The sequence below is a fragment of the Pristiophorus japonicus genome, chromosome 1 (genome assembly GCF_044704955.1).
Source record: "Pristiophorus japonicus isolate sPriJap1 chromosome 1, sPriJap1.hap1, whole genome shotgun sequence".
Classification (NCBI taxonomy): Eukaryota; Metazoa; Chordata; class Chondrichthyes; family Pristiophoridae; genus Pristiophorus; species Pristiophorus japonicus.
Genome location: NC_091977.1, coordinates 220,613,551 through 221,766,983, shown reverse-complemented (window position 1 = coordinate 221,766,983; position 1,153,433 = coordinate 220,613,551). Strand labels below are relative to the sequence as shown.

Sequence of the window (1,153,433 nt, the reverse complement as noted above, 5' to 3'; positions counted from 1 at the left end):
GGGTAATCATGTTGTTATGCCCAAGAAAGGCAGAGAGAAATTTGTGCATGATCTACATAGCATGCATCCCAGTATTGTCATGATGAAAGCCATTGCCAGGTCTAATGTATGGTGGCCTGGAATTGACTCTGATCTGGAATCATGTGTGCATCAGTGCAACACTTGCATGCAGCTCAGTAAAGCACCAGCGGAATCGCCACTGAGTCTGTGGTCGTGGCCATCTAAACCATGACCCAGGATCCACATTGACTTAACAGGTCACTTCCTGGGAAAGATCATCTTAGTTGTGGTGGATGCTTATTCCAAGTGGATAGAGTGTACAATCATGTCATCCAGCACATCCACAGCTACCATTGAGAGCCTTCGTGTGATGTTTGCTACGCATGGTCTGCCTGACATCATTATAAGCGACAATGGATCTTGCTTCACCATTATGGCGTTTCAAGAGTTCATGAAACTCAATGGTATCAAACACGAGGTCAGCACCATTCAAACCCGTATCCAATGGACAAGTAGAGCATGCGGTCCAAACCATCAAGCAGAGTATGAAACGTGTAACTCAAGGTTCACTGCAAACTCGCTTGTCATGCATATTGCTTAGTTACAGGACAAGACCCCACATGCTTACCAGGGTCTCCCCTGCTGAACTATTGATGGAGAGGCCTCAAGACCAGGCTCTCTCTTGTCCACCCTGACTTGAATAATCGTGTTGAATACAGATGTCAAAGTCAGCAAGGGTATCATGATCGCACTGCTGTGTCACGCGACATTTCTATCAATGGTCCTGTGTATGTACTGAATTATGGTCAAGGTCCCAAATGGATCACCGGTACTGTTACAGCCAAGGAGGGTAACAGAGTGTTTATCGTTAAGCTCAAGAATGTGCAGACATGTAGGAAACATGTCGATCAGATAAAGCTGCGGCACACGGACGAACTGGAACAGTCTGAGGAAGACACAGTCACTGACCAACCAACTTACCCTCAGTCATCAGAGGACTCTGCTGTCAATGAATCTGGAATTTCAATCACTGATATGGTTAATGAATCTGGACTTTCAATCCCTGATGTGGTCATTGCCACTCCCATCAGATCGGCTACCCGGCCCCAGTCATAACAGACTCAGGACATTCGCCCAAGGCTGGAGTTGAACTGAAACGTTCAACTCGGGAGCGGAAAGCTCTGGACCGTCTCAATTTGTAAAAAGACCGTTACTAATATCTTAAAGGGGGATATTGTCATGTATGTATGCTTGGATTTACTAGCCACTAGGTGGCGCCACTGTCGGGGGTCATTGGGCTGTGTGCGCATATGCGCGGCCCAGGTATAAAAGGCCAGCCATCTTGTAATGTAATCACTTTGGGCCTGAATAAAGTAGAGCCAGGTTTGTACCAGTTCGGAGTTTACAGTATTCAGTCTATTGAGTTATTGCATAAACAGAAATTGAAACGCAAAAGACTGGATGTTGAACAAGCAATCAAACCGTACGAGGCAGTGGAAGAGTTGAGAAAAGTGGAGGAGAGGTAGAACTGGGCATCAGTGTACATGTGGAAGCACAGCCCTTGTCTATGGATGATGTCTTCAAGGGGCAGCATGTCAATGAGGTTGTGGGTGGGGGCCAGGATAGTTCCTTGAGGGACTCCAAAGATGATGCTGGGGTGGGAAGAGAAGCTATTGGTAGAACTGCTCTAGCTACACTCAGATAGGCAAAATTGTAAGAGAGGCACCGAGACAGAGAAAGGAGGCGAGGCATTGGTGGAGGATAATGTGATGGGCCATTCCAAAATCTGCAGAGAAGACAAGGAAGAATAATTCACTCCGGTCAGAGTCAGAGAATGTTGTTTATGACTTTGGTTAGGACTGTTTTGGTGTTGTGGGGAAAGATGGGCATGAATCTGGGAAGTGGCAAGTTGAGGCACTCTAGTGGAGAGAGAGGTTGGAGATCTAGATTAAAGATCTAGATTACTGTCAGGCCTGCATTGCAATTACGTTGCCATAGTAAACATTACCAAGGGCAACTTTAGTGTTTGAACAACCTAAAATAGAGCTACTTTATACTGGTTTTTATGGCTTCACCACTTTGACTTACGATTTCAGAGTTTACTGCATAGACACCAGGATTGCCATCAAGAGGAAGCAGTTTAAGGGAAGTCTTCATAAACCCATTAAGGTTTTCTTTTCGATTGTAGACATGTAGCTACACAAAGGACATTTAGGTGATAATTAATACCAAACATTCATAAAGTCCATTACACAAAAACAAACACTCCATCATACATCGTGCTTTAGTCAAAGACTCACCGAGAAATACAAATGAGATTAGATTGAATGAATGAAGCTATTCCAGCAACCTAGTTATCCTAGACAAAGAGTTTGTGCTGATTCTCTGGTTATTCAACATCAATATATTAAAGCATTTGAATGAATAAACTTCTCTATCTTTCTTCAATAGCAATGCCACAAAGATGAAGGTAGAATCTCATGGTCTAATGGTTAAAGGCAATAGGTGACCGGGACTTGGTGTGAGTTCGGCTAATAGCAGCAAGGTTTTGGATGAGCTCAACTTTATGGAGGGTGGAAGATGGGAGGCCAGCCAGAAGAGCAGTGGAATAGGCGAGTCTAGCGGTAACAAAAGCATGGATGAGGGCTTCAGCAACAATGGGCTGAGACAGGGACGACAACAAGCAATGTTACACAGGTGGAAGTACACAGAAGGTCTTTGTGGTGGAGAGGATATGGGGTCAGAAGCTTAGCTCAGGATCAAACAGGGTGCCGAGATTGCAAAAAGTCTGCTTTACCCAGAGACAGTGGCCAGAGAGAGGGATAGAATCGATGGGTAGTGAATGGAGTATTTGGCAGGGGACAAAGACAATGGGGCTGAAATTCAGGGTCCGGATAAGGCCCGTTACCACTGTTTTGCGGCGGCATCGAGTGGCCGCCATTACCCAAATTCAGCTCGGGGATTTATCGGCCTGTCCCCACTTCCGCCCCGCTGCTGCCGACCACTGTAAGCGCGTCATAAAAGCATGCACCACTGCTATCCCGCATCTCCATTTCAATCCGCCCCAAATTTGCTGAAAAAAAATCCACGAGCTGCTGAACGGTGTCCCCGACAGCTTTTTCTGTCAGTGCACCTTGTCTGCTCTTTCTCTGCCCTGCCAGTGTGACAGCCATTAAAGGCGAGGGCCAAATGCCACGGCCGCCATCTTATTTTTCTTGCCGGCCGCCTTCCATGTTGGCTGGACGATTGCTGCCCGCTGGTCCAGCCGAAACCTTCCCTGGTGGCCTCGTGGCCGAAGCTAAAAAATCCCCAATTCTCTCCCTTTTAAAAATTTCTAAGTCCTGAAAATCGATTGGAGGGGCCACCTCATCACTCCCAGTGGAAAAACCAGGTAAAAAAGTCATAGGTGCATCAACTTTCTGCCGTGGCTGAATTTCGACCCCAATGGTTTTGGTCTTCCCAATGTTTCATTGGAGGGGATTTTGGTTCACCCAAGACTGGATATCGGGCAAGCAGTCTGATAACAGAGGCAGTGGAGAGGTTGAGAGAGGTGTTGGTGAGGTAGAGCTGGGTGTCATCAGTCCACATTTCCCAATGAAATCTCAACAGTCGTCTTCAAAATTAATTTCTGGATTGCTCAGAGATAACAAATTCATAAGATTTCTTAACATGGTCTTCTGAAAAGAGAAATCCTACCCCAATCCAACTTGTTATTTACATTTTCCATGAATTGTATTTATACCTTCGCAACCTGACATCCAACAGATCCCAGAGATCCTTCACAGCATCCATATCGAGTTTCCCATCCACCAGGTACTGGAATTAAACAGCATAAATTACAGCGTCTTGTATATATTTTAAATAAGATCACACTAAACAGCTATTTGGTGAATTCTGTACTTGAGCAACGACAGCTGGAGAATGGAAGGGTTGTTTCAGCCAGCATCGAAGCACTTGGTTCAATACAAGAACATCTTGGGAGAATGTGGTTGAGTACCAAATCAGAGGAATGAAATTGAAGGCGAAATTTAGAGGCAACTTAGAGGTTTATTGTACTGTAGTCGTTGTAATGGTAGAGGACTTTATCATAAGGTAAGACTGCAATAAGGACAGTTTGTGGTCAAAATGGAAGGTGTTCTTGGAATGCTTTCTGGACAGTTTTACAACTACAAGTATTTATATAGCCCCTCTAATGTAGCAAAACGTCCCAACGCACTTCACAGGAGCTTTATAAAGTAAAATCTGACAAGCCACATAGAGATATTAGAGCAGATGACCAAGAGATTCATTAAATTAAAGAGCATCTTAAAAGGAGGAAAGAGAGATAGAGGGACAGAGAGGTTTAGGAAGGGAATTCCAAAGCTTAAGATCTTGGCAGCTGAAGGCACAGTCACCAATGGTTGAATTAAAAGAGCGCAGATATCTCAGAGTTGTGGGGCTGGAGGAGATAGTTTACCTTTGTCGCAGTCACAAACCACGGGCTGGATTTTCGGCTCTTTTGGTACTCTGTTTGCCCCCCTCTGCGGGCCGCTAATTAATGTGTTTGGGCGTTACGCCGTGCGTCTAGGTTTTAGCGCCCAGCCGGTAAATTTAGCTCATGGTTTTCGGTGGCACAAAAACTTACAGCCTCGCACTCCAGTGACGTCAATCGTCGTGCAACACTCCGCTTGCACTCCGGATGCAAAATTCCGCCCTTACGCCTCATTTAACGCCCGCCCTAGGAAACGTCTGAAAAACAAGCCATTCCCAGGGTGCAACAGGCAGTATTGACAGCATTTTTAATTGGAAGGATGAGGATCCCACATCGCAGGTCACATTGACTGCAACGGTTGTGCACATCATGCTGCGTGAAGCTCCGACTTACAAACGGCACTTTTATCTGCCTTTACAGTGCCCTTACAAGGTGAGTGAGAACATTTAACGGGGGCATTAATAGTTCGCCAGTGTATCATGCTCCATGCTATTGCCAGGCATCATCAAGCTAGAAGGTGGTCTCTTGGCCACGTCGGACCATGGATGAGGGGAGGCCGAAGGCATCTGGGAAGGACAGATTACCCAGAGTTCACAGGCACCAACCAATGCTCATACTTACTTCTTTCTGATGATCAGTTCCTATGTACTGGAGGGTAGCTAATGTAACACCACTTTTTAAAAAGGGAGGGAGAGAGAAAGCGGTTATTATAGGCCGGTTAGCCTGACATCAGTAGTGGGGAAAATTTTGGAATCAATTATTAAAGATGAAATAGCAGCGCATTTTGAAATCAGTGACAGGATCGGTCCAAATCAGCATGGATTTATGAAGGGGAAATCATGCTTGACAAATCTTCTGGAATTTTTTGAGGATGTAACTAGTAGAGTGGATAAGGGAGAACCAGTGGATGTGGTGCATTCGACAAGGTCCCACACAAGAGATTGGTGTTCAAAATCAAAGCACATGGTATTGGGAGTAATGTACTGACATGGATAGAAAACTGGTTGGCAGACAGGAAGCAGACAGTCAGGATAAATGGGTCCTTTTCAGAATGGCAGGCAGTGACTAGTGGAGTGCTGCAGGGCTCAGTGCTGGGACCGCAGCTCTTTACAATATATATCAATGATTTGGATGAAGGAATTGAGTGTAATATCTACAAGTGTGCAGATGACACTAAACTGGGTGGCATTGAGCTGTGAAGGGGACGTTAGGAGGCTGCAGGGTGACTTGGACAGGTTAGGTGAGTGGGCAAATGCATGGCAGATGCAGTATAATGTGGATAAGTGTGAAGTTATCCACTTTGGGGGCAAAAACGCGAAGACAGAATATTATCTGAATGGCGGCAGATTAGGAAAAGGGGAGGTTCAACGAGACCTGGGTGTCATGGTACATCAGTCATTCAAAGTTGGCATGCAGGTACAGCAGGCGGTGAAGAAGGCAAATGGTATGTTGGCCTTCATAGTTAGGGGATTTGAATATAGGAGCAGGGAAGTCTTATTGCAGTTGTACAGGGCCTTGGTGAGGTCTCACCTGGAATATTGTGTTCAGTTTTGGTTTCCTAATCTGAGGAAGGATGTTCTTGCTATTGAGGGAGTGCAGCGAAGGTTCACCAGACTGATTCCCGGGATGGCAGGACTGACATATGAGGAGAGACTGGATCAACTGGGCCTTTATTCACTGGAGTTTAGAAGGATGAGAGGGGATCTCATAGAAACACATAAGATTCTGACGGAATGGGACAGGTTAGATGCGGGTAAAATGTTCCTGATATTGGGGAAGCCCAGAGCCAGGGGTCACAGTCTAAAGATAAGGGGCAAGCCGTTTAGGATCGAGATGAGGAGAAACTTCTTCACTGAGAATTGTGAACCTGTGGCATTCTCTACCACAGAAAGTTGTTGAGGCCAGTCCGTTAGATATATTCAAAAGGGAGTTAGATGTGGCCCTTACGGCTAAAGGGATCAAGGGGTATGGAGAGAAAGCAGGAATGCGGTACTGAAGTTGCATGATCAGCCATGATCATATTGAATGGTGGTGCAGGCTCGAAGGGCTGAATGGTCTACTCTTGCACCTACTTTCTATGTTTCTATGAATTCTTTTTTTTTTTATTTTAAATTAATTAATTTATTTTTTTAAATCTCAAAATTTGCTACCGGCAGGAATGAGACTCCATGGTTTAATCTGGTCTCTTTCTGGGCCGGAGAGATTGAATGGCGTAGCAGGAACAGATGTGTCCTTATGCTGTTAAGTACCAGCCTTAACTTTGTGGCGAGTTTAATGGGTAATTAATGCACAAATGCAGCAATTTCATGAAACTCATGGGGAGGTTGCGGGCGAGCTGCCATTTTCGTGAGACTATTGGCAGAACGGCGTAAATCGACCAGCAACTTGTGGCGATTCCCAATTCATGGGGGATCTCTCCCTCGCCACAAGTTGATGGACAATTTACACATTATTAACTGTGAGTGCTATTAAACCCACTGTTATTTGGCAGCAAAATCTGGGCCACTATGTTCTTTATGTACTGCGTGTGATTTATCATATACCAAAATCTTGCATGCAGAATGGAGGGTTTTTTTTCATTTAAAAATGGATCATTTTTAGTATGCAGTTCATATACATAATGTATTTTCACACAACATTCACCTTGACGTGTAATTACTCTCCCCCAGTGGTGGTTGCATTCTTCCTTGGAGATGTAATTTCCTTCAGGCGTTACAGAAAACGATGTCCCACAATGACAGCAAACACGGATCAAAGCTTAAATGATACAAAAATTACAACTGGAACCTTGTGCACAAAGCCTTGCTTAAACTAGGACACAACTTACGCAGTATCAAAGATCAAAATCAGTCATGGTTGCAGAACTATGTTTCAACTCAAATGTCAACCATCCCAGAATAGAAATCATTCAAATGAGTCATTTGAAACAAAATGCATGGACTAAAGGGTATTACAGGGCAAACCAATCCTGCGGTGGGGCAATGGTAAAATAACAACCGTTTCCCAACTGACACCCGTGTTAGAAATGACGCAGTCAGTTCATGCCTGGTCAGTCGATGCCAGCTGTCAATCGGAGGAGCAAGGATTGGCATCATTCCCAGTCAGGAATGTTGATCCTAAACCTCTAGCCTACTTAAAATTTCATCCATGCATTACATTGTATATTAATATGACTGGAGTTTCAAAAGGTTAAAGTTGACACTGCAACAAAAGAATGACCTCGTACGTGGAATTCTAAAAGCACATTGCTAGAAATACAGAAAATAGACAAATCAACATTTACACCAACAAAACTCACCCTGTGTTAGACATATTCATCTTCTCTTTTCAGATGTTGCCTGACCATATGAGCAATTTTGTGTTTCTATTTTAGATTTCCATCATTTGCATAGTTTTCTTCAGTTTGCAGTGCTACATGTAATTTGGAATTAGGATGGCTCCTGCATTTGTTGCTGATCCAAGCCAGGACTATCTGTGTTTATACAATATATAACTGGAGCCTCCAATATTAGCTATCAAGTACAGAACTAACATGGAGCGTTTAAAGCGCTAATCTGACCAAGGGGTCGAATCACAAGTTTACTGCCAGGGTACCTTTATTGAAAAGTTCAATGGCTGAGCCACTTGGATTAATGATTCATAATCACTCACAGCTCTTTGTTGTTCATTATTATACCGTTAATATTTCACAAAGTGAATCTCTCTGTTTTTATACCATCAGCAGCTATCCTGCTCTGCTCATGAAGATATGGCAAAGGCGATTTGAAGTTCATTGCACCCTCAGTAACCTGACATCTCCCGCTAGAGAGGACAGACATACCCATCTCCAAACATTACCAGTGTAGAAGTTGAAGATGGGTCATCTTGATCCTCCTTTCCATCCCTCAGGGACATACATGGAAACACTCCTGTACATACCTGCAGATTCTACAGCACATAGGACTGCTGATGATCATTGTGACAGTTGCTCCCACTTCACTGGCACAAAGACATTGGCTGAAATAATTCAAAGGCAGCCTAAACTCTGTTGTTGTTGTTGCTGCAGACGTTTAATGAGGAACATAAGAGTTCTATAATTTACCTACTGAGAATTATCGACACCTGAAACCACAATCTAACTGGGAGGAAACGAGAGATCATATCACAAAAATCCAAATAACTCTCGTACTGTTGACATTGGCCCAGAAATCCCCGTTTCTTCTTCCCGCAGGCGTTCGACTAAAAGTAAGAGAAAAGATACGCACCTACCTTTTGGTCGAATGCCCGCCAGAGATCCCGGACTCGAGGCCTCCTCTTCTTGCACAACGGAGTGGGTTCACGTTGGGACGTCCGCAGGAGTCATGTGGACCTGGACACCCAATCAAGGTAAAGTATTTTCTCATTCATAGTAATAGGAGTCTCAGCAATAGGAGTCTCGTAAATCCGAAACTCCAATTGCTATGAATGAGAAACACCCCCAAACACCTAAACACTACATAAAACATTTTTTTAAACTCACATAAAGACACTATAGAAATTAAAGTTGATAAAGGTTTTTTTTTTAAATTGCCACTTTTTAAAAAGTTTTAATTATGGCTAAAAAAATAAATGTAGCGTAATGGGCATGGATTTTTTTTTTTTTAAAAGAGTTTTGAGGACATTTGCTGGGCAAGATATGGGTAAATACCACAATCTTGCCCTGGCAAATGTCCTCGCTCCCAAGATACAGAGGATCTGTCAAGCCAGAAACTTGACAGATCGGAAAAGCTGGTTTTCAGCACATGCGCATTGCGCCACTGAAAACCGGCTTTTCCGATGCCTTCCTGGGTCCGTAGAAACTTCATACGGACCCGGGGAAGCCGTGATTTCTGGGCCATTATTTGAGGTTTATCGAGAAGTAAACTGGGAAATTTTGTTTCTAGTACAGAACAGACACTTGCAAGACAAGTGCATCACGTTGTCAACTTCTAATGAGCCGGCACGGGCCCGACGGGCCGAATGACCTCCTTCTGTGCTGTAACCATTCTATGATTCATCTTTTTCACATGCCACGCTTGAAGACATCCTTGCAAATGTCTTTGGTACATTAACATTGAGTTTCCACTTTCGGTGATCTGGGTGCAAATTGTGCTAGTTTTGAGAAGTGTTTTTTTTTTAAATCCCTCAAGTTTCTACTCAAACTCATTTGCATATCACCAAACATAAAATCTTCCATGAACTAGCACAATCGGACAGCATTTTAGAATGTAATTTTTAAAGATTTGCATTAAAAAATATTCCTGGATGTATTTAAGAGTGGTAACTAGGTGCAATTTTATTGAGAAAATCAGTTTCTTAGTAAATTAAAAAATATATTTATAAGCTTTTAAAATGTGCCAATTAGTGTCCTTGCACCTTTAAAAAAAAAAGCTCAATTTGCACAAACGGGCGTAATTAATGGAAAGTCGTCATGGTGATTAATTCGATTGGTGGCGTTGTCAGTTTTGAGTGTGAGGCTGGCTTTCAGTGCAATTTTTTTTTAAACCAGTACAAAAGATCATGAAAACTATTTGTGCTGGATGTAATTTGCGCTTTGAAATTCCTCGATCATTTGGCTAATTTTAGGCTAATTTGCCTGAAAAAACCAGCGCAATTTAGCAGAAACTCCTGCCCCAAATGTTTGCAGAGTGAAATGCAGGAAATTACACTGGGGCAGAAATAGCGGCCTCCCCAGGTCCGTACGAAGTGTACACAGACCCGGGAAGGCATCGGAAAAGCCGGTTTTCAGCGCGCAATGCTCGACAGATCCGCCGCATCTACACATCCAGGAAATTCACATGGGCAAGATTGCGGTATTTACCCAGATCTTGCCCAGCGGATGCCCGGAAAACTCTTGCACCTGATAAAAGCAGGTGCATAGCCTACTTTTAGTCATAAGTTTTAAAATACACAAAAAAATAAAATAAAATTTACCACCACATTTTATTGTTAAAAACCCTCCCCACTACGGTAAGTTTATTTAAAACAGTAATTTTAAAAACTTTTAAAAATTGGATAAATTTTTTTTAATAAGACATTAATAACTTTAATTTAAGTGAATCTTAAATATGTAGCGTATATTTTCTATTTTTTAATTAGTGTTTCGGGTGTTTGGGGGTTGGGGGGGGTTCTCATTCATAATAATGGGAACTCTAACTTACGGAATTTCCATTATTATGAATGAGAAAATACTGTACCTTGATTGGCTGCCCAGAGCCACGTGACTCCAGCTTACAGACGTCCCAACGTGCACGCGCTGCGAAGCGCAGTGAGTGGAGGCCTCAGGACCGGGATCTCAAGTGGGCGCAGCAGGAACAGGCAAGTGCGCATTTTTTTTCCTTTTTTCAGTCGTTTGCCCGCGGGGAAGACCTCGAACGTGATTTCTAGGCCATTATATTTTCTGCATTGAAATATTATTGAAAATATTTTGCACTTGCATTCAGAATGTAAGAACAGGAGTAATAGGAGTCTGACTCGGTATAACGGAGTTCGATATTATTTATCTGAATGCAACTACAATGTGTGCACTGTATTAGGAACTACAGTTTATGCATCAACAGCAACATCTGCTGGATGATTAATTTAACTACAAGAAAGGTTATTTGACAGAAATCGAAGTTCATTAATCCAATTAGATTGTAAACATTTATTTGGTGTAACTACATCAAACACTAGCAGAAGTGATGCATTGATCATAAAATGAAAAATGCACACTGAGGTAGCACCTTGAACGTAGAAAAATGTGCCAAGGTACTTGACAGAGGTGTAATCAGACTAAACAATGTCGAGAAGCAGCAATTAAAAGGGGTGTGGTGGCCAGAAAGGAGTCTTTTTTATGGCAGAGAAGATTCAGGGAGGGGATTCCAGAGTGAGTGGCCTGCACAGCTGAACAGAGGTCCACCAGTGGTGGAGCAGGAAGAGGGAAAGATGTACAAGAGGCCAGAGTCGGATGATGGGAGATTGTAGGAGATTACAGAGATAAGGAGGAACAATGAAGGGATTTTAACACAAAGGATGAGAATTTTACATTGGAGGCATTGGGGAATCAGGAGCCAATGTAGGTCAGCGAGGACAAGGAGTGACGGGTGAGTGGGACTTGTGCGAGTTAGGATACGGGCAGCAGTTTTGGATGAGCTGAAGTTTACGGAGGATGGAGGATGGGAGGCCGGCCATGAGAGCAGTGCAATAGTCAGTGGAATAAAGGCATGGTTGGGGATTTCAGTATTAAAATCAGCTGAGGCAGGGGTGGAGGGAGACAATGTTATGGAAGCAATGGAGTCGGAAATTCAGCTCTGACACCAAGATTTGTTTTCTGACCTGCCATTGCAGATATTACTCATATTGGCTGGAGAGATAAAGTTGAATTACAATACACAATCCCAAGTGTTCTATGGGAGCTATGACTTTGCATTCACATATTAAAAGACTGCATACTATGCCTAATGTTGTAAACTCATCACTTGCAGGAAGTATGGGATTACACAGACTTTGCTCTAGCATTTATAAACAAACATTTTTGTCAACCATAATAAATTGGAAAGATTTTACACTCACAGTCAGCAATGTATTTCTTTGCTTCACCATTAAACAGCAGAGCAGCTCCTGGTTTATCAGTGCTGTAACGAGGATATCCACTCTCTTTCAACTGTCCCTCAGTTAAGACATAGTTCTTGAGTACTCTATAAAGTGCAGCACCTGTAAAGAACCAGAAAATGGTTACAGCACAGAAGGAGGCCATTCGGCCCGTCGAGCTCATGCCAGCATGGCAAACAATTAAATTCAGGTACTTTTGAAAGCCACAATTGAATCTGCTTCCACCACCCTTTCAGGCAGCGCATTCCAGATCATAACCACGCGCTGCATAAAAAAGTTTTTCCTCATGTTTCCTTTGATTCTTCACGGCCTCAGCAGTGATCCCAGAGTCCTTTCTGCCGGCGGCCCAAACTGCAGAGGTGAAAGCAGCTGGAGGAACAGCAGCGGGGCCACTGTCGGGTACGTGGCGCAGGTAATGATGGTGGCCAATCTGACTTCTCCCACTACCCTTCAAGAAGCTAAAATGGAGCAGGGCCCCAGAGTCTCTCATCCCCTCTCCCCACACCTCAGATCTTCTACCACTTCTTCTGAAGGCGCTGCTCAGTGCCGAGCTTACGGCTCACACCTCACCGTAGGCAACTAGTATTAGTATTAGGCAGTCCCTCGTATCGAGGATGACCCGCTTTCACACCAAAAAGGAATGAATTCACAGGTGTTTCAATGAGGGACCCGACATTTTAGGTCCGGAACTACATATTGAAGGGTGGAAGATGCCGGTGTGTGGATTCTTTTAACGTGGGGTGGCCGTTGCACACCAGCCACCGCACGGGCTTAACAGAGCTAGTTCTTGATCCAGTGGCAAGGGTTAACCAAGACGACTGGAGACCAAGCTCTGCTGCACAGACCTAGCGCACACACATGCTCCTACTATCCATAGATTGCAATGTGGTCTGGCCCGTGCAGGCCCCGGGCCCCCGCCTCTCCTCCCCACTGATCAAAAATGGAGCAGTCAGTAACAGGACATCAATTAGTCTCCTCTTATCTTGGAGACATAAAATATCGAAACAGTTTTATTTAAAATATCAAAATATTAAATCCAACCTAGTTGAAGGGTTATTAACATCAGCAGAAACAAATGCCAGCTAACAGAATGAACACGATTCAGTAGGGATGTGAATAACAGCAGCAATAACAACATTAGGCAACTAGGCCCATAAAGTAGAGCCACTGGACCAAGACTTTGTTCTGCTAAGCCCGTGTGGTTGCCGGTGTGCAACGGCCGCCCCAAGTTAAAAGAACTCACGCACAGGCATCATCCACCTTTCAAAATGAAGTTCGGGACCTGGAATGTCAGGACCCTCACGGACAACCCCAACAGCGACAGACCGGAACGCCGCACCGCCATCATTGGCCAGAAACTTAGACGCTTCGATGTCGACATCGCCACCCGAAGAGAGACCCGGTGGGCAGGGGAAGGCCAGCTCAAAGAACAAGATGGAGTTTACACCTTCTTCTGGAAAGGCAAACCAAAGGAAGAATGCCGCCTCCATGGAGTTGGTTTCGCCATCAAGAACAAGCTGGTCGACCGCCTCAGAGACTCCCCCTGCGGGAGTAGCGAATGCCTCATGACTCTCCGGTTCACCCTATCCCGGAACCAATTATCAGCGTGTAGACTTGCTTCTACGCACATTCATATGAACATAACATAAGAAATATAATAAATAGGAACAGGAGTAGGACATACGGCGCCTCGCACCTGCTCCGCCATTTAGTACAATCATGGCTGATCCAATCATGGACTCAGGTCCACTTCCCTCCTCGCTCCCCATAACCCCTTATCGGTTAAGTAACTGTATATATCTCTCTTAAATTTATTCAATTTCCCAGCTTCCACAGCTATCTGAGGCAGCGAATTCCACAAAGTTACAACCGTCACAGAAGAAATTTCTCCTCGTCTCAGTTTTAAATGGGCAGCCCCTTATTCTAAGAATATGCACCCTAATAATAGTCTCCCCTATTAGTGGAAACATCCTCTCTACATCCACCTTGTCAAGCCTCCTCATAATATACATTTCGATAAGATCACCTCTCATTCTTCTGAATTCCAAGGAGGAGAGACCCAACCTACTCAACCTTTCCTCATAAGTCAACCCACTCATCTCCGGAATCAACCTAGTGAACCTTCTCTGAACTGCCTCCAAAAGCAAGTATATCTTTTCGTGAATATGAAAACCAAAACTGCATGCAGTATTCCAGGTGTGGCCTCACCAATACCCTGTTTTTATATTCCATCCCCTTTGCAATAAATACCAAGATTCCATTGGCCTTCCTGATCACTTGCTGTAGCTGCATACTAACCTTTTGTGTTTCATGCACAAGTACCCCCAGGCCCCGCTGTACTGCAGCACTTTGCAATCTTTCTCAATTTAAATAATAACTTGCTCTTTGATTTTTTTTCTGCCAAAGTGCATGACCTCACACTTTCCAACATTATACTCCATCTGCCAAATGTTTTCTCACTCACTTAGCCTGTCTATATCCTTTTGCAGATTTTTTGTGTCCTCCTCACACATTGCTTTTCCTCCCATCTTTGTATCAGCAGCAAACTTGGCTACGTTTCACTCGGTCCCTTCATCCAAGTTGTTAATATAGATTATTAATAGTTGGGGTCCCAGCACTGATCCCTGTGGCACCCCACTAGTTACTGATTGCCAACCCAAGAATGAACCATTTATCTGGACTCTGTTTTCTGTTCGTTAGCCAATCCTCTATTCATGCTAATATATTACCCCCAACCCAGTGAACTTTTATCTTGTGCAGTAACCTTTTATGTGGCACCTTGTCAAATACCTTCTGGAAGTCCAAATACACCACATCCACTGGTTCCTCTTTATCCACCCTGTTCGTTACATCCACAAAGAATTCCAGCAAATTTGTCAAATATGACTTCCCCTTCATAAATCCATGCTGACTCTGCCTGACCGAATTATGCTTTTCCAAATGTCCTGCTACTGCTCCTTTAATAATGGACTCCAACATTTTCCCAACCACAGAAGTTAGGCTAACTGGTCTATAACTTCCTGCTTTTTGTCTGCCTCCTTTCTTCAATAGGGGCGTTACATTTGCAGTTTTCCAATCTGCTGGGACCTCCCCAGAATTCAGGGAATTTTGGTAAATTACAACCAATGCATCCACTATCCCTGCCACTATTTCTTTTAAGAACCTAGGATACATGCCATCAGATCCAGGGGATTTATGTACCTTTAGTCTCATTATCTTACTGATGAGTAAATGATTGTGATTGTGTTAAGTTCCTCCTCCCCTATAGCCCCTAGACTATCCACTGTTGGGATATTGTTAGTGTCCTCTACCGTAAAGACTGATACAAAATATTTGTTCAGAGTTTCTGCCATTTCCATGTTCCCCATTCTAATTCTCCGGTCTCGTCCTCTCAGGGACCAACATTTACTTTAGCCGTTCTTTTCCTTTTTATATATCTATAGAAACTCTTGCATGAAATATAAAAACAGATAGCTAGTTTACTTTCATAGTCTATCTTCCCTTTCTTAATCATTTTTTGAGTCATTCTTTGCTAGCTTTTAAAAGTTTCCCAATCTTCTGTCCTCCCACTAGTTTTGGCCACTTTGTATGCCCTTGTTTTTAAAGATACCGTCCTTTATTTTTTTCAGTTAGCCACAGAAACATCTTTTCTTTTACATCCTTTCCTCCTCACTGGAATATATTTTTTTGAGAGTTGTGAAATATCTCCTTAAATGTATGCCTCTGTTCATCAACCGTCCTACACTTTAATCTATTTTACCAGTCCACTTTAGCCAACTCTGCCTTCATACCTTCATAGTCTCCTTTATTTAAGCTTAGTATCTGGTTAGAGATCCAACTTTCTCACCTCCATCTGAATTTGAAATTCAATCATGCTATGATCATTCATTCCAAGGGGATCCTTTACTAGGAGATTGTTTATTAATCCTGTCTCATTACACAGGACCAAATCTAAGATAGCTTGCCCCCTGGTTGGTTCCGTTCCATACTTCTCAAGGAACCCGTCCCTTATGCACTCTATGAACTCTTCCTCAAGTCTACCCTGACCAATTTGATTTGTCCAATCAATGTGGAGGCTAAAATCATCCATGATTATTGCTGTTCCCTTTTTACAAGCCCCCACTATTTCCTGGTTTATGCTCCGACCAACAGAGTTGCTACTGTTAGGGGCCCTTATTATCCCTTATCTCCACCAAACTGTTTCAACATCCTGATCATTTAGCCAATATCGTTTCTCACTATTAGCGATTCCATTCTTTATGAATAGAGCTACCACACCTCCTTTTCCTTTCTGTCTGTCCTTCCGGATTGTCAAATATCCCTGAATATTTAATTCCCAGTCCTGGTCACCTTGCAACCACGTCTCTGTAATGGCTATCAGATCATACCCATTTGCATCTATTTGTGCCGTCAACTCATCTATTTTGTTACGAATGCTACGTGCATTTAGACAAAGTGCCTTTAAATGTGTTTTTTTTACCCTCTCCTTCAAGCTCACTTTCTTTATTTGTGCTTTCTAATTCCAGCTTTGCTCCCCTCCCTACTGAATCTATTTTCAGGTTCCCATCCCCCTGCCAAGCTAGTTTAATCCCTTACCAACAGCACGAGCAAACCCCCCCCCCCCCCACGGCAAGGATATCGGTCCCAGCTCTGTTGAGTTGCAACCTGTCCGGCTTGTACAGGTCCCACCTCCCCCAGAAGTGGGGCCAATGCCTCAGGAAACTAAATCCCTCCCGCCTGCACCATCTCTCCAGCCATGTATTCATCTGCTCTATCCTCCTATTTCTGTACTCACTAGCTCGTGGCACCTACAGTAATCTGGAGACTACTACCTTTGAGGTCCTGCTTTTTAATCTCTCTCCTAGCTCCCTAAACTCTGCCTGCAGGACCTCATCCCTCTTTCTACCTATGTCAGAGGCTGAACTCCAAGCCATCGTCAACATCTTCACCGAGGTGAAAGCATGGGCCTAACAATAAACATCTGTAAGACAAAGGTGCTCCATCAACCTGACCCTGCCACACAGCACTGCCCCCCGGTCATCAAAATCTACAGTGTGGCCTTGGACAACGTGGACCACTTTCCATACCTTGGGAGCCTACTATCAGCAAGGGCAGACATCGCCGACCAGGTCCAACACCGCCTCCAGTGTGCAAGTGCAGCCTTTGGTCGCCTGAGGAAGAGAGTGTTCGAGGATCAGGACCTCAAATCTGGCACCAAGTTTCTGGGGCTGTAGTGATATCCACCCTCCTGTATGACTCAGAGACGTGGAGCATATATAGCAGACACCTCAAATCGCTGGAGAAATACCACTAACGATGTCTCCGCAAGATCCTGCCAATCCCCTGGGAGGACAGACGTACCAACGTCAGTCTTCTCAATCAGGCTAACATTCCCAGCATCGAAGCACTGAACACACTCGAACAGCTCTGTTGGGTGGGCCACGCTGTCTGCATGCCCGACACAAGACTCCGAAAGCAAGTGCTCTACTCTGAACTCCTACATAGCAAGTGAGTCCCAGGTGGGCAGAGAAAACGTTTCAAGGACACCCTCAAAGCCTCTTTGATAAAATGCAACATCCCCACCAATACCTGGGAATCTCTGGCCAAAGACTGCCCTAAGTGGAGGAAGAGCATCCGGGAGGACGCTGAGCACCTCAAGTTTGGTCACCGAGAGCATGCAGAAAACAAGCGCAGGCAACGGAAGGAGCACGTGGCAAACCAAACTCCCCACCCACCCTTTCCTTCAACGACTGTCTGTCTGCTATATATGCTCCATGTCTCCGAGTCATACAGGAGGGTGGATATCACTACAGCCCCAGAAGCTTGGTGCCAGATTTGAGGTCCTGATCCTCGAACACTCTCTTCCTCAGGCGACCAAAGGCTGCACTTGCACACTGGAGGCGGTGCTGGACCTGGTCAGCGATGTCTGCCCTTGCTGATAGTAGGCTCCCGAGGTATGGAAAGTGGTCCACGTTGTGGACTATAATTCCCATATTGCATTGTAGTCACCTGAGAACTCACTTTTAGAATGGAAGCAAGTCTTCCTCGATTTCGAGGGACTGCCTATGATGACGATGAATTGGTTCTTCCGCCCATCACCTTAAATCTGTGCCCTCTGGTTCTCGACCCTTCCGTCAATGGGAACAGTTTCTCTCTATCTACTCTGTCTAGACCTCATGATTTCCAACACCTCAATCAAATCTCTTCTCAATCTTCACTGCTCCAAGGAGAAAAGTTTGAGATGTTGGCCCAGAAATCGCGGTTTCTACTTCCCGCGGGCGTTCGACTGGATTCTACAAAAGAAAGCGCACTTACCTGAAGCTGCTGCGCCCACGTGAGTTCCCAGTCCCGGGGGCTCCACTGACTGCGCATCGCAGCGTGTGCATGTCAGGACGTGCACGGGGCTGGAGCTGCAGTCGCATGACTCTGAGCAGCCAATCAGGTAAAGTATGTTCTCATTCATAATAATGGGAACTCCGTAAGTTATGAACGCGAAGCCCCTCCAAACACAAAACATTAATAAAAAATACACTACATATTTAACATTAATTTAAATTCAAGTTGGAAAGTGTGAGGTCATGCAATTTGGCAGAAAAAAATCAAAGAACAACTTATTATTTAAATGGAGAAAGATTGCAAAGTGCCGCAGTACTTCTGCATGAAAAACACAGGTACAGCAAGAGATCAGAAAGGCCAATGGTATCTTGGCCGTTATTGCAAAGGGGATGGAGTATAAAAGCAGGAAAGTCTTGCTACAGTTATATAAGGTATTGGTGAGGCCACACCTGGAATACTCCGTGCAGTTTTGGTTTCCATATTTACGAAAGGATATACTTGCTTTGGAGGCAGTTCAGAGAAGGTTCACGAGGTTGATTCCGGAGATGAGGGGGTTGACTTATGAGGAAAGGTTGAGTAGGTTGAGCCACTACTCATTAGAATTCAGAAGAATGAGAGGTGATCTTATCGAAACATATAAGATTATGAGGGGGCTTGACAGGGTGGATGCAGAGAGGATGTTTCCACTGATAGGGGAGACTAGAACCAGAGGGCATGATCTTAGAATAAGGGAATGCCCATTTAAAAAAGACAGATGAGGAGAAATTTCTTCGCTCAGAGGGTTGTAAATCTATGGAATACACTGCCTCAGAGCTGTGGAAGCTGGGACATTGAATATATTTAAGACAAAAATACAGATTTTCTTAAAGGATAAGAGGATAAGGGGAGCAGGCAGAGAAGGGGAGTTGAGTCCATGATCAGATCAGTCATGATCGTATTGAATGGCTGAGCAGGCTCGAGGGGCCGTATGGCCTACAACTGTTCCTATTTCTTATGCTCATATGTTCTTATAAGTTATTTATGTAATATTTTAAATAAAAATTTCAATTTTTAAATTTTAAAAAGTTTTTCTAATTCTGCTTTAAAATAAATTTAACATAGTTGGCAAGGTTTTTAAAAATAAAATGTTTTTTTTTTAATTTAATTTTTTATGTTTTAAATGTGTTTTAAAACTCTTACACCTGTAAAAGTAGGCTATACGCCTGCTTTTATCTGGCGCAAGAGTTTTGAGGACATTTTCTGGCAAGATATGGGTAAATACCGCAATCTTGCCCTTGCTCCCGATATGCATTGGATCTGTCAAGCTTGTGCGCTGAAAACCAGCTTTTGCGATGCCTTCCCGGGTTCGTACATACTCCGTACAGACCCGACAGAGGCTGGGATTCCCAGGCCACTATATACTGCAACATGCAAGTCCTGTGTAAATAACCTATAGGAAACTTTCTCATCTGCAGCCACATTGGAATACAAGGTATTGAGTTACAGTTCGATATACTGTCTTTTAATCACACTATTGTGCTCAGAATCTGGAGTGTGGAACTCTTCCCAGGATCAAGTACTCCCAGGTCAGGTACAGCACAGCCAGGTGCAGAGTAAATCATCCATTACAGTGCCCCCAAACGTCCTCACCCCAACTATGGAAGATCACCACCCGCTCTGCCAGTTTAACATTTTCCCCATTTGTCACAGGCACCATCCTGTGACCTTTGAGCGAGATTGCCAAATATTGCCATATTCGGTATGAAAGTTGACCCTATCAGTCGAGGGTGCTTTGAAACCCCGTATTAATGGAAATGTAAAATTTGGTGGTTTCTGTAATGAGTAGCTGACACAATGCCAGCTTTAGACGCGGGTATCAAGTTGAAAATCTACCCACATGATTCGAGGCATCCACATCGAGTAAGACCCATTAGAAATTTATTTTCATAACATTGGAGAACCGAGACACAAATTTAATTAAGTTTTGTGACATAGCACCCGAACTTTTTCCAGCACCTTGTACCAATTGGAAAACAATCAAAAGATTGTAGGAAACAAAAATGTAGTAAAAATTAAAAGCAACCTGTTGGAATTTTAGAAACTGTGCGAATGACCCCCAAAAAATTGTTCAAAAAGACAACTCAAGCAGTCTATTGGTATAATATGCTAATACATCAACAAGCAGAAACACAGTGGCAGGAATGGATTCACACACAAGTCAATTCCCATATTCAGTTGATTTATTAAATAACACACCGAGGCAAGTTCTGTACTTTCAGAGAACGGAGGAAAAAAACGAAGGCAAATCAACCTCCGTCTTCTCCTACACTTTTAAAACAGCGTTGTAATCAACCCCCATTCTCCAACAATACCAGTCAAGCAAATTTACCCAGAATCCAGTTTCCTATGATCTTATTCCAGTTCAGGGAGACCAAATAGAATTTTGATTTCAAAAAACAAACAACAAAAAATTTAGTAGGCAACAGTGCAGCCAGAAACAAACAAAAACAGACATCTCAGGTAATTGACTCTGGTGACTGCTGGGAACACATAAGAACGTAAGAAATAGGAACAGGAGTAGGCCATACGGCCCCTCGAGCCTGCTCCGTCATTCAATAAGATCATGGCTGATCTGATCATGGACTCAGCTCCACTTCCCTGCCTGCTCCCCATAATCTCTTATTCCCTTATTGATTAAGAAACCGTCTATTTCCATCTTAAATTTATTCAATGTCCCAGCTTCCACAGCTCTCTGAGGTAGCGAATTCCACAGATTCACAACCCTCAGAAGAAATTTCTCCTCACCTCTGTTTTAAATGGGTGGCCCTTATTCTAAGATCATGCCCTCTGGTTCTAGTCTCCCCCATCAGTGGAAACATCCTCTCTGCATCCACCCTGTCAAGCCCCCTCATAATTGTAAATGTCTCGATAAGATCACCTCTCATTCTTCTGAATTCCAATGAGTAGAGGCCCAACCCACTCAACCTTTCCTCATAAGTCAACCTCCTCCTCCCCAGAATCAACCTAGTGAACCTTCTCTGAACTACCTCCAAAGCACGTATATCCTTTCGTAAATATGGAAACCAAAACTGCAAGCAATATTCCAGGTGTGGCCTCACCAATACCTTATATAGCTGTAGTAAGACTTCCCTGCTTTTATCCATCCCCTTTGCAATAACGGCCAAGATACCATTGGTTTTCCTGATCGCCTGCTGTACCTGCATACTATCCTTTTGTGTTTCATGTACAAGTAACCCCAGGTCCCGCTGTACTGCGGCAGTTTGTTCCCCTTATCCTTAGACTGTGAACCCTGGTTCTGGACTTCCGTTGTTGGGGAAGTCCAGAACCAGGGGTCACAGTCAAAGGATAAGGGGTAAGCCATTCAGGACCGAGATGAGGAGAAACTTCTTCACTCAGAATTGTGAACCTGTGGAATTCTCTACCACAGAAAGTTGTTGAGGTCAGTTCGTTAGATATATTCAAAAGGGAGTTCGATATGACCCTTACGGCTAAAGGGATCAAGGGGTATGGAGAGAAAGCAGGCATGGGGTACTGAAGTTGCATGATCAGCCATGATCATATTGAATGGTGGTGCAGGCTCGAAGGGCCAAATGGCCTACTCCTGCACCTATTTTCTATGTTCTATGTTTCTATGTTTGCAATCTTTCTCCATTAAATAACTTGCTCTTTGATTTTTTTCTGCAAAGTTCCTGACTTCACACTTTCCAACATTATACTCCATCTGCCAAATTTTCCAACATTATACTCCATCTGCCATAACTCACTTAGCCTGTCTATGTCCTTTTGCAGATTTTTTGAGTCCTCCAAACTCATTGCTTTTCCTCCCATCTTTGTATCATCAGCAGTTCCTTCTTCCAAGTCGTTAATATAGATTGTAAATAGTTGGGGTCCCAGCACTGATCCCTGCAGCACCCCACTAGTTACTGGTTGCCAACCAGAGAATGAACCATTTATCCCGACTCTCTGTTCACTGTTAGTTAGCCAATCCTCTATACATGCTAATTGATTACCCTCAACCCAGTGAACTTTTATCTTGTGCAGTAACCTTTTATGTGGCACCTTGTCAAATGCCTTCTGGAAGTCCAAATACACCACATCCACCAGTTCCCCTTTATCCACCCTGTTCGTTACATCCTCAAAGAGCTCCAGCAAATTTGTCAAACATGACTTCCCCTTCATAAATCCATGCTGACTCTGCCTGACCGAATTTTGCTTTTCCAAAAATCCTGCTACTGCTTCTTTAATAATGGACTCCAACATTTTCCCAACCACAGACGTTAGGCTAACTGGTCTATAGTTTCCTGCTTTTTGTCTGCCTCCTTTTTTTTTTTTTTTAAAATAGAGGTGTTACATTTGCAGTTTTCCAATCTGCTGGGACCTCCCCAGAATCCAGGGTATTTTGGTAAATTACATCCAATGCATCCACAATCTCTGCCGTTACTTCTCTTAAGACCCTAGGATGCAAGCCGTCAGGTCCAGGAGATTTATCTGCCTTTAGTCCCATTAACTTACTGAGTACCACCTCCTTAGTGATTGTGATTGTGTTAAGTTCCTCCCCCCCTATAGCCCCTAGACTATCCACTGCTGGAATATTATTAGTGTCCTCTACCGTAAAGACTGATACAAAATATTTGTTCAGAGTTTCTGCCGTCTCCATGTTCCCCATTACTAATTCCCTGGTCTCGTCCTCTAAGGGACCAACATTTACTTCTGCCACTCTTTTCCTTTTTATATACCTATAGAAACTCTTGCTATCTGTTTTAATATTTTGCGCTAGTCTATCTTCCTTACTTAATCTATCTTTCCTTTTTTTTTTAAGTTGTTCTTTGCTGGCTTTTAAAAGCTTCGCAGTCTTCTGTCCTCCCACTTTGCATGCCCTGGTTTTTAAACTGGATATCATCCTTTATTTCTTTAGTTAGCCACGTATGACTATCGTTTCTCTTACATCCTTTTCTCCTCACTGGAATATATTTTTCCTGAGAGTTGTGAAATATCTCTTTAAATGCACACCACTGTTCATCGACCATTCTGCCCTTTAATCTATTTTCCCAGTCTATTTTACCCAATTCTGCCCTCATACCTTCATTGTCTCTTTTATTTAAGCTTAGTATGCTGGTTAGAGATCCAATTTTCTCACCCTCCATCTGAATTTGAAATTCAATCACTTAATTCAAGGGGATCCTTTACTAGGAGATTGTTTATTAATCCTGTCTCATTACACAGGACCAAATCTAAGATAGCCTGCCCCTGGTTGGTTCCGTTACATACTGCTCAAGGAACCAGTCCCTTATGCACTCCTCCCCAAGGGTACCCTGACCAATTTGATTTGTCCAATCAACATGGAGGTTAAAATCACCCATGATTATTGTTGTTCCCTTTTTACAAGCCCCCACTATTTGCTGGTTTATGCTCCGACCAGAGTTGCTACTTTTAGGGGGCCTATAGACTACACCCACCAATGACTTTTTCCCCTTATTGTTCCTTATCTCCACCCAAACTGTTTCAACACCCTTATCATTTGAGCCAGTATCATTTCTTACTATTGCAGTGATTCCATCCTTTATCAATAGAGCTACCCCACCTCCTTTCCCTTTCTGTCTGTCCTTCTGGATTGTCAAGTACCCCTGAATATTTAATTCCCAGTCCTGGTCATCTTGCAACCACATCTCTGTAATGGCTATCAGATCACTCATTTGTCTCAATTTGTGCTGTCTACTCATCTATTTTGTTACAAATGCTACGTGCATTTAGACAAAGTGCCTTTAAGTTTTTTTACCCTTTTTTCTTGCTTGTTTCCTCTCTCCTTCAAACTCACATGAGACTTTGAACAACTGCTTTGGGATACCATCAGGAGCAGATTTACCACAGGCAATGACTCCAGTAACTCTTCAATAAACTTGGTTACTACATTGGTAATGTTGCAGTTGACATTATGCACCACAGACATTGGTCAAGTGAAATCTTTTTCAGTCTCAAGAAACATCATTGGTCCCTGAAGGTGATTCAACTGTCTACTAATTTATTACTCTGAGGAAAACTTGGCTAAATCATAAAAAAAAACTGTTTGGCATCTTTATATAGTAACATAGTATTTATAGCACAGAAACAGGTCAGTCGACCAAACAGGTCTATGTCATGTATGTATGCTTGGGTTTACTAGCCACCAGGTGGCACCACTGTCGGAGGCCATTGGGCTATGCGCACATGTGTGTGGCCCAGGTATAAAAGGCCAGCCATCTTGTAATGTAATCACTTTGAGCCCTAATAAATTAGAGCCAGGTTTGTACCTGTTCGGAGTTTACAGTATATTGAGTTATTGTATACACAAAAGTCCATGCCAGTGCTTATGGCCCACACGAGCCTCCTCCCACCCTACTTCATCTCACCCTATCAACATATCCTTCTATGTCTTTCTCTCTCATATGTTTATCTAGCTTCTCCTTAAATGCATCTATGGTATTCAACTACTCCCTGCAGTAGCGAGTTCCACATTCTCACCACTCTCTGTAAAGAAGTTTCTCCTGAATTTCCGATTGGATTTATTAATTAATGACTGAAATTGGAACTATCTTCTCTACGTCTACCCTATTAAACCCTTTCATAATTTTAAAGACCACTTTTGTTATATATGTAAACCTGTAAATATCTTGTGTAACCACCAGAGGGCTCATCCCCTGGAGTCCCAAGGGATCCCACAATCCCTTGGGAGCACCTGTACTTAATGAAGCCTCACAGGCTGGAGAGGCACTCTGGAGACCTGCAATAAAAGACTACGGTCACACTTTATTTTGAGCTCACAGTATCTAGTCAGACTCCTTATTCATAAGTAACAACTATAAGCTCATCTTTCAGTCTTCTCTTTGAGAGAAAGCAGCCTCACTGACATGCCCTAATAACACTTGCATTTATGTATCAGTTATATTAAAAGGTCTCATAGCACTTCACAATGAATTATTTTTGAGCGCAGTGACCATTACACCCTTGTATCAGATGGTATGATGATTAAAAGAGAACAAAAAGGACTCATTTCAAGAAAAAAAAGGGGGTAAAGAAGCAAAGCATATATCGATACAATGGGGCTAAAATTCCGGCCTCGCAAAAGCCAGTTTTTGGGGTGCAATGTGAACGTACCGATAAATGGCTTTTCCAATCGGTCAAGATTTCTCTTTTACCAGCGTAAAGAGTTTTAAAACTTATAAAAATTTAATTTAAATACACATTTTTATAGTGTAAACCCTGTCCATTAAGGTCAGTTTATTTTTAGCACTAGTAAAACACTTTTTTTTTTAATCCAGAAATTATTTATTTTTTCTAAAACATTTAATTACATTTAATTTCAATTAATTTTAAATATGTGAGGCGTTTTATTTATTTATTATGCTGTGTTTGGGGTTTTTACTCTGACAGTAATGGGAACGCGCACAAATGGAGTTTCCATTATTATCAATGAAAATACTGCATTGTGATTGGTTGTCCAGGCCCACGTGACTCCAGCTTGGACTTACGTACCTCGAAAACAGGTCCCCATGCGACGCGCAGCAAATCTAGGCCTCCGACCGGGATCCTACATTTCTCCAGGACCAATCGGTAGATTCGTAGATTTCTTTCGGGTCGGAGATTTTCGTACGGAGGAAGCCTCCGACCGCAATTTTAGGCCCAATATTTCACTCCAAGAGAAAGTTCATGTGTAAGGACTCTAAATTAACTCACCTTCTAGAACTGGTCTTGAAGAGGATCTTCTCCTTTTAGCAGAGTAGTGACCTAGAAAGGAAATTGAATGCAGTTAGTTGCAGTTTTCCTATTTCTTTGTTACTATTTCATGTTGACCCAGTAAATGTAATGGATAAAAATGAAGAGTTATATTATTTGAACTCAGCGGACTAGTCTCTTACTAAGAAAATTAAGCTAATTGCAATCATAATACCCATTCTGCGTTATTCATATTGCCAAAAGTCAGCTTACAAATAGAACCTGCAAGACCAAATATTTGATTTACATAGAAAATTGGGCGATTCAAGGAGTTACTGTGCAACGTATTGATCAGGTCATTGGCTTATCATCAGAAGCACTGACCAAAATTTCAATGGGAAACTGATTCACATTCATTACTCTTAACATTTAGCAATACTGATGTACACTATTTATATATTGTTTTTAAATTTTAAGCTGTATACCCCTTGTTATGAAGGCATACCACCTGAAACCACTAGTCCGCGATTTGCTGGATTCCGTAGGATCTTCAGGGCATGTACAGCCACATTCAAATACATGAACTTGCTTGTGCTGCGTTCAAAAATTGCCTTTTCTTCAGATAAGGCCTAAAATAGGCAAGAGGGGAAAGAAAGAGAGATGTGACTATTTATTTTGAAACAATTAGCTCCTGTTGGCACAGCATGTCACAACCCGTAGCGGAATCATTCGATCGAGGTCACAGGTTCATTCCCCAGACTGCTACGCGTTAACTGATTGCCAAGAATGGCAATGGGATCACAATTCACCTCAGTACCCCTGGGCCAAGGAGGGCAAAGTAAAGCTATCCAGAGACCCCTGATGGAAATGCACTTTTATGGATGTTAGGATGAAGGCAGGTGCTGGCATGATGCTCACTGTAGTCAAAGAATGCATTGACATTTACTATCTAGGCTTGCAAAAAGAAAATATGTACGGGCCGATTTTCATCACCTCACCGCCCGCTGCCACTGACATTCCTCGTGAAGATCTGCCCAGTGCCACTTTCGGGGTGGCCTGGAGCGGGCAGGAGGGTAAAGCCACCGGGAACTGCCTGCTGACGTCAGCGGACGGCTGACTGGTGCAACTGAGCTCTCGCCCGCCAAGCTCCCAGATTCCTGTGGGCGGGAGTCAGCGGCAGAACGGGGGCGGACCACTGGCTGGAGGCTGGTCTGTCCCCCACGGAGAGTATGAAGAACCTGAAAAAAAGGTAAATTAATATTTTAATACCTTTTTTCAACAGCGACTTACCTGGATGGGGTCTTTGGATACTTTTTTTTATTTTTTGTTAATTTTTTCAGATCATCGACCCACCATGGGCCCGACTCCATCCTTGGCGGCCTGCGCCTCTGCCGCCGAGAACGAGACCTCCCGCCCACAGCCACCCAGATTTGCGGCGTATGTCGTCCATTTGTCGCCCGCCGATCTTCGAAGAACCTCGGCCATGAATATCCCGCTCAAAGTTCCGTCCGGTACTTTGGCGGCCATCGGTAGCACTTCGGCGGGCAGAGGCCATGATGAAAATCGGCCCCATATAGTCATTTGGACAAAATACCAGTGCTCCTGGCATCATGGAACTGTATCTCAGCATGGTCTCAATGAAAGGAGAATGAGATAGAAGGAGCAAGAAAATTGGTAGAAAAAGTTGCAGAACTCCCACAATACAAATTAATCTGCTCCAAGCCCACATCAAAGTGCAGTCAGTCAATAGGCATTCTTTTATATCCATGAGTTCACCAACAATGGATGAAGGAAAAAAGAGGCAGAGTACGCTTGTTGTATAGTACCAAAGAGTACTCTGCATTGGTTTGATAATATAAAGAATTATTAAAACAATATCTGAAGGAGGGAGGAGAAAATATTGATCTGGAGAAGGAGATAGAATCACTAGTTTAAATAAATATAACTTAAAAACAGGAAAAGGCCATTTGGCAAATAAATTCATTTCTTTCAGGAATCATGTCCAACCTGTTTATTAACACCCAGAGATAAAGTTCCCTCAAAAAGGCAATCGAGCAAGATTCCAGAATATTTATCCATTCTTGTCTTCATCACTTAACTCTGCCATTCTGGGTTCTAACCCCCTGCTCATGTACAGAAATTTCTGCTCATTTTATACCACACATGCAACAGCTCACTAAATGTCATTTTCTGCTTGGAGATATTTTTGACTTTATGCCACTGAGGCCTGTTAATTTAACTGCTGTGGCTGCCCAGTTAGCAACAGATCAGAGCTGTGCCAATTTAGCAAAACTGACAAGAGGAAGCTACAGCAATGGCAATGTGAATATGGACGAAAGAGCTCGACTTCAACAATAGAAGGGTGGCATGTGGCTCATGGGTCATGGGTTGATCACTGATTTAGTTCCGTAACATAGCACATGGGTTACTGAGCCATTACCCCAAGGCCAATAGCCTTCAAAAATAAGTTAACTGTGAAGGCAATTGAAGTTCAGAAGTTAATTAGATCAGTTTCTGGAGAGAGAAGCAATTGAAAAGGCACATTGAGAAAGTGGTTAGGTAAACTTAAATGTGAGCTCATCCAAAACTCTGCTGCCCATATCCCAACTTGCACGAAATCACATTTACCAATCACCCCTGTGTGCTCGCTGATCTACATTAGCTCCAAGTCCATTCTCATCCTCATTTTCAAATCCCTCCATGGCCTTGCCCCTCCAACTCCAGACTCCTCTAGCCCTATAACCTGCCGAGATCTCTAATTTTGGCCTCTTGCGCATCTCCAATACTCTTCACTCCATCATTGGCAGTCATGCTTTCAGCTGCTTGGGCTCTAAGCTCTGGAATTCCCTCCCTAAACCTAACCACCTCACGACCGCTCGCTCCTCCTTTAAGACGCTCCTTAAAATCTACCTCTTTGACCAAGCTGTTGGTCACCTGTCCCAATATTTCCTTATGTGGCTCGGTGTCAAATCTTGTCTGATAATCACTCCTGTGAATCACCTTTGGATGTTTTACTACATTAAAAAGGTGCTATATAAATGCAAGTTATCATTCGGTGGGATTGAAATCCATCAATAAGGAACAGACTTTTGAGAATCTACCAATTCCTAAAAATTCTTATGCTCGTGAGAAAGTGATGTAGTCTACTGCATATACAGTGCAACTGCCAAAATGGAGGGGATTCACCCAGATACTGAATAGCAATAGTCAGATAATTGAGCCTCCCAAACTTTGACCTTATACATATGGTGCATCAATACTTTAGGCACAGAAGTGAGCACAAGTACACTGAAAATAAGTGTAATTTACTGATGTAAATTTATAAAGGCATTAATGTACATAAACTATTCAATGTTTTTAAACCTTTGTTATTTGTATAACTGCAATTCAGGTGATCTTTTTTTTACACTAGATTTTATCCTGAATATTCTGACAGATAATTGCAGAGCAGATAATGGAGATTCCATTGTAATATCAAACACTTGTGTCTTCTCTCCTAAGCAGGGACGATTTGTTCAACTCGGATTCATTCTGTGGGAACCTATTTGGTGGTGGTTTAAAAACTTCAAGGAACCTGCCTGCCATCTGGCGATTCAAATTTACGCACTAACCTTCTTGATTGCTTCTTGCCGAGACGAACAGGTCTTTAAAAATTCTTCGATAAAAAAGCCGAGATATTGCTTTCGGACATTGTTGGAGACTTTGGATCCACGCTTTGAATTTGTTCTCTGCAAAAGGAGAAAGGAAATTACCTTTTGCACAGAATGGGACCAATGTTGCAGAATTTAAAAAAAATTAAATCATGACTTGACCTGTGGAGCAGGAGCATGGCTGGCTGATCCCAGTGGTGAAACAGCATGTGCAATTTTTGATGTACTGCTCATGGCTGTCCTTTCTTTTAATGGCACATTACAGCTGGAACTAGAGAGAGCACCTGGACCGTTCCTGAAGGAATTCCGAGAAACTAGAAGCAATCCCAGAGTTAGTGGTAAATATTAAGAAAATTCTATTCATTGTGGCAAATGAATGTTAGACTGAAACAGTGATTGGGTAATGTTCTTTCCAAACAGCCCCATTACCCCTTCTGGATAAATGCATCACACAGTGTTGCACAGAACAACAGGAAATCCCCAGATTCAATCCCTTGTATGTGATAATGATAACTCATTTCAGCCAGGGAGTTCTATAGTCAACTTTCCGGAGCAGGGAAAGAAAATGAAAAAGTGGCTCTAACTCCTGATCTGTTAACTCTTGAATGTACTCGCATTAGGTGAAGAGGGTTAGGACTCTACAGTCAAATAGCCAACCAAGCCTCTGTGATAAGGGCCACAGATGGAGACTGTTACCTGGGCAGTGTACTGGAGTGTCACTAATGTTGTCCATTTCTGGAAAACGAGGACAAAGGCAGAAAGTTATAAGTGGGGAGAATGAAGATTGCAAACCATAGAAATGTTTGAAATCTGGAAGAATGTATGTGTAAAGAATCCTTTTGCGGGGAGGGGTGGAGAGGAAAGTTATGAAATGCAATTCAGTATTGGGATGCATGGCTAATGTAGCCAATTATATGCAACAAGCAGTCTTTATATGTCAATTTCTCTCTCCTTGTTTAGAAGCCCTCCACGAACGCTTGCCATATACTCACCAAGAAATAGAAAAATAAAAAACACACAAGGAAGGTAATTGTAACTCTGGGCTATATCAAATTAGCATATTATACACCCCACCCTATCTTACCTTCCAGTGAAGTCAAGGGAAAGATCGGGATATAATGGATAGCAAATTTGGTATCACCCGAAGTTAAAATTATCTCGAAGTAGTCTTAACACAACACATACAGCACTGGCATTCACAACAATACAATGGAGTAAATACCAACAAGGTGATTCTTTTGACCTAGATCACTGCAAACAACCAATGAGATCAAGATGTTTGGCAGAGTTGCACAACATCGCTGTAGTTAACGTCTACCCTAAAGGATCCCTTTAAAGACAAGAGTAACTGTCAGAGATAACTCGCAAAAACTACAACTTCCTCCCACATGCACTGACTCCTGTAGTTCTGCCCATGAAATGATGCAAAGATATTCAATATCAGAGCTATCTGACCTTCTAGTTGAATATAGAAATCAAAGCCCAGAATATTACCTGCTTTCGCAGCACTGACAGGCTGAAGTTTGAATCCTTGCACAATCAGCTTCTTCCGCTCAGGACAATCAGATACGATAGCTTTATAAACCTGAGCACTCTTCACATTTGCCATTAACTGCACGGCCTGTTGCTGGACCTGCCGGATCCGATTATGGCACCTCTGCTTTGGCATTGGTAGAGTGCGCGGAATAATTATCCGGTTACAACTGGATCGTCCCTTACAAAACAAGCCATTCAAAACAGACCTTCTAGTAAAGTTATCAGATATTTAAAATCACAATCACTATAAATAAAACAATCTCTAATTGAGATTATTCATCAATTGAATCAAGGGCTTGGTCCTATAATAGAACATGTTCAAGTTAGTCTTAAATTAATGCTCCAGAACTGTTTCAGTTACAGCTAGGGGGATGTTGTCCAACCCACTAGCTGAAAAGAACTATGTTGATATGTGTGTCAAGAATATCTCTTCATTAACGCTGAATTATGACCGACTTAACATGTTAAATAAAATAGCTTTCCAACTGGTCCAATGAAAGCTCATGTGTACCAATGTGTGTGTGTGCGTCCGTGTATGTTTTGGGCGGGCGGGGGGGGGGGGGGGGGGAGAAAGAGGAGGAGGAAGGAGAGAGGGAAAAAAGGGGAAGATGAAAAAACATGGAATGGGAAAGGACCATTTTGACCTCCTCGGCCGATTGCTTTCACAGACCTTTCATAGTCCACTGAAATCTACACAAAATCATCTACTGAGTTAACAATGATCTTTATTTCAATAATTAATTCTAATGGGATTTATCTAATCACATGATTGGCTAGCTTAGCTTGCAAACAGGGTATCTTTAAAAAGTGCACCACAGAGATTAATATTAAGAACTGTGTTGCAGACTTTCCATTGGTTCTATATAAGTTTCTAGTTTTCACATGCTGAAACATTGAAAAGTAATAGTCCAACTGCACTGAATATCTGAATTCTGAAGAAGGGTCATCGACCTGAAATGTTAACTCTGTTTCTCCCTCCACACATGCTGCCTGACCTGCTGAGTATTTCCAGCAATCTCTGTTTTTATTTCGGATTCCAGCTTCCACAATATTTTGCTTTTGAGTTGCACTGAATATCTACCTTATTAAATTTTGCAACATGGGCAATCCTCTTCTTTTGTCCCACGTTGCAACTTTCTGCATTCCCAGAATCTTGAATATTTTCATAGGTTTTTCCAACAGTATTCTAAATAAGATATATACAATGTATAACAGATACCGGAAATACTGGGTGTTCAACATCATATACTCTGCAATTTGAAACACTAAGGCATTGCCACAAACACATGACAGTAATGCATCTCAAAGGATTAAATTTCACTTATGCAATCTAAAATATTTTAATGCAGTAGTGTGCCTCAATCCTTCAAATCAGCTCAATAAACACTGTATGGGTTGATGCTCAGTTAGTGAAACTCTTATCTTAGTAGAAATGTTGTATCAATGTATGGAAGTAAATGCTGAAGTCATGTCATTATTGTTCTCAAAGCATAGGTTATCAATTGTTGTAGCAAAATTAAGCTACAGATAAAGTTCTACATGGTGATGCGAGCTTAGAATGGGCTTTCAATTTGGGAGTATTTGAAGATTTCTATCTATTGCTTTAGTCCAATTACACACAATATTCAAAACCAAAACATTACTGGCAAATAAGCTAGCAGAAATGCACTGGTTTGTGCCGCACTCATTGAAGTTGGATATCTTGTTAATTACATGCTCAATTAATTTAGCTTCCTGCCACCTCCCCCAAAATACATTGCAAAGATACAGCAAATACCTGCTCAGTGTCAGTCCCACTATCTTCAATTTCCTGCTTTGAGGACTCATTAAAAATCCTCAAGCACTCTTCCATTGGGTCTGATTCAGAAAAGTCCAAATCCTCTGTCGCTGTAGAGTTCAATTCTTCAGGAGATGATTCTTCATTATCGCTTGTAGTTTGGAGATCTTTTTCCCAGTTTTCATTGCCAAAATGGTCGGCTTGGTTCTGTATCATTGGTTCTTGTTGACTAGTGCTCAGCCCAGCTCCTACGTTACTGGTACATTTGCTCTTGTTTGCAGTCCCTTGTCTATCACACTTCATCGCAGCGGAGATCACCTGTTGATCAATTTTCAGTGATGCATTTCTGCTTTCAGACCCAGCCTGTGGCCCTTTATCATTTGACTTTTTCAATTTGTCCAAATGGATTAAACTTTGCTCTTTAGTTTTTTCACATTTATGCACATTCTTGTCCAACTTTGCAGAGACACAGTCTTTTCTATATTTCTGATTTGACAATTTAACTTTATTGGCAGTAACATGGGCAATAGAATTTTCCTTTTTAACAAGTTCTAGTTTCAGTGGTTCTTCTATACGTTTGACTTTGAAACCATGCTTGGGAAGATCATGGTGCCTGCCAGCCTTATTCATTGGAACATTTGTTAAGTTGGAAGATTTGCTACTCTCATTTAAGTCAGGTGTTTTTTTTCTTTGCAAAGCACCAGAGTTCAATTCAGTTTCGCTGCTACTATTTTCTGACATGAGGTCTTCAGCAACTGAATTGTCCACAGATTTTTCCACATCCAACACCGGATTGATGGAATCCCTTACATGCCTTACTTTACGAATTAAGCTGAGATTTGAAGTATTGGCATAATTTTCTTTTCTCTGTAATCTCCTGTGGACCCTAGGATTTTGAGGGGGCGGTGGTAACTCTGGCATATCGATGACCAGTTCACCATCAGAGCTCATCTCTGTTTCGAAGGGTTGAAAGCTCCTCGCTGTTTTGGATGCCAGAGGGCATTTCTTTTCAGGACTCTGCTCAATCACTCTTTTGAATTCTTGTTTCTCCTCCATATATTCCTTCTTGATACTTTGTTTCAAGTTGGAAGAGTAGTTTACCAATGGATCATACTCTAAATCAGTACTTGGCTTGCGCCGCTCAATCACATATTTATTCAAAACTGAGCAAGTATTTTTGATCTTGGAACTAACCATGGGAATGTACTGGAATGTATCCTCTTCGTTTACCTCATTTAAGACATTAAATGGATGCTTACTCAAAGAATGGCTAGATACCGGTGTTGGACTGTACACACTATCCAGGCGAGTATCTTGTGCCTCACACTCAAATACAAAGGTAGGGTTTGATTTTGTAGATGCCAAGTAGTTTACTGTGCTGGTACTAGAAGAGGCACAGCTATACTCGCTGTTTGTTGATAGAGTTACAGTATTGTGGTTTTCGCATTCCAAGAAAGACTTGCACATCAAAAGCCTGTGCTGTTGCTGTTCTACTTCAGTCTTGACTACCTCAATTGCTTTGCTGACCTTTTCTAACTCGAGTACTGTACACGCAGGCTTTTCCAAAGCATTAGGAGTCAGATCTGTTGGAACATCAGCTTCAGGTGACTTGTATACATGATCTGGAACAAAGTATTAAAACTTGAAAGATCAGCAATACTAAAATAAATCCTTTCTCCCCCCACCCCAAAAGGACACATGCAAAAGGCTAGGGGGAAAAAAAAATCAAGAAGCGGTTTACTGTAAAAAAATTTCTAACCAATTCTGATTTTTTTCCCTCTATTATCTAATGTTACCAAATAGCCAGCATATAAAAAGTGTTGTTATAAAAGAGGTGCATCATGTTTGTGGTGTATCTTTAACTAAAAGTAATGAACAAAGATACGTCACTCCTCTATTGCATTTGCCAAATAAAACCATTTTTATCAGACACTTACAATGAGGCGAGCCAATTATATTTCATCTTACAACATCTGACAACAATCAGTGGCCAAGGAACCATTGTAGACTTTCATTTAAACAAACAGGGGAGAATCCGCCATTTATGATGCTTCCAGCGCATGCCAAGATCGTATCATCAGGAAATCATAAATCTATTTCCATCCAGTAAATTCAATAGACAGAAAATTGCAGTCTCGAGATGCCCAATTTAAAAAAAATTATTCATTCCTGGGATGTGGTTGCAAGGCCAGCAATTATTGCCTATCCCTAATTGCACTTGAGAAGGTGGTGGGGAGCTGCCTTCTTGAACCATTGCAGTCCTTGTGGTGAAGGTACTCCCACAATGCTGTTAGGAAGTTCCAGGATTTTGACCGAGCAACGATGGAGGAACAGCAATATATTTCCAAATCAGGGTGGTGTGTAACTTGGAGGGGGAACTTGCAGGTAATAGTGCTCCCATGTGCCTACAGCCCTCGTCCTTCTAGGTGATAGAGGTCGTGTGTTTAGGCGGTGCTACTGAAGAAGCCTTGGCGAGTTGCTGCAGTGCATCTTATAGATGGTACACACTGCAGCAACAGTGCACCGGTGGTGGAGGGAGTCAATGTTTAAGGTGGTTGATGGGGTACCAATCGATCACTTCCTATTATGTGCTCTGGGCATGCAGAAAATCTACACGATTGTCTAATTTGAATGGATCAGATGTGGCATTCTATACTCAGCAACATGTGCAAGAATCTTCCCGGAATCCAAAATACAATTGAAAACAATAAAAGAAAAACATTGAGAAATTCAAATTTGCTTTCCGTCAAAATTCTGAACAAGAGATTATACAATATAAAGGGATACATATTGACCAAGACACCAGAAAAAAAGACAGCACCTCCGGCAGTGCAGCACTCCCTCAGTATTGCCCCTCCGACATTGCGGCGCTCTCTCAGTACTGCCCCTCCGACAGTACGGCGCTCACTCAGTACTGCCCCTCCGACAGTGCTGAGCTCCCTCAGTACTGCCCCTCCGACAGTGCGGAGCTCCCTCAGTACTGCCCCTCCGACAGTGCGGAGCTCCCTCAGTACTGCCCCTCCGACAGTGCGGAGCTCCCTCATTACTGCCCCTCCGACAGTGCGGAGCTCCCTCAGTACTGCCCCTCCGACAGTGCGGAGCTCCCTCAGTACTGCCCCTCCGACAGTGCGGAGCTCCCTCAGTACTGCCCCTCCGACAGTGCGGAGCTCCCTCAGTACTGCCCCTCCGACAGTGCGGAGCTCCCTCAGTACTGCCCCTCCGACAGTGCGGAGCTCCCTCAGTACTGCCCCTCCGACAGTGCGGAGCTCCCTCAGTACTGCCCCTCCGACAGTGCGGAGCTCCCTCAGTACTGCCCCTCCGACAGTGCGGAGCTCCCTCAGTACTGCCCCTCCGACAGTACTGCCCCTCCGACAGTGCGGAGCTCCCTCAGTACTGCCCCTCCGACAGTACAGAGCTCCCTCAGTACTGCCCTGGGAGTGTCAGCCTGGATTATATGCTCAAGTCACTGGACTGAGACTTGAGCCCACAACCTTCTGCCTCAGAGGCAAGAGTGCTGCTACCCACTGAGCCAAGGCAGAGTATTGCAATAATCAAGTATGAATGTAATGAAGGCATGCATAAGAATTTTGGCAGGAAATAGGCTGAGGTAGGACATTGCTAGAGGTGGAGGAAGGTTGCTTTTGTGCTGGAGAGAATATGGGGTTAGAAATTTAGAAAAATGAGAGAGGATCTCATAGAAACATACAATTCTGACAGGATTGGACAGGTTAGAGGCAGGAAGAATGTTCCTGATACTGGGGAAGTCCAGAACCAGGGGTCACAGTCGAAGGATAAGGGGTAAGCAATTTAGGACCAAGATGAGGAGAAACTTCTTCACTCAGTTGGTAACCTGTGGAATTCCCTACCGCAGAGTGTTGTTGAGGCCAGTTCATTACATATATTGAAGAGGGAGTTATATATGGCCCTTACAGCTAAAGGGATCAAGGGGTATGGAAAGAAAGCAGGAAAGGGGTACTGAGGTGAATGATCAGCCAGGATCTTATTGAATGGTGGTGCAAACTCAAAGGGCCGAATGGCCTGCTTCTGCACCTATTTTCTATGTTTCTATGTAAAATAGAATTCTGAGGCTGCAAGTTGCTCGTTTGAACTCGATGCAGTGCCGAAGTTACCTCCTACTAGATTCAATTAATCCTTATTTTAATTTGTCCATTTTATTCCAAATCAAAGTATTTAATGTAAACTAGAATAACTGAAGGCTTCTTACATTGCAAAATATTTGCATTAAACCTTGATCTTGAAAACCTAAGCATAAAGGTACAAGTAAACACTTTTTAGAAGTCAGGGTACACCAACATCATTGGGCTTACAACAGGTAGAGTAATATTTCAATACATCACCCTTAATCAGGATCATGTAAAAGGTTCAATAGCATTTAAAATCTTGAGACAGTTATAAACATCAACTAAAAAAGTTGCTTAATAAAATAGACCACACCCCCCAGGTTTCCCATGGCCTATCAGGCAATTAAGGGGGAAGAGGCACATTCTTATTATGACATAATTTTTGTCAACTGTTTGATAAAGAGGAGGTTTAATTATAATATGTTTCAGGACAGTAAAAGAAAAAAAGAACTTGCATTTATATAGCATCCTTCACAACCTCAGGACATCACTGGGTGCTTTACAGCCAATGAAATACTTTTGAAGTGTGGTCACTATTGTAATGTAAGCAATGCAGCAGCCAAGTTGCATACAGCAAGCTCTCACAAACAGCAATGGGATAATGACCAGATAATCTGTTTCAGTGATGTTGGTTGAGGGATAAATAGTGGCCAGGACACCAGAGATTGCTCTTTGAAATTGTACCATAGGATCTTTTACATCCACCAGAGGGGTACTAGCTTGGCCCTCATTTTAGCATCTCACTCAAAAGACATCACCTCCAACAGTGCTGCAAATGTCAGCATAGATTTTTGTGCTCAAGTCTCTGGAGTGGGACTACGAACCCACAACCTTCTGACTCAGGAGAGAGAGAGAGAGAGAGAGAGAGAGTACTCCCAACTGAGCCACAGCTGACACTATAGTTAGGTGAGCTCAGGGAGAGAGAGAGAGAGAGAGCAGTGCAGTAATCTTGGTGTCAAAGAAAAGAGGGTAAATCTCACTATCTACTGATGCCCTACTAGAAAGTGTGTACAATGGAAATGTAGGATTAGGCCAAAATGCTCCCATGATCATTATTTAGGGTTTGCAACCAGGAACATCTTGGGCAGGGTACCAGAGACATATAGGGAGCCATTAATCCCTAGTTGGGAGGGGCAGGGAGACAAAGGTCGAAGTCAATTTGTGCAGAATTTCCCAAACTTATGCGACCACTTAAGGAAACGCAGATTTAATTTAAATTGCCAATTGATCGTCCTTCTCCTCCCAAACAGACGGAACGAAATTAGATAAAAGTGAACTTGTGCACGCTCTTCACAAATGTCCATCAATGTCAAACCCCGTCTCTGCCATTTGGCCCGTCTGCTCGCCCCTTGCCTTACCCCGCGGTCCTGGGGCCGTCTCGGCCGGTTTCCCGTCATGTTTAAAGTGACAATAAACCCGCGGGCAGGAGCCACGGCTGGCGATGGGACAGATGACCGAGCGGAAACAGCCAGTGGCCCTCAGCATCTTTTGATTGCCCCACCCTCCCTGGACTGTGCGGGTGATCCCCGGCCACCCCGATACTTGTAGCGGGCTCATTACCCGCGGGCCGCCCGCTCCAATCGCTGCACCGCTAGCCACAATGAGCGTAAATACAATAGCCAATATCCTGTTTTGGTCTAATCATCCGAACAGAGGCAACATTTACACGCGTCCCTCTTTTTTAAAGTGGCACAGCTAATAAAGCAATTCAATATAAATTATACTTTTCAACCAAAGGAAACTTAAATAAAAACGAAATTGAAAAGCTTTGATAGAGTAAATAATGACACACTGTTTCCACTAGCAGGAGAGTCGGCAACCAGCGGACACAGATTTAAGGTAATTGGCAAAAGAGGGAAGATGAGGAGAATTTCTATTACGCAGTGATCTGGAATGCAATGCCTGAAAGGGTGGAAGCAGATTCAAAAGTAACTTTCAAAAGTGAATTGGATAAATTAGCCAATAGGGCTATGGACAATCCTGTAATTTTTTTTTGGGGGGGTGGTAGGAACCGTGCAGCCCATACAAAAGTCCACATAGGCGTGTTCTTTTCAATTTAAAAGCCAGCTCACTGGGTGCACAGAACTCCTGGAGTGCTACCCAGCCACTGGCCGTGCAACTTAAAGGGAACATTGGCTGTGGGTAAAGAGCAGTGGAGTGGGACTCATTGGATAGCTGTTTCAGAGAGCCACTACAGGCACGATGGTCTGAATGGCCTCCTGCATTGTATGATTCTATGAAATTGTGTCTATTAGACATGCTATCCCTCGCAGTGACCGCCCCCCATGAATGCAAACACCCTGTAATTCATTTTTTTAAATATTCCTTCCTGGAATGTGGGCATCGCTGTCAAGGCCGTCGTTTATTACCCACCCATAATTGCCCTTGGGAAGGTGGTGATGGGCCTTCTTCTTGAACCGCTGCAGTCCATGTGGTGAAGATACTCCCACAGTGCTGTTAGGAAGGGAGTTCCAGGATTTTGACCCAGTGACGATCAAAGAACAGCGATACATTTCCAAGTCAGGATGGTGTGTGATTTGGAGGTGTTGGTGCTCCCATGCACCTGCTGCCCTTGTCCTTCTAGTTGGTAGAGGTTGTGGGTTTGGGAGGTGGTGTCGAAGAAGCCTTGGCAAGTTGCTGCAGAGCATCTTGTAGAGGTAAACACTGCAGCCACATTGGTGATGGAGGGAGTAAAATGTTTGAGGTGGTGGATGGAGTGCCAATCAAATGGACTGCTTGGCCTGGATTGTGTTGAGCTTCTTGAATGTTTTTGGAGCTGCACTCATCCAGGCAAGTGGAGAATATTCCATCACACTCCTGACTTGTGCCTTGTGGAAAGGCTTTGGGGAGTCAGGAGGTGAGACGCTCGCCTCAGAATACCCAGCCTCTGAACCGCTCTTGTAGCCACAGTATTTATGTGGTCGGTCCAGTTAAATTTCTGATCAATGGTAACCCCCAGGATGTCGATGGTGGGGGTTACGGTGATGGTAATCCCATTGAATGTCAAGGGGAGGTGGCTAGACTCTCTTGTTGGAGATGGTCATTGCCTGCCATTTGTTTAAGGATGAGGATTGATTTTGTTAAAGGGAAAGCACTCTCTGCAACCTGAATTTTGTTTGTACAATTGTTCTGGCACCTTAAAGGGCTATCACATGTAGAAATGGCAACTCATCTCTTACTTCTGAACCATTCGCTGTATTATTAATATGCAAGTCAATCATCTGTAGCATTGCAAATGGTAATTGAAGAGCTGATTAGCCAAAAAAGAGGGAGGGGAAATGGGTCTAGGGTTATGGGGACTGTTGTTAGGGTGTGTGAAGAAAAATATGAGACTGGGGCTAGGAAATTTGACAGTGAGGGATAGTGGGAGCGGATCAGGCAAATTTGAGAGTAGTAGAAATGGTTTCCAGAATTGAGAAGTTATGGAAGTTCAGAAGGAGGGGCTGTAGTAAAGTGGAGGCAATTGAGAGGTTTACTGAGTAAAAGCTAATTGTAAAATGGGAATGTGGGCCACCACATTCCAAGCAATACTAGTTCGGCTCATAGGATGCTTTGGGATAGGGGTTTCTAATGTTTCCAATGTTCAGCATTAGCTAATATTATGTGACATCAGAATCTGTTTTTCCCTCTTAAAAATATTGACCCATAATTTCCTGTCAAAATTACGGTGAGGCTAATGGTGCTTGCTGTTATTTATGCCCAAATGGTGCTGCAACTTCAGGCGAGGGCAGATACGGGGTTAAACTCAAATATCCAAAAGTTGGTGCCGAAATTTAAAAAGTAACATTTTAAACGTTTTAACTTTCCTTTCTGTCTTTTTTTCTCTCTCTCTTAATCCAATCTTTCTTTCTCTCTTTTTATTTCTCTTTCTGTGCTTGATTTGATGTTGAATTTACCCACTCTAATTTACACTTCCTGCTCAGCCCTTGCACTGTTACTTTTACAACCTTCAACCTGATTGGTTAAGGCAATGCCATGTTGCTTGACCTGTTCACTCAAGTCCCAGATGCCAGGTTTCCCTCACTACACTGTTATCAACACACACTTTCAGCAATTTACCATGCAAAAAATTAAGAAACCTAAACGTGCAAGGGCAAGTCTAACTAATGGCAGCTGCAGCAAACCCTGGCCCATTTAGGACTGAGATGAGGAGAAATTTTTTCACTCAGAGGGTTGTGAATCTGTGGATGCTCAGTTGTTGAGTAAATTCAAGATTGAGATTGATAGAATTTTGAACATTAAGGGAATCAAGGGATATGGGAATAGGGCGGGAAAATGGAGTTGAGGTAGAAGATGAGCCATGATCTGATTGAATGGCGGAGCAGACTTGAGGGGCTGTATGGCCTACTCCTGCTCCTATTTCATATGTTCTTATTAGTTTGAATCTGCCTGTAGCTTCATGCTCTGGCCACTGGGCAACACTGTGGAGTTGTCGCTGAATTGCCATCATGGTTCCTACTGTTACTGGTAAGTTCTTTAGTTCTGAAGTTTTAATTTCATGTTCAACTTTATAAAACTACTTAACTTTTGTTACTTTCCCCAAATGTATAACAACACTGAAATTCATTCCTGTTGTTTCTCTGTGGGCTCTCCTGGTTCTGCTGCTTTCTTTCCTCATATTCCTGGAGCCAAATATTCCCTGCCTCACCATCTCCTGTCTCACCATAGAAGTTTGGGTCTTGGTAGGTATCTGCACCTATCTTTGGCTGCTCAGTGACTACAGGAAGAAGGACTACAGGAAGAAGCACTTTCAGCAAGACACCTGTCTGAAATCACTAAGGAGAGAGAGGCGTCTGTATTATATATAGAGCTGGTGAGAAGCCCAAACAAAAAAATTAAGCTATTATTTATATTGAAGCTACGCAGTGTCAGTTCCAGCCAGGCGCTATTCCATTTATAGTATCTGACTGGAACTCTGCATATTCAGCCGAGGAGATCAAGATCTGTGTGTGAGTAGTTACACGCATGGGCTGAGCTCCTTGCCCAGTAGTTAAATTTTTAATATTTCGAGAGTGGGGCAGCAGTGCTGGCACAATCTTAAACCTCGCCGAGCAATTTTTAACTCCATTGTGGTGTCATCACAGGTTTTTGTTTTATGCAGTGTCAAACTCAAACAGTGGGAGACTATACCATCCGGGCTTCTCTCCCGAGTCACGTCGAATTCTCAACTCTGGACTCTCGAGCACTAAATGTAGGCCAACACTCTCAGTGCCAGTACTGAGCGAACGCTGCACTGTCCGAGGTGCCATCTTTGGGATGAGACGTTAAACCGAGACCCTGTCTGTTCTCCCAGGTGGATGTAAAAGATCCCATGGCACTATTTCAAAGAAGAGCAGGGCAGTTCTCCTTAGTGTCCTGGACCAATATTTATCCCTCAACCAACATTACTAAAAACAGATTATTTGGTCATTATCAGAGTGCTGTTTGTGGGACCTTGCTGTGCGCAAATTGGCTGCCACATTTCCTACATTATAACAGTGACTACATTTCAAAAATATTTCATTGGCTGTAAAGGATGTCCTGAGATCGTGGAAAACGCTCATCATAATAGGCAGTCCCTCAAAATCGAAAAAGACTTGCTTCCATTCCAAAAGTGAGTTCTCAGGTGACTGAACATTCCAATATGGGAATTACAGTCTCTGTCGCAGGTGGGACAGACAGTCGTTGGAGGAAAGGGTAGACGGGGAATCTGGTTTGCCGCACGCTCCTTCCGCTGCCTGCGCTTGTTTTCTGCATGCTCTCGGTGACGAGACTCGAGGTGCTCAGCGCCCTCCCAAATGCTCTTCCATTTAGGGCGGTCTTTGGCCAGGGACTCCCAGGTGTCAGTGGGCACGTTGCACTTTATCAAGGAGGCTTTGAGGGTGTCCTTGAAACGTTTCCTCTGCCCACCTGGGGCTCGCTTGCCATGTAGGAGTTCCGAGTAGAGCGCTTGCTTTGGGAGTCTTATGTCCGGCATGCAGACAATGTGGCCCGCCCAACAGAGCTGGTCGAGTGTGGTCAGTGCTTCGATGCTGGGGATGTTGGCCTGATCAAGAACACTGATGATGGTGCGTCTGTCCTCCAAGGGGATTTGCAGGATCTTGTTGAGGCATTGTTGGTGGTATTTCTCCAGTGATTTGAGGTGTCTACTGTATATGGTCCACGTCTCTGAGCCATATAGGAGGGCGGGTATCACCACAGCCCTGTAGACCATAAGCTTGTTGCCAGATTTGAGGGCCTGATCTCCGAACACTTTCTTCCTCAGGTAGCCGAAGGCTGCGCTGGCGCACTGGAGGAAGTGTTGGACCTCATCGTCGATGTCTGCCTTTGCTGATAGTAGACTCCCAAGGTATGGAAAGTGGGCCGCGCTGTGGATCTTGATGACTGGGTGGTAGTGCTGTGAGGCGGGGTCAGATTGGTGGAGGACCCTTGTCTTACAGATGTTTAGTGTAAGGCGCATGCTTTCGTATGCCTCAGTTAAGATGTTGACGATGACTTGGAGTTCAGCCTCTGAATGTGCGCAGACGCAAGCGTCGTCCGCGTACTGTAGTTCGACGACAAAGAATGGGGCGGTCTTGGATCTGGCCTGGTGGCGACGGAGGTTGAACAGGTTCCCACTGGTTCTATAGTTTAGTTTCACTCCAGCAGGGAGCTTGTTGAATGTGAGGTGGAGCATTGCAGCGAGGAAGATCGAGAAGAGGGTTAGCGCGATGACGCAGCCTTACTATATAAATGTAAGCCTTCTTTCTTTCTTTATAACATAACTTTAGTGCTGATGCAATGCTACAGTCACAGTGTAAGCAAGTAGTCTTAAAGTTATCATTCTTGTGAGCCTCTGTGCGACCATTCACATTAGAATGATTGGAAAGAGCTGACTATGTTGTCATCATTAATAATCACACTGAGTAGCATTTTGTTCTACACTTGAGCACCTTGCATTGCTCCCTGGCCCAACTTCATAATGATGTCTGCAAGCAATCAAAGTGGTTGTTGCTATGACAATAGGGTCAATACTGCATACTACAGCACAGTAGAAACATGATAATATCTTTTCCTTTTTCTGTCACTCACATTCTCTCTCTTTCTGTGCCTTTTCAGGGGTTTTTTCCCCTACTTTAGTGTCTTTTCCATTTTCCTCTTTACTTTATCTTTCCTTTTTATCCCCCTTTTGGTCATCCAAGAAATGGTTGACTGCTGATGGGCATATGCACAACCACATTTTCTCATTCTTTCTGTTGCTGGAGAGCAAGAGAAAATAGAAAACGCTGTGAGAGAACTCGAGGGCCTATTCAGGCTTTCACCGCCACTGTGAGTTGCTGCCGTGGACATGTCAATTATCAGTGTTTTGAGCTGATGGTTAGCGTTGAGGGCTGGGTCGGCATTTCTGGCTGGACCTTCCCCCCCTGTTCCCCACTCCTCCCCAGATCATTAGGACAAGGGGCGAGAAAAAGTGGTGCCCAAATTTGCAGATGATATTAAAATAGGCTTCTGATGCACCAGATCAGATCCCGCTGTCCACACAGCAATAATGACAGGGATTGTGGGTCTGCATACTCTTGGCCAGATCACTGGGCAATAACAAAAATAACTCGCATTTATATAGCGCCTTTAATGTACCAAAACGTCACAAGTGCGTTATCGATCAAAATTTGACACCGAGCCACAGAAGGATATATCAGGACAGATGATCAGAAGCTTGGTCAAAGAGGTCGGTTTTCAGGAGCATCTTAAAGAAGGAGAGAGTAGAGAGGCAGAGAAGTTTAAGGAGGGAATTCCAGAGCTTAGGGCATGGCAGCTGAAGGCACGGGTGCCATTGGTGGAGCGATTAAAATCAGGGATGTGCAAGAGTCCAGAATTAGAGGAGCGCAGAGATCGAGAGGCTTGCAGGGTTGGAGGGAGTTACAGAGGTAAGGAGGACTTCCTACCTTTTAGCACAGTGAGCATGCCTATACTCACAGTCAAGACTCACATAGTAACAATGGCCACTTGCGTGACTGGCACCTGTGCAACTTTACCCAGCAAGGAGCAGAAGGAGAGAGAGAAAAAGCTTACCCAAAATGTTTGAGAGATTTGTGTGCAACATATTTATTTTTTAATCAGAATTTTGATTAAAGATCACAACAATGGCCCTGAAATTCCGGTCGGAGGCTTCTTTCGAATGAATACCTCTGACCGGAGAATTTTTACAAATTTACCTGGTGGTCCCGGAGGAGCCTGGGATTCCGGTGGGGAGGCCTTCTCTTCCCGTGCTGCGGAGCGCACTCCCATCCTCCAGGTTCCAATGTAGACGATGCAGTGTGACTGCACGACCAATCAGGTAAAGTATTCTCATTAATAGCAATGAGAACTCCGTATCTATGAGTTCTCATTGCTATTAATGAGGGGGAAAAAAACAAACACACTAACACCATAATTTAAAAAAACACACCTCACATAATAAAATTAATTTGAAATTAAAGTTAATAAATGTCTTAGAAAAAAAATTATTTTTCCAATTTTTTTTTAAAGTTTTGTAATTAGGGTTAAAATAAACTTACCTTAGTGGGCAGGATTTTTAACATTAAAATGTGTTTTTTTAATTTATTTTTAAATGTTTTTGTATGTTTTAAAACTCTTACGCTGGTAAAAGTAGGCATGCACCTGCTTTTACCAGGCGCAAGAGTTTTCAGGACATTCACTGGGCAAGAGATGGGTTCTTGCCCATGCGAATATCCAGGCTGTGGGGATACGGAGGATCTGTCAAACCAGAAGTTGACAGATCGGAAAAGCTGGTTTTTGGCGCATGTGTATTGCGCGCCGAAAACCAGCTTTTGCGAAGCCTTCCCGGGTCTGTACGCACTCCGTATGGACCCGGGGAGTACGAGATTTCTGCCCCAATGCTTAGTTCAACTTAATTAAAATAAGTTTTGATACATTTTATTACACATTCCTTGGAATCACCTTTGTTTTCTTAGAGGTGGTAATACAATGCAAAGTTTGTCAACTACAATATCCATTTTCATAATCATTTTAAGTCTACAATAAAAGAACTTGCATTTATATAGTGCCTTTTACAACCTCTGGGTGTCCCAAAGCGCTTTACAGCCAATGAAGTACTTTTAAAGTGTAGTCACTGTTGTAATTTGGAAACGTGGCAGCAAGATCCCACAAACAGCAATGTGATAATGACAGGATAAAGCTGTTTTTAGTGATGTTGGTTGAGGGATAAATATTGGCCAAGGCACTGGGGAGAACTCCCTTGTCAAACAACTGCAGTGATCATATTTCTATACACAAACTTTTTTCCCCTTAGATCAAGCAGATGTCTTTATTTTTAGAAGCAGGATGCTATGCCTTGACTGGGAGGGTGAGATAAATAAACCCTGGGTAGAAACTCCTCTCGGGCGGTGGTGCCATACGGGTGGTATTGGATCAGCCACCCGTTAAACACAGCGCCTGATACTTCATTCCATTGACTGCAAGAGACTGAAGCTCAGGCACTGCGTATAATGGCTGGCCGATCCGATACCGCCCGTTTTGTGCGACCGCCCGAGACAAATTTCTACACACCCATTTTCCTCCCCCATATCTTTGACAGATTCTTTCAATAATAGCCCACTTTGGAGCACCCATGGCTGGTTTCCAGGAGAGAGGGTGTGGTAATAATGGTAAAAATGCCCATATAATACAGAGAAGAATAACAATTGTTAGAAATTATGCTGAATGATACTGATATACAATAAATGGTATTGATAATATAACAAAACCCATTGTCAAATAACCAATTCTCAACGTTGGCAGGATCCCTTTCCAAGAGATTATTGTGTCGGATCATCTAAATTACTACAACTATCAATTATATAGCACCGTTAACATAGAAAGATGTCTCAAGGTGCTTCACAGAGGCACAATCAGACAAAAATAAATGCTGAGCCAAAGAAGGAGATATTAGGACAGGCGACCAAAAGCTTAATCGAAGAGCTGGGTTTCTAAAGAGGGTCTTAAAGTAGGAGAGGGAGATGAAGAGGTGGAGAGGTTTGGGAAGGGGATTATAGAGCATGGGGCCTAGGTGGCTGAAAGCACAGGTGTCAATCATGGGGTGAAGGGAGGAAGGGATGCAGAAAAAGCCAGAGTCAGAGGATTCTGGAGAAGGATTGTAGGGCCGCTGGAGGTAATTAGAGGTAAAAATCCCAAGAGATTTGCCTAGTCCCACAGAAAAAAATGTATAACCAGTATATCGTACCAATCCAGAACGTTGTACGCTATTTATATCACATACCATTCGAAGAAATGGCGCCCATTGATCTCATTGAATGGTGGAACAGGCTCGAGGGGTTGAATGGCCTACTCCTATATTCCTATGTTCCAGGTTCAAAATAAGTTAACAATTTGCCAAGGGGCAGTAGGTCGTGATTCAAAACAGGAGTCCATGCGGTGTAGCTATTCTCTTCCTTGACGTACTAGGATTTGGTAAAGCAGTCTCCAGCTCACTACTGTTAGGGGTTCGGTGCAGAGAGTTCCAAAGCCATGTCTTTTCGTGACGCGAGTGCACATACTTCATAAATACGGAAGGAGGCAAAGGCAGCTGCCACCATGCAGGATGCTCCCACTATGTACCACCAGCTGAATGCTGCTAAAGAAGCTCCTTTCAAAATACAGTAAAGTCCAAAGACAACCAGGAGAATCAGTGAGAATATCTGCACACAGACAGGGGGGTTCGAGGCTTTCTCAGTCATGTTGTCAGCAAACAATAAAATATAACCAACAGTTAGACTCTGGAACTATTAGTAATTGGTAATCATAATTTCTAGAAACTTCTCACTGAACAAAAAAAACTATTGAAGGCAAATAGCAAATGAGATGCTCTGTTAATGGAGAAAAAATGTGCGATACTGTATATATACTGCTGCACTGTTATACGAATAATTCTATTTAGGCTAATGGAATAGGATTACAAGTCTTATCCTTTCTTAATCTTGGTATCAACCTCTACTCAGCTCAGGTTTCAGATTAAGGCTTCAGATCAGCAGTCTGTTTAAACTATCACCTGCTCTGTTACATCGATCATTTCATTAACTTGAAAAGTTGAGATATTTTTTTCAACCCTGAATAACAACACTTACAGCATTGCTAAAGATGTAAACGACGTATTATATTACTAATGTTTTCGTCTATCTGACCCAGAAAGGATTACACACTTTGTATGTCTAAATCTTATTTAACCACCAGATGTCTGCTTTGCTCCATTAGTTGATTAGTGGCATTAAAGGGTCACAATATTGTGTTAATCGTGAGATAATCAGCTGTCTAAGAATGCCATAGTATGAATGAGTATAAAATAACAACCCTATCATATAACTAAATGTGAAAATAAAATCTATATTTGTTATATCTGTTGTTCAAGGAATAATTGCAAGTGTTGCAAATTGAAAATGTGTATTGGTTAACACAATGACTCTTAATGAGCTTCAGATTGAATTATTTATTTAATGCATTTTCATTATCTTAGAAGATTTTCTGGCTTATAGGATCGGATAAGGCAATCTACGGTCACCTGTAGAGCACTATCGACACTGGATGCCTACTCCATGTATCCGCAGTGCTCTAGATGCTCAGTCCATATGAAATGCAGTTGCCTGGGAAACCTCTTCCCCCAAGTTGGGTCTTAGCTGTTAAAGATGTCAAGCTTCTGCGTTATATTGCTCTCCTGAGAAAAAGGAAGTTAGTGGAACCTATTGGAGCCATACTAGAACTTCTTAAAGCTCTGCACTGCATCTTGTCTCTGTACCTGTTTTTCCAGGGAACGGTTTTCGTTTACTTGTTTGAGATGGGCTATGAGTATCTCAATAGGCATCCCTCTGGTATGTTGGCCTTTATTGCAAGGGCTTGGAGTACAAGAGTACAGGGCTTTGGTGAGACCAAAGCTGAAGTACTGTGCACAGTTTTGGTCTCCTTTTCTGAGGAAGCAGATATTCGCCTTATAGGGGGAAAAACAGAGGTTCACTAGATTGATCCCTGGGATGAGAGGACTATCCTATGAGGAAAGATTGAGCCTATAATCTCTGGAATTTAGAAGAATGAGAGGTGATCTCATTCAAACATATAAGATTCTGAGAGGGCTTGATAGGGTAGATGCTGAGAGGTTGTTTCCCCTGGCTGGAGAGTCTAGAACTAGGAGACCTAAGAGGTCGGCCATTTATGACGGAGATGATGAGAAACTTCTTCACTCAGAGGGTTGTAAGTTTTTGGAATTCTCTACCCCAGAGGTCTGTGGATGCTCAGTTGGTGAGTATATTCAAGACCATGATCAATAGATTTTTGCAGACTGAGGGCGGAATTATCGTTACCTTGGCAGGTCCGGTGCGGGCAGTGGCTATGCTTATGGAGGGAGTCAGAGCACGCAGGGAGGTCCTTTTCCATTCCTTTGGGCAGAAGGGACCTTCCTAGGAGACCAAGACAGCCTAGTTGCAGATTGCAGAGAAGGTCACAAGCAGGGATGTGGTCAGAAGGACATGGCTGCAGTGGCACAAATGTTTCAATGATCTCATTAGATCAGGAAACATTAGTACAAGGCCACACTCAAGCTCATCCTGCTGTGCCTCTCATCACATCCCCATCACTGCCTTCCCTACCCTACTCCTGCACATCCTTACTCACACCAACATTTCTTGCACCATCCCTCTCTCTCTATCTACATCATCACTTCCCCATCTCCCGAGCCATCCTTCATACTCGCCCTCATGCTAGTTCAATCATACCGACTAACAACACACAAGCGTAGCCATTGGGTGTTTCATCCAATGTTTATGTAAAGTTTCTGCTAATGTGCTGTCAAACATAAAAATCTTTATTTTCAACACTTTCCGGTCTTGGACACATTTGTGTACACCTTTGGAAGTGGCTTAGTGAGTTGCCGTGAATGATGAGACATAACGGTACGCCCCGCAATAGTGATGAGTGTGAGAGGAATGGTTTGGGCATTGTAGGGATGCTTTGTGGTGTTGGTGTGGGGTAGTGCCAACCTGGTACATCATGTGGTAGTCATATGGGTGTACAGCATAAAGTTAACTAAATCTGGCCATGATGAGGCCATCCCTGACCTCCTGGGCAGTAATATGCCTGGTGCTGATGCCCTCTGTCCTGTGCAGTGAAGGTTGGTGTTGTTTTTTGTGCTGCTGGTGTGCCTGGTGCTGCTTGTGTTGGGGCTCATCGTGGTCGGATTCTGACGATCAAGGTGAGACACTGTAAACAGCACCCATGTTGATGGAATAGATGGCAGGTGAAGTACAGATGAGAGAAGCATTCTGTCAATGATGAGAGAGTTCTTCAATGAAGTAAGACTGGATGGAGACTTTGCTGGAAACACTTGCAGCCTGTAGAATCTGTGCTGGAAATGGGCTGAGCAACAGCTTCTGCCTGAGGAAAGTGATCTCTGTCAGGTGGGAGCTTTTACTGAACATTTCATGTCAAGCAATCAGCTGCAGCCATGGCCACGGATCTCCTGCCTCAGGTTGGCAGACATGCTTCCCGAGTTGCGTGAATCCCATGGCCATGGAGGGAAATTTAAAAAGGATGTGAAAAAAGGCTCTTAAGTGCCTGTAAACTATCTGATAATCATCTCAAGTGGGTCACCCACTGCTGTCGGTCGGGTCGGTTCCACGATGACAGACGCACCAGGGGAAAGACACTTGGGGATTGAATGACAGTGGATTCCCGACCCGTTGTCAACAATAACAACTTTCCCACCTGACCCGCCACCGATCGCACCTGCTACCATCCCGGATAATTCCGGCCTATTGAAATGAAGGGATATGGGGATGAGGTAGGAAGGTGAAGTTGAGATAGATCAGCCATGATCTTATTGAATGGCAGAGAAGAATTGAGGGGCCGCATAGCCTACTCCTGTTCCTTATTCTTGTGTTCTCTCTATTTGCAGCTTGTGGAGGAGTATGGGGAATCAGACCGAACAGATACAGATTAATGGGGATCCATCCTCCTATTGCCAGTTGTGCTTATAGTCCCAGACTTTGTACCTGGGCATGTGGGATGAAATGTGCAGGTGGAGGCTATGGTTCCCTGAGGATGTCATCACTGAACTTTGAACACTCCTACACTAGACCTACAAACTCCTTCCTTCAATAACAAGGATGGCTCTGTCAATCACAGTTAAGGTGAATGCAGCCTGGAACTTTTATGCTAACCAGGTCACTTCAAGCGACAGTAGGAGATAGCTGCCAAATCTCTGAGTCTGCCATACACAGTTGCATCATGCAGGTGACAGAAGCTTTATTTGCTCAGGCTTCTCAATTTATCACATTCCCATGGAAAACACGGCACAACACTAAAGAACCCTGCAACTTACACCATCTGGCTGGCCTCCCTAAAGTGCAGAGCATTATTAATTGGACACATGATGCCATATGGGTCCCTAATCCCAATGCCATCCCTTTCACGAACAACTCCAATAATGTGAAAATGGATGTGAAGGTCTGCTATGCCTAAAGATAATAAAAATGTATTGCGCTATGGGGAAAGAGCAGGGGAGTGGGATTAATTGGATAGCTCTACCAAAGAGCTGGCAGAGGCATGGTGGGCCAAATGGCCTCCTTCTATGATCCTGGCAGTTGCTGTGGTTCATTCATTTTACGGCAATCCATCATTGCACCATGACTTAAAAGTCCAGAAAAAACAGATGGACGGGTGGCTTCTGGGGGAACCAAGGCTATCCACTACAGCATTGACTGCTTAATGCATTGAGAAACGAGAAGTAAAGAGTGATATAATGAGGCTCATGCTACTACCAGAGCCATAAGTAACAGTTCAGATACCTGGATTGATCAGGGGCATGACTGCAATACATCTCAGCAAAGGTATCCAAAATTAATGCAGCCATTTGTATTTTATGCACTTTCAACCTTCAAATGTACTTTACCTGATATAAGTTGGAGAAGATATGCAGTTTCACAGAAGATGACCTCGACTAAGAGACAGAACAGGTGGCTTCCACAAAGAACTGGTCAGTTAGCCAACTGCTTGACATAGCCAAAGCAAAACATGGGTCGCAATTTCGCCATTGGGTGCGGGAGGCATCGGTGGTGTGGGAAATGTGCTTCCAACTCCAGCCCGCCCTCTGACACAATTTTCTGTTGATGGGGCTTGTCAAGCCCGCCCTGCGGGGTTCCTGGCCAATTAACAGGAAGCGGGTCTGATGACGTCATCTGATGATGGGTCATCAGCCAGCTCCTTAAAGGGACCATGGCCAACTTTTTTCTGACAGTTGTTCTGTGAGTGTTCTACAGCATTGAGTTGCTGCAAACACTGACAAACACTGCACAGAGGTGCACAGCTGCACCCAGGCTCTCCCATGACTCCCTCCAGATGCTTATGGAGGAAGTCACAGCATGCAGGGAGGTTATCTTCCATTCCAATGGATGGAAGAGACCTCCCCAGGACACCAAGGCAACCTGGGTGCACATTGCACAGGATGGCACAAGCAGGGATCTCGTCTGGAGGAGCTGGCTGCAGTGACACAAACCTTTCAATGATCTCAGTAGATCGTAAAATGTTAGTGCAAAGCCACAGTCAACCTCACCCTGCTGTGCCACTCACCACATCCCCAACACTCTGGCTTCCCTACCCTACTCCTGCACATACTTACTCATGCCAACCTACCTTGCACCTCCACCCATCCCTCTCTCTTTATCTACATTATCACTTCCCCATTTCACTAGCCACCCTTCACACTCGCCCTCATCCTGGTGCAATCATACCAACTAACAATACACAAGGGAAGGCATAGATGTTTCAGCCAATGTTCATGTAAACTTTCTGCGAATGTGTTGTCAAACTTTGAAATTTTTATTTTGAACACTTTATGTTCTTGGACAGATTTGTGTGCACCTTTGGAAGTGGCTTAATGGGGGAGGTGGCTCAACCGTGGCTAACAAGGGAAATTAAGGATAGTGTTAAATCCAAGGAAGAGGCATATAAATTGGCCAGGAAAAGCAGTAAACCTGAGGACTGGGAGAATTTTAGAATTCAGCAGAGGAGGACAAAGGGTTTAATTAGGAGGGGAAAAATAGAGTATGAGAGGAAGCTTGCTGGGAACATAAAAACTGACTGCAAAGCTTCTATAGATATGTGAAGAGAAAAAGATTAGTGAAGACAAATGTAGGTCCCTTGCAGTCAGATTCAGGTGAATTTATAATGGGGAACAAAGAAATGGCAGACCAGTTGAACAAATACTTTGATTCTGTCTTCACGAAGGAAGATACAAATAACCTTCCGGAAATACTAGGGGACCGAGGGTCTAGTGAGAAGGAGGAACTGAAGGAAATCCTTATTCGGCGGGAAATTGTGTGGGGAAATTGATGGGATTGAAGGCCGATAAATCCCCGGGGCCTGATAGTCTGCATCCCAGAGTACTTAAGGAAGTGGCCCTAGAAATAGTGGATGCATTGGTGATCATTTTCCAACAGTCTATTGACTCTGGCTCAGTTCCTATGGACTGGAGGGTAGCTAATGTAACACCACTTTTTAAAAAAGGAGGGAGAGAGAAAACGGGTAATTATAGACCGGTTAGCCTGACATCAGTAGTGGGGAAAATGTTGAAATCAATTATTAAAGATGAAATAGCAGCACATTTGGAAAGCAGTGACAGAATCGGTCCAAGTCAGCATGGATTTATAAAAGGGAAATCATGCTTGACAAATCTTCTAGAATTTTTTGAGGATGTAACTAGTAGAGTGGACAAGGGAGGACCAGTGGATGTGGTGCATTTGGACTTTCAAAAGGCTTTTGACAAGGTCCCACACAAGAGATTGGTGTGCAAAATTAAAGCACATGGTATTGGGGGTAATGTACTGATGTGGATAGAGAACTGGTTGGCAGACAGGAAGCAGAGAGTAGGGATAAACGGGTCCTTCTCAGAATGGCAGGCAGTGACTAGTGGGGTGCCGCAAGGCTCAGTGCTGGGACCTCAGCTATTTACAATATACATCAATGATTTAGATGAAGGAATTGAGTGTAATATCTCCAAGTTTGCAGATGACACTAAGCTGGGTGGTGGTGTGAGCTGTGAGGAGAATGCTAAGAGGCTGCAGGGTGACTTGGACAGGTTAGGTGAGTGGGCAAATGCATGGCAGATGCAGTATAATGTGGATAAATGTGAGGTTATCCACTTCACGGGTAAAAACAGGAAGGCAGAATATTATCTGAATGGTGGCAGATTCGGAAAAGGGGAGGTGCAATGTAACCTGGGTGTCATGGTACATCAGTCATTGAAAGTTGGCATGCAGGTACAGCAGGCGGTGAAGAAGGCAAATGGTATGTTGGCCTTCATAGCTAGGGGATTTGAGTATAGGAGCAGGGAAGTCTTACTGCAGTTGTACAGGGCCTTGTTGAGGCCTCACCTGGAATATTGAGTTCAGTTTTGGTCTCCTAATCTGAGGAAGGACGTTCTTACTATTGAGAGAGTGCAGCAAAAGTTCACCAGACTGATTCCCGGAATGGCAGGACTGACATATGAGGAGATACTGGATCGACTGGACCTGTATTCACTGAAGTTTAGAAGGATGAGAGGGGATCTCATAGAAATATATAAAATTCTGACGGGTTTAGACAGGTTAGATGCAGAAAGAATATTCCCGATGTTGGGGAAGTCCAGAACCAGAGGACACAGTCTAAGGATAAGGGGTAAGTCATTTAAGACTGAGATGAGGAGAAACTTCTTCACTCAGAGAGTTGTTAACCTGTGGTATTCCCTACCGCAGAGAGTTGTTATGCCAGTTCGTTGGATATATTCAAGAGGGAGTTAGATATGGCTAAAGGGATCAAGGGGTATGGAGAGAAAGCAGGAAAGCGGGTACTGAGGTGAATGATCAGCCATGGTCTTATTGAATGGTGGTGCAGGCTCCAAGAGCCGAATGGCCTACTCCTGCACCTATTTTCTATGTTTCTATGTTTCTGACAGCTGCGAAGCTGACACGGAAGCGGGTTTTGAGCGGGATCCCGTCCCGCTGTCAATCAGGCCATTTTGACAACGGGCCCGCCTCCAAACCCGCACTCGCGGGACTGGGAAGATGCCGGCCCTAGAGTGTGAAGAAATGCAATAGAAGAACTTTTGTGGATCCAGGGAGCAAATGGAAGAAGAGGCCAGCTGTAAACGGTGGCAGAGGATGACAGAGAAATACATGCAGAACCTCGCCCAAATGGAGTGGTGACCATTCACATTCCCTTGTGAATAAGATAATGAAGCTCCAGTTGCTCCGGATGGGAGCCTCCAAAGCTCACGGCAAGCATGGCCAGAAAGGTGAGTAGGGCCAAATTCAGGCGGAACACAACTGAAAGCAGGTGCAGATGGTGCATTCTGGGCACTAAAACCGGCTCCCTTCTGTCTTGTGAATGAATTAACATGAATTAAGCTTTCATTTCATTCACAATCAAGAGGTTCTTTTTTGACAGGTGACCAACATGGACAAACATTTGAGGCAGAGGGAGATAGAAGGCAACAGGGAGGGAGCAGGCCAATGGGATTAGTTGTGAGATTCCTCTAACAAGAATCAGCACAAAAGTGATGGACTGAATTTTCTCCTTCTGTGTTGTAAACTTCTTTAGTTCTATGTTGAATGGAGTAGAGGAAGCAAAAGCTATGAAATCATTCAAGAACTAGATTATTGTTGTGATGGGGGAACTACTTTAATTTCTGGATGGGTAAACTGAGATCGGCTGAATGTCCTTCATCAGCTGTGGTGCTTCTTGTGATTCAGAATATAGCAATACTGATAAACAAATTGAGGGTGCAATAACATTTGAAAAGAAACACTGTAGGCTAGAAATCTGTCTCGGGCAGGGGTGAGGGTGAGTAATACAGTTCCACTGCAGTTTAACGGGCGGCCGATCCAATAGTGCCCGTTTTGCACCACCGTCCGAGACTAATTTCTGTCCCCGTGTGTTCTCATAAATATGCTTTCAATCTTCAGATTGTTAGTGTATGTACATGTTAAATCTTACCTTTTAACATACTAATTCACCAGATACAAATTATTCTCTTTAAAATTAAGGGCTGGATTTTCAACAGGTTGCCTCCTCTGTTCACGCCCTGCAGGGGCAGTAATGGCAGAGGAAATGCTTTCCGGGCAGGCAGCCAGCTTCCAGCACCCCTCTGGCAAATTTGCGGGGGCACAGAGCAGCACCGTCCAGGAGTCCGAGCCAGCGTGCAACGCCACCGGTTTCAACTGCGTGTTGAAATTTGTTGTGCGCTGACCCAACAGTACCCCATGGCACGCTGTGGTGGGACCGCCTGGAAAACCAGACGGTTAGAGCTGTCCCGGCAGTGGTGAGTGATGGAATTGGTGAATGAGGTAAGTTTGATTGTTTTGTTTAGTTTTAGTTTTGCGATTTAGCTTATTGTAGGGTGTTTAAGGTATTGGGAATGTTTTTACTGTGTTTTTAGTTGCAATTTTTTTTTGGCTACATAAACCTCTGTTAGGGCACTTTGAAGCAAGCTCTTGAGCAACGGATTTTTAGTTGCTCAGCCGGCCTTGCACCCTAAAAGTGGTGTGTAACACCTCCCTTAGTGCTCTGCCCCACACTCTGGGCTCAGCTGATGAATTTTGCTGACTTAGGTGCAAACTTTTCTCGGGTGCTATAATTACCGCCCCGCCATGATTAACGCCCGAAAATGACCTCAACCAAAAATCCAGCCCTATGAGTTGTAGGAACCGTTCCCCACCCCCCAGTAGTAAAAATTGGACTATGAAATATAAAAATCCAGAACTGCATTACAGCCCATAAAAGGAGCTGAGCAGTAAGGGGTTAATTCAGACATTGCAGCCGAAAACCACGAACTCTCAAGAGACTGGACAATCCACAATGGCACAGAATGCTATACGAATGTTTTCTGTCTGGAAAAGATACAAGAACATTCACACATTCGGGTTGCGTTGTTAAAAAACCGTACTTTGGACCATGAACCCAGATAGGCTAGTATCAGTGTAGGCCCAATGGGCCGGATCCATGAGTCATTTGAACACAAATGCTACTAGAAACCAACATCTATATATGCAGTCACCTTGGGAAGGTTGCATTGTCAGAAAGACCTTATCATACAGACAGGCTGTGGTCAAGGTAATCATGGACAATGACCCTAATGAGGGACAATTAGCATTGAGTGTTTCTGCTCGAGACATTCACACATTTAATACTGCAAACATGTTCACATGAGGGCAACAGGAAATCTGTTTCAAGATATTGCAAGTTGAATTTTGTATAAAGAAGAGCCACTTCGAAAAGGGAAGAGCAGTGTGTTTTGGACAGTCGAGGAGAAGGGTGCAAGTTGGTAACTACAGTCCAAGCCTACAATCAACATCAGGAAACAACCGATGAGTGGTGATTTTAAGTTCCAGTCAAATCATAGAAGGGGTTTTTGTGATTTAGTCTGAGTAATTTTATATGAAACAGTAGAATCGTGGACAGGTTTAACTGTGTCATAGTGTCGAGGTTTGTATTTTGGGTTTTGTTAATCCAATATAAATCGTAGGGATTTATAATGGGGAGGTAATTGTGTGTATGTTCAATAAACGAACGAATCTAGGGTTGAGCCAAAACCTTGAGCCATGTGTATTTTGTTCTTATAAATCCTGGTCAAAGAACTGTGTGTAACAGGGAACTAGTATCAGAAACACTTAGAGTGTAACAGGGGCTGTCGCACACAAGGTGTCGGCAGTTTTGGTTCAAAAGCAGTGTTGCTCATAATAGTCAAGGCTGATTAAGGAATGGAAATGCAAGGTGGGCCAGTGAAGTTCCAGGTTTATGTGCTGAGTGCCACAGGGTGATTCATTAGACATAGGCTTGTACCATCAGCACTTCTGAATGGTGAGCACACAGTCTCAACTGGGTCAATGGCAGGAGATAAACCACTTCTTCAGAGGGAAGTAAAAGATATTGGGAGGATGAGCCGACCTGTACTGGTCTTGTGCATTTTCCATCTGCTGCCTGCAGAACAACATTGATGGTCACTGTTTTTGATCACACTTTTCATTAGCTGTCCACATTTCAATTACAGAGCGCAGGTTGTGGGCCATAAAGAGGGAAGAAGGTAACAAAATACAGCACAGTTTTGCAGGGTATGGTTTTTTAAATTTTATTTAAGTAGAACATTGGGAAAGCGAGTTAAATAAAACCCTCTTCATCAACACTCCAACTAAAAACAAATCATCATTGTGTGATTGAACAGAATTGAATGTAAACAAAATTCCAACAAACGCCTTTTTATTCTAAATACAGAAACACATTGCTTTTAACTGCAATTAATCAAAACTAAAATATAATCTAAGAGTAGGCCTCCTGATTTTTGGATTTCATTCTTGCCTGAATTAGAATCAACAAGTTGTTCGAAGTCTCAGAGAATATACGTGCTTGTCAGATCAAAAATAAAAGTGGTAGTAATCAGAAAAATTTGGTTCAATTATCAATATACCTTTTGAAGGAAATAATACAATACTTTACAAAGTATCACAAAGTATACTGCTTCAAGGAGATAATGTGCATTAGCTGCACTCTCAGCACCTCCTTCCCTGTGGGAATTGTGCAGCTGTCTGAATGTAGTGCAGGCACTAATGTTTCCCCTTAGTACAGAGAGAAGGTTAAGTGCCCCCTGTCCTAAACTGGGAGTGCATGTGTTGTACCAGGACTGCCGTTTGCTAATGTTGAGGCTTTTTGGTTTTATCGGGTCTAACTTTACTTCATCTTTCAAGGTTAACTTTGGGCTTGATCATATTTAACCCTAAAATCAGAAGGCTTACACCAAGAACGGTATAATCACTAAACAAACAAACCGAAAACATATCATTATTTAAATGATGAGGCACAAAATATTCTGACTATTTTATGAATCTTTTATTATTTAAAGATAAAATGGGTGATTGATTTTCAATTCATAACCGGGTCATGGTGTCAATATATCATATCTTAAAATAATCTCAAACAGTTCAGTCGCAAAGCACTTTTTCCGAGCATGTCCCATGACATTGCTGTATATTAGTACAAACCCAAAATAAAAATTGAGAGATTATGGAGGGGGTAAAATTCTCATTTTTAATGAAAACTCAATACTGCCTGGTTTTCTTCATAATTAACAACTTGCTAACAAAATCATGGGAAGAAACAGAAAAAGCTAGAAACACTCAGCTGGTCAGACAGCATCTGTGGAGAGAGAATCAGAGTTAACATTTCAGGTTGATGACCTTTGCCTGACCTGCTGAGCGTTTCCAGCATTTGCTGTTTTTCTTTCAGATTTCCAGCAGCCGCAGTATTTTGCTTCTGAAATATATGGTTTTGAGTAAAGAAAGACTTGCATTTCTATAGCGCCTTTCACAACCTCAGGACGTCACAAGACGCTTTACAGCCACTGAATTACTGTATTAATTAGGGGGAACAACAGGCACTCTCCCTTCTTTCATCAAATGACTCTCAGCCCACCACAGCATTTAAAACTCCATTTCATTGACCTCTACAAAATCACTAAGCTTGGCATTCTCAGATTCAATCATGGAAACGTTAAGGTCCTGAAACAAGGCATGGATCATCCGCTACAATGTTAACTTCAATAAATAACAATTATACTGGGTGAATAAGGTAGAACCTCAATTTGGTCTTAAAGCATCTGTTACTGCTCATCGTTAAAAAAGAGCAAACAGAATGTGGCAAAAAAATTTTGTGATTAGTAATTGATTCGATAATAATCGAATGAGCACAGTGAAGCAGGTTAACAGCTAGGGTCTCTGGGAGTGACTTTGGGTAATCTCGTAAAATGGGTTGCATTTGGGTTCACCATCATGTAATGTCCCCATGGAGCTGTTGTTAGAAACCATTTCAGACTATTTCACCTGAATATAAATGTAAGAGGTCTGACCACCAAATGTAACAACTGCAGACTTTCGCCATCGGTTACCATGATCAATCATAGGATCAATCAGAGAATCGTGCTTGCTGGGCAGGAGGGTGGGTTGGTGACTGAGGTGTGGCTGGTATATAATAATGAATGTGGCAGTGATGCTTTGCAGCATTGATCTTTGGCTAATGATTTCTATCAACTGCTTGCATTCTTGGAACCACGTTGCACCTTGCAATTCAAATTGTTTCCATGTGCTGAACATGTGACTCCCTCAGCACAAAGAAGTCACCTGGAAGGCGAGATAGGCACCAGGTGACCTTAATGCATGAATTTAAAGAACATCAGCAGTGAAAAGCAACTCTGAATTCTCTTCTGAGATGTACTTTCCACCAAAACTACAAAATACTGGCGGCTCAAACCTCAATTTCTGCGTCTTCTCTCGTTTGTTCTTAGCCGGGACCATCTGGGTGACAATGGAATGGTTTTCATTGTGTTTTTAAAACTCCATTAATACTGAAAGCTACTTGTGCATAGCTTGTGAGGAGTATAACTGACATCTAACACTGTGGGTCAATGGGGAATGATGGCAGAAGGAGCTTGTTTTGAGCCAACAGAATGAAATCAGAAAATAAAATACTGGAAATCTGAAATAAAAACAGAAAATGCTGAAAACACAGTAGGTCAGGCAGCATCTGTGATGAGAGGAGGTCGGGTTAACCTTTCAGGTTGTTGACCCTACCTCAGAACCAGAAACTGCCACTGCTGAACTGCTTATAAGTAGGAGGATTAAATTGAGGACAGGTTGCATAAACTTGGCTTGTATTCCTTTGAGTTTCGAAGATTGAGGGGTGGTCTGATCAAGATGTTTAAAATGTTAAAAGGATTTGATAGGATAGATAGAGACAAACTATTCCCTCTGGTGAGGGAATCAAGAACAAGGGGACATAATCTTCAAATTAGAGCCAGACCATTTAGGAGGGAAATCAGGAAGCACTTTTCACACAAAGGCTGGTAGAAATTTGGAATTCTTTCTCCCAAAAGGCTGTGGATGCTGGGGGATAAGTGGAGCTTTCAAGACTGAGTTCAATAGATTTTTGTTGTGGAAGGATATCAAGGAATATGGCGCTAAGGCAGGTAAATGGAGTTGAGGTGCAGATCAGCTATGATCTAATTGAATGGTACAGATCAGCTATGATCTAACTGAATGGTGCAACAGGCTCAAGGGGCTGAATGACCTCCTCTTGTTCCTATGAACAGATCCAAGGAAAAAAAAAGTGTGGAAAAAAAAGAATGGGTTGCGTTTGGGTGGAGGCCAGGAGATAATTAAACAACAGGAGCAATGATGGTGCAAGACAAAGGAGACAACAATGAGAAAAATTAGAAAACCATAAGATATATCTGAGACAGGGGTCGGGGGAGGAAAGCATGGCAAATCTGGCAAAGAGGAGAGGGCTCCAGTGGGGTGGGAGTGTGGTGTAATAAAATGGCAGGAGTTGCTCTGGTGTCTAATTGCCTTTTCAGCGGATTCTTAGTTATGATCCTTGGGCTGTGTTGAGTTAGCTGATCTGAGCTGGAGCAGGTACAGATGCTCCAATTATCCTCAGTTTACACAGGGTAAGGAATGAAAACTGTAATGTATGTATGCCTGGGTTTACCTGCCACCAGGGGGAGCGACAGTCGGAGGTCATTGGGCCACAGACACACACATGCAGCCCTTGTATATAAAGAAAGCCTCAATGTTTAATCCTCACTTTGAGAACTAATAAAGTAGAGTCAGGTTGCACCTGATTGAGTTCACGGTACTAAGCCTTTTGAGTTATTGCATACGCAACAAAAACAGAGCCAAATTTCTGCTCCTGATTGTTACCGAGTGTCCCCTGGTGGTAAGTGCATGCGTGTGGAAGGGCCAGGATCAGAGTCAGCAATCAGGCTCAGATTGGGCATTTAGTTGCTGACATTGAAGCGCCGGATTTTAACTCGTGGCAGGAGTTATGCAGGCTGGATGGGGGGGGGAAAGAATGAGCTGCGTGTGGGTGGAAGCCAGGAGATAATTAAACAACAGAAGCGATGATGGTGCAAAACAAAGAAACCAGGCGGCCCACTATGCCCTGAGGCCCAGGAGATTTTAACTCTCGTGCCTCGTCTGCCGTGAGACTCCCGCCCGAACCCGGTGGGATGCCCCAGCTGGATGGTGGGCAGGAGAGGGATTTCAGGCAGCAGGAGGCCCAAAGCAACAGTCCCTGGCAATCAGGTAAGTGATTGGGATGGATGTCAAGAACCAGTTGCCAACAAGCAGTCTTCAGGAGAACAGGGTAGGAGACAATATTGGCGTGAAAAAAAATGTACAAATATAAAGCTCACTTCACTGTGCATGTAACTGGCTCTGGAGTTCAGGGACACCATGAAACTACGGAAGCATACTGGTATTTCCTCAGAGTTAGGAGTGCTGGGATCACAATTGCATTCAAATCAGAACTCCCTGCAGCCAATTCAGAAAGGAAGCTTTCATCCCATCAGTCAGTTAGATTAAAAGCCAGCTCCAAGGGACAGAAGGAAAGCTTTTGTGCTCACTGCATTACCCAGTCATCTCTTGCTGGACATTTTTTCCATCACGAAAGGAATGGATCATTAACTATGCCCTGAATAACTGATATCAGCTATCAAACAGAACTCCGTTAACTGAGATATACTGGCGGAATGGGTTGAACAATACTGCTTTCAGGCAGTGACCTAGTTTTAGCTCAACACTGGACCATTGCAAAATCAAAAAGAACACACTATTTAACATTAGAGAGTGCTTCTCATAATACCAGAGTGAGCCACTGTTCTTAGTATGCAGATATATTACCAATACAAATGCACAAAGCTGCCTAAGGTTGCTGCTGGGCTGTGGTCTGTCTTTGATACTTTAGTCCACGAAGACACAGATGCAAGCAGAGAGCAGATATATTTGTTGCGTGCAGGTGCTTGCTGGAGTCTGTAGCTAACAGGAATCTTTTGTAGCACAGTATTTCAGTGACATATCCGTGAAGTCATCTCTTTCTAAGAATGAAAAGAAAAATATATGTTCATTTTTTTAAATTTTGTGATGATTATAAGCTGAACAAAGTTTCACCACTGTGTTCAAATTAATGAGCTATGGCAGACCAAAGTAATCTAAATCAGAAGGTCTGCACCAGATCATCAAAAGAAAATCATGATAAAAAGGTTTACTGTAATGTCAATTACATACAAAGCAGCCCGCTTGATCAGCATCCCATCCACCACCTTAAATATTCACTCCCTCAAACCATTGGCGCACCGTGGCTGCAGTGTGTCCCGTTTACAAGATGCACTGCAGCAACTCGCCAAGGCTTCTTCGACCGCACTTCCCAAACCCACGACCTCTACCGCCTAGAAGGGCAAGGGCAACAGGTGCATGGGAACAACACCACCGCCATGTTCACCTCCAAGTCACATACCATTCTGACATGGAAATATATCACCGTTCCTTTATCGTCAATAGGTAAAAAACCAGGAACTCCCTCCCTAACAGCACCGTGGGAGTACTTTCACCACATGGACTGCAGCAGTTCAAGAAGGCGGCCCACCATCACCTTCCCAAGGGCAATTGGGGATGGCCAATAAATGCTGGCCTTGCCAGCGATGCCCACATCCCATAAAGGAACTTTTTAAAAGCTTGCAACATTCCCCCTTTCCCAATGCAGTAGCTCTCAACAATTATGCTCTGTAAAAAGGGGTTAATTCTCAGTGTTCATTTGCACAGTAACATAACATAGCAATGCCATACAGACTAGTAGGTGTCAGTTTTGATTTGTAGCTTTTGATTGGCGACTTCATCTGAAAACACAGCGTCAGATTCTACATGTACGCTGATAAACCCAGCTCTACCTCACTACCACTTCTCTCGACCCCTCCACGGTCTCTAAATTGTCAGACTGCTTGTCCGACATCCAGGATAGGCAGAAATGTTCTCCAATTGAATATTGGGAAGACTGAAGCCATTGTTTTCAGTCCCCGCCACAAACTCCGTTCCCTAGACAGTGACTCCATCCCTCTCCCCAATTCATATTTGAGGCTGAACCAGACTGTTCGCAACCTTGGTGTCACATTTGACCCTGACATGAGCTTTCGACCACATATTTGCAGCATAACTAAGACCGCCTATTTCCACCTCCGTAATATCGCCCATCTCCGCCCCTGACTCAGCTCATCCTCTGCTGAAGCCCTCATCCATGCTTTTGTTACCTTTAGACTTGACTGTTACAATGCACTCCTGGCTGGTCTCCCACATTCTACCCTACGTAAACTAGAGGTGATCCAAAACTCTGCTGCTCGTGTCCCGCTCACATATCATCATCATCATCATCATAGGCAGTCCCTCGGGATCGAGGAGGACTTGCTTCCACTCCTAAAGTGAGTTCTTTGGTGGCTGAACAGTCCAATACAAGAGCCACAGACCCTGTTACAGGTGGGACAGACATTCATCGAGGGAAGGAGTGGGTGGGACTGGTTTGCCGCGCGCTCCTTCTGCTGTCTGCACTTGACCTCTTCATACTCTCCGTGTTGAGACTCGAAGAGCTCAACGCCCTCCTGGATGCACTTTCTATACCTAGGGTGGTCTTCAGCCAGAGCCTCCCAGGTGTCAGTGGTGATGTCGCACTTTACCAGGGAGGCTTTGAGGCTTAACACTTCTGCTGTCCTCTTTTGGCTCGTTTACCATGAAGGAGCTCCGCATAGAGCATTTGCTTGGGAGTCTCGTGTCTGGCATGTGAACTATGTGGCCTGCTCAGCGAAGCCGATCAAGTGTAGTCAGTGCTTCAATACTGGGGATGTTAAACTGGACGAGGACACTGATGTTGGTGCGCCTGTCCTCCCAGGGGATTTGCAGGAGCTTGCGGAGACATCATTGGTGATATACCTCCAGCGACTTGAGGTGCCTTCTATACATCGTCCATGCCTCTGATCCATACAGGAGGGCAGGTATTACTATAGCCCTGTAGACCATGACCTTGGTGGTAGATTTGAGGGCCTGGTCTTCGAAAACTCTTTTCCTCAAACAGCCGAAGGCTGCACTGGTGCACTGGAGGTGGTGTTGAATCTCCGCATCAATGTCTGTCTTTGTTGATAGGAGGCTCCCAAGATATCAGAAATGGTCCACGTTGTTGAGGGCCTCGCCGTGAATCTTGATGACTGGGGGGCGGGAAGTGCTGTACGGCGAGGACAGGCTGGTGGAGGACCTTTGTCTTATGGATGTTAAGCGTAAGGCCTATACTTTCATATGCCTCGATGAATACATTGACTATATCCTGGAATTCAGCCTCAGAATGTGCGCGGGTGTCGTCCGCATACTGCAGCTCAACAACAGAGGTTGGGGTGATCTTAGACCTGGCCTGGAGGTGGCATAGGTAGAACAGCTTCCCATTGGTTCTGTCGTTTAGGTCCACTCCAGCAGGGAGCTTGTTGACTGTGAGGTGGAGCATGGCGGCGAGGAAGATTGAGAAGAGGGTGATCACCCCTGTGTTCGCTGACCTACATTGGCTCCCAGTTAAGCAGCGCCTCGATTTCACTCAGATTGGATGTCAAGTGAGAGCACAGAAAGCTTGAGCTTGGATGGTAGCATTACCACTAGGGCTTCAGCACAGAACTAAACGACCAATTAATCTGTTCATAATGGTCTGGGTTGAGGGAAGAATGCTGTCCAGAAGAACTTGGTGCTTCTCCACAAGTCCTGCCATGGAATCTTTAATGTTCATCAGAACCTATAGACAGGATCCCGATTGAACATCTTATCCTTAGATGGCATCTCTGACAATGTAGCACTCCCTCAGTACTGCACTGAGGTAGCAGCCTAGATTATGTGCACAGTTTCTGCAGAAGGATTTGAACCCACTTGGGATGTAAGTGCACACACTAGGTAGTGTGGTGTCCTTACACCTTAGTATAGAATCACACGAGGCATGTACTGCAGACAAGGTCACTACGTGACCTGAACCTTTATTTACAGGACCAAGAAGTGCTGACCCTGGGTGGGACCTCCCTTTATATACATGGATGACCAGGTGAGGAGTGTCTCCCACAAGTTCACCCCCTGTGGTCAAGGTGTGCATTACTCAGGTGTATACAGTGTACAGTGTTGTTACATAAATGTTACAGTTATGTGAAGGTTACAAACATGACATCACCTCCCCCTAATGTCTTTGGGTCAAAGATTGAGTCTTTCAGGCAGTCGACGCTCTCTCGTGGAGCGCCGCAGTTGGGGCTCCGGTGGTTGGGTCTTGGCATGCGTCTCTGTCGCCTGAGGTGATTCCAGCCTGGCCGCAGAGACTGTGCCTGCTGGTGAATGTCCTTGTTGCTCGTTCATTGGCAATGGTGTGGGTGACATCTCATGATCTTCCTCAGGTTCCTCAGTGTCCATGCTGAACCTTTTCTTTCCTTGGTCCAGATGTTTGCGGCATATCTGCCCATTGTTAAGTCTGACCACTATGACCCTATTCCCCTCTTTGCCAAATATAGTACCCTCAAGCCACTTGTGTCCCAAAGCATGATTGAGAACGATTGAGGGTCATCGATTTCGATGCATCTCCCCACTGAGTTGCGATCATGGCACTCGATTTGGGACTGGCGCTTGCCCTCAATAATGTCTGACAGGGCTAGATGAATGAGGTTCAGCTGTGTTTTAAGCGTACGTTTCATGAGTAGTTCGGCGGGCGGAACTCCCATGAGCGAATGCGGCCGGGACCGAAAGGCCAGCAGGAGGCGCGATAGGCGGTACTGAAGGGAGGGTCCTTGAACCCGGAGCATGCCCTGTTTTATGATTTGAACCGCACGTTCCGCCTGGCCATTGGAAGCCGGCTTGAACAGTGCTGTCTTGACGTGTTTGATACCATTACCCGACATAAACTCCTGGAATTCATAGCTAGTGAAACACGGGCCGTTGTCGCTAACCAGGATGTCCAGCAAGCCGTGGGTCGCAAAGACTGTACGGAGACTCTCCACGGTGGTGGATGTTGTGCACGAATTCAAATTGATGCACTCGATCCATTTCGAGTATGCGTCGACAACAATCAGGAATATTTTTCCCATGAACGGGCCCGCGTAGTCTACGTGAATACGTGACCATGGCCTGGTGGGCCAGGACCACAGGCTGAGTGGGGCCTCCCAGCTGAGCACACGTCGTGCACCTGCGAACCCAGTGTTCCAGGTCTGAGTCAATTCCCGGCCACCATACATGTGACCGGGCAATGGCCTTCATTAGCACGATGCCTGGGTGCTCGCTGGGGAGTTCTCTGATAAATGCTTCCCTTCCTTTCTGGGGCATGACTACCCGGCTGTCCCATAGCAGGCAGTCAGCTTGGATGGAGAGCTCATCCATCTGTCTGTGAAACGGTCTGACCTCCTCGGGGCACGTTCCGTGTGCGGGCGCCCAATCCCCGGTCAGGACACATTTCTTTATCAGGGATAGGAGGGGATCTCTGTTTGTCCAGATTTTGATCTGGCGGGCTGTGATGGGGGAGCCTGCGGCCATGATCATCTCCACGCTTTGCTCCGACGCCCCCTTGGTGGTCGCCAGTAGGAGCCTGCTGAGCGCGTCAGCGCAATTTTCGGTGCCTAGCCGATACCGTATGGTGTACTCATATGCAGCCAGCGTGAGGGCCCACCGCTGTATGCGAGCTGACGGATTGGCATTGACAGCCTTGCTGTCGGACAACAGGGATGTTAATGGTTTGTGGTCCATTTCTAACTCGAACCTTCTGCCGAAAAGGTACTGGTGCATCTTTTTCACCCGTAGACACGTGCGAGTGCTTCTTTTTCAACCATCCTATATCCCCGTTCTGCCTGGGAGAGCAAGCTGGAGGCATAAGCCACAGGTTGGAGTTGTCCCTCATCATTACTCTGCTGCAACACGCATCCAACCCCATAGGATGATGCATCACACGTTAAAACCAGTTTCATACAGGTGTTGTACAAGGTCAACAGCTTGTTGGAACAAAGCAGATTCCGCACCCGATTGAAAGCCCGTTCTTGACAGTCCCCCCAAAACTATTCACAACCCTTACGCAGGAGCACGTGCAGTGGCTCCAACAATGTGCTTAAGTTCGGCAGAAAGTTCCCGAAGTAGTTCAATAGTCCCAGAAATGGTCGCAACTCCGATGTGTTGCCGGGCCTGGGCGCACGACGGATCGCCTCAGTTTTGGATTCGATAGGTCGGATCCCGTCTGCGGCAACGCTCAAACCCAAAAACTCGACCTCTGGGGCCAAAAACACACACTTGGACTTCTTTAGTCCCAAGCCTACCCGGTCCAGTCGGCGTAGTACCTCTTCCAGGTTGTGGAGGTGTTCCTTGGTGTCTCGACCCATGATTAGGATGTCATCTTGGAATACGATTGTTCCAGGGATGGATTTAAACAAGCTTTCCATGTTCCTCTGGAAGATAGCGACCGCTGAACGAATGCCAAATGGACACCTGTTGTAAACGAATAGCCCCTTGTGCGTAGTGATGGTGGTCAGAAGCTTGGATTCTTCAGCCAGTTCCTGAGTCATGTAGGCTGAAGTGAGGTCCAACTTGGTGAACAGCTTGCCACCTGCCAGTGTGGCAAAAAGATCCTCCGCTCTCGGAAGCGGGTATTGGCCCTGTAGTGACACTCGGTTGATGGTGGCCTTGTAGTCGCCACAAATCCTGACCGAGCCATCCACTTTAAGGACAAGAACGATGGGGCTTGTCCAATCACTGAATTCAACGGGCAAAATTATGCCCTCTCTTAACAGCCTGTCCAACTCACTCTCAATTCTCTCACGCATCACATACAGCATGGCTCTGGCTTTGTGGTGCACTGGTCTGGCGTCCGGAGTGATGCGTATCACTACTTTGATGCCCTTAAAAGTCCCGACACCTGGTTGAAAAAGTGGCACGAATTTCTGTAGGACCTGTGAGCATGAACTTCGTTCCACAGATGAAATGGCGTGCACATCCCACCATTTCCAGTTCATCTCAGCTAACCAGCTCCTCCCCAAGAGCGCGGGACCATTCCCCGAGACAATCCAGAGTGGCAGCCTGTTATCCGATCCATTGTGTGTGACTACCAAGTTTGCACTGCCTAGTACTGGGATGATCTCTCTGGTGTACGTCCGCAACTGCGTGTCAATGCGTTCCAGTTTGGGCCTGTTAGCTTTGAGTGGCCATAGTTTTTCAAATTGTTGGACACTCATAAGTGACCGGCTGGCTCTTGTGTCCAGCTGCATGCATACCGGGATGCCATTTAATAGAACTTTCATCATCATAGGTGGCGTTTTGGTATACGAGCTGTGGACGTCTGCCACATGAACCCACTGGACTTCAGCATCCATAGCTTTGCCCCAAGCATCACCCTGCCTTGCAGACCCCTTGCCTGGTTCCTCTGGCTCGTAAACTAGCCTCGCTATGGGCTTTCTGCACATTCTGACCAGATGTCCACTGAAGTTACAGTTTCTGCAGTTAAATTGCTGAAACCTACAGGTTTTCGCAGCATGTCTGCCTCCGCACCTCCAGCATGAGCTGAGATTGTTGTGAACAATGGACTTGTTAACAGGCATTCCTCTCTGATTGTCTCTTTGATTACTCCTGAGCACTCTGTTGCTGAGTGTCAATGGTCCCATCCCGGGACGCATTGTCCCTTGTGATGGCGTGAATTGCCGATCCCCCTGCCATTGTCTCTGTTGCTGGCCCACCCTAGAGTCTGTTGCTGCCTGGGCGGTGTCGAATTGCCCTTGCCTGCCTGCGGGGTTCTGAATCTCATTTACAATGTTAACTCCCTGGTCCATTGCCACGTTGGAACTAGGGCTGCGTGCGTAAATTATCTTGGTCTCCTCTTCCCCTGCCATGAAGGTCTGAGCTATCAACGTTGCCCTTTCCAAAGTCAAGTCCTTGGTCTCAATAAGCTTCCTGAAAATCCCGGCATGACCAATGCCCTCAATGAATAAATCCCTTAACATCTCCCCCTTGCAGGCACCTGTGAACTTACAGAGGCTGGCCAAACGCCGAAGGTCTGCAACGAAGTCCGATATGCTTTGTCCCTCCAGACGCCGGTGTATGTAGAACCGGTGCCGGGCCATGTGTATACTGCTCGCCGGTTTGAGGTGCTCACCGATCAGAGTGCTGAGCTCTTCAAAAGACTTGTCCGCCGGCTTCTCGGGTGTGAGCAGGTCTTTCATCAGCGCATACGTCTTGGATCCACAACTGGTCAGTAGATGTGCCCTCCGCTTGCCAGCCGCTTCCTCTCCCAGCCAGTCCTTCATGACAAAGCTTTGCTGGAGCCTCTCAACGAAATCGTCCCAGTCCTCTCCAACACAGTACCGTTCATCTGTGCTACCGGTGGCCATCCTCGTGGGTCAATGATTCCCATTTCTCGTCGCCAAATGTGGTGTCCTTACACCTTACTATAGAATCACACGAGGCATGTACTGCAAAGTCACTACGTGACCTGACCCTTTATTCCCAAGACCAAGAAATGCTGACCCTGCGTGGGACCTCCCTTTATATACCTGGATGAACAGGTGAGGAGTGTCTCCCACAAGTTCACCCTCTGTGGTCAAGGTGTGCATTACTCAGGTCTATACAGTGTACAGTGTTGTTACAGTTATGTGAAGGTTACAAACATGACAGGTAGCTTTTGCTGAGAAATGAAGAATGGGTGCATGGTCATGGTAGCAGAGGGTAGCTGGTAACTGTGGACGTAATGTCTTGGGAAACATAGAAAATAGGTGCAGGAGTAGGCTATTCGGACCTTCGAGCCTGCACCACCATTCAAAAAGATCATGGCTGATCATTCCCTCAGTACCCCTTTCCTGCTTTCTCTCCATATTCCTTAATCCCTTTAGCCGTAAGGGTCATATCTAACTCCCTCTTGAATATATCCAATGAACTGGCATCAACAACTCTCTGCGGCAGGGAATTCCACAGGTTAACAACTCTGAGTGAAGAAGTTTCTCCTCATCTCAGTCCTAAATGGCCTACCCCTGATCCTAAGACTATGTCCCCTGGTTCTGGACTTCCCCAACATTGGGAACATTCTTCCCGCATCTAACCTGTCCAGTCCCGTCAGAATCTTAGACATTTCTTTGAGATCCCCTCTCATCCTTCTAAACTCGTGAATAAAGGCCCAGTTGATGCAGTCTCTCCTCATATGACAGTCCAGCCATCTCTGGAATCAGTCTGGTGAACCTTCGCTGCACTCCCTCAATAGCAAGAACGTCCTTCCTCAGATTAGGAGACCAAAACTCAACACAATATTCCAGGTGAGGCCTCACTAAGGCCCTGTACAACTGCAGTAAGACCTCCCTGCTCCTATATTCAAATCCCCTAGCTATGAAGGCCAACATACCATTTGCCTTCTTCACTGCCTGCTATACCTGCAAGCCCACTTTCAGTGACTGATGAACCATGACACCCAGGTCTCGTTGTACCTTCCCTTTTCCTAATCTGCCGCCATTCAGATAATATTCTGCCTTTGGGTTTTTGCCCCCAAAATGGATAGCCTCACATTTATCCACATTATACTGCACCTGCCATGCATTTGCCCACTCACCTAACCTGTCCAAGTCACCCTGCAGTCTCTTAGCGTCCTCCTCACAGCTCATACTACCACCCAGTTTAGTGTCATCCGCAAACTTGGAGATATTACACTCAATTCCTTCATCTAAATCGTTAATGTATATTGTAAAGAGCTGGGGTCCCAGCACTGAGCCCAGCGGCACTCCACTAGTCACTGCCTGCCATTCTGAAAAGGACCCATTTATCCCGACTCTCTGCTTCCTGTCTGCCAACCAGTTCTCTATCCACGTCAGTACATTACCCCCAATGCCATGCACTTTGATTTTGCACACCAATCTCTTGTGTAGGACCTTGTCAAAAGCCTTTTGAAAGTCCAAATGCACCACATCCACTGGTTCTCCCTTGTCCACTCTACTAGTTACATCCTCAAAAAATTCCAGAAGATTCGTCAAGCATGATTTCCCTTTCCTAAATCCATGCTGACTTGGTCCAATCCTGTCACTGCTTTCCAAATGCATTGCTATTTCATCCTTAATGATTGATTCCAACATTTTCTCCACTCCTGATGTCAGGCTAACCGATCTATAATTACCCGTTTTTCTCTCTCCCTCCTTTTTTTAAAAGTGGTGTTACATTAGCTACCCTCCAGCCCATAGGAACTGATCCAGAGTCGATAGACTGTTGGAAAATGTTAAAATAAAAATACCACTCAGTTATGAGGATAGGTTGGAAATGTTAGGACTGTTCTCCTTGAAACAGAGAAGGTCAAGTGGTGACCTAATAGAGGTTTTCAAGATGATGAAAGCTTTTGACAGAGAAGTTAAAGGCTGTTCCCTCTGGCGAGTGGGTCAATAACCAGAGGGCATAGATTCAAAATCATTGGCAAAAGATCTAGCAGGAAGATGAGGAGAATTTTTTTCAGTGAGAGTTGTCAGGACCTGGAACATGCTACCTGAAGAGATGGTGGAAGCTGATTCCATAAATAATTTTAAAAGAAAGTCACCAATGCATCCACTATTTCTAGGGCCACTTCCTTAAGTACTCTGGGATGCAGACTATCAGGCCCCGGGGATTTATCGGCCTTCAATCCCATCAATTTCCCTAACACAATTTCCCGCCTAATAAGGATATCCTTAAGTTCCTCCTTCTCACTAGACCTACAGCCCTCTAGTACAATCGGAAGGTTAGTTGTGTTTTCCCTCGTGAAGACAGAACCAAAGTATTTGTTCAATTGGTCTGCCATTTTGGCAGAGTTGAATTGGAGAAAACAGACAAGAACATTTTTTGAAACTTACATTATGGAGAAGTCCTTTCATTAAAAACACTGCAAAGCAAGAAGGTTGTTAAAAGCAACAGTTACTTAAACTCCCACTATTACTTTTTCTTTCATAGAATCGTAGAAACTTACAGCACAAAAGGAGGCCATTCAGCCCATCATAACCCTGTAAGTTCTTCATCCTCAAGTACCTGTCCAACTTCCTTTTAAAATTATTTATGGAATCAGCTTCCACTACCTTTTCAGGTAGCATGTTCCAGGTCCTGACAACACTGCCTGAAAAAAATTCTCTTCATCTTCCTGCTAGATCTTTTGCCAATGATTTTGAATCTATGCCCTCTGGTTATTGACCCGCTCGCCAGAGGGCACAGCCTTTAACTTCTCTGTCAAAAGCTTTCATCATCTTGAAAACCTCTATTAGGTCACCTCTTAACCTTCTCTGTTTCAAGGAGAACAGTCCTAACATTTCCAATCTATCCTCATAACTGAGTGGTATTTTTATTTTTACATAGGTTCACACAGTGTTTCCAGGAATGTTCATTAATACATTGTTGACAATCATATTTGGGTGATTGGCAGCAGCCCAGCAATGGGCGAGGGTCCAGTTGTCACACCGGAGCTTTTGGTATCTTCTTTGCCGTTTCAGCTGGTGATGGGTTGGGCTCCCATTCTCTGTGGTGCTTCTTCCTCCTCCCTTACCTGTGTTAGGGGAGGGTGTTGAGGTATTTACAGCATGGCAAGGAGGTGTCTTGTTGTGCAAGGAGGGGAGTCCAAGCTGCCTGGAACTTTGCTCCAAACCTAGCCTATTGTGGAAAGCAGTTTATGGATTTCTGTTTCTACCCAGCTGGTGGAGCTAAAGGCATCTGCAATATTGTATAATGAGAAAATGTGTTTACAAAATCTTAAATTCTCCTTTTAAAGACAATTTATAATGCAAAAAATGTTCAAGCCATTTTACAATAAGGGAGCTGAAATTAGGTAACATAACTAACTGAAAACCAAAAGACTGTAAATGCAAGAGGCCAAACAATAATAAAAGCTGGAAAAGCACTGCCCATCAGGCAGCAGTTGTGGAGAGAGTAGTTGAGGGTTTGGACCGGGGCCTTCAGAACTAAGAAATAAGAAATGAACAAGTGAATGAATATGGGTCCTAACGAAGGGTGGTAAACTTGTTGTCTTTCTCTGCCGATGCTGCCTGACCTGCTATGTGTATCCAGCTATTTTTGTTTTCATGTCACATTGCCAGCATCTGCAGTGTTTTGCTATTTGTTTTTAGCATATTAATAGAATCAGGGATGGAAAACAAAGTCGTGGGTCAGGGTTGAATTTAAAAGGGAAAATGTGGGCAAAGTACAGCAAGTTCACCAGCTCCAAAAAGTGTACTAAGCTGAAAGTCAGTAGCAGTGAGTGCACGGTTGACAATCAGGTAACTCTAGTGCTTGGCTTAATATTTAACTCTCTAAACTACTAACACTCCAGATATCCTGCTCAGTTAGTGATGCAGTTATCAGTCTTTGATGAGGCTGAATACCGTTCGGAGCCAGGGGCAAAGAGAGAGAAGAGTAACAAAGTTGTCATGTTGTGCTGCAAGTCCCGCTCCTTTCATAAGAACAGGAATAGGCCATTCAGTCCCTCAAGCCTGTTCCATCATTCAATGAGATTATGGCTGATCTGCGACCTAACTCATCCATCAATCTCAGATTTAAAATTAACAATTGATCTAGTATCAATTGCCGTTTGTGAAAGAGATTTCCAAACCTACCACCCTTTGTGTGTAGAAGTGTTTCCAAATTTCACTGTTGAAAGGTCTGGCTCTATTTTTTAGATTATGCCCCCTAGTCCTAGAATCCCTTAATATCCTGAAATCTTTGATCAGATCGCCCCTTACCATTCTAAATTCTAGGGAATGCAACCCTAATTTGTATAATCTCTCCTCATTACTTAACCCTCGTAGTCCGGGTATCATTCTGGTAAACTTATGCTGCACTTCCTCCAAGGCCAATATATCCTTCTTAAGGTGTGGTGCCCAGAACTGCTCACAGTATTCCAGGTGTGGTCTAACCAGGATTTTTATAGCTGCAGGATAACTTCTATGCTCCTGTATTCTAGTCCTTTAGATATAAAAGCCACCGTTCCATTAGCCATTTTCATTATTTTCTGTACCTGTTCATGACATTTTAATGATCTATGTACCTGGATCCCCTAGTTTCTTAGGACCTCCACTGTTTTTTTTAGCTTTTTACCATTTAGAAAGTACCCTACTCTATCCTTTTCAGGTCCAAACTGAATTACCTCACATTTGCTTACATTGAAATCCATGTGCCACAGTTTTGTCCATTCAGTTAATCTGTCAATATCTCTTTGTAATTCTATGCTTTCATCTACACTACCTACAGTGCCACCTATCTTTGTATCATCGGCAAATTTGGATATATGACTTTTTATGCCATCATCCAAGTCATTAATAAATACTGTGAATAGTTGAGACCCCAACGAGATCCCTGCGGGACACCACTAGTTACATTCTACCCATTATTTCTATTCTCTGTCTCCTGCCACTCAGCCAATTTCCTAACAAGGGCAATGATTTGCCCTCAATTCCTTCGTTAACAGTCTCTTATGTGGGACATTATTAAATGCCTTTTCAGCCAAAGAGAGACATTGGACATGGTTGGGAGTTGTAGGGCAATCTGGGGTGTGCATGACCCTGGTTGAACCCCAGATGGTTCCTTAGTAAGGAGATAAAGGAGCGAACTAAGGATTCGTCTGGTTCCTCAGCATATAGTTGCCAGGATACCAAAATCCAGCTTTCTCAAAATCCTCAAAGTCATAGGTTATGAAACAATAGCTTGAAGCAGGCCATTAGATTACAGCTTCTAGCCAGAGTCCTGAATTCACAAATAACTGATACATTAACTAAATAGAACCCAAATAATTAACTGAAGAAATAATACAGCGAGCGTGCAGTGTCAGACCACTGGCGAGGAAATGGGCAACGGATGGAAAAAGTTAGGATCCTTTGAAATGTTGAGTCACATCTGCCCATACAATGCCAGACAATAAGATTGAATGGTGAGCGTTGTGAAATAATTACTATAATTATTGCAGGCTTTAATTAAAAGCTTCAGGATTCTCTGTTAGCCTACTCTAATAAACATCCACTGGAGCAATCAAACCTTTCAATTTTTGAACCTTCTGAGGAGAGAGAGATCTTACATATAAAATGATTATGTTGGGGAACACCTGTCTGTTACATTACAACAAACAAAGCATGCAAATACATACACCTGTTTACGAAGAAAATGTGTCACCTCTTTTGATAGGCAAGATCTGAAGACTGTGCTGAAATAACTAATTATAAAATATGACGCCCACTACAGGTGGTGCAACATATAAAAGGAGCTTCAAAGTTACGAGATGTTCAGGTGGGATTGAAGCAAATAAAGTGATTCACATCATTGTTATTGGTGCACATTCCTCTTTATAAGGACTTCCTCTTGCACCATCTGTTTCTCCCCCCTCACCTGCCCTGACAGGAACTCACCTTTCACTCTGGATCAGGCATCAGGAGGTTTGAAGTCAAAGAAAAAGAGGTAGGAAGCAGAACGGAAAGGAATGTTTCTGATGACACTGAGTACTGTACCAGTATTTTTGCATCAAAATGAAGACAACAATATTTTATTTCATAGAACACCCTGATTTAAGCATGCAATTGCTCTGTGCAATTCAACTTCATAATCTTCACATTAAATGTTGAAGGAACATCCCTCCCCTACCAACTTGACTGGCTAGGTCTCTGAGCAATTGAGCCCTAAATACCTGGTGATCTCAGCCAGGGTGCTGGGAGGCTGCAAATGGCCTCAACCTCTGAGGGTTAGATTGGGAGAAATGAAATGTGCCAGGGAGATTAAAGTAGGCATGTGCATGGACATCTGATTAGAACACCTCTTTGTATGGTGAAACAGAGACTTGGGTCTCACTTTTGTCAAAATATCATGTGCAAATGATGGGATGATACATTGTGACATGATTTACACCGATACCTCAAGCATGCGCAAATAAAGGGAGAAAGGTTTGCCAAACATGTTTCCATGAAGATAATGCAATTTAAAAGCTGAAGAGGATATCTGGCAATGGAAGATTTCATAAGAATATTGAAAAAATACAAACTGCTTTCATTTAAAATTTTTCTTAAACGTGGAACAATTCATGCTGTAAGAAATTTACTACATTTCCATTTTATTCCATCACAGGCTGGATCTTACTGGTGTGAGGCATCTCATAGCGTGTCCCGTTACTTAGACTTATTTTTGCTCCCATCAGCTCAAATAATTTTGCCCTGTAAGTTGCTGGAAGTACGAGTTGATAATGCCGCAGTGAGAGACCTCAGTGAACAACAGAACTAACAGTCTATCTCCTTAACCAATGAGATTTCAGAATTGAGAAAGAAACAGACTCAGAAGGAAATAGGACGCATTAGAGTCAAATCAGGTACAGCAAGAGAAACAAAGAGAGCGAAAGAAAGATTGGATAAAAAGAGAGTTAAAAAAGACAGGAAAAGTCAGAATAAAATTAACATTTTTTAAATCTCCAAGAATAATTTACCACCTGAAGGAATGAGATTCCACAGTTTCCACTGTTCAATTTCTGGGCTGGAGAGGTTGATTGGCATTGTATTAATAATTATCACATCGTTAAAAAGGTACTTATGCTGTTAATTAACAGAATTAACTTTCTGCGATGAGTTTAGAATCATAGAAGTTTACAGCACAGGAGGTCGTCATTCGGCCCATCGTGTCTGTGCTGGCCAAAAAAGTTCTATGGAACCTCAACCCACTTTCCAGTTTTTGATCCGTAGTCCTGCAGGTTACAGCACTTCAAGTGCATGTCAAAGTACTTTTTAAATGCAATGTGGGTTTCTGCCTCTACCATCCTTTCAGGCAGTGAATTACAGAGCCCCATCACCCTCCAGGTGAAAAATGTTCTCCTCAACTCCCCTCGACTCCTTCTACCAAAGTCTATGCCCCCTGGTTAATGACCTCTTTTTAATGGGGAATTAATGTGCAAATCCAGCAAATTCATAAAAATAAAGGGAGGTTCAGGACAAGATACCATTTGTGCAAAGCAAACAGCAGAGCGGCGTAAATCGACCAGCAAATTCTGGAGATTCACAACTCATGGTGTATCTCTTCATCCCCTGAACTCACTGGCCGATTTGCATATTAATAACTGTGTACATCGTTAATATGCCGTTATTTTGACAGCAAGGTCCAGACCAGTATCTTTTGGTTGCATTCTAAGTTCATTTTTCTCATCTTTAACAACAGAGTGCTTGGAATGGTAATGTTGGAAAGATTTGAGTTTGGACACGGATAGTACAGATTATTATGCCAATGAAAAAGGCACAGGCAATTCCCCTTAAAGATTTACTTTAAGAGTCTTTGGAATAGATAACTGGAGTCTTGAAGCAATGCCATATATGAAAAAAATATTTGTAACGTAGATGGCTCATCGTCATCATCATAGGCAGTCCCTCGCAATCGAGGAAGACTTGTTTCCATTCCCGAAGTGAGTTCTTTGGTGGCTGAACAGTCCAATACGAGAGCCACAGACTCTGTCACAGGTGGGACAGATAGTTGTTGAGGGAAGGGGTGGGTGGGACTGGTTTGCCACACGCTCTTTCCGCTGCCTGTGCTTGATTTCTGCATGTTCTTGGCGTTGAGACTCGAGGTGCTCAGCGCCCTCCTGGATGCACTTCCTCCACTTAGGGCGGTCTTTGGCAAGGGACTCCAGATATCAGTGGGGATGTCGCACTTTATCAGGGAGGCTTTGAGGGTGTCCTTGTAATGTTTCCGCTGCCCACCTATGGCTCGTTTGCAATGAAGCAGCTCAGTGTAGAGCACTTGCTTTGGAAATCTCGTGTCTGGCATGCGAACTATGTGACCTGCCCAGCGGAGCTGATCGAGTGTGGTCAGTGCTTCAATGCTGGGGATGTTAGCCTGGACGAGGACGCTGATGTTGGTGCATCTGTCCTCCTCGGGATTTGTAGGATCTTGCGGAGACATTGTTGGTGATATTGAGGTGTCTACTGTACATGGTCCATGTCTCTGACCCATACAGGAGGGTGGTTATTACTACAGCCCTGTAGACCATGAGCTTGGTAGCAGTTTTGAGGGCCTGATCTTCAAACACTTTTTTCCTCAGGCGGCCGAAGGCTGTACTAACGCACCGGGGGCGGTGTTGGAACTCGTCGTCGATGCCTGCTTTTGTTGATAGGAGGCTCCCGAGATATGGGAAGCGGTTCATGGTGTCCAGGGCCGCGCCGTGGATCTTGATGACTTGGGGGGCAGTGCTGTGTGGCAAGGACAGGCTGGTAGAGGACCTTTGTCTTATGGATGTTTAGCGTAAGGCCCATGCTTTCGTATGCCTCAGTAAATACGTCGACTATATCCTGGCGTTCAGCCTCTGTATGTGCGCAGATGCAGGTGTCGTCTGCGTACTGTAGCTCGACAACAGAAGTTGAGGTGGTCTTGGACATGGCCCGGAGATGTCGCAGGTTGAACAGCTTCCCACTGGTTCTGTAGTTTAGTCCAGCAGGGAACTTGTTGACTGCGAGGTGGAGCGTGGCGGCGAGAAAGATTAAGAGGGTTGGGGCGATGACGCAGCCCTGTTTGACCCCGGTCTGGATGTGGATTGGGTCTGTTGGTAAGGATCACGACCTGCATGTCGTCGTGGAGCAGGCTGAGGATGGTGACGAACTTTTGGGGGCATCCGAAATGGAGGACGACACTCCATAGACCCTCGCAGTTGACAGCGTCAAAGACCTTTGTAAGGTCGAATAAGGCTATGTATAAGGGCTGGCGCTGTTCTATGCATTTTTCCTGTAGCTGTCGCGCTGCTAAAATTATGTCTGTTGTGCCCCGTAGGGAACAAAATCCGCACTGTGACTCCGGGAGGAGTTCCTCGGCCACAGGAAGAAAACGGTTGAGGAGGACTCTAGCGACGACTTTCCCTATGGCTGATAGCAGGGAGATTCCTCTGTAGTTGCCGCAGTCGGACTTAGCCCCTTTTTTAAGAAAGATGGTCACGATTACTGCATTTCTGAGATCCCCCAGCATGCTCTCCTCCCTCCAGATGAGAGAGATGAGGTCAGGTATTCACGCCAGCAATGCTTCTCCGCCATACTTCAATGCCTCAGCAGGAATTCCATCCGCACCGATAGCCTTGTTGTTTTTAAGCTGTCTTATGGCTTTTTCTACCTCGTGCAGTGTTGGGGTCTTACTGAGGTGGTGGCGGGTAGCATGCTGTGGGATGGAGTCGAGAACACTCAAGTCGAAGGCAGAGTCTCTATTGAGGAGATCTTCTAAATGCTCCTTCCAGCGGGCCCTGACTGCCTCGGTATCCTTAATGAGTGTTTCCCCATTCTTGGTCAGCAGTGAGGTGGGACCTTGGGTGTTTGGCCCGTGGGTGGCCTTGACTGCGATGAAGAATCCTCGCACATCATGACTGTCGGCCAGCTGCTGTATCTCCTGTGCTTTCTCCACCCACCACCTGTTCTTTAGGTCCCAGGTTTTTTTGTTGGACCTCAGCCTTGAGCCATTTGTAATGCTGCTTTGCTGCTCCCACGTTGGGTTGTTGTTTAAGGCTCAGAAATGCCCTGTGCTTGCGATCTATTAGCTCTTGGATCTCCTGATCATTCTCATCAAACCAGTCCTGATGTTTCCTGGTTGAGTGACCGAGCTTCTCTTTGCAGACACTGGTTATGGTGGCCTGGAGGGCAGACCAAGTGCTTTGGGCATTCTGCGTCTCGGGTTCATCAAGGCATGGCAGGTTAGCTGTGAGGCACTGACTGTATAGGGCTCTCTTAGCTGGGTCCTTAAGTGCTCCGGCATTGACTTTTTTGTGGCATTGCTTCTGCTGCCCCCTCTGCTTTGCGGCTATGTTGATGTCGATGATGGATCGGATTAGGCGGTGGTCCGTCCAGCAGTCGTCGGCTCCCATCATGATGCAGGTGATGTGCACATCCTTGCAATCACTGGCTCGGACGATGAAATAGTCGAGCAGGTGCCAGTGCTTGGAGCGAGGCTGTTGCCACGCTGCCTTGTATTTGTCCCTCTGGCGGAACAAGGTGTTGGTCAGGAGTAGGGTACCGCTGGAGTTGGCTTTCCCTACTCCCTCTCTGCCTATCACGCCACCCCAGAGGTCTGTGTCCTTGCCAACCCTGGCATTGAAGTCACCGAGGAGGATCAGTTTGTTGCCTGCGGGGACACAGGACAGAGATTTTTCGAGGTTGGAGTAAAAACCCTCTTTGGCCTCATCAGTTGCATTGAGTTTTGGGGCGTACGCACTGATGACTCTTCGACTCACCCTATCCCGGAACCAGTGCGCCACAGTCATGAGCCATTCGTTAACCCTACAGGGGGAGTCTTTGAGGTGGTCGACCAGCTCGTTTTTGATGGCGAAGCCGACTCCGTGGAGGCAGCGCTCTTCCTCTAGTTTCCCTTTCCAGAAGAAGGTGTAACCTCCATCTTGTTCCTTGAGCTGGCCTTCCCCTGCCCGCCGGGTCTCACTTAGGACGGCAATGTCGATATCAAAGCGTCTAAGTTCCCGGGCAACTATGGCGGTGCAGCGTTCTGGCCTGTCGCTGTTGGGGTTGTCCATGGGGGTCCTGACATTCCAGGTCCTGAACTTCATGTTAATGGAGTGGAATATGCCTGTGTGTGAGTTCTTTTAACCTGGGGTGGTCGTTGCACACCAGCTACCACACGGGCTTAGCTGAGCAAGGTCTTGGTCCAGTGGCAAAGGGTTCCAAGACGACTGGAGACCAGGCACTGCTGTATGAGCCTAGTTGCCTACAAAGAGTTGTTGGCCGCAGGCTTGGTGCTGGGTAGTGTCCTTGGTGGTAGGTGGTCCGAGGCCTGGTTGGGGGCAGACTTTGGGTCAGTGGCACACCGGGGTTCAGGGTGGGAGGGCAGGGGGTTCACAGCCATGGTACTCACCATGTGTTGGAGGAGGAGAAGAGACCAGGTCACTAGTGGGGAAAGAGAGCTCCAGTTGTAGATAGCTGAGAGGATTGGTGACACACAAGTTCACATGCAAGTTCCCACACAGAGCGAGTGTTTGTGCGGCAGCTGGACCCAGCAATGGAAAGAAATGAGAACAGAGAAGTCAATTCTGCAGGAGGGGAAAAAATATGGAGACAAGTCAGGCTCACTTGTATGTCCTCCAACCTCTAGCTCAAGAATAGCATTGCCACAGGACTGGGGTAGGTCAGCTATACACTTATACTCACTGGCAGAAAGGTGAACAATCCACAACAGCGGGAGACCCAAATGCACGGTAACAGAGGGATGATTGATTTCCTGTATTTAGTCACATTTTATTACTGTACTCATAGGAGCTATTGATTAGATTTTTTTGCCAAATTTCAGAGCTCTACTATTAGGATGGTCACTGAAGAGAATTTGGGTTTGCAATTTCTTGTGTTTCTTTTCTTCCACTGTCACCCTGTTGCATTTACTTCTCCCACACAAAGTGAATTATAATGTGCAAACGTTGAAAATAACCCCACAGCATTCATCTTCATTTTTGCTGAGAAAATAGCCTGTAATCAGAGGATACACTGGTAAAGTGGGATTTAAGAAAGCACAATTGTCGTTCTAGTGATGAAATATCTACAAACACTGACAACTAAAGGCAGTCATTTAATCATTTATACTAATGAATTCCTTGTGGTGCTGCTCACAGATAAGGACTCATTTAATTGTACTGCAAAAATGGACACCATGCTCTACTCTTTGTTTCTGATTGGTCCCCCTGGAGGAGAAGCCACACCCTGAAGTTTCACCAGAATGTGTAACTGGAACCGCCAATTCCAAGGTCTCACTGACTTTGCAAATTGTAACTCGATCCACTTTGACTTCCTGAAGCAAGTCCAAGTGCATGCCTCCTCCAGCCAAAGTACCTTACCCCAGTCCAAAAATATGCCTCCCCCAGCCGAAGTGCCTTACTCCAGTCCAAATGCATGCCTCCCGCAGCCGAAGTGCTTTACCCCAGTCCAAGTGCACCCTTCCCCCGCCCGACCATAGATGGGGCATTGTGTACGGATTGTTAACAGGTTCATTGGGTACGAATTGAATAGTGACAGTGTCGTGACTTGTGGAGCACCCACTCCAACGATGTACCTTGTAGGGGTTTGGACGAACGTGATCCGTCTTCCCGAGTTCCCTCTCTCCCCTCCGATTCCCCCCGCCCCCGTCTTGCTCTCTCCCCCAGCCTCTCTCTCTCTCTCTCTCCCTCACTCACTACCCTGGCCTCTCTCTCTCCCTCCCTCCCGACCCCGGCCTTGCTCCCTCGCTCATTACCCAGGTCGCTCTCGCTCTCTTCCAACTCAGTCTCTCTCTCTCTCTCTCCCTTTCCCTCCCTCTCAGCACCCCCGCCGCTTCTCGGCACGCCGCACAGCGGCCTTCTCGGCCCCCTGAAGGGAGCAAAAGAGGTCGTGGGAGGGGGGAGGAAGAGAAGAAGATAGTCGGGGGAGGGAGGAGGAGATAATTGGGGGGGGGAGGAGATAGTCGGGGGGGGGGGTGGGGGGAGGAGATAGTCGGGGGAGGGAGGAGGAGATAGTCGGGGGAGGGAGGAGGAGATAGTCGGGGGAGGGAGGAGGAGATAGTCGGGGGGGGTGGGGAGAGGAGATAGTCGGGGGAGGGAGGAGGAGATAGTCGGGGGAGGGAGGAGGAGATAGTCGGGGAAGGGAGGAGATAGTCGGGGGGGGAGGAGATAGTCGGGGGGGGGAGGAGATAGTCGGGGGGGAGGGGAGGAGATGGTCGGGGGGGGAGGAGGAGATAGTCGGGGTGGGGTGGGGAGAGGAGATAGTCGGGGGAGGGAGGAGGAGATAGTCGGGGAAGGGAGGAGATAGTCGGGGGGGGAGGAGATAGTCGGGGATGAGTAGGAGATAGTCGGGGGGAGGGGAGGAGATAGTCGGGGGGGAGGGGAGGAGATAGTCGGGGGGGAGGACATAGTCGGGGGGGGGAGGAGATAGTCGGGGGGGGGGAGGAGATAGTCGGGGGGGAGGAGGAGGAGGAGATAGTCGGGGGGGGGGGAGGAGGAGATAAGTCGGGGGGGGAGGAGGAGATAAGTCGGGGGGGGGAGGAGGAGATAGTCCGGGGGGGGGAGGAGGAGATAGTCCGGGGGGGGGGAGGAGGAGATAGTCGGGGGGGGGGGAGGAGGAGATAGTCGGGGGGGTGGGGGAGGAGGAGATAGTCGGGGGTGGGGGGAGGAGGAGATAGTCGGGGGTGGGGGGAGGAGGAGATAGTCGGGGGGGGGGAGGAGGAGATAGTCAGGGGGGGGAGGAGGAGATAGTCGGGGGGGGGAGGAGGAGATAGTCGGGGAGGGGGAGGAGGAGATAGTCGGGGGGGTGGGGGAGGAGGAGATAGTCGGGGGTGGGGGGAGGAGGAGATAGTCGGGGGTGGGGGGAGGAGGAGATAGTCGGGGGGGGGAGGAGGAGATAGTCAGGGGGGGAGGAGGAGATAGTCGGGGGGGGGAGGAGGAGATAGTCGGGGAGGGGGAGGAGGAGATAGTCGGGGGTGGGGGGAGGAGGAGATAGTCGGGGGGGGAGGAGGAGATAGTCGGGGGGGGGGGGGGAGGAGGAGATAGTCGGGGGGGGGGAGGAGGAGATAGTCGGGGGTGGGGGGAGGAGGAGATAGTCGGGGGTGGGGGGAGGAGGAGATAGTCGGGGGTGGGGGGAGGAGGAGATAGTCGGGGGTGGGGGGAGGAGGAGATAGTCGGGGGTGGGGGGAGGAGGAGATAGTCGGGGGGGGAGGAGGAGATGGTCGGGGGGGGGGGAGGAGGAGATAGTCGGGGGGGGGGGAGGAGGAGATAGTCGGGGGGGAGGAGGAGATAGTCGGGGGGGGGGAGGAGATAGTCGGGGGGGGGGGAGGAGGAGATAGTTGGGGGGGGAGGAGGAGATAGTCGGGGGGGGGAGGAGGAGATAGTCGGGGGGGGAGGAGGAGATAGTCGGGGGGGGAGGAGGAGATAGTCGGGGGGGGGAGGAGGAGATAGTCGGGGGGGGGGGGAGGAGATAGTCGGGGGGGGGAGGAGGAGATAGTCGGGGGGGGGAGGAGGAGATAGTCGGGGGGGGGAGGAGATAGTCGGGGGGGGGGAGGAGGAGGAGATAGTTGGGGGGGGAGGAGGAGATAGTTGGGGGGGGAGGAGGAGATAGTCGGGGGGGGGAGGAGGAGATAGTCGGGGGGGGGGGAGGAGGAGATAGTCGGGGGGGGAGGAGGAGATAGTCGGGGGGGGGGGGGAGGAGATAGTCGGGGGGGGGGAGGAGGAGGAGATAGTTGGGGGGGGAGGAGGAGATAGTCGGGGGGGAGGAGGAGATAGTCGGGGGGGAGGAGGAGATAGTCGGGGGGGGAGGAGGAGGTAGTCGGGGGGGGGAAGATAGTCGGTGGGGGGGAAAGATAGTCGGGGGGGGGAAAGATAGTCGGGGGGGAAAGATAGTCAGGGGGGGGGAAATAGTCGGGGGGGGAGAAATAGTCGGGGGGGAGAAATAGTTGGGGGGGCGGAAGATAATCGGGGTGGGAAAGATAGTCGGGGGGGGGAGATAGTCGGGGGGGGGGAGATAGTCGGGGGGGGGAGATAGTCGGGGGCGGGGGGAGATAGTCGGGGGCGGGGGGAGATAGTCGGGGGGGGAGGGGGGAAGATAGTCGGGGGGGGGGAGGGGGAAGATAGTCGGGGGGGGAGGGGGAAGATAGTCGGGGGGGAGTGGGGAAGATAGTCGGGGGGGAGATAGTTGGGGGGTCGGGGTGATAGTCGGGGGGGTCGGGGTGATAGTTGGCGGGGTAGATAGTCGGCGGGGGGAGATAGTCGGGGGGGGTGGGGCGCATGAGGAGATAGTCGGGGGGGGGTGGGGAGATAGTCGGGGGGGGGTGGGGAGATAGTCGGGGGGTGGCGTGGGGAGATAGTCGGGGGGGGTGGGGAGATAGTCGGGGGGGGGGTGGGGAGATAGTCGGGGGGGGGTGGGGAGATAGTTGGGGGGTGGCGTGGGGAGATAGTCGGGGGTGGGGGGGAGGTGGTGTGGTGAGGGCGGGATGAGGAGAGAGCCGGGGCCTCAGGACCTGCTGCTCAGCACCACAAGCTTGACAGGGGGCGACACATGTCTGTCAAAGAATAGTGGTAGACATAGTTACACTGCACAAATAATCACTGGTCTGCGGTATGATTGTGGTGTTTAGTTGCTCACCTAGAATGTACCTTTAACGTGACTGCTGTATCTAGGAAAATTCAGATAACTGACTACTTCTAAACTGCGGAGGTCAGTCGAAGCACGTCTGTAACTGCTTGTTAAGCTTAGGCTGCAGCTTAATGGCTGGTTTATTTTTTATCGATTGTTTGTATCTGCAACAAACTGTGACAGGTGCATGCTAGGTGCAAGACTTTGGTATATGTTAGCAAATCTTCTCGGGCATTGCTCAAAATGAGAGAGACAGGTTGCTTTATTTTATGCCATGGAATGGAAAGAAAAAGAAAAACTTACATTTCTATTGCGCCTTTCACAACCTTTACCGCCAATGAAGTACTTTTGAAGTGTAGTCACTGCTGTAATGTTGGAAATGCGGCCTCCAATTTGCACACAGCAAGCTCCCACAAACAGCAATGTGATAATGATCAGATCATCTGTACAGGACAAATGGGAATCTGTTCAACCTCTTCCACCTCCAGGTCAGATCCAAGGTTGTCCCATCCTCCGTCATCGAACTACAGTATGCAGACGACGCTTGCGTCTGCGCACACTCGGAGGTCAAACTCCCAAGCCATCGTCAACACCTTCACCGAGGTATACGAGAGCATGGGTCTTACACTAAACATCCATAAGACAAATGTCCTCTACCAACCTGCCCCTGCCACACAGCACTGCCTGCCGGTTATCAAAATCCATGACAAGGCCTTGGTCAACGTGGACCATTTTCTGTACCTCGGGAGCCTACTGTTAACAAGGGCAGATATCGACGACGAGGTCCAATACTGCCTTCAGTGTGCCATGCAGCCTTCGGTCGCCTGAGAAAGAGAGTGTTTGAAGACCAGGACCTTAAACCTGGCACCAAGTTCATGATCTACAGAGCAGTGGTGAAACCCGCCCTCCTCTCTGTCTCAGAGACATGAACTATGTACAATCCCCTCCGTTAAAGGGGAGAGAATCCGGCATTTTCTATCTTCGACCACCTGGGAGAGTTTCGGCTGGGCCATCGGTGTGCCATCCAAGAGGGGGTGCCAGGCTGCCCGTTGGCAGCCCAGCCGAACCCATGGACACTATTTTGCCGCCCGATCCGGAAGTCAGCCGCCGCGTTGCCGGGCCGCACACAGTCAGCAGAAGGTGCACCGACAGAGAAAGCTGTCAGGGGCACCGCACGGCGGGGCAATGATTTGTTTTCAGGTGAATTTAAGTCGGTGTATTCTACAGGTGAGGGATAGCGGTGGTGCGCACTTTTATGACGCGCTTGCGGCAGTCGGCAGCAACGGGGCAGAAGTAGGGACAGGCCGTAAAATCCCCGATCTGAATTTGGGTCGTGGTGGCCCGTTGACCACAAAGTGGCGGCCACGGGATTCTGCCACATGGCCGCTGCAAACTGGCAGTAACGCGTCTTTCCGAGACCCTGAATTTTGGAACTAGAATCTCTGTATCCTTAGTGACTTTAAAGAAAAAGAGGAAGAATGTCAGATTTTTAGCTTCCAGAGCAATTCAGCTCTGACTCACCCAGTGTTTGCTGCTTATTACACAGTGATAACCTGTTCCCTCTAAAATAGTACCTCACCAGATTTACAAACAATGGTGCAGATAATCGGATATAACACTCACACATAATCACAAAGGGGTTAACTTCTAACAGTCTGAAAACATTGTTACTTGGGGCAACTTACTGTTGTTAAAACGTTGGGGGAAATTTAGCCTCCCCACAATGGGTGGGGGAGAAGGAGGTTAAATTTGTAAAAACATGAAACCCGAGCTCAACCTGCTGTGAACCCGCTTACTCCTGGTTAAACCGCGGTGGGTTTGGGGGAGTCTGAGTAAACCACTCGGGGTCCATTTGAATTAAACGGCTGCGGGCCAGGACTTGGGAAACCCAGCAGCTGAAGGGAGGTGGGAGCTGCCAGATCCAGCAGTTCAGTGTTTTTTAGTAAGGAACTTGAGCTGCAGTTACTAAGGCCACACTGGGAAGTGGGACAGTAGTGAAGGTGAGTAAGGATCATAGTGCAAAGCAACTCGGAAGCAGCTCTATTTCTAAGCATGCCTCTTTGCATTGTGTGAACATTAGCCTGCGCAGTTGCGAACTCTAGGTTTGCTGATCCCTCCATCCTCTGCTGGAACCATTTTGTCTACTTCTTCTCCAGGCTTCTTCAGCGCCTGCAGTCATCAGCTGCATCAGCAGGCTTTTTCATGCTGCCACCATCTCTCCGGACAGCTTTCTCCCCATCCCATAGTCATTCTGCCATCCCTCCCCACAGAGCTAAATGAGAGAGAGATAAGAAAATAGGGAAGAGAGAAGTAGGGGAGAAGTGAGTTAGAGAAGGAAAGAAACAGCAAGCTGATAAAGGAGTTATGTGGAGAGACTGGAGAACAGAAGAAATAGGAGCAGAGGTAGGCAATTTGGCCGCTCAAGCCTGCTCCGCCATTCAAAAGATCATGGCTGATCTGATCATGGACTCAGCTCCACTTCCCTGCCCGCTCCCCATAACCCTTTACTCTCTTATCGCTCAAAAATCTGTCTATCTCCGCCTTAAATATATTCAATGACCCAGCCTCCACAGCTCTCTGGGGTAGAGAATTCCACAGATTTTACAACCCTCAGAAGAAAAAATTCCTCCTCATCTCAGTTTTAAATGGGTGGCCCTTTATTCTGAGACTATGTCTCATAGTTTTAGTTCCCCCTGAGTGGAAATATCCTCTCTGCATCTACCTCATCGAGCTCCTTCATTATCTTATATGTTTTGATTAGATCACCTCTCATTCTTCTGGACTCCAATGAGTATAGGCCCAACCTACTCAACCTATCTTCATAAATCAAACCCCTCATCTCTGAAATTAACCTAGTGAACCTTCTCTGAACAGCCTCCAATGCAAGTATATCCTTCCTTAAATACGGAGACCAAAACTGTGCGCAGTACTCTAGGTGTGATCTCGCCTGTACAGTTGAAGCACGACTTCTCTGCTTTTATACTCTATCCCCCTTGCAATAAAGGCCAACATTCCATTTGCCTTCCTGATTACTTGCTGTACTTGCATACCAACTTTTTGTGTTTCATGCACAAGGACCCCCAGGTCCCTCTGTACTGCAGCACTTTGCAATTTTTCTCCATTTAAATTATAATTTGCTTTTCTATTTTTTTCTGCCAAAGTGGATAAACTTACATTTTCCCACATCATACTCAATCGCCAAATTTTTGCCCACTCCCTTAGCCTGTCTATATCACTCTGCAAATTTCTTGTGTCCTCCTCACAATTTGCTCTCCCAACCACCTTTGTATCAGCAGCAAACTTGGCTACATTACACTCGGTCCCAGGAGCTGGGGTTGTTCTCCTTAGAACAGAGAAGGTTCAGGGAAGATTTAATAGAGGTGTTCAAAATCATGAAGGATTTCGATAAAGTAGATAGAGAGAAACTGTTTCCACTGGCAGGAGAGCTAGTAACCAGCAGACACAGATTTCAGGTAATTGGTAAAAGAGCCAGAGGGGAGATGAGGAGAATTGTCTTTATGCAGTGAATTGTTATGATCTGGAATGCACTGTCTGAAAGGGTGGTGGAAGCAGGTTCAACAGTAACTTTCAAAAGGGAGTTGGATAAATACTTGAAGGGGAAAATTTACAGGTCTATCTGGAAATGGTAGGAGAGTGGGACTAATTGGATAGCTCCTTCAAGGAGCCAGCACAGGCATAATGGGCCAAATGGCCTCCTCCTGTGCTGAACGATTTTATGATTCTATGAGAGAGAAAGAGACAATGTGCATGCAAACAAGAAAGGAAGAGAGGCGCAACGGTATTCTTGGTTAGAGTGGGTGAGTTTTTCCCACCCATGAAGCTGGCTGCTGTAAAAATCTGGGATACATGGAATTAGATTTATTATCCAGTGGCAGTTGAGAGTGAACCATGAGCAAGCCTGGGTTTAAAAATAATTACAACCTGGATGTATCAATTCATTTCTCCCACAATCAAATTGTACAATGGCCTCATAAAATCTGTGTGTGCATGTACCTTCTTGAGAATCCATCTTATTTTTAAAGTTAGCTTCCGCTCCCTGCTGAGAGGTTGGTCAAGCAGCAGGTTCTGAAGCCGGGGGTCAATCCTGTGCTCGATTCAATTGCTGGAAGGCACACGAGTATGGCCCTGGGCAGCTCGTCTGCTGACTTTTGGTTCCCCTGCCCCCACCCACTCTATTGGGAAGAACATAGCCATGTTTCTATATTACTACTGACAATTGACAAATAATTAAAAACTGAGAATTCATGTTTAAAAATATTAATATTAAGGACAATTTTATATACGGTTTTCCTTTTTATGAAGCAATTTACTACAAGTGCTCAAGCCACAATATTATCCTATTTATTATCTGTAATCCAATAATTAAATAGAGTCGGAAGTCAATCGGAAGGCAGTATTGTAACCCAGGGTTCAATTACATCAAGCCAACAGAGAAAGGGTATTATTCATTTTATGATACAGGACCTGAAAGGACAGAATAGCTATTTGGCAGTGAGCTACCAGCCAATAATTGAATCGTGTAGATGGAAAATCATCATAAAATGGGAAAGCAAATCTCATGTTTTATGATCAACAGCACAATGAGATTGAATTACTTCTTTGTCACTCACTGCCAACTATTATCTTCTTTAAAACTTTCTTTTCAATAGAATTAACTATTATGTAACAGGCATTATGGAGGGTGCTTTCAGGAAAAAGCAACCATCATAGAGATGCATGGAGCTGCAAGTATAGAACATCCTGTGACAGGACAGACCATCAGCTTCCACATGATATTTGAAAAACAGCAGCTTTTTTGTCAGAATTTAAAATAAAAAAGAGAAAACAATAAGAATTTCACATAAAGTCAATAAGAATCTAAAATGAACAACTGAACATTTTGAGTCACACCTGTCTTTTTGACCCGTTTAGATGCTGATTGAGTGAATGTGCAATTGGGTCATTTTCCTCTCTTTTCTTTAAGAATAACAGCTGATGTCGATAACATTGCACACAAGTGGGGTGGGGTCTGGAGCACAGATGTGCTGCTTAGTTGCTATGTGTACGTGTTTAACCTGGCTATGAATTGTGTGGTTCTGATGACATCAATGTGCTCTCATCTAATTTTGTCAGAACCACATAACTGAATTATTGGCTGGTAACTAGTTCTCTGTAGGGAACTAGTCTAAGGTCAATTGGGGAGGGAACTTGCTGTAGATAGGCAGCTGACTATAAATCCCTCCCTCTTGCTGTTGAGGAAAAGCTCAGGTTATCGAGGGAGGGAGGGAGGGAGGGAGGGAAGGATATTAGCACTAAATTCTATAACATTTCTTTATTCTGCACTAAATTCTGTAACATTTTTATTCATTCTCGGGATGTGGGCGTTGCTGGCATGGTCAGCCTTTATTGCCCATCCCTCGTTGCCCTTGAGAAGGTGGTGGTGGGCCGCCTTCTTGAACCGCTGCAGTGGTGAAGGTGCTCCCGCATTGCTGTTAGGGAAGGAGTTCCAGGATTTTGACCCAGTGTTAATGATGGAATGGTGATATATTTCCATGTCAGAATGGAATGTGACTTGGAAGGGAACTTACAGGTGGTGCTCTTCCCATGCGCCTGCTGCCCTCGTCCTTCTAGATGGTAGAGGTCACGGGTTTGGGAGGTGCTGCCGAAGAAGCCTTAGCAAGTTGCTGCAGTGCATCTTGTAGATGGTACACACTGCAGCCACGATGGTGGAGGGAGTGAATGTTTAAGGTGGTGGATGGAGTGCCAATCAAGCGGGCTGCTTTGTCCTGGATAGTGTTGAGCTTCTTCAGTGTTGTGGGAGCTGCACTCATCCAGGCAAGTGGAGAGTATACCATTACACTCCTGACTTGTACCTTGTAGATGGTGGAAAGGCTTTGGGGGACACAGGTGAGTCACTCGTCACAGAATACCCAGCCTCTGACCTGTTCTTGTAGGCACAGAATGCGTGTGGCTGGTTCAGTTAAGTTTCCTATCAAGGGTGACCCCCCTCAGCACCTTGATGGTGGGAGATTCAACAAAGGTAATGCCATTGAATGTCATGTGGAGTTGGTTCGATCTCTAACTATAACGATTGGGAGTTCTGGAAATTCGTAGTAGAGTAAGTTCTTAAAAACACTTAAAAAAGAGATGAACGATGTAGCAGTAAAACATGAGTTCTAGCCCCATGATTCCCTACATGTATATTCTCAGCCAAAGGCATATGGAGAAGGGCCAAGGCAACAGAGATAATCCAAATTCATCAGTAATTGAAATGACAAGATACTTTACAGTTCAGCCTGAATGCTGCTAGCCAGTTATGACTAGCTGTTCAGCATTGGAAATGGAGATCAACTCCGTACCTAAACAGACCAAAGGGGTACATTAAGGGAACACGATCTCCGTCCCTCTCACTCTCAAGTGTGGTCTCATTTTACTTTCCATTGAACTTTAACAAAGGTTAAGACAGATGAGTGGTTAACATTTCAGGTAGAACCTATCTTTCTCTTTCAGAATCTGCTCCTTCCACTCTTGATCGTAGCCAATGAGCAGGGAAATCAGTCATTCCAAAGTCTATGAGGAACTTGAAGCCATGCTGAGTTATTGAAATTGAAGAGCAAAACTAGAGGCCATCAATATAAGATAGTCACCAAGAAGTCAAATAGGGAATTCAGAAGAATCTTCTTTACCCAGAGAGTGGTGAGAATGTGGAACACACTATCATACGGAGTGGTTGAAGCGAATAGTATGATGCATTTAAGGGTAGGCTATGAGCACGAGGGAGAAGGGAATAGAGGGTTATGCTGATAGATTTAGATGAGGAAAGACGGGAGGAGGCTTGAGTGGAGCATAAATGCCGGCATGGACTAGTTGGGCCGAATGGCCTGTTTCTGTGCTGTATATCCTATGTAATGCTATGAAATGCTGGCAGTTCTTGCACATAATCACTAGCAGTGGGGAAACCACAGCGTAGAGGGACCTCATCTGTCCTTGCTGCGTGATAATCTCCACACTGAAGATCGTGACGTACTTGCAAGTTTATGAACTGACTGCTGGTAAATCAGAGTAATTGAGCATTATATGCTTGTTCTACTACATTACTTGGAGGTTTATCTCCTAATTGTACTGTCTAATTTTCCTGAAAAAGCCATTGTACACTCTAGCAAATGTCAACTGTGAATCAGATGAGCGTGATTGAGTCAGAAGCTCATTTTGTGCTCGTGAGCTGCACAGAAACTGATTGAAGTCGCCGAATATAATTGTATGCCTTAAAATAACCCAACCTCATTTTGTTAAATAAATTTTAAAAAGCCAAACATGCGGTCACGTTTTTTTCCCCCCAGACATTTTCAGTTTCATTTTTGCAGAATCTTACGGAAAGCTCCACATCTTGTTACATAGCACATGACCTTCTCGATCAACACTGTGAGTCCAGTTATGTTGAAAGATAGTAGAACGTACGGGGTGGGGGAAGAGGGGACGATTGGGACCACAATTACAATTAGAGAGTTGCATTAACTCATTCAGTTTAGTCGCTGTTAGACATACATTTGGAATGTTTAGCTATGACACTGATCTCTATTTTCATTGCTTAACAGCCAGGACCATGAACAAGCATTGAATTCTGCAGGTATTGAATGACCAATCTTAGCACTTCTGTTGCAAGAAGTTGACAAGTGGAGGCCTGTTGCTTCCCCACAGAGATGAATAGGGGCATCCCAGGTTCTTATTGCATATCTTTGGCTGTCTTCCTTCGGAAAGATTTTGATGAGAATGAGGAACAGTAGCTATATATTGCTTTTAATGTAGACCTTTTTTAGGAATAGATAGAACATAAAATTTTAAAAAATGCTTCAACAATCTCCCGTGACTCAGGTCCATTACGACTGCAACAGGTATTAAAGTAGCACCTTTAAATGTAGAAAAATATCTCAAAGTGCTTCACAAAGACATGAGGAAAATGGTTACGGAGGGCAAGGAGAAGAGATTAGGATGGGTGACTAAAAGTTTGGTCAAAGTAGTGGGTTTAAGGAGGGTGGATGTTGGGAGGCTGGTCAGGAGAGTATTGGATAGCCAAGTTTGGAGGTGGTAAAGGAATAGAGAAGGGTTTCAGTAGCAGATGGGTAGAAGTAGGGGTGGAACTATGTGATGTTAGAGGTGGAAATAGACAGTCTTAGTGATGGAGTGAATAGAGACTAACTATTTCCATTGCACTTTTTTTGACAGACAGCTTCTGTCCAGCCCCGCTCCCTCCCCCCACCCCCTGCCCGTACTGCACTTTTTTGTCCGACAGGCGACAAGCCCCACCCCGTGAAGCTCCGCCCGCCCGCCAGAAAATAATTCCATGCGCGTGATGCTGAGAAGCAGGTCTGGAGGCTCCGACTCTCCCCCCCGCTGGCTGGCCTGGGCCAGATGGCGGCGGCTGATGGCAAGAGAGAGAGAGTGGCTGGGGAAAGAGAGAGAGAGAGAGAGAGAGGCGAGAGGCTGCGGGGGAAGGGGGGGGGGTAGAGAGGCTGGGGAGAGAGAGGCTGGGGGGGTGGGGGGGGGGAGGAGAGAGGCTGGGGGGGTGGAGGGGGGGGAGAAGAGAGGCTGGGGGGAGAGAGAGGCTGGGGAGAGTTGAGAGACAGAGAGGCTGAGAGAGAGAGAGAGAGAGAGGTTGCGGGGGAAGGGGGGGGATAGAGAGGCTGGGGAGAGAGAGGCTGGCGGGGTGGGGGGGGGGGAGAAGAGAGGCTGGGGAGAGAGAGGCTGGGGGGAGAGAGAGGCTGGGGAGAGTTGAGAGACAGAGAGGCTGAGAGAGAGAGAGAGAGAGAGGTTGGGGAGAGAGAAGGAGAGAGAGAGAGTCTGGGAGAGACAGACTGGGAGAGAGAGAGAGAGAGGCTGGGGGAGAGAAAGAGAGAGCGAGAGAGCGAGAGAGGTTGGGGAGAGAGAGAGGTTGGGGGAGAGAGAGCAAAGAATGACTAAAAAAATGATTAAGGGACGATAGACTATGAAAGTAAACTAGCACGAAATATAAAAACAGATAGCAAGAGCTTCTATAGGTATATAAAAAGGAAAAGAGTGGCTAAAGTAAATGTTGGTCCCTTTGAGAACGAGACCGGGGAATTAGTAATGGGGAACATGGAAATGGCAGAAACTCTGAACAAATATTTTGTATCAGTCTTTACGATAGAGGACACTAACAATATTTCAACAGTGGATTGTCAAGGGGCTATAGGGGGGGGAGTACTTAACACAATCACAATCACTAAGGAGGTGGTATTCAGTAAGATAATGGGACTAAAGGCAGATAAATCCCCTGGACCTGATGGCTTGCATCCTCGGGTTTTAAAAGAAGTAGCGGCAGGGATTGTGGATGCAATGGTTGTAATTTACCAAAATTCCCTGGATTCTGGGCAGGTCCCAGCAGATTGGAAAATTGCAAATATAACACCCCTATTCAAAAAAGGAGGCAGACAAAAAGCAGGAAACTATAGACCAGTTAGCCTAACATCTGTGGTTGGGAAAATGTTGGAGTCCATTATTAAAGAAGCAGTAGCAGGATATTTGGACAGACAGAGTCAGCATGGATTCACGTTTTGACAAATTTGCTGGAATTCTTTGAGGATGTAACGAACAGGGTGGATAAAGGAGAACCAGTGGATGTGGTGTATCTGGACTTCCAGAAGGCATTTAACACATAGAAACATAGAAAATAGGTGCAGGAGTAGGCCATTCGGCCCTCGAGCCTGCACCACCATTCAATAAGATCGTGGCTGATCATTCACCTCAGTACCCCTTTCCTGCTTTCTCTCCATACCCCTTGATCCCTTTAGCCGTAAGGGCCATATCTAACTCCCTCTTGAATATATCCAATGAACTATCATCAACAACTCTCTGCGGTAGGGAATTTCACAGGTTAACAACTCTCTGAGGGAAGAAGTTTCTCCTCATCTCAGTCCTAAATGGCATACCCCTTATCCTTAGACTGTGTCCCCTGGTTCTGGACTTCCCCAACATCAGGAACATTCTTCCAGCATCTAACCTGTCCAATCCCGTCAGAATTTTATATGTTTCTATGAGATCCCCTCTCATCCTTCTAAGCTCCAGTGAATAAAGGCCCAGTCGATCCAATCTCTCCTCATATGTCAGTCCTGCCATCCCGGGAATCAGTCTGGTGAACCTTCGCTGCACTCCCTCAATAGCAAGAACGTCCTTCCTCAGATTAGGAGACCAAAACTGAACACAATATTCTAGCTGAGGCCTCACCAAGGCCCTGTACAACTGCAGTAAGACCTCCCTGCTCCTATACTCAAATCCCCTAGCTATGAAGGCCAACATACCATTTGTCTTCTTCACCGCCTGCTGTACCTGCATGCCCACTTTCAATGACTGATGTACCATGACACCCAGGTCTCGCTGCACCTCCCTTTTCCTAATCTGCCGCCATTCAGATAATATTCTGCCTTCGTATTTCTGCCCCCAAAATGGATAACCTCACATTTATCCACATTATACTGCATCTGCCATGCATTTGCCCAATCACCTAACCTGTCCAAGTCATCCTGCAGCCTCTTAGTGTCCTCCTAACAGCTCACACCGCCACCCAGTTCAGTGTCATCTGCAAACTTGGAGATATTACACTCAATTCCTTCATCCAAATCATTAATGTATATTGTAAATTGCTGGGGTCCCAGCACAGAGCCCTGCGGCACCCCACTAGTCACTGCCTGCCATTCTGAAAGGACCCGCTATCCCGACTCTCTGCTTCCTGTCAGCCAACCAGTTCTCTATCCACGTCAGTACATTACCCCCAATACCATGTGCTTTAATTTTGCACACCAATCTCTTGTGAGGGACCTTCTCAAAAGCTTTTTGAAAGTCCAAAAACACCACATCCACTGGTTCTCCCTTATCCACTTGACTAGTTACATCCTCAAAAAATTCTAGAAGATTTGTCAATCATGATTTCTCTTTCATAAATCCATGCTGACTTGGACCAATCCTGTCACTGCTTTCCGAAAGCGCTGTTATTTCATCTTTAATAATTGATTCCAACATTTTCCCCACTACTGATGTCAGGCTAACCGGTGTATAATTACCTGTTTTCTCTCTCCCTCCTTTTTTAAAAAGTGGTGTTACATTAGCTACCCTCCAGTCCATAGGAACTGATCCAGAGTCGATAGACTGTTGGAAAATGATCACCAATGCATCCACTATTTCTAGGGCCACTTCTTTAAGTACTCTGGGATGCAGACTATCAGGCCCCGGGGATTTATCGGCCTTCAATCACATCAATTTCCCTAATGCAATTTCCCACCTAATAAGGATATCCTTCAGTTCCTCCTTCTCACTAGCCCCTTGGTACCCTAGTACTTCCGGAAGGTTATTTGTGTCTTCCTTCGTGAAGACAGAATCAAAGTATTTGTTCAACTGGTCTGCCATTTCTTTGTTCCCCATTATAAATTCACCTGAATCTGACTGCAAGGGACCTATGTTTGTCTTCACTAATCTTTTTCTCTTCACATATCTAGAGAAGCTTTTGCAGACAGTTTTTATGTTCCCGGCAAGCTTCCTCTCGTACTCTATTTTCCCCCTCCTAATTAAACCCTTTGTCCACCTCTGCTGAATTCTAAATTTCTCCCAGTCCTCAGGTTTTCTGCTATTTCTTGCCAATTTATATGCCTCTTCCTTGGATTTAACACTATCCTTAATTTCCTTTGTTAGCCACGGTTGAGCCACCTTTCCCATTTTATTTTTACTCCAGACAGGGATGTACAATTGTTGAAGTTCATCCATGTAATCTATAAACGTTTGCCATTGCCTGTCCACCGTCAACCCTTTAAGTATCATTTGCCAGTCTATTCTAGCCGATTGACTTCTCATACCATCGAAGTTACCTTTCCTTAAGTTCAGGACCCTAGACTCTGAATGAACCGCGTCACTCTCCATCTTAATAAAGAATTCTACCATATTGTGGTCACTCTTCCCCAAGGGGCCTCGCACAACAAGATTGCTAATTAGTCCTTTCTCATTACATATCACCCAATCTAGGATGGCCAGCCCTCTAGTTGGTTCCTCAACATATTGGTCTAGAAATCCTCCTCCATCGTATTGCTACCAGTTTGGTTAGCCCAATCTATATGTAGATTAAAGTCGCCCATGATAACTGCTGTATCTTTATTGCACGCATCCCTAATTTCTTGTTTGATGCTGTCCCCAACCTCACTACTACTGTTTGGTGGTCTGTACACAACCTCACTAGCATTCTCTACCCTTTGGTATTCCGCAGCTCCACCCATACAGATTCCACATCATCCTAGCTAATGTCCTTCCTTACTATTGCGTTAATTTCCTCTTTAACCAGCAACTCTACCCCACCTCCTTTTCCTTTCTGTCTATCCTTCCTGTATGTTGAATACCGCTGGATGTTGAGTTCCCAGCCTTGGTCACCCTGGAGCCATGTCTCAGTGATGCCAATTATATCACGGTGCCACATAAAAGTTTACTGCATAAGATAAAAGTTCACAGGGTTGGGGGAAATATATTGGCATGGATAGAGGATTGGCTAACTAACAGAAAATAGAGAGTCGGGATAAATGGTTAATTCTCTGGTTGGCAATCATTAACTAGTGGTGTGCCGCAGAGATCAGTGCTGGGACCCCAACTATTTATAATCTATATTAACGACTTGAAAGAAGGGACTGAGTGTAACGTAGCCAGGTTTGCTGACAATACAAAGATGGGAGGAAAAGCAATGTGTGAGGAGGACACAAAAAATCTGCAAAAGGACATAGACAGGCTAAGTGAGTGGGCAAAAATTTGGCAGATGGAATATAGTGTTGGAAAGTGTGAGGTCATGCACTTTGGCAGAAAAAAAATCAAAGAGCAAGTTATTATTTAAATGGAGAAAGATTGCAAAGTGTTGCAGTACAGCAGGACCTGGGGTAATTGTGCATGAAACACAAAAGGATAGTATGCAGGTACAGCAATGATCAAGAAGGCCAATGGAATCTTGGCCTTTATTGCAAAGGGGATGGAGTATAAAAACAGGGAAGTCTTGCTACAGCTGTACAGGGTATTGGTGAGGCCACACCTGGAATACTGCGTGAAGTTTTGGTTTCCATATTTATGAAAGGATATACTTGCTTTGGAGGCAGTTCAGAGAAGGTTCAGTAGGTTGGGCCTCTACTCATTGGAATTCAGAAGAATGCGAGGTGATCTTATCAAAACGTATAAGATTATGAGGGGGGCTTGACAAGGAGGATGCAGAGAGAATGTTTCCACTGATGGGGGAGACTAGAACTAGAGGGTATAATCTTAGAATAAGGGGCCGCTCATTTAAAACTGAGACGAGGATGGTTGTAATCTGGAATTCGCTGACTCAGAGTGCTGTGGAAGTTGGGACATTGAATAAAATAGTAGGGGGAGGATGCACTTGCACTGGGGTAAGGCACTTTGGCAGGCCCTTACTGTCTTCTGGGGAGCTCTGTCCTCTGTCGCTTCAGGAAGTCACAGTGGATTGAGTTACAATTTGCAAAATCAGTGAGACCTTGGCATGGGCAGTTCCAGTTACACATTCCTGTGAAACTTCAGGGTGTGGCTTATCCTCCAAGGGGACCAATCAGAAACAAAGGGTGGAGCATGTTGGCCATTTTGGAAGTACAAATGCATCTGAGTGTATATGGAGTCGGAAGCTCGGTTCGGGGCGAACAGGATGCCGAGGATATGAGTAGTTTGGTGCAAGCCGAGGCAGTAGCTGGGGAGAAAATGGAATTGGCAGTGAAGGTACTGAATTTGTGGCCGAATAAAATGTCTTTGATTTTCTCAAAATAAACAGTCCCTCTTGTTACTTCTTTGTAAATCACGGTGAGACATTTTGTACATTAAAGACGCTGCATGTTATTAAATCATGTGACATTCCTGGATAGTTTACACCAAGCAACATATTAATTTAATTAATGAATTTACTGACTGCAGAACAGTTTCTGCTCAGTTTAACACAGGATGGATAATTCAGACTGTCAGAAATTCCACTAAAACTTGAATTTCAGCACACAATAATCTAAATAGCACAAATCAGATGGAAAATTTATCAATATCGGAAATATTTTTCTCTCAGGATCCAGCATAAATTATCAGTCTTGGTTTACCCATTCTTACCTTTTTTCAGGTCAAAAAATTTATGACAAAGTGCATTGGATAATCAGATGTTGAGATAAATTAACATGTATCAAAAGTAGGACTTACCAACAACTAAACAAGGTCACAAGCTCTTGAAACAAGAAGGATAGACGTGAATTAAGAGAGAAGCAAGAGAGAAAACGTGTATTTATTTAGAGCCCCATCACATCCTCAGAATATTCCAAATGCTTCGCAGCTAGTGTTCACTATTATTTAGCCAAAACAATTTGTCTGCAGCAACTATGACGAATGACCTTTTAATCTATATTTAATCTATATTTTTATTACTAAAATTGTATGTACAGGAGGTCGTAAGTTTACAATTTTGAATACGTCCTGTTGAGTTAAAAGGCTTAAAATGTGTTTTTTTATGTTCTTCGCACCTCTTCAATTGGACATGAAGCTGCTCAGAGTTGTCACAGACAGCAATTTTAAGGATGATAACTCAGATAGGGGTGGCTTAATGGCAGTAAACACTAGTGACTTGGTTTACATGTGCTGTTTTTACACATGTAAACCATGTGAATTAATACTTTCTAAAAGAATGGTGGATCACGTAAGAGATGAGTTATAGCGGTACATACCAAAGGTTCTAATTCCTTGCGGTCTACGAGGTTAAACTCTGTTACAAAGTAATAAAAGTGCTTATAACACGTATTAACGTGTGCCTCTGCTCCCATAGTGCCGAGCCGATCAAAGTGATGAATGTAAACATGAACGAAGACGCGAAAGAGTCGACAGAGAATCTTCTTGCAGATCTGAAGAAAGTTCTTGGGAAATGGAATTCCTGTGAAACAAAAATGGAAAAGAAAATTTTAAAAAGATACAATGAAACCATGGTGACCTGTTGGGAGACCATTCATGGTAATTACAGTGTGCAGCTTCCTCCCCCCCAAGCCCATCAGTTTAGACCTGGAGTCTCTCCAAATGCATTAGTTTCAAATGCCCCCTATTGCTCTCCACTGCCAATATACGGGACAAAGTGAGTGACCAGCCCCTTTTAGGTGCAGTAGTCGGCGCTCATTAACATTCCGCTTCCCGACCAAAGTAGCGGGAAACAGCTGGCCCAGCTTAAAATTGAACGGCGAGAAGCTGCTGCTGGGGAACATTCCCCGGGAAGGGAATCCTGGTCAGGTGATATCTTTACAGAGACCACAAACAACACACACTCTACATAATGGCTCCTGAACAGAAGCTGTCATGTGACTTTGCCACATGACTATTTATTGTTAATACATCAGAAGTTGCATTACATCAGTAGTCCACTAGGTGGCGCTCTATAACAAGGAGTGAGGAACGGGGGCGTGGGGCGGAGAGGAGGGAGGGGTGGTTGGAAGCCCAGGGCAGGGGAAGCCCAAGGTTTCCTGCTCCTCCTAGCTCACGAGGAGCCTGAATATTTTTTTCTGGCCCTGACTCCTGTTCTTGGCAGGTTTGGTTTGTTGGGGAAGCCCGCTCCCTGCTCAGGTCTTGGATTAAAATAGGATAGAAGGGAATTTAGGCAAATTAACAGATTTCCTCATCAGTCTACACCATGAGGAATTTATGTTCCTTTACACTTCAAGTAAGTAATTTACACAAAAATCCATGGTGAACTAGAAATGGGTGGCTTGGGGATAAAGACAAGGCAAAACATTTCACTTTTTGAATAAAAATGGGACGAACAATTCCCTTACACAAAGACTGTGTAAATGTTAGAGACTACTTTGCTACTTAAAAGGGCATCATTGGCCATATCACGGGATGTTTATAAACACATGGTCAATGGTACAATGACCTCGCCAATCATCCACATTATGAAAAAGTTACCATTGTTATGTGAAAACCTCATTGTGATAGATGGTGCTGCAGCAGATAGCACCACTGCGATAGCACAAACTCTCCCAGTATAGCGCCTGTGGAGACTGCTCTTCCAGGAGCCTGAACCTACAGGAATGTGTCATTAGAACCGCCCAGCCCAAGTTCTCAGTGACTTTGTAAAGTGAAATTCAGCCATTCTGACTGCTGACTCCACACAGGAGTGCTCTCCCCTCCCCACCCATGTTCCTGTCCCATCTTCCAGCCCAAGTTCCTGACACCCCCAGCCCAAGTTCCTGCCCCATCCCAGCCCAAGTTCATGATCCCCCCACCGCTAAAGTTCCTGACTGCCCCCCTTCCCCAGCCCAAGTTCATAAACTTACCCCCCCAGCCCAAGTTCCTGACTTTACCACCCCTCACAACCCCCCCGCCACCCCACACCATAGATGGAGCATTGTGTGTGGGTCATGGGTTGTTAATAGGTTTATTGTGTATGAGGTGAATAGTGACCGTGTGACTTCCGGATTTCATACACTCCAATGATGTCCCTTGTCACACACGCACCAAGCTTTCGGAGTGGGATTGGAAGAACATGATCCATCTTCCCTGAGCTCTCTCCCTCTCCCTCCATCCCACAAGTGAGTGAGTGAGCGAGTTCTCTCTTTCCCTCCCCCAGCCTCTCTCTCGCTCTCCCCCTCTCCCCCAGACTCTCTCTCGCTCTCACTCTCCCCCAGTCTCTCTCACGCTCTCACTCTCCCCCACTCTCTCTCACGCTCTCACTCTCCCCCAGTCTCTCTTTCACGCTCTCACTCTCCCCCAGTCTCTTCCTCGCTCTCACTCTCACTCTCCCCCAGTCTCTCTCTCGCTCTCACTCTCACCCAGTCTCTCTCTCACTCTCACTCTCCCCAGTCTCTCTCTCGCTCTCACTCTCCCCCAGTCTCTCTCTCGCTCTCACTCTCCCCCAGTCTCTCTCTCACTCTCACTCTCCCCCAGTCTCTCTCTCTCTCTCTCTCTCTCGCTCACTCTCCCCCAGTCTCTCTCTCGCTCACTGTCCCCCAGTCTCTCTCTCTCTCACTCTCCCCCAGTCTCTCTCTCTCTCACTCTCCCCCAGTCTCTCTCTCTCTCTCACTCACTCCCACAGTCTCTCTCTCTCTCTCACTCTCCCCAGTCTCTCTCTCACTCTCTCCCCCAGTCTCTCTCTCTCTCACTCTCCCCCAGTCTCTCTCTCTCTCACTCTCCCCCAGTCTCTCTCTCTCACTCTCTCCCCCACAGAAGGTCACAACAATGTTTGTATAGATAATCACAGTGATTTTCTAGGCAAAAGTTCTTATGATAATCCAAAAGTTAGAAGCAGCTCCTGTGGCAGTGAACTCCACGCAGTTCGGCTCCACTTTCAGCTTCATCATACGTCGCATTGCGCATGTGCGACTGAATCGAGCGCCCATGCGCAAAAAGGGACGGAGTTCAATGCGAGCATGCGCGTAAGAACTAGTGCAAATAAACACTCAAAGAAAAAAAAAATCAATATTTGTAAATTGTCACTCACTGTGGTCTTTCGGGATAACCTGCGGGGACTGAAAAGTTGCCACCAATCGGATGTAGCGTCCTTTCATGGGATTCTGATCACCGTCTAGTTCTCAGCACCCTGTCAGGCCACAGAAGCAGCCAATGCTTCACTGACAAACTCATTTGCCTAATTTAAGGTTTGATGCATGACCACTTGATGACCCCCTGCTCCAAGCCCTGTTTTTTTGCCAGTGGCAATATGCGTTGTATTTGGAGTTGATGCTTGTTTGCCAGCATTAATGACATCCATTAAAACCAGGGTTTCTGTTTAGATTCAACAGTTCAGACATTGTATATACTGGTTGTTAATTTTCCTTGCAATCAATTGTGGACCGTCACTCATTAAACTTGGTGGCAAATTAGCAATCGTTCAGCGTAGATGTCATCACACATCATTCACAAAGTGAGTAACCCCCACCTAACATAACACTTGTTGCTACCAAAACAAAATCATAAATTAAGCATAAAGGTTGTGCCTATATTCTTTGGAGTTCAGAAGAATGAGAGGTGATCTTATTGAGACATATAAGATAACGAGGGGGCTCGACAAAGTAGATGCAGAGAGGATGTTTCCACTCATGGGGGAATCTAGAACTAGGGGGCATAGATTTAGAATAAGGGGCCGTCCATTTAAAACTGAGATGAGGAGAAATTTCTTCTCTCAGAGGGTTGTAAATCTGTGGAATTCTCTGCCCCAGAGAGTTGTGGAGGCTGGGTCATTGAATATATTTAAGGTGGAGAGAGACAGGATTTTGAGCAACAAGGGAATAAAGAGTTATAAGGAGCTGAGTCCATGATCAGATCAGCCATGATCTTATTGAATGGCGGAGCAGGCTCGAGGGGCCAAATGGCCTACTCCTGCTCCTATTTCTTATGTTCTTATGAATAAAATTTCCCCACAAAAACAATTAGATTTAAAAATTGATGCATGGAATTAATTTTCAGGCTATAATCTCACTGCGGAGTTCTGACCATGATTATAAATCACTATGCTATAACATTTTAAAATATAAAAAAAGATTTATCTTCTATTGTGCCCAAAGCTACTGGGGAGAATGGAAATCAGTCACACTAGTGGTAGAATTCCCTCAAATATATGCAACTACAATCCTGTGAAGTTTATACTTGAAAATAATTTATATTAATATACTACATGAGCCCAATTATAATTGTTATCTTTTTCACAAGAGTACAAAGTATTTTTTTTAACATTACCTCACCCCAAACAAAAGCAAGCTGTCCCAAATGATGAAAATTTGATTTTATGTACAAGTGCATTTGAAGCATGGACTCTCTCCTCCATCATCTTCTGTCCTCACTCCCCCAGAGATATTCTTCATTCTTTTGTGAAAATGTTAACAATTACAGATGGTCCGTCAGTGCTTGCAGTATTGTTAAATCTGAAAATGATCATTACTATGTAGAGCAGATCATCCACACACAAAACAGAACTGATTTCAAAATGCATTAAATATTCTATTCTACAAGATTTCCCACAAGAGAAAAATTAAAAGCACATCGAATATAAACCTGTGCGTTTTATAAATGATTGCATTAAACTCCCTGGATAAGCTATGCTCAATTAAGCACTCACCCTGTTGCATTGGAGGCTATTCCTCCAAATTTAAAGCTTCATTTTCATGATGTATTGAAGAGTCTCAGCCATCAATCACTGGGGCTTGTGACTTGAGAACTGCTGGGGAGGACTCCTCATTGACAAAACAGACGTAATTTAAAAACTTGTGCAAACTTATTCTAGTAACTGGAGGGATACTCTGTTTATTTTCTAAACCAAAAGCAATAAATTGGGTAAACAGGAGAAAACTAATCCTGCTTTTAAAATACTAGCAGATTACAAGGTGAACTATTTAGCCCACTCCACGGGCTGCAAGAAAACACTGCCAGGTTTGGGAGGATGAGACAATATTGAAACGTTAGTGATGAGTTTAGTATTTTCAACCAGAGCTCATAAACTTAGTTTTCTGGTGTTTAAACATGTTTCTTCACATAGATGTCTAAATAGGTAACATCCTCCAATGTTGCAGGTTGCTTTTAGGGGGAAGGGGGCGTGGGGGTTAATGGGTGGGAATCATCCAGAAAAAGAGTTCTGGTAAAGCAAGGAGAAGAGAGGGGTGAGGCCAACATTGCACTGACCACACCTGTTGTAAAGAGATTTTTTTAAATTATAGAATATGTGTGAAAAGTTTCCACTACAGTGAATATTAGCACTTGTTGTAGCACGAACATTCTGACATGGCCAGCAGAGATGTGCTGTACAGATTGTTTTTCATATTTGTTCTCTGGAGGAGGGTGATGTTGAAACGGTCACGTTCATTGCCCATTCCTATTTGCCCAAAAGTGGTTGTGGGCATTCTCCTTGAACCACTTCACTAGTGTCAGGTCGGGGATTCTAGGATCTTCAAACAGCAATGATGAAGGAATTGTGATACATGTCCATGTCAGGATGATTTGGAGGGGAACTTGATGGTGATGGTGAATTATTAAGCACATGCTGTTCCAAGAATAGAGTCTACCAATAAACTTAAACTCCATTAATCCTTTGGGAAACTGAATGTTGAAGATGAGAAAATATTCAGCATATTCCAAGAACACTGGGATTTATGAAATGTTCAGTAGTTCTTTCCATTTTTCTTGTTTAGAATATTCAGTTAAAGACATTAAAACAATCATTTTTCCACAGACCACAGGATAGGAAATACGTGCATATTTCACAAAATGAAAAGACCTTTGAGCATTCCAAGGATTCATTCTACTCTTCTGATTTTTCTGCATACCTCAGCTTGACTTGAGCTGACACGTGCAGTAGCAAAGCTATTCTTTTCTCGTCTGGTAAATATTTGCATTAGGGCCAATTTATTTAAAAAGTCAGACAGTTCAAAACCACAAAATATGAGCTCACATCTCTATTTTCTCCTCCCAACATTAAGGCATATTTTCTTCTGTGCATTAATTCTTACAAAAAAGTAAATGTGGAAATAGGGAATGCAACACCAGCAGAAGAAAGCTAATTGACTATCTGTTTGTTTTGTACAGCTCAAAGCAGTCCAAACATTCTCATCCTAAAATGAGTTCACAGAAGTTAGTAAGAAAGAAAAAACTTTTGCACATTAAAAGCCAATCCTAAGATAATTGCTGTGACTGAGCACTACCACAGGTGGACACAAGTAACGTTAGGTAACTCAGGCAAATACCAAAGTTAGGGAGAAGGAATGAATGGAGGATTAGTTTGCATCCAGATTGAGCTGCCAGGTATCTAAGCACATCTGAGTCAGCATGAGATCTGTGTGATCTGATTTATACCAGTGTTAATGAAAATTTTCAGCTGATCAGAGAGAGCTTGCATGGATTTGTAAGGAATATGTCATGCCTGATGAACCTGATTGAATTTTTTGAAGCAGTGTCTAAAGTATAGGACAGGGGAATGTCTAAGGATGTTTTTTTAATATGGACTTCCAGAAGACATTCAATAAAGTCCCTCATAAGGGGCTCAATTTTGGCCAGGAGTTGCTCCGTTTTTTTTTGGAGTAACTTGGTTTTTCTGGCGCAACTTAAAAATTTCCCATTTTCCACAATCAATTTGCACCAGTGTAAGTGAGTTAGTTATGATTTTTTTAGTTTAGTTTTTTTTTCCTCTCAAAAGGGGGCGTTACCAGCCACCTATGCCAGTTCTGCCCATTTAGGTAACTTTGGCCAGCTAATAGTTACTCTAAATCTACTTAGGCCAGCGAATGTGGCCACTTCAGAAAACCCTTGCGGAGATTTAAGAAATCGGCGCAGGTAGGTACATCGGAGGCCATATTGCCTGGGATAGGGGCGGGAAGTGAAGGGGAGAGGACCTGCACCTAAAGCACCAAGACTTACAAAGCACCAAACTTTGGAAACATAAAGTAATAAGCATTCAATAAGAAATAAAAAATTGAAGTAAGTCCTACCTTCATCTTAAAACTCAGCCCGGGAAGTTGGTGCGGGAGGCCACAGGACCTGCGTTCGGGGCGGGCAGGAGAACTGACAGAAATCATCCAGGCAGAAGCACTATCAGTTCTGCTGCCCGCCCTCCCCTAGCCCTGGCCGAGTGGCTTCCCAGTGCAATTTCTAAGATTAAAGTGATTAAAGCTTCAAATCAAATGGAACTAAGCAGAGGCTGGGGGCGAGGAGCTACTGCACATGCGCGGACACTCCACTGCGCATGTGCAGACGTCTCGGCACTGTTTTCGGCCCAGGTCGCTGGCTCCACCCCCGACTCGACTGGCCATGCTGCGCAACCACAGGAAGGAGGCCGGACAGCAGCCAAAGTGGGAAGAAAATTTTTCGGTGCACTTCTGAAAGGAGAAAAGCGACGCATCTCCGGTAAGTGCGCCAAAAAACAGGCTGGGCGAAAATTGAGCCCAAGAGACTGATGGCTAAAGTTGAAGCTCATGGAATTGTTGGCAAATTATTGACCTGGTTAAGAAATTGGCTGAGAGGCAGGAGACAGAGAGTAGGGATAAAAGGGTGTCACTCTAATTGACAGGATGTCACTAGTGGTGTGCCGCAGGGATGCGTGTTGGGGCATCAACTATTCACTGTATTTATTAATGACTTAGATGACGGGATAGAGAGCCACATATCCAAGTTTGCCAATGGCACAAAGATATATAGTACGCTGTATTGTAAGCAGTGTAGGTGGAAGCATAAAGAGGAAGCGGGGCGCAGCAGGGGACGACGAGGCTTGCCTGGCAAAAGTACACTTCCTGTAGGCTGATGATTGGGCATCACTGAGAGCAGAGAGAAGGCTTTAAACCAACCTGGTTTGAGTCTGACAGCAGGAGGCACAATTGAAGATTATGTAGGGAAGTATGAAAGGAAGGGTAGATAAATTAAAATGATATTCTTCATCAATTTAGTGAATCTTTGTGTAGAATGACCATCACTGTAGAAATTTTTAACATCTCCCATGATGGGCATTTGTATAAAAATGGTCAAATATGCAGTGTCTGTACCTAAATATTCACTTGCATGCTCCTATTACTGGCACAACACTAACTGGTTTGAATATCTAGCTGGTAAAGGACCTTGAAGGGATTCTCTCCACCAATTACCTGAAGGATTACTCCAGAATTCAAGTTCATCAATACCACAAGAAATACATTTAAAAATATGAATTTTAAAGCAATGACCTAGTAAAAAAAATGTCTCCATTCAGAAAACATTTGTTGTCCATGTTCCTCTCACACTATGCAATACTTCCCCATGTCAGCAATCAGTCCATTAAAGCTCTGCCAATGTTTCGTCTAACCATGTCTAAGGATATGCAAGTGTGGCCCGTGTTGTCTTTCTCCTCTCTCTCTGGGGAAGTGCCTAGCCTTCAGTTAACAGCCATCCTAACAACATGGCCAGGAACGAGAGTTTGTCATGTGGGTCGCCATAAACATAAAATTACCTAACTACTCCATGCCACAGTATATTATAACTATGGCAGAGGTGTGCCAACACTCCACTCAACGTTTTATCATTTACTACACGTTATTGTTCTAAAATCTCATTCGCCTGCTTCGAATCTGCTCCAACGGGAGATAATGCCACACTGAACTGACCCGATGATTTGGAGCTGGACATGCAACACTGTAATTTCTTGCTGGGAGATCCACTGCACAGCTGACACAATCACTTCCCAATGCAAGCCGGAACTGCGAGAAATCATCAGCTCTTGGTTTGGTTTGGATGAACAAAAACAACAATTCTGTTGCACAATGTTTCTGGTTAGAATGAGATGGCTCAGTGTTTACTACAGTAATAAAAACAGCCCTCTCACTTCCTTGCTAAGATGAAATTCCAGGAATTGGGATTAAAGGCTGGCTCACAAATCTCTAACCAGAAACCAGCTACTGTATCTCGTCTGTTGTGTATCTGTAAAGCATGCACTCTCATGTTCCGCCACTAGGGAGTACATCCCCGAAGTCCCAAGGGATCCCAGCATCCCTTGGGAGCACTGTATATAAGCCGGCCCCTAAGGACTGTTCCTCACTCTGGAGTGTCTTAATAAAGACTGAGGTCACTGTTACTTTAACCTCCCTGTGTGCAGTCTCATCTGTGTTAGGAACACAAGTCATTGACTTTCTTTTCTCAATCCAGACCTCCTTAACCTTAAAATCATCATCATAGGCAGTCCCTCGAAGCGAGGATGACTTGCTTCCATGCCAAAAAGGGATGAGTTCACAGGTGTTTCAATGAAGGACCTAATATTCCAGATCTTAAATTACATCATGAAGGTGGAAGCTGCCTGTGCTTGGATTTTTTTAACGTGTGGTGACCGTTGCACACCAGCCACCACATGGGCTTGACAGAGCAAGGTCTTGGTCCAGTGGCAAGGATTACCCAAGACTAACTGGAGACCAGCTCTGCTGCACAGACCGAGCGCACGTGCACATATTGCAGTGTGGGCTGGCCTATGCTGCCCCTGGGCCCCCTCCTCTTCTGGGCCACGAACTCACGCCTCTCCTGGGCCCCGGTCACTTCCCTCTACAGATTCTTGCTGCTCCTTCGCCCCTCCTGCTGTGCCTGCCTGCACTGCAATCAGCGACCTGGCTTCGTAGCCGTCGCCCCCTTGCAGCAGCACACACTGCTTTCTCCAATGGCCCCGGTCTGCTGATAGTCCTGCAGGCCGGGACCGCACCGATTTCAGGGCTGGGCTACCGCACGCTGCTCCCTCTAATGGCCCCAGCATGCATCCAGATCCACCTTCCTGCTGCCAACAATCTTCACCTGCACCCTCCTGCTGCCAAGCCTCTTGCTCCCCAATTTTAACCTTAAAATACTGCACTAGTAGCTTGCAGAGTAAGCAAGCTAGAAATTAATTTCAGATCACTTAACATGGTGGCTGATCCCTAGACAACTGGTTGATGCTGAGGCCTAGAAATTGGTCTCGGGTGGTGGCGGATCGGTCCCCCATTATATGCAGCGCCTGATATTCAGTTTTATTGACTACAGTGGAACTGAAGATCAGGCGCTGTGTATAACGGGCAGCCGATCCGATACCCGACCCCCGTTTTGCACCACCACCACAGACGAATTTCTAGGCCTAAATATTTTTACACTAAACAGTCAGCCAGCCTTATGCACATCAGAACCCAAACAGATGACACAGCAAGACAGTTGTACAAAACACTAAAAGTGTCTCTAAAGTGACTTTAAAATTAGAGTCAATCCAGTTCGGAGTGAAATCAGGAAGCATTTTTCCACACAAAGGTTAGTGGAAATCTGAAACTCTCCCTCCCCAAAAGGCCATGGTGCGGGGTCACAATTGTAATATTCAAAATTGAGATCAACAGATTTTCGATAGGCAAAAGTATCAAGGGATATGGAGGAAAGGTAAGTTAATGGAATTGAGGTACTGATCAGCCATGGTCTAATTTAATGTCGACATGCTATTCCTGTGTCCATGATTTCAGATTTTTTCTTTTCATAGAAGATAGAGACTGTGATGGTCTTCTTGTGAAGTTCTTGCTGCATTATAACTGGCAGTGGCTGCTGCACCTATACTGTCAGGATGAAAACTCTGCTGTACTCTTCACTTCCGCCAGTGCTGTGGCTAAACTTCCATATCGGGCCCTTCCTTCGTACGACAAACAGTTCTTAACATAAGCTTTGAAGCTTTTTCTTGATTTTGTCCCAATCTGCGCGGGTTTACTTAGATTGGCCTACAATAAAGACCAACAGTCTTAAATGAGCATTTTTCGTTTTACCTACTTTTCTTTAACCACGGGAACAAGCCCCAAAATACCATTACAAACAGAAGTAGACAGTTGTTCCTCTGTTTTGGTCTTACAAAAATGTAGACGTGATAGAAACATAAAAATATAGAAAATAGGTGCAGGAGTAGGCCATTCGGCCCTTCGAGCCTGCACCACCATTCAATAAGATCATGGCTGATCATTCACCTCAGTACCTCTTTCCTGCTTTCTCTCCATACCCCTTGATCCCTTTAGCCGTAAGGGCCTTATCTAACTCCCCCTTGAATATATCCAATGAACTGGCATCAACAACTCTACATAAGAACATAAGGTAACCCCTCATCTCCGGAATCAGCCTCGTGAATCGTCTCTGTACCCCCTCCAAAGCTAGTATATCCTTCCTCAAGTAAGGTGACCAAAACTGCATGCAGTACTCCAGGTGCGGCCTCACCAATACCCTATACAGTTGCAGAAGGACTTCCCTGCTTTTGTACTCCATCCCTCTCGCAATGAAGGCCAACATTCCATTCGCCTTCCTGATTACCTGTTGCACCTGCAAACTAACTCAAAAGAGTTTCAACTCAAAAGAGTTTCATGCACAAGGACCCCCAGGTCCCTCTGCATGTTGTAATTTCTCCCCATTCAAATAATATTCCCTTTTAGTGTTTTTTTTCCCCAAGGTGGATGACCTCACATTTTCCGACATTGTATTCCATCTGCCAAACCTTAGCCCATTCGCTTAACCTATCTAAATCTCTTTGCAGCCTCTCTGTGTCCTCTACACAACCCGCTTTCCCATTAATCTTTGTGTCATCTGCAAATTTTGTTACACTACACTCTGTCCCCTCTTCCAGGTCATCTATGTATATTGTAAACAGTTGTGGTCCCAGCACCGATCCCTGTGGCACACCACTAACCACCGATTTCCAACCCGAAAAGGACCCATTTATCCCGACTCTCTGCTTTCTGTTAGCCAGCCAATTCTCGATCCATGCTAATACATTTCCACTGACTCCGCGTACTTTTATCTTCTGCAGTAACCTTTTGTGTGGCACCTTATCGAATGCCTTTTGAAAATCTAAATACACCACATCCATCGGTACACCTCTATCCACCATGCTCGTTATATCCTCAAAGAATTTCAGTAAATTAGTTAAACATGATTTCCCCTTCATGAATCCATGCTGCGTCTGCTTAATTGCACTATTCCTATCTAGATGTCCCGCTATTTCTTCCTTAATGATAGTTTCAAGCATTTTCCCCACGACAGATGTTAAACTAACTGGCCTATAGTTACCTGCCTTTTGTCTGCCCCCTTTTTTAAACAGAGGCGTTACATTAGCTGCTTTCCAATTGGCTGGTACCTCTCCAGAGTCCAGGGAATTTTGGTAGATTATAACTAATGCATCTGCTATAACTTCCGCCATCTCTTTTAATACCCTGGGATGCATTTCATCAGGACCAGGGGACTTGTCTACCTTGAGTCCCATTAGCCTGTCCAGCAGTACCCCCCCCTTAGTGATAATGATTGTCTCAAGGTCCTCCTTTTCAACATTCCTGTGATCAGCAATTTTTGGCATGGTTTTTGTGTCTTCCACTGTGAAGACCGAAGCAAAATAATTGTTTAAGGTCTCAGCCATTTCCACATTTCCCATTATTAAATCCCCCTTCTCATCTTCTAAGGGACCAACATTTACTTTAGTCACTCTTTTCCATTTTATATATCTGTAAAAGCTTTTACGATCCGTTTTTATGTTTTGCGCAAGTTTACCTTCGGAATCTATCTTTCCTTTCTTTATTGCTTTCTTAGTCATTCTTTGCTGTCGTTTAAAATTTTCCCAATCTTCTATTTTCCCACTAACCTTGGCCACCTTATACGCATTGGTTTTTAATTTGATACTCTCCTTTATTTCCTTGGTTATCCACGGCTGGTTATCCCTTCTCTTACCGCCCTTCTTTTTCACTGGAATATATTTTTGTTGAGCACTATGAAAGAGCTCCTTAAAAGTCCTCCACTGTTCCTCAATTGTGCCACCGTTTAGTCTGTGTTTCCAGTCTACTTTAGCCAACTCTGCCCTCACCCCACTGTAGTCCCCTTTGTTTAAGCGCAGTACGCTCGTTTGAGACACTACTTCCTCACCCTCAATCTGTATTACAAATTCAACCATACTGTGATCACTCATTCTGAGAGGATCTTTTACTAGGAGATCGTTTATTATTCCTGTCTCATTACACAGAACCAGATCTAAGATAGCTTGCTCCCTTGTAGGTTCTGCAACATATTGTTCTAAGAAACAATCCCGTATGCATTCTATGAATTCCTCCTCCAGGCTACCCCGTGCGATTTGATTTGACCAATCGATATGTAGGTTAAAATCCCCCATGATTACTGCGTTCCTTTTTCACATGCCTCCATTATTCCCTTGATTATTGCCTGCCCCACCGTGAAGTTATTATTTGGGGGCCTATAAACTACGTCCACCAGTGACTTTTTCCCCTTACTATCTCTAATCTCCACCCACAATGATTCAACATTCAACAATGGTTAGTGGTATGCCACAGGGATCGGTGCTGGGACCACAACTGTTTACAATATACATAGATGACCTGGAAGAGGGGACAGAGTGTAGTGTAACAAAATTTGCAGATGACACAAAGATTAGTGGGAAAGCGGGTTGTGTAGCGGACACAGAAAGGCTGCAAAGAGATTTAGATAGGTTAAGTGAATGGGCGAAGGTTTGGCAGATGGAATACAATGTCGGAAAGTGTGAGGTCATCCACCTTGGGAAAAAAAACAGTAAAAGGGAATATTATTAGAATGTGGAGAAATTATAACATGCTGCGGTGCAGAGGGACCTGGGGGTCCTTGTGTATGAATCCCCAAAAGTTAGTTTGCAGGTGCAGCAGGTAATCAGGAAGGCGAATGGAATGTTGGCCTTCATTGCGAGAGGGATGGAGTACAAAAGCAGGGAGGTCCTTCTGCAACTGTATAGGGTATTGGTGAGGCCGCACCTGGAGTACTGCATGCAGTTTTGGTCACCTTACTTGAGGAAGGATATACTAGCTTTGGAGGGGGTACAGAGACGATTCACGAGGCTGATTCCGGAGATGAGGGGTTACCTTATGATGAAAGATTGAGTAGACTGGGTCTTTACTCGTTGGAGTTCAGAAGGATGAGGGGTAATCTTATAGAAACATTTAAAATAATGAAAGGGATAGACAAGATAGAGGCAGAGAGGTTGTTTCCACTGGTCAGGGAGACTAGAACTAGGGGGCACAACCTCAAAATACGGAGGAGCCAATTTAAAACCGAGTTGAGAAGGAATTTCTTCTCCCAGAGGGTTGTGAATCTGTGGAATTCTCTGCCTAAGGAAGCAGTTGAGGCTAGCTCATTGAATGTATTCAAGTCACAGATAGATAGATTTTTAACCAATAAGGGAATTAAGGGTTATGGGGAGCGGGCGGGTAAGTGGAGCTGAGTCCATGGCCAGATTAGCCATGATCTTGTTGAATGGCGGAGCAGGCTCGAGGGGCTAGATGGCCTACTCCTGTTCCTAATTCTTACGTTCTTATGTTCATTAGAGCCAATATTGTCTCTCACAACTGCCCTGATATCATCCTTTATTAACAGAACTACCCCAGCTCCTTTCCCTTCTTGTCTATCTTCTGAATCGTCAGATACCCCTGTATGTTTAATTCCCAGTCTTGGCCATCCTGCAACCACGTTTCTGTAATGGCCACCCAATCATACCCATTTGTAATGATTTGTGCCGTCAACTCATTTACTTTATTTCGAATGCTGCGTGCATTTCGGTAGAGTGTTTTAATACTAGTTTTTAAACCATGATTTTTAGTTTTGACCCCTCCTGCAGCCCCTTTACATTCAGTGGCCCTTTTTGTTTTTTGCCTTGGGTTTCTCTGCCCTCCACTTTTACTCATCTCCTTTCTGTCTTTTGCTTTTGTCTCCTTTTTGTTTCCCTCTGTCTCCCTGCATTGGTTTCCATCCCCCTGCCATATTAGTTTAACTTTTCCCCAACAGCACTAGCAAACACTCCCCCCTAGGACATTGGTTCCGGTCCTGCCTAGGTGCAGACCGTCCGGTTTGTACTGGTCCCACCTCCCCCAAACCGGTTCCAATGCCCCAGGAATTTGAATCCCTCCCTGCTGCACCACTGCTCAAGCCACATAGTCATCTGAGCTATCCTGCGATTCCTACTCTGACTAGCACGTGGCACTGGTAGCAATCCTGAGATTACTACTTTTGAGGTCCTACGTTTTAATTTAGCTCCTAGCTCCTTAAATTTGTCTCGTAGGACCTCATCCCTTTTTTTATCTATATCGTTGGTACCAATGTGCACCACAACAAGTGGCTGTTCACCCTCCCTTTTCAGAATGTCCTGCACCCGCTCAGAGACATCCTTGACCCTTGCACCAGGGAGGCAACATATCATCCTGGAGTCTCGGTTGCGGCCGCAGAAACGCCTATCTATTCCCCTTACAATCGAATCCCCTATCACTATCGCTCTCCCACTCTTTTTCCTGCCCTCCTGTGCAGCAGAGCCAGCCACGGTGCCATGAACTTGGCTGCTGCTGCTGCTGCCCTCCCCTGATGAGTCATCCCCCTCAACAGTACTCAAAATGGTGTATCTGTTTTGCAGGGGGATGACTGCAGGGGACCCCTGCACTACCTTCCTTGCACTGCTCTTCCTGCTGGTCTTCCATTCCCTAGCTGGCTGTGGACCCTTCACCTGCGGTAAGATCAACTCACTAAACTTGCTATTCACGTCATTCTCAGCATCGTGGATGCTCCAGAGTGAATCCACCCTCAGCTCCGATTCCACAACGCAGTCTGTCAGGAGCTGGAGGCGGATACACTTCCCGCACACGTCGTCGTCAGGGACACCGGAAGTGTCCCTGAGTTCCCACATGGTACAGGAGGAGCATAACACGTGACCGAGCTCTCCTGCCATGACTTAACCCTTAGATACACTTAAATTGGCAACAACAATGCTAAAGTTTACTCACTGTTATAGAAGAGAAAAAAGAAAAACTACTCACCAATCACCAGCCAATCACTTACCCCCTTGGCTGTGAAGTCACCTTTCTGTTTCTTTCTACTTCTTTTTTGCCTTCTCCCTGTAGCTGCACAAGCACGCCTCTCGCCGACCCCGGACTCGCACTGCTCCGAGCTCCCGCCTCCTCGACTGACTGCTCGAACTGCCTGACTCCCGCTGGCCTTTGTAGGCCTCTCGCCAACCCCGGCCTCGCGCTGCTCCGAGCTCCCGCCTCCTCGACTGACTGCTCGAACTGCCTGACTCTCGCTGGCCTTAATAGGCCTCTCACCGACCCCGGACTCGCGCTGCTCCGAGCTCCCGCCTGCTCGAACTGCCTGACTCCCGCTGGCCTATATAGGCCTCTCGCCAACCCCGGACTCGCGCTGCTCCGAGCTCCCGCCTCCTCGACTGACTGCTCGAACTGCCTGACTCTCGCTGGCCTTAATAGGCCTCTCACCGACCCCGGACTCGCGCTGCTCCGAGCTCCCGCCTGCTCGAACTGCCTGACTCCCGCTGGCCTATATAGGCCTCTCGCCAACCCCGGACTCGCGCTGCTCCAAGCTCCCGCCTCCTTGACTGACTGCTCGAACTGCCTGACTCTCGCTGGCCTTTATAGGCCTCTCACCAACCCCGGACTCGCGCTGCTCCGAGCTCCCGCCTCCTCGACTGACTCTCTGCGGTAGGGAATTCCACAGGTTAACAACTCTCTGAGTGAAGAAGTTTCTCCTCTACTCAGTCCTAAATGGCTTAGCCTTTATCCTTAGACTATGTCCCCTGGTTCTGGACTTCCCCAACATCAGGAACATTCTTCTTGCATCTAACCTATCCAGTCCCGTCAGAATTTTATATGTTTCTATGAGATCCCCTCTCATCCTTCAAAACTCCAGTGAATACAGGCCCAGTCGATCCAGTCTCTCCTCATATGTCAGTCCTGCCATCCCTGGAATCAGTCTGGTGAACCTTCGCTGCGCTACCTCAATAGCAAGAACGTCCTTCCACAGATTAGGAGATCAAAACTGAACACAATATTCCAGATGAGGCCTCACTAAGGCCCTGTACAACTGCAGTAAGACCTCCCTGCTCCGATACTCAAATCCCCTAGCTATGAAGACTAACATACCATTTGCCTTCTTCACCGCCTGCTGAACCTGCATGCCATCTTTCAATGACTGATGTACCATGACACCCAGGTCTCGTTGCACCTCCCTTTTCCTAATCTGCCGCCATTCAGATAATATTCTGCCTTCGTGTTTTTGCCACCAAAGTGGATAACCTCACATTTATCCACATTATACTGCATCTGCCACGCGTTTGCCCACTCACCTCACCTGTCCAAGTCACCCAGCAGCCTTTTAGCGTCCTTCTCACAGCTCACACTGCCACCCAGTTTAGTGTCATCTGCAAACTTGGAGATATTACACTCAATTCCCTCATCCAAATAATTAATGTATATTGTAAATAGCTGGGGTCCCAGCACTGAGCCCTGCGGTACCCCATTAGTCACTGCCTGCCATTGTGAAAAGGACCGTTTATCCTGACTCTCTGCTTCCTGTCTGCCAACCAGTTCGCACATCAGTAATCAGCTGACCAAGAGACCATATAAATAAACTTTACCACTTCTTCCAGTCTTGCTCGCCTGCTATCTTGTATTCCTTCTACATTTTGGTTAATTAGCACTATGAGGAAGACAGATCTATATTCGTATCTACTTTTCAATTGACATGAACATACGATGGAACTCAACCTAATAATGAAGTTTTCTCTAATTGGAAATAAAGATTTACTTAAAAAATTTCTATTTATTCCCATTTCAACTCCTGTTTGCTTTGACTGCTAAAGCCAATTGACTGTGCATGATGCACAATACAGAGAATAATGCACATGTAGGAGTGTTCACATGGCATTGCTATGATCGAGAGGTTCAGAGGACTTACAAGCCATAAGAACATAAGAAATAGGAGCAGGAGTAGGCCATTTGGCCCCTCGAGCCTGCTCCACCATTTAATAAAATCATGGCTTATCTGATCATTGCCTCAGCTCCACTTCCCTGCCTGCTCCCCATAACCGTGTATTCCCTTATCGCTCAAAAATCTGTCTATCTCCACCTTAAATATATTCAATGACCCAAACTCCACAGCTCTCTGGGGCAGAGAATTCCATAGATTTACAACCCTCCAAGAGAAGAAATTTCTCCTCATCTCAGTTTTAAATGGGCGGCCACTTATCCTGAGACTATGTCCCCTACTTTTAGTTTTCCCCTGAGTGGAAATATCCTCTCTGTATTCACCTTGTCGAGCCCCCTCATTATCTTATATGTTTCGATAAGATCCTCTCATTCTTCTGAACTCCAATGATTATAGACCCAACTATCTTCATAAGTCAACCCCCTCATCTCTGGAATCAACCGACTGAACCTTGTCTGAACAGCCTCCAATGCAAGTATATCCTTTCTTAAATACGGAGGCCAAAATTTCATGCAGTACTCTCGGTGTGGCCTCACCAATACCCTTTACAGTTGTAGCAGGACTTCTCTGCTTTTATACTCTATCCCCCTTGCAATAAAGGCCAACATTCCATTTGCCTTCCTGATTACTTGCTGTACCTGCATACTAATTTTTTGTGTTTCATGCACAAGGACCCCCAGGTCACTCTGTACTGCAGCACTTTGCATTTTTTCTCCATTTAAATTAAAATTTGCCTTTCTATTTTTTCTGCCAAAGTGGATAACCTCACATTTTCCCACATTATACTCCATCTGCCAAATTTTTACCCACTTCTTAACCTGTCTATATCCCTTTGCAGATTTTTTGTGTCCTCCTCATAATTTGCTTTCCCACCCATCTTTGTATCATCAACAAACTTGGTTACATTATACTCAGTCCCTTCATCCAAGTCATTAATATAGATTGTAAATAGTTGAGGACCCAGCACCGATCCCTGCGCCACCCCACTAGTCACTGTTTGCCAACTGGAAAATGACCCATTTATCCCGACTTTCTGTTTTCTGTTAGTTAGCCAATCCTCTATCCATGCTAATATATTACCCCCACCCTGGTGAACTTTTATCTTGTGCAGTAACCTTTTATGTGGCACCTTATCGAATGCTTTATGGAAATCCAAATGCTGGATTGAATTATGCTTCTCCAATGTCCTGCTACTGCTTCCTTAATAATGGACTCCAGCATTTTCCCAATGACAGATGTTAGGCTAACTGGTTTATAGTTTCCTGCTTTCTGTCTGCTTCCTTTTATAAATCGGGGCGTTACATTTGTGGTTTTCCAATCCGCTGTGACCTCCCCAGAATCCAGGGAATTTTGGTAGATTACAAACAATGCATCCACTAGCTCTGCAGCCACTTCTTTTAAGACCCTAGGATGTAAGCCATTAAGTCCAGGGGTCTTGTCCGCCTTTAGTCCCATTATTTTACCGAGTACTACTTCATTAGTGATCGTGATTGTATTAAGTTCCTCCCCTATAGCCCCTTGATTATCCACTATTGGGATGTTTTTAGTGTCTTTAGTGTTACCGATACAAGATATTTGTTCAACGTCTCTGCCATTTCCCTGTTCCCCATTATTGATTCCCCAGTCTCATCCTCGAGGGGACCAACATTTACTTTAGCCACACTTTTCCTTTTTATGTACCTGTAGAAACTCTTACTATCATGAGTACAACAAGCCATTTACATCCTTCCATCTAAACCCCGAGGTGTGGTTAGACTTAAAATCGCTCTGGGGTTTATTTAAAAGTATGTATACCGCAAACTGCATAGGTTTGTTTTAAGCTCGGAGTCAATGCATTTCTGAAATTTAGCTCTCAATTTAGGCAAGTGATAAGCCTTTGCATCAAGGGATATGGAGCTAGGACGGGAAAGTGGAGCTAAAGTTGAAAATCAGTCAGGATGTTATTGAACGGCGGAGCAGGCTCGAGGGGCTGTATGGCCCACTCCTATTTCTTATGCATCGTTGATGCAGAATGAAACTCACACTGAAGGATTAATGACTAAGAAATCGGTACTGCAAATTTGCAGTTGATTCCTGGGAAACATAATCAACGTGTAACAAAAAATGTTTTATTTTGCAAATAACGCAATCTCGTGGCTGTCATACTTGCTCCGCAAAATTAAAAAACCAACTGAAAATCTTAATTCAGTTTCCTTTTCTGCAATGATGCAAGAAAATGCAGCACTTGACTGTTCAAACATCATTTGCGAATGATTTTCTACACTAATGAGCAGAGCTTGGGACTCAGTCAAATATCAGTCAGCATCTGACAAAATTATATAAATTGAACAAAGTTAATGGTGTCTGCACAGGATCAAAAGAGAAAATCGTGTAATAGCTATTTAGTGAAGTTCATTTGATATTATTGAAAACATTCGTATTTGGCTTTAATCTGCCTTTAACTGCTGGTCTGCAGTCTTGTGTGCCTCATTAATCCTTTCAACTGTTCTTCACAGCCAGTAATCACACAGTGCAGGCTGTAAATAGCTAATCTCACAGGACCTCAGTAAGTATTAAAAAATCACTACAGGGCAGCAGCAACATAATTCATGTTTCAATCAATCTATTTCATAAAATAAGCAGGTACTCCCACTTCCTTGTGCCCTCGATGATTTGGAATCAGCACACTCCCCCTTCATCTCGCTTATTCTTTCCCAGGACCTCAACAGTGTAGAACTCCCTCCAGTCACAAACTGGGAAATTTGTAACGTATTAAAAATAAAATCTTTAGCGCATTCAGCCAATTGGCTGTTTGTACTTTTAAAGGCATCTGTACATTGGGGCTTCTTTCATTTGGATCACGGGAGGGCAGGTTGCGTGTGCTGGATCCTCAGTTTACATTGCGAAAACCTGCCACTACTGGCAGAATTATAGATGGACCCGTGGGTGGGGAGGGCTTGTCTTGGATGTATTTTCCTCCTGCCACCTTCAAATTGCAGAATATGCAGATTTGGGAAGGAGTTGAAGAATGGAAACAGCTCCACTGGTGACATGTTCCGTCCCCTCCTGGTTGTGTACTAACTGCAGACCAGCAATCCTTTCCAGGGCAGCAAAATTATTTTTACACAATTCTGTATTCTTGTTGACTTTCCTGTTTATTTAAGCCCAAACTATTCAATCTTCAGATGTTGATCGGACTGTTGTTGGAGATCTTATGGTCTAACTTAACCCTTCAATTAACTTGTTTTTCCTCTTTACATGTCACTGAGGAGGATTTACTCCCGGCCAAAATGATGCCAGACTCGCAGGCAAAGGCCAAATCGGCTCCCTTGCTGGCTCAGTAAGTTTATATAGCAAGCAGTGAGATTTACAGACCAGAAAATTCCCAGGATCAATCCCAAGTCTGTCATGAGCTAACTAATAATGTGTCAGTTGTGGCTCAGTGGGTAGCACACTCACCTGTGAGTCAGAAGGTTATGGGTTCAAGTCCCACTCCAGAGACTTGAGCACATAAATTTAAGCTGACACTCCAGTGCAGTGCTGGGAGAATGTTGCACTGTCGGAGGTGCCGTCTTTCAGATGAGACATTAAACCGAGGCTCCATCTGCTCTCAGGTGGGCGTAAAAGATCCCTTGGCACTATTTCATAGAAGAGCAGGGGAGTTATCCCCGGTGTTCTGGCCAATATTTATCCCTCAATCAACAACACAAAAACAGTTTATCTGGTCATTATCACATCGCTGTTTGTGGGAGCTTGCTGTGCGCAAATTGGCTGTTGCTTTCCCACAATACAACAGTGACTACACTTCAAAAGTACTTAATTGGCTGTAAAGTGCTTTAGGTCATCCGGTGGTCATGAAAGGTGCTATATAAGTCTTTCTTTCTTTCTTTCTTTTAATCTCAGACACACCAGCAGTAGGAATGCAATTTGCCTCAGCACCTTGGGTTAGAAAGGATAAAAACTAGTCAGCATTCTATACTGATTAGTAACGATTGACCCATTTTGGGAGTGCAAATGGTGCAGTGTGGACATTGGTTGACAATAACATTGGGCTTCGCTGTTATGGTCCCTGTGGAATAATCTACCAAAGCTCACACCAACTGCTCTGGCAAAGTGACCCTTGGAAATGAAGCAGAGAGAACCTGGACCATAGACTGTTTGAGAAATCAATGCCTTCAGGACGAGGGGGATAGTGGAGGGGGAAAAATTGTCAAGGCAAACGAGGAAAATAAAAAAAAATATTAGGACTAGATTTTTGGTTGTCGGTGAAAACGGTAGTTTTACGCCAAAATTACTGTTTTCGCTGCGCTACCATTTTTAGGCCTAAATTTTGGAGTTTACTTCTGCGCCATGGCCGGTAAAGTTGGCGTTGCACGAGGATTCGCAGCACAAACCGTGACTTTAGTCCGAGCTGGTAACACTGCGAGAGACACTTTGGGAGGGAGAAAAACAAACAAAAAAATTCTAAAAAACATTCACAAAACCCTTACCTACTAAATTGCTGAAAAATAATTAAAAAATAAAAACTTTAATTTACCTTTTTTGCAAGTCTTCTGCAAGAATTTGGCAAAAACATACTTTTGGACTTAAGTTTTGGACATTGCTTGGACACATTTTCTGTTACTGCAGAGGAACAGAACATCATGAAGTGGGGCAGGTCCAAACATGTCCCACAGGAATACACATCAGGTGGAATGAATCAATGGCAGGAAGATGGCTATGGACAGGCCCCTTTGTCATGCAATCAGTGAGAGATCAACAGGATTGGTCGGTGCTCATGACACAAAGGGTTCGACCATCCAGACTCATTGGAGCCTTATCGAGGAAACAGCCAGTACCAAAGGAACAGGCCGAGGACATTGATTTTGCTTTTTCAGTTGTACTGCCTCAGGCGAAAGGACAGTTGAATTTTTGACACGAGAAGAAGCATTTTTGCAGGTATAAGAGTGGCAGTTTGCAGCCATCTTTCTCTCTCCCCTCTTCTACACCTGCTTGCGTCATTCAACACACAAAGACTGAGCACTCCATCTGGGACGGACAGAAGAAACACCATCGATGAGCAAAGAGAGCCTCGCTATTTCGATTGGGAAGCTGACATAGAAACATAAGAAACATAGAAACTAGGTGCAGGAGTAGGCCATTCGGCCCTTCTAGCCTGCACCGCCATTCAATGAGTTCATGGCTGAACATGCAACTTCAGTACCCCATTCCTGCTTTCTCACCATACTCCTTGATTCCCCTAGTAGTAAGGACTTCATCTAACTCCTTTTTGAATATATTTAGTGAATTGGCCTCAACAACTTTCTGTGGTAGAGAATTCCACAGGTTCACCACTCTCTGGGTGAAGAAATTCCTCCTCATCTCGGTCCTAAATGGCTTCCCCCTTATCCTTAGACTGTGTCCCCTGGTGCTGGACTTCCCCAACATTGGGAACATTCTTCCTGCATCTAACCTGTCTAACCCAGTCAGAATTTCTATGAGGTCCCCTCTCATTCTTCTGAACTCCAGTGAATACAAGCCCAGTTGATCCAGTCTTTCCCGGGATAGCAAGAATGTCCTTCCTCAGGTTAGGAGACCAAAACTGTACACAATACTCCACGTGTGGCCTCACCAAGGCCCTGTACAATTGTAGCAACACCTCCCTGCCCCTGTACTCAAATCCCCTCGCTATGAAGGCCAACATGCCATTTGCTTTCTTAACCGCCTGCTGTACCTGCATGCCAACCTTCAATGACTGATGTACCATGACACCCAGGTCTCTTTGCACCTCCCCTTTTCCTAATCTGTCACCATTCAGATAATAGTCTGTCTCTCTGTTTTTACCACCAAAGTGGATAACCTCACATTTATCCACATTATACTTCATCTGCCATGCATTTGCCCACTCACCTAACCTATCCAAGTCGCTCTGCAGCCTCATAGCATCCTCCTCGCAGCTCACACTGCCACCCAACTTCGTGTCAAGACCTTGAGACTGGACTTGAATACCACAGATTGGTACCGAACCAGAAGATACGCCTCATCGGGAGAAGCAGCGAGTAAGCCAGAGGGGTAATTGGTGAACATTTATCCCAGCCCACACATCTTTAAGACCACCGCATAGTGTGAAAGGGTGTCATGTGTCCCAACTAAGCCTTAGGGCTTTTAGTGGGAAAGCTTTAGCACAGATCAGAAGCATACGCACAATTCTGTTGGACAGATTTCGGAGGTGCACTTTTGAATCCGAGCAGGGGTGTTTTAGACATGGGTACTTTGCATTAGGGGCCTGTTCAGACGGGCCAGGGTTGTGTGTTGTACTGTGTTTGTTTTACATTACCAGAGTGTTTTTTTACTGGGTGCAGGTGTGTGCTTTAATTTGAATAAAAGTATTGTGATGGTTGAGACTGAAAGATCCAGCCGTAACTGTGTATTTCTGTTCACCACTATAATTCTGGTGTCCAGAACTGTTGTAAGGGGGGTGATTCGAAACCACCAAGGGCAAAACCACTTACACTTCATACTTACCGCTGTTAGCAGGGCTGCAACGACAGGTTTGCCTGTCGGTATTCTGGGCGTGGCGGAGAGTGCCGAAAGTATGACGGTAATGCAATCTGCGGCGTTGCACATCGTTTCAGATCAGCGCACCTCTCCCCGGCGGTTTGTGGAAGCTCACCGCAAAAAGGTGCCTGAAGATCCTGCCGACCGGGTTTTCGCCACGGAGGGTCAAATCGCGACAAAAACCCAGTCACAAAGTCGGCGAAAATCTTGCCCGGTTTCGTGTTTCAATGCTAGACTTGAAGGTAAGTTAGCACAATTTTCCCTCCCTTATCATTGAATATCTTCATGGTAAGCATTAGTGGTAATTTACCATGAGTTATTGGGAACAGATCAGCAGTAAGAACTCCAAATAATTTCCAGAATATCCCATAGGTCGGGCAAGGTTTATCCTCCACTACAGTTTAATGATTTTTAAGAAGGCCAATTTAAATTTCTAAACCTGTGGTTCATTGGGACTGTAAGTATGACAAAAAAACCCTAAATGTTAACATTAGTATTTTCAAGGCGTGAGAGAGACAATCCTCACGTTAACAGCAACAAAGGAAGCAGGAAGTTATCACCGCTACTGGTTATTAGTGGTAAAGGTACTAAGTCAGGGGTTTCCACCTGAACTTGCTGGGCTATGGTTTTCCATGCACTATAGTCAAAGGAAGATAGAGTGCAGGCTGGCAAATGGAGAAGGTGAACAACTCAGCCATGAGTCAATATGTTAAAACATATTTGGATTCAGTCCTTCCCTTTCTAATGAGATACAGAGTTGGAAATTTAAACCATCTCCATAGCAAAATTAATACTGTGTATTTCAATTTTTTTGGGTGGGGGGGATTGAAGAATTGTGCTTGCATTAAACTTCTACATTTAATCCATTTGCAATGATAGCAATCACCATTAAAACTATGTAGGAGTTCCCCCAACGGGACAGCTGTTTAAAAAGTTCACTGCCCAGAATGTCCCAGGTTTGATCCCTAGCCTATGTTGAATTAACTGATCTCGCTTCTCGCTTGACCCATCCACCTCCACGGAGGTGTGTGGGGGACCTGACCCATCCACCTCCATGGCACGAACCTGGTATTGCAGTACTTCCAGGAACGGTGTAGTGGCTCTAGGCCTTTTGGCTAAGAGCATTGGCGCAGAGTGATCCTTGGCGTGTGCAAGGTGACCTCTGGCGTTTGTGATTTGACAAAGAATTGGAACGATTGGCTACGAATTTCAAAAAAAAAAACTGATCTCGCTTCTCGGCCTTTTGGCTAAGATCATGCGTAACTGACCTGACAGGGGAGTAGCCACCATGACCTCCGGGTGGTTCTCCCTGGATCAGGAAGGTATATGCTTGCTTTTTTGGAAACAGGAGGTGGGTGGGGGACCTGACCCATCCACCTCCATGGCACGAACCTGGTATTGCAGTACTTCCAGGAACGGTGCAGTGGCTCTAGGCCTTTTGGCTAAGAGCATTGGCGCAGAGTGATCCTTGGCGTGTGCAAGGTGACCTCTGGCGTTTGTGATTTGACAAAGAATTGGAACGATTGGCTACGAATTTCAAAAAAAAAAACTGATCTCAGCAGCCTTTTGGCTAAGATCATGCGTAACTGACCTGACAGGGGAGTAACCATGACCCCAAAGTGGTTCTCCCTGGATCAGGAAGGTGGTTCTCCTATGCTTTTTGGAAATAGGAGGTGGGTGGGGTGGATTGACCCATCCACCTCCACGGAGGTGTGTGGGGGGCCTGCCCCATCCACCTCCATGGCACGAACCTGGTATTGCAGTACTTCCAGGAACGGTGCAGTGGCTCTCGGCCTTTTGGCTAAGAGCATTGGCGCAGAGTGATCCTTGATGTGTGCAAGGTGACCTCTGGCGTTTGTGATTTGACAAAGAATTGGAAAGATTGGCTACGAATAAAAAAAAACTGATCTCAGCCAGAGCAGCAATAGGGGATTGCAATCAGTGTTAATAGCCTTGGGGAAAGGAGAGAAGGTGGGGAGGGTCAAAACAAAAACCAGCAAAGGTTCCACTCTAAATTGAGTAGATTGGGCCTATACTCTCGAGTTTAGAATAATATGGTGACCTCATTGAAACATACAAAATTCTGAGGGGGATTGACAGGGTAGATGCTGAGAGGTTGTTTCCCCAGGCTGGAGAGTCTAGAACTAGTGGGCACAGTCTCAGGATAAGGAAGCGGCCATTTAAGAGTGAAATGAGGAGGAATTTCTTTATTCAGAGGGATGTGTATCTTTGGAATTCTCTATCTCAGAGGGCTATGGAAGCTGAGTCATTGAGTATATTCAAAGCTGAGATAGATCGATTTATGGATTTTAGGGGAATCAAGAGATATAGGGATATGGGGATCGGGCGGGAAAGTGGATTTGAGGTTGAAGATCAGCCATGATCTTATTGAATGGCGGAGCAGGCTTGAAGGGCTGTATGGCCTACTCCTGCTCTTAATTCTTATGTACATTGCTCACAGGCTCATCTGTGATGCTGCCATGGGTGAATAGGATGCAAAGTCCCAGATTTTCTGATCAGCATTAATGCCACATTAATCGCTTTAACATGAATGAGTTAATGCCATCGTTAATATAACAGGATTGGAAAATCTAGGCTTCTCTACCTAAGTTTACATATAAAGGGCCCAAGTTTCCGATATCCGCGAGAACGGTGCACCTCCGAGAGGCCTGCCTATTTTGTGGAATGAAAAGCACGCCAAAGACTTACTTTGCGATTTTACGAAGCAGGTCTGTTGAGCAATCAGAGTGATGCAGCACAACAGCAGGGTGGCGGAGTTACAGCCCTGGGCCAAAAAGAGTGCCGGCAGCTGCACACGTGCGCAGTAGCTCCTGGCCCCCAGATTCTGTGTGTGTGCCCGAAGCAGGCAGCCCCTAGCCCTGGCCGAATGGGCTCCTGGAGCGGGCAGAGTGCCGATTTCCAGCCTGCAGCATCAGCCCCGAGCCCTGGCCGGGTAGGTAAGGTAGGAACTTTTTATTTATTGATTTATTGATCATTTATTATTGATGATGGTTCTTTATTTTTTTTAAAGTGAAGTGTTTAATGCTTTGGAAAATCCTCTAACTTCCCTCCCCCCTCCCGCCCCCCCACCACCGCCCCGCGGCCCCCCGCCCCATCTCTGGCTTACCTGCGCCTAATTCTAAAGTGTACGCAAGGTTTTTCTGAGCGTACAAAAGTCGACACTTACTCCGTTCTAAGTTAGTTTAGAGTAACCTTTCAGTGCCTAAACTTGCAAAACAGACGTAAGTGGCTGGTAGCGCCCTCTTTTGAAGAAAAAACCTGAATTAAAACAAAACTAAACTAACTCACTAAAACTGGAGCAAACTAAATGCCGAGAATTGCGATTTCTAAGATACTCCAAACTAAACTAGTTGCTCCAAAAAAATAGGAGTAACTCCACCCGAAACTTGGGCCCTTGAATGGACAGTTGGGTGACAGGCTGGAAGATGGCCGGTGACTGTGGAAGCGTAGCCCAGTATGAATCTACAGCTTTAGGAATAGAGATCAAAATACTTTACCTGCACCAAGCATGTAAAATGTATTTTATACAACTCATTAAACCACTATGTTTATACTAAAATAATATTTGCAGCACAGACTGACTGCAGTGTTCAGACTTTGGGATAAGATCGGTGACACACAATTCTTACTGGACTATCTTTGTTCCATAGGAGTGTAATAGAATGTGCTCGTAGTTTAAATGTAATTATCCTCAGTGAATAAAGTCAGTGAAGGAGTTCTCAGTGCTAAGCAGGTACGCGGACATATGCGGAGCACTTCATTATCCTCGCAATATATAGATTGAATTTGTTATCTCGATAATAGCTGCTGCCTCACCTCCATTCCTCACAACACACATCATTAGAGTGTACTGCATCAATAGAGGGTACATTAAAAGTGATTGCCGCCCTCGGACATACTTGTGGAGTTTACTGCATTAATAACTCTGACCTTTTCTGTACAAAAGCCGACAATCATTCTTATTTGATACACAAAAAACCCACACAACGTCACAGAGAAAGCCTCAGGGATAGAAAGCCAACAAATGTGATTCTATTACTTCAGATACTGATCCAGTTATAAAGTATTTCTGATACTTATTAATTAAAAAAATCTATTTTCTATCCATGCAAATGTCTTACTCATACCCGTTCATTTATTCATTAAAATAGTTCAATCTATAAATAGAATTGTGTCCCGTCAAAAAGTGAAAACAAGCTTTCTCCATAAACAAGTTTTTCATTTAAATTTTCCGTTTATGTCTATAGTTGAAATGAAAGCATGTCAAGGGTCTGTTGGTGCAACATCTTTTTGTCTGTGTTCATCCATTGAATAAATATCATATGCAATTGGTCCCCACCAGGCTATACATTCCACCACCTGGCCTGCCCAAATTGCCGCAGTGATGGTGTGGCCCTCATCACCAAGTCACACCTTGGTCTTGTCCCCTCAACTCTTCGGGCACCTCCTTGTCCTTCAAGCACCTCACCTTATTCCTGGTCTCTCCTTTAAAACCTTGCCGTCCACTACTCGTAAATCCAGCCTGAGTTCCTCCCAGAGATATCCACCCTCCTTTCAGCCTCTGCACTGAGCAACTCCTCCTCCTGTGATTTCAATCTCTAACTCAGCTCCTCGTCGTCCCTCTCCTCTCTCATCACTACCCTCCAGTCTTCCCTAAAGCTCTTCCTCCATATAAACTCTCTCACCCCTATTTATGGCCACCGCTCGACCTCGCCCTGTCCTGCAATCTTGATTACGGACAAGGTCCCTGACTACTTCCTTCTATCCCTCACTACACATGTTCTATTAACCCCTTGCACTCCACTGCCTTCTGCGTCCATCCCTGAAAAAAACTCTCCCAAGTTGCTTACAATTATGCTTTGAAACTCCCAATTACCTAGTCTTTGACCCTCCATTCACCACAATATCTCCACAGCTACTAATTTGCTCAACCACTCTCTCGCTTCAACCTTTGATGTTCTTGTCCCCAGCAAAACTTTCACTGTCTCCCAACCTGGTTGTTCCCCCTAGTATGGCCCCTATCTTCACTCCCTCAGTTCCATGGGGTGCAGGCTTGAGCACATCCGTACACAACTGGCTTAGCCATCCATGGCCAGATCTGGCTGAAGCTCTACCAGGCTTCGCTGTCTTCTGCCAAAAACACCTACTATTCTAGGAACATCTTGAAGAGCAAAGATAGCCCCCGGCATCTTTCCTCCACTACCAATATCTCCTGAAATACCTCTGCCTTGCCCCCTCCACCACTAACAACTAACGTGAGGAGCTCATCGATTTCATTATCACCAAGATAGAGACCATCCTTTCTTCCAATTGTACTGCTCCCTACCCTACCCACTGATCACAAAGCTAAACCTCTCTCAGGTGCCCTTTTGCCACCATATACCTGAACATCAGTCTCCTAATTTCTCTCCCATATGTCCAGTGCACTCAACTAGCTCACCTTATCCACAGTACCAACCTCCTGCTTACTTGCCCCTATTTCCACTATACGGTTGACAATCCAATTTTCCTTTCTGATCCCCATGCTAGCTGACATTATAAAATCTTCATTCACTCCCCAACTTTTCTTAGGAACAAAGAAACAGAAACAGGAGTAGGACATTCAGCTGCTTGAGGTTGTTTGCCATTCTACTGGATCACAGCTGATCTGTACCTCAATTCCATTCACCCGCCTTTGTTCCATATCCCTCAAAACCCTTACCTGACACAAATCTATCAATTTTCAAAAAACCCACCCTCAACCACTCTGTTCTTGCAAACTACTGTCTCATCTCTAATTTCCCTTTCCTGCCAAACATGTTGTCGTCTACCTGATATGTGCCCATCTCTCCTGAAACTCATTTTAATCCTTCAGTCAGGTTCCTCTCTGTCTCACAGCACCAAAACAGCCCTAAGCAAAGTAATGAACAACATTCTCTGTGGCTGTGGCCATGGTGCATTCTCTCTCCTCAACCTCACTGCAGCTTTTGACGTGGTACAGCACACGATCCTCCTCCAATGTGCCTCCTCAATTGTCCAGCTCTGTAAGACAGCCTTCACCTGGACCCCAATTTGCATTTATATAGTGCTTTTAATGTAGTAAAACGCCCCAAGGCGCTTCACAGGTGCGTAATGAAACAAAATTTGACACCGAGCCACATAAGGCGATATTAGGACAGATGCCCAAAAGCTTGGCCAAAGAGGTAGGTTTTAAGGAGTGTCTTAAAGGAGGATAAAGAGGTGGATAGGTTTAGGGAGACAATTCCAGAGCTTAGGGCCTAAGCAGCTGAATCTGATCATAGCCAGAGCATTTCTACCAATGGGTTCTCTTCCCATCTATGCATCACCTCGAGAGTACCCCATGCATTTATCCATGGCCAGCTCCTCCTCTTTATCTGTTGTGTATCTGTAAAGCATGCACTCCTATGTTCCGTCACCAGGGAGTGCATCCCCTGAAGTCCCAAAGGATCCCAGCATCCCCTGGGAACACTGTATATAAGCCGACCCTTAAGGCCCGTTCCTCACTCTGGAGTGTCTTAATAAAGACTGAGGTCACTGTTACTTTAACCCCCCCTGTGTGCATTCTCATATGTGTTAGGAACACAATATTATCTTAATGCTGACATTTAGTAATATCATTTGCTGATAGTGTCAGCTTCAACATATGCACAAACATAGGCACAACATTCAACCCTACCTCTCCACATCTCTCAATAGAAACATAGAATCATAGAAAATAGGTGCAGGAGTAGGCCATTCGGCACTTCGAGCCTGCACCACCATTCAATAAGATCATGGCTGATCATTCCCTCAGTAACCCTTTCCTGCTTTCTTTCCATACCCCTTGATCCCCTTAGCTGAAATGACCATATCTAACTCCCTCTTGAATATATTCAATGAACTGGCATCAACAACTCTCTGCGGCAGGGAATTCCACAGGTTAACAACTCGCTGAGTGAAGAAGTTTCTCCTCATCTCAGTCCTAAATGGCCTACCCCTTATCCTAAGACTGTGTCCCCTGGTTCTGGACTTCCCCAACATCGGGAACATTCTACCCGCATCTAACCTGTCCCGTCCCGTCAGAATCTTGTATGTTTCTATGAGATCCCCTCTCATCCTTCTAAACTCCAATGTATAAAGGCCCAGTTGATCCAGTCTCTCCTCATATGTCAGTCCTGCCATCCCGGGAATCAGTCTGGTGAACCTTCGCTGCACTCCCTCAATAGCAAGAATGTCCTTCCTCAGATTAGGAGACCAAAACTGAACACAATATTCCAGCTGAGGCCTCACCAAGGCCCTGTACAACTGCAGTAAGACCTCCCTGCTCCTATACTCAAATCCCCTAGCTCTGAAGGCCAACATACCATTTGCCTTCTTCACCGCCTGCTGTACCTGCATGCCAACTTTCAATGACTGATGAACCATGACACCCAGGTCTCGTTGCACCTCCCCTTTTCCTAATCTGCCGCCATTCAGTTAATATTCTGTCTTCGTGTTTTTGCCCCCAAAGTGGATAACCCTTCACTGCTTCTGTTCTGAAACATGCTGATATCTATCATCTTTGGTCTCCCGCTACATACTCTGTACCCTCACCACCGACTCTATTCCCCACCTGGTCCTCACTCTTCAGCTGAATCAGACTGTTCACAACCATACCATCGTATTTGATCAAAAGCAAATTTAAAATTCTGATCCTGGTGTTTAAATCCCTTCATGCCCCTACCCTACCCATCTCTGCAATCTCCTCCAGAGTTCCAACTCTCTGTTCCTCTTCCTCCAGCTTCTTTGAGCCACTATTGCTGGTCCTACCTTCAGACACCCATGCTGTGGAATTTCCTTCCTAAACCCCTCAGCTGCACCACCTCCCTCTCCGCCTTAAAACCTCCTCTTGGACGATGCTTTTATTCACCCTTACTCGTATCTTCTTCTTTGGTTCAGGATCCATTCAAAAATCACATCTGAAAACTAGCGCAATCCTGAGCGGAATTTGTGCCCAGATTACCGATTGCACCCAAAGCGGAAATTATACCCCCAATGTTTAGGTGTTGAACAGAGCAGACTCAACGTGACCTACACAATTTCCCACTCATTAAAGTAGTTCCTTCGTCTAGTATGAACACACACACACACACACACACATCATTGATCATGTTCTAGAATTACTTCATATTGAAGCAAATATTTCATTTACAATGCATGGGGAAGCAGACATTCAGAAGGCCTAGAAGGATTTACTGCTGCGAGCAGATCATATTGCAGAGCCAAAGACAACTGCCAATTTTGTTGGACTGTAATGCTGGTAAATAGTTCAAGGGTGCACATTGACCTTTGATCCAATTTAAACCACAACTGAATTGCATTGCTGTACAGTGGGTGGTTCCGAGGAATAATGATTCACAGCCTTGTTGTCTCCCGCCACACTGCAAGTGTTTTAAATAAGGAAATGAGCTGGCTGGGAGCGTAGTCGATAGCACTTGTCTGGATATAGCTCAGTTTCTCATTGGTGAGATTTGATAAAAAAGCATTATGCTATACACTGAATTTTTACCTTGCATAATAGTCTGGCAGCTGTGGCACATCAGGCAGCCACGATACAGATACCAGTTCCATGGAACATGAGGCTTAATTTTGCCCAACCCCTTTTTTCGGCACACTTGCCTGCTCTGCCATTTAATATCATGGCTGATCTGATCGTGGACTCAGCTCCACTTCCCTGCCCGCTCCCCATAACCCTTTATTCCCTTGTTGCTTAAAAGTCTGTCTGTCTCCGCCTTAAATATAGTCAATGACCCAACCTCCACAGCTCTCTGGGGCAGAGAATTCCATAGATTTACAACCTTCTGAGAAGACATTCCTCCGCATCTCTGTTTTAAATGGGCGGCCCTTTAAACTGAGACTATGTCTCCTCGTTTTAGTTTCCCTTATGAGTGGAAATATCCTCCCTGCATCCACCTTGTCGAGCCCCTCATTATCTTATATGTTTTGATAAGATCACCTCTCATTCTTCTGAACTTCAGTGTGTATAGGCCCAACCGACTCAACCTATCCTTATAAGTCAACCCCAATGCAAGTATACCTTTCCTTAAATACGAAGACCAAAACTGTACGCAGTACTGTAGGTGTGGCCTCACCAATACCCTGTACAGTTGTAGCAGGACTTCTCTGCTTTTATACTCTATCCCCCTTGCGATAAAGGCCAACATTCCATTTGCCTTCCTGATTACTTGCTGTACCTGCATACTAACTTTTTGTGTTTCATGCACAAGGATCCCAAGGTCCCGCTGTACTGCAGCACTTTGCAATTTTTCTCCATTTAAATTATAATTTTCTTTTCTATTTTTTCTGCCAAAGTGGATAACCTCACATTTTCCCACGTTATGGGGCCAAGTTTCAGCCTGAGTTGCTCCTGTTTTTTTGGAGCAACTGGTTTAGAATGGAGTATCTTAGAAATTGCAATTCTCGGCATTTAGTTTGCTCCAGTTCTAGTCAGTTAGAACAGTTTCAGTTTGGAACAGATTTTTTTTCAAAAGGGGGCGTGTCCGGCCACTTACGCCCGTTTTGAAAGTTTAGGCAGTGAAAACATACTCCAAACTAACTTAGAATGGAGTAAGTGTAGATTTTTGTACGCTCAGAAAAACCTTGTGTACACTTAGAAAATCAGGCGGAGGTTACAAATCAGGCGTAGGGAATGGGGAGGGGGGTTTAAAGGGAAGTTTACAAACATTAAACACCAGTTTTACAAATAAAGAGCCATCATCAATAAAAAATGATAAATACATCAATAAATCAACCAATAAATCAATCAAAAAAAATTAATAAAACATTTTTTTTAAATTAAAAAATCAATAAATAAAAAAATTTCTACTTACCGACTGCAGCACCGGAAGTCCTCCAACAGCATGCTGGGACGGCCCCCCCACCCCCAGTGTGTCTCTATCTCTCTGTCTGTGTGTGTGTCTCTCACTCGCTGTCAGTGTCTGTGTTTCTGACAGCGAGGGGTGGGGGGGGGGAGAAGGAGGAGAGGAGGGTAGTAGGGGGGGAAGAGAGGGGGGGGGGAAGAGAGGGGGAGGGGAAGAGGGGGGGAGGAGAGGGAGGAGAGGGGGGGAGGAGAGAGAGGGGAGGGAGGGAGGAGGGGAGGGGGAGAGGGGGGAGGGAGGGGAGAAGGAGAGGGGGAGGGGAGAAGGAGGGAGGGAGGGGGGAGCGGAGGGAGGGGGGGGAGAGCGGGAGGGAGGGGGGAGGGAGGAGAAGGGTGGAGGAGAGGGGGAGAGAGTGGAGGGGAGGGAAGGAGAGGGCGGGCGGAGAGGGGGGAGAGGGGAAGGAGGAGTGGGGGAAGGAGGAGTGGGGGGAGGGAGAGGGGGGTGAGGGAGGGGCGGGCGGGCGGAGAGGGGGGTGAGGGAGGGGGGGCGGGCGGAGAGGGGGAGAGGGGGAGAAGAGGGGGGAGGGGGGAGGGGAGGAGAGGGGGGAGGGAGGGGGAGAGGGGAAGGAGGAGGGGGAGGAGAGTGGGGGAAGGAAGAGGGAGGGAGAGAGAGGGGGGTGAGGGAGGGGGCGCGGGTGGAGAGGGGGGTGAGGGAGGGGGGGCAAACGGAGAGGGGGGTGAGGAAGGGGAGAGGGGGAGGGAGGGGGGAGAGGGGAAGGAGGAGGGGGGAGGGGAGGAGAGGGGGGAGAGTGGGGGGTGGAAGAGGGGGGGGGAGAGTGGGGGGAGAGGGAGGAGAGGAGAGGAGAGGAGAGGGGGGGAGAGGGAGGAGAGGGGGGGAGAGGGGGGGGGGCAGAAGGAGGAGAAGGGGGGAGAAGGAGGAGAAGGGGGGAGGGGGGGAGAAGGAGGAGAAGGGGGGAGGGGGAGAGAAGGAGAGGGGAGGGAAGGAGAGGGGAGGGAGGAAGGGAGAAGGAGGCTGAACGGGCTGAATTTACAAGACTTCAGCACCAGATTTACAGGTAGGTGGCGTTGGGCCCCGTGTCCAGAAGGGGGCGGGGTGGTCGGGAGCGCGTGTCGGGAGGGGGGGGGCGCGGAGGTCGGGGGGGGGTCGCAGAGGTCGGGTCGCCGGGGGGGGGGAGGGGAGCGGAGGTCGGGTTGCCTGGGGGGGGGGGGGGGGGAGGGAAGGTGGAGAGCGGAGGTCGGGTCGCCGGGGGAGGGGGGGGAGGGAGAGCGGAGGTCGGATCAGGTCGGGTCCGGGGGAGCGGGGATCGGGGTCCAGTCGGGCGGGGGTGCGGGGGGGAGCGGGAGTCAAGTCGGGTCGGTCTGGTCGTAGGAAGTAGGAGCTGGGCGTGGGAGGTTAGCCTTATCCATGCAGCCCCAGTGAGGCCATTCAGCCAGGGCTAGGGGCTGCGTGCTTCGGGCTCCTCTCACACAGTTTTGGGCGCCTGGAGCTACTGCACATGCGCGCCCACTGTAGCGCGCATGTGCAGAGGTCCCGGCACTGTTTTCAGCGCAGGGACCTGGCTCCGCCCCCCACAGCTCGTGCTGCGCCGCGCCCAGCTCCAGAAGACCTGCAGGGAGACGGAGAATAGGTGAGTTTTTTTTAGGCGCATTTTATGGCACGAAAAACGAGAGTCCAGGTCCGGGCTGCGCCGTTCTAGGCGCGGCCCGAAACTTGGGCCCTATACTCCATCTGCCAAATTTTTGCCCACTCACTTAGCCTGTCTCTATCCCTTTGCAGATTGTTTGTGTCCTCCTCACAATTTGCTTTCCCACCCATCTTTGTCCGATCAGCAAACTTGGCTACATTACACTCGGTCCCTTTATCCAAGTCATTAATATAGATTGTAAATAGTTGAGGACCCAGCACCAATCCCTGCAGCACCACACTAGTCACTGCTTGCCAACCGGAAATTGACCCATTTATCCTGACTCTCTGTTTTCTGTTAGTTAGCCAATCCTCTATCCATGCTAATATATTACCCCCAACCCTGTGAACTTTTATCTTGTGCAGTAACCTTTTATGTGGAATCTTATCAAATATAGAAACATAGAAAATAGGTGCAGGAGTAGGCCATTCGGCCCTTCTAGCCTGCACCGCCATTCAATGAGTTCATGGCTGAACATGCAACTTCAGTACCCCATTCCTGCTTTCTCACCATATCCCTTGATTCCCCTTTCCAAATCCAAATCCAAATACTCCACATCCACTGGTTCCCCCTTATCCATCCTGCTCATTACATCCTCAAAAAACTCCAGCAAATTTGTCAAACATGATTTCCCTTTCATAAAATCATGCTGACTCTGCTTGATTGAATTTCCAAATGCCCCGCTACTGCTTCCTAAATATTAGGCTATTTACCTATGGGGGGGGGGGCATCACAGCCAAGTTACCCACCCTCGCTCTGGGTTTCATCAAGCAGTACTTGGATAGTAACAGGGTATTACAGAACTTATATTGAAGTGTCACAAATTTCAAAAAAGAACTTCTGAAAAAAACACTTCGTATTTCAGACATGAGCATACAATTATATTAGCAAAGTTCTGTCCAAAAATGCCAGGAATTCCAACAGTAAACTGTAAACAATGAATTTTCTTAAGGAAAACAGCAGCAAATTGTAAACACATTGGGATGTCCTCCTCTCCACAGCAAATCACGGCCATCTCTGGGACTCAGGCTGGAAAAGAATTTACCCACCTCACAGAATGCCTTTTGCAAATACATGCTAATCCATCCAATTCAAGGCAGGTCCCTTATCAATTCTTTCCAACTCCCTACCTGGATAAATATCTGGTAGGGAAGAGGATGTGAGGTTATAGACAGACAATTAAATACTATTTCAGAGCTCTCTTTGTGCCTTTTATTGAGTTTAGCTGAGCTATATCCAGTGAAGGTGGGGGTGGTGGTATGGGACTCTCAGATTCAACAACAAGAAGTATTTATACAACACCTTTAATGTAGTAAAACATCCCAAGGCGCTTCACAAGAAAGATTAACAAAGCTTGACACCGAGCCACATAAGGAGATATTAGGGCAGATGACCTAAAGCTTGGTCAAAGAGGTAGGTTTTAAGGACGTCTTAAAGAAGGAGAGAGAGATAGAGGTAGAGAGGTTTAGGGAGGGAATTCCAGAGCTTTGGGCCTAAGCAGCTAACGGCACGGCCACCAATGGTGGAGCAATTAAAATCAGGGATGCTCAAGAGGCCAGAATTGGAGGAGTGCAGATATCTTAGAGCATCGTTGGGTTGGAGATTACAGAAATAGCGAGAGGCATGGCTGTGGATTCAATTGGCAGTCTGTACAAAGTAAATTGATCTCAGTTGTGGGATCGGTTGTGGAGGAAGCACACTTGTCTCAGTGGTCTGGGGTTAAGGAAGGGGGTAAAACATAACAAGCCTTTCTGCTCCTGACCATTAACCCCTGCTGAATGTCTGGAATGTATGGGTGTTTGAGCTTTGGCTGTGCTGCCCCCCCCACTCCAGCCAGCCCGTTCCCCCCCACCCCTCCAACCCTGCCCCATGTGGATGCATAGTCTGCAGGAAAACACTCACTGTTAAAGCTTGCAAGTGACTAATTACAAGTGGGTGACGTCCAGAGGTCAACAAGCTTGGAAACGTAGCCCAGCAACACCTTCTGGAAAGGAGGGGGAAATCTAAAATACAAACAGATCACAATGGTTCTTCTACTTCTGCAATTTGTTGGGGTGGGGGGATGTGGGGGAGAGGGGGTCAGCGGCGAGCAGTAGGTCAGGACAAAAAGTTAATGTGTGATTAAAACATAATATTCTGCAATTTTGGTCGACTACCTTGTCAAAATTATTTATGCAGCACTTTCCCCCAGGTGATCAAATGGGTGGAGTGGTGCCCATATGGAAAAATATGGGTGTACAGTAGGCTTGATGAGCCAGGTGACTCTCTAAATCCATATTTTTACATTTGTTGCATCCTCCATTCCAGAGCCAGGTCAGACTGACAGAACCACATGCTCATCAGCTCATCCAAACTCTGCTGCCCGTAGCCTAACTCACACTAAGTCCCATTCACCCATCATCCCTGTCCTTGAGGATCTATATTAGCTTCCAGTTTAGAATTATCATGCTCGTGTTTAACTCCCTTCATTGCCTTGTCCCTAAACATTTCTGAACCTCCCCAGCCCTACAACACCCACTCTGCCACCCTAACTCCACCCTCTTCTGCAACCCCCTCCCTTTGCCCCACCATTGGCAGCCGTGTCTTCAGCCGTCTTGGACCCATACTCTGGAATTCCCACCTTAAACCTCTCATTCCTCCTTTGAGACGCTCCTTAAAACCTACCTCTTTGACCAAGCTCTTGGTCACATATCCTAATATCCCCTTCACTGGCTTGGCATTGATTTTTGTCTGATTATGCCTCTGTGGCATAATCCTTTGGCACATTTTCTTTAACATTAAACAGGCTATATAAATGCAAGCTGTTGTTGTTGTATGTAGGACCCTTACAACCAATTGAGATAGATTTTCATCCAGCCAATTTGGGCTCCACAAACCCAGGTCCAAGAGAGAAAATATCAGAATACTAAACCAATGCATCACATAGTGGCCCATTTTTCAACAGTTTACTTTTCAACCCTACTGAACTTAAAAACAATGTCCCTTTAAACAATAAAGGATGCCAGCATCAAAAATCTGAAGGACAGTGTTGAATACCAAATTAATTGACGAAGTAAAACAGTCTATGGCAAAGATAGCTTCAACACATCGCAATTCGTCTTATGTCACTGATTTATCATTCCAATGTGAATTGGCAAGTCAGGTCTCCTACAGCAAGAGAGCTCAAGTATTTGAATGAATTACTTAGGTCGGGGCAGTAGATAATTAGTGCCGAATCTATAGGCAAGTCTAAAGTACACGGTGCACAATGGGTAGGTCTTGTGGCTTTAATCTGCTGCTATATATTTACCTTTTACGCTTCAATGTTTGTACTGTGTTGAAACAATGTCCTCACTTCACCCATTATTTTTAAATCTACGAATAATGCTTGATTTGGTGTTTAGTACAAAATATATATCACATGTTCCCACACAACAGTGCTGTGGGATAGGGCCTCTTCACTCGAGAGACACTGTTTATGAATGCATTAGCAACAGGATTGCACAAAACTACAGCAGGCAATGGACACAGAATTCTTACACATTTGCTTATCTAGTTGGGACTCAGAGGGAGTCTGAAATGAAGCTTCAAATCAGAGTGAAGGAATGCTAATTGAATTCCACTGGGGGCCAGTATTATCCTAGCCCCCTTGAACTGACATCAAGTTGCTTAATGTCACATTTCACAAAAATGGTCCCATTTTTTTAAGTATTCAAATTTTTTCTCAATAGATTGTATATAAATAAAGTAGTACAATGATTAAACATACAGATAGAGACTTGGTACCCCAGGAAGTAAAGACAATCTTTATGTTTGAGTATGCTAATAATGCAACAGGTCACACTACAGCATAGCCACTAGTTTGTCATACCCCATCTTAAAAACAACAATTAATAAAAAATCAAAGGGTGACATCACAGGAGAACAGGTCGGTGATTGGTTGGTGAGTATTACAACTTTTCTTTGCTGTCCAAGTTAGGGAAGGGGTTAAATTAAGAGCTGAGAAACTGTAACTTGCTAGTACTCATTAAATTAATAACAAAACAGATGAAATAATTAAACAATAAAACAAATATATCGATTGAATAAAAGCTGTAACTAATTAATTAATTAAACAAAGTTAGAGATGGCAGGGCAGGTGGTGTGTCGTAACTGCAGCATGTGGGAGTTTGTGGAGAGCATGACGATCCCGAGCAACCACATCTGCAGAAAGTGTCTGCAACTTGAGGAACTTCGGCTCAGAATTGTTGAGCTGAAGTACGAGCTGCAGACATTGCGATGCATCAGGGAGGGGGAGAATTACCTGGACACTTTGTTGCAGGATACAGTCACACCCTTAAGGTTAAATAGTACTTTAGAGTTAGTCAGTGGTCAGGGACAGGAGGGTGTGACTGTGAGTCAGGCAGGTATAGAGACCCAGGATGTCGTGATGGAGGAGCCTCAGCCCTTGACTCTGTCCAACAGGTACAAGGTACTTGCTACCTGTATGGATGAGGAAAAGAACTGCAGGGAGGTTGGGGAAACTGACCCATGGCACCGTGGTACAGGGGGCCATCCAAATGGGGGGAGGAATGTTGAAGTGGTAGGGGACTGTATAGTCAGGGGGATAGATACTGTTCTCTTCAGTCACGATAGGGAGTGCCAGAGGTTGAGTTGCCTGCCCGGTGCCAGGGTAAAGGATATTTCCTCGATGTTAGAGCAGAACTTGTAGTGGGAGGGGAAGGTTCCAGTTATCGTGGTCCATGTAGGAACCAATGATAAAGGTAGAAATAAGAATGAGGTTCTGCTGAGGGAGTTTGAGGAGCTAGGGTCTAAATTAATAAGCAGAACCTCAAGGGTAATAATCTCTGGATTACTACCTGAGCCACGAGCAAATTGGCATGCGGTCAAGCAGATCAGAGTGTTAAATGTGTGGCTCAAAGAGTGGTGTGGGAAGAAGGGGTTTTGCTTCATGGGGCACTGGCACCAGTACTGGGGAAAGAAGGAGGTGTTCCATCGGGACAGGCTCCACTGAAATCGGGCTGGGACCAGCGTCCTGGTGAATGAAATAACTAGGGCTGTAGATAGGGCTTTAAACTAAAAATTAGGGGGGTGGGGGGGTCGGGAGGGTCAGGTGAGGTGAAATTTAGAAATCTAAAAAGAGGAAGGTCAATGCAATAGAACATTGTAGCGATTTGGGTAAAAATAAGTAGAGTGTGACTGGAAGGGACAGAAAGTTTAACAGTTGCCGTGCAACAAAGAATAAGGTCAAAGCAGGGAATACTGGTTAAAAAAAATTAAATTAAAGGCTTTTTATCTGACTGCATGAAGCATTTGTAACAAGATAGATGAACTAGTGGCACAAATGGATTTGATCTAATAGCCATTACAGAGATGTAGTTGCAAGGTGTCCAAGGTTGGGAACTAAATGTTCCAGGGTTCTTGACGTTTTGAAAAGACAGGCAGAATGGAATAGGAGGGTGGGTAGCCCTGAAAATAAAGGGTGACATAAGGACAGTGGAGAGAAAGGATATCGGCTCGGAAGATCAGGAAGTAGAATCAGTATGGGTGGAGATAAGGAATAACAAGGGGCAGAAAACACTGGTGGGAGTAGTATATAGGCCCTCTAACAGTAGCTATACTGTTGGACAGAATATTAATCGAGCCTGGAGGATGCGTTCATGGAATGCATTCGGGACAGTTTCCTAGAACAATACGTCATGAAACCAACCAGGGAACAGCCTATTTTAGATCTTGTTTTGTGTAATGAGACAGGGTTAATTAGCAATCTCATAGTAAGGGATCCTTTGGGGCAGAGTGACCTTAATACGATAGAATTTCACATTATATTTGAGAGTGACTTGCCTAAGTCTGAAACTAGAGTCATAAACTTAAATAAAGCCAATTACATAGGTATGAAGGGCGAGTTGGCAATGGTAGATTGGAAAACTAGATTAAAAGGTATGGCAGTAGATAAGCAGTGGCTAACATTTAAAGAAATATTTCATAATTCTCAACAAAAATACATTCCATTGAAAAACAAAAACTCCACAAGAAAAGTGATCCATCCGTGGCCAACTAAAGAAATTAAGGATCACATTAGATTGAAAGAAGCTGCTTATAATGTTGTGAATAATAATAGTAAGCCTGAGGATTGGGAGCATTTCAGAAACCAGCAAAGGATAACCAAAAATTGATAAACAGCGAACAAATAGAATGAGAGAAAACTAGCAAGAATTATAAAAACAGATTGTAAGAGCTTCTACAAGTATGTAAAAAGGAAGAGAGTAGCAAAAGTAAACATTGGTCCCTTAGAGGATGAGGCAGGAGAAATTATTTTAGGGAATAAGGAAATTGCAAAAACATTAAACAAATATTTTGTATCTGTCTTCACAGTAGAAGAAGCAAAAAACATACCTACAATGGTGGGGAACCAAGCATCTAATGAGGGTGAGGATCCAAATGTAATTAATACAAGTAGAGAAAAAGTACTCGAGAAACTAATGGGACTAAAAGCCGACAAATAACCTGGACCTGATGGCATACATCCTAGGGTTCTAAAAGGAGATGGCTGCAGAGATAATGGATGCATTGGTTTTGATCTTCCAAAACGGTCCCAGCGGAGTGGAAGGTAACAAATGTTACAACGCTATTCAAGAAAGAAGGGAGAGAGAAAACCGGGAACTACAGGCCAGTTAGCCAGACATCAATCATCGGGAAAATACCGGAATCCATTGTTAAGGAAGTGGTATCAGGGCACTTAGAAAATCATAACATGATTAGGCAGAGTCAACATGGTTTTATGAAAGGGAAATTGTGTTTGACAAATTTGTGTTTTTGAGGATGTAACTAGCAGGGTAGTTAAAGGGGAACCAGTGGATATAGTATATTTGGATTTCAAAAGGCATTCGATAAGGTGCCACATAACAGGTTATTACACAAAATAAGGGCTCATGGGATTGGAGGTAATGTATTAGCATGGATAGAGGATTGGTTGACGGAGAGAAAACAGAGAGTCGGGATAAACGGGTCTTTTTCAGGTTGGCAGGCTGTAACTAGTGAGGTGCTGCAAGGATCAGTGCTGGGGCCTCAACAATTTACAATCTATATTAAAGACCTAGATGAAGGGATCGAGTAATGTATCCAAGTTTGCTGACGATACAAAGCGAGTTGGCAGTAAGCTGTGAGGAGAACACAAAGGGGCCGAAATTCAGGGTCTCAAAGAGACCCATTAATGCCCGTTTGCGGGAGCCATTCCTAAAAATCAAATGGCCGCCGCTTTGGGGTCAACAGGCCACCCTAAATTCAGGTCAGGGATTTTTCGGCCTGGACCTCATTCGCCCAAGTAGTTGCACCGGCAATTTAAATCAATAAAAAAAAATACTTACCAGCAATTTTCAGCTCCATCTGTCCATCCCCCGCCGCGTGGTGCCCCCGGTGGATATTTCTGCGGTGCACCATCTCCGTATTGAGAGCGGCCCAGCCGCGCAGCTGCCCTTAAAGGGGATGGCCCACTGCCACGGCCGCAATGGAGAAATTGTTGCCGGCCGATTTGCTGATAGGCCTTCAAAATACTGCCCCCAGGTTCGGCCAGGCCGCCAATGAGCAGCCTGCCACCCATTCTTGGGTGCCAGGCCACTGGCCCAGCCAAAACCCTGCCTGGTGGTCCAGTGGCCAAAGTTAAATAAATGATAGATTCGCTCCCCTTTAACAGAAGGGAGAGAGTGTGGTGATGCACATGCACTGTTTGACAGCGGCAGAGGCTCCGAGCAACCCATTTTCAGCCAGTCAGCCTGGGTTTGAAACTAAGGTCCGCCCCCATTATGATCCATTTCCTGTAGGACTTTGAAAAAATTTCAAAGTCCTGAAAATGGATCTACTTACCGTACCAGGAGTTCCAGCGGTAAGTACCAGTCAAAAATCCATAGGTGCGCCAACATTTCAACCCCAAAGAGTCTGCAAAAGGATATATATGGATAGACTAAGTGAGTGGGCAGTAAGGTGGCAGATGGAGTAAAATGTAGGGAATTGTGAGGTTATTCACTTTGGTAGGAAGAATAGAAAAAAATAATATTTTTTAAATCGCAAGAAACTTTTAAATATTGGTGTTGAGAGAATTGGGTGTCCTCATTCAAGAAACACAGAAAGCTAGCATGCAGGTTCAGCAAGCAATAAGAAAGGCAAATGGCATGTTGTCCTTTATTACAAGGAGGTTGGAATATAAGAATAAAGAAGTCTTGCCGCAATAGTATAGGGCCTTGGTGAGCCCACACCTGGAGTACTGTGCACAGTTTTGGTCTCCTTATCTAAGGAAGGATATACTTGCCTTAGAGGTGGTGCAACAAAGGTTCAATAGGTTGATTCCTGGGATGAGAGAGCTGTCTTATGATGAGAGATTGTGTAGAATGGGCCTATAGAAGAATGAGAGGTGACCTCATTGCAACATACAGGATTCTGAAGGGGATTGACAGGGTAGATGCTGAGAGGCTGTTTCCCCTGGCTGGAGTGTCTAGAACTAGGGGGCATAGTTTCAGGATAAGGGGTAGGCCATTTAATGAGGAGGAATTTCTTCACTCAGAGGGGTTGAGAGTCTTTGGAATTCTCTGCCCCAGTGGGCTGTGGATGCTGAGTCTCTGAGTATATTCAAGGCTAAGATAGATAGATTTTTGGAGTCTAGTGGAATCAAGGGATATGGAGATTGGGCAGGAAAGTGGAGTTGGGGGTTGATGATAAGCCATGATCTTATTGAATGGCGGAGCAGGCTTGAGGGGCATTATGGCCTACTCCTGCTCCTATTTCTTATGTTCTTATACAATTTCTGCATTCTGCCAAGTGTCCTCAATTTTTAATTGGAGAGATTTTTAAAAATTGAACACAATTACCACGTGAACAGTTACGTCACTGTGCTCAGTGACACTGCTCCCATTTCTCGCACCCAAGATGGAGACATGAAAGAATCAATTAGAATTCAAGATGGCCTTGTCAGAAATCTCCCATTACTTTTTCAATTAAGATTTCATCAACAGTGCAGTCAAATTCCAATCTTTTCACTACTATACTATGTGACAGCTACCTACATTTATTTGAAATCAATTTCTGAATTTGCTTACTAATCACTCAATGTTCAAGAAACCCTCTGCATCAAGCAGAGCACAAGATTTGAAACAATTTTTAAATTTAACCAAATAGGTATAAGCAATGAATTGGATGGTCAGCAACAGTTGCATCCCATTCTAATCCCCCTCCCCCACCATTCATCCCCATCATGGCTCAAACATTGCATATCAAAACTCTCAACTGGTGCCCTATAATAGCTTTGGCATGTTTAACTGTTACAACAAATGTACAGAGCTAAGATATTTTTCTCACAAGGGCTAATTTTAGAAATGCATGCTATTGGCAGGGAGTTTCATCCAGTGGTCACACAGATGTGGGTGTGATTTTCCCAATTTTCTATTCATTTATTTTTCAATAATGTCAGTCAGAAAAGCAAGGCTGTCCCCAGAGGCAATGGGTAATTGTAACCTAACTGGCCGGGCGGGAATCCCACGGGATTGGGTGGAATGCCAGTCTTACACCACGGCCAATATTCATTTCCGGTGACTTCAATGGAGAGTAAAATCGGGCGGGGTGTAAAACCGGTGTTCCACTCGATCTCATCAGTCATCTGACAGGCGGGTTAGGTTAAGATTGACCCCAATATCCTGCTGGTATAACGCAGTCCTTCCCCTGAATTTAAAGGTGACTCACCAATGCTTGTTGGGAAGATTTCTTCATTGTTAATTTGGACCTCAATCCAATCCATCAAGAGGCTCATGTACTGTGGAGCTGGAAGTGCAGTTGGTCTTTTGTATTTGTGATCATCTTGCCACCGGTACTCATACTTCTGTCCTCCTGACATGATAGGGCAGCTCCTGTCAGTACAGAACTCGCATATCGTCCCATAGATCAGATTAATGCGATTAAAGAAGTCCACTACATGAACAGCAATCCAATCATTAAGGTCTTCACCATTGGGCAGTTGTACGGCTCCCTTCAGGTCCACTCCCGAGCTCAAGGAGGCCTGTGCTTTCTTATGGAGTTCAAACCTCTGAGTGCCGGGTTCAAATTTCCTCTTTGGCCGAAAGGTCTTGTCCTTATTGAACACTTGCTTCAAAGCTGTTGACATGGTCAGATGTCAGTTGGCTCAGCTGATAAACTCAGAACAGCCACACTTTAGCAACTTTACGTCTTCGATGATTTCTTGGTCCACTTTTCAGTAAGTCCCCAACTCGCTTCAGTCTTTTCCTTCCACTAGCTTTTTTAAGGCGACGGTCTTTTCCTGTTTGAGGAGTGAGGTGGGGGGTGGGCGGGGGAATAGTTTAAAATAAAAGGGTTATTAAAAGTACAACTTATTTCAAGCACGTGTTTAAATTCCCACTTACTACTTCATGGACAGGTAGCAATTGTGCCCCTTTTAAACATATAAAGCAGGAGCATCTTTCAAATCAAAAGAATTGGAACATAAGCAGTCTTGTGCAACATTCAATGAGATTCAAACAGCAAGCAACCAAAGACCAACTACACATTAGCAGAAAAACTGAGATAGTATCTGGAACAATATTTGAATTTAAAAAAATCAAAATTATCTATGTAAATATAGTTTCAATTTAAGGATGAGCACTTTCATTCTACTACTCAAACTGCAGTATTTAAGACACAGGATTTTAAAAAGACCTGTTAAACCTCATACAAAGCTCTTGGGGCTAAATCTATGAACAGAATAGATAGCACGAATCTTTGCCAGTTTTTGTGAAAGCATTCAGAAATGATGCCCGGGCTACAGGTTTCTTAAATGCTTCAGTCTCAAATTGTGGTTGATGGAATGGGGAGGGATAGGGAGGAGGAGATAGACCTACTTCAGTCACATGAAACTAGAAATCCAAATGCTTCTCCTGCCTAGTTTAAATATCAATAAGCAACGGTCTTGGTTCCCGTAGTTTGAACTTCCACCACACAAGTATTATTCAACAAATCGGGAAAAACAAATGATATTATAGGTCAGCTACAATAATTCTTCATGAAAGGTGCTCAATTTTACACTGTCTAACTTGTCTTATAATTGCAGCTTCACAGCAGTGCGTGTCACCCATCACCTGGCATAATACATCAGTTCAGCTCATGCCGAACCGTTACTGATATTCAAGGTAAGCAGCTGGTCTCCAACGTTCCATTTTACTTAATTACTTCACAATGTCCCCTTCTCCACTGTCTGAAAGCAGCATTTTGTACTTATTATTGACATCCTGTGCTAGTTAGGCAAGTAGGAGGTATTCAATCCATATTACTATCCAAAAGTCCCAGTGTGTAGTTTTTTTGATGAACAGTGCGAGATTCGTTTTCAACACAATGCCATTCTTCGCAGGGTGCTGAGTCACGACATCTGTGAAGCTGAGGTATTCTCTGTCAAGCCACATTAATGTAATTCAAAACCAAAGAGCCAGTGAGATGTCAGCTTACACCAATCAGACTACACTGTAGTTTCATCAAACGCTATCCCTGGTTGACCAGCAGTCTGCAGCCCATAACGAGGTTTGCATACTATAATGAAAGTGCTAAAAGACGGAACATAAAACAGAATGGCAGTCAAGGTTTGGCAGCCTTATAATAAAAGGTACGGGATACAAGTTCGAACATGCTTTAAAAAAAATACAGTTTCCTTACAGTCACATACACAGTTCTCTTGTAACACATCAAGAAGTCAAACTAGACAGCTGGATGAAGTGAATCAGATTTCAATGGAACAAAACCCAGAATAATTTAGTTTGAAAGAGAGGCTGAGGGAGCTTTTAGTTTTTAAACATATATAAATTAGTTTAGGAGGATCCTTGTACTTAAAAATAATGAGTTTGGAGACAGAATTAGTGAGGGTGATGAAAGGTCACCGACCTGAAATGCCAACTCGCTTTCTCCCTCCACAGATGCTCAGTGTTTCCAGCATTTTCTGTTTATAACCTTAATACTGATTGTTAGCTTTACTGCTGATGGCTGGTATCTATACATACTTTCCAAACGCCTCGAACCTGTAGACCTCCTTACTTTCTTCAGATTATGCTTTCTTCCAAGATCTTCAAGCTTTTAAAAACTAGGCTTGACAATATTTAAATCACTATTTCATGATTTATCTCATCTCTTTTATTCTTTCCCAACTCAATAGTGGCCTGCACCTTGGTCATTCACCTTGATTCTTCACCTTGATTCTTCATTTAACACCGCGCCCCCACCCCACCCCGAGAAAAAATAATTAAAAGATGCAATTAATGCATGCCATCCTTGACCTTTGACAGCTGGTTGCCATGGCAACAGAAAGAGGTCTATGGAGCAACTTGTCATGATCAGGGATTAGGCGTGGGATGAATATATTTTAAAAATGTCAATTCACCGACATATAGCCAGAAATGTCAGTTACGTGTTTGGATTTGATGCCAGATATTCTGCTCTGGATCATTCTTCAGAACATGCAATGTTATTAAAAAAAAGTCTGTATATTCTAGTATGAAATAATGCAGAATTGACAACAGACCCAGATATCTTCAGGAGTGTTGTGTGGATGATCTCAAAACAATGGGACCCAGCCTGATGCAATTTGCTGTGTATACTCTGTGGTACCTTCCTTACGACACCATAACACACACAGGACTCCAAGATGGCTCCATTCCTTTTATTCTTGTTGTAAACAGCAGAGGCTCCATTACCACAATAGTCCAGTAGGTGGATCCTATATTAAATAGTCCACATACTGGCAAATGCCCATTTCCTACCAACTGGCCCGTAAAATAGCTTCAGAGTAAAGGCGGTGGTGGAGGCTGCCAATCTACTCAGTGCTTTCTCCATTGGAGACTTTCTGTGCCCTTCCGCAAAATATTTTGCTGAAGTACTTGCTGTTGCTCCTGAAATACCAACATGACTCCTTCAAAAGTTCTGCATCTTTGAACCAGGGCTACACGCAAACGGAGAAACTTCACAGCATTTTGTGATATGTACCAACCGAAAGATCAGGTTCCCAAGAAGAGATTTAGGGGTCGAAATTGGGTATCGCCCCGTTTAGGGTGACAGCCGAAGCGAGGTAGGACTTCCTGCGGCTGGCGCGGAAGTCCCGCCCCGGCTGCAAAATTGGGGGTACTGCCCCCAAGAGGAAGTGAAGCGCAATGTCGGATGCTCCACTTTCGCCCAGGGATGGGACCAGAACGGTAAGCGCGCAAATTTTCCAGTGCTACGTGGCCTCTCCGCATAGTGCTGGCACAAGGACAGGGCCCTCCCCTTCCATTAAAGGGGAGGGCATGCCGTGAGCTCTACAGTGGGCGAGGGGCCTTGTCTATGCCACCGGGGATGTGGAATGCCGTGGTCGCAGCCCAGCACAGAAGCGGAGTGCCAGACTGTACCATCGCAGCACAGACCCTGCAAGATACAGCATGCTAGGTAAGTTGGCCGAGAAAAAAAAATGGTGAGAAACTCATTTATTTTAAATGCCTCGATTAAGATCGGGGGCAAAGAAATTTTAGATGAAAGTGTTAATGCATTGGTTGATTAAAGTTACGCTGTGCCAATTCAACCCACAAGTTTGTGAAGTGTCAGCTTTCATTGCCAATTTGTTGTTCCACATCATTTGGCAGCAATAAAGTGATCTCCCGTGTTGAGAAGCAGCAGGTTGCATGATTGGGAACTTGGCTGATCTGCCCGCCTCAATGCTGAGCAAACCTGTGCGAATGCTTCAGGCTTCTGCTCCTGCTCTGTGGGACAGTTTGCTGTACTGCTGACAGAGGGACATAAACAGAAACAAGGCAATTCCAAGCGTGGGACAAAAACACCAAGGGAGCAGGGTCACTGGGGATGTGCACACAGTGGATAGGTGAGCTGTTTTATAGCACTGTGTACATGGATTCCTCACAGGGGTACAATTCCACAGGTGCACAAATGATCATTATTCATGCGTCACTCTTGATAGTATGCATCAGGTAATTCAACCATGAAGGGCGATGACAGTGAAACCAAATCCTGTCCTCACCCAACATGCAGCAAGGGTCAGTAAATAGCAACCAAGAGCAGGAATTCTAGCCAATGTTCTTCTCCCTAACCCAGGAATGCCAAGGCTAATTGTAGCACCCCTGCCACTCTGGGTTTGATCAGCTAACTCAAAGACCTGACATAAACCTGTGTGACATAGGCGGAAAAAAAAAAACTGACCGAGCTATCAGGGAAGCTTTTTTTATATTTACATCATGGAACCAGGCCATTTGACCCATCCAGACCGTATTGGTATTTACCCGCCATGCAAGCAAATTGTCGGAATCACATTTACCCATCCTACACCCGTATCCCTTCAACCCCTGAATTGTTATCCAGTGATCGTCACATCAGGGCAGGACTGAACAATGCTGGGCTGCCACTCCCCCACACATGGTCCTATAGCTTCCTGACATACCATCAAGGTTAATACACAAATAACGGGCATGTGGGAGAGGTATTGGAGGACGCCCTGTCAACACCTCCCCAAGTGAGGATCAACACTTTCACTTGACAGAAGGAGAGCTAGCCAAGGAAGAAAACTTAGATCATTGGTAAGATAAACCAACAATATGCAGGAATTATAAAGCGGTACTTTTCAATGATCAATCACACATTCCTGCTGTCAAATCTTTCAAGGATTGCTTGATTATTTTTTAAAAATCTGTTAAAGAATACATCACATGCCTGCTGCACAACAAGAACTGATTCTTAAACAGGGTTAAAACCAAATAAGATAAAAATGAAAAATGCTTGGGGTTGAAGTTGCCCCACTCCTCAAGGCCTGTTACCACCGCAAATCGACGGCCATGCGGCGGAGTGGAGACCCTGCCGACTTTTCATAGAATGGCCGCTGATAGCCTAATTACCCTTCCAAAGTTTCCCGGCGGTGCCCCAATTCCCTCCACTGCTGCCGATCCGTCTTAAGTGCGTCATCACCGTGAGCACCACCAATCTACCCCTCCCCACCCCCCAATGGCGACATTCCCCTCTGAAAATCTTCAGCCCGCTCGGCGGGAACAAAACCTGTTTTTTTCTGGTGGTTCAGTGAGGCTGTGGCCTTTTGCAACGGCGGTGCAGCTTCTCTTAAAGGGGAGGACGCACTGCCATGTTTTTTTTGTCAGTGACAACCAGGTCGGCCCGATAATTATGCCTCCGAGTTCGGCCGGGCTGCCAACAGATAGTCTGGCAACCCCTCTTGGGTGCCAGGCTGCTGGCCCAGCCGAAACCCTCCCTGGTGGCCCAGTGGGCCAAAGTTTTAAACTCGCGGAGGCGCTCCTCTTTAAGTGAAGGGAAAGCCGTGGTGACGCAGCGACGTGATGACGTCTTCGCGGCGGTCACTCCGCCCCCAACTTCTGCCCCTCAGGTGTTGCCACCGCCACGTATCCGCCCCTTTCATGTAGTCACCGCCCCCATCAAGAGCGACTTCTGGATCCGAATAAAAAAAAAACAAAGAGCGGAATTTTGCTCAAGAAGCCACCTCAACCACAGCTGCGGTTAAAAACCATTGAAACGGGGTGTGTGTGTCCCATTTTGGGTGGCGGGCAATTTTGGCCCCAATGTATTTACACCAATCATTAGGTAAAGGCTGCTTTTTAACTCCTGACAGGTAATCAAAGAAATGCCAATTACACAAAAAAAGCATGATTTATCTTGAAATAGAAGCTGAGGAGTGCAAAACCATGTGACCTTCAGGACACAGACTACCAATACTGCATCACCCTCTACAAAATTAAAACCAATATATTGGCAACAATGCAAGGATTCCACTGACCCTCCAAATGACGTGTTCCTCTCTTTCCTTCTCCATACTTCCAAAAGCACAAAGTATTTTTTCCAGATGGCTTGCCAATTTGACCAAATTCCACATAGAAAGAACAGTTCAGGGACAGGGAGCACAACAGGTTAGGAGAGCTGCCTTTAGAATTACTTCTACAAACGTCTCTCTCATCCAGTACAACGCCACTGTCTCAACCTTCATTTTAAATGAGGTAGCAGTGCTGTGTCGAGCAGCTTCTGTTGTGAAGACTTCACTGCAGGCCTGCAAAGTCAAGCGATGTGGATCCACTGATACCAGATCTATTGCAGAGCAAATCATAAATGAGACCAAGGTCATTCAGTCCATCTAGCTTGTGCCAATGCTGATTCCCCCTTTGGAACTATCTAATCACATTTCCCTGCTCTTTCCCTGTATCCTTTAATTTAAAAAAAAGACGCATTTATATAGCACCTTTCACGACCACCGGGCATCCCAAGCGCTTTACAACTAATTAAGTACTTTTTGAGGTGCAGTCACTCTTGAACCACTTTAGCACGCAGCAAGTTCCCACACACAGCAATGTGATAATGACCAGATAATATGTTCTTTGTGATGCTGATTTAGGGATAAACATTAGTCAGGAAACTGGGGATAACTCCCCTGCTCTTCTTTGAAATAGTGCTGTGAAATCTTTTATGTCCACCTGAGAGCATAAATGGGGCCTCAGTTTAACATAGCATCCGAAAGACAGCACCTCTGACGGTGCAGCATTCCCTCAGTACTGCACTGGAGTGTCATCCTGGCTTTTGTGCTCAAGGGTCTAGAGCAGGGCTTGAATCCATGGCCTTCTGAGGTGAGACTGCTACTCACTGAGCCGCAGCTCACACAATAAATTTGAGTGTTTATCTAATTCTCTCAAACTTACGACTAACTCAGCTTGAATAGCCACTTATGATAATGCATTCCATATTATAATAAATGTGAAAAATTTCCCCTTATGCTTCAAGTATTAATCCTAACTTTAGGTACTGTTGTTTTCAACTCTCCAACAAATGGAAATAATTTACTAATTTCGCACACAAAATCTTACATAATTTAACACTTCGATTAGATTTCCCATTAATTGTTTTCAATGCAATTTTCATTAAAAAAATCTTAGTTTGGATTAAAATAATGAAAGCCACATAATTGTAGTTTCAGAAACATACTCTTATTGGTGTAAACACAGTCAACGGTTTCTTACAGGACATTTCTACCTCTTTATCTTCATTTCTTTGACAATGAACAAATACGACAACTTGTATTTATATAGCAGCTTAAACGTCATAAAACGTCCCAAGGCACAGGAGTGTTATCGCAAACATTTTTTTGACACTGAGCCATATAAGGAGATGTTAGGGCAGATGACCAAAAGCTTGGTTGAAGAGATAGGTTTAAGGAGCTTCTTAAAGGAGGAAAGAGAAGTGGAGAGGCGGAGAGGTTTAGGTGGGCGGCGGGGGGGTGGGGCGGTGGGTGTTGCAGAGCTTAGGACCCAGGCAGCTGAAGGCACAACTACCAATGGTGAAGCATTTAAAATCGTCGATGTTTAAAAGGCCAGAATAGGTGGAACGCAGAGGTCTCGGGGGATTATAGGGCTGCAGGAGATTACAGAGATAAGGAGGGAAGAGGCCATGGAGGGATTTGAAAACCAGGGTGAGAATTTTAAAATTGAGGCATTGCTTAACTGGGAGCCAGTCAGCAAGCACAGGGGAGATGGGTGAGAGGGACTTGATGAGAGTTGGCACATAGACGGCAGAGTTTTGGATGAACTCAAGTTTCATCATCATAGGCAGTCCCTCGAATCGTGGATGACTTGCTTCCACGCCAAAAGGTTCAGAGGTGTTTCAATGAAGGACCTAATATTCCAGGTCCCGAGCTAAATCGCGAAGGGTGGAAGATGCCTGTGCTTGGATTTTTTTTAACGTGCGGTGGCCGTTGCACACACCAGCCACCACACGGGCTTGCCAGAGCTAGGTCTTGGTCTAGTGGCAAGGATTAACCAAGATGACTGGAGACCAGCTCTGCCGCTGACTCACCTCTCTCTGCACTGATTGAAATTGTGTCGTTTCTCCACCAAACAACATCACTTCTGTCCTACACTAAAACCTCATATTCCTTCTCCTCTTTCACAAACATCTCAGAGCAAAACTACACCACACACCTGGAAAATGTCTTCATTTTAGAATCAGTAAACTCCTGAAGGAGTGGCGGGGACCTTCCTTTCCCTGGTTGATCGTCTCGGTGCAAATACTGGTGTTGGTGAGACGTTTGTTGGGCCTTGCTGGACTGTTGGGAGTGGTGAGCCTTGCTTGGTTGTTGTGGGTGATGGGGTTCTGCTTCGTGGTCAACCGCTGGGTCGGTTGGCACTTGTGTATGTGTTGGAGGGTCGAAAAAGGTAGAGTCTATTGTGGGTTGTTCTGGATAGTCCGTAAATCTGAGTTTGATTTGGTCCAAGTGTTTTCTGCAGGTGAGTCCATTTGCGAGTTTGACCACAAACACCAGACTCCCCTCTTTGGCCAAAACAGTGCCAGCAATCGACTTGGGACCTTGTCCATAGTTCAACACAAATACAGGATCATTTACTTCAATTTCGCGTGACACATTTGCGCGATCATGATATGTATTCTGTTGAAGCCGCCTGCTCTCTGCCTGTTCGTGTAGATCAGAGTGGACTAACGAGAGCCTCGTCTTAAGTGCCCTTTTCATCGAGCAGTTCAGTGGGAGGGACCCCGGTGAGCGAGTGGGGTCTTGTGCGGTAACTAAGCAGGATTTGTGATAAGCGAGTCTGCAGTGAGCCTTCAGTTACCATTTTCAAGCTCTGCTTGATTGTTTGCACTGCTCGTTCTGCCTGACCATTGGATGCTGGCTTAAACGGGGAAGACGTGACATGTTTGACCCCATTGCGGGTCATGAATTCCTTGAATTCGGCACTGGTAAAGCACGGTCCATCGACACTTACAAGGACATGAGGTAGACCATTCATGGCAAATATGGTCCGTAGGCTTTCAATGGTGGCAGCGGACATGCTTGCCGACATTATCACACATTCAATCCACTTGGAGTATGCATCTATACCCACTAAAAACATTTTTCCCAAGAATGGGCCTGCATAGTCGACATGAACACTAGACCACGGTTTGGAGGGCCAAGACCATAAACTTAGTGGCGTCTCCCTGGGTGCATTGCTCAACTGAGAACATGTATTACATTTGTGCATGCAGGCCTCCAAGTCTGCATCGATACCGGGCCACCACACGTAGGATCTGGCTATCACTTTCATCATTACAATGCCTGGGTGGGTACTGTGGAGATCACTAATGAAAGTGTCCCTGCCCTTTTTTGGCACAACTACCCGATTACCCCATAGGATGCAGTCTGCCGGTATAGACATTTCACCTTTGTGCCTCTGGTACGGCTTTATTTCTTCCTGCGTCTCTAACGGGACACTAGACTGTGATATCTTCACAGAGCACAAGCACACACAGCTTCCTACATGGCAGGCAGCTCTCTTGGAAGCCTCTGGAAATTTGCCTGGTTCAGTTTATTATTAACCCTGCAACTGCAGTACACAATACGTCCACATCCACAGTGTGGAGCTACAAACATTACAAGCTTCCAGACATTACACTTTTACCTCCTTAATGAAGAAGACAACATAACAACCATCATACATAACTTTCATGTTTATACATAACACAGGATATAAACTTATTTTTTTTTCCATATTTACAAATTTAACTTTACCACTTGTTTTCTGTTTCAAAGAGGATATCTTCGCTCTCGAACAGAACCTTCCAAACATGGTGTCGAATATAAACTCATTCGAGGCTCATCGTGAGGAACGTTTTCCTCCACGGAATTTCCTTGATTTTCATTTGAACTCACTCTAACTTCAGGCTCTTTGTTTTCCTGACTCTGACTCAGACTTTCATTCTGATTCTCTCCTGGATTTAGGATTTGCTATTGGTGTATCAAAACTATCTGATGAGTCAGAAATAATTGAATCATTCCCACCTTCAACTCCTTCCATGTCTGTAGATAAAATATGATCAATATGAACAAACCTAACCTGTTCATTATCAAACATCTTGACCAAATATGTGCGAGGACCACATATCTTCACCACTCTTCCTGGTAACCACTTTAACCATTTATGGTGATGATTGTTCACTCTCACCTTCTGGTTTAATTTCACACTTCTCTCTTTTACTCTACCTCTATCATGATTCTCTTTCTGTCTTAATTGTGTCTCTTTTACGGGCTGTGCCAAATTTGGCTTTAACGAGAATCTGGTTCGTGGCTGTCGTTTGAGAAACAACTGTGCTGGTGTTCTACCAGTAGTTGTATGACAAGTATTGCGATATGTAATCAAAAAATTAGCCAATTTGTGATCCAATGACAACTGTCGTTTCCTTGGATTTGGATCTACATTTGTTTTATGAGGGCATGTTTTACAATTTGTACAATGCTCTGCTGCACCATTTGAGGCAGGGTGGTATGGTGGAACCTTGGTATGTTTCACACCATTTTTGCTCGTGAATTGTGCAAATTCTTCTGAACGAAATTGTGGTCCATTATCCGAAACAATTTCTTCAGGGAGGCCAAATGAAGAAAATAATTTTCGTAAAATGTCCAGTGTTTAACTTGTTGTTATTTTCAACATTGCAAACACCTCAACCCACTTCGAATGGCGATCAATCACAATGAACAATTGCTGTCCTTCTAACTCAGCAAAATCAATATGTAGCCTTTCCCACACCTTGGGAGGCCATTTCCATGGCTGTAATGGTACTGGTGGTGATTGCTTGCTTACCGATTGACATGTCATGCACTGCCTCACGATGTACTCTATATGTTTATCAAGACCTGGCCACCATAAATAACTGTGTGCAAAACTCTTGGTCAAGCACATTCCCAGGTGCTGGTCATGGAGGTCTCCCAATAATTTGGACCTGAATTTATTTGGTATAACCACTCTTGCACCCCACATGATACAATCTTTATGGACTGATAATTCATTCCCACGAATGAAGAATGGATGTGTATCTTTGTCTGTTATCTGGTTTGGCCATCCATTTCCAATATCCTCATACACCTTTGACATCACTGGGTCACGTTTGGTTGCTCTACCAATCTCTTCAGCTGTGACTGGCAGTTCGTCAATGTATGAAAAATAAAACACTTCTTCCCTATCGGGTGTAACTTGTGATGGGGAAGGCAATCTAGACATTGCATCAGCATTACTGTGATCAGCTGATTGTCTGTATTCAATATCATATGTATATTTGACAAAATCAAAACCCGTCTCTGCATTCGGGCTGCAGCTAATGTTGGAACTGGGGACTTTGGATGGAGGATTGCTGTTAGGGGCTTATGGTCCGTAACGATGGTAAACTTACGACCATACAAGTATTTGTGAAACTTCTTGACCCCAAAAATTAATGCCGAAGCTTCCCTTTCAATTTGTGCATAATTACTCTCACTGGCACTGAGAGTGCGTGAAGCAAAAACAATTGGTCTCTCCTCCCCACTATTTAATACATGAGAGATTACTGCCCCAACTCCATATGGAGAGGCATCACATGCTAGCTTACTCTCCTTAGATATGTCATAGTGAACTAACATGGTGCTCTCTGCCAATTTGCTTTTACACTCCTTGAATGCTGTATCGCATTCTTTTGACCACTTCCAATGGACCTGTTTTTTCAAAAGTTCATTCAGTGGATGTAATACTGTCGCCAAATTTGGTAGGAACTTCCCATAATAGTTCAAAAGACCCAAGAATGAACGAAGTTCAGTGACATTCCTGGGAGTGGGTGCATTTCAAATTGCATCCAATTTTTCCATGGTTGGATGTAAACCATCTTTGTCTACTCTGTACCCTAAGTACTCCACTGAGTTTTTAAATAACTCACACTTAAGAGCAGACACTCGTACTCTGTGCTTCTCTAGCCATTTCAGGACTTCATTCAATGTGTTATTATGAATTTGCCGATTTGGTGCTAAAATTATTATGTCATCCAAATAACATACTACCCCTTCAATACCTTGCAAAATCTGGTTCATCACCCCTTGGAATATGGCAGGGGCGGAAGACACTCCAAACGGTAGCCTATTAAATTGATATAGGACTAGATGAGTATTTATAGTCAAACATGACTTGGACTCCTCATCTAGTTCAAGCTGTAAGTAGACATTCGTAAGATCCAGTTTTGAGAAGATCTGGCCACCTGTCAGTGTTGTGAACAAATCTTCTATATTCGGCAATGTATTGGGGACATTACCTTCTAGAACCTAGTTTACAGTTACTTTATAATCACCACACAATCTTACCTTACCATTGGACTTAGGTACAACAACAATGGGTGTAGCCCAATTACATCAATCTATCTTACAAATAATGTTCTCAGTCTCTAGTCTTTTGAGTTCTTGCTCAACTTTCTCCTTGAGTGCATATGGTATGGAACGTGGCTTGTAGTAAACCGATCTAGCTTCCTTCTGTACCCTGACACGCGCCTTGAAGCCTTGGATCGGACTGCATACTTTGCAGAACACCTTTGGATACTTCTTGATAACCTCATCCGTTGATGAAAATCTCGCTTCCACATAGAAAATCTTACTCCAATCCAGCTTCAGTGAGCTCAACCAATTTCTTCCTAGTAAGGCAGACTTGTCTCCTTTCACTACTATTAGAGGCAAGTTCTGAAATTGATCTTTTTATTTCACCGGTACGGTGATACGACCTACCACAGGAAATTTCTCTCCCAAGTAGCCTCGCAGCTCTAGCTTGGATTTCTCCAGTTTAAAATCACGCAATTTGTCGCGATATATTGACTCCGGTACTACACTCACGAATGCACCCGTGTCAATCTCCATTGGTATCTTGAATCCCACAACAACGATGTGGATTTTGACGCTTTCCGAATCGTTGTCCGTTAAACTTGTGCTCCTGATGACATGTAACTCTAACATCTCCTCGTCCTGTTGTTGTTCTTCCATGCTATGTCGTCTTTAGGGATTTCTACTCATAGCTTTGAACGCCGGACTCATAACTTTAAAAACTGATTTACCCTTCAGTCGGCATGCCTTCGCAAGATGCCCAGTCTTTCTGCAGAAGAAACACTCTGTCTTCACGTATGGACAACTTTGAGCAATGTGTTGTCCCAGGCACCTATCGCACGACTTCGACGCTCTGTTAGAATTTCCAGTTTCTGAGACTTTGGGCCCCCACCGTCTTTTACTTTGAACCTGCAGGTGATTTACCTCGGTTGACTGATGACCGTAATTATTATTTAATTCTCGGGAATATTGTTTGGCCATGCCCATCGACCTCGCTGTCTGACAAGCAATCTCAAAAGTCAAGTCACCCGTCGTCAATAACTTCCTTCTGATCGCATCATTTTTCACCCCACAAACAAAACAATCCCGTAATGCTCGGTTTTTGAAAGTTTCCAAAATTACAGTGCATCAATAGCTTTTTTAATGCAACATTGTAATCACTGATACTCCATCAGTCTTTTGATTCCGAATCCCAAAATGATAGCTTTCAGCAATTTCTAACGGTTTGGGGTTATAGTGCTGCTCCAGCTTCGTTAAAATCTCTTTATGCGTTGTGTCCTTTGGCTCGTCAGGCACAAGCAGATTTACAAGGGTTTCGTATAATGCCCGTCCCGCCTCCGATAAGATCGCTCTCTTACGTTCCAACGCAGCCCGGTTCTGGACTGCATTGTTTGGAACTTCGATTGTGTTATTTGCAGTGAAATACATTTCTAGCCGATCCATCACATACGCTTTAAAACATTCCCAGTCGTGTCTATATGCCCCAAATGTCCCAATACACATGCCATTTTAATCTCTAGCTGTTCACGCCGTGTGCTGTATTTTACCTCGGATTTTTGTAGCTTTTTCCAAAGACAGAAACTTCCAAAGTCTCTCTGTCGGCTGGCTGAATCCTTCACCGACACAATTTAAGCTTTAAATCATCCGAAAAATCCCATTTCGCCGCCAAATGTGATATCTTCACAGAGCACAAGCACACACAGCTCCTAACATGGCAGGCAGCTCTCTCAGAAGCCTCCGGAAATCTGCCTGGTTCTGTTTATTATTAACCCTGCAATTGCAGTACACAATACATCCGCATCCACAGTGTGGAGCTACAAACATTACAAGCTTACAGACATTACTCCCGTGGAGCACACAGTTTTTTTTTTACTGTGGACAGTAAGGGGTCCTGGCTCGTCCAGGTTCTAATCTGTCAGGCGTTAACAGGTGATTGCTCACTCTCGAATGCTTCCATACATAACTAGATCTGCAGGCTGTGCCATCTCCACCCTGGTGGTGGGCAATGGTAGCCTACTGAGAGCATCGGCACAGATGCAGATGGCGTAGTTGTGTGCGGACAACATGAGCGCCCATCTCTGGATGCAGGTCAATGCATTCGTATTTATCCCCTTATTTTCAGAAAAGAGGGATATAAGCAGCTTATGGTCGGTTTCTAATTCAAATTTGAGCCCGAACAGATATTGATGCCTTTTCTTTACCCCATAAACACACACGCTAACGCTTCTTTCTCGATCATACTGTAGGCCCTCTCAGCCTTGGACAGACTTCTGGATGCATAAGCAACTGGTTGCAATTTCCCAAATTCATCAGTTTATTGCAATACACACCCGACCCCGTATGATGATGTATCACATGCTAGTACCAAATGTTCACATAGATCATACAACACAAGCAATTTGTTTGAACATAACAGCTTTCTAGCTTTCTCAAAGGTATTTTCTTGGCTTTTACCGCATATTCATTCATCTCCTTTACGCAGTAAAGAGTGCAGGAGTTCTAACAATGTGCTAAGAACCGGTAAGAAGTTACCAAAGTAGTTCAGGAATCCTAGAAACGACTGCAGCCCCGTCACGTTCTGTGGTCTTGATGCGTTTTTGATTGCCTCCGTCTTCGAATCAGTGGGCCTGATGTCGTTCGCCGCAATTCTTCTCCCCAGGAACTCCGCTTCAGGCACCAGGAAAACGCACTTCGAGTGTTTTAGCCTGCGCTCCAGGGCCTCGACGGTGTCCCAACCTGTAACCAAGATGTCGTCCTGGAAGACCACGGTGCGCGGGACTGACCAGCAAGCTTTCCATGTTCCTCTGGAATATCGCCACGGTCGATAGAATCCCAAACGGGCATCTGTTGTAAACGAAAAGACCTTTGTGCGTGTTGATGCAGATGAGGCCTTGCGAAGATTCCTCCAGCTCCTGCGTCATGTAGGCCGAGGTCAAGTTCAGCTTCGTGAACATTTTCCCTTCTGCCAGCGTCGCAAATAGGTCAGTTGCCTTTGGTGGAAGGTATTGATCCTGCAGCAAGTAACGATTGATAGTTACTTTGTAATCACCACAAATTCTGACGGTGCCGTCTCCCTTGAGGACTAGAACAATTAGACTGGCCCACTCATTGAATTCGATCGACAAACTGATGCCCTCTTGTTGCAGCCTGTCCAGCTCGATCTCCACCCTCTCTCTCATCATGTAAGGTTCCGCTCTCGCCTTGTGATGGATGGGTCATGCCCGCGGAATCAAATGGATCTGCACTTTTGCTCCTTGGAACTTCCCGATTGCCTGGTTCGAACAGCGAGAGGAACTTGCTTAGGACCTGGGCACATGAGGTGTCGTCGACGGACAAAAGCACTCGGACGTCGTCCCAGTTCCAGTGTATCTTTCCCAGCCAGCTCCTGCTGAACAGCGTGGGACCATTGCCCGGTACCACCCAGAGTCAGGACTGGCCATGAAGCCTTGTTGCACCAAAAGTTATCAAAAGTCTTTTTACTCATTATGGACTGGCTTGCGCCCGTCTCCTACTCTATGGACACCGGGAGTCCATTTAATTCAACCTTCAGCATCATCGGGGACACTTTGTGGTTAATGTGTGCACCCCATATACCTCTGCCTCCTCGGTCTGAGACTCTGGTTCATCATGGATCTGTCCTCCTCTGCAACATGGTGGTTTGCAGGATTAGCAGGGTTTGCAGCTCGCCTGCACATACGTTGGAGGTATCCCATTGTTCCACAGCCCTTGCAAACTTATCCTTTGAAGCGGCATGAATGGAATCGATGATCACCCCCGCAGCGCCAACAAGGTGTTAATTGCCTTGTATTCACCACCCTTGATGGCGGACTCTGAGTCATCTGTGGACGTGCAGCTACAGGCGTGTAAGTCCTGCCATGTACATTTCAATTCGAAAACAACGTTATTTTGTTCACAGTACTTGCAGCAGCACTAGTATGCTGGGAAATTTGTTTGGTATTGTCACTGGTGGAGATAAATGCCTGGGCTATCGCTATGGCTTTACTCAAGGTTGGGGTCGACAGTCAAAAAGCCAATGCCAAGTACAAAGAAGTCCCTGAGCATGTGCTCCAAGTGTCCTTCAAATTCGCATTGTCCTGTAAGGCGCCTTAGCTTGGCGACGTAGCTCGCCACTTCCTGGCCTTCAGACCTCTTGTACGTGTAAAACCGATACCTCGCCATCAGAACGCTTTCCTTCGGGTTTAGATGCTCCCGGATCAGTGTGCACAACTCACCGTATGACTTGTCTGTGGGTTTTGCTGGAGAGACCATGTTTTTCATGAGGCCATACATTGATGTCTCACAAGCGGTGAGGAGGATCGCCCTTCGTTTGGCAGCATTCACTTCTCCTTCTAGCTCGTTGGCCACGAAGTATTGGTCAAGTCACTCCACGAAGGTTTCACAATCATCTCCCTCCGAAAATTTCTCCAGGATGCCCACAGTTCTCTGCATTGTTGGGTTGGGGTTCATTATCTGTATATCGTCGCCAGTTGTTACAACTTGGATAAAGAGTCAGACTAGATACTACAAGCTCAAAGTAGGTGTGACCGTAGTCCTTTATTACAGATCTCAGAGTGCCTATCTAGCTTCTGAAGCCTTCTTATATACAGGTTCTCCCATGGGACTCCAGGGGATAAGCCCTCTGGTGGTTAGACATGGTAATTACAGGTTTACATACATAACAGAATGGATATGAGGTTGGATGCTTAATTTGTGATCAAATATTACATCAAGGTTGTGAACAGACTTGGTCAACCTTAGACAGTTGCCGGGGAGAGAGATTGAATCAGTGGGAAGGGGACAGAGTTTGTGGCGTGAACCGAAGTCAGTGGCTTTGATCATCCCACTATTTAATTGGAGGAAATTTCTATTCATCCAGTGCTGGATGTCGGACAAGCAGTGTGACAGTTATCATATCATAGGCAGTCCCTCGGAATCGAGGAAGACTTGCTTCCACTCTTAGCATGTGGCTGTACAGTCCAATTCGAGAACCACGGTCTCTGTCACAGGTGGGACAGATAGTCATCGAGGGAAAGGGTGGGCAGGGAGCTTGGTGGGGCCACACGCTCCTTCCGCTGCCTGCGCTTGATTTCTGCATGCTCTCGGCGACGATACTCAAGGAGCTCAGCTCCCTCTCGAATGCACTTCCTCCACTTAGGGCGGTCTATGGCCAGGGACTCCCAGGTGTCAGTGGAGATGTCGCACTTTATCAGGGAGGCTTTCAGGGTGTCCTTGTAACGTTTCCTCTGCCCGCCTTTGGCTCGTTTGCTGTGGACAAGTTCCGAGTAGAGCGCTTGATTTGAGAGTTTCATGTCTGGCATGCGAACTACGTGGCCTACCCAGCGGAGCTGATCATGTGTGGTTAGTGCTTCAATGCTGGGGATGTTGGCCTGGACGAAGACGCCAACATTTGTGCGGTCTGTCCTCCCAGGGGATTTGCAGGATCTTAGAGACATCGCTGGTGGTATTTCTCCAGTGATTTGAGGTGTCTATTGTACATGGTCCACATCGCTGAGCCATACAGGAGGGTGGGTATTACTACGGTCCTTTACACCATGAGTTTGGTGACAGTTTTGAGGGACTGGTCTTCAAACACTCTATTCCTCAGGTGGCCGAAGGCTGCACTGGCGCACTGGAGACAATGTTGGATCTTGTCATCAATGCCTGCTCTTGTTGATAGGAGACTCCCGAGATAGGGGAAGTGGTCCACGTTGTCCAAGGCCACGCCATGGATCTTGATGTCTTGGGGGCAGTGCTGTGCGGCGAGGACAGATTAGTGGAGGACCTTTGTCTTACTAATGTTTAGCGTAAAGCCTATGCTTTCATATGCCTCGGTAAATACGTCGACTATGTCCTGGAGTTCAGCCTCTGTGTGTGCACAGACACAGGTGTCGTCCGCATACTGTAGCTCGACGACAGAGGTTGGAGTGGTCTTGGATCTGGCCTGGAGACAGCGAAGATTGAACAGCTTCCCACTGGTTCTGTAGTTTAGTTCCACTCCAGCGGGGAGCTTATCAACTGTGAGGTGGAGCATGGCAGCGAAGATGATTGAGAAGAGGGTTGGGGCGATGCCGCAGCCCTGCTTGACCCCGGTCCAGACTTGAATTGGGTCTGTGATGGATCCGTTGGTAAGGATCACGGCCTGCATGTCGTCGTGGAGCAGGCGGAGGATGGTGACGTGTTTTTGGGGGCATCCGAAACGGGGGAGAACGCTCCATAGACCCTTGCGGTTGACAGTGTCAAAGGCTTTTGTAAGGTCGAAGAAGGCCATGTATAAGGGCTGGCACTGTTCCCTACATTTTTCCTGCGGCTGTCGCGCTGCAAAAATCATGTCCATTGTGCCCCAGAGGGGACGAAATCCGCACTGCGACTCTGGGAGGAGCTCCTTGGCCATGGGGAGAAGACGGTTGAGGAGGACTCTAGCGATGACTTTCCCAGTGGTTGATAGCAGCGAGATTCCTCTGTAGTTGTCACAGTCGGACTTGTCCCCTTTTTTAAAGATGGTCACGAGCACTGCATCTCTAAGATCTCCCGGCATGCTCTCCTCCCTCCAGATGAGAGAGATGAGATTGTGTATTCACGCCAGTAGTGCCTTTCCGCCATGCTTCAGTGCCTCAGCAGGGATTCCATACGCTCCCGTAGCCTTGTTGTTTTTTAGCTGTCTTCTGGCCTTTTCTACCTCGTGCAGGGCTGGGGTCTCACTGAATTAATGGTAGGTAGCATGCTGTGGCATGGAGTCGAGAACACGCGATTCAAAGGCAGAATCTCAATTGAGGAGATCTTCGAAGTGTTCCTTCCATCGGGCCCTAACTCCCTCGGTGTCCTTGATGAGAGTTTCCCCATTCTTGGCTAGGAGTGGGGTGGGGTCTTGGGAGTTTGGTCCGTATGTGGCCTTGAGTGCGGTGAAGAATCCTCACACATCATGTATAGAGGTGGTGGAGGGTTTGAGAGGTGGAGGAGAAGTAGAGCTGGGTATCATCAGCGTTCGAGTGAAAACTCACTTTGTGTTGCCGGATGATGTCACCGAGGGGCAGCATGTAGATGAGAAATAGGAGGGGGCCAAGGATAGATCCTTGGGGGATCCTTGGGACAATGCAGGATCGGGAAGAGAAGCCATTGCAGGTGATTCTATGGGTACGGGTGGGAAGTTAGGAATGAAACCAGGTGAGCACTGTCCCACCCAGCTTGACTATGGTGGAGAGGCTTTGAAGCAACATTTTGTGGTCACCTGTGTCAAAGGCTGCAGACAAGTCCAGAAGGACAAGAAGGAAAAGATAAATAAAGCAGCAAATTACATTCTACTGTTATATTCTTCTCTTGAATACACTGTACAAAGATGAACTTGGTAGGAATGGAGCATGCCACAGTAAATGGAGAAAAGGAGAGAAACTTTCCAGGTCAGTCCCTTCTTCAGATTTGATTTGATTTGTTTTTTTTGACAGGCTCCACAACTGAAGATGAACATAATCTGTGGTGTGAAAGAAAGAAATGGACAAAAACTTGCATTCATATCCTACCTGCCAAATGTATTTGTTTCGTCTTATAACACTCCTGTGAAGCGCCTTGGGATGTTTTACTATGTTAAAGGCGCTATATAAATACAAGTTGTTGTTGTTTCAGATTCTCAGGCATCTCAAAGTGGTTCACAGCCAATGAATTACATTTTAGGTGTAGTCAAACTCAGCAGCCAATTTGTACACAGCAAGGTCCCACAAATAGCAATGAGATAAATGACCAGTTCATTTGTTTTTGGCAGTGTTGGTCGTAGGATAAATGTTAGCCAGGACACCTGCTCTTCTTCAAATAGCCTCAAGGGATAGGACTTTGGTTTAATGTCACATCTGAAGACAGCACCTCCAATAAGGCACTGAGGTGTCAGCCCAAATTATGTGCTCAAATTCTGGAACTGGGTTTGAATCCTTGACCTTCCTGACACAGTAAGTTGGAGTGCTACCAAGTGAGCTAAGGACGGAAGAGCAGTTTGGCAGACAACTGGGGATAGAGTAAAAAGGTGGGAAAGTTTCATCTTCCAAATCATTCTGTTGAGGGATTGCAGTTGTCACTCATATCAGCAAGAAGGTCTATTGCCAGCTGTGGTGTAATCCAATAGCAAGAATTGCACTGGTTGTGCCTGGAGCCCAGAGCTCAGGAGGTGCAAGGATCTGTGGACCCCCAATCTGTCCCAAAGTTGCCACAAAAAGGAGCTTGGGCCATCCAGTGAATGGGTAGCTCCCAGCATCCATCCAACCTCTTTAAACCCCTCTCCCCTGTCTCCAATACACTCACCTCCAACAAGTGTGAGGAGCTCATGGACTTATTTGGCTCAAAGATTGAGACCATCCAATCAGCTGCCTCTGCGAGTTCCCTCCCTTCACTTAGCCCACAGGGCCAAACTTCATCTGAGACTCCCACCTGCCCGAGCCCTAAATTCATATCTTTCTCTAGTTTCTCTTTGATCTCTCCAAACACATCTTGTCCACGAGACCCACTTCCTGTTCTCTTGACCCTATTCCCACTAAACTGTTGACAACCCACTTATTTTTTTGGCTCCCATGTTAGCCGACATTGTGAATGGCTCTTTCCTCAGGTACTGTACCCCTCTCCTTCAAATCTGCTGTCATCCCCCCTCTCCTCAAAAAACCAACCCTTGACCCCACTGTGCTTGCGAGCTATTGCCCCATCGCCAACCTCCCTTTCCTGTCCAAAGTACTTGAACGTGTTGTTGCCTCCCAAATCCGTGACCATCTTTCCATGAAGTCAATGTTTGAATCCCTTCAATCTGATTTTCCCCCCTGCCACAGTACCGAAACGGCGCTCATCAAAGTCACAAATGACATCCTTTGTGTGACAAAGGTAAACTATCCCTCCTTGTCCTTCTGGAGCTGTCTGCAGCCTTTGACATGGTTGAGCACTCCATCCTTCTCCAACGCCTTTCCACCGACGTCCAGCTGGGTAGGACTGCATTCGCCTGGTTCCATTCTTATCTATCTAATCGTGGCTAGAAAATCTCCTGCAGATGGCTTCTCTTCCCATTCCCGCATCATTACCTCTGGTGTTCCCCAAGGATCTATCGTTGACCCCACTCTTATTTCTCATCTATATGCTGCCGCTTGGAGATATCATCCGAAAACACGGAGTCAGTTTCCACATGTATGCTGACAAAGCCCAGCTCTACCTCTCCACCACTTCTCTCGACCCCTGCTTGGTATCTAAATTGTCAGATTTCTTGTCCGACATCCAGTACTGGATGAACAGAAATGTTCTCCAATTAAATATTGGGAAGACCGAAGCCATTATTGTTGGTCCCCCGCCACAAACTGCATTCCCTAACCACTGAATCCATCCCTCTCCTTAGCATCTATCCAAGGGTGAATGACTGTTCACAACCTAGGTGTCATATTTGACCCTGAAATGAGATCCACGGCATAACTAAAACCGCCTTTTTCCACCTCCGTAACATTGCCCGCCTCTGTCCTTCCCTCACCTCTTCTGCTGCTGAAACCCTCATCCATGCCTTTGTTACCTCTAGACTTGACTATTCCAACTCACTCCTGGCTGGCCTCCCACATTCTACACTACGTAAACTTGAGATCATCCAAAACTCAGCAGCCCTGCACTTCCTGACCTACACTGGCTCCCAGTTAAACAATGCCTCGATTTCAAAATTCTCATCCTTGTTTACAAATCCTTCCATGGCCTTGCTCCTCCCGAACTCTGTAATCTATTTCAGCCAAACAACCCCACATGATATCTGTGCTCCTCAAATTCGGACCTCTTGAACATCCCTCATTATAACTGCTCAACCATCGGTGGCCGTGCCTTCAGCTGTTTGGGCCCTAAACTCTGGAACTCCCTCCCTAAACCTTTCTTCCTCTTTTTCCTCCTTTAAGACGCTCCTTAAAACCTACCTCTAAAAGAGGCATCTCGTGCAGAGCACAAAGTGCAGTAGCATAGAGTGGCATTCGTGAGTTTGGTAAGTGGGTAAGTTTTAAGGGTTATTCTCTTTAAAACATTTGGAGGCTGGAGTAAATTGTTAGTGGCAATTGCCAGTAGCTTCTAAGTAAGTAGCAGTTTAATTTAAAGGGAAAAAGGTAAATAGTTGGAAATCTTTCAGGTTTAGGCAGAGAAAAACAAGGTAACTCTTCAGTAGGAGGCAATTAGCGACTAGTTAAAACCACTTCTGTAAACGACTGACCAGTAGTGAGTCATCTGACCTAGATACAGTTTAAAAAGAGGCAACTCGTGCAGAGCACAGGGTGCAGCAGCATAGAGTGGCATTCGTGAGTTTGGTAAGTGGGTGAGTTGGGGTGGCAGGTGCTGTTTTGTCTTGTTTTTCCTACCAGTGCTGACACTAGAGCAGCTATTAAGGAGTGCGAGAGTAGGAGACGGAGCCCCAGAGACCAGCCCAACCAGCTGCAGACAAAGATAGAGGGGTGCGAGATCGAGAGGTGATGTCACAGCCAAGCTGGTAAGTGGTTGGCTGTTCGACTGGTAAGTATAACTCTCTTTTAGACTAACTTTTCGATTGGTTTAATTGGCAGCGAACTACTAAGTAGCTGTTTGGTGCTTAAGTAAATTTTAGTAAGTAAATTAACTTAAGAGTTAAGTCATGGCAGGAGAGCTCGGACCCATGTCATGCTCCTCCTGTGCTATGTGGGAAATCAGGGACACTGTGTGCGGGAAGTGTGTCCAGCTTCAGCTCCTGACAGACCGCATAACGGCACTGGAGCTGCAGATGTACTCACTCTGGAGCATGCGCGATGCTGAGAATGTTGTGGATAGCACATTTAATGAGTTGGTCACACCGCAGGTAAGGGTTAGCACAGATAGTGAATGGGTGACCAAGAGACAAGGCAAGAGCAGGAAGGTAGTACAGGAGTCCCCTGCGGTCATCTCTGTCCAAAACAGATATACCATTTTGGATACTGCTGGGGGAGATGACTTACCAGGGGAAGGCACCAGCAACCAGGTTCATGGCACCATGGGTGGCACTGCTGCACAGAAGGGCGGGAAAAGGAGTGGGAGAGATATAGTGATAGGGGACTCTATTGTAAGGGGAATAGATAGGCGTTTCTGCGGCCACAACCGAGACTCCAGGATGTTATGTTGCCTCCCTGGTGCAAGTGTCAAGGATGTCTCGGACCGGCTGCAGAGCATTCTGGAGAGGGAGGGTGAACATCCAGTTGTCGTGGTACATCTAGGTACCAGCGATATAGGCAAGAAGCGGGAAGAGGTCCTACAAGCTGAATTTAGTGAGCTAAGAGTTAACTTAAAAAGTAGGACCTCAAAGGTAGTAATCTCTGGATTGCTACCAGTGCCACGTGCTAATCAGAGTAGAGGGAGCAGGATACGTGGCTTGAGCAGTAGTGCAACAGGGAGGGATTCAAATTTCTGGGACATTGGAACCAGTTCTGGGGGAAGTGGGACTTGTACAAAAGGGATGGCCTGCACTTAGGCAGGACTGGAACTGATGTCCTGGGGGTAACATTTGCTAATGCAGTTCGGGAGTGTTTAAACTAATATGGCAAGGGGATGGGAACCTATGCAGCGAGACAGGGCGAAGTAATATGGAGTCAGAAACAGATGGTAGAAAGGTAAAACAAAGGCAAGAAACAAAAAAGGCCACACTACATCATAATTCTAAAAGGACAAAGGGTGTTAAAAAAACAAGCCTGAAGGCTTTGTGTCTTAATGCAAGGAGCATCTGTAATAAGGTGGATGAATTGACTGTGCAAATAGATGTTAACAGATATGATGTGATTGGGATTACAGAGATGTGGCTCCAGGATGATCAGGGCTGGGAACTCAACATCCAAGGGTATTCAACATTCAGGAAGGATAGAATGAAAGGAAAAGGAGGTGGGGTAGCATTGCTGGTTAAAAAGGAGATTAATGCAATAGTTAGGAAGGACATTAGCTTGGATGATGTGGAATCTATATGGGTAGAGCTGCAGAACACCAAAGGGCAAAAAATGTTAGTGGGAGTTGTGTACAGACCTCCAAACAGTAGAGCGATGTTGGGGAGGGCATCAAACAGGAAATTAGGGGTGCATGAAATAAAGGTGCAGCAGTTATCATGGGTGACTTTAATAAGCATATAGATTGGGCTAACCAAACTGGAAGCAATACGGTGGAGGAGGATTTCCTGGCGTGCATAAGGGATGGTTTTCTAGACCAATGTGTCGAGGAACCAACAAGGGGGGAGGCCATCTTAGACTGGGTGTTGTGTAATGAGAGAGGATTAATTAGCAATCTCGTTGTGCAAGGCCCCTTGGGGAAGAGTGACCATAATATGGTGGAATTCTACATTACGATGTAGAATGAAACAGTTAATTCAGAGACCATGGTCCAGAACTTAAAGAAGGGTAACTTTGAAGGTATGAGGCGTGAATTGGCTAGGATAGATTGGCGAATGATACTTAAGGGGTTGACAGTGGATGGGCAATGGCAGACATTTAGAGACCGCATGAATGAATTACAACAATTGTACATCCCTGTCTGGCGTAAAAATAAAAAAGGGAAGGTGGCTCAACAATGGCTATCAAGGGAAATCAGGGATAGTATTAAAGTCAAGGAAGTGGCATACAAATTGGCCAGAAGTAGCAACAAACCCGGGGAATGGGTGAAATTTAGAACTCAGCAGAGGAGGACAAAGGGTTTGATTAGGGCAGGGAAAATAGAGTAGGAGAGGAAGCTTGCAGGGAACATTAAGACGGACTGCAAAAGCTTCTATAGATATGTAAAGAGAAAAAGGTTAGTAAAGACAAACGTAGGTCCCCTGCAGTCAGAATCAAGGGAAGTCATAAAGGGGAACAAAGAAATGGCAGACCAATTGAACAAGTACTTTGGTTCGGTATTCACTAAGGAGGACACAAACAACCTTCCGGATATAAAAGGGGTCAGAGGGTCTAGTAAAAAGGAGGAACTGAAGGAAATCCTTATTAGTCGGGAAATTGTGTTGGGGAAATTGATGGGATTGAAGGCCGATAAATCCCCAGGGCCTGATGGACTGCATCCCAGAGTACTTAAGGAGGTGACCTTGGAAATAGCAGATGCATTGACAGTCATTTTCCAACATTCCATAGACTCTGGATCAGTTCCTATGGAGTGAAGGGTAGCCAATGTAACGCCACTTTTTAAAAAAGGAGGGAGAGAGAAAACAGGAAACTATAGACCGGTCAGCCTGACCTCAGTAATGAGTAAAATGATGGAATCAATTATTAAGGATGTCATAGCTGCGCATTTGGAAAGAGGTGACGTGATAGGTCCAAGTCAGCATGGATTTGTGAAAGGGAAATCATGCTTGACAAATCTTCTGGAATTTTTTGAGGATGTTTCCAGTGGAGTGGACAAGGGAGAACCAGTTGATGTGGTGTATTTGGACTTTCAGAAGGCTTTCGACAAGGTCCCACACAAGATATTAACGTGCAAAGTTAAAGCACATGGGATTGGGGGTAGTGTGCTGACATGGATTGAGAACTGGTTGTCAGACAGGAAGCAAAGAGTAGGAGTAAATGGGTACTTTTCAGAATGGCAGGCAATGACTAGTGGGGTACCGCAAGGTTCTGTGCTGGGGCCCCAGCTGTTTACATTGTATATTAATGACTTAGACGAAGGGATTAACTGTAGTATCTCCAAATTTGCGGATGACACCAAGTTGGGTGGCAATGTGAGCTGCGAGGAGGATGCTATGAGGCTGCATAGTAACTTGGATAGGTTAGGTGAGTGGGCAAATGCATGGCAGATGAAGTATAATGTGGATAAATGTGAGGTTATCCACTTTGATGGCAAAAACAGAGAGACAGACTATTATCTGAATGGTGACAGATTAGGAAAAGAGGAGGTGCAACGAGACCTGGGTGTCACGGTACATCAGTCATTGAAGGTTGGCATGCAGGTACAGCAGGCAGTTAAGAAAGCAAATGGCATGTTGGCCTTCATAGCGAGGTGCTTTGAGTACAGGGGCAGGGGGAGGTGTTACTACAGTTGTACAGGGCCTTGGTGAGGCCACACCTCGAGTATTGTTTACAGTTTTGGTCTCCTTACTTGAGGAAGGACATTCTTGCTATTGAGGGAGTGCAGCGAAGGTTCACCAGACTGATTTCCGGGATGGCGGGACTGACATATCAAGAAAGACTGGATCAACTGGGCTTGTATTCACTGGAGTTCAGAAGAATGAGCGGGGATCTTATAGAAATGTTTAAAATTCTGACGGGTTTCGACAGGTTAGATGCAGGAAGAATGTTCCCAATGTTGGGGAAGTCCAGAACCAGGGGTCACAGTCTAAGGATAAGGGGTAAGCCATTTAGGACCGAGATGAGGAGAAACTTCTTCACCCAGAGAGTGGTGAACCTGTGGAATTCTCTACCACAGAAAGTTGTTGAGGCCAATTCACTAAATATATTCAAAAAGGAGTTAGATGTAGTCCTTATTACTAGGGGAATCAAGGGGTATGGCGAAAAAGCAGGAATGGGGTACTGAAGTTGCATGTTCAGCCATGAACTCATTGAATGGCGGTGCAGGCTCGAAGGGCCGAATGACTTACTCCTGCACCTATTTTCTATGTTTCTATGTTTAACAAGCTTTTAGTCATCTGCCTTAATTTAGTCATCTGCCAACAGTGTAACACTGTTGTGAAAGGCTTTGAACATTTTACTATGTTAAAGGCACTATATACGTAAAAGTTATTGTAATAATAAACTCCCAATTCAACCACACACTGCCAAAAATCAGCAGCTAAAAAGACCACTGCTAAATCTACACCTCATGCCATGAAAGGTCCTCAAACCTCAAGTCACACCACTCAAATGTACCAAACAGTATTAGATCTTTAAAAGATACCAACTGCAGCCACTACTTAATTTATAACGTATGATCTGAGAAAGTATGTCAATTCTGCACAAAGATCATTTTAATTTTATATTTTAAAGTTAACCATAATCCCAATAAAAATAAACTCAAAAATGCATTGTGAAATCTTCATTTGGACTCTCCATTGGAGAATGGTATTGAAAATATTGCCATAAAAACTTTGAAGCTATAATTAGTCACAAAGAATTTAGACACAACAAGAGCCAGAGAGTCAACATTTTCACTGTCAACCTATGGTTTCCATCCATTTTAAATGAGATGAATAGCGATTCTGCAAAAGTGAAAGCAAGTACAGAACAAAATGTGAGTCAAAATCAAAAGTAATTTAGATTTGTGCCCATTTGTTATCATATTTAATTTACATGAATGCTCAGACAGTCACCAAACTCCACTGCAGTAGATTCTGATTCCAAAATGTTTGTCTCAATATAATGTGTGTAATTCTTGGCCCAGCATATTTAACTATGGGTTTTGTTGCAGTGCCAAGCCTGTCTACTGGGTACAAATCAACACATTGATTAATTTGTAGTGCAGTAACTTATAGCCCAGGCCAATTCCATTAGTGCACTACATTCACTGCGATTAATTGAATCTAAATTTCCCTGCATGCACGATGCTTTTAAAATGGAAAGTAAATGTCAATTTATGCAACCAGATGTGTCAGCTTGGCTTAAGCCCTATACCTAAGGAGTGGGAACCATTTACAATGGTAGCTAACATGGCGGCCAGGAAGGGAAATTGGGTGGTCAGCAGTTTAGTGGGAATGAGATCAAGGGAGCAAGAGGTCAGTTTCAGAAAGCAAAATAGGAAATAGGAGAGAAATTAGAGAAAAACAAGGAATCAGGGAGTACCCTAGGAAGTGCTGCATTGTTAGAGGTGCTATGTTATTGGATGAGATGGTAAACCGAGACCCCATCTGCTTGTTTAGGTGGGCATATCATCATAGGCAGGCCCTCGGAATCGAGGAAGACTTGCTTCCACTTCTGAAGTGAGTTCTTTGGTGGCTGAACAGTCCAATGCGAGAGCCACAGGCTCTGTCACAGGTGGGACAGACATTAGTTGAGGAAAGGGGTGGTTGGGACTGGTTTGCCGCACGCTCCTTCCGCTGCCTGCGCTTGACCTCTTCACGCTCTCGGCGTTGAGATTCGAAGAGCTCAACGCCCTCCTGGATGCACTTTCTCCACCTAGGGTGGTCTTCGGCCAGGGACTCCCAGGTGTCAGTGGTGATGTCGCACTTTATCAGGGAGGTTTTGAGGGTATCTTTGTAACATTTCCGCTGTCTACCTTTGGCTCGTTGGCCGTGAAGGAGCTCCACATAGAGCATTTGCTTAGGGAGTCTCGTGACTGGTATGCGAACTATGTGGCCTGCCCAGCGAAGTTGATCGAGTGTGGTCAGTGCTTCAATGCTGGGGATGTTAGCCTGGACGAGAACATAGATGTTGGTACGCCTGTCCTCCCAGGGGATTTGCAGGATCTTGTGGAGACATCGTTGGTGATATATCTCCAGCGACTTGAGGTGTCTTCTGTACATCGTCGATGCCTCTGATCCATATAGGAGGGCAGGTATTACTGCAGCCCTGTAGACCATGAGCTTGGTGATAGATTTGAGGGCCTGGTCTTCGAATACTCTTTTCCTCAGGTGGCCGAAGGCTGCACTGCAGGCAGTGTTGAATCTCCGCATCAATGTCTGCTTTTGTTGATAAGAAGCTCCCGAGGTATGGGAAATGGTCCACGTTGTCGAGGGCCGTGCCATAAATCTTGATGACTAGGGGGCAGTGCTGTGTGGTGAGGACAGCTGGTGGAGGACCTTTGTCTTACGGATGTTAAGCGTAAGGCCTATGCTTTCATATGCCTCAGTGAATACATCGACTATATCCTGAGTTCAGCCTCAGAATGTGCGCAGACGCAGGCGACGTCCGCATACTGCAGCTCAACGACAGAGGTTGGGGTGATCTTGGACCTGGCCTGGAGGCAGCGTAGGTTAAACAGTTTCCCCGTTCTTGGCCAGGAGTGGGGTGGGGCTTTTGGAGTTTGGACCGTAGGTGGCCTTGACTGCAAAGAAGTATCCTCGCATATCGCGGCTGTCGGCCAGTTGTTGTATCTCCTGTGCTTTCCCCATCCACCACCTGTTCTTTAGGTCCCGTGTTTTTTGTTGGACCTCAGCTTTGAGCTGTCTGTAACGTTGCTTTGCTGCTCCAGAGTTGGGTTGTTGCTTGAGGCTCAGAAATGCTCTGCGCTTGCGATCTATTAGTTCTTGGATCTCCTGATCATTTTCATCAAACCGGTCTTGGTGTTTTCTGGTTGAGTGACCAAGTTTCTTTTCACAGACACTGGTTATAGAGTCCTGGAAGGCAGACCAAGTACTGAGGACATTCAGCATCTCAGGGTCATCAAGGCACACCAGATTAGCTGTGAGGCGCTGGCTGTATAGGGGTCTCTTAGCTGAGTCCTTAAGAGCCCCGGCATTAACTTTTTTGCGGCACTGCTTCTGCTGTCCCCTCTACTTTGGGGCTATGTTAATGTCGATGATGGATTGTGCTATGTATGGAGAAATAGTCAGCCTGAACACTGTGTGCTCAAAGTAAAGTGTGACCATAGTCTTTTATTGCAGGTCTCCAAAGTGCCTCTCCAACCTGTGAGGCCTCCTTAAATACTTGTGCTCCCAAGGGATTATGGCAGTGTTCTCTTTCCCATCTAGCTCGTTGGCTACAAAGTATTGGTTGAGTCGCTCCACAAAAGTTTCCCAATCATCTCCCTCCTAGAATTTCTCCAGGATATCCACTGTTCTCTGCATCTTTGGGTTCGCTATCTGTATCTCGTCACAACCGGTGAGGTCTCTTTAAATACCTGTGCACTCAAGGGATTATGGGATCCCTTGGGACTCCAGGGGATGAGCCCTCTGGTGGCTGTACAGAGTAAATACAAGTTCACATATATAACAGATTGGATTAGGCCGTGGTCCGTCCAGCAGTTGTCAGCTCCTGTCATGGCGCGGGTGATGTGCATATCCTTGCTTCGCCGTCAAAAATGAGCTGGTCGACCGCCTCAAAGTCTCCCCCTGCAGGGTTAACGAACGTCTCATGACTCTTGGTCTTACCCTATTCCGGAACCATTGCGCCACAGTCATCAGTGCGTACGCCCCAATACTCGATGCAACGGATGAGGCTAAAGAATGCTTTTATTCCAATCTCGAGAAATCCCTGTCCCGCATCCCCACAGGCGACAAATTGATCCTCCTAGGTGACTTTAATGCCAGGGTCGGCAAAGACACAGTCCTCTGGGGAGGCGTGATTGGCAGAGAGGGGGTAGGGAAATCCAACTTCAGCGGTACCTTACTCCTGACAAAATGTCTAGAACATGAACTCCTCATCATCAACACCCTGTTCCGCCAGAGGGACAAACTAGAGTGCATGAATTGGATTTGGTGGGTGTTCAAAGCTGTACCAGGGTTTGGGATTAGGTAACTGTGTTTGCTGTGACGGTCCATCAAGCTATTCAAACAGTGTTACAATAGATTTCCAGCTATTGTTTATTATCTTTCCTATTATACATCAAAGGGTGTATATGCCAAATATTCACAATCCAACCACTTTATACTGTGAAAATAAATTCAAGTTGCCAGTGTTAAAATACAGTGATCCTTTGGATATCAGAGTAAACAATACTAAACCTAGGCCCTAAGGCAATGTTTCTTCAAACAGTTATTTTGTTAAGGGCAATGCATTGACTCCTTAAAGGTGGTAGGACCGGTTGATAAGGTGGTTAAAATAGCATTTGGGTTACCTGTGTTTATAAATAGAGGAATAGAATATAAAAGCAAAGAGATCATGCTAGAACTTTATAAATCACTGATTAGGCCTCAGCTGGAGTATTGTGAACAATTCTGGGCACAGCACTTCAGGAAAGATGTAAAGGCCTGAAAAATGGTACAGAGGAGGTTCACCAGGATGTTACCAGGGATGAGGGACTTCAGTTATGAGGAAAGGTTGGAAAAGTTAGGACTGTTCTCCTTGGAACAGAAAAGATGAAGAGGTTAAGAGGTAATAGAGGTTTTCAAGATGTTGAGCGGTTTTGATAGAGAAAAATTATTCCTTCTGTCGAGTGGGTAAACAACTAGAGGTCATAGATTCCAAATCATTGGCAAGAGATCTAGAGACTCAGAGTTGTTGGGATCTGGAACGCTCTACCTGAAAAGGTGGAGAACGTTGATTCCATAAATAATTTTCAAAGGAAGTTGGACAGGTACTTGAGGAGTTTACAGGGTTACGGACAAAAGGCGGCGATGTGGGACTAAGAACAAATGCTCTTTCAAAGAGCCAGCACAGGTGTGACATGCCAAATGGCCTCCTTCTGTGCTGTATGTGCCTATGATTCTATGATTCCACTGTAAATGAGGGCACATCCAGTGTCATTTTAGACACTAGTCATAAAGGTTAATGAAACATTCAACTCTGAACTTCTCTGGCCGACAATCCAGCTTCACACTGTAGTTCGGCATTTCAGGCATCAGGTGGGCGAGAACCTTTAACCTACGTGCACAGCAGAAATCTGTGATTATTTTGTTAACCAGTTCAACGTTATACATTGCACAACTTGGGCTCAATGCCTTTACGCCTTTGATGGCTGTGAGATTTTATTTTACTCCAGTAATGATTTCTAAATTTATTTTGGGGAAAATATTTTACAAAAGTAACTTGAATATCATCATCATCATCATCATCATAGGCAGTCCCTCGAAATCGGGGAAGATTTGCTTCCACAAGTTTCCAGGTGATTGAACAGTTCAATATGGGAATTACAGACTCAGATCACAGGTAGGGCAGATAGTGGTTGAAGGAAAGGGTGGGTGGGGAGTCTGGTTTGCTGCACACTCCTTTCGCTGTCTGCACTTGGTTTCTGCATGCTCTCAATGACGAGACTCTAGGTGCTCAGCGCCCTCCCGGATGCTCTTCCTCCCTTTTGGGTGGTCTTGGGACAGGGATTCACAGGTGCTAGTGGGGATGTTGCACTTTATCAAGGAGGCTTTGAGGGTGTCCTTGAAACATTTCCTCTGTCCAGCTGAGGCTCGTTTGCCTGTGTTGAAGCTCCAAGTAGAGCGCTTGCTTTGGGAGTCGCGTGTTGGGCATGTGGATGATGTGGCCTGCCCAACGGTCAGTGCTTTGATGTTGGGGATTTTGGCTTGATCGAGAACACCGTTGGTGCGTCTATCCTCCCAGTGGATTTGCAGGATCTTGCGGAGACATTGTTGGTGGTATTTTTGCAGTGCTTTGTGGTGTCTACTGTATATAGTCCACGTCTCTGAGCCATATAGGAGGGTGGGTATCACTACAGCCCTGTAGACCATAAGTTTGGTGCCAGATTTGAGGTCCTGGTCTTCAAACACTCTCTTCCTCAGGCAACCGAAGGCTGCGCTGGCAAATTGGAGGCGATGTTGAACCTCATCGTCGATGTCTGCCCTTGCTGATAGTAGGCTCCCGAGGTATGGAAAACGGTCCACACTGTCCAAGGCCGCACCGTGGATTTTGATGACCGGGGGGCAGTGCTGTGTGGCAGGGTCAGGTTGGTGGAGGACCTTTGTCTTACAGATGTTTAGTGTAAGGCCTATGCTTTCGTATGCCTCGGTGAAGATGTTGACGATGGCTTGGAGTTCAGCCTCTGAATGTGCACAGAAGCAGGCGTCGTCTGCGTACTGCAGTTCGATGACAGAGGATGGGATGACCTTGGATCTAGCCTGGAGGCGATGAAGGTTGAACAAGTTCCCATTGGTTCCATAGTTTAGTTCCACTCCAGCGGGGAGCTTGTTGAGCGTGAGATGGAGCTTTGCAGCAGGGAAGATCAAGAAGAGCGTCGGCGCGATGATGCAGCCCTGCTTGACCCCAGTCCGGACGTGGATTGGATCTGTGATGGATCCGTTGGTCATCTGCTGCCACCCTTCACTCTTCTCCCCCCCCAATCTCCCCTCCCCACTGTTAAAGACTAAAGTGGGTGCATTTCCTACCCCTAAAGTATTTCCCTTTCCCCTAAAACCCGTGCTGCAAGGGCAACAACTTGAGCCCTCTGCCCATCCACCAACCATGCCTGCTCACCTCCATCACGGAGCACTGGACTTGCCTCCCAGATCGACCTTCCTACTACCAAGCCTTTCACTCCCCACTGGACGTGGCCGACTCAGCTACTCCACCGGATCCCCGACGGCGTCCGATGAGCCTCCAACCACAGGTTTGGATTCGACCTTCTCTCTTCGCCTTTACGCATGTGCCTCTACCCCTCCGGCGACGTTCGGGCCTCCACCCCTCCGGGATATCCTGGCCTTCCCCCCGCCCATGGTGTGCACAATGGCTGTGACCACTCTGACCTCCCACGAAGTGGACCTCTGGCCATCCCAATGTCTGCCGTCGGTCAGGTGCTAACTTGAATACCAAGGACAAGGACGTACAAGAGGTCAGTGCCCTGTAATATAAATCAAGGTCAATGTGATCTCCTGGACTAGTCTTGATTGCCTAAAAAGAGTTGAAAAGGAATTTTCCTGATGTGCTTCCCTAATTGGCCTGGGTTTTGATCTGGTTTTTCGCCTGTCTGCATTATAATGCATAAGGCATCACCACAACTGTATGGGACGACCTAGATAGACCAGTTGTTTTTTTCCTGTCCAACATTTCCCTATATTTCGCTTTTCTTTTAAGTACACAGTTCTATAATAGACCTGGTTTTCCCCCAGCTGAAGGAATATTAGCACTTGAAGTACAAAGCCTTGGCTCAGTGGTAGCACTCTCATCTTGGAGTCAGAAGGTCATGGGTTCAAGACACAATCCAGAGACTTAAGCATGTAATATAGGTTGACACATCAGAATAGTACTGATGGCGTGCTGCACTGTCGAAGAGGCAGTACTGAGGGAGCTTTGCACTGTCGGAGGGGCAGTTCCGAGGAAGTGCTGTACTGTCGGAGGGGCAGTTCCGAGGGAGTTCCGCACTGTCGGAGGGGAAGTTCCGAGGGAGCGCCGCACTATCGGAGGGGCAGTTCCGAGGGAGCGCTGCACTGTCGGAGGAGCAGTACTGAGGGAGCGCCGCACTGTCGGAGGGGCAGTACTGAGGGAGCGGCAGTACTGAGGGAGCGCTGCATTGTCGGAGGGGCAGTACTGAGGGAGTGCTACACTGTCGGAGGGGCAATACTGAGGGAGTGCTACACTGTCGGAGGGGCCGTACTGAGGGAGCGCTACACTGTCGGAGGTGCAGTACTGAGGGAGCGCTGCACTGTCGGAGAGGCCGTACTGATGGAACGGCAGTACTGAGGGAGTGCTACACTGTCGGAGGGGCCGTACTGAGGGAGTGCTGCACTGCTGGAGCTGCTGTCTTTTAACTGAGGCCCTCTCAGGTGGATGTAAAAGATCCCACAGCACTATTTGAAAAATAGCAGGCGAGTTCTCCCACTGTTCTGGTCATTATTTATCCTTCAACCAACAACACTGGAACAGAATATTAGCTTAGTTATCTCAGTGCCAATTGTGGGCCTTTGCAGTGCATAAATTGGCTGCCACATTTGCCTTTTTTATAACAGTGCCTGCACTTCAAAACTATTTCATCGGCTGTAAAGTGCTTTGGAACCTCCGGAGGATGTGAAAGCTATTATAGAAGCGCAACTTATTTCTTCCTTTATAAATGTAACAAAAACCAGGCAGTCACTGCATCATTTGAAGAAGCAATTTTAGGAAGAGCAAGCAGATGATAATAGGCACTGTCGACAGGATGGGGTGAAAAATCACACGACTCATTCAGTAAAGGAATTCTGGAAATTATTAGTCGTTAATATTTATTTGGCAGTGAAGCAATAAAACAACAAAAACAGTGGCTCAAGACTCCACTGGAACAATAGAATTCAAGTAAACCCATTTTAGACCCGACATGGCTGGGTTTGGGTAAGGTGGGAAGTTAAAATGTTAAAAATCTCAACCCGAACCCAACCCGCTTCAAGTTTTAACAGAGGTGGGCAGGCTGCGGGCGACCAACCCGTTCCCAGGAGGCGGGTCGCTCAGTTAAATATTTTAATGAGGCTGTGTGTCTAAGATATTATCTGTGTTTCAGGCTTAACGCTGGTCAGCTGTTTCCCGGGCCTCGGGGAAACCCAGCAGCTAAAGGGAGGCCAGGACTGCTTTATGGAAGTGCTTTTCCATCACTGCTTGTTGGCCAGGAGGAGCGGAAATGCTTCCTCCCGACCTACTTGTCAACCTACCCAGCGATTGGACCCCCTCCCGCAATCACCGACCCCCTCGATCTCTCCATCCGATCTCTCTGACCTTTCCCTGACCCCCCATTTCTGCCCACGATCTCTGTCCGACCCCACATGATCACCCCATTCCTCCAAATCACGCTGTATCCCCACACCCTCGTGAACTATATCCCAACAGGAAAATCTACCCGCTCCTGGGCTGCGGCCTCTTCTGCAGCGTTTCCCCCGGCAGGGAGCCAAGTTTGTCAATCAGGCTGGCTTCCAGGCGGGGAACCGGTTTAAAAAACACACACACACACACCATGGAGTTAAAACTCCTTGGCTTTGGGGAAGCTGGATTTCCTGCCCAGAACTCTCACCCGCCACCCCGCCCACCGCCCCCACCCACAGAATTCTTGTCACAGTAAATATTGTGGCGTATATTTCCATAAGTACAACTCTTAACCAAACATAACTTCCTCGTTGTACTTGTGTGGTTTAAAAAAGGTAAATGCAGGGTAAGTTCCACATATGAATTATACACTGAAGTTCAAATGCAGCTTACATCAGCCTATTTTTCTTTTTCCTTTCGGTAGGAAACCTTTTGCATTGTTGCCAAATTAAGTTAATTTCAGGGTTAAGTCATGGCAGGAGAACCCAGACCCATGTCATGCTCCTCCTGTGCTATGTGGGAAATCAGGGACACTGACGACTATGTGTGCGGGAAGTATATCCAGCTGCAGCTCCTTCAGACCACATTGCGGAACTGGAGCTGCGCATGTATTCACTCTGGAGCATTCGCGATGCTGAGGATTTCGTGAATAGCACATTTAGTGAGTTGGTCACACTGCAGGTAAAGGTTACAAAGGCAGATAGGGAATGGGTGACCATAAGGCAGAGCAGGAGTAGGAAGGTAGTGCAGGAGTCCCCTGAGGTCATCTCCCTCCAAAACAGATATACCACATTGGATTCTGTTGTGGGAGATGGCTCATCAGGGGAAGGCAGCAGCAGCCAAGTTCATGGCACCATGGGTGGCTCTGCTGCAGAGGAAGGCAGGAAAAAGAGTGGGAGAGCTATAGTGGTAGGGGATTCTATTGTAAGGGAAATAGATAGGCGTTTCTGTGGTTGCAATCAAGAATCCGGGATGGTATGTTGCCTCCCTGCTACACGGGTCAAGGATGTCTTGGAGCGGCTGCGGGCATTCTGGAGAGGGAAGGTGAACAGCCAGTTGTCGTGGTGCATATAGGTACCAACGGTATAGGTAAAAAATGGGATGAGGTCCTACAAGCTGAATTTAGGGAGCTAGGAGTTAAATTAAAAAGTAGGACCTCAAAAATAGTAATCTCAGGATTGCGACCAGTGCCATGTGCTAGTCAAGAGTAGAAATAGAAGGACAGTTAAGATGAATACGTGGCTTGCGGAATGGTGCAAGAGGGCGGGATTCAAATTCCTGGGACATTGGAACAGGTTCTGGGGGAGGTGGGACCAGTACAAACCGGACGGTCTGCACCTGGGCAGGACCAGAACCGATGTCCTAGGGGGAGTGTTTGCTTGTGCTGTTGGGGACGGTTTAAACTAATATGGCAGGGGGAAGGGAATCTATGCAGGGAGACAGAGGGAAGTAAAATGGGGGCGGAAGTAAAATGGGGGTAGAAGCAAAAGGTAGAAAGGAGATAAGGAAAAGTGGAGGGCAGAGAAATCAAAAGCAAAAATCAAAAAGGGCCACATTACAACATAATTCTAAAAGGACAAAGAGTGTTAAAAAAAACAAGCCTGAAGGCTGTGTGTCTCAATGCGAGGAGCATTCGTAATAAGGTGGATGAATTAACTGCGCAGATAGCTGTTAACGGATATGATATAATTGGAATTACGGAGACATGGCTCCAGGGTGACCAAGGCTGGGAACTCAACATCCAAGGGTATTCAATATTCAGGAAGGATAGAGAGAAAGGAAAAGAAGGTGGGGTATCATTGCTGGTTAAAGAGGAGATTAACACAATAGTAAAGAAGGACATTAGCTTGGATGATGTGGAATCTGTATGGGTAGAGCTGCGGAACACCAAAGGGCAGAAAACGCTAGTGGGAGTTGTGTACAGACCACCAAACAGTAGTAGTGAGTTTGAAGATGGCATCAAATAGGAAATTAGGGATGCGTGCAATAAAGGTACAGTAGTTATCATGGGTGACTGTAATCTACATGTAGATTGTGCTAACCAAACTGGTAGCAATACAGTAGAGGAAGATTTCCTGGAGTGTATAAGGGATGGTTTTCTCGACCAATATGTCGAGGAACCAACTAGAGAGCTGACCATTCTAGATTGGGTGTTGTGTAATGTGAGGATTAATCAGCAATCTTGTTGTGCGAGGCCCCTTGGGGAAGAGTTACCATAATATGGTAGAATTCTTCATTAAGATAGAGAGACTAGGATCCTGAACTTAAAGAAAGATAACTTCGACGGTATGAGGCGTGAATTGGCTAGAATAGACTGGCATACGATACTCAAAGGGTTGACGGTGGATAGGCAATGGCAGACATTTAAAGTTCACATGGATGAACTTCAACAATTGTACATCCCTGTCTGGTATAAAAATAAAACGGGGAAGGTGGCTCAACCGTGGCTAACAAGGGAAATTAGGGATACTGTTAAATCCGAGGAAGAGGCATATAAATTGGCCAGAAAAAACAGCAAACCTGAGGACTGGGAGAAATATAGAATTCAGCAGAGGAGGACAAAGGGTTTAATTAAGAGGGGGAAAATAGAGTATGAGAGTAGGCTTGCAGGGAACATAAAAACTGACTGCAAAAGCTTCTATAGATATGTGAAGAGAAAAAGATTAGTGAAGACAAATGTAGGTCTCTTGCAGTCAGAATCGGGTGAATTTGCAATGGGGAACAAAGAAATGGCAGACCAGTTGAACAAATACTTTGATTCTGTCTTCACGAAGGAAGACACAAATAACCTTCCGGAAGTACTAGGGTACCAAGGGGCTAGTGCCTTCAAGCGAGTAGGCGGGAGAAATAAAAGTGGAGACAATTGGTTAATGCACGCTATGTTTATATGAGATCCAGTCTATTTCTTCTAAATTCCAGTGAATATAAGCCTAGTCGATCCAGTCTCCTTCACAAGAGATTCTACCTGGGAAGTAGAGTGAAATTGGAATAGACTTTTGTAATAAGTAGAGTCCCCTTCCCCTCTCCCGCCCCCCTCTCTCTCTCTCTCCTCCCCCCCTCTCCCCTCTCTCTCTCTCTCCCGCCCCCTCTCCTCTCTCTCTCTCCTGCCCCCTCTCCTCTCTCTCTCTCCCTCCCTCCCCCCTCTCTCTCTCCCCCCCCTCCCCCCTCTCTCTCTCCCCCCCCTCCCCCCTCTCTCTCTCCCCCCTCCCCCCTCTCTCTCTCCCCCCTCCCCCCTCTCTCTCTCTCTTCCTCCCCCCTCTCGCTCTCTCTCTTCCTCCCCCCCTCTCGCTCTCTCTCTTCCTCCCCCCCCTCTCTCTTCCTTCCCTCCCCCCCCTCTCTCTTCCTTCCCTTCCCTCCCCTCTCTCTCTCTCTCCCTCCCCCCTCCTCTCTCTCTCCCTCCCCCCTCCTCTCTCTCCCTACCTCCCTCCTCTCCCTCCCTCTCTTCCCCCCCTCCTCTCTCACCCTACCTCCCTCCTCTCTCTCCCTCCCTCCTCTCTCTTTCCCCCCCTCCTCTCTCTCCCTCCTCTCTCTCTCTCTCTTCCCCCCTCCTCTCTCTCTCTCTCCCTCCCTCCCCCTCCTCTCTCTTTCCCTCCCTCCTCTCTCTTTCCCTCCCTCCTCTCTCTTTCCCTCCCTCCTCTCTCTCTTCCCCCTCTCCTCTCTCTCCCTACCTCCCTCCTCTCCCTCCCTCCCTCCTCTCTCTCTCTTCCCCCCTCCTCTCTCTCTCTTTCCTCTCTCCTCTCTCTCTCTTTCCTCTCTCCTCTCTCTCTCTTTCCTCTCTCCTCTCTCTCTCTTTCCTCTCTCTCTCTTTCCCCCCCTCCTCTCTCCCTACCTCCCTCCTCTCTCTCGCTCTCCTCTCTCTCGCTCTCCCCTCTCTCTCTCTCTCTCTTCCCCCCCCCTCTCTCTCTCTCTCCCCTCCTCTCTCTCTCTCTCTCTCTCCCTCCTCTCTCTCTCTCTCTCTCTCTCTCTCTCCTCCCCCATCTCCTTTCCTCCCTCCCCCCTCTCTCTCTCTCTCTCTCTCTCTCTCTTCCCCCTCCCCTCTCCTCTCTCCCCCTCCTCTCCCCCCTGCAATTTCTAAGATGTTCCATGCTAAACTAGTTAGGAGCAACTCAGGCCGAAACTTGAGCCCATAGTGTTAATGATATTGCACACAAGAGGTACAGCTTTGGTTAAATCTTTGCAGAACGAAGACTTGCATTAAATTATAAAATGATCCCTCTGGCAATTAGACTTCCACTGCAAGCAGAACTTTAACATGATTGATCTGTTCCATGCCCCAGCATGCCTGTGCCAAGTGAGCACAAGAGAACAGGAGGGGGAGAAAACTTTATCATACCACCAAATGCCAACACTGAGGTTTCTTTGTAGTCCTGGTTTTACAAATGCAAATACAATCTTTAACTGCTATAATGAACTTTAACTGCATACAAAGAGCTTCCTGCAGATGCCTGGATTCTTAAAAGTAAGGGGATTCTCTTTCGAATTATCAGATTAGTGATGGGGGTGGGTCATATTTCATTAGGAAACCCATTTAAAAAGAAAGAGTTAATATAAAAGGGTGCAGTTAAAAAATAACATTAAAAATCCTGTACTTCAAGCGAATGCAGAGAACTAGAAAAACATTTGTCATAGAAAAAAATCATAAATCATTATTCATTTTAATATACTCTGGCCAATAACGCTTTCCCAATATCCTTTTAAATTACACAGCAACCCCCAACTTCAGTGTTATGGTGTAACATGATTGCTGCTGCATGAAGCATTTTCAAGGTGTTCAAATGCTCTCCAGAATTAGTCGTGAATATCAATGACTACCAATGCTGGTGAATGCTGGCCAGGTAGTTTGCCCATACAGCACAGACTTGCACAGACCTTTCCCAGCAGTTGTTTTTATGTAGCAGGTGGTGCTCCAAAATCTGTGCTGCAGTGTACATGGGACCGATTTCACCACATGGGCAGCCCCAGCATGTTACAGAACCACTCCTACTCAGTCACTCTACAATACAAAAAAAGTACAGTAATGTATGGACCTGTGAGTATGCTCACAGGTTTGTAGAGCTGTTGAGTTGCGAGTGGCTTAGCCAGTCACGTGATGTTCACAAGACTCCATAAAACCCAAGCCAGTTGGGTTAAAGCAGGTGGTTGTGAGCCTGGCGGATGAACTGTAATGTGTAGTGTGATTGTTAAACCTCTGCTAATAAATTAACTAGTTCTTAATAGCAATATGTTGTATGAATTCTTAAGCAAAGAACCCATGAAGCAAATACATTACAAGTACATTTATTATTTTCAAATGAAAGCATAAAATGCTGGAAATACACAGCAAGATCATCAGCATCTGAAAGGAAACAAACACTGGTTGATGTTTCGTTGTGCAAATTATACTGCTGTTGACCAATTTGGGATCGTCTCTGTACAGTTCTTTTTTTCCCCTCCCCTCTTAAAAGTACTAAGTCAAACTGGGGTTTGGTTCCTCAAGTGCAGGCTACCCTACATGACCTTGCTCAAAGAGCCATGGCTCATCGGTGAGTTTAAGTCCATGTCTTTGTTATCTCTAGACTTGACTTCCAACGCACTCTTGGCTGGCCTCCCACATTCTACCCTCCGTAAACTTGAGGTCACTCAAAACTCTGCTGCACGTGTCCTAACTCGCACCAAGTCCCTCTCACTCGCACCAAGTCTCGTTCACCCATCACCACTGTGCTCGCTGACCTTCATTGGATCCCAGTTAAGCAACGCCTCGATTTTAAAATTCTCATCCCCGTTTTCAAATCCCTCCTTGGCCTCACCCCTCCCCATCTCTGTAATCTCCTTTAGCCCCACAACCCTCAGATATCTGTGCTCCTCTAATTCTGGCCCTTGAGCAACCCTGATTTTAATCGCTCCACCATTGGTGGCCATGCTGCCTGGGCCCAAAGTTTTCGAATTCCCTCCCTAGCCCTCTCTCTCCTCCTTTAAGCCTGTCATCTGCCCTACTTTCTCCTTTGTGGCTCAGTGTCAAATTTTGTTTTATAATGCCTCTGTGAAACGCCTTATGACATTTATGATGTTAAAGGCACTATATAAATACAAGTTGTTGTTGTTGTTGAGTAGCTATTCAACAATGAGATACATTACAGCGAAGCTAGAATTTGTGATCACCCGACATGCATACATCCGCACTTTCCATCCAAAGTCACTGGATAACATTCTGTTTAAAGTTCAAACAAAGACCTCCAAAATTCTCAATATTATTTATTTATTTATGAGTGCCAGCGCACTCATTCTGCAGATTGAAAATGCACTGTTGGTGCTGATTCGCATCTAAACAGACCAATCTCACTGGTATCAATTTTATGGATCAGATACCCTCCAAGCAAATTCTCAGCTGACATTAAGTATGTACTAAAAGAAAGGCAATTTCCTTCAGCATTGTACGTCCTCCCCTGAGAAAATAGCAAAAACACTGCATGTTGCCAAGTATAACATAACAGCACAAGAACATAAGAAAAAGGAGCTGGAGTAGGCCATTTGGCCCCTCGAGTCTGTTCTGCCATTCAACAAGATTATGGCTGATCTTCCACCTCAACTCCAGCTTCCCACACTATTCCCATATCCCTTAATTCCCTTTGTTCCCAAAAATCTAGCGACCTCTGTCTTAAATATACTCAATGGCTGAGCATCCACAGCTCTCTGGGGTAGAGAATTCCAAAGATTCACAATCTTATTCTGAGACTGTGACCCCCCATGTTCTAGATGCCCCAGCCAGGGGAAACATCTCAGCATTAACCCTATCAAGCCCCTTAAGAATTATATATGTTTCAATTAGATCACCTCTCACTCTTCTAAACTCTAGGAAATATAAGCCTAGTCTACTCAATCTCTCCTCATAGGGCAGTCCCCTCATACCAAGAATCAGTCCAGTGAACCTTCGTTGCACTCCCTCTAAGGCAAGTATGTATTTCCTTAGGTAAGACGACCAGAACTGCACGCACTACTCTAGGTGTAGCTTCACCAATGCCCTGTATATTTGCAGTAAGACTTCTTTACTCTTATACTCTATACTCGAATACTTTTGTAACAAAATCTAACATACCATTTGCTTTCCTAATTGCTTGCTGTACCTGCATGTTAACTTTCTGTGATTCAAGGATACCCAGGTTCCTCTGAATGCAAACATTTCCCAGTCTCTCGCCATTCAAAAAATATTCCACTTTTTTGTTTTTCCTACCAAAGTGGATAACTTCACACTTCCCCACATTGTATTCCATGTTCTTGCTATAATGTATTCACCTGTGAGTATGCTAACAGGTTTGTAGATCTTATTGACACAGGGCATTCCCGTGCAATCGGTTTTTAAGTCACTTCACGGACTCCCAGGCCGTCTGTAATTTCTGCGGTCTGGAAGAGTCCGTGTTCCATGTTTATGTGGAGTGTGTCAGGTTGCAGCCCCTGTTCCAATATTTGAAGGGGCTGCTCCTCAAATTCTGGTTGCACTTCAGTCCCATGCTCCTGATCCTTGGGCATCCTGTTCAGGGAGTGGGCAGGTCGGAAATCCTCCTTGTTGGACTGCTCCTGGGCATGGACAAGGTGGACATTAACCGGTCCAGGCAGCGGGCGGTCAAGGGGGTCGTTCTGCCCAATTGCCTGCCTCTCTTCCGCGGTTACGTTCGAGCCAAGGTGTCCCTGGAGATGGAGCCCGCGGTGTCCACCGGTACACTCGCAGCCTTCTATGTGAGGTCGGTGCCGGAGGGACTGGAGTGCATCATCACCCCCAGCAACCAAATTTTAATTTGACCATATTTGAAAAAAAGTTTAATTTGTCAGTTTTAGTGCCCCTTTAATAAGGGGGCATTTGTATTATCGTTTTACAAAAATAGTTGTAGAGCTGTTGAATTGTGAGTGGCTTAGACAGTCACGTGATGTTCACAAGACACAATAAAACCCCAGTCAGTTGGGTTTAGGGGATCCACGATGAGGCATGCAGTTGTGAGCCTAGTGGATGAAGTGGTAATGTGTAGTTTGATTGTTAAACCTTTGCTATTAAGAACTAGTTGGTTTATTAACAATGAGTTGCTATGAATGCTTAAGCAAAGAACCCATGAAGCAAATACATTAAATTTGCTCAGTCAATCTATCTATGTCTCTCTGCAGCCTCTTTGCGTCCTCCTCACAGCTTACTTTCCCATCTAATTTTGTATCATCAGCAAACTTGGATATGTTATACTCAGTCCTTTCACCTATGTCATTAACATAGATTGTAAATAGCCAAGACCCAAGCACTGATCCTTGCATTATCCCACTAGTTACAGCCTGCCAACCAGAAAAAGTCCCATTTATTCCTATTCTCTGGTTAATGGACAGAAAACAATCTTCAATCCATGCCAATATATTACCCCCAATCCGATGAGTCTTCATTTTGTATAATAACCTCTTATCTTATTGAATGCGTTTTGAAAATCCAAATACATTGCATCCACTGGTTCCCCTTTATCCATCCTAGTAGTTACATCTTCAAAAAACTCTAGCAGATTTGTCAAACATGATTTTCCTTTCATAAACCCATGTTCACTCTGCCTAATCGTAATTTTCTAAGTGCCCTAATACCACATCCCTAACAATAGATTCTAGCATTTTGCCCACTAATGGCCTATAGGTCCATGTTTTCTTCTCTTCCACCTTTCTTAAATAGCGGGGTTATGTTTGCTACCTTCTAATTCTTGGGGACTGTTCTAGAATCTAGGGAATTCTTGAAGATTAATACCAGTGCATCCACTATCTCTGCAGCTACCTCTTTTAGAACCCTAGGATGTAGGTCGTCAGGTCCAGGGTATTTGTCACCAATTACTCCCATTAATTCCTCCAGTACTATGTCTTTACTTATACTGATTTCTTTAAGTTCCTCATTTCCTTGGTTACCCATTATTCCCAGAATGTTTTTTGCGCCTTCTACAACGACAGATACAAGGTATTTGTTTAATGTCTCTGCCATTTCCTTACTGTCCATTATAATTTCTCCTATCTCTGCCTCTAATGGGCCCACGTTTACTTTCACTAATCGCTTCCTGGTTACATACCTATAGAAACATTAACAATCTGTCTTTGTCTCTTTCTAATTTACTTTCATTCTTTTTTCTTTTTTCTCTTTCCTCATCAATTTCTTGGTCCTCCTTTGCTGATTTCCAAAAACCTCCCAATCCTCAGGCTTATTACTCTTTTTGGCAACATTATAAGCCTGTTCCTATGATGACTTTTTCCACTGAGCTCCACTCCTTTATTGGCCCCGATAGTTACTGGGGTGGGTTATCGGAGAAAGGAAAGGAGTTATGGTTGGGAAACCAGGAAGGCCTGGTTTCATTGAACGCTATGGAATTTTAATACAGGGCATGCATGTTTTTAAAAAAAATACTGATTCCCTGCCTGGAAGCCAGCCTGATTGACAGGCTTTGCTTTCCGTCAGGCAGGGAATGCTTCAAAAAAGGCTGCTTTCGAGGATCAGGTACGTTTCGCAGTTATTGGGGGTAGAGATTGCAGGGGGTGGTTACAGCTTGGTTAGGGTGATCGTAGGGGATCGGAGATCAGTGATGGGGATGGGGAGATGGTGATCATGGGGGGGGATGGGAGGAGAGGGAGATTGTGGTGGTGATGTGGGGGTTGTTTACAGGTTTGATTGTTGGGCCGGGAAGTTGTTGCCTCATGAATCCAGCCCTTCTCACCTCCTTATACCTGCCAGATTTCGGAAAACCCAACCAACATGGGTTAAAAATAGAAACACTGTAAAAATAGAAGCACGCGTCTCCTTAAAAAGTTTCAATGACTGACCCGCCTCCTGAGAGCGGGTTGGTTTCCTGTCCTCGTTAAAATTAGAAGTGGGCGGGTTCAAGGTGATTTGGGTTCCCATTTCAGATTTTTAACTTTTTAAACCTGACACGTGACCCAACTCCAGCCATTATTGGGGTTAAAATGACCTCTATTGCATTTGTTGCCCTACATGGAAACCTAAAAAAAAGTAATAAAAGTTGATCAAATAGTTTCAAAAAGACTAACACTCCCCAAACAGCTGAGATCTTCAACAGCCTTGATTATAAGTCTGATGTGAAAACCAGTAGTTACGTGGGCTTTGCAACTCAAGTTGTTGACATACCTACCATTCTTTCAGTTCAGTTAATCTGAAGAAAGACATTTGGCAGTGATGTTCCGAATGGAGCATTTAGAATTTTTGTATTAAAAATATGTATTCTGGTTAATTTTTAGCACTTTTATACTTCGCAATTAATACTTAATCTTAAAAGAAAGTAGAGTCCTAGTGACAGTTTGGTTGGTCTGCTGAAAATCCAAATATTACTTCTTCAAAGTCATCTCAACAGTAACTCTTCCACATGCAAAACTCTTCACTTCGGCACTCCTACCTCCGCTGCACCCAACCAGAAGACACTCTACTCCTGCCAACTCTCCATCCTTTCAAAAAGACATTTTCTTCACTTCCTTTCTCACTCCTCACCCAAGCCTGCCAGTTCATACAGGTTCTTTTCTACTTCTCTCCCCTTCAATCCAACCTGCTACCCCTTTCTCACCCTTCTACAATCCAGTTCAAGCTGACATTCCTCCTTGTCTCCCAGCCAGTTCAAACTGTCTCAATATTTCTCTCTCTTCCATCCTATCCCATCTCCCCCTGCCCCCCACCCCCTGTCAATTCTTGCTGGCACTCTCCTTTCTCCCCAGTCCCGAATCTCCAATCCAAACTTTTCTCCTCTTGCCTCCCAACTTCCCACTTTTAATTTCCCCATTCTATCTCCCCTTCATTGGAATGTGTTTCCCCTTTTGCTGGGAGTCGACACTGTGGCGAATTCACTCTCCCCTCAGGAGTATTGGGCAACAGTCTTAATTCACAGTGTTATAAAAACAAAGCCAAGAATTGCCAGGGAGTGGACAAACATTTACTGATACCCGTGTAATTAAGTGTCATTGGAAACACCACTTCTTACGCCCATGAGGGACCAACAGCAAAAATGAAACTATCTTCCCTGTTTTTTTTGGATCACAATAGCTCTCAATTCCAAGAAAAAGTCAAAAGAAAGAGAGATAACTTTCTTCAATAAAGCAGCAACCAAGAACTTTGAAAACTGAGGCCAGACAGCTGGAAAATTCAAGCTTATTATGGGGTACATTTCCATCATTTGTTTTTGTAGTAAAATTATCAATAAAGTTTCTTGCTCCATAGCTAACAGCAGGCATCTTCCCTTAATATATCCAGACACATTATGTGCTAAAGTCCTGTAGAAAATGTCATCACAGGGTGAAACAGTTGCACAACATACTCAGACATAAAAAATTACAAGCATTTAATACAAAACAATTAAAGCAGACCCTGTCTGTTCTCTCAGGTGGATGTAAAAGATCCCACGGCCACTATTCAAAGAAGCAGAGAGAGATTTTCTCTGGTGTCCTGGCCAATATTCATCATTTAACCAACATAAAACCGATTATCTGGTCATTCCTTGTGCATGAAACGCAAAAAGTTAGTATGCAGGTACAGCAAGTAATCAGGAAGGCAAATGGAATGTTGGCCTTTATTGCAAAGGAGATGGAGTATAAAAGCAGAGAAGTCCTGCTACAACTGTACAGGGTATTGGTGAGGCCACACCTAGAGTGCTGCGTACAACTTTGGTCTCCGTATTTAAGGAAGGATAGACTTGCATTGGAGGCTGTTCAGAGAAGGTTCACTCGGTTGATTCCTAAGATAAAGGGGTTGACTTATGAAGAAAGGTTGAGCCTGTACCCATTGGAGTTCAGAACATAAGAAATAGGAACAGGAGTAGGCCATACGGCCCCTCGAGCCTGCTCCACCATTCAATAATATCATGGCTGATCTGATCATGGACTCAGCTCCCTGCCCGCTCCCCATAATCCCTTATCCCCTTATCATTTGTCTATTTCTGTCTTAAATTTATAAAATGTCCCAGCTTCCACAGCTCTCTGAGGCAGCAAATTCCACAGATTTACAACCATCTGAGAAAAGAAATTTCTCCTCATTTCAGTTTTAAATGGGCGACCCCTTATTCTAAGATCATGCCCTCTAGTTCTTGTCTCCCGCATCAGTGGAAACATCCTCTCTGCATTCACCTTGTCAAGCCCCCTCATAATCTTACACGTTTCAATAAGATCACCTCTCATTCTTCTGAATTCCAATGAGTGGAGGCCCAACCTACTCAACCTTTCCTCATAAGTCAACCCCCTCATCTCCAGAATCAACCTAGTGAACCTTCTCTGAACTGCCTCCAAAGCAAGTATATCCTTTCATAAATATGGAAACCAAAACTGCACGCAGTATTCCAGGTGTGGCCTCACCAATACCCTGCATAGCTGTAGCAAGACTTCCCTGCTTTTATACTCCATCCCCTTTGCAATAAAGGCCAAGATTCCATTGGCCTTCCTGATCACTTGCTGTACCTGCACCCTATCCTTTTGTGTTTCATGCACAAGTTCCCCCAGGTCCCGCTGTACTGCAGCACTTTGCAATTTTTCTCCATTTAAATAATAACTTGCTCTTTGATTCTTTCTGCCAAAGTGCATGATCTCACACTTTCTAACATTACTCTCCACTTGCCAAATTTTTGTCCACTCACTTAGCCTGTCTATGTCCTTTTGCAGATTTTTTGTGTCCTCCTCGCACATTGCTTTTCCTCCCACCTTTGTATCGTCAGCAAACTTGGCTACGTTACACTCCGTCCCTTCTTCCAAGTCATTAATATAGAGATTGTAAATAGTTGGGGTCCCAGCACTGATCCTTGTGGCACCCCACTAGTTACTGATTGCCAAACAGAGAATTAACCATTTATCCCGACTCTCTGTTTTCTGTTAGTTAGCCAATCCTCTATCCATGCTAATATATTACCCCAACCGCATGAACTTTTATCTTGTGCAGTAACCTTTTTATGTGGCACCTTGTCAAATGCCTTAAGGAAGTCCAAATACACCACATCCACTGGTTCCCCTTTGTCCATCCTGTTCATTACATCCTCAAAGAATTCCAGCAAATCTGTCAAACACGACTTCCCCATGCTGACTCTGCCTGACGGAATTTTGCTTTTCCAAAGGTCCTGCTACTGCTTCTTTAATAATGGACTCCAACATTTTCCCAACCACAGATGTTAGGCTAACTGGTCTATAGTTTCCTGCTTTTTGTCTACCTCCTTTTTTTAAATAGGGGCGTTACATTTGCAGTTTTCCAATCTGCTGAGACCTCCCCAGAATCCAGGGAATTTTGGTAAATGACAACCAATGCATCCACAATCCCTGCTGCTACTTCTCTTAAAACCCTAGGATGTAAACCATCAGGTCCAGGGGAGTTATCTGTCTTTAGTCCCATTATCTTACTGAGTACCACCTCTTTAGTGATTGTGTTAAGTTCCTCTATAGCCCCTTGACTATCCACTGTTGGAATATTGTTAGTGTCCTCTAACGTAAAGACTGATACAAAATATTTGTTCAGAGTTTCTGCCATCCACATTACTAATTCCCTGGTAGAATGAGAGGTGATCTCATCGAGACATGTAAGATAATGAGGGGGCTCGACAAAGTAGATGCAGAGAGTATGTTTCCATTCGTGGGGCAATCTAGAACTAGGGGGCATAGAGATGAGGAGGAATTTCTTCTCTCAGAAGGTTGTAAATCTGTGGAATTCTGTGTCCCAGAGAGCCGTGGAGGCTGGGTCATTGAATATAGTTAAGGTGGAGATACAGATTTTTGAGCAATAAGGGTGTAAAGGGTTATGGGGAGTGGGCAGGGAAGTGGAGCTGAGCCCATGATCAGATCAGCCATGATCTTATTGGATGGCGGAGAAGGCTCAAGGGGCCAAATGGTCTACCCCTGCTCCTGTTTCTTGTGTTCTTATGATCTCATTTCTGTTTGTGGGAGCTTGCTGTGCACAAATTGGCTGCTGTTTTTCCTACATTGCAACAGTGACTACACTTCAAAAGCATTTAATTGGCTGTAAAGCGCTCTGGAACATCCTGAGGCCAGGAAAGGTGCTATATAAATGCAAGTTTCTCTTTCTTTCTTTCGCTGCATTTCAACATACATGTTAATATTCCTCTGAAGCACCTTCCCATTGGATCTTGAGGGATCAATCTGGAAGCAATAAGTTATATCAAAGTTGAACTTTGTTCATCAAGAATACTAGACATCAGTTCAGTGACTTACAGAACCTGTCCGGCAGGATTGTAGTATGAAAAGAAAGAGACCAATTGATTGTGGATTACATACCTCGGCCAGTCTTCAACTGTGCCATCTACTGCATTTCAGAACATTCAAAGTGTCCCACCCCAAACATCAATCAGTCTTTCCCTTTCACATGCTGACTAACCCGTTGCCCATCACCAGCATTTGCAGTTTACCAACCCCCAACACATTTCCAACATTCAGGGTTTCACATATTATTTCTATTCATATTGCTTAATTATTTGCACAGCTCGAAAATCACAAATGGAAATTCCAAAGTTGCTGAGTTCTGCAGTTAAAGAATCTGTGTGGCAGTGCAGAGCACATCTGCGAGGTATTAAGTTTTCCACTGAGCAGCTGAAATCGCTGCATTGCTCAACTTTGAAGCTTGCGACCTTAACGCCGGAAATGGAGTTAAAAATGTCTTAAGGAAATGGAACTGTTTCAGTCGAAGAATGTTTCTCGGAGTCCTGCTGCTACAAAGAAATTGCACGGTTGGCTTTTTAAAAAAATCCTTAGTGATCATTGTTTTATTTTATCAATGAAACAGCATGATAAATGACAGCCTCACAGTTCAGGTACTTCAGACTCAAAGTGTAAATTGCAGCCAAACTAGAGTCTCAAAGACTCTGAGTCGCCCCCACCGATATTGACTTTGTTCCTACTGACTCAATACAACAAACGCTGCACAAAGGTGTATACAGAATCATACTGAACACAGCAGAATTTGAGAGCTTGCACACGCATTACTTTATTTGCTCCATGAACAAAATAGCTTGTCAATTGCCATTTTCACAGTGAGGAAGGTGAACTGAACTGTGGCATAGTAGTTATGTTACTGGACTAATGATTCAGAGACATGATCCCACCACAACAGAGGGGGAATTTAAATTCAGTTAATTAAATAAATCTGGAATAAAAAGTATCAGTAATGGTGACCATGAAACTACTGGATTATTGTAAAAACCCATCTGGTTCACGAATATCCTTTAGGGAAGGAAACCTGCCGTCCTTACCTGGTCTGACCTATATGTGACTCCAGACCCACAGCAATGTGGTTGACTCTTAACTGCCCTCTGAAATGGCCAAGCAAGCAGTTGTCAAGAAGGCAGCTCACCACCAGCTTCTCAAGGGCAATTAGGGATGGACAATAAATGCTGGCTTTGCCAGCGCATCCACATCCTGTGAATGAATAAAAATAAATCACCAGTATTGATGATTATCTCTCTGTCATTTCTTTTTTCACATTTCTACGAATCATGTTCAGTACTTCCTCGCACACTTTCTATATTCCTCCCACGGCAAGCGTCCTTGATCAAGAAGCATCTCCACAATTTCTCCAAGTTAAAACCACTTCTCCAAGTTATGACACAAAACCAATAATAAAGTCACTAGGAAAGGATGTGCGTGATGCTGCAGTATGTTAGTGCATTCCTCCAGAATGGTGTGACGCAGCTTAGTGCTAGCAATTCCTACATGGTGCACTCATCATTCATTTATGCCAATGTGGGGAGGTGCTAAGTGGAGACTACATTTTTCCTTACAAGTTCGAAAAGCAGGAATCAGTCATCCAAGGACACGTTCACACGTGTTCTGGTAGCTAGCTTCAGAGAAGTGCCTAGGGATAGACCATGCCCCCCATCGGTCATGAATGGCAGATAGCATGTGGAGGCCATTAGCGAGGGAAAAGGGGAGGAAATGTTTTTTTTTAAATCTTCAAAAGTGGGCAGTGTGGTGGTATGGCTCAGTGAAGCATTAATGCATGGTACCATAAGATCAGAGAGTTAAACACGTGGCTCAAAAACTGGTGTGGGGGAAATGGATTTTGGTTCATGGGACACTGGCACCAGTATTGGGGTAAGAGGGAACTGTTCCGTTCGTTCAGGCTCCACTGAGACCATGCTGGGACTAGTGTCCTGGTGAACCAAATAACTCGGGCTGTAGCGAGAGCTTTAAACTAATGAGTGGGGGGAGGATTCAGGTGAGCAAAAATGTAAAAGGTCAAAGAATAAGGAGAAGGCAATAGATCAGGGTAGCACTGGGGGAAATGAAAACCAGAGTGTGCCAGGAAGGGACAGAAAGTATAAGCATAAAGGTGAATCAGAAAGTGGGATCAAAGCAGGAAAACAATGGTAAAAAAACAAATTTAAAAGCTCTTTATCTGAATGCACATAGCATTCGTAACAAAATAGATGAATTGACGGCACAAATAGATACAAATGGGTATGATCTGATAGCCATTACAGAGACGGGGTTGCAAGGTGACCAGGACTGGGAACTAAATATTCAGGGGTATTTGACAATTCGGAAGAACAGACGGAAAGAAAAAGGAGGTGGGGTAGCACTGGTGATAAAGGATGAGATCAGTGCAGTAGTGAGAAATGATATTGGCTCAGAAAATCAAGATGTTGAATCAGTTTGGGTGGAGATAAGAAATAATAAGGGGAAAAAGTCACTGGTGGGCGTAGTCTATAGGCCTTCTAACAGTAGCTACACTGTTGGACGGAGTATAAATCAGGAAATAATGGAGGCTTGTAATAAAGGAACGGCAATAATCATGGGCAATTTTAACCTTCATATTGATTGGACAAAGCAAATTGGCCAGGGTAGCCTTGAGGAAGATTTCATAGAGTGTATCTGGGATAGTTTCCTTGAACAGTACGTTGCGGAATCTACCAGGGAGCAAGCTATCTTAGATCTGGTACTGTGTAATAAACATAGAAACATAGAAAATAGGTGCAGGAGTAGGCTATTCGGCCCTTCGAGCCTGCACCACCATTCAAAAAGATCATGGCTGATCACTCCCTTACGCGCCCCCCCCCCCCCGCTTTTTCTCCATATCCCTTGGTTCCCCCCAACCATAAGGGCCGTATCTAACTCCCTCTTGAATATATCCAATGGACTGGCATCAACAACTCTGTGCGGCAGGGAATTCCACAGGTTAATGATCTTGTAGTAAAGGATCCTCCAGGAACTATTGTCCATAACATGGCTGAATTTCAAATTCATTTGGAGGGTGAGAAAGTTGGATCTCAAACCAGTGACCTAAGCTTAAATAAAGGAGACTACAAAAGGTTTGAGGGCAGAGTTGGCCAAAGTCGACTAGGAAAATAGATTAAAGTATCGGACGGTTGATGAACAGTGGCAGACATTTAAGGAGATATTTCAGAACTCACAACAAAAATATATGCCAATGAGAAGGAAAGACTGTAAGAGAAGGGATAACCATCCGCGGCTAACTAAAGAAATAAGGGATGGTATCAAATTGAAAACAAGGGCATACAATGTGGCCAAGACTAGTGGGAGGCCAGAGGATTGGGAAACTTTTCAAAGCCATCAAAAGAGCGAGTAAAAAAATGATAGAGAGGGAAAATAGATTACGAAAGTAAATTAGCACATAATATAAAAATAGAAAGAAAGAGTTTCTACAAGTACATAAAAAGGAAAAGAGTGGATAAAGTAAATGTTGGTCCCCTAGAGGATGAGCCTGGGGAATTAAGAATGGAGAACAGGGAAATGGCAGAGACGTTGAACAAATATTTTGTATCTGTCTTCACGGTAGAAAAGACTAAAAACATCCCAATAGTGGAGAATCAAGGGGCTATAGGGAGGGAGGAACTTAGTACAATCACTATCATTAAGGAAGTAGTATTCGATAAAATAATGGGACTAAACATAGAAACATAGAAAATAGGTGCAGGAGTAGGCCATTTGGCCCTTCGAGCCTGCACCGCCATTCAATATGATCATGCAACTTCAGTACCCCACGCCCACCTTCTCTCCATACCCCCTGATCCCCTTAGCCGTAAGAGTCACATCTAACTCCCTCTTGAATATATCCAACGAACTGGACTCAACAATTTTCTATGGTAGAGAATTCCACAGGGTCACCACTCTCTGGGTGAAAAAGTTTCTCCTCATCTCGGTCCTATATGGCTTACCTCTTATCCTGAGATTGTGACCCCTGGTTCACAACATCGGGAACATTCTTCCTGCCCAGGCCTGTCATAATTTTCTATGAGATCCCCTCTCATTCTTCTAAAGTCCAGTGAATATAAGCCTAGCCGATCCAGTCTTTCTTCATATGTCAGTTCTGCCATCCCGGGAATTAGTCTGCTGAACCTTCGCTGCACTCCCTCAATAGCAAGCACGTCCTTCCTCAAATTAGGAGACCAAAACTGCACTCAAGATGTGGTCTCACCAAGGCCCTGTAAAACTGCAGTAAGACCTCCCTGCTCCTATACTCAAATCCCCTCGCTATGAAAGCCAGCATGCCATTTGCGTTCTTTACTCCCTGCTGTACCTGCATGCCTACCTTCAGTGACTGATGTATCATGACACCCAGGTCTTGCTGCACCTCCCTTTTTGCTAACCTGTCACCATTCAGATAATAATCTGCCTTACTGTTTTTGCCACCAAAGTGGATAACCTCACGTTTATCCACATTGTACTGCATCTGCCTTGCATTTGCCCATTCACCTAACCTGTCCAAGTCATCCTGCAACCTCTTAGCATCCTCCTCACAGCTCATACTGCCACCCAGCTTAGTGTCATCTGCAAACTTGGAGATATTACATTCAATTCCTTTTCTAAATCATTAATGTATATTGTACATAGCTGGGATCCCAGCAATGAACCTTGCAGCATCACACTAGTCACTGCCTACCATTCTGAAAAGGACCCGTTTATTCCAACTCTTGGCTTCCTGTCTGCCAACCATTTCTCTATCCACGTCAATATATTACCCCCAATACCATGTGCATTAATTTTGCACACTAATCTCTTGTGTGGGACCTTGTCAATAGCCTTTTGAAAGTCCGTGTACACCACAGCCACTGGTTCTCCCTTATCCACTCTACTCGTTACAGCCTCAAAAAATTCTAGAAGATTGGTCAAGCATGATTTCCCTTTCATAAATCCATGCTGACTTGGACTGATCCTGTCACTGCTTTCCAAATGCACTGCTATTACATCTTTAATAATTGATTCCAGCATTTTCTCCACCACCGATGTCAGGCTAACCAGTCTATAATTCCCTGTTTTCTCTCTCCCTCCTTTTTTAAAAGTGGGGTTACATTAGCTACCCTTCCAATCCAGAGGTACTGATCCAGAGACCATGGACTTTTTGAAAATAACCACCAATGCATCTACTATTTCTAGGGTCACTTCCTTAAGTACTCTGGGATGCAGACTATCAGGCCCTGGGGATTTATCGGCCTTCAGTCCCAGCAGTTTCCCTAACACCATTTCCTGACTAATAAGGATTTCCCTCAGTTCCTCCTTCCCGCTAGATCCTCGGTCCCCTAATATTTTCGGGAGGTTATTCGTGTCTTCCTTAGTGAAGACAGAAACAAAGTATTTGTTCAATTGGTCTGCCATTTCCTTGTTTCCCATTATGAATTCACCTGATTCTGACTGCAAGGGACCTACATTAGTCTTCACTAATCTTTTTCTCTTCACATATCTATCGAAGCTTTTGCAGTCAGTTTTTATGTTCCCTGCAAGCTTACTCTCACACTATATTTCCCCCCTCTTAATTAAACCCTTAGTCCTCCCCTACTGAACTCTAAATTTCTCCCAGTCCCCAGGTTTGCTGCTTTTTCTGGCCAATTTATATCCCTCTTCCTTGGATTTAACATTATCCCTAATTTCCCTTGTTAGCCACAGTTGAGCCACCTTTCCAGTTTTATTTTTACGCCAGACAGGGATGTACAATAGTTGTAATTCATCCATGTGATCTTTAAATGTCTGCCATTATCTATCCACCGTCAACCCTTTAAGTATTCGCCAGTCTATCCTAGGCAAATCACGTCTCATACCATCGAAGTTTTCTTTCTTTAAGTTCAGGACTCTAGTCTCTGAATTAACTGTGTCGCTCTGCATCTTAAATGAAGAATTCTACCATATTATGGTCACTCTTCCCCAAAGGACCATGCACTACCAGATTGCCAATTAATCCTCTCTCGTTACACATGACCCAGTCTAGGATGGCCTGCTCCCTAGTTGATTCCTCGACATATTGGTCTAGAAAACCATTCCTTATACACTCCAGGAAATTCTCCTCCACAGTATTACTACCAGTTTGGTTAGCCCAATCAATATGTAGATTAAAGTCACCCATGATAGCTGCTGTACCCTTATTGCACGCGTCCTTAATTTCCTGTTTGAAGCCATCCCCAACCTCCCTACTACTGTTTATGGTCTGTACACAACTCCCACTAATGTTTTCTGCCCTTTGGTGTTTCGCAGCTCTACCCATATAGATTCCACATCATCCAAGCTAATGTCCTTTCTTACTATTGTGTTGACCTCCTCTTTAACCAGTAATGCTACCCCACCTCCTTTTCCTTCCTGTCTGTCCTTCCTGAAGGCAGACAAGTCCCCTGGACCTGATGGCTTACATCCTAGGGTCTTAAAAGAAGTGGCTGCAGAGATAGTGGATGCATTGGTTGTAATCTACCAAAATTACCTGGATTCTACGGCCTCCCAGCAGATTGGAAAACCACAAATGTAACGCCCCAATTTAAAAATGGAGGTTGACAAAAAGCAGGAAACTATAGACCAGTTAGCCTAACAGCTGTCATTAGGAAAATGCTGGAGTCCATTATTAAGGAAGCAGTAGCAGGACATTTGGAAAAGCAAAATTCAATCAGAGTCAGCATGGTTTTATGAAAGGGAAATCATGTTTGACAAATTTGCTGGAGTTCTTTGAGGATGTAATGAGCAGGGTGGATAAGGAGAAACCAGTGCATGTGATATATTTGAATTGGTAGAAGGCATTTGACAAGGTGCCACATAAAAGGTTACTGCACAAGATAAAAGTTCACGGGGTTGGGGGTAATATATTTGCATGGATAGAGGATTGGCTAACTAACAAAGTCAGGATAAATTGGTTATTTTCTGGTTGGCAAACTGTAACTTGTGGGGTGCCGCAAGGATCGGTGCTGGGTCCTCAACTATTTACAATCTATATAAATGATTTGGATGAAGGGACCGAGTGTAATGTAGCCAAGTTTGCTGGTGATACAAAGATGGGTGGGAAAGCAAATTGTGAAGAGGACACAAAAAAATCTGCAAAAGGATATAGACAGGTTAAGTGAGTGGGAAAAAATTTGACAGATGGAGTATAATGTGGGGAAATGTGGGAAATTGGCAGAACAAATAGAAAAGCAAATTATAATTTGAATGGATAATAATTGCAAAGTGCTGCAGTACAGAGGGACCTGGGGGTCCTTGTGCATGAAACACAAAAGTTAGTGTGCAGGTACAGCAAGTAATCAGTAAGGCAAATGGAATGTTGGCCTTTATTACAAGGGGGAAGAGAGTATAAAAACAGGGAAGTCCTGCTACAACTGTACAGGGTATTGGTGAGGCCACACCTAGAGTACTGAGGACAGTTTCGATCTCCATCTCCAAGGAGGATACACTTGCATTGGAGGCTGTTGAGAGAAGGTTCACTAGGTTGATTCCTGAGATGAGGGGGTTGACATGAAGATAGGTTGAGTAGGTTGGGCCTATACACATTGGAGTTCAGAAGAATAAGAGGTGATCTTATCAAAACATATAATATAATGCAGGGGCTCGACAAGGTGGATGCAGTGAGATTGGGCCCAAGTTTCTGGTGGAGTTACTCCTATTTTTTGGTGCAAATAGTTTAGTTTGGAGTATCTTAGAAATCGCAATTCTCGTCATTTAGTTTGCTCCAGTTCTAGTGAGTAGTTTTGTTTCGTTTTGTTTTAGTTCAGTTTTTCTTTCCAAAAGGAGGCGTTACCAGCCATCTATGCCTGTTTTTCAAGTTTAGGCACCGAAAAGTTACCCCAAACTAACTTAGAATGGAGCAAGTGCTGACTTTTGTACGCTCAGAAAAATCTTAGAATAAGGTGTAGGTAGCCAGAGATGGGGGAGGTGGGGGAAGGGGGGGGAGGGAAGTTAGGGGATTTTACAAAGCATTAAACACTTCACTTTTAAAAATAAAGAACCATCATCAATAATAAATGATAAATAAATTAATTAATTAATTAATTAATAAATAAACAATACAAAGTTTCTACTTCACCTTCCCGTTCGGGAGCCCGGCCAGGGCTAGGGGCTGCGTGCTGCAGGCTGGAAATTGGCACTCTGCCTGCTCCAGGAGCCCATTCGGTCAGGGTTAGGGGCTGCGTGCTTCGGGCCCCTCCCACACAGCCAGCAGCACACGCACACAGAATCTGGGGGCTAGGAGCTACTGCGCATGTGCGCAGACTCCACTGCGCACGCGCACAGCTGCCGGCACTCTTTTTGGCCCAGGGCTGTAGCTCCGCTCTCCCGCTGTTATGTTGCATCGCGCTGACTGCTGAACAGGCCTGTTGCACTCGGAGAATCGCGAGGCAAGTTTTTGGCGCGCTTTTCATTCCACAAAATATGCGGGCCTCTCGGAGGTGCGCCGTTCTAGTGGATATCGGAAACTTGGGCCTAATGTTTCCACTCATAGTGGAAACTAAAACTAAGGGACATAATCTCAGAATAAGGGACTGCCCATTTAAAACTGAGATGAGGAATTTCTTCTCTGAGGGTTGTAAATCTGTGGAATTCTCTGCCCCAGAGAGCTGTGGAGGCTGGGTCATTGAATATATTTAAGACGGAGATAGACAGATTTTTGAGCGATAAGGGAATAAAGGGTTACGGGGAGCGGACAAGGAAGTGGAGCTGGGTCTATGATCAGATCAGCCATGATCTTATTAAATGGCAGAGCAGACTCAATGGGCCAGGTGGCCTACTCCTGCTCCTATTTCTTATGTTCTTATGTTCACACCATGGTAGTGATGGGACAGGGCAGGTTTGATCCCCATATGGCTGCAGTTCTCATCTCAGCAACATCATTGGGGAAGACAATGAATGGCGGCCAGGTACTCCCACAGAGTTCGATAGATTTTTGGATGTTAAGGAAATGAAGGGATATCGGGATAGTGTAGGCAAGTGGAGTTGAGGTAGAAGATCAGCCATGATCTCATTGAATGGTGGAGCAGGCTTGAGGGGCCAAATAGCCTGCTCCTATTTCTCATGCTCTCATACATATGGGAAGTGGGAGAAAAGCCATACAATCCTGTGCCAACATATTTGGATGTCAATCAGTTCCAAATGGCACTGACAGTGGTCAGAGAGATCACCTGCCCTTCTAATTACCAATGCATAGCTCAGGTTGTTGGGATGAGGAGGAGGGAAGTTCTAGAGTTAATAAAATTAGAGCAGTGGTGTTTAGCAAAGGATATAAACTACCAGCATCAGGCAGTTGGCCTCAGTGTGGTCGAATAGGAGAAAAAGGACTATTTCTTGTTTATGAAGCTGTAAAAATCCCCTCAATTCAGTTGCCCATAATTGTTTGACTTGTAAATCAACCTAATTTTGGTCTTCTTTTGTTACCAAAAATAAACATGTACAGCCTTCCTGCCATCATTCATGTTGCAGGACAGGATTTTCCATGCACCATTCTTGCTGCTGAGTGGGGGAGGGGGTGTTAAATTTGGTGCCCTCGACTCAAATGTCGGTCTCTTAGTTAAGTGTCCAGCACTCTATAGCTTTCATGCACTATAGTATTACATCATATTGCTGACCAGAGAGCGGGCTATAAACTTTACATTTTCACACCATCAGCACAAATAATAATGTCCATTATTAAGCACTGCTCAAAAATCTTTGCTTAAAGCACACACAATCAATTTCCTACTGTTCCTCACTTACACACAACAGTAAAAATAGAATAGACTCTAGGGGTCTGACATGTGATTAGCCTATCCTTGCTGCCCTGCTGATTAAATTACTTAGTTGTGGGTTTGATGTTTTATGGAATTAGCTTTTTTGTTTAATCATGTGGGCCTCTGTTATGTATCTACCAATGAGGCACTGATCCTGTACTATCGATTGTAAAGCATAAGCTAATGGAATAGGAGATAGTTTCAATCCTTTTTTCTTCTCTCAATCCCCTTTTATCTCCTGCCCTTATATCCGTGTGTCACTCTCGGTGGTTGAGAGGATTCAATCTGCTCCAAGGGCTGTTTTTATAATCAGCCACTTGGAAATTTTAAGTGTCTATGGTGGCAAACGGAAGTCAAATGCCTGGGGAAAACCATGGGTGATTTGTCTCCTATTTACATTACAAACCTGCTCCTATTTCTTCTGTTCTTATGTTCAAACAGTGGCTGTGGAATACACAAACATCTTCAGCTGAAATCCTATTCTGCTATTTTAACAGTGGTGCTAATCCAAAATATCATTACAGCACCATTGTGAATTTACACCATTCACAATAAACAAAGGGCCCAAATTTGGTGAAGGCCCCCGCCCACCCAAAGGACCGCCGATAGCCACCGAGGTACCCGACAGTACTTTGGCCGGGGTTTTCATCAAAAAGGTCCTTCAAAGAGCAGCAAATGAGGGACTTATGCCGGCAATCGGGGCGGCAGCCAGCGGGAGCTCCCAATCTCGGCGACAAAGGTTCTTGCCGCCCAAGTGCCGCCAACGATGGAGTCAGGCCAGAGGGTCGAATACCTGCAGAGAAAAAGTATCAAAAACAAAAAACCATCGGAACACCTTCAGGGGACCCCATACAGGTACGACCCTGAAAGAAAAAAATGTTTACTCACTTTTTTCAGATCTTCATACCTACAGTCGGGGACAAACCAGCCTCCTCGCAGTGGTCCACCCCAGTTCTGGTGCCGACTCCCGCCCACACCAATCTGGCATCTCGGTGGGCAGGAGTCCACTTACGCCACTCAGCCGTCCATTGACACCAGATCGAAACTGGCACTGGGCGGAACCAGAGGAGGAATGTCGGCGGCAGTCGGCAGTGAGTGCAACAATTTCAGGCCCAAAGTCTATTCCACTTGATTACTCAGTGGGTAACTATACCATGTGCTGTGGTACAGTGCCACACAGATCAGGAAAGTCACAAGTTTGATCCCTGATTTCTGCTGAGTTAGTTGTTCACAACTGAGACAGTGGGGGAGGAAGATGGTGTTATGTCTTGAATAAAGAGTCAGACTAGATATTGCAAGCTCAAAGTAACTGTAACCGTAGTCCTTTATTATAGATCTCGGAGTCCCTCTCCAGCCTGTGAGGCCTTCTTGTATACAGGTGCTACCAAGGGATTGTGGGATCCTTTGGGACTCCAGGGGGTAAGCCCTCTGGTGGTTAGACATAGTAATTACAGGTTTACATACAGAACAACACTCCCCCCAAAGTCAATCGTGTAACCATTTACAATGTGAGTCGACCTGGGGCCTTCCTTTCCCTGGTTGATCATCTCGGTGCAAATGCTGGTGTTGGTGAGTCGTTTGTTGGGCCTTCGCTGGGCTGCCGCGCAGCTGGCCTTGCTGGACTGCTGGGGGTGATGGGTTCTGCTTCGTGGTCAACCGCTGGGTCAGTTGCCACTTGTGTGTGTATTGGAGGGTCGAAAAAGGTAGAGTCTATTGTGGGTTGTTCTGGGTAGTCCGTAAATCTGAGTTTGGTTTGGTCCAAGTGTTTTCTGCAGATGAGTCCATTTGCGAGTTGAACCACAAACACCCTACTCCCCTCTTTGGCCAAAACAGTGCCAGCAATCCACTTGGGACCTTGTCCATAATTCAACACAAATACTTCAATTTCGCGTGACACATTTGCGTGATCATGATATGTATTCTGTTGAAGCCGCCTGCTCTCTACCTATTCGTGTAGATCAGAGTGGACTAACGAGAGCCTTGTCTTAAGTGCCCTTTTCATGAGCAGTTCAGCGGGAGGGACCCCGGTGAGCGACTGGGGTCTTGTGCGGTAACTAAGCAGGACTCGGGATAAGCGAGTCTGCAGGTGGACCTTCAGTTACCCTTTTCAAACTCTGCTTGATTGTTTGAACTGCTTATTCAGCCTGACCGTTGGACGCTGGCTTAAACGGGGCAGATGTGACATGTTTGACCCCATTGCGGTTCATGAGTTCCTTGAATTCGGCACTGGTAAAGCACAGCCCATTGTCACTTACAAGGACATCAGGCATGCCGTGCGTAGGCTTTCAATGGTGGCAGCGGACGTGCTTGCCGACATTATCACATATTCAATCCACTTGGTGTACGCATCTACAACCACTAAAAACATTTTTCCCAAGAATGGGCCCACATAGTCGACATAAACCCTAGACTACGGTTGGAGGGCCAAGACCATAAACTTAGTGGCGCCTCCCTGGCTGCATTGCTTAACTGGGAACATGTATTACATTTGTGAACACAGGACTCTGCATCGATACCGGGCCACCACACGTGGGATCTGGCTATTGCTTTCATCATTACAATGCCTGGGTGGGTAATGTGGAGATTACTAATGAAAGTGTCCCTCCCCTTTTTTGGCACAACTACCCGATTACCCCAAAGGAGGCAGTCTGCCTGTATAGACATTTCATCTTTGCGCCGCTGGTACAGCTTTATTTCTTCCTGCGTCTCTAACGGGACACTAGACCAAATCCCGTGGAGCACACAGATTTTTTTACTAAGGACAGTAAGGGGTCCTGGCTCGTCCAGGTTCTAATCTGTCGGGTGGTAACTGGTGATTGCTCACTCTCGAATGCTTCCATTACCATAACTAGATCTGCAGGCTGTGCCATCTCCACCCTGGTGGTGGGCAATGGTAGCCTACTGAGAGCATCGGCACAGATGCAGATTTACCCCCATCTGTGGTGGATGGCGTAGCTGTATGTGGACAACGTGAGCGCCCATTTTAAAAAAAACGTGAGCGCCCATCTCTGGATGCGGGCCAATGCATTCGTATTTATCCCCTTATTTTCAGAAAAGAGATATAAGCGGCTTATGGTCAGTTTCTAATTCAAATTTGAGCCTGAACAGATATTTTTCTTACCTCGTAAACACACGCTAACGCTTCTTTTTCGATCATACTGTAGGCCCGCTCAGCCTTGGACAGACTTCTAGATGCATAAGCAACCAGTTGCAATTTCCTAAATTCATTAACATGTAGCAATACACATCCAACCGTGTATGACAACGCATCACGTGCTAGTACCAAACGTTTACATGGATCGTACAACACAAGCAATTTGTTTGAACTTAACAGCTTCCTAGCTTTCTTAAAGGCATTTTCTTGACTTTTATCCGATACGCATTCATCTCCTTTACGCAGTAAAGAGTGCAAGGGTTCTAACAATGTGCTGAGACCCAGTAAGAAGTTACCAAAGTAGTTCAGGATTCCTAGAAATGACCGCAGCTCCGTCACATTCTGTGGTCTTGGTGCGTTTTTGATTGCCTCCATCTTCGAATCGGTGGGCCTGATGCCGTCCGCCGCGATTCTTCTCCCCAGGAACTCCACTTCAGGCACCAGGAAAACGCACTTCAAGCATTTTAGCCTGAGCCCCACACGATTAAGCCGACTAAGAACCTCCTCCAGGTTCTGCAGGTGCTCGACGGTGCCCCAACCTGTAACCAAGATGTTGTCCTGGAAGACCACGGTGCACGGGACCGACTTCAGCAAGCTTTCCATGTTCCTCTGGAATATCACCGCGGCCGATCGAATCCCAAACGGGCATCTGTTGTAAACTAAAAGACCTTTGTGCGTGTTAATGCAGGCGAGTCCTTTCGAAGATTCCTCCAGCTCCTGCGTCATGTAGGCCGAGGTCAAGTCCAGCTTTGTGAACGTTTTCCCTCCTGCCAGCATCTCAAATAGGTCGTCTGCTTTTGGTAGCGGGTATTGATCCTGCAGTGAGAAATGATTGATAGTTACTTTGTTATCACCAGATTCTGACGGTGCCGTCTCCCTTGAGGTCTGGAACAATCGGACTGGCCCACTCACTGACTTCGATCGGCGAAATGATGCCCTCTCGTTGCAGCCTGTCCAGCTTGATCTCCACCCTCTCTATCATGTAAGGTACCGCTCTCGCCTTGTGATGGATGGATCGCGCCCCCAGAATCAAATGGATCTGCACTTTTGCTCATTGGAACTTCCCGATGCCTGGTTCGAACAGCGAGGGGAACTTGCTTAGGACCTGGGCACGAGGTGTCGTCGACGGACAAAAGCGCTCGGACGTTGTCCCAGTTCCAGCGTATCTTTCCCAGCCAGCTCCTGCTGAACAGCGTGGGGCCATCGTCCGGTACCACCCAGAGTGGTAAATCGTGCACCGCTCCATCGTAGGAGACCTTTACTGTAGCACTGCCAAGTACGGGAATCAGTTCCTTTGTATATATTCTAAGTTTGGTACGAATGAGAGTCAGGACTGGCCTTGAAGCCTTGTTGCACCATAACTTATTCAAAAGTCTTTTTACTCATTATGGACTGGCTTGCGCCCGTGTCCAGCTCCAACACCGGGAGTCCATTTAGTTCAACCTTCAGCATTATCGGGGACACTTTGCGGTAAATGTGTGCACCCATTATACCTCTGCCTCCTCGGTCTGAGGCTCTGGTTCATCATGATCCACCGTGGATGTGTCCTCCTCTGCAACATGGTGGTTTGCAGGATTAGCAGGGCTTGCTGCTTGCTTTCACAGACGTGAGGTGTCCCATTGTTCCACAGCCCTTGCAAACATACCTTTTGAAGCAGCATGAATGGAGTCAATGATTACCCCCGTAGCGCCAACAAGGTGTTAATTGCCTTGTATTCACCATCTTTGATGGCGGACTCTGAGTCATCTGCAGACATGCAGCTATAGGCCTGTAAGTCCTGCCATGTGCATTTCGAGTCGAAAACAACATTACTTTGTTCACAGTACTTGCAGCAGCACTGATGTGCCAAGAAATTTGTTTGGCATTGTTACTGGTGGAGATAAACGCCTGGGCTATCGCTATGGCTTTACTAAAGGTTGGGGTCTCTACAGTCAAAAGTTTGCGAAGTATTAATTCATGACCAATGCCAAGTACAAAGTAGTCCCTGAGCATATGCTCCAATTGTCCTTCAAATTCGCAATGTCCTGCAAGGCGCCTTAGCTCGGCGACGTAGCTCGCCACTTCCTGGCCTTCAGACCTCTTGTACCTGTAGAACCGATACCTCATCATCAGAACGCTTTCCTTCAGGTTTAGATTCTCCCGGATCAGTGTGTACACCTCATCGTACGACTTGTCTGTGGATTTTGCTGCAGCAAGCAGGTTTTCATGAGGCCATACATTGGTGCCCCGCAAATGGTGAGGAGGATCGCCCTTTGTTTGGCAGCGTTCCCTTCTCCTTCCAGCTCATTAGCCATGAAATATTGGTCAAGTTGCTCGACGAAGGTTTCCCAATCATCTCCCTCCGAAAATTTCTCCAGGATGCCCACAGTTCTCTGCATTGTTGGGTTGGGGTTCGTCATCTGTGTCTCGTCGCCAGTTGTTATGTCTTGAATAAAGAGTCAGACTAGATACTTCAAGCTCAAAGTAAGTGTGACCGTAGTCCTTTATTATAGATCTGAGTCCCTCTCCAGCCTGTGAGGCCTCCTTATATACAGGTGCTCCCAAGGGATTGTGGGATACCTTGGGACCCCAGGGGATAAGCCCTTTGGTGGTTAAACATGGTAATTACAGGTTTACATACATAACAGATGGGAAGAAGGAGAAAGAAGGAATACAGTTGGCCAACGTGTCAGCCTTGGCTCAGTGGCAGCACACTTGCCTGAGTTTTTTTTATTAATTCACAGGATGTGGGCTTTGCTGGCCCAGCCCTAACTGACCTCGAGAAGGTGGTGGTGACGTTCCTTCTTGAACCACTGCAGTTTTTGTAGCCGGCAACTGAGTGGCTACGCCATTTCAGAGGGCAGTTAAGAGCCAACCACATTGCTGTGGGTCTGGAGTCACATATAGATCAGACTGGGTAATGATGGCAGATTTCCTTCCCTGAAGGACATTAGTGAACCAGATGGGTTTTTATGACAATCGGGTAGTTTTGTGGTCACCATTACTGATACTAGCTTTTTAAAAAAAATTCCAGATTTATTTAATTAACTAAATTTAAATTCACCAACTGCCAAGGTGGGATTTGAACTGATGTCTCCAGATTAGTTATCCAGGCCTCTAGATTACTAGTCCAGTAACATAACCACTATGCTACCATACCTTCAGAGTCTGAAGGCTGTGCATTCAAGCCTCGCTACCAAGACTGGAACCCATAATCTAGGTTGACACTTCAGTGCAGTACGGAGGGAGTGCTGCACTGTCAAAGTTGCCGTCCATCTCTCAGGTGGATGTAAAAGATCCCATGGTACTATTCAAAGCAGAGCAGGGGAGTTCTCCCAGTGTCCTGACCAATATTTATCACTTAATCAACATGATTAAAACAGATTATCTGGTCATTATCTCGTTGCTGTTTATGGCAACTTGCTGTGTGCAAATTAGCTACTACGTTTCCTACATTACAACTGTGACTACACTTCAAAACAAGAGTATTTGTTCAAAGTAAACGTAACTCCATTATTTAAGGTGAGAGAGAGAAACCAGGAAAATATAGACTTGTTAGTCTAGCATCTGTTGTGGGGCATTATTGAAATCTTTAACTAAGGACAGAGTAACTCAGCACTATGAGATGATTAGAGAGAGCCAACATGGATTTGTAAAGAGTAGGTCATGTCGAATTAACCTAATTGAATTTTTTGAGGAAATAACTATAGTAGACAGGGGAATATCTGTGGGTGTAGTTCATATGGATTTCCAGAAGACATTCGATAAGGTTCCACACAAGCGATTGTTAGCCAACATTAAAGCTCATGGAATTGAAGGCAAATTATTGACCTGGTCAGGTGGTAGAAGACAGAGAGTAGGGATAATATATTAATGACATAGATAACACTAGAGAGAGCCATATATCCAAGTTTGCCAATAATACAAAAATTGGTGGTATAGCAAGTACCCCTGTAGTGTAGATGGGAGTAAGTTCTTTATTTCTTCCTTGCCCTGGGTGTCATGTTTCAGGATTTGTGTTCATTTTTCTGCAAAAAGCATTGGGAAACAAGTTATGTTTTAAAATTAAACTGAGATTAAAATCGTCCTTACAGCCATATACTGCAGCCGCTGATACAAAGAGGGGACAGGTGTCACGTAAATCCTGGATGGAGCAGTTTGTTAAACATTGCTGCTCAAATACAGCTTCAAACTGAAACAATAATTGTCAACTGCCTCATCCCAGACCCACTTGTGTTATACTGGTCCCATTCAGAACAACAGGGGCTGATTTCTATGGATCAACACCTAAAGGGGAAGGGGGCAGGAGCTGCTTTAATTGTCAACCCAACTGGCCAATTCCCAAACAGGGGCAAGCCCGGAAGTCAACTGCTAATTTCCTGTCCAAGAGGAGTGGGGAGGGCAAAAATAAAGACACACGTTAATGGGCAATAAAAACAGAAATTTATTCCAGATTCCAGCATCTGCAGTATTTGGCTTTTGTATTCATGTTGATGGGCGGTTGGACGAGATGTTCCTTGGAGAGAAAAGAAAGGCCAATCTGTTTAGTACAAGTCTAGTGTCGACCAAGCCAGTGCAAGCCTTTGTTTGTTTAAAAGTTTCCACAGACTAAAAGCAAGAGCATTTAGCCCACTATGTTACATTACATACAATCTACAGGCCATTTGGCCCAACTGGTCTATGCCAATCTGTGATTGCATCTTTACCTTAACTGGTTATTCTCATGACAAAAGTGAGCAGCCTGTTCCCTCTCTTCTCCTCCAAATCCATGGGACAACTTCCCTGCAAAGTACCTTTGTCATAACATCTTTCCTCGTTCAAGATATTACCACATCAAAATGTTTTAATCCTTCACATGGTTTCTGTGACTGCATACCAGTCATGAATAAATGTGTATTTTGTTTGCAGTTCAGCAAACAAATTGAAATACCTTACATAGTATTGTATGGTTATAAGTATAAAGTTCCATCACATTAAAAAGGACAGATTTCCAATTTCTCATCTCTCCTGAAGCTAAATTTAAAACCCCAGCAATTGAGATGCTCAAGTAGTTTATTCACAAACATAATCTTCTGTTAAATTATGTGCGCTGTTGCTATGGAGAAACAAATCTTGTAATGCTATTTTTCTTCACATTTCCTATTCTTCCTGCTGTGTTCAGAAAGCAGTGTCGAAGCATCCTGCAGTCCCAGATGGGACACACTATGCACAGCAAATAGTTGTAAACTATGCCGTAACTAATTTGATAAAAGGTTAAGTTTCTGGAGTAATGTGTAACTCAAGTACCCTGTCTAACATGGAATTATTATTATAATTATTATTTTTTTTTTTTAAACAGTTTTTAGGAAACTCAGTTGCTATTGAGTCATGTTGTTGCTGCAGGCATAGAGAAAGGATGAGCAATATCACTGCCCATGTGGAGAAAGATTGCACGCAGGCTAGACTGCTCTACAATACATCTGCATCCCGCTTGATTGGCACCCCATCCAACACCTTAAACATTCCTCAAACCACCGGCGCACCGTGGCTGCAGTGTATACCATCTACAAGATGCAGCAGAAACTTGCCCAGGCTTCTTCCACAGCACCTCCCAAACCCAAGACTTCTACTACCTAAAATGACAAGTGCAGCAGGTGCCTGGGAACACCACTACCTCCATGTCCCCCTCCAAGTCACACACCATCCTGACTTGGAAAACTATCGCCGTTCCTTCATCATCGCTGGTTCAAATTCCTGGAACTCCCTCCCTAACAGCACTGTGGGAGTACCTTCACCACATGGACTGTAGCAGTTCAAGAACATGGCTCACCACCACCTTCCCAAGGGGCAATTAGGGATGAGCAATAAATGCTGACCTTGCCAGAATCCTCAGCAATTTAGGGACAACACAAAATATTCCTAATAATGTTTCAAGTGATGCGATATTTTCACAACACAATAGTGATTTCGGATGAAAATCCCTTTATTGTGACACAAGCTAGATGTGACACAAGCTTGCAAATCAACTACCTAAACTAATCATCTTTTAAAGAGATGTATTCACACAATCTCAAACAGACAGGAGCCATCTGCTTTGAAAATTATGCTGAAACTCTACCATGGGAGAAAAGGAAATCTTCCTACTATGTTTAGGAAGCCAACAGCACTTAGTGATTAGAGCAGATCTTTTCCTCCCATGTGCTGTCCACTGGAGTAAGCTCACTCTCCAGCAAATGTTTGATCTGCTGCACTGCTAACTTTTGCATAGTTTTATTTGGTTTATTTCCTTTTCTTCTCTGTTAATTTAAAATTTCAAAGTTTGCTAGCACAGACAGCAATCGTGACAGAATGCGATCACATGTCATCACTTCAAAAACTACTTTACAAACTGGCAAGGTGCAAGCCAGCTTCAAAGGCTGGTGTTGGATCGGAGTCAGAGAGTTAGTTTCCAACACTCCACTAGAGAGCTGAATGGTAGAGAATCCAACATGGTAACTACTGGGTCCTCAGTTTGTATATTGATAGCGCGTCATTGGTGGCAAAAGTGTGGGGTCTGCATAACCTGTAGTATAAAAGGAAGTGAGCTCCACATGTCCAACAGTATCCAGGACATATGGTTCACAAGAATGGAGCTCAGGTACATAAAAAACAAACACCTCTTTCTATTGGGCCTCAAATGGAAACTCACAGCACACAGGTTCATGAAAAGGGAAGGGGTGGTTCTCCCAGAGCCTGAGCATTATTGTACGAGGGCTTATAACATTGTATCCATAAAACACCTCAATCCTTCAGTAAACTTCTAAATCTAGTTAAAATGTAGAAATGAAAAGAGAATAAAAAAAGGATGAGGGAATGTGTTATATATGTAAACTTGTATTTACTCTGTACAGCCACCAGAAGGCTCATCCCCTGGAATCCCAAGGGATCCCATAATCCCTTGGGAGCACAGGTATTTAAGGAGGCCTCACAGGTTGGAGAGGCACTCTGGAGACCTGCAATAAAAGACTAAAGTTCACACTTTACTTTGAGGTCACAGTGTTCAGTCTGACTCTTTCTCCATACATAACAACTGGTGACGAGATACAGATAGCGAACCCAAAGATGCAGAGAACAGTGGTCATCCTGGAGAAATTCTCAGAGGGAGATAATTGGAAAACTTTTGTGGATGACTCGACCAATACTTCGTGGCCAACGAGCTAGATGGGGAAGAGAACGCTGCCAAACGAAGGGCGATCCTCCTCACCGTCTATGGGGCACCAACATATGGCCTCATGAAGAATCTGCTCACTCCAGAGAAACCCACGGAGAAATCGTATGACGTTTGTGTACAATGGTCCGAAAGCATTTGAACCCGAAGGAAAGCGTTCTGATGGTGAGATACCGGTTCTACACCTACAAAAGGTCTGAAGGCCAGGAAGTGGCGAGTTATGTTGCCGAGCTAAGACGCCTTGCAGGACATTGCGAATTTGAAGGACATTTGGAGCACATGCTCAGAGACTTTTTCATATTTGGCATTGGCCATGAAACCATACTTCACAAACTTTTGACTGTAGAGACACCAACTTTGAGTAAGGTCATAACGATAGTCCATGCATTCATTGCCACCAGTGATAATATGAAGCAAATCTTTCAGCACACAAGTGCTGCTACAAGTACTGTGAACAAAGTGATGTTTTTGAATCGTAACGTACAGGGCAGGTCACACATGCATGCAGCTGCACGTCCGCAGATGTCTCAAAGAGTCCACCATCAAGAGTGATGAATGCAAAGCCAATAACAACTTCTTGGCGCTGCAGAGGTGATCATCGTTTCCATTCATGCCGATTCAAAAGGTACGTTTGCAAGGGGTGTGGAACAATGGAATACCTCCAACGAGTGTGCAGGCAAGCTGCAAATCCTGTTAAACCTGCAAACCACCACGTTGCAGAGGAGGACAGATCCACGGAAAATCACAACGAACCAGAGCCTCAGACCGAGGAGAGAGGTACATGGGTTGCACACATTCAACACGAACTGTCCCCCGATAATGATGAACTAAATGGATTCCCGGTGTCAATGGAGCTGGACACGGGCGCAAGCCAGTCCATCATGGGCAAAAAGACTTTCGTAAGGTTGTGGTGCAACAAGGCCTCAAGGCCAGTCTTAACTCCAGTTCGCACGAAAATAAGAACTTACACAAAAGAACTGATTCCTGTAATCAGCAGTGCTACCGTTAAGGTCGCCTACGATGGAGCGGTGCACAAGCTACCACTCTGGGTGGTACCGGGCGATGGTCCCACGCTGCTCGGCAGGAGCTGGCTGGGAAAGATACGCTGGAGCTGGGACAACGTCCGAGCGCTATCGCCCGCTGACGACACTTCATGTGCCCAGGTCTAAAACAAATTTCCTTCACTGTTCGAACCAGGCGTCGGGAAATTCCAAGGAGCAAAAGGCCAGATCCACCTAATTCAGGGGGCGCGGCCCATCCCTCACAAGGCAAGAGCAGTACCTTATGAGAGAAAGGGTAGAAATCAAGCTAGACCAGCTGCAAAGAGAGGGCATCATCTCACCGATCAACGAGTGGGCCAGTCCTATCGTCCCAGTCTTCAAGAGAGATGGCACCGTCAGAATGTATGGCGTCAGAAATAGCAGCGAACCTGGGGACTGGGAGAAATTTAGAACTCAGCAGAGGAGGACAAAGGGTTTGATTAGGGCAGGGAAAATGGAGTATGAGAAGAAGCTTGCAGGTAACATTAAGACGGATTGCAAAAGTTTCTATAGATATGTAAAGAGAAAAAGGTTAGTAAAGACAAACGTAGGTCCCCTGCAGTCAGAATCAGGGGAAGTCATAACGGGGAACAAAGAAATGGCAGACCAATTGAACAAGTACTTTGGTTCGGTATTCACGAAGGAGGACACGAACAACCTTCCGGTTATAAAAGGGGTCGGGGAGTCTAGTAAGGAGGAGGAACTGAGGGAAATCCTTATTAGCCGGGAAATTGTGTTGGGGAAATTGATGGGATTGAAGGCCGATAAATCCCCAGGGCCTGATGGACTGCATCCCAGAGTACTTAAGGAGGTGGCCTTGGAAATAGTGGATGCGTTGACAGTCATTTTCCAACATTCCATTGACTCTGGATCAGTTCCTATGGAGTGGAGGGTAGCCAATGTAACCCCACTTTTTAAAAAAGGAGGGAGAGAGAAAACAGGGAATTATAGACCGGTCAGCCTGACATCGGTAGTGGGTAAAATGATGGAATCAATTATTAAGGATGTCATAGCAGTGCATTTGGAAAGAGGTGACATGATAGGTCCAAGTCAGCATGGATTTGTGAAAGGGAAATCATGCTTGACAAATCTTCTGGAATTTTGTGAGGATGTTTCCAGTAGAGTGGACAAGGGAGAACCAGTTGATGTGGTATATTTGGACTTTCAGAAGGCGTTCGACAAGGTCCCACACAAGAGATTGATGTGCAAAGTTAGAGCACATGGGATTGGGGGTAGTGTACTGACGTGGATTGAGAACTGGTTGTCAGACAGGAAGCAAAGAGTAGGAGTAAATGGGTACTTTTCAGAATGGCAGGCAGTGACTAGTGGGGTACCGCAAGGTTCTGTGCTGGGGCCCCAGCTGTTTACATTGTACATTAATGATTTAGATGAGGGGATTAAATGTAGTATCTCCAAATTTGCGGATGACACTAAGTTGGGTGGCAGTGTGAGCTGCGAGGAGGATGCTGTGAGGCTGCAGAGCGACTTGGATAGGTTAGGTGAGTGGGCAAATGCATGGCAGATGAAGTATAATGTGGATAAATGTGAGATTATCCACTTTGGTGGTAAAAACGGAGAGACAGACTACTTTCTGATTGGTGACAGATTAGGAAAAGGGGAGGTGCAAAGAGACCTGGGTGTCATGGTACATCAGTCATTGAAGGTTGGCATGCAGGTACAGCAGGCGGTTAAGAAAGCAAATGGCATGTTGGCCTTCATAGCAAGGGGATTTGAGTACAGGGGCAGGGAGGTGTTGCTACAGTTGTACAGGGCATTGGTGAGGCCACACCTGGAGTATTGTGTACAGTTTTGGTCTCCTAACTTGAGGAAGGACATTCTTGCTTGAGGGAGTGCAGCGAAGGTTCACCAGACTGATTCCCGGGATGGCGGGACTGACCTATCAAGAAAGACTGGATCAACTGGGCTTGTATTCACTGGAGTTCAGAAGAAAGAGAGGGGACCTCATAGAAACATTTAAAATTCTGACGGGGTTAGACAGGTTAGATGCAGGAAGAATGTTCCCAATGTTGGGGAAGTCCAGAACCAGAGGTCACAGTCTAAGGATAAGGGGTAAGCCATTTAGGACCGAGATGCGGAGGAACTTCTTCACCCAGAGAGTGGTGAACCTGTGGAATTCTCTACCACAGAAAGTTGTTGAGGCCAATTCACTAAATATATTCAAAAAGGAGTTAGATGAGCTCCTTACTACTAGGGGGATCAAGGGGTATGGCGAGAAAGCAGGAATGGGGTACTGAAGTTGAATGTTCAGCCATGAACTCATTGAATGGTGGTGCAGGCTAGAAGGGCCGAACGGCCTACTCCTGCACCTATTTTCTATGTTTCTATGTTTCTCCCTGTAGGACCAATACCCACTACCACAGGCCGACGACATTTTTGCAACGCTGGCGGGAGGAAAGACGTTCACGAAGCGGGATCTGAATTCAGCCCACATGACGCAGGGACTGGAGGAATCATCAAAGGCCCTCACCTGCATCAACACGCGCAAAGGTCTTTGTGTTTATAACAGATGCCCGTTTGGAATCCAATCAGCGGCGGCGATATTCCAGAGAAACATGGAAATCTTACTGGTCAGACCCGCACATCGTGGTCTTCCAGGTCGACATCTTGGTCACAGGTCGGAACACAGTCGAGCATCTGCAGCACCTGGAGGAGGTTTTTAGTCGACTCAACCACATGGGGCTCAGGTTAAAATGCTCGAAGCATATTTTCCTGGCGCCTGAAGTGGAGTTCTTGGGAAGGAGGATTGCGGCAGACGGCATCAGGCCCACCAATGCGCAGACGGAGGCAATCGAGAACGCACCGAGGCCACAGAACGTGACGGAGCTGCGGTCGTTTCTGGGACTGCTGAACTACTTTGGTAATTTCTTACCGGGTCTCAGCACACTGTTAGAATCACTGCATGTCTTACTCTGGAAAGGGGACGAATGACTTTGGGGCAAAAGCCAAGAAAATGTCTTTGTAAAAGCGAGAAAATTGTTATGCTCAAACAAATTGCTTGTGTTGTATGATCCATGTAAACGTTTGGTACTAGCATGTGATGCATCGTCATATGGAGTCAGGTGTGTATTGCAACAAGCTAATGATTTTGGGAAACTGCAACTGGTTGCTTATGCATCCAGGAGTCTATATAAGGCGACAGAGCCTACAGCATGATTGAGAAAGAAACGTTAGCGTGTGTCTATGGGGTAAAGAAAATGCATCAGAACCTGTTTGGGCTAAAATTCGAATTGGAAACCGAGCATAACCTACTTATATCCCTGTTTTCTGAGAGTAAAGGGATAAATACCAATGCATCGGCCCGTATCCAGAGATGGGCGCTCACGTTGTCCGCATACAACTATGCCATCCGCTACAGGCCAGGCACAGAAAACTGCGCCAATGCTCTCAGTAGACTGCCATTGCCCACCACGGGGGTGGAAATGGCACAGCCCGCAGATCTAGCCATGGTTATGGAAGCATTTGAGAGTGAGCAATCACCCGTCACTACCCATCAAAACCTGGACAAACCCACCCCTTATTATCTGTAGTCAAAAGCTGTGTGCTTCACGGGAGCTGGTCCAGTGTCCCAGTGGAAATGCAGGAAGAGATAAAGCTGTTCCAGCAGCGCAAAGATGAAATGTCTATACAAGCAGACTGCCTTCTGTGGGGCAATCGAGTAGTGGTCCCCAAGAATGGCAGAGACACCTTTATCAATGACCTCCACAATACCTACCCAGGCATTGTGATGATGATAGCGATATCTAGATCCCACGTGTGGTGGCCCGGTACTGATGCGGATTTAGAGTCCTGTGTTCACAGATGTAATACATGCGCGCATTTAAGCAATGTACCCAGGGAGGCGTCGCTAAGTTTATGGTCTTGGCCCTCCAAACCGTGGTCTAGGGTACATGGTGATAATGCAGGCCCGTTCTTGGATAAAATGTTCCTTGTGGTTGTAGACACGTACACCAAGTAGATTGAATGAGAGATAATGTCGGCTAGCATGTCCGCTGCCACTACTGAAAGCCTGCGGGCCATGTTTGCCACTCACGGCTTACCCGATGTCCTGGTGAGCGACAACGGGTCATGTTTTACCAGTGCTGAGTTCAAAGAATTCATGACCCGCAACGGGATCAAACATGTCACATCTGCCCAGTTTAAACCAGCGTCCAATGGTCAGGCAGAGAGAACAGTGCAAACCATCAAGCAAGACTTGAAGAGGGTAACTGAAGGCTCACTGCAGACTCGCCTATCCCGAGTCCTGCTTAGCTACCGCACGGGACCCCACTCGCTCACTGGGATCCCACCTGCTGAACTGCTCATGAAAAGAGCACTTAAGACAAGGCTCTCGTTAGTTCACCCTGATCTACATGAACAGGTAGAGAGCAGGCAGCTTCAACAAAGTGCATACCATGATAACGCAAATGTGTCACGCGAGATTGAAATCAATGATCCTGTATTTGTATTGAATTATGGACAAGGTCCCAAGTGGCTTCCCGGCACTGTCGTGGCCAAAGAAGGGAGTAGGATGTTTCGGGTCAAACTTTCAAATGGACTCATTCACCGGAAACACTTGGACCAAATCAAACTCAGATTTACCGACTATCCTGAGCAACCCACCTTGGACCCTACCATTTTTGATCCCCCAACATACACACCAGTGGCAACCGGTACCACGGTTGACCACGAAGCAGAATCCATCATCCACAGCAGCCCAGCAGGACCCAACACACCAGGCAGCCCAGCAAGGCCAGCTGCACAGCAGCCCAGTGAGGGCCCAACAAATGATTCAACAATACCAGCTTTCACACCAAGACGATCGACCAGGGCAAGAAGGGCCCCAGATTGACTCACATTGTAAATAGTTACACTATTAATTTGTATTTACTCTGTACAGCCACCAAAGGGCTCATCCCCTGGAGTCCCAAGGGATTCCATAATCCCTTGGGAGCACAGGTATTTAAGGAGACCTCACAGGTTGGAGAGGCACTCTGGAGACCTGCAATAAAAGACTAAGGTCACACTTCACTGTGAGCTCACACAGTGTTCAGTCTGACTCTTTCTCCATACATAACAGAATGGAAGAAGAAAAAGCCAGAAGTAATGTCTTAAAAACCTACTTAGGGTTATATTGATAATAAAATATATTACAATTTGCAACAATAGCTATTCCAGACATATTAAGAACATTATTACTGTAATTTAAAAAAATAGTTGTTTGTTTCTTAAGTGTTCAAACATCAATGAAACAGCTGGCTCACGTGACTCTCCTGGAATAGGCAGTGATTTAATCCTAACCCCTCATGGCCCACTTTCACCGATTCCTATTGCAAGGCAATCCAGAATTATCCTGCGGTTATCGTGCATCTAACCAACCATCAATGACCCCCCCAATCAGAGAGAACCTGCTACAGACAGCGGCATTGTTTATACCGTCAATTATAACCAAATACATCGTCCTTGTCTACAAATAACATAACAAGTGAGATAACAACCCCCATTTAAATAGTTCAAGGACGTATCACACTTTCCTTTAGATTGACATGTTTATCAAAGTTTCAGCAGACTGCTCCACTCAGTATTTTAATCTTTTAATAGAGATTTTGAAGTTCGTATGATAAATGTATCAGGCACCAAATCAAATTATTTTTTATGATGTTATGTAAACAGTCTACATGTAATTCTGGATTTTATTCATTAACACCTGTGCAAACTCTATGGGCTAGAATTTTGGGTGATAATCGCAGCAAAAATATTTATTTTTACCGCTGGGGTACCATTTCAGCCAGAGCTCGCAAGATTCGTCAAACGGTGAAGATCGTTAGTGATAACAATAAATCCGACGTTGCACAACTGAATTTGTGCACCGGAGTTGAAATTTGCGACCGAAAAAAAAATATTGGACCTTCTGTGTATGTGCAAATTTTTTTTTATTTGCCATTTTTTGCATCTTCCCACGCATCTGGTCGGCTGTCATGCCGTCATATAGGGGGAGGACGAGGGCAAGGACGAGGATGAGGAACTTGGAGAGGAGCAGACTGTTCTGAGGGCGGGCGGGAGGGCTGATGCACTAGACACCTCTTTTTCCTCCCGACAGCATCGCATCTGTGGAAGAAACACGGGCAATACAATGAACAACCAAAAATGCACATTGCAAACATTCTTGGATGTTAACAGGGGCGGGTTATGTAGGTATGGGGTGGAGTGGCGGACAGGAAACCTGGAAGTCCGGGTTTCCCCACATGCTGTGGAGATTTAACTCCAGAGTCCATCTATTGGCCTTGAGAAGTTCGTTGACTGGAAGTCAACCAGATTGACAGACTTAGCTTCCAATTGGGCAGGGAAGCACTCCGGAGCAAGCCACAGACCCGGAAGGGCCGATTCACGACCCGAGGAGGGGGGGGGGTTCCAATCCTTGACGTCGGGGTGGGGGGGGGGGGAAACAGACGGTGGTCTGATCCCTGATACCGGGGGCCTTTGTATTGGGGGGTGGGGATCTGATTTGGGGGCTGGGGAGGCACTTATCTTCTTCCCAAAGCTGTCCTCGCCTCCCTTCAGCTGCTGGGTTAAAGTAGGTTAACTCAGAGGCTGCCAGCCTCATTAAAATATTTAACTTTTCAACCCGCCTCCTGGGAGCGGGTTGGCTGCCCACACCTTGTCCAGCCTTCGTAAAATACAGAAGTGGGCAGGTTGGGGTTGTGGTTCAGATTTTTAAAATATTAATATCTGACCCAAACCCAATCCACCTGTTTTAGGTGCTAAAATTCAGCACTTTGTTTTATAGCTGAAATTGTTGTGTCTGAGCCAGCAGAACTACATACGAGAAGAATCAGTCTTTGGCGGGACATATGTTTGTGGCATGTTTGTAAACGTACTGCATCCTCAACACCTAGTTACCACAGTAATACTGAATTCAAATTGGTGAAGCTGCTTAATTTTTAGAACCACAAACCATTCACGAATTCAGCAGTGAGTTTAGTAGATTAAGGGATGATCTAATTGAGATGTTTAAGATGATTAAAGGAGTTAATAGGGTATAGGGATAAACTATTTCCTCTGGTGGTGGTTGGGGGGGGGGGGGGGGACGGAGAGGAGTCCAAAACAAGGGGGCATAACCTTAAAATTCGGGTTAGGCCGTTGAGGGGTGATGTTCTTCACACAAAGGGTAGTGAAAATCTGGAACTCTCTTCTTCAAAAAGCTGTTGAGGTTGGGAGTCAATTGAAAATTTCAAAACTAAGATTGATAGATTTTTGTTGGACAAGGGTATTAAGAGATATGGAACCAAGGCGGGTAGATAGAGTTAAGATACAGATCAGCCTTGATGTAATTGAATGGCGGAACAGGCTTGAAGGGTTGAATGGCCGACTCCTGCTCCCATGTTTTACTCTGGTGACTGCCCCATTAATCACCTCTGTGCATTCCACACGGACCAATAGAGGAATGTTGTTTCACTGTCTATTACACTGCAAACAAACACTCAGGTGCTGCTCCAAATTGCTCAACTTAGCCGGATGTAGTAGAAATAAGTGTCTCCAGAAACAAAACAAACCAAAAAACACTACTTCAACTAAGGAAAGAAAAACATTGCATTTATATAGCACCTTACACAACTGCAGGATGTCCTAACGTGCTTCACAGCCAGTCAATTCTATTTGAAGTGTAGTCACAGTAATGTAGGGAAATTACTCAAGGTGAGATATTACTAATTAATCTCCTATGGCATTGCACATGGGCAGAAATAAAATAAGTGCATTTTGTCCTTTTTGGCCAGTGACCACCGCTCTGTTGGACTTTCCCTGTAATTCTTTGCAACTCCTCCTTTCCGTTTGACTGACTATGTCTCTTTGGCTCTCACACTTTATGCAGTCATCTCTCCCAGCTTGACTCAAATTTTTACTCTCCAAGTTTCTCCTCTCTGTCTGTTACATAGAATATACAGCACAGAAACAGGCCATTCGGGCCAACCAGTCCATGCCAGCATTTATGCTCCACTCGAGCCTCCTCCCAACCTTCCTCATCTATCAACATATTCCACTATTCCCTTCTCTCTCATATGCTTGTTTAGCCTCCCCTTAAATGCATCCAAACTATTCACTTCAATCACTACCTGTGGTAGCACATTTCACATTATCAACACTCTCTGGGTGAAGAAGTTCCTTCTGAATTCCAAATTTGTTTTCTTGCTGACTATCTTATATTGATAGCCTCCAGTTTTGCTTTTCCCCACAAGTGGAAATACTCACTCTCTGTCTACTCTATCAACACCTTTCATAATTTTAAAGACCTCTATTAGGTGACCCCTCAGCCCTCTCTTTTCCAGAGAAAAGAGACGCAGCTTGTTCATCTTTTCCTGATAGGTATAATCTTGCAGTTCTGGTATCATCTTTGTAAATCTTTTTTGTCTCCTCACCAGTGCCTCTATATCCTTTTCATAATATAGCGACCAGAACTATACACAGTACTCCAAGTGTGGTCTAACCACGGTTCGATACATGTTTAGCATAACTTCTTTACTTTTCAATTCCATCCCACGAGAAATGAACCCGAGTGCTTGGTTCGCTTTGTTATTGCCTTGTTAACCTGTGTCACTATTTTGTGATTTGTATACTTGTACTCCCAGATCCCTTTGTTACTCAACCCCATTTAGATTCTTATTTTTCAAGCAGTATGTGACCTCCCTATTTTTGTTACCAAAATGTAAAACCTCACGCTTATCGATATTGAAATTCATTTGCCAATTATATGCCCATTATGCAAATTTGTTGTAGTCCTCCTCAGTATTGACTATCCTCCCCCAATTTGGTGTCATCCGCAAATTTAGAAATTGTGTTTCTGATTCCAAAGTCTAAATTGTTAATATAAATTGTGAACAACAGTGGTTCCAGCACTGAACATTGTGGGACCTCACTTTCCACCTTGTGCTATGCTGAACAGCTGCCCTTTACCCCTACTCTTTGCTTTCTGTCTTGCAGCCAGCTAGCTATCCATTCTGCTACTTGCCCCCTGACTCCACATGCTCTGACCTTATTCATTAGTCTATTATGTATTATGTCTTGTCCACCTCGCCTGCAATCCTCCCATTCTTATGCCTCTCTTACACACTCATTCTTTTCTGCACCTTCTTTGCTTTCTCCTTTTCATCTTGCTTCCCATGGAGAGACTGTCTGACAGCCACAGAAATAATTAGTCTCTGTCTGATTATAAGTGTGGGGGTGGGAACAGGGAGCTAATACCTGATCATATGGTCCATAAGGGGAAAACATATTTGGTTATAAATCAGACAGAGGGAAACAGAAGAGTTAAATGGCAGCAAGCAACCACATGACTGCTGAATGACATTGCATTAGATTGCAAAATTTTTGCACAATGCATCATCTGTTGTTGGAAAAACATCAACCTCTTTGCTTGCAGAATCATGTCAATGAGGGTAATTGTCTAGTGGGGTTAGAAGCCTAACATTGCTAGAACCTCTCTCTAAAATTAACTCTGATCTTCATGGCATCCAGAAACCATACATCGCATTAGATTGAAGCAAATGGGGAAAAAATATCACTGGAATATTGTTTCTATAGTTACTGCTTGTAGGGGGGAAGCACAGGCAGGCTGCAATCGAGCAGAGAGCATATACAGGCCACAATCCTGTCACTTCAGCTCATTCCAGGAGCACTGAATGCAACAATTTAAACAAAATTATGGTATACATCATGATAAGAACATAAGAAATAGGAGCAGTAAGCCATAAGGCCGCTCGAGCCTGCTCCGCCATTCAATAAGATCATGGCTGATCTGATCACGGACTCAGCTCCACTTCCCCACCCGCTCCCCATAACCCCTTATCGTTTAAATATATTTAAGACAGAAATAGACAGTTTCTTAATGTCCCAGCTTCCACAGCTCTCTGAGGCAGCGAATTCCTCAGATTCACAACTCTCAGAGAAGAAATTTCTCATCAGTTCTAAATGGGAGGCCCCTTATTCTAAGATCATGCCCTCTAGTTCTAGTCTCCCCCACCAGTGGAAACATCCTCTTTGCATCCACCTTGTCAAGCCCCCTCATAATCTTGTACTTTTCTATAAGATCGCCTCTCATTCTTCTGAATTCCAATGAGTAGAGGCCCAACCTACTCAACCTTTCCTCATAAGTTGATACATCATCATCATCATCATAGGCAGTCCCTCGAACGAGGATGACTTGCTTCCACGAGTTCACAGATGTTTCAATAAAGGACCCGATGTTCTAGTCCTGAACTCCAATTGAGGGGGTAGAAGATGCCTGTGCGTGGATTTTTTTTAACGTGTGGTGCCCATTGCACATCAGCCACCACATGACAGAGCTAGGCCTTTATCCAGTGGCAAGGGTTAACCAGGATGACTGGAGATCTGCTCTGCTGCACGGACCTAGTGTACACACATATGCAGTGTGGGCAGGCCCGTACTGCCGCTGGGCCCTCGGCTCTTCTGGGACCCATTCCCTCATTGATAGGACGAGGTGAAATAGGATGGGAGGAGTCGTGTGGAGCATAAACACTGGCATAAACCTGTTGGACATGTTTCTGTGCTGTAAAATTCTATGTATATCATATTATCGTGACATAGTTTTCCCCTCTGCAAAACCAGTTAGATGGTTTGAATCATTACAGGCCTTCTGCTAAAAACATTCTAAATTAGCTTACATCATTTGTTATCCTGCCTGTGTCAATGTCTGTTATCACATCCCTTCAGATAAAGGCTCTGTGTTAACATTCAGCCGGATCATTTTCAGGAGTGTGATCAGTTTGAAAGAGAGGCAAGAGATATTTATTCTGAATCGTCTACATTCACTTCAGTAACATGTGTGGTATTAGAATGATAGTTCAGTCTGTTAAAGGGTCGTCGTCACTGTGGGCAAGTCACTTGCAAGCCACTACCAGGATAGCATTTATTTACAAAATGACAAAAAAAAAGAAAGACTTGCACTTGTATAGCGCCTTTCGTGGACCCCGGAAGTCTCAAAGCGCTTCACAGCCAATGAAGTACTTTGAAGTGTAGTCACTGTTTTAATGTAGGAAACGAGGCAGCCAATTTGCACACAGCAAGATCTCACAAACAGCAATGTGATAATGACCAGATAATGGTGCTGAAATTCCAGCCTCACCGGGTCCGTACGGAGTGCGCATGGACCCGCGAGGCGTCACAAAAGCCAGTTTTCTGGGCATGATGTGCATGCACTAAACACCAGCTTTTCCGATCTGTCAAGATTGGTCTGGAAAGATTGAACGCATCCCCGCAGGAAGGACATTCGCACGGCCAAGATTGGGCTACTTGCCCAACTCATGCCCAGCGAATGTCCTTCAAACTCTTATGTCTGGTGAAGGCAGGTGCATAGCTTACTTTTACCAGTGTAAGAGTTTTAAAACATATAAAACTTAAATTTAAAAACACATTTTTAAGTTAAAAACCATGTACATTAAGGTAAGTTTTATTTAAACTGTATTAAACCACGTTAAAAAATAATTCCCAAAAATATTTTTTCTAAAGCATTTAATTAACTTTAATTTCAATAAATTTTAAATATGCGAGGTGTTTTATTTATTTATTATGTTGTGTATGGGTGTTTTAGGGGGTTTTATTGATAGTAATGGGAACTCACGCAAACAGAGTTCCCATTATTATCAATGAGAATACATAAAAAATAGGAGCAGGAGTGGGCCATTTGGCCCTTCAAGCCTACTCCGCCATTCAATGAAATCATGGTTGATCTGATCATGGACTCCGCTCCCCATAACCCTTTATTCCCTTATCGCTCAAAAATCTATCGCTACCTTAAATATATTCAATGACCCAGCCTCCAGTGCTCTAGGGCAGAGAATTCCATAGATTTACAACCCTCAGAGGAAATTTCTCCTCATCTCAATTTTAAATAGGCCCCTAGTTTTAGTTGCTCCTATCAGTGGAAACATTCTCTCTGCATCCACCTTGTCGAGCCCCCTCATTATCTTATATGCTTCAATAAGATCACATCTCATTCTTCTGAATCGTGATTGGTTGTCCAGGCCCACATGACTCCAGCTTGGACTTGCGTACCTCGAAGACAGGTCCCCATGCGATGCGCAGTGAATCTAGGTCTCTGTCATGTCTGTAAGCTTGTAATGTTTGTAGCTCCACACTGTGGATATGGACGTATTGTATACTGCAACTACAGAGTTAACAACAAACAGAACCAGGCATGTTCCGGAGGCTTCCGACAGAGCTGCCTGCCATGTTAGAAGCTGTGTGTGTTGTGCTCTGTGAATATATCACATTTAGCGGCAAGATGGGATTTTTCGGATGATTTAATTTTGTTGGTGAAGGATTCAGCCAGCCAACAGAGAGACTTTGGAAGCTTCTGCCTTTGGAACAAGCTACAAAATCCGAGGTAAAATACAGCACACTGTGTGAACAGCTAGAAATTAAAATGGCAGCACCCGCAGGTGTAATGGGACACTTGGGTGAATATAGACATGACCGGGAACGTTTTAAAGTGTATGTGGATCGGCTAGAAATGTATTTCACTGCAATTAACATAATCGCAGTCCAGAATCAGGCAATATTGGAACGAAAATGAGCTATTTTCATATCAGAAGCTGGATCGGCATTGTATGAAACACTGATAAATCTGCTTGTGCCTGTCGAGCCAAAGGACACAACGCTTGAAGAGATTTTAACGAAGTTGGAGCAGCACTATAACCCCAAACCGTTAGAAATTGCTGAAAGCTATCGTTTCGGTATATGAAATCAAAAGACTGATGAAGTTATCAGTGATTACGGTGTAGCATTAAAAAAGCTATCTATTCACTGTAATTTTGGAAACTTTCAAAACCGAGCATTGCAGGATAGTTTTGTTTGTGGGGTGAAAAATGATGCGATCAGAAGAAAGTTATTGACAACGGATGACTTGACTTTTGAGATTGTTTGTCAGACAGCGAGGTCGATGGGCATGGCCAATCAATATTCCCGAGAATTAAATAATAATTATGGTCGTCAGTCAACCGAGGTAAATCACCTGCAGATTCAAAGTAAAAGGCGGTGGGGACCTAAAGTCTCAGAAACTGGAAATTCGAACAGAGTGTCGAAGTCGTGCTATAGGTGCCTGGGACAACACATTGCTCAAAGTTGACCATATGTGAAGGCAGTGTGTTTCTTCTGCAGAAAGACTGGGCATCTTGCGACGGTATGCCGACTGAAGGGTAAACCAGCTTTTAAAGCTATGAGTCCAGCGTTCAAAGCTATGAGTAAAAATCCCCAGAGACTACATAGCATGGAGGAACAACAACAGGACATGGAGATGTTAGAGCTACACGCCATCAAGAGCATGAGGTTAAAGAACGGCGATTCGGAAAGTATCAAAATCCACATAGATGTTGCGGGATTCAAGACACCAATGGAAATCGACACGGGTGCATCCGTGAGTGTAGTACTGGAGTCGTTATACCTCATTGGAGAAATCCAAGATAGAACTGCGAGGCTACTCGGGAGAGAACATTCCTGTGGTAGGTCGTATCACCGTACCGGTGAAATATAAAGATCAATTTCAGAACTTGCCTCCAAGAGTAGTGAAAGGAGACAAGCCTGCCTTACTGTGAAGAAATTGGTTGAGATCACTGAAGCTGGATTGGAATGAGATTTTCCATGTGGAAGCGAGATTTGCATCAACGGATGATGTTATCAAGAAGTATCCGAAGGTGTTCTGCGAAACGGGCAGTCCGATCCAAGGCTTCAAGGCGAGTGTCAGGGTACAGAAGGACACTAGATCGGTTTACTACAAGCCACGTTCCATACCATATGCACTCAAGGAGAAAGTTGAGCAAGAACTCAAAAGACTAGAGACTGAGAGCATTATTTGTAAGATAGATCGATGTAATTGGGCTACACCCATTGTTGTTGTACCTAAGTCCGATGGTAAGGTAAGATTGTGTGGTGATTATAAAGTAACCCTAAACCAGGTTCTGGCAGGTAAAGTCCCCAATACATTGCCGAATATAGAAGATTTGTTCACAACACTGACAGGTGGTCAGATCTTCTCAAAACTGGATCTTACGAATGCCTACTTACAGCTTGAACTAGATGAGGAGTCTAAGTCATGATTGACTATAAATAGTCATCTAGGCCTATATCAATTTAATAGGCTACCGTTTGGAGTGTCTTCTGCCCCTGCCATATTCCAAGGGGTGATGGACTAGATTTTGCAAGGTATTGAAGGGGTAGTATGTTACTTGGATGACACACTAATTTCAGCACCAAATAGGCAAATTCATAATAACATATTGAATGAAGTCCTCAAACAGCTAGAGAAGCACAGAGTATGAGTGTCTGCTCATAAGTGTGAGTTATTTCAAAACTCAGCGGAGTACTTAGGGTACAGAGTAGACAAAGATAGTTTACATCCAACCATGGGAAAGCTGGATGCAATCAGAAATGCACCCACTCCCAGGAATGTCACTGAACTTCGTTCATTCTTGGGTCCTTTGAACTATTATGGGAAGTTCCTACCAAATTTGACTACAGTATTACATCCACTGAATGAACTATTGAAAAAACAGGTCCATTGGAAGTGGTCAAAAGAATGCGATACAGCATTCAAGGAGTGTAAAATCAAATTGGTAGAGAGCACCATGTTAGTTCACTATGATGTATCTAAGGAGATTAAGCTAGCATGTGAGCTCTCATGTATCATGTAGTGGGGAGGAGAGACCAATTGCTTTTGCTTCATGCACTCTCAGTGCCAGTGAGAGTAATTATGTGCAAATTGAAAGGGAAGCTTGGCATTAATTTTTGGGGTCAAGAAGTTCCACAAATACTTGTATGGTCATAAGTTTACCATCGTTATGGACCATAAGCCCCGAACAGCAATCCTCCATCCAAAGTCCCCAGTTCCAACATTAGCTGCAGCCCGAATGCAGAGATGGGCTTTGATTTTGTCAGCATATACATATATTGAATACAGATGATCAGCTGATCACAGTAATGCTGATGCAATGTCTAGATTGCCTTCCCCGTCACAAGTTACACCCGATAGGGAAGAAGTGTTTTATTTTCCATACATTGATGAACTGCCAATCACAGCTGAAGAGATTGGTAGAGCAACCAAACGTGACGTCAAAGGTGTATGAGTATATTGCAAATGGATGGCCAAACCAGGTAACAGACAAAGATATTCATCCATTCTTCACTTGTAGGAATGAATTATCAGTCGATAAAGATTGTATCATGTGGGGTGCAAGAGTGGTTATACCAAATAAATTCAAGTCCAAATTATTAGGAGACTTCCATGACCAGCATTGTGCTTGACCAAGACTTTTGCATGCAGTTATTTATGGTGGCCAGGTCTTGATAGAGTACATCATGAGTCAGTGTACGACATGTCAATCAGTAAGCAAGCAACCACCATCAGTACCATTACAGCCATGGAAATGGCCTCCCAGGGTGTGACAAAGGCTACATATTGATTTTGCTGAGTTAGAAGGACAACAATTGTTCATTGTGATTGATAGCCAAAGTGGGTTGAGGTGTTCCCAATATGAAAAATAACAAATAAAACATTGGACATTTTACAAAGATTATTTTCTTCATTTGGCCTCCCTGAAGAAATTGTTTTGGATAATGGACCACAATTTCATTCCGAAGAATTTGCCAGTTCACGAGCAAAAATGGGATGAAACATACCAAAGTTCCACCATACCACCCTGCCTCAAATGGTGCAGCAGAGCACACAATATAAATTGTAAAACATGCCCTCATAAAACAAATGTTAGATCCAAATCCCAAGAAACGACAGTTGTTATTGGATCACAAATTGGCGAATTTTCTAATTACATATCTTAATACTCCACATCCAACTACTGGTAGAACACCAGCAGAGCTGTTTATCAAACGACAGCCACGAACCAGATTCTCGTTGTTAAAACCAAATTTGGCATAGTCCGTAGAAGAGACACAATTAAGAGAGAAAGAGAATCATGATAGAGGTAGAGTAAAAGAGAGAAGTGTGAAATTAAACCAGAAGGTGAGAGTGAAGAACCATCATCATAAATGGTTAAAGTGGTTACTAGGAAGAGTAGTGAAAATATGTGGTCCTCGAACATATTTGGTCAAGATGTTTGATAATGGACAGGTTAGGTTTGTTCATATTGATCATATTTTACCTACAGACATGGAAGGAGTTGATGGTGGGAATGATTCAATTATTTCTGACTCATCAGATAGTTTTGATATACCAGTAGCATATCCTACATCTAATGTATTGGAAACAAATCCAAGAGAAAATCAGAATGTAAGTCTGAGTCCGAGTCAGGAAAACAAAGAGTCTGAAGTTAGAGAGAGTTCAAATGAAAATCAAGGAAATTCCGTGGAGGAAAACATTCCTCAGGATGAGCCTCGAATGAGTTTATATTCGACACCATGTTTGGAAGGTTCTGTTCGAGAGCAAAGGTATTCTCTTCGAAACAGAAAACAAGTGGTAAAGTTAAATTTGTAAATATGGAAAAAAAAATAAGTTTATATCCTGTGTTATGTATAAACATGAAAGTTATGTATGATGGTTGTTATGTTGGCTTCTTCATTAAGGAGGTAAAAGTGTAATGTCTGTAAGCTTGTAATGTTTGTAGCTCCACACTGTGGATGTGGACGTATTGTGTACTGCAACTACAGGAGTTAATAATAAACAGAACCAGGAGTGTTCCGGAGGCTTCTGACAGAGCTGCCTGCCATGTTAGAAGCGGTGTGTGCTGTGCTGTGTGAATATATCACAGTCTCTGCCTGGGATCCTACATTTCTCCAGGATCAACAGGTAGATTCGAAGATTTTTTTTTGATCGGAGGCGTTCGTTCGAAGGAAGCCTCCGACCTCAATTTTAGGCCCATTCTGTATTTTTAGTTATGTTGATTGAGGGATAAATATTGCCCAGGACACCAGGGAGAACCCCCCTGTTCTACTTAGAAATAATGTCATGCGATCTTTTACATCCACCTGAGAACAGAAAGGGCCTTGGTTTAACATCTCATCCAAAAGACAGCATCTCCATCGGTGCAGCACTCCCTCAGCACTGCACTGGAGTGTCAACCTAGATGCTTGTGCTCAAGTCTCTGGAGTGGAACTTGAACCCAACACTTTCTGACTGAGAGGTGAGAGTGCTACTCACTGAGGTATAAACTGCCATTTATATAGTGCCTCCGTGGTAAAATGTCCCAAAGCACTTCACTTATCAAAAATGGCAATGACATCACCTTGTTGCCTGGGGGTATAAGCAACTACTACACCTTCAACAACAAAACTGTTAAACTACAGCCATGAACTTTACCCAGCAGCCAACATGCCGGTTTGTCAGAGTTTTCACGGAAGGTTGGTCCAGGAACTCAGCCAATCAAGGAACTCCTTCTTATATGTTTTCTTTAAAATGCACTCGTGTATCCAAATGCTGAAGGCCACTTGGCCTGGTGTGAACGAACAGGTTGACCAAATACCCTTCACTCAAGCAGAGAGTTATCTAAGCTATTTTTGTATTGGACAAAGCAAGCCTTAAATTAAGAAATCTGCTTGAAAGGCTAAGGCACACAGTGCAAGTCACCATCATTTGCGAATGTCTATATTTGTAAACAATTACATGAAGATAAAAAGCCCAATTGTTGGTTACAAACTTACTGGATACTGCAGTGGAATAAATACACCCTTTGAAAGAAGTTTGACAACACAAACTTAGCTAACTGCTTACTGCTTTTCCAACAATTTCCCTGCTCTTCCCAACCCCCCCCCGCCCCCCCCCCCCCCCCCCCACCACACCCGGCCATGGTTTTGATTTAAAGCTGCAAGAGCATAACTTCTAAATCCTTTGTGACAGTTGATTACAGGCCTTCGAATGACCAGAGATCAGGCAGTGCTTTCAGGCTGCGGAGTGACCCTGGTGCAGTCTTTCCATTTGACAGAATATTCAGAGTCTGATAGGATTAGATTAGTCTGTAAATCTTTGACCTTCTGACCTCAACCAGTAAAACTGTCGCTTCTACCTTCAAAATGCAATTAACCCACACAGTGAGAAAGGAGCATGGGGATGGCAATAAAGGCTAAATAACATGCTGCATCAAGAAACCTGACTCAATGCAACGTAGACAAAAAAAGGTATTATGCTTAGGTCCCAGTTTATAATACAGATCTTATGTAAATTCCATTCACTTTATGTCAGGTTGACCTGGACAGAATGCAATCTCTAAGACTGCCCAGATTCACTTCATTCTGCTGGGCAGTCAGTATTAAGCAACCCAGCTGCCACATGGGGTATTTTAAATTTTCTGTCGGAGATTCATTTATTTAATGTGGGCATCACTGACAAGGCCAGCATTTTTCGCCCATCCCTAATTTCCCTCGAGTGGCTTGCTAGATCTAAATGCATTCAATGGAATTGAACACAGCAATGTTAGTTTAGAAGCAATATGATAGTGTGGCAAAATGCTTTGATGTCGGACATGGAATAATTCCATATAAAGTTCCTGGTCTCAGCTACACTAACCAGTGAAGAAGTCACTGAATAAAAGCTAGATCTTTTTCTGTAGGGGTGAGGAGAATGTGAAGTGTGACTGAATTATCCTTTACCAGCTACAAGATGATTTGGAGGAAAATATTCAAACACAAAAAAACTGTATAAATAATCTCCTGTAGCTCTCAGAACACAATGGAGTTCTATTGTTTGTTATAGCCTGGGGTCCATCAATGTGTAATCATATATTGAGCAGTACTTTGGAACACAAGATGCTCAGATCTCTTACGGGAATGATCAGCAATGCCATGCCTGAGAGAATATCAAAGGAAAACCTGGATCTTGTAACAAATGGAAAAAGTTGCCAAAGTGCAGATAACTGGAAGATTTATGATATACTTTATTTACATAGTAAAACTCCCAAACACAACAGTAAGAGACTTTTACAAGTTATAAAGCAGTTACACAACCAAGTCGCAGTTACAAAAAAAGTTTAATAGACTGAATTATGATTTTGAAAACTGCAACATTCCCCCAAGAGTTTTCCACGATGCTGTGCAGCAATCATTAAAAATTCATCAATCATATGACTGGAAGAATCCCTTTAGGCCAAAACATTCATTGTTGAAAAGCCACTGTGCATTAGAAATGGCAACTTTGTCAATACTAATCTTTTTAAAATAAGATCAAACTTCAGTTACTGATGTCACTGGTTTGCAGAGCAGAGACCACGAACACTGTAAAGAGGTTTTCACCGCTCCTAGGGCTAGAATTTTGGTTTACAGCGAAAGCGGTAGTTTTACATCAAAATTACCGTTTCCGCTCTGCTACCATTTTTAGGCCTGTTTTCCGGCCTTTAATTTGCGCATCGGTAAAAATCAGTGTTGCACGAGGATTCGCGGCACAAACCGCGAATTTCGGCAACTTTAGTCTGGGGCCGATAGCACTGCGAGGGAGGGGAGAAAAACAAAACAAAAAAATTGAAAAAAAAACAAACATTCACAAAACCCTTACCTGCTAAATCGCTGAAAAAGTATTAAAAAAATAAAATCTTCAACTTAACTTTTTTTTGCAGGTCTTCATACTTACCGCTGCTGGCAGCGCTGCACCACAAGTTTTACTCTGTCGGTATTCTGGGTGCAGAATATGTGTCCCCAGAAAGCCAAAAATCGATCACAAACGCTATTTCCGGTGTTGCACGTTGACGCTTCTCTCCCCGGCGGGACATGAAAGCTGCACCACAAAAAGGTACACCGAAGATCCCGCCAACCGGGTTTTCGCTGCGGAGGGTCAAATCACGGCGAAAACACAGTCGCAAAGTCATCGGAATTCTAGCCCAAATTTTCTCTGACAAGAGATGTGCTTCTGTGCTGTAGGATGCAATAAGTCTTGCCATGTTTTCTACTATTCTACAACTTCTCGTATGTAAAGCAGGCGGCACAACCAAAACATTGCAAACAAGCTGTTCCTGGGAATTGGTTTTGCGACCATCTACAGTCTGCAGCAGACCTATCAGGCTTCACTACAAGTTCACATTCCTAAATAAGTAGCATTAGATTCTCAAAAAGTAGCTCATTTGTGTTTACATTGATAAATTTGAAATACATCATCATCATCATAGGCAGTCTCTCGAAATCAAGGAAGACTTTCTTCCACTCTAAAAGTGAGTCCAAAATGAAAATTACAGTCTCTGTCACAGGTGGGACAGACAGTGGTTGAAGGAAAAGGTGGGTGGGGTGTCTGGTTTGCCGCACGTTCCTTCCGCTGTCTGCGCTTGATTTCCACATACTCATGATGATGAGACTCGAGGTGCTCAGCGCCCTCCCGTATGCTCTTCCTCCACTTTGAAACAAAGAAACATAGTAAATAAGTGCAGGAGTAGGCCATTCAGCCCTTCGAGCCTACACCACCATTCAATATGATCATGGTTGATCATGCATCTTCAGTACCCCATTGCTGCTTTCTCTCCATACCCCTTCATCACTTTAGCCGTAAGGACTACATCTAACTCCCTTTTGAATATATCTAACAAATTGGCCTGAACAACTTTCTGTGGCAGAGAATTCCACAGGTTCACAATTCTCTGAGTGAAGAAGTTTCTCCTCATCTCGGTCCTAAATGGCTTACCCCTTATCCTTAGACTGTGATCCCTGGTTCTGGACTTCCCCAACATCGAGAACATTCTTCCTGCGTCTAACCTGTCCAATCCCATCAGAATTTTATAGGTTTCTATGAGATCCCCTCTCATTCTTCTAAATTCCAGAAAAATATAAGCCTAGTCAATCCAGTCTTTCTTCATATGTCAGTCTTGCCATCCCAGAAATCAGTCTGGTGAACCTTCGCTGCACTCCTTCAATAGCAAGAATGTCCTTCCTCAGATTTGGAGACCAAAACTGCACACAATATTCAAGGTGCGGTCTCACCAAGGCCTTGTACAACTGCAGTAAGGCCTCCCTGCTCCTATACTCAAATCCTCTTGCTATGAAGGCCATCATGCCATTTGCCTTCTTCACCACCTGCTGTACCTGCATGCCAACTTTCAATGACTGATGTACCATGACACCCAGGCCTCGTCTCCCCTTTTCCTAATCTGTCACCATCCAGATAATATTCCACCTCCCTGTTTTTGCCACCAAAGTGGATAACCTCATATTTATCTACATTATACTGCATTTGCCATGCATTTGCCCACTCACCTAACCTGTCCAAGTCACCCTGCAGCCTCTTAGCATCCTCCTCACAGCTCACACTGCAACCCAGCTTAGTGTCATCTGCAAACTTGGAGATATTACATTCAATTCCTTTGTCTAAATCAATGATGCATATTGTAAATAGCTGGGGTCCCAGCACTGAACCTTGCGGTACCCCACTAGTCACTGCCTGCCATTCTGAAAAGGACCCGTTTATCTGCTTTCTGTCTGCCAACCAGTTCTCTATCCACATCAATACATTACCCCCAATACCATGTGCTTTAATTTTGGACACTAATCTCTTTTGTGGGACCTTGTCAAAAGCCTTTTGAAAGTCCAAATACACCACATCCACTGGTTCTCCCTTGTCCATTCTACTAGTTACATCTTCAAAAAATTCTAGAAGATTTGTCAAGCATGATTTCCCTTTCATAAATCCATGCTGACTTGGACCAATCCTGTCACTACTTTCCAAATACGCTGCTATTACATCTTTAATAATTGATTCCAACATTTTCCCCACTACCAATGTCAGGCTAACCGGTCTATAACTCCCTGTTTTCTCTCTCCCTTATTTTTTAAAAAGTGGGATTACATTAGCTATCCTCCAATCCATAGGAACTGATCCAAAGTCTATAGAATGTTGGAAAATGGATTTGAGCGGTCTTGGGCCAGGGATTCCCAGGTGCCATTGTGGATGTTGCACTTTATCAAGGAGGCTTTGAGGGTGTCCTTGAAATGTTTTCTCTGCCTACCTGAGGCTCGCTTGTCATGTCGGTGCTCCGAGTAGAGCGCTTGCTTAGTGAGTCTTGTGTCAGGCATGCGGACGATGTGGCCTGCCCAATGGAACTGGTCGAGTGTGGTCAGTGCTTCGATGCTGGGGATGGCCTGAACGACAACACAGACGTTGGTGCGTCTATTCTCCCAGTGGATTTGCAGGATCTTGCGGAGGCAGTGCTGGTGGTACTTCTCCAGCGCTTTGAGGTGTCTGCAGTATATAGTCCACGGCTTGGAGCCATATAGGAGGATGGGTATCCAACTGCCCTGTAGACCATAAGCTTGATGTCAGATTTGAAGTCCTGGTCATCAAACACTCTCTTCCTCAGACGACTGAAGGCTGCACTGGCACACTGGATGTCTGCCCTTGCTGATAGTAGGCTCCCGAGGTATGGAAAATGGTCTACTTGTCCAAGGCCGTGCCGTGGATTTTGATGACTGGGGAGCAGTGCTGTGAGGTGGGATCAGGTTGGTGGAGGATCTTTGTCTTTCTGATATTGAGTGCAAGGCCCATGCTTTCGCCTCGGTGAAGATGTTGATGATAGCTTGGAGTTCGGCCTCTGAGTTGCGCAGACGCAAGCGTCATCCGCGTACAGTAGTTCAATGACAGAGGATGGGACAACCTTGGATCTAGCCTGGAGGAGGCAAAGGTTGAACAGGTTCCCATTGGTTCTATAGTTTAGTTCCACTCCAGCAGGGAGCTTGTTGAGAGTGAGCTGAAGCATTGCAGCAAGCAAGATCGAGAAAAGCGTTGGTGCGATGACGCAGCCCTGCTTGACCCCAGTCCGAACGTGGATTGGGTCTGTGCTGGATCCATTGGTCAGGATCACGACTTGCATGTCATTGTGGAGCAGGCGGAGGATGGTGACAAACTTTTTGGGGCAGCTGAAACAAACAGAGGAGGACGCTCCATAGTCCCTCACGGTTGACAGTGTCAAAGGCCTTTGAGAGGTCAAAGAAGGCCATGTATAAAGGTTGATGCTGCTCCGTGCATGTCTCTTGTAGTTGTCCTGCGGTGAAGATCATGTCCGTCGTAACCCTTAGTGGACTTAATCCACATTGCGACTCTGGGAGGAGCTCTTCAGCCACAGGGAGAAGACAATTGAGGAGGATTCTTGCGATGACTTTCCTGGTGGTCGACATCAGGGAGATTCCTCTGTAGTTGTCGCAGTAGGACTTGTCTCCTTTTTTGAAGATGGTCACAATTATGGCATCTGAGATATCCTGGCATGCTCTCTTCCTTCCAGATAAGAGAGATGAGGTCATGTGTTCGTGCCAATAGTGCTTCACCGCCATACTTTAGTGCCTCAGCGGGATTCCATCCGCTCCCATTGCCTTGTTATTCTTCAGCTGACGGATGGCCTTTTCTACCTCGTGCAGGGCTGGAATTTTGCTGAGATGATGGCGGGTAGCATGCTGCGTGATGGAGTCGAGGACACTCGCGTCGAAGGCAGAGTCTCGATTAAGGAGATCTTCGAAGTGCTCCTTCCAATGGCCCCTTACTGTCTCGGTGTCCTTAATGAGTGTCTCTCCATTCTTGGCCAACCGTGAGGTGGGGCCTTGGGCCATAGGTGGACTTGACTGCGCTGAAGAATCCTCGCACATTATGGCTGCTCAATCTCTTGTGCTTTCTCCATCCACCATCTATTCTTTAGGTCGCGGGTTTTTTGTTGGACCTCGGCCTTCAGCCGCCTGTAGAGCTGCTTTGCTGCTCATCAAACCAGTCTTGGTGTTTCCTGGTTGAGTGACCGAGCATCGCTTCGCTGGTGCTGGTTATGGAAACCTTGAGCGCAGACCAGGCACTGTGGGCACTCTGTGTCATCGAGGGTCGCCAGGTTAGCAGTGAGGCGCTGGTTTAATAGGGCTTTCTTAACTGGGTCTTTGAGTGCTCCAGCATTCATTTTCCTGCGGCATTGTTTCTGTTGCCGTCGCTGTTTTGGGGCTATGTTGATGTTGATGACGGAGTGGATTAGGCAGTGGTCCATCCAGCAGACATCGGCTCCTGTCGTGGTGATGCGCACGTCCTTGCGGTCCCTCGCTCAGATGATGACGTAGTCGAGAAGATGCCAGTGCTTGGGAGCAAGGGTGTTGGCATGCCTCTGACAGAACAAGGTGTTGGTGGTGACAAGGTCATGTTGTAGGCATTTTGTTAGAAGCTGGGTACCATTGGAGTTGGTTTTCCCTAACCCCGCTTTGCCGATGATGCCTCCCCAGAGGTCTGTGTCCTTACCGACTCTGGCGTTGAAGTCACCAAGGAGGATCAGTTTGTCGTCAGTAGGGATTCGGGACATTGATTGTTCGAGGCTGGAGTAGAATGCCTCTTCAGTCTCATCTGTTGTGTCGAGTGTTGGGGCATATGCACTGATAACCGTGGCGCACTGGTTCCTGGATAGGGTGAGCCGGGGAGTCATCAGACGTTCGCTAATCCCGCAGGGGAGAGCGTTTGAGGCAATCGACCAGCTCATTTTTGATGGTGAAACCAACTCCATGAAGACGTAATCCTTCTTCTGGTTTGCCTTTCCAGAAGAAGGTGTAACCTCCAACTTGTTCTTTGAACTGGCCTTCCCCTGCCCGCCGGGTCTCAGTTAGGGCAACGTCGAAGTGTCTGAGTTCCCGGGCAACAATGGTAGTGCAGCGTTCCGATCTATCACTGTTGGGGTTGTCCATGAGGGTCCTGACGTTCCAGGTCCCGAACTTCATTTTGAAGGGTGGAAGATGCCTGTGTGTGAGTTCTTTTAACGTGAGGTGGCCATTGCACACCGGCTACCACACAGGCTTAACAGAACAAAGTCTTGGTCCAGTGGCAAGGGGGGAGACCAAGACGACTGGCGACCAGACTCTACTGTATGGACCTAGATGGTGGGAAATCCAAGGTGTGGAGGGTAAGGGACTTGAGGCAATGCTTCACTCTCCCAAGGATTAGTCCCCGGCTGAGGGCAACCACTGGGGCCCCGTTCACACTTTTTAGCTCCATCCTGCTCCATCTTTGTTTCTCAGTGGGTCGCAGGAGGAGAGAAGGTGGCCACCACCATTACATGCACCACATGTCCGCCACGATTCCTCCAGTTATCTTCGCCTCCGCAGTTGAGCGGGATCGGTGGCTGAACGGGAAGTAGCGGGGTCGGGTCGGTGAGTACTCGGTGGGATCCAAACCTGGGAGTTGGTCGGGAGCTCCCCAGATGCAACGGTATCTGCGAGGAATAGCTGGGCCGTCCACAGCCAGTGGGGGAAGAGAGGTCTTGGTGGTCACTGATGAATATGAAGAGTAGGCATGATTGGGGGATGGGCAGTGAATTCAGGTATCTACCCTTGCAGCATGGGCTTGTGCTTTAGGGGTAAAGAAATGCATCCACTATTAGGGCCAGGGGAAACTTAAAACTTAAACTGGACTCAAGATGGCCCCCAGGGAGGCTGCTCCCTAGGGAGCTCCTCTGCTGAACAACTATATCCCTGGACATCCGTTGCCATCCTACATCCTTTTTCCCCCAATCTCTCTCTCTCTCTCTCCCCCCACCACCCCACTGCTTTGAAAGACACAACCAAGTGACTAAACATTCAGTGGCTTTGAACATAGTCATATCTCTGATGACCAAGTCTCAAGTGAAATAAGCCCAGTTCCAAGTAAGCACAAGCCTACAGCAGAATAAATGATTCCTATAAGTCCTCAATGCCATTATACATGCTGCCCACTACTGGCTCCACAAAGGCCAATCAGCTTCTAACCATATTATATTGACACATCCCCTTTTATATTGCTGCCAGCTCTTTATTTCTCCATATCTACAGGAATATTTTTCCCATTCTCCTCCTGAAGGTGTTGCCTTCCCCAAGTACCAAAGCCTCGCACAAGTGACCAGTCTTCAAGCATGACCTTAGACAAATGCCAGTAGACTTTTTAAAACTCAAAAGACATTACAACATAGTTAGATAGTGTTCTCACTGGAGAGCAGTGAATAGTGAGGGAGTTACTGCCTTGCCTATGAACTGTCCTGACAGAAACTTGTGGAGGAAAATTACATTGACTGTAGGTTTGTCTCTATGGGGTTAAATAAGGTTTTAGATACAAATACATTCAGTAGCACCTTAAGGTGTACTTTTACACAGTAGTACTTGTTCCTCGGAATAACAAATTTCAACATAAAGCACTTGGACATTATTGTATTGCGCTGACGATAAAACAATGGCAGAAGGCCAATTAAAGACTAAGCTCTAGCTTGACAATGCAATCAGCTGGATGCCCAAAATTCCAATATAAGTTATGCTAAGAGTTTACCTTCATTAGTATTTAATGGGGATGTGACTATGGCGTGGGTGGTACTTAAGATTGTTCTAGAAATGCGGACTTCAGCTATACATTAATACCGGCCATTTCAGCTAACAGGATCAGAATGATTCAATAATCTACTAATGTTCTACGAATCCCTACCAACATAGCAACAGATCGATGGAACAATCGGCACTGCCTAATCCTCAGATTTTTGTTAGGCATCTTTGATGTTGCAAAAGTGAAGTCAATTGAATCCAAGTGATGGATTTTAGTTCTGTATTGCTTCATAACTTTAGCCCATCAGTCACAATATCAGTGGACTGGACCCAGGGGGCCAGGGAAAATGGAAGAGACCTGGGACATATGCCTCTTATATAAAACAAAGTACAGGTTATAGGTTCTGCATGGACCTTTGAGTCTGGAACCTCACCTTTGAAGAAAATGAACTGTTTACTACCACAAGTGACAGTAAAAAAAAAACTTTTTGAAAAGACTTCAGCCCCGTCAAACTTGACTATGCTATGTTGCCAAAATGTACAGTACCAAGTAAGATACCTGTGTAATTATCTGAAGTGTCATGTAATGAAACCTATAATGTACCATATGCCATTAAGTGTGTGAACTTTGCTGAATTCAGTAAGCAATTTTTTACAATTGGTTACTTTGTTATGGGGGGAGGGTGTAGGGAAATATCTAACATTCAAGTATTGTTTAATCTCCTCCCTCCCCCCCTCCCATGATTAATGTCAATTTTGGATACAAACAGTGGTCTAATTGTTTGAGGAAATTGTAGCTCATTTAAAAGCCTGTTGAAGTAAAGGGCAAAACGACACCATACGCTGTGCTGTCACATAGGAACAGAGTGGATTTGATTTAATCTACTTCTTGAAGTCCATTTTCTAATCCTCAAGCAAACCCTTAGCAAATAACACCATTTTAATTGTATTGACTCTGACCACCAGGTTGTAAGATGGGTCTATACTGAGCTGGCACCAAGCTACGTATTCCACACGACAAGTATTCAGCAATGGGTGATAAAGCCAAATGCTTTACAGAATTTAAGGCAGTGTGAGCAGGACTCTGAGCATACCAGAAAGGAATACACCAAGTGCTAGTTCATAGTTTTCTATATCCTACACTCCTTTTCCTGGTATCTTTTCTATACTCCTCCCTGTCCCAAGAGGTGCTGGAAGGCAGTAGGTTCTCAACCATCTGCCAGTGCTATTCTTCAACTGTTTACTAGGAAAGGCACAACAGTGAAATTCATCGACCAACTGTCCCATATTGTCTCTAATGAATCAAACTGACTAATCGCTGCCTATTGGTCGACATGTTTGAATGGTGCCTGTGAAAGTGACACACAATCTGGGATACTAAAAGCAGCGAGTGATTGTTTTAACGATTACACTATTGCCTCGCTGGCCAACAGTGAAGCTGCCATAGTCCTTCCACCAACACAACTGCCGAAGTATTCAGAATGTACCAAAAGCTGCAAAATTGAAACTCTCAAAAACACAAAACAAACTGAGAAAACTGCAGGTTTTAGATCGCTCTTGGATACAACTGTCACTACTGGTAATTTGGGCTATTGCAAACCACCCCCTCTTCTCACTCTTTGGGACAATACTCCTTTAAACAGAAAATAAAAAGGCCTTGACCTTTGTGCTTATAAAAAAGGACTGCATAGGAACTGTACCATGGTTACAGCTTTGCTCAATTCTGGGGGAAAACACCTATCTGATTGATATTGCACAGGCTGGATGGTTTTTTATTCAGCCGGCGCGGACACGATGAGCCAAATTGCCTCCTTCTGTGCCGTAATTTCTATAATTCACACACTCATGTCGAGACTAACTCTGTTTGCTGAGTGGTGGGCAAAATCAGATCTATAAACATTAACAGTTAAATTAACTTTAATTTTCAACTCACTGAAATACAGTAATTTCAACAACAACTTGCATTTATATAGCGCCTTTAACATACTAAGACGTCCCAAGGCGATTCACAGGAATGTTATCAAACATAATTTGACACAGAGCCACAAAAAGAGATATTCAGACAGATGACTGAAGGTTTAATCAAAGAGGTAGGTTTTAAGAAGTGTCTAAAAGGAGGAGGGGTAGATAGATGGGGAGGTTTAGGAAGGGAATTCCAGAGCTTAGGACCTAGGCTGAAATTTGGCTGTCAACCGTGGAGCGATTAAAATCAGGGATGCGCATCAGGCCAGAATTGGAAGAGTGTAGGTATCTCGGAGGGTTGTAGAGCTGGATGAGGTTAGAGAGATAGGGAGGGGCAAGGTCAAGGAGGGATTTGAAAATCAGGATAAAACCAGAGAGAGGAATATGACAAAAAAAATGGAGTATTTTGCCTATGGTGTATTTTACTGTATTTGTAGAGTTAACAAATGTTCTTTAAAAAAATAATGCCACACACGTTTTGGGTTGGGAGAGAATTCAGAAAGTAGCCCTTTTGTAGATTATGTGGAGACAAGTCGCTGGTTTCTGTTCTGAAATCCAAGATAATTGCCATCCATCCAGGTGTCTGAAACAGCTAAATCTGGTCACAGGAAGGGAAAGCAATCATTTGAGAGTACTTACTCACTAGGAGGTGAGTGTCCAAGGCAGTTGCTCCCTGGTTTAAATCTTGTAGATGATTGACAGCTTAGTTCAGTTATGAAAGATAACTTATTGTTTGTCTTTGTCCTAGATTATAGGGGCTGTGAGGCATATCACACCCCAGCCTACAACAATTATCATCTTTCTGTACATGGGCTTTTGTACAGATGTGCGTGTAAAGACTCCATTAAAACCATGTACATTAAAACCATGTCCAAGTTTTGCATTACTGATGCTGGGTCAGGTCGAGTAATTGAGTATTATAAAAATATGAGCCGTTTTTCGGGCAGTAACTAACCTACTAAGGCCCCAATATGCAAGGCAAGAAGTTTGTGCATTTCCGGTCAGAAGTGCGCCATACTTGGAAAGGAAATTAATAGCCCTCCTTTACCCATGACTGAAACAGGTGTTGGTTCCGTTGCATATGCAAATAAGGGGCCTAACACCTGTTTGACGTCCCCACTTCAAGATTGGTTTACCCGGAGGCAGCAGGCGCCATCGTCACTAGCAAACACACTCAGGGAAACTAGTCCTTTCGTTCGCCTGCGACCTACAAGGTCAAATTTTCACATTTACTTATCGGAATTTGGAGCCAGAAGAAGGAATGCCCCTGCTGACCCCACATTTAACGAAAGATCACTGCTGTCCTGACCCTTCCCCAATCACCACCGCTCCCCATTCCTCCCCACCCTCCCCCCGATTGCCACCACTACACCCCACCGCCCCAGTCTTGATCCCCTTGATCCCCAGCCCATACGATTCCCAGACCCTCGGCCCTGACCCCCAACTCTGCCCCCAACCACTGGGCCCACTTACCCGAGGGCTGATTGGATTTTAGTCGCAGCCCAAGGTTTCACTCCTCATCGCTGACTGGCTGTTGTGCCTTGCCGGCTCTATTATAACGAGGCCCGAGGCCCAATATTGGGGACAACTTGGGCCTCACCCTACAGGGGCAGGGAACATATCTGTGCCTCCCTCCACCACCATCGCCACCCGGTGCCAAAAATGGTGCCCCCAAATTTCTAAGTTGTGGTGTCTTATTATTTTCGCATGTGAGGATTGTATTGGAAGAGGTTTAAGTTGAAAGTTTTGCAATCATGTGATATCTGCTTTACTGATTTTCTGTTGGTTAAATTTGCTTTTAATAAACCAGTTTTACCAGCTTAGAGTCTGAGTCACATGGTCCAATAAAGTTTATCCAAAGGCTTGGAGAACAAAGGAGGACTTGTTCCTGAGTGAGTTCAAGTAACATGACTGTTCCGTGAAGCTCTTGGGCAATGTTACATTATCAAATATTGTGCGTTTCAGGAATCACTTGGCTTCTTAGGGAATAAGTGCTTATTTACAGGAGTCATCCTAGGCATGGAGCACAAGCTATCTGGTGAAGCACTGCAAACTTTAGGAGTATCCAGGAGAGTTCCTGAAATTGAGATTACCATTGACACAGACATGTAACTACTTGTCGCTTATCATTTACCTTTAAAGACTTCAAATATATAATTATGGCTTTAAAGCTCAAATCTGTTGACACCATTTAAACTAAACGTTAAAAAAGATTTGGCCTCACAGAATCCATGCCATCACTATGACGAAACTTTGAATGCATTGTGAGTTCTAGATAGTTCCTAGAAACAAAAAGTATGCAACAGATAATGTTGCAAATAATAGTTTTGGTACAGTAAGTAACGTCTACCCATTCTCTACTTGAAATAAGCACAATTGTACTGTGAAGGAAAGAAGCAAGCCCAGCAATTATGCCAAGAAGAATTATCAATGTGATGACATGTGTTAACTATCTATAAAGCATCGTAAAGCAGCATTTAAGAAATCTAAAACTAATTGGAAAGAGCTGGCAAGAATTTACAAAAAGGAAATTCATAGCAAAGCAATTTGATTGTTACTTTATCAAAAGAAACTAAGCAGGTGGATAAGAGCGAGAATGTAGATGTGATATACTTGAAATTTAGTTCGGCATTCCATAAGGAACTTCTGTGAAATCTAGTACATCATCCTCGGTGGGAGTATTTGAAGATAAATTGAGAGTTGACTGGGATAGATGATGGATGGTCTGTATGAATCGAATATTTTGGATGGAGAGGTTAGAAGAGTGGAATCCCGCAGGGCTCATTGCTGAGCTTGTGCTCCAACATTTTTACAAGTGATCTGGAAGAGGGTACCAACAGTTAAAACTCAAAATTAGCATTTATTATTGTAATTTCTGTAAGCTTGTAATGTTTGTAGCGCCACACTGTGGATGTGGACGTATTGTGTACTGCAATTGCAGGGTTAATAATAAACAGAACCAGACAGATTTCCGGAGGCTTCCGCGAGAGCTGCCTGCCATGTTGGAAGCGGTGTGTGCTTGTGCTCTGAAAATATCACATTTTGCGGCGAGATGGGATTTTTCTGATGATTTAAAGCTTAAATTTTGTTGGTAAAGGATTCAGCCAGCCAACAGAGACTTTGGAAGTTTCTGTCTTTGGAAAAAAGCTACAAATGTAATTGGACATTTGGGGGAATATAGACACGACCGGGAACGTTTTAAAGCGTATGTGGATCGGCTAGAAATGTATTTCACTGCAAATAACATAATCGAAGTTCCAGACAATGCAGTCCAGAACCGTGCTGTGTTGGAACATAAGAAAGCGATCTTCTTATCGGTGGCGGGTCCGACATTGTACGAAACCCTTGTAAATCTGCTTGTGCCTGACAAGCCAAAGGACACAACGCTTGAAGAGATTTTAACGAAGCTGGAGTGGCACTAGAACCCCAAACCATTAGAAATTGCTGAAAGCTATCGTTTCGGGATTTGGAATCAAAAGGCTGATGAAAGTATCAGTGATTACATCGTAGCATTAAAAAAGCTATCTATTCACTGTAATTTTGGAAACTTTCAAAAACCGTGCATTACGGGATCGTTTTGTTTGTGGGGTGAAAAATGATGTGATCAGAAGGAAGTTTTTGACAACGGATGACTTGACTTTTGAGATGGCTTGTCAAGACAGCTAGGTCGATGGGCATGGCCAAACAATATTCCCGAGAATTAAATAATAATTACGGTCGTCAGTCAACCGAGGTAAATCACCTGCAGGTTCAAAGTAAAAGATGGTGGGGGCCCAAAGTTTCAGAAACTGGACATTCTAACAGAGCGTCAAAGTCATGCTATAGGTGCTTGGGACAACACATTGCTCAAAGTTGTCCATACATGAAGGCACAGTGTTTCTTCTGCAGGAAGACTAGGCATCTTGCGAAGGCATGCCGACTGAAGGGTAAACCAGCTTTTAAAGCTATGAGTCCAGCGTTCAAAGCTACGAGTAGAAATCCCAAAACACTACATAGCATGGAAGAACAACAACAGGACGAGTAGATGTTAAAGTTACACGTCATCAGGAGCACGAGGTTAACGGACAGTGATTCGAAAAGCATTAAAATCCACATAGATGTTGCTGGATTCAAGATACCAATGGAAATTGACACGGGTGCATCCGTGAGTATAATATCGGAGTCACTATACCGCGACAAATTGCGTGATTTTCAACTGGAGAAATCCAAGATAGAGCTGCGAGGCTACTCGGGAGAGAACATTCCTGTGGTAGGTCGTATCACCGTACCGGTGAATTATAAAGATCAATTTCAGAACTTGCCTCTAATAGTAGTGAAAGGAGACAAGCCGGCCTTACTAGGAAGAAATTGGTTGAGCTCACTGAAGCTGGATTGGAGTAAGATTTTCTGTGTGGAAGCGAGATTTTCATCAACGGATGAGGTTATCAAGAAGTAACCGAAGGTGTTCTGCGAAACGGGCAGTCCGATCCAAGGCTTCAAGGCGAGTGTCAGGGTACAGAAGGACGCTAGATCGGATTACTACAAGCCACGTTCCATACCATATGCACTCAAGGAGAAAGATGAGCAAGAACTCAAAAGACTAGAGACTGAGAGCATTATTTGTAAGATAGATCGATGTAATTGGGCTACACCCATCATTGTTGAAACGAAGTCCGATGGTAAGGTAAGATTGTGTGGTGATTATAAAGTAACCGTAAACCAGGTTCTAGAGGGTAATGTCCCCAATACATTGCCGAATATAGAAGATTTGTTCACAACACTGACAGGTGGTCAGATCTTCTCAAAACTGGATCTTACGAATGCCTACTTACAGCTTGAACTAGATGAGGAGTCCAAGTCATGTTTGACTATAAATACTCATCTAGGCCTATATCAATTTAATAGGCTACCGTTTGGAATATGGCAGGGGCGGAAGACACTCCAAAAGGATGATGAACCAGATTTTTCAAAGTATTGAAGGGGTAGTATGTTATTTGGTGACATACTAATTTCAGCACCAAATAGGCAAATTCATAATAACATATTGAATGAAGTCCTCAAACGGCTAGAGAAGCACAGAGTACGAGTGTCTGCTCGTAAATGTGAGTTATTTAAAAACTCAGTGGAGTACTTAGGATACAGAGTAGACAAAGATGGTTTACATCCAACCAGGGAAAAATTGGATGCAATTAGAAATGCACCCACTCCCAGAAATGTCACTGAACTTCATTCATTCTTGGGTCTTTTGAACTATTATGGGAAGTTCCTACCAAATTTGGCTACAGTATTACATCCACTGAATGAACTATTGAAAAAACAGGTCCATTGGAAGTGGTCAAAAGAATGCGATATAGCATTCAAGGAGTGTAAAAGCAAATTGGTAGAGAGCACCATGTTAGTTCACTATGACATATCGAAGGAGATTAAGCTAGCATGTGATGCCTCTCCATATGGAGTTGGGGCAGTGATCTCTCAAGTATTAAGTAGTGGGGAAGAGAGACCAATTGCTTTTGCTTCATGCACTCTGTGTGAGTGAGAGTAATTATGCGCAAATTGAAAGGGAAGCTTTGGCATTAATTTTTGGGGTCAAGAAGTTTCACAAATACTTGTATGGTCGTAAGTTTACCATCGTTATGGACCATAAGCCCCGAACAGCAATCCTCCATCCAAAGTCCCCAGTTCCAACATTAGCTGCAGCCCGAATGCAGAGATGGGCTTTGATTTTGTCAGCACATACATATGATATTGAATACAGACAATCAGCTGATCACAGTAATGCTGATGCAATGTCTAGATTGCCTTCCCCATCACAAGTTACACTCGATAGGGAAGAAGTGTTTTATTTTTCATACATTGATGAACCGCCAGTCACAGCTGAAGAGATTGGTAGAGCAACCAAACGTGACCCAGTGATCTCAAAGGTGTATGAGGATATTGCAAATGGATGGCCAAATTAGGTAACAGACAAAGATACACATCCATTCTTCATTCGTAGGAATGAATTATCAGTCGATAAAGATTGTATCATGTGGGGTGCAAGAGTGATTATACCAAATAAATTCAGGTCCAAATTATTAGGAGACTTCCATGGCCAGCACCTGGGAATGTGCTTGACCAAGAGTTTTGCACGCAGTTATTTATGGTGGTCAGGTCTTGATAAAGATATAAAGTACATCGTGAGTCAGTGTACGACATGTCAATCGGTAAGCAAGCAACCACCATCCGTACCATTACAGCCATGGAAATGGCCTCCCAAGGTGTGGTAAAGGCTACATATTGATTTTGCTGAGTTAGAAGGACAACAATTGTTCATTGTGATTGATAGCCATTCAAAGTGGGTTGAGGTGTTTCCAATGTGGAAAATAACGAGTTTAACATTGGACATTTTACGAAAATTATTTTCTTCATTTGGCCTCCCTGAAGAGATTGTTTTGGATAATGGACCACAATTTCGTTCAGAAGAATTTGCACAATTTACAAGCAAAAATGGTGTGAAACATACCATACCATCCTGCTTTGAATGGTGCAGCAGAGCGCACTGTACAAATTGTAAAACGTGCCCTCATAAAACAAATGTTAGATCCAAATCCAAGGAAACGACAGTTGTTATTGGATCACAAATTGGCTAATTTTTTGATTACATATCGTAATACTCCTCATACAACTACTGGTAGAACACCAGCAGAGTTGTTTCTCAAACGACAGCGACGAACCAGATTCTCGTTGTTAAAGCCAAATTTGGCACATTCCATAGAAGAGACACGATTAAGACAGAAAGAGAATCATGATAGAAGTAGAGTAAAAGAGAGAAGTGTGAAATTAAACCAGACGGTGAGAGTGAAGAACCATCACCATAAATGGTTAAAGTGATTACTAGGAAGAGTGGTGAAGATATGTGGTCCTCGCACATATTTGGTAAAGATGTTTGATAATGGACAGGTTAGGTTTGTTCATAGTGATCATATTTTACCTATGGACATGGAAGGAGTTGAAGGTGGGAATGATTCAATTATTTCTGACTCATCAGATAGTTTTGATATACCAGTAGCAAATCCTAAATCCAATGTACTGGAAACAAATCAAGGGGAGAATCAAAATGAAAGTCTGAGTCCAAGTCAGGTAAACAAAGAGCCTGAAGTTAGAGTGAGTTCAAATGAAAATCAAGGAAATTCCATGGAGGAAAACATTCCTCAGGATGAGCCTCGAATGAGTGTGAAATCAACACCATGTTTGGAAGGTTCTGTTCGAGAGCGAAGGTATCCTCTTCAAAATAGAAAAAAAGTGGTCAAGTTAAATTTGTAAATATGGAAAAAAAAAGTTTATATCCTGTGTTATGTATAAACATGAAATTTATGTATGATGTTGTTATAATAACTTCATTAAGGAGGGAGAAGTGTAATGTCTGTAAGCTTGTAATGTTTGTAGCGCCACACTGTGGATGTGGACGTATTGTGTACTGCAATTGCAGGGCTAATAATAAACAGAACCAGGCAGATTTCCGGAGGCTTCCGAGAAGCTGCCTGCCATGTTGGAAGCTGTCGTGTGCTTGTGCTCTGTGAATATATCACAAGTATCAAAACAGCAGGTGCACCTAGCACTGTGGAGAATGGGGAGAAGTTACGAGTGGGTCTTGATCATTTGGGGAAGTGGGCCTTAATCTGTTGGGGAAGTGGACAGATAAACCTCATGAAAAGGAGGAACGGAGAGCTGATCGAAGGAAGTAATCCTACCGTTATCCGATAATTATAGAGCATTGGTCAGGCTTCATCAACCACATTTCAAAAAGCATGTTGTGGATGTCATGTATTCTACATGGTTACTGCTTGTACTTTTACAAGGTGTGCCACCTGAGGGCACTGCAGTGGGAGACTTATAGGTTACCTGTACAAGTGTGCCAGGCCTAGTTTAAATGCAGGCCACCATGTGTGATCCTCACTCTGGAGTTAGATTAAATGGACTAAGGTCACTACAGTTCAGGCACAACACATTATCGCGTGGAGTCATTATTAGAGCATTTGAAGACATGACAATTGCCGACGAGATTACGGACCTTCACGCGAAAATGGCTAACCTTGGTACGTTGCAGCAGTTCGCCGATGGTGATGATTGGGAAGCCTTTGTGGAGAGGCTCGACCATTTCCTCACAGCAAACGACCTGGCAATCCGGCCACACTGGCTGATAAGCACAGAACTATCCTGCAAACCAGTTGTGGGCCCACCGTCTATGGCCTAGTCAGGGACATGCTGGCACCAGCGAAGACAACGACTAAGACGTACGAGGAGCTTGTAACGCTGATCCAAGAACAACTCAAGCCCAAAGAGAGCATACTCACAGCCAGACACCGGTTTTACACACATCGACGGCCAGGAGAGCGCGAAATATGCTGCAGACCTCAGGAGGCTGGCAGCACCGTGTGATTTCGGCGACCACCTCACCAAAGCACTGCGGGATATCTTTGTCATTGGAATCGGCCATGAGGGCCTTCTTCATAAGCTACTATCTTCTGATACCACAGTCATACTGCAGAAGGCCATCTCCGTGAGCCAAGCATTCATGACCTCGACCTGCGGCTCTAGGCGGATGACTCATCCTCAGGACTCAAACCCGGCAAATACTGTGCACAGAGTGGTGCCTTTTAGAATCCTCAGGGGAGAGAGAACAGGCCCCCCGAGTCCCTTAACTCAGAGTCCGCCGAGGCGGGCTAATCGTGTAGCACCATGCTGGTGTTGTGGAGGGAATCACAGGGCTCACCAGTGCCGTTTTAAAGACTATGTATGTAAAGGATGCAGCACAAAGGGCCACCTCCAGTGAATGTGTAAAAGAAATATGACTCACTGTGTTGATGAAGAGTCTGCAGATGGCCATGAATCCAGCGCGGATTATGAAGCGATAGTCAGAGAGGCAGCTCAGCCCCACCAGGAGATATATAGCATGTTTACCTGCACGACCGAATGTTCCCCGTTGAGGATGGAAGTCGAGATAAATGGCGTTCCAGTCTTCATGGAAGTGGACACGGGGACGAGCCAGTCAGTAATGAATCAAGAAGCCTTTGAGAGGCTATGGGACATTCAAGCTGAACGACCCAAGTTGGTCCTGTTTCAGGCAAAGCTGCGCACCTACACCGATGAACTTATCCCAGTCGTTGGTAGTGCGGATATAAAGGTACTCCATGACGACACGGTGCACAAGTTACCCCTGTGGATTGTTGCAGGTGATGGACCAATGTTACTCGGAAGAAGGTGGATGGAGAAGATCTATTGGAGCTGGGAAGATTTCATCCCTCCAGCAATCAACGTCCCCCGCGCCCAGGGGCAAAGCAAACACCGACCTGAGGTTGGATCCGGCACCAGAGAGCAGGCCAGTATAGCACCCGAGGCACAGACTGCCCAGCACGACTGCGTGGAGATGATCCAGCTGAGACGACCCGACACCTTCCAGGCTCAAGTGGCAAGACTCCGGAGGAAGAAAATCGGACCCAGAGGCGACTTCCCAGTTTCGGTGGCAGAACCCGACTGCTCCTCAGGGAGCAGCAGCGACCCGGGGTGCAAGGAGAGGACAGGGAGGTCACAGGCATCTGTGAACCTGTCCGATGCTAGAAGCAACGACAAAAGCCCCGAGAGCAGGCAACTTAAGCCAACCGGGTTCCCACTGCCAGCACTAGGCACCGCACTGCCACTAGACTACCTGGACACCATCCAGCAGTTCTGGCACTAGTTTGTCCTCACGCACCGGTGCTGACCCCAACACTGACTCCAAGTATATACCTCACCATTCAAATGTACTTACCTCACTATGCATATTTTTTGGGGGACTTGAATGCATATGAATGTAATGAGCCAACGGCACAATCTGTATGTGGGTAGGGAGAGAATGGAGTGGTCATGGACGAATAAGCAGAAACCACCAGCAACTCTACTGCCAATGAAACACCACCTAATCACCAAAGATGGAAACGACCCTCCAAGGGTCAACCAGATAGAGCTAAGCCCAGAGCACAGTCAATGCAAAGGCGATTTGCACTAAAGGCTTAGGGGAGAGTGATGTCATGTATCCTACATGGTTACTGCTTGTGCTATTACAAGGTGTGCCACCGGAGGGTACTGCAGTGGAAGATTTGTAGGTTACCTGTACAGGTTTGCCAGGCCCAGTAAAAAAGGCAGGTCACCATGTGTGATCCTCACTCTGGAGTTAGATTAAATGGATTAAGGTCACTACAGTTCAAGCACAACACATTGTCTCATGGAGTCATTATTAGAGCATCTGAAGAAATAATAGCTTTTTGAAACTTTTCCACTGTTAAGATAAAGAAGTTGAAGAATAAATTATATGAGAATAGATTCAATTATCTGGACTTCTAGACTAAGGAGGGCTACAATTGAGGTATTCAAAATATTAAGGTGTAGAAATTCCAATTAATCAGTCCTATTTCTGCTGCTATGAGACATTAAAATGAATTGAAACTGAGAAGAGGCAGATTCAGTTGAGTGGTAAGGAAACATTACCGAGGGGTAATTGTCTAATGGAACAGCTTAACCAAGGGAGAGTGTTGGTTCAAGTAGTTTAAATATCTTCAAGGCACAATTGGGCAAGCGGCTTGAAACAGAACACATTATTGCAGAGCAGCAGGAAGGCATAGTAGATGGACCTCTGGCTGGTCTTTTCTAACCTTAAGCTTTCTATGTTTCTTTACCTTTCATAATAGCAGTCGGAGTAACAGCAAGTTCAATTGCAAAGAATCCTGCTGCAGCACTAAACCATATAGACCAGGGAGGTTCCTGGTTTAATCACTGATTTGTGCAGTATTTGCTAATCACAGCCTGGGTGTCAGTAGGGATGCTACAACTCGCCTCAGCAGTCATACCCACCACGCTCAAATAGTCAGGCAACATTCAATGTCTAGATTCATATCTGAAGCACAACCATTCAGCTGAGGGACTGACAGGTTCTTGGTTCCTGTGGAACCATAGCCCATCAAGAATCTGCACCTTCAGAATGGTGAAATAATGTTTGGCATTATTTTGTACTCAGGATAGGTGGGAGACCTGTTCTCAGCTCTTCCCAGCTCTGTAGCCAGCTGCTAGGAAGTATGCAAGTTCAACCTTGGTTGACTCATCCGCTGATGTTTCTATTCTTACAAGGAAACAGCTTGAAATTATTCAGCATCTTCCCTGATGCAATGGGATTGGGTGTTAACTGTGAAGGACTGGAGCCCAAACCCATAACTCTGGCACAGCGCACTGAGAATACCAACCAATTAAGGCTTAGTTTACTGCCACTTTCTAAAACTATTACAGTTCAGGAAATTTAACAAGACCATAAAGTTGGATGAAAATGTTTAAAAAACAAAAATCTGATTAGAAATATTGGGCTCAATTTTCCCCAATGCCGTTTTTTGGCGTATTTCAAAAGTTACGCCCGTTTCTTCTGGCCACGACTACTTCAAAAAAAAACTTTAAAGTTTTCCCGTTCTAATTTTTTAAATTGGCGCCATGCAACCTGTCCTTTAGCTTCGGAGGGTGGAGCCTAATGTCTGCTCTGAAAAAAGGAAGCGCATGCGCGAAAAAAACAATGCCGTTTTTTGATGTGAATGTTATGGGCGTGCATGTCCAGTACACCTCCCAGTCTGCATTCAGTCATTTTTAAAGAGCCAGTTGTGTGTGCGAACTTTAATTCACAGTGGGGAAAAAAAATCGGAGCTGCAATATGTAACGCGGCTCAAGGGTCAAGAATTTCTCACAAGAGGAAATGGAGGCGCTGGTTATTGTAATTGAGGCCAGATGGCACGAGCTGGACAGCAACAGTGGTCAAATAAAAATTTCACCAAAAGAAAAGAAGAAACACTCGAATCAATTTTCACAAGAATACTGTGCAACGGTGACCACCCCGAGATCTGGAAGCCAGTGCAAAAAGAAGTGGCAGGACCTTGGTCAAGTAGTTAGTGCAAGTAATATTTTCATTTATTCACTGGAATTGCAATTGTAAATGTGACCATCTGTATATGTCCCACCCAGCAGAAAGACACCCTCTCTCAAAAGTTATATTTTCATCTTTGCAGAGGAAGGTGCCACACAAGAAAAGAGAGAGACCTCGAACAGGAGGAGGCCCGGCAAATCTGCACCCACTGACACCCTTAGAAGACAGGGTCGCTGCTTTGATGAGTCCTGCCTGGAGAAAAGCAACCACCACTGCACAAGCTGGGCCCACACTCGAGGGGGAGGGAAATGCCACAGTCTGGCTTTACTAAATGTTAAGTACTGCGCAGACTAGCCATGCTTCAGTTCCTGGGGATGTCTCCATCAGCTATGCTTTGGTTGATGCAATGTGCTATAATTCATCGTGGTGCTTCAAATGAGCCTGCTGCCTGCGCTGTGTGAGCCTATTCATACCACCTTGCCCCCTCCTTTGCTGCTAATTTTTCTGTTCGGTTATATTTTGTACAACTTGAGGCCAACCCAGATGAGTCTGAAGCCAATGCAGAAGAAGATTCAGACACAGACGAGCCTGAAGAGAACATCTTCCAATCCCACCTAGCAGAGCAAGAGCTTGGAGGGGGGAGGGGGAGGGGCAGGATGAAGCCCCCACTTTTGTACTCATTCTGGAGGAGGTGCTAATGCCACCCATTGAGGTGCCAGCCCCTTTCCTGAGTGGTACAAGTGTTGAGACATTTCATGATTTCACACAATCCGAGACTGCGGGTCCCAGTGGGATGCAGCGAGCCACACCCAGGGTGAGGAGGGGAAAGAGAGCTCGACAGCACTCTCCTGAGGTGCAGGATGTAACAGATGTGGTTCAGATGATGGCAATGAGTGGGGAGAGCACTGACCTTACGCGATCACTCCTTGACACCATCCTAGACTGGGTGATGTGTAATGAGAAAGGATTAATTAGCAATCTTGTTGTGCGAGGCCCCTTGGGGAAGAGTGACCATAATATGGTAGAATTCTTTATTAAGATGGAGAGTGACACAGTTAATTCAGAGACTAGGGTCCTGAACTTAGGGAAAGGTAACTTTGATGGTATGAGACGTGAATTGGTTAGAATAGACTGGCAAATGATACTTAAAGGGTTGATGGTGGATAGGCAATGGCAAACATCTAAAGATCACATGGATGAACTTCAACAATTGTACATCCTGGTCTGGAGTAAAAATAAAATGGGGAAGGTGGCTCAACCGTGGCTAACAAGGGAAATTAAGGAAAGTGTTAAATCCAAGGAAGAGGGATATAAATTGGCCAGTAAATGCAGCAAACCTGAGGACTGGGAGAAATTTAGAATTCAGCAGAGGGGGACAAAGGATTTAATTAGGAGGGGGAAAATAGAGTATGAGAGGAAGCTTGCCGGGAACATAAAAACTGACTGCAAAAGTTTCGATAGATATGTGAAGAGAAAAAGATTAGTGAAGACAAACTAGGTCCCTTGCAGTCAGGTGAATTTATAATGGGGAACAAAGAAATGGCAGACCAATTGAACGAATACTTTGGATCTGTCTTCACGAAGGAAGACACAAACAACCTTCCAGAAATACTAGGGGACCGAGGGTCTAGTGAGAAGGAGGAACTGAAGGAAATCCTTATTAGTCAGGAAATTGTATGAGGAAATTGTTGGGATTGAAGATCGCTAAATCCCTGGGGCCTGATAGTCTGCATTTCAGAGTACTTAAGGAAGTGGCCCTAGAAATAGTGGATGCATTGGTGATCATTTTCCAGCAGTCTATCAACTTTGGATCAGTTCCTATGGACTGGAGGGTAGCTAATTTAACACCACTTTTTAAGAAAGGAGGGAGAGAGAAAACGGGTAATTATATGCCAGTTAGCCTGACATCAGAAGTGGGGAAAATGTTGGAATCAATTATTAAAGATGAAATAGCAGTACATTTGGAAAGCAGTGACAGGATTGGTCCAAGTCAGCATGGATTTATGAAAAGGAAATCTTGACAAATCTTCGAGAATTTTTTGATGATGTAACTAGTGGACAAAGGAGAACCAGTGGATGTGGTGTATTTGGACTTTCAAAAGGCTTTTGACAAGGTCCCACACAAGAGATTCGTGCGCAAAATTAAAGCACATGGTATTGGGGGTAATGTATTGACATGGATAGAGAACTAGTTGGCAGACAGGAAGCAGAGTGTCGGGATAAATGGGTCCTTTTCAGAATGGCAGGCAGTGACTAGTGGAGTGTCGCAGGGCTCAGTGCTGGGACCCCAGCTATTTATAATATACATCAATGATTTAGATGAAGGAATTGAGTGTAATATTTCCAAGCTTGCAGATGACACTAAGCTGGGTTTTGGTGTGAGCTATGAGGAGGATGCTATAAGGCTGCAGAGTGACTTGGACAGGTTAGGCGAGTGGGCAAATGCATGGCAGATGCAGTATAATGTGGATAAATGTGAAGTTATCCACTTTGGTGGCAAAAACACAAAGGCAGAATATTATCTGAATGGTGGCAGATTCGGAAAAGGGGAGGCGCAACAGGACCTGGGTGTCATGGTACATCAGTCACTGAAAGTCGGCATGCAGTTACAGCAGGCGGTGAAGAGAGCAAATGGCATGTTGTCCTTCAAAGCTAGGGGACTTGAGTATAGGAGCAGGGAGGTCTTATTGCAGTTGTACAGGGCCTTGGTGAGGCCTCGCCTGGAATTGAGTTCAGTTTTGGTCTCCCAATCTGAGGAATGACGTTCTTGCTATTGAGGAAGTGCAGCGAAGGTTCACCAGACTGATTTGCGGAATGGCAGGACTGACATATGAGGAGACTGGATCAACTCGGCCTGTATTCACTGGAGTTTAGAAGGATGAGAGGGGATCTCATAGAAGCATATAAAATTCTGACGGGACTGGACAGGTTAGATGCAGGAAGAATGTTCCCGATGTTGGGGAAGTCCAGAATCAGGGGACACAGTCTAAGGATAAGGGGTAAAGCCAGTTAGTACCGAGATGAGGAGAAACTTCTTCACTCAGAGGAGTTGTTAACCTGTGGAATTCTCGACCGCAGAGAGTTGTTGATGCCAGTTTGTTGGATATATTTGAGAGGGAGTTAGATATGGCCCTTACGGCTAAAGGGATCAAGGGGTATGGAGAGAAAGCAGGAAAGGGGTACTGAGGTGAATGATCGGCCATGATCTTATTGAATGGTGGTGCAGGTTCGAAGGGCCGAATGGCCTACTCCTGCACCTATTTTCTATGTTTCTTTGTATCGGCACTGTCGGGAGAAGTAACAACACTCTCGTGCGAAATGAGAATACTCTCCAGACACATTAGGGATGGAATGTCACAGGTAGCTGATACAGTGTCAGTGAACATGAGGGAGGGAATGTTGCAGATAGCTGCTGCAATAAGGGAACACTCCCAGACACCGTGGCCATTGATGGAATCAACTGCCAATTCCACTCCAATCCCCAGCTCAACCTCAGAAGAGGCCCAAGCCAGGCCCTCCACATTACCGCTTGCCACGCTCCCCCAATCAAGAACTGCACATTACCAGAGATGCTCAAAAGGATAAGCTTAGTACCAACCCGAGAAACACTGCACCTCTGCCTATGGGCAGGGGTGGAGTCACCAAGATCAAGCACAGCGGGTGGTCTTAGAATAAGGTGGAGGAGAGATGAGTGCAGTCTTTCTTTGATGCTGCTGTTGTTGTTAATTATTATTATTGTTGCTACTGTTCTCAAGTTAAAAGTTTTTTATAACTGATGTAAATTTACAAGTTTAAATGTTTGTTAGTGATCTTAACTAAAAACTTTAAAGTATGATGCAAGAATATTTTTATTAAAGTTAAGTGTAAACAAGTGTTAAACTTTTGAATAAAATGTATTTTAAATTATAACTGAATCATTGCCATTATTTGTTCGATTATTAACACAGCTTTTTGAAGTAAAGAAGAATAATTTCCATTATTTGTTCCATTAACACAACATAACATTACGGAACAGGTCCAAATCGTAAACATGGTCCATTTGGAATAGAAACATAGAAACATAGAAACATAGAAAATAGGTGCAGGAGTAGGCCATTCGGCCCTTCGAGCCTGCACCGCCATTCAATGAGTTCATGGCTGAACATGCAACCTCAGTACCCCATTCCTGCTTTCTCGCCATACCCCTTGATCCCGCTTGTAGTAAGGACTATATCTAACTCCTTTTTGAATATATTTAGTGAATTGGCCTCAACAACTTTCTGTGGCAGAGAATTCCACAGGTTCACCACTCTCTGGGTGAAGACGTTTCTCCTCATCTCAGTCCTAAATGGCTTACCCCTTATCCTTAGACTGTGACCCCTGGTTCTGGACTTCCCCAACATTGGGAACATTCTTCCTGCATCTAACTTGTCTAAACCCGTCAGAATTTTAAACGTTTCTCTGAGATCCCATCTCATTCTTCTGAACTCCAGTGAATACAAGCCCAGTTGATCCAGTCTTTCTTGATAGGTCAGTCCCGCCATCCCGGGAATCAGTCTGATGAACCTTTGCTGCACTCACTCAATAGCAAGAATGTCCTTCCTCAAGTTAGGAGACCAAAACTGTAAACAATACTCCAGGTGTGGCCTCACCAAGGCCCTGTACAACTGTAGTAACACCTCCCTGCCCCTGTACTCAAATCCCCTCGCTATGAAGGCCAACATGCCATTTGCTTTCTTAACCGCCTGCTGCACTTGCATGCCAACCTTCAATGACTGATGTACCATGACACCCAGGTCTCGTTGCACCTCCCCTTTTCCTAATCTGTTACCATTCAGATAATATTCTGCATTCCAGTCTGTCTCTCTGTTTTTACCACCAAAGTGGATAACCTCACATTTATCCACATTATACTTCATCTGCCATACATTTGCCCACTTACCTAACCTATCCAAATCACTCTGCAGCCTCATAGCATCCTCCTCGCAGCTCACACTGCCACCCAACTTAGTGTCATCCGCAAATTTGGAGATACTACATTTAATCCCCTCGGCCAAATCATTAATGTACAATGTAAACAGCTGGGCCCCCAGCACAGAACCTTGCGGTACCCCACTAGTCACTGCCTGCCATTCTGAAAAGTACCCATTTACTCCTACTCTTTGCTTCCTGTCTGACAACCAGTTCTCAATCCATGTCAGCACACTACCCCCAATCCCTTGTGCTTTAACTTTGCACATTAATCTCTTGTGTGGGACCTTGTTGAAAGCCTTCTGAAAGTGCAAATATACCACATCAACTGGTTCTCCCTTGTCCACTCGACTGGAAACATCCTCAAAAAAATTCCAGAAGATTTGTCAAACATGATTTCCCGTTCACAAATCCATGCTGACTTGGACCTATCATGTCACCTCTTTCCAAATGCGCTGCTATGACATCCTTAATAATTGATTCCATCATTTTACCCACTACCAATGTCAGGCTGACCGGTCTATAATTCCCTGTTTTCTCTCTCCCTCCTTTTTTTAAAAAGTGGGGTTACATTGGCTACCCTCGACTCCATAGGAACTGATCCAGAGTCTATGGAATGTTGGAAAATGACTGTCAATGCATCCACTATTTCCAAGGCCACCTCCTTAAGTACTCTGGGATGCAGTCCATCAGGCCCTGGGGATTTATCGGCCTTCAATCCCATCAATTTCCCGACATATAAGGATTTCCCTCAGTTCCTCCTTCTTACTAGACCCTCTGACCCCTTTTATATCCGGAAGGTTGTTTGTGTCCTCCTTAGTGAATACCGAACCAAAGTACTTGTTCAATTGGTCTGCCATTTCTTTGTTCCCCATTATGACTTCCCCTGATTCTGACTGCAGGGGACCTACATTTGTCTTTACTAACCTTTTTCTCTTTATATATCTATAGAAACTTTTGCAGTCCGTCTTAATGTTCCCTGCAAGCTTCCTCTCCTACTCTATTTTCCCTGCTCTAATCAAACCCTTTGTACTCCTCTGCCGAGTTCTAAATTTCTTCCAGTCCCCAGGTTCACTGCTATTTCTGGCCAATTTGTATGCCAATTCCTTGGCTTTAATACTATCCCTGATTTCTCTTGATAGCCACGGTAGAGCCATCTTCCCTTTTTTATTTTTATGCCAGACAGGGATGTACAATTGTTGTAGTTCATCCATGCGGTCTCTAAATGTCTGCCATTGCCCATCCACTGTCAACCCCTTAAGTATCATTCGCCAATCTATCCTAGCCAATTCACGCCCCATACCTTCAAAGTTACCCTTCTTTAACTTCTGGACCATGGTCTCTAAATTAACTGTTTCATTCTCCATCCTAATGTAGAATTCCACCATATTATGGTCACTCTGCCCCAAGGGGCCTCGCACAACGAGATTACTAATTAATCCTCTCTCATTACACAGCACCCAGTCTAAGATGGCCTCCCCCCTAGTTGGTTCCTCGACATATTGGTCTAGAAAACCATCCCTTATGCACTCCAGGAAATCCTCCTCCACCATATTGCTTCCAGTTTGGTTAGCCCAATCTATATGCATATTAAAGTCACCCATGATAACTGCTGCACCTTTATTGCATGCACCCATAATTTCCTGTTTGATGCCCTCCCCAACATCACTACTACTGTTTGGAGGTCTGTACACAACTCCCATACGTTTTTTGCCCTTTGGTGTTCTGCAGCTCTACCCATATAGATTCCACATCATCCAAGCTAATATCCTTCCTAACTATTGCATTAATCTCCTCTTTAACCAGCAATGCTACCCCAACTCCTTTTCCTTTTATTCTATCCTTCCTGAATGTTGAATACCCATGGATGTTGAGTTCCCAGCCCTGATCATCCTGGAGCCACGTCTCCGTAATCCCAATCACATCATATTTGTTAACATCTATTTGCACAGTTAATTCATCCACCTTATTACGGATACTCCTTGTATTAAGACACAAAGCCTTCAGGCTTGTTTTTTTAACACCCTTTGTCCTTTTAGAATTATGATGTAGTGTGGCCCTTTTTGTTTCTTGCCTTTGTTTACTCGGCCTTCCACTATTGCTTTTTACCTTTCTACCATCTGTTTCTGACTCCATATTACTTCACCCTATCTCGCTGCATAGGTTCCCATCCCCTGCCATATTAGTTTAAACACTCCCGAACTGCATTAGCAAATGTTACCCCTAGGACATCAGTTCCAGTCCTGCCCAAGTGTAGACCGTCCCTTTTGTACAGGTCCCACTTCCCCCAGAACTGGTTCCAATGTCCCAGAAATTTGAATCCCTCCCTCTTGCAACACTGCTCAAGCCACGTATTTATTCTAACTATCCTGCTCCCTCTACTCTGATTAGCACGTGGCACTGGTAGCAATCCAGAGATTACTACCTTTGGAGGTCCTACTTTTTAATTTAACTCCTAGCTCCCTAAATTCAGCTTGTAGGACCTCTTCCCGCTTCTTACCTATATCATTGGTACCTACATGTACCATGACAACTGGCTGTTCACCCTCCCTCTCCGGAATGCTCTGCAGCCACTCCGAGACATCCTTGACCCTTGCACCAGGGAGGCAACATACCATCCTTGAGTCTCGGTTGCGGCCGCAGAAACTCCGATCTGTTTCCCTTACAATAGAATCCCCTATCACTATAGCTCTCCCACTCTTTTACCCACCCTTATGTGCAGCAGAGCCAGCCACGGTGCCATGAACTTGGCTGCTGCTGCCCTCCCCTGATGAGTCATCCTCCTCAACAGTACCCAAAGCAGTGTATCTGTTTTGCGGGGGGATGACCGCAGGGGACCCCTGCTCTACCTTCCTTGCACTGCTCTTCCTGCTGGTCTTCCATTCCCTAGCTGGCTGTGGACCCTTCACCTGCAGTAAGACCAACTCGCTACACGTGCTACTCACGTCATTCTCAGCATCGTGGATGCTCCAGAGTAAATCCACCCTCAGCTCCAACTCCGCAACGCGGTCTGTCAGGAGCTGGAGGCGGATACACTTCCCGCACACGTAGTCGTCAGGGACACCGGAAGTGTCCCTGAGTTCCCACATGGTACAGGAGGAGCATAACACGTGACCGAGCTCTCCTGTCATGACTTAACCCTTAGATTAACTTAAATTGGCAACAACAATGCTAAAGTTTACTCACTGTTATAGAAGAGAAAAAAGAAAAACTACTTACCAATCAACAGCCAATCACTTACCCCCTTGGCTGTGACGTCACCTTTCTGTTTCTTTCTACTTCTTTTTTGCCCTCTCCCTGTAGCTGCACCGGCTCGCCTCTCGCCGACCCCGGACTCACACCTCTCCACGCACCTCCCGACGCCTCTCGCGGCCTTTTGTAGGCCTCTCGCTGACCCCAGACTCACGTCTCTCCACGCACCTCCCGACGCCTCTCGCGGCCTTTTGTAGGCCTCTCGCCGACCCCGGACTCACGTCTCTCCACGCTGTTGCCGCTGAGCCTTCAGGCAGCAAAGCGTTCACTGATGAGCAGCTAGTGCAAGACTCGAGCAATCGGCAAAGGGGCAAGATGGCCCGCCCTCCTCCGCCGTCGTGCTCCAGGTAGTTGCATGGCTTCCTCATCCTCCTCGTCATCTGTATCTTCCTCATCATCAGCCACTCTCATCTCTGGTGGGTCTTCTACGACCAGCTGCTGCTGCCTCATGATGGCTAAGTTATGCAGCATACAGCACACAACAGTGAACTGACTGACAATCTCAGGGGTGTATTGCAACTACCCTCCGGAATGGTCCAGGCACGGAAACTCTGCTGCAAGATGCCAATGGTCCCCTCTATTATGCTGCGTATCGCAATGTGCGACATGTATTCCCGGTCAGCTTCTGTCCGGGTCATGCGTAGGGGCGTCATGAGCAAGGTGGTGAGCACCCTTCTGGCTGCTGCTGAAACATGGCAGGAATAGCGTTCTCGTGTAGGATGAATGCATATCTCGCATTAACTGCCATGATGCGATGTCACACACGAGCTGCACATTCACGGAGTGGAAGCCTTTTCTGTTCCTGTACATCTCGGAATCCTCAAAAGGTGCTCGCAAGGTGATGTGGGTACAATCAATGCAGCCTTTGGGAAGCCAGCAATCCTGGAGAAGCCCACAGCCCTGTCAAATATTGCCTGGGCAGTCATGGGGAATTTTATGCCGTCATTCCTCCAGGCATATAGTACAGCAGTCATCTGCCGAATGCAGATGTGTGTTGCATGTTGAGAAATGGTGCACACATCCCCAGTTGTGACCTGGAATGATCCAGATGCATAGAATGAAAGTGCAGCTGTAACCTTTACTTCAACTGACAAAGCAGTCCTCCTGATGCTTCTAGGTTGCAGGTCTGCTTTTACTAACTCACAGATCTCGGTTACAACTTATTTGCGGAAATGCAGCCTTCTCAAAAGTCGGCATTACTCAGGTGCTTGTACGAATGCCTGTCTCGATATATCCGATGTGGGCAAGGCCTCCTGCCCATCATCCTCAGGTGATGATGCCAAATCAATCTTCTCCTCCACAGCACCATCATGCAGAAGGCTTGCACAAGGTATAGCATTGTCAATATTTCCCCCCATAATTTAACTGTAACTTTGCAAGAAGCTCAAAACAGCAGGACAAAGCACTCACACCTTCTTTCCTCTCTCTCTACCAAAGGTGGATGCCGTAGTATGGACCACACTCTGGTCTGCGCATGCACAATAGTTTTGCTTAGAACGGGAAGCTAGGCATTCAATGAAGACATTTGGGGCAATGAAGCCTAATGCAATTCTTTCATTTTTGATGTTTTTCAAAGTACCATCCCACCACCGAATGTCTCCTCACCGTGCTCGAGGGTCGGAGCGTCGGCCGGCAGAATCGTTTCCTCGCCCGGACACAGGGGCTCGGCTTCCACCCCCGGACTTCTTTTGAAGCCGAGCCCCGAACTCTTGTCTGGGCGAGGGAGTGATTCTGTCGGTCGACACTCTGACGCTCGAGCCAGGTGAGGAGATGTTCGGTGGTGGCGTGGTACTTTGAAAAAAATCAAAAATTAAAAGAATTGCATTCGACTTCCATTTTCTCCCTTTTGACTTTGAAACAATTAACATTTATTGATACATATTCTTTGCCTTCTTGACTCCCCCCAAAAAATGTTGCCAAGTTGGCCAAACTTGCTTAAATGTGAAAAACTGGCGCAGATATCAGGTTACGTCCCATATGATGCAAAAAAAGTTCCTAACAAAAATCGTACCTAACTGAATTGCGCTAGCGCAGAAACTTTGAGGAAACTTGGAGATTTTAATTCACTTCAAAAAAAATGGTGCACGCCAAAAAAACAGCGCAGATAATTGGGGAAATTGACCCCATAGTTCTCAGGGGTTAATACAAATTTATGCTGAATGAACTGCTAAACTAATGTGAAACAAATGTAGTTAAAATCTGAAATCAAATCCTCTACTTTGCCCTCCTAGAGGGGACTGTTCATATTTAAACTTCAGACAGAGTCCCTGTTAATTTAAACCAGACAATGCAACCAGCCAAGCTGATGCAGGACAGTCTTGTATTCCTGACAACACTTACATTGCCATCATAATCTCACATTTGGGGTTAAGAAGAAGAGAAGTAGTTCTCTTCGATTTCATTTTCTCATGTCACCAACACTGCCTTGTAAACAGCGATTAATTGGAAGTACTGTGAATGAGGCCATGGGGAATTGTCAGAAATCCCAGAATAGAACGTATGCACAGAAGTCTTGCTGAAACCTAATGTAATCTAAAACTGTTAAGGTCAAACCACAGTTTACTACAGGAAGAGCGTGTTTAGGTTTGGCACAAACACTGCATTCACTTAATACTTACAAGATAAAAGTGCTGCCAAAGTAAGTATGCAAAATGCAATCTTCAGACGAAAATGTAAAAAAAAAGTCAGGATGAAAGGATCAATATGGGCGAATGCTTCCTGTTAACTCTGCCATTCTTTTACACTGTGCCTTATTTGGCAGATTCCTTGATGGTAAAGTGCATGTGACTTTCAGCACCACTGGCAGTTCCTTTAGTTTATTTCATAAGGGGCAACACAAACTGCCTTAACATTACTCATTTGATCGCAGGTTAACAGTTGCGGGGGAGCCACTCTTTATAAGGTCACAATAGAAACTCTGAAATCAAATTGGTCTGGATTTTATGGTCAGCAGTGAAGGAATGGCACTCGATGTTCATTACACTCACAGCTGCCCTGACTTTGAGGGCATTTGAGCGGCAATTTACGGTCATTGGGTGTCTGATCGAGCGCAGCATCCTCTACAGAGGATCTGTGGCATGTGTGAGCAGACGAAAGCAACAGAAAGGCTCTTCAACCAATCAGATTGAAGAATCTTCATTGAGACGTGCAGATCTAAACCAGGGCGTGTACGTTAGAATATTAATTCATTTTAAAATCAGATACAAAAAGTGAAATAAAGAGGGAAAGAAAGATGGGATTGAGAGAGAGAGAGAGATGAGAAAAATTTGATTTTTTATATTTTTTAAATCACCAATAATAATTAAATTTTGAAAGAATGACACTCCACACTTGTAAAATAACATTCTCAGAGCCAGAGAGGTTGTTTGGCAGTAATTAAGACTTAACACACCATAAAAATTCACTTACACTTGAATGTACCAGCCCTAATTTTTTGTGTCTCGTTTAGTGGGTAAGTACTGTAACTTCACACCCTTACCTGGATTTCAATGCCGAGTCTCTCAGTGAGGTACCAGTGTAGCGAAGCTTGTGAAACAGCATGGTAGCTCAGGCAGCAATTTCAGGATTTCTGCATTTAACTGCACATGTGCGGACTCCGGAAGTTGCTGCCCGATTTACTCCACAACAACGGTGAGCGGCAATAGTCTCACTGTTATTCCCAACGCAAAATCCAGGCCAATATATTTTTCTGATATTACAAAGGGGATTTTTATTGGAGTAGGGGAGGGAATAGTTCACTAACCGGTGTTTTTGGTTCGTCTCTTTTCAGCTTTTTTGTAAAACAAACATTCCCTTCTTGATTGGTGAACAATTCCACTATGTTCATTAAGACCGACTCGCCAGGACTCCCTTTGACTAGTATCATAATGCAATTGCTTTAGTGCATTCTGGCCTAAAATGTACCAGTGGACACCGCGTGATCTCTTTCTATGGTCACCTAGGGTGTGCAAAAGTGTGAAAGAACTGCAGCCAGTCAGTATGACCCTCCCTGCACGTCTTACGCATCCTAAACCTGAGGATGATGGCTTTAGCCAAGTTTAGGGCTGAGCTGTCATGTATCCTACATGGTTGCTGCTTTTACTATTACAAAGTGTGCCACCAGAGGGCACCTCAGTGGGAGTCTTGTAGGTTACTTGTACAGGTGTGCCAGGCCTAGTATAAAAGGCAGGCCACCATGTGTGATCCTCACTCTGGAGTTACATTTAATGGATTAAGGTCACTACAGTTCAAGTACAACACATTGTCTCGTGGAATCATTATCAGAGCATCTGAAGACATAACATGAGCCATGTAGGGCATTGTTTTACGGCACTGTTAATGCAATTTATCACCCTAATTTCTTTGATGCACCTGCCCTTCACTCTTGTGCTGCCTGAAGGAGAGGTGGTAAGTTGCCCCCAAACCACCAATGGATCCTGCAGATGACCTATAGGCCAGTTAGCCTAACATCTGTGGTTGGGAAAATGTTGGAGTCCATTATTAAAGAAACAGTAGCAGGACATTTGGAAAAGCAAAATTTGGTCAGGCAGAGTCAGCATGGATTTATGAAGGGGAAGTCATGTTTGACAAATTTGCTGGAGTTCTTTGAGGATGTAACGAACAGGGTGGATAAAGGGGAACCAGTGGATGTGGTGTATTTGGACTTCCAGAAGACATTTGACAAGGTGCCACATAAAAGGTTACTGCAGAAGATAAAAGTTCATGGGTTGCGGGTAATATATTAGCATGGATAGAGGATTGGTTAACTAACAGAAAACAGAGAGTCAGGATAAATGGTTCATTCTCTGGCTGGCAATCAGTAACTAGTGGGGTGCCGCAGGGATCAGTGCCGGGACCCCAACTATTTACAATCTATATTAACGACTTGGAAGAAGGGACCGAGTGTAACATAGCCAAGTTTGCTGATGATACAAAGATGGGAGGAAAAGCAATGTGTGAGGAGGACATAAAAAATCTGCAAAAGGACAAAGACAGGCTAAGTGAGTCGGCAAAAATTTGGCAGATGGAGTATAATGTTGGAAAGTGTGAGGTCATGCACTTCGGCAGAAAAAAAATCGAAGAGCAAGTTATCACTTAAATGGAGAAAGATTGCAAAGTGCTGCAGTACAGCAGGACCTGGGAGTACTAGAGCATAAAACACAAAAGGATAGTATGCAAGTACAGTAAGTGATCAGGAAGGCCAATAAAATCTTGGCCTTTATTGCAAAGAGGATGGAGTATAAAAGTAGGGAAGTCTTGCTACAGTTATACAGGGTATTGGTGAGGCTATACCTGGAATACTGCATGCAGTTTTGGTTTCCATATTTACGAAAGGATATATATTGCTTTGGAGGCAGTTCAGAGAAGGTTCACTAGGTTGGTCCCGGGGATGAGGGGGTTGACTTAGGAGTAAAGGTTGAGTAGGTTGGGCCTCTACTCATTGGAATTCAGAAGAATGAGCGGTGATCTTATCGAAACGTATAAGATTATGAGGGGGCTTGACAAGGTGGATGCAGAGAGGATGTTTCCACCTATGGGGGAGACTAGAACTAGAGGGCATAATCTTAGAATAGAGGCCGCCCATTTAAAACTGAGATGAGGAGAAATTTCTTCTCAGAGGGTTGTAAATCTGTGGAATTCGCTGCCTCAGAGAGCTGTGGAAGATGGGACATTGAATAAATTTAAGACAGAAATAGACAGTTTCTTAAACGATAAGGGGATCAGGGGTTATGGGGAGCGGGCATTGAAGTGGACCCGAGTCCATGAACGGATCAGCCATGATCTTATTGAGGGGCCGTATGGCCTACTCCTGCTCCTATTTCTTATGTTCTTATGACCACCAGGTGGCAGTAGGTGTGTTGCTCCCAATTGCCTTCCCCCTCTGGGAAGATGTGACAGTCTCCATTCAGTGTCTGGCTGGTCAGTGTGGCTCCGATCAGGAGTGGGGATTGAATCCATTTCCAACTTACTCTACGGCACTGGGTACTAATATTCTGATGTGTAGCATTTCGAGGCCAGCATAAGTCACAATTTCTAAACAGGGAATTACAAAAAAACAACACGGTACACATCAAAGGATAAGTACCAGTCATTCAGTGTATACACTTGCAGAGCCCCTTTAACTAGCCCATGTTTCCACACAATTAAAAGTAATTCAGTATCTGACAGGCTGCACTTTCAAGGTCCACTGAATACAGATAGATTGGCACAAATGCAAAAACCCTTGGCAGGCACTGTAATATGTAAAATGGAAACGTTATTTTTTATCCTTTTACATTTGCCACGGGAACAAAAAAACTCCTCAAAAAAGTGAAAGTCAGTTAGGTTTAACCCCAAACTTAATTATTACTTTATTTTTAAACGGAAAATTAGTTTAGCAAAAATAGTTTGTACTTCTTAAACGCTTGAGAAATAGCCAAAAAAATAACGTTTTACAATATTCAGCAAATAATAGATATAGAGATGCTAAAACTGCCAGAACTGGGTGTAGAGTTCAGGTTATTATTCAAAGAAAAATGGTACGAAAAGAAGTTACTCAAAATGAAGGTAGATAGGTCACAAGGACTAGATTATTTCCATCTAAGGATCCTGGGGGAGCTGGAGAAAAAATAATGCAAGCTCTAACTACAATTCACTAAAGTTTTGTGGCTAAAAAAATTGTGCCAGAAGACTGGAGAGTTGCAAATATGACAGCTCTCTTCAAAATAATAAAATGAGACAGGAACAAACCAGAACGTTATAGTCCAACTGGTCTTACTTCAGTTGTTGGTAAACTACTAGAGCCTATAAGATCAGATGAAATTACTAAACACTTGGAGGAGCACGAGTTAATCAGGAGCAGAGATTTTTAAAGGGAGGCTAGAGAAAAATGCCTTGACACAATAATAATTTTCTACCATAAACTGTTGTTGAGGGAGAGTCCAGAAGTATCTTTTACAAAAAATAGATTAGGTAGCTTTTTGAAAAATTAATTCTCGGGATGTGGGCGTCGCTGGCAATTACAACAGTGCCCATTACAACAGTGACTACACTCCAAAAGTACTTAATTGGCTGTAAAGCGCTTTGAGACGTCCAGTGGTCGTGGCAGGTGCTGTATAAATCCAAGTCTTTTATTCTTTTATCGCTAGTTACCCTTGTGAAGGTGATGGTGGGCCTGTTTCTTGAACCATTGCAGTCTATGTGGTGAAGGTACACCCATAATGCTCTTACAGTTGCTTAAAAACAGAACTACAAGAGGGTATGGGGAGCAAGTAGGATTAGACTAGGTGGCTTACGTGGAGAAAAAAAAATGCAGGTGCAGACTTGATGGGTTAAATAGAAAGCAAGTTGACTGAATTAATGCTTTAATGTAGATTGGTTTATGTGACTCCTTACCTCCCAAACAAGATAGAGTGGAGTGCAAAAGATGACCATTTCTCTCATTACTGGAGCTACCTGGTAATTGCTTAGAGAGAATAATGAATGCACCAAGTGCATCAACAGCTCACACGGGCCACAAAAAAAGTCACTTAAAAATGGCAGGCACCAGACAGTAATCTTGGACTGGGCCAACTATCACAAGTATTCATCTTAAAATATTAAAATGAAACTTTAACTAAACATTTTTTTTTAATAGCTTTTTACAATAAAGGTACTGGCATCTCTCATTTCTTGGCCGGATATATACTTCCCACCTCCAGCACAATGCAATATTTTCACAACCCGTGGAGGTGCCATATTAAATTCACAACTTTTGTTGCATCCACATGTTGGATAAATATATCAGAGCAGTCCTTATGGTAAATGTAATCAATCATTCATGTGTGTGAGCTGTTAAGTGACTGTTAGCATAGGAGGGCATATTAAAAAGTGCAAAATTCAAGAGACCTAAAGTAGCTACTGGATAAAGTGAAAACATTTCACCCACACACTGCTTCTCCCTACTGTAAAATAAAATGTTAATCAAGTATCACTTGGCTGGGACAATTATATTTTACTACAATGGGGTTGCACACAGGGATTCAAAACTAAGTGCAGTAGTCAGGTCAAGCTGGGTTAGAGCGCCGGTGTATAGATGGAGCCAGATTGGAGAGTAAATGCAAGTTCAAAATGCTGCTCAGGCAGGTGGGGAGGCCTGGATATGCTTCTCAGTGGGGTAGGACAGGCCAATGTTCTCTCTTTTCTCTTAGGCACTCCCCCGGAGTTGAGGATGACTTGCTTCCACACTAAAATGGGTTCTAAGGTGACTTATGAGACCAATGTGGTATCGCGGGATAGTTCAGATGAATACGTGGCTTCAGGGGTGGTGCAGAAGGGAGGGATTCAAATTCCTGGGGCATTGGAACCAGTTCTGCGGGAGGTGGGACCAGTACAAACCTGGGCAGGACCGGAACCAATGTCCTAAGGGGAGTGTTTGCGAGTGCTGTTGGGGAGGAGTTAAACTAATATGGCAGGGGGACGGGAACCTATGCAGGGAGGCAGAGGCAAAAGATAGAATGGAGAATAGTAAAAGTGGAGGGCAGGGAATCCCAAGGCAAAAACCAAAAAGGGCCACATTACAGCAAAATTCTAAAGGGGCAAGGTGTATTAAAAAGACAAGCCTGAAGGCTCTGTGCCTCAATGCGAGGAGTATTCGGAATAAAGTGGACGAATTAACTGCGCAGATAGCAGTTAATGGATATGATGTAATTGGCATCACAGAGACATAGATCCAAGGTGACCAAGGCTGGGAACTCAACATCCAGGGGTATTCAACATTTAGGAAGGATAGACAGAGAGGAAAAGGAGGCGGGGTGGCGTTGCTGGTTAAAGAGGAAATTAATGCAATAGTAAGGAAGGACATTGGCTTAGATGATGTGGAATCGGTATGGGTGGAGCTGCGGAATACCAAAGGGCAGAAAACGCTGGTGGGAGTTGTGTACAGGCCACCAAACAGTAGTAGTGAGGTTGGGGACAGCATCAAACAAGAAATAAGGGATGTGTGCAATAAAGGTGCAGCAGTTATCATGGGCAACTTTAATTTACATATAGATTGGGCTAACCAAACTGGTAGTAATGCGGTGGAGGAGGATTTCCTGGAGAGTATTAGGGATGGTTTTCTTGACCAATATGTCGAGGAACCAACTAGAGAGCTGGCCAACCTAGACTGGGTGATGTGTAATGAGAAGGGACTAATTAGCAATCTTGTTGTGCGAGGCCCCTTGGGGAAGAGTGACCATAATATGGTAGAATTCTTTATTAAGATGTCGAGTGACACAGTTAATTCAGAAACTAGGGTCCGAAACTTAAGGAAAGCTAACCTCGATGGCATGAGCCGTGAATTGGCTAGAATAGACTGGCAAATGATACTTAAAGGGTTTACGGTGGATAGGCAATGGCAAACATTTATAGATCACATGGATGAACTTCAACAGTTGTACATCCCTGTCTGGAGTAAAAATAACACAGGGAAGGTGGCTCAACCGTGGCTAACAAGGGAAATTAAGGATAGTGTTAGATCCAAGGAAGAGGCATATAAATTTGCCAGAAAAAGCAGCAAACCTGAGGACTGGGAGAAATTTAGAATTCAGCAGAGGAGGACAAAGGGTTTAATTAGGAGGGGAAAAATAGAGTATGAGAGGAAGCTTGCCGGGAACATAAAAACTGACTGCAAAAGCTTCTATAGATATGTGAAGAGAAAAAGATTAGTGAAGACAAACGTAGGTCCCTTGCAGTCAGACTCAGGTGAATTAATAATGGGGAAAAAAAAAATGGCAGACCAATTGAACAAATACTTTGGTTCTGTCTTCATGAAGGAAGACACAAATGACCTTTCAGATGTACTAGGGGACCGAGGGTCATGTGAGAAGGAGGAACTGAAGTATATCCTTATTAGGCGGGAAATTGTGTTGGGAAAATTGATGGGATTGAAGGCCGACAAATCCCCGGGGCCTGATTGTCTGCACCTCAGAGTACTTAAGGCGGTGGCCCTAGAAATAGTGGATGCATTGGTGATCATTTTCCAACAGTCTATCGACTCTGGATCAGTTCCTAGGGACTGGAGGATGTCATGTATGTAACCTTCATGTAACTGTAACCTTCATAACAACACTGCATACTGTATACACCTAAGAAATGCATACCTTGACCACAGGGGGTGAACTTGTGGGAGACACTCCTCACCTGGTCATCCAGGTATATAAAGGGAGGTCCCACGCAGGGTCATCACTTCTTGGCCGTGTGAATAAAGGTTCAGGTCACAGAGTGACCTTGTCTGCAGAATGTGCCTCGTGTGAATTTATAGTAGTGTGTAAGGACATTACATTTGGTGACGAGAAACAGAAATCAACGACTCACAAGAATGGCCACCGGTAGCACAGAGGAACGGTACTGTGTTGGTGAGGACGTGGATGATTTCGTTGAGAGGCTCCAGCAGAGCTTTGTCACGAAGGACTGGCTGGGAGATGCAGCAGCTGACAAGCAAAGTGCGCATCTACTGACCAGCTGTGGACCCAAGACGTACGCGCTGATGAAAGAACTGCTCGCAACTGATGGACAAAACCTTTGAAGAGCTCAGCAAACTGATCGGTGAGCACCTCAAACCGGCGAGCAGTATACACATGGCCCGACACCGATTCTATACATACCGACGTCGGGAAGGACAGAGCATACCGGACTTTGTTGCGAACCTTCGGCACTTGGCCAGCCTCTAAGTTCACAGACGCCTGCAAGGGGGAGATGTTAAGGGATTTCTTTATTGAGGGCACTGGTCATGCCAGGATTTTCAGAAAGCTAACTGAGATCAAGGACTTGACCTTGGAAGCGGCGGTGTTGATGGCTCAGACTTTCATGGCGGGCAGGAGGAATCCAAGATAATATACGCGGGCAACTCTGCTTCCAATGTGGCGATGGATCAGAGAGTTAACATTGTAAATGCGACTCAGAACCCCGCAGGCAGGCAAGGGCAATTCAACACCACCCAGGCAGCAACAGACTCTACAGTGGGTCCTCAACAGAGAAAATTGCAGGTTGAACAGACATTTACGCCATCACGGTGGACAATGCGTCCCGGGATGGGGCCATTGACACCCATTAACAGAGTGCTCAAGAGTAATCAAAGAGACAATCAGAGAGGAATGCCTGGTAACAGCGCTTTTGTTCACAACAATCTCAGCCCATGCTGGAGGTGCAGGGGCAGACATGCTGTAAAAACCTGTAGGTTTCAACAATTTCTCTGTAGAAATTGTAACTTCAGTGGACATTTAGCCAGAATGTGCAGGAAGCCCGCAGCGAGGCTAGTTTACGAGGCAGAAGAAAGGGTCTGCAAGGCAGGTTGATGCTTGGGACAAAGCAATGGACGCTGAAGTTCAGAGGGTTCACCTGGCAAACATCCACAGCTCATATACCAAAACGTCACCTATGATGATGAAAGTCCTATTAAACGGCATCCCGGTACGCATGGAGCTGGACACAGGGGCCAGCGAGTCACTTATGAGTGTCCAACAATTCAAGAAACTATGGCCACTCAGAGCTAGCAGACACAAACTAGAACGCATTGACACACAACTACAGACGTACACCAAAGAGATCATCCCAGTGCTAGGCAGTGCAACTTTGGTGGTCACACATAATGGATCAGAGAACTGGCTGCCACTCTGGATTGTCCCGGGAAATGGTCCCGCGCTTTTGGGGAGGAGCTGGCTAGCCGAGATGAACTGGAAATGGGGGGATGTGCACGCCATTTCACCTGTGGAGCGAAGTTCATGCTCACAGGTCCTACGGAAATTTGAGTCACTGTTTCAACCTGATGTCGTGACTTTCAAAGGTACCAAAGTAGTGATATCCATCACTCCGGACATCAGACCAGTGCACCACAAAGCCAGAGCTGTGCCGTATGTGATGCGGGAGAAAATTGAGAGTGAGTTGGACAGGTTGCTAAGAGAGGGCATAATTTCGCCTGTTGAATTCAGCGACTGAGCAAGCCCCATCGTCCCTGTCCTAAAAACGGATGGCTCGGTCACAATCTGTGTCGACCACAAGACCAATACCCGCTTCCGAGAGCGGAGGATCTTTTTGCCACGCTGGCAGGTGGCAAGCTGTTCACCAAGTTGGACCTCACTTCAGCCTACATGACCCAGGAACTGGCCGAAGAATCCAAGCTACTGACCACCATCACCACGCACAAGGGGCTGTTTGTCGACAACAGGTGTCCATTTGGCATTCGATCAGCAGCCGCTATCTTTCAAAGGAACATGGAAAGCCTGCTTAAATCCATCCCTGGAACAATCGTATTTCAGAACGACATCCTTATCATGGGTCGAGACTCCGAGGAACACCTCCACAACCTGGAGGAGGTGCTACGCTGACTGGACCGGGTAGGCCTGCGACTAAAGAAGTCCAAGTGTGTGTTTTTGGCCCCAGAGGTCGAGTTTTTGGGCAGGAGGGTTGCCGCAGACAGGATCTGGCCTGCCGAATCCAAAACGGAGGCGATTCGGCATGCGCCCAGGCCCGGCAACACATCGGAGTTGCGTTCATTTCTGGGACTCTTGAACTATTTCGGGAACTTTCTGCTGAACTTAAGCACATTGTTGGAGCCGCTACACGTGCTCCTGCGTAAGGGTTGCAATTGGTTTTGGGGGGACAGTCAGGAACGGGCTTTCAATCGGGCGTGGAACCCGCTTTGTTCTAATAAGCTGTTGACTCTGTACAATCCCTGTAAGAAATTGGTTTTGACATGCATCATCCTATGGGGTTGGGTGCGTGTTGTAGCAGAGTAATGATGAAGGCCAACTCCAACCTGTAGCTTATGTCTCCAGATCGCTCTCCCAAGCAGAACGGGGATATGGGATGGTTGAAAAGGAAGCACTCGCATGTGTCTACGGGTGAAAAAGATGCACCAGTGCCTTTTTGGCAGAAGGTTCGAGTTAGAAACGGACCACAAGCCGTTAACATGCCTGTTGTCAGACAGCATAGAAACATAGAAAATAGGTGCAGGAGTAGGCCATTCGGCCCTTCTAGCCTGCACCGCCATTCAATGAGTTCATGGCTGAACATTCAACTTCAGTACCCCATTCCTGCTTTCTCGCCATACCCCTTGATCCCCCTAGTAGTAAGGACCTCATCTAACTCCTTTTTGAATATATTTAGTGAATTGGCCTCAACAACTTTCTGTGGTAGAGCTGTCAATGCCAATGAGTCAGCTCGAATTCAGCGATGGGCTCTCACGCTGGTTGTGCATGACTACACCAGACGGCACCGGCCAAGCACCGAAAATTGCGCTGACGCGCTCAGCAGGCTTCCACTGGCCACCACTGAGGGGGCAGCAGAGCAAAGCGCTGAGATGGTCATAGCCGTTGATGCCTTTGACAGCGCAGGCTCCCCCATCACAGCCCGCCAGATCAAAATCTGGACCAACAGAGATCTCCTCTTATCCTTGATTAAGAAATGTGTCCTGACTGGGGATTGGGCGTCTACACACGGAGCATGCCCCGAGGAGGTCAGTTTCACAGATGGATGGATGAGCTCTCCATCCAAGCCGACTGCCTATTATTGGGCATCTGTGTAGTCATGCCCCAGAAGGGAAGCATTCATCAGGGAACTCCACAGCGAGCACCCAGGCATCGTGCTAATGAAGGTCATTGCCCGGTCACATGTATGGTGGCCGGGAATTGACTCAGACCTGGAACACTGTGTTCGCAGGTGCACGACGTGTGCCCAGCTGGGCAATGCCCCTAGGGAGGCCCTACTCAGCCCACCAGGCCATGGTCACGGATTCACGTAGACTACGCGGGCCCGTTCATGGGAAAAATGTTCCTCATTGTTGTTGATGCGTACTCGAAATGGATCGAGTGCATCATTTTGAATTCGAGCACGACATCCACCACTGTGGAGAGTCCGCGTGCGGTCTTTGCGACCCACGGCTTGCCGGACATCTTGGTTAGCGACAACGGCCCGTGTTTCACAAGCTATGAATTCAGGGAGTTCATGTCGGGTAATGGCATCAAACATGTCAGGACGGCACCGTTCAAGCCGGCTTCCAATGGCTAGGCAGAACGTACGGTCCAAATCATAAAACAGGGCATGCTCCAGATTCAAGGACCCTCCCTTCAATGCCGCCTATCGCGCCTCCTGCTGGCCTATAGGTCCCGACCGCATTCGCCCACGGGAGTCCCGCCTGCGGAAATACTCATGAAACGTACACTTAAAACTCAGCTGTCCCTCATTCATTCTGTCCTGTCAGACATTGCTGAGGGCAAGCGCCAGTCCCAAAATGAGTGCCATGACCGTAACTCAAAGGGGAGATGTATAGAAATCGATGACCCTGTATTTGTTCTTAATCACGCTTTGGGGCCCAAGTGGCTTGAGGGTACTGTAATTGGCAAAGAGGGGAATAGGGTCATAGTGGTCAGACTTAACAATGGACAGATATGCCGCAAGCATCTGAACCAAGTTAAAAAAAAGGTTCAGCATGGACACTGAGGATCCTGAGGAAGATCATGAGATGATGAGATGTTGCACACACCACCGCCAGTGAACGAGCAACAAGAACATTCAGCAGAATGCACAGTCCCTACGGCCAGCCCAGACAAGCCGGAATCACTACAGGTGACAAAGACGCATGCCAAGGCTCAACAACCAGAGCCCCAACTGCGACGCTCCACGAGAGAGCGTCGACCGCGTGAAAGACTTAATCTTTGACCCCATAAGACGTTGGGGGGGGGGGGGTGGAGGAAGGTGATGTCATGTATGTAACCTTCATGTAACTGTAACCTTCATGTAACAACACTGTACACTGTGTACACCTAAGAAATTCAGACCTTGACCACAGGGGGTGAACTTGTGGGAGACACTCCTCACCTGGTCATCCAGGTATATAAAAGGAGGTCCCACGCAGGGTCATCACTTCTTGGTCCTGTAAATAAAGGTTCAGGTCACAGAGTGAACTTGTCTGCAAAATGTGCCTCTTGTGAATTTATAGCAGTGTGTAAGGACATTACAGAGGGTAGCTAATGTATCACCACTTTTTAAAAAAGGAGGGAGAGAGAAAACGGGAAATTATAGACTGGTTAGCCTGACATCAGTAGTGGGGAAAATGTTGGAATCAATTATTAAGGATGAAATAGCAGTGCATTTGGAAAGCAGTGACAGGATCGGTCCAAGTCAGCATGGACTTGTGAAAGGGAAATCATGCTTGACAAATCTTCTGGAATTTTTTGAGGATGTAACTAGTAGAGTGGACAAGGGAGAACCAGTGGATGTGGTGTATTTGGACTTTCAAAAGGCCTTTGACAAGTTCCCACATAAGAGATTGGTGTGCAAAATCAAAGCACATGGTATTGGGGTTAATGTACTGGCATGGATAGAGAATTGGTTGGCAGACAGGCAGCAGAGAGTCGGGATAAACGGGTCCTTTTAGGAAATGGGAGGCAGTGACTAGTGGAGTGCCGCAAGGCTCAGTGTTGGGACCCCAGCTCTTTACAATTTACATTAATGATTTGGATGCAGGAATTGAGTGTAATATCTCCAAGTTTGCAGATGACACTAAACTGGGTGGCGGTGTGAGCTGTGAGGAGGATGCTAAGAGGCTGCAGGGTGACTTGGACAGGTTAGGTGAGTGGGCAAATGCATGGCAGATGCAGTATAATGTGGATAAATGTGAGGTTATCCACTTTGGTGGCAAAAACACGAAGGCAGAATATTATCTGAATGGTGGCAGATTAGGAAAAGGGGAGGTGCAACGAGACCTGGGTGTCATGGTTCATCAGTCATTGAAAGTTGGCATGCAGGTACAGCAAGTGGTGAAGGCGGCAAATGGCATGTTGGCCTTCATAGCTAGGGGATTTGAGTATCGGAGCAGGGAGGTCTTACTGCAGTTGTACAAGGCCTTGGTGAGGCCTCACCTGGAATATTGTGTTCAGTTTTGGTCTCCGAATCTGAGGAAGGACGTTTTTGCTATTGAGGGAGTGCAGCGAAGGTTCACCAGACTAATTCCAGGGATGGCTGGACTGTCATATGAGGAGAGACTGGATCAACTGGGCCTTTATTCACTGGAATTTCGAAGGATGAGAGGGGATCTCATAGAAACGTATAAGATTCTGACGGGATGGGACAGGTTAAATGCGGGAAGAATGTTCCCAATGTTGGGAAAGTCCAGAACCAGGGGACACAGTCTTAGGATAAGGGTAGGCCATTTAGGACTCAGATGAGGAGAAACCTCTTCACTCAGAGAGTTGTTAGCCTGTGGAATTCCCTGCCGCAGAGAGTCGTTGGTGCCAGTTCAGTGGATATATTCAAAGAGGGAGTTAGATATGGCCCTTACGGCTAAAGGGATCAAGGGGTATGGAGAGAAAGCGGGAAAGGGGTACTGAGGTGAATGATCAGCCATGATCATATTGAATGGTGGTGCAGGCTCAAAGTGCCGAATGGCCTACTCCTGCACCTATTTTCTATGTTTCTATGTTTCTATGTTTCTACGGTCTCTGTCACAGGTGGGGCAGATGGTGGTTGCAGGGACGGGTGGGTGGGGTGCTTGATTCATTTTACGCTTCTTCCGCTGTTTGTACTTGACTTCCGCGTGCTCTCGCGAAAGGACTCCAAGTGTTCGGTGCCTTCTCGGATGCTTCTCCTCTACTTTAAGCGGTCATGGGCCAAGGATTCCCAAGAGTCGGTGGGGATATTGCATTTTTTCAAGCCAATGTGCTGCACAGTTGAAGGGAGCATCCACAAACCCTTCATTGTGGCTAGTGGACACAGGTGACTGGACAAAATGCAGCTATAAGGGGAAGGAGGGAAAGGAGATACAGTAGATTTGGGAAGATACTGGCGCTGTTTGAAGAGAGAGCGTGTGAATAGACTGATTCCTGGGATGCGGGGACTGTACTGTGAGGAGAGATTGAGTAGACTAGGCCTATATTCCCTAGAGCGCTATGGTAATTACAGTCCATTTGAAAGAATATGGACATCACTCACTGATTTCCTTGGTACAAGTCTATTCATCAATTGACTAAATTAAAAAGTGGTAACAGAAAAATCTGCTAAACTGTCAAATGGCTGTGACTAGGCATAGTTAATACTGGATTACCTTTTTATTTAAAATTGCACTGCCATCATTTAATGTTGTGATTATAACTGTTTTGTATTTGCAATATCTCACCCTAGTGACAGCATTTAAAGATAATTTTCCAAGTGACCTTCTGATGATCCAGCTGGTTTCTCATCCTACAGCCATGTATCTCAGCTGATGCGCAAGCCAAGGATTCACACATTGATATTCATGGCAAAATATATAAACCTCATGTCAATGAGCTGTAACTCATCATATGGAAGAACTAGACTCATGGGCAATTTGATCAAGTTTTATAAAATAATGAAGGTTCCGGGTAGGTGAGGAGTGTATGTATCGTGATGTATAAGGCACCACAAATGTGTGGGACAGACCACATGGATCAATAGGTCTTTTCTGGTCATTTTAATATGGTCGTATGTTCAAATTGACACTATATGCAAAAAGTTACAGGAACATCTTAATAGTTCACCCCCCAAAAAAGACTTGCATTTATATAGCGCCTTCCACAACCACCGGATGTCCCAAAGTGCTTTACAACCAATTATGTACTTTTTGAAGTATAGTTACTGTTGTAGTGTAGGAAATGTGGCAGCAAATTTGTACACAGCAAGCTCCCGCAAATAACAATGTGATAATTGTTATGTATGCAACACCTTGTAACCAGCATTCTACCGCCACCAGAGGGTGCATCTGTTGGAGTCCAAAGGGATCCCAGCATCCCTCGGGAGCACTGCATGTAAGCAGGCCTCCCATGCTGTGCCAGCACTCTGGAGTCAGAATAAAGAGACTAAGGTCACACTTACTCAAGTCTACAGTACAGTCACATTGCTTTATTTGAGACATAACAATAATGACCAGATAATCTGCTTTAGTGATGTTGATCGAAGGATAAATATTGGCTCAGGACACCAGGGAGACAGAGGGAAATAAAATGGGTGCAGAAGCAAAAGATAGAAAGGAGAATAGTAAAAGTGGAAGGCAGAGAAACCCAAGGCAAAAATCAAAGGGCCACATTACAGCAAAATTCTAAAAGGCACAAAGAGTGTTAAAAAGACAAGCCTGAAGACTCTGTGCCTCAATGCGAGGAGTATTCGTAATAAAGTGGATGAATTAAATGCGCAGACAGCTATTAACGATTATGATATAATTGGGATTACGGAGACATGACTCCAGGGTGACCAAGGCTGGGAACTCAACATCCAGGGGTATTCAACATTCAGGAAGGATAGACAGAAAGGAAAAGGAGGTGGGGTAGTGTTGCCGGTTAAAGAGGAAATTAACACAACAGTAAGAAAGGACATTAGCTTGGATGATGTGGAATCTGTATGGGTAGAGCTGCGGAATACCAAAGGGCAGAAAACGCTAGTGGGAGTTGTGTACAGACCACCAAACAGTAGTAGTGAGGTTGGGGATGGCATCAAACAAGAAATTAGGGTTGAGTGCAATAAAGGTACAGCACTTATCATGGGCGACTTTAATCTACATATAGATTGGGCTAACCAAGCTGGTAGCAATGCGGTGGAGGAGGATTTCCTGGAGTGTATTAGGGATGGCTTTCTAGACCAATATGTCGAGGAACCAACTCGAGAGCTGGCCATCCTCGACTGGGTGTTGTGTAATGAGAGGGGACTAATTAGCAATCTTGTTGTGTGAGGCCCCCTGGGGAAGAGTGAGCATAATATGGTAGAATTCTTTATGAAGATGGAAAGTGACAGTGTTAATTCAGAGACTAGGGTCCTGAACTTAAGGAAAGGTAACTTCAATGGTATGAGACGTGAATTGGCTAGGATAGACTGGCAAATGATACTTAAAGGGTTGACAGTGGATCGGCAATGGCGGGCATTTATAGATTACATGGATGAACTTCAACAATTGTACATCCCTGTCTGGAGTAAAAATAAAATGGGGAAGGTAGCTCAATCGTGGCTAACAAGGGAAATTAGGGATAGTGTTAAATCCAAGGAAGAGACATATAAATTGGCCAGAAAAAGCAGCAAACCAGAGAACTGGGAGAAATTTAGAATTCAGCATAGGAGGACAAAAGGTCTAATTAGGAGGGAGAAAATAGAGTATGAGGGGAAACTTGCAGGGAACATATAAACTGACTGCAAAAGCTTCTATAGATATGTGAAGAGAAAAAGATTAGTGAAGACCAACGTAGGTCCTTTGCAGTCAGAATCAGGTGAATTAATAATGGGGAACAAAGAAATGGCAGACCAATTGAACAAATACTTTGGATCTGTCTTCACTAAGGAAAACCCAAATAACCTTCTGGAAATATTGGGGTTCGAGGGTCTAGCGAAAAGGAGGAACCGAAGAAAATCCTTATTTGTCAAGAAATTGTGTTAGGGAAATTGATAGGATTGAAGGCCGATAAATCCCCAGGGCCTGATAGGCTGTATCCCAGAGTACTTAAGGAAGTGGCCCTAGAAATAGTGGATGCATTGGTGATCATTTTCCAACATTCTGGATCTGGATCAGTTCCTATGGACTGGAGGGTAGCTAATGTAACACCACTTTTTAAAAAAGGAGGGAGAGAAAATAGGGAATTATAAACCGGTTAGCCTGACATCGGTGGTGTGGAAAATGTTGGAATCAATTATTAAAGATGAAATAGCAGCGCATTTGGAAAGCAGTGACAGGATCGGTCCAAGTCAGCATGGATTTATGAAAGGGAAATCATGCTTGACAAATCTTCTAGACTTTTGTGAGGATGTAACTAGTAGAGTGGACAAGGAGAACCAGTGGATGTGGTGTATTTGGACTTTCAAAAAGCTTTTTACAAGGTCCCACACAAGAGATTGGTGTGCAAAATTAAGGCACATGGTATTGGGGGTAATGTACTGACGTGGACAGAGAATTGGTTGGCAGACAGAAAGCAGAGAGTCTGGATAAACGGGTCCTTTTCAGAATGGCAGGCAGTGACCAGTGGGGTGCTGTCGGGTTCAGTGCTGGGGACCCAGCTATTTACAATATACATCAATGATTTAGATGAAGGAATTGAATGTAATATCTCCAAGTTTGCAGATTACACTAAGCTGGGTGGCGGTGTGAGCTGTGAGGAGGATGCTAAGAGGCTACAGGGTGACTTGGACAGGTTAGGTGAGTGGGTAAATGCATGGCAGATGCAGTATAAATGTGTATATATGTGAGGTAATCCACTTTGATTGCAAAAACAGGAAGACAGAATATTATCTGAATGGTGCCAGATTAGGAAAAGGGGAGGTGCAACGGGACCTGGGTGTCATGGTATATCAGTCATTGAAGTTTGGCATGCAGGTACAGCAGGCGGTGAAGAAGGCAAATGGCATGTTGGCCTTCATAGCCAGGGGATTTGAGTATAAGAGCAGGGAGGTCTTACTGCAGTTGTACAGAGCCTTGGTGAGACCGCACCTGGAATATTATGTTCAGTTTTGGTCCCCTAATCTGAGGAAGCACGTTCTTGCTATTGAGGGAGTACAGCGAAGGTTCACCAGATTGATTCCTGGGATGGCAGGACTGACACGAGAGGAGAGACTGGATCAACTGGGCTTGTATCCACTGGAGTTTAGAAGAATGAGAGGGGATCTCATAGAAACATATAAAATTCTGACGGGATTGGACAGGTTAGAGGCAGGAAGAATGTTCCCGTTGCTGGGGAGTTCCAGAACCAGGGGTCACAGTCTAAGAATAAGAGGTAAGCCATTTAGGACCGAGATGAGGAGAAATTTCTTCACTCAGAATGGTCAACCTGTGGAATTCTCTACCGCATAAAAGTTGTTGAGGCCAGTTGGTTATATATATTCAAAAGGGAGTTAGATATGGCCCTTATGGTCAAAGGGATCAAGGGGTATGGAGAGAAAGCAAGAAAGGGGTACTGAGGTTGAATAATCAGCCATGATCTTATTGAATGGCGGTGCAGGCTCAAGGAGCCGAATGGCCTGCTCCTGTACCTAATTTCTATGTTTCTATAACTCCCCTGCTCTTCTTCGAAATACTGCCATGGGATTTTTTACGTCCATCTGAGAGAGCAGGCGGGGCCTCGGTTTAATGTCTCATCCAAAAGACAGCACCTCCAACAGTGCAGGACTCCCTCAATACTGCACTGGGAGAGTTGGCCTAGATTTTTGTGCTCAAGCCCTGGAGTGAGATTTGAATCAACAACCTTCTGATTCAGAGGCTAGAGTGCTACCAACTGAGCCAGCTGACACCCCAGAAGATAAAACAAAATGAAAGAAGATTTTAAAAGGAACCTTGAAACAAATCGCTATCAAGTGTGACAATGCAATTGAATTGACAGTAACTTACTTATAACCACAAAACGAATGTACAAGAACAGCTAGATCTGGCCAGGAGCACCCTCACATTCTTCCTTCCACAGGTGGGACTAGCCCAAAAGTGTAATAAAACAACACTGCAATGCTTTTTGTGGCAGCCATGTCATTTTCCAACTCGGGTCACAAAAGTGACTTCTATTACACACTAATGAAAGAAATACACATATCATGACATGGAACCCATCAACAAGCTCCCTGTAACTTCAGGAGGTCAGTTTTTTGGCACTACTGCCCTCGGCAAGAGTTGCAGTTTACATATCCATTGCGCCTCATTCGTCAGATCAATATAGTGATATCACAAAAGCCATCAAACAATCCTTATCCACAATGGCTTCTGGCCACATTCCACAGACTATCAGTCGCCTTCCTCTGTTTTTTGACCTAGGATGATTAACAGCCCATCAAACTCTCAGAAAAGCCATACACCTGCTGCTTCTGGGTTCTCCTAATCCAAATTAGATATCTAGATAGCATGCTTCTGAAAGCGTAATAATATTGAAATAAAATTAAGTGTAATAAAAAAAAATCAGTTTTACTAATAATGCTGTAATAACATTGCTCATTTCTGTGGAGTGGGGGTTATAAAATAAAATGGCTTCAGTCCAGGGGTGCCCCTCACCCCAATCCTCCCCAAAGTCTTGGAAGACCACCCCCCCCCCCCACACACACCCCACTTCTCAGAGCTACATTTCCCCCTTTCCTAATTCACTTAATTATGTAACCAAAAGTAAAATTCATGAATGTCAAACAGTTTGCATGCTTCCACTCTGGCTATGGGGCAACAAGCGGTGCCGAAGTCTGTGTCTTCCTGGTGGAACAGGGTATTTTGGCACTTTACTAATTCTAATCATTCTGTTGCAAAGTGATACAACATGGGATGTCATTGGAACTTAGGAACAGAAGTGGGCCATTCAGCCCCTCGAGCCTGTTCCTTCATTCAATCAGGTCATGGTTGATCCGAGACCTAACTCCATATACCCACCTTTGGCCCATATCCCTTAATACCTTTGGTTAACAGAAATCTATCAATCTCAAATTTAAAATTAACAATTGATCTAGCATCCATTGCCATTTGCGGAAGTGAGTTCCAAGTTTTTAAACCACCTTTTGTGAATAGAAGTATTTCCTAATTTTAGTCCTAAAAAGGTCTGTCTCTAATTTTTAGACTATGCCTCCTCATCCTAGATTCCCTAGCCAACAGAAATAGCTTCTCTCTCTCTACCCTATCTGTTCTCCTTAATATCTTGAAAACTTCGATCAGATCACCCCTTAACCTAGTCATGCTGCCAATTGCCACTCTCCCATTAAGAAGAGGTGACCGCACAGCAAATAAAATCACTATTGCACTTAGTTGCCAGCATTTTTAATTGGAAACTATACTCCTGCTGCCTCCTCCATTTACTGGTATGTTTTTGGGCTTTGAAAGTCATATTTAATCTGAGTTTGCATATTAACATTTAATCATTAAAATCACTGTGTATTTACACTAAAGTTCAGTGTTGGCACAAAATGATTTTGGATTTGCACCAATACTAAAATAGTAGTGTAATCTGGAGCCAGGGCCTGACTTGCCTCAAATTGAGATTCCCTGGATTGGCAGTCTTTGGTATGACACCATGTGGAGTGTAAAGCTAATGTGGTTTCAAACCTGGTTTACAAAGTACGCAGGAGTCCATTATACTCGAGCACTTTGTAACTGCACCTGTCCTCAATTTAAGTGTTTAGAGAGCAGAGATTCTCCAATGCCTGCTTTCTAAACATTGAAACTTATAAATCTGTTTAAAGAGAACTCTGTCCATGTCTGCATCTAAGCAATCACACAGCTTGCTCCCGGACAAGAATAATACTTCTAGCCAGGTAATGTAAATGTGATTCTGTCTAACTGGAACCTGAACTGCAGCCCAGTGTAAATGCACACTTAAAGTTCTGCTGCCACAGTTAAAACTAATGGGAACATTAGAGATATGAGTTATGTTAATCATTAAGCATCAAAATACTACAAAGGGACAGTTAAGTAGTTTTCAGGTATCATAAAAGGGTTTAGGAATAATCTTCCACAGATAGTACTATGTTACTTATTAAAGCAATATTTTTTCAGATTTTCACACACTCAGGGACATCCTGACCCGGTGAAACACATTATTGGACAATATTTGTACATGGAGTTTTTTTTTAAACTGATAGCTTTCGTGATTATAGAAAAAACACGTTAAGTAGTGCCATTACATCAGATCACTAAAGGCACACATTGTTTATTTAATTCTGGGTACAATCTGAATTTCAATTTAATTCTGAATGCCACACATTAGCTTTTCATGTGTAAAGTTACAGTTCTGTAGGCAATGAAATCACTTGTATCCTTGGACAGCATCCATTAAATAGTAAGATTTAAAAGAATGGTGATGTCACTGTAAAATATATTTCAAGAATAGGATTAGTGATGGAATTATGTCATGGCATTGTTTGTCTTGAACTTCGAAGTGATTTTCATATTAGTTTAATTTCTATTTTTCTCCTGTCCTCCCCTAAAGGGAGTGACTCGTGTTGGGATAAAGGCGAGTAGGGACTGGAAATTACCATTTTCCATAGCAGCCTAGACTGCACACATACAATTGTAGTGTGGTCATCTGAAAGCAATCAGGAATCAAAACCCTCGCAGATTTATATGCCCCCCCACCCCCCCACCCACAGACACATAGGCCAATAGTGGTGCCCCCTCCATCGCACAAGCTGAAATCAGCTAACAGTACAAACTAGGGTATGAATTTAGGGCCTCCAGATATATGCGGCACAGTACGCCACAATGCAGTGACTTTCCCACTGGGCCATATTTGCCTTTTTTAAGAAAAATAAAACTAAAGTAAAATTATTAAAACTACATTGTAGATGATTGGGACGCACAACAAATTATCCTGCAAGTGTCAGCTTGGCTCAATTGCTGGCATTCTTGCCTTTAAATTGGAACGTTATGGGATCAAGCCCTGCTCTAGGATTTTGGCACATGATTCTAAACTGGTATTGCAATGCACTACTGAGAGAGAGTCGTACTGTGAGGGGTACCATTGTTTGGATGAGATGTTAAATCAAGGGCCCATTTGCCTGTACATGGGGCTGTAAAATATCCCACGGCACTATTTGAAGAACAGCAGGGAGTTCTACCAGAACCCCTCCTTCAACTACCACAACAAAAACAGATTAACTGCTTATTCAACTCAATTGCTGTTGTGGGGGTCTTACAGTATGTAAATTAGCTGTGGCATGTGCTTACAAAACAGTGACTGTACTTCAGAAATTAATTCATTAAATGAGATGTGCTTTGGAAGGTACTGTGTAAATCCAAGTTATTTCTTCTCATATTTTTTGCTTTGGCATAAAAGTTTCTCTGTCATCTGGGCTCTCTCACAAAGTATGCTTGAGCAACTGGTAGCTGTGGGTACACAGAATAAAACTGTCCATAATTTTACACCAAACTTAATCTCACAGAAGATCAGAAGAATAAGAACATTAGAACCAGGAGCAGGAGTGGGCCATTTGGCCTCTCGAGCCTGCTCCGCTATTCAATAAGATCATGGCTGATCTGATCGTGGACTCAGCTCCACTTCCCTGCCCGCTCCCTATAACCCTTTATTCCCTTATCGCTCAAAAATCTGTCTATCTCCGCCTTAAATATATTCAATGATCCAGCCTCCACAGCTATCTGGGGCAGAGAATTCCATAGACTTACAACCTTCAGAGAAGAAATTTCTCCTCATCTCAGTTTTAAAGAGGAGGTTCCTTATTCTAAGACTATGTCCCCTAGTTTTAGTTTCCCCTATGAGTGGAAATATCCTCTCTGCATCCACCTTGTCGAGCCCCCTCATTATCTTATAAGTTTCAATAAGGTCACCTCTCATTCTTCTGAACTCCAATGTGTATGGGACCAACCTACTTAACCTATCCTCATAAGTCAACCCCCTCATCTCCGGAATCAACTGAGTGAACCTTCTCTGAACAGCCTCCAATGTAAGTATATCCTTCCTTAAATACGGAGACCAAAACTGTACACAGTACTCCAGGTATGGCCTCACCAATACTCTGTACAGTTGTAGCAGGGCTTCCCTGCTTTTATACTCTATCCCCCTTGCAATAAAGGCCAACATTCCATTTGCCTTCCTGATTGCTTGCTGTACCTGCATACTAACTTTTTGTGTTTCATGCACAAGGACCCTCAGGTCTCTGTACTGCAGCACTTGGCAATTTTTCTCCATTTAAATAATAATTTGCTTTTCTATTATTTCTGCCAAAGTGGATAACCTCACATTTTCTCATTATACTCCATGTGCCAAATTTTTGCCCATTCACTTAGCCTGTCTATATCTCTTTGCAGATTTTTTGTGTCCACCTCACAATTTGCTTTCCCACCCATCTTTGTATCATCAGCAAACTTGGCTACATTACACTTGGTCCCTTCATCCAAGTCATTAATATAGATTGTAAATAGTTGACGACCCAGCACCGATCCCTGCGGCACCCCACTAGTCGCTGTTTGCCAACCAGAAAATGACCCATTTATCCCGACTCTCTGTTTTCTGTTAGTTAACTAATCCTCTATCTATGCTAATATATTACCCCCCAACCCAGTGAGCTTTTATCTTGTGCAATAACCTCTTATGTGGCACCTTATCGAGTGCCTTCTGGAAATCCAAATACGCCACATCCACTGGTTCCCCCTTATCATTACATCCTCAAAGAACTCCAGCAAATTTGTCAAACATGATTTACCTTTCATTTGACCATGCTGACTCTGCTTGATTGAATCCTGGCTGGTGTAGGAAGTACAAAAATAATTAACACATCCTTCCCACTTATCGTTTGAAAAAAGTGTGCTAATCCACAGTGCTGTAGAAACTTGGGCATTGTAACAGACAAGGTGTTAGAGCAGTTTATTCCTGGAACAACTGGTTAATAATAACGCACGCACCCCCCCCCCCCCCCCCCCCAACAACACACTTTAAAACAAAAAAAGTTTGGAAACTTGTGATGCAATCCTAAAAAAAAACAATGGTTCAACAGGCAAAGACTTGTGCAACATGAAGCTGTACACAGCATGAAACCTTATGTTCAATCTTGATTTGTTTCACATTAGCTGAGCTGGCCTCAGCTGGGGTAGTGGTGAAGAACTACAGCTTGTTGGCCTCAGTGTGTCCCACTGTCAGGGAGGGAATAGTATCAGCAAGGTCCCCCTCTCCTGATTAAAGCAGGGGTACTGAACAGCAAAGTGCACAAGTGTGCCCAAATCCAGCGAAGACAGGATTGGACTTGGCTGTGATGCCCCCAGTGACCGAATAGTCGGTCAACTCTATCTGGCATCACATAAAGGATAGCAATATATGAGAGTACAGCCAGCACCTGTACAACCAGAACACGAAGCAATGCCTTCATGGGAAGACTGAGGTGAAATAGTGGATTTGGTCGTGGGCAATTGCCGGGCACAGGGATTGGTCTGCCGCTCATTCGTTCAGTTACACCAATCGACAGACTGCAATGAGTCTCCCCGCAGAAATCGTAAAGGGAGCGGGGGGCTAACAACCATTGAGATGTTCCAGTTTGGCAGCTAGCCATAGCAGCATCTGCTGTCAGGAAAGACAACTTTTTTTTTTGGGCACTAAAATCAAATTTTAAACTTTACTTGGAGAAAATAACTCCAGCTGGCGGCCTTCCAGCCCGTTTGATGAACAACTATCGGTCTGTTGCATTGTCGCCCTCAACACAAAAGCCAAACATTGTGAAATCCTGCCAGCTCTGCCCTTGCAGTTGATGGAAACATTTATCGCCCCGGGTGTTGTTTATCTTTTTCTAATACAATGGTAGATCATATGGTCTGCTCATCCTATCGTTGCTCCCCCTGTCGATTTTTATTTTTTTGTTCCCAAGACAAACACGGCATCAGCGCGGTTACATAACAACATGGAGCGAGTGAGTGAGTGAGCACAGGCGTCTCACATGTGGGCTGCAGCAGGACCAAAACTTCCTGCTTTGGGGAAACCGAAATGCAGAGCAGAGTGATTTGTAATTCCAGAACAACTTAAGCCAGATGCATGCAAACGTTTTAATAGCAGCCAAGCCGAATATTCAAACAGCAGAATAAACAATTACTGGTTCTTACCTACTCCCAGTAGGTGAAACTGACCAGGGCTGCCTCTGAAATTGACCAGGACTAATAGTGAAGATAAATCAAAATAATAAGGGGAGCAACAATACTTTAGATTTTGTATAGCCCGCAAAACAAAACTCTCTTCTCCAATTGGTAAGCTTCCTGGTGATTGATCCAGGATCAGGAGTGCCTTTAAAGACTACATTAACGATTAACGGAAACAGACAATGCCTCCAGCACCAGAGGTGACGGGTGCGGTTTCCAAAGGCGGAAGACTGACTGCCTGTGCCTGCACAATGAATGAGTAACAACCACCGCCCGCAACCTTCAACACCAACATTGCAGCACATGTTCCACTGTAAGGGGGAAGTCGCCAATCAGCGTGGACAAGCTACTCGCTCCGCCTTCCACTCAGAATGGTTGGTTGGTTGTGGTAAATTTATTTGCTCCCAGGATAAACGATGGCGGGTTATTTGCGGGGCTTTGAATGTATTGGGACCCAATAAATCAAATCAGACTGCTATTACAAGAGATTGGATCATTTTTAACCACTGTTTGGGGGGTAGGGGGCGGCGGTGAATTCCATAATTCCGTCCAGTTTTCACTGAAGAAAGCCAGCAACAGATAGCAACCTGTTCTTGAGATAGAATCATAGAAAAGTACGACACAGAAGATGGCCATTCGGCCCATCGGTGTCGGTGGAAAAAGAGCGACCCAGCCTAATCCCATCTTCCAGCACTAGGTCCGTAGCCGTGTAGGTCACGGCTCTTGATGTGATGGAGATGTTCAAAATGATGAGGAGTTTAGATAAGGGAAAGAACTGCCTCCATTAGTCAGTAACTAAGGGCATAAGTTTAAGACCACCAGGAAAAGAGTCAAGTGGGAGACGAGATTTTTTTTTATTGCAAAAGGGTCTTAGGACACGAAAAGCCTTACCAGAAACAGGGTTGGAGGCAGAACGTAGAACAGCTTTTAAAACGTAAGTGAATAAATATTTTAAAAGTTTTTCTAAAAAAAAGGCTTGGGGGAATGGGACTAAATGTTCTTTCAGAAAGCCGGCACATGCACAATAGGTCAAATGGCCTCCTTTGATGATGTAAAATTGAAAGACGAACAATGTCAGCCCCGGAGTGTGGTCAGTGCGAGCAGCTTGTCACCGCATTTGGTCACTGTGCTTTGCTTACAAAGCAGAGTTTGTGAATGGGCGAACAGGATTACATGAATGAGCGGCTGGGTCCTCTAAACCAGCTTCCAGTTTTCTACATTATGTGAAATGAATTAATTACATTTCTGTCCCAACTAAAATTGGCTTGGCTTTTGCCTTCCAGAGGACAAAAGATCAATTACTAGCAGATTACTGGAGTTCTCCCAAACACCCAAAAGCCACACCACAGCAGCATATCATTTAAGATTTTAAAATAGCATCCTAGCTGCGTTTAGATTCTTTGAAGCTGCAACAAGTCGAGGAAAACCCTTAATTGCAGCCAGGTCCTATATAATTTTGGGGGTGCTTCTCCTTGTGAGGAGATGTGTTGTCAGAAATCAACAGCTTCTGGAACTAAAATTTGTGACCTTATTTTCTAGCAGGGGCTACATGGTAATTGGAAACACCTGTTGGCAAAATCAATTTCATGAAAAAGAAAAAAAATGACCAACAACAGCTCAATGTAGGCAATCAATAACAAAGTTTAAAACTAATACATGCAATACACAACTCTTTTTGGGGGCAAACATAAACATTAAATCAAGTGCCCCCCCCCCCCGATCTGGGGGACACTCCAAACATTCTTCAGGCCCTTTTTTGTGTTTTTTTTGGGGGGGGGGTTTGTATTTTTTGGGGGAGGGGGTTTTGGGCACTAAAATCATGATTTTTACAAGTGCCCCCTATAAAAGGGGAGGGGGACACTAAAACCCAGCAATTAAAACAAATTAAACTTTAAAACATATAAAATCAAATTAAAATTTGGTTGCCGGGGGTAACGATGCACTCCAGTCCCTCCGGCGCCCACCTCTCACGGAAGGCCGCGAGCGTACCGGTGGACACCGCCTGCTCCATCTTCAGGGACACCCTGGCCCGGATGTAAGCACAGAAGAGATACATGCAACACACATGAAAAGAAACACAGAGCAAGTGAAAGCTGTTACCTTCCACTTTGGTATTTATTTTAGGTGAAGATCCATTGGCACAGCAACCAGTCCCCACAGGGATTATCTGTGGAAACTAACGCCATCAATTAACTAGAGAGTTCAGCTGGGAAACTGGAAACCCTGCAACTTATCACCAAGGCCACAGATTTGCAGTTTTCATGTGAAAAAATGAACAGAATTGTGTAATGTGGCCACCAAAAATCCTTTAAACAATCCCTCAGTCTCACACAGTAAAAACGAAATTCAACCAGTGACTCTGTTTATCACATTTCTTTAATACGTGTGTTTTGAATGAAAAACTTTTCTTTGGTGGGAAATGATTCTCATTTAGATAGCATATGATCACATCTCTCATAAATGTCTCAAAATGCTTCACATGCAGTGAGTTCCTTTTGAAGTGGAATAATTGCTGTTATGAAGCCAGGCATGGCAGCCATTCTACACCAGCAACGTGCAATCAACAGCACCAAAATAAATGCCCAACTATTTTGGTGGTATTGGTTGACAGAGGGATGTTGAACTCTACCAGGGAAAATAGAGGTCACAGAGGCTGTGCAAGGGGCAGCAGGCATTGAAACATCCCTTTGTAGTTAGAGTTCAGCAGGACACCAAAACAATGCATGGTTATTTATTTAAACATATAAAGGAGATAGTGAGTAATGGGGGCAGAAAAAAACAGGAGCAATGCAAGAAGGAAGGGAAGCTTGTATTTATATAATACTTTAACATGTCTCTCAAAACATGGCAGAACAATGAATTACTTTGAAGTGGAACAACTAGTGTGTAGATAAATATGGCATCCACAATCATACAAAAAGTAACAAAATGAATGATCAGTTGATCTGTTTTTGGTGGTGTTGGTTGAGGGAAGGATGCTGACCAGGACATCAGGTGAACTCTGTGGTTATCTGTGTCGTGGGATCTTTAACATCTACCTGAACCACAGGAATACAAAGAGTTGTGGCTTTGTGATGGAAAGAAACTGGATTGGGGATTAGGGCCAGCATAAACTGCACACGATGCTGGCGGAGAGGATCGACTCAGGCTTTATAATGTTTAAGAGCCTAAGAACATAAGAAATAGGAGCAGGAGCAGGCCATACGGCCCCTCGAGCCTGCTCCGACATTCAATAAGATCATGGCTGATCTGATCATGGACTCAGCTCTACTTCCCTGCCCACTCCCGATAACCCCTTATCGTTTAAGAAACTGTCTATTTTTGTCTTAAATTTATTCAATGTCCCAGCTTCCACAGCTCTCTGAGACAGAGAGAAAGACATCAGCATGGGGAATGGGCCACCAGCTGGGGAGAAGGGAGACAGTACTGGTGTGAGAAATGGTACAGCCCTGGTAGTGATTATCTGATCCCCTAACTTATGTCTTCCTTCCCCACCCATACCCTAGTAATGTTCAGTGTGGGGAGACTGCAACCAAAGGATAAAAATCCTTCCTCTTCCCCATCACAAAATAAACCAGTTCAGCACATTCCCATTTAAAAGATTGCTTTCCAGGTATAATTTGGGAAACACAAAACAAACTCTATTGCATTCCAGTAGACGGTAATATAAGCTGTTATTGTGGACATTGCCTGGCAATCACTTGCCATTGAGATCAGATGCCAACTTGGTTGTTGGTGCTGGTGACGTTTAATTGTGCATGAGAATAGACATGGTCTACGCATAAGTAATTTAAAATGGATGTTTTTAAAACAAAGTTTACAACAACAGTTTCATTTTAAATAGCATCTTCAACATAGAAAAACACCCCAAGGAGGGGTTAATCTGGTAAACTTCAGCCAAATTCTGGATGCTGCCATTAAATATAAAACTAAAGCCAAAAGTTAAAATTAAAATAGGGCATGAAATCCCGGCCTCGCCGGGTCCGTACTGAATGCGTATGGACCCGGCGAGGCATTGCAACAGCTGGTTTTTTGCCGTGCAATGTGCATGCGCCGAAAACCGGCTTTTCCGATCTGTCAAGGTATCTCTTGACAGATCTTCCGCATCCCCGGGAGAAGGACATCCACGCAAGAGAGAGATTGGGCTATTTGCCCATCTCTTGCCCAGCGAATGTCCTTCAAACTCTTATGCCTGGTAAAAGCATAACCTACTTTTACCAGTGTAACAGTTTTAATACATATAAACATTTTATTTAAATGCACATTTTTATAGTAAAAACCCTGTCCATTAAAGTAAGTTTATTTTCAACCCTATTAAAACAAAATCCAAAAAATGTATTTTTTTTCTAAAACATTTAATTAACTTTAATTTCAATTAATTTTAAATATGTGAGGTGTTTTTTTAAATTAATTATGTTGTTTTAGGGGGTTATTCTCAATTATAGTAATGGGAACTCGGAGAATCGGCGTTTCCATTACTAGCAATTAGAATACCGTACCGTGATTGGTTGTCCAGGCCCACGTGACTCCAGCTTCTCCGACCATATCTTGAAGATGTGGGCCTCTGACCGGAATTTCAGGGAATATTCAAATTGTGTGGCATGGGCCATTACAAGTGCACACAGACCATTGTACTGCTTACTGGAGTGAGGATGCCTTTTTGCAAACAGAATGCTGAGTTGCATTACCAAATCAGTAGTGTTTAAGTTTGAAGATGTCATGCTTAAGCTCGACAGTGCAGTAGTCAGGTCACACCTTGAATATTACGTTCATTTCTGGGGCACAAGAGATACATCCAAACATTGGCAGCTCCATTTTCGGTCTGGTAAATTTCGTATTGGCAAGCCGAATGCCACCAAACATTCTTTAAGCAAGCATTAATAAAATACTATATGACCTATCTAACCTAAATGAATTATTTCCAGGTTAGGCCAGTATCTTCCAACTTGGATCTAATATGCAACATCTCTCCCAATCTCCTGCTGTAACTTCAGTGGAAGATTGATGGAAACCACGGAGAAGCAGCGAAAATGGGGTTTCTGCTGATCTTCTGCCAAAGTTACAAAGAGGTCGGCGGTGCCAAGCAGCCGTGGAAAGCTTCAGTGAACCTGTGGACACTATGGTCATATTCCATGGTCGTCATGGAGCAGGTGGAGGACGGTGACGAACTTTGGGGGACATCCGAAACAGAGGATAGGATGGTCTACATGGCTGTAGTAATACCCGCCCTCCTGTATGGCTCAGAGACATGGACCATGTACAATAGACACCTCAAGTCGCTGGAGAAATACCACCAACGATGTCTACGCAAGACGCAACAAATCCCCTGGGAAGGCAGACGCACCAACATTACTATCCTTGACCAGGCCAACATCCCCAGCATTGAAGCACTGACCACACTTGATCAGCTCTGCTGGGCAAGCCACATAGTTCGCATGCCAGACACAAGACTCCCAAAGCAAGTGCTCTACTCGGAACTCCTTAACGGCAAACGAGCCAAAGGTGGGCAGCAAAAACGTTACAAGAATACTCTCAAAGCCTCCCTGATAAAATGCAACATCCCCACTGATATCTGGGAGTCCCTGACGAAAGACTGCCCTAAGTGGAGGAAGTACACCCGGGAGGGGTCTGAGCACTTCGAGTCTCATCGCCGAAAGTATGCAGAAATCAAGCACAGGCAGCAGCAAGAGCATGTGACAAATCTGTCCCACCCACCCCTTCCCTCAACGACTATCTGTCCCACCTATGACAGGGACTGTGGCTCTCGTATTGGACTGTTCAGCCATCTGGGAACTCATTTTAAGAGTGGAAGCAGATCTTCCTCGATTCCGAGGGACTGCCTATGATGATGATTCCATGGTCATCCAGACACGTACCAAAGCTCTGAACATAGGTAGAGACAGCACCCCTGGTGATCCTACACATCTTGGACCTGTACGCTTTGGTTTTCACTCGTTCGTGGTGCAGATTCATCAGGAGGTTCTCCAACCTACTCGTCCTACAGCGAGTGACCAAAGATGAATTAATCTGAGAGAAAAATCTAATCCAAAATCGAGCAGTCATTTAAACAATGATAAAGGGGCTTAAACCAGAGGCGACGCGAGGAAACATATGTTTACACCGCGAGTTGTTGCGATCTGCAATGCAATGCCTGGAAGAATGGTGGGAGCAGATTCAATAGTTCAAAAGAGAAATGGATAAATGTTGAAGGGAAAACATGTACAGGGCTCTGGGGAAAGAGCAGAGGAGAGGGATTAATTGGATAGCTCTACCAAAGAGCTGGCACAGGCATGATAGGCCGAATGTCCTCCTTCTATGCTGTATCATTCTATGATTCGATTAACCATGGCCACTGTAGAAATATATGAAATGTCATTTCGTCCTGACCACAGTAAAACACACGGGCAGGACATTAATGAAGTGGCTGAAACAATGGTTCAAAGCCACTCTGCGACCTAGGTCGCCAGCCATGCTGGGAAGTAACAAGCCCTAGAGGCAATACATGAGTCACAAGGCTGATCCCCAGTGCCAGCGGTCGGAGTTGCGAGGAAAGGTTCGAAAAACTTAGCTTACGTCTTGAAAGGAGGCAAATGAGAGTGGACCTTGCACTATTTCAAGCTAAGCCATGACTCCAGAACAAGGAGACATATGGACAAATTGATAAAAAGGCACATTCAGAACTGATGTTAGGAAGCTCAAAGAGTGATGAATGCCTGGAATGGTCTAAGTAGAGTGGGGGAAGGCAAAATCTCTGGAATCATTCAAGATGCTGGACGCTGGACGATGAGGAGGCGAGGGGGTAGTTGCAGGTTTCTGTGGGACAGTGAACTACATATGCCAAATAGCCTCCCTTAGCCCTGCTTATCAATGTGAAGGTAGGCCATGGAGTGACCCTACCATAATTTTGTGTATGGTTGTCCTGATGACAATAGAACATTTTTAAAATATATATGTATATTTATATACAAACGCACATGTACCTTGCTAACTCTACATGCAATTGACTTATGCACAGGCATTTCTCTAAAGGTGCAAGAGCAGTATGGACCTGTAAATGGACCGTCGACCAATAGTCGACCCTGTCCACTGCTCTGCTGGGAACCTGTGCTGTTACTGCGGGGATTCCACGACCCCCACTGCCCCCTCCCCACTCATTTCATTGAATGGCTCACTCACCGTAATGTCAAGGAGGAGAATCGCAAAACAGACGGTGCTCTAACACAGCGCGATCTCTGTAACAATTCACATTAGCCGTTTCATCTTGCGAGATGATCTAAAGCGAAGTGATTATTATCCAGCAGCTTTACACTTACCATCATCTGAGAAGATCGGGCTCCTGGGCGTAAACTCTCCCCCTCACTTGCTACACTGAGACAGACAGGCTCTGAACACTCGCTCCAAACGCTGGGCAACGCATCGACTGACACCAGATTCGAATCGCGCTCCGGGAAACTGAAAAGAACTGAGGGAGACAAGTAACGTGACCGACTGAGCGCCACAACAGACACCTACAGGAAGTGAGTGAGACATCATCGCACTCCATGGGAACAATAACTGTACCAAAACAGAAATGATAGAAAACATGTGGCGGACAGACCACACAAAATAAACAAGTCCAGTTTGATTTGGCTCGGGACCCGAACAGTCACACTCAGATGTATTCAGAGATTAGTAAATAATATTAAAGTATTGTGTATTGAACTTGAATTCGCTCAGAGCAAATAGAAATCTTACTTTGGGCATCATAAAATTCAGATTTTTATCCGAGTGCACTTGGGCTTCACTCGTTTATCTATCCAAATAAAAAATGCATTTAGAAGTATGTGTCTTCTTCTCAAATCCAAATGGACTGAGTTTAATAATTTAAAAAATATACTCACCAGTACTGTAACAAAGAAAGAATGAATTTTCATTTACATAACGATTGCCACGTCCTCGTGATGCCCCAAAGCCCTTCACAATAACTTGCATTTATATAGCACCTTTAACATAGTAAAATGTCCTAAGGTGCTTCACAGGAGTGATTATCAAACACAATTTGGAACCGAGCCAGATAAGGAGATATTAGGTCAGATGGCCAAAGCTTGGTCAAAGAGGTGGGTATTTAAGGAGCGGCAAAGAGGTTTAGGGAGGAAATCCCAGAGCTTAGACCTTAGGCATTGAAGGCACGGCTGCCAATGGTGGAGCGATTAAAATCGGGGATGCGCAAAAGGTCAGAATTGGTGGAGCGTAGAGGTCTGGGGGGAAAGAATTAATGTGAGTTAAAATATAAGAACATAAGAAATAGTAGGAGTGGGCCCTTCGAGCCTGCTCCGCCATTCAATAAGATCATGGCTGATCTGATCTTGGTCTCAACTCCAATTCCCTGCCCGCCCCCCACAACCCTTGACTCTCTTATCGTTCAAGAATCTATCTATCTCCATCTTAAATATATTCAATGAACCAGCCTCCACTGCTCTCTGAACCCCAAAGATTCACGACCCTCTGAGAGAAGAAATTCCTCCTCATTTCCGTTTTAAAATGGCGACCCCTTATTCTGAAATTATGCTCTCTAGTTGTAGATTCCCCCACAAGGGGCAACATCCTCTCTGCATCTACCATATCAAACCCCCTCAGAATCTTATACATTTCAATAAGATAATTCTTCTAAACTCCAATGAGTATAGGCCCAACCTGCTCAACCTTTTTTCATAAGTCAACCCCTTCATCTCAGGAATCAACCTCGTGAACCTTCTCTGACTGCCTCCAATGCAAGTATATTCCTCCTTAATAAATAAGGAGACCAAAACTGTACGCAGCACTTCAGGTGTGATCTCACCAATGCCCTGTACAGTTGTGGCAGGACTTTCCTACTTTTATACTCTATCCCCCTTGCAATAAAGGCCAACATTCTATTTGCCTTCCTGAATACTTGCTGTACCTGCATGCTAACTTTTTGTGTTTCACATGCAAGGACCCCCAGATTCCTCTGTACCGCAGTATTTTGCAATCTCTCCCCAATTAAATAATAATTCGATTTTTTATTTTTCCTACCAAAGTGGATAACCTCACATTTTCCCACATTATTCTCCATCTGCCAAATATTTGCCTACTCACTTAGCCTGTCTATATCCCTTTGCAGATTTTTTGTGTCCTCCTCACAGCTTGCTTTCCCACCTATCTTTATTTCATCAGCAAATTTGGCTACATTACATTCTGTCCCTTCATCCAAGTCATTAATATAGATTGTAAATAGCTGAGGCCCTGGCACTGATCCCTGTGGCACCCCACTAGTTACTGTTTGCCAACCTGAAAATGACCCATTAATCGCGACTCTCTGTTTTTTGTTCATTAACTAATCCACTATCCATGCTAATATATTACCCCTAACCCCGTGAGCTCTTATCTTGTGCAGTAACCTTTTATGTGGCACCTTATCGAATGCCTTCTGGAAATCCAAATACACGACATCTACTGGTTCCCCTTTACCCTGCTCGTCACATCCTCAAAGAACTCCAGCAAATTTGTCAAACATGATTTCCCTTTCATAAAACAATGCTGAATCTGCTTGACTGTATTATACAAACATAGAAACATAGAAAATAGGTGCAGGAGTAGGCCATTCGGCCCTTCTAGCCTGCACCGCCATTCAATGAGTTCATGGCTGAACATGCAACTTCAGTACCCCATTCCTGCTTTCTCACCATACCCCTTGATTCCCCTAGTAGTAAGGACTTCATCTAACTCCTTTTTGAATATATTTAGTGAATTGGCCTCAACAACTTTCTGTGGTAGAGAATTCCACAGGTTCACCACTCTCTGGGTGAAGAAATTCCTCCTCATCTCAGTCCTAAATGGCTTCCCCCTTATCCTTAGACTGTGTCCCCTGGTTCTGGACTTCCCCAACATTGGGAACATTCTTCCTGCATCTAACCTGTCTAACCCCGTCAGAATTTTAAACGTTTCTATGAGGTCCCCTCTCATTCTTCTGAACTCCAGTGAATACAAGCCCAGTTGATCCAGTCTTTCTTGATAGGTCAGTCCCGCCATCCCGGGAATCAGTCTGGTGAACCTTCGCTGCACTCCCTCAATAGCAAGAATGTCCTTCCTCAGGTTAGGAGACCAAAACTGTACACAATACTCCAGGTGTGGCCTCACCAAGGCCCTGTACAATTGTAGCAACACCTCCCTGCCCTTGTACTCAAATCCCCTCGCTATGAAGGCCAACATGCCATTTGCTTTCTTAACCGCCTGCTGTACCTGCATGCCAACCTTCAATGACTGATGTACCATGACATCCAGGTCTCGTTGCACCTCTCCTTTTCCTAATCTGTCACCATTCAGATAATAGTCTGTCTCTCTGTTTTTACCACCAAAGTGGATAACCTCACATTTATCCACATTATACTTCATCTGCCATGCATTTGCCCACTCACCTAACCTATCCAAGTCGCTCTGCAGCCTCATAGAATCCTCCTTGCAGCTCACACTGCCACCCAACTTAGTGTCATCCGCAAATTTGGAGATACTACATTTAATCCCCTCGTCTAAATCATTAATGTACAGTGTAAACAGCTGGGGCCCCAGCACAGAACCTTGCGGTACCCCACTAGTCACTGCCTGCCATTCTGAAAAGTCCCCATTTACTCCTACTCTTTGCTTCCTGTCTGACAACCAGTTCTCAATCCATGTCAGCACACTACCCCTAATCCCATGTGCTTTAACTTTGCACATTAATCTCTTGTGTGGGACCTTGTCGAAAGCCTTCTGAAAGTCCAAATATACCACATCGACTGGTTCTCCCTTGTCCACTCTACTGGAAACATCCTCAAAAAATTCCAGAAGATTTGTCAAGCATGATTTCCCTTTCACAAATCCATGCTGACTTGGACCTATCATATTACCTCTTTCCAAATGCACTGCGATGACATCCTTAATAATTGATTCCATCATTTTACCCACTACCGATGTCAGGCTGACCGGTCTGTAATTCCCTGTTTTCTCTCTCCCTCCTTTTTTAAAAAGTGGGGTTACATTGGCTACCCTCCACTCCATAGGAACTGATCCAGAGTCAATGGAATGTTGGAAAATGACTGTCAATGCATCCACTATTTCCAAGGCCACCTCCTTAAGTACTCTGGGATGCAGTCCATCAGGCCCTGGGGATTTATCGGCCTTCAATCCCATCAATTTCTCCAACACAATTTCCCGACTAATAAGGATTTCCCTCAGTTCCTCCTCCTTACTAGACCCTCCGACCCCTTTTATATCCGGAAGGTTGTTTGTGTCCTCCTCAGTGAATACCGAACCAAAGTACTTGTTCAATTGATTTTCTAAATGTCCTACTTCTACTTCCTTAATAATGGACTCCAGCATTTTCCGAATGACAGATGTTAGACTAACTGGTCTATAGTTTCCTGCTTTCTGTCTCCCTCCTTTCTTAAATAGGGATGTTACAGTTGCAGTTTTTCAATCGCTGGGAGCTTTCCAGAATCCAGGGAATTCTGGTAGATTACAACCAATGCATCCAGTATCTCTGCAGCCACTTCTTTTAAGACCCTAGGATGCAGGCCATCAGGACCAGGTCGCGAGCAGCAGAGTTTTGGATGACCTCAAGCTTATGGAGGGTAGAACTAGGGAAGACAGCCAGGAGTGTGATGGAATAGTCAAATCTAGAGGTAACAAAGCAATGGATGAGAGTTTCAGCAGCAGATAAGCTGAGGCAAGGGGGGAGATGGGTGATGTTACAGAGGTGGAAATAGGCAGTCTTAATGATGGTGTGGTTATGAGGCAGGAAGCACATTTTGGGGTCAAATATAACACCAAGGTCCGGTTCAGCCTCAGACAGTTGCCAGGGAGAGGGATGGAGTCAGTGGCAAGGGAACAGAGTTTGTGGCATAGACTGTAGATAGGACAAAATCAAGATCCCAACAGGAATTAAGTAATCAGTGTAAGTGTTGGTCATAATTTTTGATCATGAAATGCATCCTGGTGCTACATAGGCTGTTAAAATTGCTACAACTCAATCTGTGCTCCATGTTAATTAAACAAGTAGTCAGCACCCCCAGGTTTCTCTATTAAAGAATTGTTCCCATTCAGACCTCATTGTACTCTTACAAAAAGACTTACATTATTTCAACTAGTGCAATAGGTTTCTCTTTCTCATTTATAATAGAAGGATTACCAATTGCACCAATTAAAGTAATCTTGATGTCTGCAGTTCACTACCATGTTCAAATGGACCAATCTTTCCACTATTCTTATGTTGCTGTTCAGGTTGCTACTGAATAACTATTGGTAAATTGACAGATTTCAGTGTTCCAAATTGTTGGAAAGAACATGCACTAATATTTGGCAAAATTTGGTCCCTTACTTTCCATTGTTAGAGTTAAATCTTGGCAGTAATTACACTCTGAATGGAACTAGGCTCAGTAATGTGGAATAACAGAGGGACTTGTTGATACAGAGTCACATCATCATCATCATCAACATAGGCAGTCCCTCGGAATCGAGGAAGACTTGCTTCCACTCTTAAAATGAGTCCTTAGGTGGCTAAACAGTCCAATATGAGAATGACAGTCCCTGTCACACGTGGGACAGATAGTCGTTGAAGATAAGGCAGGGAGGGACAGGTTTGCCACATGCTCTTTCCGCTGCCTGCGCTTGATTTCTGCATGTTCTCGGCGATGAGACTGAGTCACAGAACATTAAAGGCAGCACCCCAGGTTGATCAGGCTATATATTGCAGTAGATAAAGTGGTAATGCCTTCAAATTGCTGGCTTCCTTTGCATGTTCTACAAAACTGGATTTCACACCTAATCTAAACTGCTCACACTAGCTCTTCATATATAATGTCATCTCCATCAATGTCAGATTCGTATGGGTCAAATTCTTAATAATTGTGTTCAATTGAATAATAACATTTATTGAAATGTTTGTGGGGCACCAATGTGGTGGGACAAAGATTCATAGATATGTTTTATTTTATTTTCCTATCTAGCATAAAGTGTTGGCTTCATTCAGTTGTAGCACTTTTATTTCCGAATCAGAAGATTATGGACACAACCCCCAATCCAGGACTTGAACACTTCAGTACAGCGCTGAAGGAGTCCTGCATTGTTGGAACTGCCATCTCCAGATGGACATAATAGATCCATAACACTATTCAAAGCACTTGTGGTGTCCTGGACAACATTCTTCCCTCAGCCAACATCACCAAAAACATTTTAGTTGGTCATTCATCTCCTTTGATGTTTGTGAAACCCTGCCGTGTGCATATTGGCTGCTTTGTCTGCCAACTTGACAACAATGACTAAAATTTAAAAAGTGGATGTGGAGTGCTTTGGTTTATACTGATGATATAATAAAATTGCTAGATAAACGTACGTTCTTTCTTCCAACCCCACCTCGACCACCAGCTTTGTGAATTATCAGCGTCAGCCAGCCTCAGGGCAGGTGAGGATCGTCTCCCATAGGGAAGGAATTAAAGTTGGAGAGTAAGTCAAGTCAGGTTACTTGTACATGTCTCAGTGACATGTTTAGAATGGAGCATTGGTAGATGCCTCTCTTTATTCAACAGGCCAATGCTTCATGATATGGAAGGATAGGATCATAAAAGAGGGGCAGAAAAATTATAGGGGGCTTTTATCTGCTAATGGTTATGCAGAATAACCTAGAATATTCTATGTGGAAGTTGAAGCACTTCAAGCTAAGTTCTTGGCTGTGGCCCATGTTTCAATCAGCAGTCAGCCCTCCATTCTAGACCCAAACAATAAGATCCATTCATTACCATTACCATGCTATAGCTGAGCTGCACAAATTTTGAAAAAATGTAGATTATGGATATCAAGTGATCATCGTGATCCGACAAGTTCTGCATCATTACTGAACATTGGGAAGTCACACCCTTGTTGGACTGTCAGAAAAAAGTGGAGGGGTAGCTGATTCTGTGAACTACCTGCGCCTCTATGGATGCCGATTTCAGTTATATGGGGGTGGCAGCTGAGAAATACTGAACTTCCCTCCACTTGACACTGCATTTACTGGTTGCATGATTTCCACCTCATCGGAGTTATGGCATGGAGCAGATACGGCAATTTCTTTCATGGGATCAAAGGGAGCAATCAGCAATCACTCTTCTACTATCTAGTGATGATCATCTGGTCGGGGGTGAGGGCCCATCAGCAATCTAAAGTGCCTAAATGGGGGTACAAATTGGTTGCTGGAGGTTTTCAACTGGGGGAGAGAACTCTCTGCTGGTGTCTTAACAAAGGTCAGCCGGTGTGGACAAAGAATAGTGGAAATCTGGAACTCTTTCACCCAAAAAGCTGTTGAGGTTGGCAGTCAATTGACAATTTCAAAACTGAGATTGATAGATTTTCGTTAGGGAATGGTATTAAGAAAAGAAAAAGAAAGACTTGCATTTATATAGCGCCTTCCACGACCGCCAGACGTCTCAAAGTGCTTTACAGCCAATGAAGTACTTTTGGAATGTAGTCACTGTTGTAATGTGGGAACTGCGGCAGTCAATTTGCGCACAGCAAGCTCCCACAAACAGCAATGTGATAAGGACCAGATAATCTGTTTTTGTTATGTTGATTGAGGGATAAACATTGGCAAGACACCAGGGATAACTCCCCTGCTCTTCTTCGAAATAGTGTCATGGGATCTTTTACATCCACCTGAGAGAGCAGACAGGGCCTCGGTTTAACATCTCATTCGAAAGACGGCACCTTCGACAGTGCAGCACTCCCTCAGCACTGCACTGGAGCATCGGCCTAGATTTATGTGCTCAGGTCCTTGGAGTGGGACTTGAACCCATAACCTTCTGACTCAGAGAGGAGTGTGCTACCCAGGGTTATGGAACAAAGGCAGGTAGATGGAGTTAAGATGCAGATCAGCCATCCATGATCTAATTGAATGGCAGAGCAGGCTTGAGGGGCTGAATGGCCTACTCCTGCTCCTATGAGGGGCATCCTTGCATCTTTAACAGAAAAGTGTGGCTATAAGGCATGGACTTCTGCAGGGTCGAGCGAGAGGACTGATTTAAGCTGGCAAAGACACTTATCATGTCTAAAATCTCCATATGGAGTTCTACCTGATTGACAGGCTCAGGTAGAATCTCTGTAGATTCATCATCTACAGGGAGGACGGATATTAATTTTAATATTTAATTGTTATTGCACTGCTGAGCTTTGAATCCACAGTTCAGGAAACTGTTAACTTTGGCCCAGAGAATTTCTGAAAAGGACAAACAGATTTCTGCTGTTCCAGCAGTGTCTTTGTAAAGCTGCCGGAGGGTGACTGTTGTGTATGCATGCCTGTTTACTTTGTGATGTCTGTAACACTGTTATGCAACACTGAATGTACCCTTACACTGTACACACCTTGCCTGTACACCAGAGGGTGCTGCTGCTGGAGACCTAAGGATTACCTGCACACTGCAGGTAACCCAGTATAAAAAGAAACACACAGCTTGTTGTCCTCACGCAGGAGCTGCAAATAAAGGACTACAGTTCTACACAGTTTAAGTATCATACCCTGCCTCATGGAGTCATTACTAAAGGTGCCTACATATGCTACAACTGGCAACGGTAATACGAGGTCACGAACCACACGCTCAGCATGTCGAATCTCAGCAACTTTCAGCAATTTACCGATGGGGAAGATTGGGATGCTTTTGTGGAAAGATTGGAACACTTAAGGAGACTGGCTGCACCGTGCGACTTTGGCGACCACCTAAATGAAGCACGAAGGGACTCTAAACTGACGAGAGCAGAGCACCGCATTGATACTTCTAAGGGCAGAAACGCTGCCCCGAGTCCTGCAACCCTGGGTCCGCCACATGGGGCAAACAGGCTAGCCCCGTGCTGGCGCTGTGGAGGAAACCACAGGGCCCACCAGTGCCACTACAAAGACTATGCATGCAAAGAGCAAAGGTACCTTCAAAGGATGTGCAGAAAACGCTTTACTCACCACATCTCTGATGAGTAGGCTGACCACTGGGGCTCTGACACAGAAGAAGGTGAAGTTGCTCAACCTCTGGAAGAAGAGTATGGAACTCATACCTGCTCCACCGAAAGTTCTCCATGGGCGATGAAAGTAGACGTCGACGGGGTCCCAGTTTCTATGGAGAGCGACACAGGGGCGAGCCAGTCTGTGATGAGCCAAGCGACCTTTGAAGAACTTTGGATGAATCCCACTAATCGACCACAACGTCCAAGCGAAGCTGCTCCCAGGCCTCCGGGCTCCGGCAATCAACCTTGAACATGGATCCATCACAGCATCCGAAGGTTCCACTGTCCAGCTCGACTGCCCACAGCACCCCGGCAAAATCTCCGAGACCGAGGATCCAAACTCCACTTTCCGGGGCAGCACTTCAAGAGGTTAACATCGATGAAAAAAATGGATTCCCAACATCTAGGATCGAACCTGTGGAAGAAAAGAGCCCCACTGCCTACTTGCAGCAAGACCAGAAAATGGCTGCAGCACCACAAGCAGCAGAACCTGTAATCAAAATGGCCTCCGCCATGCCACAAGTGAACATGGAGGAGCATCATGTGACATCGAGTGGCCAATTGGATTTGAAGGCTCCCTTAAAGGAGACCGGTAACCAAAAAAATTTAAAGGGGAAGTTTCAACTATTTGAGTACATGGACTTTAAAGCTAAAGATGCAATTAAAGGGTGCAAGTATGAAAATGTATGCAATGTAACCATGAATTGTGATGCTGCTTTAACTAATGTGACTAATGAGATGAATGCAGGTGTCAGTAAGGTTAAGAACAAGTTTATTATGCTTAACAATAATGATAAAGAATGTGAAATGCCTAATGTAACCATGGCTGTTGAAACCAGGATACCCAAAAGTGATGCAAATGCTAGAATGTATAATGCAGGCTCGACTATGTGTGATCAGAGCCAAGGTGTCATGTATACCGGTAGGACACTGACAAAGGACATTGGGTCCTACAGGGACCATGCTGATGCCAATGGAATCCCCCTGTGGGAGACCCCCAGGTCCAGCAGGCTACCTGACCATGTAGCCTGGACACTTGGAACGAATGTGATGCCCCTTGCAGGACACACACACAGCCAGTGGGAGCAGACCCACTACAGGGACAGTGGTCAATGGGCAGCCCAGCCACCACCAATGGCAACCTGCACCAGATCAGCCCTACAGCCCCTGGCCACCTGGGCCAACACCAGGAGCATGAGGCCAATACCCTCCAGCTTCCCTGGCAAATCCTGGGATGACCTGACCCTCATCCCAATTGGTGGAAAAGGAGCCCACCTAGTCTTGTGGCCATGCCCACCACCCCACAACAACAGTGGACAAGGAGCCCACCCAGTCTTGTGGCCCTGCCCGCAATTACCCACATCACAGTGTATACACACCACCCACTGCTGCCGTGGCTACCCGCCTGAGTGATCCCACAACAGTAACACCCACATGGTCTGTGTGTGAGGGAGGGGAAACATATGAGGCCAGCCTCAAGCACAGGGGTCACACCTGGCAACCACACAACCCTCACCACAACCTCCCATCGCCCACCACTGATCACCTCCCCTGGGCATGACAATAAGGATATGAAAAATGCTTAAGGGGAAGTGTTGTTGTGTATGCATGCCTGTTTACTGTGTGATATCTGTAACACTGTTATGTAACACTGAATGTACCCTTACACTGTACACACCTTGCCTGTACACCAGAGGGTGCTGCTGCTGGAGACGTAAGGGTTACCTGCACACTGCAGGTAATCCAGTATAAAAAGGAACACACAACTTCTTGTCCTCACTCAGGAGCTGCAAATAAAGGACTACAGGTCTACACAATTTAAGTATCATACCCTGCCTCGTGGAGTCATTACTAAAGGTGCCTACATACGCTACAGTGACAAACTAATATAGAAACATAGAAACATAGAAAATAGGTGCAGGAGTAAGCCATTCGGCCCTTCGAGCCTGTACCGCCATTCAACAAGATCATGGCTGATCACCCACCCCAGCACCTCCCCCCCACGCCCCCTCCACACACGCCGACCCCCCCCAGCCGCAAGGACCACATCCAACTCCCTCCCGAACACATCCAAAGAACTGGCATCAACAACTCTCCGCGGCAGGGAACCCCACAGGCCAACAACTCCCCGAGTGAAGAAGTCTCTCCCAATCCCAGCCCCAAACAGTCCATCCCCCATCCCAAGAGTGTGCCCCCCACCGGCTCCGGACCCACCCAATACCGGGAACACTCCCCCCGCACCCAACCCACCCCGTCCCGTCAGAATCCTTCCCGGATGTCGAGCCCCCAGCCCCGGCCACCCCGGAGCCACGCCCCTGCGACGCCAACCACACCACATCCACCAACCGCCATCTGCGCAGTCAACCTGTCCACTCTGAACACTCCCCGCACCAAGGCACAGAGCCCCCCCCCCCAGACCTCCGCTGCAATGTGGCCCCTCCTGTCCCCCGCCCTGGGTTTCTCCGCCCTCCACCTCCACCACTCTCCCCTCCATCCCGCGCCCCCGTCTCCCCTCAACTTTCCTCTGCCTCCCCGCACAGGCTCCCATCTTGGGGGCGGTAACCTTCTGGGGCAGGGAATTTTAGCCCCCAGCGTGGAAGTCCTGCTCCTGCCGCAGAATTGGCCTTACCACCCCTCAATGGAAGTGGAGTGCAATTTCCCACACTCCACTTCCTTTGGGGGCAGCTACCGGGGCACGACTGGATGCTCCTGTGACAGTTGGAACTGGTGCTCTCCACTCTCTCTCCTGCGACAGTTGGAACTGGTGCTCTCCACTCTCCCATCCTGTGACAGTTGGAACTGGTGCTCTCCTCTCTCCCATCCTGTGACAGTTGGTACTGGTGCTCTCCACTCTCCCGTCCTGTGACAGTTGGAACTGGTGCTCTCCACTCTCTCGTCCTGTGACAGTTGGAACTGGTGCTCTCCACTCTCTGTCCTGTGACAGTTTGGACTGGTGCTCTCCACTCTCCCGTTCTGTGACAGTTGGAACTGGTGCTCTCCATCACTGACATGTGTCAGTTTGAACTGGTGCTCTCCACTCTCTGTCCTGTGACACTTGGAACTGGTGCTCTCCACTCTCTGTCCTGTGACAGTTGGAACTGGTGCTCTCCACTCTCCCGTCCTGTGACAGTTGGAACTGGTGCTCTCCACTCTCTGTCCTGTAACAGTTTGAACTGGTGCTCTCCACTCTCTGACATGTGACAGTTTGAACTGGTGCTCTCCACTCTCCCGTCCTGTGATAGTTTGAACTGGTGCTCTCCACTCTCCCGTCCTGTGACAGTTGGAACTGGTGCTCTCCACTCTCCCGTCCTGTGACAGTTGAACTGGTGCTCTCCACTCTCCACACACTAATGTTATGTGATAGATCTTTTAACATTACACAAATCATTAATGCCAATCACAGCGACACTTACATGGCATAGAGGTTTTCAATTTAATTTAAAATGGAATGTTGGAACCCACATTGTGATTTTAATATGTAGTGCAGTATTCAGGCCAAACAGGGTTAGAAGGTGAGGAGATAATTGGACCAAGGCATGGGAAGGAGGAATGGGGAAGGGTGAGCAGGGGAGACAGAGGAGGGGAAGAGATAATGAGAGAAAAATTAAGGGAAAGGGAGAGGATTAAGTTGGGAGAGGAGGGGGAAGAGGGGATGAAGGGGAGAGGAAGGAGGTAGTCAAAGGGAGAGAAGGGAGGGGGTTAGGTAGAGGAGGAAGGGAATGCAAAGGAATGAGGGGGAGAAAAGGAGGATGGAAAAATAACATAATGTTGAGGCAACTCATGGGGCTGGAGTTTAGGAGGCATTTGAGCCAAATTGCAGTGGAGCCATTAGAAGTATCATAATTGGGAGCATTTTTGAAAGATGCTCCAACTGTGCTCAGCATCTGGGTACATGAAGTCTTCCCTGCGGCTGCTACTACTACTGTTTTCCAATCAAGAGCAGTTTGCAGAGCAAACAACCATTGATCCAAGCCAGTGATGCCACATACATATTTACAGCTCACTTCTTATTACCACCATGCCTGTTCCTGGTGCTTCTTCGTGCTATTCTTAAATGTATCCTGGTGCATGAAGTTGATATCTGAGGAACACCTGTGGTGCTTGGCTGCCCTGTGGCCTCATAAACCTCTTGGAAACTGAGGTGGCATTTATCTCAGAGTCCCAGGAGGACTCTCCTTTAGGTTGCCTTGCTACTGCAGGTGCAGCCTGATCCTGCATCCTGACATCTACATGAGCAGTCACCTGAGGAGGCTGGCTAGAAATATCACATAAAGTGTTATCAGGAAAGGGAATGGCATCACAAAGGTGGATCCAGCCATGCCACTTGTACTGCTCCCCACTGTCAGATCCTACTTTCCCCTCTGACTCCTCTGCTACACGTATAAAGAGGCTGCAAGGAAGGGTTTGGGAGGGCAGATAATTTACGTTGTCTTCTCTGATGAGGTCATTAAACTTCTTCTGCACGGCAAAGGAGACCTGTGGTTCAAGGAAGTATAAATGCAAACAAATTCAAGGCATTTCCTGCCATAGCCACCTCCCTTCCCAAAGTACATACCACATTATTGTTGGGTAGCCCCCCCGCCCCGCCCCCCCCCCCCGACCCCAAACAGTTCATTACTACTGCTCCGTATCTGCAATATGAGGACATGTAGGACAGATTGCCTTACGTTTGCCGCTCATTTTTTAGTTGTGGCTGCCATCCTTCTTACCCGGGTTGTCTATTTCCTCCAGTGCTTCCATTGCTCCCTTTAAACAGCATCAGGTTACCCCCACCCCGCGCAAGTATTTTCTGGCCAGTCACTACTCCTTCCTTCCTCCATTCTCCTCTTTTGTTTTTTTCTGCCCCCGCTTTCTATTTAGTCCCAGCCAATTTGAGGCATAACTCCCATCTCTTTATTATTTTCCACCCCTTCGCAGAGTACCTGAGGTGTGATAGGTTGCATTTACACAGTCTACACGCCTCTACCTATTTAAATTGGCAGAACCAGAAATTTATGATGGAGTAATTTGGCACCATGGGCCCATTGTTTTTGTTCTTTCGAAAATTTCATGTTGTCAATTTTTCAAATATAATGAGCTTGTATTCTGCTTCACTGACTGACAAAAAAGCTTTGGCTCTCTGCTACTTGGCTGGATAATTAAATTCGCTGCAGTGAACTTCTACATCAGTGTAATAATATTGATAGCTTGGATTTTTTAAAATCACTTAATGCTCAAAAAAATCCACGGGCAGCAATTGTGTCATGATCACACCCATCAGAGACTTCCAGTACTGACACTGCCAGAGTATGAAGTGTCAGTGGGAGTCCGATAATTTAAACAGTCTTTGTGAGTGCCCATGGTGCCAGGTGTGCTTCCCAGGTGCCAACAAAGCTAAGCAGGCTGAAAAATCTGTCACTTATCGGTGTACTGAGTTCCCCTCGCAGAAAGAATATTTCATGTGTCCCTTTGCCTCTTTGTAAGGGGGCCAATAATATCAACATAGAGAAAAAAATAATGCCTGCAAAGCAATCTGGACCCAAAAGATGGGACCCACATCCACTAATCCTTCTTGCTATAAGATGCTCTGACCTTCTGTGAGGCCGAGATCATGGGCACTCTCAATGCCTTCGGTCCTCACCCCTCTGTGATGGAGATTCAATCCCTTAAAAGACTCTTTGGGAATTCTCAGTGTGGCCCTACCACTAAAGTTGTGATGGGAATGCACTGAAATGACTGTAATTTTCTCCCAGAAATCTAAAGCTTCTTTTGACAGTAAAACTGAATATGTGTTTGGAAGTTCAACCATCTATATTCATAGCAACCCAGTAAACTAGCATAAGATAAGAAATGGAAAAACTGGGAGTATTATACTGCATTTGTGTTAGAAACATAGAAACATAGAAAATAGGTGCAGGAGCAGGCCATTCAGCCCTTCTAGCCTGCACCGCCATTCAATGAGTTCATGGCTGAACATGAAACTTCAGTACCCACTTCCTGCTTTCACGCCATACCCCTTGATCCCCCGAGTAGTAAGGACTTCATCTAACTCCCTTTTGAATATATTTAGTGAATTGGCCTCAACTACTTCCTGTGGTAGAGAATTCCACAGGTTCACCACTCTCTGGGTGAAGAAGTTTCTCCTTATCTCGGTCCTATATGGCTTACCCCTTATCCTTAGACTGTGACCCCTGGTTCTGGACTTCCCCAACATTGGGAACATTCTTCCTGCATCCAACCTGTCCAAACCCGTCAGAATTTTAAACGTTTCTATGAGGTCCCCTCTCACTCTTCTGAACTCCAGTGAATACAAGCCCAGTTAATCCAGTCTTTCTTGATATGTCAGTCCCGCCATCCCGGGAATCAGTCTGGTGAACCTTCGCTGCACTCCCTCAATAGCAAGAATGTCCTTCCTCAAGTTAGGAGACCAAAACTGTACACAATACTCCAGGTGTGGCCTCACCAAGGCCCTGTACAACTGTAGCAACACCTCCCTGCCCCTGTACTCAAATCCCCTCGCTATGAAGGCCAACATGCCATTTGCTTTCTTAACCGCCTGCTGTACCTGCATGCCAACCTTCAATGACTGATGTACCATGACACCCAGGTCTCGTTGCACCTTCCCTTTTCCTAATCTGTCACCATTCAGATAATAGTCTGTCTCTCTGTTTTTACCACCAAAGTGGATAACCTCACATTTATCCACATTATACTTCATCTGCCACGCATTTGCCCACTCACCTAACCTATCCAAGTCACTCTGTAGCCTCATAGCATCCTCCTCGCAGCTCACACTGCCACCCAACTTAGTGTCATCCGCAAATTTGGAGATACTACATTTAATCCCCTCGTCTAAATCATTAATGTACAATGTAAACAGCTGGGGCCCCAGCACAGAACCCTGCGGTACCCCACTAGTCACTGCCTGCCATTCCGAAAAGTACCCATTTACTCCTACTCTTTGCTTCCTGTCTGACAACCAGTTCTCAATCCACGTCAGCACACTACCCCCAATCCCATGTGCTTTAACTTTGCACATTAATCTCCTGTGTGGGACCTTGTCGAAAGCCTTCTGAAAGTCCAAATATACCACATCAACTGGTACTCCTTTGTCCACTTTATTGGAAACATCCTCAAAAAATTCCAGAAGATTTGTCAAGCATGATTTCCCTTTCACAAATCCATGCTGACTTGGACCTATCATGTCACCATTTTCCAAATGCGCTGCTATGACATCCTTAATAATTGATTCCATCATTTTACCCACTACTGAGGTCAGGCTGACCGGTCTATAATTCCCTGCTTTCTCTCTCCCTCCTTTTTTAAAAAGTGGGGTTACATTGGCTACCCTCCACTCGATAGGAACTGATCCAGAGTCAATGGAATGTTGGAAAATGACTGTCAATGCATCCGCTATTTCCAAGGCCACCTCCTTAAGTACTCTGGGATGCAGTCCATCAGGCCCTGGGGATTTATCGGCCTTCAATCCCATCAATTTCCCCAACACAATTTCCCGACTAATAAAGATTTCCCTCAGTTCCTCCTCCTTAATAGACCCTCTGACCACTTTTATATCTGGAAGGTTGTTTGTGTCCTCCTTAGTGAATACTGAACCAAAGTACTTGTTCAATTGGTCTGCCATTTCTTTGTTCCCCGTTATGACTTCCCCTGATTCTGACTGCAGGGGACCTACGTTTGTCTTTGCTAACCTTTTTCTCTTTACATACCTATAGAAACTTTTGCAATCCGCCTTAATGTTCCCTGCAAGCTTCTTCTCGTACTCCATTTTCCCTGCCCTAATCAAACCCTTTGTCCTCCTCTGCTGAGTTCTAAATTTCTCCCAGTCCCCAGGTTTGCTGCTATTTCTGGCCAATTTGTATGCCATTTCCTTGGCTTTAATACTATCCCTGATTTCCCTAGATAGCCACGGTTGAGCCACCTTCCCTTTTTTATTTTTACGCCAGACAGGAATGTACAATTGTTGTAATTCATCCATGCGGTCTCTAAATGTCTGCCATTGCCCATCCACTGTCAACCCCTTAAGTATCATTAGCCAATCTATCTTAGCCAATTCATGCCTCATACCTTCAAAGTTACCCTTCTTTAAGTTCTGGACCATGGTCTCTGAATTAACTGTTTCATTCTCCATCCTAATGCAGAATTCCACCATATTATGGTCACTCTTCCCCAAGGGGCCTCGCACAATGAGATTGCTAATTAATCCTCTCTCATTACACAACACCCAGTCTAAGATGGCCTCCCCCCTAGTTGGTTCCTCGACATATTGGTCTAGAAAACCATCCCTTATGCATTCCAGGAAATCCTCCTCCACCGTATTGCTTCCAGTTTGGCTAGCCCAATCTATGTGCATATTAAAGTCACCCATTATAACTGCTGCACCTTTATTGCATGCACTCCTAATTTCCTGTTTGATGCCCTCCCCAACATCACTACTACTGTTTGGAGGTCTGTACACAACTCCCACTAACGATTTTTGCCCTTTAGTGTTCTGCAGCTCTACCCATATAGATTCCACATCATCCAAGCTAATGTCTTTCCTAACTATTGCATTAATCTCCTCTTTAACCAGCAATGCTACCCCACCTCCTTTTCCTTTTATTCTATCCTTCCTGAATGTTGAATACCCCTGGATGTTGAGTTCCCAGCCCTGATCATCCTGGAGCCACGTCTCCGTAATCCCAATCACATCATATTTGTTAACATCTATTTGCACAGTTAATTCATCCACCTTATTGTGGATACTCCTTGCATTAAGACACAAAGCCTTCAGGCTTGCTTTTTTAACACCCTTTGTCCTTTTAGAATTTTGCTGTACAGTGGCCCTTTTTGTTCTTTGCCTTGGGTTTCTCTGCCCTCCACTTTTCCTCATCTCCTTTCTGTCTTTTGCTTTTGCCTCATTTTTGTCTCCCTCTGTCTCCCTGTATAGGTTCCCATCCCCCTGCAATATTAGTTTAACTCCTCCCCAACAGCACTAGCAAACACTCCCCCTAGGACATTGGTTCCGGACCTGCCCAGGTGCAGACCGTCCGGTTTGTACTGGTCCCACCTCCCCCAGAACCGGTTCCAATGCCCCAAGAATTTGAATCCCTCCCTGCTGCACCACTGCTCAAGCCATGTATTCATCTGCGCTATCCTGCTATTCCTACTCTGACTAGCACGTGGCACTGGTAGCAATCCCGAGATTACTACTTTTGAGGTCCTACTTTTTAATTTAGCTCCTAGCTCCTTAAATTCTTTTCGTAGGACCTCATCCCTTTTTTTTACCTATGTCGTTGGTACCAATGTGCACCACGACAACTGGCTGTTCTCCCTCCCATTTCAGAATGTCCTGCACCCGCTCCGAGACATCCTTGACCCTTGCACCAGGAAGGCAACATACCATCCTGGAGTCTCGGTTGCGTCCGGCGAAACGCCTATCTATTCCCCTCACCATCGAATCCCCTATCACTATCGCGCTCCCACTCTTTTTCCTGCCCTCCTTTGCAGCAGAGCCATGAACTTGGCTGCTGCTGCCCTCCCCTGATGAGTCATCCTCCCCAACAGTACTCAAAACAGTGTATCTGTTTTGCAGGGGGATGACCACAGGGGACCCCTGCACTATCTTTCTTGCACTGCTCTTCCTGCTGGCCTTCCATTCCCTATCTGGCTGTGGACCCTTCTCCTGCGGTAAGACCAACTCACTACACGTGATACTCACGTCATTCTCAGCATCGTGGATGCTCCAGAGTGAATCCACCCTCAGCTCCAATTCCGCAATGCGGACCGTCAAGAGCTCGAGGCGGATACACTTCCCACACACGTAGCGCCCAGGGACACCGGAAGTGTCCCCGAGTTCCCACATGGTACAGGAGGAGCATATCACATGGCCGAGCTCTCCTGCCATGTCTTAACCTTAGATACCCTTAAATTGGTAATAACAATGTTACAGTTCACTTACTGATATAAAAAAGAAAAGAAAAGCTACTCACCAATCACCAGCCAATCACTTACCCCATTGGCTGTGACGTCACTTTTTGATTACTTTCTACTTCTATTTTGCTTTCTCTCCCGCTGTAGCTGCACCGGTACGCCTTTTGATAGGTCGCTCCCCTCTCACCAACTGCCGCTGGCTCTCGATCTCCCGCTGGGCTTTTGACAGGTCGCTCCCCTTTCACCAACTGCTGCTGGCTCTCGATCTCCCGCTGGGCTTTTGACAGGTCGCTCCCCTCTCACCAACTGCCGCTGGCTCTCGATCTCCCGCTGGGCTTTTGACAGGTCGCTCCCCTCTCACCAACTGAGAGGGGAGCGATCTGTTATTTAGTTGAGTCTACTTATATCAATATTGTTGGTTCAATTTATGGTAACATTGTGGTTATGTTACTGGACTAGTAATCCAGGGGCCTGGACTAATAATTTGGAGACATGAGTTCAAATCCCACCACAACAGCTGGGGAATTTATATTCAATTAAATAAATCTGGAATAAAAAGCTAATATCAGTAATAGTGACCATGAAATTAATGGATTGCCGTAAAAAACAATCTGGTTCACTAATGTCTTTCAGGAAGGAAATCTGTCGCTCTTACCTGGTCTGGTATATATCTCCAGACCCACAGCAATGTGGTTGACTCTTAACTGTTCTCTGAAATGGCCTCGCAAGCTATTCCGTTGTATAAGGCGGTTCATAGAAACACACAAAATAGGTGCAGGAATAGGCCATTCGGCCCTTCGAGCCTGCACCGCCATTCAATAAGATCATGGCTGATCATTCCCTCAGTACCCTTTCCTGCTTTCTCTCCATACCCCTTGAACCCCTTAGCCATAAGGGCCATATCTAACTCCCTCTTGAATATATCCAATGAGCTGGCCTCAACAACTCTCTACGGCAGGGAATTCCACAGGTTAACAACTCTCTGAGTGAAGAAGTTTCTCCTCATCTCAGTCCTAAATGGCCAACCTCTTGTCCTAAGACTATGTCCCCTGGTTCTGGACTTCCCCAACATTGGGTACATTCTTCCCGCATCTAACCTGTTCAGTCCTGTCAGAATCTTATACGTTTCTATGAGATTCCCTCTCATCCTTCTAAACTCCAGTGAATAAAGGCCCAGTTGATCCAGTCTCTCCTCATATGACAGTCCAGCCATCCCTGGAATCAGTCTGGTGAACCTTCGCTTTACTCCCTCAATAGCAAGGACGTCCTTCCTCAGATTAGGAGACCAAAACTGAACACAATATTCCAGGTGAGGCCTCACTAAGGCCCTGTACAACTGCAGTAAGACCTCCCTGCTCCTATACTCAAATCCCTTAGCTATGAAGGCCAACATACCATTTGCCTTCTTCACCGCCTGCTGTAACTGCATGCCAACTTTCAATGACTGATGAACAATGACACCCAGGTCTCGTTGCACCTCCCCTTTTCCTAATCTGCCACCATTCAGATAAATTCTGCCTTCATGTTTTTGCCCCCAAAATGGATAACCTCACATTTATCCACATTATATTGCATCTGCCATGCATTTGCCCACTCACCTAACCTGTCCAAGTCACCCTGCAGCCTCTTAGCGTCCTCCTCACAGCTCACACCGCCACCCAGTTTAGTGTCATCAGCAGACTTGGAGATATTGCACACAATTCCTTCATCTAAATCGTTAATGTATATTGTAAAGAACTGGGGTCCCAGCACTGAGCCCTGCGTCACTGTCTGCCATTCTGAAAAGGACCCGTTTATCCCGACTCTCTGCTTCCTGTCTCCCAACCAGTTCTCTATCCACGTCAGTACATTACCCCCAATACCATGCGCTTTGATTTTGCACACCAATCTCTTGTGCAGGACCTTGTCAAAAGCCTTTTGAAAGTCCAAATAGACCACATCCACTGGTTCTCCCTTGTCCACTCTGCTAGTTACATCCTCACAAAATTCTAGAAGATTTGTCAAGCATGATTTCCCTTTCATAAATCTATGCTGACTTGGATCGATCCTGTCACTGCTTTCCAAATGCGCTGCTATTTCATCCTTAAGGGAATTAGATGTGGCCCTTACAGCTAAAGGGATCAAGGGTTATGGAGAGAAAGCAGGAATGGGGTACTGAAGTTGCATGATGAGCCATGATCATATTGAGTGGTGGTGCAGGCTCGAAGGGCCAAATGGCCTACTCCTGCACCTATTTTCTATGTTTCTATGTTTCTATGTTAATGATTGATTCCAACATTTTCCCCGTTACTGATATCAGGCTAACCGGTCTATAATTACCCATTTTCTCTCTCCCTCCTTTTTTAAAAAGTGGTGTTACATTAGCTAACTTCCAGCCCATAGAAACTGATCCAGAGTCGATAGACTGTTGGAAAATTATCACCAATGCATCCACTATTTCTAGGGCCACTTCCTTAAGTACTCTGGGATGCAGACTATCAGGCCCCGGGGATTTATCGGCCTTCAATCCCATCAATTTCCCGAACACAATTTCCCACCTAATAAGGATATCCTTCAGTTCCTCCTTCTCACTAGACTCACTGTCCCCTAGTACATTCGGAATGTTATTTGTGTCTTCCTTCGTGAAAACAGAACCAAAGTATTTGTTCAATTGGTCTGCCATTTCTTTGTTCATCACCACCTTCAAGGACAATTAGGAATGAACAATAAATGCTGGCCTTGCCAACAACGCCCACATCCCGTGAATGAATTTTTTTTTTAAATGAGAAAAGTTGCAGAGGAATAATTAGATTTCACTGCAGGGTCTTGCCATACAACTGGCAGTCATAATCCACAGTGGTTTCAGCCTCAAAACCTCCCAGCAACTCTTCTTGGCGAATTACACTAGAGTTTGGGATAGGCATTTTCTAGTCACAAGTATAAACATGACTGTGTCATGAATAATTACACACAGGAAATGCTTATTTATTAAGTTAGACCACAGAACTCAGGGCAGGGCTGTAGGCATCACTAAGGCAATCGGGGCAACTATCTTCTGAGTAATTTTTTTCCATCCTGTGTTGTAGGGTGGAGTGAAGATTAGTAAATTAAGCAACTTGTTAAAATACATATACAGTTATGATATTGCAATGTAATAATAGAAAGAAAGAATTTGCATTTATAGAGAATCTTTCATATCCTCAGGATGCCTATAGCACTAACTTGTGCACAGCAAAAACCCACAAACAGCAATTAGATGAATGACCAGATAATCCTGCAGATGTGAAAGGCGCCAAATAAATGCCAAGTTCTTTCTTTCTTTATACTTACAGGAGGAAACAGTTTTGGACTGTGTTATTTTATCACAGAGATTTTTTCACAGAACTATTGAAACTGGGAGGTGCCAAAATTGCCCCTTTCAATGAGGCCTCTGACCGCTGGAAAGCGGCGGCCATGCGGAATATCTGCAAAGGGGCCGCCATTTTTGAAATTGCCCTTGCTATGGTTTGGAGCCGTGTCCAGGATCGCTCCGCTCGTTTTCCCATTGCGGCGTGCACGCGCTGACCCTTTACCGTCTGGCGGGGAACCTCTCTTCGAATATTGCCCCTTGGGAGCAGACCCTCCGCTGGCCGGTGCCCCAACAGCTTTTTCTGTTGGTGTACGGTGTGTAAAATAGTGGTGCGGCTGTCATTAAAGGGGAGGGTGCACTGCAGCGGCCGCCATCTTTTTTTTTTGTTGGCCGACTGCCAGGTTGGCCTGACAATTATGCCCCGGGTTTGGTCGGGCCACCAACAGGCAGCCTGGCACACCCTCTTGGGTGCCTGGCTGAAAGCCTCCATGGTGGCCCATTGGACCTAACTTAAAAAGATGCGGAAGGGGAGAGACATTGTGACGCGCCAACCCGATGACGTCACCAGCCTGATGACTGACAGCGACGGGGAATCCATCCCGCCTCCACTTCCACCCCTCTAGTGATGGTCACTCCGCTCCCGCTCAATTATGACCAACTTCCGCCTGCCAGAACACATCAAAAACGATAGGTGTGCCCCGTTTCTGGCGGAGTTCAATTTCAGCCCTGGAGTGTTTAAAAGCAGACTTAGGGAGACCTTATCAAAATTTTCAAGTTCCGAAGTGTCATGTATCTTACATTATTACATATAACTGTATCCTATCATGCTATACATGACTGTAATAAGATGACCTGTAACCACCAGCATACCTTACCACCAGGGGTGCACTTGCAAGAGACAGGTATATAAGGACAGGTCTCAGGCAAGTGCAGCATTCCAGAGCTGTGAAATAAAGGTGCAGGTCCAGAGTGACCTTGACTTCACTACATGCCTCGTGTGAATCTGTACTGAGGGGACAGGACTTTACAGTGGCGACGAGTTACGGGATTACAGAATCCACAGAATGGCGAACAATGGATCAGATGAAAAGTACAATTCTGGAGACAATTGGGAGGACTTTATAGAAAGGCTCCATCAAAGCTTTGGAACCAAAGACTGGTTAGGAGACGACAAAGCAGACAAGAGAAGAACCCATCTCTTGACCAGCTGTGGCTCAAAAACATACGCTTTAATGAAGAATCTGCTGGCACCCGAGAAACCAGCAAGCAAGTCGTTTGAAGAATTGAGCACACTGGTAAGAGACCACCTGAAGCCAGCGAACAGCCTACACATGGCCAGACACAGGTTCTACAACTACAGACGCTGTGTGGCCCAGAGCATACCTGACTTCGTGGCGGAACTTTGGAGGTTGGGAAGTTTATGTGAGTTCTCCGATGAACTGAGGAGAGAAATGCTGAGAGACTTTTTCATTGAAGGAATAGGCCACGCAGGCATATTCCGAAAGCTCATAGAGACCAAGAACCTGACATTAGAGGCAGCAGCACTGGTTGCACAGACATTCTTGGCAGGGGAAGAAGAAACAAGGTTGATTTACAATGCATGTATGACAACGAACGAAATATCGGAACAAGGAGTTCACAGCATGAAACAAGCTGCTACCCCCACACACAGACAAAAGCGGGAGAGCAGGCCCTCGACAGCAGGCAGTGGCGCCAGAAGCCATCAAGGGCCACAGGAACAGCCGTTCACACCTCATCAACCCACAATGCGAGCAATCAACTACAAACTGAGAGAAGCTCATTCTTTGGAAACAATGGAAGTGGTCTGTGCTGGAGGTGCGGGGGTGGGCACTCGTCAAGGGGATGTCGATTTCAGCAGGCTGTTTGCAGGAACTATGAATGTACAGGGCATTTGGCCCGCATGTGCAAAAAAAAAGGCAGCTCGGCTAAATCGGATGGGTCGGAAAGCGGACCAGAAGATGGTGGGGACAGTACCCGGAACACCGATGTACAGCGGGTCAACACGATCAATGGCCGCTGCTCCTACAACAGGACACCACCTGTAATGATGAGGGTTCTACTCAACGGGATACCTGTCAACATGGAGCTGGATACGGAAGCGAGTCAATCTCTCATGGGCGCTCAACAATTTGAACAACTGTGGCCGCGTAAAAGAGACAGACCAAAACTCACAAGGGTCGACACCAAACTAAGGACCTAGACCAAAGAAATCGTACCAGTCCTCGGCAGCGCCATGCTCTCTGTCACACACAAAGGGACAGTAAACCGACTTCCCCTGTGGATTGTCCCCGGAGACCCCCCAGCACTGCTGGGGAGAAGCTGGCTGGCAAAACTAAACTGGAAATGGGATGATGTCCATGCCATGTCGTTAGAGGAACGGACCTCCTGCTCAACAGTTATAAAGCGATTTGAACATCTCTTTCAGCCAGGTGTGGGCACTTTCAAAGGGGCCAAAATCAAAATCTACATCACACAGGATGCTAGACCGGTCCATCACAAGGCCAGAGCTGTACCCTATGTGATGAGTGAAAAGATTGAACACGAACTAGACAGGCTTCTACGGGAAGGCATTATATCACCTGTGGAATTTAGCGACTGGGAAAGTCCCATCGTCCCAGTCATGAAGCCTGATGGATCCGTACGAATCTGTGGGGACTACAAATCTACCATAAACAGAGTCTCCTTACAGGACCAGTACCCGCTGCCCAGAGCGCAGGACTTATTTGCCACATTGGCTGGAGGTAAACTTTTATCAAAACTAGACCTCACATCTGCGTATATGATGTAAGAATTGACCGAGGAATCAAAGCTACTCACCACCATCAACACACATCAAGGCCTTTTCATGTACAATCGATGCCCATTCGGCATCATGTCAGCAGCTGCCATATTCCAGCGCAACATGGAGAGTCTGCTCAAGTCCATCCCGGGGACAGTTGTATTTCAAGACGACATACTTATCACAGGCAGGGACACCGACTCCCATCTGCGTAATTTGGAGGAAGTACTTAAGCGGTTGGATCGGGTAGGCCTACGAGTTAAGAAATCCAAGTGCCTGTTTCTCGCACCCGAGGTTGAATATTTGGGCAGAAGGATTGCCGCTGATGGAATCCGCCCAACAGAGTCCAAAACAGAAGCAATTCACCTGGCACCCAGGCCCCGGAATGTCTCAGAACTGCACGCCTTTCTCAGGCTACTCAATTACTTTGGGAACTTTATGCAGAACTTAAGCACGCTGCTGGAGCCTCTCCACGTGCTACTCAGGAAGGGGTGCGATTGGTTTTGGGGGGACGCCCAGGACCGCGCCTTCAATAAGGCACGCATCCTTCTGTGTTGCAACAGTGTTTTGACTTTCTTTGATCCAGGTAAAAAGCTAGTTCTCACATGCGATGCGTCAGTGTATGGGGTCGGGTACGTTTTACAACATGTCAATAGTGTGGGTAAATTACAATACATAGCTTATGCCTCCAGGTCACTTTCATAAGAACATAAGAACATAAGAATTAGGAACAGGAGTAGGCCATCTAGCCCCTCGAGCCTGCTCCGCCATTCAATAAGATCATGGCTGATCTGGTCGTGGACTCAGCTCCACTTACCCGCCTGCTCCCCGTAACCCTTAATTCCCTTATTGCTTAAAAATCTATCTATCTTTGACTTGAAAACATTCAATGAGCTAGCCTCAACTGCTTCCCTGGGCAGAGAATTCCACAGATTCACAACCCTCTGGGAGAAGAAATTCTTTCTCAACTCGGTTTTAAATTGGCTCCTCCGTATTTTGAGGCTGTGCCCCCTAGTTCTAGTCTCCCCCACCAATGGAAACAACCTCTCTGCCTCTATCTTGTCTATCCCTTTCATGATTTTAAATGTTTCTATAAGATCACCCCTCATCCTTCTGAACTCCAACGAGTAAAGACCCAGTCTACTCAATCTATCATCATAAGCTAACCCCCTCATTTCTCGAATCAGCCGAGTGAATCGTCTCTGTACCCCTTCCAAAGCTAGTATATCCTTCCTTAAATAAGGTGACCAAAACTGCACGCAGTACTCCAGGTGCGGCCTTACCAATACCTTATACAGTTGCAGCAACACCTCCCTGCTTTTGGACTCCATCCCTCTCGCAATGAAGACCAACATTCCATTTGCCTTCCTGATTACCTGCTGCACCTGCAAATTAACCTTTTGGGATTCATGCACAAGGACCCCCAGGTCCCTCTGCACCACAGCATGTTGTAATTTCTCCCCATTCAAATAATATTCCCTTTTACTGTTTTTTGTCCCAAGGTGGATGACCTCACACTTTCTGACATTGTATTCCATCTGCCAAACCTTAGCCCATTCCCTTAACCTATCCAAATCTCCTTGCAGCCTCTCTGAGTCCTCTACACAACCCGCTTTCCCACTAATCTTAGTGTCATCTGCAAATTTTGTTGCACTACACTCTGTCCCCTCCTCTAGGTCATCTATGTATATTGTAAACAGTTGTGGTCCCAGCACTGATCCCTGTGGCACACCACTAACCACTGATTTCCAACCGGAAAAGGACCCATTTATCCCGACTCTCTGCTTTCTGTTCGCCAGCCAATTCTCTATCCATGCTAATACATTTCCTCTGACTCCGCGTACCTTTATCTTCTGCAGTAACCTTTTGTGTGGCACCTTATCGAATGCCTTTTGGAAATCTAAATACACCACATCCATCAGTACACCTCTATCCACCATGCTCGTTATATCCTCAAAGAATTCCAGTAAGTTAGTTAAACATGATTTCCCTTTCATGAATCCATGCTGCGTCTGCTTGATTGCACTATTCCTATCCAGATGTCCCGCTATTTCTTCCTTAATGATAGTTTCAAGCATTTTCCCCACTACAGATGTTAAACTAACCGGCCTATAGTTACCTGCCTTTTGCCTGCCCCCTTTTTTAAACAGAGGCGTTACATTAGCTGCTCTCCAATCCGCTGGTACCTCCCCAGAGTCCAGAGAATTTTGGTAGATTATAACAAATGCATCTGCTATAACTTCCGCCATCTCTTTTAATACCCTGGGATGCATTTCATCAGGACCAGGGGACTTGTCTACCTACAGTCCCATTAGTCTGTCCAGCACTACCTCCCTAGTGATAGTGATCATCTCAAGGTCCTCCCTTCCCACATTCCTATGACCAGCAATTTTTGGCATGGTTTTTGTGTCTTCCACTGTGAAGACGGAAGCAAAATAATTGTTTAAGGTCTCAGCCATTTCCACATTTCCCATTATTAAATCCCCCTTTTCATCTTCTAAGGGACCAACATTTACTTTAGTCACTCTTTTCCGTTTTATATATCTGTAAAAGCTTTTACTATCTGTTTTTATGTTTTGCGCAAGTTTACCTTCATAATCTATCTTCCCTTTCTGTATTGCTTTTTTAGTCATTCTTTGCTGTTGCTTAAAATCTTCCCAATCCTCTAGTTTCCCACTAACCTTGGCCACCTTATATGCATTGGTCTTTGATTTGATTTCGCGGGCGGAGCGCGGGTACGGAATGGTAGAGAAGGAGGCGCTCACGTGCGTGTACGGTGTCAAAAAGATGCACCAATACCTTTTCGGGGCCAAGTTCACGTTTGAAACTGACCACAAGCCCCTCACGTCCCTCCTATCCGAAAGCAAGGCAATAAACGCCTCGGCGCGAATTCAACGGTGGGCACTCATGCTGGCGTCCTACGACTATACCATAAGGCACAGACCAGGCACAGACAACTGTGCCGACGTGCTTAGCAGGTACCCCTGGCGACCACGGAAGGATCTGACGAACAGGACTGTGAGATAGTCATGGCAATCAATGCCTTTGAGTCCACAGGTTCGCCCATGATGGCTCGCCAACTCAGAGCCTGGACGGCCAGCGACCCCACGTTATCCTTAGTAAAACGATGTGTCCTAACCAGTGACTGGGCAGAGGCTCGCGATGCCTGCCCCGAGGAGATCAAACCTTTCCATAGGCGCATACATGGGCTGTCACTACAAGCAGACAGCCTGATGTGGGGCAGCCGTGTCGTCATGCCTCTGCGAGGCAGAGAGGCATTTGTCCGGGAGCTCCACCACGAGCACCCGGGGATCGTTCTCATGAAGGCCATAGCCAGATCCCATGTCTGGTGGCCTGGTATTGACACGGACTTGGAGCTCTGTGTCCGACGGTGCACCATTTGTGCCCAACTCAGCAATGCCCCCAGGGAGGCTCCCCTGAACCCCTGGCCCTGGCCTACCAAACCATGGTCGCGGGTGCATGTAGACTATGCGGGCCCATTCATTGACAAAATGTTCCTCGTAGTTGTAGATGCATTTTCAAAGTGGATCAAATGCACCACTTTAAACTCGAGCACAACCTCCACCAGTGTGGAGAGCCTTGCAACCATGTTTGCAACACACGGAATCCCTGACATATTGGTCAGTGACAATGGTCCGTGCTTCACCAGCGCAGAATTCCAAGATTTTATAATTGATCACGGCATAAATCACGTCAAGACGGCACCGTTCAAGCCAGCCTCCAACGGCCAGGCGGAGAGAGCAGTGCAAATCATTAAACAAGGCATGCTTAAAATCCAAGGTCCCACACTGCAGGGTCGCCTGTCGTGACTGCTGCTGGCATACAGATCTCGTCCGCACTCATTGACTGGGATTCCCCCTGCGCAACTGTTGATGAAAAGGACATTAAAAACAAGGCTCTCATTAATCCTCCCAGACATGCACGAAATCGTTGAGGCAAAGCGCCGTAAGCTGACTGAGTACCATGACAGAAATTCGAGGGGGAGATGGAATGAGATAGGGGACAAAGTGTTTGTACTAAACTATGGCAGGGGTCCCAAATGGCTTGCAGGGACAGTAACAGGCAAGGAAGGTAACAGACTACTGGTAGTACAAATGGACAATAGCCAAACCTGCCGGAGGCATATAGACCAAGTCAAAAGCAGATTTACCAACAACACTGCGGAACCAGAGGCAGACCACAATGTGGAACTCACACCACAACTGGTGGACAGAGGGAACAACCTGAGGAAAGGGCAATCCCAACAGACAGCCCAGGCGAGTCAACAACAATCATACCAATCGAAACAGACAGCCCAGGCGAGATACCAGCAACCACACCCAAAGAAAACAGACATCAAGGCAAACAACTGAACCACAACTCAGACGCTCCACGCGAGAGCGTAGACCACCTGAGAGACTGAACCTATAAAGACAATAAGACCTTGGGGGAGGGTGATGTCATGTATCTTACATTATTACATATAGCTGTATTCTAACATGCTACATATGACTGTAATAAGATATGACCTGTAACCACCAGCATACCTTACCACCAGGAGTGCACTTGCAAGAGACAGGTACATAAGGACAGGACTCAGGCAAGTGCAGCATTCCAGAGCTGTGAAATAAAGGTGCAGGTCCAGAGTGACCTTGACTTCACTACATGCCTCGTGTGAATCTGTACTGAGGGGACAGGACTTTACACTAAGATGTAAAGATAAATTAAACCCGAATAACTTATTCGACATAACCACAGACTCTGGGTCAGAAGAGGGAAAAAAAAAGCCAGACTTGCATTTCTATAGCGCCTTTCACGATCTCAGGACGTCCCAAAGTGTTTTACAGCCAATCAAGTACTTTTGAAGTTTAGTCACTGTTGTACTGTCGGAAACACGACAGCCAATTTGCATACAGCAAGATCCCACAAACAACAATGTGATAATGACCAGATAATCTGTTTTAGTGATGTTAAAGGTGGAAAGAACATTTAGATTTAACTGACTCTCCGATAGTGCAGCACTCCCTCAGTACTGCCCCTCCGACAGTGGGTCACTGCCTCAATATGTACCCTTAGACAGTAAGCACTCCCTCAGTACTGCACTGGGAGTGTCAGCCTGGATTTTAGTACTCAAGTCTCTAGAGTGGGACTGAACCCACAAACATCTGACTCAGAGGCGAGTGTGCTATCAACTGTGCCACTGTTCGGATTTGGTCTGGATGCCATATGTAACAAAAAATCAAAAATTCATTTATGAAGAATGGGTTTATGATTTTGTTTCACATGATGCACAGAGGCTACCTTCCCCCTTAGCTCTCACAGAAGATTTTGATTACTTTTTGCTTGCTGCAACTTGGAAGATTGTAGAAAATACAGAAATCGTGCAGCATATGCTATAGTGGAGAGCTTTAGAGAACTTTAGAGACAATTTGCAGCAACCAGGTTTTAGCGCCCGGCCGGTAAATTCAGCTCATGGTTTGTGGCGGCGCAAAAACTTACCGCCCTGCCCTTTAGTTTCACTGAGATCATGACGTCAATTATCGTGCAACGCTCCGCTAGCACCCCGGATGCAAAATTCAGTCCTAACGCATCATTTATCACCTGCTCCATGAAACATCTGAAAAACCAGGCGTTCCCAGGATGCAGTAGGCAGTATTGGCAGCATTTTTAAATGGAGGGATGAAGATCCTACATTGCAGGTCACATTTGTTATGTATGTAAACCTGTAATTACCATGTCTAACCACCAGAGGGCATTTCCCCTGGAGTCCCAAGGGATCCCACAATCCGGTGCACTATTTACCACTCTGGGTGGTACCGGTCGATGGCCCCACGCTGTTCGGCAGGAGCTGGCTGGGAAAGATACGCTGGAACTGGGACGACGTCCAAGTGCTTTCGTCCGTCGACGACACCTCATGTGCCCAGGTCCTAAGCAAGTTCCCCTCGCTGTTCGATCCAGGCATTGGGAAGTTCCAAGGAGTAAAAGTGCAGATCCATTTGGTTCCGGGGGCACGACCCATCTATCACAAGGCGCGAGTAGTACCTTACATGATGAGAGAGACGTTGGAGATCGAGTTGGACAGGCTGCAACGAGAGGGCATCATTTCGCCAATCGAATTCAGTGAGTGGGCCAGTCCGATTGTTCCAGTCCTCAAGGGAGATGACACCGTCAGAATCTGTGGTGATTACAAAGTAATTATCAATCGTTTCTCACTGCAGGATCAATATTCGCTACCAAAGGCAGACGACCTTTTTGTGATGCTGGCGGGAGGGGAAATGTTCACGAAGCTGGACTTGACCTCGGCCTACATGATGCAGCAGCTGCAGGAATCTTTGAAAGGCTCCACCTGCATCAACATGCACAAAGGTCTTTTCGTTTACAACAGATGCCCATTTGGGATTCGATCGGCCGCGACGATATTCCAGAGGAACACGGAAAGCTTGCTGAAGTTGGTCCCGCGCGCCGTGGTCTTCCAGGACAAAATCTTGGTTACAGGTCGGGACACCGTCGAGCACCTGCCGAACCTGGAGGAGGTTCTTAGTCAGCTTAATCGTGTGGGGCTCAGGCTAAAATGCTCGAAGTCCTTTTTCCTGGCACCTGAAGTGGAGTTCCTGGGGAGAAGAATCGTGGCAGACGGCATCAGGCCCACCGATTCGAAGATGGAGGCAATCAAAAATGCACCAAGACCATAGAACATGACGGAACTGCGGCCGTTTCTAGGACTCCTGAACTACTTTGGTAACTTCTTACCGGGTCTTAGCGCATTGTTGGAACTCTTTACTGCATAAAGGAGATGAATGGGTATGGGGTAAAAGCCAAGAAAATGCCTTAGAGAAAGCTAGGAAGCTGTTATGTTCAAACAAATTGCTTGTGTTGTTCGGTCCATGTAAGCATTTGGTACTAGCATGTGATGTGTCGTCATACGGGGTCGGGTGTGTATTGCTACAAGCTAATGAATTTGGGAAATTGCAACCGGTTGCTTATGCATCCAGAAGTCTGTCTAAGGCCGAGAGGGCCTACAGTATGATTGAAAAAGAAGCGTTAGCATGTGTTTACGGGGTAAAGAAAATGCATCAATATCTGCAGGCTCAAATTTGAATTGGAAACTGACCATAAGCCGCTTATATCCCTCTTTTCTGAAAGTAACGGGATAAATATGAATGCATCGGCCTGCAGCCAGAGATGGGCGCTCACGTTGTCCATATAAAACTACACCATCCGCCACAGGCCAAGCACAGAAAACTGTGCCGATGCTCTCAGTAGGCTACCATTGCCCACCACCAGGATGGAGATGGCACAGCTTGCAGATCTAGTTATGGTAATGGAAACATTCGAGAGTGAGCAATCACCAGTTACCGCCCGACAGATTAGAACCTGCACGAGCCAGGACCCCTTACTGTCCTTAGTAAAAAACTATATGCTCCACAGGAGTTGGTCTAGTGTCCCATTAGAGATGCAGGAAGAAGTAAAGCCGTACCAGCGGCGCAAAGATGAAATGTCTATACAGGCAGACTGCCTTCTATGGGGTAATTGGGTAGTTGTGCCAAAAAAGGGCAGGGACACTTTCATTAGTGATCTCCACAGTACCCACCCAGGCATTGTAATGATGACAGCAATAGCCAGATCCCACGTGTAGTGGCTCGGTATCGATGCAGAGTCCTGTGTGCACAAATGTAATACATGTTCCCAGTTAAGCAATGCAGCCAGTTTATGGTCTTGGCCCTCCATACTGTGGTCTAGGGTTCATGTCGACTATGCAGGCCCATTCTTGGGAAAAATGTTTTTAGTGGTTGTAGATGCGTACTCCAAGTCGATTGAATATGTGATAATGTCGGCAAGCACGTCCGCTGCCACCATTGAAAGTTTACGCACGGCCTGCTTGATGTCCTTGTAAGTGACAATGAGCCGTGCTTTACCAGTGCCGAATTCAAGGAATTCAGTACCCGCAATGGGGTCAAACATGTCACGTCTGCCCCGATTAAGCCAGCGTCCAACCGTCAGGCAGAACGAGCAGTTCAAACAATCAAGCAGAGCTTGAAAAGGGTAACTGAAGGCTCACTGCAAACTCGCTTATCCCGAGTCCTTTATGTTACCGCACAAGACCCCACTCGCTCACCGGGGTCCCTCCCGCTGAACTGCTCATGAACAGGGCACTTAAGACAAGGCTCTCGTTAGTCCACCGTAATCTACACAAACAGGTAGAGAGCAGATGGCTTCTACAGAATACATATCATGATCACGCAAATGTGTCACGCGAAATTGAAGTAAATGATCCTGTATTTGTGTTGAACTATGGACAAGATCCCAAGTGGATTGCTGGCACTGTTTTGGCCAAAGAGGGGAGTAGGGTGTTTGTGATTCAACTCGCAAATGGACTCACCTGCAGAAAACACTTGGACCAAATCAAACTCAGATTTACGGACTATCCAGAACAACCCACAATAGACTCTACCTTTTTTGACCCCCCCAACATACACACACAAGTGGCAACCGACCCAGCGGTTGACCACGATGCGGAACCCATCACCCCCAGCAGACCAGCAAGGCCAGCTGCGCAGCAGCCCAGCGAAGGCCCAACAAACGACTCACCAACACCAGCATTTGCACCGAGACGATCAACCAGGGAAAGGAAGGCCCCAGATCGACTCACATTGTAAATAGTTACACGATTGACTTTGCATGGGGGAGTGTTGTTATGTATGTAAACCTGTAATTACCATGTCTAACCACCTGAGGGCTTATCCCCTGGAGATCCAAGGGATCCCACAATCCCTTGGTAGCACCTGTATATAAGGAGGCCTCACAGGCTGGAGAGGCACTCTGAGATCTGTAATAAAGGACTATGGTCACACTTACTTTGAGCTTGCAGTATCTAGTCTGATTCATCATCCAAGACATAACAACATTGACTGCAATGGTTGCACACATCTCGCTGCGTGAAGCTCCAACTTGCAAACAGCACTTTTATCTGCCCTTACTAGGTGAGTGAGAAAATTTAATGGGGGCATTACTAGTTCACCAGCATATCATTCTCCATGCTATTGTAAGTCAAGCTAGAAGAAGGGCTCTTGGCTATGTCTGGCCACAGGTGAGGAGAGGCTGAAGACGTCTGGGGAGGAGGGCTTACCCCCCACAGGTTTACAGGCACAAACGCTCATACCTCCAGCTCTCTGAGGAGCAGTGTGTAAGAACGCTGCACTTCCGAAAGGAAGAATTGACAGAGGTATGCCATCTCCTGCAGGCAGATCGATGCCTGCACCGCTCTGGAGGCAGCCTTCAATACCCCCCTCAACATGTATCCGAATTAATTGTGTTGTGCTGCATGCTGCACAACTTGGCCATCATGAGGGGCCAGGCATTGCCAGTGGGGATTGCATGCCCAACTCAGGAGGAGAAAGACGACAAAGAGGAGCCCATTGGTTAGCCACACCATCCACGGGGGAGGCAGCATGGAGATGCTGCCTGACCAAGAGTCGCACGTCGTCAGCTCATAATGGACCGCCTCTCCTAAATGGAGGAACTGAGGAATAGAAACATAGAAACATAGAAAATAGGTGCAGGAGTAGGCCATTCGGCCCTTCGAGCCTGCACCGCCATTCAATGAGTTCATGGCTGAACATGCAACTTCAGTACCCCATTCCAGCTTTCTCGCCATACCCCTTGATCCCCCTAGTAGTAAGGACTACATCTAAATCCTTTTTGAATATATTTAGTGAATTGGCCTCAACGACTTTCTGTAGTAGAGAATTCCACAGGTTCACCACTCTCTGGGTGAAGAAGTTTCTCCTCATCTCGGTCCTAAATAGCTTACCCCTTATCCTTAGACTGTGACCCCTGGTTCTGGACTTCCCCACATTGGGAACATTCTTCCTGCATCTAACCTGTCGAAACCCGTCAGAATTTTAAAAGTTTCTATGAGATCCCCTCGCATTCTTCTGAACTCCAGTGAATACAAGCCCAGTTGATCCAGTCTTTCTTGATATGTCAGTCCTGCCATCCCGGGAATCAGTCTGGTGAACCTTCGCTGCACTCCCTCAAGCAAGAATGTCCTTCCTCAAGTTAGGAGACCAAAACTGTACACAATACTCCAGGTGTGGCCTCACCAAGGCCCTGTACAACTGTAGCAACAACTCCCTGCCCCTGTACTCAAATCCCCTCGCTATGAAGGCCAACATGCCATTTGCTTTCTTAACCGCCTGCTGTACCTGCATGCCAACCTTCAATGACTGATGTACCATGACACCCAGGTCTCGTTGCACCTCCCCTTTTCCTAATCTTTCACCATTCAGATAATAGTCTGTCTCTCTGTTTTTACCACCAAAGTGGATAACCTCACATTTATCCACATTATGCTTCATCTGCCATGCATTTGCCCACTCACCTAACCTATCCAAATCACTCTGCAGCCTCATAGCATCCTCCTCGCAGCTCACACTGCCACCCAACTTAGTGTCATCCGCAAATTTGGAGATACTACATTTAATCCCCTCGTCTAAATCATTAATGTACAATGTAAACAGCTGGGGTCCCAGCACAGAACCTTGCGGTACCCCACTAGTCACTGCCTGCCATTCTGAAAAGTACCCATTTACTCCTACTCTTTGCTTCCTGTCTGACAACCAGTTCTCAATCCATGTCAGCACACTACCCCCAATCCCATGTACTTTAACTTTGCACATTAATCTCTTGTGTGGGACCTTGTCGAAAGCCTTCTGAAAGTCCAAATATACCACATCAACTGGTTCTCCCTTGTCCACTCTACTGGAAACATCCTCAAAAAAATTCCAGAAGATTTGTCAAGCAGGATTTCCCTTTCACAAATCCATGCTGACTTGGACCTATCATGTCACCTCTTTCCAAATGCGCTGCTATGACATCCTTAATAATTGATTCCATCATTTTACCCATTACCGATGTCAGGCTGACCAGTCTATAATTCCCTGTTTTCTCTCTCCCTCCTTTTTTAAAAAGTGGGGTTACATTGGCTACCCTCTACTCAATAGGAACTGATCCAGAGTCTATGGAATGTTGGAAAATGACTGTCAATGCATCTGCTATTTCCAAGGCCACCTCCTTACGTACTCTGGGATGCAGTCCATTAGGCCCTGGGGATTTATCGGCCTTCAATCCCATCAATTTCCCCAACACAATTTCCAGACTAATAAGGATTTCTCTCAGTTCCTCCTTCTTACTAGACCCTCTGACCCCTTTTATATCCGGAAGGTTGTTTGTGTCCTCCTTAGTGAATACCGAACCAAAGTACTTGTTCAATTGATCTGCCATTTCTTTGTTCCCCGTTATGACTTCCCCTGATTCTGACTGCAGGGGACCTACATTTGTCTTTACTAACTTTTTTCTCTTTACATATCTACAGAAACTTTTGCAGTCCGTCTTAATATTCCCTGCAAGCTTCCTCTCGTACTCTCTGCCCTAATCAAATCCTTTGTCCTCCTCTGCTGAGTTCTAAATTTCTCCCAGTCCCCAGGTTCACTGCTATTTCTGGCCAATTTGTATGCCACTTCCTTGGCTTTAATACTATCCCTGATTTCCCTTGATAGCCACGGTTGAGCCACCTTCCCTTTTTTATTTTTACGCCAGACAGGGATGTACAATTGTTGTAGTTCATCCATGCGGTCTCTAAATGTTTGCCATTGCCCATCCACAGTCAACCCCTTAAGTATCATTCGCCAATCTATCCTAGCCAATTCACGCCTCATACCTTCAAAGTTACCCTTCTTTAAGTTCTGGACCATGGTCTGTGAATTAACTGTTTCATTCTCCATCCTAATGTAGAATTCCACCCTATTATGGTCACTCTTCCCCAAGGGGCCTCGCACAACGAGATTGCTAATTAATCCTCTCTCATTACACAACACCCAGTCTAAGATGGCCTCCCCCCTAGTTGGTTCCTTGACATATTGGTCTCGAAAACCATCCTTTATGCACTCCAGGAAATCCTCCTCCACCATATTGCTTCCAGTTTGGTTAGCCCAATCTATATGCATATTAAAGTCACCCATGATAACTGCTGCACCTTTATTGCATGCACCCCTAATTTCCTGTTTGATGCCCTCCCCAACATCACTACTACTGTTTGGAGGTCTGTACACAACTCCCACTAAAGTTTTTTGCCCTTTGGTGTTCTGCAGCTCTACCCATATAGATTCCACATCATCCAAGCTAATGTCCTTCCTAACCATTGCATTAATCTCTTCTTTAACCAGCAATGGAGCTGACACTGGTCACGCTATATGCCTCCATAAAGGCACATCTCCTGTGAACGTTGGAATGATGCACAAGACACCAATTGCAAATAATGAATCATACATTTTACTGCAACAAAGTCACAAAAACTCCCCCCACCAAAATAAAACCATACAACATACACCATCATGTTGCAGGGCACTAAACAACAACAAAACTTTTTTAATACCATGATTATCAGCTCGCGAGCACAAAATCCGTTGTGTAACACCTGATTTAACGTCCACGATCATGGATCCTCATTTTTTGCTGAATTTCCCAGTCGAGGGCGCAAACTCTTTTCAGACGGTATCTTTACCACACCGCCGTGAATAACACACCGAGATCGGGAAAGCCGAAAATCCAGCCAATTGATCCTCACTTACACTTGGGTATTAAATAATTGTTTGGTTGGAATACATGAAGAGAATTGGGCAGCGGGAACCCATGTCCTTAAATCGGCTGATTTTCTGCCTATTTAATTGAATTAATGGAGAATCGGGCAGTGTCTGTTATGAGTGTGAGATCCTCCCAGTCTGATTTTTCTCTGCACTCTGGCCCCAGCAACTATTTAACCCCCAAGTGAAAGAGAGAAAAATACATCCCTCGGTGTGTCCTTTTTATTACAATTTTGTAAAACTTTTTGCAAAAATGTTAAATTAAAATTGTATGGCTCAGAGGTACTGGGCTGAGACAGTCAGTCTGAGCCAAGATAGTGTGTTGAGGTGCTATAGTAACCTTAATAGGCATGGGCTAAGAAAGGGAAAAATCTATTCAGATTTCTCCTCTTGATTGTTATCAAGTAACCCTACTGGGAGTGTATGTGGACCCCCGTGAGGACAAGAATAACCACACAACTGCAGGGCTGCCAGAGCCTGCGGAATTATAACTGGCATGAGTCACAGCAGTTAGGAGATGAGGGGTAAGGGAAATAAATCAAAGGAAAGATTAGAGAGAAAGAAAATTAAAAGTGAGACCAAGAGGAAAATGGCATGTACAAATCTCCCATGGAGAAAGATGAAGGGCCTCACTAGGATGAATACGAGAAATTGCAGAAGCACATATAAAGGTCATTAGAGGGGCAAAGAGAGACCTTGGAAATGCTTAGCTTCTGAAACTGAGCTTAACAGTAAGAAATTCTTTCAGTGCCACAGCAGCAACAGGGCAGTCACTGCTTAATTTTTATACTGGCAGTAGCTGAGCGCAATGAAATAGCTGACATTTAAGAACTTTTAACCTTGCTGGTGGTGAAAGTTTAGCTAATGCAGAGTTTTCAATGTCTTCTCTTGCGTCAGCAGCAAGCTGCCACTCAATGGAAATAAAAATCGGAAGAGATGTAAATTAATCAAGCTGCCAATTCGCTTAACACTGTCGCTCAAAGTCAAGTTCTACCCCAATATGTGCACTTATCAATATATTGTCTGAAAAAATTACTGATTTCTACATGGTAGGGAAAAATGTCAGTTACAAAACACAAAAAATATTTTGATGTAGGGAGACGGATCCAAGTGCTTTTCGTTATTACAAAATTAGATTGACTTATCTCCATCCCTTGCTGGAAATCAGCTCTGTGCTATCCATGCATTAAGGAATGACACTAATGAAATTCTATTGTGCACAAAAGTACATTAAAATCACGTCATTAATATTAAAATCAGCAACATAAATAAGATGACTGAATTAATGTCACGATGTTCTTCAGCACCTATTAATGGACTATAAAAGCACTATTTTGCAGAGGATGTCTGAGTCCATGAGACAAAGAGGTAGGAGATTGACATTAAAATTAGGAGCAAGATAGTCCAGTTGAGAGTTATCTGCCGAAGCAGCATCAGTGTGCACACTACAAAAGGTTTTAGTGATAAGTCCAGCATATTGGTGGTTAATCACAGCATAATCACTCATGAGTGTGACTGCGATTGATATCAAGACAACATTTGACCGAGTGTGGCATCAAGAAGTCCTAGTAAAATTGAAGTCAATGGGAATCAGGGGGAAAATTCTCCATTGAGTGGAGTCAGACCCAGCACAAAGGAAGATGGTTGTGGTTGTTGGAGGTCAATCATCTAAGCCCCAGGACATCGCTACAGGAGTTCCTGAGGGCAGTGTCCTAGGCCCAACCATCTTCAGCTGCTTCATCAATGACCTTCCCTCCATCATAAGGTCAGAAGTGGGGATGTTTCGCTAATGATTGCACAGTGTTCAGTTGCATTCGCAACTCCTCAGAAAATGAAGCAGTCCATGTCCGCATGCAACAAGACCTGGACGACATTCAAGCTTGGGTTGATAAGTGGCAAGTAACATTTGCGTCACACAAGTGCCAGGCAATGACTATCTCCAACAAGCGAGAGTCTAACCACCGCTCCATGACATTTAATGGTATTACCATCACCGAATTCCCCCACCATCAACATCCTGGGGATCTCCATTAACCAGAAACTTAACTGGTCCAGCCACATAAATACTGTGGCCACAAGACCAGGTCACAGGCTGGGTATTCTGCGGCGAATGTCTCACCTCCTGACACCCCAAAGCCTTTCTACCATCTACAAGGTGCAAGTCAGGAGTGTGATGGAATACTCTCCACTTGCCTGGATGCACCTCAACAACACTCAAGAAGTTCGACACCATCCAGGACAATACAGCTTGCTTGATTGGCATTCCATCCACCACGTTCAACATTCACTCCCTGCACCACCAGTGCACTGTGGCTGCAGTGTGTACCATCTACAAGATGCACTACAGCAACTCACCAAGGTACTTTGACAGCACCTACAAAACCTGTGACCTCTACCACCTAGTAGGATAAGGGCGGCAGACGCACGGGAACACCATTACCTCCACATTCCCCTCCAAGTTACACACCATCCTGACTTGAAAATATATCACCATTCCTTCATCATCGCTGTGTCAAAATCCTGGAACTCCCTCCCTAACAGCACTGTGGGAGTACCTTCACCACACGGACTGCAGCAATTCAAGAAGGTGGCTCACCAACACCTTCTCAAGAGCAATTAGGGATGGGTAATAAATGCTGGCCCTGCCAGCAATACTTACATCCTTGGAACAAATATAAAAAATATGCCAAGGTAGGGAGTTTAAAAATACCAGATAGTATTTCATGCAAAAATGGAAAGTATATGCGTTGCTGTGGTTTCATATTAAAACAGATATTTATGTCATATATTCAGAGGCATCTCAGTTCTGAATAGATTTTGTAAATTTAATGCATAATTTTGCATAATTGTGTCTAAACATTTGACAGGACTTTTCACAAAGGTTTTCTAATCATTCTGAAACCTCTGAACGGGAGTAGGTTGTAGCACAGTAAAATCATGGTCACAAACGCACCGCCTTAATGAGAAAATATTGATCAAATTGTTAATTGGGGAGAAGGAATTTATGTAATCTTTGTTGCAATAAAACTGCATAGAATTTACATGATGATACATTTCGATTGTGTCATGTTTGTAAACAAATCATAAATGATAAGTGCCCTGGTCAATATTTATCCCTCAACCAACACCTAAACCGTGCCCCCCCTCCCCCGGCCACCCAGATTATCTGGTCATTATCACATTGCAGTTTGTGGGAGCTGGCTGTGTGAAAATTAGCTGTCATGTTTCCTACATTACAACAGTGCCTACACTTCAAAAGTACTTAATTGGCTGTAACGCGCTTTGGAACATCCTAAGATGCTACATAAATGCAAGTTCTTTCTTTCTTAAATGGTTTGCAAACCAGTATTTGGCCAAGACAGTAGACTTTAAGTCAGTTTATACTGAAATTACTGTAGTGTTATGTCATCAATTTGTATACTTTTTTCACAAATTAAAGAGTTTTCACGAATGAAGTAATTCTGGTGAAGGTATTTTTGCATTTGTAGTGTTAAAGCAAAAATTAATAATTAATCAATAAGGCTGTTACAACACAATTTCACAAAGGAGGAAATTGTTCCTGATTTAGAAATTTCAGGTGTAAATTCAGATCTTATTTTCTGATACTCAGAATTAACTCCCTGCACATGTTTCTTTTAAAATAAATAGTTGATTCACAATGTTGCTGCTCCTGGCCCCAATTTTTATTAAAAATGACGTTCCTCCCTTCCAGTAATTGCATCTCTGCGTGTCTTCTCCTGTCTGTGTTTGGCCCAACCTTTCTCTCTCTCTCTCTGTCAATTACTTCCCAGGCAGTGAAGACAAAAATCTAACCCACTTTCTCTTGTTGATGTCTTTGTTTAAAATTGAGAAATATGGTAAAAATGAGTAAGTGACACCAGAAAATGCAGTGCTATCTTCTTATTTTGGAATTAGGGTGCAATTCAATGGAACATACTTCTTTCAAATAATCAACAACTGTCTGTTATGTCTCCAATAACAGAAGTTCTAGCCAATATTGTCCTGGGAAACTACCAAAACTCTCTTTTTGTGGCTATAGCATCTCGTGAGCAGTGGAAAGAGAAAATAAATAACTGCCAAAGAGTACTCAAAGCCAAAGCTTTGTCAGGAACAATTGTTTCTCTGCTTGATTTTTCTTCATGAAGCTGCCCCATTTCAGGCAGTAGAGAGCGGAAAACTATAGCCAATTATGTTCAGTTAAGAGTAAGGCAATTCCACTCCCCTTCAGTGTCTTAGTGATGCAGGGCAGCAGTCCCCCTGGGTCAAAGATGAAACAAACAAATTTCAGAACTATTCCATATGTCTCACTAAATTTTCATGCTAATATTCAAATCCACCATTGCCAAATCAAAACTAACCTTAGGCAAAGGGGATAACTCTGCAGAAGTGAAAATTTTGCCAAATCTACATTTTATGACTTTTCAAAATTACCATTGAAGTTACATGAAAAAAGTTTTGATGAAGGCTCCTGCTAGATATATTAACCCGTCTGTCTTCTCCAGGAGCAACTAACCTGCTCTGTACTTCCAGTGATTTCTGTTTTTTCAGCAATTTCAATTTCCAGTATTAATGTTTTTCTGTTTTATCTGCATCGACAGGGTAGATGCAGAGAGGATGTTTCTCCTCGTGGGGGAGTCTAGAACTCGGGGCCATAGTTTCAGAATAAGGGGTCGCTCAATTAAGACAGAGATGAGGAATTTCTCCTCCCAGAGGGTCGTAAATCTTTGGAATTCTCTACCCCAGAGAGCTGTGGAGGCTGGGTCATTGAATATATTTAAGGTGGAGATAGGCAGATTTTTGAACGATAGGAGAATCAAAGGTTATAGGGAGCAGGCAGGGAAGTGGAGTTGAGGCCAACATCAGATCAGCCATGATCTTATTGAATGGCGGAGCAGGCTCGAGGAGCTAAATGGCCTACACCTGCTTCTATTTCTTATGTTCTTATGTTCTTTGCTTCATGCTTTCTCCTGAACCATATAACTAGAAACAAATCATAGAAAAACATAGACATAGAAGACATAGAAAATAGGTGCAGGAGTAGGCCAGTCTGCCCTTCGAGCCTGCACCACCATTCAATATGATCGTGCAACTTCAGTACCCCATTCCTGCTTTCTCTCCATACCCCTTGATCCCTTTAGCCATAAGGGTCACATCTAACTCCCTTTTGAATATATCTAATGAACTGGCCTCAACAACTTTCTGTGGTAGAGAATTCCACAGCTTCACAATTATCTGACTGAAGAAGTTGCTCCTCATCTCAGTCCTAAATGGCTGACCCCTTATTCTTAAACTGTGACCCCTGGTTCTGGACTTTCCCAACATCAGCAACATTCTTCCTGCATCTAACCTGTCCAATCCCGTCAAAATTTTATATGTTTCTATGAGATCCCCTCTCATTCTTCTAAATTCCAGTGAATATTAGCCTACTCGATCCAATCTCTCCTCATATGTCGGTCCTGCCATCCCGGTAATCAGTCTAGTGAACCTTCGCTGTACTCCCTCAGTAGCAAGAATGTCCTTCCTCAGATTCGGAGACCAAAACTGCACACAATATTCAAGGTGTGGCCTCACCAAGGCCCTGTACAACTAAAGTAAGACCTCCCTGTTCCTATACTCAAATTCTCTCGCTATGAAGGCCAACATGCCACTTGTCTTATTCATCGCCTGCTGTACCTGTATGCCAACTTTCAATGACTGATGTACCATGACACCCAGGTCTCATTGCACCTCCCCACTTACTAATCTGTCACCATTCAGATAATATTCTGCCTTCCTGTTTTTGCCACCAAAGTGGATAACCTCACATTTATCTACATTATACTGCATCTGCCATGCATTTGCCCACTCACCTAACCTTTCCGAAGTCACCCTGCAGCCTCTTAGCATCCTCCTCACAGCTCACACTGCCACCCAGCTTAGTGTCATCTGGAGATATTACATTCAATTCCTTCGTCTAAATCATTAATGTATATTGTAAATAGCTAAGGTCCCAGCACTGAACCTTGCGGTATCCCACTAGTCACTGCCTGTCATTCTGAAAAGGACCCGTTTATTCCTACTCTTTGCTTCCTGTCTGCCAACCAGTTCTCTATCCACATGACTACATTACCCCCAATACCATGTGCTTTAATTCTGCACACTAATCTCTTGTGTGGGACCTTGTCAAAAGCCATTCGAAAGTCCAAACACACCACATCCACTGGTTCTCCCTTGTCCATGCTACTAGTTACATCCTCAAAAAACTCTAGAAGATTTGTCAAGCATGATTTCCCTTTCATAAATCCATGCTGTCTTGGACCGATCCTGTCACTGCTTTCCAAATGCGCTGCTATTACATATTTAATAATTGATTCTAACATTTTCCCCACCACCAATGTCAGGCTAATCAGTCTATAATTCCCTGTTTTCTCTCTCCCTTCTTTTTTTTTAAAAAGTGGGGTTACATTAGCTACCCTCCAATCCATAGGAACTGATCCAGAGTCGATAGAATGTTGGAAAATGACCACCAATGCATCCACTATTTCTAGGACTGCCTCTTTAAGTACTCTGGGATGCAGGTTATCAGGCCCTGGGGATTTATCGACCTTCAAAATCCATCAATTTCCCTAACACAATTTCCTGACTAATAAAGATTTCCTTCCGTTCCTCCTTCTCACTAGACCCTTGGTCCCTTATTATTTCCGGGAGGTTATTTGTATCTTCCTTAGTGAAGTCAGAACCAAAGTATTTGTTCAATTGGTCTGCCATTTCCTTGTACCCCATTATAAATTCACCTGATTCTGACTGCAAGAGACTTACATTATTCTTCACTAATCTTTTTCTCTTCACATATCTATAGAAGCTTTTACAGTCAGTTTTTATGTTCCCTGAAAGCTTACTCTCTTATTCTATTTTCCCCTCCTAATTAAACCCTTAGTCCTCCTGTGCTGGATTCTAAAGTTCTCCCAGTCCTCAGGTTTGCTGCTTTTTCTGGCCAATTTATATGCCTCTTTCTTGGATGTAACACTTTCCCTAATTTCCCTTGTTAGCCACGGTTGAGCCACCTTCCCCTTTTTATTTTTACACCAGACAGGGATGTACAATTGTTATAGTTCATCCATGTGATCTTTAAATGTCTGCCATTGCCGATCCACCATCAGCCCTTTAAGTATCATTCATCAGTTTATCCTAGCCAATTCACGTCTCATACCATCAAAGTTACCTTTCTTTAAGTTCAGGACCCAAGTCTCGGAATTAACTGTGTCGCTCTCCACCTTAATGAAGAATTCTACCATATTATGGTCACTCTTCCCCAAGGGGCCTTGCACGACCAGATTGCTAATTAATCCTCTCTCATTACACAAGACCCAGTCGAAGATGGCCTGCTCTCCAGTTGGTTCCTCGACATATTGGTCTAAAAAAATCATCCCTTATACACGCCAGGAAATCCTCCTCCACAGTACTGCTACCAGTTTGGTTAGCCCAATCTCTATGTAGATTAAAGTCACCCATGATAACTGCTGTACCCTTATTATATGCGTCCCTAATTTCCTGTTTGATGCCATCCCCAACCTCACTACTACTGTTTGGTGTGCTGTACACATCTCCGACTAACGTTTTCTGCCATTTGGTGTTTCGCAGCTCTACACATATAGATTCCACATCATCCAAGCTAATGTCCTTCTTTACTATTGCGTTAATCTCCTCTTTAACTAGTAACGCTACCCCACCTCCTTTTCCTTCCTGTCTATTCTTCCTGAATATTGAATACCCCTGGATGTTGAGTTCCCAACCTCGGGTACCCTGGAGCCATGTCTCCGTAACCCCAATTACATCATATCCGTTAACAGCTATCTGCACAGTTAATTCATCCACCTTATTACGAATGCTCCTCACATTGAGGCTCAGAAGCTTCAGGCTGTTTTTTTTAAACACTTTTTGTCCTTTTAGAATTATGTTGTAATATGGCCCTTTTTGATTTTTGCCCTTGATTTTTCTGCCCTCCACTCTTGTTTTTCTCCTTCCTACCTTTTGCTTCTGCCCCCTTTTTACTTTCCTCTGCCTCCCTGCGTAGATTCCCATCACCCTGCCATATTAGTTTAAACCCTCCTCAACAGCACTAGCAAACACTCTGCCGAGGGCATTGGTTCCGGTCCTGCCCAGGTACAGACAATCCGGTTTGTACTGGTCCCACCTCCCCCAGAACCGGTTCCAATGTCCCAGCAATTTGAATTCCTCCCCCTTGCACCATTCCTCAAGCCATGTATTCATCTGAACTATCCTGCTATTCCTACTCTGACTAGCACGTGGCACTGGTTGCAATCCTGAGATTACTACCTTTGAGGTCCTACTTTTTAATTTAACTCCTAACTCCCTAAATTCAGCCTGTAGGACCTCATCCCATTTTTTACTTTTATCGTTGGTACCTATATGCACCACGACAGCTGGCTGTTCACCCTCCCCCTCCAGAATACCCTGCAGCAGCTCCGAGACATCCTTGACCCTTGCACCAGGGAGGCAACATACCATCCTGGAGTCTCGTTTGCGGCCGCAAAAACATCTATCTATTCCTCTTACAATCGAATCCCCTATCAATTTCGTTCTCCCACTCTTTTTCCTGCCCTCCTGTGCAGCAGAGCCACCCATGGTGCCATGAACTTGGCTGCTGCTGCCATCCTCTGATGAACCATCTCCCCCAACAGTACCCAAATCATTATATCTGTTTTGGAGGGAGATGACTGCAGGGGCCCCCTGCATTACCTTCCCCCGCCCGCCCCAAGCCCCGAGTGGCTTGCTGGTCCCGCTTATCTACCAATTATATTCTACATTTTGCACTAATGCAAGGTGGTTTCAGTTTTGCACTGATGCTAAATTTGTGGTAAACTAGTCATGTGACAAATCCCAGTTTCCACAATATACCACAGTGATTGGAATTCTCCTTGTTGCATTTGTCACACAGGTTGAAAGTCTCGTTTCTAGCGGCTTAATTTTCCCCAGTGATTTGCGCCGTTTTTTTTGAGCAGGCTGCTTTTTTTCGCCTAAGTTAAAAAACCACAGTTTCCCCGATCAATTTACACTAGCGTAGTAACTCAGTTAGTTACGATTTTTTTAGGTACTTTTTTTTTCAGCCAAAGGGGGCGTAACCTACCACCCGCGCCAATTCTGGCCATTTAGGGAAGTTTGGCCAGCTGAGAGTTACTCCAGTTCTGCTTAGGCCACTGTATGTGGCCTCTGTAGAAAAACCTTCTGGAGAGTTAAGGAAATCGGCGCAGGTAAGCACAGCAGATGCCCGGACAGCAGCAGCAGAAGACGTAAGAGCGAGGGGGGGAAGCCTTTCAGGTATAGTTAGGTGTGGGGACAGGAAGGGAGAAGTCCATTCAGCCTGGCATAGGGACAGGGGAGCAGACCGGGAGGCCATTCGGCCAGGGCTAGGGACGAGGAAGCGGACCGGCAAGCTACCGGGCTAGGGGGAAGCAGACCGACAAGGGACTCAGGGCTAGGGGCGGGCAGGGGACCGGACCTGGAGGCCACTTGGCCAGGGCTAGGGGTGGGGAAATGGACCGGGAAGCCCTTCTGCCTGGGATAGGGGCGAGGATCAGCACCTGAATCGGGGCGGGGGGGGGGGAGGGGGAGGGGGGGGGGAACACTTTAATAATTGGAGATAAGTTGCTGCAAAATATTTTAATGCACTTTTAAGTTGCTACAATGTATTTTAATGTGTTTTTAAGCTGCTGCAATGTACTTTAATGTGTTGGGAGCTGGCTGTATGTTTCGCTTTGCAACCTCAGCCCGCATTGCATCCCTGGTTATTGTGGCAACCTGATCTTTTTAGCGCAGATCAAGGCTCCACATCCAAAACTAAAGGACAGGTTAGGCTGTGCCAAAATAATGAAATCAAACAGGGGAAATTTAGAACATTTTTTTTTGCCGTACTTGTGCCTCAAAAAAGCGACCTAGCTCTTCAAGTATGCCAAAAAGAAGCTTTGGGGAAAATTGAGCCCTAGGTCTGTGTAAAATCTCTTGCCTTGGTGCCTGTTTTTCATTCGGTGTGATTGCTGGTATCTCGCCTGGGCTGTCTGTTTCGTTCAGTATGATTGTTGGTGTCTCGCCTGAGCTGTGTGTTGGGATTGCCCTTTCCTCAGGTTGTTCCCTCTGTCTGTCCACCAGGTGTGGTGTGAGTTCCACATTGTAGGCTGCTTCTGGTTCAGCAGTGTTGTTGTTGGTAAATCTACTTTTGACTTGGTCTACATGCCTCTGGCAGGTTTGACCATTGTCCATTTGTATCACCAGTAGCCTGTTTCCTTCCTTGCCTGTTACTGTCCCTGCAAGCCATTTGGGACCCCTGCCATAGTTTAGCACAAACACTTTGTCCCCTATCTCATTCAACCTCCCCCTCGAATTTCGGTCATGGTACTCAGTTAGCTTACGACGCTTTGCCTCAACGATTTCATGCATGTCTGGGAGGATTATTGAGAGCCTTGTCTTTAAGGTCCGTTTCATCAATAGTTGCGCGGGGGGAACTCCAGTCAATGAATGCGGACGACATGTGCCTTGTGTGAGTCTGTACTGCAGGGACAGGACTTTACAGTGGTGACGAGGATGGGATCTGTATGCCAGCAGCAGTCGCGACAGGCGGCCCTGCAGCGTGGGACCTTGGATTTTGAGCAGGCCTTGTTTAATGATCTGCACTGCTCGCTCCACCTGGCCATTGGAGGCCGGCTTGAACAGTGCCGACTTAACGTGATTTATGCCGTGGTCACTCATGAAATCTTGGAATTCTGCGCTGGTGAAGCACGGACCATTATCACTGAACAATATGTCAGGAATGCCGTGCGTTTCGAACATGGTTCCAAGGCTCTCCACAGTGGTGGAGGTGGTGCTCGAGTTTAAAATGGTGCATTCGATCCACTTTGAAAATGCATCTACAACTCCGAGGAACATTTTGCCCATGAATGGGCCCGCGTAGTCTACGTGCACCCGCGACCACGGTTTGGTGGGCCAGGGCCAGGGGTTCAGGGGGGCCTCCCTGGGGGCATTACTGAGATGGGCAAAAATAGTGCACCGTCGGACGCAGAGCTCCAAGTTCACATCAATGCCAGGCCACCAGACGTGGGATCTGGCTATGGCCTTCATGAAAACGATCCCCGGGTGCTCGCTGTGGAGCTCCTGGACAAATGCCTCTCTGCCTCGCAGAGGCATAACTACTCGGCTGCCCAACATTAGGCAGTCTGCTTGTAGTGACAGCCCATGTATGCGCCTATGGAAAGATTTGATCTCCTTGGGGCAGGCATCGCGAGCCTCTGCCCAGTCACCGGTTAAGACACGTCTTTTTACTAGGGATAACGTGGGATCGCTAATCGTCCAGGCTCTGATTTGATGAGCCGTCATGGGCAAACCTGTGGACTCAAAGGCATTGATTGCCATGACTATTTCACAGTCCTGTTCATCAGACCCTTCTGTGGTTGCCAGGGATAGCCTGCTAAGCGCGTCGGCACAGTTGTCTGTGCCTGGTCTGTGCCTTATGGTGTAATCGTAAGAGGCCAGCATGAGTGCCCACCGTTGAATGCGCGCCGAGGCGTTGCCGTTTATTGCCTTGCTCTCGGATAGTAGGGACGTGAGGGGCTTGTGGTCGGTTTCGAACGCGAACTTGGCCCCGAAAAGGTATTGGTGCATCTTTTTGACACCGTACATGCACGCGAGCGCCTCCTTTTCTACCATTCCGTACCCGCGCTCCGCCCGCGAAAGTGACCTGGAAGCATAAGCTATGGGTTGTAATTTACCTGCACTATTGACATGTTGTAAAACGCACCCGACCCCATTCGCTGACGCATCACATGTAAGAACTAGCTTTTTACCTGGATCAAAGAAAGCCAAAACACTGTTGGAACACAGAGGATTACGTGCCTTGTTGCAGGCGCGTTCCTGGGCATCCCTCCCAAAACCAATCGCACCCCTTTCTGAGTAGCACGTGGAGAGGCTCCAGCAGCGTGCTTAAGTTCTGCATAAAGTTCCCAAAGTAATAGAGCAGCCCCAGAAAGGCGCGCAGTTCTGAGACATTCTGGGGCCTGGATGCCAGGCGAATTGCTTCTGTTTTGGACTCTGTTGGCGGATTCCATCAGCGGCAATCCTTCTGCCCAAAAATTCAACCTCGGGAGTGAGAAACAGGCACTTGGATTTCTTAACTCTTAGGCCTACCCGATCCAACCGCTTTAGTACTTCCTCCAAATTGCGGAGATGGGAGTCGGTGTCCCTGCCCGTGATAAGTATGTCGTCTTGAAATACAACCGTCCCCGGGATGGACTTGAGCAGACTCTCCATGTTGCGTTGGAATATAGCAGCTGCCAACCTGATGCTGAATGGACACTGATTGTACATGAAAAGCTGTGTGTTGATGGTGAGTAGCTTAGACTCTTCGGTCAGTTCTTGCATCATATACGCAGATGTGAGGTCTAGTTTCGAGAAAAGTTTTCCTCCAGCCAATGTGGCAAATAAGTCCTCCGCTCTGGCAGCGGGTATTGGTCCTGTAGGGAGACTCTGTTTATGGTAGATTTGTAGTCCCCACAGATTCGTACGGATCCATCAGGCTTCATGACTGGGATGATGGGACTTGCCCAGTCGCTAAATTTCACGGGTGAGATAATGCCTTCCCGCAGAAGCCTGTCCAGTTCATGTTCAATCTTTTCCCTCATCACATAGGGCACAGCCCTAGCCTTGTGATGGACCGGTCTAGCACCTGTGTGTAGATTTTGACTTTAGCCCCTTTGAAGGTGCCCATACCTGGCTGAAAGAGATGTTCAAATCGACTTAGAACTGTTGAGCAGGAAGTCTGTTCCTCTGACGACATGGCGTGAACATCATCCCATTTCCAGTTTAGTTTTGCCAGCCAGCTTCTCCCTAGCTGGGAGATCTCCGGGGACAATCCACAGGGGAAGTCGGTTCACTGTCCATTTGTGTGTGACTGAGAGCATGGCGCTGCCAAGGACTGGGACGATTTCTTTGGTATAGGTCCTTAGTTTGGTGTTGACCCTTGTGAGTTTTGGTCTGTCTCTTTTGTGCGGCCACAGCTGTTCAAATTGTTGAGCGCTCATGAGAGACTGACTCGCTCCCGTATCCAGCTCCATGTAGACGGGTATTCCGTTGAGTAGGACCCTCATCATTATTGGAGGCATCTTGTTGTAAGAGCAGTGGCCATTGATCGTGTTGACCCGCTGTACCTCGGTGTCCTGGGTTCTGTCCCCACCATCTTCTGGTCCACTTTCCGACCCTTCCGATTCGTATACCAGCCGAGCTGTCGTTTTACTGCACATGCGGGCCAGATACCCTGTATAGTCGCAGTTTCTGCAAACAGCATGCTGAAATCAACACCCCCTTGATGAGTGCCTTCCCCCACACCTCTAGCACAGACCGCTTCCATTGTTTTCAAAGGATGAGCTGCCTCTGGCTGATCTCTCTTGAGTTTCTCTCAGTTTGTAGTTGATTGCTTACATTGTGGGTTGATGAGGTGTGAATGGCCGTTAATGTGGCCCTTGATGGCTTCTGGTGCCACTGCCTGCTGTTGAGGGCCTGCTCTCCTGCCTTTGTCTGTGTGTGGGGGTAGCTGTGAACCCCTTGTTCCGATGTTTCGTTAGTTGTCGTACCCGCAGTGTAGATCAACCTCGTTTCTTCTTCTCCTGCCAAGAATGTCTGTGCAACCAGTGCTGCTGCCTCTCGGGTCAAGTTCTTGGTCTCTATGAGCTTTCGGAATATGCCTGCGTGGCCTATTCCCTCAATAAAAAAGTATTTCAGTACTTCTCTCCTTAGTTCATCAGAGAACTCACATAAGCTAGCCAACCTCCGAAGTTCCGCTACGAAGTCGGATATGCTCTGGCCCACACAGCATCTGTAGTTGTAGAACCTGTGTCTGGCCATGTGTAGGCTGCTCGCTGGCTTCAGGTAGTCTCTCACCAGTGTGCTCAACTCTTCAAACGACTTGCTTGCTGGTTTCTCGGGTGCCAGCAGGTCCTTCATTAAGGCGTATGTTTTCGAGCGATAGCTGGTCAAGAGATGGGCTCTTCTCTTCTCTGCCTTGACATCGCCTAACTAGTCTTTGGTTACGAAGCTTTGCTGGAGCCTTTCTATAAAGTCCTCCCAATTATCTCCAGCATTGTATTTTTCATCTGAGCCGTTGGTCGCCATTCTGTGGATTCTGTCATCCCACCCTCGTCGCCACTGTAAAGTCCTATTCCTGCAGTACAGACTCACACGATGCACATGTTGAAGTCAAGGTCACTCAGGACCTGCACCTTTATTACACAGCTCTCGAATGCCACACTTGCCTGAGACCTGTCCTTATATACCTGTCTGGAAAAGGTATCCAGTGTCTCCTGCAAGCGCACCCCTGGTGGTAAGGTAAGCTTGTGGTTACAGGTCATGTATAGCATGGTAAGATACAGTTATGTACAGTAGTGTGAGATACATGACAGTTTTGTTTCAGTCATGTGCCTTGGGATGTTGAAGATACATTGTAAATTGTTGCTATTAACACTTGAAACTCTGATAATTGTTTAAATTCCGAGCTACCAAAAAACATTCTGTGGCACACTTTTTTTTCACTCCTTTGAGCAAGAAAACAGACAAAACTGGGGCTCAATTCTCCTAATGCCGTTTTTTGGCGTATTGCAAGAGTTACGTCCGTTTTTTGGCCCCGACTACTCCAAAAAAATAACTAGCAAGATTCCCTATTCTGTTTTTTGAAATTGGCGCCATGCAGCCTGTCCTTTCACTTCGCGGGGGGGGGGGGGGGGCGGGCGGGGAGAGAGGGGGTGGAGCCTAATGTCTGCGCCGAAAAAACGATGCCCCCGCTCTGCACATGCGCAAAAAAAAAGGAAGTTTTTGATGTGACTGCTATGGGCGCACATGCCCAGTACAGCTCCCAGTCTGCATTTGGCCATTTTTAAAGAGCTCGTTGTGTGTGAGAACTGTAATTCTCATTGGAAAAATCGGAGCTACATTACAAGATGCAACACAGCTCAAGGACCAAGAATTTCTTACAGGATGAAGTGGAGGCACTAGTTACTGTAATTGAGGCCAGATGACATGAGCTGGACATCAGTAGAGGTCACATAAAAGTTTTACCTAAAGAAATGGAGAAACGCTGGAACGAACTTGCAGAAGATTACTGTGCAATGGTGACTACCCGAGGGCTGGAGGCCAGTGGAAAAAGAAGTGGCAGGACCTTAGTCAAGTAGTTAGTGTAAATAATATTTTAATTCAGTCAATGGAATTGCAATTGTAAATGTGACCATCTGCAATATGTCCCACCCAGCAGAAAGACACCCTCTCTAAAAAGTTATATTTTCATCTTTGCAGAGGAAGGTGGCATACAACAAAAGGGAAAGAACTCGAACAGGGGGAGGCCCGGCAAATCTGCACCCACTGAAACCCTTGGAAGACAGGGTCACTGCTTTGATGGGTCCTGCCTGGAGAAAAGCAACCACCACTGCACAAGCAGTCCTGCAAATTCCACAGTCCGGCTTTGCTAAATGTTAAGTATTGCGCAGGCTAGCCAGACTTCGGTTCATGGGGATGTTTCGATCAGCTACGCTTCGGTTGATGCAATGTGCTATCATTCATCGTGGTCCTTCAAATGAGCCTGTTGCCTGCGCTGTGTGAGCCTACTCATGTCACCCTGCCCCCTCCTCTGCTGCTAATCATTTGTCTGTTCTGTTATATTTTGCAGAACTTGAGGCCAACCCTGACAAGGCTGAAGCCGATGCAGAAGAAGATTCAGACGCGGATGAGCCTGAAGAGGAGAACATCTTCCAATCCAACCTTCCAGACCAAGAGCATGGGAGTGAGAGGGAGGGAGAGCTGGTGGATAAACCCATCACTGTTGTACTCACTCGGGAAGAGGTGCAGGTGCCACCCATTGAGGTGCTAGGCCCTTTCCTGAGTGGTACGAGGATTGGGACATTCCATGGTTTCTCACAGTCCGAGGCTGGGGATTCCGGTGGGGTGTAACGAGGCACACCCAGGGCCCCATCGTCCGAGGCTGCGGGTCCCAGTGGGATGCAGCGAGGCACACCCAGGGCCGATATGTGTTGCATGTTGAGAAATGGCGCACGCATCCCCAGTTGTGGCCTGGAATGATCCAGATGCAGAGAATGAAAGTGCAGCTGTAACCTTCACTTCAACTGACAAAGCAGTCCCCCTGATGCTTCTAGGTTGCAGGTCTGCTTTCACTAACTCACAGATCTCAGTTACAGCTTCTTTGCAGAAAAGAAGCCTTCTCACACAGTCTGCATCACTCAGGTGCCTGTCTCAATATACCCATCATCCTACGTGCTATGAGGTTCCTCATGTGATGACGTTGAATCAATCATCTCCTCTGCAGCACCATCATGCAGAAAGCTTGCACGAGGTATGGCATTGTCAGTATTGGTATATCATATCAATTTACTGGTCGGGTGGGCAGAATAGTGGCAAATGGAATTTAATTCGGAGAAGTGTGAGGTAATGCAATTGGGGAGGGCTAATAAGGAAAGGGTATACACATTAAATGGTAGGCCACTTAGAAGTGCAGATGAACAAAGGGACCTTGGAGTGCTTGTCCACAGATCCCAGAAAGTAGCAGGCCAGGTGGATAAGGTGGTTAAGAAGGCATACGGAATGCTTGCCTTTATTGGCCGAGGCATAGAGCAGGGAGGTTATGCTTAAATTGTATAATACACTGGTTAGGCCACGGCTGGAATACTGCGTGCAGTTCTGGTCACCATATTCTAGGAAGGACGTGATTGCATGGAAAGGGTGCAGAGGAGATTTACGAGGATGCTGCCTGAAATGGAGAATCTTAGCTATGAGGACAGATTGGATAAGTTGGGTTATTCTCCTTGAAACTGAGGAGGCTGAGAGGAGACCTCATTGAGGTGTATAAAAGTTTGAGGGGCCTGGATATAGTGGATAGCAAGGGCCTATTTCCCTTGGTGGAAGAGTCAATTATGAGGGGGCATAGTTTTAAGGTGGTTGGTGGAAGGTTTCGAGGGGATTTGAAGGGAAGCTTCTTCACACAGATGGTTGTAGGGGTCTGGAACTCACTGCCTGGAAAGGTCGTAGAGGCAGAAACCCTCACCTAATTTAAAAGGTGCTTGGATGGGCACTTGAGGTACCGTAACCTGCAGGGTTAGGGACCTAGAGCTGGTAAGTGTGATTAGACTGGATAACCTCTTGTTGGCTGGTGCAGATACGATGGTAAGTACTTCAGGGAATCTAATACAGCCAGAGTGATCTCCTGGACTAGTTTCATTCGCTTGGATGGGTCGGAGAGGAATTTTCCCAGAGTTTTTTCCCCCAATTGGCCTGGGTTTTTATCTGGTTTTTATCCTCTCCCAGGAGATCGCATGGGTCGGGTGGAGTGTAAAATGTTGCGATACATGGAGCATCGCAGTTGTGGGAGAGGGTCGGACTGGTTGGGCCGGATGCTCGTTACCTGTCCGCCATTGTTCATTGTTCATAGGTTTATATATAACCTTCAGGGCTGCTGACCGAGGGCCGTGTGGCTCTTTGTTGGCCGGTGCGGACACGATGGGCTGAAATGGCCTCCTACTGCGCTGTAAATTTCTATGTTTCCATTGCCTCCATGATTAAATTGTACCTTTGTAAGAAACTCAAAACAGCAGGACAAGGAGTTAAAGCTTCTTTGTTCTCCCTCTCCCCAAGGTCAACGCCCTAGTATGGACCACACCTAGGTCTGCGCATGCGCGATAGGCTTGCTTAGAATGGGAAGCTAGGCATTCAAATGAGGACATTTGGGGCAACAAAGTCGAATGCAATTTTTAAATTTTAGATTTTTTTCAAAGTACCACCCCACCACCGACCGAACATCTCCTCACCGGGCTCGAGGGTCGACCGGCAGAATCATTCCCTCGCCCAGACACAGTGGCTCAGCAAATAGCATCCCCCCCTCCTCCCCCGCCCCCTGCCCCCCACCCTGGGCTTCTTTTGATGCTGCTGCATAGTGTAAGGTTCTCATCCCTTCAATTTGGTTTCCACACCCCCACCCGGGTTTCTTTTGAAGCCGAGCTCTGAGCCCCTGTCCGGGCGAGGGACCGATTCTGCCAGCCGACGCTCCGATCCTCGAGCCCGGTTTAGAGATGTTGAGTGGTGGCATGGCACTTTGAAAAAAATCCAAAATTAAAGAATTGCATTAGACTTCCATTTTCTGCGTTTTAAGTTTGAAAAAATTAAGCTTCATGATGCATATTTAATGTGTTCTTGACTCCCTCCAAAACTTTGCCTAAAATCAATGGCGTCTTTCTGCGCCAATTTTTTGATGTGCGTTGGTTTTTCTTAAGTGCCCAGAAGGTTTTTTGGGAGTGGTCACATACGCCATCCTAGGAAAAATTTAAGTTGGCCAAACTTGCATAAATGTGAAAAACTGGCGCAGAAATCAGGTTACGTCCCCCATGACGCAAAAAAAAACAAACCTAAAAAAAGTCGTAACTAACTGAGTTACGCTGGCGCACAATCTTTGGGGAAACTTGGATATTTTAATTTAGGCCCAAAAAAGCAGGGCACACCAAAAAACGGTGCAGATAACTGGGGAAAATTGAGTTCCCGAACTGTACTGCTGGATTCTGGTATTATTTTTTCAATTCATTTTGGATGCAAAGGTCACCTTGATATTTATATGGAGTGAGGGAGCTGTTTCTTAACAGCAGAATGTAATTCTCTTAGATCAGTGGCTTTATTGTGTATTAATTATATTACATTCTTCAATCAACCAACTGGTTTTAAATTTTATGGGTGAGGAGGTTGAAATATAATTTAATTATTGATATTCAAGATTGTGATTTGCCTATAAAATTGAAGCACAATTTAGTCTAAGGAATTGTAAATTGTACTTTTAGTATTTTTTTTCTACTAGCTTACTCGCAAAAAATGAATGCAATAAAAACAAGTATGGGGGTGGGTGGGGGTGGGGGAGTGGGGTGGAGGAGTGGTGAATTGCCTTTCTGTTTTCAGCTCATCAGCAGTGTATAAATAACGCAGGGATTTTGATTGGCAAGGCAATTCGGGTAGCTTTTCGCTTCTTGTGCATCTTTAACATACTTCCCTCGAATTTCCTTGTGCTTATTAATCGTTCCCACAATCGGCCCGGCAATTTCCCGATGATCTCTTTTGTCAGAGAGAGAACCATTGGTGCAGCAACTGAGTTTCCTGGGTTTCATAGAATCACAGAATTTTACAGCACAGAAGGAGGCCATTCTGCCCATTGTGCCTGTGCAGGCTTTTTGAAAGAGCAGCCATGCTTCGTACCACATTCCCCACTTTTTGTCCATAACCCTGCAAGTTTCTCATTCTCAAATAACTGTGGAACTCCATTTTAAACTTATTTATGGAATCAGCTTCCACCACTTTTTCAGGTAGAGTGTTCCAGATCCCAACAACTCTCTGAGTGAAAAATGTTCTCCTCATCTCCCCTCTAGATCCTTTGCCAATGATTTTAAATCTATGACCTTTAGTTACTGACCCACTCGCCAGAAGGAATAGTTTTACTCTACTCTATCAAAATCTCCCATCATTTTGAAAACGTCTATTAGGTCACCTTTTAACCTTCTCTGTTCCAAGGAGAACAATCCTAACTTTTCCGACCTCTGCTCATAACTGAAGTCCCTCATCCTTGGTAACATCCTGCTAAACCTCCTCCGTATCCTTTCTAAGGGCTTTACATCTTTCCTGAAGTGCGGTGCCCAGAATTGTCCACAATACACCAGCTGAAGCCTAACCAGTGATTTATAAGATTCTAGCATGATCGCATTGCTTTTATATTCTATGCCTCTATTTATAAACCCAAGTAACCCAGATGCTTTTTTTAACCACCTCATCAACTTGCCCTGCCACCTTTAAGGATTTATGTATGTATATTGACACCAAGGTTTCTTTACTCATCTACACTTTTCAAAATCGTGACATTTATAGTATACTGTCATTCTATATTAGATCTTCCAAAGTGCATCACATCACACTTCTCCACATTGAACTCCATCTGCTATGCTTCTGCCCATTTCACCACCCTGCCTATCTCATCCTGAAGTCTACAACGATTCTAATCACAATCTACTATGTTGCCAAGATTCATATCATCTGCAAACTTTATAATGCTGCTCCATTCACCCAAATCTAGGTCATTTATAAAAAAAATAAAAAGAGTAATGGATCTAAAACTGACCCTTGGGGAACTCAACTGCAAACCATCTCCCAGTCTGAAAAACATCCATCCACCACCACCCTCTGCTTCCTATCACAGAGAAAGTTCTGTGTCCATACCACCATTTCTCCTTAATTCCATGGGCTTTCATCTTCTTAACAAGCCCCCTGTGTGGCACTTTGTTGAATGCCTTCTGAAAGTCCTTATATACAACATCTACTGCACTACCTTGATTAACCTTCTTTGCCACTTCATCAAAGAATTCACTCAAATTAGTCAGATACAATTTGCCTGAAACTAATCCATGCTGACTCTCCTTGATTAACCCATGCTGTTACAAATTAAAGTTTATTTTGTCCCTGATAATGGTTTCCAATAACTTTCTCAACATTGTTGTTAGGCTCATTAGCCTGTAGTTTCCTGGTTTGTCCCTCTCCCCTTTTGTGAATAGTGGTATAACGTTCCCAACCTTCCAGTGCTCTGGCGCTATTCCTGTATCCAATGAGAATTAAAAGATTGTGACCAATGCCTTTGCTATTTCTACCTTTATTTCTTTCAACAACCTAGGATGCATTCCATCTGGACCAGGTGACTTGCCAACTTTCAGTAAAGCTAATTTTTTTTCATTACATCTTCTCTATCTATTACTTCCCTCTCCTCTTTTAGTGTAACTTTCATGTCATCCGCTTTCTTTGTGAAGATAAATGCAAAGTACGCATTTCATACTTTAGCCATGTTCTCTCCTCTACATGAAGATCTCCGTTAATAGGTCCAACCTTTTCCCTACGTAACCTCCTACACTTTATGAGGGTGAAATTCATAACGACAAAAAAAGGGCACAGGCACCATGATGTGAGATATGCCCGCGCCCATTCAGAAAACACAGGCAGCACAGCAATTTAATGCTGCCTGTTAATTAACATGATCGAAGCACACAGCCTAGTAATGAATGCTCTGCTGATTGGCTGTGCGCTCAGCAGGGGCCTGAAGTTCACGTCACTGGAGCAAGGCTTGTTTTACTTAAAGCTTAAAATTAACCTGCTTCTTTTCAAGGCAGTCTTCAGCTCTTAAAGCTGAACTACCTTCTGTATGTAAAAAATGTAAAATCCTTTAGATCGAGGCAGTCTGCAGCTTTAAAAACTGAACTGCCTTCAGCATATAACAAATGCAAAAAGTGCATTTGGGCACCCAGGGTCTCAGATGCAGCATCCATCTTTGAGCAGGGGGTCAACACTAGAAGAGTGGTCCTCTACCCACAGCGGCCCTCCAGAAATAAGGATGCAGGACCAGATCACTGAGGCGATTACTGCCAGCAGTGTCGCCCCCTGGACTTGGCTCCAATGTCCAAAGAAATTTCATCACCTCAAATGAGTGGTCAAGGTCAGTGTGTGCATCTTGAAAAGACGTCTCCTACCAATTTCACCACTAGCCTCACACACTGCTCAATGCACAACCTGCTTCCATCACTCACCTACCAACAATCTGTACTAAACACGAGGCACACCTCACCTTGGAGAGATAGTGCTGGCCATTCTTGGCAGGGGCATGGCTGAGCCCTTGGCCAACGGTGGGGCTGAAAGAATACAAGATGCCGATATCCTCATATGTTATCCTCCTTCTCACATCCCACTTCCCCCTCATCCCACAACCTCTTCTGATTTATAAGCTGCAAGTAGCGTAAGCATGCACCTCTTACTTTAACCACCTCCGCTCACCACAACCTTACCTTTGTGCCTTCCTCATTTCAGACACCCAAGACATCCAGCCTGCTCAGCCAGTGGTTGAACAAGAAGAGGGAGAGAAGAGTGAAGCAGAAGAAGAAACACCACCATTCAATTTCACACTCCCAGCCACCAGCTCCTTGAGACCGTCCTGCAAGACCATCTGCAGTGTCCCCTACTGAAAGTCAGCAGCCTTCCACCAGCCATGCTGCAGTCACTGAAGTAGTACTGCGTAACATCACTAGGATAGGCAAAGGCACACGCAAGACAGTCACTAAGAGAATGCACAAGGGTAATTAGTTGATGTTTTGATGTAATATTGGATGCATATATGGATGACGTTGGATTGGGAAGTTTGCATTGTGGTGGTTTTTATTTCAGCAATGTGGCCAAGAGGACCCTTGTGAAGGTCAGTAACAGAGGGAAGGTAAGGTGTGGGGCTAATGTTGAAAATGGAATTGAGGTTGTGGTCACTGGTACCACAGGCGGATGATTCCATTCTGGATACCCCAGCCAGAAAGCGGCTGTCTGGGTTCCCTCCATCCTTCTGCTTCCTCCTCCCTATATGAGCAGCTTGTCCCCTTTGCTGCCTCTGCTCCATCTCCATGTGATGTTGCAGCCCAAGGGGGACTGCAACTAGAGCCCCAGGACTGGGAGCAAGTGGTCCTCGGAGGTCCTCCTTTAACAGCCAGATCCTTGCAAATGTCCAATAGCACTCCCTGCACACTTGAACAATTTTTTAATTGTATTGCACCAAGCCAGTACTCCAATAAAATATTTTTTTTTAATTCCAAACGCAAAAATAAAAACCTACCTGAAAGATGTGTGTGTCTCTTTAAGAAGCGCTGGCAGTGTCTCTGTTGCACTGCTGCATGCACATTCTTCCATGCATGGTTTGGAGAGGGCGGTATGCGGAACAGCGACATCCAAAATCACAGATTGAGCACCGATTCAGGCGTTACACAGCAATTGACATGATGATCTGCATCATTTAAATGTGGGGGCGGGGGGGTGAGGAGGTGGCAAGCAGGCAATGGCAGTGTTGCCAACCTACCCAAAATGGTGGCTACCGCGTTCTGTGCCGGAAACAGGCAAAAGCGAGCGGCTGCCATTTTTCAGCAAAACTGGTCTTAATGGATGGTGCTAAAGCTCCTAATTTCATAGCCTATATTTTTATAAAATGCTTTAGGGTTCAATTCAATGTTGCTTGCTAATCTTTTATTGTAACCTCTCTATACCTCCCGTATTTTTCAATTCCCTTCTGTACTTTCTGTTGTGTATGCATGCCTGTTTACTGTGTGATGTTTGTAACACTGTTGTGCCACACTGAATGTACCCTTATACTGTACACACCTTACCTGTACACCAGAGGGTGCTGCTGCTGGAGACCTAAGGGTTACCTACACACTGCAGGTAACCCAGTATAAAAAGGAACTCACAGCTTGTTGTCCTCACTCAAGAGCTGCAAATAAAGGACTACAGGTCTACACAGTTTAAGTATCATACCCTGCCTCGTGGAGTCATTACTAAAGGTGCCTACATACACCACAACTGACGATGGGAATACGAGGTCACGAACTACACGCTCAACATGTCTAACCTCAGCAACTTCCAGCAATTTACAGAGGGGGACGATTGGGATGCTTTTGTAGAAAGATTGGAACATTTCTTTACAGCTAACAACCTGGATGGAGACACACCAGCTACACTACCGAACAAACGCAGGGCCATCTTGCTTAGCAGTTGTGGGCCCACCATCTATTGTCTCGTCAGGGACTTACTAGCCCCAGAGAAGACAACCACCAAGAGCTATGAGCAACTTGTAACAATCATACAGGAACAACTAAAACCGAAAGAAAGCATCCTCACAGCCAGGCACCGGTTCTACACTTACCGGCGACCTGAGGGCCAAGAAATTGCTAAGTATGCTGCACACTTAAGAAGACTAGCTGCTCCGTGTGATTTTGGCGACCACCGTAATTAAGCATTAAGGGACATATTTGTCATCGGAATCGGCCACAAAAGCCTCCTACACAAATTGCTCTCGGCTGACATCACGGTCACCCTGCAGAAAGCAATCCAAGTGAGCCAGGCCTACATGGTTTCGGCCGGCGACTCCAGGTGAATACTGACCCAGGACTCTAAACCGGCGAGTGCAGTGCATCGCATGGATACTTCTAAAGGCAGAAATGCGGCCCCGAGTCCCGCAACCCTGAGTCCGACAAACCAGATGGCCCCGTGTTGGCGCTTTGGAGGAAACCACAGGTCCCATCAGTGCCGCTACAAAGACTATACATGCAAAGGCTGCAAAGAAAAAGGGCATCTTCAGCGAATGTGCAGAAAATGCTTTACTCACCGTGTCTCTGATGAACTGGCTGATTAACCGGGCTCCAACACAGATGAAGAGGAAGTTGCTCAAACCCTGGAAGAATATGGAATCTTTACCTGCTCCACCGAAAGTTCTCCATGGACGATGGAAGTGGACAACGACGGAGTCCCAGTCTCCATGGAAATCGACACGAGTCGAACCAGTCTGTGATGAGCCAAATGACCTATGAAAAAAATTGGAGGAATCCTGCCACTCGACCAAAACTGTCTCCTGTCCAGGCAAAGCTGCTCACTTATACCAAAGGTAAAATCCAAATCATTGGCAGCATAGACGTCCAGGTCTCCCAGGGCGGAATGTTGAAGAAACTCCCCCTGTCGATTGTAGCTGGCGACGGTCCCACGCTGCTGGGCAGGAATTGGATGAACCCGGTCCACATCAGGCGAAGTGGCCCTGTGGAAGAAAAGGCCACCACAGCCCACCTGCAGGAAAATCAGGAAATGGCTGCAAAACCAGCACCACTAGGAGAAAAACGTGTAATCAAAATGGCCACGGTCATGCCACGAGTGAGAGTGGAGGAGCATCACGTGACACCGAGCGGCCAATCGGATTTGAAGGCTTCCTTAAAGGAGACCGGTAACCAAAGAAATTTAAAGGGGAAGTTTCAACTATTTGAGTACACGGACTTTAAAGCTAAAGATGCGATTAAAGGCTGCAAGTATGTAAATGTATGCAATGTAACAACGAATTGTGATGCTGCCTAGTGTGATGTGACTAGTGAGATGAATGCAGGTGTCAGTAAGGTTAAGAACAAGTTTATTATGCTTAACAATAATGATAAAGAATATGAAATGCCTAATGTAACCATGTCTGTTGAAACCAGGACACCCAAAAGTGATGCAAATGCTAAAATGTATAATGCAGGCTCGACTATGTGTGATCAGAGCCAAGGTGTCATGTATACCGGTAGGACACTGCCAAAGGACATTGGATCATACAGGGACCATGCTGATGCCAATGGAATCCCCCTGTGGGAGACCCCCAGGTCCAGCAGACTACTTGACCATGTAGCCTGGACCTTTGGAACGAATGTGATGCCCCTTGCAGGACACACACACAGCCAGTGGGAGCAGACCCACTACAGGGACAGTGGTCAATGGGCAGCCCAGCCACCACCAATGGCAACCTGCACCGGACCAGCCCTACAACCTCTGGCCACCAGGGCCAACACCAGGAGCATGAGGTCAATACCCTCCAGCTTCCCTGGCAAACCCTGGATGACCTGGCCCTCATCCCAATTGGTGGACAAGGAGCCCACCCAGTCTTGTGGCCCTGCCCACCACCCCACAACTACCCACATCCCCACATCATAGTGTATACACACCATGCTGCCGTGGCTACCACCACCGCCGCCCCCCCCCCACCCACCCACCCGAGGGATCCCACAACAGTGACACCCACTTGATCTGTGTGTGAAGGAGGGGAAATGTACTAGGCCAGCCTCAAGCACACGGGTCACACCTGGCAACCACACAACCCACACCACAACCTCCCATAGCCCACCACTGATCACCTCCCCTGGTCATGACAATAAGGATATAAAAAATGCTTAGGGGAGTATTGTTGTGTATGCATGCCTGTTTACTGTGTGATGTCTGTAACACTGTTATGCCACAATGAATGTACCCTTATACTGTACACACCTTACCTGTACACCAGTGGGTGCTGCTGCTGGAGACCTAAAGGTTACCTGCACACTGCAGGTAACCCAGTATAAAAAGGAACTCACAGCTTGTTGTTCTCACTCAGGAGCTGCAAATAAAGGACTACAGGTCTACACAGTTTAAGTATCATACCTTGCCTTGTGGAGTCATTACTAAAGGTGTCTACATACACTACGCTTGCCATAATCTTCCTGGTTATTAACTGAATCTTGCTCCTGACATTTGTCATAAGCCTCCTTTTAACTTTTATTTCCTTTGTCATCCATGGCGCATTAGCTTTGGATGCTCTGCCTTTTCACTTCAAAGAAATATGCCTAGTATGTACCTGAACTATCTCTTCCCTGAACATCTACCATTGCTCTGTTACTGGTTTGCCCTGCAATCGCCTTTTCGAATCTACCTGTGCTAGAACGCTTTTAAATCACTGAAATTAGCTCTTCCCAGTTGAGCATTTTTACCGTCAATTTTTTCTGGTCTCCTTCCACAATTACTCCAAACCGAATTACATTGCAGTCACTGTTAGCTCGATGAGCTCCTGTTGTAACACACTCCACTTGCCCTACTTCATTTCCCAGAACCAGATCCAACATCACGTCCTTCATTGTTGGACTATCGAAATATTGATTGAGAAAGTTCTCCTGTACACATATCAGAAATTCCTCTCCTTCCCTATCCTTAGCACCATGTTTGTACTGCTAATGCATTCTGGATAGAGATTTATGAAGCACAGTAGCAGCCAGGATCACCGCATTGAGTGGAAGTGAGAAGTTTGTGAGTTTGAAGGGTCTGGAAAAGTCTCCTGCACAGTGATTCTGCAGCTTGGAAATGCTTTTTGGATCATTTTCCCATTGCATTTCTTTCTGCAAAGACCTGCACTGAATCTGACTGCCTCTCAGAATGAGAGAGCTGGCACTCAGTGCTTATGCCATCTCCCTCCAGGCAGCACGAGTTACATTCCTGGCAGGCTTTGTGACACCCACACCCAGGAATTTATGTCTGCTGCCTTCAAACTCCTCGAGGAGGGCTTGCAGGTCTGCATCATTAATGTTTTATTTTCTTCTCCTAGATGTGGCCTTGCCTTGCTGCCCTCTGGGTACAGATGGTGAACATTATTCTGTAACAGTATAATAAAAATATTACTAAGATGAGCAGTGAAGTTATTTGAGAGTGAAGTAACAGCTGAAGAATGCAGGCTGAACTGTCTTTTTAAAGGCTGAACAGGAATTTCCAGGCAGTTCAGCTGCTTACATCCAGTCAACACCAATGACTGGACGATTAAGGGATGCCCACACCAATAGGTGCCAGCCACACTGACTCACTGACCTTTCATTGACCGTTAACTCTGTTTCTCTCTCCACAAATGCTGCCCGACCTGCTGAGTGCTTCCAGCTTTCTCTGTTTTTATATTAGATTAGTAAGTTTGCCACATACGGTTCACTTGGCTTTGAACTTCCATTGTCATGGAACCACCTTGACCCCAAAGAGATTCCACGTCTCCCCTCCAAGATGGATAGTCACTGGATTTTCATTTGACTACTAACAAGCATGGGTTTGACCCATGCTAGAGTTTTTGAGTTCATTTTGCAGCTCAAGTTCTCCATATCACATTAATATCAAACTATATGTCACCTAAATACACGTGTGTTTTATGATGTATTAACACTTACATGTAAACAGGGTCTTATACTGGCACCATAAGAGAGAAGACAGTTGCCAATGGGACAGTGCTATTGTTGGTATGCTCCAGTCTCAGGTGTTGTTAAGATATTAATTTGCTAGCTTTTTTGAAGAAGAGCAAAAAATACTATCCTCGTCTTTTACCAAAAATGAAAAATAAACATGTTATATGATACCACATCATACTAGGGTAAAATAGCATGAGTCTATCTTAAGAAACATTGTAAAAACAGGAATCATATAAATTAGTATAGTTTGCGATTTTGTAAGTCAATTAGTAGAGTTGTTTTAAATACTCAGTTTTTTTCCTTTTAAAGGTGTTTTCTTTTCATTCTTCATTTTTTCTAACTTTTTTTGCAATTGCCTAATTCTTTATTTCAATTTCCTTCTTTTATTCCTTTTTTCCTGTACTTTTTTAATTCATTTACTTCTTTTGTTACCCTCATTCTCATTCTTTTTAACCATCGTATCCGTCCAATTACTGTTTCCATTTTCTGTTTCCTTCCCCATTGTTTAGGATCTGAGTGGTTCCAAAAACAGCTCATTTTACAGAGCAGAAGGCATGGAGCTGGTGTAAAACAGGCAGGACATGAACCAGAGGGGGTTGCAGAGCTTCTTTGAATCTTGTGCGATTGTCTTTTTTTTAGAATTCACAAGGGAGCCATGTGTCTCCTTGACATGGCCCTAATGACAGCACTATACCTCCTGCAATCAAATGACAATGTCATAATGCTTATGGAGCGGGAGAATATAGGGGAGACAGAAGTTAGCTCCCCTGCCTCTGATGACAAGCAATCTGGATGGATTAGTTGGAAGCACTTACCAACCTGTCATTTTAATCCTCTGGGGGTCTCCTTAGTCTTTAGTATCAGGCTGAGAACATTGACAAGCCCTTCACACACATACTGCCATCTGACCGAAAGGAATATGCAGATGAGATCCAAGTGTGATGAACAGATTTCACTACTGTGCCATTCAGAAGGACAATTCAGATTAAATCCTTATTCCATTACTACAACACCTCACAGCACTTATCAGTTATGATATTAATCATTTTTTCTGCCAAAAGGTGTAATAACTCACAATCTTGGCTCTGCGGTTAGCCACAGTAATTAATGTTTTTATTTTTTTTGTATTTAATATAAAGGGCATTGTTGCATTGTAAACTAATTCATGTAATAATAATAGGAAGTGCTGGAAATGCACAACAGGTAGAACACCATTTGACAGAAAAGGTAGGTAATTTTTTAGGATGCAACTGTTCAGCAGAACTGAATGTTTTGTTTATATTATAGCACTGCCAGTCGGAGCTACTTTCAGCAGTTGTTGTAATATAACAACAACTTGTATTTATATAGTGCCTTTAATGTAGTGAAACATCCCAAGGTGCATAAATATAAATGATAAATGAAGCAACAAAATTCAGCCAGTACACTCGAGCTTCAGATTGGACTCACTAGGTGGGGATGACCCTAGCATGATCTGATATAGCAATAAAGAATTCTCGAAGCTGAGTTCTAGAACATGTTTGATGCAATTTAAATGTGGAGGATGTATTCAAAAGCAGAGTGACTACTGCCAACAAATCAAAAGCTGTGAAGAAGCATTCTGCGCAGAAATGTTAACTTTCATAAGCCGGTAGAAACACAAATTCAACGTTTAATTTTTATTTTCTTCTGACGTGGCTTATTTCAGCAGCAGTGATCTCTTTTCCCCAACCTCTCCCCTCCTTTCTCTCACCGATCTGTGAGAAATCCGGCGAGAAGGAATAGTGTGCATTTTTGTGTGTTTTTTAAAATCAACGTTGTTAGCTGTGGAGGTTACTTAAAGGTTTATTGTTGCATCTAAAGCACAATTAAAATAGTGTTGTTGAAAGCTAGCTTGATGTATTCAGTCAATTGTTGGAACTGTTTGAGATGGCGACAATATTTTCTTTTCAGTTAGCGAACAACCAACAAATCACTGGAACTGCACATGCAAACTACTTAATTTTGTTGCCAGCATTCGCGTCCATTTAAAAATTGCAACACTTTTACAATGGTACATAAGCGTACTTCCACGTTGAGAGGGCTAACACCTCACAGCTTGTAGTGCAGTGGGAAATCCTGAGAAGATACTTTGAACATGGGGTAAGTAATTCCATGACATAGTGAGAGAACATAAGAACATAAGAAATAGGAGCAGGAATGGGCCATACCGCCCCTCGAGCCTGCTCCGCTATTCAATAAGATCATGGCTGAACTTCTACATCAACTCCACTTTCCTGCTCTATACCCAAATCCTTTGAGTCCCTTAGTTCCCAAAAATCTATCGATATCAATCTTGAACATCCTCATCAACTGAGCATCCACAGCCCTCCGGGCTAGAGAATTCCATAGATTCACAACCTCCTGAGTGAAGACATTTCTCCTCATCTCAGCCTTAAATGGCCGACCCCTTATCCTGAGACTATTACCCCTAGTTCTTGATGCTCCAGCGGGCAAACAGCCTATCAACATCTATCCTGTCAAGAATTTTATACATTTCAATGAGATCACCTCTCATTCTTCTAAACTCCAGAGAATATAGGCCCATTCTATTTAAACTATGACAGGATCGTAGCAAGAGCAGAGCATTATAAAATCATCACATAGAAAATAGGCTGGTCAGTGAAGCCTGCAGAGCTAAGAGGTATTCTCAAAGTGTTCTCAACTGAAAATGGCATCACTGAAATAAAAGATGATTCAGATAACAGTGTATGCCAACTGGGATTTCAAATTCTAGAGACAACATTTCTTGGCTGTGAACATCATTGCCCAATTAAAAATAGCTGACGAACAATTTAATTACGATTAACAATTATACACAGCTTCCATTGTTACACAATTGCGCATAGCTCCTGCTGTGCAACAAAAATATGCGCGGCATGGGACAAAAGCAAAGGTACTGTTCTGAATAGTTATGATCTGGAACATATTAAAAGTCCATTTAATTTATTGCACTGATCAATTGTAGTTGGTGTGCATTCCCAGAAAAGATGAAGACAGGTGTTGGACATTATAATTAATAGTTCAACAACGAGGGTCATTTTGTTTTTCAGAAAGTTACTCTGAGCTGAATACTATTAAATATGAGCCATTGCAAAAATCTTTTTATGTTGTGTTTTGTAATGTAAATGCATTTTACCATGCTGCAAATATTAATTGTTCTTTGTCACGTACCTCACCCAAAAGGTAATGTTAATGTAGCACCTGAGGCGCTGCTGTTTGAAATGTTATTAATCTTTAGTTCTGTACTTCTCTATAATACTCTACAGAGAAGTATATAAATTCAGGTCTATAAATATAATTATCATCTGTCATAATAAAACTTGCTGGGACAGGTTCCAAAAAATGTCATTGCCTTGTGCTTACCACTGTAGTTCAGCAATTTTCCTACCATGCTAAGGAGAAATGGATTCTTAATCTTTGATATATCATGTGAAGCTATTTCCTTTTTACCATCCCTATCATACCTCTATCATACCTACACAGAAGCATCCCAGAACTATTGAAATTGAGGACACTAAAATTATTCTCAGTAATTACTAGGTAAAATTTAGACAGGGGGTTACTACTCGGTAACCCCTGCTGGAAGTATGTATCTGTGGACATCATATTCGGGCAACCCATGAGTTAGCTGTGGCTCAGTGGTAGTAGCACTCTCACCTCTGAGTCAGAAGGCAGTGGGTTCATATTCCCACTCCAGCATTTCCTACATTACAACAGTAAATACTCTTCAAAAATACTTAATTAGCTATAAAGTGCTTTGGGATGAGCTGAGGTTGTGAAAGGCACTATATAAATGCAAACCTTTTGGGCAGGATCAGATCTGCTATGCCTATCAACTCACACATGATCAGTTACCGCTTGGATGAAATACTGAAGGGCTGCAGGTGCCTTTTAGACCATACCGCCTTCAGCATTGGAAAGGGGAAAACAATTGCCTTTTATATATTTATAGGGCTGTACAGAATTCACTTTGCAACTCTGAATAAAATAGACAAATTGCATCTTAAGGTACTGCAAAGACACAGGGCATTTAAAAAAGAAGGCAGACAAAAAGCAGGAAACTATAGACCAGTTAGCCTAACATCTGTGGTTGGGAAAATGTTGGAGTCCATTATTAAAGAAGCAGTAGCAGGACATTTGGAAAAGCAAAATTCGGTCAGAGTCAGCATGGATTTATGAAGGGGAAGTCATGTTTGACAAATTTGCTGGAATTCTTTGAGGATGTAACGAACAGGGTGGATAAAGGGGAACCAGTGGATGTGCTGTATTTGGATTTCCAGAGGGCATTTGACAAGGTGCCACATAAAAGTTACTGCACAAGATGAAAGTTCACGGGGTTCGGGGTAATATGTTTGCATGGATAGAGGATTGGCTAACTAATAGAGAACAGGGAGTCGGGATAAATGGTTAATTCTCTGGTTGGCAATCAGTAACTAGTGGGGTGCTGCAGGGGTCAGTGCTGGGACCGCAACTATTTACAATCTATATTAATGACTTGGAAGAAGGGACTGAGTGTAACGAAGCCAAGTTTGCTGATGATACAAAGATGGGAGGAAAAGCAATGTGTGAGGAGGGCACAAATAATCTGCAAAAGGACATAGACAGGCTAAGTGAGTGGGCAAAAATTTGGCAGATGGAATATAATATTGGAAAGTGTGGTCATGCATTTGGCAGAAAAAAAATCAAAGTGCAAGTTATTATTTAAATGGAGAAAGATTGCAAAGTGCTGCAGTACAGCGGGACCTGGGGGTACTTGTGCATGAAACACAAAAGGATAGTATGCAGGTACAGCAAGTGATCAGGAATCATGGCCTTTATTGCAAAGGGGACGGAGTTTAAAAGCAGGGCCTTTATTGCAAAGCGGATGGAGTATAAAAGCAGGGAAGTCTTGCTACAGCAATACTGAGTATTGGTGAGGCCACACCTGGAATACTGCATGCAGTTTTGGTTTCCATATTTACAAAAGGATAGACTTGCTTTGGAGGCAGTTCAGAGAAGGTTCACTAGGTTGATTCCGGAGATGAGGAGGTTGTCTTATGAGGAAAGGTTGAATAGGTTGGGCCTCTACTCATTGCAATTCAGAAGAATGAGAGGTGATCTTATCGAAACGTATAAGATTATGAGAGGGCTTGATAAGGTGGATGCAGAGAGGATATTTCCACTGATGGGAAAGACTAGAACTAGAGGGTATGATCTTAGAATTTAAAACTGAGATGAGGAGAATTTTCTTCTTTCAGAGGTTGTAAATCTGTGGAATTCGCTGCCTCAGAGAGCTGTGGAAGCTGGGACATTGAAGAAATTTAAGACAGAAATAGACAGTTTCTTAAACGATAAGGGGTTATGGGGAACGGGCAGGGAAGTGGACCTGAGTCCGTGACCAGATCAGCCACGATCGTATTAAATGGAAGGGCCGTATGGCCTACTCCTGCTCCTATTTCTTATGTTCTTATTAGCATGGGTGACAGCATATTAAAGAACTCTGCCTCTCCAATTGCTCGGTGGTAAACGGCACTAAACTAGTAAGATCCCAGATATGATGCCTGATTTAAATGAATGCCTGTTGGGTGGCAAGAATGATTTAAAATGGTTTCAACAATCTTTGTTCACTGAGGGAAGAATAATTGGCCAGGGTCACTGCTTCTGATGGCTAGTCAATGACTGACACCCACCATGGTGTTGCCTACTCTGGTTGGACATATTCATAGAATCATAGAAATTTACAGCAAGGAAGGAGGCCATTTCGGCCCATTGTGTGCGCGCCGGCCGACAAATAACTATCCGGCCTAATCCTACTTTCCAGCACTAGGTCCGTAGCCCTGTAGGTTATAGCACTTTAAGTGCACATCCAAGCACTTTTTAACTGTGGTGATTCTACCACCCTTTCAGGCAGTGAGTTCCAGACCCCCACAACCCTCTGAGTGAAGAAATTTCCCCTTAAATCCCCTCTATCCCTCCTACCAAATGATTTAAATCTATGCCCCCTGCTAAGGGAAATAGATCCTTCCTATCCACTTAATCTAGGCCCCTCATAATTTTATACACCTCAATAAGATCTCCTCTCAGCCGCCTCTGTTCTAAAGAAAACAAACCCAGCCTATCCAATCTTTCCTCAAAGCTAAAATTCTCCAGTTCAGGCAACATCCTTGTAAATCTCCTCTGTACCGTCGTTAGTGAAATCACATCTTTCCTGTAATGTGGTGAGATAATATTCCTGGAGGTTTCATCAGATGACATCCCACCTCCAACTGCCCTGCCCAGTCAAACAGCCTATTCACCCCCAGATCCCCCCCCACTCCCCCCGCCTCCACCCCACCCACTACTAATATATTTACAACTAATAAATTAAAGTGTTCAAAGAAAATTAAAAGAAAAAAATTTTTTTTAATACCCCTATGATTTTTTTCTCCTGATTTGCTTGCAGCAGTGCCCAGGAAATTAATCTTTAATTCCTGGAGCCTCCAGGACAATCCTGGCGGGTTCACAATCCTAACACACCAGCAGTGGTGACTCAGGCCTCTTGCAGTCGCTTATAATTGCTAAAAGCTTCCTTTCAGGTTCAACAGCTTCTTATCAGTGTTGGTATTCCTGTCATGGTGCTGTCTGGAAACTTCTGGCATATTGTAGATGATTTACCTTTCTTCCAGCTACCTCTACAAAGTAGTTGAATAGATTTTAATTTCCATCTTTGGAATATTTATTACTGTCACTTTAAGTGTCAGCTGTGGCTCAGTGGATCGCACACTCGTCTCTGAGTCAGAAGGTTGTGGGTTCAAGTCCCAGTCCACAAACTTGAGCACATAAATCTAGGCTGACATTCCAGTGCAGTGCTGAGGGAGCCCTGCACTGTCAGAGGTGCCGTCTTTCGGATGAGACGTTAAACCGAGGCCCCTTCTGCCCTCTTAGGTGGACATAAAAGATCCCATGGCACTATTTTGAAGAAGAGCAGGGAAGTTATCCCCGGTGTCCTGGCCAATATTTATCCCTCAATCAACTTAACAAAAACAGATTCTCTGGTCATTATCACATTGCTGTTTGTGGGAGTTTGCTGTGCGCAAGTTGGCTGCCACATTTCCCACAGTGACTACACTACAAAATTACTTCATTTACTGTAATGCGCTTTGAGACATGTGGTGGTCGTGAAAGGTGCTATGTAAATGCAAATCTTTCTTTCTTTATAATATACAAGAGCCCAGAAATTCCTGCAGGCCTTAAACTTTGGTACAGTGAAAATATGTGCAATCGTAGCCAGCAATGTTGGAGTGGTGCAGTGCTTGCTAACTGCCCATTGCAAAATTAGTGTTTTAAGAATATGTTGGTTGAGTGTCAATGCAGTCGATGTGGTAGACCGATAGATTTAACAGATCGGTCACTCAGGAATGAAGTGTCCTATATTGCAATACTAACGATTGGCTGCAATATGAAAGTTTGAGTCTTTGTTTCAAGCTGAGCAACTATAAATTTCTCTTTCCACATTTTAGGTTTTTGCTCATTTTGAAGTGTGCATTCAGTGCTCACTGGACTCGGCAGAGGTGAAGCAGCACGAGCAGAAAAAGACGGCCCTTGATCTCAGGTGGCAGGTGAGGTGCACCACTGAAGCCTGCCACTGTACTACTAGACACAGCATTGTATCTGTAAGCACTCTAGTAATGACTCCATGAGGCAAGATATTGTACTTGAACTGTGGTGAGCTTAGTCCATTTATTACAGCTCCTGAGTGAGGGTACAGCATGGTGAACTCCCTTTTATACCTGGAGACCCTCTAGGTCTCCACCAGTTGCACCCTCTGGTGGTACAAACATAGTGTATACAGTGTGAAGTTACATCCAGTAGTCTTATGTAACTGTACATTGAGTGTACAGGGTATATACTTATGTTATACATACACAACATCACTCTCCCCTAAGTCTTGTGCCACTGGCCTTTGTATTGTGTGCTCTGGCCCTAGACTTGAGTGCCCAAAGCCCTTGTACCTTGTCTATGCTTTGGCTTGGCTCTCTCCCTGTTGACCCCCAAGTCCTTATTGCCACAACATTGGGAAATGGTCAACAGTGGACGGTTTGAGGCTGCAGTGGGGGTTGAGTGGGTTCTGGGTGTGATCCATGTGTGTCCATGGCTACATACATCCATTCCCCCTCCCTCCCCCATACATAGACCATGTGTGTGGCTCAACACCTGCATGTGCATACATGTACAGAAAGAAGGAACAAAAAAAACATAGGATTAATTACATCACTGTTTGGGTTCGGCAGTAGCGGAACAAGTACATTTTTCAGGTAAGGTACATACGTGGTATCACAGTCTTGCCCCTGGGTTGTGAAGGTGCAGGTGGGTGAGGACGCTAGTTCCAGAGTGACCGGACTGTGTCCAGGTTGTCTGATAGCGGCGCCGCCAGCTGGGTGGGCTCAGATCGCTCACCTGGCTGAGTCTCAGAACCTTTGCCGTTGCCTAGTGGTGGGCACCCTGTCCTCCTTTGAGGGCTGCAGTGTCTCCCTGCTGTCCTTCAGCGATAGTGGGAGCCTGGTCATCCCAGGTCCTGTTGGGAGAACTGGAGGGGGCTAGCCTTTTGCTCTCAGTACTGGCCCTGGTGGCCAGAGAGGTAGAGCCGATCAGGGGCAGGGCACCGGTAGTGGTGCCTTTGCCATCCGCTGATCGCTGGCCCTGTAGTTGGTATGCTCCCTCTGTGTGTGGCCACACTGGTCCCGGAGGCGCAGGCTACATGATCGGGTAGCCCGCTGGACCTGGGTGCTTCCGACAGGAGGTTTTGTCGGCGTACATGTAGAACCCAGCATCGCACAACATTACTTCATTTACTGTCATAATACATTGGTTCCGACCGTGATCACCCGACTTAACACGGTGAGTTACATTTACATACTTGCATTTGCCAATCACATTATTTACATGTGTATCACCGGCATCGCCGTATAAAGAATAGAACTGTTCCTTTAATTGTGATGGGTTGCCGGTCTCCTTTAAAAGGGCCTTGCAATCTTTACCCGAATCCGGTTTGCTGCTCGGCATCATGTGTTGCTCCCTCAACGCTGTCCCTCGTGGTGTGCCCGCCGCCATCTTTACTTCAGGCGCTTCACCTCGTGGTGCGGGCGCCATATTCTTTCTCTCCATGAGGTAGGCTGCGGTGATCCTTTTCTCCCCAAGTTCTGCCACGGAAGCAGGGAAGTTACCTTCTGCGCCGATTTTCTTCCTCCGGAGTCCTGCCGCTGGAGCCGGAAGGTGAGCTCGGGTTGTTTGGGCTGGATCATCTCGTCCTTGGGTTGAGTGGTCTGTGTCGTCTCCACGCAGTCGGGTTGAGCGGCTGGTTTCTCAGGTGCTGTGAAGGATCCAAATTCGGGGATGCGTAGGACGTCGATTGCCGGAGGCTGGAGGTTTTCCCAGCTCCAACGGATTTGTTTCATCCATCTTCTTCCTATTGGAGTTGGATGATCACCAGCAATGATCCACAAAGGTAACTTGTGCATCGCGCCGTCATGGGACACCTGGACATCCATGCTGCCAACGTTTGTGTAGATGAGCAACTTCACTTGGAGCAGGATTATTTTAGGTTGTTCAATTGGATTGTCCCATAGTTTCTCAAAGGCTGCCTGATTCATCAGCGATTGGCTCGCCCCTGTGTCCAGCTCCATTGTGACTGGAACATCGTTGATTTCGACTTCCATTTTCAATGGAGAGCTCTCAGTGGTGCAGGTAAACACTCTGTACACCTCATCGTGGGGCTGAGCTGCCTCATGGATTCTCTTTTCATCTTCGCTGGAGTCCAGATGATCGGCCAACTCTTCATTGACTCGGTGAGTACAATTTCTCTTGCGCATTCGCTGGAGATGGCCCTTCGTGTTGCAGCCTTTGCAAGTATAGTCATTGTAATGGCACTGGTGGGCCCTGTGATTTCCTCCACAGCGCCAACATGGGGCTAGCCGGTTGGCCCCATGTGGCGCACTCAGGGTTGCGGGACTCGGGGTTCTGTTCTCTCTACCCTGAGAGAGACGGCGTTCAGCAGGCTTGCCTCTAAAAGGCGCCAATCGGTTCACAGTACTTGCCGGGTTAGAGTCCTGGGGGTGAATCATCCGCTTGGAATCGCAGGCCGAGACAATGAACACCTGGCTCACGTAGGACCTCAAAGGGAGTAATCTCAGGATTGCTACCAGTGCCACGTGCTAGTCAGAGTAGAAATAGCAGGATAGCTAAGATGAATGCATGGCTTGAGGAGTGGTGCAAGAGGGAGGGATTCAAATTCCTGGGACATTGGAACCGGATCTAGGGGAGGTGGGACCAGTACAAACCGGACGGTCTGCACCTGGGCAGGACCGGAACCAATGTCCGAGGGGGAGTGTTTGCTAGTGCTGTTGGAGAGGGTTTAAACTAATATGGCAGGGGGAATGGGAACCTATGCAGGGAGACAGAAGGAAATAAAATGGGGGCAGAAGCAAAAGATAGAAAGGAGAATAGTAAAAGTGTAGGGCAGAGAAAACCAAGGCAAAAATCAAAAAGGGCCACATTACAGCAAAATTCTAAAGAGTGTTAAAAAGACAAGCCTGAAGGCTCTGCGCCTCAATGCAAGGAGTATTCGTAATAAGGTGGATGAATTAACTGCGAATTATATGATTGCGGTTACGGAGATACGGTTCCAGGGTGACCAAAGCTGGGAACACAACATAGAAACATAGAAACAGAGAAAATAGGTGCAGGAGTAGGCCATTCGGCCCTTCGAGCCTGCACCACCATTCAATAAGATCATGGCTGATCATTCACCTCAGTACCCCTTTCCTGCTTTCTCTCCATACCCCTTCATCCCTTTAGCCGTAAGGGCCATATCTAACTCCCTCTTGAATATATCCAACGAACTGGCATCAACAAATCTTTGTGGTAGGGAATTCCATAGGTTAACAACTCTCTGAGTGAAGAAGTTTCTCCTCACCTCAGTCCTAAATGGCTTACCCATTATCCTTAGACTGTGTCCTCTGGTTCTGGACTTCCCCAACATCGGGAACAATCTTCCTGCATCTAACCTATCCAGTCCCGTCAGAATTTTATATGTTTCTATGAGATCCCCTCTCATCCTGCTAAACTCCAGTGAATAAAGGCCCAGTCAATCCAGTCTCTCCTCATATGTCAGTCCTGCCATCCCTGGGAATCAGTCTGGTGAACCTTCGCTGTACTTCCTCAATAGCAAGAACGTCCTTCCTCAGATTAGGAGACCAAAACTGAACACAATATTCCAGGTGAGACCTCACCAAGGCCATGTACAACTGCAGTAAGATCGCCCTGCTCCTATACTCAAATCCCCTAGCTATGAAGGCCAACATACCATTTGCCTTTTTCACTGCCTGCTGTCCCTGCATGCCAACTTTCAATGACTGATGTACCATGACAACCAGGCCTCGATGCACCTCCCCTTTTCCTAATCTGCTGCCATTCAGATAATATTCTGCTTTCGTGTTTCTGACCCAAAGTGGATAACCTCACATTTATCCACATTATACTGCATCTGCCATGAATTTGCCCACTCACCTAACCTGTCCAAGTCAGCCTGCAGCCTCTTAGTGTCCTCCTCACAGCTCACACAGGCACCCAGTTTAGTGTCATCTGCAAACTTGGAAATATTACACTCAATTCCTTCATCCAAATCGTTAATTTATATTGTAAATAGCTGGGGTCCCAGCACTGAGCCCTGCAGCACCCTACTAGTCACTGCCTGCCATTCTGAAAAGGACCCGTTTATCCCGACTCTCTGCTTCCTGTCTGACAACCAGTTCGCTATCCACGTCAGTTCATTACCCCCAATACCATGTACTTTAATTTTGCACACCAATCTCTTGTGAGGGACCTTGTCAAAAGCCTTTTGAAAGTTCAAATACACCACATCCACTGATTCTCCCTTGTCCACTCTACTAGTTACATCCTCAAAAAATTCCAAAAGATTTGTCAAGCATGATTTCTCTTTCATAAATCCATGCTGACTTGGACCAATCCTGTCACTGCTTTCCAAATGCGCTGTTATTTCATCTTTAATAATTGATTCCAACATTTTCCCCACTGATGTCAGGCTAACCGGTCTATAATTACCTGTTCTCTCTCTCCCTCCTTTTTTAAAAAGTGGCGTTACATTAGCTACCCTCCAGTACAAAGGAACTGCTCCAGAGTCGATGGACTGGTAGAAAATGATCACCAATGCATCCACTATTTCGAGGGCCACTTCCTTAAGTTCTCTGGGATGCAAACTATCAGGCCCCAGGGATTTATCGGCCTTCAATCCCATCAATTTCCCCAACACAATTTCCTGCCTAATAAGGATATCCTTCAGTTCCTCCTTCTTACTTGACCCTCGGTCCCCAAGTACTTCCGGAAGGTGATTTGTGTCTTCCTTCGTGAAGACAGAACCAAAGTATTTGTTTAACTGGTCTGCCATTTCTTTGTTCCCCATTATAAATTCACCTGAATCTGACTGCAAGGGACCTATATTTGTCTTCACTAATCTTTTTCTCCTCACATATCTGTAGAAGTTTTTGCAGTCAGTTTTTATGTTCCCGGCAAGCTTCCTCTCATACTCTATTTTCCCCCTCCTAATTAAACACTTTGTCCACTTCTGCTGAATTCTAAATTTCTCCCAGTCCTCAGGTTAGCTGCTTTTTCTGGCCAATTCATATGCCTCTTCCTTGGATTTAACATTATCCTTAATTTCCCTTGTTAGCCACGGTTGAGCCACCTTCCCCATTTTATTTTTACTCCAGACAGGGATGTACAATTGTTGAAGTGCATCCATGTGATCTTTAAATGTTTGCCATTGCCTATCCACTGTCAACCCTTTAAGTATCATTTGCCAGTCTATTCAAGCCAATTCACATCTCATACCATTGAAGTTACCTTTCCTTAAGTTCAGGACCCTAGTCCAGGGTTATTCAACATTCAGGAAGGATAGACAGAAAGGAAAAGGAGGTGGGGTAGCGTTGCTGGTTAAAGAGGAAATTAACGCAATAGTAAGAAAGGACATTAGCTTGGATGATGTGGATTCTGTAAGAGTAGAGCTGCGGAATACCAAAGGGCAGAAAACGCTCGTGGGAGTTGTGTACAGACCACCAAACAGCAGTAGTGAGGGCATCAAACAAGAAATTAGAGATGCATGCAATAAAGGTACAGCAGTTATCATGGGCGACTTTAATTTACGTATAGATTGGGCGAACCAAGCTGGTAGCAATGTGATGGAGGAGGATTTCCTTGAGGGATGGTTTTCTTGACCAATATGTCGAGGAACCAACTAGAGAGCTAGTCTGGTTGTTGTGTAATGAGAGAGGATTAATTAGCAATCTTGTTGTGCGAGGCCCCCTGGGGAAGAGTGACCATCATATGGTAGAATACTTTATTAAGATGGAGAGTGACAGTGTTAATTCAGAGACTCGAGTCCTGAACTTAAGGGAAGGTAACTTCAATGGTATGAGATGTGAATTGGCTAGGATAGACTGGCAAATGATACTTAAAGGGTTGACAGTGGATAGGCAATGGCAGACATTTATAGATCACATGGGTGAACTTCAACAACTGTACATCCCTGTCTGGAGCAAAAATAAAACGGGGAAGGTAGCTCAACCGTGGCTAACAAGGGAAATTAGGGATAGTGTTAAATCCAAGGAAGAGGCATATAAATTGGCCAGAAAAAGCAGCAAACCTGAGGACTGGGAGAAATTTAGAATTCAGCAGAGGAGGACAAAGGGTCTAATTAGAAGGGGGGAAATAGAGTGTGAGAGGAAGCTTGCAGGGAACATAAAAACTGACTGCAAAAGCTTCTATAGATATGTGAAGAGAAAATTATTAGTGAAGACCAATGTAGGTCCTTTGCAGTCAGAATCAGGTGAATTTATAATGGGGAACAAAGAAATGGCAGACTAATTGAACAAATACTTTGGATCTGTCTTCATTAAAGAAGACACGAATAACCTTCTGGAAATACAAGGGGTTCGAGGGTCTAGCGAAAATGAGGAACAGAAGGAAATCCTTATTAATCAGGAAATTGTGTTCGGGAAATGGATGGGATTGAAGGCCGATAAATCACCAGGGGCTAATAGGCTGCATCCCAGAGTTCTTAAGGAAGTGGCCCTCGAAATAGTGGATGCATTCATCATCATTTTCCAACATTCTATTGACTCTGGATCAGTTCCTATGGACTGGAGGATAGCTAATGCAACAGCACCTTTTGAAAAAGGAGGGAGAGAGAAAAAAGGAAATTATAGATCGGTTAGCCTGACATCGGTGGTGGGGAAAATGTTGGAATCAATTATTAAAGATGAAATAGCAGCACATTTGGAAAGCAGTGACAGGATCGGTCCAAGTCAGCATGGATTTATGAAAGAGAAACCATGCTTGACAAATCTTCTGGAATTTTTTGAGGATGTAACTAGTAAAGTAGACAAGGGAGAACTAGTGGATGTGTTGTATTTTGACTTTCAAAAGGCTTTTGACAAGGTCCCACACAAGAGATTATTGTGCAAAATTAAAGCACATGGTATTGCAGGTAATGTATTGATGTGGATAGAAAGCCCAAGGCAAAAAACAAAAAGGGCCACATTACAGCAAAATTTTAAAGGGCAAAGTGTGTTCAAAAGACAAGCCTGAAGGCTCTGTGCCTCAATGCAAGTAATATTCGGAATAAGGTGGATGAATTAACTGCGCAGAGAGCAGTTAATGGATATGATGTAATTGGCATCACGGAGACATGGCTCCAGGGTGACCAAGGCTGGGAACTCAACATCCAGGGGTATTCAACATTTAGGAAGTATAGGCAGAGAGGAAAAGGATGTGGGGTGGCGTTGCTGGTTAACGAGGAAATTAATGCAATAGTAAGGAGGAACATTAGCCTGGATGATGTGGAATCGGTATGGGTGGAGCTGCGGAATACCAAAGGGCAGAAAACGCTGGTGGAAATTGTGTACAGACCACCAAACAGCAGTAGTGAGGTTGGGGACAGCATCAAACAAGAAATAAGGGATGTGTGCAATATAGGTACAGCAGTTATCATGGGCGACTTTAATCTACATAGTGATTGGGCTAACCAAACTGGTAGCAATGTGGTGGAGGAGGATTTCCTGGAGTGTATGAGGGATGGTTTTCTCGGCCAATATGTCGAGGAACCAACTAGAGAGCTGGCCAACCTAGACTGGGTGATGTGTAATGAGAAGGGACTAATTAACAATCTTGTTGTGCGAGGCCCCTTGGAGAAGAGTGACCATAATATGGTAGAATTCTTTATTAAGATGGAGACTGTCACAGTTAATTCGGAAACTAGGGTGCTGAACTTAAGGAAAGGTAACTTCAATGGTATGAGGCGTGAACTGGCTGGAATAGACTGGCAAAGGATACATAAAGGGTTGACGGTGGATAAGCAATGGCCAACATTTAAAGATCACATGGATGAACTTCAGCAATTGTACATCCCTGTCTGGAGTAAAAATAAAACGGGGAAGGTGGCTCAACCGTAGCTAACAAGGGAAATTAAGGATAGTGTTAAAACCAAGGAAGAGGCATATAAATTGGCTAGAAAAAGTAACAAATCTGAGGACTGGGAGAAATTTAGAATTCAACAGGGGAGGACTAAGGGTTTAATTAGGAGAGGGAAAATAGAGTATGAGAGGAAGCTTGCAGGAAACATGAAAACTGACTGCAAAAGCTTCTACAGATATGTGAAGAGAAAAAGATTAGTGAAGACAAATGTAGGTCCCTTGCAGTCAGATTCAGGTGAATTTATAATGGGGAATAAAGAAATTGCAGACCAATTGAACAAATAGTCCGGTTCTGTCTTCACGAAGGAAGACACAAATAACATTTTGAATGTACTCGGGGACAGTGGGTGACTAGTGAGAAGGAGGAACTGAAGGATATCCTTATTAGGCGGGAAATTGTGTTAGGAAAATTAATGGGATTGAAGGCCGATGAATCCCCGGGGCCTGATAGTCGGCATCCCAGAGTACTTAAGGAAGTGGCCCTAGAAATAGTGGATGCATTGGTGATTATTTTCCAACAGTCTATCGACTCTGGATCAGTTCCTATGGACTGGATAATAGCTAATGTAACCCCACTTTTTAAAAAAGGAGGGAGAGAGAAAACAGGTAATTATAAACCGGTTAGCCTGACATCAATAGTGGGGAAAATTTTGGAATCAATCATTAAGGGTGAAGTAGCAGCGCATTTGGAAAGCAGTGACAGGATCGGTCCAAGTCAGCATGGATTTATGAAAGGGAAATCATGCTTGACGAATCTTCTGGAATTTTTTGAGGATGTTACTAGCAGAGTGGACAATGGAGAACCAGTGGATGCGGTGTATTTGGACTTTCAAAAGGCTTTTGACAAGGTCCCGCACAAGAGATTGGTGTGCAAAATCAAAGCGCATGGTATTGGGGGTAATGTACTGACATGGATAGAGAACTGGTTGGCAGACAGGAAGCAGAGAGCCGGGATAAATGGGTCCTTTTCAGAATGGCAGGCAGTGACTAGTGGAGTGCCGCAGGGCTCAGTGCTGGGACCCCAGCTCTTTACAATATACATTAACAATTTGGATGAAGGAATTGAGTGTAATATCTCCAAGTTTGCAGATGACACTAAACTGGGTGGCAGTGTGAGCTGTGAGGGGGACGCTAAGAGGCTGCAGGGTGACTTGGACAGGTTAGGTGAGTGGGCAAATGCATGGCAGATACAGTATAATGTGGATAAATGTGAGGTTATCCATTTTGGGGGCAAAAACACAAAGGCAGAACATTATCTGAATGGCGGAAGATTTGGAAAAGAGGAGGTGCAACAAGACCTGGGTATCATGGTTCATCAGTCATTGAAAGTTGGCATGCAGGTACAGCAGGCGGTGAAGAAGGCAAATGGTATGTTGGCCTTCATAGCTAGGGGATTTGAGTATAGGAGCAGGGAGGTCTTACTGCAGTTGTACAGTGCCTTGGTGAGGCCACACCTTGAATAGTGTGTTCAGTTTTAGTCTCCTAATCTGAGGATGTTCTTGCTTTTGAGGGAGTACAGCGAAGGTTTACCAGACTGATTCCCGAGATGGCAGGACTGACATATGAGAAGAGACTGGATCAACTGAGCTTGTATCCATTGGAATTTAGAAGAATGAGCGTGGAACTCATTGACACATACAAAATTCTGATGGGATTGGACAGGTTAGAGGCAGGAAGAATGTTCCCGTTGCTGGGGAGTTCCAGAACCAGGGGTCACAGTCTAAGAATAAGGGGTAAGCCATTTAGCACCGAGATAAGGAGAAACTTCTTCACTCAGAGAGTGGTTAACCTGTGGAATTCTCTACCGCAGAAAGTTGTTGAGGCCAGTTCGTTAGATATATTCAAAAGGGAGTTAGATATGGCTCTTACGGCCAAAGGGATCAAGGGGTATGGAGAGAAAGCAGGAAAGGGGTACTGAGGTTGAATGATCAGCCATGATCTTATTGAATGGCGGTGCAGGCTCGAAGGGCCTGCTCCTGCACCTAATTTCTATGTTTCTAATTGCCTTCTGCAGGGTGACCGTGGTGTCCGCAGAGAGCAGCCTGTGGACAAGGCCTTTGTGGCCAATTCCAATAACGAATATGTCCCGCAGCGCTTCGGTGAGATGGTCGCCAAAATCACATGGCGCAGCCAATCTTCTGGGGTCTGCAGCATATTTTGCGATTTCTTGGCCTTCGGGCCACCATTGGTTGTAGAACCGATGTCTGGCTGTGAGGATGCTCTCTTTAGGTTTGAGCTGTTCCTGTATCATAGTTACGAGCTCCGCATATGTTTTGGTTTTTGTCTTCTCTGGGTCTAGCAAATCCCTGACGAGGCCATAGACGGTGGGCCCACAACTGCTGAGCAGGATAGCTCTGCGCTTATCAACTAGCGAGGTCAGTGTGTCTCCCGCCAGGTCGTTCGCAATGAAAAAGTGTTCGCGCCTTTCCACAAAGAACTCCCAATCTTCCCCATAGGCGAATTATTGAAACATGCCAAAGTTAGCCATTTTTTGCATGAAAATTCGAAATTTCATCGCCAGTTATTGTATCTGTAAGCACTCTAGTAATGACTCCATGAGGCAAGATACTGTACTGAAACTGTGGTGACCTTAGTCCATTTATTACAGCTCCTGAGTGAGGGTACAGCATAGTGAGATCCCTTTTATACCTGGTTATCTGTCGTGTACAGGTGACCCCTAGGCCTCCATCAGTTGCACCCTCTGGTGGTACAAGCATAGTGTATACAGTGTGAAGGTACATCCAGTAGTCTTATGTAACCGTACATTGAGTGTACAGGGTGTATACTTATATTATACATACACAACACAGTTTCCCAGTAACGACTGTAACAATGTGCTCAAGGACCCTAAGGTTTAGCAGGGAGATGCTGGCAGCTGTACAGCACTGCTTGCCATTGTCAAAGTCAGCATGGCACTCAATTTTTATGAACCGGTCTCCTTCCAGACTAGCACCGAGGACAATTTGTCAGCCAGTTTGCTGTCCAGGCAGGTCATAGATCCATTATTTTGCAAGGCCAACATTATTACTTTTGCCACTAACAGCAGTAACACAGAACTGCTAGCTTCTAGTCAGAAGGCCATCAACTGCAGACATATTTTAAATCTCAGTGTGACCATTGTAAAGAATCATGCAGATTAATCCCTACTTCCCCTGCATTACAACAGTGGCTACACTTCAAAAGTACTTAATTGACTGTAGAATGCATTGGTACATCCTGAGGTTGTGAAAGGTGCTGGCTGTGGAAATGCAAGTTATTTCTTTCTTTGCTTCCAGATAACTCTTGCGATGCCTTGAGGCCCTACTTGAAGAGTAATGAATAGTGGAAGCAGGTTTCCAGGAAACCAAGGCTACCTGATACAGCCATGGCTCATGACATCTATTTTCTAACTGCAGGCAAAACAGAGCACAGGTACAACAAACCTCATGCCACAATCAGAATTATGATCAAGCATACAATGGGTATAAGGTCAGGACTCAGTTCTTCAAATACCATCTATTGGCATATCATACTGGGTTCCTATTATATTATAACCAATGACAAATGAATACGCAACGCAATGTTTTTGTTCGGAGCAGGGAATTTATTTTCTCGACAATGTAGTTCGTAAATGTTGTCACTTTGATTTGGCACATTGCTGTCCCTTACTGCGTATGCTTTTGGATGAGACCCCATCTGTGCTCTCAAGTGGACGTAAAAGATCCCATGGCACTATTTTGAAGAAGAACAGGGGAATTATCCACGGCGTCCTGGCCAATATTTATCCCTCAATCAACATGACAAAAAAACTGATGATCTGTTCATTATCACATTGCTGTTTGTGGGAGCTTGTTGTGCGCAAATTGGCTGCTGCGTTTCCCATAGTACAGCAGTGACTACACTTCAAAAAGTACTTCATTGGCTGAAAAGCGCTTTGAGATGTCCGGTGGTCGTGAAATGCGCTATACAAATCCAAGTCTTCTTTGTTCCAAATACGGGACACTTTGCTTGTCGCTCCTTCAAAATGATTTCTTTGTGGAATAGTTGTGCTTTCTGGTTGCCGTGTTTCACTGACACCCAGCTGGATTCTGGTGGCCCTCGACCAGGGGTGTCAAACATATGGCCCACGGACCACATGAAACTGTATTACGGGCTGGATCCGGCCCATGGGCCGTATGTTTCATACCCTTGCTTCAGTACTTCAAGCAACTCAGCATTCTTCATGTATGAACCATGACAATGAGTGTCAGCAGGGTATTTGACCTTAAGGGGACATTTTAGTTGATGGAGTCTAATCCCATCCTCATCTGATGCTTACAAATCCACTTTCCAGCAGGGGTCACTGGATAGGGAGCAGAAACAAGAACTTTAGCTGATTTTTACTTCCTAAATCAGGAACACTGAGCCTAATTATATTACTGCTACTGTCAGTTGGTTTGCAATGAGCTAAGTCAACACGGACTGAGAAACAAACATGACACTTTTTGTTCTGTTTGGCACAATTTTATGCTGCCATTGCCAATTAAATGATAACATTTTGATATGTAACAAAAAAGGTACGGCAGATTTATGATTAATATTTCTCATACATAGGGGCATTAGTCCTCACTTCAAATATGTTTTATTACCACACGTTTTGTACTCAAAAAGTGGTATTATTGATTAATAGTTGATTTATCTCCTTATAATATCATGCTTTCCACACAAATTTGTGGCATCCATTAATGTAGACATTCATTTACAGTTTAGGCCATTAACAAATATCATCAACAGCAGCATCTCAGCAAAGATTCCTGGGAGACTTCATTGGTCACAGTTAATTACAGCTATTGCAATCGGTAACTATACACCTGTTTCCTATTACCATGCCAATTAATAATCCAATTTACAACTTCATCTTGAATTCCATCTGCCTTAACATTGGACACAGCTCTCTTGCGAGTAACCACATCAGATGTTTCCTGACACTGCTGTTATAACATAGTTGCTTGAGGGGTATTGGTGCTTATGAGTTGTATTAAACAATACTGCCTCACTTGGGCTGGCAGTGCTTTACCTGGCTGTAGTGTTGCTGCTTTCATTTCCCCACAAAACTCTGAAAACTATTGCACATGCCCAGGTGCACAGTAGCAGTTGAATAGTGTTGAGTGTATGTTGCCTTTTTCACCCATTCACTGAAATCTACGCACTGGTTTGATTTACTGTCTGGAGACAGGTCTGACTCATTGGTTTCAGCATAGCTTTGTGACATGATGTAGCATTAATCTCCGCGGTATTGTGTGGAATCCATTTTCCTGTGAATTTAGCCAGCAGCAGCATAAGGACATCAAACTACAATTCAGCAGTATTGTATTACAAACTTGACAATGAACTTACACTGATACTGGCATAATTTCTGTACCAAGTTCACAGCATTGCAGTATATATTTCAAGACTTGTATCCATTATCTGAGCATCATCTACCGACTCTTGTATCTTCATAGAATTCAAGTGAATTAGTTCAGCATATTTAATCTTTCATGTATCCATGTCAGCTCTTGAACTGCTTCCTTCCCCTTTCTGGTTATTTAGGTTGCTGCTTTAGTGCAGTTTTGTTTTTGCACAGGGCCACTCAGTGGGATGAATCAGAACTACAGCAAAGCAACATATCCATGGTGTTGCTCTGTAGTTCCACCTGGTGTAATAATCAAGCACTATGCACATAGCTGCAAAAATGATACATTCCTTCTTAAAGAGGGAATCTTTTCATGCGTACTTTTAAAAATAATGAAATTAGATAACTTTAATTAATTTAAATATCACTGTTTTCCAGTCTGTTTCCAGTTATTTTGATTAAAAAAAATGTAAATGCTAATGATATACAACAACAACATATTTATTTAGCATCTTTAATGTAGTAAAAAGTCCCAAGGTGCTTCACAGAAGTGTTATAAGGCAAGAAATTGACACTGAGCCACATAAGAAATTAAGGCAGGTAAGGTTAAAGAGGTAGGTTTTAAGGAGCATCTTCAAGGAGGAAAGAGAGATAGAGAGGTGGAAAGGTTTAGGGAGGGAGTTCCAGAGCTTAGGGCCTAGGCCATTGATGGTTGAGCAATTATAATTGATGATGCTCAAAAAGGCAGAATTTGAGGAGGGCAGATATCTTGGAGGTGGGGTGGTGGGCGGTTATGAGGCAGAAAGAGATTACAGAGACAGAGAGGGGCGAGGCTATGGAGGGTTTTGAAAACAAGAAAGAGAATTTTGAAATCGAGGCGTTGCTTAAGCGGGAATGAATGTAGGTCAGCGAGCACAGGGGTGATGGATGAACAGGACTTGCCACGAGTTAGGACACCAGCAGCCAAGTTTTGGATAACCTCAGGTTTACGTAGGTAGAATGTGGAAGGCTGGCAAGGAATGCCTTGGAATAGTCAAGTCTAGAGGTAACAAAGGCATGGATGAGGGTTTCAGCAGCAGATGAGCTGAGGCAATGTTATGGAGGTGGAAATAGACGTTCTTAGTTATGCCACGGATATGTGGTCGGAAGCTCATTTCAGGATCAAATATGACACCAAGGTTGTGAACAGTCTGGTTCAGCCTCAGACAGATGTTAGTGAGAGGAATGGAGTTGGTGGCTAGGGAATGGAATTTGTGAAACTCCCGAAGTCAATGGCTTTGGTCTTCTCAATATTTAATTGGAGAAAATTTCTCTTCATCCAGTACTGGATGTCGGACAAGCAATCTGACAAATTACCATATCATCTCCTCCGACCCTACAGATTATTAACCAGTATTTAATTGGCCATGTAGCAGTTGGGCACTTTTCAACCGCTTTCGAACTGGACAAGAATTGAGCGCATCAAATTTTTACTATCCTGACGATAGATGATCCTGCGGACAAAAAGAAACCATGTCTCCACAGCATTGAATCCTGCCCACTAACTAAACTATCTGGTGGCCCAGATACTTTGCATGCTGGTGGTAACAATGCTAAAATTACATGCCGAGTCTGCAAACGCTGAATAATAGCAATAACGTGATCCTGAATGTTGTTAATCATCGGCATCTTATCTTATGACAGCTCAGCAACCACTCAGCTTATCCCCAATGGCTTGGAAAGAATAATTATGATATTTTATTTCCTATCTTTTAACAGCAACTACTTTGACTAAATTCCTGTCCGTCAGCTCAGGAGCGACGATGGGGCTTCAGTCACCTGTATCCCTTCTGTTGCAACTCACTCTTGACATCAATCCAGCGCTTCACAGAAACTTAGAAAATAGGTGCAGGAGCAGGCCATTCGACCCTTCGAGCCTGCACCACCATTCAATATATGATCATGGCTGATCATGCAACCTCAGTACCCCACCCCTGCCTTCTCTCCATACCCCCTGATCCCTTTAGCCGTAAGGGCCACATCTAACTCCCTTTAGAATGTGTCCAACGAACTGCACTCCACAACTTTCTGTGGCAGAGAATTCCACAGGTTCACAACTCTCTGGGTGAAAAAGTTTCTTCTCATTTCGATCCTATATGGCTTACCCCTTATCCTTAGACTGTGTCCCCTGGTTCTGGACTTCCCCAACATCGGGAACATTCTTCCTGCATCTAACCTGTCCATCCCGTCAGAATTTTATACGTTTCTATGAGATCCCCTCTCATAGAAACATAGAAAATAGGTGCAGGAGTAGGCCATTCGGCCCTTCTAGCCTGCACCGCCATTCAATGAGTTCATGGCTGAACATTCAACTTCAGTACCCCATTCCTGCTTTCTCGCCATACCCCTTGATCCCCCTAGCAGTAAGGACCTCATCTAACTCCTTTTTGAATATATTTAGTGAATTGGCCTCAACAACTTTCTGTGGTAGAGAATTCCACAGGTTCACCACTCTCTGGGTGAAGAAGTTCCTCCGCATCTCGGTCCTAAATGGCTTACCCCTTATCCTTAGACTGTGACCCCTGGTTCTGGACTTCCCCAACATTGGGAACATTCTTCCTGCATCTAACCTGTCTAACCCCGTCAGAATTTTATATGTTTCTATGAGGTCCCCTCTCATTCTTCTGAACTCCAGTGAATACAAGCCCAGTTGATCCAGTCTTTCTTGATAGGTCAGTCCCGCCATCCCGGGAATCAGTCTGGTGAACCTTCGCTGCACTCCCTCAATAGCAAGAATGTCCTTCCTCAGGTTAGGAGACCAAAACTGTACACAATACTCCAGGTGTGGCCTCACCAATGCCCTGTACAACTGTAGCAACACCTCCCTGCCCCTGTACTCAAATCCCCTTGCTATGAAGGCCAACATGCCATTTGCTTTCTTAACCGCCTGCTGCACCTGCATGCCAACCTTCAATGACTGATGTACCATGACACCCAGGTCTCTTTGCACCTCCCCTTTTCCTAATCTGTCACCATTCAGATAATAGTCTGTCTCTCTGTTTTTACCACCAAAGTGGATAACCTCACATTTATCCACATTATACTTCATCTGCCATGCATTTGCCCACTCACCTAACCTATCCAAGTCGCTCTGCAGCCTCACAGCATCCTCCTCGCAGCTCACACTGCCACCCAACTTAGTGTCATCCGCAAATTTGGAGATACTACATTTAATCCCCTCATCTAAATCATTAATGTACAGTGTAAACAGCTGGGGCCCCAGCACAGAACCTTGCGGTACCCCACTAGTCACTGCCTGCCATTCTGAAAAGTACCCATTTACTCCTACTCTTTGCTTTCTGTCTGACAACCAGTTCTCAATCCATGTCAGTACACTACCCCCAATCCCATGTGCTCTAACTTTGCACATCAATCTCTTGTGTGGGACCTTGTCGAACGCCTTCTGAAAGTCCAAATATACCACATCAACTGGTTCTCCCTTATCCACTCTACTGGAAACATCCTCAAAAAATTCCAGAAGATTTGTCAAGCATGATTTCCCTTTCACAAATCCATGCTGACTTGGACCTATCATGTCACCTCTTTCCAAATGCACTGCTATGACATCCTTAATAATTGATTCCATCATTTTACCCACTACCGATGTCAGGCTGACCGGTCTATAATTCCCTGTTTTCTCTCTCCCTCCTTTTTTAAAAAGTGGGGTTACATTGGCTACCCTCCACTCCATAGGAACTGATCCAGAGTCAATGGAATGTTGGAAAATGACTGTCAACGCATCCACTATTTCCAAGGCCACCTCCTTAAGTACTCTGGGATGCAGTCCATCAGGCCCTGGGGATTTATCGGCCTTCAATCCCATCAATTTCCCCAACACAATTTCCCGGCTAATAAGGATTTCCCTCAGTTCCTCCTCCTTACTAGACCCCCCGACCCCTTTTATAACCGGAAGGTTGTTTGTGTCCTCCTTCGTGAATACCGAACCAAAGTACTTGTTCAATTGGTCCGCCATTTCTTTGTTCCCCGTTATGACTTCCCCTGATTCTGACTGCAGGGGACCTACGTTTGTCTTTACTAACCTTTTTCTCTTTACATATCTATAGAAACTTTTGCAATCCGTCTTAATGTTCCCTGCAAGCTTCTTCTCATACTCCATTTTTCCTGCCCTAATCAAACCCTTTGTCCTCCTCTGCTGAGTTCTAAATTTCTCCCAGTCCCCAGGTTCGCTGCTATTTCTGGCCAATTTGTATGCCACTTCCTTGGCTTTAATACTATCCCTGATTTCCCTTGATAGCCACGGTTGAGCCACCTTCCCTTTTTTATTTCTATGCCAGACAGGAATGTACAATTGTTGTAGTTCATCCATGCGGTCTCTAAATGTCTGCCATTGCCCATCCACAGTCAACCCCTTAAGTATCATTAGCCAATCCATCTCAGCCAATTCACGCCTCATACCTTCAAAGTTAGCCTTCTTTAAGTTCTGGACCATGGTCTCTGAATTAACTGTTTCATTCTCCATCCTAATGCAGAATTCCACCATATTATGGTCACTCTTCCCCAAGGGGCCTCGCACAACGAGATTGCTAATTAATCCTTTCTCATTACATAACACCCAGTCTAAGATGGCCTCCCCCCTAGTTGGTTCCTCGACATATTGGTCTAAAAAACCATCCCTTATGCACTCCAGAAAATCCTCCTCCACCGTATTGCTTCCAGTTTGGTTAGCCCAATCTATGTGCATATTAAAGTCACCCATTATAACTGCTGCACCTTTATTGCACGCACCCCTAATTTCCTGTTTGATGCCCTCCCCAACATCACTACTACTGTTTGGAGGTCTGTACACAACTCCCACTAACGTTTTTTGCCCTTTGGTGTTCTGCAGCTCTACCCATATAGATTCCACATCATCCAAGCTAATGTCCTTCCTAACTATTGCCTTAATCTCCTCCTTAACCAGCAATGCTACCCCACCTCCTTTTCCTTTTATTCTATCCTTCCTGAATGTTGAATACCCCTGGATGTTGAGTTCCCAGCCCTGCTCATCCTGGAGCCACGTCTCCGTAATCCCAATCACATCATATTTGTTAACATCTATTTGCACAGTTAATTCATCCACCTTATTGCGGATACTCCTTGCATTAAGACACAAAGCCTTTAGGCTTGTTTTTTTAACACCCTCTGTCCTTTTAGAATTTTGCTGTACAATGGCCCTTTTTGTTCTTTGCCTTGGGTTTCTCTGCCCTCCACTTTTCCTCATCTCCTTTCTGTCTTTTGTTTTTGCCTCCTTTTTGTTTCCCTCTATCTCCCTGCATTGGTTCCCATCCCCCTGCCATATTAGTTTAACTCCTCCCCAACAGCACTAGCAAACACTCCCCCGAGGACATTGGTTCCGATTCTGCCCAGGTGCATTCTTCTCTCATTCTTCTAAATTCCAGTGAGTATAAGCCTAGCCGATTCAAATTTCCTCATATGTCAGTTCTGCCATCTTGGAATCAGTCTGGTGAAACTTCGCTGCACTCCCTCAATAGCAAGCACGTCCTTCCTCAGATTAGGAGACCATAACTGCATGCAATACTCAAGGTGTGGTCTCATCAAGGCCCTGTACAATTGCAGCAAGACCTCCCTGCTCCTATATTCAAATCCCCTCGCTATGAAGGCCAGTCTGCCATTTACTTTCTTTACTGCCTGCTGTAACTGCATGCCTACCTTCAATGGCTGATGTACCATGACACCCAGGTCTCGTTGCACCTCCCCTTTTACTAATCTGTCACCATTCAGATAATAATCTGCCTTCCTGTTTTTGCCACCAAAGTGGATAACCTCACATTTATCCATATTATACTGCATCTGCCATGCATTTGCCCATTCACCTAACCTGTCCAAGTCTCCCTGCAGCCTCTTAGCTTCCTCCTCGCGGCTCACCTTGCCACCCAGCTTAGTGTCATCTGCAAACTTGGAGATATTACATTCAATTCCTTCGTCTAAATCATTAATGTATATTGTAAATAGCTGGGGTCCCAGCACTGAACCCTGCGGCACCTCACTAGTCACTGCCTGCCATTCTGAAAAGAACCCGTTTATTCCCACTCTTTGCTTCCTATCTGTCAACCATTTCTCTATCCACGTCAATACATTACCCCCAATACCACGTGCCTTAATTTTGCACACTAATCTCTTGTGTGGGACCTTGTCAAAAGCCTTTTGAAAGTCCAAATACACCACATTCACTGGTTCTCCCTTATTCACTCTCCTAGTTACATCCTCAAAAAATTCTAGAAGATTTGTCAAGCATGATTTCCCTTTCATAAATTCATGCTGACTTGGACCGACCCTGTCAATGTTTTCCAAATGCGCTGCCATTACATCTTTAATAATTGATTCCAGCATTTTCTCCACCACCAATGTCAGGCTAACCGGTCTATAATTCCCTGTTTTCTCTCTTCCTCCTTTTTTAAAAAGTGGGGTTACATTAGCTACCTTCCAATTCATAGAAACTGATCCAGAATCCATGGAATGTTGGAAAATGACTATCAATACATCCACTATTTCTAGGGCCACTTCCTTAAGTACTCTGGGATGCAGACTATCAGGCCCTAGGGATTTATCAGCCTTCAGTCCCTTCAATTTCCCTAACACCATTTCCTGGCTAATAAGGATTTCCCTCAGTTCCCCCTTCTCGCTAGACCCTTGGTCCTCTTGTATTTTCGGGAGGTTATTTGTGTCTTCCTTAGTGAAGACAAAACCAAAGTATTTGTTCAATTGGTCTGCCGTTTCTTTGTTCCCCATTATGAATTCATCTGATTCTAACTGCAAGGGACCTACATTTTTCTTCACTAATCTTTTTCTCTTCACATATCTATCGAAGCTTTTGCAGTCAGTTTTTTGTTCCCCGCAAGCTTACTCTCATACTCTATTTTCCCCATCCTCTGCTGAATTCTAAATTTCTCCCAGTCCTCAGGTTTGCTGCATTTTCTGGCCAATTTATATGCCTCTTCCTTGGATTTAACAGTATCCCTAATTTCCCTTGTTAGCCACGGTTGTGCCACCTTCCCTTTTTTATTTTTACGCCACACAGGGGTGTACAATTGTTGTAGTTCATCCATGTGATCTTTAAATGTCTGCCATTGTCTATCCACCGTCAACCCTTTAGGTATCATTCGCCAGTCTATCCTAGCCAATTCACGTCTCATTCCATCGAAGTTTCCTTTCTTTAAGTTCAGCACCCTAGTCTCTGAATTAACTGTGTCACTCTCCATCTTAATGAAGAATTCTACCATATTATGGTTACTCTTCCCCAAGGGGCCTCGCATGACTAGATTGCCAATGAATCCTCTCTCGTTACACAAGACCCAGTCTAGGATGGCCTGCTCTCTAGTTGGTTCCTCGACATATTGGTCTAGAAAACCATCCCTTATACACTCCAGGAATTCCTCCTCCACAGTATTGCTACCAGTTTGGTTAGCCCAATCAATATGTAGATTAAAGTCACCCATGATAACTGCTGTACCCTTATTGCACGTGTCCCTAATTTCCTGTTTGATGCCATCCCCAACCTCCCTACTACTGTTTGGTGGTCTGTAAACTCCCACTAATGTTTTCTGCCCTTTGGTGTTTCGCAGCTCTACCCATATAGATTCCAATCATCCTCGCTAATGTCCTTCCCTACTATTGCGTTAATCTCCTCTTTAACCAGTAACGCTACCCCACCTCCTTTTCCTTCCTTAATATTGAATAACCCTGGATATTGAGCTCCCAGCCTTGGTTACCCTGGAACCATGTCTTCATAATCCTTGGTCTTCTTGCTCCATGTCCCTGTGTGTGCAGGACTATGAAAGGTATTCTAGCTCTTCCCATTCTTGAAACGTGTCCAAAAATCATCTCAGTCGTTCTTGCATCTGTGTAAGCTTTGTTTCTTATTATTGCTGTTTGTGGGAGCTTGCTGTGCGCAATGGCTGTACGTTTCCTACGTTACAACAGTGACTACACTTCTAAAGTACTTCATTGGCTGTAAAGGCTTTGGGATGTCCTCAGATCGTGAAAGGCGTTGTATAAATGCAAGTTATTTCTTTGTATCTTTCTTGAAAGTTTGCATCCTGGATATTCCTAGCATTCGTCTCAAGCAACTGATCTCTGTCAATACGTTTTGCTCGTCAACTTTTCTCATGTTCGAACGCTCGGATCGGTACAATAATATGCGGTAAATCTTTTCGGCTCAGTTATTTGTTGCAATTGTATAATCATTAAAAAAAATAAGTGATTTAATGAAATGCCAGCAAAAAATGTGGAGTCAGCATTCCTTCTTCATAAGTAAAATCAATAAAAGGCAGAGCAGGGCCATACGATTCAGTTCTAACAAGTTATAATAATGTAAGTTGAAGTTAAAAGAGAGGCGAGCTGGCGTTTCTCGTTCCCCGAGGCGTGCGGCCCCGAGTCGGCACGAGCCGCCACCGCGCCCTCGCGCTCTGGCCGTTAAGCCGCCGCACGTTCCAACTGCGCTCCGCCCACCCAGCAGCGCGGCTCCCCGGATCCCGGCCCACCCGGCAGCGCGGCTCCTCGAATGGCAGGGTAGGTGCAGGCTGGCTCAAGCAACACATCCGAGGCCTAACGGCTTTCGCCTGACACAACCCTTCATGGGCCGAGCAGGATATGGCGCATCATCAATCGCAGTGGGGAGAAGGGATTTACGGAGGCGGAGGCGGGGGAGAAGGAAACAGAGGGGGTACGAGGGTGGGGGAGGAAACAGAGGGGGTACGGGGGTGGGGGAGGAAACAGAGGGATACGGGTGTGGGGGAGGGGAGGAAACAGGGATGGTGGGGGAAGGAGGAAACAGAGGGATGGTGGTGTGTGGTGTGTGGTGGTGGGGGGGGGAAGGAGAGGAGGAAACAGGGATGGTGGGGGAAGGAGGAAACAGAGGGATGGTGGTGTGTGGTGTGTGGTGGTGGTGGTGGGGGGGGGAAGGAGAGGAGGAAACAGGGATGGTGGGGGGAGGTGGAAATAGAGGGATGGGGGGGGGGGAGGAGGAAACAGAGGAAGGATGGGGATGGGGGGAGGAGGAAACGGAGGAATGGTGAGGGGAGGAGGAAACAGAGGAATGGTGGGGGGAGGAGGAAACAGGAATGGTGGGGGGAGGAGGAAACAGAGGGATGGTGGGGGGGGAGAAGGAAACAGAGGGATGATGGTGGGGGGGAGGAGGAAACGGAGGGATGGTGGGGGGGGAGGAGGAAACGGAGGGATGGTGGGGGGGGAGGAGGAAACAGGGATGATGGTGGTGGGGGGAGGAAACAGGGATGGAGGGGGTGGTGGGGGGAGGAAACAGGGATGGAGGGGGAGGAGGAGGAAACAGGGATGGAGGGGGGAGGAGGAAACTGAGGGATGGGGGGGGAGGAGGAAACTGAGGGATGGGGGGGGAGGAGGAAACTGAGGGATGGAGGGGGGGGGAGGAGGAAACAGAGGGATGGAGGGGGGAGGAGGAAACAGAGGATGGGGGGGGAGGAAACAGAGGGATGGGGGGGGAGGAAACAGAGGGATGGGGGGGGAGGAAACAGAGGGGTGGTGGTAGAGGGAAGGAGGAAACAGAGGGATACGGGGGTGGGGGAGGGAAGGAGGAAACAGAGGGATACGGGGGTGGGGGAGGGAAGGAGGAAACTGAGGGATACGGGGGTGGGGGAGGGGAGGAAACAGAGGGATGTGGGGGAGGGGAGGAAACAGAGGGATACAGGGGTGGGAGAGGGGAGGAAAAAGGGATGGTGGGGGGGAAGGAGGAAACAGAGGGGTGGTGGTGGTGGTGGGGGGGGGGGGAAGGAGGAAACAGAGGGATGGTGGGGTGGGGGTGGAAACAGAGGGATGGTGGGGTGGGGGTGGAAATAGAGGGATGGTGGGGGGGGAAGGAGGAAACAGGAATGGTGGGGGATGGGGGGAGGAAACAGGGATGGGGGAAGGAGGAAACAGAGGGATGGGGGTGGGGAAGAAACAGGGATGGGGGTGGGGAAGAAACAGAGGGATGGGGGGGAGGAAACAGGGATGGGGGGGAGGAAACAGAGGGATGGTGGTGGGGGGGGGAGGAAACAGGGATGGTGGTGATGGTGGGGGGGGGGGAAGAGGGATGGTGGGGGGCGAAGGAGGAAACAGAGGGATGGGGGGGGGAAGGAGGAAACAGGGAACGGGGGGAAGGAGGAAACAGAGGGATGGGGGGGGGAAGGAGGAAACAGAGGGATGGGGGGGAAGGAGGAAACAGAGGGATGGGGGGGAAGGAGGAAACAGAGGGATGGTGGGGTGGGGATGGAAATAGAGGGATGGTGGGGGGGGGGAGGTGGAAACAGGGATGGTGTGGGGTGGGGTGGGGGAAGGAGGAAACAGAGGGATGGTGTGGGAGGGTGGGGGAAGGATGAAACAGAGGGATGGGAAGGAGGAAACAGAGGGATGGGGGGGGAAGGAGAAAACAGGGATGGTGGTGGGGGGGGGGGAGGAAACAGGGATGGTGGGGGGAGGTGGAAATAGAGGGATGGTGGGGGGAAAGGAGGAAACAGAGGAATGGTGGGGGAGGAGGAAACAGAGGGATGGTGTGGGGGAGGAAACAGAGGGATGGGGGGGGAGGAGGAAACAGAGGGATGGTGGTGGTGGTGGGGGGAGGAGGAGGGGTTGGGAAAGAGGAAACAGAGGGATGGGGGGGGAGGAAACAGAGGGATTGGGGGGCGGAGGAAACAGAGGGATGGGGGGGGAGGAAACAGTGGGATTGGGGGGAGAGGAAACAGAGGGATGGGGGGGGGAGGAAACAGAGGGATGGGGGGGAGGAAACAGGGATGGGGGGGGAGGAAACAGAGAGATGGTGGTGGGGGGGGGGGAGGAAACAGGGATGGTGGGGGGAGGAAACAGGGATGGTGGTGGTGGTGGGGGAGGGAAGGAGGAAACAGAGGGATACGGGGGTGGGGGAGGGAAGGAGGAAACAGAGGGATACGGGGGTGGGGGAGGGAAGGAGGAAACAGAGGGATACGGGGGTGGGGGAGGGAAGGAGGAAACAGGGATACGGGGGTGGGGGAGGGACGGAGGAAACAGGGATACGGGGGTGGGGGAGGAAACAGGGATACGGGGGTGGGGGAGGGGAGGAAACAGAGGGGTACGGGGATGGGGGAGGGGAGGAAACAGAGGGATGTGGGGGAGAGGAGGAAACAGAGGGATACGGGGGAGGGGAAAGGAGGAAACAGGGATGGGGGGTGGGGGAGAGGAGGAAACAGAGGGATGGTGGGGTGGGGGTGGAAATAGAGGGATGGTGGGGGGGAAGGAGGAAACAGAGGAATGGTGGGGGTGGGGGGAGGAGGAAACACGGATGATTGGGGGGGGAGGAAACAGAGGGATGGGGGGGGAGGAAACAGAGGGATGGGGGGGGGGAGGAAACAGAGGGATGGGGGGGGGAGGAAACAGAGGGATGGGGGGGGGAGGAAACAGAGGGATGGGGGGGGTAGGAAACAGAGGGATGGTGGTGGTGGTGGTGGGGGGAGGAAACAGAGGGATGGTGGTGGTGGTGGTGGTGGGGGGAGGAAACAGAGGGATGGTGGTGGGGGGTGGGAAAGAGGGGGGATGGGGGGAGGAAGGAGGAAACAGAGGGATGGGGGGGAAGGAGGAAACAGAGGGATGGGGGGGGGGGAGGAGGAAACAGAGGGATGGGGGGGGAGGAGGAAACAGGGATGGTGGGGTGGGGATGGAAATAGGGGGATGGTGGGGGGGGAAGGTGGAAACAGAGGGATGGTGTGGGGTGGGGGGAGGAGGAAACAGAGGGATGGTGTGGGGGGGTGGGGGAAGGAGGAAACAGAGGGATGGGGGGGGAGGAAACAGGGATGGTGGTGGGGGGGGGAGGAAACAGGGATACGGGGGTGGGGAGGAGGAAACAGGGATACGGGGGGGGGGGAAGGAAACAGGGATACGGGGGGAGGAAACAGGGATACGGGGGGGGGGGGGGGGAAGGAAACAGGGATACGGGGGGAGGAAACGGGGATACGGGGGGAGCGGGGAGGGGAAACAGGGATACGGGGGGGGCGAGGAGGGGAAACAGGGATATGGGGGGGGCGGGGAGGGGAAACAGGGATACGGGGGGGGCGGGGAGGGGAAACAGAGGGATACTGTGGGGTGGGGAGGAGGAAACAGAGGGATACGGGGGGGTGAGAGGAAACAGAGGGATACGGGGGGGGGAAGAAGGAAACAGAGGGATACGGGGGGGGGGGGGGGGAGGAGGAGGAAACGGAGGGATACGGGGGGAGGAAACAGAGGGATGCGGGGAGGGGAAACAGGGATACGGGGGGTGCGGGGAGGGGAAACAGTGGGATACGGGGGGGGAGGGGAAACAGAGGGATATAGGGGGGCTGGGGAGGAGGAAACAGAGGGATACGGGGGGGGGGGGGCAGAGGAAACGGATACGGGGGGGGGAAGGAAACAGGGATACGGGGGGGGAAGGAAACAGGGATACGGGGGGCGGGGGAGGAAACAAAGGGATACGGCGGGGTGCGGGGGGGGGGGGGAGGAAACAACGGGATATGGCGGGGGCGGCGGGAGGAAACAGAGGGATACGGGGGGGGGGAGGAAACAGAGGGACACGGGTGTGGGTAAACAGAGGGGAGGGGGTAAACAGAGGGACACCGGGGGGGGGGGGAACAGGGACGCGGGGGGGGGGGAAACAGAGGGACACGGGGGCGGGGGCGAAACAGAGGGACACGGGGGTGGGGGGGGAACAGAGGGACACGGGGGCGGGGGTGGAACAGAGGGACACGGGGGGGGGGGGGGAGGGGGAACAGAGGGACACGGGGGTGGGAACAGAGGGACACGGGGGCGGACGGGAACAGAGGGACATGGGGGTGGGGGGAAAACAGGGAAACGGGGGGGGACGGAAACAGAGGGACACTGAGTAGGGGGGAAACAGAGAGACACGGAGGGGGGGGAAAACAGAGGGACACGGGGGGGGGGGGGGGGGGAGGGGACACAGAGGGACACTGGGGGGGCAGAAACAGAGGGACACGGGGGCGGAAACAGAGGGGGCAGGGAACAGAGGGACACGGGGGCGGGGGGGAACAGAGGGACACTGGGGGGGGGAAAGGGGGGGGCAGAAACAGAGGGACACGGGGGACGACACGACAGAAGGACACGGGGGGAACAGAGGGACACGGGGGGGAGGGGAACAGAGGGACACTGGGGGAGACATGGGCGGGGTGGGGGAATAGAGGGACATTGAGGGGGGAGACATGGGAGGGGTGGGGAAGACATGGGAAGGGTGGTGGAACAGAGGGACTGAGGGGGAGACGGGGAGGGGGGAGACAGGGACTGAGGGGGGGAGACGGGAAGGGGGAACATTGGGACACTGGGGGGAGACACGGGGAAGGGGGGGGAACAGGAGGAGACACGGGGAAGGGGGGAACAGGGACACTGAGCGAGAGATATGGGGAAGGGGAGGAGACATGGGGGAGGGGGGGAACAGAGGGACATTGGGGTGAGACACTGGAGGGGGGGAACTGAGGGGGGAGACACGGAGGGGGAACAGAGAGACACGGAGGGGGAACAGAGACAAACTGAGGGGGGAGACACGGGAGGGGGGGGGTACAGAGGGACACTGGGGGAGAGACACGGGGAAGGGAATAGAGGGACACTGAGGGGGGAGACATGGGGGTGGGTGGGAGAGATATACCGGGGTTTGGGTTTTGAGCGAGTGACACGTGGGTGTGGGGTGGCGTGGCGGGGAGAGAGGGACACACAGGGATGGGGAGAGTGAGACACATACGGGGGAGGGGGATGGTTGGTAGTGAGAGTGACATGGTGGGGAAAGATAGAGGCAGGGGATGGGATCGGTGGGGAGAGAGATGGGGATGGGAGAGACATAGGGGCGTATGATAGGGAAGAGAGACCGGGGAGCGGGAGAAGAGTGAGACACGTGGGGGCTATGAGAAGGGTAAGCCCGAGACATGTGAGGGGAGAGAAAGGGTTGTATGGCGGGGAGAGAGAGACAGAAATGGGATTGGGAGAGAAACAGGGCTGGGGATGGAGAGATGAGGGTGTGTGGTGGGAGGGAGAGAGGCGGGGGGGGGTAGAGGTGGGGGAGTGAGAGAGATGGCAGGGGGAGAGAGGGAAACTGGGGTTGGGGGGAGGGGGTTACTGGAAGCGGAGAGAGAGAAGCAGACTGGGAGGGTGAGGGACTGGAGAGAGAGAGAGTCTGACTTGGAGGGGGAGAGAGAGAGAGAGAGAGGGAGACGGCGGGTGGTGGGGGGGGGTGGCAGGGAGGGAGACAGGTTGAGAGAAGAGGGTGGGGCCAAAAGATACATTGGGGAAGGAAAGTTTGGGTAATTACAGTGAATTATTGGCTCGCTTTTTTGTACACAAAAGTGATTTCTGTGTATTTTGTGCTTACTAGGGACTGCTTATAGAAGATGTTCGCAGATTGACGACTCTTTCAGAGGAGATTGAGCTGCAAATATGTCTTCTGCCTGCCCACCGCAATCCCCAGCTGTTGCAAAAACAGAGATCTCATTGGACAGTGGATCACCATTGCTTGCTGCAACTTTTGCTTACTGGGACAACATTCTTGGTCCAAGAGTGAGACACATCTGGGCACCAAAAAGTGAACAGCTGCTGCTAAGTGATGGAGAAATAACATTTTTGGCAAATCACACATTAAATGGAGAGATCCTTCGGAGTGCCAAAAGTGGGGCTATCGATGTCAAATTTTTTGTGTTGTCGGAGAAAGGGGTAATCATAATCTCATTGATATTTGATGGTAATATGAATGGTGACCGCAGTACTTACGCTCTGTCAGTGATACTGCCACAAACCGAACTGAGTTTCTACCTACCTCTGCACAGATTATGTGTGGACAGACTAACACATATTATTAGAAAAGGAAGGATATGGATGTACAAGGTGAGTTTGTTAAAAAAACTTAAATAAATGCTTTGTATTCCACTTTTCATACCTTGGATTTGCATAAACTAACCAGTAGTTTTAAGTAGATAGTTGTTTTGTTTCAGGAGATTGGGGAAACAGTTGAGTCTACAGATAGCTCTGATATTTAGGGGTTGTGGAGGGCAGGGGTAATGGACAGAGTATCATTTGATTGATTCCTCTTCAAAATGTATTGCGAAAATCCTTTGGGTAACATAGCCAGTCCTGAACTATATGTATCTATTTCAAATATTTTTGTTGCAGGGAGTGGTGCCCAGATCAGACAAATGCAGGTCTCTTCTGATCAGGTGATCCTACAAGGTGGGACTTTAATGGTGATGTGGTAAAGGCAGTGTATAACTGAAGTGCACAGACCAGAGATTCCACATTTGCTCATGGCCTGTGCTGAGTTATTTTATCTCAACCAGGGTGGCAGTAAGAAGACTACAATTGGTCTCTGCACTCCTACGGTAATGAGACCAAAAAGCAGCCAGGGTTCTTGTACCGAATCACCTGCTTGAAAGCCCAAGTGAGGACAGAATAGGCCTTGGCTGCACATTCCCCAATGTCGGAAGCCTGTCTGCATTTGTTCTTTAGGTTCCTATGTGAAAAATGCTTATTTGGGAGATGTTCTGGAAGTTGCCTAATGCTCATGGAACCATATCCCAATAGTGACTAATCCCATCAGGAGAGGAAGGGTAATAATAGATGATTTTTCTCTGGCTCTCTGGGCCCAGCAGTGTACAGAGCAGCAATATAAATGGTTGCGCAGTCTGCTTTCCTTTGCCTAGCTGTCATCTGCTCAGCCTGCCTGTACAACCAATACAGTTTTATGCTTGCTATCCTGTTTGGACCAAATTGGGCAAGTCCCACTGGTGGTAAATGCTTCCCAACTAGATTGTCATGTACAAGATTCTGCATGGACGTCTTACTACCAATGCTGTGGAATCTGCCCTGTAATGTGAATGGGTAGAGTTCAGGAATCCCAGCATGCTACATTATAGAACCACTTCTACTTGAAATGAAACAGATATGATTGAATTTAATTACTATCCCCAGAAACAAAGAGTTGCCTTCCCCAGTGATACTAGCCTTTAAAGTGGTTGACTTTTTATTTACCTTTTAATATGGGGATATTAAATGTGGTGAGTGTTTCAGTACTCATTGGGCTAGAAATTCATCACTTTTCTGCCCATTCACTGCCATTTTACCACCGAAAAATTATTTACCACTGAAATACCGCCAGCGGTAAATTCATCAGTGATTATTCGCTTGCGGTAAAAAATACTGCCGGACCTATTTTTTCACCATTTTTATGACGTCAATCTGTGTGCAATATCACCATTTTTACCACCGGCGGTAAATACCACCGTGAAAACTGTACTCTTACCTGCTCGGTCCCAGCTGGAACGATGCCATTTTAAAAAACAGCGCCGAAGTTCATTGCATGAAAGGATTTTGAAAGAAGGCTGAGTTTTACAGAGTGAGCTTTATGTGAGTTCAGAGTTCGATTTTAAGGCTATTTGAGCACATTGGCGGACATTTGAGGACATTTAAAAGAATGGGGCCTATAATATCTCTGCCAATAATTCTGGCTACTTATTCTATGCAGAATAGAGCTGGAAGAAGGGTTATTCAAGAGCATTATGAGCCTAATCAAAGAGTTTGCAGACTTATGAGGGGGAGGCCTTACCCCCAACGACTTTTCAGGGAGAAGCACCCGTGCATTAGAAGGCTGCGCTTTCGAAAAGAGGTGATCACAGAGATATGCCAGCTCATAAAGGCAGACCAGCAGCCCACCAGCACAAACAGGACTGCACTGCCCTTCAAGGTGAAGGTGACTGCGGCACTTGCCTTCTGTGCCCCCGGCTCCTTTCAGGCATCAGCTGAGGACATATGCTGCATCTCGCAGCACGCCACACATCACTGCATTCACCAGGTGACTGCTGCACTGTACACACGCAGGATGGACTTCCAAATGACCAGGGAGGCACAGAATGAGAGGGCTGTGGGTTTTGCATGAATTGCTGGCTTCCCCAAGGTTCGGGGTGCCATTGACTGTACGCACATCGCCCTGCAAGCACATTTACATAATGCAGAGGCTTACCGAAACCAAAAGGGATTCCGCTCTCTGAACGTACAGGTCGTGTGCGACCAAATGCAGCGCATAGAAATATAGAAACATAGAAAATAGGTGCAGGAGTAGGCCATTCGGCCCTTTGAGCCTGCACCGCCATTCAATGAGTTCATGGCTGAACATGCAACTTCAGTACCCCATTCCTGCTTTCTCGCCATACCCCTTGATCCCCCTCGTAGTAAGGACTTCATCTAACTCCTTTTTGAATATATTTAGTGAATTGGCCTCAACAACTTTCTGTGGTAGAGAATTCCACAGGTTCACCACTCTGGCTGAAGAAGTTTCTCCTTGTCTCGGTCCTAAATGGCTTGCCCCTTATCCTTAGACTGTGATCCCTGGTTCTGGACTTCCCCAACATTAATAAGAACATAAGAATTAGGAACAGGAGTAGGCCATTCAACAAGATCACGGCTGATCTGGCCGTGGACTCAGCTCCACCTACCCGCCCGCTCCCCATAACCCTTAATTCCCTTATTGGTTAAAAATCTATCTATCTGTGATTTGAATATATTCAATGAGCTAGCCTCAACTGCTTCCTTGGGCAGAGAATTCCACAGATTCACAACCCTCTGGGAGAAGAAATTCCTTCTCAACTCGGTTTTAAATTGGCTCCCCCGTATTTTGAGGCTGTGTCCCCTAGTTCTAATCTCCCCGACCAGTGGAAATAACCTCTCTGCCTCTATCCTGTCTATCCCCTTCATTATTTTAAATGTTTCTATAAGATCACCCCTCATCCTTCTGAACTCCAACGAGTAAAGACCCAGTCTACTCAATCTATCATCATAAGGTAACCCCCTCATCTCCGGAATCAGCCTAGTGAATCGTCTCTGTACCCCTTCCAAAGCTAGTATATCCTTCCTTAAGTAAGGTGACCAAAACTGCACGCAGTACTCCAGGTGCGGCCTTACCAATACCCTGTACAGTTGCAGCAGAACCTCCCTGCTTTTGTACTCCATCCCTCTTGCAATGAAGGCCAACATTCCATTCGCCTTCCTGATTACCTGCTGTACCTGCAAACTAACTTTTGGGGATTCATGCACAAGGACCCCCAGGTCCCTCTGCACCGCAGCATATTGTAATTCCTCCCCATTCAAATAATATTCCCTTTTACTGTTTTTTTTCCCCAAGGTGGATGACCTCACATTTTCCGATATTGTATTCCATCTGCCAAACCTTAGCCCATTCGCTTAACCTATCTAAATCTCTTTGCAGCCTCGACACAACCCGCTTTCCCACTAATCTTTGTGTCATCTGCAAATTTTGTTACACTATGGCAGGCAATGCCCAGTTTACAGGGAGCATCCATGATGCTTTCATCTTGCATGAGAGCACCATCTCTGACCTGTTTAAGCGTCAGCCACAAGGTCACAGCTGGATGCTGGGGGACAAAGGTTACGGTCTCACCACCTGGCTCATGACCCCCCCCCCCCATCAGAACCCTCAGACAGAAGCTGAGCATCGCTACAATGACAGCTATATAGCCACACGTAACGTCGTCGGAAGGATAATTAGAGTGCTCAAGCAGCGCTTACGATGCCTGGACAACTCTGGAGGCTGCTTGCAATACCACCCTGAGCAGGTCACTGAGTTCATTGTGGTGTGTTGCATGCTACACAACTTAGCCAGCATGAGGGGAGAGGAATTGCCACTGGGGACTGCAGGACCACCTGAGGAGAGAGGGGCAGGAGGACGAGGAACATAGTGACAAACCCATGCCACCACCCCCACGACCACCACCACAGGGGAGGCCTTGTGGATCTTTCGCCACTGCAGCTCATAAATCACGCTTAGCTTGAACAGTGAGAGTTACGTGTCACCTTTGCCTGACCACTCTATCCCACCATGTTGACTATTACTCCTCTTATTCTAAAAGTGAGACCCTGTACAAGAATGGTTAAGTTGAACAAAATGATTTATAAAAAATATAATTTTTGAACCTGTGTAAACTTTGAAAGTCAAGAAAACGTCTTTTCAATTAGCCATTTGTAAATAACAAGAACAATAAGAACAATAACAATATAAAATGACAACAACAACAGAGACAACTAAAAAGACAACAGCCAACAGCCCCTCCCCCCCTGCCCCCGCACCTATTTTAACTGTGGCCACCTCGCTTTCTCCCCCCCCCCCCCCCCATCCTGACCTTAGCCCCTCTCTTTCTTCCTCCTGCAACCCCAATCCCTAGCCGCGTGGGGATCAGGAGGCTGTGCAGCAAGTCTTCGAGAGCACTGCTGTTGTCGGGGGAATAGATAATGGCGACACCATGTGTGGATCCCCTGGAGAAGCTCAGGGTATGGAAGGCTCGGCTTCTGAATGGGAAGGTGGTTGTTCTGCCTCCCCAGTCTCAGGTGCTGTCAGTCTGAGTGGTATGACACTGGGCTGTAGTGCCAAAATTCAAGACCATCAATTGCCGCAGGGAATTGACAGCCTCGGTGTTTTCACGGATCGCTGCTGCAACAATCTGAGACATGTTCGCATCTTGTCTGGCAGATGGTGTGGCGATGTTGCCGGAAATTCCACCCAGGGCCTGGAGTAGCTCGTGACCAAGTGAGACGCTATCCCTTGACAGTCCCACCATGCCCAGGTATGCGTCTGCCTGTCTTTCAGCAACAAACCGGCTTTGCCGACTCAACCTTCATAGAGGCGGCATATGGTGTTCTACCCTCAGGATGCGTTGCTGCACACCACTCGGTCCCGCAGCCTCTTTGGCGGGGATCTCTTCAAATGTGGATCCCTCTGAAGGAGTTGTGGCCGCAGCTAAAATAGGTGCTGACTCTTCCAACCTCTCCATCCCCACCTCCCCCTCCATCACCAACTCCTCCTCCCCCGCAACAGTTGTCTCCGCCATGGGCCCCTCACCCGCCTCTTCCTCTTCATCGTCGGAATCTTCCTGGCCCATGTATGAAGGGACGATGTGGAGGTGGAGGCTTCCATCGATGCATGTGACTTCTCATCTGGAAATAGAAAACAACAGACGAGTGGTTAACAGCAGGGGAGGGGGCAGGGTGACATGAGTATGGTCACATAGTGCAGGCCTATTTGAAGGACCACCACTACTGCATTATATGTTGTCGAGAGGCACTACATGACATTACCCGAACCTGAGTCCACAGACACTGCATGACATTACATTACCTGACCCCAACAAAGCCCAAGGTTTTTGCTGGACTTGCCCTCAGCTGAAATAGGGTCAGCACCCGCGTGGGTAGCCGCTCTATTGTGGGCACCCACCAGGGCTGCCACACGTTCCTCGACCTTCGTTAATTGCTCTACCATGAGTGGACCACCACCCTCCCCCCCACGGCAATGCTCGGCGCGATTATAAGCCAGTTTCTTCTGCAAAAATGACAATAGTAATGCTTAATCAAATTGCCCTTCTGCTCTTGTGGCACACACAGACAGCCATCAAAACACTTATAACATACTGTGTGTATTTAATACAGTACATTGTTTAATGTGCCATTAAGCTGCATGTGGTTCATGAGAAAGACATCGAAGTGCAGAAACATCTTTTCAGATCTCAGAAAGCCATCTTAATAATGTGTAAAGATCATTCATGGCAAATAAGCTGCAGCACCACCTGCAGCAACATGTGTTCGATTTACAGTGTAAGTAATCAAAGAGTGCATGATTAAAAATAGTACTTACTCTTGTGGACGCACAAAGGTCATTCCACCTTTTACGGCACTGCTGCGAGTCCCGGTGGATGTCATCGGCCGAGGAGACCGAGCAGCCCAGATACGTCTGCCCACAGTTGGGGCAGGTTTTGCTTTCCCCCCTCTGAACAGTTGCCCCCATTTGGCCTCGACTGCTGCCACCAATGCCTCTTGAGCATCGAGGCTAAACTTTCAGGCCATCTGCCTCGCTTCCTCAGGGTGCTGCATCTTTTATAAAATATATCTTGTTTATATATATCTAGTTTATATATATATTCTTTCATAAAATATATCTCTCTCCAGTCTCTAATATATCGCTCCAGTCTCTCTCTCCCAACTCCAAAATGGATGACTGCTGCGAACCCTGACACCTGACCAAAATTGCAAGAGAAAAAAGTTGTACATGTGCAGGGGGTCCGTTTCTTTTCGGCGCCAAAAACCCGAGTCGTGCAACAATGAAAATACTGCTACCGCTACTACCGGTGAACCTTTGACCAAACTAGCTGCATTCAGTCATAGTGGTATTTCGGCGGTTAAAAAAAACTCGATTTGTAAATACCGCCGAAATATCACCGAAGAAACAGTGGTAGCGGTATTTCACGAATTTCCAGCCCATTGTTTAAGCTGCTGTTTGCCTGTCTCGCTGTATTGACTGGCTAGAATCTTTTGATTGTCTCGTATTGGAGATGAATTATTGAATTCATGGACAATTTCAGCATTAATATCACAAGTGATTTATGAAGCAACTATAAATATCTTCCACAGCCAAACACATTCCAAAATTTAGAATATGTTGCTAAATTTACTATTAGTCACATTTTGAAAAGAAAATATGGTACTACTGATGTAAATTGCCTGAAAATACTGTAGATTTACTGCAGTGGTTGGACAGGGAAAATAACCAACTATTAAATTTAATATATTTATTATTGAAATAAGTTTATTATATATCTAACGGTAAGACTGACTTTCACACCCAGAATTACTCCTTCAGTGACCTCACATGAACCATTGGGAGGAGACATAAACCAAATGCAGGCAATTCCATGCAGGAAGGGGGAGGAAATTGGAGGGAAAGTCGTCTGAGGCTCTCTTGGCACCTCTTAACAACCAATTGTAGAGTGGCATTGAAAGATCTGAGAGGTGGTTGCCTGTCCTATTCTGCCAGGGATGCTATGTGGTGTAGAGAGATGCAGTAAAACTGGCAAGGCACAGCAATTCCCTGCAGAAATAGATAAATCTTCTTCCCATAGAGAGAGGCCATAATGGCATCACAGCCAAGTCAGATCTTGACACCCATATACATGCAATGTTTCCTATTTTCCTCCTCCATAATCTGAGGCACTAATGCCAATTGTAGCACCTTACTGCTGCATTAGCTGAGATAAGCTAATACAGCACAGTTCAAGGATTGAACCTGGAATTTTCTGGTCTGTATGACTCGGCTGCTCTTTGGATAAACTTACTGCAGCATCACGAGGGATCTTCATGATTTTCTAACTTCGTGAAGAGCCATTTGATATTTGTAATCACACCCAAATAAACATTATTCAGTCATACTCTCATTCCCCCTTTTCCTACCCTCAATACAATCTTCCTGGAAGTGGATATTAGAGCATCAAGTCTTAACAAATTATATTCCCTGTATGTACATTACTGTTCTAATAAGTATTATTTATATGCACTGTTCTTTCTCATAGGGGCAGAGCATTATTTCCTTCTTAACAACAGAAATCACACCAGTTATGGAATTATTTTCATCTATGAAAACACATGGGGTCCTAGAAGAAGTTCAAGTAAGTTTTTGGTCGAAATTCATAAGGAGTAAAATGCAGCCCGTGCAGTGAAGTTCATGTTGAAACATACAGATTGTTCAAGTGTAGTATTCACATTGTAGAATGTTGCGAGGTCACGAGAACATAGATAAACACAACTTGCTATCAAAGTAGTGTAAAATCCTGAGTGTCCTTGTATTATTTTTGCACATTTAATTGTGCACTAGCGCACTTCTGCATAACAATCCTGCTAATATAGGGACTGCCATTTTAAAATTAACTAAAAATCCTTTTTTCCTCAGAAGCTAGTGGTTTGCACCCTTTTTACATTTTAAATAATAACTGATTTTTATTTACAGATAAGTGAAGTGCATACAGGATAAAATGCAAAACAAAATACATATATTGTTTTTTTAAGCACTTGACTTCACACCCTACTGCTCACTGTTGAATTAAACCCCTTTTATTTGATTATAATTATCTGAAATAGTTGGCTCTGTTCAGGAAATATTGCAACCCTGGTGGTCAATGAAGGAAGCGCAGAAGGAAGAAACTTGTCTGTTGTTCTGACATTACAAGACCCATTGGAGTTATAAGAAAGTTCACTTGAAAACTTTTCAAATCTAAGAATTGATGATCGATGTGAACAGAACTGTTTATTTAAAACTCCCATTGGTATTGGAGTATTTAATAGGAATGCTAATATGGTTTTGGATTGCATTATTTATAGAATCTGAACTTTTATCCGGGAGAAACTAAAACATGCAAAGATTAATTGGAATATCTGCTGGTAATGGAGAATTCAGCTTTTCAAAAATGAAGGTTTAGCTGAGATTATCACTTCTTTTTTGGTTAATGTTTGTGTCTGCAGTGCTGATAGTGTCAGAAATAATGTTTTGACAATTGTAGTGATGCATTATTGGGATTGATTATTGCAATGTACAAGGTAGAGATAACTTGTTATATGGAGACTGAAGTAATTCTGCAACTGTGAACTATTATGGGTGTATCCAAACATTTCCCTTCATGGGCTATACATATCTGTGCTGCCAAAAGATAGACTTCCATTTCAGACACTGGAGCTTTTGAGTTTTTAAGTATCGGCCAGATAGATTGATTGGTGGGGGAAATTGAGTAAGAAGGACAGAGAAATTGGAGGAAAGAGGGCAAGGAGAAGGTTTAAATCATTGAGGATGAGGATTCACTTGGGCCAAAACAAAGAAATATCAGCAAGAGTTGAAGGGTGGAAAAAGGCGAGATGCTTGAATGAGGAACAGGTGCCAGAGGGGAGAGACTGAGATGGGAGCCGCAAAGGTTAGGCAGTTTAAAAATAAAAGTTGAGGCTGCATTAGTTTCCAGTAAGAACAGACCATTTTCTGGCAGTAAGGGACCCCGAAGTCCCTGAAAGTGATTCTGCAAGTGTTCTGTGATGCACATTTTCTTTTTAAAAGAAAGAACTCACATTTATATAGCACCATTCACAACTTCAGGACATCCCAAAGTGCTTCACAGCTTATGAAGTACTTTTGAGGTATAGTCAATGTAAGCAAACGCGGCAGGTAATCTGCGCACAGCAATGACATAAATGTACCACATAATTATTGAGGGGTAAATGGGGCCTCGGTTTAACATTTCATGTGAAAGATGCACATGCAACAGTACAGCTGAGATAATATGCTCAAGTGTCTGGAGTAAGGCTTGAAACCACAACTTTCTGACTCATGTGAGAGTGCAATCACTGAACCAAGGCTGACACCAGAGTGAAAGCTGTACAATTTTCAAAGTAGCAGAATGGGATCCAGAACATGTTAGAACTAGTTAGAAATCACTCGGGACAATGGGCTCAATTTCCCCCATTTGTTTGGCGTACTTGAACATCTCTCTCTATATATATATATATATCTCTATCTCTATCTCTATTTCTGTATCTATGTATATATAGAACCGGGGACCGAGAATGGGACCGGACTGTGTGTGTGATTTTCTACAGAGGCCACATACGCTGGCCTAAGCACAACTGAAGTAACTATCAGCTGGCCAAACTTCCCTAAATGGCCAGAATTGGTGTAGGTGGCTGGTTACGTCCCCTTTGGCTGATTAAAAAAAACTAATCAAAAAAAATCATAACTAACTGAGTTACACTGGTGCAAATTGATTGGGGAAATTGTGGTTTTTCAATTTAGGCCAAAAAGAGCAGCCTGCTCAAAAAAAACGGTGCAAATCACTGTGGAAAATTGAGCTCAATGAAACAAAATTGAGAGCCACTTTGGAGATGGGAGAAGCTGATGGGAAAAACAGTTTTATCATTTTTTTTTAGTCTGCCCTCACTTTACCCAGAGCAACAGGTGCAAACTCATGTCTTGCCATTCTGTAGTTTTTCACATTGGTGCTCCCAACGTTGCACTACAGAATCACCCGAGATGAAAAACAATTTTCTTCCATTAATTAAATTCCTCAAGCCAAATACTACCTTTTGTTGTCACCTAGGTGTATACACTACATCATTTAGATTTTGCCACATTTGAACACTGGGTGCATATTCTTTTCCTTCATTACCCCCTCCCCTCGCTCGGAGGTGTCACCTGTAAGTGTTGGTCTTAATATCTGGCTGTGGTAAATATACTTCATTGCAGGGATGGGTGCGTTGTTGCGATTCGGCTACAGCACGACTGGTGAGCATAAAAATATACCTTTAACACCTAAGCTACTTTATTTCATTTGGTCCTATTACCTTATGGTTATTTGAACAGTGTTTTAAAAAAGCATTTTGTTACTAACCACTATTTTCTTTCATATAAGCTCTGCTGCATACCCTACCACTCCATTTAATGGTAAGGAAACACTCAAAAGTATTTTGCAGTGAAAATAGCTTAAAATTACCAGTACACTGATCAAGATCTTCCATCTTTAGGACTCCTCACATGTTCAATAGTTTGATCATAGTCTAATCTTAGTATGCTTCCCCAAAAGCTCATTGTAGTTTGGTTTCCAGTTTCTCATTTTCATTTCATTTCAGCTTATATTTCTAGCAACTATTAGTTGTACATATTTTCACTTTTTTAAAAAAGAAATTTTTTTTCTTTGCTATTTTAGCCTCCCTAATTAACTGTTTAGAATTAAGATTGAAATTTTTATTTCATTATGATCTGTATTTCGCTTGCATCCTGGCCGATAAATTCTTAACAATTTAATCTACGTTATACATTCATAATTATGAGATCAAAACTCATGCAGTCAGGGGCAGGAGTCTTGTTAACTCTGCCCTTAACAAAATATGAAATCTAATTGGCATGAGATGAGTGGCGCACAAATATTCTCAACTTTCACATTTCTCCTATTTCAGGTCTGTGACCATAGCCTCTTTCTTTGCTTCCCTTTTAATTGCCGTAAGAAGGCAATGAGTTTGCTTCTTCTTTTGAAAGATCCACACCCTCATTCCACTTTTAGGTACTTAAAAATTAACAAATTTTGTTTTCAAAATATTTCACATTTTCCCCTGTTGCAATTCTCAAATATTAATATCCTTCTCATGAATTTATATTGAATTCTTTTGGTAACTGAAATTCTCCTTTTATCTCTCCCCATTTTCCCCTCTCTTAACCTTTTTTACATTTAGACGTTTGGAGTGATGACATTTGTATCGCTGCTGTCTCGTATTTAGGATGAAAGGATTTAATATTAAGTTGAGTTTTAATTTGATTCAGATTAAGGATACCGTTTTGAATGACGATGACATTGGTGATAGCTGCCGTGAAGATTTTCTGCATAAGTAAGTCTTTATCTTGAATGGTGGAAATTGCATGATCAGGGTTCAATTAAAGTTGCAATGATTAATCTGCAGCTAAACCTATTTGTCTTTCAGCATAGAAAGTACACTAGTATTTGTCTTTTAAAGAACCTTATCTTAATTTTGTACTACACCTTCATCATAAAGTCCCTGGGGTTGAAATTGCCCCACTCTTTAAGGTCCATTACTGCATTTAATAGGAGGTAATGGGGTGGCAAGGCCTTTACGACCGGAGGCAGGCAGATGATCTGAGCCATCCAAAATTGCCCCTGGGCTGAGGGGGGCGGAAACGCCGCTATGCCCGTCGGGCACGTGCCAACCCCTTTCCGCCTGGCGGCGACCCCTTTCTGCCCCGTGAGGGAAATTGCCCCTCGGGAGTGGAGCCGCTGCCGCTCGGTGCCCCCAACAGCTTTTCGCGGCAGGAAGCTGCCAGTGGCTGGGCGGCACTTGGAGGGAAGGGCGCACTGCCGAGGCCGTCATTTTATTTTAATTGTCGGCCGACTCTGAAGTCGGCCCAACAGTGGCGGCCACGGGTTCAGCTGGGCCGCCAACAAGCAACCTGGCACCCCCTCTTGGGTACCAGGCTGCTGGCCCGGCTGAAACCTTCCCTAGTGGCCCAGTGAGTGCTCTAAATGACTGCAGAGCTCGCTGACAGGGCCTTGGTGAGACCACACCTTGAGTATTGTGTGCAGTTTTGGTCTCCTACTCTGAGGAAGGACATTCTTGCTATTGAGGGAGTGCAGTGAAGGTTCACCAGACTGATTCCCGGGATGGCAGAACTGACATATGAAGAAAGACTGGATCGACTAAGCTTATATTCGCTGGAATTTAGAAGAATGAGAGGGGATCTCACAGAAGCATATAAAATTCTGATGGGATTGGACAGGTTAGATGCAGGAAGAATGTTATTGATGTTGGGAAGTCCAGAACCAGGGGTCACAGTCCAAGGACAAGGGGTAAGCCATATAGGACCGAGATGAGGAGAAACTTTTTCACCCAGAGAATTGTGAACCTATGGAATTCTCTACCACAGAAAGTTGTTGAATCCAGTTTGTTGGATATATTCAAAAGGGAGTTTGATGTGGCCCTTACGACTAAAGGGATCAGAGGGTATGGAGTGAAGGCAGGAGTGGGGTACTGAAGTTGCAGCATCAACCATGATCATATTGAATGGTGGTGCAGGCTCGAAGGACTGAATGGCCTACTCCTGCACCTATTTTCTATGTTTCTACGTTTCCCTTTAACTGAAGGAGAGCGCGGCACTGATGACACCTTCCGCTCCACTCCCAACGTACTTCCGCCCCTCTGCCACTCCAAACACCATCGCAACAATTAAAAAAAGTTGGAGGCCAATTTCCCTCTATTCTCCGCCCCATGGATTCGGGGGGAGAATATTCATTTAATTCGAATTACCCACCCCATTTGGGGCGGAGGGCAATTTCTAGCCCCCAGTGTATACAAATGCAAATGAGCATGGATCAGTTTGGGAATGTACTCCCTGGTTACACTGAGTCTGTTCTGTTAAATCTGTGACTCTTGGGTTACTAGGTTATTATTAATTTTGAACCTTCTCGTTTATGCTTTTGATTGCTCTTTAGTGAGATATGAAAGGACTAAACTATCACTTTGTGCAATTAATAGTGGACTCGCAAGTTATTTCAATATATTTAACTAAAGTTAAACTTTATACATTTTGATGGTTCCTTGAGTAGTAGTAAAACGAGTAAAGTGAAAATGGGAACATCTTTCACCTCTGGGCCTTTGGTTTGAATCTAGCCCCAGGTAAGTAGAATGAAACTTTTTGATGATTATACATGAACCAAGCTTGACCCCCTTCAATCCAATTGTTAAGTTGCATGAGCCCACAGTACAAAACTGCTAATAGTTCAGTGCTAATCAATATTCTCATTCTCAAAAGTAGTAGGTGTTGGGTAAGTAGATGTGTCACATTGGTGTCGTTGGTGTTTTCTTCTGAAATTAAGGCATATTTTGGGGCCAGAATAAAGGGAACATAATTTTATTTTTGCCTTTTCCATCTCCCCTCCTTACGCCCATGGCTTCTGTTCATGCAGTGCCCTTCAGCTTGAATATGGTTAGTAAAGCTATGCTCTTCCTCGTGACTTTTCTGCATTACTCCTGCTTACTGTAGGATAAAATGTCTTCGTTAACCCTCTCTATCTTCACCGTCACTTTTTTTTTCAAATCAGTTCACACAAGTCTTCTGTTTTTCTCCCAGTATAAGCCAGACAGCTCTTGCAATTGAAAGGGTGTGCAGGCTTGGTGCTAGACTTTTGTCATTGCTGGTGTTCAGCCAGTTGCTAGGAGACATGAGATTACTGACGCAAATTAAACTTTTTTTTCTAATGTACATCATGCTGTTGTGTTCTTTCTGTCACGGTTGGTTATTTTGTCTTAGCCAGGTGTCTGAGGGAGAGACTAAGCTATTCAATTCAAATATAATCATTTTGTGGGATTGGTTTGCATATATATTTGATTGGCTGCTTTCTTGGAAAATATTTATGAAACTTTGGGAAGAAATACACCAGAGAGCTTCTATGGGTAGTGAGGAAAAAGATAAGAACTGCCACTAAGAATACACTGTAATTTAGCACTGCAGTCATGACTATTTATTGTTTTCTACTTGCTCGAGGAGATAGTTCAAATATTTAAAAGTGTTATTTCGCTGTCTTCCAAAAATAAGGACGATCACATGAGGCCACATGATAAAACCAGTAATCCAAAATATAATGTGACAAAAGTTATTTGTTTCATCCCTGGGCACACTACAAATTGGCCGAGATAACCAGGCAAGCAAAAGCACTCTTTAGGACATAAGGAGTGAAGGTTCACCTCTTGACAAATTTGCTGGAGTTCTTTGAGGACGTATTGAACAGGGTGGATAAAGGGGAACCAGTGGATGTGGTGTATTTGGACTTCCATAAGGCATTTGACAAGGTGCCACATAAAAGGTTACTGCACAAGATAAAAGTTCATGGGGTTGGGGGTAATATATTAGCATGGATAGAGGGTTGGCTAACAAACAGAAAACAGAGAGTCAGGATAAATGGTTCATTCTCTGGTTGGCAACCAGTAACTAGTGGGGTGCCGCAGGGATTAGTGCTGGGACCCCAACTATTTATAATCTATATTAACGACTTGGCAGAAGGGACTGAGTGTAATGTAGCCAAGTTTGCTGATGATACAAAGATGCGAGGAAAAGCAATGTGTGAGGAGGACGCACAAAATCTGCAAAAGGACATAGACAGGCTAAGTGAGTGGGCAAAAATTTGGCAGATGGAGTATAATGTTGGGAAGTGTGAGGTCATGCACTTCGGCAGAAAAAAGTCGAAGAGCAAGTTATTATTTAAATGGAGAAAGATTGCAAAGTGCTGCAGTACAGCGGGATCTGGGAGTACTTGTGTATGAAACACAAAAGGATAGTATGCAGGTACAGCAAGTGATCAGGAAGGCCATTGGAATCTTGGCCTTTATTGCAAAGAGGATGGAGTATAAAAGCAGGGAAGTCTTGCTACAGCTATACAAGGTATTGGTGAGGCCACACCTGGAATACTGCGTGCAGTTTTGGTTTCCATATTTACGAAAGGATATACTTGCTTTGGAGGCAGTTTCAGAGAAGGTTCACTCGGTTGATTCTGGGGTGAGGAGGTTGATTTATGAGGAAAGATTGAGTAGGTTGGGCCTCTACTCATTGGAATTCAGAAGAATGAGAGGTGATCTTATCGAAACGTATAAGATTATAGATATAGACATAGACATAGAAAATAGGTGCAGGAGTAGGCCATTCGGCCCTTCTAGCCTGCACCGCCATTCAATGAGTTCATGGCTGAACATGCAACTTCAGTACCCCATTCCTGCTTTCTCACCATACCCCTTGATTCCCCTAGTAGTAAGGACTTCATCTAACTCCTTTTTGAATATATTTAGTGAATTGGCCTCAACAACTTTCTGTGGTAGAGAATTCCACAGGTTCACCACTCTCTGGGTGAAGAAATTCCTCCTCATCTCGGTCCTAAATGGCTTCCCCCTTATCCTTAGACTGTGTCCCCTGGTTCTGGACTTCCCCAACATTGGGAACATTCTTCCTGCATCTAACCTGTCTAACCCCGTCAGAATTTTAAACGTTTCTATGAGGTCCCCTCTCATTCTTCTGAACTCCAGTGAATACAAGCCCAGTTGATCCAGTCTTTCTTGATAGGTCAGTCCCGCCATCCCGGGAATCAGTCTGGTGAACCTACGCTGCACTCCCTCAATAGCAAGAATGTCCTTCCTCAGGTTAGGAGACCAAAACTGTACACAATACTCCAGGTGTGGCCTCACCAAGGCCCTGTACAATTGTAGCAACACCTCCCTGCCCTTGTACTCAAATCCCCTCGCTATGAAGGCCAACATGCCATTTGCTTTCTTAACCGCCTGCTGTACCTGCATGCCAACCTTCAATGACTGATGTACCATGACACCCAGGTCTCTTTGCACCTCCCCTTTTCCTAATCTGTCACCATTCAGATAATAGTCTGTCTCTCTGTTTTTACCACCAAAGTGGATAACCTCACATTTATCCACATTATACTTCATCTGCCATGCATTTGCCCACTCACCTAACCTATCCAAGTCGCTCTGCAGCCTCATAGAATCCTCCTTGCAGCTCACACTGCCACCCAACTTAGTGTCATCCGCAAATTTGGAGATACTACATTTAATCCCCTCGTCTAAATCATTAATGTACAGTGTAAACAGCTGGGGCTTGACAAGGTGGATGCAGAGAGGATGGTTCCACTGATGGGGGAGACTAGAACTAGAGGGCATGATCTTAGAATAAGGGGCCGCCCATTTAAAACAGAGATGAGGAGAAATTTCTTCTCTCAGAAGGTTGTAAATCTGTGGAATTCACTGCCTCAGAGAGCTGTGGAAGCTGGGACATTGAATAAATTTAAGACAGAAATAGATAGTTTCTTAAATGATAAGGGGTTATGGGGAGCGGGCGGGGAAGTGGAGCTGAGTCCATGATCAGATCAGCCATGATCTTATTGAATTTCGGAGCAGGCTCGAGGGGCTGTATGGCCTACACCTGTTCCTATTTCTTATGTTCTTATAGGAATGGCCAATGATGCTGAATAAAAATTCTAGTTTTGGGGTTGGATTTTCAGCTCCATTACATCTCTGGTAGCGTCCTGAAGGGGCGGTAGAGGGTGTTTTAAGGTATAACAGTGGTGGCCAGCTTTTACCGCCCGGCCGGCAACTTCGGCTCAGGGTTTGCGTGCCCTGCCTCCAGTTTCAATGAGATCATGATGTCAATCGTTGTGCAACACTCGCCCCAGCTGCAAAATTGGGTCCTATCGCCGCATTATATGCCTGCCCCCAAAGACACCTGAAAAACCAGGCGGTCCCATGGTCCAGTAGACAGTATTTGCGTGTATTTAAATTGAGGAAGGAGGATCCTACATCGCAGGTCACATTGACTGCAACGGTTGTGCACAGCACGCTGCGTGAAGCTCTAACTTGAAAGCGGCAGTTTTATCTGCCATTACAGTGTCCCTACAATTTCAATGAGAGAATTTAATGGGGGCATTAGCAATTCGCCAGCGTATCATGCTCCAAGATAGAAGAAGGGCTCTTGGCCATGTCGGCCCATGGATGAGGAGAGACCAAAGATGTCTGGGGAGGAGGGCTTACCCCTCCACCCCACGGGTTTACAGGCACCAACGCTCATACCTCCAGCTCTCTGAGGAGCAGTGTGTGAGAAGGCTGCGCTTCCGAAAGGAAGTGCAGACACAGATATGCCATCCACTACAAGCAGACCTACAGCTTTACAGCGCCAACAGCGCCAACAGGACTGCGCTGTCTGTCGCAGTGAAGGTCACTGGTGCTGGCCTTCTATGGCTCCAACTCCTTCCAGGCAGCAGCACGGGACATATTCAGCATCTCTCAATACGCTGCACATCGCTGCATTCGCCACGTCGCAAAGGCTCTGTACAGCCACAGAATGAACTTCATAAAGTTCCCAATGAGCAGTGACAGCCAGAATGAGCGGGCATGTGGGTTTGGCGGAATTGTGGGCTTCCCACCGGTTCATGGAGCTATTGACTACACACACGTGGCCTTGCGAGCACCATTCCACAACGCAGAGGTATTCAGAAACCAATTTTGGGTTCCCAGCAAAGTGAAGGGTGCAGCTAGCTGTTCGCGGACAATGGATATGGCCTAGCCACCTGGCTCATGACCCCTCTCCGCAATCCCACCATAGAAGCAGAGCAGCGCTACAATGAGAGACATGCAGCCATCTGCAACATCATCGAACAGACAATTGGGGTGTTCAAGCAACGCTTCCGATGCCTGGAGGCAGCCATCAATACTCCCCTCAACAGGTCTCCGAATTCATTGTGGAGTGCTGCATGCTGCACAACTTGGCCATCATGAGGGGCCAGGCATTGCCAGTGGGGATTTCAGGCTCACCTCAGGAAGAGGACGACGATGAAGAGGAGCCTGGCGAGACCCCGATTGGACAGCCACACCATCCATGGGGGAGGCCGCATGGAGATGCTTCCGGACCAAGAACTGCAAGTTGCCAACTCATAATGGATCTGAATGGAGGAAGCTGAGGGATGCAGCTTATACTGGCCATGCTATGTGTCACCATAAAGGCACATCTCCGATGAGCTTGAAATGATACATACGACACCAATGACAAAGGTCAAAGTGACATTTTACTCCAACAAAGTAACAAACAGTCCCCCCCACCAAAACAAACCATACAATAAACAGCATTCTGCTGCATGGCACTTAAGAACAATGAAGTGGATTAATTGAACTTAACTATTTACATGCGTCATAACAATAAATCGGCATCTCCACAACGTTGTCCCACCCCTTCATGGGACTTGCCCTGAACTCCCCCCCCGCCTTCCCTTCAACCCTCTCCCACGCCTGCTGCTCCTCAATGAGGCCTCAGTGCCTACAGCAAGGCTGCTTGAGGGCTGCTGTGTTGGTGGGCCAGACAGTGCAGATGGCCTAGGATGACGTTCTGGACCAGCTCTGGGCCTGGAAGGCCTGGCTGCAGACTGCAGTGCCTCAGATCGGCGGTAGTAATCTCTGATGGATCAGGAGTGGACTGAATTAGGTGCAAGGTCAGAGAGTCAGTGGTGGGAGCTGGAATGCTGTCATCTTCAGGAAGGACAGCACCGTCCATTTCATAGAAACATAGAAAATATGTGCAGGAGCAGGCCATTCGGCCCTTCGAGCCTGCACCGCCATTCAATATGATCACAGCTGATCATTCAATCTCAGTACCCCACCCTAGCCTTCTCTCCATACCCCCTGATTCCTTTAGCAGTAAAGGTCACATCTAACTCCCTTTTGAATATGTCCAACAAACTGGACTCAACAACTTTCTCTGGCAGAGAATTCCACAGGTTCACAACTCTCTGGGTGAAAAGGTTTCTCCTCATCTTGGTCCTATATGGCTTACCCCTTATCCTTAGACTGTGTCCCTGGTTCTGGACTTCCCCAACATCGGGAACATTCATCCTGCATCTAACCTGTCCAGTCCCGTCAGAATTTTATACATTTCTACGAGATCCCCTCTCATTCTTCTAAATTCCAGTGAATATAAGCCTAGCCGATCCAGTCTTTCTTCACACGTTAGTCCTGCCATCCCGGGAATCAGTCTGATGAACCTTCGCTGCACTCCCTCAATAGCAAGCACGTCCTTCCTCAGATTAGGAGATCAAAACCGCACACAATACTCATGGTGTGGTCTCACCAAGGTCCTATACAACTGCAGCAAGACCTCCCTGCTCCTATACTCAAATCCCCTCGCTATAAAGGCCAGCATGCCATTTGCTTTCTTTACTGCCTGCTGTACCTGCATGCCTACCTTCAATGACTGATGTACCATGACACCCAGGTCTCGTTGCACTTCCCCTTTGACTAATCTGTCACCGTTCAGATAATAATCTGCCTTCCTGTTTTTGCCACCAAAGTGGATAACCTCACATTTATCCACATTATACTGCATCTGCCATGCATTTGTCCATTCACGTAACCTGTCCAAGTCCCCCTGCAGCCTCTTAGCACCCTCCTTGCAGCTCGCACTGCCACCCAGCTTAGTGTTATCGCAAACTTGGAGATATTACATTTAATTTCTTCGTCTAAATCATTAATGTATATTGTAAATAGCTGGGGTCCCAGCACTGAACCCTGCGGCACCCCACTAGTCACTGTCTGCCATTCTGAAAAGGACCCGTTCATTCCCACTCTTTGCTTCCTGTCTGCCAACCATTTCTCTATCCACGTCAATACATTACCCCCAATACCATGTGCCTTAATTTTGCACACTAATCTCTTGTGTGGGACTTTGTGAAAAACCTTTTGAAAGTCCCAATACACCATATCTTCTAATTACATCCTCAAAAAACTCTCGAAGATTTGTCGAGCATGATTTCTCTTTCATAAATCCATGCTGACTTGGACCGATCCTGTCACTGCTTTCCAAATGCGCTGCTATTACATCTTTAATAATTGACTCCAGCATTTTCCCCACCACCCATGTCAAGCTAACCGGTCTATAATTCTCTTTTTCCTCTCTCCCTCCTTTTTTAAAAAGTGGGGTTACATTAGCTGCCCTCCAATCCATAGGAACTGATCCAGAGTACAGGGAATGTTGGAAAATGACCACCAATGCATGTACTATTTCTAGGGCCACTTCCTTAAGTACTCTGGGATGCAGACTATCAGGCCCTGGGGATTTATTCGCCTTCAGTCCCGAACACCATTTCCTGACTAATAAGGATTTCCCTCATTTCCCTCTTCTCACTGGACCCTCGGTCTCCTAGTATTTTCGGGAGGTTATTCGTGCCTTCTTTAGTGAAGACAAAACCAAAGTATTTGTTCAATTGGTCTGCCATTTCCTTGTTCTCCATTATGAATTCACATATCTATAGAAGCTTTTGCAGTCAGTTTTTATGTTCCCTGCAAGCTTACTGTCATACTCTATTTTCCCCCTCCTAATTAAACCCTTAGTCCTCCTGCTGGATTCTAAATTTCTCCTAGTCCTCAGGTTTGTTGTTTTTTTCTGGCCAATTTATATGCCTCTTCCTTGGATTTAACACTTTCCCTAATTTCCCTTGTTAGCCACAGTTGAGCCACCTTCCCTTTTTTATTTTTACGCCACACAGGGATGTACAATTGTTGTAGTTCATCCATGTGAACTTTAAATGTCTGCCATTGCCGATCTATCGTCAACCCATTAAGTATCATTCGCCAGTCTATCCTAGCCAATTCACGTCTCATACCGTCGAAGTTTCCATTCTTTAAGTTCAGGACCCTAGTCTCTGAATTAACTGTGTCACTCTCTCGCTTAATGAAGAATTCTACCATATTATGGTCACTCTTTCCCAAGGGGCCTCGCACAACCAGATTGCTAATTAATCCTCTCTCGTTACACAAGACCCAGTCTAGGATGGCCTGCTCTCTAGTTGGTTCCTCGACATAGTGGTCTAGAAAACCATCCCTTATACACTCCAGGAACAACAACTCCACAGTCTTGCTACCAGTTTGGTTAGCCCAATCAATATGTAGATTAAAGTCACCCATGATAACTGCTGTACCCTTATTGCACGCATCCCTAATTTCCTGTTCGATGCCGTCCCCAGCCTCCCTACTACTGTTAGGTGGTCTGTACACAACTCCCACTAATGTTTTCTGCCCTTTGGTGTTTCGCAGCTCTACCCATATAGATTCCACATCATCCCTGCTCATGTCCTTCCTTACTATTGCGTTAATCTCTTTAACCATTAATGCTACCCCACCTCATTTTCCTTCCTGTCTATCCTTTCTGAATATTGAATACCCCTGGATGTTGAGTTCCCAGCCTTGGTCATCCTGGAGCTATGTCTCCGTAATCCCAATGACATCATATCCGTTAACAGCTATCTGCGCAGTTAATTCATCCACCTTATTACAAATGCTCCTCACATTGAGACACAAAGCCTTTAGGCTTGTTTTTTTAACACACTTTGTCCTTTTAGAATTATGTTGTAATGTGGCCCTTTTTGATTTTTGCCCTTGATTTCTCTGCTCTCCACTCTTGTTTTTCTCTTTCCTACCTTTTGCTTCTGCCCTCTTTTTACTTCCCTCTGCCTCCCTGCATTGATTCCCATCCTCTTGCCATTTTAGTTTAAACCCTCCCCAACAGCACTAGCAAACACTCCACCTAGGACATCGGTTCTGGTCCTGCCCAGGTGCAGACCGTCCGGTTTGTACAGGTCCCACTTTCCCCCAGAACCAGTTCCAATGTCCCAGGAATTTGAATCCCTCCCCCTTGCGCTATTCGTCAAGCCACATATTCATCTGAGCTATCCTGCGATTCCTGCTCTGACTAGCACGTGGCACTGGTAGCAATCCTGGGGTCCTCCTTTTTAATTTAACTCCTAGCTCCCTAAATTCAGCTTGTAAGATCTCATCCCGCTTTTTTACCTATATCGTTGGTACCTATATGCACCATGATAGCTGGCTGTTCACCCTCCCACTCAAGAATGGGCTGCATCTGCTCCGAGACATCCTTGACCCTTGCACCAGGGAGGCAACATACCATCCTGGAGTCTCGTTTGTGGCCGCAGAAACGCCTATCTATTCCCCTTAGAATAGAATCCCCTATCACTATAGCTCTCCCACTTTTTCCTGCCCTCCTGTGCAGCAAAGCCCCACCCCTGATGCCATGCACTTGGCTGCTGCTGCCTTCCCCTGATGAGCCACCTCCCTCAACAGTACCCAAAACGGTGCATCTCTTTTGGAGGAATGTGACCGCAGGGGACCACTGCACTACCTGCCTTCCCTTGCCCTTTCTGATGGTCACCCATTCCCTATCTGGCTGTGCAACCTTTACCTGCAGTGTGACCAACTCACTAAATGCGCTATTCACAACATCCTCAGCATTGCGGATGCTCCAGAGTGAATCCATCCGCAGCTCCAGTGTCGCAATGTGGTCTGTCAGGAGCTGCAGCTGGATACACTTCCCGCACACTGGTAGTGTCCCTGATTTCCCACATAGCACAGGAGGAGCATGACACGGGTCTGGGCACACCTGCCATGACTTAACCCTTAGATTAACTTAATTTGTAACAATTCCAAAGGTTTCTCACTGCTAACAAAAATAAAAGATCAAATACTCACCAACCAGCCAATCACTTACCCGCTTGGCTGTGACATCCCACTTCGATTTCTTCTTTCTTCTTTGTTTACCTTCTGCCCCTGCACCAGCTAGCCTCCTCCGACTCTCGAGCTTTTAAAACCGCTCGACTGTCCGAACTCCCGCTCCTGTGGCCGCCTCCTCCGACTCTCGGGTCTTTATATGCCGCTCCACTGCCCGAACTCCCGCTCCTGTGGCCGCCTCCTCCAACTCTCGGGCCTTTATAGGCCGCTCAACTGCCCGAACTCCCGCTCCTGTGGCCGCCTCCTCTGACTCTCTGGCCTTTATAGGCCGCTCGACTGCCCGAACTCCCGCTCCTGTGGACCACTGACACTCATACGGGGCTGGGCCTCATCATCCGGAGCATGATGTGTGACCACAACTTGCTGGGCTGCTTCAGCACCGTCACTTCGCTGTTGGACAGTAGGGAACACAGATAGGATGGCAGCAGTCAGTGATCACATGACATCACCAAGCTGCAGCGTAGCTTGTGCCTGCGATGTGATTGCTGCTGCAATGTCACCCTTGGCACGTGCCATGCACTCTGGAATGCCACTGTCGCTGCTGGAGCCCATCTGCGTCGGTAAGCGGGCAAAGGTGGGCTCGCTGAAGTCCTCGGATGCACGGACAATGCGTGAGGCGGCCTCCGCCATATTCACAAGCAAGTGTGTCTATGCTCTGTGGGACCCTACCCAATGCACCTATGAGCTCGCGATTCATTTCAGTGTTCTCCCGGACAGAGCAACCAAGTCTAGGTCCACGCCTGCCTGTCTCTCAGCAGGTCTACTATGCTGACTCGCCCTCCGAGGAGCTGGCCTCCAAGCTTCCCTTACTGCTGGCTGTTGCTGTAGGCCACTGGGGCCAGGAATCTCAGAGTCATCAAACCCCTTGAAGTCATCGTCCTCCCCGAAGTTGAGTCCCCGCACATTGGGACTAATGAGGTGTCACGCTCATGGAGCACACTGTCCTCCCCTCCCTCGTCATCTCCCTCTTGGCCAGATGTGGATGCCTCAAGCGAAGGCTGCTGCGCTTCTGGCTAGTCTTCTGTAAGCACAAAACAACAGAAGTATGCTTAGCAACAAGGGAGGGGGCAGGCAGATAAGAGGAAGGTGGCATTGTACATCTATATGTAATGGGACTACGCCACTTGATATTAGGGCTCAAGGAATTCACATTAATCGCAAATGCCATTCACATACCATCACTATCTGTGGGGGCTTGGCCTCGCCGCCGGCCACCGTGCGAACTGGTGTGCCCATGATGGCCGGCACTCTCTGTTCCACCTCTGTCAGCTTCTGCAGATAAGGCTGTCCGCCCCGGTGCGTTGCTGCTCCCTCCTATTATGCAATAGCTTGGCCTGCAATAAGAAGGTTTGAGTAAGTGTGCAGCTCCTCTTAGGCCACATGTGCATTCCATAGTAGAATATCTGCCACTATGTGGAAGCAAATGTGTTCAGTTGAATCTGTGTGGCTGGTGACTGACTGATCATGTTGGAAAAGTGGAAGGAGGTGAGAGGCAGGTAGCCTAGCGGCTCAGGGTGACCTTTGGACAATGCCTAACAACAATGGAAGGGGATTGCGTGGAGGGTTGACAATGATTAGGGGACAAGAGGGTACTTGCATCCTGAATGCAGAGGGCATGGCTGCAGAAGTGAGCCTGCAGCTTTCAGCTGGCTTCACCAACCCACACCATGACCTGCAACAGATAGAGAATGGGCAGCTTCATCAAAGCCTTAACATTGTGTGACACATTGATCTTGCAACCATGGCAGGCCTACATAAATGTGAAGGGTACTCACCCTGATGACACTCGTGAGGTTGTTGAACTTCTTGCGGCATTGTGTGCCAGTTCTGACCACCGTATCTGCTGCTGACACCTCCTGGGCTATCTCCCTTCATATTCTCTTGAAGATGCTGGGCACGGACTTCCTTCCACCCAACAGATAGAGTGCAGGCCACCTCCTCTCTGTGGCCTGCACTAATGCCTCAGCAACTGCTGGAGAGAAGCGGTGTGCACGTTGTCTCCCCTCCCGCTGTGTTGGAAGTGGGTCAGGTTACCTGCACATGCGTAAAGGAAATCACCATGACCTAAAGTTTCGCTTGCGCCTAGGAAGATTGGAAGGCGTCTTGTGCATGCGCAAAATGTCGATCTTTTTTAATGCTGCAATTTTCGGCTCGGCGCAAAAACTTCCTTGTGTAACGCTTGACTTTGCGCCCCCGGTCACGGAACCTAATTTTTTTGCCAAATTTTGCAGACGAGAGCATAAACGTTTTCCAGGCGGTATCAGGACCGCCCCACCGTCATTACCGCCCCGAAGTCTCAAAAGCCAAAAATCCAGCCCAAGAAGTTTTTAAAAAAGAATCCAAAAGTGTCACATTGATCCATGCAATTCTTGCAGTCGAAGGTATGTGCAGACCTGTTGCCAGCCATCTGTCATGCTGCTGTTCTGCCAGTTGCCAGGAAGCATAAGCTAACATCTTTGACTCTCTTCCTTGTCAAAGACTTTTAAATAGTTTGAAGTGAACAATTGTTCTAAACAAAAACCAGCAGTTTGGCATTGTGTTATATATTTTAAAAATAATTATACTGCGAATTTGGTTTGGATTGCCTCAAAAATTGGCCTTAAAGTGCTGTAGCATTGCAGGGCTCTTGTGACGAGGACTGGGTTGTGAGATTGGAATGTTTTTCGGGACCATATAAGTAATAAATGATGCATGGTGATACGGTTGCATAAATGTCAAATATAATTGCGGGAATGCTTTCAGTTAAATTGATGTTCAAATAATAAAGTAAGAATTTTCCCAGTTACAGTAAGCATAAATTCTGAAACATTTCAGCTTCTTTTCATATCAAGCTAAGCATTGACCCCTGGCACAAGTACATATGGGAAATGTATTCCCTTGCAATAATGGGAACATTTTGTTTGATTTGCAGAGCCATTAGTTCTCATCTGCAGACATGTGGGTGTTCTGTTGTTGTAGGAAGCAATCCAGAAAAAGTAAACAAGGTATTTCTCTCCTTTCAATTCAGAATCTTGTTTAAGAACATTTGTATCTAGTCAAAATGAACTTTGCGTACTTTTGTGCATATAACACTATAAAATAGACTCCTATTTTTTGCCAGTCTTTTATTTTTGTAAACATAAGGAGTGTTGCTAATCTGGATCAACAGTATATTTACGAGTTATTAGACTTATCAAAAAGGATTGGGTGTACTAATATTAGATAAAGCCCCTTGCTCTTTAGATTAACACTGCTATAGATAGAAATGTTCTGATCTAATTGATCCCATGGCAAATGGAGAGCAATAAATGATTTATTTCTCAACACAGTAGATGATTATCTACCCCATATATTGTATTGCACAGTATTTCTGCTGTGGTTGCTAGCATTCATAATTCATTAACAATTTAATGATTTTTGCATTATTGTATGTATGATTCATTGAAAAATAAGGGCAAAGCAGAGAAAAAATATTCTGGTACCTATCTCCATGAATTAACAGTGTAGTATAATTTATGTTGAATTGAGTGTTCACACAGCTGCTACTGTGTCTAATGGTGCAATATTTATCATTTGACTGAAACACTGACAAGATTGCTTAAGAATGCATCATGTGAGAAAATGGATTGCAGTGTTGGTTTCTTATTAATGCATATGGCTAGCACTCTCAAGGGAGTAACGTCAGTGGGCAACAGAATAGAGACTTGGTCACTAACATCACAAAGCAGGGGTTATAACATAGCTTGCAGAGGTATAAATATTTGCAGGTTTTACAATGTCCCGTATTGAAATATTCCGTCTACTCCGTATTTATTCAAAGTTGTTTTTAGTTGGAAAAAAAATCAAATTATTCAGTAGTTTGAATTAATAATCTTAACAGTGGAGGTGCTTTTGCATGATTTCAATTTCAATCAACAGATAATTTGAATTAAGCAACTTTGAATTAAGAGGAGTAGACTACAAGCCTTTCAGCCTGACCCTTGATGTGTCGTGATCTAAAGTGTGCAGTAATCTCTGGCTTCCTGCATTATAGCACATTACTGTTATATCTGTAAACCTCTGAATAATAGTTTACTGTTGTAAATGTGTGTATATCACTGATTACTTCATTTTATAATGTTCTGGTGTAAATTGTTTTGTACAAATGATATGTTGCAATCAATTCTTATTTCAAGTGTTTTACACCCTATAAGAACAAGAAAATGGGGAGAGCTTTCTTTTAATCCCATCTATTAGTTTTATGTTAGCCAGCGTTTAATACTACACACAAGTAGAAATTTCAGAGCTAGAAAGCACAATGACTAGTATTGTATAGTAGGAAGACTGCAGAACAATATATGTAATAACAAAGGAAACTATTATTCTTTCAGAATGTAAGAATGTATTAGCCGAATTTTGCGCTCAGCAGTGAACGAACGGCTCCAGCCGTTCATTACACATATACTTGACCACAGACTTTCTATGGGATTTTGCACTGAAACTTGCTGTGATTAGAAAACCGTTTTAGCACAACACTCTCTGTAGGTGATCTGGGACCTGTGTGAACAGGATAATCAACTGTATCTACTTAACCAATCAGATTGAAGAATCGTTAATAAGGAATGCAGAGTCTGAACCAGGAAGTGTAAGTTGAATATTTAATTCAATGCCAAATCAGGTACAGAAAGCAAAATAAAGAGAGGGAAAGAAAAGTGGGATTGGTAGAGCGAAAGATCAGAGACAAAGAAAAAATTGTTTTTTTAAATTACATTTTTTTAAATCTCCCAACAATATTCTAAATCTGAATGAATGAGACTCCATACTTGTAAAAGTTAATTTTCAGTACCAGAGAGGTTGTTTGACAGTAATTAAGACTTATCACGACATTAAAAATTTACTTACACTGGAATGGACAAGCCCTAACTTTTTCTGATGAGTTATCATGTAAGTACAGCAACTTCACGCCCTTCCATGTATTTCAATGCTGAGTTTCTCGGTGAGATATCGTTATAGTGAAGCTTCTGGAGGAGCAGGGCAACTCAGACAACAGCTTCCTAATTTCTGCGTTTACCTGCTCATGCAGTCGTTGGAAGTTGCTGTCCGATTTACAAGTTAATAATGGTGAGTATGGTTAGCCTCACTGTTATTTCTACAGCAAAATCCGCCTATTCAGTATATTTATGTTGTCTTGTGCATAACTTATTTACTATATGCTCTGTTATATATTTCTGTACATTGACAGATGGTTCGCACTCTGTGCCTTTTCTTGACACCAACTGAGAGAAAATGCTCACGACTTGCTAATGCCAGTGATTCTTTCAAATATGATTCAGGTCTCTTTGTTCAGGGCCTTTTAAAGGTAAGATATAACATTTATATAAAATACCAAAATGTATTTCTTTTCTTTCCTGCATTTTTTGTTACTTTCTTTTACGTTCTTTTATCTCCTTCCTTTTATTGCCAAGGACTATCCTCTGACCTATAGGACACACACAACTTTGTGTTGACTTGTCCTCAGTTTTATCCCTTCTTTAAGAGCTCTGCTGAGAATGTTGGGAGAACTTGTGCTTTACTGCTCAGTGAACTGTTGTTATTGCAAGACCTTGAAACTATAATGAAACTAACTTGCTTTTTTTGCACAAATTTATCGAGTATATAGTCTTGTACTTTGTATCCATAGCATTATACTGGTAAGGGTTTATAGCGGAATGCTTATTCTCCAATGGGGACAGGAAATGGATCTGTGTTATTCTGTGTGTTCTTACCTTAATTAAACTTCAAAGAATTTCGGATAAATTGTTTCTCCCCTCCCCTTCTCTCCACTGATTAAACACCGTACTTGATAATTTCTAAGCCCAAAGGAGAAGGAATCTCCTCCCCCCATAGTAGTTGAGTGGTAAGGAGCTAATTTGGAACGGGGACCAGAGGAGCAGGAGTTGAGTCTCATAGAAAAGAGACTGCTTCACAAATTGTCTAAGTTTCAAAAGACAGAATGTTGGATGAAGTATTTTTTGTATCCTTATGAATAAAAACCTCCAAGCAGTAGTCATTGTTGATAACTAGCACTTGTGCATCCTCATTTTCAACTCCAAATAGGTACACTCGGTTTTAGTCTGGGAAGAATTGCTTTGTTTCAATCTTGTGTGAAGATACACAGTTCCCTTTGAATGAATAGCAACATTCTATTTGTATAGTGATCACAATAGCAGTTGTCAAAAAGTATGGCCTGTCTTATAGAGAGTGCATTGCAAAATTGCTTATCTTGACTATTTCTGTGAATTAACCAGTGAGATATCAGTTATCTTGTTGGTCAGACATTACTCAACATGTAAATAGATTCATTAATGGCCAATAATGGAAATTACCCAGAATATATCCTGTAAATAAGTAATTGTGCACTATTTAGCAGATGGAACAAGTCTGTATACCAATGGTTCTGTGGGAGAGCCTCTTGCAAATATTAACATTTGTCTGGGTACTCCTTGTCCTAATTTGTGAAAGATAGTACTAGCTACCTAAAGGGTAATCATGGTATCATTACAAAAATCGATTAACAACAATACAAGTAGCTTGAGAGTGAGCCAATAAATAGAGGAAAATCAACAGAAATTTGACAGACAGAACCTGATGATTTTGACATCCTCGAGTCAGGGGCCTCCAGTTTGAAAACTTATACTTACGGACTAATTTCTCTTTTTAACCCTACTCTTAGTCTGCTGGTTAAACCAGATAGGATGGTTTGTTCATGTATTCAAATAAGAATATTACATAAAAATAACAATTGGAGCTACAAACGTTTGAACCATTTGCAATTTTCAAGATATTTTCCATAATAACTTGGTTTGCAGTATTGACAAAAAGAAAATATGGAGTTGTGAAGTGTTAAATTTCAGTAAATCCAGAATGTACCTTCAATCATTGCTGAAAGCAATTACTTAAAATTGAAACTTCTGATGACAACAAATGTGAACTTTCTCTTTGTCAGGATGCTACTGGTAGCTTTGTGCTGCCTTTCCGTCAGATTATGTATGCTCCATACCCAACCACACATATTGATGTTGATGTTAATACAGTGAAGCAGATGGCCCCATGCCATGAACACATTTATAACCAGCAGAGTTACATGAGCATGGAACTTTTTGCACTTCAGAAGACTGCATCAGAAGAAGATATGATTCCTGATACTGTAATTCATATGGATGAAAGTTTTACCCCAAATCTGTATGTATTTAAAAACAATTAATTCTTTTTACAGAAGGTTATTATCACCATGTTCACTTGTGTGGAGTATATAAGCTTGTAAACATCCTGCCTATGGGGCTGGGACATTGGAATGGAATCCAGTCTTTGACCTGTACACTTTGCAAAGCTAGCTGTTTGCTTTTATGTTGTATATTACAAATAGAAATTGCATTTTTTAACCTGTATATATAACAACTGAGTTTTCTAAATAATAACCTGAGATCTATAACATTTTTGTAAACATTTTGAAATACAACTTAATAATTTTGGGAGGAAGAGGCAAAATGCAAATTGTAATTCATTATTAACATAGTTATCAAAGGAGAAATTTATCTTCACCGATCAGTCATGCCTTTATGTCGCCTTGTGAAATCAAATACTTGTTTTGAAGTAATGCACGTGAAGCAAGATTCTGTCACTGTTTAAAATGTTTTGCTTTGAGTTGGCCGGAAAATAATATGCTGTGCATTTTTGCTCATACTATAACTTTTACATTTTCTTTACTTTCTTTGTGTGGTCTTCATGGTGAGGGAAAATAGAGAATATTTATTCTCATCACTTTACTAACAAGATCAGGCACCGTCGGGTACAGTAGATTCTGTTATCTGGACACTTTTGGACAGAAGAATGTCAATAATTTTGAAATGCTCAGTATATCAGTATATTGTAGTTTATATACAAGTATTGAGACTTGCATTTGAGATTTTGTTGTTCAGAAGTCAAAAAATTATAGCCAGTTATTTCTTTTCTGTTCATTTTGCACTTTGTTAGTTAAATCTGGGTGAAGAATGCTACTTCAGTGCCTTACTAAGCCAATTTCCAAATGTTGCAAGATCACATTTACAACTTTGGTCTGAGTTCCAGTCATTGGATTGTATTCTGATGACTCGAACCAACCCCTGGAACTAAGACCAAGGTTGTTCTGTATAGACAGTTGAGACATAATGCAGAACTTCATTCACATCAACCTGACTATATTGATAACCCACAACCTCTGATGACAAACCCTGACTTTTTCTATTTCCTATATTGTAAACTATGAATGAAATCTATAGTGGAGACTTGCCTAGTTAGGAGTGGTTTTTACGCTGCGGCTTTTTAAAAAAGTGATGATGGTCAAAGCTAACTTCGTAAAAGATCTTTAAAGATGAAATTCTGTCATTAATATTCCTTTTTTTAAACAAACGGTATAAAACTAAAATGAAATATTTCAAATGGATCATTCTTTAGCTAAGAGGAATTCTTTGGCAACCTACTCACAACCTTGTGCCAATACTGCTCATTAGCTGGCTACTTAAGATTCTTAAAAGCAATCCAACCTCTACTTACTGTCTCCCACTTATAGTAAAGGTCAATCCAGGAACATGTGTGGAGAATTGTGGGCATAAATGTCCACCATAGAACTCAGCTGTATTATCCTGGATCAAAGCATGTTGCTTCTCCACACAATCCTTTTAATATGAATTACTAAATACTTCTCCAAATAATTCTAACTTGGAAAATAATTATTTTTTTCCCACATAATTAATGAGATGTAAGAAGATATGTCATACTATCCTCACACGTGTTCCTGTCCAGTAAATCTATTACCCATTCTACTTAACATCATATATTTCTACAGTTCTCACTGCACAGTATGGTAGCATAGTGGTTATGTTACTGTAATTCAGAGCCTGGACTAATAATCTGAAGACGTGGGCTCAAATACCACAATGGCAGCTAGGGAATTTAAATTCAATTAATTAAATAGAAAAAACTAGTATCAGTAACGGTGACCATGAAACTACTGGATTGTTGTAAAAACCCATCTGGTTCGCTAATGTCCTTGAAGGAATGAAGTCTGTCGTCCTTACCTGGTCTGGCCTATATGTGACTCCAGGTCAACAGCAATGTGGTTGATTCATAGCTGCCCTAGCAAGCCACTCAATTGTATTCAAGAAGGTGGCTCACCACCACCTTTGCTCGCGAGCAATTAGGGATGGGCAATAAATGCTGTCCTTGCCAGCGACACCCACATCCCGCGAATGAATAAATATTACACAGGAGTGGTATAAATATAGTAGTACCCTGTATTGTAATATACTGTAGAGCAGTCAGCCATCCATTTGGATCTGGCTAGGATGCTGGGCTCTATGATGGTCTGTTCACTACTTCATGCTCTCCTGGTTGATTGATTATATATGTCAACAAATTCAACAAACTTTACTAAATCAAATTTAAGTGATTAAGTTTGGGGTTTCTCAGAGAGTTTTTCTTAAATGGTCTAGTTGTGGAATACAGCAACTTCAATGAATTTATCCCATCAGTTCAGGTTTGATTCAAACTCGGCTCTCGGAAGTGAAAGGTCAATAATGTAATCCATTATACCACCCCGTTGCTTTTTTAAACAAAATTGTTTCTATCTACTATAACTTTGTTTCTGTAACTTATATGTTTTTAAATTGCATTTCACTAAACTCTCACAGGAATATCTTCCAGGATGTGATGCATCGAGATACATTGGTGAAGTCTTTTTTAGATCAGGTATGGGATATTAGAAATAAGATGCCAGTTGTGAGCAATGCTCACTGATACCTTGGTATAATTGTTTCTTGATATTTTTGTGGATGATTTGTTCTCGCGTTGGTACTGGAAACATTATTGGTACATTGTTTTGTCTAGAATTGTGGTGTGGTTTGTGACAATTGTCAAAAGAGCATTTTCAAAGTATTCATGTATGTCTGCTGCTTTGATGTAAATTTTAAAACCAGTTAAGTAAAATTATGAATGAAAACTTTTCTCTCTCAGATTTTTCAGCTCAAGTCCGGTTTGTCCCTCAGGAGGATTTTCCTAGCACAGTTTCTCCTCGTCCTTCACAGAAAAGCCCAAACAGTGATAAAATACATAGAGGATGAAACGTATGCAAGATTTATTTTCTGTTTTTAATGTTATTTTAAAACTGCAGTACGCACAGGATTATAGAAATATATTAACTTATCTAAACATTTTTCTTTGTAACTCATCTGATGCTGAGATATTGAAAATGCAAATCCAGTCCCTCTCTTATAATCTTGTTTGTTACATTATTTGCTGGCCCATTGAGCATTACTAATGATAATTTGATAATATGGAGAAAACAGTAAGTTCAAAATTTGAAATTGATTACATGCATTCTCAATAAGTTTAAAAGCTTAAGAATGTTTCATGAACTATAACTGAACTTGTTCTCTTCTTCTCTGCATTTTAACTCTGATCTGAAAACAATTGTATACTTCACCAAAATACTGCAATCCTGAGATAGTTAGTTTCCTATAATTGAACTGGAATTAACACCTTTTAAAAAGTAAATTCAAAGACTATTTGATCAAAAGTCCAGCTCTGAGAAATAAGAGTATACACAAGATCTACTGTATCAATTGAAGCAAGTACTTTGGATTTACGAGCAATATATGTTCTGTGAAAAATTTATGAATGAGTTAAATGCTGTTATAACACCATAGCAACAGAAATATAAGGATCCTTCATGAAAGCGTTCAGTATTTAGTCATGCATTCAAAATTGTCAACTGTATAAATAATACTTAACTATCTTACCTACTGCATTGTTTAATCAAGGAAGCAGATAGTTTGGAAAATATTAATGGGAAATTATATATTTAAGTGAATTGGCCTTTGAGGGGTATTTGTTTTTGGGACCAACCAGATGGACTGCAATCTTTTATGGGCCTCCACTTTCCTATGTTCTAAATTAAAAATGTTTCAGTTGAAATTTTTTGGCTTCTCTGTGACTAATAATTGATTATATTTTAAACTCTAGTCGATTGTAACTGTCCACAGTTAAAGTATTGCCCATGTCTGCCATTGCTTAAAATTTTACTGCAATTGTATTGTGTAGCAGTTATCGCCAGCAGGTGTCCCCATTCAGCAACCATTGCCAAAAATCAAATCTTCAATCAGTAAAAGTACATGTTTATAGATAAATGTGTATTGATATACCTGGGGTTATCCTTCTAAATCACTATCTTCAACCATCCTTAGCTTATTAATGTTTTACTACAATTTTCTGTATTTGAGGAATTAGATATTCAATTCCACTCTCTTATCAGATGGAGATATTAGAAGTACATTAAGTTATTACTATTATAGAATCCTTTCTTTCCTTCTGACTGCAAACTGATTAAAATATTGTTGAATATTGTCAAGAAAGTTGTCATGTGCAATTGAAGTTTGGTTTTTCCCTTTTACCTCAAGAATTTAAAATCATACCATTGGGTATTATTTTTAGTATCTTAAGTGTGCAGGCAGTCATTTATTTTTAAATTGGGTGTGAGTATTTGGGTATTACATCCTTAAGTCCACCCTTGATGAAGGTAAGTAACACATTTAATCATGGGTGAGATATATCTTTTATAAGTTGCTGTAGAAGCAGAATAAATGACGAGACTATGTACATGCAGTTCTCAGCCAGCACCCTCCAAAGATTTTTATAATATATTTTATGCGGGAGAATAAAGAGAGGAAATATATGCCAAATAGTAAAACTTTAAGGAGGAAAAGAGCAGAGATACTTACGAATTCAGACATTTAAATCTTTAAAAGCTGAAGGATAGGTTCATAAAGCCAGTATGGTAATGTAGGTTTCATAAATAGGGACACACAGTACAAAAGAAAAGAGATATTGCTAAACTTATGAAATTCATTGGTTAGACCACAGCTAGAATTTGTTTTCGCTAGAGCAAAGATGAAGAGATCTGTTCGAGGTGCTCAAAATTATGAGAGGTTTTGATAAGGTAAGTGTGGAAAAACTGTTTTCACTGGTTGCTGACTTGAGGTTATAAATGTACAGTCGTCACCAAAAAAAATTAGTAGAAGTTTTTTTTTAAAGTGGGTTGTTAGGACATGAATTGTCCTACCAGAAACATTAGTGGAGGTATAACTTATAAATAGGAAGTAGAAAGGGTGTGGGGAAAGGGCAGGAAAATTGACTAAATGGATAGCTCTTTAAGAGCTGATGCAGGCATGATGAGCTGAATGGCCACCTTCTATGCAATAAAATTCTGATTCTATTCATTATAATGCTAACTGTGTTTTGTTCTGTTTATTTCTTTTCTTTAGCCAGAAGGGAAAGAAGTCTTTCAAATCCTTACGGAATCTGAAGACTGACCTTGACCTTACAGTGGAAGGTGACTTGAGCATTATCATGGCTATGGCTGAGAAATTAAAACCAGGCCTACACTCATTTATTTTTGGGAAATCTTTCCACACAAGCGTACAAGAACGTGATGTACTAATGTCACTTTAGAGACAAATGTGAATTGTATTTAACATTAATGTGAATAATTATGTGCTTGCTTATTGCAAATAGCTAATTAACATGAAGGTGTAACTGTAGTAGTACATGTGTTGAAATCAAAGTGTCCTACCAGCAAATAGGCTGCAAAACTTGTATTGTATTTTACACAGCTATGAAAAAGTAAGTCAGTAAATGGATTTGTTGATTCATTACTTACAATACAAATAAAGCCTACTGGCATTGAACACAGTCATCCTTTAATGTTGGTGTTGCACTTGTTTACACAAACAGATTATTTTCTCACCTAACATTCTTTTAAGTTTTGCTTTTAATACTTCTAAATGCATCTGGTTCAAGGGAGCTACCCACACATTTCCTTGAGGGTTTTTATTGCAAGTTAAGGATTTAACTACAATAATTCTATTATAATGCATCAGATTAATGAATCATGCATCAATCACAACACAAAAAGGTGCAGTAATGGTGTCATCTCCACATCTGTGTGAAATAGTTTGGATACATGTCAATGCAAACTATAGCAATATAACTCTTGTCTTGATCTCTCTCCACTGCACTAAAGCTGAGGGTTATGGAATCCTAATCATGACACCACTTTGCAGCAGTTTGAGTTTTATACCGAGTGCAGTATAATACCAACTCAACCCAATCCAGTAACATAAGGAGCTCTTGGACATTTTACACACTTATTTTCCAATGTTTTTAGAACATAAGAAATAGGAGCAGGAGTAGGCCATATGGCTCTTCAAGCCTGCTCCGCCATTCAATAAGATCATGGCTGAACGTCTACATCTCCAGGCGCTTTGTATCGTCAGCAGTTTGAGAATTTGAATTCAGTTTTAAAGAAAAAAATAAATCTGGAAATTAAAAAGCTAGTACCAGTAAAAAGTTACTATGTTGGATTGTCCTAAAAACCCAACTGGTTCACTAGTGTCCTTTTGAGAAGGAAACCTGCTGTCCTTATCTATTCTGGCTTATATGTGGCCCTAGTCTCACACCAAAGTAATTAACTCTTAACTGCTCTCTGAAGTGGCCTAGAAAATCACTTGTCTCAAACCACTGGAAAGGAAAACAAGAATAAAACCTGATAGACTATTTGGCTGTTCTCTAGACATCAAATTAGGATACAACAAAGGCACACTGAGCTCAGTTGATCCTGCAAAATCCTTAATAATATTTGGAGACTGGTACCAAATTTGGGAGAGCTGTCCAACGGACCAGTCAAGCAACAGCCTGACATAGGTTTTATTCTGCAAGTGAGACTATCAGTCAACATCCCAGAATCTTGCATCACCATCCCTGTGTACATCCTGTTCCACTTGCAGGACAGGTGCTTAGTGGTATACGGTGGGGGTGGGGCCAGCCTTGGCAGTGTATTGGACCCCACGAAATATGGCTCCAGGTCAAACATGGGCAAGGAAACCTCCTGATTAAAACCTACCCCCCTCAGCTAATTAAATCAGTATATCTCCATGTTGAACAGCAAGTCACACACTATCTTGACTTGGACATATATCTCCGTTCCTTCATTGACGTTGGGTCAAAATCCCTATCTATAGCACTGCGTGGGAGCACCTTCACCACATGGACTCCAGAGGTTCAAGAAGGCAGCCCACCACCACCTTCTCAAGGGTAACTTGAGATGGGCAATAAATGCCAACCTTGCCAGCAATGCCCACATCCTGAGAATTAATATAAGAATCATTGCAAAGATGAGAGGATAAGCAATTGCTAGAATGGTCATCAAAACTAACCACTTCTATTATTGTGTGTTTCCCAGCTTTTGTTCAGCACTCCACATAAAGAGGTCAGACAACTCCCTTTGAAGCAGCATCTATATTCTAGCCAGGCATATGGCATTGCTCATCCCTGACTGCGTATCAAGCTACAGGGACAATAGCTTCCCCATGGACATTGCTGGAAAAGCATTTTAGAAAACAACAAAGCATTGAACTGGTTAAAAATTAATTTAAAAATATATATCGTAGATTCTTAAGATGTGGAACTGGTTAGGTCTCAGATCTGTCATGGATGGGAATTCTATTTGGTGCATGAAGAAGAAACCTGGGCTTTTTACTTTAAAAATCCTAAGACTATTTTATGATGAATATTATTGATGTATTTCATCCCTCTTCCCCTTCCAACATAAGGAGAGAGGCTGCCCTCATCTAAAATTAACGTGATTTGTCTTTTACATGGCTGATTTCAATGACATTTGTTCTCTCCAAACTTTAGGCTGGTCTGTATTCTACTTGAGTAGTAAATGCTCAAAGGTTGCTATTGTGGAACACATTTCAGACAGTGTCCATTATCAGAAACAGTAGAGGAGTCAAGTTTGTTCCTTGAGGAATACTATTACTATTACCCAACCATTGCAACAATTATGCACTTACTGTGCCTTTCTAAATGCATATGAATTTTAGATTTGTTCTACAATAACAGGTGTTAAAACAACGAATGATGTGTAATTGTCACAGTTCCAGCTTTCTTAGATTTTTATCCTATCCTTCTAGCCTATTTTCATCTTTTCAATTTTAATCTCGCATTTTTTGATTTTTAATTTGCTGTTTCAATTTTACATTTAAAAAAATATTTTCCCCATTACTTTTAGTTTTCACATTTCATTTTCTTTCTCTTTTTCCCATGTGGTGAGTTCCAACCCTTGGAGCCTGTTCCACCATTCAATTAGATCATGACTGATCTGTACCTCAACTCCATTTACCCACCTTGGTCGCAAATCCCTTAATACCCTTACCTAACAAAATCTATCGATCCCAGCCTTCAAAGCTTCAAATGACCCAGTTTCCACAGCCTTTTGGGGAAAAGAGTTCCAGATTTCCACTATTTTTGTGAAGAAGTGCTTCCTGATTTCACCCCTGAATGGCCTAGCTCAAATTTAAGGTAAAGCCCCTTGTTCTGAATTTCCTCCACCATACGAAATAGTTTCTATCTACCCGATCGAATTCTTTTAACATTTTAAACACCTCGATCAGATAAGCCCTCAATCATCTATACTTAAGGAAATGCAAACCATGTTTGTGCAACCTTTCCCAATAATTTAACCCTTTTAGCCCCGATATAATTCTGGTGAATCTGTTGTACCCCTTCCAAGGCCAATGTAACCTTCCTGAGGTGCCCAAAATTGTACACAGTACTCCTGATGGGGGGTCTGACCAAGGCTCTGTACAATTGAAGCATAACTAAAAATGGATACATGGCTTATTTTGTAGAAAATCATTTCTTCTCGTCTGTTTGCATAATACATTTTGAGACCTATTTAATGCACAGAATGTATTTGTTGATTTTTTTGTATGGCGTGGTCTTACCAGTGCAGATACAGTACGAGGCTATCCAAACAAATTTTTAAAAAGAGCACATTAGTAGCAGGTAGTTTATAAAGAAGTTTTTAAAAAATAAAAACAAAGTTCCATTGGTGACTTAGTGGTAGGAAAAATAAGACAATTTTGTATTATATAAATTTTAAAACACATAAATCTAGCTGAAATGACTTCAGTTCTATCAACTATGAGGCAACTGTCTCAATCTTGTTTTTGCACTGCCCCTTCCAATCAAGCGCAGGCAGCAGAAAGAGCGTGCGGCAAACTCGTCCCACCCACCCTTTCCCTCAATGACTATCTGTCCCACCTGTGACAGGGACTGTGGTTCTCGTATTAGACCTAAGGACTCATTTTTAGAGTGGAAGCAAGTCTTTCTCGATTCCGAGGGACTGCCTATGATGATGATGATCAAAGACTTTGTAGGCTGCCAGTTGTTACTTCAGGCTATAGCTAGCCTCTACTCAAGAACTTAGCTTGCTAATCCTCCTTTCTTACGTGAGATACAGAGCTCTCATTTTCTAAGTTTTGTAATTTCCCTCCCTTTTTAGGATTCCCCAGGCAGTGCACCAACTGTAGCTGGTAGTTGGTGTACAAGAACTGATGACTGCCTTCAAATTTACTGCACTTTCACCCTCCCTCCCCTGGTGAGAAGTCTCCCAACTTCCACTCAGCATTTCCCCATGAATTGAACACACAATCCACCACCCTCTTGCACCTCACATTGACATTTAAATTTGATGTAGCACCGCAACCCAGTTATTTGTTTTGAAGGTGCTCCAACATTGGAGCCCAAATAATGATGAGCAAAATATGTCGTCCACATATGTATTAAGAGTATTTCAACTTCATATCAACTTATAATGTAACTTACTTACATTATCAATTTATAATATGTTCCTGTGAAGCGCCTTGGGATGTTTTATTAAGTTAAAGGCGCTATGCAAACGCAAGTTGTTGTTACAACATGTTTAGGATATCATTTCATACCTAAAGTCTGAAGAAAGACATGGTCTTGCATAATTTCACATTTGTAGCAGGGAACTATTATGCCTGGAACTAAAAGGTTGTAATATCATAAATATTAATTTTAGCGGTTTAATGGTTTCTCTCGAAACCAAGGGAACCAATTTTATTCTGTTAAAGGGTCATGTCCCAAAGTGTTAACTTTTCTTTCTCTTTTAAATGTTGATAGAACTGCTATGCAGCTGTTGGTGTTTTTATTTCATATTTCCAACATTTTCCTTTTTATCCTTTTTTGATACATTAAATATATTTAAAAATCTTGTCACTTTTTATAAACCCTATAAAACCTTTTCCACTTAGAGCTTTTTTCACATAACATCTTGTAAAATTATTTTCTGTCAGCTTCTAATGCTGAGTGATATAAAGTAGACGAGGAAAATGTATGAAATCAAAGGCCACTTTCATTGTGAACTTTAAAAAAAGTGTAAGTTATTTGCAAAAACTATAACTGTTTGGTTTCTGAAGTGCTACTGCAGTTCTCAAATGATTTTGCATTCTAGTTACAATTAGTAAAGGGAGGAGATTCTGAGAGTTAATGTAATGGAATGCACTGTGCAGTGGGACATTTTAAAAACCAAATACTCTTAAGCAATTGTTTTCATGCCACTATGAATCTGGCATTTGTGTTATTTAAATGGGAAATTGGAATGATGCTGTTATGCTAACATTTTGCATGGTTGGTATGGGGGTAATGCGGGGCTTTGCATAGTGATGCAGTGTCAGCCAGCTTTCATGGTTGCATGACTAAATACTATAGTCAAAGGTAAGTCTGTTTTAATGCAAGTAAGTTGCCACATACTTTAAAGTGGGCATAGCCTCACTGTACATCAGAACTGCTTACACAAGTTGACCTGAAGTTGCCCAAAATAAATGAGTTGCGCAGTGATAAGTGTACATTAAAGTGTTTACATGCACTAATGGCTGACTGCAGTAACATTTCACAATGAGAAATTGCTGTGAAGCATTTGCAGAAGATTTTACCACTGAAGATACATTGACATGGGAAACATGTTGATTTATCTAATATATGGAAATGTTGCAAATCACAGTCTCTTAAGGACCAACTGTAATTGTCATTTTTTTTCCGCAAGAATGCTCTGTTGTTTACTCCCTCCCCAAAGCACACTGATCACAAAAATGAAGACAACGGATTCTTTTTTATGCCTATAAAAAAAGTGGAGATGAAGCATTAACTGCCCCCTCAAAAGAGTACTCGGTTAAAATTATAACATTTATGGATATCTCCTTACCTCTAAGCTTTAGCATATGCACTCTGGGTATTACTGTGATAGTAGTTATACATAAAACAATTCTTTACTTTTTTATGCCACAGCCACTTCATCTCTCCACTTATGACTGAAATGCAAAACTGTTGGAGCCTGTGCAGACTTATTTTAAATTAATTCCTTATTAGTATTCCTATCTGTGACTCACCTGCTGTGAGCAGTTTCATCCCCTGTGAATAACATTCAGGAAATGGTATGAATAATGTGGTGTTCATTTGTGATAAACATACAGTAATCAGTATGTGTCTTACAGAACTCTGTTTGATGTGATTATTATGTTCAGTAGCAAAAATGTATCAATATTTTATGTTAATTATATAGCTTAACCTATAGGGAAATCAGCAGATCCACACAGAAAATAAACTGTAAATCACTGTATGGTGCAAGCACAGTATGAAAAGTGCCCAACAGTTGACCACATGCTTAATTAGTCCTTTTGTCTTTGTTTCAGTTTTAATTGGAGTTGTGGCTATTGGTATAATATGACCACACTGGTGCTCCAGTGCGCTGGATAATGGCAGAATGATGTGCGTCATGACTTCTTGTTCTTGGGCTCATTCTCAATCAGTTTATTGTTTCTTAACGTGAGGCAGTGTTTTGCGATGTCGCTGCTCATATGTGGAAAATGAAATAACTAGTCCCTGTGATTGCACTAATACATTCAGTTAAATGTTATTTTTCTTGTAAGTATAGATTGAATCAGTTACTGAAATTTTAAATGATATCAGTAGTCAATATTCTGCCGTGTATGAACAACTATAGCCGCAAACAATTCAGGGATAAGTAGGTTATCATGGAATCTATAGTAGAGCTACAGTTTAAAATGTGTGAGGAACATAAAATTATTAGGGGAGATTTCCACATACCAGTAGTAATATTGTTCTTTTCTCTGGTGTCAAATGCTACCTAAGTGACTCTGAAAATCCTTATAATGTTCACAAAATATTAAAGAAAATCTACTGATTTCTACTAACTGACGTATCAGTAGCTGACATATTGTTTACATCACCCCAAATCAGAGACCCATACCTTAACTCAACATCTGAATCCTGCGCAACTTGTATGGAACCGAGGCTATCATTGTCACAGAATTTTAAAGTAAAAAAAAACTGCACAGCAATGGATTGAGGTGAAAGTGATGTATGCGCAGCCACTTCCAACCTCTCATCATGTAGCTTTGACAATCCAAGGCAGGCTAAGTGACCAACCTCAGAATGCAGTCTCTAAGTGTTGAAAGAAAACCTCTGAGCATTTTTCACCCGATGGAGTACAGCACTGAACACCATCTTAACTAGGATCTGTAGGTTCATCATCCACATATTCCTCAATTATGTGGGATGGTCTATTGATATTATTTGGTAGGTCAGCAACAACTCCCTAGAAAGACTTCTCTCGATACCCTTGGCCTTCCTAGGATGGGTGGCCCTACTAGAAGTAAGGCCAATGCTAGTATAACTCTGGGCCACATAGTCTCACAAACCACTTCACCACATCTAGGTTGCAGTTCAAAAGGAGAAATACAGTAGTTTTCAACCTACATATCAATAGTTTCAAAAATTACTGCATATGTAAACTTTTGTGTTGCTATCCCTCAAAAACCTTATATGGTATTGAGGACTTGAGCCAATATCCAGCTTTTTAATTGTGTCAGAGTGCTGCTCAAAGATGAATCCACTGCATTCACTAACTGAGCAGATATTTCCTGGCTGAATGATGTGCAATGCATTGGAAGTCTCTAACAGGCTGTTTTCATGTGAAGAAAAGTTGGAATATCTTTCTCTCAGGAGAAGCAGTACTCGCATATTAGAATCATCCTGTTCCACAATCTTTGGAAAACATCTGGGGGTACTGTGGGCATATGGCCTAGTTTGATTTCTAGAGGGTAATTTGAAGGGGATTACATTAATCTGCAGATGTTAAAACTTCCTAAGTGATAAGGCTGATGATGTTTTAAAAGCAGCTGGAGTGACATGGGCATTCAGTACAAAGCCCTCAGGAGATCTGCAACACAAATTTATGGCTTGTATGCACATTTTAAAATTTTAAACTATTTCTATATCATGCCAAGTGTGTTAAACAGATGGTGACTATCCAGTATATACCTCTGTGTTGAAGTAGTAAGTGAATGGAGAGTGCCTTCAATCATCTACTTTGCAAGTTTATGTTGGTGACTTATTTTTTGGAAGTATGCTGCCAAAGTCATATGAAGAGGCTGAGACTATTATTCCTGTAAACCCAGCTGATTGCATTCAGAACTGAGTGACAAAACTAGACTATTAGGTTGATGAGTAGCCTGGAAATGTCATGGAATAACCAGGCCTCAACGTGATGGGAGAAATAGTTGGATAATATGCTGACAATTGAATGTTATGGCAGCAAGGAATGGTGTATTGTGGAGAAGAAAATATGCCTGGTTTGGACTAGTAACATAAAAGAAGCTACACTGTGCACTGTCCCAGGCTAAATGAGATTCACAAGTTTTACAATCACTAAATGTTATATGACACATTATAAATTCCTTACAATAACACTTAGTAGTCAACCAATAAATCAATCTTGAGATGACAGGAATTGTCCTGGATGTTGTTTGGTGGAGGGTCTATAGTTCACACAACGCAAGTTTTTATTTCGAAAAAGTTCTGATTAGTATTCATGTGAGTGCTCTATACTGATAAAATACAGCTAACATACTGTATTTTAGCCTCAAAATTAGCAAATATACTCATTAGTATATTGATAATTTAAAATGTAAACTCGTAGAGTTGGTTGGTAAATTTTTCTTAATGTAAATAAAATTGTTTGAAGACTAGAACATGTTCAAAGTATGGTATAGTGCATTTACACAATGGAGAGACTTTCCAGTTGGGTTGATAACAGTTCAGCCCAGGTTTACTCGGGAGGAATATCAGCTGGCTACTTAGTGCAGACAGCGACAAGCAATGCCTATTGGGGGAGTAAGCGGTTAAAGGGGGTGGGTCAATAAAGGGCCGGCAGAAGAGGATAATAAAAAGGAAAAGAGGGAAGGAGAGGAAACAGTGGGAGAAAGGGGAAGCAGGGTATGAGGGAGGGGAAGGGAAGGTTATGGGGAGAAAGAGAAAAGGGAGGGAAGGGAGAGGGGTGTTGTGTATGCATGCCTGTTTACTGTGTGATGTCTGTAACACTGTTATGCAACACTGAATGTACCCTTACACTGTACACACCTTGCCTGTACACCAGAGGATGGGAGGAAAAGCAATTTGTGAGGAGGACACAAAAAATCTGCAAACGGACATAGACAGGCTAAGTGAGTGGGCAAAATTTGGCAGATGGAGTATAATGTTGGCAAGTGTGAGGTCATGCACTTTGGCAGAAAAAAAATCAAAGAGCAAGTTATTATTTAAATGGAGAAAGATTGCAAAGTGCTGCAGTACAACGGGACTTGGGAGTACTTCTGCATGAAACACAAAAGGATAGTATGCAGGTACAGCAAGTGATCAGGAAAGTCAATGGAATCTTGGACTTTATTGCAAAGGGGATGGAGTATAAAAGCAGGGAAGTCTTGCTACAGCTGTACAAGGTATTGGTGAGGCCACACCTGGAATACTGTGTGCAGTTTTGGTTTCCATATTTACGAAAGGATATACTTGCTTTGGAGGCAGTTTAGAGAAGTTTCACGAGGTTAATTCCAGGGATGAGGGGGTTGATTTATGAGGAAAGGTTGAGTAGGTTGGGCGTCTACTCATTGGAATTTAGAAGAATGAGAGGTGATCTTATCGAAATGTATCAGATTATGAGGGGGCTTGATGTGGTGTCCTTACACCTCACTATGGAATCACATGAGGCATGTATTGCAGACAAGGTCACTACGTGACCTGAACCTTTATTCCCAGGACCAAGAAGTGCTGACCCTGCATTGGGACCTCCCTTTATATACCTCGATGACCAGGTGAGAAGTGTCTCCCACAAGTTCACCCACTGTGGTCAAGGTGTGTATTACTCAGGTGTATACAGTGTACAGTGTTGTTACATAAAGGTTACAGTTATGTGAAGATTACAAACATGACATCACCTCCCCCCAATGTCTTTGGGTCAAAGATTGAGTCTTTCAGGCGGTCGGCGCCCTCTCGTGGAGTGCTGCAGTTGGGGCTCTGGTAGTTGGGCCATGGTATGCGTCTCTGTCACCTGAGGTGATTCCAGCCTGTCCAGGCTGGCCGCAGGGACTGTGCATGCTGGTGAATGTCCTTGTTGCTCGTTCACTGGCAGTAGTGTGGGTGACATCTCATGATCTTCCTCAGGTTCCTCAGTGTCCATGCTGAACCTTTTCTTTACTTGGTCCAGATGTTTGCGGCATATCTGCCCACTGTTAAGTCTGACCACTATGACCCTATTCCCTTCTTTGCCAATTTCAGTACCCTCATGCCACTTGAGTCCCAAAGCATGATTGAGGACGAATACGGGACATCAATTTCTATGCATCTCCCCACTGAGTTACGATCAAGGCACTCAATTTGGGACTGGCGCTTGCCCTCAACAATGTCTGACAGGGCTGGATGAATGAGGGATAGCCGCGTTTTAAGTGTGCATTTCACGAGTAGTTCCGCGGGCGGGACTCCAGTGAGCGAATGCGGGCGGGACCTATAGGCCAGCAGGAGGTGCGAAAGGTGGTACTGAAGGGAAGGTCCTTGAATCCGGGGCATGCCCTGTTTTATGATTTGAACCGCACGTTCCGCCTGGCCATTGGAAGCTGGCTTGAACGATGCTGTCCTGACGTGTTTGATACCATTACCCGACATAAACTCCTGGAATTCATAGCTAGTGAAATATGGGCCATTATTGCTAACCAGGATATCCAGCAAGCCGTGGGTCGCAAAGACTCTACGCAAACTCTCCATGGTGATGGATGTCGTGCACGAATTCAATATGATGCACTCGATCCATTTCGAGTATGCATCGACAATGATCAGGAACATTTTCCCCATGAACGGGCCCACGTAGTCTACGTGAATATGTGACCATGGCCTGGTGGGCCAGGGCCACGGGCTGAGCGGGGCCTCCCTGGGGGCATTACCCAGCTGAGCACACGTCGTGCACCTGCGAACCCAGTGTTCCAGGTCTGAGTCAATTCCTGGTCACCATACATGTGACCAGGCAATGGCCTTCATCAGCACGATGCCTGGGTGCTCGCTGTGCAGTTCCCTGATGAATGCTTCTCTTCCTTTCTGGGGCATGACTACCCGGCTGCCCCATAGCAGGCAGTCGGCTTGGATGGAAAGTTCGTCCATCCGTCTGTGAAACGGCCTGAACTGCTCGGGGCATGTTCCGTGTGCGGGCGCCCAATCCCCAGTCAGGACACATTCCTTTATCAGGGATAGGAGGGGATCTCTGTTGGTCCTGATTTTGATCTGGCGGGCTGTGATGGGGGAGCCTGCGGTGTCGAAAGCCTCAACGGCCATGACCATCTCCGCGTTTTGCTCCGACACCCCCTCAGTGGTGGCCAGTGGTGGCGTCAGCGCAATTTTCGGTGCCTGGCCGGTGCCGTATGGTGTAGTCATACGCAGCCAGCGTAAGGGCCCACCGCTGTATGCGAGCTGACGCATTGGCATTAACAGCCTTGCTGTCGGACAACAGGGATGTTAACGGTTGGTGGTCCGTTTCTAACTCGAACCTTCTGCCTAAAAGGAACTGGTGCATCTTTTTCACCCCGTAGACACATGCAAGTGCTTCCTTTTCAACCATCCCATATCCCCGTTCTGCCTGGGAGAGCGACCTGGAAGCATAAGCCACAGGTTGGAGTTGGCCCTCATCATTACTCTGCTGCAACACACACCCAACCCCATAGGATGATGCATCACACTTTAAAGCCAGTTTCTTACAGGGATTGTACAAGGTCAATAGCTCGTTAGAACAAAGCAGATTCCGCACCCGATTGAAAGCCCATTCTTGACAGTCCCCCCAAAACCATTCACAACCCTTACGCAGGAGCACGTGCAGCGGCTCCAACAATGTGCTTAAGTTCGGTAGAAAGTTCCCGAAGTAGTTCAATAGTCCCAGAAATGACCGCAACTCCGATGTGTTGCCGGGCCTGGGCGCACGACGGATTGCCTCTGCCTTGGATTCGGCAGGCCGGATCCCATCTACGCAACCCTCCTGCCCAAAAACTCGACCTCTGGGATCAAAAACACACACTTGGACTTCTATAGTCGTAAGCCTACCCGGTCCAGTCGGCGTAGCACCTCCTCCAGGTTGTGGAGGTGTTCCTCGGTGTTTCGACCTGTGATTAGGATGTCATCTTGGAATACGATTGTTCCAGGGATGGATTTAAGCAAGCTTTCCATGTTCCTCTGGAAGATAGCGGCCGCTGAACGAATGCCAAACGGACACCTTGTTGTAAACGAATAGCCCCTTGTGCGTAGTGATGGTGGTCAGAAGCTTGGATTCTTCAGCCAGTTCCTGAGTCATGTAGGTTGAAGTGAGGTCCAACTTGGTGAACAGCTTGCCACCTGCCAGTGTGGCAAAAAGATCCTCCGCTCTCGGAAGCGGGTATTGGTCCTGTAGTGACACTCGGTTGATGATGGCCTTGTAGTCGCCATAAATCCTGACCGAGTCATCCGCTTTAAAGACTGGAACGATGGGGCTTGCTCAGTCACTGAATTCAACAGGCGAAATTATGCCCTCTCTTAGCAGCCTGTCCAACTCACTCTCAAATCTCTCAAACATCACGTACGGCACGGCTCTGGCTTTGTGGTGCACTGGTCTGGCGTCCGGGGTGATGCATATCACTACTTTGGTGCCCTTAAAGGTCCTGACACCTGGTTGAAAAAGTGCCTCAAATTTCTGCAGGACCTGTGAGCATGAACTTCGCTCCACAGATGAAATGGCCTGCACATTCCCCCCATTTCCAGTTCATCTCGGCTAGCCAGCTCCTCCCCGGGACAATCCAGAGTGGCAGCCGGTTCTCCGATCCATTGTGTGTGACCACCAAGTTTGCACTGCCGATTACTGGGATGATCTCTCTGGTGTACGTCCATAGCTGCATGTCAATGCGTTCCAGTTTGGGCCTGTTAGATTTGAGTGGCCAGAGTTTTTCAAATTGTTGGGCACTCATAAGTGACTGGCTGGCTCCTGTGTTCAGCTCCATGCGTACTGGAATGCTATTTAATAGAACTTTCATCGTCATAGGTGGCGTTATGCTATACGAGCTGTGGACGTCTGCCACATGAACCCGCTGGACTTCCACGTCCATAGCTTTTCCCCAAGCATCGCCCTGCCTTGCAGACCCCTGGTCTGGTTCCTCTGCCTCATAATCGCTATGGGCTTTCTGCACATTCTGGCCAGATGTCCACTGAAGTTACAGTTTCTACAGATAAATTGTTGAAACCTACAGGTTTTCGCAGCATGTCTGCCTCCGCACCTCCAGTATGAGCTGAGATTGTTGTGAACAAAGGACTTGTTAACAGGCATTCCTCTCTGATTGTCTCTTTGATTACTCCTGAGCACTCTGTTGCTGAGTGTCAATGGTCCCATCCCGGGACGCACTGTCCCTTATGATGATGTGAATTGCCGATTTCCCTGCCATTGTCTCTGTTGCTGGCCCACCCTAGAGCCTGTTGCTGCCTGGGCGGTGTCGAATTGCCCTTGCCTGCCTGCGGGGTTCCGAGTCTCGTTTACAATGTTAACTCCCTGGTCCATTGTCACGTTGGAACCAGGGCTGCGTAAATTATCTTGGTCTCCTCTTCCCCTGCCATGAAGGTCTGAGCTATCAAAGTTGCCCTTTCCAAAGTCAAGTCCTTGGTCTCAATAAGGTTTCTGAAATTCCCGGCATGACCAATGCCCTCAATGAAGAAATCCCTTAACATCTCCCCCCTGCAAGCGTCTGTGAACTTACAGAGGCTGGCCAAACGCCGAAGATCCGCAACGAAGTCCGATATGCTTTGTCCTTCCCGATGCCGGTGTGTATAGAATCGGTGCTAGGCCATGTGTATGCTGCTTTCCGGTTTGAGGTGCTCACCGATCAGAGTGCTGAGCTCTTCAAAGGACTTGTCCACCGGCTTCTCGGATGTGAGCATGTCTTTCATCAGCGCATACGTCTTGGATCCACAGCTGGTTAGTAGATGCGCCCTCTGCTTGCCAGCCGCTTCCTCTCCCAGCTAGTCCTTCGTGACAAAGCTCTGCTGGAGCCTCTCAACAAAATTGTCCCAGTCCTCACCAACACAGTACCGTTCCTCTGTGCTACCGGTGGCCATTCTCGTGGGTCGTTGATTCCCGTTTCTCGGCGCCAAATGTGGTGTCCTTACACCTTACTATAGAATCACACGAGGCATGTACTGCAGACAAAGTCACTCTGTGACCTGAACCTTTATTCCCAGGACCAAGAAGTGCTGACCCTGCATGGGACCTCCCTTTATATACCTCGATGACCAGGTGAGGAGTGTCTCCCACAAGTTCAACCCTGTGGTCAAGATGTGCATTACTCAGGTGTATACAGTGTACAGTGTTTTTACATAAAGGTTACAGTTATGTGAAGGTTACAAACATGACACTTGACAAGGTGGATGCAGAGAGGATGTTTCCACTGATAGGGGAGACTAGAACTAGAGGGCATGGTCTTAGAATAAGGAGCCGCCTATTTAAAACAGAGATGAGAAATTTCTTCTCTCAGTGGTTTGTAAATCTGTGGAATTCGCTGCCTCAGAGAGCTGTGGAAGCTGGGACATTGAATAAATTTAAGACAGAAATAGACAATTTTTTAAATGATAAGGGGATAAGGGGTTATGGGGAGCGGGCAGGGAAGTGGAGCTGAGTCCATGATCAGATCAGCCATGATCTTATTGAATGGCGAAGCAGGCTTGAGGGGTGGTATGGCCTACTCCTGTTCCTATTTCTTATGTTCTTATGTAATATTTGATAGTCACCAAGAAATCAAATAGGGAAATCAGAAGAAACTTCTTTACCCAGAGTGGTAAGAATGTGGAACTCGCTAACACAGAGAAAGGTTGAAGCGAATAGTATAGATGCATTTAACGGGAGGCTAGATAAGCATATGAGGGAGAAGGGAATAGAGGGTTATGTTGATAGTTAGATGAAGAAAGATGAGAGGAGGCTTGATGGAGCATAAATGCCAGCATGGACTCGTTAGACCAAATGGCCTGTTTCTGTGCCATATATCCTATGTAAGAATTTTAAGATATTAAGGTGTCATATATTGATTAATGTTTTTTATATGTTGCTGTTATTTAATTAGATTCTGAAGAAAGTATATTTTATGAAGGTATTATACATATAAGTGTAAATTTACAAATATTTTGTGAAGCATCTGCACTTTAACTAGTTGGTGAAAATTCGTACAATAATTGTTGGCAATGAATTATGCATTTGGAGATCAAATGGAGTCATTTTAAGATCTTTACCTCTTGGATCAGTATCTTCACTTTGTCATTTCTATACACAGCTGCTAATCTTTCCTCGTAAATCTGGCTTATTTCTAAAAGCAAAGGGTCCAATAAATTTTGCCGAAAGGAAACACCATTTGAAGTGGGACATTGCTTCCTTCCGGAATTAAGGGGTTAACAATACAACCTGCAAACTTGCTGCAATGGCTGAGACATACGCATAAACCACACACAGGTTTTAGCTGAAATAAATCCCCTGAAATAATGTCCGAAGTGCAAGCACGGGATGTGGTTGGTAAACGGCGTAGTCTAAGAAGCAGTAACGACTTCAAATGTACAAATCACAAACTTCAGGTGAACTTGGAATGTTACGCAAGCTAGGCATAAAAATGGGTGAGTGGCTTTGTGACGCGAAAGAGGATTAACCAATCAGCCACTGTGCACACGGGCTTTGAACAAATCAAATGGTGCCAAAGGAGCGTGAGGTGGAGCATGTACCTTTAAATGTATAAAAAATTGTTTGAAACTACATATCATTTGACAATGACCTGGCTGGACCCAGAGCAGGTCATCTCCCCACCGGTGCAAAATAAAGACTGCTTGAACTTTTGAAAGCAGACCTTGTGTTGAGTGTTTAGTTTAAATACTCCAATTCAATTGGCGTAGTCGGCAGGATCTCAGGCGGGCGGCGGACACTGACAGATAGAAGCCATGTCAAAGGTGTGAGTACATTTTTAATTACCACGCACAGTTAGGACAAGGACAGAAACTCATCTGATGTCAGCTGCCTGAGAGATTCGAATCTGCAGGTCTGACCGAGACTTCAAGTAGTCAGCGGAAGATCCCAGGTGAAACAATTGCGATCGGTTATATAGAAGTGTATCTGTGTAATGTTGCGATCGATAATTGGTATATGTTGGAAGTAATGGTCTTGGCTCAGGAGGAGCTGGCAGGAGATGTACCGCTGACAACCAAGAGGGTTGCAAGTAACGGTCTCACTTGTGAGGAGTAAGGGACATACCACTGACAACCAATTGGTTGCAAGTATTAGTCTCACTCTGGGTGAATAAGTAATGGACGTACTGCTGACAACATATAGCCATGGGAAGTGAGAAACTCGAGTGGGGACCAGAGGGGTCTCTGACACGGTACCTAGCAGATAAAAATCGAAAACTAATTAAAATAATGATTAAACAAAACTGGAAACCAGACGACCCACCAGCAGCACAAAGGAAGTGGTGGGAGTTGGAAAAGAAACAAAAAGAGGATAAAGCCCTCGTTTTAGTCACTCGCGCGTATTATGCAGTAAGTAGATGGACTAGATTATTGACTGAGAAAGCGACAAAATAAACCGACAGTATGTGTGATGGCGACAGCACCCTTCAGGACAACAATATAGAAGGGGGGGGAGGTTTAGAGAAGATCTCTTCATCCAGAAGGTGGTGGGGGTCTGGAACTCACTGCCTGAAAAGATGGTGGAGGCAGAAACCCTCACCATATTTAAAAAGTAATTGGAGGTGCACTTGGAGTGTACGGGGATCAGAAATTGAAATTGGTTTAAGGAATAATGGATAGTTATGACTTAATAAAAAGGAGAAAAGAAAAGACTATTTCTTTTTTACTGTTCTGATGTTTTTCTTTGGTGTTTAAAGTTTTTGGGAAGGCATATTCCTTTGTGTGGCTGTGGCTCCTCCCCCTTATCCAAGTGGCATTGGGAAGTTTAAGATTGGAATTACTGAGGTTAATTAACCTATTCAAAATCAGACTTTTATTATGCCCATGATAAAATTCTGGTTGGTGTAAATTGTGTGGAGAGCCTTTAGTTCCGAACATAAGGCATTTCACATCAATAATTGGTATGGTTTTAAAAAATTCTGTAACTGGGGAGGAAAGGATGAAATGCTATTGTGTGCGGAGTTGTTTTTCTGAATGTTTATTTTAAGTGTAAAAGCACAGAGACTTTAAACTGGAAAGGCTGCAAGCTGTGGGACGAAAGTTGACATTGATTGATGGTGTCTGTGTTTGTCAGCTTTTAAAACAAAGGAAGTTAACTCTTTCACAGGCAGCTGTGAACTCTGTTTTAATTCAGTGGAAATTTTCTTAATTTGAAGAGAATATTTGCTCCTGGGGTAGAAGGAATTTTAGGATCACGTTACAAATGAACCCCTCGGCATCTTAAGCAGCATCACCAGAGATTCTCTGTTTCTTTTGTTTTAAGTAACTGATCATCGGGAAGAAACAATATTGTTTAAAGGGATTAGTGGATTATGCCTGAGGGATCAGAAGGACACACCACCATAACCGACTTCATCTCTGGAGTGGGAGGTGGGGGCCAGGTAATGGAACAAAACTATGCCAGAATGGAAGTTTTGAACTCTGGTACAAGGGACCATATAATATCATTGATAAAGCTAGTCCCATGGCATAGCCTGGTTACCTAGGAGAATTAAATGGTTTTATATTAACCAGATTAAGTTTTGTCAGTTCACCAGCAGGTATCGAGACAAGAGGAAATGGTTAGGAAAATGGGGAGCTGGATTCATCCTCTCCAGGGGGACAAGGAAGAAGGGGTGCCTAATGGGATACCCCCCACCTAATCAGGTACAGTAAGATCCAAATGGAAGTGGACAGGGCACGGGAGTTGGAAGAATCTCCTCAGGTCCCAGATCTGGAACTACCTTCTGTCCACAGACATGCCTCGCAAACCCCGCTAATCTCATGAAGTAGTAAGAGACATATCGTGAATGGTAGAAGTAGGGATGGCCGAGGGTATAGGATAGGGTACATTTCCAGTGGCATGGTAATCATACCACTGTAACCGACCATTATATCAAGGAGTACAAGGACGGGAGTGCAGTTGTATAAGCAGTAGAGTTCAAAAAAGACTCATCCAGAGGCTCTTTCCCCAATGAATAAACAGATTTGTGGGAGAAGTGAATTATTTGTCATAAACACATCCCATGGCTAACAAATGGGCTAATGGTAATCCCAACTCAGATGATATTGTACCATGATGTGCATCACGAAGTGGTACCTGTAATATTGAATCTGACCAAAGTGTGACTACCTGGGTGGTGCAAGCCTAAAACAGCGTGGCTACATGGGAGAATGATCAAGGGGTTTTGGCAGAGGGCCAGTACAACATGCACTGAATTCAGGGAGAGTGATGGGCTTGATCGTACCTTGACAAGAATGGTGTTGAGACTATTGGGGAGAATCATAACAGAAGGCGGTGAGGCCTGATTAATATGTTGCAGCTGGTTTAATGCTAAAAAGGGGGTAAACCAAATTATAGAAGGGGAGAAAAATCATCTCCAAGAAAATGGCTTGAAGTAATGTATGTATTGTGTCCGTAATAAAGTAATGTAACTGAGTACTGTAGACATGATTAATGTGACCTTAGTTCCTTTATTCTGACTCCAGAGTGCCGGTACAGCATGGGAGGCCCGCTTATATACAGTGCTCATGGGACTCCAACAGGTACGCCCTCTTGTGGCGGTATAATACTGGTTAAATAGGTTTGCATACGTAACATCACTCCCTCCCAAGGTCAATAGTACACTTATTTACAGGGTGAGACGATTTGGGGCCTTTCGCTCCCTAATCGATCGTCTCGGTACAAATGCAGGTGTAGCTGAGTTGGTTGGTTCTTCGCTGGGCTGCTGGGATGGTGAGTTCGGCTTCGTGGTCAACCGTGATGTCAGTTGCCACTTGTGTGTGTGTCGGAGGGTCGAAGTTGGTGGTGTCCTCTTCGGGTTGCTCGTGACTGTCTATGAATCACAGTTTGGTTTGGTCCAAATGCTTTCTGCACATTAGTCCATTGTGAGTTTGACCTGAAACACCCTACTCACTTCTTTGGCTATGACAGTGCCAGCAAGCCATTTGGGATCATGTCCATAGTTGAGTATAAATACAGGGTCATTGACTTCAATATCGCGTGACAAATTTGCGCGATCATGGTACATGCTTTGTTGATGCCGCCTGTCCTCGACGTGATCATGGAAATCAGGATGGACAACAGAGAGCCTTGTTTTGAGCGCCCTTTTCATGAACAGCTTGGCTAGGGGATCCCCGGTGAGCGAGTGGGGTCTGGTGCAGTAGCTGAGCAGGACTTGAGACAGGCGGGTCTGCAGGGAGCCTTCTGACATGCGTTTCAAGACTTGCTTAATGGTTTGGACTGCCCGTTCTGCCTGGCCATTGGATGCGGGCTTGAATGAGGCAGATGTGACATGCTTGATCCCATTGCGGGTCATGAATTCCTTGAATTCAGCACTGGTGAAGCACGGCCCATTGTCGTTGACAAGAACATCAGGCAGGCCGTGCATGGCAAATATGGCTCGTAGGTTTTCGATGGTGGCAGTGGACGTGCTTACAGACATTATTACATACTCAATCCATTTTGAATAAGCATCCACTACAACCTTGCTTAGAAACGGGCCAGCAAAGTCAACGTGGATTCTAGACCACGGTTTGGAGGGCCATGACCACAAACTTAGCGGTGCCTCCCTGGGTGCATTGCTCAGTTGAGAGCAAGCGTTGCATTGGCGCACGCAAGACTCCAAATCTGAGTTGATGCCAGGCCACCACACATGGGATCTGGCTATAGCTTTCATCATTACTATGCCTGGGTTGGTACTGTGTAGGTTGCGTATGAATGTTTCTTTGCCTTTCTTGGGCAAAACCACGCGATTACCCCACAAAAGACAATCCGCCTGTATGGACATTTCGTCTTTGCGCCGCTGGAATGGCTTGATCTCTTCATGCATCTCCGCTGGGACGCTGGGCCAGCTCCCATGGAGGACAGTTTTTTTTACAAGGGACGGTAAAGGATCCTGTCTGTTCCAGGTCCTGATCTGGCGGGCTGTGACAGGTGACTTTTCGTTTTCAAATGCATCCATCACCAAGAGCAAGTCTGCAGGCTGTGCCATTTCCACCCCGGCGGTGGGCAATGGTAGCCAACTGAGAGCATCAGCGCAGTTCTCTGTGCCTGGTCTGTGGCAGATTATATAGTTATATGCAGACAGCATGAGTGCCCATCTTTGGATGCGAGCAGAGGCATTGGTATTGATACCTTTGCTCTCTGAGAATAGTGATATGAACGGCTGTCAGTTTCTAACTCAAACTTAAGCCCAAACAGATACTGGTGCATTTTTTTTAACCCCATAAACGCATACCTGATCCTTTTCAGTCATGCTGTAGGCCCTTTCGACCTTGGACAAACTCCTAGATGCATAAGCGAATGGTTGCAATGTTCCCAATTGTTGTAACACTCACCCAACCCCGTACGAAGACGCATCGCAAGCTAGTACTAAACATTTACCCGGGTCATACAGAGCAAGCAGTTTGTTGGAACATAATAAATTTCTGGCTTTCTCAAAAGCAGCCTCTTGTGATTTCCCCCATACCCAGTCATGTCCCTTGCGTAGCAACACGTGTTGGGGTTCTAGAAGGTGCTTAACCCGGGTAGGAAATTACCAAAATAATTGAGGAGTCCCAGGAACGACCACAGCTCCATCACGTTCTGTGGTCTCGGCGCATTCTTGATGGCCTCTGATAAGCTCATAATAAAGGATGAAACTGAGTACTGTGAGCAATGAGTAAATGTGACCTTAGCTCCTTTAATAAGACTCCAGAGTGCAGGTACCGCGTGTGTGGCCTGCTTATATACAGTGCTCCCAAGGGATGCTGGGATCCCTTGGGACTCCAACAGGTAGGCCCTCTGGTGATGGTGTGATACAGGTTGCCAAGGGTTAAATACATACTGTCACTCCCTCGTAAAGTTAATAGTACACTTATTTACAGGGTAAGACGATCTGGGGCTTTTCGCTCCCTTGTTGATCGTCTCGGTACAAATGCGGGTGTGGGTGAGTTGGTTAGTTCTTCACTGGGCTGCTGGGCAGTCGGCTTTGCTGCACTGCTGCGAATGGTGAGTTCGGCTTCGTGGTCAACCATGATGTCGGTTGCCACGTGTGTGTGTTGGAGGGTCAAAGTTGGTGGTGTCTTCTTCGGGTTGTTCGTAGCTGTTAGTGAACCACAATTTGATTTGGTCGAAATGCTTTCTGCACGTTAGTCCATTGGCCAATTTGACCTGAACACCTTATTATCTTCTTTGGCTATGACCGTGCCAGCAAGCCATTTGGGACCATGTCCATAATTGAGTACAAACACAGGATCATTGACCTCAATATCGCTTGACAGATTATCACGGTCATGGTACATATTTTGTCGATATCGCTTGCCCTCTATGTGATCATGGAGATCAGGGTGGACAAGAGAGAGCCTTATTTTGAGCACCCTTTTCATGAGCAGCTAGGCTGGGGGAACCCCGGTGAGTAAGTGGGGTCTGGTGCGGTAGCTGAGCAGCACTCGGGAAGGCGGGTCTGCAGGGAGCCGTCCGACATGAGTTTCAAGCTTTGCTTGATGTTCTGAACTGCCCATTCTGCCTGGCCATTGGATGTGGGCTTGAACGGGGCAGATGTGATGTGCTTGATCCCATTGTGGGTCATGAATTCCTTGAATTCAGCACTGGTGAAACACGGCCCATTGTCGCTTACTAGGTCATCAGGCAGACTGTGTGTGGCAAACATGGCTCATAGACTTTCGATGGTGGCAGTGGACGTGCTTACAGATATTATTACACATTCAATCCATTTTGAATAAGCATCCACGACAACCAAGAACATTTTGCCTAGAAATGGGCCCACAGTCAACGTGGATCCTCGACCACAGTTTGGAGGGCCATGACCACAAACTTAGTGGTGCCTCCCTGGGTGCATTGCTCAGTTGAGAGTAAGTGTTGCACTGGCGCACGCATGACTCTAAATGTGAGTCGATGCCGGGCCACCACACATGGGATCTGGCTATGGCCAGCAGGGTGTTAACTGCCTCACATTAACAATTGACGGTGGCCTCTGGGTCATCTGAGGTCGTGCAGCAGCAGGCGTGTACATTCTGCCATGTATATTCCTGCTCGAAAACAATGTTACTTTGTGTACAGTACTGGCCAAAACCTCTTTATGCTGCAAAATTTGTTTGGTGTTGTCACTGGTGGACATAAATGCCTGGGCTATCGTTATGGCTTTGCTCAGATTCGGTGTTTCAACAGTCAATAGTTTGCGAAGGATTACCTCATGGCCAATGCCAAGCACAAAAAAGTCTCTCAGCATTTGTTCTAGGAATCCAACAAATTCGCAATGTCCTGCGAGGTGCCTTAGTTCGGCGACGTAGTTCGCCACTTCCTGGCCCTCCGACCGTTGACACGTGTAGAACTGATACCTTGCCATCAAAACGCTTTCCTTAGGATTTAGGCGCTCCCGGACCAGCGTACACAATTCTTCATAGGATTTTGTTGTTGGTTTTAATGGAGCTAGAAGACTCTTCATGAGGCCATAGATTGTTGCCCCACAGACGGTAAGGAAGATCGCCCTTCGTTTGGCAGCGTTCTCGTCCCCTTCCAGCTCGTTGGCCACGAAGTATTGGTCAAGTCTCTCCACGAAGGCCTCCCAATTATCCCCTTCTGAGAACTACTCCAGGATACCAACTGTTCTTTGCATTTTCGCGTGGTTGTTCATTATCTTGCCACCAATTGATAAGCTCATAATAAAGGATGAAACTGAGTACTGTGAGCAATGAGTAAGTGTGACCTTAGCTCCTTTAATAAGACTCCAGAGTGCAGGTACTGCGTGGGTGGCCTGCTTATATACAGTGCTCCCAAGGGATGCTGGGATCCCTTAGGACTCCAACAGGTAGGACCTCTGGTGGTGGTGTGATACAGGTTGCCAAGGGTTAAATACATAACAGCCTCCGTCTTGGCATCGGTGGGTTTGAATGCCGTCTGCCGCGATTCTTCTTCCTAAGAACTCGACCTCTGGCGCCAGGAAAACACACCGTGCATTTCAACATGGGTCCCACACGATCTAGCCGACTTAGAACCTCTTCCAGGTTCTTCAAGTGTTCGATGGTGTCCCAACCTGTGATCAATATGCCGTCCTGGAAAACCACGGTGCGCGGAACCAACTTTAGCAGGCTCTCCATGTTCCTTTGAAAAATAGTTGCGGCCGATCGAATCCAAACGGGCATCTATTGTAGATGAACAGATCTTTGTGCGTGTTGATGCAGGTGAGGCCTTTCGAAGATTCTGCCAGCTCCTGCGTCATGTAGGGTTAGGGTTAGGGTTAGGTCCAACTTGGTGAACGTCTTTCCTCCTGCCAGTGTCGCACATCGGTCGTCTGCCTTGGTTATCGGGTACTGGTCCTGCAGCGAAAAACGGTTAATCGTTACTTTATAGTCCCCTCAAATTCTGACCATGCCATCACCCTTGAGGACCAGAACAATCAGACTGGCCCACTCGTTGAACTCCACCAGCGCGATGATGTCCTCTCGTTGCAGCCTGTCCAGCTCGATCTCGCATCATGTATGGCACCACCCGTGCCTTGTGGTGGATGGGTCGTGTACTGGGAACCAAATGGATCTGCACTTTCGCCCCCGAGAAACTTCCGATGCCTTGCTCAAATAATGATGGAAACTTGCTCAGAACCTGGGCACATGAGGCATCGTTGACGGATGAAAGCGCTCGGATGTCGTCCCAGTTCCAGCTGATTTTCCCCAGCCAGCTTCTCCTGGTACAATCCAGAGTGGGAGTTCGTGCCCTGCTCCATCATAGGAGACTTTTACTGCTGCGCTGCCAATTACAAGGATCAGCACTTTGGTGTAAGTTGTCAGCTTGGTATGAATGGGGCTCAGCTTGGGCCTGTGTGCCTTGTTGCACCACAGCCTGTCGAAAACCTTTTTGCTCATGATGGACCAACTCGCACCCGTGTCCAGTTCCATGGATACTGGAATTCCGTCCAGTTCGACTTTTAACATGATCGGTCGACCTTTCATGGTGAAGGTGTGTACCCCATACACTTCTGCCTCCTTGGTTCGAGTCTGTAGTTCAGTTTGATCTGCCATGGATCGAACTTCCTCTGCAACGTGGTGGTTTGCAGGATTTGCAGCTCGTCTGCACGTTCGCTGGAGGTGTCCCATTGTTCCACAGCCTTTGCACGCATAGTGTTTGAAGCGGCATTGATGGGCTCGATGATCACCTCCGCAGCACCAACAAGGTGTTAACTGCCCCGCATTAATGTTTGATGGCAGACTCTGGGTCATCTGAGGTCGTGCAGCTGCAGGTGTGTACTTTCTGCCATATGCATTCCTGCCTGAAAACGATATTACTTTGTGTACAGTACTTGCCAAAACCTCTATGCTGCAAAATTTGTTTGGTGTTATCGCTGGTGGACATAAATGCCTGGGCTATCATTATGGCTTTGCTCAGGTTCGAGGTTTCAACAGTCAATAGTTTGTGAAGGATAACCTCATAGCCAATGCCAAGCACAAAAAAGTCTCTTAGCATTTGCTCCAGGAATCCATCAAATTCGCAATGTCCTGCAAGGCGCCTTAGTTCGGCGACATAGCTCGCCACTTCCTGGCTTTCAGACCGTTGACATGTGTAAAATCGATACCTTGCCATCAGAATGCTCTCCTTCGGATTTAGGTGCTCCCAGACCAGCGTACACAGTTCTTCATACGATTTGGTTGTTGGTTCCACCGGAACAAGAAGGTTCTTCATGAGGCCATAGGTTGTTGCTCTGCAGACGGTAAGGAGAATCGCCATTCGTTTGGCAGCATTCTCGTTCCCTTCCAGCTCGTTGACCACGAAGTATTGGTAGAGTCGCTCCACGAAGGCCTCCCAACCATCCCCTTCTGAGCATTTCTCCAGGATACCAATAGTTCTCTGCATTTTCACGTGATGGTTCGTTATCTCGTCGCCAGTTGTTATGTCCGCAATAAAGTAATGTAACTGAGTACTGTAGACATGAGTAAGTGTGACCTTAATTCCTTTATTCTGACTCCAGTGTGCCGGTACAGCATGGGAGGCCTGATTATATACAGTGCTCCCAAGGGATGCTGGGATCCCTTGGGACTCCAACAGGTTCGCCCTCTGGGGGCGGTATAAAACTGGTTACATAGGGCTGCATTCATAACAGTATGGATCTTGGTTAGTGGAACAAGCCCAAGGAAACCTGCAGCATATTGCTGAGGGAAAGCTCTTTCTGGGTAACTGATCGAGACCTAGGGCAATGTCCACTTATCAACTTACTAAGACTCTGTGCCAAGTCAGAAGGTTAGTAACAGGTGTACACGGTGGCACGAGTGTCATTTACATCACCTTGTTAGAGATAGTATGGTATTATCCTATCATGCCTGAGAAAATTTAGTAGCATACAATGAACACCGGAAATTTAACCCAGGTGGAAAAACATGTGTAGCCCCATGCCAAATTGGGTGTACTCAAGCTCAGGACATGTTCATTTGCCTCTACAATATGGTAGAACATGCAGCCTCTGCATGCGGGTTTAATTGGGATGGGATAACATGGAACTGCATGCTGAAGGTAATTGCGGGACAGCATTTTCCCATATGATCTGTATAAAGAGGGAAGTGTGACTATTGTATCAGCACCATACACTGGGAATACCAGTGCAGTACCAACCTGGCTTGTTCCATCACGACAAACTGTGAGACTTGCGGCGCGGTTTTCATTCAGTATTTATTTGCGTAGGCAAGTAAATATCACTGTAAGAAAGGAGTTAAAATTGTAACTGCCAAAGGGAAGATAGTTAATTGGGCCAATTGAGGACCAAGTACTATGGGCATTAAGCGAAATGGGGAAGAGAGGTTCAAGACAGATAGACGCTGAGGTGATACTTACGGTACATATGATCGAGGTAGTCTGACAATGAACTACGAGACGATGTGTGGTTTTCATGTTATCTATTGACTAACAACCGACACACACTATTGGTATGCGGCAGGGGTGGCAACTGTTAACACATATGACGTAGCCAGGATAGACCAAGGAGTTCAAGATTTAGCCCAACGTTTGAGAACCCTTTTACTAAAGGAAAACGGTCCGACTTCGCAGTTGTCAGAAACAGGGGACGAGGTCACCAGACAAATGCTGCAAGTCGAGGAAATCCGAGAGCCTCATGCCAAACTAACAATAAGATAAGTGTGCGACTAAATGATCTAACCCAAGAAACACATAAAGAACTTGTATGTGCAATATATGGCATGTGGTTACTAGGAAACATCCGATACAATGTAACCCAGATGAAATAGGGAAACATACCTGATTGGACAAGTAATGAGCAGTTGTCCAAATGGACTAAGGATGGTATTACCCTCTGCGATGTTCATAAGACAACACAAGTGTTCTTGTCCCCATGTAATGGTATTACCAGAGAAGTGAAATTGATAGGTATGGTCTTAGCTAGCCCACAGATGGAGGGCAGAGGCTGAACCAACGGAACATTGGCGAGATACAAGGTCAATCCTGGGTTTTATTCCACGGTATGCCCCCTCTATGGGTGAAACTAAGTGGCCCATTCCAAGGGGTGCACATCGACGGCTGCAGGCAATATTTAGATGCGATCGTGTGTGTACACCCCATAGGAGAGCAATGTATAGCGTGTGGGTTCACTCAGATGGTTAACTGCATGTTGGAAATCAGCCCCTTTAGTCAGGGATAGACTGAGGTGGCAGCCCGGGATGATGGGACATACTGCATATCTACCAAGGAAAATGAGTACAAGCATGGTAATTATTGTGTTCCGAACACAGATGAGGCAGCACACAGGGAGGTTAAAGTAACAGTGACCTCAGTCTTTAATAAGACACTCCAGAGTGAGGAACAGGCCTTATATACAGTGCTCCCAAGGGATGCTGGGATCCCTTGGGACTTCAGGGGATGAGCTCCCTGGTGGTGGAACATGAGAGTGCATGCTTTACAGATACACAACATCACTCCTCCCGCAAAGTCAAAGTGAAAACTATTTACAAGATGAGGTGGTCGGGAGCCTTTCTTTCCCTGGTGGACCACCTCGATATAAATGTCTGTTCTGGTGTGTTGGCTGTGCCCTCGCTGGGCTGGTGTGTTGTTGGCCCTGCAGGGCTATTTGGTGAGCTTGGCCTTGCTGAGCTGTTGGGCATGATGGGTTTGATTTCGTGGTCCGGCGTGGTGTCGTTGATCCTTTGGGTGTGTGTTGTGGGCTCGAAAAAGGTGGTGTCTGCTGTGGGTTGTTCAGGGCAGTCTGTGAACCGCAGCCACGTTTGGTCCAGGTGCTTTCTGCAAATTTGTCCGTGGTCTAGTTTGACTACAAACACCCAATTCCCTTCTTTAGCGACCACCGTGCCTGCGATCCACTTGGGACCATGTCCATAGTTCAGCACATACACAGGGTCATTCAGATCAATTTCCCGTGACACAATGGTGCGACCATCGTTTACATTTTGTTGCTGTCGCCTGCTCGCTACCTGATCATGCAGGTTGGGATGAACCAGCAAGAGTCTGGTTTTAAGTGTCCTTTTCATGAGTAGCTCAGCCAGGGGCACCCCTGTGAGCGAGTGGGTCTCGTGCGGCAGCTGAGCAGTATTCGGGACAGGCGGGATTGGAGTGAGCCCTCCGTGACTCGTTTAAGGCTCTGTTTGATGGTTTGTACTGCCTGCTCTGCCTGCCCATTGGAGGCTGGTTTAATCGGGGCCGATGTGACATGTTTGATCCCATTGCGGGTCATGAATTCTTTCAATTCGGCACTGGTGAAACATGGCCCGTTGTCACTGACCAGTATGTCAGGCAGTCCGTGGGTGGCAAACATGGCCCTCAGGCTTTCAATGGTGATGGTGGTGGTGCTTCCCGACATTATTTCACATTCAATCCATTTTGAAAAAGCATCCACCACCATCAGGAACATTTTACCAAGAAACGGGCCCGCATAGTTGACATGGATCCTCGACCATGGTCTGGAGGGCCAGGACCACAAACTTAGTGGTGTCTCTCTGAGCGCGTTGCTCAACTGAGCACATACGCTGCATTGCCGTACACAGGACTCTAAGTCAGAGTCGATGCCGGGCCACCATACGTGGGATCTGGCTATCGCTTTCATCATTACTATATCCTGGTGTGTGCTGTGGAGTTCCGAGATGAACGGCTCCCTGTCCTTTTCTGGTAGCACTACACGGTTACCCCACAACGGGCAGTCTGCCTGAATGGACAGCTTGTCCTTTCGCTGCTAGAATGGCTTGATTGGCTCTTGCATTTCAACGGGTTGCTGGCCCAGCTTCCATGCAGTACACAGTTTTTTTAATAGGGACAGCAGAGGATCTTGGCTGGTCCTTGTCCTAATCTGGCGGGCCGTGACAGGTGATTTATCATTTTCAAACGCTTCCATGACCATCAACAAGTCTGCGGGCTGCACCACCATCAACAAGTTTGCAGGCTGCGCCATTTCCACCCCAGTAGTGGGCAATGGTAGCCGACTGAGAGCATCCACACAGTTCTCAGTGCCTGGCTCTTAGCGCGAGTGCCCACCTTTGTATGCGGGCTGAGGCATTAGTATTTATCCCCTTGTTTTCAGCGAACAGGGATGTGAGGGGCCTGTGATCAGTTTCCAGCTCAAATTTGAGGCCAAACAGGTACTGATGCATTTTCTTTACCCCGAACACACACGCTAATGCCTCTTTCTCAATCATGCTGTAGGCCCTCTCAGCCTTAGACAAGCTCCTGGAAGCATAGGCAACAGGTTGCAACTTCCCCGTAATGTTAGCTTGTTGTAATACACATCCGATTCCGTACGATAATGCGTCACCATGCAAGCACAAGTCTTTTACACGGGTTGTACAATACAAGCAGCTTGTTGGAGCATAAAATGTTTCTGGCTTTCTCAAAAGCAATTACTTGCTTTTTTTCCCCATATCCAGTTCTCACCTTTGCGCAATAACACATGTAGGGGCCCTAAAAGGGTGCTTAACCCCATTAGGATGTTACCAAAATAGTTGAGGAGTCCCAGGAACGACCGCAGCTCCGTGACGTTCTGTGGCCTGGGCGCGTTCCTGATAGCCTCTGTCTTGGCGCCTGTGGGCCGAATGCCGTCCGCCGTGATCTTTCTCCCCAAAAACTCCATGTCTGTTGCCATGAAGATGAATTTCGACCTCTTCAGCCGCAGCCCTACATGATCCAGTCACTGGAGGACCTCTTCCAGGTTTTGTAGGTGTTCGGCGGTGTCCCGACCCATGAATAATATGTCGTCCTGAAAGACCACTGTGTGTGGTACCGACTTGATTATATGTTTCTCTGGAAGATCGTTGCAGCCAACCGAATTCCAAACAGGCATCTGTTGTAGATGAACAGTCCCTTGTGTGTGTTGATGCAGGTGAGGCTCTTTGAAGACTCCTCCAGCTCCTGCGTCATGTAGGCCGAAGTCAGGTCGAGCTTGGTGAACGGCTTGCCTCCTGCCAGCGTCGCAAATAGGTCGTCTGCCTTAGGTAGTGGGTATTGGTCCTGTAGAGAGAAGCGATGAATGGTTACTTTATAATCGCCGCAAATCCTGACGGTGCCATCACTTTTGAGTACTGGAACAATCGGGCTGGCCCACTTGCTGAATTCCACTGAGGAGATGATGCCCTCGTGTTGCAGCCTGTCCAGCTCGATTACCACTCTCTCCCTCATCATGTGAGGTACCGCTCGCACCTTCTGGTGAATGGGTCGTGCCTCTGGGGCCAAGTGGATCCGCACCTTCGCTCTGGAAACGTTTCCAATGCCTGGCTCAAAAAGGGAAGGAAATTTATTAAGAACCTGGGTACATGAGGCCTCATCGACATGTAATAGCGCTCGGATGTCATCCCAGTTCCAGCGGATTTTGCCCAACCAGCTCCTTCCAAACAGTGTGGGGCCATCGCTCGGGGCAATCCAGAGTGGCAGTTCATGCACCGTGCCCTCATAGGTGACCTTGACCATGGCGCTGCCCAGGACAGTGATAAGCTCTTTGGTGTACGTTCTCAGTTTCGTGTGGATGGGGCTCAGGGCTGGTCTGAATGCCTTGTTGCACCACAGTCTCTCAAACATCTTTTTACTCATGATGGATTGGCTAGCACCAGTGTCCAGTTCCATGGCTATGAGTAAGCCATTCAATTTTACATTTAGCATTATAGTCGAGGAGGCGGGAGCTCGGAGCAGCGCGAGTCCGGAGTCGGCGAGAGGCCTATAAAGGCCAGCGGGAGTCGAGCAGTTCGAGCAGTCAGTCGAGGAGGCGGGAGCTCGGAGCAGCGCGAGTCCGGGGTCGGCGAGAGGCCTATAAAGGCCAGCGGGAGTCGAGCAGTTCGAGCAGTCAGTCGAGGAGGCGGGAGCTCGGAGCAGCGCGAGTCCGGGGTCGGCGAGAGGCCTATAAAGGCCAGCGGGAGTCGAGCAGTTCGAGCAGTCAGTCGAGGAGGCGGGAGCTCGGAGCAGCGCGAGTCCGGGGTCGGCGAGAGGCCTATAAAGGCCAGCGGGAGTCGAGCAGTTCGAGCAGTCAGTCGAGGAGGCGGGAGCTCGGAGCAGCGCGAGTCCGGGGTCGGCGAGAGGCGTGCCGGTGCAGCTACAGGGAGAAGGCAAAGAAACAAAGGTGACGTCACAGCCTAGGGGGTAAGTGATTGGCTGGTGATTGGTGAGTAGTTTTTCTTTTTCTTCTTGTATTAGTCAGTAACTTTTAACATTGTTGTTGCCAATTTAAGCGTATCTAAGGGTTCAGTCATGGCAGGAGAGCTCGGTAGGGTGTTATGCTCCTCCTGTACCATGTGGGAACTCAGGGACACTTCTGGTGTCCCTGACGACTATGTGTGCAGGAAGTGTATCCGCCTCCAGCTCCTGACAGACCGCGTTGCGGAGTTGGAGCTGAGGGTGGATTCACTCTGGAGCACCCACGATGCTGAGAATGACGTGAGTATCACGTGTAGCGAGTTGGTCTTACCGCAGGGAAAGGGTCCACAGCCAGCGAGGGAATGGAAGACCAGCAGGAAGACCAGTGCAAGGAAGGTCTCCTGCGGTCATCCCCCTGCAAAACAGATACACTGCTTTGGGTACTGTTGAGGGGGATGACTCATCAGGGGAGGGCAGCAGCAGCCAAGTTCATGGCACCGTGGCTGGCTCTGTTGCACAGGAGGGCAGGAAAAAGAGTGGGAGAGCAATAGTGATAGGGGATTCAATGGTGAGGGGAATAGATAGGCGTTTCTGCGGCCGCGACCGAGACTCCAGGATTGTATGTTGCCTCCCTGGTGCAAGGGTCAAGGATGTCTCGGAGCGGGTGCAGGACATTCTGAAATTGGAGGGAGAACAGCCAGTTGTCGTGGTGCACATTGGTACCAACGACATAGGTAAAAAAAGGGATGAGGTCCTACGAAACGAATTTAAGGAGCTAGGAGCTAAATTAAAAAGTAGGACCTCAAAAGTAGTAATCTCGGGATTGCTACCAGTGCCACGTGATAGTCAGAGCAGGAATCGCAGGATAGCGCAGATGAATACGTGGCTTGAGCAGTGGTGCAGCAGGGAGGGATTCAAATTCCTGGGGCATTGGGACCGGTTCTGGGGGAGGTGGGACCAGTACAAACCGGACGGTCTGCACCTGGGCAGGACCGGAACCAATGTCCTCGGGGGAGTGTTTGCTAGTGCTGTTGGGGAGGATTTAAACTAATATGGCAGGGGGATGGGAACCAATGCAGGGAGACAGAGGGAAACAAAAAGGAGGCAAAAGCAAAAGACAGAAAGGAGATGAGGAAAAGTGGAGGGCGGAGAAACCCAAGGCAAAGAACAAAAAGGGCCACTGTACAGCAAAATTCTAAAAGGACAAAGGGTGTTAAAAAAACAAGCCTGAAGGCTTTGTGTCTTAATGCAAGGAGTATCCGCAATAAGGTGGATGAATTAACTGTGCAAATAGATGTTAATAAATATGATGTGATTGGGATTACGGAGACGTGGCTCCAGGATGATCAGTGCTGGGAACTCAACATTCAGGGGTATTCGACATTCAGGAAGGATAGAGTAAAGGGAAAAGGAGGTGGGGTAGCATTGTTGGTTAAAGAGGAGATTAATGCAATAGTTAGGAAAGACATTAGCTTGGATGATGTGGAATCTATATGGGTAGAGCTGCAGAACACCAAAGGGCAAAAAACGTTAGTGGGAGTTGTGTACAGACCTCCAAACAGTAATAGGGATGTTGGGGAGGGCATCAAACAGGAAATTAGGGGTGCATGCAATAAAGGTGTAGCAGTTATAATGGGTGACTTTAATATGCACATAGATTGGGCTAGCCAAACTGGAAGCAATACGGTGGAGGAGGATTTCCTGGAGTGCATAAGGGATGGTTTCCTAGACCAGTATGTTGAGGAACCAACTAGGGGGGAGGTCATCTTAGACTGGGTGTTGTGTAATGAGAGAGGATTAATTAGCAATCTCATTGTGCGAGGCCCCTTGGGGAAGAGTGACCATAATATGGTGGAATTCTGCATTAGGATGGAGAATGAAACAGTAAATTCAGAGACCATGGTCCAGAACTTAAAGAAGGGTAACTTTGAAGGTATGAGGCGTGAATTGGCTAGGATAGATTGGCGAATGATACTTAGGGAGTTGACTGTGGATGGGCAATGGCAGACATTTAGAGACCGCATGGATGAATTACAACAATTGTACATTCCTGTCTGGCGTAAAAATAAAAAAGGGAAGGTGGCTCAACCGTGGCTATCTAGGGAAATCAGGGATAGTATTAAAGCCAAGGAAGTGGCATACAAATTGGCCAGAAATAGCAGCGAACCCGGGGACTGGGAGAAATTTAGAACTCAGCAGAGGAGGACAAAGGGTTTGATTAGGGCAGGGAAAATGGAGTACGAGAAGAAGCTTGCAGGGAACATTAAGGTGGATTGCAAAAGTTTCTATAGGTATGTAAAGAGAAAAAGGTTAGTAAAGACAAACGTAGGTCCCCTGCAGTCAGAATCAGGGGAAGTCATAACGGGGAACAAAGAAATGGCAGACCAATTGAACAAGTACTTTGGTTCGGTATTCACTAAGGAGGATACAAACAACCTTCCGGATATAAAAGGGGTCAGAGGGTCTAGTAAGGAGGGGGAACTGAGGGAAATCTTTATTAGTCGGGAAATTGTGTTGGGGAAATTGATGGGATTGAAGGCCGATAAACCCCCAGGGCCTGATGGACTGCATCCCAGAGTACTTAAGGAGGTGGCCTTGGAAATAGCGGATGCATTGACAGTCATTTTCCAACATTCCATTGACTCTGGATCAGTTCCTATGGAGTGGAGGGTAGCCAATGTAACCCCACTTTTTAAAAAAGGAGGGAGAGAGAAAACAGGGAATTACAGACCGGTCAGCCTGACCTCAGTAGTGGGTAAAATGATGGAATCAATTATTAAGGATGTCATAGCAGTGCATCTGGAAAATGGTGACATGATAGGTCCAAGTCAGCATGGATTTGTGAAAGGGAAATCATGCTTGACAAATCTTCTGGAATTTTTTGAGGATGTTTCCAGTAAAGTGGACAAAGGAGAACCAGTTGATGTGGTTTATTTGGACTTTCAGAAGGCTTTCGACAAGGTCCCACACAAGAGATTAATGTGCAAAGTTAAAGCACATGGGATTGGGGGTAGTGTGCTGACGTGGATTGAGAACTGGTTGTCAGACAGGAAGCAAAGAGTAGGAGTAAACGGGTACTTTTCAGAATGGCAGGCAGTGACTAGTGGGGTGCCGCAAGGTTCTGTGCTGGGGCCCCAGCTGTTTACATTGTACATTAATGATTTAGACGAGGGGATTAAATGCAGTATCTCCAAATTTGCGGATGACACTAAGTTGGGTGGCAGTGTGAGCTGCGAGGAGGATGCTATTAGGCTGCAGAGTGACTTGGATAGGTTAGGTGAGTGGGCAAATGCATGGCAGATGAAGTATAATGTGAGGTTATCCACTTTGGTGGTAAAAACAGAGAGACAGACTATTATCTGAATGGTGACAGATTAGGAAAAGGGAAGGTGCAACGAGACCTGGGTGTCATGGTACATCAGTCATTGAAGGTTAGCATGCAGGTACAGCAGGCGGTTAAGAAAGCAAATGGCATGTTGGCCTTTCATAGCGAGGGGATTTGAATACAGGGGCAGGGAGGTGTTGCTACAGTTGTACAGGGCCTTGGTGAGGCCACACCTGGAGTATTGTGTACAGTTTTGGTCTCCTAACTTGAGGAAGGACATTCTTGCTATTGAGGGAGTGCAGCGAAGATTCACCAGACTGATTCCCATGATGGCGGGACTGACCTATCAAGAAAGACTGGATCAACTGGGCTTGTATTCACTGGAGTTCAGAAGAATGAGAGGGGACCTCATAGAAACGTTTAAAATTCTGACGGGTTTAGACAGGTTAGATGCAGGAAGAATGTTCCCAATGTTGGGGAAGTCCAGAACAAGGGGTCACAGTCTGAGGATAAGGGGTAAGCCATTTAGGACCGAGATGAGGAGAAACTTCTTCACCCAGAGAGTGGTGAACCTGTGGAATTTTCTAACACAGAAAGTAGTTGAGGCCAATTCACTAAATATATTCAAAAGGGAGTTAGATGAAGTCCTTACTACTCGGGGGATCAAGGGTTATGGCGAGAAAGCAGGAAGGGGGTACTGAAGTTTCATGTTCAGCCATGAACTCATTGAATGGCGGTGCAGGCTAGAAGGGCTGAATGGCCTACTCCTGCACCTATTTTCTATGTTTCTAGTCGGACATTTCGTCGAAAATGTGTGCACCCCATGTACTTCAGCATCTGTCTCCTCTCTCTGAGGCTCGAAATTGCTTTGATCCACCATGGACTGATCTTCCTCTGCCACGAGGTGGTTAGCAGGTTTTGCAGAGCTTGCAGCTCGTTGGAGGTGCCCCATTGTTCCACAGCTCTTGCAAACATACCCTTTGAAGCGGCATGAATAGGCTGAATGGAAGCCTCCACAACGCCAACAAGGTGTGAATTGCCTTGCATTCATCCTTTGTTGGGGACTCTAAGTCATCTGGGTCACCTGAGGCCTGCTGGCAGTTGCAGACTCGTGGGTTCTGCCCAGTACATTTCTGCTCGCAAACACAGTTCCAGTTAATTTATGAACATTGCCAGCACTTGTGTGCTGAGAGATTTGTTTGGTGTTATCACTGGTGGACATAAACGCCTGTGCTATCGCAATGGCCTTACTGAGGGTCGGTGTCTCTACAGTCAAAAGTTTTCGTAGGATGGTCTTGTGGCCAATGCCTAGTACAAAAAAGTCTCTGAGCATTTGCTCCAGATAGCCATCAAACTCACATTGTCCTGCAAGTCGCCTTAGCTCAGCGACGTAACTCGCTACTTCCTGACCTTCAGATTGCTGGCACGTGTAGAACCGATACCTCACCATCAGCACGCTCTCCCTCGGGTTAAGATGCTCCCGAATCAGTGTACACAGCTCCTCATATGACTTATCTGTGGGTTTCACCGGAGCCAGAAGATTCTTCATGAGGCTGTAGGTCGGTGATCCGCAGACCATGAGGAGGACAGCTCTCCTTTTTGCAGCGTTTCCTTCTCCGTCCAGCTCGTTGGCTACAAAGTACTGGTCTAGCTGTTCGACATAGGCTTCCCAGTCCTCACCCTCAGAGAACTTCTCCAGGATGCCCAGTTTGCTGCATCTTTGCATTAGATTTGTATTCTCGTCGCCAGTTATTGTGTTCCTAACACAGATGAGGCTGCCCACAGGGAGGTTAAAGTAACAGTGACCTCAGTCTTTATTCAGACACTCCAGAGTGAGGAACAGTCCTTAGGGGCCGGCTTATATACAGTGCTCCCAAGGGATGCTGGGATCCCTTGGGACTTCAGGAGATGAGCTCCCTGGTGGCGGAACATGAGAGTGCATGCTTTACAGACACAACAGTAATGTCATATGTGCGATCCCAGAACCTAATTTCTGTTTTACGCCTAAAGCGGTGGTCCAGACAGGCCATTGATACCTATTCCCACAAAAGGAGGAACGCATAAAGAACATTACTTTGAACAACCCGGAATGGAATGATGAAATGAAACAATTCGAGACACCCAGTTGGCAGTACATTCTCCATCTCGAAGAACCTTTGACGCAATTGAAAAAGGACACTGAGAAAGTAAAAGGACAGTATCAGGAGATTTTGGATAATTCCATACAACATTCGAAGGACATCGAAGAAACCCTAAAAGACACTCAGTGGTGGAAACATGTATGGAATTGGGGAATGAATGTGGATATCCATCCATGGATTCGTATAGCTTCTCACGTACTGGTGGTTATACAGTTAGGACTAGCAGTGGAATGGGGAATTGGGTTATGTGTGGCATGCAGGACGAAGGAATTATTTATATTCACATGCACTAGGCATCCCTAACCTAGCAGCTGATCACTGCAATTTGGGTGGGATGCATAAGGCAGGTAATGTAGTAATGATTGGTATTCTTGGGCTGGATAGCCAAGTACCAAAAGGGGGGGACTGAAGTGGGACATTGTGTCCTTCAGGAATTAAGGGGTTAACAATGCAACCTGCAAATTAACTGCAACAGCTGATACAGCACGTACTCATAAACCGCAGACAGGCGTTAGCTAAAATAAATCCCCTGAAATAATGTTCAAAGCACAAGCATGGGATGTGGTTGGTAAATGACATCGTCTAAGAAGCAGTAATGGCTTCAAATGTACAAACCACAAACTTCAGGCAAACTTTGAATGCTATGCGAGCTAGGCATAAAAATAGACGAGTGGCTATGTGACGCGAAAGAGGATTAACCAATCAGCCATTGTGCATGTGGGCTTTGAACAAATCAAATGGTGTCAAAGGATCGTGAGGTTGAGCATGAACCTTTAAATGTATAAAAGGTTGCTTGAAACTATGTATCATTGGACAGTGACCTGGCTAGACCCAGAGCAGGGCACCTCCCCGCCGGTGCAAAATAAAGACTGCTTGAACTTTCGAATGCAGACCTGGTATCCAGTGTTTATTTTAAATACTCCACTTCACCATTTATGTAGTATCTGTTGTATGGTTTCAGTACCATTGAGAACATAGATTTTACCCATTTGCCTGTAGCCTCTTGACTTCTTACCTTCCTTTTTTCCAGTATAATGTAAACACAATACGATTACATTCTTTCTGATTAACCACATTACAGAAGTCTCTAATTCCTGACTGATTTATCATCCACAGCATTACCTTTCACCTGAAGAACTATCAATTCACTGACATTTGAGCATCACTGTCAGCTGAAAACCACCATAGAAAAGCATCTTCAAAATGGTAGTTGTTCACTCTTCCTCTTCCATCCTGTTTAGAAGTATTGTAGCTCACTTCTACAGTCTTTAGTTTCCGGTTTAAGGTGTGGAACACTTTTGAATTATTAACCTCATAAGAGTTTTGTAAACTATCACTCCTTACCTTCAGAAATCTTATCAATTATTGCCGAGAGTCCTGAGGGATGTTGTAATTCTTTGATGCCAGCTGTTTCCATCATGCAGCCATATTATTTACATTTGTAAATGGCAAGGATAGAATGAACAGCATGGAAAGTTGGTGTCCTTTACATTGTTTGCCATCAAAAATGCCAAAAAAGATTAATGCAGTACTGTAGATAAAATATTAACATCTTCATGGGAATTTATATGTTAATGATACCAGTTGTTGAAGCATGTCAACATATTTAAAGCGGGCTGTCAGGATGAATATTTATCTATTAATGCATTGTATTTACCTGACAGCAACTTTATAAATTTATTGGCAAAACTCAAACAAATCAATTGATTTATATAATTTATATAATTAGGAAAAGGGGGGGTGCAACGAGACCTGGGTGTCATGATACATCAGTCATTGAAGTTTGGCATACAGGTACAGCAGGCTGTGAAGAAGGCAAATGGCATGTTGGCCTTCATAGCTAGAGGATTTGAGTATAGGAGCAGGGAGGTCTTACTGCACTTGTACAGAGCCTTGGTGAGGCCACACCTGGAATATTGTGTTCAGTTTTGGTCCCCTAAGTACAGAGCCTTGGTGAGGCCACACCTGGAATATTGTGTTCAGTTTTGGTCCCCTAATCTGAGGAAGGACGTTTTTGCTATTGAGGGAGTACAGCGAAGGTTCACCAGATTGATTCCTGGGATGGCAGGACTGACATATGAGGAGAGACTGGATCAACTGGGCTTGTATCCACTGGAGTTTAGAAGAATGAGAGGGGATTTCATAGAAACATATAAAATTCAGACGGGATTGAACAGGTTAGAGGCAGGAAGAATGTTCCCTTTGCTGGGGAGTTCCAGAACCAGGGGGCACAGTCTAAGAATAAGGGTAAGCCATTTAGGACCGAGATGAGGAGAAACTTCTTCACTCAGAGAGTGGTTAACCTGCAAAATTCTCTACCGCAGAAAGTTATTGAGGCCAGTTCGTTCGATTTATTCGAAAGGGAGTTAGATATGGCCCTAATGGCCAAAGGGGTCAAGGGGTATGGAGAGAAAGCAGGAAAGGGGTACTGAGGTTGAATGATCAGCCATGATCTTATTGTATGGCGGTGCAGGCGAGAAGGATCGAATTATCTGCTCCTGCACCTAATTTCTATGTCTCTATGTCTATATACAAGTTAAAGGAGATCAGTGGTGGATTAAAATAACTTGTTTGTGTCTAAGAGGGATTTGACACCATAGAAATGGAACAATACTGGAGTAACTTGTATTATTATTAACTCTGGTTACGTTGAATAGATTTTGTACTCTTCTCCCTCCGTGGCTGGTGGAACTTTCTGGCCCAGCTTCCCTGTCTGGGATATTTTCCTGACTACTCCTTCACTTGTACTGATACAGCTTTCTGTGCCTGGCTTGCTATGCCGCCCCCCCCCCCCCCCCCCCCCCCGAGAGTGCTTATTTCTCTTGTAACCCTGATTATAGAGTTCTCTAGCTTTGCCCCTCCTCAAGCTGTGATAGCTTACCTTGTGTACCCACCCGCCACGCTGAGTTTGGACTGATACCGTATAGGGCTTCCAATCCAATCTTAAGAGAAGCATGGACTCCAGGGACAAGTTAAATTTCAAGGTTTATTGAACATATACGTGATTACAAGTAAAAAGATATATCTATCATACTTACAAGTAGAATGCCCATCGGGGTGTGACCGTCACTAATCCAGGCCCTTCTTGATCAGAAGTGCCTCCTGAAGATACATTGCATTGTACATTGATACCTTTAAAGCAAATACACCTACTTTTGGTCGTAAAATATGATGTAAGCCTATCACCATATGCTGGCTAATATGAACTCAAAGCCGAATTGTCCAGCTCTGCCAATATATTGGCTAGATTTGGTGAACAACTGTTAGATATAAGGCCCCATCTCTTACTCGTTATTTCATTTTGTGTTTCTTGAGTCTCCCAGTACTTTTCCATGACATACAGACTTGTCCATTCCATGGTAATCACTCCCCTTTAACTTTTGTTTTAAAGTCATGTAATATAAGTTTCATCTAAGATGCTTTTGTCTAAATACAGTTCTACAGGAATAGTTCATATGTCGCTCAAGCAGTCTGTTTTGCACAGATGTGTCCGTGGTACATCCTGTACTCTCTCTCTCATTGTGTCAGCCATGGCTCACTGAGAGCATACTCGCCGCTGAATCATAAACTGCACCTGAAAGGGCAGACGGGGTCCCAGTTTAACATCTCATCCGAAAGATAGCATCTCCGACAGTGTAGCACTTCCTCAATACTGCCCCTCCAACAGTGCAGCGCTCCCTCAGTACTGCCCCTCCGACAGTGCAGCTCAGTACATAGGAACATAGAAACAGGAGTCGGCCATTTAGCCCCTCGAGCCTGTTCCGCCATTCAATGAGATTATGGCTGATGTTCGACCTAACTCCATATTCCTTAATACTTTTGGTTAACAAAAATCTTATCAATCTCAGTACTCCCCGTCTGCACTTCCTCAGTACTGTCCCTCCGACAGCGCAGCACTCTCTCAGTACCGGCTTTCTGACAGTTAGAACTCCCTCAGTATTGCCTCTCTGACAGTGTAGCGCTCCCTCAGTGTTGCCCTGGGAATGTCAGCTTAGATTTCTGTGCTGAAGTCTCTGGAGTAGACTCAGAGGAGAGTGTGACCACACTGAGGCACAGTTAAAACGCCTTTAATGTAGTAAATGTCCTAAGGTGCATCACAGGAGTGTTATTAGACTAAATGTGACACCAAGCCACATAAAGAGATATTAGAGCAGATGACCTAAAGCTTGGTCAAAGACGTAGATTTTAAGGAGCATCTTAAAGGAGAAGGGAGAGAGAGAGAGGTTTAGGGAGGGAATTTCAGAGCTGAGGGCCTCGGCAGCTGAAAGCACTACCGCCAATGGTGGAGCAATTGAAATCGGGGATGCTCAAGAGGCCAGAATTGATAGAGCGCAGGCATCTTGGGGGATTGAGAGGCTGGAGGAGATTAGAGAACTGGAGGGGCGAGGCCATGGAGGGATTTGTAAACAAGGATGAGAATTTTGAAATCACAGCGTTGATTAACCAGAAGCCAATGTAGGTCAGCGAATGTAGGTGATGGGCGAGTGGGATTTGGTGCGCTTAGGACAGGGCAGCAGAGTTTTGGATCACCTCTGTGGGTAGAATGTGGGAGACCAGCCGGGAGTGCTTTGGAATAGTCATGTCTGGAGGCAACAAAGGCATAGATGAAGGTTTCAGCAGCGGATTATTGGAAGAGTTTATTGGGCTTACGTGTGATGTGTCGGAAATCTGCTCCCCCTCTTACCGCCCTGCCGTTGACCGCGAGCGGGACGAACCAGCGCGCGGGGCCGCAGCCGGCGGTTGACGCGCGCACGCATCCGGCCCGCGTTACCTGGCGACCAGCTGCCTTCCAGCCAACCCTTAACCTCCCCTCCCCTCCCCTCCGCCGCCACAGCGGGCCGGCTTATCACGTGCCCTCCCACGGCCTTGCGTCACACGCCACCAACCGGAGTGGAGCTTTGCACACCCCACGAAGCTGCGGGGCGGAAGACGTCAGTTGAGTTTTAAACTGATCGCGCGTCCCGCTCGAGGCGTTGAGTTGATCAGTCGCAAACAGCGGCGCCGGGCGGGACATTTAAAGCCAGGAGCGGCGGAGGGGACAGGTGGGAGTTCGGCCGCACCGCGGTTTACAGAACCGACCGGCTACTTTTCTATCGCTGCCCCCGCTTTTTAAATTGGGGAGGGCGCGAAAGGGTGTTGTACAGATTGATGCCACCGGGCCCCCCCCCCCTTTGCCCTGGGGTACCGGGTACCTGCCCACCCCCCTTTTGCCCGGTGGTACCTGACTCTCTTCCCCGCCCCGGGGTACCTGACCCCCCCGCCCCGGGGTACCTGACCCCACCCCGCCTGCCCCGGGGTACCTGATCCCCCCCCCCCCCCCAACCCCGGGGTACCTGACCCTCACCCCTTTTGCCCTGGGGTACCTGACCCACCCCCCCACTCGTTACTGTCGCCCCCCGCCGTTTGTTTGCTGTCCTCTGACCCCTGCGAATGTGGTAGGTTTCACTTTATTGCACGATATCTTGACGTCAAGTGCTGTACCTGCCAGGGGTTGTAAGGCGACTCTCTCACTTTGCAGCGGTGTTTGTTCACAATGCTCAACTGTGAAACGCAACAGTTGGGCACCGCACTGGCTGCTGCCCTGTGATTTTGACACCCCCACTTATAATAACCGAAAACCGTTTTGTATTTAGCGCTTCAATTAACCTGCTTCTTGAGATTGTTTTCCTTCTCGATCCACCACAGCGAGAGCCTAATGCCCTCGTTTACAAATACGACCCTTTCCGTGTTGTACAGCACGAACTGGTCGCAAGGTCGGGGCGAATTCATGAGTGGGCCAGAAGTAAGCAGTAAGTGTGCTCAAGGTTCTGTGTTCCATAGTATTTTTCCTGACTGATTAAATTGACATTGGATAAGTGTACGGACTAGATTGTTCGCAGTTGGGATAGAATGCCCCTTGTGTTTACTTAACATGCACTGACCTAGATTAGACTCCATAATGGAACTATGAATCAAATTATTTTATTTAAAGGAGAATTAACTTTGTAAGTGAGTCACTTTTCGACGAATCCCTGTATACAGCCGTTTTAGACATCGTGGAGAACAAGACTTTTTCTCTTGCGACTGATTTCCCCATATTATCGAATATTGTGCTAGTATTTACTTTTTAATCCTGACAGCTTTTATTTCTGTTTACTTAAAGATTTTAAAACATGTAGAGACAGAAAAGTTATGTCTGCTGCAGATTTGCAAGACCCTGTGCGACGTTCCCTGGATGGGATTGATGACCGCTCCCAGATTGTTCAAATGAGAGCTAGTACAGGACCAAGGAATATAATCATCCCAAGATTGTCTTCTCACCAAAGGCAAAATCCTACTGTTAATGACATTGAGAGGTAATGTAACTGTAGTAACCCTTGGAAATAGCCATTGCACGTCAGACAATTAATTATTCATCTATGGCTAACATAATCCACATATTTGGCATCATTTTATATTTTAAGTGTTTTTAATATGACTGGGAGAATACTCCAGGAATGAAAATACCCATTTAAGTAATGATTGTGGATTAGTGGGAATTAAAATGCTTAAAGTTTGTTTTTCAATTTGTGCTGAATAAGTTTATTGGCTTTCAAACTGAAGCCAGTCTGCCCTCTGGGTGAATGTAAAAGATCCCATTGCACTATTCGGAGAGGAGCAGGGAGATCCTCTGGTGTCCTGGCCAACATTTATCCCTCAACCAACCACACCACAATCATGATCTGCTCGTTTATCTCATTGCTGTTCCTGTGCACAAACTGGCTGCTCAGTTTCCCTAGGTTACAATTTCAAAAGTACTTAATTAGTTATGAAGTGCTCTTGGACATCCCAAGGTTGTGAATTATGCTATATAAATGTAATATTTTTAAAAATTTCTTTGCTCAGATTGCAGAGTACCATTAATCAGCTTCAGAATCAAATGAAGCACTTGCAACCTGGGGGTGGCGACAGCAGTTCTACAGATCTTCGGTGGAAGCTGAACAAAGTGGAAAAGGAAAAATTGGAACTAGCCAGCAAATTTAATGAAGAGGTGGGCTCATAGTTATTTATAGACTTTTCTAGTTTGTATGAAATTTGTGCCTTTATTGCACCATGCAGACAATGATATGACTTGAGCAAAATTGTAATTTGTGTAATTATTCTGCATATTTCTTCGTGTTGATCTCTCGTTATATTGGTACCTGGATAGGTATTCTATTTTTTAAGATCAGTCATCATCTTGGGATAGCCTTGTGGTATTGACTAACATTGACATTTTGCATTTATATAGCATGTTTAACATTGTGGGGAAAAAATCCTAAGACATTTTTGGAAGAGGGAAGGCCTTTGTGGGAGGATTAGGTGAGATGATTGAAGGCTTAATAAAATAAATATGTTTTGGGAAGGCTTTTAAATGCGGTGATGGAGCTGGAGAAGTTGTAAAAAGAACAGCTGAAGTCTCTGGCACTGAAAGTGGAGTGGGGATGAGGTGTGCACAGGATGCCAGAGTCTGAGGATTGGAGGAGTGGGAGGGGATGTAAGGTTGCATACTTGCTGTTCAATTTGTAGACAAGGATTTCTAGTAAGGTCCATTGAAAGCCAGTGTGGGTCAGTGGGGATCAGGATGATTAGTAAGCGGGGCTTGGGCAGCCTGTGGAATTTTAGACCGCTTGGTGTTTATGGAAGGTGACGATCGAAATGGATCCAAGTGTTCAATTGGTAAATGTTTGTTCTGTAGTAGCTCTCAGTGTAATCCATGCTTTTGTGTGATGATGCTCAAAAATTAATAACTGATATCATTAGTTATCAAAAATTGTAGTTGAATTGTAAGTTGTGATGTACTGAATGTTGGACATTTACCATCATCTTATGCCCTTCTGCTAATGTTATGACTCAGTTACATAGGGGTCAAGTTTCGGGCCGCACCTGGAACGGCGCAGCCACGCCTGATTTCTGCGCTCAAAACGGCGCCTAAAACTTACCTCTGTATTCTCCCCGCTGCTGGAACGTTCCAGGCCCTTGGCGTAGCGCAGCACAAGCTGTGGGCGGAGCCAGGTCGCGGCGTGAAAACAGTGCCAGGACCTCATATGCGTGTTAGTGTGTGTGCATGTGCAGTAGCTCCAGGCTATCGAGGCTGCGTGGGAGGGCCCTGAAGCACGCCGGACCTGGCTGAATGGGCTCACTGGGGTGGCGAAGATCGGACTCTGGCCTCCCTCCTCCTCTTCTTCAGCTCCTGCTCTGGCGCTCCCCACCACCACCACCACAGACAGAGAGAGATACTGACAGACAGAGAGAAACACATGGGGGTGGGGGGGGGGGGAGATCCCAGCATGCTGTTGGAGGGCTCCTGGTGCTGCAGTCAGTGAGTAGAAATGTAATTTTAAATTTTTTTTATTTATTTGATTTTATTGGTGGTTGATTTATTTAATTTATTATTGTTGATGACTCTTTATTTGTAAAAGTGAAGTGTTTAATGCTTGTAAACCCCCCTTCTCCCACCCCCCCCTTGCATATCTCGTTCCTTATGCCTGATTTCTGAGTGTACAAAAATCTACACTTACTCCATTCTAAGTTACTTTGGAGTAAGTTTTCGCTGCCTAAACTTGCAAAACAGGTGTAAGTAGCCGGACACGTCCCCATTAATGATTTAGACGAGGGGATTAAATGTAGTATATCCAAATTTGCGGGTGGCAGTGTGAGCTGCGAGGAGGATGCTATGAGGCTGCAGAGTGACTTGGATAGGTTAGGTGAGTGGACAAATGCATGGCGGATGAAGTTTAATGTGGATAAATGTGAGGTTATCCACTTTGGTGGTAAAATCAGAGAGACAGACTATTATCTGAATGGTGACAGATTAGGAAAAGGGGAGCTGCAATGAGACCTGGGTGTCATGGTACATCAGTCATTGAAGGTTGGCATGCAGGTACAGCAGGCGATTAAGAAAGCAAATGGCATGTTGGCCTTCTTAGGGAGGGGATTTGAGTACAGGGGCAGGGCCTTGGTGAGGCCACAACTGGAGTATTGTGTACAGTTTTGGTCTCCTAACTTGAGGAAGGACGTTCTTGCTATTGAGGGAGTGCAGCGAAGGTTCACCAGACTGATTCCCGGGATGGCGGGACTGACATATCAAGAAAGACTGGATCAACTGGGCTTGTATTCACTGGATTTCAGAAGAATGAGAGGGGACCTCATAGAAACATTTAAAATTCTGACGGGGTTAGACAGGTTAAATGCAGGAAGAATGTTCCCAATGTTGGGGAAGTCCAGAACCAGGGGTCACAGTCGAAGGATAAGGGGTAAGCCATTTAGGACCGAGATGAGGAGAAACTTCTTCACCCAGAGAGTGGTGAACCTGTGGAATTCTCTACCACAGAAAGTTGTTGAGGCCAATTCACTAAATATATTCAAAAAGGAGTTAGATGTAGTCCTTACTACTAGGGGATCAAGGGGTATGGCGAGAAAGCAGGAATGGGGTACTGAAGTTGCATGTTCAGCCATGAACTCATTGAATGGTGGTGCAGGCTCGAAGGGCCGAATGACCTACTGCACCTATTTTCTATGTTTCTATGTTTTGAAAAAACAATCTGTTCTAAAATGAAACTGTTCTAACTCACTAGAACTGAAATGCCGAGAATTGCAATTTCTAAGATACTCCATTCTAAACTAGTTGCTCCAAAAAAATAGGAGCAACTCAGGCCGAAACTTGACCCCTTAATCACACTTGCATGATGAAACTCATGCAAATGCCAATTGCCTCACCTCTAAGTTCTGTGCAGTAGCAATGGTGTGATGTATATCTATATAAGGTATTAAAAATCTTGCATCTGCACACACGACTTATGTTAACTTTTTCCATTATAAATATGGACATAGGAATTTGTAATAGAAACTGCCTACATAAACTTACCAGATAAGTACAGCCTCCTACCTGTGAGTTGCTGTAATGTCTTAGTATTATCTCCTAGCTTCTTGGTTTATTTTGCTGAAACCAACTCTACTTTACTTCCCAAATTGCTGCATGTGTTGTGAAACGTATTTTACTAGAATAAGGATAGAATGTATAACTTTAAGATAGGGATTGAATTATAACTTGTCCAATTTTTCTCGTCGTCTTACCCAGTTTCACCTGAAGGCTACACCTTCATAATCTTCGTTCTCTATAGCCCACCCATGTACCACATGAAAGGCTAGAAATATGTTGGCTTAGTGCCACCCGTTGGTGTCCGAGAGGGGCGCTAACGGGCCTCTAAAAACCAACTACCCGAGCGCCGCACTATGACATCCTGCCGCGAACTTCATTGTTTTAGCAGCGGTGGTGTCATTTAGCGCTGTGTACTCTAGTGGCACCCATTTGGTGACGTTACATGCTTGCAACGCCCTCTTAGCGACGCGTTCACCAACTTGACCACTTTCGTCTGCCGTTGCGCCTGGCGCTACTCCCGACAGGGATGATATCTGAAGGACTGACCAGGTAAGTGTTCAGATTGCACTTTATTTACAGTTCATCATAGGTAGTCCCTTGAAGCGAGGATGACTTGCTTCCACGCCAAAAAGGAATGAGTTCACAGGTGTTTCAATGAAGGACCTAATATTCCAGGTCCTGAACTACATCTTGGAGGGTGGAAGATGCTTGTGGTTGGATTTTTTTTTTAACGTGTGGTGGTCGTTGTTGCACACCAGCATCCACAAGGGCTTGACCGAGCTAGGTCCAGTGGCAAGGATTAACCAAGACGACTGGAGACCAGCTCTGCTGCACGAACCGAGCGCGCACAAATATAGCAGTGTGGGCTGGCTTGTGCTGCCCCTGGGCCCTTGCCTCTTCTGGGCCCCAGACTCTCGCCTCTCCTGGGCCCCGGTCACTTCCTTCTAGAAATTCTTGCCGCACCTTCGCCCCTCCTGCTGTGCCTGCCCGCACTGCAATCAGTGACCTGACTTTGCAGCCGTCGTCCTCCTGCAGTGATATGCCGCCGCACACTGCTCCTGCTGATGGTCTTGCATGTCGCCGCATGCTGCTCTCTCTAATGCAGCCTTTCAATCACAGTAAATCCTCTTCAATTTACAGTTACTTGCCTTTCTGACCTGTAGAAGATTGTTGTAAATGTTTCTTCCACTTCTTTGCAGTTTTTGCCTGTTCCACCTCACCACGTCTTTAGCATTAGGATGCCGGTATCTTAGCACCTCAACTTCAATAGCGCTACTGCCCTGTTAGTGCCCCAAGAGAAGTGTGGAACGCTTCAGTTAGCGTGCACCACTCCCGTCTTGTGGCAGTAAAAATTAATATCCTGGTTGAAGACGGCAAACATCGCTTTGTGCTAAAGTTAGCGACCATGTGGTGTCATTGCCTCAAACTGGGCTATACTGTCCGGAGATCGCCCTGGCGCGATATTTGGGTCAGCGGTGACCCGTAGGTGAGTATGGAAAAAAAAAAGCCCATGAGAATCAGCGGAACTGGGTGGTAGGTGAGTACCTCTGCAAGATGACGGTTAGTAATTGGTTTTTTACTAATTATTTTAAAAATCTGTTAGTTTAAAAGGGTCCTGGGAATGTGTGTTTTTGATTTTTTTTTTTGTGAATAAGTATTATTTTTCTGCTGCTAGGCCCAACTTGCAACCTCGGGGTAAATTTTTATTGATTTTAAAAAAAAAAACTTATTCATTTTGTTTAGGAACTGCCCCATTGATCCTAAATTGCACTCTTTCGCCCAGAATGGGGGTGCAACGCCCATGTTTTTCGCTCGGCAGATTTTTTTATTTTTTGGGGAAAGTTTTTGCTGGCGATTATCTTCCCAATTTTCGCAGTCTATTGGGCGCTGGTGGGCTGATTGGGCTAGAATTTCCTATGAGTTTTAAACTTACCCTTTTTATTCCATTTTCTGTCTTGTGTGTTTTGATGATTTAATATCTACAATGTTTGGTCTGTGGACCTCCTGGGGATTAAGTTGGAGAAAATGTGCGAAACATATTCTATTAATATTATTGTATATGAAATGTAAAAGGGTCGAGTGCAAAAGGCTATACATTTTTTTTCTTATGGCACAGTAGCAAATGTTCAAATGTAATTGATTACACTTCTATCCTGCTATGGAAGCAGGTTTTTGTGGATACTCCATGCTGTTCAATTGTTGTTCATTTACTTCCCTGGGCATGAACGTGGCCTTCAACACTGAGGTTCAGCATTATCAAATGCAATGCTGTGGGAGAAATTGCACCATATATTTTTTGTAAGTGCATTTAACTTGTTAATGCCATTTTATTTCCACAGCGTTCAACATTTGAAAGCCATGTTGCTGGGCTGCGAGCACAACTAGAGAAAGGAGAGGCACTGCGACAGACCCTGGAATATGAGCTAGCTGTGGCCAAGAAAGAGGCCAGTGTTGTGCGATGCACTTCAGAAGACAGAATAGACACTATTCACAAAATACATGCGCAATTGAAAGGTACAAAAAAATCTAATGTTTCCAGAAGGAAATTGTATCAGAAACTAGTGGTCATTTTCGTGAAGTAAATTGTATTGAATATTGTAAAACTAATTAACTTTGTACATTACATTTCAGTTACATACCAAATTTTGAAATTGTTACAATCTCTGAATGTTGTCTAAATGTGAATGGATCAAAAATCATGAGGAATGAGTAACCAGAAAACTGAGCAATTGAAACACCTAATTTTTTTTCCCAAATCTACCATTCATGAATCAGCAAGCACAAAAAATTTGATTAATCAAATAGCACAAACAATATCTTCGTTTTTTGGCTGCCATTTTCCTTCTCTACTCAAATTGGTGTATACAGTTAAAAATAACACGAATCTCTGTGTATGTGTGGTATATATTTTTATTTTCCATGGTGGCAGCAGGTGCAATTGGCGGTGGGAAAGTTGTTTTTATTGACAGCAGGTCTGGAACCCACTGTCAACTCGCTCACAGGCGCTGACCCGACATGCAGCGGCGGAGGTCCCAATTGAAATAATTGACTTACTTTACAGGCACTTACGAGCCTTTTTCCTCCGACTTTTAAAAAAATTTCTCTGCATCACTCGTAGATCTTGGGAACCACATCTGTCAACCTAAGGCATGAGTTCCGTGGCCATTGCTCCAGCTGATTACTTGACCGCATGGAAAACAAACCAAAATAAAAACATGTTGATTACATGTGCGGAAACCCCATAAGCATGAATGGGAATACCCTCAAAAATACATCTAGACATTAAATAAATTTTTTTTTAAATCACATTTAAAATTAATTAAAATAGCATTTAATTAAATATTTAAATCAAAAATTAATACTGAGAAAATTACAGGCTGGATTTTCGAGGGGTTTGCGACCTGTGCGCCTGGGTGAATCGCAAAAGTGACTTTTTTTGGCGCTAAACGAGGTGCACAACATTTAGCCCAAGCGGAACTTTCGGCAGTGGTTTTACGGCGGTGCTAAAACTTAGCGCCTGCCCGATGTTTTCACTGTTTGGATGATGTCAATCGGTGTGCAATGCTGCGCTAGCGCCCCGGGAGAACTTTCGGCGATAACGCCCGATTTACCGGCCGCCCGGGAACCACCAGCAAAAAGCAGTCGGACTCTGGGCGCACCTGGCGCTAACGCTGCCATTTTAAAAAATTGAGCATTAGTTCAGTGCATAAAAGATTGGGAGAAGAAGGCTGCATTTTTCGCACTGAAGTTTATTTTAAAGGAGATTTAAGGACCGTTATTTTGAAAAAAATTTAAAACTGGGGGCTATACTATGTCGGCCATTATTCCTGGCTGCTAGATTTATACAATGTCGAGCTGCAAGAAGGCTTATTGATGAGCATTTTGAATCTAATCTAAGAGGTTGCAGACATATGGTGAGGAGGCCTTGCCCCCACCCCATCCCCCACGAGTTTACAGAGAACAGCTCTGGGGCTCAGTACATTAGAAGGCTGCACTTCTGAAAAGAGATGGTCAGAGATATGCCAGCTCATAAAGGCAGACCGACAGCCTACCAGTGGCAACAGGACTGCATTGCCCGTCAAGGTGAAGGTGACTGCGGCACTTGCCTTCTATGCCTCTGGCTCCTTTCAGGCATCAGCAGGGGACTACACATTGCAGTGTTCGCCAGGTGACTACTGCACTGTACGCACGCAGGATGGATTTCATAAACTTCCAAATGACCAAGGAAGCCCAGAATGAGAGGGCTGTAGGATTTGCTGGCTTCCCCAAGGTTCAGGATGCCATTGACTACGCACCTCTTTCTGCGAGCGCCTTTACTCAATCCAGAGGTTTACCGAAACCGAAAAGGATTCCACTCCATGAACGTACAGATCGTCTGCGACCAGAATCCAGAAAGCATCCATGTTTTCACTTTGCTTGAGAGCACTGTCTCGGGCCTGTTCGAGCGTCAATCACAAGGCCAGAGTTGGATGCTGGGGACAATGGTTAGGGCCTCACCACCTGGCTCATGATCCCCCTCCGGATCCCTCGGACAAAAGCCGAGCATCGCTATAATGAGAGCCATGTAGTGCCACACATCGTCTAATAGACAATTGGGGTGCTTAAGTGTGGACCACTCTGGAGGCTGCCTACAATACTCCCCATAGCGGGTCTGAGTTCATTGTGGTGTGTTGCATGCTACACAACTTAGCCATCATGATGGGGACAGGATTTGCCGAGCGAGTGAACACCTGCACCGACTGTCTTTTACAGCCGGCTCTTCCTCCTCCGAGTTCGTGCTGCAGGGCGGTCAGAGTCCTGCTGTATTGGAAGAGACAATGGCGATGCCAAGTGGGGATCAACTTGAGAAGCTCAGGGTATGGAAGACCCGGCTTCTGACGGGTGAGCCTCTTGCTAGGTGATGTGGGCCTGGGTGTGACATTGGGGACTGTAGTGTCATTGATGGAGGCCATCAATAGTGCGTGGGCATTGACGGTTTCGCGGCTCGCACAGACAATCTGCGACCCTACCTCCGTGATGGTCGTAGTGAGTGTCGCGATGCTTGCGGGAATCCTACCCGATACCTCGGAGCTGTCGGGTGAGCTGGACGCTCTACCTGTACAGTCCACCATGTTCAGTTGTGCGTCTACCTGTCTGTCAGCAGATCGACTCGCCCTCCAGAGAGATGGAATTTGACCTCGGAAGTGCGTTGCTGCACGCCATGAGTACGCGGGGCCTTGGATGGCTCAAAGCTCGGGAATGTTTAATTCTCGGATGAGGTGTTGACTGGAAAAAAAGGTATCGGCTTGCCCCCCCACCCCCTCCCCCCCAGGGGCCATGACTGTTTGAAGTGGAATTTCTGCGACTCTTCATCTGGAAGTAGCAAACAACAGACGAGTGGTTAGCAGGGGAGGGGGCAGGATGACATGAGTAAGGTCACAGGCTTATTTGAAGAACTGCTGCTACTTCATTATATGTAATCCAGAGACTGCATGACATTGCCCCAACCCTAGTCCAGACTTGCATTACATTGCCCCAACCCAGCCCTCATTATCCAACAGGGGTTCAGCACCCCCCCCCCCCCCCAAGGGCAGTTGCACTGATCAGACCAGTCACTCGCTACTCGATCGGTTAATGGCATGGTTCGGTGCGGACCGCCGCCTATCCATTGCTGTTCCCGGCGGTTCTGGGACTTCTTTGCCTGCAAAGATGACCATGGGAATGGTTACCAGAGGGCCCATCTGCTCGTGGCACACACACACAGCCACCAAAGCACTTATACCATACTGTGTGCATGTAATACAATCCTCTGTTTAATGGTCCTGGAAGTTGCATGTGGTTCATAAGGAAGACATCGAAGTGCAGAAACATCTTTTAAGATCTCAGAAAGCAATCTTGATGTGTAAAGATCATTCATGGTAAATAGGGTGCAACACGAAGCCTACCTATACCAATAGCATGAGAACAGATAGTATGTCAGATTTAGAATTTAAGTGATAGTGTGCATCAATAAAAATTGTACTTGCTCTAATGACCCTGCAATGATCATTGAACCTCTTCCGGCACTGTATACACCCTAAACGCTAGGGACATCAGAAGGGGAATCATAAATGACATTATCACTACCTACAATACAGCATCCTCTGTAATAAATAGCCTAGATGACTTAGAATTGCAAACATAGATAAACAGTGTCGACGCAAGAGACCTCCTCAGCTATTCTGCTTCAAAGTTTTCTGAAGGCCGCTTGGAGGAGTCTACTTCCAACCCTCCCTGTTTAATTTGGCCCATCTTCGTTCTGCACCAACAAGGGCCTCGTTCGCCTCTGGGCTGAACCTTCTGGCTGTCTACTCTCCTCATCCTCCATCGTGCAAATCAAATTGTAAAATGGCTGATTCAGCCCTGGTTGTACTGCGCATGTGCAGGCACTCGCTGCCTGCATTTGCGTTTGCAATTGACCACTGACCAGAAGTGCGGGAAAAAGAAAAAAAAAATTTGCGCATGCGCAGAAGGTACGATTTTTTTTTTGGGGGGGTGCGGGGGCATCACAACTTTCTGCTCCGGCACACACACTTTGTTGTGCAACGCTGGAGTTAACGCTAACGGTAACTATCTTCACCGTTTGCCAAAAGTTGCGCGCTCTGGTGGTAACAGTAACCGAGCGGTAAAACAAATTTATCTCTGCGATTATCGCCTCAAAAGGGGCAAAATTGCTAAAACCCGAAAATCCAGCCCAAAGATCTAAAAATAAACTTGCCTTAATTCACATTTTTTAAAATGTATAAATTATTTTTTTTTATTTTTGTTACTTAAAAAAAAAACTCCTGCGCTGCTAAAAGCTGGCCTTGCACCTGCTTTTATCAGGCGTAAGAATTTCATGTGCATTTGCTGGGCAAATAGTCCAACTCTCCGCCCGCGAATCCCCTTTTCCCGGTGATGTGATGGATCTGTCAAGAGAATTCTTGACTGACGCAAGTTCCAGGTTTTAGCGCATGCCTAAACCTGGAACTTTCACTGCTCCTATGGGTGCGTGTGCACCTTGTACACACCCGTAGGGGCTGCAGATTACTGCCCATTGAACCTTTTTAACTGTTCATCGTATTTGTAGATGGAGTCATATTACTGAATAATTTGATTTAAATATTTCTTTGTCACTTAACTTTTATTGTATGATTGTACAGTAAAGATTCAACATCCACTTAGATTGAACTTAAAATTTAGTGTGGCCGGGTTCCCTTTAAGGATCTCGCCTTAAAACGTGTCATGAATGACTGTCACTAGACTCGCTCCATCTAATTGGGCCGGGTAACTCACTGGGTGGGCAAAATAAGTTTCATTAAGGCAACTTCATTTTATACTGCGGGCTGGAGCCAGCAGCAGGGTTGGGACCGGCCGCACCGGATCCACCAAGGTAAGGAAAATTCCGGCCTATCTATCTCTGTGTAGCTATCTGTGTCTGTCTGTATCCCTGTATCTATCTGTCTGTGCATCTCTATCTGTCTGCATGTCTCTGTCTGTCTCTCTATAATTTTCTGTCCCCCACATCATATTTCAAAGGCTACAAAGTATAACTAAACAAAGGTGGTCACTTTATATAGAACCCAGAATATCTAAAACCTCTGACTTTACTGAACCTACTTAATAAAAACAAGAGGGGGAAAAAAAAGCCAGAGTTGTAATCTGCAATGCAAAGAGGAATTAAACTTTGAACCTACTCGGGTGTTGAAGGAATGCAACCTCACTGCAGCAGCATAATATTGGCTCAGAATTTGCGGTTAGGATGACTGAACTGGCAGCATTCGCCGTCATTCTGCTTTTGAAACTGACCAACTTTGGGATTCACCAGTTGAAGTCCTGAATTTGTGGTCTGCCACTGATAGCTCCAACACAGGCTGCGCTGTGCCCCTCCCCCAACACGCGCACAGCCGGCAATTTGTGTAATCCTCAAATCAGGAAAACAGATGAAAACTTTGGCTCTTCCGGAGTAAGTTTAATTCCCCACTAAAGGTTATAGACTCAAAGGAATTAGGTATAACTGTGGTTTTAACAAAGGTTAAGGGCCTGAAAAACTAATTTTGTGCAGTGTGAATTTTGTCCATTTTAATATTTTTTCCAGTTGCTGTGGAAATAATTGTGTGCATGAGATACATTTCCTAGGAGACCTGAATCCCTTTTAGTAGCAGTAAGGAATATAATTTACTTTGAGATGTATTCTATTCAAGATTTACATGAAATGTTTTGTGTTTTTGAAGTTTGCAACACTAGGTTAATATTGTAGATCAAAACTGGCAACAACTGGTTTAGGCAGCATCTGAATTGCTTTCTTGCAATTCACAGTACAAAATTCAGAACTTCAGCAGAGAGTGGAAGATTTGGAAAGGACTCGACAAATTTCCACACAAGCAAGGGAAGATGATGAGCAGAGATTCCAAAGTGAACAGGAGGATAGGGACAAGATCATTCGGAACTGTAATATAGAAAATGAGTTCCTGATTGCTGAGCGGAATCGAATTGATGCTATCCTGCAGGTACAAATAATAACTTTTTTATTTATATGGTGCATTTAACATAGTAAAATGTCCCAAGGTGCTTCACAACAATTTTACAACACATTAGATATAGAACATTGAGGGAAAGAAAAAAAGCGTGAGAAGGAAGTGTAAAAAGAAGTTAAAGGCTCTGGTCCATGGTGTCCATTATTTTTTTCTAAAATTGTATGTATAAATTGTCACGATCTTGAATAATTTATAGCAATGATTCTGATCACATTTTCAAAAAATGTTCAAGTAATTGAGCAATGTGAAGACCCTCTTAAATGCCTTGTGTACCAGAATCTATGCCCATTACACAACTGGAACTTCCATAACCCAATTATTCGCTATTCATCGATGGTGGTCTCTTTCTCCATCCCACCTTCTTGGATTTTGCCAATGCTGACTGACACAGAATTACAAAGGATGTACAGCACAGAAACAGGTCATTTGGCCCAACCAGTCTATTCCAGTGTTTATGCTCGACTTGAGCCACCTCCCATCTTTCATCATCTAACCCTATCAGCATAACCCGCTATTCCCTTCTCCTGCCTATGCTTATCTAACCAGCCCTTAAATGTGTCTAATATTCGCTTCAACCACTCCCCGTGGTAGTGTTCCACATTCCCACCACTTCTGAATTGCCTATTTGATTTCTTGGTGAAGATCTTCTATTGATGGCCTCTAGTTTTGCTCTTCCCCACAAATGGGAACACTCTCTCTGTATTTACTCTATCAAACCCTTCATGATTTTAAAGACCTCTTGGATCACCCCTCGGCCTTTTCTTTTTAAGAGAAAAGAAACACAGCCGGTCAACCTTTCATGATAGAAGTACCCTTGCATTTCTGGTATCATCCTTGTAAATCTTCTCTGCACCCTCTCCAGTGCCTCTATCCTTTTTATAACATGGTGACCAGAATTGTACACCGTACTCCCAAATGTCGTCTAACCAAGGTTCAATACAAGTTTAGCATAACTTCACTACTTTTCAATTCTATCCCTCTAGAAATAAAGCCTAATGTTTGGTTTGCTTTTTGATGGTCTTGTTAACCTGTGTTGACAAAGGGTTTGATTAGGGCAGGGAAAATGGAGTACGAGAAGAAACTTGCAGGGAACATTAAGGCGGATTGCAAAAGTTTCTATAGATATGTAAAGAGAAAAAGGTTAGTAAAGACAAACGTAGGTCCCCTGCAGTCAGAATCAGGGGAAGTCATAACGGGGAACGAAGAAATGGCGGACCAATTGAACAAGTACTTTGGTTCGGTATTCACTGAGGAGGACACAAACAACCTTCTGGATATAAAAGGGGTCGGAGGGTCTAGTAAGGAGGAGGAACTGAGGGAAATCCTTATTAGTCGGGAAATTGTGTTGGGGAAATTGATGGGATTGAAGGCCGATAAATCCCCAGGGCCTGATGGACTGCATCCCAGAGTACTTAAGGAGGTGGCCTTGGAAATAGTGGATGCATTGACAGTCATTTTCCAACATTCCATTGACTCTGGATCAGTTCCTATAGAGTGGAGGGTAGCCAATGTAACCCCACTTTTTAAAAAAGGAGGGAGAGAGAAAACAGGGAATTACAGACCGGTCAGCCTGACATCGGTAGTGGGTAAAATGATGGAATCAATTATTAAGGATGTCATAGCAGTGCATTTGGAAAGAGGTAATATGATAGGTCCAAGTCAGCATGGATTTGTGAAAGGGAAATCATGCTTGACAAATCTTCTGGAATTTTTTGAGGATGTTTCCAGTAGAGTGGACAAGGGAGAACCAGTTGATGTGGTATATTTGGACTTTCAGAAGGCTTTCGACAAGGTCCCACACAAGAGATTAATGTGCAAAGTTAAATCACATGGGATTGGGGGTAGTGTGCTGACATGGATTGAGAACTGGTTGTCAGACAGGAAGCAAAGAGTAGGAGTAAATGGGGACTTTTCAGAATGGCAGGCAGTGACTAGTGGGGTACCGCAAGGTTCTGTGCTGGGGCCCCAGCTGTTTACATTGTACATTAATGATTTAGACGAGGGGATTAAATGTAGTATCTCCAAATTTGCGGATGACACTAAGTTGGGTGGCAGTGTGAGCTGCAAGGAGGATTCTATGAGGCTGCAGAGCGACTTGGATAGGTTAGGTGAGTGGGAAAATGCATGGCAGATGAAGTATAATGTGGATAAATGTGAGGTTATCCACTTTGGTGGTAAAAACAGAGAGACAGACTATTATCTGAATGGTGACAGATTAGGAAAAGGGGACGTGCAAAGAGACCTGGGTGTCATGGTACATCAGTCATTGAAGGTTGGCATGCAGGTACAGCAGGCGGTTAAGAAAGCAAATGGCATGTTGGCCTTCATAGCGAGGGGATTTGAGTACAAGGGCAGGGAGGTGTTGCTACAATTGTACAGGGCCTTGGTGAGGCCACACCTGGAGTATTGTGTACAGTTTTGGTCTCCTAACCTGAGGAAGGACATTCTTGCTATTGAGGGAGTGCAGCGAAGGTTCACCAGACTGATTCCCGGGATGGCGGGACTGACCTATCAAGAAAGACTGGATCAACTGGGCTTGTATTCACTGGAGTTCAGAAGAATGAGAGGGGACCTCATAGAAACGTTTAAAATTCTGACGGGGTTAGACAGGTTAGATGCAGGAAGAATGTTCCCAATGTTGGGGAAGTCCAGAACCAGGGGACACAGTCTAAGGATAAGGGGGAAGCCATTTAGGACCGAGATGAGGAGGAATTTTTCACCCAGAGAGTGGTGAACCTGTGGAATTCTCTACCACAGAAAGTTGTTGAGGCCAATTCACTAAATATATTCAAAAAGGAGTTAGATGAAGTCCTTACTACTAGGGGAATCAAGGGGTATGGTGAGAAAGCAGGAATGGGGTACTGAAGTTGCATGTTCAGCCATGAACTCATTGAATGATGGTGCAGGCTAGAAGGGCCGAATGGCCTACTCCTGCACCTATTTTCTATGTTTCTATGTTTCTATGATACTTTCAGTGATTTATGTATTTGTACTCCAAGATCCCTTTGCTCTTTTACCCCATTTAAATTCTTATTACTTGGAAAAAATGTGACCTCCCTATTTTTCTTACCAAAATGTAATACCTCATTTGTGTTGAATTTCATTTGCCAATTATATGCCCATTCTGCAAGTTTATTAATGTTGTTTTGTAATTTGTTGCAGTGCTCCTCGGTATTGGCTATCTTTTCCCCCTAGCCCTCTCGCCCCCAAAATTGGTGGTGTCTGCATATTTAGAATTTTTTTGATTCCAAAGTCTAAATTGTTAATGTAAATTGTGAGTAACAGTGGTCCCAGCATTGATCTTTGTGGAACACCACTTCCCACCTTCTGCCACTCTGAATAGCTACCCCTACATTTTGCTTTCTGTCTTGAAGCCAGCTAGCTATCCATTCTGCTACTTGTCCTGAGTCCCAATTTCCTTTATGTGGTACCTTATTGAAGGCCTTTTGGAAAATCTAGATAAATTACATTTACTGGATTACCCATGTCTCTCCTCTCCTGTTACCTCTTCAAAAAGTTCAGTTGGGTTGTTCAAGCAAGATTTTCCCTTTTGAAATCCATGCTGACTATCTTTCATTTCTAGATGTTCTATTTTTTTTTTTCTTTAGTAGGTATTCCATTATTTTTCCTACCACTGATGCTAAGCTTACAGGCCTATAGTTCCCTGGGTTTTGATGACGTCATCCAGTCGCCCATCAATGGGTGACGTGATCAAAACCCAGGTCGTGTTTTTGGAGCATAGGCAGGAACATCGGTGGAGCCCGGTTACAGAGGAATGGGAAGGTCGGGGCAGATGAGTGGCGAGTGTTTGTGGCGTAGGTGCGGCGTGAGATCGTGGCGGAGGAGCAGTGAGAGATTGTGGCGGAGGTACGGCAAATGAGGGTACGGGGCCCAGAAGAGCCCAGGGGCAGCACGGGTCAGCCCACACTGATATATGTGCGCACTAGGTCCGTGCAGCAGAGCTGGTCTCCAGTTGTCCTGGTTAACCCTTGCCACTGGACCAAAACCAAGCTCTGTCAAGCCCGTGTGGTGGCTGGTGTGCAACGGTCACCCCATGTTTATAAAAAAAAATTCACGCACAGGCATCTTCCACCCCCTCAATTGGAGTTCAGGACTGGAACATCGGGTCCTTCATTGAAACACCTTTGAACTCGTGGGAGCAAGTCATCCTCGTTCGAGGGACCGCCTAAGATGATAGAACATGTCTAGGGAACTATCTCCCTACTTAAATATAGGTATTCTGTTGGCTATCCACTAGTCCTCTGGCTGTATGGTTGATGATGAAGAAAGCACCTTTTTCGAATGAATTAACGAATTAAAGTGTAGTAATACTGTTGCTATTTCTTCCCTAGATTCTTTCAAAATGCACAGATGTAATTGTGGATTTTATCCTGTGTTTCATAGAATCCTAACAATTTACAGCACGGAAGGAGGCCATTTCGGCTCATTGTGTCTGTGCTGGCCAACAAGAGGCTATCCAGCTTAATCCCACTTTCCAGCTGTAACTTGCAGGTTACAGCACTTCAAGTGTGCATCCAAGTTTCTGCCTCTACCCTTTTAGGCAGAGTTCTAGACCCCCACAACCCTCTGGGTGAAGACATTTCCTCTCCAATCTCCTCTAAACCTTCTACCAATGACTTTGAATTTATGCCCTCTGTTTTTTGACTCCTCTGCCAAGAGAAAGGCCCTTTCTATACACTATATCTAGGCCCCTCATACACCTCAAAAAGGTCTCCCCTCAGACTTCTCCGTTCCAAGGAAAATAACCCCAACCTATCAAATCTGTCTTCATATCCAAGATTCTCCACTCCTGGCAACATCCTCATAAATCTCCTCTGTACCCTCTCCAGTGCAATCGCATCCTTCCTGTAATGCGGTGACCAGAATTGCACGCAGTACTCAAGCTGTGGCCAAATTAGTGTTTTATACAGTTCAGGTTTAACTCCCCCCTCCTGCTCTTGTATTCTATGCCTTGGCTAATAAAGGCAAACATTCTGTATGCCGCCTTAACCACCTTATCTACCTGGCTTGGTACCTTCAGCGATCTGTGGACATGCACTCTAAGGTCCCTTTGTTCCTCTACGCTTCAGTGTCCTACTATTTAATGTGTATTCGATTTCCTTGTTGGCCCTCCCCAAATGCATACATCACACTGCTCTGGATTGAATTCCATTTGCCACTGTTCTGCCCACCTGACCAGTTCATTGATATCTTCCTGCAGTCTACAGCTTTCTTCTTCTTCATTATCAACCACATAGCCGATTTTAGTATCCTCTGCAAACTTCTTAATCATGCCCCCTATATTCAAGTCTCGATCATTGATGTATACCGCAAAAAGTAAGGGACCTATTTCTGAGACCTGCAGAACCCCACTGGAAACAGCCTTCCAGTCACAAAAAAACCCCATCAACCATTATCCTCTGCTTTCTGTCTTTGAGCCAATTTTGGATCCAACTTGCCACTTTGCCCTGGATCCCACAGGCTTTTATTTTTGTGACCAGTCTGCCATGTGGGACTTTACCTGAAGCTTTGCTAAAATCCATATGCACTACCCTTATCGACCCTCCTTGTTGCCTCCTCAAAAAATGCAATCAAGTTAGTCGGACACTATCTTTCCTTAACAAATCCATGTTGACTGTCCTTGATTAATCCGTGTCTTTCTAAGTGAAGATTTATCCTGTTGTTCAGGATATTTTCAATCATTTTCCCACTACTGAGTTTACGCTCACTGGCCTGTAATTACTCGGTCTATCCCTTTCTCCATTCTTAAACAAACATTAGCAGTTCTCTGGCACCACAGCTGAAGCCAGAGAGGATTGGAAAATGATGGTCAAAGCCTCTGCTATTTCATTTCTTTTTTTTTTTGCTTTGCTTAACAGCTTGGGATACATTGCATCCAGGCCTGGGTACTTAGCCACTTTCAAAGCTGCTAAATCCCTTAATGCCTCCTCTCACTGTTTATTTCATCTAATATTTCACACTCCTCCCTGATAGCAGTGTCTGCATCACCCCTTTCTTTTGTGAAAACAGATGCAAGTATTCATTGAGAACCATACCTATGTCTCCTGTCTCCACACACACATTACCCTCATGGTCTCTACAGGCTAAACCCTTTCTTTAGTTATCCTCTTGCTCTTAACATATTTATAAAAATATCTTTTTTAATTTCATTCTGGACTTTCTATACTCAGATTCTGCAGTATTTAGCCCTCGGTATCTGTCATAAGCCTCCCTTTTTTCTTTATCCTACCCTGTATGTCCCTAGACTTCCAAGGGGCTCTAGATGTATTAGTCCCACCCTTTTTCTTTAAGGGCACATATTTGCTCTAAACCCTGCGGATCTCCTCCTTGACTACATCCCACTGCTCTGACACTGATTTACCTTCAAGTAGCTGTTTCCAGTCCACTGGCTAAATCACCTCTCAGCTTAGCAAAATTGACTCTTCCCCAATTGAGAACTTTTATTCATGGTCTAGCCTTGTCCTTTTCCATAACTACCTTAAATCTAACTGAATAGTGGTCACTAGCACCTAAATGCTCTCTCACTGATGCCCCTTCCACCTGCCCTGCTTTATTCCCTAAAACTAAATCCAGAATCACCCCCTCCTGTACTGGGCTTGCTACATACTGGCTAAAAAAGATCTACTGAATGCATTTTAGGAATTCCGCACCCACTATACCCTTCACACTAATTTTATCCCAGTTAATATTAGGGTGGTTGAAATCGCCTACTATTAGTGCCTTATAGGTTTTGCACTTCTCAAAAATTTGCCTACATATTTGTTCTTCTATCTTCCCCTCACTGGGGGTTTATTTTACACTCCCAGCAGTGTGACCTCCCCTTTTTGTTTTTCAGTTTGGTCCATATGGCCTCGTTTGATGATCCTTCTAACATATCCCTCCTCACAGCTGTAATAGTTTCTTTAATCAATCATGATCCCCTCCCCCCTCCCTTTGTACCCCTCTATCCCATCTGAAAATCTTGTAACTAGGAATGTTGAACTGCCACACCTGTGCCTCTTTTAGCCATGTCTCTCATAGCTAGAATATTATACTCCCAAGTGTCTACCTGTGTTCTTAGCTCATCTGCCTTATTTGCCATACTCCTTGCATTGAAGTATATACCATTTAGTACAGGCCAATCTCCTTGTTGACTACTTTATAGCCCTTGTTTCCTCTGTCCTTCAAATTCACTTTCTACATTTTTTTGCTTTCCAATTCCAGCTTTACTTCCCTCCCTACTGAATCTATTCTCAGGTTCCCATCTTCCTGCCAAGTTAGTTTAAACCCTGCCCAACAGCACTAGCAACCCCCCCCCCTCCCCTTCCTGCCCCGTGAGGATATTGGTCCCAGCTCTGCTGAAGTGCAACCTGTCTGGCTTGTACAGGTCCCACCTCCCTCAGAAGCGGTTCCAATGCCTCAGGAATCTAAAGCCCTCCCTCCTGCACCATCTCTCCAGCCTCGCATTCATCTGCTCTATTCTCCTATTTCTGTGCTCGTGGCACTGGGAGTAATCCAGAGATTACTACCTTTTTGAGGTCTTGCTTTTTAATCTCTATCCTAGCTTCCTAAACTCTGCCTGCAGGACCTCATCCCTCTTTCTACCTATGTCATTGGTACCGATATGGACCATGACCTCTGGCTGTTCATCTCCCCGCCCCCTCCCCCCAAAATGTCTTGTAGAATGTTTCATTAGTTTATTTAGTATATCTTATTTTATTTTAAATGCAATTAACTTATTACTAATCCATCCGATGTCATCTCTACCTGTTCTATCTCCCTGGTAAATACTGAAGCAAAGTAATTATTTAATATCTCTGCCATCTCAATTGCTGCATGTGGTATTATCCTCTCCATCCCTTCGTGGCCCTATTCCCATCCAGACCTTCCTTTTTATTTATGTGCCTTTTATAATTTACTATTTTGTTTTATGTTCCTTGATAATTTAATTTCGTAGTTCTTCTTTGTCTTCCTAATGTTTTTGACTTCTCTCTCAATCCCTTCATGTTCTTCCTTATCATGCTCTCCCCTGCTGTCCATGTATTAATGTCTGCCTCTTTCCTTGCCCTCAATTTTTCACAAATTACTTTATTCATTCATGGTGTCTCATATTAATGTTTAGCTCGATGTTCCCCAACTTTTGCCTCTTATTTTCTCTGGTTGATTCCCCATTACTAGATTCAATAGTGAATCTTTCCTTGGGCTTTGAGGTAGAAAGGAGTTCTGTACATATTGTAGGAACTCCATTCCCTTATCCCCTTTACCTATCTCTTCTGTCCAGTTCATATTTGGGTAGATGAAATCCCCCAAGATGATTCTATTTTTTTTTTTACTAATTTAGAAACATAGAAACATAGAAAATAGGTGCAGGAGTAGGCCATTCGGCCCTTCTAGCCTGCACCGCCATTCAATGAGTTCATGGCTGAACATTCAACTTCAGTACCCCATTCCTGCTTTCTCGCCATACCCCTTGATCCCCCTAGTAGTAAGGACCTCATCTAACTCCTTTTTGAATATATTTAGTGAATTGGCCTCAACAACTTTCTGTGGTAGAGAATTCCACAGGTTCACCACTCTCTGGGTGAAGAAGTTCCTCCGCATCTCGGTCCTAAATGGCTTACCCCTTATCCTTAGACTGTGACCCCTGGTTCTGGACTTCCCCAACATTGGGAACATTCTTCCTGCATCTAACCTGTCTAACCCCGTCAGAATTTTAAATGTTTCTATGAGGTCCCCTCTCATTCTTCTGAACTCCAGTGAATACAAGCCCAGTTGATCCAGTCTTTCTTGATAGGTCAGTCCCGCCATCCTGGGAATCAGTCTGGTGAACCTTCGCTGCATTCCCTCAATAGCAAGAATGTCCTTCCTCAGGTTAGGAGACCAAAACTGTACACAATACTCCAGGTGTGGCCTCACCAAGGCCCTGTACAACTGTAGCAACACCTCCCTGCCCCTGTACTCAAATCCCCTTGCTATGAAGGCCAACATGCCATTTGCTTTCTTAACCGCCTGCTGCACCTGCATGCCAACCTTCAATGACTGATGTACCATGACACCCAGGTCTCTTTGCACCTCTCCTTTTCCTAATCTGTCACCATTCAGATAATAGTCTGTCTCTCTGTTTTTACCACCAAAGTGGATAACCTCACATTTATCCACATTATACTTCATCTGCCATGCATTTGCCCACTCACCTAACATATCCAAGTCGCTCTGCAGCCTCACAGCATCCTCCTCGCAGCTCACACTGCCACCCAACTTAGTGTCATCCGCAAATTTGGAGATACTACATTTAATCCCCTCATCTAAATCATTAATGTACAGTGTAAACAGCTGGGGCCCCAGCACAGAACCTTGCGGTACCCCACTAGTCACTGCTTGCCATTCTGAAAAGTACCCATTTACTCCTACTCTTTGCTTTCTGTCTGACAACCAGTTCTCAATCCACGTCAGCACACTACCCCCAATCCCATGTGCTTTAACTTTGCACATCAATCTCTTGTGTGGGACCTTGTCGAACGCCTTCTGAAAGTCCAAATATACCACATCAACTGGTTCTCCCTTGTCCACTCTACTGGAAACATCCTCAAAAAATTCCAGAAGATTTGTCAAGCATGATTTCCCTTTCACAAATCCATGCTGACTTGGACCTATCATGTCACCTCTTTCCAAATGCGCTGCCATGACATCCTTAATAATTGATTCCATTATTTTACCCACTACCGATATCAGGCTGACCGGTCTATAATTCCGTTTTCTCTCTCCCTCCTTTTTTAAAAAGTGGGGTTACATTGGCTACCCTCCACTCTATAGGAACTGATCCAGAGTCAATGGAATGTTGGAAAATGACTGTCAATGCATCCACTATTTCCAAGGCCACCTCCTTAAGTACTCTGGGATGCAGTCCATCAGGCCCTGGAGATTTATCGGCCTTCAATCCCATCAATTTCCCCAACACAATTTCCCGGCTAATAAGGATTTCCCTCAGTTCCTCCTCCTTACTAGACCCCCCCGACCCCTTTTATAACCGGAAGGTTGTTTGTGTCCTCCTTCGTGAATACCGAACCAAAGTACTTGTTCAATTGGTCCGCCATTTCTTTGTTCCCCGTTATGACTTCCCCTGATTCTGACTGCAGGGGACCTACGTTTGTCTTTACTAACCTTTTTCTCTTTACATATCTATAGAAAGTTTTGCAATCCGTCTTAATGTTCCCTGCAAGCTTCTTCTCATACTCCATTTTCCCTGCCCTAATCAAACCCTTTGTCCTCCTCTGCTGAGTTCTAAATTTCTCCCAGTCCCCAGGTTCGCTGCTATTTCTGGCCAATTTGTATGCCACTTCCTTGGCTTTAATACTATCCCTGATTTTCCCTTGATAGCCACGGTTGAGCCACCTTCCCTTTTTTATTTTTATGCCAGACAGGAATGTACAATTGTTGTAGTTCATCCATGCGGTCTCTAAATGTCTGCCATTGCCCATCCACAGTCAACCCCTTAAGTATCATTCGCCAATGCATCCCAGCCAATTCACGCCGCATACCTTCAAAGTTAGCCTTCTTTAAGTTCTGGACCATGGTCTCTGAATTAACTGTTTCATTCTCCATCCTAATGCAGAATTCCACCATATTATGGTCACTCTTCCCCAAGGGGCCTCGCACAACGAGATTGCTAATTAATCCTTTCTCATTACATAACACCCAGTCTAATTTATTTGCATATTTCTTCCTCCACTCTCCCTTCCACTATTAGGTGATCTGTAGACGACCCCTATTAACGTAATGAATCCATGGGGCTAGAAATTGGCCAGCCTTGCACCTGTTTTTTTTTTTGTTGATATTTTGCCTTTTTTGACGGAAAAAGGTGTTCACCTAAATTGGGCAAAGTTGTGCGCCAGCAGCTTTGAAATACCACTGAAAAGTGAACTGCTGTGTTGCAAGATGAAAAAAGCGATTATCGCTTTAAATTGGTCATTCGGCGCACCCGTATTCTGGGTGAAAAAAAACGCCCAAGAAAAGCCTGCGTTGCAGTCCCAGAAACAGCAGTAAGTATGAAGTCCTGCAAAAAAGTAAAAGTTTTTATTTAATTCTTTTTCAGCGATTTGCTAGATAAGTGTCTTGTGAATGTAGTGATTTAAAAAAAAATTATTTTGATTTTTTTTTTTTGTTTCCCACCACCCCCCCCCACTCCCAGGGCCTGTCTTTTTAGTGGCAATCGGCCTCTGTCTAAAGTTGGCAAAGACTTCGAATCCTCGTGCAATGCTGATTTTTACTGTCTGACGCATTTTTTTTGCCAATTTTACGGTATTTTTGATGTAAAATGCCAAAAAATGCTGCAATCACCAAAAGACCAATTTCTAGCCCTTTTATCTGTTATCTCTATTCACATGATTCTATTTATGTCTTGCTGATAGCTGTGGCACTTTTTTTTTTTTCTGTTGCCATTGTTATCCCTAATAAATAAATCTTCTCCTTTTCCCCTCCCTTTTCTAAATGTTTAATTCCCAGTTCTGATTTTTCTGTAGCCATGTCTTGGTAATCCCGACTATGTCTGGTTCCTTGCAACGCATGATTGCCTTCAGCTCTCCTGTTTTATTATGGACACTGCATTGCTATACAGACAGATGAACTCCTTTTTAATAACAGTTCCCCTTTCTTTATTTTTAACCATCTTTTTAAATTTCTATTCTATATTCCCTTGCCATCAATGTTGGCTAACTAACAGAAAACAGTGGGGATAAATGGGTCATTTTCCGGTTGGCAAACAGTAACTAGTGGGGTGCCACCGGGATCGGTGCTGGGGCATCAACTATTGATGATGTGGATGAAGGGACCGAGTGTAATGTAGCCAAGTTTGCTGCTGATACAAAGATGGGGAGGACACAACACCTGCAAAGGGATATAGACAGGCTAAGTGGGCAAAAAATTGGCAGATGGAGTATAATATGGGAAAGTGAGGAATCCACTTTGGCAGAAAAAAACCCAAAGTATTTAAATGGAGAAAAATTTTGAAATGCTGCAGTACAGAGGGACCTGGGGGTCCTTGTGCATGAAACACAAAATGTTAGTATGTAGGTACAGCAAGTAATCAGGAAGGCAAATGGAATGCTGGCTTTTATTGCAAGGGGGATGGAGCATAAAAGCAGAGAAGTCCTACAACTGTACAGGGTATTGGTGAGGCCACACCTCGAGTACTGCGTACAGTTTCGGTCTCCATATTTAAGGAAGGATATACTTGCATTGGAGGCTGTTCACTAGGTTGATTTTGGAGATGAGGGGGTTGACTTGTGAAGAAAGATTGAATAGGTTGGGCTTATACTCGAGTTCAGAAGAATGAGAGGTGATCTTATTGAAACATAAGATAATGAGGGGGTTCGACAAAGTAGATGCAGAGAGGATGTTTCCACTCATAGGGGAATCTAGAACTAGGGCATAGTCTCAGAATAAGGGGCCACCCATTTAAAACTGAGATGAGGAAGAATTTCTTCTGAGGGTTGTAATCTGGAATTATCTGCCCCAGTGAGCTGTAGAGGCTGGGTCATTGAATAGATTTAAGGCGGAGACAGACAGATTTTTGAGTGATAAGGGAGTAAAGGGTCATGGAGAGCGGGCAGGGAAGTGGAGCTGAGCTTATGATCAGATCAGCCATGATCTTATTGAATGGTGGAGCAGGCTTGAGAGGCCAAATGGCCTACTTCTGTTCCTATTTCGTATGTTACTGTGTTTTCCCTGACTTTACTGTTTCCTCTGCTCTCCTTTCCTGTTTTGTTTATATTTAGGCTGGATTCATTTCTTGTAGATCCCTCCACCCGTCTTACTAGTTTAAAGCCTTTGCCACCTTGCTATTTATCCTTTCTGCTAGGACACGGGTCCCAGCCTGGTTCAGGTGGAGCCCGTCCCATCGGTACAGTTCCTTTCTGTCCCAGTACCGGTGCCAGTGTTCCACGAAAAGGAACACTTCCTTTCCACACCAGCCCTTTAGCCACATGTTAATTCTCCTGACCTGATTGTTTGTTTCTATGCCAATTTGCACATGGCTCAGGCAGTAATCCAGACATTATTACCCTCTAGGTCCTGCTTATTAATTTAGTTCCAAACTCCTGATACTCCCTAAGCAGGACCTCCTTCCCTGTTCTTGCCCAAGTAGTTTGTTCCGACATGGACCACGACAACGGGATTTACCCCTTCCCTTTCCAAATTCCCCTCTAGCTGCCACGAGATATCCCTTTCCCTGGCACTAGGTAGGCAACACACCCTTTGGGATTCTCGTTCTTGGCTGCAGAAGATGCAATGTATCCCCCTAATTATAGAATCCCCTATCACTACTGTTCTGTTCTCCTCCCCCCTCTCACCCCGGACAGCCTTCTGAGCCACAATGCCTTGGCCTGCATTGTGGCTGTCCTCCCCTGTAATCTTTCTCCTTTTTTTTTTTCAAGTAGCAAGTACACTGTAGCTGTTGGACAGGACCAATGTTTGTGGGACGACCTCCTCAACCTCCTAAATGCCCGCTACCCAGCTCCCTAACAGTCATAGCTTCCTTTTCCTGAACCTGTGCTTTCTCTGCGGTGTGACTGTATTCTGGATAAAACTATCCAGAAATTCCTCCCCGTTCCTTGGGTTTCGGAGTGTCTCTAACTCACACTCCAGCTGATTGCCTTCAGTCACACCGGCTCAAAGTCAGAGTCATTTCCTGCAGATGTGGGAATCCTGCAGTCTCTCTGTCCACAAACACCCACATACTACAGTCCCGACACATAGCCTGTCCTACCATCTCTAGACTTTATTTATTTGCTTGTTTAATGAAAGTTTTCAATCAAATCATTATTTATAGTTATTAATTATTTAGTTTATCTAGTTAAGTTAACATTTAATATTATAGTTCTCCAGCTCTTAGTTCAAAGAAAAAAAACTACTACTCACCTACCAATCACTAATATTTTGCTGCTAGTGATCATAACTCAGTTAGATTTAAGGTAGTTATGGAAAAGGACAAAGATAGACCAGAATCAAAGTTCTCAATTGGGGAAAAGCCAATTTTGATAAGCTGAGAGGTGATTTAGCCATAGTGGACTAGAAACAGCTACTTGAAGGTAGATCAATGTCAGCAGTGGGAGGCATTCAAGGAGGAGAGCCGCAGGATTCAGAGCAAGAACGTTTCCTTAAAGAGAAAGGGTGGGACTAACACATTTAGAGCCCCCTGAATGTCAAGGGACATGCAGGTTAGGATCATTTTTTTTATTAAAAAGGGAGGCTTATGACAGATACCGAGGGCTCAATACTGCATAAACTCTAGTGGATTATAGAAAGTGCAGGGGTGAAATTAAAAAGGAAACTAAAAGCAGAGAGAGCATGTCAAAATGTTGGCAAGGAAAACTCAGATGTTTTATAAATACATTAAGAGCAAGAGGCTAACTAAAGAAAGAGTAGGACGGATGAAATGGGTATGGTTATTAATGAATATTTTGTGTCCGTTTACAAAAAGAGCGGGGCGATGCAGACATTTCAAATCAGGGTAGAAGAGTGAAATATTAGACAAAATAAACAGAGAGGAGGTATTAAAGGGTTTAGCAGCTTTGAAAATTGATAAATCCCCAGGTCTGGATGAAATGTATCCCACGCTGTTAAGAGAAGCAAAAGAGGAAATAGAGGCTCTGACCATCATTTTCTAATCCTCTCTGGTTACAGGTGTGGTGCTGGAGGACTGCTAAAGTAGTATCTTTGTTTGAGAGAAAGGAATAGACCGAGTAATTACAGGCCAGTGAGCCTAACCTTGGTGGTGGGAAAACTTTTGGAAAAAATTCTGAGGGACAGGATAAATCTTCATTTAGAAAGACACTGATTATGACAGTCAGCATGGATTTGTTAAGGGAATCTCATGTCTGACTAACTTGATTGCATTTTTTGAGGAGGTAACAAGGAGGGTTGATGAGGGTAATGCATTTGATGTAGAGTATATGGATTTTAGCAAGGCCTTTGACAAGGTCCCACATAGCAGACTGGTCACAAATGTAAAAGCCCATGGGATCCAGGGCAAAGTGGCAAGTTGGATCCAAAATTGGCTGGGGCAAGAAGCAAAGGGTAATGGCTGATGGGTGTTTTTATGACTGGAAAGATGTTTCCAGTGGGGTTCCGCAGGGAACAATAATAGGACCCTTACTTTTTGCAGTATACATCAATGATCTAGACTTGAATATAGGGGGTATGATTAAGAAGTTTGCAGATGATTTTAAAATTGGCTGTGTGGTTGATAATGAAGAAGAAAGCTGTAGACTGCAGGAAGATATCAATGAACTGGTCAGGTGGGCAGAACGGTGGCAAATGGAATTCAATCCAGAGACGAATGAGGTAATGCATTTGGGGAGGGTTAACGAGGAAAGGGAATACACATTAAGTGGCAGGGCACTGAAGTGTAGAGGAACAAAGGGACCTTGGCCTGCATGTCCAAAAGATAAATGAAGGTAGCAGGCCAGGTAAATAAGATGGTTAAGAAGGCATACGGAATACTTTCCTTTTTTATTAGCTGAGGCATAGAATACAAGAGCAGGGGGGTTATGCTTGAACTGTATAAACACTAGTTTGGACACAGCTAGAGTACTATGTGCAGTTCTGGTCATCACATTACAGGTAAAATGTGATTGCACTAGAAAGGATTCAGAGGATGTTTATTTGGAAGTACTAAGCAAACTCATGAGACTAAAGGTGGACAAGTTCCCTGGACCTGATGGCTTGCAATCTAAGGTTTTAAAAGAAGTGGCTGCAGAGATAGTGGATGCATTGGTTGTAATCTACCAAAATTGCCTGGATTCTGGAGAGGTCCCAGCAGATTGGAAAACCAGAAATTTAACTCCCCTATTTAAGAAAGGAGGGAGACAAAAAGCAGGAAACTTTAGACCAGTTAGCCTAACATATGTCATTGGGAAAATGCTGGAGTCCATTATTAATTCACTAAATATATTCAAAAGGGAGTTAGATGTAGTCCTTACTACTAGGGGAATCAAGGGGTACGGCGAGAAAGCAGGAATGAGGTACTGAAGTTGCATGTTCAGCCATGAACTCATTGAATGTCGGGCCTACTCCTGCACCTATTTTCTATGTTTCTATGTTTGACAAATTTGAAGGTGTTCTTCGAGGATGTAATGAGCAGGGTGGCTGAAGGGGAACCAGTAGATGTCGTATATTTGGATTTCCAGAAGGTATTCGATAAGGTGCCTACTTAAAAGGTTACTGCACAAGATAAGGACTCACTGGGTTGGGGGTAATATATTAGCATGGATAGAGGATTGGCTAACCGAAAACAGAGTTGGGATAAATGGGTCTTTTTCAGGTTGGCAAACAGTAACTAGTGGCGTGCCACAGGAATCAGTGTTGGGGCCTGAACTATTACAATCTATTAATGACTTGGATGAATGGACTGAGTGTAATGTAGCCAAATTTGCTGATGATACAAAGATAGGTGGGAAAGCAAGTTGTGAGGAAGACTCAAAGAATCTGCAAAGGGATATAGATCGGCTAAGTGGGCAAAAATTTGGCAGATGGAGTATAATGTGGGAAAATATGTGGTTATCCACTTTGGTAGGAAAAATAAAGAAAATTATTTAAATGGAGAGATTACAAAATGTTGTGGTACGGAGGGATCTGGGGGTCCTTGTATATGAAACACAGTTAGCATGCAGGTACAGCAAGTAATTAGGAAGGCAAATGGAATGTTGCCCTTTATTGCAAGAGGGATGGAGTATAAAAGTAGCGAAGTCCTGCTACAACATACAGGGTATTGATGAGACCACACCTGGAGTACTGGGTACAGTTTTAGTCTGCTTACTTAAGAGGGGATATACTTGCATTGGAGGCAGTTCCGAGAAGGTTCATGAGATGAAGGGGTCTTATGAAGAAAGATTGAGCAGGTTGGGCCTTTACTCATTGGAGTTTAGAAGAATGAGAGGGAACTTATTGAAATGTATACAATTCTGGACTGGAGAATTTTAGCGCTGTGAAAGATTGGATAGGCTGGATTTGTTTTCTTTGGAACAGAGGAGGCTGAGGGGAGATCTTATTGAGGTGTATAAAATTGAGGGGATTAAGTCTGTCCTATCCTAGAGTGGATAGGACAAACTTCTTTCCCATAGCAGAGGGGTCAACAACCAGGGGGTGTAGATTTAAGGTAAATGGTAGAAGATTTTGGGGGGATTTGAGGGGAAATTTCTTCACCCAGAGGGTGGTGGGGGTCTGGAACACTCTGCCTGAAAGAGTGATAGAGGCAGAAACCTTCACCACATTTTAAAAAGTACTTGGATGTGCACTTGAAGTGCCGTAACCTACAGGGCTACGGATCAAGAGCTGAAAAATGGGATTAGGCTGGATAGCTCTTTGTTGGCTGGCACGGAATTGATGGGCTGAAATGGCCTCCTTCCGTGCTGAACATTTCTATGATTCTGTGAATCACCTACCTGTTGTCCTGTGAATCACCGCTCAGGTCTGCTGTGTCCCGCTCTTAATATCTGCTCCTTTCAGCAAATTCTCCCACTCTTTATTTCCATTCCTCTCAGCAGATTCTCTCACTTGTATCCGCTCCTCTCAGCTTTTCTTTTGGGAGTCTCTTCGGTGCCAAATAGAAAAAGTTAGGGACTGTTTTTTAACAGGGGCTCGTTGCCTACAACTGAAGGATCTTTGCCCTTGTGAGCAAGAGATTTTCTAATTGGTTTTGCACTGTCTGAAATGCTTGATCATTTTAAGGCTTAAAGGTCTCCACCTGTGTTCTTAGAAAATAAAAGCAATAGTAGGCCATTCAGCCCTTCGAGTCTGCACCGTTAATCAATATGATCATGGCTGATCCTCTGTCTCAACACCATTTCCTGCTTTTTCCCCATACCCCTTGATGTCTTGTGTCTAGAAATCTGTCTCTTTCCCTCTTAAATATATTCAGTGACTTGGCCTCCACAGCCTTCTGTGGTAGAGAATTCCACAGGTTCACCATCCTCTGAGTGAAAAAAATTTTCTCCTCATCTCGGTCCTAAATTTCCTACCCCGTATCCTGAGACTGTGACCCCTTGTTCTAGACTTCCCAGCCAGAGGAAACATTCTCCCTGCATCCAGTCTATCCAACCCAGTCAGAATTTTATACTTTTCAATGAGATCCCCTCTCATTCTTTTAAACTTTAGTGAATACAGGCCTAGTTGACCCAATCTCTCCTCATATGACAGTCCTGCCATCCCAGGAATCAGTCTTGTGAACCTTCGCTGCATTCCCTCTATGGCAAGTATATATTTTCTTCGGTAAGGAGACCAAAACAGCACACAATACTCCAGCTGCAGTCTCACCAAGGCCCTATATAACTGTAGTAAGACATCCTTACTCCTGTACTCAAATCCTCTTGCAATGAAGGCCAACATACCATTTGCCTTCCTAACTGTTTGCTGCACCTGCATGTTTGCTTTCAATGACACCCAAGTCCCTCTGTACATCGATACTTTCCAAGTCATCACAATTTAAATAATACTTTGTCCTTATGTTTTTCCTACCAAAGTGGATAACTTCACATTTATCCACGTTAATACTGCATCTGCCATGTGTTAGCCCATTCACTCAACCTATCTAAAATCGCCTTGCAGCATCTTTGCATCCTCCTCACAACTCATCATCCCGCCTAGTTTTGTGTCGTCGGCAAACTTGGAAATATTACTTTTGGTTCCCTCATATAAATAAATATAGATAGCTGGGGCCCAAGCACTGATCCCTGTGGTACCCCACTAGTCACTGCCCGCCACCCTGAAAAGGACCCGTTTATTCCTACTCTCTGTTTCCTGTCAGTTAACCAATTTTCAATCAATGCCAGTACATTACCACTAATCCTATGTGCTTTAATTTTGCACACTAACCTCTTACGTGGGACTTTATCAAAGGCCTTCTGAAAATCCAAATACACTACATCCACTGGTTTCTCCCTTATCTATTCTCAGTTACATTCTCAAAAAACTCATTTGTCAAACATGATTTTCCTTTCATAAATCCATGTTGACTTTGTCTAATCCCGTTTATATTTTCTAAGTGTCCTATTATCACATCCTTTATAATAGACTCTAGCATTTTCCCTACTAATGTTAGGCTAACCAGTCTGTTGTTCCATGTTTTCTCTCCTTTTTTTAAATAGTGGGGTTACATTTGCCACCCTCCAATCTGCAGGAACTGTTCCATAATCTGTAGAATTTTGGAAGATAATAACCAATGCATCTACTATTTCCAAAGCTGCTTCTTTTAGTACTCTGGGATGCAGATTATCAGGCCCTGGGGATTTATCGGCCTTCAGTCCCATTAGTTTCTCCAGCACTATTTTATTATTAATAATCATTTCCTTTAATTCCTCTTGCTCACTGGACCCTTGGTTCCCTAGCATTTCTGGGACGTTATGTGTCCTCTTCTGTGAAGACAGAACCGAAGTATTTATTTAATTGTTCTGCCATTTCTTTGTTCTCCATTATAAATTCTCCAGTTTCTGTCTGTAAAGGACCTCCATTTGTCTTCACTATTCTTTTTTCTTTTTACGTACTTGCAGACACTTTTGCAGTTGGTTTTTATGTTCCTTGCAAGTTTATTCTTGTACTCTCTTTTTTTCTCAATCAATCTCTTGGTCCTTTTTTGCTGAATTCTAAACTGCTCCCAATCCTCAGGCTTGCTACTTTTTTTCTGGCAATTTTGTATAACTCCTCATTGAATCTAATACCATCCTTAATTTCTTTTGTTAGCCATGGTTGGGCCACTATTCCTTGTGTTTTCACGCCAGAAAGGAATGTATAACTGTTGCAATTCATGTATTCGTTCCTTAAATGTTGGCCATTGCCTATCCATCGTCATGCCTTTTAATGAATCTTTCCAATTTATCATAGCCAATTCATTCCTTATACCTTCGTAGTTTCCTTTGTTTAGGTTTAGGACCCTAGTTTTGGATTGGATGACTTCACTTTCCATCTTAAAACATTCAATCATGTTATGGTCACTCTTCCCTAAAGGACACCGCACACCAAGACTGTTAATTAACCCCTTCTCATTACACAATACCCAATCTAGGATAGCCTGTTCCTTAGTAGGCTCCTCGGCATACTGGTCTAAAAAATCCATCTCTTACATGTTCCAGGAATTCATCTGCCACAGTATTATTACTAATTTGGTTTGGCCAGTCTATATATAAATTAAAGTCACCTACGATTACTGTAGTACCCTTATTACATACATCTCCAATTTCCTGTTTGATGCCATCCCTTACACTGCCACTAATGTTTGGAGGCCTATAGACAACTCCTACCAATGTTTTCTGCCCCTTGGTGCTTCTTAGCTCCACCCAGACTGATTCTACGGGCCCAAGTTTCCACATGATTTGCGCCTGATTTTTAGGAGCAACTGGTGGAGAACGGACTATCTTAGAAATCGCAATTCTCCACTTTTTTTTCTGCAGTTCTAGTCAGGTAGAACAGTTCCACTTTAGAACAGAATTTTTTCTTCAAAAGGGGGCGTGTCCGGCCACTGACGCCTGATTTGAAAGTTTCCACAGTGAAAACGTACTCCAAACTAGCTTAGAATGGAGCAAGTGAAGATTTTTGTAGAACTGAAAAAACCTGTTCTACACATTAAAAAAATCAGGTGCAGGTTACAAATTAGGCGTCCGGAACGAGGTGGGGGGGGGGGGGCGTTCCAGACGGCGAGCGAGCGGGCGGGAGGACTCGACTGACCGACCGAACGCAGCGGGGGGGAGGAGGAAGCCGTTCCAGATGGCGGGAGGGAGGGAAGGAGACAGAAGGCTGCAGGAAGCCTCAAATTGAGGAGCCATTTCCCGACGGCAAAAGGGGGAGGTCGTCGGGAAACGGCTGCCTCAACTTTCTGAGGCTTCCTGCAGCCTTCTCAGTGCTGATGTGCTGATGGCAATGTGCTTTTATTAAAAAATGTTCAAAAACTAAACAGCTACAAAGAATTACAAAAATGGCCGAGTGCCAATGTTTCCTTCACACTGCGCGAACGCTCCAATGCGCACGTGCAGCGTTGCCGGCAGGAAAAAAACTAATTTAAATAGTACCAGCCCCCTCCCACTTACAAAATCGGCGCGAGTGTAGGCTCCGCCCCCCTGGGCGCCGCGCCAAACAGACAAGTAGCTGCAGGGCGCTCTAGAATCGCGAGTTTTTTTTTCCGGCGCCGTTTTAGGCGCGAAAAACGGGCGCCCAGCTCGGAGGGGCGCCTGTTTTTTATCGTGTGGAAACTTGGGCCCTACATCTTGATTTTTCTGAGCCAGTATCCTTTCTCACTTGCTCTGATTTCATCCTTTACTAACAGCGCCACACCACCCCCTCCCTTTTTTGCTTGTCTTCCTAAATATCGAATATTCTTGGATATTCAATTCCCAACCCTGGTCACCCTGCAACCATGTCTCTGTAATTGCAACTATATTGTATCCGTTTATCTATTTGCGCTGTTAATTCATCTACCTTATTACAGATGCTTTGTGCATTCAGATACAATGCTTTTAGATTTGTCTCTAACATTTTTAGACATCTTAACATTATATTGTACCACAGCCCTATTTGTCTTATCGCTATTTTTTTCTTACCTGGACCACATTTGTTAGTGCACTCTTTTGTTTATATGCTTTGTCCCTTCCTGACATAATCTGGTTATCCTTACCACAATCACTTTCCTGCATTGCTTCCTTTTCATTTCTCTTTAGCATTCTAGATTTCTCTCCACTGCGACCGTCCTCTTCTCAGCTCCCCCCCCCCCCCCCCCCCCCCGCCCCCAGTTTAAAGCCCTGTCTACCTCCCTAGTTATTCGGTTCGCTAGAACTCTAGACCCAGCATAGTTCAGGTCTGGTCCGTCCCCACGGAACAGCTCTCTCTTTCCCAAGTATTGGTGCCAGTGACCCACAAATTGACCACACCAACCTCTGAGCCACGCATTCATCTCCCTGATTCTATTGACCCTATGCCAATTTGCTCGTGGCTCAGGTAATAATGCAGAGGTTATTACCTTTGTGGGTCTGCTTTTCAGCTTAGTCCCTAGCTGTTCAAACTCTCTCAGAACCTCTTGGTACCAATGACATAGGTAGGACTATGTGTACCATGACAACTGGATCCTCCCCCTCCAAGTTTTTCTCCAGCCCGGAGGAGATGTTCTTTACCCAGACACCGGGTAGGTAACACAGCCTTCGGGACACATGCTCTCGGCGGCAGAGAACCCTATCTATCCCCTTAACTATACTGTCCCCTACTACAACCACCTGCCTCTTTACTCCCCCCACTTGAATGGCTTTCTGCACCATGGTGCCTGGGTTAGTCTGCTCATCCACCCTGCAGTCTGCACACTTGCCCTCAAGGGCTGCAAGAAACTCAAATCTAATGGACAAGTGCAGGGCTGCAATACTACCTCCTGGATCCCCTTACCTGCCTCACTCGCAGTCACACCCTCCTGTTCCTGACCACGTGTCAATTCTAAAGTATTTAATCTAGAGGATGTAGCTGCCCCCTGGAGCAAAAGGTCCAGGTAACTTTATCCCTCCCTGATGTCTCGCAATGTCTGTAGCTCGGACTCCAGCTCCTCAACTCTGCCAAAGTTCGTCGAGCCACAGGCACTGCAGATGTAGTCGCCCTGTAACAAAAGGTCCAGAAGCTCCCACATATTGCAACAGCAACACATCTCCTATTTTCCCATTATTTTATTTAATTAATCAAGTATTTACCCTATATAGTTTATTAAATTAAACAAATAAAGGTTAGTTTTTAGTACTGTTATATGCTATGTTAATTTAAAAGAAAAACTTAGCCCACAATCACTTCCAATCACTTACCTGCCTCATCTGTGATGTCACACAGCAGAGTTCTCCTCACCCAGAGCCGTGCAATTTCTTGGGAGAGGCAAAAAAAACCAGATTAAAAACCCAGGCTAATTGGGGAAAAATTCTAGGAAAATTCCCCTCTGACCCATCCAGGAGATCACACTGGCCGTATGCTGTGATCTGCTGTGGCTTTTATCCCCACTCTTGGGCCTCGGTCTGCTCCCGCTCAGGTACACCACCGCTCTGCGGAAAAAGTTAGGAAAAATTAGGCATTGCAACACCTTCCACTTCACCGAACTTTCCCACTTACCAAACTCTGTTTTCCCCCTCTGAGCTGCTGCACTCTGTTCCTGAGGAAGAAGGAGGAGTGTGCATATAAAATCATACTATGCAGGCAGTATTCTGTTGTATGTGAAGGACTCTTCACCGCACTCCCTAGAATCTTTCAGCCTGTTAAAGATTTTAGCTGGCTTTGACTACAAATTTAAGTATACCAAAATAGGTGTGGCTTTTCTTTAGAAGGCTCCAGAACAAGTATAGGAAAGCAATACCTGTTGAAAACTGGAGTCAAGTGCTTTGTGATAGTAACACCAGCATTCAACATGCTATACAACGTTTTCCTTCGCATCTTTGCAGTTGAGTGCACACACTAATGGAATAGTCTGTTCATTGTGCTGTTGGAGCGATACAATAAAAGATTGTGAGTTGACCACTACCTCTTCTATACGTGCCCCTTTGTGCTCTGGCATAGCTTTTAAAGAACCTCAAAGTACAGCAATGAGTCTGTTTGTGGTTGAGTAGACATTGAGTAAGACTAAGCTGGCTTCATCTCCCAAGTCATTTAAGACAGACTCAGTCTCTTAAATGTTGGACACTGGAAAATCATTGCATGCACTGGGGCTTTGACAGAAGCCCAGCCTCCATCTCGCTTTAAACCATAAAATCTGATTATATCTGTTTCTTGTAAAATTGTAAATAGACAATATTGTGAATTTAAAGAAATCTGTTAGATGCTTTCTGAAAGAAGTTTTTATTGTGTGTCTTAAGACAAATATACTTGAATTCATGGGAACACTATCACATCCCAGTTCCCCCTCAAGTCACACACCATCCTGACTTGGAAATATATCACCATTCCTTCACTGTCACTGGGTCAAAATCCTGTAACTCGCTCCTTAACAGCACTGTGGGAGTAGCTTAACTGCTTCTCGAGGGCAATTAGGAATGGATAATAAAATGCTGGTTTTGCCAGTACCACCCACATCCCAGGAACAAAAAAAAAAAGTTGCTGAAAACTTTGGTCTTGGTTATGGCACATCTATGTGCATGCCATATTATGGTGCAGAAATTCCAGGAAATTGTAACCTGAGTGACTTGTCGTTAATTGCACCACACCATAACTTGTTAGGATTTTTGTGTTGCACCACAGAAACTGTCAGCACAGAAGTTGAACAGCTAATTATCATAACTCCACACCCCATTAAAATCAGTGGCGAGAGTGAGTTTGCTGAATTAATGCAACTGTGATCATCACAGCCACTTAGACCGTTACAGAATGGCGCTGGAAGGCTCGGAATCAGTGAAGTATTCATCGATCAGTAGGTTTCCTGAGGGTAACATTTTTACTGACTAGTTCTAGGAATTTCATTGAAATTTTAAACCTCAATTAAGTAATAAAATAAGTGGTTTAACAGCCAGGCATGTTCTCATTTTCCCCCAACTGATATTTTTATATTTATTGAGCTCGTGTGCAAAGCAAGGACTGCAGTCCGTAATGAAAAATGGCTAGGGATCGTATGCAATTCAGCAGATAACCCTATGCATATGGGGCCCTCTAACGTGTCTTTATATATTTAAACTGTTTCAGTAGAAACATCAAGCAAATTAAACCCGACCTGGACAATCTATCTGTACATATTGCAACCCAACCTCATGTTATCAGATCAGAACTCCTAACCATGTCCCTGTTAAATAACCTGTTGTGTATTGAGTTGGGCCTCAGTACTGCGAATCTGTATCAGACTATGGGCCAGAATTTGCAGTGGGTAATAATGCAGAACTAACGGTGGTTATTACTCCTTTTGTAACTGACTGACTGCAACTTCAGGATGTAGCACGTGCACATCTAAACACAAAAATCCTGAAGTTGCAGTCAGTCCTTCACTGCTCTGACACTGGCGTACCCCCTCCCCTGGCCCCCATAGACGGCAATCGGTGTAATTAGTGAAACCGTCTAAAACTTGGGCTTTTTCACAGTAATTTGATGTTAAATACCCCATTAAAAGTTAGGCCTTGTTGGATTAGGTGTAACTGGGGTTTTAACAGCGCATTGACTGCTAAACAAATGTTACAGCTTTGAAAAACTAATTTTAAATTTGAGTGCCAAGTTTCTCCATTCTGATAATTTTTTGAGAAACTTTAAAAAATGTTTTTTATATTTTTTAAAAGTTTGTTCATTTATTTCAGGTTTACCTCTCCCCATGTGAGCCCCAATCTTTGTTTTGCTCTCTTTCGTTTTATTTTAAAGTCTGAATAAAAGTGACTTCTCTTCCTAGTTCGTTGTCTGCGAGATCTCTGGGCAGCTTTCTTTGGGGTCAGCGGCGATCGCCTTTGCTTTGCCGCTGAGCACTCATTTTGGGCCATGGTGTTTGTTGCCAATGTCGCCGTTACCATGGTGTCTGCAGATAATTCTTGGTTTTTACAGGGAAGAGGCTCATTTTACTAGAACCTCAGGGGTTATGCAATAATGTAGGCAAGTTTACCACTGTGGAAATGGGGCCTATTGACTTAGTTAGAACCTTTTTAAGGGAGTGTCATGAAGATGAAAATTCAAATAGGCTTTGTTTCAGGCCTCCTGAATAAATGAAATTCCAGACAGTGAAAGGGCTGCTTTTTAACATCCATCCACTTAAATGATAGAAGGTATTAATGTTTTATTTATCCGTGTTGAGAGAGAATCTGGATTATCTTCAAAGAAACTAGTGCAAATTAACTTCTTTGATCTTGGTGTTTTTAAAAAAAATGCCTTAGAGTGGATGCATGTGGATGGCTTCCTCTATTCTGTAGACCTCATACTCGTATCTTGACAGTAAGATGGAACTCCGTGGGCAGAAGTGTGCCCACATTCCGATCTTCGAAGTCCCTTGTAAAAAAAATTCTGAAAAATAATCTAAGATTTTGGATACTTTATTATTTTGAGACAGCTAGGTGTATTGTGTAAACCCATTGTTATATTACTGATTATCCTTATTGCTTCTCTACAATTTTTTTAAAAAGTGTAAATAAAGCTGATTACTTGTACTAGTTCTAGCCTGTGCCTATAAATAGGAAGAGTTGGAAAAGAGCTTGTGTTGCAAGAAAGGCCTCCCCACAAAATCTTTAGGTGTAGACCCAAGTATTGTTTTATCAAAGCCTTTCATCTCCACAGTGCAGTCAGACTAGGCATAATAGAATGCATCACTTGATCTGGAAAGAGCCCTGTATCTTGGCACAGCGTTTCTTTCTCCACAACTGTGACTTGCGCAGTTGCAAGTGGATTCAAGGCCTGTCAGCAATAAGGCAGCATTAGGGTGGGCAGGCTGCTCCATAATAGTCAAATTGTGTACTTGCATCAACAGGACTCTCTTTCTACTATCTCCAGATCTGCCACTTTTATCAGGGACCCAATGTATTCCTCAGGATCCAACAGGAAATGGCATCTCTTGAACTGCACCTGCCAAGCACAGAACAGTTGCGCAGATATATCTCCATCTGCGCTACATTCATCTACTTCCATTATGATAAATAAAACTGAAAGGCTATAAGGTGCATGGAAGCAAGACTTGGATTAACCAATAACAAAAGGAATGGAGACTGACCACTGCAACTTGTGCTTGTATCGGAGTGCGAGAACCAGCTCCAAATACCTCACCTTGTACAGATTTTATGTTAACATCGTATGTTTAATTTTGCATATATTCTTCATATTGGCTGAAAACCTACACATTTTCCAAATTCACTTCACCCTCATCATTACTCTTCCCCGAAATAAATAAAATCCTTAGAAATAAGCATCTACGGTTAAGATAACAGCGGCGGGATGTAGTAATACTGTAGTGAGGAGGCAGTGAATGGAGAACACTGGGAGAAGAATTACTCTGTCTGCTATGTATAATTAGTCTATTTATAGAGTGCCTGTAGTATTAGTAGTAGCTTGGAAAGAGGTTTCCCACTCCACCCTCTGATGCAGAAGGGTTGGGAGTGCCCTCATGGGTAACACCTCCAAGTAAAAAAAAAAAGTATGGGGTAGAAATTGACCCCTGCCCAAAACAAGGTGTACGCACGGGTTGGTTTTTACTGCAGCTGCAATTCAGGTCGCCTCTTGAGTGACATTCTGCTCTTTGTTGTTTTTTCTCCTTGGATCCAGAAGTCACTCAATGCGGGCGGTGACAACACTTGAAGGGCGGATACGCGGCAGTGGCAACACCTAAGGAGCGGAGGTTGGGGGCGATGTGGAGTGACTACCGTGATGACGTCATCACTGCGCCACGTCACCACGGCTCTCCTCTTCACTTAAAGGGGAGAGCCTCCGCAATTTTAAAACTTTGGCCCACTGGGCCACCAGGAAGGGTTTCAGCCAGGCCAGTGCCTGGCATCCAAGAGGGGGTGCCAGGCTGCCTATTGGCATCCCGGCCAAACCCGGGGGCATAATTGTCGGGCCAACATGGCAGTTGGCCGACAAAATAAACATGGCAGTGCATCCTCCCCTTTAAGGGAAGCCGCACGGCCACAGAAGGCCACAGCCTTACTGGACCACCGGGAAAAAACAGATTTTGGCACCGCCAGGCGGGCCAAAGATTTTCAGAATGGAATGTCGCTGTCTTGGGGGGGGGGGGGGGGCTTAGATCGACGGTGCGCACGGTGATGATGAGCTTACCATGGATCAGCAGCAGTGGAGCGGTAGGGGTGTTCGGAGCACCGCCGGGAAAACTCAGGAGGACAATTGGGTTATCAGCGGCAATTACACAAAAAGTTGGTGGCCACTGCACTCCGCAGTGTGGCCGCCGATTTGCGGTGGTAACAAGCCTTACGGAGAGGGGCAATTTCAGCCCCCATATGTCTCAATAAAGTTACTATGCAATGGATCCATGCCATTGGTTCTCTGAAATTTGTACCCCTGTGAGCCATTTAAAGAAGTTGGACCAGAAAGTTGCAGAATACAGTTTGTCCTCTACAGGGAATGTGACTGTTTGTTTGTAGAGCTGTTTTTTTTCCCAGCTAAGTATTGGGTGAGCAAATGGAGGAAGAACTCTGAGGCTTCCTTAATTTATTTAAATTATGAAGCAATTGCTTGATGTTTTGGCCCCTTTTCAAGCTGTATTTTGTATTTTTATCTGTTTCGTCATTGGTGTGCCAGTGCTGTTGGTAGCCAGCCAGTTTAAAGTTCTGATTCATGTAACAAGAAATTAATTCTTGACTGGGATGGAATACATTTTTAGAAATGTAATTATGAAACTTTCTTGGAAGAAATCTCACTTGTCTTTAATAGGATTGATGAGACTTCTTGCCACTCTTGCTGTCCCTTTCTGAACTCTCTTCACTTAAGAGTTGCAACCTCACGTTGAGGGTGATTTGACAGGTGGTACCATTTCTCATGCAACTGGCCTTGCATTGAGATGCAGGTTAAAAATTTTAGCCTTGCATAAATTTGGGCATATTCTCTCGATTGGTTTAATAATGCTGCTATGAGTACAAGTTTAACAATCTACCTATAGTTAAAGTATTGCGAATGTCACAATTACAACATTGTAATTGTGGCAATACTTTGTTCCTACCCTCCCCCCCCACCTCTGACACCAAAGTTTACCGCTCTCCTGTTAAGCCTGCTGTTTGATAATTGGAAGATTATACACTGGTACTGAGGGCCCACCCAGCCTTATTGTGGAGTAATTTTTGCCTTTTCCATTTGCATTGACTACTGTGCCCCTTGAGTAAGATTTGAATTTGTAGGTTTTAATTGTTTTTTATATGAAATATTCTGAGCATAACAAAAAAATAACATTAAAAACAAAATGAGTGGATTTTGACTTCAGCTTTTCTATTTCATATTTACTTTAAAACTTTGATCTTAAAAGAACTAGTACAAAAAATCAGTAATAAAATAAAATAATTTGAGGAAACTACAATGTTTTTAGGTAGGATGTGATGGTGTTGTATATGTAGTTGCTGTTGTCAGACATTTCCTAATACAGATAATGACCTCTCCTGGCCACTTTCTGAAAAGCAGTCTAAAGCACAGGTTGTGTGCAAATGTGTATGTGAGCGAAGTGTGACAGAAAAAGGGCAGGACATTGAATTCTCATTATATCTTCTTGAGGGCCAAATGTTTTCCATGTTATGATGCATGTGGTATAAGCGAAAGCCAACTGAGCACAAAATGTTCTTAAAAAGTCCAAAGGTCCAATAATCTCATCTAAGCAATTTAAAGAGCTTTATTTGGGGGATTGGGGATGATAAATTAATTGAACCCATCCCCCACCAAACAAAAGTTGATTTTAAAAACAGTTTTACAAATGGATGTTCCTTCTGTGTCTTTATCTGTTTCCCCAATTGTTAAATTTTTTTTCTTTTGCTTGCATCCTCTCTTTTCCCTATGTTTTTACTCAGCATAGTATATATCTGATTCAAAAATCAGTTTTCAATGCTTTTTAACTTTTAAAGAGAAACTAAATGCAGAGGGAATACTTTTGTGTAATATGATCCCTTATTCTGTTCAGCAAATATACAAATTTGAAAATAACTTTCGGCATGGGCTAGGCGGGCCAAATGGCTGCCTTCTGTGCTTTAACCATTCTATGAAGTGGGTGGAGCCTTTTGAGTCCGATTTCCTTCCAGCTAGGTCACTGACTAAATGTTAACATGTGCCGTAAAGCACCTCCATTGGAAATGGGAGCTGTAACTTCAGTGGCGGCAAGTTGTGCACTATAAAGTATCAAACAGCAATGATAAATGTCCAGTTAATCTGTTTTGTTGGTGGTGTTGAGTAAGCTTCATCATCATAGGCAGTCCCTCGAAACGAGGATGACTTGCTTCCACGCCAAAAAAGGATGAGTTCACAGGTGTTTCACTGAAAGACCTAATATTCCAGGTTCTGAACTACATCCTGAAGAATGGAAGATGCCTGTGCGTGGATGTTTTTAACGTGTAGTGGCCGTTGAACACCAGTCACCACACGGGCTTGACAGAGCTAGGTCTTGGTCCAGTGGTAAGGGTTATCCAAGACGACTGGAGACCTGCTCTGCTGCACGGACCTAGTGCACACACATCACAGTGTGGGCTGGCCCATGCTGCCCCTGGGCCCCTGGCCCCGAACTCACGCCTCTCCTGGGCCCCGATCACGTCCCTCTACAGTCTCTCGCCACTCCTTCACCCGGATCTCGCCACTCCTGCTGTATCTGCCCACGCTCCAATCACTGACCTGGACCTTGATGACGTCACTCTTCGCTGCCATTGCTCTCCTGCACTAGCTTGCGCTGCTCCCTGAAGTGACCTCCACGCTGCTCCCGGGCCTCCGCTCCTTTTATGGCCCCGACCTGCTGCTGCTGTTCATGCAGGTCGGGGCCTTCACGCTGTGCCATGAGATCTTCTACATATACTTGAAGAGACCGACATGGCCTGGGTTTAGATCTCATCCCAAAGACTACACCTATAACAATGCAGCACTCCCTCAGTACTGTATTGAAATGTTGGCCTTTGATCTCATGCTCAAGTTCTGCAGTGAGACTTGAAGCCGTGAACTTTGGAGGTGAGAGTGCTACCACTGAGCCAAGTTGATAACAATGACCACAGGAACCCATGCTGCTGACTGGTAAGCTTCACCACAGCCAATCATGGTTTCCCATGGTCCTGCATCTCTGGATTGTGTAACAGCCAGGTTTGCATTATGAACCCCTTTACCAAAGGAACCACTGCAAAATGCGTGAGGATGCTTCTCATCAATGTCATTGAGTGGTCTAACAGAGATAAATCCATTTCCATCTTCATAGATCAAAAATTTTACAGTTTAAAAAAAAAGTTACAAAGCTTTTGTAAGAATAGTGAATTTCACTAGAAAATGAATGAAGAAAAAACACATTTTACTACGCTACTTGACTACACTTCAAAAAGAAAAGTACTTAATTGGCTACAAAGTGTTTTTGAATGTCCTGAGGGTCATGAAAGTGGCTGTACAAATGCAAGTCTCTGTCTTTCTTTAAGGTTTAAGAATATTGGAACCTCAGTGTATCCTGTACCCTAAATCCCTACAGCTTTAAGCTTACCTAATGTATTGCTTTTCTTCTGGAACTTTGACAAATGCTTTGTGGAAGTTTAGTTACAACATGCGGTAGGGCTTTCACAATCCATGTGGGATGTCACTTCCTAAAACGAGTCTCAAGGAGGTTGCTCAGGCAGGATATAACCCTTTTGAATCTATGTTTACTACCACTAACTATGTGGTTATTGTACAGATAAATAGAGTTTACTCCAGACCGATTGTGTTATTTTACATAGGGTTGAAAACAAATGAGTCTGGAGGTTCATGTTTGTTTTGCATTCCTTTTTGAACCACATTAGCTTTTTTTCTAATCTATTGCCACGTTCCAATGTCCCGTACGTAGATACATACGATCATACAATGGTTACGGCGAGCCTGTGCTGGCACTCTACAAGAGCACTTTAGCTAGTCCCACTTCCCTGCCCTTGCCCCATGGCCCTGCATTTTTTTTCCTTCAGGTACTTACCCAATTCCCTTTTGAAAGCCACAATTGAATCTGCCTCCACCACCTTTTCAGGCAGTGCATTCCAGATCCTAAACACTTGCTACTTAAAATTTTCCTCATGACTCCTTTGATTCTTATTCCAGTCACTTTAAATCTGTGTCCTCTGGTTCTCGACCCTTCCACCAATGGGAACAGTTTCTATCTACTCTGTCTAGACCCCTCATGATTTGAACACCTCTCAAATCTCTCAACCTTCTCTGCTCTAAGGAGAACAACTCCAGCTTCTCCAATCTATCCATGTAACTGAAGTCCCTCATCCCTGGAATCATTCATCGTAAATCTTTTCTACACCCTCTCTAAGTTCTTCACATCCATCCTAAAGAGCGGTGCCCAGAATTGGACACAATAGTCCAGTTGAGGCTGAACCAGTGTTTTATAAAAGGTCCATCATAACTTCCTTTCTTTTGTATTCTATGCCTCTATTTATAAAGCCCAGGATCCCGTATGCTTTTTTTTAAACTGCTTTCTCAACCTGCCCTGCCACCTTCAACAATTTGCATGCACGTACTCCCAGGTCTCTCTTCATGCAGCCAATTTAGAATTATACCCTTTAGCTTATAGTGCCTCTCCTCATTCTTTCAAACTGTATAACTTCGCACTTTATTGCGTTAAATTTCATCTGTCCTCTTGAAATCTATCACTATCCTCCTCACTGTTCACTATACTTCCAAGTATTGTGTCATCTGCAAATTTTGAAACTGCCCTGTACACCCAAGTCCGTCATTATTATATATCAAGAAAAGCAGTGGTCCTAGTACCGACCCTGGGGAACACCACTGTATACCTTTCTTCAGTCCAAAAAACAAATGTTCACTACTGTTTCCTGTTACTTAGCCAATTTCGTATTCATGCTGCCACTGACCCTTTTATTCCATGGGCTTCAACTTTGCTGGCAAGCCATTATATGGCACTTGTCAAACACCTTTTTGGAAGTCCATGTACTGGAGAAATACCACCAATGATGTCTCCGCAAGACCCTGCAAATTCCCTGGGAGGACAGGTGCACCAATGTTAGCGTCCTCGACCAGACCAATATCCCCAGCATTGAAGCACTGACTACACTTGATCAGCTCAGCTGGGCAGGCCACACTGTTCGCATGCCAGACACAAGACTCCCAAAGCAAGCGCTCTACTCGGAACTCCTTCACGGCAAACGAGCCAAAGGTGGGCAGAGGAAACGTTACAAGGATACCCTCAAAGCCTCCCTGATAAAGTGCAACACCCCCACCGACACCTGGAAGTCCCTGGCCAAAGACCGCCCCAAGTGGAGGAAGTGCATCCGGGAGGGCGCTGAGCACCTCGAGTCTCATTGCCGAGAGTATGCAGAAATCAAGTGCAAGCAGCGGAAAGAGCGTGCGGCAAATCAGTCCCACCCACCCTTTCCCTCAACGGCTAGCAGTCCCACTTGTGACAGGAACTGTGGTTCTCGTATTGGACTGTTCAGCCACCTAAGGACTCATTTTTAGAGTGGAAGCAAGTCTTCCTCGATTCCCAGGGACTTCCTATGATGATGATGACACCACATCAACTGCATTGCCCTCATCAACCCTCTCTGTTACTTGATTAAAGAACTCAGTCAAGTTAGTTAAACATGATTTGCTTTTGACAAATGCGTGCTGGCTTTCCTTAATGAATCCATACTTGTCCAAGTGATTTAATTTTGTCCTAGATTATTGTTTCTAAAACTTCCCCACTACTGAGGTTAAACTGACTGGCCTGTAGTTGCTGGGTTTATCCTTGCACCCTTTTGTGTAATATTTGCAATTCCCCAGTCCTCAGATACAGGGGTGGTGCCAAAGGAGGAATGGAAAATTATGGCTAGTGTCTCCACAATTTCCACCCTTGCCTCTCTCAGAATCCTAGGATGCATCCCATCCAGTCCCGGTAACTCATCAACTTTAAATGTGGCCAGCCTTTCTAGTACCTGTATCAATTTTGATCTCATCCAGGGTCTCAAATACCTCCTCTTTCATTATGACATTGGCAGCATCTTCTTCCTTGGTAAAGTCAGATGCAAAGTACTAATTTAGTACCTCAGCCATGCCCTCTGCCTCCATGCTTGATACTCATTTTTGGTCCCTTATCGACCCCTTGCTATCCGTTTACTATTTATATGCCTATAAAGACTTTTGGATTCTCTTTTTATGTTAGCTGCCAATCTATTCTCATACTCTCTCTTTGCCCCTCGTTATTTCCTTTTTCATTCCCCCTCTGAACTTTCTATATTCAGCCTGGTTCTCACTTATATTGTCAACCTGACATCTGTCATACACCCCCTTTTTTCGGCTTCATCTGACTCGCTATCGCTTTCGTCATCCAGTGAGCTCTGACTTTGGTTGCCCTACTGTTTCCCCTCGTGGGAATGTGCCTCGACTGTACCTGAACCATCTCTTTAAAGACAGCTGATTGTTCGATTACAGTTTTGCCTGCCAATCTTTGATTCCAATTTACCCGGGCCAAATCTGTTCTCAACCCATTGAAATTGACCCTCCTCCAATTAAGTATTTTTACTCTAGTTTCCTCCTTGTCCTTTTCCATAGCTAATCTAAACCTTATGATACGATGATCACTGTTCCCTAAATATTCCCTTAGTGACATTTGCTCCACCTCATTTCCCAGAACCAGATGCAGCAATGCCTCCTTCCTCATTGGACCAGAAAGTTCTCTTGAACACACTTCAGAAATTCTTCCCCCTCTGCCTTTTACACTATTACTATCCCAGCCTATATTGGGATAATTGAAGTCCCCATTATCACTACTCTATAGTTCTTGCACAACTCTAATTTCCCTGCAAATTTGCTCCTCGATATCCTTCCCACTAGTTGGTGGTCTATAGAATGCACCTAGTAGTGCAATGGCACCTCTATTGTTTCTTACCTCTAATCAAATAGATTCTGTCCTTGATGCCTCCAGGACATCCTCTCTCTTCAGCACTAATATTCTTAATACCACCCCACCTCCTTTCTTTCCTTCCTATCTTTCCTGAAAACCTTGTATGAAAGAATATTTAATACCTAATCCTCCAGGTCTCTGTTATCACCACATCATATTCCCATGTGGTTAATTGTGCCTGCAACTCACTAACCTTATTTACCATGCTTTGTGCATTTACATACATGCACTGTAAACCTATCTTAGACCTCCTTGTATTCTTAGTCTGACCCTACCTAATACCGTACTATTTCTTACTCTAACGCTGTCTGTTTCTCCCAATCCTTTGTTCACCTTGTTTCTCCTTTCTAATGTTACATCATGGTGCCCATCCCCCTGCCAAATTAGTTTAAACCCTCCCCAACAGCACTAGCAACCCCCCACCCCATGAGGATATTAGTCCCGGCTCTGTTGATTTGCAACCCGTCGGGCCTGCACAGGTCCTACCTCCCCCAGAACTGGTTCCAATGTCCTAGGAATCTACTGCACTATCTCTCCACCCATGCATTCATCTGCTCTATACTCCCATTTCTATACTTACTAGCTTGTGGCACTGGGAGATTACTACCTTTTTGAGGTCCTGCTTTTTAACCTCTTTCCTAGCTTCCTAAAATATGTTTGCAGGATCTCATCCCTCTTTCTACCTATGTCATTGATACCAATATGGACCACAAACTCTGGCTGTTAACTCTCCCCCCTCAAAATGTCCCGCAGCCGCTCAATGACATCCTTGATGTTTGCAACAGGAAGGCCCCCCCACCCCACCCCCTGTATAGCTGACCCACCCGTGGTGCCGTGGACTTGGCTCTGGCTGTACTCTCCAGAGGAACCATTGCCCTCACCCATACGGTTGGAGAGTGAGATGCACATGGGACTCCTGCATTACCTGTCTGGTCCTCTTTGTCTGTCTGGTGGTCACGCATCCCCTCTCTGCCTGCACACTCTTAAGCTGCAGGGTGACCGCTTCATGGATGCACCACAGTGACACCAACTGGTGCTCAAGCTCCGAAACCTGGAGCTCGAACTCCTCCAGCTGACGACGCTTTCTGTACATGTGGCTGTCCAGGACACGGGAAGCATTCTGGTCTTCTCACATGGCACAAGCTATGCATTCCACGAGACTGAGGTGCCCTGCTATGCTTCTACTTAATAGATTAACTAACTTAACAGAAATAAACTCAAGACTTAAAAAAACAAAACCATCACCAACCACTCACCAATTTTTTTTCTTCTTTTCAGCTCCTTCCCATGTGCTGATGTCACATATCTTGCTCCCTGACACTCGCGCTTGCTCCGGGCCTACCTTTATCTCTGGCCGCTCCTTTCCCCTTCACACCGAATTCCCGGTCTCTTCAAATTCCCAACTTTAGCACTCTGTTTAGAAGCACTCTATTTTGGATCACTGTGCAGACCACTCTGCACAGTGACCAGTGACTCCCTTTTATAATAGTTTCTAATGATTGTATGTTCCTATTCTGCAGTTTTCTGCCAAAATGCATAATCTCTTGCTTCTCTGCATTTAATTGGATTGGCTACCTGTCTATGCCCTCCTGAAGTCTTTTATAGTCTCTCACTGATTCCCAAATTTTAATAGTGCTATGCTCAAGTCCAAATTGTGTGTATGTATGTATTGTCCTTGCACACACCTCAATTTCAAATTGCAATATGACAACATCTGCTCTACATTTCCTCGTGTAACTAAGCTCAGCCCTCATCCCTGAATTTACATGGCAAGGGTTGAGTTATGTGACTACTGCAGTTGCCCGCATAAATAAGTGACTGCACCTCAAAAAGTAATTCATTAGCTGAGAAGTACTTTGAGATGATCTGAAGAAGCAAAAGATGCTGCATAAATGCAAGTCTTTTCATAGAATCATAGAAACTTACAGCACAGAAGATGGTCATTCTGCCCATCGTGTCTGTGCTGACTTCTTGAAAGAGCAGTGAAGCTTAATCCCACATCCCTGCTTTTAATCCATAACCATGTAAGTTTCTCATCCTCAAGTAACTGTCCAACTGCCTTTTAAAATTATTAATGGAATCCGTTTCCATCACCTTTCCAGATCCTGACAACTCAGTGAAAAAATCTTCTCATCTCCCCCCTAGATCTTTTGCCAATGATTCTATATCAATGGCCTCTGGTTATTGACCCACTCACCAGGGGAACACCCCTAATCCTCTTGAAAACCACTCTTTGGTCACCTTTTAAATTTCTCTGTTCCAAGGAAAGCAGTCTTAACGTTTCCAACCTTTCCTCACAACTGAAGTCCCTCATCCCTGGTAACATTCTGGTAAACCTCCTCTGTACCATTTCTAAGGCCTTTACTTCTTTCCTCGAGTGTGATGCTTATAATTGTCCACAATACTTCAGCTTAGGCCTAACCAGTGACTTATAAAGTTCTAGCATGATGCCTGTGCTTTTTTTTTAAACCACCTTATCATCTTGCCCTGCCACCTTTTTAAGTATTTGTGTATCTGGATTACAAAGGTCTCTGCTCATCTATGCTTTTCAAAGTCGTGCCATTTATAGTATACTGTCTTTCCATATTAAAGAAAGACTTGCATCGATAGCACATTTCATGACCACCGGACGTCTCAAAGTGCTTTACAGTCAATGAAATACTTTTGGAATGTAGTCACTGTTGTAATGTGGGAAACACGGCAGCCAACTTGCGCACAGCAAACTCCCACAAACAGCAATGTGATAATGATCAGTGATAATGTTATGTTGATTGAGGAATAAATATTGGCCAGGATACCAGGGATAACTCCCCTGCTCTTCTTTGAAATAGTGCCATGGGATCTTTTACATCCACCTGAGAGATCAGACAGGGCCTCTGTTTAACTGAATATAAAGGGGCTGCAGGAGGGGTCAAAACTAGAAATCATGGTTTAAAAACTAGGATTAAAACACTCTACCTAAACGCACGCAGCATTCGAAATAAAGTAAATGAATTGACGGCACAAATCATTACAAATGGGTATGATTTGGTGGCCATTACAGAAACATGGTTGCAGGGTGGCCAAGACTGGGAATTAAACATACAGGGGTATCTGACGATTCGGAAAGATAGACGAGAAGGGAAAGGAGGTGGGGTAGCTCTGTTAATAAAGGATGATATCAGGGCAGTTGTGAGAGACGATATTGGCTCTAATGAACAAAATGTTGAATCATTGTGGGTGGAGATTAGAGATAGTAAGGGGAAAAAGTCACTGGTGGGCGTAGTTTATAGGCCCCCAAATAATAACTTCACGGTGGGGCGGGCAATAATCAAGGGAATGATGGAGGCATGTGAAAAAGGAACAGCAGTAGTCATGGGGGATTTTAACCTACATATCGATTGGTCAACTCAAATCGCACGGGGTAGCCTGGAGGAGGAATTCATAGAATGCATACGGGATTATTTCTTAGAACAGTATGTTACAGAACCTACAAGGGAGCAAGCTATCTTAGATCTGGTCCTGTGTAATGAGACAGGAATAATAAACTATCTCCTTGTAAAAGATCCTCTCGGAATGAGTGATCACAGTATGGTTGAATTTGTAATACAGATTGAGGGTGAGGAAGTTGTGTCAGAAACGAGCGTACTATGCTTAAACAAAGGGGACTACAGTGGGATGAGGGCAAAGTTGGCTAAAGTAGACTGGAAACACAGACTAAACGGTGGCACAATTGAGGAACAGTGGAGGACTTTTAAGGAGCTCTTTCATAGTGCGCAACAAAAATATATTCCAGTGAAAAAGAAGGGTGGTAAGAGAAGGGATAACCAGCCGTGGATAACCAAGGAAATAAAGGAGAGTATCAAATCAAAGACCAATGCGTCAAGGTTAGTGAGAAACTAGAAGATTGGGAAAATTTTAAACAACAGCAAAGAATGACTAAAAAAGCAATAAAGAAAGGAAAGATAGATTACGAAGGTAAACTTGCGCAAAACATAAAAACAGATAGTAAAAGCTTTTACAGATATATAAAACGGAAAAGAGTGACTAAAGTAAATGTTGGTCCCTAAGAAGATGAGAAGGGGGATTTAATAATGGGAAATGTGGAAATGGCTGAGACTTTAAACAATTATTTTGCTTCGGTCTTCACAGTGGAAGACACAAAAACCATGCCAAAAATTGCTGGTCACAGGAATGTGGGAAGGGAGGACCTTGAGACAATCACTATCACTAGGGGGGTAGTGCTGGACCGGCTAATGGGACTCGAGGTAGACAAGTCCCCTGGTCCTGATGAAATGCATCCCAGGGTATTAAAAGAGATGGCGGAAGTTGTAGCAGATGCATTCGTTATAATCTACCAAAATTCTCTGGACTCTGGGAGGTACCATCGGATTGGAAAGCAGCTAATGTAATGCCTCTGTTTAAAAAAGGGGGCAGACAAAAGGCAGGTAACTATAGGCCGGTTAGTTTAACATCTGTTAGTGTAACAAAATTTGCAGATGACACAAAGATTAGTGGGAAAGCGGGTTGTGTAGAGGACACAGAAAGGCTGCAAAGAGATTTAGATAGGTTAAGCGAATAGGCTAAGGTTTGGCAGATGGAATACAATGTCGGAAAGTGTGAGGTCATCCACCTTGGGGAAAAAAAACAGTAAAGGGAATATTATTTGAATGTGGAGAAATTACAACATGCTGAGGTGCAGAGGGACCTGGGGGTCCTTGTGCATGAATCCCAAAAAGTTCGTTTGCAGGTGCAGCAGGTAATCAGGAAGGCAAATGGAATGTTGGCCTTCATTGCAAGAGGGATCGAGTACAAAAGCAGGGAGGTCCTTCTGCAACTGTATAGGGTATTGGTAAGGCCGCACCTGGAGTACTGCGTGCAGTTTTGGTCACCTTACTTAAGGAAGGATATACTGGCTTTGAAGGGCGTACAGAGACGATTCACTCGGCTGATTCCGGAGATGAGGGGGTTACCTTATGATGATAGATTGAGTAGACTGGGTCTTTACTCGTTGGAGTTCAGAAGGATGAGGGGTGATCTTATAGAAACATTTAAAATAATGAAAGGGATAGACAAGATAGAGGCGGAGAGGTTGTTTCCACTGGTCGGGGAGACTAGAACTAGGGGGCATAGCCTCAAAATACGGGGGTGCCAATTTAAAATCGAGTTGAGAAGGAATTTCTTCTCCCAGAGGGTTGTGAATCTGTGGAATTCTCTGCCCAACGAAGCAGTTGAGGCTAGCTCAGTGAATGTATTCAAGTCACAGATAGATAGATTTTTAACCAATAAGGGAATTAAGGGTTATGGGGAGCGGGCGGGTAAGTGGAGCTGAGTCCACGGCCAGATCAGCCTTGATCTTATTGAATGGCGGAGCAGGCTAGATGGCCTACTCCTGTTCCTAATTCTTATGTTCTTATGTTAATATCTCATCCGAAAGACGGCACCTCTGATGGTGCAGCACTCCCTCAGCGAGTATCAGCCTAGATTTATGTGCTCAAGTTCCTGGAGAGGGACTTGAACCCACAATCTTCTGACTCAGAGGTGAGGGTCTTACCCACTGAGCCACAGCTGACACTAGATCTCCCAAAGTGCATCTCTTCACTCTTCTCTGCATTGAACTCCATCTGCCATGCTTCTGCCCATTTCACCATCCTTTCCATAGAGGCTAATAACTATCGTTATCACTATCTACTACCTTGCCAAGTTTCACATCATCTGCAAACTTTGTAATGCTGCTCTCTATATCCGAGTCTATATACAGTTGTACAGGGCCTTGGTGAGGCCACACCTGGAGTATTGTGTACAGTTTTGGTCTCCTAACCTGAGGAAGGACATTCTTGCTATTGAGGGAATGCAGCGAAGGTTCACCAGACTGATTCCCAGGATAGCGGGACTGACCTATCAAGAAAGACTGGATCAACTGGGCTTGTATTCACTGGAGTTCAGAAGAATGAGAGGGGACCTCATAGAAACGTTTAAAATTCTGATGGGTTCAGACAGGTTAGATGCAGGAAGAATGTTCCCAATGTTGGGGAAGTCCAGAACCAGGGGTCACAGTCTAAGGATAAGGGGTAAGCCATTTAGGACCGAGATGAGGAGAAACTTCTTCACCCAGAGAGTGGTGAACCTGTGGAATTCTCTACCACAGAAAGTTGTTGAGGCCAATTCACTAAATATATTCAAAAAGGAGTTAGATGAAGTCCTTACTACTAGGGGGATCAAGGGGTATGGCGAGAAAGCAGGAATGGGGTACTGAAGTTGCATGTTCAGCCATGAACTCATTGAATGGCGGTGCAGGCTAGAAGGGCCGATTTGCCTACTCCTGCACCTATTTTCTATGTTTCTATGAGTCTAGTTGTTTATAAAAAAATTAAAAAGAGAAATGGACCTAGAACTGTCCCTTGGAGAACAGCACTGCAAACCACCTCCCAATCTGAAGAACATCCATCCACCACCCTCTGGCTTCCTGTTACTGAACCAATTCCATATCCATACTGCCACTTTCGCCTTAATTCCATCTTTTCCCAAGTTAGATAGAAAGTTATTGTGTTATGGTCACTTGCGTCGTGGTCCAGTTGCTTCTACTCCCTGCATAGTGGATCGTTCATAGAAATCAGCAGCACACCTGACGGCTCTCAAAGTTAGATCTTCAATTGCCAGTTTAAACTTATTTAGCTTTATATCACCACTCACCAGCACAATCTAACCCCGTGCACATGTAAGTGGAATGCAAGACCCAGTTTAGATGATGCAATCTGAACGGTTTCTGGATTCATGGCTGCTGCTGATTTGGGTAGGAACAGAGGAACAGGAGAAGGCTGACAGTGAGATCATGGCTGATCTGTATCTTAACTCCATCTACCTACCTTGGTTCCATAACTTTAATACCCTTGCCCAACAAAAATCTATCAATCTCAGTTTTGACATTTTCAATCCATTACCCTTTGTGTGAAGAAGTGCTTCCTGACATCGCCCTTGAACAGCTTAGCTCTAATTTTAAGGTTTTGCTCCCTTGTTCTGGTCTCCCCCACTAGCCTCGCCAATAAAATGTGCATCTATTATGTGTAAAAAGACCCAATGAGCTGCCCATTGTGTAAGTGGGGCAGCAATATTCTATCTATTTGAATTTGGATTTTAATTTTAGCAGCCGCTACCTTGCATAGTGCAGCCTTCAAAAGGTTTTCTTTCTGGACCCTGTATTGTTTCCACACGAGTTTGCTTAACTATTGACAAGAGTACTGACCTGGTCTTGGATGCCTGGTCATATAAACTGAGATACTTAAAGAAACAAGGGAAGAATCATAGAAATCCATTGCATACAGGAGACCATTTGGCTTATTGTGTCTGTGCCAGCTCTTGGTGGAATCATCTAAAACTAATTCCATTACCACATTCTCTCCCTATAGCCCTGTGTCTTCCTCTGCTTCAAATATTTATCCAATTTTTCCTAAATTCCTACAATGGTCTCTGCCTCAGCCATCCCTGTGGCAAAGCATACCATGATCCCAACAATTCACTGCACAAAGAATGTCTCTATTGTCTCACTTCAGTTACTTAAAATCTTCACTTAACTATGTATCCTGTTAGCCTGTCTAACTTCCTGAAGTCCTTTCCAGTCCTCTTTGCTTTTTGCCAAGCCCCTTACTTTTGTATTGTCAGCAAATTTCAAGATAGTGCTCCATATGCCCAAGGCAAAATCATCTATATATACCAAAAATAAAAGTGGACACTGCACTGGCCCCGGGGTAGATCATTTGCACAGAGCAACACCCATTTACCCAAACCTTTGTCTCCTGTCCATCAACCAATGTGTTATCCATGCTGATGCATTTCCTTTTATACCATAGGTCTGAATTCTTCTAATAAGCCTCGAGACACTTTATCAAATACCTTCTGAAAATCCATATACATTACATCCATTGCATTCCCTTTATCGATACAATCAGTCATCTTTTCAAAAAACTCTTCAATTTGTCAAACACAATTTGCCTTTTGACAAATCTATTTTGCTATCCTTGATTATTCTAACTATTTCTAAACACTCACTAATTTGATCTTGAAGATGGATGTTAAGAATTTGCACAATGTTCTTGAACAACAGTGTTACATTTGGCTATTCTCCAATCTCATGATCTGAATTGTACATTTAAGGACGATTGAAAAATAGTGTCCCGAGCCTCTGCTATCTTCTCTGACTTCTTTCAGCAGCTTATGGTGCATGCTACCAGGGCTTGCAGACTTGGCCACCTTGAATTTTTCAGAACCAATTTTCTACAGTAATCTCGACAATTTTTCCATATCCGCATTTGGTACACCTACAATCTCTCTTCTAGCATCATTTGTAAAAACTGATAAAGTATTTAATATCGCTGCCACATCCCCGAGTATTTCTGCCCCTGTTTGAGTATACTCCTACTTTTTATATTCTTGTTTTCCTCTTTACTGTTTCCTTTTTGCATTTCTAATTTCCATTTTCACTTCCCCATGCCACTTTATGCTCTTCATAATTTATTTTGGTGTTGTTAGCCATCATATTTATCAAATGCCACCTTTTAAGCTTCAGTTTAATTTTAATCTCTAACTATCCATGTAAGGTGATGCTGGGAAACGATGAAGCAAGGCAGAAGAGGTTGAAAAATATTGGAAGGGTTCTGGTAAACATTTGGACAGGTGAAAAGTAGGCTGGCTTGGTGCAGCTATAAAGGGAGATTTTATAGACTGCACTTTTTGAAGAGTATCTGGTGCATCTGTAACTCAGCAGTTATAGCCACTCTGCAGGCGAAGAGCCAGCATAGATCTGTTCCCAGAGCAGCTTGAAAACATTGCAATTGTGGTATTACTTTGCTTTATTAAAAAAAACCTGTCACATGTTTAGTTATTGACCATGACATACTTAAGTCAACTGTACATTGTGGGTTTTTAAGATGTTAAAACCATAGTTAGGTTTCTATATTTCGTGGTTGCCTTTGGCTTTGACTGTACACAAAAATTGTTGATAGCTACAAGGAGCATTCTGCTAAAGATTGAACAGGAATTGGAAGTCATTTTAAGAACTTAGTAAATTTGTGCTTACGATTGTTAAAAGGCGAAGCAAAGTCTAGGGGAGTACTTTTGGTTGAAAGTACTCCTCCATTGCTTATTTGAAAAAAGAGATATAAAAAATATTCGATTAATTTTTTAAATCCTTAATTATCTTACCAAAGTGAAGCCGCCCTCTTGTACCTTTGACCTATACTTTTCACAATTTTACATAAAGCAAACTGCATCAAAAGGAGCTGCACTGGTTTTTCAGTTGGAATAACATCATCTAATATGGACAATTGCAAAGCATTATGGCATGAACAGAAAATGTTGAGTACAAGTTGAATGATCATAGCTTAAATGCGCAATAGTAATTTTGTTGTGCTTGTCTGTAGAAATGTGTATTCAGTGCAAAATGATGATGCATTGGTAGAAGGACAAATTGAATCACGTGATAGTATTTCTGTATAATTGAGTTCCAGTGGTATTTTGTATAGTGAATAACCTAAGCTGGAAAAAGCTAGTACCAGCATTTATACAGTAGCATCCAGTCACCACTACATTTTACTGGCTCAGATACCTCTATATTGGGCTCCAGAGCAGTCCAAAGTGATAACTCTTGTAAAACTAAATGGACTTGCTCCAGGCTGCATGTGGGCCACCTCTATTACCCAAATTACATAGGCCCAGAATTTGCGGTCGGAGGTTTCCCACGAGCGGATGCCTTCGACCGCAAAAATTTCTACAAAAGTACCTCGTGCTCCCGGAAGGATGGAGAATTCTGGTCCTGGGTCTCTATGCGAAGGCGAATTCTTGACAGATTGCATGTTCCGGGTTTAGGCGCATGCGCTTCGCGTACCTAAACCCAGAAGTTGCGCGGCTCCTATGGATGCGTGCGCACCTCGTACACACGTAGGAGCAGCAAATTACGGCCCAATGTACTTTTGTGTACTTCTTAAAATGCTTCTTTTTAAAATTTCCTTTTCATGAACATACTGGCTTTAAAAAAAAAGGATGCAACTGTTATTTTTTCATTGTACTCCACCAGCTCTTGTTTTAATAATTCTCAGTTTCACTAATATACAAGATTTGTTTACCAGTTATAAATTTCTGCCCATTAAAGATAAGAAACCGTGCCTGTAATTTCTACATGGTGTTGAATTCTGGTCTCTGCTGTTCTGTTAGAGAAAGGCACCAAGCAAAGGGCAATTGCTTTACTGGAGGGAGGAAGGTAAGACTGGGATGACTAACATACTCTGGCTGCTTTCACATACTCTGTGGTGGTTGATTATAGAGCAGGGTTCAATGCACATTACCTACCTACCTTGTCTAGGGAATGATGTGTATGATGGAGAGATCCAGAAGAACAGAAATCTGTCTGGATGAATAAAATATTTAAGTGTATTAGGACTCCAGTTTACAGTGCAAAGAAACTGTAACACAACAGTTCTGTAAGCTGACATCTCTCAATTTCACTCCCCTCCCCCCCCCCCCCCCCCCAATTTACTTCCTCCTGATTATCCTTCCTACAGCTATGGCATCATCTCAATGCTCATCTTCCTGGTTTGTATTTCTGTCTCTGCATTTTTGGCTGCCATGTATATACATGATCAAAAGATAATCACAAAATTGTGATTTCTGTGCTTTTTAAGAGCATTCTAAATGTTGACCTAAGGGCATGATTTTCAAAAATAATGTTAGAGCTGCACTGCACGCATCATGAATATATTTAATGGTAATAATTGAGTGATCATGATGAATATATTGACAGAACTCTAAAATCCAATAATAATCGTTTTAGCTCAGAAGTTTTTGATTTAAACTTTGAAGAGATTATTTGGAAGAAAATCACTATTCAGTTACTCAAAATTGCCATTTTAATTGCTGAATGTTTATTGATCCTATTTTTCATAAAGGACCAGGAACAAACATTTGTTGAGCTGCAAAAGCGATTAAAGGAGCTGGAAGTTGAGCGCAATAATCTCACGGAGGCATTGCGACGACAGGCAAATGAACTTGAGTATAGCACTGACCGAGAGGAGCGACTAAAAAAGGAGATGGAGGTAAGTGAGTATCTCAGGCCTTTGCTCTTCGTGTTCAAACTTGTGATTTAAACAGCAGTATCTTTTGTGGCTTACAATTGATTGGTGAAGCCAAATAGTTAATTCTCTTCTTATGGTATATTTCTTATTAAAGTTACCTATTCAACTGGGCAAAATCACAGTTCTGTTTGTCTGTTTAAGAGAGGTTTCGGATGGGATGATATGGTTTCCTTCCCTGGCACTATTAAGAGCATCATGCAGCAGAGAGACAAGTTCCCTGCTCCTCTCGCCCCCTCTTCCCGCCGCCCCCCCCGCCCCTCCCCACATTAAGTGATGTTGCACATACACTGAGTGAAATGTAAAATCTAATAACAAAACCTACTCAAGTTTTTGACTTAAACTTTGAATTTTTTTTTGTAAGCTTTTTTGCCCAAGTAATTTTATGGTGGGCTGTAAGTTCAGTGTTAAATGAAAACAAATTCTATTCTATTACTGGTAGTCATGTGTGCACACCATCTTCAGTGCATTCCCTTGGCCATGTCTTATGTGAGATCTTTTCCAGATTACAGGAGAGGAGAAGATTTAGTTGAATAATGATAAAAAGGAGGTGATTTTTGGCATGAATTGGGGCAGCATGAAAATTGAACTAAAAAGTTTGTACTGAAATTGCACCAGAGGTTTTCATGTGATTTTCAAGGGGACCTCTAAATAGGTGGTCAGAACCCCCACCTAAAACCGGCAGGAGTCTAATAAACATTTACAAAATGGAGTCCTGTGCTGGTCCAACTGCCAATTTGATTGTCATCCGCTTTACTATTGATATTTTTACAACCTACCCGCAAACCATGGGTGGCATAAGTTAAGAGGGCACAACTTTCAACAATATTTAAAGGAATCCCCAGCTACCCTTGGATGGAGAGCTTTTGTAAACCGTTGGCTTCTGAAACTTTTTTTTTACCTACTTAGACCTTTTTGCAGCTGCTGGTACTTCCTCTACACCGTTGACTGTGGTAAAGGGCTTTTGGGAAACCACTTGCCATCATGGGGATCCTGCTAGGAATTCTATTCTGGCTGGAGGAGGAAGAGCTGCAGCAGCAGGAAGGGGCATCCTGAACAGGAGGGGGAGCTCTCACAGCAAGCCTTACCTTCCCAGAGATTATAGACCCATGTCTACATATCTGTAATTCTCCGAGGCACTTCTCCAGGGAGGCAGTGACAGAGCTGAGTTACCTCCTGCAGCCAACTTCGAAATCTTACACAGCACTACCTGTGGCAGCCAGTCACTGCTTCCCTGAACCTCTGCTTCCAGCTCCAGCCTTTTAGGGTAGAGAATTCCTTTTTTCCACAACCCTTTACATCAAAGTAGCGCTTCCTGATTTCACTCTTGAACGGCCTAGCTCTAATTTTAAGGTTATGCTCCCTTGATCTGGATTCCCCCACCAGAGGAAGTAGTTTTTCTGTTTCTACTCCATCGAAACCCTTAATCATTTAAATACCTTGAGTAGATCATTGTACCGGTTTCTGTCAGAGCGTAGTGTAACGCGAGCGTAGCTCTGATTCTCCAGCTAGCTTCAACACTACAAGAAATATGGCCAAAGGTCAGAGCTTCAGAATCCAAATCCTTTAATAATGTAGTGTGAAAACTGTTGATAAAGAATAAAAGACAGATCTAACATTCTTGTAACTCAACATTAACAATCGAATAAAAGCGGTAATAATGAGAAGATACTTATCTCTTACTGTACATCAGATATAAATACAACAATTCCAGAACAATTGGAAAAGAAGTTGTTACTTACATCACTCTACTTCTGGTAAGGTTTGATACAGCAGGAGGTTTGTTTCTAATCACTAAAAGTTGCAACAGTTTGAGCTAAAATGGATGCTGTTTACCCTCTGCTGCTGCTGGGTTTCCTCTTTGGTTTTGCTTTCTCTTTGTTCTTTTCTGTCCAATCGGAAAAACACCACGCTGTGGCTGGAGTACTTCATGACAACTATTGTGTCCAGAATTAAACTGGCTCCAACCAATATACTCCCCGTCTAAAAATAACAAGGATTGAAAATTTTTACCCGTTAAGAGTTCAGTTCCTCTTCGTTCGTGAGATGGCTTCGAGGCAGGCGTCGTCTGTATACGTACGTGTTCAGTCTCGTGTAGCTGTGAAGCATACCATCGCGGCAGACCGTAGCCTCCACCTTACGTACCCTTCTGTCCTCAGTGGGGTAGAACTTGGAGGCACGTACAAGTGGCCAGTCGTTCTGGGGAAATTCTTTCTGCCGGAGGAGAACGACATCCCTGACAGAGGTGTCCGGCTTTAACTGATCCGTTTTGTGTCGAGGCTGCCAGCTTTGCCGGTGTTTCTTTCGCCGTCTATTCTGGAGTTGATTTGCATGTCGTCGGGCCCGTTGCCATTGACATCGCCCATACGGATCTTCCTGCACGTAGTTGCTAGGTGGTGCCTTGAGGGGCTGAGTTTCCGGAGCATGGCGGGTGTGAGTGTCTGAGGTTCGTTGTGGAGAAGTAAAGGGAACTCCAAGTTTCCCTCCGAGTTAAGGTTAGCACCTTTTGTCACACTATTAAATTAATGTTGGTGTTGGATGGACATGGCCTTCGGTGCCTGAAAGATACTACGGTTGACAGAGGCATGGACTTTCTCATTTGCCCCGCTTGGGCCAACTTGTCCGGAAACTGTCCAGCCTAGGTCCGAACGTTGTGCCCACTGTGTTCGTCTCGGCCCATTACGAGACTCCATGATCTTGAGGGGTTCCGGGCAATTATCTTCCGACGAGGAGGATGATATTTCCATCTTCTCTCAGCTTGGGTATCTTTGTCGCCAACGACCTGAGGTTGGGAAGCTGTTCGCAGAAATCAGGACATGGAATCTCGCTTCTGTCTCTGGGGATGTGGGCATTCTTGAGGATGCTGTTCTGTCATTCCATCTACCATTTCTACGATTAGACTGCCTGCTCGTCTCCCCTTGGCCATGATCTTGTCTCTGCCACAGGTGGTAACCTCATACTGGACCTGGGAGGTACAATGCGTCGAAAATTTCGGGGTCTCCGAAACAGACATTAGCTTAGTCGTCCAGCACCGCGTAGCCAAGGATACGTTTTGAGGGACGATCTCTGTGGTAGATCTTGCAGAGAACAATCTTGCAACAAGATCATGCGGACAGGCAAGCCAGGTATCTGGTGTACTTTGTGTTGGTCTGTATGACCTGTGGCTCGTCTGTTGGCCTTTCGTTGTGGGTCACTCCGCCATTCTGTCTCGGACTCGTGTGCATGAAGGAGGCATGCTCTGTGCTTTGGCATTCCTTGCAATGCACCTGGGTCCGGCAGTCTTGCATTCTGTGGTGGTTGCCACATCTAAAACACTCTTCATTCATGAATGGGCTTTCGGCTGAAAGCGATGCAATCTGAGAGGTGATGGCCTCGCTCGTCATGGTAGAGGCATATCTCCGAGATTAGCCATGTGGGCGCCGACTTCGAAGGTGCAGATGTTGCCAAGATGTGAAGCGAAGAGCTGGGGCTTCTGCTCATTGTCATCCTCTCTGAGGTTGGCTTACTGAGTAAAGGTTTCTGTCGCTGTGCTGTCTGGCTTCTTTTTTTCAGGAATTTAGCCAGCTTAGCAAAAGGAGGGTAGCCGCCGGTATCTGTGTTATGCTCTGATACATGCTCACTCCATTTGTTGCTTAAATAGGTAGGGAGGTTTTCGAGCTTCGAGTGAAGATAGTGGGGATAGTTGAGCAGCCCCAATTCAGGCAAGTCGTCCATTTGTGCTGCGATGTCCGTGCATAATTTGGCAAGTTTGTGAAATTTGTGGCCTTCGTCCGCCCTGAACTTCGGAAACTTGTCGAGCTTTTGAAGGATGGATGTTGTGATCCTCGACTTGTCACCAAAACTCTCTTCTAGTTCCTTCTACGCTTCCTGGTAGGCTGTTTCAGAGTCCGCAACGTACCGATGCCGGAACCTGTCTACCAGTCCCCCTTCCCCTTTGTGTACTTGATGAGAAAGGTAAGTTTCTGCGTGGCTGGTGTGTCGGCCTGGTCTACCATGGCTTCGAATGCATGGCGCCATGGCTGAAACATGATAGGGTCCCCATCATAAACATCAGGCTCGTGAGCAGACTGGTGCTGACGAGCGAGTGTTTGTAATGCCCATTGTCAAGTCGAGGGCAGAGTGAGCTGACCTGGCTGCGAGGTGCCTAAATTGTGAGGCATGGTCATTTCTGGCGAGGTTCAGATCCAAGGTCTCTGTGCCTCTTATCCGGCTCGCTCCATCTCCTCTACCCTTGCTTTTGATGTATGACGGCGGTTTTCCTAGCTTGAAGTATCGAGGTCTGCCTCGGCCGTCATTTCTGCCAGTTTCGCCTCGGCCGTTTGTCTCGCTATGACCTCCTCAAAGTCTGCGTTCTTTGCGGCAGCGGCGGTGTCGGCTCGAGCGTTGATCAAGGTAGTTCGGCTTGAGGACGATGTCCTGGAGCTCCTTGTTGAGCATCCCGACTGTCTGCTGATGCTCGACCGTGATTGTAGGGTCATGGTGTGGAGCCGCTCTGTCACATGGGTGATGGCGGTGTTCGCGAGTTCGCAGTTCTCTAGGAAGATCGACTCAGTTTGTTGAGCATCTTCTTTCAATGCTCCCGCTTTATCTTGAGTGTAGAGGTCGCAGAGCGCAGCCCGCAGGTCCTGGTACGTATGGAGTGCCGAGCAAACCTCGGCCGTGGCTGTTTCATGGGCGTTATCATCGTCCGGAGCATCGTGAAGTTCAAGAATTACTTGAGTTCTCCGCCAGTGAAGATGTAATTTCTTTTTTCTTGCTTCTGTGTTATTGCTGAGGGCTTTTAGGGTAGGGTACCTCGCTCTCTGTGATCGACTCTGAGGGTCTTGCTCAGGGGGAGAGATCTTGAGCTCTGAGCGTAGAATTTCCTCGTGCAGGGTATTTATGCTATCAGAACTGCCTGCCATTATGATCTTCTGCTGGTGATCTGGGCGATTACGCGAGGTAATTCTTAGGTCATGCTTCGGAGTAATTTTTCACTGTACTAGTTTCTGTCAGAGCGTAGCGTAATGCAAGCGTAGCTTTGATTCTCCAGCTAGCTTTGTAAAGTCCTTACTCAATGGCACAAAACCCACACGAAGCACATTCTATGGACAAGGTCACTCCATGACCTGAACCTTTATTCACAGGACCAAGAAGTGATGACCCTGCGTGGGACCTCCCTTTATATACCTGGATGACCAGGTACGGAGTGTCTCCCACAAGTTCACCCCCTGTGGTCAAGGTGTGCATTGCTTAAGCATATACAGTATTGCAGTGGTGTTGCATAGAGGTTACATACATGACATCACCTCCCCCACAAAGTCTTATTGGGATCATAGGTTAAGTCTTTCAGGTGGTCTACGCTCCCTCGTGGAGCGCCGCAGTTGGGGCTCTGGTTGTTGAGCCTTGGCGTGAGTGTCTATCACCTGTGGTGATTCTGGACTGACCGCCGGGACTGTGCATGCTGCTGAGTGTTGTTGTTGCTCGTTCACTGGCGGTGGTGTGAGCACCATCTCATGATCTTCCTCGGGTTCCTCAGTGTCTATGCTGAACCTTTTTTTTTACTTGGTCCAGATGCTTACGGCATATCTGCCCATTGTTAAGTTTAACCATGATGACCCTGTTCCCCTCTTTGTCTATTACAGTACCCCCTCAAGCCGTTTGGGCCCCACGGCGTGATTGAGGACAAATACGGGGTCATTTATTTCTATACATCTCCCCCTTGAGTTTCGGTCATGGTACTCATTTTGGGACTGGCGCTTACCCTCAACTATGTCGGTCAGGACTGGGTGAATGAGGGACAACTGAGTTTTAAGTGTTCGTTTCATAAGTAGCTCAGCGGGCGGGACCCCCGTGAGCAAGTGCAGTCGGGACCTATAGGCCAGCAGGAGGCGCGATAGCCGGCATTGTAGGGAGGGTCCTTGAATCCTGAGCATGCCTTGTTTAATGATTTGGACCGCACATTCCGCCTGGCCATTGGAGGCCGGCTTGAACGGTGCTGTCCTGACATGGTTGATGCCATTGCCCGACATGAACTCCCGGAATTCGTAGCTCGTGAAACATAGGCCATTATCGCTAACAAGGATGTCCGGCAAGCCGTGGGTTGCAAAGACTGCACGTAGACTCTTCACAGTGGTGGATGTCGTGCATGAATTCAAAATGATGCACTCAATCCATTTTGAGTACGCATCTACCACAATGAGAAACATTTTCCCCATGAACGGACCCGCGTAGTCTACATGAATACGTGACCATGGCCTGGTGGGCCAGGGCCACGGGCTGAGCGGGGCCTCCCTGGGGGCATTACCCAGCTGGGCACACGTCGTGCACCTGCGAACACAGTGTTCCAGGTCTCAATCAATTCCTGGCCACCAAAACATGTGACCGGGCAATGGCCTTCATCAGAACGATGCCAGGATGCTCACTGTGGAGTTCCCTGATGAATGCCTCCCTGTCCCGCTGGGGCATGACTACCCGGCTGCCCCATAGTAGACAGTCAGCTTGGATGGAGAGCTCATCCATCCGCCTGTGAAACTGTCTGACCTCCTCAGGGCATGCTCCGTGTGCGGGCGCCCAATCCCCAGTCAGGATATATTTCTTAGAGATAGGAGGGGATCTCTGTTTGTCCAGATTTTGATCTGGCGGGCTGTGATGGGGGAGCCTGCGCTGTCAAAGGCATCAACGGCCATGACCATCTCAGCGTTTTGTTCCGCTGCCCCCTCAGTGGAAGCCTGCTGAGCGCTTCAGCGCAATTTTCGGTGCCCGGCCGGTGTCGGATGGAGTCGTCATAAACAACCAGCGTGAGAGCCCATCGCTGTATGTGGGCTGACGCGTTGGCATTGACAGCCTTGCTGTCTGACAACAGGGATGTTAACGGCTTGTTGTCCGTTTCTAATTCGAACCTCCTGCCAAAAAGGTACTGATGCATTTCTTTTTACACCATAGACACACGCGAGTGCCTCCTTCTCAACCATCCCATATCCCCGTTCTGCTTGAGAGCGAGCTGGAAGCATAAGCCACAGTTTGTAGTTGGCCCTCAGCATTACTCTGCTGCAACACGCACCCGACCCCATAGGACGAAGCATCACATGTCAGAACCAATTTCTTACAGGGGTCGTACAGGGTCAATAACTTATTTGAACAAAGTAGGTTCTGCGCCCGATTGAATGCCTGTTCTTGACAGTCCCCCCAAAACCAATCACAACCCTTATGCAGGAGCACGTGAAGCGGCTCCAACAACGTGCTTAAGTTCGGCAAAAAGTTCCCGAAATAGTTCAAGAGTCCCAGAAATGAACGCAACTCCGATGTGTTGCAGGGCCTGGGTGCTCGTCGAATTGCCTCTGTTTTGGATTCGGTGGGCCAAATCCCATCTGCAGCAACCCTCCTGCCCAGAAACTCAACCTCAGAAGCCAAAAACACACATTTAGACCTCTTGAGTCGCAGGCCTACCCGGTCCAGTCGGCATAGCACCTCCTCCAGGTTGTGGAGATGTTCCTTGGTGTCACGACCCGTAATGAGGATGTCGTCCTGAAATACGATTGTTCCAGGAATGGATTTAAGCAGGCTTTCCATGTTTCTTTGAAAAATCGCAGCCGCTGATCGAATGCCAAATGGGCACCTGTTGTCAACGAACAGTCCCTTGTGCGTAGTGATGGTGGTCAGTAGTTTAGATTCGTCGGCCAGTTCTTGGGTCATGTAGGCTGAAGTGAGATCCAACTTGGTTAACAGCCGCCTGCCAGCATGGCGAAAAGATCCTCCGCTCTCGGGAGCGGGTATTGGTCTTGTAGGGACACCTGATTGATAGTGGCCTTGTATTCGACACAGATCCTGACAGACCATCCACTTTTAGGATGGGAACGATGGGGCTCGCCCAGTTGCTGAATTCAACGGGCGGGATGATGCCCTCTCTCAGCAAACTGTCCAATTCGCTCTCAATTTTCTCCCGCATCACATACGGCACCGCTCTGGCTTTGTGGTGCACTAGTCTGGCGTCCGGGGTGATGTGTATCACTACTTTGGTACCTTTGAATGTCCCGACGCCAGGTTGGAATAGTGACTCAAATTGTTGTAGTACTTGTGAGCACGAACTTCGCTCCACAGATGACATTGCGTGCACATCCCCCCCATTTCCAGTTCATCTCAGCTAACCAGCTCCTTCCCAACATTGCGGGACCATTGCCCGGGACAATCCAGAGCGGCAGCCGGTTCACTGATCCATTGTGTGTGACCGCCAACATTGCACTGCCTAGTACTGGAATGATTTTTTTGGTATACGTCCGTAGTTGTGTCTCAATGCGTTCTAGTTTGGTTCTACTGGCTTTGTGTGGCCATAGCTTTTCGAATTGTTGAGCGATCACGAGTGACTGGCTGGCCCCCGTGTCCAGCTCCATGCGTACAGGGATGCCGTTTAATAAAACCTTCATCATCATTGGTGGCGTTTTGGTATATGAGCTGTGAATGTTTGCCATATGAACCCACTGAACTTCAGCGTCCATTGATTTGCCCCAAGAGTCATCCTGCATCACAGACCCCTCTTCTGGTCCATCCGCCTTGTAAATTAGCCTGGTTACAGGCTTCCTGCACATTCGAGCTAAATGGCCACTGAGGTTGCAATTTCTGCAGACGAATTGTTGAAACCTGCAAATCCTGGCAGAGTATTTGCCCCCACACCTCCAGCATGAGCTGAGATTCCCATTGTTGTGAACAAAGGAGCTATGACCTGGCATTCCTCGCTGATTGTCCCTTTGACTGCCCTTGAGTACCCTGTTAGTGGGTGTCAATGGCCCCATCCCGGACCGCATTGTCCACCGTGATGGCGTAAATGTCCGTTCAGCCTGCCATTGTCTCTGTTGAAAACCTGCTCTGGGGTCTATTGCTGCCTGGGGTGCGTCGAACTGCCCTTGCCTGCCTGCGGGGCTCTGTGTCGCGTTTATGATATTGACTCCCTGATCCCCCGCCGCATTGGAGGGATGAACTGCACGCGTATATTATTTTGGTTTCCTCCTCCCCCCTCCCACCCCATGAAAGTCTAAGCCATCAACGCCGCCGCTTCCAAAGTCAATTGGTCTCAATTAACTTTCGGAAAATCCCCGCATGACCGATGCCCCCAATAAAGAAATCCCTTAACATCTCCCCCCTGCAGGCGCCTGTGAACTTAGAGGCTGGCCAAACGCCGGAGGTCCGCAACGAAGTCCGGTATGTTCTATCCTTCACGACGTCGGTGGGTATAGAATCTGTGTCGGGCCATGTGTATGCTGCTCGCCGGTTTGAGGTGCTCACCGATTAGTTTGCTGAGCTCTTCAAAGGTTTTGTCCGCTGGCTTTTCGGGTGCTAGTAGGTCCTTCATGAACGCGTAAGTCTTAGGTCCTCAGCTGATCGCAGATGTGCCCTTCGCTTGTCGTCCGCTGCATCTCCCAGCCATTCTTTCGTGAAAAAGCTATGCTGGAGCCTCTCAATGAAATTGTCCCAGTCCTCACCAACACAGTACCGTTCCTCTGTGCTACTGGTTGCCATTCTCGTGGGTCGTTGATTCCTGTTTCTCGTCGCCAATGTAAAGTCCTTACTCAATAGCACATTCTATGAACAAGGTCATTCTATGACCTGAACCTTTATTTACAGGACCAAGAAGTGATGACCCTGCATGGGACCTCCCTTTTATACACCTGGATGACCAGGTAAGGAGTGTCTCCCACAAGTTCACTCCCTGTGGTCAAGGTGTGAATTGCTTAAGTATATACAGTATTGCAGTGGTGTTACATAGAAGTTAGATACATGACAAGCTTCAACACTATACCAAGAAATATGGCCAAAGGTCAGAGCTTCAGAATCCAAATCCTCTAATAATGTAATGTGAAAACTGTTGATAAAGAATAAAAGACAGATCTAACATTCTTGTAACTCAACATTAACAATAGAATAAAAACAATAATAAAGAGAAGTTACTTATCTCTTACTGTACATCACGTATAAATACAATTCCAGAACAATTGGATGAGGAGAAGTTACATCACTGAACTTCTGGGAAAGTTTGATACAGCAGGAGGTTCGTTTCTAATCACTAAAAGTTACAAACAGTCTGAACTAAAATGGATGCTATTTCCCCTCTGCTGCTGCTGGGTTTCTTCTTTGGTTTTGCTTTCTCTTTGTTGTTTTCTTTCCAATTGGAAAAATGCTACCCTGTGGCTGGAGTACTTCATGGCAACTATTGTGTCCATAATTAAGCTGGCTCCAACCAATACAATCATCACTAAACTTAATAAACTTGAATGAATGCAAGCTATATTTATGTAACCAGAGGTTTAGCGCCCAAAACTGAATGCAGCACTTCAGATGGGGTCTAGCCAAGGCTCTGTACTACTGATGTATCGCTTCCTCCCATTGCATTCCAACCGCTTCAGATAAAGGAAACATTCCATTAGCCTTTTTTGCACCTGTGCACTAGCTTTTAGTGATTTGTGTACCTGGACACATATCCCTTTGCTCCTCCACAGTTTCTAGTCTCTCACCATTAATAAAATATTCTGATTTGTCTTTCTTGGATCCAATGTGGATTGTCTCTCACAACCCCACATTGCATTCCATCTGCCACAGTTTTGCTCAGTCACTTAATCTGTCTATGTCTCTTTGAAATGTTCTACTCACATCTACACAACTAATGTCCTCCTTTTAAATTCTAAACCCCTTTGAGATAAAGGCCAACATTCCATTAGCCATTTTGATTACTTTGTTGGACATGTGCACTAGATTTTAGTGATTTGTGTACATCAACGCCTAAATCCCTTTGCTTCTCCACTGCTTCTAGTTTCTCATCATTTAGAAAATATTCTGAGTTGCCTTTCTGGCAACTCAGAATCTTTAAAAAAGGGGGCAGACAAAAGGCAGGTAACTATAGGCCGGTTAGTTTAACATCTGTAGTGGGGAAAATGCTTGAAACTATTATTAAGGAAGAAATAGCGAGACATCTAGATAGGAATAGTGCAATCAAGCAGACGCAGCATGGATTCATGAAGGGGAAATCATGTTTAACTAATTTACTGCAAGTCTTTGAGGATATAACGAGCATGGTGGATAGAGGTGTTCCGATGGATGTGGTGTATTTAGATTTCCAAAAGTAATTCGATAAGGTGCCACACAAAAGGTTGCTGCAGAAGATAAAGGTTTGCGGAGTCAGAGGGAATGTATTAGCATGGATAGAGAATTGGCTGGCGAACAGAAAGCAGAGTCGGAATAAATGGGTCTTTTTCGGGTTGGAAATCGGTGGTTAGTGGTGTGCCACAGGGATCGGTGCTGGGACCACAACTGTTTACAATATACACAGATGACCTGGAAGAGGGGACAGAGTGTAGTGTAACAAAATTTGCAGATGACACAAAGATTAGTGGGAAAGCGGGTTGTGTAGAGGACACAGGCTGCAAAGAGATTTAGATAGGTTAAGCGAATAGGCTAAGGTTTGGCAGATGGAATACAATGTCGGAAAGTGTGAGGTCATCCACCTTGGGAAAGAAAACAGTAAAAGGGAATATTATTTGAATGGGGAGAAATTACAACATGCTGCGGTGCAGAGGGATCTAGGGGTCCTTGTGCATGAAACTCTTAGTTTGCAGGTGCAACAGGTAATCAGGAAGGCGAATGGAATGTTGGCCTTCATTGCGAGAGAGATGGAGTACAAAAGCAGGGAAGTCCTGCTGCAACTGTATAGGGTATTGGTGAGGCCGCACCTGGAGTACTGCGTGCCGTTTTGGTCACCTTACTTAAGGAAGGATATACTAGCTTTGGAGGGGATATAGAGAAGATTCACGAGGCTGATTCCGGAGATGAGGGGGTTACCTTATGATGATAGGTTGAGTAGAATGGGTCTTTACTCGTTGGAGTTCAGAAGGATGAGGGGTGATCTTATAGAAGCATTTAAAATAATGAAATGGATAGACAGGATAGAGGCAGAGAGGATGTTTCCACTGGTCGGGAGACTAGAACTAGGGGGCACAGCCTCAAAATACGGGGGAGCCAATTTAAAACCGAGTTGAGAAGGAATTTCTTCTCCCAGAGGGTTGTGAATCTGTGGAATTCTCTGCCCAAGGAAGCAGTTGAGGCTAGCTCATTGAATGTATTCAAGTCACAGATAGATAGATTTTTAACCAATAAGGGAATTAAGGGTTATGGGGAGCGGGCGGGTAAGTGGAGCTGAGTCCACGGCCAGATCAGCCATGATCTTGTTAAATGGCGGAGCAGGCTCGAGGAGCTAGATGGCCTACTCCTGTTCCTAATTCTTATGTTCTTATGTTCTCTGATCAAAAGTGGATGGCCTCCCACTTCCCCACATTGAACCCAATCTGCCACAACTGTGCTAAATATTTGATCCCGTCTTCTGTACAAACTCATCCTTTTGCATGGAAGCAGAGTAGCTTTTTTATTTTTTTCTTGCTACTAACTTGTCTAAAATCTCATGGCAAATGAGAAGCTACAGATAAATCTCAATCACGGCACTTTAAAAAGAAAAATCTTGCACTTAAATAACACTTTCGCATTCTTCACAATTGTTTTGAATGCAGTGACTGTTTTTCTTTATGTAAATGTAGCAACCAACATATGGACAGCATGATCCCACAAACAACAGTTGGATGAATAACCAGTTAATCTGTTTTGGTAGTGTTGGTTGAGGGAACAATGTTGACCAGGATGCTAAAAAAACTCCAGGCAAAATAATGCGGATGCTGGAAATCTGAATTATAAACAGAAAATGCTGGAAATGCTCAGCAAGTTAGACAGCATCTGTGGTGAGAGAAACATTTCAGATCTGTGACCCTTCTTCAGAACTGGAAACTGTTACAGATGTAACAGAATTTAAGCAAGTTCAGAAGGTGGGGGGGGGGAAAGGGGGGCTGTGAGGGGTGAGAGGGAAGGAGGCAAAAACAAATGGGAAGCCCTGTGATAGGGTAGAAGGCAGGAGTGATTAAGTGCAAACACGAGAAGGGAAGCCGAAAGCAATGAAGGTGAACAAGCTAAAAGAGACAAATGGAAATCCCGTCAGAGAGAAGAGCAGAACTTCAAGGTGGGCATTCCTGGAAGAAGCTCTGCTCTTCTCTCTGAGAGGATTTCCATTGGTCTCTTTCAGCTTGTTCACACTCATTGCTTTCAATTTTCCTCCTTGTGTTTGTATTTAACCACTCCTGCCTTCCACCCTATCACAGACCTTTCCTTTTGTCCTTGCCTCCTCCCCTGCCCCCCCCACCCCCACCCTTTCCCTGCATCAGTACTTGCCTAAAACCTGTTACATCTGTAACATTTTTCAGTTCTGACATGAAACCTAACGCTGCTTCTCGCTCCACAGATGCTGCCTGACCCGCTGAGCATTTCCTGCATTTTCTGTTTATATGCCAAAAAAATTCCCTTGAATAGTGACCAGAAATCTTTAACACCCACCTGAATTACAGGAAGAGGCAGATGGTGATAGCACCTCGAATAATAGAAAATTCTCTCCGTACTATTCTTGAGTGTCCGTTTATTTTAATGTGCTCAAGTCTTGGAGATGGAATTTGCTATCGGGCTGCTTATTTTTTTGGCTTCAGAGCAAACCTCTCATTATTTGGAAACATTTATTTCTAAATTGTGGAGAAATCTAATGGATCACATTGATTTTATTAGCAAAAGACTTTTTAAAATTCAGTCTCTGGATGTGGGCAATGCTGGCACAGTTAGCATTTATTGCCCATCCTGGTTGCCCTCGTGAGGGTGGTGGTGGTGCGCCACCTTCTTGAACCACTGCAGTCCTTGTGAAGATGCTTTCACAATGCTAAATTACTTCTTCCTGCCATGCATGCATTCCATTATAGGATGTAATTCATGTTTGGCACAAGCACACTTCCAAATTCAATAGAGCAATCCACAAAACCTTGGCTCATCAAAAAAAAGTATAGTCTGAGATTTGCTTACATGTTTTTTTCCCTATTTTCAGTATCAGTATAATTAATTATTGCTATAAGTCTTCGATGTCTATATACCCTGCTAGGTTTTCTTGGATAAAATTGTATGGTAATAGTACAGACTCGGTGTATTAAAGATAATGCGGCATCATTGGGTGCCGTTTTTTTGGCACCCGGCGATTTTTTTTGGAGTAATTGGTACTTTGAAATTGTCCCCCAAGTTTTGACGCCAGCGCCAATGGTCAGCGCCAGATTTTTGTTGGTGCCAGATATTTTGCAGCTGGTCTGTGTTTGAAAGGGATTCCACGCCGTTTCTGGCCATTTATGCCAGTTTCCCCAACAATGCTTTTCAAAACGGCCAAAGTGACCTTGGGTACCGTTGGAAAAAAGCTACCTTAACTTGATGAAGTCGGCCCGCTGCAATCCTGGGCCGAATGGCCTTTCCGCTCCTGGCCCGCTTCAATCTTGGGCGCAAGTCCATTGGTGGTTGCATCTGATTTAAATGTTTTCACTGAGTGGGTACAATATCCTCATGCGAAGTCGGTGTGATGGCCTTTGCGCCTTGCCGCTGTGGATTTCATCACATTTTCTGGGGCCGTGCTAATTTAAATATTTTTGGCAGATTTCCTGCTTGCGCCAGGGCTAGGTGGGGGTGGAAAAAGAGAGGAAAATGCAATCCTTGGACCCCTGTAAAAGCAGAGCAGCTGAAGAGGCATACGATTAAAGAAAAACTTGTCTGTGCAAGATTTAAACTTTTATTTTTAAACTACATATTTTATAATAAAGTTAACACATTTATTCACTAGATTAAATTTTATGGGCCCGAATTTGGTGAAACCCAAGTTCTGCCCGTTTTTCGGCAGTCTCTGGGCGGTGCGTGATTTTTTTACTGCCTGGTACTGCTGGGGTCTAGTGGTTCATCCTGCTTTTCTTGACGACAGTGGGAGTGGAGTGCAGCAGGCGGTGTGCGGCGGAGGAGGCCTTCTGACTCGGGAATCATTGGCTCCCGAGTTGTGCGCACGCGCGCGGCTGTCAAACTCCGCCCCCCCCCCCCCCCCCCCGAGAGGCACCGACGAGAGGCCAGAGACTGCCAGCCTGAGATCGCTGTGTGGGGGAGAGCGAGATCGCTGTGGGGGAGGGAAAGAGAGTGAGATCGCTGTAGTGGAGGGATGAGGGAGAGTGAGATCGCTGGGGGGGGGGGGGGGGAAGAGTAGTGGATGAGGAGAGGCTGGGAGGTGAGGAGAGGCTGGGAGGTGAGGAGGGTGAGGAGATTCTGGGAGGCTGGGTGGAGGAGAGGCTGGGTGGAGGAGAGGCTGGGGGGAGGAGTGGCTGGAAGGGGAGAGGAAAGAGACTGGGGGTTGAGGGAGACTAATGTGAGTGAGACTAGTGAGAGAGCGATTAAAGGAGTAAATAAGGCTTTATTAGACTATTTGTATTATTGCCTACCACTAGAAATCCATCCTACCTACTACAATCCATTAAAAAATACATAAAACCGCGGAGAACTATAAAGATCTCTAATATAAAACAAACCTTTCGGATCTGTGTCCATACCGCCCACTTAAGATCCACTTAAAAGCACCTTCTCTAGGACGCTGTGCAGTGTAGGCGGTATGTCATGAGACTTGTGGGCTGAAATTGATGAAAACTAAAATCTGACCGTTTTTCGGCGGTACCCGGGCGATGCTTGTTTTTTTACCGCCCGGTACCACTGGGGCCGAGTGGGAGGGAGATTCATCCTGTTTTTCTCGGCGGAAGCGGGAGCAGAGTACAGTGGGCAGTGTGCGGCGGAGGAGGCCTTCCGACTTGGGAATCATCAGCTCCGGAGTTGTGCGCACGCGGCTGTCAAGCTTCGTCTCCCGAGAAGCACCACCGAGAGGCCAGAGACTGCCAGCCTGAGATCGCTGTTTGTGGGGGGCGGGGAGAGGAGAAATCACCATGTGGAGTGAGGGGGGGGGGGGGGGAAGAGAGATTGCTGTGGGGGGTGGGGGAGAGAGAGAGAGAGAGAGATCGCTGTGGCAGGGGTGGGGGGGGGTGGAGAGACTGAGGGGTGAGTGAGACTGGAGGGGTGAGAGACTAATAAAATTTTTATTATAGTTCATTAATAAAGGAGTAAATAAGGTGTTATTATAACATTTATAAAATAAGATTACTCTATTGAACACACACACAATTTCCAGACTCAGTAGTTATCATCATCACAGGCAGTCCCTTGAAATCGAGGAAGACTTGCTTCCACTCTAAAAGTGAGTTCTCAGGTGACTGTACAGTCCAATATGGGAATTACAGTCTCTGTCACAGGTGGGACAGACAATGGTAGAAGAAAGGGCTGGGTGGGGAGCCTGGTTTGCCGCACGCTCCTTCTGCTGTCTGCGCTTGATTTCTGCATGCAACGAGACTTGAGGTACTCAACGCCCTCCCGGATACACTTCCTCCACTTTGGGTGGTCTTGGGCCAGGAATTCCCAGGTGCCGATGGGGATGTCGTAATTTATCAAGGAGACTTTGAGGGTGTCCTTGAAACGTTTCCTTTGCCCACCTGGTGCACACTTGCCGGGTAGGAGTTCCGAGTAGTGAGCTTGCTTTGGGAATCTCGTGTCGGGCATGCGGACGATGTGGCCCGCCCAACGGAGCTGGTCGAGTATGGTCAGTGTTTTGATGCTGGGGATGTTGGCCTGAGCAAGAACACTGACGTTGGTGCATCCCAGTGAATTTTCAGGACCTTGCGGAGGCAGCGCTGGTGGTACTTCTCCAGCACTTTGAGGTGTCTACTGTATATGGTCCACGTTTCTGAGCCATATAGAAAGGTGGGTATCACTACTTCCCTTTACACCATAAGCTTGGTGCTAGATTTGAAGTCCTGGTCTTCAAACACACTCTTCTTCAGGCAAGCGAAGGCTGCACTGGCACTCTGGAGTTGGTGTTGGACCTCGTCATCGATGTCTGCCCTTGCTGATAGTAGGCTCCCGAGGTATGGAAAATGGTCCACATTGTCCAAGGCCGTGCCGTGGATTTTGCTATGTGGCGGGGTCAGGTTGGTGGAGGATTTTTGTCTTATTGATGTTTAGCCTAAGGCCCATGCTTTCGTATGCCTCGGTGAAGATGTTGCCGATGGCTTGGAGTTCGGCCTCTGAATGTGCGCAGATGCAATCATCGTCCGCGTACTGTAGTTCGATGACACAGGATGGGACGACTTGGATCTAGCTTGGATGTGACGAAGGTTGAACAGGTTCTATCGTTTAGTTCCACTCCAGCGGGGAGCTTGTTGAGCATGAGATGGAACATAGCAGCAAGGAAGATCGAGAAGGGCGTTGGCGCAATGATGCAGCCCTGTTTGACCCCGGTCCGGATGTGGTTTGGGTATGTGGTGGATCCATTAGTCAGGATCACGGCTTGCATGTCGTCGTGGAGCAGGCGGAGGATGGTAACAAACTTCTGGGGTTATAATTCAGTGGTTATATTGCTATTGAAACTGCATTATTGGCTAACACTAGAAAACCAATCCATTTAAAAATACATCAAACTGTGCAGAACTATAATGATCTGTGTAATATCAAACATGCCACACTCTATGAAACAATTATACCTGTCAGCTCTGTGTCCATACCGCCCACTTAAGGTCCACTTAAGACCTGCTTTTTCAGGACGGTATTAAGGTCCAGTGGTAAACGGATCTTAATGATGAAACTTCCATTTTGGGCGGTATATGGGCGGACAGTATCGAATACCGCCCGGCGGTAATGGCTGGAATTTACCGCCCGGCGGTATCTGGGCAGTAAATGTGGTTTTTTTGGACGAAACTTGTATTTCTGGGCGGTAATCGAGTGGGCAGTAAGTTGTTGAATTTCGGGCCTATCTTTTAATGCCTTTATTAAAGTTTTTATATGAAGGCCTCCGCCCCTCCCAAAAGCCTGCCATTGATTCCATTCATGAAAGAGTTTTTTTAAACTTTAAATGACCTTCTGCACGGCATAGCAAAGCTGGATGCCATTAACATGCTTGATAAACAGTGGGTACATTTTTCTCCTGGAAATTCTGTGCAGTGGGTGGAAGGTGGTTTGGGATTTAGGATTGGGTTCATGTCCTTTTTAGCAGTGGGAGATGAGGACAGTTGCCTGTGAATTGGTGTAATTTCATTTGCCTCTCTGCTCAAGTGGTGGGGGTGGGGAGTGGGTGCTTTGTGTTGCCATTGGATGCTGGACTTTGTGCTGTTTTATGAGTTAATTTAGCAGGATGTTGCTTTTCCAAAATTCGCAGCGGCTGTGGGCGATTGATTGGCTTCAAATGTGATCTTAGAGATTATGGTAATTCTCTGTAAAGGGGCACGGGAGTGTCACCTGCCTTTCTGTTAGGAAATATTATCAGAGTTCTTCTGCCAATCCAGGCATAACATTAGTGCCTCTCAATTTTTAAAAACATGTTGCACAAAATACAGAGCTTAAATGTGAGTGATATTTGTTCCCTTTTCTTATTACTCTCCCAAAGACTATATTGCTTCATAATTAGCTTTTTTAATATCAACAGGATAGGTACATGCATATAATGCAGAGACATAACCTAAAAAGATTTTCTAGTGCTGGATTCAAAATATAATGTACAGGATTCTGGTTAAATGTAAAAAATAAGTGTTGTGTATCTGTAAAGCATGCACTCACATATTCCGCCACCAGGGAGCGCATCCCCTGAAGTCCCAAGGGATCCCAGCATCCCTTGGGAGCACTGTATATAAGCCGGCCCCTAAGGCCTGATCCTCACTCTGGAATGTCGTAATAAAGACTAAGGTCACTGTTACTTTAACCTCCCTATGTGCAGTCTCATCTGTGTTAGGAACACAATAATAAGTATGTTTATTAAACATTTGTACATTACAATTGTCCTTAATTTAACTTAACTTTTAACTTTAATAACTTTAATAAATTTTGTATCAAAATTTTCAATGGAGAAACAAACAAGCCATCTCTCCTCCCTCTTCGCGCTGTGCACCACTCCTGCCCCTGTTGTTGCCTCTACCCCTACCTGTGTCCGTTGTTGCAGACTTCTGCTTCCTTGTTCCCCCCCCCCACCCTCCCCACCCCAAGGTTTTTTCTGTTTTCTTTCCGACGGCGCCTTTGTTGTTGGTGGGTTCCGACAGGGACAGAGCTAGCAGATGTCATTGCGGAAGGCCCGAGTTCCTCTTCAGACTCTTCTTCAGCCTGTGGATCAATCCCTGACTTTGGTCTGGGGGTTAGAATGTTAGTGGCAGCAATGACAGCCTGGATGTGCCCTCTTATTGCTGCTACTATCTCTGACATCCCCTCCCCCATCTGTCCCGACAATGTTGCTACCTCTAATCCCGCAATTTCTCCCCTCGTCTCACCCATTCCTCCAGCCAGTGTTGCTCCTTCAAGTGCCAGTCCCGCTAATGCTACCCTCACCCCACCCAAGGTTTCCAGGAGTGATCTCGTTAGCTGAATGCTCTCACCACTCATCCCCACGAGCTGTCCTATGTTCCTTGCATCCTGTATTTCAGGTTCAGCTCTCCCTCCCACTCTCCTCTGCCGTCTCCCAGGTGTCCTGACACACTGGGACCTGCAGCCTCAAACGGTACACCTTGAAATGCCGCGTCGCTTAAATCACTCAGGAAAGGGCTTGGAATCCTCGAGGGGTTCACCAGCTCCAATTCCAGTGTAACCATCTCAGTATCGGTGTCTTCCTGCTGCCCTTCATTCTCCTGATGTAGATGAACAATATCTGGACTGACAGCTTCCTGATCATGCTCTTCTTCTACTTCAGGAGTATCTTCTGTCTCTTCCTGATGCGCAACATCTGCAAAACATAACAGAGCAGATGCTTGGTTAGCAGCAGGGGAGGAAGCGGAAGCGTAGCCAGCCAATGCAGTAGGCATTTAGCCAACCCAGACTCTGCAATTTGCAGGGCTTACCCTCTCTTGGTAACCTGGGCCCAGCATCCATGTTGGTCGTTGATCTTCTCCTGTGAGATTTAATCATATCAGCTATCCTCTGTTCCACGGCTGTTAGTTGCAGCCTGCTTGCTGGACCTCCTCCAGTTTTTGACCTTTCTCAGATGATCTGTGACACCATTTTCTGCAAAGATGAAATAGAACTTTTTAAGAGAGGGCCCTTCTGCACACGCGCCCACACACACCACACCACCCCCACACACCACCCCCCACGCACCCTCTCCCCCCCCCCCCCCCACGCGCCCTCTCTTCCCCCCCCCCCTACGCATGCACCCTCTCCCCCCCCTACGCATGCGCCCTCTCCCCCCCCCCCACGCGCCCTCTTCCCCCCCCCACGCATGCGCCCTCTCCCCCCCCCACGCGCCCCCTCCCCCCCACGCATGCGCCCTCTCCCCCCCCCCCCCCACGCACAGACGTCACATTTACAAATGTTATTGCAGTGCATAAATATAAATATAAATTTGAATAAAAATATTATTTACAGTAACTGCTTGTTCGAGGTCCTGCCACTTCTTTTTGAGCTGTGCGCCGCTTCTCGGGGTAATGGACAATGAATTAAACTCTTCTGCAACTTGGTCCCAAACTTTTGTGAGTACTGAGGGTTTCATTTTCTTTTGTCCCATTCTCCCTTTGTTTTCAAGCACATCTCATCTCCTCTCAATTATGTCTACCAGGAGCTCAGTTTCTTCTGCTAGAAATCTCTTGGCCCTTACAGCTTCCCCTTCTCCTTCTCTGTCCCTTTCTCCTTCCCTTGCATCCATCTTTTGTTTGAAGCTAATTTCAATCTGCAAATCCAGCTCTGATACCAATGGTTTCTCACTGTTGATCCAGACCAGGCAGACCCTGATGTGTAGAAAGTGATTTTTTTCCCCCCCAGCGCATGCGCAGTGATTTTTCAGCAAAAATTACATGCACCGCCCCCAGAATTGTCTTTGTGTAGTGCGGTGTTAAAAATAACTTTTGCTATGTGGAAAGTGCCAGGTTTTTTTTAGCGCAAACGGCGGGGGAAACATACGTAATCGTATGTGGGTGCCAAAAATCGTGAAGGTAGAAAATGGGGGCCTTAGGCCCTGAAATTCTCAATGAATTTTCCCAGTATAACTGGGAGATTAGAGGATAAAGGTGGAACCGGCTAAAAACATTTGTTTGCATCATTTTCCTGGGCGTTCAGTTACTATGTCATTGAAGTTAAGACGACTGGAAGAACCCCCTCAGCATTTCATGTCAACATGTCTAATATAAATAGAAAAATAACATGCACCAAGACAAACACAGTAGAATTTGATGTTACAATTACTGGGAAGAAGTTTTTAAAAAATAAAGAATTATCAATGATAATAGTCTGCCACCCCTCAGTTAATAAATCTGACAATTGCTTGGTTTTCAGATAGCACAAAAAAGAGTGAAGGCATTGGAAGAAAACATTGAGGCAGAAAGAGCTGCACATCTGGAATCAAAATTTAACTCTGAAATTATTCAGGTAAAGCTAAGTTATCCTTATTCATTGTTTGAAATGCAGGAGAAAACAGTAAATTGTGTATGCAGGGGTATGAACTTTATTTTTCATGTTTTTTTATAATCTTACTGTCTCATCACAGCAATAAAAAATCTTTTAAGTCATACAAGATGTTTCTATGTTAAATTAATTTCACAAATTACTTTTGAGTATTTAGTATATGTTAGTTTAATTTAGATGTTTGAAAGTGAAAATTAATACTGCAAAACTTCAAGTATATGTCGACCCCATTTTGGACCAAAGGTATTCAGAAAAACATAGATCCATATATACCAGAGTACTTCATTTGGTTTTGGAACATAAAGTACCCTACAAGGATCACAGTGCTACAGTATAGACCTCTGAACATTGGTTTTAATGAAGTTGCTTTTAATCTCATCTACTGTAGAAGAAGGGGATATGTTGGAGTGTTTACAAAACAAAAATCTCTGGTTATAGATTACCGCTTCTACCATAATCTATTATGGTGATCCTTCATATTTGGGTGGGCATTTATTAGGATCCTGTGCAGTCTGTGACTGTGGACACTTGGTTGTAACATTAGACCCTGTGTGGTAAATATATGTGAAGTAGCTGTATTCCTAGGCGTTTCCTACTAAAATCTGTGCATGTGGCTAAAACAGTGTCACCATAGACACACCTGTGGGCAGTCAGCAATTTCTATTGGACAACACTGCTGTCCATAATGGAATGTTGTGCACTTGCACTTTGAAGGCTAATTTCAAGGATATGACAGAAAGGGTTCAAATCACCTTATAAATTGCTTAATTATCAGTCTTGTGTTTCATATCATTTGATCCCTCAGTTCTTCATCTTATAATGCACTCCAAGATGTCTCTTGATCTATATTCTGGATATTGGGACATGATCAGTATTGTACCTAATATTAGTTCACACATTTGCTGGATGCAAAACTGAAAAGCCATTCCTTACATCACAAAAATATTTCATTCAAAAATAAGAGTCTGCATAGTTTAGAGTTAGTGACAATAGTCAACTTTCACAGGCTGTTAATAGATGATTTGTGTCTATTGAAATGTTTGATAATAGGTTGTAAATCACTAAGGCCAGACATATCTTAGAACCTTCGATACTATAAAAGCTAATTTGTATTTAATTTATCATGAATATTTATTCTCAAGACAATTTTTTGCAAGATGGTGGGCCAAAAATTGTGGTCAGAGACTTACCTCTGGAGTACACCTCCAAGCCGCAAATGAATTATGAACCTTCCTGCTGGCGGCAAGGCTGCGAAAACTTGCGGGGCTGTAAGGCGGAGGGCAGCATAACAGCCCAAGGATCCCAGGGACGCAGGCAGTGCGGAAGTGTACCTGGGATCACGTGAGCCTGGTCCTCCAATCACAAAGCAGAATTCCATTTTAATCATTTACGAAGGGTATCCTGTAATGAACTGTAATGAAATCCTGAAATCTAATCTAATTACAATTTACAGAATTGGAATTTTATTTGTAATTACCGTCATTCCACCAAGCTCACTAAAAATTACATTTTTTGATCATTTTAGACATCATTAAAACTGTAGTCCAGCTATTATTTGCGAAAACTCATTTGATATAATCTGAAATTGTTTAATGCCTTAGGTATCCCCTTATGCTGATGCAAACAGACGCTGCGCCTATTTGCATCAACCGTAACTTTTCCATGTGCAATTGCTGGCTAGTCCATGGGCAAATAGCCCAACTCTGCATCAGCGATTACTTTTTAATGCAAGCGTACGTGGAAATCCCGAACTTGCGGTGGATTTCAAAGGAGATAGTATGCCGCCTACCAACCGCAAAATCCGGGCCAATGTATGCTACAGAATATATAGTAATTATTCATTCAACGTAAAGTTACTGGAAGATAAATTTAATTTGTCAGCCTGAAAATGGAGAGACTTTGATCAAATTATTTATTGCTGCTGAATTTCCATTATGGTTGGGCCAATGTTGTGAACGGTTTTAATTCTTTTTCTTTGTATATAGTTGCGTATACGTGACCTTGAAAGTGTGTTGCAAGTGGAAAAGTCAAGCCATGTAGATGCAGCATCAAATTTGGAGTTGATCAAGCAACAGTTCAGAGATGTAGAATTTATGTATGAAAAAGAGAAAACAAAAGCTATCGAATCTACTAATCAGTTACAGAAGTAAGAGTTTATATAAATGATTATACCCCATAATGGGCAGAATGCTCTGGTTCTTTGGATTATGTTATGAGAATGGTGTGCACCTCTGAAATAAGTGATTCATTGCTAAATTACACAACAAAGTTAACAGTTAACCAAACTCATGATAACTTGCTAAATTATGGAAAAACAATTTTTAAAAGTTTGTTTTATTTGACTCTAAATTTACAAATATATTAACAACTTAACCTGCCATTTTCTTCTTAAGATTACAAAAGGAATGTGCAGTAACAAAAACGCAGTTGACATTAGAGTTGGAAGAAAAGAATAATGTGATTGCTGACCTTTCAAAACAGCTTCAAAGCCATGAGGAAAGTTTTGAAAAGCTTCGGGATGAACTAATAAAAGTAAGAATAAACTTTGGAGAATATTGAGCTGTACAGCATCCATAGTTTTGCCCCATTAAGCGTGTTTACTTGCAAGGTTATAGTGGCTGCATTTATTATAAGTACTGGAGAGATATGATGCCATAGGGAGTGGATGGCGGACTGTCTTATTGCCTCTGGAAACTTGAGTTTATTATGTGTCCATTTCTACCGACTAGGATAGTAAGTGAACTGAAGTTTGGCCAGCCTAGATTCATCCCTTATTGGTTCAAAATTGCTTTTAAATTTGCCACTGGGGTGCTGTTTCAGAGTATTCTTCATTTTTTTAAGTTTACTGTCTATGTACAAAGCTTTCAGCCAGCCAGCACTTCTTCTCTTTCAAACCTGGTATGGTTACGAGTTGTAATTTACTTTACTACAGAAAAAGAGTTTTATACTTCTATGAAACAAAACCAGAACATATTAGAAACACACAGCAGGTTTCCCAAGCTGGGAACAGCACCAATTCGCAGGCTCAACCTGGAGGCTGAAGACAGGTAACGGAAGTTCCTGGTCTCAGTAGATAATTGACGATTAAGCCCAGAATTACACTATGATTTGCAGCAGCTGTGGGGGAGAATAGACAAGTTTATATTTTGGGTGTGGGTCCTCCTTCAGAAGTGAACAATAAGAGGTGGATTAATATCAGACAAATGGAGGTGGTGGGAAATATATAGAGTGAAAAGATAGATGAGTAAGCACTCGACTTTTGGTCGACTTGGCAGGAAGGGGACTGAGCTGGGGAATGCCGACATACCCAGTCTGAAGACCAAGCTGGAAACAGCACCTATTCGCAGGCTCAACCTGGAGGCTGAAGACAATTAACGGAAGTTCCTGGTCTCAGTAGATAATTGATGATTCAGCCCAGAATGACACTGTGATTTGCAGGACTGGGGGAGAGGTGGAGAAAGGAGAGACAATTTACAATTTAAAGGGAAAATATCCGCGAGTATGAATTTTACCCAAGTTAGTATATGGAAATTGAACTTTGTTCAAAGGATGAGCGTGCAATATTTTTATGGCACACAATTGGGAGGGTAATACGACGGAAAGGCCTGTGTATTGTCATCCGTCTAGTGTACATACATAGTGTCACCTCAACAGTGTCACATCAAAAATCTATCACTGGCTCAGATAACCACTGTGTGTTAAAATAATCTTATTGTTTAGCTCAAATATCCTATTAAGTAAAGACGAAGAAATCAAAAATCAGTCCCATTCACAACATAAGTTAAGAAAGCTTCAGATCAGCAATTAATAAGCACCATTGTTGGAAATATAGCTAAGTTTAAGCCTATCTCTTTAATAATCAGGATCAACTGTAAACCAATCTGGTGGATATATTGTGTTTAAGATGGAATATAACACACTTGTTATATTAGCAAAAACATACAACTGTAACAAGTAGTTAATACCAATTCTGATCAGACAAACAGCTGGCGCACGTGAGCTGTTCTCTGGCTTGCAGTCTCTTTCTCTGTCTCAAGCTTCCTTCGGTAAAGCTTGGGATCGCTCATGTGTTCGACCAGCTCAACATCTGTTCTGCTCTCCCCTCACACCACTTCTGTGGTGAAAAGATCTCTAAGTGTTACTTTTATTCTCATTTTAGGGGTGGGCCTGACCTTGGATATTGACAAGACTTTTTGACTTATAGAGGTTTCCTTAAAACCTTAATATCCAATAAGGCTTCTAGTTCTTTGTCTAGATTCTTGAAACAAAGCCCACCCTAAAGATGTCTTGTGATTTTGACCACATGTCATTCTATGGTAACACTAACCCAGAGTTTCTTCCTGTGGAAATCATTCCATCTCTGTTGTCCCTATTCTCTCGAGTACAATCAATACAAAGCCTTAGCCCTCTACTCTTTGAACTATGAGGCCTAAACCAGAAAACTGTGCATTATCTCCTTTACGACATAGCAACATGTTTACGTTAACTCTCTCAACTTCCATCCATTCTAAGTCTTTCTGAAACAAATTGTCTTAAAGATACAGAAACAAATCTAAAGCTTTAACTTTAAAATCACAGATAATGGTTATCTCAGCAGGGTACCAAAACATGAGTGTTTCTAAGCATTCTAATACCAGTCTCGGGAGATATTTCGGCTCCAGTTCAAAACGACGATTTAAAACACAGCATTCGTATCAGTTTTATACAGTTTTAAGCATCCCTGATTTCTAGCACCACAAAAAACTCAAATTATTCAAATTGTTCTTCAAACAATTTGGAACCACGCCAAAGGAACCAATCCAAATGCTTAATTCCATTGCAGTAAATTGTCATTCACTTAGACCACCATACACAGATAGAAATAACAAACACTAAAAAACAATACAATTCTGAAAATAATCTGTGAACTGACCCATTAAATTGATGCAAGAAGTTTCCCCCACATAGGCCTGCCTTCTGAGGCTGGCACATGAGTTGGAAATTTCACCTGGGCCTTGGGTACTGGGGATTGTCAGCTGTTTTGGATGAATTGTGTGAATATTGGAGAAATAATGCATTATAAGATTTGTAGTTTGCATTCTGATTCTGGGAAACGACAATACCCTGACAACCCATGTCACATTGGACTTGGACAGGTTAGGTGCTTGGGCAAATACATGGCAGATGCGGTATAATGTAGATAAATGTGAGGTTATTTACTTTGATGGTAAAAACAGGAAGGCAGATTATTATCTGAATGGTGCCAGATTAGTAAAAGGGAAGGTGTAACGAGACCTGGGCGTCATGGTACATCAGTCATTGAAAGTTGGCAACAGGTACAGCAGGCGGTGAAGAAGGCAAATGGTATGTTGGCCTTCATAGCGAGAGAATTTGAGTATAGGAGCAGGGAGGTCTTACTACAGTTGTACAGGGCCTTAATGAGGCCACACCTTGAACATTGTGTCCAGTTTTGGTCTCCTAATCTGAAGAAGGATATTCTTGCTATTGAGGGAATGCAACGAAGGTTCACCAGACTGATGCCCGGGATGATAGGACTGACATATGAAGAAAGACTGGATCGACTAGACTTATATGCAATAGAATTTGGAAGAATGAGAGGGGATCTCATAGAAACGTTTAAAATTCTGACGGGTTTAGACAGGTTAGATGCAGAAAGAATGTTCCCAATGTTGGGGAAGTCCAGAACCAGGGGTCACAGTCTGAGGATAAGGGGTAAGCCATTTAGGACCGAGATGAGGAGAAACTTCTTCACCCAGAGAGTGGTGAACCTGTGGAATTCTCTACCACAGAAAGTAGTTGAGGCCAATTCACTAAATATATTCAAAAGGGAGTTAGATGAAGTCCTTACTACTCGGGGGATCAAGGGTTATGGCGAGAAAGCAGGAAGGGGGTACTGAAGTTTCATGTTCAGCCATGAACTCATTGAATGGCGGTGCAGGCTAGAAGGGCTGAATGGCCTACTCCTGCACCTATTTTCTATGTTTCTATGTTTCTATGGATCTCATAGAAACATATAAAATTCTGACAGGATTAGACAGGTTAGATGCAGGAAGAATGTTCCCGATGTTGGGGAAATCCAGAACCAGGAGACACAGTCTAAGGATAAGGGGTAAGCCATTTAGGACTGAGATGAGGAGAAACTTCTTCACTCAGAGAGTTGTGAGCACGTGGAATTCTCTACCACAGAAAGTTGTTGAGGCAGTTCATTAGATATATTCAAAAGGGAGTTAGATGTGGCCCTTACCGCTAAAGGGATCAAGGGGTATGGAGAGAAAGCAGGAATGGGGTACTGAAGTGCATGATCATATTGAATGGTGATGCAGGCTTGAAGGGCCGAATAGCCTTCTCCTGCACCTATTTTCTATGTTTCTATGACAACTAAGCAGAACATTTAGAAAAACTTAAAGTGTGAGCAGCAGAATAAAACCTCAAAAAGAAACTCATGGGGCCCAAGTTTCCACATGATTCGCGCCTGATTTTTAGGAGCAACTGGTGGAGAACGGACTATTTTAGAAATCGCAATTCTCCACATTTTTTTTTTCTGCAGTTCTAGTCAGGTAGATCAGTTCTAGTTTAGAACAGAATTTTTTCTTCAAAAGGGGGCGTGTCCGGCCACTGACGCCTGATTTGAAAGTTTCCACAGTGAAAATGTACTCCAAATTAAAGTAGAATAGAGCCAGTGAAGATTTTTGTAGAACTGAAAAAACCTGTTCTACACATTAAAAAATCAGGCGCAGGTTACAAATTAGGCGTCCAGAACGAGGTGGGGGGGAGGGGGGAGGGAGGGAGGGAAGGGAACTCATTAAATTCGACAATAAATCCTTATTTATACTTCTACAAATATTATACAAATAAATCCAACCTGAATAAACATTTATAAGCCAAGAAAAGATTAAATAAACCATCTTCCTACCTGTGTGAAAGTGCTTCAGCCAGGGAGAATTCTGCAGCCGTTCGTGCCGCTGAGCGGGAGGGGGAGAGAGAGAGAGAGAGAGAGGGGGGAGGGGGGGGAGGGAGAGAGAGGGGGGAGGGGGGAGGGAGAGAGAGGGGGGAGGGGGAGAGAGGGGGGGGGGGGAGGGAGAGAGAGGGAGGGGGGGAGGGAGAGGGGGGAGGGGGGGAGGGAGAGGGGGGGGGGAGGGAGAGGAGAGAGGGGGGGGAGGGAGAGTGAGAGAGGGAGGGTGAGAGAGAGGAGGGAGAGAGAGAGAGGGGAAGGAGGGGGAGAGAGAGAGAGAGCGGGGGGGGAAAAGAGAGAGGGGGAAGGGAGAGGTCAGATTGGATCCAGTCCGGGAGTCGGGTCCAGTGGGGGGGGGGGGGGGTCGGGTCGGGGAACAGGAGCGCGGGTCGGGTCAGTCAGGGGGGGGAGCGGGTGTCTGGTCGGCGGGGGGGGGAACGGGTGTCGGTTCGGGTCTGGTCGGCGGGGGGAGCGGGTGTCGGGTCTTGTCGGGGGCGGGGAGCAGGAGCTGGCCGTGGGAGGAGCCTTATCCACGCAGCCCCAGTGAGGCCATTGGGCCAGAGCTAGGGGCTGCGTGCTTCGGGCCCCTCCCAGACAGTTCGGCGCCTGGAGCTACTGCACTTGCGTGCCGACTGTAGCGCGCATGTGCAGAGGTCCCGGCACTGTTTTCAGCGCCAGGACCTGGCTCCGCCCCCCCCACAACTCGTGCTGGCTGCGCCAAGGGCCAGAGGACCTGTAAGTAGGTGGAGAATACCGAGGATTTTTTTTAGGCACGAAAAACGGGCGCCCAGCTCGGAGGGGCGCCCGTTTTTTTTCTTGTGGAAACTTGGGCCCATGGTTTCAGTATTTTATACACTTTAAGACATTAAATAAAACTGATCTAATGTTGGCATTTGGCCTGAGGGTTTTTCAGGTTGCTCATGGGGACTAATGATCATGCAGGGGTCAGAAGGAGACTTGGCCCGCTTCAGTCAATCGGCAGGACTGGTCCATGGCAAATGATAAGATATTTAAGGTGGTGGTTATTTGGACAGTCGATAGTGGGAAAAGTCCCTGATACAGTGGTATAAGAACAATGAATCTACCATATGAAGTAATAAGGGAAAAAACTTTCATAATCATATAAATAACTGATAAAAGAAGGTTTGACGAAGAATGAATACATAAATTAATTGTAGCTTCAAATCCAGTATGCGAGGTAAAGCCAAACGAGTATAAATAATTGAGAATAAGGTTTTGGGGAGAAAAGAACAGTTGCGTGTCTCTAAATAGTGTTACAAATATTGGACCAAAAATTGGTGTCGGAGGCTTCCCGTGGATGGATGCATCCGACAGAAATTATTTTTACGAAAGTACCTGGTGGTCTCGGAGGAACGAACACTTGCTCTCTGAGGCCTTGATGCGCAGCCCTGCGCAGAGGCCCAAATATTCCAGGAGCGTATGCGCATCCTGGAATTACGTGGGCCTGGACCACCAATCACAATGTAGTATTCTCATTCATAGTAATGGGAGCTCCGAGCTTCCATTACTATCAATGAGAATAACCCAAAAATCAAATAAAAGACAAACATAAATTTAAAAAGACACTTCACTTTTTAAAAATGATTAGAAATTGCAACAAATTAAATGTTTCAGAGAAAATTTTATTTTTTTTGAATTTAAAAAAAAGATTTTAATCGTGTTAAAAATAAACTTACCTTCACAGACAAGGTTTTTAATATAAAAATACGTAATAACAAGATCTGCAGGCGTAAGAGTTTGAAGGACATTCGCTGGGCAAGAGTTGGGCAAATAGCCCAAATCTCCACCCGCGAAGGCCCTTCTCCCAGAGATGTATGTGATCCGTCAAGACATTTTGACAGATCGCAAGTGCCTAAACCTGGAACTTATGGGGGCCTCTTTGGCACGTACACACCCGGAGAGGCTGCAATTTCAAGGCCACTATATTCTGAGGTCTGTACCTTTTTCGATATGCATAGAGTATAAAGGGGCCAATTTTCCACATGGCCGATTTTTGGCTCAGTTGTAGAGGTATGTCTGATTTTTTTTTTTTTAGTCGCCCGATTGTGCCCAAAAAAAGTTCCAAGTTTCACCAGCGTAACCTTTCATTTTGGCGCAGATTGTCCTTGAGCTCCGTGGGTGGAGCTTAAAGTCTGCGCTGAAAAACTGAGGTTGTCAGGGTAACGAGGGACACACTGCAGGGCTGAGGCACAAATAAAGCATTTCCCCTTTGTAAAATAGATCACTAAGTGAGACTTGGGACACAGACTGAAATTGCAATATATGAAACCAGGAGTCTATGAACGATATGTAGAGAAATGTTGCACAACATGCAAGTGTTCACACCATAATGCCCAAACTTAATGGCCTAGAAAACCCGGTTGGCTGCTTCACGCGGGCGACCGAGTGGAAAAAGTAAACAAAAGATGCGCACTTACTGGTTCCTGCTGTGCCCACGAGAGATCCGGGTCCTGAGGCCTCCACTCACTGCGCGTCGGAGCGCGTGCACGTCAGGATGTTCGTAAGTTGGAGCTGCAGTCACATGGCTCTGTGCAGCCAATCCAGGGACAGTATTTTCATATTCATAATAATGGGAACTCCGTAAGTTGGAGTTCCCATTATTATGATTGAGAAACAGCCCCCAAACACCCAAAACACTAACAAAAAAAATAGAAAAAATACACCTCATATTTAACATTAATTTAAATTAAAGTTATTTATGTCTTATAAAATATATATAGTTTTCCAATTTAAAATTTTTTAAAAAGTTTTTTCAATTATGGTTTAAAATAAACTTAGCTTAGTGGGCAGGGTTTTTAAAATTTTATTTTTTATTTTTGTGTGTTTTAAAACTCTTACGCCTGTAAAAGTAGGCTATGCACCTGCTTTTATCAGGCGCAAGAGTTTTCAGGACATCCGCTGGACAAGATATGGGTAAATACAGCAATCTTGCCCATGCGAATGTTCTGGCTCCCGAGATGCGGAGGTTCTGTCAAGCTCCCAGTTTTCAGCGCTTGCACATTGTGCGCTGAAAACCGGCTTTTGCGATGCCTTCGCAGGACCGCACACACTCTATACGGACCTGGAGAGGCTGGGATTTCCAGGCCAATATGAAATTCCTTTATTCCTTTTTGGTAATGAGATGAAGCAAACTTTATCAATTCTCCTTCCAACTGCAACATTCAAAAATTATAATGAATTCAGAACCAAGGTTCTGGAACAACGTCTCCAGTCCTTCAAGAGTTTTTGTAACCGCAGTTAATAGCACTTATAGATTTTTTTCATCTTTAGTGCCGGTGCCGAAGCTATCCTGGGCTGAATGCCCCCGGCCCCTTGCCGGTGCCGCTGCTATCCTGGGCCAAATGGCCCCCTGCCGGTGCTGCTGCTATCCCGGGCCAAAAGGCCCCCGCCCCAGATGTGGGTACCGCTATTAGCCCGTGCCAAAAGGACCCCCCCGCCCCAGGTGCCGCTGGCGCTCCTATCCCAGGCCGAAAGGCCCCCCGCCCCCAGTGCTATGTCTTCAGCTCCGCTAAAACAATGGCTTCTTCTCTGTGCCGGTTTTTTCTTCTCTGTGCCGATTTTCTTAAGTGCAGGTAAGGTTTTTTTAGAACGGTGCACTGTGCCGTTTTAGAAAAAATCCTACTTGGCCAAACTCACTTAAATGACCAGAAATGGTGCACCCGGCAGATTCCGGCCCCAGCGACGTCAAAAAATTGTGAACTAAAAAAATCGGACGTGAGTAGTTCAGGATGGTGCAGAAATTTTGGTGAAACTTACAGATTTTAGTCTGCTCCAAAAAAAGCAGCATAGGCTAAAAAAACAGCGCAGAATGGTGGCGAAAATTCAGCCCAAAGTACTTTACCAGTCATGTGACGCATTGTTTCAGTCAATTTGCTGTATCACTGGACTAGACAAACTGCTATTACAAGAGCAATGCTATAATGGATCTATTAGTAAACTGTACCTGACATGCTGTTGTGTACTTAATTAATTGTGGTTCCTCTGGAAGCGCAGTCCCAATAATTGAGATCACTTTTAGACAAATACAGCCTGCATCAGAGTGGGTCTAGAGGACAGAAAGATTCCAAATAGCACAAATGGAGTTGAAAATATAGTGCAAAACAAGCATCTGCTCTAGTATGTAGGAAAGATCCTGGTCATTCTAAAATAAGAGAACAGAACTTTGCACTGAAATTATTCCCCCTCGTGTTATCTTTTCCTTTAATTTGGCATTGTTGATTGCAGAATTGCTTAAAAATGGTTTTAAAAAAAATGCAGAGTAGCACTCCTATTACCTAACAGTGATGACAGCAAGCTGCCGCATAATATTTATCAATGTGCAGTTAATTCTGTTTCTCAGTAAATGCATGGCATATTGATGTTTCTTCAGTAGGTTCACTTTTGTTCTCATCATTGTACCTGACCTAAAATTCGGATGGATGAGACTGGGGCCAGTTGCATTGAGTGGTGCCTTATGTAAATGTTTGACTTTTATTTGAAAAGAACAGTAAGAATGTTTGTTCACTTGCCTTATATTCTCCATAAAATATGTTTATTTTTGAGAGAACTATGATAGCTTGATTTTTATATACACTAATTTTAATTTTTTAATAGTCTGTGTAAGAAATCTGTGGAAAAATTAAGAATTACTCCATAGTATCATGATGAATTCTTGCTTTTTGCCCTTGTGGTCACGGGATCTAGTTTCAAGACTGTTTTTAACACTGAATTTGCTAGTTACGCATATGCGTTGTGTTTTTCTGTTGACTCTGAACAACAAGCAGATTAACTTGCCGTGGGAGGAAAATATTTGCATAAGTCACCCTGCCCAGTAATAACTAGACCTCCTGTTGGAGCAGGGTCACAGAACTGTCTGCACCTGTGCTCCCAGCTGGGAAAGGCTGTACAGACTCTTTATTAGTTTCATTTATTTCACTAATTAACCAGTGTATATATTTCACATTTAGTTAATTTTCTTTTAATGTGGCTGAATATTATCTACTGATTTGTTACAATTATTCTGGAATCTGTATCTTTTAACAATAGTACAGGATTGCTACTTTTTCCATAAATAATTTGACAAATACATTCATCATAACAGCCTGCTGCCACAAAAAAAAGTTAAGTATTTTATTAGTCAGATTTAACTAAATTTGTTTTATCTTTGGAATATATACCAGGACAGAAGAATTAATTGTTTTGCTTCCAGTGGAAACAAATATTTCTTCAGATACTTTCAGCTGCTGATAGGGCTTTGTGATGTTGAAGTTAAATGTCCATATTGTTCCACATGATGTAACTAAAGATAAATGTACAGTTGTTTTTGTGCTACATTCATGATAAATTATGAAGTATTTTAATCATTACACTGTACAGATTTTCTGATTTGTAAAATATATATGTATCTACATATACATTTATTTTGTTACCTTAATAGAGTGAGGTCTTGTCAATTTGATAATTTATTGACTTCTCTCTTCTGTTCAATGCTCATAAATGTGCACATTTTTGGTTGCTTTTTAACCTGTAAATACTATTAGATCCTTATGTGTAGAAGCATATTTACTACAGTAAGATTGTAATTATCATTCTACAAGGCAAAGAAGCGACAGGCTTTCCTGGAAGAGACATACGGGGGCAGCATGAGAGAGCTGGAACTCCTTTTGGACAATTTTGCTGTGTCAGGCCTACGGACATCAGGTTAGTTGATGGTATGAAATGACAGATGCAGCTGTCACTGTTCCAAAAGCCACTGCATTGTGGGAATTCTGCAGATGCCTCTGTAATCTCTCTTCTCAACATGCTATGACCTGATGACAAGATAAGCATGGTCCTCGCAGCAGTGCAGTGGCCAAGCAGGCTGAGAGAAGGTGACGGAATGTGGGCCTGGTGCTGTTGAGCCAGAGCTTGATTTACAAGTGCCAGGGTCAGCTTGACAGGCATTAAAGAGCTAGCTTGCTGGCTTATAATTCCTGCAGGGACAGAGGCCCTCACAGGTTTCGAAGTAAAATACCTGGAAAGGAACCAGATGTTTTTTACGTTACTCGAGCCAAAATTCTACAGCATCTCATGCAACTTAGTAGTTGCCAACTCAGGAAGGTTATTTAGGACAACAATGAGTGTTCTGTTATCTCAACACTTATAAGAATAGAAGTGGTTGCTGTATGTGTGGTATTGAAAAACTTTTCCATGATTGGTCACATGTAATAAAATGCTGCTTTTATGCCAGTTAATATTTACATTTCGGTAGATAATCTTTGGTTTAGTGCAGTTTGTTTTTTTCGAATTTGCGCTCTTAGGATTCTGTCAAAAACAACCTGTAATGCTTGAGACAGATTTTTAAATAGTTACTGCATGTGGTTAGATGTAGTGAACATTTTTGCAGCAAAGAACATAATTCTTCTGAGACTGGAATAGAAGTAAATCAGAGGAGACAGTGGGACACTACAAGGGACATGTTACAATGATGAATCTAGCAAAACCTCTGTCCTTGTCACATTTGCTGAGAGTTTGTCTAAATCAGCATTCTTTGGGCCCAAGTTTCCACAAGAAAAAAAACGGGCGCCCCTCCGAGCTGGGCGCCCGTTTTTCGCGCCTAAAACGGCGCCTAAAAAAATCCTCGGTATTCTCCACCTACTTACAGGTCCTGTGGCCCTCGGCGCAGCCAACACGAGCTGTGGGGGGGCGGAGCCAGGTCCCGGCGCTGAAAACAGTGCCGGGACCTCTGCACATGCGTGCTACAGTCGGCACGCAAGTGCAGTAGCTCCAGGCGCCGAACTGTGTGGGAGGGGCCCGAAGCACGCAGCCCCTAGCTCTGGCCCAATGGCCTCACTGGGGCTGCGTGAATGAGGCTCCTCACCCGGCCAGCTCCTGCTCCCCGCCCGACCAGACCCGACACCCGCTCCCCCCCCCCCGACCCGACACCCGCGCCAACCCCCCCCCGACCCGACACCCGCTCCCCCCCCCGCCCCGACCCGACCCGAGACCTGCTCTCCCCACCCCCGAGACCCGCTCCTCACCCCCCGCCGCCCCCACCCGACCCGACACCCGCTCTCCCCCGACCCGACACCCGACCCCCGACACCCCCCGCCCCGACCCGACCTGAGACCCGCTTCCCCTCCCCCCCGACTGACCCGACCCGACCCGCGCTCCTGTTCCCCGACCAGACCCCCCCCGCTCTCTCTCTCTCTCTCTCTCTCTCTCTCTCTCTCTCTCTCTCTCTCTCTCTCTCTCTCTCTCTCTCTCCCCCCCTCTCTCTCCCTCCCCCCCCTCTCTCCCTCCCTCCCCCCCCTCTCTCTCTCTCTCCCTCCCCCACCCTCTCTCTCTCTCTCTCCCTCCCCCCCCCCCTCTCTCTCCCTCCCCCTCCCGCTCAGCGGCACGAACGGCTGCAGAATTCTCCCTGGCTGAAGCACTTTTACACAGGTAGGAAGATGGTTTATTTAATCTTTTCTTGGCTTATAAATGTTTATTCAGGTTGGATTTATTTGTATAATATTTGTAGAAGTATAAATAAGGATTTATTGTCGAATTTAATGAGTTCCCTTCCCCACCCCTCCCCCCCACCTCGTTCTGGACGCCTAATTTGTAACCTGCGCCTGATTTTTTAATGTGTAGAACAGGTTTTTTCAGTTCTACAAAAATCTTCACTGGCTCTATTCTACTTTAGTTTGGAGTACATTTTCACTGTGGAAACTTTCAAATCAGGCGTCAGTGGCCGGACACGCCCCCTTTTGAAGAAAAAATTCTGTTCTAAACTAGAACTGTTCTACCTGACTAGAACTGCAGAAAAAAAAATGTGGAGAATTGCGATTTCTAAAATAGTCCGTTCTCCACCAGTTGCTCCTAAAAATCAGGCGCGAATCATGTGGAAACTTGGGCCCTTTGTGTTAGTACAGTTAAAGGAATGTTCCAGGAAAAGACTGTTGCCTTCATCAGTAAAATACAACCCTATGATATACATGTGATTTAAAATAAAAGTTACAAATCCAACATAAGGTGGTTGAGTGGCCTACTGATTGGGAGCTCCACTTTAATTATATATTTGGGGCTAAGTGCAGAAGTATGATGTTTTGTCATTTATCCTTGGCTCTCTGCATTCCCGATTGCTCGCACAGCCTCAGAAATTAAGTCAGGATGAATTCTTCATCAGGGGGGCCAGCCACCTGAAGGTGAATTATAATATTAAAAACTTCTTTACCCAAATAATGTGGAACTTGCTACCAAAGGGAGTGGTTGAAGCGAATAGTATTGATGCATTTAAGGAGAGGCTAGACAAGCATATGAGGGAGAAGGGAATAGAGGGCTATGTTGATAGATTTAGATGGAAAGACGGGAGGAGGCTCGAGTGGAGCATAAACACTTGCATGGACAGGTTGAACCGAATGGCCTGTTTCTGTGCCGTATATCCTATGTATATGTAAAATAGTCCACAGTATGTAATATAAAAGATGAATATTCAAAGTTAAAGTGATTTTAGGGTCACCAAAAAGAATATTTCTAATGTTATCATTTTATCGGTAATTTTTAAAAGACTTTTTAAAATCTTTTTTTGAAGCCATCCATTTATTTTTCATCTCAACTCTTATTTGCTAAAACCAACATATTTATAGCTTTTGGATCCAACAGTTTGTCAGGTTAATTAAAACTTTTACTTGTGATGTAATTATATGCCAGTAATAGCAGAATAATTTTACATGACTAATAAAATCTAATAATGCAGCTTTTTAATGCCATTAGCTGTATGGCAGTACAGTTGTCTACCGATGATTTTGCCGTTTTGTGTGCTAAAAATGAGAATGAAACAAAACTTTACATTAAACAATGTAAATAATACAATATGTAATTTTTTTTTAGTCCAGGCCGCTGGATACTAGTCTAGCAATGTAACCACTACACCACAGTACCCTTCAGCTAATTTAAGCTCTCTTCTCTTGAATAGAGATCTTTAATATTGTGAAAGGTTTTGATAGAGTAGACACAGAAAGAATGTTTCCACTTGTGGGGAAGAGAAAAACTAGAGGTCATCAATATAAGATAGTTACCAAGAAATCAAATAGGGAATTCAGAAGAACATTTTTTTACCCAGAGAGTGGTGAGAATGTGGAACTCATTATCACAGGGAATGATTGAGGAAAATACTACAGATGCATTTAAGGGGAGGCTAGATAAGCACATGAGGGAGAAGGGAATAGGGGTTTATGCTGATAGAATTAGATGAGGAAAGATGGGAGGAGGCTCGAGTAAATGCCAGCATGGACTGTTTGGGCTGAATGCTCTGTTTCTGTGCTGAGCTCGCTGACCTACATTGGCTTCCAGTTAAGTAATGCCCCGATTTCAAAATTCTCATCCTTATTTTCATACCCATGGCCTCGCCCTTCCTGATCTCTAATCTCCTTCAGCCCCACAACCCCCCCCCAGATATCTGCGCTCCTCTAATTCTGCCCTCTTGAGCAGCTTGATTATGATCGCTCAACCATTGGTGGCCGTGCCTTCTGTTGCCTAGGCCCCAAGCTCTGGAACTCCCCGCCTAAACTCTCCGCCTCTCTACCTCTCTTTCCTCCTTCAAGACACTCCTTAAAACATACCTCTGTCACCTGGGCTAATTTCTACTTATGCGGCCCGGTGTCAAATTTCTATCCCATACTACTCATGTGAAGCGCCTTGGGATGTTTCACTACATTAAAGGCGCTATATAAAATTAAGAATAGACTACAATATTAATTGAAATCTTAAGTTTCACATAACCAAGTCCCATCCTGACATTATGCAAGAGCCTGTTACTAGTGTGTTACCAATGACCAATGATCAGTAATCATTAAGAAAATTCAATCTGAAGTCAACCTAAATAGCTATTACATTTCTAAGTTTTTTTTCCACCAAAAATCCAAAAACATCAATTGTTCTTTTTAATCAACAGCTATCTTGTAACTAATTTAGTGGGAGCGAATCATGTTTCCTGTTTCATAATTAACTGTTATAGGTTTCCAAGGAAGGGTGGGATGGGCCAAATGGCTTCCGACATCTGTACTTATCCTTGTGATGTCCATACTTATACCTATGAACAGAGAATATGAGGACTGCAGTCCAGCCAGTTCTCCCTATTCTTCAGGAACCATTTCCTTGTGAACTTTGTGAAATCATAACTTGAACCGATGCAAGACTTTTGGACATCTTTTGGTCCTTCCAACAGACCCTTTTTGTGCTTCATAGCTAGGAATCCACGGTTTAGTAACAATGGAAAAATTAGGCTAGAATGCTACATATTCCTCTTTATTACAAGGTTGGAACATCTGTTTCAAAGGGCCCAAGTTTCGACCGATCCGTAGAGAGAGGTCCGCCGACTTTCTAGAACGAAAAGCGCGCCTAATATTTACCTCGGTATTCTCCACCATGATCAAGCTTGCTTTGGACTCAGCACAGCGCAGCAGAAGCAGCGGGGTGGCGGAGCTACAGCCCTGCGCCGAAAAGAGTGCTGGCAGCTGCACGCGTGCGCAGTGGTGTCTGCGCACGTACGCAGTAACTCCTGGCCCTCTCAGCGCGTCCTGTCTCCGGACAACCCTATCCCTGGCCGAAGGGACAATGCGATGTTCGCAGCCCCTATCCCGGGCCGAGTGGCCTGCCACAAAGGCCGGCCGCTGCCTTCCCGCGCTCACTGAACAGTTCCCATGGAAACACGGCAGTATGGAGCATGTACACAGGGAGATTTTTGTTTGCAGTGCTAAGGAAATAATGTTAGTAGTCTATATAATATACTCCAGTACATAAACTTAATTACTTTGAGCATGCATATATGACACATTTACCTAGCACTCTTTTCAGGAGGCAGGACCCTTTGTTTTTGGATTAGTAGCCCTGCCAGAACTTACCCCTTTGATGTCTATGTATCTCAAATAGTATCAGCATTTTACACGATGACTAAGTATGCTGCAGTAGGTGAGGTAGGAACTTTAAATTTTTTATTTATTGATATATTGATTTTTTTTTAATTTTCTTTTTCTTGATTTATTTATTAATTGATTTTATTGATTTATTTCTCATTTAGTATTGATTGTGGTTCTTTATTTTTAAAACTGAAGTGTTTAATGCTTTGGAAAATCCTCTAACTTCCCTCTAACTTCGCTTCCCCCCCCACCCCACCAATCTCTGACTACCTGTGCCTGATTTCTAAAGTGTCCACAGGTTTTTCAAAGCGTACAAAAGTGGACACTGACTCTGGCCTAAGTTAGTTTGGAGCAACTATTTGCTGGCCAAACTCGCTTAAATGGCCAAAACAGGCGTAAGTGGCTAGGAATGCCCCCTTTTGAAAAAAAAAACGAAACTTAAAAAAAAACCTAACTAACTCACTTACACTGGCGCAAATTAAATGGCCAGAATTGCAACTAAAAAGATACCCCCAAAAAATCAAGTTGCTCCAAAAAAAACCAGAGCAACTCCTGGGGAAATTTGGGTCCATTGTATCAAGTAGTTCCTACCAGACCATGCAGTAAAGCCTATGACAGCAGATACATTTATTTATGCCGTATGGTGTTATGAAGTCACTGTGTCCTTCTATTTGGCAGGTTAGCTCAATAAGTAAATATTGTATTCAACTTGTCTCCATCAACTATTTTTCATTTATGTAAGGCTGCAAAGCCGGTTAATATTTTGAAAATGTCCCATATCTGATAAAATATGTGATTTTGATTAAAACCTTTTGTCTAGTTGATTATCTGTCAAATTAAGCTGTTAAGTTAATTCATTTGGAAAGTATTTTTTGCACCCTATCCATTTAAGATTTAAGCCAATAGTCTTAAGTTGATAAGCACTGATAAAGCTGTACTATCATTTCAGGCATCAGTAGTATCCCTCCTCTTAGTAATTATTGATGATACTTTTCATTGTTGCAAGGTCATTCCTAATGTTCTTTGCAAGATTACTGTAAATGCTGACAGGAAAGAAGTTGCACTATACGGGAAAGCAATGTCTATATCCATCATGATTTCCCATCCCCCTACCCCCACACACTTAGGGCTAGAGTTCCCTAACCTGTTTTTCTGGCGCCCTCACCTGAGGTGCGCTGCTTTTGTCTGCTTCCAAGTGCGCCGAAAAAAGACGTCCATATTCTGGCTGCTCTCCAGCCTCTTCTCGGTCGCAGCGCAGCGTGGCCCAATGGATTGGGGGCGGAGCCAGGTCTCGGCACTGAAAACAGTGCTGGGACCTCTGCACATGCGCGCTAGAGTGCACGCATGTGCAGTAGCTCCTGGCAGGCCGTTTCTGCAAATGCACGCTGCAGGCTGTGTGGGAGGGGCCCGAAGCACGCCATAGCCCTGGCCAAATGGGCGCTCCCATCGGTGGCCCGCTGCGTTCCTTAAGGTAGGACTTCTTTTTTTTAATTTGTTATTTACTGATTGATTTTGGTGCTTTAGGGGCAGGGTTCCCTCTATTTTTTTATGTGTTATTTATTGATTGCTTATTACTTTGGTCTTGGTTCTTTAGGGGCAGGGTTCCTTCTATTTTACTTGTTAATTAATTGCTTATTACTTTTTGTGCTTTGTTTGGTTCTTGGTGGTGCTTTAAATGTAGTTATTTGCGCCGATTCCTTAACTGTAAGTAAGGTCTTTCTGTGAGGACAAAAGTGGACACATATGCTGCCCTAAGTTAGTTTGGAGCAACTATTTTCTGGCCAAACACCTAAAACCGGGGTAAGTGGCGGGAACGCTCCCTTTTGAAAAAAAAAACTGACCGAACAAAAAACCTAACTAACTCACTTACACTGGCGCAAATTAAATGACCATATTTGCAACTAAAAAGATACACCAGAAAAATCAAGTTACACGAAAAAAAACGGTGCAACTCATGGGGAAATTTGGGCCCTTTGTCTCTCTCTTCAAAGCTCAATCCTACCAGATTCAATGCAAAGAAAATGCTTGTAACTTTAAAACTACAACCATTCTGAATGGATTCATTGAATTTAAGGAAGAAAAATTCACATTTGTACTGAGTTTATTACATCCTCAAGACAAAAACAACTTGCATTTACAGATATATAGAAAATGCTGGAAATCTCAGCGGGTCAGGCAGCATCTGTGGAAAGAAAGCAGAGTTAACGTTTCGGGTCGATGACCCTTCGTCAGAACTGGAGAGTGTACGGAAAGAACAGATTCTTAACAAGCACTGAAAGGGGGAGGGGAAGAAAGAACAAAAGGGAAGGTCTGTAATAGGTTAGAAGACAGGAGAGATTAGAGAGACAAAAAGAGATGATGGCCCAAATTCAAATGGTAATGCCAGGAGTTAAAAAGACATTAGTCAAGATAGGGTGTCCCTCATGCTATAATCTTCAAGCATGGCACAAGCTAATTGCTTCCTGATTTGCCTTGTATTTTCATCCTTTGTTTCAACCATGGTGATATGCTTCACTATGAGCTTTTGGATTCTCAGTAAATATTTTAAAAACATCTTTTAAATGGATATATGCTGTGGTCCCATTGTATTTATAGATGATTGTTCTTTACAGCATTTTGTCTACTTAGATGTCCAAAAAGCTTTTGACAAGGTACCGCATCAGAGGCTTTGCAAGGTCGGAGTTATAGATAGATTTCGATCAATTTGGAGACCGGTCACCAGTGGTGTCCTGTAGGGATCAGTGTTGGGACCATTGCTTTTTACTATTTTTATTAATGAGCTGGATTTTGGGGTTGGAGGCACAATTTGGAAATTTTGCAGATGACACCAAGATCTGTGCGAGTGTTAGAACTGCTCATCTGTTTCAGGCAGATCTTTGTGTTGAGAAATTGGGCTCAAGACTGGAAAATGATGTATAACTTAGATAAGTGCAGTGTTATGCATGTGAGCAGGGCAAATGTTCAACATTCATACCCTCTCCAGGGAAAGGCATTAAAGATGGCGGAGATAGAAAGAGATTTGGGCATTCTAGTGCATACATCCTTAAAGGTACATGAGTAATGCCATGCAGCAATAGCTAGAGCAAATAGGGTGTTGAGTTGTATCTACAGGTGCAACATCCCCAATCCGGAACTCCGAAAACCGGATATTTTGCGCATAGCTGATGGAGTTGTCCAGAATCCGGAATTATTGTCCCAAAACTGGACATTTTGAGACAAAACCCAAAATCCAGCACAGATTCGGTCGAGGATTCCGGATTTCAGACTATTGATTTTCTTGTCCAAAATCCGGGAAAAAAAACAAAACCGGAACGAACTCAGTCCCGAGGATTCCAGATTTTGGACGTTGTACCTGTATAGGACACTTGAGTATAAGACAAGGCATACTGTTTTGTCCTTGTACAAGAGCTTAGTCAGGCCGCACTTGGAATACTGTGTCCAGTTTTGGTCTCCTCGCTTGGTAGGCGATGTCTCCTCGCATGATGGGTGATATTGAGGCTCTGGAAAGGATGCAGAAGAGGGCCACTAGACTAATTCCAAGTCTAAAGCATCTTAGTTATCAAGATAGGTTAAAAGATTTGGGACTCTATACCTTAGAGCAGTGTATACTTGGGGGGGGGGGGGGGGAATCTGATTTAGGTTATAAGAATTAAGGCTCAATTTTCCCCAATTATCTGTGCCGGTTTTTTTGGCGTGACCTGTTTTTTTTGGAGTAAATTAAAATCTCCAAGTTTCCTCAAAGTTTCTGCGCTAGCATAATTCACTTGGGTAGGATTTTTTTAGGCTGCAATTTTTTTTACCTCATTGGGGGCGTAATCTGCCACCCGCGCCAATTCTGGCCATTTAAGCAAGTTTGGCCAGCTCCGATTTACTTTGGGACGGCGTATGTGACCATTCTGGAAAAACCTTCTGGGCAGTTAACAAAATCGGCGCAGGTAAGAGAATCAGTGCAGCAGATGCAGTTCCACAGCCCAGACAACAGCATCAGAGAGTGGGTGAGAGGAAGAGAGGGGGTGAGAGGAAGGGTGGGGGGGTACGCCTTTCGCCCAGGGTTAGGAGCAGTAACCGGTATCGGGAGTTGGGCCCCCAAAAAACGGGAGTAACTCTTCAAGTACGCCAAAAAACGGCTTTGGGGAAAATTGAGCCCAATGAAGAGAATAGACGGTGTTCCAGCTGACAGTTTATTTCAATTAAATTGGTTAAGCAGGACCAGGGGTCACAAATTTAAGTTGTATAGGGCTAGATCTAGGTTAGATGTCAGGAGGTAGTTCTTTTTCCAGAGAATAGTCGACCTCTGGAACAAGCTGTCGTTTCATGTGGCAGATATAAACTCGCTGAATTCCATCAAGCGAATGCTGGATTTGTTTCTGGCTGCAGTGGAGATCACCTCCTACAGAAGATAGGTACTGCAGAGAATTCAAAGCCAGAGTGATCTCCTGTACTAGTTTTGATCGCCTAGATGGGTTAGCGAGGAATTCCCCAGATTTTATTTTTCCAAATTGGCCAGGGTTTTACATTTTTTTTGCCACTCCCAGGAGATCACATGGTTTCGGCTGGGGTGGAGTGTATATATTATGATATACAAGGTATCGCAATTGTGTGGGACAGGCTCGATGGACCAGATGGTCTTTACCTGTTCGTCATTGTTCGTATGTACTTCTAATTTAATTTTATTTAGTCAAATATAGCTTCCTTTTATTAGTGTCTCTTGTGTTTATAAATACACGTCTGTAAAGCTGAATGTCAGCTTTGTTTAAGTAAATGGATTATGATATTTTAATTGAAACACGCACCATCTCTGGATTCTTAGTCGACATTTAGCCTTTTGAGGCAGCTCTTTTTAGCCAGAGGAAATTTAATTCCCCAATTTAAATGATGTAAGCAAGGAAGAAGCACGGTCCCAGAAATGAACACCTCCCCAACGCACTTTCTCCTCTTCTAGAAAACCCAGCAGTGACTCATTATTACTGCTGTTCCTGGAACTAACGAGCGTAAGACTGAGGAACCATATCCCAAATTTGTAGATGAATTAGGCATTGATCCAGATTTTGCGGTCAGCAGCGAATGAACGGCGCTCGCCGTTGATTACACTTACACTTGCCCACAGACTTTCTATGAGATTTTGCTCTGGACTTTGCGGTGATTTCGAAATCCAAAACCGAATGGCGCCCTCTACAGGGGATCTGGGACCTATGCGAACAGGGTAAGCAACTGTATCTCTTTAATCAGAATGGACCGAAATTTGCAGTCGGAGGCGTACCTCTGGAGTATGCCTCTGACCCGAAAAAAAAATTGGAAAGTACCTGGTGGCTCCCAACCTTCGGAGTCTTTGGGTCCTGGGCATCCAGTGTAAAGTCCCAGGGAAGCAGGCGGTTTGGAAGTGTGTCCTTGGGATCACGTGGGCCAGACCAACCAATTAGAAAGGGGGATTCTTCATAAGCTTATGGGGATTCCATTTACCAACAGAATCCCCATAAGCTTGTGAGAAATCCCCAAATAAAACACAATTCTATTAAAAATAAATATTCCTATGTTCAAAATTAATTAACTCCCTTTGATTAAGCATTTAAAATTTAAATTTAATTTTTTGAAAAATAATATTTTAATCCGGCCCAAAATTTACATGAACTAATTTTAAATGTTTTTGTCTGTCTTAATCATTTTAATTTTAATTGAACATTGATTTTAACCCTTGTGCTGCTAAAAACAGGCCCTATGCTTGCTTTTACCAAGCGTAAGGGTTTCACGGGCATTCGCTGGGCAGTAGTTGGCCAAATAACCCAACTCTATGACAGCGAAAGTGTTTTTGGATCGCATGCAAATGATCTAAGGAGAAACTTGACAGATTGTAAGTTCTGGGTTTTCGTGCATGTGTATGCGGAAACCCGGAACTTGAGAGGCCATTCTGAGGGCCCTCTAAAATCCGGGCCAGTGAAGAATCCTTAATGAAATGCAGAATCTGAACCAGGAAGTGTAACTTAGAATATTTAATTCAATGCCAATTTATGTACAGGTAGCAAAATAAAGAGAGGGAAAGAAAGATGGGATTAAGAGAGGGAGATAAAAGTGACAGAAAGAAAAAGTAAAAAAAAATTATTTATATTTTTTTTAAATCTCCAATGATTTTCAGTACCAGGGAGGCTGTTTGTGGCAGTAATTCAGACTTATCATGCCGCTAAAACTTTACTTGCACTCGAATGGACAAGCCCTAATTTTTTTTGGCAAATTTAGTGGGTATCTATCGTGTAAGTACCCCAACTTCATACCTTTTCATGTAATTCAATGGTGAGCCTCTTGTCAAGATAACGGTATAGCGAAGCTTCTGGAGGAGCAGGGCAACTGGGATGGTAGTTTTGTGATTTCCATATTTAACTGCACGTGTGATCGCTGGAAGTTGCTGTCCAGTTTACTCTTCAATAACAGTGAGCGCTGATAGCCTCACCATTACTTTGACAGCAAAATCCAGGCCTTTATCCCTTGTACACCAGTCATTGAAAGCAAGCATGCAGGTGCAGCAAGCAGTTAGGAAGGCAAATGGTATGTTGGCCTTTATTGCAAGGGGATTTGAGTACAGGAGTAAGGATATCTTACTACAGTTATATAGGGCCTTGGTGAGGCCACACCTGGAGTATTGTGTGCAGTTTTGGTCTCCTTACCTAAGAAAGGGTATACTTGCCATAGAGGGAGTGCAGCAAAGGTTCACCAGACTGATTCCTGGGATGGCAGGGCTGTCGTATGAGGAGAGATTTGGTCTACTAGGCCTGTATTCATTAGAGTTTAGAAGAATGAGAGGGGATCTTATTGAAACGTATAAAATTCTGACTGGGTTGGATAGACTGGATGTAGGGAGGATGTTTCCCCTGGCTGGGAAGTCTAGAACAAGGGGTCACAGTTTCAGGATACAGGGTAGGAAATTTAGGACCGAGATGAGGAGAAATTTTTTCACTCAGAGGGTAGTGAACCTGTGGAATTCTCTACCAGAGAAGGCTGTGGAGGCTAAGTCACTGAATATATTTAAGAGGGAGATAGATAGATTTCACGACACAAAAGGCACCAAGGGGTATGGGGAAAAGAAGGGAATATGGTGTTGAGATAGAGGATCAGCCATGACCTTGTTGATTGATGGTGCAGACTCGAAGTGCCAAATGGCCTACTACTGCTCCTATTTTCTATGTTTCTATGTTTCTAGCAAATAGTTGGTTGCGAAAACTGCAGGGAGGATTTCAATGGAGTGATTTTTCTGGTAAAGTTGGAGAATGTTCATACCAAATAATTTTTGTTCCTCCGATGCAGGTGGTACTCTTAGACCTTGATATCCACTTCAGATATTTTATCGTACCTGTACTTAACAGGATAGAAAGCTTTGGACCCATTCTTGAGCTCTTTATCACAGGGGAAAGTTCAAGGTGATAACACTGCCATAAGTAATTCTGATGGAACATCCAGAAGAATTGCTGATAGATGCGGACCTAAAGGACATATACATAAGGGTTAGGGATTCTTTGTCTTATCTGGTGCCATTTGGGACACAACTGTTAACGTGGTTGTGTTTAAACCTCTTTGTTATTCTACTCACCATCTGTGCTGCCTTCTCCGGTTCATAATTGAGATGTCATTGGAAACAAACCTGAGGAAAACTACCAAATTGGCTAGTGCTAAAGTTTTTAGTGATATGATGTAGAAAGTCAGTTTTATGAGGAGGTTCAAAGAGAGAGGATGATCATGCTTAAAGTAGGAAAGTTAATATTTTACTTAGTTACAACATATTTTCCCAATAATCTCTTAAACATTTTTAATAGCAGTAGCATCTGGGGGTGTAGTACTAGATTGTGTTTCTTCCCAAGTGTTGCATGAATATAACTGGGGGAAAAAAAACACTGGTTAAGTTCAGCTTATTCTGAAATCTCAACTATTTCACAGAATACTGAAGCAACATAATTATTGCTTTCTGAAATCATAACTGGGCATTATAATGCATTACACCCATGCATACCTTATACTTAGAAGAATATTGCCGATGGAATTTTTTTCATTTTGTTCAAATGCAATATATTTAGGAAATTTATGTCGACAATAACAGAGGATCAGACAATGAGCAACTGATTGATTCAAATTGGGTTTAGACCATATGTGCCAAAAGTGCACAAAGTTGTAACTTCCTCTGACCATCTGTCTATTTTGCATAATATAAACATTTTCTTTCTTGCCCATTCATGAAAAATAGCTGTTCCTCATCAGGTTAGATTGACTAAACACATTAACAATGCAAAGTGTCAACATTGCAAATCAGAGATGCAATATCACAATGGATATCTGATCCCAAAGATATAAAATTCCAAGAAAATAATTGGAATTATATAATTTCCAGCAGTTTCAGGGTGACATTAACATAGATCAGAGGTTAGATTGGACAGTTGCTGGGCAACTGAAACTACGCTGTAGTGTACGGTCATTGGAGGTGAAAGCTCTGTATGTCACCGTCTGTATATCTGTGTTCTCATTGGTACATTTTGAAGTAAATTAAATACTTTATATAACAAATTCCCACAGGTATTTAAAACTTTGTTTGAGTAGCCTATTATAAAATGGAATAAATAAAATCCACAATTTCTCTGGGTACGCGTGCCACAATTTGGGGACCCTTGACATAGATATGTTACATTCTGGTGAATGACTGCAAAGGAAATTAGAACAATGGATGGTTAGCAGAATGATTTATTGAAAATCTGACCATTTAAATATTAGCTCTGTTTTGTGTGTAATGCTTGTTGTGCAAATCTTGTTCGACTGTACGCTCCATAACTTCTGACCTTATTAAGTATGCAGTATCTCCCTGTTCAGTAAATCTATAAATGCACTATAGAGATCATATATTGACTCATTTTGTAAGTTGTTTGTGAAATTTAGTGGTTTTCGGCATAGTATCTACTTTCTGGCCGAGGATTCTAGCTGTGGTATTATAATACAGAATTTAAAAGCTTTACTTGTCTCCCCTTTTCCTTCTTTAGGCAATCGCAAGGACAAAGAAAAACCCTTAAGCCCCTCTGTCGTCCTTGAGAATTTGAGACATACCTTGACAGATTACCAGAGCAGGCTAGGAGACACATCTAATGAGGTAACACTTGCACTGTTTGGTGCCTAAGATACAGCCCTTGGCCTGCAGCAGTATGTGCTACCCACTCATTACAAAGGTCATGGGAGATTGCAGTGACCACAGGGAGTCCAGGATTGACAGCTTTGCAGATACCTATGGTGTTTGAGGAAACAACATAAAATGTGGCCATAGTGTATAATCCAAGAAAAGCAAACCTTCTTACAGGTTCACACCATCAACTTAGAAAACCTTTTAAGAACCTGTTAAACACCTTACTGGATTCTAATGCTTATTTTGTGGGATAGGTGCAAAGACAATATTTTGATGCTTCATTGTCCATTTGCTCAACTAGCTGCAGGTACACAGGATTATAACTACATGTTTTTGAGCAGACTATCTGACAATTCACATTCTCTTGAAATGCTTAATTGTAAAACAATACTTACAAAGTTAATGTGTAAATTCTCCGACTGTCTTTCTGGAGATTGTTAATCAAGTAGCTCAAATGTTGTGCTCACCGTGTCATGTGTCTTTGCTTTGAAATGTAGAATTAAGGTTGTTTTCTCCACTCGTGAGAATTTCAAGGGGCATTGAAAACTTAGATAACTGAGGAATTAATTACATTTCTAACAGGTCTAAAAACCTTTTGATCCTTCCACATGAGGAATGTGGAATAGTATAGTGAATACTTTATGAAAATTCTGCTGAGGCCGAACCAAGAGACATCAAAGTAACTAGGAACATGTTACCCATGGTGAATTGTTACCAATGAAGATAAATGTCGCATGATCTCCAGCAGCGCAGAGGGATTGACACAGCAGGCTTTGGCTCAGAAATGTTCTTAGTTGTGAAACAGTGCCAGAGCTGGCAGAGAGGAGACTAGGAGGGTGGCTCTAGAGAAAGCAAAAGGGAATAGTTTGACAGAAAGAAGAATGAACTGTCAGAGAAAATAAATCGCAAGCTGTGGAGTCTAACTGATGATCTGCCACTAGACATCCAAGTACAGCGGCATATGACTGACCCCACGGTTGTGTCGCAGTGTGCCAGGGACTGATTCATGCTGCAGTAGGATTAAAAAAGACACTGGTGTCAGCTACTATTGCAATAGATAAGATTCTTAAAGCGTTTTGAACACTCTTTGATGACCATTCTTGCATTATCCAGTGGGGGTAATTTTAACTTTCGATGATTGTGTAAAATGAGTGATGTTGGATCAGATTCCCGCTATACACCCGCCCGCTATTCCTTCCCATGGAAGTCAATTTCCCAATATGCACCAGTACCATTTAGTCAGCTGTACTGCATGAATTTTGTTTTAGCTTCAACTACATATTTACCAACCCTTATAGAATTGGCAAGCATAACTTCTGGCAGCTGATATAGTAATCAATACCACACTAAGGGCACTCTCTGGACACAGCACAATTGAAGTTCAGTCAAATGTTATTTCCCTATGTGTGTGATCTGTTCTTCTTGCTATTGTTTGCCACCTTAGTTCTTCCCCTTGGTGATGTGTTGTATTACCTAAGTGCACCTTTGACAATCGAGGTCCTGCCTGATTTTTCACACATGTGTAATCATCAGTGGAGGGCAACAGAAGGGTACTAACGTGTTGTTATTTCAGAGATAACAGCATCATTCATGGCCATTCTTGTCCCTGCTACTTGACACCATCTCAACATGATTTGCAGGATAGCAAATCTGGTGACAATGAGATTAGTGAAGCTCCTAAAAATAGCTCTCAACATGCAATCTCCAAGCCTATAAGCCTGTCCTAGGAGGAAGAGACAATGGAGTGCAAGGACTGTATGTTAGCATTCATGACTGCTAAAACAACTGGCTTTGGGCTTCTGCCATGGAAAGTTCTGCTCAAAATGCCCTTGAGGTTTTCGCACTTTTCATGGTGTTTTGATTCCAGCACATGTGCAGGTTTGCACCTTAGCCACGCTGTGCTGAGAGTTGCCAGGCATACTCTCTGATGACCCCACAGTTTTTGATGTTCAAAATACTGTTCTTTTAAAAACAGGTTCCCTGTGGTCCAGATCCCTGTCCTCATCAGCTGAGGATGTATGCAAGTTGGCCCTCCTGTTAACAGATTTCTTCCTTTTCCACTGTCAGCTTCTTGCTCGTGATCTGTGTATCACCCACTGCACTCTTCTCAACGTCGCTCTTGAAATCCCCCAAGGGTTGATGTACCTACATTGCTACTTTGCAGAATTAGATTGATGGGTAGTGTATGCCATGAGGTGAAAGATTCCTGTGGATACTATAAGACAGGGTAGCAGGTAACTGTTCATACCATGCATATTTAATGTTTGCAATAATACAAGGTTAGAGCTGGGTCTCCTAACTTGGCACACCTGGTGAGGTCATTAAACTTATTGTGGCACTATGGCCAGTATCACCGAGCAGTGCTGTTGGTATTTACATGTGCTGCCATCTCGTGCTAGGCACCGTTCATCATTCGTCTTGCTACCTAATAGCCATGTGCTGGAAAGAACAGTTACCTTCTTTGGTGAACTGGTTCAAGTAATATTTCCATTGTGCCATCAGAAAATCAGGGCACACTATTACTTGCATGGTAGATAGTTGATGTTGCTGAAGTTTAAATATTACCTTGTATTCCTTCCCCATTATTAACAAACACATCAATGCTCCTTTAAACTTCAGCAAGTCTTAAGGTGATTTCCTGGCCAGTATGAGCAAACACCCAATAAGGAGCATTTGTCATGCTCATAAAATGCTAATTGTGCTGAACCAGAAATATAGTTGGGCTCAGCATACCTGCTGAACCTGCTAAGATTGCATTGTCCGATATACATCCACATAGAAGACCAACACCAAAATCAGCTGCATTGTACATTGTTCTGTTTGCCAGGACTATCTATTGAGTAAATGGCTTGTGTCAAATATATATGATATGTCATAAATTAAATAATTCTGGTGGTAGCAGAGAACATTTAGTCATGAACTTCTATCCATTCCAACATTCTTGTGAGTGATTCCACATCTCTGTTCCTCTCTGTAACAGTGACATTTGTAAGATATTGGGCTGGATTTTTCAGTCCTGTCCCTCTCTGTTTTCGCCCCAGAGGGGCGGCAATGGCGGTGATGAGCTCTTTTGGGTGGGTGGCCAGTTTCCAGCGCCTCGCCGGGGTTTTCGGGGCCGGTCTCGGCGGGGCACGGAGCATTACCGCCCGGAAGAGGCGAGCCAGTGTGCAACACCACTGGTTGCAACAGTGGCTTGATATTGAGTTCCGCCAGACCCGTAGCACCGAAGAACGCGCCCTGCTGGGACCGCCTCTGAAAACGGGTGGTCCAATCTTTACCGGCTGCAGTGAGGTAAGAAATGTCTACCTCAGGTAAGTGTGATTGTTTTTTCTGCTGATTTTGTTTGCAATTTATGTTGTGGTGGCGTGGGCTATGTATTGGCAATGTTTTTGGTGGTGTTTTCCATTTTTTTTTTTCTCCACAGGCGCCTCTCAGGATGCTTCCAGGCCGACTGTTTAGCTCGGGATTTTCGCATACTCAGCTGGCCTAACATCCTAAGAGGGTTGTGCAACGCCTCCCTTAGCGCTCCGCCCCACACTCGGGGCCTAACTGCCCAATTTTTCTGACTGAGGTGCGAACTATTCCCAAGCGCAAACTTTACCGCCCCGCCGCCATTACTGCCCCAAAATGAGCAATGCCGAAAATCCAGCCCATTGACTCCATTTTCTGAGTCCACAGTCACCCCTAGCTAGGATGTCATAGCAGTGCATTTGGAAAGAAGTAATATGATAGGTCCAAGTCAGCATGGATTTGTGAAAGGGAAATCATGCTTGACAAATCTTCTGGAATTTTTTGAGGATGTTTCCAGTAGAGTGGACAAGGGAGAACCAGTTGATGTGGTATATTTGGACTTTCAGAAAGCTTTCGACAAGGTCCCACACAAGAGATTAATGTGCAAAGTTAAAGCACATGGGATTGGGGGTAGTGTGCTGACGTGGATTGAGAACTGGTTGTCAGACAGGAAGCAAAGAGTAGGAGTAAATGGTGACTTTTCAGAATGGCAGGCAGTGACTAGTGGGGTACCGCAAGGTTCTGTGCTGGGGCCCCAGCTGTTTACACTGTACATTAATGATTTAGACGAGGGGATTAAATGTAGTATCTCCAAATTTGCGGATGACACTAAGTTGGGTGGCAGTGTGAGCTGCGAGGAGGATGCTATGAGGCTGCAGAGCGACTTGGATAGGTTAGGTGAGTGGGCAAATGCATGGCAGATGAAGTATAATGTGGATAAATGTGAGGTTATCCACTTTGGTGGTAAAAACAGAGAGACAGACTATTATCTGAATGGTGACAGATTAGGAAAAGGGGAGGTGCAAAGAGACCTGGGTGTCATGGTACATCAGTCATTGAAGGTTGGCATGCAGGTACAGCAGGCGGTTAAGAAAGCAAATGGCATGTTGGCCTTCATAGCGAGGGGATTTGAGTACAGAGGCAGGGAGGTGTTGCTACAATTGTACAGGGCCTTGGTGAGGCCACACCTGGAGTATTGTGTACAGTTTTGGTCTCCTAACCTGAGGAAGGACATTCTTGCTATTGAGGGAGTGCAGCGAAGGTTCACCAGACTGATTCCCAGGATGGCGGGACTGACCTATCAAGAAAGACTGGATCAACTGGGCTTGTATTCATTGGAGTTCAGAAGAATGAGAGGGGACCTCATAGAAACGTTTAAAATTCTGACGGGGTTAGACAGGTTAGATGCAGGAAGAATGTTCCCAATGTTGGGGAAGTCCAGAACCAGGGGACACAGTCTAAGGATAAGGAGGAAGCCATTTAGGACCGAGATGAGGAGGAATTTCTTCACCCAGAGAGTGGTGAACCTGTGGAATTCTCTACCACAGAAAGTTGTTGAGGCCAATTCACTAAATATATTCAAAAAGGAGTTAGATGAATCAAGGGGTATGGTGGGAAAGCAGGAATGGGGTACTGAAGTTGCATGTTCAGCCATGAACTCATTGAATGGCGGTGCAGGCTAGAAGGGCCGAATGGCCTACTCCTGCACCTATTTTCTATGTTTCTATGTGACACATGCCAGTTTAACTGGTTTGTATAAGGAGTGCAAACCTTGGCATTTATAGATACCAGGAACAGGATGGGCCCCAGCAAGGACTCTGGAGCATACCAATCAAAATCTCGCTCATTTCAAGCTAACTTTCCTTATGACAACTCTGCTTCTTTCCAGTTAGTTAGTTACCAATGTGTACCCATGTCTTATTGGCCCAGAAATCCCGGTCGGCTGCTTCCTGCGGGCGATCGGGTAAAAAACTTTAAAAAAATGAACACTTACCTGAAGCTGCTGCACCCATGCGAGTTCCCGGTCCTGAGGCCTCCTCTGACTGCATGTCGCAGCGCGTGCACGTCAGGACGTGTGCAGGCCTGGAGCTGAAATCACATGACTCTGGGCAGCCAATCAGGTACAGTATGTTCTCATTCATAATAATGGAAACTCTGTAAGTTGGAGTTCCCATTATTATGAATGAGAAACAGCCCCCCAAAACTCACAAAACCAATAATAAAAAATAGAAAAAATACACACATTTTAATTAATTTAAATTAAAGTTATTTATGAATTTAAAAAATATATATTTTTCCCATTTTTAAAAAAGTTTTTTAAATTATGGCTTAAAGTAAACTTTTCGTAGTGGGGAGAGTTTTTAACAAATATTTTTTTTGATAATTTTATTTTAAAGTGTTTTTGTGTGTTTTAAAACTCTTACGCCTGTAAAAGTAGGCTATGCGTCTGCTTTTATCAGGCACAAGAGTTTTGAGACATTTGCTGGGCAAGATCTGGGTAAATACCGCAATCTTGCCCTTGCAAATATCCTCGCTCCCGAGATACGGAGGATCTGTCAAGTTCTAGCTTGACAGATCGGAAAAGCCGGTGCATGCGCATTGTGCGCTGAAAACCGACTTTTGCGATGCCTTCCCGGGTCCGTAGACATTCAGTACGGACCCAGGAGGCCAGAATTTCTGCCCCCTTATGTTTTGAGTTTTTAAAAAACTACCTTACCATAGATTATTGTGGCTTTTGTATCTTTGATCACTCTCATTGGTGAGTCCCAGCTTGCCATACCTTTTTGAGAGAGTCTTTCCTTTCCTTGAGATCTAGGTAAGTGGGATAACTGAACTGAAAACCTTGCTTTTAGCTTCTGGATTTATCTTGTGTCTCTAGTCTTTGAAACTGATAGAGTATCACCTCAAATCTTATCAAACAAATATATTTTTGGAAAAGATGAAAAAGCACATAAATAATAGCATATAATATATTTATAAGTTGACGACATTTCACCTAACTTGAGTGGGCAAAATAATAAGATTGCAACTCTGAAGTAAATTATTCACTGGGATCCTGTTCCTTGAATTTCTTACCACTCAGGAAGCTTAATTAATCTACACTGTTTCTTGGAAATTAAAACTGATTTTTCTTTCTCGGGTGTTTCAAATGATTTGTTCATTTCAAACTGACTCTGGGTGGTAACTCAGTTGTTGGTCGTCGAGTTTACCACTCGTTAGTGAAAGGTTAAAATCGACCTTTTGATTTCAATAGAACAACTTTTTATATCAAAAAAAGAGATACTGAGACCTATTGGATTTTGAATATCCAAATTGCACATTAGATTTAACAAGGAACTGAACCAATTACACTACATTGTTCAATTGAGATTTTTTTTCTGTCATCGTATCTACTTTTGATAACTACTTTTGGCATCTACAGATCTTAGCATACTAAAGTGTCTCTTATATGGTACTTTTAACAAACACCCTCTGGAAGTCGACATACACTAGATCAAATTACTTTCTCCTATCACTTGGACATGTCACTTGCTGAAGACAAAATGTCTATGGTTGGTCAGGAAAAATCTACCCTTTCTAAAGCTATGTTGGCTGTCATTTATCAGATTTTTTTCATATTGGTACTATTTTATTTCTCCTTTTGATTATTATTTCCATTAGTTTTCTAATAGTTTAGATCAGGTCAATAGACTTGTAGTTGTCCATGAATATAGGAACTACATTCGCCTGATTCTAGTTTATTGGGACCTCACCAACATTCACCAACTTTGTCAACTTGACTATCAATACTTCACATATCGGCCCATAAATTGCGGCCTCTCCGGGTGCATACGATGACTACAGGTGCCCGAAGAGGCCCTGCAGGTTTCGGGTTTAGGTATGCAAAGCATCCCCGGGAGAAGGGCCTTCCTGGGCGGAGGTTTGGGCTATTTGCCCAACGAATGTCTTTCAAACTCTTACGCCTGGTAAAAACGGGCATAAGGCCTGCTTTTACCAGAGTAAGAGTTTTAAAAGATAGAAAAAATAAATGTTATTACTTATTTTTGTATTTTAAAAACCCTGCCCATGAAGGTAAATTTATATTCAACACTACTAAAACATGAAAAAAAAATCTAAAACATTTAATTTAATAACATTTTTATTAATTTTAAAGAAGTTAAATGTTTTTTTTATTAATGTTTGTGTTTTATTTGTTTTTAGAGGTCTTCCCATTCATTGTAATGGGAGCTTGGAGCTCCCATTACTGTGAATATGAATACCACATTTTCTTTGGTGGTCCAGCCCCACGTGATCCCAGGAAGAGCTTACACTCCTGGGATGCATGGATCTCTGCATTGGGCTGTGCATCTAGGCCTGGGACCAGAAGTCTACGTTGGAGCGGGACCACCAGATATTTTTGTATTTTTTTTAATGGTCGGAAACGTCTTCTTAATCCATTGATCCAGGGAAATTTCAGTTCCTTCGGCCTATCAAGAGCTTCTACTTTTCTAACATCAAAGTCCTGAAGTACACACAACTGGTGTTTGCTGTTGGATATTGTTAGTGCTCTTCCTGGTTTAAAAAAAAATCCTCCCAAGAAGTAGTCATTTAACATGGTTACTAACTCCTGTTAATTTTCATTCACATCCTTGTGCATTCCTTTGGGCTTTGATTTCCTCCTTGTAGTCTCTTGCTTTTATAGTATTTAAAGAATTGTATGTTGTGTGTTTTCTGATACAGTATATCCCTTTCCAGTTCTCTCCTGGCACCCCCATTTCCTTTATACACCTGCTTATTTATAGACCTGTGTAAGATTTCTAAATCTCTGGCATTAAATTGACAGTGAGACCGATTCTTTTAAAGCAATTTGGAATAGTTTATTAAACACACACACATGCACATCTATCAGAGAAACAGCAGTCCTCAGCTATTCTACAGATCTACTTAGTTACAACAAATACAATGATGTTACAATAAAAATAGTATACTTTACTTCCCTCTGGCAAAGCACATGGCCTGCTTCTTTGTCTGTAGAGGAAGGTTTCTGCTTTGCCATGTGCTAAGGAGAAGAGAGAGACCCAACAATCCTTGCTTGGATTATTATACCCTTACGACCATTGTTTCTCAGAAAGCCTCAGGATTGGGTATTATTTCCAGGGCTGTTCCTGATTGGCTTCTCCACATACATGTGTCTGTCTGGAGGGCCAGTGCTATTCCTTGATTCGGTTAATGGTTTTCCAATAAACATCTTTTCTAGTTTGGTGAGTTTCAAAGCCATGCTGACGTGAATGTGGGGAAGTCATCCATTTTGTTTCTTTTAACACTGCAGCCTTTCGATATAATCTACACTTTGAATATTTATATACACAAGATCAATTTTATCATTACAAATCAAAGAGCAAGTTATTATTTAAATGGAGAAAGATTGCAAAGTGCCGCAGTACAGCGGGACCTGGGGGTACTTGTGTATGAAACGCAAAAGTATAGTGTTAGTATGTAAACTTGTATGTACCTTGTACAGCCACCAGAAGGCTCACCCCCTGGAGTCCCAAGGGACCCCACAATCCCTTGGGAGCATAGGTACATAAGGAGGCCTCACAGACTGGAGAGGCACTCTGTAGACCTGCAATAAAAGACTACGGTCACATTTTACTTTGAGCTCACAGTATCCAGTCAGACTCTTTATTCATATATAACAACTGGCGACGAGATACAGATGACAGTCCCAACGTTGCAGAGAACAGTGGGCATCCTGGAGAAATTTTCGGAGGGAGATGATCAGGAAACCTTTGTGGAGCGATTCGACCAATACTTCGTGGCCAACGAGCTGGAAGGAGAAGCGAACGCTGCCAAATGAAGGACGATTCTCCTCACCGTCTGTGGGGCACCAACATATGGCCTCATGAACAATTTGCTTGCTCCAGTGAAACCCACAGAGAAATCTTACGATGATTTGTGTACACTGGTCCGGGAGCATCTGAACCCGAAGGAAAGCGTTCTGATGGCGAGGTACCGGTTCTACACCTACAAAAGGTCTGAAGACCAGGAAGTGGCGATTTATGTCGTCGAGCTCAGACGCCTTGCAGGACATTGCGAATTCGAAGGACATTTGGAGCACATGCTCAGAGACATTTTCATACTTGGCATTGGCCATGAAGTGATACTTCATAAACTTTTGACTGTAGAGACCCCAGCCTTGAGTAAGGCCATAGCAATAGCCCAGGCGTTCATTGCCACCAGTGACAATACTAAGCAAATCTCTCAGCACACGAGTGCTGCTACAAGTACTGTGAACAAAGTGGTGATGTTTTCAAATCGCAACGTACAGGACAGGCCCCACTTGTCTGCAGCTGCACATCCGCAGATGTCTCAGAGTCCACCATCCAGGGGGATGAATGCAAGGCCATTAACACCTTGTTGGTGCTGCGGGGGTGATCATCGTTTCCATTCATGCCGCTTCAAAGGGTACGTTTGCAAGAGCTGTGGAATAATGGGACACCTCCAACATATGTGCAGGCGAGCTGCAAACTCTCTTAATCCTGCAAACCACCATGTTGCAGAGGAGGACAGATCCACGGCGGATCACGACGAACCAGAGCCTCAGACCGAGGAGGCAGAGGTATATGGGGTGGACACATTTACCACACAGTGTCCCCCGATAATGCTGAAGGTTGAATTAAATGGACTCCCGGTGTCAATGCAGCTGGACATCGGCGCGAGCAAGTCCATTATGAGCAAAAAGACTTTCGAAAAATTGTGGTGCAGCAAAGCCTCAATGCCAGTCTTGAATCCCATTCGCATGAAACTGAGAACTTGCACAAAGGAACTGATTCCCGTAATCGGCAGTGCTACTGTAAAGATCTCCTACGATGGAGCGGTACACAAGCTACCACTCTGGGTGGTACCGGGTGATGGTTCCACGCTGCTCGGCAGAAGCTGGCTGGGAAAGATACGCTGGAACTGGGATGACGCCGAGCGCTCTCGCTCGCTGATGACACTTCGTGTGCCCAGGTCTTAAACAAGTTCCCTTCGCTGTTTGAAGCAGGCATCGGGAAGTTCCAAGGAGCAAAAGTGCAGATCCACCTGATTCCGGGGCGCGACCCATCCATCACAAGGCGACAGCAGTACCGTACATGATGAGAGAAAGGGTGGCGATCGAGCTGGACAGGCTGCAACGAGAGGGCATCATTTCGCCGATCGAATTCAACGAGTGGGCCAGTCCGATTGTCCCAGTCCTCAAGGGAGACGGCACCGTCAGAATCTGTGGTGATTACAAAGTAACTATCAATCGTTTTTCCCTGCAGGAGCAATACCCACTACCAAATGATGATGACCTTTTTGCTATGTTGGCGGGAGGAAAGACGTTCATGAAGCTGGACTTGACTTCGGCGTACATGACACGGGAGCTGGAGGAATCATCAAAGGAGGCCTCACCTGCATCAACACGCACAAAGGTCTCTTCATTTATAACCGATGCCCGTTTGGAATTAAATCAGCCGCGGCAATATTCCAGAGAATCATGGAAAGCTTACTGAAGTCGGTCCCGCGCACGGTGGTCTTCCAGGACGACATCTTGGTCACAGGTCGGGACACAGTCGAACATCTGCAGAACCTGGAGGAGGTTCTCAGTCGAATCTACCGCGTGGGGCTCAGGTTGAAACGCTCGAAGTGCGTTTTCCTGGCGCCTGAAGTGGAGTTCCTGGGGAGAAGAATCACCGGCGGACGGCATCAGGCCCACCGATTCGAAGACGGAGGCAATCGAGAACGCACCGAGGCCACAGAACGTGACGGAGCTGCGGTCGTTTCTAGGACTCCTGAGCTACTTTGGTAACTTCTTACCGAGTCTCAGCACACTGTTAAAACCACTGCACGCCTTACTGCATAAAGGAGACGAATGGTTATGGGACAAAAGCCAAGAAAATGCTTTTGTAAAAGCTAGAAAATTGTTATGCTCAAACAAATTGCTTGTGTTGTATGATCCATGGTACTAGCATGTGATGCGTCGTCGTATGGTGTCGGGTGTGTATTGCAACAAGCTAATGAATCTGGGAAATTGCAACCGGTTGCTTATGCATCCAGAAGTGTTGTCTAAGGCTGAGAGCGCCTACAGCATGATTGAAAAAGAAGCGTTAGCATGTGTCTATGGAGTAAAGAAAATGCATCAATATCTGTTGGGCTAAAATTTGAATTGGAAACTGACCATAAGCCACTAATATCCCTGTTTTCCGAGAGTAAGGGGATAAATACGAATGCATCGGTCCGCATCCAGAGATGAGCGCTCACGTTGTCCGCATACAACTACGCCATCCGCCACAGGCCAGGCACAGAAAACTGTGCCGCTGCTCTCAGTAGGCTGCCATTGCCCACAACAGGGGTGGAAATGGCGCAGCGCGCAGATTTAGTCATGGTTATGGAAGCGTTTGAGAATGAGCAATCACCTGTCATAGCTCGACAGATTAGAACCTGGACAAGCCAGGACCCCTTACTGTCCCTAGTAAAAAATTGTGTGCTTCACGGGAGCTGGTCCAGTGTCCCATTGGAAATGCAGGAAGAGATAAAACCGTACCAGCGGCGCAAAGATGAAATGTCTATACAGGCAGACTGCCTTCTGTGGGGCAATTGGGTAGTGGTCCCCAAGAAAGGTAGAGACACTTTCATCGGTGACCTCCACTGTACCCACACAGGCATTGTAATGATGAAAGCGATAGCCAGATCCCACGTGTGGTGGCCCGGTATCGATGCGGACTTAGAATCCTGCGTACACAGATGTAACACATGCTCACAGTTAAGTAATGCACCCAGGGAGGCACCGCTATGTTTATGGTCTTGGCCCTCCAAACAGTGGTCTAGGGTCCATGTCGACTATGCAGGCCCCTTTTTGGGTAAAATGTTTCTTGTGATTGTTGATGCGTACTCCAAATGGATTGAATGTGAGATAATGTCGGCAAGCCTGTCCGTTGCCACCACTGAAAGCCTGCGAGCCATGTTTGCCATGCATGAACTACCTGATGTCCTTGTGAGCGACAACGGGCTATGTTTTATCAGTGCCAAGTTCAAAGAGTTCATGATTAGTAACGGAATCAAACCTGTTACATCTGCCCCGTTCAAACCAACATCCAACGGTCAGGCAGAGAGAGCGGTGCAAACTATCAAGCAGGGCTTGAAGAGGGTAACTGAAGGCTCACTGCAGATTCGCCTATCTCGAGTTCTGCTTAGCTACCACACGAGACCCCACTGGGTAAAAATGTTACTGGTAAAGTGTGAACCTTGATCGCTGTCCACTTGTACTGGTACTCCCCACCTACAAAACACATGATTTAATAGTGTTTTGGCTGCCGTGATTGCTGTGTTGGAGCGGCAGGAGAACGCTTCGATCCATTTAGTGAATTGATCCACCACCACTAGGGCATGCTGAAAATTGCCTTGCGCCTGTGGAAGTGGTCCAATGAAGACTACCTGGAGGTGAGCCCATGGCCCTTGAGGTGGGGACGCGCTTTGAAGCAAGGCTCGGTTAGTGCATGCGGGAGGATTGTGCTGCAGGCATGGTAGGCATCATGCCACGTATTGGTTGATTGTTTCCCTGATGCAAGACCACCAAACAGTGGATGCTACCTTATAGAAGGTTACCAGGGCCGAATAGTGCCCTGCTGTGGGGTGGGAGTGAAAGAGGAAGAGCAGTTCCTGACCCACCTCTGGTGGAACACATACCACCAGGCAGGCGTTTGGCTTTCTTTTGAACATCAGCAACTGCCATCTGAGTCAGGGGCAATGGCTAGTATGTAATTGGGAGTCCAGGCTGTCAGTTGAGGAAGGGGTCTGCCTTCCTCATGCCAGGCGCTTATAACAGCATATGGCCAGTATTGCTGCTGCAGGGATTTTAAATCTAGGTGATCTGTTGGGGAAGCCTTGCTCACAGCATTGCAGGCCTCAACAACTATATCCTCTATTTCCTTGGCTGCTCTGTAGCTCTGGAATTTCCCTCACTATGTGGACCCCCTTTTCTATGGGCTGCTACCTTTCCTATGAAGCTGGGCTGGGATTGCTGTTTAAGGTATGACCAGAGCAGGCGTAACCAGGGCCTTACCATCTATTGCACAATAGTCATTTTTGTGGTATAGGGGTAAGGAGTGCATGGTGTGTATAGCATAGGCACTATCTAAGCAAATATTCACAAATAACCAAAAATCTGAGGGTTCCTTCAGTGGTTAGAAGTGTGGTGATTTCTGCATATTGTGAAGACTGTTGCATCTTCACTGAATGGTTCTTTCTGGCAATACCACAGCATACCCGGTGTGGGAGGGATCCCTCAATGTGATGAGGACCCATCGATGTAGACATCTGGAGCACCCTGTATGGGCTTTTTCTGCACAGGATGGGTCTCGAAGTTAATCAGGGGTAACAAACATTCATGTGGTCCCCCTCATAGATCAGAAATTGTGGCAGCAATGTGGTGGGTTTGGAAATTGTATCAATGGGCTAGATTTTACACTTTTGTGCAGATCGCCCAAAAATGGGTGGTAAAAATGGGTTTTCAGATCGCCGGCTTGTCGCGCATTTTCAAAACACCTAGTCTCCATTTTAAAAATTGGGCATTACCACGAGCGATTTGAAATGGGCGTTAGCGTTAAATCTCTCTGACCTTCTGCCGTAAATCGCTGCCGTCCTTAGCAACGGCATGGCAACGCTCATTTTCCATGATTCGGGAGGTCAGGGGTCATCATTACATGCGCAGAAGAAGAGACAGAGAGAGGGAGCAGAGAGGGATTGAAAGCGAGTTTGGGTGTGGTGTGTGCTTGTTTGGCTGTTGTGGGAGGCACGAGGAAGATTCACCAGCAGCAAAAAGCCTACTAAGCATCAAGAACATAGTTGGCACCGAGTTTTTGTCCAACAAATAATATATAACATGGAAGGGATGGAGGAGGCCCTGCAGCTGTTAGCCAGGAACACTGGTGGCAGAGGGCACCCAGTGGTCCCGGAGCGCGGCACTATACCCCAAGATGCCACACCCCCATTGCCAACGACACGAGAGCCAGGAGGAACATCTTGCTTCTAGCTTGGAGCACGTTCCCACCTCGGGGCCGTCTTCTTCCGTAGCCGTCCAAGCAGCGGTTCTGCCGTCATTCCCCCCCCCCCCCAATGAAGCCGTGCCTGAGGAACTCCTTGGCCAGGCGGCTTGGAGTCAGGAGGGGAAGGGGAAGGGGTAGAGGTGGTGATAAGAAGGGGGGGTGGGGGGCGGGTTGGTTTTTACAGATATACTTATGATTTCAGACAAATGGTCGATTTAAATGTTTTTTATTTAACATAACCTTGTTGCACATTGACTCAGATAGCTGCACCGTTACACACTGGTGATTCCTTAACATCAAAGGGTATATTGACACTTAACTTCAATCAACTTAAACATTAACGGTCACCAAAGTGATGCACACCATTGATGTATGACCTGCCACCCAGCAGTGTGTCAGCCTTGTAAATAACACCAACATTCTTTCAGGCAAAGCGCTCATTTATGAGCTCCTGACATAAGAGTCTTGCAGCTATGATGCCACCACGGGCCCTTTCCTGCAGTCTACAGAGGGGCGGGGGCATGACTTCAGCTTCAGCCTGATTGTGTGGCCCGAGGTCAACATCCACCTCCTCGTCCTCCTCTTCCTCTCCTGAGGTGGAAAGTCACACCCTTCTGGCAATTCTTGTCCCCTCCTGATAGCCAAGTTGTGCAGCGTGGAGCACACCACCATGAATTGAGCTAGCTGCTCAGGATGGTATTGGAGTTCGCCTCCTGAGTGGTCCAGGTATCTAAAGTGCTGCTTAAGCACTCCAATGATTTCTCCACGATATTGCAAGTGGCTCTGTGGTTCCCGTTGTATTGCTTCTCGGCTGCGGTGTGGGTGTCACACAGGGGGGTCATCAGCCAAGTGGCGAGGCCATATCCAAGCATCCAGCATTGACCTTGTGGCTGATTGTTAAACAAGTCAGATACATTGCTCTCACGCAGGACGTAAGCATCATGGATGCTGCACAGAAATTTAGCATTCACTGCCATAATAATTTGCTGGTTGTGCAACTCGTTGTTGACTTTCAGGGAGTGGAATCCCTTGCGTTTCCTGAAAATCTTTGCATCCTGAAAAGGTGCCCGCAACGCGATGTGCATACAGTCTATTGCTCCCTGCACCTTGGGGAAGTTAGCAATTCGGTAGAATCCTAAAGCCCTCTCAGTCTGAGCCTCCCTGGTCATAGGGAAGCTGATAAAGTCCATCCTGCGTGCATACGGGGCTTCAGTGACCTGTCTGATGCAGCAATGTGTGGCATGCTGAGACATACCGCAAATGTCGCCAGCTGAGGCCTGAAAAGAACCCGACGCGTAGAACGACAGTGCTGCAGTGACTTTAACCTCGTCGGACAGTGCGGTCCTGATGGTGCTGGCAGGCTGCAGGTCTCTCCTGATGAGCTGGCATATCTCACTGATGACCTCTTTGTGGAAACTTAGTCTCCGAAGGCAGGTGGTGTCGGACAAGTTGAGGTAAGACTGCTTCTCCCTGTACTTGCGAGGGCTGTAACGTATGGTCCTCTTCATCAGTCTGTCATGTTTTACATTGAGCACATGATGCTGTCGAGCGTACCTTCTACCGCATGTAAGTGGTCATCAAGAGAGGGTGAGAAAGGACAGGCCTCATTCCAATAGCTATCTGTTTTCCACCGATTGTTCACAAAGAATGAATGTCCTCACTAAGACACCTATTAAATTCCAATCGTCCACAGTATGATAAAATGTTCAGATGTTCACATCATCTCCAAAGACCTCCAGGGTACATCCGAATTCCCCCGAGGTTGAAGCAGAGCAGCCTTTTAAATGATGCAACATGTGATTTAGAACATGGCGTCCATACTGCTGTGAGTAGTTCCGGTTAGTCCCACTTTTTCCCAACGTTTTTTTCGGCGAGCGATATTGTGGGCGAGATGTATGTGAGGTGCCGAAAGTAAGGATGGGCAATATACTGGGCGTTTTGGCAAATTTGATCTTTACGACAAAAACAGTGGCTGGGCGGTATTATTAAATCTCGCCGTTAATTGCGTGCCAATAGTAACGCTGAGTGATATTATGGACGTAAGGATCGCCCATTCTGAAGATTCCGCCCCAAAAAAGTGGGTGGGCAGTATAATTTTTTTCTTGGCATTACGCACATGCAGAAAGTAACACTCGGCGATAAGTGACCAAGAAATAGACGTCAGTTTCCATTTTGTGGCTAAATGGGCGATATCTGGGCGTTACATGTCATTTCAGCATTAAAATGGACATTAAGTGGGCGTTATGCATGCAAAAATAATGGAAAATCTAGCCCAATGTCTCCTTCCATAAATTCCAATGTCCATTTGCTGAGGTACTGCGAGGAAACTAGCGAATCTCCAGGTTTCATCAGTTGTTTCAGAGGTGTGTGTCTGCTGTGCAGGATTGTAGTCTGTAACCCAGTAATAAAAGTAAAGTGATGTACCGCCCAGAAGATGGCCAGTTGGTGGCGCTCACATGCGGTATACGTATTTCTGCCCCCTGCAGGATTCGAGACGCATATACAATTGGATGTAGTTGATTAGCTCGCGTTTGGCACAGAACTGCCGTGAGGCTTTGTTCTGTGGCCCCAACCTTCAAATGAAAGGGCTGCAATGGGATCGGGAGGGATCAGACATGCGGCCTGTATCACTGCAGTTTTTAATTTAGCCACGGACTGGGTGTGAGCATCAGTCCATGCCGGGCAAATGTCATCACCCTGCAGTTTTATCAAATCATACAGGGGCTTTGCGCACTCTGCAAACCCTGGGATATAAAGTTCCTTTGATACCCCACAAGACATAAGAATGATCGTAGGGCAGTTTTGGAAGTGGGTAATTGCAGTCGCTGTATTATCTCCACCTTATGAGAGTCGGGGGATGATCCCTCTGGAGAAATGGTATGTTGGCCTTCATTGCAACAGGGTTTGAGTACAGGAGCAAGGATGTCTTACTACAGTTATACAGGACCTTGGTGAGACCACACCTGGAGTATTGTGTACAGTTTTGGTCTCCTTACCTAAGAAAGGATATAGTTGCCATAGAGGGAGTGCAGCGAAGGTTCACCAGACTGATTTCTGGGATGGCAGGACTGTTGTATGAGGAGAGATTGGGTCGATTAGGGTGTATTCACTCGAGTTTAGAAGAATGAGGGGGGATCTCATTGAAACGTGTAAAATTCTGACTGGGTTGGATAGATTGGATGCAGGGAGGATGTTTCCCCTGGCTGGGAAGTCTATAACAAGGGGTCACAGTCTCAGGATACGGGGTAGGAAATTTAGGACCGAGATGAGGAGAAATTTTTTCACTCAGACAGTGGTGAACCTGTGGAATTCTCTACCAGAGAAGGCTGTGGAGGCCAAGTCACTGAATATATTTAAGAGGGAGATAGATAGATTTCTAGACATAAAAGATATCAAGGGGTATGGGTAAAAAGCGGGAATATGATGTTGAGAGAGAGGATCAGCCATGATCATATTGAATGGCGGTGCAGACTCGAATTGCTGAATTTCTATGAGCTCAAAATTGGCTCACCCTTTTTTTAGGCGCACTCATCAGAGATGCGCTGACTTTGTGGGCTGAAAAGGGCGCCGATAAAATGTCTCCCAATTCTGGCCACTGTGTTGTCTCTCCCGGGGCTTGGTGCAGCGTGGCCAGTTGGTTGGGGACAGAGCTAGGGCCCTGCGCCAGAAACAGTGCCGGCAGCTCTCCACATGCGCGTTGGAGTGTGCGCGCATGCGCAGTAGCTCCTGCCCCCAGCCTCTGTGTGCGTGCTGCAGCGTGGGACCCGATGCGTCCCGACCCTATCCCGGACTGAGTGGCCTCCCGCACAGGCCGGCCAGCTGCCTTCCCGGGCTAGAAGGACACAACAAGCAGGTTGGTGCGGGGCCCAAGCCTGGGCGGTGGAGATGGGGTGGGGTGGGGGCAGGAATTCTGAACCACAGGGTGGGTTCGATCACTGACCCCATGGGGGTAGGGGGTTCCGATCCCGTGGACGGCTCGATCCCCGATCTCTAGGGAAGATCTGATCCCCAGACATGTCTGATCTCTGACCCCAGGTGCTGTTCTGATCCTGGGGGGGTCTGATCCCCGACCCCGGGAGGTAGGGTTGTTTATAAGGGGTGGGCTGATGGTGGGTGAGCTTAGGTGGCTGGGAGAACATAAGAACATAAGAATTACGAGCAGGAGGTACTTCAATTTTTTATTTGGATATTTTGAAAAAATTATGTAAATATGTTTTGTCTCTTTACTACTTTTATTTTTGTAGTTTAAGCTTCCATGAATGCTGCTGTTGTATAGTAAATTAACTTTGCAAAGTTTGTCATATGATGTCCTGTATAGCTGTTTGATCCTATTCATGTTCTTTCGTCAAGTCATTAAGTTCTGCTGGCTTCCGATGTACCTACCTGCGCTGATTTCTTAACTCTCCGCAAGGATTTTCTGTACGGCCACAAGTGGCCACATACGCTGGCCTAAGTTAGTTTGGAGTAACTATTAGCTGTCCACAGTGGCCTAAATGGCTAAAATGGGTGTAGGTGGCTGGTAATGCCCCCTCTTGAAAAAAACTAAACTAAACAAAAAAAATCCTAACTAACTCACTTACACTGGTGCAAATTGAATGTGCAAAATTGTGATTTTTAAGATACTCCAGAAAATCAAGTTGCTCCAAAAAAAACGGAGCAACTCCTGGGCAATTATGAGCCCTAAGTTTTTCTGGGCCCAAGTTTCCCCAGGAGTTGCTCCTATTTTTTTGGAGCAACTAGTTTTTTTTTTTGGGAGTATCTTAAAAATCTCAGTTCTCCCCATTTTGTTTGCTCCAGTTTAAGTGAGTTAGTTCAGTTTCTTTTTAGTTCAGTTTTTTTCTTTCAAAAGGGGGCGTTACCAGCCACTTACACCTGTTTTGGCCATTTAAGCAAGTCTAGCCAGCGAAAAGTTACTCCAAACTAACTTAGGCCAGCATATGTGTCCACTTTTGTAAGCTCAGAAAAATCTTGCGGAGACTTAAGAAATCAGCGCAGGTAGCCAGAGATGGGCATGAGTGGTGGTGCTTATCCAACAGTTACAAGTATACTTGCAGTTCATAGTCTTGTATCACAACAAAGAGAGCAACAATGCTATAAATTCCAAAGAATACAAAATACAAACAATCTTTTGAAATATATGCAATCCACAGGGAAATAAATGCCTGAGGAAGAATAATTGACTCTGCTAATGTTACCCTTGGCAATAATCAAAGAGATTTGCATTTCATTAAAATGTTGTAATAATAGAAATTCTTCAATCCCACATTTAATTGTTGCCCCTAAATGCATATGGAGATGAATGTGTTGTGCAGATGGACAGGAGTAAGCTCCCATCTGTTACTGACTATATCAATATAATGTTTTGAAAATGATTACACCATCCCACACCATAACTATTTTTTGACGTAGTAAATTTGCTAATTAACTGTTGACTATCTCAGCCAGTTCCTCCGAATGTACATCTTGGATTACAAGCTTACTGCTTCATGCATTGCTAAATCAGATGTGCTTCAGAACTGTCCCTCCTTTACCATATTGATTGCTTTTACAGAATCTTAGGTAAACTAACACACATCTACACGCAACAGGTAGGTGGAGATAAAAGCTGCATAAAGTACTTTAAAGCATCCAGTAACACAGGATTTTACACCCTCAAGTGATTTTTGTATAGTTTATTAAATTATTTGAAGCTGTCTGCACAACAATACACTTTTAGCTTTGTCACTGTAAACCCCCAACTGGCTGAGCCACTGTGAGAAAGCTCATTGTAATTTCTTCTTCAGAAATTAATACAAAAACACACAACTCCATGGGGTGTGGGAGAACAGACACATGTTTAGGAACAAGCCCATCCCTTTTTAAATAATCTCAACCCCAGAAGCCCAGCTTTTCCCCATACCCTTCAATCATTTTCTCTCCAGAAACTTACCGTAAACTCATTTATACTATTACTCTCTGTTGCTCTCTCTCTCTTTCGAGCAACTTCTTCCACAACGTCATTACTCTTTGTGTAAATAAATGCATGATACAATAATAAGACATGGATTTGGGATGGTGCAGGCTTGATGATTCAAATGTCCTTTCTTATTCCAGCCTTTATGTTCTTTATATTACACCCGGTTGTACGCTGCAGGCATTGTTCCCACAGGTCGCGGCGGGGGAGCCCATTCGGCCAGGGCTAGGGGCGACGTGCTTCGGGCCCCTCCCACACAGTCTGCACAGATTCGGAGGCGAGGAGCTACTGCACATGCACGCACACCCTAGCGCGCATGTGCAGAAGTCCCGGCACTGTTTTCAGCAAGGGACCTGGCTCCGCCCCCCCCCCCCCCACCCCTTATGCTGCGTTACGCCTAGGGCCGCCTTTGTTCCAACTGCTGGGAGAATAGCAAGGTAACTTTTAGGCGCAGTTTTTGTTCTAAAACGTCGGCACACCTTACGGAGGTGTTACCGTTCTAAGCGTGAGGGAAAACTTGGGCCCAATGTTTCTAAATGGACACTTCTAGAAAGGTGACCCGTTCTTTTACTAATTGAGCCTTACGGGGATTCACCTTTAGTCCCGCCTGAGCCAACAATGTCAAAAGTTTGTGCAAAAAGGACAGATGCTCCATCATGCTGTCGGTTCCCAGCAGTAGGTTGTCTACATACTGCAGCAAGCAGGTAGGGCAGGGAAAGTCTTTTGAAATTGCAGTCACTCTTTTGTGGAAAATCGTCGGGGCATTGTGGAACTCCTGAGGCAGGCATGTCCAGATGTAGCTCTGGTCCTCAATGTGAACGCGAATTTGTATTGGTCTGCCCTTTTAACAGGAATACTCCAGAATCCATTGCCGATGTTGAGGGTCGAGAAGTACTTGGAACCAGCAGGAATTTGAGATAATATGGTGGGAGTTTCTCTTACTACCGGTGAGCAGGCTGGTGTTACAGATTTTAACTTTCTGTAATCAATAGTCAGTTGCCAGCTGCTATCAGGCTTTTTAACCGGCCATGTGGGTGAATTGGACGTGAAAGTGCCTGTCCAAACAACACCCTGCTCGACTAGGGATTTTATGGTGTCTCGGATGTAAGGGTGACTCTCCCTTGGGATGGGATACTGTTTAGTGAATGAATGGGGGGATCCCGCAATAGATTCTTCGCCTGCCATTTTTCCATAGTCATGCATGTGATGAACTCCGCCAGGTGTTCCTGAATTAGTTTTGCCACAGCTTCATTTTCGCTCCCTGGAGGGTCATACACAGATGGCTTTTTAATAGCTAAAACCGAGTGAGCATCTGAAATTTCTATCACTCTCGCATTATCTCTTAATCCCATCCAAACACAGTCCCGATTGTAATCTATTACTGATCCAACACATCAGTCCCTACAATTCCCTTTCCGCCGGGGGTAGTCATCAGCATCGGCACTGGGACCTTACAGGTGAGGTTTCCCAACTGAAATTCAGTGGCCTTCCCTGTCTACGTGGTGGTTGTATTACCATTAAACCCTTTAAGGTTCATACAACCCTTGCTTGCCGCTGCCGCTGGTATCGGGTGTGGATGATAGTAATGGTCCCTTTTAAGACAACAAGGACTACTGGTCTCCCGCTACCATCACGTCGGAACCCCACTTCCGACCAATCTTTAGGTGCCAAACCTCGTCATCGGGTGGATCCTTGAAGGGGGTCTCTCTAATGCGTGTGCATCGGCGATTGCGTGCACCGGTAAATAATTTTGCATCCCCCCTGTGGCAATTTGGGTTTTTTAATGAGAGTTATCAATTGCTCCAATCGTTGATCTGTCCCAGAGGGCTTGGATTCGTCCCTCAGGAGGTATCTATGTGTTGCACCGTGGTCCAATGCCTGTCTGGGTCTGCTGCAGTCTTTGGCTAGGTGGCCTACCTTCTTACAATTAAAGCACTGCCCTTTAAAAGAGTAACACCTAGATCCCTCCACCGTTGACACTGGTTTATTTGCGGTGGATGGTGACGTCACCGTTAACTGGTCTTTTGCCATCTCGCAGGCTATTTGAACGCTGATCTCTATATCTGTCCACTGATTGGTGGGCCTCATGGCTATGCCCAGGGTGGTTTTAACTAAAGAGTGGAGTTGAGTCAGGAACATTGATTTAAATTGTTCCTGATTCTTTCCTTCTGCAGCATTTGCGGGTGCCTGGTTCTGGGTATGTTGATAGATATCGTACAGGCGATTACTGAAGGCTCTAGGGGTCTCTTCCAGGTGCTGCTTGGTCTGATTAAGCAGAGCCACTAAGTTTAAGTTTTGGATCCCTAAATGGTTTAGGATCTCGGTCATGACTGCATTGGCCGCTGTGCCAGGCTGGAGGACTGCGTCTGACAGATTATCTTTTAGGGAAGTGGAACAGGCCAAGAGAAGGACTCGTGTTAAGTCTCTCTCTTCTAACTCGGGGTGACTTCTCCTGAAATTTGCCTATCCCCTGTTAACTCCGAGTGGGTTGTCCCCATCATTAATGGGCCCCAACTTGTGGCTACTCGCCGTGGCGTCAGCACCAGATATGGGCTGAGAGTCGGTATGGTTACTAATGATGTGACCATGCGCATTACGTCGTAAAGAAGTGGTTACTACTGCTATGGTTGGCCCTCGTGTCTCCAAGGTATCCCATGCTTCACCACCCTCCTGGGGATTATACTGACTGCCTTCCTCTTCCCAGTCTGTCTCCCCCTTGTCCCCTTCTGCTGTCTCTGTTATGGCTCCCCATGTTACTGCGGATACCAGGGCCTGCTGCTCCCAAACTTACTTTTTAGCCCGCTATTTCTATTTGGCACTGGGAAATGGAATATGTGACTTCATAATTACTTCCCTTAATGCTCCCCTAGCATCTTCCACTGCTTGCCGGAGCCCCAAGTTTTCCAATTTATATTTTTTAACTCTAATTTGTTTTCATTTGAATCAGCGACTGCTGCTGTGGAATTTAAATTTGATAGGCTTTGTTGCTATAGCAACGAAGCTGCCTGTTCGGCCCTTCTTTCTAATTGCCTAATAGTGTGGCTTAATCGATCAATTTCTTGTCTCAAATGCTGTATTTCTCCCTCCTTTAACTGCTGAATAAGTTGAAGGCTTTTTCGTTTTTCATTTAGTCGAATCTCTTTTACTTGTGATTCTTTTAAATCTTGAATCTCTTTCCTTAAATTTTGATGCTCTTTTGCATCCTGCCTCATTAATTCCTCATCTCTCTGAGCGCAGTAATGTGCACAGAATGCCAGGAGACCATTTACCCGTTTTGGCCTGAGCTCTCCTTGATTTACTTTCTCCTGAATAAGTGCCACGAGCTCCCAAAGGACACATGTTAGCCCTTACGGAAGTACGGTGCCTTGTATGTCCTTTATAGATACCTTTTTATATACTTTCTCCTCATAGACTGCCTGTATATCTTATGCTGGCTTTCTGTACATGACTGATCCCTTCATCCTGTGTCTTTTGAATTTAACTACTGGTGGGTCCCCACTTACAGTTCCAACTATCGAGACGACTGCTCCTTAAGACGCAGCTTCTCCCGATCCGTTTAAAAGTTTATAGTTTACACTTCGCAACACAGGTTAGAATCGAGACTTCCGAGATTTCCAATTATTCAAAAAAATGATCAAAGCTGTCTCGCCAGATCCTGGACGAGCCCACAATTTTGTAAGATTTCTAAATCTCTGGCATTAAATTGACAGCGAGACCGATTCTTTTAAAACAATTTGGAATAGTTTATTAAACACACACACATGCACATCTATCAGAGAAACAGCAGTCCTCAGCTATCCTACAGATCTACTTAGTTACAAAATATAAAAAAGTATACTTCACTTCCCTCTGGCAAAGCACACAGCCTGCTTCTTTGTCTGTGGAGAAAGGTTTCTGCTTTGCCATGTGCTAAGGAGAAGAGAGACCCAGCAATCCTTGCTTGGATTATTATACCCCTTACGGACATTGTTTCTCAGCCTCAGGATTGGGTATTATTTCCAGGGCCATTCCTGATTGGCTTCTCCTCATACATGTGTCTGTCTAGAGGGCTGGTGCCATTCCTTGATTCAGTTAATGGCTTTCCAATAAACATCTTTTCTAGTTTGGTGAGTTTCAAAGCCATGCTGACGTGAACTTGGGGAAGTCATCCATTTTGCTTCTTTTAACACTGCAGCCTTCCCATATAATCTACACTTTTTACACTTATATATACAAAATCAATTTTATCATTATTAAACACTTTTAGTCTTACACTGTTCTATGCACAGTGCTTATCTCTCCCATCCTTTGTATATTTCCCGTTTAATTTTCCCGTTATTTCATTTCAGAGTATTTTTATTTAGTTCAGCCCTGCCACAAAGTTTATTCTTGATTTGCATACCCTGCAAAATGTTTTGGAAGAATGTTAGTTTATTCTAGACCAATTTATCTTCGAGTTTAGGAGAGAACTGGCTCTTGGGTGGGTACGCGCAAGGGTGGGCGTGTGCGGGTGGGGCTCTTCCTGCTGCACTCAGGCAGGAGACGGTGTGTACTATGTTGAAAATATCAGAGTCCTTCCAACTTGGGTATTTCTGATTTTGGGGTTGTTGAAGTCACCTAAAAGTATCAGCCTGTTCTCATTCACACTTCTAATCTCGTCATAAAGTAACGAGTCATTCTTTTTATTTTGACCTAGTGGTCTGTCACAAACTTCATATTTTGTCTGGCTCTTTTCTTGCTACACATATCTAGCTAGAGAATTTTACACTAACTTTTCCAGTGGCACTACTTTAACTTCATAGGTTCCTTGCACATAAGGCAGCCTCTTTACCTTTCTTGTTCCCTCTGTCCTTCTTGAGTGCCCTGAACCGCTGTCAGATACTTTAATTTACATCACCCTGCATTAGCCATGTCTCTGATTCATGTGATATAATTGTTGTAGGAAGTAGGCACCTGCAGAATATATCAAAACACTAGGCATTAGGCACCTGCTAAATATATCTAAACTCATATAAGTTTAAAGTGGCCACACATAAAATGGCTGCCCAGGCATGATGGGAAATCAGGTAGTCAAGCTGTGAACTATTGACTGAGCAATAACCCTGTGAGGCCCACTGCCAGGAATGCCTTGGATACAAGATAACTATAACAAACCATTATAACTCCACACAGCAGAGCCCCAAGAAATAGAGATAAGAGGGGCCTACATCACATAACGAGGGCATGAATCAGCCTGAGCTGACAAGAACCGAATATGTAACTCTAATAAGGAGGCTACCCAATGCCAGCATCCAAGGACAGTAAGATAAGAGAGGCCCAGACCATGTTACAAGACACATGAGTCATCCCTAGCAACACACCCCTTAGCAACACATGAGCCACTTTACGTTTAGAGACTAATGCTATTGGTCTAATGTAACTGTAGTAAACTGTTGTATGTAACTGTAGTAAACTGTTGTAAAACATATAAAGATCCATGAAACCCTTTGTTCAGCGGAGAGAAGCCTGGATACAGTCCTGAGACTTCCTCCCCGCTGAGCATTAATAAAGGCCGTATTGGCGTTGGAACCGACTCTGAGTGTTGAGTGATTCTTCTGAGAAAACATTCACGCTAACAATAATTATCAGCTATTATCCATGCCTCTGGTTTTAAAGGGTCTGGCATTCACATTTATGAATCTAATTTTGGCCCTTGCATCCTTAACTCTGGTTGCCTAGGTGATGCTATATTTTTGATTTGTCCTAGTAGTGGGAACCCTGGCTGATTTTTTTTTTCTCTGCCCTCCTGCAGAGGCGCTCAAATCAGTGATGATACCCCAATGGTTGGTTTAACGGAGATGATCTAAAATGGAACAGACTGGAAGTTGAACCCAAGGCTTGCCTGATCTGTACGGCATAGTATCACACCATATATTGCATTTACCTAAATGGTCAATGCATTACCTCTACAAGATTTAGGGCCCTTTCTAACACAGAAGAATTAGACCTGATCTCTGTTGGTTATTTTTGATTGGTTAATATACAATTACTTGACCATTTTTTGTTACGAGTGGGAATCAGGCAATTTATGTTTGAACTTGTAGTTTTTGCCAGTGGTAAAGGTAAGTACTTGCATGCAACCACCCCAGGAAAAGAAGTTTGGATGATATTTTAAAAACTATCTCCGATTCATCATCATCATCATCATCATCAAAGGCAGTCCCTCAGAATCGAGGAAGACTTGCTTCCACTCCTGAAGTGAGTTCTTTGGTGGCTGAACAGTCCATTACATGAACCACAGACTCTGTCACAGGTGGGACAGATAGTTGTTGAGGGAAGGGGTGGGTGGGACTGGTTTGCCGCACGATCTTTCTGCTGCCTGCGCCTGATTTCTGCACGCTCTCGGCGTTGAGACTCGAGGTGCTCAGCACCCTCCCGGATGCACTTTCTCCACTTGGGGCAGTCTTTGGCCAGGGACTCCGAGGTGTCAGTGGGGATGTCGCACTTTATCAGGGAGGTTTTGAGGGTGTCCTTGTAACGTTTCCGCTGCCCACCTTTGGCTCATTTGCCGTGAAGGAGCTCCGCGTAGAGCTCTTGCTTTGGGAGTCTCATGTCTGGCACGCGAACTATATGACCTGCCCAGCGGAGCTGATCGAGTGTGGTCAGTGCATCAATGCTGGGGATGTTAGCCTGGATGAGGACGCTGATGTTGGTGCGTCTGTCCTCCCAGGAGATTTGTAGAATCTTGCGGAGATATTTCTCCAGCGACTTGAGGTGTCGACTGTACATGGTCCATGTCACTGAGCCATACAGGAGAGTGGGTATTACTACAGCCCTGTAGACCATGAGTTTTGAGGGCCTGGTCTTCAAACACTCTTTTCCTCAGGCGGCCGAAGGCTGCACTGGCGTGCTGGAGTCGGTGTTGGATCTCGTCGTTGGTGCCTGCTCTTGTTGATAGGAGGCTCCCGAGATATAGGAAGTGGTCCAAGGCCGCGCCGTGGAGCTTGATGACTGGGGGACAGTGCTGTACGGCAAGGACAGGCTGGTGGAGGACCTTTGTTTTACGGATGTTTAGCGTAAGGCCCATGCTTTCGTGCGCCTCAGTAAATATGTTGACTATGTCCTGGAGTTCAGCCTCTGTATGTGTGCAGACGCAGGCGTCGTCCACGTACTGTATCTCCGATTACAGAGCAAATAAATGTCTCAAACCATTTTTATTTTTAAAAATGTGGGAATTTGTGAGTGAGTGGCATATATTGTTAGCCTGACTTTCATTGAAATGCTCATTTAAACATTAAGTTCTGTGGGTGGCAGTAGAAAGTAGGTGTGTGGAGTGGTTGATATTTGGTGCTAATGGGGCAGTTAGCTTGCTGCCCACTTGAAATTAGCCCAGTCATTGTTTAAAATAAATCTGTTGAAATATGGGAGGTACCGACTTGGAAAACAATACCATTTTATCTTGGTGTATTAGTCTTATTTGGTTGGCTATCAGTGCACACTTTCATTAGTGTGAATAGATACCTGCATTTGATTAATGAACCATATTTCTACTGCTGACCCTGGACTGTTTCATTAATACCACAATTTGATTGATGACACTGATTAATGTTTTAGTAAATTTGTCCGAGATCGGAGTCTGCAAATCCCAAGTCTAAACAGTGAAGCTGTGGTTGCGAATAGGGAAATGGCTTTCTTGGAAAGGCAGTAACTTGGAGCACGTCAAAGTTTCCTACAGGATTGAATTGTTTTATTACGTTAAAAAGGATGGGTGAGAACGCCCACTATTCAGAATTGAGCAGGTGAAACCACAGAAAAAGATTGGATGGGTGCATATCTGGCATAAGGTTATATAGTGCCTTCTCCATTGAACTACTAGGGCTTGGATGGATGTGTTTTCACCATGAACCTTAAACTATTACCCCAGTTACTTCCACGAGAATGGATGAATGAAGACATAAGGGAAAAATTGAGAGTAAGGAAAGAGGCATACACTAAGTGCATGGACAGCAGGGGAGAGCATGATAAGGGAGAATAAAAAGTGAAGTCAAAAAAACAATTAGGAAAGCAAAGAGGAACTATGAAATTAAATTATCAAGGAACATAAACAAAATAATAAAATTTTCTGCAGGAACATAAATAAAAAAAGGAAAGACGGGATGAGAATAAGGCCACTAAGGGATGGACAGATAAAAATAACAGGTAGCGATTGTGAAATGTCAGAAATAATAAAATGCTACTTTGCTTCAGTATTTGCCAGGCTGACATGACATTGGAAGATGAGATTAAAATTGTAACCACATTTAATACTTCTCTTTTTATTTTTAATAAATGAATCAAACTCAGAAGATAAAACCTCTGGTCCAGATGGATGGCATCCATGCATTTTTAAAGAATCTAGGGAAGAGATAGCAGAGGCACAATTACACATACTTAATAATTCGTTAGAAAAAGGTGTAGTGCCAGAGGACTGGCGGATAGCTAACGCTACACCTATATTTACGAAGGGAGATAGAACATGTCCAGGGAACTATAAATCAGTCAGATTAACATTGGTGATCGGAAAAATAATGGAATCTCGATTAAAGAAGAAAATAGAAAAACATCTAGAAACCAAAAATATAATAATGAATTGTCAGCATGGATTTCAAAAGGGAAAATCTTGTTTGACCAACTTCATTGAATCCTTTTGAGAGGTTAGAAAATAGACAAGTGTAATGCAGTAGATGTAATTTAGCGAGATTTCCAAAAGGCCTTCAATAAGGTGCTGAATAAGGTCAGAGCATGCAGTGTCAGGGGACAAGTAGCAGAATGGATAGATAACTGGCTGAAAGGTAGAAAGCAGAGACCTAGGGATCAATGTTCCTTCTCATTTTTTTTGGCGCCATGCGACCCCTTTAAGCCAGGTGCAGTTTTTGTATTGAAAAGCCAGCAAGCTACCTGCGCAGATTCCCTGGAGTGTTGCACGGCCATGCAGCTTAAAGGGAACATTGGTAGGGATAAAGGGTAGCTAGTCAGAGTGGGGGTCATAAGAACATAAGAACTAGGAGCAGGATTAAGCCATACGGCCCCTCAAGCCTGCTCCGCCATTCAATAAGATCATGGCTGATCTTCACTTTCCCGCCCTATCTCCATATCCCTCGATTTCCCTAGAGTCCAACAATCTATCTATCTTAACCTTGAATATATTGAACGATTCAGCATCCACAACCCTTTGGGGTAGAGAATTCCAAAGATTCACAACCCTCTGTGTAAAGAAATTCCTCCTCATCTCGGTCTTAAATGGCCGACCTCTAATCCTGAGAATATGCCCCCAAGTCCTAGATTCTCCAGCCAGAGGAAACAACCTCTCAGCATCTATCCTGTCAATCTTCCTCAGAATCTTATGTCGCAATGAGATAACCTCGCATTCTTCTAAACTCCAGAGAACATAGGCCCAATCTACTCACTCTCTCCTCATAGGAAAACCCTCTCATCACAAGGATCAATTTAGTAAACCTTTGTTGCACTGCCTCCAAGGCAAGTATGTCCTTCCTCAGATAGTGAGACCAAAACTGTGCACTGTACTCCAGGTGTTGTCTCACCAAAGCCTTGGCCAATTGTAATCTCTGCAGCCATCTGACTTCCAATACTCCAACCCTTTTGCAATAAAGGCCAACATGCCTTCCATTTTCATTTTAATCATCATCATAGGCAGTCCCAAGAGTGAGTTCTTTGATGACTGAACAGTCCAATACGAGAGCCACAAACCCTGTTACAGGTGGGATAGCCATTTGTCGAGGGAAGGGGTTGGTGGGACTGGTTTGCCGCGTGCTCTTTCCACTGCCTGCGCTTGGCCTCTTCATGCTCTTTGCGTTGAGACTCGAAGAGCTCAGCGCCCTCCCGGATGTGCTTTCTCCACTTCGGGCGGTCTTCGGCCAGGGTCTCCCAGGTGTCAGTGGTGATGTTGCACTTTCCTAGGGAGGCTTTCAGGGTGTCCTTATAACGTTTCCGCTGTCCTCCTTTGGCTCGTTTACCATGAAGGAGCTCTGCATAAAGCATTTGCTTAGGGAGTCTCGTATCTGGCATGCGAACTATGTGGCCTGCCCAGCGAAGTTGATCGAGTGTGGTCAGTGCTTCAATACTGGGGATATTAATCTGGTCGAGGACACTGATGTTGGTGCGCCTGTCCTCCCAGGGGATTTGCAGGATCTTGCGGAGACATCGTTGGTGGCATATCTCCAGCGACTTGAGGTGTCTACTATACATCGTCCATGCCTCAGATCCATACAGGAGTGCGGGTATTACTACAGTGCTGTAGACCATGAGCTTGGTGGTAGGTTTGAGGGCCTGGTCTTTAAACATTCTTTTCCTCAGTCAGCCGAAAGCTGCACTGGCGCACTGGAGGCGATGTTGAATCTCCGCATCAATGTCTGCCTCGGAAGCTGCAAAACAACATTACAGATGGCTCAAGGCTCAGGTCCAACAAAAAACCCGGGACCTAAAGAATAGGCGGTGGATGGAAAAAGCACAGGAGATACAACAATTGGCCAACAGCCACGATTCTTCGCTGCAGTCAAGGCCACCTATGGTCCAAACTCCCAAGGCCCCACCCCACTCCTGGCCAAGAACAGGGAAACATTCAACAAGGACACCGAGGCTGTCAGGGCCCGATGGAAGGAGCACTTTGAAGATCTCCTCAATCGAGACTCTGCCTTTGACTCGAGTGTTCTCAACTCCATCCCGCAGCACGCGACCCGCCACCAACTCAGTGAAACTCTAACGTTGCACGAGGTTGGCAAAGGCTACGGGTGCGGATGGAATCCCTGCTGAGGCGCTAAAGTATGGCGGAGAGGCGTTGTTGGCGCGGATATATGACCTCATCTCTCTCATCTAGAGGGAGGAGAGCATGCCGGGAGATCTCAGCGATGCAGTGATTGTGACCATTTTCTAAAAAGGGGACAAGTCCGACTGAAGCAACTACAGCGGAATCTCCCTGCTATCAGCCACTGGGAAAGTTGTCGCTAGAGTTCTTCTCAATTGTCTTCTCCCTGTGGCCGAGGAGCTCCTCCCGGAATCACAATGCGGATTTTGTCCCCTACGGGGCACAACAGACACGATCTTTGCAGCGCGACAATTGCAGGAAAAATGCAGGGCGCAGCGCCAGCCCTTATGCATGGCCTTTTTCGATCTTACAGAGGCCTTTGACACTGTCAACCGTGAGGGTCTATGGAGTGTCCTCCTCCGTTTCGGATGCCCCCAAAAGTTTGTCAACATCCTTCGCCTGCTTCACGATGGCATACAGGCTGTGATCCTTACCAACGGATCATTTTAAATACCTTGATTCGATCACCCCTCAACTTTCTAAACACTAGGAAATACAACCCAAGTTTATACTAACTGTCGTCATGATTCTAACTGCCTTCTAATTTAGTGTCATCTGCAAACTTGGATTTACAACTTTCCATCCCTTCATCCAAGTCATTGATGTATTGGGTGAAAAGCTGAGACCCTAGAACCCCTGCGGAACACCACTTGTCACATTATGCAAATTAGAGTATCTCCTCTTTATCCCTACTCTCTGTCTCCTATCTTCCAACAACCCATGTCATAAGAAGAGATTAACTGGCATGTAATCATCTTTCTTCAGTATTTTTTAACAGGAATTTACTTTGAAATAATGCCTTAAGTTGCTGCAATTTGCCAAAATTAAGTGTTGTACTGTTCAGTTCATTCAGAAACATAACTTTTGTTGTCAATAATAGGTGAAACAAATCTCTAAATACCACCCAATTTTTGAAATGTTTGGGAATTTAATATAATCCTCATTCCTAATTGGCTCTCATTATAATAGCTTTCCCATTAGAATGTACTAAATGGTTATTGAACTAATGAAAACATCAGAGTGATATTGTGTGGCTCTTCACCTGGCAAGAGAAATACAAATCTTTGGTGTATGTTTAAGCTGCAGACTTGAACGTAGAGCAGCCCTCAGGCTCAAGCTTGCAGTCTCTGAATTGGGAATGGTAGGTACACTGCCCAACTGTTCATTTTCTAAGAAATTTTCAATTGTAAAAAAAAAAATCACCAGAACACATAGTTTGATACAATTTTATTTTCATTTCAGTTTTCTTTTACATGGCAATTTAAAAAAAAAAAGTTATGCATCATGATGTGTACGTATAAACAGCTGACAAACTGAGCCAGGAGTAAAGTAACTTAAACCGTGTGCTTTATACAACAACCCAAAATGGTGTCCCAGATCTGCATGAACCAGCATGAGTACAGCAACTGAATAGCTTCCGCAGGGTTCTAATGCCCGTCCAGTGAGAGTTCATGCAACAACCAAACAGAGTATAAGCACAGCATATTTCCTCCCTTTTTAAAACCACAGTCTATGTACAAACAAAGTTCTTGAGATAGCCAGGTCGTGTTCTGATATGCTGAGACCGGCGTGGAGCTTGCGGTGTTTGATCGAGATTTTTGGTTGGGAAACAGAACGGTGCCTCTAAACCCATCCCGCTGGTCTGTTGGCCTGAGAGTTGGGATCAGTCTACAAGCGTTCCATCGAGTTCCATCATTGAGCTCGTAGGTGTGAGGGCTGAACTTTCGTCCGATCTGTTTTGAAGGTGAAAGTGAAGATGCGAGCTTATGACAGGTTTGGGTGCTTAACTCTGACACAATCTACATTCTTCAATTGGGGCTTTTGAGCATGCCGTTTTGTGTCAGTGTACGACTTCGTTGCCATTCAGAAATCTGGGATGCGAGTGTGGTTATTGTTATATATGAATAAAGAGTCTGACTAGATACTGTGAGCTCAAATTAAAGTGTGACCTTAGTCTTTTATTGCAGGTCTCCAGAGTGCCTCTCCAGCCTGTGAGACCTCCTTAAGTACAAGTGCTCCCAAGGGATTGTGGGATCCCTTGGGACTCCAGGGGATGAGCCCTCTGGTGGCTACACAAGGTATTTACAGGTTTATATATATATAACAACACTCCCTCCCCCCCACCCCTCCCTGCCAAAGTCAACAGTGTAACTATTTACAAGGTGAGTCGATCTGGGGCCTTTCCCTGGTTAATCGTCTCTGTGCAAATGCTGGTTTTGGTGAATTGTTTGTTGGGCCCTCACTGGGCTGCTGTGCAGCTGGCCTTGCTGGGCTGCCTGGTGTGGTGAGTCCTGTTTGGCTGCTGCGGGTGATGACGTCTGCTTCGTGGCCAACCGCGTGTCGGTTGCCACTGATGTGTATGTTGGGGGGGTCAAAGAAGGTAGGGTCTAATGTGGGGTTGTTCTGGATAGTCCGTGAATCTGAGTTTGATTTGGTCCAAGTGTTTCCGGTGAATGAGTCCATTTGAAAGTTTGACCCGAAACACCCTACTCCCCTCTTTGGCCACAACAGTGCCAGGAAGCCACTTGGGACCTTTTCCATAATTCAATACAAATACAGGATCATTGATTTCAATTTCGCGTGACACATTTGCGCTATCATGATCTGTACTTTGTTGAAGCCGCCTGCTCTCTACCTGTTCATGTAGATCAGGGTGGACTAACGAGAGCCTTGTCTTAAGTGCCCTTTTCATGAGCAGTTCAGCGGGTGGAATCCCAGTGAGTGAGTGGGGTCTCGTGCGGTAGCTAAGCAGGATTCGGGAAAGGCGAGTCTGCAATGAGCCTTCAGTTACCCTCTTCAAGCTCTGCCTGATGGTTTGCACTGCTCTCTCTGCCTGACCATTGGATGCTAGTTTGAACGGGGCAGATGTAGCATGCTTGATTCCATTACGGGTCACGAACTCTTTGAACTCTGCACTGGTGAAACATGGCCCGCTGTCGCTCACATCAGGTAGGCCGTGGGTGGCAAACATGGCCCGCAGGCTTTCAGTGGTGGCAACGGACGTGCTTGCCGACATTATCTCAAATTTAATCCATTTGGAGTACGCATCTACAACCACTAGGAACATTTTACCCAAAAACGGGTAAAATGCATAGTCGACATGGACCCTGGACCATGGTTTGGCGGGCCAAGACCATAAACTTAGTGGCGCCTCCCTGGGTGCATTGCTTAACTGCAAGCATGTGTTACATTTGTGCACGCAGGACTCTTAAGTCCGCATCAATACCGGGCCACCACACGTGGGATCTGGCTATCGCTTTCATCATTACAATGCCTGGGTGAGTACTGTGGAGATCACTCATGAAAGTGTCCCTGCCCTTCTTGGGGACCGCTACCCGATTACCCCACAGAAGTCAGTCTGCCTGTATGGACATTTCATCTTTGCGCTGATGGTACGGCTTTATCTCTTCCTGCATTTCCAATGGGACACGGGACCAGCTCCCGAGAAGCACACAATTTTTTACTAGGGACAGTAAGGGGTCCTGGCTCGTCCAGATTCTAATCTGTCGGGCTGTGACGGGTGATTGCTCACTCCATTTCCATGACTAAATCTGCGGGCTGTGCCATTTCCACCCCCGTGGTGGGCAATGGCAGCCTACTGAGAGCATCGGCACCGTTTTCTGTGCCTGGCCTGTGGCAGATGGCGAAGTTGTATGCGGATAATGTGAGCACCCATCTCTGGATGTGGGCCGATACATTTGTATTTATCCCCTTACTTTTGGAAAAAAGGGATATCAGTGGCTTATGCTCAGTTTCCAATTCAAATTTGAGCCCAAACAGATAATGATGCATTTTCTTTACCCCATAAACACACGTTAACGCTTCTTTTTCAATCATGCTGCAGGCTCTCTCAGCCTTAGACAGACTTCTGGATGCATAAGCAACCAGTTGCAATTTCCCATATTCATTAGCTTGTTGCAATACACACCCGACCCCGTATGACAACGCATCACATGTTGGTACCAAACGCTTAATCATACAACACAAGTAATTTGTTTGAGCATAACAGTTTTCTAGCTTTTACAAAGGCATTTTCTTGGCTTTTACCCCATACCCATTCATCTCCTTTATGCAGTAAGGCGTGCAGTGGTTCTAACAGTGTGCTGAGACCCGGTAAGAAGTTACTAAAGTAGTTCAGGAGTCCTCGAAATGACAGCAGCTCCGTCACGTTCTGTGGCCTTGGTGCATTCTCGATTGCCTCCGTCTTCAAATCGGTGGGTCTGATGCCGTCTGCCGCGATTCTTCTCCCCTGGAGCTCCACTTCAGGCGCCAGGAAAACGCACTTCGAGCATTTTAACCTGAGCCCCATGCGGTTGAGTCGACTAAGAACCTCCTCCAGGTTCTGCAGATGCTCGACTGTGTCCCGACCTGTGACCAAGATGTCGTCCTGGAAAACCACCGTGCGCGGGACCGACTCAGTAAGCTTTCCATGTTTCTCTGGAATATCGTCACGGCTGATCGTATCCCAAATGGGCATTTGTTGTAAATGAAGAGACCTTTGTGTGTGTTGATGCAGGTGAGGCCCTTCGATGATTCCTCCAGCTCCTAGCCGAGGTCAAGTCCAACTTCGTGAACGTCTTTCCTCCTGCCAGCATAGCAAAAAGGTCATCAGCCTTTGGTAGTGGGTATTGATCCTGCAGGGAGAAACGATTGATCGTTACTTTGCAATCACCACAGGTTCTGATGGTGCCGTCTCCCTTGAGGACTGGGACAATCGTACTGGCCCACTTGTTGAATTCGATCGGCGAAATGATGCCCTCTCGCTGCAGCTGGTCCAGCTCGATCTCCACCCTCTCTCTCATCATGTACAGTACTGCTCTCGCCTTGTGATGGATGGGTCGCGCCCCTGGAATCAAATGGATCTGCACGTTTGCTCCTTGGAACTTCCCGATGCCTGGTTCGAACAGTGAGGGGAACTTGTTTAAGACATGGGCACATGAAGTGTTGTCAACGGACGAGAGCGCTCGGACGTCGTCCCAGTTCCAGCCTACTTTCCTGGCTAGGTCCTACCGAGCAGCATGAGACCATCACCCGGTACCACCCAGAGTGGTTGCTTGTGCACCGCTCCATCATAGGAGACCTTTACATTAGCACTGGCAATTACGGGAATGAGTTCCTTTGTGTAAGTTCTCTGTTTAGTGCGAATGGGAGTCAGGACTGGCCTTGAGGTCTTGCTGCTCCACAATTTATCAAAAGTCGTTTTGCTCATAATGGACTGGCTCGCGCACGTGTCCAGCTGCATTGACACCGGGAGTCCATTTAATTCAACCTTCAGCATTATCGGGGGACACTTTGTGGTAAATGTGTGCACCCCATATACCTCTGTCTCCTCGGTCTGAGGCTCTGGTTCGTCGTGATCCGCCGTGGATCTGTCCTCCTCTGCAACATGATGGTTTGCAGGATTAGTAGGGTTTGCAGCTCGCCTGCACATACGCTGGAGCTGTCCCATTGTTCTACAGCCCTTGCAAACGTACCCGTTGAAGCAGCATAAATGGAAACGATGATCACCCCCGCAGCGCCAACAAGGTGTTAATGGCCTTGCTTTCATCACCGTTGATGGTGGACTCGGAGACATCTGCGGACGTGCAGCTGCAGGCATGTTGGGCCGGCCCTGTACGTTGCGATTTGAAAACAACATCATTTTGTTCACAGTCATTGTAGCAGCACTTGTGTGCTGAGAGATTTGCTTCGTATTGTCACTGGTGGCAATGAACGCCTGGGCTATCGCTATGGCCTTACTCAAGGTTGGGGTCTCTACATTCAAAAGTTTGCGAAGTATCACTTCATGGCCAATGCCAAGTACGAAGAAGTCTCTGAGCATGTGCTCGAAATGTCCTTCAAATTCGCAATGTCCTGCAAGGCGTCTCAGCTCGGCAACATAGCTCACCACTTCCTGGCCTTCAGACCTTTTGTAGGTGTAGAACCGGTACCTCACCATCAGAATGCTTTCCTTCAGGTTTAGATGCTCCCGGACCACTAGGCACAAATCATCGTGCGATTTCTCTGTGGTTTTCACTGGAGCAAGCATATTTTTCATGAGACCATATGTTGGTGCCCCATAGACGGTGAGGAGAATCGCCCTTCGTTTGGTAGCATTCGCTTCTCCTTCCAGCTCATTAGCCACGAAGTATTGGTCGAGTCGTTCCATGAAGGTTTCCCAATCATCTCCCTCTGAAAATTTCTCCAGGATGCCTGCTGTTCTCTGCATCGTTGGGTTCGTCATCTGTATCTCATCATCAGTTGTTATGTATGAAGAAAGAGTCTGACTAGATACTGTGAGCTCAAAGTAAAGTGTGACCGTAGTCTTTTATTGCAGATCTCCAGAGTGCCTCTCCAACCTGTGAGGCCTCCTTAAGTACAGGTGCTCCTAAGGGATTGTGGGATCCCTTGGGACTCCAGGGGATGATCCCTCTGGTGGTACACAAGATATTTACAGGTTTACATATATAACAGTTATCTTCGCGCTAGTTTTGGCTGGGGTTTTGAGAATGTCCAGTAGCCAGCGAAGATTCTGCCCAATCATGAGCTCAACGGGTGTCTTCCCTGTTAGCGAATGTTTCGCCGAACGGTATGTGCGGTGAATGGTTTGAACCGCTTTGTTGAATGTTTGGCTTACTGCGAGGTTGGCTTTCAAACCTCCTTTGATGACGCGGTTAAATCGCTCAACACCTCCATTGCTTTGAGGATTGTACCGAGCAGTAAGGTGATGCTCAATAGCATGACGAATGAATAATCCACGAACTGGTTGGACACAAACTGTGGTCCATTGTCAGTGATTATGACCACTGGGAGGCCTCACTTCATGAACATACACTGCAGGATAGTGACAATCGTTGATGAGGTCACTGAAATTGTTGTAGCAATTTCTGGCCATTTGGAATGCAGGTCATGTACTACAACAAGAAAATGCTGCTACTGTGGAGGTGCTTCAACTGGACCGAAGATATCCAACTGAAGTTGTTGCCATGGTTTTTGTGGCCATAGAATGGGCTTCATTGGCACGGGTCGCATGTTTGTGGCCTTTTCGCTCAGACTGTATGCTTCGCAGTGTGAGACAAACGCCTCAATGTGAGTGTCAATCCCAGGCCACCATACTGAATCACGACATCTCTGCTTCATGCGGACAATACCAGGGTGTCCATCGTGTGCTAATGAGAGAACGTGCTATTGAAGCGACTTGGGAATTATTGCTCCATCACCACGAGCTAGGCAGCCATCGTTCCAAATGGAAAATCATCGCGAAGTCTGTGGAATGTTTTCAGCTCTCCCGGAATTTGCTTAGGCCACTCTGCCTGGAGGAAGTGGCACACATGCTGGAACGTAGCATCACTCTGCGATTCGGTTTTGAGTTCGTCGCAGGAGACGAGCTTTCTGATGGACTGAGTGATGATCGACGTGACATATGTGTTGTCATCTGTGACCAAGTTAGCACCAGAGTCCGAAACAGGTGTCGAGTGGCTGAGCATGTCAGCTACATGGTTCCGACTGCCAATGATGTATTGTACATCAAAGTTATACCGATGAAGGCGATCTGACCATCGGCTGATTCGTAGTGGTCTGTGCCCAGATCCAGTTGTAGCGAGTAGCGTAGTTAGCACTTGGTGATCCGTACAGAGGGTAAATTTCCTGCCATAGAGGTAGATGTGACAGCGTTCACATGCGTAGATGCAAGCGAGTGCTTGGCGTTCTCCTGTAGAGTATTTACGTTCAGCGTGCGAGAGGCGAAGGCGGCTGAGTGTTGCAGGCCGTCAATCCATTGCGAGAGCACAGCACCCATGGTGGTGCCTGATGCATCCGTGGTGACATACTTAGTGGCATTTGGATCAAAGTGCGCGAGGATAGGTGGGGATGTGATTTTGTCCTTAAACGTGGTGAATGCCTGAGCCTGTGAATCTGTCCATTCCCAAGGGACGTCCTTGCGCATCAACTTGCGAAGTGGTTTGACAATGTGCGTGTAGTGTGGGACGAACTTCAGATAGAAGTTGCAAGTGCTGAGGAAAGATGAAAGTTTTTTGGCGTTGGTATCCTCCTACATTCGCTGGATGACGTCAATGGTGTCACCTTGTGCTGTGACTCTGTAGCCCAGAAAGTTTATTTCTCTAGCAGCGAATGTACAGTTATCGGCATTAAGTGTAATGTTATATGCAGCAAGTCTAGCCATAACTGCGTGAAATCGCTGGTCATGTTTTTTCATTGTCCGTCCATGGACGACGATATCGTCAAGCAGATTGAGGGCTCCCTCTATGCCTGATAGCCTAGTAGTGACAATCTTCTGAAATGCATTTGGTGCAGAAGATAGTCCGTAGGGCATGCGTCGATACTGATACAGACCATCATGCGTCGTGAATGCCGTGAGCGGTTTGCTGTCCTCCGCGAGGGGTATTTGCAGGTAACTGTGGCGCATGTCGAGTTTCGTAAAGACTATTGAGCCGTGGAATTCTGAAGACAGTTCGTCGATGGTAGCAAGAGGGTACTTGTCGGGGATGATGACCTGGTTGACCTCTTTCAGGTCGATGCATAGGCGGATCTCCCCATTTTTACGCCAAGCAATGACTAAGTTCGCGATCCAGGGTGAGGAGTCGATGCTCTCAATGATTCCCTGGGATTCGAGTCGCGTTAATTCTGCGGATACTTGGTCACGAACCGCGAATGGGAGACGGCGAAGTCGCTGCGTAACCAGTTTGACGGAAGAGTCAACGCGGGGACGATGGCAGAATTTTGTTGTCACTCCAGACCCTGTGAAAATTGGAGGATACTGCTTGTCAAAGTCCACCGTGTACACAGATCTGCTGGTTGGGTCGTAAACTTTGACCCCAGGCTTATCAAAAAGGTCAACACCCATGAGGCTTCGTCCCTTCGCGACATGGAAGGAAAAGTTCTCCAATGTTATGTCCTTGTAGTATATCCGGACAGGTATGATCCCAAGTACCTCAATTTTGGAGTTGGAGTAGGCATGTAGAATGGAAGTTGCGGGCTGCAGTTGACAGTGCGTGAAGTGGGTTTTGTACACAGCCTTGCTCAAAATGGAGACTTTGGCTCAGGGTGTGCCGTCAATGTTTATCTCGCAATCCTTTAATTTGCCTGAACCGATGTGCGAAATGTCACTATGGGTTTGTCACTATCGGGGTTGTCCACATGTCGAATATGCTGCGATGAGCGACAGACACTAGCAAAATGGTTCATTTAACCACATGCAGAGCATTTATTCCCACGTGCAGGGCAGTTAAGACTCTGCTGAGTGTGATTTGTCTCCACAGTTAAAGCAGTGGAAGTTAAGCCCGTGATCCGTTGTGGGTGGCTTATTGCTAGCCCTGGGTCTTTGCTGTGATTTCTGCTTTGGACGAACGGCTTTAACGTGGGCTGTAGCTGCAGTCTGCTGTACACGGGGAGCAGGGGATCTGATCGCTTTTGAATCGGAAAGTGCTGATTCGATTTGGATGGCCAAATTAGTTGCTTTGTCTAATGTCAATTTATCAACCTCCATTAGCTAGCGTTCCCGAATGCGGGGGATCGTTGTTTTCTCAATAATTTGATCCCTGATCATTTCCTCTAAGTGCTCAAAAGTTACACGTAGTGGCCAGTTCAGTTAATGAAACGATGTACTGTTTGATTGGTTCACCGTTCCCTTGCTCACTTTGACAGAATTGGTATTTCTCCATCATGATACCTTTCTTTGGCCCAAAATAGTTCTCTCGGGCGCTTACCGTTTTGTTGTAGGACTCCGTGTCTTCGATTTGGCCAAAGATGCATTGGCCTTCGGCGCTGAGGCAGTGGATAAGTACTGCACGGTGGCGAGCTGGTGTTACGTTGTCACCGTCTAACCCACTCGCCGTAATATATGCAGAAAAACTTTTTATCCATCTCGTCCATGGAATTGGAGGATCCTTGGGTGTGGAGAGGAAAGGCGGGGCGGTGGGGGAGGTGTAGGAAGGTTAATTTGAGTCATCCTCGTCGCCAAATTATGTTGTGTATGTGTAAATAACTGACAAACTGAGCCAGGAGTAAAGTAACTTAAACTGTGTGCTTTATACATAAACCCACAATGGTGTCCCAAACCGGCATGAACCAGCATGAGTACAGCAACTCCCGTAAGGTCCTAATGCCCGTCCAGTGAGAGTTCGTGCAACAACCAAACAGAGTTATGAACACAACACATCAGCTGTACAAGATGTCATATTTTCTATCTCATGATACTTCTGTGAAACGCCTTGGGACATTTCACTACGTTAAAAGCGCTATATAAATACAAATTGTTGTACAAGATGCATACAAGAAGCTGGCTTTGTGCCATTTAGCTAATTAAAGATATACAAGTGTGTAATCTGGGCAAAAAGTACTAGAACTTGGTTAAAACGCATTTAGATGTAAGGTCTCTCTCGAAATGTTAACCTATCTTTTTTTATTTCAATTGCTGAGTGAGCTGCATATTTCTAGTATTTTCTGTTATAACTTTAGTGAGTGCAGTGGGTGTAGACTGTCACAATGGTGAAAAGTTGCTAGTTGTAGGAACAATGGAGGTGGTCTGCAGGAATTCGTGTTTCCAGAAAACTCAAAAATAAATGTTCACTATTACATTGTTGCTTATAGGTCTTTAAGGAATATTACTTTTCAAATGTGCTTGTTAAATTTTATTAAACTTGTTTACTTTCAATGCATACTTTTTATTTTTGAACTGTGACAAATTCTAACTTATTTGCATCATTTACTTTCAGAAAAAGGGTACAAAATTAATTTTCTGTTCATTTTATTGGACCTTGCTGTGTGCAGAATGGTTTGGATTCTTGCTGCAAAAACTGCTGCCCAGGCTGCTTTCCCCTCCTGTTCACTAGTATTTCGAAGTCTTGTGTAGTCCAACCCCCAATGTAGCTACAGTTCTGCCTTCTCTCACATTCACCTGATCTTATCTGTACACTTTTGTACCTACTCCCATCCAATTAATGTTCACTGAACTGCCCTTTTTTGCAAGTTGCAGTTTCCCACACTTAAACAATTGCTTTTGATATCTGACATTGCCCTATTTGAATTATTAAAACATCATACAATGGAATTAGGATGAACAGAAAAGGAAGTGCTTTTATTTCATTGGAAACAAACACTAAGAGAAATAGCTTTTTCAAATATAACTGATCCATTCAAAAAGTCTCCTTATGGAGGGGAATGAAGTAAGAGTGAGTACAAAAAAAGCACTCCGCAATAGAACTGTAGAGGGAATTCAATAACAGACACAACATATCTTGTTTACAATGACCAAGATCAGAATAGTTTTTATTGGCAATATAAACTCTGCAAAGACCTTGTTTTCAGTAATAAAGGAATAGCAGGGGACATGTGATGTGATTACAAAAAGTTGACAAAGTTAGCAGCAGAAGATATTATCTTACTTTTGACTTTGCTTTCTCTGGTAATGTGCATGTATGCAGTGTCTGGTGTAACTGCAATTAAAAAAAAATGATGTATTTGTCTAGTTTTAAAGTATTAGGTACAGGAGCTGCAATGCCGATAATTCGTAGAGCTGCTTTGATTGGCATACACATAGAGTGATGATTTGAAATATTTGGGCTGGCGGGAGCCATATGTTTTGGTCAGTTTTTTCCTCCATACGTGGGGCAATTTTACTAGCAGGAGGCAAAACTGCAAAAGTACAGAGCTTTTTTTTGAGTACGGCTTTGTATTATAAATGAGATCTGAATCAGTTTTGGTCTGAAGTAAACCACTACAGGGACAAGGTCTGTACTGGGACCAATTTGGAGGCGCGAAAGTGCAAACAGCAGATTTGCTGCCACATCGGTTTTATTCCACTTACTATATAAACTCACACCCTGTTTGCACAAAAAGAAGGGAGGAGAGGGGAGAAGTCAAGTTTTATTTCCCTAAGAGTCGCTTCATGTGGGCAGTACTTGAGTCAGAAATATAGGCCCCAAGTTTCCACATGATTTGCTCCTGATTTTTAGGAGCAACTGGTGTAGAACGGAGTATCTTAGAAATCGGAATTCTCCACATTTAGTTTGCTCCAGTTCTAGTCAGGTAGAACAGTTTCACTTTGGAACAGAATTTTTTTTTCAAAAGGGGGCGTGTCCGGTCACTTACGCCTGATTTCAAAGTTTCGTGAGTGAAAACTTACTCCAAACTAACTTAGAATGGAGTAAGTGAAGATTTTTGTACGCTCGAAAAAACCTTGTCTACACTTTAGAAAATCAGGCGTAGGTTACAAATTAGGCGTAGGGAACGAGGTGGGGGGGGGAAGGGAAGTCATTAAATTCTACACTCAATCCTTAGTTATACTTATACAAATATTATACAAATAAATCCAACCTGAATAAAAATTTATAAGCAAAGAAAAGATTAAATAAACCATGTTCCTACCTGTGTGAAAGTGCTTCAGGCAGGCCTTTCATGTTGGAGACAGGCAGCGGTGTGGCGTCAGTGTCTCGACGGCAGCGGCAGCAAGCTTCGAGCTGAGCTGCAGTGCTTGAGGCAGGCCTTCATTCTCTTCGTGGCTGGCTGCGAAGAAGCAGCACCGGACGGACCCGAGGCCATTCGGCCATGAGATATCAGCAGCGTCAGTGGCTGGCCGGCAGCCGAAGAATCTGCGGACCGATGTGAGGCCATTCGGCCATGAGATAGCAGCGGCGTCAGTGGCTGGCCAGCAGCCGAAGAATCAACGCAGGACACACGCAGCTCATTAAGGTTCTTGAGGCCATTCGGCCACGCTTTAGGGGCGGCGTCAGTGGCTGGCCGGCAGCCAAAGAATCAGCAGCGGACGGACGTGAGGCCATTCGGCCATAGGATATCAGCGGCGTCAGTGGCTGGCCGGCAGCCGAAGATACAGTAGCAGCCTTCGAGCTGTGAGGGGGACTGAGGTCATTTGGACAGGGAGAGGCAGCCACATCAACAGTTTTATATTTAAATTTGCAGAATGGGTGCTGCATTGTCAACACCACGTATTATTGCAAAGTTGAATTGGCACTCTTATTTCTCCAAACACATAGTCCTTACTTTGCATGCACCAATGCAGCACCAGTTCTGCAAGTTTAGCAGTGAAAAGCTGAACTCACTGATTTCAGCAGGTGATTTATTCAGCAGGCTGCTAAAAGCACTCCCTCACACAGAAATATAAAAAAATTAAATTACAAGCCTTTGCAGGAAACAAATCTTCACTTTTTCTGCAGTATTTTTAAAAATGGCCGAGTGCCAATGTTTGTGTGAGACTGCGCGTGTGCGCACGCTCCAACGCGCACATGCAGGGTTGCCGGCACCACGAAGGCTAATTTAAATTGTACCCGCCCCCTGCTACTTAGAAAATCGGCGCGAGTGTTAGGCTCCGCCCCCTGCTGCGATGAGTGCGCCGCGCCAAGCAGACATCGAGCTCCAAGGAGCTCGAGAATATCGGACTTTTTTTTAGGCGCAATTTTCGGCGCGAAAAACAGGCGCCCAGCTCGGAGGTGCGCCGTTTTCGTCGCGGCACGAAACTTGGGGCCATAAACTGAGCAATTCAGTCAACAGTGTAAATTGAACAATGGAGCTTGGATTAAAGTACTGGGACTCAATGAAAGTAAGCTATAAATACAATAACTGGTTTATACTGTTCAAGTCCGATCCACATAAATGTAATCCAGTTGCCAGCATAAAGAAAACATGTCTTTAGAGAAGGTTTCATGGCAGGACCAATCCAGAAACATAATGATAGAAGAAATTTTATGAGCAGGAAAAGTTCATTTGTTCTGACAAGGCTTTAAAAAAAATCTCAATAGCACATTGTAAACAATTGGTAAATTTACTGTCAGATTTGACGACTATGGAAGCAAGAACATAAAACCCATGAATGAGAGAGCCTGTTATGTACAAAACATATGAGCATGCCTGATTCACGTGGATAAATATAAAAATTAATTTTGCATGGCCCTATCCTAATGAAACTGAGGTATGCATTTAGAAAATTAATTACGGTGAACTTAGCTTTAAAACTTGTATTCTGATACACTAATTTTTATGTTTGTTCTAGCTTAACAAGATAAAGGAGTTGTATGAGAAGATAAATGAGCAATGTGAGGCTTACAAAGAGTTGATCTGGTCACGAAATGAAAATCGTGAGGTAGGAACTAAATTGATCTGTTCAATTTATTAAAATAAATATATTTTATATATGTATACTTCATTTAGAAAGTACATGATTTCTATAGCATTATTCTTGTATTAAATAAAGTAAATTTCACTTTTGGAAAATATTTGCACATTACCAGTGTTTTTTAAGACTACACTTTGCATGTGTTTTGCGGGGTAGGTTTACATATGATAAGTATGCTACAATTTATTTCCCTTTAAGTTGCAATGGCCACTTTGAACTCCATAAGCAGAAAGTTAAATGTGATTTGGATTACAGCCCACACCGCAGTATCTGATAGTAGCTGTGGATGCATCCTTGACGGGCTCACAATTAGGGTATTGAGCTCCAACAGACTCCACAGGACACAAAAAGGATTGAGCTTCAGTAGTATACTTCACCCTATTAAACCTTAAAGCTTTGATCCAAGCCCAAATTAGTAATTCTCTGTCTTTGGATGAATGATACCAAAGGTTTCATCAACAAAAGCTGGCCATTTATTTTTGGACTCATCAAGTTACTTACTGTTCATTGGTATCAGGAACACTGGATATGCCCTCTTTTTCTTCTGATCCCCAAATTCTAAAGGGGTTAGAGCGAGGGAAGTCATTAGGCTTCCTGATTACTGTGCCTATCTAATCTCCCTTCTCTGCAGAGGGAACCTGCTTTCTCAACCGAGTGGTCAGTTTCTTCAATCAAATTCGACAGGCTTCTCTTTGATGACTTGGCCCTCTTTGTGGACACTCAGCTGTCCTGCATAATTTCTGGAACTAAATAAGCATGACCTAGAAAAACTGTTTACTTTTTATAGCTTTGTACCTTTTTATCATGCAAAGTTCCTCCATATTTTGAACTATTTAAAGCATTTAGCAGTGCTTGATTATAATCTAGTTCCATCAGAAAGCATATTGCAGCTATATTTGGTTCTTCAAAGGCCTTGTTTCATTCACAGTGAGCATCTCATTTCCAAACCATGAAAAAGAGCTTGGGAATCAAATCCCCTCCAACTTTACCAAGAGGCATGCATTGGTTTGTCAGTAAGCTTATGTACCTTGCATTTAGGTTAAAGCATTCTTGTGAACTGAAGTTCATGTCATGGAAAATGGCTCTCTTGATGGCTTTGGTTTCTTCCAGAGAATTAATGAGCTGCAGGTACTGGTAATTGAATAGCCCTTCGTGAGGTTGTTACTAAGTTTCCACCTGAGATGGTCTCAGAATTTCATCAACAACAAGAAATTACCATTCCTTCTCTCAGTCCTCCTCCCCTAGATTTTGAGTTAAAGCACCAGTTTTGTTTTCCCAATGCTAAAGGAGATTAAATGCTGGGATTACAACATAAAAGTTTGACTTGCTAATATATGCTACAGATTTTGCACTGTAAATGATAAAGATAATAGGAGGATCACTGATTTTAATTAATATTAACTCCTGTTCTTCAGAAAGTTCAGGAAGACCTGGCAGCTGCTAATAAAAAGTTAAATCATTGGCACAGTGAATGTGCTGACAAAGATGCACTAATTGACGCTATGAGAATGGACCTACAAAATGTGAAGCATTGCTTTGAGAGGGAGAAAAGTTCCATTGTTGAAGCTAAAAATGAAATTCAAAAACTCATGCGGGCTCATCAAATGGAAATGGAGGTATTGTGATAGACAGTAAGCTTAACTCTTGAACTTAAAACTTGTTATTGCTTTGATATGTAAAATACCATTGCATGTGACCCATCTCATGGAAACATAGAAAATAGGAGCAGTAGTAGGCCATTCGGCCCTTCGAGTCTGCACCGCAATTCAATATGATCATGGCTGATCCTCTATCTCAACACCATATTCCCGCTTTTTACCCATACCCTTTGATGTCTTTTGTGTCTAGAAATCTATCTATCTCCCTCTTAAATATATTAGTGACTTGGCCTCCACAGCCTTCTCTGGTAGAGAATTCCACAGGTTCACCACCCTCTGAGTGAAAACATTTCTCCTCATCTCGGTCCTAAATTTCCTACCCCGTATCCTGAGACTGTGACCCCTTGTTCTAGACTTCCCAGCCAGGGGAAACATCCTCCCTGCATCCAGTCTATCCAACCCAGTCAGAATTTTATACGTTTCAATGAGATCCCCTCTCATTCTTCTAAACTCTAGTGAATACAGGCCTAGTAGACCCAATCTCTCCTCATACGACAGCCCTGCCATCCCAGGAATCAGTCTGATGAACCTTCGCTGCACTCCCTCTATGGCAAGTATATCCTTTCTTCGGTAAGGAGACCAAAACTGCACACAATACTCTAGGTGTGGTCTCACCAAGGCCCTGTATAACTGTAGTAAGACATCCTTACTCCTGTACTCAAATCCTCTTGCAATGAAGGCCAACATACCATTTGCCCTCCTAACTGCTTGCTGCACCTGCATGTTTGCTTTCAATGACAACCAGGTTCCTCTGCACATCAACGCTTCCCAAGTCATCACCATTTAAATAATGTTTTTCCTACCAAAGTGGATAACTTCACATTTATCCACATTATACTGCATCTGCCATGTGTTTGCCCACTCACTCAACCTATCTAAATCACCTTGCAGTGTCTTTGCACCCTCCTCACAACTCACAATCCCACCTAGTTTTGTGTCGTCAGCAAACTTGGAAATATTACATTTGATTCCCTTGTCTAAAGCATTTATATAAATTGTGAATAGCTGAGGCCCAAGCACTGATCTCTGTGGTACCCCACTAGTCACTGCCCGCCACCCTAAAAAAGACCCGTTTTATCCTTATTCTCTGTTTCCTGTGAGTTAACCAATTTTCAATCCATGCCAGTATATTACCCCCAATCCTATGTGCTTTAATTTTGCACACTAACCTCTTGTGTGGTTCTTTATCAAAGGCCTTCTGAAAATCCAAATACACTACATCCACTTGTTTTCCCTTCTCTATTCTGTCAGTTACATCCTCAAAAAACTATAGTAGGTTTGTCAAACATGATTTTCCTTTCAGAAATCCATGTTGATTTTGTCTAATTCCGTTGATATTATCTAAGTGTGCCGTTAGCACATCCTTTATAATAGACGCTAGCATTTTCCAAACTACTGATGTTAGGCTAACCGGTCTGTAGTTCCCCATTTTCTCTCCCTCCTTTTTTAAATAGTGGGGTTACATATGCCACCCTCCAATCTGCAGGAACTGTTCCATAATCGATAGATTTTTAGAAAATGACAACCAATGCATCTATTTCCATATCTACCTCTTTTAGTACCTTGGGATGCAGATCATTAGGCCCTATTGATTTATCAGCCTTCTGTCCCATTAGTTTTTCCAGCACTATTATCTTACTAATAATCATTTCCTTTAATTCCTCTTGCTCACTGGACCCATGGTTCCCTAGCATTTCTGGGACGTTATTTGTGTCCTCTTCCGTGTACCGAACCGAAGAATTTATTTAATTGTTCTGCCATTTCCTTGTTCTCCATTATAAATTCTCCCATTTCTGTCTGTAAAGGACCTAGATATATCTTCACTATTCTTTTTCTTTTTACATATTGATAGAAACTGTTGCACTAGGTTTTTATATTCCTTGCATTCCCTAGTTTTCCCCTCTTAATCAATCCCTTGGTCCTTTTTTGCTGAATTCTAAACTGCTCCCAATCCTCAGGCTTGCTACTTTTTCTGGCAACTTTGTGGGCCCAAGTTCCGGGCCACGCCTAGAACTGCGCAGCCCCGACCTGGACGCCCGTTTATCGCGCCACAAAGTGCGCCTAAAAAAAACTTACCTATTCTCCGGCTCCCTGCAGGTCCTCTGGAGCTGGGCGCAGCGCAGCACAAGCTGTGGGGGGCGGAAAACAGTGCCGGGACCTCTGCACAGGCATGCTACAATGGGCGCGCATGTGCAGTAGTTCCAGGCGCTCAACACTGTGTGGGAGGGGCCCGAAGCACGCAGCCCCTAGCCCTGGCCGAATGGCCTCACTGGTGCTGCGTGGATAAGGCTGCCTCCCACGCCCAGTTCCTGCTTCCTCCTGACCAGACCGACCTGACTTGACTCCCGCTCCACCCCACCCCTGGACCGGACCCGAACCCCACCCCCACCCCCGACCCGACCTCCGCTTCCACCCCCCCCCCCGACCCGACCTCCGCTTCCACCCCCCCCCCCCGACCCGACCTCCACTCCCGAACCCCTCCCCCCCCCCCGGACCTCTGCTCCTGACCGACCACCCCCCCGACCTCCACTCCCGACCCGAACCCCGCTCCCGCCTCTCCCCCCCCACCCCCCCCCCCCACCCGACCTCCGCCCCCGGACCCCGGACCCGACGCCACCTACCTGTCTGTCCGGTAAATCCAAGCCCGAAGTCTTGGGCCCGACCCGTTCAGCCTCCCTCTCCTTTCTTTCTTCCTCTCTCTCTCTCTCTCCCCTCTCTCTCTCTCTCTCTCTCTCTCTCTCTCTCTCTCTCTCTCTCTCTCTCTCTCTCTCTCTCTCTCTCTCTCTACCTTCTCTCCCCCCCTCCTTCCCTTCTCTCCCCCCTCTCCTTCCTCTCTCCCTCTTCTCCTCTCCCCCCTCCCTCCCTTCTCTCCCCCTCTCCCCTCCCTTCTCTCCCCCTCTCCCCTCCCTTCTCTCCCCCTCTCCCCTCCCTTCTCCCTGCCCCCCTCCTCCTCCTCTCCAACCCCCTCCTCCCCCTCCCCTCGCTGTCAGAAACACAGACACTGACAGATAGAGAGTGAGAGAGACACAGACAGACAGAGAGATGGAGACACTAACAGAGATACATTGGGAGGGGGGGAGGGGGGCATCCCAGCACGCTGTTGGAGGACTCCCGGTGCTGCAGTCGGTGAGTAGAAAATGTTTTATTTATTGATTTTTTAAAAAATTATTTTTTATTAATTTTTTTTGATTGATTTATCGGTTGATTTATTGATGTATTTATCATTTATTATTGATGATGGCGCTTTATTTGTAAAACTGAAGTGTTTAATGTTTGTAAACTTCCCTTTAAACCCTCCCCCCCCCCCCCCATTCCCTGATTTGTAACCTACGCCTGATTTTCTAAGTGTAGACAAGGTTTTTCTGAGCGTACAAAAATCTACACTTACTCCATTCTAAGTTAGTTTGGATTATGTTTTCACTGCCTAATCTTTCAAAACGGGTGTATGTGGCCGGACATGCCCCCTTTTGAAAAAAAATTCTGTTCCAAAGTGAAACTGTTCGAACTGACTAGAACTGGAGCAAACTAAATGCCGAGAATTGCAATTTCTAAGATACTCCATTCTAAACCAGTTGCTCCAAAAAAACAGGAGCAACTCAGGCCAAAACTTGGCCCCTGTATAACTCCTCTTTGAATCTAATATTATCCTTAATTTCTTTTGTTAGCCATGGTTGGGCCACTATTCCTTTTGTGTTTTTACGCCAGAAAGGAATGTATAACTGTTGCAATTCATACATTCGTTCCTTAAATGTTGGCCATTGCTTATCCATCGTCATACATTTTAATGAATCTTCCCAATCTATCTCATTATCTATTAATGCTGCATATGGCCGTTCTCATGCTGCAGGTTAATTTACATTTCATAACGTGTACATTCCATTAATTTCCTTTTTAGTGATTAGTCTTTAATTTTTGTATAGATCTGATCTGAGGACTTTTCATTGTCATAAAGCATTTAACCTCCACAGAATGAAATGGTGAGAATTTAAATATTCCGATAGTGTTTGCATTGCTTGATAGTAATGCACTGTTGATTATCACTTGATAAACTTGTAGTAATTAGATTGCAATTATTAATCTTTCATTGTGGATATCATCATGAATGTCCCCATAAATAAAAAGAAACAGAATAATATTGTCCTCATCTAGTTCACTAAATATTAGTTAAAAGGCATTCATTTCACCTCTGCTCAAATGATTTTAAGCACCTTGAATTTTGCTCTTGCAGATCGTGATGTTATCTGAAACCTTCAAGTAAATTTTTGTCTTGTAATCACTCCTGGGCTTGATTCTTTTGTCATAATTTAGAGATTATATATGAATTGCTTTAACTGCATGATGAATGTCAATATTAATAACATTTGAAAGCACTAGAGCAATATTTATTGCAGCAAGTCTGGGACATCCCTGTTTGTTCAAGTAACAGTTACTCTGAAATAGTGTGGCAAGCATAATGTCATGTGGACTTCTGGGACAATGCTAACTGGATGACTGTCTACCAGCAAGTCTTTGCCCATTATACCTGATTATGCCAAGGGCAGCTCAAGTTAGTTGTCTGGCCTGAGCTCAGCTTGAGATTGTATGCAAATCAGCCAGAAACTGCACTAAAAACGATACCATCCAGCATTTCCTCTGTACACAGTAAAAGCTATTTGCTGTAGACGTCACTGTGCAGATCTCTTCCAGCTGAAAAAGCCCTATGTGGTGGATCACCCTCTGATGTTGAATATTTAGAATTAAAATACATTTTACAGGCAAAACACATTAATGGAAGAATACTTCAGCTCAAAAGTAATTTCCCCTTCCCCCAGAATATGGTTCTCTTTTGAGTTCTCAGTCCTGGATTACCCTTGGGTGTTCACAATTGATATTTTGTTGCTCCATTTCAGGCTAACAAATTGAGTTTTACATGTAAAATTTGGAGAGATTTTTGTTGCATACATTGAACTCTACAAACGATGTGGCTTGATTAATAATGGCACTGACCTTTACTCTTTGCCATTTGTTCCTTTTAATTTCACGACCAGGTGCTGCAGGTGAAAATGGGAAGTTGACACCATTACCTGTCGTAACATTACCACATGGGTATGGAATTTGATGTTCATAAAAAAATCAAAATCTAGAACGAAACTGTTTGAAAAACATAATTTTGCAATGAAATACTGCTAAAAGAACTGCAAGTTTGGCCCTGTGGGAATATAATACTATTAAAAGTCTACATTTAATATTTTCAGATTTAATACATGTGAATGTTTTCATCATTAACAGTCTTTCCTCTTTTTAAGAACAAAATAATGCACTGAATGGTTAGCTTATTGATATCTTTAAGATTTCAATATTTTTGAAATTATAATTGAACAATGGTCAAAATAACCTGAAATATATTTGTCTTGTCTTTGAATTGCGAATATATTTTTTCTAGTGATTTTTTTTGTGGCCATTAAAAATCATCTTTTCTACCTATGTTCAGTACAGTTCCTTTTCGACATATTGGGCAGGTGATTTGGTTCCACAGCTCTGCCAGTGATGATTTTTTTATGCAACTGCTAGGCAGCATACAAGCCTCCGTGTTTGGTCTGTCTCCCAGTGGAACAGGGAAGATTGTAAACGCACTGTTTGAGATTTGGATGTGCATACCTGCTTCTGACCATGTTATATAGCACAGTATACTGGCACTTTAATGTGCCAGTTTTTCCTGCAGTGAACTTCAAGACCTCATTTCTGTTATGAATGTAACCCTTGGTAAACTGTATCACACCACCACCAGAGTGCCTACCTGTTGGAGTCCCAAGGGATCCCAGCATCCCTTGGGAGCACTATATATCAGCAGGACTCCCACGCTGTACCAGCACGCTGGAGTTTAAAAGAGCTAAGGTCAAACTTATTCATTGCTTACAGTAGTCAGTTGTATCCTTTATTACGAGCGTAACAATTGGTGACGAGGTAACGAACAACCACGTGAAAATGCAAAGAACTGTTGGTATCCTGGAGAAATTCTCAGAAGGGGACGATTGGGAGGCCTTCGTGGAGCGACTCGACCAATACTTCGTGGCCAACGAGCTGGAAGGGGACGAGAATGCTGCCAAACGAAGGGCGATCCTCTTTACCATCTGTGGGACAACAACCTATGGCCTCATGAAGAATCTTCCAGCTCCGGTGAAGCCAACAATCAATTCCTATGAAGAATTGTGTATGCTGGTCCGGGAGCACCTAAATCCGAAGGAAAGTGTTTTGATGGCGAGATATCGGTTCTACACGTGTCAACGGTCGGAAAGCCAGGAAGTGACGAGTTACGTCGCCGAACTAAGCCGCCTTGCAGGACATTGCGAATTCAATGGATTCCTTGAACAAATGCTAAGAGACCTTTTTGTGCTTGGCATTGGCCGTGAGGTTATCCTTCGCAAACTATTGACTGTTGAAACACCGAATCTGAGCAAAGACATAACGATTTCCCATGCATTTATGTCCACCAGTGATAACACCAAACACATTTCACAGCATAAAGAGGTTTCGGCTAGTACTGTACACAAAGTAACGCCGTTTTCAAGCAGAAATGCATATGGCAGAAGGTATACGCCAGCAGCTGCATGACCTCAGATGACCAAGAGTCTGCTATCAATCGTTAATGCGAGGCAGTTAACATCATGTTGGCGCTGTGGAAGTGATCATCAGGCCCATCAATGCCGCTTCAAACACTATGCGTGCAAAGGCTGTAGAACAATGGGACACCTCCAGCGAATGTGAAGACGAGCTGCAAACCCTGCAAACCACCACGTTGCAGAGGAAGATCGATCCATGGTGGATCAGGCTGAACTAGGGACTCGAACCGAGGAGGCAGAAGTGTATGGGGAACACACCTTCACCACGAAATGTCCACCGATCATGTTAAAAGTTGAACTGAACGAAATTCCAGTATCCATGGAACTGGACACGGGTGCGAGTCAGTCTATAATGAGCAAAAAGGCCTTCGACAGACTGTGGAGCAACAAGGCACACAGGCCCAAGCTTAGCCCCATTCACACCAAGCTAAGAACTTACACCAAAGAGCTGATCACTGTTATTGGCAGCGCAAAAGTAAAAGTCTCCTATGATGGAGCAGTGCACGAACTCCCCCTATGGATTGTGTCAGGGGATGGCCCCACACTGTTCGGCAGAAGCTGGCTGGGGAAAATCCGCCAGAACTGGGACGACATCCGAGCACTTTCGTCTGTCGACAACACCTCGTGCCCAGGTTCTGAGCAGATTCCCATTGTTGTTTGAGCCAGGCATTGGAAGTTTCTCGGGAGCGAAGGTGCAGATCCACTTGGTTTCTGGTACACGACCCATTCACCACAAGGCACAGGCGGCACCATATATGATGCGAGAGAAAGTGGAAATTGAGCTGGACAGGCTGCAGCAGGAAGGCATCATCATGCCGGTGAAGTTCAACGAGTGGGCCAGTCCGATTGTTCCGGTTCTCAAAGGCGACGGCACGGTCAGAATTTGTGGGGACTATAAAGTAACAATTAACTGTTTTTCGCTGCAGGACCAGTACCCGCTACCCAAGGCAGACGACCTATTTGCGACTCTGGCTGGAGGAAAGACGTTCACCAAGTTGGACCTGACCTTGGCCTACATGACGTAGGAGCTGGAGGAATCTTCGAAAGGCCTCACCTGCATCAACACGCACAAAGGTCTATTCATCTATAGCAGATGCCCGTTTGGGATTCGTTCGGCTGCGGCAATTTTCCAACGGAACATGGAGAGCCTGCTAAAGTCGGTTCCACGCACCGTGGTTTTCCAGGACGACATATTGGTCACCATCGAACACTTGAAGAATCTGGAAGAGGTTCTAAGTCGGCTAGATCGCGTGGGACTTAGGTTGAAACGCTCAGTTTGTTTTCCTGGCACCAGAGGTCGAGTTCTTCGGAAGATGAATCGCGGCAGACGGCATCAGACCCACCGACGCCAAGACAGAGGCCATCAAGAATGCGCCGAGACTACAGAACGTGACGGAGCTGCGGTCGTCCCTGGGACTCCTCAACTATTTCGGTAATTTCCTACCTGGGTTAAGCACTTTGCTAGAACCCCTACATGTGCTACTGCGCAAGGGAGACAACTGGGTATGGGGGAAATCACAAGAGGCTGCTTTTGAGAAAGCCAGAAATCTGTTATGTTCCAACAAACTGCTTGTTCTGTACAACCCCCATGTAAACGATTAGTGCTAGCTTGCAATGCGTCGTCATACGGGGTCAGGTGTGTGTTACAACAAGCTAACAAATTGGGAACATTGCAACTGGTCACCTGTCTGTCCAGGGCCGAAAGGGCCTACAGCATGATTGAAAAAGAAGCTCCGGCGTGTGTTTACGGGGTGAAAAAAATGCACCAGTATCTGTTTGGTCTCAAGTTTGAGCTAGAAACTGACCATAAGCCGTTCATATCGCTATTCTCAGAGAGCAAAGGGATTAACACCAATGCCTCTGCCCATATCCAACGATGGGCACTCACGCTGTCGGCATACAACTATGTAATTCGCCACAGGCCAGGCACAGAGAACTGTGCTGATGTTCTCAGTCGGCTACCATTGCCCACCACCGGGGTGGAAATGGCACAGACTGCAGACTTGCTCTTGGTGATGGATGCATTCAAAAATGAAAAGTCACCTGTTACAGCCAGGATCCTTTACTGTCCCTGGTTTTAAAAAAAAAACTGTCTCCTCCATGGAAGCTGGTCCAGCGTCCCAGCAGAGATGCAGGAAGAGATCAAGTTGTTCCAGAGGCACAAAGTTGAAATGTCCTTACAGGCAGACTGTCTTTTGTGGGGTAATCACGTGGCCTTGCCTAAGAAAGGCAGGGAAATGTTCATACGCGACCTACACAGTACCCACCCAGGCATAGTAATGATGAAAGCCATAGCCAGATCCCATGTGTGGTGGCCTGGCATCAACTCAGATTTAGAGTCATGCGTGCGTCAATGCAACACTTGCTCTCAACTGAGCACCCAGAGAGGCACCGCTATGTTTGTGTTCGTGGCCCTCCAAACTGTGGACTAGGATTCACGTTGACTTTGCGGGCCCATTTCTAGGCAAAATGTTCTTGGTTGTTGTGGATGCTTATTCAAAATGGATTGAATGTGTAATAATGTCTGTAAGCATGTCCACCGCCACCATCGAAAACCTACGAGCTATGTTTGCCACACGGCATGCCGGATGTCCTTGTCAGTGACAATAGGCCATGTTTCACCAGTGCTGAATACAAGGAATTCATGACCCACAATGGGATCAAACATGTCACATCTGCCCCGTTCAAGCCAGCATCCAACGGCCAGGCAGAACGGACAGTTCAAACCATCAAGCAAAGCTTGAAACGTGTGTCGGAAGGCTCCCTGCAGACCCAACTGTCCCGAGTCCTGCTCAGCTACCAAACCAGACCCCACTTGCTCACCGGAGTTCCTCCAGCCAAGCTGCTCATGAAAAGGGCGCTCAAAACAAGGCTCTCTCTGGTCCACCCTGATCTCCATGATCATGTCGAGGGCAGGCGACATTAACAAAGCATCTACCATGATCGCGCAAACTTGTCACGTGATATTGAAGTCAATGACCCTGCATTTGTACTCAACTATGGACATGGTCCCAAATGGCTTGCTGACATTGTCATAGCCAAAGAAGGGAGTAGGGTGTTTCAGGTCAAATTGGCCAATAGACTAACATGCAGACAGCATTTGGACCAAACCAAATTGTGGTTCACAAACAGCCAAGAGCAACCCAAAGAGGACACCACCAACTTCGACCCTCCAACACACACACAAGTGGCAACCGACATCACGGTTGACCACGAAGCCGAACTCACCATCCCCAGCAGCCCAGCGAAGAAACAACCAACTCTCTCACACCTGTATTTGTACCGAGACGATCGACAAGGGAGCGAAAAGCCCCCAGATCGTCTCACCCTGTAAATAAGTGTACTATTGACTTTGGAAGGGAGTGATGTTATGTATGTAACCCTTGGCAACCACCACCAGAGGGCCCACCTGTTGGAATCCCAAGAGATCCCAGCATCCCTTGGGAGCACTGTATATAAGCAGGCCTCCCACGCTGTACCAGTACTCTGGAGTTTAATTAAAGGAGCTAAGGTCACACTTAATCATTGCATACAGTATTCAGTTGTATCCTTTATTACGAGCGTAACAATTTCCCCTCTCGTTTTTTATAATGAGAAGAAAGACATATCTTCAGATTTTATGCCTCTCTGTAAAAATGTACAAATTAGAAATCGCATATTGCTCAAGTTTTCTCTCTCTGTGGGGAAATGCCTCTGCTTGGCTCCTAGTGCCCTGAGTCACTGGCAGTCTTTAATACCAAGTTCATCTGCAGACACCCATATTTGGATTAGAAATTAAATCTAGAAGCAAACCTTTATTCATTGCTAAAATATGTGATCTGTAAGCTTCTTGAACAATACTGCAACACTGAATTTATAACTGGTGATTAGCAGTTCTGCTTATTTTGAAAATGCCTTTTTGAGCTCCCTGGAAGCAAGAGAAAATTATACTGAAGTACAATATAGAGGTTTAATTATGTAACGCCCAAGTGTAGCACAACAGCCTAGGGTTGGAACTCTGACCAGACATAAGATAACGATAGGGACAAAAACCAAGAGAATAAAATTGATGCGAGCTGAACATGAACCTCATTTGCAGGGTTAAGGAATAAGGATCAGCTTTAAAGGAAACCATAGACCGAAATGGATTTAATTATGGACTTATATACTTGATAAAAATAACGATTATGCCCCGTTACAGATGCTGTATCAAGTACACAGAGATGTGGTATTTTTGTCTGTTCTCTACCGGGCACAACGGACATGATTTTTGCAGCGCGACAGCAACAGGAAAAATGCAGGGAACAGCACCAGCCCTTATACATGGCCTTCTTGGACCTTACAAAGGCCTTTGACACTGTCTACCGCAAGGGTCTATGGAGCATCCTCCTCCGTTTCGGATGCCCCCAAAAGTTCGTCACCATCCTCCACCACCTGCTCCATGACGGCATGCAGGCCGTGATCCTTACCAACGGATCCATCACAGACCCAATCCATGTCCGGACCGGGGTCAAACAGGGCTGCATCATCGCCCCAACCCTCTTCTCAATCTTTCTCGCCGCCATGCTCCACCTCACAGTCAACAAGCTCCCCACGGAAGTGGAACAAAACTACAGAACCAGTGGGAACCTGTTTAACCTGCGTCATCTCCAGGCCAGATCCACGACCACCCCAATCTCTGTCGTTGAGCTACGGTACGCAGATGACGTCTGCGTCTGCGCACATACAGAGGCTGCACTCCAGGACATAGTCAACGTATTTACTGAGATGTATGAAAGCATGGGCCTTACGCTAAACATCCGTAAGACAAAGGTCCTCCACCAGCCTGTCCTCACTGCACAGCACTTGCCCCCCAGTCATCAAGATCCATGGCGTGGCCCTGCACTCTGTGGACCAATTCCTATATCTCGGGAGCCTCCTATCAACAAGAGCAGGCATCGACGACGAGATCCAACATCGCCTCCAGTGCACCATTGCAGCCTTCGGCCGCCTGAGGAAAAGATGTTTGAAAACCAGGCCCTCAAAACTGCCACCAAGCTCATGGTCTACAGGACTGTAGTAATACCTGCCCTCCTGTATAGCTCAGAGACATGGACCATGTACAGTAGACTGTAGTCACTAGAGAAATACCACCAACGATGTCTCAGCAAGATCCTACAAATCCCCTGGGAGGACAGGCGCACCAACATCAGCATCCTCATTCAGGCTAACATCCCCAGCATTGAAGCACTGACCACACTCGATCAGCTCTGCTAGGCAGGCCACATAGACTGCAGGCCAGACATGAGCTCCCTCACGGCAAACGAGCCAAAGGTGGGCAGTGGAAATGCTAGAAAGACACCCTCAAAAAATCCCTGATAAAGTGTTGACACCTGGGAGTCCCTGGCCCAAAACCGCCCTAAGTGGAGGAAGTGCATCTGAGAGGGCGCTGAGCACCTCGAGTCTCAACGCTGAGAGTGTGCAGAAATCAAGCGCAGACAGCGGAAAGAGCGTGCGGCAAACCAATCCCACCCACCCCTTCCCTCAACGATTATCTGTCCCACCTGTATTGGACTGTTCAGCCACCAAAGAACTCACTTCAGGAGTGGATGCAAGTCTTCCTCGATTCCGAGGGACTGCCTATGATGATGATGACTTCTTTCTGTCCTTGGCATGCATCACAAATTTGTGGTTATTGTAACAAAGGTTTACACGCCTCTCTGCTCTGCAGGTTTTGAATTGTTCATTGCAGGAGGAAAGCCAATTGTCCAGTGCTTTGTCATTTATTATTTAATTTCATACTTGTATCCGTCCTATTTTTTATGATGGTTTAGTGGAGTGTGTGGTGTGTGTCTTAATTTTTCGAGTGGGCCTTTCCAGAGAGGTATTTTTCCCCCTCCCTCTTTTTTAGGTGGGCATCAGTTTGAGTCACCACCTTCCTGGCCAGCCTCCATAATGGGTGATTGCATGTACTCCATATTTATTAAGATTAGGGTTGTGAATTTTAACTTCTTTGAATTATTCCTATTGGAATGTTTTGCTGTTGCCTTATGCACTATTAGTATACATTTTTCCTTTCTTAAATGGTGATTGACTGTGGAATGCTTTGGAATGTTTCTGAGAGATGCGATGAGATGTCCTTCCCCCCCTGAGATGGAATGATTTGTGTTCCAGGAGTTTCCTCATCGATGTAGCTAGGTATTATCATCACTTGAAAAATCAGTAAGTTGTGTCTTGTTCTGGTCTTTTGGGCTGGTCAGTACTTCAATAAAAGCTTTTAAGAGACACTAAATATTGTACTTCTTTAATTCTACAAACTAGTCTTTGAAAAAGATTGTTAGTATTAACCATCTAATATTACATTTTTAGTGACAACTAAGTAGTGACCTAAAAATTCTATTAATTTTTCCCTTGTGCGCAGCAAGTAAAGATTATATTAGAAAATAGTTATTTACAAAAAGTATTAAGTGGTGTGACCGGCATAACTTACTCGTGCTGGAGGAGTGAGTAAATTACCTTTACGATGATGAAAGTGGTTTATTTTTTGTAAACCATTACCTGGGTGCGTATTTTGTTTATTCAGTATTTGTATGCACATGGAATATTTTCTACTGATTAATTTATTGATATTTTCTGACCAACTTACTATTTAGGAATCGAGTGATTCATATGGTGAGATCCTACATGGCTTATTTCAGTGTCAATTTGAGTTTGGGCTTTGGAGGTTGATGTTGTATCTCCAGATAGATGAAGGGAGATTGAACTTTCAAGATATAAAGCCACTGTTCAATATTCAGGCAATAAATACATTCTGAAAATGTGATGCAAGGTAATAGGTTCATCTTAATAAACTAATGGAAGGGCCTTGGGCTTTTTCTCTAAGTGGCAGTTTGTGCAATTGGGTTTGTGATGTGGGTGGACATTGATAGACTTTTGATGCATTTGGCAGCTGTTTTTATAATTGACACTAGTATTCATAGCAAATGTTCACATGCCTGTTTGTACAAGACTTAAAACATTGAATGCAAGCCACCAGTTTGTGGGCCATGCTTTCTGTATTAATCATGTGCCTCCTTTCCCTCTCCTCCCCCAGTGTTGCCCAATCTTGGGAAACCCAGTGTTGCTAAGCCCCAGGTTCCTGGTGAGCAATGCTATAATACTCCAGATTCCCATCCTCAGTGCTGCCACCTACCAGGCCTACTGCTCCTCATTGCTGCATTAACAACAGGACTTCTTCGCTGCAGTACTGCCAAACACAATAACTCCCTCTTGCACTCCTTCTCCCCCATTTCCATGCGACCAAATGCTATCACATCCCCTCCTTAATGCCACCAAAACCCAAGAACAACTTCTCAATGTTGCCAATGCCCCAACATTCCTCCCCCAAAATACTCCTTGACTCGGGCCATACTCGAGTATTCTAAAACTCAGTACTTCTGTGTTCTTTGGGCTAGAATTTGCACTTAGATCGCTAGTGCCCAAAAAATGGGCGATGTTCCAGCCTTGGCGATGTTTCAGCCTTCATGATCGCTGAAACATCGCCTATTTTTGGGATTGCGACTTTCGGCTTTTTTTTTCCCGGCGATAGCCCAGCGATGTGAAATGAGCCCTAGCGATGCGAAACGGACCTCAGCGATGTAGAAGGCAAAGCTTCCCTTCTGCGCATGCGTTTTTTTTTGGTAAACAGGTTTTACTGCGATTCGGGAGGTCAGGGGTCATCCACACATGCGCAGAAGATAAGGGGAGAAGGAGAGAGAGAGAGAGAAAGAAAGGCTGTAGAGAGGAGATAGAGAGAAAGAAAAAAAGAGTTATCGGAAAAATTTAAAATATGTCTCAGCACAAGTCCTCTGAGAGTGGGCAGGAGTTGGAGGGTAGGAGGAGGGCCAAGCCTTTTTCAGATGAACCCACTGAGGACCTTGTCAACGAGGTGCACTTTCGGTGGGCCCAATTAACCCGGGGTGGACTTGGGAAACCGCCACCCCGGGCCTACCGCAAATTATGGAGTAAGATCGCCGATGTGGTCGCTGCGGCATCTAACAAGGCGAGGGGGTTGGACCAGTGCCGCAAGCGCTGGAACAGCCTGGTTGCTTCGGCAAGAGTAAGTATAGATTTTATATTGTAACGATGCAAATTGTAATTATAATTAGAAATATCCAAGATTGAAATTAAACTTGTTATTCTTATATATATTACATATATTCCCTGCTAAGATCTGGACAGAGCTGTGAACCTGCACCCTTTTTAAGTCTCCCTGGCTGCTGTAGTTTACACAGTGACCCAGCATGGACTGAGGAAAGCTGCCCTTGCTCACTGTCTGCCCCGCGACACTTTGGGACATTAGCTCCTGTCATTGCCGAGTTCACCAGCTATCCTGATTCCCACCACTCCCAGGGGCCCTTCAATGGAGATTGTAGTCGAGATGTGTGTGCCAAGCATTAGATCCTAATCACAATCTTTGTTATAACCGTGCATCAATTGTGGATAAAAACACTCTATTAACATATAATGTTGGCGACTGCTGTCTTTTCATGCTAGTACCTAGTCAATTATCTTATGCCATGCTCTTTTCACGTTTGCAGAAGAATTTAGCGAAGAATCACACAAACGCAGGAGAACCAGAGGAGACTCTGCCCAGCTCGCAATCCTCACCGAGTTGGAGGAACGCGCTGCGGCACTGATGGGAGGCCACACTCGCTTGGCCACCCGTGGTGAGGCAGAGCCCTCGCTTGCATCATGTGAGTAATGCGTCAAGCAGTGTTTAAGTAATGTAATGTCATTTCATTATAATATACGAATAATGTCACGTTATGTTATGCATGCAGCTATCCTGATTCCCATGCAGCCTCTGTGCTACTCTCAGGTTGACAACACAAGAGGAGGAGCAGGCAATCTGGCCATCTGTCCCCTTCTCTGTCCACTCCCCATAAACATTCACTCCCTTATCATTCTGTCTTTCTCCGACTGATCCAGCCTCTAGAGATCTCTGGGTCACTGAATTTCAACTTGGATTTACCACCATATGTACTACCGTGTGATGCATTATTATGTAACGTCACTTGGTCTCATTTATTGTAGTAGTGCTGCTCCTCCTTCCTATGCCAGTGCAGCGCAAGAATGTCTACCCTTCCGTTCTAATAAGCTCAATTATGTTTTGCAGGTCCATCAACACCCATGCGCAGCGAGGTGGAGGCGTGACTGGAACCCCTCCCCCTCCAGATGCAGGTGGTCATCACCACGGGAGGGGAGGAGGAAGAGAGTACCAACCCTGAGGAGGAGGAGGACAATATGGAAACCGAGGAGGATGCCCCAACCATCCCCATGCCTGTAATGGATGTACCTGTGGGACCTGCGGCCACACGTCTGTTTCGACAGAAGAGGTAGCGGGACCAAGCGGCGTGCAGCTGGCGATGCCAAGGCACATGTTAGTGCTCACGTGACCCCACAGAGGGCGGGTCAGTGAGGTCAGCACACGCCTTCTCTAGCCGAACGGATTGAGGGTTTGACCAGACTGTGCACGGAGAGTGTCGCGATAAATTGCAAACTACTCCAGGCTTCCGTGGTCTACACGAGGGACATGTCCCGGGTGTCTGCTCGCCAAGCGGAGGATACGCAGCAGATACTCTGGGATATGTGTGTGCAGACCGCCTCCGTCGATGCTTTATGGCATGTGATAGTGGCGGGACACGGCACTGAATCCCAAGGTGCCGTTTGACATACTACCAGCACCAGCACACAAGCGAGTCAGGAGGAAGCTTGGCAAGCCTCACATTCCAGTTACTTTTGACCCCATGTGTCAAGTCCCTCCTTGCCTCAGACCCACCCCCCCCCCCCCCCCAAGTTATATAGACACAATCCCCCCAGGAATAAACCAGATGACACCTCCAGTCCTCTGCGGTTACGTACTTCAAAGTGCCAATCCCAAGCACATCACTCGCTGCTTCCTGCTGGCTTCTGCCTTATTATTCCCTCCCAGCCTTTTTCTCACTTGTATGTATTGCATCACCCTTCAGAGAATTCCTCCCTGTTTGCCCAGTCATCTTGGTTAATCCTTGCCAATGGACCAAGACCTAGCTCTATCAAGCCCGTGTGGTGGCTGGTGTGCAATGGCCACCACACGTTAAAAAAAATCCATGCACAGGCATTTTCCACCCTTCAGGATGTAGTTCGGGACCTGGAATATTAGGTCCTTCACTGAAACATCTGTGAACTCATCCCTTTTTGGCGTGGAAGCAAGTCATCCTCGATACGAGGGACCGCCTATGACGATGGTGATGTTTGTTGCAATACTGACCTTCAGCCTGCTACCAGCCTGTTGTTTACCATCTTGCCTACATATCTGAAAAGAAAAGAAAAGATAAAGATAAGGGGCTAAAATTCTGATTGGGCCTTGGGTGGATCTGGAGTGAATCACTGACTGCAGATTGGAACATGGGGCAAAATCAGATCGCGCCGAGAACATCTCACCATTTTATTGGTCCAGCCATTTCCTGTTGGGTTGGTTGGGGGGCTCATGAATGGATCTTCTGTCCCCACATGTCGAGGGGGCATGTCTGGGGGCAATTTCCAGGCTATCCCGGAAATAGAAACATAGAAATCCAGAGAGCAGAAGGAAGCCATTTCGGCCCATCGTGTCCGCGCCGGCCGACAAAGAGCCACACGGCCCTCGGTCAGCAGCCCTGAAGGTTACATATAAACCTATGACAAATGAACAATGGTGGAAAGGTAAAGAGCAATCAGTCAGCCCCACACAACTGCGACACCCCTTGCACCGAAACATTCTACACTCCACCCCAACCAGAGCCATGTGATCTCCTGGGAGAGGCAAAAACCAGATAAAAACCCAGGCCAATTGGGGAAAAACAAAATCTGGGAAAATTCCTCTCTGACCCATTCAGGCAATCGAAACTAGTCCAGGATATCACTCTGGCCGTATTCGATTCCCTACAGTACTTACCATTGTATCGGCACCAGCCAACAAGAGGTTATCCAGTCTAATCACACTTACCAGCTCTAGGTCCGTAACCCTGCAGGTTACAGCACTTTAAATGCCCATCCAAGCACCTTTTGAATGTGGTGAGGATTTCTGCATCCACCACCCTTCTGGCAGTGAGTTCCAGACCCCTACAACCCGCTGCGTGAAGAAGCCTCTCCTCAAATCTACCCTTTACATCCTTAAAAGGCCTGAGTGGAGGGAGCTCTTGCAGCTGAGGGCTGTCATGAGTCCCACTGAGACCCCAGGATAAGCTGAAAACTGTCCAGAAGGCAGGTGATCGATCTCCAGGGGATCAGTTAACGCGCTGCCACAGTAATGGCTCCTGTTGGAGCGAAAGAGCTATCGGTGCTGGCTTCCCTTCAGCCCAGGAAGGACCTCGGGATAACCTAACAAAAGTTAGCTTGTATAAAAAATCTTGTGTGTTGATACACTGTCTACTTCTGCTTGTATACTATACTACAGTGTGTGTATAGAGTAGTGGTCAAAGGATAGAGTTACAGAAATAAGGCAAGAAAGAGTGAGAAATAACAAGAGACCAAGGTGGAGAGCTGACAAAATTGCAGTAAAACAGAGGGAGACAGATCGTGTCAGAAAAATGAGGGAAATGGAAAGAACGAGAGAGTTGGAAACAATCAATGACAGTTGCATGGGGAAGCACTTGTTCCTGTTTGTATTCATGAGCAATGTCATGGAGATCAACTAGTTAGGTACAAATACTTGAATATCAATCGGGCAGGATTGTAGCGGTAGATGTTGGAAACTTTAGGTGGTGAGGCCTTCTGCTGCCTCACTGGCCCAACTGGGATTTCCCCCTCTGGTCTTGGCTGTGCCTTCAGTGGCAGCTTTCCTTCTGATCTTTGGTACATGTCTTTCCCTAATGGTCCCCTTCATCAGCTCTTCTGCTGCAGCACCGCTGGAGTTTCGTCACTTTCATGGTGGGCTCTTTTGTGATGGCAGGAATCCCGCTGGATGCATATGGACTGAGGCTGACCCAAGAAAATAGGTCAGCGCTGGGACAGATGTGGAGTGATGGGCAGGTCCTGCCCTGCCAGAACTTCGCCCTAAGCTGGAGGATTTTCCCTGCCAGATCTCTACCACATTTTGCGGAAAATATTGTGTTCATAGTGCTGCCATACAGCTATCGAGTATCATTTTGCTTCACACTTCTGTAACCTTTTCATCTTGCATTTGATAAACTCAAAAATGTGGCCATGTTCCAAACATTTTTTCCATATCTCTCTATACTGCGAGATTCAAATGTTAAATGTAAGACTATTGGAAAAGGTTGGTGTTTGGAACATCAGGCACTAATTAAGGTCAGGAAACTGGTAGTTTGATCATAAATGGGCAAGTTGACGATATCTTGTGATAGAATTTAACATGCTTGGCAAATTAAATTTAACGCTGAGAAGAGCGCAGTGATACATTTTGGTCGGAAGAATGAGGAGAGGCGATATAAACTAATGGGTACAATTTTAAAGGGGGTGCAGGAGCAGAGAGAATATAAATTCGCTGTCTCAGAGAGCTGTGGAAGCTGGGTCATTGAATACATTTAAGTCAGAAATAGACAGTTTCTGAACCGATAAGGGAATAAGGGGTTATAGGGAGTGGGCAGGGAAGTGGACCTGAGTCCATGATCGTATTAAATGGTGGAGCAGGCTAGAGGGGCCGTATGGCCTACTCCTGCTCCTATTTCTTATGTTCTCATGTTCTACAATGTTGTCTCTGGTATTTGCCATTGTGTTTGGCTTACTCAGTGTGAGAGTCCAATATATGACAACACATATAGTGAATTGTCTTTCATGCTGCATAATATTGCGATAAGGAAAATATTTTATAATACAAGTAGAAAAATTAGGTCTCATACTTGGCCTCTATTCAGCCTCCCTGGAGATCAGCTCGAACTTTGTGAGAATTGTAAATACAAAGCTACCTATTAACACATCAACATGCCTCATTATTTTTTGTATCACCATTCTTTTAAAAGGACAAATGGCAAGCTTAGGAAGGTAGAAATTACATGGGCGAAAGGACCTTATAGTCCATCTGGTCCTAAAGTTCCTAAAACACCCAAGAATCATAGGTTTTTACAGTGCACAAGGAGGCCCTTAAGCCCATTGCTTCAACTTTCTGAATGTGCTAACCACTTAGTCCTGTTCCTCTGCCTTTTCCCTATACCTTTTTAAGTTCCAGGCTAGTGGCTGCAATATAACATTGACTAGTCTAGCAACAAAGCAGTGACATTATAATGCTGTTTCCTCTACCCCTAACATTAAACACAACTGATTATTAATTTGGACCAATAATTGTGTAAAAATGTTATGGCTGGAAATTAAGGTCTTCAGAACAAACCACTTTGTATAACACATCACTGCAGTTGTTGGGTCCACAGCCAGCTAGGGAATGGAAGACCAGCAGGAAGAGCAGTGCAAGGAAGGTAGTGCAGGGGTCCCCTGCGGTCATCCCCCTGCAAAACAGATACACCGATTTGGGTACTGTTGATGGGGATGACTCATCAGGGGAGGGCAGCAGCAGCCAAGTTCATGGCACCATGGCTGGCTCTGCTGCACAGAAGGGCAGGAAAAAGAGTGGGAGAGCGATAGTGATAAGGGATTCAATTGTAAGGGGAATAGATAGGCGTTTCTGCGGCCACAACCGAGACTCCAGGATGGTATGTTGCCTCCCTGGTGCAAGGGTCAAGGATATCTCGGAACAGGTGCAGGACATTCTGAAAAGGGAGGGTGAACATTGGTACCAACAATATAGGTTTTAAAAAAAGGGATGAGGTCCTACGAGACGAATTTAAGGAGCGAGGAGCTAAATTAAAACATAGGACCTCAAAAGTAGTAATCTCGGGATTGCTACCAGTGCCACGTGCTAGTCAGAGTAAGAATCGCAGGATAGCTCAGATGAATATGTGGCTTGAGCAGTGGTGCAGCAGGGAGGGATTCAAATTCCTGGGGCATTGGAACCGGTTCTGGGGGAGGTGGGACCAGTACAAACTGGATGGTCTGCACCTGGGCAGGACCGGAACCAATGTCCTAGGGGGAGTGTTTGCTAGTGCTGTTGGGGAGGAGTTAAACTAATATGGCAGGGGGATGGGAACCAATGCAGGGAGATAGAGGGAGACAAAATGGAGACAGAAGCAAAAGACAGAAAGGAGATGAGTAAAAGTGGAGGGCAGAGAAACCCAAGGCAAAAAACAAAAAGGGCCAATGTACAGCAAAATTCTAAAGGGTCAAAGTGTAATAAAAAGGCAAGCATGAAAGCTCGGTGCCTCAATGCAAGGAGTATTCGGAACCCAGGAGAGGGCTCTGAGCTCGTTAGAGTGGGGGAGAGCTCAGATGAACAGGACCCCAAGAAAGAATGCAAAAGGCAGGAGGCAACAGAGCAGAGTAGCACTGGGGTAAATGTAAACCACAAGGTGATGGGAAGGGACAATATGTATGAATATAAAGGGGCTGCAGGGAGGGTCAAAACTAAAAATTATGGTTCAAAAACTAGTATTAAAACACTCAAAAGCACGCAGCATTCGAAATAAAGTAAATGAGTTGACAGCACAAATCATTACAAATGGGTATGATTTGGGACAGAGTGTAGTGTAACAAAATTTGCAGATGACACAAAGAATAGTGGGAAAGCGGGTTGTGTGGAGGACAGAGAGGCTGCAAAGAGATTTAGATAGGTTAAGCAAATGGGCTAATGTTTGGCAGATGGAATACCATGTTGGAAAATGTGAGGTCATCCATCTTGGAAAAAAAAACAGTAAAAGGAAATATTATTTGAATGGGGAGAAATTACAACATGCTGCGGTGCAGAGGGACCTGGAGGTCCTTGTGCATGAAACTCTTTTTGGAGTTCACCTGCAAAACATAAAACATTAAACTGTGCCACCCGACCTGGGTGACACTCCAGACATTTACAAGGCCCTTTTTTCCCCCCCCTTTTTTTTCTTTTTTTCTTTTTTTGGTTTTTTTTTTTGGGCACTAAATTCACAATTTTCCCCAGTGCCCCCTATAAAAGGGAAGGGGGACACTAAAAGCATCGGCAATGAAAACAAATTAAACTTTAAAACGTAAAATCAAATTAAAATTTGGTTGCTGGGCGTGATGATGCACTCCAGTCCCTCCGGTGCCCACCTCTCGCGGAAGGCCGCGAGCGTACCGGTGGACACCGCGTGCTCCATCTCCAAGGACACCCTGGACCGGATGTAAGAGCGGAAGAGAGGCAGGCAGTCAGGTTGAACGACCCCCTCGACCGCCCGCTGCCTGGACCGGCTGATGGCACCCTTGGCCGTGCCCAGGAGCAGTCCTACGAGGAGGCCTTCGGACCTACCCGCTCCCCTCCGCACAGGGTGCCCAAAGATCAGGAGAGTGGGACTGAAGTGCAGCCAGAATTTCAGGAGCAGCCCCTTCAAATAATGGAACAGGGGCTGCAACCTCGTGCACTCAATAAAAACATGGAACACGGACTCCTCCAGACCGCAGAAATTGCAGGCGGCCTGGGAGTCCGTGAACCGGCTTAAAAATTTGTTGCACGGCACTGCTCCGTGCACCACCCTCCAGGCCAAGTCCCCGATGAATAGTGGGAGGACCCCTGCGTAGAGTGCCCTCCATCGGGGACCCCCGCCTCCTCCAGACGGCAAGATGGTACGCCATGGCGTGTCCGGACGGCCGGCGGGATGGCAAAGTTGAGGGTGTGCAGGAGCAGCCCGTACAGGAAACCCCTCCGCGCGGAACTGAAAGGCACGGAGGGGATTTCCCCGAGGCGGCTCAAGTTGTGAGGCGCCGGCCCCCGAGGGAGGTTCCAGGGTTTGGCGCCGATGAGGAATTCCGTCCGGACGGGGGTCAGTTCGGACGGGATCTCCCCACGTGCTTGAGCCTCCTCGATGCACCTAACGGAGTCAGGGCCCAGAGCTGTTTTTAGCGACTCGATGGCATCGGCCGCGTGGCGGACGTTGGCAGAGTTTAGGCGCCGCGCCAGCGTGTCTGGCGCCATCCAGCCCGCTCCTCCGCCATCGAGCAGGTCCCTGACCCTGGTCACCTCACCAGCCACAGCCCTCTCTTCCGACCGCCACATGAAACCTCGGCCGTGGAGGTACGGATTCCCGAGCAGCGGCTCCTGCAGGACGGCCGCCACTCCAGCCGGCGGAGAGCTGCGCTTGGTGGAGACTTTGTTCCAGACCCTGATGAGTTCCCTGTAAAAGACAGGCAGCTCCCGGAGGGCGGTCCTGGCACCCCCCAAGTTCACAAACAGGAGCTGCGTGTCATAATTGAGGTCACGCTGCTGGCGGAAGAAATACCTCGCCAGAGCACACCACCTAGGAGGGGGCTCGACGTAAAGGTATCTCTGCAGGGTCTGAAGACGGAAAGTCGCGAGCTGGGCGCTGACGCACACCAACGACTGACCGCCCTCCTCAAGCGGGAGACTCAGGACCGCAGCAGAGACCCAGTGCTTCCTGTTGTTCCAGAAGAAGTCCACCAGCTTCTTCTGTATCTTGGCGACAAACGCAGGGGGAGGGGTCAAAGTGACCAGCCGGTACCACAACATTGCGGCCACCAGCTGGTTTATGACTAGCGCTCGACCCCTGTAGGACAGCACTCGGAGCAGTCCTGTCCAGCGCCCTAGGCGAGCGGCGACCTTGGCCTCCAGCTCCTGCCAGTTCGCCGGCCAGGCTCCCTCGTCGGGGCTAAGGTAGACTCCCAGATAGAGGAGATGGGTCGTGCTCCAGGCAAAAGGCCTGAGCTCCTCCGGCAGGGAGTCCACCCGCCACTGACCCACCAGGAGTCCGGAACATTTCTCCCAGTTGATCCTGGCGGAGGACGCGGCCGAGTAAATCTCCTGGCACTCACGCATCCTCCGCAGGTCAGCGGGATCCTCTACCGCGAGGAGCACGTCATCGGCGTAAGCCGAGAGGATGACCTCCACGCCCGGCCCTTGCAGAGCCAGTCCCGTCAACCTCGTCCGCAAGAGGCGCAGGAAAGGCTCCACGCAAACGGCGTATAACTGGCCGGACATGGGGCATCCCTGGCGCACCCCTCTCCTAAAGCGAAGGGGCGCCGTCAAGGACCCGTTAACCTTAATCAGACACTCCGCGGCGTCGTACAAAAGTCGGATCCGGGCGACGAAATGTGTCCCGAACCCGAAAGCGCGCAGAGTTCCGAGCAGATAGTCGTGATCCACCCTGTCGAACGCCTTCTCTTGGTCGAGGGATAGGAAGGCGACCGACAGACCAGCCTCCTGGGAGCAATGGATGAGGTCCCGGACCAGATGGATGTTATCGTGGATTGTCCGGCCCGGGACCGTGTAGGACTGTCCTTGTGCATGAATCCCAAAAAAAAGTTAGTTTGCAGGTGCAGCAGGTAATCAGGAAGGCGAATGGAATGTTGACCTTCAGTGCGAGAGGGATCGAGTACAAAAGCAGGGAGGTCCTGCTGCAACTGTACAGGATATTGGTGAAGGATATACTAGCTTTGGAGGGGGTACAGAGACGATTCACTAGGCTGATTCCGGAGATGAGGGGGTTACCTTATGATAATAGATTGAGTAGACTGGGTCTTTACTCGTTGGAGTTCAGAAGGATGAGGGGTGATCTTATTAGAAGCATTTAAAATAATGAAAGGGATAGACAAGATAGAGGCAGAGAGGATGTTTCCACTGGTCGGGGAGACTAGAACTAGGGGGCACAGCCTCAAAATATGGGGGAGCCAATTCAAAACCGAGTTGAGAAGTTTCTTCTCCCAGAGGGTTGTGAATCTGTGGAATTCTCTGCCCAAGGAAGCAGTTGAGGCTAGCTCATTGAATGTATTCAAATCACGGATAGATAGATTTTTAACCAATAAGGGAATTAAGGGTTATGGGGAGCGGGCGGGTAAGTGGAGCTGAGTCCATGGCCAGATCAGCCATGATCTTGTTGAATGGCGGAGCAGGCTCGAGGGGCTAGATTGCCTACTCCTGTTCCTAATTGTTATGTTCTTATGTTGCTAGAAAAGAATGGGCTTGCTTAAAGAATATTGGCATATGTGAACAGAGGAGCTGTTGAGATTTTAGTTAATATTTCCTAAAGGTCTATCATATTTAGTTGTCCAGCTCAACATTTTAAAGAAAAAAAAGATACAATTACTTACAATTGCAAATAGATTCAAAGGCCTAAAATATCTATTAAAGTAATATATGGAACACAAGGAACAGAGAATACAATACCAAAAATCAATATGATACTCCACGTATTACACAAACAAGCATAACCTGATAATGAGGGCTTTATCCCTCCTAAATCATGAGATGACTCAGATATTTAATTACTGATATACATTTTAATGTTTGTTTTTAATAAAGACTATTATGAATGCAGGAGTTGGTTTAATACTTTTTGTGAGTCACACGGCATGTTCTTCAAAAGTGAGTGGTAATCATCTTGAAAATCCTCTTGGTGGAGATGAAAAATGTAATTCTGCTGGCTGTATTTGCTCAAAATAGAACTTGTTAGGTCATGGACCAAGGTAAATGTTGAATCCTATGACTTGCTGTTGAGATGAAAATATGTTTATTTTTACAGTATCATTCATTACGATACAAGAGTCTGATTTTTGGGTTGAACCTGATGAATTCCAAAATTGGGCTTAAACATGCCAACATTAGTGTGTAACATAAAAGTAACAAACTGCAAATGCTGGAAATCTGAAATAAGAACTGAGAATGCAGGAAATACATAGCTGGTCTGTAAAGAGAAAAGATAGGTTATGATATTTTGGGTGTGATCCATCATCAAAACGGAAGACTGAAAGGTGAATAGCAGAAAGGAGTTAAAGTAGCAAAGGGTAGGATCGACCAAATTAGCAGCATCGAAGCAGAGCCCTCCTTTAGTCGGCTCTGTTGTATACAGATGACTGACTGAAATTTCATGGAGAAAACATTGAGGATGTAGGTAATCATGCATGCCAACTTCTTTTAGGATTATTCTTTGTAAAGGAAATTGTAAGTGTTTATTAGTTATCTAAAGTAATTATTTTCCTGCTAACATTGTTTTGAAGATCAATCAGAGGTTTTCTGATAATGTTCCGTTTTATTTTTGACCCCAAAACCTGTATTCACTCACTTGATTTCTTTATTTAACAAATTTGTTTTTGTGGGGGGGAACAAAATGCCTAACTATGTAATTAAAATAGTGTTTCTACTGAAATTCTGTCGAGCAAGCAAACACCAATTTAAAAAGTATTACATTTTCTTAATGTTCTCAAGTCAGTGCTAAAATTTCACAAGTTAATCGTAAAAACTAATGCTATTTCTTATCTTGTATACGTAGGACACTCTCCATTTAATTTGTCATCTACAAAAGGGATTTCCAAGATAATGGCAAGAAGCCCTATAGCTAAAAACCTAAAAACTGTGAGGGGAACTGTGTTGTAAAGTAGTTCTAGCCATAATGTTATTTAAATGGCACAGAGAACTAAAAATGGTTTGGGTGTTTATTAGAAGGATTCAGATGATGCAAGCCATGAGTTGAGTTTGAGCAGTTTATGAATGCCTTCCGAACACAAACCGTATTGCACCCATGAATGTGTTAACAGCCATTTCCTTTTAATAAGACACATACTAGAAATTCGCTGACTTTGCAACCTATTTTTTTGGTGATATTTCACCATATTTGGCAAAAAACCGGTCGGCGGGAATTTCGGTGATGTTTTGCAGCGGCGGTTTTCAATTACCGCTGGGGAGAGGAGCGCCGCCGTGCAAGACCCGAAATAGCATAGCGCTTTTGCCAAAAATTTGGCTCTCTGCACAGCCATATTTTGTGCGAAAAATATCGGCATGTAAAAAACTGCGTTGCCGCCCTTGGAGCGGCAGTAAGTATGAAGACCTGCAGAAAAGATAAGTTGAAGTTTATATTTTTTAATTCATTTTCAGCGATTCGATAGAAAAGTTTCTTGTGAATGTTTTGTGAATTTTTTTTGTTTTTCCAATTTTTTGGGGGGGGGTTTTCTCCCCTCTCAAGGCCCAACTTGCAGCGCTATCAGCCGCGGACTAAAGTTGGCGAGGATCATGGTTTGCGCCACGTATCCCCGTGCAATGCCAATTTTTACCGCCGCGCAAATTAAAGGTTGAATTTACGGCCTGATAGCGAAGCAAAAACTTTGGCGAAAAAATACTGTTTTCGCTGAAAACCGAATTTCTATTCCTCAATCTTGAATTTATTTTGGCATAATGAATTTACTGTTTGGTTTACTGTTGCATCATTTGTTTTGGTTCTCACTGTTGCCTGTCAAATGTTGACAATGGTAAACATTGCAAAACCTCAATATTAAAGACTACAAGTATTCAATTTTATTGTTATGTGGCAGATGTTGGTGGCGCTGGCACGACCGAAAAATTGGCATTGGGGACTAATTAACAGCACTAAACTTGCTGTGCCATGCCATCATGATGGCGTTCGTCCCGGCAGAAGGCTCCAATGTAGCGTGATTACAACAAGAGCAGCCTGTTCTGAAAACATGGCTGTCTTTTCAGAAAGCAATTTGGTCTCCTTAAGGGTCTTCTGAAATGAAAAACTAAAAATCATGTAAAAATCGGCAGTTTTTAAGCCCTTACAGCTCAACTGTTTTCTGAAAAAAATTATTAAAAAGTATTCTCAAATGGGAGCCTTCACCTCTTAAAGATGAATACCCTTCAACGCCTAAAAAGGAGGGAAAAATGCTTCAGTATTAAGAAATGGCTAAGCATGCCAGGGAAGGGGAATGCAGAGTCTTGGAAGCAGCACTCTAGCTTTGTGCAGGGGGTCAACACTGCAAGAGAGGTCCTCTACCCACAGAGACCAGAACGCCCTGGTGAAAGATGGATATGGGACTAGATCATCGAAGCCTTCACTGCCAGCAGTGTTGACCCCACGAACTGCCTCCAGTGCCCAAAGAAGCTTCATGATCACAGACCAGTGAATGCAGCTTCAAAAGCCATCTCCTACCAACTGCACCACTAGCCTCACGCATTTCTCAATACACAACGATGTTGTAGTCACAGGTACCGCATGCGGATGATTCTATCCCAGCCAGAAAGAGGCCTCCTCTTCTGCTTTGTCTTCTTCCCTCTGCGAGCAGATGCTGTAAATCTGAAATAAAAGCATAAGGTGGTGGAAATATTCAGCAGGTCAGGCAGCATCTCTCTGTTTCTCTCTCCACGGATGCTGTCTGACCTGCTGAGTGTTTCCAGCATTTTCTGTCTTCTCAGAAGCCTTCCTTTACCATCTGCGGCTTTGTAAGCGTCCAGCAGTACTCCCTGCACACTTCAAAAACTTTTAACATGTATTGCACCAAGGCACTACTTCAACAAAATTAAAAATAAATCCAATCCAAATGCTGAAATGCAAACTTACCTGAAAGATATGTGTGTCCATTTAAGAAGCGATGACAGCATTACTGTCAGTCTACTGAACGCTTGCTTTTCAGAGCGAGCTTAGGACGTAGCTGAACTCTGTGCTAAGGTCGAAGTTTGCAAACATGGCTTCAAGTTAGTGTTGCATGCCGACTGACCTCACAGCGCTCTTCATTTACATGTCCAGGGCAGGGCTGGTATTGGCAGCATTAAGGCCCTCACCAAAATGGCGGCTGCCGAGTCCGCGCCAGAGAAGGATGCTAGAGTGACAGCCACTTTTTTGCCATGATAGTGGCACAAATGGATGCTGGTAATTAGCCAAATTTCTAGGCCTTTGTGACTTAAGTTAGATGGTAATAAAGTTGACAATCATGTTGAGCCTGAAGATTTATACCATCATATAATGGATATTATAGTTTAACAGTGGATTTTTTTTTAGTAGCAGATTGCAGGAAAATCAACTATCTTTTACACACAGAAAATATAATATATGTTCTATATTGTCCAAGTACTGCTTGCTGATTCATACAATGAAGGTGCCCCCATCATTGGTGTGATTAGCTGTCCTGGGAAGGGTGACTGAAAAGCTGCTGTGGTATCGGAGAGCTGGACAGTGGGTGGGTACAACTCTGCCTCTATAAAAGTAAGTCATAGGGAAAAACTGATGTAGATATAAAATTGCTGTGCACTTGCATTATGTGGATAGAATTGCTGATAGTTGGCTTGGCCTTGGTAGATCACAAGTTTCTGTTATCCTCTGTATATTGTAGTTGTAACACAAAATATTTATTGGAAGGAAAGGTTCAGATATTTTAATTTGACATTTTTATTCTATTCATTTTTTTCTGTTTGTATTTTTGGACCACCATTCTAATGCACTGATATTTTTCTCACAGGAGAAACTGACCTTCCTTCATAGTTTGTACCAGCGCCTAGTAGCTGGCTGTGTAGTCATGAAGCAACCAGAGGGCATGCTGGGGAAATTCTCCTGGTCGGAACTTTGCTCCATTCTGCAAGAGAACATTGATGCCCTCACTTCAGATCTTAACCAGGCCAATGAAAAGGTAACTTTCTTGAGGTTGCAAGTCATTTAGCCAAATTCAATGACATTTGTCTGCATCACAGCATGATTTAAAAAAAAGCTTGACAGTCAACTTATTTCAAAAAGAAATTCCTATTTAATAATTCAGAAACATTAATTATAATTTGTCTCAGACACAGTTTGATGCCAATTTCTGAGGGCATGCAAATGCAATCGAAGTCTGAGTGAATTCTCCAAGCACCATTCGTCTCACAAACAAATCTGAATGTTGTTATATACTTTTTTTCCCGGATTTGTTGATTCCACTCGAGGATTAGCCAGAGGGACCTAATTAGAAGAAAATAAATTAATCTAAATTTTACCAAGAAGAAAATTCAAAGCATTAGTTCATTTTCAGCAATAAAACTAAATTTCATTCACAGCACAACATGACAATGTTCACCTGCAAAATAATTTACATCAAAACAAGTCCATGCTGTGTCCAATTTGAGAATACAAATCATAAGTAATATTTATATCTCCCTGCAATATATTTAATGCTTGCCTGGCAAATCTACAAGCTGCCATCATGTACAATCATGCCTGAAGAATAAGGTAAAGCTAGGGGGAGTAGGGGTCTGTGTGATCCAGAGCATCTGAATTGACAATTGGAGCTGGTGTTACAGATTAGGCTTGGAGGCTGATACAGAGCACAACGCACAGTCTGGGGAATGCTACTGCTTAGTTGCAAACATTAATGGGTTAGAAACATAGAAACATAGAAAATAGGTGCAGGAGCAGGTCATTCAGCCCTTCTAGCCTGCATCGCCATTCAATGAGTTCATGGCTGAACATGAAACTTCAGTACCCCCTTCTTGCTTTCTCGCCATACCCCTTGATCCCCCGAGTAGTAAGGACTTCATCTAACTCCCTTTTGAATATATTTAGTGAATTGGCCTCAACTACTTTCTGTGGTAGAGAATTCCACAGGTTCACCACTCTCTGGGTGAAGAAGTTTCTCCTCATCTCGGTCCTAAATGGCTTACCCCTTATCCTTAGACTGTGACCCCTGGTTCTGGACTTCCCCAACAGTGGGAACATTCTTCCTGCATCCAATCTGTCCAAACCCGTCAGAATTTTAAACGTTTCTATGAGGTCCCCTCTCACTCTTCTGAACTCCAGTGAATACAAGCCCAGTTGATCCAATCTTTCTTGATAGGTCAGTCCCACCATCCCGGGAATCAGTCTGGTAAATCTTCGCTGCACTCCTTCAATAGCAAGAACGTCCTTCCTCAAGTTAGGAGACCAAAACTGTACACAATACTCCAGTTGTGGCCTCACCAAGGCCCTATACAACTGTAGCAACACCTCCCTGCCCCTGTACTCAAATCCCCTCGCTATGAAGGCCAACATGCCATTTGCTTTCTTAACCGCCTGCTGTACCTGCATGCCAACCTTCAATGACTGATGTACCATGACACCCAGGTCTCGTTGCACCTTCCCTTTTCCTAATCTGTCACCATTCAGATAATAGTCTGTCTCTCTGTTTTTACCACCAAAGTGGATAACCTCACATTTATCCACATTATACTTCATCTGCCACGCATTTGCCCACTCACCTAACCTATCCAAGTCACTCTGCAGCCTCATAGCATCCTCCTCGCAGCTCACACTGCCACCCAACTTAGTGTCATCTGCAAATTTGGAGATACTACATTTAATCCCCTCGTCTAAATCATTAATGTACAATGTAAACAGCTGGGGCCCCAGCACAGAACCTTGCGGTACCTTGGGTTGAGATTACCTTGTCGATGGTACAAGGGATTGTTCTGTTGGCTTTTATTTCTGGGGTCTAAATTTGACAGCAACTCAGACAGAATGAAATGGTCTTTAGCTAGAAGGGTCCTATATGAAACGAGTTTGGGCAGTTTTAATTTTGCTTTCAGTGGATGTAGATCAACAGAAAAAAGTTATAGTAATTGGCCACAATCAATCATTAAGGATGTTTATTGGAGGAAATAGGACGACATACCAGTTCACCTAGAGTACTTCTCGGAATTAGAGGCATTAGAGGCGCATTGTAGAGGGGAATGTGCGCTACATTTGATCCATGCTGTACCTGATCTTGATGTGCTTGATGCCAAAAATAAATATTTGTGAACTTTGACTTCCTTCACAGATGTGTTGCAGCCTCCCCAAAATCTAAACATACCAATGTTGTAAAATACGAGAGTTCATTCTTGTTTCTTGGTAACCTCATTTCAAATTGCTGATGTATTAGCTATATTATTCCAGTAAAATTGAAATAAAAAGGGATTTGGAGGAAAACTCCACTGGTTGGAGTCATACCTAGCACAAAGAAAGGTGGGTGTGGTTGTTGGAGGCCAATCATCTCAGCCCTAATACATTGCTGCAGGATTTCCTCAAGGTAGTGTCCTAGGCCCAACCATCTTCAGCTGCTTCATCAATGACCTTCCCTCCATCATAAGGTCAGAAATGAGGATGTTGATGATGGCATAGTGTTCAGTTCCATCCGCAATTCCTCAGATAATGAAGCAGTCCGTGCCTGCATGCAGCAAGACCTGAACAACATTCGGGCTTGAGCTAATAAGTGGCAAGTAACATTTGCACTACGCATGTGCCAGGCAATGACTGTTTCAAACAAGGGAGAGTCTTTAACTACCTCCCTTTGACATTCAATGGCTTTACCATTGTCAAATCCCCCACCATCAACATCCTGGGGATCACCATTGACCAGAAATTAAACTGGACCAGCCACATAAATACTGTGGCTACAAGAGCAGGTCAGAGGCTGGGTATTCTGCGGCAAGTGACTCACCTGACTCCCCAAAGCCTTTGCACCACCTACAAGGCACAAGTCAGGAATATGATGGAATACCCTTCACTTGCCTGGATGAGTGCAGCTCCAATAACACTCAAGTAGTTTTAACCATCCAGGACAAAGCAGTCTACTTGATTGACACCCCATCCACCACCTTAAAGATCCACTCCCTCCACCACCAGCACAACGTGACTGCAGTGTGTACAAGATGCACTGCAGCAACTTGCAAAGGCTACTTCAACAGCACCTCCCAAACCTGCGACTTTTACCATCTAGAAGGACAAGGGCAGCAGGCGCATGAGAACACCACAACCTCCAAGTCACACAACAGCCTGACTTGGAAATATATCGCCATTCCTTCATCATCGCTGGGTCAAAATCCTGGAACTCCCTCCCTAACAGCACTGTGGGAGTACCTTCACCACATGGACTGCAGCGGTTCAAGAAGGTGGGTCACCACCAACTTCTCGAGGACAATTGGGGATGGGCAATAAAAGCTGGCCTTGCCAGTGACGCCCACATCCCATGAATGAGTAAATTTTTTTAAAAGTACATATGTAAAGACAGAGTTTGTGGTAGAGGGAATGGTTTTCTTCTGCTGGCTGCCTGCATTTTTAAAAATTTTTTTTATTGCTAATGACATAAGTGACCATTCAAGGAATTTGACCAAGAGACCAAGTCTTCGATGCATGGAATTTTATTTTATTGTTTTGCAAGGAAACGTCATATACGTGTTATGTTAATTTTTCAGAAACAGATGGCAGTCACATTTGGTTTACTTTGTCCAAAAACTACCAAGTAATTGACCCAATTAGTGTAATTATTGTTATAAAATCTAAACATGCGTGGAATATAAGTAGAGGTGAGTTCTTAAATGATGACCTAAAATTAATATCTGAAACATTTTTAATTAATAGCTGAAATTTGCTTTTTCCTAATCTATAGACTATGACATTTAGATATGGATCCGCTAACACAATAAAAACAGTACATCATAAATTGCCTTATGCAATTTTTTTTGTCACATTTCATCTGATGGGCTCAAATTTCATATTCCTAAAACAGTAACTATGAGCAGTCTTTAAAATCTTATCAATTTAAAAAAAATAACAAACTGAAGGGATCAAATCACTTTTTTTTCATCAGTCTTTTCGTCTACAACAGCGATTACACTAAGTGGAACTGCTACTTGATAGCAGTCAGCAATTTTAAACATTCTAACTGAGAAATGACAATCTATCAATCAAATCGTTTAAAATGATTTTTTAAAAACCTTTCATCCGCAATCTTTTGTTCTCAATTTTAACTATCCAGGCTCAAAAATAAGGCTTCTAGCGTAATAAAAATATATTTTAAACTTAGCTTTTGTGTCTTCGAGTATCTTCATTATTTTACTTAGAGATTCCAGCTTTTCTCAAAACACTAGGACGAGAGTTGATATTCTTCAGTGCTGACACTCTTGCCGACTGAAGGAATTGCATCTGTGCCTGAAGTTCTCTGTTTGCAACAGTCTGAGTGTATGCAGATTTTCCCGAGATGCATCAGTATGATTCTCTCAGTGCAAGCATCTCTTACCTCATGCTGTAACAGATTTTGAGTTGTTTTGTTTCCCAAATTATTTAAAAACAAGCAAGCGAGTGAATTTATGAATTGTTTTAATGTAAGAAGGCATGCCATTACTTGTGTAGCATAATATCAAAAGCCTTGCAGAAATCTAAATATATTACATCTATCGAATTTTCATTTTCAACAAGACCTGTTATTTCCCCAAGAACTCCAATAAATTTGTTATGCAAAAGCTCTTCCACAAGTCCATACTGACTCCCTCTCATGATGCCATACTTATCTAGGTGTTTCATTATTCCCTTTTACTAGATGTCATCCAATACTTATCCATAACAGATGTTGATCTTGCTGGCCTGTAGTTCATTAGGTTGCCCCATTTTAAAGATTGGAAATCCTTAGGTACTTTCCAATCTTTAGGCACTGCTGTTTCTAATGATTCCTTAGAGATAGGGAAAAACATGATCAATTTCGCTAGCCACTTCTTTAAATATCTTTGTATGACGTCCAGTTGGGCTTTAACTTCTTCATCTATGTGACCAGCTTGTTTGAATTTGCTGCTTCTTTCAGTACTTTCCCACTCCTCCAAAATTCAATTTCTGTGCAGAAGAGACTTCCCACGATCTCCTCTGAACAGTATATTTTCCATCATTTGTCACATTTTTTATTTGTGTAACCACAAAAGGTTTTGTTGGTGGGACTCTTGAATGAGATTTAAGTTTTAACTGTGTTAAGACTTCTTGGATCACACATACATTCGCATGTATATGCAATTTTTAGCACCCTTTCTGTATTATACTTCCCTTTACACTGTGATGTTGCTCTGCTTATGTGAACCTTTTCTTCTTCAATTTAGTTACATTCTTGCAGATCAAATTGGCTAATTAAATGCTTCCATTTAATTTATTCAAGCTCAGTGCAAATTTCTTTCATCTGACTGGCTGAATTTATTAATTGTGGTTCAAATTTATGAATTCAGAGAACAAAAATTTGCGTTTATATAGCACCTTTCACAAAATAAAACATTCCAAGTTTTTGAATCAGACCCATACAGACAATTCTTTTGAAGTGTAGTCTCTATTGTCATGTAAGGAAACACCCAATTTGTGTATTACAATATATATATCGGAGAGGGAAATTGCTATTTCAAGTTCAATGTTACTATTGTATTTTTAATTTTTATTAAGCCGATTAATACAGTTAACCACCAAATTAGAACTCAATTATTTCCCCTGATTGAGAAAGAAGCTCGGTGATGTTAATGAGTTAATATTAAAATATATATTTAGGCTAGTGGTTGTAACCTGCAGTGGCTGCTGAGCTCACTAGCAGGAGAACAGAATGCAGTGCAACATTCTGGGGTAGGGTCATGCATGCTTTTTCGGCCAGCATTAATTTTAGTGCTGCAATTGGCTAAAACTATCTGCTCGCAACCAAATTGATTTCTAATTTAAATTTTGCAACTGACAACTAGTCCCATGAGTATTGTAGTGCTTTCACAGTTGTGTTTGCATGGGTTTATGAACATAATGTCTTCACATTGATATTTGCTTTTGAAATTAATACATGTAGCAAGCTATCTAGTCAAAAGACTTAACTCTTCATTAGTTATTTAGTGAGAATTTTCTTGTATTTTTTCAAAGCAGTTAATGGTATTGTATTCAGGGTGTGTTTACTTGACTAAATGGGATGAAAGAAAAATTAATCAATAACTTTTTAAAGGTTTAAATGCACATAGCCATATCCCAGAAGTAGTGTGATGTGCTGTGTTACCTTTCTGCTGTTTAATGGTAATCTGTCAGGGTTACGTGAATTGCTACTATTCTGTAAATGACTAGATTCCTGGATGTAAGTGCATGGCACACAAAAGCTGACATTGATATACACTTCATATGAGAGAAAAAAGAAGCCCTCCATCATAATAAAAACAATTTACTCTACTACATGTCTGAACAGGCATTCACAAGATGTGACTTTCATTCTGTATTCTATAAACACACAATGTGTACTTTACAATTTGAACTCTAATATTCTGATGGGGTTTTTTTGTTCTGTATGTTAAGGAATATAAAATAATTAATGGCGATCCGGCTGACTACCTAAATAATGGACATCAGCAGAGCTGCAAGATTGAACTATTTTGAAACATATAAGATTCTGAGGAGGACTGACAGGGTAGATGCTGAAAGGTTGTTTCCCCTGGTTGGACTGTCCAATTTTAGTCCAGTTCCTAGTGAGCAAGAGTCCACAACATAACTTAGAGAGGCTATGTAAACTGCTGGTCACCCTGGCACAGTTTAAGGTGCTCTGCTGAGATCAAGGTTAAGTTGTATTTTTGAGGCAGCATTGAAAGATCTTTACTGCACATCCAATTTATGCATGACCTGACCAATATGTTTATAATGGGTAGCCAAAGTAGAAATATATTCTGTTTTCCCATCACATAATATTCAGCTGAAACAAATTCATTTATAACTATATTTAGCCTCTAATTTGAATACTTTTAAAAATGTTGTGCTAGAATGCTCAAGTTTGTTTTTAAAATATTCCTGATCTTGTTTTAAAATGCATTAATAAAAAGTCATGGTCTAAAATGAATAAAGATCATTGATGGCATCAGCCTTCTTCACTGCTCCACACGCCTGTTGATGCAGCCTTATCTTCCCTATGACCTGTAACCAATGTGTAGGGTTTAGCTTTGAGTAGTGTGGCTGGCATTAAACCACTTCATGGATCTTGGATACACAGAAGGACCATGATATAGCAATGGTCCATTATTTCAACAAGCAGGAAGGGACTCCAATCTCAATCCCTCGCTTTGACATCATCCATTATGTGTTTAGTGCGAACTGTTAGCCCAATACCAGAGGGCAAAGAATGGGATATTGAAAGCCCTCAGTGGGTCCTATGACATGAATGGGCTTTTCACTTAAGTGACTAAGGCCATATTTTATAAATTGGCTGCACAATTACAGTTATAATCTAATTAAACCATATTTATAATGTATACTTGAGCATGTATCCATTATATTCTGTATTCCATAACCCAGTCCCTATTCCAGACCATGGCCTGGCCCATATCAGCCTGACCTGACCTGAACTGTGCCAATCCCCTTCTGTTTTTATCTGTCACTGATAAGATGTAGGCAAAGCTCTCTGGTATCCTTGTTTATCTGCTTTGTCCCAACAATGTACCATAATTGCAATTACATTTGTATGGACTGTTTGTTTATTATTGTAATTTAGTGACTTGGTGCCGAAATCACATTCCATTAACTCACATTTTTAAGTTGTGTGCTGCAGCAGTTTTGTTAGCAGTTCATTAGTTGCAGAGTTGCTTTTTCGTTACAGGAGGAATTTCACCCCTGTTGTGGGTCACACTTGAATGAGTTTGCCATTAGTCTAGGTTCCAAAGGCATAAGTGGGCTGTGTGTTAATCCATTATTGTCCTTTTTTAAATTAAGTACACAACAGCAGTGTTCCCCTGCAAATGTATGGTGTCTTCACTTCCCCTTAAAGTTGTTTTAGCTGAAAAGTAAACACTAAACTGCGAGGAGAAAAGACTTCATAAGTTGTTTGTAAACTTGTCACTCATTGAATTAGTTGGTGTCTTCTATCAAGTATTCCACTGTTTTGCATTATATATCCTACAAGTTGTAAGCATTAGATTTGAAAATACTGTGCAGTAGAATATTGCAGTACACGCAAGGAATTACTATTTTATACTTGTAGCTTATTAATTCTTTAACCTATCAATCTTGACAATGTAAATGGAGTAAAGTATATTTTGGTTATTTGCCATTAGAAATCTCTGTTTAATTCAAAACCTATGCTAGAAATATCATTCCTAATGGTTAGCACATGTTCAGATATGGCAGTTTGGGGAATTAATAACTATACAAGAAATTATAGCCAGTCAACTGTGAAAATGTAATGTACACTTCCAAATAAAAGTTTATGGATCAGAATCATCATGTGATATTTATGCTCTGAACTGTACATATTTATATGAATGTTTCTAACCCAATCCTAATTCTGTTACTTGCAGGAGTCGTACTTGGAGCGCATCTGTCAGAATAAGGATGAAACTATACACCAGCTGCAGCAAAGCCAAGAAGCCACCTTCAATAAACTAGCTGAACAGATGAAGGAACGAGAGGCTAGCTGGCAAAAGCAGAAAAATGAGTTGGAGGAACATTATTCTGGACTCCTTGGGGAGGTTCATTCAAGGGCACAGGTACTACCAATGTAACTGAATTGACAATGACTGTGGGGATGAATAACAGCTGCCTAAATCATCCTCAATTTGTTTCTGACCAGTATGCCCACATGTTTACATACAAGGTCAAAATTAACTGAAAACTCCACACATATCCAATTTGTCCTCAAATCATATTGTTACTTTATATAAAACGTAGAAGTTCCTTCCTTTCCCTCCCTCCAGTGTTTATTATTACTACAAGAAGCACGTCACTCTATCAGAAAATGAATCTGGTACAGATAGGAATCACTGTAAAGAAAGATCCAGCAGAAGGTAGGAACTGAGCAACTTTCTACGTTGACTCATTAAATTGGGGGTGGGGGGAGGGGGTGGCGAGCAGTAATCTGGGTTCATAAGGGCTCATACAGTTTCTTCCAGCTCCAATCACAAAATGGATCAGCATTCTCAGCAATGGTAATTACTACACTAGTAAATCAGAGGTCTGTACTGCAAAACAGAGAGCAGAATTTGAATTTGGTTTGAAAACACTTTTTAAAAATAAATAATAATCTGGAAATAAAAAGCTTGCATTAGTAAAAGTGACCTTGAAGCTGTCGAATTGTCATAAAAACCCACCTGGTTCACTAGCGTCCTTCAGGAAAGGAAATATTCTGTCCTTACCCGGTCTGGCCTACATGGGACCACTCCCACACCAATGTTGATTCTTAACTTTCAGGATGTTAACAAGAAGGTCCATCACTACCTTCTCTGGGCAACTTGGGATGGGCAATGAATGCCAGCGACACCCACAACCTAAGAATGATTATTTTTTTAAATTAGGACTTTGAGGGCATATAACACCGGAATGAAAATGGCAAAGGCATCAAAATTATTAGCTGACGTACAGGCGATTAAACCACCACTTGGCACAGTAATTAGCACTTCACAGGATTCTACAAGGAGCTTGGCACTGATCAGTATTCCACTCTTAATTGACAGTCACACTGTTGAATAGCATAAAGAACTAGCTTCAAATGAGAAATGCCTTCACCCACACAGTCATGCCAATCCAAAAATAAGTCATCAATCAAGGAAACCAATGTCAGATTCTCTGAGGAATTCTTTTGGTTATGTCCTCCAACCGAACAATCCTCTTGCAGCATATGACAACAGTAATGGCCCCTGGTACGCAACGGCCGACACAAAGTACCTATGCCAATAGATATACTGGCACTAGGGGATCCCAATTTTATACTGTCACTACCGAACTGTGCTGGGCAATTTGCCTGAAACTAGTAGTTTACCCAGAAATACAGGATCCTGAATTGGAGGATGAGGACAAGAAACAGTGGTGAAAAGGAGAGCAATGTGCTGTTTTCAATATTCCTATACATTGTGATCTAGTCACATTTCCTTTGACAATAATTCCTGTTTAAACTTTCCAGAGAACCCTGACTGGGACAGGAATTCCATTCTGGACCTGGTGGAATTATCCACTGAACTCTTGGATTTTTATTTTCATCCTCCACTGGGATCATAAGTGAGAATCAGGCCCAGTTTTCTGCGATTCTCAGTTAGGCTTTGAAGGTTAGAGTTCTTATAACCACCAATGAATTGTTCACAGACTTTGGCAACCTATCCTATAGATTTTCCACATATAGGATAAATATAGGAAATCCCATTATAGGCACGGAGGGTAGCAAAGAGCAGGAAGAAATAGCCCTAGTTCTATCTATCTCCACAACAACCCCATAGTGCTCCATACTGGCAGAATTTTCTCTGGGTTATATGTGATGGATTTTGGATGCACAGTCACAATATTATGACATGCACAGCAAGGGGGACTGATGAGGTTATGCGCTTCAATTCATAAATCCTTCCCTGAGACGCCAGGGCTGACTATAGATCACTTTCGTAGTTCTATCCACTATGATTATAAGTGGGGTCTCTTTGGGGTTGAAGTAACTCCAAGATTATGTTCCTGTATCAGAACCTAACTAACCCTTTTTGGCTGACTTAAGAATCCAGTACCTGAACCAGGCAGATTTGCATTACATAAGGATACTGTTGATGATTAACCAGCTAGCTTTATTCCCTAATCAAATCTGGAGGCATAAACCTGTCATTTGGCTGAGTTTTTGTCCCCATTTAACAACAGATAGTCCCACTACACAATGACCTATGAGTAGGGTGCTCTTAGCTAGACAAGCAACTGGAAGCTTACCAGTGCCCAATTGGTAAGCTGCATGATTTTAGCTAGTTCAGCTCCAGCAGTACTCCTCCATTCAGGATATCCTTAAGCCTTAGCTCCGGCAATCTGCACCTAAGCTCTCTGAATTTCGGTAAGTGGCATGTCATATGGAGAGAGAGTTTTCATACTTTATCGGGCAAACAGAAATTCTACAGGTGTATATTTCTCAGCAATTTAGCTCAGAGATTCTTAAACATGGTAACGAATTTCCTTACATATTATTAGCCATGAGGATAACCACCCCCAAAAATGCATTATGGAGCAGTAGAATACAAGTTTCTATCCATGATTCTTGATATAGTGAATTCTTGATCTCTCGTGTAATTTTGAGGAATACTAAACAGGACAAAGTGCTCCTTTTCAGGTTGGGCATGAACCAGTGCTGCTTTTGGGCCCTTCCCAATGAAGCAGCTTTGGCAAGCATCTGGGAGCACTCTTGTTTAAAGAACGTACGAGAACCTAAAAAGGAGTGAAATAAAATCTACCTATCCAATAACACCATTGCTATTGTTTATGCTGAGAAATTATATAGGCAGGTTTACAGCTAGGCCACAACCTGAACTATTTTCATCTACACTCAATGCATAGTGTACAAATCTGAAAGGCATATGTTCTGACAATTCTCCTTCACATAGATGGAACGTATTTGCAGCTTTAGCAAGCTGTTCCTCCTATTCAAAGGAGTATGAAGAAGAACTGCCATTGCTTATCCTTACATGATCAGTGTGCCCACAATGGGCCAGAGGAAAATGGTTTCCAGCTCACAAATGGATCCTGATAATTTACATTTTGATTTAGATAATCAATTTTAGCTATTGCTGTTACACTTGGATTTTCCCAACACTTTAAGCAGTTTCCATAAAGTTCCATGAGTCATGGTTATCCTTTTGCCTTGTTATTTCATACCAGAGGTTGTGTGGATTGTCCAACTTGAGCTCCTGTCCATGCTGAAAGGTGGAAAATACCACATTACCCGAATGTATTTGTCAGCTTTAAGTTGAGTTAAATTCACTTTTAGGATGAGCACTTTGTACAGAAGTAAAAAGTAGAGCAAGTAACCAGCAGTACAGTATCTGACTTAGACAATACTTAAATCTCTCCAAAACAACATAACAAAGAATCCAAAGTCTTAGCAGTTCTGTCCAGAATTGTTTTAACTGAGTCTCTGAGGAACATAACGTGGGCAGTCGATTCCAGAGAGCCCTTACCATTGTTACCACGTGGAACACGCAGGAAATGAAGAACTGGTAATACAGGGAAAACCCACACCATATAGTTCTTCTGGACTCCAAGGCAAAAATACGACACAAAAGATCAAATAAGTACTTTCCCTTTGGGTAAGAAATCATGTTATCAGTCAATTTTATCATTCAAGTAGATAGGATGGGAACAGTTTCCTGGCCATTTTGGTGTCTTTGCTTGCCTTTGACACCTGAATTCCATATCAACCAGCCTGCCTGCTTGCATGTAGTCCATTTGGCTCTGTTATGAATCTTCAAGCTCACATACTTGAACAGCTTGTATTCATATTCATAGGTAGTAATCATGGATTGTCTTTTGTCCCCACAAAGATAAAGGAACTCTTGAGAATACAGCTAACTCAAGTTAATTTAAAAGTCTTAGAAAAAATATATAATACAGAAATTGTACTGTTGGAGGCTTCCATCGCAATTAAAATCCTAGCTGGAAGCTATTTTGGTATTCCCATAAATTTGTAATAAAAAGAATTATTGAAATATTTGTACAGAATTAAGAATTACACTGACTTAGTTCTGTAATTTTTCAGACATGTCAAGTTGGAGCAACAGAAGCCAAAGAAAAAGTATCCAGTCTGGCAAAAGTCAAGGACCAGCTTATCCTTGAACTGTCTGTTACAAAGAAATTATTGTCTCAGAAAGAGAAGGAGCATGTTGCTTTGCTGGCAGCTTGTGCTCTGATGGCAGGTGCATTGTACCCATTATACAGTAGATCCTGTGAACTATCTGTGCAGAAAGACTTTCTTCAAGAGCAAATAAGTACATGTGAATATTTCAAAAATGAAATCAGGACTGTTGTCCAAGTCCTTTCTCTGGAAGGTAATCCAGGCAAATCAAAGAAAAGAAAGAAGCCTCAAAAAGGATTGATTCAGGTTTTCAGAAAAAGTGTTATTGCAATCATAGCAGCCAACAGACTTCGAGCCTTAGGTCTAGCATGTAGGCCACTATTTACCTGGACTGAGGGCTTTAAGAACAAACCAAGACTTGCAATTTGCACTGGCAAAGTGAAATCCTACATCACTCGTTCAAGTAAGTACTAGCCTGGCCAAAATTTCTAGATTGTAATCTATTATTAAATGTTATAGCTGCACATCTCCATTGCTAACATTCCATTTGATCTGTATTCCCAAATTCATGGTCACTTATTTCTGATAATTGGAAAGTTGTCCTTCAGTAATCAGGAAAGCCAGCTAGTGTAACATCAGTACCAACTGGATACTGCAAAACTGGGAATGGCACTCCAGAAGTTCAATCCTTAATTAATCTGGTGTTCAGCCAGGAGGCTTTGACCCACTGTGGCACTGGCTGGTGCTACTTGTAGATCTGGTTCAGTATTGTCCGGCCCTTGACAGCCTGACGCTTGACAGGAAGCCCCTTAGTCCAACATCAGTGTTGACTGCTGCCAATTGGTGCTATCACTTCTCAAGTCTGACCTTGCAATGTGTTAAGGGATCCTTAGAATTTACTTCTTTAATATCAGCTGGTGCATATTAGGATCCACAACACTGGATAGTTCTTGAAAGATTGTAAGAAAAATAAGCAGGTTCTGTTTGAAAATTTATTTTCTTCATATTTTAATTTCCCCTTCTCCCTGATGCATCGCTTCTAAGGACTAATTGTGTGGTGGTACAGTCCCATGAGTGCCAGTAACTTTAAAATTACCTGATTGATTTTGTTTTTAATGTCTAAGCCCAAACAATGAGGTTTGGCAAACTATTTGATTGTGGAGTATATTGCAGCCAAGCATGATTCAGTCCTCACTTGAAGTACATACTTCCAGGAAGGGTCATTGGGTAATAATTGGAAGTGGAAATATGGCCAATCTTTCTTCTCCATTGCCTGAGGACAATTGTAGCACTAGCTGAGACCTAACTAGCATTAGAACCCGTAGAAATATTTCTCAAAGGACCTTAAAAACAGAAAATGTTGGAAATACTCAGTAGGTCAGGCAGCATCTGTGGAGAGAGATAGAGTTAATGTTTCAGGTCAATGGCCTTTCGTCAGAACTGGAAAAAGCTAGAGATATAACTGGTCTTAAGCAATCTCTCCTGCTTCCACCCTATCACAGACCTTGCCTTTTGTTCTTTCCTCCCCTCCCCCTTTCCCTGCCTCTGCACTTACTTAAAACTTTTCAGATCTGACAAAAGGCCAGCAACCTGAGAAATTCTGTTTCTCTCATCACAGATGCTGCCTGACCTGCTGAGTATTTCCAGCATTTTCTGTTTTTATTTCAGATTTTCAGCGTCTGCAGTATTTTGCTTTTGTCTCAAAGAATCTTGATTGTTGTAAGAAATAGAATGCAGCTTTGGTGGTTACCTCGAGCAATTAGTTTCCCTCCATTCTTATTGGTCTCGGTTCATCTATAGCACTCACCAGTGTCAAGATATGCTTGATACCTCCTGATTCAGAGGTTTATCCAGGTAGCACTTGAGATTGTTGATTATTATACACTGCAGATACTATCTACCTTCATCAGATATGAAGCAGTCTTTAAAACTTTGACCATTTTTTGGAGCTTAATATGTCAGTCGCCATCCTGTTTGGTGGTTCTCAACTCCTAAACACCATGTGGTTGAGGAATCCGCAGCTCTGATGGCTCCTTACTGGAAGGAATTTCTGGCTCATTGTTTTGCCTCAATCATCAACAGTACCATTTGAAACTTACAGGAAGAATTTAAATGCCTGTCCACTCTGGAACAAATGGTGCAGTTGTTGCCACAGAAAACTGAGGAACTGATCTATTTCATGCTCCCTTGAGGGTTCAAGCTGACTTATTTTGATTACGGAGTCCAAGGGGGAAGATTCCTCTTCAGTTAGAGTCCATCCAAGACCCTCTTGCACAGACATATAATAGAAAAGTGGTCCAAAGTCTGAATATCTCAGCCCTAATGGGCTTTTCTCCAAGTGTTGAATATTTACTGCAGATTGCACAGGGTTCCTTCTAGCTTCATCCTTGTGAACTGCCAAAGGGGCGTTTGATGTGGGCTAACTCACAAAAAATTTTCAACCAATTTTTATGTACAGCTGGGTGACTCTGTTCATTCACCCAGGTGCCAGTTTTATTACTGTATTTTAGGTGCAACAAAAAAAGTGGCTGGATCCCCGCCAAGGCACATGGTAGTATCAGAGAAAAAGACTCTGCAGACTGGATTCCTGGGGTGATATGGTTTCTGGTATGGGGTCATTGAACTCCACAAATAATATGTACCATAACATTCATTGGCAAGGATTCTCTCACTAGAACAGTGGTTTTCAAACATTTTGATGGTGGGGTTGGGTGGGGCTCTGCAAACATCAATACACTCCTGCAGAAACCCAGTTTGAAGTTCTGATAGGCAATCTCAGCTACCCAAGGGAAAATAATGATATTTTTGCTGAAAATTATCTTAATATTAGTAGTAGGAATAACATGTTTGTGTATCAGTCCACAGGAACAATGTGTTTGCTTTGCTCTGTAAAATGCATCGGTCGATGGGGTGATTGATGCCAGGGCAGTAGGAAATCAAAAATGGTTTAGAAGGAAAGAAAGGCTTGGATTTATAATCCTTCACAACCTCAGGATGTCCCAAAGTGCTTTACAGCCAATTAAGTACTTTTGAAATGTTGTAATGTAAGAAATGTAGCTAATTTGTGCATAGCGAGATCTCACAAACAGCAATGTGATGTTGACCAGATAATCTGTTAAAGTGAGGTGGTTAAGGGAAAGCATTCTCAGGGGTAGGGGTGTAGTGTCCTCTGGTGAGGGCGCAGAAAGTGAGCAGCCACCCAAAATTAGCGGTACAGGTGGAATGTAAGCTTGGTACAGATATCAAATATAGGGTAAATCTTAGCATCTTTTGTGTAAATCTAATTTTTAGTGGCAGTAAGAAGAAGAAAAGGAGAGAAATTGCAACAGTTTACAACTTATCACAATCTGCCTTTATAAGTACTGAAACTAGAAATAGTGGGGTCAAGTTTCGGGCCGCACCTAGAATGGAGCAGCCCCAACATCGACGCCCGTCAAAAACTTACCTAGGAATTCTTGGCCTCCCTGCAGGTCCATCGGAGCTTGGCGCGGCGCGCAGAGATCAGCGGGGGGGGGGGGGGGCAGAGCCACAGCGTCGCGCCAATTCTGGAAGTGCAGGGGGGCGGGGCTAACTTAGATCCGAGGACGTCGTGTCGGCAGCCCTGCGCGTGCGCGTTGGAGCGCACGCGCAGTAGGTCACAAACATTGGCACTCGGCCATTTTTAAAGGAACTTGAAAAAAAGTGCTGATTTGATTTGTGGACCTCTGGAGAGGCTTGGGATTGAATCTTGGTGATTTTTTGTGCCTGAAGGAGTGCTTTTAGCAGCACTGTTGAAGAAATCACCTGCTGAAATCAGTGAGTGCTGCTTTTTGCTGCTCAACTTCCAAAACAAGTGCTGCATAGGTGCATGCAAAATAAGGACTGTATGCTTTGAAAAATAAGAGTGCCAATTCAATATAGCAATGGAACAACGTCCACCAAGAACAAAGAATTTCTTGCATGAGGAAGTGGAGATATTAGTTAACGTCATTGAGCAGAGATGGCAGGAGCTGGATACCAGCAACAGAGGTCGCATAAAAGTGCCACCTAAAGAAATGAAGAAACCAAGTTGCAGAAGATTACTGCGCAGTGGTGCATACTAGGAGATCTGGAAGCCAGAATAAAAAGAAATGGCATGATCTTGGTCAAGTAGTTAGTGTAAGTAATATTTTCATTTTTTAATGTAATCATAATTGTCATGTGACTATGTATGTCCCACCCTACAGAAAGACGCACTCTGTAAAAAGTTATATTTTACTCTTTGCAGAAGAAATTGGCCCACAACAAAAGGAAAGCAACTCGAACAGGAGGAGGCACGACCAATCTGCATTCACTGATGCCCTTGGAACAGAGGGTAGCTGCTGTGATGAGTCGTACATGGAGAAAAGCAATCAGTACAGCACAAGCTGGACCCACACGCGAGGAAGAGGGTAAGTCCTGAAAATGTATCGTGGCCTTTCAAATGAACCTGCTGCCTGGCCTGCTATGTGTGAGAGTACTCATGCCACCCATCCTGCCCCCTCCTCTGCTGTTAAACATTTGACTGGCTGATGTATTTTGCAGAACATGATGATGATGATGATGCCAATCCTGAAGATCCAGAACAATAACCAGTAGAACCAGATGCAGATGATCCAGACTGGATGCTGGCGGTGATGACTGAAATGTCTACAGGGGAGACCTTCCAAATTAATGTTTATGAGCCCACATTAAGGGGCATCAGAGTTTCAACCCTTGCATAGGTTCTGCTTCCACCTTCCATGGTTTTAATTCTGATGTTGCGGGTCCCAGTGGTGGTGGTGATATAATGGAGCAGTTTACACCCATTCACCCACCATCCCAGCCCACGGTTCGCACCCGAGTGATGCCGGATGCAAGACCCAGGGCCGCGCCATCCCAGCCTGCGCCTCCCACTCTAGTACTGCCGTCTGGAACACCGAGCATCCCACTGTCCCAGCCCGAGCCTCCCAGTGTAGTGGTGCCATTTGGAACACCGAGCGTCCCACCATCCCAGCCTGCGCCTCCCAGTGTAGTGGTGCTGCGAGGCAGACCCAGGCAGAGGAGAAGGAGATTGGAGACACGCTCTCATGATGCAGTGTGCAACAGATGCGGCTCAAGTTGTGGCATTGGGTATGGAGACCAATGAGCTTAGCCGATCACTCATCGGTAGCGTCAGTGCAGTGGGTGAAGAGGTGACGGTCCTGACGGGAGAAATACCAGTAATGACACGGGAACTTAGGGAGGGAATGTCCGAGGGAGTGCAGTCGACAGAACGGGCCGTCAGGAAGGGCATGCAAGTGACGGCACAGGTTCTCATGGAGATAGCTGCTGCAATAAGGGCACACAGCCCCGCCAATCAAATTACACCCCCATGAAGAAGTGAACATTCACTGAGATATGGATGAGAGATGGTTGTAGCCTTTCTTTGCTGCTTTTGTTGTTCTTGATGTAGCTGTAGTAGCGCTTTTCAAATTGAAATTGTTTTGTAAGTTTTGTAACTTTACAACTTATTTTAGGGTTTTTAAGTAATCTTATAGTGTAAATGCTCTCACATTTTGTAACTTATTTAATTTTGCACCTAAAAAGTGATCTTAAAGTTTAAGTGATCTTAAGAGTGTAAGATTTTTCACATTGAAATTGTTTTGTAACTTTTGTAACTCTAAGTTTATAAGTGATCTTAAAGTTTTTAAGTGATCTTCAAGAGTCATATTAAAAAGTAAAGTTTGATACAACAAATATTTTATTACAGTGACGTTAACTTTTCAATAAAATATTTTTTCATTAAAACTGAATCATCTTCCATTTACACAACACAACATAGGAACAACTCCAAAAAAATAAACATGTCCATGCGCAACAGTTGTCGCAGAGCTCTCAGACATCAGTAGTTGAAGCGTTCACGGATGAGCTGCTGGCGCAGGGCTCGAGCAATCGTTAAAGGAGCACGATGGACCGCCCTCCTCCAACCTCGTGCTCCGGCATCAGGCACTTGCATGCTTTCCTGATCGTCGTCATCATCCTCATCCTGCTCTTCCAAATTACTATCATCAGGCACTGGCCCCTCATGTGGGTCTTCTGATTCTACTACCAACTCCTGCTGCCTATATTGATGGCTAAGTTCTGCAGCATGCAGCACACAACAGTGAACTGACCGGCAATCTGAGGAGAGTATTGCAAGTGCCCTCCGGAATGGTCCAGGCATCGGAAACGCTGTTTCAATATGCCAATGGTCCTTTCAATGATGCTGCACGTCGCAATGTGCACCATGTTGTATTGACGGTCAGCTTCCGTCTGTGTCACGCGTAGGGGCATCATGAGCCAGGTGGCCAGACCGTACCCTTTGTTTCCCAGTAGCCAGCTCTGCCCTTCTGGCTGCTGCTCAAACATGTCAGATATAACGCTGTCGCGTAGGATGAACGCATCATGAGTGCTGCCAGGGTATCTCGCATCGACTGACATGATGCGCTGCTTGTCGTCACACACGAGCTGCACATTGATGGAGTGGAAACCTTTTTTATTCTTGTACTGCTCGGAATCCTCCACAGGTGCTCGCAAGGCGATGTGGGTACAATCAATGCATCCCTGTACCTTTGGGAAGCCGGCAATCCTGAAGAAGCCCACAGCCCTGTCATGGATCGCTTGTGCGGTCATTGGGAACTTGATGAAGTCATTCCTCCGCGCATATAGTGCAGCCGTGACCTGGTAAATGCAGGCATGTATTGCACGTTGAGAGATGGCGCACACATCTCCAGTTGTAGCCTGAAACGATCCCGAGGCATAGAAGGCAAGTGCAGCTGTTACCTTCACTTCAACAGACAAGGCAGTTGGCGTTCTGCTTCTGGGCTGCAAATCTGCTCTCAGCATATGACAGATCTCAACGACAACTTCTCTGCGGAAACGCAGCCTTTAGACACAATCAGCCTCGCTCATGTCCAGGTACGAGTGCCTGGCTCGATATTGCCGATGTGGGTAAGGTTTCCTGCCCATCAACCTACGGGCTATGATGCTCCTGGTGCGGTGAGCTATAATCAATTCTCTCCTATGCAGTGAATTGCTGGCGAACCATTGCATAATCCGTGGTGTTGATAATACAGCACCCATACTTGAATTACAAATTTAACTTTTAAACTGGCTGGCTGGCTCTCCCTCCTAGTGCTTTGCACGCCTACCCTGTCTCCTGGCCGAACAGCCTGCAGCCTATAAAAATAAATTCACAGCTGTGGAGGTTGCTGCGTTGCCTCTGTGAGTGGCCCCAACCGTGTCCCTCTCCTGTCCCCTGGCCGAATGGCCTCAGCCTCCTCCGCAGCTCGAAGGCTGCTTGCTGTCTCTTCGCCTGCCGTCGAGCCACTAACGCTGCCCCTGTCTCCTACATGAAAGGCCTCCCTGAAACACCGCAGCTTGAAGGCTGCTGCTGCTTCACACAGGTAGGAATATTCAATGTTTTTTATTTGCTTTATTTATAATTTTTTATTCAGGATAGCTCTTTATTTGTATAAGTGAGACTGTTGAATGCTTGTAGAATTTAATTACTTCCCTTCCCCCCAGTCCCTCTACGCCTGATTTGTAACCTACGCCTGATTTCTAAAGTGTAGGCAAGGTTTTTCTGAGCGTACAAAAATCTACACTTAGTCCATTCTAAGTTAGTTTGGAGTAAGTTTTTACTGCCTAAACTTGCAAAACAGGCGTAAGTGGCCGGACACGCCCCCTTTTGGAAAAGAAAATCTGTTCCAAAATGAAACTGTTGTAACTGACTAGAACTGGAGCAAACTAAATGCTGAGAATTGCAATTTCTAACATACTCCATTCTAAACTAGTTGCTCCAAAAAAAATAGGAGCATCTCAGGCCGAAACTTGACCCCATTATGAGCAATATATTTTTCATTGTTACAAAATATATTTTATACCTTTATTTTCCTGGTCATTTATTGCCTATTCTTGGATTAGCACAGAATGATATTGTAACCTGTCTAATGAGTAGTGACTTTCCTGTGGGAGACAATGGCCTGAATTTTAATTGGGAGGTGGTGTGGTGGGATGGGGGGAGGGGACTCCGAAGTGGTTGGGAGGCCAGGTTTCTCGCAGGCCCTGCTGAATTTAACAGCAAGGCCTGATTTTCATGGGAAACCACAACCAGCCAGATTGAGATAAATCCTGATTTTTAATTTCATGGCGACCTTGTGGATCGCTTTTTGGAATTCCCAGAGGGCATCGCATTTCTGTCTCTGGTCAGAAACGCTTGAGCCCCTGTGAAGGAGAATCCATTTTCTCTGACGAAGGATATCATGTAGACTTATTATGCATTGTGAGTTTTTATGTGGACTGAAGACCTAGCAACTTGAGCCACCCTTTCAGTGCTGGAGGTCTGGAAATTACCTCAGCAGACTTTAAGCTGCTGGATGACATCATGATATCCCCATGTCTACAGGTCAGAGCAGAACTCATGCCAGCAATCCTTTTAAGCTATAGGCCACTGTGAGTTGTAGGTATCACATGTTTGAACCACTGATAATGGGCTGTGCCAAAACAGCTCTGCCAGTTTTGTCCCAGCTCCCAGCAACATTATCCCTTCAAGCTTACCAGGGAAGCACGTGGGACCTGCCTTTTACATTTTGAAGTGCAATGTCTGTCCATCACTTCAGATGATTTGGTTAAAAGGATGATAGAAGGAATTTACCATTTACATTTCAATGATGCACATAAATTGTTTGGATTATTTGGAGAACCATCTGTTTAGAGACATTCTGGAGCCTGAAGTAAGCCATCTGCTTCACTCAGGCATCATGTTCTCCAGTGGGACACCGTTGGCTTCCAGGAATCCCACAAATAAAATATTGTGCTAAATGGAGGAAATATGTCCTCTACCGTTCTTCTAGAAAGTTGAATAGATTATTCAGAAAATCATACAGCACAGAAGAAGGCCATTCGGTCCATCGTGCCTGTGCCGGCTCTTTGAAAGCGCTGTCCGATTAGTCTCACCCCCCTTTATTTTACCCATAGCGTCACAAATGTTTCTTTTCAAGTGTTTATCCAATTCCCTTATGAAAGTTACTATTGAATCTGCTCCCACCACCCTTTCAGGCCATGCATTTCATTATGATGTGAGATATTAAATGGGGCGCAGGAACAGGGAGACCTGGCGGTTTACCTACACGAATCTTTGAAGGGGGCAGGACAAGTTGATAAAACTGTTATAAAAGCATATGGGATTCTTGGCTTTATTAGAGAGGCATGGAGTACAAAAGCAAGGAGGTTATGCTAAATCTTTATAAAGCACTTGTTAGGCCTCAGCTGGCATATTGTTTCCAATTCTGGACACTGCACTTTAGGAAGGATGTAAAGGCCTTTGAGAGAGTGCAGAGGAGATTTATTCGACTGGTTCCAGGGATGAGGGACTTCAGTTATGTGGAAGAACTGGAGAAGCTGTGGTTGTCCTACTTGGAGCAGAGAAGGTTAAGGGGAGATTTAATAGAGGTGCTCAAAATTATGAGGTGTTTTCATAAGTTCATAAGGAGAAACTGTTTTCATGGCAGGAGGGCAGTATCCAGAGGACACAGATTTAAGGCAATTGGGAAAAAAACCAGAGGTGAGATGAGGGAAGAAAAAAAAAAATACTCAGCGAGTCAATGTTCTCTTTAAGTTCCACGGTCGTGCAGCGCTCTGGACCTCCCACGCAGACGACTTGCTGGCTTTTCAATAGGAAAAACCACACGTGTGTTATTTTAAATGGGCTGTGCACCCAAAAAGAAAAATTAATGTGAACATTTCAGCAAGTTATGATCTGAAAGGGTGGTGGAAGAAGATTTATTAGTCACTTTCAAAATGGAATTGGATAAGTACTCGAAGGGTGGGTGGGGGGGGAAGGGCAGTGGGGAAAGAGCAGAGGAGTGGACCTAATTGAATATTGCTTTCAAAGAGCTGGCACGATGGACCAAATGACCTCTTTCTGTGCTGTATGATTCTTTGACATTTATGGTGGAATATTTTCCAGTATTTACATTGAAAGGATCCTTACCTTCCTATAGAATGTGGGTGATAAGTAGAATAATCCAACAAGGATTCTTTAGGAGCTATGCCTTGATGGTTTTGGAGCATCACTGTTTCTTGGCTTTATGCTTTACTCATCACGTCTATAAAGAGAAATTTATCTTGAAGGAGAATCTCATCCATACAAGCAGAACAAAGGTACTTTGTAACTGATGCCCTGGGATCCAGATATAGACCAGACCCTAGGCATTAGTTGCAAAGTAGCAGCAGTCTTGTTAATGTTAGCCATGCAAGGTAATGAGTTGTTTGTGACAGGGAGATAAGCTTGTCTGACACTTCATTAATTCGCATCACTTACTTGGGATCATTTTGATTCCATGAACTTGGTTATGGGATATTGTTTAATCTTAGTTTGGAGTGTGCCCCAAGCATGCATCATTTTCTTGCAGTTGTTTACAACTTTTTAATCCTGTTCTTAGAAAGAGTGGGACTCTCTCCCAGGATAGGTGACTTTCTACACTGGCCTATAAATTTGATCACGCCACAACCATGTTTCAGGTGCAGAATGAGCACCTAAGCATCTAAAGGCCGGCGGGGCATACCGTTCATTACATATCAGGAGTGCTGCTCCATAGGCGGCCAGGGTGCATGCCAGAACTAGTTAAATTGCTGATTAAAAGATTCAAATTTGGGCCCACTTGTTGGACCCTCTTGTGATATTGGGCTGTCCCAGCGCCTGACTTGCCATGTGATGAACTTGCCCAGTAACTCTTGGTGCATTGTCTTTTGAGGTTGCTGGTCAACTCCTGGGAATTTTCTGACTTAGAGAATGAATTTCTGACTGCTGATTACAAGCTCTTTCTGATGTTGGACTGTTTTTGGCTGCCTTCTAAACGGTTTTACTGCGGTCATGGGTGGTTTGCTGGGCTGCCTTTGTAGCTGGAGGATGAGGAGGAGCAGCAAGGAAGACAGGAGAGAGCAGAAGAGGGAGAAAGGGAGCGCTGCACAGGAAGCCATCCCCACAGTGGGTCCAAAGGGAGCAGTTCTCCTTCATGTACATCTCGGAGGAGCAATGCCTCAAGATCTCTGCTTTACCGAGGAGGCCGTCACTGAGCTATTTCACCTGCTGCAATTAGAACTTGAGCCTCATACCATGGCATGGACAGTACTGCCCGTGGCTGTCAAGGTCACCGTGGCCCTTAACATTTATGCTCCTCCTTCTAGGCTGATTCAGATGATGTCAGCGACATCACCCAGTTCACAATCCACTGTTGTATAATGGAAGTCAGTGAGACTACATCAAAAGGAACACCTACATCTCTTTTGCCATGGACAGAGCAAAGCAGGATTCACATGGATGACAGTCTTTCCCAGGGTCCAATGTGCCATAGACTGCACTCACATTGCCTTGTGTGCATGCTCCTCATCACCAGCCTGGCATCTTTCTCAATTGAAAGTGATTCCACTCCTTTAACGTCCAGCTGGTTTGTGATCACTGGCAGCGCATCATGCAGATTTATGCCTGGTTTCCTGGCAGCAGTCATGACTCATTCATTCTGCACCAGTCCTCTGTGCTGCCTTTGTTCCAACCAGGCTGTCAGATTACAGGCTGACAACAGGACAATAAGGGCTATCCCCTTCAAACTTAGCTCATGACTCCTGTCAGGAACCTTGGCACAGCTGCAGTGTTATCCTACAATGATTGCCATGCTGCCACCAGAAACATCAAGCTGACAGTTGGTGTACTCGAGCAACACTTCCACTGTCTGGACTGTTCGTGGGGAGGTTTTGCATGCAGCCCTGAATGGGTATCCAGATTTGTAGTCATTTTCTGCATGCTCCGTAACTTTATCATCTTTAGGGATGAGCCCTTACCACCACCTGGGCAGCAAGAAGTGCAGGAGGAGCATGACGAGGCATCGACCACCAGTGCCCCTGGCTGCCAGAGATCTTGAGAGCAACTCATCCAAGAGCGTTTCACCTGAACCATCCCTCCTGTCCCCAATACACCAACAGTCCCTCAATCGTTATCACCACTGTCCTTGCTACCACCATCTGATTGCCTTCATTCAATCCAGTCTCATGGGTCTCAGTTCATTATAAATATAAACGCCAACACCAAATTCAGAACAAAAAACAAATTTGTCAAACAACTGAATTCCATCTGTATCTAATAGTTAACAGAAATAATTATGAATCTTGTGCAAGTCCTTGGTACCTGTCTTCTGTGCTTGCTTACTTATCTTAGTGCTCCTATGAAATCTTTCTCCAGTGGTTATAGCTTGGGAGGTGGAAGACTTCCATTGAGACACTTCAGATGGGCGTGAGGGCCCAGCTGCAGCATCTCAGCATGGTCTAGGGCAGTTTGGCCCAGTTGGCTGTGTGGCACTAACAATGACACTGGTGGAGTGAGTGGCTGGCGAGCAGGCATTCTGTTACTCTGAGAGAGGATACCATGGAACCAAGGCCATACTCCTGGGACTGCGCCTCACCACTCTGGCTCTGGGTGAGAACAGAGTGCAGGAATGATGTGATGCTCTGGAAGCTCCTGTTAACACTGCCAAGATGGCAGCTGGGTGAGCTTCCATGGAAGCAGTGTTAACTGCCATAGAAGTTGTCAGAGGAGACTCCATCACCTTGGGTACCACTGTTATGTTCATGCAGCCGACGGCTAGGTCCATGTTGGACAAAATAGTCGCCAAATGCTGTGCAAACTTTTGACTGAAGTTGAAACTGGACTCCTCCACGCTCTGAGCCATGGTGTGCAAGCTTGCTGGCAGGCTGCCCAGACCACCTAGCATTTCCTGATGTATACCCATCAGATTTCTTTGGTAGCCTGGGCTCTCGAAGTCTGCAACCGAGTCATCTGCAGCAGAACAAGTATGTGATCTGGTCCTCCAGCGAGCTGGCACCTGTGGCATCCTACCCCATAGCCATAGTTCCTTCACTTTTGTGGCTGGTGATTCACTATGTAAAGAGCCCTTCTCTGTCCTACCCGCTAAAATATGTATGGTGCCTGTTATGTATGCATGCCTACAATGTTATGATGTACTGTAACACTGAATATACCTTCACCCTGTACACACCTTACCTGTACACCAGAGGGTGCTGCTGCTGGAGACCTAAGGGTTACCTGCATATCCAGTATAAAAGGGAGCTCGCCTCTTGGTGTCCTCACTCTAGGAGCTGCAATAAAGGACTACAGTCTTCACAGTTTAAGTACCATACCCCTGCCTTGTGGTGTCATTAACAGAGTGCCTACATATACAATAGTGCCACTGAGCTGGTGCTTGCTACGATCAGATTGAGTGACGCTGCATTTTCAAGAAGGCTAGTGTCTTCTTTCTGAAGTAGTTCAACATTTTCAGCACCTGATATAAAAGAGAGGGACAAGGGCGAGCAGAGAGAGAAGTAGCTGCCAAAAGCAGATTCAGTCTATCAAGCAGGATGTGTAGGGTGAGCTAGAAGTAAGAAGGGAAAAGGAAGATAAGATGTGAAGAAACCCTGCACAATGCCACGTCCAGCATTGCCTCCTGCCTGTGATGGCCAGCATGTTAACATCAAGGGGCAAAAGGATGTGCAGGTGGGTTCAGCCTCCTCCGATGGAAACCTCCTTTCTCAGATTGTGCGTACCCTTCTCCTGCAAGAAAGAAGGTAGTGTGTTTGTGACAGTTTTGTGAGATGTTTAGAGAATGTGCCTTTCATGGTTCAATAGTTAGGATGCAGCGTGTGGAGAAATGAGGGTTGCAGTAGTGATGAGTGTGTGAGTATAAGGGGAAGGAGGTGGATTAAAGTGTGGTGCAGTGATTGTAGGCTGGATCCACTGCAAAACAGTCAGTAGCCAACAAATTCATCAGATGTTTTTGCTGTTGAGACAAACAGACTGTTAAAATATCTTCTATGTGAATATACTTATTTGTACCCTTCTGTAGAAACTGATCTGCCCACAGGTTGGGTTTGTAGGCAATCTATCTGTTTGTGAAAGTCTGAGTTCTACCTCTCCCAAGGTCAATGAAATATCTTTTAACAGAAACCAATGAAGGAGATCAGAATCTCATTTATTTGTTGCCCATCATTTTGAGAAAAGTGATCATGTTTTCTTTAAACCTATACCCCAAAGAAAAAGAGGAAGTGGCTGATTTTTATTGACTGGCGTACTAGAAAATCACTAACTGGGATGAAATCAGAATCACAACCCACCCTCTTGCTGGGAATACAGAAAAAAGGACAAAAAGACAGGCATGAGCAGTCTTTAAAACAAGAAACTGTAAAGTATAGACCTGAGGTCCAGAGTTGGAAACTAAAATGTAGGTGGTCAGATTTTACAGCTGGATATAGTCTAGCAATAACGATAAGCCCAAAAACAAGTAAGTCAGCCCATGAAAGGGACAGGGCATGTGTTTTTTCCCCCCCCCCCAGTTTTCAAGGTGAGAAGCAAGATTGAGCAAAGTAGGTGAAATTTGCTTAGATTGTTACTCAACATTTAATTACTATACTTGAAATAAAGCAGCTCAACGATAAATATCTAGTCTCATCTAAGCAAGTCTTTCTCAGTCTGCCTTCAAAAAGATCAGAGAAGTGCAGGTGAGGCCATATGCAAAAGACATAGGGGGAGAAATTTGCACAGTTTGCGACTCCCATTTGTGCCCCAGGGGCGTTAACGGAACACAAACGATTTCTCAGTGGGGTGATGGTGGGGGTGCGCTACTGGCTCCCACGAAATTGCACGGGAGTTAGCTGACCGCCCCAGTCTCACCCCCAAGAGGAAATGGAGCGCCCGACATTGTGCTCCACTTCCTCTCAGGGGCGGTAACCCGAATTTAGGTCACGGGGCAGGACTTCCGCACTGGGCGCAGGAATTTCTGCGTTGCCAAGGATACTGCCCCCAAACGGGGCAATATGCAATTTCGCCTCCATAACATCCAATTCAGATCACAATTTGTTACACAGGATCATAGAATGATACAGCACAGAGGAGGCCATTTGACCTATTGTGCCTGTGCCAGCTCTTTGAAATGGTTATCCAATCACTCCCACTCCCCTGCTCCTTCCTCATAGCCCTGAAAGTGTTTCCTTTTCAAGTATTCGTCCAATTCTCTTTTAAAAGTTACTATTAAATCTGCTTCCACGATCCTTTCAGGCAAAGTATTCCAGATCATAACACGCTGTGTTTAAAACATTAAAAAAAAGATTTCCTCACTTTCCCTCTGATTCTTTTAGCCAATTACCTTAAATCCTCTGGTTATCAACATACAGCAATTAATAGAGTAACAATCTAAGACAATTTTTCTTACTTTGCTCAATCTTGCTTCTCGCCTCCTGCTGGTGGAAACAGATTATTCTATTTACTCTATCAAAATCCCTCATAATTTTGAGCATTTCTATTAAATCTCCCTTTAACCTTCTCTGCTCAAAGGAGAGTAATCCCAGCTTCTCCGGTCTCCACATAACTGAAGTCCCCCATCCCTGATATAATTCTGGTCAATTTCCTCTGCACACTCCCTAAGACATTGACATGCTTATTAAAGTATGGTGCTCAGCCTAACCAGTGATTTATAAAAGTTTAGCATGACTTATTTAACTTAATACTGGACAGTATGGGCGTAAGTGGGAGTAACCACAACTACTGTATCCAAAAGGATATCTAAGGGAATTCAAAACAATAACAAACCATAAGCCTAATCTCAGAAAATCAGTGTGACAGATTAATTTTCTTCTCGAGCTCTCCTGTTGTCTTAATTTAGTACCACATAATGGATAGTTTTGTACCGTAAACTCATTCTATTTTGGAAAGTGTTGAAACAGCCCAATCTTTGCAGGCACGAGAGAGCGGATGCTTTCATCTTCATCTGGGTTGTATTCACTAAATCTTGATCTCTTCAATCATTTCACTAATGCAGTGAAAATCTATTTCTTTTAATTTTTCAAAATGTTTGGTTGCTCACAAGTCAAATCAGCTGTTACTACCGTTTATTTTTGATGCATCCATCCACTCTTAGTATTTTATCATGTTTCATCTTACTATTTCCTCTGATGTCAAATAAAATACCCAGATCTGCTACATTGCTGAAGCTACTTTCAAGAAGCTCAGATTCCTTTTTTGTGCCATACACTCTTTCCCCTTAATAGCTCTTTAACTCTATAAAGTTTGAGTCAGTCCAAGACTGGAATACTACAGTAGACCTTCCGCTTTGTAAAGAGGGTCTGGTAGTGCCACTTTCTAGAGGGGATGCAAAATGAAGATTGGTCCTTGATAGGCCACTCTTGTCTCCAGCCTCCAATCAGTCTCTGTTTCTATGTGATGATTGTCTAAATATTTTCAGCTGTTCTCCTAAGCTCCAAATATGCCATTCTACATCCTCTTCCTTGCCCCTACATCTTCGCTATTTTGATTTCAAAATTCGTCACACCGTCTCTAACTCTTACCTCGTTCTTTCCCGGGACCTCAAAACTATGGAACTCCTCGCTTCTTTCAATCTTCCCTTTCTCAGATATTCCAGACTTTTGAAATCCAAGCTTGACATGACCGGGATACTGTTGCTTGATTCACCTTGTCATGTTAACTTTGGCTGTATCCTGCACATCGGATGTTGGCTTTTCACAACCAAGATCATTTAAACCTGGGTCTAGTTTTCTCGTGCTCTGTTCTGCTCAGTACTTATTTTAAAGTGATTTACTTTTAGAAATCTGTTCTCGTGAAATTGAGCTTTTAATTCTGAAAATTATTTTGTGAGCAGGTTGCTCGAAAAAGGCAAGTTGACACATGGTGAGGACTGAAGCAATACTTAACAGCATGTCCAAGAAAGCAAAAACAATTCCACTTGTTCAAAGTGTACTATAAACACTAATCAAATTCCTTTGTGGTGTAAGGCAAAAAAAGTTCCACAATAGAAATTAAACGTTTTCTGCTACAGGAGTTCACACAGAAATGATCAACAAAATCTCATAAAATGCTTTAATATAGCTATTTTATATATTTGTACACATGCAGATTATTCTGTGCCTTTGGCTGCCACTACATGTACTGTTATTTTACTTTGTCACATTTTTGTTAGGACAGGAAAGAGAGCAGAACCACTTTACCCAGGCATTTGGATGGTTTTCAAGTTCTGACCTTTTGGCTGCAGTAGTTGATTCTATGGCTGACTTACAGGATGTTATCACGAAAACATGTAAGTGTGGAAAAATTAAATGTTTCCCCCCCCCCCCTCGTCAATTTATTTAACATTAAAAAAAACACATGAATGTTCAACCTTATTGAAAATGCAACCTTTTGTAAACTTACCAAATTAGCAGTGTATTTTATGATCATAAAAGACTGATGCCATGCACTGCAAACTTTATTTTCTAACAATATTGAGAACTTATAAAAGCATTAATAATAGATTTTTAGAATACATTGCTGGCTAGAATTTTTAATAAGGTGCAAACATTTACTGCTCTTTAAGATGTTTTTCATTTATTATACTGTTATACTGTATAATAAACCAATTGCAACATTGAAAATACATCATGTGACTGATTATTTGGTGCTGTCAGTATGCAAATATGCACCAACGAACTGCAGGTCAGTCACAGTACACTGACATGATGATCTCATAATCTGGCATACAGCTTCTTTGACGGTATATAAAGTTCAATATCCTTAATGTAGCATTAAGTGATACCTTCAAGTTACCTTGCATGTTCTCAGCAATAAGCTACTTCTGCATTATGATTAAATGCTTGTCCCCTTAGCATTTAGTCAACCCAAGAGCCATCAATTGCCTTCTACATTGCTGATGAATGGAAATGATTGCTTAATTTTACTTCAGTACAGACTGAATAATAGTGGACCTTTGCAATTGGCTGATTCCACTTTAAGTCATTTATGGTAGCAATCTGAAGACATGTATTTTGCAGAATTGTGTATATTATGAAAAGTGGAGAAATTCTGAGCTTTCAGTTTTAAAAATGTCTGCTACAAACTCCAAACATAGTGTAAGTCAATTAACTATGTCTGACTTGAAGCTGCAGCGGTACACAACAGTCACAATCCTTTGTTTTAAAAAATTTTAAACCATTTTTTGAATGAATATCAAACTCTGTTTTGTGTATAATTGCCAATGGCCTCTGCTGCTTAACCCTAGCTCCTGCCAACTGGAGAACTTGGAGTTAAGTAGGTGGTGGGTGTGGGGGATGCAGGAAGGGATAGAATGGATTTTTGCTACACACTTCTTTTTTCATTGAAACTTACTGTTTGTGTTGAACTTTAAAAACACTTAACACATCTCTGGACAATTGTAGCTTCACTATTACTGTATGATATTTGAATCTTGCACTTCAGTATGCGAGTCAGTCACCAGGCATATTGTTTCAAAATGGTGTTAAAACCACAAAGCATTAAAACATAATTTGATATTCACTCATATGGACCCATTTGCAGAGATATGGCCTAGATTTTCCGGAGCAATGGATGGATGCCATGTTGATCAGGCAGCACTGGAGGTGCACTGTTACCCCAACACCAGATTATATCAGCTAAATAACACATACCTACATTGTCTGATGAGCCATGCTTGTGCAGGCTTCGCTTTACAAAGGAAACTTTGACTGAGTTATGCCACTTGCTGCAACCTGACCCACAGCCCACCTCCGCCACAAACACAGCACCCCCAGTCATAACTTCCCTTAACTGTTCAGTAACAGGGTCATTGCAGGCTGCCCTGAGGAACATAACTAACATTAGCCAATCAGCTGTGCACAGATGCATCGAGCAGTCACATGTACATTGTTTGTTAGAGCAAGCAATCTCCTAAAGCAACATGAGGAGGCACTGCAATTTTAGAATGGCAGGATTCCCAAAAGTCCAGAGAATCAGATGGCACTCACATGTTCCCTTGTTCACCGCCACTACCTACATCAGTAGGAAAGGATTCAACTCCCTGTCTGCAATTTATTAGTAACCATAAATGTTACATTATGTAAGTCAGCGCTCACTTCCCTGACAGTAATCATGATGCTTTCATTCTAAGGTAGCCCACTGTGTCCCCATTCTTTGACCCTGAAAGGCAAGTCGAGATGAACCTTGGAAGATCAACAACAACTTTTATTTATATAGTGCCTTTAATGTAGTAAAACGTTCAACGGCGCTTCACAGTAGTGTTATAAGACAAAACAAATAAATTTGACAGCGAGCCACATAAGAAGAAATTACGGCAGATGACCAAAAGCTTGGCCAAAGAGATAGATTTTAAGGAGCATCTTAAAGGAGGAAAGAGAGGTGGAGAGGTTTAGGGAGGGAGTTCCAGAGCTTAAGGCCCAGTCAGCTGAAGACATGGCCACCGATGGCTGAACAGTTATAATCAGGGATGCTCAAGAAGGCAGAATTTGAGGAGTGCAGACATCTCTTGGGGTTGTGAGGCTGAATGGCCACTGAATTGTTGGAAAACAGACCTAATGGTCCTGATGAGATTAGTGAAGCCATGTGATTCTTGTCTGCAACCTAGCGTCATTCCCTTGAAGAGAGTAGGAAACAGAATGGAAATAGTATCCAACCTATTATCCCAGGCCTCTACGGCCACAGTCTGAGGATGCTTGGAAATGCACAGAATGCCCTTGGGCCTCTGTCATGGAGCCTCATTGCAGATGCTCCTGGAACTGCCATTTGCTCTATCATGTATGGCAGAGTTGTGAAGTTGTCTTTTAGTGTACTGCATATGTTGCGAGTTAACTCTTCCAACTGCAACACATTGTTTGGAACTGATGTTTCATTATCTGGAAGCATCTTTCTTTTAAAAGCAGGACTCATGAGATGCTGTTTCCCAGGCTGTTCCAGGGATCACTGAATCTGATTCTCCAGCCAGTAGTGATTTCTTTCTCGTGCCATCAGAAACTCCTCCTGCTCACTTGTGCTGTGCATATATCACTCAGTGCCCACTCCTCTAGCTCATTACCTAATTTTCCCACAGTTGCTACCTCTGAGCTGGTGCTTGTGAAGGACTGAGTGAGTGCTGGCATGTGCTGCAAAGTGCTAGCATGGTACTTCCTCAGGCAAATTTAGAAGGGGCATAGATGAAAAAAGGTTACAGTGGTATCTTGAGCAGAGTTCACAGAAAACATCTGCCCTGAATAGTGCTGGTTCTTCATTCAGCATTCTGCACACACTGCAGGAATCTGTTCCTTGTCTAATTGTTCATGGGGAATAATGTATGTGACACTGAAGAAGGTCATGTCAGGGATGCGCATGTTGATATGTCATTGCCTCGCTCTATAAAAAGTAGCCAGAATGCCTGATCATCAGCTCATTTCTCCCCAGCTCCATTATTGAGTTCTCAATACCTGATGTAGTTACTTAAGGTTTCTGACTTAGTAGAAAATCTATCTTGCAGCCAAGTGTTATTTCAAAAAAAGAGTGGGAAGACAAACACAAGGTATATGCTATCACACTTTACAACTTGTAGAATGGCTGCATTTAGTCCTGCCAAAGATTTTAAACACTGTAGTCTGTTAAAGTCCATTTCCAATGCCTGATGGACTTGATTTCTGCATCTTGTGCCCATTTTTGAATCATGACATTCATAATTTCCAACCCTGCCTTGGGTTTTCCCCACTGTATCCGTAAAGACCAGAATTTAAGAGAAGTGGTAATAATCGTCTAATAAATATAAAAAGATCATTCTGTCTGACAGATCAAGAGTACAAAATTTGACTTTGTGCTTTTAGACCACCTCAATGTCCATAGCTTCAACAAATTAATTTTTTGGGAAACAAGTCGGTTCCTTAATTTTCATCTAAAACAAAGTCAGGATGGGGAGCAATGGCCTATCATCATGGATGCAAATATTTCTACAATTACTTTCCCACCTCTCCTAATTCCATGTTAAACCCAAGCAGACAGGATGACCCTGATATTAATAACCACTTATGCACTATGTATGATGTGGTTTGTGGTTTTCCAACATTCTTTCCCTGATTCAGAATTGCCTTCACCTATCCAACAAAAGAGTTCTGCTGTCCCAATTGCAGGGTCAATTTTCAAAGCCAGATCTAGGCACTTTCCTCTTGATCCCCTGGTTATTGAGAAGACCTGCTTTAGTAATTGAGAATGTTATTAACTTCTGCAGAGTATTCACAATCAAAGCATATAATAAAAATCAGAAATACCTGTGTCAGATAGTACTCGATCTGTTAACTCAATCTGGTATTGCTAACTTTACATTATGTTATCTTCAGTTTGTTTGAGCTGGGACTGGAACCTAGTTCTGTTAGGGTTCATATTACTGAAGAATCTATTCTGACTTCCGAAGGTGATCTGAAACTTGCATCTACCTAGACCTATGTTGACCCTAAATAGAGGTCTTGAATTAATTTTGAAAACGTGAAGAGCTGTTCTTTTGAGGCACTGTTGCGTGCAATATCAAAGTTCCTCTTGGAAAACTGCCCTTTTAGTAGTAGTAACACTCGACTGTGGGATTACCATGTTTCCTACGCTGAATGAATAGTTCTCAAAATCCATCCTAAATGTTTCTCGCTTTCATTTAGGATAGGAAATGGACACTTAATTCATCTTCCCAGAAATCCACACAGGAATGATGGATTGACTATCTCTCTGACTAGGGAATCCTAAAATTTTATATTGATCATAATGGGCAGTTCTACAATTCATGATAATTGTTCATCTCCATTAGCCTCAAGAGGGAGTTAGATATGGCCCTTACGGCTAAGGGGATCAAGGGGTATGGAGAAAAAGCAGGAAAGGGGTACTGAAGGAATGATCAGCCATGATCTTATTGAATGGCGGTGCAGGCTCGAAGGGCCAAATGGCCTACTCCTGCACTTATTTTCTATGTTTATGAGACCCTCAGAAAACCATTAGCTAAACAGTACATAGCTAAATGGATGAATATCATGTTCCGCTATTACCTTTCAGACAGGAAACTTATGGGTAGCATTGAGGTCCTCTCAATCAAGTGCCAATTGATGCCATCTGTAAATCTGCAACCTGGAATAATCCCCATAGATTCTGGCTAGATTTATCAGTTCAACAGATCTAATCTTGGGAGATCAGTCCTCCCTCTTGTGCAGGAACTTCATTGTAGACCTTTCCCTCTTTTTTGACCCTACTGTAGTTTGCTCTCCATTTCAGTCTGATCCTGTTAATATCCTGTATTGTCAGTTTTGGTAATGGAGCTTCGGAGTGACAAAGATGATAAGAGCAATTCTGAAAGCTTGGCAAAAATAGAACCAGGATTGTTGTGTGAACACACTGTCTCACATGGGTAGTGGGATGACCTTGCTGGATTCAACAAGATCAGCTTGTTTTATTGATTAGTACGTGTCCCTGCCCCTTTTTTCATGAGCACAGGGAACATGATAAATGAAAGGGGGATGGAAAATCAGGAGAACAGCAGCTCTTAAAAAGCTGTCACTTCATGAAAACTTTGATGTTTGTTCTGGCTGTGTGGACCAACAGGAAGGCAAGTTGCCCAAGGACAAGTGGGCTGAATCAACTGGTACTTGATTGAGAGAACTTCAGTGCTTGATGAGCAAGCATTGTGTTGTTTGAAGAGATTTAACACAGGAGGTTAGCAGCCTTTGGTCCAGAGGAGAGCCCTCCAGTGGAGGTGAATGTGAGTAAGCATGGAAAGAGATGGTGAGCAGATTAAGTGCTGCTTCCCATGTCTTGGTTGCGGGAGCGGATGTTAAAGAAACTCTCAGGCCACCTGTGAGCAATATAGCACAGGGTGAAAGATCAGATGCTGTTTCGTTCATGAACGCTGTGACCAGTGTTCCTTATAATCTGCACTTTGTTCTGCGTGGCCTGTTTCTTTTAAACCATGGTCGCTTTAAATATCTGTGCATGTGCGGTATTTAAAATGCAAAAGCTGGTGAGCAGTCTGCACGGGACCTTGGTGTGTGGCCACGAGTGCACAGCTTAGCGGGAACATTGGCTGTGACTACACTTTTTAGCCAATACATAGAATTTACGGTACAGAAATACGACATTATGCCCAACTGGTATGTGCCATTGTTTATGCTGCACACCAAGCCTTCTCCCATCCTAGTTCATCTCACTCTTATCAGTCTATCCTTCTAAATCCTTCCTAGATCTGGGGCTTCAATTTAAGTGAGGCTCTCACTCCTGGCTTGGAGAGGCTAGGGGACTGGATTGTGAGAACCTTTATGGTGGGCTTCATCCTACTATATGGAGGCCAAAAGTTGTGATTCTCAAGGGTCACCCAGCAGCAGGGGCATGGCAGGAAGAAACATGTACCTATCGGGGTGATGCACAACTACATAACCCAGTTGGCTCCCTGAGAGAACATAGGAAGTGGTAGGTAATGAACAGGAAAAGCCAGCCAGTACGAGGGCCAAATTGCTCGCAGTAGTTCCAGGGTGACCTTGTGACTCAGTTGAAAAAAGCAGCTGTGTCCTGATGTCCCCGTTGTGGAGCTCGAGGCTGCAACTACACTTAGTCCTGCCTCTGAGGTTGCACTTAGGAGTACAAGAATAGGTAGGACACAATACAGTACCATATACTGTCACCAAAGGCAAGCACTGTGCAGCAAACATTAATTACACATGTACACAAAGATGGTTGATAAATAAAATGGTTGCACCTTATTTCCAATGTAGTGTTAGATTTATATCCCTCAGGAGTGTATTAGTGTCTGTACGGTAGGAATGTATGGTAGTAGAGTCAGATTTGGCAGAGCATGCTGCTCATCAGGCAACTATATTGTGAAAATAACCATTGGATCATTCATCAGGGGCACATTTGCAGAGTTGTGTAAAAGTCTTGTCAAACAGTGATTGATGCAACAGTCTCCCTGAATGCAGGTTGCCTTCAAACATTTCTCCCTCCCGTAGCAGATTGGCAGGAAAGTGTTTCGCAGCTGGCAACGGGTTGTGCTCTATACCTTTTTTATGTTGCTGTTGCTCATCTGCCTGATTCCACTGCTGCCCTTGGGAGCCTCCCTCCTCCAGGGTCACCATAAAGAGGTCTTCTCTTAACTATTGCCTCTGCCCACTGCACAAATAGTACTGTCTACATCATCCCCCTTTCTACTACAAAGATACATTTATCTGCAGGCACATCTCTTGTGCGCATCAACTCGCACAGTTTTCATTCATACCGCCTCATCAAAGCCGCTTCCAAGCTTCACAAAGGCTAGTGAAACTATAATTTTAATCTCAAAACATTCCGCGTGTGCCCCTACTGTTTCTTCCCTTTCTAAAGTGCCTGTTTGCAAGGCAGAGTTCCACATTACCACTATCCTTGAGATCCAATTCAGACTTTATTGTACATCCCTGTCTGGAGTAAAAATAAAATGGGGAAGGTGGCTCAACCGTGACGAACAAGGGAAACTAGGGATAGTGTTAAATCCAAGGAAGAGGCATATAAATTGGCCAGAAAAAGCAGCAAACCTGAGGACTGGGAGAAATTTAGACTTCAGCAGAGGAGGACAAAGGGTTTAATTAGGAGGGGGAAAATAGAGTATGAGAGGAAGCTTGCTGGGAACATAAAAACTGACTGCAAAAGCTTCTATAGATATGTGAAGAGAAAAAGATTAGTGAAGACAAACGTAGGTCCCTTGCAGTCAGAATCAGATGAATTTATAATGGGGAACAAAGAAATGACAGACCAATTGAACAAATACTTTGGTTCTGTCTTCACGAAGGAAGACATAAATAACCTTCCAGAAATACTAGGGGACCAAGGGTCTAGCGAGAAGCAGGAACTGAAGGAAATCCTTATTAGTCAGGAAATTGTGTTAGGGAAATTGATGGGAAATGAAGGCCGATAAATCCCCAGGGCCTGATAATCTGCATCCCAGAGTGGCCCTAGAAATAGTGGATGCATTGGTGATTATTGTGTACTGCAATTGCAGAGCTAATCATTAAACAGAACCGGGCAGATTTCTGGAGGCTTCCGAGAGAGCTGCCTGCTATGTAGGAAGCTATGTGTGCTTGTGCTCTATGAATATATCATATTTGGCGGCGAGATGGGATTTTTGGGATGATTTAAAGCTTAAATTTTGTTGATGAAGGATTCAGCCAGCCGACAGAGAGACTTTGGAAGTTTCTGTCTTTGGGAAAAAAAGCTACAAAATCCGAGGTAAATTGCAGCACACAGTGTGAACAGCTAGAGATTACAATGGCAGGTGTAATCGGACATTTGGGGGAATATAGACACGACCGGGAACGTTTTAAAGCATATGTGGATCGGCTAGAAATGTATTTCACTGCAAATAATATAATCGAAGGTCCAGACAATGCAGTCCAGAACCGGGCTGTGTTGGAACGTAAGGAAGCGATCTTCTTATCGGAGGCAGGTCCGACATTATACGAAACCCTTGTAAATCTGCTTGTGCCTGACGAGCCAAAGGACACAACGCTTAAAGAGATTTTAACGAAGCTGGAGCAGCACTATAACCCCAAACCGTTAGAAATTGCTGAAAGCTATCGTTTCGGGATTCGGAATCAAAAAACTGATGAAAGTATCAGTGATTACACTGTAGCATTAAAAAAGCTATCGATGCACTGTAATTTTGGAAACTTTCAAAACCGAGCATTACGGGATCGTTTTGTTTGTGGGGTGAAAAATGATGCGATCAGAAGGAAGTTATTGACAGCGGATGACTTGACTTTTGAGATTGTTTGTCAGACAGCGAGTTGATGGGCATGGTCGAACAATATTCCCGAGAATTAAGTAATGATTACGGTCGTCAGTCAACCGAGGTAAATCACCTGCACGTTCAAGGTAAAAGACGGTGGGGGCCCAAAGTCTCAGAAACTGGAAATTCAAACAGAGCATCAATGTCGTGATGTAGGTGCCTGGGACAACACATTGCTCAAAGTTGTCCATACGTGAAGGCAGAGTGTTTCTTCTGCAGAAAGACTGGGCATCTTGTGAAGGCATGCCGACTGAATGGTAAACCAGCTTTCAAAGCTATGAGTCCAGCGTTCAAAGCAATGAGTAGAAATCCCAAGCGACTACATAGCATGGAAGAACAACAACAGGACGAGGAGATGTTAGAGTTACATGTCATCAGGAGCACGAGGTTAACGGACAGCGATTTGGAAAGCATCAAAATCCACATAGATGTTGCAGGATTCATGATACCAATGGAAATTGACACGGGTGCATCCGTGAGTGTAGTACCGGAGTCGCTGTACCGCGACAAATTGCGTGATTTCCAACTGGAGAAATCCAAGATAGAGCTGTGAGGCTACTCGGGAGAGAAAATTTCTGTGGTAGGTCGTCTCACCGTACCGGTGAAATATAAAGATCAATTTCAGAACTTGTCTTACTAGGAAGAAATTGGCTGAGCTCACTGAAGCTGGATTGGAGTAAGATTTTCTGTGTGGAAGCGAGATTTTCATCAACGGATGAGGTTATCAAGAAATATCCGAAGGTGTTCTGCGAAACAGGCAGTCCGATCCAAGGCTTCAAGGCGTGTGTCAGGGTACAAAAGGACGCTAGATCGGTTTACTACAAGCCACGTTCCGTACCCTATGCACTCGAGGAGAAAGTTGAGCAAGAACTCAAAAGACTAGAGACTGAGAACATGATTTGTAAGATAGATCGATGTAATTGGGCTACACCCATTGTTGTTGTATCTAAGTCCAATGGTAAGGTAAGATTGTGTGGTGATTATAAAGTAACCATAAACCAGGTTCTAGAGGGTAATGTCCCCAATACATTGCTGAATATAGAAGATTTGTTCACAACACTGACAGGTGGTCAGATCTTCTCAAAACTGGATCTTACGAATGCCTACTTACAGCTTGAACTAGATGAGGAGTCCAAGTCATGTTTGACTATAAATACTCATTTAGGCGTATATCAATTTAATAGGCTACTGTTTGGAGTGTCTTCCTCCCCTGCCATATTCCAAGGGGTGATGAACCAGATTTTGCAAGGTATTGAAGGGGTAGTAGGTTATCTGGATGACATACTAATTTCAGCACCAAATAGGCAAATTCATAATAACATATTGAATGAAGTCATCAAATGGCTAGAGAAGCACAGAGTACGAGTGTCTGCTCGTAAGTGTGAGTTATTTAAAAACTCAGTGGAGTACTTAGGGTACAGAGTAGACAAAGATGGTTTGCATCCAACCATGGAAAAATTGGATGCAATTAGAAATGCACCCACTCCCAGGAATGTCACTGAACCGTTCATTCTTGGATCTTTTCAACTATTATGGGAAGTTCCTACCAAATTTGGCTACATTATTACATCCACTGAATGAACTTTTGAAAAAGCAGGTCCATAGGAAGTGGTCAAAAGAATGCGATACAGCATTCAAGGAGTGTAAAAGCACATTGGTAGAGAGCACCATGTTAGTTCACTATGACATATCGAAGGAGATTAAGCTAGCATGTGATGCCTCTCCGTATGGAGTTGGGGCAGTGATCTCTCATGTATCACGTAGTGGGGAGGAGAGACCAATTGCTTTTGCTTCACGCACTCTCAGTGCCAGTGAGAGTAATTATGCGCAAATTGAAAGGGAAGCTTTGGCCTTAATTTTTAGGGTCAAGAAATTTCACAAATACTTGTATGGTCGAAAGTTTACCATCGTTGCGGACCATAAGCCCCTAACAGCAATCCTCCATCCAAAGTCCCCAGTTCCAACATTAGTTGCAGCCCGAATGCAGAGATGGGCTTTGATTTTGTCAGCATATACATATGATATTGAATACAGACGATCAGCTGATCACAGTAATGCTGATGCAATGTCTAGATTGCCTTCCCCATCACAAGTTACACCCGATAGGGAAGAAGTGTTTTATTTTTCATTGATGAACTGCCAGTTACAGCTGAAGAGATTGGTAGAGCAACCAAACGTGACCCAGTGATATCAAAGGTGTATGAGTACATTGCAAATGGATGGCCAAACCAGGTAACAGACAAAGATACACATCCATTCTTCATTCGTAGGAATGAATTATCAGTCAATAAAGATTGTATTATGTGGGGTGCAATAGTGGTTATACCCAATAAATTCAGGTCCAAATTATTGGGAGACCTCCATGACCAGCACCTGGGAATGTGCTTGACCAAGAGTTTTGCACGCAGTTATTTATGGTGGCCAGGTCTTGATAAAGATATGGAGTACATTGTGAGTCAGTGTACGACATGTCAATCGGTAAGCAAGCAACCACCATAGTACCATTACAGCCATGGAAATGGCCTCCCAGGGTGTGGCAAAGGCTACATATTGATTTTGCTGAGTTAGAAGGACAACAATTGTTCATTGTGATTGATAGCCATTCGAAGTGGGTTGAGGTGTTTCCAATGTGGAAATATTGGACATTTTGTAAAAATTATTTTTTTCATTTGGCCTCCCTGAAGAGACTGTTTCGGATAATGGACCACTTTTCTGTTCAGAAGAATTTGCACAATTGACGAGCAAAAATGGTGTGAAACATACCAAGGTTCCACCATACCATCCTGCTTCAAATGGTGCAGCAGAGCGCACTGTACAAATTGTAAAATGTGTCCTCATAAAACAAATGTTAGATCCAAATCCAAGGAAACAACAGTTGTCATTGGATCACAAATTGGCTAATTTTTTGATTACATATCGAAATACTTCTCAAACAACTATTGGTGGAACACCAGCAGAGCTGTTTCTCAAACGACAGCCATGAACCAGATTCTCATTGTTAAAGCCAAATTTGGCACAGTCCGTAGAAGAGACACAATTAAGACAGAAAGGGAATCATGATAGAGGTAGAGTAAAAGAGAGAAGTGTGAAATTAAACCAGAAGGTGAGAATGAAGAACCATCACCATAAATGGTTAAAGCGGTTACTAGGAAGAGTGGTGAAGATATGTGATCCTCGCACATATTTGGTCAAGATGTTTGATAATGGACAGGTTAGGTTTGTTCATATTGATCATATTTTACCTACAGATATGGAAGGAGTTGAAGGTGGGAATGATTCAATTATTTCTGACTCATCAGATAGTTTTGATACACCAGTAACAAATCCTAAATCCAATGTACTGGAAACAAATCCAGGAGAGAATCAGAATGAAAGTCTGAGTCCGAGTCAGGAAAACAAAGAGCCTGAAGTTAGTGAGTTCAAATGAAAATCAAGGAAATTCCGTGGAGGAAAACGTTCCTCAGGATGAGCCTCGAATGAGTTTAGATTCAACACCATGTTTGGAAGGTTCTGTTCGAGAGCGAAGGTATCCTCTTCGAAGCAGAAAAAAAGTGGTAAAGTTAAATTTGTAAATATGGAACAAACAAGTAAATATCCTGTGTTATGTATAAACATGAAAGTTATGTATGATGTTTGTTATAATAACTTCTTCATTAAGGAGGGAGAAGTGTAATGTCTGTAAGCTTGTAATGTTTGTAGCTCCACACTTTGGATGTGGATGTATTGTGTACTGCAATTGCAGAGTTAATCAGTAAACAGAACCAGGCAGATTTCCGGAGGCTTCTGAGAGAGCTGCCTGCCATGTTAGGAGCTGTGTGTGCTTGTGCTCTGTGAATATATCACAGTGATCATTTTCCAACAGTCCACAACAGACTGTAGATCAGTTCCTATGGACTGGAGGGTAGCTAATGTAACACCACTTTTTAAAAAAGGAGGGAGAGAGAAAACGGGGAATTATTGACAAGTTAGCCTGACATCAGTAGTGGGTAAAATGTTGGAATCAATTATTAAAGATGAAATAACAGCGTATTTGGAAAGCAATGGCAGGATTGGATTTATGAAAGGGAAATCATGCTTGACAAATCTTCTAGAATTTTTTGAGGATGTAGCTAGTAGAGTGGACAAGGGAGAACCAGTGGATGTGGTGTATTTGGACTTTCAAAAGACTTTTGACAAGGACACACACCAGATTGGTGCGCAAAATTAAAGCACATGGTATTGGGAGTAATGTATTGATGCGGATAGAGAACTGGTTGTCAGACAGGAAGCAGAGAGTCGGGATAAACGGGTCCTTTTCAGAATGGCAGTCAGTGACTAGTGGGATGCCGCAGGGCTCAGTGCTGGGACCCCAGCTATTTCCAATATACATCAATGATTTAGATGAAGGAATTGAGTGTAATATCTCCAAGTTTGCTGATGATACTAAGCTGTGTGGCGGTGTGAGCTGTGAGGAGGATGGGAGGATGCTACGAGGCTGCAGGGTGACTTGGACAGGTTAGGTGAGTGGGCAAATGCATGGCTGATGCAGTATAATGTGGATAAGTGTGAGGTTATCCACTTTGGTGGCAAAAACAGGAAGGCAGAATATTATGTGAATGGCGACAGATTAAGAAAAGGGGAGTGCAACGCGAACTGGGTGTCATGGTACATCAGTCATTGAAAGTTGGCACGCAGGTATAGCAGGCGGTGAAGAAGGCGAATGGCATGTTGGCCTTCATAACTAGGTGATTTGAGTATAGGAGCAGGAAGGTGTTACTGCAGTTGTACAGGGCCTTGGTGAGGCCTCATCTGGAATATTGTGTTCAGTTTTGGTCTCCTAATCTGAGGAAGGACGTTCTTGCTATTGAGGGCGTGCAGCAAAGGTTCACCAAACTGATTCCCGGGATGGCAGGACTGACATATGAGGAGAGACTGGATCGACTGGGCCTGTATTCACTGGAGTTTAGAAGAACGAGAGGGGATCTCATAGGGAAATATAAAATTCTGACGGGACTGGACAGGTTAGATGCAGGAAGAATGTTCCCGATGTTGGGGAAGTCCAGAACCAGGGGTCACAGTCTAAGGATAAGGGGTAAGCCATTTAGGACCGAGATGAGGAGAAACTTCTTCACTCAGAGAGTTGTTAACCTGTGGAATTCTCTACCGCAAAGAGTTGTTGATGCCAATTCGTTAGATATGACCCTTACAGCTAAAGGGAAAGGGGTACTGAGGTGAATGATCAGCCATGATCTTATTGAATGGTGGTGCATGCTCGAACGGCCGAATGGCCTACTCCTGCACTTATTTTCTATGTTTCTATATTGTAGAACACTCCTAAACTAATCTGGAGTGGTGGGGGTGGCAGATTTAACTCTCTCTGTCTGGCAGAAACCGGACAAATTGGAAGTTAAAAGCGAGCGGCTCTATTTGCTACTCGCAACAGGTTTGATCAGTTGTTTTTGCCAGCTGCTGAGGGGTCCGACTGACTCGGGCAGGAGCCTGATCAATATATGCTATCAGAATCTGATGATGTACACAGGACCTCAATGGCATTTCAATGCCATACTGAGGGTAGAAGCAGAGGCCCTATCTTGTTAAGGCCAGAAGGAGCAGGAGTGCTCCTTCACACCCCCCAAAGAAATTCAGAGCCCCTGCTGCCCTGGGCTCCATCCCTCCCCCCATCCCAGCCACGAGATCCTGCCAAGCACCTGTTTCCCCGTAACTTAACCGAGGGCTGGCAGGCAACATCCAGGCTGTCCGATCTTTGCCTGCCAGCAGCCGGTCTGTTTCAGGCGGGCAGCTGGCTGGAGGGGATGTAAATGAGGTCCGGCATTTATTTTCAGCTGGGCCACTCACAGAGCCTCTCGGCTGGCCAGTCTGTCAGCTTCCCTTTCAGGAGTTAAACCACCCCCTATTCAGGCACCAGAAAAACAACTTCAAAATTCCAATAATATGCTGATGATGAATTTGGTGACAGAATTGACCTCAATATGTCAGTGCTCATCTAGCGTTCTGGGAAAGTACACAGGTATTATCAGTCATGGTTGTAGAAGATGCTCTTGATCTTGCAGAATCCACCAAGACATGCCTCCTAGTTTGGCATTATTTGCAAGTATAACCACTTTGCATTGAGTCTCTCAATCCAGCCTCTCCCCACTCGGACATAACTCATCCAATAAATACTCTGTTATCTTTCCTTCGGACAGTTTCTTACCCATTCCCATTGTTTATCCTGAATCCACATAGCTTTGAGTTTAATTAATAGCCTTTTATCAAAAGCCTTTTGGAAGTGGAGGTACACCACCTCAGGGCTGATCACAGTCCACTTGTATTGTCACTTTGTCAAAGAAGTCAAGGAGGTTAGTCAGGCAGGATCTTCCCCTTCTGAATCCATGCTGACTGCTGTTAATTTGGTCATTATGCAGATAATCCACAAGCTTACACTTGATAATCACTTTTTTTTAAAGTTATTGTTGAGATGGAGGAATAGCTGACATTGCCCAACCCTAGTTGCCCTGAGAAGGTGGCATTTTGATGCAACTGAATAGCTTGTTAGATCACCTAAAGGGGCAGTTAGGAGTCAGTCAAGTTGATACGGAACTGGAGTCACATATAGGCCAGACTGGGTTAGGACAGTAGGTTTCCTTTGCTAAAGGTCATTAGTGAACCAGTTGGGTTTCTACAACAACCTGATTGTTTATGATCACTTTTTTTTTACTGATATCAGCTCTTTTTTTTAAACTGAATTCAAATTCTCAAACTGCCATGGTGATATTTGAACTGACATAGCAATTACTAGATGAAAAAAAGACCATCCAATTTACCTTCGATCATCTTGGTCATTGATAATGAAGTTGTTCATTAATTATGGCAATCAATCTCTATCAACTAATTTACAACAGACCTAGACATGAGGTGAGGAAATTCCCAGTGGTGAAAAGTATTGGGATCCATTGGTCCAAAGTCCCATATTCCTCCCAAACATGCTTACACTTTACATGCCTCAAATGACTCATGTACTATATCCCAAAATCATATTTTCTGAAAAAAATTGATCTGATTTGAATCTGAATGAATCACGACTAACTATTTACAGCATCTCCCTAGGGGCGATGTACATAACTTAACATTTAAAAAAACCAGTCCTGGGCTGCTCGCGACCGGCAGAGAGCTGCACAGCTTAGAAGGAATGTTGTTTGTCACCCTTTTTGAATGTGGGCACTGCATTAGCCTGTTTGAAGTCTACTGTACCACCTTAGTGCCTGTTGAGTCCTCCATAATAATTGCCAATGCCTCACAAATCATCTTCCCAGTCTTTTTCAATACTCTGAGATAAATACCAATTATTTGTTTAGCCTGTATAGAACTTTCATATCATTTATGCAATGCAGGGTTTAAAAACAAATTACAAAGTCTTACACATTCACAGCTTCTCTGAAATTCTTGCATAAGCAGCCCATTGACCTAACTTAAATGGGCAAAATTATTGCGAATCAGAGTGCACAGTAACTGTTGGAACGCAGTACACAAAAACGAGTGAACTCAACAGCAGAGAGAATAAGGGTATGCAGGCAGCTCAAGATGGTTCCATGTTCAGTGTGTTTTCAGCAATCCTACAGCATCTCCAAAGGGGATCCAAAGGAATCAGCACATGTATCAATCTCTAGTACCTTATTTAATGCTTACTGTGGCGGTTGTTTGCAGGTTTTAGTGGATGGTTCAGCTCCAAGTGCTGCAGATGTAAGTGTCCTGAATTGCAATGTAATGTTGCTTGCATACAACATTGCAAACTGTTCAATATAGGTGACCAATATTACCATAAAGTAATGCTGCTCGCATGGATTGCAATGTGGGGTTGACTGTATCTGACTTTACAAGGACTCATAATGTATACCACTTAATGGCCCCAAGTTTCCACATGATTTGCTCCCGATTTTTAAAAGCAACTGGTGTAGAACGGAGTATCTTAGAAATCGGAATTCTCGTCATTTAGTTTGCTCCAGTTCTAGTCAGTTAGAACAGTTTCACTTTGGAACAGAATTTTTTTTCAAAAGGGGGCGTGTCCGGTCACTTACGCCTGTTTTCAAAGTTTCATCAGTGAAAACTTACTCCAAACTAACTTAGAATGGAGTAAGTGAAGATTTTTGTATGCTCGAAAAAACCTTGTCTACACTTTAGAAAATCAGGCGTCGGTTACAAATCAGGCATAGGGAATTGTGGGGGGGGGTTTAAAGGGAAGTTTACAAACATTAAACACTTCAGTTTTACAAATAAAGAGCCATCATCTATAATAAATGATAAATACATCAATAAATCAATCAAAAAAAATTAATAAGAAATTATTTATTTTTTTAAATCAATAAATAAAACATTTTCTACTTACCGACTGCAGCACCTGGAGCCCTCCAACAGCGTGCTGGGATGCCCCCCCCCCCCCCCCCCCCCAGTGTGTCTCTGTCAGTGTCTCTATCTCTCTGTCTGTGTGTGTCTCTCATTCTCTGTCTGTCAGTGTCTGTGTTTCTGACAGCGAGGGGGTAGAGGGAGAGAGGGGGTGAGCAGAGGGAGGGAAGGGGGAGGAAGGGGGGGAGGGATGGGGTTGAAGGGGGATAAGGGGGAGAGAGGGAAAGGAGATTGGGGGGGGAAGAAGGAGATGGGGGAGGAAGGAGATTGGGGGGGGGTAGGAGAAGAGGGAGGGAGGCTGAACGGGCCGGGCCCGAGACTTCGGGCAGGGCCCGTCCCCAGCATCAGATTTATAGGTAGGTGGCGTTGGGTCGGGTCGGGGGGGTGGTGGGAGGGAGGGAGGGAGGTCGGTTCGGGTCGGGGGGAGGGAGGGAGGGAGAGGGAGGTCAGGTCGGGGAGAGGGAGGTCAGGTCGGATCCAGTCCGGGGGCAGGGGGGAGCGGGAGTGGGGTCGGGTCCAGTCGGGGGGCGGGGGGGGGAGCGGGAGTCGGGTCGGGTCCAGTCGGAGGGGGGGGAGCGGGAGTCGGGTCGGGTCCAGTCGGGGGGGGGCGGAAGCGGGAGTGGGAGTCAGGTCGGGTCGGGTCGGGGGGGAGCGGGAGTCAGTCGGGTCGGGTCCAGTCGGGGGGGGGGGAGCGGGAGCAGGAGTCAGGTCGGGTCGGGAGGAAGCAGGAGCTGGCCGTGGGAGGAGCCTTATTCACGCAGCCCCAGTGAGGCCATTGGGCCAGGGCTAGGGGCTGCGTGCTTCGGCCCCTCCCACACAGTTTCGGGCGCCTGGAGCTACTGCACTTGCGTGCCCACTGTAGCGCGCATGTGCAGAGGTCCCGGCACTGTTATCAGCGCAGGGACCTGGCACCACCCCCTACAGCTCCTGCTGCGCTGCGCCGAGGGCCAGAGGACCTGCAGGGAGGTGGAGAATACGGAGGGTTTTTTTAGGCGCACTTTGTGGCGCGTAAAATGGGCGTCCAGGTCGGGACTGCGCCGTTCTAGGCACGGCTCGAAACTTGGGCCCAATGTATCTCTGTTTCACTCTTTCTCCCTCTGTCTCTTTCTTGCTCTCTCTCCTCTCTTTTTTTTTTCCCCTCTTTCTTTCTCTCTCCTTTTACTGGAACAAATGTATATCTATCCCAGTAAAATTCCAGAGCGGGCAGAATTTGAATAGAATTTGCGGGCAGAATTGCACAACATCTAAATCATAAAATTATATCCTGGTGTTTTGAAACTTGACTGCGGAAAAAGTATTGAAATCTGCACCTGAAAACATGTTAAGCAGTGACATTTCAGCAAAACCAACTTACATGCTACAATGTGCTGTTTTCTGGAATGATGCTTTCAGCAATATTTTCAAGTGCCTTTTAAGTGACATTGGCGTGGTTGTATTTAAAGGCCTTTTAGTCTACTTTTACAATAGTGATCAAAGGATTATAAGGGGTCTCAATTATCTGTTAAATTCTCTTGGAGATTACAGAAGAAGAATATAGCTGGATGCTGGGTTTTGACAGTTGTTTCAGGTACACCTTTTCCATTGTGATGTAATAGCTTACTGTGCAAAAAACCTTGAATTGCAGCTTGAATTCCAACAATAATCTTCATTGTACAGCAATGCCCCAACTATTTCATTAAAATTGAAGAAGAGCTGTGCTAAAATATATTGTGGGAATTGGAAAAATCTACTCTGGTCCAATTTGTTTTCCAGGCAAAACAAACGTTTCAACGTTGGTATATGAGAAGAAAAAAATTCAGTTGCAGTTCTGTCTGTAGTACAGTCATTGACCATTAGGTGGGAGCTAGTGTATCACAAATACAATTCTGGAAGTATTTTATATATAGGGAGGGTACTGGTACACTTAATAAAATAGAAATGATTTTGTGATTTTATGTACATGCAGCCATTGAGCAGGTGCAACAACAATACTTATCCTCCTAAAATCATGGAATGCATCACTTTCACATGCTTATTCATAACTATAGGCTTATCCCTACTTCTGGAGTGGGCTGGAAAATATATTTCTGATCCTTTTAGTAAAAACATCCTGCCATTTCCACTAATAGTTATATCATTAGAGCATGAATTATTTTCATTTACAAAAGTGAATTTGTTTCAATCCCGTTGTATTTTTTAAAGTAGCTATTGAAATGGTTTGCTGCGGCGGATAAGTTGTACGATTTTGTAATTAAAAGAATACATATTAAATAACTGAAATCATTTTGGCTATTTATTCAAATTGATATGCAACCTTTATGTCACAGTCACTGCAAGAAACAATTACACCTTGTTTTACCAACCCTGTAATAGTGAATAATTAGTAAACTTGATGACTTTGCTTCTTTAATTACTTGCTTTTGGCAAATTGTCTGGTGTTCATTTCAAGCCTCATATGTTGCAAGCCGGTCTTGCTCTGATATGATCATCCTGTTTTTCTTGACATCATCAGTACTATGGAATGTATAAACCTTAATTTAATTATCTCTGTATATTTGTGTATAGATGGCAACAGATTGATTGGGATTTTCTGTGGATTACCAACCTGAATAAGGTGGTAGCGGGGGGGAAATTATTTAAATCTCAAAACCACTTAAAAATCCAGGGTATATGGGACAGAATAACAAGTGTTAATTTTATTTATCTACATAAAACACATTTATTAATTATAAACCTGACAAAACTAGCAGTGAGCAGAATATGTTTGTTGTACTGAGGCCATAAAACCATCATATGAGAAGGATAATTACCAAACTGCATTGGGGAAATAAGTAATTGTGCTAGTAGTAAAATTTTAATTGCCTCAGAATAAAAAGGTAAATTACAGCTTAACTCCAGATGTAAATATCATGGCATCATGGGTTGAGAGATTCAGTGTAGTTACAGATTCCCATGTAAAATAGAATGTCTTTTTTCCCGGTAAATAGTTGATTGGACTATCCAAGTGCAAGTTTAAATAAAATAAAGAATTAGATGAAGTAACAGTCATTGACAAGATATTTTTTTTCCATTTCTCTGTAGATTCAAATCACCTTCTTTCAAGCCGTTCAATGGAAAATGCAGCCAAGAGTTCCTTTTCAAAACTCATGGACAGACTAAGTGTGGAGATGGAAAATGTCCCACTATGGTGTGACAGACAGTTTGAATATGGGCATAAAAAATCATTAGTACAAATCCTGGGCTGTGGACTGTATAAAGCCAATACCAAGGCAGGAAAACAAGGACTACAGGTCACCGTGCCCATAAAGGTAATACTGATAATTCACAGTTATCACCTATCATTTCTACTAACCTTGTTAAGGCTGTAGTGTAGAAACACAAAAGTTCTTTGCTGAAATGATGTACAGGCAACAACATTTTTAAAATACAAGCCAAGTGCTTAAATCAGCCTGAGGACCCCATTGTAAATTGTCACACAGCATTATTTTGAAATTTTGACTAGAGTTTTTAGGATGCTGGAATTTATTGAGAAGTAGTGCTTGCTTACCAGTCAAACTGATCAAATTATTTTAATAATTTCTTAATGGTACAGATAATACTATGTTTTTATTCATTCATAGAAATTCCTGTATCAGAGGCAAATGGTCCTTAATACGTGTGCCAGTGCTAGCTTCTCCACTCAGGCGATTTACTTTAATCACATAGAAATATTAAATTTGAACCTAGATATGGATTAACACCATACGTTTTTGTTCCAACTTGTATGTAAATTTGCAGCACAAAATGATCGAACTCAATCTAAATGGTGGAACAGTTTTTAATTCAGAATATAATAAATCTAAGATTTGCTTTAAAAAAAAAAAGTCATAAAATAATCTTTTTGTAACAGTGAATGCTCTTAATACTATATCACATTTGAATGAGGTGCCATACTAATTACTTTACAGTTGAAACCCTACGGTGCAAATGAAAACCTTTCTTCGGTAACTTGCACTTCACCTATTAAAGAATAAAACTTTTTATTGTGGTAGGTCAACTAACAACTAAAAGATAATTATTGGCCAGGATAGAATGAAGATTCATCAGTGCTAAAAATCCAAAATAGTTTATTAGGAGATGGCTATCATTTATTTCAACACAATCAAGTAATTTTTTGTTTCTTTAGATGACTTATTAGATTTGTTTTTGTACAATTTTAATTGTTTATGGCAATTTAATGAAAATTGACATTTCTTAGTTTTTAATTTTTTGTTCCTTGCCAGCAATGTGTAGAAGTATTGAAGAAACAGATCCTTGAGTTTACTCAGAGGCTGCATGCAGCAGAAGTAGAACGTCGCTCATTGCGTATGGAGCTTACGCAACTCAAAAATTACACGAGTGAACTGAAAAGAGAAACTGGGAAAACTCAAAACCTTGAACAGCAGCTGAATGACCTCAAGCAGTCTATGAAGGTGAACAGTTCTTCACTTTGTGTATTAATTGTGCTTTTTTATCTCAAGGTTAAATAGAAACTATCTTGTTTCTGGGCATTTTTCCAGGGTTCCAGCATTGCACTCCCTAAAAATTGTTTGCATTATATAAAAGTGTCTTTTTCATGGCATAAAGATCTTTATGCCACTTGTGCTAACTCACTCGTTGGCACAAGCAAACAGACAGTTCTTTTGACTGGAAAATTTATTATAAAGCCAAAAAAGAAATCGTCCGAGTAAAATGTTAATAGCTAACAGAGTGATTTAATTAGAATGTCTCCTGAATGTCATAAATGTACTGGCTTTCCGTGCTGCTCTGATTTTTCAGTTTTATGAAGAGATTTTAGGAGTCTGTTAAATAATAGACACAAGCTACATTTAGTGTTACTTAGTGAAGTCATGAAAAGTTTTTACATGAACTCATTGAAGCAAAACCAAGAATGCCACTGTATATATTGCAGTATTATGCGCTGTACCTTGAAAACACAATACAATATTTTCTGAATTAGGCATTGCATTTGATGCAGCATAACAATTCTTTGTTTGTGATTTCTCCTAGTTTAGTACCCCTAAATGTTATAGTACTATAAGAACATAAGAAATAGGAGTAGGAGTAGGCCATTTGGCCCCTCGAGCCTGCTCTGCCATTCAATAAAATCATGGCTGATCTGATCTTGGCCTCAACTCCACTCTCCTGCCTGCTACTGTGAATGTTGATGGTGTCAAAGCACACATTCATTGATGCTGATACCTTCAGTTTTGCTGGTTTCTGACTAGAATGCTAAATCTTTAGATTAGAGCACCCCATTTTAGGAGGCTGTAAAAATAGTCAGAGACCAATTGGTAAATGAGCTTTCTAACAACCAACAGATCAGCAGAGGAGGTTCCCTTCCCTGAAGGATGTTCGTGAACCAGTTGAGCTTTTATGAGAATCAGGCAGCTACATCATCACTTTTACTAATACCATCTTTTTTTTATTTCCAGATTTTTAAAACTGAATTCAAATTCTCAAACAGCCATGGTGAGATTTGAACTCACATTTTCTAGATTACTAGTCCAGCCCCTGGATTACTAGTCCAGTAACATAACCTCTACACTACTGTTGTCGATGCAAATTACCATTTGCTGATGGCTTTGTGGGATTCTTGGTCTTGTTTAAGGCTGTTATCTTTATTTACATCTTACATAATCTATATTTTGAAAATGACTAAGGACAAAATTGAATTCTGTCCTTGAAACTATAATGAACCACAAATAGATGCCAATGATCTTTCTTACTAGAAAATGTGATTTCCTGATGGTGATGATTATTCCGATCATGTCTACTGTGACCAAGAAGGTCTCTGGTCCATTCCATGGTTTGGGGAGCTAATTGAGATTGCTGTAAAAATGCTATAATTAGTTTCTGCACCCCTGGCCTAGGGAGGGAGAAAAATCAGTTGGGGTTTCTGCTCTTGATCACTATCCAATGATTCCTGCTGGAAAATGTATGCATGTGGACATAAGAACATAAGAAATAGGAACAGGAGTAGGCCATTTGCCCCTCGAGCATTCAATAAGATCATGGCTGATCTGATCCTGAACTTAGCTCCATTTCCCTGCCCGCTCCCCATAACCTCTTATCCCCTTATCGTTTAAGAAACTGTCTATTTCTGTCTTAAATTTATTTAATGTCCCAGCTTCCACTGCTCTCTGAGGCAGTAAATTCCACAGATTTACAACCCTCTGAGAGAAGAAATTTCTCCTTATCTCAGTTCTAAATGGGCGGCCCTTTATCCTAAGATCATGCCCTCTAGTTCTAGTCTCCCCCACCAGTGGAAACATCTTCTCTGCATCCACCTTGTCCAGCCCCCTCATAACCTTATACGTTTCTATAAGATCATCTCTCATTCTTCTGAATTCCAATGAGTAGAGACCCAACCTACTCGACCTTTCTTCATAAGTCAACCCACTCATCCCCGGGATCAACCTAGCGAACCTTCTCTGAACTGCCTCCACAGCAAGCATATCCTTTTCTAAATATGGAAACCAAAACTGCACACAGTATTCCAGGTGTGGCCTCACCAATACCCTGTACAGCTGTAACAAGACTTCCCTGCTTTTATACTCCATCCCTTTTGCAATAAAGGCCAAGATTCAGGATTGGACTTTGCTCTCATACTCCACCAGCATTAAATTGAATAGTCTGTCGACACTTGCTGTCCAAGGTCACATTTGATGAGGTAATAGATGACAGCTAATACCCATGAAACTAATAAACTCATTAATAAAGACAAATTAGATTAATAAGAATTTTTTAAAATCCCAATAATTATGTTCTAGCCCGTACTGCTACAAATGAAGAGCAACATCAAAATCGGACATCCTTTATCAGCAGTAACCATTTGTCACATGTAATTCAAATATTCTTTGAATATAGGTTAAATGAGTTGATCCCTATTTCCACAAACTTATTCTTGTAGACCCAGAAGATGGTTCCATTTGAGAGATTTGAGAGTATTTGTGAAGAATTGAATAATGCCTTGCACAGGGAGCAGCAAGCCCAGCTGCTATTAAATGAACAAGCGCATCAAATGCAGGAATTAGGCTTACAACTGGAGCTACATTCCAGTGAAGAAGCAGAGAAGGATCAGACCTTATCAGAGGCTGTAAAGGTAAGCAGTTAACCACTTTCAAGAGCAATCGTCTTGTTTTGTCATTAATGTTCTAATCTATTTTACTACCTTTATTACAGTCCATTGTAAACATGGGGAGTGCCCACTTCCCTCAATACAAACATAATATTCAGCTAATAGTTAGCTTTTTCTGTACCAGGCTTCACAGTAATTAAGTAATTTCAAATTTTAAAAAAAGTAATTAGATTGTTTCAAAAAGGGAATTAGCATTTTGTGTTACCATATTGTATCGAATATTAAATATGAGCAAAGGCAATAAACATTTATGACAAAATGGTGAAATCTGTAGGATACAATCTTCAGTAGCAAAAAAAGGTAATTGGTGATGTGTGGGGCTTATGCCTATAGTACAAATGCTGAGAAGTGGAGAAGAAGCAAGATGGGATGAGGAGGTGATGAATGTAAAGAAAAGGGTGTGTAATATGGTGAGAAAGGAATGCTGAGAGGAGTTAATAGTGGTTATGCAACTGGTAGTATATAAAAAGACAATTATGCTAATGTGGTATGAACAGAGGAAAGGAAGAGGTGAATATGCTTGGAATATGGGATGTATTGCCGTGTGCTCTTGTGATTGCATGCTGACAGATATGATGGAGGGAAGGGAATTGCTGAAGATTGGGTCGAAGAGGTGATGGGCGTGTTGTGAGGTGGTGTTGAGCGAGATCATCATCATAGCTTGTCACTCGAAAACTGTAGGCCCTGAAGAAGACCGTTCATGCCGATGTCTATGTCTTCTATTGCTTTCTATGTGAGCGATGTCAGAGTTGGTCTCTCACATAGCTAGCCGTGATGGGAGATTAATGGGGTCACAATGTAAATGTCTCTGACTCAATCCCATTGAGGGGTGGAAAGCTATAATCGCTCTCGTTGCTCTTGTGAGGTCATAAACAGAGAGACCTGAAGGTGGCGGGGCAGGGCAAGTTGAGAAAGTGGTTAAAAAAGCATACAGGATCCTGGGCTTCATATATAGAGGCATAGAGTACAAAAGCAAAGAAGTTGAACCTTTATAAAACACTGGTTCAGCCTCATCTGGAGTATTGTGTCCAATTCTGGGCACCGCACTTTATGAAGGATGTGAAGAATGGTTCCGGGGATGAGGGACTTCAGTTGCATGGCTAGACTGGAGAAGCTGGGGTTGTTCTCCTTCGAGCAGAGAAGATTGAGAGGAGATTTGATAGAGGCGTTCAAAATCATGAGGAATCTAGACAGAGTAGATAGAGATAAACTGTTCATATTGGCAGAAGGGTCGAGAACCTGAGGATACAGATTTAAGGTGATTGGCAGAAGAACCAAAGGCGACAAGGGAAAACTTTATTACGCAGCGAGTGGTTATGATCTGGAATGCACTGCCTGAAAGGGTGGTGGAGGCAGATTCAATTGTGGCTTTCAAAAGGGAATTGGATAAGTACCTAAAGGAAAAAAAATTGCAGGGCTATGGGAAAGGGCGGAGGAGTGGAACCATCTGAAGAGCTCTTGCAGAGAGCTGGCACGTGCTCGATGGGCCGAATGTCCTCCTGTGCTGTAACGATTCTATGATATTGCATTAAACCCAAATCCTGAGGGTGATGCTGATGGCACTGAATTTTTCTACAACCTCTGTCTAAGCCAATTTTATTGTGGCCTTGGAACACTCTTGTGGCTTCTGGAGGAATATTTGCTCTCCTTTCTGTCACTGTTTCCGCGAGGACCTCCAGGGAGGCATCAGAAAAGCAGTCCTTCGACTTATCTCTGCAGGCAAAGTGTGTTCAAGAGTTGTCCAATTAAAAATCCAAGTGAAGGATACAACCTCGCTGCAAGAGGTACATCCCTGCTTTAACCTCGAAAATTGCATGGCCATGTGGATGGGCTTCCCGATTTGTGACAAGATCGGAAGCGCAGCCCATCAGTAAGACCCGGGAGTTGAAATTGCTTGGGCCTCATGCTGAAAATATCGGGGGTCTTCCTGTCCTCCTGATTCGCAACCTGAGTTACTTTCGAGGCTTTCGTTTCTGAGGGCTAGATTTTACACTTTTTTTGCATGCATAACGCCCACTTAACGTCCATTTTACCGCTGAAATGAGGTATAACGCCCAAATATCGCCCATTTAGTCACAAAATGGAAACTGACACCCATTTTTCAGACACTTAATGTCGAGTGTTATTTTCCCCATGTGCGTAACGCCGGGAAAAAATAATACCGCCCGCCCACTTTTTTGGGACGGAATCATCAGAATGGGCGGAATCAACGCCCATAATATCGCCCAGTGTTAGTTTCCGCACGTAATTAACGCCGAGATTCAATAATACCGCCCGCCTACTTTTTTTTGTTGTAGAGATCACATTTGCCAAAACTAACGCCCAGGAGATCGCCCAGCGTCACTTTCATCACCTCGTACACATCTCGCCCACAATATTGGTCGCCCAAAACACTGCTCAGAAAAAGTGGAACTGTTCTGAACGAATCACAGCGGTGTGGGCGGCATTTTTAAAATCGCAGGTTGCTTCATTCAAAAGGCTGCTTCAACTTCGGGGGAGTTTGGATTGACTCTGGAGTTCTTCTCAGGTGAAGTGATCATCTCAACAGACATACTTTCAGACTCTGGACTATTGAGGGTTTACTGTAGGTGCAGGTGTTTTTTAGTGAGGAAATTATTGCTTCTGATCAATCGATATTATACTTTCATTGGAATGGTGCCAGCCATTTCTCAGCCTGCATCGATTAATACGCAGATGCTGCCGAGTGCAAATGACTCAACGTCTAATGCACTTCATTATGTTCCCAATTTAAGATGTGTCTGAATGAGGAGGAGGTCCAGACCACACAGTTACAGGGAGAAGAGGTCTTACCTCGACGTGTCCAAACAGACCTGCATTTGGAGACTGCGCTTCCACAAAGTGGTGATCAATGAAATATGTGAGCTCATCAGGCCACATATGCAGCTTACCATCAGGACATCAGTGTCGGTCGAGCTCAAGGTCACCGCGGCACTGTCTTTTTATGCATCCGGTTCCTTTCGGGCCTCCGCGGTCGAGATTTCCCCTCTGTATCAACATGCCACCCATTGCTGCATTAGACAAGTCACGGAGGCCCTGAACGCGCATAATATGGACATTATCAGTTTCCCCATGACCACGGAGGCTCAGACTGACAGGACTGGAGTATTCTAATGCATTGCTAACTTCCCCAGGGTGCAGGGAGCAATACAGTGCACTCACATCGCCATGCGAGCACCTTCTCAGGATCCAGAGCTTACATAGAAACATAGAAACATAGAAAATAGGTGCAGGAATAGGCCATTCGGCCCTTTGAGCCTGCACCACCATTCAATAAAATCATGGCTGATCATTCACCTCAGTACCCCTTTCCTGCTTTCTCTCCATACCCTTTAATCCCTTTAGCCGTCAGGGCCATATTCTAACTCCCTCTTAAATAGATCTAACAAACTGGCATCAACAACTCTCTGCGGTAGAGAATTCCACAGTTTAACAACTCTCTGAGTGAAGAAGTTTCTCCTCATCTCAGTCCTAAATGGCTTACCCCTTATCCTTAGATTGTGACCCCTAGTTCTGGACTTCCCCAACATCGGGAACATTCTTCCTGCATCTAACCTGTTCAGTACCATCAGAATTTTATGTTTCTATGAGATCCCCTCTCATTCTTCGAAACTCCAGTGAATACAGGCCCAGTCGATCCAGTCTCTCCTCATATGTCAGTCCTGCCATCCCGGGAATCAGTCTGGTGAACCTTTGCTGCACTCCCTCAATAGCAAGAACGTCCTTCCTCAGATTAGGAGACCCAAACTGAACACACTATTCCAGGTGAGACCTCATCAAGGCCCTGTACAACTACATTAAGACCTCCCTGCTCCTATACTCAAATCCCCTAGCTATAAAGGCCAACATACCATTTGCCTTCTTCACCGCCTGTTGTACATGCATGCCAACTTTTAATGACTGATGTACCATGACACCCAGGTCTCGTTGTACCTCCCCTTTTCCTAATCTGCCGCCGTTGAGATAATATTCTGCCTTCGTGTTTTTGCCACCAAAGTGGATAACCTCACATTTATCCACATTATACTGCATCTGCCATGCATTTGCCCACTCACCTAACCTGTCCAAGTCACACTGCAGCCTCTTAGCATTCTCCTCACAGCTCACAACGCCACCCAGCTTAGTGTCATCTGCAAAGTTGACGATATTACACTCAATTCCTTCATCTAAATCATTGATGTATATTGTAAATAGCTGGGGTCCCAGCACTGAGCCCTGCGGCATCCCACTAGTCACTGCCTGCCACTCGTGAGAAGGACCCGTTTATCCCGACTCTCTGTTTCCTGTCTGCCAACCAGTTCTCTATCCACGTGAATACATTACCCCCAATACCATGTGCTTAAATTTTGCACACTAATCTCTTGTGTGGGACCTTGTCAAAAGCCTTTTGAAAGTCCAAATACACCACATCCACTCGTTCTCCCTTGTCCACTCTACTAGTTACATCCTCAAACAATTCTAGAAGATTTGTCAGGCATGATTTCCCTTTCATAAATCCATGCTGACTTGGACCGATCCTGTCACTGCTTTCCAAATGCGCTGCTATTTCATCTTTAATAATTGATTCCAACATTTCCCCACTACTGATGTCAGGCTAACCGGTCTATAATTGCCCGTTTTCCCTCTCCCTCCTTTTTTAAAAAGTGGTGTTGCATTAGAATTCTTTATTAAGATGGAGAGTGACACAGTTAATTCAGAGACTAGGGTCTGTATCAGTCCATAGGAACTGTATCAGTCCATAGGAACTGATCCAGAGTCGATAGACTGTTGGAAAATGATCACCAATGCATCCACTATTTCTAGGACCACTTCCTTAAGTACTCTGGGATGCAGACTATCAGGCCCTGGGGATTTATCAGCCTTCAATCCCATCAATTTCCCTAACACAATTTCCTGACTAATAAGGATTTCCTTCAGTTCCTCCTTCTCACTAGACCCTCGGTCCCCTAGTATTTCCGGAAGGTTATTTGTGTCTTCCTTCGTGAAGACAGAACCAAAGTATTTGTTCAATTGGTCTGTCATTTCTTTGTTCCCCATTATTAATTCACCTGATTCTGACTGCAAGGGACCTACGTTTGTCTTCACTAATCTTTTTCTCTTCACATATCTATAGAAGCTTTTGCAGTCAGTTTTTATGTTCCCAGCAAGCTTCCTCTCATACTCTATTTTTCCCTTCCTAATTAAACCTTTTGTCCTCCTCTGCTGAATTCTAAATTTCTCCCAGTCCTCAGGTTTGCTGCTTTTTCTGGCCAATTTATATGCCTCTTCCTTGGATTTAACACTATCCCTAATTTCCCTTGTCAGCCACGGTTGAGCCATCTTCCCCATTTTATTTTTACTCCAGACAGGGATGTGTAATTGTTGAAGTTAATCCATGTGATCTTTAAATGTTTGCCATTGCCTATCCACCGTCAACCCTTTAAGTATCATTTGCCAGTCTATTCAAGCCAATTCACGTCTCATATCATCAAAGTTACCTTTCCTTAAGTTCAGAACCTTAGTCTCTGAATTAACTGTGTCACTCTCCATCTTAATAAAGAATTCTACCGTATTATGGTCACTCTTCCCCAAGGGGCCTCGCACAACAAGATTGCTGATTAGTGCTTTCTCATTACACTTCACCCAGTCTAGGATGGCCAGCCCTCTGGTTGGTTCCTCGACATATTGGTCGAGAAAATCATCCCTAATACACTCCAGGAAATCCTCCTCCACCATATTGCTACCAGTTTGGTTAGCCCAATCTATATGTAGATTAAAGTCGCCCATGATAACTGCTGTACCTTTATTGCACGCATCCCTAATTTCTTGTTTGATGCTGTCCCCAACCTCACTACCTTACTGTTTGGTGGTCTGTACACAACTCCACTAGCGTTTTCTGTCCTTTGGTATTCCGCAGCTCTACCCATACAGATTCCACATCATCCAAGCTAATGTCCTTCCTTACTATTGCGTTAATTTCCTCTTTAACCAACAACACTACCCCACCTCCTTTTCCTTTCTGTCTATCCTTCCTGAATTTTGAATACCCCTGGATATTGAGTTCCCAGCCTTGGTCACCCTGGAGCCATATCTCCGTAATCCCAATTATATCATATTCGTTAATAGCTGCCTGCGCAGTTAATTCATCCACCCTATTACGAATACTCCTCGCATTGAGGCACAGAGCCTTCAGGCTTGTCTTTTTAACACACTTTGCTTTGTCCCTTTAGAATTTTGCTGTCATGTGGCCCTTTTTGATTTTGCCTTGGGTTTCTCTGCCCTCCACTTTTACTTTTCTTCTTTCTATCTTTTGCTTTTGCCTCCATTTTACTTCCCTCTGTTACCCTGCATATATTCCCATCCCCCTGCCATATTAGTTTAACCCCTCCCCAACTGCACTCCCCCTCGGACATTGGTTCCGGTCCTGCCCAAATGCAGATCGTCCGGTTTGTACTGGTCCCACCTCCCCCAGAACCGGTTCCAATGTCCGAGGAATTTGAATCCTTCCCTCCTGTACCAGTCCTCAAGCCACGCATTCATCTTAACTATCCTGTCATTCCTACTCTGACTAGGACGTCGTACTGGTAGCAATCCTGAGATTACTATCTTTGAGGTCCTACTTTTTAATTTAACTCCTAGCTCCCTAAACTCAGCTTTTTTGTAACAGAAAAGGATTTCACTCCCTGAAGGTCCAACTAGTTGTCGACCACAACCAGATCATAATGGCAGCGAATGCCAAACGTCCGGGCTGCTTCGATGAGGCTCACATCCTGTGTGAGAGCACTGTCTAAGAGTCAGCCACAAGGACAATGATGGATGCTTGGTGACAACGGATATGGCCTAGCCACCTGGCTGATGACCCCCCTGCATGACACTCACACCGAGGCCGAGAAGCGATACAACCAGAGACACAGACACACGCAATGTGGTCCAGAAAACAATAACTGTGCTTAAGCAGTGCTTTAGATGGCTGGACCACTCGGGAGGGGAGCTACAATACAACCCTGACCAAGTAGTTAAATTCGTGGTCGCCTGCTCCATGCTGCACAACCTGGCTATCAGGAGGGGACAAGAATTGCCAGCGGGGACTGAAGCTCCACCTCAGGAGAGAGATGAAGAGTAGGACGAGGGACTGGACGCTGACCTCGGGCCAGACAATCAGGCTGACTATGCAACTATGCTCACGCCCCCCTCCAGACCGCAGGAAAGGGCCCGTTCTGGCTACATAGCTGCAAGACTCTTATGTCTGAGCTCATAACTGAACGATTTGCCTGAAAGAACATTGCTGTGAGTGACAACACTGACACACTGCTGTGTGTGTAGCTCAGACATCAATGGCGGGCATCACCTTGGTGCCAGTTAAAGATTAAGTTGATTGAAGTTAAGTTTTATTTAACCCTTTCATGTTAAGGAATCACCAGTGTGTAACGGTCCAGCTATCTGAGACAATGCGCAACAAGGTTATGTTGAATAACATTTTTTTTAACGACCATTAGTCTGAAATCATTAGTATCACGGTCAAAAACACCCCATCCATGCCCATACCCCATTTTTTCGACCATTGACATCAATCAAATGGTCAACATGTCCAGCAACACAAATTACATATGCAAAGCAGGAGAGTGGCCCCTTCCCCCCATACATTACAACAAATTGCATACACTCAGATGGAGAAATAACACAGCCATCACCTGCGGACATGTACCTCACTTTCCTTACCCCCTCCCCTTCTTCTCCTCACCTCTACCCCTTCCCCTCTTCGCTCCACACCGCTTGGCCGAAGAGCTCCTCAGGCAGTGCCTCATTGCGGGGGATGAAGGCAGAGGCAGTGGTTGGACGGGTACGGCAGCGGGGGGTGCCGAGGGGGAAACATTCTCTGAACCAGAAGCAGCATCTTGGTCCTGCTTCTCATCTGTCACTCGCAGTGGTGGTGTGGAGCCTAGGGGTGGAGTGCCGTGCTCCGGGACCACTGGGAAGCCTGTGCCAGCAGTGTTCCTGGCTATCGCCTCCAGAGCCTCCGCTATCCGTGGAACGTACTCAGTCATGGTGGCCAGCTGTCGGGATATGCCCCCAGTGCATTAAGGATCTGGTCACCAATGTCTACAGTCCTCCTGGACAACTGTACCATCTCTCCACTCTCATGTGGTGCTCGTGGACCAGACCTGCCGCGTCCACGAAACCTCCGCGGGGTTGGCGCGTCTTGGGGACAAATGGGGTGCCCTGTGGTGAGGTGCTTGGATCGGTACCTCTGGAGTGAAGGCGGAAATGACCGGAGGAGCACTAGATGGCCTTGGGTTGGAATGGCTTCTGGAGCGTGGCGATGCAGGTTCCTCGAAGTCTGTGCGCTCATCCGTAGAGAACAGACCCAGCGGATTGACGGGCGAGAATCAGAGCTTCTCAGCACCAGATGTAAGATTGTCCGGCGAGTCCGGCCCCATGCCCCCACCTTCTGGCCTCTGTGGTCTTGCCTGGGGCTGCGTTGCAATGATTTTCATTAGGCCAGCATTATTAATAAGACAATTTTAGAAATCATCTATCATATATGATTGTTCGGATATGAGTGGGTGTGGCATCTATTGACTTTGCATCATGCAATGGTGTAAACTTTACTCGCGTTGCATCACTTCAGGGTCTGCAGATGCTTGCATGGCCATTCGGGGGTGCTTCCCCACTAGTGGGAGCACCCGCTCCTTCATCTCAGTGATGTCGCTGGGAACTGGTGGCCCCTCACCCGTTCATCTCTGCACGGACCTAATCGTCAATAGCTTCTTCTGTAAAAGGTAACAGGACGACATGGCGTGAGATCATTTCGTGATATCATTGCTAGATACTGTCACAGGGTGTTACTACGGCCCTGTAGACCATGAGCTTGGTGACAGTTTTGAGGGCCTGGTCTTCAAACACGCTTTTCCTCAGGCGGCCGAAGGCTACATGAGACTCCTAAAGCAAGCGCTCTACTCGGAACCATCCACGGCAAACGAACCAAAGGCGGGCAGAGGAAATGTTACAAGGACACCCTCAAAGCCTCCCTGATAAAGTGCGACATCCCCACTGTCACCTGGGAGTCCCTGGCCAAAGACTACCTTAAGTGGAGGAAGTGCATCCAGGAGGGTGCTGAGCTCCTTGAGTATCGTCGTCGAGAGCATGCAGAAATCAAGCGCATGCAGCGGAAGGAGTGTGCGGCAAACCAGGCTCCCTGCCCACCTTTCTCCTCAACCACTGTCTGTCCCACCTGTGACAGAGACTGTGGTTCTCGTATTGGACTGTACAGCTACCTAAGAACTCATGCTAAGAGTGGAAGCAAGTGTTCCTCGATTCCGAGGGCCTGCCTATGATGACTGTCACAGAGACTGATACAACACATAACCGACGGATGTAATCATGATTACTTATCATTCTTTACCTAAAGACGTGCACCGTGACCGCAGGCTTTGATTACAACATTCCCGGTCAAAGTGGAAGACCTCACATCTGCTGATAGTCACTCATGATTGTTACAAATCAGATTATATAAATATATAAGTACATGTAAATAAATGTAATACTTACTCTTGCGGATCCGACAAGGTCATTCCATCGTTTGCGGCATTGGTTGTCCTCGCACACTTCGTTGGTCGCAGATGAGACCACCTCTGCTATCTCGGCCCATATCTTCTGGTAGGCCTTTGGGGTGGGCTTCCCACGCCCTCCCTTGGTCAAATCACTCCAGCGGAACTTAACCTCCTGCAGGAGAGCGGCATTTGCCTTGTCCGAGAACCTTCTCGCTCTTTTGCGCCCTCCAATGTGCTCCTCTCCCAGCTTACTGCTCTCGCCAGCGTCAGTCTCCACAGCGTGCTGTGTTGCCTCCTCCTCTCTTTCCATTATAGGCACCAAATTCGGGCAAATATCTGGCTGCTAACAGCTCATTTTTGTTTCTCTATTTGCTTTAAAGCTCTAAACTCTCCCTCCTTCCTCCCAAAACAGCCACACCACACACGCCTTCTCTCCCTCTCTGTCTCCTCTTCTGTGCATGTCATGATGATCCTTGACCTCCTGAATCGCGGGAATCGAGCGTTGCCATGCCATTGCTAAGGACAGCGACACTTTACGGCAGAAGGTCAGAGAGATTTAACGCTAATGCCCATTTCATATCGCTCGCGGTAACGCCAAATTTAAAAAATGGAGTCTAGGGTCTTCGACCAGCCGGTGATCTGAAAACCCATTTTTACCACCCATGCCAGAAATACCGCCCATTTTTGGGCAATCTGCATAAAAGTGTAAAATCTAGCCCGGAACCTTTTTTTTCTTCTCGCCATTGTTTCTAATTTTCCCTTTTCTCCTCTCCAAAAAGTATTGACTTTCTGCCGGAGAACGGTCACTGCCGGAGTACGGTCACAGTGATGCTGGTCACCTTCCAGCACTTCACCCCAGTGCCTATTATTCAAAGGTGAATGTTGGCAGGCTTCTCATTGCAGTGAAACACATTCCTGTCTTTGCCCAGTGTCCACACTTGTACACTGCCAACAGGAGACAGTGGGTGAAATCATAGAATTATAGAAATTTACAGCACGGAAGGAGGCCATTTCGGCCCATCGTGTCCATGCCGGACAACAAGAGGCTATCCAGCCTAATCCCACTTTCCAGATCTAGGTCCGTAACCCTGCAGGTTAAAGCACATCAAGTGCACATCCAAGTACTTTTTAAATGTGGTGAGGGTTTTTGCCTCTACCACCCTTTCAAGCAGTGAGTTCCAGACCCCCACAACCCTCTGTGTGAAGAAATTTCCCCTCAAATCCCCTCTAAACCTTCTACAAATTAGTTTACATTTATGCCCCCTGGTTGTTGATCCCTCTGCTAAGGGAACTAGGCCCTTTTTATCCACTATAATTTTATACACCTCAATGAGGTCTCCCCTCACCCTTGTTTTCAATGAAAACAAACTCAGCCTATCCAATCTGTCCTCATAGCTAAGATTCTCCACTCCCGGCAACATACTTGTAAATCTCCTCTGTACCTTCTCCAGTGCAATCATGTTCTTCCTGTAATGCGGTGACCAGAACTGCACGCAGTACTCCAGCTGTGGCCTAACCAGTGTTTGAAACAGTTCAAGCATAACCCCCCTGCTGTTATATTCTATGCCTTGGCTAATACAGGCAAGCATTCTGTATGCCCTCTTAACCACCATATCTACCTGGCCTGCTACTTTCATGGATCTGTGGAAGGTCCCTTTGTTCCTCTACACTTCTCAGTGTCCTACCATTTAATGTGTATTCCCTTTCCTTGTTAGCCCTCCCCAAATGCATTACCTCACACTTCTATGGATTAAATTCCATTTGCCACTGTTCTGCCCACCTGATCAGTTCATTGATATCTTCCTACAGTCTGCAGCTTTCTTCTTCATTATCAACCACATAGCTGATTTTAGTATCATCTGCAAACTTCTTAATCATACCCCTTATATTCAAGTCTAGATCATTGATGTATACCACAAAATGCAAGGGACCTAGTACTGAGCCCTGCGGAATCCCACTGGAAATATCCTTCCTGTCACAAAAACAACCATCGACCATTACCCTTTGCTTCCTGCCTCTGAGCCAATTTTAGAGATCAGGATGGAAAACCCTTTCACTCAGAAACAGTGTGGTAATTGTAGCACTCCAGTTTATGCGCTGACTGAGATTGGTTAACGTAGACCAGGGATTTGTGACTTTCCAGGTCCACATGTCTCAGCTGCTCAGTGAATGGATGTAGAGCAGCTTGAAACTATTTATTTTGGCTATTAGAAGCAACTACTGTATGGATTCTACTAACTGTGTCCTTCATGGTGCTGTTTTCAGGCCTTTTTCATTCAAAAGGTTACGCTTTTTAAATAAAAATAGAAAATTCTGGAAATACTCAGCAGGTCAGGCAGCATCTGTGGAGAGAGAAACAGAGTTAAAGTTTCAGGTCAATGACCCTTCGTCAGAACTGGAAAACGTTAGGGTGTGAACAGGTTTTTAAGCAAGTGTTGGGGCAGGGAATGGGGGGAGGGGAGGAAAGAACAAAAGGGAAGGTCTGTGAGAGGGTGGAAGACAGAAGAGATTAAGAGACAAAAGGGATGATGGTGCAACGCAAAAGGAGATGGTAATGGGACAAGTTAAGAAACAAAAGATGAGTCTAGATAGGGTGTAAATGGAGATGGCAGAATCAGCAACAGCTGCCTTGGGAAAGAGAGAAAAAAAAATTGGAGCAGTGGTTATGGTTTGAAATTGTTGAACTCAATGTTGAGTCCAGAAGGCTGTAAAGTGCCTAAACAAAAGATGAGGTGCTGTTCCTCGAGCTTTACGTTGAGCTTCATTGGAATAGTATAAGAGACTGAGGATGGAGAGATCAGAGTGGGAGTGGAGCGGAGAATTAAAGTGACAGGTAACCGTAAGCTCGTGACCACGCTCACGGACTGAACAGAAGTGTTCTGAAAAGTGGTCACCCAATCTGCATTTGGTCTTCCCAATCTAGAGGAGACCACATCATGAACAGAAAGTACAGTATACTAAATTGAAAGAAGCTTCTATAAATATATGAAGAGAAAAAGATTAGTAAAGACAAACGTAGGTCCCTTGCAGTCGGATTCAGGTGAATTTATAATGGGGAACAAAGAAATGGCAGGCCAATTGAACCAATACTTCGGTTCTGTCTTCACAAAGGAAGATACAAATAACCTTCCGAATGTACTAGGGGACTGTGGGTCTAGTGAGAAGGAGGAACTGAAAGATATCCTTATTAGGCGGGAAATTGTGTTAGGGAAATTGATGGGATGAAAGGCCGATAAATCCCCGGGTCCTGATAGTCTGCATCCCAGAGTACTTGAGGAAGTGGCCCTAGAAATAGTGGATGCATTGGTGATCATTTTCCAACAATCTATCAACTCTGGATCAGTTCCTATGGACTGGAGGGTAGCTAATGTAACGCCACTTTTTAAAAAAGGAGGTAGAGAGAAAGCGGGTAATTATAGACCGGTTAGCCTGACATCAGTAGTGGGGAAAATGTTGGAATCAATCATTAAGGATGAAATAGCAGCCCATTTGGAAAGCAGTGACAGGATCGGACCAAGTCAGCATGGATTTATGAAAGGGAAATCATGCTTGACGAATCTTCTGGAATTTTTTGAGGATGCAACTAGCAGAGTGGACAAGGGAGAACCAGTGGATGTGGTGTATTTGGACTTTCAAAAGGCTTTTGACAAGGTTCCGCACAGGAGATTGGTGTACAAAATCAAAGCGCATGGTATTGGGGGTAATGTACTGACGTGGATAGCGAACTGGTTGGCAGACAGGAAGCAGAGAGTCGGGATAAACGGGTCCTTTTCAGAATGGCAGGCAGTGACTAGTGGGGTGCCGCAGGGCTCAGTGCTGGGACCCCAGCTCTTTACAATATACATTAACGATTTGGATGAAGGAATAGAGTGTAATATCTCCAAGTTTGTGGATGACACTAAACTGGGTGGCGGTGTGAGCTGTGAGGAGGACGCTAAGAGGCTGCAGGGTGACTGGACAGATTAGGTGAGTGGGCAAATACATGGCAGATGCAGTATAATGTGGATAAATGTGAGGTTATCCATTTTGGGGGCAAAAACACAAAGGCAGAATATTATCTGAATGGCGGCAGATTAGGAAAAGGGGAGGTGCAACGAGACCTGGGTGTCATGGTACATCAGTCACTGAAAGTGGGCACGCAGGTACAGCGAGCGGTAAAGAAGGCAAATGGTATGTTGTCCTTCACAGCTAGGGGATTTAAATATAGGAGCAGGGAGGTCTTACTGCAGTTGTACAGGGCCTTAGTGAGGCCTCACCTGGAATATTATGTTCAGTTTTGGTCTCCTAATCTGAGGAAGGACGTTCTTGCTATTGAGGGAGTGCAGCGAAGGTTCACCAGACTGATTCCAAGGATGGCTGGGCTGTCATATGAGGAGAGACTGGATCAACTGGGCCTTTATTCACTGGCGTTTAGAAGGATGAGAGGGGATCTCATAGAAACATATAAGATTCTGATGGGACTGGACAGGTTAGATGCTGGAAGAATGTTCTCAATGTTGGGGGAAGTCCAGAACCAGGGGACATAGTCTTAGGATAAGGGGTAGGCCATTTAGGACTGAGATGAGGAGAAACCTCTTCACTCAGAGAGTTGTTGACCTGGGGAATTCCCTGCCGCAGAGAGTTGTTGATGCCAGTTCATTGGATATATTCAAGAGGGAGTTAGATATGGCCCTTACGGTTAAGGGATCAAGGGGTATGGAGAGAAAGCAGGCAAGGGGTACTGAAGGAATGATCAGCCATGATCTTATTGAATGGTGGTGCAGGCTCAAAGGGTCGAATGGCCTACTCCTGCACCTATTTTCTATGTTTCTATGTAAGTACAAGTAAATTGCTGTTTCCACCTGAAAGGAGTGTTTGGGGCCCTGGATAGTGGGGAAGGGAGAAGGTAAAAGGGGAGATGGTGCCGTGGAAAGAGGAAGGGGTGCTGGGGGCAATTAAGAAATGGATCAGGGTGTCATGGCGGGGAGTGGTCCCTTCGGAATGCTGAAAGGGGAAGGGAGGGGAAGATATGTTTGGTGGTGGGATCACGCTAGAGTTGGCGGAAATGACGGAGGATGATCCGTTGAACGTGGAGACTGGTGGGGTGAAAGGTGAGGACAAGAGGAACCCTGTCATGGTTCTGGGAGGGAGGGGAAGGAGTGAGAGCAGAAGTGCGGGAAATAGAACGGACATAGTCGAGAGCCATGTCAACCATGGTAGAGGGGAATCCTTGGTTGAGGAACAAGGAAAACATATCGGAAGCATGAAAATTGCCGTCGTCAGAACAGATGCGACAGAGACGGTGAAACTGGGAGAATGGAATGGAGTCCTTAGGAGAGGAAGTGCAGTCCAGGTAGCTGTGGGAGTCAGTGGGCTTACAGTGAATGTTTGTTAATAGCCTATCCCCAGAAATGGATACAGAGAAGTCGAGGAAGGGAAGGGAAGAATCGGAGATGGACCATGTGAAGGTGAGGGAAGGGTGGAAATTGGAAGCAGTGAATGAAATTTTCTAGTTCAGGGCGAGAGCAAGAAACGTCACCGATACAGTCATCAATGTACTGTAAAAAGAGGTGAGGGAGGAGTCCTGTGTAGGACTGGAACAAAGAATGTGCCACATATACCACGAAAAGACAGGCATAGCTAGGACTCATGCGAGTTCTCATAACGACATCTTTAATTTGGAGGAAGTGATTGGAGTCAAAACAAAAGTTGTTCAATGTGAGAACAAGTTCAGCCAGGTAGAGGAGGGTGGTGATGGATGGGGACTGGTTGGGTCTCTGTTCAAGGAAAAGGTGGAGCGTCCTCAGGCTGGCCTGGTGGAGGATGGAAGTGTAGAGGGATTGGACGTCCTTAGTGAAAAGGCGACGGTTGGGGCCAGGAAACTGGAAATTGCTCGTGGCAGAGGGCATTGGAAGAGCCACGGATGTAGGTGGGAAAAGACTGGACAAGGGGGAGAAAAAATTGAGTCGAGATGGGAAGAAATCAGTTCCGTGGGGCAAGGACAGGCTGAAACGATGGGTCTACCAGGGCAGTCCTGTTTGTGGATCTTGGGAAGGAGGTAGAAGCGGGCTGTGCGGGATTGGGGAAACTGAGGTTGGCGGCATGGAGGGAAGATCTCCAGAGGAGATGAGGTCAGTGACGGTCTGAGAAATGATGGCATGATGTTCGGTAGTGGAGTTATGGTCCACGGGGAATTAGGAGGAGATGTCAGAGAGCTGGCAGCTTGTCAGCAGGTTTAATGACAAAGTTGGGGTTGGATCTGAGAGTGCGGAGTGCTGCAAGTTCAGAGGGAGGTAGATTGGAGTGAGTGAGGGGAGCAGAGAAATTGAGACGGCCAATGTCATGCCGGCAGTTCGCAATAAAAACATCTAGAGAGGGTAAGAGGCCAGAGGGAGGGGTCCAGGTAGAGCGAGAATTCTGAAAACGGGAGAAAGGGTCAGCTGTGCAGGTGGGGGGGGGAGGGAGACTCCAAGCCACAGAAGTGAGCATGGTGGCGAAGGCGACAGAAAAAGAGCTTAGTCGTGCCGAGTTCGAAATTCATTGAGGTGGAGGCTTAAGGGTATGAAGCTCAGGCTTTGCTGAGGACTGATCGTTCGAGGTCAGAGAGGGGCAGGTCAAGGGATAGTGAAAATGCGGCATGGGGGTGAGATTTGAAGATTTGAAGAAGGGATGGGATCAGAGAAAAGTGAAAGGGAAGAAGGTTCCGGAGGGGTGTTGGTGTCCAAGAGTTGTTGAAGTTTATGATTCTTGACACCTGAAAGGAAGGAAAAAAGTTTTTTGTTAAAGCGCCAGATGAGGCAAAGAATCAGATGGGACTGCCGTCCAGGACAGCCTAGAGATAGTGAGTCGTGCTGCTGAAGTCGAGAGCGTGCATGTGACGGTGTATGGTGTTGAGCATGGATGTCAGGATGCGGCGAGAACAGAGGTTGAATATCTCGGAGATATCTGTAATCCTGGGTGGATCCAAAATATGAAGGGTGCAATTTCAGTTGGTATCCACATGGATTAAGTCTGAGGCGGAGACAGTTACTGAGGAAAGAGATTTAGCTGTGAAAGTGAGATTTGGTAGATACTTGATCAAACACGAGAAGGGAAACAGAAAGCAATGAAGATGAACAAGGTAAAACAGACAAACGGAAATCCTGTCTGAGGTTAAAGAGTAGAACTTCTTCAGGTGGCCATTCCTAGAAGAGAAACATAGAAACATAGAAAATAGGTGCAGGAGTAGGCCATTCGGCCCTTCGAGCCTGCACCGCCATTCAGTGAGTTCAAGGCTGAACATGCAACTTCAGTACCCCATTCCTGCTTTCTCGCCATACCCCTTGACCCCCCCTAGTAGTAAGGACTACATCTAACTCCTTTTTGAATATATTTAGTGAATTGGCCTCAACAACTTTCTGTGGTAGAGAATTCCACAGGTTCACCCCTCTCTGTGTGAAGAAGTTTCTCATCATCTCAGTCCTAAATGGCTTACCCCTTATCCTTAGACTGTGACCCCTGGTTCTGGACTTCTCCAACATTGGGAACATTCTTCCTGCATCTAATCTATCTAAACCCATCAGAATTTTAAATGTTTCTATGAGATCCCCTCTCATTCTTCTGAACTCCAGTGAATACAAGCCCAGTTGATCCAGTCTTTCTTGATATGTCAGTCCCGCCATCCCGGGAATCAGTCTGGTGAACCTTCGCTGCATTCCCTCAATAGCAAGAATGTCCTTCCTCAGGTTCGGAGACCAAAACTGTACACAATACTCCAGGTGTAGCCTCACCAAGGCCCTGTACAACTGTAGTAACACCTCCCTGCTCCTGTACTCAAATCCGCTCATTATGAAGGCCAACATGCCATTTCATTTCTTAACCGCCTGCTGTACCTGCATGCCAACCTTCAATGACTGATGTACCATGACACCCAGGTCTCGTTGCACCTCTCCTTTTCCTAATCTATCACCATTCAGATAATAGTCTGTCTCTCTGTTTTTAACCACCAAAGTGGATAACCTTACATTTATCCACATTATACTTCATCTGCCATGCATTTGCCCACTCACCTAACCTATCCAAGTCACTCTGCAGCCTCATAGCATCCTCCTCGCAGCTCACACTGCCACCCAACTTAGTGTCATCCGCAAATTTGGAGATACTACATTTAATCACTTCGTCTAAATCATTAATGTACAATGTAAACAGCTGGGGCCACAGCACAGAACCTTGCGGTACCCCACTAGTCACTGCCTGCCATTCTGAAAAGTACCCATTTACTCCTACTCTTTGCTTCCTGTCTGCCAACCAGTTCTCAATCCACGTCAGCACACTACCCCCAATCCCATATGCTTTAACTTTGCACATTAATCTCTTGTGTGGGACCTTGTCGGAAGCCTTCTGAAAGTCCAAATACACCACATCAACTGGTTCTCCCTTGTCCACTCAACTGGAAACATCCTCAAAAAATTCCAGAAGATTTGTCGAGCAGGATTTCCCTTTCACAAATCCATGCTGACTTGGACCTATCATGTCACCTCTTTGCAAATGCGCTGCTATGACATCCTTAATAATTGATTCCATCATTTTACCCACTACCGATGTCCGGCTGACCGGTCTATAATTCCCTGTTTTCTCTCTCCCTCCTTTTTTAAAAAGTGTGGTTACATTGGCTACCCTCCACTCCATAGGAACTGATCCAGAGTCTATGGAATGTTGGAAAATGACTGTCAATGCATCCGCTATTTCCAAGGCCACCTCCTTAAGTACTCTGGGATGCAGTCCATCAGACCCTGGGGATTTATCGGCCTTCAATCCCATCAATTTCCCCAACACAATTTCCCGACTAATAAGGATTTCCCTCAGTTTCTCCTTCTTACTAGATCCTCTGACCCCTTTTATATCCAGAAGGTTATTTGTGTCCTCCTTAGTGAATACCGAACCAAAGTACTTGTTCAATTGGTCTGCCATTTCTTTGTTCCCTGTTATGACTTCCCCTGATTCTGACTGTAGGGGACCTACGTTTGTCTTTACTAACCTTTTTCCCCTTACATATCTACAGAAGCTTTTGCAGTCCGTTTTAATGTTCCCTGCAAGCTTCCTCTCGTACTCTATTTTCCCTGCCCTAATCAAACCCTTTGTCCTCCTCTGCTGAGTTCTAAATTTCACCCATTCCCCGGGTTTGTTGCTACTTCTGGCCAATTAGTATGCCACTTCCTTGGCTTTAATACTATCCCTGATTTCCCTTGATAGCCATGGTTGAGCCACCTTCCCTTTTTTATTTTTACGCCAGACAGTGATGTACAATTGTTGAAGTTCATCCCATGCGGTCTCTAAATGTCTGCCATTGCCCATCCACTGTCAACCCCTTAAGTATCATTTGCAAATCTATCCTAGCCAAATCACGCCTCATACCTTCAAAGTTGCCCTTCTTTAAGTTCTGGACCATGGTCTCTGAATTAACTGTTTCATTCTCCATCCTAATGCAGAATTCCACCATATTATGGTCACTCTTCCCCAAGGGGCCTCGCACAACGAGATTGCTAATTAATCCTCTCTCATTACACAACACCCAGTCTAAGATGGTCACGCCCCTAGTTGGTTCCTCGACATATTGGTCTCGAAAACTATCCTTTATGCACTCCAGGAAATCCTCCTCCACCGTATTGCTTCCAGTTTGGTTAGCCCAATCTATATGCATATTAAAATCACCCATGATAACTGCTGCACCTTTATTGCATGCACCCCTAATTTCCTGTTTGATGCCCTCCCCAACATCACTACTACTGTTTGGAGGTCTGTACACAACTCCCACTAAAGTTTTTTGCCCTTTGGTGTTCTGCAGCTCCACCCATATAGATTCCACATCATCCAAGCTAATGTCCTTCCTAACTATTGCATTAATCTCCTCTTTAACCAGCACTGCTACCCCACCTCCCTTTCCTTTTATTCTATCCTTCCTGAATGTTGAATACTCTTGGATGTTGAGTTCCCAGCCCTGATCATCCTGGAGCCACGTCTCTGTAATCCCAATCACATCATATCTGTTAACATCTATTTGCACAGTTAATTCATCCAGCTTATTACGGATACTCCTTGCATTAAGACACAAAGCCTTCAGACTTGTTTTTTTTAACACCCTTTGTCCTTTTTGAATTATGATGTAGTGCACCCCTTTTTGTTTTTTGCCTTTGTTTACTCGGCCTTCCACTATTGCTTTTTACCTTTTCTACCATCTGTTTCTAACTCCATATTACTTCGCCCTGTTTCGCTGCATAGGTTCCCATCCCCCTGCCATATTAATTTAAACACTCCCGAACTGCATTAGTAAATGTTGCCTCCAGGACATCAGTTCCAGTACTGCCCAAGTGCAGACCGTCCCTTTTGTACTGGTCCCACTTCCCCCAGAACTGATTCCAATGTCCCAGGAATTTGAATCTCTCCCTCTTGCACCACTGCTCAAGCCACGTATTTATTCTAACTATCCTGCTCCCTCTACTCTGATTAGCACGTGGCACTGGTAGCAATCCAGAGATTACTACCTTTGAAGTCCTACTTTTTAATTTAACTCCTAGCTCCCTAAATTCAGCTTATAGGACCTCTTCCCACTTCTTACCTATATCGTTGGTACCTACATATACCACGACAACTGTCTGTTCACGCTCCCTCTCCAGAATGCTCTGCAGCCGCTCCGAGACATCCTTGACCCTTGCACCAGGGAGGCAACATACCATCCTGGAGTCTCGGTTGCGGCCGCAGAAACTCCTATCTATTCCCCTTACAATAGAGTCCCCTATCACTATAGCTCTCCCACTCCTTTTCCTGCCCTTCTGTGCAGCAGTGCCACCCATGGTGCCATGAACCTGGCTGCTGGTGCCTTCCTTTGGTAAGTCATCTCCCCCAACAGTATCCAAAACAGTATATTTGGAGGGAGATGACCGCAGGGTACTCCTGCACTATCTTCCTGCTGTTGCCTTGTCTCTTGGTCACCCATTCACTATCTGTCCTAACTCTTATCTGCGGTGTGACCAACTCACTAAATGTGCTATCCACAACATTCTCAGCATTATGCATGCTCCAGAGTGAGTCCATCCGCAGCTCCAGTGCCGTCATGCGGTCTGTCAGGAGCTGCAACTGGACACAGTTCCCGCACACATAGTAATTAGGGACACTGGAAGTGTCCCTGACTTCCCACATAGCACAGGAGGAGCATGACACGGGTCTGAGCTCTCCTGCCATGACTTAACCCTTAAATTAATTTACTTACTAAAATTTACTTAAACACCAAACAGATACTTCGTAGTTCACTGCCAATTAAACCAATCTAAAAGTCAGTCTAAAAGAGAGTTATACTTACCAGTTGAACAGCCAACCACTTACCAGCTTGGCTGTGACGTCGCACCTCGATTTTGCACCCCTCTATCTTTGTCTGCAGCTGGTTGGGCTGGTCTCTGGGCCTCCGTCTCCTACTCTCGCACTCCTTATCAGCTGCTCTAGTGTCAGCACTGGTAGGAAAAACAAGACAAAACAGCACCTGCCACCCCCACTTGTCCAAACTCACCCACTTACCAAACTCACGAATGCCACTCTTTGCTGCTGCACTCCGTGCTCTGCACGAGCTGCCTCTTTTTAAATTGTATCTAGGTCAGATGACTCACTACTGGTCAGTTGTTTACAGAACTGGTTTTAACTAGCTGCTAATTGCCTCCTACTGAAGAGTTACCTTGTTTTCTCTGCCTAAACCTGAAAGATGCCCAACTATTTAAGAAGTGGCAGTAAATTAAACATGAATATAAAAGCAAAATACTGCGGATGTTGGAATCTAAAATTAAAAACAGAAAATGTTGGAAATACTCAGCAGGTCAGACAGCATCTGTAGAGAAAGAAACAGATTAATTCATGGGTTAACCTTTTAAGATCTGTTTTGCTTAATGATGCTTTTTCACTGCCTGTAGCTTGCAGCTTTAAAAGGTTTACATTGGTTGCATGCAGTATCTGCTTAACAACACTTCTTGAAACATAGAAAAATAGAAAATAGGTACAGAGGAGTAGGCCATTTGGTCCTTCGAGTCTGCACCACCATTTAATAAGATCATGGCTGATCGTTCACCTCAGTACCCCTTTCCTGATTTCTCTCCATACCCCTTGATCCCCTTAGCCATAAGGGCCATATCTAACTCTCTCTTGAATATATCCAATGAACTGGCATCAACAACTCTCTGTGGTTGGGAATTAACAACTCTCTGAGTGAAGAGGTTTCTCCTCATCTCAGTCCTAAATGGCTTACCCCTTATCCTAAGAATATGTCCCCTGGTTCTGGACTTCCCCAACATCGGGAACAGTGGGGTCAAGTTTCGGCCTGAGTTGCTCCTATTTTTTTGGAGCAACTAGTTTAGAATGGAGGATCTTAAAAATTGCAAATCCTGGCATTTAGTTTGCTCCAGTTCTAGTGAGTTAGAACAGTTTCATTTTAGAACAGATTCTTTTTTTCAAAAGGGAGTGTGTCCGGCCACTTACGCCTGTTTTGCAAGTTTAGACAGCGAAAACTTACTCCAAACTAATTTAGAATGGAGCAAGTGTAGATTTTTGTACGCTCAGAAAAACCTTGCCTCCACTTAGAAATCAGGTGTAAGGAACGAGAGATGGGCGGGGGGCGGGAAGGGAAGTTTACAAACCTGAAACACATCACTTTTACAAATAAAGAGCCACCATCAATAATAAATGATTAATAAACCAATAAATCAATCAAAAAAAATTTAAAAATAAAAAAATTAATAAAAAATCAATAAATAAAAAATTAAGTTTCTACTCAACGACTGCAACACCGGGAGCCCTCTGACAGGGTTCTGGGGCGGAGCCCCCCCCTGCCCCCCCAGTATCTCTCTCTCTCTCTGTCTTTGTGTTTCTGTGTTTCTGACAGTGAGAGGAGAGGGGGAGAGGAAGGGGAGGAGGGGGAGAAGAGGGAGGGAGGGGGGAGAAGAGGGGAGAGGGAGGTATGGGGGAAAGGAGGAGAGAAGGAGGCGGGAAGGCTGAACGGGCCTGGCCGACGAGAGGAAGTCGGGCCGAAGACTTCGGGTGGAGCCCGCCCCCAGCAAGATGCCGGGCAGGCGGGCCCCGCCGACGATGTGGAGGGAGGGGGAACAGCTGAACGGGAGGGGGTGTGGGGGTCAGGAGAGAGCCGGAGTGGAGTGAGAGCTGAATGTGGGGGTGGGGGGGGGGGGGCGGAAGAGAGCCAGAGCAGAGTGGGAGCTGAACAGGGGCTGGTGGGGGGTTGGAGCGGGAGCGGGAGCTGAACAGCCCCAGTGAGCCCATTCGGTCAGGGCGAGGGGCGGAGTGCTTCGGGACCTTCCCACGCAGCCTCGGCGGCCTGGAGCTACTGCACATGCGCGCGCACTCTAGCGCGCATGTGCAGAGGTCCCGGCACTGTTTTCAGCATCGGGACCTGGCTCCGCGCCCCACAGCTTGTGCTGCGCTGTGCCGAGGGCCTGGATCAACCTGAGGAAGGGGAGAATACCGAGGTAAGTTTTAGGCACGGTTTTGACCATGGAAATTACGCGTGGCTCGCGGCGCTGTGCCATTCTCGGCGCGGCCCAAAACTTGACCCCATTCCTCCTGCATCTAACCTGTCCAGTCCCGTCAGAATTTTATATGTTTCTATGAGATGCCCTCTCATCCTTCTAAACTCCAGTGAATACAGGCCCAGTCGATACAGTCTCTCCTCATATGTCAGTCGTGCCATCCCGGGAATCAATCTGGTGAACTTTCGCTGCACACCCTCAATAGCAAGAACCTCCTTCCTCAGATTAGGAGACCAAAACTGAACACAATATTCTAGGTGAGGCCTCACCAAGGCGCCCTGTACAACTGCAGTAAGACCTCCCTGCTCCGAAAATCAAATCTCCTAGCTATGAAGGCCAACATACCATGTGATTGCTTCACCGCCTGCTGTACCTGCATGCCAGCTTTCAATGACTGATGTACCATGACACCCAGTTCTCACTGCACCTCCCCTTTTCCTAATCTGCCGCCATTCAGATAATATTCTGCCTTCGTGTTTTTGCCACCAAAGTGGATAACCTCATATTTATCCACATTATACTGCATCTGCCATGCATTTGCCTACTCACCTAACCTGTCCCAGTCACCCTGCAGCCTCTTAGCATCCTCCTCACAGCTCACACTGTCACCCAGCTTAGTGTCATCAGCAAACTTTGAGATATTACACTCAATTCCTTCATCTAAATCATTGATGTATATTGTAAATAGCTGGGGTCCCAGTACTGAGCCCTGCGGCACCTGACTAGTCACTGCCTGCCATTCTGAAAAGGACCCGTTTATCCCGACTCTCTGCTTCCTGTCTGCCAACCAGTTCGCTATCCACGTCAGTACATTGCCCCCAATACAATGTGCTTTAATTTTGCACACCAATCTCTTGTGTGGGACCTTGTCAAAAGCCTTTTGAAAGTCCAAATACACCACATCCACTGGTTCTCCCTTGTCCACTCTACTAGTTACATCCTCAAAAAATTCCAGAAGATTTGTCAGGCATGATTTTCCTTTCATAAATCCATGCTGACTTAGCCGATCCTGTCACTGCTTTCCAAATGTGCTGCTATTTCATCTTTAATAATTGATTCCAACATTTTCCCCACTACTGATGTCAGGCTAACCGGTCTATAATTACCTGTTTTCTCTCTCCCTCCTTTCTTAAAAAGTGGTGTTGCATTAGCCACCTTTCAGTCCATAGGAACTGATCCAGAGTCGACAGACTGCTGAAAAATGATCACCAATGCATCCACTATTTCTAGGGCCACTTCCTTAAGTACTCTGGGATGCAGACTATCAGGCCCTGGGGATTTATCGGCCTTCAATCCCATTAATTTCCCTAACACAATTTCCCGCCTAATAAGGATTTCCTTCAGTTCCTCCTTCTCACTAGACCCTCGGTCCCCTAGTATTTCCGGAAAGATATTTGTGTCTTTCTTCGTGAAGACAGAACTAAAGTATTTGTTCAATTGGTTTGTCATTTCTTTGTTCCCCATTATAAATTCACCTGAACCTGACTGCAAGGGACCTACGTTTGTCTTCACTAATCTTTTTCTCTTCACATATCTATAGAAACTTTTGCAGTCAGTTTTTATGTTCCCAGCAAGCTTCTTCTCATACTCTATTTTCTCCCTCCTAATTAAACCCTTTGTCCTCCTCTGCTGAATTATAAAATTCTCCCAGTCCTCAGGTTTGCTGCTTTTTCTGGCCAATTTATATGCCTCTTCCTTGGATTTAACACTATCCCTAATTTCCCTTGTTAGCCACGGTTGAGCCACCTTCCCCGTTTTATTTTTACTGCAGACAGGGATGTATAATTGTTCAAGTTCATCCATGTGATCTTTAAATGTTTGCCATTGCCTATCCACCTTCAACCCTTTAAGTATCACTCGCCAATCTATTCTAGCCAATTCGCGTCTTAAACCATTGAAGTTACCTTTCCTTAAGTTCAGGACCCTAGCATCTGAATTAACTGTGTCACTTTTCATCTTAATAAAGAATTCTACCATATTATAGTCACTCTTCCCCAAGGGATCTCACACAACAAGATTGCTCATTAGTCCTTTCTCATTACACATCACCCAGTCTAGGATGGCTGGCGCTCTAGTTGGTTCCTCGACATATTGGTCTGGAAAACCATCCCTAATACACTCCATGAAATCCTCCTCCACTGCATTGCTACCAGTTTGGTTAGCCCAATCAATATGTAGATTAAAGTTGCCCATGATAACTGCTATACCTTTATTGCAGGCATCCCTAATTTCTTGTTTGATGTTGTCCCCAACCTCACTACTACTGTTTGGTGGTCTGTACACAACTCCCACTAGCGTTTTCTGCCCTTTGGTATTCCGTATATCCACCGATTCCACATCATCCAAGCTAATATCCTTCCTTACTATTGCCTTATTCCTCTTTAGCCAGCAACGCCACCTCACCTCCTTTTCCTTTCTGTCTATCCTTCTTGAATGTTGAATACCCCTGGATGTTGAGTTCCCAGCCTTGATTAACTTGGAGTCATGTCTCCATGATGCCAATTACATCATATCCGTTAACAGCTATCTGCGCAGTTAATTCGTCCGCCTTATTACGAATACTCCTCGCATTGAGGCACAGAGCCTTCAGGCTTGCCTTTTTAACACGCTTTGCCTCTTTAGAATTTTGCTGCAATGTGGCCCTTATTGCTTTTTGCCTTGGGTTTCTCTGCCCTCCACTTTTACTTTTCTTCTTTCTATCTTGCTAGAGAAAGGGGAAAATACAAATCGGGACATCCCACAGAGTACTGTGAAATGCAGAGATCATCTTTTGAAGAAGAGCTACATGGATTTGTTTTCTCTGGAGATAACCTTGAGATTTAACAGAGAGCTATGGGATATCCTCTTTGATTTTCAGCAGCCAGCATTATCTTGTCACTGTTTTCTAGGGTTGGGCCTCCTAATAATCTATCATATGTAGGACACATTTTTTATAAAATCTAATCTACATGTTATTGAATGCCACTGGTTTATCAGGAGCATACATTTTGAGAAATTTTTAATGAATTTTTTTTAAATTTTCTTCCCCCTGCGGTCCCCTAAACTTCTCTGCTCTGCCCTGCTCCCTTCCCCTCCGCTCCTCTCCCTTCCGCTCCATCTCCCTCTGCTCCAGCTCTCTCCCCTCCACTCCGCTCCCCTCCACTCCGCTCTACCTCCCTCCACTCCACCTCCCTCCCCTCCGCTCCACCTCCCTCCCCTCCGCTCCACCTCCCTCACCTCCATTCCGCTCCACCTCCCTCACCTCCATTCCGCTCCACCTCTCATTTCACCGCATCTCCTCTCCTCAGCTCCCATCCTCTCCCCCTCTCCTCACCTCCTCTACCCTCACCTCATTCTCTCCCCTCTGTTCCGCTCTCCTCCTCTCCCCCATTCCTCTTCTCTCCTCTCCCCCACTCCTCTCCTCTCTCCTCCCCCGCCTCTCTCCTCCCCCGCCTCCCCACTCCCCTCCCCTCCCCCGCTCCCCTTCTCTCCCCCCACCTCCTCTCTCCTCACCTCCCCACCTCCAGTTCATTGGATATATTCAAGAGGGAGTTAGATATGGCCCTTACAGTTTAGGGGATCAAGGGGTATGGAGAGAAAGCAGGAAAGGGGTACTGAAGGAATGATCAGCCATGATCTTATTGAATGGCGGTGCAGGCTTTCCTGCACCTATTTTCTATGTTTCTCCACCCCTCAGCTCCCCTCCTCTGCTCTCCTCTCCACTCCTCCTCTTCTCTCTCCCACTCCTCCTCAGCTCCCCTCCTCCTCTCCACCCCACCCCCACTCCGCCTCGAGTCTCCCCTGCTCCCTGTTGTGTATGGAGAAAGAGTCAGACTGAACACTGTGAGCTCAAAGTAAAGTGTGACCTTAGTCTTTTATTGCAGGTCTCCAGAGTGCCTCTCCAACCTGTGAGGCCTCCTTAAATACCTGTGCTCCCAAGGGATTAGAAACATAGAAAAATAGAAAATAGGTGCAGGCGTAGGCAATTCGGCCCTTTGAGCCTACACCACCATTCAATAAGATCATGGCTGATCAATCCCTCAGTACCCCTTGCCTGCTTTCTCTCCATACCCCTTGATCCCCTTAGCCATAAGGGCCATATCTAACTCCCTCTTGAATATATCCAATGAACTGGCATCAACAACTCTCTGCGGCAGGGAATTCCACAGGTCAACAACTCTCTGAATGAAGAAGTTTCTTCTCATCTCAGTCCTAAATGGCTTACCCCTTATCCTAAGACTGTGTCCCCTGGTTCTGGACTTCCCCGACATCGGGAACATTCTACCCGCATGTAATCTGTCCCGTCCCGTCAGAATCTTATATGTTTCTATGAGATCCCCCCTCTCCCTTCTAAACTCCAATGTATAAAGGCCCAGTTGATCCAGTCTCTCCTCATATGTCAGTCCTGCCATTCCGGGAATCAGTCTGGTGAACCTCCGCTGCACTCCCTCAATAGCAAGAACGTCCTTCCTCAGATTAGGAGATCAAAACTGAACGCAATATCCCAGGTGAGGCCTCACCAAGGCCCTGTACAACTGCAGTAAGACCTCCCTGCTCCTATACTCAAATCCCCTAGCTATGAAGGCCAACATACCATTTGCCTTCTTCACCGCCTACTGTACCTGTATGCCAACTTTCAATGACTGATGAACCATGACACCCAGGTCTCATTGCACCTCCCCTTTTCTTAATCTGCCGCCATTCAGATAATATTATATCTTCGCATTTTTGCTCCCAAAGTGGATAACCTCACATTTATCTACATTATACTGCATCTGCCATGCATTTGCCCACTCACCTAACCTGTCCAAGTCACACTGCAGCCTCCTCGCGTCCCCCTCACAGCTCACACCGCCATCCAGTTTAGTGTCATGGGATCCCTTGGGACTCCAGGGGATGAGCCCTCTGGTGGCTGTACAGAGTAAATACAAGTCCACATATATAACAACACTCCCACCGTCCCCGTTCCCCCCCCCCCCTACTTCCCCCAAAGTCAATAGTGTAACTATTTATAATGTAAGTCGACCTGGGGCCCTTCTTGCCCTGGTTGATCGTCTCGGTGTGAAAGCTGTGTTGTTGAATCACTTGTTGGGCCCTCGCTGGGCTACTGTGCAGCTGGCCTTGCTGGGCTTGCTGGGCTGCCTGGTGTGTTGGGCCCTGCAGGGCTGCTGTTGATGATGGGTTCTGCTTCGTGGTCAACCGTGGTGCCGGTTGCCACTGGTGTGTATGTTGGGGAATCAAAAAAGGTAGGGTCCAAGGTGGGTTGCTCAGGATAGTCCGTGAATCTGAGTTTGATTTGGTCCAAGTGTTTCCGCTGAATGAGTACATTTGAAAGTTTGACCCAAAACACCCTGCTCCCCTCTTTGGCCACGACAGTGGCGGGAAGTCACTTGGGACCTTGTCCATAATTTAATACAAATACAGGATCATTGATTTCAATCTCGCGTGACACATTTCCTCTATCATGGTATGCACTTTGTTGAAGCTGCTTGCTCTCTACCTGTTCAGGTAGATCAGGGTAAACTAATGAGAGCCTTGTCTTAAGTGCTTTTTTCATGAGCAGTTCAGCAGGTGGGATCCCAGTGAATGAGTGGAGTCTCGTGCGGTAGCTAAGCAGGACTCGGTATAAGCGAGTCTGCAGTGAGCCTGCAGTTACACTCGTCAAGCCTTGCTTGATGGTTTGCAATGCTTTCTCTGCCTGACCATTGGATGCTGGTTTAAACGGGGCAGATAGAAATATAGAAACATAGAAAATATGTGCAGGAGTAGGCCATTCGGCCCTTCGAGCCTGCACTGCCATTCAATAAGATGTGACATGTTTGATCCCGTTACGCGTCATGAATTCCTTGAACTCAGCGCTAGTAAAACAAGGCCCGCTGTCGCTCACCAGGATATCAGGTAAGCCGTGTGTGGCAAACATGGCCCGCAGGCTTTCAGTCGTGGCAGTGGACGTGCTAGCCGACATTATCTCACATTCAATCCACTTGGAGTACGCATCTACAACCACAAGGAACATTTTACCCAAGAACGGACCTGCATAGTCGACATGTACCCTAGACCATTGTTTGGAGGGGCAAGACCATAAACTTAGCGGCGCCTCCCTGGGTACATTGCTTAACTGCGAGCATGTATTACATCTGTGACCGCAGGATTCTAAGTCTGCATCGATACCGGGCCACCACACGTGGGATCTGGCTATCGCTTTCATCATTACAATGCCTGGGTGGGTACTGTGGAGGTCATTGATGAAGGTGTCTCTGCCCTTCTTGGGGAACCACTACTTGATTGCCCCACAGAAGGCAGTCTGCCTGTATAGACATTTCATCTTTGCGCCACTGGAACAGCTTTATCTCTTCCTGCATTGCCACTGGGACACTGGACCAGCTCCCGTGAAGCGCACAGCTTTTGACTAGAGATAATAAGGGGTCCTGTCTTGTCCAGGTTTTGATCTGCCGGGCAGAGATGGGTGATTGCTCACTCTCTAATGCTTCCATAACAATGGCTAGATCTGTGGGCTGCGCCATTTCCATCCCCGTGGTGGGCAATGGCAGCCTACTGAGAGCATTGGCACAGTTTTCTGTGCCTGGCCTGTGGCTTGGTTGTATGCGGACAATGTGAGCACCCATCTCTGGATGCGGGCCGATGCGTTGTTATTCATCCCTTTACTCTCGGAAAACAGGGATATAAGTGGCTTATGGTCAGTTTCAAATTCGAATTTTAGCCCAAACAGAGATTGATGCATTTTTTTTTACCCCATAGACACACGCTAATGCTTCTTTCTCAATCATGCTGTCGGCTCTCTCAGCCTTAGACAGACTCCTGGATGCATAAGCAACCAGTTGCAATTTCCCAAAATCATTAGCTTGTTGCAATACACACCGACGCCATATGACGACTCATCACATGCTAGTACAAAACGCTTACATGGATCATACAACACAAGCAATTTGTTTGAGCATAACAATTTTCTCGCTTTTACAAAGGCATTTTCTTGGCTTTTGCCCCAAACCCATTCGCCTCCTTTTCGTAGTAAGACATGTAGTGGTTCTAACAGGGTGCTGAGACCCAGTAAGAAGTTACCAAAGTAGTTCAAGAGTCCCAGAAACGACCGCAGCTCAGTTACATTCTGTGGCCTCAGTCTCGATTGCCTCCGTCTTCGGTTGGTGGGCCTGATGCCATCCACCACAATCCTCCTTCCCAAGAACTCCACTTCAGGCGCCAGGAAAACGCACATTGAGCATTTTAACCTGAGCCCCACGCGGTTGAGTCGACTAAAAACCTCCTCCAGGTTCTGCAGGTGCTCGACTGTGTTCCGACCTGTGACCAAGATGTCGCCCTGGAAGACCACGGTGTGCGGGACCGACTTCAGTAAGCTTTCCATGTTTCTCTGGAATATCGCCGTGGCTGATCTGATTCCAAACGGGCATCTGTTATAAACAAAAAGACCTTTGTGCGTGTTGATGCAGGTGAGGGCCTTTGATGATTCCTCCAGTTCCTGCGTCATGTAGGCTGAAGTCAGATCCAGCTTCGTGAATGTCTGACCTCCCACCAGCGTTGCAAAAGAGGTCGGCGGCCTTTGGTAGTGGGTATTGGTCCTGCAGTGAGAAACGACTGATAGTTACTTTGTAATCGCCACAGATTCTGATAGTGCCGTCTCCCTTGAGGACTGGGACAATAGGACTGGCCGACTCGCTGAACTCGATCGGTGAAATGATACCCTTTCTTTGCAGTCGGTCTAGTTTGATCTCTACTCTTTCTCTCATCATGTACGGTACTGCTCTCACCTCATGATGGATGGGTCGCGCCTCGGAATTAGGTGGATCTGCACTTTTGCTCCTTGGAACTTCCCGATGCCTGGTTCGAACAGTGAAGGAAATTTGTTTAAGACCTGGGCAAACGAAGTATTGTCAGCAGGCGATAGCGCTCGGACGTCGTCCCAGTTCCAGCGTATCTTTCCTAGCCAGCTCCTGCCGAGCAGCATGGGACTATCACCCGGTACCACCCAGAGTGGTAGCTTGTGCACCGCTCCATCGTAGGAGACCCTTCCGGTAGCACTGTCAATTACAGGGAATCAGTTCTTTTGTGTAAGTTCTTAGTTTCGTGCGAACTGGAGTTAAGACTGGCCTTGAGGCCTTGTTGCACCACAACCTTTCGAAAGTCTTTTTGCCCATGATGGACTGGCTCGTGCCCGTGTCCAGCTCCATTGACACCGGGAGTCCATTTAGTTCAACATTCAACATTATCGGGGGACAATTCGAGATGAATGTGTGCACCCCATGTACCTCTGCCTCCTCGATCCGAGGCTCTGGTTTGTCGTGATCCTCCGTGGATCTGTCCTCCTCTGCAACATGGTTGTTTGCAGGTTTAAGAGGCTTTGCAGCTCGCCTGCACACTCGCTGGAGGTGTCCCATTGTTCCACAGCCCTTGCAAACGTACTCTTTGAATCGGCATGAATGGAAACGATGATCACCCCCGCAACGCCAACAAGGTGTTAATGGCCTTGCATTCATCACCCTTGATGGTGGACTCTGAGTCATCTGCAGACGTGTAGCTGCAGGTATGTGTGACCTGCCCTGTACATTACGATTCTAAAACAACATCACTTTGTTCACAGTACTAGTAGCAGCACTTGTGTGCTGAGAGATTTGCTTCGTATTGTCACTGGTGGCAATGAACGCCTCTGCTATCGCTATGGCCTTACTCAAGGTATGGGTCTCTGCAATCAAACATTTGCGAAATATGGTTTCGTGGCCAATGCCAAGCATGAAAAAGTCTCTGAGTATGTGCTCTAAATGTCCTTCAAATTCGCAATGTCCTGCAAGGCGTCTTAGCTCGGTGACATAACTCGCCACTTCCTGACCTTCAGACCTTTTGTAGGTGTAGAACCGGTACCTTGACATCAGAACACTTTCCTTCAGGTTCAAATGCTCTCGGACCAGTGTGCACACATCGTCGTGCGATTTCTCCGTGGGTTTCGCTGGAGTGAGCAGATTCTTCATGAGGCCATACATTGGTGCCCGACAGACGGTGAGGAGGATCACCCTTCGTTTGGCAGCGCTCTCTTCCCCATCTAGCTCGTTGGCCACGAAGTATTGGTCGAGTCGCTCCACAAAAGTTTCCTGATCATCTCCCTCCGAAAATTTCTCCAGGGTGCCCAATGTTCTCTGCATCTTTGGGTTCGCTATCTGTATCTCGTCGCCAGTTGTTGTGTATGGAGAAAGAGTCAGACTGAACACTGTGAGCTCAAAGTTAAGTGTGACCTTAGTCTTTTATTGCAGGTCCCCAGAGTGCCTCTCTAACCTGTGAAGCCTCCTTAAATACCTGTGCTCCCAAGGGATTATGGGACCCCTTGGGACTCCAGGGGATGAACCCTCTGGTGGCTGTACAGAGTAAATACAAGTCCACATATAACTCTCCCCTCCCTCCCTCCCTCCCCCGCTCCCCTCCTCTCACGCTCCCCTCCTCTCCCCCCCCCACTCCCCTGCTCCTCTCGCTAGCTCCCCTTCCCCGCTCCTCTCGCTAGCTCCCCTTCCCCGCTCCTCTCCCTAGCTCCCCTTCCCCGCTCCTCTCCCTAGCTCCCCTTCCCCGCTTCTCTCCCTAGCTCCCCTTCCCCGCTCCTCTCCCTAGCTCCCCTTCCCCGCTCCTCTCCCTAGCTCCCCTTCCCCACTCCTCTCGCTAGTTCCCTTCCCCCGCTCCTCTCCCTAGCTCCCCTTCCCCGCTCCTCTCCCTAGCTCCCCTTCCCCGCTCCTCTCCCTAGCTCCCCTTCCCCACTCCTCTCGCTAGTTCCCTTCCCCCGCTCCTCTCCCTAGCTCCCCTTCCCCGCTCCTCTCCCTAGCTCCCCTTCCCCGCTCCTCTCCCTAGCTCCCTTCCTCTTCTGTCCCCGCTCCTCTCCTCTCCCCCCCCATCCCCGCTCCCCTCCCTTGCTCCTCTCCCCTGCTCCTCTCCCTAACTCTCCTTCTCCACTCCTCTCCCTAGCTCCCCTCCTCTCCGTTCCCCCGCTCCCCTCCCCTCCCCTCCTCTCCTCTCTCCTCCCATCCTCTCCCCACGCCTTTTTTCTCCCCTCCCCACCTCATCTCTCTTACCTCAAATCTTCTCCCCTCACATCCTCTCCCCTCACATCCTCTCCTCTCCCCAGCTTCCCTTTCACTTCATCTCCCCAGCTCCCCTCCTCTTCTCTCCTCTTCCCCGCTCCCCTCCCCTCCTCACCCACTTCTCTCTTCTCTCCTGACTCACGCTGTTCTACGATTCTGCAGTGCTGGCATCTTTCTTCTGCTTTACCCAAATGTCTTAATTTGTGTTGTGATTATCAGCAGTTCAGTTAAGCTCGAGTTTGTCCTCAATTGCCAGCTACAAACCTGCACTTTCCAGGCGGGGCTGCTGGATAGAGAACAAAAGGAACCTTGTCTGATTTCTCGCTCTACCCAGGGACACGAAGGCCAGCTGTGGTGCCCAACTACTGCCTGACTAATATTGATTAACTCAGCAAAGATGTTCCTTTTCTGCCTGACTCAGTGGCACGTCATTCAGTGCACTTAGCCGATGATGCTTAGGGCTGTAGCCATAAGCTTTGTCAACCATTTTAATCGCTATAAAATATATTTATTTAACCCTTTTCTACCTAAAGCAACAGTAGCAAACAACACTATATATTGCCATTGAAAATAATTCCAAGATTCTGAAATGCATGTAGAATACTGATCTGTGTAGTAAGTACTAATTAGAAAATTTACCAAATTTATACTAGCTTATACTTTAGATAAACCTGATTGGCAATCGAATAAGAGTCTGAATTGAATGTTGTATTTTGAAAGTATTTATTCCATTATCATGCACTTAATTTTTATGACTTTCCAGTTCAAAAGCTCAGAATTCACAGCAAGTTGGTGTGCAAGATGTCCCGTTTGTAGGTAGTTATCTGAGGATACAATTTCACAGGGGTTCTCCTGATGATCTGTTGTAAGTCCAGCAGAAGATAGGCAAAAATCCTGGAGAAATGCGTAAAAAGCCATTTATACCTAATGGGGTAGAGTTTCCGCTTTGGGCACAGTCCGGTCGCACATTGCGCTCAAATTTCCACTGGTTTTTCTAATTGAATTTTTTGCTCAAGTTTCCGCTCTCAAACACATTTGCACTTGTGTATATATATTTAGGAGTGGTAACCTGATGCAGTTTTCTTAATGCACCAAAAAATTGGTTTATCTCCAAAAATAAGCATTTTTAATAAGAATATCTAGTCCACCATCTATTAGCCTGATTTTAAATAACTAAAACTGATGCTAAAAAGCTATACAGAATCGTTTACTAGTTTAATTGGTGTACTGTATTTAGTTTCTTAGTAAAATCAATTTTTAAAAATTTTTTAAAAAACTTTTAAAAGGTGCCTACTGGTGTCCTTGCGCCTAAAAAAAAAAACTTAAATTTAAGAGCCCCCTCGAAGGCTTGCAAACGGGTGTAATTAGTGGAAACTCACCATGGTGATTAATTTGATTGGGGTGTGCCTATTTTTGTGCGGGGCTGACGTCCGGTGCGATGTTTTGTAGACTAGTGCAAAAGATCGTGGAAACTTGATTTTCTCTAGATGTAATTTGTGCTTTGAAATTCCTCAATCTTTTGTACTGGTTTGGCTGATTTCTATAGCCTATTTTCAGTCATTAAATCCTGAATTGTGTAACATGGGGCCACCAGAGTTTACTTTTACCATAAATATTTAAAGTTTTCATGGAACTTTGCAGCAACCAATTTTATACTGCAGCTGATATACATTGTCACTGATACAAGAAAATGTATTTCATGCAGTCTTACTGCCAGCACATTTATATTGCTCTTTTGATATCTGATAGATATTCAAGAGGATGTTGAACCAACGGTGAAAGTGCATTATGAAAACAGCATGAGTGAGAATGCTAGTTTCTGCACACGTCTTGTGTTCTAGCCCCACACCAGGAACTTGATTGAGACTGCCCATACTCTCATTTCACATTGGAGTGTTGCAGCAGAGACAAAGACTTTCATCCCACCTTTGTGAGCAGGATTCCAACCCAGGTCCCAAACGTTGAAGAACAACGTGCTAAGCCACTGTGCTATCCGGCCTTCTGTACTAGACTTTCTGTGCTAGATGCAATACGCCTCTTTGTCAAAATTGTAACTTTCACGCCATCTCATTACTATAGCACAATACCTCTGTGTAACCAAGTCACCCTTGCAGGAAGTTACAATCTCTGATGTGCCTTCGGGATACTCGTGTCAGTTTGGAAACTACTGTAAAAAGGTTAAAACCAAAACAAATCTATATTCACACTAATATTTAGCATAATAAGCCCCCTATTTAGACAGACCCTTTTGAAAATTTATAATTCTACAGAAACGTGGTTAGATTAGCATGTCTTTGCACAGAAGGAATGTTTTGGAACATTACTGAAATTATTGTTCAGGTAACCACATTTTTCAAAGTGAAAAATTGCATTTTAACAAGTGAATGTTACATAGAATTATGTATGTAAAGAAAACTTTTCTTATCTTTTTATCCACCTAATTGGCTTGTTATGATGGATAACATTCTTGGCTGTGGTTGCAATACTGCAAATAAGACAAAAATTTGGCACTCAACTTGCATGATTAGCTTGTGTGAAATTTTTATGATTCTTGGTGCAGCATTAGTGCTGTCTCGGATTAAGCTGTGATATACCAATACTGTGTGAAGTTCAGATAAGTGTAGCCATATTGACCTCTCTCAGACACACAATTACCAAGCAGTACATTTTTAGTTTAATTTCATCAGGGTTTAATTAGTATACAAATAAAACTTTCCTTATCTTTTTCTCCACCTAATTGGCCTGTCTTTGCTAATGTGTGAAATATGTGAAAGTGGGCTATAATTAGGATGACCGTGTTCACCTTTTCCTTTCTAACTTACAATTGCCTTAAGGTCTCAGAACCTTAAAACAGTGCTTTGGATTATTGCTTTGCAATCAGTCTGGCTATCCCATAGGCTTTATCATGAGCAGAAGGGCTTTGGGTGCTGCAAGTTCCCACTGTATAGCAGGATCTTCATCCTTTTGCTCACTAAATGTTTATTGATTAACTCACTGTTCCACGCTCAGCTTCCAACAACTAATATCAGGTGACAGTCGAGAGAGTTCTCTGAGTAATTAGAGTTGAGCATTGGGGGAACAATTAGGAGCAGAGTTATTAAACTTGATTTATCCTATTCTCTCCCGCACTGCTTGCTGGATATCAGGCCATCACATATTCGGGAAGGACCATGAACTTGCGTTTGTTAGAAATTAGTGGGTATCCAACGACTTATCATTATTTTTGTATTACACAAAGGTAGGCAGCAACTTTCAGTTACAAGGTTGAAAATTTCAGAATCTTTTTAAGTTTGTCAAGGGGTTTAATTAGGCCAGTGTAAAGCATATGATGTGGCTTAGTCAGTAGAGGAAGTCTTTAAACGTTGCTGTCAGTTTTGCACAGGCATGTTATCAGTCACTATGAAAAGTTTTGGTGCACAATAACAACAGTCAGGGGGGAAGAAACTGTATATGATTAATGAACATGTTATGTAAATGTTACAGATCTGTCATATGAAAGAGTTCAAAATGCCTTATCCATTTTGGGAAGAGGAAGTTTAATGCTTTACAGTGCAATCCTAATACTTTAATCACATTCTTTTTTATCTTCATATACATTTGTGTTGATCCCACTGTCCAGCCGGAGGAATATCATGGGGACAGTCTCACTTGGAGATTTTATTCATTGTTGAATTGCTTCTAGACTCTTGACTTGTGACTCGAGCAGTATCTTTTTTTCAAAGCCTGATACATTTAATACCAACAGCAACTATGCATTCAAGTGTTCAGAAAATATTTAAATAACCAGGATGGACAACCTTTACTGAGGCACAGATTTGTAAGCAATATTCCAAGTATGAGAAAAATAGTACGAGAAGTTTTCTGTGGAACAAAATAACCTTCAGCACGAAACCAGACATCTGAGTGTACCTCCATTGGACTGAACAAATGAAGGTCCTGACAGGTCAGGCAGCATCTGTGGAAAAAGAAATAGAATTAACGTTCCAGGTCAATGACTTTTCGTCAGAACAAAAGCTCGTCTACCTGAAACATTAACTCTGTTTCTCTCTCCACAGATGCTGCCTGACCTGTTGAGTATTCATACCATTTTCTGTTCTTATTTCAGATTTCCAGCATTTGCAGTATTTTGCTTTTGTAATGAGGGTTGTGGTTTGTCAAGTACAGTCACTAAAAGTTATCCACCAAGAAGTGACACAATTTAATCTTACTAGTATGGCCCTGTGCTCGCAGAGTCTATAGAATTGCTTTAGGGGTTCACTACAGTCATTTTTTTAATCTGAGTGCAATCTGCTACCCAGTGAATGCTGTTTTACAGATATGCTAGACTATATACTTAGCACTGTCAGAAATATTCTTTTATCCAGGGCCCCCTGGCTTCAGAGATAACGACTTTTCAAAAAGGAGCACTGCAGAACCATGAAGTTGGCTCCCCTGGGTGCAGATTGAAACTGAATTGGCTGTGTTGCTCAGACAAACCACAAGGATTGCTGACGTAGGACTGATGTCACATACATAGGGCCCAAGTTTCCCCAGGCGTTGCTCTGTTTTTTTTGGAGTAATTTAAAAATCGCAATTCCTCCCCATTTAATTTGCTCCAGTGTGAGTGAGTTAGTTAGGTTTTTTTTTTAGTTTCGTTTTTTTTTTCAAAAGGTGATGTTACCAGCCACTTAGGCCTATTTTGGCTATTTAAGCAAGTTTAGCCAGCTAAAAGTTACTCCAAACTAACTTAGACCAGCCTATGAGGCCACTTGTGTCCGCTCAGAAAAACCTTGTGGTGAATTAAGAAATCAGCGCAGGTAGCCAGAGATGGGGGGGAAGGGAAGTGAGAGGATTCTACAAAGCACTAAACACCTTCACAACATCATCACAACATCTTCACAACATCATACTAAATGAAAAATAAATCAATTACTAAAAAATAAAAAGACCTACCTCGCCGATGACAGCACGCACCAGCAAGCCCTTCGGCCAGGGCTAGGGACTGGAGGCTCGCAACAAGCAGCAAGAGAGATCTCCGAGGCAGTGCAGGTTTTAGGGGGTTCCGGCCCGGTGCAGATCAGGGACTCGCCGTTACTGCTGCAGCACATTGAGACTCTCCGACTCTCTGTCAAACCAGCTAAAGGCTGCCCGGATGCAGGCCGAGTTGGCGGCTCTCGCCCAGATCCACGTCCTGAAGCTGTCGGTAACCAAGGAGGGGAAGAGTGGCCGGAGAAGAAAAATAAACGCTGTGCCCTTTCATTCTGCTGTTGGCTTTCCAGGGGGGAAGTGATAAAGTTGCTTGTCTCGGTGGCCATCCTCCGCTTCAGCCCCATTCACACCAGTAACCAACTTCACGTCTCTGTGAACTGACTTGTTGCAGATGTCCCACGTGACAGCTTGGGAATTAGGCTGAGGCACATCAGAGCTGTGATGAGCCTGACTGCCATTGACAAAGCCATCCAAGTGATGAACGTTGTTGGCAGCTCAGATCTGTCACGCAAAAAGTCAGCCCCTTTGCAGACTCTGCTTGAGCAGAGGGCTATGTCGGATATTCCTGGGTAGCTCAAAACACGCAGCTCCACAGCCACGGCAGTGCGGATACGGGCAGTCGGCGTTTGATGCAATTGAACCTGTTTCACATCTCTCTTTTGATCCTTATCTTTCTCCAAGTAACACAAAAAGAGGAAATCCCCATGTCAATAATTTTGATTTTTTTTTAGCAATGATTAGATCTTGCTCCAAGAGATTAAAAAAAAAGCTCCCAAAATTAAACATTCAGATTTCATGAATCTAATTTTAGAATCCACTTTCATATGTGCTCCGAGTAAGCTGGTCTCCCTTGAACCACTTCATTCTTTCAGCCCATTTTTTACAGTGACAAAAGTGAACACAAGAAAATCAGGCAATTCCTTCTATACTGATTGCTACCTTGTGAGTATTGAGTTTAATATTAAAATGAAGCGCCTGTATTTTTTGTGCAGAACTCATTGGTAATCCAGTGAGGGATCTCTGCCCAATTACCTGTTCCACCAGCCAAGGCAACTGGAAAATCCTCATGTAAAATCTTTCAGGAAAAGTACATTTGAGATGCTTGGAACCTACCCGTGTAGAACTTGAATGAATAGTACTGATAGTCTTCATAACAGAACCAAGTCAAAAAAAATATGAAAACCAGTTCAAGAATTTTTATTGGAATGAAATTTACATTGTTTTTAAATTTCTATTAACCAGGAAATGCTGGTTACAGTTTACAGTTATAGAAGCATTGACAATTACACGCAAGGACATCAGAAGTAAACATTAAAAATACTACCTAGGACCACTTTGTCACTGGACCACAGAGTATATGATGATAATCTGCTGCTTGTCCAACAGCACTACTGCGAACACAATACATTACAGTTCAATCACACCTGCATCCAGAGCAGTTCTCAACTCAAGTCTAGAAAAAAGCGCACAGGATCAAGGCCACTTATGAAACTCAATGCTGCTTAATTTTGAGGCACTGAATACCATCAACTGAAGTGTGGCTTAGCTTTAGCGTCTATCCTTTAAAAACCGTTAGCAGCTGTTCATTTTGCCATATTCCCGTCTCCAGCCTTTACGAAGGCCAAGGAGGAGCAGAGGGCCGACGCGATGTGTGTGGGCAAAGTGACGGTGCCCTGCGCTGCCGGTAAGGGGCAGGTTCACTGTATTGTGCTGCTCCAAGATCAGCTCCACGATCTGCACAGCTGCCTCATCTCCTGGGCCCCCTGACCCGGGCCTATGTCTGTGCATCTCACAAACTTTAATCCAATCAGTCGCTGGCTTCTTTGGCCCACAGACATCCATCGCACTAACCTCGCTAAATCCTAACCACTGCCGCATCATTTCCATTGCTGCCTCTGGACCCCGAGCCCAGCTGGGATAGAGCCCTGTGTATACACACTCTCACCTGTCGGGAATTAACCCTCGCAGCCCAGGCTCCCACTGACAGTTGCCCCGGGTCACCCCACCCAACGTGACCCAGTCATTATATCCTCAGCTCCTACATCCTGACATCAGACTCGGTCAGTCACACAACTACTCAGCTCACAGCCCCTTCCTTATACTTTACTCATTCCTTTCATCTGACTTGTTATGACAGTGCGGGGTCAGGGAGGGGGTCAGGGGTGCGGGGTCGAGAAATATTCGCACCTGTGAACATTCTATTCTCCTCGCTGCATTCTCGCCCGTGCCCCTCCAGCGCCGAACCGCTCCCCCCACCCCCATACACTACTCCCTTCCTCCCCCCCCATCCAACCCCTCGTTCCCTGTGCCCCTCCTCACTTCCCGCCCCCCCCAACACCACTCTCTTTCCCCTCGCAACAAGCAGCAGGAGAGATCTCCGAGGAATGACACGCCGCACCAGCAAGCCACTCAGTCAGGGCTAGGGGCAAGAGGCACGCATGATTGAAGAGGGGAGGGATGTTTATTTTTTGCAGTTCCTAAATGTGTGGTGCTAATGGAACATGGTTCAGTTTAAATGGAAAATATGTTTTACTCAACACGAGCAAAGGTCTCTTCATTTATAACAGATGCCCGTTTGGAATTCGATCAGCCGCGGCGATATTCCAGAGAAACATGGAAAGCTTACTGAAGTCGGTCCCGCGCACGGTGATCTTCCAGGACGACATCTTGGTTATAGGTCGGGACACAGTCGAGCATCTGCAGAACCTGTTGGAGGTTCTTAGTCGACTCAACCGCATGGCGCTTCGGTTAAAACGCTTGAAGTGCGTTTTCCTGGCGCCTGAAGCGGAGTTCCTGGGGAGAAGAATCGCGGCGGATGGCATCAGGCCCACCGATTCGAAGACGGAGGCAATCGAGAACACACTGAGGCCACAGAATGTGACGTGGCTGCAGTCGTTTCTAGAGCTCCTGAACTACTTTGGTAACTTCTTACCGGGTCTCAGCACACTGTTAGAACCCCTGCCCACCTTACTGCGTAAAGGAGACTAATGGGTATAGGGTAAAAGCCAAGAAAATGTCTTTGTAAAAGCTAGAAATTGCTTGTGTTGTATGATCCATGTAAGTGTTTGGTACTAGCATGAGATGCGTCGTCGTACGGGGTCGGCTCTGTTTTGCAACAAGCTAATGAATCTGGGAAATTGCAACTGGTTGCTTATGCATCCAGAAGTCCCTCTAAGGCTGAGAGAGCCTATAGCATGATTAAAAAAGAAGTGTTAGCCTATGTTTATGGGGTAAAAAAAATGCATCAATATCTGTTTGGGCACAAATTTGAATTGGAAGCTGACCATAAGCCACTGATATCCGTTTTTTCCGAAAGTAAGGGGATAAATACGAATGCATCGGCCCGCATCCAGAGATGGGCACTCACGTTGTCTGCATACAACTATGCCATCCGCCACATGCCAGGCACAGAAAACTGCCGATGCTCTCAGTAGGCTGCAATTGCCCACCAGGAGGGTGGAAATGGCACAGTCCGCAGATTTAGTCATGGTAATGGAAGCATTCGAAAGTGAGCAATCACCCGTCACAGCCCGTCAGATTAGAACCTGGACGAGCCAGGGCCCCTTACTGTCCCTAGTAAAAAATTGTGTGCTTCACGGGAGCTGGTCCAGTGTCCCAGTGGAAATGCAGGAAGAGATAAAGCCGTACCAGCAGCGCAAAGATGAAATGTCTATATAGGCAGACTGCCTTTTGTGGAGTAATCAGGTAGTGGTCCCCAAGAAGGGCAGGGACATCTTCATCAGTGATCTCCACAGTACTCACCCAGGCATTGTAATGATGAAAGCGATAGCCAGATTCCACATGCGGTGGCCCGGTATCGATGCGGACTTAAGAGTCTTGCGTGCACAAATGTTCGCAGTTAAGCAATGCACCCAGGGAGGCGCCACTAAGTTTATGGTCTTGGCTCTCCAAACCGTGGTCCCGGATCCATGTCTGCTATGCAGGTCCGTTCTTGGGTAAAATGTTCCTTGTGGTTGTAGATGCGTACTCCAAATGGATTGAATGTGAGATAATGTTGGCAAGCACGTCCGCTGTCATCACAGAAAGCCTGCGGGCCATGTTTGCCACCCACGGCCTGCCTGATGTCTTTGTGAGCGACAACAGGCCGTGTTTCACCAGTGCTGAGTTCAAAGAGTTCATGCCCCGCAATGGGATCAAACATGTTACATCTGCCCCGTTCAAACCAGCATTCAATGGTCAGGCAGAGAGAGCAGTGCAAACCATTAAGCAGAGCTTGAAGAGGGTAACTGAAGGCTCATTGCAGACTCGCCTATCCCGAGTCCTGTTTAGCTCCCGCACAAGACCCCACTCGCTCATTGGGATTCCACCCGCTGAACTGCTCATGAAAAGGGCACTTAAGACAAGGCTCTCATTAGTCCACCCTGATCTACATGAACAGGTAGAGAGTTGGCGGCTTCAACAAAGTACATATCATGATAGCGCAAATGTGTCACGTGAAATTGAAATCAATGATCCTGTATTTGTGTTGAACTATGGACAAGGTCCCAAGTGGCTTCCCGGCACTGTTGTGGCCAAAGATGGGAGTAGGGTGTTTCGGATCAAACTTTCAAATGGACTCATTCACCGGAAATACTTGGACCAAATCAAACTCAGATTCACGGACTATCCTGAGCAACCCACATTGGACCCTAACTTCTTTGACCCCCCAACATACACACCAGTGGCAACCTACACCGCGGTTGACCCCGAAGCAGAACGCATCACCCTCAGTAGCCCAGCAGGACTCACCACACCGGGCAGCCCAGCAAGACCAGCTGCACAGCAGCCCAGCGAGGGCCCAACAAACGATTCACCAAAATCAGCATTTGCACCGAGACGATCAACCAGGGAAAGAAAGGCCCCAGACCTTGTAACTACTTACACTATTGACTTTGGAGGGAGTGTTGTTATATATGTAAACCTGTATTTACATCAGCCACCAGAGGGCTCATCCCCTGGAGTCCCAAGTGATCCCACCCTAACACTAAATGCAATAAAAGACTACGGTCACACATTAATTTGAGCTCACAGTATCTAGTCAGACTCTTTCTTCATATACAACACTTTCGTAATCAGTTAAAGAAAGAAAGGACTTGCATTTATATGGAGCCTTTCACATCCTCATGATATTCTAAAGTGGTTTACAGTCAATTAAGTTATTTTTGAAGTGTAAACACTGTTGTAATGTACGGAAGCACAGCAGCTAATTTGCGCCAAGCAAGGTCCCACAAACAGCATGTGATAATGACCAAATAATTTGTTTGAGATGTTAGTTGAGGGATAAATATTGGCCAGGACATCAGGGAGAAATATATAAATGCAGGTTGTTGCTTGTGCTGAATGTCACCAGACAGAATTGGAACCAAGTTTGAATCTGTGCTGTCTGATTCTCAACAACATCAATAACAACAACAACTTGCATTTATAATAGCACCTTTAATGTAGTAAAACACCCCAAGGTGCTTCACAGGAGCGTATCTGACAAAATTTGACACAGAGTCACATGAGCTATTAGGGCAGATGAACAAAAGCTTGGTCAAAGAGGTAGGTTTTAAGGAGCGTCTTAAAGGAGAAAAGAGGTAGAGAGACAGAGAGATTTAGGGAGAGCATTCCAGAGCTTAGGGTCTCAGCAGCTGAAGACATGGCTGTCAATGGTGGAATGATTAAAATCTGGGATGCTCAATGAATACAATGTTGCGAAGAATAGTGGAAGGCCAGAGTGTTGGAAATTTTTTAGAAACCAGCAAAGGACGACTAAAAAAAAAATAAAGAGAGAAGATAGTTTATGAGAGTAAACTAGCAAGAAATATAAAAACAGACAGTAAGAGTTTTTACAAGTATATAAAAAATCAGAGAGTAGCTAAAGTAAACAATGGTCCCTTAGAGGATGAGACTGGGGAATTAATAATGGGAAACAGGGATATGGCAGAGACTTTGAACAAATATTTTGTATCGGTCTTCACAGTAGAAGACACTAAAAGCATCCCAATAATTAATAATCAAGGGGCTATTGGGAGGGGGATCTTGCAGAAGCAGCGCTGGTGGTACTTCTCCAGCGCTTTGAGGTGCCTGCTATATATAGTCCACGTCTCTGAGCCATATAGGAGGACAGGTATCGCTACAGCCCTGTAGACCATAAGCTTGGTGCCACATTTGAGGTCCTGGTCTTCAAACACTCTCTTCCTCAGGTGACCGAAGACTGCACTGGCACACTGGAGGCGGTGTTGGACCTCGTCATCAATGTCTGCCCTTGCTGGTTGTAGACTCCCAAGGTATGGAAAATGGTCCACGTTGTCCAAGGCCGAGATGTAGATTTTGATGACCGGGGGGACAGTGCTGTGTAGACTGTACAGCCACCTCAGAACACATTTTTAGAGTGGAAGCAAGTCTTCCTCGATTCCGAATGACTACCTATGATGATGATGGGAGGGGGGAACTTAAAACTATCACTAGAGAAAAAGTACTAGGCAAACTAATGGGACTAAAGGTGGACAAGTCCCCTGGACCTGATGGCCTGCATCCTAGGGTCTTAAAAGGAGTGGCTGCAGAGATAGTGGATGCATTGGTTGTAATTTACCAAAATTCCCTGCATTCTGGAGAGGTCCTAGCGGATTGGAAAACCGCAAATGCAATGCCCCTATTTAAGAAAGGAGGGAGATAGAAAGCAGGAAACTATAGACCAGTTAGCTTAACATCTGTCATTGGAAAAATGCTGGAGTCCATTCATCATCATAGGCAGTCCCTCAAAATCAAGGAAGACTTGCTTCCACTCTAAAAGTGAGTTCTTCGGTGACTGTACAGTCCAATGCGGGAAATACAGTTTCTGTCACAGGTGGGGCAGACATTGGTGAAGGAAAGGGTGGGTGGAAAGCCTGGTTTGCTGCACACTCCTTCCGCTGTCTGCGCTTGATTTCTGCATGGTTTCGGCGACGGGACTCAAGGAGCTCACGCCCTCCTGGATGCTCTTCCTCCACTTTAGGCGGTCTTGGGCCAGGGAATCCTAGGTGCTGGTGGGGATGTTGCACTTTATCAAGGAGGCTTTGAGGGTGTCCTTGAAATGTTTCCTCCACCAACCTGGAGCACGTTTGCCGTGTCGGAGCTCCGGATAGAGTGCTTGCTTAGAGAGTTTCGTTTCAGGCATGCGGACGATGTGACCCGCCCAACGGAGCTGGTCGAGCGTGTTCAGTGCTTCGATGCTGCGGATGTTGGCCTGAGCGAGAACACTGACATTGGTGTGTCTATCCTCCCAGTAGATTTGCAGGATCTTGTGGAGGCAGCACTGGTGGTACTTCTCAAGCGCTTTGAGATGTCTGCTGTATATAGTCCACGTCTCTGAACCATATAGGACGGGTATCACTACTGCCCTGTAGACCATAAGCATGGTGCCAGATTTGAGGGCCTGATCTTCAAACACTCTCTTCCTCAGGCGACCGAAGGCTCCGCTGGCACACTGGAGGTGGTGTTGGACCTCGTCATCGATGTCTGCCCTAAGTGATGCTTGGCTCCCAAGGTATGGAAAATGGTCCACGTTGTCCAAGGCCGTGCCGTGGATTTTGATGACCGGGGGGCGGTGCTGTGTGGCAGGGTCAGGTTGGTGGAGGACCTTTGTCTTACAGATGTTTAGTGTAAGGCCCACGCCTCGGTGGAGGTGTTGACGATCGCTTGGAGTTCGGCCTCTGAGTGTGCGCAGATGCAAGCGTCATCCGCATACTATAGTTCAATGACCGAGGATGGGACGACCTTAGATCTAGCCTGGAGGTGGCGAAGGTTGAACAGGTTACCGTTGGTTCTATAGTTTAGTTCCACTCCAGCGGGAAGCTTGTTGAGAGTGAGATAAAGCATCGTAGCAAGGAAAATCGAGAAAAGTGTTGGTGCGATGACGCAGCCCTGCTTGACTCTGGTCCAGATGTGGATTGGGTCTGTGGTGGATCCGTTGGTCAGGATCTCGGCTTGCATGTCATCGTGGAGCAGGCGGAGGATGGTGACAAGCTTTTGCGGGCAGCCGAAACAAAGGCTTCTGGCTGCAGTCCTCCATATTGGTGAATGCTGATTCTGGGGAAGGTGAGGGAACAGCGATCGTGCGCTAAAATTCTACGAAGCTGATTGAACTGAGTGGAATTTTAGCTTGTCAACCAATGCATAATATCCCTACAGTGTGCTAACCTATCTGGTAGAAAAGGGACCAATGAAGGCCTCTTCAAAAAAAGTTATAGTATCCGTGGCCAACCAATACTATCCTACACCCTCTCTCCCCCAATCTCTTCCCCCCCACTGTTTAAGTTTAAGTTAAGCTTAAGTTCCCCCCGGCCCTAATCGCAGGTGCATTTCCCACCCCCCAAAGCATAAACCCATGCTGCATGGATAACAACCACCTATTGGATCTCTCTGCAGCACCAAGAACCTCCTGGATCTCTCTACTACACCTGGAACTCGCTCCATCTCTGGATTCCGAGGATTTGGAACAAATCCTCCTGGAACTGAACTCTGTCCTCCCTCTCCCGATCCTGAGGCGTCCTTCGGAGACCCTTCAGCCAGCTCGGAGCCGGCCTCGACAGTGACCTCCGAGTCCTTTCGGCCAGCTCGGAGCCAACCTCGGCGGTGACCCTGGAGTCCTTTCCGTCCGGTGGCCCAATCTGCGGAGGCGAAAGCAGCTGGAGGAGCTGCGGCGGAGCCACTGTCAGGCACGTGGCACGGGTAATGGCGGCAGCCACTCTGACTTCTCTCACGACCCTTGGAGAAGCTAAAATGGAGCAGGACCCCAGCATCTCTCATCCTCACCCCTCACACCTCAGATCTTCCACCACCTCTCCTGAATGCGTTGCTCAGTGCCGAGCTTACAGCCCACATCCCTCCATAGCAACTGGGCCCATACAGTAGAACCTGGTCTCCAGTCGTCTCGGATCCCCTTGCCACTGGACCAAGGCCTTGGAGTCCATTATTAAGGAAGTAGTAGCAGGACATTTAGAAAATCATAATACAGTCAAGCAGAGTCAGCATGGTTTTATGAAAGGGAGATCATGTTTGACAAATTTCCTGGAGTTCTTTGAGGATGTAATGAACAGGTTGGATAAATGGGAACCAGTAGATGTGGTGAATTTGGATTTCAAGAAGGCATTCGATAAGGTGCCACATAAAAGGTTACTGCACAAGATAAGAGCTCACGGGGTTGGGGGTAATAGATTAGCATCGATAAAGGATTGGCTAACAGAAAACAGAGAGTCGGGATAAATGGGTAATTTTCAGGTTGGAAAACTGTAACTAATGGGGTGGCACAGGGATCAGTACTGGGGTTTCAACTATTTACAATCTATATTAATGACTTGGATGAAGGGACCGAGTGTAATGTAGTTACATTTGCTGATGATACAAAGAGGGGTAGGAAAGCAAGTTGTGAGGGGGTTGCAAAAAATCTGCAAAGGGATATAGATAGGTTAAGTGAGTGGGCAAACATTTGGCAGATGGAGTATAATGTGGGAAACTGTGAGGTTATCCACTTTGGTAGTAAAAATAAAAAAGCAAATTATTATTTAAATGGGGAGAGATTATAAAATGCTGAGGAACAGAGGGATCTGGGGGTCCTTGTACATGAAACACAAAAAGTTAGCAAGCAGGTACAGGAAGTAATTACGAAGACAAATGGAATGTTGGCCTTTATTGTAAGAGGGATGGAGTAGGGAAGTCCTACTATAACTATATAGGGCGTTGGTGAGACCACACCTGGAGTACTGCATAGAGTTTTGGTCTCCTTATTTAAGGAGGGATATACTTGCATTGGAGGCAGTTCAGAGAAGGTTCACGAGGTTAATTCCTGAGATGAAGGGGTTGTCTTGTCAAGAAAGGTTGAGCAAGGTGGGCCTATACTCATTGGAGTTTAAAAGAATGAGAGGTGATCTTATTGAAACGTATAAGATTCTGAGGGGGCTTGACATGGTAAATGCAGAGAGAATGTTTCCCCTCATGGGAGAATCCAGAACAAGGGGACATAGTTTCAGAATAAGGGTCACCTATTTAAAACAGAAATGAGCAGGAATTTCTTCTCTCAAAGGGTCGTGAATCTTTGGAATTCTCTACCCTAGAGAGCTGTGGAGGCTGGATCATTGAATATATTTAAGGTGGAGATAGACATATTTTTGAATGATAAGGAAGTCAAGGGTTATGGGGAACGGGCAGGGGAGTGGACTTGAGGCCAAGATCAGATCAGCCATGATCTTATTCAATGGCAGAGCAGGCTCGAGGGGCCAAATGCCCTACACCTGCTCCTATTTCTTATGTTTTTATGTTCAAGAGGCCAGAATTGGTGGAGCACAGATATCTCGGAGGGTTGTAGGTCTGAAGAAGGTTACAGAGATGGGGGGGTGCGGGGGAGGCAGGAGAGACAGGCCGTGGAGGGATTTGAAAGTAAGGATGAGAAAATAGAGGCATTGCTTAACTGGGAGCCAATGTTGGTTAGTGAGCATAGGGGGAACAGGTGCGAGTTAGAACAGGTCGAGAAGGATGGGGAGGGATAGTTTACCACTGTCACAGTCACATAGGATGTCATTTGTGACTTTAATAAGAGCCGCTTCAGTACTGTGGCCGGGGAGGAAACCTGATTGGAGGGATTCAAACATGACATTCCAGGAAAGGTAGGCACAAATTTGGGAGGCGACACCACGTCCAAGGACTTTGGAGAGGAAAGAGAGGTTAGAGATGAGATGGTAGTTTGCAAGAATTTTGTTTCTGGTCGAAACAAAATTGGTTTTATGACTCATTTGCTCCACGTCAGTGCACAGTAGTAACCAACCTGACTATATATTGAACCCATAACACCTTGCTCTAACTCTCAGGCCAGTTTGAACTTGCCTCTCCAGTGTTTATTATGAATCTTCTTGGAGAGGCTACGGCTTCCCCCTGATCAGTTTACTAGTTTTGCTAGGATGATCTAGCAGAGACGAGACCCAGAGTGAGGGTGTCCATGTTGGTAAGAAACGTGACATTTTTTTAAACTTTTAATTAAAATTTACCCAAGGCTTATACTGCTATTTTCTTCCATAAAAAAGGAGTATGCTTTGAACAAAAGTAACCCCCAGACTTTTACTCACCTTCGAATATGGCCATTTGTGATTTAAATGTGGTGTGCATACTTCAAGTATTTACTTCAAAGCAGCATATTGCCAATTGCCAAATACGTTCTGGAATATATATCTTTATGAACTGGCAGATTGACAGCCACTAGATTAGTTAAACCTCATTCCATGTGAGCAATTGACACTTATTGTAACAATAAATTGTGCTAACCTCCATTTTAAAGGCATTCATGTATAGAAGTTCTGTGCTTTTACTAAGCACTGGGCCTGCTTATTTGTTGGTACTTGTGTAGCAGTATCCCAAGGAGTGTAGAAGAGTAAGACAGTGAGCTTTTCTACCTTCAGCAGTCTTATTTTTTGAATATCCTGTATAGTTTGTATTCTATATTAGACAGCCCTATTTCTCTTTCTTAACTGTTTCTAACTCTTAATTGGAACCTGTCTTGACAAGTTCCCAAATGAATGAGGGAAAATATGAGGATTAAACTGCACTTAGAGAACTTGGAAGATCATATTAAAGACTGTTTTTTGTTTTAGTGATTAGGCAATGAGTAGCTTTGGGATTTAGCCAGAGAGGGAAATTACTCATCAATTTCTTGTAAAGTAAAGTTATAGTCATGTGGATTGGTTGGAGTATTTATTGCTCAAGTATTCCTATACCTGCTTTCGCTGAATATTTTCAAAACTGTTATTGGAGAGTAACCGCTTCAATAAATTATATGTTTCTGAAACTGGTTGAGCTTAGGTTTACAGGAACAATTGACAAATTATTTTCACTTTGTTGGCAAACTTTAAAAGAATGAAGGATCAAATTTAAAATATTAGTTGCAAAAATATTGTTGATAGATACCCAAGTTGAGGAAAAGTTGAACTTGTAAAATTATGAATTGGCATCCCGCAGCATTGCCCATTAATAAGCAAAGGGTGTTGTACTCCACTGGTACATCGCCTAACGGTTTCTCTCTGACGCTCGTGAGGAAGTTTAGACCATGGGCCATTCTGACAGCTGTTCTTTTGGCACATGGATACACTCTACATCACTGCTACTCCCAGTTGAGTCATTAATAAAGAATGCCAGACCATGGCTTCCAGTACCAATGATGAGCATGCACTTGGCACTGCCAGGTCTTTACCCTCCTGTACACTGGATGTAGCTGGACTGCTGTAGGAGGAGCCACCATGGTTCTCCTGTGACTTCTGCCCTACAGCAGCAGCCAGTTGCACAACTATATCAGCTTGTCCCATATGACAATTCTGTCCATGTCACCACTTACAGGCACACACTCGCGTGCGCCATCATGTATCACAGCACACCCACTTCACAGTTTGTATTTGTAAAAAAAACTTAGCATCCTATTGGTTTCCTACCAGGCCGTATTAAAATTAACCATAGATTTCAATTGAAGTTGAACACTAAAAGATTAAAGTGACAGTAGATTTGAAGAGGATAAAATTGTTGAAATATTTAGCAAATATACATCCACAAAATAATTGAGGATAAAACGAGCTTTCAATCTAATTATTGCAGTGTACCAAATATCCTAGAGAATGGTGAAAACTGTGTAGCAGAAATATTTGCTAACTTAAATATTTGCTAGCACATCCCCTGCGTTAATTGGCCAATTCCTGGTATGGTGAAGGAAATTTGTGGACACGTGCTCATTTACCTCACCTGTGGAACTCAGCTTCTGTGTCCACGTTTCGACCAAGGCAGTACTGAGGTCTGAAGCCGAGTGGTCCTGTCAGAACTCAAACTCGGCATTGGTGAGTAGGTTATTGGTGAGTAAATAGCACTGTTGGCGATTCCTTCCATCATTTTGCTGATGGTTGGGAGTAGGCTAGTAATTGGCCAGGTTGGAATTTTGCTATGACCTGAAGCATAAATTTCTGATCAATCCAAATCCTCATAATAGAGTTATACTCAATGTTGATTTAACATTATTGTTTATCTTTTGCAACTTCTTAACCCATTTTTGTAATTGTCTTAAGTATTTAACCCTCTGTTTCAGGTGATTATTCTGTTTTGAGATTCCTTTGTTGATCATTATATATGTTTTAAATTTCCCTATCTTGTAGCTCTTGAGTGGAAAATTCATTTGGTAATGGGCTAAACTAAAGCTGATTATAATTTGATCCCAATTAAACCAATACTGCCCAAGAAAGATGCAAGCTGCCCCTTCGCCACTGTGTTAAACATTGAAAGCAACGTTTTGAACAATTTCACATTGAATTACAGCATAATAAGTTGCCGTTTATATCACCTGTGATGTTTAACTGCACATTTTTCTGACTTACCAGCTAATGTTTCTGTACCCTTGAATGGTTTCCTTTTCCATCTTGACGAACGCTATTTGCAGCATTCTCTCTGGAATCATAAGTGACATAAAGAAATCACTCTGTTGCCTCAGAACCAGCAATATCTCCACACTGAAGGTTCGCACTGTTTGCAGCCTGCCAGTTTTTCAACCTGCAAATAAATTGACTTAATCGGGTAGATTTTCATCTTTACTAGCTGGGCGTTAACTGTCGCCTAGGCGGAGGTCAGACAGGGACCATCGCAGACAGGTAACTGAACCCGCCTGATTTTCCTTCCATTTAAATTAAAGAAAGAAAAATCAGGTGGCTCCTACAGCAGGCATGTGATCCTCCCTGCCCAATTTTCCTCTCTGCATTCCGCTCCAATGATGCTTGATGGTAGGCGATAAAGACAACAATCTAACCCTATATATCAGAAAGATGTGTTGCATAGGATTGATAATATTAGTAAAAAGGAATTCAGGCAACAAGCAGTAAATGGGGACTACAAAGATATTTACAAATTTAAAATCCAGTTGCAATTGTTGGGCATATTTGAAGAATGGCAATACTGTGATGGAAACCTGATGCCTAGATACTCTTTGGAGGCAGAAATGCGTCAGGTACATTATTTACTCACCAGCGAAAGAAACAGGATTTCTGGTAGAGTTTTAACAATAAAAGAAAATCTGTTCTTACATAGTTAATAAAAATTCCCGTAAAATGTTTCTTTCTTCCTTCCTTTCCTTCCTTTTGCCATGTTTAATTCTTGCAGGTTTTTACAAATGTTTAATAACTTTTCAGTGTTTTATTTTATCATCATCATCATCATAGGCAGTCCCTCGAAACATAGAAACATAGAAAATAGGTGCAGGAGCAGGCCATTCAGCCCTTCTAGCCTGCACCGCCATTCAATGAGTTCATGGCTGAACATGAAACTTCAGTACCCCCTTCCTGCTTTCTCGCCATACCCCTTGATCCCCCGAGTAGTAAGGACTTCATCTAACTCCCTTTTGAATATATTTAGTGAATTGGCCTTAACTACTTTCTGTGGTAGAGAATTCCACAGGTTCACCACTCTCTGGGTGAAGAAGTTTCTCCTCATCTCGGTCCTAAATGGCTTACCCCTTATCCTTAGACTGTGACCCCTGGTTCTGGACTTCCCCAACATTGGGAACATTCTTTCTGCATCTAACCTGTCTAAACCCGTCAGAATTTTAAACGTTTCTATGAGGTCCCCTCTCATTCTTCTGAACTCCAGTGAATACAAGCCCAGTTGATCCAGTCTTTCTTGATAGGTCAGTCCCACCATCCCGGGAATCAGTCTGGTAAATCTTCGCTGCACTCCCTCAATAGCAAGAATGTCCTTCCTCAAGTTAGGAGACCAAAACTGTACACAATACTCCAGGTGTGGCCTCACCAAGGCCCTGTACAACTGTAGCAATACCTCCCTGCCCCTGTACTCAAATCCCCTCACTATGAAGGCCAACATGCCATTTGCTTTCTTAACCGCCTGCTGTACCTGCATGCGAGGATGACTTGCTTCCATGCCAAAAAGGGATGAGTTCACAGGTGTTTCAATGAAGGACCTAATATTTCAGATCCCGAACTACATCTTGGAGAGTGGAAGATGCCTGTGCGTGGATTTTTTTAATGAGTGGTGGCCATTGCACACCAGCCACCACACGGGCTTGACAGAGCTAGGTCTTGGTCCAGTGGCAAGGGTTAACCAAGACGACTGGAGACCTGCTTTGCTGCACGGACCGAGTGCGCACACATATAGCAGTGTGGGCTGGCCCGTGCTGCCCCTGGGCCCTCGCCTCTTCTGGCCCTGAACTCTCGCCTCTCTTGGGCCCCGATCACTTCCTTCTACAAACCTTGTCGCTCCTTCGCCCTCCTGCTGTGCTTGCCCGCCCTGCAATCAGCGACCTGGCTTCGCAGCCGTCGCCTTCCTGCAGTGGTATGCCGCCGCACGCTGCTTCCTCTGATGGCTCCGGCCTGCTGATGCTCTTGCAGGCTGGGAGTGCGCCGATTTCCGGGCTGGGCCGCCGCACGCTGCTCCCTCTAATGCAGCCTTTCAATCATAGTAAGTCCTCTTCAATTCACTAACTTGGCCTTTTTACACACACAGACGTATACACACACACAGACGTGTGTATACACACACACGCACACACACACAAACACACACACACACACACACACACACGTGTGTGCACACACAGACGTATGTATACACACACACGTGTGTTTATGCACACACACACACACACACACACACACACAGACGTGTATACACACACACACACACACACAGTCTGGTTACAGCAGGCAGCTGAATGCAGCTGGCCCCTGATTTTTGTAAGCAGTATTGAGACCGCCCTCCTCATTTTGAACAATGTTGTTTGGATAATAATGCCAGATGATAAAATTCTGGACTGAGTCGAAGATATATTGCAATCAGGACTGAGTGTCTGGCATGATTCCAGATCTCCCCTAGTTCCTTGAATTAAATTAAATAAAAATCCAGCCGTTAAGTTTCCTGGCATAATTTGGTCTGGAGACAGCATTTGAATGTTACCATTTTACAACAAAAGTAGTGGATAGAACTTAGTGAGACATTTAGAATTAAGGAATAAAAGAGGAAGAACTTGAAATAAATGTGCAAAAAGAAATAAATCGAGGTGCATTCCTTACAGCTCAGCCTTTGATCAGCGATAGCACTCACACCTTGGTCTATCCCCTACTTCTTTGGCGCTTTCTGCTCCTTTGAGCATCTCATCTTGTTCCACCCCTCTCACCTCTCATTTAAAGTTCTCGTTCTCAGCCGCCCACCCAAGTACCATAAAAATGTTATTACCGAGATATCTTCACTGCTTTCCTCCCTCAGCCTCTGCACCGATCGACTTATCATCCTCGGTGATTTCAACCTCCATCTAAATTCATCATGCTCTCTCTCCTCTGAGTTCACTACCCTCCTATTCTCCCTTAATCTTTCCTTCAATGTGAACACCCCAACCCATATTTACGGCCACCCCTTTGACCTTGCCATCTCTCGTGACCTCGCTACTCCCACCGTGTCAATCGCAGATACAGCCATCTCTCACCACTTCATCGTATCGCTCTCCACCCATAGCAACCCCCTCACTCTGCAATCCTACTTCCTTCTGTGTCCACCCCTGGAAAAGAAACTCTCTCAAATTCACAATTACAACTGCACTTATGAAATCCCAACTGTCCAGCCTTTGGCTCTCCATTCACCATGACATTTCCACAGCTATCGATCTGCTCAAACTCGCCTTCACCACCACCTTTGATGTCCTAGTCCCTATTAAAACCATTACTCTCTCTCAGCCTGGCTGTTCCCCCTAGTATGGCCCTCGTCTTCACTCCCTCTAGTCCAAGAGACCCAAATTTGAACAGGTATGGTGAACAACTGGCTTAGCCATCCACCGCGAGATCTGGCTGGACCACATAACGCATTATCAGGTCCTACTCTTGCCTGCCAAAACTGCTCACTATTCCAGGATCATTCTGGAATGCAAAGATAACCCCCGGCTACAATTCTCCACTGCTAACCATCTTCTTAAACCCCATTCCACTGTCTCTTCCACACTTGCCTCCAACAACAAGTGTGAGGAGCTCATGGATTTCTTTGTCTCTAAGATTGAGACCATCTGATCTGTTGCCTCTGCCACTTCCCTGTCCTAGCCTTGAACTCGCATCTTTCTCCAGTTTCTCTCCGATCTCCCCTCATGACCTCTCCACGCTCATCTTGTTCATGAGACCCATTTCCTGCTCCATCGACCTATTCCGCTAAACTGCTGACCGCCCAACTTCCTTTTCTGACTCCCATGTTAGCTGACATTAACAGTTCGCTCTCCTTGGGTACTGTACCCCTCTCCATCAAATCTACCGTCATCACCCCTCTCTTTTATACAAAAAAACACCTTTGACCCCTACGTCCTTGCAAACTACCACCCTATCTCCAACCTCCCTTTCCTCTCCAAAGTCCTTGAACATGTTGTCAGCTCCCAAATCCATACCCATCTTTCCTGCAACTCCATGTTTGAATCCCTCCAATCCGATGTCTGCCCCTGCCACAGTATGGCTCTCATTAAAGTCACAACTGATATCCTTTGTGATTGTGACAAAGTTAAGCTATCCTTCTCAACCTGTCTGCAGCCTTTGACACAGTTGACCACTTCATCTTCCTCCAACGCCTCCACCATTGTCCAGCCGAGTGGGACTGCACTCGCCTGGTTCCATTCTTATCTATCTAATCGTAGCCAGAGAATCACCTGCAATGTCTTCTCTTCCCACTCCCACATCGATATCTCTGATATCCCCCAAGGAACAATCCTTGGGACACCTCCTATTTCTTATCAAAATGCTGACCCTTGGTGACACCATCCGAAAACATTGCGTCAATTTTCACATGTACGTTAACAACACCCAGCTCTACCTCACCACCACTTCTCTCGACCCTCCACGGTCTCTAAATTGTCAGACTGCTTGTCTGACATCCAGTACTGGAGGAGCAAAAATGTTCTCCAATTAAATATTGGGAAGACCAAAGCAATTGTCATTAGTCCCCGCCAAAAACTCCATTCCCTAGCCACTGGCTCCATCCCTCTCCTTAGCATCTGTCTGAGGCTGAATCAGACTGTTCGCAACCTCGGTGTCATATTTGACCCCGAAATGAGCTTCCGCTCACACATCCGCAGCATAACGAAGACCGCCTATTTCCAACTCCGTAACATTGCCTATCTCTGCCCTTGCCTCAGCTCATCTGCTGCTGAAATTCTCGTCCAAGCCTTTGTTACCTCTAGACTTCATTATTTCAATGCACTCCTGGCTGGCCTTCCACATTCTACTCTATGTAAACTTTAGGTCATCCAAAACTTGGCTGCCCTTGTCCTAACTCGCACTAAGTCCCATTTACCCATCACCCCTGTGCTCGCTGACCTACATTGGCTCCCGGTTAAGCAACATCTTGATTTCAAAATTCTCATCCTTGTTTTATTGCACAGATTGTCAGCCTAGATTTTTGTGCTCAAGCCTTTGGAATGGGACTTGAACCCAGGAGTGTTATAAAACAAAAAATTGACACAGAGCCACATAAGAAGAAATTAGAGCAGATGCCCAAAAGTTTTATTCAAAGAGGTAGATTTTAAGGAGCGTCTTAAATGAGGAAATAGAGAGGTGGAAAGGTTTAGAGAGGGAGCTCCAGAGCTTAGGGCCGAGGCAGCTGAAGGCCCGACCACTGATGGTTGATAATTCTGCCCTCTTGAGCATCCCTGATTATAATCGCTCAACACTCCTGTGAAACACCTTGAGACGTTTTACTATGTTAAAGGCATTATATAAATACAAGTTGTTGTTGTTGAGTCAGAAGGTTATGGGTTCAAGTTCCACTCCACAGACTTGAGCACAAAAATCTAGGCTGACACTCTGCAGTACTGTCGGAGATGCCTTCTTTCGCATGAGGCATTAAACTGAGGCCCTGTCTACTCTCTCAAGTGAATGTAAAAGACTGCATGACACTATTTCGAATAGGAGCAGGGGATTATCCCCTGTGTCCTAGCCAATATTTATCCCTCAATCAACATCACCAAAAAACAGATGATCTGGTCATTATCACATTGCTGTTTGTGGGAGCTTGCTGTGTGCAAATTGACTGTCGCATTTCCTACATTACAATGTTGGGGAAGTCCAGAACCAGGGGTCACAGTCTAAGGATAAGGGGTAAACCATTTAGGACCGAGATGAGGAGAAACTTCTTCACTCAGAGAATTGTGAACCTGTGGAATTCTCTACCACAGAAAGTTGTTGAGGCCAGTTTGTTAGATATATTCAAAAGGGAGTTAGATGTGGCCCTTACAGCTAAAGGGATCAAGGGGTATGGAGAAAAAGCAGGAATAGGGTACTGAAATGCATGATCAGCCATGATCATATTGAATGGTGGTGCAGGCTCGAAGGGCCGAATGGCTTACGCCTGCACCTATTTTCTATGTTTTCTATGTGTATGTTTTCTACAACAGTGACTACACTTCAAAAGCCCTTCATTGATTGTAAAGCACTTTGAGACATCCTGAGGTTGTGAAAGGCGCAAGTCCTTTTTTTTAACCTGTCCTTCATAATGTCCTGTGCCTCTCATTTGCTCTGCCACCTGCACCTCCACTTCTTGGAGAGAAGATTTATTGGGCTGTAAATATAAATAAATGAGATTAGCTTTGGGATGGAAAAGTAGATAAAAGATACAATTGTGCCTTTCCCATTTTAAAGCTCATGCATGTAGCAACTAAACAGAACTATAGTATGATCCAAGCAGGTACAGGTATTGATTGCACAATTAATTATTCTACCACTTTTCTCATTTACTGTTAGACTCCAGTGCATTTTTAATGGGTAGTGTTCCCTTTCAATGAAGAGATTACAACTATGAATTTGTTAATGCAGCAATATAATTTGTTCATGCTACCCATCACCAACGTTCCTGCTAAGCTGCACGGCCAGGCAACGGTCTGGAGTCCCACGCAGGCCGCTCGCTGAATTTACATAGAAGAAACTGTCCATGCGCAAAAATTTTAATGGGCTGCGCAGCCAGTTAAAGGGACCGCGCACGTTAAAAAAAATTAGAGGGAACATTGGCTATCACAACACTTTTGTGCTAGTTTGACTGCCAACTGAGATGAAAGGTGTCATGGAATATGTGGGCTTCAGGAATAAGCAGTCTCTGGGGTCCATATTTTGTAAGTTTTACTGATTTGGGGCCAATTTAATAACATTCCTTTTGGCTGCTGTAACCAATGGAGATTTCACTTGGAGCTGTATTCTAGTTTATCCACCTAAGTCACACAACAGGGAATCAGATAGTATGAGGTTAATGGCAATTAGATCAACAACATATTGTAGTCAGAGAGGAATATTATAGCTTTTTAGTGTTTTTGCTTGTAGTTTCTTCAAGCACCCTCGTTTGTATGGTTTAGGTAGAAGCCATAATATACACGCTCAGCTTCAAAACAACTTGGTTGGTTCAGGCATGGAATCATCATTTATCTGGGAACCCTTCTTTGTATAATTTGACCACTATGATTGATGTTATGCATGCAACATGTTGTAACCAGCATTCTACCACCACCAGAGGGCGCATCTGTTGGAGTCCCAAGGGATCCCAGCATCCCTTGGGAGCACTGCATATAAGCAGGCCTCCCATGCGGTGCCAGCACTCTGGAGTCAGAATAAAGAGACTAAGATCACACTTACTCAAGTCTACAGTACTCAGTCACATTGCTTTATTTGAGACATAACAACTGGTGACGAGTAATAGATAACGAACCATCACGCGAAAATACAGAGAACTGTTGGTATCCTGGAGAAATTCTCAGAAGGTGATGATTGGGAAGCCTTCGTGGAGCAACTCGACCAATACTTCGTGGCCAACGAGCTGGAAGGGAATGAGAATGCTGCCAAACGAAGGGCGATCCTCCTCACCGTCTGCGGAGCAACACCCTATGGCCTCATGAAGAATCTTCTTGCTCCAGTGAAACCAACAACCAAATCGTATGAAGAACTGTGTACGCTGGTCCAGGAGCACCTAAATCCGAAGGAGAGCTTTCTGATGTCAAGGTATCGATTTTATACATGTCAGCAGTCTGAAGGCTAGGAAGTTGGTGAGCTACGTCACCGAACTAAGGCACCTTGCAGAAAATTGAGAATTTGGTGAATTCCTGGAGCAAATGCTGAGACTTATTTGTGCTTGGCATTGGCCACGAGGTTATCCTGCGCAAACTATTGACTGTTGAAACACCGAACCTGAGCAAAGCCATAACGATAGCCCAGGCATTTATGTCCACCAGCGATAACACCAAACAAATTTTGCAGCATGAAGATGCATCGGCAAATACTGTACACAAAGTAACGTCATTTTCAGGCAAAACGCACACGCCTGCAGCTGCAGGACCTCCGATGACTCAGAGTCCGCCATCAAGTGTGAATGCGAGGCAATTAACACCTTGTTGGCGCTGCGGAGGTGATCATCGAGCCCATCAATGACACTTCAAACACTATGCGTGCAAAGGCTGTGGAACAATGGGACACCTCCAGCGAATGTGCAGATGAGCTGCAAACCACCACGTTGCAGAGGAAGATCGATCCATGACGGATCAAACTGAACTAGAGACTCGAACCGAGGAGGCAGAAGTGTACGGGATACACACCTTCACCACAAAATATCCACCGATCATGTTAAAAGTTGAACAGAACGGAATTCCAGTATCCATGGAATTGGACACGGGTGCGAGTCAGTCTATCATGAACAAAAAGGCCTTCGTGAGGCTGTGGTGCAACAAGGCACAATGGTCCAAACTGAGCCCTATTCATACCAAGCTGAGAACTTACACTAAAGAGCTGATCCCTGTAATTGGCAGTGCAGCAGTAAAAGTCTCCTATGATAGAGCGGTGCACAAACTACCACTATGGATTGTACCAGGAGATGACCCCACACTGTTTGGCAGAAGCTGGCTGGGAAAAATCCACTTGAACTGGGACGACATCCGAGTGCTTTCGTCCATCGATGACGCCTCATGTGCCCAGGTTTTGAGCAAGTTCCCGTCATTGTTTGAGCCAGGCACCGGAAATTTCTCTTGGGCGAAGGTGCAATCCACTTGGTTCCCGGTACAGGACCCATCCACCACAAGGCACGTCCGGTGCCATACATGATGCGAGAGAAAATGGAGATCGAGCTGGACAGGCTGCAACGAGAGGGCAGCATCGTGCAGGTGGAGTTCAACGAGTGGGCCGTTCCGGTTCTCGAGGGCGATGGCATGGTCAGAATTTGTGGGGACTTTAAAGTAACGATTAACCGTTTTTCACTGCAGGACAGTACACGCTACCCAAGGCAGACAACCTATTTGCGACGCTGGCAGGAGGGAAGATGTTCACCGTTGGACGTAACCTCGGCCTACATGACGCAGGAGCTGGCAGAATTTTCAGAAGGCCTCACCTGAATCAACACGCAAAAAGGTCTGTTCATCGACAATAGATGCCCATTTGGGATTCGATCGGCTGCGGCTATTTTTCAAATGAACCTGGAGAGTCTGCTAAAGTCGGTTCTGCGCACCGTGGTTTTCCAGAACAACATATTGATCACAGGTCGGGACACCATCGAACACTTGCAGAACCTGGAAGAGGTTCTAAGTTGGCTAGATCGTGTGGGACTCAGGTTGAAACGCTCAGTGTGTTTTCCTGGCCCCAGAGGTCGAGGTCTTAGGGAGAAGAATCGCGGCAGATGGCAACAGACCCACCGACGCCAAGACAGAGGCCATCAAGAACACGCCGAGACTACAGAACGTGACGGAGCTCCGGTCATTCCTGGGACTCCTCAATTATTTTGGTAATTTCCTAACCGGGTTAAGCACCTTGCTAGGACCTCTACATGTGCTGCTAAGTAAGGGAGATGACTGGGTATGGGGGAAATCACAAGAGACTGCTTTTGAGAAAGCCAGAAATCTGTTATGTTCCAACAAACTGCTTGTTCTGTATGACCCATGTAAATGTTTAGTGCTAGCTTGCAATGTGTCTTCATACTGGGTCGGGTGTGTGTTTCAACAAGCAAACGAATCCGGTCGCTTATGTGTCCAGGAGTTTGTCCAAGGCCGAAAGGGCGTACAACATGATTGAAAAAGAATCTCTGGCATGCATTTACTGGGTGAAAAAAATGCACCAGTATCTGTTTGGGCTTTAGTTCGAGTTAGAAACTGACCATAAGCCACTCATATCGCTATTCTCAGAGAGCAAAGGTATTAATACCAATGCCTCTGCTTGCATCCAAAGATGGGCGCTCACGCTGTCTGCATATAACTATGTAATTCGCCACAGGCCAGGCACAGAGAACTGCGCTGATGCTCTCAGTCGGCTACCATTGCCCACCACTGGGGTGGAAATGGCACAGCCTGCAGACTTGCTCTTGGTGATGGATGCATTTGAAAATGAAAAGTCACCCGTTACGGCCCACCAGATCAGGACTTGGACCAGCCAGGATCCTTTACTGTCCCTTGTAAAAAAACTGTGTCCTCCATGGGAGCTGGTCCAGCGTCCCAGCGGAGATGCATGAAGAGATCAAACCATTCCAGTGGCGCAAAGACGAAATGTCCATACAGGCAGACTGTCTTTTGTGGGGTAATCGCATGGTTTTGCCTAAGAAAGGCAGGGAAACGTTCATACGCAACTTACGTGGTACCCACCCAGGCATAGTAATGATGAAAGCTATAGTCAGATCCCATGTGTGGTGGCCCACATTGATTCAGATTTGGAGTCTTGCGTGCGCCAATGCAACACTTGCTCTCAACTGAGCAATGCACCCAGGGAGGCACTGCTAAGTTTGTGGTCATGGCCCTCCAAACCGTAGTCAAGGATCTTAGCTGGCCCGTTTCTAGGCAAAATGTTTTTGATTATTGTGGATACTTATTTAAAATGGATTGAGTGTGTAATAATGTCTGTAAGCACGTCCACTGCCACCATCGAAAGCCTACGAGCCATGTTTGCTATGCACGGCCTGCCTGATGTCCTTGTCAGCGACAATGGGCCGTGTTTCGCCAGTGCTGAATTGAAGGAATTCATGACCCGCAATGGGATCAATCATGTTACATCTGCCCCGTTCAAGCCCGTATCTAACGACCAGGTAAAACGGGCAGTCCAAACCATCAAGCAAAGCTTGAAACATGTGTCGGAAGGTTCCCTGCAGACTCGCCTGTCCCGAGTCCTGCTCAGCTACCGCATAAGACCCCACTTGCTTACCAGGGTTCCCCCTGCCGAACTGTTCATGAAAAGGGCACTCAAAACAAGGCTCCCTCTAGTTCACCCTGATCTCCATGATCATGTCGAGGGCAGGCGGCATCAACAAAGCATATACCGTGATCGCGCAAATTTGTCCCGCGATATTGAAGTCAATGACCCTGTATTTGTACTCTACTATGGGCATGGTCCCAAGTAGCTTGCTGGCACTGTCGTAGCCAAAGAAGGGAGTAGGGTGTTTGAGGTCAGAATTGCAACTGGACTAACTTGCAGAAAGCATTTGGACCAAACCAAACTGCGATTCACAGAAAGCCACGAGCAATCCTCCGATACATACACTAGTGGCAACCGACATCACGGTTGACCACGAAGCTGAACTCATCATCCCCAGCAGCCCAGCAAGGCCAGCTGCGCAGCAGCCCAGCGAAGGCCCAACCAACTCACCTGCACCTGTGTTTGTACTGAGATGATCGACTAAGGAGCGGAAAGCCCCAGATCGTCTCACCCTGTAAATAAGTGTACTATTGACTTTGGGGGAAAGCGATGCAACACGTTGTAACCAGCATTCTACCGCCACCAGAGGGCACATCTGTTGGAGTCCCAAGGGATCCCAGCATCCCTTGGGAGCACTGCATATAAACAGGCCTCCTATGCTGTGCCAGCACCCTGGAGTCAGAATAAGGTCGCACTTACGCCTACAGTACTCAGTCACATTGCTTTATTTGAGACATAACAATTGAAATGTAGGGGAGGGGGTACGGGCAAAGAGAATGTACAGATGATGTACAATTTATTCATCAATAGTGCTGATTATGGCTATTGCTCCCACAATTTTGCCTCAATCTTCTCCAGGATTGTCTTGTCAATCTCCTAATGTCAAAAGATGAGGCTGGTTTTATCTCTAAATTTCTGCATTGATAGTCACCCTAAAATATAAAAGACAACATGCAACAAGTATTTGTTTTGGAGAGGAGATTAATGAAGTCTATGTTGTACAAAAGTGACAATTCTGTCATAACCAGCAATTCTAATTCCAGGTGTTCTGCAGTTTGAGTATTGTGGATCTTTATTGTGTACACGCAGCATAATAGAGAGGATCCAATGCCTGGACCATTCCGGAGGCTACTTGCAGTACTCCCTTGAGATTGTCGGTCAGTTCACTGTTGTGTGCTGCATGCTGCATAACTTAGCCTGCATGAGGCAGCAGCAGCTGGTAGTAGAAGACACACCTAAGGTGAGAGTGGCTGATGATGAGGAGGAAGATGCAGATGACGACGATGAGGACGAGGAAGCTGGAGCACAACGGCAGAGGAGGGCGGGCCGTCGTGCCCCTTTAACGATTGCTCAAGTCTTGTGCCAGCAGCTCATCCACGAACACTTTGCTGCCTGAAGGCTTAGCGATAACTATTCCAAATGGACCATGTTTACTGTTTGGACCTGTTCCTTAATGTGTTGTGTTAATGGAACAAATAATGGAAATTATTCTTCTTTACTTCAAAAAATTGTGTTAATAATGGAACAAATAATGGAAATGATTCAGTTATAATTTAAAATATATTTTATTCAAAAGTTTAACAAACATTTGTTTGTATTTAACTTTAATAAAAATATTCTTGTATCAAACTTTAAAGTTTTCAGTTAAGATCACTTACAAACTTTAAGATCACTTACAAACTTTTAAACTTGTAAATTTACATAACTTACAAAAAACTTTTAATTTTAGAACAGTTACAACAGTAACAATAATAATAACAACAACAACAGCAAAGAAAGGCTGCACCCATCTCTCCTCCACCTTATTCTAAGACCGCCCGCTGCGCTTGGTCTTGTTGACTCCACCCCTGCCCGCAGGCGATGACGCAGCGTTTCTCGGGTTGGTACCAAGCTTATTCTTTCAAACATCGCGGGTAATGCGCACTTCTCAATGGGAGGCGTGGGCACGCGGTAATGTGGAAGGCCCGGCTTGGGCCTCCTCAGAGGCTGGTCTGGGGATTGGAGTGGAAGTAGCAGTTGATTCTGTCAATGAGCACAGGGTCTGCGCGCATTCCCTTATTGCAGCAGCTAACTCAGACATTCGCTCCCTCATGTGCCCTGACAGTGTCTCAATGACCTCCAACATTCCCTCCCTCATGTGCACCGACATTGTATCAGCTGCCTGCGACATTCCTCCCTCATGTTAAATAAGAACATGAGAAATAGCAGCAGGAGTAGACCATATGGCCCCTCGAGCCTGCTCCGCCATTTAATACGATCATGGCTGATCCGATCATGGACTCGGGTCCACTTCCCTGCCCGCTCCTCATAACCTCTTATTCCCTTATCGGTTAAGAAACTGTCTATTTCTGCCTTAAATTTATTCAATGACCCACAGCTCTCTGAGGCAGCGAATTCCACAGATTTACAACCCTCTGAGAGAAAAAAATTCCTCCTCATCTCAGTTTTAAATGGACAGCCCCTTATTCTAAGATTATGCCCCCTAGTTCTAGTCCCCTATCAATGGAATCATCCTCTCTGCATCGACCTTGTCAAGCCCCCTCATAATCGTATACGTTTTGATAAGATCACCTCTCATTCTTCTGAATTCCAATGAGTAGAGGCCCAACCGACTCAACTTTTCCTCATAAGTCAACCCCCTCATCTCCGGAATCAACCTAGTGAACCTGCTCTGAACTGCCTCCAAAGCAAGTATATCCTTTCGTAAATATGGAAACCAAAATTGTATGCAGTATTCTAGGTGTGGCCTCACCAATACCCTGCATAACTGTAGCAAGACTTCCCTGCTTTTATGCTCCATCCCCTTTGCAATAAAGGCCAAGATTCCATTGGCCCTCCTGATCACTTGCTGTACCTGCATACTATCCTTTTGTGTTTCATGCACAAGTACCTCCAGATTCCGCTGTACTGCAGCACTTTGCAATTTTTCTCCGTTTAAATAATAACTTGCTCTTCGATTTTTTTTCTGCCAAAGTGCATAACCTCACACCTTCTAACATTATACTCCATCTGCCAAGTTTTTGCCCACTCACTTAGCCTGTCTATGTCCTTTTGCAATTTTTTAATGTCCTCACGTATTGCTTTTCCTCCCATCTTTGTATCGTTCGCAAACTTGCCTACGTTACACTCAGTCCCTTCATCCAAGTCGTTAATATAGATTGTAAATAGTTGGGATCCCAGCACTGATCCCTGTGGCACCCCACTAGTTACTGATTGCCAACCCAAGAATGAACCATTTATCGCGACTCTCTGTTTTCTGTTAGTTCGCCAATCCTCGATCCATGCCAGTATATTACCCCCAACCCCGTGAACTTTTATCTTGTGCAGTAACCTTTTATGTGGCACCTTGTCAAATGCCTTCTGGAAGTCCATATACATCACATCCACTGGTTCGTATTTATCCACCATGTTTGTTACATCGTCAAAAAATTCCAGCAAATTTGGCAAACATGACTTCTCCTTCATAAATCCATGCTGACCCTGACTGAATTATGCTTTTCCAAATGTCCTGCTATTGCTTCTTTAATAATGGACTCCAGCATTTCCCGGACAGTGTTCCCATTTCTTGTGAGAGTGTTGTTACTTCTCCCGACTGTTCCAATACTGCATCACTCATCCCACTGATGGTATCCAGACGTGATCGTGTAAGGTCAATGTCCTCCACACTCATTGCCATCATCTGAACCACATCTGTTCGATCCTGCACTTCAGGAGAGTGCTGTTGAGCTCTCCTTCCCCTCCTCCCCCTGGGTGGCTCGCTGCATCCCACTGGGACCCGCAGCCTTGGACGGTGGTGCTCTGGGTATGCCTCACTGTGAGGAGCCTTGGACTGTGACAAACCATGGAATGTCCCACCAACACTCGTACCACTCAGGAAAGGGCCTGGCCCCTCAATGGGCAGCATATGCACCTCCTCTAGAGTGAGTACAACAGTGTGGGCTTCATCCATCGCCTCCCCCTCCCCCTCACCACCATGCTCTTGGTCTGGAAGGTGGGATTGGAAGATGGCTCCAGGGTGACAAAGGCTGGGAACTCAACATCCAGGGGTATTCAATATTCAGGAAGGATAGACAGAAAGGAAAAGGAGTTGGGGTAGCGTTGCTGGTTAAAGAGGAGATTAATGCAATAGTATGGAAGGACATTAGCTTGGATGATGTGGAATCTGTATGGGTAGAGCTGTGGAACACTAAAGGGCAGAAAATGCTCGTGGGAGTTGTGTACAGACCACCAAACAGTGGTAGTGAGGATGGGGATGGCATCAAACAGGAAATTAGGGATGCGTGCAATAAAGGTACAGCAGTTATCATGGGTGACTTTAATCTACATATAGATTGGGCTAACCAAACTGGTAGCAATACGGTGGAGGAGGATTTCCTTGAGTGTATAAGGGATGGTTTTTTAGACCAATATGTCGAGGAACCAACTAGAGAGCTGGCCATTCTAGACTGGGCATTGTGTAACGAGAGAGGATTAATTAGCAATCTGGTTGTGTGAGGCCCCTTGGGGAAGAGTGACCATAATATGGTACAATTCTTCATTAAGATGGAGAGTGACACAGTTAATTTAGAGACTAGGGTCCTGAACTTAAAGAAAGGTAACTTCGATGATATGAGACTTAAATTGGCTAGGATAGACTGGTGAATGATACTCAAAGTGTTGACGGTGGATAGGCAATGGCAGACATTTAAAGATCACATGGATGAACTTCAACAATTGTACATCCCTGTCTGGGGTAAAAATAAAATGGGGAAGGTGGCTCAACCATGGCTAACACGGGAAATTAGGGCTAGTGTTAAATCCAAGGAAGAGACATTTAAATTGGCCAGAAAAAGCAGCAAACCTGAGGACTGGGAGAAATTTAGAATTCAGGAGAGGAGCACAAAGGGTTTAATTAGGAGGGGAAAAATAGAATATGAGAGTAAGCTTGCAGTGAACATAAAAACTGACTGTAAAAGCTTCTATAGATATGTGAAGAGAAAAAGATTAGTGAAGACAAATGTAGATCCCTTGCAGTCAGAATCAGGTGAATTTATAATGTGGAACAAAGAAATGGCAGACCAACTGAACAAATACTTTGGTTCTGTCTTCACTAAGGAAGACACAAATAACCTTCCGGAAATACTAGGGGACCGAGGGTCTAGCAAGAAGGAGGAACTGAAGGAAATCCTTCTTAGGAAATTGTGTTAGGGAAATTGATGGGATTGAAGGCCGATAAATCCCCAAGGCCTGATAGTCTGCATCCCAGAGTACTTAAGGAAGTGGCTCTAGAAATAGTGGATGCATTGGTGATCATTTTCCAACATTCTATAGACTCTGGATCAATTCCTATGGATTGGAGGGTAGCTAATGTAACCCCACTTTTTAAAAAAAGGAGGGAGAGAGAAAGCAGGGAATTATAGACCGGTTAGCCTGACATCAGGAGTGGACAAAATGTTGGAATCAATTATTAAAGATGTAGTAGCAGCGCATTTGGAAAGTAGTAACAGGATCGGTCCAAGTCAGCATGGATTTATGAAAGGGAAATCATGCTTGACAAATCTTCTAGAATTTTTTGAGGATGTAACTAGTAGAGTAGACAAGGGAGAACCAGTGAATGTGTTGTATTTGGGCTTTCAAAAGGCTTTTGACAAGGTCCCACACAAGAGATTAGTGTCCAAAATTAAAGCACATGGTATTGCGGGTAATGTATTGATCTGGATAGAGAACTGGTTGGCAGACAGGAAGCAAAGAATAGGAATAAACGGGTCCTTTTCAGAATGGCAGACAGTGACTAGTGGAGTACCGCAAGGTTCAGTGCCGGGAGCCCAGCTATTTACAATATACATTAATGATTTAGATGAAGGAATTGAATGTAATATCTCCAAGTTTGCAGATGACACTAAGCTGGGTGGCAGTGTGAGCTGTGAGGAGGATGCTAAGAGGCTGCAGGGTGACTTGGACAGGTTAAGTGAGTGGACAAATGCATGGCAGGATGCAGTCTAATGCAGATAAATGTGAGGTTATCCACTTTGGTGGCAAAAACAGGAAGGAAGAATATTATCTGAATGGTGACAGATTTGGAAAAGGGACGATGCAGCGAGACCTGGGTATCATGGTACATCAGTCATTGAAAGTAGGCATGCAGGTACAGCAGGCGGTGAAGAAGGCAAATGGCATGTTGGCCTTCATAGCGAGAGGATTTGAGTATAGGAGCAGAGAGGTCTTACTTTAGTTGTACAGGGCCTTGGTGAGGCCACACCTTGAATATTGTGTACAGTTTTGGTCTCCTAGCCTGAGGAAGAACATTCTTGCTATTGAGGGAGTGCAGCGAAGGTTCACCAGACTGATTCCCAGGATGGCAGGACTGACATATGAAGACTGTTCAGAAAGAATGTTCCCGATGTTGGGGAAGTCCAGAACCAGGGATCACAGTCTAAGGATAAGGAGTAAGTCATTTAGGACCAAGATGAGGAGAAACATTGACACAGAGAATTGTGAACCTGTGGAATTCTCTACCACAGAAAGTTTTGAGGCCAGTTCGTTGGATATATTCAAAAGGGAGTTAGATGTGACCCTTACGGCTAAAGGGATCAAGGGGTATGGAGAGAAAGCAGGGAATGGAGTACTGAAGTTGCATGATCAGCCATGATCATATTGAATGATGGTACAGGCTCGAAGGGCCGAATGGCCTACTCCTGCACGTATTTTCTATGTTTCTATGTTCTCTTCTTCAGGCTCATCTGCGTCTGAATTATCTTCTGCATTGGCTTCAGCAGAACATAGAAATGGTTAGCAGCAGAGAAGGGGACAGGGTGGCAGAAAGTGATAGGCCGAATAACTACAGGCCTGTCAGCCTAACCTCAATGGTGGGAAAGTTATTGGAAAAAATCCTGAAAGACAGGATAAATCTACATTTGGAAAGGCAAGGTTTAATTATGGACAATCAGCACGGTTTTATTAAAGGAAGATCGTGTTTGACTAACCTGATTGAATATTTTGAGGAGGTAACCAGGAGGGTCGATGAGGGTAGTGCATACGATGTAGTGTATATGGACTTTAGCAAAGCTTTTGATAAGGTCCCACATGGTAGATTGGTCACGCAGGTTAAAGCCCATGGGATCCAGGGCAAAGTGGCAAGTTGGATCCAAAATTGGCTCAGAGGTAGGAAGCAAAGGGTAATGGTTAATGGATGTTTTTGTGACTGGAAGGATGTTTCCAGTGAGGTTCTGCAGAGCTCAGTCTGGGTCTAGATTTGAATATAGGGAGTATGATTCAGAAGTTTGCAGATGAAACTAAAATTGACTGTGTGGTTGATAATGAAGAGGAAAGACATAGACTGCAGGAGGATATCAATCTACTGGTCAGGTGGGCAGAGCAGCGGCAAATGGAATTTAATTTGGAGAAGTGTAAGGTAATGCACTTTGGGAGGACATTTAAGGAAAGGGTATACACATTAAGCGGTAGGCCACTTAAAAATGTAGATGAACAAAGGGACCTTGGAATGCTTGTCCACAGATCCCTGAAAGTAGCAGCCAGTTAGATAAGCTGGTTAAGAAGGCCTACGGAATGCTTACCTTTATTGGCCAAGGCATAGAATACAAGAGAAGGGAGGTTATGCTTAAATTGTATAATACTCTGGTTAGGCCCACAGCTGGAGTAATGCGTGCAGTTCTGGTCGCCGTATTATAGGAAGGACGTGATTGCACTAGAGAGGATGCAGAGGAGATTTACTCGGATGCTGCCTGGAATGGAGAAACTTAGCTATGAGGACTGATTGGATAGGCTGGGTTTGTTCTTATTGGAACAGAGGAGGCTGAGAGGAGACCTCATTGAGGTGTACAACATTTTGAGGGGCCTGAATATAATGGATCGCAAGGGCCTATTTCCCTTGGTGAAGTGGTCAATTACGAGGAGGCATAGTTTTAAAGTGGTTGGTGGAAGGTTCAGAGGGGATTTGAGGGGGGGCTTCTTCACGCAGGGGTAGTGGGGGTCTGGAACTCACTGCCTGGATGGGTGGTGCATGCAGAAACCCTCACCACATTTAAAAGGTGCTTGGATGGGCACTTGAAGTGCCGCAACCTGCAGGGTTACGGACCTAGATCTAGGTAAGTGGGATTAGACTGGATAACCTCTTGTTGTCTGCCGCAGATATGATGGTAAGTACTGCAGGGAATCGAATCTCATGGACTAGTTTTGTTCACCTGAATGGGTCGGAGAGGAATTTTCCCAGATTTTTTCCCCCCAATTGGTCTGGGTTTTTATCTCTTTTTTTTCCTATCCCAGGAGATCACATGGCTTTGGTTGGGGTGGAGTGTAGAATGTTTCGGTGCAAGGGGTGTCACAGTTATGTGGGGCAGACTGGTTGGGCTGGGTGCTCTTTACCTTTCCGCCATTGTTCATTGTTCATAGGTTTATATGTAACCTTCAGGACTGCTGACTAAGGGCCATGTGGCTCTTTGTCGGCCGGCGCGGACACGATGGGCCAAAATGGCCTCCTTCTGTGCTGTAGATTTCTATGTTTCTATGAGTAGGCACACACAGCGCAGGAAAGAGCACAATGAATGATAGCACATTGCATCAACTGAAGCGTACTGATGGAGACATCCCCATGAACCGAAGCATGGCTAGCCCACGCAGTACTTAACATTTAGGAAAGCCAGACTGTGGAATTTGCAGGACTTACCCTCTCCCTCGAATGTAGACCCAGCTTGTACAGTGGTGGTTGCTTTTCTCCAGGCAGGACCCATCAAAGCAGCAACCCTATCTTCCAAGGGTGTCAGTGGGTGCAGATTTGCCGGGCCTCCTCCTGTTCAAGTTCTTTCTCTTTTGTTGTGTGCCACCTTCCTCTGCAAAGATGAAAATATAACTTTTTAGAGAGGGTGTGTTTCTGCTAGGTGGGACATATACAGATGATCACATTTACAATTGCAATTCCAGTGAATAAGTGAAAATATTACTTACACTAACTACTTGACCAAGGTCCTGCCACTTCTTTTTGCACCGGCCTCCAGACCTCTGGGTGGTCACCATTGTACAGTAATCTTCTGCAAGTTGGTTCCAGCGTTTCTTCATACGTTTTGGTGAAACTTTTATGTGATCTCTGCTGGTGTCCCGCTCGTGCCATTTGGCCTCAATTATAGTAACCAGTTTCTCCACTTCATCCTGTAAGAAATTCTTGGTCCTTGAGCCACGTTGCATCTTGTACTGCAGCTCCGATTTTTCAAATGAGAATTAATGTTCTCACACACAACTGGCTCTTTAAAAATGGCTGAATGCAGACCGGGAGATGTACTGGGCATGCGCGCCCAAAGCAATCACATCAAAAACTTCCTTTTTTTGTGCATGCGCAAAAGAGGCAGCATTGTTTATTCGGCGCAGACATTAGGCTCCACCCCCCAAAGCTAAAGGACAGGCTGCGCGGCGCGAATTTCAAAAAATAGACCGGGGAAACTTGCTAGTTATTATTTTGGAGTAGTTGGAGCCAAAAAACGGCATTGGGGAAAGTTGAGCCCATAAAGTTAGTCGCGTGTACAGTTTATTTTTGTACTTAAACATTTATTTTCCCTTGGCTATGAATTTGCTTATTTTCCATCAAACCTTTTATGATTACATGCCAGTCTAATTTCTTGGTGATCTAAGGAGACTCGTAACATGTGTACCGCCATTTGTTTATTTTTGATAAACATACAGATCAAGTTTGAATAATTCAAATTTTAGTGGCCTGAATAAGAACTCTGAATGCTTATCCCAAACTGAAGCTACCAGCATCTAGGTTAATTTCTATTGAGGAACAGATAGAGGGTGCATTGTCGGAATAAGTGACAGCTTATCTACCAAAGTCCTTGTTACCCGTGAGTGATAAAGCTCACAGCTTATAAAGCCCTTGTTCAGGAAGGCATGAATCATTTCTCACCATCTTTTGGTTAAAATGTGGCAATATATATATATTTTTTTTTAAGTTGCTTTCAGTTATTATGTAGAAGCACTTGTATGTTCAAGATAGTTAAGCTTCTTTATAATATTGTGAGGATGCTTTTTTTGTCAATTGAAAAGCTTTTAAGAGCTACATTTTATCCAGGAATGTTCTCCCATGTGTGAAATTAAAACAATGATCCCATGGGTGCTCCGATTGTACCTTTACTATAAATTCTGCTATACGAGCAATTACTTACTAGATTGCAGTTACCATCTTTAAATGGAGATATATGCAGCTGTAGATTTCTGTTGTAGTTAATAGCTGAAGTTTGCTGTTATATTTTTGCCAGTGGCACAAGTTATGAAAACAAGGTTATTCTGCCTGTTTCAGAGTCTCTCAGAAGCAAAGATGGAACTAAGGAGAAAAGATCAATCTTTACGTCAGCTGAACAAAAACCTAGCCCAGCTGGAGCAGGACAAGCGTCAACTTGTGGAGAGCATCCAAGATGCAGAAAATGCCCTCTGCAAGGCAGCAAAGTGAGCATGGGGCTTTGGGGGCCATACTTAAAACAAGCTAGGATCAATTCAGGTACTCAGAAGGGTTTTTAATAGAAAATAATTGGGGAAAAGTTCAAAAACAAATGGCAGAATCTACCTCTGAGAATTATAAGGTCAATCATTCTCTCTTCTGAAAGGATTTCTGAAACTACAAACTTACAACAATATAAACTTTAAAAATAAACTTATTTGTTGAGCCAAATAGTGATAATTTAGTGATAGTGGTACTTTAATGTCTCTACATATTACCATCACCAATAATGTCCTTTTATATGTTAAAATACAAGGGGGTTGTTTTTCACTTCCTTCGTCTGGAATTAACAGGGCGGCAATGGCCTCAGAATGTAGCCAGTTGCCTTACTCCATCGTTAAGATGAGCAATGGGGCTCCCTATTGAAAGGGCCCTACTGTCTGGTGTCCAAAGTGCCTGCTTGATTCAGGTGATAGGCCCCTTTTAATATGGTGTAAATAGGACCCCGATTGCCACTTTAGGTTGGAAGTGGTCTGAGCCTAACTGTGCTCACTCCGATAAGTTCCATGGGTGATGAAATTAAAGAGGCCCCAAAGGTAAGTGTCAAATTATTTTGTGTTCCTTGGAGGAGCACGAGTGCAACCCCAGCGCCCACAAATGTAATGTGAGCCATTGCCACCCGTCTTGAGGCCTCAATCCAACTAGCTGCATTGGGGATAACATTCCTGCTAAGCTGTGCTGCTGCACATTGGTCTGGAGGTCCTGCGCAGGCCGCTCACCAGCATTTCAAAGCAAGAAACCGTGAAAATTTGAATGGGCCATGCAGCTCATTAAAGGGACAGTACATCAAAAAGAATTTGCAGGGAACATTGATTGGGTTTGTCTATTTTGGAACCCCACAGCTTCCCAGGCAAATTTAAATTGAACATTGGGTGATGTATCCATATTGGAAGGAACATTTAATATTCATCCACATTTCTCTTCCGAGCAAAAAGTAAATCTTAACAAGATATTTTAGTGTAATTGGGTATTGTGGGGTTGCTTTTAAAAGATGTGTGGATCTGATTTGTATAGATTAATATATACAAAGGATGCAGATGATAAATAAGATCTTCTCACTGTTGAATAGATGTTCAGTATTTTCCACACAGTAGGGTTTCTGTTAAATTATTAGATATTACTCACAAGAAATTAAATTTTTGCTATCAGCTCATCATACACTTTGGTTGAAAGATTTTTTTTTAAAAATTCATTCAAGGGATGTGAGCGTCACTGGCAAGGTCGGCATTTATTGCCCATCCTTAATTGCCCTTGAGAAGATGATGTAGAGTCACCTTCTGAACCGCTGCAGTCCTTGTGAAGCTACTCCCACAGTGCTGACTTTGTCGTAACGATTCGTTACAACTGAGTAGCTTTGCTAGGCCATTTCAGAGGGCAATTAAGAGTCAACCACATTGTTGTGGATTTGCAGTCACATATAGGCCAGACCAGGTAAGGATGTCAGATTTCCTTCCCTAAAGTTCAACACATTACATTGTGTACTCCTCTTAAAATGTAAGAGTTGAATATAGTGTCAGCTTGGCTCAGTTGATAGTATCTCACCTTTCAGCCTGACATTCTTGATTGAAGCCCCACTCAAGACTTGAGCATATATTGTAGGCTGATACTCCAGTGCAGTACTGAGGGAGGTGCTGTCCTTTAAACTAAGGCCCGCTTGCTTGTTATAATGATTTCTGTGGATGCTAAGGATTCCATGGAGTTATTTGAAGAGAACAGGAGTCCTGGCTGATACTAACTGATCATTCTTCTCATTGCTGCTTAGGGAACCCTGTCACATTAACCTACGTATCAACAGTTGCTGCACATAATAGTAGTTAATGGTTTGCAGAGTTATGAGGTACTATGTAAATTCAAGTCAGTCCTTTTTTTTAGAATTTCAGGCATTTTAGTACATGGATGTTTTCGAAAATCTACATTATCCAGGCCGTAACTTCGTAACTGCTGGGATTTCTGGTTTTTAAATATACTTAAGTCTTATCCTACCAAACTATACTAAATTTAGCCTTATGATGGACTACAATGTTTTATAATGATACACAATTGCAACTCATCTCTTATCCACTCTAATGCACAAAGCTCTACTATTTTTCCCTAGCTTTAATAGTAGACCATTTTTTCAAGATTAGATATAGTTGCTGTTTTAAGATGTTTGTGTTATGAGCTACTTATTATTCTGAAGGAATGACAAAGTTAAGATTTTTTTCTATCTTTCATGTTTATACCAAATCTGTTTTTTTCCCTCCATACAGAGACAGAGAACACTTGGTTAGTTACCTGAAAGGTGTGGATGTCGCCTTTCAGCAGGTAGTGTAAATGTATTTTGAAATTATTACTAACAATGTGAATATTGTGTGCCATCTACAAAGTGAACATACACATGTGGGGAAAAGAATACTTTGCTCCTTTAAAAAATAATTATCAACATCATGTGTTAAATCTGCATTTCATCGAACTGTTTCATGAGATTTATTTTTAACAGTTCTTTTATATCTAGGACCTGGGTTTATATCCAACATAGCCAGCCTATATGGCTTCAATAGTAGACCTTAACCTATATTCAAAAGCACCCATGCTTCACTCGTGCACTTTTGTTTCCCACATCATATATCCTTACGGCTGTTCTGAGGCCAATTAGCACCAAATTAAGGTCTCTCTTCTCTCGACTATTAAGAGTCCTAAGGGAAATGATTTTGGGCAGTCTCGGCTCAATTGCTTATGGATGTGAATCCACCGTATGAAACTTCCCATAATTTGGAACTAATTAGCCTCAGAACGGCTATAAGAGTAAATGGTGTGGGAAATAGAAATGTCACACTAGTGCAGTAAGGGGTACTCTTCTGAGTTTGGGTTAAGCCTGTTATTGGAACAGTATAGGTTTGTGTGAAACATACATTGGAAGTACTTGATATTGTTGCTAACTGCATAGTAGAAAAATGTTCCGTTCTGTAACTGTGCAAGCCTGTGCCTTGATGTTGGAAAGTTCATAAAGAAGGAGACTAGGCCAAATAATTGAATATTTTTAAGAGTTTACTTAGATTTGACTTCAGAGTCATCATATGATTTTCCTTGACTATTACAACTATAAATCACACTGCAAAGACTGTCAAGTAAGACAGGCATTGCACTTATGAAGGATTCACAGATATCCAGCAATGGAAAACATTTGCCCTGAATTTTACATGTGCAAACAGGATTTCCACCACATTCCAGCAAAGTTCTGGCGACACAGAGGCAGAAACTCCAAGGAAATTAAGGGCCATTATTTAGGAATCTATGTTTAGATTTTAGAACTGTTATAGGCCACTAAACTACGGACAATTGGAGGTTGTGTAAATTCCACAAAAAATAAGTCCTACCCCTGAATATTTTTTGTAGTACAATCCGGACATATAAATTACATAAATTGAAATAACAGTGGGGTCTGATTGTCTCATTTGATCTACCAGATGAAACAAATAACTTGAAGGAAGTGAATGACAAAATGTAAAATATTGCAACCTCTCCCACTTGATTTATTTCCAGAGAAAAGCTAATGAACACCATGTTTTAAAATAACTACTGTAAATGAAATCACTTATTTTAAAGTTCTCTCTCTCCTCTTCACCTGGATCCACAATAGAGTCCATCATTGACTAGGTCAGCAGATGACAGTCAAATTCAATGACATCATACACACCACAGTATGTTATCTCAAGATCTCATGACTATAGGCATGAGACAGATTATTAAATCATATTAATAGAATTGGAGTTTCTTTTAAAGAATGGGATGGTGTTTTGGGGGTTCTTTAATTCCAGTATTTTTTGGTTGTTACATTCATAGCACAGTATACAGTGTACATAGTACATTATGGTACTGAGTAAAGTTTAGTGATTGGCTTGGGTAATGGATGGCACTATATGGGGATTCAGGAAGTAATAGTGGTGTTGGTGTGTACTGTGGTCAGTGCCTGGCGGGTTTTGGTTGTGAAAAACAGTAATTTTTTAATTTAAACGCACGATTATTGAGTCACAAGGTGCATTTGCACTGCACACAGAAAATTGAGCACAAATCATTCTTGGTTTGGAAAGCTAATTTCAAATGACTCTTCCAAACCTATTCTCACTTTTCAAGCCCTATTATGATGTAACAAAGCTGTCCGGAAAATTTTGGGTTACGAACTGTTGAACACCACATTTAAATTGTGATATACTTCAAGCAAGAGCTGGACCTTTTTCTGGTAAACATCACCTCTTACAAAAGGTAGGTATGCAGGGAATTCAGGGACAGAATAATCTGCAATAGTTTTGATTGCCTAGATGGATTGGAGTTTCTGTTAATGTGGTCTCAAACATTAAACCCTTTATTTTCAACACTTTGCATTCTTGGACAGATTTATATGCACCTTTGGAAGTGGCTTATAGAGTTGCAGTGAATGGTGAGACATAATGACACCTCCCATAATGGTGATGAGTATGAAAGGAATGGCTTGGGCATTGTTTGGATGCTTTATGGTGTTGGTGTGGGGTGGTGCCAACCTGGTGCATCATGTGGCACCTAGGGTCAAGTGAATGAAATCTGGCCATGATGAGGCCATACCTGGCCTCCCAGGCAGCAATGTTGTCAGGTGCAGATGCCCTCTGTCCTGTGCAGCATTAGTGGAATGCGGAGAAGGTTATTGTTGTTGCTGCTGCTGGTGTTGGGGCTGATCATGATGGGATTCTGAAGACCAACTGAGAGAGTTTCAAGGGCACCCATGCTGATGGAATAGATGGCAGGTAAAGTAGAGATGACAGAAGTGAAAGGTAATGAGGTCAGACTGGATGGAGACTTGCATAAAGACTGGAAGCATCCTGAACCTGTAGTGGAATTGCAGTTTGGAGAAGGTAGTGGTTAAAGGAACATTTCTCAATCAGCTGGGAACTTTTGAAGTTGTCAGTTCATCAGCTGATTCAATGGTCGCTGACCTCCCACCTCAGCTTCACAGAGATCTAGGCACAGCGGGAAATCGGTGGGCGATCTGTCAAGTCCAAAAAGCGGGGGGGGGGGGGGGGGGGGAAACATTAAGTGGCTGTAAACAAGCCACTAATGATTTTAAATATCTCCCCCACCGCTGATTGTTGGGTTTGCTCAGTGCTGACAGACCTGACATTTGGTAAAGGTGGGTTCACAGCAGGGGGGGGGGGGAATACTTTCTCACCCGACCCACCACCGATCGCGCCACTGACCCCCGCAAAATCCAGCCCTCTATGTTTCACAACAGGCAATTTCTTGTGGCATGTCGTCCATTTTCATAGGAGGTTACTTTTGTTTTTAAGAAATGAACAGGTCCCTGCACTACAATAAGTGTACAATATGTGTAAAGAAAAATTAATTTACTAACTAAATCATTAAAAAAGGCAAGGCATATGGTAATTCAAACATACACACACTGTATCAAACTAAAATAAAAATTCCAGCAAATTGTGAAATACAATTGTGAAAAAGACGAATGAAAGAATAGTAATAGGAAGGGCAAGTGGTTTACATCCAGGCTTTCCAAATGACACCTTTGCAAGTGAGGGTGTACAAATCAGTTTGTAAGGCACAGGAAAATGTTTTCCTCTGGAAATAAGATAAGACCCAACTGCTGATTGAACTTTCAACTTGAAAGTGAAAGGCCCAGCAGCCACTCCTTAACTTTGCCTTCTCTCTTTTCTTCTCGCCTTTGTTTTTATAGTGCACTACATATTCTATTAAATTGATGAGATTATTCCATATGATGTTTGCTACCATCTCTTGGGAGCCTCAAGGCAGAAATTATGCAGTCTTGGGCTTCAACATCCTCTTCATGTGAGGCAAAATCAAGTTATTTTTCCATGAAGCCACATTTGGCTGTGTACAATTAGCCACCAGAGGCACAATAGTGCAGTAGATGCCCCCAATTGACACCTGACTCTCACGTGTACGCTTTATTGACATTGCTTCTCTTTCACTGAGGAGAAGCTTTTTGGCCTAAAATAGATGTCTGAATATCTATTAATAAAGAGCTGAAAAGCGGATTTAGGCTGGCTAGCTCTCAGCTGGCACAGACACAATGGGCCAAATGGCCTCCTTCTGTACCGTAAATATCTGTGATTCTAATCTATGATCTGTGAAGAAGAACTCATTTTCACAGAAGAATACAGAAATCAAAATATTCTTTTCTTTTGGTAACATTCATTCCTTGTTGGTGTTTCATATCTGGGCCTTGTTTTTGTATCAAGATCACATACCGCTCAGGATATGGGCAAGATTTTATAGAAGCAAAGTCATAAGTAATGCCTTCCTTGTTCATTCAACCTCCGCGTATAATTGACTAAAACATTTTTATGCAAGTGTAATAGGTAAAGCCAAATTGACAAAATAGTCAGAAAAGACATGTATACAAATAATATGTTATTGGGGAAATGATGAGATGCTGTTTATCTACAGGAATCTTTAAATAATGGCATTTTGGATTGACATTTTGAACATTGCTTTGCAAAAATGTGACCATATTTCAGCCTTGGAAAAAGGCTTCAACATTTTTATCCTCCTATATGAGCCTATTTGCCTTTAACTGGCAACATCCTCTAATCATTTAAGGGATCCAACAGGCCACTCTTCATTATGGTCCCTGTGCAAGGCTCAATCTACACGGAGCATATGTAAATTAGTAAAATTAGCTGTCGACATCAAATCCAGTGAGATCAGCTTTCTACTTCAGTTGCACAACTGTGCTTATGTGCACAATGATCCTATGGCAATTTTTCCAGTGCTTGTGGAACTTGTCCTATTAAGTACAGTGCCCGGAGGTAGTAGACCTTCAACAGTATTGATTTTACCTGAAAAAGCACAACTACCGCAAAATGCTGTTTTGATGGAGATGGTGGCCATCAGTGTCTAACTAATACAATTGTTATTTGCACACAAAGGTATAACAGTAAATGTAATTAACTGCGGGGGAAGCTAGTTCAGTGGTTATACAGAAAGAAGTGCGGTCCTAAATTAAGGCACGTCAATACTTCAAACAGACAATGCAAAATTTTGAGTCGATTTTCCCTTAATTTATGAAATTAACCAGCCTTGAAAAATCACCTGACCTCCACCCACAAAGTGATCTTATCACAGAGCAATGAGAACTTTTAGAAATGAGGAAAAAACCTTAAATCACAACAATTTGAATTGGTATAACGCCTTTAACATAGAATGCTTCACAAATGGTCATTAGGAATTAATATTTAGCCAGACAGAGGCAGATTAGGAGTTGAGGCAGAAAGATTGAATGAAGAGGACAATGTTTTTCAAGTGGAAAGAGAGAAGAAGAGGTCAAGGAAGGGAGTTTCAGGAAGCAGGACTGATGTGACTGAAGGTTCTATCGCCAATGTTGGGCAAAAGCAGAGGGCATGACTAGAAGGCCAGAATCAGATGAACATGATCCTTGGAAAGGGTTATAGGGTATGGGGCGCTCGCAAAGTTAAGGTGGGGCAAGGCTATGGAGGGATTTAATATGTTGGGGAGTGGAGAGCCTGTGGAGGCCAGTGAAGGTGGGGGTGATGGACGATTAAACATAGTGGGGGACAACTGAAGGTTTGGAGTTTATGGAGGAAGTAAGTTTGGAGGTCAGTTAGGAAGGTGTTGGAATAGTCGATTATGGAACTGACGAAGACATGTGTTACAAACATAGAAAATATGTTTCTAGCCTGCACCGCCATTCAATGAGTTCATGGCTGAACATGCAACTTCAGTACCCCATTCCTGCTTTCTCGCCATATCCCTTGATCCCCCTAGTAGTAAGGACTTCATCTAACTCCTTTTTGACTATATTTAGTGAATTGGCCTCAACAACTTTCTGTGGTAGAGAATTCCACAGGTTCACCACTCTCTGGGTGAAGAAGTTTCTCCTCATCTCGGTCCTAAATGGCTTACCCCTTATCCTTAGACTGTGTCCCCTGGTTCTGGACTTCCCCAACATTGGGAACATTCTTCCTGCATCTAACCTGTCTAAACCCATCAGAATTTTAAACGTTTCTATGAGGTCCCCTCTCATTCTTCTGAACTCCAATGAATACAAGCCCAGTTGATTCAGTCTTTCTTGATAGGTCAGTCCCGCCATCCCGGGAATCAGTCTGGTGAACCTTTGCTGCACTCCCTCAATAGCAAGAATGTCCTTCCTCAGGTTAGGAGACCAAAACTGTACACAATACTCCAGGTGTGGCCTCGCCAAGGCCCTGTACAACTGTAGCAATACCTCCCTGCCCCTGTACTCAAATCCCCTCACTATGAAGGCCAACATGCCATTTGCTTTCTTAACCGCCTGCTGTACCTGCATGCCAACCTTCAATGACTGATGTACCATGACACCCAGGTCTCGTTGCACCTCCCCTTTTCCTAATCTGTCACCATTCAGATAATAGTCTGTCTCTCTGTTTTTACCACCAAAGTGGATAACCTCTCATTTATCCACATTATACTTCATCTGCCATGCATTTGCTCACTCACCTAACCTATCCAAGTCGCTCTGCAGCCTCACAGCATCCTCCTCGCAGCTCACACTGCCACCCAACTTAGTGTCATCCGCAAATTTGGAGAAATTACATTTAATCCCCTCGTCTAAATCATTAATGTACATTGTAAACAGCTGGGGCCCCAGCACAGAACCTTGCAGTACCCTACTCGTCACTGCCTGCCATTCGGAAAAGTCCCCATTTACTCCTACTCTTTGCTTCCTGTCTGACAACCAGTTCTCAATCCATGTCAGCACACTACCCCCAATCCCATGTGCTTTAACTTTGCACATTAATCTCTTGTGTGGGACCTTGTCGAAAGCCTTCTGAAAGTCTAAATACACCACATCAACTGGTTCTCCCTTGTCCACTCTACTGGAAACATCCTCAAAAAATTCCAGAAGTTTTGTCAAGCATGATTTCCCTTTCACAAATCCATGCTGACTTGGACCTATCATGTCACCTCTTTCCAAATGCACTGCTATGACATCCTTAATAATTGATTCCATCATTTTACCCACTACCGATGTCAGGCTGACCGGTCTATAATTCCCTGTTTTCTCTCTCCCTCCTTTTTTAAAAAGTGGGGTTACATTGGTTACCCTCCACTCCATTGGAACTGATCCAGAGTCTATGGAATGTTGGAAAATGACTGTCAATGCATCCGCTATTTCCAAAGCCACCTCCTTAAGTACTCTGGGATGCAGTCCATCAGGCCCTAGGGATTTATCGGCCTTCAATCCCATCAATTTCCCCAACACAATTTCCCGAATAATAAGGATTTCCCTCAGTTCCTCCTCCTTACTAGACCCTCTGACCCCTTTTCATCAGTGTATGGGGTGGAGGCAGGAAATGTGCAAAGGTGGAAGTAAGAACTTTTAATGATGGATTTAGGGTTTAATGCTCAGGTCAGAATCGAATATTATGCCAAGATTGTGAATGGTTTGACTAACCCGAAAGAATAGCCAGGAAGGGGGGTTGAATCAGAGACAAATTAGCAGATTCGATGGCAGGGGAGAAAATGATGGGAATAAAAAGATCTCAACTTTTTGCTTGCTTGAGAAATAATCTATTTTGGCATAGTTGAAAACCTATCTTGAATTTGATCTTCCAAAGTATTACTGCAAAAAGGATAATTGGAACAGATTTTTTCTTCCCTACTTGAATATATCTTTAATTGTATATAATTACAATATTGATTTTATGTAACCGAAAAAATAGTAGCTTGGTGATTGAGAGCAAAAAAAGCAAACTAGCAAAAGATGTTGCCCTAGATTGTGTCCGACTCAACAATGGGGGGCGGGGGGGGCGATGGGGCTAAATTACATTGCAGACATTCTTCTGATAATCAATTTGCAGGATATGCAGGTGTTGGATAGTTAAACCAGTTTGTCATCATCAACCAGCTGTACTGTCCAGTGTGTCATCATTTGCATCGCTTCATGTCATTCTGACCTAGTCAAATTAAACTTGGGATTCTTTAGCTGCAGAGAGATTGTAAAAACCTTGATGGATCAAAGCTGTGTTTTTACACAACAGCTGGGCAGTATACAATGTCTTGCTTCAATTTTACAACATTCAGACAAGCCCCATCTCTGAAGGAAAAATTGAAATCACTTGAAATATTTCAGGAATGCCTGGAAATGCAGGGTAAAATATCAACCATGTTGCCAGTATAAATGGAGTTGGTTGCCAAGAGTTGAGTTGTAGTAATGGAAGTAGCCCCTGGAGACGAAGATAAAATAGGCTAGTACCATATTTACCAATGTTTATTCTACTCCAGCTAATAAATATTAACAATGGGTAAACCTGTTATGCTGCCCGCAATATCTAAACTCAGTAGCCATTACATACTCCAGCTCAGCACAAATCCTGATGTAGTGATGGTAGAATAGAGTGGCTGAGCCTACACACACTTATTGGATTAAGTTCTGAACTTGGACCTCTTTGCAACAACTACTCTGGGAGCACACATTTTAGTGAAAAAGTTCAGAACATAGGAAAGCATGGAAGAATAAAATTCCATTCAGGCCAATCAAATCAACTCAGTTCACAGATTAGCACTACTATGGACTGGTAACCACTTATTTAATTTCTTGGGGAAAGGCTCTGCAGAGTTTCTCCCTGCCCTCTCGAAGGTAATTAAGCAAAGCTCTAGCATATTTACCTATTCCCACTTTTTAAAAAAGGAGGGAGAGAGAAAACAGGGGATTATAGACCGGTCAGCCTGACATCGGTAGTGGGTAAAATGATGGAATGATGGAATCAATTATTAAGGATGTCATAGCAGCGCATTTGGAAAGAGGTGACATGATAGGTCCAAGTCAGCATGGATTTGTGAAAGGGAAATCATGCTTGACAAATCTTCTGGAATTTTTTGAGGATGTTTCCAGTAGAGTGGACAAGGGGGAACCAGTTGATGTGGTGTATTGGACTTTCAGAAGGCTTTCGACAAGGTCCCACACAAGAAATTAATGTGCAAAGTTAAAGCACATGGGATTGGGGGTAGGGTGGGACATGGATTGAGAACTGGTTGTCAGACAGGAAGCAAAGAGTAGGAGTAAATGGGTACTTTTCAGAATGGCAGGCAGTGACTAGTGGGGTACCGCAAGGTTCTGTGCTGGGGCCCCAGCTGTTTACATTGTACATTAATGATTTAGATGAGGTGATTAAATGTAGTATCTCCAAATTTGCGGATGACACTAAGTTGGGTGGCAGTGTGAGCTGCGAGGAGGATGCTATGAGGCTGCAGAGTGACTTGGATAGGTTAGGTGAGTGGGCAAATGCATGGCAGATGAAGTATAATGTGGATAAATGTGAGGTTATCCACTTTGGTTGTAAAAACAGAGAGACAGACTATTATCTGAATGGTGACAGATTAGGAAAAGGAGAGGTGCAACGAGACCTGGGTGTCATGGTACATCAGTCATTGAAGGTTGGCATGCAGGTATAGCAGGCGGTTAAGAAAGCAAATGGCATGTTGGCCTTCATAGCGAGGGGATTTGAGTACAGGGGCAGGGAGGTGTTACTACAGTTGTACAGGGCCTTGGTGAGGCCACACCTGGAGTATTGTGTACAGTTTTGGTCTCCTAACTTGAGGAAGGACATTCTTGCTATTGAGGGAGTGCAGCGATGGTTCACCAGACTGATTCCCGGGGTGGCGGCACTGACATATCAAGAAAGACTGGATCAACTGGGCTTGTATTCATTGGAGTTCAGAAGAATGAGAGGGGACCTCATAGAAACGTTTAAAATTCTGATGGGTATAGACAGGTTAGATGCAGGAAGAATGTTCCCAATGTTGGGGAAGTCCAGAACCAGGGATCACAGTCTTAAGGATAAGAGGTAAGCCATTTAGGACCGAGATGAGGAGAAACTTCCTCATCCAGAGAGTGGTGAACCTGTGGAATTCTCTACCACAGAAAGTTGTTGAGGCCAATTCACTAAATATATTCAAAAAGGAGTTAGATGTCGTCCTTACTACTAGGGGGATCAAGGGGTATGGCGAGAAAGCAGGAATGGGGTACTGAAGTTGCATGTTCAGCCATGAACTCATTGAATGGCGGTGCAGGCTCGAAGGACTGAATGGCCTACTCCTGCACCTATTTTCTATGTTTCTATGCATTCAGTTTCACCAGTTCTATGGTCCCAGTAGGCCAGGAACCATCATGTTCCATAAGGTACTTGATCATTTTTAACTATAGTTAACCTCACTATTTTCAATCCTATTCCTACTCGAGATGTTTATTCACCTTATCAATTTGTCCAGGCTGTCAGTTTTGCACTCAATTCTTCTAATTCTGTGTTAACCATCTATATTATCTATGCCACTCAATATTTTAAATATTTTAAAGGCCTTTTTTGTGCACTCTCAATCTTTCTTTGTCCAAAACAGGTATAGTTCTTTGATGTCTTTTGATAACATTAACATATATGTTAAAAATATTAAACTTCTATGCTGTATTTTAATCTTTGTAAATTTTCTGAAAACCTGTAATTGCAGTTGACATGTTCTGTGATCATTAGTTCTAAAATTGTATGGAAATCATAACTTCAAATGTTGCTGCCACTGTAGATAAATACTGTGTAGTAAAATAACTTATTTCCATACAGTTTGTATAAGTATTGCCTCATGCAAGATGGCTGTATTACAGCTAGAAACATTTAAGTGAGCATACAGAAACTGCAAAAAGGTGGTTTAATGTTACTCTAAGGGTTTAAAATTTTTGCTGTACAAAGTTTATTTACTGTAATCTCCAATAATTACAATAGATATTGTGGATAATATAACACATTATCTGATATCACATGCATTTTCTAGGTTTCTGATTAATTGAGAAATCCAGCATACAGTACCCCTTTTTTTAAATAAGTTCCTCCATGATTAAAATGAGGAAATGTAGTGTGTAGTGTGGCATTGGGCTATGCAGACCAGGAAGGCTTTAGTATAAAAACAGAAAATGCTGGAAATCTCAGCGGGTCAGGCAGCATCTGTGGAGAGAAAGCAGAGTTAACATTTCGGGTCAATGACCCTTCGTCAGAACTGGAGAGTGTTCGGAAAGAATGGATTCTTAACAAGCACTGAAAGAGGGAGGGGAAGAAAGAACAAAAGGGAAGGCCTGTGATACGATGGAAGACTGGAGAGATTAGAGAGACAAAAAGGATGATTGCCCAAATTCAAATGGTAATGGCAGGAGTTAGAAAAACATTAGTCAAGATAGGGTGTGAATTGCGGGATAATGACCAGCTGCCATTAGAGACAAGGAGAAAAAAAGAAACAGGCTCTGGGAGAGAGGGGAGGAAAGGGAGCCAAAGATTGGCAGCGGCTACACTCTGAAATTGTTGAACTCGATGTTCAACAATCTTTGGCTCCCTTTCCTTCCCTATTCCCCTCTCCCCTCCTCCCCCTGCCCCTCTCAGAGTCTGTTTCTTTTTTTTTTCCCTTGTCTCTAATGGCAGTTGGTCATTATCTCGCTATTCACACCCTATATTGACTCATGTTTTTCTAACTCCTGCCATTACCATTTGAATTTGGGCAATCATCCCTTTTGTCTCTCTAATCTCTCCTGTCTTCCAACCTATCACAGACCTTCCCTTTTGTTCTTTCTTCCCCTCCCTCTTTCAGTGCTTGTTAAGAATCCATTCTTTCCGAACATTCTAGTTCTGACGAAGGGTCATTGACCCAAAACGTTAACTCTGCTTTCTCTCCACAGATGCTGCCTGACCTGCTGAGATTTCCAGCATTTTCCATTTTTATTCCAGATTACAGCATCTGCAGTATTTTGCTTTTGTATTAGGCCTTAGTATAGATCCCTGGCCTATGCTGAGTCACTGCACCTCAACTAGTGCATAGATGGGTGATGGTATAACAATACACAGATGGAGAAAATGGGCTTGGTTCCTCCTCAATCCAATGTCCTCTGCTGGAAATGTACGACACTCACTGTTGAAGTGCACACGTATGGAATAACCACTCACTAAAGTACCACAGCACGAGTCACACCCTGCAGAGGAGGAAGAGTAAGGGGAGAAAAAAAGTTTCCTAAAGTGCCCTTTTAACTGTCTTTGTCTGGATTTGAAAGCAGCATGATAAAGTCTTTGTTATGTGGTCTAACTCGATATTTTCATACAGGTAGAGCATACACTTTTTGGTCTACACTTCATTTGAATAATTGTTGCTGGTATTTGGACAGAGACTGCTTTTTAAAAAAAACTTATCCTCAGTCTTTGCCACTGGTCACAGCAGGAAGAACATTTTAATAACTTTCACAGAGGCAGTTTGCATCACTTGCTCCATGATGCATTCAAATTAAATTGTAAATATTGAAATGCTATGAGTTTTAATATTGTAGTCTTTTGGGAATGTAACTGCGTCCACTACTCCTCCTGAGAAGTGCCTTGGGACACTCTTACATGAAAGGAGCTATATAAATATAAGTTGTTGTACTTTAATATCCCTGTCTGGAATTCAAGGAAGGCTGCCTAATACAGAATTGAAGTGAGGAAGAGCTCATTATTGCTGCAACTTAACAATAATATTTTAGTTTACTTGGAGGTTTTACAGACTTGACAAGTCGTGTCTCTAGAAATTTAACAGGACAAAAATAATTGAAATGCCACAGGTACCCGCGGGTAAAGACCCACGTATCCCAGGGGCGCATGCGGTTTGCAAGCGCCCCTGGGATCACGTGGGCTTGCCCAACCAATAAAAGAAGGGAATCTTCATTCATACTTACGGGGTTTCCATTCGTACAGAACTCCCATAAGTACGAATGGGAATTACTTAAAAAATACACAAACACTTGACATAAATGAAAAAAGCAATACATATTTAAAATTTATTAAAATGCCATTTAATTAAATATTTTTAACAGAAATTTAATTTTTAAGAAAAAAATTACATGTTTTAACAGGGCTAAAAATAAACTTACTTTATTGAACAGGGTTTTAATGCATAAATGAGTGATAACATTTTATTTTTCTATTTTTTAAAACTTTTATGCTGATAAAAGCAGGCCTTGCGCTTTTACCAGGCATAACAATTTCAAGGGCATTCGCTGGGCAGAAGCCCAACTCTCTGCCTGTCGAGGCACATTTTTTTCAGATTCATACGATCGGTCAAGAGGATTCTTGATAGATCTCAAATTCCGGGTTTCAGTACATACGCAGTGCATGCCTAAACCTGGAACTTGCGGGACCCCTACAGGTGTATGCGTACCTTGTACGCACACATAAGAACCGCAAATTCAGACCCATTAAGTGAACTAAAGTGTTAATAATATGCAGCAAATATGGAGTATGTTATTTATTTATCATGTAAGTGAGAGAAGCCTAATATTCATGCATTCTGCATTGTTTATGATATACATTCAATATTCAACAGCTTTGCTTTCAAATAGCAGGTAAACGATACCAGTACATTATATTGCCATATTGTCTTAACTTTTTGCCCAAAGTCTTTATAAAAGTTCTTGTCATAGATAATTTCACATCTCAGAAATGCGAATGATACATTTCAGCTTGCTTGTTTGAGGCCAGACATGGGAGTGAGCAACCTCACAATACTGCCTCAAAAAGTGCAGGTGCTCAATCATCTGTGCCTTGTAAATTGTGAGCAGTCACAGCTGAAGTGCAACTGAGAAATTGTATGCATTGGAGTCAATGTTCAGAAGAATCCTGTGATGAAAAGACAAGTCCATGATCCTGAAAGCTCATTTCTCAGTTACAAGTGGCATTACTTGTCTTTGAAGATCAAATAGCTGCCTGCCTTTTACTTGCAGGCCACAGAAACTGAAGCCTCGACATTGGATGGTCCATCACTTGGCTAGTAAAGAAAGTTGTTCTGTTCATTTCCTCTCTATCCTCAGATCTATTAGTCATTATATAATGGAGGGAGAAGGCCGGATTGGTCTTGATTGCATCTATTATGTCCATGGAAATCCTGATACTCTGATCCCCTAGTTCTTCTTGAGACTTTTTCTGGTCTTACATCAGAAAGGACAATAAGCAGAGAGTACTCTGGTTCCCCATGCTGACTAGTCTAAATCGTGACAGCTTCACCACCGAACAAGACAAACTATTTTAAAGATTGAATGCAGACATTGTGCAGTCCATCAAGACTTTTTGCAGAGTCTCAATCCAAAAACTTTAACCATGTCATTAGGTATTTTGTGAGTGGGTGCATTGGTAAGCACTTTGAAATGTAATCCTGTGTAGTAACGAAGCTCAATTAAGGTGCACAACAGCTATTTCTGCTTTCTATCTACTCTCCAAAGAACTCGTCTTTGTAGATCTGTGGTCAACAAGCAAGACAATTTTTTCAGATTGAGTCCATGTATTTCTAGTATATTATTGTTTCAATGAAAATTAGGTGTATATATCATGATATTTGTTATTGTATGTATGTAAGTATATATATATATATGTCAAATCTAACTTTAACTGCGGATTTCAGTTTGACAGGTATTGAATTCCTCTTTCTTGGGGATGGAGGGAGAAAGTCACTATTTGATCATTTTATGTTTATGCTTGTGTAACATTTTGTTGTTTCAATTTTTTATTGATTGGAAGGTATTTTTTGATCCTTGAGTTTATAGACTTGCTGATTTAAATTACTAATGGCTGCACTGATGTAAATAGCAAGAGCTTCTGGAATCTGAACAAGCAAATTGTGTGCTTATACTTTAGCTAAAAGAATTGTTTGTGAATTGAGTAAAATTTATAGACAAATTTATTTTATCTGCTGATTGGATTATTTGAATCTAGTGATTCCACACTTGCATAAGTATATTTATTAGAATAATTGGGTATGTAGCATTGGCAATTGTATTTATGAATATAATATAATAAGATTAGGCTCAAGTTTCGGCCTGAGTTGCTCCTATTTTTTTTGGAGCAACTAGTTTAGAATAGAGCATCTTAGAAATTGCAATTCTCGGCATTTAGTTTGCTCAGTTCTAGTGAGTTAGAATAGTTTCATTTTAGAACAGATTTTTTTTCAAAAGGGGGCGTGTCCAGCCACTTACGCCTGCTTTGCAAGTTTAGCAGCGAAAACTTACTCCAAACTAACTTAGAATGGAGTAAGTGTAGATTTTTGTACACTCAGAAAAACCTCGCCTACATTTAGAAATCAGGCGTAGGGAACAAGAGATGGCTGGTGGGGGGGGGCGGAGTTTACAAACATTAAACACTTCACTTTTACAACTAAAGAGCCATCATCAATAATAAATGATAAATAAATCAATAAATCAACCAATAAATCAAAAAAAAATGAAAAAATAAAAGAAAATCAATCAATAAATAAAAAATTGTTTCTACTCACCTACTGCAGCACCAGGAGCCCTCCAACAGCGTGCTGGGACAGGCACCCACCCCCCCCCCCCCCCCCCCCACAGTCTCTCTCTCTCTCTGTCTCTGTCAGTGTCTCTCTGTGTTTCTGAGACCGAGGGGTGGGGGGAGAGATGAGGGGGAGGGAGGGAGGAGGGGAGAGGGGGAGGGAGGGAGGAGGGGAGAGGGGGGGGAGGGAAGAGCGGAGAGGGGGGGGGAGGGAGGGAGGAGGACGAGGGAAGGGGGAAGAGGAGGATGGAGGGGGAAGGGAGAGGAGGAGGGGGGAGACAAAGGGGGGGAGAGAGAACGGGAGGGAGGGGGAGAGGGATGGGGGAGAGAGAACGGGAGGGATGGGGGAGAACGGGGGCGGGGAAGCTGAACGGGAAGGGAGGCTGAACGGGGGAGGGGGGAGGAGGCTGAATGGGGAGGGGGGGGGAGGGGAGGCTGAACGAGCCCCGCCGCTGCCAACGAAGAAGAGGCCGGGCTGCCGCTGCTGACACTTCGGACGGGGCCCGTCCCCAGCAAGATGCCGGGGGCGTGGGCCCCGCCAACGACGTGGGGGAGGGGGGGGGGGGGAGAGGAGAGAGGGGATTGGGAAGGGCTGAACAGGAGGGAGGTGGGGGGAGGCTGAACGGGAGGGAGGGGGAGGCTGAACAGGAAGGAGGGAGGGAGGGGGAGGCTGAACGGGCGGGAGGGAGGCTGAACAGGTGGGGGGGAGCTGAACGGGAAGGAGGGAGGGAGGAGGGGGGGGGAGTTGAATGGGAGGGAAGCCCGAGTCCCGATCGTCAATGTCTGGTGAGCCCATTCGGCAAGGGCTAGGGGCGACGTTCTCTGGATCCCTCCCACGCAGCCTGCACAGATTCGGGCTGCAAGGAACTACTGCACATGCGCGCACACTCTAGTGCGCATGTGCAGAGATCCCGGCTCTGTTTTCAGTGCCGGGACCTAGCTCCGCCCTCCATGCATTCTGCTGCACTGCGCCAAGGGCCTAGATCGACCAGACAGAGGGGAGAATACCAAGGTAAATAATAGGCGCCATTTCTGTTCTTAAAAAGTCGGCGCACTATGCACCATTCTAACACTGGGGGTAAACTTGGGCCCTTTGTGTGTAAACTAAATTAAAATAGGTCTCTTGCAACTTTTTCATGATTGATCAGCTGAAAGGCTCACTTAATTCCCTGCATGAGGGAGAGATGATTCATGATGTGACAATACCAAAATGGTATGAGAAGACAAAACCAATAACCTGGACTTTGTTGTTCAAAGCTAAAAAGACATTTTATTTTTTAAAAGCACTTCTTACAAAGGGAAATTGACCATGAATTTTTTAAATGATGCTGTTTGTATTAAATTTGTACTTCATATTTCTATCTAATTGTAAATAAATTCAATTTGTTGTAAAATCTCTTCTGATCACATGTGGAAGTGAGTGCAAGGTTACAAGTTTCATTCCATGCCACCAACAGGGAGCACAGTTCAGAGAATTGTTGGCTAGTGTAGCCGCAACTCCAACTCACTCCAACTGGTAGAGCAGAATCATGTGATTAGCCCTTGTGTTTAAACCAGCAAGAAGTAGGTTATTATTAATTCTCGATCACACAACCCTGCTATGGCATTTTATGGAACAGGTATAGCTTCAGGATTGTGGAGAGAAGATCACCTAACAGGGATTGATGTTGAACCACAGAGAGAAAGCAGTTCTGTATTATGTAAAAAAAAATTGTAACTGTTGTATCTGTAAGCACTCTAGTATTGACTCCACGAAGTAAGGTATTGTACTTGAACTGTGGTGACAGTCCATTTATTGCAGCTCCTGAGTGAGGATACAGTATGATGAGCTCCCTTTTATACCTGGTTACCTGTAGGTCTCCGCCAGTTGCACCCTCTGGTGGTACAAGCATAGTGTATACAGTGTGAAGATACATCCAGTAGTCTTATGTAACTATACATTGAGTGTACAGGATATATACTTATGTTATACATACACAACATCACTCTCCCCTAACCTGTGCCACTAGCCTTTGCATTGTGTGCTCTGGCTCTAGACTTGAGTGCCCAAAGCCCTTGCACCTTGACTATGCTTTGGCTTGGCTCTCTCCCTGTTGGCCCACAAGTCCTTATTGCCACAACATTGGGCAATGGTCAGCAGTGGATGGTTAGAGGTTGCAGTGCGGGTTGAGTGGGTTCTGGGTGTGATCCATGTGTGCCCATGGCTACATACATCCATTTCCCCTTCCCAACCCCCACCCCCCCCATATATAGGCCATGTGTGTAGCTCAACACCTGTATGTGCATACATGTACAGAAGGAAAGAACAAAAAAAAGGAACATAGGATTAATTTCTTCACTGTTTGGGTTTTTCAGTAGTGGAACAAGTACATTTTACAGGTAAGGTACGTACGTGGTATCACAGTCTTGTCCCTGGGTTTTGTAGGTGCAAGTGGGTGAGGACGCTAGTTCCAGATGTACGGGGTGGTTTTCGGTGGGGGGGGGGGGGGGTGTCAGCTTTCCCTTCTGACCTTATATGAGCGGTTTTGAATCGCCCACACCCTTGGTTCTAGACTCTGGAATTATGAAGGTACTGTGACAGACTTGGACAGACAATCGGTTTCAAGGTAAGAAGCAGGTATGGCTTTATTGTGTTTAAAAGGAAGTAAAAGGCATACCTTTAATAAAACACACAGAATAGTAATACCAATACACACTGAGGGGTACAACACATTGAATAAATTGTCAACATACAGCCTGTGGGGAAAAGAATACAGCTTAAACTCTAAATGGGGTAAAGAGGAGAATGCAGATACATTTACACAAGTTATCCCAGCCTCCCCCTCCCAATTCCCCTAACTAACTAAGTTATAGCTCTGGGGGTTCAGGGGCTATGCTCACCAATCCCTTTTGCCAGTTGACGGTGAATCGCGGTTTCAGGATTCGCTGCAGTTGGTCTTCTAGGCGAGCCGTACCCCGGACGGAGGAGAGGACTTCGGACTGCGTAGTCTTCAGTTGGGGTGAGTCCGTTGATGCGGTAAGTTGCGTTTTGGATGTATGGGGTAAATAACCACTTTCTTTGGTTAGGAATAGTTTTAGTTAGTCCTTTTAGGTAATTTCTCACCCGTTGGCCATTCAGAAGTAGATTGTAGAGTGGAAATAAATGTCGATTCTTCAGTTTTTGCTGAGTTGGTTTCGGTTGGTCGTTTCGCTGGTTGTGGTGGCCCGGGTTGTCAATTTGGTTGCTGACAATCTTCTGTTTCGTAGGCCTCTTGCTGTTGGCGTGCTCAGTCGGTCCTTGATGATTTCTTGCAGTTTTCTCCACTACTCTACTTCTTCACTCCCCACCTCCGGCTGCTTGAGTTCCTTTTCCTTGTAAAACTGGGAATAGATATACCCCAAAAAGGCTTCCTTATCTCCCACCAAATCTTGCCCAGCTCTTTGTTTCAATTTTGCAGCCAGGCTAACTGAAACTTGATTAAGTGGTTTTAATCTGGCGTTGATAGGCTTTTCTGAGTTGATGAGCTCTTGTCCATTGTGATAGTCTGCCCTAAGACAGATATTTCTCTGCCTGTTGAAAAGGTGTTGGAATATGTATGTGACATTTGGGTCCTCTGGGTGGGGTGGATAATGTTTCTTCCGTGGCCGATTGTTAAAATGTAAATGTCTTCTAGGGACAGGTTTCGAGGGTAAACAGTTCCCAGACAATTTGATTAGCTCCAATGTCCAAACTGGCCCTTTAGAGATTGACCCCACCCATTTTCCTGCAGACCCAACATTCACTTTTTAAAAATCCAAAATTTGACTAAAGTTCGTAGTTTCTTCCATGTGCACTTTAGGATTTCAAACTTTCTGGTAGATAGTTCCAAATTAAATTCCCTTTCCTATGAGTCCAAACACTGGGGGGGCAGGGGGGGATCTCCATGAATGCATCCCCTTTTATCCCCTGCAGGCCTCGTCTGTCCCTATAAACTCATTTGTGTCCTGAAGTTTTTCCTTCCATTTTAAAAGTCCAGAAAGGGATTCTTCTCCTCTGCAGGGGAAAGGTACCAGGAAACTTTGCGAAATATTGGTAAATTCTACACAGAGTAACCGGATTGTGTCCAGTTTGTCTGATGGTGGCGCTGCGTCCCCTGCCAGCTGGGTGGGCTCGGATCGCTCACCTGGCTGAGTCTCAGGGCCTTTGCCGTTGCCTAGTGGTGGGCAGAGCCACAGGAGTGTGTGGACTCCCTGTCCTCCTTTGAGGGCTGCAGTGTCTCCCTGCTGCCCTTCAGCGGTAGTGGGAATCTGGTCATCCCAGGTCCTGTTGGGAGGGCTGGAGGGTGCTAGCCTCTTGCTCCCAGTACCAGAGAGGTAGAGCCGATCTGGGGTAGGGTACCAGTAGTGGTGCCTTTGCTTTCCGCTGATCGCTGGTCCTGCAGCTGGTATACTCCCTCTCTGTGTGGCCACGCTCCCTGGGGCATCATATTGGTCCCGGAGGCGCAGGCTACATGATCGGGTAGCCCGCTGGACCTGGGTGCTTCCGACGGAAGGTTGCCCTTAGTTTTGTCGGCGTACATGTAGAACCCGGCATTGCACATCATTTCTTTATTTACTGTCATAATACATTGGCTCCGACTGCAATCGCCCGACTCGACACGGTTAGTTACATTTACATATTTGCATTTGTCAATTACATCTTTTACATGTGTATTACCGGCATCGCTGTACAAAGAGTGGAACTGTCCCTTTAATTGTGATGGGTTGCCAGTCTCCTTTAAGAGGGCCTTGCAATCTTTACCCCAATCTGATTCGCTGCTTGGCATCACGTGTTGCTCCCTCAACGCTGCCCCTCATGGTCTGGCCGCCGCAATCTTTACTTCAGGCGCCATCTTCTTTCTCTCCACTAGGTAGGCTGTGGTGATCTTTTTTTCCCCAGGTTTGCCACGGAAACAGGGAAGTTACCTTCTGCACCGATTTTCTTCCTCCGGAGTCCTGCCACTGGAGCCTGGAAGGTGAGGTTGGGTCGTTTGGGCTGGATCATCTCACTGTTGGGTTGAGTGCTCTGTGTCGTCTCTGCGCAGTTGAGTTGGGCAGTTGGTTTTTCAGGTGTTGGGCTGGATCCAAATTTGGGGCCGATGAGGACATCGATCGCCGGGGCCTGGAGGTTTTCCCAACTCCAACGGATTTGTTTCATCCATCTTCTTCCTAGCAGCGTTGGACCCATCACCAGCAACGATCCACAAAGGTAACTTGTGCGTCGCGTCGCCATGGGACACCTGGACATCCACGCTGCCAATGACTGCGATGGTGTCGTTTGTGAAGGTGAGCAGCTTCACTTGGATCGGGATCATTTTAGGTCGTTTGATTGGGTTGTCCCAGAGTTTCTCAAAGGCCGCCTGATTCATCAGTGACTGGCTCACCTCTGTGTCCACCTCCATCGTGACTGGAACACCGTTGATTTCAACTTCCATTTTCAACGGAGAGCTCTCGGAGCAGGTAAACACTCCGTACACCTCTTTGTGGGGCTGAGTTGCCTCATGGACTCTCTCCATCGTTGCTGGAGTCCGGATGATCGGCCAACTCTCCTTCGACTCGGTGAGTAAAATTTCTCTTGCACATTCGCTGTAGGTGGCCCTTCATGTTACAGCCTTTGCAAGTATAGTCTTTGTCGTGGCACTGGTGGGCCCTGTGATTTCCTCCACAGCGCCAGCATGGGGTTGGCCGGTTGTCCCCACGTGGTGGACTCGGGGTTGAAGGACACGGGGTTATGTTCTCGCTAACCCGAGAGAGACTGCTTGCAGCAGCCTTACCTCTAAAAGTACTTGCCGGGTTAGAGTCTTCCGCTTGGAATCGCAGGCCGAGGCCATGAACGCTTGGCTCACATTAATTGCCTTCTGCAGGGTGACCGTGGTGTCCGCGGAAAGCATCCTGTGGAGAAGTCCCTCATGGCCAATTCCAATAACGAAGATGTCCCTCAGAGCTTGAGTGAGGTGGTCACCAAAATCACATGGCGTAGCTAATCATCTGAGGTCTGCAGCATATTTTGCGATTTCTTGGCCTTCGGGCCGCCGGTGGAAGTAGAACCGGTGTCTGGCTATGAGGATGCTCTCTAGGTTTGAGCTGTTCCTGTATCATCGTTAGGAGCTCCGCATATATTTTAGTTGTTGTCTTCTCTGGGGCTAGCAAGTCCCTGACGAGGCCATAGGTGGTGGGTCCACAACTGCTGAGCAGGATAGCTCTGCGCTTATCAGCCAGCGAGGTCGGTGTGTCACCCGCCAGGTCATTCTCAATGTAAAAGTGTCCGAGCCTTTCCACAAAGGCCTCCCAATCTTCCCCTTTGGCGAATTGTTGCAAGTTGCCAAGATTAGCCATTTGTCGCGTGGAAATTCGTAATCTCGTCGCCAGTTGTTGTATCTGTAAGCACTCTAGTAATGACTCCACGAGGTAAGGTATTGTACTTGAACTGTGGTGACCTTAGTCCATTTATTGCAGCTCCTGAGTGAGGGTACAGCATGGTGAGCTCCCTTTTATACCTGGTTACCTGTCGTGTACAGGTGACCCCTAGGTCTCCACCAGTTGCACCCTCTGGTAGTACAAGCATAGTGTATCCAGTGTGAAGATACATCCAGTAGTCTTATGTAACTGTACATTGAGTGTACAGGGTATATACTTATGTTATACATACACAACAGTATCAGTCTATATTGGTCAAAAAGAATTGAAGATGATTGGCACCTAAGTCATAATATAGTGTAAAGGAACAGGTACTTGTTTGATTAAGTAACATACTCATGATATATATACTCAATCTTCATCGAAACAATGTTGGCTACAGACCCAAAAGTAAAGCTCCATTTTTAGTATTGGAATGCCAATCTCATTCTCGTAATGCTGCTATCATTTGTTGATTGGGAAACTGCGTTAGTACTGTGATCATGTTTATTATTTGGCCAATATTAAATTGCTTATGTTAACTTTTGTAAAGCTTTAGCAAACAAAGTAGTATCAAGTAGGTATAGTGCTGAGCAGTGTATATGTTGAGTGGGAGGAATTCCCATGTGGTATCATAAGCATGGCCTTGGGCTGTTCTATGCAAATTTTTACAGAGCAAATGTGCAGCTGTTCCCATTTGTTGTATAGACTTTGAGGATAAATCCATGTGGAGCATGAGGATTACAGCACTGCTAGCTGAGTAATTTACTTTTTTCCCCTTTCCTCCCCCTCTTTAGTGGCTGGGTAAATTCAAACCTTGATCAGATGAATACCTCATTAGAGCTCCTTTAAGGACCCCCAAATATTCATAGTAATAATTGATTATATAACAGTCAGTGAAGTCATATAATATCTGAAAATTAGAATTAATTGGGAGGCTGCTGAGCAGCTACAGCCCTGGAATTTAAATCCCAAATTTGACTAGCATTTGCTCTCTGGCTTTCCCTAGAAGGTAAGTTTTGCCAGGGTTCATTCAAGAGATCTCTAAGAATAAAGGAAGATTACTATGGAGCATCTCTTCATTCACTGCTGTGGTGGGTTGAATGAAGAGTGGTATATTCAATGTCAGTGGGGATCCCCACTGCCTGAAGTATATTACTTTCTTAAGTGTAGAAGAATAGTTTGGGTTTGATTTTTTTTTGGCAGGGGAGAGATAAAACATTAAGAGCTAGAAATTCGGTGATTTTGCGAATAGGTTTTTGGCGAAAACCTGGTCGGTGGAAAATTTGGTGACGTTTTGCGGTGGCAGTTTTCAAATACCGCTGGAGAGAGGACCGCTGGTGTGCAAGACTCAAAATATCGCTTTCGGCAAAAATTTGGCTCTGTGCACACCCATATTTTGTGCGAAAAATACCGACAGAGAAAAACCTGTCATAGCAGGCCTGCCAGCAGCGGTAAGTATGAAGACTTGCAAAAAGGTAAGTTAAAGTTTTTATTTTTTAATTCTTTTGCAGTGATTCAGTAGCTAAGTGCCTTGTAAATGTTTTGTGAATTTTTTTTCCAATTTATTTTTAGGTGTTTTTCCGCCCTCCCAAGGCCCAACTCGCAGCGGTATCAGCCTCGGACTAAAGTTGGCGAGGATTGCGGTTTACGGCGCGAATCCTCGTGCAGTGCCGATTTTTACTGCTGCGCAAATTCAAGCTTGAATTTCAGGCCTGATAGCGAAGCGATAACGGTAATTTTGGCGAAAAAAATACCGTTATCGCTGAGAACCGAATTTCCAATCCAAAGAGTAATGTTCAAAGAAGAGAAATAATTCCACACAAAAAATAACCTATCTGAGGACTACAGCAATACCTCTGTAATAAACTCAAAATGATAGCAAGATTAGTGTGTTTAAAAAAAATACTTTACATGAATTTAACATTCGAATTCTGGGGTCTACTAGTTGATACACGCAGGCAGGCTGTTACGCGAAGGGAACGAGCCCTGTACCAAACAGGTAGGACCAAGGCCCACCCTACATTAGACCAGTAAACGGGCTTGAATTGCGGGCTGCTGCAGAAGCTACAATTGGGGAGAGGGGGGCGGCAGTGATCAGGAGAGAGAATGAAAGAGGGAGGGGTGGTCAGCAGCGACCCGTGGTTTAACCGTGGATCCTGAAAGTGCACTCCTGTATCTCCCAGCTCCACATTCCGATAAGTATTTTTTTTTTAAACTGATCTTTTTAGTGGCGTCCTGCAATGATCCCTTTAAGTTCAAGGACCACTGGTTAGTCCACATGTAGACCTGGTTTTCAGGCAAACAATTTTTGGTAAATGGGCATCAAACAGTCGTTAGGCCCTTTGGGCTAGATCTTCGGCACATTATCGCCCATTTAGCGATCATATAAGCGCTGAGATACAGGCTATCGCCCATTTTTGATGAAACATGGAAACTAGCGCCCATTTATCACCGACGCAACTTTCGGCATACCGGAATGAGCTACGTCGCCCGACCTATTTAAAAAAATAATTTAAATGACGTCATCCTTGTTCAAGGCCGAGAATACTGGTTATAATAAAAATTATCGCCCAGTTGATTGCCGAGCGCTACTTTCGGCATTTCGCCCATAATTCGCCCAAATGATCGCCCGTCCAAAAAGACGCTGAAGAAAAGCTGCAATCGCCTGACCTTAACTCGGCACTACGGACGCCATTTTGTAACTCGGAGGATCTTTAATAAAAGGCTGCTTGAAGTGCTTGTCAGGAAAAGCAATTTGTGAGTGATTTTAAGGGCGTTTTTGACTTTTGCCAATCATCTAATCACATTTGTATTTGTTGAGGACAAATTAAGGGCATTTAGAGTGATTTATAGTGATGTGGCCTATAATATCTCAACCAGTATTGATGACTAATCACATGCTGCAGAATAGAGATGGGAGAAAGTTTATTGAAGAGCATTATGTGCCCAATCAAAGAGGAGGCAGACTGCTCACGAGGAGGAGACATTATACCCAACGCATTTACAGGGATAAGCGATCATACCTGGACTTGTCCGATAACACGTGCGTTAAAAGGCTGCGATTCCAAAAGGAGGTCATCAGTGAGATATGCCAGCTAATTAAAGGAGATCTGCAGCCTACCAGCACCATCAGGACCGCACTGCCCATTGAGGTTAAGGTTACTGCGGCATTTTGCTTCTATGCAGCGGGTTCCTTTCAAGCCTCAGCTGGCAACATTTGCAGTATCTCTCAGCACGCTACATATTGCTGCATTTGACAGGTGACTGACGCCCTTTACACATGCAGGATGGACTTTATAAGCTTCCCTATGATCAGGGAGGCACAGAATGAGAGGGCTTTGGGTTTCTCGAGAATAGCAAACTTCCCCAAGGTGCAGGGAACAAAAGACTGTACGCACATTACAGGATGCAGAGGTGTTTCGGAACCGAAAGGGATTGCACTCTCTGAATGTTCAGCTCGTTGTCGACTACAAGCAAATAATCATGGCAGTAAATGCACATTTTTCAGGGAGCATCCATGATGCGCACATTTTGCATGAGAGCACTGTCTCTGACCTGTTTAAGAGTCAGCCACAAGGTCACAGTTGGATGCTGGGGGATAAAGGATATGGCCTTGCCAGCTGGCTCATGACTCCTCCTACATATGCACCAGACAGAAGCCGAGAAGCGCTACAATGAAAGCCATATAGATACACGCAATATTGTCGAAGACAATTGGAGTTCTGAAGCAGCACTTCAGATGCCTGGACCACTCAGGAGACAACCTACAATACCACCCTGAGCAGGTTGCTGAGTTCATTGTGGTGTGCTGCATGTTGCATAACCTAGCTATGAGGAGAGGACAACAGTTGCCAGATGGGACTGCCGGTCCACCTCAGGAGAGAGGGGAGGCGGAAGAGGAGGACAAGGACCTCGGGGAGGGCAATCAGCCTGGCGATGAACTCAGGGATTACACGGGAAATGGGGCGGGGGGGGGGGTTACAACAAGGGGAGGGGTCAAGGTACAGGAGGGAAGCGTGGCTGCAGGTAGGGGGGAAGGCTGTATATTATTGTTGTTATTAAAAAATTGTTGAATGTTGACTGTTGGGGATGTTGGGAGGGTGTTGTTGTTATATTGTTCTATTAAAAATGTTCATGGGGGTTTGGGCGGGGGGGGGGTGTTATATATGTTTGTTAAAAAAAATTAAATTCCCTGTTCAATTATATAAAAATGTTTTATTTAAGTTTACAATTGTTGAGGAGTGTCTTCTAATAACATAAGGTAAAACATCAATACAAGGGTTGCAAACATTGGCCAGGCCATGCCAGGAGGAAACGTAACGCAACTGTAACTGTCACCAACGTGACTTCACGCAAAACATGCATTTATGAGTTGCTGACGCAAGAATTTTGCAGCTGCATAACTACCACGGGGCTTTTCCAGTGGTGTGGGGGAGGCATGTGGGTGACGATGGCAGAATTACCTCAGTGGATGGAGGAGAAGACGTTTGCAAACAAATGTCTTCCAAGTCAGAAGTGTCTTGCATCTGTCATGCTGGTTGGTGGTATAGCACCTTAAGATGCAGTGCCGTATCCCGGACTATCGCATGCCGCAAGCCATCGACAGAGTCGGTCGTTCGCCCCATTGCCGCAATAACTGCTCCATGCCCTCCGTTATTTTAGAAGTGTGGCAATGTTGCCAGTCAACCCATCAAGCGCCTGGAGGAGCTCTCGACCTATGTCGATGCTCGCCCTCGACAGTGACACCATGTCCTCATTGACATCTGCCCGTCGCAGCGTGTGCTTACCTCGCCGACTCAACCTCCACGGGGTTGCAGTGGGCACGAGATGCCTTGGAGTGGCCTGCTGCAAGCTGCTTGGCCCCGCTACTTCATCCGTTGAGGATGATATGGCCACAGGTACCACAGATAAGATATCAGGCTCGGTTTCGTCTTCCTCCTCACTTTGCTGTTCGTCACCCATGGTGATCACGACCTGAAGCAGTACAGGTGTTGCTGCATGGGCCTCCCGTTGCGTCTGGGGAGCTGGAAAACATAATTGATGTTATTAGAAGAGAAGGGGAGATATGAGAATGCTTGCGCTGCGCCGGCATATGTACGAGGAGCAACATTACTGCAATAAATGTGAATGAGAGACGTTATACATGATTAACATGAGAGTGCAGAAGCTGCATGCATAACATTACATCATTCATATATTATAATGAAATGCCAATAAATTACTTTAAATTACCACTGCTTTACATATTACTCACGTGGCGCAACAACGGGATCTGCACCGCCACAGGTGGCAGAACGATTATGGGTGCCCACGAATGCTGCGGCACGTTCTTCCAGATCGGTGAGAGGGTGCAGCTCAGCAGGCCCTCCTCCGGTCTGCCTTTGCTCTGCATGATTCTTCAATATCTTCCTCTACAAACGTGACAAGAGCATGGCTAATTGACTAGGTACTATTACAGATACTGTAACCCACATGCTATTCATCATTAACATTAACATTATATGTTAATACGGTTTGTATCCACAATGGATGCATGGTTATAACCTCTACGTTCAGAGAAAATATTTAATAAGATCGTGTTTATGAACTATTGCTTGACACCAAACACCTCGCGTACAATCTCCAGGAAAGGCCCCATCCATGGGCCATGCCATTCGGCGCCTGAGAGAAAGTCGGTGGTTTATTTGAATCGATGGAGGTCCCCCAGAGGGGGGTGTGAAATCAGAACCGCTGGTGAGCTCGGCAACGACAGGACTGTAATGGGAGGGGACACCGTGTCCATGGGCTATGCTGGGAGACCTCCGTGTGGCCGGAGCTATTGTCCCAAAGTGTCTCAGGGCAGACAGTGAGCCAGGACAGCTCTTCCCCCAGTCCAGGCTGGGTCACTGAGTGACAGCAGCTGGAGAGACTCTCAGAGTCTGAGTAAAGGTGGCCAGACCCCTCAGTGCTTGGTCATGCCCCATCCACCAACATAACCAAAAAGGAGAAGGTGCCCAAGTTAAAGAATTGCTCACAGCACACAAGAATTCTCCTAAACTAAAGTGGTTGAAATGCCGAATGTTTGTGGTCTGTCTGTTTCCAGTAATTCCTTTGGCCACAATTTTCGATCAAAGCCTTTAAATAATAATAATTAATACTGTTGATTAAATGTAAGGCATTTCAGCAAAATTAGACTTAAAGGGCGCAAGTTCCGATCTTTGTTTAAATCTTAGCAGGGAAACTATCCAAGATTACTCAGCTTAATTACAATCCGGCAGATTTACATTCTAATTAACGAATCAGTGCATCATTGCAATTTAAAATGTAATAATTGAATACTTGCTTTTGTCGATGCAATGAGACTGCTCCACCGCTTGCAGCACTAGTCTGCCTCACGCCTATCGTGGGCCACCGATGAGACCAGGGCGGCGATATCGCCCCATATTTTTTGATATATGCGGGGGGGAGGTTTCACACGCCCACCCCGGGTCAATTGGCCCCATCAATTTGCCACTTCATTCACCAGGTCCTCATTAGCCTCATCAGAGAAGGCTTTCGCCCTCCTTCTCCCTGAAAGCTCCTGCTGCATACTATTATCGCTAGATTCTTCGTTTGATATTTTATACACTGCACGGACTTCTTTTCACCTTCCTTCTCTCTCTCCCTCTCTTTCAATCTTCTGAACTTGCGCAGATGACCCCGACTTCCCGGATCGCGGGAAAAGTTCTTTGCTGAAAAAAAACGCGCATGCGCAGAACGGCCATTGCCATGGACGCCAGCCTTGCATGACTGAATACATCGCTAAGACCCATTTCACATCGCTAAGGCTATCGCCCAAATGATAAAGGCGAAACTAGCGGTTTTTAAACTGGGCAATATTCCAGCAATCCTGAAAAATAAAAAAAGCACTAAGACTGGAAATATTGCCCAAAGCGATCATAGTGGAAAGTTTAGCTCTTTATGTTTATATTCAAAGTGTCCAAGTCGTCTCTTTTGATGCTTATACTATATATATCAAGTTTACTTCATCAGCACCTCTCTGTCCCATGGCCTCTACCATCAAGAAAGACAAGAACAGCAAGATCATGGGAACACAGTCACTTCAGGTTCCGCTCTAAGTCACACTTGGACATATATTCCTGTTTCTTAATCATCGCAGAGTCAAAATCCTGGGATTCTTTACTTAACGCTATCATTGGAGTACTTTCAGGAAAAGGACTATGTTCCTAAGAACATAGGAACAGGAAGAAGCCATTCACCCCCTCAAGCTGGATCTGCCATTCAATATCATGGCTGATCTGAGACTGAACTCCATATACCCATCATTGCCCCATATCCCTTAATACCTTTGGTTAACAAAAAGCTATCTATTTTAGAATTAAAATTAACAATTGATCCAGCATCAATTGCCATTTGCGGATCAATTTCAAACTTCTACTACCCTCTGCGTGTGGAAGTGATCCTAATTTCATTCCTGAAATACCTGGCTCTAATTTCTCGACTATACCCCCGAGTCCTAGACTCCCCAATCAGTGGAAATAGTTTCTCTCTACCCTATCAGTTCCCTTTAATATCTTGAAAACTTCTATCAAGTTACTCCTTAATCTTCTAAATTCCAGGGAATAAAGCCCTAGTTTGTGCAATCGCTCTTTGTAATTTAACCCTTGGAGTCCAGATATCATTCTAGTAAATCTACGCTGTATTCCCTCCAAGGCCAATATATCCTTCCTAAAGTGTGGTGCTCAGAACTGTTCACAGTATTCCAGGTGTGGTCTAACCAGGACTTTGTATAGCTGCAGCATTACTTCTACTCCCTTGTATTCTAGTCTTCTAGATATAAAAGCCAGCATTCCATTAGCCTTTTTGATTATTTTCTGTGGTAGTGGTAGGGGACAGTATAGTCAGAGGGATAGATACTGTTCTCTGCAGCAGTGACCAGGAGTTCCGAAGGTTATGTTGTCTGTCTGGTGCCAGGGTAAAGGATGTCTCCTCGCTGCTGGAGAAAAACTTGGAGTGGGAGGGGAGGATCCAGTTATTATTATCCATGTAGGAACCAATGGCATAGGTAGAACTCGGAATCAGGTTCTGCTGAAAGAGTTTGAAGAGCTAGGGTCGAAATTAAAACGCAGAAACTCAGGTAATAATGTCTGGATTGTTACCTGAGCTACACGCAAATTGGCATAGGGACAAACAGATTAGAAGGTTAAATGCGTGGCTCAAAGAGTGGTGTGGGAAGCAGGGCTTTCAATTCATTCGGCACTGGCACCAGTACTGAGAAAAGAGGAAGCTGTTCTGTGGGGACAGGCTCCACTTGAACTGGGCTTGGACCAATGTCCTGGCAAATTGAATAACTAGTGCAGTAGATAGGGCTTTAAACTAATGAAGAGGGGGTGGGAGGATTCAGGAAAGGGTCAATTCAAAAGCAGTAAGAGAAATGTCAAGGCTGTAGAGTAGAGCAGTGATCGGGGTAAAGATAAGCAGAGTGGGTCAGGAAGGGACAGAAAGAGTCATAAAGGTATCAGGGGAAAAATAGAAAAAAGTTAAAGCTAAAGGTACTATATCTGAATTTGCGAAGTATTCGCAAAAAAATAGATGAATTAATAGCGGAGATAGCAATAAATGTGTTTGATTTTAATAGCCCTTACAGAGACGTGGTTGCAGAGTGACCAAGGTTGGGAACTAAATATTCCAGGATATTTGACTTTTAGAAAAGACAGGCAGAATGGAAAAGGACGAGGGTAGCCCTGATAATAAAGGAGGGAATAAAGATAGTAGATGGAAAGGATCTTGGTTCAGAAAAACAAAATGTAGAATCAGGTTGGGTGGAGCTAAGGAACAACAATGGGCAGAAAGCAGTAGTGGGAGCAGTCTACAGGCCCCCGAACAGTGGTTGTAGTGTCAGGCAGAGTATACATCAGGAAATTAGAGATGCATGTAACATGGATAATACAATAATCATGGGGAACTTTAACTTTCATATAGACTGGGCAAACCAAATTTGCAGAAATGGTGCTGAGGAAGAGTTCATGGAATGCATTCAAGATACTTTTCTAGATCATTATGTCAAGGAACCTACAAGGGAATTGGTTATTTTAGAGTTAGTACTGTGCAATGAGGCAGGGTTAATTAATAACTTTGTAGTAAAGGCGCCTCTGGGAAGCAGTGATCATAATATTATAGAATTTTATGTTGAGTTTCAGAGTGATTTAGTTAAGTCCAAAACTCGGGTCCTAAACCTGAGCAAAACAATCTACGTAGGTGTGAGAGGCGAGTTGGCTAAGGTAGGTTGGGAAACTAGATTAAAAGATATGACAGTAGAAAAGCAATGGTAAACATTTAAATAAGTAATTTATAATTCACAACAAATATACTTAAGGAACAAAAACACCACCGGAAAATTGGTCCAACCGTGGCTAACAAGAGCAATTAAAGATAGTATTAGGTTAAAGGAAGAGGCTTATAATATTGCCAAAAAGAGTAGTAAGCCTGAGGATTGGGAGGATTTTAGAATTCAACAAAGGAGGACCAAGAAATTGATAAAGAAAGGAAAAATAGAATATGAGAGTAAACTAGCGAGAGACATAAAAACTGACTGTAAAAGCTTCTATAGGTATGTAAAAAGGAAAAGATTAGCTAAAGTAAATGTTGGTCCCATCCAGGCTGAGATGGGAGAAATTATAATGGGGAATAAGGAAATGACAGAGAAATTAAACAAATACTTTGGCCGGAATTTTGCTGGCGCTCAGAGGATGGGTTTGGAGATGGGTCAGCTGTGAAATTTGAAATGATTGACAACCCGCCTCCACGCTACTTTACCAGGTGTCAGGTCTGTCAATGCTGAACAGATCTGACACGCAGCGGCGGGGGAGGCAATTTAGGTCATTATGACCTTGTTGAAAGGCGACTAAACACAATTTTGAGGTCAACTACCATTTTCCAGATTTTCTACGAGGCTGCCGCTGCTCTGGGATTTCGTCCGATAAGATACATCAGGAGTTGTGTCAACATGAATTCATTTCATTACCTGACAGCTGCAAGTGTGCTAATAAAGCTCCCATCTCACAGCTGTTCACATTTCAAGATCAGAACCTCTTGCTTACTACAGTTGAAAGTCACATTGACCTTTATGGAGGTTGCAAGTCTTTGGAGCAATCTCTCTATTCAGTGCCACCTCATTGGAACAATCTCTCTCACCATTGACAGATCACTTCTGTCATCTCTACTTCACCTGCCATCTATTAAATTAGCATCAATGCCCTTGAAACTATCACCTTGGTCCTCCGAATCCCACCACGATCAACAATAACACCAGCAGCACCAGGCACACCAGTAGCACCAACAACAGCACAACACAGGGCATCAGCACCCAACCACATTGCTGCCCACGTCGCCAGGGATGGCCTCACATAGCCAGATTTACTTCACTTGACGCACACCCTGGCTGCCGCATGATGCGCCAGGTTGGCACCACCCTACACCAACAGCATAAAGTATCCCTACAATGCCCAAGCCATTCCTTTTACACTCATAACCATTGCGGGGGGCACTGTTAAGCCTCACCATTCACCACAGCTCACTAAGCCACTTCCAAAGGTGCACATGAATCTGTCCAAGAAGGCAAAGTGTTGAAAATAAAGATTTCAATGTTTGACAATACATTAACAGAAACTTTACATGAACATTGGCCAAAACACCTAAGTGCCTACCCTTGTGTGTTGTTAGTTGGTATGATTGGACTAGGAAGAGGGTGAGTGTGAGGCATGGCTAGGGAGATGGGGAAGTGATAACATAGATAGAGAGGGATGGGTGGAGGTGCAAGATAAGTTGGTGTGAGGGAGAATGTGCAGGAGTAGGGCAGAGAAGGCAGAGTGATGGGGATCTGATGAGTGGCACAGTAGGATGAGGTTTAAGTGTGGCTTTGCAGTAACTAATCACGGGAGAGCCTGGGTGCAGCCATGCATCTTTGTGCAGTGTTTGCCAATGTTTGCAGCAGCTAAGTGCTGTAGAACACTGACAGTATAACTACCAAAATCATTTTGGACATGGTCCCTTTAAGGAAACCGGTTGCAGATAATCTTACTGCAATTATATATGGCTCTGGTGAGACCACAATTTTGGTCTCCTTACCTAAGGAAGAATATACTTGTCATTGAGGGAGTGCAACGAAGGTTCACCAGACTGATTCCTGGGATGGGGGGATTGTCCTCTGAGGAGAGATTGAGTAGACTAATTCACTTAATTAATTTAACTAACTAATTTGGTGTCAAATTTATCTGTTTTGTCTTGTAACACTGCTGTGAAGTGCCTTGGGATGTTTTACTACATTAAAGGTGCTATCTAAATAAAAATTGTTGTTGTAGTAGACTAGGCCTATATTCGCTAGAGTTTAGAAGATCTCATTGAAACATACAAAATTCTTACAGGACTTGTGGTAGATGCAGCAATGATGTTTCCTCTGGCTGGGGAGTCTAGAACCAGGGGTCGCAGTCCCGGAATAAGGGGTCAGTCATTTAGGATTGACTTGAGGAGAAATGCTTCACTCAGAAGGTGGTGAATCTTTGGAATTCTCTGACCCAGAGGGCTGTGGAGACTCAGTCATTGAGCATATTCAAGACAGAGATCGGTAGACTTTTGGATATTAAGGGATATGGGGATAATGCAGGAAAGTAGAGGTGGAGTTGAGGTGGAAGATCAGCCATGATATTGAATGGCGGAGCAGGCTCGCGGGGCCATATGGCCTACTCCTGCTCCTATTTCTTCTGTTCTTATGCTCATCTCCTTTCTGCCTACTTTATGACACAGTTACAGAGATGAAAGTGGAGTTGAGGTAGAACATCCGCCATGATCTTTTGGTGCTAGTGATCATAATTCAGTTAGATTTAGGGTAGTTATAGAAAGGGACAAAGATAGACCAGGAATAGAGGTGATTTAGCCAAGGTGGATTGGAAACAGCTACGGGAGGTAAATCAGTGACAGAGTAGTGGGAGGCATTCAAGTGGGAGATCCTGAGGGTTCAGAGCAACTATGTTCCCTTAAAGAACTAATCTAGAGCCCCCTGGATGTAAAGGGGCATATAGGGTAGGATAGTAGGATAAAGAAAAAATGGGAGGCTTATGACAGATACCGAGGGCTTAGCACTGCAGTAACGCTAGAGGAGTATAGAAAATGTAGGGGTGAAATTAAAAAGGAAATTAGAAAAGCAAAGAGATAGCATGAAATCATTTTGGCAAGTAAAATCAAGGAAAACCCAATGTTTTATAAATACATTAGGAGCAAGAGAAGAAAGAGTAGAGCCTATTAGAGACCGTAAAGATAATCTGTGTGTGGAGATAGAAGAAGTGGGTATGGTTCTTAATGAATACTTTGCATCTGTTTTCACAAAGGAGAGGGGCAATGCAAACATTGCAATCAGGGAGGAGGAGTGTGAAATGTTAGATGAAATAGTATTAAGAGGTTTAGCAGATGTGAAAGTGGATAAATCCTCAGGCTCGGATGAAATGTATCCCAGACTGTTAAGAGAAACAAAAGAGGAAATAGCAGAGGCTCTGACATCATTTTCCAATCCTTTCTGGCTACAAGTGTGATGCCGGAGGATTGGAGGACTGCTAACATTGTACCTTTGTTTAAAAAGAGAGAAAGGGATAGACCGAGTAATTATAGGCCAGTCAGACTAACCTCAGTGGTGGGAACATTATTGTAGAAAATTCTGAGGGACAGGATAAATCTTCATTTAGAAAGACATGGATTAATCAGGGATAGTCAGCATGGATTTGTTACGGGAAAGGAGATAAGGAAAGGTGGAGGGGAGAGAAATCAACGGCAAAAATCAAAAAGGGCCACATTACAACATAATTCTAAAAGGAGAAAGAGTGTTTAAAAAAAAAAAGCCTGACGGCTCTGTGTCTCAATGCGACGAGCATTCGTAATAAGGTGGATGAATTAACTGCGCAGAAAGCTGTTCGCGGATATGATGTAATTAGGATTACGGAGACATGGCTCCAGGGTGACCAAGGCTGGGAACTCAACATCCAGGGGTATTCAATATTCAGGAAGGATAGACAGAAAGGAAAATGAGGTGAGGTAGCATTGCTGGTTAAAGAGGAGATTAATGCAATAGTAAGGAACGACATTAGCTTGGATGATGTGGAATCTGTATGGGTAGAGCTGCGGAACACTAAAGGGCAGAAAACGCTAGTGGGAGTTGTGTACAGACCACCAAACAGTGGTAGTGAGGTTGGGGATGGCATCAAACAGGAAATTAGGGATGTGTGCAATAAAGGAACAGCAGTTATCATGGGCGACTTTAGTCTACATATAGGTTGGGCTAACCAAACTGGTAGCAATGCGGTGGAGGAGGATTTCCTGGAGTGTATAAGGGATGGTTTTCTAGACCAATATGTCGAGGAACCAACTAGAGAGCTGGCCATCCTAGACTGGTTATTGTGTAACGAGGGAGGATTAATTAGCACTCTTGTTGTGCGAGGCCCCTTGGGGAAGAGTGACCATAATATGGTAGAATTCTTCATTAAGCTGGAGAGTGACACAATTAATTCAGAGACGAGGGTCCTGAACTTAAAGAAAGGTAACTTGATTGTATGAGACATGAATTGGCTAGGATAGACTGGTGAATGATACTTAAAGGGTTGATGGTGGATAGGCAGTGGCAGACATTTAAAGATCACATGGATGAACTTCAACAATTGTACATCTCTGTCTGGTGTAAAAATAAAACGGGGAAGGTGGCTCAACCGTGGCTAACAAGGGAAATTAGGGATAGTGTTAAATTCAAGGAAGAGGCATATAAATTGGCCAGAAAAAGCAGCAAACCCTGAGGACTGGGACAAATTTAGAATTCAGCAGAGGAGGACAAAGGGTTTAATTAGGAGGGGGAAAATAGAGTATGAGAGTAAGCTTGCAGGCAACATAAAAACTGACTGCAAAAGCTTCCATAGGTATGTGAAGAGAAAAAGATTAGTGAAGACAAATGTAGGTCCCTTGCACTCAGAATCAGGTGAATTTATAATGGGGAAGAAAGAAATGGCAAACCAATTGAACAAATACTTTGGTTCTGTCTTCACTAAGGAAGACACAAATAACCTTTCAGAAATACAAGGGGACCGAGGGTCTAGTCAGAAGGAGGAACTGAAGGAAATCCTTCTTAGTCAGGAAATTGTGTTGGGGAAATTGATGGGATTGAAGGCCAATAAATCCCCGGGTCCTGATAGTCTGCATCCCAGAGTACTTAACGAAGTGGCCCTAGAAATAGTGGATTCATTGGTGGTCATTTTCCAACATTCTATCGACTCTGGATCAGTTCCTATGGATTAGAGGGTACCTAATGTAACCCCACTTTTTAAAAAAGGAGGGAGAGAGAAAACAGGGAATTATAGACCGGTTAGCCTGACATAGATGGTAGGGCAAATGTTGGAATCAATTATTAAAGATGTAATAACAGTGCATTGGGAAAGCAGTGACAGGATCGGTCGAAGTCTGCATAGATTTATGAAAGGGAAATCATGCTTGACAAATCTTCTAGAATTTTTTGAGAATGTAACTAGTAGAGTGGACAAGGGAGAACCAGTGAATGTGGTGTATTTGGACTTTCAAAAGGCTTTTGACAAGGTCCCACACAAGAGATTAGTGTGCAAAATTAAAGCACATTGTATTGGAGGTAATGTATTGACGTGGATAAAGAACTGGTTGGCAGACAGGAAGCAAAGAGTAGGAATAAACGGTTTCTTTTCAGAATGGCAGGCATTGACTACTGGGGTATCGCAAGGTTCGTGCTGGGACCCCAGCTATTTACAATATACATTAATGATTTGGACGAAGAAATTGAATATAATATCTCTAATTTGCAGATGACACTAAGCTGGGTGGCAGTGTGATCTGTGAGGAGGATGCAAAGAGGCTGCAGGGTGACTTGGACAGGTTAGGTGAGTGGGAAAAATGCATGGCAGATGCAGTATAATGTAGATAAATGTGAGGTTATCCACTTTGGTAGCAAAAACAGGAAGGCAGAATATTATCTGAATGGTGATAGATTAGGAAAAGGGGAGGTGCAACGAGACCTCGGTGTCATGGTACATCCGTCATTGAAAGTTGGCATGCAGATAAAGCAGTCGGTAAAGAAGGCAAATGGCATGTTGGCCTTCATAGTGAGAGGATTTGAGTATAGGAGCAGAGAGGTCTTACTGCAGTTGTACAGGGCCTTGGTGAGGCCACACCTTGAATATTGTGTACAGTTTTAGTCTCCAAATCTGAGGAAGGACATTCTTGTTATTGAGGGAGTGTAGCAAAGGTTCACCAGACTAATTCCTGGGATGGCAGAAAGACTGGATCGACTAGGCTTATATTCACTGGAATTTAGAAGAATGACAGGGGATCTCATAGAAACATATAAAATTCTGACGGGATTGGACAGGTTAGATGCAGGAAGAATGTTCTCGATGTTGGGGAAGTCCAGAACCAGGGGTCACAGTCTAAGGATAAGGGGTAAGCCATTTAGAACCGAGATAAGGAGAAACTTCTTCACTCAGAGAATTGTGAACCTGTGGAATTCTCTACCACAGAAAGTTGTTGAGGCCAATTCGTTAGATATATTCAAAAGGGAGTTAGATGTGGCCCTTGTGGCTAAAGGATCAAAGGGTATGGAGAGAAAGGAATGGAATACTGAAGTTGCATGATCAGCCATGATCATATTGAATGGTGGTGCAGGCTCGAAGGGCCAAATGGCCTACTCCTGCACCTTCTATGTCCTGCGGCGGTAACAAGGAGGGTCGATGTGGGTACTGTGTTTGATGTCGTGTATATGGCTTTTAGCAAGGCTTTTGATAAGATCCCACATAGCAGAGTGATCACGAAAGTAAAAGCCCATGGGATCAAGGACAAAGTGGCAAGTTGGATCTAAAGTTGGCTCAGAGGCAGGAAGCAAAGAGTAATGGTTGATGGGTGTTTTTGTGACTGGAAGGCTGTTTCCAGTGGGGGTTCTGCAGGGCTCAGTACTGAGTCCCCTGCTTTTTTGGTATATATCAATGATTTAGACTTGAATTAGGGGGCATGATTAAGAAGTTTGCAGATGATGCAAAAATTGGCCGTGTGGTTGATAATGAAAAAGAAAGCTGTAGACTGCAGGAGGATATCAATGAACTGATCAGGTGAGCAGAACAGTGGCAAATGTAATTCAATATAGAGAAATGTGTGGTAATGTATTTGGGGATGGCTAACAAGGCAAGGGAATACATATTAAATGGTAGGACACTGAGAAGTGCAGAGGAACAAGGGGGACCTTGGAGTGTATGTCCACAGATCCCTGAAGGTAGCAGGCCAGGTAGATAAGGTGGTTAAGAAGGCATACGGAATATTTGCCTTTATTAGCTTAGGCATAGAATACAAGATAGATAGATTTTTGAACGATAAGTGAGTCAAGGGTTATGGGGAGCAGGTGGGGAAGTGGAGTTGAGGCCGGGATCAGATCAGCCATGATCTTATTGAATGGTGGAGCAGACTCGAGGTGACAAATGGCCTACTCCTGCTCCTATTTCTTATGTTCTTATACTTGAACTGTACAAAACACTAGTTAGGCCACAGCTAGAGTACTATGTGCAGTTCTGGTCACCACATTATAAGAAAGATGTGATTGCACTGGAGAGGGTCCAGAGGAGATTTACGAGGATGTTGCCTGGACTGGAGAATTTTAGCTATGAGGAAAGATTAGATCGGCTGGATTTGTTTTCTTTTTAACAGAGGAGGCTGAGGGGGACCTTATTGAGGTGTGTAAAATTACGAAGGACGTAGATAAAGTGTATAGGAAGGACCTATTTCCCTTAGCAGAGGGGTTAATAACCAGGGGGCATAGATTTAAAGTAATTAGTCGGACGTTTAGAGGGATTTGAGGGGAATTTTGTTTCACCCAGAGGGTGGTGGGGTATGAAACTCACTGCCTGAATGGATGGTAGAGGCAGAAACACTCACCAATTTTAAGAAACACTTGAACTGTACAAAACACTAGTTAGGCCACAGCTAGAGTACTGTGTGCAGTTCTGGTCACCACATTACTTAAAAGGCTACAGACCAAGAGGTGGAAAGTGGGATTAGGCCAGATGACTCTTTGTCGGCCGGTACGGACACAATGGGCTTAAATGGCCTCCTTCCATGCTGTAAATTTCTATGATTCTATGATGATATTGAGTGGCGAAGCAAGCTCGAGGGGCCAAATGGCCTACTCCTGCTCCTAATTCTTATGTCTATGACATTTTAATAATCTATGTACATGGACCCCAAATCTCTTTGGACCTCCATGTTTTTAGCTTTTCACCATTTAGAAAACACTCTGTTCTGTCCTTTTTAGGTCCAAAGTGGATGACCTCACATTTGCCATTTCAAGAAGTTAAAGACCTCTTGATATGAGATTGACCTGTTACATATTATAGTTTTTGTATTCGAAAATAGAATTTATCTGTTACAAATTTTTCAGAACGTTATACTTAATCCACAAAGGCTTCAGAAACATTCTTTGTTATTGGATTGAAAGGTAAAATTATTTAAGGGTCTCTAAAACTTTTGAAGATTTCAGCAGCTACTGAAGTAAACTATAGTTCTATTAAAATATTTAAGCTTTATTATACAGTCGGAGGATACTATAATTAAGAAACGTTCCATGGTTTTCTCCCCATAATGTTTGTTATTGTGAATTGAAGTAAATTGTTCATTTAATTTTTATAGTTGTCCTATAATGGGGTAAATTGTGTCTGAAAAAGTGTAAAGATTTTTGTTACCTTTTGTTTGAATGATCAAGCTAGAGATATAGGTAGATGTAAAATACTATTTCTTATCCTTTTGGCAAAGAGGAATGCATAACACAGAAGTGACAACATTACAAATAAGTTATGAAGGTTTGCCTTGCACTTGGGATAAGATGGTATTCCACAGTTATCCACTGTGTGGTCTATTTATAGTAGCAGTTTTAAAGAATATAGTAATTTTAGCCCACAATACGATAAGCGCAGAGTGTGTTTTAGTTGTAGCCACAATGTAAAGTTGCCTTCAATTCCCTTCAGATTTGCCATCTCATTAGAAATGCTCAATGCCAATAAAATTATACAGCCGTGCAGATGTTTATTTTTGGCCAAAAATAGTTAAATCTTAGAAATACCTTGATAACGGTAAAGTACTTTGAAAATGTTAAAATGTCGATTGAAAATCTGGCAGTATAATGCAGATACTGTAAATTGAACACATTGCTGGAATTGAAGACAGTGCCTACCATAGTGGCATTTTCTCTGGATTTAAAATATAAATATTCACCAACCAAAAAAGTGTTATGACTGAAATATGCAGTTACATATATTCATTATTTATACCAGTATAAATGCAATTCTTCATGGTAGCATGAATGAAGTCATTAGTAAGTTTTAGAAACATAGAAACATAGAAAATAGGTGCAGGAGTAGGCCATTCGGCCCTTCTAGCCTGCACTGCCATTCAATGAGTTCATGGCTGAACATGCAACTTCAGTACCCAATTCCTGCTTTCTCGCCATACCCCTTGATCCCCCTAGTAGTAAGGACTTCATCTAACTCCTTTTTGAATATATTTAGTGAATTGGCCTCTACAACTTTCTGTGGTAGAGAATTCCACAGGTTCACCACTCTCTGGGTGAAGAAGTTTCTCCTCATCTCGGTCCTAAATGGCTTACCCCTTATCCTTAGACTGTGAATCCTGGTTCTGGACTTCCCCAACATTGGAAACATTCTTCCTGCAGCTAACCTGTCTAACCCCGTCAGAATTTCAAACGTTTCTATAAGGTCCCCTCTCATTCTTCTGAACTCCAGCAAATATAAGCCCAGTTGATCCAGTCTTTCTTGATAGGTCAGTCCCGCCATCCCGGGAATCAGTCTGGTGAACCTTCGCTGCACTCCCTCAATAGCAAGAATGTCCTTCCTCAGGTTAGGAGACCAAAACTGTACACAATACTCCAGGTGTGGCCTCACCAAGGCCCTGTATAACTGCAGCAACACCTCCCTGCCCCTGTACTCAAATCCCCTCGCTATGAAGGCCAACGTGCCATTTGCTTTCTTAACCGCCTGCTGTACCTGCATGCCAACCTTCAATGATTGATGTACCATGACACCCAGCTCTCGTTGCACCTCCCCTTTTCCTAATCTGTCACCATTCAGATAATAGTCTGTCTCTCTGTTTTTACCACCAAAGTGGATAGCCTCACATTTATCCACATTATACTTCATCTGCTATGCATTTGCCCACTCACCTAACCTATCCAAGTCGCTCTGCAGCGTCATAGCATCCTCCTCGCAGCTCACACGGCCACCCAACTTAGTGTCATCCGCAAATTTGGAGATACTACATTTAATCCCCTCGTCTAAATCATTAATGTACAGTGTAAACAGCTGGGGCCCCAGCACAGAACCTTGCGGTACCCCACTAGTCACTGCCTGCCATTCTGAAAAGTCCCCATTTACTCCTACTCTTTGCTTCCTGTCTGACAACCAGTTCTCAATCCATGTCAGCACACTACCCCCAATCCCATGTGCTTTAACTTTGCACATTAATCTCTTGTGTGGGACCTTGTCGAAAGCCTTCGAAAGTCCAAATATACCACATCAACTGGTTCTCCCTTGTCCACTCTACTGGAAACATCCTCAAAAAATTCCAGAAGATTTGTCAAGCATGATTTCCCTTTCACAAATCCATGCTGACTTGGACCTATCATGTCACCTCTTTCCAAATGCACTGCTATGACATCCTTAATAATTGATTCCATCATTTTACCCACTACCGATGTCAGGCTGACCGGTCGAAAATTCCCTGTTTTCTCTCTCCCTCCTTTTTTAAAAAGTGTGGTTACATTGGCTACCCTCCACTCCATAGGAACTGATCCAGAGTCAATGGAATGTTGGAAAATGACTGTCAATGCATCCGCTATTTCCAAGGCCACCTCCTTAAGTACTCTGGGATGCGGTCCATCAGGCCCTGGGGATTTATCGGCCTTCAATCCCATCAATTTCCCCAACACAATTTCCCGACTAATAAGGATTTCCCTCAGTTCCTCCTCCTTACTAGACCCTCTGACCCCTTTTATATCCGGAAGGTTGTTTGTGTCCTCCTTAGTGAATACCGAACCAAAGTACTTGTTCAATTGGTCCGCCATTTCTTTGTTCCCCGTTATGACTTCCCCTGATTCTGACTGCAGGGGACCTACGTTTGTCTTTACTAACCTTTTTCTCTTTACATATCTATAGAAACTTTTGCAATCCGTCTTAATGTTCCCTGCAAGCTTCTTCTCGTACTCCATTTTCCCTGCCCTAATCAAACCCTTTGTCCTCCTCTGCTGAGTTCTAAATTTCTCCCAGTCCCCGGGTTCGCTGCTATTTCTTGCCAATTTGTATGCTACTTCCTTGGCTTTAATACTATCCCTGATTTCCCTTGATAGCCACGGTTGAGCCACCTTCCCTTTTTTATTTTTACGCCAGACAGGAATGTACAATTGTTGTAGTTCATCCATGCGGTCTCTAAATGTCTGCCATTGCCCATCCACAGTCAACCCCTTAAGTATCATTCGCCAATCTATCCTAGCCAATTCACGCCTCATACCTTCAAAGTTACCCTTCTTTAAGTTCTGGACCATGGTCTCTGAATTAACTGTTTCATTCTCCATCCTAATGCAGAATTCCACCATATTATGGTCACTCTTCCCCAAGGGGCCTTGCACAACGAGATTGCTAATTAATCCTCTCTCATTACACAACACCCAGTCTAAGATGGCCTCCCCCCTAGTTGGTCCCTCGACATATTGGTCTAGAAAACCATCCCTTATACACTCCAGGAAATCCTCCTCCACCGTATTGCTTCTAGTTTGGTTAGCCCAATCTATGTGCATATTAAAGTCACCCATTATAACTGCTGCACCTTTATTGCATGCACCCCTAATTTCCTGCTGGATGTCCTCCCCAACATCACTACTACTGTTTGGAGGTCTGTACACAACTCCCACTAAAGATTTTTGCCCTTTGGTGTTCTGCAGCTCTACCCATATAGATTCCACATCATCCAAGCTAATGTCCTTCCTAACTATTGCATTAATCTCCTCCTTAACCAGCAATCCTACCCCACCTCCTTTTCCTTTTATTCCATCCTTCCTGAATGTTGAATACCCCTGGATGTTGAGTTCCCAGCCCTGATCATCCTGGAGCCACGTCCCTGTAATCCCAATCACATCATATTTGTTAACATCTATTTGCACAGTTAATTCATCCACCTTATTACGGATACTCCTTGCATTAAGACACAAAGCCTTCAGGCTTGTTTTTTTAACACCCTTTGTCGTTTTAGAATTTTGCTGTACAGTGGCCCTTTTTGTTCTTTGCCTTGGGTTTCTCTGCCCTCCACTTTTCCTCATCTTCTTTCTGTCTTTTGCTTTTGTCTCCTTTTTGTTTCCCTCTGTCTCCCTGCATTGGTTCCCATCCCCCTGCCATATTAGTTTAACTCCTCCCCAACAGCACTAGCAAACACTCCCCCTCGGACGTTGGTTCCGGTCCTGCCCAGGTGCAGACCGTCCGGTTTGTACTGGTCACACCTCCCCCAGAACCGGTTCCAATGCCCCAGGAATTTGAATCCCTCCCTGCTGCACCACTGCTCAAGCCACGTATTCATCTGCGCTATCCTGCGATTCCTACTCTGACTAGCACGTGGCACTGGTAGCAATCCCGAGATTACTACTTTTGAGGTCCTACTTTTTAATTTAGCTCCTAGCTCCTTAAATTCGTTTTGTAGGACTTCATCCCTTTTTTTACCTCTGTCGTTGGTACTAATGTGCACCACGACAACTGGCTGTTCTCCCTCCCTTTTTAGAATGTCCTGCCAATGCTTCCCCCCCGACCCCCCACTAAAGCTTGACTTCATCCAATAAATGCATTTTAATGCAAAACATGTTCAAATATATACCCTTTAATGTAGAAAAAAAGAAAAGGGATATCATCTATTTTGCTTGGAGGAGGTCAGCAAGGGGAAATAGAAAAGAGTAGTAAGTCAGATATTATTGACAGGAAGACAGTGTAGAATACCACACTGTTTGGTCTTTGGTGTCATATGTACATTGTTCCCTGCTGTTATTGGCAATCTTCTTTTTGTATTCTGACACCAAACATTTCCCTAGTGGCTGTTGTCACAGAAAAAAGAGAATTATCAATATTGCAGTTAAACTCAACTTTCAAAGATGATAGCAACTCATTGCAGGGCTCTGATTTAATGAATTTTCTTTGATTTTTGGTGAGTTTTTAAACATCAAACAATAAATTGGCCAGAGTGCAGTAAAATATTTAGATCTATTGACTGTAGCTGTGAGATGGAGACGGCAAAAAAAATCACTTGTGGTTTGATGTTGATAAAATCTGAGCACTTTAATTCACTTGAGTTTTTCCTTTTATCAGTCTGAATTTCTGTAAAAAGGCTAAAGAAAGATTTTTCAGAAGTATTTTAATATTTAATTATACATTTACTACAGAGCTAGAGATGAGTAGACCCTTGCTGAACACGTTCATTTTTGTGATAATTGTTACCAGCAAAAAATTTGTATGCATGCAGGTCCGATAGCCTCCTAGGGGAATGTGCTCTCCTATATCCCGTAGGCCTTGTGTCCAGCCCAGAGCATGAAAAATTAGTTCACTCAAGCCCCAGCATTTCCATAAAAATTGCATCACAGTATTTCTATCTTGTAGATATTTGCTCGGCCAAGATATTGCTAGTACTTGTACGGAGCAACAAGGGAAATGTGAAATCTCAATTCCTAAAGTCAAAGCCCTAGAATAAAAAGAAAGCTTAATAAAAGAAAAGGGAAAACTTAACTCTTTTTTGTAATATTTCCTCAGAAAACAAATTACTTTTTATACAAGTGATGCCTTTACTTTCTAAAATTGGATTTTAGAATTGCACTCTTAAGTAATGATCAGCACTACTTAGATTGCAGTTTCTCTGCTTTCCACCCCCACCACCTGCCCTCATAGCCCTGTTTTTTTTCTTCAATGGTCCCTGTACTATTGAGCCACTCAATAAGTTGTTCCCAGCAACATATTGTGTAAAGCAGAAGAATAACATTTAAAAGGGGCCATGCACCATAATAATAAATTCAACAGTACTCGAGCACTATGACTCTGTGTTATGACTCTATTGATAATAATCTGTGTTATATAAATAAATTGTCATGGATAAAAAAAAAACATCTGTGTGGATATTACGGATATGGAGGTAGCAATTGGTATGCTTGCGCCCATTTTTCGGGCATAAAGCATACCAATTTATCAGTGGGATGGACACGTACAGAGAGAGATCGGGGAAAAGAAGGGCAACATACCTTCAGAAAAAGGGAAATACTTTCCAAAGTAGTCAACTGCACCTTTAAAGTCAAAATTTCCCTACAGTGTTACAATAATTAAAGCGGGGAGGCTAACTAACATCCTGCGAACCACATGTGGTTCTTTGCACCATTCAATTCTGATTTGAGAAATGCAGATTAGACACGATGAAATAGGCAGCCTTCCTTGCATTTTGACCCAATGGACACAGCTGCAACGTACTGCCATCCTCTGTACCAGGTACAGTAGCATAATGGTTATGTTAGTAGACTAGTATTGCAGAGGCCTAGAATAACAATCCAGAGAACAAAGCATGTCAAAGGTCACATTGTTGTGCTAGGTTTCAGAAATTCTTGCTTGATTACTTGTACTAACTGTATTGCTGTGAGGATATCGGGAAAGAAGCTAACGAACTATATTTAACATGTGGCTCTTTATCAGAATACAGCTCTTGAGATTTGAAAGGTTGACCATAGCTGAAGTAAATGAGAGGAAAAAAAAATATTCTGTCTTAAAATTCTTAATATAACATTAGCTGCCAAATTAATTAAACATAATTTGAAAGTATATTTAAAAGAAATGCATTATCTTCAGACTAAATGAAGCCCAAACCCAATAAAATTCTACATCTTCAAACTTTACTATCTTAATCCAAATTAGGAATCTTCAATTCATTTAAGGTCCATATCCAGAATCTTGCTCCATTACTTAAGAAAACAGTAAACATATCTGTGTGCATGGAGGAGCCTAGCAGAGAAGGAAACCTCAACTTCCCTTTACCTTCCAGCATCTGAAAAAATCGATGCTTTTTTTTAAAATAAGTCGAACAAAATTTTGGTGAATGTTATTTCTCTATATGAAATTGGAGAGTACTTGAATAAAAAGTACAACTCTTAGATGTGTTTTCCCTTTTATTAATAATTATTTATTCAAGTACTTTGAGCACTTATTTCATTATGTAAAAAAGCAATTTTACAAAATAACATTTTAACCCCAACTATAATACGGAATATTAATATTATTTCAGCACTTATCCATTTTATTATTCTTCCTTCTTCTCTTCTTCTTAGGCAGTCCCTCGGAGTTGAGGATGACTTGCTTCCACACTAAAAATGAGTTCTCAGGTGACTGATGAGTCCAATGTGGGATCTACAGTCTCTGTCACAGGTGGGGCAGATGGTGGTTGAAGGAAAGGGTGGGTGGGGTGCTTGGGTAGCTGTACGCTCCTTCTGCTGTCTACATTTGGCTTCAGCTTGCTCCCGGTGAAGAGACTCGAGATGTTCGGAGAATGCTTTTCCTCCACTTTGAGCGGTCTTGGGCCAAGGATTCCCAGGTATCGGTGGCGATGTTGCACTTTTACAAGGAGGCTTTGAGGGTGTCCTTGAAGTGTTTCTTCTGCCCACCTGGGTCTCGCTTGCCATGTCGAAGCTCCGAGTAGAGTGCTTGTTTTGGGAGTCTCGTGTCGGGAATGCGGATGATGCGGAGCTGATCGAGCGTGGTCAATGCTTCGATGCTGTGGATGTGTTTTCTGGTTGAGTAACCAAGTGTTTTTTCAAGGGTATTGGTTATGGAGGTCTGGAGGGCAGACCAAGCAGCTGTGGGCATTGAGCATCTCAGGGCCATCAAGGCACACCAGATTGGCTGTGAGGCACTGGTTGTATAGGGCTCTCTTAACTGGATCGTTAAGTGCTCCGGTATTAATCTTTTTGCAGCACTGCTTCTGCTGTCCCCGGTTTGATGAAAACGATCAGGAGATCCAAGAACTAATCGACCATAAGCGCAGAGCATTTTTGAGCCTCAAACAACAGCCAAACTCGGGTGTTTCAAAGCAACGTTACAGACGGCTCAAAGCTGAGGTCCAACAAAAAACCCAGGACCTAAAGAACAGGTGGTGGATGGAGAAAGCGCAGGTAATACAACAATTAGCCGACAGCCATGACATACGAGGATTCTTCACTACAGTCAAGGCCACCTACAGTCCAAACTCCCAAGGCCCCACCCCACTCCTGGCAAAGAACGGGGAAACACTCATCAAGGATACCGAGGCTGTCGGGGCCCACTGGAAGGAGCACTTTGAAGATCTTCTCAATCGAGACTGTGCCTTTGACTTGAGTGTTCTCAACTCCATCCCACGGCATGCAATCCACCACCACCTCAGTGAAACTCCAACACTGCAAGAAGTAGGCAAAGCCATAAAACAGCTCAAGAACAACAAGGCTGCGGATGGAATTCCTGCTGAGGCGCTAAAATATGGCAGAGAGATGCTTTTGGAGCAGATAAATGACCTCATCTCTCTCATTTAGAGGGAGGAGAGCATGCCGGGGGATCGCAGAGATGCAGTGATCATGTCCATTTTTAAAAAGGGGAACAAATCCGACTGTGGCAACTACAGGGGAATCTACCTACAATCAACCGCTGGGAAGGTTGTCGCTAGAGTCCTCCTCAACCACCTTCTCTCTGTAGCCAAGGAGCTCCTCCCGGAGTCACAGTGCGGATTTCGTCCCCTATGGGGAACAATGGACATTATCTTTGCAGCGCGACAACTGCAGAAAAAATGCAGGGAGCAGCGCCAGCCGTTATGCATGGCCTTTTTCGACCTTACAAAGGCCTTTGGCACTGTCGACCGTGAGAGCTTATGGAGCGTTCTCCTCCGTTTTGGGTGCCCCCAAACGTTTGTCAACGTCCTTCGCCTGGTCCACGACGACATGCAGGCTGTGATCCTTACCAGCGGATCCATTACAGACCCATTCCACATCCGAACCGGGGTCAAACAGGGCTGCGTCATCGCTCCAACCCTCTTTTCAATCTTCCTCGCTGCCATGCTCTACCTCACTGTCAACAAGCTCCCCGCTGGAGTGGAACTAAATTACAGAACCAGTGGGAAGCTGTTTAACCTACGCCGCCTCCAGGCCAGGTCCAAGACCACCCAAACCTCTGTCGTTGAACTGCAGTATGCGGACGACGCCTGCGTCTGCGCACATTCGGAGACTGAACTCCAGGATATAGTCAATGTATTCACCGAGGCATATAAAAGCATGGGCCTTTTGCTTAACATCCGTAAGACAAAGGTCCTACACCAACCTGTCCTCGCTGCACAGTACTGCCCCCCAGTCATCAAGATTCACGGCGTGGCTCTCGACAACGTGGACCACTTCCCATACCTTGGGAGCCTCTTGTCAACATTGATGCGGAGATTCAACATCATCTCCAGTGTGCCAGTGCAGCCTTCAGCCGCCTAAAGAAAAGAATGTTCGAAGACCAAGCCCTCAAACCTATCACCAAGCTCATGGTCTACAGGGCTGTAGTAATTTCCGCCCTCCTATATGGGTCAGAGACATGGACGACTTGCAGAAGACAGATCAAGTCGCTGGAGATATATCACCAACGATGTCTCCGCAAAATCCTGCAAATCCCCTGGGAGGACAGACACACCAACATCAGTGTCCTCGCCCAGGCTAGTATCCCCAGCATTGAAGCACTGACCACGCTAGATCATCTTCGTTGGCAGCCCACTTAGTTTGCATGCCAGACACGAGACTCCCTGAACAACTGCTATATGCGGAGCTCCTTCACGGCAAACGAGCCAAAGTGGGCAGTGGAAACAGCACAAGGACACCCTCAAAGCCTCCCTGGTGAAGTGCGACATCACCACTGATGCCTGGGAGGCCCTGGCCGAAGACCGCCCTAGGTGGAGAAAGTACATCCGGAAGGGCGTTGAGCTCTTCGAATCTCAGCGCTGCGAGCGTGAAGAGATCAGGCAGCGGAAGAAGAGTCAGCAGAAGGAGCATGTGATAACTCAGTGCCACCCACCCCCCTTTCCCCCGATGAATATCTGTCCCACCTGTGACAGGGACTGTGGCTCTCGTGTTGGACTGTTCAGCCACCAAAGAACTCATTTCGGAGTGGAAGCAAGTCTTCCTCGATTCCGAGGGACTGCCTATGATGATGATGATGCTGTGGATGTTGGCCTGAGTAAGGACACTGACGTTGGTGCGCCTATCGTGCCAATGGATTTGCAGAATCTTACAGAGGCAGCGTTGGTGGTACTTCAATGTTTTGAAGTGCCTGCTATACATAGTCCATGTCTCGAAACCATATAGGAGGGCGGATATCATGACTGCTCTGTAGACCATGAGCTTGGTGCTGGGTTTGAGGTCCTGGTCTTCAAATGCTCTCTTCCTCAGGCGACCGAAGGCTGCACTGGCACACTGAAGGCGGTATTGGACCTCGTCGTCGATGTCTGCCCTTGTTGACATTAGGCTCCCAAGGTATGGAAAATGGTTCACCTTATCCAATATCTCGTCGTGGATTTTGATAATCGGGGGGCAGTGCTGTGTGGCGGGGTCAGGTTGGTAGAGGTCTTACGGAGTTTAGTGTAAAGCCCATGGTCTCGTATGCGTCGGTGAAGATGTTGACAAGGGCTTGGAATTTGACCTCCAAGTATACGCAGATGCAAGCATCATCTGCGTACAGTAATTCAATGACAGAGGATGGGGCCACCTTGGATCTGGCTTGGAGGTGGCAGAGGTTGAACAGATTTCTGTTTGTTCTGTAAATTAGCTCCACTCCAGCGGGGAGCTTACTAAGGATGAGATGGAGCATTGCAGCAAGGAAGATTGAGAAGAGCATTGGTCCGATGATGCAGCCTTGCTTTGACCCGTGAATTGGGTCTGTGGTGGATCCATTGGTCAGGATCACGGCTTGCATGTCATCATGAAGCAGGCGAAAGATGGTGACAAACTTTTGAGGGCAACTGAATTTGAGGAGGCGCTCTATAATCTCTCAAGGTTGACAGTGTCGAAGGCCTTTATGAGGTCAAAGAAGGCCGTGTACAGGGGTTGGTGCTGGTCCCTGCATTTCTCTTGGATTTGCCGTGCGGTGAAGATCATGTTTATTGTGCCCCTTAGTGGGCAGAATCCACATTGCGACTCAGGGAGGAGCTCTTCAGCCACAGGGAGAAGGCAATTGAGGAGGATTCTTGCGATGACTTTCCTTGTGGCAGACAGCAGGGAAACTCCTCTGTAATAACCGCAATCGGACGTCACCTTTCTTGCAGATGGTCACGATTATGGCGTCTCTGAGATTTCCTGGCATTGTTCTCCTTCTTCCAGATAAGAGAAATTAGATCATGTATTCATGTCAATAGTGCTTCTCTGCCATGTTTTGGTGCTCCGGTGGGGATTCCATCTGCTCTCAAGTCCTTGTTGTTCTTCAGTTGTCAGATGGCCTTTTCTACTTCATGCTGGGCTGAGGTTGTGCTGAGATCATGGCGGGTGGCATGCTACGAGATGGAGTTGAGGACACTCACGTCGAAGACAGAGTCTGGGTAAGGAGATCTTCAAAGTGCTCCTTCCAGCGGGCATTGACTGACTCTCTGTCCTTGATGAGTACCTCTCCGTTCTTGGCCAGCAATGGGGTAGGGCCTTGGTTGCTTGGGCCGTAGGTGGTCTTGACTGCGCTAAAGAATCCTCGTGGTTGTCAGCTAGTTGCTGGATCTCCTGTGCTTTCTCCACCCACCATTTGTTCTTTAGGTCACGGGTTTTCTGTTGGACCTCAGCCTTCAGATGTCTGTAGAGATGCTTTCTCGCTCTCGAGTTGTGTTGCTGTTTCCAGTTCAAGAATGCCTTGCGCTTGCAGCTTTTTAGCTCCTGGATCTCCTAGTCATTCTCATTGAACCAGTCTTGGTGTTTCCTGGTCGATGACCAAGCGACTCTTCACAAGTGGTAATTATGGAGGCCTTGAGAGTTGACCAGGCACTGTGGACACTGCGTCTCTGGGTCACTGGGAGTCGTCAGGTTGGCAGTGAGGCACTGGCTGAATAGGGCTTTCATAGCAGGATCTTTGAGTGCTCCAGCGTTGATTTCCCTGCGGCATTGTTTCTGTTGCCGTAGTTGTTTTGGTCGTATTGTTACTACTTGTTTATCAGACATTTTATCTGTAAGCTTACCGTTGATTATCTTGTATTATTATTAGGAGGTGATTCTTTGAGAACTAAATGATAATTAGACTTTTTGAACAAATACAAGGTCCAGTATTACACAAGTTACTTGAAGATTTTATGGATGTTTGAAAATTAGAATAAAGAGACAATGGAGTATTCCAAACTTCTCATTTTTGGACACGGTAGAATGACCTGGGATCACAAATGAAGAAACAGATTTGATATTTGGGGGGATAGTTTAAGATGATCCAGTATACTTGCAACAAAGGAGTTATTTTATTTGTATATTTTTGTAACATAATCGATCTGTAACTATTATACTTTGTTACACTAGTGTAAATATTTACAATATGATTATTTCAAGATCTTTTATTTCTGTAGTAAGTGTGATATGGCAGTGAAATAGATCAAATACTAATCTTCATGCACCTAAAATCAGCAGTTGGACAGAGAAATTAATAACTGCTGTGTTTTATATATGCAGTGTGTCGGATATTAGTAAGGACAAGAACGGTTTCATGTGTGTGTTGCAATAAATGGTTCCCACATACCACACATAACGTCCAGTTTCATGACTCAGAGTGAATTTCAATCTTTTTATTTAAATGTGCCTCTGTCCCGCTTTACTTTAGTCATACCAGAATTACATCTGAGTAATGTAAATTAGGAACACTGGAAAGGGCACTGAAGGTGATTGGAAGTTTCTGACCCATCTGATCAGTGATCTGGAGTTTTTAATTTATAAATGTTTTAAGCATTTTCAATAAATGGTAAGAGGCACAATTTTATACTGCTCCAAAATACTAGTAGGGGTGTTGTGCAGAATAAGGTAGGTGCACCCATTAAAAATACAACTAGAAGCCACACTAACGATGCCCCCCACTTAGCACAATCTGCAGCTGAAACTCTCATCCATGCCTTTGTTACCTCCAGACTTGACTACTCCAACGCACTCCTAGCTGGCCTCCCACATTCTACTCTACGTAAACTTGAGGTCATCCTATGTCCTAACTCGCACCAAGTCCCGCTCACCCATCACCTCTGTGCTCGCTGACCTACCTTGGCTCCCGGTTAAGCAACGCCTCAGTTTCAAACTTCTCATTCTTGTTTACAAATCCCTCCATGGCCTCGCCCCTCCCTATCTCCTGTAAATTCCTTCAGCCTCACAACCCCCCGAGATATGTGCGCTCCTCAAATTCTGCCCTCTTGAGCATCCCTGAATATAACTGCTCAACCATTAGTTGCCGTACCTTCAGCTGCCTGGCCCTTAGCTCTGGAACTCCCTCCCTAAATCTCTCCACTTCTCTACCCCTCTTTCCTCCTTTAAGATGCTCCTTATAACCTACCTCTTTGGTCACCTGCCGTAATTTCTTCTTATGTGGCTCAGTGTCAAATTTATTTGTTTTGTCTTATAACACTCCTGTGAAGCACGTTGGGACATTTTACCACATTAAAGGTGTTATATAAATTCAATGATGTTGTTGTCATGTGATAATGTTAATGAGCGTAGAGAGAACAGTGGTACCTAGTTTACATAGATTTAGATTTCTACACGGAGCCTAACATTAAAACAATGTTGTTGTGGTGCAAAAGTACTAAAATCTAGCGCCAAACGTCCTGTACAGCATGAATTTGTTGATCTAATTTATGTTCCTCCAGAATTCTTGATATTCAAATACAACTCCATACAACCACACAACATTTATGTGGATCTGAATGGTTTATCAAGCAGCCTTTTTTGCGTGGAAGAATTTCCCCTGAATTTCACAGTATAGGCAGATTATTCAGGCACCACTGTATTTTACATGCACATTGTACATGGTGCATTTTTACAAATGAACCAAAGGTAATTGTTATGAGATTTTGATGTTTGTAATATATAATGGTGTCTGCTTTCTCTAAAATTACTGTGATATTGCTGACTTTCTCTGGAATCATGCAACGGTTACAATCTATCACATTTTTCTGATTTTCTTCATTTTTATTGTTGACATTTAACAGTAGAATTATACTTCTACATTATCTGTGTAGTGAAATGGTAATTCTTTTGAAAGGATCTTATTAGCTTGAATGTACCTAAAGCTTTTAGTGCAGAGGAAAAACACAGATTTGTTTCTAGAAGTGCAAGATTAAAGACTTTCATGAAGAAACAGTGATGAACAAGAAGTCTGTATGTCTGTTGAATAATATACACCAGAATTAATTTTGATGTGAGGTAAAGCTAAGTGCTGAAATAGCTGTGAATATCATGCATCACTAATTCATGCCCACTTATTCATTGGCCACTCACACCAACAGTACTAGATTTCCATGACTATTTTTCATCTGTATTTTAGTAATAAACACCTATTTCTGTTGAATATACTCAGTGAAATTAGACAAGAAGATATATCTTTCAGTCAGTTTTCTTAAATAAGTAATTGTTATCTCTGCGTTTCAATGCATTTTCTTTCCATGCTGAACTAGATTCTGAACTGAAAATTATATTTTACAATATTTTTTGAAACCAATTACTTTGCATTCAGATTAGCCAAGTCTCATTTATTTCCAAAGATGGTCACCAATTTTTAGTCTTCATATCTGTGTTGAATTGGGAAAAGCAATAAATTACAACTTCAGTGGGTTTGTAATTAAGAACATAAGAACATAAGAACATCAGAATTAGGAACAGGAGTAGGCCATCTGGCCGTGGACTCAGCTCCACTTACCCGCCCTCTCCCCGTAACCCTTAATTCCCTTATTGGTTAAAAATCTATCTATCTGTGACTTGAATGCATTCAATAAGCTAGCCTCAACTGCTTCCTTGGGCAGAGAATTCCACAGATTCACAACCCTCTGGGAGAAGAAATTCCTTCTCAACTCGGTTTTAAATTGGCTCCCCTGTATTTTGAGGCTGTGCCCCCTAGTTCTAGTCTCCCCTACCAGTGGAAACAACCTCTCTCCTCTATCTTGTCTATCCCTTTCATGATTTTAAATGTTTCTATAAGATCACCCCTCATCCTTCTGAACTCCAACGAGTAAAGACCCAGTCTACTCAATCTATCATCATAAGGTAACCCCCTCATCTCCGGAATCAGCCTAGTGAATCGTCTCTGTACCCCCTCCAAAGCCAGTATATCCTTCCTTAAGTAAGGTGACCAAAACTGCACGCAGTACTCCAGGTGCGGCCTCACCAATACCCTATACAGTTGCAGCAGGACCTCCCTGCTTTTGTACTCCATCCTTCTCGCAATGAAGGCCAACATTCCATTTGCCTTCCTGATTACCTGCTGCACCTGCAAACTAACTTTTTGGGATTCATGCACAAGCCCTAAAAGAGTTTCATGCTCAAGCCCTAAAAGAGTTTCAAGCACAAGGACCCCCAGGTCCCTCTGCACCTCAGCATGTTGTAATTCCTCCCCATTCAAATAATATTCCCTTTTACTGTTTTTCTTCCCAAGGTGGATGACCTCACACTTTCCGACATTGTATTCCATCTGCCAAACCTTAGCCCATTCGCTTAACCGATCTAAATTTCTTTGCAGCCTCTCTGTGTCCTCTGCACAACCCACTTTCCCACTAACCTTAGTGTCATCTGCAAAATAATGTCACAGTTTCTTTTTAAAATGACTTAGTAAAACTTGTATTGCATTGGCTAGTACTACAGGTAGAGCGTCTGAAATCCGGAAACCTCGGAATCGAGGCCGTTCCGGATTTCGGAAACGCCCGGGCCGAGGTTCGGGTATTTCCGGATTTCGGAACATCTTTCCGATGTCCCAAATCCGGAAACGCCTGGGCCGAAGTCTGGGGGAAAAGGGGTCAGGGGTCGGCGGTTCTGGGGTCGACAGCGTTGGCTGCAGGTCAGGGGTCGGCGGTTCCCGGGTCGACAGCGTTGGCTGCAGGTCAGGGGTCGGCTGTTCCGGGGTCGACAGCGTTGGCTGCGGGTCAGGGGTCAGCGGTTCCGGGGTCGACAGCGTTGGCTGCAGGTCAGGGGTCGGCTGTTCCGGGGTCGACAGCGTTGGCTGCGGGTCAGGGGTCAGCGGTTCCGGGGTCGACAGCGTTGGCTGCAGGTCAGGGGTCGGCTGTTCCGGGGTCGACAGCGTTGGCTGCGGGTCCGGGGTCGGCGGTTCCGGGGTCGACAGCGTTGGCTGCGGGTCAGGGGTCGGCGGTTCCGGGGTCGACAGCGTTGGCTGCAGGTCAGGGGTCGGCTGTTCCGGGGTCGACAACGTTGGCTGCGGGTCAGGGGTTCACTGTTCCAGGGTCGACAGCGTTGGCTGCGGGTCAGGGGTCAGCAGCCGAGAAAAACCTGCATTGAAGACCTGAAAAAAAGGTAAGTTAAAGTTTTTATTTTAAAATTCTTTTTCAGCGATTTAGTAGGTAAAGTTTTTGTGAATGTTTTGTGAATTTTTATTTTTTGTTTCGGGGAATTTGGGGGTGGGGGGAGGTTTCCCCCTCCTTAGGCCCAACTCGCAGCAGTAATCAGTTTTTAAAAATGTCTGGATTTCAGAACATTTTCCGGATTCCAGACGACCCTGCCACGGATCGGCCCGGTGTCTGGATTCCGGAACATTCCGAATTTTGGAACTTTGGATTTCGGATGCTCAACCTGTGTAACTTAGTGAAAGAAAGAAAAAGTGTAATTTTCCACAGGGTGGCAGTGTGATACTAACAGCTTGCTTGTTAAATACTTCAAGATCAAAATCAGTTACTGCATGTATATAACTTGAGCTTGGCCTTTAATGTTTTACTGTGCAATGTTTTAAATGCAAGGACATGGCCTAGAGACTGCTTAGCCACAGTGCTTTGAAAAGCTTGTAGACTTGGTCATAAGAATTTAACTGCTCAAGGGTTTAAGGAAAGTATTCTAGTGACTTGAGAAGGACTCCTGGCAACTTAAAAAAAATTCAATCAGATAATACTACACTATCTTTTTAAAATTCTCAGTGGCTGTTCTGAATTACTGATTTATTTGCAACAAAAAATCAATTAGTCTTAAATTTATTCATGGATTTCAGGCCTAGCGATCAATGCAAGTCCACTCAGCGGGCTCAAGGGGACCCAGTTCATCCTAGTTAATGTGTCTGAAGGGGAATTACCATTGATGCTGTTTTCTCTTCCTCAGGTCAGAGATCAGATCTCACTGTCATGGTCTGTGACAGCAAGAAATGACTTCACCCTGCAGCTACCCAAACTGCACCTGGAGATCTTCGGAGCAAAGGGGCTGAAGGATGGGCTGGAGGTTGCTTCATTCCAGGTTAGGGTATGCCACAATGTACAGAGTTAATCTCCAACTCAGGAGCTGATTGTTTATTATGGCTTAGTGATTCACTGATTGATTTCATTTGCTGTCAGTTAAAGCTCCCTTAATGTCAGTTTTCTTTGCATAATGCCTTGAAACAAAGGCTGATGAAGTTCCCCAGATTGAAGTAGCTGACATAAACTGACCCTGATTTGTCCTATTCTGCATGGTAATTTAAGCAAACGCAGTTACTGGAAATGCTGCCATGAATATGAAAAATATCACTGTTATCAAGCTGGAATACAATATTTCTGAATACAACAAAAAAAGAAAAGGACCTTAATGTAAATGAGTCGACTGCACTTAGTGAATGCCACACTGTTTTATAACACAATATTGGGGCGAGAAGATAAGATACACACACTGTTACTATATTATGTACGGCACATCTTAATGGACACATTATTTGTTATCCAGACGTTTAGACAATTCGAGCATTGTACATTGAACGAGGAAATTTACACAGCTGTATACGTTAGTTAACCTTAGTTCAAAAAATGATGAAATCCTATAAACTTACAGCAATTCCACCAGGGTGCTTGGTTTAATAAAACATAATACACAAGAAACATCAAATTTGAAGTTCATATGTTTAATAAACCTTTAAAAATTTTCAATTGTTTTCAAATATTTTTAAAGACAAATCTGAATGAAAGAAGTACTGGTTGACTTCAGCATTTGAAAAAATTTTAAGTCAACTGTAAACCTAAAATCCCAGTGGAGAGATCGATAATGGCAAAAAATGTGTTAAATAATGATATGAAATTGCCTTAACAATCATATAATCAAGGACATGAACAACCTACTTTGTTTAATTATATTTCCACTTGTTAAATTAGTAGCCTGGGAAGAATAGGAATGCATTCATATCCATTGCATTCCTTTTTATAAAAAAACCTTTTTAATGTCACAGCTTGTTTTCCAAAATCCCAAGTTATATGGTATAATGAATCCACAACTATTACTAGATTAGGGATCATATTAGATAGGCACGACTCAGTAACAAAACTATTTGAAGAAAATCTTATCTGTGTTTTTATAACATAGGAATGTATAGGAGTCAAAAGCCCATTGTGGATGATCTGGCTTGTCCCAGTATTGGAAACATATCATGAGGGCACTGCCCGACCATTCGTCTCAGCATTATGCCTGAGCCATTCTGAGCCCAACCCTTGTAAGCATGCTGCCAGCGAGCTTGGGGAGCCACATAGGTGCCCTGCTGCAGCTGGCCAGTTCAGGGAGGATGGAACTGCTCCTCCTGGGCCCACTTAAGGACCACTAATTAGGCTGCTTACTGCCTGGGACAAATGAGCGATGTGGGCACAGCATTTGCACCACTCATATGTGCCTGAAAATGGCATTCGGGGTACTACAACCTGGCATAGGACCCCGATTTGCATATTTAAGCAGCCTCCCACTTGTTTCAGGTGGGAACACTGCTCGCTCATGTACAGGCCCGCATCAGACTGGCCCTTGCCCATCTACAGGCCCACATCAGGTGGGCTTTGGACTTTAATGGAGCAGCCAAGCTGTACCCCATCCAATTTTCAAATGCTAGCTGCTCGTTCTTTAAGCGAGGAATGGATGACCAGCAGATACTAATCGCCCCACCCAAACCATTTGGTATTATACCATTCCTTTGACCAAAAAAATCTCTTCAGCTTGCTCTTGAATTTGTCAATATTATCTGGCTCTTGAGGGAGACACTTCTGTTTATTGATCACTATCTCTGTTAAGCTGTTCACCTTTTCTCTCCAGTACTCGTCCCTTGGTTACAGAGTTTGTGATTGTGTCAAACAATATAACTAGCAAGTAAAAATGTCCACTCGTCTCCTCTGGGTAAATAGCATTGAATAACAATTAAAAGGGAAATGTATTATACTGAATTATGAAATAATTCCAAATGCTTAGAAGGACAATAGGCACACTTTGCAGTATCCATCACCCTTTCTATGTTTCATGCTTTAAGACATCCCTGGAGCCTGGAGAAGACGTTGTGAATATGGTGATACTTGAGCGAACCAATTAAAAAAAATTTAAACAAATCTAAGGGGATTCAAATTCCTTGTAATTCCTTTCAACGGGTTGATTTTTCAAGGGGTTCTGCTGGTGAAACTCCCTCTATTTCAATGGCAACAATGGATCAACAGGTGAAAGTGATCAATTTTTTTTAAATGGTTTAATTTGAATGATTGATCCCACACAATTACAGTGAATTAAAAACAACATTAATTTGAAGTAAATGACCTTTTTATACCTTTTGAACCTAAAGTGCTGCCATCGGTAATTTTAGCAAATAAGAAGCGAGTGTAAAGCAGTGTAATGCTGATAGAAAGTGCTAACTTCCATGGTCATCTCTGCTTTGAGCGTTCTGCCCCTCGAAAAATAAATTAAGCTGCACAAGCAAAAAGGCCAGTTTATCTTGTTAAATTCTTGTTAAAGGTCAATCATAAAAAAAATCATGCAAAATTATTCAGCTGGGAATGACAATCAAAAAGTGTATATATTTTACTTGAGGTGAGAACTAGTGTTTCTGATCGCAAAAAAGGGAAAGGATTTTAAGCATTACCACAACCTTGAGAGAGGTAAATACTATGCCAGAGTTTTCCGCTTGAGAACAAGGATGCAGTGGTTATTGGCACGTATGTCACTATGTCACCATTGAGGGGAGTACCAGTGGTGTAGTGGTCATTTTAGAAGTGGGTATGCTGTACATTATGCAGAGAATCATTTTCAGCAGAGGTCTGGGAGCACATAGAAAAAAATGATTATTTATGCTCTATTACATTTTGGAATATACTGTTTATATTTACATAAATATTTTATGAAGTATATACAGCTTTATGATGTGCAAAAACACTCCATAAAATTAAAAGATACAAAGCATACTCTGATGCTGCAACGTTGACTATATCCAGCGAGTAGCTGAATCAAGCTAACCAGCTAGCAACAGGGGGCCAGAAGGCAGCCAGCCACTATTAGCACCCAGATAGGCCTCAGCCACCAGTAGCGGTCACTATTAGCACCAAGATAGCTCTCCGGCAGCAGTAGCTGTCACACACCGGATGCCACTTGGCCATCATTTGTGAGACTTCCGTCGTAGCTGAAAGTTTGACAGTAAAAGCCAGCTGTGCCTTGTGCACATCTTGCGGTACTGATGTTTGTTTGTCTCCCACTGTTGCTAGCTCTCCAGCGGCACTGCCGGTTACACAGCCAAAAAACAAGCATATGCTTGCCAGCCAAAGTTTTGAAATAGGCATATGCCATATACTGGCATATATCCTCGTCTATACCCTTGAGCATAGTGTAGTACAGGAGTACAAAGGGCTTTGAAAGCACTGAGCACTACCTCAGACAGCGGTTCCATTCCGACAATCAGTTACATGGCCAGTGCGTAAAGCAGCTGTGACTGAGGTGTGCGATATGGTCTAAAAAGGAATGCAGGGATAGATGACGATCAGAATTTCACCAGCAGTGGCATTGAGGGTCACCGCTGCTCTCCACCTTTTAACCGCATGAACCTAAAATCATCCACGGGAGTCATTCAATTTACTGTAGCACTCTACTAAAGAGGTAAGTGAAACCCTATGTCAGAATGCACCACCATTACATACACTGCAGCAATGACCAGCAACAGTAGCTGCCTGTGCATTAACGGTTCCAAACTGCTGCTTTCCCCAAGGTACTTCTTCTTCTTAGGCAGTCCCTCGTATCGAGGATGACCCGCTTCCACACCAAAAAGGGATGAGTTCACAGGTGTTTCGATGAGGACCTGATATTCCAGGTCGCGAACTGCATATTGAAGGGTGGAAGATGCCTGTGCGTGGATTTTTTTAACGTGTGATGGTCGTTGCACACCAGCCACCACACGGGCTTGACAGAGCAAGGTCTTGGTCCAGTGGCAAGGATTAATCAAGACGACTGGAGACCAGCTCTGCTGCACGGACCTAGTGCACACACATATTGCAGTGTGGGCTGGCCCATGCTGCCCCTGGGCCCACGCATCTTCTGGGCCCCGAACTCTTGCCTCTCCTGGGCCCCGGTCACGTCGTTCCACGATCATTTGCCGTTCCTGCGGCCCAACCTCGCCGCTCCTGCCGTACCACAGCAGCAGCAAAGAAAGGCTGCACCCATCTCTCCTCCACCTTATACTAAGACCGCCCGCTGCACTTGGGCTTGGTGAATCCACCCCTGCCCGCAAACGATGGTGCAGCGTTTCTTGGGTTGGTACCAAGCTTATTCCTTCGAGCAACTTGGGTAATGTGCACTTCTTGATGGGGGGGCATGGGCAGTAGTGGAGAGTCTGTTTGCCTACCAGCCACACGCTATGGCTCAGCTAAACAAGAAGGGCAATTACTCCATGAATATGCGAACAGGAGACCACTCTTGCATACATAAATCATGTAGCTCAGTGCAAGGCTGTTGGTGTGGTGGGAGAGTGTGAATTATGCTTTCATTATGAAGCAATCAAACATGACACAGCTGTTTGAGAGAGAAGGATTGATGACTGACCCTCTGAGCAGTCCAAGCAAGGTTGTCGACAGAATTGCACAAATCCCCAAACGCCAGCAGAGAACCGATACAGTGAACGCATGGGCAAACCAGAGCCTCACTGAGCACATGTTAAAGACCATGGGATTAAAGGGGCAGTGGCAGCATGGATAAAAAATTGGCTACAGTACAGAAAGCAGCGAGTTGTGAACAGTTGTTTTCCAGACTGGAAGGAGGTAAACATAGAAACATAGAAAATAGGTGCAGGAGTAGGCCATTCGGCCCTTCGAGCCTGCACCACCATTCAATAAGATCATGGCTGATCATTCACCTCAGTACCCCTTTCCTGCTTTCTCTCCATACCCCTTGATCCCTTTAGCTGTAAGGGCCATATCCAACTCCCTCTTGAATATATCTAACGAACTGGCATCAACAACTCTCTGCGGAAGAGAATTCCACAGGTTAACAGCTTTCTGAGTGAAGAAGTTTCTCCTCATCTCGGTCCTAAATGGCTTACCCCTTATCCTTAGACTGTGACCCCTGGTTCTGGACTCCCCCAACATCGGGAACATTCTTCCTGCATCTAACCTGTCCAGTTCCATCAGAATTTTACATGTTTCTATGAGATCCCCTCTTATCCTTCTAAACTCCAATGTATAAAGGCCCAGTTGATCCAGTCTCTCCTTATATGTCAGTCCTGCCATCCCGGGAATCAGTCTGGTGAACCTTCGCTGCACTCTCTCAATAGCAAGAACATCCATCCTCAGATTAGGAGACCAAAACTGAACACAATATTCTAGGTGAGGCTTCACCAAGGCCCTGTACAGCTGCAGTAAGACCTCCCTGCTCCTATACTCAAATCCTCTAGCTATGAAGGCCAACATGCCATTTGTCTTCTTCACCGCCTGCTGCACCCGCATTCCAACCTTCAATGACTGATGTACCATGACAACCAGGTCTCGTTGCATCTCTCCTTTTCCTAATCAGTCGCCATTCAGATAATATTCTGCCTTCATGTTTTTGCCACCAAAGTGGATAACCTCACATTTATCCACATTATACTGCATCTGCCATGCATTTGCCCACTCACCTAACCTGTTCAAACCACCCTGCAGCCTCTTAGCATCTTCCTCACAGCTCACACCTCCACCCAGCTTAGTGTCATCTGCAAACTTGGAGATATTACTCTCAATTCCTTCATCTAAATCATTGATGTCTATTGGAAATAGCTGGGGTCCCAGCACTGAGCCCTGCGGCACCCCAGTAGTCACTGCCTGCCATTCTGAAAAGGACCCATTTATCCCAACTTTCTGCTTCCTGTCTGCCAACCAGTCTCTATCCAGGTCAACACATTACCCCCAATACCATGTGCTTTAATTTTGCACACCAATCTCTTGTGTGGGACCTTGTCAAAAGCCTTTTGAAAGTCCAAATACACCACATCCACTGGTTCTCCCTTGTCCACTCTACTAGTTACATCCTCAAAAAATTCTAGAAGATTTGTCAAGCATGATTTCTCTTTCATAAATCCATGCTGACTTGGACCGATCCTGTCACTGCTTTCCAAATGCGCTGCTATTTCATCTTTAATAATTGATTCCAACATTTTCCCCACTACTGATGTCGGGCTAACCCGTCTATAATTCCCTGTTTTCTCTCTCCCTCCTTTTTTAAAAAGTGGTGTTACATTAGCTACCCTCCAATCCATAGGAACTGATCCAGAGTCGATAGACTATTGGAAAATGACCACCAATGCATCCACTATTTCTAGGGCCACTTACTTAAGTACTCTGGGATGCAGACTATCAGGCTCTGGGGATTTATCAGCCTTCAATCCCATCAATTTCCCTAACACAATTTCCTGACTAATAACGATTTCCTTCAGTTCCTCCTTCTTGCTAGACCCTCGTTCCCCTAGTATTTCTGGAACGTTATTTGTGTCTTCCTTCATGAAGACAGAACCAAAGTATGCGGTGGTATTCCCCAGGGGTCAGTATTAGGACCACAGCTCTTTTTGATATATATTCATGGCCTTGACTTGGGTATACGGGCATAATTTCAAAGTTTGCAGATGACACCAAACTCGGAAATGCAATGAACAATGAGGAGGATAGTAACAGACATCAGGAGGACATAGACAGACTGGTGAATGAGCAGACACATGGCAGATGAAATTTAACACAGAGAAATGTGAAGTGATACATTTTTGGTAGGAAGAATGAGGAGAGGCATTATGAACTAAATGGTACAATTTTAAAGGGGATGCAGGAACAGAAAGATCTGGGGGTGTTTAGGCACAGAAGGTGTCAGAACAAGTTGAGAAAGCTGTTAAAGCCCAGGATCGCACATGCTTTTTTATTAATAGAGAAATAGAGTACAAATGCAAGGAAGTTATACTAAACCTTTATAAAACACTGGTCAGGTATCAGCTGGAGTATTGTGTTTAATTCTGGACATTACACTTTAGGAAGGATGTCAAGGACTTGGAGAGGGTGCAGAAGAGATTTACTAGAATGGTACCAGGGATAAGGAACTTAAGTTCTGTGTAGAGGTTGGAGAAGCGGGGATTGTTCTCTTTGGAGCAGAGAAGGTTAAGATCATGATCAAAATCATGAAGGGTTTTGATAGATTAATTAAGGAGAAACTGTTTCCAGTGGCAGAAGGATCGGTAACCAGAGGACACAGATTTAAGGTGATTTGCAAAAAAAACAGAAGCAACATGAGGAAACATTTTTTTCTACTCAGCGAGTTGTCATTATCTGGAATGCACTGCCTGAAAGGATGGTGGAAGCAGATTCAACAGTAACTTTCAAAAGGGAATTCCATAAATACTTGAAGGGAAAAGAATTACATGGCTGGGAGAAAAAACAGGGGAGTGGGACTAATTGGTTAGCTCTACCAAAGAGCTGCCACGGGCACGATGGGCCTTCAGTGCTTTACCATTCTATGATTCTATAATTTTATGTTGGGGTGCTAAAGGGGCACTTTTAGTGCTTGGACCTTTCAAAGAGGCTTTGCAAGATGCTCTAGAGAAAGTCCCCAAAATAGTAATATTATGCTGCACAGTATGCCCATGGACAGAGTGCTGACGATGGATTTGAATGAGAAGGAAGCCATGGAAGGTTGTGGCCATCATTGGAACAGCTAGGGCAGAGTGGATCTGCATTTGGACAGTATTATTTTCTATTGCGCACATTTACAATTGCAGAACTTCTATTTGATTGGTCATTGCACATGCAACTGTTTGAAATTATTATTGTTAAGTAATTTGTTTTCAGATACTTCAGCTATTCAAACATTTTGTCTTTCAACCAAATGCAGTAAAGATTGCCTTTCTGTGATTGAATGCAGTGCTTCATTTTTCTTCATGCATGGTGTGATGTACAATGATATTGGACAATACAACATTCTGCACTTGTGAGGAATTTCTATGTTTCCAGGTGTATGGTGAGAAAGCAGGAATGGGGTACTGAAGTTGCATGTTCAGCCATGAACTCATTGAATGGCGGTGCAGGCTAGAAGGGCCGAATGGCCTACTCCTGCACCTAGTTTCTATGTTTCTATGTTTCTAATCATTATATCAGTTTGTGTTCCCACGTTAAAGTTGAACAAATATTCCCTCTTTTAATGATTCCAAATGGTATATACCAAAAGTATGTCAATTGCATGGCTCTTCAACATACTCTTACTATCTGGACTAATTTTACCTCGGGTAGTAGTACATGATTTCAATTGCAGAAACACCAGAGATGGAGCAACCTCTAATTAGCACAGTGGGGGGTATGTTAAAATCTCTTCTGTACAAAGCAAGGTTTAGAAAATAATTTTTGCTTTTAACACTTTGGGAAGTAGATAAGCTCCAAAGGAAAAGCAATTCTTTGAAGAACAAAATATATTTTACCTGTTATGAAGAACTCCATTAATCCCAACTGTATTATAGTAATCTGAATGGGTATAAAGTTACCAGCGCTACAGGACCATTTCGACTCGCTTCTGCAGTTAACTTTATTATCTTGCCTGATCAATATTATACAGTTGGGACAGCAGTTCTCCATAATAACATAAACAGAATTTTATTTTCTAATGTGGTTCAGTCAGGCTAGTCTCTCAGAGCTCTATGCCACTTTAAAGCCAATAATTTGCCAAGCCTCATAAGTGATGTTATTTTGAGATGTGGTTCTCAGACAAGATATGGTACTGTATTAAAATGTATGGATACACTATATACTTTACCCTCATTATAAGGTTGTCAGTTATCACAGTTTCTCTGTCAAAAGGTTACAGGTTCTTGACTCCTGACATTTCTACACTGTGCTACATTGTGTGTTGTACACTATAAGCACACACCTCAATACACAGAATGCTTTGCTTATAAGAACTGTGATATAATAAGTATGAAAGGTATTAGCAAAGCAGTGTTGTTTAAAATTTGCAACGTTTGCTGGAATTGATTTTTAAAACATGTCAATTCAATAAAAAAGTAAAAATGTGTTGTACCAAATGCTTTGTGAAATATTTCTTTATCAGCTTAGTCATTGTTGATAATTATCTTTTGTCTTTTTTTTCTGTTTTGGTAGAATTTAACCCAGACTTTCATGGATATTTACCAGCTGGCTAGCTCCAGGGTTACTGCTCTGGAAACTGAAATCACTTCACATCAAAAACACATTGCAGCTCTCAAATCAGAACTTCAGACTGCGTGCCTGCGTGAAAATAATGGCTTAGTTCCAGTAAGTGTCTGTTTTCACACATAATGCTTTACAGGTAGGTCACCCCTAAATTGTCAGCAGCAGATATAGGATGACTATTGCTCACTAAAATCTAAGTAAATATTTGCATCTATAGCTGACATTTTGGTCATCAAAAATATTATACCAAAATATGTTTTTACTTGCCACCTAATATTTGTACTATGAGATTTAAAAAATTAAAATAAATTTCTATTCATCACGTGTGTAACAGAACTGTAAAAAATGAGTGGCCATTTTCCATTGTAATGTTCCTGCTGTCAAGAAATGTTCTGTAGAAAATTAAATGTTTTGTTAGCATGTTAGTGAATATACCAGCATTGCACGGCCTCCTAAACCTCCAACATGATGGGCAGGAAGCACGCGCTCATTACGAGCCGGAAGTGAGCCAAACGTCATATTCGTAAAGGCCAAAATAAATCGGTGTGCAGTGCCCATGCCTGATGCAGTTAAGTGGCCTAACGCCTGTTTGAGGCATCCATTGAAAAATTGGTTTGCCCTCGTCTGCACGATCTTGAATAGGCAAGCTGCTTGCTATATTCCACAGCTCGCCAGCTCGATGGAAATGAGGCCCAAGACCCGATATTGGGGGCATCTCGGACCTCATCATTCCACCCCCTTGCATACTGAAAAATGGCCATACCCGAATTTCTAGGCTGTGGTTTACAGATCAAATGGAAAACTTGACAACTGTCTACCATCTGCCGTTATCAGACACATTGGGAGGAATTTTAACCCCAAAAAGTGGGTGGGTTGGGTGGGAGTTTAAATAGTAAAAAAAAACAGGACCCAACCCACCTACTTTCAGTTTTGACAGGGGTGGAGCGGGGGGGGGGAGGGGTTGGCGGGCAGGCAGCCAACCCGCTCCCAGGAAGCGGGTTGACTCTTTAAATATTATAATGAGGCTGGCGTGCCTAATGGTGTTCCACCATTTCAAAGTTAACTCTGGCTGGTTGGGTTTCCTAGACAGCTAAAGGAACACGAGGTTCCAACATCCTTGCCTCATCCACCCCCCGCAATCGAAGACCCCCCCCTTCCGGAGGCCTCCAATCTCCCCTCCCCAGGGCCTACAATCTATCCTCTCTGCAGCCTAGTGTCACAGGCCTACCCCTCTGCAGACAGCCAGCCTCTCAATCTGCCTGGCTCCAGGCGGAAATAGGTTCGTTGAAAAGCTAATCAGTCCCGTTTTCCCTGGTTTCCCGACCGCTTTCTAAACCCCCCATTCCCGACACACCTCCAGATGAAAATGCCAGCCATTGTTTTATCATTTGTGGCCCAGTGTGTAATCTAGCCCTCATCTTGCAGCAGGCCTACTTTTAAAATGCTAGAAAATCCTCTCAAGTCCTGCTACAATTTTTTTCAACAGTTCCAAAATTTTTATTGTATTATTTAAAAATGACCAGTCAAAAATCAGTAATAAACTCGCAGATCTCTGATGATAGGCCGGTTGTGAGCAACGCCTCGTCCGACAGCAGCATAATGTATTAGTCCGCTGTTAAGATGGCCTTCCACTTTAAGAATAGTGTAACTGCGGATGTGGAGGTGGATTTGTTGCAGATTAAGCATTAATCGGATTAAGATTAAGGTGATGAAGCATGTAATGGTACAAAAAATGATATTTTTGGGTGGAGGAAATCGCTGATTTTTGTCATCATGGATGTAAGGGCAGGACCATTGAATTGGTTAGTTTAGGTCTCCTGTTCACTGATGGCAGTGTGATTGCTAGGCCAATTCTTTGGGGCATGATTTACCGTGGTATGCGAATAAAAGAAAAACAGCTGTTGGAGTTCGAACAGGAATTGTGGATGTTCATAAAAATTGTGCCGAGTGAGACAACTTCAGTGTAACCTTGTGGTATATTGAAAATTATATTACATAATTTTTGCAAACAAAAACCATTTCATGGTGGAAAAATTAATATTAAGCATGCTGTTCGCATCCAGCACTTTCAAGTATACTGTGCTGTGTTTTATGGCAGCTTTTTGTTTGTTTGTAGATATAGGGTTGCACATTTATTCTAATTTATGATCTTGCTCAAAGAAAGGGGCAAAATATTACCAGAGGACACAGGTTCAAACTATTAAAAATGAAATTTAGGACTGACATCAGGAAGTTCTTCTTCACACAAAAAGTGATAAATACATGATGTAGATGTCTGAATAGAGTAGTGCAACAACAACTTGCATTTATATAGTGCCTTTAACATAATAAAACATCCCAAGGTGCTTCACAGGAGCATTATCAGACAACATTTGGCACCAAGCCACATAAGGGGCTATTAGGGCAGAAAGTAGTAGGATTTAATTAGTGCCTTTAAGGAAAAAAGAGAGATAGAGAGGCGGAGAGGTTTAGGGAGGGAATTCCAGAGGTTAGGGCTTCGGCAGGTGAAGGCATGTCCTCTAATGATTGAGCGATTAAAATCAGAATTGCGCAAAAGGTTAGAATTGGAGGAGCGCAGATAGCTTGGAGGGTTGTAAGGCTGGAGGAAGTTGCAGAGATAGGGAGGAGCGAGGCCATGGAGGGATGTGAAAACAAGAATGAGAATTTTAAAATCAAGGTGCACATGCAAACCTTGGGATCAGTAGAAACAATTGGATACTGCAGCTTTAAGATGTTTATGGATGAATGAACTAAAATAGCCCTCCTCGTCTGTAATGATGTGATTGCGGCATTGTGAAATCATTAATGATTGGAAGTAAAATACACCATTTACAACTTTGAGAATATTTATGCAAATTTTCTTCCTTCATTAAACTCAGCATACCTTGATAAGATAAACATATTAACAAGAGGGGTCACCAGGAGCATTGGTTCCTTTAACATATTTCTAGTCAGAACTCTATAACCCCCTCCTCGCTTCTTGTATCTTATAAATAGTGTTCCTCAAGTGACCATCTTAAACTGTCACTCAACTGAGAAAGCTTTCTCGTCTGGACCATCTTCCATCTATGGTGCCAAGATTTATTTTTACTGAAATACATTTTGAGATTGGCAGAATATTTAATTCAAGAAGTATTATTGACGAGCCCTGGGAGTAAAGCCTTTCGTGTAGTAGTCCACCATGGCCAGGACCTTGTACAACTTTGTGGCTTGTCAATTTTATTAACATTTCCAAGTAAGATATGAGAAAAACCCATGTTGTCCATAATCTGGGATGAGATCTGCAAGTTTATGAAGATCTCTGATTTGAAGATCTCGGGTACTCCCAGAAGTTCAGTTTAAAATTAAGCAGAAGACATTCAACAGTGAAAAGTTCTTTGGAAGCTTCAGGATGAATAAAATGCACAAGTTACAGACGTGCAGCGTCTGCAGCAGTACTCAATGAAAATAAACAAAGAAGCACTCAAGAGCTTACACCAAAAATGTCCTCCACAGAAAAGAAATGGGGACAAAACTTTATGACTGAGCTTAACTTCTTTCTGTGGCCATAAAAACAGTTCAGTTTCTGTACATGGATAAGTGTATCATGTAGGCCCTGAAATATGGGACCATACCATCAAAAAGAAACTAGGATTAGCTATCTTCCAAGCAGCAGCATTCTTCACTTAGCTAGGCATCCTACTTGACCTGCAGAGTTCTCAATTGGAAATTTCCCAGAATATCACTGTCCCAAGATATCTGTGCCAGCAAAAGCCATCCTAGACAAAGATAAGCAGCTACCATCATTAAGATAGATTTCATCTTCACACCAGAAGCCATGGATCCAGTGGTTGAAACTATCCTTGTAATCCTAAATGTCACATGATTCATACTTCCTTTACATTTGAACCTTTGTCTTAACAATCTCTGAAATATTGTCATACTTCTTGTTGTGGAGAAATCCTCCTTTTACCCGAGCGGACCCAATGAAATAGAGGATCGTCGCCCGATTGATGACAGACTCCAGAGATAGGTTCAAAACGATCTTTATTCCAGCAATATGCAGGGGAAGTTCTCAGTCCTAACAGCCAAAGACAGGATCTTCAACGAACAAAAGTTCCACACAGAGTTATACAGTTTTCGAGGCATGGTGGCTTCGTGAACATTAAACTACGACCATCAATTGGTCTACAACTAATCATTGGAGTGACATTGATTCGTTAACCCTTATCAGATTAGCTGCTGAGTGGTCTGCAACCTCTCCATCTCCCATAGCATATGGAACCAGATATGAGACTCCCTAAGCAAATGCTTTATGCGGAGCTCCTTCGTGGTAAACGAGCCAAAGGAGGATAGCGGAAACATTATAAGGACACCCTCAAATCCTCCCTGGTAAAGTGCGAATCACCACTGACACCTGGGAGACCCTGGCCGAAGACCACCCGAGGTGGAGAAAGTCCATCCGGGAGGGCGTTGAGCTCTTCGAGTCTCAACGCAAAGAGCGTGAAGAGGCCAGGCACAGGCAGCGGAAGGAGCGCGCGACAAACCAGCTCCATCGACCCCTTCCCTCGACGAATGTCTGTCCCACCTGTAACAGGGTGTGTGGCTCTCGTATCGGACTGTTCAGCCATCAAAGAACTCATTTTGGGAGTGGAAGCAAGTCTTCCTCGATTCCGAGGGACTGCCTATGATGATGAATTGGAGTTCAAGACTGGAACATCAGGTCCTTCATTGAAACATCTGTGAACTCATGTGGAAGCAAGTCATCCTCATTCGAGGGACAGCCTATGATGATGATGGAACCAATCTCAGCCTTTTGGAATGTGTTGTTTCTACAGTTTTGACCTTGCTCTGGCCTTTTCAGCCTGTTCTGCATTCTTTAAAAGATACGCACGCAAGCCTTTAGCCTGATTCTATGTCCTTCCCTCAAAATCTTGAATATCTAAAGTTTTCATTTTATGTTATACGGCCATTTTCTATCATTTATAAAGCAAGTTTTACATACAATCTGTCTGTATTTTTTTACCCCCTTATACTTCTCTAATGCTATGGATGAATCTTGTCTCAGTACTTTCCTACTGTTCAAGCCAATTATTATTCATCTCTAGTAATTGGCAGAGAGTTCTATTTTTCATGTTATTTTGAAAGCAACAGACCATCACTACAATTCTAGGATGGTGGACGGGGAAGTAGTTTGTGAAAAACTCTTAAAGGAAGAAGGCATTTCTGGTCACTTTTCCTTTTAGTATGTTCACCTTTATCATACTACAGATAAATATACTTGAAAAATGGAGGATGCTGTACTAAATATAAATAATCTGCCTCTTTACAGAAATAATAAAATGAGTTACAATCAGTGTTCCCCTAATTTTTTGGGGGGTGCACGGCCCATTTAAGGGACTGCGTGGCTCACTCACAGTTTCGCGCATGTGCAGAATTTAACATTAGAAAAGCTGGTCCCGGGCTGCACGGGGCCGGCAGGGAGCTGTGCAACCACGCAGCTTAGAGGGAACGTTGGTTACAATCATATAAAATGATGAGGTGTTTATAAAGGAAAGTTCTTTCCTGTAATGTGGTGACCAGAATTACACACAGTACTCCAGCTGCAGCCTAACCAATGTTTTACAGTTCAAGCATAAAGTCCTTGCTCTTGTATTCCATGCCTCGACTAATAAAGGCAAGTATTCCATATGCCTTCTTAACCACCTTAGCTACCTGGCCTGCTACCTTCAGGGATCTGTGAACCTGTACTCCAAAGTCTTTTTGTTCCTCTAAAGTTTTCAGTGTCGTACCATTTAATGTGTATTCCCTTGCCTTGATAGACCTCCCCAAATGCATTACCTCACACTTGTCCAGATTGAATTCCATTTGTCACTGTTCTGTCCACCTGATCAGTACATTGATATTTTCCTGCAGTCCGCAGCTTTCTTCTTCATTATCAACCATACAGCCTATTTTAGTGTCATCTGCAAACTTCTTAATCATATCCCCAACATTCAAGTCCAAGTCATTGATATATATCACAAAAAGCAAGGGACCCAGCACTGAGCCCTGCGGAATCACACTGGATACAGCCTTCCAGTCACAAAAACATCCATCAACCATTACCCTTTGCTTCCTGCCTCTGAGCCAATTTTGGATCCCACTTTGCCCTTGATCCCATGGGGTTTTACTTTCATGACCTGTCTGCCATGTGGAACCTTATCAAAAGCTTTGCTAAAATCCATATACACCACATCATATGCACTGCCTTTATTGACCCTCTTTGTTACCTCCTCGAAAAATTCAATCAAGTTAGTCAGACACTACCTTCCCTTAACAAATCCATGCTGACTGTCCTTGATTAATCCATGTGTTTCCAAATGAAGATTTATCCTGTCCCTCAAGAATTTTTCCAATAATCTTCCCACCACTGAAATTAGGCTGACTGGCCTATAATTACTTGGTCTATCCCTTTCTCCCTTTTTAAACAAAAGGTACAACATTAGCCGCCCTCCAGAGAGGAACTGGAAAATAATGGTCAGAGCCGCTGCTATTTCCTCTTTTGCTTCTCTTAACAGCCTGGGATACATTTCATCCAGGCCTGGGGATTTATCCACTTTCAAAGCTGCTAATCCCCTAAATACTTCCTCTCTCACTATTTTTATCACGTCTAATATTTCACACTCCTCCTCCCTCATTGCAAAGTCTGCATCGCCCCTCTTGAGATATATTCACAGAGCACAAGCACACACAGCTTTCTAACATGGCAGGCAGCTCTCGGAAGTCTCCAGAACCTCTGCTTCTGTTTAATTATTAACTCTGTAGTTGCAGTGCACAATACGTCCACATCCACAGTGTGGCGCTACAAACATTACAAGCTTACAGACATTACATTTCTCCCTCTTTAATGAAGAAGTTATTATAACAACAACATACATAACTTGCATGTTTATACATAACACAGGATATTGACTTATTTGTTCCATATTTACAAATTTTACTTAACCACTTGTTTTCTGTTTCGAAGAGGATATCTTCGCTCTCGAACAGAACCTTCCAAACATGGTGTCGAATTTACACTCATTCAAGGCGCATCCCTGAGGAATGTATTCCTCCATGGAATTTCCTTGATTTTCATTTGAACTCTCTCTAACTTCAGACTCTTTGTTTTCCTGACTCGGACTCAGACTTACATTCTGATTTTCTCTTGGACTTGTTTCCAGTACTCTAGATGTAGGATATGCTACTGGTGTATCAAAACTATCTGATGAGTCAGAAATAATTGAATCATTCCCACCTTCAACTCCTTCTATGTCTGTAGGTAAAATATGATCAATATGAACAAACCTAACCTGTCCATTATCAAACATCTTGACCAAATGTGTGTGAGGATCACATATCTTCACTACTCTTCCTAGTAACCACTTTAACCATTTATGGTGATGGTCTTCACTCTCACCTTCTGGTTTAATTTCACACTTCTCTCTTTTACTCTACCTCTATCATGATTCTCTTTCTCTCTTAATTGTGTCTCTTCTACGGACTATGCCAAGTTTGGTTTTAACAACGAGAATCTGGTTCGTGGCTGTCGTTTGAGAAACAACTCTGCTGGTGTTCTACCAGTAGTTGTATGAGGAATATTACGATATGTAATTAGAAAATTAGCCAATTTGTGATCCAATGACAACTGTCATTTCTTTGGGTTTGGACCTAACATTTGTTTTATGAGGGCACATTTTACAATTTGTACAGTGTGCTCTGCTGCACCATTCGAAGCAGGGTGGTACGGTGGAACCTTGGTATGTTTCACACCATTTTTGCTCGTGAACTGTGCAAATTCTTCTGAACAAAATTGTGGTCCATTATCCAAAACAATTTCTTCTGGGAGGCCAAATGAAGAAAATAATCTTCGTAAAATGTCCAATGTTTTACTTCTTGTTATTTTCCACATTGGAACCACCTCAACCTACTTCGAATAGCTATCAATCACAATGAATAATTGTTGTCCTTCTAACTCAGCAAAATCAATATGTAGCCTTTGCCACACCCTGGGAGGCCATTTCCATGGCTGTAATTGTACTGGTGGTGGTTGCTTACTTACCAATTGACATGTCGTACACTGACTCATGATGTACTCTATATCTTTATCAAGACCTGGCCACCATAAATAACTGCGTACAAAACTCTTGGTCAAGCACATTTCCAGGTGCTGGTCATGGAAGTCTCCTAATAATTTGGACCTAAATTTGTTTGGTATAACCACTCTTGCACCCCACATGATACAATCTTTATCGACTTATAAATCATTCCTACGAATGAAGAGTGAATGTATATCTTTCTCTGTTACATGGTTTGGCCATCCATTTGCAATATAATCATACACCTTTGACATCACTGGGTCACGTTTGGTTGCTCTACCAATCTCTTCAGCTGTGACTGGCAGTTCATCAATGTATGAAAAATAAAACACTTCTTCCCTATTGGGTGTAATTTGTGATGGGGAAGGCAATCTAGACATTGCATCAGCATTACTGTGATCAGCTGATCATCTGTATTCAATATCATGTATATGCTGACAAAATCAAAGCCCATCTCTGCATTCGGGCTGCAACTAATGTTGAAATTGGGGACTTTGGATGGAGGATTGCTGTTAGGGGCTAATGGACCGTATCGATGGTAAACTTACAACCATACAAGTATTTGTGAAACTTCTTGACCCCAAAAATTAATGCCAAAGCTTCCCTTTCAATTTGCGCATAATTACTCTCACTGGCACTGAGAGTGCGTGAAGCAAAAGCAATTGGTCTCTCCTCCCCCCTATGTAATACATGAGAGATTACTCCCCCAACTCCATACGGAGAGGCATCACATGCTAGCTTAATCTCCTTAGATATGTCATAGTGAACTAACATGGTGCTCTTTACCAATTTGCTTTTACACTCTTTGAATGCTGTATCGCATTCTTTTGACCACTTCCAATGGACCTGTTTTTTCAATAGTTCATTCAGTGGATGTCGCCAAATTTGGTAGGAACTTCCCATAATAGTTCAAAAGACCCAAGAATGAATGAAGTTCAGTGACATTACTGGGAGTGGGTGCATTTCTAATTGCATCCAGTTTTCCCATGGATGGATATAAACCATCTTTGTCTACTCTGTACCCTAAGTACTCCACTAAGTTTTGAAATAATTCACACTTATGAGCAGACACTCGTACTCTGCTTCTCTAGCCGTTTGAAGACTTTATTCAATATGTTATTATGAATTTGCCTATTTGGTGCTGAAATTAGTATGTCATCCAAATAACATACTACCCCTTCAATACCTTGCAAAATCTGGTTCATCACCCCTTGGAATATGGCAGGGGTGGGAGATACTCCAAACGGTAACCTATTAAATTGATATAGGCCTAATTGAGTATTTATAGTCAAACATGACTTGGACTCCTCATCTAGTTCAAGCTGTAAGTAGGCATTCGTAAGATCCAGTTTTGAGAAAATCTGACTACCTGTCAGTGTTGTGAACAAATCTTCTATATTCAGCAATGTATTGGGGATATTACCCTCTAGAACCTGATTTACGGTTACTTTATAATCACCACACAATCTTACCTTACCATTGGACTTAGGTACACCAACAATGGGTGTAGCCCAATTACATCGATCTATCTTACAAATAACGTTCTCAATCTCTAGTCTTTTGAGTTCTTGCTCAACTTTCTCCTCGAGTGCATATGGTACGGAATGTGGCTTGTAGTAAACCGACCCTGACACTCGCCTTGAAGCCTTGGATCGGACTGCCCGTTTCGCAGAACACCTTCGCATACTTTTTGATGACATCATCTGTTGATGCAAATCTCGCTTCCACATGGAAAATCTCACTCCAATCCAGCTTCATTGATCGCAACCAATTTCTTCCTAGTAAGGCAGGCTTGTCTCCTTTCACTACTATTAGAGGCAAGTTCTGAAATTGATCCTTGTATTTCACCGGTACGGTGACATGACCTACCACAGGAATGTTCTCTCCCGAGTAGCCTCGCAGCTCTATCTTGGATTTCTCCAATGGGAAATCACGCGATTTGTCGAGGTATAGCGACTCCGGTACTACACACGGATGCACCCGTGTCAAGTTCCATTGGTATCTTGAATTCCGCAACATCTATGTGGATTTTGATACTTTTAGAATCGCTGTCTGTTAACCTCGTGGTCCTGATGATGTGTAACTCTAACATCTCCACGTCCTGTTGTTCTTCCATGCTATGTAGTCTCTGGGGATTTCGACTCATAGCTTTTAAAACTAGTTTACCCTTGAGTCGGCATGCCTTCGCAAGATGCCAAGTCTTTCTGCAGAAGAAACACTCTGCCTTCACATATGGACAACTTTGAGCAATGTGTTGTCCCAGGCACCGATAGCACGACTTTGGTGCTCTGTTAGTATTTCCAGTTTCTGAGACTTTAGGCCCCCACCACCTTTTACTTTGAACCTGCAGGCGATTTACCTCAGTTGACTGATGACCGTAATTATTATGAAATTCTCGGGAATATTGATCGGTCCATGCCCATCGACCTCGCTGTCTGACAAGCAAGCTCAAAAGTCAAGTCATCTGTCATCACTAACTTTCTTCTGATCGCATCATTTTTCACCCCACAAACAAAACGGTCCCGCAATGTTCGGTTTTGAAAGTTTCCAAAATTACAGTGAATAGATAGCTTTTTTAATGCTACAATGTAATCACTGATACTTTTATCAGTCTTTTGATTTTGTATACCGAAACGATAGCTTTCAGCAATCGGGGTTGCAGTGCTGCATCAGCTTCATTAAAATCTTTGGCTCGTCAGGCACAAGCAGATTTATCAGTGTTTCATACAATGCCGGACCCGCCTCCAATAAGAAGATAGCTCGCTTCTGTTCCAACACCGCCTGGTTCTGATCTGCATTCTCTGGAACTTCGATTATGTTATTTGCAGTGAAATACATTTCTAGCCGATCCACATACGCTTTAAAACATTCCCGGTCATGCCTATATTCACCCAAATGTCCCATTACACCTGCGGCTGCTGCCATTTTAAACTCTGCAGTATCTAGTGTGCAGTATCTAGTTTTTACCTCGGATTTTGTAGCTTTTTCCAAAGGCAGAGAAGCTTCCAAAGTCTCTCTGTCGGCTGGCTGAATCCTTCACCAACAAAATTTCAGTTTTAAATCATCCGAAAAATCCCATCTCGCCGCCAAATGTGATATATTCACAGAGCACAAGCACACACAGCTTTCTAACATGGCAGGCAGCTCTTGGAAGTCTCCGGAACCTCTGCTTCTGTTTAATTATTAACTCTGTAATTGCAGTACACAATATGTCCACATCCACATTGTGGAGCTACAAACATTACAAGCTTACAGACATTACACCTCTCTTTTGTGAAAACAGGTGTAAAGTATTCATTAAGAATCATACCCACATCTTCTGTCTCCACACACAGATTTCCTTTATGGTCCCTAATGGGCCCTACTCTCTCTAGTTATCCTTTTGCTCTTAATGTATTTATAAAACATCTTTGGGTTTTCCCTGATTTTACTTGCCAACATTCTTTCATGCTCTCTCTTTTTTAATGGAGTTGTTGAGGCGAATAGCATAGATTCATTTGAGGGGAAGCTAGAGAAGCACATGAGGGAGAAAGGAATAGAAGGTTAAGTTGATAGGGTGAGATGAAGTGAGGTGAGAGGCGACTTGTGTGGAGCATAAACACCGGTGTGGACCTGTTGGGCTGAAAGGCCTGTTTCTGTGCTGTAAAATTCTATATAGAAATGTTAAAGAAATCAAGTAGATATAAAGAATATGCTCATCAGTGGCAATATTCTACTTGCTGGATAAATACATTCAGTGGAACCTGTATATTATGGTGCCCTTTATAAAACAAGCCATCTGTCTATAGCATCCACACTTCACGGTATCCTATCAACAGATAGTAAAAGTCAGCGGGAGTTATTCTCTGCGAGTAGGATTAGATGGAGGTTGGAGGATGCTGAATAGGATTGGATGGGAGTCCGCTGCTTCTGAGTAGATCAGGCTGCATTTCACTATTTCAGTTCCACAGCTGAGAATTGCTACTGAAACAGACAGCTTCTCTTTGGTTGCATGAAATTGCATCAAAATAAAGGATGACTATTTTGCTAAGTAGGATGTGGTGGCAGTCGGAGACTGCTGACTAAGATCAGGCTGGAGGTGATGTCTGTATGTTAGGATGTATGCAACCGATCTAAAATAGTAAATGTTTACAATGTTAAAGAACCTAGATTTTAGAGAGTTCAATCTTTTCTCTACTGCAGCTGAGTTGCTTAATAAATTGGCCATCTGTGAGTTAGTCAGTTGCACTAGTCTCATGGGTGGTCGCAATATACAGGTTCCACTGTACTATAAGGACAAGGCCATGTCTTGTATTAGCAAGTAATAAGGTTAAGATATACAATTTCAAAAGCGACTTGTGTTGTGCCTGCATCAGGGTTAGCTTAATATGGCATTTAAGTTCATCTTGAACAATATTGTGCTGCTTGTAATTGTCAAAAAGTCACCAGAGTGTAATATGAAATAGCTGTTTTTATCAGATGACAATATTTTATATTTGCAACTAACAGAAGGATGTTTACTACTGTGAAAGGCTAATTTGGAATAAAATGGATGGTGTCTCTGGAATTGTAATTGAATTAAGGAATTTATGAACAATGCAATGTTCCCTTCTATGTTGACCCCCGTGTATAATACTAGTGACCGATACCACTCAATTTCCTTTTTTTTGGCTAATCACATATGTGTAGTCTGGAGCCTACAAGGGTAAATGCCCCTGGGATGTAAATGTTGCTCGTATCCATTTGTAAATATCTTGCAAATATAGTTAACATAGAAACATTCCTGAACAAACACAGCGGCTCGGAATCTGGGAGACAAAATGCAAATACTTTCCCTCAGGAGCTTGTCAACAAGAATTAAATGCAGGTTTTAAAACTTGAATAGCTCAGTAGGGGACTAACCAGAGAAGGAAATATTCTCTTCAGTAATGGATACTTTTTTTATTATCGGCATTTCTCTATAATCCATCTTAAAGGTATTCAAATTGTGACAACATGGTTCTGTTCCACTCTGTTTTTTGCTTATGTTCTCGGTGCCGTGGCATTCGCAGGGTTGAACCTGCCCCAGTGTTCGTTGCTTGGTCTCTTGCCCATTTTTGATTAAATCAAGCTGAGCATTCCTCTGAAAGCTGGAGGAAGAGATGGGCTGCCTGCCAAACTTGCAGTAGTGACACTCTGTTCCAGGCAGGTCACAAAACCTCTTCCCCAAAAGAAACAGCAATCTCATCTTTGTGAGTACAAAGCCTCAGTCTGATAAACTACACATTCATCAAAGTAAGAGGGGGAGGATAATGTAGCCATGTGCATCTCTGATAGTAATAGGGTACAGTCAGCACTTTAGAAATGTTTTAGTGTTGCATAAAAGTAGGGTGTAAACAAATACTTGCAATTCAGAAATTGCTGCAATTTGGGTGTCAGTGCAGTGCAGTTCATTTTCAGATATTCATGGGGTGAAATTGGAAAATTTTGCTTCCAAGTTGTAATCATCTGTTGGAGGTTTTGTTTCTGGTTGAAAAAAGTTCTGTTGTAGTTTATTCCTTTTGGTAAGTACAGTATGTTTAAAGTAAGAAAAAACTTATTTAAATAAAACTTCTGAACGTCTTTGTCTACATCCTGTGCTCGTTTTTTTTTCAATCGTCACTCACAATTTACAACTGGAACACACACACAGCCAGTTCAGACCAGCTCATCTATTGACTTTGGCCCGCCCAACCTCCCTGTATATAGTTGTCACTGGGGAAATGGTGACTCTGCAAAAGGGCAGGAAATGAGACTGCTGGTTCTTGCCGCTAGAATATTAACATGTGGAAAGGGAGAATTGCTTAATTCCATTTAATTTCCTAACCTCCCTCATTTACATTTACCTGGACGATTCCTTTTGCGTGACTATCAGCTCTCTGGACAACAAGCAATTGTAGTGTCTGGTTTCCAAAACCTGTCCTCTTAAATGTGCTTCTGATTAGGTGACTCAATTACAGCTGTGAAAACAATGTTGATTTAAGCTCCTTGAATCCAGAGCTTGTCAGCTGCTGCTAGCAACCTTGAAACAGCGCCACTGTTTAAAGATGGGAACTCTTGAGTTGAGAGATTATTTTAAAATGGTGTGCAACACACCTAGATGAACAAGGCCTTTATTGTTTATTAAAAATTATATTCCTTTAAATGTTGTTAGTTTAAATTAATTATTTCAATTCATGTCATCATCATAGGCAGTCCCTCGGAATCGAGGAGGACTTGCTTCCTCTCCCAAAGTGAGTTCTTTGATGGCTGAACAGTCCGATACGAGAGCCACAGACTCTGTTACAGGTGGGACAGACATTCGTCGAGGGAAGGAGTCGGTGGGGCTGGTTTGCCGCGCGCTCCTTCCGCTGCCTGCGCTTGGCCTCTTCATGCTTTTTGCATTGAGACTCGAAGAGCTCAACGTCCTCCCGGATGTACTTTCTCCACCTCGGGCAGTCTTCGGCCAGGGTCTCCCAGGTGTCAGTGGTGATGTCACACTTTACCAGGGAGGCTTTGAGGGTGTCCTTATAACGCTTCCGCTGCCCACCTTTGGCTTGTTTACCATGAAGGAGCTCCGCATAAAGCATTTGCTTAGGGAGTCTCGTATCTGGCATGCGAACTATGTGGCCTGCCCAGCGAAGCTGATCGAGTGTGGTCAGTGCTTCAATATTGGGGATGTTAGCCTGGACGAGGACATTGATGTTGGTGCGCCTGTCCTCCCAGGGGATTTGCAGGATCTTGCGGAGACATCGTTGGTGATATATCTCCAGCGACTTGGAGTGCCTTCTATACATCGTCCATGCCTCTGATCCATACAGGAGGGCAGGTATTACTACAGCCCTGTAGACCATGAGCTTTGGTAGATTTGAGGGCCTGGTCTTTAAACACTCTTTTCCTCAGCCAGCCGAAGGCTGCACTGGAGGCGATGCTGAATCTCCGCATCAATGTCTGCCTTTGTTGATAAGAGGCTCCTGAGATATGGGAAATGGTCCACGTTGTCCAGGGCCGCACCATGGATCTTGATGATTGGAGGGCAGTGCTGAACGGTGGTGACAGGTTGATGGAGATGTTAAGCATAAGGCCCATGCTTTCATATGCCTCAGTGAATATATTGACTATATCGTGGAGTTCAGCCTCTGACTGTGCACAGACGCAGGCATTGTCCACATACTGCAGCTCAACGACAGAGGTTGGGGTGATCTTGGACCTGGCCTGGAGGCAGTGTAGGTTAAACAGCTTCCCACTGGTTCTGTAGTTTAGTTCCACTCCAGCGGAGAGCTTGTTATTGTGAGGTGGAGCATGGCGGCGAGGAAGATTTAAAAGAGGGTTGGAGAGATGACGCAGCCCTGTTTGACCCCGGTCCAGACGTGGATTGGGTCTGTAATGGATCTGTTGGTAAGGATCACGGCCTGCATGTCATCATGAAGCAGGCGAAGGATGTTGACAAACTTTTGGGGGCATCCGAAACGGAGGAGGATGCTCCATAAACCCTCATGGTTGACAGTGTCAAAGGCCTTTGTAAGATCAAAAAAGGCCATGTATAAGGGCTGGCGCTACTCCCTGCATTTTTCCTGCAACTGTCGCGCTGTAAAGATCATGTCTGTTGTGCCCCGTAGGGGACGAAATCCGCATTGTGATTCCGGGAGGAGCTCCTCGGCCACAGGGAGAAGACGATTGAGGAGAACTCGAGCTACAACTTTCCCAAGATTCCCCTGTAGTTTCCGCAGTCGGATTTGTTCCCTTTTTTAAAAATGGTCACAATCACTGCATCTCTGAGATCTCCCGGCATGCTCTCCTTCCTCCAGATGAGAGAGATGAGTCATGTATCCACGCCAACAGCGCCTCTCTGCCATACTTTAGCGCCTCAGCAGGGATTCCATCCGCACCCGTAGCCTTGTTATTCTTGAGCTGTTTTATGGCTTTGCCTACCTCATGCAACGTTGAAGTTTCACTGAGTTGGTGGCGGGTCGCATACTGCGGGATGGAGTCAAGAACACTCGAGTGAAAGGCAGAGTCTCAATTGAGGAGATCTTCAAAGTGCTCCTTCCAACGGGCCCTGACAGCCTCGGTGTCCTTGATGAGTGTTTCCCCGTTTTTGGCCAGGAGTGGGGTGGGGCCTTGGGAGTTTGGGCCATAGGTGGCCTTGATTGCAGCGAAGAATCCTCGCATATCATGGCTGTCGGCCAGTTGTTGTATCTCCTGTGCTTTCTCCATCCACCACCTGTTCTTTAGGTCCCGGGTTTTTTGTTGGACCTGGGCCTTGAGCCGTCTGTAATATTGTTTTGCAGCTCCTGAGTTGGATTGTTGCTTGAGGCTCAGAAATGCTTTGCGCTTGCGATCTATTAGTTCTTCGATCTCCTGATCATTTTCATCAAACCACTCCTGATTTTTTCTGGTTGAGTGACCAAGTGTCTCTTCACAGGCACTAGTTATAGAGGCCTGGAAGGCAGACCAAGCGCTGTGGGCATTCAGCATCTCAGGGTCATCAAGGCACGCCAGATTGGCTGTGAGGCGCTGGCTGTCTAGGGCTCTCTTAGCTGGGTCTCTTGTCCCCTCTGCTTTGGAGCAATGCTAATGTTGATGATGGATCGGATTAGGCGGTGGTCCGTCCAGCAGTCATCAGCTCCTGTCATGGCGCGGGTGATGCACACATCTTTGCGATCCCTGGCTTGGACGATGACATAGTCAAACAGATGCCAGTGTTTGGAGCGAGAATGTTGCCACGATGCCTTGTATTTGTCCCTCTGGTGGAACAGGGTGTTGATGATGATAAGTTCATGTTCTAGACATTTTGTCAGGAGTAGAGTACCGCTGGAGTTGGCTTTCCCTACCCCCTCTCTGCCAATCACGCCTCCCCAGAGGGCTGTGTCTTTGCCGACCCTGGCATTAAAATCACCCAAGAGGATCAATTTGTCGCCCGTGGGGACGTGGGACAAGGATGTCTCGAGGTTGGAATAAAAACCCTCTTTAGCCTCATCCGTCACATCGAGTGTAGGGGCGTACGCACTGATGACTGTGGTGCATTTGTTTAGAGAAAGGGTAATACGAAGAGTCATGAGGCATTCGTTAACCCCGTAGGGGGAGTCTTTGAGGCGGTCGACCAGCTCATTCTTGACGGCAAAGCCGACTCCATGAAGGCGGCGTTCTGCCTCTGGTTTCCCTTTCCAGAAGAAGGTGTAATCCCCACCATGTTCCTTTAACTGGCCTTGCCCTGCCCATCGGGTCTCGCTTAGAGCAGCGATGTCAATGTCAAAGCAACTATGGCGGTGCAGCGTTCCGGCCTGTTGCTGTTGGGATTGTCCATGAGGGTCCTGACTTTCCAGGTCCCGAACTTAATACTGACTAAGTGGAAGATGCCTGTGCGTGAGTTCTTTTAACGTGGGGTGGCCGCTGCACACCAGCAACCACACGGGCTTAGCTTAACAAGGTCTTGGTCCAGTGGCAAGGGGGTCCAAGACAACTGGAAACCAGGTACAGCTCTATAAGCCTAATTGCCTACGGCGAAGTGTTGGCCACAAGCTCGGTACCGGGTAGCGCCATTGATGGTAGATAGCCCGAGGCTTGGTTGGGGGGCAGGCATTAGGAAAGTGACTTCCAAAGTTATTTTAAAAGTTAAAAGTTGATAAAGATGCCCAATTTATTTCAAAAGTTTCGAAGTGTTGTTAAGAAGTCTAAGATGTAAATCAATTATAGGTTATAAAAGTTTCCCTAGTTTAAAAAGTTTCTAAAGGTTGTTAAAAAGTCAAAGATATAGATCAATAATAGATGTTTAAAAGTATTTCGATTAAAAGTCTAAAATGTAAGTTTTAAAAGTGTGGATAAATTAATTAAAAATTGGTTAGGAGTTTAAGACGTTGGGTTGAACGCCGCCGCCGCGGTCCCTTCGGCCGGTTCGATGTCCCCAGAGTCCCTTCGGCCGGTTCCACGTTCTCCCAATCTGTCAGCACAATGAACACCTGGTGTGCGACCACAGGGACAGGCATGGACAGATGTGGAGTCCTTTCGGCCGGGATGGCCCGGGACTGGTATGGAGTCCTTTTGGCCGGCGCGGGATCCCTTCGGCCTGGGACAGAAGCGGCCTGCGCGGGGTACCTTCGGCAACTGCAAAGTAACGTTTATTTATTATCCTACTGGGGTTGCTGAGGGCCCGCTGTGTGTTCTCCCGCTGGGGCTGCTCAGGGCCCGCTGTGTGTTCTCCCGCTGGGGCTGCTGAGGGCCCGCTGTGCGTTCTCCCGCTGGGGCTGCTCAGGGCCCGCTGTGTGTTCTCCCGCTGGGGCTGCTCAGGGCCCGCTGTGTGTTGTCCCGCTGGGGCCCGGGACCGGTGTGGAGTCCTTTCGGCCCGGGACAGAAGTGGCCGGCGTAGGGTCCCTTCGGCCCGGGACAGAAGTGGCCGGCGTAGGGTCCCTTCGGCCCGGGACAGAAGTGGCCGGCGAGGTTGCAGGGACGATGACTCTACATCTGTACATCCCATGAATTATACCCCTGATTTGGACAACGAAACCCTCAACGTTTTCACGTTTTCATATATATATTGCAGAAAATGGGGTTGAAAATGCAAGTATTCTAAATTTAGAGATCGTATCATCCCCATAGGAAGCTTTATTATATAGACAAAAGTTCCCCCAATAGACAGAAACAGCCTAACTGTTTGTCCAACTTGCTGCTCACTGCCATGTTGGCCATTGTGGCATGTTCACACTGCATCAGGCCAGTATATCTGTTGGAGCAGATGATTTCCAATACCCTTTTAAAAAATTATGATAGTTTTATTAAAACAAATATGAAAAGATCATCTTGATGGAAGAAAGATCCTCTTTGGTGGCTGCAAGGGTTCTACGTGAGATAAATGTGGACAATTTTAGGAAGGGTGTCAAGGTCTTAGAGAGGGTGTAGAAGAGATTTACTAGAATGGCGCCAGGGTTGCGGGACTTCAGTTACTCGAGAAGCTAGGGTGTTGTTCTTCTTAGAGCAGAGAAGGTTAAGGGGAACTTTAATAGAGATGTTCAAAATCATGTATGGTTTTCATAGAATAAATAAGGAGAAACTATTTCCAATGGCAGAGGGGTTGGTAACCAGAGGTCACAGATTTAAGGTCATTGACAAAAGAACCAGAGGCGAGATGAGACACTTTTTTTTACACAGTTATGATCAGGAAGAGATGGTGGAAGCTGATTCAATAATAACTTTCGAAAAGGGAATTAGGTAAATACTTGAAGGAGAAATATTTGCAGGGCTATGGGGAAAGGGCAGGGGAGTGGGACTAATTGAATAGGTCTTTCAAAGAGCCGGCACATATGCAATGGGCCGAATGGCTGCCTTCCGTGCTGTATCATTCTATGAATCTAACTTCAAGCAAGTTCCAAATGGACAAGTTATCTTACTTAGGGAGGCAATGAGGAAAGCTGGTGCATGAAACAGAAAATCCACACTAAAAAGAAATACTTGCATTTATGTAGCACCTTTCGCGAGCACCGGACGTCTCAAAGTGCTTTACCGCCAATGAAGTACTTTTTTAGTGTAGTCACTGTTGTAATGTAGAAAACGCGGCAGCCAATTTGAGCACAGCAAGCTCCCACAAACAGCGATGTGATCATGACGAGATCACCTGTTTTTTGTTATGTTGATTTGAGGGATAAATGTACCATACCTGGGAATTGTTGATGCTGGCAATGGGTTCCCAAAATGGAAGATTTGATCCATTCGCTAGTACTGAAATCCCTCTCCTTAATCAGCACAACATTTCACTAAATATACAAATGACATCAAAATATAGTAAATATATGCAATTATTTCTATACATAAGACAAAGAGTTTCGCAAAACACTTTTAATTTTACCGCCCAGCTCTTTCAAACTGCACTTAAATCTATTACTGATATTTTGACCACTCCAAAAATGTTAACCGGGTGAATTATCAAGATAGCAAGAGAGAAAATACTTTCAAATCAAAATATTTCTCTTTCCCCTGCCCCCAATAAACTATTTTTTAAGGTACAATAGAAAAAGAAAATATCTGGAATGGAAAAACAATCTGATTTAAGTATTGACATGTTCATTGCCCAGCTCCATGTCTTCATCTGTGTGGCGATCACCACTTTCTCCAGTTGTACGTACTGATCCCTGTGCTGTAGTGTACACAATAATGGCGATATATATATCGCCTTTAATGTACTAAAACATCCCAAGGCGCTTCACAGGAGTGTTATAAGACAAAAATTTAACAATTAAATCAGTGCTACATGGACAAAGGAATGAAATGTTACTCATTTTTGCTAAGATAAATTCCAACTGGCTGGAGAAAGACCCATTTGCTACAGCATCCAAGCAAGAAAGTACTGAGTAAAATTATGTACCTAACTATATAATTAGGGTGGCATCGTAGTGATGCAGATTATTAGGGTACCAACATGTTGCACCATAAAGTGGTAGAAAGTAGATTTGTGCCCAAATTTTGCGTGTGCTGAGTTCCTAATTTCAACCACGCCACCATGGAGAGATTATCTTTCCCACAGGAAGATCGGAAGTTATCCTTTGATCTCTCTTTGCCAAACACTGTTTCACAGTTCTTCATTTTCTGCAAAGCCCAAAAGTATCCATCAAGTAACCATCATGGCTGCTATCCCCCATATTATGGAGACGTGGCTCCAGGATGATCAGGGCTGGGAACTCAACATCCAGGGGTATTCAACATTCAGGAAGGATAGAATAAAAGGAAAAGGAGGTGGGGTAGCATTGCTGGTTAAAGAGGAGATTAATGCAATAGTTAGGAAGGACATTAGCTTGGATGATGTGGAATCTATATGGGTAGAGCTGCAGAACACCAAAGGGCAAAAAACGTTAGTGGGAGTTGTGTACAGACCTCCAAACAGTAGTAGTGATGTTGGGGAGGGCATCAAACAGGAAATTAGGGGTGCATGCAATAAGGGTGCAGCAGTTATAATGGGTGACTTTAATATGCACATAGATTGGGCTAACCAAACTGGAAGCAATACGGTGGAGGAGGATTTCCTGGAGTGCATAAGGGATGATTTTCTCGACCAATATGTCGAGGAACCAACTAGGGGGGAGGCCATCTTAGACTGGGTGTTGTGTAATGAGAGAGGATTAATTAGCAATCTCGTTGTGCGAGGCCCCTTGGGGAAGAGTGACCATAATATGGTGGAATTCTGCATTAGGATGGAGAATGAAACAGTTAATTCAGAGACCATGGTCCAGAACTTAAAGAAGGGTAACTTTGAAGGCATGAGGTGTGAATTGGCTAGGATAGATTGGCGAATGATACTTAAGGGGTTGACTGTGGATGGGCAATGGCAGACATTTAGAGACCGCATGGATGAACTACAACAATTGTACATTCCTGTCTGGCGTAAAAATAAAAAAGGGAAGGTGGCTCAACCCATGGCTATCAAGGGAAATCAGGGGTAGTATTAAAGCCAAGGAAGTGGCATACAAATTGGCCAGAAATAGCAGCGAACCTGGAGACTGGGAGAAATTTAGAACTCAGCAGAGGAGGACAAAGGGTTTGATTAGGGCAGGGAAAATGGAGTACGAGAAGAAGCTTGCAGGGAACATTAAGACGGATTGCAGAAGTTTCTATTGATATGTAAAGAGAAATGTAAGTCCCCTGCAGTCAGAATCAGGGGAAGTCATAACGGGGAACAAAGAAATGGCAGACCAATTGAACAAGTACTTTGGTTCGGTATTCACTAAGGAGGACACTAACAACCTTCCGGATATAAAAGGGGTCAGAGGATCTAGTAAGGGAGAGGAACTGAGGGAAATCCTTATTAGTCGGGAAATTGTGTTGGGGAAATTGATGGGATTGAAGGCCGATAAATCCCCAGGGCCTGATGGACTGCATCCCAGAGTACTTAAGGAGGTGGCCTTGGAAATAGCGGATGCATTGACAATCACTTTCCAACATTCCATTGACTGGATCAGTTCCTATCGAGTGGAGGGTAGCCAATGTAACTCCACTTTTTAAAAAAGGAGGGAGAGAGAAAACAGGGAATTATAGACCGGTCAGCCTGACATTGGTAGTGGGTAAGATGATGGAATCAATTATTAAGGATGTCATAGCAGCGCATTTGGAAAGAGGTGACATGATAGGTCCAAGTCAGCATGGATTTGTGAAAGGGAAATCATGCTTGACAAATCTTCTGGAATTTTTTGAGGATGTTTCCAGTAGAGTGGACCAGGGTGAACCAGTTGATGATGTATATTTGGACTTTCAGAAGGCTTTCGACAAGGTCCCACACAAGAGATTAATGTGCAAAGTTAAAGCACATGGGATTGGGGGTAGTGTGTTGACATGGATTGAGAACTGGTTGTCAGACAGGAATCAAAGAGTAGGAGTAAATGGGTACTTTTCAGAATGGCAGGCGGTGACTAGTGGGGTACCGCAAGGTTCTGTGCTGGGGCCCCAGCTGTTTACATTGTACATTAATGATTTGGACGAGGGGATTAAATGTAGTATCTCCAAATTTGCGGATGACACTAAGTTGGGTGGCAGTGTGAGCTGTGAGGAGGATGCTATGATGCTGCAGAGCGACTTGGATAGGTTAGGTGAGTGGGCAAATGCATGGCAGATGAAGTATAATGTGGATAAATGTGAGGTTGTTCACTTTGGTGGTAAAAACAGAGAGACAGACTATTATCTGAATGGTGACAGATTAGGAAAAGGGGAGGTGCAACGAGACCTGGGTGTCATGGTACATCAGTCATTGAAGGTTGGCATGCAGGTACAGCAGGCAGTTAAGAAAGCAAATGGCATGTTGGCCTTCATAGCGAGGGGATTGGAGTACAGGGGCAGGGAGGTGTTGCTACAGTTGTACAGGGCCTTGGTGAGGCCACACCTGGAGTATTGTGTACAGTTTTGGTCTCCTAACCTGAGGAAGGACATTCTTGCTATTGAGGGAGTGCAGCGAAGGTTCACCAGACTGATTGCCGGGATGGCGGGACTGACCTATCAAGAAAGACTGGATCAACTGGGCTTGTATTCACTGGAGTTCAGAAGAATGAGAGGGGACCTCATAGAAACGTTTAAAATTCTGATGGGTTTAGGCAGGTTAGATGCAGGAAGAATGTTCCCAATGTTGGGGAAGTCCAGAACCAGGGGTCACAGTCTAAGGATAAGGGGTAAGCCATTTAGGACCGAGATGAGGAGAAACTTCTTCACCCAGAGAGTGGTGAACCTGTGGAATTCTCTACCACAGAAAGTTGTTGAGGCCAATTCACTAAATATATTCAAAAAGGAGTTAGATGTAGTCCTTACTACTAGGGGGATCAAGGGGTATGGCGAGAAAGCAGGAATGGGGTACTGAAGTTGCATGTTCAGCCATGAACTCATTGAATGGCGGTGCAGGCTACAAAGGCCGAATGGCCTACTCCTGCACCTATTTTCTATGTTTCTATGTCTATGTTTCTATATCTCAAGAGTCTGGTTTACCACTTTGATCACACTTTGGATTATCAAAGGCGATCCATCTGAACATCCCCTCCCCTCCCCTCCCCCCACTCCTCTCTATTGCAACCTTTCTTGTCTTTATTTTATTAATAACATGTGGCCAATGCTGTTCTGAATTTTACATTCTTTACCTCCTAAACCTGAAAATATGCCTTCGAACATGTACTTCCTTCACCCTGCACCTTGCCAAAAATCCAGTAGGTATTGTGCACACGCTTAGTTTATTCCTTCCCAAAACGTTGATGTGATGGGACTCTTTACTTCCAATCATTTCAGCCTTGTTATTCCCCTGAATCTCCACTTCCTGACTAACTGTGTCTTCTGTCTTTTACTCTTAACCTTGGTGGTGTTCTGCACCATGGGCCTCGTTTCTTCACCCTGGTTTCCCAATTTAAAAAAAAAATTATGACTGGAACATTTTGTAACTGACCTAGTGTGTAATTTCTAATCTAACAATGTCGCAAATGACCCCTTTCAATTTGTTTTGTTAACACAAGATGAATAAACTGATTTATTTTGATCCTAAATTATAAATTCCTCATTCAATCATTTTTCTTTTTGTATTTCCCTGTCAAATCATTATATTGTCCCATTGTTGAGATATTGTAGCTATACTTGCTCATGGAGATACACAAGCAAGCCGTTTCAGCAGTGAAGCCTTTCAGCAGGTCTTAAAGACATTTTTGAACGAAGAAATGAATTTGAACATAGAAATTAGGGAAAAGAAGCTCGCTAACATCTTTATTGATACAGATGTTCATCTCGTAACTGTGTCATAAAGTGGGCAGAAAGGAGATGAACATAAGAACTAAGAGTAGCCATACAGCCCCTCGAGCCTGCTCTGCCATTCAATAAGATCATGGCTGATCTTCTACCTCAACTCCACTTTCCTGCACTATCCCCATATCCATTGATTCCCTTAATATCCAAAAATCAATCGATCTCTATCTTGAATATACTCAACGACTGAGCCTCCACAGCCCTCTGGGGTAGAGAATTCCAAAGATTCACCACCCTCTGAGTGAAGAAATTTCTCATCTCAGTCCTAAATGGCCGGCCCCTTATTCTGAGACTGTGACCCCTGGTTCTAGACTCCCCAGCCAGGGGAAACATCCTCCCTGCATCTACCCTGTCAAGGTTTGATACTGATATAGACTGAATTGGATAAACTGAGCTTTGTGATGCTGGGATAGTACAATTACCCTCCGTATCACCTAGGCTGGACTGTGTGTGTGTGGGGGGGGGGGGGCAGTTTCCGTGCCCAATCACTATCTAAGGACCCCTGCTAGAAAGTGTACATATATGACTATTACCTGAGTTCACAGCCAAATAGTCAACTGATGCTCGCTATCTCGGGTCACTCAAGAAGACTGGGTCCTTGGGTGAAATTGTGAGTGTCTGTGAAACTGCACCCCAGCCTAAGTCGCTACCTGCAGGACAGAATGGAAAAATATTTGGAGGAAAGGGGAGGTAAATGCTATAAAATATTGTCCTTTCTAATACTCTAACTGTATAAATATTTTCTTCAAGATTGCCCTTGAAAGTTCAGTGCTTCAGATTTCTAATCAAAAATTTCAGAGCCAAATCAAATAGTTGGTTAGAGTTTGACCACACTCTGTCTTCAATCCACAACTGACCTTCAGATGCTTTAATGATGTTCGGTGAGGCAGGTGCTGTTGAGCTGTTGCCATGGAGTATTTGCCAAGCTACTCGTAGCTCTATATCCCACTGTATTCAGTGAGTGGTATTTAGCAGGTTTAAAGGCCACTTTGTAGCATAAGACCTAACTATGATGTGCGCAAATCCTGTAACTTTTATAGATGGGTGGTTGTCGAAGGCAAGATGAGAAAATGCTTGATTATCACTTTGAGGTCGAGATTAAACTGCCTATAAATTAACACGGCTGAAAAAAAAGGGTTAAAGTGATCAATTCATTGTTAATTTATTGATGGCATGAAATATAGTTTGGAGATCTTGAGAATTTGTTATTTGCAATGTTTACCTAAAACTTTTTAAATGTGGCTTGATTGTAATGTGATTTACTTGACAGTATTGTACTGTATTGAATCAGAGTGCCATTTGACACCTTGGTCCAAATGAGGATAAAAAGTAAGTGATTTGTACATGATCCATACTTTTTTATTCACCACTAGCAGGCAGAAGTAAGATAGTTAAACCTTTTGCTCTGCGTGAACAGTCAGAGGCCAGACAGGCGCCTTGCACCTTGACCACCTATTATGAAGCTCTTTGCTGCAATGTCATGTGAAAGCAAGTTAATTGGGTGAAGCTGTAGAGCATGTTAGGGGCATGGTAAAGGGTTGCTAACTGACAGTTGAGTGTCAGTGAGAGCTAGTCAAGTGTGGCTGAGGAGACAGAGGCCTGTCACAAAGTTCATGTGGACTACAGCACTGTTAGAGCTGAAATGTGGTTTAGTGTCAGAATCTAGCCTTATTGCATGCAGACACCTCAGCGTTCACACTGTATGTGTCAACTCTTGTTACTCTTATTTCTTTTGCTCAGTGTTCCTGCATTCAAATGATTGGACAAAGCATTTCAATGTTAGGTATAACAGAGGTATGAGATCACATGATATTCAGAGTAGAATGTGGATGCAGTTAGGTGCGGAAAATAAACAATATCCACTTTTTTACTTTTTTAAAAACTTGGAAATCAGTTATCAATTCTTAAAGTGAGACAAGCTAAGAATAAATTCTCAATACTATCTTTATATTGTACATTATACACACGTGTCATTCATAATGGGATGAAGTTAAGCATTTTCTCAATATTGCATTATTTAATTGCACAATTCTATCTTTAGGTTTGGAGGGAAAAGACCTGTCTAGTCTTTACTTTGGTTTGTAAGGTGTAGTATAAGATTTTAAATAAGCAGGTTGATGAGAAGAAGAATTAAATCACTGTTAAGTAATAAGATAATTGTGTCAGATCAAAAAGATTGAACATACTTAACAAATTGTGGGTTTATGAGACTTACAAAATCTGCATTACTTGCTCAATTATTTAGACTGACTGACTGTATCTAATATCCACACATTGGGACCCAGTCACCCAACTACCAAATCCTGATGTTGTAGACTTCTAGAAATAAACTAATTTCTCCCCGCACCAAGTCTATTCAGTAACCATTAATTAAAATATTTCTGCTGAAAGAAAATACATTAAAATGGGGCCAGATAGAGAAGTATTTTTCCACCGGATACAGGCCAATGCTCCAGTATGCAAGGTAAATAGATTATATTCAATATTTCTTATTAAATTAAATATTTGACAATTTTAATTTTACAAAATTCACCATTAAATAAAAAGATTGTGATGAAAGAAATGTGAATTTGTGGGCAGGGATTTTCAGTACTAAATTGGGGGGAGGGGTATTGATTCCACTGAACTGTATAAATAGATGCATTCCTCTTTTGTTAGTTTATATTTTAAAATACAAGAAATTTCTCACAACTTATACAGTATTCCAATGTTGGTAAAATAATAAAAAGGCATGAAGCTTTAAAAAAAATGTTTGCATTTTGTAGTTTACTTCAATGAATCGGAGATAGGTACAAGCTACAAAAAGCAGCATATTAAAAATCTACATGGAAAGGACTTTTTAAAAGATTTACAAATCTAATAACATTTTAATGACCTGGGTAGTAACATGCTAATTTAGTATTTCACCAAGTCTAATAATGTAAAGAGGACTTCTATTCTACATAGCAGCAGTAGAAGGTAATCTGCACTGTAGCTCACTACAGTATAAAGATTCACCTTCGTTAAAGTGATAAAACCTTTCATTTCAATTTGCCGTGTCATTTGGCTCAATCTTAATCATGTACTCCTGCATCAGTCTACAGACAAATCTCTCTGAATGTGTTTTAATTATATTTGTAATAAATTGGAATATTTTTTTTTAAATCCAAAAATAAAATTTGCCCAACTGTAATACAGCCTTACAAGCAAAATACTGCGGATTCTAGAATCTGAAATAAAAACAAAAATTGCTGGTAATCTCAGCAGGTCAGGCAGCATCTGTGGAGAGAAACAGTTAATGTTTTGAGTCTGTGATCCTTCCTGAGAACTGTAATGCAGCCTTTGCTGTTTTGGGAACATTGCAAGAGACTTCCATCTCATCTGCCTGGACAAGGTTTGTTGGGAACAACTCTTGTCTGGACAGTTAAGAACTCTTCTGATGAGTATTAAAGGCCCTCGGGAGTTTCAGTTTCAGTCCCTAAATAACTTACCCTTGTGTGTACTCCCAGTTTAATATTCTCACTTGGTAATCAGAAAATAGAAAATTTACAATGGTGCTTTTAGTGAATGTTTTATTTTAAGAGCCTGCTTTAGATTCAGTTTAGGATACTGAATCTAACTGACCTGTGGATGTTTGTTGATGTCCCTTGCTGCAAAGTGGAAAATATTCTATTCAGTAGCATTATCTTTGTGGTCACATAACAAATAAACAAATTTCACATATAGTAATTTTTTTATTGAAGCAGTGGTGGTTTGCTTTCCAATAAGGAATGAGGCATTGTATTTTTTCAATAATTATTATTGAATTATATGACATGATTTTTGAATTAGCTAATGCTTGATTAAAATCTGATATCTTGTATTCTTTGTACAGCAATTGTATTTGAATATTTCAATCATTTATTTACAAACTTAAAAAAAAACATGTTTCTAAGAAGGAGCTTTATTAAAGTAGTCTCTGGAATCTTTTTCAAATGTCATTTTTTGTTGCTGATTATATGATCATAGTTATAAAGGTTAATATATTGCATGAAAAGCAAAACTATATATTCTATTTTAACATTAAAGTGAACATCTATTTTTGTTGCATTTCTTTTGTATCTTCATTTTTGTAATCCACTATTAAAATAATTACTGTTAATCCTGTTACAAAAATGAGTGTTTTTTTATTTTTGTTTCAAAGAATTGTTTCCTTTTACTATATTGTGTGGACAGGATATTAAATAGTACCAAGAATCAGCAGAAATGAGGACCTTGCTTAATGACACAATTCTTCAATTAGCCTAAATGAAAGTAACTTGTTTCTTTCTGTAATGTTGCAAAGTTTATGTAGAGATTAGTCACAACACCATGACTTATGATAATCAGTAGCACTCCCCTAACAGAGCAATCTTCAGAAATTCATATCGTTTAAATGTTATAATTTACAAATTCCTCTATCAAATAACATTTTAAAATATATAACTATCATTTTTTCATCGTTCAACAATTCACAACATGGGGTGATTTTTATCATTCTGTGGATTATAACCTGCAATCACTGGCTTTTAAAGCTCTGGCCACAACTGTCCAGCTTAGAGCATTGGCAATAGTTATAAAGGAAGAAACTATTTTTGCACCATCTCCGGTGGAAGAAAAGGAAACTCGTGTGGAAACCAGCAGGCAATACAAGTGCTCAGAATGACTGATGAGTGTAGCATAAGTCTGTCAGTAATTACAGAAAATAAGTAAAAACAGTTACAAAATTTTAGAATTTGAAATCTTATATGGATGTTTACCATTTTAAGGTATTCTATTGCTGAACTTCTAATTTTATTTGAAGTTTGCAAATTGTGACTCATGCAGCTTTAATTGAACTTATTAGAATCCAAAAAAAGTGATGAAAATGTTCACAACCAGAGAGACTGAACCAAAGATTCTGGCACTGAGTCAGCTGTGCAAAGGACAATAACATTGTTTTCAATCTCATTCCTAGTGAAGAGCCTGGATTAGCAATTAGTAGCTGAAAATGTTTAAAGTGAAATCTTAATCATCTATTGCTCCCTTTGACATGATGGGAATTATTAACTAGCATTCAGAAACATTGTTGTGGCTGACAATAGAAATGCTTGTGGAAAGAAGGGATGGCTGATCTGAATAATTACTGCCAGCAAATGTAGACAGTACAGTCTGTAGAAATCCTTATGGCCTCTCCACTTTCCATGTCATGATCCCAGAGGGGCAGAAAGGATCACATTGCATGTATGATTATAAAGATTTCTGCTGGGTTGAATCATCAAATGACTTATGTTTAAACATCTGTGTGGATTTATCATGGCGGAGTGGATAGATAAGTCTGACTTGTAATTTAGACCTCAAGATACCCCGTACAGCATACTGCAAATGTACAAAACATACATTTTATTATTGTGCACAATAATGTGCTTTTAAACAGAAGGTACAAAACTGTATCAAAGACAAGTCAAATCAAAATAAAATTGACAAACTGTTATCTAGAAGTAGAATATGCATGTAATTAACCCTTTCACTAATGTACAGAATGCCTCTTCAGAGACAGTGAGTGATCCAGTTTCTCCTTTTCTGTCACTTGATGTGAAAAAGTATGTTTAAAAAAAAAACAGGTGCAATTCAAAAAAAAGTTTAATAAACAAAATTGACATTTTAAAAATTTTAGAACTTTAGTGCTGTAATAAGAGGGAACAGAATTATTTAAAATGATTGTCCCATTTAAATCATTTCAGGAAACAACCCTAAAAGCAAACTAGGTACAAGCCAAAGTGACTTGTTTTTTTGAAATATTTGCTTTTGCATTTAATTGAGAAACTGTTTTCCCTAGTTGAAATCTGGCAAATCTTCAATACACATAATAATGTCAACTTCAAGCTCATCGATCTTTCATAATGGAAAATCTTGCCAGAAAGGCCTAGAAATACAGTGCGTGTGCATGTGCAGCAACAAATGGAGATCTGAACATGTACTCTTAAGTTTGTACTTCCTTTGTTCAACTTGCCATCTTTGATTTAGCATAGTGGGAGAAAAGTCTTTAAACTTATTTGTCCAGAGCCCACAGTGAACGTTTTTGTAGAAACCAAAATGTACTACAGGGCTGTACTTGGAAAAATACCAGGGAATATTTTTGTAATCTGATAAGCATTGAAATCGTGCAATTGAAATGGTGATAATTCTTTTGGTAAGAAAAAACAAAGATTGGAAAGAGCTTTTGGTATAATCTTACAGATGTAAAGAGATAATACTGAAGATATTATAACTAAAACCCTTTTTATTTATTAATCTTGTACTAAAATATTTTCACTATACAAATTCGTTGTGAAAAAGTAATGTGTACTGAATGCTTCCATGCAAAGTTCATAGAAGTTACACTCCTTGGAAAAAATCTTCCAACAGACTGAAAAACATTCCTCCTTTACTCTGAATAATGCCTCCCAGCTTTTTACCTTGATGTCTCCTTGATGTGGGAGGTTTCATTTTTCCATTACAAGAGCTCTAAATGCATTCTTAACTGGTTAATTGGAGGCAAAAACCCGGTTCGTTCCTCTGACTGTTACTGATGGTGCCCCTTTATTCATTTGCCAAAACCAGAATAGGCCTCGTCTAGATGGCCATATTGGGCACCCATTCTAAAATGTTATTTAAATACGTTAAAGATATGTTTTATAACATTTCTGTGTTAAACGGGGCACCTGAAACTGGATTAAATTTCTTCTGAGCTTTTCCCACTGCACCGACGTAACTTTGGTGGAGGTTCAGCAAAATCCTGCTAAAAACTGATGTTACGACGGTGCAGCGGGAGAGGCTACGAGGAGGACACACAAAATCTTCAAAAGGACATAGACAGGCTAATGTGAGTGGGCAAAAATTTGGCAGATGGAGTATAATGTTGGAAAGTGTGAGGTCATGCACTTTGGCAGAAAAAAAAATCAAAGAGCAAGTTATTATTTAAATGGAGAAAGATTGCAAAGTGCTGCAGTACAGCGGGACCTGGGGGTACTTGTGCATGAAAAAAAAAGTTAGTATGCAGGTACAGCAAGTGATCAGGAAGGCCAATGGAATCTTGGCCTTTATTGCAAAGGGGATGGAGTATAAAAGCAGTGAAGTCTTGCTAGGGTTTTGGTGAGGCCATACCTGGAATACTGCGTGCAGTTTTGGTTTCCATATTTACGAAAGGATATACTTGCTTTCGAGGCAGTTCAGAGAAGGTTCACAAGGTTGATTCCAGAGATGAGGGTAATGACTTATGAGGAAAGGTTGAGTAGGTTGGACCTCTACTCATTGGAATTCAGAAGAATGAGAGGTGATCTTATCGAAACGTATAAAATTATGAAGGGGCTTGACAAGGTGGATGCAGAGAGGATGTTTCCGCTGATAGGGGAGACTAGAACTAGCGGGCATAATCTTAGAATAAGGGGCCGCCCATTTAATACTGAGATGAGGAGAAATTTCTTCTCTGAGGGTTGTGGATCTGTGGAATTCGTGCTTCAGAGAGCTGTGGAAGATAGGACATTAAATAAATTTAAGACAGAAATAGATAGTTTCTTAAATGATAAGGGAATAAGGGGTTATGGGGAGCGGGCAGGGAAGTGGACCTGAGTCCATGATCGGATCAGCCATGATCGTATTAAATGGCAGAGCAGGCTCGAGGGGCCGTATGGCCTACTCCTACTCCTATTTCTTATGTTCTTATGAAATTCACCCCTAATGCCTATTGTTATCAGAGACTTTATTGTGTTGTATCATTACGCTGAAGATCTGTTAAGTAGATTTTTTTCACTTCTCCCCTTCCCTCCTCAAAAAGTGTTTCGGTAAGAACATTATTGTGTTTTTTGCTGTAATATACAAGGTCAGGGGCTAGATTTTCCATCGTTGGCAATGCATAACGCCCACTTAACGTCCATTTTAACTCTGAAATGAGGTGTAAAGCACAGATATCGCCTATTTAGCCACAAAATGGACACTTATCGCCGAGTGTTACTTTCACCACGTATGTAACGCCGGGAAAAAATCATACCGCCCGCCCACCTTTTTTGGGTGGAATCATCAGAATGGGTGAAACCAATGCCCATAATATCGCCCAGCGTTACTTTCGGTATGTAATTAACGGCGAGATTTAATAATACTGACTGCCCACTGTTTTTTGTCGTAAAGATCACATTTGCCAAAACTAACGCCCAATATATTGCCCATCCTTACTTTCGGCATCTTGCCGATAATTTTGCATGCCGAAAAAAATGCTGGGAAAAAGTTGAACTAACCGGAACTACTCACAGCAGTATGGACGCCATGTTCTAAATGGCATGTCACATCATTTAAAAGGCTGCTCTCCTTCAGCCTCGGGGGAGTTCGGATGTACCCTGGAGGTGTTTGAAGGTGATGTGAACATCTGAACGAACATCTTTTCATACTGTGGATGATTGGAATTTACTAGGTGTCTTAGTGGGGGCATTCATTCTTTGTGAACCATCGGTGGAAAGCAGATAGCTGTTGGAATGGGGCCTGTCATTTCTCATCCTCTCTTGATGACCACTCACATGTTGCAGACTCGAGATGGCAGAAGGTGCACTCGGCAACATCATGTGCCCAATGTAAGACTTGACAGACTGATGAGGATCAGACGTTACACCTCCCACAAGTATAGGGAGAAGCGATCTTACCTCAACTTGTGCGACACCACCTGCCTTAGAAGACTGCACTTCCACAAAGAGGTTATCAGTGAGATATACCAGCTCATAAGGGGAGATCTGCAATCTGCCAGCACCATCAGGACTGCACTGTGCGTCTAGGTCAAGATCACCGGTGCGGGTTCCTTTCAGGCCTTAGCTGGCGACATTTGCGGTATATCTCACCATGCCACACATTGCTGCATTAGACAGGTCACTGAAGCCCTGTACACATGCAGGATGGACTTGATCAGCTTCCCTATGACCAGGGAGGCTCAGACTGAGAGGGCTGTAGGATTCTACCGAATTGCTAACTTCCCCAAGGTGCAGGGAGCAATAGACTGTACACACATCGCGATGCGGGCACCTTTTCAGGATGCAGAGGTTTTCAGGAACCCCAAGGGATTCCACTCCCTGAATGTGCAACTCGTTGTTATGGCAGTGAACGCTAAATTTCCGGGCAGCATCCATGATGCTCACATCCTGCGTGAGAGCGCTGTATCCGACTTGTTTACCAATCAGCCACAAGGTCAATGCTGGATGCTTGGTGACAAAGGATATAGCCTCGCCACCTGGCTGATGACCCCCCTGCGTGACACCCACACCGAAGCCGAGAAGCGATACAACGAGAGGCACAGAGTCACTCGCAATATCGGCGAGAAAAGCATTGGAGTGCTGAAGCAGCACTTTAGATGCCTGGACCACTCAGGAGGCAAGCTCCAATACCACCCTGAGCAGGTAGCTCAATTCATGGTGGTGTGCTCAATGCTGCTCAACTTGGCTATCAGGAGGGGACAAGAATTGTCAGAAGGGTCTGACGGTCCACCTCAGGAGAGAGAGGAAGAGGAAGAGGTGGACACTGACACGGGCCACATAATCAGGCTGACGCTGAAGCCATGCCCCCACTCCCCTATAGACCGCAGGAAAGGGCCCGTGGTGGCTACATAGCTGCAAGACTCTAACGTCAGGAACTCATAAATGAGCGCTTTGTCTGAAAGAACGTTGGTGGTATTTACAAAGCTGTAACACTGCTGGGTGTGCAGGTCATAAATCAATGGTGGGCATCACCTTGGTGACAGTTAAAGTTTAAGTTGATTCAAGTTAAGTGTAATTATACCTTTTCATGTTAAGGAATCACCAGTGTGTAATGGTACAGCTATCTGAGCCAATGCGCAACAAGGTTATGTTAAATAAAAAACATTTAATCCGACTATTTATCTGAAATCATAAGTGTATCTGTAAGAACCAACCCACTCCACAACAAATTTATCACATTTACATCATTACAATGGTCCCCATTTCCAGCAAAACAGAACACAAATGCAAAACAATAAGGTAGCCCCCTCGCCCCTTGCCCTGACCCTTCCACCAAAATAGCAGCAAAAAACTAAAAATATGCCCCAGATAACACCTGCAGCCATGCACCTCACTTTCCTTTCCACCCCCCGCCCCCCCCTTCTCCTCCCCACCTCTACCCCTTCCCCTTCTCCTCCTAACTCCAAGCCGCCTGGCCAAGGAGCTCCTCAGGCGATGCTTCATTGGGGGGGGCATGACGACAGAACCACTGCTTGGATGGATACGGGAGAGGACGGTCCCCAGGTGGGAACGTGCTCCGAGCCAGAAGCAAGATGTTGCTCATAGCTCTCATGTCATTGGCAATGGGGATGTGGCACCTTGGGGTGCTGTGCCGCACTCTGGGATCACTGGGAGCCCAGTGTTCATGGCTAACAGCTCCAGGGCCTCCTCCATCCCTTCCAAGTTATGTATTATTTGTTGGACAAAAATTATGTTCTTGGTGCTTAATAGGCTTTTTGCTGCTGGTGAATCTCCCTCGCCAAACAAGCACACACCATACCCGCAGACGCTTTCAGTCCCCCTCTGTTCCCTCTCTCTCTGTCTCCTCTTCTGTGCATCTAATGATGACCCCTGACCTCCTGAATCACGGGAATCAAGCGTTGCCATGCCATTGCTAAGGACGGTGACACTTTACGACAGAAGGTCAGGGAGATTTAACGCTAATGCCCATTTCATATTGCTCACGGTAACGCCCAATTTAAAAAATGGAGACTAGGGACTTTGAGAATGGGCAACAAGCCGGCGATCTGAAAACCCATTTTTACCGGCCACACCGGAAATAATGTCCACTTTTGGGCGATCCGCACAAAAGTATAAAATCTAGCCCCAGGATTGAGAGCTTTGAGAGCCATAATAATGTTCTTGCTCTGGAAAATCGCAGTGTTTGTTGTAACAGATTATTAGTTTAGCATTCTGGAAATTTGCTGTGCTTGCAATTTCTATCATCTTTATAAACAGCCCCTACTTTGCTAAAAATATAATTACAGTCCAATGTATGCAGATTTGCCAATTCACCTTTTTACACCAGCTGATGTTCTCATTTTCTTAAATGGGAAGGACAGATTTGCATATCACAATGCAGGTTTCTAGATTTATCCTCGCTGCATCTCATTACACTTTTGCTTTTAATTATTATTTGATTTTCTAATCTTTTATGTGTTTTCCCCCCTCCCCATTTTCTTCTTCACGCAGCTGGTCGGGACCCGGTTAGATCAACCATTGACTTGCCATTCTCAAATGATTTTGCCACACGAGAAGAATATCAGCCAGGACTTTGCACCCTTGCAGCCAGAAATGGACACCTCGTACAGCTTTCTGAGAGATACACCAGGGAATAACAGACCGCGTTCCCGTTCCTCATCCTTCTCTCTTCACGTTAGTTCATCCACTGGATCCTTGAGACCAGTACAGAATGGCTTCTATAGTACATTTAGATAACAATTCTAAAGTCTATTTTAATGCACTTGTCTGAATTAAGTAAACAACACCTCTCTTCAAATGAGGGCAATTATAAGCAATCCTGTATTTATGTGTTATAATCTTCCAAAACCACTCAAATCCCTATTTAAGCTTGTGTGTATGGTCAAACAGTTCATCTGTTACGTATGGTTATTATTTATGTTTGATTTTAATTTTCTATTGAATAACTATATTTTTAAATGCAAAAGAGTGACACATTTTAAGTAGTTTTGCATAGGCTTTAAAATCAATAAGTCATTTTAGTCTCTATCTATCAAAGTTTTTTTTATACATGTCTGTTTTAAAGTGGGATGCAGCACTTTAATAGGATCGCTAAAGCTATTTGAAATGTATACCAATGATTCCTGTCATTTCATGGCAGCCCTGCCATGGTTCACTGAGCCCCCTCTTCTCTCTTGTCAACTGAACTGAAGACAAGCATTTAGTTGCAAACTTTAAACAGGTTGTGCAGAGCAGAAATGATGTGACTGGTTCTTCTCTGCACAGTAATGTCACTCCTGGTCAATGTGAGAAGGTCAGATTGCCTCTCACTGAGCTACATGATGATAGCATTGCCCAGTTGAACGTACTGAGTTAACTGTTGGATCTGGTCCCTGCAGGCCCTCAACCTCATCCTCTTATCAGTTATTGTCTGATAAGGAAAGGTGAAACAACTGTGCCGGGAGGACTGGAGATGACATATTTATGTACTGTGCAAGGTCAGTTCCTGAATGAGTGTCACTATTGCAACTAATCCATTTAACATGTTCTCAAAGACTTTTTGAAGTAATTGCTACTTTGGCCTTTGTGGAGCAAAGAGAGACTGGCTTAGTAGCCTGGAAATATTGCAGTTAAGATAATCACACTGACCCCAAGCCATGCTCCAGATGCTGACTGGCACTCCAGAACTCCAATGCTGAATTTTGGCACTTTGATACCAGATGTGGAGTTTTACAACAGAATAAAACTGTCTCACTGTGTCCATCCTTCCTCACAACAACCACATACAGATTGCCATTCCTTTTTATGGAAGTGATAGGGTATACCTCCTCCCCCCCCAACTCTATCATCTGAATGGAAATGTATTGGAACATGAAGTTATAAATGGGAGCAAACAGAAAGGTGGGAGGATTAAATCAAGAAAAAATTAAAAACAAGGATTTTTTTTGAATAATCCCCCCCCGGACGCCAAAACAATTGCACAGAATTAGAACTGTAGCTGTTGCCCTGCATTTTCTGCTTTGTAGCACACAAAAGTAAAACGCACGTCAGGCCAAGATGTCAGTGGGTTGACATGAAGCCCCTGTGACATTTCAGCTCGAAAGAGCAAGTGTCTCGCAACCAACTGGTCAAATATCAAATAATAGGTCAGGCAGGAAGGAGCTGAGTGCTAACCACAAGGCGGTTTCTGGTAACATCTTTGACAAGCTTTTAGGTGCCTGCAATTTATGAAATAATTTTCAGTTGGTCAGTATATAGTGCCTTGTTTAATGTTTTCAATAGATCAGTTATTGACGTTGTTTAGTGTCTTTAACCCCTTAAGCGTAAGCATTAGTTTCACCAGACTTTGATGAGCAATTTGTTTCACTGAAAATAAATATTTGGACCAAGTTATTTTTTTTTTAACTTGATTATGAACTGTTTAAGCAATTAGAGGAGTACAATGCTGTTTTTGCACAATCACTGGGAGGTAACATAAAATTAAATTCGTTTTTGTTTTCAGCAAGCCCATTTTTATATATTTTTCTTCTCATTGTCTGGCACAATACATATTCATCATCAAGTTATTGAAATATTATAGAAAATGTTTTATTCAAAATGTTTCAATCTGCAACCAAAAATCATTTAATCATCAAAGGAGCAGTAGCTGTACAATAAGAATATTCAATAGGAAAAATAGTTCTACATTTCTAACTGTGTGTCTTTCCAGAGGTAGAATAAATTTCTATTATCACTTCATTGCCCTTTTCAATTCATGAGTCAAAAAGGTGGCAACAAGTATGAACTGACAACAACAGGGTTTGGACATAGTTTTACCCGAGGGAAACATTCAAAATGAATCATTTTGCAATAAAATCACAATAAAAATAAGCTCCTCCGTTTTTGCAGACATCTACAGCAATTTATGGATATTTTGATGACAATCTTCATTTAACTCGAGCTAGGGGCACTGCTACAAAAAGGGAGGCAAAATGTGTGTGAAAATTTTGTCTGTCCGAGATATATATTTAAGGTGAACAGCGATTTGTGAGAGAATTGTAGGATCACAATAGCGTCATTAAGTGGTAGAAGTGAATGTTGTTTCCAGCTTCGACTTTGCCACTCCCTGGACTGCTGAGAATATCCAAACATCATTTTCCAACTAAATTGCAAACACAACTTCCTTGCTAGATTACCACCAAAATTGACCCCGATTGGCAAGCTTACCAATGGTACCAGGGAGCAGCGGTACATACCCAGTATTAGACTAGGAATTAGACACATTCCAATAGCCCACCAGCAGTTTGAAAAAAATCTACCGTGTGTTGCTGTGGCTCTAAAATAAATTGTAACTATTCTTTAGAAACTACCATGAGACCTTGGGGGAGGATTTTGATCTGGGCACCAAGCAGCAGCAATATCGGCGATACGACAGTCCAACGCTACGGAAACACTTTACGGTTTCAAGCCTCATTAACATTGAGCTACGGGTATCAAATGGGGAAACCCCACTGTAAATCACTAATTTCCTGCGAGGGAAAATTGGGCAGCTGCAGCACACAGCAAGTTGGCAGGTAGGCCTGTGAGGTGGGAAAATGGGTAGCGAGAATGGGCTGGCAGTAGGCCAGAAGATTGTTTCTGGGGATGGAGGAGCAATCTTCCAGGTCCCACAAAAATCATTTTTTGAAACAACAAAAAAAACCTTTGTGGATTTTAAGGACTGGAAGTTAGGCCTCTCAATGCCTGGAGAACCGAGCCTGGCATGAGCCATGCGATCATGGCCATTTTCTCTTTGAGCATTGAGGGTTCCTATTTGCATAATTAAACCACGGGGAGGTCTATTTAAAGTTGATTCAGGCGGGCAAATGGGTGCACGAGGTTCCCATCAGACTTTCAAGGGTCGGTTGCCTGTTTTTCAGGCAGCAAACCAGTTGAAAGCCTCCTCCCTTGATTCTAATGGCAGGATAAAGAAAATGAGGAGTGCGCACACAAACCTCGAGTTGTAGGTACAACCAAATGAGACGTGCAAAGTGCCAGCATAACTTGGGAGAACCAGAGAAAGTAAACCTGAAATTGGACCGCATTTAGTGAATTAACAAATGTTGTGCCAATTCAGAATTACTTTAAGTTTGCAGTTCAGTTCAATATTCAATTCTAGCAAGTGGAAAGTAAAATGTTATAAGTAATAAGTAGAATTTCCTGTATTCTAATCCAAAACACTGATTATTAAATAATGTGTATTTTGGAACCTATGTACTTACTGAATTTCTAATTATTGTATTCAAAACTAAAAAAATCCCCTCCAGGTGCTTTTGATTTGATTTTTCAGGACCTGCCTAATCCTCACTCTTCATGCTAGTGATTACTTCAGATGGTTTTGTTTATCTACATAAATAGTAATTGTATGCTGTGGTTGCTATCATCAATTATGGTTAAAAATGTACCAAGAGTGTTTTATTTGTGTTTGTGAATTTTTATATGAATAGTAGCATGCATTTTTTTGTAATTTATATAGGTATTATTGATTTTGAAGTTGTGATGTCTTGTGCTATTTGTCTGGATTCTGATCCTAATTCTTCACCTTGACATTTTATATTCTGGAGCTGATAATTGCACAATAATGACAATCCTGCAATTCTTGAGCACCAGCAGTAGTTAAGTTAATTAACAGCAGCACAGCAGGTTAATCCACAATGAGCAAGACAGTGGTAATGCCATTTAGCCATCCCAATCCAATCCAACATTTTGGTTTTCAGTTGCCCAATATAATCGAGACAGTTAAAACCACGATCATGACCCAAATCAAATTCTCAGCAGGAGAAGCTGTTGGAGCAATTCCTGTCTTCAGGCATAAATCAGATCTAGATTGGTTTGCATTGCTTCAAGACCCATGTGAATCTCTTGTGCAAATAGCATTAAATTTTCCAGTCTGTCCTTATTTGCAAAATTATGCTGAATTCCAGGTGCAAATTCGGTGGGCCTGGGGATTGGGAGGAGGAGAAAATTGTGTGCAAGTCAAATTTAAAGAGATGGAGACAATTAAAGAGGAGTGTCACAGTGAGGGAATAATAAATTAGGAAGTTTCTGGAGAGCATTAAAAGACATCTTAACCCATCAGCAACTTTTTACAAGGCCGAAGGAGCAGGGGACTAAGAGATGGAGAGCCAGCAGGAATGGAAAGGAACCCCTTGGTGCAAGCAAGTGACAGCACAGCCCAGCACCCATCCTTCTCTTTGATGGCTGTTGAAGTCGAGGTGGTGCTACACGAGACAGGGGACCTGTCCCTAAGCCCTTGAACTTTTGTGGGGTTAGTGGAGGTCTCGGACCCAGAAGGGTGCATTTTGGCACTTTAGCCAAGATGTCTGGCCCTGCAGATTTACAGGGCCTGTATGCATATTTCAAAAAAATGGATAATTTATGAGTTAATTGTCAAGTATTCAGTTTTTAGTCTGATACTAAAATCAACTCTTTTGTTCTGATTTGTAAGTTCTGTTGCTGTCAAATCAGAAAGGACCACCTACTGCAGTGTTGGTTGTTGATGTTGCACCAAGACTGAGAGTTGGCATTCAATCCATTACAAGTAAAATACTTACTAAATTTATGGATTAAATGCAAGATCAGCGAAACTTTATCCAAAAAAAAGGCTGGAGCATTAGTGCTATGTCGATTGGAACGTGCTAGTAAATTTAAGGCTTTGGGTCAAACGAGCCTCATAATTGGTTTAAGATTCTTTTGCATCTGTAGCAATGGCCCTGAAATTGCTTCGGTGGTGTAGCTAAAGAGTATCTCGCCGGCCTCCGAATGAAATCCTCACTTACCTCGTGCGATAAGGGAATAATGGGTTACAGGGAGCGGGCAGGGAAGTGGAGCTGAGTCCATGATCAGATCAGCCATGATCTTATTAAATGGCAGAACAAGCTCGAGGGGCCAGGTGGCCTACTCCTGCTCCTATTTCTTATGTTCTTATGAAGCCGCAAGTGAAAACTTGCTTTGAAATGTCGCGGAGCTGTGTGCGTAAGCGTACTGGGGATCACTATCTTAGATCTGGTCCTGTGTAATGAGACAGGAATAATAAGCGAACTCCTAGTAAAAGATCCTCTTGGAATGAGTGATCATAGTATGGTTGAATTTGTAATATAGATTGAGGGTGAGGAAGTAGTGTCTCAAAAGAGTACACTATGCTTAAACAAAGGGGACTGCAATGGGATGAGGGCAGAGTTGGCTAAAGTAGACTGGGAACACAGACTAAACGGATGCACAATTGAGGAACAGTGGAGGACTTTTAAGGAGCTCTTTCATAGTGCTCAACAAAAATATATTCCAGTGAAAAAGAAGGGCGGTAAGAGAAGGGATAACCAGCCGTGGATAACCAAGGAAATAAAGGAGAGTATCAAATTAAAAACCAATGCGTATAAGGTGGCCAAGGTTAGTGGGAAACTAGAAGATTGGGAAAATTTTAAACGACAGCAAAGAATGACTAAGAAAGCAATAAAGAAAGGAAAGATAGATTACGAAAGTAAACTTGCGCAAAACAAAAACAGATAGTAAAAGCTTTTGCCGATATATAAAACGGAAGAGAGCGACTAAAGTAAATGTTGGTCCCTTAGAAGATGAGAAGGGGGATTTAATAATGTGATAGAGTATTCAAACAGGCTCATTTAGACAGGCTTTGAAAATTCACAGACCCCCAAGTCAAAGCTACTACGTGCTGCTCAGCATGTTTGATTAACTCATCAATCAACCTGACATTTTAGGACCTTGGGTAGCGAGCCAATTAAAAGGTTAAAAGACTATTAATTGAGCCAATAAGGTCAAAGAAGGCGAGTTCTTTTCTGTAAATTGAACCCGGTATAAATACAGCCATTTTGACCATGTGGTCCCAGTAAGACAAAGGAACTGGCAATCAGCCAGCAGCTTGTTGCTCTCTGCCAAAAATAAAGAAGTTAAAACTACCATCGGAGTTCGTATTTCATTGGAAATTAAGAGATCTAACAATTTTGGTGTCACGAACAGGATCGCTGAGGAAAGAAATTGTATTTTGGACATCGGACCTACATATTGAGGTAAGGACACCTCTTTTTAAAAGTCCTCGGTCAAAAGTCTAAATTCGCCTCTCCTTCTACGCGATTCCAAAAGCCTCCGGTTGGTAGTCGGCTCGAGTTCCCATAGACGTCTAAACTTCGGCGGTGTGTTAGTTAATTAATCACCGACCTATTGATCGGCTAGAAAGCCTACGCCTCGAGACCCCAGTAAAGAAATTATGGCAGCAGGAGATAAGAGCAAAGAATTGCCTACAACTGTTAAAGGTGGGCAAGCACCACCTGAGGTTTCGATAGATAAAATTCTCGAACAGTTGAAAGAATACATAGAGCAACAATTCAACTTATCTAAAACCTGTATTAAGATCGAACAAAAGTACGGAACCTCCAAAGGACAATGGTCCTTGGACGAGATTAAAAGGATTTGGGGGAAAACGACCCGTATGAAAAATAAAGAGCGAACTAGATGGTCCCTAGTGGTTATGGGAAAGATCCGAAACCGGAATGAAATTATAATGCGTTCCCAACATAATCGAGAACTGACCAGTACAAAGGATCAATTGCAAGCAGTTTGTGCGCAGCTGCGACAAAAAAGCTTGAACTTGAAAAGCTGGAAGCGGAAGTTAAAGATCTTAAAGGTGAAATTAAAGAATGGAAAAAATCATTAGATCAAGAGACAGTAATAGGAAAAGGAAAATGTATTGATCAATTCCCAGGGTACCCATGTTTGGATAAATTAAAAGCGCAAATCCGAAGACACGACCGAGGAATAGATACGGATTCTGTATTCTCCGACAATACAGTGTCGGAGGATGACGAATTAGGGGTGCGCTTTGCCTCGTTTAAAAAAAAAAAGGCGAGTTGTAGTCAAATCAGAAGAGACTGCGGATGAGGGCGGAACCAAAAAAACAAAGAGAAGGGTGTACGAAGAATACTTAGTTCATGATCCGGCAGACCCAGAGAAAATTGATAAATGGTCCAAGGAATTGCCCAATCCAAAGAAAGGGGGAGTAAAAACGTGGGACCAATTGGACGGCTTAAGAAATATATATCAACTTCATCCTTGGGACGGTGTGCAAATTTTGACCATAATGGTGCCAAAAACACAAGGAAGAAAATTGCACGACAAGGTAGATGAAGCTTTGGGGCAGAATGAGCAAGAATTAGACGCAGGATGGGAGGCGATTAAACACAGGCTGCAAGCCTTCAGTCCAGCTAAGACAGACTGGGGAAAAATTGCAGCCTGCCAACAGAAAGGAGCAGAGGAGGTCCTGGAGTATGACGAGCGGTTTAGATGCACGTGGCTAGAACATTCGGGTATGAATAATACGGATGAGGAAATGGATGAACAAGTGTTTGGACCCCCGAAAGCAGCTTTCGTGGCAGGTCTAAAGCCAGAACTGTCCAAAATGCTTAAGGTAGTGTTACCGGACTGGGAAGGTAGAGGAACTACCTTTGCAGCATTGGTGGATCGATGCAACCAATTAGATCGGGATATGGGAGCTAAAGTCCGAGCTGTACAGGCTATGGGATGGAAATCCCAGGATTCCGATAAACAGTTATTAGGAAAATTACCCGGAAAATGTCATTATTGTGGGAAAGAAGGTCACTGGGCCAAGACATGCAGGGCAAAACAGAAAGGTCGTGGCTGGGGAAGAGGACGCAGCCAGGGATACAATTCAGCCAACAAGTCAGGCTTGTCACAAGATAACGACCTCATAGAAGCATTTAAGCGACTGACAATACAACAACAGAAGGAGTTACTTGGGACAGCAAAAAACGATTAGAGCCCACCCTGGCCCCCCTCCTCGCACTAATACAACAAAGGGGAGATGGGCTATATATGGAAAAGAAGTCCGAGACTTACTAGAGGCCATACAATTACCTCAGGAAGTGTCCATCCTGAAGTGTAAGGCCCATACCAAGAAAAATACCACAGAAGCACAGGGAAATGCCCTCGCCGACCAGGTAGCTAAAGATGCCGCCTCACAGGGCGTTCCTCCAGAAGAACCAACACAGATGTGCAGATTGAAAGCACTCAGGACTCTGACACGAGACCTTCAAACAATGCAAGGCGAGTGCTCCCGAGAGGAAAAATGGACATGGATTGAGGCAGGAATTAAGCTATGCGAAGATGGTATCTGGAGACAGAGTTACCGACGAGACAGAGTTACCGACAAGCCAGTCGCGCCACAAGCGCTTATTTATTTTTTAGCCCAACAGATACACTCGTGGGGACACTTGGCCTCACAACAGATGACGGCACGGTTCCAGAAAAGCTGGTGGGATCGGGGATTTAAAAAACATGCCCAGCTGGTAACAGACCGCTGTGTGGTCTGCCAGAAAAATGTTGGACCATTCCAGCATCTGCAGGTTGATTATATATCTCTTCCTTCATACCAAGGATACACGAATGGTCGACAGATTCTCTAGATGGGTACAAGCTGTCCCAACTAAAAGAGCCACAGCTAATTACACTGCAAAGGTCTTGTGTAAGGATTACATTCCCCAATGGGGAGTCCCGAGTAGCATTGACTCAGATCAGGGAACACACTTCACAGGTGCTGTCTGCCAAGAAGTCTGTAGGTTACTGAACATTACGTGGGATTTACACTGTCCTTATCATCCGCAATCATCAGGACAAGTAGAACGAATGAATCGAACTTTGAAACAACGGCTTGCCAAATATCACCAAGGAGGAACACCATGGCCCCAGGCACTACCAATAGTGCTATGTAGCATTAGGGCAACCCCGAACAGAACTATAGGTCTAAGCCCATTTGAAATTATAACAGGAAGACCCATGTCGCTGCCAGGAACTATCGATTTATGGAAAGCTGATGTTCACTTAATGAGTGACACTTTGTTATCATACTGTCAGAACTTAACCAATGCTATTAGTTCTGTTTCCCGACAGGTATCGGCAGCTTGGGGTAATCCACTCGAAGGAGGACACGACATCATCCCGGGAGTCTGGGTGTATGTGAAAAAGTTGCATAAAGAACCTTTGGGTGCCAAGTGGGAGGGACCTTACCAAGTGTTATTGACCACCCAGGCAGCTGTTAAAGTCCAAGGAAAGAAAGCCTGGATCCATGCTTCACACGTTAAACGAGCACTCATAACTGAAGCTGAAATCTAATAAGGACAATTACTTTTTGCCAAAATGTATACATTTACTGTATTATTGATTGTAGGTATTCTAGGCATAGGCCTACTTCTTACTAGCCGACCTTCTGCACCAAAGGGAAATAGTAGGGTAGCAAGGGAATTACATGTAAATACCTTTTTATATATGTCATACATTTATGCCAAACAAGGTAACATTTCTAGTTGTTGGGTGTGTACGCATATTCCTATTCACTCAAAGGGAGGGATTCCCTTGAGGCCAGTTCCCTTGAATATCTCGGAAATGGCTGAGTGGATAATTAATCAAAATAAAACAGGCAATGCGTTTCAGGATACGGAAAACTGGGCACGTAAATGGAAGTCAGCAGGTTACAATCTGACTACCTTTGAAGGGGGATACCAACCGTGCTACAATAATTCCAAACGGCCCCCATTTTTTGTTATCACGAATACAACGGGAATAGGAAGACCGGGGGAATCGGTCTGTCTGATTAGAAACATCAAAGGAGGCCAAAATATGGCGTATAGTAACTGCTCCCCGAATTATAATATAATCAAGGCATGGAACCGTCCAAACTGGGCCGATGTGGGAATTTTTAACGTAACGGGGATTCTGAATAAAACAGATGGAAAAGCCTGGACAGGCCCCGGAGTGTTGCTGACAAAGAAACAGCTAACATTCATTGCATATAATGGCACCTATTGGGTGTGTGGCCACAAGGCCTACACTTGGCTGCCCCAGAATTGGACGGGATCCTGCTATTTAGCCTACATTGTGCCTTATCTGTATCATATAAAGTCACTGTCGGAACATTTACACCGGCCTAAGAGAGCTATCACAGAAACAGAGAGGTTCTTTGCCATTCTGATCCCCAGGTATGGGACCGCCAAACTGGCAAGGGAATCCATTAACATGGCATCCGTTGTGGAACGAGTAGCCAATGATACCTCAGAGGCCCTAGTTAAAATCAATGCAGAAATGGTAGCAATCCGCACAGTAGCCCTACAGAATAGACTGGCCCTTGATTACATCCTGGCTGAAAAGGGAGGTACTTGCGCCCTACTCGGAACTGAGTGTTGCACATATATCCCAGATAGCTCCGAAGAAATTACCCACTTAGCGGAGCATATCCAAAAGGAGGTAGAAAAACTTAAGCAACCCCCATCATTCACTTTGTGGAGCGGAGCCACTGAATGGCTAGGTTCAATAGGAACTTCATTGGTGGAAGGTTTAATTCTATTTGTTGTAATTGTTTTACTTTTATATTGTTTGTTTATGTTGATTAAATATTGTTGCGACCAGGCGGCTGTAGCTGCTGTCCCGCAGGTGCGACACCTTGCAGGTCCCAGCAGACCATCTGTACGTGGCACAGGGGTATGTTATGCTTAAGGAAAGGTTGTTTACTGATTGAATTAAGATATTGATTTGGATTAAATTGGAATAAGGTTAATTAACCTACTAAAACCAGACTTCCATTGTGGCCACGATGGAACTCGGGTTGGTGTAAATTTGTGTGGAAGCTACTAGTCCGGACATGTGACGAAACACATCAACAAATTTTAGAAGGAAACTATTAACATGTATGAAATTATTTTGTAGAATGTTTAACCAGTGATATCTGAAGTTTTATGATTCAGTTTGTGAAAGAATCAAAGGGGGGATTGATAGAGTATTCAAACAGGCTCATTTAGACAGGCTTTGAAAATTCACAGACCCCCAAGTCAAAGCTACTACGTGCTGCTCAGCATGTTTGATTAACTCATCAATCAACCTGACATTTTAGGACCTTGGGTAGCGAGCCAATTAAAAGGTTAAAAGACTATTAATTGAGCCAATAAGGTCAAAGAAGGCGAGTTCTTTTCTGTAAATTGAACCCGGTGTAAATACAGCCATTTTGACCATGTGGTCCCAGTAAGACAATGGAATTGGCAATCAGCCAGCAGCTTGTTGCTCTCTGCCAAAAATAAAGAAGTTAAAACTACCATCGGAGTTCGTATTTCATTGGAAATTAAGAGATCTAACATAATGGGAAATGTGGAAATGGCTGAGACCTTAAACAATTATTTTGCTTCGGTCTTCACAGTGGAAGACACAAAAACCATGGCAAAAATTGCTGGTAACGGGAAGGGAGGACCTTGAGATAATCACTATCACTAGGGGGGTAATGCTGGACAGGCTAATGGATCGCAAGGTAGACAAGTCCCCTGGTCCTGATGAAATGCATCCCAGGGTATTAAAAGAGATGGTGGAAGTTATAGCAGATGCATTCGTTATAATCTACCAAAATTCTCTGGACTCTGGGGAGGTACCATCGGATTGGAAAGCAGCTAATGTAACGCCTCTGTTTAAAAAAGGGGGCAGACAAAAGGCAGGTAACTATAGGCCGGTTAGTTTAACATCTGTAGTGGGGAAAATACTTGAAGCTATCATTAAGGAAGAAATAGCGGGACATCTAGATAGGAATAGTGCAATCAAGCAGACGCAACATGGATTCATGAAGGGGAAATCATGTTTAACTAATTTACTGGAATTCTTTGAGGATATAATGAGCATGGTGGATAGAGGTGTACCGATGGATGTGGTGCATTTAGATTTCCAAAAGGCATTCGATAAGGTGCCACACAAAAGGTTACTGCAGAAGATAAAGGTATGCGGAGTCAGAGGAAATGTATTAGCATGGATAGAGAATTGGCTGGCTAACAGAAAGCAGAGAGTCGGGATAAATGGGTCCTTTTCAGGTTGGAAATCGGTGGTTAGTGGTGTGCCACAGGGATCGGTGCTGGGACCACAACTGTTTACAATATACATAGATGACCTGGAAGAGGGGACAGAGTGTAGTGTAACAAAATTTGCAGATGACACAAAGATTAGTGGGAAAGTGGGTTGTGTAGAGGTCACAGAGAGGCTGCAAAGAGATTTAGATAGGTTAACCGAATGGGCTAAGGTTTGGCAAATGGAATACAATATCGGAAAATGTGAGGTCATCCACCTTGGAAAAAAAAACAGTAAAAGGGAATATTATTTGAATGGGGAGAAATTACAACATGCTGCGGTGCAGAGGAACCTCGGGGTCCTTGTGCATGATCCCAAAAAGTTAGTTTGCAGGTACAGCAGGTAATCAGGAAGGCGAATGGAATGTTGGCCTTCATTGCGAGAGGGATGGAGTACAAAAGCAGGGAGGTCCTGCTGCAACTGTACAGGGTATTGATGAGGCCGCACCTGGAATACTGCATGCAGTTTTGGTCATCTTACTTAAGGAAGGATATACTAGCTTTGGAGGGGGTACAGAGACGATTCACTCGGCTGATTCCGGAGATGAGGGGGTTACCTTATGATGATAGATTGAGTAGACTGGGTCTTTACTCGTTGGAGTTCAGAAGGATGAGGGGTGATCTTATAGAAACATTTAAAATCATGAAAGGGATAGACAAGATAGAGGCAGAGAGGTTGTTTCCACTGGTCGGGGAGACTAGAACTAGGGGGCACAGCCTCAAAATACGGGGGAGCCAATTTAAAACCGAGTTGAGAAGGAATTTCTTCTCCCAGAGGGTTGTGAATCTGTGGAATTCTCTGCCCAAGGAAGCAGTTGAGGCTAGCTCATTGAATGTATTCAAATCACAGATAGCTAGATTTTTAACCAATAAGGGAATTAAGGGTTACGGGGAGCGGGCGGGTAAGTGGAGCTGAGTCCACGGCCAGATCAGCCATGATCTTGTTGAGTGGCGGAGCAGGCTCGAGGGGCTAGATGGCCTACTCCTGTTCCTAATTCTTATGTTCTTATCACGTGAGGTGGTGCTTCTTTCACGAGCCAATCAGGAAACATAGAAAGCCCCGTGTATTATGTAGTGAGCACTTGTAAATTAAACGGTGTGTGTGCAGTACTTGGCTTCAAAAAGCACAGGGAATACTTTGGAGTAAGTACAATTATTTGCTGGAAGACTCTGCAGGATTTTTTAAAAAAAGATTAAAACGATTTCATCCCTCAAACTGAGCCTTTATAGTGGTTCCTTTACTTATTCATTTTTAAGTATGTAATTTTCTCATTCCCCCCTCCCCCGCCCTTCTCCTTCGGCTGCGCACCAGCCGTAAAATTTTCCAGCGTAATTGATGCGCACCTTTTTGCCAGCAATGAGGACTTGAAAGTCACAGCCTGTATCTTTGGAACTTGACAGATCGCAAGTTCGGGATTTAGTACATGCAGAAACACCGAACTTGCAGTTAATTTCAAAGGCAGTATGAATGCCGATCGGAAATTCACGGCAATGTAATGGACCAATATACACACTCAACACAATCTTCATATGTATGATTTTTGTATTTACACCTACTAGCCACTCTCCCGTGGTATTGTTAGTGGTGAGTCAGAGATTACGCTATTTTTTCTGTGTAACATACAATATGTTGTCGAGACCTCCAATTTTAAGGTGATTGAATTTGTCCATTGTGTTTTTATTAGCATATTATTGGAGCATCAGTGTTATGTACAGGTTGAATTCTACAGTAATGTACATATTTGTGTGGAAAATAAATCAGTGGCCATGATCAATTTTAAATGTTTGATCTACTTTAGGTAATTTTAATCTCTTTGTTATACTCTCCTTTAATTGTCCAAAAACCTTTAATTTTACACACAATCTTCCTGTCCTACCATTCGTCTGCTTTTTAGGTCCATCAGAACATGTACCTCAGGTTATGCGAATAAGCTGCCAGAAAATTCATGCAAACAACCCACTTCCATTTTATTTCCATCTGTATAAAACTTCCCAATAGTCATTCTGGTGTAAATAATGCCAAATAAGAAAAATCTAGACTTGTATCCTTTATGTTTCTCTCTCCTGATGCTGAGCAGCATCTTGTGTGTTAACTGGATCAGTGGTCTCCACATTAAGCTTGTGCCAAAGTTACTTTGATGAGGTGTCAATATTATTTTCCTCCCAGTGGGGACATGTCTCATCAAATGGGTGCCATGATTGGGAACTCACTTTAATATGTTTTTAGAGATGACATAATCATGAGAACCTCATTATCTAGTGTCCATCACATGATGCCCAGGTCTTGAAAATGATCGACAGCTCTTCTCTGTTCCCCAATTATACAAAAAACTTTGTGGACAACACCCCTCTAATATTGCAGTTCGGAGCTCTGCTTCTGTTTCTCCACAGTTAGTGGCAGAAACTAATTAGCATTATTTATATCAAGCATTTTAATTTGGAACAACTGCAGACTGGGGATTCAAATTATCTAACAGTAGCTGGGTGATAGGGGTGGTCATAAAAATGAGAACATCATGTGAGTTTGAATCCTAAAATGTTGTCTCCAGCAATCTGTGTTTCAATGCACATGATCCCCGTGTTACCAGTAAAGATTCTGAGGTATATACAGTGCTTCCACTGGAACAGGTCAAATATTTGTGCCTTCTGTAAAACATTCTAATGTTCATGAAATGAAAAAAGCTTTCATCGGATCTCAGAGATTTTGTTAACACAAAGACAATTCACTTAATGTGCTTCTTCCTTCATGTAACATCAATGAACTCATTGCTTTCATACTTCCAACTTGCACCCATCAGCAGATCGATATAAATTTTTATCCTACTTCCTCTTTTTGTGTCACCGAGATAGCATTAAGGTCATGCTTCGTGCGTACTTCCAAGAGATGGTGCCACTAATTTGGTCACAATAAATCACTAAACCAGCATTATCAGCCCTCATTTATCTCAGCATCAGCAGTTTCTATAGATTCCAATTTTTATCAATGTACCGAATTACCCATTCTGGCATGCCACTTTGCTGTCTTGTATTTCATTCAGAATGTACACTCAAGTCTCATTGAAATACAGACATGAGAATGTAATTTAGAGAGAGAGGGAAAAAGCCTCGGTTTCATGAAATGTGTTTGTGGTTTAGCAGATTGTAGTTAAATTATTAAGAGCTTAGATTATGATACCGACATCTTATTGTACATCTATATTGATTTGACAGAGTGCACATTAATAAAGATGACCTTTTAAATTGTTTTAGTGATTTGAATTGGAAAAGTATATTTTGTGTTGGTGCAAAATAAAAAAGAATTCTAATGTGGTTTATGAAAACTATCCTCTGACTCTTATGAGGACATTGTTAAAAACTGAACTGTGGCTTTGAAAAAAATGCATAAAATGTAAAAATTAAAATGTTGAACTATTGATTTAAAAAAAAACACAAACCAAAATGTATTCGACATTTTCAAAGCTTCATTGTATGACTAGAAATCAAAAATGCCTGCATGATAAAAGCATTCTATTTGAAAGCAGCAGTCAAACTACAAACGTCACATCAAGTAAATGGAAAAGAAAAAATATTTTTAATGGTGAACTAGAGAAAATATGAAGTGGCATTTAGTCTTGGATCAGTGAAGTCTCACTTTGCAACATGTGAATGGTTCTTTGATAGAGCACGTTTAATAGTACTGGTGACATGTGGAAAATTATCCAGGTATCTTACATTAGTCTGGTTTTAAAATTGAATTACATGTTATTTTGTGATACTGCTGACCTGCCCTGTCATGTTTCATCCATTTTATCAAGCTGTTCAGTATCATCTGCAACAGCCTGTCAGCAAAGCAGAGGGGGCCATCACAGACAGATTGTATTCTGATGTAAAGCAACATGAGAGAAGCATCTTCAGGTAAGACTACATCGAATGTACAGCACAGAAACAGGCCATTTGGCCCAACTGGTCCATGCCAGTGTTTATGCTTCCTCCCACCCTACTTCATCTGACCCTATCAGGATATCCTTCTCTTCCTTTCTCCATCATGATCTTATCTAGCTTCCACTAATTAAAATTAGGAATATTCTGATACAAATATTTATGCCTCTGTTCATAGAAACCAGTATAGGCCATTCAACCCCTCGAGCCTGTTCCGCCATTAGATTATGACTGATCTGTACCTCAGCTGCATTTGCCCACCTTTGCTCCATATTCCTTGATACACTTACCTAACAAAAATCTATGAATCTCAGTCTCAGCCCACAGCCTTTTGGGGGAGAGACATGTTGGAGGACAGCTTGACCGGTTCTGACCATTGGCCTGTATTAATCCGTGATTTTACTGCCCTTTTACAGCACATTTAATTAAATTGAATATAAAATGAATTTCTTTGTAAATCTCTACCAAGCAACCACACACTGTATGCTATAAATGAGAAAAACACAGAAGGACTGAACCACCACAAAGCTAATTTGTGACAAGACTGTGTGGCCCACTTGAGCTTGAGTTTATAGTTAATGGAGTTCAGCGTCTCTCAGTAGTGTATGGTGTGGTACTCACTATTTACTCTGCATTTCTGAAGAGTATCTCAAGCTGTTGTATTCAATGAGCAGAACTGGCTACAGTTTGGCTTAATACATACATAGAGGTTACAACTTGAAAAAAGGCCTTTCGGCCCAACCCGGGCATTTACCCTCTACGCGAGCAAATAGTTCCAATCACATTTACCTGTCCTGTTCCCATATCCCTTCAACACCTTTTCCTTCATCCACCTATCCAATCTAATCCGGAATGTTGACCTCGGGCTGAATTTTAATATGGAATGTGGGTTGAGGGGGGCTCTGAGGCGGTTGGGAAACCCGGGAAAACTGGTTTCCCACAGACCCTGCCAAGTTTAACGGCAGGGCCTAATTTGAATGGAAAGCCTCTGTTTCCCACCCACAGCCAGCCAGATTGAGTGGGTGGCTGGTTCGGAGTAAGTAGGCTTGTGGCACTAGGCTGCACAGAGGAGGGAGGGATCACGTGGGGTTCAGCCGGAAAATGGGGGTGGGGTTGGTCTGAAAAGATCACAGGCCAGCCAGGGTGGGCGTCCAGAACATTGCGATCATGGGCTGGCTGGAGGAGCAGTGTGGGGGGGGGGAAGGGTTCTGAAAGGATTGGGGGCCGGAGGAAAAGCACAGGGAGCGGGGTGGCGGGGGGCGGGGAGGTGTGGAGGAGCAGGGATGAATGCTTCGGGGGAGGAAAGCCTGAGAGGGGCAAATTGGAGGCCTTGGGGTGGGGGGGGAATCGAAGGCTTAATTGGGAAGGTCTCCGATCATGGGGGTAGGTTAGGTAGGGACCCTGAATCCAGGAGGTAAGTGTAAAGCCACTTACCTCTTGGATACAGTAATCCTCGCCTTGCTTTAGCTGGTGGGTTTCACGAGGTGTGCAAAACCCAACGAGCCAATGTTAAATATAAAATGGAGGTTGAGGAAGAGGCATCCAACCTCATTATTATATTAAAATAGACAATCCGCCTCCTGGCAACGGATTGACTGCCTGGCTGTCTCCGTTAAAACAGGAAGTAGGTGGGTTGGAGGTGGGTTCAGGTCAGGATTCTGATTTTTAACACTTTAACTACCCCCACGTCCCCAACCCATCTGCTTTTTTAGGTTAATATTCCATCCTAGTTTCTTCTCGACCACTAACCCTGGAAGTGAATTCCACAGTCTCACAACTCTAATGCGACAGCCTCATAACCATAGTGTTTTGTGTTATAACTTCCAGAAAACTTCACTAATTCTACCGAATGCTATGGATTACTGTCCTGTACACTCTGTTTTACAGTTCTGACTTGTTATCGAAGAGCTCCCAATAGTGCTTGAGAACTCTGCAAAGAATTGCGGGAGATATACCAATTGTATCATTGAAACTTTACTTGCCTGCCTCCTGAAGTGGTGTCACACATGGGGCTAAAAATGTGAAACCAAAGGTGACTTCCCAATCCCAAATATGTTCGTAAGGGAGCTGAATGGAAAATAGATACTTTCATGCACAGAAAGAGAGAGAAAATTAGTAGACAAGTCACCCCATAGCGTTTGTCGTCAACAATTAGCTTAATAGCAGGAGATAGTTTAATATCTGGTGTGATGAAGTGCCATGAATAGATCCTACAGCAACTATTTTGGCCAGGTAACTGTGGTGCTGAGCAAACAGGAAATACATGATAAAAATAGGAGAGAAGTATTTTTATTTTTTTTAAAGGAAAAGTTACTGAAGTATGTGCAAAGCTACTTGGGACTTTTACAGTCCACTGCCAAACATGCTGCCCTGCAAGCTGAAGCACACAACAATGTTTACAAAGTTTATTCTCTTGTATGTTAGGAAAATACACAACATGAGGCCTTTAAGACTAAACCCTTTGGCAAATGCTGGGGATGTGTTTTAACTCATTAGAAACAAAAAGAAGTACTGTTATTTTCATCATATTCTTTTCACGACTTCTCCCCTTTAAGGGACTAATAGAATAATAATTGTTCATTCTTACCAGTTGTCACAGAGTGAGTCAGATACCAAATGGCCCATGAATCACAAGTCAGTTAACAGCCACCTCCCAAATAAAAGCCCACAAGTGAATACAATCCTTCCAAAAAAAAATACACAACCAAAAACTATTTCCAAAGAAAGCATTTGCTGGTAACGTTCCTAGCAATTTGAGTCATCTGATTTAAATTCTGTTCCTGTCCCCAAATGCCTAAAAATACTACCCTATTGCTCTGGAACAATTGCAACAAGAACTGCTGGGGATTCTCAACTAATGAAATCTGCAGCCTTGACTATACTTTGCCCTATATCCTGCATTTATTTCCATTATTACTGAGCTCTATTTTGCATTAACCACTATTCATTTGTTAATACTTTTACATGGGTTAAAGTTCTTGTTTGGATAGTAACAACAAACCATTCAAAAATCATTTTTAAATGTACTCATTTGTCCTTTGAGTGACCATTGCCACTAATTCTTGTCACGCTCCATGCCTTTAAAATCAGCTCTTTGCTTGTTTTACCCAAAAACTAATCCAAATTGAGGGAAGTGCAACATGAAGTTAGTATCCCAATGATTATGAAAAGCAGGAATTATTAAAAGGATACGTGGCCAAAAAGATGCAAATTAATTCAGGGTTTATTTAAGTAATCTGGCTGGCCACGAAACTTTGTTAAACTGGAAATTCCCAAAAATATCAGCGTTGTGCATTGAAACAATAACAAAGAGTTAGGGCCCGTGCCAAAATATACTGGGATGGGAGTGATTTTACCCTAATCCACTTGCGGGAAACTGATGCGATCATATTAGGTGCCTGTTTGAAATCAATGGAAAGTGGGTGCTCTGATTGCGTTTCGGGCCGGGCGGGTTAGGGTAAAATTACCCCTGATATAATTAGAAGGAAGGGGTTTCAGTAAGGGTGATCAGGCAGTGGAAACACTATGGGTAGAGGTAAGGAACAGCAAAGAATGCACTACTCTGGTTGGAGTTATCTACTGACCTCCTGACAGTAGTGATGTAGTGGGGGATGTATAAATAAAGCAATCAGGAAAGCATGTAACAAAAACAATGTGGTTATAATGGAAGATTTTAATTTTAACAGACTGGGAGAAGCAACATAGAAACAAGGTGCAGGAGTAGGCTATTTGGCCCTTCGAGCCTGTACCGCCATGCAATAAGATCATGGCTGATCATTCCTTCAGTACCCCTTTCCTGCTTTCTCTCCATACCCCTTGATCCCCTTAACCGTAAGGGCCATATCTAACTCCCTCTTGAATATATCCAATGAACTGGCATCAACAACTCTCTGCGGCAGGGAATTCCACAGGTCAACAACTCTCTGAGTGAAGAAGTTTCTCCTCATCTCAGTCCTAAATGGCCTACCCCTTATCCTAAGACTATGTCCCCTGGTTCTGGACTTCCCTAACATCGAGAACATTCTTCCCGCATCTAACCTGTCCAGTCCCGTCAAAATCTTATATGTTTCTATGAGATCCCCTCTCGTCCTTCTAAATGCCAGTGAATAAAGGCCCAGTTGATCCAGTCTCTCCTCATATGACAGCCCAACCATCCCTGGAATCAGTCTGGTGAACCTTCGCTGCACTTCCTCAATAGCAAGAACGTCCTTCCTCAGACTAGGAGACCAAAACTGAACACAATATTCCAGGTGAGGCCTCACTAAGGCCCTGTACAACTGCAGTAAGACCTCCCTGCTCTTATATTCAAATCCCCTAGCTATGAAGGCCAACATACCATTTGCCTTCTTTATCGCCTGCTGTACCTGCGTGCCCACTTTCAGTGACTGATGAACAATGACACCCAGGTCTCGTTGCACCTCCCCTTTTCCTAGTCTGCCGCCATTCAGATAATATTCTGCCTTTGTATTTTTGCCCCCAAAATGGATAACCTCACATTTATCCACATTATACTGCATCTGCCATGCATTTGCCCATTCACCTAATCTGCCCAAGTCACCCTGCAGTCTCTTAGCATCCTCCTCAGAGCTCACACAGCTTAGTATCATCCACAAACTTGGAGATATTACACTCTATTCCTTCATCCAAATCGTTAATGTATATTGTAAAGAGCTGGGGTCCCAGCACTGAGCCCTGCGGCATCCCACTAGTAACTGCCTGCAATTCTGAAAAGGACCCGTTTATCCCGACTCTCTGCTTCCTGTCTGCCAACCAGTTCTCTATCCACGCCAGTACATTACCCCCAAATCCATGAGCTTTGCTTTTGTACACCAATCTCTTGTGCGGGACCTTGTCAAAAGCCTTTTGAAAGTCCAAATACACCACATCCATGGGTTCTCCCTTGTCCACCCTGCTAGTTACATCCTCAAAAAATTCCAGAAGATTCGTCAAGCATGATTTCCCTTTCTTAAATCCATGCTGACTCGGTCCGATCCTGTCATTGCTTTCCAAATGGGCTGCTATTTCATCCTTAATGATTGATTCCAACATTTTCTCCACTACTGATGTCAGGCTAACCGGTCTATAATTACCCGCTTTCACTCCCTCTTTTTTTAAAAAGTGGCGTTACATTAGCTACCCTCCAGTCCATAGGAACTGATCCAGAGTCGATAGATTGTTGGAAAATGATCACCAATGCATCCACTATTTCTAGGGCCATTTCCTTAAGTACTCTGGGATGCAGACTATCAGGACCCGGGGATTTATCGGCCTTTAATCCCATCAATTTCCCTAACACAATTTCCCGCCGAATAAGGATATCTTTCAGTTCCTCATTCTCACTAGACCCACTGTCGCCTAGTACATTCGGAAGGTTATTTGTATCTTCCTTTGTGAAGACAGAACCGAAGTATTGGTTCAATTGGTCTGCCATTTCTTTGTTCCCCATTATAAATTCACCTGAATCCGACTGCAAGGGACCTATATTTGTCTTTACTAATCTTTTTCTCTTCACATATTTATAGAAGCTTTTGCAGTCAGTTTTTATGTTCCCTGCAAGCTTCCTCTTGTACTCTATTTTCCCCTTCTTAATTAAACCCTTAGTCCTCCTCTGTTGAATTCTAAATTTCTCCCAGTCCTCGGGTTTGTTGCTTTTTCTAGCCAATTTATATGTCTCTTCCTTAATTTCTGTTGTTGGCCATGGTTGAGCCACCTTCCCAATTTAATTTTACTCCAGACAGGGATGTACAATTGCTGAAGTTCATCCATGTGATCTTTAAATGTTTGCCATTGCTTATCCACAGTCAACCCTTTAAGTATCCTCTGCCAGTCTATTCTAGCCAATTCACACCTCATACCGTCGAAGTTACCTTTCCTTAAGTTCAGGACCCTAGTTTCCGAATTAACTTTGTCACTCTCCATCTTAATAAGGAATTCTACCATATTATGGTCACTTTTCCCCAAAGGGCCTCGCACAACAAGATTGCTAATTAGTCCCTTCTCATTAACATCACCCAGTCTAGGATGGCCAGCTCCCTGGTTGGTTCCTCGACATATTGGTCTAGAAAACCATCCCTAATACACTCCAGGAAATCCTCCTTCACCGCATTGCTACCAGTTAGGTTAGCCCAATCTATATGTAAATTAAAGTCGCCCATGATTACTGCTGTACTTTTATTGCATACATCCCTTATTTCGTGTTTGATGCTGTCCCCAACTCACTACTACTGTTTGGTGGTCGATACACAACTCCCACTAGCGTTTTCTGCTCTTTGGAATTCTGCAGCTCCACCCATACCGATTCCACATCATCCAGGCTAATGTCATTCCTTACAATTGCATTGATTTCCTCTTTAACCAGCAACGCCACCCTGCCTCCTTTTCCTTTCTGTCTATCCTTCCTAAATGCTGAATACCCTTGGATGTTGAGTTCCCAGCCTTGGTCACCCTGGAGCCATGTCTCCATGATGCCAATCACATCGTATCCGATAACTGCTATCTGCGCAGTTAATTCATTCACCTTGTTCCGAATACTCCTTGCATTGAGGCACAGAGCCTTCAGGCTTGTCTTTTTAACACACTTTGCCCCTTTTGAATCTTGCTGTAATGTGGCCCTTTTTGCTTTTTGCCTTGGGTTTCCATGCCCTCCACTTTTAGTATTCACCTTTCAACAGGTCAAGTATTAAAGGTAGTGAATTTTTAGAATGCGTTCGGGTCAGTTTTGTAGTACAGTGGGTCTGATTTTGTTGATAAAGTAGCCATGTCAGAACAACGCTCACAGTTATGGTGTAAATCATCCAGCAACTTGTAATGAGAAATAACTTCCCTGTGAATTGCAAATTGGCACTTGCTCGCCGATTTGCATTGCGCCACCGTTAACTTCGTGAAAACGGCATCTCATCTTTAACTTCCCTGTGAGATTCATGAAGTTGCTGCATTTGCCCATTAATTGTCCATTAAATGCACTGCAGAAAGTTAAGTCTAATAATTAACAGCGTAAGTACCCCTTTAATGACATAATTATTAATGACTGTTAATCAACGTCTCTTGCCCAGAAAGTAAGCAATTATTAGGGTGGAGTCTCATTCCTTCAGGGTGTGAATTGTTTTAAGGGATTTTAAGAATGTTATTTTTTTTTTCTTCTCCCGTACTGTCTTTCTCTCTCAATCCAATCTTTCTTTCCCTCTCATTATTTCTCTTTCTGGACCTGATTTACTTCTCAGTCCTTCCTCTGTTTATTTTGCAATCCTTTAATCCCATTGGAGATAGACCCATCACCCCTGTACTTGCTGACCTACATTGGCTCCCGGTTAAACAGCACATTGATTTCAAAATTCTCTTCCTTGTTTATAAATCTCTCCATGGTGTTGCCCCTCCCTATCTCTGTAATCTATTTCAGCCTCACAACCCCACGAGATGTCTGCGGTCCTCAAATTCTGCCCTCTTGAGCATCCCTGATTATAACTGCTCAACCATCGGTGGTCGTGCCTTCAGCTGCTTGGGCCCTAAGCTCTGGAACGCCCTCGCTAAACCTTTTCACCGCTCTACCTCCCTTAACTCCTTACAACCTACCTCTGTAACCAAGCTTTTGGTCAGCTGTAATTTTTTCTTATGTGGCTCAGTGTCAAATTTATCTGTTTTGTCTTATAACACTACGTTAAAGGTGCTATATAAATAAAAGTTGTTGTTGGTCTTGGTGTTCGCCGAGGTCCCATTTGCCTGTTAACCTTGCCGTGCCACGTGCCGTGTCGTTATCAGCTCACACTTCCAGCAACTTTATGGGCAAAGCATTTGAAAACCTAAATGTGCACAGACATGTCTAACTAACGGGGCAGGCCATGAGATTCCCCACTCCAGGAAAATCTAGGCCAATGTGTTTTCGAACCGATAAGGGAACAGGCCAGACTAGATTTAGTGACGAGTCAGAATTAATTAACAATCTGACGACAGTAAGGGAACATCTTGTAAATAATGACCATATTTAGCATTAGGTCTGAGAAGGAGAAGGGAGGGTCACAAACCAAAGTTTAAATTTAAGTAAGGCGAACAGTGGGAAATATTCAATAAAGTATTTGGTATTAATGTGTGTCAAATACAAGGTTACGTTTTCAGAACACTCAGTGAGATCCAATATTTTGCATTAAGTTCTTATATAAGGTAATGATGATTTTCAGAGACTAAACCCTAATGCCTCCCAGTTATTAACATGATCACAATCGCGCAAATGGTTCACATTAGTACAGAGGAGGTGGAACTGTCGGCCAGTACAGAGAATGATTTTGTATGCAGAGGGTCTTTCAATACCTGGGGCAAAGTTTGTATGTGTACAATCATTTCTTTCATCAGTGCAGCCATTGACTTCGAAAATAGTTCCTTAACTTTTTGTTCTTAGTACACTTTTCTTTTGCATTCAAATGACACCACTAACATAATATTGAGGTTAGAAAAATTATCCTAATTAATTATGCTAAAATGTTTCCGATTTTGCTTGATAAAGACATCTTTAAAACTAATTGTTAAAATAACGACTTGTTAACATTATTCCGTGGTTCTTCGTCGCCGCAGTATTTCTGCTACTGCAACTTTGATAAATATTTAATTCTAATCGGTTTAATTTTAGAAAGTTGTTTGGATTTTACTCTGGCAGTCCATTTATCGATGTCTCTGCTTCGAAGTCAGCCTGTGTTCACTGAAATCCCCGGCTAGTTAATTTTAAACTAGTGATTTGCCCCATCAACTGACATTTTGATCATTGGAGAGTGGCTGCTGCAGAATTAATGTAAATGGAAACTCTTTTCTTTTCCCTATTGGAAGTGCATCCTTTGGAATAAATAGTCTCCAAGTGACAGTGACATAGATGAAATGTTTCAGATTTGATCAGTTTAGCTGAAATTGTTGAAGATAGTGTGTTCATAGACATTAATACACAGAGGGACAGAATGGCTGCATAAGCTCACATCTTGTCTCTCGAAGTGCATGTTAGCTGGAAACCTGTCGGAAAAGTCATCAAAACTCTGTTTCCTATTTCCTGCTTGATCACACAGACCCTGCCTACTATGGCATCAACACTATGTATTCAGAGATAAGTCGAGATGGGCTTATAATCCTCTTCTCACCTCCTGCATGACTTTTGCAGTTGTCAGACGCAACACAGAAACCATTACTATATCCTGTTCCCAGGTTCCAAACAAGAGGTACCATTACAGATAAGTGGGTGCAGTAGACAACTTTTACAATCGGCTTAAAATCAAGTCAGCAATCTGTACTGACCTTTCTGAGGAATGAAAGCTGGAGTAACGAGCCAGTGTACTGTTTGTTTAACCCTTTTGAGGGAATCAACATTTTTTCTAGCTGGTAAAATAGACCCACTGCTTCCATAATATGATCTAGCCAACGGATTTCTGTAAACTCTGCACAAGAATCTATTTCACCAAGCCTAACATTTTATAAAGCCAAAATATTTCCCTATCGATCTCGAAGGAGGACATTCCAGTTACATATAGAACACACTAATGTAATTTTCCACCTTAAGGCTTTATTACGTGTATATAAAGTGTATTATCTCTGAGTCAAAACTGCTCAAGTATAAACAGTAGTAAATGTAACTTATTGTTACAGTAAATTGTGTTTAGTGTTGCATCCACTTGTATATGTATAATATAGTTCACTGTTAAATATATAGAGCTAGAAATTTGGCAGGCTTGCACCCATTTTTCCGCCATGGCAAAGCGGAAAAAGTAATTTTATTGGTGCTAAATGAGTCGCACAAAATTTAGTGCCCGGGCGGAAAATTCGGCAGCAGTTTTGCGACGGCACTAAAAATTATCGCCTGCCCATTTTTTTTAGAAGTTTTTATGACGTCAATCGGTATGCAACACTGCGCTATTGCCGGGGGTGGAAAATTCGCCGATATCGCCGTTTTTACCGCCTGCCCAAAAACACGCCCGAAAAAAATCAAGTCTTACCAGGTTGGATCCAGGGCGCACTTGGCACTAACGGCGCCATCTTGAAAAACGGACCAGAAGTTCATTGCATAAAAGGATTTGGAGGGAAGTCTGCGTTTTACACACTGAGCTTTATGTGAGTTTATAGTTCATTTTTAAGGATATTTAAGGACATTTAAAATAATGGGGGCTATACTATCTCTGCCATTATTCCTGGCTGCTTTTTCTATGCAGCGTCAAGCTGGAACAAGACTTATTCTCAAGAGCATTTTGAGCTTAATCGAAGAGCTCGCAGATGTATGGGGAGGAGGCCTTGCCCCCCATGAGTTTACAGGGAACAGCGCTCATACCTGCAGCTGTCTGAGGCGCAGTGCGTTAGAAGGTTGCGCTTTCGAAAGAGATAGTCACAGAGATATGCCAGCTCATAAAGGCAGACCTAAAGCCTACCAACGGCAACAGGACTGCACTGCCCGTTGAGGTGAAGGTGACTGCAGCACTCGCCTTCTATGCCTCTGGCTCCTTTCAGGCTTCAGCAGGGACATATGCTCCATCTCGCAGCACGCTACACATCACTGCATTTGCCAGGTGACTATTGCACTGTACACATGCAGGATGGACCTTATAAAGTTCCCAATGGCCAAGGAGGCATAGAATGAGAGGGCTATAGGTTTTGGATGAATTGCTGGCTTCCCCAAGGTTCAGGCTGCCATTGACGATATGCATATCGCCGTGCGAGCACCTTTACTCAATCCAGAGGTTTACCAAAACTGAAAGGGATGCCACTTCCTGAATGTACAGATCAACTGCGACCATACTCAGCACATCATGGTAGTAAATGCCCAATTTCTACGGAGCATCCATGATGCTTTAATCTTGCGTGAGAGCAGTGTCTCATACCTGTTCGGACGTTAGCCACAAGGCCAGAGCTGGATGCTGAGAGACAAAGGTTACGGCTTTGCCACCTGCTCATGACCCCCCTCAGACAGAAGCCGAGCATCGCTACAATGACAGCTGTAAAGTCCTGTCCCCTCAGTACAGATTCACACGAGGCATGTAGTAAAGTCAAGGTCACTCTGGACCTGCACCTTTATTTCACAGCTCTGGAATGCTGCACTTGCCTGAGACCTATCCTTATATACCTGTCTCTTGCAAGTGCACCCCTGGTGGTAAGGTATGCTGGTGGTTACAGATCATCGTTTTACAGTCATGTATAGCATGATAGGATACAGTTATATGTAATAATGTAAGATACATGACATCACCCTCCCCCAAGGTCTTATTGTCTTTATAGGTTCAGTCTCTCAGGTGGTCTACGCACTCGCGTGGAGCGTCTGAGTTGTGGTTCAGTTGTTTGCCTTGGTGTCTGTTTTTCTTTGGGTGTGGTTGCTGGTATCTCGCCTGGGCTGTCTGTTTCGATTGGTGTGATTGTTGTTGACTCGCCTGGGCTGTCTGTTGGGATTGCCCTTTCCTCAGGTTGTTCCCTCTGTCTGTCCACCAGGTGTGGTGCACGTTCCACATTGTAGTCTGCCTCTGGTTCCGCAGTGTTGTTGGTAAATCTGCTTTTGACTTGGTCTACATGCCTCCGGCAGGTTTTGCCATTGTCCATTTGTACTACCAGTAGCCTGTTTCCTTCCTTGCCCGTTACTGTCCCTGCAAGCCATTTGGGACCCCTGCCATAGTTTAGTACAATCACTTTGTCCCATATCTCATTCCACCTCCCCCTCGAATTTCTGCCATGGTACTCAGTCAGCTTACGGCACTTTGCCTCAACGATTTCGTGCATGTCTGGGAGGATTAATGAGAGCCTTGTTTTTAAAGTCCTTTTCATCAACAGTTGCGCGGGGGAATCCCAGTCAATGAGTGCGGATGAGATCTGTATGCCAGCAGCAGTCGCGACAGGCGACCCTGCAGCATGGGACCTTGGATTTTAAGCATGCCTTGTTTAATGATTTGCACTGCTCTCTCCGCCTGGCCGTTGGAGGCCAGCTTGAACGGTGCCGTCTTGACGTGATTTATGCCGTGGTCAATTATAAAATCTTGGAATTCTGCGCAGGTGAAGCACGGACCATTGTCACTGACCAATATGTCAGGGATTTCGTGCGTTGCAAACATGGTTGCGAGGCTCCCCACAGTGGTGGAGGTTGTGCTCGAGTTTAAAATGGTGCATTCGATCCACTTTGAAAATGCATCTACAACTACGAAGAACATTTTGCCCATGAATGGGCCCGCATAGTCTACGCGACCACAGTTTGGTAGGCCAGGGCCAGGGGCTCAGTGGAGCCTCCCTGGGGGCATTGCTGAGTTGGGCACAAATGGTGCACCTTCGGACACAGAGCTCCAAGTCCACGTCAATACCAGGCCACCAGATGTGGGATCTGACTATGGCCTTCATGAGAACGATCCCCGGGTGCTCGCGGTGGAGCTCCCGGACAAATGCCTCTCTGCCTCGCAGAGGCATGACTACTCGGCTGCCCCACATCAGGCAGTCTGCTTGTAGTGATAGCTCATGCATGCGCCTGTGAAAGGGTTTTAATTCCTCGGGGCAGGCATCGCGAGCATCTGCCCAGTCACCGGTTAGGACACATCTTTTACTGGGGTCGCTGGCCGTCCAGGCTCTGATTTGGCGAGCCGTCATGGGCGAACCTGTGGACTCGAAGGCATTGATTGCCATGACTATCTCACAGTCCTGTTTATCAGACCCTTCCGTGGTCGCCAGGGGTAGCCTATTGAGCGCATCGGCACAGTTGTCTGTGCCTGGTCTGTGCCTTATGGTATAGTCGTATGGCATGAGTGCCCACTGTTGAATTCGCGCCGAGGCGTTGGCGTTTATTGCCTTGCTCTCGGATAGGAGGGACGTGAGGGGCTTGTGGTCAGTTTCTAATGCGAACTTGGCCCCGAAAAGGTATTGGTGCATCTTTTTGACACCGCACACGAGCGCCTCCTTCTCTACCATTCCGTACCCGCGCTCCGCCCGCGAAAGTGACCTGGAGGCATGGGTTGGAATTTGCCCGCACTATTGACATGTTGCAAAATGCACCCAACCCCATATGCTGACGCATCGCATGTGAGAACTAGCTTTTTACCTGGGTCAAAGAAAGTCAAAACACTGTTGGAACACAGAATGTTGCGTGCTTTATTGAAGGCGCGTTCCTGGGCGTCCCCCCAAAACCAATCGCACCCCTTTCTGAGTCGCACGTGGAGAGGCTCCAACAGCGTGCTTAAGTTCTGCATAAAGTTCCCAAAGTAATTGAGTAGCCCGAGAAAGGCGCGCAGTTCTGAGACATTCCGGGGCCTGGGTGCCAGGTGAATTGCTTCTGTTTTGGACTCTGTTGGGCGAATTCCATCAGCGGCAATCCTTCTGTCCAAAAATTCAACCTCGGGTGCGAAAAACAGGCACTTGGATTTCTTGACTCGTAGGCCTACCGGATCCAACCGCTTTAGTACTTCCTCCAAATTACGGAGATGGGAGTCGGTGTCCCTACCCGTGATAAGTATGTCATCTTGAAATACAACCGTCCCCGGGATGGACTTGAGCAGACTCTCCATGTTGCACTGGAATATGGCAGCTGCCGACCTGATGCCGAATGGGCATAGATTGTACATGAAAAGGCCTCAATGTGTGTTGATGGTGGTGAGTAGCTTGGATTCGTCAGTCAATTCTTGCGTCATATACGCAGATGTGAGGTCTAGTTTTGAGAAAAGTTTACCTCCAGCCAATGTGGCAAATAAGTCCTCTGATCTGGGCAGTGGGTACTGGTCCTGTAGGGAGACTCTGTTTATGGTAGATTTGTAGTCCCCACAGATTCGTACGGATCCATCAGGCTTCATGACTGGGACAATGCGACTTGCCCAGTCGCTAAATTCCACAGGTGATATAATGCCTTCCCGCAGAAGCCTGTCTAGTTCATGTTCAATATTTTCCCTCATCGCATAGGGTACAGCTCTGGCCTTGTGATGGACTGGTCTAGCATCCTGTGTGATGTAGATTTTGACTTTGGCCCCTTTGAAAGTGCCCACACCTGGCTGAAAGAGATGTTCAAATTACTTTATAACTGTTGAGCAGGAGGTCCGTTCCTCTAATGACATGGCATGGACATCATCCCATTTCCAGTTTAGTTTTGCCAGCCAGCTTCTCCCCAGCAGTGCTGGGGGGTCTCCGGGGACAATCCACAGGGGAAGTCGGTTCACTGGCCCTTTGTGTGTGACAGAGAGCATGGCGCTGCTGAGGACTGGTACGATTTCTTTAGTATAGGTCCTTAGTTTGGTGTCGACCCTTGTGAGTTTTGGTCTGTCTCTTTTATGCGGCCACAGTTGTTCAAATTGTTGAGCGCCCATGAGAGATTGACTCGCTCCCGTATCCAGCTCCATGTTGACAGATATCCCGTTGGAGTAGGACCCTCATTATAGGAGGCATCCTGTTGTAGGAGCAGCGGCCATTGATCGTGTTGACCCGCTGTACATCGGTGTCCCGGGTACTGTCCCCACCACCTTCTGGTCCGCTTTCCATCCCATCTGATTCGTATACCAGCCGAGCTGCCATTTTGTTGCACATGCAGGCCAAATGCCCTGTGTATTCAAATTTCTGCAAACAGCCTGCTGAAATCAACATCCCCTTGATGAGTGCCCACCCCCACACCTCCAGCACAGACCTGTTCCATTGTTCAAAGTGTTCCCAAAGAATGAGCTGAGTCTGGCTGATCTCTTGAGCTTCTCTCAGTTTGTAGTTGATTGTTCGCATTGTGGATTGATGAGGTGTGAACAGCCGTTCCTGTGGCCCTTGATGGCTTCTGCCTGCTGTCGAGAGCCTGTTCTCCTGGTTTTGTCTGTGTGTGGGGGTAGCAGCTTGTTTAGTGCTGTGAATTTCTTGTTCCGATATTAGTTGTCGTACCTGCATTGTAAATCAACCTCGTTTCTTCTTCCCCTACCAAGAATGTCTGTGCAACCAGTGCTGCTGCCTCTAAGGTCAGGTTCTTGGTCTCTATGCACTTTCGGAATATGCCTGCGTGGCCTATTCCTTCAATGAAAAAGTCTCTCAGCATTTCTCTCCTCAGTTCATCGGAGAACTCACATAAACTAGCCAACCTCCGAAGTTCCGCCACGGTCGGGTATGCTCTCGCCCACACAGCGTCTGTAGTTGTAGAACCTGTGTCTGGCCATGTGTAGGCTGCTCGCTGGCTTCAGGTGGTCTCTTACCAGTGTGCTCAATTCTTCAAACGACTTGCTTGCTAGTTTCTCGGGTGCCAACAGATCCTTCATTAAAGCGTAAGTTTTTGAGCCACAGCTGGTCAAGAGATGGGCTCTCTTGTCTGCCTTATCGTCGCCTAACCAGTCTTTGGTTACAAAGCTTTGCAGGAGCCTTTCTATAAAGTCCTCCCAATTGTCTCCCGCATTGTACTTTTCATCTGATCCGTTCGCCATTCTGTTATCCCGTAACTCGTCGCCACTGTAAAGTCCTGTCCCCTCAGTACAGATTCACATGAGGCATGTAGTGAAGTCAAGGTCACTCTGGACTTGCACCTTTATTTCACAGCTCTGGAATGCTGCACTTGCCTGAGACCTGCCCTTATATACCTGGCTCTTGCAAGTGCACCCCTGGTGGTAAGGTATGCTGGTGATTACAGGTCATATCTTAGAACATAATATAAGAACATAAGAATTAGGAACAGGAGTAGGCCATCTAGCCCCTCGAGCCTGCTCCGCCATTCAATAAGATCATGGCTGATCTGGTCGTGGACTCAGCTCCACTTACCCGCCCTCTCCCCGTAACCCTTAATTCCCTTATTGCTTAAAAATCTATCTATCTTTGACTTGAAAACATTCAATGAGCCAGCCTCAACTGCTTCCTTGGGCAGAGAATTCCACAGATTCACAACCCTCTGGGAGAAGAAATTCTTTCTCAACTCGGTTTTAAATTGGCTCCTCTGTATTTTGAGGCTGTGCCCCTAGTTCTAGTCTCCCCCACCAATGGAAACAACCTCTCTGCCTCTATCTTGTCTATCCCTTTCATGATTTTAAATGTTTCTATAAGATCGCCCCTCATCCATCTGAACTCCAAAGAGTAAAGACCCAGTCTACTCAATCTATCATCATAAGGTAACCCCCTCATTTCTCGAATCAGCCTAATGAATCGTCTCTGTACCACTTCCAAAGCTAGTATATCCTTCCTTAAGTAAGGTGACCAAAACTGCACGCAGTACTCCAGGTGCAGCCTTACCAATACCTTATACAGTTGCAGCAACACCTCCCTGCTTTTGGACTCCATCCCTTTCGCAATGAAGGCCAACATTCCATTTGCCTTCCTGATTACCTGCTGCACCTGCAAACTAACCTTTTGGGATTCATGCACAAGGACCCCCAGGTCCCTCTGCACCACAGCATGTTGTAATTTCTCCCCATTTAAATAATATTCTCTTTTACTGTTTTTTTTCCCAAGGTGGATGACCTCACACTTTCCGACATTGTATTCCATCTGCCAAACCTTAGCCCATTCGCTTAACCTATCTAAATCTCCTTGCAGCCTCTCTGAGTCCTCTACACAACCCGCTTTCCACTAATCTTAGTGTCATCTGCAAATTTTGTTGCACTACACTCTGTCCCCTCTTCCAGGTCATCTGTGTATATTGTAAACAGTTGTGGTCCCAGTACTGATCCCTGTGGCACACCACTAACCACTGATTTCCAACCGGAAAAGGACCCATTTATCCCAACTCTCTGCTTTCTATTCGCCAGCCAATTCTCTATCCATGCTAATACATTTCCTCTGACTCCGCGTACCTTTATCTTCTGCAGTAACCTTTTGTGTGGCACCTTATCGAATGCCTTTTGGAAATCTAAATACACCACATCCATCGGTACACCTCTATCCACCATGCTCGTTATATCCTCAAAGAATTCCAGTAAGTTAGTTAAACATGATTTCCCTTTCATGAATCCATGCTGCGTCTGCTTGATTGCACTATTCCTATCCAGGTGTCCCGCTATTTCTTCCTTAATGATAGTTTCAAGCATTTTCTCCACTACAGATGTTAAACTAACCGGCCTATAGTTACCTGCCTTTTGCCTGCCCCCTTTTTTAAACAGAGGCGTTACATTAGCTGCTCTCCAATCCGCTGGTATCTCCCCAGAGTCCAGAGAATTTTGGTAGATTATAACAAATGCATCTGCTATAACTTCCGCCATCTCTTTTATTACCCTGGAATGCATTTCATCAGAACCAGGGGACTTGTCTACCTTCAGTCCCATTAGTCTGTCCAGCACTACCTCCCTCGTGATAGTGATCATCTCAAGGTCCTCCCTTCCCACATTCCTATGACCAGCAATTTTTGGCATGGTTTTTGTGTCTTCCACTGTGAAGACGAAAGCAAAATAATTGTTTAAGGTCTCAGCCATTTCCACATTTCCCATTATTAAATCCCCCTTTTCATCTTCTAAGGGACCAACATTTACTTTAGTCACTCTTTTCCGTTTTATATATCTGTAAATGCTTTTACTATGTTTTTATGTTTTGCGCAAGTTTACCTTCGTAATCTATCTTCCCTTTCTTTATTGCTTTTTTAGTCATTCTTTGCTGTTGCTTAAAATTTTCCCAATCCTCTAGTTTCCCACTAACCTTGGCCACTTTATATGCATTGGTCTTTGATTTGATACTTTCCTTTATTTCCTTGGTTATCCACGGCTGGTTATCTCTTCTCTTGCCGCCCTTCTTTTTCACTGGAATATATTTTTGTTGCGCATTATGAAAGAGCTCCTTAAAAGTCCTCCACTGTTCCTCAATTGTGCCACCGTTTAGTCCTTGTTTCCAGTCTACTTTAGCCAACTCTGCCCTCATCCCACTGTAGTCCCCTTTGTTTAAGCATAGTATGCTCATTTCTGACACAACTTCCTCATCCTCAATCTGTATTACAAATTCAACCATATTGTGATCACTCATTCCGAGAGGATCTTTTACGAGGAGATCGTTTATTTTTCCTGTCTCGTTACACAGGACCAGATCCAAAATGGCTTGCTCCCTTGTAGGCTCTGTTACATACTGTTCTAAGAAACAATCCCGTATGCATTCTATGAATTCCTCCTCCAGGCTATCCCCTGCGATTTGATTTGACCAATCGATATGTAGGTTCAAATCCCCCATAACTACTGCCGTTCCTTTTTCACATGCCTCCTTTATTCCCTTGATTATTGCCCGCCCCACCGTGAAGTTATTATTTGGGGGCCTTGCAACTACGCCGACCAGTGACTTTTTCCCCTTACTATCTCTAATCTCCATCCACAATGATTCAACATTTTGTTCATTGGAGCCAATATCATCCCTCACAACTGCCCTGATATCTTATTACAGTCATGTATAGCATGTTACGTTACAGTTATATATAATAATGTAAGATACATGACAACAGCCATATAGCCACATGCAACATCGTTGAAAAGACAATTGGAGTGTGTTAAGCAGTGCTTCCGATGCCTGGACCGCTCTGGAGGCTGCCTGCAATACTTCCCTCAGCAGGTCTCTGAGTTCATTGTGGTGTGCTGCATGCTACACAACTTAGCCATCATGAGGGGACAGGATTTGCCACTGGGAAATTCAGGACCACCTCAGGAGAGAGGGGAGGAGGAGGAGGAGCCTGGTGATGAACCCATGCCACTACCCCCACCACCATCACAGGGGAGGCCTTGTGGAGCTTTCGCCATTGCAAATGTCTTACGTCATCAGCTCATAATTCAACGCTTTGCTTGAACAGTGAGCGGCACATTTCACCATTGCCTGCCCACTCTATCCCTCCATGTTGACTATTCCGCTCTTATTCTGCAAATGAGACACTACACAGGAATGGTTAAGGTGAACAAAGGAATTTATTAAACCTACATTTTGAATAAGGTTTATTAAACATTTGAAAACTGGAATAACATTTATTAAACATTGTCAATTGTGAAATTTTAAAAACATTTTTAAAATAACAGAGCAGCAACAAAACAACAACAAAATAACAACAATCCCTGCACCGAACGTCTTTTAGCTGTGGCCCCTCCTCATCTCCCCCCCCCCCCCCCGTCCTAACATGCCTCCCTCACGTAATTACCCTACCCGAGCTGACACCAAGGCGTCCTGCAGCAAGGTGGCCAGAGTGCTGCTGTATTTGGGGGAGAGACGATGGAAATGCCATATGTGGATCCTCTGGAGAAGCTCGGGGTATGGAAGGCCCGGCTTCTGAGTGGCAAGGCTCTTGCTCGGCCTCACCATTCATAGGTGATGTGGTTCTCGGTGCTGTGACACTGGGGACTGTAGTGCCAAAGGCCGAGATCATCAATTGCCTGTGGGCATTGACAGCCTCTGTGTTCTCGTAGGTTGCAGTGACATTCTGCGATATGCTCTCTCTCATGTCTGCGGATAGAGCCGCAATACTTAAGGGAATACCACCCAAGACCTCCAGGAGCTGTCGGCTGAGCTGGATGCTCTCCCTGGACAGTCCCACCAAGTCCAGGTGTGCGTCTGTCTATCTGTCACAGACCGGCTTTGCCGACACCCTCCAGAGAGACTGCATATAGGATTCAACACTGGGAATGCGTTGCTGCATGCCACTTGTACTCGGGGCCTCGGATGGGAGAAAGCCCGAGAATATTTCTTCCTCAGAAGAACTAGGGTCACAGCAAGAAGAGGTGGTGACTGCATTGCACCCCCTCCCCCCAACCCCGCCACCGCCCCCAGAATAGCTTCATCAGTTTCCTCCTCCCGTGCAGGTTCCTTGTCCTCGGCGTCGCCCTCTTCCCCCTTCTCCATCCCCACATGATGGGCTGAGGTGGAGGCTTCCATTGGAGGATTTGGCGCCTCCTCATCTGGAAATAGAAAACAACAGAGGAGTGGTTAGCAGCAGGGGAGGGGATAGGATGACATGAGGAAGGTGGCTCATTTGAAGGACTGGCGCTATTCCATTATTGTTATGTATTGAAGCTTGGGGTCACCAGACAACAGAGGGCGCCACTGTCGGAGGTCATCGGACTGTATGTGTGTGTGCGCGGTCACTGGTATATAAGCACGGGTACTATGTCATGCGGGTACTTTGGGCACGAATAAAGTTGGATCAGGTTTACACCTGAGGCAGTTTACAGTAACAAGACTCTTGAGTCATTACATTTGGCGATGAGGTAACTTAAGAACCGATGCATGTACAGTGGGCTCTATTGGAATTCTGGAGAGATTCGTGGAGGGCGAGGATTGGGCGGATTTTATCGACCGCCTGGATCAGAATTTTGTGGTCAACAAAATAGAGGGAGAGGCTGACGTAGTTTGGCGCAGGGCGGTTTTCCTCACCGTTTGTCGTCCGAAAATTTACGGCCTCATGAAGAACCTTCTCTCGCCTTTACGTCCAATGGACAAAGAGTACGAGATTTTGTGTGCTTTGGTGTGTGTCCATCGTAAGCCAAAAGAAGGGATCATCATCTCACGCTATCGCTTCTACACGCATGTTCGTGCTGAAGGCCAGGATGTGTCGGGATTCATCGCCGAGCCGTGTAAGTTCGGGAGCATGTTGGAAGACATGCTGCGAGATTTCTTCGTGATAGGCATCAACCATGATATGATTCTCCGGAAGTTATTGGCTGAAGAGAAGCTGGACTTGAGAAAGGCCATCGCGACTGCCCAGGCATGCATGACAACTGATGATAATTTGAGGCAGATATCATCGAAGAGTCGGAGCTCCACGGCAAATACTGTAAACAAGATTGTGTCATCATCTGGCAGAACTGCTTATGGCAGGGCCTACTCGACTGCTTACGTGAAACCTGTAGCTGCTCAAAGTCCGCCAACCGGTACGAATCCTATTTCACCCTGCTGGCGTTGTGGGGGAAATCATCGGCCTCATCAGTATCAGTTTAGGCAGTACATCTGTAATGGCTGTTCAAAAGTGGGGCATCTTCAGAGAATGTGCCCACAACTGAGCAAGCATGCTGCTGCTCATCACATTGTTGATGACGACCAGTCTAGTGCTGGCCCGGATACACAACCCGAGGAGGAAGTGTATGGTCTGTATTCGTTCTTGGCAAAGAGCCAGCCGATAATTGTTAATGTGAAGCTGAATGGTGTGTCTGTATCAATGGAGTTGGACACGGGTGCGAGTCAGTTGATAATGAGCCAAAGGACATTCGACAAGCTGTGGGACACTGAGGCTGTGAAGCCTAAGCTGAGTCCAGTCAATGCCAAGTTACGTACCTATACTAAGGAACTCATACCGGTGATTGGCAGTGCAGTAGTCAAGGTGTCATCTAATGGTGTGGTTCAAGATCTGCCATTATGGATCGTCCCGGGTAATGGTCCAACGCTGTTCGGCAGGAATTGGCTCGAGAAAATTAAGTGGAACTGGAATGACATCAAAGCGTTGTCCTCAATGGATGACACTTCGTGTGCTCAAGTGTTGAAGAAGTTTCCTTCTTTGTTTGAACCGGGCATTGGTAATTTTACTGGAGCCAAGGTGCAGATTCACCTGGATTCTGATGCAAGGCCCGTCTATCATAAAGTTCGGTCTGTTCCTTACATAATGAGGGAGAAGGTTGAAATTGAGCTTAACAGACTCCAATGTGAAGGGGTCATATCACCGGTCGAGTTTAATGAGTGGGCCAGTCCTATTGTTCCTGTGTTGAAGAGTGATGGCTCTGTCAAAATTTGTGGAGACTACAAGGTTACGATTAACCGATTTTCGAAACAGGATCAGTATCCGTTACCGAAGGCTGTGACCTGTTCGCCATGTTAGCTGGTGGTAAGTCGTTCACTAAACTAGATCTGACGTCGCCCTATATGACACTGGAGCTTGTCGGCACTTAGAAGAAACTTACGTGCATCAACACCCATAAAGGACTGTTTGTCTACAACAGGTGTCCTTTTGGAATTCGTTCGGCTGCAGCCATATTTCAGAGGAATATGGAGAGTCTACTGAAGTCCGTTCCTAGAACTGTCATGTTTCAAGATGACATTCTGGTCACAGGTCGCGACACTGCTGAACATCTGAACAATTTTGAAGAAGTCCTACTTCGTCTGGACAAAGTGGGACTCCGGCTGAAATGTTTGAAGTGTGTCTTCATGGCACCTGAAGTTGAATTTCTGGGGCGGAAGATTGCTGCTGATGGCATCAGGCCTACAGATTCGAAAACCATGGCTATCAAAAATGTACCCAGGACTCAGAATGTGACGGAGCTACATTCATTCCTTGGGCTACTCAACTACTTCGGTAATTTCTTACCCAGACTGAACAGTTTATTAGAGCCACTGCACATGCTACTCAGGAAAGGCGACAACTGGGTCTGGGGTGTGTCTCAAGATAGAGCCTTTGAGAAAGCTAAGAGTCTGCTCTGTTCAAACAAGTTGCTTGTTCATTATGATCCATGTAAGCATCTTGTATTGGCCTGTGATGCTTCATCATATGGGGTTGGTTGTGTACTCCAACAAGCAAATGAGTCTGGTAAGCTACAACCTGTTGCGTATTCTTCAAGAAGTTTGTCAAAAGCGGAAAGAAGTTACAGCATGGTAGATAAAGAAGCTTTGGCCTGTGTGTATGGGTCAAAAAGATGCATCAGTACCTGTTTGGTCTTCGTTTTGAACTCAAAACGGATCACAAGCTACTCATTTCATTGTTTTCGGAATACAAAGATATTAATACCAATGCATCGTCCCGTATTCAGAGGTGGGCATTGACATTGTCTGCCTATGATTATGTTATTCATCATAGATCTGGTACTGATGCACTGAGTGGTCTGCATTTGCCCACACTTGATATGGAGAAGCCTCAACCTGCAGATCTACTGTTAGTAATGGATACTTTTGAGAGTGAAGGAACTCCCGTCACTGCTCAACAAGTTAGCATCTGGACCAATCATGACCCTATTTTATCGGTTGTGAAACGTTGCGTCCTCAGTGGTGATTGGTCTGCAATACCTATGGAGATGTGTGATGAGACCAAACCATACAACCGTCACAAAGATGAGCTGTCCATTCAGTCAGATTGTTTACTGTGGGTTAATCGTGTCATCACGCCTAAGAAAGGTAGAGAAAAATTTGTACGTGAACTATATAGCATTCATCCCGGTATTGTCATGATGAAAGCCATTGCTAGATCTCATGTATGGTGGCCTGGAATTGACTTTGATCTGGAATCATGTGCATCAGTGCAATACTTGCATGCAGCTAAGTAAAGTACCAGCAGAATCTCCGCTGAGTCTTTGGTCTTGGCCATCTAAACCATGGTCGAGGATCCACATCGATTTTGTGGGCACTTTCCTGGGAAAGATGTTTTTTGTTGTGGTGGATGCATATTCAAAGTTGGTAGAGTGTATTATTATGTCATCCAGTATATCTACAGCTACCATTGAGAGCCTTCGTGCCATGTTTGCTACTCATGGTTTGCCTGACATTGTTGTGAGCGACAATGGATCTTGCTTCACAAGTCTTGTGTTTCAGGAGTTCATGAAACTCAATGGTATTAGACATGTGAGGTCAGCTCCATTCAAACCTGCTTCTAATGGTCAAGCAGAGCGTGCTGTTCAAACAGTCAAGCCAAGTATGAAACGTGTAACTCAGGGTTCACTGCAGACCGTTTGTCATGTATATTGCTTAGTTATAGGCTTACTCGTATGCTTACTGGGGTTTCCCCTGCTGAACTACTGATGAAGAGAAATCTCAAGACCAAGCTTTCTCTTCATCCTGATTTGAATGATCGTGTTGAAAACAGAGGTCCAAGTCACCAATGGTATCATGATCGTGCTGCTGTGTCACGTGACATCTCTGTCAACGATCTGGTGTATGTACTGAACTATGGTCAAGGTCCAAAGTGGATCGCGGTTACAGCCAAGGAGGGTAACAGAGTGTTTATTGTCATGCAAGAATGGGCAAATATGCAGGAAACATGTTGACCAGGTCAAACTGTGGCACACGGATGAACTGGAACCGTTTGAGGAAGATGCAGTAAGTGACCAACCAACCAATCTTCATTCATCAGAGGACCCTGCTGTCATTACTGAACCTGGACCTTCAGTCTCTGATGTGGTCATTATCACTCCCATCAGATCGGTTACTCAGCCTTCAGTCATAACTGACTCAGAACGCTCGCCCAGAACAAAAGTTGAACTGAGACGATCAACTCATGAGCGGAAAGTCCCAGACTGTCTTAAGTTGTAAAAAGACTGATATTAAGATCTTGAAAGGAGGATGATATGTATTGATGCTTGGGGTCACCAGACAGCAGAGGGCGCCACTGTCGGAGGTCATCGGGCTGTAGGCACGTGTGCGCGGTCACAGGTATATAAGCGCGAGTACTATGTCACGCGGGTACTTTGGGCGCGAATAAAGTTGGATCAGGTTTACACCTGAGGCAGTTTACAGTAACAAGACTCTTGAGTCATTACAATTATCATCATCATCGTCATCATAGGCAGTTCCTCAGAATCGAGGAAGACTTCTTAGATGGCTGAACAGTCCAATACGAGAACCACCGTCTCAGTCACAGGTGGGGCAGATAGTCGTTGAGGGAATGGGTGGGTAGGGCTGGTTTTCCGCACGCTCTTTCTGCTGCCTGCGCTTGATTTCTGCCCGCTCTCGGCGACGAGACTCGAGGTGCTCAGCGCTCTCCCAGATGCGCTTCCTCCACTTAGGGTGGTCTTTGGCCAGGGTCTCCCAGGTGTCAGTGGGGATGTTGCACTTTATCAGGGAAGCTTTGAAGGTGTCCTTGTAACTGCCCACCTATGGCTCGTTTGCCGTGAAGGAGTTCTGAGTAGAGCGCTTGCTTTGGGAGTCTCGGGTCTGGCATGCGAACTATGTGGCCTGCCCAACTGAGCTGATCAAGTGTGGTCAGTGCTTCGATGCTGGCGATGTTGGCCTGGTCGACGACACTAATGTTGGTGCGTCTGTCCTCTCGGGATTAGTAGGATCCTGCGGAGACATCATTGGTGGTATTTCTCCAGTGACCTGAGGTGTCGACTGTACATGGTCCATGTTCCTGAGCCATACAGGAGCCATACATCCTCCGCCTGCTCCACGACGACATGCAGGCTGTGATCCTGACCAACCAATCCACGTCCGGACCGGGGTCAAATAGGATTGCGTCATTGTCCCTCTACTCAATCTTCCTCGCTGCCATGCTCCACCTCACAGTCGACAAGCTCCCCGCTGGAGTGGAACTAAACTACAGAACCAGTGGGAACCTGTTCAAGCCTCGCCGTCTCCAGGCCAGGTCCAAGACCACCCCAACCTCTGTCGTCGAGCTACAGTACACGGACGACACCTGTGTCTGTGCACATATAGAGGCTGAACTCCAGGACTCCATTATATGTAGCCCACAGTCACTGCATCACATTGCCCCAACCATAGCCCACAGACACCGCATCACATTGCGTCACTAGCCCACAGACACTGCATCACATTGCATCACTAGCCCACAGACACTGCATCACATTGCATCACTAGCCTACAGACACTGCATCACAGTGCCCCAACCCTAGTCCACAGATACTACATCCCATTGCCCCAACCCTAGTCCACAGACACTATATCACATTGCCCCAAGCCTAGTCCACAGACACTACATCACATTGCCCCAGCCCGGGGATTTTGGAGTACTTATCCTCACTTTTGAACAGGGGCTCAGCACCCCTATGGGTACTTGACCTCCGTGAGGGACCGATGAGACCTGCCACTCTTTCCTTGAGGTCCATTAATGGCAGTGTCCGGGGCGGACCACCGCCTGTGTGCCACTGCTCCCGGTGGTTGTGGGACAACTTTCCCTGCAAAGATGACAATTGGAATGGTTACCAGAGGGCCCTTCTGCTCTTGTGGCACACACAGATAGCCATCAAAGCACTTATACCATACTATGTGCATTTAATACTGTCCTCTGTTTAACAGTGGATAATCAAGGGGCTACAGGGAGGGAGGAACTTAATACTATCACTAACGAAGTAGTACTCGGTAAAATAATAGGACTAAAGGCGGACAGGTGCCCTGGACCTGATGGCTTACATCCTAGGGTCTTAAAAGAAGTGGATGCAGAGATAGTGGATGCATTGGTTGTAATTACCAAAATTTCCTGGATTCTCGGGCGGTCCCAGCGGATTGGAAAACTGCAAATGTAATGCCCCCATCTAAAAAAGGAGGCAGACATAAAGCAGGAAACTATAGATCAGTTGGCCTAACATCTGTCATTGGGAAAATGCTGGAGTCCATTGTTAAGAAAGCAGTAGTGGGACATTTGGAAAATCATAATGCAGTCAAGCAGAGTCAGCATGGTTTTATGAAAGGGAAATCATGTTTGACAAATTTGCTAGAGTTCTTTGAGGATGTAATGAGCAGGGTGGATAAGGGGGAACCAGTGGATGTGGTGTATTTGGATTTCCAGAAGGCATTCGATAAGGTGCTACATAAAAGGTTACTGCACAAGATAAAGGTTCACGGGTTGGGGGTAATATATTAGCATGGATAGAGGATTGGCTAACTAACAGAAAACAGAGAGCCGGGATAAATGGGTCATTTTCCGGATGGCAAACAGTGACTAGTGGGGTGCCGCAGGGATCGGTGCTGGGTCCTCAACTATTTACAATCTATATTAATGACTTGGATGAAGGGACCAAGTGTAATGTAGCCAAGTTTGCTGATGATACAAAGATGGATGGGAAAGCAAATTGTGAGGAGGACACAATAAATCTGCAAAGGGTTATAGACAGGCTAAGTGTGTGGGAAAAAGTTTGGCAGATGGAGTATAATGTGGGAAAATGTGAGGTTATCCACTTTGGCAGAAATAATAGAAAAACAAATTATAATTTAAATGGAGAAAAATTGCACAAAGTGTTGCAGTACAGAAGGACCTGGGGGTCCTTGTGCATGAAACACAAAAAGTTAGTATGCAGGTACAGCAAGTAATCCGGAAGGCAAATGGAATGTTGGCTTTTATTGCAAGGGGGATAGAGTATAAAAGCAGAGAAGTCCTGCGACAACTGTACAGCGTATTGCTGAGGCCACACCTAGAGTACTGCATACAGTTTTGGTCTCTGTATTTAAGGAAGGATATACTTGCATTGGAGGCTGTTCAGAGAAGGTTCACTAGGTTGATTTTGGAGATGAGGGGTTTGACTTATGAAGATAGGTTGAGTAGGTTGGGCCTATACTCATTGGCGTTCAGAAGAATGCGAGGTGATTTTATCGAAACATATAAGATAATGAGAGGGCTCGACAAGGTGAATGCACAGAGGATATTTCCACTTATAGGGAAAATTAAAACTAGGGGACATAATCTCAAAATAAGGAGCCACCCATTTAAAACTATGAGGAGGAATTTATTCTCTTAGAGGGTTGTAAATCTATGGAATTCTCTGCCCAGAGAGCTGTGGAGGTTGGGTCATTGAATATATTTAAAGCGGAGATAGATTTTTGAGCGAGAAGGGAATAAAGGGTTATGGGGAGCAGGCAGGGAAGTGGAGCTGAGTCCATGATCAGATCAGCCATGATCTTATTAAATGGCGGAGCAGGCTCGAGGGGCCGTGTGGCCTACTCCTGCTCCTATTTCTTATGTTCTTTAGTTGCACGTGGTTCATAAGGAAGACATCGAAGTGCAGAAACATCTTTTAAGATGTCAAAAATCAGTCTTAATAATGTATAGCAATCATTCATGGCAAATAAGCCAACCATACCAACATGTGTCAGATTTACAAATTAAGTAATGAAGGAGTGCATCAATAAAAATATTACTTACTCTAACGATCCTGCAATGGTCATTGAGCCTTTTGCGACACTGCTTATGGTCCCCCCTGATGTCGTCCACTGAGGAAACCTCCTTGGACACACTGGTCCATAGATGCCTTAGAACACCTGGGATGGGGTTTACTTGCACACCTCCAATTCAAATCCCCCCATCTAATCTCGACAGCTGTGATGAGGGCCTCGTTCGTCTTATAACTACATTTCTTGACTCTCTGCCTACTGAACACTCCTTGCATCGTGGCTGCTGTGTGAAAAATAGCTGATTCAGCCCTGGATGTACTGCGCATGCGGGCACACCCTGACAGCTGACCAGAATCACGGGAAGAAGAAAAATAAATCAGGAAAAATACTTTTTTTTTAAGTTTGCGCATGTGCGGAAGTTCTGTTTTTTTTTAACATCACTAGATTTGGCTCTCGCACACAAATGCTGTTGTGCAATGCTGGATTTACCACTATCGCTATTGCTTGTCACCATTTGCCGAATTTTGTGAGGTCCAGTGATAGCGGTACTCCGACGGTAAAAAAAAAGACCACAGAGATTATCGCCAAAAAAATGGCGATATCGCAAATACCCGAATTTCTCGGTCATAGTATTGATATTCACATCTCTCCTCATCAGTGTAAGTAGAAATCAATGTATTGGTTACCTACTCCAAATATAAGCTACCATAAATCTATTCTATGTTCTTCAAAGCGGTCAGTGTTTTAAATCTAAAACACCTCATTTCCAAATGTAGGTTTTGTTCTATGGTATATTTTATATCCACTCAAATGTATAATCTTGCAAAAAGTATAAAAAATTGTGCTAAATTAGTTATATAATTAACAAGAGTGCATTGTACTTGGTAGTCTGTTATAACTTTCTTACACTATTAAAAGCCTACTAAATAATCTATTATAATTGTTTCTTAACATCTCCTGAGCAAACGCTCTGCTCAGAACTCCTTCACGGCAAACGAGCCAAAGGTGGGCAGAGGAAACATTACAGGGACACCCTCAAAGCCTCCCTGAAAAAGTGCAACATCCCCACTGACACCTAGGAGTCCCTGACCAAAGACCGCCCTAAGTGGAGGAAGTGCATCTGGGAGGGCGCTGAGCACCTCGAGTCTCATCGCCGAGAGCATTCAGAAATCAAGCGCAGGCAGCGGAAAGAGCGTGCGGCAAACCAGTCCCACCCACCCCTTCCCTCAACGACTATCTGTCCCACCTTTGACAGGGACCGTGGTTCTCGTATTGGACTGTTCAGCCATCTAAGGACTCATTTTAAGAGTGGAAGCAAGTCTTTCTCGATTCCGAGGGACTGCCTATAATGATGATGATACTTAATATATTAAGAACCTATTCATTTTATTTTTTTAAGTAAACTTAAATATTCAATGCTCGGAACCTTTATTGTGTCAGTTACATTTCAGTCCCTTTCCCCTGGTCGAGCTCACTTAAAACAAATTCCAATAGGCTTGGAAGACGTATGTAATACAATGACAGACACTCTGTAGCATTCTGGCCTAGAAATGGACAATTTGAAGTATGCTGTTCTCATTGGGTAGTTTAAATTTGATTATCAAATAGTCTGAATCAAAAAGTGAATTGTTTAATTGAATACGACTTTATAAAAGAATTATGACTTTTTTAAAATCCATTTGTTTATTTCTGCCTTTTGTTTAATTTTTTTTGGAACATTTTATTTCAAACAATGATTGCTGATGAGATAGTTGGGTTACTGGCTAGGAGGAGTTGCTGAGCATAAGAATCTGAGGGAGCTGGATTAACATGTACAACACTGAATATGAAGCATCCCAGGTTAATGACTGTATCCTTATTGCTGCTAATTCAGCTGCTTCACACAGTCCAGCTCAGTAACTTCTATAAACCCACTCCCTCGTCATCATTGTCACTCAGTCTTTGAAGAAAAATAATTAACAAAATAACAGAAATTTTCAGGTGTTGATCCTAATTTTTTGCAAATTTTCAATTTTTGAAAGGATGTACCGGAGATGAAAGTTACCTTTCCCCAGTTTCTACTAATATTACTCACGGTTTGGTCAATCTTTTTTTTAATTCATTCACTCTTGGGATGAGGGCATTGTTGGCAAGGCCATCATTTATTGCCTATCCTTAGTTACCCTGAGGTAGTGGTGGTGGGCCTTCTTGAACTGTTGGCAATGTTCCTGCTAAGCTGTGTGGCGGTCTGGAAGTTTCGCACAAGCCGCTCTCCAGTTTTTAAATGGAAGAAACTGCAGCACCAAAATTTGAATGGGCCACACAGCCAGTTAAAGGGCCTGCACGAAAAAAAATTACAGGACACATTGGCTACTGGTAGTGGTTTTGAAACAACTGAGTGGCTTGCTCGGCCACTTCAGAGGGCAGTTAAGGGTCAACCGCGTTGGTGTGCGACTGGAGTCACATATAGGCCCAGACTGGGTAGGACGCCAGATTAGTGAACAAGTTAGTGTTGTTGCGACAACCTGACAGCTTCATGGTCAATTTTACTGTTGCCAGATTTTTATTCCAGATTTCTTAAACCAAATTGAAATTCTCAAACTGGTGTGGTGGGATTCTAACTCGCGTTCTCTGAACTATTAGTCTAGTAACATAACTACTGTACCCAGCGTAATACCCCTTATACATTGTATTTGTAGTCAATGTGTAAAGGGTATTCTTTGTTAACTCTATATTTGCATTCTCAGCAGCACAATTAAGAAGTATGTTGTCAGCCTAGAGTAATACACCTATTAATTTCCACATTGTGTAATGGGATCATTCTCTGCTCAGTGCATAACTGTTGTGATTCTCTGGTCGATGTGTAAAGGAGCATTCTTAACTTTATATTTCCATTCACACTCCAATTCTCAGCAGTATTAGAGTGCAGCCACTATTAATATCATCACTGTAAATATAAAACCATGCATTTCTGATTAAATTCACGTTTATGCTGCAGCATCATTTATATTTACTGTTGGTAACTGTATGAAAAACTTTAGAACAAATATTTCCCACATCTCTGGAGGAAATGCAATGATCAATACTTTTAAAAAGTCAGAACATTAAATTGGTAGAACATGATTTTTTTAAGTTATTGGAATGTGTTAAAAAATAACGCTTTACTGCACTTAAATAGTAAATTGCTTCAATACAGGAACAGGTATTGTCAATGTTAATGGACGTTACAGGTCAGTAATGAAATAAGCTGGTGATTTATTTATACATCGAGAGGCCCAACGGACAGACTACATTATGACCTGCTGTAAGGTATGAGGGAGCACTTGCAATTCTGAAGTGTCTTCCCGGTATTTCAGATTTCACTGATGGCTTTTCCAGTATATGACACACCAAGTACCATTTGGAATCTACCAGCTGGTTTTTTTCCCCTCTTCTTTCCTTCAACTTTTCAGTCGCAAATCATTCTGAGGCATCCCTTAAGTGCATTTGTATTGTTAAGTGCATTGGTTTGATTTGGTGTTAATTCAATTGGAGTGCCCTTAATATCCTGTGGATTGATGCGATACATGCAAGCGCTACCTTGAAAAGCAGGTTTCAGGTCAGGCTGAAAGGAACTACCTTCCCTTCAGCAATTTGAAAGTTACTGATAAAATTTTTATGAAGAAGCCTTTTAGCTTGCCCCTATTGTATTCTTCCACTGTTCAAATTCAGGGAATTGGGACTTCATTTTGGTGACAATAGGACAGATATTCTCTGTTCTCTGAGGTGAAAGTGCTTCCAATACTCAAGTGACTGCTACCTCCTTCAATGTGACCTCGTTGCAATTTATCGGTGTGTAGTGACATCAGATTGCTGCATCCCGTATTTTCATTTTGCTATTATCCAAATTTTACTTTTAAGAAACAAAGTTTAAATAGGTTTGTGAAAATTTTAACTTTGTGACACCAAATTAAATCAATACGGTAAAGATAAAAAGAGAGAAAGAAACCGAACACTGGAAATACACAGCAGGTCAGTCAGTGTCTGAGAGAGAAAACAAAAGCTAATGTTTCGGAGACCAAGGATCCTCTTCAGAAATACTTCATTCTCTTTGAAAATATACATGAGTCCATTGATTTTATTCAGATATCCGATAAGTGTAGTTCTGGTTGTAGTTTATTTAGATATAGAGATAGATATAGACCTCACTCACACAAGTGGACCTGAGTCCATGATCGGATCAGCCATGATCGTATTAAATGGCGGAGCAGGCTCGAGGGATCGCATGGCCTACTCCTGCTCCTATTTCTTATGTTCTTATGTTCTTTCGCACACTCTCTCACTCTCACGCACACATATATAATGTTTGTGTATGTCTATATCTATATGTACACGTATATAGATAAATATAAACACATATATATATATATATATGAGAGAGAGATACATGCATACATAGCTATATACCTGTATATATATATATATATATATATAATGCACTTCCAGCACATTTCAGACAACACACTTCAAAAATATATAACGATAAAGGCAATCAGTCATTTTATGCAGGTTTTTTCTAACCCAGTGCCAAATATTTACATGCACCTCAGAATCTGCGAACCTCCCTGTTCAACAATTAACTTCTAATTGACATTATATGGAGAGACTGGAGAAGCTAAGATTGTTCTCCTAAGGGCAGAGAAGGTTAAGAGGAGATTTGATAGAGGTGTTCAACATCTTGAAGGATTTTGATAGAGTAACTAAAGTGAAAGTGGTTCCAGTGGCAGGAAGGTTGGTAACCAGAGATCATAGATTTAAGATGATTGGCAAAAGAACCAGAGGCAACATGAGAAAAAAATTTTTTACACTGCGAGTTGTCGTGATCTGGAATGCGCTGCCTGAAAGGATAGTGGAAGCAGATTCAATAATAACTTTCAAAAGAGAATTGGATAAATGCTTGAAGGGAAAAAAAAATATAGGGCTACGGGAAAAGAGCAGGGAAGTGGGACTAATTAAATAGTTCTTATCATCATAGGCAGTCTTGCTTCCACTCTTAAAATGAGACCTTAGATGGCTGGACAGTCCAATACGAGAGTCACAGTCCCTGCCACAGGTGTTACAGTCGTTGAGGGTAAGGGAGGGTGGGAATCGTTTGCCACGTGTTCCTTCCGCTGCCTGTGCTTGATTTCTGCATGCATTCAGCAATGAGACTTGAGGCACTCAGCGCCCTCCCGGATGCACTTCCTCCACTCAGGGCCGTCTTTGGCCAGTGACTCCCAGGTATCGATGGGGATGACGCCTTTATCAGGGCAGCTTTGAGGGTGTCCTTGTAATGTTTCCTCTGTCCACCCTTGACTCGTTTGTCGTGAAGGAGTTCCGAGTAGAGCGCTTGCTTTGGGAGTCTCGTGTATGGAATGCTGTCAGTGTGGCCTGCCCAGCGGAGCTGATCAAGTGTGGTCAGTGCTTCAACGCTGGGGATGTTGGCCTGGTCGACGACGCTAATGTTAGCAATACAAACAAACAACATTATCAACACTAGACAAAATTGAATGATATACAAGAGGTAATTTTCTGTGCTTATGATCCAGGCAAGGAGCCTTGTCGACCAGGAGCACACATCAACAATGTGGTTATGTGCTGCAGCTGATTTTCCATTAAACATTTAAATTAATGATTGTGAATTTGTTCACGCGAATTCTGATCTGACTTCTGAATGGGCAAGGCTCGAGATACAAATTCTGAATCTGCCATAGATATTCTCCAGGCCAGAGCATTTCTGATCTCTCCCTTGAGATGAAATGCATGCAGCATCCTTCTTTGCATATTGAAATTGATTCCAGGCAGTCACAAGGGACGCCATAATGCAGAGAGGGCCAATATGGTTGCAACCGTGATTAGGAGCAGGACCTGGCACCCAGAAATTGGTTACATTGCTCCTAATTTACGCCCCCAAAATGGACGGAACCCCTACGAGTCTCTACCCTAATGTGCCCACGCTAAGTGTCAGGATATCGAATCAGGACTACCATAGAAAATGAGTTTGATACCCCTTGCTATTGGCAATTTGTAACTGCAAAAAGTGTATTTTAGATTTCAGCTTCAAGCCTAGGTCTGCACCTCACAGACTCCTGCTTAAATCCGTATTAACTTCCCATTTGTCAATTGTTATTCCTTTTTCCCTCAAATTAATAGGTCATCCCAAAGATAAGTGAGAGGGAAATTTTTATCTATACCGGTTGGGTTATTTTTTTTTTTGTACAGGCTGTTAAAGGGCAAACTGGAATAATGAGAAAGAAATGGTTGTATAAATGTTTCAGAACAGGTGTTCAGGAATTAAAGCATTGGCATAAAGGTCACGGATCTTTACACGCTGCTGTACTCCTGGGACTGGAGACTGGGCATTTCACACCTAACATAGCTGTGAAAAGGTTCATGTGTGCTTGCATATTAAATTCTGTGGTTCAATGATGTGCTGTAACCTGGAAAATAATTTGAAGTTAAACAGCAATTATGGCATCAAAAAATGAGGAATTCTGTAAAAAAATGAAAATATTTTTTTTAATTCCCTGATAACATGGTTATGATTATCAAACTATATATGAATAAATAGATTTGCTGTATTTAATGATCTGGACCATTAAATTACACCCTGCAAATTCTGCAATGCAGTCTTAAAAATTCATTGTTAAAATACTTTTCATAGTAAAAGTTATATTTCCAATGTTTCTAATGTGTTTTTTGAGTATATTTCATGAGTGATTGATATCTTAGTGTTTATAAATTACACTCCCTAAACCTGCTGTGCTGGCATACATCTGCTAGGAAGCGAGCCCTAGGAGCAGGATATTCTGGTCAACGCCTCGCAGACCCTGATCTTGTGTAAAACAATAATTCTAATGTCTCTGGGACAGTTTGCACTACAAATACAGTTCACAGTGAGTCAAGGTGCAGGATCCAAATTTATCGTTTCAAAACTGTAACTTCAGCATTGACACATTACATGCATCCAAAGCATTGAGAATAGTTAAAGTGGTTGATGATTGTAGGAGCCTGCTCTCACGTCCAATACGTTAACACAATAATTCCACATTTTTCTTCTGATTTGTTTCTCTGTTAGCTCATTCGTTCAGCTCACCAAAAACGTTCCAAATTAATATTTAACCCCACAATGCCTGGGAAGATCAGCACAGTCATGTGGGTTTGATGAGCATTAATAGTTTGATACATTGGAGGATATCCGAGCTTTCCAAATGAGTACATACCATAAACCCTACACTGAGTATGAATGGGAATTAGTCATAGTTTGCACATCTCCCTGGATTTGGGCAGATTGTTCAGTAAAGTTGGCTTGAGTCCATTCTGTTGAACTGTTATTCTGCCACAGAGTCTTGGAATGGTGACGGTTAAACACACACAAATGTTAACAGTGGCCCACTGCCTTGTATGAATGTAGTCAGGAAATATGCATTTGTTTTGACTTTTGGTTTTGAGAAACAAAAAAAAGCAGAGATATCCTCATTACAACGCTCCGATTTTATAGCACTGTCATTAGACGACAGGAGCTTGGCTCCCAATTTGTTCAGTTTCATTTCATTATGTTTTTCTAGGACATTCGCTGTGGCATGAAGCTTGATATAACAAGTAAAAATGTCTCGAGTCCCAAGTTAAAAGGGTAGAGTGTTGCACACGAACAACTGCAAACTTACTGGGATTTCATTTAATATTCAAAAGCAGCTTTTCGCCATAACACAAACCGATACACCGTGACCTCTGATACAACATACTTCATCACTGACAGGGTAACATATAAAACAGCCACTCGATATATAAAAAACACACACTTTCTGTATGGCTATCAAAGACTGTTATAGACAGGGGTTACTCTATTATTTTTTCGATGCAGGCTGACACTAACAAACAGCAAAGTAATTACATTTTTACTCAATGTCATAATAAATTGAAGGGCACTGTAAGAAGTAATTTATATAATTACTCCAGTCAGAAATCCTGCAATTGGTCGTTATGTGCCATGTAATGAAATAGAAATGAGCGGTGATTCAGATGTTTTAGAATTTGCAACAGTTGACGTGCTGGTTTGGCTGATTGTCGAGGCTGAATTTTTCACATTCCTGCAACCTAAACACCATATCACCATAGCATATTGCAAAAGGTGCACTTCAGCATATAGAATCAAAGAATCATAAAAAATTACAGCACAGAAGGAGGCAATTCGACTCATCGTACCTGTGCTGGCTCTTTGAAAGAGCAGTTATGCTTTGTCCTATCCCTCGCCCCCACCCCCTGATTTTTATCTGTAACCAAATAAACACATAAATACATATGCGTTTTGTAGAAAGATTAAATAACTCAGATTTTCTGATTTGGGCCAACAGAAATGCACCTTGCCACTAGAGTATTTACCCCAAATATTTCAATAATTTTTTACATAGAATTACATAAGAGTCTACAGTACAGAAACAGGCCATTCGGCCCAATGGATCCATGCCGTTGTTTGTGCTCCACACAAGTCTCCTCCCACTCTATTTCCTACATCTCACCCTATCAACATATCCTTCTATTCCTTTCTCCCAGGTCTTTATTTAGTTTCCCCTTAAATACATCTATACTATTTGTCTCAACCACTCCCTGTGGTAGCGAGTTCCACATTCTCACCACTCTGTGGGTAAAGAAGTTTCTCCTGATTTCTTTCTTGGATTTGTTACTGACTCTCTCTTATTTATGACCTCTAGTTTTGGTCTCTTCCTCAAGTGGAAACATTTTTTCTACGTCTACCCTATCAAACTTTTCATAATTTGAAAGAACTCTATCAGGTCAGCCTTCATTTTTCTAGTGAAAAGAGCCTTGGCCTGTTCAATATTTCCTGACAGGTATAACCTCTCAGTTCTGGTACCATTCTTGTAAATCCTTTTTGCACATTCTCCAGTGCCTCTAAATTATTTTTATAATATGGAGACCAGGACTGGTGCACCATGCTCTGAACAGTGGCTGCTAAGAGGTTCATATCTCAAGAAGTGTTACTAGAATAATACTGATGCAACAGAGCAAAATTAAGCAGGTTTTGGTAAAGAGAAAATATCTTATTTCTGGCATTCTTTATCTGGTTTTGAAAATGCTGTGTCAACGTCAGAGAACTGAGTTATAAGGAATGGTTAGAAATGGTTCTCAAGATATAATAGATATACTAGGTATATTAGATACCCCTGCACTTGCTTAAAACCTGTTACATTTCTAACTTTTTCCAGTTCTGACGAAAGGTCATCGACCTGAAACGTTAACCCTGTTTCTCTCTCCACAGATGCTGTCTGACCTGCTGAGTATTTCCAACATTTTCTGTTTTTATTTCAGATTTCCAACATCCGCAATATTTTGCTATTGTATTAGTTACTAAGAGGAATGGAAAAGGTTAATCTGTAGTACTATTACAAGTTAAATCATGACTGCAAAGCAAGGTAGAAACTAGTAAAAGACACATTTAGAACTGATGCAATTCTTCATGTCCAGTGAGTAATTCTTGGAATTGTTTTCTGGAGTAGTGGTAGTGGAGACACAAACTTGAGGATTCATTCAAGAGGCAGTTGGAAGCCATGATCTGTGGGACTGTAGGTTTCCAGAGAAAGATGAACTAGCTAAGCTGAATGACCTCCCTCATCTGTGCATATCTTTATGAAGTTACAAAACTGAAGGTCCAACGAGGCCCAGGAGGCATCTGTGAACCATGAGTCAAAATGGCCAATTTGGGTATTTTCAATCAATCTCCTCCCAAATCCTACTGTTACTGCAACTCAAATGTGCCCAAACCACAGGTGTTCTTTATCCACTGCAGATACAGCTGCCTCACCACTTTAAGATCCTCTGGTAATAATTTCTCCAGACTGTAAATTTAATGCATCAGACACTTGCAAGTTCTCATCTCAATGAGCTAGGCTTCCCACAACAAATTCCTGGATCAACATTTTACAATTATCTTCAAGAACCCAGAATTCAAGTTCTAAAGCTGTGCGAATAGACACTTTGGGCCTTGACTGGTTGTCATAATAAGCTGGATAACCCAGGCCTGGTTACGTGTTCATCCCGAGAGCCCAGACCTCCCCAGTTTGAAGCTAATCGCATGGTGCTGCAGATGGATATTCATTAATTTCTATTCTTTGTCTCGTTTTATCGACCTCCCTTTTCACTGTTGCATACCTGGCAGGAGTGAAACAGTGGGCGCTGCACACCTGACGTATTTGGCAGATTTAGTGCAATTGTCACAGTTGATAATGGTGAGAACGATGCAGCTGTAATTGTTGCCACAGATGGTACAGCTGATATCCTGTCCTTAGCACAGATGGATCATGTGTCACAGAGGGCATCGGACCATAGAATCTTGCCACTATAAAATTATTAGCCTTTAAAAATTTCTTTCCAAACCAAAAAAAGAGCTCATTTTGTTTTTACCACATTACCAATGACATGATTTGAGATTAATGTCGTTCACGTTGATGGCGGCTTCACTAGATTGTTCCCAAGCTCTTGTGGAGATTTTCATATTTTAGTGAGATGAATAAAGACTCCGAATTAATGTGACCTCATCCATCTTTCTATGCACCACCATTATTATCATGTCTCTAAATCTCTGTGTTTGAATCCATATTAACACATAACTGACACAATGATAGTTCTGATTCAGCTATAAGATTCCAGTTCACTGACGCATTGCTCATTCATTTCCATTATTAGACAATTAATTACGCAAACATAACATTGAAACAGAAAATCCTGATCCAAATAGGGAAAATATTTGACAATTGTTCAATCCTTTTTACACTCAATCCATGAAATATAAATATCCCTCCAGTGGATTTCCAATAAACAGTTTTAGAAGTCTCATCACTTTTTGCGTGTGAAAAAGCAATATACCCTGACTATTCACAACTTGGCAGATTCGCCAGACATATACCAAATCTCTCAACATCACTGGGTTCAGCTGCACCCCATCCAGCAAGCGCCCACCTAGACATTGCTTTAAAAAGACTAAGTGTGAAGTGAATGATCAAGTTGGTACTTTTAGATATTTAATCAAATGCAGGAAAAACATTCAAAAAATAATTTGGCGCCTCAAACATGACCCCAACCATTTCTTGTAGCACAGTTGGTTGAATCACTCACTAAAAACTTTTGATATTTAGAGTTTATCACAATATAACTTTCTCACTCTCACGTTGATTTTGAAAGGATCAGTAGCAAATTCTTTTAGTAGAGACGAGAAGGAAAAACCACAAATGATGGAACGGTAAAATAGGAAGTGAGAATATGGTTGTGAATCATTGGAATTCATTACCCAAGAGAGCTGTCGATGCTCAGTTGTTGAGTATATTCAAGACAGAGGTCGATACATTTTTGGATACTGAGGGAATTAAGGGATATGCGGATAGTGCGGGAAGGTGGAGTTGAGGGAGATGATCAGCCATGATCTTATTGAATGGTGGAGCAGGCTTGAGGGCCCGAATGGCCTATTCCTGCTCCTATTTCTTATGTTCATATTAGAAATCCACAGCAACTTGGTCGGCATCGGAACAAAAAAGGCAGTTTGTGGATTTGTGTTGGACTCTTCACACGAAAGAATGATGCAATCCCACGAGACATTAACCCCTTTCAGCTGCTGACCGACCTCTTCATTTCCAGCATTTTCTGGTTTTATTACTGTTACGGTATTAGAAAACTATGTTGGTGGGATGAGATGAAGTAGATTGGGAGGAGGCTCTTGTGGAGCACAAATGCCAGCATAGATCAGTTAGGCTGAATGCCTTGTTTCTGTGTCAGCCATAGCTCAGTGGGTAGCACTCTCACCTCTGAGTCAGAAGATTGTGGGTTCAAGCCCCACTCCAAAGACTTGAGCTCAAAAATCTAGGCTGACACTTCAGTGCAGTACTGAGGGAGAGTTGCACTCTCGGAGGTGCTGTCTTTCAGATTAGACATTAAGCCGAGGCCCCGTCTGTTGCATTAAACGATCCCATGGCACTATTTCAAAGAAGAGTAGGGGAATTATCCCCTGTGTCCTGGCCAATATTTATCCCGCAATGAACATAACTAAAACAGATTATCTGGTCATTATCACATTGCTGTTTGTTGCAGTTTGCTGTGTGCAAATTGGCTGTTGTGTTTCCTACATTACAGCAGTGACTACATTTAAAAAAAGTACTACATTGGCTGTAAAGCACTTTGAGACGTCCGGTGGTCATGAAGGACGCTATTTAAATCAAATTTTTCTTTTGTATATTCTATGTAATTCTATGATCTAAATATTGTTCTTTTTCTGTGTTTGCTAAACCTCTCTTCTGACACACAACCACCTTCTTCTTAGGCGGTCCCTCAGATCAAAGATGCCAAAAAGGGATGAGTTCAATGAGTTTCTTAGATGTTTCACTGAAGGACCTAAAATTCCAGATCCCAAACTGCATCCTGAAGGGTGGAAGATGCCTGTGCGTGGATTTTTTTATCGTGTGTTGGCCGTTGCACACCAGCCACCACACGGGCTTGACAGAGCTTGGTCTTGGTCCAGTGGCAAGGATTAACCAAGATGACTGGAGACCAGCTCTGCTGCACTAACCTAGTGCACACACATATCGAAGTGTGGGCTGGCCCATGCTGCCCCTGGGCCCACGCCTCTCATGGGCCCCGATCACGTTGTTCTGCAATCTCTCGTCGAGGGTAAGGACTGGGAAGCCTATGTCGAATGGTTAGACCAGTACTTGGTAGCCAACGAGCTGGACGGAGAAGGAAGCGCTGCAAAAAGGAGAGCGGTCCTCCTCACGGTCTGCGGGGCACTGACCTACAGCCTCATGAAGAATCTTCTGCCTCCGCTGAAACCCACAGATAAGTCTTATGAGGAGCTGTGTACACTGGTTCAGGAGCATCTTAACCCGAGGGAGAGCGTGCTGATGGCAAGGTATCGGTTCTACACGTGCCAGCGATCTGAAGGTCAGGAAGTGGCGAACTACGTCGCCGAGCTAAGGCGCCTTGCAGGACAATGTGAGTTTGATGGCTACCTGGAGCAAATGCTCAGAGACTTTTTTGTACTGGCCATTGGCCACGAGACCATCTTACGAAAACTTTTGACTGTAGAGACACCGACCCTCAGTAAGGCCGTTGCGATAGCACAGGCGTTTATGTCCATCAGTGATAACACCAAACAAGTCTCTCAACACACAACTGCTAGCAATGTTCATAAATTAACTGGAACTGTGTTTGTGAGCAGAAATGTACAGGGCAGAAACCACGAGTCTGCAACTGCCAGCAGGCCTCAAGTGACCCAGATGACTCAGAGTCCGCAACAAAGGATGAATGCAAGACAATTCGCACCTTGTTGGCATTGTGGAGGCTTCCATTCAGCCTATTCATGCTGCTTCAAAGGGTATGTTTGCAAGAGCTGTGGAACAATGGGGCACCTCCAACGAGCTTGCAGCAAACCTGCTAACCGCCACATGGCAGAGGAAGATTGGTCCATGGTGGATCAAAGCAATTTCAAGCCTGAGAGAGAGAAGCCAGATGCTGAAGTACAGGGGGTGCACACATTTTCGACAAAATGTCCACCTATAATGCTAAATGTAAAATTGAATGGCTTACCCATAGCCATGGAACTGGACACTGGCGTTAGCCAATCCATCATGAGTAAAAAGATGTTTGAGAGGCAACAAGGCACTCAGACCAGCCCTGAGCCCTATCCACACGAAACTGAGAACGTACACCAAAGAGCTCATCACTGACCTGGGCAACGCCATGGTCAAGGTCACCTACGAGGGCACGGTGCACGAACTGCCACTCTGGATTGTCCCGGGAGATGGCCCCACATTGCTTGGAAGGAGCTGGCTGGGCAAAATCCGCTGGAACTGGGATGACATCCGAGTGCTATCACATGTCGATGAGGCCTCATGTACCCAGGTTCTTAACAAATTTCCTTCCCTTTTTGAGCCAGGCATTGGAAACTTTCCTGGGCGAAGGTGCGAATCCACTTGGTCCCAGAGGCATGACCCATTCACCACAAGGCGCGAGCGGTACCTCACATGATGAGGGAGAGAGTGGAAATCGAGCTGGACAGACTGCAACACGAGGGCATCATCTCCCCAGTGGAATTCAGAGAGTGGGCCAGCCCGATTGTTCCAGTACTCAAGTGTGATGGCACGGTCAAGGATTTGCGGCGATTATAAAGAAACTATTAATCGTTTCTCGCTATGGGACCAATACCCACCTCCTAAGGCAGATGACTTATTTGCGACGCTGGCAGGAGGCAAGACGTTCACCAAGCTCGACCTGACTTTGGCCTACATGACGCAGGAGCTAGAGGAGTCTTCGAAGGGCCTCACCTGCATCAACACACACAAGGGACTGTTCATCTACAACAGATGCCCGTTTGGAATTCGGTCGGCTGCAGCGATCTTCCAGAGAAACGTGGAGAGCCTACTCAAGTCGGTACCACGCACAGTGGTTTTTCAGTACGACATATTGGACACGGGTTGGGCCACCGTCGAGCACCTACAAAACCTGGAGGAGGTCCTCCAGTGACTGGATCGTGTAGGGCTGTGGCTGAAGAGGTCAAAATGTGTCTTCATGGCAACAGAAGTGGAGTTTTTGGGGAGAAAGATTGTGGCAGACGGCATTCGGCCCACAGACGCCAAGACAGAGGCTATCAGGAACGCCACCAGGCCACAGAACATCATGGAGCTGCGGTCGTTCCTGGGACCCCTCAACTATTTTGGTAACTTCCTACTGGGGTTAAGCAACCTCTTAGAATCCCTACATGTATTATTGCGTAAAGGTGAGATCTGGGTATGGGAAAAAAAACAAGTAATTGCTTTTGAGAAAGCCAAAAACATCTGCTTGTATTGTATAACCCGTGTAAAAGACTTGGGCTAGCATGTGATGCTTCATCGTACGGAGTCGGGTGTGTATTACAACAAGCTAACGTTGCGGGAAGTTGCAACCTATTGCCTATGCCTCCAGGAGCTTTTCTAAGGCCGAGGGGGCCTACAGCATGATTGAGAAAGAGGCATTAGCGTGTGTGTTCGGGGTAACAAAAATGCATCAATACCTGTTTGACCTCAAATTTGAGCTGGAAACCGATCACAAGCCCCTGATATCCCTATTCGCTGAAAACAAGGGGATAAATACTAATGCCTCAGCCCCCATACAAAAGTGGGCACTTGCGCTATCAGCGTATAACTATACCATCCGCCACAGGCCGAGAACTGTGCAGATGCTCTCAGTCGGCTGCCATTGCCCATCACGGGGTGGAAATGGCGCAGCCTGCAAACTTGTTGATGGTGGCGCAGCCCGCAGACCTGTTGATGGTCATGGAAGCGTTTGAAAATGATAAATCAGCTGTCACGGCCTGCCAGATTAGGACTTGGACCAGCCAAGATCCTCTGCTGTTCCTAGTAAAAAACTCTGTACTGTATGGGAGCTGGGCCAGCATCCCCGTGGAAATGCAAGAGCTAATCAAGCCGTTCCAGCGACGAAAGGACGAGCTGTCCATTCAGGCAGACTGCCTGTTGTGGGGTAACTGCGTAGTGTTATCCAAAAAGGGCAGGGTGACATTCATCTCGGATCTCCACAGCACACATCCTGGTATACTAATGATGAAAGCGATAGCCAGATCCCACGTGTGGTGGCCCGGTATCGACTCTGACTTCGAGTCCTGTGTACAGCAATGTCGCATGTGTGCTCAGTTGAGCAACGTGCCCAGAGAAGCACCACTAAGTTTGTGATCCTGGCCCTCCAGACCATGGTCGAGGATCCATGTCGACTATGCGGGCCCGTTTCTCGGTAAAATATTCCTGGTGGTGGTGGATGCTTTTTCAAAATGGATTGAATGTGAAATAATGTCGGGAAGCACCGCCACTGCCACATTGAAAGCCTGAGGGCCATGTTTGCCACCCACGGCCTGCCTGACATACTGGTCAGTGACAACGGGCCATGTTTCACCAGTGCCGAATTTAAAGAATTCATGACCCGCAATGGAATCAAACATATCACTTCGGCCCCGTTTAAACCAGCCTCCAATGGGCAGGCAGTACAAACAACCAAACAGAGCCTTAAACGAGTCACAGAAAGCTCACCAGAGTACTGCTCAGCTACCGCACGAGACCCCACTCGCTCACAGGGGTGCCCCCGGCTGAGCTACTCATGAAAAGGACACTTAAAACCAGACTCTCGATGGTTCACCCCAACCTGCATGATCAGGTAGAGAGCAGGCTGCAGCAACAAAATGTAAATGATGGTCGCACCACTGTGTCACGGGAAATTGATCTGAATGATCCTGTGTATGTGCTAAACTATGGACTTGGTCCCAAGTGGATCGTGGGCACGGTGATAGCTAAAGAAGGGATTAGGGTGTTTGTAGTCAAACTAGACAATGGACAAATTTGCTGAAAGCACGTGGACCAAACGAGGCTGTGGTTCACAGACTGCCCTGAACAACCCACAGCAGACACCACCTTTTTCGAGCCCACAACACACACTCAAAGGATCAACAACACCACCCTGGACCAGGAAATCGAACCCATCACGCCTAACAGCCCAGCAAGGCCAGGCTCACCCAACAGTCCTGCAGGGACAACAACACACCAGTCCAGCGAGGGCACAGCCAACACACCAGAACAGACATTTGTACCGAGGCGGTCCACCAGGGAAAGAAAGGCTCCCGACCGCCCCACCTTGTAAATAGTTTTCACTTTGACTTTGTGGGGGGGGGGGGAGGGGAGAGTGATGTTGTGTATCTGTAAAATATGCACTCCCATGTTCCGCCATAGGGAGCACATCTCCTGAAGTCCCAAGAGATCCCAGCATTCCTTGGGAGCACTGTATATAAGCCGGCCCCTATGATCTGTTCCTCACTCTGGAGTGTCTTAATAAAGACTGAGGTCACTGTTACTTTAACCTCCCTGTGTGCAGTCTCAACTGTGTTAGGAACACAATAAAGGGTCTGGAGGTTTGGCTATGTATTATTACCTCACTGGTGGAAAAGCTGTTGTTATCCAGAACTGGTGGTATAGGAAAATTAATGGGGGCATTAATTGAAACTTTATACGGAAGACTTACCAGACACTTTGCAGTGCCAGCGGGACCAGTTAGCTGCATGAGCATGACACATATTTTGCGTGCAAAGCTCACCATGCATGATTTTATAAGATCAGCTTATTACTACACTTCCGTTGAGCTCTCTAAAACAGTTTTAGCCAAGGAGCAGAGAGCTTGTTGATTATGAGGATGGAACATCCGATAGAGCAGCAGCTCTTAAAGGGACACTAATACAAAAGCAAAATACCGCGGATGCTGGAAATCTGAAATAAAAACAGAAAATCCTGCAAATACTTAGCAGGTCAGGCAGCACCTGTGAAGAGAGAAGCAAAGTTAACGTTTCTGGTCAATGAATAGTTTTGACGAAGGGTCATCGACCTGAAACCTTAACTCTAACTCTGGTTCTCTCCACAGATGCTACCTGACCTGCTGAGTATTTCCAGCATTTTCTATTTTTATTATAGCTCTTAAAGGGATGCTGTTCACAGCTTGAGAGGAGCTGCATTGACTACCTGCCAAATTAAAACACAACTATTTCACAATAAGGGCGAGAAGACACAACAGTAGGAAGACAGAGCAAGTGAACACTGTTTCCCATGTCCATAGGTCATAGGAAAAAAAGAAGAAAAAAAAATTCAGTCCTCAGTAAGATTACGCAGAATTTGCCTACTCAAAGTATATGGCCATAGTATGGACGTCTCAATGAGTTTACTCTCATTCTGGTGCAACCTCACTGAGGCAGAATGCAAAGTACTCAGGAAACCTATCCAAAAGCAGACTTCTTACAGTTGCTGTCACTTGTACCAACACTGGTGCAACTTGGTGTCCATAGCTAAGAACAGGTCGTTCACTGCTCCCTCTGTGCTGGAAATGTTTGTACAATTGACTGCTGCATTAAGTGTGCTAAAATGGCCGATGAATATACACCTTGTGCTGTAAAGTTCTTACATCTTTTCTAGTTTGTTACTGATTGAACTTGATAGCAAATGTCACTGCCCTGAAATTGTTTCTATTGCATGTAAGTTGTGCCCACAAATCACGCTGCCAATAGAAGCTAACTGGATGCTGCATGCTCATGGACTCATGGTGAGATGTCGAGTGGTCACTTTGGTGTCAATGTATCTGCCTTTCCAATATCTCTACATTTTGTATCTGGATACAGGTGAACAGATAGACCAAACAATACCTCTGTAGAAATATTGTGTTAATATCTATGAGGAAAGCACCCCTCGAACATCTGTGGTCAGAGATTGTAGAGGGAGTAGGGAGCGTGTAGGTCACGGGTCATAGACGGTGTAGGGAGCGTGTAGGTCACAGGTCACAGAGGGAGTAGGGAACGGAGTGGTCCGAGGGCTAACCCAAGGGCTGTGTGAGTGCCAATTTTTGCTTATTACAGTTTCTCTCCATACTCACTCACACACACACTACATCTCAGCAGAATGGTACACAATACCTTGCAATGTAGGTTCTGCATGAAGGGATGTCTTACTGCCGTTACCTTAATATTTCTTCCTCTTCTGTTACTAGTACCACACCTGAGCAGTGGTGCACAACATCTTAATGGAACAGTGGTCCAGTATTGAGTGCATGGCAGCTCTATGTCCACCTGTAGTCGAGACCCAACCGACTGCTGTTATAAGCCAACTGTAGTTTTTCTCCTGAATGCTTTGACTGGAACCTTTGGCTCCAATGTACATTTACAACATGCTGGGGGTCAGATTGAGAACACCTCTAGGCAGAGATCCACACACCTCATTACTTACCAACAATCTGTCCCCAAACAGATCACAGGACATATTGAGTACCCAGCAGCAGGAACATGGCAGGAGTTGGCATGAATGAGGGAGCTGTCTGTCAAAGCAAATGTTGGTCCCTTAGAGGACGAGACCGGGGAACTAGTAATGGGGAACATGGAGATGGCAGAAACTCTGAACAAATATTTTGTATCAGTCTTTACGGTAGAGGACACTAACAATATTCCAACAGTGGATAGTCAAGGGGCAATGGGGGGGGGGGGGAGGGGGGGAGGAACTTAACACAATCACAATCACTAAGGAGGTGGTACTCAGTAATGGGACTAAAGGCAGATAAATCCCCTGACCTGATGGCTTGCATCCTAGGGTCTTAAGAGAAGTAGCGGCAGGAATTGTGGATGCATTGGTTGTAATTTACCAATAATTCCCTGGATTCTGGAGAGGTCCCAGCAGATTGGAAAACTGCAAAAGTAATGCCCCTATTTAAAAAAGGAGGCAGACAAAAAGCAGGAAACTATAGAGCAATTAGCCTAACATCTGTGGTTGGGAAAATGTTGGAGTCCATTATTAAAGAAGCAGCAGCAGGACATTTGGATAAGCAAAATTCGGTCAGGCAGAGTCAGCATGGATTTATAAAGGGGAAAACATGTTTGACAAATTTGCTAGAGTTCTTTGAGGATGTAACGAACAGGGTGGATGAAGGGGAACCAGTGGATATGGTGTATTTGGACTTCCAGAAGGCATTTGACAAGGTGCCACATAAAAGGTTACTGCACAAGATAAAAGTTCACGGGGTTGGGGGTAATATATTAGCATGAATAGAGGATTAGCTAACTAACAGAAAACAGAGAGTCAGGATAAATGGTTAATTCTGTGGTTGGCAACCAGTAACTAGTGGGGTGCCGCAGGTATCAGTGCTGGGACCCCTACTATTTACAATCTATGTTAACGACTTGGAAGAAGGGACTGAGTGTAACATAGCCAAGTAACGATACAAAGATGGGAGGAAAAGCAATGTGTGAAGAGGACACAAAAAATCTGCAAAAGGACATAGACAGGCTAAGTGAGTGGGCAAAAATTTAGCAGATGGAGTATAATGTTGGAAAGTGTGAGGTCATGCACTTTGGGAGAAAAAAAATCAAAGAGCAAATTATTTTTTAAAGGGAGAAGGATTGCAAAGTGCTGCAGTACAGTGGGACCTGGGGGTACTTGTGCATAAAACATAAAAGGATTGTATGCAGGTACAGCAAGTGATCAGGAAGGCCAACAGAATCTTGACCTTTATTGCAAAGAGGATGGAGTATAAAAGTAGGGAAGTCTTGCTACAGTTATACAGGGTATTGGCGAGGCTACACCTGGAATACTGCGTGCAGTTTTGGTTTCCATATTTACGAAAGGATATACTTGCTTTGGAGGCAGTTCAGAGAAGGTTCACTAGGTTGATTCTGGGGATGAAGGGGTTGACTTATGAGGAAAGGTTGGGCCTCTACTCATTGGAGTTCAGAAGAATGAGAGGTGATCTTATCGAAACGTATAAGATTATTGTGAAGTCCTTACTCAATGATGAGGATGTCGTCCTGAAATACGATTGTTCCAGGAATGGATTTAAGCAGGCTTTTCATGTTTCTTTAAAAAATCGCGGCCGCTGATCGAATGCCAAACGGGCACCTGTTGTAAACGAATAGTCCCTTGTGCGTAGTGATGGTGGTCAGTAGTTTAGATTCGTCGGCCAGTTCTTGGGTCATGTAGGCTGAAATACCAACTTGGTAAACAGCTTGCCGCCTGCCAGCGTGGCGAAAAGATCCTCCGCTCTCGGGAGCGGGTAATGGTCTTGTAGGGACACCCGATTGATAGTGGCCTTGTAATCGCCACAGATCCTGACGGAACCATCCGCTTTTAGGACGGGAATGATGGGGCTCACCCAGTCGCTGAATTCAACGGGCGAGATGATGCCCTCTTCTCAGCAAATGGTCCAATTCGCTCTCAATTTTCTCCCGCATCACATACGCACCACTCTGGCTTTGTGGTGCACTGGTCTGGCATCCGGGGTGATGCGTATCACTACTTTGGTACCTTTGAATGTCCAGACGCCAGGTTGGAATAGTGACTCAAATTGTTGTAGTACTTGTGAGCACAAACTTCGCTCCACAGATGACATTGCATGCCATCCCCCCATTTCCAGTTCATCTCAGCTAACCAGCTCCTTCCCAACAATGTAGGACCATTGCCCGGGACAATCCAGAGCGGCAGCCGGTTCACTAATCCATTGTGTGTGACCGCCAACATTGCACTGCCTAGTACTGAAATGATTTCTTTGGTATACATCCGTAGTTGTGTCTCAATGCTTTCTAGATTGGGTCTACTGGCTTTGTGTGGCCATAGTTTTTCGAATTGTTGAACGCTCATGAGTGACTGGCTGGCCCTCGTGTTCAGCTCCATACGTACAGGGATACCGTTTAATAAAACCTTCATCATCATTGGTGGCGTTTTGGTATATGAGCTGTGAATGTTTGCCACATGAACCCGCTGAACTTTAGCGTCCATTGATTTGCCCCAAGAGTCATCCTGCATCACCGACCCCTCTTCTGGTCCATCTGCCTCGTAAATTAGCCTGGTTACAGGCTTCCTGCACATTCGAGCTAAATGGCCACTGAGGTTGCAATTTCTGCAGATGAATTGTTGAAACCTGCAAATCCTGGCAGACTGTTTGCCCCCACACCTCCAGCATGAGCTAAGATTCCCATTGTTGTGAACAAAGGAGCTATGACCTGGCATTCCTCGCTGATTGTCCCTTTGACTGCCCTTGAGTAACCTGTTAGTGGGTGTCAATGGCACCATCCCGGACCGCATTGTCCACTGTGATGGCGTAAATGTCCGTTCAGCCTGCCATTGTCTCCGTTGAAAACCTGCTCTGGGGTCTATTGCTGCCTGGGGTGCGTCGAACTGCCCTTGCCTACCTGCGGGGCTCTGTGTCACATTTATGATATTGACTACCTGATCCCCCGCACATTGGAGGCAGAATTGCGTGCGTATATTATTTTGGTTTCCTCCTCCCCCGCCATGAAAATCTGAGCCATTAACTCCAAAGTCAAGTCCTTGGTCTCAATTAACATTCAGAAAATCCCCGCATGACCGATGCCCACAATAAAGAAATCCCTTAACATCTCTCCCCTGCAGGCATCTGTGAACTTACAGAGGTTGGCCAAATGCCGGAGGTCCGCAACGAAGTCCGGTATGCTCTGTACTTCATGACGTCGGTGGGTATAGAATCTGTGTCGGGCCATGTGTATGATGCTCGCCGGTTTGAGCTGCTCACCGATTAGTTTGCTGAGCTCTTCAAAGGTTTTGTCTGCCGGCTGTTCGGGTGCTAGTAGGTCCTTCATGAGCGCGTAAGTCTTAGGTCCGCAGCTGGTCAGCAGATGTGCCCTTTGCTTGTCGTCCGCTGCATCTCCCAGCCATTCTCTCGTGACAAAGCTTTGCTGGAGCCTCTCAATGAAATCGCCCCAGTCCTCACCAACACAGTACCGTTCCTCTGTGCTACCGGTGGCCATTCTCGTGGGTCGTTGATTCTCATTTCTCGTCGCCAATGTAAAATCCTTACTCAATGGCACAAAACCCACACGAGGCACATTCTATGGACAAGGTCACTCTATGACCTGAACCTTTATTCACAGGACCAAGAAGTGATGACCCTGCATGGGACCTCCCTTTATATACCTGGATGACCAGGTAAGGAGTGTCTCCCACAAGTTCACCCCCTGTGGTTAAGGTGTGCATTGCTTAAGTATATACAGTATTGCAGTGGTGTTACATAGAGATTACATACATGACAATTATAAGGGGGTTGACAAGATGGTTGCAGAAAGGATGTTTTCACTGATGAGGGAGACTAGAACTAGAGGGCATGATCTTAGAATAAGGGGCCGCCCATTTAAATGAGATGAGGAGGAATTTCTTCTCTCGGAGGGTTGTAAATCTGTGGAATTTGCTGCTTCAGAGAACTGTGGAAGCTGGGACATTGAATAAATTTAAGACAGAAATAAACAGTTTCTTGAGCGATATGGGGATAAGGGGTTATGGGGAGCGGGCAGGGAAGTGGAGCTTGTTGTAACGGCTGTCTCGCTCTTTTTCACTTCACTGCTTTTAACGTCGAATTACCCGCACACACTCAGTTGTAGTAAAGGCAGGATCGGGTCTTTTATTTAAACATTCATACGAAACAAACCAAGTATGAAAGTTACTGAGAACACTTCACAAAGGCAGCTTGCTTCGCTTTCCGTGGCTGCTTGAGACACACACCTTCCGAATGTCCAATGTCTCTCCAGTCCAAGTGTCTCTACAGTCCATAATAGTCTCTACAATCCATAAGAGTCTGTGTGACAAAAGCCAGTTCCAGCTTTTATATCTAAAAAGCCTTTGAACTCTTATTCTTTGCATTTAGACAATCATGACTTAACTGCTTTCTGAATCGTTTAACATACAGACTATTATTCCCACCATAACAAGGTACTCAAATACTTAACATTGCTTGTTTAACCTACAGATGTCATTAAATAGTACAAAGGTACAATCAAATATTTAACATACAGACAATGACCAGTTACTCATTTCAATGGCTGAAGGCACCACATTGTCTAACAGTCTCTTTCGATCCAAAATTTCCAATCTTCCTGTTTTTTAATCTAAACTTCAATCTTCCTGTTTTCTTAATCCAAACTTCAGACTGCGTGCTGAAGCAAAGAGTTCAGAAATGTGGGACCGTGCTCCCACAGAGCTGAGTCCATGATCAGATCAGCCATGATCTTATTGAATGGCGGAGCAGGCTCGAGGGGCCTTATGGGCCTACTCCTGCTCCTATTTCTTATGTTGTTATGTTCTTATGAGCCAGCTACCCTTATTAACAAGACTCCAGATGTGCTAGAAAACCCAACACAGGCAGATACAAAACCATTTCCATTCCAAGAGGCATGCACTAAAACCCAGTAGTAACCAATTACACCAACTCCTTCTACTAGGGAAGCATTTCAAAATGCTGGAGAAGTACCACCAGCACTGCCTCCGCAAGATCCTGCAAATCCATTGGCAGGATAGACACCCCAACGTCAGTGTTCTCGCTCAGGCCAACATCGCCAGTATCAAAGCATTGACCATGCTTGATCAGCTCCGTTGGGCGAGCTGCATCTTCCACATGCCCGACACGAGACTCCCAAAACAAGCGCTCTACTCGGAGCTTCAACATAACAAGTGAGTCCCAGGTGGGTAGAGGAAACGCTTCAAAGGCAGCCTCAAAGCCTCCTTGATAAAATACAACATCCCCACCGACACCTGGGAATCCCTGGCCCAAGGCACCCAAAGTGGAGGAAGAGCATCCGGGAGGGCACTGAGCACCTCGAGTCTCATTGCCGAGAGCAAGCAGAAACAAAGTGTAGACAGCGGAAGGAGCATGCCTCAACCCAGGCTCCCCACCCACCCTTTCCTTCAACCACTGTCTGCCCCACCTGTGACAGAGACTGTAGGTCCCGCATTGGACTCTTCAGTCACCTGAAAACTCACTTTTAGAGTGGAAGCAAGTCATCCTCGACTCCAAGGGACTGGCTATGATGATAATGATTTGGGACAAGTCATAGAATAGGTTAGAAACAGGAGTCAGCCATTCAGCCCCTCAAGCCCATTCCACCATTCCATTAGATCATGGCTGATCTGTATCTTAACTCCATCTATCCGCCTTGGTTCCGTAATCCTTAACACCCTTAGCTAACAAAAATCTATCAATCTCCGTTTTGAAATTTTCAATTGCCCTCCAGCCTCAACAGCTTTTTGGGGGAGTGAGTTCCAGATTTCCACTAACCTTGCTTCCTGACATGCTCCATAAACTGCCAATTTGGTGGGTTATGAAAAGCTCAACACACCTCATTAATAAGGAAAGTAAAAAGGTTGCACTTGATTAAACATTGCTCAGAGAGTTCACTTATGATGGAGTGGAGTACAGTAACAGCAAATGAACAAATTGCTGCCCATGCAGATTGAGGTAGGGCAGAGGACAAGGGAGGGGACAACGTGTTGCACATGTGCACCATGGATCAGGCATTTAGTTGAAGATCTCATTGATTGGTGCCTGGTATAAAACTATTCCTGGCTGTAGCTTGGGATCATCGGGCATCCCTTCCGGCTCAGTCTCAGTGTCCTACTCTGCCAATGGTTGCTTTTGGACCATCTCCACAACATGTGACATGGTAATGTCTCTCTGCATGGTGAAATTGTGCAGCAAAAGGCTAAACAGGCTGAGGTTGAGGCTAAAGAGGCGACAAATTGATCCTCCTAGGTAACTTTAATGCCAGGGTCGGCAAAGACACAGCCCTCTGGGAGGCATGATTGGCAGAGAGGAGTTAGGGAAAGCCAACTCCAGCGGTACCCTACTCCTGACAAAATGTCTAGAACACGAACTCCTCATCACCAACACCCTGTTCCGCCAGAGGGACAAATACAAGGCATCGTGGCAACACTCTCGCTCCAAACATTGGCACCTGCTCAACTATGTCATCGTCCGAGCCAGGGATCGCAAGGATGTGCGTATCACCCGCGCCATGACAGGAGCTGACGACTGCTGGACGGACCACCGCCTAATCCGATCCATCATTGACATCAACATAGCCCCAAAGCAGAGGGGACAGCAGAAGCAGTGCCACAAAAAAGTCAATGCCGGGGCACTTAAGGACCCAGTTAAGAGAGCCCTCCAGGTCTCCATAACCAGTGCCTGTGAAGAGACACTTGGTTACTCAACCAGAAAACACCAGGACTGGTTTGATGAAAATGATCAGGAGATCCAAGAACTAATAGATCGTAAGCGCAGAGCACTTCTGAGCCTCAAGCAACAAACCAACTCGGGAGCTGCAAAGCAACGTTACAGACAGCTCAAGGCTCAGGTCCAACAAAAGGCCTGGGATCTAAAGAACAGTTGGTGGATGGAGAAAGCACAGGAGATACAACAACTGGCCGACAGCCACGATATGTGAGGATTCTTCATTGCAGTCAAGGCCACCTTCGGTCCAAACTCCCAAGGCCCCACCCCACTCCTGGCCAAGAACGGGGAAACACTCATCAAGGACACTGAGGCTGTCAGGGCCCGCTGGAAGGAGCACTTTGAAGATTTCCTCAGTCAAGACCCTGCCTTTGACTCGAGTGTTCTCAACTCCATCCCGCAGCATGCGACCCACCACCACCTCAGTGAAACCCCAATGCTGCACGAGGTAGGCAAAGCCATATAACAGTTTAAGAATAACAAGGCTACGGATGCGGATGGAATTCCTGCTGAGGTGCTAAAGTATGGCGGAGAGGCACTGTTGGCGTGGATACATGACCTCATCTCTCTCATTTGGAGGGAGGAGAGCATACCGGGAGATCTCAGAGATGCAGTGATCGTGACCATTTTTAAAAAGGGGGACAAGTCCGACTGCGGCAACTACAGGGGAATCTCCCTGTTATCAGCCACTGGGAAAGTTGTCGCTAGAGTTCTCCTCAGCCGTCTTCTCACTGTGGCCGAGGAGCTCCTCCCGGAATCACAGTGCGGATTTCGTCCCCTACGGGCACAACAGACATGATCTTTGCAACGCGACAGTTGCAGGAAAAATGCAGGGAGTAGCGCCAGCCCTTATACATGGCCTTTTTCGATCTTATAAAGGCTTTTGACACTGTCAACCGTGAGGGCTTATGGAGCGTCCTCCTCCGATTTGGATGCCCCCAAAGCTTTGTCACCATTCTTCGCCTGCTCCATGATGACATGCAGGCCGTGATCCTTACCAGCGGTTCCAATACAGACCCAATCCACGTCCAGACCGGGGTCAAACTGGGCTGCATCATCGTTCCAACCCTCTTCTCAATTTTCCTCGCTGCCATGCTCCACCTCACAATCAACAAGCTCCCCACTGGACTGGAACTAAACTACAGAACCAGTGGGAAGCTGTTTAACCTACGCCGCCCCCAGGCCAGGTCCAAGATCACCCCAACCTCTTTCGTTGAGCTGCAGTACGTGGACGACGCCTGCGTCTGCGCCCATTCTGAGGCTGAACTCCAGGATATAGTCAATGTATTCACCGAGACATATGAAAACATGGGCCTTACGCTTAACATCCGGAAGACAAAGGTCCTCCACCAGCCTGTCCTTGCCGCACAGCACTGCCCCCCAGTCATCAAGATTCGCAGCGTGGCCCTCGACAACATGGACCACTTCCCATACCTCGGGAGCCTTTTATCTACAAAGGCAGACAGACATTGATGGGGAGATTCAACATTGCCTCCAGTGCGCCAGTGCAGCCTTTGGCCACCTGAGTAAAAGAGTGTTCGAAGACTAGGCCCTCAAATCTACCACCAAGCTCATGGTCTACTGGGCTGTAGTAATACCCACCCTCCTGTATGGATCAGAAGCATGGACAATGTACAGAAAACACCTCAAGTCGCTGGAGATATATCACCAACGATGTCTCCGCAAGATCTTGCAAATCCCCTGGGAGGACAGGCGCACCAACATCAGTGTCCTCGCCCAGGCTAACATCCCCAGTATTGAAGCACTGACCACACTCGATCAGCTTCGCTGGGCAGGCCACATAGTTCGCATGCCAGACACGAGGCTCCCTAAGCAATTGCTCTATGCGGAGCTCCTTCACAGCAAACGAGCCAAATGTGGGCAGCGGAAACGTTACAAGGACACCCTCAAAACCTCCCTGGTAAAGTGCAACATCATCACTGACACCTGAGTCCCTGGCCGAAGACCGTCCTAGGCGGAGAAAGTGCATCCGGGAGGGCATTGAGCTCTTCGAATCTCAATGCCGCGAGCGTGAAGAGGTCAGGCACAGGCAGCAGATGGAGTGTGCGGCAAATCAGTCCCACCCCCCCCTTCCCCCGATGAATGTCTGTCCCACCCTTGACAGAGTCTGTGGCTCTTGCATTGGACTGTTCAGCCACCAAAGAACTCACTTGGGGAGTGGAAGCAAGTCTTCCTCGATTCCGAGGGCCTGCATATGATGACGATGACCTTTACCACTCTGGCAAAGCTGTCCTGCAAACCCTCTCCATAAGTGTACAAACATTTAAACCTCTGTTCAACATGACAACAAATATTTTGTATCGGTCTTCATGGTAGAAGACACTAAAAACATCCCAATAATGGATAATCAAGGGGCTATAGGGAGGGATAATACAATCACTATCACTAATGAAATAATACTTGTAAAATAATGGGACTAAAGGTGGACAAATCCCTGGACCTGATGGCTTACATCCTAGGGTCTTAAAAGAAGTGGCTGCAGAGATAGTGGATGCATTGAATAAAAACAGAAAATGCTGGAAATCTCAGGTCAGGCAGCATCTGTGGAGAGAAAGCAGAGTTAACATTTCAGGTCGATGACCCTTCGTCAGAACTGGAGAGTGTTCAAAAACAACAGATTCTTACCAAGCACTGAAAGGGGGAGGGGAAGAACAAAAGAGAAGGTCTGTGATAGGTTGGAAGACAAGAGAGATTAGAGAGACAAAAGGGATGATGGCCCAAATTCAAATGCTAATGCCAGGAGTTAGAAAAACAGCCCGCTTCTACCTCCTTCCCAAGATCCACAAACAGGACTGCCCTGGTAGACCCATCGTTTCAGCCTGTTCTTGCCCCACGGAACTTATTTATTCCTATCTCGACTCTATTTTTCCTCCTCTTGTCCACTCTCTTCCCAGCTACATCCGCGACTCCTCTGACACCCTCTGTCACTTTAACAGTTTCCAGTTTCCCGGCCCTAATCATCTTCTTTTCACCAATGACGTCCAATCCCTCGACACTTCCATCCCCCACCAGGATGGCCTGAGGGCGCTTCGCTTCTTCCTCGAGCAGAGGCCCAACCAGTCCCCATCTACCACCATCCTCCTCTGCCTGGCTAAACGTGTTGTCACACTGAACAACTTCTCCTTCAACTCCACTTATTTGCTCCAAATGAAAGGTGTTGCTATGGGAACCTGCATGGGTCCTAGCTATGCCTGCCTTTTTTGTGGGATATGTGGCACATTCTTTGTTCCAGTCCTCCTCGGGTCCCCTCCCTCACCTCTTTTTCCAGTACATTGATGACTGTATCGGTGACGTTTCCTGCTCTCACCCTGAACTTGAAAATTTCATTCACTTTGCATCCAATTTCCACCTTTCCCTCACCTTCACATGGTCCATCTCCGACTCTTCCCTTCCCTTCCTCGACTTCTCCGTCTCCATCTCTGAGGATAGGCTTTCTTTTCCTTCAACAGAGGATTCCCTCCACCGTAGGTAACATGGCCCTCGACCATATCTGTTCTATTTCCCGTACCTCTGCTCGCACCCCTCCCCCTCCCTCGCAGAACCATGAGTTCCCCTTGTCTCACCTTTCACCCCACCAGCTCCACGTTCAATGGATTATCTTCTGCCATTTCCACCACCTCCAGTGTGATCCCACCACCAATCACATCTTCCCCTCCCCTCCCCTCTCAGCATTCTGAAGGGACTGCTCCCTTCACGACACCCTGGTCCATTCCGCAGTCACCCCCAGCACCACCTCCCCTTCCCACAGCATCTTTCCGTGCAAGTGCAGCAGATGCAACACCTGACCTTTTACCTCCTCCCTTCCCACTATCCAGGACCCCAAATATCCCTTCCAGGTGAAACAGCAATTTACTTGTACTTCTTTCAATGTAATATATTGTATTCACTGCTCAGAAGTGGTCTCCTCTACATTGGGGAGACCAAGCGTAGATTGGGTGACCGCTTTGTGGAGCACCTCCATTCAGTCCGCAAGTGTGACCCTGAGCTTCCAGTCACCTGTCACTTTAATTCTCCACTGCATTCCCACTTTGACCTCTCTGTCCTTGGTCTCCTACACACTCCTTCATAGCGAGGGGATTTGAGTACAGGGGCAGGGAGATGTTGCTACAGTTGTACAGGACCTTGGTGAGGCCACATCTGGAGTATTGTGTACAGTTTTGGTCTCCTAACCTGAGGAAGGACATTTTTGCTATTGAGGGAGTGCAGCGAAGGTTTACCAGACTGATTCCCGGGATGGCGGGACTGACCTATCAAGAAAAACTGGATCAACTGTGCTTGTATTCACTGGAGTTGAGAAGAATGAGAGGGGACCTCATAGAAACGTTTAAAATTGTGATGGGTTTAGACAGGTTAGATGCAGGAAGAATGTTCCCAATGTTGGGGAAGTCCAGAACCAGGGGTCACAGTCTAAGGATAAGGGGTAAGCCATTTAGGACCGAGATGAGGAGAAACTTCTTCACCCAGAGAGTGGTGAACCTGTGGAATTCTCTACCACAGAAAGTTGTTGAGGCCAATTCACTAAATATATTCAAAAAGGAGTTAGATGTAGTCCTTACTACTAGGGGGATCAAGGGGTATGGCGAGAAAGCAGGAATGGGGTACTGAAGTTGCATGTTCAGCCATGAACTCATTGAATGGCCTACTCCTGCACCTATTTTCTATGTTTCTATGTTTACACTGTTCCATCGAAGCTCAACACAAGCTCGAGGAACGGCACCTCATCTTTCGTTTAGGCACTTTACAGCCTTCTGGACTTGACATCGAGTTCAAAAATTTCAGAGTGTAACCGCTGCCAATCTTTGGCTCCCTTCCTCCACCCCGCCCCACCCCACCCCCCCCCCGCCCCCGGCCCCCACAACCTTCTCTCAGAGCCTGTTTATTTTTTTCTCCTTGTCTCTAATGGCAGTTGGTCATAATCCCACATTCACACCGTATCTCGACTAATGTTTTTCTAACTCCTGGCATTAGCATTTGAATTTGGCCCATCATCCCTTTTGTCTCTCCTACCTCTCTTGTCTTCCAACCTATCACAGACCTTCCCTTTTGTTCTTTCTTCCCCTCCCTCTTTCAGTGCTTGTTAAAAACCTGTTCTTTTCGAACACTCTCCAGTTCTGACGAAGGGTCATCGACCCGAAACGTTAACTCTGCTCTCCACAGATGTTACCTGACCTGCTGAGATTTCCAACATTTTCTGTTTTTATTTCAGATTCCAGCATCCGCAATATTTTGCTTTTGTATTAGTGGATGCATTGGTTGTAATCTACCAAAATTCCCTGGATTCTGGGCGGTCCCAGCGGATTGGAAAACCGGAAATGTAACACCACTATTTAAAAAAGGAGGCAGACAAAAAGCAGGAAACTATAGATCAGTTAGCCTAACATCTGTCATTGGAAAAATGCTGGAGTTCATTATTAAAGAAGCAGAAGCGGGACATTTGGAAAAGCATAATTCAATCAAGCAGAGTCAGCATGGTTTTATGAACGGGAAATTTGCTGCAGTTCTTTGAGGATGTAATGAGCAGGGTGGATAAGGGGGAACCAGTGGATGTGGTGTATTTAGATTTCCAGAAGGCATTCGATAAGGTGCCACATAAAAGGTTACTGCACAAGATAAAGGTTCACGGGTTGGGGGTAATATATTAGCATGGATAGAGGATTGGTGAACTAACAGAAAACAGAGAGTCGGGATAAATGGGTAATGTTCCAGTTGGCAAACAGTAACTAGTGGGGTGCCGCAGGGATCGGTGCTGGGTCCTCAACTATTTACAATCTATATTAATGATTTGGATGGAGGGACCGAGTATAATGTAGCCAAGTTTACTGATGATACAAAGATGGGTGGGAAAGCAAATTGTGAGGAGGACACAACAAATCTGCAAATGGATATAGACAGGCTACGTGAGTGGGCAAAAAATGTGAAGTTATCCACTTTGGCAGAAATAATAGAAAAGCAAATTATAATTTAAATGGAGAAAAATTGCAAAGTGCTGCAGTACAGAGGGTTCTTGTGCACGAAACCCAAAAAGTTAATATGCAGGTACAGCAAGTAATCAGGAAGACAAATGGAATATTGGCCTTTATTGCAAGGGGGATAGCATATAAATGCAGATAAGTCCTGCTACTGTACAGGGTATTGCTGAGGCCACACCTAGAGTACTGTGCACAGTTTTGGTCTCCGTATTTAAGGAAGGATATTCTTGCATTGGAGACTGTTCAAAGAAGGTTCACTACGTTGATTCTGGTGATGAGAGGGTTGACTTATGAAGATAGGTTGAGTAGGTTGGGCCTATGCTCTTTGGAGTTCAGAAGAATGAGAAGTGATCTTATCGAAACTTATAAGATAATGGGCCCAAGTTTCCACACGATAAAAAACGGGCGCCCCTCCGAGCTGGGCGACCGTTTTTCGCGCCACAAAGTGCGCCTAAAAAAACCCTCCGTATTCTCCACCTCCCTGCAGGTCCTCTGGCCCTCGGCGCGGCGCAGCAGGAGCTGTAGGGGGCGGAGCTAGGACCCTGCGCCGAAAACAGTGCCGGGAGCTCTGCACATGCGCGCTACAGTGGGCACGCAAGTGCAGTAGCTCCAGGCGCCCGAAACTGTGTGGGAGGGGCCCGAAGCATGCAGCCCCTAGCCCTGGCCCAATGGCCTCACTGGGGCTGCGTGAATAAGGCTCCTCCCACGGCCAGCTCCTGCTTCCTGCCGACTCCCGCTCCTGCTTCCCCCCCCCCCCCCGACCGGACCCGACTCGACCCGCCTGTCGCTGCCACTCCTGCTTCCCCGCCGCTCCTGCTCCCCCCCCCCCCCCCCCCGACCGGACCCGACTCGACCCGCCTGTCGCTGCCACTCCTGCTTCCCCGCCGCTCCTGCTTCCGCCCCCCCCCCCAACCGGACCCGACTCGACCCGCCTGTCGCTGCCGCTCCTGCTTCCCCGCCGCTCCTGCTTCCGCCCCCCCCCCCAACCGGACCCGACTCGACCCGCCTGTCGCTGCCGCTCCTGCTTCCCCGCCGCTCCTGCTTCCGCCCCCCCCCCCCAACCGGACCCGACTCGACCCGCCTGTCGCTGCCGCTCCTGCTTCCCCGCCGCTCCTGCTTCCGCCCCCCCCCCCAACCGGACCCGACTCGACCCGCCTGTCGCTGCCACTCCTGCTTCCCCGCCGCTCCTGCTTCCGCCCCCCCCCCCAACCGGACCCGACTCGACCCGCCTGTCGCTGCCACTCCTGCTTCCTGCCGACTCCCGCTCCTACTTCCCCCCCCCCCCCCCCCTATCGGACCCGACTCGACCCGCCTGTCGCTGCCGCTCCTGCTTCCCCGCTGCTCCTGCTTCCGCCCCCCCCCCCCGACCGGACCCGACTCGACCCGTCTGCCGCTGCCACTCCCGCTCCCACCCGACTCGACCCGACTCTACTCTCGCCCCCGGACTGGATCCGACCTGACCTCCCCCTCCCCGACCTGACCTCCCCCTCCCCGACCTGACCTCCCTCTCCCCGACCTGACCTCCATCCCCGACCTGACCTCCCTCCCTCCCCTCTCCCTCCCTCCCTCCCCCACCCTCTCTCCCTCCCTCCCTCTCTCCCTCCCGCTCCCTCTCTCCCTCCCCCTCCCTCTCTCCCTCCCTCCCCTCCCTCCCTCCCTCCCTCCCCCGCCGAACCGAACCGAACCTCTCTCCCCGACCCGACCCAACGCCACATACCTCTGGTGCTGGGGACGGGCCCTGCCCGAAATCTCGGGCCCAGCCCATTCAGCCTTCGGTCCCGACGGCAAACCGCTTCCTAAAGGCCTGCCTGAAGAACTTTCACACAGGTAGGAACATGGTTTATTTAATCTTTTCTTTGCTTATAAATGTTTATTCAGGTTGGATTTATTTGTATAATATTTGTATAAGTATAACTAAGGATTTATTGTAGAATTTAATGACTTCCCTCCCCCTCCCCCCCCCACCTCGTTCCCTACACCTAATTTGTAACCTGCGCCTGATTTTTTAATGTGTAGAACAGGTTTTTTCAGTTCTACAAAAATCTTCACTTGCTCCATTCTAAGTTAGTTTGGAGTACGTTTTCACTGTGGAAACTTTGAAATCAGGCGTCAGTGGCCGGACACGCCCCCTTTTGAAGAAAAAATTCTGTTCCAAAGTAGAACTGTTCTACATGACTAGAACTGCAGAAAAAAAAATGTGGAGAATTGCGATTTCTAAGATAGTCCGTTCTCCACCAGTTGCTCCTAAAAATCAGGCGCAAATCATGTGGAAACTTGGGCCCAATGTGGGGGCTTGACAAGGTGGATGCAGAGAGGATATTTCCACTCATATGGGAAACAAAAGCTATGGGACATAGTCTCAGAATAAGGGGCCGCCCATTTAAAACTGAGCTGATGAGGAATTTCTTCTCTGAAGGTTATAAATCTGTGGAATTCTCTGCCCCAGAAAGCTGTTGAGGCTGGGTCATTGAATATATTTATGGTGGAGATAGACAGATTTTTGAGCGATAAGGGACTTAAGGGTTACGGGGAGTGGGCAGGGAAGTGGAGCTGAGTCCATGATGAAATCAGTCATGATCTTATTAAATGTGGAGCAGGTTCGAGGGGCCAGGTGGCCTACTCCCGCTCCTATTTCTTATGTTTTTATGTTCTTATGCCAATGGTTAGGTTGCACCATGATCCTGCTGGATGTATTGGCCTCATTATATCATCATTCACCCCTTGTCTGTGGCTGTTTCTGGACAATTATGAGCCAGGATAAAGGATGTCATCTTTGATCACTGAGCTGCCAACCCTTCAGTCTTGCTCCCTTCAAATAATGGTAATATGCTGGATTGTGCATAATATTCTGCATATGGTTACAGGCCACCTGCTCTGAATGAATGCCCTTTCTGTTTATGAAGGTTCTAGGCTTAGTGGTAGAGGTAAGGATGGCTACTTGTATGTAATATATGAAAGAAAGAACTTGCATTTCAATAACGTCTTTCACAACCTCAGGATGTTCCATGGCACTGTTATAATTTAGGAAATGCGGCAGCCATGTTGGAAACAGCAAGATCCGACAAACAGCAATGTGATAATGTCCAGAGAGATAACACTTCCTGTGTAATAGAAAAAAAACCTGAAATGAGCTTCCAGCCACTTGTCTGCGGCATAACTAAAACCACCTATTTCCACCTCCGTAACATTACCCATCTCTGCCCCTGCCTCAGCTCATCTGTTGCTGAAGCCCTCATCCATGCCTTTGTTACCTCTAGACTTGACGACTCCAATGCACTCCTGGCTGGCCTCCCACATTCTACCCTACATAAACTTGAGGTAATTGAAAACTCTGCTGCCCGTGTCCTAACTCGCACCAAGTCCTGCTCATCCATCAGCTCTGTGTTCGCTGACCTACATTGGCTCCTGGTTAAGCAATGCCTCGATTTCAAAATTCTCATCCTGATTTACAAATCCCTCCAGGGCCTCGCCCCTCCCTATCTCTGTAATCTCCTTCAGCCTCACAACCCCCCCGCGATGTCTGTGCTCTTCAAATTCTGACCTCTTGAGCATTCCTGATTATAACTGCTCAACCATCGGTGGCCGTGCCTTCAGCTGCCAGGAACCTAAGGTCTGGAACTCCCTCCCTAAACGTCTCCACCTCTTTACCTCTCTTTCCTTCTTTAAGATGTTCCTTAGATCTACCTCTTTGACCAAGCTTTTGGTCATCTGCCATAATTTCTTCTTGTGTGGCTCGATGTCAAATTTATTTGTTTTGTCTTATAACACTCCTGTGAAGCACCTTGGGACATTTTATTATGTTAAAGGCGCTATATAAATACAAATTATTGCTGATGTTACATAGAAACATAGAAACATAGAAAATAGGTGCAGGAGTAGGCCATTCGGCCCTTCTAGCCTGCACCGCCATTCAATGAGTTCATGGCTGAACATTCAACTTCAGTACCCCATTCCTGCTTTCTCGCCATACCCCTTGATCCCCCTAGTAGTAAGGACCTCATCTAACTCCTTTTTGAATATATTTAGTGAATTGGCCTCAACAACTTTCTGTGGTAGAGAATTCCACAGGTTCACCACTCTCTGGGTGAAGAAGTTCCTCCGCATCTCGGTCCTAAATGGTTTACCCCTTATCCTTAGACTGTGACCTCTGGTTCTGGACTTCCCCAACATTGGGAACATTCTTCCTGCATCTAACCTGTCTAACCCAGTCAGAATTTTAAATGTTTCTATGAGGTCCCCTCATTCTTCTGAACTCCAGTGAATACAAGCCCAGTTGATCCAGTCTTTCTTGATAGGTCAGTCCCGCCATCCCGGGAATCAGTCTGGTGAACCTTCGCTGCACTCCCTCAATAGCAAGAATGTCCTTCCTCAGGTTAGGAGACCAAAACTGTACACAATACTCCAGGTGTGGCCTCACCAATGCCCTGTACAACTGTAGCAACACCTCCCTGCCCCTGTACTCAAATCCCCTTGCTATGAAGGCCAACATGCCATTTGCTTTCTTAACCGCCTGCTGCACCTGCATGCCAACCTTCAATGACTGATGTACCATGACACCCAGGTCTCTTTGCACATCCCCTTTTCCTAATCTGTCACCATTCAGATAATAGTCTGTCTCTCTGTTTTTACCACCAAAGTGGATAACCTCACATTTATTCACATTATACTTCATCTGCCATGCATTTGCCCACTCACCTAACCTATCCAAGTCGCTCTGCAGCCTCACAGCATCCTCCTCGCAGCTCACACTGCCACCCAACTTAGTGTCATCCGCAAATCTGGAGATACTACATTTAATCCCCTCATCTAAATCATTAATGTACAGTGTAAACAGCTGGGGCCCCAGCACAGAACCTTGCGGTACTTCACTAGTCACTGCCTGCCATTCTGAAAAGTACCCATTTACTCCTACTCTTTGCTTCCTGTCTGACAACCAGTTCTCAATCCATGTCAGCACACTACCCCCAATCCCATGTGCTCTAACTTTGCACATCAATCTCTTGTGTGGGACCTTGTCGAACGCCTTCTGAAAGTCCAAATATACCACATCAACTGGTTCTCCCTTGTCCACTCTACTGGAAACATCCTCAAAAAATTCCAGAAGATTTGTCAAACATGATTTCCCTTTCACAAATCCATGCTGACTTGGACCTATCATGTCACCTCTTTCCAAATGCACTGCTATGACATCCTTAATAATTGATTCCATCATTTTACCCACTACCGATGTCAGGCTGACCGGTCTATAATTCCCTGTTTTCTCTCTCCCTCCTTTTTTAAAAAGTGGGGTTACATTGGCTACCCTCCACTCTATAGGAACTGATCCAGAGTCAATGGAATGTTGGAAAATGACTGTCAATGCATCCACTATTTCCAAGGCCACCTCCTTAAATACTCTGGGATGCAGTCCATCAGGCCCTGGGGATTTATCGGCCTTCAATCCCATCAATTTCCCCAACACAATTTCCCGACTAATAAGGATTTCCCTCAGTTCCTCCTCCTTACTAGACCCCCCGACCCCTTTTATAACCGGAAGGTTGTTTGTGTCCTCCTTCGTGAATACCGAACCAAAGTACTTGTTCAATTGGTCCGCCATTTCTTTGTTCCCCGTTATGACTTCCCCTGATTCTGACTGCAGGGGACCTACATTTGTCTTTACTAACCTTTTTCTCTTTACATATCTATAGAAACTTTTGCAGTCCGTCTTAATGTTCCCTGCAAGCTTCTTCTCATACTCCATTTTCCCTGCCCTAATCAAACCCTTTGTCCTCCTCTGCTGAGTTCTAAATTTCTCCCAGTCCCCAGGTTCACTGCTATTTCTGGCCAATTTGTATGCCACTTCCTTGGCTTTAATACTATCCCTGTCAAGTCAAAGTCTACTCTCCAGCTGCTTGAAAACCGTGCTGACTTTAATGAAATAAACAACTGTAGATGATTGTAGTGGAGGCTCTTTCCCCTCCTCTCTACCCCACCACCCCCAATCTACATATCCCACAGGTGGATGCGACTGTGTCTGGCAAATGAGGCAATTTTGGACAATCGGAGAGTGAATCAACATATGTTCTTGTACATTTTCTAGTAATAATAATACTGACAAAGGCCTGAAAGCAAATCTCCCGCTCATCCTCTCAAACCATCAGATGATATGTTGTCTGGGCAAACTTTTTTAAAAAAGGAAGAAACTTAAAGATTGCGTGAAAGTGATAATGGGAGAATATTTTGTATGTAACTTGCTTTTATAAACTGATGGTAACATTTTAAGAGTGATATATGCAATTTCTGTTCTCTGTTTAAATTCTATGTGCGATAACTTTGCATCTCCGACATCAGATACCTATTATGTTGTTGGCCTCAAACACCAACTGTTCTTCATTACCAACAGCCTCCTCATCTTTGCAGTTAGCTTACCTTGCTGTGACGCTGGCTATTTTTCATAGAATAAGACAAGGGGGAAAATACTTTGTATATTTTGTATAAAATAACAGATGGTCAGGGGATGAAATGCAGATGTCCACTGTAACTCTCTAATGGTATGTGATTTGTGTGTGCCCAATAATAACCACAAACTCCTCCTTTAATTTCTCCCAACCATCTATTATATTCAAATGCGGTGTTTGGAAATATAGCATCCTGACCGACTTGATTGAAATCAGTCATGGAAGATTGAGGACAGTCTCTTGATGTGCTCCAATGTGACATCCAAATGAACAATCCCTTCATGTTGTCATCAGTTACAACGGACCATTATTCCTTAACCACTGACTTTCTGTTTCAGCTAAGGCTGTGCCTTTCTTAAATGAGCCAGCAGAACATTTTTATGTTTTCAGTATCTACGCTCCAAAGGGGAAATTACAAACTGCAAGAAAATGCACAATTAAAGCTCGAGGAATAAATTTACTGACCAATGAGATTGCTTCAGGGATCGAGGGACCAAGAAATGGTAGGTTGTCTCACTTTGCTGGTTCCCTACTGGACTCTGCGCTGTTTCCTGTCAGGCTTTCTGGGCCAGCATCAAATGCTCTTGCACTCAACAGGCAAATAGCTTCACTTCCAAAGTCAATTTCATGCTGATGAGCTGTTGTCATTTTCCTGATTTTATGCATGGATCGCACTGTGTGCTGAGCTTGGCCTTGTATAATGAACGATAACGCGATACATAGTCTGGCCTTATATAATGGGTGGTAACGACTAGCCATGGTTTGGGCAGTAATGGCTAGACAGTTCTGACGAAAGGTCATCAACCTGAAACATTAACTCAATTTCATCCTCCACAGATGCTGCCTGACCTGCTGAGTATTTTCAATACTTTCTGTTTTTATTTAATGGCTAGACATGGTCTGGCCTTTCAGGAACATTTTCTTCAAGCTAAACTGCTAGAATTTTGATTACCCAAAATGTACAGCACAGAAACAGGCCATTCGGCCCAACTGGTCCGTGCCGGTGTTTATGCCCCACACGAGCCTCTTCCCATGGTACTTCATCTCACCCAATCAGCATATCTCATTCCTTTCTCCCTCATGCACTTATCTAGATTGCCCTTAAATGCATCTGTGCTATTCATCTTAACCACTCCCTGTGGTAGCGAGTTCAACATTCTCACTGCTCTCTGGGTAAAGAAGTTTCTCCTGAATTCCTTATTGAATTTATTGGCGACCATCTTATATTTATGGCTCCCCCAAAAGTGGAAACATTTCTCAACTTCTACCTGATCAAACCCCTTCATAAATTTAAAGACCTCTATCAGGACACACCTCAGCCTTCTCTGCAACAAAACTGAAACTAAAATTGTGGAAAATGGGCAGCGCATTCAGTGCTCCTGTATAAATTAGTTTTGTTTCAGAGGTGAAGAGAAAAAGAGATGTAAGGAGCACCATCTGCAGCAGCAGCTGTGCCAACATCTGATATTTTCTATTGAGCACCATTCACAGATTCAGATGCTCTTCCTTGGGACTGATGGTAAGCGAAGTCCCTTTGCAGACCACGGTTCACCTGTGGGTAGTGTGTCAGAGTTGTATCTGAGTAGTGTCTGAGTAATGTCAGATGACCAGCAGACAAAGATTGATCAGTCAAGGTCACAACCACCATCAACTTTTATCCTTTGAGGCTACCACTGAGGCATATCTACAGCCTTAGTTAATCCACAGTGCACAGATGGATTAAGCAAGCCCCTAATTCTTTGTTCACCACTGGATCATGGGTCTATATTGCTGTCCAGATGTCTGATTCCACACACATTGTTAGAAATGGGATTAGCATGACTGTTCTTTCAAATAGCCAGCATAGGCACGATGGGCTGAATAGCCTACTTCAGTGCTGTAAGTTTCTATGATTTTATGATATGGTGGAGCAAATCTCCAGCAGGAGGGGCATGGCTCAAGAAGGAACAGATGAGATCATAACTCAGAGTAACATCATGTCCTCTTTTCCCATGATACAACAGATTGAGAAGGCACTGCAATACTTCCAGCTCACAGCACTGCCAAAGACCAGGCGTTAGCGATTGTGCCCATGTGACCTTAGACACAATACCAAGCCATTTACGAATCCCAAAGGTCCACACACCACCAGTGTCCAGGTGGTAAATGACCAGCTGCACAGGATCACATCGGTTAATACCCACTTCTCAGGCAGCAGTCCTGATTTTTTTATTTTATTTAAGAAAATCTTTAGTGCCTGCTCTAGTTGGAGGAGAAGGCGGACTGGTTCCATAGATCTTAGGAGACCAAAGCTACACTGTGCAGCCATTGCTAATGACAACTGTTGCCTAATTTGAGCCCCTCTGCCCCATGAGGATTATAGTTGACATCTTGAAAGTTTGATAGCCAACTCGTTACCTGTTGCTCGATAAATATGATCCACAGCAAAAACAGATTAATTCACCTTCGTGATTTCATAGAATCATAGAAACTTGCACCACAGAAAGAGGCCATTCGGCCCATTGTGATTGTGCCAGCCCTTTGAAAGAGCTATCCAATTAGTTCCACTCCCCCTGCTTTTTCCTCATAGCCCTGCAAATTTTTCCTTTTTGAGTATTTATCCAATTCCCGTTTGAAAGTTACTATTGATACTGCTGCCACTTCCCTTTCAGACAGTGCATTCCAGATCACAACAGCTCGCTGCATAAATCAAATTCTCCTCATCTCGTGTCTGGCTCTTTTGCCAATGACCTAAATATGTGTCCTCTGGTTACTGACCTTCCTGACAGATTTTACTGGAAACATTTATTCAACCCTGTTTGCTTTGCGTGAAACTCATTTTCTTTGTACACTGTACTGCTTTCCTTTTTCTACTTTAATTTTTGAATATTGTTTTTTCTGTCCTTAAGTTGAAATACCATTTTACTGAAAAAAGTGCTGATGTTAAAAAGCCCTTGCGACTTTGAGTGGATATCATAGAATCATAAAATAGTTACAGTACGGAAGAGGGCCAACTCTCAGCTTGTCCCACTCCCCTGCTCTTTCCCCGTAGCCCTGCAATTTTTTTCCTTTAGATGCTTATCTAACTCCCTTTTGAAAGATAAGAATTGAGTCTGCCTCCACCATCCTTTCCGGCAGTGCATTCCAGATGCCAACCACTCGCTGAGTAAAAATGTTTTTCTTACATTCCCTTTGGTTCTTTTGCCAATCACCTTAAATCTGTATCCACTGGTTCTCAACCCTTCTGCCAATGGGAACAGTTTATCTCTCACCTCTATCAAATCTCCTCTCGACCTTCTCTGTTCCAAGGAGAACAACCCTAGCTTCTCCAGTCTGTCAATGTAACTGAAGTCCCTCATCCTTGGAATAATTCCCATAAATCTTTTCTGCACCTTCTCTAAGGCCTTCACATCCTTCCGAATGTGTGGTGCCCAGAATTGGACACAATACTCCAGTTGGGGCTGAACCAATGTTTTATGCAGGTTCATCATAATTTTCACACTTTTGTACTCTGTACCTCTAGTTATGAAGCCCAAGATCCTGGAAGCCTTTTTTACTGCTTTCTCAATCTGCCCTGCCACCTTCAACAATTTGTGCACACATACGCCCAGGTCTCTCTGTTCATGCACCCCCTTTAGGATTGTACCATTTCGTTTATATATCCTCTCATTCTTTCTACCAAAATGTATCACTTCACACTTTTCTGCGTTAAATTTCATCTGCAATTTCAGGTGCGTCTCTGCCTCTGATTTTTTACTGCCACGTGATATGGGAAAACAATTAGCTTCAAATCTGGATATGCATTGTCAGAGCACTTACCCAACATGGAATTTCAGAATAGTAAACATTAAAAATCGCAGTCAATATATTGCAAATCTAGTTTGAAATCAGACAGAAGAGGAATACAGTTACTAATGAATACAGCATTGACTGAGTCTACAGTTACCTGAAAACCTGATCTTCGAGTGATTAAATACTAATCCATGCTTCCTCTTGGCTCTGTAGCTATTCAGCAAATTATGAGTAAAATCAAAACTATATAGGATACCATTTGAAATGACCTGTCTAATTTAATTTATCTGAATGTTTAGGACAATTTATTACAGTTCTCCCAACTCACAATCAGACTGCATTTATCTTGGAATTCTCGGATAGTTTCCCTGTGCGCAAATGAACCAAAGAAAGTATCCAATCAGGATCAAAGTATTTTCACCCTAATATTTGCATTACTCTGCTTTTGATTGTCCCTCTGATTTACTTTTCTATGCGTCTATTTCTCTCTCCTGCTTCAATTGCTCTCTGTCTTCGCCTCCCACATACAACGTGGCTCCAGTTTCCAGTTGCCCCGTCATCATCATCATCATAGACAGTCCCTCAGAATTGAGGAAGACTTGCTTCCACTCCAAACGTGAGTTCTCAGGTGGCTGTACAGTCCAATGCGAGAATTACAGTCTCTGTCACAGGTGGGCAGACAGTGGTTGAAGGAAAGTGTTGTATATCTGTAAAGCATGCACTCGCATATTCCGCCACCAAGGAGCGCATCCCTTGGGAGCACTGTATATAAGCCGACCCCTAAGGCCTGTTCCTCACTTTGGAGTGTCTTAATAAAGACTGAGGTCACTGTTACTTTAACCTCCCTGTGTGCAGCCTCATCTGTGTTAGGAACACAATAACTGGCGATGAGTATACGAATCCAACGCAAAGATGCAGCAAACTGTGGGCATCCTGGAGAAGTTCTCGGAGGGTGAGGACTGGGAAGCCTATGTTGAATGGCTAGACCAGTACTTTGTAGCCAACGAGCTGGACGGAGAAGGAAGCACTGCAAAAGGGAGAGCGGTACTCCTCCGGTCTGCGGGGCACCGACCTACAGCCTCATGAAGAATCTTCTGGCTCCGGTGAAACCCACAGATAAGTCGTATGAGGAGCTATGTACACTGGTTAGAGAACATCTTAACCCGAGGGAGAGCATGCTGATGGCAAGGTATCCGCAATAAGGTGGATGAATTAATTGTGCAAATAGATGTTAACAAATATGATGTGATTGGGATTACGGAGACGTGGCTCCAGGATGATCAGGGCTGGGAACTCAACATTCAGGGGTATTCAACATTCAGGAAGGATAGAATAAAAGGAAAAGGAAGTGGGGTAGCATTGCTGGTTAAAGAGGAGATTAATGCAATAGTTAGGAAAGACATTAGCTTGGATGATGTGGAATCTATATGGGTAGAGCTGCAGAACACCAAAGGACAAAAAACGTTAGTAGGAGTTGTGTACAGACCTCCAAACAGTAATAGGGATGTTGGGGAGGGCATCAAACAGGAAATTAGGGGTGCATGCAATAAAGGTGCAGCAGTTATAATGGGTGACTTTAATATGCACATAGATTGGGCTAGCCAAACTGGAAGCAATACTGTGGAGGAGGATTTCCTGGAGTGCATAAGGGATGGTTTTCTAGACCAATATGTTGAGGAACCAACTAGGGGGGAGACCATCTTAGACTGGGTGTTGTGTAATGAGAGAGGATTAATTAGCAATCTCATTGTGCGAGGCCCCTTGGGGAAGAGTGACCATAATATGGTGGAATTCTGCATTAGGATGCAGAATGAAACAGTAAATTCAGAGACCATGGTCCAGAACTTAAAGAAGGGTAACTTTGAAGGTATGAGGCGTGAATTGGCTAGGATAGATTGGCGAATGATACTTAGGGGGTTGACTGTGGATGGGCAATGGCAGACATTTAGAGACCGCATGGATGAATTACAACAATTGTATATTCCTGTCTGGCGTAAAAATAAAAAAGGGAAGGTGGCTCAACCGTGGCTATCTAGGAAAATCAGGGATAGTATTAAAGCCAAGGAAGTGGCATACAAATTGGCCAGAAATAGCAGCGAACCTGGGGACTGGGAGAAATTTAGAACTCAGCAGAAGAGGACAAAGGGTTTGATTAGGGCAGGGAAAATGGAGTACGAGAAGAAGCTTGCAGGGAACATTAAGGCGGATTGCAAAAGTTTCTATAGATATGTAAAGAGAAAAAGGTTAGTAAAGACAAACGTAGGTCCCCTGCAGTCAGAATCAGGGGAAGTCATAACGGGGAACAAAGAAATGGCAGACCAATTGAACAAGTACTTTGGTTCGGTATTCACTAAGGAGGATACAAACAACCTTCCGGATATAAAAGGGGTCAGAGGGTCTAGTAAGGAGGAGGAACTGAGGGAAATTTTTATTAGTCGGGAAATTGTGTTGTGGAAATTGATGGAATTGAAGGCTGATAAATCCCCAGGGCCTGATGGACTGCATCCCAGAGTATTTAAGGAGGTGGCCTTGGAAATAGCGGATGCATTGACAGTCATTTTCCAACATTCCATAGACTCTGGATCAGTTCCTAACGAGTGGAGGGTAGCTAATGTAACCCCACTTTTTAAAAAAGGAGGGAGAGAGAAAACAGGGAATTATAGACCGGTCAGCCTGACCTCAGTAGTGGGTAAAATGATGGAATCAATTATTAAGGATGTCATAGCAGTGCATTTGGAAAATGGTGACATGATAGGTCCAAGTCAGCATGGATTTGTGAAAGGGAAATCATGCTTGACAAATCTTCTGGAATTTTTTGAGGATGTTTCTAGTAAAGTGGACAAAGGAGAACCAGTTGATGTGGTATATTTGGACTTTCAGAAGGCTTTCGACCAGGTCCCACACAAGAGATTAATGTGCAAAGTTAAAGCACATGGGATTGGGGGTAGTGTGCTGACGTGGATTGAGAACTGGTTGTCAGACAGGAAGCAAAGAGTAGGAGTAAACGGGTACTTTTCAGAATGGCAGGCAGTGACTAGTGGGGTGCCGCAAGGTTCTGTGCTGGGGCCCCAGCTGTTTACATTGTACATTAATGATTTAGATGAGGGGATTAAATGCAGTATCTCCAAATTTGCGGATGACAATAAGTTGGGTGGCAGTGTGAGCTGTGAGGAGGATGCTATTAGGCTGCAGAGTGACTTGGATAGGTTAGGTGAGTGGGCAAATGCATGGCAGATGAAGTATAATGTGGATAAATGTGAGGTTATCCACTTTGGTGGTAATAACAGAGAGACAGACTATTATCTGAATGGTGACAGATTAGGAAAAGGGAAGGTGCAACGAGACCTGGGTGTCATGGTACATCAGTCATTGAAGGTTGGCATGCAGGTACAGCAGGCGGTTAAGAAAGCAAATGGAATGTTGGCCTTCATAGCGAGGGGATTTGAATACAGGGGCAGGGAGGTGTTGCTACAGTTGTACAGGGCCTTGGTGAGGCCACACCTGGAGTATTGTGTACAGTTTTGGTCTCCTAACTTGAGGAAGGACATTCTTGCTATTGAGGGAGTGCAGCGAAGATTCACCAGACTGATTCCCGGGATGGCGGGACTGACCTATCAATAAAGACTGGATCAACTGGGCTTGTATTCACTGGAGTTCAGAAGAATGAGAGGGGACCTCATGGAAACGTTTAAAATTCTGACGGGTTTAGACAGGTTAGATGCAGGAAGAATGTTCCCAATGTTGGGGAAGTCCAGAACCAGGGGTCACAGTCTGAGGATAAGGGGTAAACCATTTAGGACCGAGATGAGGAGAAACTTCTTCACCCAGAGAGTGGTGAACCTGTGGAATTCTCTACCACAGAAAGTAGTTGAGGCCAATTCACTAAATATATTCAAAAGGGAGTTAGATGAAGTCCTTACTACTCGGGGGATCAAGGGTTATGGCGAGAAAGCAGGAAGGGGGTACTGAAGTTTCATGTTCAGCCATGAACACATTGAATGGTGGTGCAGGCTAGAAGGGCTGAATGGCCTACTCCTGCACTTATTTTCTATGTTTCTATGTATCGGTTCTACACGTGCCAGCGATCTGAAGGTCAGGAAGTGGTGAGCTACCTCGCCGAGCTAAGGCGACTTGCAGGACAATGTGAGTTTGATGGCTATCTGGAGCAGATGCTCAGAAACTTTTTTGTACTGGGCATTGGCCACGAGACCATCCTACGAAAACGTGTGACTGTAGCGACACCGACCCTCAGTAAGACTATTGCGATAACACAGGCGTTTATGTCCATCAGTGATAACACCAAATAAATCTCTCAGCACACAAGTGCTAGCAATGTTCATAAAATGACTGGAACTGTGTTTGTGAGCAGAAATGTACAGGGCAGAAACCACGAGTCTGCAACTGCCAGCAGGCCTCAGGTGACCCAGATGACTCAGAGTCCGCAACAAAGGATGAATGCAAGGCAATTCACGCCTTGTTGGCGTTGTGGAGGCTTCCATTCAGCCTATTCATGCCGCTTCAAAGGGAATGTTTGCAAGAGCTGTGGAACAATGGGGTAGCTCCAACGAGCTTGCAGCTCGCAAAACCTGCCATTATCTTGCCATGATCTTGTTGAATGGCGGAGCAGGCTCGAGGGGCTAGATGGCCTACTCCTGTTCCTAATTCTTATGTTCTTATGTAACCACCACGTGGCAGAGGAAGATCGGTCCATTGTGGATCAAAGCAATTTCGAGCCTCATAGAGTGAGGAGGCAGTTGCTGAAGTACAGTGGGTGTACACATTTTCGACGAAATGTCCACCTATAATGCTAAGAATGCCATGGAACTGGACACTGGTGCTAGCCAATCCATCATGAGTAAAAAGATGTTTGAGAGGCTGTGGTGCAACAAGGCACTCAGACCAGCCCTGAGCCCTATCCACACGAAACTGAGAACCTACACCAAAGAACTCATCACTGTCCTGGGCAGCGTCAAGGTCACCTACGAGGGCACGGTGCATGAACTGCCACTCTGGATTGTCCCGGGCGATGGCCCCACACTGCTTGGAAGGAGCTGGCTGGGCAAAATCCGCTGGAACTGGGATGACATCCAAGCGCTATCACATGTCGATGAGGCCTCATGTACCCAGGTTCTGAACAAATTTCCTTCCCTTTTTGAGCCAGGCATTTGAAACTTTTCCAGGGCGAAGGTGCGGATCCACTTGGTCCTAGAGGCACGACCCATTCACCACAAGGCACGAGCGGTACCTCACATGATGAGGGAGAGAGTGGAAATCGAGCTGGACAGGCTGCAACGCGAGAGCATCATCTCCCCCGTGGAATTCAGCGAGTGGGCCAGCCCGATTGTTCCAGTACTCCAAGTGATGGCACGGTCAGGATTTGCGGCGATTATAAAGTAACTATTAATCGTTTCTCGCTACAGGACCAATACCCACTACCTAAGGCAGACGACCTAGTTGCGACGCTGGCAGGAGGCAAGACGTTCACCAAGCTCGACCTGACTTCGGCCTACATGACGCAGGAGCTGGAGGAGTATTCGAAGGGCCTCACCTGCATCAACACACAAAAGGGTCTGTTCATCTACAACAGGTGCCCATTTGGAATTCGGTCAGCTGCAGCGATCTTCCAGAGAAACATGGAGAGCCTACTCAAGTCGGTACCACGCACACTGATTTTTCAGGACGACATATTGGTCACGGGTCGGGACACCATCGAGCACCTACAAAACCTGGAGGAGGTCCTCCAGTGACTGGATTGCGTAGGGCTGCGGCTGAAGAGGTCGAAGTGCGTCTTCATGGCAACAGAAGTGGCGTTTTTGGGGAGAAAGATCGTGGCGGACGGCATTCGACCCACAGACGCCAAGACAGAGACTATCAGGAATGCGCCCAGGCCACAGGACGTCACGGAGCTGCGGTCGTTCCCGGGACTCCTCAACTATTTTGGTAACTTTCTACCGGGGTTAGGTACCCTTTTAGAGGCCCTACATGTGTTACTGCGTAAAGGTGAGAACTGGGTATGGGAAAAAAAACAAGTAATTGCTTTTGAGAAAGCCAGAAACATTTTATGTTCCAACAAGCTGCTTGTATTGTATAACCCATGTAAAAGACTTGTGTTAGCATGTGATGCATCGTCGTACAGAGTCGGGTGTGTATTACAACAAGCTAACGTTGCGGGGAAGTTGCAACCTGTCGCCTATGCCTCCAGGAGCTTGTCTAAGGCTGAGAGGGCCTACGGCATGATTGAGAAAGAGACATTAGCGTGTGTGTTCGGGCTAAAGAAAATGCATCAGTACCTGTTTGGCCTCAAATTTGAGCTGGAAACCGATCACAAGCCCCTCATATCCCTGTTCGCTGAAAACAAGGGGATAAATACTAATGCCTCAGTCCGCGTACAAAGGTGGGCACTCGCGCTAACTATACCATCCGCCACAGGCCACCAAGAACTGTGCGGATGCTCTCAGCCTGCAAACTTGTTGATGGTGGCACAGCCTACAGACTTGTTGATGGTCATGGAGCATTTGAAAATGATAAATCACCTGTCATGGCCTGCCAGATTAGGACTTGGACCAGCCAAGATCCTCTGCTTTCCCTACTAAAAAACTATGTACTGCATGGGAGCTGGGCCAGCATCCCTGTTGAAATGCAAGAGCTAATCAAGCCGTTCCAGCGGCGAAAGGACGAGCTGTCCATTCAGGCAGACTGCCTGTTGTCGGGTAACTACGTAGTGCTACCCAAAAAGGAGAGGGAGACGTTCATTTCGGATCTCCACAGCACACACCCGGGTATAGTAAAGATGAAAGCGATAGCCAGATCCCACATGTGGTGGCCTGGTATCGACTCTGCCTTAGAGTCCTGTGTACGGCAATGCAGTGTGTGTGCTCAGTTGAGCAATGCGTCCAGAGAGGCACCACTAAGTCTGTGGTCCTGGCCCTCCAGACCATGGTCGAGGATCCATGTCTACTATGTGGGCCCGTTTCTCGGTAAAATGTTCCTGGTGGTGGTGGATGCTTTTTCAAAATGGATTGAATGTGAAATGTCGGGAAGCACTGCCACTGCCACCATTGAAAGCCTGAGGGCCATGTTTGCCACCCACGGCCTGCATGACATACTGATCAGTGACAACGGGCCATGTTTCACCAGTGCCGTATTTAAAGAATTCATGACCTGCAATGGGATCAAACATGTCACCTCGGCCCCGTTTAAACCAGCCTCCAATGGGCAGGCAGAGCGGGCAGTACAAACCATCAAACAGAGCCTTAAACGAGTCACAGAAGGCTCACTCCAAACCCGCTTGTCCTGAGTACTGCTCAGCTACCGCACGAGACCCCACTCACTCACAGGGCTGCCCCCGGCTGAGCTACTCATGAAAAGGACACTTAAAACCAGACTCTCGCTGGTCCACCCCAACCTGCATGATCAGGTAGAGAGCAGGCAGCAGCAACAAAATGTAAACGATGGTCGCGCCACTGTGTCACGGAAATTGATCTGAATGATCCTGTGTATGTGCTAAACTATGGACCTGGTCCCAAGTGGATTGTGGGCACGGTGATAGCTAAAGAAGGGAGTAGGGTGTTTGTAGTCAAACTAGACAATGGACAAATTTGCAGAAAGCACCTGGACCAAACGAGGCTGCGGTTCACAGACCGCCCTGAATAACCCACAGCAGACACCACCTTTTTCGAGCCCAGAACACATACCCAAAGGATCAACGACACCAGCCCGGACCAGGAAATCGAACCCATCACGCCCAACAGCCCAGCAAGGCCAGGCTCACCTAGCAGCCCTGCAGGGCCAACAACACGCCAACCCAGCGAAGGCACAGCCAACACACCAGAACAGACATTTGTACCGAGGCGGTCCACCAGGGAAAGAAAGGCTCCCGACCGCCTCACCTTGTAAATAGTTTTCAGTTTGACTTTGGCGGGGCGTGATGTTGTGTATCTGTAAAGCATGCACTCCCATATTCCGCCACCAGGGAGTGCATCCCCTGAAGTCCCAAGGGATCCTAGCATCCCTTGGGAGCACTGTATATAAGCCGGCCCCTAAGGCCTGTTCCTCATTCTGGAGTGTCTTAATAAAGACTGAGGTCACTGTTACTTTAACCTCCCTGTGTGCAGCCTCATCTGTGTTAGGAACACAATAGAAAGGGTGGGTGGTTTGCCGCACGCTCCTTCTGATGTCTGCGCTTGATTTCTGCATGATCTCGGCGACGAGACTCGAGGTACTCAGCGTCCTCCCGAATGCTCCCTCTCCTTTGTGTGGTCTTGGGCCAGGGATTCCCAGGTGCCGATGGGGATATTGCACTTTATCAAGGAGGCTTTGAGGGTGTCCTTGAAATGTTTCCTCTGCTCACTTGGGGCTCGCTTGCCGTATAGGAGTTCTGAGTAGAGCTCTTGCTTTGGGAGTCTCGTTGCCGGGCATGTGGACGATGTGGCCCACCCAACGAAGCTGTTCGAGCTAAACCACAGCCCTGCATGAGGCAGAAAAGGCCATCCATCAGCTGAAGGACAACAAGGCATCAGGAACAAATGGAATCCCCAACGAGGCACTAAAGTATGGCGGAGAAGCACTATTGGTATAAATGCATGACCTCATCTCTCTTATCTGGAAGGAGGAGAGTATGCCAGGAGATTTTAGAGATGCCGTAATCGTGACCATCTTCAAAAAAGAGGACAAGTCCGACAGCGGTAACTACAGAGGAATCTACCTGCTGTCGGCCACTGGGAAAGTCATTGCAAGAATCCTCCTCAATCATCTTCTCCCCGTGGCTGAAGAGCTCCTCCCAGAGTCTGTCCACTAAGGGGTACAATGAACATGATCTTCACCGCGCGACAACTACAAGAGAAATGCAGGGAACAGCATCAACCCTTGTACGTGGCCTTCTTTGACCTCACAAAGGCCATTGACACTGTCAACCTTGAGGGACTATGGGGTGTCCTCCTCTGTTTCGGCTGCCCCCAAAAGTTTGTCACCATCCTCCGCCTGCTCCATGATGACATGCAAGCTTTGATCCTGACCAACAGATCCACCACAGACCCAATCCACGTCCGGACTGGGGTCAAGCAGGGCTATGTCATCGCACCAACGCTTTTCTTGATCTTCCTTGCTGCAATGCCCCATCTCACTCTCAACAAGCTCCCCGCTGGAGTGGAACTGAACTATAAAACCAATGGGAACCTGTTCAACCTTCGTCACCTCCCGGCTAGATCCAAAGTCGTCCCATCCTCTGTCATCGACGTTTGCGTCTGCGCACACTCAGAGGCCGAACTCAAGCCATCATCAACACCTTCACGAGGCGTACAAAAGCATAGGCCTTACACTAAACATCCGTAAGACAAAGGTCCTCCATCAACCTGACCAGTCACACAGCACTGCCCCCCGGTCAGTTGCTCCCTATCATAAAATTACAGCTGACATTTCCTCAGATTGTCAGGCTCACTTTTTGAAAATTATTGTAGTATTGTTATTTTCTCTGAAATGTTGTCTATTTTTAAAAATTATACCCAGCATTCTGGAAGCTGATCGTGACAACAGACCTAATGTAGAATTAACCACCTTTGATTTGGGAGCAGTGAAAGTACAATTCCCCACTAACATACATTAGGAACACAAGTACCTGAGGAACAGTAAGAAAGAAAGACTCGTATGCTTGTATTCATATAACGTCTTTCACAACCACCGGACGTCTCAAAGTGTTTTACTATTTTGAAGTGTAGTCACTGTTGTAATGTAAGAAACATAGCAGCCAATTCACGCATGGTGAGCTCCCACAAACAGTGTGATGATGACCAGATAATCTGTTTTCTTGTTATGTTGATTGAGGGATAAATATTGGCCAGGACACCAGGGATAACTGCTTTTCTATAGTGCAGTTTAACATCTCCAAAAAACAGCATCTCCGACAGTGGAGCACTCCCTCTGTGCTGCAATGAAGCATCAGCCCAGATCTTTGAACTCATGTCTCTGGAGTGGGGCTTGAACCCACAACCTTCTGACTCAGAGGCAAGAATGCGATCAACTGAGCCACTGGCTGAGTAACATAAAAGTAACATTTTATGCTAAATTTTTCTCCCATTTCTAAAAATAATAACCAACAAAATAATTTAATATCCTCACATGTTATCAGTCGGAGGTCAGAACTCTGAATCTCTCCATTTTTTGGTTCTAGCTTTTGAAGATACATAGTATCCAATACCCAGTACTTCTAATTTCCCACTTTGAGTGATTGTCCTTTATCTAAAGCACAATTTGCAATGTATGCTAGGTAATTAAACCTCTTTTTTGTGAAGACTGTTTTAGGAATTGGTGCATCTGTCTGTGTGTGGGCGTATGGGTGTCTGTACGAGTGTGTGCCTATTTGTGTGTGCATCTGTGTGTGTGTGTGTGTGTGTGTCGGTGTGTGTCTGTGTGCGTACATCTGTGTCTGCGTGTATGTGTGTGCCCATTTCTACACCAGTTTCCTTCTGCACATTTCCAACAGTAAATAGCATAGAACCACAGACTAATTCAAAAGCTGGAGTCTCACCACCATGAACCTTAGAAAACAAATTTTTTCATGAATTACTAGTCAGTGATAGTGGGCTAGATTTTCCATTATTTTTGCATTCATGACTACCACTTAACATCCATTTTACCGCTGAAATGAAGTGTAACGCCCAGATATCGCTCATTTAGCCACAAAATAGAAACTGACGCCCAATTTTCAGAGACTTATCGCCAAACTTTCGCCATGTACGTAACGCCAGGCAAAAGTAATACCGCACGCCCACTTTTTTTGGGCGAAATCATCAGAATGGGCGGAACCAACACCCATAATATCGGCCAGCATTACTTTCGGCACGTGATAAACGGCGAGATTCAATAATACCGACCGCCCACTTTTTTTGTCGTAAAGATCAAATTTGCCGAAACTAACGGCCAGTATATCGCCCAGCGTCACTTTCACCACCTCGCACACATCTCGCCCACAATATCGCTCGCCCAAAACACTGCTCTGAAAAAGTGGAACTGTTCTGAACGAATCACAGCGGTGTGAGCGCCATTTTTAAAATCGCAGGTCGCTTCATTGAAAAGGCTGCTTCAACTTCGGGGGAGTTTGGATTGACTCTGGAGTTCTTCTCAGGTGAAGTGACCATCTCAACAGACATCTTTTCAGACTCTGGATGATTGGGGTTTACTGTAGGTGTATTTTAGTATTGAAATTATTGCTTCTGATCAATCGATATTATACTTGAATTGGAATGGGGCCAGCCATTTCTCAGCCTGCATCAATTAATGCGCAGATGCTGCAGAATACAAATGGCACAACGTCTAATACACATCATTATGTGCCCAATCTAAGAAGTGCCAGAATGAGAAGGAGGTCCAGACCATACACACCCCGCACTTACAGGGAGAAGAGGTCTTACCTCGACGTGTCCGAGACCACCTGCCTTTGGAAACTGCGCTTCCACAAGGTGATGATCACTGAAATATGTGAGCTCATCAGGGCAGATATGTAGCCTGCCATCAGGACATTACTGTCCGTCAAGGTCAAGGTCACCGCGGCACTGTCGTTCTACGTGTCCGGTTCCTTTTGGACCAACCCGGTCGACATTTCCCCTCTGTCTCACCATGCCACACATCGCTGCATTAGACAGATCACAGAGGCCCTGTATGTGCATAGAATGGACTTTATCAGCTTCCCCATGACCACGGAGGCTCAGACTGACAGGGCTGGAGCATTCTACCACATTGCTAAGTTCCCCAAGATGCAGGGAGCAATACAGTGTACTCACATTACCACGTGGGCACCTTCTCAGGACCCAGAGCTTTTTTGTAACAGAAAAAGATTTCACTCCCTGAAGGTCCAACTAGTTGTCGACCACAATCAGATAATAATGGCAATGAATGCCAAATGTCCGGTCAGCTTCAATGAGGCTCACATCCTGCGTGAGAGCGCTGTCTCTGACATGTTTAAGAGTCAGTCACAAGAACAATGCTGGATGCTTGGTGACAACCGATATGGCCTAGCCACCTGGCTGATGACCCCCCTGCGTGACACCCACACCGAGGCTGAGAAGTGATACAACCAGAGCCACAGAGACACACGCAATATGGTCCAGAAAACAATAACTGTTCCTAAGCAGCACTTTAGATGCCTGGAGCACTCAGGAGGAGAGCTACAATACAACCCTGAGCAAGTAGCTCAATTTGTGGTCGTGTGCTCCATGCTGCACAACCTGGCTAGCAGGAGGGGACAAGAATTGCCAGAAGGGACTGATGCTCCACCTCAGGAGAGAGAGGAAGAGGAGGACGAGGACCTTGACGCTGACCTAGGGCCAGACAATCAGGTTGACTATGCAACCATGCTCACGCCCCCCTACAGACCACAGGAAAGGGCCCGTGGTGGCTATATAGCTGCAAGACTCTTACATCAGGAGCTCATAACTGAATGATTTGCCTGAAAGAACGTTGCTGTGAGTGACAAAGCTGACACACTGCTGTGTATGTGCAGCTCAGCCATCAATAGTGGGCATCACCTTGGTGCCAGTTAAAGTTTGAGTTGATTCCAGTTAAGTTTTATTTAACCATTTCATGTTAAGGAATCACCAGTGTGTAACAGTCCAGCTATCTGAGACAATGCGCAACAAGGTTATGTTGAATAAAAAAACATTTAATACGACCATTGGTCTGAAATAATAAGTATCACGGCAAAACCATCCCACCCCCACCCCACTTTTTCGACCATTGACATCAATCAAATGGTCAATATGTCCAGTGACACAGAATACAAATGCAAAGCAGGAGGGTGGCCCCCTCCCACCATACATTACAACAAACTGCATACACCCAGATAGAGATATAACACAGCCATCACCTGCGGACATGCACCTCACTTTCCTTCGCCCCTCCCCTTCTTCTCCCCACCTCTACCCCTTCCCCTCCTCGCTCCACGCCGCCTGGCCGAAGAGCTCCTCAGGCGGTGCCTCATTGGGAGGGATGAAGACAGATGCGGTGGTTGCATGGGTATGGGAGAGGGAGGGTGCCGAGGTGCGAACTTTCTCTGATCCAGAAGCAGGGTCTTGGTCCTGCCATTGGCACTGGTGGTGCGGAACCTAGGGGTGGAGTGCCGCGCTATGGGACCACTGGGAGGCTTGTGCCAGCAGTGTTCCTGGCTATCGCCTCTAGGGCCTCCACCATCTGCAGAACGTACTCTGTCATGGTGCCGGAGATGGTGGCCAGCTGTCGGGATATGCCCCCCAATGCATTAAGGATCTGGTCACCTATTTGTACAGTCCTCCTGGACAACTTAACCATCTCTCCGCTCTCATCTGGCACTCGTGGACCAGACCTGCCATGTCTAGGAAATCTCCGCGTGATCGCCGCTATCCTGGTGACAAATGGGATGCCCTGTGGTGAGGTACTTGGGCCTGGTACCTCCAGAGTGGAGGCGGAAATGGCTCTAGATGGCCTCGGGATGGATTGCCTTTTGCAGCGTGGCAATGTAGGTTCCTCGAAGTCGATGCTCTTATCTGTAGAGAACAGACCCAGCTCCTCAGATCATCCGGCGAGTCTGGCCCCGCCCCCTCACCTTCTGGCCTCTGTGGCCTTGCCTGGGGCTGCGCTGCTGGCTGAGCTGCAAAACACAAATGAGGTTATTAGAGGAGAAGGGGGTGCTAGGGTCACAAGGTGAGTCCAGCGCTACACACAGTATATGCACGACAAAAGCACCACCGTTATCAAAATCATCACAGACATCACATTTCATGACCATCAACACATTCTGCATTGCAATGATTCTCATTAGGCCAGCATTATTTATAGACAATTTTAAACCCATCTATCATATATTATTGTTCGGATATGAGTGGGTGTGGCATCAATTGACCTACATCATGCAATGATGTATACTTTACTCACGTGGCATCACTCAAGGTCTGCAGCTGCTTGCGTGGTCATCCGGGTGTGCTTCCCCACGAGTGCGAGCACCCGTTCCTCAATGTCAGTGATGTCTCTGATGACTGATGGCCCCCCACCCGTTCACCTCTGCGCGGACCTAATCGTTGATAGCTTCTTCTGTAAAAGGTAACAGGACAACATGGCATGAGATCGTTGCGTGATATCATTGCTAGGTACTGTCCCAGAGACTGATGCAACACATAACCGACAGATGTAATCATGATTATTATGATAATTATCATTCTTTATTTAAAGACGTACACTGTGACCGCAGGCTTTGAGTACAACATTCCCGGTAAAAGTGAAAGAACTCACATCTGCTGATAGTCACTCATGACTCTTACAAATCAGATTATATAAATATATAAGTACATGTAAATAAATGTAATACTTACTCTTGCGGATCCAACAAGGTCGTTCCATCGTTTGAGCCATCAGTTGCCCTCACACACCCCGTTGGTCGCCGACGAGACCACCTCTGCTATCTCGGCCCATATCTTCTGCTAGGCCTTTGGGGTGGGCTTCCCACGCCCTCCTTGGGTGAAATCACCCCAGCGTAACTCGACCACCTGCAGGAGGGAGGCATTTGCCTCGTCTGAGAACCTCCTTGCTCTTTTGCACCCTCCAATATGCTCCTCTCCTAGCTCACTGCTCTCGCCAGCGTTAGTCTCCACAGCGTGCTATGTTGCCTTCTCCTCTCCCTCCATTATAGGCACCAAATTCCGGCAAATATCTGGCTGGTAACAGCTAATTTTTTTTTCCCAATTTGCTATAAAGCTCTAAACTCTCCCTCCTTCCTCCCAAAGCAGCCACACCACACCCACACACGCCTTCACTCCCTCTCAGCTCCTTCTCTCTCTCTCTCTTATGCGCATGTCATGATGACCCTTGACCTCCTGAATCACGGAAATCGAGCATTGCCATGCCGTTGCTAAGGACAGCGACACTTTACGGCAGAAGGTCAGAGAGATTTAACGCTAACGCCCATTTCATATCGTTCGCTGTAACGCCCAATTTCAAAAGTGGAGAATGGGCGACAAGCCGGCGATCTGAAAACCCATTTTTACCGTCCACGCCGGAAGTAACGCCCATTTTTGGGCGATCTGCACAAAAGTGTAAAATCTAGCCCATCATGTGATATTAAACACAGAGTGAGGACCAGGCATAGTGTCTGGGAGAAGTGCAGTGAGAAGGCAGGAGCAATAGTTGGACACGAACGTGCAGATATAATTCAGGCCCCTGTTTAAAGTTATACATTCTGTCCTTATTTTTATATTTACATCATAAATTTCACGTAGAAATATATAATGGGATCTGTTAACATAAAATGTGCACAAATGTAAGAATTTTAATATATCGATTATAGATAATTAACATTGCTTAGTTTTGTTCATTACTGTTTTTTTAAACAAGAATATGCAAAACTATGATTTCTGGTGGCAATATCGGGGGTAAATTGCGGTCGGAGGCTTCCTGCAGATGAACGCCTCCGACCCGAAATTCTTTTACAAAAATAACTGGTGGTCAGTGAGGCACCTTTCAATTCCAGTCGGAGGCCTTCATTCGTTGTGCAGCGCATGAGGAGATGACTTCCCTGTACGTACGGAAATGCTGGAGTCATGTGGGCCTGGACCACCAATCACCAGGTAGTATTCTCATTGATAAAAATGGTATCTCCGTTTGTACGGACTCCCATTATTATCACTGAGAAAACCCTCCTAAAACAAGAAACACAGCATAATAAATAAAAAAAAATACTTCGCATATTTAAAATTAATTGAAATGAAATGTACTTAAATGTTTTAGAAAAAAACATTTGGGGATTTCTTTTTAATGTGTATTAATAGGGTTAAAAATAAACTTATCTTAATGGACAGGGTTTTTAACATAAAAATGAATGATTAAATTACATTTTTATATGCTTTAAAACTCTCACGCTGGTAAAAGTAAGCCATGCGTCTGCTTTTACCAGGCGTAAATGTTTGAAGGACATTCACTGGGCATGAGTTAGGCAAACGCCCAATCTCACCCGCGTGAATGTCCTTCTCCTGGGGATGCGAAGGATCTGTCAAGAGAAATCTTGACAGATCGGAAAAGCCATTTTTTGGTGCATGCGCATCTCGCCCCAAAAGTCAGCTTTTGCGAGGCCTCGCCAGTCCGTGCGCACTTTGTACGGTCCCGGCGAGGCTGGAATTTTTGGTCCATTCTTAAAGGAGTTATTCAGCTGGACAGTTAACATTAGCACAGGAATTAACCCAGCATTCTTTTAACAACAACTTGTATTTATATACCACTTTTAACGCAGTAAAATGTCCCAAGGCGCTTCACAGGAGCATTATAAAACAAAATTTGACACCAAGCAACATAATGAGATATTAGGAAAGGTGACCAAGAGCTTGCTCAAAGACCTAGGTTTTAAGGAGTGATTTAAAGAGGAGAGAGAGCTCGAGAGATTTAGGGAGGGAATTCCAGAGCTTAAGGCCTAGGCAGCTCAAGGTCTGACCACCAATGGTGGGATGAAGAAAATCGTGAATACGTAAGAGGCCAGAATTGTTAATGTCAGTGTTGATTCTGCTCTCTTACAGTTCCAACCTCTATCACTGAGCATTTACTCTCTAAATATAAACAACCAAATGGGACAGAATTAAAAGGATGGTCAAAAGGTTGTGTAACTGTTTTTAAAATGTATTTGGATGGTGAGTTTCCTCTTTAAGATAGCAACCAAACACTGAGTGTAATTTACCACTGCCAGTAAGCTAGTGGCTAAAACATCTTACTGCTCTAGGAGTGTATAATGTAATAATATTTAAGTCTTTATGCATTAATGCTAACCACTGTTGGAATTACAATTATTATGACAGGTTAGATTGCTGAGAAAAGGTCAAAGCTTGCATCCATATGAAGAAGGTCTTACTGAGCCTTGCATTATTTATTGAGAGAAAATACATTATATTGATTTTAGGTAAGAAAAGTGTATGTGATACTATTAAGAAACTGACAACATCATACATAAACTTTGAAGCACATAATGTCAAGCAATAATATTTTGCAGACATAACCAAAATTCAAACTACTATTGAATAGCCTATTATATTTGGTGCGACCAATTAAGAGACCAGTAATTTCATACCAATACCGTCAAGACATGACATAAATTCCAAGGCCAATATGTTCTAAGAGATGCAGAACTAGTGGTTTCCAGTCACGAGCAACACATTAACAAACACATATTCATTCCCATCGCGTCTATGCCAGCTCTTTGGCAGAGCTATCCAATTTGTTTCACTCCCCTACTCTTTCCCCATTGCCCGACAATTTTTCCCCCTTAATTTATCCAATTCCCTATTGAAAGTTGTTATTGAATCTGCTTCCACCAACCCTTCAGGCAGCACATTCCAGATCACAACAACTCACTGCGTAAAAAATGGGGGAGGAGGGGGGGCAGGGTGGGATGTGAGTGGCTGGGGGAGGCATGGGGGGCCTGGTGTGGAGGCAATCACCAAAGCGAACGATGAACCCGGGGAGTCCCGGGATGTGGAGTCCCGCTCTCGATACCATAAATATTCTCAGTGACCACTCCCTCCCATCTCCCCCCCGCCCCCACCCCCGAACCTGGTCAGATCTGTGATATATTCGTTATGACATCACAAACACACTAGACACAAGATGGCTCTACAGAAACTTGTCATGTGACCTTATCACATGATCACTTTATTGTATACATCATTAGTTACATTCCCACAGTAGTCCATTAGGTGGAACTCTCCATTACACTTCACCCTCCTTAATGAAGAAATAATCATAATAAAATAATCATCATACAAAACTTGCATGGTTATACACATCAAAAGATATGGACTTGTTTCGCCATATTTACAAATCAAACTTAACCACTGGTTTTCTGTTTTGAAGAGGATACCTTCGCTCTTGAACAGAACTTTCCAAACTTGATGTCGAACATAGAAACATAGAAAAATAGGTCCAGGAGTAGGCTGTTCGGCCCTTCGAGCCTGCACCACCATTCAATAAGATCATGGCTGATCATTCACCTCAGTACCTCTTTCCTGCTTTCTCTTCATACCCCTTGATCCCATTAGTCGTAAGGGCCATATCCAACTCCCTCTTGAATATATCTAACGAACTGGCATCACAACTCTCTGTGGTAGAGAATTCCATAGGTTAACAACTCTCTGAGTGAAGAAGTTTTTCCTCATCTCAGTCCTAAATGGCTTACCCCTTATCCTTAGACAGTGAACCCTGGTTCTGGACTCCCCCAATATCGAGAACATTCTTCCTGCACCTAACCTGTCCAGTTCCGTCAGAATTTTGTTTGTTTCTAAGAAATCCCCTCTCATTCTTCTAAACTCCAGTGAATACAGGCCCAGTCAATCCAATCTCTCCTCATATGTCATCCTGCCATCCCAGGAATCAGTCTGGTGAACGTTCACTGCACTCCCTCAATAGCAAGAACATCCTTTCTCAGATTAGGAGAACAAAACTGAACACAATATTCCAGGTGAGGCCTCACCAAGGCCCTGTAAAGGTGCAGCAAGAGCTCCCTGCTCCTATATTCCAATCCCCTAGCTATGAAGGCCAACATGCCATTTGCCTTCTTCACCGCCTGCTGCACCTGCATGCCTACCTTCAATGACTGATGTACCATGACACCCAAGTCTCGTTGCAGCTCCCCTTTTCCTAATCTACCACCATTCAGATAATACTCTGCCTTCGGGTTTTTGTCACCAAAGTGGATAACCTCATATTTATCCACATTATACTGCATCTGCCATGCATTTGCTCACTCACCTAACTTGTCTAAGTCACCCTGCAGTCTCTTAGCATCTTCCTCACAGCTCACACCGCCACCCAACTTAGTGTCATCTGCAAACTTGGAGATATTACACTCAATTCCTTCATCTAAATCATTAATGTATACTGTAAATAGCTGGGGTCCCAGCACTGAGCTCTGCGGCACCCCACTAGTCACTGCCTGCCATTCTGAAAAGGACCTGTTTATCCCGACTCTCTGCTTCCTGTCTGCTAACCAGTTCTCTATGCACGTCAATACATTACCCCCAATACCATGTGCTTTAATTTTGCACACCAATCTCTTGTGTGGGACCTTGTCAAAAGCCTTTTGAAAGTCCAAATACACCACATCCACTGGTTCTCCCTTGTCCACTCTACTAGTTACATTCTCAAAAAATTCTAGAAGATTTGTCAAGCATGATTTCTCTTTCATAAATCCATGCTGACTTGGACCAATCCTGTCACTGCTTTACAAATGCGCTGCTATTTCATCTTTAATAATTGACTCATTCTAGGCTGAGCTCGAGGAAAGTTTTTCTCCAGGGGCAACCCTTGATCTACATTTGGACTCTACAACTTCAGACTGTTTGTCTGCCTGCCTTGGACTCAGACAAATTTTGACTTTCTCTTGGATTTGTTTCTAGTACATCTGGTGTCGGATTTGCTACTGGTAATCTACTTGTAACTAGACTGTCTTACTCATCAGAAATAATCCAATCATTCCAACTTTCAACTCCTTCCACATCTGTAGGTAAAATATGATCAATGTGGATAAACCTAACCTTTCCATGACCAAACATCATAACCAAATATGTGCGAGGGCCACATATTTTCATTACTCTTCTTGGTAACCATTTTAACCATTTATGGTGATGGTTCTTCACGCTAATCTTCTGATTCATAAGAACATAAGAAATAGGAGCAGGAGTAGGCCATACGGCCCCTCGAGCCCGCTCTGCCATTTAATACGATCGTGGCTGATCCGATCATGGACTCAGGTCCACTTCCCTGCTCGCTCCCCATAACCTCTTATCCCCTTATCGTTTAAGAAACTGTCTATTTCTGTCTTAAACTTATTCAATGTCCCAGCTTCCACAACTCTCTGAGGCAGCAAATTCCACAGATTTACAACCCTCTGAGAGGAGAAATTTTTCCTCATCTCTGTTTTAAATGGGCAGCCCCTTATTCTAAGATCATGCCCTCTAGTTCTAGTCTCCCCCATCAGTGGAAACATCCTCTCTACATCCACCTTGTCAAGCCCCCTCATAATCTTATACGTTTCGATTATATCACCTCTCATTCTTCTGAATTCCAATGAGTAGAGACCCAACCTACTCAACCTTTCCTCATAAGTCAACCCCCTCATCTCCGGAATCAACCTAGTGAACCTTCTCTGAACTGCCTCCAAAGCAAGTATATCCTTAAATATGGAAACCAAAACTGTATGCAGTATTCTTGGTGTGACCTCACCAATACCCTGTATAACTGTAGCAAGACTGCCCGGCATTTATATGCCATCCCCTTTGCAATAAAGGCCAAGATTCCATTGGCTTTCCTTCAATTTCACATTTCTCTCTCTTACTCTTCCTCTGTCGTGCCATTTCCAGTCATCAGACAACCAAGGTGAATCGCCTGCAGGTTCAAAGTAAAAGGCAGTTGGGCCCCAAGGCCTCAACTGGAGGCTGCAGCTGGGGACCCCGAGAGTTGGCAAACCCCTGTCCTGCCCATCTGAGCTACTTGGACTATTAGCCCATAAATGACAGGAGCCCTGACACAGGTGCCTGCTTGCAATCTGTAAATGCCCCGGATTCCGAGATATGGCTGGGGTCAGGGGTACATTCATTGGGTCAAACGTAAACTCTGCCCTGTCCAAAATCCACCCAGAAAAGGCTTCCTGCAGAATCTATGGGCTGAGGTGGTGTTGTCAAGATGTGCAGAATAGTTCTTCTGGGAATTAGAAATGATCCGACAGCTCTTGTCACGATTACGGTCGGTGTATTGAAAAGATAGGCACCCATAAGATTGAAAGCTTTGAGATGATTAGTTTCTGGGAGTATTTGTCCTCTGTAATTATTTAATGCCTCAAAGCTATTAAATCTCCACTTTTGGCTTCACCATGACTTTTAAAATTTGAGTCTCTCTTATTGTATCGATGTGAATACAAAACTTGAGATAAACTGCTCATTAGTGCTGCAAAATATTGAAAGTGACTTTCACTTATATCTGGTAGTATTAAGGTTATTAAGCTAGATGTAGTGCCAAGTGCAGAAGGCTTTCTCATGAAGTCCCAAACCAATAACAAGTAATAACTCATCATTTTACCACATCTGTCTTATTTCAGTAGTCACACAAGTGATTTCTGATTTCTAGCATGTTACAATTTGTGATATTTATCGTGGAAACCATTTCCCTCTCTTCCTGTATTTGTTGCCTTATTTGCACATTATTTCTGCTCTATATAATTATCAAAAAATGTTTTCTGCACAGCTAACTAGTTTCCTTTAAGCAACAAACACCAACTTTCACAAGTTACGTCCATATTACATAGGATTACATCGAATCTACAGCACACAAACAAGCCATTCGGCCCAATTGGTCTATACTGGTGTTTATGCTCCACACAAGCCTCCTCTCACCTGACTTCATTTCACCCGATCAGCATAACCTTCTATTCCTTTCTGCCCTCATGTATTTATCTAGCTTCCCCTTAAATGCATCAATGCTATTCGCCTCAACCATTCCTTGTAATAGCGAGTTCCACATTCTAGCCACTCTTTGGGTAAAGAAGCTTCTCCTGAATTCCTTATTTGGTTTATTGGCTGAAATTTATGGACCCTAGTTTTGGTCTCCCCCACAGTGGAAACATCTTTTCTAAGTCTACCTTACCCATCAGTTAGGACAGGAACACCAGGAATATGTCATTATCAGCAGGGAATCACTCGGAATGTGATAATATGTGCAGGAATCCCTTACACAGAAAAGTCTTAAACTCTTTTCCATTCTCTGCCAATGCTGCTCTGTCTGGAACAGGTTGTGATGAATCTCTCTTCAATTTACCCTCCATTACTGTGGGTGAACACATGACCTTCACCCAGTGCCTATGTAGAGTGGCAGAGTCAGAATTACAAACCCGCCACAAGGGTAATGATAGGTGTGAATCATTGTTCTACCATTTGAAACCAGCATGATAGCCGTATCAAAAAATGTTGTGCATACACCTGTTGAATTTGAGAAAACACCTGTTCAAAGATAGGCCACCAGGTCTAAAAATGTTAAAAGTCACACTGTCCTGGGAATAAGCACTAGGCATATATTTGACAAATAGTCAGCAAGTGCCAGCTTGATGACAAAGCAAAGTTTGCTCCTATAATTTCCAAGACAGCAAATTGTCAATCTCAGCCAGGGAAAGACAGCCAACACAGGACACACACTGTCTCACACTTCCTGGTGACCCTGCTCCAGAGTCGAATAATGTCCCAAATTACAAGAATAAAATAAAGCTGCTATACCTTATCCAAAACCTGGGCAAATAGGGGTTCATAAAATCTTACAGTGCAGAAGGAAGCCATTTGCCCATCGTGCCTGTGCCGGCTCTCTGGAAGAGCAATCCAATTAGTCCCACTCCCCCTGCTCTTTTCCCATAGACCTCAGATGGGGCAAATTCAATCCCTGCCCCCCCCCCCCATCCCCACCCATCTCCCCCCACATGCGACTCTGAATGCAAAAAAAGGACCGTTGGCTAAATTGTTCCCTTTTTCCCAAAGTGTGCTGCCAACGATTTCCACGGATATAAGTCCTCATTCTTTGCACTTGATTAAGAGTGACCCACCTGTCTGGCAGGCTGACAGGCTATGACTTGGATATGACAGCTTTGAAACCCCCAGATACAGCATCAGTAGTGGCCTGTAGGGTCCGTATGGAAGTACTTTTATTTTCAGAACATCACAACACATAAAAATGAGAGTGATTCATTCATTAGCAGCTTTAACTGATTTTTTTTAATTGATTCACTGATGTTTACATTGTCGCACAGGGAATATAATTTTCACACTCTCTACACAGCCAGCCATTTGAATCAGCATTATGACATTAGAATACATCATCACATTAAAAAAATAAAGGAAGTCTAAAACACAAAGAACAAAAACAGATGGTCCACGGATAAAGACAGACTTCTTTTAATACTAAGAAAGACAACTGAGATTGGATACCATTGCAGTTTATCAATCCTGGCATGGAGCCAGTATGTATTCAGTGAAATTTAGGTTACAATGTGTACGTAACTCTGCTCAAATCACCTAATTTTTCCCCATATTCTTTATGTGTGAGGACATTCTTTTGGAAGGAAAGGGAAGATTACTTGTTGAAGAACAACCATCACACAAGCCATGTGCTTAAGTTTCCTGATGAAACTCTGGTCAGGAACTCTGCTCATTGAGAACTGGAGTGAATATGGAGGTTATGCAGTGGTTTGAGGGGGCTTTGCGATTATTATACCATTAGGGGATCTGACTATATAACTAGCATTGGCAATGGTACTGCTCGGTTATGTCAGGTGTTGTCAAATATTGTGTAAAAAACAGAACCCACTTTCTCCCATTGTTCTGTTGATCATCTTTCTTTTTATGCTTTCATTATCATTTAGAGAAAAAAAATAGCACAAAGGAATATTATTGGAACCTGGAGAGAAAAGTGGGATCTGACAATGTCAAGCCCGCCCTTTTCTTGTAGTTCACAGTCTCTTCTCAGCCTCATACCTGGCACTGTGGAAAGGTGATTGATGAGGCCAAGGGAGAGAACATTGAGCTAAGGAACCAAAGAGGATGAAGTGGCCTGGAGAGAGAGTTGGGCTGTTGGAGATGCTGGCTGATGAGGTATGTGTGCTCAATGTTTTTTATTGTGTGTTCTCTGAATGCTAAATGGCCAGCACTGTAGACTGATTGTTTGAGGCAATGTTGGTCCGCAGAGTGACGGGCAGACATGTGACCACCAATTGGGATTTATTTTTACATCATGACTGCTGTGTCATAGTTCAAGTTCAGGGGCTAGAATCTCCACTTTTTTTGCATGATTAACGCCCACTTAATGCCCATTTTACTGCTGAAATGACGTATAATGCCCAGATATCGCCCATTTAGTGACAAATTGGAAACTGACGAGCATTTCTCAGAAACTTATCGCCGAGAGTTATTTTTCCCATGTGCTGAACACCGGGAAAAAATAATACCACCCGCCCACTTTTTGGGGCAGAATCATCAGAATGGGTGAAATCAATGCCCATAATATCGCCCAACGTTAATTTCCGCACTGATTTAACGCCGAGATTCATTAATACTGCCCGCCCACTTTTTTTTGTTGTAAAAAGCATATTTACCGAAATTAGCGACCATGAGATTGCCCAGTGTCACTTTCACCACCTCGCACACATATCGCCCACAATATCACTCGCCCACAAAACAGCCCAGATAAAGTGGAACTAACCGGAACTAATCACAGCGCTATGGATGTCATGTTCTCCATCACATGTCGCATCCTTTAAAAGACTGCTGTGCTTCAACCTCGGGATGTTCGGATGTACTCTGGAGGTCGTTGGAGTTGATGTGAACATCTCTATAAACATCTTGAACATACTGTGATCGATTGGAATTAAATAGGTGTCTTCGTCGGGATATTCATTGTTTGTGACCAATCGGTGAAAAACAGAGAGCTACTGCAATGGGGCCTGTCCTTTCTCACCCTCTCTTGGTGACCAATGCAGCAGACTTGAGATCGCTGAAGGTACACTCCACAGCATTATGTGCCCAATGTAAGACGTGCCAGACTGATGAGGAGGACCAGACGTTACACCCCCCACAAGTACAGGGAGAAGCAGTCTTACCTCGACTTGCCCGACACCACCTGCCTTCGGAGACTGCGCTTCCACAAAGAGGTTATCACTGAGGTATGCCAGCTGATAAGGGGAGATCTGCAGCCTGCCGGCACCATCAGTACTGCACTGTCCGTCGAGGTCAAAGTCACCACGGCACTGTCGTTCTATGCCTCGGGTTCTTTTCAGGCCACAGCTGCCGATATTTGTGGACTTCCTCAGCATTCCACACATTGCTGCATTGGACAGATCACTGAAGCCCTGTACACACGCAGGAGGGATTTGATCAGCTTCCCTATGACCAGGGGGGCACAGAGTGAGAGGGCTCTAGGATTCTCCAGAATTGCAAATTTCCCCAAGGTGCAGGGAGCAATAGACTGTACGCACATTGTGATGCGGGCACCTTTTCAGGATGCTGAGGTTTTCCTCAGCACAAGGGATTCCATTCCCTGAATGTTCAACTGGTTGTCGACCACCAGCAAATTATACTGGCAGTGAATGCTCAATTTCCGGGCAGCATCCATGATCCTGCATGAGAGCACTGCATCTGACTTCTTTAACAACCAGCTACAAGGTCAATGCTGGATGTTTGGTGATAAAGGATATGGCCTTGCCACCTGGCTGATGACCCTCCTGCGTGACACCCCCACCGAAGCCGAGAGGCGATACAATGAGAGTCACAGAGAAACTCGCAATATCGTGGAGAAAACCATTGGAGTGCTGAAGCAGCACTTTAGATGCCTGGACCACTCAGGAGGTGAGCTCCAATACCACCCTGAGCCGGTGGTATGTGCTCCATGCTGCACAATTTGGCTATCAGGAGAGGACAAGAATTGCCTGATGAGTCTGACAGTCCACCTCACCAGAGAGAGGAAGAGGAGGACGAGGAGGCGGAGGACGAGGAGGCGGACGCTGACATCGGCCCAGACAATCAGGATGACGCTAAAGCCATGCCCCCACCTCCCTGTAGACTGCATGAAAAGGCCCGTGGTGGCATGATAGCTGCAAGATCCTTACGTCAGGAGCTCATCAATGATCGCTTTGCCTCAAAGAACGTTGGTGTTATTTAGAAGGCTGACATACTGTTGGGTGTGTAGGTCATACATCAATAGTGGGCATCACCTTGGTGACAGTTAACATTTAAGTTGATTGAAGTTAAGAGTCATTATACACTTTGATATTAAGGAATCACCAGCGTGTAACAGTGCAGCTATCTGAGCCAATGTGCTACAAGGTTTTGTTAAACAAAAAACATTTAAACCGAACAGTTGTCTGAAATCATCAGTATTTCTGTAAATACCAGCGCCCCCCCCCCCGCTTCTCCTCCCCACCTCTACCCCTTCCCCTTCCCCGCCTGACTCCAAGCCGCCTGGTCAAGGAGCTCCTCAGGAGATGCTTCATTGGGGGGAAGGGGGTGATGATGGCCGACCCGCTGCTTGGACGAATATGGGAGAGGACGGTCCCGAGGTGGGAACGTGCTCCGAGCCATAAGCAAGATGTTGCTCCTGGCTCTCGTGTGGTTGGCAATGGGGATGTGGCACCTTGGGGTGCAGTGCCGTGCTCTGGGACCATTGGGAGCCCTCTGCCACCAGTGTTCCTGGCTACCAGCTCCAGGGCCTCCACCATCCCTTCCATGTTATATCTTATTTGTTGGACAAAAACTCGGTGCCAACTATGTTCTTGGTGCTTAGAAGGCTTTTTGCTGCTGGTGAATCTCCCTCGTGCCTCTCACAACATCCAAACAAGCACACACCACAGCCACACACGCCTTCAGTCCCTCTTAGTTCCCTCTCTCTCTGTCTCCTCTTCTGCGCATGTCATGATGACCTTTGACCTCCTGAATTGCGGGAATCGAGCGATGCCACGCCATTGCTAAGGATGGCGACACTTTACAGCAGAAGATAAAAAAATGTTAAAGCTAACGCCCATTTCATATTGCTCGCGGTAACGCCCATTTTCAAAAATGGAGACTGGGTGCTTTAAGAATGGGTGAGAAGCCGCCGATCTGAAAACCCTTTTTTACCGCCTACGCCAGAAATAATGCCCATTTTGGGGCGATAAGCACTAAAGTGGAAAATCTAGCCCCTGGTCTTTTACCATTATATTATACCACTATTCCACAGCTCAAAGCCATGCCTTTGTTACCTCTAGACTTGACTATTCCTACGCACTCCTGGCCGGTCTCCCATGTTCTACTCTCCGTAAACTTGAAATCATCCAAAACTCTGCTGTCTGTGTCCTAACTCACACCAAGTCTCATTTACCCAGCACTCCTGTGCTCGCTGACCTACATTGGCTCCCGGTTAAGCAATGCCTCAATTTTAAAATTCTCATCCGTGTTTTCAAATTCCTCCATGGCCTCGCCCCTCCTTATCTCTGTAATCTCCTCCAGCCCTACAACCCTCTGAGATATCTGTGCTTCTCTAATTCTGGCCTCTTGAGCATCCCTGATTTCAATCGCTCCAATATTGATGGCCCCTAAGCTCTGGAATTCCCTCCCTAAACCTCTCCGGCTCTCTACCTCTTCACCTCTTTACATCTGTTTCGTCATTTAAGATGGCCCTTAAAACCTACCTCTTTGCCCATGCTTTTAGTCATCTTGTCTAATATCTCTTTATTAGATGTCAAATTTTGTTTGATAATGCTCCTGTGAAGTGCCTTGGGACATTTTACTACATTAAAGGAGCTATATAAATACAAGTTAGGACAGTTGTTGGTATTAAGCCCTAACATTATATACCAATGTTTGGAGACATTAAAAATATGCCATGTATATCCATGAAATATACATTTTATATTCTTAAATTAACTCACTATTATTTGATTTCAAAGTTCTTATTGGTGGTCTTATTTTTAGAAAATGGGAATTAGGCTATGTGTTGGTGTCTCTGTTTACAACATCACTTATTCCTCTGAAAATATGGGGCACATATTTAGAATATCAGTATATTTGCGATTTAATTATCACTGGGTAGAATACAAGACGCTAGATATTTCGGATACTTTACATTTTGTCACAGTTTCCAACACTGGGTTAATACAGCAATTAATGATCATGGCCAATGAACTAAAACACCAATTTAATCAATGAACGAGGGGTGGATCCAGGAGATTGATGTAATTCTGCTTATTCTGACATTTCAAAACCTTTATACCACCAGGGCTATAAGTCCCAGTTGGACCACATTTTATGACAAAATGGCAGGCTTAGGGCAAATACATTTCATGTTTTATTTTAATACTGGCAGTTTTCAATTTAAAAATGAGTGTTTAAACTGTCGTAACGCAATAGTCTAAACTAATGAATGTCTAAACATCACAATATTCTAGTATCCTATTTGCATTACACTGCATTGCTGGAATGCACTGAATGGACAGTTGGAAAGAGGTTGCAACACAACATAAAGCAGAAAAATAATTTATATGTCTTGGCGACAGAGGTCAGCGCACCGCCTGCATGAATATATTGATTAAAGCCAGAAAAAGAAAATGAAAGAACAACTTGTGATAGAATACAGTACTTTGAGCAGAAATGAGTAACAGTAGCAGCACAACACCTGATTCAGCCCTCAAAGTACTAAAACTATTGATATGCAAAAAAAGGACAGCCTTCAGTATATAATGGTGGCAAGTATTTGGCGCAGAAATGGAGGGATTTGGGGCGGGGAGGTTAACCAATTCCTCTTGACCCCATTTAAATATGGGAAAACCAGCTTGTGGTGGGTTAAAGGAAATTGGTGAGTCCTTAGGAGGAAAATTTAGATTTTTAAAAATTGTGGCAGATTTGAGGAGGAAGATTTTAAAAACATTTTTTCTTCTATTTACCACCCAAAAGGCACACTCATTCAGAGAAAATTGCCCACCCAATCTCTGGTAGTCATGGTGAAGAGGGACATAGGAGCTTGATGCAAGTTCTCCCCATCCAATTCCTCTTAGTCTATTGGGGAGAGCATTCATCGTCCAATTCCAAATCAAACCCTTTGCTTGGATGAAACTATTCTGGCCTTGAAATTAAATGCATTAACACCTTTGTTAAAATAGCAGGTTTGTCATAAGAATGCATTTGTACTGCTAATCTTACATTGCATAATGTGAAGCCTTCAATTATCACAATCTCACCTAATCTAAGGAACATGCTGTATACAAGTCCACACAGTGAATGTTCTTACCCATGTTCCTCAGTGTGGCTGCAGCTGCCCTATGATCTTACAGAGATCATTTTCACCTACAATAAAGGAATAGTGTAATAACTTCTGCCATTTAAACTTGAGTACCATAACTAAAAATTCAAAGCACTCAAAGTTTGGAACCTCTGACACCACCTTTGAGGGGTCATTTTTGTCATGTATTCAACCAGCATTGTAACCCATGTGTAAACTGACCTAAGTTGTACACTGTGAGAACAATGACCACTAGGTGCGAGACACTCCTAACCTGGACCTTCAGGTATAAAAGGGGAAGCTCCACCCACCTTCATCACTTGAGTGCTAAGGAATAAAGGACAGATCATAGACTGACCTTCTCTCAAGCATGGGCCTCGGGTGCATTTATACTGTATAGTAAGGACGTATCAATTTTGACTTTGGGCAGTAATGTAAAATGGGCGATATCAGTTCAGCCACTCGTTATACATCTCTCCTGATTGAAGTCATTGGAAATTAAAATCAGTAGGGAAAGGCCTTGAAGAGGGGGAAGAAGAGATTTACTAGAATGGTACCAAGGATGAGGGACTTTAGTTATGTGGAGGGACTTCAGTTATGTGGAGGGACTTCAGTTATGTGGAGAGAGTGGGGTTGTTCTCCTTAGAACAAAGAAGGTTAAGAGGAGATTTGAAAGGGGTGTTCAAAATCATGAATGGTTTTGATAGAGTAATTAAGGAGAAACTGTTTCCAATGGCAGAAGGATCAGTTACCAGAGGACACAGATTTAAAGTGATTGGTAAAAGAACAAAAGGCGACATGAGGAAACAATTTTTTACGCAGTGAGTTGTTTTGATCTGGAATGCGCTGCCTGAAAGGGCGGTGGAAGCAGATTCAATGGTAACTTTCAAAAAGGAATTGGATAAATGCTTGAAGAGAAAAAAATTACAGGGCTATGGGAAAAGAGCAGGGGAGTGGGTTTAATATGATAGCTCTACTAAAGAATCGGCACAATAGGCCGAAAGATCTCCTCCTGTGCCGCATCATACTAAGGGCTAGAAATTAATTTTTTGGCAAACGGTATTTTTTCGCCAAAAATACCGCTTTTGCTCCGCTACCGCTACGAGGCTTAGATTCAAGCTTCAATTTGCACAGCAGTGAAAATCGGCGTTACGCAAGGATTCGTGCCGCAAACCACAAATTTTCTGCAACTTTACTCCAAGGCCGATACCATTGCGAGAGAGGGCTTGGGAGGGGCGAAAACAGCAAAAAAAATTGCAAAAACAAAAAATAAAAAAAACACAAAACATTCACAAGACACTTAAGTAGCGAAATGCCACAAAATAATTAAAAAATAAAAACTTTAACTTACCTTTTTTGCAGGTTTTCATACTTACTTCAAGGAGTAGAGTAACACAGGTTGGCGGTTTTATTCACACAGAATACGGCTGAGCCAAATTTTTGGCGAAAGCGCTATTTCAAGTCTTGCATGGTGGCGGTCCTCTCCCCAGCGGTACTTAAAAACCGCCACTGCAAGACTTCGCCGAATTTCCCACCACACCGTTTTTCGCCAAAAAAACGGGCGCAAGGTTGGCGAATTTTTAGCTCTATGATTCTATGCAATATAACGAGCAGCTGAATGGATATCACCCATTTTACACTACCATCCAAAGTCTCAATTACCACCTTGATGTTTAATTTACTGGAACATTTATTCAGATGTCCTCCCACAAGCTTCGCAAATCCATAGAAAAACAGGACATGCAGGACATGGCCAAGACTAAAAGCAATAGAAAATGAGGTCAATCAAAAGTTGGGGTTAGATGACAGCAAGTATTATAGAAGTTATGTTAAACTTGTATTGAACATTGGTTTAGTCCAATGGGGTACTTCTGGTCTCCACACTATAAAAAGGATATAGAGCCACTGGAGAAGATGCATAATAGATTCACAAGGAGACCAGAACTGAGAGGATATACTTATCAGAAAAGGCTGAACAGGCTGGGGCACTTTTCTCTAAAAAAGAGGAGGCTGAGGGGTGACCTAATAGAGGTCTTTAAAATTATGAAAAGTTTCGATAGAGTGGACGTAGGGAAGATGTTTGCAGGGGAGAATAAAACCAGGGGCCATAAATATAAAATAATCTACAATAAATCCAATAGGGAATTCAGCAGAAACTTCTGTACCCAGAGACTGGGTAGAATGTGGAAATCACTACCACAGGGAATGGTTTGCGAGAATAGCATAGATGCATTCAAGAGGAAGCTAGATAAACACATGAGGGAGAAACATAGAAAATAGGTGCAGGAGTAGGCCATTCGGCCCTTCGAGTCTGCACCAGTGGAAAGTGGAAAAGAATAGAAGGATATGTTGATAGGGTTAGAGGAAGGGGGTTGGGAGGATGCTTGTGTGGAGTATAAACACCGGAATAGACCAGTTGGGCTGAATGGTCTGTTTCTGTGCTGTACATTCTGTGCAAAGTTTGGGTATTGAAAGCCTATCGATTGCAAAAGGAAAGGAAGATTGAGGAGAAAAGTGAATTGAAGCAGGTGTGCCTTGTGTCGCAGCTTTAACACTGTAGGCACAGGGAGGAGGAGAAAGGGTGTATGAGAATGCATATTTGGAGCAAAGGAAGAAGTTTAGAACAGCAGTGGCCACAGCAGTGTTAATATACCAAAGGGGAGTCCAATTCCCCATGTGGATCTTTCTCTTACCTGCTCCCAAAAAACACTACTCCACCAGAAAACTGACTAATACGCTGCCTCTATCCCCTAACATAGGAACAGGAAGAGACCAATCAGCCCCTCCAGCCTGTTCCTCCATTCAATTAGATCATGGCTGATCTGTATTTTAACTCCATTTACCCATCTTGGTTCCATATCCCTAATACCCTTGCCTAACAAAAATCTATCAATCTCAGATTTGCAATTTTCAATTGACCCCGAGCCTCAACAGCTTTTTGGGGGAGAGACTTCCAGACGTCCACTACCCTTTGTGTGAAGAAGTGCTTCCTAACATCACCCCTGAATGGCCTAGCCCCCTTGTTCTGGACTCCCCCTCCTAGAGGAAATAGTTTCTCTCTATCTACCCTATCAAACCCTTTAATCATCTTAAACACCTCAATTAGATCACCATTTATTCTTCTATAACAGGTTTGACTTTTGTAAAATAAACCAGCCAGCAACATAGTGTCACGATGCACTGATAATGTCATTTCAGTACAATGGTCCTTCTGTTGTAAAATACACAGGGTGAAGATAGCACAGTACCAAATTTCACTGAGATCATTGTCACATGCATTATTATGTGTCTGCCGCCAATCTGAGTGAAATCTGCTACTGATATTATAACGTTGTATAGATATCATGTGCATGAGCGTTATTAGAAAACAGGCATTAGCCTAATCGTGGCTTCCTGACCAGATGACTGTGGCTTTGACATGCAGGGTCGGTCTGTCCCATGGGAGAAGCTCTTAGCTCGCTGTACGTTTACCACAGCTTCACTCAAGGCCAATTTACGAAGACAAGATAGAGGTCATCGAAATTTACTGGTTTTTTTCACAAAAACTGTAGCTGAAAGAACAGAAACAAAAAGGTTGTTATTTCTATACCAGAGTTCAAAACCTAAATTCTCATATAGCCCTCTGTATGTACTGAAGGTACAGCTTACATACACCTCGTTGAGAAAGCTGTACAATCATCTCGCTATCTGTGTGCTTACCTATTTTTAATCAATTTTACTACCTCTGTACAATCTACATGATTATATGAAGATTAGATTCTGAATCAAATTAGAATTTCTGTGGAAATCCTCCTCCACATATTTAACACTTTCAGTAAATATTTGGACACAGCACCCAGATTGAGATGCTAAACTGGATCTTTTGTATTTTCAGTTTTTCAGCTGCCGTTTTATGATGAGCTGAAATATCACAACCGATGCTATACCTCCCTGGACACCAGCAGTAAGAAGTGGTATTTCTACAGCAAGTACACTTACGTAACATCTTTAACAGTGAATTGTACCAAGGCACTTTACAAAAAAGTGGTTCAGGAATTGGTAAACAATTAGGTAGCTGAAGACATGTTCCAAGTGGTAGGTTTTGAGAAGGCTTTTGAAAGTAGGTAGAGTGATTTATGGGGAGAGTTCCAGAGTGATGGGGCTTGATGCAAGGAGCCTGAAAAGTGGAGCGAGCCCATGGCGGGGCGTGGGAGGGTGTAGTGATAGGGAGATTTGTAAATGAATGCATTGCAGGACAGGGAGTCAATGAAGGGTGGTAAGGAGAGGGCTTGTGAGTGAGCAGGACATAGTGTGGGACAGAATGCAGGGGTGCATTTCTGGATAAGTTGGTGTTGCGTAAGATGGAGCGTAGGCCAGCAGAAAAAAAGCATTGGAAAAGCCAAGCTTAGAGGTAATGAAGATGTGGATGTGAGTATCAGGCGTGTTGGGGAGTGAGGTGGGAGAGAGACAGTGGATAGCGCAGAGGTGGAACTAGGTGAACTTATAAATGGATTACAACAACAGCTTGCAGTTCAGTTCTGGGCTGAGCAGGACATAGAGGTTCTAGACTATTGGGTTTAGACTGAGGAGGCAATGAAATAAGCCATCACATTATCAAATTATCCGTCTCCAGACGTCATTACACTTAGTCAATAATGCAGCATATTATTATTGCTATTACTGCTGTAAAATACTAGGGGACCGAGGGTCTAACGAGAAGGAGGAACTGGGGGAACTGAGGGAAATCCTTATTAGTCAGGAAATGGTGTTAGGGAAATTGATGGAATTGAAGGCCGATAAATCCCCAGGGCCTGATAGTCTGCATCCCAGAGTACTTAAGGAATTGGCCCTAAAAATAGATGCATTGGTGGTCATTTTCCAACAATCCATGGACTCTGGATCAGTTCCTATGGATTGGAGGGTAGCTAATGTAACCCCACTTTTTAAAAAAGGAGGGAGAGAGAAAACAGGGAATTATAGACCGGTTAGCCTGTCATTGGTAGTGGGGAAAATGCTGGAATCAATTATTAAAGATGTAATAGCAGCGCATTTGGAAAGCAGTGACAGGATCAGTTCAAGTCAGCATGGATTTATGAAAGGGAAATCATGCCTGACAGATCTTCTAGAATTTTTTGAGGATGTAACAAGTAGAGTGGATAAGGGAGAACCAGTGGATGTGGTGTATTTGGACTTTCAAAAGGCTTTTGACAAGGTCCCACACAAGAGATTAGTGTGCAAAATTAAAGCACATGGGATTGGAGGTAATGTATTGACGTGGATAGAGAACTGGTTGGCAGACAGGAAGCAAAGAGTGGGAATAAATGGGTCCTTTTCAGAATGGCAGGCAGTGACTAGTGGGGTACCGCAAGGTTCAGTGCTGGGAACCCAGCTATTTACAATATATTAATGATTTAGACAAAGGAATTGAATGTAATATCACCAAGTTTGCAGATGACACGAAGCTGGGTGGTAGTGTGAGCTGTGAAGAGGATGCTAAGAGGCTGCAGGGTGACTTAGACAGATTAGGTGAGTGGGCAAATGCATGGCAGATGCAGTATAATGTGGATAAGTGTGAGGTTATCCACTTTGGTGGCAAAAACAGGAAGGCAGATTATTATCTGAATGGTGACAGATTAGTAAAAGAGGAGGTGCAACGAGACCCGGGTGTCATGGTACATCAATCATTGAAAGTAGGCATGCAGGTACAGCAGACAGTTAAGAAAGCAAATAGCATGTTGGCCTTCATAGCAAGAGGATTTGAGTATAGGAGCAGGGAGGTCTTACTGCAGTTGTACAGGGCCTTGGTGAAACCACACCTTGAGTATTGTGTGCAGTTTTGCTCTCCTAATCTGAGGAAGGACATTCTTGCTATTGAGGGAGTGCAGCGAAGGTTTACCAGACTGATTCCCGGGATGGCAGGACTGACATATAAAGAAAGAATGGATCGACTAGGCTTATATTCACTGAAATTTAGAAGAATGAGAGGGGATCTCATAGAAGCATATAAAATTCTGATAGGATTGGACAGGTTAGATGCAGGAAGAATGTTCGCGATGTTGGGGAAGTCCAGAACCAGGGGTCACAATCTAAGGATAAGGGATAGCCATATAGGACTGAGATCAGGAGAAACTTTTTCACCCAGAGAATTGTGAACCTGTGGAATTCTCTACCACAGAAAGTTGTTGAGTCCAGTTCATTGGATATATTCAAAAGGGAGTTAGATGTGGCCCTTATGGCTAAAGGGATCAGGGGGTATGTAGAGAAGGCAGGAGTGGGGTATTGAAGTTGCATGATCAGCCATGATCATATTGAATGGTGGTGCAGGCTCGAAGGGTCGAATGGCCTGCTCCTGCACCTATTTTCTATGTTTCTATGTTTCTATGAACCGCATGCACTGCCTGAATGGGCGGTGGGAGCAGATTCAGTAGTAACTTTCCAAAGAGAATTGGATAAATACTTGAAAAGGAAAAAATTGACAGGACTATCGGGAAAGAGCAGGGGAGTGTGACTAATTGGATAGCTCTTTCAAAGAGCCAACACAGGCACGATGAGCTGAATGGTCTCCTTCTGTGCTATATGATTCTATATAATATTATTCAGATGCTATCAAGCCCATAAGAAATCCAGAGTGAGAGAATGACCCATCAAAGCCCATTCCATGCAGAGTCCTTTTATGTTAATCCTGTCATGGAGTTCACCACCTCATCCCCAGTACCTGTTGATCTCCAGTAAAGGTCTTTAAAATTATGAAGGGGCTTGATAGGGTAGATGGAGAGAAGATATTTCCACTTGTAGGCGAGACCAAAACTAGGTGGCTGATTTTCATCAAGGCCTCCACCCACCCAAGTGCCGCCCAAAGTGCCGCCAATGGTTGCCGAGGTACCGGACGGTACTTTGGGCAGGATATTCATCGCCGAAGTACCTCGAAGGTCGGCAGGTGGATCGATTAGGCTTATATTCACTGGAATTTAGAAGAATGAGAGGAGATCTCATCGAAGCATATAAAATTCTGACGGGATTGGACAGGTTAGATGCAGGAAGAATGGACAACGTACGCCGACAATCTTGGCAATAGCGGGCAGGAGGTCTCACCGTCGGCGGCAGAGGCACCTGCTACCCAAGTGCTGCCGAGGATGGAGTCGGGCCCATGGAGGATCGGAGACCCGAAAAAAAAATCATTCGTAAAAAATAAAAAAACTATCAGAAGACCTTCAGGGGACCCCATCCAGGTAAGTTGCTGTGGACATTTTTTTTTAATGTTCACTAACCTTTTTTTCAGGTTCTTCATACTTACTGTCGAAGACAGACCAGCCTCCAGGCAGCGGTCCACCCTGTTCTGCCGCTGAGTCCCGGCGACTCCCGCCCGCATCAATATGGAAGCTCGGCGGGTGGGAGGTCAGTTGCACCACTTGGCCATCCGCTGACGTCAGCGAGCGTTTCCCGGTGGTTCTCCCCCCCCCCCCCGCCCGCTGCAGACCACCTCGAAAGTGGCACTGGGTGGATCTGCAAGAGCAGTGTCGGTGGCAGTCGGCGGTGAGTTGATGAATTTTGGTCCCTCGGGGTCTTAAATATAAGTCTTAAATATAAGAGGAAGCTAGATAAGCACATGCGAAAGGGATAGAAAAATATGTTGATAGAGTGAGATGAAGCAGGGTAGGAGGAGGTTCATGTGGAGCATAAACACCGGCATGGACCAGTTGGGCCGAATGGCCTGATTCTGTGCTGTAGACTTTATGTCATTCTTACTTCAAAGATGCAAAGTTCCTTCCATTACTACAATCTCAAAAATAAGCGCTGCTGTTGCTCATTGCCAAGTTTAATAACTTGCTCACTTTCGCCTCATCTATATACCTTTTATTTAATGACCTGGGGACCGAAATTGCCCCTTTCCGAAAGGCCCATTAGAGGTGCTAATGGGGCGATAAGGACTTTTCACCCAGGGGCAGGCGGCAGAAGGAACCCGGCTGGAACTGCCCCCAGAATGGCGGCGGCAAAAGTAGCTTTGCGCCGTGCCCTGTAATTTTCGCCTCGGGCAGCGGCGCATACGGCGATGACATCATCACCATGCGCGCCGACCCCTTTACGCCTTTACGTCTCGCGGGGGAAATTGTCCCGCGGGAGCAAGGTTGGCGATGCCACCGACAGCTTTGCGGGTCACAAATCAGTGGTGGCTAGGGTGCCTCGGCCACTCTTCAAGCGGAGGGTCTTGCGCCGCGGCCGGCGTAAGATGGCGGCCACTTCAAATGGGGCGTGTTCCATTTTCCAGCATTAATGTGCCTTCTAATATCTTTACATAGAATTATATAGAATTTTACAGCACAGAAATAGGCCATTCGGTCCAACTGTTTTGGCCAGACCGCCAACATGCAGCCCGCGCCGCTCTTGGGTGCAGAGCTGCTGGCCCGGCTGAAACTCTCCCTGGTGTATCAGTGGGCGCCAGGAAAGCAGCTGCAGAATTCATAGTGGCCCTCCCCTCTAAAAGAATGGGAGGGACGTTGTGAATCGCCAGCACTGAGCCACGCTTCCGCCCCTCTATTGCCCCGCTACCACCACACAGATTTCTTTTTTGATTCAAAGACCCCAATTCCGGGATATTTAGCTGCCCATCTCGCCAGGCGCTAAATGTTCATTTAATTTGAATTGTGCGGCCCTAATGGGGCACGGGGCAATTTTTTCCCCCTGTATCACATCTCTCTACAAATCTCTTCTCTACACCAAGCCTCTCTTTGTAACTTTGTGTCCTATATCTTGGAATCATCCTGATCAAAACTTGCTAAACCCTGTCACATGTTCGCATCAGGAATATACAATGATATCATCATTTTACTTTGCATATGTATGTTGATAAATTTCAAATGTAACGTAATACAGCAATCACTTTAAATTTTCAATTTGGAATAAGCTTCAACATGTCATATATAATGCTGGTGCTGATTCTTTAAACAATTGGATTTTAAACAACATTTTTCTTGAACTCCAGTACGAAGGCGTGACACACATTATGCCACTAGAACAGCCAATTACTGGATATTTCCCTGCAGTAAAACACCAGGATCTCTGACACAAGGCTGCAGAACCCTGTCCCGACTCACGGAACAGGAATCTGACATGTACAAACCTCCGAACAAGTACATGCTTTCCTCAACCGGTGCAAAATAAGTGATCTAATGGTCACAGACCTGTAACAAAGCAGCATCTCCCCTCCCCCTCCCCTCGCCTCCCCTCACCTCTCCTCCTCTTCCTCCCCTCCCACTCCTCTCCCCTCGCCTCCCCTCCTCCCCAATCCTCTCCTCACCCCTCATGTCCCACCCTCCCCCTCATTCCTCCCCCCCTTGGCTCCCCTCGCCTCCCTCTCCCTCCCATCCTCTCTCCCTCCCACCCTTTCTCCTTCCCACCCTCTCTCCTTCCCACCCTCTCTCCACGCTCACCCTCCATCACCCCTCACCTCCCCCTCTCCTCACCTTCTCTCCTTCCCCTCCCCTCCCACTTCCCATTTCCTCGACACCCCCTTCCCTCCGACCCCCACCACCTCACCCTCTCCTCTTCCCCTCCTATCCTCACCTTCCCAATCCCTCTCCCTGCCGCTCCCCACCCCCTCCTCTGCCCCTTTCCCTCACCCTACCCTCCCCACGCCCTCCCCTGCCCCTTCCCCTCCCACCCTACCCTACCACTCCCCCACCCCACCCCTGCCCCTTCCATAATGGTTGCAAAAGGTATCCAGTACTCATTGGTGGAGTGTTATTCCTCATGGTGCTTCTCATTGATACGCTACTTGAATGTGAGAAAACAACTGGTGCCAACACCCCAAAGTGTTGTGTCAATAAGTGTTTCATCAATGCCTTAGTCAAGCAGCAAAAAATGATTACATCACAGCAAATGAGAAAGGGCCAGAATATGATACAACAGGTAATACAGTATAAAAGTCAGTAACACAGTGACAGAAATAATTTCCTCTTAACGTTAAATTAGCAGCTTCAAATGGGAAGTGTTCCATTTCCCAGCATTAATGTGCTTTCTAATATCTTTTCATAGAATTTTACAGCACAGAAACAGGCCATTCGGTCCAACTGGTCCATGCAGATCTTTATGCTCCACACTTTATTTCGTCTAGTCCTGGCCGAGCCAATATTTATCCCTCAATCAACATAACAAAAACAGATTATCTGGTCATTATCCATTAATTTCATCCTCATGTGCTTAAAAGCTTCCCCTTAAATGCATCTGTGCTATTCGCCTCAATCACTCCCTGTGGTAGTGAGTTCCACATTCTAACCACTCTCTGGGTAAAGAATTTTCTCCTGAATTCCCAATTGGATGTATCAGTGACTATCTTATATTGATAGCCTCTAGTTTTAGTCTCCCCCACAAATGGAAACATCTTCACTACATCTACCCTATCGAATCCCTTCATAATCTGAAAAACCTCGATCAGGTCACACTCAGTCTTCTCTTTTTTAGAGAAAAGAGCCTCAGTCTGTTCAGCCTGATGGGTATAACCTCTCAGTTCAGGTATCATCCTTACAAATCATTTTTGCACCTTCTCCAATTCCTCTATATCTATTTCGGTCATTACAACAGTGATTACATTTCCAAAAGTACTTAATTGGCAGTAAAGCGCTTTGAGACTTTCCTTCCTTCCTTCCTTTCTTCCTTCCTTCCTTTCTCCCTCCCTTCCTCCCTTCTTTCCCTTCTTACCTCTACATAGTACATTGCCTTTGTTTTGTAAACATTGGTGCTCATGAAATCCACCAAAAATCCTTAATTATGCCCCTGGACTATTAGAGCCTAGGGCTGTAATTAACAGAACAGTTAGCCAACTTTTACCAATAACATTTCGCATCAACCTAAGTAAGTGCGAATTGACTGCAATATTTATTCACTGGTTTTCTAAAAGATGCCCAGTTACTTATCACTAAAAACAGTCGAGCTTCGGTTCTTTTTATCATTGTAACTGCAGGGAATTACAGGTAAGATGGTCATGACACTTCCAAAAGAACTGAGATCTGAATGGTAGAAAGTAATGTACAAAATGTGACAAATGGTTTCAGGCAGTAAGTATTGAAGAAAGGGAGGCAGGCAAAAGTAAAGAAGAAGGTACAGACAAACCGAAGTGAAAGAGATAGGAGTTGAAGAGAGAAAGAGAGACAGAAACAGAAGTGAGTCACAGATGATCTGGTCCAAGGATTGCAAGAAATGCAGATTTGATTGGGAGTTATGATCCTACTTGATTGAAAAGTGATTTAATCACGTGTCGAAAAGCACTGATTCACTGTCCCACAGCATTGTAGCCCTCTGTCTTATAGTATCAATGTGACGTTTCCTATCCCCACAGCAGCCTTCTTTGTAGCTGCTCCCTGTGAGATTGCTAATTAATGCCAAATTAGGGACAATATTGCACAATGGATCCATACCCACTAGCAATTGGATTGAGACTTCCCACACTGATTTCCCATAGGACTTTTACATAAGATTGAGGAGATCTTTAGGACACCAGTCTGTGGTAGATTTAAATCCAGGCCCAAGAGGTGAAAGTGCAACATGCTAATCTACCATACAATACAGGCCCGGCTCGTGATTTAAATATTGGGATAAGCAGCTGCGAGTCATTTTGGATTCATCTGATTATATCTGGTTTTGCTATTACAGGTGAAGATAGACTAGCTATAGAGAGGCTTGTATTCCCTTGAGTGTAGAAGATTAAGACATGATCTAATTGAGGTGTTTAAGATGAGGAAAGGAGTTGAAAGGGTAGATAGAGAGAAACTATTTCCTTTGGTTCGAGAGTCCAGAACAAGGCGGCATATCCTTAAAATTAGAGCTAGGCAGTTCAAAGGAAGCACTTCTTCACACAAAGGGTAGTGTAAATCTAAACACTCTTTCCCCAAAAAGCTGTGGAGGCTGGGGGGTCAATTGAAAATTTCAAAACTGAGATTGATAGATTTTTGTTAGGCAAGGGTATTAATGGATACAGATAGATGGGTTTAAGATACAGATCAGCTATGATCTAATTGAATGGCATACAAGCTTAAGAGGCTGAATAGACTTCTCCTGTTCCTATGTTCCTTCCTATAGTTGCTGATGGAGATCAACAACTAAAAGTGATCAGGGAGCTGTTGGATTGTTGAAGAAATCCAACTGGTTCATTAATGACCTTTTGGGAAGGATGCTTACCGTCATTTCCGGTCTTGGGCCTCTTTGTGACTCCAGTCCCACACCAACATGGTTGACTCTAACATGCCCTCTGAATTGGCCTAGTAAGCCGCTCAGTCACATCAAATCATTAGTCGTAAAAAAAGGCGGCCCGGCATCACCAACTAGGGATGGCCAATAAATGCCGTCTTGCCAGTGATGCCCACATCCCAAGAGAACATAAGAAATAGGAGCAGGAGTAGGTCAAACGGCCCCTCGTGCCTGCTCCTCCATCCAATACGATCATGGCTGATCCGATCATGGACTCAGGTCCACCTCCCTGCCCGCTCCCCATAACCCCTTATTCCCTTATCAGTTTAAAAAACTGTCTATCTCGGTTTAAATTTATTCAATGATCCAGGTTCCACAACCCTTTAAGAGAAGAAATTCCTCCTCATCTCAGTTTTAAATGGGCAGCCCCTTATTCTAAGATGATGCCCTGTAGTTCTAGTCTCCTCTGTCAGTGGAAACATCCTCTCTGCATCCACCTTGTCAAGCCCCCTCATAATCTTATACGTTTCGATAAGAACACCTCTCATTCTTCTGAATTCCAATGAGTAGTGGTCCAACCTACTTAACCTTTCTTCAGTGAAGAAGGCAAATGGTATGTTGGCCTTCATAGCTAGGGGATTTGAGTATAGGAGCAGGGAGGTCTTGCTGCAGTTGTACAGGGCTTTGGTGAGGCCCCACCTGGAATATTGTGTTCAGATTTGGTCTCCTAATCTGAGGAAGGACGTTCTGGCTATTGAGGGAGTGCAGCGAAGGTTCACCAGATTGATTCCAGGGATGGCTGGAATGACATATGAGAAGAGACTGGATCAACTGGGCCTTTATTCACTGGAGTTTAGAAGGATGAGAGGGGATCTCATAGAAACATAAAAGATTCTGACTGGACTGGACAGGCTAGATGTGGGAAGAATGTTCCTGATGTTGGGGAAGTCCAGAACCAGGGGACACAGTCTTAGGATAAGGGGCAGGCCATTTAGGACTGAGATGAGGAGAAACATCTTCACGCAGAGTTGTTAACCTGTGGAATTCCCTGCCGCAGAGAGTTGTTGATGCCAGTTCATTGGATATATTCAAGAGGGATTTGGATATGGCCCTTACGGTTAAGGGGATCAAGGGGTATGGAGAGAAAGCAGGAAAGGGGTACTGAAGGAATGATCAGCCATGATCTTATTGAATGGCGGTGCAGGCTCGAAGGGCCGAATGGCCTACTCCTGCGCCTATTTTCTATGTTTCTATGTTTCATAAGTCAACCCCCTCATCTCCGGAATCAACCTAATGAACCTTATCTGAACTGCCTCCAAAGCAAGTATATCCTTTCTTAAATATGGAAACCAAAACTGTATGCAGTATTCTAGGTGTGGCCTCACCAATACCCTGTATAACTGTAGAAAGACTTCCCTGCTTTTACATGCCATCCCCTTTGCAATAAAGGCTAAGATTCCATTGGCCTTCCTGATCACTTGCTGTACCTGCATACTAACTTTTCATGTTTCATGCACCAGGACCCCCAGGTCCCACTGTGCTGCAGCACTTTGCAATTTTTCTCCATTTAAATAATAACTTGCTCCTCGATTTTTTTCTGCCAAAGTACATAACCTCACACTTTCCAAAATTATAGATACATAGAAACATGGAAAATAGGTGCAGGAGTAGGCCATTCGGCCCTTCGAGCCTGCACCGCCATTCTATGGGTTCATGGCTGAACATGCAACTTAAGTACCCCATTCCTGCTTTCTCTCTATACCCCTTGATCCCCCTAGTAGTAAGGACGACATCTAACTCCTTTTTGAATATATTTAGTGAATTGGCCTCAACAACTTTCTGTGGTAGAGAATTCCACAGGTTCACCACTCTCTGGGTGAAGAATTTCTCCTCATCTCGGTTCTAAATGGCTTACCCCTTATCGTTAGACTGTGACCCCTGGTTCTGGACTTCCCCAACATTGGGAACATTCTTCCTGCATCTAACCTGTCTAAACCCATCAGAATTTTAAACGTTTCTATGAGATCCCCTCTCATTCTTCTGAACTCCAGTGAATACAAGCCCAGTTGATCCAGTCTTTCTTGATATGTCAGTCCCGCCATCCCAGGAATCAGTCTGGTGAACCTTCGCTGCACTCCCTCAATAGCAAGAACGTCCTTCCTTAAGTTAGGAGACCAAAACTGTATACAATACTCCAGGTGTGGCCTCACCAAGGCCCTGTACAACTGTAGTAACACCTCCCTGCCCCTGTACTCCAATCCCCTCACTATGAAGGCCAACATGCCATTTGCTTTCTTAACCGCCTGCTGTACCTGCATGCCAACCTTCAATGACTGATGTACCATGACACCCAGGTCTCATTGCACCTCCTTTTTTCCTAATATGTCACCATTCAGATAATAGTCTGTCTCTCTGTCTTTACCACCAAAGTGGATAACCTCACATTTATCCACATTATACTTCATCTGCCATGCATTTGCCCACTCACCTAACCTATCCAAGTCACTCTGCAGCCTCATAGCATCCTCCTCGCAGCTCACACTGCCACCCAACTTAGTGTCATCCGCAAATTTGGAGATACTACATTTAATCCCCTCGTCTAAATCATTAATGTATAATGTAAATAGCTGGGGCCCCAGCACAGAACCTTGCGGTACCCCACTAGTCACTGCCTGCCATTCTGAAAAGTACCCATTTACTCCTACTCTTTGCTTCCTGTCTGACAACCAGTTCTCAATCCACGGTAGCACACTACCCGCAATCCTATGTGCTTTAACTTTGCACACTAATCTCTTGTGTGGGACCATGTCAAAAGCCTTCTGAAAGTCCAAATACACATCAATTGGTTCTTCCTTGTCCACTCTACTGGAAACATCTGCAAAGAATTCCAGAAGATTTGTCAAGCATGATTTCCCTTTCACAAATCCATGCTGACTTGGACCTATCATGTCACCTCTTTCCAAATGCGCTGCTATGACATTCTTAATAAATTGATTCCATCATTTTACCCACTACCGATGTCAGGCTGACTGGTCTATAATTCCCTGTTTTCTCTCTCCCTCCTTTTTTAAAAAGTGTGGTTACATTGTCTACCCTCCACTCCATAGGAACTGATCCAGAGTCTATGGAATGTTGGAAAATGACTGTCAATGCCTCCGCTATTTCCAAGGCCACCTCCTTAAGTACTGTGGGATGCAGACCATCAGGCCCTGGGGATTTATCGGCCTTCAATCCCATCAATTTCCCAACACAATTTCCTGACTAATAAGGATTTCCCTCAGTTCCTCCTTCTTACTAGACCCTCTGACCCTTTTTATGTCCGGAAGGTTGTTTGTGTCCTCCTTAGTGAATACCGAACCAAAGTACTTGTTCAATTGGTCTGCCATTTCTTTGTTCCCAGTTATGACTTCCCCTGATTCTGACTGCAGGGGACCTACATTTGTCTTTACTAACCTTTTTCTCTTTACATATCTATAGAAGCTTTTGCAGTCCATTTTAATGTTCCCTGCAAGCTTTCTCTTGTACTCCATTTTCCCTGCCCTAATCAAACCCTTTGTCCTCCTCTGCTGAGTTCTAAATTTCTCCCAGTCCCCGGGTTCGTCGCTATTTCTGGTCAATTTGTATGCCACTTCCTTGGCTATGGGGGGGAGGAACTTAACACAATCACAATCACTAAGGAGGTAGTACTCAGTAAGATCATGGGACTAAAGGCGGATAAATCCCCTGGATCTGATGGCTTGCATCCTAGGGTCTTAAGAGAGGTAGCGGCAGGGATAGCGGATGCATTGGTTGTAATTCACCAAAATTCCCTGGATTCTGGGGAGGTCCCAGCAGATTGAAAAACTGCAAATTTAACGCCCCTATTTAATCCCTGATTTCCCTTGATAGTCACGGTTGAGCCACCTTCCCTTTTTTATTTTTACGCCAGAAAGGGATGTACAATTGTTGCAGTTCATCCATGCGGTCTCTAATATACTCCATCTGCCAAATTGTTGCCCACGCACTTAGCCTGTCTATGTCCTTTTGCAGGTTTTTTGTGTCCTCTTCACACATTGCTTTTCTTCCCATCTTTGTATCATCAGCAAACTTGGCTACGTTACATTCGGTCCCTTCAGCCAAGTCGTTGATATAGATTGTAAATGGTTGGGATCCCAGCACTGATCCCTGCAGCACCCCACTAGTTACTGGTTGCCAACCAGAGAATGAACCATTTATTCCGACTCTGTGTTTTCTGTTCGTTAGCCAATCCTCTATCCATGCTAATATATTACCTCCAACTCCGTGAACTTTTATCTTGTGCAGTAACCTTTTATGTGGCACCTTGTCAAATGCCTTCTGGAAGTCCAAATACACCATATCCACTGGTTCCCCTTTATCCACCCTGTTCGTTGCATCCTCAAAGAATTCCAGCAAATTTGTCAAAAATGACTTCCCCTTCATAAATCTATGCTGACTCGGCCTGACTGAATTATGTTTTTCCAAATGTCCTGCTGCTGCTTCTTTAATAATGGACTCCAACATTTTCCCAACTACAGATGTTAACTGGTCTATGGTTTCCTGCTTTATGTCTGCCTCCTTTTTTAAATAGGGGCGTTAAATTTGCAATTTTTCAATCTGCTGGGACCTCCCCAGAATCCAGGGAATTTTGGTAAATTACAACCAATGCATCCGCTATCCCTGCCACTACCTCTCTTAAGACCCTAGGATGCAAGCCATCAGGTCCAGGGGATTTATCCGCCTTTAGTCCCATTATCTTACTGAGTACTACCTCCTTAGTGATTGTGATTGTGTTAAGTTCCTCCCCCCCATAGCCCCTTGACTATCCACTGTTGGGATATTTTTTGTGTCCTCTACCGTAAAGACTGATACAAAATATTTGTTCAGATTTTCTGCTATCGCCAAGTTCTCCATCACTAATTCCCCGGTCTCGTTCTCTAAGAAACCAACATTTATTTTAGCCACTCTTTTCCTTTTTATATACCTGTAGAAACTCTTGCTATCTGTTTTTATATTTTGTGCTAGTTTACTTTCATAATCTATCTTCCCTTTCTTAATCAAGTTTTTTGTCATTCTTTGCTGGCTTTTAAAAGCTTCCCAATCGTCTGTCCTCCCACTAGTTTTGGCCACTTTGCATGTCCTTGTTTTTAATTGGATACCATCCTTTATTTCTTTTGTTAGCAACTTTTCTATTACACTAGAATTTAAGAAAATATAGTTTTTAAATCTTTTGAAAAAGGTTGAAATGTGCTGATAAGAGTGAAATTATAGAAATTGGTTTTGATAATTCTATCGTATGTAAACTAAGTATCGGTTCTTCAATTCCCTTAAACTCCACATTCGTAAAGCTAAAGATGTATTTAAGTCAGTTTGTAAATTTTTATGTCTGAATCATTAAAAGCAAAGTTACCTGAGGTGGTTGCAATATTTCCGAGGCTAATGTATTAGATGATATTAAAGATTATTGACCATTTTTAACAGAGGTTGTCCAAGTGGGATGAAGCACATGAGATCTTTCAACCATACAACCAAGACCATGAACACTGGAGGAATTAACATTGTGTACATATAGTGGACAATAAAATGTGAGCTGATAGTTTGACTTTTGTACAGTAATTATTTTTCTTTTCTTGGCTCTATACTCTCTCAAGAGAGTATTTGAAAGAGACAGAGATGAAAGGAATCACCAGTATGGGAAGCAGACTATACAAACTGGGCATTCCAGGAATTTATTGTCCAATTTTTGAATCTCAATCTGCTGTATCCAACAGGAAAAATGTGCTGCGTGCAGGGACAGGAAAGCATAATGTCAAAGGTTGACAGTACGAAAGGACAACAAGGTGCCCAGGAGAGGGTGCCAAAATATCACTGCTGCTCTCTGAACCAGATACTACAGCACACGATTAGAAACCCATATTGCTCTCTCTCTCTGGGATTTTTGAATCTAACTTAGTGTTAATTATGTTTTAGTGGATTTAGCGGAAAAAATCATATAGGTCAGTGGAGAAATGAAAGAAGCTGTTCCACTGTGAGGAAAGGTAATGACGGTTTTATCAGGAACAATAGAAAGATTGCTTTTTCCCTTCTATCAGTCCCACTAGATCCTCTTGGAAGATATTTTTGTATCTGGCTCTGGGTTCCACAGAGCTTTTACATAATCAAATCAATATAGTGATGATTCAGCCTCTGGCAATAGCCGTTCTTTACAAGTTACCAGTGCGGCTTCGGCAGTCAAGTAACAAAAAAAGTTAAAATCTGAAAGAAATTGATTTTTTTTTGTTCCAGCATCTGCTGTGTCTTTTTTTAAAGAAACTTGATTTTATTAAAGTACATTTGACAATTTGACACACCATTACTGGAATGTTTTTAAATGTAATTTATGAGGATTTGGAAGAAAATATACAGAAATTAAAGTTTGAATGTCTCTCTCTTTCTAATGTAGATTTTGGTCACCACTAGTCCAGCAATTACCGAAACCTTCTCTACTCCCACTCTTAATTTGAATAGTGCAGGAATTGACGATTTCATTTCTTGCATGATAGCCCGGACATAGTAGGAACTGTGCGAGAGTTATATGCAGAGGTTTCTGTACAAATGCTCATTTCTATTTGTAATAAAGCTGTTGTACAATTTGTCAGTAATTTTAAAAAACATTTTGGGTAAAGTTGCTCATCATAATGAGGGGATGCTAGTGCTAAGAATGGACCATTTTTCTACTTTTACTGCCCAATGGGTCAGGGGGGGTAATATGGGTCAGATGCAGATCTGAAAGGAACTACAACAACTGCTACTTTCATTTGTATCGTGGCTTTAATGTAGAAGATGTAAAAAGGTATTTTCGAAACATAGAAACATAGAAAATAGGTGTAGGAGTAGGCCATTTCGCCCTTCGAGCCTGCACCACCATTCAACAAGATCATGGCTGATCATTCACCTCAGTACTGCTTTCCTGCTTTCTTTCCATACCCCTTGATCCGTTTAGTCTTCAGGGTTATATCTAACTCCCTCTTGAATATATCTAACGAACAGGCATCAACAACTCTCTGCGGTAGAGAATTCCAGAGGTTAACAACTCTCTGAGTGAAGAAGTTTCTCCTCATCTTGGTCCTAAATGGCTTACCCCTTATTCTTAGATTGTGACCCCTGGTTCTGGACTTCCCCAACATCGGGAACATTCTTCCTGGATTTAACCTGTCCAGTCCTGTCAGAATTTTATATGTTTCTATGAGATCCCCTCTCATTCTTCTAAACTCCAGTGAATACAGGCCCAGTCTCTCCTCATATGTCAGTCACGCCATCAGTCTGGTGAACCGTCGCTGCACTCCCTCAATAGCAAGAACGTCCTTCCTCAGATTAGGAGACCAAAACTGAACACAATATTCCAGGTGAGGCCTCACCAAGGCCCTGTACAACTGCATTAAGACCTCCCTGCTCCTATACTCCAATCCCCTAGCTATGAAGGCCAACATGCCATTTGCCGCCTTCACCGCCTGCTGTACCTGCATGCCAACTTTCAATGATGTATCATGACACCCAGGTCTTGTTGCACCTCCCCTTTTCCTAATCTACCACCATTCAGATAATATTCTGCCTTCATGTTTTTGCCACCAAAGTCGATAACCTCACATTTATCCACATTATACTGCATTTGCCCACTCACCTAACCTGTCCAAGTCACCCTGCAGCCTCTTAGCATCCTCCTCACAGCTCACACCGCCACCCAGCTTAGTGTCATCTGCAAACTTGGAGATATTACACTCAATTCTTTCATCTAAATCATTGATGTATATTGTAAATAGCTGGAGTCCCAGCACTGAGCCCTGCGGCACCCCACTAGTCACTGCCTGCCATTCTGAGAAGGATCTGTTTATCCCGACTCTCTGCTTCTTGTCTGCCAACCAGTTCCCTATCCATGTCAATACATTACCCCCAAAACCATGTGCTTTAATTTCGTACACTAATCTCTTGTGTGGGACCTTGTTAAAAGCCTTTTGAAAGTCCAAATTCACCACATCCACTGGTTCTCCCTTGTCCACTCTACTAGTTACATCCTCAAAAAATTCTAGAAGATTTGTCAATCATGATTTCCCTTTCATAAATCCATGCTGACTTGGACTGATCCTGTCACTGCTTTTCAAATGCGCTGCTATTTCATCTTTAATAATTGATTATAACATTTTCCCCACTACTGATGTCAGGCTAACCCGTCTATAATTCCCCGATTTCTCTCTCCCTTCTTTTTTAAAAAGTGGGGTTATATTATCCATAGGAACTGATCCAGAGTCGATAGACTGTTGGAAAATGATCACCAATGCATCCACTATTTCTGGGGCCATGTCCTTAAGTACTCTGGGATGCAGACTATCAAGCCCTGGGGATTTATTGGCCTTCAATGCCATCAATTTCCCTAACACAATTTCTTGACTAATAAGGATTTCCTTCAGTTCCTCCTTCTCGCTAGACCCTCGATCCCCGAGTATTTCCGGAAGATTATATTTGTCTTCCTTCGTGAAGACAGAACCAAAGGATTTGTTCAATTAGTCTGCCATTTCTTTGTTCCCTATTATAAATTCACCTGATTCTGACTGCAAGGGACCTATGTTTGTCTTCACTAAGCTTTTTCTCTTCACCTATCTACAGAAGCTTTTGCAGTCAGTTTTTATGTTCTCAGCAAGCTTCCTCTCAAAATCTATTTTCCCCCTCCTAATTAAACCCTTTGTCCTCCTCTGCTGAATTCTAAATTTCTCCCAGTCCTCAGGTTTGCTGCTTTTTCTGGCCAATATATATACCTCTTCCTTGGATTTAACACTATTCTTAATTTCCCTTGTTAGCCACGGTTGAGCCACCTTCCCCATTTTGTTTTTACTCCAGACAGGGATGAACAATTGTTGAAGTTCATCCATGTGATCTTTAAATGTTTGCCATTGCCTATCCACCGTCAATCCTTTAAGTATCATTCGCCAGTATATCCTAGCCAATACCACTCATACCACTGAAGTTACCTTTCCTTAAGTTTAGGACCCTAGTCTCTGAAATAACTCTGTCATTCTCCATCTTAATAAAGAATTTTATCATATTATGGTCACTCTTCCCCAAGGAGCCTCGCACAACAAGATTGCTAATTAGTCCTTTCTCATTACACATCACCCAGTCTAGGATGGCCAGCCCTCTAGTTGGTTCCTCGACATATTGGTCTAGAAAACCATCCCTAATACACTCCAGGAAATCCTCCTCCACCGTATTGCTACCAGTTTGGTTAGCCCAATCTATATGTAGATTAAAGTCGCCCATGATAACTGCTGTACCTTTATTGCACACATCCCGAGTGTCTTTGATGCTATCCCCAACCTCACTACTACTGTTTGGTGATCTGTACACAACTCCCACTAACGTTTTCTGCCCTTTGGTATTATGCAGCTCCACCCATACCGATTCCACATCATCCAAGCTAATGTCCTTCCTTACTATTACGTTAATTTCCTCTTTAGCAGCAACACTATCCCACCTCCTTTTCCTTTCTGTCTATCATTCCTGAATGTTGAATACCCCTGGAATTTGAGTTCCCAGCCTTGGTCACCCTGGAGCCATGTCTCCATAATCCCAATTATATCATATTCGTTAATAGCTGCCTGCGCAGTTAATTCGTCTACCTTATTACGAATACTTCTTGCATTGAGGCACAAAGCCTTCAGGGTTGTCTTTTTAACACACTCTTTCTCTTTAGAATTTTGCTGTAATGTGGCCCTTTTTGGTTTTTGCCTTGGTTTTTATAGGATGGGGGAGCGGTGACCCAATTGATAGCATTCACTCCAAAGACCTGAGTCCAAAATCCAGGCCAGCACTCCCAGTGCAGTACCGAGGGAGCGCTGCATTGTTGGTGGGGCAGTACTTAGGGAGTGCGTCACTGTCAGAGGTGACATCTTTTGGATGAGTTGTTAAACCGAGGCCCCGTCTGTCCTCTCAGGTGGATGTAAAAGATCCCATGACACTATTTCGAAGAAAAGCAGAGAGGTATCCCCAGTGTCCTGGCCAAAATTTATCCCTCAACCAGCATCACTAAAAACAGATTATCTAATCAATATCACATTGCTGTTTATGGGAGCTTATTTTGTGCAAATTGGCTGCCGTGTTTCCTACATTACAACAGTGACTACACTCCAAAAGTACTTCATTGGTTGTAAAGCGCTCTAGGATGCCTGAGGTCATAAAAGTTGCTATATATATGCAAGTCTTTCTTTTAGATAACAGTACAGATGCCATGATATGGTGAACATGTTAAGAGAGGTGATGAAAGCATCATTGAAAAATGGGTTTTAAGAAGGGGGCCGAAATTGTCCCATTTTTTAAGGTTCATTACTGCCTCTAAGAGGTGGTAATGGGACGGTAAGGCCTTTCTGATCAGTTGCAGGTGGATGCACCTGGGTGGGGGGCGGCGGGAACGGGTTTCCACCATGCCCCATGTTTCAGCCCTGCCCTGCTCTCCGACCCGTTGTTGGCCGTGCGACCCCTTACCACCCTATGGCGACCCTTTTTCCGCCCGGCGGGGGAAATTGCCCTACAGGAGCGCAGCCACCGCGGTCGGTGCCCCTGACAGCTTCGCAAGGCGGGAAGCTGCCAGTGACTGGGCGGTGCATCCACCCTTAAAGGGGAGGGCGCACTACCGTGGCTGACAGTTTGTTTTAATTGTCGGTAGACTCTGCAGTCGGCCCGACAATGACGGCTGCTGGCCCAGCTGAACCCTTCCCTGGTGGCCCAATGGGTGCCAAGGAGGCCTCACTAGGCTTCACAGCGTCCTCCCTTTTAAATGAAGGGGAGGGATGTTGCTATGCTTCAGCTAACATCATCACCGCCATGCAGCAATGATGGACACAGCCCTGCTCCCGACGCGGAGGGCAATTTCAAGCCCAAGGTGTATAAAGGTGGAGATAGGTGTGGGGGCATTAAGGAGGGAATTCCAGAGAATAAGGTAGAGGCAGCTGGAGGCTCTGCCACCAATGGTGGGACAACGCAGGGGCATGCACAAGAGATGATGGTGTGAAGGATGTGGGAAGGGATGCAGGGCTGGAGGAGGTTGCAGAAATAGGGTGGATAAAGCTGAAGAAAGATCTGAGAAATTTACATTCAATGTGTTAGGAAGTACGTGTTGGTTGGCAAGGGCTGATGGGTGAGCAGGACTGTGTGTGGAGCGGGATGCAGGTGGTTCTGTTTTTGGACAAGGTGAAGTTTATAGATGGTGTTGGCTGGGAGGCCACAATGAGAACAGTGAAGTCTAAAGTTGACAGAGTGTGGATAAGGATTTCGACAACAGGGAAGCTGAGTTAGGGGTGAAAGTGAGCAATGCTGTGAAGATGGAAGTAAATAGTCTTGGTGATGGGTGGTTTGACACTCCGCAGCAGATTGGAAACTTTCTCTTGGCCCAATTCAGCTGAAGTGAATGACTGGAAAGGGGAATTGACTGTCCTCAATGCAATCTCCAAGTCGCAGCTTTGAAACTTGCATTGCATACCTGGTGACTCATTTATATTTCAGATATTGTCATTCAAGATACCGAGCTACCAACAGTGGTACAGTGACTTTCTATACCGTCATAAGCAGCTCCCACAGTGTGGTGATGCAAACAACATCTAAGACCCAAAAGAAAGACTTGCAGTTATATAATGTCTTTCACAATCTCAGGACATCCCAAAGTGCTTTTCAATTAAGCACTTTTGAAGTGTAGTCACTGTTGTAATGTAGGAAACATGGCAGCCAATTGGTGCACGGCAAGCTCTCATAAACAGCAATGTGATAATGACCAGATAATCTGCTCTTTAGTGAAACAAAAGCAAAATATTTGTGGATGCTGGACATCTGAATTAAAAACAGAACATGCTGAAAATACTCAGTTCTAACCAAAGGTCATCGACCTGAAATGTTAACTCTGTTTCTCTCTCCACAGATGTTGCCTCACCTGCTGAGTATTTCCAACATTTTCTGTTCTTTAATGACGTTGGTTGAGAGATAAATATTGATTTAATCACCCAGCAGTTGAAATTAATACAATTGTGCAGCTTTGATTCTGATCAATCATTTTATTTTTTTTCCCTTTGTTTTTATTTTGCACAGCAGACAAGTTCAGAGGTCCTGCCTGCCCACTTGTCCCTCCACAGCCCAGTGGAATTTCTCCTGTCCATCACAGAGAGTGGAGATGCCCGCTGTATAGTGACTTGTCGATACGGTCCATTTGGTGGACTGAACATGAACCTAATAATCAGATCCTGCTTAAGCGTGCGCTTCCTCTGTAATTGACTCCCGCTTATTGATTGAGCTGTTGATGTGTCCCTGTATTGCTGTTGGTAATGCAGCCTTCTTTCACCAGCTCTGCCTAAAACTCCACTCTTGTCACTAGCTTCATCCTAATGGATAAAGCTGTCATCTTAAAGTTAGAGTGTCTCCCAGGCACGAAAACAAAATTAGCGGCTCAATAATTTATGCGCTCGAAAACTTACGCAGTATTTTTAATTGACTGCGGCAGTGTGTGACTGCACTCGCCTTTTTTTTGCATAAGATTCCCTTAAATAAAGCTACCTATTTCACAGAGTGCAATTAGAACTAACAGGCCTCCCACACACAATGTTCTGTACTGTTTAATTTAATATTTTATTTTTGTGCAAGATAATAAGTGAACGGTAGTTGAAACGCTAACGTCACAAAAATGGTGTCAAGTGAAATTATTTATAAATGCACATGATAATTGCAGTGTGCACTCTTTTGTGCCAATGCTTAGATGCTCTAACTACATGTGTTTTGTATCCTGGGCTAATAAGTCTTTCACTTGGACGCAGTGTCTCCTGGGTCCCAACTGGACAGAACCTTCCTCTCGGTTGAAAATGAATAACGTCTCTGATGTTGTGATGTAAAGTAACTGTTGTATTTAATTACAAAGTGTTAACTAAGGCATCCAGAAATCCTGTTCATGGTATCAGAACCCATAATAAGTGATTGGTTTTTGCATTTCAATCCCTGTTAATGAATAAAGTGAAGCAATAAAATTGATTTTACCTCAGCTTTGTACCCAGCATGCATCACTCTACTGCAGGATTATTTTAACGTTGGTATTGGTGGGTTTTCCTGTATTTTTGGCAGTGCTCAAGTTCCTTAAAAGGCAGCTCCAACTTTTACTCCACCCTGCCTCCACTGCTCACTTTCATGCCAGATTTTTACATGTCCTCACAGACATTTTCTACGGTGCAAATTAAGAAAAAAAAAGGAAAAATGGCAGTTTAGCTGACAGCCTCTTTGCTGTGGGGTTTTCTGCAACATTGTCCGGTGACTGGCTGCTATTTCAGACTTACAGTTCCATCATAACACGAAGCACATTCGGGTTTACCAAGGGCAAACGCCAGTTCTGCAAATACAGGCAAGGCTCTGTGGAATTATTAGCATTCCCATCTGGAATATTCAACATCAGGTTTTTGTAAACTTGTCATTGGAGAAAACGATATTTGATCTGAAATGTTTCCTCCTTCCAAATGTTAAACTAAAAAGCCTTGGGTCTAATGGGGCCAGGCACCTTTCCATTCAGACAGTTAGTGACTATTTTCTTTTTGTTTGCATCTGTTATGGCAACACTCTGATATTTACAATTTATATTTTACTCAGACGGAGCATCTCAGTGTGACTATCCTACTCTCAGTGTGTGGTGTTTTATGGAAATGTGCTGGCTGCATCGCAAAAAAAGCTCGGGGGAGCAGATTGGCACGATGCTTTCGGGCCTCGCTCAGAGCTAATGGAAGGGCCTGGTTTTATTATGCGTTCAATCCTTTTCACACAAGGTCTGAATCGCTAATTTAAAGGGGCACTGTTATCCATCGAAGTGCACTGCAAGTTCTGAAGTCATGGCTGGACCTACTGATCGGACAAGGTCATACACTGACAGCGATGCATTGCTCAACTTTTTTGTCTTGGAAAAACTAGAGAAATTTAAATTAAAACTTGTAACAAACAAAAGAAAGTATTTAAAAGTTAATCATGTAGCAAATATAGTTGTTGCTCCAGTGCAAATTAGGTGCTAGATGTTGCAGTGGAGCAAGCCGCTCGGAAACTCCCAGTTACATAAAAACATAAGAAATAAGAGCAGGAGTAGGTCATTCGGCCCCTCGAACCTGCTCCGCCATTCAATAAGATCATTAGTTACGGCGATAATGCCCCTTGAGTAGACTTTTTGTCCTTTTATTTGCTGGCTAATAGCAACTCTTGCCTCGCACCGCCCCTCCCCCGCCAAAACCCCAGGTACACCACTTTACCCTGACATGGCCAATACTTTAAGCCACAGCAACGAGGGCCATGATGAAATAATTTGGAGACCCTTTGATATAATCAGTCTCAGATCTGTCATGGTAGGTTTTGGGTTGTTTAGTGGGCAAGGGTATACAGGGTTATACAATGCCTGCCTTCAAACCAGCCACCTGTGAGCTGAGACCCAATGAGTGACTGGTGCTTTTCTACACATGGCAGCTGTTCATAGAGAGCTTGATCAGCTCAGGGATCAGAATAAGGGACATGGAAATTTAAAATATTAATTTGTAAGGAATAATCTGTAGATTTTGAATTCCTTTGTTTTGAATCCTCAGACCTTCTCATCACCTCTCTCCTCGTCTGGAGCACTCGATTAAAGGTCTGTCTTGCAGCATGAAGTTCAGTGTAGACCCTATATTTTAATGTGAACACCATTGTCATTCTCTGTAAATATCCTTGTACTTTGGTTAAATATCAAGCCATGACCACAGGGAAACCTGGAGTGAGAAATGTTGTAAACCCTCAGATTTAAAGAGGCTTTAAATTAACCCTTTGACAATTATTTCTGCATCAAGGAGAAAAATCAACATTTTGGTTAGGTTTTTAATTTTCAGTAAGAGCTTTAGCTACGAGGGCAGGACAGCGTGCAATTAATAACAGTGTCACATCTGGAGAATTTGATCCTCTTGAGGAGGTTTAACTGGCAGGCTGTCAAATACACACTTGCTTTGTCCCAACTTTTGATAACCATCAAATGTTAACTAAGACAGCCTTTCACATCACCCTCGTGAAAACCTGCACAGTAGAAAGACCAAAGTGCAATTACATTGCTGTCGTTGCGCAGGCTCTGACTCTGAACAATGTACATTTTTGACCCGACTTTAACACTCTAGTCGACTGAAGTATATGAAGTAACCCTCCGACTCCATCTCACTCTCTCCCAGCCTCTGCATTTCAGGGACGGGACAAAGAAAGGGAGACAAAGCGTTACAATAAATCTGACGTCTCTCTAGATGCCTCATCTATCAGGAGGTCTCATTTACACAAGCTCTTAAGACTAATTGCAAATTTACGAAAATGCTGATAGGGTAGAACAAAGTAGAATGAATGTGCTAGGCTATATATCTGCTTGTGTGCTTCACTGAGAGACCATAACAAGGTGGGACTGCTGGTGTCAACAGCAAAAATACTACTTCCATGGCTAAGTTAAACCTCAGACTGCTCCAGTTGTGGCACATCGAGTGGTAACAGGCTTTATGTACCTTCTGGACAGTAATGCAAAACAAATGATAAAGAATCAGCAGCTCAATTTACACCCCACCTGATTTTCTATTATATATAAGTGGCCTGTTGATTCACTATCATCCATGTTCCACTACCGCCCAAGACAAGCTTATATTCTAATGTATTTAGGAAATGCTTACAGCAAATAAAGTTCTCAAATAAGAACTCCATTAAAATGAACTCCATTAATGTACGGCCATCAGGTGTATCACACGGATCCACATTTTGGAAATGCTCAGCTTAAATATAATAAACTTGCATTAATGTAGCATCTTATCACATGTGCCAAGACCTCGTCTGCAATTAATTGCATTTGGACTGCAGTTAGGATCTTTTACTATATTAAAGGCGCTATATAAATGCAAGTTGCTGTGGTAGGTAAACACGGCAGTAAGCTAATATAAGATCACGGGAAGGGGAAAAAATAGCAAAGAGGAAAGGAAAGGAAACAAGAAGCGTAGGAAAGATAAAAGAGTAAAACAGGAAAGTAATAAAGGGCAAGCAAGAAGTAGATATTAATTTGAGTAAGATTACCAAACACAGGCAGATTCAAGTTATATGTATGCAAATATACAATATATATTTTGAATAAAACTGGTCAGCTGGAAGTACAAATTGTTATGGAGGATAGGATTCAAGAGAGATGAGGCTTGGGCTCGGGCAGGACTGAGAGCTGAGCATTGCCAGTTACAAAATATTCAGGGCGGATAGAGTATCAAAGAGCAGAAGGGGTGCAAGTATAAATCAAAGGTTCCATTAAAGCAATAGAATGTAAGGATACTACATGGGATGATGCAGAAGCTGAATCTATTTGGGTAGAGTAAAGGAACAATAAGGGGAATGTTACTCTATTGGGAGTATATTAAAGACTGCCAAACAGTGGGCAGGAGATAGAGTAAGAGGTGTGCAGACAAATTAGAGGAAAATGTAGAATCAGCAGTGCCATAACTGGGTGATTTGTACGATCAAAGATAGACTAGGGTAATAGTGCAGAGATGGCACAGAAAGGGAATACTGCTTTCTAGACCAATGATTTTAGTCCAACAAAGAAGGAGGCAATACTGGGACTCATTTTAGGAAATTAAATGGGGCGTGTAGGCAATGTAAGGGTAGGGGAAACTAAACATATTTAATTTGGATATAAAAATAGAAAAGAAGGATGATCAGTCAAAGGTACTTGACTGGAAGACAGCAACTTTAAAAAAAGTTAAAAACAAACTAGCTCAAATAAATTGGGAGGTTTTACAAACAGGGCCACAGAATACAAAATCAAACCAACACTGAAACCTGTACAGATCATTGATTAGGCTGCAGTTAAAATATTGCGTCATGTTTAGGGAACCCTACTTAGGAATGATGGCAAGGTGATGGCAAGGGTACAAAAAAATGCTAGGGATGAGAGAACATAGGAACATAAGAATTAGGAGCAGGAGCAGGTGTCGATGAACCTACTTCGCCATTCAATAAGATCATGGTTGATCTTCTACCTCAATTCCACTTTCCTGCACGATCCCCATATCTTTGATTCCCGTAATACCCAAAAATCTATTGCTCTCAGTCTTGAATATACTCATAGACTGAGCATTCACAGCTTTGGGGTGGAGAATTCTAAAGATTCGCAATCCTCTAAATTAAGACATTTCTTCTCATCTTAGTCCTAAATGGTCGACCCTTTATCCTGAGACTGTGACCTCTAGTTCTAGACTCTCCAGCCAGGGGAAACAGCCTCTCAGCATCTACTCTGTCAAGCCCTCTAAGAATTTGATACATTTCAATTAGATCACCTCTTATTCTTCTAAACGCCAGACAATATAGGCCCATTCTATTCAATCTCTCCTCATAGGACAACCCTCTTATCCCAGGAATCAATCTAGTGAACCTTCGTTGCACCGCCTCTAAGGCAAGTGTATCCTTCCTTAGGTAAGGAAACCAAAACTGTACATAGTGCTCCAGGTGTGGTCTCACCAAATCCCTACATAATTGCAGCAAGACTTCCTTATTCTTATCCTCCAACCCCCTTACAATAAAGGCTAACACACCCTTTGTAATTGCTTGCTGTACCTGCATATTACATTTCTGTGATTCGTGTACAAGGACCCCCAAATCCCTCCAAATACCAACATTTACTAATTTCACACCGTTAAAAAATATTCTTCGTTTCCATTCTTTGCTGATGAGGAGAGTGCAGAAATTTGGATTAATTTTACTAGAATGAAGAAGGTTGTAAGGAGAGTTGATAAAGCTGTTCAAAATTATGCAATATTTTGGATCCAAGAGCAACAAGTCAGAATATTTTCTTCATGGTGAGAGACTAGGAACTGTGAGGAGCAATAGAGAATTAGGTGTCGATGTATAAAAATCACTAAAAACTAGTGCACAGGTACAAAAAGTATTCAAAAGAGCTAATGGAACGTTGGCCTTTATCTCAAGGGGGCTGGAATACAAAGGGGAGGAAGTGATATGACAATTGTATAAAGCTCTGGTTAGACCTTAAATGGAGTACTATGTTTAGTTTTGGACTCCTCAGGGAGAATATAAAAACAGAAAATGCTGGAAATCTCAGCAGGTCAGGCAGCATCTGTGGAGAGAAAGCAGAATTAACGTTTCTGATCAATGACACTTCGTCAGAACTCTTCGTCATCGATCCGAAATGTTAACTCTGCTTCCTCTCCACAGATGCTGCCTGACCTGCTGAGATTTCCAGCATTTTCTGTTTTTATTCCAGATTCGAGCATCCACAGTATTTTGCTTTTGTATCCGGGAGGATATATTGGCCTTGGTGGGTGTACAGCGCAGATCCACCAGAATGATATTGGGGCTTAGCATAAGAACATAATAAATAGGAGCAGGAGTAGGCAACACGGCCCCTCAATCCTGCTCCGCCACTCAATAAGATCATGGCTGATCATCGACCTCAACTCCACTTTGCCGCCCAATCTCCATATCCCTTGATTCTGTAAGGACTGTAAGCATTGAATCCCCAAGGATCTGGACATTGCGTTTTAATCCCCAAGGATTTGCGTTTTGATATTTTTCTCACCGCAGAAAAAGCTGGAAGCTGTTTGTGGGAGGGGCCCAGGCGCTGCTCCATGTTGGACATAGAATGATAGGCAGGGGGTCAGGGAAGACAATGGCCAAGATAAGGCAATTCATCCAGGTGATGAGCAGATGGACCGTGTTTTGTTAAGCAGTGTGAACTCGTCAAGTGAACTGATCAGTGATTGAGCCATTACCTGGATGAGTTACCAGAACAATAGAAAGCCATTAAGTCTAGACCGGTCGGAAGCGAAACCCATCACTGGAAAAACAGGAAAACTCGAAACAAAGGAAGAAAACTTTATTGAGCAAAAAGCAGAAGACACACCCACAGGAAGTCTCACCTTGAAACAAACTTATTCAGCCTGAAAAGACAGAGAGTATGGGATATAAAAGAGGCCGTGTGGCCACTTCTTTCTCTCTCTTGCCTTGCTGCTTCGCCTCTACAAGAATCCAACCCTCTGTATGGGACGGAGAGAAGAAACCAGAAGAGACACCTTTTCATCAGAAGAAGCAGCGAGTAAGCCAACGAATCGGTGAGCATCATCTCTGCACACACATCTTTTAAGATCACAGCCATGGTGTGAGGGAGTATCGTGCGTTCTCCTAACCAAATTCTTAAGGGTTTTCAGGGGAGGTGTTAGACATGGATACTTCACGTTAGGGGCCTGTTTAGATAGGCCAGACTGTGTGTTGTACTGTGTTTGTTTGTATTACACTACAAGGGTGTGTTTTTACTGGGTGCAGGTGTGTGTTTTAATTTTAATAAAAGCATTGCCGGTATTCGGACCAAGGTACCCGTCCCTGATTCATTCATCTGTTCAGTACAGTAATAATTACCAGCGTTAGAACTATTGTAAAGTGGGGGTGCTTTGAAAACACCTAAGGGAAACCACTTACAATTCCCCTATCTAAAATCTAAATATCTATCAATCTCAGCCTTGAATATATTCAGAGACTCAGCATCCACAGCTATCGGGCAGAGAATTCCAAAGATTCACAACCCTCTGACTGAAGAAATTCCTCCTCATCTTTGTCTTAAATGGCCTACCCCTCATCCTGAGACTGTGCCTCCTAGTTCTAGGCACTCCAGCCAGGGGAAACAACCTCTCAACATCTACCCTGCCAATCCCCTTCAGAATCCTGTATGTTTCAATGAGATCATCTCTCTGTCTTCTAAACTCCAGAGAATATAGGCCCATTTTACACAATCTCTCATCATAGGACAGCCCACTCGTCCCAGAAATCAATCTAGTGAAGCTTTGTTGTACCGCCTCCAAGGCAAGTATATCCTTTGTTAGATAAGGAGACCAAAACTGTGCACATTACTCCAGGTGTGGGCTCACCAAGGCCCTGTACAATTGTAGCAAGACTTCCTGGGCCCGATATTCACAGTCCCGGGAAGGACTGTTACTACCCGTTTGTGGCAGCCATTCGTCAAAATCGAATGGCCGCTGCTTTAGGCTCAACTGGCTGCCCTGACATAGATTCGGCCTGGGAGGTCTTGTAGTGGTGTGGGCCACCACCGACTCTCGTGGCGGCATGGGACTTGCGGCAGTAGAGATGCGCAAAAAGTACGCACCGTTGCCTCTCTGCTCCCAGACCCATTTTCAGCGTAAAAAAGCCGGCCCTTCAACTGACGGTGCCCCACCAAGTTTTAGTGGCAGAGATCTCGGAGCCATGGGAATGGAGAGAGACAAGAAGGTAAGATCCAAACCTGAGGATGGATCAGAAGTTCCGTGGAGTCCTCGAAAAAATAGCAGCTGAGTCGGTCTCACAGAGAATCCGGTAAGAGATCATCTGGGAGAGATCAGCGAGCTCCGGATGGGGCGAGATCCCGGACCCAGCTCCATATTGCTCAGCAACAAGTCCAAGAGCCTCTTCAATGGACCAGAGGAGTTCAGCACCGAATCCACACTCAGGGGGAGGGAGAGAGGAAGGGGGCAAGAGAGAGGGAAGTAAAGAGAGAGGGAGAGGGAAAGAGATGGTGAGAGAGGGAGAGGGAAAGGGACAGGGTGAGAGAGAGAGAGGGAGAGAAAGAGGGAAGGGAGCAAAAGAGAAAGGAGAAAGAAGTGAGGAAAGGGAATGAGAAAATTTGATTGGGGGAGAGAGAAATAGAGAAATAGGAATAGAGAAAAGGGGAAAAAAAAACTAGAGCGAGAGATCCCGAGATTCACAGAGAGAAAACTGAAATTTTAATCCAGGCGCTCAGACTAGAAACATCGCTCCAGTTCAGCATTCCAAGTGGTAACAAATGTGAATCTGTTTCACCTCCGCTGCCTCCAGGCTAGATCCAAGTTGTCTCATCCTCTGTCATCGAACTACAGTACGCAGATGACGCTTGTGTCTGTGCACACTCGGAGGCCAAACTCCAAGCCATCGTCAACATCTTCACCGAGGCATACTAAAGCATGGGCCTTACACTAAACATCCGTAAGTCAAAGGTTCTCCACCAACCTGCCCCTGCCACACAGCACTGCCCCCCGGTTATCAAAATCCACAGTGAGGCCTTGGACAATGTGGACCATTTTCCATACCTCGGGAGCCTACTGTAAGCAAGGGCAGACATCGATGACCATGTCCAACATCGCCTTCAGTGTGCCAGCGCAGCCTTCGGTTGCCTGAAGAAGAGAGTTTTTGAAGACCAGGACCTCAAATCTGGCACCAAGCTTATGGTCTACAGGGTAGTAGTGATACCCGCCCTCCTAAATGGCTCAGAGATGTGGACTATTTCCAGCAGATGCCTCAAAGCACTGGAGAAGTACCTCCACAAGATCCTGCAAATCCATTGGGAGGACAGACGCACCAACGTCAGTGTTCTAGCTCAGGCCAACATCGAAGCACTGACCACGCACGATCAGTTCCGCTGGGCAGACCACATTGCCCGTATGCCTGACACGAGTCTCCCAAAGGAAGAGCTCTTCTCGGAGCCTCGACGTGGCAAGCAAGCCCCAGGTGGGCAGGGGAAACGCTTCAAGGACACCTTCAAAGCCTCCTTGATAAAGTACAACATCCCCACCGGCACCTGGGAATCCCTGGCCCAAGACCGCCCATAGTGGAGGAAGAGCATCCGGGAGGATGCTGAGCACTTCGAGTCTCGTCGCCGAGAGCATGCAGAAACCAAGCGCAGTCAGCGGAAGAAGCGTGTGGCAACCCAGGCTCCCCACCCACCCTTTCCTTCAACTACTGTCTGCCCCACCTGTGACACAGACTGTAGGTCCTGCATTGGACTGTTCAGGCACCTGAGAACTCACTTTTAGAGTGAAAGCAAGTCATCCTCGACGTCGAGGGACTGCCTATGATGATCTTACGCATGCCTAACCTGCGACTCCGCCTCAGTGTCTTCCCTGTGGCTGCCTCATGGGTTTGGGAAGGCTGCTGTGTTCCCTGTATAGAAGTTGCAGATGTCCTTCTAGGATGCCCTCGAGAAACTTTGGGCCTGGAAAGGCCAGCTGGAGACTGGTCAACACCGACCCGGGATGGTTCAATCTGACTTGGCTCGGGCGAGGCCATGCATGGAGACACTGGAAGAGTGACAGGTCTGGGGCCAAGAATTCTTCGAACCGGAGGGAGCGCATCCGTATCCTGGCCCGAGGAGCCTGAATAACTCACCAGGGGCGGCACAATACCACCACCACCAATCTGAGCGGGCTCAGGTCGGTGCTGTGGCACCACACCGGAAGATCCCCCATGACCTGTGATGGACCCAGCCGCGAAAGCAACACTGAGGTCTCGGGGGGCATCCAGCTGAGACTGCATGCGAGCAGCCACAGTCTGAAAGCCACCAGATATGACAGCACTTAGAAGCTCCGTTGACTCTTGCAGAGACGCGGCCACCCTCTCCGAAGCAGTACCGATACACTCGTTCTCTTGCGCCTGTGTTGCAATGGCAGCTGCCACATCACCCTCAGGGTGAATTTCCTGTGGGAATAACGCCCCAATTAAGACTGCAAACTTTCAGGTTTGAAGGGCTAATAAGACTGGAACACTTTTTTGTGGTTGAAAAGCTGAATTTGGATCCAATGGCCGCCGCAAACTTTGTGGTGCTAATCAGGGAAAAAAAATCTTAATACCACCAGCTTTCTGGCTGCACTGAATTTCAGCCCCCCTTACTCTCATACTCCAATCTCGTTGCAATAAAGGACAACATGCCATTTGGCTTCCTGATTGCTTGCATGCTAGCTTTCTGTGTTTCTCCCCATTTAAAAAATATTCTGATTTTCTATTCTTCCTGGAAAAGTGAATAACCTCACATTTCCCTACATTATATTCCATCTGCTACCTTACTGCCCACTCACTTAATATATCTATATCCCTTTGCAGACTCTTTGTGTTCTCTTCACTGCTTACTGTCCCACAAACGTGGATACATTACACTCAATCTCTTCATCTAGGTCATTAATATAGATTGTAAATAGCTGAGGCCCCAGCACTGATCCTTGTGGCATCCCACTAGTTACAGCCTGCCAACCTGAAAAAGACCCATTTAGCCCTACTCTGTTTTCTGTCCATTAACCAATCCTCTATCCATGCTAATACATTACCTCCAATCTCATGATCCCTTATTTGTGAAATAACCTTTTATGTGGCACCTTATCGAATGTCTTTTGGAAATCCAAATATATATCAACTGGTTCCCCTTTATCTACCCTGTTAGTTACATCCTCAAAAATCTTAATAAATTTGTCAAACATGATTTCCCTTTCATAAAACCATGCTGATTCTGCCTAATCAGGTTATGATTTTCTAAATGCCCTGATACGACTTCCTTAGCAATGGATTCCAGCATTTTCCCAATGACTGATGTCAGGCTAACTGGCCTGTAGTTCCCTGTTTTCTCTCTCCCTCATTTCTGAATAACGGTGTTACATTTGCTACCTTCCAATCCGCGGGGATCGTTCTAGAATCTAGGGGATTTTGAAAGATCAAAACCAATGCATCCACTATCTCTGCAGCCACCTCTTTCAGAACCCTAGGATGTAGGCCGTCAGGACCAGGAGATTTGTTGGCTTTTAATCCCATTAGTTTCTCTAGTACTTTTTCTCCACTTATATTAATTACATTAAGTTCCTCACCCTCATTAAAATCCTTGGTTCCCCACCATTTTAGGTATGCTTTCTGCATCTTCTACTGTGAAGACAGATACAAAATATTTGTTTAAAATTTCTGCCATTTCCTTATTCCCCATAATAATTTCTCCTGCCTCATCCTCTAAGGAACCAATGGGGAGTGTTTGCTAGTGCTGTTGGGGAGGGTTTAAACTAAAATGGCAGGGGGATGGGAATCTATGCAGGGAGACAGAGGGAAGTACAATGGGGGCAGAAGCAAAAGGTAGAAAGGAGATAAGTAAAAGTGGAGGGCAGAGAAATCAAAGGCAGAAATCAAAAAGGGTCACATTACAACATAATTCTAAAAGAACAAAGAGTGTTAAAAAAACAAGCCTGAAGGCTCTGTGCCTCAATGCGAGGAGCATTCGCAATAAGGTGGATGAATTAACTGCGCAGACAGCTATTAACGGATATGATGTAATTGAGGTTATGGAGACATGGCTCCAAGGTGACCAAAGCTGGGAACTCAACATCCAGGGGTATTCAATATTCAGGAAAGATAGACGGAAAGGAAAAGGAGGTGGGGTAGCGTTACTGGTTAAAGAGGAGATTAACGCAATAGTAAGGAAGGACATTAGCTTGGATGATGTGGAATCTGTATGGGTAGAGTTGCAGAACATCAAAGGGCAGAAAACGGTAGTTATGTACAGACCATCAAACAGTACTAGTGAGGTTGGGGATGGCATCTAACAGGAAAATAGGGGTGCATGCAATAAAGGTACAGCAGTTATCATAGGTGACTTTAATCTACATATAGATTGGGCTAACCAAACTGGTAGCAATACGGTGGAGGAGGATTTCCTGAGGGATGGTTTTCTAGACCAATATGTCGAGGAACCAACTAGAGAGCTGGCCATCCTAGACTGGGTGTTGTGTAATGAGGGAGGATTAATTAGCAATCTTGTTATGCGAGGCCCCTTGGGGAAGAGTGACCATAATATGGTAGAATTCGTTATTAAGATGGAGAGTGACACAGTTAATTCAGAGACTAGAGTCCTGAACTTAAAGAAAGGTAACTTTGATGGTATGAGACGTGAATTGGCTAGGATAGACTGGCGAATGATACTTAAAGGGTTGACAGTGGATAGGCAATGGCACACATTTAAAGATCACATGGATGAACTTCAACAATTGTACATCCCTGTCTGGCGTAAAAATAAAACGGGGAAGGTGGCTCAACCGTGGCTAACAAGGGAAATTAGGGATAGTGTTAAATCCAAGGAAGAGGCATATAAATTGGCCAGAAAAAGCAGCAAACCTGAGGACTGGGAGAAATTTAGAATTCAGCAGAGGATCACAAAGGATTTAATTAGGAGAGGATAAATAGAGCATGAGAGTAAGCTTGCAGGGAACATAAAAACTGACTGCGAAAGCTTCTATAGATATGTGAAGAGAAAAAGATTAGTGAAGACAAATGTAGGTCCCTTGCAGTCAGAATCAGGTAAATTTATAATGGGGAACAAAGAAATGGCAGACCAATTGAACAAATACTTTGGTTCTGTCTTCACTAAGAAAGACACAAATAACCTTCCAGAAATACTAGGGGACCGAGGGTCTAGCGAGAAGCAGGAACTGAAGGAAATCCTTATTAGTCAGGAAATTGTGTTTGGGAAATGAAGGCCGATAAATCCCCAGGGTCTGATAATCTGCACCCCAAAGTACTTAAGGAAGTGACCCTAGAAATAGTGGATGCATTGGTGGTCATTTTCCAACATTCTATAGACTCTGGATCAGTTCCTATGGATTGGAGGGTAGCTAATGTAACCCCACTTTTAAAAAAAGGAGGGAGAGAGAAAACAGGGACTTATAAACTGGTTAGCCTGACATCGATAATGGGGAAAATGTTGGAATCAATTATTAAAGATGTAATAGCCATGCATTTGGAAAGCAGTGACAGGATCGGTCCAAGTCAGCATGGATTTATGAAAGGGAAATCATGCTTGAAAAATCTTCTAAAATTTTTTGAGGATGTAACTAGTAGAGTGGACAAGGGAGAACCAGTGGATGTGGTGTATTTGAACTTTCAAAAGGCTTTTGACAAGGTCCCACACAAGAGATTAGTGTGCAAAATTAAAGCACATGGTATTGCAGGTAATGTATTGTCATGGATAGAGAACTGGTTTGGCAGACAGGAAGCAAAGAGTAGGGAATAAACAGGTCCTTTTCAGAATGGCAGGCAGTGACTAGTGGGGTACCGTAAGGTTCAGTGCTAGGACCTCAGCTATTTATAATATACATTAATGATTTGGACGAAGGAATTGAATGTAATATCTCCAAGTTTGCAGATGACACTAAGCTGGGTAGCAGTGTGAGCTTTAAGGAGAATGCTAAGAGGCTGCAGGGTGATTTGGACAGTTTAGGTGAGTGGGCAAATGCATGGCAGATGCAGTATAATGTGGATAAATGTGAGATTATACACTTTGGTGGCAAAAACAGGAAAGCAGAATATTATCTGAATGGTGACAGGTTAGGAAAAGAGGAGGTGCAACGAGACCTGGGTGTCATGGTACATCAGTCATTGAAAGTTGGCATGCAGGTACAGCAGGCGGTGAAGAAGGCAAATGGCATGTTGGCCTTCATAGCGAGAGGATTTGAGTATAGGAGCAGGGAGGCCTTACTGCGGTTGTACAGGGGCTTGGTGAGGCCACACCTTGAATATTGCGTACAGTTTTGCTCTCCTAATCTGAGGAAGGACATTCTTGCTATTGAGGGAGTGCAGTGAAGGTCCATCAGACTGATTCCCAGGATGGCAGGACTGACATATGAAGAAAGACTGGATCGACTAGGCTTATATTCACTGGAACTTAGAAGAATGAGAGGGGATCTCATAGAAGCATATAAAATTCTGATAGGATTGGACAGGTTAGATGCAGGAAGAATGTTCCCAATATTGGGGAAGTCCAGAACCAGGGCTCACAGTCTAAGAATAAGAGGTAAACCATTTAGGACCGAGATGAGGAGAAACTTCTTCACTCAGAGAATTGTGAACCTGTGGAATTCTCTACTACAGAAAGTTGTTGAGGCTATATATTCAAAAGGGAGTTAGATGTGGCCCTTATGGCTAAAGGGATCAAGGGGTATGGAGAGAAAGCAGGAATGGGGTACTGAAGTTGCATGATCAGCCATGATCATATTGAATGGTGGTGCAGGTTCGAAGGGCCGAATGGCCTACTCCCGCACCTATTTTCTATGTTTCTATGTTGCTACTCTCTGCCTTTTTACATACTTGTAGAAGCTCTTACAATGTGTTTTTATATTTCTTGCTAGTTTTCTCTCAAAGCTTTTTTTCCCTTTTCATCAATTTTTTGGTAGTGCTTTGCTGGTTTCTGAAACTTTCCCAATCCTCAGGCTTACTACCATTCTTCGCAACATTATAAGCTTCTTCTTTCAATCTAATCATATCCTTAACTTATTTAGTTAGCCATAGATGGATCACTTTTCCTGTGTAGTTTTTGTTTCTCAATGGAATGTATTTTTGTTGAGAAGTATGAAATATTTCTTTAAATGCTAGCCACTGCTTATCTACTGCCATACTTTTTAATCTAGTTTTCCAATCTATCTTCGCCAACTCACCCTTCATACCTATGTAATTGGCCTTATTTAAGTTTAAGACTAGTTTTGGGCTTAGGTAAGTCACTCTCAAACGTAATGTGAAATTCTATCGTATTATGATCACTCTGCCCCAGAGGATCCTTTACTATGAGATTGCTAATTAACTCTGTCTCATTACACAATACAAGATCTAAAATAGCCTGTTCCCTAGTTGGTTTCATGACGTATTGTTCTAGGAAATTGTCCCGAATGCATTCCATGAACTCGTCCTCCAGACTACCTTTGCTAATTTGATTTGTCCAGTCTATATGAAGATTAAAGTCCCCCATGATTATTGCATTACCTTTGTTACAAGCTCCGACAATTTCTTGATTAATATTCTGTCCAACACTATAGCTACTATTAGGGGGCCGATATACTACTCCCACCAGTGTTTTTTACCCCTTGTTATTTCTTAACTCCACCCATACTGATTCTACTTCCTGACCTTCCAAGCCAAGATCCTTTCTCTCTACTGTCGTTATGACATCCTTTATTATCAGGGCTACCTGCCTTCACCCCACCCCCCCTTTACCATTCCACCTGTCTTTTTGAAATGTCAATTATCCTGGAACATTTAGTTCCCAACCTTGGTCAACATGCATTAACGTTTCTGTAATGATTATTAGATCAAACCCATTTGTGCCATTAGTTCGTCTATCTTGTTACGAATGCTTCATGCAGTCAGATTTTATTTTTTTTTTAAATTAATTTTTTTACCATTATTTCCTGCTTTGAGCTTATTCTCTGCTGTACTGTGACCATTATTCTCTGTCCCTTCCTGTCACACTCTGCTTATTTTTACCTAAATCGCTACACTGCTCTATTGCATTGACCTTTCTCTTTAGATATCTAAATTTCCCCTCACCTGACCCCTCCCACCCATTTTTTAGCTTAAAGCCCTATCTGCAGCCCTAGTTATTCGATTTGCCAGGTTACATTGCAGACAAGTTGCGTAAACTTGGCTTGTGTTCCCTTGAGTATAGAAGATTGAGGGTTGATCTGATTGAGGTATATAACATTATAAAGGAATTTGATAGGGTAGATACAGAGAAACTATTTCCTCTGGTGGGGAAATCCAGAACAAGAGGGCATAACCTTAAAATTAGAGCTGGGCCATTCAGAAGTGAAATCAGGACAATGTGTGTTACAAGCTTTAAGGAAATGGAGAAACCTGTGAGAAATAACTGCGTCTTTCTCGAGCTTGCTTGTGTGCAGGTCCCCAAACAATCCATTGTGCAGTAATCTCGTAATACTTCCTGGTAAACCACTTTACGATTACAAGTAGCGGCGATTAACCACATTGAGTGACAAGTAAGAGGATTGTGGAAGAGCATTGCTCTTCGATTTGAAGTGCAGACGGGAGATGGGATTAGAATTGGCACCTTTTGGCAAGTGCAAACACCAGACAGGAGATAGGATAAGGGCAGGGCAGACAGTAGGCTCCTGGCTTAAGTTCTGATGTTACTCACGAAACATTGTTGAAGACCTTTAATAACTAATGGCTCCACCTCACAAAATACAGAAGTAAGTTTGAAAAATGTATTTGTTTGACTTTTGAGGCTATAAATTGACTTGCTGATTTTAAACTCAGTGGGTAACATTCCCCCGCCTCTGAGTCGGAAGGTGAAGAGTTCAATCCCCACTCCAGGCAGCCCCAGGCGAGTGGAGACATGAATACGGACTCTAAATACTGGGCTGGCGTCTAGTGGGGGGACTTGAGTCCGATGTGTGGGTGCCCATCCCCCCCCTCACCACCCCCCTTTGTAGCCCACCTATGCGAAGATGCTAACATTAAAAAAGCAAATCAAGCACTGGGTTCATTTCTAGATAAATAGAATTCAAAAGCAGAGAAGTTGTTAAACTTGGTTAGACCACACTTGGAGTACTCTGCACAGGTCTGGTCTCTATATTCTAAAAAGGTTATAGAAGCATTGGAGAGGATGCAAAAAACATTCACAAGGATGATACCAGAACTGAGAGTTTATACCTATCAGGAAAAGCTGAACAGGCTAGGGCTCTTTTCTCTGGAAAAGAGAAGACTGAGGGGGTGACCTGATAGAGATCTTTAAAATTATGAAAGGGTTTGATAGGGCAGACGTAGAGAGTATAAAAGCATAAGAACATAAGAAATAGGAACAAGAGTTGGTCATTTGGCCCCTTGAGCCTGCTCTACCATTCAATAAGATCATGGCCGATCTGATCTTGGGCTCAGCTCCACTTCCCTGCCCGCTCCCCGTAACCCTTACCATTCAAAAATATGTCTATCACCACCTTAAACATATTGAATGACCCAGCCTCCACAGCTCTCTAGAGCAGAGAATTCCACAGATTTAAGATCCTCTGAGAGAAGAAATTCCTCCTCATCACAGTTCTAAATGGGCGACCCCTTATTCTTAAACAATGCCCCCTAGTTTTAGATTATCCTACGAGGGGAAATATCTTCTCTACATCTACCTTGTCGAGCCCCCTCAGTATTTTATATGTTTCAATAAGATCACCTCTCATTCTTCTAAACTCCAATGAGAATAGGCACAACCAGCTCAACATTTCTTCATAAGTCAAACCCTTCTTCTCAGGAATCAACCTAGTGAGCCTTTTCTGACTGCCTCCAATGCAAGTATCATAGGCAGTCCCTCGAAATGAGGATGACTTGCTTCCATGCCAAAACAGGATCAGTTCACAGGTGTTTCAATGAATGACCTAATATTCCAGGTCCTGACCTGTAGTGTATGTAGGCTCCTTTAGTAATGACTCCACCTGTAGTCTTTTATTTGCAGCTCCTGAGTGCCAACAACAAACTGAGTTTCCTTTTATACTGGGTTACCTGCCGCGTGCAGGCAACCTCTAGGTCTCCAGCAGCAGCACCCTCTGGTGTACCGATAAGGTGTGTGCAGTATAAGGGTACATTCAATGTGGCATAACAGTGTTACAGACATCACACAGTAAACAGGCATGCATACACAACAATATTCCCCACTGAGCATTTTTCATATCCTTATTGTCATGCCCAGGGGAGGTGATCAGTGGTGGGCTATGGGAGGTTGTGGTGAGGGTTGTGTGGTTGCCAGGTGTGACCCCTGTACTTGAGGCTGGCCTCGTACATTTCCCCTCCCTCACACACACAAACCAAGTGGGTGTCACTGTTGTGGGATCCCTCGGGGAGGTAGTCAAGGCAGCAGTGGGTGGTGTGTATACACTCTGATGTGGGGATGTGAGTAGTTGTGGGGTGGTGGGCAAGGCCACAAGACTGGGTGGGCTCCTTGTCCACCAATTGGGATGAGGGTCAGGTCATCCCAGGGTTTGCCAGGGAAGCTGGAGGGTATTGGCCTCATGCTCCTGGTGTTGGCCCTGGTGGCCAGAGGTTGTAGGGCTGATCTGGTGCAGGTTGCCATTGGTGGTGGCTGGACTGCCCATTGACCACTGTCCCTGTAGTGGGTCTGCTCCCACTGGCTGTATGTGTGTCCTGCAAGGGGCATCACATTCGTTCCAAAGGTCCAGGCTACATGGTCAGGTAGCCTGCTGGACCTGGGGGTCTCCCACAGGGGGATTCCATTGGCATCAGCATGGTCCCTGTAGGACCCAATGTCCTTTGGCAGTGTCCTATCGGTATACATGACACCTTGGCTCTGATCACACATAGTCGAGCCTGCATTATACATTCTAGCATTTGCATCACTTTTGGGTGTCCTGGTTTCAACAGACATGGTTACATTAGGCATTTCACAATCTCTCTATCATTGCTGTTAAGCATAATAAACTTGTTCTTAACCTTACTGACACCTGCATTCATATCATTAGTCACATTAGTTAAACCAGCATCACAATTCATTGTTACATTGCATACATTTTCATACTTGCATCCTTTAATTGAATCTTTAGCTTTAAAGTCCGTGTACTCAAATAGTTGAAACTTCCCCTTTAAATTTCTTTGGTTATCAGTTTCCTTTAAGGGAGCCTTCAAATCCGATTGGCCGCTCGGTGTCATGTGATGCTCCTCCATGCTCACTGGTGGCATGGTGGTGGCCATTTTGATTACAAGTGTTTCTCCTTGTGCTGCTGGTACTGCAGCCATTTCCTGGCTTTCCTGCAGGAGGGCTGTGATGGTCTTTTCTTCCACAGCGCCACTTCGCCTGATGTGGACCCGGTTCATCCAATTCCTACCCAGCAGCATGAGACCGTCGCCAGCTACAATCCACAGGGGGAGTTTGTTCAACACGCTGCCCTGGGAGACCTGAATGTCTACACTACCAACGATTTGGATTTTACCTTTGGTATAAGTGAGCAGCTTTGCCTGGACAGGAGACAGTTTTAGTCAAGTGGCAGGATTCATCCAAATATTTTCAAAGGTCATTTGGCTCATCACAGACTGGTTCACCCTGTGTCAATCTCCATGGAGACTGGGACCCCATCGATGTCCACTTCCATCATCCACGGAGAACTTCCGATGGAGCAGGTAAAGATTCCATACTCTTCTTCCAGGGTTTGAGCAGCTTCATCTTCATCTGTGTCGGACCCCCGGTGATCAGCCAACTCATCAGAGACGCGATGAGTACAGCCTTTTCTGCACATTCTCTGAAGGTGCCCTTTCTCTTTGCAGCCTTTGCATGCATAGTCTTTGTAGCGGCACTGGTGGGCCCTGTGGTGGGCTCCACAGCGCCAGCACGGGGCCATCCGGTTTGACCCACGTGGCAGACTCAGGGTTACGGGACTCGGGGCAGCATTTCTGCCTTTAGAAGTATCCATGCGGTGCACTGCACTCGCTGGTTTAGAGTCCTGGGTCAGTATTCGCCTGGAGTCGCTGGCCGAAACCATTTAGGCCTGGCTCACTTGAATTGCTTTCTGCAGGGTGACCGTGATGTCAGCCGAGAGCAATTTGTGTAGGAGGCCTTCGTGGCCGATTCCGATGACAAATATGTGCCTTAGTGCTTCATTAAGGTGGTCGCCAAAATCACACAGTGCAGTCTTCTTAAGTGTGCAGCATACTTGGCAATTTCTTGGCCCTCAGGTCGCCGGTAAGTGTAGGTGCTTGGCTGTGAGGATGCTTTTTTTCGGTTTTAGTTGTTCCTGTATGATTGTTACAAGTTGCTCATAGCTCTTGGTGGTTGTCATCTCTGGGGCTAGTAAGTCCCTGACGAGACCATAGATGGTGGGCCCACAACTGCTAAGCAGGATGGCCCTGCGTTTGTTCGGTAGTGTAGCCGGTGTGTCCCCGTCCAGGTTGTTGGCTATAAAGAAGTGTTCCAAACTTTCCACAAAAGCGTCCCAATCTTCCCCCTCTGTAAATTGCTGAAAGTTGCTAAGGTTAGACATGTTGAGCGTGTAGTTCGTGACTTCGTATTCCCGTCGTCAGTTGTAGTGTATGTAGGCACCTTTAGTAATGACTCCATGAGGCAGGGTATGATACTTAAGCTGTGTAGACCTGTAGTCCTTTATTTGCAGCTCCTGAGTGCCGACAACAAGCTGTGAGTTCCCTTTTATACTGGGTTACCTGCCGTGTGCAGGCAACCCCTAGGTCTCCAGCAGCAGCACCCTCTGGTGTACCGGTAAGGTGTGTGCAGTATAAGGGTACATCCAATGTGGCATAACAGTGTTACAGACATCACACAGTAAACAGGCATGCATACACAACACGACCTACATCCTGAAAGGTGGAAGATGCCTGTGCGTGGATTTTTTAAACATGTGGAGGCCACAGCGACCTATGTGAGAACACCAGCGGCTGGTCGGGGCCATAAAAAGAGCGGCGTGGAGGCCTTGGGAGCAGCATGGAGGCATATTACTTCAGGGAGCAGCGCGAGCTGGTGCAGTAAGGCGACAGCAGCGAAGAGTGACGTCATCAAGGTCCAGGTCACTGATTGGAGTGTGGGCAGATACAGCAGCAGCGCCGAAATCGGGGCGAAGGAGCGGCAAGAGAATATAGAGGGATGTGATTGGGGCCAGGGGCCCAGGGGCAGCACAGACCAGCCCACACTGCGATATGTGTGCGCACTAGGTCCGTGCAGCAGAGCAGGTCTCCAGTCGTCTTGGAATGCAAGTATATCCCTCCTTAAATATGGAGACCAAAACTGTACGCAGTACTCCAGGTGTGGCCTCACCAATACCCTGTACAGTTGTAGCAGGACTTCCCTGCTTTTATACTCATCCCCCTTGCAATAAAGGCAAACATTCCATTTGCCTTCCTGATTACTTGCTGTACCTGTATATAAACTTTTTGAGTTTCATGCACAAGGACCTCCAGATCCCTCTGTACTGCAGCATTTTGTAATCTCTCCATTTAAATACTAATTTGCTTTTTTCTTTTTCCTGCCAAAGTGGATAACCTCACACTTTCTTACATTATACTCCACCTGCCAAATGTTTTCCCACCCACTTGGCCTGTCTATATCCCTTTGCAGATTCTTTGTGTCCTTCTCACAATTTGCTTTCCCACCCATTTTTGTATCATCAGCAACTTGGCTACATTATATTCGGTCCCTTCATCCAAGTCATTAATATAGATTGTAAATAGTTGAGGACCCAGCACTGATCCCTGTGGCACCCCACTAGTTACCGTTTGCTAACCGGAAAATGACCTCGACTCTCTTTTCTGTTAGTTAGCCAATCCTCTATCCATGCTAATGTATTACCCCCAACCACGTGAACTTTTATCTTGTGCAGTAACCTTTTATGTCATCATCATAGGCAGTCCCTCGGAATCGAGGAAGACTTGCTTCCACTCTTAGCATGAGTTCTTAGGTGGCTGTACAGTTCGATAAGAGAACCACAGTCTCTGTCACAGGTGGGACAGAGAGTCGTTGAGGGAAAGGGTGGGCAGGGAGCCTGGTTTGCCGCACGCTCCTTCCGCTGCCTGCGCTTGATTTCTTCATGCTCTCGGCGGCGATACTCGAGGAGCTCAGCGCCCTCCTGAATGCACTTCCTCCACTTAGGGCGGTCTATGGTCAGGGACTCCCAGGTGTCAGTGGGGATGTCGCACTTTATCAGGGAGGCTTTGCGGATGTCCTTGTAACGTTTCCTCTGCCCGCCTTTGGCTCGTTTGCCGTGGACGAGTTCCAAGTAGAGCGCTTGCTTTGGGAATCTTGTGTCTGGCATGCGAACTCTGTGGCCTGCCCAGCGGAGCTGATCAAGTGTGGTCAGTGTGTAATGCTGGGGATGTTGGCCTGGACGAGGACGCTAACGTTTGTGCGTTTGTCCTCCCAGGGGATTTGCAGGATCTTGCAGAGATATCGCTGGTGGTATTTCTCCAGCGACTTTTATGTAGCACCTTATCGAATGCCTCTGGAATTCCAAATACACCACAACCACTGGTTCCCCCTTATCCACCCTACTCGTTACATCCTCAAAGAATGCCTGCAAATTTGTCAAACATGATTTCCCTTTCATAAAACCATGCTGACTCTGCTTGACTATTATGATTTTCCAAATGTCCTGCTACTGCTTCCTTAATAATGGACTCCAGCATTTTCCCAATGAGAGATGTTGGTATATTTCCACTTGTGGGGAGTCCAAAACTTGGAGCCATAAATATAAGAGTCACTAATAAATCCCACAGGGAATTCAGGAGAAACATCTTTACCCAGAGAGTGGTGAGAATGTGGAATTTAGTACCACAAGGAGTAGTTGAGGTGAATAGTATAGATTAATTTAAGGGGAAGCTAGATAAACACAGAGGAAGAGAGGAATAGAAGGATCTGCTGATAGGGTGAGCTGAAGTAAGGTGGGAGGAGGCTCGTGTGGAGCATAAACACTGACACAGACTACTTGGGCCGAATGGCCTGTTTCTGTGCTGTACGTTCTGTGCAAAACAATGGGAAACCTCCTCAGTTACTCCTCCTGACTGAGTGGCTCAAGAATCCCGTGTGTGTTGGGACCTGCTATATGGCAGAACACAATGGACCCCATTTGATATTAAACTGCGGAACTTCTAAGTATTGTGTACAACATATCGTCCGGTTCAATATCGCTGTCAATTATAGGCAGACACCATGACGTGGGTCCCATTACATGCTGCGTGCCAGCTGTAACTGTTACCTGAGTGAGCAAATCCAATTCCCAGGAAGCCTCCTTATTAGATGCCAACACTGAATATGAAACTGGGAATTAAGGAGCAAGAATATTGATGATGGGAAAAAGTAGCCGAGGAGCTGACTAGCTGTTTCAGAAACTGGTGAAATTAATGATAAATATGCTTTGCTGGCAGGTCGGAATATGGCTTAAATATTTACAAGCTATTCCCCAGATAAAAAGATGATGCAAGGAATGAGGTACATGCAAAAAGGACAGAATAAGCAAAGGATCCCATTTATGGGGACAACTAATAGCAATCCAGAATAGGAACATATGAATAAATGAATCAAAAGGCTGATTTAATTGAGTATCTGTTTTATTTATGGATTTCATAGTCACAGGCAGACTGTAGGAATCATGAACATGAGGAGGTAATTGTACATACAGGTTCCAGGATATATGACCTGTGCTCAGAAATCATAGGGAGATATTTGTTTTCACCCCTAGGTTTAACCTAGGTGTGGAAACTTAGCAAAAAATCCAGGCTGACACTCACAGGGCAGTACTGAGGGAGTGCTGTATTGTCGGAGGGGCAGTACTGAGGGAGTGTTGCACTGTCTGAGGGGTAGTACTGAGGGAACGCTGCACTGTCGGAGGGGCAGTTCTGAGGGAGTGCTGTACTGTTGGAGGGGCAGTACTGAGGGAGTGCTGCAATGTTGGGGAGGGGGCAGTACTGAGGGAGTGCTGCACTGTCAGAGGGGTAATACTGAGGGAGTGCTACACTATTGGACGGGCAGTACTGAGATATGCTGCACTGTTAGAGGGGCAGTCCTAAGGGAGTGCTGCACTATCGGAGGTACTGTCTTTCGGATGAGATATTTAACTGACGCCCCGTCTGCCTTCTCAGGTGGACATAAAAGATCCCACAGCACTATTTCTAAGTACTGCCAGCGAGTTCTCCCTGGTATCCTAGCCAATATACATACCTCAATCGGCATCTCTAAAACAGATTATCTGATCATTTATCCACTGCTGTTTGTAGGCTCTTGCTGTGTGCAAATTGGCTGCAGTGTTTTCTACATTACAACAGTGACTACACTTGTAAAGTACTTCATTGTCTGTAAAGTTCTTTGGAATGTTCTGAAGTTGTGAAAGAAGCTATATAAATGCAAATCTTTCTTTCTTTGTGAATCACCCATCTTTTATAGACCATAGCTGATTTTCGGAGATGAAAATGAGCCACCACATTCTGGCATCAAGCACCATTAAGAATTAAGAATTGCAACATGCTACTTTAAATGGGAATATAACGATTCCTGGAGGTAAATTTAAGATATGGCCTTGAAGTTTGTAACTTCATCTGAATTCCTCCCCTCCCACAAACTGAGTGGAATGGTTTCCCCAAGCTCATGACAGGTTTAGCTTTACAGCCACACTGTTCCTAGCCTCACAGTTGGTCTTAATCTTTCAGCCATATAAATGTAAAGAACTTACATTTCTAAAGCACCTTTCATCACCTCGGGATGTCCCAAAGCCCTTTACAGCCAATGAAATACTTTTGAAGTGTTGTCACTGTTGGAAACTTTCTCCTTCCCTGCACAGCCAGAAAACATTTGTTTTGTACAGAGACGGATGAAAGAGAGAACAAAGCAAAATAAATGTACATGTCTTGCTGATATAGGTTCACATAATCTAGTTAAAGCAAAATTAATGTCTGAAAAAGTTTAGGTTCCCTGTTTTATTTTGGTTGGCATTCTCTTTCACTTTCTCTGGTGTGGCTTTCGAATATTTGTGGCACAATATTCCTTTTTCATGAGGTTCCTCTGGAGGCGCTCGATGACTGTGTTGCCAAAAGTGCACTATTTAGACCAGAGCTTCGATGAGCCTCTGCTTACCTGGATCTGAACTGAGACTAGTTCTAAGCGGAACATTTCTCTCCAGGCAAACAGCATCATGGATACCCCCAATACCCGGCGGGAAACCAACACCATGCTGGCGACCAGACCTGTTACCCAGCAGCAAGCAAGCATCATGCTTGTCGTGAGACTCTCTTCACAAATCCATGACTGGTAGCCAAGGCAACTTGAAAGCTACAATAAGTTCTCTTTTACAGTTTTCATTTTTCTTTAAAGGAGCACTGTCTTCATGAACAGCGTCTGGCAAACCATTTATTATATTTGTTTGCATGAGTAATGTAATTTGTAATGACAGAGATTGTGTTGTAATTCTTTATCATGATTAAAAATGCCATACAATGCCTCTAATTCTTCTTCCTCCCCAGCCAAATATAGTTCATCAAAGACTGATTTTGAAAGGTTTTTTGTATTTCTCATCTGAAAGTTTCCAGTTTGATATCCTAGTTTATTTTTTTTTCTAAATGCCCAGAACTAATGATCCACTGATGCAGTGTCCCAATCTGCTGTATTACCAAATGGAGGGGCATTTGTTTACATGTGTAATTTCCAATACAGTGAGCTCCCACTTATCACGGAGGCATGTCCAGCAAAGATGAGGAATTTCAGGACTGCGAGGCAACGGTACTAATGGAGAATGAGCCAACCCAGGTCATAGAAACATAGAAATAGAGGGCTAGATTTTCCACTTCACATCGCTCAGTTATGGCCCATATATGGTCCAAAACGGACCTCTATCGCCCACTTTGAGCAAAAAGTGGAAACTAGGCCTAAAATATCGCCCAAAAAACAGGTGCCTAAGTTTCCACTTTGATCGCCGAGAAGATCGCCAAAATGATCGTCCACACAAGGCCCATCCCAAGTTTCAGCACCTAGCATGCATTTCGCTGGGCCGATGCAAGGCCCAAAACAGTGCTGAGAATTAGTTGCTTTTTTTGGACTTAAAAGAAAGAAAATGGGCACTACGGACATCATTTTGACTTCAATGGAAGGGTAGAGGATGAGTTGTGATTTAATTAGAGAGCTAGTTGTACTCAGAATATTGAGACAGGGAATATAAATAGGTATTATTACGTTATTTTTATTAAATAGGTTTTATATAGTATAATTTACTGAGAGCTGTAAGTTTTCATATAGTTCTCATTACATTTGGTTTTATATAATTAGGTTTTATATAATAGAATTTAATGAGGATGAGAGCTGTAATTTTTCAAACAGGTATTATTACATTGTTTTTAGTGAATAGGTTTTATATAATAGAATTTATTAGAAGGTGTTACTAAAGTACTCGTATATTAATAGAATCCTCAGATATGGAATAACATCTGTATAGTTGATTACTAACTAAGAGAGAAGACACACACAATTTATTGAATAAAGAATTTTTTTTTAATTAACAAAAACGCAAATAAAAATTGAAAAACTATCCTTCCAACCCCCCGCCCCCTGCCCCCACCCCCTGCACCAACCCAACCTTCCCTCAAATACAAAATCTTAATAATTAACAATTAACAATTAACCAATAACAACAAACAAAACCAACAAAACAGGAATAAGAACAATTGAACAAGTGAACAAACTGTGAAAAAATGCCCCCCTCCCTACCTGCGGCCACGTTTCCTTCCAGGTCCAGCCCCACTCCGTGTTCGCACCCCACCCGCCCATTTTGGTTTACGCAGACCGACACCAAGACGTCATGCAGAGTGGTATCTCAAGACTTCCTGCCATGGTGGAAGTGACGGAATGGAAGCGGAAGCCTGAGGCTCCACTTCCGAGTCAGGAGGAACTGTGTCCTCCATACTCGCTTGCGTGTACGGGGTCTCGCTGCGAGCAGACACGATACCTTTGGGTGCAGCGCCATGTCCAGCCAGCAACGCATGCCGTACGGCATTGGTTGCGGCTGTCTGCTGCCTAATAGCCTCCAAGGTCTCCATTGCAGTCTGTGACTGCTCAGAAGACCAGTTCGAGAAGTTCATGCAGAACTCGCTCCAGGATGCTGGAAACTGGCTCCAGTTCGCAGGGAACTGGCTCCAGTTCGCAGAGAATCCCGCAAACCTCTGGATAAGGTCGCGACCAATTGCGACCATCTCCCTGCACAGGGAAATCAAGCTCTCTGTCTGGCCCTCCAAGGCAAGTGATTGCTCGCCACGCTGACTGGACCTCCGTGGGGTCGGCGTTTGCAATATGACGCGCTTTGGCGTCGCCACCTGCACACCGCTTGGTCCCCGTGCTTCTTCCATCTCAACCGAGATGGCTGCAGGTTGTTCCCCCCCCCCCCCACAAAAAAAAATCATCATCCTTCTCCTGCTCCTGCTCCTCCTCCTCCTGCTCATCCTCCGCCGTTTCACCCTCCTGTGAGCTGTTAGAACTGGGTTCTGCGAGTGGCACCGAGCAGTGCTCAACAACACTTCACCTTAGAAAGATGAATGAAATTTCTAAACAACTCATACAATACATATCAATAGATTTCAATATTTCAATATCAATAATTTCAATGTAATGCAAAACATTGCAAAACCACAAATGCACAAGGATTCATCAGCGTTAACATGACCTCACTCGTAGATCAGACTACATCTGAACTAATAAATTATAATTGCATAACAAATGCATAACTATGATATTTCGCATATGTTATTAGTAATGTTTGATACTTTGCACATTCCGCATTACTCACCAGGCTCAAGGGTGGGCTCGGCCACGCCACTAGTTGTGACCGCACGGCTTTCAGGAACCACCAAGGCCACCGCAAGCTCCTCGTATGGATTGAGAATGTGCACTGCCACAGGGCCGCCACCTGTCCTCCTTTGCTCCGCACGGTTTAAATTTATCTTTTTCTGTAAATGATAATTTAACATTGCATGGCATAAGCTATCTTTCCTGACAATAAACATTGAAGACTGATTTAAATGTTCCATTATTACGTAACCTCGTATTGCATATGAATAATTTTTTATATTATTCTAATTATACACAGTAAATGTACAATACAAATGTACGTATGATTTTAAAATGACTTTTAAATATCTTTTAAATATTTTTAAACATTACAATTTTTTTTAAATATTAATATTTTTAAATATTACAATGCAACTCACTATGGTGGCTGCATATGAATAATTTTTAATACTATAACATGAAACTTAGTATTAGGGTGAATAAATGTAATTGGTAATGTATTTTCTTTTCATTAATTGTAGTTTTTAAACTTCACATTATAAATAATTAAAATTGAGGAATTTGTTTGCAATTAATAAACATCAAGTAAATAATACATAATAATAATTTATAAACATGAGTTTTATATATGTTTTAAATACATAGTAGAATCAAACTTACTCTGGCAGCTGCCAGGAGGCTGTTCCACCTCTTGCGGCGCTGGTCAGACGTCCGCACCTCATGGGATGTCGATGTGACCACATCGGCAACCTCCAGCCAGATCCACCTGTAAGCACAAGGCCACCCCGTCTCAAGTCCTCCGACCTTGTTGATACAACATGGACTAGTGCCTCGTTAGCCTCCTCACTAAAGGCTTTGGCCCTTCTTCTTTCACTTTCACTTTCATTTTGATTTTGAATGGACATGCTATTGCTGAAACGTCTGTAATGATAACTGATAACAATCTGCCGATGAACTCCTCTCTCCTCTCTCTCCCGCTCTCACCGACCTTCCCTTTCCTTCTGAGCATGTGTGATGACCCATGAACTCTCCAAACACGGCAAAAAAATTCGATCCAAAAAAAAAATCCCACACATGCGTACAATATCGTTGCTAGGGAAGCTTTTTTTTTGGACTTCCGTTTCACTTCCTCTTTTTTTTGGCGATCATGAGATTGCTGAGCAATCAGATCCCACATTTGACATCACTGGGGTAAGGCCGAGTGGAAAATCGCAAAAAAAAAATGGGCCTTATGCCGGCGATCAGCATGGGCGATACATCACAAATCGCTGAAATAAGGCCCATTTCTGGGGGCCTTAGCCACCGAATGGAAAGTCCAACCCATAGAAAATAGGTGCAGGAGCAGACCATTCGGCCCTTCGAGCCTGCACCACCATTCAATATGATCATGGCTGATCATGCAACTTCAGTACCCCACGCCTGCCTTCTCTCCATACCCCCCCGATCCCTTTAGCCATAAGGGCCACATCTAACTCCCTTTTGAATATATCCAACAAACTGGACTCAACAACTTTCTGTGGTAGAGAATTCCATAGGTTCATATCTCTGGGTGAAAATTTTTTTTCTCATCTCAGTCCTATATGGCTTACCCTTTATCCTTAGACTATGACCCCTGGTTTAGGACTTCCCCAACATCGGGAACATTCTTCCTGCATCTAACCTGTCCAATCCTGTAAGAATTTTATATGCTTCTATGAGATCTCCTCTCATTCTTCTAAATTCCAGTGAATATAAGCCTAATCGATCCAGTCTTTCTTCATATGTCAGTCCTGCCATCCCGGGAATCAGTCTGGTGAACCTTCGCTGCACTCCCTCAATAGCAATAACGTCCTTCCTCAGATTAGGAGACCAAAACTGTATACAATATTCAAGGTGAGGCCTCACCAAGGTCCTGTGCAACTGCAGTAAGACCTCCCTGCTCCTATACTCAAATCTTCTCGCTTTTAAGGTGAACATGTCATTTGTCTTCTTCACCACCTGCTGTACCTGCATGCCAACTTTCAATGACTGCTGTACCATGACTGATACCCAAGTCTCGTTGCACCGCCTCTTTTCCTAATCTATCACCATTCAGATAATATTCTGCCTTCCTGTTTTTGTCACCAAAGTATATAACCTCACATTTATTCATGTTATACAGCATCTGTCATGCATTTGCCCACTCAACTAACCTGTCTAAGTCACCCTGTAGTCTATCATCCCCCTCACAGCTCACACTGCCACCCAACTTACGGTCATCTGCAAACTTGGAGATATTACATTCAATTCCTTTGTCTAAATCATTAATGTATATTGTAAAGAGCTGGGGTCCCAGCACTGAACCTTGTGGTACCCCACTAGTCACTGCCTGCCATTCTGAAAAGGACCCGTTTATTCCTACTCTTTGCTTCCTGTCTGCCAACCAATTCTCTATCCACATCAATACATTACCCCCAATCCCATGTGCCTTAATTTTGCACACTAATCTCTTGTGTGGGACCTTATCAAAAGCCTTTTGATAGTCCAAATACATCACATCCACTGGTTCTCCCTTGTCCACTCTACTAGTTACATCCTCAAAAGATTCTAGAAGATTTGTCAAACGTGATTTCCCTTTCATAAATCCATGCTGACTTGGACTGATCCGGTCACTGCTTTCCAAATGCGCTGCTATTACATCTTTAATAATTGATTCCAGCATTTTCCACACTACCGATGACAGGCTAACTGATCTATAATTCCCTGTTTTCTCTTTCCCTCCTTTTTTTTACATTAGTTACCCTCCAATCCATAGGAACTGATCCAGAGTCCATGGAATGTTGGAAAATGACCACCAATGCATTTACTATTTAAGGACCACTTCCTTAAGTACTCTGGGATGCAGACTATAAGGCCCTGGGGATTTATCGGCTTTCAATCCCATCTATTTCCCTAACATGATTTCCTGACTAATACGGACTTCCCTCAGTTCCTCCTTCTTGCTGGACCCTCGGTCCCCTAGTATTTTCGGGAGGTTATTCGTGTCTTTCTTCACCAGACTGATTCCTGGGATGGCGGGACTAACATATGAGGAGAGATTGGATCAACTGGGCCTTTATAGACTGGAGGTTAGAAGGATGAGAGGGGATCTCATAGAAACTTACAAGATTCTGACGGGACTGGACAGATTAGATGCGGGAAGAATGTTCCCGATGATGGGGAAGTCCAGAACCAGGGGACACAGTCTTAGGATAAGGGGTAGGCCATTTAGGACTGAGATGAGGAAAAACTTCTTCACTCAGAGAGTTGTTAACCTGTGGAATTCCCTACCGCAGAGAGTTGTTGATGCCAGTTCATTGTATATATTCAAGAGGGAGTTAGATATGGCCCTTACGGCTAAAGGGATCAAGGAGTATGGAGAGAAAGCAGGAAAGGAGTACTGAGGGAAAGATCAGCCATGATCTTATTGAATGGTGGTGCAGGCTCGAAGGGCCGAATGGCCTACTCCTGCACCTATTTTCTATGTTTCTATGTTTCTGTTTCCCTTAGTGAAGACAGAACCAAAGTATTTGTTCAATTGGTCTGCCATTTCCTTGTTCCTCATTATAAATTCACCTGATTCTGACTGCAAGGGACCTACATTTGTCTTCACTAATCTTTTTCTCTTCACATATCTATAGAAGCTTTCGCAGTCAGTTTTTATGTTCCCTGCAAGCTTACTCTCATAGAGTATTTTCCCCCTCCTAATTAAACCCCTAGTCCTCCTCTGCTGAATTCTAAATTTCTCCCAGTCCTCAGGTTTGCTGCTTTTTCTGTCCAATTTATATGCCTCCTCCTTGGATTTAACACTATCCATATTTCCCTTGTTAGCCACGGTTGAGCCACCTTCCCCGTTTTATTTTTACGCCAGATAGGGATGTACAATTGCTGAAGTTCATCCATGTGATCTTTAAATGTTTGCCATTGCCTATCTACCGTCAACCCTTTAAGTATCATTCACCAGTCTATCCTAGCCAATTCACGTCTCATACCATCGAGTTACATAGAAAAAACATAGAAACATAGAAAATAGGTGCAGGAGTAGGCCATTCGGCCCTTCTAGCCTGCACCGCCATTCAATGAATTCATGGCTGAACATTCAACTTCAGTACCCCATTCCTGCTTTCTCGCCATACTCCTTGATCCCCCTAGTAGTAAGGACCTCATCTAACTCCTTTTTGAATATATTTAGTGAATTGGCCTCAACAACTTTCTGTGGTAGAGAATTCCACAGGTTCACCACTCTCTGGGTGAAGAAGTTCCTCCGCATCTCGGTCCTAAATGGCTTATCCCTTATCCTTAGACTGTGACCTCTGGTTCTGGACTTCCCCAACATTGGGAACATTCTTCCTGCATCTAACCTGTCTAACCCCGTCAGAATTTTAAATGTTTCTATGAGGTCCCCTCTCATTCTTCTGAACTCCAGTGAATACAAGCCCAGTTGATCCAGTCTTTCTTGATAGGTCAGTCCCGCCATCCCGGGAATCAGTCTGGTGAACCTTCGCTGCACTCCCTCAATAGCAAGAATGTCCTTCCTCAGGTTAGTAGACCAAAACTGTACACAATACTCCAGGTGTGGCCTCACCAATGCCCTGTACAATTGTAGCAACACCTCCCTGCCCCTGTACTCAAATCCCCTTGCTATGAAGACCAACATGCCATTTGCTTTCTTAACCGCCTGCTGCACCTGCATGCCAACCTTCAATGACTGATGTACCATGACACCCAGGTCTCTTTGCACCTCCCCTTTTCCTAATCTGTCACCATTCAGATAATAGTCTGTCTCTCTGTTTTTACCACCAAAGTGGATAACCTCACATTTATCCACATTATACTTCATCTGCCATGCATTTGCCCACTCACCTAACCTATCCAAGTCGCTCTGCAGCCTCACAGCATCCTCCTCGCAGCTCACACTGCCACCCAACTTAGTGTCATCCGCAAATTTGGAGATACTACATTTAATCCCCTCATCTAAATCATACCTGTCTTTAAGTTCAGGACCCTAGTCTCTGAAGTAACTGTGTCACTCTCCACCTTAATGAAGAATTCTAACATATTATGGTCACTCTTCCCCAAGGGGCCTCGCACAACAAGATTGCTAATTAATCCTCTCTTATTACACAACACCCAGTCCAGGATGGCCTGCTCTCTAGTTGGTTACTCGACATATTGGTCTAGAAAACCATCCCTTATACACTCCAGGAAATCCTCCTCCACAGTATTGCTACCAGTTTGGTTAGCCCAATCGATATGTAGATTAAAGTCACCCATGATAACTGCTGTACCTTTATTGCACGCATCCCTAATTTCCTGTTTGATGCCATCCCCAACCTCACTACTACTGTTTGGTGGTCTGTACACAACTCCCACTAACGTTTTTAGCCCTTTGGTGTTTCGCAGCTCTAACCATATAGATTCCACATCATCCAAGTTAATGTCCTTCATATTATTGCGTTAATCTCCTCTTTAACCAACAACGCTACCCCACCTCCTTTTCCTTTCTGTCTATCCTTCCAGAATATTGACTATCCCTGGATGTTGAGTTCCCAACCTTGGTTACCCTAGAAATTTATCTCCGTAATCCCAATTACATCATATCCATTAACAGCGATCTGCGCAGTTAATTCTTCCACCTTTTTACGAATGCTCCTTGCATTGAGACTCAGAGCCTTCAAGCTTGTATTTTTAACACTCTTTGTCCTTTTAGAATTATGTTGTAATGTGGCCCTTTTTGATTTTTGCCCTTGATTTCTCTCCCCTCCACTTACTTTTCTCTTTCCTACCTTTTGCTTCTGCCCTCTTTTTACTTCCCTCTGTCTCCCTGCATAGACTCCCATCCCCCTGCCTTATTATTTTAAACCCTCCCCAACAGCACTAGCAAACACTCTGCCTAGCACATCAGTTCCGGTCCTGCCCTGGTGCAGGTCACTCTCCCACACCTCCTAATGGTCAGTTAGAATGGGGACAACAGACCCCTGACAATGGATCACAGGTGGGAAATGGAATTTGAACTACAGAGACAGGAAGGAAGCAAAGGGGGAAAAAGTTCCAAAGTTAGAAATACGAAGATTACCTGGAGTGAGGAATCTTGTTTGAAGACTTGTGAAATATTCAGCTCTGGCACGGAGACTTGGCAGGAGTGTGATTTGATAAACAATGGTTATCTAATCAAAGCAGGTCCTATTAGAGTAAAAATAAATGCTAAATCCCTACTCTACATTATTTGTAAGGGTATTTTATGAATATATCATGGCTTGTTTACTTCAATAGCCAAATAAACCCATGATTCTGAAAGCTAATTTCTTTATTGGAGCATTAGTTCAAGAAAAGAAAGGTGTAGCAATGCTAACGGCTGGAGAAGGAAACTCTTCCCTTTTTGGACATCCAGGCCTAGAAATTGGCCTCCTTAGCGCTTCCTGTTATCACCTCTGGGGGGGCGATAGCGCGGTGCCAACCACTCACTGACCGGGCGTGGTGAGATGACCGACTCCTGCTAAATTTAGTGGGAGGTTTACAGCGGCAGTAGGACATTGCGCCTCAATATCCTTCGCCTGGAGATTATGATTTCATCACCGTGCGCATCGCCCCAGTAGCGCCCCCAACCCGAACTTCGGTTCCACCCTCTGCAGCATCGCCAGGTGAAGTTACTAGCAGCTATGATGCCAACTTTGTGCCAAATTATGGACCACCTGTATGACCTGGATATCTGCCATCACAACCTGAGTTGGGACTGGCCAAAACTAATTTCTAATAAGACCTATATTGTTGGCAGCTACAAGAGATCTTCATCCCAACAGTCTGGACTAGACCAAGCCTAGATCTCCGAGGTTTGAAAGGAATGTGTTTTAACCCACTGAGTCATTCAGTCTCCCAGTATTTCCAAACACTACACCCCGCATTCAAACATAAGGAAATTCAGGTCCATTTTTTCTGTATTTTGCATTTTGGTTAACAGATCATCATTTATTAACACCTATTCCTCGCTCCTCTGAAGCCAATCCATCTAACAGAGGGTCAGAGACTGTAAATCCAGATCAGAACAAGATCTCTCAAAGATTCAGAATAAAGAAATACTGGCCCTATATGCGGCCATGGACTCATTCCAACCATCTGTCATTAGATTTTTGGAAGTCACAGACAAACCATGTTCTAAAAGGAATATATTACCATGGTGCTTCTCTGATAGTGCCATGAGGATGTATCAGAGATGATGCAGTGATGGTCAAAAAAGTTACATAAAGCAGGAGTTTTTTGATCCACAAAAAAAGCAGAGAGAAAGAACGCATTGGGCAAAGTGTATGAAATCGTTTTCCCAGCCCTGAGCTATTGTCTACTGAGAGCCATTGATTTTTGACATGAAGGCTAATGGAAGTTGGCGAATGTTCTATCCATTAAATTAACTAGAACATCCTGCAGGGCCTGTTGAATATTGTGCCGGAATTCCCAGGCGAGCTTGGTGGATGAAACTCTATGCTGTGGATGGAAGTTCTTCAAATTCACCCTAGTACGCCTGCCAGTTTTATGAATTGTGAGCACATCAATTGCAGCATTGCTGTTTATTGGTCAAGGCTGACTAGTGGTATGAAAATTGCTCGGCGCAGTTGGTAGACATTGATCCTTTTTGAGTGTCAGATAACTGTCTCTGCTGATTTTTCCTTCCTAACCCAGCACTCCTATCATTGCCCCAGTGGAGATCAGTTAACTTAGACCAGACCAGGAATCAAGCCTGGGACTTTCCTGGTTATAAGTCCAGGCTACTATTGGACGACATGGGCCTGTGCCATCATAACTTGCAATGAGACTGGCAAAATTCATTTCTAATAAGACCTATATAGTTGGCAGCTAGAAGTGATCTTCATCGCACCAGGTCTGGACTGGACCACGCCTAGATATCTTCATATTAAGCCATGGAGGGAGTTGCCACAGATATTCTAACAAAGAAAACTGTCTCGAGGAACATCCACATCACATATAGTGAGAACTTGAGCCAATGTTGGTTTGAACAGCAGTCAAGGCTGGGATTATAAATCAAAGGGAAATCCAGCCTTAAACTGTTTTGAGCTGTTTAATTTCAGAGATAAAGAGCTGAATTTTGGCCACCATTCTGTGCCGTATTTTTGGCGTATGATGCTTTTTTTGGAGCAGAATTTCTGCGCCGTTCTAAAGTAGGTATGTCCGATTTTTTTAGTTCCCAATTTTTTGACGTCACTGGGGGCGGAACCTGCCGGGCGCGCCACTTTTGGCCATTTAAGTGAGTTTGGCCAAGTATGATTTTTTTCTAAAATGGCGCACTGCACCCTTCTGAAAAACCTTCCCTAGACTTAAGGAAATCAGCGCAGAGAAGAGAAAATCGATGGCGAGAAGACGCCATTGTTTCAGCCGAGCTGAAGACATGGGGGTTGCGGGATCCTTTCGGCCTGGGATGACAGCGGCACTGGGGCCGGGGTGGGGTGGGGGGGGGATTCGGCCAACGATCCTGCCGGCCGGCACTCCGTGCCTTGAGCCCGGTGATCATCAGAGAGGGTAGAAAACCAGTTTCTTGCAGAGCTAACAATAAATAGTGAATATTGCCCCCAGTCTTCATGTTATCCTGTGTATTTTGTGCTGTGTGTGCCCCAAATCTCTGCCTTGAGTGTCGCGTCACCATAGAAACCGAGCCTAGTGATGCGCGTGCGTAGGCCAGGGTGTGGACCATGGACTAGGGTGTCAACCTTTTGCAGGGAGAGGAAAAGGTGTGAGTGTTTTGTGTGAGTAGTTTCATTTTGTTTGCGTTTAAGAAAAAACAATGGGGGCGATCCTCGCAATGGCTCGTGTAGTGAGAGCATTTTGCATTATGGCTGTGTAAAGGAGAAGATTACTAAGACAACAATATCGCAGGAACCAGAGAGCTCGAAGAATGATGGCAAGGAGGCCTTACCTGGATCGGCTGTTCAGGGAGAGGCGCTCATACCTGCACCTGAGTGAGGAAGACTGCATTTGCAGGCTGCACTTTCGGATGGAGGTGATCACTGAGATCTGCCAACTGATCAGGGCAGACGTGCAGCCTAGAAGCGGGAGGAGGATTGCACTACCCATAGAGGTCAAGGTGACTGCAGCACTTGCCTTCTATGCCTCTGGCTCGTTCCAGGCTTCAACTGGGGACGTATGCTGCATCTCGCAGCATGCGACACATAGCTGCATTCGACAGGCCACGACTGCATTGTATGCCCACAGGGACAACTACATCAAGTTCCCCATGACCGCCCAGGCAATGTGTGACAGGGCTGTGGGCTTCTCGAGGATTGCTGGCTTCCCCAAGCTGCAAGGTGCGATAGACTGTACCCACATCGCCTTGCGAGCACCTTTGAATGATTCAGAGGTTTAAAGGAACAGGAAAGCGTTCCACTCACTAAATGTCCAGCTAGTCTGCGATGACATGCATTGCATCATGGCAGTTGATGCCAGATACCCAAGGAGCACGCATTTTGTGTTCATCTTATGTGAGAGCGCGATATCTGCCATTTTTCAGCAGCAGCCACAAGGACAGAGTTGGCTGCTGGGGGGCTAGAGTTACGGGCTCGCCACCTGGCTCATGACCCCACTCCGCGATACCCGGATAGAAGCCGAGCATCGGTACAACATGTCCCACATAACCACACGCAGCATCATTGAGAGGACAATTGGAATACTAAAGCAGCGTTTCCAATGCCTGGACCATTCTGGAGGCTACCTGCAATACGCCCCTGAGATGATCGGTAAGTTCAGTGTCGTGTGCTGCAAGCTGCACAACTTAGCTATCATGAGGCAACAGGCACTGCAAGTTGAAGAGCAACCTCAGGCAACAGGGGATGAGGAGGACGACGAGCAGGCTGACGAGGAGGAGGAGCAACAGCAGCAGCAGCAGTAGAGGAAGCCATGCCACCATCTCTAATATGTCCTTACTATACAGTATAAGTGCACACGAGGCCCATACTTGAGAGAAGGTCACTCTGTGACCATTAACCTTTATTAGCCAGCACTGAAGTGATGAAGGTGGGTGGAGCTTCCCCTTTTATACCTGAAAGTCCAGGTTAGGAGTGTCTCCCACAAGTTCACCACCTAGTGGTCAGTGTTCTCACGGTGTACAACTTAGGTCAGTTTATACATGGGTTACAATGACTGTTGAATACATGACATCACCTCCCCCGCAAAGTCTTATTGGGATCACAGGTTAAGTCTCTCTGGTGGTTTATGCTCCCTTGTAGAGCGCCTGAGTTGGGGCTCCGGTTGTTGGGCGCTGGCCTGAGTGTCTGCTGTTTGCGGTGCCTCAGGCCTGTCTGGACTGCCCACAGTGACTGGGCTCTCCTCCACTTGGTTCCGGTGTTCGGTCACCTGCGGTGGAGTGAACTCTACATCGTGTTCTTCCTCTGCTTCTTCTATAGGGTTGCTGAACCTCCTTTTTGTTTGATCCACGTGTTTGCAGCAGATTTGTCCATTGGTAAGTTTAACTACCAGAATCCTATTCCCCTCTTTGGCAATCAGAGTATCTGCGAGCCATTTGGGCCCTGCAGCGTAGTTCAGGACAAAGACAGGGTCATTGACATCAATACATTGCGCCCTCGCATTCCCGTCATGGTAGTCACATTGTGACCGGCGCCTTTCTTTCATGGTGGGGTGTATAAGGGATAACCTGGTTTTGAGCATCCTTTTCATTAGCAGCTCTGCGGGTGGAATCCCTGTGAGCGAGTGTGGTCGGGATCTATTGGCCAACAGAAGGCGTGATAAGCGGCTTTGTAGGGAACCCACTTGGATTCTGAGCATCCCCTGTTTGATTATCTGCACTGCTCATTCGCCTGGCCGTTTGAGGCCGGCTTGAATGGTGCCATTCTGACATGGTTGATACTATTTCCTGCCATGATGTCCTGGAATCCAATGCTTGTAAAGCACGGGCCATTGTCGCTGACCAAGACGTCCGGTAGACCATGGGCGGCGAACATTGCCCGTAGACTTTCTACTGCGGCAGAGGATGTGCTTGAATTAAGAATGCCACACTCTTAATTATGATGATAGATTGAGTAGACTGGGTCTTTACTCGTTGGAGTTCAGAAGGATGAGGGGGTGATCTTATAGAAACATTTAAAATAATGAAAGGGATAGACAAGATAGAGGCAGAGAGGTTGTTTCCACTGGTCGGGGAGACTAGAACTAGGGGGCACAGCCTCAAAATACGGGGGAGCCAATTTAAAACCGAGTTGAGAAGGAATTTCTTCTCCCAGAGGATTGTGAATCTGTGGAATTCTCTGCCCAAGGAAGCAGTTGAGGCTAGCTCATTGAAGGTATTCAAGTCACAGATAGATAGATTTTTAACCAATAAGGAAATTAAGGGTTACGGGGAGCGGGCGGGTGAGTGGAGCTGAGTCCACGGCCAGATCAGCCATGATCTTGTTGAATGGCGGAGCAGGCTCGAAGTGCTAGATGGCCTACTCTTGTTCCTAATTTTTATGTTCTTATGTTCTTATGTTCTTATGTTCTCCGCACCAAACACTCACCGAACCTCCACCACCATACGTCTCAGCCACGATCCCTCAACGCTCCTCTGCCTCGATCTCTGTCACGACCTTCCACCTCCTCTGCTGTACCTGGGCCCCGCCGATGCTCCTGCCCGCGCTCCATAGAGCGACCTGGGTCCTGATGACCCGCAGAGGGAATGCAACGAAAGTTCACCAGACTGATTCCTGGGATGGGAAGGATTGTCCTATGAGGAGAGATTGAGTAGACTAGACCTATGTTTCCTAGAGTTTAGAAGAATGAGAGGTGATTTCATCGAAATGTAAAAAAATTTAAGTATAAAACAGGGCAAGACAGTGTAGATGCAGGGAGGATGTTTCCCCTGGCTGGGGGAGTCTAGAACCAGGGGTCACAGACTCAGAAAAAGGAGTCAGCCATTTAGGACTGAGATGAGGAGAACTTTCTTCACTCAGAGGGTGGTGAACCTTTGGAATTCTCTACACCAAAGGGCTGTAGAGGTTCAGTCGTTGAGTATATTCAAGACAGAGATCAATGGATTTTTGGATACTAAGGGAATCAAGGGATATGGAGATAGTGCAGGAAAGTGTTGAGGTAGAAGATCAGCCATGATCTCGTTGAATGGCGGAGCAGGCTCGAGGGGCCGAATGGCCTACTTCTGCTCCTAATTCTTATGTTCTTATGTTCTTATGTACACTCGATCCATTTGGAGTAAGCGTCTACTACAACTAAAAACATTTTTCCCATGAAAGGACCTGCGTAGTCCACATGGATGCGTGACCATGGCTTGGCGGCCCAGGACCAGGAGTTAAGGGGGGCTTCCCTGGGCGCATTGCCCAGCTGGGCACACGTGTTGCACCTGCGAACACAAAGTTCCAGGTCTGCATCTATCCCTGGCCACCAAACGTGTGACCTGGCAAATGCCTTCATCATGACAATGCCCGGGTGCTCATTTTAGAGTTCTCTGATGAACACCTCTCTGCCCATTTGTGGCATGACTGCTCGGTTTCCCCATAGTAGGCAATCGGCCTGAATCGAGAGTTCATCCTTGCGCCTGTGAAATGGTTTAAATTCCTCAGGGCATGCCCCATACGTGGCTGCCCAATCCCCAATCAGGACACACTTCTTGACTAAAGACAGTAGCGCATCTCTATTTGTCCAGACTTTGATCTGACGGGCTGTCACGGGTGAGCCTTCGCTTTTGAAAGCTTCAACAGTCATGACCATCTCAGCAGCATGCCCGGTTGCCTCCTTGGCTAGTGGGAGCCTGCTGAGTGCATCGGCACAGTTTTCAGTGCCCGGTCTGTGCCGAATTGTATAGTCATAGGCAGCTAACGTGAGTGCCCACCTCTGTATGCGGGCCGACGCTGTTGCATTTATGGCCTTGTTGTCAGCCAAAAAGGAAGTTAGGGGTTTGTGATCTGTCTCCAGCTCAAATTTCCTGCCAAACAGGTACTGGTGCAATTTATTTTACTGCATATACGCATGCAAGTGCTTCCTTTTCTATCATCCCGTAGCCCTTTTCTGCCTGCGACAGACTTCTGGAGGCATAAGCTATCGGCTGTAACTGACCCTTGGCATTAACATGCTGCAACACACACCCGACCCCATAGGATGACGCATCGCACGTTAAAACAAGTTTCTTACATGGGTCATATAGCGTTAACAGATTGTTGGAGCATAACAAATTGCGTGCTCTATCAAAAGCCCTTTCCTGGCTGTCCCCCCAGACCCATTCGCGACCTTTGCATAGCAGCACGTGAAGCGGCTCTAACAGTGCTCAATTTGGGAAGAAAGTTACCAAAATAGTTCAGGAGCCCCAGGAACGAACGCAGCTCCGTCGTGTTACGGGGTCTGGGTGCTCTCTGGATCGCTTCCGTTTTGGACGCAGTAGGTCTGATCCCGTCTGCTGCTACCCTCATCCCCAGGCATTCTACCTCTGGAGCTAGGAAGACGCACTTCGCCTTTTTCAGTCGCAGACCTACCCGGTCCAATCTGCGTAGCACCTCCTCCAGGTTGTGGAGGTGTTCTTCAGTATCGCAACCCGTGATGAGGATGTCGTCTTGAAAAACCACCGTCCTTGGAATCGACTTAAGGAGGCTTTCCATATTTCGTTGAAAGATCGCGGCGGCCGAGCGAATCCCGAACGGACATCTGTTGTACTCAAACAACCCCTTGTGTGTCGTGATGGTGGTCAGTTTCTTCGACTCACTTGCCAGCTCCTGGGTCATGTAAGCTGAGGTCAGGTCCAATTTTGAAAAAAGTTTGCCACCGGATAGCGTCGCAAAGAGGTCCTCCGCTTTCGGTAGCGGGTACTGGTCTTGGAGTGACACCCGATTGATGGTGGCCTTGTAATCACCACATATCCTGACCGACTCATCCGTCTTGAGCACCAGCACAATCGGGCTCGCCCAGTCACTGAATTCGACTGGCGAGATGATGCCTTCCCTCAGCAGGCGGTCCAATTCACCTTCTATCTTTTCCCGCATCACGTATGGCACCGCTCTGGCCTTGTGGTGTACTGGCCTGGCATCCGGGTTTATGTGAATCACTACCTTGGTCCCCATGAAAGTGCCAATGCCGGGTTTAAAATAGTGAGTCAAATTTGTCCAGGACCTGTGAGCATGATACTCGCTCCACAGAAGAAATTGCATTGACATCGCCTCATTTCCAGTTCACGACAGCAAGCCAACTCCTCCCCAGCAATGCGGGACCATCCCTCGGGGCAATCCAGAGTGGCAACCTGTTCTCCGAATCTTTGTGGGTTACGACTACCGTGGCGCTGCCTAGCACCGGAATGATCTCCTTTGTATATGTCCGTAGCTGTGCGTCAATCGGCATTAATTTTGGCCTCCTGGCCTTAGGCGCCCACAACTTGTTGAACTGTTTGATACTCATCAGGGACTGGCTGGTCTCCGTGTCTAGCTCCATTGATACTGGGATGCCATTGAGGAGCACTTTCATCATTATCGGTGGCATCCTGGTGTATGAACTGTATATGTGCTCCACATGAATTCGCTGAACTTCAGCTTCGAGCGATTTCCCCCAGTGTCCATCTGGCCTCGTAGGGCTTACATCGGGCCTGTCCTCCTCCTACATCAACCTGGCTGCAGGCTTCCTGCACATATACGCCAAGTGACCGCTGACATTGCAGTTTCTGCAGGTATATTGCTGATACCTGCAAGCTCTGGCTGGGTGTTTGCCTCCACACTTCTAACATGAGCCGTTGTTGGAAACAAAAGGTTCATTACCAGTCGATCATTTCTGACTGTCTCTGTAACTGTCCTGAAGTGCACCATTGACAGGTGTTGATGGCCCCATTACTGGCCGCATTGTCCCTTGCGATGGCATGAATCGCCGTTCAGCTAGCCATTATCTCTGTTGAATTCCCCTTTTGGGTTCGACTACATGCTCGGGCATGTCCGATTGCCCCTGTCTGCCTGGGGAACTATGTGCTGCATTAACAATGTTGACTCCCTGTCCTTTTGCTGCAGTTAAACCAAGATTTTTGTCAAACATCATTCTGGTCTCTTCCTCCCCTGGGATAAATGTCTGGGCCATCAACGCCGCTGTTTTCAGGGTCAAGTCTTTGGTCTCAATCAGTTTCCTGAAAATCCCAGCGTGCCCGATGCCCTCAATAAAAAAATCTCGCAGCATCTCCGCTCTGCATGCATCTGGGAACTTACATAGGCTCGCCAGTCGCCGGAGGTCTACCATGAAGTCTGGAACGCTTTTCCCTTCTCGCCGCCGGTGCGTGTAAAACCGGTGTCTCGCCATGTGCATGCTGCTCGCCGGTTTAAAGTGCTCCCCGAACTTACTGAGCTCTTCAAAAGTCTTGTCCACCGGCTTCTCTGGCGCTAGAAGGTCCTTCATCAGGGAGTACGTCCTGGATCCACAAACCGTCAGGAGATGAGCCCTGCGTTTGTCGGCTGAATTCTGTCCCAGCCATTCCTTGGTGCCGAAACTTTGCTGTAGTCTCTCAATAAAATCACCCCAATCATCACCAACACAGTACCTCTCATCTGTGCTGCTAGTGGCCATGCTCGCCTGGTTGAAATCCCAGTTTCTCGTCGTCAATAATATGTCCTTACTATACAGTATAAATGCACACGAGGCCCATACTTGAGAGAAGGTCACTCTGTGACCAGTAACCTTTATTAACCAGCACTGAAATGAAGAAGGTGGGCGGAGCTTCCCCTTTTATACCTGAAAGTCCAGGTTAGGAGTGTCTCCCACAAGTTCACCACCTAGTGGTCAGTGTTCTCACGGTGTATAGCTTAGGTCAGTTTATACATGGGTTACAATGACAGTTGAATACATGACAACCTCAACCCGCAGGACAACGGTGGAGGAACGGGGTGGCCCGCATGCACCTATAGCCAATGCAAGAGCCTTGCTTCAGCGGCTAATCCTTGAACGCTTTGTTGCATGAAGGCTGAGCGGCACGTTTGATCATTCACCATGTTGGTTGACTGTTGTGCTAATTTAAAGAATAAAGTTCATGATTCTGGTTGAATTGAAAAAAGAATTACGTTTATGAAACATTTGTACACTTGTACGGAACTTAACTTTAATAAAAATATTTTTGTTAAACGTTAAACTTTTCCATTAAGATCACTTACAAACTTGCTTTTCAAGTTACATGACTTAAAAACGTTAAACTTTTAAATTAAGATCAGTTAAATAACAATAACATAACAACAGTAACAACAACAACAACAGCAAACAAACTTTAGCTGCAGCCATCTCTCTTCCCCCTTATTCTGAGACCGCCCGCCGCCGCGTTTGCCCTTGCTGCCTCTGTCCTTGGCCGGTGACGCAGGCCTTCTCTCACAGGAACCAAGTTGCTTTTTTCGAGCATCATGTGGATAGCGATGTTCTTGTTGGCGGGTGTGGGCCCTCAGAGACGGCATTGTGGAAGGCCCGGTTTGGGCCTCCTCAGCCTTTTCCTCAGACTGTGGATGCACCGGCACACCACCTGAGGTTGGTCTGGGGATTGGAGTGTGAGTGTCACCAGTTGAATCCATCATTCACCGTTGGCCAGTGAGAGCCTGGGCGTGTTCCCGTATTGCAGCAGCTAACTCCGGCATTCCCTCCATAATCTGCCCCAACAGCATATCAGCTACCTCCGACATTCCCTCCCGAATGTGTTGCGACAGTGTTCCCATTTCTCCCGAGAGTGTCGTTACTTCTGATGACAATTCCGCTATCTCATGACCCACCCCACCCACAGGGCCCGAACTTGGTGGCCTTACCGGCCACTGCCGCTGGCTGCCAGCAAGTTTTTGGGGCGGTCTCCCCTCGGTGACAGTTTCCTCTAGGCCTCCCGCCGGCGGGAGGGGGGAACCGCTGGGAACCGCCTGCTGAAGGCCGCTAGCGCGCAAGGTGCGTAAGTGACCTCCTGCCCGCCGAGCTGACATTTTGGTGCGGGTGGGAGTCGGTGGCAACAGGGGGAAGGGCCGCTGCATGAAAGCCGGTCTAACCCAACGGTAAATAAGAAGACCTGCAAAAAAAGGTTAGTGAACTTCTCTTATTTATTTCTTTTTCAGCGATTTATGTGGATCTCCCTGAAGGTGTTCCAGTGGGTTTTTTTGTGTGTAAATTTGCATTTTTAGCTGTTCCCCCCTCCATGGGTCCGAATCAATCCTCGCGGCATTTTGGTGATGATTGCATTTGCCACCGAGATTGGGAGCTCTCGCCCGCTACCACCCAGATTCACAGCGTAAGTCATTGTTTTTTTGCCGCTGGCGATACTGGCATATATTTTACATAGAAACATAGAAACATGGAAAATAGGTGCAGGAGTAGGCCATTCGGCCCTTCGAGCCCGCACCGCCATTCAATGAGTTCATGGCTGAACATGCAACTTCAGTACCCCATTCCTGCTTTCTCGCCATACCCCTTGATCCCCCTAGTAGTAAGGACTACATCTAACTCCTTTTTGAATATATTGAGTGAATTGGCCTCAACAACTTTCTGTGGTAGAGAATTCCACAGGTTCACCACTCTCTGGGTGAAGAAGTTTCTCCTCATCTCGGTCCTAAATGGCTTACCCCTTATCCTTAGACTGTGAATCCTGGTTCTGGACTTCCCCAACATTGGGAACATTCTTCCTGTATCTAACCTGTCTAAACCCGTCAGAATTTTAAACGTTTCTATGAGATCCCCTCTCATTCTTCTGAACTCCAGTGAATACAAGCCCAGTTGATCCAGTCTTTCTTGATATGTCAGTCCCGCCATCCTGGGAATCAGTCTGGTGAACCTTCGCTGCACTCCCTCAATAGCAAGAATGTCCTTCCTCAAGTTAGGAGACCAAAACTGTACACAATACTCCAGGTGTGGCCTCACCAAGGCCCTGCACAACTGTAGTAATACCTCCCTGCCCCTGTACTCAAATCCCCTCACTATGAAGGCCAACATGCCATTTGCTTTCTTAACTGCCTGCTGTACCTGCATGCCAATCTTCAATGACTGATGTACCATGACACCCAGGTCTCGTTGCACCTCCTCTTTTCCTAATCTGTCACCATTCAGATAATAGTCTGCCTCTCTGTTTTTACCACCAGAGTGGATAACCTCACATTTATCCACATTAAACTTCATCTGCCATGCATTTTCCCACTCACCTAACCGATCCAAGTCATTCTGCAGTCTCATAGCATCCTCCTCGCAGCTCACACTGCCACCCAACTTAGTGTCATTCGCAAATTTGGAGATACTACATTTAATCCCCTTGTCTAAATCATTAATGTACAAGATTAGTGGGAAAGCGGGTTGTGTATAGGACACAGAGAGGCTGCAAAGAGATTTAGATAGGTTAAGCGAATGGGCTAAGGTTTTGCAGATGGAATACAATGTCGGAAAGTGTGAGGTCATCCACCTTGGGGAAAAAAAAAGTAAAAGGGAATATTATTTGAATGGGGAGAAATTACAACATGCTGCGGTGCAGAGGGACCTGGGGGTCTTTGTGCATGAATCCCAAAAAGTTAGTTTGCAGGTGCAGCAGGTAATCAGGAAGGCGAATGGAATGTTGGCCTTCATTGCGAGAGGGATGGAGTACAAAAGCAGGGAGGTCCTGCTGCAACTGTATAGGGTATTGGTGAGGCCGCACTTGGAGTACGGCGTGCAGTTTTGGTCACCTTACTTAAGGAAGGATATACTAGCTTTGGAGGGGGTACAGAGACGATTCACTAGGCTGATTCCGGAGATGAGGGGGGTTACCTTATGATGATAGATTGAGTAGACTGGGTCTTTACTCATTGGACTTCAGAAGAATGAGGGGTGATCTTATAGAAACATTTAAAATAATGAAAGGGATAGACAAGATAGAGGCAGAGAGGTTGTTTCCACTGGTCGGGGAGACTAGAACTAGGGGACACAGCTTCAAAATACGGGGGAGCCAATTTAAAACCGAGTTAAGAAGGAATTTCTTCTCCCAGAGGGTTGTGAATCTGTGGAATTCTCTGCCCAAGAAAGCAGTTGAGGCTAGCTCATTGAATGTATTCAAGTCACAGATAGATAGATTTTTAACCAATAAGGGAATTAAGGGTTACGGGGAGCGGGCGGATAAGTGGAGCTGAGTCCACGGCCAGATCAGCCATGATCTTGTTGAATGGCAGAGCAGGCTCGAGGGGCTAGATGGCCTACTCCTGTTCCTAATTCTTATATAATGTAAACAGCTGGGGCCCCAGCACAGAACCTTGCGGTACCCCACTAGTTACTGCCTGCCATTCTGAAAAGTACCCATTTACTCTGACTCTTTGCTTCCTGTCTGCCAACTAGTTCTCAATCCACGTCAGCACACTACCCCCAATCCCATGTGCTTTAACTTTGCACATTAATCTCCTGTGTGGGACCTTGTCGAAAGCCTTCTGAAAGTCCAAATATACCACATCAACTGGTTCTCCTTTGTCCACTTTACTGGAAACATCCTCAAAAAATTCCAGAAGATTTGTCAAGCATGATCTCCCTTTCACAAATCCATGCTGACTTGGACCTATCATGTCACCATTTTCCAAATGCGCTGCTATGACATCCTTAATAATTGATTCCATCATTTTACCCACTACTGAGGTCAGGCTGACCGGTCTATAATTCCCTGTTTTCTCTCTCCCTCCTTTTTTAAAAAGTGGGGTTACATTGGCTACCCTCCACTCGATAGGAACTGATCCAGAGTCAATGGAATGTTGGAAAATGACTGTCAATGCATCCGCTATTTCCAAGGCCACCTCCTTAAGTACTCTGGGATGCAGTCCATCAGGCCCTGGGGATTTATCGGCCTTCAATCCCATCAATTTCCCCAACACAATTTCCCGACTAATAAGGATTTCCCTCAGTTTCTCCTTCTTACTAGACCCTCTGACCCCTTTTATATCCAGAAGGTTGTTTGTGTCCTCCTTAGTGAATACCTAACCAAAGTACTTGTTCAATTGGTCTGCCATTTCTTTGTTCCCCGTTATGACTTCCCCTGATTCTGACTGTAGAGGACCTACATTTGTCTTTACTAATCTTTTTCTCTTTACATATCTATAGAAGCTTTTGCAGTCCGTCTTAATGTTCCCTGCAAGCTTCCTCTCGTACTCTATTTTCCCTGCCCTAATCATAGAAACATAGAAAATAGGTGCAGGAGCAGGCCATTCAGCCCTTCTAGCCTGCACCGCCATTCAATGAGTTCATGGCTGAACATGAAACTTCAGTACCCCCTTCCTGCTTTCTCGCCATAACCCTTGATCCCCCGAGTAGTAAGGACTTCATCTAACTCCCTTTTGAATATATTTAGTGAATTGGCCTCAACTACTTTCTTTGTCCTCCTCTGCTGAGTTCTAAATTTCTCCCGATCCCCGGGTTCATTGCTGCTTCTGGCCAATTTGTATGCCACTTCCTTAGCTTTAATACTATCCCTGATTTCCCTTGATAGCCACGGTTGAGCCACCTTCCCTTTTTTATTTTTACGCCAGACGGGGATGTACAATTGTTGTCGTTCATCCATGCGGTCTCTAAATGTCTGCCATTGCCCATCCACTGGCAACCCCTTAAGTATCATTCGCCAATCTATCCTAGCCAATTCACGTCTCATGCCTTCAAAGTTGCCCTTCTTTAAGTTCTGGACCATGGTCTCTGAATGAACTGTTTCTTTCTCCATCCTAATGTAGAATTCCACCATATTATTGTCACTCTTCCACAAGGGGCCTCGCACAACGTGATTGCTAATTAATCCTCTCTCATTACACAACACCCAGTCTGAGATGGCCTCCCTCCTAGTTGGTTCCTCGACATATTGGTCTAGAAAACCATCCCTTATGCACTCCAGGAAATCCTCCTTTGGTTAGCCCAATCTATATGCATAATAAAGTCACCCATGATAACTGCTGCACCTTTATTGCATGCACCCCTAATTTCCTGTTGGATGCCCTCCCCAACATCACTACTGCTGTTTGGAGGAATCTTCCTGGCAAAGTACCGCCAGATCTCTCGGTGGTTCTTTGGGCGGGCCTTAGCGTTCACCAAGTTCAGGCCCATTGTGTCCAGGAGTGATTGGGTAAGTTCAATGCTCTCCCCACTCATTGCCATGAGCTGAACCATGTCTGTTGGATCCTGCATTTCAAGAGAGCACTCTCAAGCTCTCCTTCCCCTCCTCACCCTGGGTGTGGCTTGCTGCAACCCACTGGGACCCATAACCTCAGACTGTGGGACACCATGAAATGTCCCTTCACTCGTAGCAGTCCGGAAAGGGGTTGACACATCCACGTGCGGCACCACCTCCTCCAAATGTAGTGTCACAGTCTCAACATTGGGGCCTTCCCGCTCCCCCGATCCTCCTGCTCATCGTCGTCCTGATCTTCCTGTGGAAGTTCTGCATTAAAGACTTCATCCTGGTCAGGCTCCTCCGCGAATGATTGTTCTTTTGTGGCAGGGGCTTGTGATTTCTCAGGGATGGGTGCAACTTCTGCAAAATATAACCGAGCAGGCGATTGGTTAGCAGCAGGGGAGGGGGCAGGGTGGTGAGTAGGCTCACACAGCGCAGGGTCATTTGAAGGACCACGATGAATGAGGACTTACCCTCTCTCTGTAAGCTAGGCCCAGCTTGTGCACCGGTTGTTGACCTTCTCGAGCCGGCACCAATCATACCAGCAATCCTCGTTTTCAGGGGTGTCAGTGAGTGCACATTTGCCGAGCTTCCTCCAGTTTGTGTTCGCTCTCTGTTTATGTGTGCCACCTTCCTCTGCAAAGATGAAAATAGAACTTTTTAAGAGAAGGGGTCTGCTGTGGTGGCACACACAAATGATCACATTTACAATTGTAATTCCAGTGCATAAATGAAAATATTACTTACAGAAACTATTTGGCCAGGGTCCTGCCACTTCTTTTTGCACTGCCTGCCGGTCCTTGGGGTGGTCACCATTGCAGAGAAATCATCTTGAACTTTGTCCCAACGTTTGTTCATTTCTCTGGGCTTTACTTTAACTGGACCTTTGTTCTGAAGCTTGTGCCATCTGCTCTCAATGATAGAAACCATGGCCTCAGTTTCATCTGCTTGAAAATTCCTGGCCGTTTCCCCATGATCCATATTGCACCAGCTCCGATTTTTATACTCACAAGCAGTTCGGAAAGTGCACAGCACAACACACCCATCACGTGCAACACGGGAATTTTATTTGGTAGGTGCCTTTTGGCCCGGGCTAGCAGTGGTACTGTCGAGAGCGGTGGGCCTTTCGGCCCGGGATAGCAACAGTGTCATTTTCCGTTCCCAGCCCAGCCTCAGCCCTTCGTCAGCAGTTTCCAGCCTCAGCCCTTGGTCAGTTTCCATTCCCAGCCTCAGTCCTTCAGAGCATCTCTCGTTGCCCTGACCATATCAGTTTTTGTCGCAGGCCTTAAGCTCCACTCACACAGCTTAAAGCCAATGTGCGCCGCGCCAAATTCAAAGTTAATTCCGGTGAAACTTGGAACTTTTTTTTCCCGGTGCAGTCAGGCCACAAAAAAAATCGGACGTACCTCTTCAACTGCGCCAAAAATCGCTCATGTGGAAAATTGAGCCCAAAATTTCCACTTTGGTTCTTGAATGAATACTATTGCTAGTTGGAGCTGAATTAAGCTGGACAAACCACAATATAAAACCCATTTCCAGACAAAGTTGTAAATTACATCTTTATCTGCTGTTACGAGTGGAAATAAAATGATGAAAAGCAGAGTTTCAAAGCCTCACACACAATTATCGCAGTGTAAACATTGACCCAAGAGCTGCTGAGTCGTTTGAGAGGCTAGTTGAATTGTGCCTTTAAGCAGTTTTAGATTAGTAGATTAATGCATAAATTATACATTTTAATAGTTTGCAGAAATAAAGAATGTAATAATCATGCGTTATGGGTGAGCTGGGTTCGTTGACTAGCCTGTTTCCTGAGTATCAGTTTTTCACTGGCAAAGTGTAGAGCCCTGAGGGCAACAATTTAGAACAAAGAATCTACAACTCAGAAACAGGCCATTCGGCCCAAGTGGTCTATGCCGGTGTTTATGCTCCAACATTTATTCGGACAAGAAGCACATGTAGATTGCACTGCGATCCTTTACTGCGAAGTAGCACATGTGTAAATTAGAACTGGGCAAATGTTTTAAAAGTTACTCACCACTTGGAGAGTAGAACTTTTTTTTCTAAAATGACCCAACATACCATTTCACTCACTCAACATTCCAAATCAGACTTTAACCAGTGGAAATGAGTCATAAAAATGAATGAAATATCTCTTCAGTGGAAACAAGAAGCTAGTTAGTCAGGTAAGGGAGATCTCCAACAGACCACAAAGTATCAGACCTAGTAAGAAAGCAGAAAAAAAACAATTATGAAGGGCTGGAAATAAAGGAATAAACGCACTCGTTCTCGCAGGTTGCTTTGTGTTTTACATAAAAACATAAGAAATAGGAGCGGGAGTAGGCCATTTGGCCTCTCGAGCCTGCTCCGCCATTTAATATCATGGCTGATCTCATCATGGACTCAGCTCCACTTCCCTGCCCGTTCCCCATAACCCTTAATTCCCTTATCGCTCAAAAATTTGTCTATCTCCGTCTTAAATATATTCAATGACCCAGCCTCCACAGCTCTCTGGAGCAGAGAATTCCACAGATTTACAACCCTCTGAGAGAAGAAATTTCTCCTCATCTTAATTTTAAATGGGCGGCCCCTTATTCTGAGACTATGTCCCCTAGTTTTAGTTTCCCCTATGAGTGGAAATATCCTCTCTGCTTCCACCTTGTCGAGCCCCCTCATTATCTTATATGTTTTGATAAGATCACCTCTCATTCTTCTGAACTCCAAAGAGTATAGGCCTAACCTACTCAACCTATCTTCATAAGTCAACCCCCTCATCTCCAGAATCAACCTAGTGAACCTTCTTTGAACAGCCTCCAATGCAAATATATCCTTCCTTAAATACGGAGATCAAAACTGTACGCAGTACTCCACGTTTGGCCTCACCAATACCCTGTACAGTTGTAGCAGGACTTCTCTGATTTATACTCCATCCCTCTTGCAATAAAGGCCAACATTCCATTTGCCTTCCTGATTACTTGCCGTACCTGCATACTAACTTTTTGTGTCTCATGCACAAGGACCCCCAGCACTTTGCAATTTTTCTCCATTTAAATTATAATTTGCTTTTCTATTTTTTCTGCCAAAGTGGATAACCTCACATTTTCCCACATTTGCTCCATCTGGCAAATGTTTGCCCATTCACTTAGCCTGTCTATATCCCTTTGCAGATTTTTTGTGTCCTCCTCACAATTTGCTTTCCCACCCATCTTTGTATCATCAGCAAATTTGGCTACATTACACTCGGTCCCTTCATCCCAGTCACTAATATAGATTGTAAATTGTTGAGGACCCTGCACTGATCCCTGCGGCACCCCACTAGTTACTGATTGCCAACCCGAGAATGAACCATTTATCCCGACTCTCTGTTTTCTGTTAGTTAGCCAATCCTCTATCCATACTAATATATTACCCCCAACCCCGTGAATTTTTATCTTGTGCGGTAACATTTTATGTAGCACCTTATCGAATGCCTTCTGGAAATCTAAATACTCCACATCCACTGGTTCCCCCTTATCCATCCTACTCATTACATCGTCAAAGAACTCCAGCAAATTTGTCAAACATGATTTCCCTTTAATAAAACCATACTGACTCTGCTTGATTGAATTAAGCTTTTCCAAATGTCCCGCTACTGCTTCCTTAATAATGGACTCCCACATTTTCCCAACGATAGATGTTAAATGTTTAGCCTCTGCAGAGAGAATGTTTCCACTGATGGGGGAGACTAGAACTAGGAGGCATAATCTTAGAATAAGGGGTTGCCCATTTAAAACTGAGATGAAGAGACATTTCTTTTCTCAGAGGGTTGTAAATCTGTGGAATTCGCTGCCTCGGAGAGCTGTGGAAGCTGAGACATTGAATAAATTTAAGACAGTTTCTTAAACGATAAGGGGATAAGGGGTTATGAGGAGCGGGCGGGTTAGTGGAGCTGAGTCCATGATCAGATCAGCCACGATCTTATTGAATGGCAGAGCAGGCTCGAGGGGTCGCATGGCCTACTCCTGTTCCTATTTCTTTTGTTCTTATGTTCTTATGTTCTACTTGCCCAATCTTACATAAGACTATCATGATAAAAATCTGATTATGAGCCAATTTGTAATCCAGCTCAATCCACTCTGGATATTTAAAATTCGCCCACACTCCCTTCCAAATTCTGTTGAAGTCCAGCTGTGGGCATATGATCTGGCAAAACTCCTGACTGGCAGGTGTCTTAAATCTCCATTCTCTAAATACCCCATAGAAATCTCAAGTATTACAGTTGTCAACTTGGACCAACTCCTCCCCTTTCTCCAGCAGAAAGCTTGGAAAAGCGGGACGCATTGTACCTCCTTTGGAGATTTGTGTATTTATTTCTTCCATCCAATCCTGTGGCATTGCCCTCACAATCTTGTCATACATGACCTTAATTGCTTTTTCCTCTACCTCCTGATCCTCCTCCCAAATCATGTCCCTCACTATCGCTTCTGGCAACCAACCTGGAATTACCTCATAGAATACATCTTTCACATATATAATACCAGCTTTTATAAAAGCTTGATTAAATAATACCTCTCCTTCAATGTTGATCCAACTGTTCAAAAATAAGGGCTGTTCTAAAAATTCCTCCGTACCTTTGGGCCCAAGTGTCTATAACCCCCTTATAAAACCTAGGGAGAGGTTTAATCGATTTCAAAAACATATTGTTGTATCCCATATAAAATATTCTCTGTCCTCCTATCCCATTTAATTAAAAAAAATGCTGGAAACAACTCTTCCAAAAACTTGTATTTGACTTCTGAAGAAATCTCTTCACCCATTTAATTCTAAAGGATGTTTTTCTTCAAATCAGTATCTGGGAAATTGAGTCCTCTCTGATTTCGCTGTCCAATAATGGTATTGTAAGCAACCAAGGCTGATTTCCCTTCCCATAAAAACTTTACACAAGCCTCTTGGATAGACTTTTCTGCCCAATCAGGAATATCCTCCACCAATAAGTACCATAGTAGGGGAGCTGACACCACTGTCGCTCTTCCTTGCACTTTCAACCACCTTCTTTTCCATCTTCCCAAAATCTCGTTAATTTTCATAACCTTCGGTTCCCAATTTAGTCAATCCACTTAATCCCTATCCTTCTTGCACCCCATATGCGCCCCTAGATCTTCTAAAACCTCCACCACCTTAAAAGGGCTTTCCTCCGACCACTCCCCCCTACTCCTTCCCACAACCAGGCATTGGGACTTACTATAATTTACTCTGGCTCCTGAAGCTCTACAATACTCCTCCACTACTCCCATAGCTTTCCTCACCGACTCCCCATCTCTCAATGTTAAGGTCATGTCATCGGCATATAGGTGTATCACCGACACCTGCCCGGAACTGGGAACCGCAATCCCGACTATGCCGTGTTCCTTTCGCATCATGTAACCTAATGGTTCTGCTATCAATGTGTACAACAATGAGGACAGGAGACAACCCTATCTCACTAATCTCTGTATTGGAAAATACTTGGATAAAAAACCATTACTTTTAACACAGCTAAATGTGGATGAATAAAAAATCCTTATGCACTCAATGAAATTTCTCCCCAAACCAAAGGCTTCCAAAACCATCAATAAAAACTCATGAGAGACTCTGTCAAAGGCTTTCTCTTGATCCATCTTTAGCACATAAGCTTCCCTCCCACTCTCTTCCATGCGTTCTATCACATCTCAAATTGAAACCACATAGTCAGCGATGTCCCGGCCTATGACTCCATAGAACTGAGAAGGCGAAACTATCTGCGGCATCACTTCCTTCATACGATTTGCCATAACTCTCGCCAAGATCTTATAATCCACATTTAATAATGTGTTGGGCCTCCAATTCTTCAAATCCCTTCTATCCTCTTTATTTTTATAAGCTAAGCTTATGATACCTCTCCTCATAGATGGGGCCAGGCTTCCCTAAGTTTTTATCTCCTTAAAAACCTCTAAGACCAATGGGCTTAAAATCACTAAAAATTCTTTATAAAATTCTGCATTTAGTCCACTGGACCCTGTGCTTTTCCCTCCTTCATTCCATTTATTGCTACTTTTATTTCCGCAAATCCTACTTCTTTGTCACACATGCTTCTCTCATCCTCCTTTAAACCCTCTTCAATAAAAGCACTAACCTTCTCCATCGCCAATTTGGAAATGTCTTCTTTTGTATATAACTCTTGATAAAAGCTACTAGCCGCCTCCATAATCTCCCCACTTTCATTAATGATCTTTTCCCCAACCTTCAACTCTCCAATTAATGATAACCTTTGTCGCAACTTCTCTTGCTCTAGAAAATATCTTTAGCCTTTGCGCGGAGAATGGCCCCCTTGCATTTTTCAGCTTGCAATAATTCCCACTCTTCCTTTAAAACCTTCCACTTAGTCTCTGCTCCCTTATTCCCTCCGTCAACTGCTTTACAGATATCTGTAAACCTTCAGTTTATATTCTCTTCTTGATGCCGGTTATCTGTTGCTCTTTCTTTCCCATAACGTACCGAAAAAACTTTTACTTCATATCTGAAATTGTCCCACCAAATTCTTTCTCTTTCGAGAATAAAGATTCCTTCTGAGCATTTTTTATTATATTTAAATCCCTTCTTTAAAAACAATTTCTTTCAGGTACTGATTGTTTAAAATCCACACCCTGGACCGATCGTAACTCTGGTGTTCCTAATTTTAAGAACCAAAGCCGAGTGGTCACTAAAAATACTTTTTTATAATAAATCTCCATCACCTCAGAACTTAACCCTTCCTGCATTAACACAAAATCTATTCGGCTCTGTTTTAAAACATCACTCATACAACCTCTTCTGGAGAGCTCCATTTTTATGGGGTTCCGATCCCTCCATAAGTCTCTCAAATTTAAATTTGCCATCATTATTACAATCATCTCTCTGGAGTTATCATCCTTAAAGGTCATCTGGGCTGAAATGTCCATCCGAGATAAAAAATACATTAAAATCCCCTTCTATACAAGGGTTTTCCACCGCTGGCACTTCTGTGAATAACCACCGACAAAACTTACGACGCTTGCAATGGTCATTCGGCGCATAGATATTAAAGAGATCACATTCAATTCATCCATTTGTACCTTTAGCTGTAAAAATCTCCCCTCAATATCCTTGTCCACCAATGCAACATTCTCTTTTATGGACAATCTCACTAAAATAGCCACCCCTCTACGGTTATTATTTGCACAACTTGCAAACATTTCTCCCTTCCAAACCTTCCGAACTCTTTTTAGGATATCCTCATCCCAAAATGTTTCTTGCAGACACAACAGGTCAGTGCCTTTAAAACACAGCAACAACTGCTGCAATTTCTTCTCCCGTCTCAGTCCATTCACATTAATTGAGACCAATGTAATCATTGCTCCAATAAAAGAAGTGTGCCTGATAATCCCCCCATCATCATTTAATCTCAGGTCCTTCCCTCCTCTCATGCTCCTTCCCAACCTTTTGGGCAGCTGTTGCTTTCTCCTGCAGCCTCTGGCTCCTTTCACCTCCTGTTTGAACTTCCCCTGCAGTTTCAGCCTCTTCCTTACATTAAATTTAAGCCGCAGAACTGCCCGTTCTCCCTCCTTCTGCCCCTCACTAACCTTTCCCTTTCCACATGATGCCCCCCCCCACCCCCTAATTCCATGTCTCCATCCTCCTTACTCTCGAGCTCTTCTGTAATCTCCTGTCCCTGTTCCTCGTCAGACACAGAATCTCCTTTAGAGAGTCCTCCTGCTAACATGGTTTCTCCAACAGTACCACTCCCTTCAGCCTCACCTCCACCGCTGACCCTTGCTCCCCGTTTCTTCTCTCTCTGGGACAATGGCGCATCTCCACCCATCTTGCTCCCTTTTGGCATCTTTGTCTCCCCGCTCCCGTCCTGCTACCCCTTTAAGGCTCCTCTCCTGATCTTGCTCCCTCCTGCTCCCCAAGAGTACTTACACTTACTCTGCACCCGCCTCTGCTCCCCCCATGGACACCTGAAAGCGAGGCTCGACTCTGTCCCTGACCCGTGATGGCCTTCGCTGATGTTGAGTTCTTAACTCTTAAACATAATCACACGAGGCACGTACTGCAGACACGGTCACTCTGTGACCTTCACCTTTATTACCTGGACCAAGCAGTGCTGGCCCTGCGAGAGACCTCCCCTTATATACCTGAATCTCCAAGTAAAGAGTGTCTCCCTCAAATACACCCACTGTGGTCAAGGTGTGCATTTCTAGTAAGTATGTACAGTATGTAGTGGTTACATGAGGGTTACAATTGTATAAAGGTTACAGTAGTATGCTGGTTACATACATGACAGCTGACTTTGTCCTTTTCCACCATACTTGGTGTCTTTACCACCATCTTCATCCTGTTTTCTGCTCCGCAATTTTCTGCCTCTTCTTGCGCTCTTTCCTCATTCCGCTCGGTGGCTGTGTCCTCCGCCTGCACCGCTCTTCTGGCCACTCCACTCACACCTCCTGCTCCTTCTCCCACCTTCTCGTCACTCAAGGGGCTTCCTTCTGCCTCACACTCACAGCAGGTGGGGCCTTTGCGACAAACCGCACAACTCTCTGCTTTGCAGTTCCGAGCGATGTGTCCAGACTTGCCACAGTTATAACAGTACAGATCTGGACAGCTTCTTACTAAATGGTCGTGTCCAAGACAGTAATAGCAAACCTTCACCTGGTAATCATGCAATACCCAGAAGTACGGCACTCCTTCCATTGTCTTGAATTTCGTGCTGTAGGGTAATGACTTCACCCCCTCTGGGAACTGCACTTTTTCATAACGGGTTCCATTGGCTACCCACATTCCAGGATAGTATCTCCTCTTTATTACTGAGCAAAGTTTAATGTCCCACGACTCTAACCTTTTTATCAGCACATCGTCCTCAACATAAACCAGCAGGTTTAAGAATGAAACAACCACCTCTTCGGAATACAGCAAAGGTACATCCAAGTACTTCTCACCAGCCTCCAGGCTCAGTAAAAGTCTTTCCATCTCCTCTCGGCCACTGACCATCACTTCGAATCCAACATTTGGCTTTGGTCGGCAAGCAGAGCAACTTCCCTCTCCGCAGTCCTCACGCACTGCCTGGATGATATCCCAAGCTCGCAGCTCCTTATCCTGGCAGTGAACCACCACTGTGTTAACTTTTCCAAACCTCCTGGAATCCCGGCCCAAACCTTTGAGCCTTTTATTCTTCCTTCTCAAGACATTTTCTCCCCTGATTAAATTCACACTGAGAGCATTGTTCTTTTAGGGGCCGGGTATTCCAGGCCCCTCAGCAATCATTTGGCTGATGTTTATGGGCCAAAAAGCCTTAAAATTTGAAAAACAACAACCCAAAAACCCACCACCATCTTTTTACAAACTCACTCCAACTCCTGCAGTAATCAGCAGCTCCTGCTCACTCCTAGCCCCTCCCACCTAGGGAGTGCTATCCACTGAGCCACAGCTGACATAGTTTTGAAAATGTTCCTGTCACATCAATGGTTGAGCAGACCCTTTAGTGACCCTCTTTATCAGTGTTTGAAGCAGGGACCTCTTCTGTCCGCTACCGCATGGTCATCCATCTATCAGCTGAACCCTTCTCAGTTGGTTTGTGCTGATGCTACCGGCACACCTGATTATATAATCAGTCCTAAAGCAGCAAGTCCAAAAGACACTGTGGTATACATTTTCCAATTGCAATGGCCTAAGGAGATTGACACATGAACAGAATAGGCATATCGCCAGATGTTTGCATTGGTGCGATGAGCACTATTTTCTTTCAGGAATTTTAGACTATTCTAAAGTGGTCAGGTGAAAAACAAGCCATAACTCTATATAATTATTATAATACATTTAAATGAAGCCCAGCATCCTCTGTATAGGCTGTGGAAAGCTCCCTTATCCTGTCAGAATGGACCGAAGGGAATCTCTTGTGGTGGGCCGAACATTGTGTAGCTTACTATGAATAGTTAATTAGGACCAATCTTCAATATTAACGGCTTGCATTTATATAGTGCCTTTAATATCTCAAGGCATTTCACAGGAGCATTATCTGGTAAAATTTGACACCGAGTCACCTAAGGAGATATTAGGACAGGTGACCAAAGCTCAATCAAAGAGGTTTTAAAGAGCGTCTTAAAGAGGCGGAGAGGTTTAGGGAGGAAATACCAGAGCTAAGGTCTAGGCAGCTGAACACTTGGCCACCAATGGTGGAACAATTATATTGGGGATGTGCAAGAGGCTAGAGTTGGAGGAGCGCAGAGATCTCGGAGGGTTGTAGGCCTGGTGGAGGTTAAAGAAAAAAAGAAAGACTTGCATTTCTATCACGTCTTTCACGATCACTGGACTGCCCAAAGCACTTTACAACCAATGAAATACTTTTTGAAGTGTAGTCACTACTGTAATGTAGGAAATGCAGCAGCCAATTTGCACACAGCAAGCTCCCACAAACAGCAATGTGATATTGAACAGCTGTTGATTTAGGGATAAATATTGGCTAGGACACCGGTGATAACTTGCTTGCTCCTCTTCAAAATAGCGGTATAGGATCATTTACTTCCACCTGAGAGAGCAGAGGGGGCCTCAGTTTAACATCTTATCCAAAAGATGGCACCTCTGACAGTACAGCACTGGAGAGTCAGCCTAGATTTTTGTGCTCAAGTCTCGTGTAGTGGGACTTGAACCCACAACCTTCTGATTGAGAGGCTAGAGTTCTACCCACTGAGCCACAGCTGACAGGTTACAGAGATAGGGAGGGGCGAGGCCATGGAGAGATTTGAACACAAGGATGAGAATTTTTAAATTGAGGCATTTCCAGGCTGGGAGCTAATGTATGTCAGCGAGCACAGGATTGATGGGTGAACGGGACTTGGTGCAAATTAGAATACAGGTAGCAGAGTTTTGGATGAGCTGAAGTTTATGGAGGGTGGAAGATGGGAGGTCAGCCAGGATAACATTGGAATAGTCAAGTCTGGAGGTAACTAAAGCATGGATGAGAGTTTGGCAGGGGCAGAGTCGTGCACTGCCACAACCATTCCAGATTACCAGTCCTGCTGAAGGTCGGTGAGCGTTATTGTTGTCACTCTGTGCAATGGATGGATTTACACAGTCCATGGGAGAACTGGTCTAATGTTTCAATGTGTTTACTACTTCAGAACCTTAAATAAATTTGCTTTATTTAACACTGAAAATGTTTTCTCTTTTCAGCTGAAGATTTTTTTTCAAATAATCTCTCCCTGTTGTAGTAAACTGTTTTTAATGAGTTTTCTATACAGGGGAGTTCATTAGTTTTCCCAACCCTTGCCTCAGCATTATGATTTTCATAGTCTTTAGAATCATTTAACTAAAATAAGGAGCTGTATTTTCCTCTATGGGCAAAGTTTAATTAAAAAGTGGATGCCAGTAAACTTGTAACTACCAGTAGTTAGCAGTAATGGGGCTAAAATTCCGATCTGGTCCAGGGTACATCTCTGGTGTAAGTGTCAGAGGCGATCTGGAAAGTGGGGCAGAATCTGGTATTTTTGGGATTCTTTCAGAGGAGGCCAGATTATTCTGGTGGGGGGAACTTGGTGGATCTTCTGTTAATTCTCCCTACCTGGCCCACAACAAGGGTGCATGGTTAGATTAGCTCCCAGACTTCTCCAGGTATATTCCACCTAGTCTGCCATCTGATAAACTCAATAGAAGCTGCATCTTCCATTATGAGCCTTCCAAAGCACCCAAAAATGCAGGATGGAGCAGGTGATCCATGACAGAGGTGGTCAATGAGATGGCCGGACAGCTCTGCCCCCAGGCATGTTAATCCCCTGACCCTGCAATTTAGGACATGGTCTGCAATGGGCTCTGTGGATACATAAACTAGAGGTGATCCAAGACTCAGCTGTCCGTGTCCCACTCACCCATCACCCCTGTGCTCGCTGATCTACATTGGCTACTGGTTAAGCAACGCCTCGATTTCAAATTTCTCATCCTTATTTTCAAATCCCTCCATGGCCTCGCCCCTTCCTATCTCTGTAATCTCCTCCAGCCCCACAACCCCCCCGAGATATCTGCGTTCCACTAATTCTACCCTCCTGAGCATCCCTGATTATAATCGCTCAACCATTGGTGGCTATGCCTTCTGTTGCCTAGGCCCCAAGCTCTGGAACTCACTGCCTAAACCTCTCCACCTCTCTACCTCTCTTTTCTTTGTCAAGACGCTCCTTAAAACTTACCTCTTTGACCAAGCTTTTGGTTACCTGCGCTAATTTCTACTTCTGCGACTTGGTGTCAAATGTTTTATCTCATAATATTCCTGTGAAGCACCTTGGGACGTTTCACTATGTTAAAGGTGCTGTATAAATGCAAGTTGTTGTTGTTGTTGTTGTTCTATGGTCAGGAGTTCTGCTCTCCTTTCCCCAGTGATGGCGACCTCTTGAAATTTCAGGCCCAATGTGTTTTTCTTCTGTTCTTTTCTGCCCTCTGTATCCCACTGATGCGCTAAAATGTTTTTGCAAAAGTTATCCCAAGAGAAACATTAACCTGTCTTTCTCTTCTCAGATTCTAATTTTCCACTTCCATTGCAGTTTTCCAGTATTTGTAGTTCATTTTCTTTTTATCTCAAGGCTATTAGTCTGCATTTCAAAAGCTTATGTGGCAACGTTAATCCTCAAAGGGTCTCAAATATTTGGAGGGTCCAAATCACACCTAACATGTCTAGTCTGTACAGGTCGACTCTCCACCAGGTCTCAGATTCTTCAAAGATAATGTCATGATGGACATTCTTTCCTCTGGCCCCACTTGACAGAACTGGTTGCTTTAAGCAATGTGTTTACTGTGCGTGTTTTACTAAATCCAGATGATTATTGACAAGGCTCCCAGATTTATAGACTAAGATGAATCCATCACTAAATCCCTCTGGGGTGGCGAGATGTGAAGAGTTAGGCTGAAGTGGCTCTGGTTCCCTAAAATTGGCAACGGCTTAACTTCCCTTAACAGGAAACATTATCAAAGCTCCAGTGGCTTGATATTCGCCCGCTTGATCTTTCCGCCTCCGTTAACTTTTGCCAGTTTATGAAGTCCATAACATATTTGCCAATTGGTCATCTGCCCTTTAATTTTCAGCCTTCCCCCTGGCATATACATCTCTGCCCCTAATGCTCCTAACTTGAGAAACAGTGTAGATATTTCACATTTCCTTTCACTGAATGGACAAACCTTTCAATATTTAATGTGATGCAATCCAGATTTCCTCTCCACCAGTATCTCTGGAGCTTTTGAAAGTGTGGCTGCCAAGGGACTAAAGAGAGTTGCCAAGCTGATTTCAAGTATTTTTGTTCAATCCTAAAGTGAATATTTGTCTCCTTACATTTTTTTTTGATACTTACATTTTTATTCATTTTATTTCTATCAAAAATAAACTACTGCCCTGCTAATCATAGAACCAACATCTCCTTTAGGATTAAAAGAAAGATCAAAAATGCAGTCTCACCATTTAATTGTTTATGTTTATTACAATGTGCTACTGTCTATTAAGAAACCCTGGTCAGAAACCATCAACGTACAGATTAATGGTTAGTGATAGGAGTTTTATCAGGACCTGCACTATATCAACTCACAACAGATTAAAAGCAGGCAAATAATAAAATAGTACAGAGAAGCAATGTTAAACGAGGATGACAATAATCTCAATATATCTGTAGATTATTGTAGAGAATAGTTTGAACAAACCCTGAATTATAGCTATTTTGCTTCATGTGACGATTATACAGCTCCTGTTAGAATTCTAGACTACCTCTACAGACTCTCCATTTCATACTTGCATTAGTGTAAGCGTCTAGACTAGTTCTTGCAGTTTGCTGCTATAAGAAAGAAAAAAAGAATTGCATTTCTGTAGCGCCTTTCACTGCCTCAGGAGGTCCCAAAGTGCTTTACAGCCAATGAAATACTTTTGAAGTGTAGTCATTGCTGTAATGTGGGAAACGCGGCAGCCAATTTGCACACAGCAAGCTCCCACAAACAGCAATGTGATAATGATCAGATAATCTGTTTGTGATGTTGGTTGAGGGTTAAATATTGGTCAAGAAACCAGGGAGAGCTTCCTTTCTCATTTTCAAAATAATGGCATGGAATCTTTTATATGCACCTGAGAGGGAAGATGGGGCTTTGGTTTAACGTCTCATTTGAAAGACGGCACTCCCTCAGTACTGACCCTCCCACAGTGCAGCGCTCCCTCAGTACTGCCCCTTCGACACTGCAGTGCTCCCTCAGTATTGCCCCTCCAACAGTGCATCGCTCCCTCAGTACTGCTCCTCTGATTGTGCAGCGCTCCCTCAGTCCTGCCCCTCCAATAGTGCAGCATTCTCTCAGTCCTGGCTTTCCGACAGTGCAGTACTCCCTCAGTACTGCCCTTCTCACAGTGCAACACTCCTTCAATACTGCCCCCCCCAACAGTGCAGTGCTCCCTCAGTACTGTCCCTCTGACAGTGCAGCACTCTCTCAGTACTGCCTCTCAGACAGTGCAGCAATCCCTCAGCACTGCCCCTCCAACAGTGGGGCACTCGTTCATATCCTATTTTGATGGGAGTTGTACAGGCATTCCTTCCCCCACCAAATATGCTATTTGGAGAAAGTGCTTGATTGGGTTAAATTCGGATCAATATGGATCCATTTTCTAGATTAACTTTCCATGAATGTGTTTTTTCTCATTTAGCCAACCCTTTATGAGTTTCACCCTCTTCACAATTTCTCCCGTTCAATTGTTGTCCTTAACTTACACACTACTGATATTTATAATGTTTCACACTAACCTTTGCTGCTTGTCTTATGATACTCCTGTTCATTTTATTGTCTGCTGATCTGCTATGTGTTTTATTTTGTCTCCGTGGAGAAAAATATCCATGTCTCTTTGGTCACTTCTGATTAGTAGCTTCAAGTAACTGGTCGTTCATTGCAATCCCATTTAGAAAAATGTGACAGTTGGTTTTCCCAACTCTATAATACAGTAAATTTACTGAAACAATATATTACATGACTCCTCCTTTTCACAGACCTCCCCCCTTTTCCCTGGCTCTGTACTTGGTTAAAAACCGTTGAATCTCTAACTTCTTCCAGTTCTGATGAAAAGTAATTGACCTAAAACGTTAACTCTGTTTCTCGCTCCACAGATGCTGCCTGACCTGCTGAGTGTTTTCAGCATTTTCAGTTTCTATTACATGACTGATTGAAAGGTACAAACTGTCATGTATGAATGCTTGGGTTTACTAGCCACCAGGTGGCGGCACTGTCGGAGGTCATTGGGCTGTGCGCATGTGTGTGCGGCCCAGGTATAAAAGGCCAGCCATCTTTTAATGTAATCACTTTTGGGTCCTAATAAAGTAGAGCCAGGTTTGTACCTTTTCGGAGTTTACAGTATTCAGTCTATTGAGTTATTACATACACAACATTTGGCGACGAGGTAACAAGAACCTTCGCATGCAAAAATGAGCACAATTGGAATTCTGGAGCGATTTGTGGAGGAAGAAGATTTGGCAGACTTTGTAGCCCACTTGAACCAGTACTTCGTGCTAACAAAATGGAGAAAGAGGAAAATGCAGTTCGGCGCCGGGCGATCCTCCTCACGGTTTGCGGTCCGAAAATCTATGGACTCATAAAAAATCTCCAGGTCTCATGTATGGTGGCCTGGAATTGACTCTGATCTGGAATCATGTGTGCATCAGTGCAACACTTGCATGCAGCTTAGTAAAGCACCAGCAGAATTTCCGCTGAGTCTGTGGTCGTGGCCATCTAAACCATGGTCCAGGATCCACATCGACTTTGCAGGTCCCTTCCTGGGAAAGATGTTCTTAGTTGTGGTGGATGTTTATTCCAAGTGAATAGAGTGTACAATCATGTCATCCAGCACATCCACAGCTACCATTGAGAACCTTCATGTCATGTTTGCCACACATGGTCTGCCTGACATCGTTGTAAATGACAATGGATCTTGCTTCACTAGTATGGAGTTTCAAGAGTTCATGAAACTCAATGGCATCCAATGGACAAGCAGAGCGTGCGGTCCAAACCATCAAGCAGAGTATGAAACGTATAGCTCAAGGTTCACTGCAAACTCGCTTGTCACGCATATTGCTTAGTTACAGGACAAGACCCCATACGCTTACCGGGGTCTCCCCTGCTGAACTATTGTTGAAGAGAGGTCTCAAGACCAGGCTCTCTCTTGTCCACTCTGACTTGAATAATCATGTCAAATACAGATGCCAAAGTCAGCAAGGGTATCATGATCGCGTGACTGTGTCACGTGACATTTCTATCAATGATCCTGTGTATGTACTGAATTATGGCCAAGATCCCAAGTGGATCGCCGGTACTGTTACAGCCAAGGAGCGTAACGGAGTGTTTATCGTTAAGCTCAAGAATGGACAGACATGCAGGAAACATGTCGATCAGATAAAGCTGCGGCACATGGATGAACTGGAACAGTCTGAGGAAGACACAGTCACTGACCAACCAACCTACCCTCAGTCATCAGAGGACTCCGCTGTCATCAATGAATCTGAACTTTCAATCACTGACATGGTCATGACTCTGGACTTTCAATCCCTGACATGGTCATTGCCACTCCCATCAGATTGGCTACCCAGCCCCCAGTCATAACAGACTCAGAATGCTCACCCAAGGCTGGAGTTGAACTGAGACGTTCAACTCGGGAGCGGAAAGCCCCCGTATTGCCTCAATTTGTAAAAAGACCGTTACTAATATCTTAAACGGGGATATTGTCATGTATGTATGCTTGGGGTTTACTAGCCACCAGGTGGCGCCACTCTCAGAGGTCATTGGACTGTGCGCACGTGTGCGCGGTCCAGGTATAAAAGGCCAGCCATCTTGTAATGTAATCACTTTGGGCCCTAATAAAGTAGAGCCAGGTTTGTACCTGTTCGGAGTTTACAGTATTCATCTATTGAGTTATTGCATACACAACACAAACCCACACATTTCTAGAATTATTTTCTATCCTCGGATCCCAGGACCTTTAGTTAATTAGAAGTCTTTATGTGGGATTGTGTCAAAAGCTATTTGAGAGCCTAAGTAAATGATATCACGGGGAGTTCTGCTTTTTATTTTATTTGTAATGTCCCCAACTTGAGGAACTTTCTCAGGTGAGATATTCCTCTACTAAATACATCCTGACTCTTTCTTATTAAGGTTTTTCTATCCAGTTTATTTCATCTGTCGCTGGGATATTCTGGAAAATTAAGCAACAACCCAGTGACACATGACACAATTGCACTGCTGACATCTTATGCTTCACAAGGGATGCATTAAATTTATACACTGAAAATACTGTGGAAATGTAAGATGTCCTATCAGTTCCATGCCATGAGCATCATAGATTACATTCAATGCACTTGAAATATTTGTTTTTTTAAATCCACTGTGCCTTTACATTTACCATTTAGTGAAGCTTTTCTTCAATGCCTTGTACATGTAAGTCTTTAGATTGTCTGCTGGAATTAATGTTGGAATAATGGCCCGAATTTGCCCTGGTCACCTCTTTGAGCGTCTAAGTACATATTTAAATCATGCTTATTGTGCCTTGGAAGACAATCTAAAGACTTACATGTACAAGGCATTGAAGAAAAGCTTCACTAAATGGTAAATGTAAAGGCACAGTGGATTTAAAAAAAACAAATATTTCAAGTGCATTGAATGTAATCTATGATGCTCATGGCATGGAACTGATAGGACATCTTACATTTCCACAATATTTTCAGTGTATAAATTTAATGCATCCCTTGTGAAGCATAAGATGTCAGCAGTGCAATCGTGTCATGTGTCACTGGGTTTTTGCTTAATTTTCCAGAATATCCCAGTTTATCTGGACTCACCAACCGTATTAATAAGGTATCAGATTCACCCACTCACCCTCGCTCTGAAACAGATATAGGAATCAATACAGCATCACTCTGATGTGACTAGCTCAGGGCTACAAGGCCAGTGACAAATGTTTTGTGTTCTGTTGGGCTGGTGACATATAACAGGAGCATTAACCCTCCAGGGCTTGCGCTTCCATGTCTGAACAGGGCGACTAATATGTCCACACATTGGGAAATGTTATCAATATGTATGCAACTTTTATGAAGTAGGACTGTGACTGGCTGAGGACTGTGCTAAACTCCTCCACAAGTGCCGTTGGTCTCACCCATAGCATTTTCTAACCTTTTTCTCAGTTAAATATAATTTATAAAAGCAAATAGAATCTATTACCTATATTGACAAAATTATTTGAAACCCAGGAAGGGTTTTGATAGAGTAAATAGGAAAAACCTGTTTCCACTAGCAGGAGAGTCAGTAACCAGAGGGCATAGATTTAAGATAATTGGTAAAAGAACCAGCTGGTGATGAAGATTTTTTTAACGCTGCAAGTTATTATGATCTGGAATGCGCTGCCTAAAAGGACGGTGGTAGCACACTCAATAGTAACATTCAAAATGGAATTGGATATACCCTGAAAAGGAAAACATTGCAGGGCGATGGGGCAAGAGCAGGGGGAGTGGGGCTAATTGGATAGCTCTTTCAAAGAGCTGGCACAGGCACAATGGGCCAAATGGCCTCCTTCTGTGTTGTAAGATTCTACAATTTCACCTATGTATTTTTGTTTCCTGATTTTCTGCCATGAAAGGCGCTGTCTCTTTCTGGGAGACAATTTGATGAGTTTTATTGTCCCTTCACTACCTCTCACATGAGGCCATTCTCCCTGTGTGAGTCCAGTGAGCATCAGTAAGGGGTTGACCCCTGGGAGGGGTATCATTGCCAAATCTGACCCTCTTCTCACCCAATGTCTGCATCTGCCCTTCTCAGCAGGAGTCACTGGACAGCGAGCAGAGATGCGAGCTCTGGCTGATCTCCACTTACCATTGGCCCAAGCCCATTGTAGCCCAATTCCTGCCTTACCTCACACCAACTAACTCAGTACAGACCAACAATTCCACCCTCCAGTCTCGATAGGTTAGCATTATACCTCATGAGAGCTATACGTACTTATTTAAAAGAATGGCTGCCCCATTGTTAGGTTTACACTTTCTTCCCATTCTTTTAAGTTCCTCCCTGTTGTGGGATATTCCACAACCAAGGGAAAGAAAGCAACTTATTTTCAGGTCTCTTCCTCAGGAATGCATCTGGGAGCTTAGTGGTAATGTACAGGGAAACAGTTCATAGATTAAAATACCAGGTCCTCCCATTTTCACACATCTGTAATTAAACGGAATCACTCTCAACCTGTCATCATCATCATAGGCAGTCCCTCGAAATCGAGGAAGACTTGCTTCCACTCCAAAAGTGAGTTCTCAGGTGACTGTACAGTCCAATATGGGAATGACAGTTTCTGTCACAGGTGGGACAGACAGTCGTTGGAGGAAAGGGTGGGTGGGGAGTCAGGTTTGCCGCACGTTCCTTCCGCTGCCTGCGTTTGTTTTCTGCATGCTCTCGGCGATGAGACTCGAGGTGCTCAGCGCCCTCCCTGATGCTCTTCCTCCACTTAGGGCAGTCTTTGGCCAGGGACTCCCACGTGTCGGTGGGGATGTGGCCTCCTTTATCAGGGAGGCTTTGAGGGTGTCCTTGAAAAGTTTCCTCTGCCCACCTGGGAATCGCTTGCCGTGTAGGAATTCCGCATAGAGCACTTGCTTTGGGAGACTCGTGTCGGGCATGCGAACAATGTGGCCCACCCAAAGGAGCTGGTCAAGTGTGGTCAGTGCTTCGATGCTTGGGTTGTTGGCCTGATCGAGAACATTGATGGTGTGTCTGTCCTCCCAGGGGATTTGCAGGATCTTACGGAGGCATCGCTGGTGGTATTTCTCCAGCGATTTGAGGTGTCTTCTGTATATGGTCCACATCTCTGAGCCTAAGAACCTGTATCACTAACATCACTAACCACTAAAATCATTGGAATCACAATACCGAATATCACTGGTTATCACTGTATAATTTTTTTATGGTTTAACGTTATTCAGACTTTCCAAATTGAGATAAACTTTACACATGCAAAGAGAAACCAGTATCTGTGGGCACAAGAGGGCTGATTCCTCAGTCCTGGAGAGTAGGCACACAGCCAATGCAGGGACGGCAGGGAATCAGAGGTGGAGAGGCTTTGCAGTAAAACCATTTCAGGGCTGCATCTCTCAGCTCTTTATTAAAGAATGTGGAATGTTCACTGAGCAAGGCTCCTGCTGCATGGTGAGCTTCTTAAAATGATTTTAAGTTGGTTGACCCCACTAAATCGAGCAAGATCAGTGGGCCACTCTAGCAATGAGTGTGCAAGGCAGTGTGACGAGCACAGCTGGTTCCCTCCCTGTTGGCAGATCATTCCTGAAAGTGCAACCAAATTAGCCAGGGATCCAGCAGCCTTGCCAAAGCTTTAGGGCATAGATATAATCCGAGACATACCCAAGATTCCGAGAGAGATTTCACCTATTTCTCTATGAGCACCAAATCTTTGAGCAGCAGCCTCTGAGCTCGAAGCCCACCCTTACTTGTCTCACGCTGCACAGCCTGTGGTCAATGAACTCTCTGTGTCCCCCACCTCTGGACTGACACAATTGGCAAACATCCGCTTTGGTCATTTCAGTCAAGCACTGCTTGTGATTGGCTGGATCACATGGGCGGACTGGAGGGTAGAGGAATAATAAACCGTACATGTAGCTCACGATAACGAGCAACCAGTGAATCATACTCTTAGCTTCAGCAGTATCAGAGGAGCTGAAGGTTAAAACAAACATTTTGCTTATTCTGTTTGAGGCACAATAATAAACACAAAGCTAAATAATAAGATGTTAAAAAATGTGGGTGACGTTTGACTGTTTGGGAGTGAATGGGTGATTGTTCAGAGGCTGGATTGTTACTCTCAGTATCTGTTACTTGGCCCAATGCTTATCATTATCATTTGCTGCTTTCCTTTTTCAGACACTGTTTCCCTCACCCCACCCCCTCCCATTGAAACTCAATAATCACCTGGCTTCTTAAAAAGCCTATTCTCAACCCCTCTGTCCCCTCCAACAACCGGCCCATCTCCAATCAGCCTTTCCTCTCTAAGCTTTTGAAAGATATTATTGCCAACTGCTTGTCCACATCTCTCACCACTCCCTCTTCAAATAGCTTCAGTCTGATCTCTTTCTGTCCCACCCACAAAACTGAGATCATCCGAGTCAAAGTCACTAATGTGTGACAATGATTGCAGCCCATTATCCTTCCTCACCCTCTGACACCTCTTTGAGATTTTTCATGCCAGTGACCACACCATCCTTCTCCACATCACATCCACCTCCAGGGCACTGCCCTTATATGGCTCCACTTATACCTATCCCAATGCAGTCAGCACATATCCCTCAGTAGCTTATCCTCTCATGTCTGCACAGCTCCCTCAAATGTGCCCCAAAGTTCCATCCTTGGCAGCCTCCTATTCCTTATCTATTTGTTTCCTCTTACCTTTCATATGTATTGCTGATGATATCCAGTTTCATCCAGATATCCTGTTCAGCCCTCATCATGTAATCTGTCCCTTATCCCCTGATCCCATTCTTCTTTCTGGAGCTCAAGTTCTACCTCCTGGTGTCCATCCATTGTGTCCTGTGAAACCCTGAGCTGAGCTTCAAACCTCAGATCTGTGTCATCACCAAGGCTGCTGACTTCCATTTCTGAAATTCCACCATCTCCATACCTACTTCACCCCCCACTGCTCCCGAATCCCTCAGTTATGCTGTTGTCAATTCCAGATTTAACTTTTTGAATACCCTTCTCTTTATCTTCCTGAGCTTCACATTCAAACTCTAACTCATGCAGAATCTGCTGACTGCACTGTACCCCACTCACCTATCACCAGTATCCTTGCTGGCTTTCTGTGGTCCCTGTCCATTATTGCATCAATGTCAACTCATCATCCTGGTCTACAAGCCTCACTCTATCCTACCATTTGCAATCTCCTCCAGCCCTACCCTGTGCTCTTGTAGGTCTCGTCTGAGTTCCCCCTCCCTCCATTCAATCATTGTCACCAGAATTTCCAACCTTCTTGAAACATTAGAGGACATTTTGCAACATTAACGGTGCTATATAAATGTAAGTTGGTTGTTGTTGGAAGGAAGGTCTCATTATTGCGTTCTTCAGTCTGGGTATGTGAAAATACAGGATTGTGATTGGTTGGTATGCTCAGGCCCAGTTGAGGATATCCGAGCTGCTCGATCACATGTTGGGATGTGATGCACTTGCTTTTTCAAGTTCTCTGCTTCTGTCAATGATATTTGAAATCCGTAATGGACCAGGAAACAAATTGTATGGTAGCAGACATTCTTGAACTTATATCAAGTGATTGTAAATCTGATTGTTGGCACCAAAGGTAGAGGTCACTGAGAATCATGGAGGCTGGGACCCTGGCACCAGGGAAGCTTGCATAAGGAGATAAAAACAGATGAGGGGGGCTATACAGTGATGTTTCCATTGAAACCTATATCGTCGGTATCACAACATCTAATGCCTCTTGAATAACTCCACAACATTTCCATGAAGATCGTTCCCAGTGTTGATCACTGTTTGCAGGAAGACATGCTTCCTAACATCAGTCTCGACCTTCCCTTTTACCAGCTTGTATTTATTAATGTCTGATCTAGGATACACACTTAAAATATCATAACCTACCTTTTATTTTTTCAGATGCTGCCTGTCCTACAATGAATTTCCAAAATGTTCTGCTTTTATTTCAGATTTCTAGCATTCTTCCTTTTTATTTTAACAAACTTAGGTCCTCTTGTTCTCCAGTCATGGTTTAACGTGAAGCAGTACTGTGCATTAACCTTTTCTGTTCCATTTAGTATCTTCTATCACTCTATGAGATTCTTTCTCATTCACACATCTGCAGGGTGAAGAGATCAAGCTTCTTCATAGCCCAATCCCCTGACTCTAGAAATCAGGCCTCATCACCCTTCCCTCCACCTCTTCTAGGGATTAGACATATCTCTCGTGCATCAGTGACCAGAATTGAACACAAAATTCAATCTGCTATTTGACAAATTTCACTGGGTAGCATTCTCGCCTCGGAGTCAGGAGATTATGGATTCAAGACCCACTCCAGAGACTTAAGCACTTAATCTAGGTTGACACTCCAGTGCAGTACTGAGGGAGTGCTGCACTGTTGGAGAGGCAGTACTGAGGGAGTGCTACATTGTCGGAGGGGCAGTGCTGAAGGAGTGCGACACTGTTGGGGGGCAGTACTGAGGGAGTGCTGCACTATCAGAGGGGCCATACTGTGGGGCAGTACTGAGGGAGTGCTGCACTGTTGGAGGTTAGAACTGAGGGAGTGTTGTAATATTGGAGGGGCAGTAATGAGGGAGTGCTGCACTTTCGGAGCATCAGAACTGAGGGAGTGCTGCACTGCTGGAGGGGCAGTACTGAGGGTGTGCTACATTGTTGGAGAGGTAGTACTGAGGGAGCAGTATTCAGGGAGCGCTGCACTGTTGGAGAGACAGTACTAAGGGAGTGCTGCACTGTTGGAGAGGCAGTACTGAGGGAGTGCTGCACTGTTGGAGAGGCAGTACTGAGGGAGTGCTGCACTGTTGGAGAGGCAGTACTGAGGGAGCGATGCACTGTTGGAGAGGCAGTACTGAGGGAGCGCTGCACTGTTGGAGAGGCAGTACTGAGGGACTGCTGCACTGTTGGAGAGGCAGTACTGAGGGAGTGCTGCACTGTTGGAGAGGCAGTACTGAGGGAGTGCTGCACTGTTGGAGAGGCAGTACTGAGGAAGGACCGAAGATGACTTGGGCAAGGGTGAAAAGGATGAGAGCTCTCGAACAGGAAATGCGGGAGGACGTTTATTTCAGATTTCCAGCACTTTTCCTTTTTATTTTAAAAGCAGTTCAAAATTAGATATTTCAAATGTTGTTTTTTGCATTGATTTCTTCTTTAGATTATGAACACAAGATCATTTGTGACTTTAAATCTATTTTTTACAAAATGATACTTACATTTTCAAAATATTCTAACTAGTTTTGAACAAATATTCATCTATTCAGATGAAAAATAAGACATTAAGCCAATGCCCCATCTGTTGTCTCAAGGTGAAAATGATGATTTTTAAATTTTTTGTCTTTTGCAATTTATTTTGGTGTGTGTGTCTGTGCATGTGTGTGGGGGTAGGGGCGGGGGCGGTGATTATTTACTGTTGTGAAAAAAACCTAATTGGCTCAGCAGTGACCCGTAGTTAGGTAGAAAAAAACTGCCCGGGAAAAACCTGCATTGCAGCCATTGGGACAGCAGTAAGTATGAAGACCTGCAAAAAAAGGTAAGTTAAAGTTTTTATTTTTTAATTCTTTTTCAGCAATTCAATAGTGAAGTGTCTTGTGAATGTTTTGTGATTTTTTTATTTTTTATTTTTTGCCATTTTTTTGTGTGTTTTTCCCCCTCCCAAGGCCTCGGAGTAAAGTTGGCAAGGACTGACCGCGGTTTCCACTGATTTTTACCCCTGGGCCTTTAATAAATAGCAGAGAGATTAACGATATTTTTGGCGCAAAATTGCAAAAAAAATACCACTATCACCATTTTAAAAATGTCCGGATTTCGGAACATTTTTCCAGATTTTGAACGACCCCTCCATGGATCAGCGCGATGTCCGGATTTCGGAACTTTCCGGAGTTTAGAACTACGGATTTGGGAGGTCCAACCTGTATATAGAGGAATTGATGGAAAAACTATCGCAGCCCAGAACTTTTGTATTAATTGAACTTGAATGACACTATAGAGGTGATCTGATGGATTCCTGATGACGTGTTCTGGGACCTGATTGGTTCCTGGGTCTGGGATCTAATTGGTTGAATGAAGTTGTTGCAGGAACACTGGTTTCTGGGATCTGATTGGTTGAAAGGATGGTGGTCTCTGGTTCTGCAAACTGATTGAGGGTCGGGAAGTAATACTACAACACATGACATCGTGACGCTACATTCACACTGACAAGTTTTGTTTTCATAAAATAGATACATTGAACCTGTGGAAATGCAGTAACCGGGAACAACATTCTTTTAAAGAGGCATTGATTGGGAATTTTCTCAGAGCTGCTCCTGATCCACCATAACTTTGCTGCAAGTGTGGCGTAAATTCCATTTACACGTGTAGCCGGGGTTCCAACTCCAGTAGGAGCAGAAGCAACTCCCAGGATATTCCCGCCCATTGTCTCTGTGAGATTTTGGCAAACCTCACTTTGATTGGGAATGAATTTGTTATTTTCAGCCCGATAATGTCAGAGAGGTAATGTAATTATGCAGGTCAACATAATTTATATCACTGGACCTTGTGTTTGGGAACGTGCAAAGGGCTCAATTTTCCCCAAAGCTTTTTTTTGCCGTACTTGAAGAGTTATGCCCGTTTTTTGGGGGCCCAAGTACGCCTAAAAAAAATGTTCCGAGTTTCCCTGTCTGATTTCTTCATTTTGGCGCAGCCTAAACTGACTTTAGTTTTGGGAGTGGGGCCTTGATCTGCGCCAAAAAGATCGCGTTGCCATGGTAACCAGGGACACAATGCAGGCTGAGGCTGGAACCTGCACAAGCACATTAAAATGCATTGCAGCAACTTCACAAGCACAAATACATTGCAGCAACTTACCTCCATTAAATTATTAAAGTTCCCTCCCACCTCCTGCTGCCGCTCCTCGCACCTACCCAGGCCGCATGACCTCCGGGCCGATCCCTCGCACCTAGCCCTGGCCGAGTGGCCTCCGGGTCGCTCCCTCGCACCTAACCCTGGCCGAGTTGCTTTCTCCCTCCCGGTCCCGCACCTAGCCCTGGCCGAGTTGCCTCCGGGCCGCTCCCCCGCACCTAGCCCTGGCCGAGTGGCCTCCGGGTCGCTCCCTCGCACCTAACCCTGGCCGAGTGGCTTTCTCCCTCCCGGTCCCGCACCTAGCCCTGGCCGAGTTGCCTCCTGGCCGCTCCCTCTCACCTAGCCCTGGCCGAGTTGCCTCCTGGCCGCTCCCTCTCACCTAGCCCTGGCCGAGTGGCCTCCGGGTCGCTCCCTCGCACCTAACCCTGGCCGAGTGGCTTTCTCCCTCCCGGTCCCGCACCTAGCCCTGGCCGAGTTGCCTCCTGGCCGCTCCCTCTCACCTAGCCCTGGCTGAGTGACCTCCTGGCCGCTCCCCCGCACCTAGCCCTGGCCAAGTGGCCTCCTCCCTCCCAGTTGCCGCACCTAACTACACCCAAAAGGCTTCCCCCCTGCCCTCTGTCCCCCTCTCTCTTACCTCTCCTGCTGCTGCCATCCGGGCATCTGCTGCTCTTACCTGCGCCGATTTCCCTTACCTGCTCTGATTTCCTTAACTCTCCAGAAGGTTTTTCTACAGAGGCCATGTACTCTGGCCTAAGAAGAACTGAAGTAACTCTCAGCTGGCCAAACTTGCCGAATTGTGCAGAATTGGCACGGGTGGCAGGTTACGCCTGCTTTGGCTGAAATAAAACTTACCTAAAAAAATCGTAACTAGCTGGTGCAAATTGATCGGGGAAACTTGGGTTTTTTAACTTAGGCTAAAAAAAGTGGCCTGCGCCAAAAAAAACGGCGCAAATTACTGGGGAAAACTGAGCCCTTTGAGTTGGGACAAAGACCTTTTTCCACCAAGAACGATCATCTCTTTAATATCTGTTTATTTTTGACAGTGAGCTACCACTTTCCCAGTAGATCTCCTATCAGCCAAGAAGGGCAAGTGCTGATCTGAGTCAGAGATGTTCCCAAGACTACACTTGATGCTGTTCTGTAGCTGTTTGACAGGAATTGTGATTCAAAACAAACTTGAGACTTATGATTGAATGTGTAAATGTACTCCAGTCTGTGCGATTTTTAATCTTTCACACAGCGCCATTTAACGAAAGCAGCTTAAGCTGTGTAAAATGTGAGGAGTTTGTTCTGCTGACCTGATCACTGCTTTCACAGAATAAAAGATGAGTGGAAAGAGAAAGAGTAAAATTGCCAACAGAGAAACAGATTGTTAGACCCCTGACTGTTTATCACACCAATTGCTTTCTGCTTAAAAAAGGTTGATTAACAGGAGCCTCCCATACCAACAACTGAGAAAAGCTTAAGATTTTAAATTAGTTGTAGAAGCACCAAGGGTTCACACATTGCTCACCTACAGTATATTACTTACGTACACAAAGTTTTCTGAATTTACAAGATTATATACACAAGCAATCCTATCACTGATGATGTCTTTAACAATTGGTACTGACACAAAAACCTTTGAAAAAAACAATTTAAATGAATAAAGAATACAAATGTGGGTTAATCATAATTCTTTGCAACTTTTGTAATTTTTAAGAGTGGTCCTGCTGGTGTGACTCCTTGCCATTCCCCACATGCAATACCATGTGTTGTAAAGAAAAACATAGCCACGTCTTTCACGGCCTCAGGGCATCCCAAAGTGCTTTACAGCCAATAAAGTACTTTTCAAAATGTAATCACTGTTGTAATGTAGGAAATGCAATAGTCAACATGGACACAGCAAGATCCCACAAACAGCAATGTGATAATGACCCGATAATCTGTTTTAGTAATGTTGGTTTTAGTAATGTTGATTGATGGATAAATATTGGCCAGTACACTGGGGACAACTCATCTGTTTTTCTTCGATAGAGTGCCATGGGATCTTTTACATCCACCTGAGAGCAGACAGAGCCTCCATTTAACATCTCATCTGAAAGACAGCACCTTTGACAGCGCAGCATTCCTTCAGTACCGCACTGGAGTGTCAGCCTAGATTTTTTGTGTTCAAGTCTCTGGAGTGGGACCTGAACACACAATCTTCTGGCTCAGAGGTGAGAGTACTACCAACTGAGTGATGTTTGTACCAAAATGAACTTCATATTGACTACATTCTGGTGTGAGAAAAGCACTGAACAATGTCAGATTGGCTCTGCTGGTAGTACTCCTGCCTTTGGGTCAGTAGGTTCTGCATTCTAGGATATAAGGTCATAATCTGGTCTAAAGATGCACGCTACATTGGCACTGTCCTTTGTAGTAATAATAACCAGAAGCTTGTACGAAGCAGTGCGACAGTTAATGGTGGATTCACAATTCCTGTCCTCTGGGAAAGCGGGAGATTTGAATCAATTGATTTAACTTCCAATAGGGGCAAGAGGGCTGTGGGGTGTAAAGATCCAGCCTAAACTCCACTGGGGCAAAACCTGCGATTGCTCAGGAGGGACTGATTATTGGAACTTGCCTCGTGCTTGCAGTTAAACCATTGGATTCGATTTCATTCCCTGTTCGGAAATGTCCCATCACTCCCCAGAGCAGGCAGAAATCTTTATCTCCTCAATTAATTGCAAATGCAAAAAGGAAAATAGCCTGGCAGCCGATTAGTTCCAGCAATGACTGCCTTGGGCAAGGCAAAAGCAATCAAAGAGTATGGTCCAGGTGGGCTGAAACTTTTCAATCACTTAGAAATGGAGAAGTGGTATGATGGGAATCATCACTTAGGAGGTGACTTCAGTGCACCACCTCTCCATTTCCAACTACTGAATGGTAGCTGACTATATCACCAGACATTTCACTGCCATTTAGAAGTTTGTGAGGAGAGCTTATGTGCACTTAATGGAGTACACACTCACATCAAGCTGTGCTTTCTCGCACTCCACAGCAATGCACGTGGCAGCACACTCACAGCACTGTTAAACATACACTTAATTTCGAACTGCTGGACCAAACAGTGCATTAGTTGGCCATCAACAACAGAACACTAATTTAAAGCAAACATTCACTCGGTACAAAGAACCAGATGAACAAAATTATTTTATTGCCAAGGGGTCGGGGTGGGGCTTCCATTAAGATTTTTGTACTCTATGGATAATTGGAAGTGACTATAAAGTACCAAGAGAAAATACCAGAAAAGCAAATCCATCTTAAAATTTTTAACATATTATAATTCGTGATACTACTTTTTTAATCTTAATTTCTGGATCAATCTTCTTATTCCCTTTACAGCGAGTGTATTCGGTCCAAAATGCTGGGGGGGAATTCAGATCCATCTTCTTAATAGTTTGTGAATGTTACGGTTTGCAGTTGGGCTCAGAAATAGAAGCCTTTGGTTGGAATCATTCGACATTAGAAGGTCTGGCTGGTAAATTTACCTGCAATTATTGCAAAAATTCTAATGTGCATTTCATACCTGTTTTTGGCTTCTCAAATTACCACTGACACTAATTTATGCCAGAACAGTAGATGTAATTACATAGGATAAACAGCGCAGAAACAGGCCATTTGGCCCAACCAGTCCATGCCAGTGTTTATGCTCCACTCGAGCCGCCTCCCACCTTTCCTCATCTAAATCTGTCAACATAACCCTCTATTCCCTACTCCCTCATATGTTTATCTAGCCTCCCCTCAAATGCGTCGATACTATTTGTTTCAACCATTCCCTGAAGAAGCGAGTTCCACATTCCTCACTACTCCTTGGGTAAAGGAATTTCTTCTGAATTCCCTATTGGATTTCTTGGTTACTATCTTATATTGATGGCCTCTAGTTCTGCTCTTCCCCAAAAGTGGAACCACTCTCTCTGTATCTACTCTATCAAAACCTTTCCTAATTTTAAAGACCTCTATTAGGTAACCTCTCAGCCTTCTTTTTCCAAGAGAAAAGAGATGCAGCCTGTTCATCCTTTCCTGATAGTTATTCCCTCACATTACAAGGTATCATCCTTATAAATCTTCTCTGCACACTCTCAAGTGCCTCTATATCCTTTTATAATATGGTGATCAGAATTGTACACAGTACTCTATGTGTGATCTAATTACCATCTAAAGGTACAATACAAGTTTAGCATAACTTCATTACCTCTAAACCAACCGACTGCTTGGTTTGTTTTTTTATGGCCTTGTTAACCTGTATCATTACTTTTAGTGATTTGTGTATTATGCTAATTAAACTGCTTAGCAACAGAACATGAACCGCTTGACATTTGGTAAGCAGTCAAATGCTCGTGGTAACATAAACTAATATCACCAAGGTGAATATTATGGTTTGGGCAGCACAAACCGATCCACTTGGAAAACAAAAGGGGAAATCATGAAATACAGTGTGCCTATTCAGTTCAGAGAGTTTCTCACACCAACATGCAAAGGACTGAGGAAAGAATCTTGTAGTGCATTTACACTACCGGTGCACTACTGGTGGTGCCAACAAAGTGCTTTTGCTATTTCTTGCTGGTATGGGTCTTCACATAGTTGTTTTTTTTAAGTAGTCTCAGCCACTGTAACATAAATGGCCAACAGGAGTTGCAGCCAATGACGCAGTGTTGATGCAGGAAGCAGTTTTACAATATAAGTGCAGCATGGGAGAAGGCAATCGAGTATAAAGACTTGTAAACAGAGGATAATATGTGAGGCCACACCACATATATCTATACACCCAGTTCTTCCACATTCTAAACTATGTCTAATGCCTCGGAATGAGTAATTACCATCTAAAGTTTAAAGATTGGAAGTGATTTTCACCCCACAGTCATAGATATTTCCAGATAAAGTGATTAATTAGCATAGTTCAAACGAGTAGGATGAATATATAGCGAGGAACACGATTGAGAGCTGTAATGATTGAGTGCAGGTAAATAATGATTGAGTGTGTTACAGAATACGTTGGTTTTCCACCTGCTAGAACAGTGGAAATCTGGAATCAAGGAAGTGTAGGAAAATAAAGCAGGATGTAAGAGTAAATAGATAATTAATCGCCTTGGAGAGCAGGGTGAACCTTTGTAGAAATTTTTCTGAGTCGAATAAATGGGTTGGGTAAAGCTCACAGTGGAGCCTGAGGTTGGATCAGGATTGAGGAGCTGAATGGCCATCTCTGCTTTCTTTCTGTTCATACAATAAGTAGAATCTGGGTAGTCACGTTTGCAACTCCAACTATGGTTCGGAATCCAACATTCCAGGGCTACAGCCACCATTCCATGATCAGTGGTGATTACTTTATTTCCTTTGTGGCCAGCACGATCTGGAAGGCAGTACACTGGGTTCTGTTTATTCTCTCCCTTATTGCAAGAGACTTTCAAGGTTGCGGGCCAATACTGGAGGAGTATGTTTCAAAATTGTAAACGTTTACAAATGGCACAAATGTGGAAATGCAGTAAATAGTAAAGAAGATAGTAACAGACTTTAGGAGGACATAGACAGATTGATGAAGTGGGCAGACATTTTTGTAGGAATAATGAGGTGAGGCAATATAAACTAAATGGTACAATTTTAGAGGGGCTGCAGGAACAGGGAGAACTAGGGGTGTATGTACACAAATCTTTAAAGGTGACAGGACAAGTTGAAAAGGCTGCTAAAAAGTATACAGGTTCCTTGGCTTTATAAACAGAGGCATAGAATACAAAAGCAAGGAAGTTATGCTAAACCTTTATAAATCACTGGTTAGGCCCCAGCTGGATTATTGTGTCCAATTCTGGGCACCACACTTTAGGAAAGCTGTCAAGGCCTTAGAGAGGGTGCAGAGGAGATTTAGAATGGTAATAACTCAATGCGTAAAAATGTTTTTGCGTTAATTTGCCTTTGGTTGTTTTGCCAATTACTTTAAATCTGTGTCCTCTAGTTACTGACCTTACTGCCACTGGGAACAGTTTCCAGACAGGGATGAGGGTCTTTCATTATGTGGAGAGACTGGAGAAGATGGGGTTGTTTTCCTTAGAGCAGAGAATGTTGAGAGGAGGTTTAAAATTATGAAGGGTTTTGATAGAGTAAATAAGGAGATGCTGGAGGGTCAGTAACTGGAGGACACAGATTTAAAGTAATTAGCAAAACAACGAGAGGCGAGTTGAGGATAATTATTTTTTACACATCCGGTTGTTACGATCTGGAATGCATTGCCTGAAAGGGTGGTGGAAGCAGATTCAATAGTAACTTTCAAAAGGGAATTGGAAAAATACTTGAAAAGGAAAAATTTGCAGGGCTACGGGAAGCGAGCGAGGCGAGTGGGACTAATTGGATAACTCTTTCAAAGAGCCGGCACAATCACGATGGGCTGAATTACCCTCTTCTGTGCTGATACTATGAAAGGACAAGATCAAGTAAACAAAATCTATCTGTTTACTAGCACTTTCCAATGGGCAGGAGGCTAACAATGCCTCCTGTATGTGCTTAAACAGATTAGTTCTCCCAAAACTTCTGAATGACCTCTGATTCTGTAGAGGGGCTTCTCTTGAAAAAGTTGCTGAAGGTCAAAAGTGAAAGGTCCACAGTGATGCGGTGGGTCAGTCTGGGTCAAACCAGGCTGGCTAATAGCTCCGCAGATTTGTGTGGATCAGATGACAGTCACCATCTAGACTGGGATGAACAGTGGCATGGTGTTATCGAATCTGATAGAGATGCCACACAGGTTGGATTGAAACACATGCAAGTTGCGATTCAGCTTGTATCATAACAGTCAAGCACTTAGATCTCCAAAATCAGCCGGCAATTTACTTCTTTCGCAGACATGTTTTATCAACTCCAGAGCATGTCTGGACCATTTGCTTCCAGCAAGACTATGATCTGTTCCAAAGCTCTGTCAAGGCTTTCTGGGACAGAACCCACCTTCAGATCAACATGACAATGTGAGCATTGTGTCAATTGTCAGGCAGCCAACAAAAAACCTGGAGATAAAAACCACCGAGCTGCAGTAACTGGGGCATCCACTGAGTTAGAAAGAGTGTCAACATACTGAATGAAACAGTTGTCAATGTTACCTGAAAATAAATTAAATTACCATTTTTTGTGAAACGTGGAATTGTGTGGAACGAATTAATGAAGGATTATTAAAGGTCTACTAGCTTTCATCTATCAGTTGACTATTCTTCAGTCTTTTACTTCTGCCAGCTTCTCTGTTTGCTCTTTGTTAAGAACAGGTGTGATCTGGTTTTGATCACGTCAAGGTTTATGGAGACATTTAGCATATGGAATACACTTTGCACAGATGCATCCCACTATAAAGGTATTCAGGAGGGTTTAAAGCAAAGCAGAAACTCTGATACAAAGCCAGAAGTTGAAATTCCAATGCATTTGCTCAAAAGAAAACTTCAGGTACCAAGGGCAATCTAACCCAAATGTATTTTATTGATTTTTTTTTACCAAATATTTCTAGAAGTGCTATTTAAAGATGTTTTAGGTTGTGTTTTGTTATTATTGGGTCATCCTATACGACATCATATTTCTGTATCTGGAAATAACCATTCAACCAATTCCTGAACCTCTGGTAATGCTCTTTAACTGTCCATCTCTAAAAGATTTTGCCTTTGATATTGCGTCCATCGCTTTAGGATCGCACCCAGCTTTCACTCAGAGCCTCAAACTGATGACTTGGTCCAAAATTGTGAATTTATTGGAGGTAATTCAAACATTTAGTTATAGTGTAGAACGGACAATATCAGATCGGTAGTCTGTTAAAAATCTCACCCCATTTTCCATTCCATTGACCTAAAATGAGCGACCAATCCGATATCTCCTGTTTTATCACCAAAAGTTAAAATTACCCTGACTTGAAGAGGAGAAGGAATACCGAAAACTCAAGGAGCAGAAAGAACACCATCAGTTAGAAGTTAATGAAAAGGAATCGTAGAGTATTGTAGAGTATTGTAAAGAAAGAAAGACTTGCATTGCTATAGCATCTTTCACGACCACCGGACATCCCAAAGCGCTTTACAACCAATGAAGTACTTTTGAAATGTAGTCACTGTTGTAATGTAGGTAATGTGGCAGCCAATTGCGCACAACAAGCTCCCACAAATAGCAATGTGATAATGACCAGATAATCTGTTTCAGTGCTGTTGATTGAGGGATAAATATTGGCCAGGACACAGAAGATAGCTCCCCTGGTCTTCTTCAATATAGTGTTTTTTATTCGTTCCTGGGATTTGGGTGTCACGGCCAAGGCCAGCATTTATTGCGCATCCCTAATTGCCCTTGAGAAGGTGGTGGTGAGCTGCCTTCTTGAACCACTACAGTCCTTGTGTTAAAAGCACTCCCATTGTGCTGTTCGGGAGGGAGTTCCAGGATTTTGACTCAGCGACAATGAAGGAATGGTGATATATTTCCAAGTCAGGATGGTGTATGACTTGAAGGGGAACTTGCAGGTGGTGGTGTTCCCATCTGCCTGCTGCCCTTGTCCTTCTAGGTGGTAGAAGTCGCGGGTTTGGGAGGTGCCGTCGAAAGAGCCTTGGAGAGTAGCTGCAGTGCATCTTGTAGATGGTACACACTGCAGCCACGGTGCGCCGGTGGTGCAGGGAGTGAATGTTTAAGGTGGTGGATGGGCTGTCAATCAAGCAGTCTGCTTTGTCCTGGATGGTGTTGAGCTTCTTGAGTGTTGATGGAGCTGCACTCATCCAGGCAAGTGGAGAGTATTCCATCACACTCCTAACTTGTGCCATGTAGGCTCTGGGGAGTCAGAAGGTGAGGCACTTATCGCAGAGTACCCTGCCTCTGACCCGCTCATGTAGCCACAGTATTTATGTGGCTGGTCCAGTTAAGTTTCTGGTCAATGGTGACCACCAGGATGTTGATGGTGGGGGATTCGGCGATGGTAATCCCATTGAATGTCGAGGGGAGATGGTTAGACTTTCTCTTGTTGGAGATGGTCATTGCCTGGCATTTGTGTGGCGTGAAAGCTACTTGCCACTTATCAAACCCAAGCCTGAATGTCGTCCAGATCTTGCTACATGCAGGCATGAACGCTTAATTATCTGTGGAGTTGCAAATGGAACTGATCACTCTGCAATCATCAGCAAAAATCCCCACTTCTGAAGTTATGATGGAGGAAAGGTCATTGCTGAAGCAGGTTGGGCCTAGAACACTGCCCCAAGGAATTCCTGCGGCGATGTCCTGAGCTGAGATGATTAGCCTCCAACAACCACAACCATCTTCCTTTGTGCTAGGTATGATTCCAGCCAGTGGAAAGTTTTCCCCCTTATTCCTAGTAACTTAAATTTTACTAGGGCTCCTTGATGCCACATTCAGTCAAATGGTGCCTTAAGGTCAAGGACTGTCACTCTCACCTCACCTCTGGAATTCAGCTCGATTGTCCACCTTTGGACAAAGGCTGTAATGAGGCCTGGAAACGATGAGCTGTATTGGATCCCAGTCTGGCAGCACCTGAATTTTAAACTTCTCATCCTTGTTTTCAAATGCCTCCATTGCCTCGCCTATCTCTGAAACCTTCTCCTCTGAGATCTTCGCACTTCTCCAATTCTGGCCTCCTATTTTCATTGTTCCATCATTGATGGCTATGCTTTCACCTGCCTATCCCGAAACCTCTCCGCCTCTCTACCTCTCTCTCCTCCTTAAAACCTACCTCTTTGACCAAGCTTTTCGTCACCTGTCCTAATGAGTTGTACATTGTGGCATCTCCGGGTGCATACGAAATGCGCACATGCCTGAAGAGGCCCTGCAAGTTCCGGGTTTAGGCGAGCGAAGTGTATGCGCCTAAACCTGGCACTTGCAATCTGTCAATCTTTTGACAGATCGTGTGCCTCCCCAGGAGAAGGGCCTTCATGGGCGGAGATTTGGGCTATTTGCCTAATGCTTGCCCAGCAAATGTCCTTTAAACCCTTATGCCTGATAAAAGCATGAAGAAATGTTATTACTTATTTTTATATTAACACTATTCAAGCATTTTTTTATTTCAATTTTTTTTTAAAACATTAAATTTAATTTAATTTCTATTACTTTTTAAAAAGTGAAGTGTTCTTTTTATTTATCTGTGTGATTTTTTTGTTTTTAGGGGTATTCTCATTGATAGTAATGGGAGCTCGGAGCTCCCATTACTATGAATGAGAATACTACATTGTGATTGGTGGTCCAGGCCCACGTAATCCCAGGAAGCGGTTATGCTCCTGGGATGCATGGGCCTCTGCGCTGGGCTGCGCATCTAGGCCTCGGAGCCGAACTGTTTGTTCCTCTGGGACCACCAGGTACTTTTGTTAAAAAAATTTCGGAGGGAGGCATCCGCTCACGAGAAACCTCCAACTGCAATTTTTGGCCCAATATCTCCTTATGTGGCGTGATGTCAAATTCTGTTTTATGACTCTCCCGTGAAGCTCCTTGTGATATTTTACTACTTTAAAGGCACGGTATAAATGCAAGTTATTGTTATTGTAGAGTACTGTAGTGTATTATAATTGTAAAATGAGGGTGAAGTTGCACTAGCCGATAACTCTGTATGGCCTAATTTCACTAATCCAATTTGATATAAAATTTTAAAGAGGATGCCATAGATGGATTCATAAAGGCACTTGAATTATTAGCAAATCATTAGAACTGGAATGAAGAAGATGGGGTGAACCGTCTGGTACTGTCACTGAGTGGTAACGCACCTACTACATTTCCTTCGTGGATCCAATGGAAAGTGTGGCTAATTCAATTGTAAAATGTGCGATTCTTACTGCTTATGAACTGGTTCCTCAAATGTACAGGCAAAGAACTTGTGGAAAGCTCCATATCATACTTACAGAGGAGCAGTTGTAGAGTGGGAGGATATTCTTGAAATTATGTCCAGATGGGGGGAATGTAACAGATTAAAGAGTCTGTTCATGTATTGATTTCTGGAAGCATTTCCAGATGATCTAAGGGTATAGTTGCCTGATCTGCCTTAAAACCAAGAAACAGCTATTGGCCAATTCCTCGAGTTAACTGGCTAAAGGTGCGGGTGCATTTCTAGCTGAAGCATTGATTTGACACAGACAGTGAAGCTCAACCAGGTTTTCTGGTCCGCTGATGTGGAAAATGTTTTTATGAAGCTAAAAGATGGTATAGATCTTGTGTGAGGTAGTCCAGATTATCATTGAACCTTATAGCCCACATTGATGCATTGGACAGAGGGGGGAGGGGGAGCCTTAGCAAGCTAGGCCAATGGCAGGAACCCTCATCATTTATCTGAATCACACAAACCACTGGCATTTGGAACTGACTGACTCAGCAATTGAAAGGGAATGCTACACATTATCTGGGTGCTGCAGAAGCTACAACTGCACTTACAACTGTGTATTCTGACCACAATCCCTTAGTGCTGTTACATTCAACTTTTAACAAAAGTACGCGTCTGTTGAGATGGAGCATCGCTTTGCTCGTGGTCATTCAAAATTGTGAGGCTCTCAAAATGGGAATGCTGACGTGCTGTGAGGGCAGGAATAAACATCACAAGCATCAATAGCAGTGGCGTTCACAAGTACGAAATGCAAAGAGGCGAACTGATGTGACAGAAATTAAGCTTAACACCCACTTCTGGCCATCTCCACTGCTATTATCAATGGCTGAAAAGTTCACCAAAATCCTGAACTTTTCTCTCTCTCACATTCTAAACTGCCATGGGGAAGTCAGCAATAGCTGTTAATCTGCAATGCTGAGGGCAAACTGTGTCATTATTTCCCCTTGAGTTACCTGCAGTGGAATGAAACAGCTACACAATTGTTTTGATGGCAGGATTGCCAAAATTCATGGTGTTATTGAGGCTATCCTTGTGGCTCGATAGACCTCGACACACAATTCCATGGCTTTCGTGAACTGAAAGGGATTTTCCTTGCCCACTATCCAGCCTTATGTGAAGGCCGATGACTATGAGGCAGGCAGCCTGAAATAAATATCTCCCATCGGAGGCATGGCCAGCACCAGCACTAAACAGATTATCTGGTCATTATCACATTGCTGTGTGTGGGACCTTGCTGTGCGCAAATTGGCTGCCCTGTTTCCTACATTACAACAGTACAAAAAAAAGTACTTAATTGGCTGGAAAGTACTTTGGGACATCCTGACTTTGTGAAAGGTGCTATATAAATGCAAATCTTTCTTTCTTTCCATTCCATTAATGTGCCCACATCGAAACAGGATTATGCAAGTAATAGGCCACTACCCAGGCAGAAGCATGATGCCTTCATTTTAAGGTAGTCCAATGTGCCAGGATTATTTGACAGAGGAATAGGATTTTAAGAATGGTTTCTAGGAGACCTAGGCTACCATCTTCACCGTGGGTCCTAACACCTCTAGGTGCTAGTTCTTCACTGATCTGGAGATCATCAAGGTTGCCAATAAGGGTGTGTGAGGTGAATGCAAGGACTAAACTCTTTTAATATATGTGTCACTTAGATTGGTCAAAAGAATGGGAGAGGATTTTTTTTGGACCGAGATGAGAAAAAACTTCTTCACTCAGAGAATTGTGAACCTGTGGAATTCTCTACCACAGAAAGTTGTTGAGGCCAGTTCGTTAGATATATTCAAAAGGGAGTTAGATGTGGCCCTTTACGGCTAAAGGAATCAAGGGGTATGGAGAGAAAGCAGGAATGGGGTACTGAAGTTGCATGATCAGCCATGATCATATTGAATGGTGGTGCTGGCTCGAAGGGCCAAATGGCCTACTCCTGCACTCCTGCACCTATTTTCTATGTTTCTATAGAAGATGGTGTTTTTTTACATTGAAGTTTAGTTCAATTCTCAGTCTTCAGTTATCAGCATTAATTTAATTCTTCTCCTTTTACCAGTACTTTGTTCAGTATACGTAGAAGGTGTCTCTGTAAAATCAAAAAGCCCATGTCCAACAGAGAGAAAGGTTACGGAATATCCTTTCACTCTATGACTGATTCACTGTAAGTACCAAACACAGGCAGAGGTCCCAACAGCTCTCAGGCAGCTATGAAGACCAATACCAAGGCGAGGCAACCCATTCATCCATGCCAGCTCATAAGGACAAGGTCATATAAGTTCTGGAAATACTGTGAAGTGCAAGCATACATAGTCATTAATCTATTCAATGGACTGATTGTCTAATGCTGTTTACTTGCCAGCTATCTGAGGAGTCTAAATTAATCTCACTAATTTATATCAACTTGAGACACTGATCTCAATTGTAAATTTATAATCACCAAGTAGTTACTGCTCAATTACTGTCACATAACAAATGCCTGTGTAACCATTGTTATTCATTTTGTCAATCAGCCTATCTACTAATTATTTTTATACTCAATGTTTAAGTTTAAGTGCTGCTAATTATGATTCTACAGATAATAAACAATTGTTAGTTCATTATTTTGTTGGCCGACTCCTTCTTTGATAATTTATAAGAAAGGGTTAATTCATTTACTCAGTAGTTTGAGATGATTCTGATTGAAGGTTGGTGATGTAAGTACTAATATAATCCACTATAAACCCACTTACTCCCACAGCTACCTCGACTACACTTCCTCCCACCCTGCATCCATTCCATTCTCTCAGTTTCTCCACCTCCGTCGCATCTGCTCTGACGACGCCACCTTTCACACTAGTGCCTCTGACATGTCTTCCTTTTTCCTCAACTGAGGATTCTCCTCCGCCGTGGTTAACATGGCCCTCGACCATGTCCGTTCTATTTCCCTCAGCTCTGCTCTCAGCCCTTCCCCTCCCTCTCAGACCACGACAAAGTTCCTCTTGTCCTCACCTTTCACCCCACCAGCCTCCATGTTCAACGGATCATCTTCCACCATTTCCACCACCTCCAGCGTAAACCCACCGCTAATCACATCTTCCCCTCCCCTCTCAGCGTTCTGAAGGGACCGCTGCCTCCGCGACAACCTGATCCATTTCGCAGTCACCCCCAGCACCCCCTCCTCTTCCCATGGCGCCTTTCCGTGCAAGTGCAGGAGATTCAACACCTGCCCTTTTACCTCCTCCCTTCCCACTATCTGGGGCCCCAAATACGCCTTCCAGGTGAAACAGCGATTTACTTGTATTTCTTTCAATTTAGTATACTGTATTCGCTGCTCACGATGTGGTCTCCTCTACACTGGGGAGACCAAGCATAGATTGGGTGACCACTTTGCTGAACACCTCTGTTCAGTCCGTAAGTGTGATCCTGAGCTTCCGGTCACCTATCACTTTAATTCCCCACTCCACTCCCACCCCGACATCTCTGTCCTCGGACTCCTCCGCTATTCCAATGAAGCTCAAGGAACAGCACCTCATCTTTCGTTTAGGCACTTTACAGCCTTCTGGACTCAACATCGAGTGCAACAATTTCAGAGCATAACCCCTGGATGTCTTTGGCTCCCTTTCCCTTCCCCCCATCTTATGTCTTTTTTTTCTTCTTTCTTCTCTTTGTCTATAATGGCAGCTGGTCATTACTACGCAATTCACATCCTATCCAGATTAACCTTTTTCTAACCTCTATCATTACCATTTCAATTCGACCCATCATCCTTTTTGTCTCTCTAATCTCTTCTGCCTTCCACCCTATCACAGACTTTCCCCTTTAGAAACATAGAAACATAGAAACATAGAAAATAGGTGCAGGAGCAGGCCATTCAGCCCTTCTAGCCTGCACCGCCATTCAATGAGTTCATGGCTGAACATGAAACTTCAGTACCCCCTTCCTGCTTTCTCGCCATACCCCTTGATCCCCCGAGTAGTAAGGACTTCATCTAACTCCCTTTTGAATATATTTAGTGAATTGGCCTCAACTACTTTCTGTGGTAGAGAATTCCACAGGTTCACCACTCTCTGGGTGAAGAAGTTTCTCCTCATCTCGGTCCTAAATGGCTTACCCCTTATCCTTAGACTGTGACCCCTGGTTCTGGACTTCCCCAACATTGGGAACATTCTTCCTGCATCCAACCTGTCCAAACCCATCAGAATTTTAAACGTTTCTATGAGGTCCCCTCTCACTCTTCTGAACTCCAGTGAATACAAGCCCAGTTAATCCAGTCTTTCTTGATAGGTCAGTCCCACCATCCCGGGAATCAGTCTGGTGAATCTTCGCTGCACTCCCTCAATAGCAAGAACGTCCTTCCTCAAGTTAGGAGACCAAAACTGTACACAATACTCCAGGTGTGGCCTCACCAAGGCCCTATACAACTGTAGCAACACCTCTCTGCCCCTGTACTCAAATCCCCTCGCTATGAAGGCCAACATGCCATTTGCTTTCTTAACCGCCTGCTGTACCTGCATGCCAACCTTCAATGACTAATGTACCATGACACCCAGGTCTCGCTGCACCTTCCCCCTTCCTAATCTGTCACCATTCAGATAATAGTCTGTCTCTCTGTTTTTACCACCAAAGTGGATAACCTCACATTTATCCACATTATACTTCATCTGCCACGCATTTGCCCACTCACCTAACCTATCCAAGTCACTCTGCAGCCTCATAGCATCCTCCTCGCAGCTCACACTGCCACCCAACTTAGTGTCATCCGCAAATTTGGAGATACTACATTTAATCCCCTCGTCTAAATCATTAATGTACAATGTAAACAGCTGGGGCCCCAGCACAGAACCTTGCGGTACCCCACTAGTCACTGCCTGCCATTCTGAAAAGTACCCATTTACTCCTACTCTTTGCTTCCTGTCTGCCAACCAGTTCTCAATCCACGTCAGCACACTACCCCCAATCCCATGTGCTTTAACTTTGCACATTAATCTCCTGTGTGGGACCTTGTCGAAAGCCTTCTGAAAGTCCAAATATACCACATCAACTTGTTCTCCTTTGTCCACTTTACTGGAAACATCCTCAAAAAATTCCAGAAGATTTGTCAAGCATGATCTCCCTTTCACAAATCCATGCTGACTTGGACCTATCATGTCACCATTTTCCAAATGCGCTGCTATGACATCCTTAATAATTGATTCCATCATTTTACCCACTACTGAGGTCAGGCTGACCGGTCTATAATTCCCTGTTTTCTCTCTCCCTCCTTTTTTAAAAAGTGGGGTTACATTGGCTACCCTCCACTCGATAGGAACTGATCCAGAGTCAATGGAATGTTGGAAAATGACTGTCAATGCATCCGCTATTTCCAAGGCCACCTCCTTAAGTACTCTGGGATGCAGTCCATCAGGCCCTGGGGATTTATCGGCCTTCAATCCCATCAATTTCCCCAACACAATTTTCCGACTAATAAAGATTTCCCTCAGTTCCTCCTCCTTACTAGACCCTCTGACCCCTTTTATATCCAGAAGGTTGTTTGTGTCCTCCTTAGTGAATACTGAACCAAAGTACTTGTTCAATTGGTCTGCCATTTCTTTGTTCCCCGTTATGACTTCCCCTGATTCTGACTGCAGGGGACCTACGTTTGTCTTTACTAACCTTTTTCTCTTTACATACCTATAGAAACTTTTGCAATCCGCCTTAATGTTCCCTGCAAGCTTTTTCTCGTACTCCATTTTCCCTGCCCTAATCAAACCCTTTGTCCTCCTCTGCTGAGTTCTAAATTTCTCCCAGTCCCCAGGTTCGCTGCTATTTCTGGCCAATTTGTATGCCACTTCCTTGGCTTTAATACTATCCCTGATTTCCCTAGATAGCCACGGTTGAGCCACCTTCCCTTTTTTATTTTTACGCCAGACAGGAATGTACAATTGTTGTAATTCATCCATGCGGTCTCTAAATGTCTGCCATTGCCCATCCACAGTCAACCCCTTAAGTATCATTCGCCAATCTATCTTAGCCAATTCACTCCTCATACCTTCAAAGTTACCCTTCTTTAAGTTCTGGACCATGGTCTCTGAATTAACTGTTTCATTCTCCATCCTAATGCAGAATTCCACCATATTATGGTCACTCTTCCCCAAGGAGCCTCGCACAATGAGATTGTTAATTAATCCTCTCTCATTACACAACACCCAGTCTAAGATGGCCTCCCCCCCTAGTTGGTTCCTCGACATATTGGTCTAGAAAACCATCCCTTATGCAATCCAGGAAATCCTCCTCCACCGTATTGCTTCCAGTTTGGCTAGCCCAATCTATGTGCATATTAAAGTCACCCATTATAACTGCTGCACCTTTATTGCATGCACTCCTAATTCCCTGTTTGATGCCCTCCCAACACTACAACTGTTTGGAGGTCTGTACACAACTCCCACTAACGTTTTTTGCCCTTTAGTGTTCTGCAGCTCTCTTTGTTCTTTTTTCCCCTCCCCCTTTCAGTGTTTAAGAATGTGCTTTTTTTGAACATTCGGCAGTTCTGACGAAGGGTCGTCGACTCAAAACTTTAACTCTGTTTTTCTCTCCACAGATTCTGCCTGACCTGTTGAGATTTCCAGCACTCTCTGTTTTTATTTCAGATTCTAGCATCCTCAGTATTTTGCTTTTGTACTAATATAATCCAAATGGGTTGGTTTAAGACAGTTCAGCCAGATTTGGGCATCATTCATTCCTGGGCAGAGAGTGGGGGTAAATCTAGACAGTTGCTTCACCAAAAGTTAAGAAGGGTTAAGTATTTGTCTGGTACGCTTGAGAAATATCCTTGTCAGGGTATCGATCCCAGTGTTTGTACAAGAGCACAATATTAAAAATAGGTAATATTTCTGAATTATTTACTACATTAAGCATGGTGCATTTTCAAACTTGTTCGATTAGTCTCTTGTTCTGCCAAGTGCAGAACTTTAAACCATAATCATGGGATGAATGGCTCTAAGTCTCTGCCTTAACTAAGATATAGTCACATTGCACTGGTCTTGTTGTCCGCATTAGTAACACCAGCATGACAAAGAGTGATATGGTGGGTCAGCATTACCTGGTCTGCTCAGAGACTCAACTTCCTTGATCCCTAGCACTAACTTCTCAATGATGGGCTCAGAAAAAGCGGAAAATCAAATACTTTTCAGTGTTGTTATACAGTTCAGCAGTTCTGCAAATTGCCCCTTTGCAGAAAATCTAATTATAGGAGCTTCAAGATGCTCTTATTTGCCCGTAAGCAGTATAAACATGGCAACATATAGCTCATGAAATGGCCATGCTGAGTGGAGGAAGACTTTAGCTCCTACAAGTTATTGAGGGAGGTGAGGTTTGATCTTATCAATCATTGCAGTGAGAATTTAACTTCAAAGGTTCTAATTTGTTTTTGCTATCTCCAGATACATAATTTCCTGATAAGAGCTCTCACCTTTGGGGACAGCACCTCGATCTCTTGCAACAACAGTGCCAATCATATTCATGGAGGGAGTAATAATGATCCTTATATTCATATAGCACCGTTAACATTGAAAGTGTTTTACACCACGGAAGACTTTTGGAGTGGAGTGATTGTTGTGCAGGCAAATATGGCAGCCAGTCCACAACCAACACTGAGATAAATGGCCAGTCAATCTGTTTGTAGGTAGTGTCGGTTGAGGGAAGAATGGTGCCAAGGTCACAGGGAAGACTCCTTGTTATTCTTCAAATTGTGCCAAGGGATCTGTAACATCCACAGAACAGGCGGAGAAGACTCTGGTTAAATGTCTCAACTGTTGGGTCGCACTGCCAATGATGCAGCACTACCTCAGTGCTGCACCGGAGTGTTAACCCAGATTAGACCCCCAAATCCTGGTGTGAATCTCAAAACCACAAACATCTGATCAGAGTTGAGACTGTAGCCATCTCTGTAATCTCCTCCAGCCCTACAACATGTTCCTATGTATTAGCTCACTAACCATTCAGTGTTGAATCATGAGTTCCAGATATTATCCACTCAAAGCATTACGCTGCTTTGCTTTTGGTCTCTCTCAGGTACTAATTGAGGATTTATCATTATTCAAGGCATCCATATTAGGTAGTGGCTCAAATGACAAAAGTTTGTGTCAAGTGAGGCCATCTTAAAATCTTGTTTAATGGTTCTGTGCAATAGCAACAGCAGGTCCAACATGCATTTTTATCTCATAGCCGGCTTCACAAAGTGCCTGGATTTAGATGATTGCAGCCACCTTGCTCTCGGGACACCTGCCCATAATGAAGACATTGAGAAAATGTTGCCAAGCCATGAGGAGGCAAGTGCTCGGGTACACGGTGCCTAGCTGTTTCAGGTTTACTTTGATAGATTATGCTCTAGATGGTCCATACTTGAAAAAAAAATGTGTTCCAGGTGTATGGGCAACACTGGTAAGGCCAGCATTTATTGCCCATCCATAATTGCCCTTGAGAAGGTGGGCAGCCTTTGTGAACCACTTCAGTCCTTATGGTGAAGGTACTCCCAAAAAGATGTTAGGGAGTGAATTCCAGGATTTTGACCCAGCAATAATGCAGGAACGGCGATATATTTCCAAATCAGGGGGGTGTGTGACTTGGAGCGGAATTTGGAGGTGATGGTATTCCCATGCGCTTGCTGCTCTTGTCCTTTCTAGGTTGTAGAGATTGCGTGGTAGAGGTTTTGTCAAAGAATCCTTAGTGAGTTGCTGCAGTGCATCTTATAGATGGTACATACTGCAGCCACAGTGCGCCGGTGGTGGAGGGAAGGAATGTTTAAGGTACCAAACAAGCGGACTGCTTTGTCCTGAATGGTGTTGAGCTTCTTGAGTGCTGTTGGAGCTGCACTCATCCAGGCAAGTGGAGAGTATTCCATCACACTCCTGACTTGTGCCTTGTAGATGGTGGAAATGCTTTGGGGAGTCAGGAGGTGAAACATTCGCCACAGAATTTCCAGCCTCTGACCTGCTCTTGTAGCCACAGTATTTATGTAGCTGGTCCAGTTAAGTTTTTGGTCAAGGTGACCCCCAGGATGTTGATTTGACAACGTTGAATGTCAAGGGGTGGTGGTTGGACTCTCTCTTTTTGGAGATGGTCATTGCCTGGCACTTGCATGGCATGAATGTTATTTGCCACTTATCAGCCTAAGCCTGAATACCATCCAGGTCTTGCTGCATGAGGGCATGAACTCATTATCTGAGGAGTAGCGAATGGAACTGAACACTATGCAATCATCAGCGAACATCCCAACTTCTGACCTTTTGATGGAAGGTAGGTCATTGATGAAGTAGCTGAAGGTGATTGGGCCTAGTACACTGCCCTGAGGAACTCCTGCAGTGATGTCCTGGAGTTGAGATGATTGGCCTCCTACAACCACAACCATCTTCCTTTGTGCTAGGTATGACTCGAGCCAGTGGAAAGTTTTCCCCCTGACTTCAATTTTACTAGGGCTCCTTGAAGCCACACTCGGACAAATGCTACCTTGATATCAAGGACAGTCACTCTCACCTCACCTCGAGAATTCAGCTCTTTTGTCCATGTTTGGCCCAAGGCTGTATTGAAGTCTGGAGCCGAGTGGTCCTGGCGGAACCCAAACCAAGCATCGGTGAGCAGGTTATTATGTTAGCTATTGTTCTCTTTCATGCAGTGTTTCAGCTCATCCCATGTTTGAATAGTTGGACCTCTTCATTTGGGAGACTGTGCTATAGCATTTGGGCAAATCTGCTAATTATCATCACATCCAACTTAGAAGGTTTCCTTATGACTGCAATAAAGTATCTGGTAACCGAAAATGTTGTACACACTGTTGGATGCACAGTTTTCATTTTCTTTTTTCATTTGTTGCATTCGTACCCATCAACCAACCCCCAAATACAGATTATCTAGTCATTTCTCACATTGCTGTTTGTGGGAGCTTGCTATTCACCAATTGGCTGTCATGTTTCCTACATTACAACAGTGACTACACTTCAAAAAGTACTTCAATGGCTGGAAAGTGTTTGGGACGTCCTGAAGTCATGAAAGGTGCTATATAAATGCAAGTTGTTGTTTTATTAGAATGCTCTGGCCATTTTTTAACCTAGGAGGACAGTGAAAAAACTCATCAATTGAGGGAAATCATAATCAAATAATAATCAAAATGGAAGTTCAAACTCAAGTTTTCTAGACATTTCATCACCTAACACACTTTGAACATGTTTTTCTGGTACAATTATTTATCACAGAAGCTCTATGATATGGATTGTAAATCATATAGTTTCACAAAAAAAAACAAGATCTTACCTCAGAAATGATTTTACATTTTTTCATTAAAATTAACTGCTGTTATTTTATTTTTGAATGTTTGGCATCTACCTGAATTTGACTAAGTAGTTGAGGGTGAGGGGAAAATAAGGCAGTTTGCAAAGCAGATTTGTTTAAAGGGTTAGATTATGAGGAGAGATTACATGAACTAGGCATGCATTTCATGGAATATAGAAGATTAAGAAGTGATTTGATTGACATTTTTAGTATTTTGAAAGGAATTGATGTTAGATAGAGAGAAACTTTTTCCGCTGGAGGAGGGGAAGGGGGAAGAGTCTAGGATATGGGGCACATAACTGTTGTGTATGCAATAACTGTTAAACTGAGTACTGTTTAACTACGAGGTATGACCTTGGCTCTGCTTTATTAAGACCCAAAGTGACTAATATACAAAATGGCTGGCCTTTTATGCTTGGGTTGCATACACGTGCGTGCAGCCCAATGGCCTCCAACAGTGATGCCATCTAGTGGCTAGTGATCCCAAAAGTACATACATGACAATACCCCCCTCTGAGATATTAACAGTCCTTTACAAATTGAGAAGGTCCAGTGTTTTACGCTCAGAGGTTGACCGTCTCAGTTCAACATCAGCCTTGGGTGAGTGTTCAGAGTCTGTTGTGACTGATGGCTGGGTGGCTGACCTGGTGGGAGTGGTAATGGCCATGTCAGGGATTGAAAGTCCATTTTCATTGAACATGTCAGTGATTGAAAGTCCCGATTCACTGATGACTACTGAGTTAGGTTGGTTGGTCAGTGATTGTCTCTTCCTCCGACTGTTCCGGTTTGTCTGTGTGCCGCAGCTTTGTCTGATCCATATGTTTCCTGCATGTTTGCCCATTTTTGAGCTTGACAATAAATACTCTGTTGCCCTCCTTGGCCATGACAGTACCAGCGATCCACTTGGGGCCCTAACCATAATTCAGAACATATACAGGATCATTTACAGAAATATCGCGTGACACAGCTGCGCGATCGTGATACCCTTGCTGACTTTGTCTTCTATATTCAACATGATTATTCAAGTCAGGGTGTACAAGAGATAGCTTGGTCTTAAGACCTCTCTTCATCATTAGTTTAGCAGATGAGACCCCGGTAAGCGTGTGTGGTCTTATCCTGTAACTCAGCGGAATGCATGACAGGCGGGTCTGCAGTGACCCTTGGGTTACTCGCTTCATACTCTGCTTTGTGATTTGGACAGCACGTTCTGCTTGCCCATTGGATGCAGATTTGAATGGTGCTGACCTTACATGTTTGATACCATTGAGTTTCATGAACTCTTGAAACTCCTGACGAATGAAGCACGGTCCTTTGTCACTAACAACAATGTCAGGCAGACCATGTGTCGCGAACATAACACTGAGATTCTCAATGGTAGCTGTGGATGTGCTGGATGACATGATTATACACTCTATCCACTTCGAATATGCATCCACCACAACTAAAAAAATCTTCCTCAGGAAGGGACCTGCAAAGTCTATGTGGATCCTGGACCATGGTTTGGACGGCCACGACCACAGACTCAGTGGTGATTCTGCTGGTGCTTTGCCGAGCTGCATGCAAGTGTTGTACTGATGCACACATGATTCCAGCTCAGAGTCAATTCCTGGCCACCATACATGAGACCTGGCGATGGCTTTCATCACTACAATGCCGGGATGTATGCTATGTAGCTCACGTACAAATTTCTCTTTCCCTTTCTTGGGCTTAACAACACGATTGCCCCCACAGTATACAATCCGACTGAATGTAAGGTTTGGTCTCCTCGCACATTTGCTTGGGTATGGAAGACCAATCATCTTTGAGGATGTAACTCTTCGCCACCGATAAAATCGGGTCCTGGCTGGTCCAGGTCTTAACTTGTTGAGCCGTGACAGGGGTTCCTTCACTCTCAAAAGCATCCATAACTAACAATAGGTCCGCCGGTTGTGGCGGTTCCATCTCCAGTGTGGGCAACGGCAGATGGCTCAAGGCATCGGCACAATTCTCGGTGCCAAATCTATGGCGAATGACATAATCATAAGCAGATAATGTCAGCGCCCACCTCTGGATGAGGGATGAAGCATTGGTATTGATACCTTTGTTTTCAGAGAACAGTGAAATGAGTGGCTTGTGATCTGTCTCCAGTTCAAACCGAAGACCAAACAGGTACTGATGCATCTTTTTAACTCCATACACACAGGCTAGTGCTTCTTTCTCTACCATGCTGTAGGCTCTTACCGCTTTAAACAAACTTTTTGAAGCATACGTGACAGGTTGAAGTTTACCCGGCTCATTAGCTTGTTGGAGTATGCAACCAATTCCATATGACGAAGCATCACAGACCAATACTAAATGTTACATGGGTCATAATGTACCAGCAGCTTGTTAGAGCAAAGCAGATTAGTGGCTTTCTTAAAAGCTCTGTCTTGAGACGCACCCAACACCCAGGTGTCTCCTTTTCTTAGCAGCATGTGCAGTGGTTCTCATAAGGTGCTCAATTTAAGTAGGAAGTTACCGAAGTAGTTGAGTAGACCGAGGAACGAACGCAGCTCCGTCACATTCTGCAACTTGGGTGCATTCTTGATGGTCTTGGTTTTCGTGTCCGTGGGCCTGATGCCATCAGCAACAATTTTCCTCCCCAGGAATTCGACCTCTGGTGCCATGAAGACTCACTTCGAGCATTTCAGTCTGAGTCCCACTTTGTCCAGACAATGTAGAACCTCTTCCAGGTTGTTCAGATGTTCCTCGGAGTCACGACCTGTGATCAGGATGTCATCTTGGAACACGACGGTTCAGGGAATGGACTTCAGTAGACTCTCCATATTCCTCTGAAATATTGCTGCAACCGAACGAATTCCAAAAAGGCACCTGTGATAAATAAACAGTCCTTTATGCGTGTTAATGCACGTAAGTCTCTTCGACATCACGACCAGCTCCTGTGTCATGTAGGCCGAAGTCAAGTCCAGTTTGATGAACGACTTCCCCCCGCCCCGGCTAGCATTGCAAACAAGTCATCAGCTTTCGGTAACAGGTGCTGATCCAGTTTCGAAATCCTGTTGATCGTAGCCTTGTAGTCTCCAAGATTCTGACTGTGCCATCACTTTTCAGCACAGGAATAATGGGTCTAGCCCATTCATTAAATTCAACTGGTGATATGATCCCTTCATTCTGGCATTGTCCAGTTCGATTTCGACCTTCTTCCTCATCATATAGGGAGCTTTAAGATGGACGGGTCTTGCATCTGAGTCCACGTGGATCTACACCTTGGCTCCCGTGATGTTGTCGATGCCTGGTTCGAACAGCGAGGGGAACTTGCTCAGTACTTGAGCACATGTATCTTTCTCCGATGACAACGTCTTGATGTTGTTCCAATCGCATCTGATTTTTTTAAGTGTATCTAAGGGTTAAGTCATGGCAGGAGAGCTAGGTCACGTGATATGCTCCTCCTGTACCATGTGGGAACTCAGGGACACTTCCGGTGTCCCTGACGACTACGTGTGCGGGAAGTGTATCCGCCTCCAGCTCCTGACGGTCCGCGTTGCGGAATTGGAGCTGCGGGTGGATTTACTCTGGAGCATCCACGATGCTGAGAATGATGTGAGTAGCATGTGTAGCGAGTTGGTCTTACTGCAGGTGAAGGGTCCACAGCCAGATAGGGAATGGAAGACCAGCAGGAAGAGCAGTGCAAGGAAGGTAGTGCAGGAGTCCCCTGCGGTCATCCCCCTGCAAAACAGATGCACCGCTTTGAGTACTGTTGATGGGGATGACTCATCAGGGGAGGGCAGCAGTAGCCAAGTTCATGGCACCATGGCTGGCTCTGCTGCACAGAAGGCAGGAAAAAGAGTGGGAGAGCGATAGTGATAGGGGATTCAATTGTAAGGGGAATAGATAGGCGTTTCTGCGGCCGCAACCGAGACTCCAGGATGGTATGTTGCCTCCCTGGTGCAAGGGTCAAGGATGTCTAGGAGTGGGTGCAGGACATTCTGAAAAGGGAGGGTGAACAGCCAGTTGTCGTGATGCACATTGGTACCAACGATATAGGTAAAAAAAGGGATGAGGTCCTACGAGACGAATTTAAGGACCTAGGAGCTAAATTAAAACGTAGGACCTCAAAAGTAGTAATCTCGGGATTGCTACCAGTGCCACGTGCTAGTCAGAGTAGGAATCGCAGGATAGCTCAGATGAATACGTGGCTTGAGCAGTGGTGCAGCAGGGAGGGATTCAAATTCCTGGGGCATTGGAACCGGTTCTGGGGGAGGTGGGACCAGTACAAACCGGACGGTCTGCACCTGGGCAGGACCGGAACCAATGTCCTAGGGGGAGTGTTTGCTAGTGCTGTTGGGGAGGAGTTAAACTAATATGGCAGGGGGATGGGAACCAATGCAGGGAGACAGAGGGAGACAAAATGGAGACAAAAGCAAAAGACAGAAAGGAGATGAGTAAAAGTGGAGGGCAGAGAAACCCAAGGCAAAAAACAAAAGGGGCCACTGTACAGCAAAAATCTAAAGGGTCAAAGTGTAATAAAAAGGCAAGCATGAAAGCTCTGTGCCTCAATGCAAGGAGTATTCGGAACCCAGGAGAGGGCTCTGAGCTAGTTAAAGTGGGTGAGAGCTCAGATGAACAGGACCCCAAGAAAGAATGCAAAAGGCAGGAGGCAACAGAGCAGAGTAGCACTGGGGTAAGTGTAAACCACAAGGTGATAGGAAGGGACAATATGTATGAATATAAAGGGACTGCAGGAGGGGTCAAAACTAAAAATCATGGTTAAAAAACTAGTATTAAAACACTCTACCTAAACGCATGCAGCATTCGAAATAAAGTAAATGAGTTGACGGCACAAATCATTACAAATGGGTATGATTTGGTGGCCATTACAGAAACGTGGTTGCAGGGTGGCCAAGACTGGGAATTAAACATACAGGGGTATCTGACAATTCGGAAATATAGACAAGAAGGGAAAGGAGGTGGGGTAGCTCTGTTAATAAAGGATGATATCAGGGTAGTTGTGAGAGATGATATTGGCTCTAATGAACAAAATGTTGAATCATTGTGGGTGGAGATTAGAGATAGTAAGGGGAAAAAGTCACTGGTGGGCATAGTTTATAGGCCCCCAAATAATAACCATGGTGGTGCGGGCAATAATCAAGGGAATAATGGAGGCATATGAAAAATGAACGGCAGTAATCATGGGGGATTTTAACCTACATATTGATTGGTCAAATCAAATCGCACAGGGTAGCCTTGAGGAGGAATTCATAGAATGCATACAGGATTGTTTCTTAGAACAGTATGTTACAGAACCTACAAGGGAGCAAGCTATCTTCGATCTGGTCCTGTGTAATGAGTCAGGAATAATAAACGATCTCCGAGTAAAAGATCCTCTTGGAATGAGTGATCACAGTATGGTTGAATTTGTAATACAGATTGAGGGTGAGGAAGTAGTGTCTCAAACGAGCGTACTATGCTTAAACAAAGGGGACTACAGTGGGATGAGGGCAGAGTTGGCTAAAGTAGACTGGAAACACAGACTAAATGGTGGCACAATTGAGGAACAGTGGAGGACTTTTAAGGCGCTCTTTCATAGTGCTCAACAAAAATATATTCCGGTGAAAAAGAAGGGCGGTAAGAGAAGGGATAACCAGCCATGGATAACCAAGGAAATAAAGGAGAGTATCAAATTAAAAACCAATGCATATAAGGTGGCCAAGGTTAGTGGGAAACTAGAAGATTGGGAAAATTTTAAACAACAGCAAAGAATGACTAAGAAAACAATAAAGAAAGGAAAGATAGATTCCGTAAGTAAACTTGCGCAAAACATAAAAACAGATAGTAAAAGCTTTTACCGATATATAAAACAGAAAAGAGTGACTAAAGTAAATGTTGGTCCCTTAGAAGATGAGAAGGGGGATTTAATAATGGGAAATGTGGAAATGGCTGAGACCTTAAACAATTATTTTGCTTCGGTCTTCACAGTGGAAGACACAAAAACCATGCCAAAAATTGCTGGTCATGGGAATGTGGGAAGGGAGGACCTTGAGATAATCACTATCACTAGGGGGGTAGTGCTGGACAGGCTAATGGGACTCAAGGTAGACAAGTCCCCTGGTCCTGATGAAATGCATCCCAGAGTATTAAAAGAGATGGCGGAAGTTATAGCAGATTCCTTGGTTATAATCTGCCAAAATTCTCTGGACTCTGGGAGGTACCAGTGGATTGGAAAGCAGCTAATATAACGCCTCTGTTTAAAAAAGGGGGCAGACAAAAGGCAGGTAACTATAGGCCGGTTAGTTTAACATCTGTAGTGGGGAAAATGCTTGAAGCTATCATTAAGGAAGAAATAGCGGGACATCTAGATAGGAATAGTGCAATCAAGCAGACACAACATGGATTCATGAAGGGGAAATCATATTTAACTAATTTACTGGAATTCTTTGAGGATATAACGAGCATGGTGGATAGAGGTGTACCGATGGATGTGGTGTATTTAGATTTACAAAAGGCATTCGATAAGGTGCCACACAAAAGGTTACTGCAGAAGATAAAGGTACGCGGAGTCAGAGGAAATGTATTAGCATGGATAGAGAATTGGCTGGCTAACAGAAAGCAGAGAGTCGGGATAAATGGGTCCTTTTCGGGTTGGAAATTGGTAGTTAGTGGTGTGCCACAGGGATCGGTGCTGGGACCACAACTGTTTACAATATACATAGATGACCTGGAAGAGGGGACAGAGTGTAGTGTAACACAATTTGCAGATAACACAAAGATTAGTGGGAAAGCGGGTTGTATAGAGGACACAGAGAGGCTGCAAAGAGATTTAGATAGGTTAAGCGAATGGGCTAAGTTTTGGCAGATGGAATACAATGTTGGAAAATGTGAGGTCATCCACTTGGAAAAAAAACAGTAAAAGGGAATATTATTTGAATGGGGAGAAATTACAACATGCTGCGGTGCAGAGGGACCAGGGGGTCCGTGTGCATGAATCCCAAAAAGTTAGTTTGCAGGTGCAGCAGGTAATCAGGAAGGCGAATGGAATGTTGGCCTTCATTGCGAGAGGGATGGAGTACAAAAGCAGGGAGGTCCTGCTGCAACTGTATAGGGTATTGGTGAGGCCACATCTGGAGTACTGCGTGCAGTTATGGTCACCTTACTTAAGGAAGGATATACTAGCTTTGGAGGGGGTACAGAGACGATTCACTAGGCTGATTCCGGAGATGAGGGGGTTACCTTATGATGATAGATTGAGTAGACTGGGTCTTTACTCGTTGGAGTTCAGAAGGTTGAGGGGTGATCTTATAGAAACATTTAAAATAATGAAAGGGATAGACAAGATAAAGGCAGAGAGGTTGTTTCCACTGGTCGGGGAGACTAGAACTAGGGGGCACAGCCTCAAAATACGGGGGAGCCAATTTAAAACCGAGTTGAGAAGGAATTTCTTCTCCCAGAGGGTTGTGAATCTGTGGAATTCTCTGCCCAAGGAAGCAGTTGTGGCTAGCTCATTGAATGTATTCTGATCACTGATAGATAGATTTTTAACCAATAAGGGAATTAAGGGTTACGGGGAGCGGGCGGGTAAGTGGAGCTGAGTCCCCAGATCAGCCATGATCTTGTTGAATGGCGGAGCAGGCTCGAGGGGATAGATGGCCTACTCCTGTTCCTAATTCTTATGTTCTTAGGTTCTTATGTTTTCAAGCCTGTTACTGCCGACAGCGTTGGGCCATTGCCTGGGACAATCCATAGCGGTAACTCGTGAACCTCACCGTCATTTGGCACTTTAATTGTGGCACTGCCAATTACAGTTATGAGTTCTTTGGTGTACGTGCGCAACTTGGCAGTGACTGGACTCAGCCTGGGCCTCACAGCCTTAGTATCCCACAGCTTGTCGAATGCCCTCTGGCTCATCATCACCTCCATGTCCAGTTCCATCGATACCAGCACGCCATTAAATTTTACGTTGATCATTATTGGTTTGCTCTTAGTTAGGAATGAGTACAGTCCATACACTTCCTCCTCTGGTATCTTGGATTGCGTATCCGGATCCACGCTAGTCTGACCATCATCCTCCACGTAGTGTGTCGCAGCACGCTTGCTCATCTGCGGGTACTTGCGCTGGAGATTCCCCATTCACAGACAGCCTTTGCAACTATCAGAGCCAGGCCATTCAGGAGTTAAGTTAGGAAACACATCTTCGTGCAAAGGGTGGTAGAAGTGTCGAACTCTCTCCCATAAAAAGCAGTGGATGCTTGCTCAATTAATCATTTTAAATTTGAGATTGATAGATTTTTATTCGCAGAAGGTATTAAAGAACATGGAACCAAGGTGGGTGAAGTGAGTTAGGATACAGAATAGGCATGCTCTCATTGAATAGCAGAACAGGCTCAAGGGCCTGAATGTTCCTCTCTCTCTCCCTCTCCCAATATGGAGAGCCAACAAGAAAGAAGGGCAAGCAAAGCCCAATTGCTCCCTTCTGATCTTTTCCTTCCTTCCCCTCTCCTCTCTCAATCTCCTTAGCAGCAGCAGCACCAGCTACAAGTTTAACATAACAGCTAGAGAGAGACTTGAGTTTACCTCAGCAGCTGCAGTTCAGGCTATCTGGGTTCAATTGGACCAAGCTCACTGGCAGGAACTAATTTTTAGTAATTGTTACAGACCCCCACCCCCCAGGGCAGACACCTGAACATGTTGTGTTATTATGGAAACAGATTGTAACCTCTTGATATTTAAGTTTGTTGATTGATGGCTGGTGCCATTCAATGTTCCCTATAATGTCCACGCACCTGTCTGCTGGTCCAGCTTTTTCAATGTAAAGTTTAGCGCACGTGAGAAACTGTGAATGGGCCGCGCACCCAAAAAAAAATAAAAGGGAACATTGTCGCCATCACCAATAAAAAAGAAAGTAAGTGTTCCCTGTTAAAGGGACACAAGCAATAAAATCCTGTTCCTAAGTTCCTAAAGTACTGAGCACTTATTATTGCACTGATATTATTCAGCTATAAGGTTAAGTAAAAGCGAGAAAAAACAATTATCAATCCAATTGACTAATCATCAATCACTGACCATAGATAATTGATAATAAGCAAGATATAACTAGGAACTATATCCCACGCCTGTCATACACTATCCTGAAATTTAAAAAAAAAAAGGACCACAAGGACAGTCCTGGTTTTAATGTTTTCAACTCCTGTGAGAGACGTGCTCCGTGCTGCGCTTGCACCTTCACAGCCTCTCCATCATTGTCCATTGATGGGTTTCTGTGGTTCAGAAAGAGCTGCAAACCTCTACACTTCTGGGGAAAGACTGATAGTTAGTCAATAGCATTAGCCAGCAATATGACTTGCACTGGTGTAGAACAGGATCAATACTGGAGAGTAAAAAGTCTAATAAGTTGACATGACCATCCTCAGCTGGTCTCAAGTTACCAGAAATGAGTTTTTGTAAGGAATCAGCGTCAATGCCGGTTATTCACCTCACACAGTGATTTCTTGACTAAGATTTATTGCCCTCTGTTTTGTGGGCAGTTCGGGATAAGCTAGTGAAAAGGAGAAAAAAAAGCATTTGGGTTAAATGAACACAAAACAAGACTTAAGCTATAATTGTGTCTTTGACTCCATATAAGGTATCTGTTCCTTTTATATTATTTTCTTTAAAGAAACAATTATAGTTTGAAGCTGCTTATATACATTGAGAAGATGGCTTGAAAGACAAATTAGAGTTTATATAGAGTGTACATTGTGGAATTAGTGCAGTTATTTTTTTAACTCTAGAATTCCTTTTTATTTAAATGTTGCTTTTAAGGCTGGCCTTTTTCTAATTCAACACAACTAGTGTAAGTGGAAAGATTTCCTCTGTGCACTATGCATAACAAAATCATCAAACTGTTCCTTCTAAATTGGCTCATGATTCTGTTGCACATAACACACAGAGGGAATCTACCCCCATAACAATTATTAAACCAACAGACTCCAAAAATCATTTTGTATAGCGATACATAAATCAAATATTTCAGAAGGAAGCAGATTAGAAATGTGTGATAGGCCTGTCAGGCTTGTGAGGACTGCCATTTTAACAAAGGTCAGACTAAAAAGTCACCATTTTACGTTGCGATAGAAACACTACGTTTCTGATCATCTACTAAATATGATCAGCTAAATTGAAACTGATGCTTAACTGGAAACATAGAGTAGCTGAAGAATGTAAATCATCACATAATTACAACATGACCTGGATACTCAAGAAGTCAATAGAAACTTCACCCAATATGTTTTCCTAAGTGGGATTTATGAGGTATCAAAATAAGGGTGACGGGGAGGGTCACAATTCTTCACTGTGTTGTGAGAACACCCTCTTTATCATTGAGGACCAGGGCTCATATATTTCCTTCACATTTTGGACAGAGTTTATGGGAATATATCTAGGTTTTCACCAGCATGTCAAAAGGGTTCTTGGCTTGGGGATTGTCAAAAGTGCTTCCAGAAACATTTCATTCAAAGGTCATCTCAGAGGTGCAATGTTTCTCCAGCAAATCAATTTTGAGGCAAAGAACACATTAAGTCTTGTGCCGATCTTCACTGTATGAGGCCCCAACTCACACTCCCATTGGAGCCCTATCAGTATTAGTTAGGACTGTAGGCAAATCTCGTCAGTCCCCTTGCTGCTAATCAATAGGCAGGTTCATTACATGCTTCCTAATGTAGAGTGAATGTGATTGGGTACAAAGTCAAGTGATCAGGGAACATTTCCTTTCGTGCAAGGTCGATGAAGAATTTCTCAAAACTGTCTTAGGCTGTAATATTATAGAAACTTTTACATAATTTTCCCAACTTAATGTTTAATGGACTGGTTAGTGTGTGTGTCTATAAAAATTACAATGTTAATATATTACTTTCACTTGTAAAAGCTGTGCTATGGGGAGGGCTCAGAAACAGTAATCGCTGAAGAAGATTGGCATTTCTAACTGATGGGAAGACACTGATAAATAGACAATGCTTGTCTGGGGACCATTTGTCAACTTTTACTTTTTAAATAAACTTTTACCATATGTTCTATCAGAATCCAGTGGCCCACAGCAATTATACTTTATCCTTGTCTAACGCACTGCACTGCCCAATAGTGACAAATGCTTCCCGATATCACTGCTGTCTATCTGTTTATACCATTGATTTATCTCTTATATCATTGATATTTTTTTTAATAAGATGTTTTTGTAAAAATTTAAGCAGATGATGATACTTCATACAGTAGGGCAGTGTAGTAGGGAGGTGCATTGCTACTATCATGTATTGTGTCGCTGTGATGCACAATATCACACTTGCTATGGGGGCCATCTTATATATAAACATATCATTTTAGGAGGGTAATTTTTCCACAAAGTGGACGGCAGTGCATTTATTGTACATGGCGCCAGATAAAACCTCTCATTGTTATCTTCAATCTCTCCATGTGCTCGCCCCCTCCCTATCTCTGTAACCTCGTCCAGCCCTACAACCCTCCAAGATCTCTGTGCTCCTCCAATTCTGGGCTTGTAAGCACCCCCAATGTTAATCGCTCCACCATTGGCGGCCTGCCTTCAGCTGCCCACGTCCTAAGCTCTGGTATTCCCTTCCTAAACCTCTGCACTCTCTACTTCTCTCTCCCCCTTTAATTTGTTGCTTAAAATTTACCTCTTTGGTCAACTGCCCTAATATCTCCTACTGTAGCTCGCTGTCAAATTTTGTTTCATGACGCTCCTGTGAAACGCCTTGCGACGTATGTTAAAGATGCTACATAAATACGAGTTATTGTTGTTGGTGTTGGATATCTGCAAACACCTAAGTCACAGATTTTCCCACATAATTGGACAACATAAATATTTAAATGTCTCCTTAACCTGTTCTCGTAAGCACAGTTTATTGTCAATGTGCACTGGTTGGCTGGCCTGCCGAGTCGATAGTTTATTTATATTTTATTTTTCTCTCACCTTTTCTTCAGGTCCAAAGATGGTCTGAAATGCATGGCTGGAGCATTGACTGATTGACAGCATGACCCCTCACTCTAATTGAAATTGAAGACATCCTGGGAGGCTAACCTTTTTGTTGTACCGTGGTGGTTTTAAGACCTGCTTTCCTTTGTTTCTGCTTCTAACACAAACAAGAAGAGAAGCAAATGAGGGTGGTGGGTCGGTAATATTAGGAAAGTCTTTGATAGGGTAAACATAGAGAAGATGTTTCCACTTGTGGGATAGTCCAAAACTTAATGTAAGATAGTCACTAATAAATCCAGTAGTGAATTCAGGAGAAACTTCTTTGCTCAGAGAGTGGTGAAAATGTGGAACTCGCTACCACACGGAGTGGTTGAGGCAAATAGCATAGATGCATGTAAGGAGAAGCTAGATAAACATGAGAGAGAAAGAAATAGAAGGATATATTAACAGGGTGAAATGAAGTAAGGTGGGAGGAAGCTCGTGTGGAGCATAAACACTGGTATGGGCCAGATGGGCCGAAAGGCCTGTTTCTGTGGTGCAAATTCCATGTAATGTCGCTGACCAATCTCTCTCTGCTATCACCACCTGAAGTCAACAGAACGCCCACTGCTATTGCTATTTCACTTCAGGCATAGAATCCTCTTACTCCCAGTCATAACACTTCTCTGGGCCACTGCTGGGGTGTTAGGTATTGGTGTTTGCCAAAGCTTAAAAAAAATTGACATTGAAAGTTTATAACTGCAATCTGAGTATCCTGTACAGGGAGGATGTTCCAAAAATTTCTGGATTTATTGTACCATGTGCAATAGCGAAGTGATAATTAAACAATAAACTTTGGATTCCCCACATCTACCCAGCAATAAAAACATTCCTGCCCTGCACGCTAATTAAGAGTCAGCATGAGGGAGCTGTTTCTGAGCCGAGTATCTTGGAAGAGACTCGAGCCGATTGTTGTTGTGTTTGAATTGCATTTCCAAATGGAATTTATTACTACTGGACTTGTATATATATTTTGTCAGAACAGATAGAGTCCATTGGCCCAGGGCAAAGAAATACATAAGAACAACATTATAAAATGCATCATTGTGATTCCTGAGCAGGATAGGCCGTGGAACATTGATGGTGTTGAAAAATTAAGAATAATGTTCTGAATTGTTTTGAAATTGTAATATTTTAATGTAATATAAAGACTATCAAATATTCCTGATGGCTTTAATTGGTCACTATTGCCCAGCTGAAGAGAAGAAAAGCTACTTAACATTGAGGCTCCAATTCTGCCTGTTGGCAGAGTGTGTTGGATTATCAAACTCAAAATCATAAACACTTCCTTTCCCAGGACACCGATTTGGAGCAACGCGTGATGTCATTGGAGATGCCGGTTTGGGCCCCTGCACTTCCCTTAATTGTCAATCACAGCTGTGGCACGATAGGAAGTTGCCAAGGAAAGGGAGAAAACCGGAGAGAGTGTCATTTCTAGACAGCTGTTCCATGTCCCTCAGTACCCAGCCAAGAGCTGCCTGAGATAAGGTCCAGGAACAGGTTGCACGTGACCTGGAATTAAGGTGAAACAGGTGAGGAGAAAGGTGAAGAGACAAACACCTGTTTGAAAAACACCCATTTTCTCTCAATCATCTCTCATCCAAGTTCCCAAACAAAGCTCAGATCAATCGAACATATACGGCAAACGTGATTACATATTCTTTTTCATTTAAAAATGTTAAGTCCTGAAAATCAAACCAGATGTTTGTGATTCATTTTCAGGAGCACATTATTTAATTTAATATTTCTGAGATTAAATAATTACTATTGATGGGTTCTTGCAACTTTAAATTGAATCTGGTTAATCTTCCCTGGCAGCATCTGTAATGTCATCATCATCATAGGCAGACCCTCGGAATCGAGGAAGACTTGCTTCCACTCCTGAAGTGAGTTCTTTGGTGGCTGAACAATCCAATACGAGAGCCACAGACTCAGTCACAGGTGGGACAGATATTCACTGAGGAAAGGGGTGTGTGGAACTGGTTTGCCACACGCTCCTTCCGCTGCCTGCGCTTCACCTCTTCATGCTCACAGCGTTGAGATTCGAAGAGCTCAATGCCCTCCAGGATGCACTTTCTCCACCTAGGGCGGTCTTCGGCCAAGGACTCCCAGGTGTCAGTGATGATGTCGCACTTTATCAGGGAGGCTTTGAGGATGCCCTTGTAACGTTTCCGCTGCCCACCTTTGGCCCATTTGCCATGAAGGAACTCCGCATAGAGCATTTGTGTAGTCTGGTGTTGTGTATAAACACGGTGAATTTTATTCACATTTCTTTGATTTCTTTTAGCTCAATTGTGATGCCGGAGATAAGAATTGAGAAGAGTTCTGTGAACAGGGAAAACTGTTACAGCTGTAAACTGGAGAGAAAGTGCACGTGTGTGATAAGGAAATTGAAATAGAGGCAGAGAGGAATGAGAGACTATAAGATTGTGATCTGGCAACAAAGCCGAGAGGAACAAGAGAGCGAAAAATTGGTGATAAGAACAAAGAAGCAGAGAGGAACCAGATAGTGAAAGATTATGATATGGACAATGAGCTGGGCAGTAAATGTAAGTGAGTCAGGTGGATACAAACCGATTGATTCAGGTAGAATGGAACATTTAGACAAAAAAAGAGAAGAGCTGGAAGACAATGGAATATGACAGATAATAAGAGGGACAAGGAACAGGGTCAGGAATAACAGGTAGCCAGAAAGACTCAAAAGGAACAGAATAATCACAGGGAGACGGAGTGACGCAGTGTCAGTGAGACAATAATCACAGGGAGATGGAGTGACGCAGTGCCAGTGAGACACAATAATCACAGGGAGACGGAGTGACGCAGTGTCAGTGAGACACAATCATCAATGGGAGACGGAGTGACGCAGTGTCAGTGAGACACAATAAACACAGGGAGAAACAGAGTGATGCAGTGTCAGTGAGACAATAATCACAGGGAGACAGAATGATGCAGTGTCAGTGAGACACAATAATCACAGGGAGACGGAGTGATGCAGTGTCAGTGAGACACAATAATCACAGGGAGACAGAGTGACGCAGTGTCAGTGAGACACAATAATCACGGAGACAGAGTGACGCAGTGTCAGTCAGACACAATAATCACAGGGAGACGGAGTGATGCAGTGTCAGTGAGACACAATAATCACAGGGAGACAGAGTGACGCAGTGTCAGTGAGACACAATAAACACAGGGAGAAACAGAGTGATGCAGTGTCAGTGAGACAATAATCACAGGGAGACAGAATGATGCAGTGTCAGTGAGACACAATAATCACAGGGAGACGGAGTGACGCAGTGTCAGTGAGACACAATAATCACAGGGAGACAGAGTGACGCAGTGTCAGTGAGACACAATAATCACGGAGACAGAGTGACGCAGTGTCAGTCAGACACAATAATCACAGGGAGACGGAGTGATGCAGTGTCAGTGAGACACAATAATCACAGGGAGACAGAGTGACGCAGTGTCAGTGAGACACAATAAACACAGGGAGAAACAGAGTGATGCAGTGTCAGTGAGACAATAATCACAGGGAGACAGAATGATGCAGTGTCAGTGAGACACAATAATCACAGGGAGACGGAGTGACGCAGTGTCAGTGAGACACAATAATCACAGGGAGACAGAGTGACGCAGTGTCAGTGAGACACAATAATCACGGAGACAGAGTGACGCAGTGTCAGTCAGACACAATAATCACAGGGAGACGGAGTGATGCAGTGTCAGTGAGACAATAATCACAGGGAGACGGAGTGATGCAGTGTCAGTGAGACACAATAATCACAGGGAGACGGAGTGATGCAGTGTCAGTGAGACACAATAATCACAGGGAGACGGAGTGATGCAGTGTCAGTGAGACACAATAATCACAGGGAGACAGAGTGACGCAGTGTCAGTGAGACACAATAATCACAGGGAGACGGAGTGACGCAGTGTCAGTGAGACACAATCATCAATGGGAGACGGAGTGACGCAGTGTCAGTGAGACAATAATCACAGGGAGATGGAGTGACACAGTGCCAGTGAGACACAATAATCGCAGGGAGACGGAGTGACGCAGTGTCAGTGAGACACAATCATCAATGGGAGACGGAGTGACGCAGTGTCAGTGAGACACAATAAACACAGGGAGAAACAGAGTGATGCAGTGTCAGTGAGACAATAATCACAGGGAGACAGAATGATGCAGTGTCAGTGAGACACAATAATCACAGGGAGACGGAGTGATGCAGTGTCAGTGAGACACAATAATCACAGGGAGACAGAGTGACGCAGTGTCAGTGAGACACAATAATCACGGAGACAGAGTGACGCAGTGTCAGTCAGACACAATAATCACAGGGAGACGGAGTGATGCAGTGTCAGTGAGACACAATAATCACAGGGAGACAGAGTGACGCAGTGTCAGTGAGACACAATAAACACAGGGAGAAACAGAGTGATGCAGTGTCAGTGAGACAATAATCACAGGGAGACAGAATGATGCAGTGTCAGTGAGACAATAATCACAGGGAGACGGAGTGATGCAGTGTCAGTGAGACACAATAATCACAGGGAGACAGAGTGACGCAGTGTCAGTGAGACACAATAATCACGGAGACAGAGTGACGCAGTGTCAGTCAGACACAATAATCACAGGGAGACGGAGTGATGCAGTGTCAGTGAGACAATAATCACAGGGAGACGGAGTGATGCAGTGTCAGTGAGACACAATAATCACAGGGAGACGGAGTGATGCAGTGTCAGTGAGACACAATAATCACAGGGAGACGGAGTGACGCAGTGTCAGTGAGACACAATAATCACAGGAAGACGGAGTGGCGCAGTGTCAGTGAGACACAATAATCACAGGGAGACAGAATAATCACGGAGACGGAGTGATGCAGTGTCAGTTAGACACAATAATCACAGGGAGACGGAGTGACGCAGTGTCAGTGAGACACAATAATCACAGGAAGACGGAGTGATGCAGTGTCAGTGAGACACAATAATCACAGGGAGACGGTGTGACGCAGTGTCAGACACAATAATCAATGGGAGACAGAGTGACGCAGTGTCAGTGAGACACAATAATCACAGGGAGACGGAGTGACGCAGTGTCAGTGAGACACAATAATCACAGTGAGACACAATAATCACGGAGACGGAGTGATGCAGTGTCAGTTAGACACAATAATCACAGGGAGACGGAGTGACGCAGTGTCAGTGAGACACAATAATCACAGGGAGACAGAGTGACGCAGTGTCAGTGAGACACAATAATCACAGGGAGACAGAGTGACGCAGTGTCAGTGAGACAATAATCACAGGGAGATGGAGTGACACAGTGCCAGTGAGACAATAATCACAGGGAGACGGAGTGACGCAGTGTCAGTGAGACACAATCATCAATGGGAGACGGAGTGACGCAGTGTCAGTGAGACACAATAAACACAGGGAGAAACAGAGTGATGCAGTGTCAGTGAGACAATAATCACAGGGAGACAGAATGATGCAGTGTCAGTGAGACACAATAATCACAGGGAGACGGAGTGACGCAGTGTCAGTGAGACACAATAATCACAGGGAGACAGAGTGACGCAGTGTCAGTGAGACACAATAATCACGGAGACAGAGTGACGCAGTGTCAGTGAGACACAATAATCACAGGGAGACGGAGTGATGCAGTGTCAGTGAGACACAATAATCACAGGGAGACAGAGTGACGCAGTGTCAGTGAGACACAATAAACACAGGGAGAAACAGAGTGATGCAGTGTCAGTGAGACAATAATCACAGGGAGACAGAATGATGCAGTGTCAGTGAGACAATAATCACAGGGAGACGGAGTGATGCAGTGTCAGTGAGACACAATAATCACAGGGAGACAGAGTGACGCAGTGTCAGTGAGACACAATAATCACGGAGACAGAGTGACGCAGTGTCAGTCAGACACAATAATCACAGGGAGACGGAGTGATGCAGTGTCAGTGAGACAATAATCACAGGGAGATGGAGTGATGCAGTGTCAGTGAGACACAATAATCACAGGGAGACGGAGTGATGCAGTGTCAGTGAGACACAATAATCACAGGGAGACAGAGTGACGCAGTGTCAGTGAGACACAATAATCACAGGAAGACGGAGTGACGCAGTGTCAGTGAGACAATAATCACAGGGAGACACAGAGTGACGCAGTGTCAGTGAGACAATAATCACAGGGAGACAGAGTGACGCAGTGTCAGTGAGACACAATAATCACAGGGAGACGGAGTGACGCAGTGTCAGTGAGACAATAATCACAGGGAGACACAGAGTGACGCAGTGTCAGTGAGACACAATAATCACAGGGAGACGGAGTGATGCAGTGTCAGTGAGACACAATAATCACAGGGAGACGGAGTGACGCAGTGTCAGTGAGACACAATAATCACAGGGAGACGGAGTGACGCAGTGTCAGTGAGACACAATAATCACAGTGAGACACAATAATCACGGAGACGGAGTGATGCAGTGTCAGTTAGACACAATAATCACAGGGAGACGGAGTGACGCAGTGTCAGTGAGACACAATAATCACAGGGAGACAGAGTGACGCAGTGTCAGTGAGACAATAATCACAGGGAGACACAGAGTGATGCAGTGTCAGTGAGACAATAATCACAGGGAGACAGAGTGACGCAGTGTCAGTGAGACAATAATCACAGGGAGACACAGAGTGATGCAGTGTCAGTGAGACAATAATCACAGGGAGACAGAGTGACGCAGTGTCAGTGAGACACAATAATCACAGGGAGACAGAGTGACGCAGTGTCAGTGAGACACAATAATCACGGAGACAGAGTGACGCAGTGTCAGTCAGACACAATAATCACAGGGAGACGGAGTGATGCAGTGTCAGTGAGACAATAATCACAGGGAGACGGAGTGACGCAGTGTCAGTAAGACACAATAATCACAGGGAGACGGAGTGACGCAGTGTCAGTGAGACACAATAATCACAGGGAGACGGAGTGACGCAGTGTCAGACACAATAATCAATGGGAGACAGAGTGACGCAGTGTCAGTGAGACACAATAATCACAGGGAGACGGAGTGACGCAGTGTCAGTGAGACACAATAATCACAGTGAGACACAATAATCACGGAGACGGAGTGATGCAGTGTCAGTCAGATACAATAATCACAGGGAGACGGAGTGTCGCAGTGTCAGTGAGACAATAATCACAGGGAGACAGAGTGACGCAGTGTCAGTGAGACAATAATCACAGGGAGACACAGAGTGATGCAGTGTCAGTGAGACAATAATCACAGGGAGACAGAGTGACGCAGTGTCAGTGAGACACAATAATCACGGAGACAGAGTGACGCAGTGTCAGTCAGACACAATAATCACAGGGAGACGGAGTGACGCAGTGTCAGTAAGACAATAATCACAGGGAGACGGAGTGACGCAGTGTCAGTAAGACACAATAATCACAGGGAGACGGAGTGACGCAGTGTCAGTAAGACACAATAATCACAGGGAGACGGAGTGACGCAGTGTCAGACACAATAATCAATGGGAGACAGAGTGACGCAGTGTCAGTGAGACACAATAATCACAGGGAGACGGAGTGACGCAGTGTCAGTGAGACACAATAATCACGGAGACGGAGTGATGCAGTGTCAGTCAGATACAATAATCACGGAGACGGAGTGATGCAGTGTCAGTCAGATACAATAATCACGGAGACGGAGTGATGCAGTGTCAGTCAGATACAATAATCACAGGGAGACGGAGTGACGCAGTGTCAGTGAGACACAATAATCACAGGGAGACGGAGTAATGCAATGTCAGTGAGGCACAGATGTCTAGAGTATCTATAACTGCCCATAACACTTGAAGCACCATATTTTTTTGTGGGTGGCGGGGAATGGAAACTATATTGATGCTGAAGAGTAAATGCGTCCATATCTCAGTGAAATCATTAACACTTGATAGCCACGGCTGCATTCAAAGGACAATCTCTCCAAGTCTCATTCAGCTGAGTAGGATGAGCATGTTACTGGCACTACAGGCAACCATAGCCGTGTTGTATGACTTGCAGTGCTGTTACCACATGCTTATTCAAATCAGTTCTTCAAAAATCTGTTCCACCTCACATACTCAACTACTTGTGTTCTTTAACGAGTTGCAGGGACCAACACTATTCTTTTCAGCACAGAAGGAACTAATCAAATCAATCTGATATGGAATTTCTATGTGTAGTATGTACATCTAAACTGCCTTAAATTAAACAGAGTATTACTGGCTGCACGTTGTGATTTAAAAAAAGAGCCTTAATGGGATTCCCCAAAAAATCAGTCCAAATATCGCCAAAAGTACTGAGTGTGCATTTAAACTGTGAATTGAAAATATGCTTGTGGAACGTCTTCATAAAAATTTTGTTTTCTGACTTTACAACATGCCCAAAATTGGAACAAGCTGGTTGAGTGCCAGGCTGCACTCACTAAGCTGCTGGGGTCAGAAAAGGTCATTCCCTGTTGCTAAACTATTGCTGTCATAAAAGCTCGCCCCGGGTCTGTGGTGGTTAATTACTCTTGTGTGATATCACAATTGGCAGCATTCTCCCGTCAGTAATAATACAAACTGATTCAAGTTTTCCTTCCATTTTAGTTTCTGATCAGCGAGCTTCAATGTGACTATGGGCGATTTTAACCCTACTCGCTCAGCATGAACCTGGCAGATGGGCAGTTAAAATCACCCTGGCTCTTACCTGTCCGAAAGCTGCCATGATCACAACATCTGTAGTTTTAACTGCTCTCCTGAGCAGGCAGCAAGGACACGTGCCCGGAGCAAACAAGGTCCTTCTTTACATATGTATGTTGCTGCCCGATGAAACATTGAGACCCGACTGTAATTTTAACTCAGGCCTCAGTAAGGAATCCAGCTGGAGTTAAAATCGGGGCCATGTGTTCATTTTTATGTACTTATTATCTCCGGTTGAAGATATATATATATATAGAACCAACCCTATGTCAGAGCAGCTGATTTACAGTGACTTAGTTACATTTAGTTTTTTATTATATTGGAAATCAGAATTTTTACCTGTGAAATGAGGTTTAAACTTTATGGTCACGATTTCCCCTACCTCGGCGGGTCCCGACCCTGCTGCTGGCTCCAGCCCGCTGTCCAAAATGATTTTCCCGATTGGGCTTGTTAAGCCTGCCCAGCATGATTGCCAGCCAATTAAAGGAAGTGGGTCTGATGACATCATTTGATGACGTGTCACTGGCCGATTTCCTTAAAGGGACCATGTGCAAATTTACTTTGACATTTGTATTGTCAGTGTTCTACAACATTGAGGTGCTGCAAACGCTGACAAGCACTGTAATTTTAACTCAGGACTGAGTAAGGAATCCATCTGGAGTTAAAATCGGGGCTGTGTGTTCATGTTTATGTACTTATTATCTCTGGTGAAAGATATCATACAACCAACCCTAAGTCAGAGCAGTTGAGGTGCACAGCTGCATCCAGACTCCCAGGATTCTCTCCATATGCTTATGGAGGGAATCACAGCACACAGGGAGGGTCTCTTCCAATTAGGTGGCACTGGATAGAGAGTTTACTCCAAACATTTGCAACCCGCATAAAGCTCAATCTGTCTTCCAAATGCAGTAAGCAACAGCTTCTGAGCTTAGAAAGTGAACAGCTGTGAGATGGGAGCTTTTATACCACATTTGCAGCTGTCAAGTAATGTGATTCCATAGTCATACAACTCCCGCTCTCCTTACCTGGTGTGATGCAGCATGGACCTCATGGGTGACCTAGTAAAATGTAAAGGTGAGTTCAAAATACGTCTTAGCAGACTGTTAAGAAAGTCATAATGACCTGAATTGCCTCCCCCACTGTTGCTTGTCGGGTCTGCTCAATGTTGACAGACCCGACACTTGGGAAAGGCGTCTGGCAGCAGGTTGACTGCAGAACCCCGACCTGCTGTCAAAAAAACATTTTTACACCTGACCAGCCACTAAATGTGCCCACTGACCCCCTGAAAAATTTCCCCCTATGACTCTGTCTATTTATGGTGACTGAATAAATCCAATTTGGTTTTTATTACACAGTATTCTGGAACTTTCACTGATATTTGGGGGATCACATTCTGCAATTCCACCCTTTTTTCATGAAAGATTAATTTTAATTTATCACAAAGTGGTTAGGATTGTGAATGAAATCATGCAGCCTTCTAACTTTGAAGCACTGGAAGACACTATCTCTGTGTACTAACCATAAAGAAACTGTATTTATTCAGTAAGGCAAGAGGACTCAGTAAATCTATCTGATAATATAAAATTTGGACCAAGATTGTAAACCGGATTATAAAGATGTCAACACACCAGCAGATCCTATAGAATTTTTGAACGGCATATTTCGGATCAGTGTTGGATATTGACTGATTTGTTTTAATGATTAATGACTGTAACGATTTAAGTTCCACCATTATCTTTTAAGCAAATGTATCAGTGCACTCACAGATACTGCAGTGTAGTGATTTTTAAAATATGTTTTATCATCTTGCCAAAATGGTCTCATTGGTAAACCTGGCCTTATAGAGGTCGAACTCTTGGACTGAAAGATTTACTGGGACATTGGGCAGTGGCTAAGAATGAGACAGTATCAGGGCAATGGTAAATGGTAACCAGCAAAAACTCAGTCTATGTACAGTAAGTGCCTCCTGAAGCAAGTACCTACTAGTCTCCATCACGTTTCACCTTAGCTTGGGAATCAGTTTATCACATTTTAGCCCAGGAATCTGCAACATATGTAGACATCACCAAAGCATCTGTTTTGAGGAAACTGAAGGTATGAAATGTGTGCAGGGCTCCTGGGTCAGATGGGAGACAGTTACGTCTGGGAAATATTTGTCTTTCTTTTTTTAAAGAAAGGGGCACATTTGCCAGTGACTGATAAATCTTTAATATAAAAATTGTACAAGAATTCTGATACAAATTACAAGAGGTATTTGGACAAAATATGAATAAAATTCCATTTACATCCCAAACCCTTATGCATTTTATGCAAAAAACCAGAGACAGTATATAGTACAGAAAGTACAAGGAAAACAATTTCAAATAAAAAGAGGACTTTTTCTCTTCTCCAAACTACTAAATGGAAAAAAAAATGTTTTGTTTTCGGTACATACAGTATTTATGAAACTACCATTGTCATGATTATGATCAAAGTGAAGCAGGCTTTTCAATTCCCCGGGTACAGCTATACTTTGTAGAGCATACTGTGGCTACTCAAGCATTATAAGCAGTGCATTAACTTTCACATACAACAAAGCAAACAAACTGAAAACGTAATTAAAAAAGGGAGAATTACAATGAGGAGTTCCCGAAAAGGAAGTAATGGTACTCTTTGAAGTTTTTTTAAAAAAAACGCTGTAACAATTCTTAAATTGCAGCCAATAATAGCAATGGATTTTCTTCATCACCAACTTGTGTGTGTCCAAAATTACATTTTTTTGAAAAAAAGGTAAAACTGGAAGGAGTGTGTTAGCCCAAGTCCTGCCCTGCCCCTTACATCTGCCCTGCCCCTCACATCAGTCCAGGGAACCATTATCCCAAAAATACATAAACAATTACTTGCCTAAAAATAATTGCACTAGATTCATAGTTGTATAACATATCTGAAAAACACTTAATACTACTACGTGTAGAATACAGTTTTATAAGTTATTAGGAGTCGCTTTTTGAAGTTATTTTTTAGTAAGTTTAGCAAAGAAAAACATTCGAAGAAATCTGGTGTTTGTTGGGAGAGAGTAGTCATGAATAAAGAAAAAGAACTGAACTGTCTTACAGTTAATAATTTAAAGATATTGGAACATAACGTGGGTGCTGAGTGAAGTCTTTATACTGCCGTTCAGGAGTGCCTTTGTTTCTCTGTTGTTGGCAGGTCATACCCCTCCTCAAGGTTTTGGTGGTCTAGCATCGCGTGGCAACAACGCCATCGGGAGTACTGGCACTGCAGAAGCATTTATAAGATTAGGTGGGGCATATTGGGCTGATAATAATAACGCTGCCTTACTCGCTGCATGTTCCAGCCTCTGACTGCACATTCTGCTGCACGGAATGGCGGTGATGATGTTGTGGCTCATCGAAAGAAAGAAGTTACTGTACAGTCTCTTTATTTTTTGAATATCAATCCAGATGCGGAATTAATTAAAATCAATGCCAGGCTTCTGTAGTCAAGAGTTCAGAAACTCTCGGATGTAGGACTGCGACATCAGGCTTGTTGTCAGTGTCGAGCAGTAGCCGGGTTCTGAAATGTCAGTGGGTGCAGTGACACTGACCAACACTCCACCTCCACATCTCTCAGTCCCAAGCAGTTGCCATTTCAGCTATTGTTTCCTTTTTAAAAATACATTTGCCCGTGAAGTTTAAATGGGACAACACTGTACCTTATGCTATCACACAGGGACATCTTTCTAACCCACTATTGTGGCACACGGTCACACCCACCTTGTTCAGGTAACCCGAAGCAAGGGAAGAAGCATCGCTTCACAATGAACTCCTATCGACTTGTGTTCTGCAGTGGACACGCCAGGACTGAACACCCCATCATATCCTGAACTCTAATCCACTGCCGTTTTAAAGTCAGACAGGGGCTGTCAGCCGCAGCATTTCTCTGCGGAACCTTTGCCTAACAAGTCATCTTGTTACTGTCTGTCTGCTATCAGCCAACAGCAGCTCTGGCAGCCCCCGGGCTGCAGCGAGACAGGCTCCCAAACTTCGAGCTGGGACCTCCGATCGCTCACCGCATTGCAGATGCACGCATCAGCGAGCTTCAGGGACAGGCTGGGTTCCTGTACTCAATTTTTCCTTCGCTTACGATAAACAGGCAATTACACATCCTCTTATACTTGATGGCCGCATGCTGAACTTAAGTGTACACTATTAGTCTATGTCCCTGTAGGGCTTGCTGCATAAGTACATGGAAGAGCTGAGGGGAGGGGACGGGGGACGGGGGGAGATGCTATTATGTGTCAGAATCTTGCCATCAACATTCGCATCTTTCAAGGCGATAAAGTGACATGTGAATAATTAGAATTGGGGCTTAATGACAGGAAATACTAAGTACCTCCAATGTTCCAGCATCATATTCCCCCAGTTGGTTCAGTACTTGCTCTTGTACAACACATACTAAATGTCCACTCTTCCTCATTACAGCATTTGTCTTTTTTAACATTAGCCTGTGGAGAAGCAGTCGAGACTCTTAATGAAAAAAAAACACCCACAATATTGCAAGGAATCAGCTGATGGAAGCAGAAGATTGCAAGTCCAACAATCCTCTTTGGCAAATTGACCAACGCGAAAGATTTTGTGCAAATACAAAAAAAACATTAACAAATGCACAAACAATTTTATTAAAAAAAATAAAACGGCGTCCGGGCACCTGAAATGAAACACCAGAAAAATAATGTGGATTCGTTCTCTGCACAAGAGCGGGGGACGGGGACAACGTTTAAAAAGCAATGAAACTGTGAAATAATCAAGTGTTTAAGAAATACATTAGTGTTGCTAAATTTCACCTTTCATCAGGTAAAATGCACTTGACAATGATTCTATCAGACATACACACCCATAGTATGGCTGCACGCAAAACCCGAATAAAAGTCAGTCTTCATACAATACTATGTGGTAACTACTGCGGTCAGTGTGATCCAGAACTCAGAGGACATGTAACAGGGTAATATCATAATGGAAACAAGGTTATTTTTCTGGGGAAAGAAGGAGGAAAATCTCCTTTCTGGCCGCATTATATAAAGCACCAAAACAAATTAGATTGACTGATAATGTTCTTTATATCTGGTCCTCTTCAGTCAACAGAATTTCACAGTCATGACTGTGTGACTGCTTCCGACGCTGGTGCCTTTTTTAAGTTTCCTTTTTTTTCGGTAGAAAATGTCTCTTCCTTTCCAACTTATAAAAAAAAATCTCAAATCAATCCACCCTCTCCTGTGTGAGATCAGAAGCCGACCAGAATAAACATTCTGATTTTTAAGACTAAGAATGCATGCTATTCACTAAGACTATAAATTGTTAACTTTCTGATAGTTGAAGTAGTCAGTTTTTGTATCAAACCCCTGGAACTAGGGCCTAGTTCACAGTTCAAAGCCTCACCAGTGTTGAGGGTCTCTGGACAATTTATGGGTGAGCCCAGCTGTCAATGCTAGGAAACCTATATCTCAGTCCTTTCATCACCTACAACCTTCTTTTTCAAGTTGTTGTTATTTGCCCAAGACTAACCAGATTGTTGCAAATCTGGATTTAGTCTGTATTTGTATTGTTATAACTGTTAAAACGAGATCACACTGGGTCTTTGAAAGTCAAAATACTATGAATGAAGAAGCTTTTTTGTTCTGTTTAAGGGTCATTCTCCATTTTCAAGTTAGTGTTGGGGCCCTCATTCATATTGAACTTTCAACATTTTCGATTGAAAAACTTTACCTTACTTCATACTTCAGTTCAGTTCTGGGACTTTGCATGCTTTAAAGGTTCACACAATATAGATTTCAATCTACAACACTCTGTGTTGTTAACCTGTGGAATTCCCTGCCGCAGAGAGTCGTTGATGCCAGTTCATTGGATATATTCAAGAGGGAGTTAGATATGGCCCTTACGGCTAAAGGGATCAAGGGGTATGGAGAGAAAGCAGGAAAGGGGTGCTGAGGTGAATGATCAGCCATGATCTTATTGAATGGTGGTGCAGGCTCGAAGGGCCGAATGGCCTACTCCTGCACCTATTTTCTATGTTTCTATGTTTCAATTGTAACACTGTGCTATACCACAAACTCCATTATTTCTTTTTGGTTCTGGCATTCAGGAAGAAATGATTTGCAAACACCCTCTCTGTTAAAGGCTGCCCATCGGAACCCAAGGCTCCGAGAGTTATCCTAATGCGATTAAAACTTGCCACACTGCGATAAGCTTCACTGGAGAATGACCCTAAACTTCTCTACATCACCCTAAAGACATGTTCTGTAATCGAGTGTTTTGTGTGCAAAAACATTCGGGTCTGCAAGTTTCTTAGTACTTGGTAGGGACAGAGTCTGCAGGATTCACAATTTCGATTTTATTTCTTCGGACAAATATTTGTTCTCGATATTTAAGCAATTGCATCCTGGCAATTAAAAAAGGGATTGTGTTTACAGCTTAAGATCACCTTCCCTTCAGAATCTGTGCAAAGTCAGCAGTATTTTTTGAAGTCTGTAAAAAAAAGTAATACTTCAGCTTGCTTTTCACTAGAGTGCGAGCTGGTCTTGATGGGGGCTGTCTATTGGAACTGAATGGACCTCCTGTTGTGAGGGCACCTTTGTAAAAAAAAGGGGTGAGGTTGGGAGCTAAGAAAGAAAAGTGTACAAAATAACACATATCACCATGTAGTGTTGAAAAGTGCGTGACTGGATTCATGTCCTAGTACTACAAACACACTATTTGTTTTCTCTGACAGGGTGCTGCAGCATGCCAGCAGATCCATGTCGCTATTTCTAGCAAGTAGACAAACGAGCTGTGTTTCATCTTATTTTTAAAATAATAAAAAAAAACAAAGAAAAGGAAAAAAAAGAGCTCGTAAAAGCGAACATAAACGGACCAAACTGCCCAGCAAACAAAGTCTTCCTTTCACACCCACCTCACCTTCAGTGACAGGAAACCTCCTCTCCGCCCCCCCTCCCCCCCAACTAGATCTTACACTATGACAGAACAAAACAAAGCATCATTAATGGTGTAATACTGATGAGCCAAAGGCCTTATTTTGCCATATTTAGAGTTTATTTAAGAAAGCATTCCTCTGAAGTTAACTGGTTCTGTAGAGGCCCCTGTAATTACGGGTCCCCCAACCATAATTTACTATCAACGTGCTCGTCCTTTAGGTCTATTTTTCTTTAAATTGGTTTGTGAATGTTTTGACTAAATAAGTAGTTTAATTTTAGATTTAAGTAGCAAAACCTTTTTTAAAAATGTGCTCACCCATAATGGTGAAATTACCTACAGCAATTAAATATCAGAAACACAAGTTATGAAATAAGTAAGAAGGGCAACTGGGCTGAAGATGTGCATCCCTAGGATAATAGAGTTGAGAACTATGTCATCAGGGAAGACTATTGAAGTAGGTGATATAAAGGGGTTCAAGACAATTGATGCATTTCTGTAGTGAATAGAGATTGAGGGATAGGGTAAGAGGTCAGGTAGGTAGGGTTGGAAGGTATTAAAAGAGGCAAACTTTTTGGAGTAATGACCTTTTCCTAATCTTAAAAATAAATCCCATGTTCTAATTAGCTATCTCTAGCACTGTCTTTGGAATGGGAACCTGGACTCTGGTATTTGCTTCAATTTAACATTCATACATTCATCTGGAGATAGAGAGCCAAACATAGGATTTTGTTACTTACTTTTTCATGTGAATGAGTTATTCAGAATCTCCCAGCTGTCAAGTATTTGTAGTCAAAGCTATAACTTTTCTATATTTCTGTCTAGTGTTTGCTTTTGGGTCATTTTCTGAAAAATCTGATGATTTGTATGGTTTATAATGCATGGTGAAACACAATGACCAGGTTATTTTTTTAAAGAGAAACATTTTTGAAATGAGACGTGCCATAAACCAGAGGCATAACTACCAACCTTCAGAATTCCTTGTCATTGGCACCCAAGTATTGTTAAATGCACATTCACCTAGAACCATTTAGAATTTGGCCAGCGATGCATTCTCCTATTAGCGTTTCAAGGACGCTCTGCTTTAGATCAAATGTAGCAGTTTATATATGGTGAAGATTAGCCAAATGTGGTAAATCCCCATAAATTGGTGAGTAGGCAGCTCGTGAATTACTGACCCTAACTGTACTATTCATGTCTTACAAACTGAAAAAAGGTTTAGTGGTGTATCAGAGGAGTGTAATGGACCTAGTTTGGATGAATACATACATGTTTAAAAGGGCATTACCATCTGCTAAATCCTCTAATAAGTAAGCAGATAACTGCAGTCATGTGACCGATAATGGAACATTATCACATCCTGGACTGCATCTGGTAATATTAAATGTGAAAACAAATGTTAAAGCAACAACAACTTGCATTTATATAGTGCCTTTAACACAGTAAAATGTCCCAAGGCGCTTTTCATGAGCATTATCAGACAAAAATCTGACACCCGAGCCACATAAGCAGATATTAGGGCAGGTGATCAAAAGCTTGTTCAAAGAGGTAGGTTTTAAAGAGTGTTTTAAAAAGGAGAGAGAGGTAGAGAGGCAGAGAGGTTTAGGGAGGGAATTCCAGATGTTAGCGCCTAGGTAGCTGAAGACATGCCACCAATGGTGGGGCAATTATAATCGGGGATGTGCAATAGGCCAGAATTGGAGGAGTACAGAGATCCTAGAGGGTTGTAGGGCTGGAGGTGGTTACAGGGCTGGAGGAGGTTAGAGATAGGTAGTAACGTATCCTCATACTTCAGAGGACAC

At 44.5% G+C, this 1,153,433-nt stretch overlaps 4 protein-coding genes, 1 long non-coding RNA gene and 1 pseudogene across 14 annotated transcripts in view; 3 read left to right on the top strand and 3 right to left on the bottom strand.

The window, feature by feature from the left end:
- LOC139260670 (RNA exonuclease 1 homolog) overlaps window positions 1-47,710 on the bottom strand; it is an 89,961-nt gene extending 42,251 nt beyond the window's left edge. The window contains exons 1-11 of the mRNA XM_070877030.1: window positions 47,611-47,710; window positions 33,050-34,671; window positions 32,354-32,458; window positions 31,250-31,450; window positions 29,698-29,814; window positions 26,595-26,715; window positions 26,108-26,158; window positions 12,023-12,163; window positions 7,115-7,228; window positions 3,743-3,816; window positions 2,089-2,196 (exon numbers count right to left, since the gene is read on the bottom strand). Of these exons, the coding sequence (XP_070733131.1) occupies window positions 2,089-2,196; window positions 3,743-3,816; window positions 7,115-7,228; window positions 12,023-12,163; window positions 26,108-26,158; window positions 26,595-26,715; window positions 29,698-29,814; window positions 31,250-31,450; window positions 32,354-32,458; window positions 33,050-34,671; window positions 47,611-47,710 (2,754 nt within the window). The remainder of the gene's footprint in view (window positions 1-2,088; window positions 2,197-3,742; window positions 3,817-7,114; window positions 7,229-12,022; window positions 12,164-26,107; window positions 26,159-26,594; window positions 26,716-29,697; window positions 29,815-31,249; window positions 31,451-32,353; window positions 32,459-33,049; window positions 34,672-47,610) is intronic.
- Window positions 47,711-62,998: 15,288 nt separating this feature from the next.
- LOC139242088 (MOB kinase activator 3B) lies at window positions 62,999-300,258 on the bottom strand. Its single transcript, XM_070870248.1, has 4 exons — window positions 300,171-300,258; window positions 146,132-146,702; window positions 100,822-101,024; window positions 62,999-63,085 (listed from the first exon to the last, which is right to left on the bottom strand). The coding sequence occupies exons 2-4, from the start codon at window positions 146,547-146,549 to the stop codon at window positions 63,056-63,058; spliced, it is 651 nt and encodes a 216-aa protein (XP_070726349.1). The 5' UTR covers window positions 146,550-146,702; window positions 300,171-300,258; the 3' UTR covers window positions 62,999-63,055.
- On the top strand, window positions 126,089-126,290 carry LOC139278937 (U2 spliceosomal RNA; annotated as a pseudogene).
- Window positions 300,259-393,845: 93,587 nt separating the features above from the next.
- c9orf72 (C9orf72-SMCR8 complex subunit) lies at window positions 393,846-436,239 on the top strand. Of its 4 annotated transcripts, none has more exons than XM_070886676.1 (10): window positions 393,846-393,866; window positions 400,418-400,923; window positions 408,438-408,533; window positions 412,217-412,281; window positions 426,437-426,509; window positions 428,726-428,842; window positions 430,469-430,704; window positions 433,191-433,248; window positions 433,513-433,622; window positions 435,819-436,239. In XM_070886676.1, the coding sequence occupies exons 2-10, from the start codon at window positions 400,480-400,482 to the stop codon at window positions 436,003-436,005; spliced, it is 1,386 nt and encodes a 461-aa protein (XP_070742777.1). In that variant the 5' UTR covers window positions 393,846-393,866; window positions 400,418-400,479; the 3' UTR covers window positions 436,006-436,239. The 4 variants fall into 4 exon arrangements, with proteins under 4 accessions (XP_070742777.1, XP_070742748.1, XP_070742768.1 ...); XM_070886647.1 differs by lacking the exon at window positions 393,846-393,866 and adding an exon at window positions 393,969-394,228; XM_070886667.1 differs by lacking the exon at window positions 393,846-393,866 and adding an exon at window positions 394,273-394,398.
- Window positions 405,948-476,716, bottom strand: LOC139268475 (uncharacterized). Its single transcript, XR_011594035.1, has 3 exons — window positions 476,639-476,716; window positions 475,027-475,090; window positions 405,948-406,035 (listed from the first exon to the last, which is right to left on the bottom strand). It is a non-coding gene; the product is annotated as an uncharacterized lncRNA (long non-coding RNA).
- Window positions 476,717-476,883: 167 nt separating this feature from the next.
- LOC139268435 (coiled-coil domain-containing protein 171-like) lies at window positions 476,884-889,996 on the top strand. Of its 7 annotated transcripts, none has more exons than XM_070886604.1 (25): window positions 476,884-476,919; window positions 478,131-478,323; window positions 478,853-478,997; window positions 484,208-484,382; window positions 490,185-490,375; window positions 535,811-535,957; window positions 557,237-557,329; window positions 559,351-559,511; window positions 559,759-559,897; window positions 569,915-570,017; window positions 584,206-584,312; window positions 629,453-629,542; window positions 630,991-631,191; window positions 660,045-660,212; window positions 668,623-668,811; window positions 672,813-673,311; window positions 689,867-689,983; window positions 709,910-710,136; window positions 711,091-711,279; window positions 713,760-713,951; window positions 786,546-786,691; window positions 788,993-789,047; window positions 844,851-844,982; window positions 854,096-854,248; window positions 889,671-889,996. In XM_070886604.1, the coding sequence occupies exons 2-25, from the start codon at window positions 478,160-478,162 to the stop codon at window positions 889,914-889,916; spliced, it is 4,029 nt and encodes a 1,342-aa protein (XP_070742705.1). In that variant the 5' UTR covers window positions 476,884-476,919; window positions 478,131-478,159; the 3' UTR covers window positions 889,917-889,996. The 7 variants fall into 7 exon arrangements, with proteins under 7 accessions (XP_070742705.1, XP_070742713.1, XP_070742697.1 ...); XM_070886612.1 differs by lacking the exon at window positions 476,884-476,919 and adding an exon at window positions 476,949-477,030 and having other exon boundaries at window positions 478,173-478,323; XM_070886596.1 differs by lacking the exon at window positions 476,884-476,919 and adding an exon at window positions 476,949-477,030.
- The last annotated feature ends 263,437 nt before the right edge of the window (window positions 889,997-1,153,433 follow it).

Coding starts and splice junctions, on each gene's coding strand:
- LOC139268435 (XM_070886577.1), top strand. CDS start 477,684: ATGCCCTCGTTTACAAATACGACCCTTTCCGTGTTGTACAGCACGAAC. Junction 490,376..535,810: donor GAATTGATGCTATCCTGCAG/GTACAAATAATA, acceptor TTTTTCATAAAG/GACCAGGAACAAACATTTGT. Junction 570,018..584,205: donor GTCAGGCCTACGGACATCAG/GTTAGTTGATGG, acceptor TTCCTTCTTTAG/GCAATCGCAAGGACAAAGAA.
- LOC139242088 (XM_070870248.1), bottom strand. CDS start 146,549: ATGTCAACAGCTTTGAAGCAAGTGTTCAATAAGGACAAGACCTTTCGG. Junction 101,025..146,131: donor AATCTTCCCAACAAGCATTG/GTGAGTCACCTT, acceptor TTTGTTTCACAG/GAATTCCATTTCCCAAGAAC. Junction 63,086..100,821: donor GCAAGGAATTAGAACCTTTG/GTATGTACCGCT, acceptor TTTCATTCTTAG/AAAGAGATGACTTCACGGAT.
- c9orf72 (XM_070886676.1), top strand. CDS start 400,480: ATGTCTTCTGCCTGCCCACCGCAATCCCCAGCTGTTGCAAAAACAGAG. Junction 428,843..430,468: donor TTGTTCAGGGCCTTTTAAAG/GTAAGATATAAC, acceptor TCTCTTTGTCAG/GATGCTACTGGTAGCTTTGT. Junction 433,249..433,512: donor TGAAGTCTTTTTTAGATCAG/GTATGGGATATT, acceptor TTTCTCTCTCAG/ATTTTTCAGCTCAAGTCCGG.